The 1147298-nt window shown below is 41.5% G+C and overlaps 22 protein-coding genes, 8 long non-coding RNA genes and 1 pseudogene across 41 annotated transcripts; 13 read left to right on the top strand and 18 right to left on the bottom strand.

Moving 5' to 3' along the window:
• Positions 1–34895: 34895 nt before the first annotated feature.
• On the top strand, positions 34896–52761 carry LOC110528941 (RNA-binding protein Raly-like). Its single transcript, XM_090240578.1, has 6 exons — positions 34896–35157; positions 48660–48707; positions 48926–48998; positions 49723–49770; positions 51838–52006; positions 52359–52761. Exons 1-6 carry the CDS (start codon positions 34902–34904, stop codon positions 52470–52472), a joined length of 708 nt encoding a protein of 235 aa, XP_090096704.1. The 5' UTR covers positions 34896–34901; the 3' UTR covers positions 52473–52761.
• Positions 52762–66587: 13826 nt separating this feature from the next.
• Positions 66588–68529, bottom strand: LOC149982496 (uncharacterized). Its single transcript, XR_016497161.1, has 3 exons — positions 68322–68529; positions 67664–67780; positions 66588–66719 (listed from the first exon to the last, which is right to left on the bottom strand). It is a non-coding gene; the product is annotated as an uncharacterized LOC149982496 (long non-coding RNA).
• Positions 68530–85019: 16490 nt separating this feature from the next.
• if2b (Eukaryotic translation initiation factor 2 subunit 2) lies at positions 85020–97544 on the bottom strand. Its single transcript, NM_001160702.1, is given in 9 exon segments — positions 85020–85341; positions 85824–85909; positions 86109–86165; positions 86290–86438; positions 87082–87185; positions 87299–87431; positions 93937–94037; positions 94161–94341; positions 97417–97544. Coding segments are annotated over 9 exon segments (1005 nt in total). The 5' UTR covers positions 97435–97544; the 3' UTR covers positions 85020–85165.
• A 12310-nt stretch (positions 97545–109854) lies between these two features.
• LOC110527646 (agouti-signaling protein) lies at positions 109855–114608 on the top strand. Its single transcript, XM_021609055.3, has 4 exons — positions 109855–109959; positions 112346–112538; positions 112851–112897; positions 113450–114608. Exons 2-4 carry the CDS (start codon positions 112382–112384, stop codon positions 113615–113617), a joined length of 372 nt encoding a protein of 123 aa, XP_021464730.2. The 5' UTR covers positions 109855–109959; positions 112346–112381; the 3' UTR covers positions 113618–114608.
• Positions 114609–127317: 12709 nt separating this feature from the next.
• On the top strand, positions 127318–134700 carry LOC110527645 (uncharacterized). Its single transcript, XM_021609054.3, has 2 exons — positions 127318–127465; positions 133461–134700. Exons 1-2 carry the CDS (start codon positions 127442–127444, stop codon positions 134241–134243), a joined length of 807 nt encoding a protein of 268 aa, XP_021464729.2. The 5' UTR covers positions 127318–127441; the 3' UTR covers positions 134244–134700.
• Positions 134701–142157: 7457 nt separating this feature from the next.
• LOC110527644 (adenosylhomocysteinase B) lies at positions 142158–159211 on the bottom strand. The gene is made up of 10 exons (XM_021609053.3): positions 159132–159211; positions 155605–155795; positions 151218–151293; positions 150180–150332; positions 146375–146487; positions 145916–146123; positions 145088–145175; positions 144497–144614; positions 144195–144389; positions 142158–142942 (listed from the first exon to the last, which is right to left on the bottom strand). Exons 1-10 carry the CDS (start codon positions 159157–159159, stop codon positions 142811–142813), a joined length of 1302 nt encoding a protein of 433 aa, XP_021464728.1. The 5' UTR covers positions 159160–159211; the 3' UTR covers positions 142158–142810.
• Positions 159212–174719: 15508 nt separating this feature from the next.
• Positions 174720–668562, bottom strand: LOC149982494 (uncharacterized). The gene is made up of 3 exons (XR_016497150.1): positions 667711–668562; positions 667281–667342; positions 174720–175047 (listed from the first exon to the last, which is right to left on the bottom strand). It is a non-coding gene; the product is annotated as an uncharacterized LOC149982494 (long non-coding RNA).
• LOC110527643 (charged multivesicular body protein 4b) lies at positions 184900–211758 on the bottom strand. 2 transcript variants are annotated; one of them, XM_021609051.3, is made up of 5 exons: positions 211389–211758; positions 193299–193476; positions 187029–187143; positions 186607–186736; positions 184900–186305 (listed from the first exon to the last, which is right to left on the bottom strand). In XM_021609051.3, the coding sequence occupies exons 1-5, from the start codon at positions 211570–211572 to the stop codon at positions 186241–186243; spliced, it is 672 nt and encodes a 223-aa protein (XP_021464726.1). In that variant the 5' UTR covers positions 211573–211758; the 3' UTR covers positions 184900–186240. The 2 variants fall into 2 exon arrangements, with proteins under 2 accessions (XP_021464726.1, XP_021464727.1); XM_021609052.3 differs by having other exon boundaries at positions 210751–211739.
• On the bottom strand, positions 222213–259738 carry LOC110527642 (ciliary microtubule inner protein 1-like). Its single transcript, XM_021609050.3, has 4 exons — positions 259632–259738; positions 259096–259174; positions 255218–255316; positions 222213–223079 (listed from the first exon to the last, which is right to left on the bottom strand). Exons 1-4 carry the CDS (start codon positions 259694–259696, stop codon positions 222924–222926), a joined length of 399 nt encoding a protein of 132 aa, XP_021464725.1. The 5' UTR covers positions 259697–259738; the 3' UTR covers positions 222213–222923.
• Positions 326016–417779, top strand: LOC110527641 (protein TMEPAI). Of its 4 annotated transcripts, none has more exons than XM_021609047.3 (4): positions 326016–326685; positions 401831–401985; positions 403666–403719; positions 404476–417779. In XM_021609047.3, the coding sequence occupies exons 1-4, from the start codon at positions 326580–326582 to the stop codon at positions 405064–405066; spliced, it is 906 nt and encodes a 301-aa protein (XP_021464722.2). In that variant the 5' UTR covers positions 326016–326579; the 3' UTR covers positions 405067–417779. The 4 variants fall into 4 exon arrangements, with proteins under 4 accessions (XP_021464722.2, XP_021464721.2, XP_090096694.1 ...); XM_021609046.3 differs by having other exon boundaries at positions 326034–326685; positions 404473–417779; XM_021609049.3 differs by lacking the exon at positions 326016–326685 and adding an exon at positions 393554–393702 and having other exon boundaries at positions 404473–417779.
• LOC110527639 (uncharacterized) lies at positions 504515–536791 on the bottom strand. 3 transcript variants are annotated; one of them, XM_021609044.3, is made up of 3 exons: positions 536196–536791; positions 512093–513688; positions 504515–504779 (listed from the first exon to the last, which is right to left on the bottom strand). In XM_021609044.3, exons 1-3 carry the CDS (start codon positions 536530–536532, stop codon positions 504577–504579), a joined length of 2136 nt encoding a protein of 711 aa, XP_021464719.3. In that variant the 5' UTR covers positions 536533–536791; the 3' UTR covers positions 504515–504576. The 3 variants fall into 3 exon arrangements, with proteins under 3 accessions (XP_021464719.3, XP_090096701.1, XP_021464720.2); XM_090240575.1 differs by having other exon boundaries at positions 504519–504779; positions 536187–536791; XM_021609045.3 differs by lacking the exons at positions 504515–504779; positions 512093–513688 and adding an exon at positions 529641–531637.
• LOC149982495 (uncharacterized) lies at positions 582525–585021 on the top strand. 2 transcript variants are annotated; one of them, XM_090240569.1, is made up of 6 exons: positions 582525–583305; positions 583393–583569; positions 583660–583721; positions 583804–583890; positions 583978–584019; positions 584088–585021. In XM_090240569.1, exons 1-6 carry the CDS (start codon positions 583242–583244, stop codon positions 584313–584315), a joined length of 660 nt encoding a protein of 219 aa, XP_090096695.1. In that variant the 5' UTR covers positions 582525–583241; the 3' UTR covers positions 584316–585021. The 2 variants fall into 2 exon arrangements, with proteins under 2 accessions (XP_090096695.1, XP_090096696.1); XM_090240570.1 differs by having other exon boundaries at positions 582526–583305; positions 583978–585021.
• Positions 587974–594962, top strand: LOC110527624 (uncharacterized). Its single transcript, XM_021609026.3, has 2 exons — positions 587974–588868; positions 591741–594962. Exons 1-2 carry the CDS (start codon positions 588451–588453, stop codon positions 592736–592738), a joined length of 1416 nt encoding a protein of 471 aa, XP_021464701.2. The 5' UTR covers positions 587974–588450; the 3' UTR covers positions 592739–594962.
• LOC110527614 (uncharacterized) lies at positions 595154–600396 on the top strand. Its single transcript, XM_036983138.2, is given in 3 exon segments — positions 595154–595649; positions 599190–600115; positions 600118–600396. Coding segments are annotated over 3 exon segments (1221 nt in total). The 5' UTR covers positions 595154–595396; the 3' UTR covers positions 600160–600396.
• LOC118965350 (uncharacterized) lies at positions 652896–690989 on the top strand. 3 transcript variants are annotated; one of them, XR_016497146.1, is made up of 2 exons: positions 652896–653753; positions 689727–690989. XR_016497146.1 is itself a non-coding variant. In XM_090240572.1 (2 exons), the coding sequence occupies exons 1-2, from the start codon at positions 653462–653464 to the stop codon at positions 685846–685848; spliced, it is 372 nt and encodes a 123-aa protein (XP_090096698.1). In that variant the 5' UTR covers positions 652907–653461; the 3' UTR covers positions 685849–687468. The 3 variants fall into 3 exon arrangements, 2 of the variants coding, with proteins under 2 accessions (XP_090096698.1, XP_090096697.1); XM_090240572.1 differs by lacking the exon at positions 689727–690989 and adding an exon at positions 685769–687468 and having other exon boundaries at positions 652907–653753; XM_090240571.1 differs by having other exon boundaries at positions 652913–653753; positions 689762–690989.
• Positions 681194–682766, bottom strand: LOC149982493 (uncharacterized). Its single transcript, XR_016497149.1, has 2 exons — positions 681901–682766; positions 681194–681765 (listed from the first exon to the last, which is right to left on the bottom strand). It is a non-coding gene; the product is annotated as an uncharacterized LOC149982493 (long non-coding RNA).
• A 6378-nt stretch (positions 690990–697367) lies between the features above and the next one.
• On the bottom strand, positions 697368–704532 carry LOC110527626 (uncharacterized). 2 transcript variants are annotated; one of them, XM_021609028.3, is made up of 2 exons: positions 703929–704532; positions 697368–701940 (listed from the first exon to the last, which is right to left on the bottom strand). In XM_021609028.3, exons 1-2 carry the CDS (start codon positions 704269–704271, stop codon positions 701234–701236), a joined length of 1050 nt encoding a protein of 349 aa, XP_021464703.3. In that variant the 5' UTR covers positions 704272–704532; the 3' UTR covers positions 697368–701233. The 2 variants fall into 2 exon arrangements, with proteins under 2 accessions (XP_021464703.3, XP_090096692.1); XM_090240566.1 differs by having other exon boundaries at positions 702457–704511.
• A 21062-nt stretch (positions 704533–725594) lies between these two features.
• Positions 725595–729232, bottom strand: LOC149982492 (uncharacterized). Its single transcript, XR_016497151.1, has 2 exons — positions 728429–729232; positions 725595–726467 (listed from the first exon to the last, which is right to left on the bottom strand). It is a non-coding gene; the product is annotated as an uncharacterized LOC149982492 (long non-coding RNA).
• Positions 729233–730666: 1434 nt separating this feature from the next.
• LOC110527618 (uncharacterized) lies at positions 730667–739259 on the bottom strand. Its single transcript, XM_021609016.3, has 2 exons — positions 738619–739259; positions 730667–733603 (listed from the first exon to the last, which is right to left on the bottom strand). The coding sequence occupies exons 1-2, from the start codon at positions 738992–738994 to the stop codon at positions 732414–732416; spliced, it is 1566 nt and encodes a 521-aa protein (XP_021464691.2). The 5' UTR covers positions 738995–739259; the 3' UTR covers positions 730667–732413.
• A 403-nt stretch (positions 739260–739662) lies between these two features.
• On the bottom strand, positions 739663–746195 carry LOC149982491 (uncharacterized). Its single transcript, XR_016497159.1, has 2 exons — positions 746089–746195; positions 739663–741347 (listed from the first exon to the last, which is right to left on the bottom strand). It is a non-coding gene; the product is annotated as an uncharacterized LOC149982491 (long non-coding RNA).
• A 23244-nt stretch (positions 746196–769439) lies between these two features.
• On the bottom strand, positions 769440–784428 carry LOC110528937 (uncharacterized). The gene is made up of 2 exons (XM_090240563.1): positions 783695–784428; positions 769440–772137 (listed from the first exon to the last, which is right to left on the bottom strand). The coding sequence occupies exons 1-2, from the start codon at positions 784158–784160 to the stop codon at positions 771320–771322; spliced, it is 1284 nt and encodes a 427-aa protein (XP_090096689.1). The 5' UTR covers positions 784161–784428; the 3' UTR covers positions 769440–771319.
• Positions 784429–860285: 75857 nt separating this feature from the next.
• On the top strand, positions 860286–868308 carry LOC110527637 (uncharacterized). The gene is made up of 2 exons (XM_021609043.3): positions 860286–861041; positions 864310–868308. The coding sequence occupies exons 1-2, from the start codon at positions 860534–860536 to the stop codon at positions 865182–865184; spliced, it is 1383 nt and encodes a 460-aa protein (XP_021464718.3). The 5' UTR covers positions 860286–860533; the 3' UTR covers positions 865185–868308.
• A 23403-nt stretch (positions 868309–891711) lies between these two features.
• LOC118965277 (uncharacterized) lies at positions 891712–902318 on the bottom strand. The gene is made up of 2 exons (XM_036983132.2): positions 900781–902318; positions 891712–893707 (listed from the first exon to the last, which is right to left on the bottom strand). The coding sequence occupies exons 1-2, from the start codon at positions 901277–901279 to the stop codon at positions 892881–892883; spliced, it is 1326 nt and encodes a 441-aa protein (XP_036839027.2). The 5' UTR covers positions 901280–902318; the 3' UTR covers positions 891712–892880.
• An 803-nt stretch (positions 902319–903121) lies between these two features.
• LOC149982490 (uncharacterized) lies at positions 903122–905460 on the bottom strand. The gene is made up of 2 exons (XR_016497152.1): positions 904617–905460; positions 903122–904140 (listed from the first exon to the last, which is right to left on the bottom strand). It is a non-coding gene; the product is annotated as an uncharacterized LOC149982490 (long non-coding RNA).
• A 17846-nt stretch (positions 905461–923306) lies between these two features.
• On the top strand, positions 923307–940527 carry LOC149982489 (uncharacterized). The gene is made up of 2 exons (XR_016497156.1): positions 923307–923875; positions 929465–940527. It is a non-coding gene; the product is annotated as an uncharacterized LOC149982489 (long non-coding RNA).
• Positions 940528–958857: 18330 nt separating this feature from the next.
• On the top strand, positions 958858–963618 carry LOC118965276 (uncharacterized). The gene is made up of 2 exons (XM_036983131.2): positions 958858–959430; positions 962020–963618. Exons 1-2 carry the CDS (start codon positions 959091–959093, stop codon positions 963069–963071), a joined length of 1392 nt encoding a protein of 463 aa, XP_036839026.1. The 5' UTR covers positions 958858–959090; the 3' UTR covers positions 963072–963618.
• Positions 963619–982848: 19230 nt separating this feature from the next.
• LOC149982488 (uncharacterized) lies at positions 982849–986047 on the top strand. The gene is made up of 4 exons (XR_016497155.1): positions 982849–983040; positions 983127–983206; positions 983341–983475; positions 984376–986047. It is a non-coding gene; the product is annotated as an uncharacterized LOC149982488 (long non-coding RNA).
• A 3238-nt stretch (positions 986048–989285) lies between these two features.
• On the bottom strand, positions 989286–996486 carry LOC110527616 (uncharacterized). The gene is made up of 2 exons (XM_090240559.1): positions 995643–996486; positions 989286–992334 (listed from the first exon to the last, which is right to left on the bottom strand). Exons 1-2 carry the CDS (start codon positions 995998–996000, stop codon positions 990926–990928), a joined length of 1767 nt encoding a protein of 588 aa, XP_090096685.1. The 5' UTR covers positions 996001–996486; the 3' UTR covers positions 989286–990925.
• Positions 996487–1003891: 7405 nt separating this feature from the next.
• On the bottom strand, positions 1003892–1011846 carry LOC149982487 (uncharacterized). The gene is made up of 2 exons (XM_090240562.1): positions 1011258–1011846; positions 1003892–1006011 (listed from the first exon to the last, which is right to left on the bottom strand). The coding sequence occupies exons 1-2, from the start codon at positions 1011589–1011591 to the stop codon at positions 1004885–1004887; spliced, it is 1461 nt and encodes a 486-aa protein (XP_090096688.1). The 5' UTR covers positions 1011592–1011846; the 3' UTR covers positions 1003892–1004884.
• Positions 1011847–1026594: 14748 nt separating this feature from the next.
• LOC149982486 (uncharacterized) lies at positions 1026595–1032335 on the top strand (annotated as a pseudogene).
• A 24903-nt stretch (positions 1032336–1057238) lies between these two features.
• LOC110527623 (uncharacterized) lies at positions 1057239–1146414 on the bottom strand. 2 transcript variants are annotated; one of them, XR_016497144.1, is made up of 3 exons: positions 1146110–1146414; positions 1145831–1145874; positions 1059107–1059198 (listed from the first exon to the last, which is right to left on the bottom strand). XR_016497144.1 is itself a non-coding variant. In XM_021609025.3 (2 exons), the coding sequence occupies exons 1-2, from the start codon at positions 1145444–1145446 to the stop codon at positions 1058135–1058137; spliced, it is 1440 nt and encodes a 479-aa protein (XP_021464700.3). In that variant the 5' UTR covers positions 1145447–1145734; the 3' UTR covers positions 1057239–1058134. The 2 variants fall into 2 exon arrangements, 1 of the variants encoding a protein (XP_021464700.3); XM_021609025.3 differs by lacking the exons at positions 1145831–1145874; positions 1146110–1146414 and adding an exon at positions 1145071–1145734 and having other exon boundaries at positions 1057239–1059198.
• Between the last annotated feature and the right edge of the window lie 884 nt (positions 1146415–1147298).

Below are 1147298 nucleotides of genomic sequence, written 5' to 3'. Positions count from 1 at the left end.
GTTTTCTGTGTCTGTGTTTTCACCATACAGAACTGTTTCGATTTTCATTTCTTTCCCTTACTTTGTTATTTTGTATTTTTCGTGTTCTGATATAAAAAATTATCATGGACACTTACAACGCTACATTTTGGTCCGATCCCTCCTACTCCTCATCAGATGAAGAAGAAGTTCGTTACACTGGAGTGCCTTCAGGAATTGCAATATTTTGTTCCAACTAAGCCCTTGTCGTGACGTGACTATCATTAATCTGATGACTGTTATTTATCAAACTAATGTTTAATTGTTACTTGATTAAATTAATCATGTAACAATTAACTCATTAGGAATTTGGGGCACCACGGGAAAAGATGTTTAACGAGTTACTAGTTCCCGACTTAAACTCTAAAGATATACAGATATCTCTTACATCTGTCAATTATTACGTCATCGGTCTCATTCTGAACGGTGCATAATCCTTGGATCCCAAGAACCTTAGCCTTTTGAATATTCAGTACTACACATTGATTTGTTTATTTATTAACTAACTAAATAATAACACAGTATACCAATGCACACTTACATGAGATAAAAGTATTTGGTGGACTGACACGATATGACGGCTTGTTACACAATGGAAAGGGGGTGGGGAAAGATAAAGAGATGGAGAGAAATAGTCAACTTACTGTAGATACATTTGGAAACTACGCTCACAGTAACCAGAATACTTAGCACCCTAACTACCGCTCATTCATATTAGAAGTGCAATATACCGTGGGGCAAAAAAGTATTTAGTCAGCCAACAATTGTGCAAGTTCTTCCACTTAACAAGATGATAGAGGCCTTTTATCATAGGTACACTTCAACTATGACAGACAAAATGAGAAAACAAAATCCAGAAAATCACATTGTAGGATTAATTATTATTATAATTTTTTTTGTGAATTTTACCTCTTTTTCTCCCCAATTTCGTGGTATCCAACTATTTAGTAGCTACTATCCTGTCTCATCGCTACAACTCCCGTACGGGCTCGGGAGAGACGAAGGTTGAAAGTCATGCTTCCTCCGATACACAACCCAACCAAGCCGCACTGCTTCTTAACACAGCACGCAACCAACACGGAAGCCAGCCGCACCAATGTGTAAGCAGCTTGTTCGAAACTTTGGTTTGAAGAAATCAACTGTGGGAGCAATTTTTAGGAAATGGAAGACATACAAGACCACTGATAATCACCATCGATCTGGGGCTCCACGCAAGATCTCACCCTGTGGGGTCAAAATGATCACAAGAACGGCGAGCAAAAATCCCAGAACCACATGGGGGGACCTAGTGAATGACCTGCAGAGAGCTGGGACCAAAGTAACAAAGCCTACCATCAGTAACACACTACGCCGCCAGGGACTCAAATCCTGCAGTGCCAGACGTGTCCCCCTGCTTAAGCCAGTACATGTGGGGCCATGTATCGTGAGATTTTGAGTGAAAGCCTCCTTCCATCAGCAAGGGCATTGAAGATGAAACGTGGCTGGGTGTTTCAGCATGACAATGATCCCAAACACACCGCCCAGGCAACGAAGGAGTGGCTTCGTAAGAAGCATTTCAAGGTCCTGGAGTGGCCTAGCCAGTCTCCAGATCTCAACCCCATAGAAAATCTTTGGAGGGAGTTGAAAGTCCGTGTTGTCTGTGTTTTTCACCACACAGTACTGTTTTGGTTTTCGTTCGTTCCACGTTTATTGTTTTTGTATTCAGTTGTGTTCATGTTGAGTATTTCTTATTAAAAGTACCATGGACACTTACAATGCCGCATATTGGTCCTCCAATCCTTCTCACCTCTCCTCTTCAGAGGAAGAGGAGGAAAACCTTTACATATGCGTACTGTCCCTTCTTGCCTTCTGGCCAGGGTTAACCTCTTATGGGCAGGTGGGACGGAAGCATCCGGTGAAATTGCGAAATTCAAACTACAGTATTATAACTATTTAACTTTCATAAAATCACAAGTGTAATACATCAAAATAAAGCTTAACTTCTTGTTAATCCGGCCGCTGTGTCAGATTTATGTCCAAAAAGCTACTTTTGTTAGCACGTTTGGTAAACAAATCCAAAGTCATGAAGGGCGTTCCCTAGTTGCAGACGAAATGTCAAAAATTTTCGTTACTGTCCGTAGAAACATGTCAAACAATGTATGGAATGTATGGAACATCTTTAGGATGTTTTTAACTTAAAATGTCAATAATGTTTCAACCGGAGAATTCCTATGTCTGTAGAAAAGCAATGGAACGAGAGCTAACTCTCTCGTGACCCCACCTCAGAGCCTGTGGCAATCTGCCAGAAACCTGGCTCAAACAGCCCTTATGAGCTCCCACTTCACAGCAGAATCCTCAAACAATTTTCTAAAGATGGTTGACATCTAGTGGAAGCCTTAGGAAGTGCAACATAACCAATACCCCACTGTGCATTCCATAGGGGCTGGGTTGAAAATCGACCAACCTCAGATTTCCCACTTCCTGTTTAGATTTCTTCTCAGGTTTTTGCCTGCCATATGAGTTCAAACAGTTTTAGAAACGTCAGAGTGTTTTCTATCCAATGCTAATATGCATATATTAGGAACTGGGACTCCGGAGCAGGCTGTTTACTCTGGGCACTTTTCATCCAAGCTACTCAATACTGCCTCTGCAGCCATAAGAAGTTAAAACTATGTGACCAGTTTAGAAAATATCTGTATACCTAGGTGGCAGGTAGCCTAGTGGTTGAGAGTGTTGGACCAGTAACCGAAAGGTCAATGGTTTGAATCCCAGAGCCAACTAGGAGAACAATCTGTCAGTGTGCCCTTGAGCAAGGCACTTAACCCCAATTGCTCCTGTAAGTCACTCTGGATAAGAGCATCTGCTAAATGACTAAAATGTAAGTCTGGTCAATTACCCATATAAATAGCTTTTTAAAACAAATAATTAATCACCATCAGAGCCTGTAGGGTCTTGATTTATACCTGGTTAGCTGACCAGATTAGGAAAAGCTCCGGTCCCCAGGGAAAACAACTTGCCCCACCACTCTGGGACCTGTGGTGCCACCGCTGCATCAGGATCAGGGCATCATCTGTCACGGGCGTTGTAAGAAGTAGACCAAAGTGCGGCGTGGTGAGCGTACATTTCTGTTTATTTAAGTAAATGTCGCCAACAAAACAATAAACAATACAAAACGACCGTGAAGCTTAACATAGGCTATAATGCCTCTAACAAAGTCAACTACCCACAAATACAACAGGGAAAGAAGGCTGCCTAAGCATGATTCCCAATCAGAGACAATGATAGACAGCTGTCCCTGCTTGATAACCATACCCGGCCAAAACATAGAATGCCCACCCAAATCACACCCTGACCAAACCAAAATAGTTGACATAAGTTGTTGCATTCGGTTTCAAAGACTTTGTGGTACTGGGAGGATAAAAGGGATGCAGTTTCCCATGGAAACTCATTTCATGAAGCTCCCGACAAACAATTATTGTGCTGACGTTGCTTCCAGAGACAGTTTGGAACTCGGTAGTGAGTGTTGCAACTGAGGACAGACGATTATTACTCCTTACGGGCTTCAGCACTTGGCAGTCCAGTTCTGTGAGCTTGTGTGGCTTACCACTTCGTGGCTGAGCCATTGTTGCTCCTAGACTTTCCACTTCACAATATCAGCACTTACAGTTGACCAGGGCAGCTCTAGCGGGGCAGAAATTTGATGAACTGACTTGTTGGAAAGCTGGCATCCTATGATGGTGCAAGTTGAAAGTCACTGTGCTCTTCAGTAAGGCCATTCTACTGACAATGTTTGTCAATGGAGATTGCATGGTTGTGTGCTCGATTTTATACACCTGTCAGCAGCGGGTGTGGCAGAAATAGCCAAATTCACTCACTTTTTCCGCTGTTTATATTAGCTCTTTTACAGGTTTTACTATATAATTTCTTCCATCCTAGCCAAATTCCCTCATCTGCTTGCATAAGCCTCCCCTATATCAAGGCGTTTTGGTATTTACCTTTTCTGTACGCTAACTTTTACTATATGAAAGGTAAATATAGTCTTCCAGTCTGTCTATCCTGCCCTCTATCCATCATCCATAGTGACAATAGTGGTAGGTGGATCGTTTGTCCAGATCTGCAATAGGTTAACTAGCAATCGTACTACACATACAACTATTCAAAGCTGCATCAATTTTCAATATGAATCCACAAGAACAAATAGGAATAGCAGATAGGCAGCGGAGAAGCCAGGTGCATCATTGCACATGAAAGATATGTGAAGGCGTGGCTCAAAACGCTCCCCTATTGATCTGGTTTTGAGGTAAATACAATGATCCTTCCTAGACTATCCTACAACACCACAATGCAATGAATAATTGCATCATTGTTTTCAAGTGAGTACAAAATTCTACTCTAAGCTGTAGTGAAAATGTAATTTGAATAACGGCACAAAAGCCCTGTGATTTTGAATGTTTCATTCTATTTAGATCAGTTGTGGGTCAACTCTCGACAGTTTTAAAGGTCTAGAAAGGCACAGTACCAGGCCAGTCTCACTGCATTTTTACTTCTGACACTGAGATACCCTGTCTGTTGCAGATCATCTCTCTCCCAAGTCGTCCTATAATAATGTGGTAACATATGCTCATGGCAGGCTGTCACGCCCTGACCATAGTTTGCTTTGTATGTTTATATGTTTTGTTTGGTCAGGGTGTGATCTGAGTGGGCATTCTATGTTGGATGTCTAGTTTGTCTGTTTCTGTGTTTGGCCTGATATGGTTCTCAATCAGAGGCAGGTGTTAGTCGTTGTCTCTGATTGGGAACCATGTTTAGGTAGCCTGTTTTGTCATTGTGGGTTGTGGGTGATTGTCTATGGAAGTTGCTTGTGTCAGCACAGTTCTTATAGCTTCACGGTTGTTTTTTTGTTTCTTGTTTTGTATTCAGTGTTCAGTGCTTTCTTTAATTACAATATCATCATGAACACATACCACGCTGCATTTTGGTCCACTTCTTACGGCGATCGTGACAGAATCACCCACCGCAACCGGACCAAGCGGCGTGGTAACGGGCAGCAGCGGCCAGCATCACAAGACTCATGGACACGGGAGGACGAGTTGGACGGAAAAGGACCCTGGGCACAGCCAAGGGAATATCGCCGCCCCAAAGCAGAGCTGGAGGCAGCGAAGGCATAGAGGCGCTGGTATGAGGAGGCAGCACGGCGGCGCGGTTGGAAGACTGAGAGTCAGCACCCAAATTTTATTTGAGGGGGCACACGGGGAGTGTGGCGAAGCCAGGTAGGAGACCTGCGCCAACTCCCCGTGCTTACCAGAGAGCGAGAGGGACCGGGCAGGCACCGTGTTATGCTGTGGAGCTCACGGTGTCCCCGGTGCGGGTGCATAGCCCGGTGCGGTACATTCCAGCTCCTTGTATCGGCCGGGCTAGAGTGGGCATCGAGCCAGGTGCCATGAAGCCGGCTCTATGCATCTGGTCTCCAGTGCGTCTCCTTGGGCCGGCGTACATGGCACCAGCCTTACGCATGGTGTCCCCGGTTCGCCAGCACAGCCCAGTGCGGGCTATTCCACCTCGCCGCATTGGCCTGGCTACCGGGAGCATGCAACCAGGTAAGGTTGGGCAGGCTCGGTGCTCAAGAGCTCCAGTGTGCCTGCACGGTCCGGTCTATCAAGTGCCACCTCCACGCACCAGCCCTCCGGTGGCAGCCCCCCGTACCAGGCTGTATCTCTGTCTTCTGCCTACAGGTGTTCCCGCCTCTCCAGCGCCGCCAGAGTCTCCCGTCTGTCCAGCGCCGCCAGAGTCTCCCGTCTGTCCAGCGCCGCCAGAGTCTCCCGTCTGTCCAGCGCCGCCAGAGTCTCCCGTCTGTCCAGCGCCGCCAGAGTCTCCCGTCTGTCCAGCGCCGCCAGAGTCTCCCGTCTGTCCAGCGCCGCCAGAGTCTCCCGTCTGTCCAGCGCCGCCAGAGTCTCCCGTCTGTCCAGCGCCGCCAGAGTCTCCCGTCTGTCCAGCGCCGCCAGAGTCTCCCGTCTGTCCAGCGCCGCCAGTCTGTCCAGCGCCGCCAGTCTGTCCTGAGCCGCCAGTCTGTCCTGAGCCGCCAGTCTGTCCTGAGCCACCAGAGCCGCCAGTCTGTCCTGAGCCACCAGAGCCGCCAGGAGCTGCCAGAGCCGTCAGTCCGCCAGGATCTGCCAGAGCCGTCAGTCCGCCAGGAGCTGCCAGAGCCGCCAGCCAGCCAGGAGCTGCCAGAGCCGCCAGCCAGCCAGGAGCTGCCAGAGCCGCCAGCCAGCCAGGAGCTGCCAGAGCCGCCAGCCAGCCCCGAGCTACCCTTCAGTCCCGAGCTACCCTTCAGTCCCGAGCTGCCCCTCAGTCCCGTGGGGCCCTTTAGTCGGGTTGCCAGTCCAAGGTCGATGGCGAGGATCGGCGTTTCCAGGAGGCCACAGAAGCGGACTAAGACTATGGTGGAGTGGGGTCCACGTCCAGCGCCAGAGCCGCCAACGCGGACAGATGCCAACCCAGACCCTCCCCTATAGGTTCAGGTTTTGCGGGGGGGGAGTACTGTGACCATAGTTTGCTTTGTATGTTTATATGTTTTGTATGGTCAGGGTGTGATCTGAGTGGGCATTCTATGTTGGATGTCTAGTTTGTCTGTTTCTGTGTTTGGCCTGATATGGTTCTCAATCAGAGGTAGGTGTTAGTCGTTGTCTCTGATTGGGAACCATATTTAGGTAGCCTGTTTTGTCATTGTGGGTTGTGGGTGATTGTCTTTGTTAGTTGCTTGTCAGCACAGTTCTTATAGCTTCACTGTCGTTTTTTTGTTTATTGTTTTGTATTCAGTGTGCTTTCTTTAATTAAAATATCATCATGAACACATACCACTCTGCATTTTGGTCCGCTTCTTACGACGATCATGACACAGGCCCAGTTATTCAGGACAGCTTACCTTGCTCACTGCTTCTTCTCCAATCTGAGCGGCACCTAGAACCTAAAGCTTCAATATAGCCTAAATATTTATCATTTCACTTTTGAAATGTACTCAACCAGTCAGCATCTTTTAATTTGATTAGGCTAATTCAAAAGTCTGCTGTAGGTATGCCCATGTTTTCCCAAAATATAAAATGCAGCATCCTCAATGGCTTGACATTAACCAAGTTTCCATCCAACCTCTGTATTCTAGCAAATGTTGGATAAAAAAGCATGCAGCTTATTAGGCTACAGATGAAATAAATGATGATGAACTTCGCTTGGTGATGAAAGTGCAGTGAAAAGCTTGATGCTGCTTTTGATAAAAATAATCTTGCACTTTTGTCCATATGATCAAATTTTGTTGTCGTCAAATACCGGCACTGCATCTGCGAGCTGTTGGCTAGAGTGTACTATACCTACTCCACATTTGTTGTTACAAAACCATCAATAGGCCTAGAGTTGAAAATATGTTGAAAACCCATTTAACTTTCTTTTTTTTCGGTACATGGGAATTTAATCGCAAAAGTAATTTTTACCTGCATTATGTAGTATTTACGCACATAATCCACAGCAAGTCAATTTGATGGAAACACAACTCTGATTGGATAATGCAGCTATTATTTTTATGCAGATTTTTGAATATTCACATGAATATCTGTCACTGGATGGAAACCTAGCATTTGGATGGAAACCTAGCATTAGACACCCTAAAGACACTGACAAGAACGGTAGTCCAGTGTCACTTTGATTATGCCTGCACATCATTGTTCACCAGCAGCCACATCATTGTTCACCCCCATACTCATCTGGAGGTTGAGATCATTTTAATCTGTCTCTGTAATATATTTAAAAAAAAAATAGGGACCACAATGGAAATAAGTCCCCGACTTTATTGTGCAATCCCGGTCACAAAGAAAAATCTTTGTACTGTGTGTGTGTGTGTGTGCCTTTGGAAAGTATTCATACCCCTAGACTTATTCCACATTTTGTTGTGCTACAGCCTGAATTCAAAATGGATTAAATATATTTGTTTTCTCACCCATCTACACACAATACTCTTATAATGACAAATTAAAAACATGTTAATGACAATGATTTACACAAATTTATTGAAAATTATTTACAGAAATATATCATTTACATAAGTATTCATACCCCTGAGTCAATACTTAATAAGCACCTTTGGTGGTGATTATAGCTGAGAGTTTTTTGGGATTTGCACAACTGGATCGTGCAATATTTGCCTATTATTCTTATACAAATTCTTCAAGCTCTGTCAAGTTGATCATTGTTTTTAAGAGGCATTTTCAAGTCTTGTCATAGATTTTCTAGGCCACTCAGGAAAATTCAATGTCATCTTGGTAAGCAACTCCACTGTGGATTTGGCTTTGTGTTTTAGGTTATTGTCTTGCTGAAAGGTGAATTAGTCTCCAAGTGTCTGTTGGAAAGCAGACTGAACTAGGTTTTCCTCTAGGATTTTGTCAGTGCTGTATTCCATTTATTTGTATCATAAAATACTCCCTAGTCCTTGGCGATAACAAGCATACCCATTGCATAATGTAGCCACCACCATGCTTGAAAATATGAAGAGTGGTGTTCTGTTAGATTTTCCCCAAACATAACGCTTTGCATTCAGGACAAAAGTTAATTTCTTTGCCACATTACCTAAAACAATGCATTTAGGATGCATCTTTTCATTCTATTATTGTTACAGAATCCCCCTGCCGAGGGTCCTGCGGGACAAATTTCCATCGTGTGTGTTGTTGTTTATGTCTGTCTGGAGCCGCAATGTCTGACTCTCACCCTTTCTCCCCCTCAGGTGAGAGATCAATATCCTCTCCAGCTCATGACTTTCACCAATCGGACAGTAGCCGTGTGTTTCACCCCTATGCATTCGCTAGCCATGCAGTTTCTCCAGACCCTGATTGGCTGGCCAGCCTGACCCACACTCTCCAAGGGAGTAAATATTGCCGTACCAGTCTGTGAGTGTGAGTGGACATATATGCATGGGATGTGTGAACATGGAGTAAATTGTTGTTTAGCTTGGCTTTGCATATCACTACATAGCTATTACAATGTTATATGCTGAAGTTATTATTTGTATTGCCTATTATTACCTTTAGTGCCATTTCTATGTGTAATATTTGCTATTTATATTTCCCATTTGTATAGCCTCATTGTATGGTATTAGATAAGATGTAATATTATGTATTACCTGGTTATTAGATACAATCCTTACCTATTGTGCTATTGTAGTTCTGTTCCATTTTAATTCACCGTTGTAGTCCTTTTGATATTCATACATTCATCTTCTCTATTCATTGCATTCTATGTGTATATTCATTATCTCCCTGTTCCTCTAATTTTACAGAACCATACCCATCTACATCCCCAGGTTAATCTTCTCCTGTGTGTGATTCAAGTTCCTGTGTGTTAACTCTTGGGCTGCTTTATTGTCCTCTAACCGGGGGCGGTATCAGTGAGTCACAAACCAGTCAAATACGCAGAGCCGGGTCACTCTCTTTCAGTCATTTAGGTTAGTATTGTGGTGTAACTACAATGTTGTTGGTTCATCCTCAGTTTTCTAATTTCACAACCATTAAACTCTGCAACTGTTTGCAGAGTTGGTGAAATCCCTGAACAGTTTCCTTCCTCTCCAGCAACTGAGTTACAAGGACACCTTTATCTTTGTAGTGTCTGGGTGTATTGATACACCATCCAAAGCATAATTAATAACTTCACCATGCTCAAAGGGATATTCAGCGTCTCCTTTTTTTATTTTTACACATCACATCTAATCGGTGGCCTTCTTTGCGAGGAATTGAAATACTTCTCTGAGCTTTGTGGTTGAATCTGTGGTTGAAATTCACCGTTTGACTGTGGGATACAGAGATGGGGTAGTTATTCAAAATTCATGTAAACCACTATTATTGAAAACGGAATGATTAGTTAAGCAAATGTGTTATCCCTGAACTTATTTAGGCTTGCCATAACAAAGGGGTTGAATACTTATTATATAAGGGCACAAGGCGAGACCCAACTGCAGACACAGGGGGCAGATGGTTGAGCTCCGATATTTATTGCACCAAAAGGCAGGAAGGGACAGGCGAGAGTTCTTAAACCAGGTCAGTCCAAAGAGTACCTGGTGATAGGCAGGCTCGAGGTCAGAACAGGCCGCTGTCTATTGTTCTCTCTGATTGAGACCCATACTTAGGTAGCCTTTTCCCACCTGTGTTTTGTGGGTAGTTATTTTCTGTTTAGTGTTTTCTGCACCTTTTACAGGACTGTTTCGATTTCGTTTATTCATGTTGTTGTTTTGTGTTTTAGTGTTCAGTCAAATAAAAATCATGGACACGTACCACGCTGCGCTTTGGTCCACACCTTCTTCAAACAGCCATTACAGAACTACCCAACACCAAAGGACCAAGCAGCGTGGCCAGGAGGAGCAGGGATCCTAGGCCCTGGAGAAGAGAGAATGGAGGACATTGTGGACATGGGAGGAGGTGATGACAGGGGACAAGACCCTGCCATGGAAACAGGCTGAAGTAGCGAGGGAGGAACAACTTCGCTACCAGGAGTCACGGCAACGAAGCAGACACGAGAAGCAGCCCCAAAAAATGTTTTGGGAGGAGCACACGGGAGTGTGGCAGAGTCAGGATTAAGACCTGAGCCAACTCCCCGTGCTTACCGTAAGGAGCCGAGAATGGAACCAGAGCCAGTCGGGGTGAAATTGGAGGTGAGCGAAGGAGAGACAGTGAAGGAGTTGATGGGGAGATTGGAGGAGAGAGTAATGCGAGAGTTGCTGTGTTGGTGCATGAGGCACGACATCCGCCCGACGGAGCGTGTCCTCGATTTGATGTCACCTGAGTCAGCTCTCCATACTCGTTCTGAGGTGCGTGCTAGCCGTCTGGTGAAGACAGTGCCAGCCCCACGCACCAGGCCTCCTGTGCGCGTCCCCAGCCCTGCACGTCTTGTGCCAGCTTGGCGCTCCTGACCTCCAGTGCATCTCCACAGCCCGGTGAGTCCTGCGCCGGCTCTAGGCATGGTTTCCCCAGTTCGCCAGGAGGACCCAGTGCGGCCTGTTGCAGCTCCCTGCATGTGCCGGGCTAGAGTGGGCATTCAGCCTGGAAGAGTGGTGCCAAGGCTACGCACCATATCTCCAGTGCTCCCCCACAGCCCGGCCTATCCTGTGCCTCCTCCATGGACCAGGCCTCCAGTAGGTCTCCACAGCCTGGTGAGTCCTGTGCCTGCGCCCTGTCCGGAGCTGCCAGAGTCGCATGCGCCCTGTCCGGAGCTGACAGAGTCTCCTGCACCCTGTCCGGAGCTTCCAGAGTCGCCTGCGCCCTGTCCGGAGCTGCCAGAGTCACCTGCGCCCTGTCCGGAGCTACCAGAGTCGCCTGCGCCCTGTCCGGAGCTGCCAGAGTCGCCTGCGCCCTGTCCGGAGCTGCCAGAGTTGCCTGCGCCCTGTCCAGAGCTGCCAAAGTCGCCTGCACCCTGTCCGGAGCTTCCAGAGTCGCCTGCGCCCTTTGCAGCTGCCAGAGTCGCCTGCGCCCTGTCCGGAGCTGCCAGGGTCACCTACGCCCTGTCCGGAGCTGCCAGAGTCGCCCTCCTGTCCGGGGCACGCGACGAGGGTCCCCGCCCCAGAGGCGCCACCTAAGTGGGCCAAGTCTAAGGTGGAGCGGGGTCCACGTCCCGCACCAGAGCCGCCACCACGGATAGATGCCCACCCAGAGACTTGATTTTTATTTGACTGAACACCAAAACACAAACCTATAGGTTTTGCGGCCGAAGGTCACGCCCTGACCTTAGAGATCCTTTTTATGTCTGTATTTTGGTTTGGTCAGGGCGTGAGTTGGGGTGGGCATTCTATGTTTTCTATTTCTGTGTGTTTGGCCGGGTGTGGTTCTCAATCAGAGGCAGCTGTCTATCGTTGTCTCTGAGAACCATACTTAGGTAGCCTTTTCCCACCTGTGTTTTGTGGGTAGTTATTTTCTGTTTAGTGTTTTCTTCACCTTACAGGACTGTTTAATTTATTCACGTTGTTGTTTTGTGTTTGTGTTCAGTCAAATAAAAATCATGGACACGTACCACGCTGCGCTTTGTTCCACACCTTCTTCATGCAACGATGACCGTTACAACTACATGGAACAACAGATAGTCCCCCAAACAATCAAAAGAAAGTTTGTTCTGAAGTGTCTTTCCTATATCTGAGAGATATAAGATCAGGAAACATTGTTATTATATTATTGTTATGTATTGAACCCCTTATTTTTTGCACTAAACAGTCTCCATATACAGTACTTTTTCCACATTTTGTTATATTATAGCCTTATTCTAAAATGTATCAAATACAACGTTTTCCTCATCAATATGCACACAATAACCCATAATGACAAAGTGAAAACAGGTTTTTAGAAATGTTTGCAAATGTATAAAAAAACAGAAATACCTGATTTACAATAAGTTGAAGTCAGTTTACATACACTTAGGTTGGAGTCATTAAAACTTGTTTTTCAACCACTCCACAAATGTCTTGTTAAAACTTCTCTAGGATAGGGGGCAGCATTTGGAATTTAGGATGAAAAGCATGCCCAAATTCAACTACCTGCTACTCATATGATTTGCATATTATTAGTAGATTTGGATAGTAAACACTCTGAAGTTTCTAAAAACTGTTTGAATCATGTCTGTGAGTATAACAGAACTTATGTAGCAGGCGAAACCCAGAGGAAAAACCATTCCGATTTTTTGTTGTTTTTGAGGTCACCCTCTTTTCAATGTGTTTTCATTGGGATTCCAGCTTGCAGTTCCTACCGCTTCCACTGGCTGTCACCAGTCTTTGGAAATTGGTTGAGGTTATTCCTTTGTGTAATGAAGAAGTACGGCCATGTGTACTGTTTGATAGAGGCGCAAGACCAGAAAGCATGCTTGAGTTTGTTGTTTTCCTGTAGTGAACACAGATCATCCCGTCTTCAATTTTATCGATTATTTACTTTAGAAAATACCTAAAGTTGTATTACAAAAGTAGTTTAAAATGTTTTGGCAAAGTTTACAGGTAACTTTTGAGATATTTTGTCGTTACGTTGCGCAGGTTGGAACCGTTTCTTTCTGGATCAAACGCACCAAATAAATGGACATTTTGTATATACAGTGGGGAGAACAAGTATTTGATACACTGCTGATTTTGCAGGTTTTCCTACTTACAAAGCATGTAGAGGTCTGTCATTTTTTATCATAGGTACACTTCAACAGTGAGAGATGGAATCTAAAACAAAAATCCAGAAAATCACATTGTATGATTAAGTCATTAATTTGCATTTTATTGCATGACATAAGTATTTGATGCATCAGAAAAGCAGAACTTAATATTTGGTACAGAAACCTTTGTTTGCAATTACAGAGATCATACGTTTTCTGTAGTTCTTGACCAGGTTTGCACACACTGCAGCAGGGATATTCTCCAGATCCTTCAGGTTTCGGGGCTGTCGCTGGGCAATACAGACTTTCAGCTCCCTTCAAAGATTTTCTATTGGGTTCAGGTCTGGAGACTGGCTAGGCTACTCCAGGACCTTGAGATGCTTCTTACGGAGCCACTACGTAGTTGCCCTGGCTGTGGGTTTTGGGTTGTAGTCAGGCTGGAAGACCCAGCCACGACCCATCTTCAATGCTCTTACTGGCGGAAGGAGGTTGTTGGCCAAGATCTCGCTCGCGATACATGGCCTCATCCATCCTCCCCTCAATACTGTGCAGTCGTCCTGTCCCCTTTGCAGAAAAGCATCCCCAAAGAATGATGTTTCCACCTCCATGCTTTACTGTTGGGATGGTGTTCTTGGGTTGGTACTCATCCTTCTTCTTCCTCCAAACACAGCGAGTGGAGTTTAGACCAAAAAGCTCTATTTTTGTCTCATCAGACCACATGACCTTCTCCCATTCCTCCTCTGGATCATCCAGATGGTTATTGGCAAACTTCAGACGGTCCTGGACATGCGCTGGCTTGAGCAGGGGGACCTTGCATGCCCTGCAGGATTTTAATCCATCACGGCGTAGTGTGTTACTAATGGTTTTCTTTGAGACTGTGGTCCCAGCTCTCTTCAGGTCATTGACCAGATCCTTCCGTGTAGTTCTTGGCTGATCCCTCACCTTCCTCATGATCATTGATGCCCCACGAGGTGAGAACTTGCATGGAGCCCCAGACCGAGGGTGATTGACCGTCATCTTGAACTTCTTCCATTTTCGAATAATTGCGCCAACAGTTGTTGCCTTCTCACCAAGCTGCTTGCCTATTGTCCTGTAGCCCATCTCAGCCTTGTGCAGGTCTACACTTTTATCCCTGATGTCCTTACACAGCTCACTAGTCTTGGCCATTGTGGAGAGGTTGGAGTCTGTTTGATTGAGTGTGTGGACAGGTGTCTTTTATACAGGTAACGAGTTCAAACAGGTGCAGTTAATACAGGTAATGAGTGGAGAACAGGAGGGCTTCTTAAAGAAAAACTAACATGCAATAAAATGCTAACTAATTACTTAAAAGTCATACAATGTGATTTTCTGGATTTTTGTTTTAGATTCCTTCTCTCACAGTTGAAGTGTACCTATGATAAAAATTACAGACCTCTACATTCTTTGTAAGTAGGAAAACCTGCAAAATCGGCAGTGTATCAAATACTTGTTCTCCCCACTGTATATGGACGGAATGAATCGAACAAAAGGACCATTTGTGATGTTTATGGGACATATTGGAGTGCCAACAGAAGAAGCTTGTCAAAGGTAAGGCATGATTTATTTTCATTTCTGCATTTTGTGTAGTGCCTGCAGGGTTGAAATGTTCTCTCTATTTCAAACTACTTTTGTAATACAACTTTAGGTATTTTTAAACGTTAATAATAGATCAAATTGTCTATCTGTGTTCAATACAGGAAGACAACAAACCAACGCTACTTTTCACGTCTTGCGCACTCTCAACAGTGTTACCTAGATGGCCTACTTCTTCATTGCACAAATGCATAACCTCAACCAAATTCCAAAGACTGGTGACATCCAGTGGAAGTGGTAGGAACTGAAAACAGGTTCCTAAGAAATATAATTTGCCAATGAGAACTCAGTGAATAGACAGAGACCAAAAAAATAAAATAATCTGAACGGTTTGTCCTCTGGGTTTTGCCTGCAACATAAATTCTGTTATACTCACAGACATGATTCAAACAGTTTTAGAAACTTCAGTGTGTTTTCTATCCAAATCCACTAATAATATGCATATCTTATATCCCTGGCATGAGTAGCAGGAAGTTGAAATTGGGCACGCTATTCATCAAAAAGTGAAAATGCTGCCCCCTATACCTTAAGAAGTTAACAGATTATTTCCCTGTATCTCAATTCCAGTGTGTCAGAAGTTTACATACACTAAATAGACTGTGCCTTTAAACAACTTTGGAAAATTCCAGAAAATGATGACACGGCTTTAGAAGCTTCTGATAGGCTAATTGACATCATTTGAGTCAATTGGAGGTGTACCTGTGGATGTATTTCAAGACCAACCTTCAAAATCTGTGCCTCATTGCTTGACATCATGGGAAAAACAAAAGAAAGAAACGCCTGAAGGTACCATGTTCATCTGTACAAATAATAGTACTCAAGTGCAAATTATCCCAGATCAACAGCAAAGGACCTTCTGAAGATGCTGGAGGAAACAGGTACAAAATTATCTTTAACCACAGTAAAACAAGTCCTATATCAACATAACCTGAAAGGCCGCTCAGCAAGGAAGATGCCACTGCTCCAAAACCGCCATAAAAAAAAAACAGACTACGGTTTACAACTGCACATAGGGACAAAGGTCGTACTTTCTGGAGAAATGTCCTCTGGTCTGATGAAACAAAAATAGAACTGTTTGGCCATAATATCCATTGTTATGTTTGGAGGAAAAAGGGGAGGCTTGCAAGCCGAAGAATAACATCCCAAGCGTGAAGAATGGGGGTGGCAGCATCATGTTGTGGGGGTGCTTTGCTGCAGGAGGGACTGGTGCACTTCACAAAATAGATGGCACCATGAAGGAAGAAAATAATGTGGATATATTGAAGCAACATCTCAAGACATCAGTCAGGAAGTTAAAGCTTGGTCGCAAATGGGTCTTCCAAATGAACAATGACCCCAAGCATACTTCCAAAGTTGTGGCAAAAAAGGACAACAAAGTCAAGTTATTGGAGTGGCCATCACAAAGCCCTGACCTCAATCCTATAGAATTGTTTTTTTGCAGAACTGAAAAAGCATGTGCGAGCAAGGAGACCTACAAACCTGACTCAGTTACACCAGCTCTGTCAGGAGGAATGGGCCAAAATTCACCCAACTTATTGTGGGAAGCTTGTGGAAGGCCACCTGAAACGCTTGGCCCAGCTACCAAATACTAATTGAGTGTATGTAAACTTCTGACCCATTGGGTATGTGATGAAAGATATTAAAGCTGAAATAAATCATTCCCTCTTGTATTATTCTGACATTCCACATTCTCGAAATAGAGTGGTGATCCTAACTGGCCTAAGTCACTGAATTCTTACCAGGATTAAATGTCAGGAATTGTGAAAAACTGAGTTTACATGTATTTGGCTAAGGTATATGTAAACCTCCGACTTCAACTGTATTTAGAGACTGTTTAGTGACAAAAATAAGGGGTTAAATACATGTTAAAAATCTAATAAAAATAGAATCCTCATCTTTCTTCTTATCTCTCAGATATAGGACAGAGACTTAAGATTTTTTGAGGGGACTAGCTGTTGTTTCATGGAGTGAATGTGTTAGTATTGGCTAATAGCAGTAAAGCCCAAAATAGTTTTTCATCAACAAAAAATGTATATATTTTTCTTAAAATTCGAAATCAAGTAGAAAAATTATCCTTGTAAGGGAACACCCCCCTGAAATGTACAAAAAGGAATGGGAAGTCATTTGCACTGGACAAACCATATACACGGTGTCCAATACCACTACATTCGGCGCCGTTTCATTCAAAGTTGATTGCAAATGCCATATGGCAAATGCCATGTGTAACACCTTAAAAATCCAACAGGTGGCGAGTACGCTCCACCGTGGTTTTTCATATTGCAAATGTAACACAAGTCAACATCCAAAAGCAACATTTTGAAAAACGGAACGTTTTTTCAAAAACTTATCACCCCCTTAAAAAAGTGTTTTCTGGACCGTTTTTCGAAATTCTTTCGATTTTTTTTGTCAATTAATCATGTGTAAGAACTAGTATGAATATACTTTTGTCCAATTTTGTTATCATATTTTGTATTTTTTTAAATACTTGTGCATTAGGCATATGTTTTCTCCATTTGCAATATGATTTCATAGGAAGTCAAAAGTCAAAAATAGCAAAAATGTTGAAAACTTCACACACCCTTAAAAAAGTACTTTCTTGACTGTTTTTTGACATTCTTTCGAATTTTGTGTCAATTACACATGTATAAGAACTGTATCAACATACTTTAGTCATATTTTATTATCATCATTTTTTTTTTTACTTGTGCATAAGGCATATGTTTTGTCCATTTGCAATAAGATTTCATAGGAAGTCAAAGTGCCATAAGAAATGTCCAAATGCAATATGAAAGATTTGAAAATGCCAAATAAGGATGTTATGTCCATTTGCCATGTATCATCACGAATTTGACATGCTCAAAAATACTGAAGAAATGCAAAATTGACTGGCCTGATGAACACAGGATGGCCGGGCAGTGATAGTTGTTCCTTTCCATCGCTCGTGGTGTTGATTTAATAAATGTCCATTTGGTGATGTTTTTTTCACTGTTGAATCATATTGCAAATGCACGTGCATTTGCAATATGTTTCAATGGGCATTTACCATCACAAATTTGTCATGCTCAAAAATCCTGCAGGAATGCGAAATTGACTGGCCCGATGAACTCGGGATGGCCGGGCAGTAACTCTGGTTCCTCTCCATCGTTCGTTAGGGTTGATTTCAGAATGTCACTTTGGTGATGGTACCTCACTGTTTAAACATATTGCAAATGGACAAAAGTCACCAGCAAGTCAACGTCCATCAGTCAATTAGATATCATTCTGACACCAAACTGATACAAACTGACACCAAACCCACTTTTTCCAACTCGTTTAGAAGCCAACTATCACATACTTCAGAGCTGGCCCAAAATTCCCAACACCTTTTGTTCAAACCATAATAAAAACGTAAAACACGTAGTTAAGTTTTAGCTGCGGGTCCAGTTCTGACATTATGTAGGCCTATGTGAGGCGACCCTGAATCCCAAGTTTTGGCTCGATAGGTCATTCGATGCCCGAGCAAGACCCTAATTGGTGCAGAAAATCCACTTTTTTCCATGCCTTGCTACGGGATCCTTGAATGAGCTATTGGGCAGAAACGTTGGGTTCCGTCTATATTGGCGGAGGTGGTCGCAATGCACCTAGTCTTGCGACTCGGGGACATTTCTAAACGTTGGCATTTTTGTGATGCAAAAATGAATTGAAGTTATTGCAAATGTATGAGGCTGTTTCTCGGTCCGAGAACCTTCTAGAGCCACGTAACTCACCACGCACTATCGACCTCAGGTCTGGAACAGGTTTCTAAAGTTTCAGAACTCTAGGTATGACGGTTCTTTTTTAGCTTGAACAAAGGTAACTATTGCAGGTACTGTCTGTCTCTACGCACCCCAATGTGTCCTTCCTTCCAAGTTGTGTGTGTGTGTGATTTAGTTTTTCTTTGAAATTGTATGGGAGTCATGACTGATTTACAGTTCATGGGGGTTGCCTAATCACACATATGAAGTTTTGAAAATATCTGACCTTTTTAACCCTTTGAAACAGCCCCTATGACACCATTTAAGGCACTTCCGGTTGGCACAGGAAGATATACATAAACCCATATCCTGACTGGGGTATGGATTTACAGAATCCTGAGTTTTAAGTGTTTACGTTAAGAACTGACCGATTTACACAGGGTTGAATGCACTATTTATTACAAACTGCTGGTTGGGTATGGAAAAACACTTTTAGGGTAATTTTAACCACTTCCGGTTGCTCCAGGAAGCTTAGAATCAACACAGGTAGACCTCATAGTGGCTTGATGGATTATCATCGAAGACAAGTTCATAAGACATTCATAACCCACATAGGCGGTGGGGTTGCCTAATAACACATATGAAGTTTTGAAAAGATCAGACCTTTTTAACCCTTCGAAACAGCCCCTATGACACCATTTAAGGCACTTCCGGTTGGCACAGGAAGATATACATAAACCCATATCCTGACTGGGGTATGGATTTACAGAATCCTGAGTTTTAAGTGTTTACGTTAAGAACTGACCGATTTACACAGGGTTGAATGCACTATTTATTACAAACTGCTGGTTGGGTATGGAAAAACACTTTTAGGGTAATTTTAACCACTTCCGGTTGCTCCAGGAAGCTTAGAATCAACACAGGTAGACCTCATAGTGGCTTGATGGATTATCATCGAAGACAAGTTCATAAGACATTCATAACCCACATAGGCGGTGGGGTTGCCTAATAACACATATGAAGTTTTGAAAAGATCAGACCTTTTTAACCCTTCGAAACAGCCATTATGACACCATTTTAAGGAACTTACGGTTTTCAGAGGAAGCTGAAAGTGAACACATATCCTCCTTTGGGTAGGCACTTATAGAATATTGAGATTTAAGTCTTTATGTTAAGAACTAACTTATTTACAGAGGCTTGAATGAGTGTGTGTTATTTCAGAAAATCATAGGAAATCACAAATGTCGCATAGCTCGGAAACACAATTCAAAAAGATTTGTCTGAACATGCTGCAACTGGATCTGTAACTTAAAAAATAATATAAAAAACATTGTACGATTTATCTTAAATTACAATAGATAAATGGCTGGTTCTTTTTTTATTGACACCGTAGGTTCATTTACTTTGATATGAAGTGGAAAAATGATTCCTCTATTTTCATTTTTGACCTTTAATCCCAGAAAAATGGCCATAACTCAAAAACCGTTGAGGCCTAGACGCCATCTTGTTCGGGGCCAACTGCCCATTATGCCAAACCTATGCTCACCAAGTTTCGTCTTCAAAGCCTTTTCCGTTTAGGAGATAAGGCCACGTCGTGATTGGTGATGTTTTGTACATTTGCAATATGATTCCACCCGCCCTCGTGGCATTTACCGGGACAGCGGAAAATGTGGTGCCAGGACAACAACCTCTCCCTCTCCCAACCTCTCCCTCAATGTGAGCAAGACAAATGAGCTGATCATGGACTACAGGAAAAGGTGGGCCGAACAAGCCTCAATAACATCAACGGGGCTGTAGTGGGCGGGAACTATCATGGTCCAAACACACCAAGACAGTCGAAGAGGCATGACAACACCTTTTCCCCCTTGGGAGACTGAAAAGATTTGGCATGGGTCCCCAGATCCTCAAAAAGTTATACAGCTGCACCATCGGGAGCATCCTGACCGGTTGCATCACTGCCTGGTATGGCAACTGCTCAGCATCTGACCGTAAGGTGCGACAGAGGGTAGTGCGTACGGCCCAGTACATCACTCGGGTCAAGCTTCCTGCCATCCAGGACCTATATACTAGGCGGTGTCAGAGGAAAGCCCAAAAAATGGTCAATGACTCCAGTCACCCAAGTTATAGGCTGTTCTTTCTGCTATCGCATGGCAAGCGGTACCAAAGCGCCAAGTCTAGGACCAAAAGGCCCCTTAACAGCTTCTACCCCCAAACCAGAGACTGCTGAACAATTAATCAAATTGCTACCCGGACCCCTCCCCATTTGTTTTTACACTGCTGCTACTAACTGTTTATTGTCAGTGCATAGTCACTTTACCCCTACCTACATTCACAAATTATCTTGACTAACCTGTACCCCCACACATTGACTCGGTACCGGTACCCCCTGTATATACAGTGGATGCTCCTTTAAAAGTTGTCATACTGCAGCACACCTTGCGGGCTGCTGCAGCATTCTGTGGCACGTTATCTAATTGTCAGACATTTTTTCTGAGAATGCAAGTTAATGCTAGTTTGACCACCAAAGGGTATCTTTGAGACGCTTTTGATAGTCTTCCATATTGGCATTACCAGAGAATTTAAAACATTTTTTGTAATAACATAGTATATGGGATTGATTTGAAGAAATTTGGCTTAATTAATTTGATATTATGGTGTTTCTATTCCAAGAAAAATAAAAAGCCAAACCCTCAGGGTTTCCTCTGGGATGGAATGGAAAACATGATGCTGTACAACGTGAGGGTCGGGAGTAGGCTGCAGCATAAGAGGATTGGCGGATTCTAAATTGTTTGCCTTCATTAGACAACTTTTTTCCAATATTTCTGTAAATCAGTGATATTTATTCCCATAGTAGTTCATTATGGAGCCATAACTACAGTGGGGCAAAAAAGTATTTAGTCATTCACCAATTGTGCAAGTTCTCCCACTTAAAAATATGAGAGAGGCCTGTAATTTCCATCATAGGTACACTTCAACTATGACAGACAAAATGAGAAAGAAAATCCAGAAAATCACATTGTAGGATTTTTTAAATGAATTTATTTGCAAATTATGGTGGAAAATAAGTATTTGGTCGTTAACAAAAGTTTATATCAATACTTTGTTATATACCCTTTGTTGGCAATGACAGAGGTCAAACGTTTTCTGTAAGTCTTCACAAGGTTTTCACACACTGTTGCTGGTATTTTGGCCCATTCCTCCATGCAGATCTCCTCTAGAGCAGTGATGTTTTGGGGCTGTTGCTGGGAAACACGGACTTTCAACTCCCTCCAAATATTTTCTATGGGGTTGAGATCTGGAGACTGGCTAGGCCACTCCAGGACCTTGAAATGCTTCTTATGAAGCCACTCCATTGCCCGGGCGGTGTGTTTGGGATCATTGCCATGCTGAAAGACCCAGCCATGTTTCATCTTCAATGCCCTTGCTGATGGAAGGAGGTTTCACTCAAAATCTCACGATACATGGCCCCATTCATTCTTTCCTTTACACGGAGAAGTCGTCCTGGTCCCTTTGCAGAAAAACAGCCCCAAAGCATGATGTTTCCACCCCCATGCTTCACAGTAGGTATGGTGTTCTTTGGATGCTACTCAGCATTCTTTGTCCTCCAAACACGACGAGTTGAGTTTTTACCAAAAAGTTATATTTTGGTTTCATCTGAGAAAATTACATTCTCCCAATCTTCTTCTGGATCATCCAAATGCTCTCTAGCAAACTTCAGACGGGCCTGGACATGTACTGGCTTAAGCAGGGGGACACGTCTGGCACTGCAGGATTTGAGTCCCTGGCGGCGTAGTGTGTTACTGCTTTGTTACTTTAGTCCCAGCTCTCTGCAGGTCATTCACTAGGTCCCCCCCGTGTGGATCTGGGATTTTTGCTCACTGTTCTTGTGATCATTTTGACCCCACGGGGTGAGATCTTGCGTGGAGCCCCAGATCGAGGGAGATTACCAGTGGTCTTGTATGTCTTCCATTTCCTAATAATTGCTCCCACAGTTGATTTCTTCAAACCAAGCTGCTTACCTATTGCAGATTCAGTCTTCCCAGCCTGGTGCAGGTCTACAATTTTGTTTCTGGTGTCCTTTGACAGCTCTTTGGTCTTGGCCATAGTGGAGTTTGGAGTGTGACTGTTTGAGGTTGTGGATAGGTGTCTTTTAAACTGATAACAAGTTCAAACAGGTGCCATTAATACAGGTAACGTGTGGAGGACAGAGGAGCCTCTTAAAGAAGTTGTTACAGGTCTGTGAGAGCCAGAAATCTTGCTTGTGTGTAGGTGACCAAATACTTATTTTCCACCATAATTTGCAAATAAATTCATAAAAAATCCTACAATGTGATTTTCTGGATTTTTTGTTTTTTTTCTTCTCATTTTGTCTGTCATAGTTGAAGTGTACCTATGATGAAAATTACAGGCCTCTCTCATCTTTTTAAGTGGGAGAACTTGCACAATTGATGGCTGACTAAATACTTTTTTGCCCCACTGTATGTCACCTCCTTAGTTCCATTCCCCAGGCAGTATTGACTATGTGTTTCATGTCTATATGCTACTCGGGTTTTTTGTATTGTTCTATGTTCCGTTTATTATTAAATTCACCGCCTGCACTTGCTTTCCGACTCCCAGCGTATACGTTACAGTGACAAAACTGCACATTTTATTGGCCTTTTATTGTCCTCAGCACAAGGTGCTACTGTGTAATGATCTTGCTTTTTGATATGTCACACCTGTCAGGATAACTTCTCACAAACAGAGATGTAAACAAATGTGTGCACCAAATTTGAGAGGAATAAGCATTTTGTGCGTATGAAATATTTCTGGGATCATAGTACAGTCGTGGCCAAAAGTTGTGAGAATGACACAAATACTAATTTTCACAAAGTCTGCTGCCTCAGTTTGCATGATGGCAATTTGCATATACTCCAGAATGTTATGAAGAGTGATCAGATGAATTGCAATTAATTGCAAAGTCCCTCTTTGCCATGCAAATTAACTGAATCCCCCCAAAAACATTTCCACTGCATTTCAGCCCTGTCACAAAAGGACCAGCTGACATCATGTCAGTGATTCTCTTTAACACAGGTGTGAGTGTTGACGAGGACAAGGCTGGAGATCACTCTGTCATGCTGATTGAGTTTGAATAACAGACTGGAAGCTTCAAAAGGTGCTTGGAATCATCGTTCTTCCTCTGTCAATCATGGTTACCTAAAAGGAAACACATGCCGTCATCATTGCTTTGTACAAAAAGGGCTTCACAGGCAAGGATATTGCTGCCAGTAAGATTGCACCTAAATCAACCATTTATCGGATCATCAAGAACTTCAAGGAGAGCGGTTCAATTGTTGTGAAGAAGGCTTCAGGGCGCCCAAGAAAGTCCAGCAAGCGCCAGGACTGTCTTCTAAATTTGATTCAGCTGCGGGATCAGGGCACCAACAGTACAGAGCTTGCTTAGGAATGGCTGCAGGCAGGTGTGAGTGCATCTGCATGCACAGTGAGGCAAAGACTTTTGGAGGATGGTCTGGTGTCGAGAAGGGCTGCAAAAGGTACAGGGATTGGACTGCCGAGGACTGGGGTAAAGTCATTTTCTCTGATGAATCCCCTTTACGATTGTTTGGGACATCCGGAAAAAAGCTTGTCCGGAGAAGTCAAGGTGAGCGCTATCATAAGTCCTGTGTCGTGCCAACAGTAAAGCATCCTGAAATCATTCATGTGTGGGGTTGCTTCTCAGCCAAGGGAGTGGGCTCACTCACAATTTTGCCTAAGAACACAGCCATAACTAAAGAATGGTACCAACACATCCTCCGAGAGAAACTTCTCCCAACCATCCAGGAACAGTTTGGTGACGAACAATGCATTTTCCAGCATGATGGAGCACCTTGCTATAAGGCAAAAGTGATAACTAAGTGGCTCGGGGAACAAAACATCAATATTTTGGGTCCATGGCCAGGAAACTCCCCGGACCTTAATCCCATTGAGAACGTGTGGTCAATCCTCAAGAGGCGGGTGGACAAACAAAAACTCTGATAAACTCCAAGCATTGATGATGCAAGAATGGGCTGCCATCAGTCAGGATGTGGCCCAGAAGTTAATTGACAGCATGCCAGGGTGGATTGCAGAGGTCTTGAAAAAGAAGGGTCAACACTGCAAATATGGACTCTTTGCATCAACTTCATGTAATTGTCAATAAAAGCCTTTGACACTTATGAATTGTTTGTTATTATATATACTTCAGTATTCCATAGTAACATCTGACAAAAATATCTAAAGAAACTGAAGCAACAAACTTGTGAAAATTAATATTTGTGGCATTCTCAAACCTTTTGGTCACAACTGTTTTTCCACCATAATTTGCAAATAAATTCATTGAAAATCCTACAAATGTGATTTTCTGGAATTTTTTTTCTCATTCTGTCTGTTATAGTTCAAGTGTACCTATGATGAAAATTACAGGCCTCTCATCTTTTTAAGTGGGAGAACTTGCACAATTGGTGGCTGACTAAATACTTTTTTGCCCCACTGTATATTAAACTTGGTACATTTAGAGTGAGTAATTTTTTGATATTGAGTGCCTTTACACAATGGAATTCAAAATGAGTGTTATTCCTATTGACATGGATGTCTTGTCATATTAAAGAAGAGGTTGTGCTCTTTAAAACTAAGGGTTACTAACTTGTAATTGTCATTAGTTCTTTGTTTATGAGCTATGTCTGTTTGAAATGTGTGAAAAAATTACCTTTATCTTGAAAATGTTCAGTAATTTACAGCAGTATTCTATAATTATTAGCAGTGTAGAATTATTAGCAGTGTTACTCTCTAGAGTGGGTTGAGGGCCACTTTGGGTTGAGACAATCATTTAGAGGACCGCACAGATCTTTAATTTGTGGTTATTTTTCTTCCAAAATGATCAATTATCAATTGAGAGCCAATTCAGAGCAATAGAGCACATGCGTTTGATTCGATGTACAACACATCACACGTATATACATATACACATCAAATAGGCTACATCACATGTATAAGACCCATGGAAAGGGTTACCTCAGTGGTTGGATGAGCAAAAATGTATATTCTGCTCCTTGACTGAACTAATTCAAAATGTATAGTCTGTTGTTGCTATCATTGTGTGGCAATCCAGGTGTGCATTGGTCAGTCTGTTTCTCTGTTTTTGTTTCACAATGTTCATTGTTGAAAATGTTGCTTCACATGAATAAGTGCTGACAAAAAATGTCACCTTTTGCACACACTGCTTCAGAAGTGGATACTCTGTGTCTGACACAAGGCTCCAGAAGTGGGTAACACCTCATCTTAGTTCACCTTGCTGTGTGTCATTTGCCTGCTGCTACACTATCTCACTCTCTATTCCAGCACGGTCAGGACAGAGGGCTGTAATGACTGGGGTCAGAGATAACACTGGCACATGAAAGGTGTTCTCATTGAAGTTGAAAACCTCCTTGTACTCCATGATATCCTTGAATCTTGACTCAAACTCCAACTTCAACTCTTCCAACACACACACAAATGCATCATAGCTAAAATGTTGCAGTATGTCTGGGTTGGATGTGGTGACTGCTCTGAGTTTTGGGAAATAAACAAACTGTCTGTCAGGTATGAACAGTGTGGTGATTTTACCTGGAAATGCTGTGACCACACGCAGCATTTTTCTGGGAGTTTTAGCTTTCCCTTGGAGCTGAAGATTCACCGTGTTCAGGTGGCAGGTGATGTCAGTTAAAAAGCCAGCTTTAATATCCACTGTGGATCATTCAGCTCTGGCTCTTTCCAAAACTCTGCCATGAGACTTCCATCTCACCTCATTGTGAAATATGAAGTCGCTGTATTCTGTCTGGTATCCTCCAGCAACTTGCGGAATTGCCGGTGATTCAGTGCCCTCGCAATAATAATTTTCACCACGTGCACGACTTGCTGCATCACATTTTGTAAGACACAATCTTTGAGTTTAGCCACAAGTGCTTCCTGATGAATGATAAAATGAAACATAACAAATTTGGGAATATCCTCTCTCTTTTAAATCAAATCAAAGTTTATTTGTCATGTGCGCCGAATACAACAGGTGTAGACCTTACAGTGAAATGCTTACTTACAGGCTCTAACCAACAGTGCAAAAAAGGTATTAGGTGAACAATAGGTAAGTAACGTAATATAAACAACAGTAAAAAGACAGTGAAAAATAACAGGAGGGAGGCTATATACCGTAGCGCGGCTATAACAGTAGAGAGGCTACATACAGGCACCAGTTAATCAGGCTGATTGAGGTACACACAATGCAAATAGTCCGGGTAGCCATTTGATTACCTGTTCAGGAGTCTTATGGCTTGGGGATAAAAACTGTTGAGAAGCCTTTTTGTCCTAGACTTGGCACTCCGGTACCGCTTGCCATGCGGTAGTAGAGAGAACAGTCTAAGACTGGGGTGGCTGAGGTCTTTGACAATTTTAAGGGCCTTCCTCTGACACCACCTGGTGTAGAGGTCCTGGTTGGCAGGCAGCTTAGCCCCAGTGATGTACTGGGCCATACGCACTACCCTCTGTAGTGCCTTGCGGTCGGAGGCCGAGCAATTGCCGTACCAGGCAGTGATGCAACCAGTCAGGATGCTCTCGATGTTGCAACAGTAGAACCTTTTGAGGATGAGGACCCATGAAAAATGGTTTTAGTTTCTTGAGGGGGAATAGGCTTTTTCGTGTCTTCACAACTGTCTTGGCGTGTTTGGACCATTCTAGTTTGTTGGTGATGTGGACAACAAGGCCCCGTCGATGAGAATGGGGGCGTGCTCGGTTCTCCTTTTCCTGTAGTCCACAATCATCTCCTTAGTCTTGGTTACATTAAGGAATAGGTTGTTATTCTGGCACCACCCGGACAGGTCTCTGACCTTCTCACTATAGGCTGTCTCGTCGTTGTCGGTGATCAGGCCTACCACTGTGGTGTCGTCTGCAAACTTAATGATGGTGTTGGACTCGTGCCTGGCCATGCAGTCTTGGGTGAACAGGGAGTACAGGGGGGGACTGAGCACGCACCCCTGTGGAGCTCCAGCGTTAAGGATCAGCGTGGCAGATGTGTTGCTACCTACCCTCACCACCTGGGGGCGGCCCGTCTGGAAGTCCAGGATCCAGTTGCAGAGGGAGGTGTTTAGTTCCAGGGTCCTTAGCTTAGTGATGAGCTTTGAGGGTACTATGGTTTTGAACGCTGAGCTGTAGTCAAAGAATAGCATTCTCACATAGGTGTCCTTTTGTCCAGGTGGGAAAGGGCAGTGTGGAGTGCAATAAAGATTGCATCATCTGTGGATCTGTTTGGGCGGCATGCAAATTGGAGTGGGTCTAGGGTTTCTGGGATAATGGTGTTGATGAGAGCCATTACATAGCCTTTCAAAGCATTTCATGGCTATGGATGTGAGTGCCACGGGTCTGTAGTCATTTAGGCAGGTTGCCTTTGTTTTCTTGGGCACAGGGACTATGGTGGTCTGCTTGAAGCATGTTGGTATTACAGACTCAATCAGGGACATGTTGAAAATGTCAGTGAAAACACCTGCCAGTTGGTCAGCACATGCCCAGAGCACATGCTCTGGTAATCCATCTGGCCCCGCAGCCTTGTCAATGTTGACCTGTTTAAAGGTCTTACTCACGTTGGCTACTGAGAGCGTGATCACACAGTCGTCCTGAACAGCTGATGCTCTCATGCATGCCTCACTGTTGCTTGCCTCGAAGCGAGCATAGAAGTGATTTAGTTCGCCTGGTAGGCTCGTGTCACTGGGCAGCTCACAGCTGTGCTTCCCTTTGTAGTCTGTAATAGTATGCAAGCCCTGCCACATCCGACGAGCGTCGGAGCCGGTGTAGTATGATTCAATCTAAGCCCTGTATTGACGCTTTGCCTGTTTGATAGTTCGGCAGCTCTACCCTTTAGCTCAGTACGAATGTTGCCTGTAATCCATGACTTCTGGTTGGGGTATGTACAGTCACTGTGGGGACGACGTCCTCGATGCACTTATTGATAAAGCCAGTGACTGATGTGGTGTATTCCTCAATATCATCGGAAGAATTCCCGTAACATATTCCAGTCTGTGATAGCAAAACAGTCCTGTAGTTTAGCATCTGCTTCATCTGACCATTTTTTTTATAGATCGAGTCACTGGTGCTTCCTGCTTTAATTTTTGCTTGTAAGCAGGAATCAGGAGGATAGAGTTGTGGTCGGATTTTCCAAATGGAGGGCGAGGGAGAGCTCTGTATGCATTTCTGTGTGTGGAGAACAGGTGATCTAGAAAAGAAATTCCCTCTGGTTGCACATTTAACATGTTGATAGAGATTTGGTAGAACTGTTTTAAGTTTCCCTGCATTAAAGTCTCCAGCCACTAGGAGCGCCGTCTCTGGGTGAGTGGTTTCCTGCTTGCTTATTTCCTTATAATTTTATCCTCTTCAGTCTACCCCCTCCTTTTTCGAACATTCTGTTAAAAATCGCGCAACATTTCAGCGTCCTGCTACTCATGCCAGGAATATAGTATATGCATATGATTAGTATGTGTGGATAGAAAACACTCTGAAGTTTCTAAAACTGGTTAAATCACGGCTGTGACTGTAACAGAGCGTGTGTTTCATCGAGAAGCGCAAGAAAAACTGGTCACTGAAAGCTGAAAATAATATTCATGCGCCACTTGCATGTATTGTTTAAAGGACACCATCGCCATTGTCGTCATTTTCCTGAGAGTTATTTCTTGGTAATACAAAGGAAAGGGATTCCATTTCTTCCGGTCTCCGACAGGATGTTTTGGAGGAGAGATTTCCGACCATGATTTCAAGACGTGGAGCTATTGAATACACATCGCCCCGTGATCATTTTGATAGATTATAAACGTTTACTAATACCTAAAGTTGGATTACAAAAGTATTTCGAAGTGTTTTGTGAAAGTTTATCGTCGACTTTTTTAATTTTAAAAAATGACGCAGCGTTTTGAAACAATGTTTTTTTCTGAATTACACAGTTTCCATAGATGGCTATTTTGGGTATATATGGACCGATTTAATCGGAAAAAATACCCAATAGTGATGTTTATGGGGCATATAGGAGTGCCAAGAAAGAAGCTTGTCAAAGGTAATTAATGTTTTATATTTTATTTCTGCTATTTGTGTAGCGCCGGCTACGCTAATTATTTTGTTTACGTCGCCTTCAGGCATTTTGGGGTGTTGCATGCTATCAGATAATAGCTTCTCATGCTTTCGCCGAAAAGCATTTTAAAAATCTGACTTGTTGGCTAGATTCACAACGAGTGTAGCTTTAATTCAATACCCTGTATGTGTGTTTTAATGAACGTTTGAGTTTTAACGAGTACATTTAGCATTTAGCGTAACGCATTTGCATTACCAGGTGCCTAGTTGAGACATCTGCGTCTCAGATAGGAGCAACTGGATTTATACAGCTGGCTGAGTGCGGTCTTAGTGCCAGCATCTGTCTGTGGTTGTAAGTAAACAGCCACGGAAAGTATAGCTGAGAACTCTCTAGGCAAGTAGTGTGGCCTGCAATTTATCATAATATACTCGACTTCAGGCGAGCAAAATCTAGAGACTTCCTTAGATTTCGTGCACCAGCTGTTGTTTACAAATATGCACAGACCGCCCACCCTGGTCTTACTGGAGTGTGCTGGTCTATCCTGCCGGTGCAGCGTGTATCCCGCTAGCTGAATATCCATGTCGTCATTCAGGCACGATTCCGTGAAACATAGGATATTACAGTTTTTTATGTCCCGCTGGTAGGATATTCGTGAATGTACCTCGTATAGTTAATTGTCCAATGACTGCACGTTGGCGAGTAATATTGTTGCCTTCTGCAGGTCCGGACGAGGCATCCGGCTCTTCTTCCTCTGTGTCACTTCCTTTTGCGAATAATTAGGATGTCTGCCCTGTGTGGTGTTTGGAGAGTATCGTGTGAGTCCTGCTTGCTGCTGTTGTTGTTTTTGTTGTTGAAAAAATCTTGTCTTATCCGAGGTGAGTGATCACTGTCCTGATATCTAGAAGCTCTTTTCTGCCGTAAGATTGCAGGTTGCAGAAACATTATGTACAAAATAATTTACAAATATCGCGAAAAAAACACATAATAGCACAATTGGTTAGGAGACCGTAAAACGAGGGGTCTCAAAGGACCATAGGGGGTTTAATATATAGTGAGTTCTGAAAGTATTGGGTCAGTGACACGTGCATCTGTAACTTTCTCAGTCATCATTATTCACGATTCAATTAGGATTATCCGTAATCATGGTAGCATCCATATTAATGTAGAAGTGTTTAGAAACACATTCTATCCATATTTCCAATAAAAGTTACTCTAAAATAACATAATACATTATTTACCATAAACTTTTATTGAGCACAAAATAATCTGAAACACAACCAACAAATTTATAGAGTCAGAAGCTTGATGTAGTCATTGCGTGATATGAATATCAGACCAAGTACTTAACTTTTTACTACTTTCTCCTCCGGCGCAATTGTTCGATCGAGTTCAAGTCCGGACTCTGGCTGGGCCTTGGTGTTTGCTTGTGGTGGTATGTACACAGCTTTGATAATAACACACGTGAATACCCTCAGCATAGGGGCGGCAGGGTAGCCTAGTGGTTAGAGCATTGGACTAGTAACCGAAAGGTTGCAAGTTCAAATCCCCGAGCTGACAAGGTACAAAATCTGCCTAGGCCGTCATTGAAAATAAGAATTTGTTCTTAACTAGTAAAATAAACAGTGGGGTTGGCATTTTAGCATCAGAAACTCCAGGTCGGGTGAACAGGAGCTTGAACCGTTTTCAACTTCGGTACACCAGGAACTGTTGACAGGAAAAAATACCCCTCCCACATCTACTCTTACCAGACGCCGCTGTTCGATCCATGCAGTAAATGAAAAAGCCGTCTGGTTGTAGCAGAGTGTATTATTCGCAAGCCATGTTTCTGTAAAAACAAAGACACAGCATTCCCTGATGCCCCTCTGCGATTGAAGCCTTGCTCTGTGTTCAAGTTTTTTTTTCTCCAGCAATTGGACATAAGCCATCAGGATACTAGAAAGAGAAGGCCCATCTTTTCAGCCCAGCTTGGAGTCCCCCTTTCCTTCCTCTTATTCGTCACCTACGTTGCCTTCGGTCATCTCAGTCAGCTGCAACAGGTAAGCTTGCTGTGCGGGGAACATGTAGTATTCCTGATCTGGGAGGCTTGAAGATGTGTGTAGCTTCTGGTTCATGATCCAGAAGTGTTTGTTGGTCATATGAAATTATTGAATGAACATTCTGAGCAAACATAATAATTATTAAAATTTTACAAACATAGCCATAAAAAAGCGAAGTAGAGCAGGAATCGGCAAGACGAGAGCCCTCCTCAGTGCCATCATATTATCATCAGATGGAAAGGATAAGTACACAGTGAAATCCATGAACCCAGAGCAGAAAGACAAAACAAATGCTGCATTTGGAGGACACAAAACATCATTGAGTTTGTCCTTGTGTCATGTGTGTTGTGAGCTGTCAGAGATATTTTGGCCTCTTCAAACCTTATTGGCTCAAACTTAAACCTAGAGAAATGTATTCTACTGTAGACTCTAGTATTCACAAACAACTGCAATATGTCCCTTATAACTTAGATACACCATGTGTCTACCCCTTAATGGAGCATGTAAACACCTTGAGAAATGGCTTTCTGCAGTGGCATGTTAACATTTTGCCTGCACAATTGTTGAAGTCCACTATCTTTGGACCGTGGAAAAGCTGCCATTCAATGCTTAACCATGGAGGCTCAGCTCCAGTCGACTTGTGAAATTTCTCCCTCCAAAACTGCTGAACGGTATCTCTCGCATGTCTCACTGACTGCTCAGCTCCTGAAGTGGAACCACAAAGTGTTTTGGGCTCAGTGTAGGCTCAGCAGAGTGGCTGTCAGAGAGCGAGACGGCATGGGCCTACAGTCAGACACTGCTTCCCAATGATCTCCACACAGACACACAGGAGGCCGTACAGCAGCTTCACACTGTTCAGTACAACATAATCAACTTCAGTCCTATTGAAGTCAGTTTCCTGTTAACTCTCGTCTTTAAAAATGTTTTTGTACATTGCTTTTTTTACACTCCATTACCGTACTGTAGAATCCTTGAAAATGTCCTGAATCTCTCAAAAAAATATGTGTGGATTTTGGTGTGTGCTTGGGGTTATTGTCTTGCTGGAAGGTCCGCTTGCGGCAAGTTTCAGCCTCCTGGCAGAGGCAACCAGGTTTTGGGCTGAAAAGCCTGTTGTTGTGCTTTAATAGGGCTGAAAGTGCAGTGATAACACATTGGGATTTCAACAAATTATTGGCTGTCTTTTTGAGTGAATATACAGGTAACTGCTCAAATAAAGGAAACACCAACAGCGTGTCTTAAAAGGTCCAGTGCAGTCAAAAACATGATTTCCCTGTGTTTTATATATGTTATTTCCACACTATGAAGTTGGAATAATACCTTGAAATTGTGAAAACGTTTATAATTCCCTTTCGTGTAAGAGCTGGTTGAAAAGATCACCTGAAATTTCAGCCTGTTTTGGTGGGATGGAGTTTAGGCCTGCCTTGTGACGTCACCAGGTGGTAAATTAGTTAACCCCCTAGAGTCGAATGACCCACCGGTGTGTGAGTCTAAGTTAAAAAAAATCCCCATAAAAATCTGTCAGTTTAAAATAGAGATATCAGTTTTGCATTGGATGCGTCTCAGTCTACCACATCAGCCACCACATCCGCATCTGCGGTGAAAGGTGGCAAAGCTATAGCGGTGTTTGTCAGACCATGAGACATCCTGAAAATCTGTCTTCTCACAAAAACGAATATGGAAAAATGTGACTCTCATGAACACGGTGGTGGTCTCTGTTTAGGTCTACCACCACCACAAGTGTCAGGGGACTTGTCTGAAGTCCGTACCGTAGATGTACCAACTTCTGTTTGTAGCATCACAACCGTTTGGGCTACAAACTACAAACCCCATTGTGGAAAGGGGAGATTCTCCTGAACACGATGGTTTTGTTCGTTTCACAGGACTCTATGACACACCCCCCCCCATTGGCTTAGGCTTTGAAGTATTAATAGACCAATAAGAAAGAGTTCCAAACCTCTATGCCAATAAAAGCTAGTTTTCGGTTTTCCCTTCCCCACTCCCAGACAGTCCTAGCGATATTATTGTTTGAGAATGTTTTCAATTCAAATGGCAAAAAAATTAACAATCACAGTAAGGTACTTCATTGTTGATACTGAGATAAAAATGGCTACATTGGACCTTTAATAGGGCGTTGGGCCACCACCAACCGTCAGAATGCCTTAACATTGATTCTACAAGTGTCTGTGAGTTGGTGTTTTGTTTTAAGGTGGTCAAAAAGGCTGTCTCAGGCGCTGCTCAAGAATCTCCCATAAGTGTTCAATTTAGTTGAGATCTGGTGACTGTGACACACACACACACACACACACACACTTACACACTTACAGTGAGCTCCAAAAGTATTGGGACCGTGTAACATTTTGTTTTTTACTCTGTACTCCAGCACTTTGGATTTGAAATTATACAATGACAATGAGTTTAAAGTGCAGACTGTCAGCTTTAATTTGAGGGTATTTTCATCGATATCAGGAGAACCGTTTGGAAATTACAGCACTTTTTGTACATAGTCCCCAATTTTAGGGGACCAAAAGTGTTGGGACAAATTCACTTATGTGTATTAAAGTAGTAAAAAGTTAAGTACTTGGTCTGATATTCACATCACGCAATGACTACATCAAGCTTCTGACTCTATAAATTTGTTGGTTGTGTTTCAGATTATTTTGTGCTCAATAAAAGTTTATGGTAAATAATGTATTGTGTTATTTTAGAGTAACTTTTATTGGAAATATGGATAGAATATGTTTCTAAACACTTCTACATTAATATGGATGCTACCATGATTACGGATAATCCTAATTGAATCGTGAATAATGATGACTGAGAAAGTTACAGATGCACGTGTCACTGACCCAATACTTTCAGAACTCACTATATATTAAACCCCCTATGGTCCTTTGAGACCCCTCTTTCAAAGTAACTGGTATCTCTTCCCAAATTATGGAATAGCCATGGGAGCCAAAGTAATAGGCAGCTGGGCATTTTTCTACATGACCCTAAGCATGATGGGATGTTAATTGTTTAATTAACTAAGGAATCACACCTGTAATCTCACCTGTTTTCAATATACTTTGTGGCCCTCATTTACATTTAATAAAGTGTTTCCTTTATTTTGGCAGTTACCTGTAGGTTGTAATCTCATTGATCAACTGCTCACCCAAATATTACCCAATTGTCCACGTTGAAATTGCATGGTGTGCCTAGTGGGTAATCATCCCAAGAAAAGGAACTTACAAAATGTATGTTTATCATGCTTTTCCCCCCTCCTCGCAGATATTTTGAGGTTATATTTTGAGGTTCATAACCAAGATGTCTCTGAAGGTTCACACCAGCAATGACACCAACAAGAATGACCCCAAGTCCATCAACTCACACGTGTTCATCGGTAACCTCAACACAGCCGTGGTGAAGAAGTCGGATGTGGAGAGTATTTTCTTGAAATATGGCTGCGTGCTGGGCTGCTCTGTGCACAAGGGCTACGCCTTTGTCCAGTATGCCAGCGAGAGGCATGCCCGTGGGTCTGTTATAGGGGAGAATGGACGAGTGATGGCGGGACAGACTCTGGGTGAGTCCTATTTGGGTTCTTCTGTCGTTCATCTCAATAGTGAATACTAGGGCTATGTTTTTGTTTCAGCTGTAGCAAGTGTTACCATTACATTTCAGTGTAATGATGATGATAATGTCATGATAATAACCGATCAGCATATGTCAACAGACACTGTCGAGGGATAATTAATAAAATAGTTGACCCTAAAATCAAAGTTCGTCAGAAGTTTTCAGACCTTAAAAGGGATCTGAAGTCGATTAGAACATATTTCACGGCATCTGTTATTTAGAAATCTGCAGGTCTTAATTGCACATGAATGGGAAAGATTGGCACCATCTAACATACACAACAAATGCCGTGGAACTCAGCTTTTGACATACAGTACATACAGTACCAGTCAAACGTTTGGACACACCTAATCATTCAAGGGTTTTCCTTTATTTTTTTGTAGAATAATAGTGAAGACATCAAAACTATGAAATAACACATGGAATCATGTAACCAAAATATTTAGATTTGTCAAACAAATCTTCAAAGTATCCACTGCCTTTGACAGCTTTGCACACTCTTGGTATTCTCTCAACCAGCTTCATGAGGAATGCTTTTCCAACAGTCTTGAAAGAGTTCCCACACATCCCAAACCATCTCAATTGTGTTGGGGTCGGATGATTGTGGAAGGCAGGTCATCTGATGCAGCACTTAATCACTCTCCTTTGTCAAATAGCCCTTACACAGCATGGAGGTGTGTTTTGGGTCATTGTCCTATTGAAAAACAAATGATAGTCTCACTAAGCACAAACCAGATGGGATGGCGTATCGCTGCAGAATGCTGTGGTAGCCATGCTGGTTAAGTGAGCCGACAGTGTCACCTGCAAAGCACCATCACACCACCTCCTCCATGCTTCACGGTGGGAACCACACATGCGGAGATCAATCAAGTAACCACTCTTGACATTATGATACAGTATGTACCCCATGTAGAATGCAGCAGCCATGACTAAACGGGTTGGCCCTGTTTTATTTTGGTCTTGCATAATGTGCCTCCAGTGGTGTAAAAATAAGTTAAAGTACTACTTAAGTTGTTTTTTGGGGGGTATCTGTACTTTACTATTTATATTTTTGAAAACGTTTACTTCACTACATTCCTAAAAAAAATATATATACTTTTTACTCCATACATTTTCCATTACACACAAAAGTACTCATTACATTTTGACAGGACAAGGGAAATTATCTAATTCACACGCTTATCAAGAGAACATTCCTGGTCATACCTACTGCATCTGATCTGGTGAACTCCCTAAACACATGCTTTGTTTTTAATGATTTCTGAATGTTGGACAATGCCCCAGGCCATCCTTTTTTTTTTTAAATAATACCATTTGGTTTGCTTTATATTAGGAATTTTAAATGATTTACACTTTTACTTTTGATACATAAGTATATTTTAGAAATTACATTTACGTTTGATACTTAAGTATATTTAAAACCAAATACTTTTAGACTTTTACTGAAGTATTATTTTACTGGGTGACTTTCACTTTTAATTGAGTCATTTTCTATTAAGGTATCTTTTACTTTTACTCAAGTATGAAAATTGGGTACTTTTCCACCACTGTGTGCCTCTGGGAGAGAGCAGAGAGACCTGTTGGGCTTTTGGTATGAGCAGTGTGTATCTGAACCACTCTTACAGCACTCTCCGTATTCCTTATCAGCCCTTTGAAGAGTGGTGCTTGTTATCAAAGCATTAATCTCAATGAAACTCAGATGTTAACCTCCTTCCAACTCGTATTCATAACAACGCTGGCCGCACTGCACTGAGCATCATTCAACACTGGTCGTCTGGTACAGCTTCATCCCCCATTACACAGAGCCCCAACTGGACTCTGTCAGTGTCAGGGAACTAGAGCCCTAAAAGCATTTTCCTATATGGGTGATTCTACAGAAGTGTGCAAATTGCAGTCCCACTCTCAAAACACACTCCAAACATAGGACATTTATTTACATAATGATATGTTCTAATTCAATCCAAGGCAATAACAAACATATTGTTAAATTAATATAGTACACAGTCATTGTTTATACACCTATTTCTGTTGAGGTGGCTGTCCTAAACCCTGACTCCTAAACTTTGTTTGAAAATAAAGCAATTAATGATTTTTGTATTTTTTACCAATATTATTTCAAGAGAAAATATTTTTCTATTATTACATCGAAATATACTAATCTAATTAGTAGTTGTTTATTTTCAAACATCGTACTCAAAAGAATGCTGTACCATCTTTTGATGTACACCACGGAAACACACACTAAACGACTGTAGAATGGGCCTCCCGAGTGGCGCAGCGGTCTAAGTCAGCATCACTATAGACTAGGGTTCGATCCTGGCCAGGACAGGTAATCACAGCCAACCGGGAGTCCCATAGGGCGTCGCGCAAGGGGAGAGTTTGGGGGGTTTTACTTGGCTCATCGTGCTCTAGCGACTCCTTGTGGCAGGCCGGGTGCCTGCAGGCTGACTTCGGTCGTCAGTTAAATGGTGTTTCCTCTGACACATTTGACCGGCTGGCTCCGGGATAAGCGAGCAGGTGTTAAGAAGCGTGATTTGGCGGGTCATGTTTCAGAGGGCACATGACTTCACCTTCACTTCTCCCGAGCCCATTGGGGAGTTGCACTGATGAGACAAGATTGTAATATCATGTAAAAGGGTGAGAAAAAAAATTATTACAAACAATAGACTGTAGAATGAATGTGCCTTAAGACACACCCCTACAAATATCACCAGGTGATGGATTGCACCCCTCTCCAGCATTGCAGCATGGTGTGTAGAAAGTTGGTAAATCTTCATGTATTTTTAAGAAGTGTCACTACGAAACTCCTAATATGTAAAGTACGCTTTTGGGACTAAAATATGTTTTGCTGGGGTGTACATCTGGCCAAATGAAAAAGAGCCAGCCATATGTTAGTTCTGGGGATTCTTTAAAGTCCAAACAGAAACGATCACAACCAAAACAATTGACACAAATATATATGAGGTCTCATCTTTGTTTCTGGCTATCATGGCGTCTGTTACAGGACAGGCTGCGACATTTTAAAGTTGCAAGCTTTACCAACTGAGCTACAAAGGAGCACCATGTGGGTAGTAGACAAGTGCACACTTCAGGAAAAAGTGTAGTATTGAGATGCATAGCCAGCAGGGGGGCTCCAAGCCTCCAAGATTCCAAACATTTACATCCATTTGTCCACTACATAGAGATCTATAATGTGCTATACTGTAATGTACTTTTACTGTACTGTGCTCAAGTTTACTCTACTTGAGTTTTATACAATTGAAGAAACGGCCCATGGCCTCTTGATCAAGTGGTCTTAGTCTTGAGACCACTCAAGACCACAAATTCAGTCTTTAACTTGTCATGGTCTCAACCACAGAGTTAGAGAGATCATCATTATGGCGTCTGCCTCAACGGCGCTGCCCGTGGTCAGTTTTCTTATTTTGTTGTGTTTGATTAATGCATACATCTTATTTTGGTGATTTAATTCCACCTGCAGTACTGGAGTCATGAACCAATTCTTGTCATTAATTTATTGTGGCCACTAGATGGGGGGTGTTTTAGTAATTTACAAACCGTAGCATCCAATTTGAAGACAATGCTCTGATCATTGGCTGATTACTCCCAACCCATAGGAATCTTGACCCAGCTGACTACTTTAGAATGGTGGAAGCCTTCATTGGCAATGTCCAGGCTAAAATGGGTTACAAAGAGGTTGAGTCCTCTATCCATCTCTATGGTCTCATCTCACTGGGTCGGGATCTTGGGGCCAATGTCCTTGTATAAATATTGGTCTTGGCACCTGGATATTACCTTAGTATTTGGTTTACAAACCATAGGCAACCCAATTTTGAAGAAGACAATGACTGATCATTGGCTGATCACTCACAACCCATAGGAATCCCCACCCAGTAAAATACTTTTAAATCTGGAAATCCTCAATGGCAATGTGTATACTAGGAAAAAAAGAGTCCTCCATTTATTTCTGATTGACACTTGACAATGAAACACGTGTTATTTTGCCAAAATATAGGTAATGTCCCTTTCAGTCGTTGAATAATTCCTCTCGGCTGAATTAAGGGTGCGACTTGCATAGGCAAGAACTTCTTCTGTTCCAAGTCCTGTTTGTTGAGCCAAGACTGCTCCAAGTCCTGTTTGACTTGCATCCGTGTACACAATGAAATGAGCATTCAAGTTAGGATGTCCAAGCACTGGAGGAGTAATTAGACTGTTTTTGAGTGCTTCAAATGCACCTTGGCATGCAGGGGTCCATTGGAATTTCACACCTTTCTTCTTAAGGTGGTTGAGGGGTTCGGCTACCTTTGAAAAGTCAGGCACAAACCTGTGGTACCATCCAGCCATACCCAGAAACCGCTGAACAGCCTTGAGGGATGTGGGAATTGGGAATTCCTGCACGGCTGCAACTTTGGCTGGATCTGCATGGATACCTTCAGCATTAACCACATGACCAAGGAACTTGAGTTCTGGCAGACAGAAACGACACTTCTTCAAGTTCAAGGTCAAACCTGCAGCCTTTAGTCTGTCGAAGACGGACTGAATGTCTTGCAGATGATCCGCAACAGAGGAGGAGTAGATTATGATGTCATCCAGATAAACAAGACAATTTCTAACCCTCAGATCTCCCAGGACAGTCTCCATCAACCTTTGGAAGGTTGCTGGAGCATTCTTCAAACCAAAAGGCATGACTTTGAAGGAGTACAAACCAGCAGGGGTGACAAAGGCAGTCTTGTCCTGACTAGCGTGATCCATTGACACCTGCCAATAGCCACTGTTCAGATCCAGATTACTAAAGATGGATGCTCCTGCCAGAGATTCCAGTATGTCATTTATGTTTGGTAGAGGGTAGGCATCACTTTCTGTTATGGCATTCGGCTTCCTGTAGTCCACACAGAATCGATATCCACCATCTTTCTTAGGAATCAGGACAACCGGAGAAGCCCATCTGGAAAAAGAAGGTTCCACAATTCCATTCTCCAACATGCTTTTGAGCTGTTCATTGAGAATTGCCAGTTTGGCGGGGGACAGCCTGTAGGGACGCTGCTTAATGGGGACCTCATGCCGGGTATAGATTTTGTGTTTGAAGACGGTTGTACGGCCGAGTGTAAGAGTACAGACCTCACTGTTCACGTCCAACATCTGGGATAGCTGCCACCTTTCATCATCCGACAGACATGCCTGTTGCACCGCTTGTTTGATGTAGAAATCAGCATCAGGTTTGCTTTTGCTCTCGGATAGAAGGGGGGGGTACGGCGGTAATCAGGGTGATAGGTTCTCAGACTTCACTGGTGGAACATGTTTTTGTCATTGTCTCTTTATATTTTCTCTGTCTCTGACTTGACCTTGTTCGGACTCTGCATAATGTAGCAGGCTCCAACCTGAAATCAGTGCATTACCAGGTTGAAATGGATGAGGCTGAGAATAGTCAGAGTGCAGCCGATAGGAGGGTTCGGACATCGAGATGGTCAGTCCACTGAATAACAGGAAGTCTAGGCCAAGGACTACAGCAAATGCAAGGCTTGAATCTGCAAGACTTGCCACAGGAAGGTTAATAGTCTCACCATGCAGTTTTATTATTATACTAATCCAGCCCAAGGGAGTGGTAGGTTCTCCATTGGCCAAGTACAATGGTCCCTCCTCCCATGTTCGTAGCTCCTCATGAGGTAATGCCATGTTCTGCCACAGGGCCTCTTGCATCAGGGTGTAAGATTGTGTCGATTATGGCCTTCCCTCTCCAGTTCCTAACAGTCAGAGGAACCAATAGTTGTTGCGGAATAGGAATAAGACCGCTAGCTGTGCTGTCTAAAGGCTTCATGGTGGGCATTAAGGCTGACCCAATTGTATGCAAGCCACCACGCCTGTCTAGACTTTCAGTCTTCGGTCATTTCTGACCTTTTCCTGAATCCTGACGCTGGACATAGAGCGGGCAAGAATCTGGAGGATGTTGGACTTTACACCTCCAACACATAACTGGACTATTGTCCTGGATCTTGGGTACAAATATCTGAGACGGTTTAGCCTCAGGAGAGTTATGGGTGTACTGGGATGAGTGAACAGGGTTTTTAGTTTGGAGGTGGTGCTTCCAGTCCTTCTCCAACTGAGTCCCAAGACGCACCAGATCATCCACGTTCTGCACACGTTCTCGAAGTTGACTAGCAAGGCGGGGAACCATGTTCTTAAGAAGGAGTTTGACCATCTCCTGCTCAGTAATGTCAGCCTTCCATCTCCTACATAGAACTCAATAGGAGAAGGCAAAGTCCCGTATTGGCTCTGCTTCACCCTGGACTCTGTTACGAACACGTTCCGCCAGTTCATCCCCATAGTCCTCTGAGATGAAGGCTAAGAGGAATATTTTTTGAAACTCCTCCCAGGTTGACACATGTTCACGGGCTATCTCCCACCAGTCTCTTGCTGTACCATGGAGAACACTGCGGAGGGTGGCAAGAACCTCCAAGTCAGTAAGGGGCCGGATAGAAAGAAAATCATTACACTTAGATAAGAAAAACAGTGGATCAACATCATCTTCTGGACTGCCAAAAGTGGGGAAAAGTAGTTTAATAGGGAGGGAGCGCTCTAGAGGAGGCATGACAGTGGCAGCGGGAGTTCTGTTGTTTAACAGTATCTTCAGAGGGGTTTTTGTAGTGCTACCTGTTCCTATTCCATTACTGGCCAAGCCAGTGGCAGAGGTAAAACCTGAGGGAGGTGCAGAAGATTTGTCCAGAAGGGAAAAGCACTGCATTACCTCCTGGTGCAGCCCTTCCAGTTGAAGGTCTATGGCCTTCTGTGCTTTTTCCATCTCATTAACAGTGTCCTTTTGAGTCTGTTCAATCAAAAATCGTAGTTCCCCTGTGAGAGAGTTCTTCATGTCCTCCATAATTTCCTTCAGATAAGAACACACTCCCTTCACCACAGAGGCTGACTCCTCTGCTCTCTGTTTTTGTTCCTCCTCAAGAAAGATTATGACTTGATGATGGTTAGTTTCAATTTGTGTTTTGAACCGGTGCAGTTTGCCTTGAATATCCTGCTTCAGGGAATCTTGTAAATATTTCTGTCTCTGAACAATTTGTTGTTGGTTTTCCTCCATTTGACAGGGAAGGTAATCCAACCTCCGCTGCACATCTGTCTGATGAGCCTCCACACATTCACTGAGTTTGCGAATGGCATTCTCCTGCATTGTCAAACTATGATTGGTGTGTGTCCATTGATGTTCCAGTTGTCCAGTGATCACAGAGACACCTCTCCCAGTCTCTCTGGACAGGGTAACCGGAAGGGTTTGAGGGGAGGGTAATGGTGGAGATGTTATAGGTGAGCCAGAAACCTGGGGATTAGGTTCAGTGCTATCCAACTCCATTAGTTCATCGAGTCCTTCCACAATGAAAGAATCCCGAACATGATTACCATCAGGTGTGTCCACATTGACACAGTATGGGGTTCCAACAAAAGACATGATTCAACCTTGTGTGGATGGTGTCATGGGTGTTTCTCTTCAAGTCCCTGTTCGGGTGCCAATTCTGTAGCGGTATTTATTAGAGAGGGGTAAAGAAAGATTTTGTTCGGGCGCCAGGCAGGTATTAACCATGCCGAAAGGAAAAGAGTAGAATAGAGAGAGTACCACTACCAGACCCACACACATCAGCAGAAGAGACTGCCTAGAGGGTAGCCGGTTTACCAGATAGCCAGTGGAGAGAAAAAAGAATACACACCATATAAAACCCACATCACAGCACAGGGGTAACCCAAACAAGAATACCTCATACAATAATACTAATACTAATAATGGCAGAGCAATTCAACAGCAACTTCATACAAGAACGAACCCAGTCATCAACATAGGATTTGCAATAATCTGTATTATTTTCTAGTGGATGAGTGCAGAGGGTATGAATGTGGGGGGTGTTCATCGACACAACAAAGGCCTTAAAAATGTCCACAGTCTTCTCGGCCACATGTCATTAGTACACCTCAATACAGTTCACATAACAATACACAACTTGCAAGCAACCTCCCTTTTAACTAAAATGTCCAAATACTTCTGGCAGGGCAATAATAGTCCAGCTCTAATGAACTTCAATGGGAAGTGCATTGGAAAATAGAGAGTCTGTTGCAGGGTAAAGCACTGGAACGATAGAGGGAAGAGAAAAAGAGAAAGAGAACAAGAGAGATCTTAGCTGTGGTCTTCAGGTGTGCAGGTGTACTGTCTGACTGTCCGATGGTTTGTTGGTTTGTATGTTAAAGCTTCGCAACAATGTTGCTACTAATCCATGCGATCCATAACGGGCGTGGTCCCAAACGAAAACAACCACGACCTAGAGCGATTACACAGATGATTGAGTTAAATACTCTATAAACTACACACGCTGAAAACAAACAAAACTTCTGCAACACAGCACACACAAACTGTCGCGCCACCAAAGAGCTCCTCCCCAAAGAGCTGAATGAGCTCTCTTCATTTCCTCCTTCCTTACTGCTCATGCGCTCTTAAAGTGGCAGTGCACGGTGAAGGCTCCGTGCAGATTTCGCCACAATGTGATCATTTTAACATCTAACAACGTAATTCAATAAACAAGCTTCAGATTCATACAATCAACGTTGAACATTTTACAGAGAACAATAGAGATTATATTACTTCATTAATTTTAAAAGTTTTAAAACGCAGTTTAGAAATCTTCAGGGGTCCTGTGTGGCTCAGTTAGGAGAGCATGGTGTTTGCAATGCCAGGGTTGTGGGTTCAATTCCCATGAGGGACCACTGAGAGGAATGTATGCACACACAAGTTGCTCTGGATAAAAGCATCTGCTAAATGACTGAAAATGTAAAACATATACACTTACTGACGTGCTGTTTATGAGTAGGCACACACCTACTCATAAACACATGCTCATACATAAACACACACACCTTTATTTAAACAGGGGGAAAAAATACACACAGCTCTTTCACGTCAAGTTAATAGGCTTTCAGTGTGGAGCGATGCCCTAGCGTACTCCTCACTGCCTCAGCCCTAAGCCCCCACAGTGGGCGTGCCCAGAGAACACAAACAAGAGGCCTGGTGCTCAAACTGGAGGTGACAGTGTCCATAGGCTCCAGTGACAGCTAAGACTTAGAGCACTGATGCTAGCGTTAGCTACAGTGCCTTCAGAAAGTATTCATATCCTTGACTTATTCCACATTTTGTTGTTACAGCCTGAATTTAAAATGTATTAAGTATATTTTGTTTCTCACGCATGATCTACACACAATCCCCCAAAATGACAAAGTGAACACATTTAAAAAAATGTTTGCACATTTATTGAAAATGAAATTCAGAAATGGCTCATTTACATGAATAAGTATTAACATATGTATACATGTTAATGACCTTTAAACAACGATTACAGCTGTGAGTCTTTCTGGGTAAGTCTCTCTAAGAGCTTTGCATACCGGGATTGAACATTGTTTACACATTATTATGAAAAATATTATTCAAGCTCTGTCAAGTTGGTTGTTGATCATTGCTAGATAGCCAAATCTTGCCATAGATGTTTAAGACCATTTTAATTCAAATGTCATCTTGGTAAGCAACTCCAGTGTATTTTTGGCTTTGTGTTTTAGGTTATTGTCCTGCTGAATTTGTCTCCCAGTGGTGGAAAGCAGACTGAACCAGGTTTTCCCCTAGGATTTTGCCTGTGTTTAGCTCTATTCCATTTTTTAAAATCCAAATAACCTCTGTAGTCCTTGCCGATGACAAGCATATCCATAACATGATGCAGCCACAAACATGCTTCAAAATATGAACAGTGGTACTACAGTAGGTGATGTGTTGGATTTGAAATAGGAAGAGTGGTACTAGGTGATGTGTTGGCTTTGCCCCGAACATAACACTTTGTATTCAGGACGTAAAGTTACATTCTTTGCAACCTTTTTGGCAGTTTTACTTTAGTGTCTTATTGCAAACAGGATATATAATTTTTTCTATTTTGATTCTCTACAGGCTTCCTTTTTTCACTGTCATTTGGTTAGTATTGTGAGTACTACAATGTTGTTGATCCATCCCATTAAACTGTTTTAAAGTCACAATTGGTCTCATGGTGAAATCCCTGAGCAGTTTCCTTCCTCTCCGGCAACTGAGTTAGGAGAGATGCCTGTACAGTGCATTTGGAAAGTATTCAGACCCCTTGACTTTTTCCACATTTTGTTATGTTACAGCCTTATTCTAAAATTGATTCAATTATATTCTTTCCTCATCAATCTACACACAATACCCAATACTGCAAAAACAGGTTTTTAGAAATGTTTGCAAATGTATTTATATATAAAAACAGATACCTTATTTACATAAGTATTCAGATCCTTTGCTATGAGACTCAAAATTGAGCTCAGGTGCATCCTGTTTCCATTGATCATCCTTGAGATGTTTCTACAAGTTGATTGGAGTCCACCTGTTATAAATTCAATTGATTGGACATGATTTGGAAAGGCACATCTCTCTATATAAGGTCCCACAGTTGACAGCACATGTCAGAGCAAAAACCAAGCAATGAGGTTGAAGGAAATGTGGGAAAGGGCACCAAAACAGATCTGGGGAAGGGCACCAAAACATTTCTGCAGGATTGAAGGTCCCCAAGAACACAGTGGCCTCCATCATTCTTAAATGGAAGAAGGTTGGAACCACCAAGACTCTTCCTAGAGCTGACCGGTCGGCCAAACTGAGCAATCAGGGGAGAAGGGCCTTGGTTAGGGAGGTGACCAAGAACCCGACGGTCACTCTGACAGAGCTCCACTGTTCCTCTGTAGAGATGGGAGAACCTTCCAGAAGGACAACTATCTTTGCAGCACTCCACCAATCAGGCCTTTATGGTGGAGTGGCCAGACAAAAGCCGCTCCTCAGTAAAATACATAAGACAACCTGCTCGGAGTTTGCCAAAAGTGACCTAAAGACTCTCAGACCATGTGAATCAAGATTCTCTGGTCTGATGAAACCAAGATTGAACTCTTTGGCCTGAATGCCAAGCGACATGTCTTGAGGAAACCTGGCAGCATCCCAACGGTGAAACATGGTGGTGGCAGCATCATACTCTGGGGATGTTTTTCAGCAGCAGGGACTGGGAGACTAATCAGGATTGAGGAAAAGATGAACGGAGCGAAGTACACAGAGATCCTTGATGAAAACCTGTTCCAGAGCGCTCTGGACCTCAGATTGTGATAAAGGTTCACCTTCCGACAGGACAACGACCCTAAGCACACAGTCTAGACAAAGCAGGAGCGGCTTCGGGACAGGTCTCTGAATGTCCTTGAGTGGCCCAGCCAGAACCCAGACTAGAACCCGATCCAACATCTCTGCAGAGACCTAAAAATGGCTGTGCAGCAACGCTCCCCATCCAACTGTAACAGTGTAGCTTCCGTCCTTCTCCTCGCCACAACCTGGGCTCAAACCAGGGACCCTCTGCATACATCAACAACTACCTCCCACGAAGCATCGTTACCTATCGCTCCACCAAGGAACAACTACTTCAAGGTCTCCGAGCGAGTGACGTCACCGATTGAAACACTATTAGCGCGCACCCCGCTAACTAGCTAGCAATTTCACATCGGTTACACAACCTTATAGAGCTTGAGAGGATCTGCAGAGGATAATGGGAGAAATTCCCCAAATACAGGTGTGCCAAGCTTGTAGCGTCATATCAAAGAAGACTCGAGGCTGTAATCGCTGCCAAAGTGCTTCTTCAAAGTACTGAGTAAAGAGTCTGAATATTTATGTAAATGTAATATTTCAGTCTTTTTATAAATGCGCTAATATTTCTTAACCTGTTTTTGCTTTGTCATGATGGGGTATTTATTCCCTTTTTAGAATAAGGCTGTAACGTCACAAAATTCAAGAGGTCTGAATACTTTCCGAACACACTATATTTGAAGTGACTGGGGGTACGGATACACCATCCAAAGTGTAATTAATAACTTCACTGTGCTCAAAGGGATAGTTAATTTTTACCCATCTACCAGTAGGTGCCCTTTGTGAGGCATTGGAAAACCTCCCTTGTGGTTGAATCTGTGTGTGAACTTCATTGCTTGACTGACAGATAATTGTATATGTTGGGAACAGAGGTGAGGTAGTCATTAAAAAATCACGTTAAAACACTATTGCACACAGAGTCCATGCAACTCATGTGGCTTGTTAAGCATATGTTTACTCCTGAACTTATTTAGGCTTGCCATAACAAAGGGGTTGAATACTTTTTCACTTAAAGACATTTCAGCTTTTCATTTTTAATTAATTTGTAAAAATGTTTCTACATATGTCTACAAACATAATTCCACTTTGACATTATGGGGTATTATGTGTGAGCCAGTGACACATCTAAATGTAACGTATTTTAAATTCAGGCTGTAACATGACAAAATGTGGAAAAAGAGAATACTTTCAGAAGGCAGAGGGGCAGAGAAAGGCGTATCATGGTTTCACACCTCCCTCTGGTGGAGATGGTAGGTCTGCACAAACATTAGGGTTGTTGTCAGGCTTTCATTTTGCCCTGTTGTGGCTTGGTACTGGACAGATCTAGAATCAGCCTCCCCTCCCCCATGGGCTCCCTTTTGTGTTATGGCTAGGTTCAATGCAGCGATCAAAGGGTGTGGTCCAGATATTCTTGTTATGTGGTGTGTTTCCATTGGGCCCTTTATGTTGATTCACCTTTACCTGACCCCCGAATGTCAGACATAATACTGCAGCAGTAACACCTGTAACAGAAACCTCATATCCTTCTCATATTGTCTATGTTTGATGTAATATTAAAGTTCACCCAAATTACAAAATGACATATTGGTTTCTGTAAGCAGTCTATGGACAAGGTATGACAGCAATCAATGCTTTGAGTTTGTTTATCTGACAACTGTCTCCAAAAGCTAATATCAGGGCTTGTATTGGATTTGTTCCACAAATGCTAAAAAATAAGCATTTGGAGATCGTGTCCAGGTAAACAAAACCACTGCTTTGTCTTATGTTGTCCATAGACTGCATACAGTGTAAGGAAACCCATATTTACTAACTAAAAATGGGTTTCTAAATATGGGTTTCCTTGCCCTGTCTGAATATTTACGTAATTGTAATATTTCAGTCTTTTTTATAAATGTGCTAAAATTAGTTAACCTGTTTCTGCTTTGTCATGATGGGGTATTTAATAACGTTTTAGAATAGGGCTGTAACGTCACAAAATTCAAGAGGTCTGAATACTTTCCAAATGCACTGTATATTTTAAGTGAAGTAGGCGTTAGATTATTGAGAGATTGATTTTTAAAAAAGCATCTCTCTCTATTTCTCTGTAACACCCCCTTTCTCCACTCCTCCTCAGACATCAACAAGGCGGGGGAGCCCAAGCCCAACAGACCCAGAGGGCAAGGTTGATATAGATGAAACTTGTGACACTTTCCCCTTTTTAGTCAATTTCTCTCAATTTCTCTGTAACATTCTTTGTTCTTCCTCAGACATCAACATGGCAGGGGAGCCCAAGCCCAACAGACCCAGAGGGCAAGGTTGATATAGATGAAACTTGTGACACTTTCCCCTTTTTAGTCAATTTCTCTCAATTTCTCTGTAACATTCTTTGTTCTACCTCAGACATCAACATGGCGGGGGAGCCCAAGCCCAACAGACCCAGAGGGCAAGGTTGATATAGATGAAACTTGTGACACTTTCCCCTTTTTAGTCAATTTCTCTAAATTTCTCTGTAACATTCTTTGTTCAACCTCAGACATCAACATGGCGGAGGAGCCCAAGCCCAACAGACCCAGAGGACGGAAGAGGTTTGCCGCTGGTCTCTACAGGTACATAGGAGGACCCTTTTTGGTTCCAGGTAAAAACTCTTTTTGGTTCCATGTAGAACTATTTTGGGTTCCATGTAGAACCCTCTGTAGAAAGTGTTCTACACAAACCCAAAACGGAACCAACAAGTGTTCTTCAAAGGGATCTCAAATTTGGACAGTTGAAGAACCCTTTTGGGTTCTAGATTGCACCTTTTTTCTGAGTGTACTCTATAAGGTGTAAAGCGTAAATCATGTGCACAGACTCAGAGCCGCAATAGTCCGGCATTCTGTTGTGACATAGCTATGTGGCTCTGTATACCTCCCCACAATTCCCAACCAATGCAGCTCTATTCATTTGAATGTGTTGACAGTTGAAGAAATTGCTTGAGCTGCACTGAGAATTTGAAAAGTATGAAAGCCAACGGTTCAATATTCTAGAACACTGCTGTACGTATGAATACACATTTGGACTATTAAGGCTTCATGGAACGGAGGGGGCAGGAATAAGTGGTCAATCTCAAGTCTCAATAGTTGCTGATAATTCCTTTACTCATTTCCTATCCTTCTTCTACACCGATCAGATAGAACTTGATAGTGGGATTTTTGCTGTACTGCTTTGACCTGTCTTTTTTTCTGAGGTCAGTGCACATGAGGGAGAGGAATTTGGGAACTGAGGAGACTATTGATGCTCAATGTCATTCCAGAACATTATAATGTTGTGTAGATATTTTTTGGTTTCTTTCAGTGGCTGTGACTTTGATAATGACTACTACAGAGATGAATTCTATGACAGGTGAGTGGATTACGCCTGTAAATACACTTTCGGTGTAACTCTACATTGCACATCATCCAGCAATGAGAAAGAGAGAATGATTTTGCAATGGCAAACATTCACAGTAAAGTAAATAAAGAGATCATATTCTTTCATCAGTGACATTAATCGTTTTGCAATCTCCAAAAAAATCAGTCAGTGATGGCATTATAATGCAGTCATACAGACACAATTAATTTATTTTGTGAGGGTGCAAACCATTAATGTCATTGATCAAAGACTATAAACTATATATTTACTTTCATGGGACTTTTTTTCTGAGCAGTGGAAGATGTTGTTGCCTTTTATTCTCAACTCATCATTACTGAAAGATGTCAAAACTTGTTCCCATAAGTAACGCTCACCCAGCTGTTAAGTCAAGCTTTTGTTTCACAACATGGCCTGTGCCGAGCAAACTTTGGCAGTGTCCGCCTCCTCTCTTGGCCGTTCCCATTTCAGTGGCTATAGAAGCCCCGCTGGTGCTCTCCGCTGGATGCCTGTGTTTGCAGATGTCTGAACATAATATCCAGATGAGGAACACATTTCAGCCATCCAGAGGAGTTTATTTATACCCTCTCTGTGATGTCCAAATCTGAGTTACGGCTGTCAGAGGCTGCCTTTGACTGGGATCAATATATTACAGAGAGATACACCCAATAATTTAATCGCCCTTCTGCTTTCAAGTGATCTTCAAAACCCCTAGTCTTCATGGAGCCGCTGACGCAACCAACGAACTTGCTCTCTGTCTGGACGGCAGATATCGCTTTGAAGCCGAGGCAATAGCCTCAGCCTCTTACTTTATTTCATTCACAACACACCAGAGAAAGCAGAATAGTTTCCTCTAAATCCTTTTCAGAGGTAGGTTTATTTTTCTACTGAACAATGGACACACATACCCCTTAAAGGCAATATAATTATCTCAAACTCCATAAGATGTATTCAACACCCACAGTCCATGATACTGTAGATACAATATGGTGTACTGTAGATGGTGTACAACTTCTGTGTGTAAGAAGGTAGTGCTTTACCTCAGTTGGCCCTTTCAATGTTTCAGGCATGTCAATACCTTTTTAACACCCTCGAGTCGATTGGTGCACTGGTGCATCAATCTAGGTAACATAATAAAAAATCCCCATCCAAATCCGTCAGTTCAAGCTAGAGATATTTTTTTGCATTGAATGCGTCTCAATCCACCTTATCCGCCAATGTTGCACTTCCGCATCTATGGTGAAAGATGGCAGAGCTATAGCGGTGTTTGTCATACCATGTGACATCCCGAAAATCAGTCTTTCTCGTGAAAACGCCTGTAGCGTCCGAACAGTTTGACCTAAAAAACTATTATGGAAAGGGGAGACTCTCACGAACACCATGGTGGTCTCCGTTTTGCATTACGAACTTCACAAGTGTCAGGGGACTTGTCTGAAGTCAGTACCGTCAATGTGCCAACTTCTGTTTGTAGCATCCAAACCATTTGAGCTAAACTAATGTGATCCCAATGTGGAAAAGGAAGTTTCTCAAAACACAAAGGTGTTCTCTGTTTGGCTTTATGACCATCACAAGTGTCACGGAGCCCATCTGAAGGTAACCGGCACCAGTTTAAAAAATGAATGGAAGTATGAAGGTAGTTTTGTGCCTAGGGATTAAATACATGCAAGGGATTAAATACATGCAAAAAAATCTAGATTTATATTTCCCGAGCTTTCTTATATCTCGTAGATATAGGACAAACACTTCAAAACCTTGTTTTTCATTTCTTGACTGTCTTTTTTGCCATTTATGAATGTGTTATTCAATGTGTTTCTCTGGTCTGTAGTAAAGGCCAAATTCAATATTTGATCAAATATTTTTTGGATACCTAAAAGGAATTCTAAATCTATAGTATAACCATCTAAAAACAATTCAATGTCAATTTAGAACCCCCAAAAACGGCTTAATTAAAAAAATAAATAAAGGACTATTACCTCTGTACTGTCATAACTCAATACAGAAATGTACATTATCAATATCCATCCACCAAAGGCTGTGTACCCTCTCTCTTTCCCTCTGTAGGCTGTTTGAGTACAGGGGCAGAGTGTCGCCAGTGCCTCGCATAGTGCCAGTTAAGTGGCCTCACATGGCCATGCCCCTGGTGCGTCAGGTCAACTATTTGCCCGCCAAGCTGTTGGCACGCACATCACTCCTCCCTAGCAGCATCAAGCAGAAGTGTAAGTTCCTGCAGGCGCTTTATATCAACAATTTACCCAATAAGATGTCTTTAAGCAAAGTTCTGAACTAAAATGGCTCGGTTGAACTTGAACGAATCCATAGCAATCTCTTTTCATCTAAAATGTTATATTTGCTTTTAAACAGTAAATTCTAAGATGAATGAATATCATTTGTTGGGATGAGTACATGTTATTGTTTCGAGCAATCGCGCTTTGCAGTGTTGTTACCATACACAGCAGTCTTCTCTTGATTCGGTTCCATGCTGCAATAAATGTCTGGGTGGATCTCAAACTTAAATGACTCTTCTTTGCTGACCCCCTTCTCTCTCTTTATATCTCTATTCTGGTGTTGTCTGTTACGGTGAGCTCAACGAGCTACAGGCAATCCAATCAGAGCTGACTCAGTTCAAGTTCAACATTGATGCGCTGCTCGGCCGAGTGGAACAGATCACAGAAGACAAACACTTTGCCGCGGGGTGAGTTCCATCTCCATCAGGCCACAAGAAAAATACAACTCTACAGACTACAACTTTACAAAGAGCACTCTTTATCAGGGTGGAGTCAACAAAAGGTAAAACAATTATGTGAAAACACCTTTACAGGAAGATACAGAAAGTAGGGTAGAGAACTCAATTGAACCCCCAACACTGTGAAAAATGGCAGGTCCTTGCAGCCAAATAGAACTTGAAGTGTGAGTTGAGTTTAACAGTTTAATACAGCTTAATCAACCCCCAAAAACAAAAAGGGCCAAGATAGGCCCAATATAAACTCTTACAGAAGCAGCCAAGAAAATCAGACTGAGTCAATAACCTTAATTAGTGTAATATTAATTCATTTGAGTTATTATTACAAGGCTGCCTCTGGTATGCAGATTGTATAGTTTCCCACTCTCCCTTGATGGCCACTGTCCAGTAGGTGGCAGAATGACACAATCAGCCATTGATTATCTCCTTGCTGTGACCAAAGAAGAACATCTATTTTCTCTCTCCTGTCACAGACTACTTTATTGCACCAACAGCCCCCGCATTATTTTTCATATAATGTGAGACACCTTTATAAGCACCTTTTCTAAATAAATTGACCCTCCACAGATCATATTCTGTTAACAGTGAGTAAAGGTGCGAGTCAGCGAGGTCCTGGTCTGCATCCCAAATGGCACCATATAAGGCACTACCTTTGACCAGAGCCCATTGGAAATAGGGTGCCATTTGGGACGAAGATCTGTTTGTTATATGAACTGTCATTCGCACTGGGTTTATGGTCCTGTAGGCTGTGCCAGCTGTACTCCTCTCTTTCTCTCTCAAACACACACACACACACAGGTCATAAATTCAGTGCTCCTCTGTCTCTGACCAGGCGTGGCCTCTAACCAGAGATTTAGGATCAGTATTCCCTTCCTAAATTGTTAAGCCAAACCGTATCGATGTGAAACACAACTAACCTTGGATCAGTTGTTTCGGGGTTTACTTCAGAGCAGCTCTAAGTCCTAACTAATCATATGTATGTTTGTCAGTTATTAATCTGCTGTGTGTACCACACTTTTGGTTTTCAAGTAGACTTGTCAATGATGTCTGGACAAATAGTACCTAGTTAAAGTGTTCCATTGAGAGCAGATGCAATACCTCAAGCTTTTTTGGGACCCATTAAATCACATTGCGAAACAGTGGAGAAAATATACCAGAAACAGATTTTTGTTCACTTAACTCACTGGTTTCATGACTTTAGCACATGAAATGTTTAATGTACAACCTACAAAAGTAGCCCCAGAGGTTAAGGCGCATGTGTCAAGTGAGAAGGTTCTGGGTTTTCTAGAATGGCTTTACTTTCTCAGGGTACTAATTCAAATACACATATCATTGTCTCACTACGGGATTTGCTCAGCATATCACTGACGGCTCGAAGAACCAATCGCACATCATCTGTTGGAGGCAGACCAGTTGAGTGAGCGAATGAGGTGAGCCCCTCGCCTACTTATAAGGCACCACTACCCCCTCCTCTGGTCATTCTCACCTCTTCCTTGTGGAAGAGATCACTACTCTCCTGAAGGTCTCCTCAACAAAACTAAATGGCTGTCTTCCTACTGAACTGTTCTCAAGGGACCTGTGAGGTTAACATTGCCAAATGTAGGACCTCTGCTCCTGTCGATAGTGTTGCTAATCACACGAGCATTCCTACCTGCACATACAGTTGCATAAGAAAGGCTAGATAACTAAGAAACGAGTTGCCTACCTGCCCAGACAGTAGTATGGCAAGTTCCATTCTCTCGTTTAGTTCAACCTACGTTCATGCGTTTGATTTGACTGACCAGTTTAGCCTCACGGCATTACGGTCGTGGGAGACTTTAAACCGAAGTCGAACAACGCACCCTTCGCCTAGCACTGTGCTAGCTAAAACTTACCCTAGCCTAACGAGGTACTTGCTAACTAGCTAATGCCTACACTAGCCTCACAGCTATAGCATTCATACACTGTGCTCACTTCAGCTATCCAAACCGCTCGCGGTTGAGGCTGGTTGGACGTGCTGCTATGGTAGAGAAAATAACATTAAATTCTCTGGCAACAGCTCTAAAGGATATTCCTGCAGTCAGCATGCCAATTGCACGCTCCCTCGAAACTTGAGACATCTGTGGCATTGTATTGTGCGACAACTGCACATTTTAGTGGCCTTTTATTGTCCCTAGCACAAGGTGCCCCTGTGTAATGATTGTGCTGTTTAATCAGCTTCTTGATATGCCACACCTGGATTATGGATTATCTCGGCAAAGGAGAAATGCTCACTAACAGGGATGTAAACAAATTTGTGCACAAGATTTGAGAAGCTTTTTGTGCGTATAGAATTCTGGCATCTTTTATTTCAGCTCATGAAACCAACACTTTACATGTTACATTTATATTTCTGTTCAGTATATATCACTCTTTGTCCCCTTGAAACTAGGGGCACAGGGCCATGTTAATTCGATAAAAATGGCTCTCTGACGCCACCAGAGGGTGCCACCACACTACCTCAGGTGAGCGCAAATCACCAGTTCTTTCTCATAGCAGAGAATTAACACGCTTTCACAGTTACTGCCTAAGTGCTGTCTACTATTACAAGGGGATACAAACTTCAGTTTGCTATGAAATCCCCCATTTTCTACTGGGTTGTATTATCAATAGCCAACGACCACTCGCCAAAAGTCGCCGCCATGCGGCAGAAGTGTAACATGCGTAAAACAGAAGGCTAACACAGCATGCACACAGCTTTTAGTAAACTTTATGTGTTCTGGTGGAAGTCCATTCATTTCAATGGAATTCAATCTGCGACTCATCTGCTGTACTATTATTCAGACCCCTTGACTTTTTCCACATTTTACTACGTTACATTTACATTTTTGTAAATGTATTCAAAAAATAAACATACCATATTTACATAAGTACATTCAGATCCTTTGCTATGAGACTCGAAATTGAGCTAAGGTGCATCCTGTTTCCATTGATCGTCCCTGACGTTTCGACAACTGGATTTGAGTCCACTTGTGGTAAATTCAATTGATTGGACATGATTTGGAAAGGAACACACCTGTATATAAGGTCCCACAGTTGACAGTGCATGTCAGAGCAAAAACCAAGCCATGAGGTTGAAGGAATTGTCCGAGACAGGATTGTGTCGAGGGGGGAAGGGTACCAAAAAATGTCTGCTCCATTTTTTATATTATTATTATTATGATATATTATATATATTTTTTTACCTTTTATTTAACAAGGCAAGTCAGTTAAGAAAAAAAATATTATTTACGATGATGGCCTACCCTGGCCAAATCTGGACAACGCTGGGCCAATTGAGTGCCGCCCTGTGGGACTCCCAATCAAGGCCGGATGTGATACAGCCTGGATCTGAACCAGGGACTGTGGGGACCAGGGACCAGGGACTGCCTCTTGCACTGAGATGCAGTGCCTTAGACTGCTGCGCCACTCGGGACCCCATTCAAGTTCCCCAAGTTCCCCATTCTTAAATGGAAGTAGTGTGGAACCACCAAGACTCTTCCTAGAGCTGGCCACCCAGCCAAACTGAGTCACTCGGGGGAGAAGGGTCTTGGTCAGGGAGGTGACCAAGAACCCGATGGTCACTCTGACAGAGCTCCAGAGTTCCTCTGTGGAGATGGGAGAACCTTCCTGAAGGACAACTATCTCTGCAGCTCTCAACCAATCAGGCCTTTATGATAGAGTGGCCAGACGAAAGCCACTCCTCAGTAAAAAGGCACATGACAGCCAGCTAGGAGTTTACCAAAAGGCACCTAAAGACTCTCAGACCATGAGAAACAAGATTCTCTGGTCTGATGAAACCAAGATAAAACTCTTTGGCCTGAATGCCAAGCATCACGTCTGGAGGAAACCTGGCAGCATCCCTACGATTAAGTATTGTGGTGGCAGCATCATGCTGTGGGGATGTTTTTCAGCGGCAGGGACTGGGAGACTAGTTAGGTTTGAGGGAAAGATGAACGGAGCAAAGTACAGAGAGATCCTTGATGAAAACCTGCTCCAGAGCACTCAGGACCTCCAACTGGGGCAAAGGTTCACCTTCCAACAGGACAACGACCCTAAGCACACAGCCAAGACAACACAGGAGTGGCTTTGGGACAAGTTTCTGAATGTCCTTGAGTGGCCCAGCCAGAGTCCGGACTTGATCCCGATCTAACATCTCTGGAGAGACCTGAAAATAGCTGTGCAGCAACGCTCCCCATCCAACCTGACAGAGCTTGAGAGTATCTGTAGAGAAGAATGGGAGAAACTCCCCAACAACACGTGTGCCAAGCTTGTGTCATACCGAAGACGATTCAAGGCAGTAATTGCTGGCAAGGGTGCTTCAACAAAGTACTGAGTAAAGGGTATGAATACTTATGTAGGTGTGATATTTCAGTTTTGTTGGGGGGGGGGGGGGGGTTGCATAAAAAAAAAAGCAACCTACTCGGGTGAAAAAATAAGACATCAAAAAAATTACCACAACTGATTTTAAAGACTTACAATAACACTACTATGAAAGGACATTTAGATTACACTGTAGGGCATTGCTTTCCAACCCTCTCCTTGGGTACCACCAGACATTTAACATATTTGTTGAAGCACTGAACTGACAATTAGTCAAGGAAGGGCTTGGTGATAGTTGACTAATTGAATCAGGTGTGCCAGTTTACGGATGCAAAAAATGTGACATTCCTGGTGGTCCCTGAGAGGGTTTGGAAGCACTGCTGTAGGCTATATTACCTGTCATTGAAGTGTTATTACACTTCACGACTCAGGTGAAAGACAAATATGTATAAGAGAGACTGGGTATGAATTCCTACACCATTTCCAAAAAATCACACACAATTTATTCATCACCTGTTATGGCTGCATCCATTATGTTGTAGCCCCATGTATACAGTGTTTTAATTTGAGAATAAACAGAGTGACAGTTTCACTAGTATATTTTCCAGTTTTTGTACGTCCCTGGTTAGTAGGAAACAATGAAAAAATGCAGTGGAACTGGCTTCAAGGTCCAGAGATGAGTTTGATGGATCTAGATCATGGAAATTAAATCAGACAAAATCATCCATTTAAAAGTTTAATAGAGTAGAGAATCTAAATGCATAAATATACACAATAGCATTGGGAGTGTGTTGTTTCAGAGATGTAGAGCCAGGTAAACAAAGATCCTGTAAACAAAGATTCTCAGAGAAAAAGTAAGTGTGTGTGTTTCCTTCCAGGTTTCACCAGCTAAGGCCAAGTCTAACAACCTGTTAACTAGGACAGACAAAAAGAGAAACACAGAGGGAGGCAGAGAACACCCTGGCCCTGAAATAGTGACTTGGCAGTTTAAAGTGACTGAAAAAAAAAATAATTGCATATCCGATTGGAATCTGTTCTTTTCCTGCAGTCAGAACAGCCAAAAAGTACATGGAATCGGATATTACCACCTTTGTAGGTGGTTTTAAATAAGTTACAAACCTGATTCCTGGGAATGCGACTTGTCTCTGAACGGTCAAATCTGATTTATATGCACTCAAGTGTTTTTTTATACTTTTATTTGGCATGTGTTGTTGCTTGCTAGCTACTCTGTTGACAGTTTGACAAGAACATGACGTGGCAGCTAACTACCCCACATGACCAAAAGTATGTGGACAGCTGCTCATCAAACAACTAATTCCAAAATAATGGGCATTAATATGGAGTTGGTCCCCCTTTGCTGCTATAACAGTCTCCACTCTTCTGGGAAGGCTTTCCACTAGATGTTGGAACATTGCTGTGGGGACTTGCTTCCATTCAGCCACAAAATAATTAGTGAGGTCAGGCACTGATTTTGGCCGATTAGGCCTGGTTCGCTGTCGGCATTCCAATTCATTCCAAAGGTTTTCGATTGGGTTGAAATCAGGGCTCTTTGCACTGCAGTCAAGTTCTTCCACACCGATCTTGACAAACCATTTCTGTAAGGACCCCCCTTGGTGCACAGGGGCATTGTCATGCTGAAACAGGAAAGGGCCTTCCCCAAACTGTCGCCACTCCAGCCGACACATTGCGCATGGTGATCTTAGGCTTGTGTGCGGCTGCTCAACCATGGAAACCCATTTCATTAAGCTCCCAACGAACAGTTATTGTGCTGACGTTGCTTCCAGAGGCAGTTTGGAACTCTGTAGTGAGTGTTGCAACCAAGGACAGACGATTTGTACACGCTTACATGCTTCAGCAATCGGCGGTCCCGTTCTGTGAGCTTGTGTATCCTACCACTTCACGACTGAGCCATTGTTGCTCCTAGACGTTTCCACTTCACAATAACAGCAGTTACAGTTAACCGGGGCAGCTCTAGCAGGGCAGAAATTTGTCAAACTGACTTGTTGGAAAGGTGGCGCCCAATGACGGTGCCACGTTGAATGTCACTGAGCTCTTCAGTAAGGCCATTCTACTGCCAATGTTTGTCTATGAAGATTGCATGTCTATATACCCTATGAACTTGTGGACGATTTGACAGGTGTAAGCAATATGATAATAGGTTCACCTTGTCCCCCTAGATGGAAGTTCCACCATAATCCTTATACCAATTATATCATATCAGATCTCCACCCGTGTATAGTGTGTAGGGCAGGATTCTTAATGTTTTGAAAAACCTTTTTGCCCTCAGTACAGCCTCAATTTTGTCGGGCATGGACTCTACAAGGTTTTGAGTGTTCTACAGAGATGCTGGCCCATGTTGACTCCAATGCTTCCCGCAGTTGTGTCAAATTGGTTTGATGTCCTTTGGGTGGTGAACCATTCTTTATACACACAGAAACCCAGCAGCATTGAAGTTCTTGACAAAAAACAGTGCTCCTTGCACCTACTACTTAGTTAAATAAAATACTACCATATCCCATTCAAATGCACATAAATATTTTGTCTTGCCCATTCACCCTCTGAATGGCACAAATTCCGATTTGGCTCAAGACAAAAAAACATCCTTCTGTAACCTGTATCCTCCCCTTCATCTACACTGATTTAAAATGGATTCAATCAATAAGAGATTATAGCTTTAACCTGGATTCACCTGGTCAGTCTATGTCATGGAAAGAGCAGGTGTTCCTAATGTGTAAATACACAATTCCTTCACACATGTATTCACACGCCTTGACTTTTTCCACATTTTGTTTGTTGGACTCCCGATTGGTGCAGTGGTCTAAGGCACTGCATCGCAGCGCTAGAGGCGTCACTACAGATCTGGGTTCGACCCCAGGCTGTGTCGCAGCCAACTGGGAGAACCATGAGGGCGGAGCATAATTGGCACAGCGTCGTCCGGGTTACGTGAGGGTTTGGCCCGCCTGGATATCCTTGACCCATCGTGCTCTAGCGACTACTTGTGGTGGGTCGGGCGCATGCACGCAAGGAAAATGTGTGTATATATCTCAGCAAAAATAGAAACAGCCCTTTTTCAGGACCCTGTCTTTAAGAGATCATTTTAAAAAATCTAAATAACTTCACAGATCTTCATTGTAAAGGGTTTAAACACTGTTTCCCCATGCTTGTTCAATGAACCATAAACAATTAATGAACATGCACCTGTGGAACAATCGTTAAGACACTAACAGCTTACAGACGGTAGGCAATTAAGGTCACAGTTATGAAAACGTAAGACACAAAAAAGGCCTTTCTACTGACTCTGAAAACACCAAAAGAAAGATGAGCAGGGTCCCTGCTCTTCTGCATGAGCGTGCCTTAGACATGCTGCAAGGAGGCATGAGAACTGCAGATGTAGCCAAGGCAATAAATTGCAATATCCGTACTGTGAGACGCCTAAGACAGCGCTACAGGGAGACAGGAGGGATTGGTAGGTAAAATGGCGTTGGAAGAAATGGCAACACTTTTACAGGCGCCCAACCAATTTCACTATTATGTGGGGGGGTTTCCAGGTACAATAGTCATTTACAACATTAACAATGTCTGCACCGTATTTCTGATCAAATTGATGTTATGGTAATGGACAAAACAATTGATTTTTTTTCAAAACTTTTGAAAGGTAGTGTAAAATATATATACAGTGGGGAGAACAAGTATTTGATACACTGCCGATTTTGCAACAACACCACTTTACATTTGAGAATAATAATGATATTCGTGTGTGTCAATGTATAAAATGTACAATTAAATGCTGCATCATAGAGCATCTGGTGAGTTGGACAATGTTTTTTTTTTTTTGAGTGACAGTGCAGTAAGTGGAGCTGGTGGTTGAACGAACAAGTTATCTGCTTCGATTCAGTCAGGATGCGATGCTGGAAAGGAGTGACGTCAGAGGTGTCTGAAAGGTGTTTCCGGGTATGGGGTCTAGGGTGGTGGGTGACTTGAAAGGTGCTTTGCTTCAGATGTCTGGTAGCTTGAGTGGTGCTCAGGGTCGGCATCAGGATGTCCTCCTGTGGACTTAGGCTCTTCCCAGACAGCAACCTCAAGCGTTCCCCTGTCCTCTTCTAGCTGGTTGTTCTCATCAAATCAAACTGTATTGGTCACATACAAGTGTTTAGCAGATGTTATTGCGGTTGTCGCAAAATGCTTGTTTCTAGCTCCGCCAGTGCAGTAATATCTAACAAGTAATATCTAACAATTAAACAACATATACATCATACAACATATACCAACATCTTCCTCTCCCTCTTCCTGTCCTGTCTTGACCCTGCACCTGGCTATCATATTCCCACTTGTGGGATGTGATTTTACAAATGGGTCAATGAATGAATGATATGATTGGGAAGAAACGGCAAGAACAGTGGTTGCTAGCTGCAGCCCCAGTCCTCTTTCTTTGCTTCTCTGCCTTTTCTCCTTTAGGTATCTGTATTTGGTTACTAAATGTTTAATCTTCTACAAAGTGACCAAAAAAATGAATTACCTTAAGCACTTCTCTCTCCATTTTTCACATACACACACACACACACACACACACACACCATAACTTGTGGCTAGCTAGACTTGGCATCATGGCAAGCTAACGTTAGCTAGCTAGAAATGTGGCCTATCTTAATTCTTAATTTTATCGCCTATTAACCAATTTGGCATCTTAACGTGTGCTGCAGCAAATTACCAATGCTGCATTTGTGGAATTCTGTTCATGGTATACATCAGAAGTTGTATTGAATATCGCAGGGTACACGGACAAAATTATTCTTTATGTTTTTGTGTTATCTTGACTGTGAAGATGCGGAGCATGGATTGAGACAATTGCGTAAAATTTACCATACGACAACGTGTTGACGCAAGCTGTGTGCACACAGCGTAAGCCTTAAACTTCTGTCTGCCCCACAGACCCAGGCCCTGTAAAGGGTAGCCCGTTGGTTTCTGCAGATAATCATTCCAGCTTCACAGTGGTGAGGGGGCAACATGCTGGCTTTAGGGGACCTAAACCCCAGACAACGCAGCAAACTGCCGATACCCAGGTTAGGGCCCTGAACCAGGGCAGACCTGGAGGAAAAACATATTTTTCTGCAGCCGCAGCAATGTTCTGCCCTCCCGACCCCTCTTGGGGTAGAAGGCTCAGCCAACCTACAGCCTTGACCTAAGCGGTAGAGGAGGATAGGGTGCAAAGCCTACGGTTTCCTTGCCCAACATGCTCTCTCTGGTTTAAGGTGAGCCATTCTTCTCCGCCTCGCGGAGGCACGTCTGCACAAAAAACACACAAAAGTCAGCATGTCCGCTCTCCCTCTAGTCTCTTCTGACATGAGGAGCAGGATGACAAGTTTGCCATCCTTCATGGCCCTCTTCCTATGCCTTGGGGCATTTTGCCTCCAACTGGTTCCGTCAGCTGCTTTCTCGCGCAAAGCCCTGCTCGGTGACATGCTTGGTCCAAGAGGATCAAGCATGTTTTGCAAGAAAAACACTATGCTCACATTTCTCGGACACATTACGAGGTATCCCAATTAACTAGGAGACACGCTCTGCCCCCCTGCGCCGCGGGTACTCCCTGTCAACGGTGATGGCCTATGATTTTTTCCCCGTATGCCTAGCAACTAACAAGCTTATCCCTCATCTTCGAGCCCCTGGCTGACCAGGGAGGCTGGTTGGCAGAGATCACTTCCCTGCTTTCCTACCAGTTCCTGGCAGCTACCCTTACGCAGGGATCTTCTGACACAAGTGTACCTGGTGATTTGCCACCCTCTCCCAGTAGCCATGGCCATCTGGGCATGGCCTGTGAGAGGAGGAATGTGACAGACCTGACACTCAAGATCATTGACATGGACCCCTTTACATGCTCACTTTATGGAAACAAGTGGTGCGTTTTTGAGAAGTGGTATGAACTACACAGATCCTTCCTTAAATGGTCTGTATCTGAGATTTTTATGCATTGATGATATCTACCAGTAAATGCTAACTAAGGCAACAATGGGTATGCAAACCAGATTTTGAAAAATGATTTTTCACATAGAGTGCCTTTCCTTCACTGCACGGGCCATTTGGGAACTTATTTTGATATATTTTACTTTTTACCCCTTTTTCGTGATGTCCATTTGGTAGTTAGTCTTGTCCTATCACAGCAGCTCCCACACTGACTCGGGAGAGGCGAAGGTCGAGAGCCATGTGTCCTCCGAAAAAAGACCCTGCCAAGCCGCACTGCTTATTGACACACTGCTCGCTTAACCCCGAAGCCAGCCACACCAATGTGTCTGAGGAAACACTGTACAACTGGCCACCGAAGTCAGCGTGCATGCGCCTGGCCCGCCACAGGAGTCACTAGAGAGCGATTGGGACAAGGACATCCCGGCTAAACCCTCCCCTAACCTGGACGACGCTGGTCCAATTGTGCACCGCCTCGGGTAACCCGGTCGCAGCCGGCTGCAACACACCGTTTGGGAACTTATTGAGCAAAATTACAGTATACCCACTTCTCTAGACATCACTGCATAGAACCGATGGAAAGATAGCAGTCCCATACAGCATGATGTTAAAGGACAAGTAGTCCATAAACTTGAACATAATAAGCCAATAGGTCCCAATCATAGGAATACAAAAACATAACAACTAAGCATTTCCCAATCAATGTTCAACTATACTTCCCATTGCAAAAACATTTCACGTTTAGCACACAAAGTAACCGGTGACCTAAAGTTTAAAGTGGAACTGACAGCATTTTAACTACTTTTCAGATATCAAACAAACAGACTCATATCAATTTATTCTACAAAACCAACTTCAAATCAAATGTTATTGTTCACATACACATGGTTAGCAGATGTTATTGTGAGTGTCGTGAAATGCTTATGCTTCTAGATCCGACAGTGCAGCAGTATCTAACAGGTAACAATTCCACAACAAAACCTCATATCTAACAATTCCACAACAAAACCTAACACACACAATCTAGTAAAGGAATGGGAAAGGAATAAAAAAAGTATAAAATATATGGATGAGCCGTGACAGAGCGGCTAAGATGCAATAGAGGGTAAAGAATAGATAGTAAAGGATACGTTATATACATATGAGATGAGTAATGCGAGATGTGTAAACATTATTAAAGTGGCATTATTAAAGTGACTAGTGTTCCATTTATTAAAGTGACAAATGATATCAAGTCTGTAGGTAGGCAGCCACCTCTCTGTGCTAGTGGTGGCTATTTAAAAATCTCTTAAGGAACAGGCCCTAAAATGACATACCCAAATCTAACTGCCTGTAGCTCAGGACCTGAAGCAAGGATATGCATATTATTGATATAATTTGAACGGAAACACAAATTGAATGTAGGAGAACATAACATAGACGGTGTCAACCGTCTTTAGACATAGTTTCAGGCTTTTATTTTGAAAAATGAGCGTGAAAGATCACATTGCGTAAGTGGATAGGTGAGGGCTCTCAGAGTGAGTTTTTGCGCTACAGAGTAAAGCCGCCATTGTTCCTCCCGCTGTTATTGAAAAACCTACACACTCGGTTGATATATTATTGAATATATATTTTAAAAACTACCTGAAGAATGATTATAAAAAAAACGTTTGACATGTTTCTATGGACATTATGAAGACTATTTGGAATTTCCGTCTGCGTTGTTGTGACCGCTCTTTCCTGTGGATTTCTGAACATAACGAGACAAACAAATGGAGGTATTTTGGGTATAAAAATCATCTTTATGGAACAAAAGGAACATTTGTTGTGTAACTGGTAGTCTTGTGAGTGAAAACATCCGAAGATCATCAAAGGTAAACGGTTCATTTGATTGCTTTTCTGATTTTCGTGACCAAGCTTCCTGATGCTAAGTGTACATAATGCTATGCTAGGCTATCGATAAACTTACACAAATGCTTGGATTGCTTTCGCTGTAAAGCATCATTTCAAAATCTGAGACGACAGGTGGATTAACAAAAGGCTAAGCAGTGTTTTGCAATATTGCACTTGTGATTTCATGAATATGTATATTTTTTTGTAATATTATTTGACCGTTGCGCTATGCTATTCAGCGGTTGCTGACGAAAATGATCCCGCGACAGGGATGGGTAGCGTCAAGAAGTTAACTGACTTGCCTAGTTAAATAAAGTTAAAAAAATAAATACAAAAATTAACAATTTAAATCACCTGTGGACCTATTGGGGCTGTAAGCAAATTGAAGTGGGTCTAGGGTGACAGGTGATATGATCCTTGACTAGTCTCTCAAAGCACTTCATGATGACAGAAGTGAGTGCTACGGGGCGATAGTCATTTAGTTCAGTTACCTTACCTTTCTTGGGAACAGGAACAATGGTGGCCATCTTGAAGCATGTGGGGACAGCAGACTGGGATAGGGATTGATTGAATATGTCTGTAAACACACCAGCCAGCTGGTCTGCGCATGCTCTAAGGACGCGGCTAGGGAGGCCGTCTGGGCCGGCACCCCTGCGAGGGTTAACACTTTTAAATGTTTTACTCACCACGGCCACGGAGAAGGAGAGTCCACAAAGCGCGAAAATAAGTTGTTTCATTTCTCTGGAATCAAGATGTCGATGTCCGCGACGGGGACGGTTTTCTTTTTGTAATCCGTGATTGTCTGTAAAAGGTATTAAAAATAATATATATTTGACTCAATGTTCCATGAGTTGTGCTAAGGCATTGTTGGCAGAATAGATGGATGCAGTTCAATGCATGATTAATATAATTCACCAATACATTTCTTGGTAGTCCAAAAAATATTGCTATGAGGTTCTAAATCACAGCTAGCCAGGTACATTGCTTGCTGCCAACATTCGGGATGCACTGTTTTCGTTTCAATGACTCTGTTACGGCTCTCGTTGGTGGCAGGAAGAGTGCAGCGTGGAAAGTGTTCACGATTATTTTATTTAAAAAAACACTCAAACAAAATAACAAACGTAAAAACTCACAGTTCTGTCAGGCAGAGACACTAAACAGAAAACAAGATCCCACAAAACCCAAAAGGAAAATTACAACTTATATGTGATCCCCAATCAGAAACAACGATAAACAGCTGCCTCTGATTGGGAAACAACACACAGCCAAAAACAAAGAAATAGAAAACATAGATTTCCCACCCTAGTCACACCCTGACCTAACCACACATAGAAAATAATAAGGAACTCTAAGGTCCCCCCCAAAGGTGCAGACCTGAAGCCTCAAACCTGAACCTATAGGGGAGGGTCCGGGTGGGCATCTACTCTCGGTGAAGGCTCCAGTGCAGGACGCAGGCCCCACTCCGCGTTAGGCTCCTCCCACTTCGGTGGCGCCTCTGGTGCAGGGATTGTTGCCAGGGCCTCCGGAACGTAGAATCTACATCGTAGATCGTCGCTGGAGGCTCCGTGCCAGGGACCGTTACTGCAGGCTCCGTGCCATGGATCGTCACTACAGTCTCCAGGCCATGGATCGTTACTGGAGGCTTCGTGCCATGGATCATCACTACAGGCTCCGGGCCATGGATCATCACTGGAGGCTTCGTGCCATGGATCATCACTGGAGGCTCCGGGCCATGGATCATCACTGGAGGCTTCATGCCATGGATTATCACTGGAGGCTTCGTGCCATGGATCATCACTGGAGGCTTCGGATTATGGATCATCACTGGAGGCTTCGTACGTGGAGCCGGAACAGGTCTCAACGGACTGAGGAGACGTACTGGAAGCCTGGTACGTGGAGATGACACAACGCGTCCTGGCTGGATACCCACTTTAGCTCGGTGAGTGTGGAGAGCTGGCACAGGACGCACTGGGCTAAGAAGGCGCACTGGAGGCATAGTGTGTAGACTCGGTGCAGGATATACTGGGACATGGAGGCGTACTGGAAGTCTGGAGGTCTGGACAACAAAGAAATAGAAAACATAGACTTTCCCACCCGAGTCACACCCTGACCTAACCAAACATAGAAAATAATAAGGAACTCAAAGGTCAGGGCGTGACAGACTCAATATTCTGGATAAAAATGGATGAATACAACTAAGGCTGGGAATGTCAATACAATCAAACTAGCAAGGGCAATGATCACAAGTCAGTCATAGCATGGCTAATAGGCTAGCATATCTATTTATGTAGCAAGCTAAAAACACAGAGCCTAAAGTTAGCAAAATAGGTAGCTGCTAGGAGGATGTCATGCCATTAGAGTGGGTGAGTGACTGACTTTTTCCCTCATTGTTTTTCAGGGGTTATACACAGCTAGCGGTGCAGGTGTCATTTGGTTAGCAGGTAATAACTTCAACGACTGTTATACAGTTAGCAAATCTCTTGTGTTTGCAAATTCACTCTGCCTATCTACTCCGATATCAGAGCACTCTCGTCTGAGAGTGCCAGAGTGCAGAACTGATGAATTAATGAACGTGCAACACCTGCTGAATATGACTGGTGTCAGTAAATGTTAAAGTGATAGTTAGTCAAGAACGCCCTACATAACATGTACTGTAAACAGCCTAACCAGCTCTGCAACTTACGGTGAGTAAAATGGTCAGAGTGAGGTGTTCTGTCATTTGTGTCTGGAAGTAGCTAGCTATCAAGCTAGCCAATTTTAGCTAGTTAGCTGGAGTGCTTGGTTGGGACAAGCATGCATTGGCAGACGAGCTGCAGAAGGAAGAGGAGATTACAATTCCCCATCGTTTATCAGTGCAATTTTGACGGCCTACTAGCTGAAAAAGTTTGACAGGATTTATCTAATGTTCCTTCATTCGATTTTAGCTCATCTTGCTCTGGCTAGCATTAGTTGTTGATCTTGTTGTTGTTGATGTGCATAACTGAGGGAGAGAGAGCCTACCTTTTTCATGGTTGTTTGATCAATAGGATTGTAAAGTTCCCAAATGTAAGAGGACTGCTGTGGTGTTTTACATGGCTTTTGCATTCCAATGATCTGAAGTTGTGATGTTGCAACTGCCTGTAAACACACAGTCCAGTTCATAGTGAATGATGGCAGGTCCGTGTGGCAAATGGCTTATTTGTATAAAGGTGTACTTTAGCTCTGATTCACTATAGTGCACCAGTCTGTCCTGGACAAAACAGATGTTTTTATTCAGTTTTATTTACTGCAGTGTCTATTAATTGTCCAAATGCAAATACCTACGTAATTACCAAACATTCTAAGAATTTATGAAAATGTGAAAATGACCATATCTAAGTGGTCGCTTGTCAGAATTATTTTTTAAACATTTTTGCTTTGTCATTGTGGCAAATTGTCGATTTGGCGAGGAAAACATTTCATTTAATCCATTTAGAATAAGTCTGTAACGAAACAAATTGTGGAAAAAGGGAAGTGGTCTGAATACTTTCCGAATGCACTGTTTATGAACAGATTGTAATAAGATGTCATGTTGCATTTCAAGTGAAACTCACAGCAATGTTTCACACACAAGTTATTTTAAAAGAGATGGCTAAAAACAGCAAGCGCGCTACTGTAAAAAAAACACAGTTCCACTCACCAGATGATGATGAAAATTTGAAACGTAAATTCCTGTTGAAAGTTATTCTTGAAAAGGGAGAATTTAGCAAATTAGCAACAACATTATCTTTGACAAAACCTGCTGCAGCCACTGCAAACTACCCGACAACAAAAGCATGCTAGCTGGACAGTGGGAAAACTACTGCTCGCTATTGCGCATTGACCTGTTTGTCTTCAGGAAGGCAGACGTTTCCATACATTTTTGTAAAAACGTTCCCACTCAATAAGTCAATGTAATTGGTTGATTCAACTGTCACTCCAACATTTTGCCCTAATACAGTTGAATGGCAGATGCCTTTATCTAGCTTCTGATGGCCTAGCCAGTGGCTAGCTAGATTTATCTCCTAGCCAAATCCTGATTGGTTCTTTTTTCTCTTCAGTGTTAACCCTTTCCTTTCCAACAAAAACTGACGAGATTAAATCAGATCTTTGAAAATAATAATATAATTAGCATTATTACAATCATAATTGTATGACTACTTAGCCCTTCTTTGAAGGCGTTGTGTTTTGGGTTAGTAATAATTTGTTGAGTGCCTCTATTTTCCCTTAGCATGCATTTTTTCACTATTAGAGTGTCTGAAGAATCCATCTGTTCTGAAATATGAACACAGAAATACTGGACATTTTGAACTTTATTATGGTGGTGATTTGACCAAATTACACTCATGTTCTTGAATTGGACTTGCATTCTTCTGGTCTCGGTCTTGACTTTGTCTCAAACACAACACAATGCTGTACCGTCTGCCCTTATGCCTGCAAAGAGAGTAAGTGGACTGCGCGCCCTGTCATTCGTGCCTACAGTTTTCCCTGGGATTCTCCTAGGTAATGGCCATATACCCTAGTTAGACATTGAAACAAGTATTTGAAATAAAATGTAGGGTTACTTGCTTAACCCTGGTTTTATCAGAATATGAGTGAGATGTCTCACCGCAATTCCCTGCTCGCAAGAGCAAGGAAGAGGCACGCTTGAGTGACGCCTTATAAGGAGGAGAGGGGCTCAACTCATTCGCTCCTCAACCGGTCTGTCAACAACAGACGTTGTGTGATTGGTTCTTCGAGCTGTCAGTGATCTGCTAAACGAATCCCGTAGTGAGACATCTCAATCATATTCTCATAGAACCGGATTTATGCATGTAACCCTACGTTTCTTTAGCTGAGCTTCATAGCTACAGATTTAGTGTCTATAATGTAGATATTTTTTTTCAGCCTAGGTTTTATAAAAAAGTATAACAGTTAGGAAAGATACCGGTGACTACAGCTACATTTGTTTTCTTGTTGAGGGGAGGTATGGTAGAGGAGGAAACCAGAACCAGAGCCGGTGTTGGAGGTGAGCGAAGCAGAGACCGTGAAGGAGTTAATGGGGAAATTGGAGGAGAGAGTTATGAGGGAGTTGCTGTGTTGGTGCATGAGGCACGGCATTCGCCCGACGGAGCGTGTCGGGGATTTGATGGCACCTGGGTCAGCTCTCCATACTTGTCCTGAGGTGCGTGCTAGTCGTCTGGTGAAGATTGTGCCAGCCTCACGCACCAGGCCTCCTGTGCACCTCCCTAGCCTTGCACGTCCTGTGCCAGCTCAGCGCTACAGTGCTCCTAGCAGTGCTAACCGTGGCGGGCGTGGTACTGGTCAGGCACCGTGTTATGCGGTGGAACGCACTGTGTCCCAAGTACGCGTGCTTAGCCCGGTACGCTACATCTCAGCTCCCCACATCTGCCGGGCTAGGGTGAAGATCCAGCCAGGGCGGTTGGTGCCAGCCCTGCTCTCAAGATCTCCAGTACGCTTTCACAGTCCGGTCTATCCAGTGCCACCTCCACACCAGCCCTCCGGTGGCAGCTCCCCGCACCAGGCTTCCTGTGCGTGTCCTCGGCCCAGTACCACCAGTGCCAGCACCATGCACCAGGCCTACAGTACGCTTCACCTGTCCAGCGCTGCCAGAGCCTTTCTATTCTCCAGCGTCGCCTGAGCTGCTCATCTGCCCAGCGCCGCCTGAGCCTCCCGTCTGTCATGAGCCGCCAGAGTCTTCCGTCTGTCATGAGCCGCCAGAGTCTCCCGTCTGTCATGGGCCGCCAGAGTCTCCCGTCTGTCATGAGCCGCCAGAGTCTCCCGTCTGTCATGAGCCGCCAGAGTCTCCCGTCTGTCATGAGCCGCCAGTCTCCCGTCTGTCATGAGCCGCCAGAGTCTCCCGTCTGTCATGAGCCGCCAGAGTCGCCAGTCAGCATGGAGCAGCCAGAGTCGCCAGTCAGCATGGAGCAGCAGGAGTCGCCAGTCAGCATGGAGCAGCCAGAGTCGCCAGTCAGCATGGAGCAGCCAGAGTCGCCAGTCAGCATGGAGCAGCAGGAGTCGCCAGTCAGCATGGAGCAGCCAGAGTCGCCAGTCAGCATGGAGCAGCCAGAGTCGCCAGTCAGCATGGAGCAGCCAGAGTCGCCAGTCAGCATGGAGCAGCCAGAGTTGCCAGTCAGCATGGAGCAGCCAGAGTCGCCAGTCAGCATGGAGCAGCCAGAGTCGCCAGTCAGCATGGAGCAGCCAGAGCCGCCAGTCAGCCAGGATCCGCCATAGCCGCCAGTCAGCCAGGATCCGCCAGTCAGCCAGGATCCGCCAGAGCCGTCAACCTGCCTGAGCTACCTCTCAGTCCTGAGCTACCTCTCAGTCCTGAGCTACCTCTCAGGCCTGAGCTACCCCTCAGGCCTGAGCTTCCTCAGTAATGAGGCACCCCTCAGTCCAGGTGGGCCCTTTGTTAGGGTTACTAGGCCAAGGTCGGCGGTGAGGGTCGCCACTAAAAGGACGCTAAGTAAGCAGACTAAGACTATGTTGGAGTGGGGTCCACGTCCCGTGCCAGAGTCGCCACCGTGGACAGACGCCCACCCAGACCCTCCCTGTGGGTTTAGGTGTGCGGCCGGGAGTGTGTGTGTGGGGGGGGGGGGGGGGGTACTGTCACGCCCTGGCCTTAGTACTTTGTGTTTGTTGCACCAGATAGGGCTGTTTCGGTTTTGCCACATTTCTTGTTTTGTAGTTTATTCATGTATAGTTTCACTATTAAAGAACCATGAATTATAACCACGCTGCATTTTGGTCCGCCTCTCCTTCCCAGGAGGAATCCCGTTACAGATCTCTTCAAGCAAACAACAAAACAAGTTGGAAGATGGCAATTAGTGAAGCTTCTACAGTGGTGTATATAATTCCTGTTCTCTTTAAAATGATCATGATTATTTCATCCTAATGTGATTTCTTTTTTTTACTGATCAGTAGCTTGCTGCTTGCTGTGCCTTTACCTAGCTACGCACTTTAGGAGAAATTGAAGTTATAACTGTTCAAACAGTAATGTTAGCTACAGGGTTTCTTGCTTGCTGTTGAGCGACAACTTTTTTTAACATTAGCCTAGCTAGCTAGCTACTTGTTGTAAATACCAGGGCTTGTGTTCAAACTATTGAGGGGTCTGATGACAATACCAGGTATTTAATTCATTTAATTCAGTGGCGAAGACGACAGGATAAATGCTTCAAGTCATGTGGCCATAGTTAGCTTTCTTCGCACTCCAATTCGATAAAGTATGTGGCAGTCCTAGCTATCTACAGAAAGTTCACACAATTCTACTTTACTCATCGTTTTGGTTAATGTTGTGTTCATCTTATGTCTTTTCAGGATCTACCTGAACGAGTGTGAGCTGGAGGGGCAGCTAGCTGTCACCTCAACAAGCGTTTAATCTGCACAATTAGACGTTCATCCACGTTCTCCAAATGTCACATTTCTAAGTGTTTTTGTTGCTCCTACTACTCTGTATCGTTCTGTTACTCCAAACGTCAAAGTTAAGATTTAAGTTTAGGCACACATTCTGAATGGTTAAGGTAGGGTTAAAACATCCACCACAACACTCTAACAAAACCCAAGCCTACTTTTTTATATATTATTATTTTATTTTTTTTACCCCTTTTTCTCCCCAATTTCGTGGTATCCAATTGTTGTAGTAGCTACTATCTTGTCTCATCGCTACAACTCCCGTACGGGCTCGGGAGAGATCGGGAGAGAAGGTTGAAAGTCATGCGTCCTCCGATACACAACCAACCGCACTGCTTCTTAACACAGTGCGCATCCAACCCGGAAGCTAGCCGCACCAATGTGTCGGAGGAAACACCATGCACCTGGCACCCTTGGTTAGCGCGCACTGCACCCGGCCCGCCACAGGAGTCGCTGGTGCGCAATGAGACAAGGACATCCCTATCGACTAATCCCTCCCTAACAAGTAGTGCATCGCCCCACGGACCTCCCGGTCGCGGCCGGTTACGACAGAGCCTGGGCGCGAACCCAGAGTCTCTGATGGCACAGCTGGCGCTGCAGTACAGCGCCCTTAACCACTGCGCCACCCGGGAGGCCAGAACCCAAGCCTACTTGATGATAAAAGTGCTCTTGGTTGCCCCTAGTGGCTGGTTTTGAAGGCATTTCCTGATGTCTTTGGGACAATTTCGACGTCAATCTTGAATGATCTCCCTGGTGACCTGCATGGATGAATCAGAAGTGGGAGAACCAAAGATACACTGTATGCTACTGTATGTTATCTTGACATTTATTGCTGTGCTGTACTTGGCTAATAAATTTCCCCTTTTCTTTGAGAGCAACAACACTTTCCCATCTATTTCCTATGCTTCACCGGCACATTCATGTAAGTGTGAAGATATACATGTTAGAAAGGTGCACGTGTTCCAGACAAAATTTACTGCAATTGGCATACTACCTTTTACAGGTATTTACATGTAGTATGTTTGATGCTGAAAGCTATCCTTTTCCATATTTTTTAGGAGTTAAAAGCTCCCTCCACCGGAGTCAGCACCAAAGGAAAGGGAGGCCACAGCCACATCCTGGGAGTGGTATGCGGTGATTGATGAGGTGCTGGGGGGCTGCCACTCCATCAACACACCGGTTATCATCTCCTCATCCTCCCTAGGTGCAGCTGTGGGCTGCTCTCCCTTCCAGAAGGGTCCAGATGTGGAAGTTGGAGAAGGTGAATGCAAGGGAGGCATGCCTTATGGCCATTTTAGAGGCCACGATGAAATAGTTTTATGCATTTTGTATGTATTTTATTTATAGCTATTAGGTATGTATTTTGTACTGTTTTTGGTGAAGTCCTTTGTTTAAACCCAAAGTGGAATGCTGTTCTCATTGAAAAGTGTTTTTTGTATGTAAAATAGATTTTTATATTGGTAAATCTACTGTTGGTGTGTTTTACTTTCCCCATTTCAACATAAAAAAATGCACTTGCACATCTGACCTATCTTGTTGCAGGTGCATGGTAATAGCTAGATAAGTTGAAAGAAAAAAGAAACTTGCACACTGCTCACTATTATCACTTTTTTATTGAAGCTTAGGTGTTTGCCGCTTAGCCTTCTTCTGAGCTTTTTGCTCTACTAAACTAAATAAACCATCTTTGGTATAATACTAATAATAATAATACTATTACATTTCATTTCTATAGTGCTTTTCATAACATTCTCAAAGCACATCAAAAGCAAAAACAAGCAACACATCATCATGAGTAGCCTAGCTATCTCCCGTTCATTCCTCTCAGGTGACTCTTCAATTGATACATGCTTACGGTCAACTCAAGTTTACTCCAAATACATTGTTCCAAATGCTAGCTACTAGGCTAATGTTAACCTAAAACAACACTCCGCTGTAGTGAAAGTTCACTGGGTAGGGTTACAGACGATCAAGACAACCTGGAACTCGGGGGAAAAATAGTTTTGAATGGTCATCCAACTCGGAATTACAAGTCAGCAACTCTGCATTATCCTGAAGGGAGTATGGATGTGGACGGAGGTGTTGGAGTGTGTTTGGGTGTTTGGGTGTTTGAGGTCACAGATGACGTGTGTTTTGGCTGCAGCACAGTATTGTACTAACGCCACTCCTTGTCTGAATGAATGTTTGCTCCAACCATATGTTATATCGCATGATATTTCATAAAATTCTCTCAGTAGGCACTTACATTTCTCCTCACGTCTTTTCCCAGGAAAACAGGCACCTTTCAGAAATGGACTCCATCCTGCAATAAAAGGCAAGTTGTTCTGAATGTCGAAATACTCAAGTGAAGTAAAGAAACCTGTGTCCGTTTGGATTGTCAGGAAATGTGCATGGCCACCGGGCATTGGTAAATATGTCAGAACAGAACTACTCTGATGCACATTCACAGTGTACTACTTAGACAGCCTGATCCAAACATCATGGCGTTAGCTAGTCAATCATTATATAAATCCCAGCAAAAAAAGAGTATAGCTGGTAAAGTGCTTTATTCACTTGTTTGGAAACATGGATAAATGCTATAGCACTCACATGGATAACGTCTGGGTAGCTTGCAATGTTGGTATTTTTTAATTAGGTGGATGAGCAATAATACTTGAAAAAACATGGAGAACAAGCCACTTATTTATCAACACAAGAATATATCAAGTAGATACAGGGACTATTCTTGGAATAGTACTATTGTACCTATTGTAGCTATTGAATAAAATATACTATGCTTGCAGGCCTAATTTTGAATTGAAGATCAGCACAATATTCAATGAAATATACTATGCTTGCAGATTTAATTTGAATTGAAGATTAATCCATTTTCTTTGTCTGAGAGTTCTGTAGATAATGTATGAATACATACCTAGAAATCCACCAGAACTCAATAATACTTACTGGAAGACCTGCTATCTATCAGTACCAGCAAAGATTCAAGATAAAATGTATCAAATCCCCCATTTACTACAGTAAAGTTAAAAACAACTTCTGTCTTACTTGGCTCTAAGCCACAGTGTCAGTTACAGATATTTAGTGGGAAATTGTCCACATTAATCTTGACCCAGGTGGGAAAAGTTAACAAAATCAGGGAAATTATACTGATTGTTTTCTCTAATCTGGTATTCAAGGTGAAAAGGCTACATTTTTATTGCGTTTCAACCACATCAGCCACTGCAATATTGCAAGGCTTTCAGAAGACAAACACGCCACAGCGTCAGTAATCAGTTTTTGATTTCACTGTATGCTGTTTATGGAGCTCTGCAGTGTTTGTGTGGCTCCTTGGTGTGGCAGCGATCCCCAGCCAATCACATTTCCCCATTTCTCCTCTGAGCAAACACCCAGTGTGGCCCAGGAGACCCAAGCCAAATGAACACAGAGCAGGACACCAATTTCCCCAGTTCGTCAGGCTGCCTCCCCGACGGAGACTTGCGTTTATTTATCTACACGTTGACGCTCACAGAGAGTGTTTGTATTGGACCATACGGCTCCCACACTGAATCAGACCCTTGAGGAGGGGTTGTTTTCATACAGTAAAATGGGAAAATTCACATCTGAGCCTTTATAGAAATAAAATTTGAACATACAGGTAACTAAAATAAAGGAAACACTTGAGTAAATGAGGGATACAAAGTATATTGAATGCATGTGCTTCCACACAGTTGCGATTCCTGAATTCATTAAGCAGTTAACATCCCATCATGCTTAGGGTCATGTATAAAAATGCCCAGTTGCCCATTAGTTTGGCTACCAAGGCTAGAAGAAGATATCTCAGTGACAAGGAGCATAGGGGATTTAAATGGGATGGGTGTGTCTGTCGCCAGATCTCGACCCAATTGGTTCTGTAGCTGCGCCTGTCAGTGTTTTCCAACACCAACAAAACACCAAATTATGGAATTTCTTGTAGAAGACTGTTGTCGGATCCTTCCAATAGTTCCCAGACACTTAGAACACAGAATCTATGCCAAGCTGCATTGAAGCTGTTCTGGCGGCTCGTGGTGTCCCAATGCCACTTTACGTTTGAATTTCCATTATTTTGGCAGTTACCTGTACATCGCGATGTGAGCCACAGCACTGCTGGTTTTCATCCTTCCCCTTTAATCAGGGACTGAGTGAATGACCTGAAACAAATATACTGAACAAAAATATGAACGCAACATGTGTGAGCACAAATTTCTTTACATCCCTGTTAGTGTGCATTTCTAATTTGCCAAGATAATCCATACACTGATTAAACTGATGTCAGAAACAGTCTCAGGGAAGCTCATCGTCTTGACCACTGGCACGCTGGATGGCAGACAACGTGTATGGCGTTGTGGGTGAGTGGTTTGCTAATACACAGAGATACCTTGACGATCCTGAGGCCCATTGTCGTGCCATTCATCCTCCGCCATCACCAGGTTTCGTCATGATAATGCAAGGCCCACTGTCGCAAGGATCTGTTAACAATTCCTGGAATTGAAAATGTCCCAGTTCTTCAATGGCCTGCATACTCACCAGACATGTCACCCATTGAGCCTGTTTGGGATGCTCTGGATCGACGTGTACGACAGCGGATTCCAGTTCCCACCAATATCCAGCAACTTCAACTCTATGCAAATGAGGTGTCGCACTGTATGAGGCAAATGGTGGTCACACTAGATACTGACTGGTTTTCTGATCCACACCCCTACTTTTTTTTAAAGGTATCTGTGACCAACAGATGCATATCTGTATTCCCAGTCATGTGAAGTCCATAGATTAGGGCCTCATTTATTTATTTCAATTGACTGATTTTCCTTATATGAACTGTAACTCTGTAAAATCTTTGAAATTGTTATGTTTATATTTTTTGTCCAGTGTAGAAACCAAACTCTTTGAGGCGGGGGGGCAACCGAGCAGGGCTGGCCACTATATCTACATAATGGTAGGGGAAATACTGATACTGCGGACCAGTACCCCTGGAGGGCCCTGTTGGTAGTATTTCCCAAATTTCTGTCTATACCCTTACAGGAAAGGCTAATAATCTTGTTTTAAACCTGTGTATATTATTGCCTTATGTAATAGTCCTGTGTGTTTGTTGCACGGGTGAATGCTACAGTACACTATGGCGGTGGGTGAAGTGAGTTCCCCCCATGCAATGTAAAGCACTGTAGGCACCTCGGAAAGAGTTATATCAATTCAATCAATTACTTATTATTCAAAACTAAAACTAATGTATGAATGGAGCCTATCTGAAAATGTCCAACTGCATTGACGGCATTAACGAAAGTATAATGTTCATACTGTGTTGAACAACTTGTCTTTTCATGTGCGTTCTGCAGGAGCAGCCATTTTCCTTTTGCCTCAGTTGAGTATTAGACACATAAAGTATGACTTTATGTTACCAATTAACCCTAGAGGCCCCAGACTCAGCAGTGACTGGCCTGTAATGGGTATGCCCCCAAAGAGCCATAAATTCCAAGACCATACCTTAACGATTACAGCAGTCTGTCCCTCCATTCAGCTCTATAAGCAGGTGCTGTGTCTTAGTATGAAGATGCACTCTAAATGTATTTTCACCCGTAAAAATCTATTAATTTGTAACACTGTTTTTGGTACCAGAGCCAGGTTCTCTCTCTTTTTCTTGCTAGGCTGTGGCCTGGAATTTTCCCTCCTTTTGTTTGTCTCTGAAGTCAAGGGAAAAATATTTTATGTTAGCTATTCGGCTTTAAAAAGCAACTGAGGAAAAATAAAAACACATGTGAGGATTGACAGTAATCCAGCCAAGAGGTTTTTCTTTTCTTTTTTTGGTCAGTATGCTCTGGTGCTCTCCATGTTCAGACACATCTTAATACTGCTCTTCCTTTTCTTGTTCAGTCAGCGGGGAGCAGGAAAAGACTGTTGACTGGAAACTGTGTTAGTACCACAGACTCCACAGGAAGACACTCAAACCATAGGGTGCCGTCAAAACCCACAACACCGGCCACAGATGACTGACAGCACTGTCAAGCAGAGAGGGAGACGCTCCCTTCAAACTGAGATCTCAAAAAACCACTACACCTCTGGCTGACACCACCAGACAATTAATACAGGAATTAAAAGATCTAAAAAATGTCTAGAACCATGGGGTTCCCACTCGTCCAAAACAAGCAGAACATTTCAAACTGAGGAATGCTACTAGCGAAAGGACTGACATTGTTCTACTGTATGCTACAGATCCCTCCAATTGACCATCACTTCTTGTCCATCCTTCCCATTACCTCCTCTTCAGTCTTATTTTTATTTATATACTGATCAATTCAACTGTTATTTTTAATGACTGCCTATTCCTCTGAAAGAGATCTTTACACATGTAAATAAGCTGTTGACTTGGCCTTGTGCTTTCACTGCACATATCCTTTCAAATCTCTCTGCAGAACCTGGCAGGGTTTTCATGAAGCAGGGTGAAGGAGCAAGCTAACTTACATTAAAGAGAATTATTAACAACGTTCCTGGTCTGTTTACCACTGGGTTAGAGTTAACAGGTCAGTAATATTTCCCAGCAGGCAAAATGTGGAACCCATCTTGTCTTTTTCTGGTTAAGAAGACAAAATGCCTTATTCTTATCATGGAAGTTCAGCGTTACAGCGTGATTGACATTTAAAGGTAATGTTCCCACGTTAGCGGAGACTCCATTCACAGTAAACACTGCAAATGTCAGCTCAATCAGAAATGTCTATTAAATGTAAAGCTTCAGTGATACATATTTTATAGAGCCCATAATATAACCAGATTACAAACAACTGGTCTCTGTTACAATCAGGTAAATATTTTTCATGGCAAGAAGACATTTTGGACATATAACCAGATTGCAACTAAAAAAATAATTTTCTGGTTGCTACCAGTTTTGCCTGCTGGGATTGACCCAGTTTCAAGATGAACTTGCTTTAACTATTGGAGAATATGGGATTGATTCAAAATGTTTACTCAAGTCATTAATAATTATGCTTTGAGAAATATCCAGGTATCCTGGATCTGTTTAATATCAACGTGGAAGTTCTAGCTTTTTCACCTGATCAAGGCCATGTTCAACCTCACCTCACCTCGCCTGAACAGGATTGGCAGAACAAAAAGTATTTGGGAAGATGGGGAACAGGTTGGCCCACATAAAGAACAGATGGAATGCCAGTTTGACAGCAAGTTAGTAAGTAAACACTAGTCAGGGCTGCTAGTTTATTTCTAAAGCTCTATTTAGGCATGTTCAATAAGTAATGTTTTATTTTAGTTCTGTTTCCATTGATATTTGTTGGGTATTTCCCAGGTGATTAACTTCCTGGTTCCGGTTGCCACATAATGGTTATTTTAGTGAATGTTGAAGAAAATAACAATTAATTGGTAAGCATTGTGTTACCATTCTACCCTGTAATTTATCAATCCCAGGCAATTAGCATACTGTACACTTTAAGGAAAGCATAGTGTGACTTCCTACACAACCACTATCTTAATTATGTATGTACTACTTATGAAAAAATATCAACACGTGAACTGTACATATGCACCATACAGCTTAACCAATTCCCTCCTACCAACTCTCCTGGGCAAAGAAGTCACTTCTTCCAAATGTAGTCAGAAGAATAGCCCTATTGAGTAATGGCATACTTTATACTTGGTTAATAGCAGCGCAATTTCTCTGACATTATGCATTAAAACATTCATTTTTCATTTAAGGAGCCCAATTACCCATAGGCTTACGGTATGATGCCATCACAGGACCAGCCTGGGACATTTATGCAAGTTCATGCTGGCTACACGATCATGCCTGACTATTTCACTCTCTCTAGTTAAACACATCTAGGAATGCATGTGGAACTGCCCCCAGGAATGAACTCTTGTTCAGAGTAATCCATCACATCATGAACACGGCACACTGCAGTGCTCTGGGGCTATCGCTAACTACTTTTAGCTCTGTTACTTCTCGGCCAAGACATATTTTAATTGGGCATACATCAGAGGTAACGGTTGCCTAAATGTTTGGCGGAGACAAACTAAAGGGAGTATGTCTTGTGCAACTAGCTATATAATTTTATCATTATTGACTTGTAATAATACTTTATATGTTCTTTCAAGCTACAGATGACTTGGATGAGTGAACCTTCAACTCTCCAACATTTAAGTCTTTGGACCTCACCTTCCAAGAATTTCCGTCCCTTGACTATGTGGAAATATGTGGAAGTTTTAAAGAGCGTCCTGTTCTGCCTTGGCAGGGTCAGAAAACAACACTCATTATTCATGAATGTCTCACCTCGTTTCAGAGTGTGAGGTGATGTTAACCAGGTATTTGGTATTTTATTAGGATCCCCATTGGCTGTTGCAAAAGCAGCAGCTACTCTTCCTGGGGTTCACACAAAACAATACAGAATGACAATACAGAACATCAATAGACAAGAACAGCTCAGACAGAAATTCAAATATATATAATTAAAAGGCAAACGTAGCCTACATATCAATGTATACACAAACTATGTCAAATAAGGGAGAGGCATTGTGCCGCGAGGTGTTGCTTTCTGTTTTTTGTAACCAGGTTCGCTGTTTATTTGAGCAATATGAGATGGAAATTCCATGCAATTAGGGCTCAATATAATACTGTACGCTTTCTTGAATTTGTTCTGTATTTGGGGATGGTGAAAAGACCCCTGGTGGCATGTCTGGTGGGATAAGTGTGTCAAAGCTGTGTGTAAGTTAACTATGCAAACAATTTGGGATTTTTAACTAAGTATTTCTTATAAAATGCAATGATGCAGTCAGTCTCTCCTCAACTCTTAGCCAAGAGAGACTGGCATGCATAGTACTTATATCAGCCGTCCGATTACAATTAAGAGAAAACTTGCCGCTCTGTTCTGGGCCAGCTGCAGCTTAACTAGGTCTTTCCTTGCAGCACTGGACCACACGACTGGACAATAATCAAGACTAGGCAAAACTAGAACCTGCAGAACTTGCTTTTTGGAGTGTGGTGTCAAAAAAGCAGAGCATCTCTTTAATACAGCCAGACCTCTCCCCATCTTTACAACCATTGAATCTATATTTTGACCATGACAGTTTACAATCTAAAGTAACGGCAAGTAATTTAGTCTCCTCAACTTGTTCAACAGCCACACCATTCATTACCAGATTCAGCTGAGGTGTAGAACTTAAGGAATGATTTGTACCACATACAATGCTCGTAGTTTTATTTTATGTTCAGGACCAGTTTATTACTGGTCACCCATTCTAAAACAGACTGCAACTCTTTGTTAAGGGTTTCAGTGACTTCATTAGCTGTGGTTGCTTATGAGTATATGATTGAATCACCAGAATACATGGACACGCATGCTTTGTTTACTACCAGTGGCAGGTTATTGGTAAAAATAGAAAAGAGTAGAGGGCCTAGAGAGCTGCCCTGCGGTACACCACACTTTACATGTGACATTAGACAAGCTTCCATTAAAGTAAACCCTTTGAGTTCTATTAGATAGATAGCTCTGAATCCACAATATGGCAGAGGTTGAAAAGCCATAACAAGTATTTTCAACAAGTTATGATCAATAATATAAAAGGCTGCACTGAAGATTAACAGTACAGCTCCCACAATTTTCTGAGCTTTTTTTTCAACCAATCAGTCATTTGTGTCAGTGAAGTACATGTTGAGGGCCCTTCTCTATAAGCATCTGTTCATTTGTTCACAGAGAAATAGCATTGTATTTGGTCAAAAACAATTTGTTCCAATAGTTCGCTAAGAGCTGTCAGCAAGCTTATAGATCTGTTAGAACCAGTAAAGGCCGCTTTACCACTCTTGGGTAGCGGAATGACTTTGGCTTCCCTCCAGGCCTGAGGACAAAGGCTTTCCTCTAGGCTCAGATTAAAAATGACAGATAGGAGTGGCTAGAGTGTCAGCTACCATCCTCAGTAGCTTTCCATCTAAGTTGTCAATGACTTATTTTAATTATTATTTCATTGGCTTGTCATTATTAATCGATAACAATCACTTTACAACATTCAAATTTGCAATGCTTTTCTTTCCTTATTAGTTTTTTTTATACATTAACAATTGCTCACCGTTTGTTGTTGGCATTTCCTGCTTAAGTTTGCCAATGAAATAATCATTAAAATAATTGATAGCATCAAATGGTTTCGTGATGAATAAGCCATCTGATTTAGTCTTTCTACCCATAATTTAATGTACTGCAAAGTTTTTTTTACCATCATTCTTTATATCATTGGTCTTGGTTTCATAATACCAGGAGCGGCCACATTGGAGCACATACTGCTGCGGAGACTGTGTGAGAGCAGCACAGGGCCTTTAATCATTGGATTAAGCACATCCTTAGTGTGCATGAAACCATTTTAATGAGAAAAACAAAGCTATTCATGAATCCTGTCACAACAGCTGCCAGTGAACACACCCCCTTTTAGTGTGAGATGGAGTCGATTATAGGGACCGTAAGACAATAAATACCACACCTTGTTAGCGTTCCTTGCCTGCATATTTCCTCAATTATTAAAGAGGATGCTACTAGTTTATTACATTTATTTGTGAAAGTTAATGGGTTTTTTAAACCATAAAAGAGGACTCATCTTTGTATCTGTGCCAATATAGCCTCTATGATCCCTCCTGGTGATCCGTTTGGACATGACTCCAACAGGGTCTCCAAGAGGGATCAGCCAATGAAGTTGGAATTCCCACCCAGTTGACAACATTAAAAAAGGTGGAAACCCTCAATGACACTGCTCATGCTAATACGGCCTTTTGGTTGAAAATGGCAGTACTGAAAACGTAATAGAGACATCTTTAGAATGACATATGGAAGTTTTTTTCACTTTTAATATTTAACTGAAATCCGACTGCCACCTGACTTCACAAAAATACGTCAGACTGCGTGAATTATGTATGTTGTACAACATACACCGTCTCTCATCCACGCTTTTCCAACGTATCTAAAGTCAACATGAGAAAAATATTTAGTGTTGTCATATTTATAACAAATGCATCCCGCTGAGAAAACCATGCTGGGGCCAGAAATCACATCTTATCATCTTCAGCAAAAATACGTATTTTTTTCCTCTCCGACTTCAAGGCCTGCCCAGGATATGGATACCTCTGAAAAGGAGCCCTAAAAAAGGGTTGCTGCACAACGTTTAATGGTGCATTTAAACCATAAACATATGTCCTACACAGCTGTGTGGTGGTGAGATTTTTTTTTAAATCCCCAATTGTTTGATAGATACATACAGTTGAAAGTTTAACTACACTTAGGTTGGAGTCCTTAAAACTCATTTTTTTCAAACTATAGTCAGTTAGGATATCGACTTTGTGAATGACAAGTATTTTTTCCAACAATTGTTTACAGAAAGTTTATTTCACTGTATCAAAATTCCAGTGGGTCAGAAGTTTACATAAACTAAGCAGCTTGGAAAAGTCCAGAAAATTGTCATGGCTTTAGAAGCTTCTGATAGGCTAATTGACTTCAAACTCAATGTCTCTCCTTGACATCATGGGAAAATCAAAAGAATTCAGCCAAAAACAATTGTAGAGCTCCACAGGTCTGGTTCATCCTTGGGAGCAATTTCCAAACGCCTGAAGGTACCACGTTTATCTGTACAAACAATAGTATGCAAGTATAAACACCATGGGACCACGCAGCTGTCATAACGCTCAGGAAGGAGACACATTCTGTCTCCTAGAGATGGAACATACTTTAGTGAGGAAAGTGCAAATCAATCCCAGAACAGCAGCAGAGGGCCTTGTGAAGATGCTGGAGGAAACAGGTACAAAAGTATCTATATCCACAGTAAAAAGTCCGCTCAGCAAGGAAGAAGCCACTGCTCCAAAATCGCCATAAAAAAGCTAGACTACGGTTTGCAACTGCACATGCGGACAAAGATGGTACTTTTTGGAGAAATGTCCTCTGGTCTGATGAAACAAAAATAGAGCTGTTTGGCCATAATGACCATTGTTATGTTTGGAGGAAAAGGGGGAGGCTTGCATGCCGAAGAACACCATCCCAACCGTGAAGCACGGGGGGGGGGGGGGGAGCATCATGTTGTGGGGGTGCTCTGCGCAGGAGGGACTGGTGCATATCACAAAATAATGGCATCGTGAGGAAGGAAAATTATGTGGATATATTGAAGCAACATCAAGACATGCTTGGTCGCAAATGGGTCTTCCAAATGGACAATGACCCCAAGCATACTGCCAAAGTTGTGGCATTGTGGTATTGGAGTGGCCATCACAAAGCCTTGACCTCAATCCTATAGAAAACTTGCAGGCAGAACTGAAAAAGCGTGTGCGAGCAAGGAGGCCCACAAACCTGACTGTCAGGAGGAATGGGCCAAAATTCACCCAACTTATTGTGGGAAGCTTGTGGAAGGCTACCCGAAACGTTTGACCCAAGGCAATGCTACCAAATACAAATTGAGTGTATGTAAACTTCTGACCCATTGGGAATGTGAAATAGAAATAAATAAAAGCTGAAAGAAAATCTACTATTCTGACATTTCACATTCTTAAAATAAAGTTGATCCTAGCTCACCTAAGACAGGGAATTTTCACTAGGATTAAATGTCAGGAGATGTGAAAAACTGAGTTTAAATGTATTTGGCTAAGGTGTATGTAAACTTCCCACTTCAACTGTATTAGAAACTTTTCTGACAGTGCAACACAATTGTACCCCCCCCCCCCCCCCCCCAAAAGCAAATTATCCCACATAAGTTTGTCTGTTTGAACATACCCTAATATGGACTCTGAATTCATACTTTTGGAAGCTAAGAACCTGATGCACAAGAGAGATGGTCTGAACAAAATAATGGATTTATCTAGTAGATTCGAATAAACAATGCTCATATATTAAATTACATTATATTCAATTAAATTACCCTGGTCCACCATAGTGATGGATAGTGGAATTAGGAAATATAGACTGCGTCTGATCACCCAGATGGTATACGATTTATTCATTTCTTTACAATAGGTAACAAATCCACAGACAGTCCATAAAAGCGTCCAGCCTGCCCCATCCTGTCCACTCCGCTTCTGAGAGAGAAACAGAGCACAGATGGGGAGAGGGGGCAGCGGTGGTGGTTTTAATTGGCTTTGGCGCGGAGCTGAGCCCTCTTGCCTGTGACTGCCTGGAAACCTGCCTTGATGCTGGCGACGGAACAGCGGGAGTGGCAGGTCTCGCACTGTAGGAAGTAGAGTCGTGTGTCCTTCTGGAGGATAGTGTCGGGGGAGCGACATGTATGGCACGTCACATACTCCTCTAAAAAGGGGATAGAAAAACTTGGATGAGATTGGAAATTGTTGGCATCTGGTTTGATTTAACCATATTATGCTGTGAATGTCAGGTGATTGGTTGAAATTGCTAACTGGCTTTTTGTACTGCGGTGATAAATCAGTTTTATGCGATAATATTGCACTGATTTAACTGTTGTGGAAATAGCGCCGTAACTGGTAAAATTTGCAAACCCTCGAACAGTATGTACGGAATTGTATATTTTGCAAAAAATTACATATCACCCTCGCTAAATCCTAGAGGAACAGCTCACAACCAAGCAAGTCTTGTTGTGAACATGGCTAGCAAATTGCAAAGTCGGACCCCTATCATTTTAATTAAACAAAAAAATGTTAAGTACATTAGATTGTCGTCATCCTCTCATTTGCAGTGATTAACTGAAATCAGAATTAAATCACGAGTTCAGAGATGCATACAAAGGTAGGACAATTGTCAACACGAGCACTTACTAATATATCTTCGTAAGACATTCTCTATTTGTTTCTGCTGGAATCTTCCTTTGATGATGAGCTGATTAGTTCCGTCTATAGAGCCACTGTTGCAATAAAAATAGTTTCAGTCATAAATTCATATCCTCCATACACATTCATTTTCTAATATATTTTGGTCAGCAAGTGAAGGAAAGCATTTATCTGCTACGTTAAACATATATATATATTTTTTTATATAAAAAATATATATATGTTTAACGTAGCAGATAAATGCTTTCCTTCACTTGCTGACAAAAACCTTACCTTGTTCCAAGCTCAGCCAACAAGAAGGCCAGGAGATGTTTTGGCTGCCGATGCAACCTGTCAAGAAAAATTACAGTAAGGGCACTAATGACGCAAAATAATGTGATTCAACAAGGGAGACTAAGTCATTAAACCTCAACATCTCTAAAAACTTCAACAGCGCATCTCATGGTATTCTCACAGTTTGCAGATGTCGGTGAAGTTGACAAAGGATGACTTCTTGGTGCCTACTCGGACCACCTGGGGAGGCTTCATGACAAACTTCCTCTTCTCCCCAGCCACCATGTCAGGATTCTTCTCCCGCATGATTTGAAAGACACGGTTCAGCAGCTACAAGAGAGGGAGATGAATCAGCCTGGTATGTAGAATGAAATACTTGGGAAACACCACTGAAAGACATTGGCTTCAATAGGATTTGACCAATAATTTTCTAATGAAGATGTAACTAAACATTCCTTTATTTAAGGTCATGATGACCTGACATCTTGTCGTACAGCTTAGGTCTCTGTGATGAAAATGCCTAGTGTAATATACTTGTGTAATATTCCTCTAAAATCGTTTTTTATTTTTATTTTAAAATGTACAATATGCAGAAATCACACTGCCATTTCCTGGTTGCTAAAATTCTAATAATTTGCCAAATTTCAATTTATGTCACAAAACAAGCAATGTAGCAGTGTAGAGAATAATTGTACCATCTAAACCGCTGTGAAATATATTTTCAATAACCCAAAATATTGTATTTAACTGTTTGAAGCTGGTGTACAAAACCGAAAGATAGACCTGAAACTACACTTAAGAACGGTAAGCATAGAATTAGCACACACAGACCAGATCTACAGCTTCTTAGACTTGCTTTCAATTAGTGACAGATCTATAACTCACATTTCTATGTTAGTTTGGTCAGGTCGCCCAAAAAGTTACATATTGCAGCTTTAAGGGAAGTATCTTGACCTACTGACTCAGATTGTACCTCGTCATATGTGTAGTCTCTCTCTGAGCCCGCCCACGCAGGGCCCAACTGTGTGCTGCTGAACGTGATGTCGTCAATGTTCTTTCCATCGTCGTCTTCCTGGGCTTTAAACCACAAGGCATGAGAAAGGCCAAAAGTCAGTTTGAATGCTGGTTGCATTAATTTAACATTTTATGGCTTACAACATTTATCCAGCCTGTGAATTCAGTACACTCACCGTCATCTTTGATTTCCATGTCGTCATCCATGTCGAAATTCACAGCCTTGGACTTCCTTTTCTTTTTTCCTAGTTCTAACATCAAGTCGCCCTCTCCGTTGGTTTCAGAGGGCTCGGTCTCAATTTTCAGCTCCTGTGTATGGACAGTTATAGTATAAAGTCAACTGAATACATACTAAACGCAGGGGTTAATAAAAAAAAAATTTAATAATCCCATGATCGAAACTCAAGTCCATCTCAGATCGATTGTAAGGGGCCACGTTAACCCCCACATTCATGTAAAGAAAGTCATGCGCATCATACTTTCAGGGACAGAGGATCATTTTGTACATGTATTAAACAGAGTTTGACCAACTCCAATCTCCTTGCTTAGGGGGTCCTTCCAGGAACATTTTTATATAGCACTGAGCTCAGTTCCGGTGACTTTTTAAAAGGACATTTACTCTAAAATGAATGACAAAATTATGCTGACACACACTAAAATATAATTTCCACCTCCAGAAATGGGCCCAATAACATACTTTTAAAAATGTCAAACCCCATGACTTCGTCCACATTGTTACTTTACAGCCTTATTCTAAAATGGATAAAATACAACCATTTCCTCAATCTACAAAGAACGCCCCAAAATGACAAAGCGAAAGCAGGTTTTTAGAAATGTTGACAAATTATATCTTAAATTACATTCAGACCCTTTGCTATGAGACTCTAAATTGAGCTCAGGTGCATCCTGTTTTCATTGATCATTCTTGAGATGTTTCTACAACTTTATTAGAGTCCACTTGTGGTAAATTCAAATGATTGGGCATGATTTGGAAAGGCACACACCTGTCTATAAAAAGGTCCCACAGTTGACAGTGCATGTCAGAGAAAAACACCAAGCCATGAGGTCGAATAAATTGTCCATAGACCTCCGAGACAGGATTGTGTTGAGGCACAGATCTGGGGAAGGGTACTAAAAACAAAGTTTGGAGCATTGAAAGTCCCCAAGAACACAGTGGCCTCCATCATTCTTAAATGGAAGAAGTTTGGACTCTTCCTTGAGCTGGCCGCCCAGGCCAAACTGAGCAATTGGGGGAGAAGGGCCATGTCCAGGAAGGTGATCAAGAACCCAATGGTTACTGACAGATCTAAAGTTCCTCTGTGGAGATGGGAGAACCTTCCAGAAGGACAACCATCTCTGCAGCACTCCCACCAATATGGCATTCATGGTAGATGGCCAGACAGAAGCCACTCCTCAGTAAAAGGCACATGACATCCCGCTTGGAGTTACCCAAAAGGCACCTAAAGCCTCAGACATCTCTGGACAGACCTGAAAATAACTGTGCAGCGACACTCCCCATCCAACCTGACAGAGCTTGAGAGGATCTACAGAGAAGAATGGGAGAAACTCCCCAAATACAGGTGAGGCAAGCTTGTAGCGTCATACCCAAGACTCAAGGCTGTAATCACTGCCAAAAGTGCTTCAACAAAGTACTGAGTAAAAGGTCTGAATACTTACTGGAAAGAAATTATGTGAACCCTTTGGAATTACCTGGATTTCTGGATAAATTGGTCAACAAATTTGATATGATCTTCATCTAAGTCATAACAAGACTGTGCTTAAACTAATAACACAAATCATTGTATTTCTTGCCTATATTGAATACATAATTTAAATATTCAGTGTAGGTTGGAAAAAGTAAGTGAACTCCTAGGCTAATGACTTCTCCAAAAGCTAATTGGAGTCAGGAGTCAGCTAACCTGGAGTCCAATCAATGAGATTAGAGATGTTGGTTAGAGCTGCATTGCCCAATAAGAAACAATCACAAAATTTGAGCTTGCTATTCACAAGAAGCATTGCCTGATGTGAACCATGCCTTAAACAAAAGAGATCTCAGAAGACATAAGACCTTGATGTCAGCACTGTTGCTACTCTCCCTAGAAAGTGGCCGTCCTGCAAAGATGGCTGCAAGAGCACAGCACAGAATGCTCAATAAGGTTAAGAATCCTAGAGTGCCAGATAAAGACTTACAGAAATCTCTGGAACATGCTAACATCTCTGACGAGTCTACAATATGTAACACACTAAACAAGAATGGTGTTCATGGGAGTACACCACGGAAGAAGCCAATTCTGTCCAAAAAACATTGCTGCACGTCTGAAGTTAGCAAAAGTGCAACTGGATGTTCCCAAGCGCTACTGGCAAAATATTCTGTGGACAGATGAAACTACAGTTGAGTTGTTTGGAAGGAACACACACAACACTGTGAAAAAAAAACAGCACAAAATGAATTCCCAAGTTAACAAGACATTTTGCAGGAGAATGTTAGGCTGTCTGCCAATTGAAGCTCAACAGAAGTTGGGTGATACAAAAGGACAACGACCCAAAACACATTAGAAAATCATCAACAGAAGAACATATTCCTTCTGGAGTGGCCCAGTCAGAGTCCTGACCTCAACCTGATTGAGATGCTGTGGCATGACTGATCTGATACCACAGAAAACATTTGGTTGAGGTTATTGCTGCCAAAGGAGGGTCAACCAGTTATTAAATCAAAGGGTTCACATACTTTTCCCACCCTGCACTGTGAATGTTTACACAGTGTGTTCAATAAAGACATGAAAACATATCATTGTTTGTGTTATTAGTTTAAGCAGACCGTTTGTCTTGTGACCAAGATGAAGATCAGATCAAATTTCATGACCAATTTATGCAGAAATTCAAGTATTTCTAAAGGGTTCGCATACTTTCGCCACTGTACGTACATGTTTATTTTGAATACATTTGCAAAAAAACATGTTTTTGCTATGTCATTATGGGGTATTGTGTGTTGAGGGGATAAAAAAAACAATTTTAGAATACGGCTGTAACGTAGCAAAATGTGGAATGCACTGCATAGCCTATGCATGGTGCATATTATCAGATGTGCTATTAGCAATAAGCATTATCACCTGAAGCCCAACTGATGAAGCATAGTGGCTTGCCCCTTTGGACAACATCCTGATTGTTATTATGAATTATCATTATTGTCTAATAAAAAAATATATAATTTGGTTGAATAATTTATGTCTCTATTACAAAAATGTCATTGCACCTCAAGAGCTCTGTTGCTCAGCTGTGCCTAAACCATGCTTGAAACTCTGGTTCTAAAACTGCATTTGAAAAAAAGACTCCACGCACAATTGAATGAGTACAGAAATGAATGTGATAGCAATGTAAAACAGGGATCGTCCTTTTTTTTTTGTTGCAAAGGCCAAAACGGCTTTCAAACGTTTTTTTCCCACGATTGAATTAGAATTGTTATGTATTCTGACAAGCAGTCAATGCACGTTTCCCTCCTATTGATCTCGGCTCTTCAATGTGCATTGAGAGGAATATTATCTGGCATAGAACACAAGCCAACTATGTAAATAGGTCAACTATTCTACCACGGGGTTGTCTGATTTTGTTTTAACCTCTCGAGGGTAGGGGGCAGCATTCAGAATTTTGGATGAAAAGCATGCCCAAATTCAATGGCCTGCTACTCGAGCCCAGAAGATATGATATACATATAACTGTTAAAATAGTGTGTGAGTATAAAAGAACTGATTTAGCAGGCGAAAACCTGAGAAATCCATTCAGGAAGTTTTTTTTTTTTTTTTTTTTTTTAGTTTTCTTTTCAAAGCCATTACAGTATCCATTGACTTAGGGCTCCATTTGCAGTTCCTATGCCTTCCACTAGATCTCAACAGTCTTTAGAAATCGTTTCAGGCTTGTATTCTCATAAATGAGGGAGCAAGACCAGTCTGAACGAGTGGACCCTAACACTAACGTGTCGCAGAGCTTTTTCAGGCGCATGTGCATTTCTTGTTTACCTTTTATATTGACGACGTTATTGTCCGGTTGAAATATTATAGATAATTTAGGCTAAAAAACAACCTGAGGATTGAATATAAACATCGTTTGACATGTTTCTATGACCTTTACGGATACAATTTGGATTTGTCTGATTATTTTGACTGATTTTGAGCCTGTGGATTACTGAAGATGCGCTAACAAAACAGGTTTTTGGATATAAAGAGACTTCATCAAACAAAAGGAACATTTATTGAGTAAATGAATGTCTTCTGATTGCCACCATATGAAGATCATCAAAGGTAAGGGATTAGTTTTATCTCTTTCTGAGTTTTGTAACGCTTCTGCTTGGCTGGTTACTGTTTGTAATAATTTGTCAACGGGGCTGTGTTCTGGGCTAGGTATGCTTTCGCCGAAAAGCATTTTATAAATATGACACTGGTTGGTTTAACAAGAAGTTAATCTTTAAACCTATGTAAAATATGTTTTGATTTCTGAATTTTTATAATGAGCATTTCTGTAATTGAATTTGGCGCTCTGTAACCTCACTGGATGTTGGCCAGACGTCCCACGTACCCTAGAGAGGTTAATAACATTACATGACAAAAATAATAGCACTGGAAAGATGCATCCTGAGTGATAGAAGAACTGGCTTTGAATGACTTTGCCAGCAGCTACAGTAGGCTACACACCGCTGTGAGTTGAGCGCTGCTGAGGTGCGCATTATAAAAAATGTTTTATTCCCTTCACCTGAACACTGGTGTTTGATCAAAAATCAAGCATGTCTGTTCAGTGCACACAGCGTAACAAGAGAAAATAACATTTGAGAATATATTTTGTAGAACCGATTCTGTCTGTATTAGGCTGTCATGTCCAAACCCCCAGATATATTTTAGTACGGATCTACACTGATCTCAAAAACGACCTCTCCAGAAACCCTATGACTAAAATCAATCACAGGAGAAATTTAACACGTCAAGCCACAACACAGAAAGTCATACACCGTACACTGAGTGTACAAGAACTTTAGGAACACCTTCCTCATTTTGAGGTACTTTTTGTCCTCAGAACAGCCTCAATTGGACTCTACAAGGTGTCAGAAGTATTGAACAGGGATGTTGGCCCATGTTGACGCCAATGCTTCCCACAGTTGTGTCAAGTTGGATGGATGTCCGTTGGGTAATAGGGTTCGGCGGTATCCAGATTTTCATATCGTCATACTGTCCTCTCACCACGGAATACATGGTATTAAAATTGACGCATGCGGTACGGGCTCTCCAACAACATATATACATTAACCAAATATTTTTTAGAACTAACCCCATCTGTGTCTATGAGCTGTGTCTGTGTGGAGTCTGGAGTCGCTAGAGCAACAGGCCTGCCTGCTCTGCTCGGAGAAGAGGAGCAGAGGGGCCAGAACGAAGAGAGGGGGGGGCGACGCAAGGAAATGTAGATTTTATTTTATTTAACTAGGCGAGTTAGTTAAGAACAAATTGAACAAATGCCTAGGAACAATGGGTTAACTGCCTTGTTCAGGGGCAGAACGGCAGATTTTTACCTTGTCAGCTCCGGGACTCGATCTAGCAGCCTTTCGCTAACTGGCCCAACGCTCTAACCACTAGTCGACCTGCCGCCTCAAGATAGCAGCGGCAGCTGTACAGATAACTAATCGAAAGGTCTTTGACTTCTCAAATAGAGTAGAGTGCTAACACAATATGATACCCCGTCACCTTATTAATTCAGCCACTTAGATAGCAAGTTAGAATTACGCGTTAACACAACCCCTAGTTTATGTTTTTCACACAGGGAAAAAGTTCAAAAATCTTGCTGCGTTTTGTAAACATAGTCAAATAGCGTTGCACTTCTGTTGTCATCTGATGAAAATTAACCATTTTCAGCTGAATGTGTTGCAGTGATGTACGTTCTGTGAAGGAAAAGTATAGTTGCACCTTCCTGATCACTCTATTGAAGCAAAATAAGTCACTTTCAATATAAAACGTCACCCGTGTCAATACGCAGCTGGACTCACCTGCTCCCGCTTTGTCTCCTTGTCTTATTTACAAACATGTGACTGGCTCAACTGTTCTGGAGAACTAAGTAAGCTTCAAAATGCAAAATAAGGTGACCGGTGAAATAAGAACGCAATGTGCTTCATCCCCTAATGCATTACACAAGTTGAATGCAGGTATTTAGTTAAACCTCTGCAAATATTAATATGTATTGAAAAACTTGAAAGTTTAAACGGTATTGAAAAACCACCCCGTGGCTATTTACGCCCAAGCCTAGTGGTGGACCATTCTTGATACACATGGGAAACTGAGCATGAAAACCCCATCAGCGTTTCAGTTCCTGACACAAACCGGTTCTCCTTATATTTTGTCTGCCCATTCACCCCCAATGGCACACACATACATTCCATGTCTCAATTGTCTCAAGGCTTAAAATGTTTCTTAACCTGTCTTCCCCTTCTATTACCTGTCTCGCCCCCTTCATCAACACTGATTGAAGTGGATGGATTTAATAACAAGTGACATCAATAAAGGATCATAGCTTTTACCTGGATTTACCATGTCAGTCTATATCCTAATGGTTTTGCACACCCAGTGTATAATTAAAGCTACAAAAAGCAAGGATCCATCGTATCCCTATCTATGAGACATATCCACCGCCTACAAGGTTGACAGGAATCCATTTTGTAGATAAGTCAAACATTTCCATAATTTAATAGACACTTATGAAAACATGTTAAAAGAAAGTCAACATTCTACACGCTAAGTAAGGCCCACTGGCCAGCTATCTGGGCACTTAACCCAAAACGTACCTTTATTCCCTCCTCTACATCATTGTCAAATGTCTTTGGCTTTTTCTTTTTCTTCTTCTTCTGGTTGAAGAAGTTTAAGTCATCCAGGTCATCAGAGATTTCTGGCAAACATACCAAGATCAAAAAGTCTTACTTACAAAAGATCTTATAAGTCAGACACATTCAAAGCCACCTTTTTAGTTTATATTATGTTAAGGCACCTGAGGGCCCTGCTACTTCCTCACCTTTCCTCCTTCCGTCATCCTCGTCAAAGTCCACCTCTCTGTCCTCTCCTCCATCCACCTCCACCTCCTTTGCTTCTGGCTGTGGAGCATCCTCACTGGCACCGTCCCCTCCTTCTTCGTCTAGCATGAAAGGCTTCTTCTTCTTTTTCTTCTTCTTGGACATGTTGGGATCAAATATCATCTGCAAAGCACAAACGGAACGTGTTATGAACGGCTGACCCCTATGACGGTGTCAGCATTAATCTTGCAAATATAGCTAACTTGCTTCGTCCCGCAACGAGTGATTGTTTACTAACCTAATCTATTTGGTTACACCAAAATAATTTTTCCAGTCAACAGAGGCATACCCCAATATCTCTAGGAACAACACGTATGATTCGTTGGGTTGAATGTAGAGGTCGACCGATTGGGATTTTTCAACTGCGATAGCGATTATTGGAGGACCAAAAAAAAGCCGATACCGATTAAAATCGGCCAATATTGTTTATATATTTGTAATAATGACAATTAGAACAATACTGAATGAACAATGAACACTTATTTGAACTTAATATAATTCATGGAGACTAAATAGATTTTATGTAACATGTTAAATTTGGTTTAAATAATGCAAAAACAGTGTTGGAGAAGTAAAAGTGCAATATGTGCCATGTAAAAAAGCTAACGTTTAAGTTCCTTGCTCAGAACATGTGAAAGCTGGTGGTTCCTTTTAACTTCTCAATATTCCCAGATAAGTTTTAGGTTGTAGTTATAATAATTGATGCGTCGACAATCTCTAGACCATTTATATTTCATATACTTTTGACCATTGGATGTTCTTATAGGCACTAGTATTGCCAGCCTAATCTCGGGAGTTGATAGGCTTGAAGTCATAAACAGCGCTGTGCTTCAAGCATTGCTAAGAGCTTGCTGGCAAACACAGTAAAGTGCTGTTTGAATTAATGCCTGCTGCTGCCTACCATCGCTCAGTCAGACTGCTCTATCAAATTATAATAAACACACAGAAATACAAGCCTTTGGTCACTAATATGGTAAAATCCGGAAACTATCATTTTGAAAACAAAACGTTTATTCTTTCAGTGAAATTACAGAACCGTTCCGTATTTTATTGAACGGGCGTCAACTTTAAGTCTAGATATTGCTGTTACATTGCATAACCTTCAATGTTACTTAATAATTATGTAAAAATCTGGCAAATTAATTACGTTTTTTGTTAGGAAGAAATGGTCTCAACACAGTTCGCAACAAGCCAGGCGGCCCACACTGTTGCATATACCCTGACTCTGCTTGCACTGAATGCAAGACAAGTGACAACTTCCCTTGTTAATATTGCCTGCTAACATGAATTTTTTAACTAAATATGCAGGGTTAAAAAAATACTTGTGTGTTGATTTTAAGAAAGGCATTGGTGTTTATGGTTAGGTACACTTGTGCCACGATTGTGCTTTTTCGCCATTGCGTTTTTGTTTTGAAATAGGCTGTGATTCGATGATAAATTAACGGGCACCGCATTGATTATATGCAACGCAGGAAACGGCAGTTAACCTAGTAATATCATAAACTATGTGTAGTTAACTAGTGATTGAAGATTGATTGTTTTTTAGAAGATAAGTTTAATGCTAGCTAGCAACTTACCTTGGCTCCTTGCAGCCACAAGGTCCTTTTGATGCTGCACTCGCGTAACAGGTGATCAGCCTGCCACGCAGTCTCCCCGTGGATTGCAATGTAATTGGTGTCCAAAAAGGCTGATTACAGATTGTTATAAAAACTTGAAATCGTCCGACCTCTAGTTGAACGTGCCCTAGAGCTCTGCTGCCTGACGGAACCCGACAATATCTACGGGTTAGGGGAGGGCCTGTTTTTTTCACATCAATAACTAGGATACGGGCTGGGCTTCACTAACATTTTGAAGCTGAGCCATTTGCTCATGCTCTGTAGTAACATAACTGACTAAGATCATAACATGGTGTCAGAAATGCTTCAGCCTTTAAAAAAAATATATATATATATATTTTACTTAGGGAAGTTGATGAAGAATACATTCTTATTTACAATTATGGCAACACAATGACACTAGGCAAATTGTGCGCCGCCCTGTGGGACTCCCAATCATGGCCGGATGTGATACAGCCTGGATTCGAACCAGGGACTGTAGTGACACTTCTTGCACTGAGATGCAGTGCCATAGACCACCACTCGGGAGCCCAAATATAAGACAGGAGGAATTGTTTTACATATAAAATAATGTTCCTTTAGTTTAGAGTGATGAAAAGTAGCTAACAGCTCTCTCATGTCTACTCACTGCGCAGAGCAAACAAAGCTAAGCCGTTTTTTAAGACACTCATAGCTACCACGAGAGGGGTGGGCTGTGTGTAGGGAGCAATGACTGAAAGAAAATAACAGCTAATGGATTTACTAACGCAGGAAGTTATTTCTGATTTCGAGTAGGGCCGGACCTTACATTTGGCAGAAGCAAATCGGGCCTGATATAGGGCCTTAACGTCGGGGGCATGGGTAGGGCTCTAATTTGGCCTTCGCTTTCAAATAAGCGTTTAAAACATTTATCCAGGGTCTCCCATTTTCCGCCTGTAGAAGTTGAAGTTTACATGGTAGTTTACTCTCTTGGACCGTGTGGTCTAGAATGGACTACAATGGCAGCCCACAGGCGGAAAAAAAATGGGAGACCCTGGATAAAAACGTGTTTCAAACGCTTATCTGATATCAAAGGACACATTCATTCAACCCAACGAATCGTAACTATTGTTCCTAGAGATAATGGATATGCCTCTGGCTCTGTTGACGGGAAACGTTATTTTGACGAACCCGAATAACGTTAGTTTAGGTTTGGTCGATGAAGGACGCCAGGCTGCGAAGCTTCCGCATAAACATCTGTAAAATGGCTCGTTGCGGGAAGAAGCAAACTAGCTGGGTAACGTAGCTAGCAGGGACGAAGCACTAACCTAACACAACACACAATCAAAAACTACCGTTAGATAGGTATTGAATTGACATCCACCAACAGTCAGCAAAATATCTACATTCAATCGGACACGGTCGCACAATGACAAATAGTTAGCTACAGTACATGTCTAGGGTTTTACTGACAATTTTAAGGAGATGAAGCAGCTATCTAACCAGCAATAACATGGGGTGGCTAACGTTAGACCTTAGCTAGCTGCCTCATTGTCACACGTGTGTAGGCCATAATTATGTTTCTCATAAACACGAATTACAATGGTAAAATTGGATTAGTTACCTCGTCGTCTCCCGACATGTTTCCAGACTATGTTGTGTCAGATAACGATGAAAATCCGTTGCAGTATATGTTTTAATCACCCAAACCACTGGTCAGTTTCGGGTTTCTTGCATCAGCTACCGAGCAGTAGTGTTTGCGCATGCGCAAATGTTATTTATTTCATGCCCAGGTGTAGGGGAAAGGCCTAGTGGGATATGTAGTTTTTTGTGCTCCGGCACCCTACTTTAGTTCAGTGGACACAACCCTCAGGTCAACAACATCTGGGAAGGTGGAACATTGGTGTCCTTATTTTGGACATGTATTAAAGTCTCACATAGGATCAAAGCACATCATCATCTTGCTTGATTTTGGCCATCAGGAGACTGGAAGCGATCTGCCATTATGATATAAAGCCATTTTATTCTGTTGTCAACCATGAAAACAAATACATTTCATTTGAAACCTCCACACAATGACTATACAAGATCTTAAAATAACAATATTTTGCTCATTGTTGTCCATATTTTGGGCCTGTATTCACTTAATAGTCTGACAGAGCATCAAAGCATATCATCATGGCACTTGCTTGATTTTGGGCATCAGGAGTCTGAAAGCAATAATTATATCTGGAAACAAAATGTGCAAATCCGAGACTAAGGGGATTATAATTTTTAAAAATTACATTCCTGTAGGAATGGCACATATTGTCTTTCATGCCCATTTTTTAACATCAAATGATGTCCTTATAGAATATCTATAATCCCTTTGTCAAATTATCAAGTGTAAGGCTGAATCTAAAAGAAAACAGCTGTAATATATGTAATATATGCATGCTCATCAAGAAGATGTCTGTGTTTATCATTGCGCTGCTCAAGGGCCCTGTTCAGTCATTAATCTACTCAAAATAGCTGGGGGACTACACATTCTCAGACACATACTGTAGTTCTAAAGTAAGTCTGTGAAACTTCCTTTTCCACCCGTCCTCAGTTGTTTATAGACTTTGCAGTAGTCATTGCAGTTTCCTCAACATCTTTCACAAAAGCAGTGTCGCAATTCTTACGTATCTCCATTTCATTTGGTAAGCCTCTTTTTGGTAAGCCACTATCTTTATTGAATTGAGTTAAAAATGTTTGATGAATCTTTCAACATTCTTACCGAACATGTATGAAGTCATTGTCAAAATGTTTCAGATAACAATCTGCGTAGTGTATATATACTGTATGTATATGAATACATGTGAATATGAATGTATTCAAAACAAAACTGAGTGAGATTTTGAGATTTGTTTGTGTATATACACTACCGTTCAAAAGTTAGGTCACTTAGAAATGTCCTTGTTTTTGAAAGAAAAGCACATTTTTTTGTCCATTAAAATAACGTAAAATTGATCAGAAATACAGTGTCGACATTGTTCATGTTATAAATGACTATTGTAGCTGGAAACTGCAGATTTTTTATGGAATATCTACATAGGCGTACAGAGGCCCATTATCAGCAACCATTACTCCGTGTTCCAATGGCAGGTTGTGTTAGCTAATCCAAGTTTATAATTTTAAAAGGCTAATTGATCATTAGAAAACCATTTTCAATTATGTTAGCACAGATGAAAACTGTTGTCGTGATTAAAGAAGCAATAAAACTGGCCTTCTTTAGACTAGTTGAGTATCTGGAGGATCAGCATTTGTGGGTTTGATTACAGGCTCAAAATGGCCACAAACAAAGAACTTTCTTCTGAAACTCGTCGGTCTATTCTTGTTCTAAGAAAACAAGGCTATTGCATGCGAGAAATTGCCAAGAAACTGAAGATCTCGTATAATGCTGTGTACTACTCCCTTCACAGAAGAGCGCAAACTGGCTTTAACCAGAACAGAAGTGGAGTGGGGTGCCGGTGCACAACTGAGCATGAGGATGAGGACAAGTACATCAGAGTGTAGTTTGAGAAACAGACACCTCACAAGTCCTCAATTGGCAGCTTCATTAAATAGCACCCGCAAAACACTAGTCTCAACATCAACAGCGAAGAGGCGACTCCGGGATGCTGGCCTTCTAGGCAGAGTTACAAAGAAAAATACATCTCAGACTGGCCAATAAAAAGAAAAGATTAAGATGGTCAAAAGAACACAGACACTGGACAGAGAAACTCTGCATTGAAGGCCAGCATCCTTGAGTCAACTCTTCACTGTTGACATTGAGACGGGTGTTTCCCTTGGACCTCGACTCTCTCGTATCCTTGACCTTAAGGATCGATGGGCGACTACGGGAACGCAGTAGGGAGAGGAGGTCTGATCCCGGGCACACACGCCCATCCACGGTTTTCCTCTTGCCTCCGAAGTACCCCAGAAATCTGCGACGCCTGCATTCCCGAGAGAATCCAATGTCACCCAAGTTCCCTCAGAAATCATAGAGGACTGTCAACTCGCCTCCTCCGGCACTCATGCAACTGGGCAGGGCTAGATTATCCCCTGAGGACCGTTTACGCAGACTGAGCTCTAAAAGCTGTCTGTATTGTGGAACTTCAGGACATTACTTATTAATATCCCCTGCCCAATAAAAAGCCCAGGCTCATCAGTAGGTATGAGTACGCTGGTGGGTCATACAGGGAGTCTCCCAGTTCCCATTACTCGTGCTTCTCTCCATGCTATCCTGTTGTGGGGTGACCGGTCTAAATCTCTCTAGGTGCTCGTGGACTCTAATGTGCTCCATGACATGTTGAACCGGTTCATGTTTGTCTACCTCGACGACATCCTTGTCTTTTCCCATTCGGTTCAGGAGTATGTTCTCCACATCTGACAAGTCCTCCAGTGCCTCCTGGAGAACCAGTTGTTTGTCAAGGCGGAGAAGTGTGAATTTCATCGCTCCACTATGTCCTTTCTGGGATATATTATCACTGCCAGGAACATTCAGATGGATCCGGAGAAGGAAAGAGCAAAGGTTGAGTGGCCCCAACCCACATCCAGACTACAGCTGCAACGTTTCCTGGGATTTGCTCATTTCTACCGCCACTTAATTCGTGGCTACAGCACGCTGGCTTCCCCCCTCTCTGCACTTCTCTTCGTTCATGTGGTCCCAGCTACTGACCAGGCGTTTTCGGATCTCAAGCATCGGTTCACTACAGCGCCCATCTTAATCCATCCGGACCCGTCCCGTCAGTTTGTGGTGGAGGTCGATGCCTCGGACATTGGAGTGGGGGCAGTCCTGTCCCAGCGTTCTGCCCAGGACCAAAAGCTTAATCCCTGCACTTTCCTATCCCATCATCTTAGTCCCATGGAGAATAACTATTACGTTGGTATTCGGGAACGTCTTGCGGTCAAGATGGAGCTGGAGGAATGGAGACACTGGCTATAAGGGGCAGAACATCCATTCCTAGAGTGGACCGACCATAACATTCTGGAATATCTCTGCATCGCCAAGCGCCTCAACTCAAGGCAGGCTCGTTGGGCTCTGTTGTTCACTCGTTTCAATTTCACCATCTCCTACCGCTCTGGGTCTTAGAATGTGACGCCTGACGCCCTCTCTCGCTTGCCTAGCTCTGTTGCTTCCCTAACTCCTGTCTTGCAGAGACACTCATGTGGGGTATCAAGAGCCTGGTCCACAAGGCGCAGGGGGGGGCGGCTAACCAGTTGTTTGTCCATGGTCCACGGTCCTGGAATGAGCTCATTCCTCTAATCTAACCTGCCCTCCCGACAAAGGCCAGGCCTTCCTCCGACAATGTTTTGGTAGTCCACTATGGTTTCTGATGTCTCCACATTCGCCGCCGCATGCACGCAGTGTGCTCAGAAAAAGACTCCGAGGCAAGATCCGGCCGGCCTCTTACAACCATTCCCTGTTCCTCATCACCCCTGGTCCCATATATCCCTGGACTTTGTCACTGGTCTCCCACCGTCTGATGGCAACACCACCATCCTTACGGTGGTGGATCTGTTTTCCAAAGCCACCCATTTTACCCGCCTTCCCACATTATCCTAAGCCAAGGATACAGCCCAACTCATGGTACAGAACATCTTCTGAATGCATGGAAAACATAGAAAAAAGTACATAGAACTCTGGCAGCTCCGGGCTGGAGGGAGACTCTGGCAGCTCCGGGCTGGACGGAGAGTCTGGAGGAAGGAGACGGAGAGACAGCCTGGTCCTTGGAGGAGGCACAGGATAGACCGGGCCGTGGAGGTGCACTGGAGGTCTCGAACTAAGGGCCTGCACAACCCGTCCTGGCTGGATGGCGATTTTCACCTGGCACGTGCGGGGCGCAGGTACAGGACGCACTGGGCTGTGCAGACACATGGGAGACACAGTGTGCAGCGCCGACGCAGGATATCCTGGCCCGAGGAGACGCACTGGAGGTCTGGAGAGCAGGGCTGGCACCATCCGTCCTTGCTGGATCCTCACCCTAGCCCGGCAGTTGCCGGGAGCTGGGATGTAGGGCACCGGGCTAAGAACACGTACTGGAGACACCGTGCGCTCCACCGCATAACACGCATAACACAGTTCTCCAAGACGTGCTTACCATGGCGGGAATCGTACTGGTCAGGCACCGTGTTATGTGGTGGAGCGCACGGTGTCTGACCAGTACGATTCCCGCCATGGTAAGCACGTCTTGGAGAACTGTAGCGTCGAGCTGGCACAGGACGTGCAGGGCTAGGGAGGCGCACAGGAGGCCTGGTGAATGGGGCTGGCAGACGGTTAGCATGCACCTCAGGACGAGTATGGAGAGCTGACTCAGGTGACATCAAATCCCAGACACGCTCCGTCGGGCGGATGTCGTGCCTCATGCACCAACACAGAAACTCCCTCATTACTCTCTCCTCCAATCTCCCCATTAACTGTCTCTGCTTCCGTCACTCACCTCCAATTTCGCGGCTCTGGCTCCTTACGATAAGCACGGGGAGTTGGCTCAGGTCTGACTCCTGACTCTGCCACACTCCCCGTGTGCCTCCCCCCAAGAAATTTTGGGGGCTGCCTCTCGGGCTTCCTTGCCAGCCGTGCCAACTCCTCATAGTGTTTCCGCTCAGCCTTAGCTGCCTCCAGTTCCTCCTGTGGACTGAGATACTCCCCAGCCTGTGCCCAGGGTCCCTTGCCTTCCAGTATCTCCTCCCATGTCCATTTCTCCAGATAGCTCTGCTGCTCCTCACCACGCTGCTTGGTCCTTTGGTGGTGGGTGATTCTGTAACGAAATTTGTCTTGCTCTGACGAGGAGTATGACAGATCAGACCAATGTGCAGCGTGGTAAGTGTCCGTCATTTTTTATGAAAAGAACACGAAAATAACAATGTGAAATAACGAAACGAAAATGAAACAGTTCTGTATTGTGAAGACACAGAAAACAGAAAACAATCACCCACAACTCAAGTGGGAAAAACAGGCTGCCTTAGTATGGTTCTCAATCAGAGACAACGAACGACACCTGCCTCTGATTGAGAACCATACCAGGCCAAACACATAAACACAACATAGAAAAAAGAACATAGACTACCCACCCCAACTCACGCCCTGACCAAACTAACACAAAGACATAATAAAGGAACTAAGGTCAGAACATGACAGTATCAGACATGTTCTCTATGTTATAAAATTGGCTTGCACATCATAGAAACATAGTTTGATATTTTTCTTATTTATTTAACCTTTATTTAACTAGGCAAGTCAGTTAAAAACAAATTCTTATTTACAACGAAGGCCTACACCAGCCAAACCCTGACGACGCTGGGCCGATTGGGAGTCCCATAGGGCGGCGCACAATCACGGCCAGTTGTGATTCAGCCTGGATCTAGATACATCCATAAAAGCGCTCTATCATAAAAACAGATCACAATTGGGCTGCCTGTGTAGACACAGCCAAATGTAGCCATATCTACCGTTCCTACTATGTGGTGCTTCAAGTGACAATACTTCCGTCATTTTATCTGTAGACCACAGTGAGCTGTCAAGCTGCTCATCTGTTTCTACTTACGGTACACAAACATGCATCGGCATACAGACTTTGAATTGTTTGTGCCTTGTCTCAAAGTAGGACATGGATGTCTGTGGGAATGTCCTTGAACCAAGATAACCAACTCTGCTCCAATGATTGATGCATGCAAACCAGAAAACAAGCTTTATTCTTTTGTGTACTGTGTTCTATTTGTCAAGGACAAATACGCAAAAGAAACAAATAAGTAATAGAAGCACATAGGCGTAACATTGAAAGGAACAATCCATTGCGATGAATATAATCTTTCTTGCTTACAGTATCTCTAAAGTAGGTTTGAAATCAATATTTCCAAAACTTTGGACTACATTTTTCCTCCCTTTATCTACAAAACTACATAATGGCCATCACCTATTACCTTAAAATGGAAACATATGCAACATGTATGAAAGTTTTTTGTCAGTTAATTTAAGGCAGCAGATATTTGCAATCCCTTGAGAGAACACATGTATATTTCAACCTCAACTGCTAGTATGCGTTCGGACAAGTAAACTATCTGGCAAAATGTGGTGGTGTCTTTCAAAAACACATATATAAAGTTCCATGTGCTTTATAGAATTTCTTTAAGCTGTGGATCATTATAAAGAAAACTGGAACCAGCTTTGCTGTCACAGGGCAATATTTCTATCTTAGCTGAGGATCATCATCAAAGAACAGAGGTGGAAGTGTCATGAGGAAATAATTTGACTGTGAGACGACCTTTAGTTTGCTAGACGACTGATTGTCACTGCGGACTGCCATATAGTGAATTATAGTGTGTCAACACCACCATGTCATTAATGACACCAACAATGTTAAGATGTTAGCAGTACCATTAGACAACTGAATAAAATATGGAGCTTATATTTGATCAATTAAGAAAAGGCTCACTGAAATAATACACACTTTATGCAATATGTGTCTCTGTTTCAATGCAATTCTGTAAGTGCAAGACTTAAAGGGTAAGTTTGGTATTTTTCTTACCCTGAAAGTAATCTATGAGCCAAGATAAACTTTAAACCATGGTTTGTTAAACGGCCACTAAGATACAAAATTCAGTTTTAGCCAATGTTAACTACAAATCAATGGGACTGATGGTGCAACTTTGCAATGTTCAAACTGTTTGACCAAATCACGTTCCTATAGGTAATGTCAAAGCCAGTTGTTGAGTTGATTTCAGTTGATTTGACATGTTCAAACTGTTTGACCAAATCACGTTCCTATAGGTAATGTCAAAGCCAGTTGTTGAGTTGATTTCAGTTGATTTGACATGTTCAAACTGTTTGACCAAATCACGTTCCTATAGGTAATGTCAAAGCCAGTTGTTGAGTTGATTTCAGTTGATGTGACATGTTCAAATCTGCACAGTTACTCCCATTGCTTTTTAGCTCGCGGTAGCTAAACGTTAGGTGAAGTTTGTAGTATTTGTTTAAAGAAATCTAAACCATGGTTTACAGTTTCTCCTGGTGAATAGACTACATTCAGAGTAAGGAACCATCTCATATTTAAGTTATAAATTATGGAATTTATACTGCAAGAGTTGGGCAATAGTTGGGTTAACGGTAGATAAAGACAGTTCCATGCAGCTCTAACTTTCATTATATGTTTTTATTAACTGATTTGTTGATTGTTTGTTGTTGTTGTTACTTTTAACCTTTATTTTACCAGGTAAGTTGACTGAGAACACATTCTCATTTACAGCAACAACCTGGGGATTGATTGATTATGTTGATTGGTCCTTCAAGAGTAAATTCTTTCCATAGCTCACAAGTTATTTATTTTTTATTTGATTTATTTCACATTTATTTAACCAGGTAGGCAAGTTGAGAACAAGTTCTCATTTACAATTGCGACCTGGCCAAGATAAAGCAAAGCAGTTTGACACATACAACAACACAGAGTTACACATGGAGTAAAACAAACATACAGTCAATAATAGAGTAGAGAAATAAGACTATAGACAATGTGAGCAAATGAGGTGAGATAAGGGAGGTAAAGGCAAAAAAAAAAAAAAAAGGCCATGGTGGCGAAGTAAATACAATATAGCAAGTAAAACACTGGAATGGTAGATTTGCAGTGGAAGAATGTGTAAAGTAGAGACATAAATAATGGGGTGCAAAGGAGCAAAATAAATAAATAAAGTAGGGAAAGAGGTAGTTGTTTGGGCTAAATTATTGATTGGCTATCTACAGGTGCAGTAATCTGTAAACTGCTCTGACAGCTGGTGCTTAAAGCTAGTGAGGGATATAAGTGTTTCCAGTTTCAGAGATTTTTGTAGTTCGTTCGGCCTACAAGGCCTACATAAACACGGCAAGAAACAAACAACATGAAATCAACACTCCATCCTACATTGATTGTTCAAAAACAGAGAAACCAGCAGGGAATTGATGGAAATATTTCAAAACAATTTCTTAATTTGAGCCCCTCAATTAATCTGACAATTATCAAGAATTATGTTTTGCTATTGTCTATATTTCCAGGCTATAGTAGAGTCAATTGTCATTCTTCTAAATGGATCATTAGCTTTCCAAGAAGCACATTTTTTGTGGAAGAAAATAATCCAGCCCAGAGAGCAATGGTCTTCGAGCTCAAACAATTGCATATAAACTATCCTTAAAGATGCACTATGCAGAAATCTCTATGCAGAAAATGCTCCAGATTGCTAAAATTCTAATAGTTCGTAAATTCAGATGATGTGACAAAACAAGGAAGTATAGTGTAGAGAATCATTGTACCATCGAAACCTCTGTGAGATATATTTTCCATAACCAAACATATTGTATTTTCAGCTGTTTGAAGGTGGTGTACAAAACTGAAAGTAAAAAATGCAAAAACAAAATTTTAGAACAGGAAGCACATAGAACATATCTAATGCCTCCTTGAATAGTGTTCAATGAGAATGAAAGATTGATAAGTCACACTTCTTTGTGAATTTGGTCAGGTTGCACAAAAAGTTACATATTGCAGATTGATAGAAAAGGCAGTGCAGGGTGACTTTTGAGAGCTAAGAAAATATGCCCCTGGAGTAAGCCTATTAGTAAGGTCTTTATTAATGTTCTTTTCTTTTAACTACTGCATATATTATTTCCCTGAAACACACACACACACACACACACACACACACATACACACGAGAGCACACAGAAACAGGCACACATTCGCCAGGACAAAGGCATGCACAGATTACACTCACAGATTTATTTTGATTTTGAAAGCCTTGGAAAAAAACTCAAAGGCAACTTAATTGGGCTTTTAAATTTACTGCCGGTTCTGGAATGGATTTAGGTCAATTTCACATTAACCAAATTGCAGCTGCTGGCCATGATGCTCAGAGCAGAGTTTGTGATGGTCTGTGAATAACAGCATTTGGCATCTGTGCAAAAGAAACTTAAGAACACTTGTATGTTTACATAACAAGCCTTGGTGCCATTGTACATTGTCCTACTGCTGGCAACTCTGCTATTCATTCTTGTCCACTATGATGCCGATGCAGAGCACGTGGGTCTCCTTGATTGCTCGAGACAGCTCAAGTCAGTCATGTTCGACCATGGCAAGCCTTGACACAACTGCAACAGAAAAGTGTTGCTTATTTCCTTGGTTAAATTCAATACTTTCACATAAGTTGTTATTGACGAGGAGGCTAAACCGGTGGAAAAGAGATGGGAAAACCAGAGTCAATCAATGCCTCATTGGCATTTTCCCTCATGACTTTATATCAGCATAAAACCATTTATCATGGCTTGCTGCCCTTGGAGTGTGTGGGGTCCAACCTCAAAGTGATATCCTGTTGTTTACACCTCAGTGAGCATGTTTACAGAGTATTGGATTTTTACTTACAATCGTCTCTCGGAAAATGTTCAATACATGATCATTTATCACTATATGGCTTTTTTTATTTTATATATTGACATATTTTTATATAATGGAGAGTGTCACACCTCTACTTCTGATGCATCATTCAATTACTTAACATGATACCTCTACGCCAGTTGTTTGAGCATGAAACTCTCCTTTTTCCATCAGTGGAGAGAAGAGGCAGGGGGTCTCCATTGATTTACCTGTACCACTCAGCTGTGTTAGTTAGGACACTGGATGGCCATTCAATTGGCATTGTGTAAAGCTATAGCTAACTTAGCTTAGTTGTGGGCTTGGATCCGTGAAGTTATTAGGTTTCTCTGAGGTTAAAGCAGGGGTGAAACTCATTTTGCCCCTCATTGAGTATTTGGGGGCCGCATTCGGTATTCAATGAGGTCCGGAGGGCTGCACTGATATTTCATCGCAGTCAAAATTTGCAGAATGGATAGAGAAGTACTGTACATCGTTACTCCCTGACTGGGGCCGGACTACCACTGGGGCCCAGTAAGTTTTATATTTCTATTTACACTTTGTCATAAGGCTTAGATAAAATGTCGTAATTTTGAAGCTAATTTCCTGCAAGTGTACACTTTTTGCCATGAGGCTTTGCTGTTTTTTTGCTAATCTCAAGATTTTGTTCACATTTTGCCATGAGACTGAGGGGAAATGTTGCTGTTTTAAAGCTGTACTGAACAAAAATATAAAATAACATGTAAAGTGTTGGTCCCATGTTTCATGAGTTGAAATAAAATATCCCAGAAAGGTTCCATACGCACAAAAGCATATTTCTCTCAACTTTATTGCACAAATTTGTTTACATCCCTGTTGTGAATATTTATCCTAAATCAAGATCATCCATCCACCTTACAGGCATGGCATATCAAAAAGCTGATTAAACAGCATGATCATTACACGGTTGCACCTTGTCCTGGGGACAATAAAAAGCCACTCTAAAATGTGCAGTTTTGTCACACAACACAACGCCACACACAACGCCACACACTCAGGTTTTGAGGGAGTGTGCAATTGGCATGCTGATTGCAGGAATGTACACCAGAACTGTTGCCAGATCATTTGAATGTTAATTTCTCTACCATGAGCCACCTCCAAAATGTAGAGAATTTGGCAGTACGTCCAACCGGCCTCACAACCTCAGACCATGTGTAACGACACAAGCCCAGAACTTCTACATTCGGCTTCTTTACCTGTAGGATCGTCTGAGACCAGCCACCGAGACAGCTGATGAAACTGAGGAGTATTTCTGTCTGTAATTAAGCCCTGTTGTGGGGAAAAACTCATTCTGATTGGCTGGACCTGGCTCCCAAGTGGGTGTGCCTATGCTGCGATACTGCCAGGTCATGTGAAATCTATAGATTAGGGCCTAATTCATTTATTTAAATTGACTGATTTCCATATATAAACTGTAACTCAGTAAAATCATTGCAATTCTTGCATGTAGCGTTTATATTGTTGTTCAGTATAATTTCCTGTGATTCTACAGATATTGCTATCATATAATATTTTGGGGGTTTGGTGGCCTCATGGAGGTCGGGGACCTCGGGGCTTGTGCCCTGCGTACCCGTACCTGTGGTAAGCAGGCCTTGTCTCTGACTGTCTAGCTTAAATTTCGGTGATCATTAGCAAGTTGGACACAGTCAATAAACTGTATAAATGTACTAGATCCATTATAATTTCTACACAGTTTCGATTTGGTTTTAGTCATTTTAAAATAAATTGAGGTTTACTCAAACTACACGTGGGCTGGATTTTGTGGGCCGTATGTTTGACACCCTTGGGTTAAAGACTTCCTGATGCCAAAATACCCTCTGTAACTCTTTCAACCAGGATTTAGGGCCTATTAAATAGGCTGGTACAAATAATTGACTGGGATTGTGTGATACTCTGTTGCACACTTTACTTGGCTTAGCATTGTGAGGATGTCCAGAACTCATTTAACAGTTTTCTATGGTGCTTTTTGCCAATGTTGATTATTTTAGGTACAGTATAGCAAATGTCTTTCTTTAGCAAAGGCTCTTGGCACCACCTTTTTTGCATCATCTGCAGGGTACAAGCAACATAAAACAATTCAAATGTCTGTAAATGAAAACCAAATGCAAGGTTTTTTCCATGTACTGTAGAATAGGATGCAGAATATGATGCATGTTAAATGGAAATAGCATGATTTTGAGGCCTATCAGTAACTTTACCATTTGTACCTCTGGGGGTACATTTGGTGGGTAAATACAACTTTACCATTTGTACCTCTGGGGGTACGTTTAGTGGGTAAATACAGTTTGATCATATTATTATTTCACAGGAAAACATAGGATTAGCTTTGTGTGGCCACTCATTATGTTCATTATGTGACTCCTCACAAGGTTTTACATAATGAAGCCCAGGCGTCCCCATAAGGTCATAACCTGCAGTTGTAAACGTCAGATCCTGCAACTCCTCCGGCACATATGTAAAATCATGGCCCAGTATTCCCAAAGGTTCCTTCGAATGAGGACAATGGATTTTCACTGCTCTTCAGCGCGTAGCCATGCATCGTCCCAAAAGGGCTGGCCTGCTTGGTGGACTTCTTTTAGACTTTTTTCTAAAGATGTGGATCCGCCCCTGCCTGATTCCATATCTTAAACATTGCCCGACCACATGATCTGGTTGATATTTCTCTGTCGATTAGCAGGCAACAAGTGAGGAGCAGCTTTGAAGCTTGCAGGAAAAAGGGGGAGATAAACGTTGATCCTGACAATCAGAAACTACAGAGGGTAAGTAAGTCTGGAAGCTTTAATAGCTTTTCCATCTTTGAAGGCTGTGGAAGACAAATCAACCAGCAAAACATTTTGGTGAAAACTGAAACTGCACAGTGTCTCTACTTTTTTTAGAGGCTGAAGATCAGTCTCTGAAAGAGAATTGACTTTATTTAGGTGGACATACAAAAGCAAAAACGTTCATATTTAATGGGACGAATAAAACTAGAGTGGATACTGACTGCGAAATGAGTAGATGTTGCATTGACATGTGACACCGAACCAACTCAGCACTTTTGTCAAATTAATACTGCTCCATAAATAATGCTAATACATCTCTGAAATAAAGACATCTCTTCAAAAGTTTTCAACACATTATGAATGGATTAAAAAAAATAATAATTTGTAGGGTGGAAGCCATCTACGCATTGGATTATTACGCTTATACAAAGCAAAAGGCTTTGCATGTGTTACTTTCTTTTAAAAGTTACCCAAATCAATACATGCATTATAACAGTAGCAATAACATTACATTCAATTAAATCCTGATTAACATAGTTTTGTTTAGCATATTTTTAAAGATCTATCTCAGTAACCCAGCATATGCCTAGTTAAATAAAGGTTCAATTAAGAATTAAATAAAGAAAAAAATATGGGCAAACAATTAAAATTATTTGTGGAGTAAAGATAATATCAACCAACAAACATCTTAAACATCTTAAATTGAGCACATTACTTACACTTGGACATATAGTAAGTTAACATATTTTGTCCATGCTATATTTTCTTAAAGTTAATGGCAATACAATTCATAGAAGGTATTTAAAAAGTACCTCCCTTCTAGATTAATTTATGTTAGATAGTCAGCTTTGTTTTGATTTATGTATAAGTATTACATTTTGGAATATACTTTGAATATTCCCTCCATAATATTAGACTGAAAATCCTACCCACACAGGGTGAAAATCCACCATGTCATCCTAACAAAAATGTGGTTATAGTTATTGTATTTGCAAACAAGCTGCCAGTATTAAATGTATTTCCATAAATTTCCTGTAATGGTTCACCTCACATTCTTGTTGTAAATTTCATTATAACTAGGTATTACGATTTCATATATATATATATATATATATATATATATATATATATATATATATATATATATATATATATATATATATATATAAACTAAACTAGAGACATTTAGAGGAATTCATACAGATTTTCAATCATGAAACAATTTATTCTAGCTCTACACATTTTTAGAGACACTTTAAGGGGTGGTTTCCCGGACAGATTCTTCATTGAGTTGGATATTCAGTCCAGGACTAGGCTTAGTCTGTGTCCAGGAAACAGCCCCTAGTTGTCTATTTGAAGACTATTATGGAGACGACTTCCATGCATACAGTTTTCATCTAATTTTATAAATAAGAAGCAGCTCTGCTTGACTAGGCAGAGGCTCCCACAGAAAGCTTCATCCAAGCTGAAAGAAACCGTACAGTGAAGTTATGCTGAGGACATGCTGTACAGTCAAAACAATCAAAGACCTGAGATTGTTTTCAAAATGTTCCCGTTGTTGCACTGTTTTAGCAACTGCATGTTGGATACAATTACAGAGTAGGTCTAGATATCTATCTTTAAACATCAATGTAAAGCTTTATATAAGAAGTGGATATGTTCTGAGTGGAATAATAGCAAGAAAACTAAGTTGGTTTGACCATGACATTTGTTTGTAGGCTATATTCACACTTATTGACCGTTTTTGGCTGCTTTGTGTGATGTATTGTTGTTTCTACCTTCTTGCCCTTTGTGCTGTTGTCTGTGCCCAATAATGTTTGTACCATGTTTTGTGCTGCTACCATGTTGTGTTGCTACCATGTTGTTATGTTGTGTTGCTACCATGCTGTGTTGTCATGTGCTGCTGCCTTGCTATGTTGTTGTCTTAGGTCTCTCTTTATGTAGTGTTGTGTTACCTCTCTTGTCTTTGTCCTATATTTATATTTTATTTTTAATCCCAGCCCCCTTCCCTGCAGGCCTTTTTCCGTTTGGTAGGCCGTCATTGTAAATAATAATTTGTTCTTAACTGACTTGCCTAGTTAAATAAAGGTTAAATAAAAATAAATAAATAAAATCAAATATCCTTATAAATTATTTGATTATTTTTTATAAATGTTTGTACTGGATATTATTAGATGTGAATCTTATTGCATGGTTTTGCTGTGCATGTGCTAGAGTAGTCAGTTTTGTGCCAAGTATAGTTCAGTTTCTATACAATAACAATCTTGAACTGCTGTGTAAATTATGTGACATTCAAATTCCATATCTGTTATGACTATGTGTGCAACCACAATACAGTCACAATGGGCTCTTATAGTCTTCTAACACTCTGTCCTCACTACAGTCCTCAGGCCCACCTTGCTGACAGAAAAGCACTGTGATGAATTCCCTGTTTCTCCTGAGCTGTCTAAGCTCCACCTGGTTTCTTATAGTGTACTCACACATGATACTGGAGGAAAAGCTCTACACCAATAAGTCTTCTTCCTCGGTTCTACAGCATGGGAGCCTGTCAGATGCACCACCCATCGTCATTGTAGGTCAGTTAATCCTTAGGTTTGGCATATAATCAGTATTTGGAATAAAAAAAAAGGTTGCTAGATGTTTTCTAGAAAAACTATCTCTGCATTCCTTGATATGCGCTGCTATATTGTGTCATTTTGTTGTTGTTATTACAGGATACATTTTGCTCAGGCATATTTAAGTATTCCAAGGTTGACTTCAAAACCCAAACCGACAATATGACTGTAACACCAATCTTGATAAGCTGCTACATTATATACCAAATAAAAATAGATGTAATAGACATATTTATATACCTTAAACACATGTCAAATCTATTTATTTTTCAGAGTTACCCAAAACCGCAAAGAAGAAAAAAAACAAGAAACCAAGAAAGGTAAACTATGCTGTGAAAATAAGTGTCTAGCCTACATTATTCATGTTTGTATCATATTGTTAAGTTAGTGGACATATTTAAAGTTTAAAATACACATAGCCAATAGTGTAAAAAGGTTTATTGAGACATATTGAATGAAAAAACATTTCAGCGCATATGCAGGCACCATGATGATAAGTATGAGAGTGAAGTGGTAACACTTTTATTAACATGTGGGTACTAGGGTACATTAATTAACATGAGTAAATGCAGGAGTTAACATTAATTCATACATCATTAATTAATGCATTTACAAAGCAATTTATATTCTTATATTGACAAGACTATTACTAAAGACATGATGACACATGATGACACATATAAAGAGGTGAAAATGGCTTCAAATGGCTTGTTTTGTTGGCAACTTTTCTCCCTTTGCTAAGGAGTACCCTTAGTAAGGCTTTATAAAGTGCTGTATGTCATTCATAATTAGTTAACTATAGCATTTATTAATGTTAATTGGTGTACCCATAGTGTGCAGGCCGAGGCTAAATCGTCAACCTTCTTCCGCAGAACAAATTCAACGTCAAAAACAAGCGTCCACCTCCTCCCCCCAACTGCGTGCCATTGTGGGGAAGCTGCAAAACCCCCGATAATGTGTGTTGTGAGCACTGCGCTTTCTGCCACTGCCGCCTCTTCAAGACTGTGTGCTATTGTCGAATGGGTAACCCGCAGTGTTGAAGACATAACAGAGGATATTGGCATATTCACAAGGAGAGTAAATGTCACTTTTGTTATAAATAAGAATATAATATGTTTCTGAACACTTCTATGTTTCTGAACACTTCTATATTCATGTGGATGCTACCATGATTATGGATAATTATGATTATGGATAATCGTGAATGAATCATGAATAATGGGGTGTGTGAAAGTTTCAGAGGCATAAGTATCATACACGCCAAAAAAGGCTAACCTCTGTTATTGGTAATAGTGAGAGGTTAGCATGTTTTGGGGATATGATCTTTCTGCCTCTGTTACTTTCTCACTCATCATTGATCACGATTCATTCATGATTATCCGTAATCATGGTAGGATTCACAATAATGTTGAAGCAATGAGAAAAATATTATATTCTTATTTACAATAAAAGTGACTCCAAAATGGCACATTACATTATTTACCATTCATTTTTATTGGGCACAACATAATCCAAAACAAGTTTCTAGGGTCACAAGCATGATGTAGTCATTGTGTGTTGGAATTTGGGACTAAATACTAAACTTTTGACTACTTTAATACACTATAAGTGAATTTGTCCAAATACTTACACAATGACAACTTCAAATGGGGGGACTAGATGCATAAAGTGCTTTCATTTCTAAATGGTAAAACAGATATCTATGAAAATAACCACAAAAAAAGGTAATATTGTGTACTGTCGCCTCAAATGAAACATTTGAACTCAAATCCAAAATGCTGGAGTATAGACCCAAGTTAAAAGATTTCGCTTCACTGTCCAAATAAACACATAAGGGAGTGTGTGTACATGAAGCAGCACGCAAGTCTTTTCATGAAATGAGTGCTTTTTGCCTATTTTAAGTAGGAATTGTGCAAAAATATTGCATTTTAAAAGCCTGTTATATTAAATGATGTGCCATTTCATAGAGAACATGGAACATTTAATGAATCAACTTTTTTTATATAAATAAAGACTTGCTAAAGTGCCAAACTTCAGCATTTTGATATGTCCCTCTGTGCATCCTCTGTGAATTCTAGGAAGATTTTAATCCACTCAACGCCATTTTCTCCAAGTGTTCACCATCATGGTAAAGCCTTTGTCAAAGCAACAAAGGCTTTACAATTACAAAGTCATTTCTGAAGATTATTATTCATTTCATGTTATTAATTATTCATTTTAAGGAGAAAAAAAAAACCTGTCCCTCATTTTAAGGTCAACCCAGTTAGGTGAACTGAACTCTTGTTTTAATATGGTGAAACTATTCCTATTGAAAAAATATTTTATCTAAAGAGACATTAACCATCTAATATTCAAATCAAAGTGTAAAGGCAAAGGAGCTGGTCCGACTCTTTTTGGCCATTTTCTGGTGTTTTGTGGTGGAAAACCGAGCAGGTTGAGCATAACACGTCAACCCTGTTACCCATAGATCAAATCAGATTTTGCGCCGAATACAACAGGTAGACCTTACCGTGAAATGCTTACTTACAACCCCTTAACCAACAATGCAGTTAAGAAAATAGTGTTAAGAAAATAGTTACTAAATAAACTAGAGTAAAAAATAACACAATAAAATAACAATAATGAGGCTATATGCAGGGGGTACCGGTACCGTGTCAATGTGCCGGGGTACACGTTAGTCGAGGTAATTTATACATGTAGGTAGGGTTAAAGATAGACAGGCTAGAAATGTTTGAACTATTTCAATATTTTTGTGAAGCTTGCATTCAATTGCCCCTCGTAGCACACAATCCTGCCACAAGAGGATTTATGTTTGATTTAAGATTAAGTTGTCAACCCTGTTATGGTCAACCCTGTTACTTTATTTGGCACTTACTATGGCCATTTTTTTTTATTTAACCTCTTGAGATGGGAATTTATTTTCATTAAGTTGAGCATGTCCTCTTTATGGAAGAATGTTAAAATTAGGTTAAATAAAATGTTATTTCACCAAGTTACACTATTCAAAAGGCACCTAATTGGTGCAACGAACCACATCATGACAGTGCTGTACATGTGGCAGTGTGTAGGATTTCCAGTCTTGAATAGTTTTCAAGTCCAGGGGCCCAATTGTCTGGTTCTTTGATAAAATGTGGCAAGCACTTTAAAAGAGGTACAAATTGTGTTCCCCTACCTGGTTTTCATATATTGATGCTGCTAGTGTTCACAAGCTCAGAATGATCAGCAGTTTAGTATTGCATGCATCTGATGGTTTTACCTATAGCACAAACAATTAAACTACCACTGGAGAAATACAAATGTTTTATAGCTCTATATTAGTATGGCATGTGATTTACAGAAATACAAACTGCCAAAGGCACTCCAGGAGCCAAAATGTCTGTTTTTTTATATTTATTTTAACTGTACAATATTTACAGCGAGGTATTTTCTGTTGGCCAACAGTATTTTGTTTTCTCTGGCAAAATGGCTTGTATTAACACTATTATTTTAACGCTGTAATGAAAAATCGAAACACAGATTTTTAAATACATTTCTATCTGCATGTTTGGTAACTTGATGTATGTTAATTGTAGTTATCTTCACATTTAAACACATTTGAACTCTTGAGCTTGTTAAGATCATGGCTGTGAATCGTAACCCTCCAGCAGTACTGGACGCCTGGTTTCTATTGCACTTGTGTTGCGCCCACTAAGTCCACACGCTACAACAATTTTTCACTTCTCATCAGTTCATCATGTTTGTTTGATATTGTTCTGGATGTCACCTCGGATTAATTGTATAAGGACAATTGCAGAACACTTGCTAGCTTCTTTGACCCTGCAAAGTCTTGGTTACCAAAGGCACATTTATGTATAGCCTCTTTAAGGTATCGGTATGGGTCCTTGACTTTGGGGGGTGCAAAATCTTTGGGAGTGTGGGGGTTCTGGGTGAGCTCCCCCAGAAAATGTTTTGGATATTTGTAACAATTTTCATGCAATTCTACATTGTTTCTTAACAAGGGGGAATCCATATCTATTTTTGGGGGGCTTTGCCACAACAAATGATATTGAAAAGTGTTTTAATGACTAGATTACTAATCTACTTCCTTCCCTGAAAATACAACCCCAAATAATTTATTGACAGGTCTGAAACCCTATCAACTCTGTGACTCTCGCAAATATATTGCTCCTCTTCTGACAAGCCCACTCACAGTTATAGATTGATAGGACAAATTGTTAGGAATGTGTGCAGGATAACGCATAAAAATGAGAGGAATAATATGGTTTTACACAATAAGGATTTGAATGTTGTACTTGGTAGATTAAGAAAAAGCATTACATTTGTATTGTCTTTTTGTCACAAATAAAGTGATCACAACAATGTGGTACAATTGTGAACTTTGATTTATCTTTCTCAATAAAGCAGAGGCAGTGTAATATGTTAGGGCATTGAACAAGAACGGTTAACTTTCTCAATATGGTGGTGTTATCTGGTGGGGAATTGAACTCAAGAAGTGTCAACTTGAAAATGCTAACTGGAGTTATGCACTGAAGTTTGGGCATTGATTATGTTCACATAAAAACAAATATTTCAAACGTATTATGAATTTATCATTATCATTATCAAATTACATTTTTGGGGGAACTATACAGTGCCTTCGGAATGTATTCAGATCCCTTGACTTTTTCCACATTTTGTTACGTTACAGCCTTATTCTAAAACAGGTGTTTGCAAATGTATATATATATAAAAAAAAAAATACCTTACTTCCATAAGTTTTTAGACCCTTTGCTATGAGACTGGATTGTGTCGAGGCACGAATCTGGGGAAGGGTACCAAAATATTTCTGCAGCATTGAAGGTCCCCAAGAACACAGTGGCCTCCATCATTCTTAAATGGAAGAAGTTTGGAACCACCAAGACTCTTCCTAGAGCTGGCCACCCGGCCAAACTGAGCAATTGGGGGAGAAGGGCCTTGGTCAGGGAGGTGACCAAGAATCCGATGGTCAGTTTGACAGAGCTCTACAGTTCCTCTGTGGAGATGGGAGAACCTTCCAGAACAACCATCTCTACAGCGCTCCACCAATCAGGCCTTTATGGTAGAGTGGCAAGACAGAAGCTACTCCTCAGTAAAAGGCACATGACTGCCCACTTGGAGTTTGCCAAAAGGCACCTAAAGACCCTCAGACCATAAGAAACAAGATTCTATGGTCTGATGAAACCAAGGTTGAAATTCCTGGAGGAAACCTGGCACCATCGTGGTGGCAGCATCATGCTGTGGGGATGTTTTTCATCGGCAGGGACTGGGAGACTAGTCAGGATCGAGGGAAAGATGAATGGAGCAAAGTACACAGGGATCCTTGATGAAAAACTGCTCCAGAGCGCTCAGGACCTCAGACTGGGGCAAAGGTTCACTTTCCAACAGGACAATGACCCTAAGCACATAGCCAAAACAATGCAGGAGTGGCTTCGGGACAAGTCTCGGAATGTCTTTGAGTGGCCCAGCCAGAGCCCGGACTAGAACCCGATCGAACATCTGTGGAGAGACCTGAAAATAGCTGTTCCGCGACGCTCCCCATCCAACCTGACAGAGCTTGAGAGGATCTACAGAGAAGAATGGGAGAAACTCCCCAAATACAGGTGTGCCAAGCTTGTAGCGTCATACCCAAGAAGACTCAATGCTGAAATTGCTGCCAAAGGTGCATCAAAAAAGTACTGAGTAAAGGGTCTGAATACTTATGTAAATGTAATATTTCATTTTTTTTTATTATTATTTTTTTATAAATTAGCAAACATTTCTGAAAATCTGTTTTTTCTTTGTCATTATGGGGTTTTGTGTGTAGATATATTAGCGGGGGAAAAAACAATTGAATCAATGTTAGAATAAGGCTGTAACATATATATATATTTTTTAAAGTCAAGGGGTCTGAATACTTTCCAAAGGCACTGTATCCATAAATTGCAGCTATTTTTTAAGTAGCTCTGATAATATGGGTCATATTTGAACAGTTTGAGCTTGAGCAGCGGTCTCCAACCTTTTCTTTCATGAAGGCCCCTTCATACAAAAAAAATAAATAATTGTGAGCTACTTGTACGCAGCCTGCATATTTTGTTATTTTGTAGGCATAATTTGATGACTAGAAACGAAGAACAGCACTGCATACATAATTGAGTTAAAACCACACATTTTGAACAAAAATTATTCTACTGAAGGCCACTTTGAGAATCTTGTATTTTTAAGATGAGAGAAAATAGAAGGGTTTTACATTTGAACAAATCTGTAGCCTGCTGAACTAGGCTACTATAAATTATTTTCCAATAATTTTTTGTTAGTAACTCTGTTTATTAGTGGCCTTTTGAACAACAACGAAAGTGAGTTGGCTACCTATTTGACAGCAAATCATGAAGGAACAGAATAATCATGAAAAGTATGAGGAATAACAAAAGTGAAGTGTCAGCATGCACATTAAATGACCGTTCCGCTTTTTCTATTTTTGCCTCAGTAGTTTGAAGAGCTGTCACAATACATTTTGTTTTTAATGAATTTGTATCAGCAGCATACTGCCCTACACAGGCAAACGCAGTTACTACGCTAACAGTGAAACTGAGAAAAGTGTCTTTAAAGTATTTTTGCTAGCCAGCCAGATATGTTGTAGGTAGATAAGTGATAATGCACTGATGAATCAGCTTATTATCAAGTCATTTATATGCATATCAACCATGACCACTGATTTGACCTCTGACCACTTATATGCAAATACTGCACAGTGCCTTTGTATGAACTTAAACGATTACATGTGTAATGCAAAGGCAAAGTACAGTATTTACAATCTAAATGTGTTAATCCAACTTTCTTGCAATAAAATGCCAATTAATTAATTAAAAATCATACAATGTGATTTTCTGGATTTTTGTTTTATATTCCGTCTCTCACAGTTGAAGTGTACCTATGATAAAAATTACAGACCTCTACATGCTTTGTAAGTAGGGAAACCTGCAAAATCAGCAGTGTATCAAATACTTGTTCTCCCCACTGTAGTTATATTTTCATGTTTGGAATGTTGTATTTTAATAACCCTCAAGCATTTTTCACCATAAGGTAAGAAATATTTCATCACACAGAATGTTTATGCTTCAAAAAAATATTGGACTTTGTTGCAGTATTTACAATCTGATTGTGTTAATCCAACTTGTTATTCTCCTTGAACTTGTATGATAATTTATTATTCTTTTGGGTCATAGGTCAAATCAGTGGTCATGGTTTAAATGCAAAAAAATAACTTCATAGTAAGGAAATACATCAATGCATTATAATTTATCTACCTACAACACATTTTTCTCAGTTTCACTGTTTGTGTAGTTACTGCTCTTTGTATGGCAGAGCGGGAAACTGCAGTCAAAACAATGGTGGAACAACCCAAAGTGCAGTAACTTCACTTACTGCTGTTTGCCTTGGTTTTTACTTGGATTTTGTGGTTACTGCAAATTTCACATGCCATTATCTCTGAAACAGAACATCATTGTTGACCAAAAGTGTAGGTACTGTGTTTTGCCTTTGTAGGGCAGCATACATATTTGAAAGATGGTAGAAATAGTTTATTTTGTAGATATTACTTACCAATCCAAGCAGAGGTGTTTATAAATATATTGTGCTTTTTCATTTGGCACATAGGCGCATACAGACACAGCTTGGCTACATAGTAACTACAAAGCAGCCACGCTGAGCTCACATACAGAATGGGGCTCATCCAAGACGTGTTTTGACATAGTCATAATTATTTCATAATATGTCATGACAGCTGACATAACCTGTCATAACACTGTAATGACACATATATTTAGACGTGTTGTGACATATATTGCAATATTTTATGGCTGGTTATGAAATCTACATAAGACTGTCAAAGTATGTATGTTATATAACATTTCCTAAAATTGGCCATTTTATTACAATTGTAATTGAACACACATTGATGTTAAACGTGCCAAGCCCAATGCTTTGTTGCTGATGACTGGGTTGAATGCAGGAGCAGGACAAAATACCCTCCTTTATGACTGACATATGGCCATGTAACCTGTCATAACATTGTCATAACACATATACAGTATTTAGACGTGTTATGGCATAGAGTATATTGCAATATTTTATGGCTGGTTATGACACCTACGTAAATAAGACTGTCAAAGCCAACAATTCCTACCACACAAGGCAAATCATTCCATTCTAATTGTAAATAGTATGTTATATAACACTGTGATGAATGCAGGAGCAGGACAAAACACCCTCTTTTATGACTGACATGTGGTCATGTACGTGATAGGCCTATCTGGCTTAGATTATTACCCTTACAGTGGGGCAAAAAAGTATTTAGTCAGCAAACCAATTGTGCAAGTTCTCCCACTTAAAAAGATGAGGCCTGTAATTTTCATCATAGGTACACTTCAACTACGACAGACAAAATGAGGAAAAAAATCCAGAAAATCACATTGTAGGATTTTTAATGAATATATTTGCAAATTATGGTGGAAAATAAGTATTTGGTCACCTACAAACAAGCAAGAACTCTGGCTCTCACAGACCTGTAACTTTTTCTTTAAGAGGCTCCTCTGTCCTCCACTCGTTACCTGTATTAATGGCACCTGTTTAAACTTGTTATCAGTATAAAAGACACCTGCCCACAACCTCAAACAGTCACACTCCAAACTCCACTATGGCCAAGACCAAAGAGCTGTCAAAGGACACCAGAAACAAAATTGTAGACCTGCACCAGGCTGGGAAGACTGAATCTGCAATAGGTAAGCAGCTTGGTTTGAAGAAATCAACTGTGGGAGCAATTATTAGGAAATGGAAGACATACAAGACCACTGATAATCTCCCTCGATCTGGGTCTCCACGCAAGATCTCACCCCGGTGGGGTCAAAATGATCACAAGAACTGTGAGCAAAAATCCCAGAACCACACGGGGGGACCTAGTGAATGACCTGCCGAGAGCTGGGACTAAAGTAACAAAGCCTACCATCAGTAACACACTACGCCGCCAGGGACTCAAATCCTGCAGTGCCAGACGTGTCCCCCTGCATAAGCCAGTACATGTCCAGGCCCGTCTGAAGTTTGCTAGAGGCAATTTGGATGATCCAGAAGAAGAGTTGGGAGAATGTCATATGGTCAGATGAAACCAAAATATAACTTTTTGGTAAAAACTCAACTCATCGTGTTTGGAGGACAAAGAATTCTGATTTGCATCCAAAGAACACCATACCTACTGTGAAGCATGGGGGTGGAAACATCATGCTTTGGGGCTGTTTTTCTGCAAAGGGACCAGGACGACTGATCCGTGTAAAGGAAAGAATGAATGGGGCCATGTATCGTGAGATTTTGAGTGAAAACCTCCTTCCATCAGCAAGGGCATTGAAGATGAAACATGGCTGTGTCTTTCAGCATGACAATGATCCCAAACACACTGCCCGGGCAACGAAGGAGTGGCTTCGTAAGAAGCATTTCAAGGTCCTGGAGTGGCCTAGCCAGTCTCTAGATCTCAACCCCATAGAAAATCTTTGGAGAGAGTTGAAAGTCTGTGTTGCCCAGCAACAGCCCCAAAACATCACTGCTCTAGAGGAGATCTGCATGGAGGAATGTGCCAAAATACCAGCAACAGTGTGTGAAAACCTTGTGAAGACTTACAGAAAACGTTTGACCTCTGTCATTGCCAACAAAGGGTATATAACAAAGTGTTGAGATAAACTTTCGTTATTGACCAAATACTTATTTTCCACCATAATTTGCAAATAAATTCATTAAAAATCCTGCGATGTGATTTTCTGGTTTTTTTTTTCTCATTTTACAGGCCTCATTTTTACAGGCCTCTCTCATCTTTTTAAGTGGGAGAACTTGCACAATTGGTGGCTGACTAAATACTTTTTTGCCCCACTGTATGTCACAACAGGTCTAAATATATAGTATTCTATAACGACACAAGGCGAGACCTGGATGCAGACATAAGAGGGAGATGGTTTGAGTCTCTGATATATATTATAAAACAAGGGGCAGGCAAGAGGCAGGTCGAGGACAGGCAAAAGTTCATAACCAGGTCAGAATCCAAATGGTACAGGGCGTTAGGCAGGCTCTAGTTTAGGGCAGGCAGAATGGTCAGGCAGGCGGGCTCAGTGTCAGGGTAAGCAAAAGGTCAGAACTGGGAGGACTCGGGAAAACAGAGCTAGGGAAAAACATGCTGGTTGACTTGGAAAAACATGACGAACTGGCAACAGGCAAACTGAGAACACAGACCAAATACACAGGGGATAATGTGGAAGATGGGCAACACCTGGAGGTGGGTGGAGACAAGCACAAAGACAGGTGAAACAGATCAGGGTGTGCCAGTATTCCAAATGTTGTGTTACAGCCTGATTTCAAAATGGATTTTTTAAAATTGTCTCACCCATCTACACACAATACCCCATAAGGACAAAGTGAAAACATGTTATTTCTGTACATTTTTGGAAAATGAAATACTGAAATATTTCATTTACATACAATAAGTATTCACACCCCTTTGCTATGACACTCCAAATTGAGCTCAGGTGCATCCAATTTCCTTTGATCATACTTGAGCTGTAACTACAACTTGATTGGAGTCCACCTGTGGCTATGGTGTATTTGAAAGGTTTGCCTACTGTGGTAGGTTTTGTGGGTTTTGACACTTATGTAGGTGCCATAAAATAGTGTAATATATGTCACAACAGGTATAAATATATAGTGTTCATACTCCTTGACTTATTTCAAATGTTGTGTTACAGCCTGAATTCAAAATGGATTAAAAAAAATTCTCACCAATCTACACACAACACCCCATAAAAACAAAGTAAATACATGTTTTTAGACATGTGTACATTTTCTGAAAATGAAACACTGAAATATTTTGTTGACATAAGTATTCAAACCCCTTTGCGATCACACTCCAAATTGAGCTCAGGTGCATCAAATTTCCTTTGATCATCCCTAAGACTACAACTTGATTTAATTTAAATTTAAATGTATTAAATGTGGAATTATGGTAGATTTTTTAAAACAAATTTATAAAAAATGAAAAGCTGAAATGGCTTGAGTCAATAAGTATTCAACCCCTTTGTTATGGCAAGCTTAAATAAGTTTAGTAATAAACATTAGCTTACAAGTCACATAACAAGTTGCATGGAATCTGTGTGCAATAACATTTAACATGATTTTTAATGACTACCTCATCTCTGTACCCCAAACATACTTGACAATTATATGTGAAGTCCCTCAGCTGAGCAGTGAATTTCAACCACAGATTAAACCACAAAGACCAGGTAGGTTTTCCAATGCACCGCAAAGAAGGGCACCAATTGCTAGATGGGTGGGGAAAAAAAGAAGACATTGAATATCCCTTTTAGGCAAATCCAACAAAACCCATCACTGAGTACCACTCTCCATACTTTCAAGCATAGTGGTGGCTGTGTCATGTGATGGGTATGCTTGTAATCGTTATGGACTGGGGAGTTTTTCCGGATAAAAAATAAACTGAATGAGGGCCTCCCCGGTGGCGCAGTGGTCCGAGGCACTGCCTCGCAGTGCTAGCTGTTCCACCAGAGATTCTGGGTTCGGGCCCAGGGTCTGTCGCAGCTGGGCGTGACCTGGAGGCCCATGGGGTGGCGCACAATTGGCCCAGCGTCGTCCGGGTTAGGGAGGGTTTGGCCGGCAGGGATATCCTTGTCTCATCGGTAGCCAGGTGTACAGTGTTTCCTCTGACACATTGGTGCGGCTGGCTTCTGGGTTGGATGTGCATTGCGTCAAGAAGCAGTGTGGCTTGGTTGGGTTGTGTTTCAGAGGACGCATGGCTCTCGACCTTTGCCTCTCCCGAGTGAGACAGTAACTACTACCAATTGGATACCACGAAAAAGGGGGTAAAACATTTTTTTTTAAAATTCAAATAAATAAATAATGGAACTCAGCACAGGGAAAATCATAGATTAAATTCTGGTTCAGTCTGCTATCCCGCCAGACACTGGGAGACCTTTCAATAGGAAAACAACCTAAAACACAAGGCAAATCGACACTGGGGGTTGCTTCCCAAGAAGACTGTGAATGTTCCTGAGTGGCCGGGTTACAGTACAGTTTTGACTTAAATCTACTTGAAAAATCTATGGCAAGACCTGAAAATGGTTGTCTAGCATTGATCCACAACCAATTTTACTTCAAGAATTTTAAAAAGAATACTTTGTAGAATATGCTTCTACAAAGTATTGACATGGGTATGAATACTTATGTAAATTAGATATTTCTGCATTTAATTTTCAATAAATGCGCTAACATTTCTAAAAACCTGTTTTTACATTGTCATCATGGTGTATTGTGTGTAGATAGGTGAGAAAGAATCTTTCAATAAATGTTTTTCAGGGATTTTGGTGGGAATTCAATTATCGGTAACACATTACTTGACACCCAGTGTCATAACACGGCCATAACCATTTTATAATATGTCATAATAGCTTACATAACTTGTCAGAACCATTTATTGATAGACCAATACATTTACCCTGTTGTGACATACAGTGTATTGTGTTATTTTACAGCTGGCTATGACACCTACATAAGTGTGTCAAAACCCACATTTATTCAAATAATTGTTTTCCCTGCCAAGAAGTTCTCTTTCATTTTAAAGTTTGTTTCTTAAATCCTTTGTTGTCGTTGTAACGAATTCTTTACAGTCATGTTTTTTTTCATCATATTTTAAATAACAGTGCCATGAAGCATTATGGCCTTCCTGTGTCACTTTACTTGGACTGAGAAAATGCACTTTATGACAATGTCAAGAAGCATTATGACCATCATATTGATATAAGACAGACAGGCCTATCACATGCATTCCCTTATATCAGTCACAAAAGAGGGTGTCTTGTCCTGCTCCTGAAATCTGCTCCTGCATTCATCCCAGTCATCAGTCAAAAAGAAGGCGTCTTGTCCTACTCCTGAAATCTGCTCCTGCATTCATCCCAGTCATCAGTCAAAAAGAAGGTGTCTTGTCCTGCTCCTGAAATCTGCTCCGGCATTCCTCCCAGTCATCAGTCAAAAGAGGGTGTCTTGTCCTGCTCCTGAAATCTGCTCCTGCATTCATCACAGTCATCAGTCAGAAAGAGGGTGTCTTGTCCTGCTCCTGATATCTGCTCCTGCATTCATCACAGTCATCAGTCAGAAAGAGGGTGTCTTGTCCTGCTCCTGAAATCTGCTTCTGCATTCATCACAGTCATCAGTCAGAAAGACGGTGTCTTGTCCTGCTCCTGAAATCTGCTCTTGCATTCATCACAGTCATCAGTCAGAAAGAGGGTGTCTTGTCCTGCTCCTGATATCTGCTCCGGCATTCATCCATCATCAGCAACAGAGCATTGAGGTGGGTCCATGTCTGAAATCAATGTGTGCACAATTACAATGCTAATTTAATATTGTAAATGTAAAAAATATATCACATAAACATACTGTTGACATGTAGGCTATGGTGTAATGGAATGTTTTGCCTTGTGTGGTAGGTTTTGACACTTGTTTGACACTTGTTTGACACTTTGACACCAGCCATGAATAACACAATAGGTCACAACAGGTCTAAATATATGTTTCATGACACTTATGAACGTATTATAAAACGTTATGACAAGTTATGTCAGCTGTTATGACATATGAAATTGTTTTCTTAATGTGTTATGACGCTGGGTGTCAAGTTACCCAATTGTCAAATTTCACATTTCTTTTCTTAGAACTTTGTAATGGTATCAGGTATTTCTTTTTAAATACATTTAGTTTAAATAAATAAAAATATATATTCCTAATTTGCATAAATACAATTGGTATATTTGCATATATTCATAAATTAACATAACCGGGTGGGACAGGGCTGCAACCACAAAAACTTGCTCTGTGTAGGCCTACCTGCCCTCAACTACACCGTCTAGACTGCCTCATTAATTACTGTTGTCACGTTCTGTTACATTATTCAACAAGTGTCAGTAGCAAGATACCCTAGGACAGAAATCAACACGCTTGGCTCTACATTACACATAGCTAGCTATACATACTTTACATTGTTTGCGTGATCAGACATAATATCACTATAATCTGAGTGTTCATTTTCGGAAGTTGTTTTCATTTCAGCACATCTAATTTGTAAAATTTTTGACTGTATTAAATTATTACTTTTTAAAAATTCCACAAAAAATGTACACACATCAAAATAAAGTTAATACATCTTTATTTTTCTTGTGATGTAAGAGTCGAGACGATAGGTTAAATCCCTGACGAATCTTTAGCGTTCTTATAGATGCAACGGAAAGACATTGCATTCTATTGAACCCATTTCAGCCATTACCAGGGTCATAACATAACGGGGGGAAAAAGACAGGCACAAGTGTAACGTTCTGACCATAGTTCTGTTATTTTATTATTCGTTTTAGTATGGTCAGGGCGTGAGTTGGGGTGGGCAGTCTGTTTGCTTTTCTATGTTGGTTTTTGAGTTCGGCCTAGTATGGTTCTCAATCAGAGGCAGCTGTCAATTGTTGTCCCTGATTGAGAATCATACTTAGGTAGCCTGGGTTTCACTTTTGGTTTGTGGGTATGTTTCCGTGTGAGTGTTTGGGCCACACAGTACTGTTTCGGCTTTGTAAATTCACGTCATCGTTTTGATTCAGTGTTCAGTGCTTTCTTTAATTAAAATCATCATGAACACTTACCACTTACTTTGGTCCTCCTCTCTTTCTCCCGAAGACGATCGTTACAACAAGCAAGAGTATGAAAGAGTGGCAGGAGTAAAATGAAAGCAATAAATTCAGCAAGATTAAAGTGACAAGTGGATTTTGCACCCCTCAAAACACAGGAAATAGATGGCAAAAAAAGAAGATCCTCAGGTAGGTGGGACTAAGTTTATAGTAAGAGGATTCGCCTGACATTATGCCACCTTTTAGTTGGCTTGAGCTTTGAGATATTGTGGTAATTTCTAACCAAAAGGAGAGAGACTGTATTCTTTATTATAAGATTAGCACAAATTGAGAAGTTAACTGCGCAACTGTTGAAGTGAATAGTTAAGGCCCAACGAAAAGTGTCGGGTCTCAGCTTTTATAGAGAAGTACATCCTTTTTTGAATATGTGGCAGTCAGCAGATAACAAACAGTATATTCATTTCATATTCCCAGCATTAACTATTCTCAACACTTGTGGTAATGACAGATTGGTATCTCAATGCATTCTTAGTCTAAATTACTATACATTTTGCAGTGTCCAGACATCCACAATCAACCTGATATACCAAATAAACAATTTTGGATAAGCTTAAATTAATTATGGGCACTCATCCTTCTGGCGTGTCTTCATGTTCTTCTTCAGATAGCGTCAGTTTGTCCTCCAATGGCACATGCCCAAAGTGGATGGCCCTTGATAATGTCTCTCACCTGAGCCGCCACTGTCATTTACAGTGGTGCCGCTGTCATTTGTCTACCAGTACACCAGCGGCATGATAGGAGTTTGGACAGGAGCTCACTCCACGTGGACTCATGTCGCACTCCTGAGAGAAAATGGCATGAGAGAAGAAGGCAGTTGAAAACTTCGACTGGATGCTGTGTACAGGTTGCTAGCTCGGACTCAGGTCTCACGGTAGAAGTGGTGCAGGACAAGGTCATAGTGAACACGTGTCACCATTTCTTCAGCCAGTTGGGGGGGGTGTTCACACTGTGTTCGTCGATTTATTCCTTCCATGCATCAAAATACCATCTGTAGTCACTATCGCCTAACTTGAGAGAGGACAGACCAAAACAACAGTTTAAGACATTTCTGATTCTGGTAATCCAGACCAGCTATTCACTCCTTTAAATTATGACATTCCCAATTGTTTACTACCAAAATGTCTAAGACAAATGTCAAAGAGCATAACAACACACTTGTTGAAACCATTCTGCTTATACTCCCTCATCGTACTGGCAACCTCGCAGAGTTACCCCTTAAGGAGAAATCCCGACCGTGCAGCAGATCCAATCTGGTGAGATTTGTCAAACAAGACAAACAAAACAATACACTATAAATTAGGTGGGACAATCTTTTCTTCCTTTTATAGGCAGACATATGAAGAAACAAATTGGCATATTTACCAAAGGGCCCCGGTAATTAAAAACACTGCCTGCTAAATACATTTAAAAATCTAATTAGAACAACAATTTAAATTTAGAATTACAACTCTTGATAGTCCATAAGGAAATAATTGTATCCCATAAGGTAATGGTAAAAAAGACTAGAGACAGGTGTACCTCATTCTCTCTCTCCTTCTCATGTTCCAAATCACACATAGGACAATTGCTAAATTATAAGCTTCTTCATAATTATTAGTGTTTACATAGCCCATTTGAAATCTCACCCGATGTCTGCAGTCTTTTTAGTGAGGGTGATCAGGCTTCACCAGGAAGTCACAACAAAGGTCATTCAACCGCATTAAGTGTTTTTTCCCCCTTTTCTTTCCCTGTATCTCAGAAACCATTTCAAACATTTCCATCATTCTGCGTACCCAGTTTACAACTAAATAAATCAAACAGTATTAACACCACTTAACACATATTGATAACATTTGAGTTATGGTGCTGGTGTGTGTGGTAAAACGTAGGGCAAAAACAAAGAAATGGCCAGGACTTACTTATCTGGGAGCTCCCTATACGGCCAGGTCAGTACACCTTTATAAAACAACAATTTCATTAACTGCTCTCCCAGGCAACAACCTCAGGAAACATTTGAAAGGGAGAGAAAATAAACATTTAGTTTGTTTTCACTTCGCTAATCAGTCCAAACAATTAAAATACAAAATTCTTACTTTCCTATTAACTTACTTCACCAGGTGAATAAAGTTTCAAATTACAGTCAAAACAAACATAACTTCTGTTCACAGGGAGGCCTCTGTGCTCCCTTCAATAATGAACAGTTTTTGTCTTCTTGTGACCCCTCCTCCCTTTCGTAAATTCTATACATCTATTCAGGATAAACCAAAATAAAATGTCTCACGGGATTAAACCCCCTAGGGGTTTCCTGAGTCTGCGAGGAGTGTTTGGTCGTGCCAAAGAACGCATTGTTCCTACTCGATCATGTGTAATGTGCTTCGTGACTTCCGAAATCGAAATCCCCAAATATGTTCTCTTGCTTCGCTGATTGTACATTCCAATATGATGCTTTGTGACCCTGCTCTGCCAAATACTTTACTCATGTGGTGATGTCTGGCATATGAGTTTGTATTTTTACGCAAATAACACATTTCCTACATACTGTACCAACACTGAACCCTCAAATTTACATCCTTAGCGATTGTTTCAACGAAGCATGATACAAAGTTGGACTATTTGTAAACGTTGTTCATGCTCTCGTCAAAATCAGTTCCACACCAATCCCTATGTAAAATAACCGGGAATTGTTACTGGACCCATTTTCAAAGACATGGGTAGTAGTCATATCGCTTTTGATTCTGTCCCCACTAAATATAACACTTTTCCTTACGTACATTTTGCCAATTTCAAGCTCTATCGCCCCTACAATGACCAATGCCCCCCCACACACTACGCTTCGGTATAACAAGTTTCAAACCTGCCATCAAAGCAGACATCCACATTCTATCAATGTACTCGGGTAGCTGGTGTTTTTGCAGCTGTGTTGGTAAAGTCAGACCAATCAGAGCGCACACTGCCCACTCTGTCCAAGTAGCAGCGTGCGTCCCAAAGGTAGTCAAGCACCCAAGCTAACTGGCTAGCTGCTTCCAGACACAAATAGGAGAACAACTCCCTCTGACCACTTTACTCACCCAAGCAGAGCTGGTTAGGCAGTTTTCATGTTATCCAGAGCATTAGTGACTAACTGTGTTGCTGGCAACAATTTAATTACGCTCTTTTCCCCCCAACGTTCACTGACACCAGGGTGTTGAGCGTTCCGTAAATTCAACAGTTATTCTGTTAACCATGTCCATTGAGAACGCACAATGACTATACCCTTTAGATAAGAATGACTGAACAATCAAGTCAATAACCGTTGAGTAGTTAGATAGCATATAGTGTCAAGTTTGATGTATTAGTAGCCAACTAACATTAGGGTAGCTAACATACCAGTACATACTGCTGTAATGAGATTCTATGCGGTTCATAAGGACAGCGTAACTAACAAATTGTCAGCCAACATAATGTATTACGTAACTTATTTGAAAAGTCATTATTTTAATTTGTCATAATTAATTAAATCATTGAATTTGTATCTTAAGACCAATAAGCATACTACATACTCAATTTACTTCACAAATAGTATGGTTAGTGCTGAGTACATCTACTAATCTTGGTTTTATCGATTTTTATTTTGGTTGATAGAACGCTAACATCAAAACGCTGGTGTATTGAGCTTTTGATTTCTTTCATTTCATTGTGCCAACTCAACAGCATCTCTGAATTCTTTATTATATTCGAATTTTCCATCAGCAGGGAAAGGCTACCCAATAGCCCTTATGCACATTCCATGATCGAATGTTCTAAACACACTTCCTATCGGTCTGGCAAATTTCGGTCAGTCGAGTTGTTATCGACGATATAACGTTACTACCACTATGTCGCAGTTTTTTTTACTAGGTGTCTTCAGGACTTGCCTTAAATTAAAATTAATGATGTATCATTAGCTAGCTGATTTAACTATTAACTGTAGCTAGCTAGTTACTTTGTAAAAGTATGTAACGTTGACAGAATCTACCTGAGAATGTGTGTATTTTCATTAGCTTGGTTAAGTTATGCTTGCTAGCTAAAAATAATTGTTATTCATGTCTTCTACACAGTATCTCACAAAGACACATTGACAGGGGAGATCACCGTGAGGGCTGCCTGTCACAGGTCCATGAGGAAGAGTGAAAAGCTGCACAGCATGAGAGTAGGGAAAGGTTATAGATAGCTACTAGGGAGGGACCTTGTTAAAAACTTCTAATGAGGCCTCCCTAATGAGGCCTCCCGGGTGGTGCAGTGGTTAACCGGGTGGTTGCAGCGCCAGCTGTGTCATCAGAGTCCCTGGGTTCGCACCCAGGCTCTGTCGTAACCGGCCGTGACCGGGAGGTCCGTGGGGCGACGCACAATTGGCAAAGCGTCGTCAGGGTTATGGAGGGCTTGGTCGGTAGGGGTGTCCTTGTCTCATCGTGCACCAGCGACTCCTGTGGCGGGCCGGGCGCAGTGCGCGCTAACCAAGGTGGCGGTGTTTTTGGCTTCCGGGTTGGATGCGCGCTGTGTTAAGGCTTGGTTGGGTTGTGTATCGGAGGAGCGATAGCCACTACAACAATTGGATACCACGAAATTGGGGAGGAAAAAAATAAATACAAATCTAATGGCTGCAATCCCGTTAACGGGAGCAATATGATAACAGCCAGTCATAGTAGGGCGCCATTTTCAAAACATCAAATCTCATACCATTAAAGCTATTCTTGTTGTTAATCCCACAACAGTGTCCGATTTCAAATATGCTTTACAGCAAAAGCACCACAAACTGTTAGGTCACCACACAGAAAAACACAGCCAATTTTTTTTCCCAGCCAAAGAGAGGAGTTTCAAAAAGCAGAAATAGAGAATGAATCATCAGATGACACTAATAGGTCTTCATGTTACACAATACATGTATGTTTTGTTTGATAAGGTTTACATTGGCGCGTTACATTCACTAGTTCCAAAAACATCCAGTGATTTTGCATAGCTACATCATTCAACATAAATACTCATCATAAATGTAGATGATAATACAAGTTATACACATGAAATTATAGATATACCTCTCCTTAATGCAACCGCTGTGTCTGATTTCAATTTTTTTTTATGGAATAAGCCAGCCATGCAATAATCTGAGACGGCGCTCAGAAACATTTGTCACAATAGCCGCCATGTTGACGTCAACATAAACAAGAAATTACATGATAAATATTCCCTTACCTTTGATCTACATCAGAAAGCACTCCAGGAATCCCAGGTCAACAATAAATGTTTGTTTTGTTCGAAAATGTCCGTTATTTATGTCCAAATACCTTATTTTGTCAGTGCGTTTGGTATACATATCCAAACGCTCATTCTGGTCAGCGTTACATCGGACGAAAACTTCAAAAGGTTATAATACAGGTCGAAGAAACATTTCAAACTATGTACAGAATCAATCATTAGGATGTTTTTAACATATACCTTCAATAAAGTTCCAACCGGACTATTCCTTCTTGTCTTCATGAGCCATGGAACGCAAGTGACGACCATGAGGAATAAGCATGATCAGAAAATGGCTGACTGCCAGACACCTGACTGATTCTGCTATCATTCACTCCCACAACACCATAGAAGTCTCATTATAATTTCTATTGATGGTTGACATCTAGTGGAACCCCTAGGCAGTGCAACATCATTAATATCTCAAGGGGATTTCATTGGACTCTGGTGAATACATTCAAAACTCAGATTTCTCACTTCCTGTTATGATTTCTCCTCAGGACTTTGCTTGCCATATGAGTTCTGTTATACTCACAGACATCCTTCAAACAGTTTTAGAAACTTTAGAGTTTTCTATCCAAAAATTAATAATAATATACATATTAGCAACTGAGACTGAGGAGTAGGCAGTTTACTTTGGGCAATTTATTCATCCAAGCTACTCAATACTGCCCCTCAGCCATAAGAAGTTTAAACATCTCCTGTGGGACACTGTCATTATGGTGTGTTGGAGACAGTATCAACATTTAATCTTATCAGTGATAGATATTAATTATGGGTCCCAATCCCAATTTCAAATTGCCCACTTAACAGGTTATTTGGTAAAGATCTGTTGATGCAGAGTTTGTAAATTCTTGTTTCTCACTTCAGTCTTTCATCCCACTTATCTTCACAGATGGTGTTAATAAAGCACTCCGTACCAGTGATAGTGGTCCAAAGCCACTGCTCCTGTGTTGCAGGAAGTGCTCTGTGCAATCATCTGGTGGCCCTTCTTTACCAGACAGTGCACTACTCTCAACTAAACATTCCTGTTGCACCACCAGTGGATACATGCCTGATATGGACCTTCCCTGCATCTCAGAAACGTATGCCAACTTTTCTCCACTTTACTGCCCCTCTTCTGACATATCCATTGTCACCTGATGTGCCCCTGGTTGAGTCCACCTTTGGGCCAGTGCAATGCGGCAGTGTTCTGTCCTATCAACTTCCACAGCCAAAGACCTGTGAAATTGTAAAGATTGCCGATGCCCCTTTTCCACCAATACTTCCATTAGATGGCTACAGGCTTCAGGCTTCCCAGTGTGCTTACGTCCTTAGCCATCAGGAGCAGTTCCACCTCAATGCATTAGAGACAACCTACAAGATATCACACAAAGTCAAGGTTGAACATCAGCTCAGGAAAATGAGAATAACATCCTCTCTTTTCCGAAAGGTTTGCCATGTCCTGGGAGAGACCTCAGCTGACCACCTAGCTGAGCGGATGTTCAAGGGATCTGGTATACAGACCATGGAGATGAAGAGGAGGCTAGCCATGGAGCCAGTGGCTGTACAGGAGTACTGCACACTGAAGATTGTTAACTTCTTTCCGTGTGGCTTCGTAGTGCACCAAGATGCTCCATGGTTAGGATCCTCTCCAGATGGCATCATATTTGATTCCAGTGTTAGACCACACGTTTAGGCTCTTAGAGGTGAAGTGCCCAATTGTACCAAGTTATGTCGACTGCTCTTACCTGAAGATACAGAATGGAGAGCTGATGTCCTTACCTGAAGATACAGAATGGAGAGCTGAAGTTGAAGAGATCTCATGCTTACTACTGGCAGGTGCAAGGTGAAATCCTTCTCACAGGTTGTAGCTGATGTGACTTTGTCAGCTGTGCACAGGAGGACATCCTAGTCTACAGGTTTCAAAAACTATAAGAGAGAAGGTTGACCACTTTTATTTTTTACCAGTACTTGCAGAAGTGTCTCTCGCACCTGACTGGATCCCCTGCATGGGTGGCAAGTTTAGTGGTTTTATGAAAAATAAGTATTGATGTTCTTGTGAAGAAATCTACAGTAGAATAGATTTGTTTAAAAAAATGTATTTCAGCAAATGTTCAACAGTTCAGTTAATCAATTACACATCTAACATTGTATTCAATCTTGCATTCTGGTTATTCTGTGTTTCCCCCACCCCTGTCACTCATTGCCTAATTAAAGCCAATACAAGCTCCACACAAACTGATATTCACTACAACACAAATGATTGATACATGTTGTAGATAAACATATTATTTTGCTGCTAGCAAATAAACAGATGTACATTTACACTGGCTTGACCCATGCTCTGGACCGGATCAGAGACGACACAGTCCACAGGCAGTGCACCTTGTTCTTCATCCCCCTCAGTCGGAGCAGGAGGTTTCAGTCTTCTTTCCCGAACACCAGGTCTCTTTTGAATTTGCCAGTTCCACACGAATACAGTAGGAACAACATCTCTTTTTAGCTATTGTCTTACACCAGTCTCACAATTCAATAAAGTATAAAAGCCAACAGTTCAATATTCTAACACTGCTATGCGGACGTGGACACATTGGACCCTGAAAGCCACTTTAGAGTGACAAAACCATGTGGAAACTGGGTTGCAAAGATCAAAGTTAGGCCAGTGGCCCTCATGATAGAGGACTGAGCAGCTCAGAGTAGTGTAATGAGCTGGGCTGTAAACATTGACCAGACCCAGACAGTACAAGTCATAAAAATGAGGAGCCAAAACACATCAATGGGAGGGAGTGACACTTGGGTACCACAGGCAGCAGCTGTTTCCCATTCACAGGAAGAAGAAAACATTCTTAAATGCAATTCTACTAATTTTGCAATAGGGCACAGAGAAACTGTTGCAATTTTATAAAACAGAAGGCCATCCTCATTTTGCAATGGGGCAGATTGCAGTTTTAAAGCAAGTTTTTTGCAGTTCTACACATTTTGCTATAACTTGCCATGTTATGATAACTGGCTAGATTAACTACCAGTGACTGACAAAAACAATAGAAAAAATGCAGGTGCACAATTAAATTTAGAACTTGCACCTTGTGTATTTTACTATTCTAACTTTTAAACAGTAAGTTGACACCTCAATTGAGTTTCCCAAAAATATTGGGAATGTAGCCGGCCGAGTTACCCCATGCATTCCCATCAATACACCCCTGAAATGTGGCTGTCCATGGTTCTGATGTGTGTGTGCGTTCGTGCAAGTAGAAAAAACATGTTGACTCACCCTACTTGTAGAGAAACGCCAAAGCCACGCTCTAATGTTGACAAAATGGTCTATCACTCTATTATACAGTACACGCTATTGTTTTTTTTGTCCTAGGCTACCTGGCTAAAACACTTGCTTGCTAGACTAACTTCCATTCATGTGCAACATTAGCTAGTATAAATTAGCCTTCTACATCTAGCTACACATTGAACTTCCATCCTCTCAGGCCAGGGGCACAACAATGGATGAATTAATGGTTGGATCAGTCGCCATTATAATCATTTGCCAGCACAAAAAATTAAGTAAAACCACAATTTCAAACCTCTATCTCCATCCATGGTTAATTTAGGAAAGGGCCAATTTTAGCTAGCTTGCAACCAGAGGACAACACAACGAGGTGCAACAATTCAAGTTGTTTCTGTCAATGATTTATGCTCTCAATAAGATTTGATTGAAGTGACGCCAAATCCAAGCTGGCTTCCATTGACACTTTTTTATGGTGCGCTTGGACCATTCAGTTGAGTTCACTCAGTTTAGCTCAACACTGATCAAGGGAGGCCAAATAATCACTGGCTTCCTTTGCATTCAATGCTACGGGCAGAAACAATGTCATACTTGTTTAGACCAGACAGCATCAGAGGGGCGCTGTTTCACTCGTTCGGATACTTTCTCCAGTGAGATGCATTCAGTACTTACAAATCGTAGGAAAATTATGAAACGGAGAGACAAAATACATTTTACATGCATTTAAATTATTTTTCTCTGTAGTGTTTTGGGGAAGCCTGGCTTACCTTGGCATCCATGAATATATATGGACCAATATTATAAGTTTGCACATCATGTCCAAATCATCTACAATTGTTTGTGAAGCTCAACAAAGTCACTTAGAGATGTTTTGAACATAATGCCCCAAAAATGTTAAATCAGTCCCATGACTTAAATGGGTTTTGAGCCACAAATGCTCAAACGTTAGGATGTGGAAACATGTAATTTGTGAACTATCCCTTTAAAGTAGTCTTTATAAAAGGGTTTATAATAAGGTAATTAATGTTAATGAATTTATTAATAAAAAGTTAAAGCATTGGTGCGATACAGTGCATTCTGAGATTTTGCATACCCCTGGACTTAATTCACATTGTGTTAAAGCCTGAATACAACATTTATTTAATACATTTTACACACAATATTCCATAAGGACAAAGTGACAACATGTTTTTACATTTTTAGAAAATGAATATAAATTTACGCAAGTACTCACATCCCTGAGTGAATACATATTAGAATCACCTTTGGCAGCGATTACAGCTGTGAGTCTTTCTGGGTAAGTCTATAAGAGCTTTATACACCGAAAAAGTACAATATTTGCACATTCTTTTTTAAATTCGTCAAGCTCTTTCAAGTTGGTTGTTGATCATTGCTAGACAGACTTTTTCAAGTCTTGCCAGATTTAAGTCTAAACTAACTCGGCCACTCAGGAACATTCAATGTCGTCTTGGTAAGCAACTCAAGTGTTATTTGGCCTTGTGGTTAGAGTTATTGTCCTGGTTAAAGGTGCATTTTTCTCCCCTCCCATCTACCAATATGTGCCCTTCTTTGCGAGGCATTGGAAACCCTCCCTAGTCTTTGTGGTTGAATCTATGTTAGAAATCCACTGCTCGACTGAGGGACCTTACAGATAATGTGTTCCAAAGTCATATTAAAACACCATTATTGCACACGGTGAGTCCATGCAACTTGTGAGGTAAGAACATTTTTACTCCAGAACTTCAGGATTGCCATAACAAAGAGGGGTTTATTAATTGTTTCAGCTTTTCATTTATTATTTTGTTTAAAAAAAATCTAAATCTAAAAACAACTGACATTATGGGGCATTGTGTGTCTGCCAATGACAAAATCTCAATTTAATTCATTTTAAATTCAGGCTGTAACAAAATGTGGAAAAAGAGGTGAAAACTTTCTGTAGCTGTTCAGTGCCTGGCAAAGTGAACCAATATTAAATAAACGCAGTGACAAATGATTATAACATGAGCTGTGGTGATCACTTAATGTGTGCTACTGAACACAGCAAGAGAAAGCTAGGTCAACATTGAATGTGAAGACTTCAAGTGACTTCGGTCCACAAAACAGCCCTAGGAGTACGCAAAAAGGATACACAATGCTTGCAGCGTGATTTCTCTTCTCACTATGTCCATGAGCATGTAGTATTCCCCCCCACCCCACTCTAGTTCAGCAAATAGGCTTTTTGTGCAGGTTTTCCTTTAAAGTAAACATGGCAAGCAGCAGTTATCCAAACCATTTTAGATTATGGGGGTGCACATTGATTTGAAATGTTAGGGCCTGGAGAAAAATACAATGCATATTCATCCTATGTCCATAAAAAAATAAAGGTTTAACTCAACGTACAGACGACTGACAAAGCTGCATAATTCAGAAAAACTCAAGGCTCAATCAGTTTGACAGTAAGATTGTCGGTGCAAACCTAGTGTGCTTGCATCAAATGCATACTTTCCCCCCCACATCTAATGAATATATTTAAGACCTCAACTAGGGCTGGGCGATTTGGCCAAAACATCATATGATGGTATTTTTCAAATTTGACAGTATTTTATGTTCTTGATTAAAAAAAAGTTCTACATTTGCTTTATGAGTAGTGCGTGACCCTAGGGTGGCAACACATATATTCTAAATGATTTCAAAGGGTCTTCGTTCTCTGTTCAGATTGAACAGTTTAAACCAGTTCAACATCAACCTAAAATAATTTCCTGCTTTTCCATCAATTTCTGCACTCATGTGAGAACTTCCACAATATGGGCAAAAATACTAGGCCTGATTAACTAAATGTTGCAATTGCGAATTAGATCAAAACACTTGGGTGAACTTTTGGAATAATGGAAAAATAATATAAATCATAGTGGCCACTTTGAATATTGTTTGACATGACAACGAATGAAAATGCCATTGACGAGTTATTGTGACAGGGTAGGAACCACAGTGATGTTCCGTGTTTCCTAGGGGACCCTATAAACCTTTGGCTACATTAAAATCTTTATTCATATAATACAAATTCTCATGCTTTGCCTATTCCTCTTGGATTTAGAAGATACTGTTACAGAAACACCATGCTGATTTAGGCCTCCACTAGCGCTGGTATCAGGCTGTATTAGCTAGCTACGTTTGCTCTGACTCAGTACTTTTATTAGCTAGCCAGCGATTAGCATTAGTGGCTAAAAACGATTTAGCTTAACTCGCTAAGAAAATACAAAACTAGCTGTTTGCAAATGTAATAAACTAATATTATAATTATAGAACGCTTGTGGAGTAATATTAAGATCAAAGTGGAAACACTGTCGTCATCAACATTGTTGCGTATCGTGGTGGTGGGGGGGAAGCCATGGAGATCAAAGGAATTGTCTGTAGAGCCCAAAACAGGATTGTGTTGAGGCTCAGATCTGGGGAATGGTACAAAGACATTTCTGCAGAACTGAAGATCAGTGGCCTCCATCATTCTTAAATGGAATAAGTTTGGAACCACCAAGACTCTTCCTAGAGCTGGCCACCCAGCCAAACTGAGCAATCGGGGGAGAAGGGCCTTGGTCAGGGAGGTGACCAAGAACCCGATGGACTCAGACAGAGCTCTAGAGTTCCTTTGTGGAGATGGGAGAACCTTCCAGAAGGACAATTTCTGCAGCACTCCCACCAATCTGTCCTTCACGGTAGAGTGGCCAGACCGAAGCCACTCCTCAGTAAAGGCATTTTTTTTCCATCTACTTAACATTGCAAAAATCAGAAACTTTGTCCAAAAATGATGCTGAAAAATGAATTCATGCTTTTGTCACTTCTAGGTTAGACTACTGCAATGCTCTACTTTCCGGCTACCCGGATAAAGCACTAAATAAACTTCAGTTAGTGCTAAATACGGCTGCTAGAATCCTGACTAGAACCAAAAAATGTGATCATATTACTCCAGTGCTAGCCTCCCTACACTGGCTTCCTGTCAAGGCAAGGGCTGATTTCAAGGTTTTACTGCTAACCTACAAAGCATTACATGGGCTTGCTCCTACCTATCTCTCTGATTTGGTCCTGCCATACATACCTACACGTACGCTACGGTCACAAGACGCAAGCCTCCTAATTGTCCCTAGAATTTCAAAGCAAACAGCTGGAGGCAGGGCTTTCTCCTATACAGCTCAATTTTTATGGAATGGTCTGCCTACCCATGTTAGAGACGCAAACTCGGTCTCAACCTTTAAGTCTTTACTGAAGACACATCTCTTCAGTGGGTCATATGATTGAGTGTAGTCTGGCCCAGGAGTGGGAAGGTGAACGGAAAGGCTCTGGAGCAACGAACCGCCCTTGCTGTCTCTGCCTTGCCGGTTCCCCTCTTTCCACTGGGATTCTCTGCCTCTAACCCTATTACAGGGGCTGAGTCACTGGCTTACTGGGGCTCTTTCATACCGTCCCTGGGAGGGGTGCATCACTTGAGTGGGTTGAGTCACTGATGTGATCTTCCTGTCTGGGTTGGCGCCCCCCCTTGGGTTGTGCCGTGGCGGAGATCTTTGTGGGCTATACTCAGCCTTGTAAGTTGGTTGAAGATATCCCTCTAGTGGTGTGGGGGCTGTGCTTTGGCAAAGTGGGTGGAGTTATATTCTTCCTGTTTGGCCCTGTCCGGGAGTGTCCTCAGATGGGGCCACAGTGTCTCCTGACCCCTGTCTCAGCCTCCAGTATTTATGCTGCAGTTGCTGCAGCATGCTACATGCTGCAGTATTTATGCTGCATGTGTCGGGGGGCTAGGGTCAGTTTGTTATATCTGGAGTACTTCTCCTGTCCTATTCAGTGTCCTGTGTGAGTAAGTGTGCTCTCTCTAATTCTCTCGGAGGACCATGCCTCAGGACTACCTGACAGGATGACTCCTTGCTGTCCCCAGTCCACCTGGCCGTGCTGCTGCTCCAGTTTCAACTGTTCTGCCTTATTATTGGACCATGCTGGTCATTTATGAACATTTGAACATGTTCTGTTAAATCTCCACCCGGCACAGCCAGAAGAGGACTGGTCACCCCACATAGCCTGAGTCCTCCTCTAGGTTTTGGCCTTTCTAGGGAGTTTTTCCTAGCCACTGTGCTTCTACACATGCATTGCTTGCTGTTTGGGGTTTTAGGCTGGGTTTCTGTACAGCACTTTGAGATATCCGCTGATGTACAAAAGGCTATATAAATACATTTGATTTGAAAGCCTGCTTGGAGTTTGCAAAAGGCACCTAAAGACTCTCTGGTCTGATAAAACCAAGACTGAACTCTGCCTGAATGCCAAGCATCACATCTGGAAGAAACCTGGCACCATCCCTACGGTGAAACATGGTGGTGGCCTGTTTCAGCAGCAGGGACTGGGAGACCAGTCTGGATTGAGTCAAAGATTAAACAGAGAAAAGTAGAGAACCTTGAGGAAAACCTGCTCCAGTGCACTCAGGACCTCAGACTGGGGCGAACGGTCACTTTCCAACAAGACAACGACCAAAAGCACACAGCCAAGACAACGCAGGAATGGCTTCGGGACAAGTCTGAATGTCCTTGAGCATCTCTGGAGACCTGAAAATAGCTGTGCAGCAATGCTCCCCATCCAACCTGAGAGCTTGAGGATCTGCAGAAAATAAATGGGAGAAACCCCCAATTTAAAGATGTGCCAAATTTAACACGAGGCTGTTAATTGCTGCCAAAGGTTCTTCAATGTACTGAATAAAGTCTCACATTTACATAAGTATTCCTTTTTTATTAAATGTACAATGTCTAAAAACCTGTTTTTGCTTTGTCATTATGGGGCATTGTGTGTAGATTGAGGGGAGAAAACAATGAAAACTATAACCTAACAAGTGTTAAAAAAAAATACTGAATACTTTGAAGGTAGTGTGTTTACCTTGGATCAATGTAGTTCAAGAATTCCAGACCGTAAGCAGATTGTAGTGTAAGCCTTGAAATTGGCATTTACTTATTCACTTTTTCCTGACTGAGAACAGGTCAGTTTCAAACATATACTGTAGAATTGTTCAATGAGTGTTGGTGGGGACAGGGAATAACTGAAAGAAACTGGTATTCAATTAGTCAAGTTAAATCAAAATGTTGATATTGCCGAGCAAATTTAGCTTAATTGATACTATACACATGCTTAGCTTTGCACGGCTCCATTTTGCCACGTGCAGATTAACTGCGGCAATGGTGTGCTGGCAATTGTTTCCAATTGAGGAGTCCGACAGGTTGAGTTGCCCTCCTTTGTTCTCTGCATTGCAGCATTATTTCAACTCTTGCGTTTGCCATACATCAATGGAACAAGTTCATTCTTTTTGAAAATAAGAGACTTACAACCCAGTAAAATTGTATCTTTATTGCATCACATTTCACAACAGTGCAAGTACTGTAGGAAATGCAACACTTGGGATTAACAATGTAACCGTTAAACATGGCAGTATATGTTCGACCAGACCACAGCCCATTCCGTCACAGCTCAGCTAAGAAAACAGAACAGGAAAGCACTTGGATGTTTCCTGTCCCTTCAGACAGAATCCTAGACTTACAAAATAAGCAAATGGGGAAACTGAGTGTGTTCTTTAAGCCAGGCTTTGGTGGTACGTCAGAGTTTCTCCATAAGACAATGATATGAAACCAGCACTTATTGCCATATTAGCTATGGTGTATATGTAAACTTGAATAGTATGGGGATTTAACTAAAAGCATCACGTTTTTTCCATGATCAAAGAGGGAATGCAATTTATAACAAGAATAGTGCCTTTAGAAGCCACTTAGCACTTGTTGCTGTAAAGGCGAAGGAGCTCTGGTTGGAATCTAAAAGGTATGTAGAATGGGCAAGACAGTTTAAAGGGTAGTTGAAGCAAAATGTCCTAACCTCCAAAAGACTTGTGGGAATCTTGGCCTACCCAAACCCACGAGTCCATGCGCCACCATACCACCATCAGACCCCCACCATGAGTCTGGGCCGCTGCTTGGCCACCTTCCTGACATTTCTCAATAGCGGTAATGGTCAGGCTTGAAGGGTCCTTCGCGGGGCAGTCCCAGGTATTTGGCCTGCTTATCTGAAAGCTTGGTCAGCTTGACGCCGAGCTTGTCAAGATGGGCAGCAGCCACCTCCTCATCCAGCTGCAGACAAGAGAAAAAGATTTCACAAGTCAAATTCTGAATAAAAGTTTCCTTACACTGGGACAAAACACGTCGATTAGTTACGGGGTTCAATCACTCAAACCACATTTACCCCACCAAACAAAAAAACCCAAGCAGTTGGGTCAAAATCACAGGAAGAATGTCAAAACTGGCCGCAATGCCAAGCGCAGACAGAATCCAATGGAGCTGTCAAAACAAGGCCGTCAAGACAAGGCTGAACATGAGGTTTTTAGCAACAGAAGAATGATATATCACAGGGGTGGTTCTTCTATTTGACAGACCATGTACTCTTCAACAAAATAAATAAAAACATTATCTTATGGCAATAGGTTGACCTCTTGGGGATGGGTTAAGTTAGCAGCTGGAATGTTTTTTTTTAATCATCACATAGGGTACGGTTCGTGATGCTATGGACAGAATTCCTGCTAGTCGGCAGACACTCAAGAGAACCTTCCCTGGCTTAGTTCCCAACTTCTCATGAGGATATCTCTTGCGCTCAGCTCTGAGCATATGGCTTCAGTTAAAGGCCTTAAGATGTTCACCACAACCCATGTGTCACTCAGTGCAAAATGACAATGCAATGCAACATTTCTGCCCCAAGTACAGAGAGCCTCATTTGGCTACCCATTTCAGGGTTAATCATTAATCCATTATGCACATTTAGCCTAATTTCCATTTCTTTGAATAGTCACAAGACATAATATACACATTAAAAACTATGCCCAAAATTCTAAATGTACAGTGAAAGCAATAATGCCAAAATCCAATATTGTCAATAAAATATGCATTACACAGTTCTGCAAACTGAATACAGGCTACTCTAATGTTAATGGAGCATATTTGATTACATACTACTAACTGCGAAAATGCATGTCTAATGCTGACAACTGGAAAAATCTACGTGTCCACCTGGTATCTTTCCAGTCTGAAACCAGTTCATGTCAACCAAGGGTTACAGCAGGGTCAACTTAGGATACAATGCTTGCTTTTTAGAGAAAGATATCCACTCAATTTCTTCCAAATAAACTGTATACAGCTGCAGGCACTGAAAATATTGAACCCTTTCTAAAACCCTGCACCATATACAGGTTGTGACAAACTATCGCTATAAGTTGCAAGACTAGAGCGCCATATTGCTCACGCATTGCAGCATTTGTTCTGCAAAATTCACAGTGCAAGCCAACTTTAGTGCCCGCAACGGTATAATACACATCTTCGCTCAGTGGCTCACCTTCTTGGGCAGGAAGTAAACTCCCAGGGGGTACTTGCTGGTGTTCTTCCACAGCTCAATCTGGGCCAACACCTGGTTGGTGAAGGAGTTGCTCATGACAAAGCTGGGGTGACCCATGGCACAGCCCAGATTAACCAATCTGCCCTCAGCCAGCACAATGATGTGGCGGCCATTCTTCATGCGGTAACGGTCCACCTGGCGGGAGGAGAACGTTGGTATAGGACAATGGTGGAAACTCAAGAGCCAAATTACTGTAGACTAACCACACACACACTAAATGTGCTCTGTATGTTATGTCTTACCTGTGGCTTGATGTTTATCTTCTCGGCTGCGTTGGCATTGAGCCAGTTCATGTCTATCTCACAGTCGAAGTGGCCGATGTTGCAAACGATGGAGTCGTCTTTCATGTGCTCAAAGTGTCTGGGGAACACACCAGTGTACACATCAATGGCCTGTTGTAGACACCGCAGCAGTTGCATTTCAGAGAAGAATGCCGTTGCCCCTAAACTCAGAAATGTCTACAGGTTATAGAAAAATGATCCTGAGTTTCCCCACTTGAAAGAATCAAAATCAACCAATAGGAAACTACTTATAACGTCATGTTAAAACTCAGATTCCCAGTTTGACGGCACGTGAATGCAGCATCAGGTCAGCTTTAAGTTTCCTCCACTAATGGGAAGGGTTATAGGCTAGTGGCGAATCTTCAAGAAGGATTGGGCGAGAATAAGCCGATCCGAGATCTGTACCGAGGTAACTTCTACTCAATGCATGCGTGTTGAATAGTGTCGCTGAATTGAGGAATAATAACGAGATAGGATTTAACTGTTCTTCTGATCAGACAGTGCTGAACACAAGTTGCATGGTGCTCTACAGGTCTCCAAAATGATACCTACTTGCCCAAAAGAATGTCCTCACAGCCAGTGGTGGTCACAAAGATGTTTCCCTCCTTGCAAGCCTCCTCCATGGTGGTGACTTCGTATCCTACAACATTATCACAAAATACAATTAAATACTACACAATAAGGCCTCCCGAGTGGTGCAGTGGTCTAAGGCACTGCATCACTAGAGCCTGTCGCAGCCGGCCGCGACCAGGAGGCGGACAATTGACCCAGCGTCACCCGGGTTAGGGAGGGTTTGGCCGGCAGGGATATCCTCGTCTCATCGCGCACTAGCGGCTCCTGTGACGGGCCGCAGTGCACACTGACACGGTCGCCAGGTGTACCCTCCAACACATTGGTGCAGCTGGCTTCCGGGTTGGATGGGCATGGTGTGAAGAAGCAGTGAGGCTTGGTTGGGTTGTGTTGTGTTTCGGAGTACGCATGGCTCTCGACCTTCGCCTCTCCCGAGTCCGTACGGGAGTTGCAGCGATGAGAAACAACCACCACCAATTGGATACCACGAAATTGGGGAGAAAGGGGTGAAAAACCCACACAATAACTAGTATGTACTGTAGCAATACTACACAAAAATGTAGAATTAGTAATCAATAACTTAAGCTCAAATGTAAACGGTGAGCTCGCTGCTGCAGTGAACAAATGAGATAGGGTAAAGCAGAAATTGTTGGCACGTCAACAGTTCTCTCAATTATATTTGCTAGGCACCCGAGATAAAAGGAACACAAACCTATAACCTGTTGAATCTCCAAGAACATTCTGGGATAATGTAAATTAAATCAAAACAATAGCGTTGTCATATAACCAAACTTAAGAAAAGGTACAGACCTTCCATGGCAGCCTGCAGGGCATTGATGGGGTCAACCTCTGTGACGATGACACGGGCACCAAACCCACGGAGGGCCTGAACACACCCCTTGCCAACATCACCGTAACCGGCAACAACTGCCACCTTCCCGGCGATCATCACGTCTGTGGCCCGTTTGATCCCATCAATCAGAGACTCTCTGCAGCCGTACAGGTTGTCAAACTTGCTCTAGAGGGGGGGAGGGGAGGGGGAGAGGGGCGAGAGAGCGATGGTATTATGAGTGGGAGTTACTGTATTGGAACCGCAGCCTACTCAAGAGGATGCAACATTACATTTATACTTGCGCATTTTGTATTTTATACCTACCAACAATGGTTGTATCAGTTCTATTAATGACCGATTTAATACATCATTTAATGGCACCATTAAGAGCGGAGGATGTATGCATGGCTCTACTATGGGAGGACGAGAGGGTCTACCTTGGTGACTGAGTCGTTGACGTTGATGGCTGGGATCTTGAGGTCGCCACTCTTCAACATCTTGTACAGGTTGTGCACCCCGGTGGTGGTCTCCTCAGACACCCCCTTGATTCCTGAGGGGAGACAATCAACATTGTTTTGGCCATGTTTGACAATGTTAAATTAAGACCATTTTTCATGGCATCCACATCTGGTAGGTGGCACCAAAAATAATGGCGGAAAATTATCAGGACGATATCTCCAAGTTAACTATGAATGGCAAGTTAACATTCCAAACAGCAATACAGTCTTCAATCCAAAGTAACATTCCCCCAGGGACTGCATTTAAGTTAATGGTCACTGTTCGAGTGCCTGCTGAATGTTGCTTGCCAAATCCCTTTAGTTGTGAGGTTCTCAGTATTGGCTTTGTGGAGTAATGCTGCCACCTAGTGTACAAGACTCAAACCAACAGCCCTGGAGACAATTATAGCAGTACCACCGTTGCAAAACTTGACTCGAAATTGGGATCCCACTTGAAGATCAGGGATTTTACACCTTAATATGCTCGAGCCTGGGGGGGGGGGGGGGAAATCACAGACCAAGATTAAAATGAAGAGGGCCAACCGCAATTTGATTTACGCTTTTTCCCCAACCCCCCCCCCCGAAAGACAAAGTACAGTAGGAAAATATTTAGACCTCTTAGCTTTCCACATTTGGTTAAATTAGCCTTATTCTAAAATGTATTACATTATTTCTCAATCTACACAAAATACCCCATAATGACAAAGAAAAAAAACTGGTTTAGAAATGTTTGCAAATTAATTCAAACTAAAAAAAAGAAAATCAGAAATACCTTTAATACAAAAGTATCCAGACTCAAATTAAGCTCGGGTGCATTGATCATCCTAGAGATGTTTTTTCAACTTGGGGTCCACCTGTGGTAAATATAATTGCTTGGACATTATTTGGAAAGGCAGTTGGCAGTGCATTTCAGAGCAAAAAAAACATGCCCAAAAATCCAAAGGAATGGTCCGTAGAGCTCAGAAAAGGAATGTGTCGAGGCACCGATCTAGGGAAGGCTACCAAAAAATATTTGCAACATTGAAGGTCCAAGAACACAGTGGCCTCCATTCTTAAATGGAAGACGTTTGGAACCACCAAGACTCCCCCTAGAGCTGGCCATCCAGACAAACTGAGCAATCAGGGGAGAATGTTACCTCCCTGACCAAGTCCCAAGTACCCAAAGGTCACTGACAGCTCTAGAGTTCCTCTGTGGAAATGATCTTCCTTCTGGAAGGTTCTCCCATCTCTGCAGCACTCCACCAATCAGGCATTTATGGTAGAGTGGTCAGATGGAAGCCATTCCCGAGTAAAAAAGGCACATGACAGCCCACTTGGAGTTTGCCAAAACATACCTAAAGGACTCAGACCATGAGGAACAAGATTCTCTGGTCTGATGAAACCAAGGTTGATCTCTGAGCTGAATGCCAAGCAACACGTCTGAAGGAACCCTGGCACCATCCCTACGGTGAAGCATGTGGTGGCAGCATCATGCTGTGGGGATGTTTTTCAGTGACAGGGACTGAGAGACTAGTCAGGGTCGAGGGAAAGATGAAAGGAGCAAAGTACAGAGTGCTCCTTGATGAAAACCCGCTCCAGAGCAGGACCTCAGACTGGGGCGAAGGTTCACCTTCCAACAGGACAACAACCCTAAGCACACAGCCAAGACAGAGCAGGAGTGGTTTCGGGACAAGTCTTGAGGGGCCAAGCCAGAGCCCGGTCTTGAACCTGATCGAACATCCCTGGAGAGACCTGAAAATAGCTGTGCAGCGACATTCCCCATCCAACATGACAAAGCGTGAGAGGATCTGCAGAAAACAAATGGGAACACCCGCAAATACGGGTGTTCCAAGCTTGTAGCGTCATACCCAAGAAGACTCAAAGCTATAATCACAGCCAAAGGTGCTTCAACCAAATACTGAATAAAAGGTCTGAATATTTATGTAAATGTATTTTTTTTTTTATACAAACCTGCTTTTGCTTTGTCATTATGGGGTTTTGTGTGTAGATTGAGGGGGGGAAAAGAGATCAGAATCAAACTCAGACTGTTGCTTTGTGAGAATGTTTTAAAAAGATCAAAACTGGTGAGGGACAAAGGTGACTTTATTTTTGCACCGAAACATGCAAAAACATCCCTGCTAGGGGGAAATGCAGGTTTTAACTAATTAAACAAATACCATCTACATGATCAGTCTCTGTGTAAAATAAAGTGGTTTATGTGAACCTAACTCACAGCAAAAAAAAATGTAAAGACAGCAATGTTACTTGTTGCCTCGGACTTTACCGCAAACGACACTCAAGTCTTGAGAATAATACACTAATATCGCAGTTGGCCGTGATAGCCCTTATAATAGAACACTTGTGACCAAACACCTAAATATTGCACTTGTGAAAAAAACAGTCAAGTGAAACAGGCATTCTATTGTTGCTCTATTATATAGTGGCCACTATAGTTGACGTGCACAAGGCTACATGTGTGGAAAAATAAACCCTCACCGAGTGTATATATATATATATATATATATATATATATATATATATATATATATATATATATATATATATATATATATATATATATATATATATATATATATATATATATATATATATATATATATATATATATATATATTTATAATCCCCCTCACTCACATGTTACTGTCAAATTCAACACAACAAAAGCATTTACACTTTCTGCTTATGGACATCTATTCTAGTATGTGGCAGCTGAGCATGATACCCTTTGTTGGCATAATTGATCTCTTTCAGGCAGAGTAGACCTGGGATACCCCTTTTAATCCACTGTATTGAAAAAGTGAGAAGGGGGAAAGTGTGTGGTGTTCCATAGTGGCTTCCAGCTTAAGCCAGGCCCAGGAGAGACACAAATAAAACATGCTTTCTGCTACTAAGATCAGTGAAATGTAGGCTAAACTGACAACGGAGAGAAGAGCAGAAATCTCAACAAGCAAGCCGCAGCAATGAAGAATTGCACATCGCATTCCAGCAACTTCAGACAAAAAAACGACTTAGTTTGTACCTGTTCACTCGCTCGTATGTGACCTCTCATTGGCTAGAAGGGTCTCATCTGATCTCACCTTTCATCTTTGAGGACATGCATTTCCATTGTTAGAGCAGTCACTACTACCTTGTCAATATAATAGATCTTTGATATTTCCTACCTGCAGCAAAACTATTGGACAACGCAGGAAATACCAATGAAAGCACAGTGCCTCAACTCCTGGCCCCACCCATAAGCCAAGGCAAGTCCCAACTAACCCTCAGACACGTTACAGATCTGTAAACATCAAAGTCCAAAACATGTATGCACAGCAGTGTCCTAGAATATTGGACCAGTTGGTTGTCATACTTCTGGTATTCTCAGCACTGCTTGGGCCACTTCTCCAACCGTCACCACATTCAGATGAATAGACGTGTACGTGGAAGCCTGTTGGTTGGGGATTTTGGGATGTGCATCCCCATGGACGGTGGTCTCAGAGCAGCCTAGCTATGTCACAATGGGATGCCGGACTAGTGAGTCTGCGGAATCAATTACGCTGAAAGCAAAATAGGCGCTGAACCACTACACTACTTTATTAAACCTACCCTGATCTGGTGGAACAAATTGGGAGCAGAAAATCCTATGTTCCTCCCTATACCTTTAATGTTTACAGATCTGTAAGGAGTAACAATACAGTGCCTTGTTTAATTAAGCGGTCCCATCTGTGAGGCCCTGACGGTTGTTAGAGGTAGCTAGCTCCCGTACCTGACAGCAGCTTGGGGTACTTCTTGTGGACCATGTTGGTGAGGTCACCGCCATCGTCCAGGATCATGTTGAGGGGCTGGCCATCCTTCCAGTAGATGGTCTGCTCAATGCACCACACATACTCCTCATCGGTCATGCCCTTCCAGGCATACACTGCAATGAAAGAGGCTTGAGAATCAGGATTGAGGAGAGACTGCTTTGCAATGGCAGAGACAAGGGTTGTGGTCTATAAGCATGAAGCAGAAGAAAACGTTTTAAAAAGTCACTACCAATTGGATCATTCATTTTCATCTAACAGTTTTATCTATTAGGTGAAGTTATTTTTTGTGAAAAATGTAATACATTCTTGGCTTATGATCAAACTCCTTGACAAATCCAACTGTCATTAACTGAAGTGTGAAGAGCTTTCCAAAACTCATTTGACACAATGGCTGCATTCCAGGTCCCACCCCCCACAGTCTAACTGGGCTACAGATCACACCTGGAAAAGTGTTACTCAGGAATCACGTCAACCTATGCCATTCGAGGCTTTGAACAGCAAGTGGCTGAAACCTGCCTATAGCTCAAACCAATTAAGCACCCCACTGATGCAGACACTGATACTCCTCTGCCTCGTAACTTCTCACCCAGAACACCACTCAAGTGTTGCCATTACACGAGGAAAACCACACAGAAAATATCCTCATGAGCTTCAAATTGACATGACTGCAAGGGTAATGTTGCGCTAAGCAATGGTGACATCTGAGACATCCTAGGATGAATGTTAGGCAAGGAATATAGGAAAAATGTATGTTCTAGTTTGAGAATGACAGTTCTATATATATTGACATATCACATGATACCAGGCTATAGAAGGTGAACAGGCTTATTTAGCAGAACACTCTGCCCCTTAGGCCTTAAAAGATCAATTGAGGACCCTTGTGTACTTCTGGTCTGCCTTATCTCTTACTGTTGCACAAGGGCCAAGTGAGAGCTGGCAGGAACCAGTGCTAAACACAGAGCAGGTCTTGAGGCATATAAACAAACAGTTGTGTGTACCTGGAACCCCAGTTTTGGCAATGGCTGAAGCGGCGTGGTCCTGAGTGGAGAAGATATTGCAGCTGGACCATTGAACCTACAAACGAGAAAAACGGTCACAGGTTGACTAGGACACTCACTCAGTACGCACTCGCACACAAGTCCTTTTGTAATTCTCAGAACATTGCTTACGGACAGATAACAGGTCCATCTAAATTGTGCTCACTTGGTGCAGTGAGTGGGGGAGGAGGTTGCTACCGTTAACAGGCTAGACGTCTGTGTTAGATATACATGCACACACGGTCAAAAGTTTTAGAACATATACACATTCAAGGGTTTGTTCATTTAATTTGTACTATTTTCTACATTGTAGAATAGTGGACATCAACAATATGAAACACATGGAATCATGTAGTAACCAAAACAGTGTTAAACAAAATATATTTTATATTTGAGACACTTCAAATAGCCAACCATTGCCAAGATTGTGGAATGCTGTCAAGGCATTCTCTCAACCAGCTTCACCTGGAATGCTTTTCCAACAGTTCCCACATATGCTGAGCACTCATTGGCTGCTTTTCCTTCACTCTGCTGCCTAACTCATCCCAAACCATCTCAATTTGGTTGAGGTCAGGGGATTGTGGAGGCCAGGTAATCTAATGCAGCACTCCATCACTCTCCTTTTTGGTAAAATAGCCCTTACACAGCCTAGAGGGGTGTTGGGTCATTGTCCTGCTAAAAACAAATGAGTGGGACTAAGCCCAAACCAGATGTGATGGCGTGTCGCTGCGGTACCCATGCTGGTTAGAATCAAAGACTGTTTCACCAGCAAAGCACCCACACACCATAAAACCTCCATGCTTTATGGTGGGAAATACACATGCAGAGATCAGTTCACCCACGTCTCACAAAGACAACGGTTGGGACCGAAAAACTAGAATTTGGACTCCAGACCAAAGGACAAAATTCCAATGGTCTCATGTTCATTGCATGTGTTTCTTGGCCCAAGCAAGTCGCTTCTTATTGATGTCCTTTAGTAGTGGTTTCTTTGCAGAAATTCAACTACAGAGGCCTGTTCCATGCAGTCTCCTCTGAACAGTTGATGTTGAGAAGTCTTACTTGAACACTGAATTTATTTGGGCTGCAATTCTGAGGCTGGTAACTAATTAACTTTTCCTTTGCAGCAGAAGTAACTGAGTCTTCCATTCCTCATGAGTTTCATCATAGCGCCTGATGGTTTTTGCAACTGCACTTGAAGAAACTGTTAGTTCTTGAAACCTTCATGTCTTAAAGTATTTTAGCTGTTCTCACCCTATTAATGTGGACTTGGTCTTTTGGTCCAAATAGAAAGGGGGGGGGGGAATACAGAAGATTGACCATCTTGTCACAACACAACCGATTGGCTCAAATGAATTAAGGAAAGTTCCAAAAATGAACTTAACGCACACCAGTTAATTGAAATGCATTCCAAGTAACTACCTGATGAAACTGGTTGAGAGAATGCCAAAAGTGCGCAAAGCTGTCATCAAGGCAACGGTTGGCTACTTTGAAGAATCTAAAATATATTTTGATTTGTTTAACACTTTTGGTTACTACATGATTCCATGTGTTATTTCATAGTCTTCACTATTATTCTTCAATGTAGAAAATAGTACAAATAAATAACCCTCGAATGAGTATGTGTTCTAAAACATTTGACCGGTAGGGAGTGCATGCATGTATAGTGCATTTGGAAATTTAAAAAAATAATAAAATCAGACCCGGTCCCCCATTATAGCCTTATTATAAAATGAAGTACTTTGTCCTCAATCTACACACAATGACAAAGAATACAGGTTGACATTTTTGCAGATCTATAAAAATAAAAAAAAAAACACAAAACTCAGGTGAATCCTGTTTCCATTGACCATCCTTGAGATGTTTCCACAACTTGCAGTCCACTTGTGGTAAATGCAATTGACCGGACATGATTTGGAAAGGCACACCTGTCTATTTAAAGGTCCCACAGTTGACAGCGCATGTCAAAGCAGAAACGAAGACATGCGGTCAAAGGAATTGTCAGTAGACCTCCGAGAGGATTGTGTCGGGGCACAGATCTGGGGGAAGGGTACAAAAAAAAAAGTGTATGCAGCATTGAACGTCCCCAATAACAGTGGCCACTATCATTCTTAAATGGAAGAAGTTTGGAACTCTTCCCAGAGCTGGCCACCCAGAGAAACTGAGCAATCGGGAGAGAAGGGCCTTGGTCAGGGAGATGACCAAGAACACAAATGGTCACTGACAGAGCTCTAGAGATCCTCTGTGTTAAACTTATAAAATACAATCAATCTTAACATAATCACTAGTTAACGACACATGGTTGATGATATTTCTAGTTTATCTAGCGTGTCCTGCGTTGCATATAATCGATGCGGTACCTGTTAATTTCGCATTCGCGAAAAAAGCACTGTCGTTGCACCAATGTGTACCTAACCATAAACATCAATGCCTTTCTTTAAAATCAATACACAAGTCTATATTTTTAAACCTGCATGTTTAGTTAATATTGCCTGCTAACATTACTTTATTTTAACTAGGGAAATTGTGTCACTTCTTGCGTTCCGTGCAAGCAGTCAGGGTATATGCAGCAGTTTGGCTCGCCTGGCTCATTGCCAACTGTGTGAAGACCATTTCTTCCTAACAAAGATGGTAATTCATTTGCCAGAATTTTACATAATTATGACATAACATTGAAGGTTGTGTAATGTCACAGAATTATTTAGACTTAGGGATGCCACCCATTAGATAAAATACAGAACGGTTCTGTATTTCACTGAAATAATGATAGTTTCCTGATTTGACCATATTAATGACCTACGGCTCGTATTTATGTGTGTTATGTTATAATTAAGTCTATGATTTGATATTTTATAGAGCAGTCTGCGCAATGGTAGGCAGCAGCAGGCTCATAAGCATTCATTCAAACAGCACATTCGTGCGTTTGCCAGCAGCTCTTCGTTGTGCTTCAAGCATTGGGCTGTTTATGACTTCAAGCCTATCAACTCCCGAGATTAGGCTGGTGTAACTGATGTGGAATGGCAAGCTAGTTAGCAGGGGTCCGCACTAATAGCGTTTCAATCGGTGACGGCACTCGCTTTGAGACTTGGAGTGGTTGTTCCCCTTGCTCTGCAAGGGCCGTGGCATTTGTGGAGCAATGGATAACGATGCTTCAAGGGTGGCTGTTTTCGATGTGTTCCTGTTTCGAGCCCAGGTAGGGGCGAGGAGAGGGACGGAAGCTATACGGGTACACTGGCAATACTGAAGTGCCTATAAGAACATCCAATAGTCAAAAGGTATATGAAATACAAATGGTATAGAGAGAAATAGTCCTATAATAACTACAACCTAAAACTTCTTACCTGAGAATATCGAAGACTCGTGTTAAAAGGAACCGCCAGCTTTCATATGTTCTCATGTTCTGGGCAAGGAACTTAAACGTTAGCTTTTTTATATGGCACTTTTACTTTCTTCTCCAACACTTTGTTTTTGCATTATTTAAACCAAATTGAACACGTTTCATTATTTATTTGGGACTAAATTAAAAAATGTCTTACCCTGTAATGACAAAGCAAAAATGGGTTATTGTGTGCAGATTGAGGAAAACTATTTAATCCATTTTAGAATAAGGCTGTAACGTAACAAAATGTGGAATAGGGGTCTGAATACTTTCCGAATGCACTGTAAGCCTGGACATTTTCATACGCGACTCAATCGATGACACTTGACAGTTGCGGCAATAAAAAAAAAAATGGAAATGTAATGTACACCATCAAGGTTCAACTAACAATTCACATTTATTGAGATCAAATTAGCATCTGCTTAATACAAGTGAATGAGTTGGACTTTGGGCTGACCAATGTTGTGGTAGATGGCTACCACAGGCGCAAATCAACAGTGACTTACATTTAGAGTACACGGTCAACCCTTGTGGACTTCTCCATTCTCATGGTCATGATGCCATAGCTTGTTTTAAGTAAGGTTTAGCCTGGTCTTTGCCAAAAAAATGTCTTACTCAAATATGTTTTTCATTGCCCTTCTTGCAGTGGTTTCCAAACCTGCAAGATTGAGACCTGCTTTCCAATTCTAATATGACCAACGCAAATAATCTGTTTGAGACAACTCTCAGAACCCAGGATGAACTAGTTACACCTGACCAGAGTCCTGACCCAATACAAGACGTTCCAGCACAGTGCTCAATCACAAAGTTGAACTTTTATTTGAAATAGAACAGTCCTTTGTCAGATAATGTGATTAAGGTCAACAGACCAAGATGTTAGCATTTAAAGTACACAAGTGAAACTACATGCAGTGTGCAGGAAAGTATCTAGTCAAACCTTTGAGGAAGACTGCATGGAAGTGTGTGTCTCACCTCGGCTCCGAGGGCAGTGAGGGTCTCAATCAGCACGGCGGTCTGCAGGGTCATGTGGAGGCAGCCTGCAATGCGGGCGCCCTTCAGGGGCTTGGACTGGCCATACAGCTCCCTCATCTTCATCAGGCCGGGCATCTCATTCTCTGCAATATCAATAGCTTTGCGGCCCCACTCCGCCAGGCTGATGTCAGCTACGGAGAGGGGAAAAAAAGACAAAAACTGCTACTTAATAAACCGGTTCTACATGTTGAGTAAGTAATAGTTCAAAGTGTCAGAGGTTCCCAGATCTCAAAGTGTTAGTTCGAAAAGGGTATGGACCTTCTAAAGTGCTCAAATAAGCCAGAGTTTATCCTTCTCAATTATTTGGGGTTCTGAACTTTTATTTTTGAGTAAACTATCACTTTAAGTCCAAGTTACGCTACTTCTAAATAAACGAGGTTATGTATACTGAACAAAAATCTAAATGCAAAATGTAAAGTGCTGGTCCCATGTTTCATGAGCTGAAAGAAGATCACAGAAATGTTCCATACTCGCAAAAGGCTACTTTCTCTCAAATGTTATGCACAGATCTGTTTACATCCCTGTTAGTAAACATTTGACCCTTTGTCAAGATAATCTATTCACCTGACAGGTGTGACATATCAAGTAGATGATTAAACAGCATGCTCATTACATAGGTGCACCTTGTGCTAGGGACAAAAGGCCACTAAAATGTGCAGTTGTCACAACACAATGCCACATGTCAAGTTTGGGGAGCGTGCAATTGGCAAGTAAAGTCCACAAGAGCTGTTGCCAGAGAACTTAATGTTAATTTCTCTACCATAAGCCGCCTCCAACAGTTTTAGAGAATTTGGCAGTAGTCTAACCGGCCTCCCAACCGCAGAGCACATGTAACAACACCAGCCCAGGACTTCCACATCTGGATTCTTCACTTGTGGGACCGTAAGAGGATCGGGGATATGACTGCGCCCCTGCCCAGTCATGTGAAATCCATACATTAGGTTCTAATTTCTCTTTCTTTCTTTCTTTCTTTCTTTCTTTCTTTCTTTCTTTCTTTCTTTCTTTCTTTCTTTCTTTCTTTCTTTCTTTCTTTCTTTCTTTCATTGGACTGATTTCCTTATTTGAACTAACTAAGCCAAATCTTTGAAATTGTTGCAACTACTTTTTTTCAGGTGTAGGTTGATCAAGTCTAAACCGTCCATGATAATCTCCATCCCTTAGCATCTCCTTCACTTCGTGGCCATTGATTTGAAAGAATATGCAATTTGTCCAAAACTTTCATTGCGAGTGGTTATCTCATGATCTATTGAGATCAAGCTGTGGTTTAGGAGAGCAGGCTGGCAGTGAGAGTAGTTTGTCTTAAAGTTAGACATTGGCAGCTGCCTTGCACTGGCTGAACTTGCTTGGGAGTCAACATCAGTTGCAGCTTCCACCGACTACTGGGTCTTAACAGCTGCAATCCAACACTGCGCTCTTCAGAGGTCTCCTAACGGAACAAAGCCCATTCAAATGGACAGTAAATGTTACTAAACATTACTGTATATTCACAAAGCACTGAGCCGCCACAAGGGATTAATAGACTCTCAGTCTCTGCCTAAACGCTCTGTATAAAAACGCAAATATGCCTCGCACATGAGTTGGACACATTTGGAATTTAACTTTCATATAAGCAAGAAATAATTGTTAAAATACAAGACACTTACTGTACCCAGATTAGAAATGTTGCACCTGGCTGTATTTTGAGAAAGAGGAAATTAATGGTCCAATAGAAATTTTAGCGCTAGCTAATAAGATGTCACATAGTAAGTGTATCTAAACTGCACAGCGAATGTATATTTTGTATTTGAAAGATTCTCGCTTATGAAAGTTAAGTTCCAAAGGTTTCCAAAACCGTATCGCAAGACAAAGCGCTGGGATTAAACAAAGAATCTGGATTTATTGTTCACAGGGGAGCCAGCTGTGATCAGTACAATCAACTGAGAATCCATGGGGTGCCAGCTGTAAACTGGGTATACACCACTAGGTTCGAGAGTTAAACTGAACCTTAATCCTCCTGTACGCCAGTCAGATGCGGTGAGCCAGAATATGTGCCAACTGCAAACAACCACCCTGAACTGGAGCAGTCTAGCTTGCGTCAAGTGTCCAAAATATGTCCACAACCTGCAAAACTATCAAGACTGAGGCAAAACAGACTGCTCAAAAGTAGCCATGGATATTATTCCAGGATGTTTGAGATTTTTTTTTAAAAGTGGAATAAAAAAAAAAATAGGCCTAGTTCACCCCAACACATTGAGTGAATGATACAATGTTAAAAGTATCGTTTGGGCAACTGACCCAGAAGCTTGTGGAACAAAGTCTAAGGAAGGACTACCATCAAGCCATTTTCCTTGCTACCTTGGACCCCCCCCCCCCAATTGAATTTTACATTTAAAGTGTTCATGCAGGGGTTATGGTTAGAGCACTAACCATCAAGCCATTGATTACCTATCCCTCATCTATTCCTTAAAAGAAAAAAAAAAAGAAAAAAAAAGTTGTCAGGGTGACAAGTGAGGACTGAAAAATACTAGGTGAGGCATTTTAAAATGTTATGTAACCAAGTTAGACAGACTGGTAGAAAGGTGAAATACTAAACAGTTATCGAACCCTTCCAAGCAAGTGTGAAGATTTCTCTTCATACATGGGTACTTTCAAACAAATTTAGTCATTGTCACCAAAGTCAGAAGCTTATAATTGTTTTATTTTACCTTTAATTAGGAAAGTCAGTTAAGAACACATTCTTATTTACAATGACGGGCATTTTTTATCTCAACAAATCTTAACTTGTGCCCAACTCCCTCCAAAGTTGAACCATAAAAATAAAAAAAAACACCGTATGGATTTAGTGCAGAAACAATAGCACACTGTTATAGTGCCCTGCCTGCTGTGCCAGACTGCCTGTCAATCAATGAAAACTGGCGGCTCCACAGACTTTTAGGTAATGTAGTCTTACTACCAAGTTCCGAATACGAACGAAAGCACCAAGCTCGACTAAACGGACTACAACTACCAATAACTTATAAATAAGTATTCTGAATGAAACCATGCTTGCGGGCCAGTGTTATGTTCGTTATGCCGACTCTATTAGTTCTGTAACCAAATGTAACAAAACTTGCATTTTACCAAATTATGTGATTTACATGCTGCAATTTCTGTTAGTGGTTATGCATGGGTAAAGCGTTGTAAAAATAAAATTTAAGAATAACACAAGGCAGCAGGAAAATTGACCATGTGTCCCACCTCAACCTGATTATACACGTTTATAAATACCAGTGCAAATGTTTTGTTAACTAAATGTCCAAAGATAACATGTTTACTAACTAAGTTATTTTAGAGTCAGACAAATTACCCACTAGCTAGCCAACTGAAGGCTAAAATCAATGCTACGCGACAGCATTAGCCGGCTAGCCACCCGGTAATCCACAATCAATGAAGGACTTGAAGCTCGCGTGTATGATAAAGAATATAAATAAATGTAAATTCATACTGACCAACTTTGAAGGGCAGTTTCTCGGACATGATTGTCTTCTTTTGGATCGTTCAGTCGTGATCGCTGTATGGTTGTTACTGCCTGGCTTTGGACAGAAAAGAAGGGAACGATAGGTGTGAACTTGAATTTAAGTAGCCGTCATTTGCCCTCTTGTAATATTCATGAGGTCCCATGCCAATCTTCCACCTTGCGGTTCCAATTGGCTGAGAATGTTCCTGCCCCGTATGAGAGGAAACCCATAGGCTCTCACAGCCACCGGGAGTGGCAGCCAATAAGAACCCGAATCTCAAGATGGGTGTGTTGCTCAACAGAGCGAGGAAGAGCCAAAAGCTGCAGCCCAATATGGCAACCAAAGCGCTCTGCTATAGGAAGACGGTTTTTGATTGAGCTGGGTTTTTTTTCTTCTTCCGTTTTTAAACCATAGGACGAGTCGTATTTCACTTATACTTTTACACAAATAATTGTACATTTCAGCTATAAAACTGCTGATTGTTTATTTTTGATGAAAAGTATTGATGATAGGTGCAGGCTACTGTTGCGTCATAGGTTGTATGCGTGTGTTTACTGTCACCCTGATATTGGCTAGTTATCTACTTCCTATGTAGTTATAACGTGTTTGTCAAGCAGGAGTGAAGGGCACTGTGTCCCGTTTGTTGCAGTAGTTGGTTTAATTAAGCAATATGGCTTGAGGGGGTGTGCTATATGGCCAATATACCACGACTAAGGGCTGTTCGTGGTCATATACCACAAACCCATGAGGTGCTTTATTGCTATTATAAACTGGTTACTAAAGTAATTAGAGCTGTAAAAAAATACATTTTTGTCATACCCATAATATAGTCTCATTTACCACGGCTGTCAGCCAATCAGCATTCAGGGATGGAACCACCCAGTTTATAATATGAATTAGTGACATCTAGATGGTTAATAATATAAGTTAGTTATGTAGACTGTTATCATACTTTAAATAAAATAACGTGAGAAAATGGTCATAGATACCACCGGCGACATGACCATGATACCCAAGTTGGAAGCACTTCAAGTTGGTTGGCAGAACACCGGAGTAGTGAGCACTCATCACCGCTTTATCGACTCGTAGTGTAGCCCAATCTGCCACGCAAAATGGCCTTGGCTTGGGGGGCTAAAAATCGTCCCAATGAGCTGATTCGCTTTCCCATACACCCACTCGCCATATTGGATCGCAGATACCCCCTTCTCGAAGCGAGAGGGATAATCCTTAGTGGGGGCGAAGTTGATCTATTCCCGTCGATGGAGGAACATATTTGTTGTATGCGACAGTAAAACATCCTTATGATGACTATAACATTTCTTGACACCTTCAATTATTGCACATTTTCTCATAAAAAAGTATATTTGAACACTCTGCACAGGCAACTTGGAACCAATCAAAACTCCCGTACATACCCCTCGTGATGAAGGCAGCCAATGGACTGTTTCTATCTACAATGTAAAACAGCCTCTTGTGAAAACGTGACCTGCTGTTTGATGAAGGGGAATATATTTTGCTTATAATTTTTTTAAGACTGAAATAAGATACATATGGGTTCGAGTGCGCACTTGAAATATGCAGCATGCAATACGAATAGTCTTGATCGTATGAAGAGGTAATTCCGTTGACCATTTAGACAATTTATTGAAAACTAGCCAATGTTACAGCAGAGCTGGCAACTCACGCATTGGCAGTGAGTCACACGGATTTGATCCTCTGCTCTCACGGGACACCTTCCATTTCACGGATTGAAAATTACTGTTTTTATTTGTCTAATTAGTCCATTGTATAGTCAGCGCGTTAACTTTCAACTGTGCTTCAAATCGTTTAAAATCAGAGCGTCTGCGCCTGGAATTTAACATCACGAGTTGAACCCGTCATTGGCCTGCCTTGCCACCGCACTGTGAACAGCGGCACATTTGAAGTATTTGATTGGTCTAGTTATGTAAAGGATCAAGGGTATTGGAAGCATGTTTTAAACTCCTCAAGATTATATTGGCGCTGAATGGAGAGAGAGCACGTTTTCTGCTGAGTTTATAAAACTCAAAGAGCAGCACAGTAGCGTGTACAATGTTGTCAACAAAAGTAGGTTTCTGTTTTTATTTAACCTTTATAACTAGGCAAGTCAGTTAAGAACAAATCCTTATTTACAATGACGGCCAAACCTGGACGATTTGGAACAGTCTCCCCTTTTAAAATGGAATCCCCCCAAAATCGAAAAGTTACAAAGTCGTCGAATTTTGAGACTTAATTTAACCTGTGGTTTATTTTTTCAATTTTTACCCAGGTCATACGCCTAACTAAGCCATGTCAAAATACATATGGAATTGTAGGAAATTAGCTTTAAAACAATACAATTTGCTATCTAGGGGTTATGCCAGGGGACAATGAAATTCTCATGGCAAATCTCACTCCAAGCTTTTATCAAAAGTTGGCAGCCCTGTTACAGTTTGACTAACCTAGCCAGCTACTGGAAATGCCAGTGTTTCATTAGTTATCTGTCAGTGAAATCATGTTTTGGCATGATTATATCTAATTTAAAGTAACTAGCTGCAGGTTTAAAGAAACATTCAATCATATACTTACATGCTGACCAGACCGGTCACGTGCGCGAGCGTTACAAAATACATTTAGAAATGTTATTCAATTATTGCGCCAACGAGCGTCTGCGTTGCCAAGGGCTAAAATAGAAGCCATTCATATTTCTGACGCAGATCACACTGCAAGTCCTGCCTCTCCCATCTCATTGGTTTATAGAAGCAGCCTGCCATCTCCTCATTGGTTATACCCACGTGGGTGATTGAAAGACTAACTGTTTTGCCTGTTGTCGGGGTAATACTATGAAAGTGTAGATGCCAATCACCATATAAGTTCAAAGATGAAAAAGGCCTGGAGGAGAGATGACTAGAAACGATTTGGTTGACCGGTTTATGTGTGGATTAATTGTCGGAGTAGAGGACCTTGTGCATTTCAGGTAAAATAACAACTCATTGTTTATATCCCAGGACAAATTAGCTAGCAACAGCAAGCTAGCTAAATAGGACAAATTAGCTAGCAACAGCAAGCTAGCTAAATAGGACAAATTAGCTAGCAAGTGCAAGCAAACTAGCTAAATTGCCATACATGTTTAATGCTTTTTGACCTGTACCCAAATTAACGTCATTGGTTCAGAGTTTGATTTGTTATTTTAACCTGCGTGTCGTGATCGCGTTTGGTGTAGGGGGACAAAATAAATGTATGCACGATGGCGCACGCGCGCAGCCATTTTGGGTTCCGTGTTAGCATAGAAACCTAAAAAGCATGTACTGTAGATGGAAAGGTGTGTCATTTATGCTAGAAAAAACAGCTGCATATGCATATTAGCCAATACATATGGCATAGCCTACACATATAGCATACCTTGCAATGCCGTCTTCTCTAAAAACAGTTGTACAATGTGCTCTGCAATAAGATTTTGATTTCTAAAATCTGATGTTCAAATTGCAGCTTCCCAATTCTATGGTGGGCATGAATGCATTGGAGTACAAGGTATGGAAAATGATAGTCTTTAGGATTATGGAAAAAGCAGTTGGGAAATAAAGATTTGAAGTTCATATACTAAATGTTCAGTGAATGTGAGTATATTTAGGTGGTTTAAATGATTACCTTTCCTACTAACCTTCTAAAAGTTGACTGCCAAAATCTTGCCAATCCAGTCATTATTCCACTAACTATGACCGAGTGTGAGACATGTTTTCCATAATGTACATTTCATATACATTCGAACAAAGAACACCATCACAAATAGTGTTTCACTATTTAATGAGTAAGGAGACAAATTGCAAAGGTGTCAGCCAGTATTTGAAGTATCTAAATATAGCATAACCTACCAATCAATATATATCAAGTGCCGTGGAGGGCACAATCTTACAATGTTACTGTCCAGAAATGAGAGCTTTACCATCTATGCCAAAAGCCTGGGCCTCTGATGGCAACTGTAGAACTTTCATCAACGAATTCTTCAGTATTCCCCCTTCTCTCTAGGAGCATTTGTGTGCTCAGGCCCCATAGGTGTATCGAAAGGATCTCTCCCTGGTCACCAATGTAGCTGACAAGGACCTTAGCAGAATGAAATCTAAAGCTTGTGTGGTCCAGAGACATGAACCAGCATCTATGGCAAAAGCCTGGGCTCCCGGCAGGGACAATAGAATTGTCCCCACTGCATGTTACAATAGTAAAATAATCTGTCACCTGTTAAACGGATTCTACATTGAATTTAGTCTTTGAGATGTCCAAACAAGCACTTGTATCAAGAGGTGGGACCAAATCACTATTATTCGAGTCACAAGGTCTGAGTCTCAAGTCAAGTCCCAAGTAGAACAGGTCAAAACTGGAGTTAAATCCAAGTCGTGCATTCTATGGTCAAGTTGAGTCGAGTCACAAATTTAAATCAAGTCTCAAGTCAAGTTTAAAAAAAATCTACATGCAACGACTTGTTCAACTTCAAATCTTTGTCTATTGAGGCTACCAGACTAGGGCTGTTATGGTGACCGTATTACTGCCAAACCGGAGGTCACAAGTCATGAAGGCAGTCAAATTCCATGGGACTGTTTAGTCACGGTAATTAGGCTTCTCCAAACTCTGATGCTGCTGAAGGTCATTAGTAGCCTACCAAACTTGCTAACGGCCTCATATTCAGCACTCTAGTGTCTCTCTAATCACTCTGACATCAGTGCAAATGCAATCGAAAATCTAATCAAACTCTTCATGAGAACATATTCTGCAACATTTCTATAGGCTATGCAATTGTGTGAGAAAACAGAGTGATGGCATCTATAAAAAGAGGAGGATGCCATCAGCTTTCTATAGGCTAGGCCTACTATTATTATTTCTCAACTTTCCTAATATTAAGCACATTGCTTCTCTTTACAACAGGAGTATAGCTCACCTGGCTGGCATGAAAATGAACCACAGGAAAGTGTCCTCCATTCGCTATTTAAGTGCATAGATTACGTATTTTTTTACTCTGCCCCTGTTTGAAACAGGTGCATGATAATGGTCCATTCTAAATCAAAACAAATAGCTGTAAATCTCTTCAAGATTAGGAGCGTTTGTCACAAATTAAGTGGGAAACTGTCACCAAAATCACCCCAGAATGACAATTATTTCAAACAGTGTGTTTGTTTCACCATCCTGGTCCACCCAGGCCGCAGGCAAGGTCAAGGATAGCAGGGTTCAGTACACAAATTTGGTTCTCGGTAGGTCCAGGTCCAAACGCCAACAGGTAAGTCCAAACAGCCCAGCTCAGAAACGGTAAATCCAGCCGATATACAGTCTCTTTGTCTATGGTTCACAGATTCTTCCAGCCATTCCTCTCTCGCTTCCTGGTTTGTCTTGACCCTTTATCTGTGGGTCGGCCCCACCTTCTGAGGGTTCCCCTTGCTTCTGGGAATTGTAGATTTGTCAGTCGGCCATTTTGTGATCTGTAGTTCTGATAGGGGTGGCCATTTTGTGATCTGTAGTTCTGATCGGGTTGGCCATTTTAGTGATAGGGCAGAGCCCGTTTATTAGTTCTGCACTCACATATCTGCCATTTATCACCCGACACCCTCCTTTGCCACAAAATTTACAGTACCAGTCAAAAGTTTGGAGACACCTACCCATTCAAGGGTTTTTCTTTATTTTTACTATTTCCTACATTGTAGAATAATAGTGAAGACATCAAAACTATGAAATAACATGTGGAGTCATGTAATAACCACAAAAGTGTTAAACAAATCAAAATATAATTTCTATTTGAGATTCTTCAAAGTTGCCACCCTTTGCCTTAATAACAGCTTTGCACACTCTTGGCATTATCTCAACCAGCTTCAGTTACCTGGAGTGCATTTCAATTAACAGGTGTGCCTTGTTAATTTGTGGAATGTCTTTCTAATGCGTTTGAGCCAATCATTTGTGTTGTGACAAGGTAGGGGTGGTACACAGAAGATAGCCCTATTTGGTAAATTACCAAGTCCATATTATGGCAAGAACAGCTCAAATAAGCAAAGAGAAATGACAGACCATCATTACTTTAAGACATGAAGGTCAGTCAATACGGAACATTTCAAGTGATATTTCATAGTTTTGATATCTTCACTATTATACAATGTAGAAAATAGTAAAAATAAAGAAAACCCTTAAATGAGTAGGTGTGTCCAAACTTGACTGGTACTGTATATTATTTAGTATATGTAAAACAAGATTAAATCAAGAATATTGTGATGTGTGACAATATTAGCCTATCACTTGTGAATTAAATATTATTAGCGCAAGGCAAGAAACAATGCCTTTTTTTGGGACGTTTTCAAATCATAGTCGCACATCTCGCTTAGCCCATAGGCCTTTATGTTTCGATGAGGTTTGTGTCACAACTAAAGTGGCCAAATAATTTCTTAAAAATGAAGCATGTTAATTCACTTCACAAAGGGTGTAGAGCCTAACATGCACCTTTATAAGAAAAGCATTACATACATAATCGCATTTTGATAACGTGTTTTCCGCCTAATGGAACATTTGCGCTTATAGCCTACTGCCGTGTGCGCATTTATGCGCTTATTATGTGAAGAAATAGCCTAATAGTTTATCAACATTTTAGGCTAAACGTTCTGATCTGTTGCGTCAGCATCATTGCGCAAAAAGTATTTTTGATGCTAGTGGTTGTATTCATTTGGGATCTATCGCATCCAACAACTGTCCCAGACAATGTTTGGAATATTTATTTCTCGCACAGAATAGAATAGGTAATCTTTTCAAATATGTCAAAAGTAGATTGACATAGGCTAGTGCTTTTGCTGTTCGTTAGACCTATTCATCTAGTTGGCTGACGAAAAGTACATTTGGACAGTTCTTCCAATATCTTCAATATGCACCTCGGAATTGGATGAGGGCATGCAGTTGTGTCCCCGATGTGTCTGTCTTCACTTGTATTCTGTTAGAAATACCATATCAAGTGATGGAAGCTAAACTTCGGGCGCCGACAGAGATGGCCGCCTCGCTTCACGTTCTTGGGAAACTATGCAGTATTTTGTTTTTTTAATGTATTATTTCTTACGCTGTTACCCCAGGAAATCTTAAGTCTCATTACATACAGCCAGGAGGAACTATTGGATATAAGAGCAACGTCAACTTACCAACATTACGACCAGGAATACGACTTTCCCGAAGAGGATCCTCTGTCTGGTCTACCACCAAGGACAATGAATCAGATCCCAGCAGGCGACCTAAAACAATGGCGCCGTAGAAGGGTCAGATGGAGCGGTCTTCTGGTCAGGCTCCGAAGATGGGCACATTGCCTACCGCTCCCGAGTATACTGCTAGCCAACTTCCAGTCTCTTGACAACAAGGTAGACGAAATCCAAGCAAGGGTTGCCTTCCAGAGAGACATCAGAGATTGTAACATTCTCTGTTTCACGGAAACATGGCTCACTCGAGATACGTTATCAGAGTCGGTACAGCCACCTGGTTTCTTCACGTATCGTGCCGTCATAAATAAACATCTCTCTGGTAAGAAGAAGGGTGGGGGTGTATGCCTTATGATTAACGAATCGTGGTGTGATCATAACAACATACAGGAACTCAAGTCCTTTTGTTCACCTGACCTAGAATTCCTTACAATCAAATACCGACCGCATTATCTACCAAGAGAATTCTCTTCATTTATAATCACAGTCATGTACACCCCCGCTCCAAGCAGACACCTCGACGGCCCTGAAATAACATCATTGGACTCTATGTAAACTGGAAACCACATATCCTGAAGCTGCTGGGGATTTTAACAAGGCTAATCTGAAAACAAGGCTCCCTAAATTTTTATTTCCGCGACGCATACAAAGCCATCCCTCGCCCTCCTTTCGGCAAATCTGGCCACGACTCCATTTTGTTGCTCCTAGTCTATAGACAGAAACTAAAACAGGAAACGCCCATGCTCAAGTCTGTTCAACGCTGGTCCGACCAATCTGATTCCACGCTTCAAGATTGCTTCGATCACGTGGACTGGGATATGTTCCAGATAGCCTCAGACAACAACATTGATATATACGCTTATTCAGTGAGTGAGTTTATTAGCAAGTGCATCGGTGATGTTGTACCAACAGCAACTATCAAAACCGTCCCCAACCAGAAACCGTGGATTAATGGCAGCATTCACGCAAATCTGAATGCGTGAATACAGAATACAAACCGTGTAGTTATTCCCTCCGCAAGACAATCAAACAAGCTAAGCGTCAGAATAGAGACAAAGTAGAGTTGCAATTCAACGGCTCAGACAAACTAAACAACTTCTTCGCTCGCTTTGAGGACAATACAGTGCCACCGACACGGCCCACTACCAAAACCTGCAGACTCTCCTTCAGCGCAGCCAACGTGAATTAAACATTTAAATGTGTTAACCCTCCTAAGGCTGCCGGCCCAGGCGGCATCCCTAGCCGCGTCCTCAGAGTGTGCGCAGACCAGCTGGTTGGTGTGTTTACGGACATATTCAATCAATCCCTATCCCAGTCTCCTGTTCCCACATGCTTCAAGAGGGCCACCATTGTTCCTGTTCCCAAGAAAGCTAAAGTAACTGAGCTAAATGACTATCGCCCCATAGCACTCACTTCCGTCATCAAGAAGTGCGTTGAAAGACTAGTCAAGGATCATATCACCGCCACCCTACCTGACACCCAGACCCACTCCAATTTGCTTACTGCCCCAATAGGTCCACAGACGACGCAATAGCAATCACACTGCACACTGCCCTAACCCATCTGGACAAGAGGAATACCTATGTAAGAATGCTGTTCATTGACTACAGCTCAGCATTTGACACCATAATACCCTCCAAACTCGTCATTAAGCTCGAGACCCTGGGTCTTGACCACGCCCTGTGCAACTGGGTCCTGGACTTTGACGGGCCGCCCCCAGGCCGTGAGGGTAGGAAACAACATCTCCACCCCGCTGATCCTCAACACTGGGGCCACACAAGGGTGCGTTCTCAGCCCTCTCCTGTACTCCCTGTTCACCCATGACTGCGTGGCCATGCACGCCTCCAACTCAATCATCAAGTTTGCAGACGACACTACAGTGGTAGGCTTGATTACCAACAGCGACGAGATGGCCTACAGGGAGGAGGTGAGGGCCCTCGGAGTGTGGTGTCAGGAAAATAGCCTCACACTCAACGTCAACAAAACTAAGGAGATGACCTCAGGAGGCTGAAAAATGTGGCTTATCACCAAAAACACTCACAAACTTTTACAGATGCACAATCGAGAGCGTCCTGTCAGGCTGTATCACTGCCTGGTATGGAAACTGCTCCGCCCACAACTGCAAGGCTCTCCAGAGGGTAGTGAGGTCTGTACAACGCATCACCGGGGGCAAACTACCTGCCCTCCAAGACACCTACACCACCCGAAGTCACAGGAAGGCCAAAATTATCAAAGGACAACAACCACCCGAGCCACTGCCTGTTCACCCCGCTATCATCCAGAAGGCGAGGTCAGTACAGGTGCATCAAAGCTGGGACCGAGAGACTGAAAAACAGCTTCTATCTCAAGGCCATCAGACTGTTAAACAGCCGTCACTAACATTGATTGGCTGCTGCCAACATACTGACTCAAATCTCTAGTCACTTTAATAATTAAAAATTGGATGTAATAAATGTATCACTAGTCACTTTAAACAATGCCACTTTATATGATGTTTACATTACTCATTACAAGATTACTTGTTAGATATTACTGCATGGTCGGAACTAGAAGCACAAGCATTTCGCTACACTCGCATTAACATCTGCTAACCATGTGTATGTGACAATAAAATTTGATTTGATTTGGAGAGCCATGTGAGTGAGAGGTGCTTCGGAACACACAGCAGTCAGAGATAAGGGCACAATGTGCAAAAGGCATGGATTTTATTAGTGGACATTAGGGCCACACAAAGGAGAGGCCGCTCCGAGTATTCTTTTCTGTTCTTCTGAAATAGACTACATTTTCTTCATATCATGTTTCTTTGGACTTATCTAAAATAATGAATGGATTTATTGTGAAGGTGTAGGCTATATTACATAGATTTATTAGACTTGTTAAAATGGTCTGCATCAGTGGCTTATAAGCTGTGGAAGCCAGGAGATGCTAAATGTGTTTATGTTAATTAATGGTCAATTACCTTGAGACCAGCAGTTATTTGCTTGACAATCACCAGCTGACGAAATTTCGTGACCACCACAGCCCTATACCAGACCTTTATTATTTTGTTTACAACGTATTTTTATTAGCCTATGTAATTGTAAAATATGGAGTTTGTAGCAGTCCTAAGGGCATGAAATCCGCAGAAGGCAAGTTAGGTTGACTTGCTTAGAGTGTAGATTTATTTACAGGTCTTGGTGACGCAATGGTGAAAGCTCCATACCATACAAAATATACAAGTAGATTGACCAAATATACACGGGCAATAGCTCAAAATAAATAGCCTCCATTTCAGGCTTAATCTGACCTATTTGAACAGGCACAGGTAGAGGGAAAGACTGTGCAGCCTCCCATTGAGAAACCAAATCGAATCTGTCTCACAGGAGTTCAAGCAGGTAGGCCTAATTAATATAACCACTTGGCCCCAAGGACCATACAATTACCCAATTGGTAATTACAAACAATAAACTGGTTCTACAATGTAAAAGGCAATGTCCACATCCATTGTTACATTGGTCTTAATCAGACTTAATGATTATTAATTATATTTCAACACCATGCACACATGGAACAATCATTTTCTCTTAATCAACATTCTGACTCAAAATCGTTGAGCACAGGCCATGTAGCAAAGAGCTGTGTTCGAATACTCATACTAACCTCACTATTTGTGATATAAATTGAGTATATAGTATGCTTGTTTGGTCTTAGTATGGATATAGATAGTATGCCAAAAGTTCCCGGATGTCATACTACATTCACCAAAATACGAAGTATCCAAACAGTGGACACTATTTCTGTGCTTTTAGGGCTGATAATGCAATTCTTCAGGAAATGGGCGTGGCTTCACATCATTTACAGATTTGATGAAAATATGGAGCCGAAGTCCATATCCATATTCAGCGGATACAAATTCATTGATTTAACTAATTATGACAAATGTTATGAACATTTTGAGCAATGTAATAAATTAATGACTTTTCTAATAAGTTACCTCCCACGTTATGTTGGCTGACAATTTTTTAGCTAGCTGTCCTTACGAACCACATAGCATATCATTACAACAGTATGTACTGGTATGTTAGCTACCCTAACGTTAGTTGGCTACTAATACATCAAACTTGCCACTATATATATATATATATATATAACTATATGCTATCTAACTACCCAATGTTAATTGACTTGATTATCCTTAGCTAAGTGGTATGTATAGTCATTGTGCATTCTCAATGGACATTTGGGTGCTTTTGTAAATTCGCTCAGTCTTATCTACTCCGATTTCACAGCACTCTCTATCTGAGTGTACTAGAGCGCAGAATAACTGATGAAACAACAAACGCTCCACACTTGTTGAATATGGCCGGTGTCAGTAAACATCAGCAAAAAAAAGCGTAATTAAATTGTTGCCAGCAGCACAGTTACAGTCACCAACGCTCTGGATAACATAAACTGCCTAACCAGCTCTGCCAGGGTGAATAAAATGATCAGAGAGAGGGGTTCTCTCATTTGTGTCTGGAAGTAGCTTCAGTTAGCTTGGGTGCTTGACTGCCATTGTAAGGTCAGAACGCTCAAATTAACCCCACTCTTTGGTCAGAGCGAAACGTTCTGAATTTACTAACGCCCCACACTGTCACTCCAATTAAGAACACAACGGAATTCGTAAACTGTCTAGCAAGTCATTTGTTAAGCTAACAAGCTAGCAAGAGGTTGCATAGCATTCCAGCGTTTTAATTATTTTGTCCATTGTTGACTAATAGTGAAGACAAACTATGAAATAGCACATATGGAATCATGTAACAACCCAAAAAGTGTAAACTAAATCTGAATGCATCAACTTCCAGTAGACAGGCGAAGCGCTAGTACGCTCAACTGAAAGGATACCGTTCATTTGCAGTATACTAAAATGAACTAATAATATATAGTATATACTCATTAAGTTTACAGTATGTTAGTATGGGTATTCAAACACAGCGTAGTTCTATGCGCATTGATGTGCGTGTGCTCCTATTACGCACAACCAGGGTTGCCATGTTCACAGTTTTCTCATGAATTGGGCTACTTTGAAAAGATGTCGCGGGTAAAAATGTAATGGTCACGGGTTTCGTTTTTTTGGGCTATTTCTAGATTTCACAACGGCCGCCATGGCATTTCTCTTTTTTTATTATCTATTCATTTTACTGTGACATGTTGCTGCTAACTATCAGGCAGTGAGGCAGGCTGCTGTTGCTGAGTGGCTGCGGTCCAAACACTTAAAATACACACCCTTGTCCACTTACCCTCGCCTTATGCCCTTGGGGGAATCCCCGTCGCCATCTTGGAGGGTGGTCCAAATTATTAGCCAAGCAAGAGAAGTTTGCAACCTAAGCCCCTCAGCCCTCGTTTTTAGTTGGCTTTGCGAGTGTACAATTATGTTCACTCTGGGGCCTGAAACTCCCTATAATTCAATTCGCAACGATTGTACATCCGCTAAGAAAAGTCAGTGAAAACTTAAAAACAACATCAATGGAGAGAAGTCAACATACAAGTGTAAGTAAACACCAATGCAAATAAGTTAGAAATTGTGCTACTAATGCACATGCTGGCACAAGCACGTCTCGTAAAAAGTAAATATATTTTTGTTTGGTTATCTTTTGGAAATAGTAGAAATAAAATATTTTCCTTCTTCAGAAATTCCAGCTAGGCAGGCTAACGTTAGCTAGCAAATTAATTAGCTAACTATCATACAGTAGACGTATATTAATATTGATATATTTTATATACAGTGCCTTGCGAAAGTATTAGGCCCCCTTGAACTTTGCGACCTTTTGCCACATTTCAGGCTTCAAACATAAAGATATAAAACTGTATTTTTTTGTGAAGAATCAACAACAAGTGGGACACAATCATGAAGTGGAACGACATTTATTGGATATTTCAAACTTTTTTAACAAATCAAAAACTGAAAAATTGGGCGTGCAAAATTATTCAGCCCCCTTAAGTTAATACTTTGTAGCGCCACCTTTTGCTGCGATTACAGCTGTAAGTCGCTTGGGGTATGTCTCTATCAGTTTTGCGCATCAAGAGACTGACATTTTTTCCCATTCCTCCTTGCAAAACAGCTTGAGCTCAGTGAGGTTGGATGGAGAGCATTTGTGAACAGCAGTTTTCAGTTCTTTCCACAGATTCTCGATTGGATTCAGGTCTGGACTTTGACTTGGCCATTCTAACACCTGGATATGTTCATTTTTGAACCATTCCATTGTAGATTTTGCTTTATGTTTTGGATCATGGTCTTGTTGGAAGACAAATCTCTGTCCCAGTCTCAGGTCTTTTGCAGACTCCATCAGGTTTTCATCCAGAATGGTCCTGTATTTGGCTCCATCCATCTTCCCATCAATTTTAACCATCTTCCCTGTCCCTGCTGAAGAAAAGCAGGCCCAAACCATGATGCTGCCACCACCATGTTTGACAGTGTTCAGGGTGATGAGCTGTGCTGCTTTTACGCCAAACATAACATTTTGCATTGTTGCCAAAAAGTTCAATTTTGGTTTCATCTGACCAGAGCACCTTCTTCCACATGTTTGGTGTGTCTCCCAGGTGGCTTGTGGCAAACTTTAAACAACACTTTTTATGGATATCTTTAAGAAATGGCTTTCTTCTTGCCACTCTTCCATAAAGGCCAGATTTGTGCAATATACGACTGATTGTTGTCCTATGGACAGAGTCTCCCATCTCAGCTGTAGATCTCTGCAGTTCATCCAGAGTGATCATGGGCCTCTTGGCTGCATCTCTGATCAGTCTTCTCCTTGTATGAGCTGAAAGTTTAGAGGGACGGCCAGGTCTTGGTAGATTTGCAGTGGTCTGATACTCCTTCCATTTCAATATTATCGCTTGCACAGTGCTCCTTGGGATGTTTAAAGCTTGGGAAATCTTTTTGTATCCAAATCCGGCTTTAAACTTCTTCACAACAGTATCTCGGACCTGCCTGGTGTGTTCCTTGTTCTTCATGATGCTCTCTGCGCTTTTAACGGACCTCTGAGACTATCACAGTGCAGGTGCATTTATACGGAGACTTGATTACACACAGGTGGATTGTATTTATCATCATTAGTCATTTAGGTCAACATTGGATCATTCAGAGATCCTCACTGAACTTCTGGAGAGAGTTTGCTGCACTGAAAGTAATGGGGCTGAATAATTTTGCACGCCCAATTTTTCAGTTTTTGATTTGTTAAAAAAGTTTGAAATATCCAATAAATGTCGTTCCACTTCATGATTGTGTCCCACTTGTTGTTGATTCTTCACAAAAAAATACAGTTTTATATCTTTATGTTCGAAGCCTGAAATGTGGCAAAAGGTCGCAAAGTTCAAGGGGGCTGAATACTTTCGCAAGGCACTGTAAGTAGACATGCACTCATAATTGACTGTAGCGCATATAAAGCACCCACAAGCTACAGGTGGCTGAAAACACAATCATCGGCAGGATGAACGAGTGACGAATTTCCGGCCAAGGGCGGTCCATTTAAAAATCATTCCTTTCTCCCTCGCCCCTTGCCCTGCAAGTATATTTTCATCAGACGTCATGATGTCAGATGTCATCAGAAGTGTACCACTTCATTTGAGGGCTGAGGGGATAGGTTGTGTATTTTATGTGTTTGGACCTCAGCCAGAGAGTGAGTGAGTGGTGGTGGTGGCAGGGAAGGAGCTTCAAACAGTTATTGAAAGAGAGGGGCGGGCCAGAGGTGTCACGCCCTGATCTTACAGATCCTCATTATTCTCTATGTTTGGTTAGGTCAGGGTGGGAAAGTCTATGTTTTCTATTTCTTTGGTTTTGGCAGAGTGTGGTTCCCAATCAGAGGCAGTCTATCGTTGTCTCTGATTGGGGATCATATATAAGTTGTCATTTTCCTTTTGGGTTTTGTGGCATCTTGTTTTCTGTTTAGTGTCTATACCTGACAGAACTGTGCGCTTTCGTTTTCACTTTGGTTATTTTGTTTGAGTGTTTTTTGAAAATGAAAATCATTAACACTTACCACGCTGCGCTTTGGTCCACTCCTTTCGACGAGAGCCGTAACAGGAGGGGTGTGTGTGTAGTAATCAAATCAAATCACATTTATTTATATAGCCCTTTGTACATCAGCTGATATCTCAAAGTGCTGTACAGAAACCCAGCCTAAAACCCCAAACAGCAAGCAATGTAGGTGTAGAAGCACGGTGGCTAGGAAAAACTCCCTAGAAAGGCCAAAACCTAGGAAGAAATATAGAGAGGAACCAGGCTATGTGGGGTGGCCAGTCCTCTTCTGGCTGTGCCGGGTGGAGATTATAACAGAACATGGCCAAGATGTTCAAATGTTCATAAATGACCAGCATGGTCGAATAATAATAAGGCAGAACAGTTGAAATTGGAGCAGCAGCACAGTCAGGTGGACTGGGGACAGCAAGGAGTCATCATGTCAGGTATTCCTGGGGCATGGTCCTAGGGCTCAGGTCCTCCGAGAGAGAGAGAAAGAAAGAGAGAATTAGAGAGAGCATATGTGGGATGGCCAGTCCTCTTCTGGCTGTGCCGGGTGGAGATTATAACAGAACATGGCCAAGATGTTCAAATGTTCATAAATGACCAGCATGGTCGAATAATAATAAGACAGAACAGTTGAAACTGGAGCAGCAGCACGGCCAGGTGGACTGGGGACAGCAAGGAGTCATCATGTCAGGTAGTCCTGGGGCATGGTCCTAGGGCTCAAGTCCTCCGAGAGAGAGAAAGAAAGAGAGAAGGAGAGAATTAGAGAACGCACACTTAGATTCACACAGGACACCGAATAGGACAGGAGAAGTACTCCAGATATAACAAACTGACCCTAGCCCCCCGACACATAAACTACTGCGGAGTACTGTACTGTGGAGACAGAGCGCTTCTACTGCAGCAGGCAGCGAACACGGAACCCAAACCGGCTGTGCGCGTGCTCCATCGTGCATAAATGTATTTTGTCCCCCCACACCAAACGCGATCACGAGACGCAGGTTTGGGGACATGTCGAAAAGCTTTAAACATTTATGGCAATTTAGCTAGCGCACTTGCTAGCTAATTTGTCCTGGGATATAAACATTGAGTTATTATTTTACCTGAAATGCACAAGGTCCTCTACTCTGCCAATTAATCCACACAAAGTTGCTATTGGCAACTTTCATAAATTAGATGCATTACCGCCACTGACCTCGTTCGTCTTTTTTATTTATTTTACCTTTATTTAAGTAGGCAAGTCAGTTAAGAACAAATTCTTATTTTCAATGACGGCCTAGGAACAGTGGGTTAACTGCCTGTTCAGGGGAAGAACGAGAGATTTGTACCTTGTCAGCTCGGGGATTTTAACTTGCAACCTTCCGGCCCAACGCTCTAACCACTAGGCTACCCTGCCGCCCCAGTCACCCACGCGGGTATAACCAATGAGGAGATGGCACGTGGGTACCTGCTTCTATAAACCAATGAGAAGATGGGAGAGGCAGGACTTGCAGCGGGATCTGCGTCAGAAATAGAAATGACTTCTATTTTAGCCCTTGGCAACGCAGAAGCTCATTGGTGCATGGAGCAGTGTGGGTGCAATAATTGAATAATATAGATTTCTACATTTATTTTGCAATGCTCGTGCACGCGACGCGAGCGGTGTAGTCAGCCTGTTAGCTAGCTAGCTAACGTTACTGTACTGTAGCTCATACAACGCCAACAGTCAAACCGGGCTTTCTAATATTTACGTTAATTCTTCTGAAATATAGCTAACTAACGTGACAGCTACCATTATGGAAGCTATTCACAGAATACCATAATTGTCTTCGATATTCAGGAGTATTTTATTATATAAGTTATTTTTTCGATACATATTTGTTAGAAAATTGTTATTCTTCAATAACACAAACTCCAAAGCAAATCAGGGGGAGAAAACTAGGTTTATTCAGAGAGGACAAATCAAGATGTTATGCTGGGAGGTAGATGTTCAGTCTCCCCTGTCCTCAGCTTTTCCCCACTGAACAAAGGAACAGGATGCCATTTATAACCCCCCCCCCCCCCCCCCCCACCCCCACCCTAGCCTGGGGTTGACCAATCAGAAGTCCTTGCAGTACAACTTGGCCAATGGCCAAATAACAAGTATCCTGCCCCAGACTCAATGTACAGACTAATGAAAACGTGGCACACGAGTTCAGGAGTGACATTCCACAGATTCTGAACAGATGTTGAACTGAAACCCAACTCCTATTTACAATTCGCAATTGACCATTAGTACTGTAGTTTTTAGTCCTCTCATCCTCTGCGTTGTGTATTTATCTTCAAAATATTCTTATATATTCAGAGCCAGCCAATCTTCAACCCAACTTACCTTTTTAACTGTTGTCGTATTCAAACTTGGAATGAGCATTTTCAGTTGCAATTGTGAAGTTCCCCAAAGAACTCCAGCAACAATGGGGGTTCCCCGATGAACCCCACCTCCTAAGAAGTTATTTGAAGAACCTTTTGGGGCTGTTTTTCATTGCCAAGAACCCTAAGGTTCTTTGAGGATCTTAGAAGAACTCCAGTTGAACCCCTAATTTGTAGAGTGTAGATCTTTTTAGAACTGCATTCAATAACGACGTTATACCAGTAGATGGCATAGTATAGGCTTGGACCTTCAGCAAATTACTTTTGTGAGCATGATAAAGACACAGAAGAGCCCTGTTTAGAATAACCACCTGAGCTGCAAATTAGAAAGTAAATATGATTTAGGCTATGCCTATTCCTCTATCTAAATATGCCATGCTGTTGTGTGTAATTTAATTGCCATATAATTGCATAATTAATTTTTATTGCCACGTGGGGCTATTGTGGTGATCATGTACCCTTATGAATCACACTTTTCCAGTATTTGGGAGCACGGACTGTTGGCCTTATATTAGTCATTTTGACTGTTGTATTAGTGAATTCCACTCTGTATGGAGGCTTGTTATAGTCATTTGCATTGCACAACCCCATCACGCAGAGGCTATAACCATATCGATAAATGAGACAAAATATTGATTAAGTCTTGGCTGTAACCTATTCCGAGCGAAATAGCCAAGGGGTCCCAAATGGTCAAGACTATCAATGGCCTATTCTTAATGCCATATCTGCATTCCCTATCAGCCAGTGCACATGTGTCTTAGACTATTTTGTTTAACATTTATTTAGAGGCCAATGAGCTAGGGTCTCTTTTTAAGGGGAGCTCTATAATATAAAACACAAAGAGAGTTCTAGAATTATTCCGCAATACATCAGTACCCAAAATGATAGCATAAATTGGAAGTGATAGGCTAAAGAACTTTGAATACACATGCATATCAATAAACAAATGGACAAGATTGTTCTATCCTCTTTGATTTAGTTCCTATTGCAACTCAGACAAATGACTGAATGGATGACATACTGACTGACTAAACTGAATGAAGGATGAATTAAATGTTCAAATGTGTTGGAATGACGAGTTGCTCGTACTTTATTTGGCTAGTAGGCAAATAGGTCTACATTAGGGTATAATGACTCTATGACTGCATGCCTCCAGAAGGGCCTCTTCTGAGGCTGAGGGGTGCTTTTCCGAAGGCGCATTGTGCATTGTGCTGTGGCGCTGTGACGCTGCATTGAGATCACAAGCTCTTCAACTGGGCAGCAGTGTCGCGATGTAGGGAATAGCCTATACGGAGACTACCTAAAACCACTGCAACAGAATTATTGTAAAGTGTGGGAATAAGCTGTCGTGGAAATTATTTTACACAGTGACACTCGAAGCCAATCTTAAATTAATCATTGTTTATTTGTTAGCTCGCTGGAGAGGTTCCAACCAACTCACTTGCACCATAGTACACATGCCTGTCAGAAAATTCTCCCTGGGCAGACCCAGCAGTTGTCTTATATACAGCAATACACAGACAAGTTATATTTGCATGATTTAGCATAATTAATCAATCATTACTGTTTTTGTTTCATCCATGTGACCAACCAGTACCGTTTCATAACATGTGACAGACCAACACCTCACGAGGCTTCTTTCTGTCTAAACTGAGACCTTGAAACTGAGATATCTTTCGTTTGTTCTCAAAACAACATCTGGGCATACTGCCAAATTGAATCTACTGATAGTGTAGTCAGCCACTTGCATGAAAACAGAAATTGGTTATTAGAACCGCACATGAATAGAACACAGAAATTAGTTATAAGAATAGCACACACCTTCTAATTTCCCTTACAAAGCTTATGCCAGACCTTGTTAATTTCAAAGTTAATATGTTCATGACCCGATTCATGTCAAATTATTTTTTATTCATATTGACCCCTCCTACAGAATATACTTTGGCAAGATTTTGAGTGATGAATATAAATATTTTGAGTGGCAAAGACTCCAGTGTCCATACATAATTCATAGATTCACCAAACATGAATAATGAAACAGAATATTAATACATGGGATTTACTACTGGTTATGATTGCAGACAGAGCCCAGAGAATGGGATGGTGTAATATTGAATTAGTCATATTTTGATAAGATGCATGCATGGGGATGTCCACGTCACCCAAAGATATGCCCATGCTGTACAGATACACCTAGCAGTCTAAAATTCACTGCTATAGAAAGATGGTGCCGTAGAAGAAGGCTGATGCTTTACGTGTTCCTATCCAATTGTGTTTTTTTGTTTGTTTCAGTGCGTTGTTTGTAACTTATTTTTAAACTTATTTTGTACATAATGGTGCTGCTACCGTCTCTTATGACTGAAAATAACTTCTGGGCATCAGAACTGCAATTACTCACCACGAACTGTCAGAATCCTTTTTTTCCTTTAACGAGTCCGACGAGCCTGACGTGAATGACATAATGCTTTCCCGGGAACAGACCCAGATCCCAGTCATTTGCGTGAAGAGAAGGCAAAGAAAAAGGGGCCGGAGGGCGGGCTGCCTTCTGAGAATTCGTAGGGGATCGAATAAACCCCCACTGCCTTCCATTCTGCTAGCAAACGTGCAATAAAATGAATGACTTTACGCGGAAGATTAAACTACCAACGGGACATTCAAAACTGTAATATCTTGTGCTTCACGGAGTTGTGGCTTAACAACGACATTATCAACATACAGCTGGCTGGTTATACTCTGTATCGGCAGGAAAGAACAGCGGCGTCTGGTAAGACGGGGTGGCGGACCATGTATTTTTGTAAATAACAGCTGGTGCATGATATCTAAGGAAGTCTCTAGGTTTTTCTCGCCTGAGGTAGAGTATCTCATGATAAGCTGTAAACCACACTATCTAGCGAGAGAGTTCCATCTGTATTTTTCGTAGCTGTCTACATCCCACCACAGACTGAGGCTGGCACTAAGACTACACTCAATGAGCTGTATTCCGCCATAAGCAAACAGGAAAATGCTCACACAGAGGCGGCGCTCCTAGTGGCCGGGGAATTTAATGCAGGAAAACTTAAAACAAGCAAAAATTAAAGCAGGAAGCACCAGACTCGATCAATAAAAAAGTGGTCAGATGAAGCAGATTCTAAGCTACAGGTCTGTTTTGCTAGCGCAGACTGGAATATGTTCCGGAATTCCTCCGATGGCATTGAGGAGTACACCACATCAGTCATTGGCTTCATCAATAAGTGCATCGATGACATCATCCCCACAGTGACCGTAGGTACATACCCAACCAGAAGCCATGGATTACAGGCAACATCCACAACGAGCTAAAGGCTAGAGCTGCCGCTTTCAAGGAGTGGGACTCTAACCCGTAAGTTTATAAGTAATCCCGCTATGCGGAAAAGCATCAATACAGGACTAAGATTGAATCGTACTACACCGACTCCGACGTTCGTCGACTGTTGCAGGGCTTGCAAACCATTACAGACTACAAAAGGAAGCACAGCCGAGAGCTTCCCAGTGACACGAGCCTACCAGATGAGCAAAACTACTTATATGCTCGCTTCAAGGCAAACAACACTGAAACATGCATCCGAGTACCAGCTGTTCCGGAAGACTGTGTGATCACACTCCCCGAAGCTAATCTAAGACCTTTAAACAGGTCAACATTCACAAGGCCGCAAGGCCAGATGGATTACCAGGATGTGTACTGCGAGCATGCCCTGACCAACTGGCAAGTGTATTCACTGACATTTTCAACCTCTCCCTGTCAGAGTCTGTAATACCAACAGAATATATATTTATTTATATATATTTATATATATATATATATATACACACATATATACATATACAGTGCCTTGCGAAAGTATTCAGCCCCCTTGAACTTTGCGACCTTTTGCCACATTTCAGGCTTCAAACAAAAATATATAAAACTGTATTTTTTTGTGAAGAATCAACAAAAAGTGGGACACAATCATGAAGTGGAACGACATTTATTGGATATTTCAAACTTTTTTAACAAATCAAAAACTGACAAATTGGGCGTGCAAAATTATTCAGCCCCTTTACTTTCAGTGCAGCAAACTCTCTCCAGAAGTTCAGTGATGATCTCTGAATGATCCAATGTTGACCTAATTGACTAATGATGATAAATACAATCCACCTGTGTGTAATCAAGTCTCCGTATAAATGCACCTGCACTGTGATAGTCTCAGAGGTCCGTTAAAAGCGCAGAGAGCATCATGAAGAACAAGGAACACACCAGGCAGGTCCGAGATACTGTTGTGAAGAAGTTTAAAGCCGGATTTGGATACAAAAAGATTTCCCAAGCTTTAAACATCCCAAGGAGCACTGTGCAAGCGATAATATTGAAATGGAAGGAGTATCAAACCACTGCAAATCTACCAAGACCTGGTCGTCCCTCTAAACTTTCAGCTCATACAAGGAGAAGACTGATCAGAGATGCAGCCAAGAGGCCCATGATCACTCTGGATGAACTGCAGAGATCTACAGCTGAGGTGGGAGACTCTGTCCATAGGACAACAATCAGTTGTATATTGCACAAATCTGGCCTTTATGGAAGAGTGGCAAGAAGAAAGCCATTTCTTAAAGATATCCATAAAAAGTGTTATTTAAAGTTTGCCACAAGCCACCTGGGAGACACACCAAACATGTGGAAGAAGGTGCTCTGGTCAGATGAAACCAAAATTGAACTTTTTGGCAACAATGCCAAACGTCATGTTTGGCGTAAAAGCAACACAGCTGAACACACCATCCCCACTGTCAAACATGGTGGTGGCAGCATCATGGTTTGGGCCTGCTTTACTTCAGCAGGGACAGGGAAGATGGTTAAAATTGATGGGAAGATGGATGGAGCCAAATACAGGACCATTCTGGAAGAAAACCTGATGGAGTCTGCAAAAGACCTGAGACTGGGACGGAGATTTGTCTTCCAACAAGATAATGATCCAAAACATAAAGCAAAATCTACAATGGAATGGTTCAAAAATAAACATATCCAGGTGTTAGAATGGCCAAGTCAAAGTCCAGACCTGAATCCGTGAAAGAACTGAAAACTGCTGTTCACAAATGCTCTCCATCCAACCTCACTGAGCTCGAGCTGTTTTGCAAGGAGGAATGGGAAAAAATATCAGTCTCTCGATGTGCAAAACTGATAGAGACATACCCCAAGCGACTTACAGCTGTAATCGCAGCAAAAGGTGGCGCTACAAAGTATTAACTTAAGGGGGCTGAATAATTTTGCACGCCCAATTTGTCAGTTTTTGATTTGTTAAAAAAGTTTGAAATATCCAATAAATGTCGTTCCACTTCATGATTGTGTCCCACTTGTTGTTGATTCTTCACAAAAAAAATACAGTTTTATATCTTTGTGTTTGAAGCCTGAAATGTGGCAAAAGGTCGCAAAGTTCAAGGGGGCCGAATACTTTCGCAAGGCACTGTATATATCTCTATATTTAATCCCAGCCCCCGTCCCCGCAGGAGGCCTTTTGCCTTTTGGTAGGCCGTCATTGGAAAAAATAATTTGTTATTTTACTGATTTGCCTAGTTAAATAAAGGTTAAATAAATAAAAAATAGATTCCAACAGGACAATGACCCTAAGCACACAGCCAAGACAACACAGGAGTGGCTTGAGGACAAGTCTCTGAATGTCCTTGAGTGGCCCAGCCAGAGCCCGGACTTGAACCCAATCTAACATCTCTGAGAAACCTGAAAATAGCTGTGAAACGACACTCCCCATCCAACCTGACAAAACTTGACAGAATCTGCAGAGAAGAATAGGAGAAACTCCCCAAATACAGGTGTGCCAAGCTTTTAGCATCTTACCCAAGAAGACTCAAGGCTGTAATCGCTGCCAAAGGTGCTTCAACAAAGTACTGAGTAAAGGGTCTGAATATTGTAAACATGCCATTTCAGTTTTATATTTTTAACATATTTGAAAAAATGTATAAAAACCAGTTTTTGCTTTGTCATTATGGGGTATTGTGTGTAGGTAGATTGATTTAGAATAAAGTTGTAACAATGTGGAAAAAGTCCAGGTATCTGGATACTTTCCGAATCCACTGCATGTGGACACCACTTCAAATGAGTGGATTTGGCTATTTCAGCCACACCCGTTGCTGACAGGTATATAAAATCAAAGACAAACATTGGCAGTAGAATGGCCCGTACGGAAGAGCTCAACGTGGCACCGTCATAGGATGCCACTATTCCAACAAGTCAGTTCATCATATTTCTGGCCTGCTGTTATTGTGAAGTGGAAACGTCTAGTAGCAATACCACTCAGCTGCGAAGTGGTAGGCCACACAAGCTCACAGAACGGAACCGCCGAGAGATGAAGTGCATAAAAATTGTCTGTCCTCGGTTGCAACACTCAGTACCGAGTTCCAAACTGCCTTTGGAAAGCAACGTCAGCACAATAACTGTTTGTCTGGAGATTCATGAAATGGGTTTCCATGGCCGAACAGCCACACACAAACCTAAAGATCACCATGCACAATGCCAAGCGTTGGCTGGAGAGGTGTAAAGCTTGTCGCCATTGGACTCTGGAGCAGTGGAAATACGTTCTCTGGAGTGATGCATCTGGCAGTCCGACGGACGAATCTTGGTTTGGAGGATGCCAGAAGAATGCTACCTGCCCCAATGCATAGTGCCAACTGTAAAGTTTGGTGGAAGAGGAATAATGATCTGGGGCTGTTTTTCATGGTTCGGGCTAGGCCCCTTTGTTCCAGTGAAGGGAAATCTTAACGCTACAGCGTACAATGACATTTTAGATGATTCTGTGCTTCCAACTTTGTGGCAAGAGTTTGGGGAAGGCCCTTTCATGTTTCAGCATGTCAATGGCCCCGTGCACAAAGCAAGGTCCAAACAGAAATAGTTTGTTGAGATCGGTGTGGAAGAACTTCACTGGCCTGCACAGAGCCCTGACCTCAACCCCATTGAGCACCTGTGGGATGAATTGGAACGCCGACTGCAAACCAGGCCTAATTAGCCAACCTCACTAATGCTCCTGGCTGACTGGAAGCAAGTCCCCGCCGCAAAGTACCAACATCTCATAGAAAGCCTTCCTAGAAGAGTGGGGCTGTTATAGCAGTAAAGATGGGATGAACTCCATATTAATGCCCATGATTTTGGAATTAGATGTTTAACGAGCAAGTGTCCACTTGCTTTTGGTCATCTAGTGTATCATACTAATTTAATGGTCCCGTATTTACATTTACTATGTTACGTCTAGTCCATGAATTCAGGCTGGCTTTCTGCCTCAGAACTGCATTCCTTTATTGCATCTCCCATTCCTCTCAAGCTTCAGGTGACTCTTCAATTTATGTTTTCAAAAGATCAGGAACCAGCAGCCAGGTGGAACAAAAAAGCTGGTAGTGTCCAGAAGCATCCTTCAAACAAAAACAATTAGACAGCTAGCCAGCCAGCCAAGCCAAAAATAGTTATAGTCTATCAGCAAATCTGTGTCAAAACCACCAGAAATATCCAGCAAAACTTAATGTCATCAAAAACAAAACAGCTGAAACACAAAAATAATTGTATATGAACATATTTACAGGAGCGCTCTGCTTAGGCTGCTACTAGTGCACCATGGAAACTACAGAACTAATGACATGGATGTTTTATTGAAGTGCCTTATGTCACTTATCACAACATGACACTCATGAAGGTGTATGTATGCAACTTTCAAAGGAAGTGCGACGCAAAATGATACCTTGAGGTACATTACAATAATGGAGCTTATAAAGCTGACACCGCCTCAGAGCTTTTTTCACAAGCAACACAGTGGTATGCAAACAAAGATATTGACAGGGCTGTGCACAAGCTCATTAGAAGACTGAACTAATTCTTTATATTTGGGGAAAATAAGGTTAAGGTAATAAAACATCAGTACTACTGTAGTTCCATGCCATTCCAAAACAAATTGTATGAATCTTTTCCATTTTGTAATTTATTTTATTTTATACATGCTACATAATCTCAGACTTTGTCTGCAGATGACTGTGGCCTAAGAATAGCCCTTGCACAACCATAACCCTTGACCTAACACTTACTATTACATGAACCTTGGCCCTCTCAATAGTATAGATCTCATCACAAGCTCTTGCCATAACTCTGACCAACAGTACTTGATAAAGTAATGCACAGATATTCTTAGTAAAAAAATAACAAAAAAGCACATTTGTCAAAAGGTTTAATTTAGGCATACCATTAGAACAAGGGCAAGTTGTGATAGGCAGGGTAGGAAGACAGACCAAACAAAAATAGGAACCAGACTGCAAAAAACAGCCCCTTATACAAACGCACAGACCATGTCAGACATAACAAATGCGGTCATACCACATTAGTTAAATTTAGACAGAAAAAAAGAAAGAAGAAACATTTAAATTTGAAAACATCAAGCACCACGGTGAACTATAAAATAGTGGGGTAAGTTCACAAACTCAGAAAAGCCATGATGTTAATTAGACCTGACTGCCTAGAGTTTAAATACAATCAATTATCTCTTCCTACACACAACAGCATATCATTAAACAAAAAAAATACATAACTCTGAAAAGCCCAAACCCTAATAAACAACTTTTTAAAACCTCCTCTAGTGTTAATGTCTCTTAAAGATGAAAATGAACAAACAACCTCAGAGGTGCGCATGCTGTCACTCACACAGTCACTTCAGTTACACAAACCAGAACAGATATAGCACAAACATATTTCAAGAGAATTGTCACTGTGTTTGCAAAATGTAACTAGTTGTAGGTTCGGTTAGATTCATTCACTTCAAAGATACAGAAAGATACGTGTGAACCATCACGCAGAGAATAATTTCAAGGACACCATGTGGAGTTTTCCTCATAGTTATCTGCCTGCGTGAAAGTCAGAGTATCTGGAAGGATACTCATGATATAGTTCAATAAATCCAGCCAAAAGCTCATTTAAACCCAACAGCCCTGCAAATGGGAATCAAATTCTCCACGCTGGAAATTGATATTAATAAATATCATGTACAATCGGTGTATTTTAAGTGCATATTTTTACAAACAGATTCAAGAACAGCTGATTGCCATTTGAACACATGACTGATATTGTGCATAAACAACAAAATGGAATACAGGATATTGTAATATCTTGTTGCACTACACATTAACGGTATGAGGTATTAGAAATTCTACATGGAGGTTTTGAGGAGTCATTTTTATACTTTCTCCTCAAAATATATTTTGTGGGCTAAGAGAAGGAGGAAATGCAACAATGCGTTACAGATGAGAACAAGGTGAGGGACGCATAGAAAAACACATTTTTAAATGAGCCTTTTCTGTTTGGCTGCTCCAGAGATTTGGGGCTTTTGGTGGTGAAAGGTACAACATGCCATTGCCCCTCTATAGGAGATTGAGCTTGACAGGAAGCGAAAGGTTGTCAAGCTGTGTTTAGTCTTTTTTTTTTTTTTTTAAGTCTCTAAAACACATCACACTAAACCATAGTCTTTCTTTTCCACCTATAGCAGCTATGGAGTAACAGCAGTGGCTAGTTGGCGGCCCATGCCTCCAAATCCTTCATGTCATCCTCGTCTTCCTCTTGCTTCTTCTGTACTGTAAGAATAAACCACATTCATTTAATAGAGTAAGTAAGATTTTTCAATCTGCCTATAAATAAAGACTGAGGTAGCATATGCTACAATGTCTGACAATTACATTGACTTTTCAGTGTTTCATGTTGGGTATCGCACCAAATTATTAGTGTACATTTCTCTCTCCCTCCCCATCTCCACAGACAGTATTTTATAAACAAAGCATTGCAATGGTAAATTAAATTCCTGCCAGTGATCTTAAGAGATATTATCTAGCTTTAAAGGATGCTAAGCTTGAGTGGCTAAGCCAATATATCCATTACCTGCTGGTCTTGCAGGTAAGGATGTAGAGGGTACATTTGGCAGCGGTACATTCTCTGTGCTTGCGATTTCTAGCAGGTTTTTGTCTAGTTCCTCTTGTTCCAGTTCTTCCAATTCCGCCAAGAGATCATCCTAAACAAACAAATAAAACGTCATTAGGGGCTAGACATGTCTACATATCCAAAGAAGATAAGGATACATTTAATAACAACAACGATAGTAGATGACTGCAGTCTGATTCGATATGAGTCCTTGCTATCCGTGATCTTTGGGATGTCCCTACCCCATTGAAGTTGACATTTAAAATGGTTAAGGGTTGAAGTTAGGGTTCAGGGGAGGGACATACCAATGATACCGAATTACACTAACCCTTCGGTATGGAAAAATTGAGACATGCGCACTCAGCTTCTTAGCTTTATCTTACTTCATCAAATTCCTCTCCGAACCCTACGGGTTTAGAAATAGCGTCAGAGATTTCTTGTGCCAGCTCCTGCTGCTCTGTGATGTCCTGCATTAAGTCGTCCACTTTGTCTATGTCCCTGTGGAAAAAAAATTAATAAAACATTTAATTTGCAATGGACATCATTCATAGCAAATTCAGGAAAGAATAACAATGGCATTCTTAAAGATTTTCTAGCACAAGCCATTTCTGACATTACTACACCATGAGCTGCAATGATGAAATTCCCAAACATTTACATTGAAAAGAATTAGGAGATATGGAAAATGAAAATCAACCTTACAGCAGAAATTGGTGTTAGCATTTTATTACATTATTTAGAATGCAAAGTGCCTGTCACACGTGAAGTATTAAAAGAAAGTTGCATATTCTTCAGAAAGTATTCACACCGCTTTATTTTTACCACATTTTGTGTTACAGACGGAATTTGAGACGGATTAAATTGAGATTATTTGTCACAGATCTACACACAATACCCCATAATGTCAGTGGAATTTTGTTTGAACATTTTTCAGAATTAATATAAATGAAAAGCTGAAATGTCTAAATAAGTTCAGGAGTAAAAATGGGCTTAACAAATCACATAAGTTGCATGGACTCAGTAATAGTTTTTTTTTTGAATGACTACCCCACACATTCAATAATTGATTGAGGCTATACAGATAATTGTATTTCAAGCACAGATTCAACCAAAGACCAGAGGTTTTTCAATGCCTCGCAAAGGAGGACATTGATTGGTAAAAATAAAAAAAGCAGACATTGAATATCCCTTTGAGCATGGTGAAGTTACTAATTAGGCTTTGGATAGTGAGTGAGCATGTCTCACTACAAATATACAGGTGTCCTTCCTAACTCAGTTGCCGGAGAGGAAGGAACATGCTCAGGGATTTGACCATGAGATCAATGGTTATTTGAAAACAGTGAAAGTGTTGTGATATGAGAAAACAACATTGTAGTTACTCCACAATACTAACCTAAATAACAGAGTGAAAAGTGTTTGATTACCACGGGTTGAAAAACTCATACTGTCCAGCCTCAAGCAAAGTTAGCAACAGTCTGACGCAGGCGCAGCATGTAACTTGGGTTTTGTTTTGTGTGAAAACATGACGGAAGGCAGTGACAGCGCTCGTGAGATTTTTCAGCCTTCTAAGAACTAAATCTGAAGTGTGGTCATACTTTGGGTTTTACAAGAGTGCTGAGGGAAACTTAATCGAAGATGGTCACCCTGTCTGCAGGACATATTTAAAAAATAAAATAATAATATATATTATTTAAAAAAATAAATCACAGTGAAAGTGGGCAACAATTCAAATCTCTTGAGTCATCTTCGTGACCACCACCCACTACTTTATAGCGAATGCAAGGTAAGTTAACTTTTGGCTCAATGCATGATGTGGGGACTTCGGAATGGGGGAAAATGTCATGGTTTGTCTGTCTAACTTGTCAATAATGTAAACTGAAGCTTTCAGTGTTACCTAAAACACTACACGTTGTTCTGCTGCTGTATGCGTTGTGTGTCTGCAGACTCTATTCGCCCAATGCACACGATAACACGTTAGGTTTAGTCACCCAACCAACATATTTTGTTCATTTAAAATCCGGCAGACGTCGACTTGGTTGTTCCAACAGGAGAAACACTATACACTCCTATGCAAGACTCCTATGCAAGACTCCTATGCAAGACTCCTATGCAAGACTCCTATGCAAGACTCCTATGCAAGACTCCTATGCAAGACTCCTGTATTCATGTAAATTGTTGGGATCATTGCAATTACTATCACTGTCTACTTTGTATTTACAGTGCCTTGCGAAAGTATTCGGCCCCCTTGAACTTTGCGACCTTTTGCCATATTTCAGGCTTCAAACATAAAGATATAAAACTGTATTTTTTTGTGAAGAATGAACAACAAGTGGTGCACAATCATGAAGTGGAACGACATTTATTGGATATTTCAAACTTTTTTAACAAATCAAAAACTGAAAAATTGGGCGTGCAAAATTATTCAGCCCCTTTACTTTCAGTGCAGCAAACTCTCTCCAGAAGTTCAGTGAGGATCTCTGAATGATCCAATGTTGACCTAAATGACTAATGATGATAAATACAATCCACCTGTGTGTAATCAAGTCTCCATATAAATGCGCCTGCACTGTGATAGTCTCAGAGGTCCGTTAAAAGCGCAGAGAGCATCATGAAGAACAAGGAACACACCAGGCAGGTCTGAGATACTGTTGTGAAGAAGTTTAAAGCTGGATTTGGATACAAAAAGATTTCCCAAGCTTTAAACATCCCAAGGAGCACTGTGCAAGCGATAATATTGAAATGGAAGGAGTATCAGACCACTGCAAATCTACCAAGACCTGGCCGTCCCTCTAAACTTTCAGCTCATACAACGAGAAGACTGATCAGAGATGCAGCCAAGAGGCCCATGATCACTCTGGATGAACTGCAGAGATCTACAGCTGAGGTGGGAGACTCTGTCCATAGGACAACAATCAGTCGTATATTGCACAAATCTGGCCTTTATGGAAGAGTGGCAAGAAGAAAGCCATTTCTTAAAGATATCCATAAAAAGTGTCGTTTAAAATTTGCCACAAGCCAACTGGGAGACACACCAAACATGTGGAAGAAGGTGCTCTGGTCAGATGAAACCAAAATTGAACTTTTTGGCAACAATGCAAAACGTTATGTTTGGCGTAAAAGCAACACAGCTCATCACCCTGAACACACCATCCCCACTGTCAAACATGGTGGTGGCAGCATCATGGTTTGGGCCTGATTTTCTTCAGCAGGGACAGGGAAGATGGTTAAAATTGATGGGAAGATGGATGGAGCCAAATACAGGACCATTCTGGAAGAAAACCTGATGGAGTCTGCAAAAGACCTGAGACTGGGACGGAGATTTGTCTTCCCACAAGACAATGATCCAAAACATAAAGCAAAATCTACAATGGAATGGTTCAAAAATAAACATATCCAGGTGTTAGAATGGCCAAGTCAAAGTCCAGACCTGAATCCAATCGAGAATCTGTGGAAAGAACTGAAAACTGCTGTTCACAAATGCTCTCCATCCAACCTCACTGAGCTCGAGCTGTTTTGCAAGGAGGAATGGGAAAAAAGTTCAGTCTCTCGATGTGCAAAACTGATAGAGACCTACCTCAAGCGACTTACAGCTGTAATCGCAGCAAAAGGTGGCGCTACAAAGTATTAACTTAAGGGGGCTGAATAATTTTGCACGCCCAATTTTTCAGTTTTTGATTTGTTAAAAAAGTTTGAAATATCCAATAAATGTCATTCCACTTCATGATTGTGTCCCACTTGTTGTTGATTCTTCACAAAAAAATACAGTTTTATATCTTTATGTTTGAAGCCTGAAATGTGGCAAAAGGTCGCAAAGTTCAAGGGGGCCGAATACTTTCGCAAGGCACTGTATGTAAATTGTGCATGGGGACATTGCATATACTCAAATGCAACACAGAAGATAGACTGTGTGTGTGAACAATAATAATAATAATAATTATAAAATGTAACACCAATAATAATACATTTGCTATTCCCTTGTTTACAGAGTGGGCGTGCAGCAGACAAACTCAGTGAAAGGCAGGCTGCTTATGCACCCACATCAAAAAATGCTCAAGACCTCACTGCAGCCCTTTCATATTACATTGCAAATAATATGATGTCATTTCAAATTTTTGAGAGGCCAGGCTTTCTGAGGCTGATGAAGGTTGGCTGTGCCTCACTACAAAGTGAGTGCTGCTATGTTTATTTGTTGTTTGTTTACTTGATTTACTTGCGGTTGTGTTCTTTTAAACCGGCACTAGGGAAACTTTTACCTCTCATGGCCACATGGTGCCATCTTGAATGTTAATGTTATTATTTTAATGCTTATGCACACAGAAAGTGCATAGTGCTGCTAATTTTATTTGTTGTTTGAACATTCCAAGAACATTTTAACAATACAGCGATAATTCTGATAACCGTGATAATTTGTCACAATAATTGTGAGATTAAAATGTTCATACCGTTTCATCTCTACAGACTACAAAGGGAAACCCAGACACGAGCTGGCCAGTGACGCGAGCCTACCAGACGAGCTAAATACCTTTTATGCTCGCTTCGAGGCAAGCAACACTGAAGCACGCATGAGAGCACCAGCTGTTCTGGACGAGACTGTGTGATAACGCTCTCCGTAGCTGATGTGCGCAAGACCTTCTAACAGGCCAACATTCACAAAACCTCAGGGCCAGACGGATTACCAGGACGTGTACTCAAAGCATGCCCGGACCAACTGGCAAGTGAAATTTTCAACCTCTCCCTGACCGAGTCTGTAATACCTACATGTTTCAAGCAGACAACTATAGTCCCTGTGCCCAAGGAAGTGAAGGTAACCTGCCTAAATGATTACCGCCCCGTAGCACTCACGTTGGTAGCCATGAAGTGCTTTGAAAGGCTGGTCATGGATCACATCAACAGCATCCTCCTGGATATCCTAGACCAACTCCAACTTGCATACCACCCCAAAAGATCCACAGATGACCCAATCTCAATCGCACTCCACACTGCCCTTTCTCACCTGGACAAAAGGAACACCTATGCAAGAATGCTGTTCAGAGACCACAGCTCAGCGTTCAACACCATAGTGCCGACAAATCTCATCACTAAGCTAAGGACCCTGGGACTAAACACCTCCCCCTGCAACTGGATCCTGGACCTCCTGACAGGCCGCCCCCAGGTGGTGAGGTTAGGCAACAACACGCCTGCCACACTGATCCTCAACACTGGGGCCCTTCAGGGGTGTGTATTTAGTCCCCTCCTGTACTCCCTCTTCACCCACAACTGCGTGGCCAAACACGACTCCAACACCATCATTAAGTTTGCTGATGACACAACAGTGGTAGGCTTGATCACCGACAACGATGAGACAGCCTATAGGTCAGAGACCGGCCAGTGTGGTGCCAAGACAACAACCTCTCCCTCAATGTGATCAAGACAAAGGAGATGATCGTGGACTACAGGAAAAGGCGGGCCGAACAGGCCCCTATTAACATCGACGGGGCTGTAGTGGGTCGAGAGCTTCAAGTTCCTTGGTGTCCACATCACCAACAAACTATCATGGTCCAAAAACACCAAGACAGTTGTTAAGAGGGCACGACAACACCTTTGTCCCCTCAGGAGACTGAAAAGATTTGGCATGGGTCCCCAGATCCTCAAAGTTCTACAGCTGCACCATCGAGAGCATCCTGACCGGTTGCTTCACCGCCTAGTATGGCAACTGCTCGGCATCTAACTGTAAGGCACTACAGAGGGTAGTGCGTACGGCCCAGTACATCACTGGGGCCAAGCTTCCTGCCACCTAGGACCTATATAATAGGCAGTGTCAGAGGAAGGCCCAAAAAATTGTCAAAGACTCCAGTCACCCAAGTCATAGACTGTACTCTTTGCTACCGCACGGCCAGCGGTACCGAAGCGCCGAGTCTAGGACCAAAAGGCTCCTTAAAAACATTCTATCCCCAAGCCATAAGATGGCTGAACAATTAATCAAATGGCCACCAGACTATTTACATTGACTCCCCCCCATTTGTTTTGTACACTGTTGCTACTCGCTGTTACTTATCTATGCAGTCACTTCATCCCTACTTACATGTACAAATTACCTCGACTAAGCTGTACCCCCGCACATTGACTCGGTATCGGTACCCCCTGTATAGAGTCTCGCTATTGTTATTTGATTGTGTTACTTTTTATTTATTTTTTACTTTAGTTTATTTGGTAAATATTTTCTTAACTCTTTCTTGAACTGCACTGTTGATTAAGGGCTTGTAAGTATGCATTTCACGGTAAGGTCTACACTTCTATTAGGCGCATGTGACAAATAAAGTTTGATTTGATATTTCAGTTTTTTATTTTTTTATTCTAAAAACCTGTTATTGACTTGTCATTGAGGTATTGTGTGTAGATTGATGAGTGTGTAGATTTAATCAACGTAATAAAATGTGGAAAAGGTCAATGCACTGTATATAGTGTGTGACTTTATTTTCATATAGTTTACTCTCTGTTATTCAACACCTCTATAAACATTTGTGGGTGCATCACCTTGTGCTTTTTACTAGACAAATATGAAGTAGAACAATGTGGGCCTGGGTCAACAGAGGCACTCTGTTGCATTCTTGGAGGTGTGGGTGTGTGTGTCTTTCATGGAGCATTTGTGAAACAGAAGTGGAGGTGGCCCTTACATGTTTTCATGGGCTGCCTTCATGGCCTTGGCAGCAAAGCCCATGTTCTTCAGCACTTCGGTGTTGGTGTTGGCGTTCTCTAGCGCCTCCCTCTGGAACTCGATGGTGGACAGCGTGCCATCGATCTGGCCCAGCTGCTTCTCGTACCGCTTCTTTCGTTTTAATGCCTGCAGAGCAGCTGGATGCAAGAGGAGAGGAAGGAGAGACAACTGTGAGAGGATATGTGGGGTGGGAATACTAATGGAGCAGCATAAGCCTAAAGCACTGCAAGAGGAAATACAAAATATAACGCTGTTCATTTGAGTCGTTTAACTCTGTATTCACTGGGAGACCTTGTATAGGCTTACAATACGTATTTAATTGAGTCGAGACATTATCTGAAGTATCTTAGATGTGATAAGATGCTTTCACTGCATAGCTTGTAGATTTCTAGATCACATCTTACCTTGAACCTCCCTAGAACTAATTTCAGACATGGTTCAAATACCTGACTAAACTCAACAATATATACAGTTGATAGAATAATTTGTATGTTTAAGATGAAATGTGTTAGAGTCATAATCCAATAAGGTGTGTGACTAGGCCATTGTGTTACTATTTCGCAATATGAGCTGGGTATAGTTGAGACATTCAAGGACAACTGAACTGTCGACTTGTGATAACGGTAAAACTAATAACTGGAAAGAGGCCTCCCCACCCTAGGGAGGAGAAAAACAGTTAGAAATGTCTAGGCTTGCAGAAGATGATGAAACATGTTGCAGAAGGTTGATAAACGATGTATGTGAACTTTGGAAAAAAACAGCCCACCTAAAGAGAGGTGGAGTTTCAACTGATGCGAGTTCATTTCTGTGTTAATTTCTATTGCAGAATCTGAGACTTTGTCTAATTCTTTATTAACCGGAGATTTACGACCTCTGGGAAATAGACAAAGCTTGAGTGATAGTTGAGTTCAACCATTGAGATAGCAAAATTCTTGTGACAACAGTACTAGCCAAAAGTTTGGACATACCTACTCATTCAAGAGTTTCTTTATTTTTTAAATATTTTCTACATTGTACAATAATACTGAAGACATCAAAACTAGGAAATACCACATATGTAATCATGTAGTAAACAAAGTGTTATAAAATATCTAAATATATTTAATATTTGAGATTCTTCAAAGTGCCACCCTTTGCCGTGACAGCTTTGCACACTCTTGGCATTCTCTCAACCAGCTTCACGAGGTAGTCACCTGGAATGCTTTTCCAACCATCTTGAAGGAGTTCCCACATATGCTGAGCACTCGTTGGCTGCTTTTTCTTTACTCTGCGGTCTAATTCATCCAAAACCATCTCAAATGGGTTGAGGTCGGGTGATTGTGGAGGCCAGGTCATCTGATACAGCACTCAATCACTCTCCTTCTTGGTCAAATAGCCCTTACACAGCCTGTTTTGGGTCATTGTCCTGTTGAAAAACAAATGAGTCCCACTAAACCCAAACCAGATGGGATGGTGTATCACTGAAGAATGCTGTGGTAAACATGCTGGTTAAGTGTGCCTTGAATTCTAAATAAATCACATTGCCACCAGTAAAGCACCCCCACGCCTCCTCCATACACGGTGGGAACCACCAAAGGACAGATTTCCACCGGTCTAATGTCCATTGGTCGTGTTGCTTGGCCCAAGCATGTTTCTTCTTCTTATTGGTGTCCTTTAGTGGTTTCTTTGCAGCAATTCGACCATTCGCACAGTCTCGTCTAAACAGTTGATGTTGAGATGTGTCTGTTACTTGAACTCTGAAGCATTTATTTGGGCTGCAATCTGAGTCTGGTAACTAATGAAATTATCCTCTGAAACAGAGGTAACTCTGGGTCTTTCTTTCCTGTGGCGGTCCTCACGAGAGCCAGTTTCATCATAGTGCTTGATGGTTTTTGCAAATGCACTTGAAGAAGAAACTCTCAAAGTTCTTAAAATTCATTGACATTTCTTAAAGTAATGATGGACTGTTGTTTCCCTTTGCTTATTTGTTCTTGCCATAATATGGACTTGGTGTTTTACCAAATAGGGCTATCTTCTGTATACCACCCCTACCTTGTCACAACACAACTGATTGGCTCAAACGCATTAAGGAAAGAAATTCCACAAATGAACTTTAAACAAGGAACACTTGAAATGCATTCCAGGTGACTACTTCATGAAGCTGCTTGAGAAAATGCCAAGAGTGTGCAAAGCGGTTATCAAGGCAAAGGGTTGAAGAATCTAAAATATATTTTGATTTGTTTAACACTTTTTTGGTTACTACATGATTCCATGTGTTATTTCATAGTTTTGATGTCTTCGCTATTATTCAACAACGTAGAAAAAAGTACAACTAAAGAAAAAGCCTTGAATTAATAGGTTTGTCTAAACTTTTGACTGGTACTGTAGATTGTTTCTCTCTCTAATGTCGGAAGTCCGGTAGCCTTCACATGTAGATTGTTGTTTTTGCCAGCCAATCAGAGCGGCATTACTGTCAAAATTAGTTCCATGTGTAGAAAGTGAAGTGAGAACTCAATGCAAAATGGGATTAAAATTCAGGAACAAAAAATTTGCTCGCTAGCTACGTTAGCTCAGCTAGCTTCTCTAGGTTACTCGGATTTGATGTAGTCAGGCCAGGCATTGTCAAATGGGATGATAGATAGCCATGCCAATTTAATGTTATGTTGGCTACTGTGTCTCTCCCTCTCCTGTCCACTCTGCTCCACACACACACAAAACACTCCATCCCAGATATGTAAATTACTTAAGTAGAAATAATTGAAAGTACTAAAGTAGTTTTTTGGGGTAATCTGTACTTTACTATTTATATTTTGGACAACTTTTACATCACTACATTCCTAATGACAATTATATACATTTTTCCTGACACCCAGAAGTGGTCGTTTCATTTTTAAACGCTTAGCAGGACAGGAAAATGGTGCAATTCACACACATCAAGAGAACATCCCTGTTCATCTCTACTGCCTCTGATCTGGCACACTCACTAAACACAAATGCTTCGCTTGTAAATTATGTCTTAGCCAGGGCACGCTCCAAAACGATCCATCAATTTAAAAAACAAGAACATGGTGCAGTCTGATTTGCTTAATATAAGGAATTTTAAAATATTTATACACTTTTACTTTTGATACTTAAGTATATGCAAAACCAAATACTTTTAGACTTTTACTCAAGTAGTATTTTACTGGGTAACTTTCACTTGAGTCATTTTCTATTAAGGCATCGTTAGGCATAGCCTCTGCACGGGCTTTCAACAACATTATCTTTCGTCATGATTATGCATCCAATTGTAGCATAATCATGATAGGACAAAGGTTGACATCGCCCAACCCTAGTACATGATATCTTTAGGCAGAGGTAAGACCAAGTCACTATTATTCAAGTCACAAGCAAGTCTCAAGTCACAAGGTCCGAGTCTCAAGTCACAAGGTCCGAGTCTCAAGTCGAGTCCCAAGTAGGACAGGTCGAGCCTTGAGTCAAGTAAATCATACATTCTTAAGAGGAAGTCGAGTCACAAGTTCTAAGTCAAGTCAAGTCTGAAGTCAAGTAAAAAAAAAATTAAAAAATCTATATATGCAATGACTTGTTCAACAAAAAATATTTTTTGAGGCTATCAGACAGCCCTTTTCGTTATTTTGTCTTCAACACATTTTGATTCTGTGATTGTAAAATAGGGACCTGCATTCTGCATGAAATCAGCAGAAGGCAACGCAGGTTGACGTGCTCATTGTGTAGAGTCTTGGTAATCCAACGATGAAAGTTGATTTACCAAATATACACGTGCAATATCTCAAAATAAATAGCCTCTGTATTAGACTTAACATGTACTATTTGAACAGACACAGGTAGAGGGCAAGACTGCACAGTGTCCCCTTGAGAAACCAAATTGAATCTGTCAAACAGGTACATAAGCACTTAGCCCCTGCCAGGACCATACAATTACCCAATTACAACCAATACACTGATTCTACAATGTAAAAGGAAATTTCCACATACATTGGTACATTCGACTTAATCAGACTTAGTGATTATTAATTACATCAACATTAATACATTGAACAATCATTTTCTCTTATTCAAGGTACTGACTCCAAGGCTACAGCCTATTTCTATGCACACTGAGGCTTGCACTCCTATCACGCACAACCAGAATGACAGAGACATAGGACACAGCACTCCAATATAACCTGAGAAGTATGAACAAAGGAAACCATACATTAATTTAATTTAACAAAACTTATGCCTAATGAGTCTTGATCATTCATGTTCACAATAAACATTATGCCCACTCAGAGGGTAAGAAATGCTAGGCTAAATGAAAATGTATTGCATCAAACATGAAACAGAAATGTCTAACATGCTGGCCACAGCGTTTGCGTCGCGAGTAGAGGTCGACCGACTATGATTTTTCAACGCCGATACCGATTATTGGAGGACCAAAAAAAAGCCAATACCGATTAAATCGTTCGATTTAAAAATTTTTTTTACATTTGTAACAATGACAATTACAACAATACTGAATGAACACTTATTTTGACTTAATATAATACATTAATAAAATCAATTTAGCCTCAAATAAAATGTTCAATTTGGTTTAAATAATGCAAAAACAAAGTGTTGGAGAAGAAAGTAAAAGTGCAATTTGTGCCATGTAAAAAAGCTAACGTTTAAGTTCCTTGCTCAGAACACGAGAACATATGAAACCTGGTGGTTCCTTTAAACAGGAGTCTTCAATATTCCAAGGTAAGACGTTTTAGGTTGTAGTTATTATAGGACTATTTCTTTCTATACCATTTGCATTTCATATACCTTTTGACTATTGGATGTTCTTATAGGCACACTTTAGTATTGCCAGTGTAACAGTACAGCTTCCGTCCCTCTCCTCGCCCCTACCTGGGCTCGAACCAGGAACACATTGACAACAGCCACCCTCGAAGCAGCGTTACCCATCGCTCCACAAAAGCCCTCTGCAAGGGGAACAACCACTCCAAGTCTCAGAGCGAGTGACGTTTGAAACGCTATTAGCGCGCACCCCGCTAACTAGCAAGCCATTTCACATTGGTTACACCAGCCTAATCTCAGGAGTTGATAGGCTTGAAGTCATAAACAGCTCAATGCTTGAAGCACAGCGACGAGCTGCTGGCAAAACGCACGAAAGTGCTGTTTGAATGAATGCTTACGAGTCTGCTGGTGCCTACCACCGCTCAGTCAGACTGCTCTATCAAATCATAGACTTAATTATAACATACAGTAATACGAGCCTTAGGTCATTAATATGGTCGAATCCGGAAACTATCATCTCGAAAACAAGACGTTTATTCTTTCAGTGAAATCCGGAACCGTTCCGTATTTTATCCAATGGGTGGCATCCATAAGTCAAAATATTCCTGTTACGTTGCACAACCTTCAATGTTATATCATAATTACGTAAAATTATGGCAAATTAGGCAGCCCAAACTGCAAAAGCGCATTTGTTAAATCCTCCCCCGTTTGGCGAAGTTGGCTGTCTTTGGAAGATTTTAGATTTTAGATTTTTTCGCGAATACGCACCGCATCGATTATATGCAACGCAGGACACGCTAGATAAACTAGTAATATCATCAACCATGTGTAGTTAAATAGTGATTATGATTGATAGATTGTTTTTTATAAGATAAGTTTAATGCTAGCTAGCAACTTACCTTGGCTTCTAATGCATTCGCGTAACAGGCAGGCTCCTCGTGGAGTGCAATGAGAGGCAGGTGGTTAGAGCGTTGGACTAGTTAACTGCAAGGTTGCAAGATCGAATCCCCGAGCTGACAAAGGTAAAATTCTGTCATTCTGCCCCTGAAGAAGGCAGTTAACCCACCGATCCTAGGCAGTCATTGAAATTAAGAATGTGATATTAACTGACTTGTCTAGTTAAATAGATAAATAAAAGGTGTAATATATATATATATATATTTTTTTAAATCGGCCAAATCGGTGTCCAAAAATACAGATTTCCGATTGTTATGAAAACTTGAAATTGGCCCGATTAAAACCGATTAACCGGTAGACCTCTCGTCGCGAGCGTTACAAAATAAACTTAAACATACATGTTATTGTCAAAGACCCCAGCCACCCCAGTCATAGACTGTTCTCTCTACTACCGCATGGCAAGAGGTACCGGAGTGCCAAGTCTAGGTCAAAAAGGCTTCTCAACAGTTTTTACCCTCAAGCCATAAAACTCCTGAACAGGTAACCAAATGGTTACCCGGACTATTTGCATTGTGTGTGTCCCCCCCCCCCCAACCCCTCTTTTACGCTGCTGCTACTCTCTGTTTATCTTATATGCATAGTCACTTTAACTATACATTCATGTACATACTACCTAAATTGGCCCAACCAACCAGTGCTCCCGCACATTGGCTAACTGGGCTATCTGCATTGTGTCCCACCACCCGCCAACCCCTCTTTTACGTTTCTGCTACTCTCTGTTCATCATATATGCACAGTCACTTTAACGATACCTACATGTACATTCTACCTCTATAAGCCTTGCTACTCTTTTTTCAAATGTCTTTCTACTGCGGTTTTATTTATTTCTTTACTTACCCACACACACACACACAACTTTTTTTTGGCACCATTGGTTAGAGCCTGTAAGGTAAGCATTTCACTGTAAGCTTTACACCTGTTGTATTCAGTGCACGTGACAAATAAACTTCGATTTGATATTCAATTATTGCGCCAATGAGCGTCTGTGTTGCCAAGAGCTAAAATAGAAGTCAGTCGTTCATGTAACTATGAAAGTTAGATGTCAATCGCCATATAAAGTCCAAAGAAGAAAAAGCCTGGAAGGAGGAGATGACTAGAAACGATTCGGTTGACCGTGTTATGTGTGGATTAATTGTCGGAGCAGAGGACCTTGTGCATTTCAGGTAAAATAACAACTGCAAGCTAGCTAGCTAAATAGCCATAAATGTTTAATGCTTTTTGACCTGTCCCCAAATGAATATAATTGGTTCAGAGTTTGTTTTTGATATTTTAACCTGTGTGTCGTGATTGTGCTTGGTGTGGGGGGACAAAATCAATTTGCGCACGATGTCATGCGGCCGGTTGGGGTACTACAGTGTAAGTGTTGCAATAAATGTTAAATCAAATCAAATTTATTTGTCATGTGCTTCGTAAACAGGTGTAGACTAACAATAATGTACAGAGAAAAAAAAGAGAAATAGAAAAGTAATAAATATACAATGAGAAATTATAACTTGGCTATATACATGGGGTACCAGTACCGAGTAGATGTGCAGGGGTACGAGGTTACGGAGAGGGAATGATGAAACGCTAGCAATTATTGTAGGATTAGATGGAATATACACTGATACAATATACAATATACAATATATACAGTGTACAAAACATTAGGATCAGCGTACTAATATTGAGATGCACCCCCTTTTGCCCACAGAACAGCCTCAATTTGTCGTATTCCATAGGGATGCTGGCCCATGTTGACTCCAATGCTTTCCACAGTTGTGTCAAGTTGGCTGGATGTCCTTTGGGAGGTGGACCAGTCTTGATACAGTGCCTTGCGAAAGTATTCGGCCCCCTTGAACTTTGCGACCTTTTGCCACATTTCAGGCTTCAAACATAAAGATATAAAACTGTATTTTTTTGTGAAGAATCAACAACAAGTGGGACACAATCATGAAGTGGAACGACATTTATTGGATATTTCAAACTTTTTTAACAAATCAAAATCTGAAAAATTGGGTGTGCAAAATTATTCAGCCCCCTTAAGTTAATACTTTGTAGCGCCACCTTTTGCTGCGATTACAGCTGTAAGTCACTTGGGGTATGTCTATCAGTTTTGCACATCGAGAGACTGAAATGTTTTCCCATTCCTCCTTGCAAAACAGCTCGAGCTCAGTGAGGTTGGATGGAGAGCATTTGTGAACAGCAGTTTTCAGTTCTTTGCACAGATTCTTGATTGGATTCAGGTCTGGACTTTGACTTGGCCATTCTAACACCTGGATATGTTTATTTTTGAACCATTCCATTGTAGATTTTGCTTTATGTTTTGGATCATTGTCTTGTTGGAAGACAAATCTCCGTCCCAGTCTCAAGTCTTTTGCAGACTCCATCAGGTTCTTCCAGAATGGTCCTGTATTTGGCTCCATCCATCTTCCCATCAATTTTAACCATCTTTCCTGTCCCTGCTGAAGAAAAGCAGGCCCAAACCATGATGCTGCCACCACCATGTTTGACAGTGGGGATGGTGTGTTCAGCTGTGTTGCTTTTACGCCAAACATAACGTTTTGCATTGTTGCCAAAAAGTTCAATTTTGGTTTCAGCTGACCAGAGCACCTTCTTCCACATGTTTGGTGTGTCTCCCAGGTGGCTTGTGGCAAACTTTAAACGACCCTTTATTGATATCTTTAAGAAATGGCTTTCTTCTTGCCACTCTTCCATAAAGGCCAGATTTGTGCAATATACGACTGATTGTTGTCCTATGGACAGAGTCTCCCACCTCAGCTGCAGATCTCTGCAGTTCATCCAGAGTGATCATGGGCCTCTTGGCTGCATCTCTGATCAGTCTTCTCCTTGTATGAGCTGAAAAGTTTAGAGGGACGGCCAGGTCTTGGTAGATTTGCAGTGGTCTGATACTCCTTCCATTTCAATATTATCGCTTGCACAGTGCTCCTTGGGATGTTTAAAGCTTGGGAAATCTTTTTGTATCCAAATCCGGCTTTAAACTTCTTCACAACAGTATCTCGGCCCTGCCTGGTGTGTTCCTTGTTCTTCATGATGCTCTCTGCGCTTTTAACGGACCTCTGAGACGATCACAGTGCAGGTGCATTTATACGGAGACTTGATTACACACAGGTGGATTGTATTTATCATCATTAGTCATTTAGGTCAACATTGGATCATTCAGAGATCCTCACTGAACTTCTGGAGAGAGTTTGCTGCACTGAAAGTAAAGGGGCTGAATAATTTTGCACGCCCAATTTTTCAGTTTTTGATTTGTTAAAAAAGTTTGAAATATCCAATAAATGTCGTTCCACTTCATGATTGTGTCCCACTTGTTGTTGATTCTTCACAAAAATACAGTTTTATATATATTTATGTTTGAAGCCTGAAATGTGGCAAAAGGTCGCAAAGTTCAAGGGGGCCGAATACTTTCGCAAGGCACTGTACACATGGGAAACTGTTGAGTGTGAAAAACCCAGCAGCGTTGCAGTTCTTGACACTCAAACCGGTGCGCCTGGCACCGACTACCATACCCGGTTCAAAGGCACTTGTTGGATTCTAGCTTGAAATATATACTTATTCATGTTACTATACTTGAACTACTTTACATGTATAATGTTATTGTCAAATCTCATGGATCCTATGGAGAGGGCCAAAGGGTAACAGTCTGGTTTCAGTCACTGATAAGGTTTGATAGCCGTGGATTAGGGAGGAGTGAGGAATGTGGGCCGAGGTCATGTCAGATGAAGTGACAAGGAACAGTTCTATTACACACACCACCTAAGTTTCTGCCTAGCAATAGAGACGTATTGGCTTTATAGACGAGCAAGGAGGAGACTCAGCCTAATAGGAGGGTATAAATACTTGTACTGATGGAAACAGGTCTATGTATTTTCAGCTGTTTGACCCAGTGGGTAAATAAACTTGGTTTCAGCTTTGACTAGTTGTCCGTTAGTTTTTCCCTCTGTTTGTCAAAACCTAAAACACTTAAATATTTTGTCTTGCCCATTCACCCTGAGTGTCTCAATTGTCTCAAGGTTTAAAAATCCTTCTTTAACCTGTCTCCTCCTCTTCATCTACTCTGATTGAAGTGGATTTAACAAGTGACATCAATAAGGGATCATAGCTTTCACCTGGTCAGTTTATATCATGGGAAGAACATGTGTTGCCGCCTTGGGTTATCTCAAGTTCAAGTTCGATGACCAAATAACTGAACTAAATATTGTTCAGAAACAAGAATTGGCAACGTCACTAAAGTTCAAAACATTAAGAAAGCACAAAGGTTTTGGGCTAAAGGGTGAGTAGTCATTTCAAATAGAAATATATCATATTCTTTGACGTTCAACAGATGTACAGCCGTTGGCAGGAAGAAACTCTCCCAACTGAGTTTAAAAGTCTCCCATTCAATGGTGTTTTCTTTCAAGTTGTGGGCACAAAGACCTATTTTGCCACCATGGGAAAGACACTCGACAAACAAAAGCCAAAGATAAATATATGCCAAGGCGGCATAAGTTCAAAGACAGATCACTGTAATTTATAATATACACTTTTATAACATTCATTTCATTTTAATAATGTTGCAGTACTAACAATGGAAGTTTCCCCTTACACTGTTAAGAGTCCTGAGTGTCGAGAAAGGTGCCATGTACAGTGGGGAGAACAAGTATTTGATAACCTGCAAAATCGGCAGTGTTTCCTACTTACAAAGCATGTAGAGGTCTGTAATTTTTATCATAGGTACACTTCAACTGTGAGAGACGGAATATAAAACAAAAATCCAGAAAATCACATTGTATGATTTTTAATGAATTAATTTGCATTTTATTGCATGACATAAGGATTCGATACATCAGAAGAGCAGAACTTAATATTTGGTACAGAAACCTTTGTTTGCAATTACAGATATCATATGTTTCCTGTAGTTCTTGACCAGGTTTGCACACACTGCAGCAGGGATTTTGGCCCACTCCTCCATACAGATCTTCTCCAGATCCTTCAGGTTTCGGGGCTGTCGCTGGGCAATACGGACTTTCAGCTCCCTCCAAATATTTTCTATTGGGTTCAGCTCTGGAGACTGGCTAGGCCACTCCAGGACCTTGAGATGCTTCTTACGGAGCCACTCCTTAGTTGCCCCGGCTGTGTGTTTCGGGTCGTTGTCATGCTGGAAGACCCAGCCACGACCCATCTTCAATGCTCTTACTGAGGGAAGGAGGCTGTTGGCCAAGATCTCGCGATACATGGCCCCATCCATCCTCCCTCCCCTCAATACGGTGCAGTCGTCCTGTCCCCTTTGCAGAAAAGCATCCCCAAAGAATGATGCTTCCACCTCCATGCTTCACGGTTTGGATGGTGTTCTTGGGGTTGTACTCATCCTTCTTCTTCCTCCAAACACGGCGAGTGGAGTTTAGATCAAAAAGCTATATTTTTGACCACATGACTTTCTCCCATTCCTCCTCTGGATCATCCAGATGGTCATTGGCAAACTTCCGACGGGCCTGGACATGCACTGGATTGAGCAGGTGGACCTTGCGTGCACTGCAGGATTTTAATCCATGACGGCGTAGTGTGTTACTCATTTCTTTAAGACTGGGGTCCTTCCTTTTTTTTTACTAGGCAAGTCAGTTAAGAACAAATTCTTATTTTCAATGACGGCTGGGAACGACAGATGTGTACCTTGTCAGCTCGGGGATTTGAACTTGCAACCTTCCGGTTACTAGTCCAACGCTCTAACCACTAGGCTACCCTTCCTCATAATCAGTGATACCCCACGAGACCTTGCATGGAGCTCCAGACCGAGGGTGATTGACCGTCATCTTGAACTTCTTCCCTTTTCTAATAATTGTGCCAATAGTTGTTGCCTTCTCACCAAGCTGCTTGCCTATTGTCATGTAGCCCATCCCAGCCTTGTGCAAGTCTACAATTATATCCCTGATGTCCTTACGCAGCTCTCTGGTCTTGGCCATTGTGGAGAGGTTGGAGTCTGTTTGAGTGTGTGAACAGGTGTCTTTTATACAGGTAATGAGTTCAAACAGGTGCAGTTAATACAGGTAATGAGTGGAGAACAGGAGGGCTTCTTAAAGATAAACTAACAAGTCTGTGAGAGCCGGAAATCTTACTGGTTGGTAGGTGATCAAATACTTACAGTGGGGCAAAAAAGTATTTAGTCTGCCACCAAATGTGCAAGTTCTCCCACTTAAAAAGATGAGAGAGGCCTGTAATTTTCATCATAGGTACACTTCAACTATGATAGACAAAAAGAGAAAAAAAATCCAGAAAATCACATTGTAGGATTTTTTATGAATTTATTTGCAAATTATGGTGGAAAATAAGTATTTGGTCACCTACAAACAAGCAAGATTTCTGGCTCTCACAGACCTGTAACTTCTTCTTTAAGAGGCTCCTCTGTCCTCCACTCGTTACCTGTATTAATGGCACCTGTTTGAACTTGTTATCAGTATAAAAGACACCTGTCCACAACCTCAAACAGTCACACTCCAAAATGCACTATGGCCAAGACCAAAGAACTGTCAAAGGAAACCAGAAACAAAATTGTAGACCTGCACCAGGCTGGGAAGACTGAATCTGCAATAGGTAAGCAGCTTGGTTTGAAGAAATCAACTGTGGGAGCAATTATTAGGAAATGGAAGACATACAAGACCACTGATAATCTCCCTTGATCTGGGGCTCAACGCAAGATCTCACACCGTGGGGTCAAAATGATCACAAGAACGGTGAGCAAAAATCCCACAACCACACAGGGGGGCCTAGTGAATGAACTGCAGAGAGCTGGGACCAAAGTAACAAAGCCTACCATCAGTAACACACTACGCCGCCAGGGACTCAAATCCTGCACTGCCAGACGTGTCCCCCTGCTTAAGCCAGTACATGTCCAGGACCGTCTGAAGTTTACTAGAGAGCATTTGGATGATCCAGAAGAAGGGAGAATGTCATATGGTCAGATGAAACCAAAAAATAACTTTTTGGTAAAAACTCAACTCGTCATGTTTGGAGGACAAAGAATGCTGAGTTGCATCCAAAGAACACCATACCTACTGTGAAGCATGGGGGTGGAAACATCATGCTTTGGGGCTGTTTTTCTGCAAAGGGACCAGGACGACTGATCTGTGTAAAGGAAAGAATGAATGGGGCCATGTATCGTGAGATTTTGAGTGAAAACCTCCTTCCATCAGCAAGGGCATTGAAGATGAAACGTGGCTGGGTCTTTTAGCATGACAATGATCCCAAACACACCACCCGGGCAACGAAGGAGTGGCTTCGTAAGAAGCATTTCAAGGTCCTGGAGTGGCCTAGCCAGTCTCCAGATCTCAACCCCATAGAAGATCTTTGGAGGGAATTGATAGTCCGTGTTGCCCAGCAACAGCCCCAAAACATCACTGCTCTAGAGGAGATCTGCATGGAGGAATGGGCCAAAATACCAGCAACAGTGTGTGAAAACCTTGTGAAGACTTACAGAAAATGTTTGACCTGTCATTGCCAACACAGGGTATATAACAAAGTATTGATATAAACTTTTGTTATTGACCAAATACTTATTTTCCACCATAATTTGCAAATAAATTCATTAAAAATCCTACAATGTGATTTTCTGGATTTTTTCCTTCATTTTGTCTGTCATAGTTGAAGTGTACCTATGATGAAAATTACAGGCCTCTCATCTTTTTACGTGGGAGAACTTGCACAATTGGTGGCTGACTAAATACTTTTTTGCCCCACTGTATGTCATGCAATAAAATGCTAATTAATTACTTAAAAATCATACAATGTGATGTTCTGGATTTTTGTTTTAGATTCCGTCTCACAGTTGAAGTGTACCTATGATAAAAAATTACAGACCTCTACATGCTTTAAGTGGGAAACACTGCCGATTTTGCAGGTTATCAAATACTTCTTCTCCCCACTGTAAGTCCATTCAGTTATTATTTAATATTTTGCCATCTTCCATAGCTTGAAGAACATGCTTTTGTACAGAGACGGAAACTGGTTAAAAAATACCAAGGTGGACTGCAGGGCTATAATAAACGTCGCCCACATTATCTACTTTCCTGTTTTGAAGCAATACTTCGGGATTTTGGTAATGAGGCCCTTTTACTACTTCCCCAGAATCAGATTCATTTTTATGTCACTGCATGCGGTTTGAAGGAAGTTTCTAACTAGTGCAATTGCTAAATAGCGCCTATTGAGGATAGTATATTCTGGCTGGGGGAGTTTTGTTAAGAGCCCAAATCTCTCATTCTGAACGTTAAAACGCATCAGTTGCTATACAGTTTTGGAAACATAAGGAACATATTTCATATCAGAGAGAAACAATTTTCTAAAAACAAAAAAAGGTTAAAAATGCACTATGCAGAAATCACTCAACTATTTCCTGGTTGCTAAAATTCTAATAGATCGCCTAATTCCAGTTTATGTGACAAAACAATCAAGTTGAATGTAGAGAATGATTGTACCATCTAAACCACTGTGAAATATATTTTCAGCTGTTTGAAGCTGGTGTACAAAACCGAAAGTAAAAGATGCAAATACAAAACAGATATATAACTAAAATGTCTATTTGTATTCGGGCCAGGATGCAAACAAGTTACATATTGCAGCTTTAAATTACTACAAACCTTTATTTATTATTTATTTTACCTTTAATTTAAACCGGGAGTCACCATTGAGGGGTCACAAGGGAGCCCTGCATATACAATTCAAATTCATCTTATATCAGATACAATGTAAAACAAACTAAAATACAGCACATCACAAATTTTCAAGAAAAAAAACCCATACAATTCTCAGTACTAAAGTCCCAAATCAATACTTTAAATTCCCAAATGGCACCAGAAAATTGAATTGTAATGTATTTTCTAGTTGGTTCCAGCATAAGGTGCATTAAAATTAAAAGCAGATTTACCTAGTCCAGTGGAGACCTGAGGAACCTCAACCCTGTGAATGTGTTTAGCATCTCATGTTTTTATACTTTAACAACAAAGTTGGATAAGTTTGAATCTCGTGAAGTAGAGCCTTGTAAACAAAAAGGGAATAATTAAGTGATTTAAGGGACTTTAATGAAGACCAGCCAACCTTTAGGTACAGGATGCAGTGGTGAGTATTTCAAATGGCGCTATGGTAGAAGGCATCCAAAGGTTTAAGAGTAGTGACTGCTGCAATCTGGTAAAGGATGTCACCATAGTCAAGAACTGGCAGGAAAGTTGACTGTGCTCTCTAAATAGCGGGAAGCAGATTGAAGCAAGATAAAAAAAAAAAGATGAAAAAAGAAATGTTTTAAAGTCCACTTTAAATCTTAGCTTTTTAACTAGCTCATCCATATGTTTTTTAAATATTAGTCAATACAAATGCCCAGATATTTATAGCTGGGGACCCGATCGATGGGAGAACCATCCAATGAATAAATATGTAGTCCATCTGAAAAATGTTTGGGAGAATTAGAAAACAAAATGTATATAGTCTTTACCGCATTAAGTACAAGTTTTAAACAAACCAGTGTTTTCTGTTAGAGCTGCAATCTGAGCTTGTTGCCTAACATAGCTTGGTCAATAGTTGGGGCCATGGCATACATACAGTCAGGTCCATAAATATTTGGACATTGACCAAGTTATTATTTTAGCTGTCTACCACAAATAATGAATATGAGGGTATTTACATCCAAATCAGATGAACGGTGTAGGAATTACAGCACTTTGTACATGTGCCCCCCTTTAATTAAGGGACCAAAAGTAATTGGACAATTGGCTGCTCAGCTGTTCCATGGCCAGGTGTGTGTTATTCCCTCATTAGTTAATTTACAAGTAAGCAGATAAAAGGTCTAGAGTTAATTTCAAGTGTGGCATTTGCATTTGGAATCTGTTGCTGATAACCCTCAAGATGAAGTCCAAAGAGCTGTCACTGCCAGTGAAGCAAGCCATCATTAGGCTGAAAAATTAAAACAAACACATCAGAAAGATAATTGATTTGGCCACACATAATGTTTCTACTATTTGGTACATTCTTAAAAAGAAAGAACACACTGGTGAGCTCAGGAACACCAAAAGGCCCAGAAGACCATGGAAAACAACTGTGGTGGATGACAGACAAATTCTTTCCCTGGTGAAGAAAAGCCCCTTCACAACAGTTGGCCAGATCAAAAACACCCTCAAGGAGGTAGGCGCATCTGTGTCAAAGTCAACAATCAAGAGAAGACTTCACCAGAGAAAATACAGACGGTTTACCACAAGATGTAAACCATTGGTAAGCCTCAAAAACAGCAAGACCAGATTAGAGTTTGCCAAAAAACATCTTTAAAAGCCTATGGACAGATTTTTTTTTTTATTTTTTTTATTTTACCTTTATTTAACCAGGCAAGTCAGTTAAGAACAAATTCTTATTTGTGGGTTAACTGCCTGTTCAGGGGCAGAACGACAGATTTGTACCTTGTCAGCTCGGGGGTTTGAACTCGCAACCTTCCGGTTACTAGTCCAACGCTCTAACCACTAGGCTACCCTGCCGCCCCAGGTGAGGCAAAGATCAACTTGTACCAGAATGATGGGAAGAGAAGAGTATGGAAAAGGGAAGGAACTGCTCATGATCCGAAGCATACCACCTCATCTGTGAAGCATGGTGGAGGTAGTGTTATGACGTGAGCATGTATGGCTGCCAATGGAACTGGTTCCCTTGTATTTATTGATGATGTAACTGCTGGCAAAAGCAACAGGATGAATTCTGAAGTGCTTAGGGCCATATTATCTGCTCAGATTCAGCCAAATGCTTCAAAACTCATTGGACGGCGCTTCACATTGCAGATGGACAATGACCCGAAGCATACTCCGAAAGCAACCCAATACTTTAAGGCAAAGAAGTGAAACGAAGGCGAAACGCCCAACGAACAAGCAGGAACTGAAGACCGCTACAGTAAAGGCCTGGCACAGCATCAACAGGGAAGAAACCCAGCATCTGGTGATGTCTATGGGTTCCAGACTTCAGGCAGTCATCGACTGCAAAGAATTTGCAACCAAGTATCAAAAACAATTTAATTTATTATTGTTAGTTTGTCCAATTACTTTTGAGCCCCTAAAATTGGGGGGCTATGTATAAAAATGGTTGTAATTCTTACACGGTTCATACAGTAATTTTGACAAAACCCTTACATTAAAGATGAAAGTCGACACTTTAAGCACATCTTGATCGTTTCCTTTCAATTCCATTGTGGTGGTGTACAGAGGCAAAATGAGGCAAATTGTGTCACTATCCAAATACTAATGGATCTGACTGGGTGTCGTCTGCATACATTACCGATTACCACTTTGCATTTGGAACGGTTAGTTTAATTATACCTAATAACCAAATCCTTGATGATCACTAGATAAAATAAAATGTCTCTCCTCTTCCCCTGCACACACATCATCACACTGTCTCTCCTCTTCCCCTGCACACACACATCATCACACTGCCTCATCTGATTGGTCGTTTAACGTGAACCGCAAGCCGAAATAAACGTCATCATACTCCTTGAACAGATTGGTTGAGTAGGCAGGCCTTCTGACTTTGTGGCTGTGGTATCTAGTGACGACCATTTCTATTGGAGAAGCAGTTTCTGCATATCTTGATACTGTATTGCAGGGGTTGGCAACCCAGTTGCTGGAGTGTCGCAGGTACTGCAGGATTTGTCCCGACTAGAATTGATCAGTTCAGTGATCGATTAATAATCAACATACCTGGTCTCAAGTGGCGCAGCGGTCGGTCTAAGGCACTGCATCTCAGTGCTAGAGGCATCACTACAGACCCTGATTCGATCCGGGGCTGTATCACAACTTGCCGTGATCTGGAGTCCCGTAGGGCGGCGCACAATTGGCCCAGCGTCGTCCGGGGTAGGCCGTCATTGTAAAATAAGAATTTGTTCTTAACTGACTACCCTAGTTAAATAAAGGTTAAATAAAAACGTTCCACTCAAAACCATGAAGTGCCTGTGGAACTCTTGGACTAGGGTTCCCTACCCCCACTATACCGTCTTTGCTTGAAGTTAGCTAAATCCATTACATTTGTACGATACAGCCTATTGACTTTGTGGCTGTGGTACTTCGTTCTTCCTGTGAAGTTGTTGGATAAAAAACTAGCCAGTTAGCTAATCATACCGCGTTCACGTGCTAGTCGGAACTAGGACATTTCCGTCTTGGAAACTCGTTTTAGAAACACGAGCTCCGAGTTCCCCGGTTGAAGGTTCCAGAATCAACTATTGCTATAGTATAAGAAGCTCTGCGCAAATACAACGTTCATTTTAACTAGTCTGGAGGTTCCGAGTTTAAGATAGTAGTTGAACATGGCATGATAAAACCGTATTTCTCATAGATCTCACCTCTTTTATTTTTTGTGCCATTCTTCTTCGCAGTGATGAGTTCCTGGTCAATCTTTTTCTCTAAAAAGTCCTGTTTCTTCGTCAACATTTCCTCAGTGTCTCGAAGTCGCTGGATCGCCTCCTGAGGGCTAGCAGATTTCCCACCTTTACCTCCAGCGCCAAATAACTTCCCCAACAAAGACATATTTGCGCTGAATAATAACAGCAACTGATATTACAAATTCTATAGCAATTAACAGGATTCAACTAGTCTCGTATTTTCTCTCTCGCTGTCACTCGCCCAGCAGAGCTGCTGTTGTTGTTATTTCTTCTTCCTCTTTCCAACCAGGCCTCGTGATGTCAGCACGTCACCAGGGCGTGGGTCAATGACGTAGTGAGAGGGAAAAAGTTAAATGTTTCACATGTTCCTATGTTAATGATCCCTTCACAGTATTCCTCCAACAGAAAGAAGATCACTGATCTGCCAGTATGGGTACACATCTGCATTACACATGGATTACTAATTTGTTACTTTTATTTTAATTGTTTTACTTATCTATTTTTTTTTACTCAACACTTATTTTTTTTAAATGCATTGTTGGTTAAGGACTTGTATGTAAGCAATTTCACTGTAAGGTGTTGTATTTGGCGTATGTGACAAATACAATTTGATTTGATTTGATGCAAAAGCTTATAGACCTATAGACCCTGTTGCAATAGCGATTTTAGCATGCAAATCTTGATGTGGCAATAACAACAAATATTAAGTGGGATGCATGCCAGCAAAGCCACAACACTAAACAATACATGAATTGCACTATAACGACAAACGGTGCCCACAAACTGTTAGGGCCTACATAAAGCTGTCCCAACATCTTAGCACTGCTACACCTTGCTATCAGCAGAGTTTTGTCTGGCAGCGAAACAGTTCATCCAGCCTCATTTACTGCCTTTAAAAAAAGCATAGCTGAATGGTTAACTTGCTTAAACAAATGTGGTTTCTAATGACAATTGAGATGTACAAACTATGGCATAAGGGGGATGACAAGCGGATAAGAGGCTACCTGTAATTTCGATTAAGACATTAATGGGTGAGCTAGGATGGACGTTGTCAATATAACTATTTTTTTTAGCACTTTTGAAATGTACAGCGACAGAATTCAGAACATGGGTCGTTCTTACAGTGTTCTCCCTGTACACCAAGTCAGAACCATAGGATGAATAAAGAGGGCATATAAGCAGACAATGAGAGCTCTAACAATATGTGATGATTACACTTCTCTAAAATAGGTTATAGGCTACATGTGCACCATCAAGTCAGAACAGTAGACAAAATTAAGAGGGGTAAATAGACAAAATTATGTTAGGGTGAGGCACAGGCACCTTGTTGTGCTGTGCTCACTTTAACAGGAAGGTGGCTCGGCGGTCCTTCATGGGCAAATTCTGTCATCAAAGTCTGGCATTCTCTGGATTTATGGTGCTTTCAAAAAAACTGGGAACTCAGAAAAAAATCAAATCATGATGACGTCATTGATCTTCAGGTCATAGCTCTAGAAAGAGGCCGGATGACCGTTCAAAACGTATTTTCCCAGGAGCTCGTTTATTCCCGACTTCCCAGTTGTCTTGAACTCACTGAAGTCAAATTTTTGAAGTTCCGAGTTAAAAGTTGTTTTGAGCACAGCACAAATCATGCTTCATTGACAGCATGGCCAACGTTGAATGTTTATGATTTTAAACTTGGAAAAGAGCCCCTTAATCCCAGATTTGGGCCCACACAGCCACTGTCACTGATTTCTTCCAAACCACTCATTGTTGAATTTGCGAATTCCAACTTGTTGTGTTTATGTCCAATGGCCGATGAGCACCAGTACATTTTATCTATAATTTTTCTTATTTATCTTCACATGACAAGGATTAAAAAGGATTTGTCAGTAGATTGTTAACTTGATTCATGATGATGACTGCTAGCTAAGATTTTGAAAGTATGATGTTGACATGATCAATCCAATCAAAGCAACTGTACATATAACGTGATTTGACGTCATTTTATCTGTGGGCAATGACATTGAGCCTTCTTGGATGGGCACTTCTAATGTAACTCTATGGCATCGCCCAAGGGGCTAGAATTGTCTAAGTCTACCCTTAGACTTGGCGGTGACGCAGTGTCCCCATGAGTGACAGAACACTGAGCCAATCACTGCGAAACGCTACATATTTTCTTCTGGCTTGCCCCACTACCACAGAAAGCACTGAAACACCTGCATTGTGGACCTGCCTTACTCAAGAAACCAAAATAAAGAGACCATGTTTGTATGCGGCTTTAATAACAAAATTATATCTATTTTTTGCATTGTTTGTAAACTGACACTTATTAATGCCAAAAAAACATGCTAAAAATGTGGGCACAAAACAGGTTGTCACGCGGGACTAGGTGTGTGTGCAGGAATCAGACGCAGCGAGAGAGTAATGGAGTAAAGTGCTTTACTATTGCACACCAAACTGATAACCCCAATAAAATACAGGGCGCAGGGCACTATACCAGACAACCCAAAACCACAGGGTGTCCAGTATAGAAAACAAAATACACCACGACCTAATATGTACACACGTAACAAAAGACAATCCCGCACAAAACAAGGGCGGGTCAAACTACTACATATAGGGAAGCTAATTAAACCAAAATACACACAGGTGAAACTAATAAGACAAAACCAACAGACAAACGAAAAAGGGATCGGTAGCGGCTAGTAGGACGGTGACGACGACCGCCAAGCACCACCCGAACAGGCAGGGGAGCCAACTTCGGCGGAAGTCGTGACACTGGTTGCATAAAAATAATGCTTTTTTAACTTTAAGTCAGTTGCACAAAACATTTTAAGGTGAATCCCCCCTTTGAAATTAAGTGAAAAAGTTAACTGTTTCATTCAGCTACTTAGCTAAACAATGGAAGATGCACAATCAATGGCAACAAAGCTAGCTAAAACAAGTTTATTAACTTCTGAATCTATTTGGTTATGCTGTCTTGATTGTAGAAGTTTTATTTTGCTCTCACAAAATAAATGCAATCTCTTTTTATGAGAGGTTTAGTCAGTGAATCAGGCCATCTCCACGGTAACCAGATACTCATTCTGCAGTACATGCCTTCCCTTACCAAAATGTGCCATGGTAATACTATGGTACGTTCATTCATACCATGATACTACTATGATATTTTCATTTATACCATGGTATAGTCTGAATCATGGAAATGTACCATGGTTTTAGCCTTGAAGTATGATGGTACTCCCATGCACCTAAATATTGCCATGGTATTGCCTCCTTTATACCATGGTATAGTTGTGGATCATGGAAATACCATGGTTTTAACCTGCATTAGACATTCTACCATGGTAACGCACAATTATGATAAATGTTACCAAAAGTTATCATTATGGTACCATCTTTATTAATTGTGCGTTGCCATAGTACAATGCTAGTATAATGCATTAAATAAGGTCAAAAGACGTCAGTTGGTTTTATATTGATTAATTTATACAACAGTATGGACTTGCTTCTGATAAAGTCAGAGGCAGGCTACTATTGTTGGTCCTAGTTTGTCTGTAACATCAAAGAAAAGGGGAAATTGTTTATGTTTTAATACAGAAATAGTAATACTTTCTGTATTAATAGTACCGTTTTTTCTCATGTTCCGTGTTGCTTGTTTCCACCCACAGAGGGAGCTGCTCGCTCTAGTAGTTGCTACAGTTGCACCATCGAGAGCATCCTGACCGGTTGCATCAGCGCCTGGTATGGCAACTGCTCGTCATCTGACCGTAAGGCGCTACAGAGGGTAGTGCTTACGGCCCAGTACGTCACTGGGGCCAAGCTTCCTGCCATCCAGGAACTATATAATAGGCAGTGTCAGAGGAAAGCCCATAAAATTGTCAGAGAATCCAGTCATCCAAGTCAAAGACTGTTTTCTCTGCTACCGCACAGCAACCGGAGCGCCAAGTCTAGGACCAAAAGGCTCCTTAACAGTTTCTACCCCCAAGCCATAAGACTGCTGAACAATTAATCAAATGGCCACCAGACTATTTACATTGACCCCCCCCCCCCCCCCCATTTGTTTTGTACACTGCTGCTACTCGCTGTTACTTATCTATGCATAGTCACTTCACCCCTACCTACATGTACAAATTACCTCAACTAAAGGTACCCACGCACACTGACTCAGTACCAGTACCCCCTGTTTATAGCCTCGTTATTGTCATTTTATTGTGTTACTTTTTATTATTTTTTACTTTAGTTTATTTGGTAAATCTTTTTTTAATTCTTCTTGAACTGCACTTGTTGGTTAAGGGCTTGTAAAGTAAGCATTTCACAGTAAGGTCTACACTTGTTGTATTCGGCGCATGTGACAAATAAAGTTTGATTTGATTTGATTGTTCACACACACTCCCTCTACAGTGGCTCTCGCACTAGCCTGTGAGTCAGTTGCATGAGAGCCAACTGAAAACTGAAGAGAGAAGTTAAACAAATGATTTTAAACGTTATTATCATGGTAAGTGAGTTATAAAGCATAGGATATGAAACACCAAGTTAAGCAGAGTGTAATGATATAATTGTTATTTATGACGTTTTGATAGTTTCATTTATAAAAGCATAGAAGCAAACCTTGGCTAAAGTTAGCTCCAGTCAAGCTAGCCTGTCGTCATGGCGACAAGACCAACAAACATTCACACAGTGTAAACAAAGATAAACATTTTAACTTGCTGTTTTTAGGGATATGTTGAGAATTATGCGATAAGATGCTAATGAATACCTTTTTCCAAATAGTTTTTTATTGTATGTTGGTTATTTAAGCAATAAGGCTCAAGGGGGTCACAAACCCCCGAGGTGCCTTACTGCTATTATAAACTGGTTGCCAACATAATTAGAGCAGTAAAAATAAATGTTTTGTCATACGTGTGGTATACAGTTTGATATACCACGGCTGTCAGCCAATCAGCATTCAGGGATCGAACCACCCGGTTTATAATTAGAATTATACAATGGGTGGGTCTAATCCTGAATGCTGATTGGTTAAAAACACATTCCAGCCGTTGTCTATTCCACAAGTTGCCAACAGCTAAATCTATGATGTTAAAATGCCTATTTAATCTGTTCCATTTGACTGCGCAATCCACCTTCTCATCAGCCCAGCCAGGCAAATTATAAACTTCATGTCCACTATAAAAAGCATCTAGACATTATCTCACATTTCTTTTAGACTAATATTAAGTTTTCAAAAGCGGAGATTTGTATAAACCTTGCTGTCTATTCAAATTTGATCTCTTGCTGTCTGTCCCATAGTAATGAACATGTCAGGAAGAGAGAGAGGCAGGCAGTGTTTCTCAGCCAGTCAAAATCATCAAACAGCTGGCATAATTTTTATGGATATATCCCAAAAAATGTAAATTAAATAATGTCAGCTAATTTGCAGTCTTTCCAGATTCAGTTTTAAGTGATTGGGTTACTGTTGTTGTGTTGTTGGTTAGCTCCTTTGAACAACAGTGTCCTGACGAGTCAGCACATTTTCTATGCCAGGCGACGACATCAACTACAATATGACTTGGGTTACCATGGAGAAGCTGGTGGGGAAGGGCATGACCAAGGCTATCGGCCTGTCCAGCTTCAACAGCAGACTTGCTCTCCGTAGCCAACATCAAACCTACTATACTTCAGGTGGAAAGCCATCCGTACCTGGCTCAGGTGGAGTGGCTGCGACACTGCAGGGACAGGGACAGGGACCTGTGTGTAAAATCGGAGAGGGCCTGTTGTCTGGTCCTTTGGCAGTCTCTATGGTGGTGCCACAGGGTTCAATCCTTGGGCCGACTCTTTTCTCTATATACATCAATGATGTCGCTCTTGCTGCTGGTGATTCTCTGATTCACTTCTACGCATTCAACACCATTCTGTATACTTCAGGCCCTTCTTTGGACACTGTGTTAACTAACCTCCAAACCAGCTTCAATGCCATACAACTCTCATTCCGTGGCGCAGCATCACTACCCTGGACGGTTCTGACTTAAAATGTGTGGACAACTACAAATACCTAGGTGTCTGGTTAGACTGTAAACTCTCCTTCCAGACTCACATTAAGCATCTCGAATCCAAAATTAAATCTTGAGTCAGCTTCCTATTTCACAGCAAAGCATCCTTCACTCATGCTGCCAAACACCCTCTTAAAACTGACTATCCTGCCGATCCTTGACTTTGGCGATGTAATTTACAAAATAGCCTCCAACATTTTACTCAGCGAATTGGATGCAGTCTATCCCAGTGCCATCCATTTTGTCACCAAAGCCCCATATACTACCCACCACTGCGACTTGTATGCTCTTGTTGGCTGGCCCTCGCTTCATATTCTTCGCCAAACCCACTGGCTCCATGTCATCTATAAAAGTATTTGCAAGGTAAAGCTCCGCCTTATCTCAGCTCACTGGTCACCATTGCAGCACCCACCCATAGCACGTGCTCCAGCAGGTATATTTCACTGGTCACCCCGAAAGCCAATTCCTCCTTCGGCCGCCTTTCCTTCCAGTTCTCTGCTGCCAATGACTGGAACGAACTGCAAAAATCACTGATGCTGGAGACTCATATCTCCCTCACTAGCTTTAAGCACCAGCTGTCAGAGCAGCTCACAGATCACTGCACCTGTACATAGCCCATCCAACTATCTCAGGATGACCTCAGGATGAGGTAGGTAGATTGGGTGGGCTATTTAGAGATGGGCTATGTATAACGGCATTGAACAAAGGCTGGTGCTACATTGTACCAACCATCACAGTTGATGGGAAGCCCGTCCCCAGGGATGCAGGACATCCACACGACACCTTCAGTGACCCCTACTGAGTAATGCCCCACACTGCTGCCCACTTTTGTGCCTTGGGAACACCCTCCCCTTCCTCAACTCCCTCTAATGTTGTGTCCCGATTCGATTAAATGGCTTCCTTTAGTCATCATCCTCCTGAGTGACTGATTTGAAAGGACTTTCTGTAGGGGAATGAAGGTTGGTAACAGGGAAATACTGCTTTTTGAGAGCATTGGGACATAGTATCTGTGTTCTTCGTAAATAAAAATGTTTTGCTACTGGCCAAAAATATATATATATTTTATGCAACCGGGCCCAGGGCCTATCTACAACTCTCCCAATGTATCAATAGTGTAACTATGTCTATCAGTCAGTAACACTGTGAACTTCAAACCTGTCTCTATTGTTTTAACATGGACCCTCTTTATTTTTCTCCTCTATCCATGACCCACTCCCTACCTCTGTCATGCACACATACGTGCACACATACGTACAAAGACACACACACATGTACAAAGACACACACACAAACACCGGCTTTGATGCTAATTGATTTATGTTTTTTTTTATATAATGCAGAAAGGAATGAAGAAATTCTAATAAAATCAATCAATCAATTGTATTTTATAAAGCCATTTTTACATCAGCAATTGTCAAAGTGCAATTGGCCTACAGAGTTTGCAATGCAGATGTAGAAGCACAGTGGCTAGGAAAAACTCATAGAAAGACAGAAACCTAGGAAGAAACCAAGAGTCGTGGCCAGTCCTCATCTAGCTGCACCGGATTGAGATGATAAGAGTATATGGACATTAAGGCCAGATCATCAGACGTTCATAGATGACTAGCAGGGTCAAATAATAATCACAGTGGTTATAGAGGGTGCAACAGGTCAGCACCTCAGGGGTAAATGTCAGTTGGCTTTTCATAGCTGAGCATTCAGAGGTTGAGACAGCAGGGGTGGCGGAGAGAGAGAGAAAAATAATGAGAGAGAGAGATCTGGAGAAATGCAGGCCATTAATGCAGTGGTCACTTCCAGGGTCCAGATTTAAAAGAACCATCTGAAAACGACTTGTATTGCTGTTATTGTGATAAATTAAATTCTCTGTTTCAAAAAACAAAGTTTACATGTGGTATTATGTCTGAATGCATTCTCCAGACTCACTACCCATTTGGGATCTTTCAGAACCTGACTGTCTGTCTTCTCTGCTGAGGTTGCACTCTGTTGCACTACTTATCCTACTCGTAGGCAAAACTGGAAAGATGGGAAGAAAGATGGCAGCTATCAGTATAGTTTCTTTAAAAAAACTAAAGAATGCTCCTGTTCATATAATTTAGATTGATGATAGAGGTATCAAAGTGTTAGGTATACAATACCTTCATAAAGTTTTTTTTTCTTCTCACCCATCTACACACAATACCCCATAATGACAAAGTGAAAACATGTTTTAGGAAATGTTTGCAAATGTATTGATAATGAAATACAGAAATATCTCATTTACATACAGTACCAGTCAAAAGTTTGGACACACCTACTTATTCAAGGGTTTTTCTTTATTTTGACATTTTTTACATTGTAGAATAATATTGAAGACATAAAACTATGAAATAACACATATGGAATCATGTAGTGTGCAAAGCTGTCATCAAGGCAAAGGGTGGCTACTTTGTTTAACACTTTTTTGGTTACTACATGATTCCAGTTTTGATGTCTTCACTATTATTATACAATGTATAAAATAGTAAAAATAAAGAAAAAAAATGTTTTTAGTCTCTAAAAGCTTTGCACTGAACCAGGTTATCCTCTAAGATTTTGCCTGTGCTTAACTCTATTCCGTTTCTTTTTTATCCTGAAAAGCTCCCCAATCCTTAATGATTACAAGCATACCCATGACATGATGCAGCCACCAATATGCTTGAAAATATGTAGAGCGGTACTCAGTAATGTGTTCTATTGGATTTGCCCCAAACATAACACTTTGTATTCAGGAGAAAAAGTTAGATGCTTTGCCACATTTTTTTGCATTATTACTTTGGTGCCTTGTTGCAAGGATGCATGTTTTGGAATATTTGTACAGGCTACCTTCATTTTCACTCTGTCAATTAGGTTATTATTGTGTAGTAACTACAATATTGTTTATCCATCCTCAGTTTGCTAATATCACAGCCATTAAACTCTGTAACTGTTTTAAAGTCACCATTGGCCTCAAGGTGAAATCCCTGAGGGGTTTCCTTCTTCTCCAGCAACTGAGTTAGGAAGGATGCCTATATCTTTGTAGTGACTGGGTGGGTGCATTGATACACCATCTAAAGTGCAATTAATAATTATTATGTGTAGGCCAGTGACACAAAATCTTAATTTAAACCATTTTAAATTCAGGCTGTACCACAACAAAAGGTGGAAAAAGTCAAGGGGTGTGAATACTTTCTGAAGACACTATAAGTAACCACCTACTTATGTGTCAAGCGTCTAGAAGAGTTTAGAATATTAAAAACAAAGTGGAACAGAATAAACACATTGTAAACACATTTTATTTAAAGGGGGTGCCCCTGGTAGAATATACTGTACCATGATGACTTCTGCTTCTGTACATCCACTTGATGGAGACATGTGCCACATTTTTTGAGTCATTAACTATTGAGTCAATAAGTATTCAACCCTTTTGTTATGGCAAGCCTAGATAAGAAACAACAAATATAATACAAATAATCTGAATATGAGGTGACCTGCATTCAATTACTCTATATGGGGCATTAGTCTCAAGGTACAGGGCTGAGTAACAAACACATACATACAAAAAATAATATGACTGGAATTACAAAACCTTTTGACATTAAAAAAATAAATGTTGTCTTCCAAATTCAAGTTATTCCTTTGAAAATGTATGGACCTGTGGCTACCCCCTTAGTGCCTGTCTGTGTTGTTACGTGAGAGACTAGGGTCTGTGGCTTTTTAACTCAGGGTAAGGGTCGCAGGGAGAGATGGTGCATGGCATGCGTGTTGTATAGATAGGTCAGTGCAGGGACAGGCCCACTAGTGTGTCTGTCTGACACATCAGTTTAGCAGACTGGGGGGAACGTTTGAGAGGAAGAGTCACCGCGTGGTCATGCTAAGAGTAGAGCACTGTCTGTGTGCCAAATTGCCAATACATCATAGCACATGCACCAATAACCATTCTATCATACTACCTTGACCAATGTTTTTGGCATTGTATGCATATGTACCCAATGTTACTCAATGGTGAAATAATAGTCAGAATACAAACATGTTTTCAGTTGTCCTCAATTTATATAACATTCACAGTAAAGTCACACTTCTAATAGAATATCAGTAGTCTCCTTAGCTTTATCTAGATTCATTGAGTCAGACTAGCTATATTCAGTAATAATAGCAGACATTTATCCAACATAATTGTCATTATTACATCCCCCTCTACTGTTAGACAGCTGTGTGACTTGAATTCCAGACAGCTTCATAATAGTAGATGGCCACATGTGGAATGTGTGTAATGCGTTGTGCCCTTAGGTAGAATTAATAAATTGCATAAAGAGAAAAAGCATGTCTGTTTAAATGTCAGTGCAGCTGTAGCTTTGCATTAAAAGCTCAGTGTGACACCGCCATATGTGTTGCCCTGATGGGTAAGACATTTGCCAGAATGAATCTGCTCAACACATCTTTTGATTGCACTTTATTTTGCTCTGCTGTTTTCATTGGTATTTAGGCCTACCTGGTATTTTGTAGGACATTATGAGTACTTTCTGGTACTTGGTAATCATTTAACGCAGCTGATAAATGGTGTCAAGTGATGCTTGATTTAATGAATCCACCAAAAAAGTAAATCTTAGATTATTACTATGTAATAACACTTTTCTATGTCATGTAAAATATTGCTACCCAGGTTTTTAATTTAATTCTTTCAAATACACTGTGCAAATAAAGAAATAAATATATTATGAAAGTGACACAAACAATTGCAAGATAAGACATTGATATTACTTGGTCAACTACTGCCATTGAAAAATTATACCAAAGTTAGCAAATAGAACAAACATTGTTTAAAATTAAAAATGTTATACCCTCCTAAAAATGCATCTAAATAAATATGCACTAATTCATATACACTTTGTAGCAACATCTTTTCAATAAAAATGTTGGCCCTTAAATGGGCAATCTGCGATTGCTACATCCATTTTGGACTTCAAATTCATGATATATGGCCAATGATTCTTGACAAACATGACTTATTATGCATCACGAGCTTAGTTCGTCTGTCGTACCCCACCAGAACCCAAAATATAAGCTTGTTTGAACTGCAGATTGCCCTTTAACTAATACATGACACTTGTGGGAATACAGCACCATTGGATATAGAATGAAATAACATAATATCCTATTAATAATAAAGTGATTTTCATTGGAGCAGCAAAATCAAGTACCCATTGCGCTAATTTTGTTGGATATAGTTTGCAAATTTGTGTTAAAAAAGTGTGAGAGAGACAGAAGTAAATAAAATCAGATTAAGATTGTGTATTGATTGAGTATTAATTGATTGCGTTAAATCAAATCCCAATGTGTTTTAGCTGACTGTGCTAATATCAGAGGACTTTAGAGTATTTGAGACAAAAAAGGAGGGAGCAAGAACCTGGACAGAGGGACACAAAGACAAACAAGAGCAGAGTATAAGGGAAAGTCATATATTGAGCAGCGAGGGCGGTGGGGGAGTTCCTCATATGCAGGCGTCGAAAGCCCAGCCAAGCTCCTTCAAAAAGCTCTTCTTCCCACACTTGACCTTTCCGTAGCGTTCCAGCTGCAGCTCGGGCACTGCTGAGCGCCAGCCAATCAGAGCCTGGGTGGTCTGCGGAACAGGGGGAGAGGGTCCCACCTGCAACAAACCTCAGTGTCACGCATGGCCAAGCATTTCCGTCTGCATCCCAAATGGCACCATATTCTTTACGTTTTGCAATACTATGTACACTCGCATCCATATGTATTTGAACAGTGAGGATAAAATAAAAAATCCATCAGTTTTGATTTGAGATCAAATGTTTCATATGCAGGCGACAGTACAGAATGTCACCTTTATTTGATGATTGTATGAAACTAACAGTCAGGTAAAAAATAATTGGCACCGTTGATAATGGTGAGCAAAAACTATATTAAAAATACTGAGCTACTGTATATTGTATGCTCCAAAAAAATTGAAAATGATTTTATACTAACAATGCCTTAGAGAAAGAGATTTTGCTTAACAAGATATATTTTTTTCTCTGAAAAAGAGAGGTCAAAATTATTGGCACCCCCGTTTTCAATACCTTTCAATGCCTCACCTACAGAAGCAACCAGGTTTTTGGCTAAAATGTCCTGGTACTGGGTAAAGTTTATGATGCCGTTGAACTTAAAGCAGGAATGCGCAGGTTGTGGGCGCCCCTACAAAAAAATACAAAATATGCATGACATTGTCTAGTGGTAACCTAGTGGTTAGAGCGTTGTACTAGTAACCGAAAGGTTGCAAGTTCATATTCCCGAGCTGACAAGGTACAAATCTGTCGTTCTGCCCCTGAACAGGCAGTTAACCCACTGTTCCTATGCCGTCATTGAAAATAAGAATTTGTTCTTAACTGACTTGCCAAGTAAAATAAAATAAAAAAATTGGAGGACCCAAAAAAGTCGATAGCGATTAATCGGGCAATTTTTAAAATGTATTTGTAATAATGACAATTGCAACAATACTGAATGAAAACTTATTTTAACTTAATATAGTACATCAATAAAAATCAATTTAGGCTCATAAATAATGAAATATTTTCAATTTGGATTAAATAATGCAGAAACAAAGTGTTGGAGAAGAAAGTAAAATTGCAATATGTGCCATGTAAAAAAGATAATGTTTAAGTTCCTTGCTCAGAACATGAGAACATATGAAAGTTGGTGGTTCCTTTTAACATGAGACTTCAATATTCCAAGGTAAGAGGTTTTAGGTTGTAGTTAATATAGTATTTATAGGACTATTTCTCTCTATACCATTTGTATTTCATATACCTTTGACTATTGGATGTTCTTATAGGCACACTTTAGTATTGCCAGTGTAACAGTATAGCTTCCGTCCCTCTCCTCGCCCCTACCTGGGCTCGAACCAGGAACACATCGACAACAGCCACACTCGAAGCAGCATTACCCATCGCTCCACAAAAGCTGTGGCCCTTGCAGAGCAAGGGGAACAACCACTCCAAGTCTCAGAGCAAGTGACGTTTGAAACGCTGTTATCGCGCACCCGCTAACTAGCTATCCATTTCACATCGGTTACACCAGCCTAATCTCGGGAGTTGATAGGCTTGAAGTCATAAACAGCGCTGTGTTTGCGAAGAGCTGCTGGCAAAACGCACGAAAGTGCTGTTTAAATGAATGCTTGCGAGCCTGCTGCTGCCTACCATCGCTCAGTCAGACTGCTCTATCAAATATCAAATCATAGACTTTATAACATAATAACACACAGAAATACGAGCCTTTGGTCATTAATATGTTCAAATCCGGAAACTATCATTTCGAAAACAAAACGTTTATTATTTCAGTGAAATACGGAACCGTTCGGTATTTTATCTAACGGGTGGCATCCATAAGTCTAAATATAATTACGTAAAATTCTGGCAAATTAGTTCGCAATGAGCCAGGCTGCCCAAACTGTTGCATATACCCTGACTCTGCGTGCAATGAACACAAGAGAAGTGACACAATTTCACCTGGTTAATATTGCCTGCTAACCTGGATTTCTTTTAGCTAAATATGCAGGTTTAAAAATATATACTTCTGTGTATTGATTTTAAGAAAGGCATTGGTGTTTATGGTTAGGTACAGTCGTGCAACGATTGTGCTTTTTCGCAAATGCGCTTTTGTTAAATCATCCCCCTGCGTTGCATCGATTATATGCAACGCAGGACACGTTAGATAAACTAGTAATATCATCAACCATGTGTAGTTAACTAGTGATTATGATTGATAGATTGTTTTTTATAAGATACTAGTTATAATCACTAGTTTATAAATCACTAGTTTAATGCTAGCTAGCAACTTACCTTGGCTTCTACTGCATTTTCGTAACAGGCAGGCCCCTCGTGGAGTGCAATGAGAGGCAGGTGGTTAGAGTGTTGGACTAGTTAACTGTAAGGTTGCAGATTGAATCCCTGAGCTGACAAGGTAAAAATCTGTCGTTCTGCCCCTGAACAAAGCAGTCAACCCGCCGTCATTGTAACGATTCTCTTCTTGTGAAGTAGAGGCGGACCAAAGCGCAGCGTGGTGGTTGTTCATTGTATTTTATTCACGACACTATACATGAACAAACTAACGAAAAAACAAGAAACGTGAGAACTCAAAACCTAATACAGCCTATCTGGTGAATACTACACAAAGACAGGAACAATCACCCACAAACACACAGTGAAACCCAGGCTACCTAAGTATGATTCTCAATCAGAGACAACTAATGACACCTGCCTCTGATTGAGAACCATACTAGGCCGAAAACATAGAACTGCCCCAAAACATAGAAAAACAAACATAGACTGCCCACCCAACTCACGCCCTGACCATACTAAATAAATACAAAAACAAAGGAAATAGAGGTCAGAACGTGACAGTACCCCCCCCCCCCAAAGGTGCGGACTCCGGCCGCAAAACCTTGACCTATAGGGGAGGGTCTGGGTGGGCGTCTGTCCGCGGTGGCGGCTCTGGCGCGGGACGCGGACCCCACTTCGCCATTGTCTCAGTCCGCCTTATTGTCCGCCTCCGTGGCTTACTCACCATGCCCACCCCTCTCAATGACCCCACTGGACAGAGGGGCTGCTCGGGACAGAGGGGCAGCTCGGGACAGAGGTGAAGCAGCTGCTCGGGACAGAGGGACAACTGCTCGGGACAGAGGGGCGATAGCAGCTCGGGACAGAGGGACAGCTGCTCGGGACAGAGGGACAGCTGCTCCGGGCGGAGGGGCTCTAGCGGCCCCTGGCTGACTGGCGGCACTGGCGGCCCCTGGCTGACTGGCGGCCACTGGCTGACTGGCGGCGCTGGCGCTGGGCTGACGGGCGGCACTGGCGGCCCCTGGCTGACGGGCGGCGTTGGCGGCCCCTGGCTGACGGGCGGCGCTGGTGGCGCTGGGCAGACGGGCGGCGCTGGCGGCGCTGGGCGGCGCTGGCGGCGCTGGGCAGACGGGCGGCGCTGGGCAGACGGGCGGCGCTGGCGGCGCTGGGCAGACGGGCGGCGCTGGCGGCGCTGGGCAGACGGGCGGCGCCGGCGCTGGCGGCGCTGGGCAGACGGGCGGCGCTGGCGGCGCTGGGCAGACGGGCGGCGCCGGCGCTGGCGGCGCTGGGCAGACGGGCGGCGCTGGCGGCGCTGGGCAGACGGGCGGCGCTGGCGGCGCTGGGCAGACGGGCGGCGCTGGCGGCGCTGGGCAGACGGGCGGTGCTGGCAGCGCTGGGCAGACGGGCGGCGCTGGCGGCGCCGGGAAGCATCGATGGCGCCGGGCAGACGGGAAGCTCCGATGGCGCCGGGCAGACGGGAAGCTCCGATGGCGCCGGGCAGACGGGAAGCTCCGATGGCGCCGGGCAGACGGGAAGCTCCGGCAGAGGCGCCGGGCAGACGGGAAGCTCCGGCAGAGGCGCCGGGCAGACGGGAAGCTCCGGCAGAGGCGCCGGGCAGACGGGAAGCTCCGGCAGAGGCGCCGGGCAGACGGGAAGCTCCGGCAGAGGCGCCGGACAGGCGGGAGGCTCCGGCAGAGGCGCCGGACAGGCGGGAGGCTCCGGCAGAGGCGCCGGACAGGCGGGAGGCTCCGGCAGAGGCGCCGGACAGGCGGGAGGCTCCGGCAGAGGCGCCGGACAGGCGGGAGGCTCCGGCAGAGGCGCCGGACAGGCGGGAGGCTCCGGCAGAGGCGCCGGACAGGCGGGAGGCTCCGGCGCCGGACAGGCGGGAGGCTCCGGCAGAGGCGCCGGACAGGCGGGAGGCTCCGGCAGAGGCGCCGGACAGGCGGGAGGCTCCGGCAGAGGCGCCGGACAGACGGGAGACTCCGGCAGCGCTGGAGAGGAGGAAGGCTCTGGTAGCGCCGGAGAGGCGGGAGACTCCGGCAGCGCTGGAGAGGAGGAAGGCTCTGGACGGATGGGCCGGAGAGACAGCCTGGTACGGGGAGCTGCCACCGGAGGGCTGGGGTGTGGAGGTGGTGACGGATAGACCGGGCCGTGCAGGCGCACTGGAGCTCTTGAGCACCGAGCCTGCCCAACCTTACCCGGTTGAATGGTCCCGGTCGCCCTGCCAGTGCGGCGAGGTGGAATAGCCCGCACTGGGCTATGCAGGCGAACCGGGGACACCGTGCGCAAGGCTGGTGCCATGTAAGCCGGCCCAAGGAGACGCACTGGAGACCAGATGCGTAGAGCCGGCTTCATGGCACTTGGCTCGATGCCCACTCTAGCCCGGCCGATACGCGGAGCTGGAATGTACCGCACCGGGCTGTGCACCCGCACTGGGGACACCGTGCGCTCCACAGCATAACACGGTGCCTGCCCGGTCTCTCTAGCCCCCCGGTAACCACAGGAAGTTGGCTCAGGTCTCCTACCTGGCGTAGCCATACTCCCTGTTAGCCCCCCCCCCAATAAATTTTTGGGGCTGACTCCCGGGCTTCCATCCACGACGCCGCGCTGCCTCCTCATACCAGCGCCTCTCCGCTTTCGCCGCCTCCAGTTCTTCTTTGGGACGGCGATATTCTCCTGGCTGAGCCCAGGGTCCTCTTCCGTCTAATTCGTCCTCCCATGTCCATACCTCCTCGCGCTGCTCCTGCTGCTGCTTTTTCCTTTGCCCATTACCACACCGCTTGGTCCTGTTGTGGTGGGTGAATCTGTAACGATTCTCTTCTTGTGAAGTAGAGGCGGACCAAAGCGCAGCGTGGTGGTTGTTCATTGTATTTTATTCACGACACTATACATGAACAAACTAACGAAAAAACAAGAAACGTGAGAACTCAAAACCTAATACAGCCTATCTGGTGAATACTACACAAAGACAGGAACAATCACCCACAAACACACAGTGAAACCCAGGCTACCTAAGTATGATTCTCAATCAGAGACAACTAATGACACCTGCCTCTGATTGAGAACCATACTAGGCCGAAAACATAGAACTGCCCCAAAACATAGAAAAACAAACATAGACTGCCCACCCAACTCACGCCCTGACCATACTAAATAAATACAAAAACAAAGGAAATAGAGGTCAGAACGTGACAGTCATTGAAAATAAGAATGTGTTCTTAACTGACTTGCCTAGTTAAAAATAAAGGTGTAAAATAATAGTAATAATAATAAAACAGCAAAATCGGTGTCCAAAAATACCGATTTCCGATTGTTATGAAAACTTGAAATCGGCCCTAATTAAATCGGCCATTCCGATTAATCGGTCGACCTCTATTCTGAACGTCACATAATTCGTAAATCTGCACAAACCACACAAATGCAATTGATTATTTACGCATAAGCTAAATGATAACATAATATACACATACACAGACAGTCTAGGTTATTGGTTAGAACTTAATACAAATGGCAACAGGTCCCTAGTTGACCAACACAATATGACACAGATTTAAAGAGAGAGAGCATGAGAGAAAAGCATACTTGGATACATTTGTAAACTATGCCTAGTTTAGCCCTAATACCATGCCCCAAACTGTCACTCTTATGGGTTAGAATTATAATGCATGTATTTATGTGTTGGTCTCCGTTGGGTATCTCGTCATAGACCGAGTTCTGCTTAGTGGGATAGGTTTGGCTGACGCCCTGGCCGACACCCTGGTTTGGCCGACGCCCTGTTCTTCGTTACCGGGTGTAAAGTCTCTGATTGTACACACGATGTCACAATGTCCTTTCTCTTGGTTGTCTGTTCCCTTGCACTCGTTCTGTGAGAATGGTCTTCTTGGGAGGCTAATCAGCCATGTCGACGCTCCCAGCTTGGGCAAGAGGGCTGTGTAGACAACCGATGACTTGAAGAGAATAACAAGTTGGTCCTTCTTGAATTCACATTCTTAGATACAGTAGGATTCATTATTAAGAGGTTCCTTTGTCCTCTTCAACCTCGTGTTGCGTTTCGGGGTCGCGACTACTTGTAAACCTTGCCTGCACTGCGTGGTAAACTTAGTCTGGTATGTAAATTCTTAACTCACATGTTTTATACCCCAGGGTTGAAAGGCGTTCCCGTCTTTATGACACACTCTCTGGGTTACCTGGGGTGTAGCTAGTTTCGAGGTATTATAAATGGCTATGATCTTGTTTAGACAACTAAAATCACAGTCTTATTGTCATCAAAACATTCTCCTTCATCTGGATATTTTCTACACAACATAAAGTATGTATGTAAACATCACATACACATTATGAAAACGCTTTAAGTTAATGTTTTCGTTATAGCGTCTTCTAACTTTTAATTAAATAACAAAATCGACATTCCTTTTCATATTCCATCTATCATTGTTACCACCATTTTGGCTGATGAAATATAATGTCCCAAAGTCTATTTATTGCATGTTACAGTTCCGAGGTAGAGTCTCCATAAGGAAGGCCCACACAGACATTCCAGTCCCAAACACTAAAGGAAGAAGGATTTATAACGGGCGTGAGGTGTCATAATGGTCGGGGATCTGTTTGTTAACTTGGCTTTCAAGGGTAGGATAGATATACAGTATGTCTGTAGCAGTTTGGGTCTAGAGTGTCTCCCCCTTTGAATAGGGGGATGCCCGCAGCAGCTTTCCAATCTTTGCGGATCTCAGACGATAGGGGTTGAAAGAATTTTGGCAGATCATTTTATAAGGAGAATGTCCAGATTGTCTAGCCCGGCTGATTTGTAAGGGGTCCAGATTTTGCAGCTCTTTTAGAACATCAGCTATCTGAATTTGGGTGAAGGAGAAATCTGGGAGGCTTGGGCAAGTTGCTGTGGGGGGGGGGGGGGGGGGGGTGCAGGGCTGTTGACCGGGGTAGGGGTAGCCAGGTGGAAAGCATGACCAGCCGTAGAAAAATGCTTATTGAAATTCTCCATTAGCACGGATTTATCGGTGGTGACAGTGTTTCCTAGCCTCAGTGCAGTGGGCAGCTGGGAGGAGGTGATCTTATTCACTATGGACTTTACAGTGTCCCAGAACTTTTTGGAGTTTGTGCACAGGATGCAAATTTCTGTTTGAAAAAGCTAGCCTTTGCTTTCCTAACTGCCTGTGTATTTTGGTTCCTAACTTCCCTGAAAAGTTGCATATCGTGGGGGCTATTCTATGCTAATGTAGTACGCCACAGGATGTGAAGCTGGTTGAGAGAATGCCAAGAGCGTGCAAAGCTGTCAAGGCAAAGGGTGGCTACTTTGAAGAATCTAAAATATATTTTGATTTGTACATGATTCCATGTGTTATTTTATAGTTTTGATGTCTTCACTATTATTCTACAATGTAGAAAATAGTAAAAAATAAAGAAAAACCCTTGAATGAGTAGGTGTCCAAACCTTTGACTGGTATGGTACGTTGTAAACTTTCATTCATAGGCTAGGTTTTAGCAACCTCATGATGGGTGTAGAGAAAATGATAGTATCATGTAGTAACCTAAACCTATCACTGTTACTTTGAACTGGGTGAATGGAATATAAATGAGAGTCATCCAATATTCTGTAATTGAAATAAGGCCATGCTCATGGAATTTTTTTGTTGTCCTCTTCATCTTAAACGGCACTGACTGTCACTGGTGTGCACTACCTGGTACAGTAGCTCTTTGCCCTCGGACTCTTGTTGGCCCTTCTCAGCTCTGTGAACTACAGTGGCTATCAATTAATAAAAGGGTCAATTGTGCCTGGTACAGTCCCCCAGTATCTAAAGAACTACTGTATATCACTACTGTTAGGGACTGTCATTCCTACGCAACGAGAGGCAGTGCCAAAGATTTTGTGTCATGTCGATTCAAGATTGATACTGGCCAGAACAAGTTTTTGAAATACGACTGGTAGAGTGGAATAAACTCCTGGCTGAGATAAAAACTGTTTCTGCCAGTCTTAGGTTCAAATACCACTGCAAGGCTTGGTTAATGTTGAGATGTGTAACATGTAAAGCCAATCTGCGCTAGAGGAGGTATTTGTTAGATGTTTATATATGCTATTTTTTTTGTATAGATCTAAATGTGGACATTGTGCATGATTGAATCTATGGCACGTGTTTGGCCCTGCAGCCACTTGCCTACCAATAGAGGACCACAATGACTTTTTGTGTATATAATCCTCTGCAATTTGGTATTAATATTGGTTGCCTGGTGTGGCTTCTTAAAGTATTTTAAATGGTCAAATAAAATCGATGGCACACACGTGCGTTCATTCTATCTTGTGAATTGAAATAAGGAGAAATAAAGTTGATTTAGTAGGTTTCTGGTGTAGCAGGTTGAACATCACATTGACACAATGATAGCGATGCATGTAGCTGAAGGGTTAGGCTGTTCGTCATCATCTATGGCTGACTTTGTTTCCTCCATCCAACAGGTACAAACTATCCTGTGCATTATAGGTTGACGTAGGAAACCATGAAATAAATTGTTACTTCAATCGTACATGGTACATTGCAATGTAATATTCCCGTATACACCCCACTGTTTCCTGTGTGTATGCCAAATAAACTATTTTGATTTGATAATTATTCATGGAAAAAGCGTACATTACAGCGACGACGACGTACGCACCGTTTATGAATTCAACCACCTCATCTTCTTTAATGCTCTCCAGGGTTGTGAATCACCATCAATGTTCTGTTGATTACAGCCACATTTGGGGGGGAAAGACATTACTACCAAATAAGTACATGTCACAACAGCAACCTTTACATACATAGGATGTGGTGTTGTGCTGTAACCAGTGTAATGTGTCATGCTAATGTAATAATCCTATTACTTGATGGCCCAACGTCCACCAATATGTCATGCAGATGAGCTATTGTTTACTTTGCTGACCACGCTGGATATTCATTCAAGTGTTCTGGTGGGTAGTTCACACTAGGTAGGAATAGGCTAACTATTTTTGGTCGATTACCAACTAAATAATTATTGAATCACAAAGCATAACAAAAAAATGCATACAGAATTTCTTACTTTTCTTTCAGAGTTGGGGTTTGCACAACTACAACTTGTACTGCCTCAGGTTCCCTCGAAATCAGACTGTCTCCACCAATATCTCGATGAGAAATACGTGTGTGATGTTACTGTAACGTTACCAAATAGCTAGGTGGTCGAGAGCATTTTCATCCAAGGACCACCCCAGAAAATGCTCTCGACCACCTAGCATGATCCTCTACAAACCAAACACACTAACTTTATCATGTCAACAGTCTGTAGTTGTAGCATTAGCTAGCTAGTGTTAGCTAGTTGAAATAAAGGCACTCGAGGGCCTCCTGGGTGGTGCAGTGGTTAAGGGTGCTGTACTGCAGTACTCTGTGCCACCAGAGACCCTGGGTTCGTGTCCAGGCTCTGTCGTAACCGGCCGTGACTGGTAGGTCCGTGGGGCAACACACAATTGGCCTAGCGTCGTCCGGGTTAGGGAGGGCTTGGCCGGTAGGGATATCCTTGTCTCATCGCGCATCAGCGACTCCTGTGGCAGGTTATGTGCAGTGCACGCTAACCAAGGTTGCCAGGTGCACAGTGGTGCGGCTGGCCTCCGGGTTGGATGCGCTGTGTTAAGAAGCAGTGCGGCTCGGCTTGTGTATCGGAGGATGCATGACTTTCAACCTTCGTCTCTCCCGAGCCCGTACGGGAGTTGTAGCGATGAGACAAGATAGTAGCTACTAAACAATTGGATACCACGAAATTGGGGAGAAAAAGGGGTAATTTAAAAAATAAATAAATAAAGGCACTCGGCACCTTGTGGGGTTTACAATGATGCTATTCCTTTGAGTACAAACCAGCCAGAATACAGAAAATGTTAGCTACCTAGCTAGCTTGAACATTTTACCATTGAACACAATAAGGTTAGCAGCTAACATAGCTAGCAGGCTAAAACACTTACCTAATGAGAACGGTGGTCATTTCGGCAACACCTTTCAATGTTAATTACAATGTTTATCCAGTTTCTGGATTGGTCACGAGGAGTCTTTCTCTTCTGGGGTCGAGTTGGTTAGGATCCAAGAACCGACAATGATGCTTGTTTCTGTTGTCCCTGCGACAAGGAGCTTAAATGCAACATAGTATGTGAGCAGAGTTGAGCTGTTGGAAATGACTCATGAGCGGTGCTTCCACTCACTTAAAACCTGCTCTAAGCTCACAGGAGAAAAAAAACCCCGCTCCAAATTCGCTACATTCATTCAAATCACAATTTAACCAAACCCAATCTATTTTTGTGACGACCTGTAAGAAATTAACATAATTTCAAATTGGCTACATGTCATAATAAACAGCATATACAGTAAATAGGTCATGAGCCAGGAAATCAATAATTTAGGCTATATTAGTTCAAGGCTTTAGCCTACAACGAAATACATTGTGAAGCATTTCCGAGAGCGACATAATAGACTGGTAGGGACATAAAGCGCTCAGCATTTAAACACCATTTCATTGTATGAAATCATTATAGTCTATATATTGCGCATACAGTGGGGAGAACAATGCAAATGAATTACTTAAAAATCATACAATATGATTTTCTGGATTTTTGTTTTAGAGTCCGTCTCTCACAGTTGAAGTGTACCTATGATAAAAATTGCAGACCTCTACATGCTTTGTAAGTAGGAAAACCTGCAAAATCGTCAGTGTATCAAATACTTGTTCTCCCCACTGTATAGGTTGTGACTTACTTAAAATAAAATACAAATTAAACTTTAAATGATTTATTAGTGCCTTTGAATTCATTTTTAGAAACAGAAGTTTGGCCCAGTCTGTGGCTTCAGGCTCAAGCAATGGTACCTGGACAGCCAGCCAGCAGCGGAGAATATCCTCTCCACCCTTTTGGCCACTCTTGCCAGACTGGGCAGAGATGCAGAGTTGTTTTAAAAATGTTTTTCTATAGGTAGGCCTAAAGGTTTTTAGGCAAAATAACCCAACCAAAACAGAAAGCTCCTTGAACGTGGGAGTATGTCAGGCGTATTGGGCAAAAATAATTTAAGGCCTATTGTATTGTAACGACCCTGGGTTTATAACCACGGAAATCGACTCTGCCGCATGAGTACGCTTTTACGTCACTGTCGATAGCGCGCCAGACCTCGGGCTAGAAGGATGAGGATTCGAGACCTGCTCCCTGTTGTTTCATTACATTGGTGTCAGAAGTGGGATCGACCACAGTATATAGATAACAGAACGAAAATGAACGAAACGTTTAATATATCAGATTTTTTTGTTAATAAACACTTTGCTACGATGACACACTCAGTTATCTACCAACCTCGTTCCTTTCTTTTAGCATATGCACGTAGTAAGAAGACCATCATACTTTTGGGATAAATGTATTTTCAGATTCCACAATGATAGTTGTAGATGTTTCATGTAGCCAGCGTGTAACAACTGCCATACATCCCACGCGTAGAACTATGGCATCCGGTCTATAACCTAACAGTTTAGCACCATACCAGCAGGTGGCATCCAAGCCTTACACATAACAGTGGACACTACATCACAACACTCCCTCTCTTGCTCCTCATCTTTGTAAGTCACCTTCAATTAGAACTTGTGTGTTTTATTTATTTCTTTATGAAAATATTTAGCGACCTCCATGACAGTAGCTAAAGCAAGGGGCTATTAGCAGTACACAAGTAGACTACAAATGCATGCTGGAGCGGACATGCCAAGTGCCTGAATTGAACGCTACTGGAGCGAAATTCGAGTGGTTGAGGCCAACACTCCAGTCTTTGGGAATCTCGCTCCAGTCAAATTGGGCACGCTCGGCTACTCGCTCCACTCCAGCACCGCTCACATCTGCAAACAAGTTAGCTGGCTTGTTGGCTTTGTCTGCTCTGTGTTTGTTTCTGGTGGCTGTCATGTTAGCTTGCAAGTGACTTTAACTTCCTCTCCACCTCTGGGACAGCAGGGTCATTCGAGTAGGCGGGTTTACGCAAAGACACACCAGACTTGTTTACGTGTTGCTGTGTGTTCTGTTGCCAACCTTACTTTGCTACCTGACAACTTTACGGTTTTTACTTTTTAATTACGTTTATATTTTTAGTTTTTCCCTCACTCAACTTTTTCTCATTCAACTTGTTCACTCCGGATGCTTTATCTGGACATGGTTCGTCAGGACTTCCAACAGCCGAAGCTAAGTAGTAACATTAGCATGAATCCTTCTAATTGCAGTCACTGTACTCCTAATATACAGGAGAACGATTGCCTTACGGCGAGGATAGCTGTGCTGCAAGCCCAGCTATAGACACAATCGTAAGGCAAGGGTAATTTCAGCATAGGAAAGGATGAAACAGCATCTGCGCCAGCAGTAAGTACAGATAGTAACATTAGTACAAATCCACCGCACGGTCCCCGCAGCCGGACAACTTTCTCATGGCTTCTGGAGGGAAATGCTGTAGGAATGCTCAACCGGTGTCGCTCATTAAGCCGACAGAAACTTTCAACCGGTTTTCCCCATTAAGCAGCAAGTCGGAGTCTGAGGCCAAGCCTTCTCTGGTCTCTACTCCTCCCGTTACGGGGTCTGAGACGCCGAAGCTTCCCACCATTAGCTCTGACAAATTGAAAGCCCTAGTCATTGGCGACTCCATTACCCGCAGTATTAGACTTAAAACGAATCATCCAGCAATCATACACTGTTTACCAGAGGGCAGTCATAGCAGATAATATTCAAATTTTTTGTGAATTTAATAGTCACACGGAAAAGTCCACAGACCCACTCCAAAAGGCTTTCGGAGCCATCATCAACTCAGTGGGTTTTGTCCAACATGTCTCTGGACCTACTCACTGTCACAGTCATACTAGACCTAGTTTTGTCCCATGGAATAAATGTTATGGATCTTAATGTTTTTCCCCTCATAAACCTGGACTATCGGACCACCATTTTATTACGTTTGCAATCGCATCAAAAGTCGTGCTATAAATTCACAGACAACACAAAGATTCCTTGATGCCCTTCCAGACTCCCTCTGCCTACCCAAGGTCGTCAGAGGACAAAAATCAGTTAACCACCTAACTGAGGTACTCAATTTTACCTTGCGCAATACCCTAGATGCAGTTGCACCCCTAAAAACTAAAAACATTTGTCATAAGAAACTAGCTCCCCGGGAATACAGAAAATACCCGAGCTCTGAAGCAAGCTTCCAGAAATTGGAACGAAAATGGCGCCACACCAAACTGGAAGTCTTCTGACTAGCTTGGAAAGACAGTACCGTGCAGTATCGAAAAGCCCTCACTGCTGCTCGATCATCCTATTTTTCCAACTTAATTGAGGAAAATAAGAACAATCTGATATTTCTTTTGATACTGTCGCAAAGCTAACTAAAAAGCAGCATTCCCCAAGAGAGGATGACTTTCACTTCAGCAGTAATAAATTCATGAACTTCTTCGAGGAAAAGATCATGATCATTAGAAAGCAAATTACGGACTCCTCTTTAAATCTGCGTATTCCTCCAAAGCTCAGTTGTCCTGAGTCTGCACAACTCTGCCAGGACCTAGGTTAAAGAGAGACACTCAAGTGTTTTAGTTCAACATAGGAGGGCCAAACACAGGAAGCAGCTCTTTCAGTAGTTTAGTTGGAATATGGTACAGTATGCAGCCTGAAGGTTTATTTTCATCATTGTGTCAAGAGATAGAGTACATAATAAACGGCTCTCTATCCACCGGATGGGTACCAAACTCACTAAAAGTGGCAGTAATAAAGCCTATCTTGAAAAAAACAAACCTTGACCCAGAAAATATAAAAAACTCTCCGCCTATATCGAATCTTCCATTCCTCTCAAAAATTGTAGAAAAGGTTGCACTTGTAGCACTGAGACTGCACTTGTGAAGGTGGTAAATTACCTTTTAACGGTGTCAGACCGAGGCTCTGCATCTGTCCTCGTGCTCCTAGACCTTAGTGCTGCTTTTGATACTATCGATTGGCACATTCTTTTGGAAAGATTGGAAACCCAAATGGGTCTACACGGACAAGTTTTGGCATGGTTTAGATCTTATCTGTCGGAAAGATATCAGTTTGTCTCTGTGAATGGTTTGTCCTCTGACAAATCAACTGTAAATGTCGATGTTTCTCAAGGTTCCGTTTTAGGACCACTATTGTTTTCACTATTCATTTTACCTCTTGGGGATGTCATTCGAAAACATAATGTTAACTTTCGCTGCTATGCGGATGACACACAGCTGTACATTTCAATGAAACATGGTGAAGCCCCAAAATTGCCCTCGCTAGAAGCCTGTGTTTCAGACATAAGGAAGTGGATGGCTGTAAACTTTCTACTTTTAAACACGGACAAAACAGAGATGCTTCCCAAGAAACAAAGAGATCTTCTGTTGAATCTGACAATTAATATTGATGGTTGTACAGTCGTCTCAAATAAACTGTGAAGGACCTCAGCGTTACTCTGGACCCTGATCTCTCTTTTGACGAACATATCAAGACTCTTTCAATGATAGCTTTTTTCCACCTAAGTAACATTGCAAAAATTATGAAACTTTGTCCAAAAATGATGCAGAAAAATTAATCCATGCTTTTGTTACTTCTAGGTTAGACTACTGCAATGCTCTACTTTCCGGCTACCCGGATAAAGCACTAAATGCACTTCAGTTAGTGCTATATACAGCTGCTATACTCCTGACTAGAACGTGCATAAGGCTGGGCTGAGTGAGAGTGGCGAGGTTCATGCGCGTCAGGCCTCCCTTTGCCATGACTATGATGCCTGGTTTCTGGGCTGTGGGTTCCACAGTGGTGTAGCCTGACTCAGCTGTTTTCTACGTTCGATGGCCCGCTCAGCCGCGGGGCCGAAGAGCAGTCCGGGGACCACTGGGAGCTTTCTCAGTGTCCGTCTGGAGTCAGACATTGGGGCTTGGGCGAGCCAGACCTGGTGACGAATCTCAACAAGGGTGGACATTAGTCTGCCCAGCTCTCTGGTCATGAATGCAAACGCTTGAAGAGATGCATTGCAGAGGTCCAGGTCTGCGTGCTCCGGGTGAAGCATCCTGTTCTGTGCTAGCTTGAGCACTAAGAAGGAGTTCCCAATGCGAACCGCTGTGTCATAGGCCCATGACAGTAGCTCATCCTGGGCCCTGCACTGAGGTCTGGAGTCATCTTTCAGGGCTTCGTCTGGGGAGAGCATTAGCTTTGCTATGCATTCATCCACCTTAGGCATATGGTCCAGACCATGTTGTTTTGCGCCGCGCATGGCAGATAGTGCCTTACTGTCCTTGCCGTGGTGGGCAAGGGCCCACGGGTCGGCACAGCATCTCCGAAGCTCCGTGAAAAAAGCCTTTGAAGGTGGCACACTGAATGGTGTAGCTGCCGGGGCCTTCTTAAAGAATGGGTTAGCTGCAGGGGGGTTGGCTTTAGGGTAATCAAGCTCTACCCTAGCAAAGGCCACAAGCAGGACCAGGCGATGTGAGGCAGAGCTTCCTTCTGGCTATGTCTGACCCAGAGCCTCGGAATGACTCCTGACCCATCTTTAGTGTTGAGACTGAATGTGTCCACAACACTGGTTGGCACCTCCTTCACCATGTTGGGTGTGTCATCATCCTGGCCACTTGGGGCAGCAGGGTAGCCTAGTGGTTAGAGCGTTGGACTAGTAACCGGATGGCTGCAAGTTCAAATCCCAGAGCTGACAAGGTACCAATCTGTTGTTCTGCTCCTGAACAGGCAGTTAACCCACTAGGCCATCATTGAAAATAAGGATTTGTTCTTAACTGACTAGCCTAGTTAAATAAAGGTAAAATAAAAAAGTGCTGGTTGGATGCCTGAGTAGACAACCCCTGACTCAGGGGGCTTGAAGGAACACAAAATTGTTTTTTGCTGCTCTTTCAGTGGATATGGAATCGACCTTCTGAGTGAGGCTCTTATTTAAAAAAAACTTCATCGGGTTGGCGCCATCGGTTTTGTGCCTATCCCTCTTTTGGTTGCCCTGGGTGGGTTCTGGCAAACAATGCCGGATGCTGGTATGTTATCTGTGAAACCAGCCACGCTTCCCTTACCTTCACAGGCAAGATGGCGCAGTCAACACAGGGGTCACGCAGGTGGCCAAAGCCTAAGCTGGCTTGGCACAGGTCATGACCATCTTCTACTTGTAGTTCAGCTCCACAGGTGGAGCAGCCATGTATGCCCACTATAATGGTGATGCGGTGTTCTCTCAGTTCAGAATGTGCAGAAAATAAATGATAAAATATATCTTATGCAATACACGGATTCATCAAATGAACTAATATAATAGTAACCTAAGACTGTATACAACAGCTACCATAATACAAAGTAAGGGTAGAGAGCTACAATAACCTGGTGGGAGCTGTACTGCACCAAAAAAATGTTACCTCCTACTCTGGGCTGGAGTAGGAGATAACATATTTAAACGTAGGCTTATTTATGTGAAAACACGCAAAAATGGCTGCCGTTTGGTAAGCCAAGCTGACAACACACAGTGGCAGCTATATGGAGTTGGTAAACTAGCTGATGACACACAGTGGCAGCTAGGTTGAGTTAGTAAACTGGCTAGCTAGCTTGTAGCATGCTAGTAATACCAGAGGAGAGGGATGCCTAGGGGAGGCAATCCAAATCTCACGTCATATAACATTAGCTGGCTAGGCTAACAATTTTCCTAGATCTGATTCTAGGGAAGTGACTCGTTCGAGTTTTAAATAGTTGAAGGATGACTAGTGCCCTGCGGCCTCGATAACGAGCACAGCAGTGGAGAATATCTTGACAAGGTTAGCACCGGAGTATGGTGGCCAACACACACACTAGCTGGTGGGCTAAATCAGCATAAGACAATGAAGCCCCGATATCTTCCGATAAAAGGGAAAGGTAGGTAAGGGAGAGCCGTCACACAGCCTTGGATGGCGAATTTCACGCTCTGACTGTTGGTGACAGACTGACATTACACACTGTCAGTCTGACAGTACACACAACTACTGAGTTTAGCTTACCCTACCAGGACCTGGGAAGATGCAATCTGAAAAACGGGACTAGCGGAGCAGTCACCTTGTGCAATATGGCTAAGTTAACTTTGCGAGAACAAATAAGAGACCTACGCACTGTTTTATATGAACTGTGGGGCATGTCCTCCCACAATGTGACGTCACCGACATGACTTTGTTGTTATTATTACTCGACCTGAGCAGAGAGCGAGGGATATAATCCATACTTTCAACCATACTGAAAGTTATGAAGTAGAACTGGGCAACTTACATTGAACGACTGGAACAGGACTTCATTGCAAAAGTCATTTTATTTGACCTTTACTAGGCAAGTCAGTTAATTAAGAACAAATTCTTATTTTCAATGACAGCTTTGAAATGGTGGGTTAACTGCCTTGTTCAGGGGCAGAATGACAGATTTTGTACCTTGTCAGCTCAGGGATTCGATCTTGCAACATTTCAGTTACTACTCCAACACTCTAACCACTAGGCTACGCTACCGCCCATTGCTGATAACAAGAGAGTACCAGTGTTGTTGAGTTTTAAATGTTTGCTCACAGAATCAGATCTAACTTTTGCAAAGGCTGTTCAAATTGCTGTAGCTATGGAAATCACGACCAAAGATGCAATTGAGTTGCAAAGTAAAATAAATATACAGACCTATCACAAACTTCCCTGCATAAGTTACAGCGCGCACCTGTGTGGCTGAAAAATGCAACAGGTGTGACAGAGGAGAGGACTGCCATTTTGAAAATGAAATTTATCACGAAAGCAAAATACGGTCACAACAGGAAACTGAAAAAAATGAAAGGGTCTGTGAATGCATTAGCAGAGATTCAGATGAACAATTAATTGGTACAACGGAGTTAAACATAGTAGCTGTGTTTGAATACCCATACTAATCTACTGTATACTACATACTTAACGACTACAGTACCAGTCAAAAGTTTGGACACACCTACTCATGCCAGGGATTCTTTATTTTTACTATTTTCTACATTGTAGAATAATAGTGAAGACATCAAAACAATGAAATAACACATAAGGAATCATGTAGTAGCCCAAAAAAAAGTGTTAAAACAAATCAAAATATATTTGACATTTTTAGCCACCCTTTGCTTTGATGACAGCTTTGCACACTCTTGGCAATCTCTCAACCAGCGTCATGAGGTAGTCACCTGGAAGGCATTTCCAGGTGACTGGAGGCAGACCTTCATAAATGTAATTTGTGGAATTTCTTTCTTAACGCGTTTGAGCCAATCAGCTGTGTTGTGACAAGGTAGGGGTGGTATGCAGAGGATAGCCCTATTTGGTTTATTGAACAGCTCAAATAAGCAAAGAGAAACGACAGTCCATCATTACTTAGTCAATCCGAAAACATTTCAAGAACTTTGAAAGTTTCATCAAGTGCAGTCGCAAAAACCATCAAGAGCTATGATGAAACTGGCTCTCACGAGGACTGCCACAGGAAAGTAAGACCCAGAGTTACCTCTGCCGCAGAGCATAAGTTCATTAGTTAACTGCACCTCAGATTGCAGCCCAAATAAATGCTTCACAGAGTTCAAGTAACAGACACATCTCAACATCAACTGTTCAGAGGAGACTGCGTGAATCCGGCCTTCATAGTTGAATTGGTGCAAAGAAACCACTACTGAAGGACAAAAATAAGAAGAGACTTGCTTGGGCCAAGAAAAATTAGGAATGGACATTAGACCAGTGAAAATCTGGCCTTTGGTCTGATGAGTCAACTTTGAGATTTTTGGTTCCATCCGCTATGTCTTTGTGAGATGCAGAGTAGGTGAACGGATGATCTCTGCATGCGTGGTTCCCACCGTGAAGCATGGAGGAGGTGGTGTGATGGTGCTTTGCTGGTGACACTGTCTGATTTATTTAGAATTCAAGGCACACCTAACCAGCATGGCTACCACAACATTCTGCAGCGATACGCCATCCCATCTGTTTTGCGCTTAGTGGGACTATCATTTGTTTTACAACAGGACAATGACCCCAAAACACACTTCCAGGCTGTGTAAGGGCTAATTGACCAAGAAGGAGAGTGATGGAGTGCTGTTTCAGAAAACCTGGCCTCTACTATCACCCGACCCCAACCCAATTGAGATGGTTTGGGTTGAGTTGGACTGCAGAGTGAAGGAAAAGCAGGCAACAAGTGCTCAGCATATGTGGCAACTCTTTGAAGACTGTTAGAAAAGCATTCCAGGTGAAGATGGTTGAGAGAATGCCAAGAGTGTGCAAAGCTGTCATCAAGGCAAAGGGTGGCTACTTTGAAGAATCTAAAATATTAAATAAAGATTTGTCTAAAACGTCTTTGGTTACTACATGATTCCATGTGTTATTTCATCGTTTTGATGTCTTCACTATTATTGTACAGTGTAGAAAATAGTTTTTTTTTAAATAAAGAAAAACCCTTGAATGAGTAGGTGTGTCCAACATTTTTGACTGGTACTGTATATACAAAGATTTTTAAAAGTGATTAAATTAAACAATTAATACTAAAACGTACTTGCGTGTCCGATGTCATCAATCTAAGAAGCATCCTAAAATACTACATACAGTATTTGGCGACGAGGATGACAATGGATGACTGCGTTGGATTTGTTTGCCACAAATTCAACGGAGTGTTTGGCGTGAGTGTTTGGCGTGCAACGCTGGATGTGAGACTCAAGTGAGCTGTGGAAGGTTCTGAAGGATTGATTCCCTGGATACGGGTAGGGAAAATGATTGACTGTGTGAGGGGAGAGAGAATCAGAAAATGGCTTTGGCAACAATAGACCCGAGGAGCCGAAGGTAAAGAGAATGGCTAGCATCGGGAAAATAGGGATCTGACGGGGCCGAATTGAAACAAGTCATGGTCAGAAGAGGCTGAAAATTACCATTATATCAATCTAATGTGCCTTTCCCTGTGTTACAAACCAATAATGAACACCATCTCTGCATATGAGTGCACACATGACAATGCCTTTTGTAAATTATTTATAGACTCCGGTACCAGCCTGGAACTGCCCCCACATTATTTGGCAGGGAATGGCTTTCAAAAATAATGCTGAACTGGTGTGATTTGAAAATGCTCCACACGTTCCAGTCCAAAGGGAAAGGCACAGAACAAACACTGGAACACTTGCTGAAGAAATACAACACAGTTTTCAGTGATCAGATGGGAACAGTAAAAGGCTTCACAGCAAAACTTGTACTGAGAGTTGACGCAACCCCAAAATTTTGCAAAGCCAGATCTGTTCCATACTCCCTGAGACCAAAGGTGGAAGCGGAAATCAATCTCTTGCAGGATACAGGGATCCTGATGAAAGTGGACAGAAGCGAATGGGCCACACCCATAGTTACTATTGTAAAGAAAGATGGGTCTGTTAGAAGGTGTGGGGACTTCAAGGTAACTGTGAATTAAATGTTTCATGTGGACCAATACCCCCTACCACGTCTGGATGACATCTTTGCTGCACCAGCTGGTGGGAAACACTTCAGTAAAATCGATCTGAAACAGGCATACCTGCAGCTACCGGTTGAAGAGAGCTCCAAACAGTACCTGACAATAAACACACAAAGGTCTATACAGGTATAACCACCTGGTTTTTGGTATTGCATCAGCCCCAGCCATTTGGCAACAAACTATTGACCAGATTTTGCAAGGAATCCCAGGAACCCAGTGTATCCTGGAGGACATGATCATAACAGCATGCACCGACAAAGAACACCTGGCTTACCTGGAAGAGGTCCTGAAAAGACTGAAAGAGCATGGTCTACAGGCAAACTTACAGATTGTGTGAGTTCTTCAAAGACAAGACTGTCTTCTGTGGACATGAAATTGACCGAAATGGATTTCACAAAACACAGGACAAAATCGATGCAGTGGTGCAGCACCACAACCACAAAATATCACAGAAGTGAAATATTTTACGGGACTGATCAATTACTACAAATGATTCCTCCCAAACCTTTCAGCAGTAATCCAGACTCGAAATCAGCTCCTGGAAAAGAATAGGACATGGCGGGGGACAGAACGGTGTGAATATGTGTTTCTTGAGGTAAGATGGCTCATCACATCTGAACAGGTCCTGATGCACCACGACTCTAAACTGCCAGTGAAGTTGGCTTGTGATGCGTCCCCTTATGGCTTAGGGGCTGTCCTTTCACACACACTGAAAGATAGGTCAGAGAGGCCAGTTGCATTTGCGTCACGAACATTGAATAATCCAGAGAAAAACGACTCACAAATCGACAAAGAAGCACTGGCGCTAGTGTGGGGCATCAAGAAATTCCACGCATACCTATATGGCAAGCGTTTCACACTGGTTACGGATCACCAGCCGTTGCTTTCCATTTTCAGTCCAAAGAAAGGCATTCCGGCAATGACAGCGGCCAGGTTACAGCGATACGCCTTGTTCCTTGCCAGTCATATGTATGACATTGAGTTTAAGCCCTCGTCCCTCCACACATGCAGATGGATTATCCAGACTGCCGTGTACAAGAGAAAGACAAAGGAGTATGGATGCAGTGGACATTTTCCATGCCACTCAGCTCGAGGCACTACCGGTCACAAGCACAGTTATCAAACAGGAGACAAGTAAATGTGTAGATGTAGAAGTAGATGTTACCTTGTCAAAAGTATACACCTACACCATGTCAGGATGGACAGCTACTGGCAGAAAGGAGCTGACTCCGTATTTACAGCGGAGAAACGAAATTACAATGTACCAAGGATGTTTGATGTGGGGAATGAGATTCATGATACCCCAGAAATGCCAACTTCGGGTTTTGCAGCAACTACATGAAGGTCATGTTGGAATTGTCAAAATGAAGCTGCTCGCAAGGAGCCACTTCTGGTGGCCCGGTCTGGATCAACAGATAGAAAAAATGGTGAAGAACTGTAGGGGATGTTTGGAAACACTTCAAATGCCTGCTCCTGTCCCAGTCCACCCATGGGAATGGCCCACAGAGCCATGGCAGAGAATTCATGTGGACTACGCTGGTCCCTTTGAAAAGCATATGTTGCTGGTTATAGTTGATGCCCATTCCAAATGGCCAGAGGTGTTTTGCACTGAGTCCTCCACCTCAGCTCAGACGATAGAGTGTTTCAGAACAACGTTTGCACGCTTCGGATTGCCGCTGCAGCTGGTAAGTGACAATGCACAAGCTTTTGTAAGTGACGAGTTTACAAGATTCATGTCAGTAAATGGAATCAAACATTCAACCTCAGCTCCGCACCACCCTGCCACCAATGGGCTGGCAGAACACTTTGTGCAAACCTTAAAGCAAGGACTCCGTGAAGCATAACGAGACGAATGGACTTTGCAAACAAAACTGGCCAAGTTCATGGCCTCCTACCGAAACACCCCACATGCCACTACAAATGAAAGCCCAGCCGCACTCAGGTGGACATCATGAAGCCAAACAGGCGTAATGACGTGCTGAACAAACAAGCCAAGATGCTCTCCGGTGGCCAGGAGCGCCATCTCCAAACAGAACAGGAAGTGATGTTGCAAGACTACAGAAGGGGAGGGAAGTGGACAAGAGGGACCGTACATACACAAACGGGGCCCAGACATAATGTGGCAGCGTCATATTAACCAAATGCATTCCCTGGAAAACAGCACAACAATCGAGAGAGAACAGGCACAGAGAGCTCCTGAGAGTGACACACAGGGAACTGTAGAGGTCAGTGGGGCAGTAAAGAGACCCTAGGCTGAAAAAAAGGGAACGTGTTGCTGCTATAGCAGAAGCTATAATGGAGCAAGCACACACTGAGGATGTTCAGGAGCCTCCTGACAATCCAAGGCGCTACCCAGAACGAAGGCACCGTCCACCAGACAGACTGGACTTATAAACAAACAAACAAAAACAAACTGTTCAAGTTCAAATTAAAAGATGCAAAATAACTACAACAAGTTCTGGGAAATGTTTCAGTTGTGGTTTGGTAAAAGTAACTCTGAATGTATAAGAGAAGGAGTGTTATGTTCTGTTAATTACTGATGTCCCCTTTAAGAATGGAGCACCCTTGCTCATGCGCAGTGTTGTTCTATGTTATTCTGGTACTAACTCGTTTTAGTAAATGTGAAACTCCGGTTCAGTTTATTGTATTCAGTCTTTCTTATTATATAAACAAGTAATAAGAGCTAAGACGCTACATCCTGTGTGTAGTGTCACACTGAACAGTTCCCAATTCAATGAGAAATTGAAAAAGGTGAAGTGCCTAAACTGAGGGACACCCCCCATCAACTCAAAACGTACACAGGGATGAAAATCACTGATTGGAGTTGCTGACGTTCAAGTGGAATATCAAGGACAAAAGAAAAGTCTGCCTCGCTTATTAGTGGAAGGTACGGTTCCCAGCTTACTAGGGAGAGGGTGGTTGGAGGACATAAAATAATATTTTATTTGTTACATACACATGTTTAGCAGATGTTATTGCGGGTGTAGCGAAATGCTTGAATAACAAACAAAAAAACAAAATACTGCAAAGTTGCTTCGAAGCTAGACGCAGAGCTGCCCTATCTGTCGATACCATCTTGAACTGGGATGAAATCAAACATATCACTACAGAGACATTGACACTGCAGCAGGTGCTTTCAAAGCATGAGCATGTTTTCAAAGAAGAGATAGGGACATTAAATTGGGTCCACGCTACCATTCATGTTTCTGCAGATGCTACTCCCAGATTCTATAGGCCAAGATCAGTTGATATGCTATGATGCCTAAAGTGGATGTCGAAATTGACAGAGCATATCATTATTCCTGTCAAATTCTCTGAGTGGGCAGCACCAGTTGTTCCCATACTCAAACCAGATGGTTCCATCAGATTATGTGGTGACTACAAGCTGACTGTAAATGGAGTTTCATCACTGGTTTCATCAAGTGCAAATAGATGAAGCTTCACAGAAGTACATGACCATAAACACCCACATAGGGATGATTACCTATAAACGCTTACCTTTCAGGGTGTTTTACGCACCAGCTATCTTCCAAAGAAGCATGGATGGAGTTCTGCAGGCGATAGCCAAGGTAGCGGTTTACCTCAACTACATTCTGGTCACGGGAGTCACGAAGGAGGAGCATCTCAGAAACTTGGGTGAAGTTTTGAGGAGGATGGAAGAGGCCGGTCTCCGGCCGAAGAGGTGCAAGTGTACACTGTTAGCTGATGAAGTGCAGTACCTGGGTCACAAGGTGGATGGGGTTACACGCTGTCAAAGCTAAAGTGAGGGCTGTTGTGGAAGCTCCAGCTCTGACAAGCATTACAGAGCTGAAAGCCTATCTAGGCTTACTGAACTATTACAATTGCTTCCTCCCTAACCTCTATGCCCTCTTAGCTCCAATGCATCAACTGTTAATAAGGAAGGATGTGGCCTGGAGACCTCATCTTATTGTGTGACACCTCATCGTATGGTGTGGGGGCGGGTATCACATCGGAAGGAGAATGGTGCAGAGGAACCTATCGGGTTCATGTACAGAACATTGTCGTCAGTGGAGAAAAAGTACTCCCAGCTGGACAAGAAAGGACTGGCTGTCATATTCGGAAGACAAAGATTCCACAAGTACTTATACGGGAAAACATTCACTATTGTGACCGACGATAAGCCTCTGATCTATCTGTTCCATGAACAAAAGCCAGTACCAAAAGCCAGTACCACAAATGGTCTCTCCAAGAGTTCAACAGGCTGTGTGTCTCTGGCCTACAATTACAGAATAATCTACAAGCCAGGTTCAAGATGAGTGTGTTCTGTGGGGCTCAAGAGTAATTATCCCACCACAAAGGCAACTACTGCAGTTGTCGCATCCAGGTATGTCGAGAATGAAAGGCCTAGCGAGGTCATACGTCTGGTGGCCAAAGACGGACCAGGATGTGGAAAATGAGGTTAGCCGGTGTGCAGATTGTCAGAGTAACAGGAAGTCACCGCACCATTACATCCATGGGATGGCTGGAAAAAATATGGACACGACTACATGTGGACTACGCTGGACCCGTCCTAGGGCAAATGTTCCTCGTGCTGATTGATTCTGATTCAAAATGGATGGATGTTTACCCCATGAACACGACAACATAGAACGCTACGATTGAGAAGTTGAGACAAAGTTTCAGTGCCATGGGATTGCCTAAAATGTTGGTTGGCGGCAATGCTACTTGTTTTACAAGAACATAATTCACAAGTTTCATGAAACAAAATATAATTCAGCATGTAATGTTTGCCCCTTTTCACCCATCTTCAAATGGATTAGCAGAACGTGCAGTTCTGACCTTGGATGAGGAAGATGCAAAGGTGTCAAGATTCTTGTTTAGCTACAGGATCACTCGTCAAGCTACAATTTGATTGTCACCTGAAGAAATGCTGATGTCAAGGAGGTTAAGGTCAAACTTGGATCTCATCGGGCCAGACTTGAAAATGAAAATACAAAAAAAGCAATGGAATCAAAAACGTAATCATGACAACAGAGCCAAACTAAGAAGTTTCTCACCTGGAGACGATGTCTGCACAAGAAACTATGGGTTTGGTCACAAATGGATGCCAGCTACAATTGAGGATTGTTCAGGACCAGTATCAAATACTGTGATCATCGGAAGTGGACAAAGACTAAGAAGACATGGATCAGATCCGAAATCGAATTCCAGTTCCATCCGTGGACATGGATCAATGCTTAAACGAGCAGGACAGGACATTAGAACGTTCCCCAGAGTTGCAGTTGGACCAACAACCTGAGACCAACAAGGCTCAATTGACCACCAGTACGGGACGACCTCCTGTGAAGTTGCCACAAAATGACTTTGTTTCACCGTCATGGTGGCACCGCCTACTCCACCTCTGAGACGCTCTATTAGAGAGACACGTCCTTCAGACTATTTCAGATCCTAAGGGAGATCATGTTCCCAGAGGTCGTAAAAATAAATAAAAAGATGTGATTGTTATGAGAAAATCATAAATGTTTAGTTGGCAGCCTAGCTCAGAAAGGAATTAAGTTTGGTTATGAGCCTTAAAGGGGGGGATATAGTCATCTGGTATATTTATGCCGTAATAAAGAGATGCTCTGCTTTTTTGACACTACACTCCAAAAAGCAAGTTGCAGGTTCTAATTGAGTCTAATCTTGATTATTGTCCAGTCGTGTGGTCCAGTGCTGCAAGAAAGACCTAGTTAAGCTGCAGCTGGCCCAGAACAGAGCGGCACTTCCTTCCATCTCATATTGTTCAAATAAACAGCAAACCTGGTTTCAAAAAACAGATAAAGCAACACCTGCCCGGCACAACGCCTCTCCTTTATTTGACCTAGATAGTTTGTGTGTATGCTGTAGTATGTAGTTCTGTCCTTGAGCTCTCCTTGTCTAATGATGTTCTGTATTATGCCATTCTGTATTATTATTGTGTTTGGACCCCAGGAAGAGTAGCTGCTGCTTTTGCAACAGCCAATGTGGATCCTAATAAAATACTAAATTCCAACATATGGACAGCTACCAATACCTAGGTGTCTGGCTAGACTGTAAACTCTCCTTCCAGACTCATATTAAACATCTCCAATCCAAAATTAAATCTAGAATCGGCTTCCTATTTCGCAACAAAGCCTCCTTCACTCACGCCGCCAAACATACCCTCGTAAAACTGACTATCCTACCGATCCTCGACTTCGGCGATGCCATTTACAAAATATCTTCCAATACTCTACTCAGCAAACTGGATGCAGTCTATCACAGTGCCATCCGTTTTGTCACCAAAGCCCCTTATACCACCCACCACTGCGACCTGTATGCTCTAGTCGTCTGGCCCTCGCTACATATTCGTCGCCAGACCCACTGGCTCCAGGTCATCTATAAGTCACGATAACAACACTCACCCGTAGCACACGCTCCAGCAGGTAGATCTCACTGGTCATCCCCAAAGCCAACACCTCCTTTGGCCACCTTTCCTTCCAGTTCTCTGCTGCCAATGACTGGAACGTATTGCAAAAATCGCTGAAGCTGGAGACTTATATTTCCCTCACTAACTTTAAACATCAGCTATCTGAGCAGCTAACCAATCGCTGCAGCTGATCATAGCCCATCTGTAAATAGCCCACCCACCCAATCTACCTCATCCCCATAATGTTTTTATTCACTTTTCTGCTCTTTTACACACCAGTATCTCTACTTGCACATCCCCAACTGCTCATCTATCACTCCAGTGTTAATTTTCTAAATTGTAATTACTTCGCTACTCTGGCCTATTTATTGCCATACCTCCTCACGCCATTTGCACACACTGTATATAGATTTTCTTTTTTTTCTATTGTGTTGACTGTACGCTTGTTTATTCCATATGTAACTCTGTTGTTGTTTGTCACACTGCTTTGCTTTATCTTGGCCAGGTCACAGTTGTAAATGAGAACTTGTTCTCAACTAGCTTACCTGGTTAAATAAAGGTGAAATAAAAAAAAATAAAAACAATTAAATATGTTAAGTATAATGATTACCAATAGATGGAAGTATTGATTAATACGGGGTTTGCTTTCCCCAATCCGTAGCCGTTTAAATATCTACCATATATATCGTGCTCGAGAGCGTCCGGTAGTTTAACGCCAGGTACATTCCAGTAATGTTATTCAAAGTTAATAAGTGCTAAAACGTACTCGCGTGTCCGGTGTCATCAATCTAAGAAGCATTCTAAGATACTACAATGACAGACTGACCAGGTGAATCCAGGTGAAAACTATGTTCCCTTAATCTATGATCACTTATTAAATCCACTTTAATCCGTGTAGATGAAGGAGAGAAGACGGGTTAAAGAAGGATTTTTAAGCCTTGAGACAATTGAAACATGGATTTTACATGTGTGCCATTCAGAGGGTGAATTGACAAGACGAAATATGTAAGTGCCCTTGAAGAAGTTAGGTTTCAGGATTCCCAGGAGCACCAGTTTTTTATCAAGAACTGCAATGCTGCTGGGTTTTTCATGCTCAACCGTTTCCCGTGTGTATCAAGAATAGTCTACCACCCAAAGGACGTCAAGGCAGTGAGGCAGGCTGCTGTTGCTGAGTGAGTGAGTGGTGGCAGGGAAGGAGCTTCATACAGTGGGGCTCCCGAGTGGCGCAGCGGTCTAAGGCACTGCATCTCAGTGCTAGAGGCATCACTATAGACACCCTGGTTTGAATCCAGGCTGTACCACAACCAGCCGTGATTGGGAGTCCCAATGGGTGTCGCACAATTGGCCCAGCATTGTCCGGGTTTGGCCGGTGTAGGCCGTCATTGTAAATAAGAATTTGTTCTTAACTAACTTGCCTAGTTAAATAAAATAACTACAGTTGTTGGAAGGGAGTTGTGTGTGTGTAGTACTGCTGAGAAAGAGTGCTTCTGCTGCAGCAGGCAGTTCAAGTTCAGCTGACTCATGTCAGTGAGAGGAGAACAGCATGCACGCACATCATTCAACAACGAATAGCAGCGCTAGCTAACTACATACTTCTCCCTGAATATTATTCTTTGCGTCATTTTTTTTGTATCCTGACCTACCAATCATTACAGCCAATAGAACAAGGGAGAAAAACTGAGAAAAAAATCAGTTTCAGAAAGCAGGAGAAAGGGTTGAACAATGTCTGGGTATTTAGCTAGCTAGCTAACATTGGCCAGAAAGTTGAAGTCAGAGGAGAGAGGGAGTAACATGCAGAGATGAGAACATATGAATGAACCTCTTTGACACGCTAGTTTACTGGCTAGATACGATTCTACTGTCAGTATGCCAGGTAAATGGGGAAAAATATGGGCATCCCAGGAGAGGACAGAAAAGTATTCTGTAGGTACAGGGCCGGTCTTTGCTGTTCTGCCTCATAGGCCAGACCAAAAAACAAGAAAAAAGCAGGGTGAGTAACTTTCACAAGCATTATTTTTGAGTCTACATTCCCCCTGTGGTGATGGGGAATGGCAGCAGCGCCAACTTGTATGTGGATCACCAGCATGTATCTCCTTTGGCCCCTCACTGGCTGGAACCCTGTTGCTCAGTGTCCTCTAAAGTTCAATAATTGGCTTCAACCTGGTAGTGGGGCTCCTGGTTGGCCTAACCCAGCACTTTGGGGGTGAGCAGAACACACACACACACACACACTTCCTTCAGTCATGTCTGTAAAGTCTCATTCCCTCTGTTTATCTAATCCCTCATTATAGCGCTGCCTGTTCGTCTAGTCTCTGTAGAGCAACATATGGGGAATGGCAGCAGCAGCACCAACTTGTATGGGGATCACCTCATCCTCTAGATGGAGCTAATATCAAACCAGCACTACTGTTTTGGTGAGTACTTAACTCTACACATTAATTTACATTTATTATTCAATTCAATTATCCAAAAAGCAAACTGCTTTTAGATTTTTAGAATCCAGATTAAAGGAATACTATTATTTTAGAGCAATGTGACTTGTATTAACACTATTTCACAATAATGTTTTCTGAAGATACCTCTTAACCATTTACTATCAATCACTTCTATAGTTCAGATTAAATAAATTGGTGTGATGAACCAATAACAAAAGGGGGAAATGCAGTGAAACACAAGTATTTAGATTGTTATTATGGATACACCTATTGGATAAATGTGTAAACTCCTCTCTTGCTTCTGAAAAAAATGGGGCTAGTTTTCAGGCCTTGTGGGTTGGTTTTGAGTGGTCATATCTCTATAAATTTTAGCTTGACCTAGCAACACTGCCAATGAGAAGCAATCTGCCAGTCCGTCAAAGTAACAGATTACTGACCATTTCAAATCCCACCATACCTTCTCCGCTATGCAATCTGGTTTCAGAACTGGTCATGGGTGCACCTCAGCCACGCTCAAGGTTCTAAACGACATCATAACCGCCATCGATAAGAGACATTACTGTGCAGCCGTATTCATCGACCTGGCCAAGGCTTTCGACTCTGTCAATCACAACATTCTTATTGGCAGACTCGACAGCCTTGGTTTCTCAAATGATTGCCTCGCCTGGTTTACTAACTACTTCTCTGATAGAGTTCAGTGTGTCAAATCGGAAGGCCTGTTGTCTGGACCTCTGACAGTCTCTATGGGTGTGCCACAGGGTTAAATCCTCAGGCCGACTCTCTTTTCTGTACACATCAATGATGCTGCTTTTGCTGCTGGTGATTCTCTGATCCACCTCTACGCAGACGACACCATTCTGTATACTTCTGGCCCCTCCTTGGACACAACTAACCTCCAGACGAGCTTCAATTCCATACAACTCTCCTTCCGTGGCCTCCAACTGCTCTTAAACGCAAGTAAAACTAAATGCATGCTTTTCAATCGATCGCTGCCCGCACCTGCTCGCCCGTCCAGCATCACTACTCTGGACGGCTCTGACTTAGAATACGTGGACAACTACAAATACCTGGGTGTCTGGTTAGACTGTAAACTCTCCTTCCAGACTCACATTAAGCATCTCCAATACAAAATTAAATATAGAATCGGCTTCCTATATCGCAACAAAGCATCCTTCACTCATGCTGCCAAACATACCCTCGTAAAACTGACCATCCTACCGATCCTCGACTTCGGTGATGTCATCTATAAAATAGCCTCCAACACTCTACTCAACAAACTGGATGCAGTCTATCACAGTGCCATCTGTTTTGTCACCAAAGCCCCATACACTACCCACCATTGCGACCTGTATGCTCTCGTTGGTTGGCCCTCGCTTCATATTCGTCGCCAAACCCACTGGCTACAGGTTATCTACAAGTCTCTGCTAGGTAAAGCCCCGCCTTATCTCAGCTCACTGGTCACCATAGCAGCACCCACCCGTAGCATGTGCTCCAGCAGGTATATCTCACTGGTCACCCCCAAAGCCAATTCCTCCTTTGGTCGTCTTTCCTTCCAGTTCTCTGCTGCCCATGACTGGAACGAATTGCAAAAATCTCTGAAGCTGGAGACTCACATCTCCCTCACTAGCTTTAAGCACAAGGTGTCAGAGCAGTTCACAGATCACTGCACCTGTACTTAGCCTATCTGTAAACAGCCCATCTACCTACCTACCTCATCCCCATACTGGTATTTATTTATTTATTTATTTTGCTCCTTTGCACCCCAGTATCTCTACCTGCACATTCATCTTCTGCCGATCTACCATTCCAGTGTTTAATTGCTATATTGTAATTACTTTGCCACCATGGCCTATTTATTTCCTTAACTTACCTCATTTGCACTCACTGTATAAATACTTTTTGTTTTCTTTTGTTCTACTGTATTATTGACTGTATGTTTTGTTTATTCCATGTGTAACTCTGTTGTTGTATGTGTCGAATTGCTTTGCTTTATCTTGGCGAGGTCGCAGTTGTAAATGAGAACTTGTTCTCAACGAGCCTACCTGGTTAAATAAAGGGGGAATAAATAAATATCTCAGACAAGGACATGAGGGGAAACAGAGGGTTAAATACACAACATGTAATTGATGGGAACAGGGGGGGGAAGGAAGACAAGACAAAACCAATGAAAAATGGATCAGTGATGGCTAGAAGGTTGGTGACATCGACCGCCGAACACCGCCCGAACAAGGAGAGGGACCGACTTCGGTGGAAGTCGTGACACCACCTTCTTTTAGCCACCTTCCTCAGACGAGTTTTTAGTCACAAGCTTGACGTAAGGAATATTGGAACAAATACTAATATTTTGATTACTTTGATACACTAAGTGAATTTGTCCAAATACTTATGACTTTTTCGAAAGCGGGGACTAGATACATGAAGTACTTTCATTTCTAAACAGTGAAACATATATGAAAATAACTTCATATATAAGGATGACATTATGTTCTGTCGCCTCATATGAAACATTTGATCTCAAATCCAAAATACTGGCGTATAGAGCACATTTTAAATGTTAGCTTTACTGTCCACGTTTGTTATACAACTGGTGCAATACTACATAGTGCAATACTTTTGACCAGGGACAAACTTGACCAGGGCCAAAAAGAGTTTGTATGGACTCACCTGGATGTATTTCTCAGGTGGGGATGGAGGACGTGTTTTAAGATGCTGGGGCAGCTCTAATCTTACAACTTCCTTCAGCTTGTGGCTCTGCTCCTGCGTCTGTAAACATTACATGGAATATCTGAACATCTGAAGAAACTCAGATACAGTGCATTCAGAAAGTATTCAGACCCCTTTACTTTCCACTTTTTGTTACATTACAGCCTTATCCTAAATGTATTACATCGTTTTTTCCCCTCAATCTACACACAATACTCCATAATGACGAAGCAAACAGATTTTTAGACCTTTTTGCAAATATATTAATAAAAAAACAAATAATACATTAACATAAGTATTCAAACCTTTTACTCAGTACTTTGTTGAAGCACCTTTGGCAGCGATTACAGCTTCGAGTCAGCTTGGGTATGACGCTACAAACGTGGCACACCTGTATTCGGGGAGTTTCTTCCATTCTTCTCTGCAGATCCTCTCAAGCTGTCAGGTTGGATGAGGAGCGTCGCTCCGCAGCTATTTTCAGGTCTCCTGAGATGTTCGATCGAATTCAAGTCCAGGCTCTGCATGGGCCACTCAAGGACATTCAGAGACTTGTCCTGTTGTAAGGTGAACCTTCGCCCTATTCTGAGGTAACAAGCACTCTTGAGCAGGTTTGTATCAAGGATCTCTCTGTACTTTGCTCTGTTCATCTTTCGATCCTGACTAGTCTACCAGTCCTGACTGCTGAAAAACATCCCCACAACATGATGCTGCCACCATCATGCTTCACCGTAGGGATGGTGCCAGGTTTCCTCCTGACTTGGCATTCAGGCCAAAGAGTTCAATTTTGGTTTCATCAGACCAGAGAATCTTGCTTCTCGTGGTCTGAGAGTCCTTTAGGTACCTTTTGGCAAACTCCAAGCGGGCTGTCATGTTCGTTTTACCGAGGAGTGGATTCTGTCAGGCCACTACCATAAAGGTCTGATTTGGTGGAGTGCTGCAGAAATGGTTGTCCTTCTGGAAGGTTTTCCCATCTCCACAGAGGAACTTTGGAGCTCTGTCAGAGTGAGAATTGGCTTCTTGGTCACCTCTCTGACCAAGGCCCTTCTCCCTCGATTGCTCAGTTTGGCTGGGCGGCCAGCACTAAGAAAAGTCTTGGTCATTCCAAACTTCTTCCATTTAAAAATTGTGGCCACTGTCTTCTTGGAGACCTTCAGTGCTGCAGACATTTTTGATAAACTTCCCCAGATCTGTGCCTCGACACTCCTGTCTCGGAGCTCTACGGACAATTATTTCGACCTCATGGCTTGGTTTTTGCTCTGACATGCACTGTCAACTGAGGGACCTTATATAGACATGTGTGTGCCTTTCCAAATCATGTCCAATCAATTGAATTTACCACAGGTGGACTAAAATCAAGTTGTAGAAACATCTCAAGGATGATCAAGGGGAAAAGGATGCACCTGAGCTCAATTTCGAGTCTCATAGCAAAGGGTCTGAATACTTACAGTGGGGCAAAAAAGTATTTAGTCAGCCACATATTGTGCAAGTTCTCCCACTTAAAAAGATGAGAGAGGCCTGTAATTTTCATCATAGGTACACTTAAACTATGACAGACAAAAGGAGAAAAAAAATCCAGAAAATCACATTGTAGGATTTTTAATGAATTTATTTGCATATTATGGTGGAAAAGTATTTGTTCACTTACAAACAAGCAAGATTTCTGGCTCTCACAGACCTGTAACTTCTTCTTTAAGAGGCTTCTCTGTCCTCCACTCGTTGCCTGTATTAATGGCACTTGTTTGAACTTGTTATCAGTATAAAAGACACCTGTCTACAACCTCAAATAGACACACTCCAAACTCCACTATGGCCAAGACCAAAGAGCTGTCAAAGGACACCAGAAACAAAATTGTAGACCTGCACCAGGCTGTGAAGACTGAATCTGCAATAGGTAAGCAGCTTGGTTTGAAGAAATCAACTGTGGGAGCAATTATTAGGAAATGGAAGACATACAATACCACTGATAATCTCCCTTGATCTGGGGCTCCACGCAAGATCTCACCCCGTGGGGTCAAAATGATCACAAGAACGGTGAGCAAAAATCCCAGAACCACACCGGGGGGACCTAGTGAATGACCTGCAGAGAGCTGGGACCAAAGTAACAAAGCCTACCATCAGTAACACACTACGCCGCCAGGGACTCAAATCCGGCAGTGCCAGACGTGTCCCCCTGCTTAAGCCAGTACATGTCCAGGCCCGTCTGAAGTTTGCTAGAGAGCATTTAGATGATCCAGAAGAAGATTGGGAGAATGTCATATGGTCAGATGAAACCAAAATATAACTTTTTGGTAAAAACTCAACTCGTCGTGTTTGGAGGACAAAGAATGCTGAGTTGCATCCAAAGAACACCATACCTACTGTGAAGCATGGGGGTGGAAACATGATTGTTTGGGGCTGTTTTTCTGCAAAGGGACCAGGACGACTGATCCGTGTAAAGGAAAGAATGAATGGGGCCATGTATCGTGAGATTTTGAGTGAAAACCTCCTTCCATCAGCAAGGGCATTGAAGATGAAACATGTCTGGGTCTTTCAGCATGACAATGATCCCAAACACACCGCCCGGGCAACGAAGGAGTGGCTTCGTAAGAAGCATTTCAAGGTCCTGGAGTGGCCTAGCCAGTCTCCATATCTCAACCCCATAGAAAATATTTGGAGGGAGTTGAAAGTCTGTGTTGCCCAGCAACAGCCCCAAAACATCACTGCTCTAGAGGAGATCTGCATGGAGGAATGGGCCAAAATACCAGCAATAGTGTGTGAAAACCTTGTGAAGACTTACAGAAAATGTTTGACCTCTGTCATTGCCAAAGGGTATATAACAAAGTATTGAGATAAACTTTTGTTATTGACCAAATACTTATTTTCTACCAAAATGTGCAAATAAATTCATTAAGAATCCTACAATGTGATTTTCTGGATTATTTTTTCTAATTTTGTCTGTCATAGTTGAAGTGTACCTATAATGAAAATTACAGGCCTCTCTCATCTTTTTAAGTGGGAGAACTTGCACAATTGGTGGCTGACTAAATACTTTTTTGCCCCACTGTATGTAAATAATGTATTTCTGTTTTATTTGTAATAAATTTGCAAACATTTCTAAAATCTGTTTTTGCCTTCTCATTATGGGGGATTGTGTGTAGATAGATGAGGAACATGTTTTATTTAATACATTTTAGAATAAAGCTGTAACGTAACAAAATGTGTAAAAAGTGAAGGCATCTGAATAGTTTCCGAATGCATTGTATGCGATTGAGTGACCTTATAACTATAATTGAATTGTTTTGATTCAAATGGAGACCAGTTCAGTATGTCCCTGACTGGCTAATCAAAGGAAGCTGATAAGGTTGTGTAGTTGTATTCACAGGAAATATATATTTTTTATTTTTTTACCCCCTTTTTTTCCTACCCAATTTCGTGGTATCCAATTGGTAGTAGTTACAGTCTTGTCTCATCTCTGCAACTCCCGTACAGACTCGGGAGAGGCGAAGGTCGAGAGCCACGCGTCCTCCGAAACACAACCCAACCTAGCCGCCCTGCTTCTTTACACAATGCACATCCAATCAGGAAGCAGTCTCACCAATGTGTCGGAGGAAACACCATACACCTGGCGACCTGGTCAGCGTGCACTGCGTCCGGCCCGACACAGGAGTCGCAAGTGCGCGATGAGACAAGGATATCCTTGCCGGCCAAACCCTTCCTAACCAGGAAGACACTGGGCCAATTGTGCGCTGCCCCATGGCACTGCTAGCACTGTGATGCCTTAGACCACACCGCCACCTGGGAGTTATTGGAAGTAGAACTCTTGTTCTGTGTTTATACCGCATCATGTTTCACTGGCTCACCTTGTAGGACGTGGTCAAGAATCCCCATTTATTGGGCCAGGCTTTGGCTGACTCAAGCTCTATTTTGACGTGAACTTTCCTGAAAATTAAGACACAGAGAAAGCTTTTTGAAAGAACATTGGGCCTGCATAAAAACGCCAAACGCCAAACATAGCTCAGAGAACCCTACTGACCTCAATCTATATTAAAAGTATAGGTTTTTTTAGGGGTAATCTACCTAGCTATATCTCTTCAGACACGGTTACTACTCCTGTTATCCCAATACTAGGCTACTAATACTGCTGGCTTACTTCTTATTCTACAACTACTATTACTACTAGCCTTCTACTACCACCACCATGAACGACTGTTACCAATCCACCATTACCACAACAAACAAAAACTCGTGGCTAATCCTCTTTAACAAAAGTGACAAACCTTGTGCTATATCAAAAAAGAAAGGCTAATTTGTTAGCAAAATACAAGGAATACAATTCAAAATTTCATTGCACTTGTTTTGTTGTGAACCCATAGACTTTTTAAAGAGAAGAGTTTACCAGATTTTATCCTGATCCACAAAGTTGAATTCTTTACCAGATCCAGGTTGTTTTGGGGCTGCCATCTATGCCGGCAAGCTTGTCTGTCTCTGTGACTTCTTACCTTATGGTCTCTGTAAGTTATACTGACAGATATGTTTACCGTCACCATAGCAACATATTGTAGTGACACTATCCTTTTGTGTATCCTGGGATACAATGACAAATAATTTTAGTGTCACACAGAGATCACACCATACACTGTGTGTGTGTAAAACAAGAAACATGAGTACATAATAAGGTGTTTACAGTGATGGACTATACAGTACCTATGTAAAGGTCTACACATCCTTTGCACAGTGTTCACGTTGTTGCCTTAAATTTCAATCTAAAAAACGATTAAGTAGGATTTTGTTTACTACTGATCTATAGAACTTTCTCCACATTTTCAGTGTAAAAAAAATTATATAACATTTTCTAAATAAATAACAATTGAAAAGCAAAGATGTCTTGATTTCATGCAGGTCGAAGCTCCTTTAGCAGGAATTACAGCTGTGAATTATTTTGAATAAGATTCCAATAACTTTTAGCATACAGTACATCCATTGTTTTTGTCAAAATTGCTCAAGCACAGTCAATTTGGTTGGGAATTATTGATGGACTACAATATTCAGATTTAAGTCAGCACTGAGAATGGAGCACTCAGGAACACTCAACAGCTCTTGGAAAGCCATGTGTCAGTGACTAACATGTACGCTTGGAGTCAGGAAGCAGGTGCAGAAGGGGAGTTGAATGATAAGAAAGGCAGATAAACAAAAGCAGGAGAAGCGTACTGAACTCGACCAAAAGCAGTACTGTCTGATGACTGAGGCTACTGAGGGCTAAATAAAGGGAGAGTAATCAAGGTGATGATGAGGTCCAGGTGTGCGTAACGATGGGGAGCAAGTGAGTGTAATGATGATGCCAGGACCGGTGGTTAGTAGACCGGCGACATTGAGCCCCGGAGCAAGAGAAGGTGACAGTGACAAGAATACCCATAACAAGATGCTGCCACAACAATACATATAGTTTCACTCTGATGTGTTGTTAGATTTGACCCATAACTAAATTTTTTTCATTTAGGCCAAAAAAGTTAATTTATTTGTGTTATTACTTAAGGGACTGTAATTTTAAGAAATTGAAATGTCAGACTAATAGAATAGAGAATGATTTACTTCAGATTTTATTTCTTTCATAAAATTCCCAGTGGGTCATAAGTTTACATACACTCAATTAGTATTTGGTAGCATTGCCTTTACATTGTTTTTCTTGGGTCAAACGATTCGGGTAGCCTTCCACAAGCTTCCCACAATAAGTTGGGTGAATTTTGGTCCATTCCTCCTGACAGAGCTGGTGTAACTGAGTCAGGTTTGTGGGCCTCCTTGCTCGCACACATTTTTAAGTTCTGCCCACACATTTTCCATTGGATTGAGGTCAGGGCTTTGTGATGGCCACTCCAGTAGCTTGACTTTGTTGTCCTTAAGCCATTTTGCCACAACTTTGGAGGTATGATTGGCGTCATTGTCCATTTGAGAGACCCATTTACGACCAAGTTTTAATTTCCTGACTGGTGTCTTGAGATGTTGCTTCAATATATCCACATATTTTTCCTGCCTCATGATGCCATCTATTTTGGAAAGTGCACCAGTCCCTCCTGCAGCAAAGCACCCCCACAAGATGATGCTGCCATCCCCGTGCTTCATGGTTGGGTTGGTGTTCTTCGGCTTGCAAGCCTCCCCCTTTCTCCTCCAAACATAATGATGGTCATTATGGACAAACAGTTTCATTAGACCAGAGGAAATTTCTCCAAAAAGTACGATCTTTGTCCCCATGTGCGGTTGCAAGCCGTAGTCTGGCTTTTTTATGCCGGTTTGGAGCAGTGGTGAGCGGCCTTTCAGGTTATATCAATATATAGGACTCATTTTACTGTGGATATTGATACTTTTGTACCTGTTTCTTCTAGCATCTTCACAAGGTCCTTTGTTGTTGATCTGGAATTGATTTGCACTTTTTGCACCAAAGTACGTTCATCTCTAGGAGACAGAACGTGTCTTCTTCCTAAGCGGTATGACGGCTACATGGTCCAATGGTGTTTATACTTGCATACTATTGTTTGTACAGATGAACGTGGTACCTTCGGCCGTTTGGAAATTTCTCCCAAGGATGAACCAGACTTGTGGAGGTCTACAATTTTTTTTCTGAGGTCTTGGCTGATTTCTTTTGATTTTCCCATGATGTCAAGCAAAGAGGCACTGAGTTTGAAGCTGGGCCTTGAAATATATCCACAGGTGAACTTCCAATTGACTCAAATTATGTCAATTAGCCTATCAGAAGCTTCTAAAGCCATGTCATTATTTTCTAGAATTTTCCAGGCTGTTTAAAGTCACAGTCAACTAGTATGTAAACTCTGACCCACTGGAATTGTGATACAGTGAATTATAAGTGAAATAATCTGTCTGTAAATAATTGTTGGAAAAATTACACTTGCGTCATGCACAAAGTAGATGTCCTAACCGACTTGCCAAAACTATAGTTTGTTAACAATAAATTTGTGGTGGTTGAAAAACGAGTTTTAATGACTCCAACCTAAGTATATGTAAACTTCCGACTTCAACTGTAATTATATTATTATTATTATTATAGAATTGAGAGAATCCAAAATGGCTTTTCCTCCCAAACTTGTTAAACAGTGCCCTCTGTAACTATTGAGACGGTGAAGCATTTTTTCTTCTTTTAGCACTATACTCCAAAAGTTTGGATTTGAAGACCAACAATGACTATGCGGTTAAAGTGCAGACTGTCAGCTTTAATTTGAGGGTATTTTTCATCCATTTTGGGTGAACAGTTTAGAATTTACAGCACTTTTTGTACATAGTCCACCTAGAGTCTATTGACGCATCTAAGTAAGATTTAAAAGATCCCCATCAAATTCCGTCAGTTTAAGCTACAGTATCTGTTTTTTGTATGGGTTGCATCTCAATCCACCACATCCGCTTATTTGTTGACTTTCTTTTCTGCTATTTATGAATGTGTTTGTTATTCAATGCATTTCTATGGGCTATAGTAGAGTAATTCCATAGTAAGGTCAACCTGAGCATGAAAAAACTAAATAGCTTATTTCCTAATTAAACTACTTTCATATTTACCTTGAATGTGTGTATTTTGAAGTAAAGACTACATTTGGCCTTTATATTTGCCAAATGTTACGTTATAGTTACTACAAAGTAGGATACAAAGTCTCAAAATAAGTTGTTTCAGTCAACCAGATTTCATAGCTTTTGGCAATGCCTCACAGAACTTGTTTTGGTACTCACAACTGTCCACCTGTGTTTCTGACCAAGTCGGAAGGTTAATGAAACAATATCAAACAAATGTTTGTCCATTGAGTGCCAGTGTAGAATTCTACAGCCTAATGAAGATTAGACTGCTGATTTGGACAGGCAGTGTCACATCCGTAACGTTTTTGAGAAAAGGTTGTTATTGTGGATGCGTTTCGAGTATGATTGTATGCAAACTTCCTGTGCAAAGCAAACTTTCATCAAGGGCTTAGGTGATGTATTATTGGTTTCCTTTTTCTTTTTGTCAGTACTCGTTTTAAGCATAACAGATTTGACCGTTACAGACGCTTCATAACATGATCAATGACTCACTAGTCAGCATCAGTGCATAACGCTCTCATGATAAAATATTCATGCACTTCCTACCGCCTCCGAAGTGTGTTTATGTTAACAAACAAGCTAGCAGGCAATTTTTATCTTGGTGATCTATTTCGGGTATACTCATGTTCTCATATGTACTGCAAACATGTGTTGTTCTGTTAACTGGAGCATTGCATGTGATCATGTGGCATAATAAAGGTCTTAAATATCCATAAACCTTCACCAGTTATGCTGAGTTTGTTTACTTCCTTGAGCAAGTACGGGTACCCACCAGCGACAATATTGGTTTGTATCTGTGTAGTCTGCCCTGCACGTGCTTGTGAACTGCAGCAGTCAAGCCTGAGTTGATTTACGGTCTGACAAGAAACGTCTACGTGCAAACCCAGTGCCAGTGGTAGGTTGTAATTCAATTAAAACATTTTTTTCCTATTTCGCCTAACAAAAATTAAGTTTAACCCGTCATAGGAAATACATCAACGTAATGGCATACAGTATGTCAAGGTATAGTAGAGATGATAAGGTATGAGTCCAGCAAGCTCAAATAAACACTGTAATGAAATGGGTGTATCAATCCCTGAATCTACAAAACATGAAGAACTTTCCATGACATACACTGACCAGGTGACAGCCATGATCCCCTATTTATGTCATTTGTTAATTAAATCCACTTCAAATCAGTGTGGATGAAGGGGAGGAGACAGGTTAAAGAAGGATTGTTAAACTTGAGACAACTTGAGACAAACATGGATTGTGTATGTGTGCCAATGGGCAAGACAAAAAAATGGAGGCTGTTCTGAGGGTAAAGCCTTGGGTGGCTGCAGGTCAAGTTGTCCCTGTGTCCTTTTGTGGTACCATTTCATAGAGCCTGTGCTGGCAGATTAAAGGGTGTGAGATTAATACAAAGCATGAGTTTATAAGAAAATGTTGAATTGACTTGAGTTTTTGTACGTGTATTACTGTTACTTAGGTGATTGATAACATTTGATATTTTAAACAAAACATGTCATTAATGATTTAGAATGAAATTACTAAAGCGTTATGAATTTGAAATGGAGTGCATCATTTCTGTCTGTGTTTTGGGACCCTGTCACAGCTATAAACGCAAAATATCACATCCATAACATTTTTCTCAAATGTTATTTTGAAGGTGAAAATATTTATATAATTGTTGGGGTGTGCAGGACTCTAATTCGCAAAATAAAATAGATTTTCAAATAAATTGTAAATGCATTTAGCGCATTTGTGCATTTCTGGTTGGTTAGGACGGGACCACGTGTGCACTTTGATAGCCTATGCAATACCTATTCAAGATACTGGTGATTTCTTGGTTCTTTGTGGTACACTGCATTTTCAGATGAAAACAAAAGTATTATTAAGGTGATTTTTTAAAATGATATATAAACACTTGTTTTGCACAGCATCACATCCATAACAGAGAATGTCACATCCATGACGATACATTTTCATCTGTAAAGTATGACAATTTGAATATTTTCATCATTGTTGTCTGTGTGTAGCCAAGCCTTACTTTCAAAATGTCTATTAACATTTTAACCTAAGACTTTGAGATTCACATAGTTTTGCTGATATGTCCATTCTCTCAAAAATGCCTGTTCATTTCCATCACATCCGTAACACAAGTTTTGGTGTTCCGTTACTTCAAAGTGGTATTACTTCGAATTTTGTGTCTAGACTTCTCCTACAGGGTTCTACAAAAATACACATTATATTATATTTTGATTTATGCTTGATGATTAAATGATCTGAGGCATTGTAACTGAAAAGCTGGGTGTTGAGAAGTTTAATAATACAAGAAACATGGAGCGCTACAAAACAAGAGTAGCGTCTGGACATGAAACATAACCAGTACTGCCTGGGGAGTGACAGATATAAGGGAGGTAATCAGCGTAATGATGGTTGCCAGAGCCAGTGATTAGTAAACCGGTGACGTCGAACGCCAGAGAGGGGTAGCGGGAGTAGATGTGACAGGCATTTTGTGTGCGAATTTCACATCTAAAATAATGGAATTGTGCAGTAGTAAAAGCTCAATTCAATATTTTATCACAGGCCCCTAAACAAAGAACTTCACCAATGTCAACTAGATTGACTAATTAATTCTATAGATTTATGACGTTAATCTCGAGCAAGGGTTTATTTAGTCTTCTAGGGCTACATATAATGACAGAAAATAAGCAGTATGTATCTAATTATACACAAGTTGACTAACAAATAGCCTAGCAAAATGTCAGAAATTGTAAGCAGAAGCATATCTAAATCGGGCAAAAAAATATCCTGCACCCCCTGTCAAAAAACCTTTCTGAGTCTTGGACTGTAGCCTACAGCACATTTTATAAATTAGTGGGAAAGGTTAGGGTCTCAGATTTTCACTTCATCACATTCAGTCAGGGTTAGCTAATGGGCTATTAGCAATTGCAGGTGAGTGAAAAAACAACTGACCCGCACACCGCTAGTCAGTTTAATGAAATGTGCAATAAAAAATATAGTGCCTAGGCCTATTTAATGAAACCCTGGCTATTGATGTAAGCAATTGATCGAAAAGCAGGGGATCCCAGATTCCCCACTGAGCTAAAATGTTTGGAAATGGCAAGTTCACTTTCTGATTCTTTCTCACTCATAAAAGCATATCAAGTTCAATTGTGCTGTCCAGCAGTTTACATGAACAGGATGGGTGGAAATTCATTCGGAGGGATTTCTACCATGAATCACAAAAATAGCCAAATAATCATGTAAATTACATTAAATTAAGCTCCTCTACTGTCCAGTTTCACGACCTCCCTTGAGCATGGAACCACATTCTTTGGTTTTTGACAGTTCTTGGAAGAGTGGCCAACTTCATCACAGTTATAGTAGATATGTTTTCATTCGTCTTCGTCCCTGGACAGAAAGCTGGTCTCTCTGGACGTGGAGCTGGTCTCTTTGGGTGTGGAGCTTTTCTATCTGAAAAACCCAGGGTCAACTTCATTGCAGTTATGGCAGACTTCAGATCTTCCACATGTTTAAGGAGAGCTTAGATTTTTTTATTTTTATGTTAGCTCTTTTTGAGGGTGGACTTGGGATACTAGGATTCTGTGAGTCTGATTCTCTCTCTCCTCTTCATGCCTCAGCTCTTGCAGTAGAACTGGAAATGTGGGCAGCCTCTCTTCTTTTGAAGATGTACCACTATTTCAGTGTTGTACAACTCGTGCAATGTTGACCCTGGACTCATTCATACCTCTCTTCACTTTGACCTTCTGTAAATACTTCTCTAGTCGAAGGAGGAAATCAGAGATCTTCTCTCCTGGTTTCTGTCGCAGGCCCTTGAACTTGTAGTAGTCCTCTCCTGAGTCTGCTGTGCTGTATGTGTGCTCAGTATGATCAAGTAGTCTACTACCAATGCATCTTTGTGGTTAGCTCTTAGCACTGTAGCCACACTCAGGGCAGGGGCCTTCAAACTCTCGATCAGTCCCTTTCTCTGCTACTGGTCAGAGCAGTGCCACCCTGGCAACAACTTGTTCCATCCAGGAGTCAAAGTCCTCTTCCCCAAGGGGCATTGGAACCGTCCCACTGAAAGTCTGTAGTCTTCTGAACGGACTGGTCTCATAGTGAGACGTCATAGCTTCCTTCAGAACCTTCCCAATGGATTCAATGATGTCTTGAGGCTATGGCTTGGAGTGTGACAAGGTTCTTCAGCTCGCTCTCTGAGATCCCTTCTCTCATCATGAAGGCCTGTAGTTTGTCTGTTACATCTCTACGGGGCGCTGACATAGGAGAGAAAATGGTGGGTATTTTCTCAGGAGGGGGAGCTATATTTCTTCTTAACTTTTTTCTTAGGAACAAACATAGGAAAAATTGAAGAACATATCCAATAACTTTATTGAGGAATAGCAACTTTGCTTAACTTTCTTCATAAGTCTTTAGTTAAGTTGAGGAAAAAATGTCAGTTAAGGGATACATTTCTTCTTAATTAAGAAGGTTTTGTGAATCCAGCCCCAGGTACCAGTGTTTAACACCACAGAGTGCTCATAGATACGTAAAAATGGGGATCCTCCCCTCCTCATAATAAAATAAACAATAAAAATGCTCCGTACCAAATAAACTCACCGTCCTGTTTCCAATAATCCATTCCAAGCTTTACTGACGCGTGACTGAGGCGCAGCGCATGAATGGAAACCCCTAGTCATCAGACCTGTGTCTGTCCCAATAAAACACCCTGGACTGGATCGACACAGTTCATTTTGTGAAAACACAAAAACAAAATAATCCTCTTCAATTAAAACTGACCACTAACTATTTACTGGCAACGCTGTCTCTCAGTATAGCGGCTGAGACAGAAAGAGTGCGTTAGCCTGTTGTCTTGTCTAGGCTGGACAATAGAAAGAGTCAAAATTCACCAAAGACTGAAAAACGGCAAAATAACGTTGGCTAAACTGGAACACTAGCGCGAGCCCATAGAAAAATAATGGAATCAAACGTTCGCAGAGCCTGTTTTGACTGGAGTGATGCTTAGAATTTCTGTTCGCCTAAATGGCACAAAAATGTATCCATTTTTATTTTACTACTACAACCTGTTCGTCGGCCGAAACTGGAAATAACAACGTGTAGAAAGTTAACATCCGCAACTCAATGTTGTCAACTGTGTGCTTGTGTCTGCGTAATGAGAAAGTAGGGGAAAAATGAAAACCTCTGACAATTTCTGGTCTAGTGATCGGTGACAACTGAGCTCGCTGCCCAGTCTTACAATATAATTATAAATATTATTATAATATAATTATAATTACAAAGAGGAGATTCAACTGATTAAAATGGTGCCCGACTTGAAAAAATCGAAATATACACATTGTGAGATATTTGGCAAAATAGACTGGCATGCATCTCCATAGGAAAACAATGGGGGGAGCTCAGCATTTCAAGGGCAAAAATGATTTTAGGGCTAGCATTAGATGACAACCGAGCTCGCTGCCCAGACAGAAGATGAGATTCTCATGATAATGGCGTCTGACTTGAAATAAATCTAAATGTATACATTGCGAAATAGACAGGAAACAATGGGACAACCTCAGAGTTCCATTAGTAATTGTTTTATGTTGTTTACATTTGAACTACCAGCAACGTAGGCAGGTCTCATTGCCAACAATAGCCAAGCAGGCATTGTGACGTAAAACAATGGGCTAGGAATAGAACGTTCGGAAGGCGAGTTGGTGCCACGGTGCTCAATAGAACTTATAGGAGCTGGCAGGGTGAAAAATGCTCTAAAATAAGGCCTGTTTTTTGTGATTACTTCAAAACTACGGGAAGCAGCTGGGAAATATGGTCATATTATGAAACTGGGATCCATGGCAGATGCAATGAAATAGTTTTATTCAGAAAAAAGCGTTGTTAAAAATGTCATGTGTCCAGCCTATTGATGCTCTCAGTCCTCGAAAGTACAAGCTGTCCTCACAGTGATTGGGGATCCTCAGTTAAATGTTCATCATATTTACTACTTTTTTTTCACTGTTGAGCGAGTTACACAACTTTAAACTGCTTGAAGCAAGTAGTAATTAGCAAACATTGATAGCTTGTAGTTTTTGTGAGTCCGTCGTACTGTTGCCTAGCAACCGGTCTGCCTCCCAAATATGTCCCACATGCAACACTGTCAGTACACGGTAAGTAATAAAGTCTGTGCTAAAAAACAAAAGTAACCAGGAGGTTACAATTAAGATCACACTTCCTCTATATAAATATTATAGGGACACCTATACATTTGGCTGCTAAGCACAAGTAATCAGTGTTGAAATATCTAAGTGCCTAGAATAAACCCTCCAGGGTAACGTCAATTGAATGCAAAAAATATTACAGGGGGCAGTTTGGAAAAACTAATCCTGTGCAAATCATCCTCTGGAATAAAGCACATGCTGGGGTAATAATAACATAACTAAACTCTCTAGTAATAGTAGTATTGTCTGAATATGTCTATATGTGTCCTTTAAGATAAACTGAGAAGCAAATTGGGAAAGACAAATAAATAAAAGCAAAAAACTATTTTGGAACAGGAATGGTGTGAACAATGGAAGGAAGAAATTATATAAGAAGTACCCAAATCAAGATGTTTTTATTTTTTTCCGGTCAAAATATAAAAAGAAAGTCGGTACATCTGGCTCGAAGGACCAATCCACTTTCTTCCTGTTTGTATTCATCCATAAAACTTGCTCCAACACCATCTTCACACCTTAGACCACAAATCCTCATCATCACTATAGCATCAGCTAAGAAATATCAGCAGAACCAAAATCTCACGTAAACACTGGCCTACTCGATTAGGTTCTGGAGGAAGAGGTATGACATATCAAACTAGAGAGAGAGACACAGCTGCATGTAAGCTATCACATTTTTCAACTTATTTTTTTAAACAAAAAGATAGATTTGGAGTAAAATAAACTATTCATGATGCTACCCTCTATAGCATAACCTTCACTCCAGATCAAAACTCCAAATCTACAACCTAATTTTGTACAAAATTATCGGGAAGGATTAATACTACCAAGGATTCCTTTTGTCCAAGCTATACAGAGGGTGCTCTGGGAAACAAACAGCAGAGACCTGGAGACACCATCCAACCCAGAACTGAGACAGACCCGATACAACTTCAATTAGCACTGACGTGTGAAGTGAGAGGTGTCGAAGCCTTTGAGCTCAACAAATGGCAGGCTATCCACCCAAGTCCAGAAGCCTTGAAGTCCCCTCCTACTGTTCAGAGACCATCTACTGGCATTTTCTACAATAAATCTGCCTCCAGAAAAAAGCTTCTCCCATGTGGGTGTGACACCTACTCCCGTTGCCTGCTGCACTGCTGCTTGGATTCCACCTTCTGCCCTAGTTGTCTCCCCTTGTCGGGTACAGGTACCCCCACCACACTCCCCCCTCTCTCCCAAGCTTTCGCTCGCAACTATGGGACATACTATGTTTGTTTCCACACTCGGGACTCTGACTCTCTATTGGTTACACGGACTCTTGTCCTCCCATCCTATTCTAACCATGTCTCGCTGGCTTTGTATTCATGTTACCTGATGAAATTGGTGTATAATATTATCTTGTTGCCAGCTAATGCACATTCAAATGTCATAAATCAACACTGCAGAGCTCTCCCTGTCCTCTGCTGTGCATTGATTGTATTACTGTTGATGATATCTGGAAATGTGCATGTACACCCTGGCCCATTTACTGTTGCTAGCCCCAATTCCGATTTGTGCTCTGATATCTGTTTTACTGATTTCTGCTCTCGTAAAAGCCTGAGTTTTCTGCAAGTTAACACAACAGAAGTTTATTACCTAAATGGATCAATTGAAAGTGTGGGTTCACAGCTCCAATCCAGATGTGTTGGTCATTACTGAGACGTGGTTGTGTTGGTCATTACTGAGACGTGGTTAAGAAAGAGTTGTTCTGGTTATAACCTTTTTCGGCAAGACAGATCCTCCAAATGTGGGGGAGTAGCAATCTTTACAAGGATCACCTTCAGTGCCCAGTTGTCTCCACCAAGTCTGTCCCCAAACAAGTTGATTTGCTGGTTTTAAGCATTAAACTTTCAACTAGCTCTTCGTTGACTGTTGCTAGGTGTTATCGTCCTCCATCAGCACCGGCCTGTACCCTACCTGCTCTAAGTTCTATCCTGGCCCCTTACACTAAGTCTGAATTCGTCCTTCTAGGTGACCTAAACTGTGACATGCTTAAAACCTCTTGAAGCTAGGGGGCACTATTTTTATGTTTGAAAAAATTACGTTCCCAAAGTAAACTGACTATTTCTCAGGACCAGATGCTAGAATATGCATATAATGGACAGGTTAGGATAGGAAACACTAAAGTTTCCAAAACTGTCAAAATATTGTCTGTGAGTATAACAGAACTGATGTTGCAGATGAAACACTGAGGAAAATCAAACCAGGAAGTGGCTTCTATTTTGAAAACTCCATGTTCCATAGCCTACCTTCTCTCCATTTAAAGCGATATCAACCAGATTACTTATCCTATCGCTTTCTCAAAGGTGTCAAAAGTCTTGACATAGTTTCAGGCTTTTATTTTGAAAAATGAGCGAGAAAGATAACATCGCGTCATTGTATGGCCGGGTGCCAGCAGCATTTTGCTTGGCGCAACAGAGTTTGGGCAGCCATTGCCTTTCCCTCTCCCACTGAAAAAGACAGTTGCGGTTGATATATTATCGATTATATATTTTAAAAACAACCTGAGGATTGATTATAAAAAACATTTCACACATTTCTGTGGACATTATGGATACTATTTGGAATTTGTCTGCATTGTCGCGACCGCTCTTTCCTGTGGATTTCTGAACATAACGCGCCAAACAAACGGAGGTATTTTGGATAAAAAAAATAATCTTTATGGAACAAAAGGAACATTTATTGTGTAACTGGGAGTCTCGTGAGTGAAAACAACCGAAGATCAAAGGTGAATGATTAATTTGATTGCTTTTCTGATTTTCATGACCAAGCTACTTGATGCTAGGTGTTCATAATGTTTTGTCAAGCGATCGATAAACTTACACAAACGCTTGGATTGCTTTCGCTGTAAAGCATATTTTCAAAATCTGACACGACAGGTGGATTAACAAAAAGTTAAGCTGTATTTCGCTATATTGCACTTGTGATTTCATGAATATAAATATTTTTGGTAATATTATTTTAATGTGGCGCTATGCAATTCAGCGGTTGTTGATGACAATTATCCCGCTAAAGGGATGGGTAGCGTCAAGAAGTTAAACCACCTGACCAAGTCCTAAAGCAATGGGACTCCCTACATCTTTCTCAGATAATTTCCAATCCCACAAGATATAACTCCAAACACACAGAAAAGGATACTCTCCTCAATGTTATCCTCACAAATAATCCTGGTAAGTATCAGTCTGGTGTTTTCTGTAATGACCTTAGTGAACACTGTTTCATAGCCTGTGTTCGTAAGGGCTGCTCAGTAAAATTACCTGTCCTGGTTTGTCTAATAAACTTGCTAAAAAACTTGAACCTTCCTTCATGACCTGGCTTCTGTAAATTGGTATAGAATCAGCTTGATCCCCTCTGTCAAAGAAAATGAGAATTAAAAACCGGTTCAGCCCCTGGATCGACTGCAGAGTTACTCCACCTCAAGAAATTGCATTTGGCGAAAGGCTCGGCACACTCATACTCAGGCTGACTGGCTCTCGTTCAGGAAAATGAAAAATAAGTGTACTCAGGCTATCCGGAAGGCCAAAGTTACTTACTTTAATGAAGTGGTGATTAGCCATGTGATCAGCCATGTGCTTCCTGTCAGTAACAACTACATCATCAACATTAAGGGACACGGGCAGCTGTGAGGAGGAGGGTTTATTCTTCAGGTCTTTAAGTCAGGATTTCGATTTGACTCAGCCATACCTCCTTGCCCGTCCAACATTTCCTCATCTCCCACCCCTTCTAATGCGACCAGCACCGATCCTCCTCCTTCTTTTTCCACTGCCCCGCTAAAAAGTTTCTCCCTGCAGGCAGTCACTGAGTCCGAGGTGCTAAAAGAGCTCATTAAACTTAACCCCCAAAAAACCATCTGGGTCAAATAGTTTAGACCCTTCTTTAAGTTTGCAGCCCCTATAATCGCCAAGCCTGTCTCTGACATTTTTAACCTGTCTCTTCTCTTTGGGTTTTTTTATTTATTTATTTTATTTCACCTTTATTTAACCAGGTAGGCTAGTTGAGAACAAGTTCTCATTTGCAACTGCGACCTGCCCAAGATAAAGCATAGCAGTGTGAACAGACAACACAAAGTTACACATGGAGTAAGTAAACAATTAACAAGTCAATAACACAGTAGAAAAAAAGGGGAGTCTATATACATTGTGTGCAAAAGGCATGAGGAGGTAGGCGAATAATTACAATTTTGCAGATTAATAACACTGGAGTGATAAATGATCAGATGGTCATGTACAGGTATTGGTGTGCAAAAGAGCAGAAAAGTAAATAAATAGAAACAGTATGGGGATGAGGTAGGTAAAAATGAGTGGGCTATTTACCGATAGACTATGTACAGCTGCAGCGATCGGTTAACTGCTCAGATAGCAGATGTTTGAAGTTGGTGAGGGAGATAAAAGTCTCCAACTTCAGCGATTTTTGCAATTCGTTCCAGTCACAGGCAGCAGAGAACTGGAACGAAAGGCGGCCAAATTAGGTGTTGGCTTTAGGGATGATCAGTGAGATACACCTGCTGGAGCGCGTGCTACGGATGGGTGTTGCCATCATGACCAGTGAACTGAGATAAGGCGGAGCTTTACCTAGCATGGACTTGTAGATAACCTGGAGCCAGTGGGTCTGGCGACGAATATGTAGCGAGGGCCAGCCGACTAGAGCATACAAGTCGCAGTGGTGGGTGGTATAAGGTGCTTTAGTGACGAAACGGATGGCACTGTGATAAACTGCATCCAGTTTGCTGAGTAGAGTGTTGGAAGCAATTTTGTAGATGACATCGCCGAAGTCGAGGATCGGTAGGATAGTCAGTTTTACTAGGGTAAGTTTGGCGGCGTGAGTGAAGGAGGCTTTGTTGCGGAATAGAAAGCCGATTCTTGATTTGATTTTCGATTGGAGATGTTTAATATGAGTCTGGAAGGAGAGTTTACAGTCTAGCCAGACACCTAGGTACTTATAGATGTCCACATATTCAAGGTCGGAACCATCCAGGGTGGTGATGCTGGTCAGGCGTGCGGGTGCAGGCAGCGAACGGTTGAAAAGCATGCATTTGGTTTTACTAGCGTTTAAGAGCAGTTGGAGGCCACGGAAGGAGTGTTGTATGGCATTGAAGCTCGTTTGGAGGTTAGATAGCACAGTGTCCAAGGACGGGCTGGAAGTATATAGAATGGTGTCGTCTGCGTAGAGGGTTCCCATTGCTTGGAAGGCAGCCACAGGTTGTCCTTTATTTATAGGCCTATATCTATTTTGACCTGTTTATCAAAAGTGTTGGAAAAACTTGTCAATAATCATCTGACTGGCTTTCTTGATTTCTATAGTATTCTCTCTGGTATGCAATCTGGTTTTCGTTCAGATTATGGATGTGTCACTGCAACCTTAAAGGTCCTCAATGATGTTCCCATTGCCCTTGATTCTAAGCAATGTTGTGCTGCTATTTTTATTGACTTGTCCAAAGCCTTTGATACAGTAGACCATTCCATTCTAAGGAGTATTGGTGTCTCTGATGGGTCTTTGGTTTGGTTTGCTAACTACCTCTCTCAAAGAGTGCATTGTATAAAGTTAGAACATCTGCTGTCTCAGCCACTATCTGTCACCAAGGGTGTGCCCCAAGGCTTGATCCTAGCTCCACACTCTTCTCAATTTACATCAACAACATAGCTCAGGCAGTAGGAAGCTCTCTCATCCATTTATGTGCAGATTATAGCCTTATACTCAGCTGGCCCCTCCCCGGATTTTGTGTTTATTGCTCTAAAACAAAGCTTTCTTAGTATCCAACAAGCTTTCTCTGCCCTTAACCTTGTTCTGAACACCTTCAAAACAAAGTTCAGGTGGTTTGGTAAGAAGAATGCCCCTCTCCCCACAGGTGTGATTACTACCTGAGGGTTTAGAGCTTGATGTAGTGACCTCATACAAGCCCTTGGGAGTATGGCTAATCGGTACACTGTCCTTCTCTCAGCACATATCAAAGCTGCAGGCTAAAGTTGAATCTAGATTTGGTTTCCACTATCGTGATCACTCCTCTTTCACCCCAGCTGCCAAACTAACCCTGATTCAGATGACCATCCTACCCATGCTAGATTACAGAGGTGTAATTTATAGATTGGCAGGGAAGGGTGCTCTCGAGCGGCTAGATGTTCTTTACCAAGCGGCCATCAGATTTGCCACCAATGCACTCTATAGTCTTCTGTAAACTGGTCATCACTGTATACCCGTCGTAATACCCACTGGTTGATGCTTATTTATAAAACCCTCTTAGGCCTTACTCCCCCCTATCTGAGATATCTACTGCAGCTCTCACCCTCCACATACAACACCTGTTCTGACAGTCACATTCTGTAAAAGGTCCCCAAAGCACACACATCCCTGGGTTACTCATCTTTTCAGTTCGCTGCAGCTAGCACCTGGAACAAGCTGCAACAAACACTCAAACTAGACCGTTTTATCTCAATTTCTTCATTCAAAGACTCAATCATGGATACTCTTACTGACAGTTGTCTGCTTTGCGTGATGTATTGTTGTCTCTACCTTCAAGCCCCTTGTGCTGTTGTCTGTGTCCAATAATGTTTGTACCATGTTTTGTGTTGCTGCCATGTTGTTGTTATGTTGTGTTGCTGCCATGCTATGTTGTTGTCTTAGGTCTCTCTTTATGTAGTGTTGTGTTTTCTCTCTTGTCGTGATATGTGTCTTGTCCTATATTTTAATCCCAGCCCCCGTCCCCGCAGAAGGCCATTTGCCTTTTGGTAGACCGTCATTATAAATAAGAATTTGTTCTTAACTGACTTGCCTAGTTAAATAAATGTTAAATCAAAAAATTATGAGAGTGGTGGAACCAGGGCAGATCCTCTTTGACAGTTCCAACCCCTTCTCTCCACAATTCTTGGGCAAGTTTATGGGCTATGTGTCCCCTCCACCTCCAAAAGTCTAAAGATGCTGGTGGCCAACTATTTAACTGAACACTTTCTTCTGTCAGTTTTATCTCAGGCATACTGTAACAAACAACAAGTGGAATGTCCAGACATACCTTCCAAATTGTGTGTCAAAATGCAGACAGAAACAAGCTTATGAAGATCTTAGCGGGATAAATTAAGTTTATTTTGCAAATAAAAGTGCATAATAATGCATTCAGAGTCCCATCTGTCTGATAACACAAACAAACCAGTTCTCTCAGGTATGCTTGTTGATCTGTCTGCAGAGGTTACTGTCTAGACAGATGGTTATGCTAAATGAAAGGGAGAGGGGAGCAGTGATTGCGGGAGAGCAACACATACAGAGGTAGACTGACAGAGAATGAAAGAGAGCGAAATAGAGAGAAGAAATAGGGCAAGCGAGACATAGAATGAATGAAAAATGTCATTAGTAAACAGAGGAGAGAATGAGAGGGAGCGGGATCCACTCTTATCAGAATTGGAATAGTATAAGTACGGTCTTGTGCAACACTGGAATCAGTCATGGAGATTTTGGTGAACATGACATACCTAACATTTCATTAAGTAAGAATGATTATCTGTCTAAAAGGATAAGGGAGAGAAGCAGTTTAAGTCAATAAATGTGACATTTTCTGTGCACAGTAAAAGGTGGGTGAAAGGGTGAAACCAAGACCATGGTACTTGCCTACGGAGCAGCAAAAATAACTACCTTCAGGCTCTGCTCAAACACTACACCCCAATCTGAGTACTCCGTTCTGCCACCTTTGGCCTCTTTGCCATCCCACCCCTACCAGAGGGAAGTTCCCTCTCAGCCCATCTTCAAAATGGAAAAAAACAAAAAGATCCCAAGTAAAAAAGTTTGGGAACTACTGGTCTAGGGGTTGGTTTGCCTTATAAACTGCCCTAAAAAAACGATGATCTAAACTGACTTGATAGTTGCATAAACATGTTTTTTGTATTAAATATATGATGAAAGGAAGCCAATTGAAGAGTTTCGGGACTCGATCCTCATGGATATGGAGTTCTGTAGGAAAATAAGATTGACTTGCCCTACGATGGGGGCTTTTACCCTCTTGTGAATCTGATGTCCGAGGGGGAAAAACATGTTTGTGGTATCATGACGTGGCCCTCTTTGGGTATAGTGAGTGCCTTCCCCCGCTTTCCCCCTTACACCCATGTTCTGTTATCTCAGGTCATAAATTCCTGCAGTATTTTTATATATATTTTCTTACCTTTATTTAACTAGGCAAATCAGTTAAGAACAAATTCCTATTTTCAATGACTGCCTAGAAACAATGGGTTGACTGTCTGTTCAGGGGCAGAACCACAGATTTGTACCTTGTCCAGCTCAGGGGTTTGAACTTGCAACCTTCCGGTTACTAGTTCAACGCTCTAACCACTAGGCTACCCTGCCTAGAGAGAGAAAGGTTCACAGTAGAACAAAGGAACTTCTTCTACCACACAGAACTTGAGAACTGAACAATATCCATGTTTTGTGTAACCAATAGCCATTTAGTTTAAAGTTTGTGACCTCATTGAGAGACAATACAGCACATTACCATAACTCTGTTTATACAAGAGTCTTCGTTATGAGATTTGCATCTAATTATTGTATAAAATGAATGAGTAAAGATGAAACTATTTGTCACATTATGTCATGTGATTTTAAACTGTTTAACCTCTAGTGACACCCCATCCCGTGAACGGGACCGTTGTCATCATCTGACACTAATTAGCATAACGCAACAGACATAAATATTCCTAGAAAATATGAAAATCACAAATGAAATATATTGAGACACAGCTTAGCCTTTTGTTAATCACCCTGTCATCTCAGATTTTCAAAATATGCTTTACAGCCAAAGCTAGACAAGCATTTGTGTAAGTTTATCGATAGCCTAGTATAGCATTTTGTCCAGCTAGCAGCAGGTAACTTGGTCACGGAAATCAGAAAAGCAATCAAATTAAATTGTTTACCTTTGATGAGCTTCGGATGTTTTCACTCACGAGGCTCCCAGTTAGATAGCAAATGTTCCTTTTTTCCCCAAATATTATTTTTGTAGGCGAAATAGCTCCGTTTGTTCTTCACGTTTGGCTGAGAAATCGCCCGGAAGTTGCAGTCACGAAAACGGCGAAAAATATTCCAAATTAGCTCCATAATATCGACAGAAACATGACAAACGTTGTTTTATAATCAATCCTCAAGGTGTTTTTCAAATATCTATTCGATAATATATCAACCGGGACTGGTGGCTTCTTAGTAGGAGAGAGAGAAACAATGGCCGCATTTGTCCTTTACGCACCAAACACTATGAGAGACTTCAGCTGACCATTGACGCAATGTTGACGTTCAGGCTCATTTTTCCAAATTAAAGCCTGAAACTATGTATTGTGACACTAGACGCATTAGGGAAGCCATAGAAAAAGTAATCTGGTCGATAGCCCATTCACTGCTCAATAGGGACGCATAGGAATGCAGAGCCTTCTAAATAAGAGTCCCTTCCTGTTTGGATTATTCCCAGGCTTTCGACCTGCAACATCAGTTCTGTTATACTCACAGACAATATTTTTACAGTTTTGGAAACTTTAGAGTGTTTTCTATCCTAAGCTGTCAATTATATGCATATTCTAGCATCGTGTCCTGACAAAATATCCCATTTACTACGGGAACGTTATTTTTCCAAAAATGAAAATACTGCCCCCTAGTCACAAAAGGTTAATGAAAGAGAATCTAATTACCTTTAAAGTTAACTAAGTCATTGGCCCGCCCCATGAGCACAGCCATTGATTTGGCGCCTTCTCTGCTGTTCCGAATAAAAAAAACACCTAGAGAAGTACACTTTAGACCAAGCGTACCTTGATTACCGAGAGGGTTATGGTTTGAGTAGAGACCATGCATTCCTCAGTTGCTGAATTCCTAACCATACCACGTGGTTAAACTATTGATACCGACAGAATAAGAGCAAATCTTTGATACTAATTACTAGTCTACAGCTAGGAATTACATACCATTGAATGTGAAGACCGACAACCGCCGAAACATCTATTCTATAAGAACATTTCTGAATGTAACCATTCTAACCAAAGACTCCAGGGACGCAGAGAGAATCTCGGATGAACTTTCCAACAGAAAAGGACGATTCCAACAGAGATCACGATGACACACTGAGTGGAAATATATATATTGATTGCAATTATTCCCGAATGAGTGAGCGTTCATGTGCAAAGGATTAGCATTTCAATTATTATAATTATCAACTGTGTGAGCATTTCTCATTTGCCAAGATAATCCATCCATCTGACAGGTGTGACATATCAAGAATCTGGGGACAATAAAAGGCCACTCTAAAATGTGCAGTTTTGTCATAAAACACAATACTACAGATGTCTCAAGTTTTGAGGGAGCGTGCAATTGGCATGCTGACTACAGGAATGTCCCCCAGAGCTGTTGCCAGAGAATGTAATGTTAATTTCTCTACCATAGGCCGGCTCCAATGTTGTTTTAGAGATTTTGGCAGTACATCCAACCGGCCTCACAACCGCAGACCACATGTATGGGCGAGCGGTTTAATGATGTCAATGTTGTAAACAGGGTGCCCCATGGTGGTGGTGGGGTTATGGGCAGGCATAAGCTACAGACAACGAACGCAATTGCATTTTATTGATGGCCATTTGAATGCACAGAGATACCGTGATGAGATCCTGAGGCCCGTTGTAGTGCCATTCCTCCTCCGCCATCACCTCATGTTTCAGCATGATCATGCACGGCCCCATGTCGCAAGGATCTGTACACCATTCCTGAAAGCTCAAAATGTCCCAGTTCTTCCATGGCCTGCATACTCACCAGACATGTCACCCATTGAGCATGTTTGGGATGCTCTGGATCAACATGTATGACAGCGTGTTCCAGTTCACGTCAATATCCAGCAACTTTGAACAGTCATTGAAGAGGAGTGGGACAACATTCCACAGGCCACAATCAACATACTGATCAACTCTATGCGAATGAGATGTGTCACGCCGCATGTGGCAAATGGTGGTCTGTGACCAACAGATGCATATCTGTATTACTGGTCATTTGAAATCCATAGATTAGGGCCTAATGCATTTATTTCAATTGACTGATTTCCTTATATGAACTGTAACGGAAAATATTTTAAATTTTGCATTTATATTTTTGTTCAGTATAAAATGTAATATATGTAATCTCAAAATGTATTATTTAAAATGAGAGGGCCATAAACAATAACTACTAATTGTCACGATCGTCGTATGGAGTAGACCAAAGCGCAGCGTGGTTAGAATACATTCTTCTTTATTTAATGAAGAATACGAAGAACACTTAAACAAAAACAACCGTGACGCTATGATAACGAGTGCAGACACAGTCAACTACACATAGACAATAACACACAAAATACCCCCCAAAAAGATGCCTGCCTAAATATGGTTCCCAATCAGAGACAACGATAAACACCTGCCTCTAATTGAGAACCAATCTAGGCAACCATAGACCAACATAAACACCTAGATGAAAACAACCCCAGAAATCTACAAAAACCCCTAGACAGTACAAACACCCTAGAATTTGACAAAAACACACATTTCACCCATGTCACACGCTGATCTAACCAAAATAATAAAGAAAACAAAGAATACTAAGTTCAGGGCGTGACACTAATACTGCATATTCACCTTTCTGGTAAAAATATTTAGAGCTATCGTCACTTTTGAGGACACAAGCTCAAGTACACAGTACAATGATAAAAATATGAAAATACTTCATGATGTAATACCTATTCAACAAAACTGTATGAATAAAACTTGAAATGGCTTATATGCTTTCTAAATATAGCACAATTAAAATGACAAACTATAAGATTTCCCCTTCCTTAAAGTACATATTTGTATGTTACATATTTTCTGAAGGTCTCTCTTGATCAAAACTTATACTCTTACCCTTCTGAACAACTTTTTAAGAGTGTTTCCCAAGCACGTAGAGGGAATGTTTGCTAAGTGTGTCGATACTGAAAGAAATGCAGAGCTGCTCTCAGATCAGCTTTCTCCATTCAAAACTTACCTTCAATAATTCCACAATACTGATCAGCTCCTAGAGCGATATTATAACCTATGGCTGCAAATAGGCTATTGAAGCCTCTTATTATGCTTACCCAATAATAATACACAAATTCACAGATTGGGCACAAATTGCGCACATGTTGTCACACCACAAAACACTTACACCTGAAGACCCTCACAGCCACCCGAGCCACGGCCTGTTCAACCTGCTACCATCTAAAAGGCTGAGACAGTAAAGGTGCATCAAAGCTGGGACTGAGAGACTGAAAAACAGCTTCTATCTCCAGGCTATCCGCTTTTTAAATAGTCACCAATAGCTAGACACCGGCCAGTACCCTGCTCTGACTTAGCCACTGTTACTAGCCGGCTACCAGTCGGTGCTCTACCATAAACCTTAGAGACGGCTGCCTTATGTACATAGTCATTGAACACGGGTCAATTTAATAATGTTTACATACAGTTTTACCCACTTCATATGTACAGTGCATTCGTAAAGTATTCAGACACCTTGACTTTTTCCACATTTTGTTACGTTACAGCCTTCTAAAATGGATGAAATAAAACATTTTCCTCATCAATCTATACACAATACCCCATAATGACAAAGTGAAAACAGGTACATTTTTGTGTGTGCAAATGTATTAAAAATAAAAAACCGAAATACCTTATTTACATAAGTATTCAGACCCTTTACTATGAGACTCGCAATTGAGCTCAGGTGCATCCTGTTTCCATTGATCATCCTTGAGAAGTTTCTAAAACTTGATTGGAGTCCACCTGTGGTAAATTCAATTGATTGGATGTGATTTGGAAAGGCATACACCTGTATATATAAGGTCCCACAGTTGACAGTGCATGTCAGAGCAAAAACCAAGCCATGAGGTTGAAGGATTGTGTTGAGGCACAGATCTGGGGAAGGGTACCAAAACATTTCTGCAGCATTGAAGGTCCCCAAGAACACAGTGGCCTCCATCATTCTTAAATGGAAGAAGTTTGGAACCACCAAGACTCTTCCTAGAGCTGGCCGCCCGGCCAAATTGAGTCACTCGGGGGAGAAGGGCCTTGCTCAGGGAGGTGACCAAGAACCCGATTGTCACTCTGAAAGAGCACCAGAATTCCTCTGTGGCGATGGTAGAACCTTCCAGAAGTACAACCATCTCTGCAGCACTCCACCAATCAGGCCTTTATGGTAGAGTGGCCAGACGGAAGCCACGCCTCAGTAAAAGGCATATGACAGCCCACTTGGTGTTTGCCAAAAGGCACCTAAAGGACTCAGACCATGAGAAACAAGATTTTCTGGTCTGATGAAACAAAGATTTAACTATTTGGCCTGAATGCCAAGCGTCACGTCTGGCGGAAACCTGGCACCATCCCTACTAGGAAGCATGTTGGTGGCAGCATCATGCTCTGCGGATGTTTTTCAGCGGCACGGTCTGGGAGACGAGTCAGGATCGAGAGAAAGATGAACAGAGCAACGTACAGATACATCCTTGATGAAAACCTGCTCCAGAGCGCTCAGGTCCTCAGACTGGGTGGAAGATTAACCTTCCAACAGGAAAACGACCCTAAGCACACAGCCAAGACAAAGCAGGAGTGGCTGCAGAGAAGAATGAGAGAAACTTCCCAAATACAGGTGTGCCAAGCTTGTAGCGTCATACCCAAATATACTTTGTCATCGCTGCCATAGGTGCTTCCACAAAGTACTGAGTAAAGGGTCTGAATACTTATGTAAATGTGATATTTCCATTTTTTATTTGAAATAAATGTGCTAAAATTGATAACATGTTTTTGCTTTGTTATTATGGGGTATTGTGTGTAGATTGAGGAAAAACGATTGAATCCTTTTAGAATAAGGCTGTAACAAAATGTGTAAAAAGTCAAGGGGTCTGAATACTTTCCGAATATACTCTATTCTAGTAAAGGCTCATCCTATATAACTATTGCTGCACACACCCTTTATATTCATATATTGTCCATACACAATATCATATACATTTTATCACACCCTGATCTGTTTCACCTGTCTTTGTGCTTGTCTCCACCCCCCTCCAGGTGTCGACCATCTTCCCCATTATCCCGTGTTTATTTATACCTATTTTCTCTGTTTGTCTGTTGCCAGTTTGTATTGTCTTGTCAAACCTACCATCATGTTTTTCATACTCCTGTTTTTCTTGAGCCCGTTTCTAGTTGTCCCAGTTTTGATCACTGAACCTGAGCCAGCCTTTTACACTGTCCTGGATTACTGACCATTGCCTGCCCTTGACCTGTTGTTTGCCTGCCCCTTGTTTAATTAATAATATCTATTATTCGAACTGTCTGCATCTGGGTCCTGTCCTGAGTAGTGATGATTATATTCCGAACTCTGACATTCCTCATTCTGAAATTTCTTACATCCTTTATTTGTATTTTTTTGCATTACTCCACCGTTGGTGCTAGAAACATAAGGATTTCTCTGCACCTGCAATAACATCTGCAAAATGTGTATGCGACCAATAAAACTGAATTTGATTTCACATTGAGGCAAAAAAATTAGACAGTAGCCTCATCACAAAATAGATATTAATTGATTAAACATGAAATTGATTTCAATATGATTTAAATAGCCTAAATACAGGAGGCCCATGTAGCCAGTCTATATTTTAATGCAGTCATCTCGGTTTTCATTTGAAGCATAATTTTATCCTTCACTTCTTTGTGGGTCAGTTACGGATAAGGGTTTAAAAAAAAGAATGTTAATTAAAGCTCTTTCTATCATGTGATTATTGTGTATATTTCAAGAGGTTTTATTCACCAATATGATTTCTCCAATGAAAAATGTAAATTATTTGATTATTCAAATTATTTGATTATCTACCATTATTAGCAACCAGTTGTTTATAGATATTCATAGTTTGCTCTCAACAAACATGTACTGCAAAACAAAAAAACAAAACAACAAAAAAAAAAAGTACAATTAATGTCACAGATTTGGGCTCTTCTACTGACGTGGACTCATTTGTTGATGTTCATCACCCAAAACTTCACACTGAAAAGTGACAGAAGCTGGAAAATGTCTACAAAAAGGAGTTAAGATTATTATTGTCAACTCCACAAAACTGAATGATGTAATACAACCCTGCATACCACCCCTGGCTTGCTTCTGAAGCTAAGCAGGGTTGGTCCTGGTCAGTGCCTGGATGGGAGACCAGATGCTGCTGGAATTGGTTGGAGGGCCAGTAGGAGGCACTCTTTCACTTGCTCTAAAAAAAATATCCCAGGGCAGTGCCCTGTGTAGGGGGCCATCATTTGGATGGGATGTTAAATGGGTGTCCTGACTCTCTGAGGTCATTAAAGATTTTATCTTATTGTAAGGTGGTGTCCTGGCTATATTCCCAATCTGGCTCTCAAACCATCACGGTCACCTAATAATACCCAGTTTACAATTGGCTCTTTCAACCCCCTCCTCTCTCCTGAAACTATTCCCCAGGTCATGGCTGTAAATGAGAAAGTGTTCTCAGTCAACTTCCCTGGTAAAATAACGGATAAAAAAAAATACATCAGAAATCTATCTTACACCTGCCTGACCGTGACACCGAATGATGTACTGTGAGATTCCACATTGGATGATCATACAAGTTTGCCTCAGCAACAAAGATGTGCTTAACACTCATTCTGCATTCAATATAAAGTTAGAAGCACTGGCATTTTTACCATGTCATCAGCAAGATGTTTAACTGTTCCATCAGGAGCATCTTTACCATGTATCTTCTCTGAGAAATCCCATCCATTACTTCTTTGAATCCCCAAATAAATGGGAGTGTGCTGAGCAGGTAGAAGTTTATTTTGTTCCTGTACTGGGTGACAGGAAGGACCGTACCTATGGGCGGGCCCTAGAGGGCCTGGTCCGCCCTACCGTACCTCCTTGCCCGTCCAAATAAAATATGATGAGTGCCGACTGAAAGATGGATAAATTTCAGATAAAGCATCCAATCTGTACTGAATAAGCCCTATGCGTTTTTATCGGCATAATATGCAGACCTAAGCTTGTCGCCTACATTCCCGCCTTCGGGACATGACTCACATTCTTAGGGCAGAGACATGAGCATCTAGTCATTATATACAGATCTCTGGTTTCGGCTAATTAAAAAGGAAAGTTGGCAGGTGCACAGCGCACTGTTTGGATGCTGGCTTCCCCTAAGGTAAATGTATGTCTCTTTTTGTGGGGTAAGATTTAATATTGCAGTTAGATTGTGGTTATATCAATGTAGTTGTCTCCATAATTTTTTATCCCCCATATACATATACACTACCTTTCAAAAGTTTGGGATCACTTAGAAATGTCCTTGTTTTTGAAGGAAAAGCAAATTGTTTGTAAATTAAAATGACATAAAACTTATCTGAAATACATTGTAGACGACTATTGTTGCTGGAAACAGCTGATTTTTTAATGGAATATTTACATAGGCATACAGAGGCCCATTATCAGCAACCATCACTCCTGTGTTCTAATGGAACGCCTTGTTAGCTAATCCAAGTTTATCATTTTGATAGGCTAATTGATCATTAGAAAGCCCTTTTGCAATTATGTTAGCACAGCTGAAAACTGTTGTCCTGATTAAAGAAGCAATAAAACTGGCCTTCTTTAGACAAGCTGAGTATCTGGAGCATCAGCATTTGTGGGTTTGATGACAGGCTCAAAATGGCCAGAAACAAAGACTCTTTCTTCTGAAAGAGAAATTGCCAAGAAACTGAAGATCTCGTACAACGCTGTGTACTACTCCTTTCACAGAACAGCACAAACTGGCTCTAACCAGAATAGAAAGAGGAGGGGGGGGGCCCAGTGCACAACTGAGCAAGAGGGCAAGTACATTAGAGTGTCTAGTTTGAGAAACAGATGCCTCACAAGTCCTCAACTGGCAACTTCATTAAATAGTACCCGCAAAATACAGTCTTAACGTCAACAGTAAAGAGGTGACTCCGGGATGCTTGCCCCAATATCCTACTGTCACTCACCAATTACATTGTCGGAGCTGAAACCTATTCATGTCATTCATAACCGTTTAGAGAGTCTTGCAATGTGACATGAAATCACACACCAGCAGACTAACACTCTTATCCTCCTTCCCCCCATGACATTTGAGAACATAGAAAAGCAAAGGATTATTTTAGATATTACATAGGCTTGTGGCACAACAGAGTTTATATAAATGATTAAAGTCATTTTTTTGCCTTGATTTACCAACGTGTAATAAGTATCAGTACGGCCACTGAAAAGGAGACAGAGATACTTTATGTTCAGTCGTTCCTTGTATAATACATGGGATAAATAAATGGGGCACTTGAATAATCAAAGTTTTCATTTAGGCTTTATGATTCATAGCTGTTGGATGAATACATTTCTCTATCTAATGAATGAAGGATTGTTCTTGGATTTGCATTCAGTAAATTACAAGTCTCATGACATGAGATGTTTGTTTTTTCGGGAATCCAGACAGTCCTAAATATCCTAGAGCTTCTAAGGTCAGCAAAGTACATTACTAATCACATCATAATCATATCACCACACAATCATACTACATCATTATCATGTGATCATAGAACACCTATGTGAGAATGCTGTTCATTGACTACAGCTCAGCGTTCAACACCATAGTGACCTCAAAGCTCATCAATAAGCTAAGGACCCTGGGACTAAACACCTTCCTCTGCAACTGGATCCTGGACTTCCTGACGGGCCACCCCCAGGTGGTAAGGGTAGATATCAACACATCCGCCACGCTGATCCTCAACACAGGGGCACCTAAGAGGTGAGTGCTCAGTCCCCTCCTGTACTCCCTGTTCACTCATGACTGCACGGCCAGGCACGACTCCAACACCATCATTAAGTTTTCCGATGACACAACAGTGTCTGTTTGCCTGATCACCGACTACGACGAGAAAGGCTATAGGGAGGAGGTCAGAGACCAGGCCATGTGGTGCCAGATAACAACCTTTCCCTCAACGTGATCAAGACAAAGGAGATGATTGTTGACTACAGGAAAAGGAGCACCGAGCACGTCCCCATTCTCATCGACGGGGCTGTAGTGGAGCAGGTTGAGAGCTTCAAGTTCCTTGGTGTCCACATCACCAACAAACTAACATGGTCCAAGCACACCATGACAGTCATGAAGAGGGCACGACAAAACCTATTCCCCCTCAGTAGAATTAAAAGTTTTGGCATGGGTCATCAGATGCACCATTGAGAGCATGACTGGTACGGCAACTGCTTTCTGCCATCCAGGACCTCTTCAGAGGAAGGCCCTTAAAATTGTCAAAGACTCCAGCCACCCTAGTCATAGACTGTTCTCTCTGCTTCCGCACGGCAAGCGCTAACAGAGCACCAAGTCTAGGTCCAAGAGAATTCTAAACAACTTCTACCACAAGCCATAAGACTCCTGAGCAGCTAATCAAATGGCTACCCAGACTATTTGCATTGCCCCCCCTCCCATTTTACACTGCTGCTACTCTCTGTTGTTATCATCTATGCATAGTCACTTTAATAACTCTACCTACATGTACATACCTCAACTAACCGGTGCCCCCGCACATTGACTCTGTACCGGTATCCCCCTGTATATAGTCTCGCTGTTGTTTATTTTGCTGCTGCTCTTTAATTACTTGTTACTTTTATTTCTTATTCTTACTCATATTTTTTTTTAAACTGCATTTTTGGTTAGGGGCTCATAAGTAAGCATTTCACTGTAAGGTCTGTCTATACCTGTTGTATTCGGTGCATGTGACTAATATAATTTTATTTTATGTTATTTGATACCAGTAGTTGTTTCTAACTTTCCCCAATCTTTGGCTGTTTTCTACAATGTCACATTTCAAAATGTCCCTTTTTATTTGCATGTTTCTCTTGTATGTCCTTTTGCAATTGGCAACACAAATTCATCAAAGGCATCCTGCTCTTCACCAGAAAACAACAACTTTTGTTTGTTTGTGTTGTTGTGACCTAACTGAATACAGGAAATAGTCCAAATGACATCACCAATCAGGCATCTCTCACAGTCTACGAAGCAACATTTTGTCTGGAGCCGAGGCAAGGTCAGACTCAGGTCATACTGTCGGTGACTGTCGGTTACAGAAGCTGTCACACACTGGGGCTACCATAACAACAGGGGGGGGGGGGGGATAAATGGGAAAACAGCTCGATACCAAGCAAAGCATTCAACGGGTCAACTTCTGGGAACTAGACTGAATTGAATATCTTTGAGGCCTTCCAAATAGGTTTCTCTCGTTATGAATGGCTGTCAGGCTCCAACAAAAACAACAACAGAGTCTAATGGATATCATGAACACCCTCAAATTGAATTCAGAATATAATTTCGGTTCAGCTCGAGTGTCGTCTTTTCAAACCCCCACTTATTATGGATGCTTTCGGAAGAATAACTGTCCTATTTTATGCGGGCAATTTTATTAAGCACTAAAAGATTAAGACGAGCTCCGGTTTGGGGGGCTTTTCACTGCACTTATCTCCATTTTGTTTAGCCCCGCATGTGTTCCTTGGAGGCCAGTGAGAAATATACGGAGGCAGAGAGATCTTCGCACTTACTGAGGAAAGTTCCAGGTTTAGCAGGAAATTGGAGCTAGTTTCTTTTTGGTTGCCAGCATTCTCATTATGCAAAGTGTGTGTGAGGATGGTGGGCGGTGGGTGTGGGATTTGTGTTGGAGGGGATTGGACTGTGACCACCCAAAAGCGGGTAGACTGCGCAGGAAATTCTGAGGAACTAAGCTGTCACGGCCAAATCAGATTATGATGATTACCCTCTACCATTAAATAATCAAAATGTGCAGGAGATAGTGCTGGCAGTCTGGAATTATGAGTCTCTGTTGTTGGGTTGCCAGGGGATTTTAGGAAAGATTTGAGTGTCTGCTGGGAGTGTTTCAGTGTGTGTGTGTGTGTGTGTGTGTGTGTGAGGGAGAGAGGGAGAGAGGGAGCGATGGCATGCGTGTTATAAGCATATCACAAAACTGCATTTTGAGACTGTAAATGTTTCTAGCAATTGAGTTTATGTTAGGGTCTTATGGGGATTTGAATAGACTAGTTTTATAGAGTGCACTTTTAGTGTGGAAGGTGATGACATACTCAGTCTGGCCTGACTATTTTATTCTCTGCTTTTCCTCTTTCCGTCTTTTCAAGAGGCAGTTCACAGACCATTTACAATCATACCTCTGAAACAGGTGCCAATCTATTGTCTTCAAATAATCAGTTCTTGCAACTATGACAAAAAAAATATAACAGCATTATGGACCAGCTCAGCAAATCAGCGAGCTCGCGGACCCAAAATGAATCAAGTATTTATTTGATAAGAGAGTGTCTGTCTCCAAAATATTCACCTGCACGTAGCAACACAGAAAGTGATGAATAAGAGGAGAGGAAAGAGGAAAGAGGAGATGGGGGAGAGGGCTGAGAGTGAAAATCAAGAAGAAGATGAGGGTAGACTGGTACTCTGTGTATTTTTTTATTTTTGAAAGTCAGAGCGGAGGAAGAGTGGAGGAGTCAGGGATGGAGAGGTGTGAAAGGAGAGGGATGTGTTATTATTCTTTTAGGGTGTGCTAGACTGGCTCCACAGTTTGACGTCAAAGGCTGACGTTACCTCATGCCTGCAGTGGAAGGCAGTGGCAAACAGGCACACCCACACTTTCTAGACCTCTGGTCTCTGTCTATCTCTCTCAGTCATTCCTTCAACTCTGCACAAAGCCATAACCATCTTTATCATGTGAACTCATATGGTTTAATGTGTAGTCGCAGTTATAGCTTTTGTGAGTATGATGTGTGTGTGTGTATTTTATATTTTATTTGGATTCCCAATTAGCTGATGCCAAGGCAGTGGCGACTCTTCCTGGGGTTCAAACAGGAAACAAAACACAACAAACAGATGACCTAAAATAGCACACTACATAATACACTACATAATACACTACATAATACAATGCAAAACATATAACAAAACAAAGTACAGTTGAAGTCGGAAGTTTACATACACCTTAGCCAAGTAGATTTAAACTCAGTTTTTCACAATTCCTGACATTTAATCCTAGTAAAAATTCCCTGTTTCAGGTCAGTTAGGATCACCACTTTATTTGAAGAATGTGACATCTCAGAATAATATTAGAGAGAATTATTTATTTCAACTTTTATTTCTTTCATCACATTCCCAGTAGGTCAGAAGTATACATACACTCAATTAGTATTGCCTTTAAATGGTTTAACTTGGGTCAAATGTTTCAGGTAGCCTTCCACAAGCTTCCCACAATAAGTTGGCTGAATTTTGTCCCATTCCTCCTGACAGAGCTGGTGTAACTGGGTCAGGTTTGTAGGCCTCCTTGCTCGCACATGCTTTTCAGTTCTGCCCACAAATTTTCTGTGGGATTGAGGTCAGGGCTTTGTGATGGCCACTCCAATACCTTGACTTTGTTGTCCTTAAGCCATTTTGCCACATCTTTGGAAGTATGCTTGGGGTCATTGTCCATTTGGAAGACCCATTTGCGACCAAGCTTAACTGATGTCTTGAGATGTTGCTTCAATATACCCACATCATCATCTTTCCTCATGATGCCATGTATTTTGTGAAGTGCACCAGTCCCTCCTGCAGCAAAGCACCCCCACAACATGATGCTGCCACCCCCGTGCTTCACGGTTGGATGGTGTTCTTCGGCTTGCAAGCCTCTCCCTTTTTACATAACGATGGTCATTATGGCCAAACAGTTCTATTTTTGTTTCATCTGACCAGAGGACATTTCTCCAAAAAGTATGAATGTTTTACTGTGGATATAGATACTTTTGTACCTGTTTCCTCCAGCATTTTCACAAGGTCCTTTGCTGTTGTTCTGGGATTGATTTGCACTTTTCGCACCAAAGAATGTTTATCTCTACGAGACAGAACGCATCTCCTTCCTGAGCAGTATGACGGCTGTGTGGTCCCATTGTGTTTATACGGCCATGAGGAAGCCGGTTGTGGAGATCCTGGGCTGGTGTGGTTACACGCGGTCTTCAGTTGTGAGGCTGGTTGAACTGCTAAATTCTCTAAAATTATGTTGGAGGTGACTTATGATAGAGAAATTAACATTGAAATTATCTGGCAACAGCTCTGGTGGACATTCCTGTAGTCAGCATGGCAATTGCACCCTCCCTAAAAACTTGAGACATCTGTGGAATGACAAAACTGCACATTTTAGAGTGGCCTTTTATTGTTCCCAGCACAAGCTGCACCTGTGTAATGATCATGCTGTTTAATCAGCTTCTTGATATGCCACGCCTGTGTAAGTGGATGGACTTGAAGACCCATGTTCCACTTGACGGCCCATGTTCTGAATTCTGTCGCTGTACATTCCAAAGGTGCTGAACAAATAGTTATATTGACTACGTCCATCTTAGCTCGCTCATTAATGTCTTAATGGAAATTACGGATTGCCTCTTATCTGCTCATCGTTCCCTTATGCCATAGTTTTTACATCTCATTTGTCAGTAGAAACCACATCTGTTAAAATATATATATATATAATGTTGAGTGTGCCCCACCAAGATTTGCATGCTAAAATCGCTGCAGTTTATTAGACATACAGTGATTATTAAAAAATACAATTAAAAAGGCTGCATGGGGGCAAAAAGCAATAGCAATCAAATCACATCAAATTTTATTTGTCACATACACATGGTTAGCAGACGTTAATGTGAGTGTAGCGAAATGCTTGCGCTTCTAGTTCCGACAATGCAGTAATAACTAACGAGTAATCTAACTTTACAATTCCACAACTACTACCTTATATACACAAGGGATAAAGAATATGTACATAAAGATATATGAATGAGTGATGGTACAGAACGACATAGGCAAGATGCAGTAGATGGTATCGAGTACAGCATATACATACGAGGTGAGTAATGTAGGGTGTGACATTATATTAAGTGGCATTGTTTAAAGTGGCTAGTGATACATTTTTTTTCATCCATTTCCATCCATTTCCATTATTAAAGTGGCTGGAGTTGAATCAGTATATTGGCAGCAGCCACTCAAAGTTAGTGGTGGCTGTTTAACAGTTTGATCGCCTTGAGATAGAAGCTGTTTTTCAGTCTCTCGGTCCCTGCTTTGATGCACCTGTATTGACCTCGCCTTCTGGATGATAGCGGGGTGAACAGGCAGTGGCTCGGGTGGTTGTTGTCCTTGATGATCTTTATGGCCTTCCTGCGACATCGGGTGGTGTAGGTGTCCTGGAGGTCAGGTAGTTGTCCCCCAGTGATGCGTTGTGCAGACCTCATTACCCTCTGGAGAGCCTTACGGTTGTGGGCGGAGCAGTTGCCGTACCAGGCAGTGATACAGCCCGACAGGATGCTCTCGATTCTGCATCTGTAGAAGTTTGTGAGTGCTTTTGGTGACAAGCTGAATTTCTTCAGCCCCCTGAGGTTGAAGAGGCGCTGCTGTGGATTCTTCACAATGCTGTCTGTTTGGGTGGACCAATTCAGTTTGTCCGTGATGTCTACGCCGAGGAACTTACTACCCTCTCCACTACTGTCCCGTCGATGTGGATAATGGGGTGCTCCCTCTGCTGTTTCCTGAAGTCCACAATCATCTCCTTAGTTTTGTTGACGTTGATTGTGAGCCTATTTTCCTGACACCACACTCAGAGGGCCCTCACCTCCTCCCTGTAGGCTGTCTCATCGTTGTTGGTAATCAAGCCTACCACTGTAGTGTCGTCCGCAAACTGATGATTGAGTTGGAGGCGTGCGTGGCCACGCAGTCGTGGGTGAACAGGGAGTACAGGAGAGGGCTCAGAACGCACCCTTGTGGGGCCCCAGTGTTGAGGATCAGCGGGGTGGAGATGTTGTTACCTACCCTCACCACCTGGGGGCGGCCCGTCAGGAAGTCCAGTACCCAGTTGCACAGGGCAGGGTCGAGGCCCAGGGTCTCGAGCTTGATGACGAGTTTGGAGGGTACTATGGTGTTAAATGCTGAGCTGTAGTCGATGAACAGCATTCTCACATAGGTATTCCTCTTGTCCAGATGGGTTAGGGCAATGTGCAGTGTGGCTGCGATTGCGTCGTCTGTGGACCTATTAGGGCGTTAAGCAAATTGGAGTGGGTCTAGGGTGTCAGGTAAGGTGGAGGTGATATGTTCCTTGACTAGTTTCTCAAAGCACTTCAGGATGACGGAAGTGAGTGCTACGGGGCGGTAGTCGTGTAGTTCAGTTATCTTAGCTTTCTTGGGAACAGGAACAATGGTGGCCCTCTTGAAGCATGTGGGAACAGCAGACTGGGATAGGGGTTGATTGAATATGTCCGTAAACACACCAGCCAGCTGGTCTGCGCATGCTCTGAGGACGAGGCTGGGGATGCCGTCTGGGGCTGCAACCTTGCGAGGGTTAACACGTTTAAATGTTTTACTCACGTTGGCTGCCGTGAAGGAGAGTCCGCAGGTTTTGGTAGAGGGTCCTCAAAGCGGGCAAAACAGTTATTTAGTCTGTCTGGGAGCAAGACATCCTGGTCCGCAACAGGGCTAGTTTTATTTTTGTAATCCGTGATTGACTGTAGACCCTGCCACATACCTCTTGTGTTTGAGCCGTTGAATTGTGACTCTACTTTGTCTCTATACTGACGCTTAGCTTATTTGATTGCCTTGCGGAGGAATATCTACACTGTTTTTATTCGGTCATGTTTCCGGTCACCTTGCCCTGGTTAAAAGCAATTGTTCGCACTTTCAGTTTCGTGCGAATGCTGCCATCAATCCACGTTTTCTGGTTTGGGAATGCTTTAATCGTTGCTGTGGGTATAACATTGTCAATGCACTCTCTAATGAACTCGCTCACCGAATCAGCGTATTCGTCGATGTTATTGTTGGACGCAATGCGGAACATATCCCAATACACGTGATCAAAGCAGTCTTGAAGCGTGGAATCAGATTGGTCGGACCAGCGTTGAACAGACCTGAGCGCGGGAGCTTCTTGTTTTAGTCTCTGTCGTGGTCAGCTTTTCCGAAAGGAGGGCGGGGGAGGGCCTTATATGCGTTGCGGGAGTTAGAATAACAATGATTCAGGGTTTTACCAGCCCTGGTAAAATTTAGGGAGTTGTTTTCAGATTAGCCTTGTTAAAATCCCCAGCTACAATGAATGCAGCCTCAGGATATGTGGTTTCCAGTATACATAGAGTCAAATAAAGTTCGTTCAGGGCCATCGATGTGTCTGCTTGGGGGGGGAATATATATGGCTGAGATTATAATCGAAGAGAATTCCCTTGGTAGATAATGTGGTCGACATTTGATTGTGAGGAATTCTAAGTCAGGTGAACAGAAGGACTTGAGTTCCTGTATGTTGTTATGATCACACCAAGTCTCATTAATCATAAGGCATACCATTCTGCCTGTCACTCTGTACCTCCTGGACTCTGATCTGGTTTTGACCTTTTTGCCTGTCCATGACCATTCTCTTGCCTACCCCTTTGCATTTATAAACATTGTAAGACACCAACCATCTGCCTCCTGTGTCTGCATCTGGGTCTTTGTGGAGAAGTAGGACAAGACCCTGCGTCCGTGCATTGACTACAGGGGACTTAATGACATTACTGTCAAGAATCGTTACCCCCTATCTCTCCTCTCCTCTGCGTTTGAACCTCTCCAGGGGGCCACCATATTTTCCGAGTTGGACCTTCGAAATGCCTACCACCTGGTTTGGATACGCGAGGGGGATGAGTGGAAGACAGCCTTCAACACAGCCAGTGGACATTATGAGTACCAGGTCATGCCATCTGGACTCACCAATGCCCCCGCGGTTTTCCAGGCTTTGGTCAATGATGTGCTTCGGAACATGCTAAACCAGTTTGTGTTCATGTACCTTGACGACATCCTGTTTTTTTCCTGATCTGCACAAGAACATGTTCTTCATGCCAGATAGGTCCTTCAGCGCCTCCTGGAGAACCAACTGTTCGTGAAAGCAGAGAAGTGTGAGTTCCACCGCTCTACCCTCACCTTTCTGGGATATGTCATTAATGAGGGCAATGTTCAGCTGGATCCTGGAAAGGTGAAAGTAGTGGTGGATTGGCCTCAACCAACTTCCAGGGTGCAGTTGCAATGGTTTCGTGGTTTTGCAAACTTTGACTGCCTTTTCATTCGGAATACAGCACCCTGGCAGCCCCCCTCTCGGCACTCACCTCTCCCAAAGTACTGTTCAAATGGTCTCCAGCTGTCGACCAAAGCCTTTGTGGACCTGAAGCATTGGTTCCCAACAACACCCATCCTTGTACATCCGGACCTCTCGCGAAAATTTTGTAGTGGAAGTGGATGCTTCGGATGTTGGAGTGGGGGCCATCCTGTCCCAGCGATATGCCCAGGACAAGAAGATTCATCGCTGTGCCTTCCTGTCCCATCGATGTCGGCAACCGAGAACTCCTGGCGGTGAAGATGGTGTTAGAAGAGTGGAGGCACTGGCTGGAAGGAGCAGAACAGCCATTCCTGGTCTGGACTGACCATAAAAACCTGGAATATCTCCGTACAGCCAAGCTCCTCAATTCCAGGCAGGCCCGCTGGGCCCTCCTGTTCACCGGATTTTACTTCACCATCTCCTGCCGCCCAGGGACAAAGAATGTGAAAATTGACGCCCTCTCCCGCCAATACAGTTCCTCTGCCACACCCTCAACCTCTGAAACCATTCTCCCTACTTCATGCCTTGCTGCCACTGTGGATTGGGGTATAGAGAACCTGGTCCGCAAGGCACAATGCTCCCAGCCTGGACCTGAAGGAGGCCCGGCTAACCGGCCGTTTGTCCCTAATCCAGTCCGATCCCGGGTCCTCCAGGCTGACCTGTCATCCAGGGTCCCGTCGTACACTAGCCTTCCTTCGACAACGTTTCTGGTGGCCCACAATGGTCCCTGACATCTCTGCCTTCGTCACCACATGCACTGTGTGTGCTCAAAAGAAGACTTCATGGCAAGCACCTTCTGGCCTCCTGCAGCCTTCTGGCCCACTGTCACAGCCTGATCAGGTTCACCTGTCCTTGTTATTGTCTCCACCCCCTCCAGGTGTCGCTTGTTTTCCCAGTGTATTTATCCCTGTGTTTCCTGTCTCTCTGTGCCAGTTCGTCTTGTATGTTTCCCAGGCAACCAGCATTTTTCCCGTTCTCCTGCTTTTTGAATTCTCCTTTATTTAGTCCTCCCGGTTTTGAACCATGCCTGTTTCTGGACCTTGTACCCGCCTGCCTGACCATTCTGCCTGCCTTGACCACGAGCCTGTCTGCCATTCCTCCTGGACTCTGATCTGGTTTTGACCTTTTTGCCTGTCCACAACCATTCTCTTGCTACCCCTTTGGATTAGTAAACATTGTAAGACTCCAACCATCTGCCTCCTGTGTCTGCATCTGGGTTTCACCTTGTGGCATGATAGCTTTCAGAGCGCACAGTGGACGCTCTGGCCGATGAGTAGGGTTGATGCGAATGTTCTGACCTCACAACAGCAGTCAAGCCCCCAAGCTAACGGTGACCCATTTCTGGAAACTAGGCATATGTCACAAGTCACGACAGGAGAGACACTTTCATTATTTATTTTTTTGGCAGAAATGCCTTCTGGAACATGTGAACTTTAATGTGCCTTAATAAAAAATGTGTATGCCATCTATAAATACAAATAAAATTGTACTGAGTGGACTGGACATGCCGAGAGATGAGTTCGGATTGGTCTGCCATATAGAAGTCTATTTGAGCTGGTCAGTCTGTGTTGGTAATCCTGTCAAATGCACCTTTTTTTTTTATGATTGTGTAGTGGAGCTGCATAACGTTACGTGTATAATGTTATGATTCATATCCCAGAACTGTTTGCTATGCTAGTTAGAGCCTAATGTTAGCTAGCTAACACTGAACCTGGTTGGTGAGCTCCCAGCAAATTCATGCAGGGTAGTAACGACATGATTTTGCACTATGTTCATTGTTGTTTAACTAGCTAATGTTAGCTGTTTACCTAAAGTTACATGACATGTATGATCTTACACATTGTTTACCTAGCTAGGTTCATTGTTTACCTAGCTAGCTAGCTAGCTACATGTCTTAACTTCTTGGTGACAGGGGGGCAGTATTGAGTAGCTTGGATGAATAAGGTGCCCAGAGTGCCCAAATAAGGTGCCAAAACTGCCTGCTACTCTGTCCCAGATGCTAATATATGCATATTATTAGTTGTATTGGGTAGAAAACACTCTGACGTTTCTAAAACTGTTTGAATGATGTCTGTGAGTATAACACAACTCATATGGTAGGCGAAAACCTGAGGAAATCCAACCAGGAAGTGGGAAATCTGAGGTTTGTAGTTTTTCAACCCTTTGCCATTCCAATATACAGTGTAAATGGGGTCATTTGCACTTCCTAAGGCTTCTACTAGATGCCAAGAGGCTTTAGAACGTACTGTCAGGCTTCTACTGTGAAGGAGGGGGGAATGAGTGCTGATTGAGCCAGGTGTCTGGCAGAGTGCCACAGGCTCTGAGGCACGGTCACGAGAGAGTTAGCTCTCGTTCCATTGCTTTTCTACAGACATAGGAATTATCCGGTTGGAACGTTATTGAACATTTATGATAAAAACATCCTAAATATTGATTCTATACTTAGTTTGACAAGTTTCTACGGGCTATAATATAACTTTCCGTCCGATGTTCGGCTGGACCTGAACACGCGTTTGGATTTGTTTACCAAATGCGCTAACAAAATAAGCTATTTGGACATAAATTATTTACTTTATCGAACAAATCAAACATTTATTGTGGAACTGGGATTTCTGGGAGTGCATTCTGATGAAGATCATCAAAGGTAAGTTAATATTTATAATGCTATTTCTGACTAATGTTGACTACACTATATGGCGGATATCTTTTTCACTGCTTTGTTGTCTGAACGCTGTACTCAGATTATGGTTAGCTTTTTCCGTAAATTATTTTTGAAATCTGACACAGCGGTTGCTTTAAGGATATAATTCCATGTATAACACTTGTATATTCATCAACATTTATGATGAGTATTTCTGTGAATTGATGTGGATCTTTGCACAATCACCACATGTTTTAGAACTACTGAACATAACGCGCCAATGTAAAATTTGATTTTTTTATATAAAAATGCACTTTATCGAACAAAACATACATGTATTGTGCAATATTAAGTCCTATGAGTTTCATCTGATGAAGATCATCAAAGGTTAGTGATTAATTTGATCTCTATTTGTGCTTTTTGTGACTTTTCTTTGGCTGGAAAAATGGCTGTGTTTTTCTGTGAGTTGGCGGTGACCTAACATAATCGTTTGTGGTTCTTTCACTGTAAAGCATTTTTTAAATCAGACACTGTGGCTGGATTAACGATAATTTTATCTTTAAAATGGTGTAAAATACTTGTATGCTTGAGAAATTTTAATTATGAGTTTTTTGTTGTTTTGAATTTGGCGCCCTGCAATTTCACTGGCTGTTGGCGATATGGGACGCTACCGTCCCACATATACCAGAGAGGTTAAGTGTTTGATTTATTTCGATAATGTCCATCATCTATGTCCAAAGAGCTACTTTTGTTAGCACATTTGGTAAACAAATCCAAAGTCATGAAGCGCGTTCCCTAGTTGCAGAAGAAATGTCAAAAAGTTCCGTTACTGTCTTTAGAAACATGTCAAACAATGTATCGAATCAATCTTTAGGATGTTTTTAAAATAAAATGTCAATAATGTTCCATCTGGAGAATTCCTATGTCTGTAGAAAAGCAATGAAACGAGAGCTAACTCTCTCGTGACAGCGCCTCAGAGCCTGTGGCAATCTGCCAGACACCTGGCTCAAACAGCCCTTATGAGCCCCCACTTCACAGTAGAATCCTCAAACAAGTTTCTAAAGACAGTTGACATCTAGTGGAAGCCTTAGGAAGTGCAACATAACCAATATCCCACTGTGTATTCAATAGGGGCTGGGTTGAAAACCGACCAACCTCAGATTTCCCACTTCCTGTTTGGATTTCTCCTCAGGTTTTTGCCTGCCATATGAGTTCTGTTATGCTCACAGACATCATTCAAACAGTTTTAGAAACTTCAGAGTGTTTTCTATCCAATACTAATAATAATATGCGTATATTAGCAACTGGGACTGAGGAGCAGGCCGTTTACTCTGGGCACCTCTGGGCACCTTTCATCCAAGCTACTCAATACTGCCCCTGCAGCCACAATAAGTTTTTAACAAGGCACACCTGTTAATTGAAATGCATTCCAGGTGACAACCTCATGAAGATGGTTGAGAGAATGCCAACAGTGTGCAAAGCTGTAATCAAGGCAAAGGGTGGCTACTTTGAAGGATCTCAAATATAAAATATATTTTGATTGTTTAACACTTTTTTGGTTACTACATATGTGTTATTTCATTGTTTTGATGTCTTCACTATTATTCTACAATGTAGAAAATAGTAAAAAAAAATAAAACTTGAATGAGTAGGTGTGTCCAATCTTTTGACTGGTCCTGTATATCTGATGTTTACTTATTTCACTCACCTTGACAACATTGCTTTGAAAGTGCAATAAGGACGTGTCCGAATCCGTATCATCAACTAAAATTCCACAGTGAAAAGTCGAGGCCGCTTTGGCTCCATCATTTTGATTTATTGAGTGATTTTTTTAAATGTAAAAGTCAAATAACAGCATACCCTGTTTCTGGTTGATGGCAACCGCCAAGTGAATTCGACAACATGTTCATTCAGAATTCGACAACATGTTCATTTGCGATATTGACAGATATTATTGTCAGAAAAATAAGGCTGTTCATGGCCGCTATAGTTATTTAAAGAAAGGCTGTTGACGGCCTTTGTGTGTTCTAAAGGAGTAATTTCAACAACAAACAAAATTGCACTTTGACATTATAGGGTATTGTATCAGTGACACAAAAATCTCAATTTAATATATTTTATATTCAGGCTGTAACAAATCAAAATGTGGAACAAGTAAAGGGGTGTGAATCCTTTCTGAAGGCAGTGTAAATGTTTAAGAATTTGAAGTTAGGATAACCTGAACATGTGAAAGTTAGTTTGGTGTCTGTCTCTAGCTTGAACGGTTCAAGAGTTACTGTTGGTGGGTTATTTTATGCAACTTTATGTAAAGTTCATGCAAATGTATATAGTTATAATTTATGAAAGTTTTAAAGAATCTGAAGCTAGGTTAGCCTGAACATGTATAAGCTGGGTTAGTGTCTATAGCTTAAAACAGTTCAAGAGTTATTGTTGGTGTCATGTAGCATAAGGATGGGAGACAGGCGCAGGAATATGTAATATTTTTTTTTAAGTCTCGACCCCAAACCACAGAGCGAGGTGTAAACCTCTAACATAATTCACGGGACGAGACCCATAATAACAAGTGCACAAAAATACACAAAACACCACACAGGTACTCACAAGACCAACGGACATACAGTGGTTCCTCCTTTAAAAGTTACGAGCTTACAACGCGTGACTTAGAGGTACCCAGCGTCACGGCTTCATTGCTCCAGACCACCACAAGAAGGAGTTAGAGCACTCATAATGCATTTGGGTCCCAAGGTTTTTATATGACCAATCATATCGAGTGGTTCCAATGACGAATTTGACGCGAGCCACCTGTCCCTGGTGACTTTCTTCAGCAAAGCTGTCTGACAAAACATTACGAAGGAAGCAAATGTAAGTAGTTATAACGTCATAACGAGTAAAGCAAAACAATAACAATTGAGAGGAATATGTTAGTTAATGAAGAGACAAATGTTTGTGCATATTTCTTTGTGATAAAGTAAATTTACGAAAAATCGCGATTTAGCAAGTTAGCTGACTAGCTAACATTAGCCAGCTAACGTACGCTAACCCCATTCCATACAATGTGCGCAACCGCGACATTCAAACGAGGCTGCAAAGAAAACTAATGGGACTGTAGCGACTGTGTTGACATCAAAATCTGGGGTGTGAACTACATTTATATTCAAGTGTTGATTGACATGGTAATGGCTCTATAGTATTGGAGAAAAGTTTTAAAAAACGGACCCCTCCGACGCTGTACGTTAATGTCATGTATTGTCATGTTGTGTCTTGTTTCTGTCCTTTCCCTTCACCCTGTCTCCCTCTGCTGGTCGTTATTAGGTTACCTTTTCTCCCCCTCTTTCCCCCAGCTGTTCCTTGTCTCCTCCTAACTACCTCGTCACCCCTTTTCCCACCTGTTCCCTTTTTCCCTCTGATTAGTCCTCTATATCTCTCTCTGTTTTTGTTTCTGTCTTTGTCGGATTCTTGTTTGTGTTATTCATGCCTGAACCAGACTATCGTCATGTTTGCTGCAACCTTGTCCTGTCCTGTCGGAATCTGCCGGTCCATCTGAGCCTACGTTTGTTTTGTTATTAAAGAAGCTCTGTTTACGTTAATTCGCTTTTGGGTCCTCATTCACGCACCGTAACAGAAGAATCCGACCGAGAATGGACCCAGCGACTTCCGATCCTCTCCACTCAGCCGTCGAGATCCAGGGAGCGATGCTAGGCAGACACGAGCAGGAATTGTCTGCTGCTCGACATGCCGTTGAGACCCTGGCCACCCAAGTCTCCAACCTCACAGAACAGGTTCACCATCTCCGCCTCGATCCACCGGCCACTTCCAGGGCTTTCGAATCTCCGGAGCCCAGAATCAATAACCCGCCGTGTTACTCTGGGGAGCCCACTGAATGCCGCTCGTTCCTCACCCAGTGTGATATTGTGTTTTCTCTCCAGCCCAACACTTACTCCAGGAGCACTGCTCGTGTCGCCTACGTCATATCTCTCCTTACTGGACGGGCTCGTGAGTGGGGCACGGCAATCTGGGAGGCAAGGGCTGAGTGTACTAACCAGTATCAGGACTTTAAGGAGGAGATGATACGGGTTTTTGATCGATCTGTTTTTGGGGAGGAGGCTTCCAGGGTCCTGTCTTCCCTATGTCAAGGTAATCGATCCATAACAGACTACTCTATTGAGTTTCGCACTCTTGCTGCCTCCAGTGGCTGGAACGAGCCGGCTTTGCTCGCTCGTTTTCTGGAGGGTCTCCGCGCAGAGGTAAAGGATGAGATTCTCTCCCGGGAGGTTCCTTCCAGCGTGGATTCCTTGATTGAACTCGCTATTCGCATTGAGCGACGGGTTGATCTTCGTCACCGAGCTCGTGGAAAGGAGCTCGCGTTCTCCGTTGCCCCCCTCTCCGCATCACTACCATCTTCCTCTGCTGGCTCGGGTGCTGAGCCTATGCAGCTGGGAGGTATCCGCATCTCGACTAAGGAGAGGGAACGGAGAATCACCAACCGCCTCTGTCTCTATTGCGGTTCTGCTGGTCATTTTGTCACTTCATGTCCAGTAAAAGCCAGAGCTCATCAGTAAGCGGAGGGCTACTGGTGAGCGCTACTACTCCTGTCTCTCCTTCAAGATCCTGCACTACCTTGTCGGTCCATCTACGCTGGACCGGTTCGTCAGCTTCCTGCAGTGCCTTAATAGACTCTGGGGCGGAGGGCTGTTTTATGGACGAGACCTGGGCTCGGGAACATGACATTCCTCTCAGACAGTTAAGGGAGTCCACGGCCTTGTTCGCCCTGGATGGTAGTCCTCTCCCCAGGATTCAGCGTGAGACGCTACCTTTAACCCTCACTGTTTCTGGTAATCATAGCGAAACCATTTCTTTTTAAATTTTTCGTTCACCTTTTACACCTGTTGTTTTGGGCCATCCCTGGCTAGTTTGTCATAATCCTTCCATTAATTGGTCTAGTAATTCTATCCTCTCCTGGAACGTCTCTTGTCATGTGAAATGTTTAATGTCTGCTATCCCTCCTGTTTCCTCTGTCTCTTCTTCACAGGAGGAGCCTGGTGATTTGACAGGGGTGCCGGAGGAATATCACGATCTGCGCACGGTGTTCAGTCGGTCCAGGGCCACCTCTCTTCCTCCACACCGGTCGTATGATTGTAGTATTGATCTCCTTCCGGGAACCACTCCTCCCCGGGGTAGACTATACTCTCTGTCGGCTCCCGAACGTAAGGCTCTCGAAGATTATTTGTCTGTAGCTCTTGCCGCCGGTACCATAGTCCCCTCCTCCTCTCCCGCCGGAGCGGGGTTTTTTTTTGTTAAGAAGAAGGACGGGTCCCTGCGCCCCTGCATAGATTATCGAGGGCTGAATGACATAACAGTGAAGAATCGTTATCCGCTTCCTCTTATGTCTTCAGCCTTCGAGATCCTGCAGGGAGCCAGGTTTTTCACTAAGTTGGACCTTCGTAACGCTTACCATCTCGTGCGCATCAGGGAGGGGGACGAGTGGAAGACGGCGTTTAACACTCCGTTAGTGCACTTTGAATACCGGGTTCTTCCTTTCGGCCTCGCTAACGCTCCAGCTGTCTTTCAGGCATTAGTCAATGATGTCCTGAGAGACATGCTGAACATCTTTGTTTTCGTTTACCTTGACGATATCCTGATTTTTTCACCGTCACTCCAGATTCATGTTCAGCACGTTCGACGTGTCCTCCAGCGCCTTTTAGAGAATTGTCTTTTTGTGAAGGCTGAGAAGTGCTCTTTTCATGCCTCCTCCGTCACATTTCTCGGTTCTGTTATTTCCGCTGAAGGCATTAAGATGGATCCCGCTAAGGTCCAAGCTGTCATTGATTGGCCCGTCCCTAGGTCACGCGTCGAGCTGCAGCGCTTTCTCGGCTTCGCGAACTTCTATCGTCGTTTCATCCGTAATTTCGGTCAGGTGGCAGCCCCTCTCACAGCCCTTACTTCTGTCAAGACGTGCTTTAAGTGGTCCGTTTCCGCCCAGGGAGCTTTTGATCTCCTCAAGAATCGTTGTACATCCGCACCTATCCTTGTTACACCTGACGTCACTAGACAGTTCGTTGTCGAGGTTGACGCGTCAGAGGTGGGCGTGGGAGCCATTCTTTCTCAGCGCTCCCTCTCTGACGACAAGGTCCACCCTTGCGCGTATTTTTCTCATCGCCTGTCGCCGTCGGAACGTAACTATGATGTGGGAAACCGCGAACTGCTCGCCATCCGCTTAGCCCTAGGCGAATGGCGACAGTGGTTGGAGGGGGCGACCGTTCCTTTTGTCGTTTGGACTGACCATAGGAACCTTGAGTACATCCGTTCTGCCAAACGACTTAATGCGCGTCAGGCGCGCTGGGTGCTGTTTTTCGCTCGTTTCGAGTTTGTGATTTCTTATCGTCCGGGCTCTAAGAACACCAAGCCTGATGCTTTATCTCGTCTCTTCAGTTCTTCAGTAGCCTCCACTGACCCCGAGGGGATTCTCCCTGAGGGGTGTGTTGTCGGGTTGACTGTCTGGGGAATTGAGAGGCAGGTAAAGCAAGCACTCACTCAAACTCCGTCGCCGCGCGCTTGTCCCAGGAACCTTCTTTTCGTTCCCGTTCCTACTCGTCTGGCCGTTCTTCAGTGGGCTCACTCTGCCAAGTTAGCCGGCCACCCTGGCGTTCGGGGTACGCTTGCTTCCATTCGCCAGCGTTTTTGGTGGCCCACCCGGGAGCATGACACTTCGTGGCTGCTTGTTCGGTCTGCGCGCAGACTAAGTCCGGTAACTCCCCTCCTGCCGGCCGTCTCAGGCCGCTTCCCATTCCCTCTCGACCGTGGTCTCACATCGCCTTAGATTTTGTCACCGGACTGCCTTCGTCAGCGGGGAAGACTGTTATTCTTACGGTTGTCGACAGGTTCTCTAAGGCGGCTCATTTTATTCCCCTTGCTAAGCTTCCTTCTGCTAAAGAGATGGCACAAATCATCATCGAGAATGTTTTCAGAATTCATGGCCTTCCGTCAGACGTCGTTTCGGACAGAGGTCCGCAATTCACGTCTCAATTTTGGAGGGAGTTTTGCCGTTTGATTGGGGCTTCCGTCAGTCTCTCTTCCGGCTTTCACCCCCAGTCTAACGGTCAAGCAGAACGGGCCAATCAGACTATTGGTCGCATCTTACGCAGTCTTTCTTTTCGCAACCCTGTGTCTTGGTCAGAACAGCTCCCCTGGGCAGAATACGCCCACAACTCGCTTCCTTCGTCTGCGACCGGGCAGACGAAGACGATCTCCTTTTCAGAGTAGCCTCGGGTACCAGCCTCCGCTGTTCTCATCTCAGTTCGCCGAGTCCAGCGTCCCCTCCGCTCAGGCTTTTGTCCAACGTTGCGAGCGCACCTGGAAGAGGGTCAGGTCTGCACTTTGCCGTTATAGGGCGCAGACTGTGAGGGCTGCTAATAAGCGTAGAACTAAGAGTCCTAGATATTGTCGCGGTCAGAGAGTTTGGCTCTCCACTCAGAACCTTCCCCTTAAGACCGCTTCTCGCAAGTTGACCCCGCGGTTCATTGGTCCGTTCCGTATTTCTCAGATCATTAATCCTGTCGCAGTTCGACTTCTTCTTCCGCAATATCTTCGTCGCGTCCACCCGGTCTTCCATGTCTCCTGTGTCAAGCCCGTTCTTCGCGCCCCCGCTCGTCTCCCCCCCCCCCCCCATCCTTGTCGAGGGCGCACCCATCTACAGGGTCCGTAGGATTTTGGACATGCGTCCTCGGGGCCGTGGTCATCAGTACCTAGTAGATTGGGAGGGGTACGGTCCTGAGGAGAGGAGTTGGGTTCCCTCTCGGGACGTGCTGGACCGTGCGCTGATCGATGATTTCCTCCGTTGCCGCCAGGTTTCCTCCTCGAGTGCGCCAGGAGGCGCTCGGTGAGTGGGGGGGTACTGTCATGTATTGTCATGTTGTGTCTTGTTTCTGTCCTTTCCCTTCACCCTGTCTCCCTCTGCTGGTCGTTATTAGGTTACCTTTTCTCCCCCTCTTTCCCCCAGCTGTTCCTTGTCTCCTCCTAACTACCTCGTCACCCCTTTTCCCACCTGTTCCCTTTTTCCCTCTGATTAGTCCTCTATATCTCTCTCTGTTTTTGTTTCTGTCTTTGTCGGATTCTTGTTTGTGTTATTCATGCCTGAACCAGACTATCGTCATGTTTGCTGCAACCTTGTCCTGTCCTGTCGGAATCTGCCGGTCCATCTGAGCCTACGTTTGTTTTGTTATTAAAGAAGCTCTGTTTACGTTAATTCGCTTTTGGGTCCTCATTCACGCACCGTAACAGTTAAATTGTGACATGTCATGGCGTAACATACAGCACGCATAAAGCAACTAATTCTGTCTTACAGCCGCTCTCCACAATCTCTCACCACCAGGTGTAGCACTTCTCTCACCATTTAAAAACAAGAAAGGGACAGGAACAGAGCAAGTCATTTTTTTGCGTCCTCACTGCAAGCTATCATGACTCTTAAAAGCCGCTGATTACTTCTGAAGATCACTTTAGCACCGCCCTAAAATCCCGATTCAAATTCGACACAAACCTTCAAATAGGTATGTAATGACACATTAAATAAATTCTTTATAGTGTTTTATTTACCTTTTAGAGGCGATAAGGTGATAAGTTGGACAGATCGAGTGAAAAAAGCTGTTTCCCCACACGACATCTCTCCTTCTCGCTATCACGCAATAGGTTTCGCTTCCCCACCCGCCATTTTTAAAAAGACCCGACGGAGCTCATTGCCTTCTTGAATTATGCAGAGATGGGCATCATGAAGGTCTCGTCATTGATTTTGTTGGAAAGGGGAGAAATTGTGCTTTACATTGGTATTGATATTACAGATGATCTGGAAGTATTACGTTTTTTGGGCACTAAAATTAGGTCAATTGTACGGACCAGCGCGATGTACAAAAGAGAGTTAGTTCACGTTAGCTAGCTAGTGTTATGATATGAGTATGAATTTGTAATTTTTAATTTGTAATGTTTTAGGGACTCCTGAGAAAAGCAGCAAACCATGCTGCCGTCTTCTGAAACAGTGAATGAAAATAATCTAGCTAGTTAAAGCATTTACTGCAAATTGAATGTACAATTGTGTAAGCGTGCCTTGCAATACAGCTCAAGTAATATAGCTAGCTAACTATTTATTTATTTGATTATTGTGTAGTGGAGGATAAAAATTACTGTATGCCTATGGATGTGGAGCTGTGTAGCCAATCTGTGTATGGACCCTAAAACGTTTGTTATGAATATTAGTTCAGAATCTATGAACCTCAGCTATCATAGTTGTTGTATCGACTTCAAGTCTGAATGGGATTAATGAAGCCTATAGATTGAGTAGAATATAGTAACTTTATTGTGCCAAGGATGCAAGTCCTATATACAGTGCCTTGCGAAAGTATTCGGCCCCCTTGAACTTTGCGACCTTTTGCCACATTTCAGGCTTCAAACATAAAGATATAAAACTGTATTTTTTTGTGAAGAATCAACAACAAGTGGGACACAATCATGAAGTGGAACGACATTTATTGGATATTTCAAACTTTTTTAACAAATCAAAATCTGAAAAATTGGGTGTGCAAAATGATTCAGCCCCCTTAAGTTAATACTTTGTAGCGCCACCTTTTGCTGCGATTACAGCTGTAAGTCACTTGGGGTATGTCTATCAGTTTTGCACATCGAGAGACTGAAATTTTTTCCCATTCCTCCTTGCAAAACAGCTCGAGCTCAGTGAGGTTGGATGGAGAGCATTTGTGAACAGCAGTTTTCAGTTCTTTGCACAGATTCTTGATTGGATTCAGGTCTGGACTTTGACTTGGCCATTCTAACACCTGGATATGTTTATTTTTGAACCATTCCATTGTAGATTTGGCTTTATATTTTGGATCATTGTCTTGTTGGAAGACAAATCTCCGTCCCAGTCTCAGGTCTTTTGCAGACTACATCAGGTTTTCTTCCAGAATGGTCCTGTATTTGGCTCCATCCATCTTCCCATCAATTTTAACCATCTTCCCTGTCCCTGCTGAAGAAAAGCAGGCCCAAACCATGATGCTGCCACCACCACCATGTTTGACAGTGGGGATGGTGTGTTCAGCTGTGTTGCTTTTACGCCAAACATAACGTTTTGCATTGTTGCCAAAAAGTTCAATTTTGGTTTCATCTGACCAGAGCACCTTCTTCCACATGTTTGGTGTGTCTCCCAGGTGGCTTGTGGCAAACTTTAAACAACATTTTTTATGGATATCTTTAAGAAATGGCTTTCTTCTTGCCACTCTTCCATAAAGGCCAGATTTGTGCAATATACGACTGATTGTTGTCCTATGGACAGAGTCTCCCACCTCAGCTGTAGATCTCTGCAATTCATCCAGAGTGATCATGGGCCTCTTGGCTGCATCTCTGATCAGTCTTCTCCTTGTATGAGCTGAAAGTTTAGAGGGACGGCCAGGTCTTGGTAGATTTGCAGTGGTCTGATACTCCTTCCATTTCAATATTATCGCTTGCACAGTGCTCCTTGGGATGTTTAAAGCTTGGGAAATATTTTTGTATCCAAATCCGGCTTTAAACTTCTTCACAACAGTATCTCGGACCTGCCTGGTGTGTTCCTTGTTCTTCATGATGCTCTCTGCGCTTTTAACGGACCTCTGAGACTATCACAGTGCAGGTGCATTTATACAGAGACTTGATTACACACAGGTGGATTGTATTTATCATCATTAGTCATTTAGGTCAACAGAGATCCTCACTGAACTTCTGGAGAGAGTTTGCTGCACTGAAAGTAAAGGGGCTGAATAATTTTGCACGCCCAATTTTTCAGTCTTTGATTTGTTAAAAAAGTTTGAAATATCCAATAAATGTCATTCCACTTCATGATTGTGTCCCACTTGTTGTTGATTCTACACTAAAAAATACAGTTGTATATCTTTATGTTTGAAGCCTGAAATGTGGCAAAAGGTCGCAAAGTTCAAGGGGGCCGAATACTTTCGCAAGGCACTGTAGGTTATGGAGTGGGCCGACCAGGTAAGTAACTGACCTTGAAACAGGTCTCGGCAGTGGTGGTCAGCTAGTGAAGAGGTCCCTAAGTGATCATGTCACGTAGCCTAGGAAAGTCGTCTCCTTACTGAATTTGAAACTGAGGGAAAGCCAAATAAAAAATTAATAAGAAAAGTGCATCCACCGACGAAGTGCTTTGAAGCAGGTGCAATTTAGATGGGGCTGAGTTCAAGACTAAGCGAAATTATAACCCCTGGCTTTTCAAGCAAGATTCAACATGCAAAAAGATCGTGAATTTGGGCCCGGAAAAGACTGGAGAGCTTAAACTAGCAATGGAGTGGGTGGAATGTACAGTAACATCCTCTGCCTCCGATGTAAAAAAGCAACAAAGAGCAGTTAGAAAAAAGGTTTTGTAACATGCCTAAATTAAGGCCCATTTAGCGCCAAAATGCATTGTAGACAAGGCTAAAGGGGACACCTTAACACAGGTTGTAGTTAACACTCAAAATAAAAACAGACACTACAGTCAGAGTCTTCCTAACAGCTTACAAAGAAGTTAAAAGTCACTGCTCACGATTTTGAGCAATAAATTGACTCAGGAGTTAAATGGACTTGACATGGGGAGAATTCTCCATTTCAATGTTGCTTGCTCCAACATACAGCAACATACAAAAACTATTTGAAAGAATAGTACAGAGCTCTCCCAAAATCAGCCTAATGCTCGATGAGTCTACTAGTTTGAGTAAAAAGTACCTTGCTCATATACATCAGCTCGCAGATATAGACGTACCAGCAAACATTTTTGCTGATCTTGTGGAACTAGAGGATTTCTCTGCTGGCGGAATTGTCTGTAATCTGTTATCTGCATTAGAGGGTGTAAAGTTTACTGAGGACATGTGATGGTGCGTCTGTCATGCTGGGACGCAAGAGCGGAGTAGCAACAAGGCTCCAGGCCCTCTTCCCTAATAACTGCTCTGCACACAGGCTTGAGCTCGCACTAGGTGATGTGGTAAAAGAGATGGGAGCTATCAATCATTTTAAAATACTTATGGACAAGCTATATGCGCTTTATAGCGTATCCAACAAAAATGTTTAGACATTCAGATGTGCAAAATTGGCAGCATCTATATATAGTTAAATGTACATATCGAAGATACACATGCTGATCCACAGAATCTTTTCTGGTGTCTAATTTCAAAGGATAAAGCTAAGAACATTAACTTCATAGCTAACACTATATTTATACCAATTTTACTGTAACGTGTACTCTAAGAATCGGGAATTCAGAATTCATAACATTTGTCCACATGGAAAACTAAAGGCATAGAAACCATAAATTACTTGGCAATAGGAAATACATTTATTTCCTTGACAGAATTAAAAAGCAATTTTGGGCAGACCAATGTAGATATTTTCAAATACATGTAACTTTAATATCAAGACATTTTGATTTGAAATATTTTGGAAGGATATTCATATGATGGTAAGATACACTACTGGTCAAAAGTTTTAGACCACCTACTCATTCAAGGGTTTTTCTTTATTCGAACTATTTTCTACACCGTAGAATAATAGTAAAGATATCAAACCTATGAAATAACACATATGGGATCATTTAGTAACCCAAAAAGTGACATCTTTGCATACTCTTGGCATTCTCTCAATCAGCTTCAGGAGGTCACCTGGAATACATTTCAATTAACAGGTGTGCCTTGTTAAAAGTTAATTTGTGGAATGCATTTCAGCCAATCAGGTGTGTTGTAACAAGGTAGGGGGATATACAGAAAATCTCAAAAACTATCAAGCGCTATGATGACCACCACAGGAATGGAAGACCCAGAGTTACCTCTGCTGCATAGGATAAGTTCATTCGAGTTACCAGCCTCAGAAATTGCATTGCAAATGAATGCTTCACGGAGTTCAAGTAACAGACACATCTCAACATCAACTGTTCAGAGGAGACTGTGTGAATCAGACCTTCATGGTCGAATTGCTGTTAAGAAACAACTACTAAAGGACACCAATAATAAGAAGAGACTTGCTTGGTCCAAGAAACACGAGCAAGAGACAGACCGGTGGAAATTTGTCCTTTGGTCTGGAGTCCAAATTTGAGATTTTTGGGTCCAACCGCCGTGTCTTTGTGAGACGCGGTGTGAGTAAACGGATGATCTCTGCATGTGTATTTTCCACCGTAAAGCATGGAGAAGGAGGTGTTATGTTGTGGGGGTGCTTTGTTGGTGACCCTGTCTGTGATTTATTTATAATTCAAGTCACACTTAACCAGCATGGCTACCACAGCATTCTGCAGCGATACGACATCCCATCTGGGTTGGGCTTAGTGGGACTATCATTTGTTTTTCAACAGGACAATGACCCAACACACCTACAGGCTGTGTAAGGGCTACTTGACCAAGAAGGAGAGTGATGGAGAGCTGCATCAGATGAACTGGCCGTGTGGCGTCCAGTCCCGATCCATTGCCAGAGCCTTCCTCTGCACCGGTGCTCATGCCAGGCACGGCGTCCAGTCCCGCTCCATGGCCGGAGTCTTCATCTGCGCCGATGCCCAGTCCAGGCACGGCGTCCAGTCCCGCTCCATGGCCAGAGCCATCCTCTGCCAAGTCCGGGCATGGCATTCAGCTCGGCTTCAGGGTCAGATCCTCGGTCTGATCACCGGAGCCGCCACTGACGCTAGTTGCCCACCCTAACCCTCCCCATCTAGGTTGAGGTTTTGCGGTCAGAGTCCACACCTTTTGGGTGGTACTGTCACACCCTGCCCATAGAGAGCTCTTGGGGTTCTCTATGCTGCAATAGGTCAGAGCGTGACTAGGGGGTGTTCTAGTCTTGAATTTCTATGTTGGTGTGAGTATGGTTCCCAATTGGAGGCAGCTGATGATCGTTGCCTCTAATTGGGGATCATACTTAATGTGGTCCTTTTCCCACCTGCGTTTGTGGGATATTGTTTCATTTTGGTTTAGGTCTATGTGCGGTACGAACTTCGCGTTCGTTTATTCTTTGTTGTTTTTTTGACGGTTCACTTTAATAAATATTTGGAACTCTACTCACGCTGCGCCTTGGTCCGCTCATTATGTATACGACGAATGTGACAGCTAGACAACCATTTTTAAGTCTTGTCATAGATTTTCAAGGAAATTTAAGTTAAAACTCAGGAACATTCACTGTCTTCTTGGTAAGCAACTCCAGTGTAGATTTGGCCTTGTGTTTTATGTCATTGTCCTGCTGAAAGGTGAATTAATCTCCCAGTGTCTGGTGGACAGCAGACTGAACCAGGTTTTCCTCCAGGATTTTTCCTATGTTTAGCTACATTCCGGAAATTATTTTTACTCAGAAACATTTGCCAGTCCTTACATGATACAGCCACCACTATGCTGGAATATATGAAGAGTGGTATTCAGTGATGTCTTGTATTGGATTCATTTTCACTCTGTTGGTATTGTTGAGTAGCTACAATATTGTTGATCCATCCTCAGTTTTCTCTTATCACAGCCATTAAACTCGAACTGTTTTAAAGTCACCATTGGCATCATAGTGAAATCCCTGAGCGGTGTCATTCCAGAATTTATTTAGGCTTGCCATAACAGAGGGGTTGAGTACTTATTGACTCAAGACATTTTAGCTTTCATGTATTTGTTAAAATATTGAAAAACATAGTTCTACTTTGTCATTATGGGGTATTGTGTGTATCCCAGTGTCATTATGGGGTATTGTGTGTAGGCCAGTGTCATTATGGGGTATTGTGTGAAGGACAGTGTCATTATGGGGTATTGTGTGTATCCCAGTGTCATTATGGGGTATTGTGTGTAGGCCAGTGTCATTATGGGGTATTGTGTGAAGGACAGTGTCAATATGGGGTATTGTGTGTAGGCCAGTGACCAAAAAAATCTCAATTTAATCCAAGGCGTGTGAATACTCTCTGAAGACACTGTAAAATCACTGGCCACTAGGAGTGTCGCCTCTTGATGTGCATTTTCCTGTTTGCTGATGGCCTTATACAGCTCATTGAGTGGGACCTTACATGCTGACCAGACTGCTCGCGTACGTGAGTCCGCCATTAAGCGCATGTTGATTTTGTCTACCCATACCAGGACACGCAGGTTGAAATATCAAAACTAACTCTGAACCAACTATATTCATTTGGGGACAGGTCGAAAAGCATTAAACATTAATGGCAATTTAGCTAGCTAGTTAGCTGTTGCTAGCTAATTTGGGATATAAACATAGGGTTGTTATTTTACCTGAAATTCACAACATCCTCTACTCCGACAATTAATCCACAGATAAAAGGGTAAACCGAGTTTGTATCGTTTCCAATCTCTCCTCCTTCAGGCTTCTTCTTCTTCTTCTTCTTCTTTTGACTATATGGTGGTTGACAACCAACTTTAAGGTGCATTACCACTACCAACTGGACTGGAGTGTGGACCTCAGTTCATCTTTCAATCACCCATGTGGGTATATGCTCCTAAAAACAAATGAGGATACTTGCAGCGAGTCAAGCGTCACAAATAGAACCAAGTTATATTTTAGCGCCTGGCTATAATGACACGAGCGGTGAGGCCAGCATGTTAGCGCCATCATCGGTTTGTGGTGGTAAATAGACAGCTACGAAAAATATAGATAAACTCCCTTGGTAAATAGTATGGTCTGCAGGTTATCATGATGTATTCTAACTCAGGCGAACAAAACCTTGAGACTTCCTTAACATTAGAGATAGCATACCAGCTGTTGTTAACAAAGAGACACACACCTCACACAAAGCTGCCGTCCGGTCTTGACGATTTTTATTTAATTTATATTAAACTAGGCAAGTCAGGTAAAAACAAATTCTTATTTACAATGACGGTCTACCCCGGACAATGCTGGGCCAATTGTCAGCAGCCCTATGGGACTACCAATCACAGCCAGATGTGATACAGCCTGGATTTGAACAAGGGACTGTAGTGACGCCTCTTGTGCTGAGATGCAGTGCCTTAGACCGCTGCGCCACTCAGGAGCCCGATGCCTAGATAAAACAGCTAGAACATTATCCATATCCTTGTTCAGCCACGACTCCAAGAAACATAGGATATTACAGTTCTTCAGGTCCCATTGATATGATAGTTTCGAACAGAGATCGTCCAGTTTGTTCTCTAGTGATTTTACATTTGCCAATAGAACAGATGGTAGATGCTGGTTTATTTACTAACTGACGTAGTCTCATCAGGGAGACCGCTCTTTTTCCTCTCTTGCGCCGTCTCTTCCTCTATTGAATCCTGGGGACTAGGGCCTGGTCTGGAATTAGCAGTACATCCACAGCTGCTGACTAGATGAAGTAGAAATCTTCATCCCAATCAACGTTAGTGTTCGCTGTTCTGATGTCCAGAAGCTGTTTTTGGTTATAGGAAATGATGGCGGAAATAAGATAAAATACACACCAAAAAACTCCTTGATTTACTGTGTACAAAGGCAAGAAAACGATCAGACATTCTGAAATGTATTTAAGCATTTTACCATTGTTGTTCTGCTATAGGTACATTTAACCACAGTTCCCAAAAATGCTTGTACTTACTTGATTGAGAACTGTAACAATTATATACTGTATGTACGAATAGTTTGAATCTCTGGCATGCATAGTGGATTTTTAATGAAGAAGACAACAGTTTGCCTTTAGGGGAACACGGGGGTGTGTTTGACCATTTCAGCCAAACCTACAAATTAAACACTGTACTTAATACCAGGGTTTGGAGGAAGCATTTAAATTGTCTAGACATGGTGTGTCATATGCCATATTTAAACAAAGGTTACATCCCAAATGGCACCCTAAATAGCTATTTTAATGCGTTATGCAATGCTTTGTTTGATGTTGGTTGAAGCAAGCTCTCCTTGCTCCAAAATATGAAGCAATGTTGACATGACTTGTGGCATTACTGGCCTAATATAAGAGATAATGGTTGTTTATACTGCATGTGTCACGGTGAGTGAATGAGGACCCAAAAGCGAATTAACTTAACAGAGCTTCTTTAATAACCAAACATCGGTAGGTTTAGACAGACCGGCAGATTCCGACAGGACAGGACAAGGTTACAGCAAACATGACGATAGTCTGGTTCAGGCATGAAACACAACAAACAAGAATCCGACAAAGACAGGAGCAGAAACAGAGAGAGATATAGGGACCTAATCAGAGGGAAAAAGGGAACAGGTGGGAAACGGGGTGAATGGGTAGTTAGGAGGAGACAAGGAACAGCTGGGGGAAAGCGGGGGAGAAAAGGTAACCTAATACGACCAGCAGAGGGAGACAGGGTGAAAGGAAAGGACAGAAAGACACAACATGACAATACATGACAGTACCCCCCCACTCACCGAGCGCCTCCTGGCGCACTCGAGGAGGAAACCTGGCGGCAACGGAGGAAATCCTCGATCAGCGCACGGTCCAGCACGTCCCGAGAGGGAACCCAACTCCTCTCCTCAGGACCGTACCCCTCCCAATCAACGAGGTACTGGTGACCACGGCCCCGAGGACGCATGTCCAAAATCCTGCGGACCCTGTAGATGGGTGCGCCCTCGACAAGGATGGGGGGGGGGGGGGAAGACGAGCGGGGGCGCGAAGAACGGGCTTGATACAGGAGACATGGAAGACCGGGTGGACGCGACGAAGGTATCGCGGAAGAAGAAGTCGAACTGCGACAGGATTAATGACCCGAGAAATACGGAACGGACCAATGAACCGCGGGGTCAACTTGCGAGAAGCCGTCTTAAGGGGAAGGTTCTGAGTGGAGAGCCAAACTCTCTGACCGCGACAATATCTAGGACTCTTAGTTCTACGCTTATTAGCAGCCCTCACAGTCTGCGTCCTATAACGGCAAAGTGCAGACCTGACCCTCTTCCAGGTGCGCTCGCAACGTTGGACAAAAGCCTGAGCGGAGGGGACGCTGGACTCGGCGAACTGAGATGAGAACAGCGGAGGCTGGTACCCGAGGCTACTCTGAAAAGGAGATAGCCCGGTCGCAGACGAAGGAAGCGAGTTGTGGGCGTATTCTGCCCAGGGGAGCTGTTCTGACCAAGACGCAGGGTTACGAAAAGAAAGACTGCGTAAGATGCGACCAATAGTCTGATTGGCCCGTTCTGCTTGACCGTTAGACTGGGGGTGAAAGCCGGAAGAGAGACTGACGGAAGCCCCAATCAAACGGCAAAACTCCCTCCAAAATTGAGACGTGAATTGCGGACCTCTGTCCGAAACGACGTCTGACGGAAGGCCATGAATTCTGAAAACATTCTCGATGATGATTTGTGCCGTCTCTTTAGCAGAAGGAAGCTTAGCAAGGGGAATGAAATTAGCCGCCTTAGAGAACCTATCGACAACCGTAAGAATAACAGTCTTCCCCGCTGACGAAGGCAGTCCGGTGACAAAATCTAAGGCGATGTGAGACCACGGTCGAGAGGGAATGGGAAGCGGCCTGAGACGGCCGGCAGGAGGAGAGTTACCGGACTTAGTCTGCGCGCAGACCGAACAAGCAGCCACGAAACGACGCGTGTCATGCTCCCGGGTGGGCCACCAAAAACGCTGGCGAATGGAAGCAAGCGTACCCCGAACGCCAGGGTGGCCGGCTAACTTGGCAGAGTGAGCCCACTGAAGGACGGCCAGACGAGTAGGAACGGGAACGAAAAGAAGGTTCCTAGGACAAGCGCGCGGCGACGGAGTGTGAGTGAGCGCTTGCTTTACCTGCCTCTCAATTCCCCAGACAGTCAACCCGACAACACGCCCCTCAGGGAGAATCCCCTCGGGGTCAGTGGAGGCTACTGAAGAACTGAAGAGACGAGATAAAGCATCAGGCTTGGTGTTCTTAGAGCCCGGACGATAAGAAATCACGAACTCGAAACGAGCGAAAAACAGCGCCCAACGCGCCTGACGCGCATTAAGTCGTTTGGCAGAACGGATGTACTCAAGGTTCCTATGGTCAGTCCAAACGACAAAAGGAACGGTCGCGCCCTCCAACCACTGTCGCCATTCGCCTAGGGCTAACCGGATGGCGAGCAGTTCGCGGTTTCCCACATCATAGTTACGTTCCGACGGCGACAGGCGATGAGAAAAATACGCGCATGGGTGGACCTTGTCGTCAGAGAGGGAGCGCTGAGAAAGAATGGCTCCCACGCCCACCTCTGACGCGTCAACCTCGACAACGAACTGTCTAGAGACGTCAGGTGTAACAAGGATAGGAGCGGATGTAAAACGATTCTTGAGGAGATCAAAAGCTCCCTGGGCGGAAACGGACCACTTAAAGCACGTTTTGACAGAAGTAAGGGCTGTGAGAGGAGCTGCCACCTGACCGAAATTACGGATGAAACGACGATAGAAGTTCGCGAAGCCGAGAAAGCGCTGCAGCTCGATGCGTGACTTAGGGGCGGGCCAATCAATGACAGCTTGGACCTTAGCGGGATCCATCTTAATGCCTTCAGCGGAAATAACAGAACCGAGAAATGTGACGGAGGAGGCATGAAAAGTGCACTTCTCAGCCTTCACAAAAAGACAATTCTCTAAAAGGCGCTGGAGGACACGTCGAACGTGCTGAACATGAATCTGGAGTGACGGTGAAAAAAATCAGGATATCGTCAAGGTAAACGAAAACAAAGATGTTCAGCATGTCTCTCAGGACATCATTGACTAATGCCTGAAAGACAGCTGGAGCGTTAGCGAGGCCGAAAGGAAGAACCCGGTATTCAAAGTGCCCTAACGGAGTGTTAAACGCCGTCTTCCACTCGTCCCCCTCCCTGATGCGCACGAGATGGTAAGCGTTACGAAGGTCCAACTTAGTGAAAAACCTGGCTCCCTGCAGGATCTCGAAGGCTGAAGACATAAGAGGAAGCGGATAACGATTCTTCACTGTTATGTCATTCAGCCCTCGATAATCTATGCAGGGGCGCAGAGACCCGTCCTTCTTCTTGACAAAAAAAAACCCTGCTCCGGCGGGAGAGGAGGAGGGGACTATGGTACCGGCGTCAAGAGCTACAGACAAATAATCCTCGAGAGCCTTACGTTCGGGAGCCGACAGAGAGTATAGTCTACCCCGGGGGGGAGTGGTTCCCGGAAGGAGATCAATACTACAATCATACGACCGGTGTGGAGGAAGAGAGGTGGCCCTGGACCGACTGAACACCGTGCGCAGATCGTGATATTCCTCCGGCACCCCTGTCAAATCACCAGGCTCCTCCTGTGAAGAAGAGACAGAGGAAACAGGAGGGATAGCAGACATTAAACATTTCACATGACAAGAGACGTTCCAGGAGAGGATAGAATTACTAGACCAATTAATGGAAGGATTATGACAAACTAGCCAGGGATGGCCCAAAACAACAGGTGTAAAAGGTGAACGAAAAATTAAAAAATAAATGGTTTCGCTATGATTACCAGAAACAGTGAGGGTTAAAGGTAGCGTCTCACGCTGAATCCTGGGGAGAGGACTACCATCCAGGGCGAACAAGGCCGTGGACTCCCTTAACTGTCTGAGAGGAATGTCATGTTCCCGAGCCCAGGTCTCGTCCATAAAACAGCCCTCCGCCCCAGAGTCTATTAAGGCACTGCAGGAAGCTGACGAACCGGTCCAGCGTAGATGGACCGACAAGGTAGTGCAGGATCTTGAAGGAGAGACAGGAGTAGTAGCGCTCACCAGTAGCCCTCCGCTTACTGATGAGCTCTGGCTTTTACTGGACATGAAGTGACAAAATGACCAGCAGAACCGCAATAGAGACAGAGGCGGTTGGTGATTCTCCGTTCCCTCTCCTTAGTCGAGATGCGGATACCTCCCAGCTGCATAGGCTCAGCTCCCGAGCCGGCAGAGGAAGATGGTAGTGATGCGGAGAGGGGGGCAACGGAGAGCGCGAGCTCCTTTCCACGAGCTCGGTGACGAAGATCAACCCGTCGCTCAATGCGAATAGCGAGTTCAATCAAGGAATCCACGCTGGAAGGAACCTCCCGGGAGAGAATCTCATCCTTTACCTCTGCGCGGAGACCCTCCAGAAGACGAGCGAGCAAGGCCGGCTCGTTCCAGCCACTGGAGGCAGCAAGAGTGCGAAACTCAATAGAGTAGTCAGTTATGGATCGATTGCCTTGACATAGGGAAGACAGGGCCCTGGAAGCCTCCTCCCCAAAAACAGATCGATCAAAAACCCGTATCATCTCCTCCTTAAAGTCCTGATACTGGTTAGTACACTCAGCCCTTGCCTCCCAGATTGCCGTGCCCCACTCACGAGCCCGTCCAGTAAGGAGAGATATGACGTAGGCGACACGAGCAGTGCTCCTGGCGTAAGTGTTGGGCTGGAGAGAAAACACAATATCACACTGGGTGAGGAACGAGCGGCATTCAGTGGGCTCCCCAGAGTAACACGGCGGGTTATTGATTCTGGGCTCCGGAGATTCGAAAGCCCTGGAAGTGGCCGGTGGATCGAGGCGGAGATGGTGAACCTGTTCTGTGAGGTTGGAGACTTGGGTGGCCAGGGTCTCAACGGCATGTCGAGCAGCAGACAATTCCTGCTCGTGTCTGCCTAGCATCGCTCCCTGGATCTCGACGGCTGAGTGGAGAGGATCCGAAGTCACTGGGTCCATTCTTGGTCGGATTCTTCTGTCACGGTGAGTGAATGAGGACCCAAAAGCGAATTAACTTAACAGAGCTTCTTTAATAACCAAACATCGGTAGGTTTAGACAGACCGGCAGATTCCGACAGGACAGGACAAGGTTACAGCAAACATGACGATAGTCTGGTTCAGGCATGAAACACAACAAACAAGAATCCGACAAAGACAGGAGCAGAAACAGAGAGAGATATAGGGACCTAATCAGAGGGAAAAAGGGAACAGGTGGGAAACGGGGTGAATGGGTAGTTAGGAGGAGACAAGGAACAGCTGGGGGAAAGCGGGGGAGAAAAGGTAACCTAATACGACCAGCAGAGGGAGACAGGGTGAAAGGAAAGGACAGAAAGACACAACATGACAATACATGACAGCATGTGCAAATACTGTGTGTAAATAGGGCATGACAGAGATGGTTTGACATCCATTGCATTGCAATACAGATACAGTACATCAATTAGAAAATACTATACAACCAAAGGGATGGCCATGCTACGTTCTGGATGAGTTTCATTGTGTCAGACCCTGTGGTGTATTCATTAGTGCACACCATTGCAAACCGTAGCAAGACATTTTGAAACTGAAAACATTTTGAATCAAAAAGTTCAGATTAGTCCCTCCCTATTTCGGTCTATTTGCTTCCAGTCGGTTCCTACTGAATACACCCCAGGAGATACTCTGAGCCTAAAGGTAAGAAACATTCATACTTTTTGTCAGCAGTCAAAATGTTACACATTTCATTTAAATCCACATTAAGGATCAAAATACATCATATTACATTTTCCCCTTAGGAAATGGTGTATGTAAATACCTTGTATTTCCATATTCTCCATTGAAGGGCAGTTGTTCCTCTAGTCTGAAGTAACTCATGAGATTTAAGTTGAGCAAGTTTAAGGCCTACAACCTAACATGATCTGCAATGATAGTCTTACATGCAGTGTCTTCAGAAAGACCCCTTGACTTTTTCCACATTTTGTAAGGTTACAGCCTTATTCTAAAACTGACTAAATTAATTTTTTCCCTCATCAACCTACAGACAATACCCCTTAATGACAAAGAAAACACGTTTTTTAGAAATGTTTGCTAATTTATAAAAAAAAATCAAAAACGGAGAACCTCCCCTAGTACACTGGAGGTCGAGGCTAGGTCCCCCTGTCCATATCCAGTGGCAAGAAAATGTATTTGAACCCTTTGGAATTACCTGGATCTTTGCATAAATTGGTTATCAAATTTCATCTGATCTTCATCTAAAGTCACAACAATATACAAACATAGTGTACTTAAACTAATAACACAACATTTTTGTATTTTTATTGTCTATATTGAATACATAATTTAAACATTCACAGTGTAGGTTGGAAAAAGTATGTGAACCCATTGACTAATGACTTCTCCAGAAGCTAATTGGAGTCAGGAGTCAGCTAACCTGGAGTCCAATCAATGAGATTAGAGATGTTGGTTAGAGCTGCCTTTTCCTATAAAAAACACTCACAAAATGTGAGTCTGCTAGTCACAAGAAGCATTGCCTGATGTGAACCATGCCTCAAACAAAAGAGATCTCAGAAGACATAAGACCTTGATGTTCATCAGTCTATGGTAAGACAAATTGTCTATAAATGGAGAAAGTTCAGCACTGTAGCTACTCTCCCTAGGAGTGGCCGCTCTGCAAAGATGACTGCAAGAGCGCAGCACAGAATGCTCAATGAAGTTAAGAAGAATCCTAGAGTGTCAGCTAAAGACGTACAGAAATCTCTGGAACATGCAAACATCTTTGTTGATGAGTCTAGAATACATAAAACACTAAACCAGAATGGTGTTCATGGGAGGACACCACGGAAGACTGCTGTCCAAAAAAAACATTGCTGCAAGTCTGAAGTTTGCAAAAGTGCACCTGGATGTCCCCAGCGCTACTGGCAAAATATTCTGTGGACAGATGAAACTACAGTTGAGTTGTTTGGAAGGAACACATATAGACTGTTGTGTCCCTTTCCATATCATGTCCAATCAATTGAATTTACCACAGGTGGACTCCAATCAAGTTGTTGAAACATCTCAAGGATGATCACTGGAAAACAGGATGCACCTGAGCTCAATCAGTCTCATTTCAAAGGGTCTGAATACTTGTAAATAAGGTATTTCTGTTTTTGTTTTTTATAAATTAGCAAAATATTAAAAAAAAACTGTTTTTTGTCATTATTGGGTATTGTGTGTAGATTGCTGAGGATTGTTTTTCTTTCATCCATTTTAGAATAAGGCCAACTTAACCGAATTTGGGAAAATTCAAGGGGTCTGAATACTTTCCGAAGGCACTGTATAGCAATTAAAATAAGCTAATATTTCTCTGGGTTACTGAACTGTTATGCAGCTTTTGATATGTTGTCCAGTCATTGTTAAAACCACAGAAAGGTGACAATCTATTGGCTTTAGAGTAGACAAGAAGCAAATGAGGCTGTGGGAAAGTTAGATAAAACAAAAGTTACTCATAGCCTACCCATATGCGGTATACACTGAGTGTAAAAAACATTAGAAACACCTACTCTTTCCATGACATAGACAGACCAGGGGAATTCAGGGGAAATGTATATCTTATGTAGATGAAGGGGAGGAGACAGGTTAAAGAAGGATTTTTAAGCCTTGAGACATTTGAGACATAGATTATGTATGTGTGCCATTCAGAGGGCGAATTGGCAAGACAAAATATTTAAGTTCCTTTGAACAGGGTATGGTAGTAGGTGCCAGGCGCACCAGTTTGAGTGTATCAAGAACTGCAACGCTGCTGGGTTTTTCATATTTCACAGTTTCCCGTGTGTATCAAGAATGGTTCACCACACAAATGACATCCAGCCAACTTGACACAACTGTGGGAAGCATTGGAGTCAACATGGTCCAGCATCCCTGTGGAACGCTTTCGACACCTTGTAGAGTCCATGCTCCGACAAATTGAGGCTGTTCTGAGCGCAAAAGAGGGTCGCGACTCAATATTAGGAAGATGTTCCTAATATTTTGTACACTCAGTGTATATTCTTGATTAAATAGCAGTGACGTGCAGACAGGGTAGGCCGTTCCTGAGTCCAGTCACTATTAATGGACAGGGTCAGCATAGACATCGCTGCTTTGTCTAGCCTTCTTTAGTTGCATTGAGACAATTTAATATTTTGCACATGTATTGGGAAAGGGGATACCTAGTCAGTTGCACAACTGAATGTATTCAACCTAAATGTAATACCAAATACCTGAATGACTATGCTTGACCTCGTGATAATCAAATGCTTGGACACCTTCTCTGAACATAATTGTCCTTGGACACCTTCTCTGACACACGGAGAGCCTACTGGACCCTTTTCTGTTTGCATATAAACCAAGCCGTGGAGTTTAAGATCCACTGCTCTTCCTTCTTCATTAAATCTACATGGGTCTGGATAAACCACATTCATATGCCAGAAAACGTTTTGATGATTTTTCATCTGCCTTCAACAAATTAGATCCTGATATTCTGGTGAACAAACTTGCAACCACGGGCGTCAATGACCATCTCATCAATTGGATCCGGTGTTTTCTCACCAGTCGGGTTAGAAGAGTGGTTCAATGTGAATACATCGGACCCCCTAACCAACAATATAGGGGTACCCCAGGTCAGTGTTTTTTCGACAGTTCTGTTCACCCTTTACACTAACGGTTGCACCCAAATAACATCAGAATGTGCAACAGTAAAGTATGCAGATGATACAGCAATTGTTGGTCTAATAGAGGGGTCAGAGGATGACGACAGGACAGAAATAACACACTTCACTGAATGGTACAAGGAAAACAGACTCATTCTTAATGTAAAAACAAAACAAGGAAATTACAATAAACTTCAGAACTATAAAAGACGACACCAGGCCATTCCACATTGACTCAGAGCAAATAGAATCAGTTGAGCAATACAAATATCTTGGAACTATAATTGACTCAAAACTCTCCTAGACTGCAAACACAACAGATATACAAAAAGGGACAACAACGACTGTGTTTCATGAGATTAAATAAATATCAGGTCAATAAAAGAACAACCATAGTCTACACGTCCTTTTTTCAGTGTTCTCACTTTCTGTTTCCAAGCCTGGTACAATCAGCTATCCATCACAAATAAAAATCAACTACACAAATAGTAAAGCTGTCAAGCAAAATCAGTGGCATTAATCTCAAGAACATGGAAGCGCTGTTCTTGGAAAGCGTGGTGAGGGCAGAAGCGAGAATTGCCACCGGCCTGACAGTGCCAACTCCTACCATCAGGCCGTCAAAATAGAGTCCATCTTTACAAAACCGCCAGAGACCCATAAATCATTCATGCTCACCCCCCCCCCCCCCCCCCCCAGAAGTTACGAACTGAATTACAAACTGTATCCACATGTGTATTTTTTCTGTAGTTATTGCTTGTGATTGATGTATTTATGCACCTGTTGGTGATGCTGTACAGTTGTTTGTTGAGATGCAAGACAAATTTCCCAAAAGGAACACACAATAAAGAAATGATATCCACATCACCGGCACCCAGGGAGCAGTTGTTGTTGGGGGTTAACTGCCTTGCTCAAGGACAGAACGGCAGATTTTTCCAACTTGCAACATTTCATTTACTGGCCCAACACTTTTAACAGCTAGGCTATCTGCCACACTTATTGCCTAAAAATGTTGTGTGGGTGGAGTAAGCTTCTGCACATTTGGGTGTCTCCACATAACTTGTCGCTCGCATCCTTTTAACTGAACAAATCTAGCTAACTGCAAAAAGACCAGCCTGACAAATGGACACTATTGGACCCCAAAAAATATCCAATAATAATTTAGTGCTCCGTTTTGAGGGTTTGAAGAGTGAAATGTCAACTATAATGAAAGTTTAGACACGACAGGAGCAGAGGTAGCAAAAAATATGTTTTATTGTCACATAGACCGGATAGGTGCAGTGAAATGTGTTGTTTTACCAGCTGTAGTAATATTAGGGTTAAGTACCTTGCCCAAGGGCATATCAACAGATTTTTCACCTTGTCAGCTCGGGCAATGGCTTTAAACTCTAGGTTACATGCCACCCAAACAGAGGCTCTACGTACAACACGTCACATGACAGGAAACCACCATCTCCCTAGCTGTCAGGCAGGCAAACAGTGAGTACTGGACATTTGTCTGAAACGTCATTACCAATTCATACTTTTTAACTGGACTTTTACACATCTTGGACATTTATTTTTGCTTTGTGGATGGAATGACTTTTTGTGTCAGTGTGAAAATGGAACCAAAAGTGGCCTTGTGAATGTGTCTCCCTGCTGTGTGCATGCACAATAAATAATGGACATGGGGTTCTGCTGTGACTTCTACAACGTTCTCACCGAGAGATTCACCAGAGAGAATGGACTTAAGTAAAGGCCTAAATGCATTTTCCTTAGCAATTTGAGGGTCATTCTACGGTTAAATAATGAGACTAGACAGCATCCCTTCGAATGCATTTGATTCATCAAGCTAGGATTTAGTTTTAATGAGACACTTTAATGTTTTGAACTGTGTTTTTCAATTATTTAGATTGTTGATATGGACATTTCATTAGAACCTTAGTTATTACATATGTGTCTTTAATAATATTTCACATAACAATATTATGTGCGTGTTTGTGTATTTGCAGGTGCTGCACGTTGAAAGAATTGTAAATCCATTGTGAAAGGGTATGGAGTCTGCAATGCGAATTATTCAGGTTAAATGTGTCCATAAATTGGTATTTTTACTGCCACCTTGTAACTCTGGATGCTACATCGGTCTATGGCTGACCTGAGCTCAGTTGAGCAGTGTCATTTTTTCAGATTATGTGAAATATGCCACAATAGAAAACTTGTGTATCTTGGCTACATTGATATTGACATTTTTTTGTTGTCCATTTCGTATAATAGCCCATGTCATTTGTTGTTGGAGCTATCAGTTGTATGGTGAATTTGGGCTTCATCAAGGTTTATTTGTGAGTAAATATGGCTTTGATAATAGCCAGTGCTTACCCAGCCGCAGACCTCACCGCACGTCATTGTTAAATAGAGCAAGTCACTACTGTATTTTAACACTGCAAATATATTAAATATATCAGTGGATGACTGACTGGTGCAGTTTCCCGATCAGATTGAGGGGATTCGATTAATGCCCCGGGCGGACCGGGCTAGCGTTGATCGCATTCGCTTTGGAACAGAGCTGCCTCCTGGGCGTGAGCGAGGTGCCCCGTTTTGGCTGACAGCGAACTCAGCTCAAAGGAAAAGTGACGTGGAGTAATGAGTAATATTCTGTGTTTTCACATTCAAAGGTAATTGATTAAAAAAAAAAAAAAAAAAAAAAGCTTTACGTGCTGTCCCAATGAAAACTAGTTTGAAAATTCAAAAAAATATTTTATGGAAAACGATACAACGTGCTGCTTTGTTGACGCCATGGCTGAGCGGGTAGATTACCGTTCGATTTGAGGAGATAACTCCTTTTATACTACCACTTTTGCGAGTATGTCACAGGCCATAGCCCGGTGCACTTAATCGAAATCCCTCAATTGCTACGGTAATAAACTGCGTCGACTTCAGATTTTGCTATCCGATTGGCCAGACATCCTGTCACTGTTGCCTGTTCAAGTCTGGTGTTGACGTAATCCTGTCTGCATCCAAGCCCCGCCCCAATAAAACGCTATTCTGGATCCTCGGGACGTCCATGTCCTAAATCCTAACCCTAACTCCCACCCTTACCTGACCCCAACCCTAACCATATCAATATCGATAACCCTTACCTAACCCTAACCTTAACCCTTACATGAACCTTTTTAAATGTAAACTTCAATGGGAAAGGGACGTCCCAAGGATCCCAGATTGCATGGACCCCCCAATAGGAGCTCAGCCGACTTGGACTTGAAAGAGGTGGTGAGCTCAGAAGCCCAGCAGACAGACTGATACAAAGTAGCACAAGCTGTCTGTTCACAAACATCAGGGATACTGGAGTACCTACGGCAGGCTGCGGTCCGGGTAGGGGGAGGGGGAGGACGAAGGCAACTGAGACCCTAGACCACTGACTTCCACCCGCAGAAGACTTTACCGAGAAATAAAATATCGTATGTTTTTTTGTGATTCCTGCCCCGCGGCGCGCATGAAAAGTGAACTGGAGAGATATCCGAGCCGTTTTTCGTTTAGATTTCCAGATGTAAATGTTCAACTTCATGGGTCTAATAAACGGTACAGCGGCCATACAGACCAATGTATCCTGTACATGTAACTGCAAACGCTCGACTTCATTCCAAAGCATGGAGATCAGTAAGTACTTTTTGTAATGTTCAAGCGAACTATTGCTACTTTTCTGCACGTTTCTTTTCCACTTGGACTGACCACGCTTGATTGGGTCTATTAGCTCGCGTAGGCTTCCATTGCGTGGCAGGTAGGCAAACTATTAGATATCCCACCTCTTTATACTTTAAATTCAGCACAATTTCTGGCTGACTGCCCTGTTTTTTTGTGTGCAACGTTTGTCAGCCATATCATGAGTTAACTCCCAGCAAGCAACTTTTTGTCCTTAACATTGGGATTTTCGTCAACTGAACGTTTAACTGTCTGCCATTGTTTGACATGATGAAACGGAAGCTTATCTGATCGTCACAACAAAGTTTATTATTGTGCAGGTCAGACGTCTGGCTATCTCTGATATACACTAATTGATCCTAAATAAGTTCAATTAAACTTCCATAAAAGGTGTCTCAGTGAATATGTTTTATACTACAAACCTTGTAAATTAATTGTGTATGTCTATAGGCAATAAAAGCAAATTCAGGTTATTGAAGTGAGCTCTATTCACAAGTAAAATCTTGTACATACCATGCAGACAGTGATCCAAAATCTTCAATGGTGGAGTGACAGCAAACAGTGGTATTTTGGATATTTAAATCAATAGATTGATTTTTCAGACGGATGAATAATTGAATTAATAAACCCAATAAAATAGGGTAACAAATATAAATATGTTTTTATTAAATAGTGTAATTAGAGTCGAGGGGACATTTATTAAACATTAACAACAATAACAATACAATTATTTTCCCATCTAAATCAACTTGGACATGTTGACGTATGATGTGTGGTCTATTGATTGACTCATATTTTGGCAGGGGCAAGTGGAATTAATGTATCATCTTTGATGAATATTACTCTGACAGACCCTCTAGTCCCAAAAAGTAATTTAGGAGAAAAGAGGAATTTCCTCTAAAGACAGTTAAGCTAAGCTCTGCCTGCAAGAGCTGTGTGATGTTTTGTCTAGAGATGGAGGGGATAAAAATGAGAGATTGAGATGCTCCCTCATTTGATAAGTTTCCCAAAGGAGACAACCGGTCTATATATCTTAGAGAAAGATCTGGACATTTTGAATACCGCTATGTAATGGACTGTGAGCTCCTGTCTCCTTCTGCGTACAGTCTCCTCTTTTCCAGATAAATATTTTCCGCAAGGAACGAGCCAAAATGTCAGTATTTTTAGTGCTTGTGCAGAGTTGATGGAATTTTGAATGTGTCCTGCTCTTGGCTTCCCCATAATTAAGGTGCCCTCTTATATTCTGTCTGAAGTGCTTTGTTTTTCTGTGGTAGGGCAATTCTCAATTGAGATTAACTGTAAAGTGCATGTCTAAATACACTGTGAAGTCACTTCGTTTCGTCTAGACAGCCTGCCTAAACAACGAGATGTGGTGGATGCCCAAGCAAGCTTCAAAATCAGATGAACAGAAAATCTAAATACCACTGCCAGAATGAGGATATTATCTCTGTTTGCCTCTGTTAACCAAAAACCCAGTCTATTTGGGAATGCTCTCTGTCTTTCTCTCTCTCTGCGCATTTAAAATAATATGTTAAAATCTATTTCAATGCTTATTATCTGACTATGTGGGTGGGGTTGGCGGGGAGCTAATCTCAAGCTTCGATTTGGTGCTGTCTGGCGTTCTAAAGAGCACACATTTGGAAAACCAGTCGAATTTACAGTTCTATTTGGGATTACAGAAGTGAAAGCTACTGCACAACCCACAGTTTTCTCAGGATGGTATTTGTCACATTAGGCCTATACAATGCACTTATTCAGTACACAAGCTTCTCTTTCCCCCCTAATTTATTCAGTAACGCTTTAGCCTATACACTGAGAATAGCCCCCCACCCCTTTGCCCTCAGAACAGCCTCAATTTGTTGGAGTATGGACACTACAAGGTGTTTTTAGTGTTCCACAGAGATGCTGGCCCATGTTGACGTCAATGCTTCCCAGAGTTGTGTCAAATTGCCTGGATGTACTTTGGTTGGTGGACCATTCTTGATACACACGGGAAACTGTGGAGCATGAAAAACCCAGCAGCGTTGCAGTTCTTGACACAGACCGTTGCGCTTGGCAGCTACTATCATTCCCTGATCAAAGGCACGTAAATATTTTGTCTTGCCCATTCACCCTCTGAATGGCCCACATACGTAATCCATGTCTCAACTGTCTCAAGGCTTAAAAATCATTTTTTAAACCTGTCTCCTTCCCTTCATCTACACTGATTGAAGTGGATTTAACAATGACATCAATAAGGGATCATAGCTTTCAGAGCTGGGGTTCTTAATGTTTTGTACACTCAGTGTATGTCTATGCTTCCAATACTTCTCAACACTTAGCCTATTCATTTGATGCAATGATGATAAACACTGGTGGAAAATAGCTTTTGATGCACAATACCAAATTGTCTATGTCTATCATAAATACAAAGCTATTACCTTTTATGGCTATTTTGCTGTGCCCAGACTAGAAACCAAAAAACTATTTTAGGTTTCTTGATGTGACAAATCTCTGTTGATGATAATTTGATTCTGTCGAGGCTCTGATTTCTTCCCAGCAAGACAGACTCAGAGAGGAATCAAAAAGGACTTCCCCCAGTTCGAGATATCGACATCGTGATACTGTAATTAATCGTAATATGATACTCTCCCATTATACAAACATGAAGGGCAGAGGTTCAGCTTTTCTTTTAATCTGTTTCTCTCTCTCTCTCCCCAAAAATATAAATATGAGTTTGCCTTTAATAGGCATGTCAATGCTATCAGGGGTATAAGCTAGAGGTCGACCGATTATGATTTTTTAAATATATATATATATATATATATATATATATATATATATATATATATATATATGTATATACAGTGCCTTGCGAAAGTATTCGGCCCCCTTGAACTTTGCGACCTTTTGCCACATTTCAGGCTTCAAACATAAAGATAAACTGTATTTTTTTTGTGAAGAATCAACAACAAGTGGGACACAATCATGAAGTGGAACGACATTTATTGGATAAAATTATTCAGCCCCCTTAAGTTAATACTTTGTAGCGCCACCTTTTTCTGCGATTACAGCTGTAAGTCACTTGGGGTATGTCTCTATCAGTTTTGCACATCGAGAGACTGAATTTTTTTCCCATTCCTCCTTGCAAAACAGCTCGAGCTCAGTGAGGTTGGATGGAGAGCATTTGTGAACAGCAGTTTTCAGTTCTCTCCACAGATTCTCGAATGGATTCAAGTCTGGACTTTGACTTGGCCATTCTAACACCTGGATATGTTTATTTTTGAACCATTCCATTGTAGATTTTGCTTTATGTTTTGGATCATTGTCTTGTTGGAAGACAAATCTCCGTCCCGGTCTCAGGTCTTTTGCAGAGTCCATCAGGTTTTCTTCCAGAATGGTCCGGTATTTGGCTCCATCCATCTTCCCATCAATTTTAACCATCTTCCCTGTCCCTGCTGAAGAAAAGCAGGCCCAAACCATGATGCTGCCACCACCATGTTTGACAGTGGGGATGGTGTGTTCAGCTGTGTTGCTTTTACGTCAAACATAACGTTTTGCATTGTTGCCAAAAAGTTCAATTTTGGTTTCATCTGACCAGAGCACCTTCTTCCACATGTTTGGTGTGTCTCCCAGGTGGCTTGTGGCAAACTTTAAACAACACTTTTTTATGGATATCTTTAAGAAATGGCTTTCTTCTTGCCACTCTTCCATAAAGGCCAGATTTGTGCAATATACGACTGATTGTTGTCCTATGGACAGAGTCTCCCACCTCAGCTGTAGATCTCTGCAGTTCATCCAGAGTGATCATGGGCCTCTTGGCTGCATCTCTGATCAGTCTTCTCCTTGTATGAGCTGAAAGTTTAGAGGGACGGCCAGGTCTTGGTAGATTTGCAGTGGTCTGATACTCTTTCCATTTCAATATTATCGCTTGCACAGTGCTCCTTGGGATGTTTAAAGCTTGGGAAATCTTTTTGTATCCAAATCCGGCTTTAAACTTCTTCACAACAGTATCTCGGACCTGCCTGGTGTGTTCCTTGTTCTTCATGAGGCTCTCTGCGCTTTTAACGGACCTCTGAGACTATCACAGTGCAGGTGCATTTATACGGAGACTTGATTACACACAGGTGGATTGTATTTATCATCATTAGTCATTTAGGTCAACATTGGATCATTCAGAGATCCTCACTGAACTTCTGGAGAGAGTTTGCTGCACTGAAAGTAAAGGGGCTGAATAATTTTGCACGCCCAATTTTTCTGTCTTTGATTTGTTAAAAAAGTTTGAAATATCCAATAAATGTCGTTCCACTTCGTGATTGTGTCCCACTTGTTGTTGATTCTTCACAAAAAAATACAGTTTTATATCTTTATGTTTGAAGCCTGAAATGTGGCAAAAGGTCGCAAAGTTCAAGGGGGCCGAATACTTTCGCAAGGCACTGTGTATATATATATATATATATATATATATATATATATATATATATGTGTAATAATGACAATTACAACAATACTGAATGAACACTTATTTTAACTTAATATAATACATCAATTTAGTCTCAAATAAATAATGAAACATGTTCAATTTGGTTTAAATAATGCAAAAACAAAGTGTTGGAGAAGAAAGTAAAAGTGCAATATGTGCCATGTAAAAAAGCTAACGTTTAAGTTCCTTGCTCAGAACAAATGAAAGCTGGTGGTTCCTTTTAACATGAGTCTTCAATATTAAGAAGTTTTAGGTTGTAGTTATTATAGGACTGGTTCTCTCTATACCATTTGTATTTCATATACCTTTGACTATTGGATGTTCTAATAGGTACTTTTAGTATTGCCAGCCTAATCCCGGGAGTTGATAGGCTTGAAGTCATAAACAGCGCAATGCTTGAAGCACAGCGAAGAGCTGCTGGCAAACACAGGGAAGTGCTGTTTGAATGAATGCTTACGAGCCTGCTGCTGCCTACCATCACTCAGTCAGACTGCCCTATCAAATCATAGACTTAATTATAATATAATAACACACAGAAATACAAGCCTTAGTCATTAATATGGTCAAATCTGGAAACTATAATTTCGAAAACAAAACGTTTATTCTTTCAGTGAAATACGGAACCGTTCCGTATTTTATCTAATGGGCGGCATCCCTAAGTCTAAATATTGCTGTTACATTGCACAACCTTCAATGTTATGTCATAATTATGTACAATTCTGGCAAATTAATTACTGTCTTTGTTAGGAAATGGTCTTCACACAGTTTGCAACGAGCCAGGCGGCCCAAACTGCTGCATATACCCTGACCCTGCTTGCACAGAACGCAAGAGAAGTGAACAATTTTCCTAGTTAAAATAAATTCATGTTAGCAGGCAATATTAACTAAATATGCAGGTTTAAAAATATATAAAAAAATAGATTTTAAGAAAGGCGTTGATGTTTATGGTTAGGTACACATTGGTGCAACGACAGTGCTTTTTTCGCGAATGCGCTTGTTAAATCACCCGTTTGGCAAAGTAGGCTGTGATTCAATGATAAATTAACAGGCACCGCATCGATTATATGCAATGCAGGACAAGCTAGATAAACTAGTAATATCATTGACCATGTGTAGTTAACTAGTGATTGTTAAGATTGATTGTTTTTTTAAAAGATAAGTTTAATGCTAGCTAGCGTATTACCTTGGCTCCTTGATACACTCGCATAACAGGTAGTCAGCCTGCCACCGCAGTCTCCTCGTGGAGTGCAATTAATCGGCCATTCCGATGAATCGGTCGACCTCTAGTACAAGCCACAGTAAATGCTGCTCTACAACCAACTAACTAACAGCAGTTTGGTGTATACCTTGGAGGTGCAAAACCAACAGAGCAGTCTCGCCAACGCTAATGAGGCTTACAGACGTTAAATTCACCTTAAATGCACCCAAGGTTTAGAAACAAGGAAGGGTATTTGGCAAGGGTTGGTTGTCTCACTATTTTCAAAGGGAAATTAATTTCTCAATCAAGTGTAAACTTTAGATACCGAATATGATATGCTGTGGGTTCTGTCCATATTCTCGGCCAAAAGTTTGAAGAAATGATGGCTCCAGTGCAGTGAAGATAGGCATAATCATTTGTAGCTAAATAATAAAAAAATTAAATAGACTTAGTACCGTACCCTCTGTAATTCCATCTGCAGTTTGGATTTTTTTTTAAAGGCAAGGGCTTTTATTGTGGAAGGAGAATACACACACACACACACACACACACACACACACACACCTGTGAGCCAGGCTGGGAATCAGGCAGGCAAATCATTATTCTGCAGCCTCACTTTGGCGATGGGCAGGAAAACAGAAAGTGGGAACGTACCCAGCCACGGATCTGGTATTTGGCCGGATCCGGAACATCTCGTGGCATGAAAAATATATATTTTTAGTTTTTTCAATGTAAACATTATAAATAAAGCGGTCAAAGTTCATTCGTTAATTATCCTGCCCCTAAAAAAACAATGTAAAAAAGTAGATTTTCAGGCCTGGTCTGATATTCTAAGAGTTGATTTGGGTTGGGTCGGCATTGTAACTAGGGATGCACTGATATTACATTTTTGGCCGATACCGATAACTGATATTTTCCTTGCCAAAAACCCCCAGATATTTAATGTTTTAGCAGCCTTTTAAGCATTCTATTACAGTTAAATAGTTGAAACAGAGTGTCATATGTTCAGTTAGGAACAAATTGTTTAATAACTTGTAAATTAGAACAATTACACATCCATGAATGTATTTTATCGCACAACAGACACACATTTTAGCTGCCCGGGCCTTACAAAGATTCTTAAGTTGTTGGTGGCTCTTCTTACTATCCAATCTTGACAATATAGAGAAACTTAAATGCTTTGAAATGAATATTGGTTTAAACTAAAATGCAGTTAATCATTTTAGCTTTAACTGCTTCAAAAAAATGACTGTCTCGGCTGTCATAAACTGCTATAAATGGCACAACAAACTTTTCAAATGTGCTCAACTGATTTAACTAGTAAAATGAGAGAAAATGTACAACACATTTCATCTTTCATTATGGAAAAAAACAAACAACTGCTTTGTTTTAAACTAAATGAAAATTTTGACCTATACCAGCCATGAATGAACAACAGAAAAGCCATTGTGCTTAGTAAACATTCTTCCAGTGGCTCTAGATGGCTGGGTTACAATATGACTTTCCATTTACAACTTTAACATTTGGGGGAGGTTTTCCTTCACAAAGAGGACCTGCTCGGCTTTGTCACAAGAGAGTCTGTTTCTTTTTTCGTCTACAATGTGTGAAGCTGCACTGAAAAGGCACTTACTGTCCACACTAGTACAGGGAGCACCAAGATACTTGCGCGCAGCTTTAGCTAGGATGGGGAAACGGTGCTTGTTACTTCTTCATTTTCCTAATGCATCTTCATTACTAGGAATAGTAGGTTCTGTCAGGTATTCTAGTATCTGCAAATAATGGGAAAGGGGGGGTTAGTACATTTAATACAACATATTGCATTATTCTTGCATTCCAAAGGATCATTAGGCATATATCAACATTGGAAATGTTGGCCGATGTAGTAACAGAAAATGAAAATACAATGCGTCTTTCTCTCACAGAGACACACACACACACTGACTAAAAAGTTATTTTGTTGGCATTTACGTATGTCTCCATTACCAGTAAAACATAATCAAAATCAATTTCTTTCACTTTCTCCCCTCCTTGGGAAATAATAGCGTCACAAACATTGCATATGGCCTTTCTGTTATCTGCCTTTGAAACTTCAAAGTAGATCCACACAGCAGACATTGTGGGCAAGGTTAGGAATGCTGTTGTTGCACGTGTAGCGCTGTATTTTTTGTGACGTCATTACGTCACCTATCTACGTTATATAGGTATGCACTTCAGCTTTGACATCGTTTTTTCACATCGGCATTGAACTAGACATCGGCATATTTGGCTAATATTGGCCTATTCCGATATTGTCACCGATATATCCCGATACATCTCTAATTTTAACCTATGTTTGAGACCAACGCATGGCCGTGGTTATGGGAGAAGGAAAAAATGTCAAATATTTCAGAATAGCCTATTACACCATGATAAGGCCCATAATGTAGCCACAGAGGATCAATAGTTTCTTGAAAAAAATAGCCTAGCTGTGGACTGTCCAATAACAAGGCATAGCCTGCTGTCGGGAATGTGTGGCAAGTCTGTCAGTGAACAAACAACATGCAGTCAAAACAGGCCTTTCGCAATATTTCAATACAATTGCGGGAAAACACAAACTCCCGCAGAAAAGAGAAGACTAATCTTTCTGCTGTAGACTACGAAAATATTTGATCAACTTCCAAATATTGTTTTACAAAGTAAAACGCGTCAGCGAGTGGGCCAGTGAAACTGGAAAGTATTTTTAGGACTATAATTTCCTCCTCATATTGTAGCCTACAACATGTCTCCACACACCTAGGCCTAGGCTATTGATGGATTCGAGACAAGGTAGTTTTTATTGATCTCAGATTCTCAGTTTGTCACTGTCAAAGTAGCCTGTCATTTCGATCATTTCTGCTGTATTAAAAAATATTCTGCCAAAGTAGCCAGTCATGGAAAATGACATAGTATTGCATGAAATGCATTTATAAAAGGCCACATTCTTCCCGGACCCTAGGCTACTAAAAATGTTCCCCATGTGTGCAACTTCTGTAAGTGCCTCAACTCTACTGCTCTATGCCACTACGCAAATGCAATGCTTTATAATAAAGGGGATTTTTTTGTACCTCAGAGCTCCCCAGGTCACCTCACGCTCACTTTTTGTTCCGGCATCTCCCGATTTACAAATTTAAGCACTGGGCAAGAAGCGGGTCTGTCTGACTAGCTCTCATAGGTCTGAACTTCCGGTGACTGTCTGCGCAGAACTGAGAACAGCAAAGTACAGAGAACAGCTGCAGGTTGGCCGGAAAAATAATAACCCATTACAAAAACGCTCTGAAACGGAGAGTCGAAATGAGGAGGTACTATCTGAACATGCAGGACAGAGAGAAAGTAAGGGTGTTGCACCATCTCATTTTAGAGCGTTTGTGACTGCTTATTGGAAACCATTTTTAATCAAACCCTAATTTCCATATCACATTCTAGGAGGCTAGATTGTTGACTCAAGTTGAAGGACTGTAACTTTGTGGAGGTTACTATTTGCTTATACCTTCAAATGTACTCCCTCCCTGATCTTGTATGTACAGTAATTGCAGGGTAATATTATTTTAGTCACTCTCCTTAACCCTGAGTGCACACCCTTCACAGACACCTCCCCACATATCCGTGGGTTAGCAAGCTAGTATTATTATTATTTAAAAAAAAAAATTGTACCCCCTTTTTCTCCCCAATTTCGTGGTATCCAATTGTTGTAGTAGCTACGATCTTGTCTCATCGCTACAACTCCCGTACAGGCTCGGGAGAGACTGGTAGTTGGTAGTCATGTGTTCTCCGATACACAAACCAACTGCTTCTTAACACAGCGCGCATCCAACCCGGAAGCCAGCCGCACCAATGTGTCGGCAACCGTGCACCTGGCAACCTTGGTTAGCGCGCACTGCGCCCGGAACGCCACAGGAGTCGCTGGTGCACGATGAGACAAGGACATCCCTACCGACCAAGCCCTCCCTAACCCGGACGACGCTAGGCCAATTGTGCGTCGCCCCACGGACCTCCCGGTCGCGGCCGGTTACGACAGAGCCTGGGCACGAACCCAGGGACTCTGATGGCACAGCTGGCGCTGCAGTACAGCACCCTTAACCACTGCGCCACCCGGGAGGCTAAGCTAGTATTATTGATGATCTCATCAATACCATTCACTTCCCAGTCATAGAGAAAACACAGGCCTCTGCCCTTTGAAGTCTTCACTCATCTGCTCTGACACACTAGCTAGCCAAGCAGCTTTCATTTGCATTGGAAATGAGGTGAAGTCACAAGACCTGGCAAAACCTCGCAGCAAAACTTCACAAAGGGAGTCCTGACCGCATACCTTACTCACTCACTTACTCCCTCGCCCTGCTTCTTCTTCAACTCCCTACGGCTCTCTCTTTGGGTCCCATCGGGCACATGTGGGGACTTGCCTGTGAGGGATAAGGGTGCATTTTAAGGCTTTGCGAGCAAGCAGTTTGAGCTCCGAGATGTATGATGCTTTATATACCCTGCCCCCCCATCCCGTCTGTTGTTATCAGTCTAGTCCCGGTAGGGCTCCATAATGTGACCATTTAGTCGCATTTTGTGACCCTTTAACTTGTCTGTGCGAGTATCACATGGTGGGAGCTGCACATTCTACCTGGTCACCTTGATCAAAACGTCTATTTATTAAACAGTAAAGTGCATTATCCTCATGATTCCTGTAATAAAAGTGTCTGGCCTGCCGCTGCGCCTGCCTCTTTCGCTGGGGCCAGCGGCTGTAATGAGCGAGCCTCTCACATGCTCTTTCCACTCTCATGTGCCCCTCGTGATTTTATAACATTTCAAAATGCAATTGCGGGAACAAACACAACTTTGGAACCAACTAGTTGTCCATATTAAAGGGTCTCAGCTCTCTGTATGGATAATAGTTGTTTCCCTAGGGGATAGGCACTAACATGCATGGCCTTTGTTGTCTGATGCTGGCCAGAGTGCCAGACTGAATACTTTTTTGGGGGAGTTAGCATTTATTTGGGTTATTCAGTTCTGGGAAAAGAGGGACAGATAGAAGAGAGAGAGGGTATCAGTGTGTGTATAATGTTTGTGTGTTCATGTCATTTTACGTGTTTGTTTGCACACACGTCATGTATACAGTATACATGCTAGTAAGTGAGTGTGAGAGTGTGAACAAGTGTGTGTGTGCGCACATGTTCAACAGTAAGTGCACATCTAACAGTCAAACCCTTCTAGCTCACACACATCACCTCTCTCCCGATGATGTACTGTGGAATACCTTCTGTATTTTGAGAATCATGCCACTGTGTTCCCCTTTATCAACTCTCCTAAAATTCAATATCCACAGTGTGAAACTTTGTGCTGAAGCTCTTCACTCGAGATCTGCCTGGCAGCTTTTCATGGGTGTCTGAGGTGTGTGCTCGTAGTTTAAACTGACAACTCGGTGCATTCCGCATGTCAACCCATCTTACAAAAACAAGTAGTGATGAAGTCAATCTCTCCTCCATTTTGAACCAGGAGAGATTGACATGCATATCATTAATTGAAGCTCTGTGTACATTTAAGGGCCAGATGTGCTGCCCTGTTCTGAGACATTTGTAATTCTCCGAGGTCCCTCTTTGTGGCATCTGACCACACGACTGAACAGTATTCCTGGTGCGACAAAACTAGAGCCTATAGGACCTGCCTTGTTGATAGTGTTGTTAAAAAGGCAGAGCAGAGCATTATTATGGACAGCCTTGGCTGGAATTGGGTCAGAGACCTTGTTTAATTGTGTGTGCATGTGGGTGCGTGTGCGAGGATTGAGCTCAGCTGAGGGCAGCTGCAGCAAGCCTAGACGCTTGTCAGAGGTTGTCTGTCTGTCGAGCCCTCAGGATTTGTGTGTGCCTGTGCGTGCGTTTGTGCACGCTGGAACCGGTTGTGTTGGAACAGGGGGGGGGCTGTTTGACCACATCATTTAAGGTTATTGTGTCTGGTTCTAAAAACACACTTTTGCACACACACACCTTTCAAGCTCATCCTACTCCCATCTGGGAATTTTTATGACAAAGCATTTTGGTACAGCACTGTATCAACCACGAAACACAGGTACTTCTCCGTTCTGCAAAAGATCCCAAACAAAAACACAATTTCTTCTTTCACTCACCATCCTCCGTTTTGTCTCTCTTTCCTTGCCACTCTGAACATTTTGTGCCTTTTTTGTGACTGCGGGATCCAGAACTGTTCCATCAAAACTGTAACCACAACACTGAGAAGCACTGATTTGTGTGCTTCACCAGTTGCCTTTCTCTCTCCATTTAACACAGCCCACTCCACACCATAACAGCCCTACTTTCTCAATGAAATAGTTCTCTCTCTTCAAAACAACCAAACGGAAGAAGACTGAGAAAGAGAAAGAAAGATCTCAACCTGCCCAGAGCAGAGACGGCACATTATTGTTCTGCTAGGGCCTCCATTTTACCATCTTCTTCTTTTGGATTACTATATTTATATAGCAATACGCAAACCACATCACAGACTTTTGCAATCTCACCCCAGCCAAGGAATCTAGGCTCTCTGCTTGCTGCACACAGCTGTTTTACAGGCCACTCTGCTCTGTAATTCTGGCTTTATTTAGCCTGCCTGCACACACACAAACACTACGGAGAAGCTCGCCAACCTATTTGGAAGAGATCCATAATATTAACAGAATGTTGCTCCTCTCTCTATATCCCCTGACCCCAGTGAGAGATAATGTAGCAGGTGTAAAATAAGTAGAGAAGGGGCAAGTAGAGATGCCGCTGACAGTGGGCTTGTGAGATGCCGGACCTAAGGCACTTTTCTTGAACGTCCCTTGACTCTTGCCCTGTCAACAGACATCCCCCAAACAATAAAACCTGACTCTCGGAGAATGAGTGTATAACTGGTAAATAGTCGCTGATATTCAGTCAGGTGGCTAGCTAACGTTCCCTAGCTGGCTAGAAGGATGAAGTTTATAGATAACGTTAAACGGAGCCTGACCTCAACAGGAGCGTTGTCTGAAATTAACTTCTTATGTCTGGGGGGCAGTATTGAGTAGCTTGGATGAATAAGGTGCCCAGAGTAAACTGCCAGCTACTCAGGCCCATAGCTAAGATATGCATAGAAAACACTCTGAAGTTTCTAAAACTGTTTGAATGATGTCTGTGAGTATAAGAGATATCATATGTCAGGCAAAAACCTGAGAAAAAATCCAACCAGGAAATGGGAAACTGAGGTTTGTAGGTTTTCAAGTCTTTGTCTATCCAAGATACAGTGTAAATGGGGTCCAATTGCACTTCCTAAGGCTTCCACTAGATGTCAACAGTCTTTAGAACCTTGTTTCAGGCTTCTACTGTGAAGGAGGAGCGAATAAGACACCTGTTTGAACCAGGTGTCTGGTAGAATGCCATGAGCTAAGTCTTGCGCGGCCGTGAGAGCGAGCTGCGTTCCCTTTCATTTCTAAAGACAGGAATTGTCCGGTTGGAACATTATTGAAGATTTATGATAAAAACATCCTAAAGATTGATTCTATACATCGTTTGACATGTTTCTACAAATTGTAATGTAACTTTTTTGACTTTTCGTCTGGACCTAGTGCTTGTGAATTTGGATTTGTGAACTAAACACGCAAACAAAAAGGAGGTATTTGGACATAAATGATGGACTTTATCGAACAAAACAAACATTTATTGTAGAACTGTGATTCCTGGGAGTGCATTCCGATGAAGATCATCAAAGGTAAGTGAATATTTATAATGCTATTTCTGATTCCTGTTGACTCCACAACATGGCGGGTATCTGTATGGCTTGTTTTGGTCTCTGAGTGCTGTATTCAGATTATTCCATGGTGTGCTTTAGCTGTAAAGATTTTTTTAAATCTGACACAACGGTTGCATTACGGAGAAGTACATCTTTAATACCATGCATAACACTTGTATTGTCCTCAACATTTATGATGAGTATTTCTGTAAATTGATGTGGCTCTCGGCAAAATCCCCGGATGTTTTGGAAGCAAAACATTACTGAAAATAACGCGCCAATGTAAACTGAGATTTTTGGATATAAATATGAACTTTATCGAACAAAACATACATGTATTGTGTAACATAAAGCCCTATGAGGGCCATCTGATGAAGATCATCAAAGGTTAGTGATTAATATTATCTATATTTCTGCTTTTTGTGACTCCTCTCTTTGGCTGGAAAATTGGCTGTGTTTTTCTGTGACTAGGCGCTGACCTAACAATCGCATGGTATGCTTTTGTCGTAAAGCCGTTTTGAAATCGGACACTGTGGTGGGATTAACAACAAGTTTATCTTTAAAATGGTGTAAAATACTTGTATGTTTGAGGAATTTTAATTATGAGATTTCTGTTGTTTGAACTTGGCACCCTGCACTTTCACTGGCTGTTGTCAAATCGATCCCGTTAACGGGATTTCAGCCGTAAGAAGTTAAGCTAGCTGTAGTCTTTACAAAAGAGGGTCATTTACACTAACGTTCAAATGTTTGGGGTCACTTAGAAATTCCCTTGTTTTTTCCCCCTCTTGTCCATTAAAACAACATCAAATTAATTAATTCATTCATTCATTAAAAATTGATCAGAAATACAATGTAGACATTGTTAATGTTGTAAATGACTATTGTAGCTGGAAACAGCTGATTTGTTTATGGAATATCTACATAGGCATACAGAGGCCCATTATCAGCAACCATCACTCCTGTGTTCCAATGGCACATTGTGTTAGCTAATCCAAGTTTATAATTTTAAAAGGCTAATTGATCATTAGAAAACCCTTTTTCCAATTATGTTAGAACTGGCCTTCTTTAGAACCAGAATAGAACTCACAAAACACCAGGCTCAACGTCAACAGTGAAGAGCTGACTCCGGGATGCTGGCCTTCTAGGCAGAGTTACAAAGAAAAAGTCATATCTCAGACTGGCCAATAAAAAGAAAAGATTAAGATCTGCAAAAGAACACAGACTCTGGACAGAGCAACTCTGCCTAGAAGGCCAGCATCCCGGAGTCGCCTCTTCACTGTTGATGTTGAGACAGGTACTATTTTTAATGAAGCTGCTAGTTGAGGCCTTGTGAGGCGTCTGTTTCTCAGTCTAGACACTCTAATGTACTTGTCTTCTTGCTCAGTTGTGCGCCGGGGCCTCCCACTCCTCTTTCTATTCTGGTTAGAGCCAGTTTGGGCTGTTCTGTGAATCGAGTAGTACACAGTGTTGTACCAGATCTTCAGTTTCTTGGCAATTTCTCGCATGGAATAGCCTTCATTACTCAGAACAAGAATAGACTGACGAGTTTCAGAAGAAAGTGATGTGTTTCTGGCCCTTTTGAGCCTGTCATCGAACCCACAAATGCTGATGCTCCAGATAGTCAACTAGTCTAAAGAAGGCCAGTTTTATTGCTTCTTTAATCAGGACAACAGTTTTCAGCTGTGCTAACATAATTGCCAAAGGGTTTTCTAATGATCAATTAACCTTTTTAAATTATAAACCTGGATTAGCTAACACAACGTGCCATTGGAACACAGGAGTGATGTAGATATTCCAACTACAATAGTCATTTACAACATTAACGATGTCTACACTGTAGTTCTGACCAATTTGATGTTATTTTAATGTACAACTAAAATTGCTTTTCTTTCAAGGACATTTCTAAGTCACCCCAAACTTTTGAACGGTAGTGTAAATTCTCAACTAAATAACTTTGCTTTACAGAAAGTATTGAGACAGACACTGGTGTGGCAGACTGCAATGCAGGAGGCAAATGATACACATAGAGAGGAAGCAAGCAGAGAGAGAGGTTAGTAATACAGTGGTTCCCAAACTTGGGATCGGAGACCCTTGTGGGATCCCCTGCAATTGAATGGGGTCCCCTGAGAGAATCTGTTATCTTAGCAAAAATATGAATAAGTAGTTTCTCTTTTAAATTGGTATGGAATATGACATTTTCGAGTCAACTAAGGGCCTTTTGCACTGTAAGAATTAATGTCATTGTGTTGGAACAGCCTGCTGGACCTAATCTCATGTATATACAGCTCTCATGTATTAAACTGCTTAAAAGAGAGTAGTGACACAGTGGTGAGGCAAGCTGCAATACAGGAGGAGGCAGAGAGAGGACGCAGGGCAATATTGAAAGTTCGGCAGTGCTAGACCACCCAGGGGGCGAGATCTCTAGTTGTACTTACATTTCTATGTACTCACTCTGAAGGGCACATGACAAAAATTTGTTTGCACGGCTGAAGGATTAATAGGCATCAATTAACTTTTTTGTATATTCCCTTTATACCCGGATATTTTACCACATTTCTTCAGTAGATCCTGGTCAAGTAGCATGTCATCCGCATAAAGTGACACAATGCTCTAAGACCCTTCTTATTGCTATAGATAACAGCTCAATGGGGAAAAAGCAGAGTATTGTGCTAGAGATAATGAATATGAGATTGAAAAGTGGCGGAATTGCCCTTTAAACTTTTGCAGGTTATGTGCCATTTTACACATCAAAACACAAATGGCTATAGTGGCTAACGCCCCTGCCCCGAAGCTAGCACCAGTTAGCCGCGAGCCAGGCGCATCTCCCAGCTAGAAAACGAAATTACTACAACTACAATTACCTCTTTCGCCTTATGGACCCTTTGTCAACACGGTACCCCCTCAACCGGCCTTCGCCGGACGTCGGAGCAGATGCTTCTACATACCCTGGCCTGCTAACTTTAAACGCTGTGTCTTCTGCATGCTAGCGTAGTAACGACTACCCCGCGGCTTCCCTGTTCCATCTATTGCTGTTCACTGGACCATATGATCACTTGGCTACATAGCTGATGCCTGCTGGACTGTTCATTAATCACGGTACTCCATTTTGTTTATCTGTCGGCCCCAACTCAGGCCTTGTGTGTCGTTAACCGAACCGCTCTGCCCGTTCATCGCCATTTTACCTGTTGTTGTTGTCTTAGCTGATTAGCTGTTGTTGTCTTACCCTTTGTTGCCTTAGCAAACTCTCCCAATAAACACCTGTGATAACTTTATGCCTCGCTTTGTCTCTCTCAAATGTCAGTATGCCTTGCACACTGTTGTTTAGGATAGTTATCATTGTCTTAGTTTACTGCGGAGCCCCTAGTCTCACTCAACATGCCTCAGATACCTCCTTTGTCCCACCTCCCACACATGTGATGACCTCACACAGCATAACTAGCCCGTCCAGATGCAGCCGCTTCTCATCACTCGGTGCCTGAGTTTACCTCCACTGTACCCGCACCCCATCATACCTCTGTCTGTACATTATGCCCTGAATCTATTCTACCACGGCCAGAAATCTGCTCCTTTTATTCTCTGTCCCCAACGCACTAGACGACCAGTTTTGATAGCCTTTAGCCATACCCTCATCCTACTTACTCCTCTGTTCCTCGGGTGATGTGGAGGTTAACCCAGGTCCTGCATGTCCCCAGGCGCTCTCATTTGTTGACTTCTGTAACGTAAAAGCCTTGGTTTCATGCATGTTAACATCAGAAGCCTCCTCCCTAAGTTTGTTTTACTCACTGCTTTAGCACACTCCGCCAACCCTGATGTCCTTGCCGTGTCTGAATCCTGGCTAAGGAAGGCCACCAAAAATTCAGAAATTTCCATCCCCAACTACAACATTTTCCATCAAGATAGAACTGCCAAAGGGGAAGGAGTTGCAATCTACTGCAGAGATAGCCTTCATAGTTCTGTCATACTTTCCAGGTCTATGCCCAAACAGTTTGAGCTTATACTTTTAAAAATGAATCTCTCCAGAAATAAGTCTCTCACTGTTGCCGTCTGTTATAGACCCCCTCAGCTCCCAGCTGTGCCATGGACACCATATGTGAAATGATTGCACCCCATCTATCTTCAGAGTTCGTTCTGCTAGGTGACCTAAACTGGGATATGCTTAACAACCCGGCAGTCCTACAATCTAAACTAGATGCCCTCAATTTCACACAAATGATCAAGGAACCCAGCAGGTACAACCCTAAATCAGTAAACATGGGAACCCTCCTAGATATTATCCTGACAAACTTGCCCTCCAAATTCACCTCTGCTGTTTTCAGTCAGGATCTTAGTGATCACTGCCTCATTGCCTGCATCCGCTATGGGTCCGCAGTCAAACGACCACCCCTCATCACTGTCAAATGTTCCCTAAAACACATCTGCGAGCAGGCCTTTCCTTCCAGGCCTTTCTAATCGACCTGGAAGGATGTCGACCTCATCCCGTCAGTCGAGGATGCCTGGTTCTTTAAAACTACTGCACTAGCATCGAATATTCCCCGCATAATGCAACTTTCAGGGAAATCAGGAACCAATAGACAGTCAGTCAGGAGAGCAAAGGCTAGCTTTTTCAAACAGAAATTTGCATTCTGTAGCTCTAACTCCAAAAAGTTTTGGGACACTGTAAAGTCCATGGGGAATAAGAGCACCTCCTCCCAGCTGCCCACTGCACTGAGGCTAGGTAACACTGTCACCACGATAATCGAGAATTTCAATAAGCATTTCTCTACAGCTGGCCATGCTTAACTGACCTCTGGCAGTCTCTATGGTGGTGCCACAGGGATCAATTCTCGGGCCGACTCTTTTCTCTGTATATATCAATGATGTCGCTCTTGCTGCGGGTGATTCCCTGATCCACCTCTACGCAGATGACACCATTCTGTATGCAATGCATGCTTTTCAACCGTTCGCTGCCTGCATCCGCCCGCCCGACTAGCATCACTACTCTGGACGGTTCTGACTTAGAATATGTGGTCAAATACATAGGTGTCTGGCTAGACTGGTAACTCATTTTAACCATCTCCAATCCAAAAATAAATCTAGAATTGGCTTCCTATTTCGCAACAAAGCCTCCTTCACTCACGCCGCCAAACATACCCTCGTAAAACTGACTATCCTACCGATCCTCGACTTCGGCGATGTAATTTACAAAATAGCTTCCAATACTCTACTCAGCAGACTGGATGCAGTATATCACAGTGCCATCCGTTTTGTCACCAAAGCCCCTTATACCACCCACCACTGCAACCTGTATGCTCTAGTCAGGTGGCCCTCGCTACAAATTCATCGCCAGACCCACTGGCTCCAGGTCATCTATAGGTCTATGCTAGGTAAAGCTCCGCCTTGTCTCAGCTCACTGGTCACGATAACAACACCCACCCGTAGCATGCGCTCCAGCAGGTATATCTCACTGGTTGTCCCCAAAGCCAACGCCTACTTTGGCCGCCTTTCCTTCAAGTTCTCTGCTGCCAATGACTGGAACGAATTGCAAAAATCGCTGAAGCTGGAGACTTATATTTTCCTCACTAACTTTAAACATCAGCTATCTGAGCAGCTAACCGATCTCTGCAGCTGTATATAGCCCATCTGTAAATAACCCACCCAATCTACCTACCTCATCCCCATCTTGTTTTTATTTACTTTTCTGCAAATTTGCACACCAGTATTTCTACTTGCACATCATCATCTGCTCATCTATCACTCCAGTGTTCATTTGCTAAACTGTAATTACTTCGCTACTAAGGCCTATTTATTGCCTTACCTCCTCATGCCGTTTGCGCACACTATATTGACTTTCTTTTTTTCCTATTTTGTTATTGACTGTACGCTTGTTTATTCCATGTGTAACTCTGTTGTTGTTGTTTGTGTCGCTTTATCTTGGTCAGGTCGCAGTTGTAAATGAGAACTTGTTTTCAACTAGCTAACCTGGTTAAATAAAGGTGAAATAAAAATAAATAATAATAAATGTTGTGCAAAGTAAAGCACGCCATTCTTTTGGGGTAAAAGTGCAAAGAAATGATTAAATAAATGCAATTTCAGCAGCACCCCCAAAATGTCATATTTTGGTTCATATCGATGGTTTTTCATCTGGAGTTTATAGTTTACCCCCTTTTTGCCACTACATCACTGCTGGCACTAATAACAGTGGTCAGTGCTTTTGTGAGTGTGTGCGAGCAATCTGGGTGAGTAGAGTCAAAATTTCTGCTCGCATTAGCGAATGCCACCAGCACATCTTGCCAACTTGGGAAAGATCAACGTTAACGGAAGGGCTTTTCTTTCCTTTAACGAACAAACTTTCACAGAGATACGTCTTTCTTTTATCTCCCATCACTCGGTTGCAATTATTCCCAAACAATACCTTCAAAGATGCCAGATGGACACAGACACTGTTGTTGCAACACATTTTGTAATGAAAACGTAATCACCTGAGGCTTCATTTTTAACCGATGTGTACATTTCAAACTAAATATCTGCTCATGCCATACATACACATTTACCATTATAAACCAGACCTGTCATAAAAATGTACGCCTATGAACAAGCATAAAACAAATGCCCTCCCGTTCACCTTTCATGGTGACAATAATGCCCTTTATAATTTGCCGCTATTGGATTTAGGCCATGCCAGTTAGTAAAGTAAAGAGCAATGACGTATTGGATCAAATTTCTGTAGAGGTGTGAGCACAATGTTTTTATATTTTGCTGTAACTTTTTCAAACTAAACATTTATGCTGCCTACAGTAAGTGCCTGTCCGGACATTTTGCAAGATTCTTCTATATTGGAAACTATTTAAAAGTAGGCTACCGCCCGCCCCCCTATGCAAATGACATACTTTATTGTTGTTCAATATTTTGTTCATCAATCAATTATTTTATTTCTGTCTTCCCTTGGTATAGACTGTGAGATTAAATAGGTTTATGGTGTTGTGCACCTATCGCACAGCAATACTTTAAGCTACCGGTCTATTTACTGTGTTGGTGTCACGACCTGGCCATAGAGAGGCTTTTTATTCTCTATTTTGGTTAGGCCAGGGTGTGACTAGGGTGGGCATTCTAGTTTCTATGCTTTCGGTTTCTATGTTTTGGCGGGGTATGGTTCTCAATCAGGGACAGCTGTCTATCGTTGTCTCTGATTGTGAATCATACTTAGGCAGCCTGTTTTGCCACCTTAGTTGTGGGTAGTTGACTTTGTTCGTGGCCTGTATAGCCCTAGTAAGCTTCACGTTCATTTTGTTGTTTCTTGTTTTTGTTGGCGACATTTATCAATAAAAAATAAATGTACGCTCACCGCGCTGCACCTTGGTCCGATCATTTCCCTGATGACGTTCGTGACAGAACTACCCACCACAAACGGACCAAGCTGCGTGGCCGGGAGGAGCAGCGTTTTCTGGAGGAATGGGAGGAGATCTTGGAAGGCAAGGGACCCTGGGGAAAAGGCTGGAGAGTATCGGATGTCCAAGGGAGGAGATAGAGGCGGCGAAGGCAGAACGGCGACAGTACGAGGAGTTGGCACAGTGGAGCAGGCACGAGAGGCAGCCCCAAAAAAATGTTTGGGGGTACACGAGGAGATTGGCTGGAGACCTGAGACAATCAGGTTGGAGACCTGAGCCAACTCCCCGTGCTTACCGTGAGGAGCGTGTGACTGGTCAGGCACCGTGTTATGCAGTGATCTGCACGGTGTCTCCAGTACGCACTCATAGCCCGGTGCACTATATTCCAGCTCCCCGCATCGACCGGGCTAGAGTGGGCATCCAGCCAGGACGGATCGTGCCGGCTCAGCGCATCTGGCCTCCAGTGCGTCTCTACGGCCCAGGATATCCTGCACCGGCTCTGCGCACTGTGTCTCCGGTGCGCCTGCACAGCCCAGTGCGTCCTGGACTGGCGCCCCGCATTTGCCGGGCGAAAGGAACCATCTAGCCAGGACGTGTTGTTCCGGCTCTACGCTTGAGACCTCCTGTGCGCCTCCACGGCCCAGGGTATCCTGTGCCTGCTCCAAGAACCAAGCCTCCCCAGCCTGGTGAGTCCTGTGCCTGCTCCATGGCCCGAAGCCTCCGGTGATGATCCATGGCACAAAGCCTCCGGTGATGATCCATGGCACGAAGCCTCCGGTGATGATCCATGGCCGAAGCCTCCGGTAATGATCCATGGCCCGGAGCCTGCAGTTAGGATCCAAGGCACGAAGCCTCCAGTATTGATCCGCAGTCCGGAGCCTCCAGCGACGGTCCCCAGTCCTGGGCCTGCTGAAATAGTTAACCACACGCAGGTAGGCTATTGCTTCAAATCCTATTATAACAATTGGATGATTTGGGTGTTCCAGTAAGCAACAATTTGTTGCCTTCATTATTCTAATTTATTCCAATATTTCTGTCATTCAGTGATATTTATTCCCATATGAATTTGTTATGGATCCATCCAGATGTGGTTAGAAAACAATGCATATTTGGGCTGTGCAAAGCGATGGATGAAGTAACATGCCTCGCAAACATCCATTAATACATTTAAAGTCCCTAAAATCAGCAAGTCTATGGTCCTGCTGACTGCGCATCAAGGGTGGATGGCTTATTTTGTATTCCAATTTATTGGGAAGGCTGCTAAACCATTTACACCTGTCCCAAAGCTTTGTTGCGTACTTACAGTGCAGTGCACTTTCAGTCCATTCTCCAGCCGACTCTACCAATGCCATCAGATTATTATTTTTGTTGTTATCTATTCGGGAACATTCCACAAGTAAATGTAATAAATAAAACACCTACAATAAATAGCTCAGGTCTTGAAAATATGGGAAACCTTTTAGATTTTTTTGTATCTGTGTTTAGTTGCGGAGGCTTTATGGCTTCGCCATCAACTTGTTAATTTAGCAGATATCACTTGCCTTTATTCAGTCAACACATATATTTGAAGAATATAATGGACTTTAACAGACACTTTTCGTTTCTCTTAGATAAAAACCTTACAGTGTAACAACAGTTTTATTAAGTAATAAGTGTAACAGTATAACTTTAGACCGTCCCCTCGCCCATACCCGGGCGCGAACCAGGGACCCTCTGCACACATCAACAACAGTCACCCACGAAGCATCGTTACCCATCGTTCCACAAAAGCCGCGGCCCTTGCAGAGCAAGGGGAACTACTACTTCAAGGTCTCAGAGCAAGTGACGTCACCGATTGAAACGCTATTTAGCGCGCACCACCGCTAACTAGCTAGCCGTTTCACATCCGTTACATAAGCAATGGTCCAGTTACAGCTTCTTCTGACAAAGTACAAACATGTTTTTTTGAGTGGACAGAGGAAGAGGAATTCTTACACTATTGTTCTAAATACAATCACTCTCTTCTTCTTCATCCTCGTCATTTAGTTCATTCAAATTAAATTCTAATACATTTTTTCACTCCCGTTCAACAACTCCAAATCCAAGGCCTCATGTAAAAACATTTTCAGAAGTGCAAGAGATATTGTTGCATGACAAACTGGTGCTGTTAGATTACAATATAATGTATCTGCCAGTTTGGAACAGTGTAAACAATACTAAATAAAGTATAAGTAATACCACATAGTCTGTTCTAATGAAACAAAATTGTAAAGGCTTGCACAGTAGTTTGAAAATAGACGGATTTTTGAAACTGCTTTATCCAACATTTTGTGGTTGCATGAGACTTGGGGATCACAGAATCAGTAGGATATTAAACAAACACTCAAATAGTCAACAGAAGCAGGAACAGCATAGGGTTGAGTGAGCCACTCATTCCTGTCTTTCATTCAAAATAAGTTATATTATAATGCAGGGTTAAAGACACATTCTTTCTGATTGTCTGTAGCATGCAGTGTCTCATCTCGCTACAGCTAATTTTGTTTGAATTATTATGTGGATTATAATAAATGTATATATTTGAAGGGGTTGATGCATTTTTTGTTAGGGTAAATCTTGTCTGTTATACTGAATTAGAAATGTAAAACTTTAGAGTACTTAAGCATCGCATACATTGCAAGTTTGCCCTTTTTTGGCCAATAGGCTACAATACAAATACAATAGGACTCAACTCTGAGCACATCATCTGTTGGTAGTCTAAACTGTGGCACAAATTGGGGGATTTTTCACACCTAGACAAGCTATTAGACTACCTTTTGTAAATTAATGGAGGTGTGAATGTTTCAGTCACTCTCTCCTATCGCACTAGAGTCCTGCATCAAGCAAAAAAATAAACAATTAGCTGCTGAGTCGTCCCGGAGTTGAGAGAGAACTTGGGTAAATACAACGGCGCAATTACACTTGACATATGGACAGACAATTTTTGAAAAATAGGATACTTGTGCCTTTACAGCCCATTACATAAACGAAGAGTGGACTTTATCCACCACAAAGTGGGACAGTGCAGCTCCAAACTATAGATAACATAAGGCCAGCTATTGTGAAATAATACTTGTGGATCTTGTTGTTTTCCTCTATCGTTTCAAGAGGCCTACTGTCCACCTGGTAATTGTGTGGTCCCAAAGGATAAAGCATCACCTTCAGATGGATGTGTGGTTTCCGAAGAGAAACCAGCTGCGAGCCTATGACCAGGCACAGTGGAGAACATCCTTTTCCTGCACAGCAATTTGAAGAAATCCAGACTATTTTTGAAGTTCTAGTTTTGTCTAATATTAGAAGGCTCTTTAAAGCGATTTGAGTTGTCGATGTGCCGCATTGCATTGTGAAAAACAAATATTTATCTGTTCTTAATTCATGGTATGGTTTCTTTTTATCCAAATGTTGAATAGACATGCAGGAAAATATGAATAATAGCCTACTGTCTGTAGTCATAAAAACAATTAGGCTAAATAAATTGATATTATTTTGTTGGGTAACGAATCGGCTCTCTGAACTTTTATCTTCAATAAAATCATTAATTCAGAAGGTTAAGCCAATAGGTCTTAGCCCTGCAGTAAATTTAAATTAGATTACCAGGTTCATTTTCCATTGGGTTATAATAATCCATACCTTCTGGGAATGCTATAAACATTATGGGTGGAGTTAGAAATGTTGCTGTCAGAAGTATTACAATGGAAATGAACTTTTAATCCACCTGTCTGCATATTTCAAGAAATTACATAATAGTGTACAGTGAGATGGGTTGGTCGATACCTTCCTCGTCAATCATCTTTAAAAAATGTATAATTTAAAAAAACTGAAAATCAACCAATGTCAGCCTTTAAATGCTTTATTATCCAAATAAAAAGTGCGTGTGGGCGACAGAAAGCAACAAAATGGTGCAGTTTGAGACCATGTGGTGGAGAGTGATGCGGGCGCTGGAGATGGGGGGGTGAGCAGGTGGGTCTGGGCAGGTGTGATATAGTTGTTATTTGTATGTTTTGAATTGTCTATAAAGATAAAATAAAATCTTACAACACGCATCTGATTATTCTTTTTGAATATAATTTATTTTATTTATTAAGTTGACATTTTTCATTGTAACCACAATGTCACAAATAATTGAACACACAACTTGTGCAGATTAACTTGGTCAAAACATCTATTTTTTAAAGACCATCAGAAAAAATGTTGGTTCTTATTTATTTTTGATACAAAGCCACGAATTAGTGAGTCACTCAGCTTTTATGCTGACAAATATATCTTTATGCTGTGAAATAGCATACTAAATTGGCCAAGCCTAAGCAAATACACTGCTCCAAAAAATAAAAGGAACACTAAAATGACACATCCTAGATCTGAATGAATGAAATTTTTTCTTTACATATTTGAATGTGCTGACAACAAAATCACACAAAAATGATCAATGGAAATCAAATTTATCAACCCATTGAGGTCTGGATTTGGAGTCACACTCAAAATTAAAGTGGAAAACCACACTACAGGCTGATCCAACTTTGATGTAATGTCCTTAAAACAAGTCAAAATGAGGCTCAGTAGTGTGTGTGTCCTCCACGTGCCTGTATGACCTCCCTACAACGCCTGGGCATGCTCCTGATGAGGTGGCGTATGGTCTCCTGAGGGATCTCCTCCCAGACCTGGACTAAAGCATCCGCCAACTCCTGGACAGTCTGTGGTGCAACGTGGCGTTGGTGGATGGAGCGAGACATGATATCCCAGGTGTGCTCAATTGGATTCAGGTATGGGGAACGGGCGGGCCAGTCCATAGCATCAATGCCTTCCTCTTGCAGGAACTGCTGACACACTCCAGCCACATGAGGTCTAGCATTGTCTTGCGTTAGGAGGAACCCAGGGCCAACCGCACCAGCATATGGTCTCACAAGGGGTCTGAGGATCTCATCTCGGTACCTAATGGCAGTCAGGCTACCTCTGGCGAGCACATGGAGGGCTGTGCGGCCCCCCCATAGAAATGCCACCCCACACCATGACTGACCCACCGCCAAACCCGGTCATGCTGGAGGATGTTGCAGGCAGCAGAATGTTCTCCACTGCGTCTCCAGACTCTGTCACGTCTGTCACGTGCTCAGTGTGAACCTGCTTTCATCTGTGAAGAGCACAGGGCGCCAGTGGCGAATTTGCCAATCTTGGTGTTCTCTTGCAAATGCCAAACGTCCTGCACGGTGTTGGGGCTGTAAGCACAACCCCCACCTGTGGACGTTGGGCCCTCATACCACCCTCATGGAGTCTTTTTCTGACCGTTTAAGCAGACACATACACATTTGTGGCCTGCTGGAGGTCATTTTGCAGGGCTCTGGCAGTGCTCCTCCTGCTCCTCCTTGCACAAAGGCGGAGGTAGTGGTCCTGTTCCTGGGTTGTTGCCCTCCTACGGCCTCCTCCACGTCTCCTGATGTACTGGCCTGTCTCCTGGTAGCGCCTCCATGCTCTGGACACTACGCTGACAGACACAGCAAACCTTCTTGCCACAGCTTGCATTGATGTCCCATCCTGGATGAGCTGCACTACCTGAGCCACTTGTGTGGGTTGTAGACTCCGTCTCATGCTACCACTAGAGTGAAAGCACCGCCAGCATTCAAAAGTGACCAAAACATCAGCCAGGAAGCATAGGAACTGAGAAGTGGTCTGTGGTCACCCCCTGCAGAACCACTCCTTTATTGGGGGTGTCTTTGCTAATTGCGTATAATTTCCATCTGATGTCTATTCCATTTGCACAACAGCATGTGACATTTATTGTCAACCAGTGTTGCTTCCTAAGTGGACAGTTTGATTTCACAGAAGTGTGATTGACTTGGAGTTACATTGTGTTGTTTAAGTGTTCCCTTTTTTTTTGAGCAGTGTATATTACATTGCCTAAATAAACTAGTACATTTCATAAATAAATGAAGTAGCTCAGGTCTTGAATATATGGGCAACCCTTTTCTCCTCCCTATCCTCTCTGGACTCTCTTTCATTCTGTTTCAGAAACTCACTTTATATAGAGGGTCTGTCACTCTTTCACACTGTGGTGAATAAAGCCAGTTTGTTATTTAGAATTTATTTTCGGTCTGGTTTTAGAGGGACACAAACCGAAAGTCCACCGTGCCTATGTTTTTGTAAATCGTCAGTCCACATTTGTAATTGCGCCAATGCATTTACCCAAGTTCTCTCTCAACTCTGGGACCACCCGGCAGCTGATTTTTTTTGTTACTGCTTGATGCAGCACTGCCAGAGAAGAGAGACTCTTGGACTGAAACATTCACTCACATTTACGAAAATATATTTCAGACTACCCATTCCAAAAATCATCTAATGGCAAATGCCTGAATCTTGTTATTATGTTTCAATGAATAAGCATGTCATCATATCCCCCATTTGCACAAAATACTTAGGCCTACTTGCCTGCTTTCAAGACAGTTCTTCAACCACTAGATGTGTGTATGCATGGCTTGCTTGGAGGAAATTATATTATTACGTCAAGCTCAGTTTTTATATTTTTTTTTTTACAAATGAGGCCCCTGAAGATTTTAACTATCGACAGGATCATTTTTTTGTGTCTGTCTGTTGGCAGTGCTTCGGCTCTGTCGAGTCATTTCAGTACACTATCTGCAGGATTAGCTTAGAAGCTAGTCTGCAAACCCAGATGAGCTCCGAGTCCTTTTGGCCCTGTTATACTCTGTGTAGCTAGGGCTCTTGGTTTAAAGGATTCTAGGTCTGTAGGACACACAAAAAGCACCCCCATGAGGAAAGAGTGGCAGCTGAACCAATGAGGACACAGGGGCACCTATATTCAATACAGTGCCCCTTTTTAAAATGACAAGGCCACCCTCTCTCTGTACATGTAAAGCCAAAGGATCCTTCACTGCCCATCTGGCACGAGTTCTCACACTCGTTAAGCAGAGGTTCCCCCTTTCTATAAATACAACCCCCCCTGTCACTCCAACGCCCCTCCCTGCCACCCCTCCCTCTACGGCGTACACTCATAGTCACACTAACCTTCTCTTGCCGCCCAGTGTAAAAGTCACGGAGATCACATGGGGGCCCTCACTATTTTTATACCCATTTACAGGTGGTGTCTCTTTTTGTCATTTAGTTATTATCCACAGTGGCTGGCAGGCGGGCAGCCCCGGGGTCCTGTCTGAAACTGGCCGGAATGAATCAGACAAATGTCTACTAGTTTAGGGGTGAATATAGGTAAAGTGAGTGTAGGATATTGCAGATCTCTGTTTAGGGATCCTTTCTGCTTTATGTGCACAAAGTAGGACCTTGTAGTATAGTAGATTAGGGGCTAATTGGGAGAAGATGGCTGCCGTTTTATAGGCTCCAAACCAATTGTACTATGTTGTGTTTTTTTGCCTTGCTTTGTACATAATGTTTCTGCTACTGTCTCTTATGACCGAAAAGAGCTTCTGGGTTTCAGAACAGCAATTACTGACCTTGAACTGGACAAATATTTTTTCTTTAACGAGTCGGGTGCGAATGATTTACTCCAGATACCCGACAAGGCCCATATCCCTGTCATTGCGTGAAGAGAATACACAGATACAGGGGACACAAGTCCGGGTGCCTTGTGAGAATTTATCAGTGAGTGGGTAACCCGCCTCTACCATCCGTCCTATTGGCCAACGTGCAATTATTGGATAATAAACTGGATGATCTCCGTTCAAGACTATCCTACCAACGAGACATTAAAAACTGTAATATCTTATGTTTAACCGAGTCGGGGCTGAACGACGACATGGATAATAAACAGTTGGCTGGGTTTTTCATGCATCGGCAAGATGAAACAGCTGCCTCCGGTAAGACGAGGGGTGGAGGTCTGTGTCTATTTGTAAATAACAGCTGGTGCGCAAAATCAAATATTAAGGAATTCTCCAGGTTTTGCTCGCCTGAGGTAGAGTATCATGATAAGCTAAAGACCACACTATTTACCAAGAGCGTTTTCATCTAGATTTTTCGTACCTGTCTGTTTACCACCACAAACCGATGCTGGCACTAAGACCACACCCAACGAGCTGTATAAAGCCATAAGCAAACAAGAAAATGCTAACCTAGAAGCGGCGCTCCTAGTGGCCGGGGACTTTATTGCAGGGAAACTTATATCCGTTTACCTCATTTCTCCATGCATTGTACATGTGCAACAAGAGGGGAAGAAAAATTTAGACCAGCATTTTCTATCCTCCTGATTCCAAGCAAAAACTAAAGCAAGAAGTACCAGTGACTTGCTCAATATGGAAGTGGTCAGATGACGCAGATACTAAGCTACAGGACTGTTTTGCTAACACAGGCTGGAATATGTTCAGGACTCATCCGATGGCATTGAGGAGTATACCACATCAGTCACCGGCTTCATCAATAAGTGCACCGATGACATTGTCCCCACAGTGACCGTACGTGCATACCCAACCCAGAAGCCATGGATTACAGACAACATCTGCACTAAGCTAAAGGGTGGAGCTGCCACTTTCAAGGAGCGGGTCTCTAACCCGGACGCTTATAAGAAATCCCGCTATGCCCTCAGACGAACCATCATACAAGCAAAGCATAAATACAGGACTAAGAGGACTCTGTAATACCTACATATTTCAAGCAGACCACCATAGTTCCTGTGTAACCTGCCTAAATGACTTCCGATCCATAGCACTCACGTCTGTAGCCGTGAAGTGCTTTGACAGGCTGGTCATGGCTCACATCAACACCATCATCCCAGAAACCCTAGACCCACTCCAATTTGCATACTGCCCCAACAGATCCACAGATGACGCAATCTATATTGCACTCAACACTGCCCTTTCCCACCTGGACAAAAGGAGCACCTATGTGAGCTAAGCATTCAACACCATGGTGCCCTCAAAGCTCATCACTAAGCTAAGGACCCTGGGACTAAACACCTCCCTCTGAAACTGGATCCTGGACTTCCTGACAGGCTGCCCCCAGGTGGTAAGGGTAGGCAACAACCCATCTCCTGGTTTCCCCATGACTGTGTGGCAAAGCACGACTCCAACACCATCATTCAGTTTGCCGACGACACAACGGTGGTAAGCCTGATCACCGACAACGATGAGACAGCCTATAGTGAGGAGGTCAGACACCTGGAAGTGTGGTGTCAGGACAACAAACTCTTCCTCAACGTGATCAAGACAAAAGGAGATGACCGTGGACTACAGGAAAAGGAGGGCCGAGCATGCCCCCATTCTCATCAATGGGGCTTTAGTGGAGCAGGTTCAGCGCTGTCCAACACCAACATCACCAACAAACTATCATGGTCCAAACACACCAAGACATTTGTGAAGAGGGCACGAAAACACAGAGACTGAAAAGATTTGGCATGGGTCTTCAGATCCTCTAAAAGTTATACAGCCCCACCATTGAGAGCATTTGGTATGGCAACTGCTCGGCTGCCGACCGCAAGGCGCTACAGAGTGTAGTGCATACAGCCCAGTACATCACTGGGGCAAAGCTTCCTGTTATCCAGGACCTCTATAACAGGCGGTGTCAGAGGAAGGCCTAAAAATTGCCAAAGACTCTCTTCTACCGCACGGCAAGCGGTACCGGAGTGCCAAGTCTAGGTCCAAAAGGCTTTTGAACAGCTTTTACTCCCAAGCCATAAGACTGCTCAACAGCTAATCAATGGCTACCCGGACTATTTGCATTGATCCCCCCCTTTTTTTTACGTTGCTGCTACTCGCTGTTTATTATCTATTGTCTATGCATAGTCGCTTTACCCCTACCTACATGTACAGTGCCTTGCGAAAGTATTCGGCCCCCTTGAACTTTGCGACCTTTTGCCACATTTCAGGCTTCAAACATAAAGATATAAAACTGTATTTTTTTGTGAAGAATCAACAACAAGTGGGACACAATCATGAAGTGGAACGACATTTATTGGATATTTCAAACTTTTTTTTAACAAATCAAAAACTGAAAAATTGGGCGTGCAAAATTATTCAGCCCCCTTAAGTTAATACTTTGTAGCGCCACCTTTTGCCGCGATTACAGCTGTAAGTCGCTTGGGGTATGTCTCTATCAGTTTTGCACATTGAGAGACTGACATTTTTTCCCATTCCTCCTTGCAAAACAGTTCGAGCTCAGTGAGGTTGGATGGAGAGCATTTGTGAACCGCAGTTTTCAGTTCTTTCCACAGATTCTCGATTGGATTCATGTCTGGACTTTGACTTGGCCATTCTAACACCTGGATATGTTTATTTTTGAACCATTCCATTGTAGATTTTGCTTTATGTTTTGGATCATTGTCTTGTTGGAAGACAAATCTCCGTCCCAGTCTCAGGTCTTTTGCAGACTCCATCAGGTTTTCTTCCAGAATGGTCCTGTATTTGGCTCCATCCATCTTCCCATCAATTTTAACCATCTTCCCTGTCCCTGCTGAAGAAAAGCAGGCCCAAACCATGATGCTGCCACCACCATGTTTGACAGTGGGGATGGTGTGTTCAGCTGTGTTGCTTTTACGCCAAACATAACGTTTTGCATTGTTGCCAAGTTCAATTTTGGTTTCATCTGACCAGAGCACCTTCTTCCATGTTTGGTGTGTCTCCCAGGTGGCTTGTGGCAAACTTTAAACAACACTTTTTATGGATATCTTTAAGAAATGGCTTTCTTCTTGCCACTCTTCCATAAAGGCCAGATTTGTGCAATATACGACTGATTGTTGTCCTATGGACAGAGTCTCCCACCTCAGCTGTAGATCTCTGCAGTTCATCCAGAGTGATCATGGGCCTCTTGGCTGCATCTCTGATCAGTCTTCTCCTTGTATGAGCTGAAAGTTTAGAGGGACGGCCAGGTCTTGGTAGATTTGCAGTGGTCTGATACTCCTTCCATTTCAATATTATCACTTGCACAGTGCTCCTTGGGATGTTTAAAGCTTGGGAAATCTTTTTGTATCCAAATCCGGCTTTAAACTTCTTCACAACAGTATCTCGGACCTGCCTGGTGTGTTCCTTGTTCTTCATGATGCTCTCTGCGCTTTTAACGGACCTCTGAGACTATCACAGTGCAGGTGCATTTATACGGAGACTTGATTACACACAGGTGGATTGTATTTATCATCATTAGTCATTTAGGTCAACATTGGATCATTCAGAGATCCTCACTGAACTTCTGGAGAGAGTTTGCTGCACTGAAAGTAAAGGGGCTGAATAATTTTGCATGCCCAATTTTTCAGTTTTTGATTTGTTAAAAAAGTTTGAAATATCCAATAAATGTCATTCCACTTCATGATTGTGTCCCACTTGTTGTTGATTCTTCACAAAAAAATACAGTTTTATATCTTTATGTTTGAAGCCTGAAATGTGGCAAAAGGTCGCAAAGTTCAAGGGGGCCGAATACTTTCGCAAGGCACTGTATATATGACCTCAATTACCTCGACTAACCCTAATTCCCGCACATTGACTTGGTGCCGGTACTCCATTGTATATAGCCTCCTTATTGTTATTTTATTGTTGCTATTTTTTATTTTTACTTAAATGTATTTATTTATTTTACTTATTTTTCTTAAAAGTGCATTGTTGGTTTTAAGGGCTTGTAAGTAAGCATATCACGGTAAGGCCTACACATGTTGTTTTCGGCCCATGTGGCAAGTAACATATAGTTAGAATGGCTAGGCTAAGTGTCGCTACACTCTCCAGCTCCCCTCTGAGTGTTAGCCGGCCACAAAGGCTTTGGCCTCTTAATCAGTGGTTTGCAGGTCCCCTGAGTCAAGCTAGCCCCACTATAAACAGAACACCATGTGTTACAAATAGAGCCCAGTGGTGCCGTCATTGTGAGCACTTATTCATTACACCACCTCCCTTATTCTTTCTCTCTCGTTTTCTCCCTCTCTCTGTTAGTGTTTGTCCCGTCCTCTCCCTTCCCTGTTGTAGTAGATCCTCCTTGAGCCATATGTTGTTCTCCCAGTGACTTTGGTTTTTGGCAGCCCGTGTTAAAAATCCACAGAGATCAGCCTTGTTTCTGTGCTATTCAGCACTTTGAGCTGGATGATGGCATTTGCCTATGGATTTACAGTCCATAAGTCAACTTGAAGGCAAACCTAGTAGGTTTTTACAGGCTGGAGTTGGGGGTATGTTTTGGCACAGGCTTTTGAAAAAGAAGACATAACATATTATTTGATATTCTCATCATCTTTGATAAGGCACGAATAACTTAAGTTGTAGTTTTGGTATGGTGTCTTTGTAAGTTGTACCCTTAAGCTAATCAAAGTTGTGTTAGCGTTAGCAAGGATTTTGGCAAAGGTGTACTGCATATTTTTCCTAACGGGTCATAAATTATCTTGGTCAGTCACGCCATTCATTGAAAACATGATTTTAAAAGGTCTCATATCTCACCTGTATAAATATTATCCTAAACCTTAGTTGTTTCTCCTCACAAAGGGGTTATTCACTGTGGTGCCTGGACAGTGGAGTGGGTCATGGGAATAAGTGGAGATGGGAGGGACATATGTTGGCACAGAAGAGGGCACCTTCCCATCAGAACAAACCAACTCAACCCCCCTACCAGGCCATCATTAGACCATTCTGCTAGTCACTCCCCATGACTGGTTGCCACCACTGTGGCAGGAGGGTCGGGGGTTGGGCTGTGGGGTTTGGGGAGGGGTAGCTGTCTGTCCCTCTGCCTCCCCCTCTCTCGCTCTCTGTGTTGTATTGAGCCATAAAGGCCCTGGATAGTGCATATGTTCACTTCTGGGAAAGCCCAGAGAACAATGTCTAGGACTCCGGCATAATGAGTCATGGAATTGAAAGTATGATGTATCTTAACAAAGTGCAGGCAATCCTCCTCGACTGTGTGTTATGTAAACTTTTGTCATCTGCATTGGGTTGTGTGTGTCATATTGCCCTGGTTTGCATTTGAACTAGTCCTGAGAAAGGATGGGGGGACATTTTTCTCCTAATGAAAATATGTTGCGCAACTTGCACTTGAGCTTGATGTATCTGAGCTTTGTAGCAAAAAAAAGCCCACTTGTTATTTTTTTTGGACTGCATTGCATCTCTTGTGGTGGAAAAAATTGGACCACCCAATTAATTTGAACAACATATATGTGCATGTATTTATGTACACTTAAATCACAGATACAGTGCATTCAGTTAGTATTCAGACCCCTTGACTTTTTCCATATTTTGTTAATTAAGTTATAGCCTTATTCAAAAAAGGATGTCTTATATTAAATCAATATACACACAATACCCCATAATTAAAAAGCACAAACCGGTTAAGAATGTTTTTCAAATGTATTAAAAAAACAACTTCAATATCACATTTACATAAGTATTCAGACCCTTTACTCAGTACTTTGTTGAAGCAACTAGGGCAGCGATTACAGCCTTGAGTCTTCTTGGCTATGACGCTACAAGCTTGGCAAACCTGTATTTGGGGAGTTTCTCACATTATTTTCTGCAGATCCTCTCAAGCTCTGTCAGGTTGGATGGGGAGTGTCGCTGCACAGCTATTTTCAGATCTCTCCAGAGATGTTCGATCAGGTTCAAGTCCAGGTTCTGGCTGGGCCACTCAAGGACATTCAGAGACCTGTTCCGAAGCTACTCCTGTGTTGTCTTCGTACTTGGTATCGTTGTCCTGATGGAAGGTGAACCTTCGCCTTAGTTTGAGGTCCTGAGCGCTCTGGAGCAGGTTTTCATCAAGGATCTTTCTGTACTTTGCTCCGTTCATCTTTCCCTTGATCCCCACAGCATGATTCTGCCACCACCATGCTTTACATTAGGGATGGTGGCAGGTTTCTTTCAGACATGGCGCTAGGCATTCAGGCCAAAGAGTTAAATCTTAGTTTCATCAGACCAGAGAATCTTGTTTCTCATGGTCTGAGTGTCCTTTAGGTGCCTTTTGGCAAACTCCAAGCGGGCTTGTCACGTGACTTTTACTGAGGAGTGGCTTCCATCTGTGTCACGACTTCCGCCGAAGTCGGTCCCTCTCCTTGTTCAGGCGGCGTTCGGCGGTCGACGTCACCGATCCACTTTTCGTTTTCCATTTGTTTTGTCTTCGTCTTACACACCTGGTTTCAGTTCCCCTATGTCTGTTTGTGAGTAATTGTTTGTATTGTAGTACAGTCCATTTATGTGGGCTCTCTTTATTTTATTGCATTTGTAAATTTTGAGTAAAGTACGTTTATTTACTCATATCTGCTGTCCTGCGCCTGACTCCTCTACACCAGCTACACACAGAAGCCATCACAGTCTGGCCACTCTACCATAAAGGCCTGATTTGTGGAGTGCTCCAGAGATGCTTTTCCTTCTGGGAGGTTCTCCCATCTCCACAGAGGAACTCTGGAGCTCTGTCAGAGTGACCATCGGGTTCTTGGTCACCTCCCTGACCAAGGCCCTTCTCGGCTGGGTGGCCAGCTCTAGGAAGAGCCTTGGTGGTTCCAAACTTCTTCCATTTAAGAGTGACGGAGGCCACTGTGTTCTTGGGGACCTTCAATGCTACCCTTCCCCAGATCTCGACACAATTCTGTCTCGAAGCTCTACGGACAATTCCTTCCACCTCATGGCTTGTTTTTTGCTCTGATGTGCACTGTCAACTGTGGGACTTATATAGACAGGTGTGTACCTTTCGAAATCATGTCCAATTGAATTTACCACAGGTGGACTCCAATCAAGTTGTAGAACCATCTCAAGGATGATCAATGAAAACAGGACAAACCTGAGCAAAATTTTTTGTGTCATAGCAAAGACTCTGAATAAGGTATTTCAGTTTTAATACATTTACAAACATTTCTAAATAACTGTTTTTGCTTTGCTTATTTTACCTTTATTTAACTAGGCAAGTCAATTAAGAACAAATTCTTATTTTCAATGACGGCCTAGGAACTGTGGGTTAACTGCCTGTTCAGGGGCAGAATGACAGATTTGTACCTTGTCAGCTCAGGGATTTGAACTTGCAACCTTCCGGTTACTAGTCCAACGCTCTAACCACTAGGCTACCCTACCACCCCAATTGGCTATTGTGTGTAGATTGAGGACATTTAAAAAAAAATCTGTTTTAGAATAAGGCTATAATGTAACAAAATGTGGAAAAAGGCAAGGGGTTGTGAATACTTTCCTAATGCAATGTACAAAACATTAGGACAGACTGACCAGGAAAGTGCAAGTGAAAGCTATGATCCCTTATTGATGTCATCTGTTAAATCCACTTCAATCAGTGTAGCTCTGTAATTAACACGATGGGAGACAGAGAGCTGGTTTCAAGTGCAGGGCGCAGCAGGTGTGTATTTGTGAAGGACCACAGGAGGAGGCAGGTAGCTGGGTCCAGGGGCAGGCAGAAGGTCATACACAGGGGGTCCAAAAAGGCAACAGTACAGGCAGGGAAAAGCCTAGTAACGTCGTCCGGGAGATCAGGCAATAGGTTGATAACAGGAAATCTAATAGGCTAAAGTACAGATAGGGAATAGGCAAAAGGCATCGTTAGTGAGGCAGGCCAAAACTATCAAACACAGGAGGATTAAATTACGGGAAAAACAGAGCTCCAAGTAGAAGTGTGTCACAAAACAAACAATACCTCACAATGATGGGGTGCAAAGAACTAAATCGTGTGTGATGATGACATACAGGTGTGTGAACAGGTGATCAGAATTCAGGTCATCTGGATCTGGAGAGTGAGTTGCATTCAGGGATCTGTGTGTTTGAGAGTGTGAGCTGGAAAGTGAGCTGCGTTCATGGGAACTACGTGTTTGAGAGTGTGAGTTGGAAGCAGACGAGGAAACAGGTTTAAAAAACTATTGTAAGCCTTGAGACAATTGAGACATGGATTGAGTATGTGTGTCATTCATACGGTTAATGGGCAAGACAAAATATTTAACTGACTTTGAACAGGGTATGATAGTAGGTACCCAACGCTGCTGGGTTTTTCACGCTCAACCGTTTGCTTTGTGTCCACCATCCAAATTACATCCGGCCAACTTGACACAACATGGGCCAGCACATCTTGTAGAGATCATGCCCACACAAATTGAGGCTGTTCTGAGGGCAAAAAGGGGTGCCACTCAATAAAGCCTTATGTACATATATTTAAATATATGTACAAACATACATCAGCATAGTTGAAATTGGCCTTTTCATGTATCTCTAGAAATATTTTAAATATTTAAATACAGTGAGGTCGAACAGTATTTAGACAGTGAACATTTTTGTTCTTATTTTGGCACTGTACTCTAGCACTTTGGATTTGAAATTATACATAACCTGAAAACGACTTATTGTTGGCAGAGAGGTTTGAAACCCTCTTTATTGTTCTATTAATTTCAGCGCCTGGTGATGTCGCTTGGCAGGCCAAAATTCCACCCACGCAAAACAAGCAGATATTTCAGTAGTAGCAGTGCGTGGGTAAAATCACTGGGGAAGCCAAGTCAGAAAAAAAACATATTACAACCCATGTGTGGTGATAATTGCATTGTTTGCTCTAAAACCGGTTAGTTCATATGCCTTGCTACCGTGATACAGTATATAGGCCTAAGGCAGAGACAATAAGAAGACATGAGAATAAATTCAACCACACCTTTGTTTCATCACAAAACCGGAGAACAACCTCTGTCTACAAAATTTATATTGCATGTAACAAACAGTTTCATGACCAACAGAAAGTTAATGTTTCTGACATTTTCAAGACTACTAAACAACTATTGATTTAGAACTTCAGCGAGTTACCGCAAGTCTCAATTCCAGATCATCAAATCTCCTCGGCTTAGTCTAATACAGTGACAACTAAAAGATACCAAAAACTATTTAGTCAATGTAAGCTAAATATGATGTGACTGTCCATGGTTCTGAAGTGTGTGCGTGTAAGTAGAAAAAACATGTTGACTCACCCTACTTGTCGATAAACGCCAATGCCATCCCTCTCTCTTTCATGTTGACCACACTTTTATTTTTTGTTGTCCTAGGTTAACTGGCTAAAATGCTTGCTCGTTAGCCTAACTTCCTTTCATGGGCAACAATGAGCCAGCTAGTTAACATTATCCTACTACATCGAGATACATATTGAACTTCCATCCTGTCAGGCCAGGGGTACAATTTATGCATTTATGGTTGGATCAGAATCACCATTATAATCATAAGAAAGGGACAATTTTAGCTATCTAGCCACCGGAGGACAACGACACAATGAGATGCAACAATTCAGGTTGTTTCTGTCAATTATGTTTGCTTTTGATGTGATTGGTGTGAAGCCAAATCCAAACTGTCATACTCTTTTTGACCAGACAGCATCAGATAGGGCTGGGCAGTATACCATGTTTGACTTTATACTGGTATTGATGCACAGACTGGTTTGGGTTTTTACTTTAGAGTGTGCAAAGCTGTCATCAAGGCAAAGGGTGGCTACTTAGAATAATCTCAAGTATAAAATATATTTAGATTTGTTTGACACTTTTTTGGTTACCACATGATTCCATATGTGTTATGTCATAGTTTCGATGTCTTCGCTACAATTCTACAATGTAGAAAATAGTACAAATAAAGAAAAACCCTTGAGTAGGTGTGTCCAAACTGGACTGGTACTGTATGCTAGTTTTTGACCCTTTAAAGTATTCAAAAGTGTAGTATTTGGTCTCATTCCTAGCTCGCAAAGACTACATCAAGCTTGTGACTCTACAAACTTGCTGGATGCATTTGCAGAAACATATTATATTCTATCCATGTAATTCTATTGGGCACAAAATAATCTGAAACGCAACAAAAACTAAATGCAAATGCATCCAACAAGTTTGCAGAGCCACACGCTTGATGTAGTCATTACGCGCTAGGAATATGGGACCAATACTAAGCTTTTGAGTACTTTAATACACATAAGTGAATTTGTGCTTATACTTTTGGGTTCACTAAAATGGGGGGTCAATGTACAAAACATCCAGCAATTCAATGAAAATACCCTCAAATTAAGGCTGCACTTTAACCTCATAGTCATTGTATCATTTCAAATCTAAAGTGGTGGAGTACAAAAATTGTTATTGTCCAAATAGTTTTATTTGGACCTCATATATATTTAAATGTATGGTCTGGACATACATTTTGTCAGCATGCTGTGTTAGAGAGTGAAATATATATCATAAATATTGTATACAGTATGTTTAGAAATTATTCAGTCCTTACAGCCTTATTATAAAACTGATTAATATAAAACAATATATTATCAATCTACACACAATTCCCCATAATGACAATGGAAAAACAGTTTTTTAGACATTTTTGCAAATGTATAAAAAGATTTAAAACACACCTTACACAACTATTCAGGATCTTTGCAATGAGACTCGAAATTGAGCTCAGGTGCATCCTGTTTCTTTTGGTCATTTTCTAGATGTTTCTACAACTTGGAGTCCACCTATGGTAAATTCAATTGATTGGCACACAACTGTCTATTTAAGGTCCCACAGATGTCAGAGCAAAAACCAAGCCATGAGGTCGAAGGAATTGTCCGAAAGAGTGCCGAGACAGGATTGTGTTGAAGCACAGATCTGGGGAAGGGTACCAAAACATTTCTGCAGCATCGAAGGTCCCCAAGAACACAGTGGCCTCCATCATTCTTAAATGGAAGAAGTTTGGAACCACCAAGACTCTTCCTAGAGCTGGCCACCCGGCCAAACTGAGCAATTAAGGGTGAAGTGCCATGGTCAGGGAGGTGACCAAGAACCCGATAGTCACTCTGACTGAGCTCTAGAGTTCCTCTGTAGGGATGGAAGAACCTTTCAGAAGGACAACCATCTCTGCAGCACTGCACCAATCAGGCCTTTATGGTAGAGTGGCCAGATGGAAGCCACTCCTCAGAAAAAGGCACATGACAGCCCACTTAGAGTTTGCCAAAAGGCACCTAAAGACTCCCAGACCATGAGAAACAATATTCTATGCACCGGGGCCTCCCATTCCTCTTTCTATTCTGGTTAGAGCCAGTTTGCTCTGTTCTGTGAAGGGAGTAGTACACAGCGTTGAACGAGATCTTCAGTTTCTAGCCAATTTCTCACATGGAATAGCCTTCATTTCTCAGAACAAGAATAGACAGATGAGTTTCATAAGAAAGCGCTTTGTTTTTGAACCTGTAATCAAGCCCACAAATGCTGATGCTCCAGATACTCTGCTTCTTTAATTAGAACAACCTTTTTCAGCTGTGCTAAGATAATTGCAAAATGGTTTTGTATTGATCAATTAGCCTTTTAAAATGATAAACTTGGATTAGTTAACACAACTTGCCATTGGAACACAGGAGTGATGGTTGCTGATCATGGGCCTTTGTACGCATATATATATATATATATATATATATACATATACATTACATTAATATTAACAATGTCTACTCTGTATTTCTGATACATTTGAATATATTTTAATAGACAAAAAAACGTACGCTTCTAAGTGACCCCAAACTTTTGAACGGTAGTGTATGTAAGTATGTTTGGCTTCGGTACGGGGCACCAATTGGTAGAACATTCTCCCTTTTAGCAGGTAAAGTTATTAATTTCACTTTGAATGGTGTATCAATACACCCAGTCAGTACAAAGATACAGGCGTCCTTCCTGACTAATTTGCCGTAGAGGTGCAGGAAATTGCTCAGGGATTTCACCATGAGGCCCAATGGTGACTTTAAAACGGTTAGAGTTTAATGGCTGTGATAGGAGACAACTAAGGATGGATCAACAACATTGTAGTTACTCCACAATACTAACATAACTGACAGAGTAAAAAGAAGGAAGCCTGTAAAGAATACAAATATTTCAAAACATGTTTGCAATAAGGCATTAAAGTAAAACTGCAAAGAATGTGGCAAAGAAATGTACTTTATGTCCAGGGCAAACCAACACAACACATCACTGAGTCACTCTTCATAATTTCAAGCATGGTGGTGGCTGTATCATGTTATGGGTATATTTGTTATTGGCATAGACTAGGGAGTGCTTTGGGATTCAAATAAATTGAATAGAGCTAAGCACAGGCAAAATCCTAGAGGAAAACCTTGCTCAGTCTGTTTTCCAACAGACACAAATTGGGATACAAATTGTCACGACTTCCTCCGAATTCGGCTCCTCTCCTTGTTCGGGTGGCGTTCGGCGGTCGACGTCACCGTCTTTCTGGCCATCGCCTCTCCATTATTCATTTATCCATTTGTTTTGTCTTGTTCCCTGCACACCTGCTTTTCATTCCCCAATCACACTACATGTATTTATTCCTCTGTTCCCCCTCATGTCTTTGTGTGAGATTGTTTTGTGTTACGTGTCTATTGTGACGCGCTATACTGGTATGCGTTTATTCCGTGTTTTATTCACAAGGTATGTTTATTTGTTTGGTGCATAATTATTGTGACTGTTTGCGCGTTTTGCACTTTTGCCAATTGGCTGGAGGTTTCGACGCAGTGGCAGTCTGTTGGTTTCTCCTGTCTAAATAAAGTGTGCGCCTGTTCACAACTCTCTGCTCTCCTGCACCTGACTCCGCTCCCAGTACGCACATCATTGACACAAATGGACCTTTCAGCAGGACAATAACCTAAAACACAAGGCCAAATACACACTGGAGTTGCTTAACAAGACGAAATGGAATGTTCCTGAGTGGCCTAGTGACAGTTTTGACTTAAATCGGCTTGAATATCTATGGCAAGATTGGAAAATTGCTGTCTAGCAATGATCAACCACCAACTTGACCGATCTTAAAGAATTTTAAAAAGAATGTGCAAGTATTTTACAATCCAGGTGAGCAAAGCTCTTAGAGACTTTCCCAGAAAGACTCACAGCTGGTATCTCTGCCAAAGGTGATTTCTAAAATGTGTGAATACTTGTGTAAATTAGATATTTCTGTATTTAATTTTCATTACATTTGCGAACATAAAAAGAGTGCAACACAACAAAATGTGGAATAAGCAGTGGCGTGTAGTCATGGATGTGAAGGGAAACCAGGCTTTCCCAAATAATTAAGTAAAACAACATACAAAATAATGTATTTTTCGTCTCTCTGTTTCAAACATTCAGCCTCTTGCAAATTGAAGGAAATGTATCTCTCCGGGGAAAGCATCCAAATGACACTGCGTTCCTCTGTCTCAGTATGTGTAGCCCATCTTTCTGATGCTGTCTGGTCAAAAAGAGCATGATATTGTTGCCCCCTGTAGCATTGAATGCAAAGGAAGCGAGCAAGCATTTGGCCTCCCTTGATCATTTTTTCAATAAAATAATAGCCACTCAGTGTTGAGCTAAACTGAGTGAGCTCAGCTGTGATTGGTCCTGGCTCACCCCAAAAGAGTGTCAAGGGAAGCCAGTTTGGCTTTAGCTTTCACATCTATCATATCACCAGAATCCAAACATTATTGACAACAAAAAAACATTTTTTATTTGCATCCGGTGGTAAAATCGTCACATGCCTAAATTAGCCATGGATGGAGATAGGTATTTGGGTTTGTGGTTTTACTTAAATTGGCCAATGATTTTAACGCCGATTCTGATCCAACCATAAATGTACACATTGTGCCCCTGGCCTGAGAGGATGGTTAAACATAGTAGGCCTGGTAGTAGGCCTGGCGCGTCGTTGCCCATGAAAGGAAGTTAGGCTAGCATTTTAGCTAGGTAACCCAGGACAGCAAAAACTTATAGCGTGTACTGTATGACAGAGTCATAGACGGTTGAGGTAACAGGATAGAGGAGAAAGGCATTGCTGGCATTTCTCTACAAATAGGGTGAGTCAACATGTTTCTTTCTACTTGCAAGCATGCACGCACAGACATAAACACACACACAGACAGAAATCCATAGCATGGACAACCACGTCATATTTAGCTTACGTTGATGGGACAACATTTTTTTTGTATCTTTTGTTGTAACTGTATTAGCTGAATTGGTGGAGGTAGCAGCTGTTTTCTTTGCGACTTGCGGTAACTCTCCATGGTTCTAATTCAATAGTTTAGTAGTCTGAAAATGTCGGAAACATTACTTTGCTTGACCATGCTGTAGGTCATGTTTGTTACATGAGGACATCACTGGACAGATGCTGCTCTCCAGTTTTGTGATGAAACAATAGTTTGGTTTAATTTATTCTGACACTGTGTCTTCTTATTGTCTCGGCCTTAGGCCTATATATCACTGTGTCGAGGCATATGAACAGGTTATAGGTGATTTTACCCATGCACTGCTACTGGGAATAATTCAAGGGGTACAAATACTTTCTGAAGGCACTGTGTGCCACCACCCAAAAGGGCACTTGGTGAATGGGAGGGCAAAGCGGCAGCTGCTCGGGCACAGGTGGACTCCTATCTGTGCACGTGCCTGCTAAAGTGCAACCATTTTGCTGCATATGCTCCTAAATATTTTTGTATTTAAAAAAATGAAAAGTCCCCCGGATAAGTTGTTGTAATGATAGGCTTCACTGTGCTGTTGTTTCAGAGTGCCCTAAAGAAAAAAATGAGTGCAGATCTGTTTAATCCAAAGCCTACATGTAAAGAATATTAAAGAATGCATCAGTGATTTGCATTTCTTTCTGAAGACGTAACGGCATGGGAATGCCTGTGTCTACCACTTTTGCGTAGCCAGTTAGCTATGCCGAAACAGTCACTTTCCAAATTAAATATTAACTCCAAAGTAGGTTTACCTGGCGGAATGATATGATCTTATGAAGATTTGTATCAATCAGGTGGTCTTTTGTTTTGCAAACTACTGTTGAGCATGCAGTACAGAAATACCACCAGCCAAACACCAGTCTCTTGAGGTGCACAATTTTTTTTTCTTCCCCTGACCTCAAAAGGTGTCTCCTGACCTGGTTTAAGAATTGTTGTGGACTTACATCATCCGATTTAGTTGTTTTTCAATTTAAGAAAATTTGATTTTGAGAGTGAAAAGCTATAAAAAAGACTCCGAAACATGGGAAAAAAAATAAAAAATCCTGTGTTTTTTGGTGTTATTATGGTGAATAAAATGATTGTTTGGTAGATTTTATCTGGCTAGTGGACCAAAACATTTGTTTCTAGGCCCTGTTCAGCCATGGTCGCAGGAAGCCTAATATTCCACAAATTACTTTGTATTTTCAGTTACAGGTTTTTGTATCAACATTTTAGCTTTTTATAATAAGCGAATGTCTTTACAGGGTTAAATATTTGTTTCTAGAGCACAGCATGTCCTTCAAAAGTAACTGCAGTTCATATAGGCCCAATATGCTCTATCTCAATCAATACTATTTGTGTATATCTCCTGGTGCTCCTAAACATGTTCATTTAGATCCCTGATTAGAACAACTAATGAGGTCCAAAACATGTCACGACTCTCATTTTAACTGGCTCCACACACAGAACTACTACAATTCTGTTTTTCTTTTGTATTAAAACTTTGTATGAATGTATATAAGATGTACAGAGTCCACAGGACATATCCATTTTACAGTGGTGTGCCCGTACATGCCACGTTCTTCTGTACTTGTGACTCAAAATGGTAGTAATAACACATATAACACATATAGATGAGAGTTATAAGGCCTATCCAGTTTTACAGCACTCTGATATGGTGTAGTAGGCTGTGAACATTCTTCTCCTATGTGTGGCTGTGGGCTGTCACCTAATAAAACCCAGCTGGTCACAAAGACCAGCGTGGAGGCCCCCAGGTTACACCTCCCAGTCCCATCCACCATCCCCACTCTAATGATTGGAATTCAGATTTATGTAAATCCGGTTTTGCATATGAAACCAGGCTTGGCGTGCATCTGCAGGGAGATGGAACGGGCCGGTTGGAGTCTCCCGGCAACCTGGCGGTGTCTGAGTGGTGAAGGTCAGAGGGGAAAGGTCATTGGTTATTAAGGGGTGGCACCCCTGCACACAAAGCAAAGGGTTCATTGTCACAAAGACTGGGGGTGGGGGCAAGCAGTGCTGGTGTGGTGGGGGTAGTTACAGTTGCCCCAAGACAACAGAACTTCCCCCCATCAAAACTAAAGTAATCTGAACCTGAGTCTCAGGCGCTGACAGAGTTGAAAGTAAAGCCCCTTTTTCTCCTCCGCTCAAATGACGCTATAAAAGTAGAAACCCAGGAAGCAGTCCTCTGGGTCTGATGTGCTCTTCCTGAAAACTGCTTGATGTGCCTCCAGAGCGGGGCTGAGGTGTGTGTGTGTGTGTGTGTGTGTGTGTGTGTGTGTGTGTGTGTGTGTGTGTGTGTGTGTGTGTGTGTGTGTGTGTGTGTGTGTGTGTGTGTGTGTGTGTGTGTGTGTGTGTGTGTGTGTGTGTGTGTGTGTGTGTGTGTGTGTGTGTGTGTGTGTGTGTGTGTGTGTGTGTGTGTGTGTGTGTGTGTGTGCGTGTGTGTGTGTGTGTGTGTGTGTGTGTGTCTGTGTGTGGGAGTGTCTATGTCCCAGCTCCTAACCTCCCAACTGGGACATTGTGCCGAGTGCAACTGAACAGCATGCTTAGCTGGCTGTGTCCAGTGTGACAGATCAATCTCATTAGCAATAGTCATACACATGTACATGGGATTCACTTGGGTAGTGTACTTTGACCATTTGTGAAGGTTTGCTCTCTTTCCAGTGATGCAACAAAACTTTGACCCTTTATATTTTGACCAAATTGCCTTTTTAAAAAAAATCTTTGCTCGAAACTATTGGAGGAAGTGACTTGTGTGAACCTTTAACCCTGCATTATTTATTAAGTGCAACACGGTTGTTCAAACCGCCCAAGGATAATGTCCTCTGAAATGGCAAATATAATCATTTTTGCACGGCACCGGCTCTCCGATGTCCTAGCTTGACAACTGTACATTTATTATCTATGTTTCTTTTAGCACAGCCGGCTTTGTCTAAATGAATTTCCTTTTTAATTACCATTAGGCTGTCTGCAGTTAGCATCAGCAGCTAATGTGCGACCTAAAGAGGTTGGCGTAAGTAAGGTAAAGTTCCCCATCCTGTTTTTTCCTCTCAAACTTATTAAAAAGCTGACAACATTATACAGCATGTTTATTTAGGAAGCAATCTCTCTAAATGTATTTTTCCTGGTTTTATTATGTCTTTTGACTTTCATGTCTAAATAACTGTGCAGACAGAGGCCTGAAGCTTGTTGTATCGAGTACTTATTTCCCCTCACTTTTAAGCCGCTTAGTCTGTGTTGTGGCCAACTATAATAGACTTTCCAGACAGTCACAAAGGGAGAGAAGTTTAGATCTGGTTGTTGTTGCTTTCTGGTTGATTGATTTTGAATTTGAAGTCAATTGAATCAAGTCAATGCATGTATCACTCCTGTTCCCTCTGTGAAGTAAAACATTTAACTTCATACTTTAATCAAACGTTGTTGATTTTACATAGTTTTTTAAGAGTTTGGCTGCTGTCATCTAGCTGACAATTTGCCTGGTAAGCATAGTAGCACATACACACATCTTAAAGCCTGTTAATAGTTGGCTGTGAGGGGGAGGGAAGAGGTGGTGAAAATGTTGAATGTTTATGTTGGTGATGGTGTGTGCTGGGGCTACCCTCTGGTCTGAAGTGGTCATTGTTAGCTGCCTTGTCTAGACTGGCTGCCGACTGGGTGTTCTTGCTGATGCATGCAGTAAACAATGCAGCAAACTGGTGCTGAATGTTAATGTGTGTGTGTGTGTTTGTGTGTGTGGCCCCATAAAAAGGGGTGTGTCTCCTTTACCTAACCTCTAAATAGGAAACAGCTGGGTCTGTCCGATTTAACAGTGCATTCGGAAAGTATTCAGACCCCTACCCTTTATACACACTTTATTATGTTACAGCCTTATTCTAAAAGGGATTGAATACACATTTTTCCTCATCAATCTACACACAATACAATTTTTAAAATGTATAAAAACAAAAAAACTGAAATACTTTATTTACATTAGTATTCAGACCCTTTGCTATGAGACTCTAAATTGAGCTCAGGTGCATCCTGTTTTCATTGATAATCCTTCAGATGTTTCTACAACTTGATTGGAGTCCACTTGTTGTAAATTCAATTGATTGGACATGATTTCGAAAGGCACACACCTGTCTATATAAGTTGACAGTGCATGTCAGAGCAAAAACCAAGCCATGAGGTGGAAGGAATTGTCCGTAGAGCTCCGAGGCAGAATTGTGTCGAAGTACAGATCTGGGGAAGGGTACTAAAAGATTTCTACAGCGTTGAAGGTCCCCAAGAACACAGTGGCCTCAATCATTCTTAAATGGAAAAAGTTTGGAACCAACAAGACTCATCCTAGAGCTGGCCGCAAGGCCAAACTGAGCGATCGAGGGAGAAGGGCCTTGGTCAGGGAGGTGACCAAGAACCCAATGGTCACTCTAACAGAGATCCATAGTTCCTCTGTGGAGATGGGAGAACCTTCCAGAAGGACAACTATCTCTGCATCACTCCATCAATCAGGCCTTTATGATAGACTGCCAGACGGAAGCCACTCCTCAGTAAAAGGCACATGACATTTAATGACTTGACTTGTAATTAAAGACAAATTAAATTAAAATATGATTTCAGGAAATTAGTCGCATTTAAGATATTATACTGAACCAAAATATAAACGCAACATGTAAAGTGTTGGGCCCATATTTCAAGAGCTGAAATAAAAGATCCCAGAAATGTTCCATACACTCAAATGTTGTGCAAAAATTTGTTTACTTCCCAGTTAGTGGGAATTTCTTCTTTGCCAAGATAATCCATCCACCTGACAGGCGTGGCATATCAATATGCTGATTAAACAGTATGATCATTACACAGGTGCGCCTTGTGCGGGTACAATAAAAGGCCACTCTAAAATCTGCATTTGTGTCACATAATACAACATCACAGATATCTCGAGTTTTTAGGGACCATGCATGGATTAATCCCAGTTTCAACTGTACCAGGCAGATGGCAGACAGTGTGTATGGCGTTGTGATTGCGAGCAGTTTGCTGATGTCAACGTTGTGAACAAAGTGCCCCATGGTGTCGGTGGGGTTATGGTATGGGCAGGCATAAGCTACGGATAATGAACACAATTGCATTTTATCAATGGCAATTTGAATGCACAAAGATACCGTGACGAGATCCTGAGGACCATTCTCATGCCATTCATCCTCCGCCATCACATCATGTTTCAGCATGTCAAAAGGATCTGTACACAATTTCTGGAAGCTGACTATGTCCCAGTTCTTCCTTGACCTGCATACTCACAAGACATGTCATCCATTGAGCATGTGTGGGATGCTCTGGATCGATGTGTATGACAGCGTGTTCCAGTTCCGGACAATATCCAGCAACTTAGCACAACCATTGAGGGGAGTGGAACAACATTCCACAGGCTACAGTCAACAGCCTGATCAACTCTAAGCAAAGGAGATGTGTTGTGCTGCATGAGGCAAATGGTGGTCACACCAGATATTGACTGGTTTTCTGATCCACGCCCCTACCATTTCTTTAAGGTAACTGTGACCAACAGTCATGTGAAGTCAATAGATTAGCGCTTAATGAATTTATCCCCAACAGTCAACCATGGAGTATATATAATTATATTCATGAGCATATTTGGTTTAAAAGGAGACCTGCAAAAATCTGGCTCAAAATGTTGGAAACTAAAAAGGTAACTGGGATTCAGAGTTAAATGTTTATGTTCAAAGTTTGTTGTTTTTCATTTTTATTCTACAATTGTTGCAATGAGACGTATGACAAGGAGCCCCTATGTTAATAAGTGTAAGTGAAAAATGGAGATGGTAGTTGTAACCACCAAGGTAGAATTATTGGTCTGAATGTCATTTCCTACAATGTGAAAGGTATCCATTGACCAATTTAAAAGAAACAAATTATCCTACATCTGAAGAATTTACAATGTGTCAGTTTTCAGGTGGCCTGACAAGGATATAAAATACCTAGTTGTTGCTATCACTACCTCTCGAGGACCAGTCTAAAACAAACTATACCTAATTCATGTATGTGATAACCATATATCTTAGATGATGGAAGATTTTACCTCTTTATTTACAGGAAAGGTGGAAACAATTAAGATTAATATTCTCCCTAGGCTGCTATTCCCATTTCAGACTATCTGTTCTGGTCCCAGAATCCATATTTCAACAATTACACTGTCTAATTTCAAGGTTCCTATGGCAAGGTAAAAAACCAAGGGTGGGGTACAAAACACTCCAACTGCCAAAGGAATCAGGTGTCCTGGGACTACCGGGACACCCAATTGCAACCAATGATCACTTAATCCAGATGCCATAGTTGGCTAAATCGAACAACTCACTCAGAAAAACGGAGCATGACTCTCGAGTTAGTATAAGTATAAGTTGTTAAAAAAAATGGAATTGTTTGTGAACCGCACATCACTAGTTTAAATGCCAAATTATTGAATACAATAAACAATGTTAAACATTGTGTTTTTACTAAATATTTATGTTACATCAACATATTTAATCATATTATCAGTAAATCCAACATGGCTATTATTATTTCTCTGGACTTTTATGTTTTTAAATAATAAAAAAAAACAGGAAATTAAATATACTCAGTAATATTACTGTGTTACCCATATTTTTGTAGATTCATTTTTATAGTGTACATTAATTTAGTGGAGTTTGGGTTTGTTTGGTTTAGGTTTGTTTTGTCTAGTTCCCGCCCCAGACGAAAACTAACCGGATTCCTGCCAGGGCTCTTGTAGTTAGACGAGTTTGACTGTAGTGGTGGTGTTCTCGCTCTAGACACAGTGTTATGTCTGGACAAATGTTGAGTCTGTCTGCAGCTGTGGCTGACAGGCATGGCACGTTTTTCAGCGCTGGAGAAACTTGGCAGCCAACTGTTTATAGATGAGGCTGCCATGCTAGCAAACGTCTGTGTTCCCTCCAAGAGACAGTTTACACAGCGCAGACCTGGAACATAAAACCTAGCACCTGTAGCAGCACCTGGAAATGGCCTCTCTTAATCAGCATTTTAGGCCCATGCAGTCATTAGTTGTTCTGTTCCAACAAGCTTTTAAAGTCAACAGTAGAGCAGACTGTTGGGTTTTATAATCAGAGGGAAAGTGAAACATTTTCGCTTGAAGTCTTGAACTTTCTATTCTCATAAGAATCCCTTCCTTTATATGGCCAGGTGTAACAGTTTTCTTGAGTCGAAGGAGAGGCGGACCAAAACGCAGCTTTAATAAAGAAACTACACATGAATAGACTAACAAAACCAGGAAATGTGAAAACCAAAACAGCCCTATCTGGTGCAAACACAGCGACAGGAACAATCACCCACAAAACCCAACACCAAACAGGCTACCTAAATATGGTTCCCAATCGGAGACAATGACTAACACCTGCCTCTGATTGAGAACCATATCAGGCCAAACATAGAAATAGACAAACTAGACATGTAACATAGAATGCCCACTCAGATCACACCCTGACCAAACAAAACATAGAAACATACAAAGCAAACTATGGTCAGGGTGTGACACCAGGTTATATAAGTAGTAGTAGTATGTTTTCCCTGCAATAGGCCTGTCATGTCTTATGTCTGGACACCCGTTGGAAAGATTTATTGTAGGGAGGCACTCACAGTGGACAGGTTTTGGGTTTGGATGTCTATGTGTATGGATGTTGTTAGGGGAGACAAAGCAGATCCACCCTATTCAGACTGTAGCCAATATAATAATTATGTCTAGCACCACCCCAAACGGGAGTGACTGTCAGACAGAGCGAGGGGTGCTGGAGCTAGCCAAGCGCTGGATGACTTGCTCTTTGCTCCCCAGTCTGGCTCTTCTTTTATCTTATTCAAATGAAGGGGGGTGCGGATGTGTGCCCTTGGTGACAACAGATAAATTAGGTGGTGAGCCTGGGACCGGGGAAGGCGAACCGAGGGCTAGCTCCCTTTGGCTAGAATGACAATGAGCGACAGGCCAGCTGATAACAAGGTTAGATTTTCATACGCTTCAGACATCTAGGTCTGTGCGTACCTGCCGGCAGGTGAGGCAGACTCGTGCCTGCGGTGGGCAGAGGTGGTTGTGCACTAATCGTCCGTTGAGCTGTGAAGGATGGCACAGAGGAGGAAACTCCATTTGAGATTCCGCCATGATGCTTTTAAAACATAGGGAGCAGACGTGGCAGACAGCTCTTAAGCTTCCCTTTTCAATCTTTAGGAATATATGGTTATTTGTGTCTGTTTAATACCACTATTGTCAGCTCCATATTGCGATGTTGATATCTATTCATCCATGTTTCAAGGGTGGTGAATCACAGGGAGGGTATGTACTGTATGACTATACCTTACAGTACACACACACAACCCCAGACTATAAAGGCGCTAACCGGCAACCTTCCCTCCAACCCATGGTCTTTCTGTACTGTAGCCAGAGAATCAAGCAGCCTTATTCTTCCCATTTCCAGGGCTCTTTCACCCATCCAACTCCTATTTGCTTTAGGACACTCTTGTAGAAGTAGTCAAGTTAATCCACTAGCCCGGCTCATCCTTTTTCCTTACCCTCACTTGTTTGTTTCAGTAATTTGCCAGCCAGGCCTCAGCGTGTCTTCTAATAGATGGGGTGGGGAGTTAGGGGCGAAATTAGGTGGGGCGGAAGATGGGGGATGTAGTCTAGGATTCCCTGAAGCTGCCAGGTCTGTCTAGTCTGGGAGAGGATGGGGAGGGGGCGACATCTCCCTTGGGACGAATCCGAGATGAGAGAGAAAATATGTGTTTATTTTGTTTATCCTCTGACGCAAACTGTCAGCGAGTGGTGAGTCCCAGACATATTTCTCGAGTTTGAAGGGGCACAGACATGCTGAATATGGTAAAGATGGCATGGGTGTCTTGTTTTGCCCCTGGCACCTTGACCTGGTTATGACGAGACTCGAGTCCGCCCCCCCAAAGAAAATTCACTCTTCAAAGCCTGACCGATTCAGACAAGCGTCGGCCACAGTCACAGATCGAAAGTGGGTTAGCACAAGCTGTGCACTGGAACAAACATTGGCTGTGCTTCCTCGGGTTTGCTTTTCTTCCTTATGGGTCATTCCACCTCAAAAAGCAGAAGAGGATCTCAGATTGTGCTTTTACCATTGAAGCGGCCAACATTGAAACTATTAGAACTGCTGTAGCCTAATGGTTTAACTAATCCAAACCTTTTTTAAAGGACATTAACAACACTTAGAGGAGCTGTTTCCTGGACATGGGTTAAGCCTAAGAGAAGGACAAACTGAATTGCTTTCATGGAGGAATGCCTTGATTTGTGAGGGTGCCCATATAATTGAATTTCATTATACTACCCAAAGTTGCAAAGAAAATGTTGTGATCCATTTAATAAACACAAGAGACTAACAATATTGATAATAAGGTGTGGCAGACATCTACAGTCGTGGCCAAAAGTTTTGAGAATGACACAAATATTAATTTTCACAAAGTCTGCTGCCTCAGTTTGATGACAATCTGCACATACTCCAGAATGTTATGAAGAGTGATCAGATGAATTGCAATTAGTCCCTCTTTGCCATGCAAATGAACGGAATCACAAAAAAAACATTTCCACTGCATTTCAGCCCTGCCACAAAAGGAACAGCTGACATCATGTCAGTGATTCTCTCATTAACACAGGTGTGAGTGTTGACGAGGACAAGGCTGGAGATCACTCTGTCATGCTGATTGAGTTCGAATAACAGACTGGAAGCTTCAAAAGGAGGGTGGTGCTTGGACTCATTGTTCATCCTCTGTCAGCCATGGTTACCTAAAAGGAAACACGTGCCGTCATCATTGCTTTGTACAAAAAGGGCTTCACAGGCAAGGATATTGCTGCCAGTAAGATTGCACCTAAATGAACAATTTATCGGATCATCAAGAACTTCAAGGAGAGCGGTTAAATTGTTGTGAAGAAGACTTCAGGGCGCGCAAGAAAGTCCAGCAAGCACCAGGACCATCTCCTAAAGTTGATTCAGCTGCTGGATCAGGGCACCACTAGCACAGAGCTTTCTCAGGAATGGCAGCAGGCAGGTGTGAGTGCATCTGCATGCACAGTGAGGCGAAGACTTTTGGAGGATGGCCTGGTGTCAAGAAGGGCAGCAAAGAAGCCACTTCTCTCCAGGAAAAACATCAGGGACAGACTGATATTCTGCAATAGGTACAGGGATTGGACTGCTGAGGACTGGGGTAAAGTCATTTTCTCTGATGAATCCCCTTTCCGATTGTTTGGGGCATCTGGAAAAAAGCTTGTCCGGAGAAGACAAGGTGAGCGCTACCATCAGTCCTGTGTCATGCCAACAGTAAAGCATCCTGAGACCATTCATGTGTGGGGTTGCATCTCAGCCAAGGGAGTGGGCTCACTCACAATTTTGCCTAAGAACACAGTCATGAATAAAGAATGGTACCAACACGTCCTCCGAGAGCAACTTCTCCCAACCATCCAGGAACAGTTTGGTGACAAACAATGCCTTTTCCAGCATGATGGAGCACCTTGCCATAAGGCAAAAGTGATAACTAAGTGGCTCGGGGAACAAAACATCAATATTTTGGGTCCATGGCCAGGAATCTCCCCAGACCTTAATCCCATTGAGAACGTGTGATCAATCCTCAAGAGGCAGGTGGACAAACAAATACCCACAAATTCTGACAAACTCCAAGCATTGATTATGCAAGAATAGGCTGCCATCAGTCAGGATGTGGCCCAGAAGTTAATTGACAGCAATGCCAGGGCGGATAGCAGAGGTCTTGAAAAAGAAGGGTCAACACTGCAAATATTGACTCTTTGCATCAACTTCATATAATTGTCAATGAAATGCTTGTAATTATACTTCAGTGTTCCATAGTAACATCTGAAAAAAAAATCTAAAGACACTGAAGCAGCAAACTTTGTGAAAATTAATACTTGTTTCATTCTCAAAACGTTTGGCCACGACTGTAGTGGGCAAAACCTACTTTCACAATAATTTATAGTAAATAATGCAAGCGACTACAATGGTTAATTTCTCTAAACAGGGTGGAAAACCCACCAGATTCACAGGGAATACATTACATAGGATGAAGACGCAATACTCCAAGCGGCAGCTCGATACTACTTGTCAGACATGTAGAACTAATACTGTATACTGGTTGTTGGGGTGCGATTGGCGTGGGGGGTCCATGGGGATTTTGACAATTTAATGTCTTACCCAATGGTAAGAAGAAGTTTGGTCCAAATCGCATGTTCAGTACTATATCCAATTCGGATATTCAGGACTATATTTAGTGAATAGTAAATGGATCCTATAAATCACGAGAGCCAATTTGAGTGCAAACAATTAGCTTAATTTCTCAAGAGATCAAATAAAATGTAAAGAAAATAATGTTGCAGGAATGCTAGTCTTATCTGTTTCTAACTACAGAAATGATTTCAGAACAATCTGTGATGGTGGGTGTCATGGCACGACTCTAATACCAGTCTGTGTGGGTTTTTTCTAAGCTGTACCTTGAAATCAAGAAATCTCTATTTATCTAGTTGCAAAGTCTGTAGGCCTTTACCTGTCCCGTTATTGCATTCAGATTATACATTTCCTTCATTCCTGGTTTAGGATCAGTTCTTAGTTAAGCCACAGCGTTGTGTTCCTACTGTGGACAGACTATGTTGCACTTTGGAGAACAGTTGCTTTTTGCAATTCATTTGGTTCTTGAGGTAGTTTTGTTGCCCTTCATTGGACTGGGAGAGTGTGCTCCCTGGTGTAACTTGGCATAGTGCATGAGGGTTAGTGTAGCCTAATGGATGGGCCCACAACCCCTGTATCTTGATGGCTAAGTGTCTTCCACACACATGACTGGAATGATGGTTCGAGTCCCTTCCTGGTGCTTCATTGCAGTGGCTTTAGTTTTTCTCTCTGTTTTGCAATTCCGTTCTTGTAAAAATATATTGGCCCGAAATACATTTTAAATCCATTCATGGGACAAATGTGGTGAAATAAAGGTCAACTGAAAAAGCACTGCACTGTGTGCACTCCATATCATTATGTCAAGTCTGCCTGCTTATCTCCCTTATAGTGTTTGTGTGTGTTATGTCCACTTAGTGTGTGTGTATTCCCATACTGTGCGTCCTGTTCGCCTCAGTTGGTAGAGTGTGAGACTTTCAATGCCAGGGTTGTGTGTTTGATTCCCATGGGGGACCAGTATGAAAAATGTATACACTCACTACTACTGTACGTGGCTCTGAATAGAACGTCTGCTAAATGACAAAATAATTTATGTAAACATGTGTTTGTGAATGCCTCTTAACTAGGCCTATGAGTCTCATATACAGCAGCTCAGTAAAACTGTGTTTGAATGGGTGTGGGTTGCTTCTGTGTCTGGAAATGCGTAACAGACACGGGCAGCAATTGAAACTCGCTCTGAGCTGTTAAGCTATTTCTGAAAACATAAAATACAGAGGCAGAGATTTTAAAGAGCAACAATTCTGGTTTTGTTTGTCTTAATGGTCCCCTTTCCTCCTGACTAGATGACAACCATAGTTCCACTAGACCTGTTTTCCGACAGCTGTTGTCTGGACTCACCGCTCATTCTATCAAATCCATTTAGACTCCTTCATGCGTGCCCCTGTTGTTTGGGTTGAAATAATTACTATAACTTGAGTTTGATTAAAGCACAGTCAGCTTTGTTTATTGAACATTTTCTCCCCCGAGACTTGTCCAAACAAAGACTACAGGAAGGTTTCCCATTACGTTGGGCCTTTTCACCCTCTCTCTCTCTCCCTAACCCACCACCTAACCCACTAGACATGTGTGAACATACACTCACAAACACCTATGAAGTTCACCAAAGCTCCAGCCATAAGCTGGGTGTTGGGTGGTGCATGCTTTGCTTGCAGTTCAATTGGCTCTTCTGAGAAAGCGTAGTCTCAGAATTTCACTGAAAGCTCCACATACTGGTATTGATTTTTACAATATAGTCTTTAACAATGTTTAGATACAATGCCAACAAAAATGTAAAGTTATAGAAGTCAGACTACTTCACTGTATGTTTTCTCCTAGTTTGGTTGAGTATAAATTGACAAAAATATTGTTATATTATATTTGGGACATATCGCCCAGCCCTACTGACTAACATCTAAGTTCCCAAATTTTTGACTGAGCAGATCAGTGTTAGCATCTACGCTATAATTTCCCTATATAAGGCAAAAGGTGATTCCTCACAAACAAAAAATACCATGCTTTTATTGATTTTCACAAAATGTAACCCATAGAAGGGTCCCTTTGGAGGAAAGATTGTTGACTTATTTGACATTTGTAACTTAAAACATAATTGAGAAATAATTAATTGAAGTTGCAATATTTGTGACATTTTGGCCTTACCCAGGCCTCCATTAAAACTCCATAATGTTTGTAGGTTCTAGAAAGATTGGTGTTTACCGCTTTCTCTGTAATATGAGTATTTTTATTTCAATAACAATTTTCCTACATTAATATTTCAATATTGAAAAATATATTTTCAATATGCATGTTTTTATTTTCCGTTATTCATAAATGAATGTAATTAAACAAAATTGTTATTGAAATCAAAATATTACTCATATTACAGTGCATGCGGTAAAGGTGACATAAATGTTTGCTTTGTAGCACCTACAGATGAAGTCTTAAAGGAGGCCTGGGTAAGGCCAAAATGTCACAAATATGTCAACAATCCTTCCTCCAAAGGACTGTTCCATGGATAACATTTTGTTACATCATGGCTTTTTTTCCTTTTAGTTTTGTGAGAAATCACCCGAAAGCTAAATAATTCACTTAGCCCAACTTCCCACTTGCCACTCCTTTTTTTCCTCACCCGTATCAATAGTGTGAGTATACCCAGTCTAAAGTTCCCACACTTGTTGGTTGTGTGACTGTGGCTCCAAAGTCAATGAAAAGTGATGTGCTTTGTCACCCCCCCCCCCCTCCCCCCCTTGTGTCTCTCTATCACTCTTCTCTGTCTAGGTCTCTCGCTGCTCTGCCCTTCTCAGTGACTCTGCACAGTGCAAACGTGCCCTGTCTGCTCTGAGCATTGCAACCCCTTTCAACACAGTCTTTTCTCATCTACAACCCCCTCTGTCACAGACACACACAGACATGCACACACACACCCCTCCTTCCTGCCCATGTGAACAGACAGTTTTACAGACTGATAACCCCCACCCTTCCTTGTGTACACACACACACACAATCTGCTATCTGGCCACTCCCAACTTCCCACGACTAAAGGCCTCTTAGTCTCTGCATGCTTCGGTTTGGCAGGCACCTAACACCGAACGAGTGCGCTCGCTTACTCCCTTAAAATACTTTTGTTTGAAAGATTAGAAAAGGTACTGTTTGTCCATCTGTTTTTTACTGAGGAGATCTTAGTCATACAATTTTTCATCAAACTAAAATGTAAAACGAGTCATCTATTGTTGAATGACAACAAACACTTAAAGACTGTTGACCAATGACAAAGGAAGAGGTGTAGATTTTCTGCACGAACAGCTGAAAAAAAACCTTGCCAAAGACCAAAATGAACATAACTTCACAAAATGTCTTCATAATATATGTACTTTCTGTTCCAAACTGTTTTGGATGAGAAGTGCATAGACCTTTTGGTGGCCGTGTGATTCAAAACAACAACAAAAAAATCATGCAACTGTGGTCATAGACTCGTTGAGCAATTGTTACAAGAGGGGAAAGCAGCACAATCTGATGGAAGTGTTTTGGCAAACTATTTTGAACTGGAATAAATGCTGCCCTTAACAATCAAATCAGATTGATTCATATAACCCTTCTTACATCAGCTGATATCTCAAAGTGCTGTACAGAAACCCAGCCAAAAACCCCAAACAGCAAGCAATGCAGGTGTATGTCACGTTCTGACATTAGTTCCTTTTTTATGTCTTTATTTTAGTAGGTCAGGGCGTGAGTTGGGGTGGGCATTCTATGTTGTTTTTCTATGTTTTGTTCTGTTGTTATATTTCTATGTGTTTGGCCTAGTATGGTTCTCAATCAGAGGCAGGTGTCAGTCTCTGATTGGGAGCCATATTTAGGTAGCCTGTTTTCTATTATGTTTTGTGGGTGGTTGTATCCTGTGTTAGTGTTTTCACCATACAGGACTGTTTCGGTTGTTTGTTTGTACTTTTGTTATTTTTGTTGATTGTTCTGTTGATTTATTAAATATATTGTAAAGAACACTTACCACCCTGCACATTGGTCTGATCCTTGCTACTCCTCCTCTGAAGAAGAGGAATTCCGTTACAGTGTAGAAGCACGGTGGCTAGGAAAAACTCCCTGGAAAGGACAAAACCTAGGAAGAAACCTAGAGAGGAACCAGGCTATGAGGGGTGGCCAGTCCTCTTCTGGCTGTGCCGGGTGGAGATTTATAACAAAATATGGACAAGATGTTCAAATGTTCATAAAGGACCAGCTTGGTCAAATAATAACAATAACAGTAGTTGTCGAGGGTGCAACAAGTCAGCACCTCAGGAGTAAATGTCAGTTGGCTTTTCATAGCTGATCATTGAGAGTATCTCTACCGCTCCTGCTGTTGCTAGAGAGTTGAAAACAGCAGGTCTGGGACAGGTAGCACATCCAGCGAACAGGTCAGGGTTCCATAGCCGCAGGCAGAACAGTTAAAACGGGAGCAGCAGCACGGCCAGGTGGACTGGGGACAGCAAGGAGTCATCATGCCAGGTAGTCCTGAGGCATGGTCCTAGGGCTCATGTCCTCTGAGAGAGAGAGAGAAAGAAAGAAAGAAAGAAAGAAAGAAAGAGAGTTAGAGAGAGCATACTTAAATTCACACAGGACACCAGATAAGACAGGATAAGTACTCCAGATATAACAGACTGACCCTAGCCCCCCGACATCTAAACTACTGCAGCATAAACACTGGAGGCTGAGACAGGAGGGGTCAGGAGACACTGTGGCCCCATCCGATGATACCCCCGGACAGGGCCAAACAGGCAGGATATAACCCCACCCACTTTGCGGGTAGAGGGATATCTTCAACCACCAACTTACCATCCTGAGGCAAGGCCGAGTATAGCCCAAAAAGATCTCTGCCACGGCACAACCCAAGGGGGGCGCCAACCCAGATAGAAAGATCACGTCAGTGACTCAACCCACTCAAGTGATGTACCCCTCTTAGGGACGGAATGGAAGAGCACCAGTAAGCCAGTGACTCAGCCCCTGTAATAGGGTTAGAGGCAGAGAATCCCAGTGGAGAGAGGGGAACCGGCCAGGCAGAGACAGCAAGGGCAGTTCGTTGCTCCAGAGCCTTTCCGTTCACCTTCACACTCCTGGGCCAGACTACACTCAATCATATGACCCACTGAAAAGAGATGAGTCTTCAGTAAAGACTTAAAGGTTGAGACCGAGTTTGTGTCTCTCACATGGATAGGCAGACCATTCCATAAAAATTGAGCTCTATAGGAGAAAGCCCTGCCTCTTGCTTAGAAATTCTAGGGACAATTAGGAGGCCTGCGTCTTGTGACCGTAGCGTACGTGTAGATATGTACGGCAGGACCAAATCGGAAAGATAATTAGGAGCAAGCCCATGTAATGCTTTGTAGGTTAGCAGTAAAACCTTGAAATCAGCCCTTGCCTTAACAGGAAGCCAGTGTAGGGAGGCTAGCACTGGAGTAATATGATCACATTTTTTGGTTCTAGTCAGGATTATAGCAGCCGTATTTAGCACTAACTGAAGTTTATTTAGCACTTTATCTGGGTAGCCGGAAAGGAGGGCATTGCAGTAGTCTAACCTAGAAGTAACAAAATCATGGATTCATTTTTGGACAGAAAGTTTCTGATTTTTGCAATGTTACGGAGATGGAAAAGAGCTTTCATTGATATGTTCGTCAAAAGAGAGATCGGCGTCCAGAGTAACGCCGAGGTCCTTCACAGTTTTATTTGAGACTACTGTACAAGCATCAAGATTAATTGTCAGATTCATCAGAAGATCTCTTTGTTTCTTGGGACCTAGAACAAGTATCTCTGTTTTGTCCGAGTTTAAAAGTAGAAAGTTTGCAGCCATCCACTTCCTTATGTCTGAAACACAGGCTTCTAGCGAGGGCAATTTTGGGGCTTCACATTGTTTCATTGAAATGTACAGCTGTGTGTCATCCGCATAGTAGTGAAAGTTAACATTATATTTTCGAATGACATCTCCAAGAGGTAAAATATATAGTGAAAACAAAATGGTCCTACAACGGAACCTTGAGGAACACCGAAATTTACAGTTGATTTGTCAGAGGACAAACCGATATCTTTCCGACAGATAAGATCTAACGCAGGCCAGAACTTGTCCCTGTAGACCAATTTGGGTTTCCAATCTCTCCAAGAGAATGTGGTATCAATATGGTATCAAAAGCAGCACTAAGGTCTAGGAGCACGATGACAGATGCAGAGCCTCGGTCTGATGCCATTAAAAGGTAATTTACCACCTTCAAAAGTGCAGTCTCAGTGCTATGATGGGGTCTAAAACCAGACTGAAGCCTTTCGTATACATTGTTTGTCTTCAGGAAGGCAGTGAGTTGCTGCACAACAGCTTTTCTAAAAATGTTGAGAGGAATTCAAGATTTGATATAGGCCGATAGCTTTTTAAATATTTTCTGGGTCAAGGTTTGGCTTTTTCAAGAGAGGCTTTATTACTGCCACTTTCAGTGAGTTTGGTACACATCCATTGGATAGAGAGCCGTTTATTATGTACAAAATAGGAGGGCCAAGCACAGGAAGCAGCTCTTTCAGTAGTTTAGTTGGAATAGGGTCCTGTATGCAGCTTGAGGGTTTAGAGACCATTATTTTTTTCATCATTGCGTCAAGAGATATAGTACTAAACCACTTGAGTGTCTCTTGATCCTAGGTCCTGGCAGAGTTGTGCAGACTCAGGACAACTGATCTTTGGAGAAATACACAGATTTAAAGAGGAGTCCATAATTTGCTTTCTAATGATTTTATTACTGCTGTGAAAAGTGAAAGCGATCCTCTCTTGGGGAATGCTGCTTTTTAGTTAGCTTTGCGACAGTATCAAAAACACATTTCGGATTGTTCTTATTTTCCTCAATTAAGTTGGAAAAATAGGATGATCGAGCAGCAGTGAGGGCTCTTTGATATTGCACGGTACTGTCTTTCCAAGCTAGTCGGAAGACTTACAGTTTGGTGTGGCGACATTTCCGTTCCAATTTTCTGGAAGCTTGCTTCAGAGCTCGGGTATTTTCTGTATACCAGGGAGCTAATTCCTTATGAGAAATGTTTTTAGTTTTTAGGGGTGCAACTGCATCTAGGGTATTTCTCAAGGTTAAATTGAGTTCCTCAGTTAGGTGGTTAACTGATTTTTGTCCTCTGACGTCCTTGGGTAGGCAGAGAGAGTCTGGACGGGCATCAAAAATTTATAGCATGACTTTTGATGCTCCTTGGTTGGGGTCTGAGCAGATTATATGTTGCGATTGCAAACGTAATAAATGGTTGTCCGATAGTCCAGGAACATGAGGAAAAACATTAAGATCCATAACATTTATTCCATGGGACAAATCTAGGTCCAGAGACATGTTGGACAAAACCCACTGAGTCGATGATGGCCTGTGGACTTTTCCATGTGAATATTAAAATCACCAAAAATGTGCATATTATCTGCTATGACTACAAGGTCTGATAGGAATTCAGGGAACTCATTGAGGAATGCTGTATATGGCCCAGGAGGCCTGTAAACAGTAGCTATAAAAAGTGATTGAGTAGGCTGCATAGATTTCATGACTAGAAGCTCAAAAGACGAAAACGTCGGGGGGGTTTTGTAAATAGAAATTTGCTATCGTAAATGTTAGCAACACCTCCGCCTTTGCGGGATACACGGGGGATATGGTCACGAGTGTAACCAGGAGGTGAGAACTCATTTTAACACAGTAAATTCATCAGGCTTAAGCCATGTTTCAGTCAGGCCAATCACATCAAGATTATGATCAGTGATTAGTTCATTGACTATAACTGCCTTTGAAATGAGGGATCTAACATTAAGTAGCCCTATTTTGAAATGTGAGGTATCACGATCTCTTTCAATAATGGCAGGAATGGAGGAGGTCTTTATTCTAGTGAGATTGCTAAGGCGAACACCGCCATGTTTAGTTTTGCCCAACCTAGGTTGAGCACAGACACGGTCTCAATGGGGATAGCTGAGCTGACTACACTGACTGTGCTAGTGGCAGACTCCACTGCCTGGCCTGCACCCTATTTCATTGTGGAGCTAGAGGAGTTATGAGAGCACCCCTCCAGCTAGGATGGAGTATGTCACTCCTCAACAGGCCAGGCTTGGTCCTGTTTGTGGGTGAGTCCCAGAAAGAGGGCCAATTATCTACAAATTCTATCTTTTGGGAGGGGCAGAAAACAGTTTTCAACCAGCGATTGAGTTGTGAGACTCTGTTGTAGAGCTCATCACTCCCCCTAACTGGGAGGGGGCCCAGAGACAATTACTCGATGCCGACACATCTTTCTAGCTGATTTACAGGCTGAAGCTATGTTGCGCTTGGTGCCGACGTTGATAACAATATCTCTATACTCTCTACACTCGCCAGTTTTAGCTTTAGCCAGCACCATCTTCAGATTAGCCTTAACGTCAGTAGCCCTGCCCCCTGGATGATTCGTTTTAAGTCTAATACTGCGGGTAAATGGAGTCCCCAATGACTAGGGTTTTCAATTTGTCAGAGCTAATGGTGGGAAGCTTTGGCGTCTCAGACCCGTAACAGGAGGAGTAGAGACAAGAGAAGGCTCGGCCTCTGACTTACTTTCCACCATAATTTGCAAATAAATTCATTACAAATCCTACAATGTGATTTTCTGGAATTATTTTTCTAATTTTGTCTGTCATAGTTGAAGTGTACCTATGATGACAATTACAGGCCTCTCTCATCTTTTTAAGTGGGAGAACTTAAACAATTGGTGGCTGACTAAATACTTTTTTGCCCCACTGTACATTGTGTGCAAAATGCATGAGGAGGTAGGCGAATAATTACAATTTTGCAGATTAACACTGGAGTGATAAATGATCAGATGGTCATGTACAGGTAGAGGTACTGGTGTGCAAAAGAGCAGAAAAGTAAATAAACATAAACAGTATGGGGATGAGGTAGGTAAATTGGGTGGGTTATTTACCGATAGACTATGTACAGCTGCAGCGATCGGTTAGCTGCTCAGATAGCAGATGTTTGAAGTTGGTGAGGGAGATAAAAGTCTCCAACTTCAGCGATTTTTGCAATTCGTTCCAGTCACAGGAAACAGAGAACTGGAACGAAAGGCGGCCAAATGAGGTGTTGGCTTTAGGGATGATCAGTGAGATACACCTGCTGGAGCGCGTGCTACGGGTGGGTGTTGCCATCGTGACCAGTGAACTGAGATAAGGCGGAGCTTTACCTAGCATGGACTTGTAGATGACCTGGAGCCAGTGGGTCTGGCGACGAATATGTAGCGAGGGCCAGCCGACTAGAGCATACAGGTCGCAGTGGTGGGTGGTATAAGGTGCTTTAGTAACAAAACGGATGGCACTGTGATAAACTGCATCTAGTTTGCTGGGTAGAGTATTGGAAGCTATTTTGTAGATGACATCGCCGAAGTCGAGGATCGGTAGGATAGTCAGTTTTACTAGGGTAAGTAGTGGTTTCTTTGCAGCAATTCGACCACAAAGGCCTGATTCATGCAGTCTCCTCTGAAAAGTTGATGTTGAGATGTGTCTGTTACTTGAACTCTGAAGCATTTATTTGGGCTTCAATTTCTGAGGCTAGTAATGAGCTTATCCTGTGCAGCAGAGGTAACTCTGGGTCTTCCTTTCGGCGATCCTCATGAGAGGCAGATTCATCATGATGGTTTTTGCGACTGCACTTTCAGAAGTTCTTGAAATTTTCAGGATTGACTGACCTACATGTCTTAAAGTAATATTGGACTGTCGTTTCTCTTTTCATATTTGAGCTCTTCTTGCCATTGTTCAACACTTTTGTGGTTACTACATTATTCCATGTGTGTTATTTCATAGTTTTGATGTCTTCACTGTTTTTCTACAATGTAGAAAATAGTAAAAACAAAGAAAAACCCTTGAATGAGAAGGTGTGTCCAAACTTTTGACTGGTACTGTATGTAAATAACGTTTATGTTTTTTATTTTTAATACATTTTCTAACATTTCTAAAAGCCTGTTTTTGCTTTGTCATTTATTTTAAAATGAAGCTGTAACGAATCAAAATGCGTAAATAGTCAAGGTGTTTGAATACTTTCAGAAGGCACTGTATATGTAATATTATTTATTTCATATTCTTAAAACAACAATAAAATACTATACAATACACATACAATAAAAATATCCGCTCCCATCCGTAGGTGCTCTGGTCAGGGTGAGCGCTCGCTCCCACCTTCCCAGAGATGCCGGCAAAGCAAGGCCCTGCTCCCAGCCCAAAGGGATTTTCTAAGGTAGGGGAAAACCAAGCTCCACCCGTCGTCCGGGCCGGCATGGAAGCGAGCGCACCCTTAACTACCATGACCAGAAGACAGACCGCTCACAGCATGAAACCAAACCATAAAACATAAATAGCGAAAGCAAAACATACAATATTCCCATCCCCACCCTCACTCCTGATTTAGAGGAACTCAAACATTTATATTGTACATTCATTTATATAATTATTCCAACACTCTTCAATTCCACCCTTCAGACAGCCACAGATCAACCCATGTTTCCCAATAAATCGTCATTCTACCATTTCCTCTCGGAATACATCCCTCCATTCTCCCATGGTGTCTTACTAGAGACTCACACCTTCCCATCTGCAACATTTATTCAGAAAAAATAAACCCTAAAAATATCATTTTTACCCAAGAGCACAATGATATTTCCCATTGACTGACTGTGGTCCTTCAAATCCCCAGCAATACAGTTTGCAGGTCCAACTGCACCCGAATATTATGGGATAACAACCATTCCTGGACCAGACTCCAAAAACATTTGCATTTGCATTCCTCAAGATAAGCCATTCAGGAGCATGAAGGGGAGCGCGGCTGAATCAACAATAAGATGAATAACTTCCATTTCGCTTGCCTTTCTCATAACAATATTACTTCTCTCATGCAATGGTTCGTCTGTTCAAATGATCCAGAAACGATAGATAGAAAATGGACTACTGGAAGTGCATTATTGTATGTCGGTTGTCAAGTATTTTGTCTGTAATGTCTTTTTCGTTATGTGTTGGACCCCAGTGAGACAGACTAGCTGTCTCCATTGGTATCGACTAATGGGGTTCGTAATAAATCAAATCAAAATATCATTTAATACCAACACAAAAAGACTTCTCACAAGACACAATGTTGGTTGTAGACAATGTAGCTGGCTTCATTGTTGCTTTGATATATAGCCTCTGATATGATGTAAGCCTAGCCGATGATATAGGGTACCCAATAACACCATGTCCCTGGATTCTACATAATATAATATCCCAAATAGACATGTCAGTGGAACCAGACATTTGGCTCTGTCTATGGAACCCCCAAGGGGGGGAGAGTGAGTGTTTGGGCTGGAGAGCTGAAGCCCAGCTGGATAGGGAAAGAGGGGGCCTAGGGAGGGGGGTGAAGAAAGGGAGAAAGCAAGCCAGTGGGCACTGCGATGTGGTCCTATAACTAGGCCACTCTGGAACATTCAATATCATCTTGGTAAGCATCTCCAGTATATATTTGGCCTTGTGTTTTATGTTATTGTCCTGCTGAAAGGTGAATTTCTCTCGCAGTGTCTGGTGGAAAGCAGACCGAGCCATTATCTTTGTTTTTATCCTAAAAAACTCCATAGTCCTTACCAATGACAAGCATACCCATAACATGATGCAGCCACCACCATGCTTGAAAATATGAAGAGTGGTACTCAGTGTTGTGTTGGATTTGCCCCAAACATAACGCTTTGTACTGAGGACATAAAGTTAAATAAATAAAGTAATAAAGACAAAGTTAAGTTCTTCGCCAATTTTTTTCTGCAGTTTTACTGTAGTGTCTTATTGCAAACATGATGCATGTTTTGCAATATTTGTATTCTGTACAGGCTTCCTTCTTTTCACTCTGTCATTTAGGTTAGTATTGTGGAGTAACTACAATCTTGTTGATCCAGCCTCAGTGTTTCTCCTATCCCTGTTTCAAAGTCATCGTTGGCCTCATGGTTTCCTTCCTCTCCAGCAACTGAGTTAGGAATGAAGCCTGTTTCTTTGTAGTGACTGGGTGTATTGATATCTTCACCATGCTAAAAGGGATATTCAATGTCTGTTTTTGTCTTCTTTTTTCATCTACCAATTGGTGCCTTTTATTGGAAAACCTCCCTGGTCTTTGTGGTTGAATCTGTGTTTGCAATTTTTGCAAATCGACTGAGGGACCTTTACAATTATTGTATGTGTGGGATACAGAGATGAGGTAGTCATTCAAAAACACTATTATTGCACACAGAGTGAGTCCATGCAACTTATTATGTGACTTGTCAGGCTTGCCAGAAAGGTGTTGAATACTTATTGACTCAAGACATTTCAGCGTTTCGTCTTTTATTTAATTGTAAAAACATAATTCCACTTTGACCTTATGGGGTAATGTGTGTAGGTCAGGGACACAACATTTCAATTGAATCCATTTTAAATTCAGGCTGTAACACAACAAAATGTGGACAAACTTTATGAATGAACTGTATTTGTGTTTCTTTTCCATAACTGTTGACTTTAATAACTTGAGGAATTCTAGTAACATATTTTTGTATTATCCGCAGGTTTGTGTATTTAAGGTTGTAAATAAATGTGTTATGAAGAAGTGTAATTTACAGTAAATTATTAAATATATAGGAATGTGCTTTGCAGTGGTAATTCTGGTAATTTCCTTTCTCTCATATTTCAGGTAAAATTAACTCAATCAAAAAAAAGAGGCTAGACTCAATGGCTTGGGCCACATTGGAGCTCTCCTTTTTTCACCCTCCTCATCCCTCTCTCTTTCAGTCTTTCTCATATCATTATCCCCTCCATCTTTGACCCATCTGTCTTTCTGTGGTCTGTCCTACCACTCCCCCTAACCCGCTCTCTCCCTCTGGAAAACTAGGTCTGTTTGTTCTCTTTCCTTGCCTCCTCCCTCTACTTGCCCCCCATATTTGTGAGCGAGAGGGAGGGGGGTTGCAGGAAGTCAGCTGTTGTGTCTGTCGAGGAATGTGTGTGAGAAAAAGTGGGGACAAGGCTGCAGACCTTTGTGAGTCGCAGTGTGTGTGTCGTCTCGCTCACCAAAGTTCAGGTATTAGTAGGTAACACGATGCAGCCGGTTTCAGGAGGTCCCCCCCACCACTATAACTGTGTTCAAACTCCATGTAGCGGTGAGTTGTGCATTCTTGGATTTGGGATTTTAATATTTGTGTATCTTGTATTTTAATGATTGTGTAAAGTTCATAATGCATTTGTAGTTTTTATTCCCAAGTCAAAAGTGTAACGCGATGAGTCTTTGTGCTCATTTTCTAGACTTTCTCGAATTTCAGTTTATTCTCCAATTGTGTGGTTGTCTGTGTTTAGCTACTGCGATAAAAGCCTTTGTTGTTGTCTGAGGATGGCAAACTCTCCTTGAATACAGCTGAAAGTCAGACAACGTTGTGTACTAGTTGCTGGTAAGAGTTATGGAATTTTGCAACAAACTATTATCAAGTCTGTCTAGCCTGCGAGAGCATTTCAGTATCTGGGTTATGTGCACACTCTTTGCATAGCTTGGTCTCTTTGTCATCTTGAATAGAATAAGTTAGACTGTTTCACAGCGGAAGCTACTGTGTTATCTTATGCTTTGCTTATCTGTTTAGTTAGGCTGTCTGTGTTTGATGGAAGTAGTTGCTTGGGGCAAATGTCCCTGCTGGGTTTTTTATGTAGGGCTGTCCGTGAACTTTCTCTCACTCTTTCTCTCTGACTGCTGAAGTGTCACAAAGTGTGTCTGAGTTAGAAAGAGTGTGTGTGTGTGTGTGTGTGTGTGTGTGTGTGTGTGTGTGTGCATGCTCCGTCTGTCTGGGGTCACATGGGGGAGGGGAAGGTCAGGCTGTCCTGCCCTGTCTCCAAACAAAGATTGCTCTGTCTGTCTGCATCGACACTGTTGTGAACTCTGCTGGGGAAAAGAGCTCCCATTGCCCATTGCCTCAGGATCAATAGAGCCTCTAAGCGGACCACTAACTTCACTCTTTTCACTTCACATGCACAGACAGAAAGACAAACAGAGACGCACAGGCACAAACATACTGTACACAAACACCTTTTGGAGTGTATCACTATGGTGATGATCACTGGTGATATTCAAACATAAGACATTAAACATTTCACAGTGAGGTCTACACCTGTTGTATTCGGCGCATGTGACAAATACATTTGCTTTGATTTTAATGGATTCTGTTGGTATTTTCCAGGAAGTAAATAACAAACTTTTCACTGGAAGCAGCCAATCAAATTACAACCTTACCGTGAAATGCTTACGTTTGAATATCACCTTACCGTGTAATGCTTACTTACAAGCCCTTAACCAACAATGCAGTTGAAGAAATAGAGTTAAGAAAATATTTACAAAATAAATGAAATAAATAAAAATGTAATAAAATCAAAAAGTAACACAAGATTTACATAACAGTAACGAGGCTATATACAGGGGGTAGTCCGAGTGGCCATTTGATTGTTCAGCAGTCTTACGGCTATGCGGTAGAAGCTGTTAAGGAGCCTTTTGGTCCTAGACTTGGCCATACGGTAGCAAAGAGAAAAGTCTATGACTTGGGTGACTGGAATCTTTGACAATTCTTTGGGCCTTCCTCTGACACCGCCAAGTATATAGGTCCTGGATGTCAGGAAGCTTGGCCCCAGTGATGTACTGGCCCATACGCACTACCCTCTGTAGCGCCTTATGGTCAGATGCCCTCTTCACAACTGTCTTGGTGTGTTTGGACCATGATAGTTTGTTGGTGATGTGAACACCAAGGAACATGAAACTCTCGACCCGCACCACTTCAGCCCAGTCGATGTTAATGGGGGCCTGTTCGGCCCTCCTTTTCATATAGTCCACGATCAGCTCCTCTGTCTTGCTCACATTGAGGGAGAGGTTGTTGTCCTGGCACCACACTGCCAGTTCTCTGACCTCCTCCCTATAGGCCGTCTCATTGTTGTCGGTGATCAGGCCTACAACTGTTGTCGTCAGCAAACATAATGATTGCGTTGGAGTCGTGCTTGGCCACACAGTCGTGGGTGAACAGGGAGTACAGGAGGGGACTAATGTTATATATTTTTTTATTTAACCGGGTAGGCCATTTGAGAACAAGTTCTCATTTACAACTGCAACCTGGCCAAGATAAAGCAAAGCAGTGCGACAGAAACAACACAGAGAATAAACAAACATACAGTCAATAATACAATATAAAAAGTATATATACAGTGTGTGCAAAGGAGGTAGGATAAGGGAGGTAAGGCAATACATAGGCTATAGTGGCAAAATAATTACAATTTAGAAGTTAAACACAGGAGTGATAGATGTGATAACAATATGGGGATGAGGGAGTTGGGTGGGCTATTTACAGATGGGCTATGTGCAACGATCTGTAAGCTGCTCTGACAGCTGATGCTTAAAGTTAGTGAGGGAAATATGAGTCTTCAGCTTCAGTGATTTTTGAAATTCGTTTCAGTCATTGGCAGCAGAGAACTGTAAGGAAAGGCGGCCAAAGGATGAATTGGCTTTGGGGGTGACCAGTGAAATATACCTGCTGGAGCGCGTGCTGTGGGTGGGTGCTGCTGTGGTGACTAGTGAGCTGAGATAAGGCTGGGCTTTACCTAGCAAAGTCTTATAGATGACCTGGAGCCAGTGGGTTTGGCGACTAATATATTTTAAAATATATATATATATATATATTTCACCTTTATTTAACCAGGTAGGCTACTTGAGAACAAGTTCTCATATGCAACTGCGACCTGGCCAAGATAAAGTATAGCAATTTGACACATACAAGAACACAGAGTTACACATGGAATAAACAAAACATACAGTCAATAATACAGTAGAAAAAAAGAAAACAAAAAGTCTATATACAGTGAGTGCAAATGAGGTAAGATAAGGGAGTTAAGGCAATAAATAGGCCATGGTGGCGAAGTAATTACAATATAGCAATTAAACATAAGGAATTGTAGATGTGCAGAAGATGAATGTGCAAGTAGAGATACTGGGGTGCAAAAGAGCAAGATATATAAATAAATACAGAATGGGGATGAGGTAGATAGATGGGCTGTTTACAGATGGGCTATGTACAGGTGCAGTGATCTGTGAGCTGCTCTGACAGCTGTTGCTTAAAGCTAGTGAGGGAGATATGAGTCTCCAGCTTTAGTGATTTTTGCAGTTTGTTCCAGTCATTGGCAGCAGAGAACTGGAAGGAAAGGCGACCAAAGGAGGAATTGGCTTTGGGGGTGACCAGTGAGATATACCTGCTGGAGCGCGTGCTACGAGTGGGTGCTGCTATGGTGACCAGAGAGTTGAATGACATTGAAGCTTGTCTGGAGGTTAGTTAACACAGTGTCCAAAGAGGGGCCAGAATTATACAGAATGGTGTCGTTTGCGTAGAGTTGGGTCAGAGAATCACCAGTTGGAGGCCACGGAAGGAGAGTTGTATGGCATTGAAGCTCGTCTGGAGGTTTGTTAACACAGTGTCCAAAGAAGGGCCAGAAGTATACAGACTAAGCACAGGAGGGGCCCAGGATGAGGATCAGCGTGGCACATGTGTTGTTGCCTACCCTTACCACCAGTGGGGACGGCCCGTCAGGAAGTCCAGGATCCAGTTGCAAAGGGAGGTGATTAGTCCCAGGTCCTTAGCTTAGTGATGAGCTTTGTGAGTACTATGGTGTTGATCGTTGAGCTGTAGTCAATGAACAGCATTCTCAAATAGGTGTTCCTTTTGTCCAGGTGGGAAAGGGCAATTGAGATTGTGTCATCCGTGGATCTGTTGGGGCGGTATGCGAATTGGAGTGGGTCCAGGGTTTCTGGGATGATGGGTGTTGATGTGAGCCATGACCAGCCTTTTCAAGCACTTCATGGCTACCGACGTGAGTACTATGGGGCGGAAATCATTTAGGCAGGTTACCTTCGCTTTCTTGGGCACAAGAACTATGTCAACATTCACAAAGCTGCGTGAAACATGTAGGTATTACAGACTCTGTTTGAAACATGTAGGTATTACAGACTTGGTCAGGGAGAGGATGAACATTTCGGTGAAGATACTTACCAGTTGTTCTGCGCATGCTTTGAGTCCATGTCCTGGTAATTCGTCTGGCCACGCAGCTTTGTGAATGTTGACCTGTTTAAAGGTCTAGCTCACACAGTCGTCCAGAACAACTGGTGCTCTTATGCAGTGTTGCTTGCCTTGAAGCAAGTTTAAAAGGCATTTAGCTCATCTGGTAGGCTTGCGTCACTGGGCAGCTCACGGCTTTCCCTTTGCAGTCCGAAATAGTTTTCAAGCCCTGCCACATCCGGTGTAGTAGGATTCAATCTTAGCCCTGTATTGACGCTTTGCCTGTTTGTTGTTTCGCCTGAGGGCGTAGCAGGATTTCTTATCAGCGTCCGGATTAGTGTCCCGCTCCTTGAACGCAGCAGCTCTAGCCTTTAGCTCGGTGCGGATGTTGTATGTAATCCATGGCTTCTGGTTGGGAAATGTACGTGCGGTCACTGTGGGGATGACGCCGTCAATGCACTTATTGATGAAGCCGGTTACTGAGGTGGTATACTCCTCAATGCCATTGGATGAACCCCGGAAAATATTCTAGTCTGTGCTAGCAAAACAGTCCTGTAGCGTAGCATCCGTGTCATCTGACCAATTTCGTATTGCGCAAGTCACTGGTACTTCCTGCTTTAATTTGAGCTTTTAAGCAGAATCAGGATGATAGAATTATGGTCAGATTTGCCAAATGGAGGGCGAGGGAGAGCTTTGTATGCGTCTCTGTGTGTGGAGTAAAGGTGGTCTAGAGTTTTTTTTTCCTTTGGTTGCACATGACATGCTGGTAGTAATTAGGTAAAGTGGTTTTAAGTTTGCCTGCATTAATGTCCCCGGCCACTAGGAGCGCCGCTTCTGGATGAGCAATTTCTTGTTTGCTTATGGCCGTATACACCTCGTTGAGTGCAGTCTTAGTGCCGGCATCAGTTTGTGGTGGTTAATAGAGGGCTACAAATAATATAGATGAGAACTCTTTGTAGATAGTGTGGTCTTTAAAAAAATAAATATACATATGTATTTTACCTTTATTTAACTAGGCAAGTCAGTTAAGAACAAATTCTTAAATTTCAATGACAGCCTAGGAACAGTGGGTTAACTGCCTTGTTCAGGGGCAGAACGACAGATTTTGTACCTTGTCAGCTCAGGGATTTCTCACAGGCCGGCTCATAGCCTGTGGCAAAAATGAGGGGACACGAACAACAGGTATAGGCCAATCAAAAAGGTTCTTTATTGTAAACCAAAACTATTAACTTTCAACAAAGAAAATGGAATGAGGTGTGAAAGTATCACAATGTAAAGTGCAGAGATGCATGAATCTGTGTGTGTGAATATGACTGAGTGAAAACTAAGTAAAACTACAAAGGAACAAACAAACAGGATCATACCTGGAGGAGCAGAGAGAGACAAGAGTGATTAGTGAAGCTGTTTAAATACCCTGAGCCCAGGTGACTCCAATCACTAACGACCCTCCTCTGCCTGCAGGATGAACCGCCCCTGCACTGCAGAGGAGGGGTCGTGACAGCCTAGGAACAGTGGGTTAACTGCCTTTTTCAAGGGCAGAACGACAGATTTTATACCTTGTCAGGTCAGGGATTAGATCTTGCAACTTTTTCGGTTCCTAGTCCAACACTCTAACCACTAGGCTATGCTGCTGCCCCGGCAGTGTGGTCTACAGCTTATCATGAGGTATTCTACCTCAGGCAAGTAATACTGCAAGACTTCTTTAATATTAAACATTGCACACCAGCAGTTATTGACAAATAGACACATAGACGCCCCTCGTCTTAACAGACGTAACTGCTCTGCCCTGCCGATGCACGGAGAAGCCAGCCAGCTCTATTTTATCCATGTCGTCTTTCAGCCACGTCTCGGTGAAACATAAGAAATTACCGTTTTTAATGTCCTGTTGGTAGGATAGTCTTAATCATAGATTCTTCAGTTTGTTTTCCAATGATTGCACGTTGGCCAATAATACAGAGGGTGGTGGTTTACCTACTGGTCTGTGAATTCTTACAATGCACCCCGCCATTCTCCCCTTTTTTCTCCATCTTTTCTTGACGCTGATGACTGGGATTTGGGCCTTGTCTTGACAAAGCAGTATATCCTTCGCGTCGGACTCATTAAAGAAAAAATCTTTGTCCAGTTTAAGGTGAGTAATTGCTGTTCTAAAGTCCAGAAGCTATTTTCGGTCATAAGAGACGGTAGCAGCAACATTATGTACAAATTGAGTTACAAACAAAGAGAAATAAACAAACAAAATAGTACAGTTGGTTAGGAGCCCGTAAAACGGCAGCCATTTTGCCAGTAGGTGTGGATAAATGTTAGCAGTTCTTAACATGATATCAGTGTGAGAGTGACTAACAAAATCAATGGGGGCCCCCGGTCGGTAATTCAACCATGATTACTACAAGTTTAGATATCTGGCCGCTAGACTAACTTATCAATCTTTTGTTGTTGTTGCTGACATAGGCTCATTGAGTGACTGTCAGTGACTGACGTAAGAAAACAACTGCTGATGCACTACTATTCAAATTTTTAACATTAAGTTGAGACCCCGACTGAGTCCCCCTCCGCCCCTTTGGAAATTGATCTGCGGACCAGTTGCCCATCCCTGCCCTAGAGTCTGCAAAGATAACATAAGGAATTGTTTTAAGATGGTCATACCAAGTGTACAAAACATTAAGGACACCTGCTCTTTCCATGACATAGACTTACCAGGTAAATGCAGGTGAAAGCTATGATCCCTTATTGATGTCACCTGTTAAATCCACGTCAATCAGTGTAGATGGAGGGAAGGAAACAGAAGGATTTTTAAGATTTGAGACAATTGAGACGTAGATTGTGTATATGTGCCATTCAGAGGGTGAACGGGGTATGGTTTGTGTCAAGAACTGAATCTCTGCTGGGTTATTCACTTTCAACAGTTTCCCATGTGTGTCAAGAATGGTCCATCATCCAAAGGACATCCAGCCAACCTGACAAACTGTGGGAAGCATTGAAATCAACATGAGCCAGCATCACTGTGAAACGTTTGCGAAACCTTGTAGAGTCCATGCCCCCGATGAATTGAAGATGTTCTGAGGGCAAAGGGGGGAGGGTGCAACTCAATATTAGGAAGGTGTTCTTAATGTTTTGTACACTCAGTGTATTAACAGTATATATATTTAATGAAACATTGAATTTGGCCTTACTGCTGTTATTAGCCCATAGAAATGCATTGAATAACATATTCATATATGGCATAACAGATAGTCAGTCAAATAAAATTTCAAAAGAAAGTATATTTTGAAGTGAAATATAAGAAAGCTCAGGAAATAGTTTTTATAAATGATTTACCCATATTTAAAAAACTATTGCCTTACTTCCATACATTTTTGAAACCGATACTGGGTTATCTTCAGACTAGTCTTCTGAAGCTTTTGGGTGTCATAGAGCAAAACAACCGACATGTACGTGCTTGTGAGTCTCAGCTTTCCATGGTGGGGCCATTCTAGTCTGTAGCCCAAACCGTGCGGATTCTACAGACAGAAGTTGGCACGTCGGCTGTACCAACTTCTGACGAGTCCCGTGACGCTTGTAGGGGTCGTAGAGCACGGAAAAGACCATCGTGTTCGTGAGAGTCTCAGCTTTCCATAGTGGGGTATTAGTTTGTAGCCTAAACCGTTCGACTGATTTTCGGGATGTCTCATGGTCTGAAAAACACCACTGTAGCCCTGCCACATTCCACCACAGAAGGCTGACGAATGTGGTGGATTGAGAAGCAGCCCATGCAAAAAAACAGCTTAAACAGACATGTTTACTTTTGCTTATTTGTTTTCCACCTGGTTGCGGACATTGACTCTAGTTCATGCTTTATTACGTAGTTGTAATTGATGTAGCTAAACCTACAACAAGTTATAGCATACAATGAACTGAGACAGATTATGAATGAGTTGGCCATACGTGCCTACATTTCAGTTGTGAAAACTCATGGCCTGCTACAAAATCATTTCTACAATATCGGTTTCTATGCAATCAGTAAGAACGAGTTAGTTGCTATGCTAGTTGCGTTCCGTAACATCGGATTAAGTCGTCATGACCCAAACACCCTTTCACAATAAACTGTGCAATGTGCACATCCTTGTATCTGTCCTCTTGGGTTCTCTGCTCCAAAATTTGATATTTTGATGAAGCTTAGGTGATACAATCAGAACGTCTTCCACTAGTTCTAACCTGTCCCCTCTCTCTCTTCTCTCTCCAGCCCAGTTGGAGTTTGTGCAGATCCTGGTGATCGTTGTGGTGATGATGGTGATGGTGGTAGTGATCACCTGCCTGCTCAACCACTACCGCCTGTCAGAACGCTCCTTCATCTCCAGGAACAGCCAGGCCCGCAGACGCCACCTACCACTGGCCTCTGTAAGTACTCTACCCTGACCAGGGCTGTAAACTAACGTTATAGTCTTCATGCAGACTTACAGCCTCCACACAGACCAGGACATAGATGTTACAGTCTTTAGAAGCACTCCACACATCTCTACAGGCAATATACTTTATTTGATAGCCTCCACACAAACCAGGAAGTAAACTTTCCTTTACAGCATTTACTCCACACAGACCAGGGTGTAGACTACTTTACAGCCTCCACACAGACCAAGACATATACTTTACTTTACAGCCTCCACACAAACCAGGACATAGACTTTACTTTACAGCCTTCACACAAACCAGGGCATAGACTTAATATGAAATGAAAACCACCCTTGTTTCTACTTGGAAATAGGCAAGCCATAGTACAGGGTCCTATTTGGACATCATGGCAGGCCCAAACTAGCCATGTCAGAAAAGCAGATCATTTTTTACTAATGCAAACACATATGATAAGCAGACAATGGTATTCAGTTGGACCTGTATACTATGTACAGTAGAGACAGAGGCTCACTGGAGACGGGTTGTCTGCCACATGTCTGCCACATCGCTCAGTGCAGTGATCTGGAGATTCCAGAACCATATGACTGCACTGCTGCTTTCTGAATCACACACAAACACATACTGCTGCTGAATCACCTAGCCCGGTATTCATCTGAAATATGGGGCAGGATGCTGTGCGTGTGTTATCAGGTTTGTGTTTAATTCAGAATTGTGGAATTGACTCCCATTCAACTCATGAATTGCATTGGCCACACCCCACAGGATGTAGAATTTGAGTTTAAGCGACAGGACATAGAATTGAATTCAGTGCAATTCAATGAAATTCCACTCAGTTATACAACATGAGAGTTTCATTGAATCTGACAGGTTACACTTCAAGAAACCAAATAATATATCACTTTACTCCAAAAACAATGTTCAAATATTATTTAAACCTCAGTGCTTAGAAAAGTACATTTAATTTTCCACCATTAATTTAATTGGTTTGGCTTCTTTTTGAAGGCTTTAGAGTCAACTTGAGGGCTGAAGTAATGCATTCCGGGAAATGTAGTCTTTCCCCCATATTGAACAAAAGTTAAGTGATTTGTGAAATATAATAACTTAGAATATTCAAATTTTTCAATACAATAGGCTTACACGTAATGTGGAATAGACTAGGCATTTGAATTTCACTGAATTCAATTATATTTCCTTTAATTCAAATTACAATTTTGTATCCTGTTTCCTGCTTCGATTCAAATTCAAGAATGTAATTGGAATTTATGAGGCATTCAATTCTGAATTGAGCACAACCCTTTGAGCTATGCAGAAGTCTGTGTACTCTGCAGGAGGGGGTATGAGTCATAGATGACAGCGCTCCTCTCTCTCTCTCTCTCTCTCTCTCGGTCAGTGTCAGTCTGTGTGTTTGTCTGGGATTGCTTCTGTGAAGAGCACTTTAATACTACATGTAGCCCATCTATGTGGAAAGAACATGGCTAGGAATGAAAGGACAGGAAGTCCTCCAGTATTAGCCATTGGGTTCAGACAAATTGGCTCAGGGATTAATCTCATCTCCCCCACCCTATGCTCTGTGGTTGGCTCTTTGGCTGGAAAGGGAAGAACTCCACCTAGTGGCACAACATGGTATCCATAGACGTGATACATGCTCTCTGTCTCTCTTCCTCACAGGATGGGAGTCTGTGGTCCTCAGATGGCCCAGGGCCCGCCAGTGGAATGAGCGAGGTAAAGTGGATTATGGGTGGGAGTGGGCAAACTACTGCCCATTCAATTCGTCCCACAGGAGTTTTTGTTTTGGGGGGGAATGATTATAATGGGCAAAAAAACATACCAAGCCACTCTTGAACGTTTAAAACTAGATAGTAAGTATGTAGGAATGATAATGGACCTATATATTTTTAAATAACTGCACATTTTCTGACAGCAAATTGATTTTGACTAACATATCGTTACCAAAACAATCTTTGCCACCCTCCGTCCAACTTCAAAATCCCAATGTGGCCCTCGAGCCAAAATATTTGCCCACCCCTGCTTTAGGTCTATAGGGGTCATCCCTAAACACAGGGACCTGCACAGGGACCTAGTCTGGGTCTTATTCCCTTTAAAGTGCACTACTTTTGACCGGTGCCCCAAAAGCAGTGCACTGTATAGGCAATAGGGTGCCATTTGGGCCGTAACCCTAGACTTGAAGAACCTACCCAGGATCCCGGGAACACTACTTGTGTTTGTCCGGAAATTAATTATGGATTCGTCCTTGGATATTAGAGCAGATGGGCTATGAGTGTTTATTGACGTTCATAGCATAGCGATGACAACAATGGTGCTGTATCAATATACCTTCACACTAAGTCACTGTGGATAAAAGAGGGTTCTGACAATGGGAATACATTGTTAAACTTTTTTCGTGTGTTGTCCTCACAAAGATAAATGACCAAATATAAATGTGTGCGCTAACTCTTCCTGTCCTCCTCCCTTTAGCAGCAGGTGTACACCACGCGTCCTCCGGACCGCGTCCCCTCCTATCTGCAGAGGGAGCGTCTGGCCCGCTTCCAGCCCACGTACCCCTACCTGCCCCACCCCATCATTGACCTGCCGCCCACCATCTCACTGTCGGACGGCGAAGAGCCTCCGCCCTACCAGGGCCCCTGCACTCTGCAGCTCCGCGACCCCGAGCAGCAGATGGAGCTTAACAGGGAGTCGGTGCGTGCGCCCCCCAACCGCACAGTCTATGACAGCCACCTCCTCGACACCTCCCTGTGCCCACCGCCCAGCCTCAACTCCGGGGTCAGCACTACCACGGTAGCCACGGCTGCCCAGGCCTACTCCAGCCGAGTGGAAGGGGCACCACCAACTTATAGCGAGGTGATAGGGCACTACTACCACCCCTCTTCACTACCCAGGCACCACCACCAGACTTCCAGGGGCGCAGGGCGTGAAGTCAGGTTAGGAGCCCCGGGTCCCTCGTCGCCGTCCTTGCTACTCCACGGGATTCTCAAGCAGGCCCACCTGAGCAGCCTGGAGAGCAGGAATGTGCGCAACAAAAAGGAGAAGCAGACTCCTGAAGAGGTGTGACGACAGTGTTGGTCTCGGGCATTGTTTTCCGAGGCTGCTTTCTCCTTCTCCGCGCACTTTAGCTGAACTGTTGGTGGCAAGCAGGGTTGGAGAGGGTGACATGCAGTGGTGGGGGGGGGGGGGGGGGGGGGACAGGCGCACAAAGAAAAAGGACTGCACTCCCCTCTTAACTTTACCCCCGGTCACCGTCTTACTGAAACCCGCCACCCCTAAACTTACGTTGTATAAATATTTACTTGTTGTTTTTCCTTGCTTACAGCTTTTTTTCTGTACAGGCAAATGCAAAAACAACAAAACAAAATTCTCTCCAAGTATTTAGGTTGATTTTGTTTTGTCTGCATAATTTCTAGTTACTTATCTCCTCGTAGTTTATCCTTAGTTCCTCCGGAAGTCTTTCAGAATGACCAGGTCTTCCTTTTTTTGAGATGCAGATGGTTATTTTAGTGAGTCTCCCCTGAACCCCTTTCTGGCTTTGAATACTGTCCGTGTACCTGGCTTGTACAGGGAGGGCATTGATAGCACTCTTGTAACAGGTTGACAGTTTCAGGCTCTCACGGGATCCAAGATTGAGATTCATACGTTAGCCCGAGTTAGCCTCTCAGCTCATGACCCAGTTAGCCTCACTGCCAGACAGATCCCCATCACTCCCCGTCAATCCGCATCAGAGGGTGCGGTGGTCAACGTTGGCATCTATGGAAACACATGATTGACAGCTGACTGGGTTTGTGATGTCAGGCCATGTGTGTCAACATGAGTACTGGAGTAGAGTCCTGAGTCTGGGTCAATTGAGTTCAGCACTGTGCCCACTGAAGTCATATATATCCACCGTGCTGTACTATCTAGACCCATCTGAGGTTAGTACTGTACTTTAGTTCTTTGTCTATTCGTGTTTAGTAATGTCTGTGGGTCTTTGGCCAGACAAGTTCAGGAGTTCCTGTGTGCGAATACTCTTCTTGTTTTTTTTATTATGATCTTTTTTAAAGAGATGTTTGCACAAGATTCAAGACTGTTTATCTGGAGAAAAAGAAAATCAATCTGCAATATGTATCATAAGAGAGGAGAGCAGCGGTATTTTTGTAAACAAATGGATTCTAAAGATATTTTTTTTTTATTTTAATGTTTTGCCTGCTCTAGAAGAAAAGGTAGAAACGGTAATCTGTTGGTGTGCCAACTCAAACGTGTTTAACTTTGTGCTATCTATACATATACAAATTATTGGCACCCTGATAAAGATAAGCAAATAAGTAAAAACAAACAACATTTTATCTGTTATATCATTCTACTTTTTTAAAATTAATCTCAGTTTATGGAACTTTATTATGGCCTTCCATGAATTCCTGTTTCACTGGGGTATAAAAATGAGGTAACACGCATGTAAAATTCTTTTGTCATCCATCACCATGGGGAAAGGCAAAGAACTCACAAATGAAAAGAGACCTGCATAAATCAGGCAATGGGTACAAAAAACAAATATACCACTTACCACTATTAGGGAAACAATTAAGGAGTTTAAAACCACTGGAGCAATGGTAAACTTGCCTGGTATTGGATGCATGTGTATCTTGTCCCCATGCACAGTGAGGAAGATGGTTTAGGAGGCAATGAACAATCTAAATGCCAAAATTGGAGAATTACAAAACTTAGTCGTATCTACAATTAAATGCCACTTCCATGCCAAAATGTCTTTGGAAGGGTTGCTAGAAAAAAGCCTTTATTGCAAGCAACCCACAAATGTAAACGCCTGGAATTTTCTAAATGGCATTGTCACAGAATCGTACCTGTGCTATGGTCAGATGACATGAAAATAGAACTCTTTGGCCAAGCACACCAGTGGTGGTTTGGCATTGAGAGAAGGATGCATATACAGAAAATAACCTCATTCCTACTGTAATATATGGTGGTGGGCCTTTGACGTTAACTTGGCCGCAAGTGGACATTCAAGCAAGACAATAACCCCAAGCACACATCAAAATCCACAGAGAAGTAGTTAATTGACCAGAAAATCAAAATTTTACAATGGAAATAAAAGTCTCCGGACTTGAACCCCATTGAAAACCTATGGTTTGAATTAGAGGGCAGTCCATAAGCACAGACAAGATATATCAAGGATCTGGAAAGATTCTGTATGGAGGAATGGTCTAAGATCCCTCCCAATGTGTTCTCCAGCCTCATAAAACAGGGTGCCGGAGTATTGAAAACAGGGGTGACAATAATTTTGACACCTATCTTGCATCTCTGAGCAATTGTATTAGTATAAAATAATGTCATTTCCCAATTTTTTTTGTATTTTTGTATTATTTGTATTATTTATTTTACTAAGGTTTTTGCTCATCTTTATCAAATGTGCCAATCATTTTAGACATGACTATATATGTATCAATGTATGTGTGTGTGTGTTCTATAAACAGTACCAGTCAAAGGTTTGGACACACCTACTCATTCAAAGGTTTTTCTTTATTTTTACTATTTCCTACATCGTAGAATAATAGTGAAGACATCAAAACAACATAGTTGTAGTAACCCAAAAAGTGTTTAAAAACACTACATATATTTTATATTTGAGATTCTTCAAAGTAGCCAACCTTTGCCTTGATGACAGCTTTGCACACTCTTGGCATTCTCTCAAACAGCTTCATGAGGTAGTCTCCTGGAATGCATTTTAATTAACAGGTGTGCCTTGTTAAAAGTTCATTTGTGTAATTTCTTACCTTAATGCGTTTGAGCCAATCAGTTGTGTTGTGCCAAGGTAGGGGTGGTGTGCAGCCGCAAAAACCATCAAGCGCTATGATGAAACTGCCTCTCATGAGGACCGCCACAGGAAAAGAAGACCCAGAGTTACCTCTGCTGAAGAGGATACGTTCATTAGAGTTACCAGCCTCAGAAATTGCAACATCAACTGTTCAGAGGAGACTGTGTGAATCAGGCCTTCATGGTTGATTGCTGCAATTAAACCACTACTAAAAGACACCAATAATAAGAAGAGACATGCTTGGACCAAAAAACACAAGCAATGGACATTAGGTGGAAATCTGCCCTTTGGTCTGATGAGTCCAAATTTGAGATTTTTGGTTCCAAAAGCCGTGTCTTTGTGAGACGCAGAGTAGGTGAACAGATGATCTCCGTGTGTGTGTGGTTCCCACCGTGAAGCATGGAGGAGGAGGTGTGATGGTGTAGGGGTTCTTTGCTGGTGACACTGTCAGTAATGTATTTAGAATTCAAGGCACACTTAACCAGCATGGCTACCACAGCATTCTGCAGTGATACGCCACCCCATCTGGTTTGCACTTAGTGGGACGATCATTTGTTTTTCAACAGGACAATGACGCACCACACCTCCAGGCTGTGTAAGGGCTATTTGACCAAGAAGGAGAGTGATGGAGTGCTGCATCAGATGACCTGGCCGCCACAATCACCTGACCTCAACCCAATTGAGATTGTTTGGGATGAGTTGGACACTCTTGGCATTATGAAGATGCCACAATGACTGTTGGAAAAGCATTCCAGGTGAAGCTGATTGAGAGAGTGCAAAGCGTGTGCAAAGCTGTCATCAAGGTGTAACTACTTTGAAGAATCTAAAATATATTTCGATTTTTTTGTAACACTTTTTTGCTTTCTAAATGATTCCATATGTGTCATTTCATTGTTTTGAAATCTTCACTAGTATTCCACAATGTAGAAAATATAAAAAATAAAGAAAAACCCTTGAATGAGTAGATGTGTCCAAACTTTTGACTGGTACTGTGTGTATACAGTTGAAGTCGGAAGTTTACATACACTTAGGTTGGAGTCATTAAAACTCGTTTTTCAACCATTCCACAAGTTTCTTGTTAACAAACTATAGTTTTGGCAAGTCGGTTAGGACATCTTCTTTGTGCATGACAAGTAATTTGACCGTTATTCAAGTCTGGTTCATCCTTGGGAGCAATTTATAAATGCCTGAAGATACCACGTTCATCTGTACAAACAATAGTACGCAAGTATAAACACCATGGGAACACGCAGCCAGGAAGGAGACGTGTTCTGTCTCCTAGAGATGAACGTACTTTGGTGTGAAAAATGCAAATCAATCCCAGAACAACATCAAAGGACCTTGTGAAGATGCTGGAGGAAACAGGTACAAAAGTATCTATATCCACAGTAAAACGAGCACTATATCGACATAACCTGAAAGGCCGCTCAGCAAGGAAGAAGCCACTGCTCCAAAACCACCATAAACAAGCCAGACTACGGTTTGCAACTGCACATGGGGACAAAGATCGTACTTTTTGGAGAAATGTCCTCAGGTCTGATGAAACAAAAAATAGAACTGTTTTGCCATAATGACCACCGTTATGTTTGGAGGAAAAAGGGGGAGACTTGCAAGCTGAAGAACACCAAGCTGTTTAAAGGCACAGTCATCTTAGTGTATGTAAGCTTCTCACCCACTGGAATTGTGATACAGTGAATTATAAGTGAAATAAACTGTCTGTAAACAATTGTTGGAAAAATGACCTGTGTCACGCACAAAGTAGATGTCCTAACCGACGTGCCAGAACTATAGTTTGTTTAATTTTAACAAGACATTTGTGGTGGTTGAAAAATTAGTTTTAATGGCTCCAACCTAAGTTTTTGTAAACTTCTGACTTCAACTATGTATATATATGTGTATATACACATATATATATATATATATATATATATATATATATATATATATATATATATATATATATATATATAAACACATATATACATATATGTGTGTGTATATATATATATATATATATATATATATATATATATATACATACACAGTGGGGCAAAAAAGTATTTAGTCTGCCACCAGTTGTGCAAGTTCTCCCACTTAAAAATATGAGAGAGGCCTGTAATTTTCATCATAGGTACACTTCAACTATGAAAGACAAAATGAGAAGAAAAAAAATCCAGAAAATTACATTGTAGGACTTTTTATGAATTTAGTTACAAATTATGGTGGAAAATAAGTATTTGGTCAATAACAAAAGTTTATCTCAATACTTTGTTATGTACCCTTTGTTGGCAATGACAGAGGTCAAATGTTTTCTGTAAGTCTTCACAAGGTTTTCACACACTGTTGCTGGTATTTTGGCCCATTCCTCCATGCAGATCTCCTCTAGAGCAGTGATGTTTTGGGGCTGTTGCTGGGCAACACGGACTTTCAACTCCCTCCAAAGATTTTCTATGGGGTTGAGATCTGGAGACTGGCTAGGCCACTCCAGGACCTTGAAATGCTTCTTACGAAGCCACTCCTTCGTTGCCCGGGCGGTGTGTTTGGGATCATTGTCATGCTGAAAGACCCAGCCACGTTTCCTCTTCAATGCCCTTGCTGATGGAAGGAGGTTTTCACTCAAAATCTCACGATACATGGCCCCATTCATTCTTTCCTTTACACGGATCAGTCGTCCTAGTCCCTTTGCAGAAAAACAGCCCCAAAGCATGATGTTTCCACCCCCATGCTTCACAGTAGGTATGGTGTTCTTTGGATGCAACTCAGCATTCTTTGTCCTCCAAACACGACAAGTTGAGTTTTTACCAAAAAGTTATATTTTGGTTTCATCTGACCATATGACATTCTCCCAATCTTCTTCTGGATCATCCAAATGCTCTTTACGAAACTTCAGACGGGCCTGGACATGTACTGGCTTAAGCAGGGGGACACGTCTGGCAGTGCAGGATTTGAGTCCCTGGCGGCGTAGTGTGTTACTGATGGTAGGCTTTGTTACTTTGGTCCCAGCTCTCTGCAGGTCATTCACTAGGTCCCGTGTGGTTCTGGGATTTTTGCTCACCGTTCTTGTGATCATTTTGACCCCACGGGGTGAGATCTTGCGTGGAGCCCCAGATCGAGGGAGAATATCAGTGGTCTTGTATGTCTTCCATTTCCTAATAATTGCTCGCACAGTTTATTTCTTCAAGCTGCTTACCTATTGCAGATTCAGTCTTCCCAGCCTGGTGCAGGTCTACAATTTTGTTTCTGGTGTCCTTTGACAGCTCTTTGGTCTTGGCCATAGTGGAGTTTGGAGTGTGACTGCTTGAGGTTGTGGACAGGTGTCTTTTATACTGATAACAAGTTCAAACAGGTGCCATTAATACAGGTAACGAGTGGAGGACAGAGGAGCCTCTTAAAGAAGAAGTTACAGGTCTGTGAGAGACAGAAATCTTGCTTGTTTGTAGGTGACCAAATACTTATTTTCCACCATAATTTGCAAATAAATTCATAAAAAATCCTACAATGTGATTTTCTGGAATTCTTTTTCTCATTTTGTCTGTCATAGTTGAAGTGTACATATGATGAAAATAGCAGACCTCTCTCATCTTTTTAAGTGGGAGTACTTGCACAATTGGTGGCTGACTAAATACTTTTTTGCCCCACTGTATATACGTATATGGAAACAAATAAACTAACTTAGAAATGGCAATTTTAGAGTTATTTATATAGTCTAATTGTTAAAAAGAATTGCACTATTTGTTATTACAATGAAATGGAACGAGAAATAAAATTTCACCTCTATTGTCAAGGAAACGTGGGGCCCTCATTTATAACCGTTGCGTACATTTTACTCTCAATAGCTGGGTGCTCTATTTCTGAAAAAAATATTGAGATTTATACACTTGGAGGACACCATACATGCGCATGTTTCCCATTAAAAATCAGACCTGTCGTAAAACTGTGCACATGTGAACGAGCATTATAACTGCGCCTGAATAACACCCATCATTCACCTTTTATCGTGACATTAATAGCCTTATTTGCTGTATAATTAGATAGTATTGAAATTAGGCCAATACATTATATCTAAAGGAAATCTACATTTGTGAACTTGATCAAATGTCTTTGGAGGTGTTGCCAAAAATTTATTTTTTTCCAGTGACATTTGATGTTTGACCATTTCTGAAACACAAAAACAATTCCAAATTGTTGTGGACTTGTAAACAGATCGTTTTTATTCAATAATGTTTTGCATTTACTTTCGCCCGAACCTAAATGTGATGCACTGTCCACAAATTCTGAAAAACATTTAAATTACAGTACAGGCCTACTTACAGTGGTAGCCTACACACTTCAATGCAAAAGATTAACTGTCTGTTCACCTGTTAAATTCTACTGTATGTTATAAACTGCGCTCCATTTCAGCTGCATTGAGCAAAAACGTATTAAAAAAAATGAAATTATAATAGCCTTTCTAATAGGCCCAATTAAATGAGAGATGTGCATGGTCATTTGTTGTATTGCTACAAATATGAACTATCATGGCCAGAAAAGGTGCAGTCGTTATGATATTATGCATCATTTTTACGAATAAAATATTGTTTAAGCTGCTCGAGAAATTTGACATTACAGTATTCAGACATAGCCTTCAAACATCAATGAAAAAGGTGAGCCTTCTTCTACTGTTAAACTGCACATCAGATCGAATAGAGCAAAATACTTTAAGTACCGGTAGCTTATCTTTTTACTATTATGAAGTGGTCCAATTAAATGAGAGATGGGACGAATGGTAGCCCATCCTATCTTGTTGTAGACCTATAGGCTATTTCGCTAGTATGAAACCATCAGTCAGAAAAGGTGAGGAATTTATTCTGCAATTATCATGGGAACTAAATAAATAATCGGAAATAGATTTCAGATTATTTTAGAAGGCAAAGATTAAATAAATTGAATTTTGCTCTTCTCACTAACAGCAAATGATTGCATCTTATTATTATATTTAGCTACCGGTTTTTTGTTATGAATAAGTCATTATGTGTTCCCAATTTGCACAAGACTACTAGGGTACATTTGCCTTCTTGCAATGCAATACTTCAACCACTAAAAACTGTGCTTACCCACGGTCTACAGTTTGTGGGAGGATAAGCACATTCAATTGTCAAGTTCAGTTTTTATGAATGCCAACTTTTGCTTGAAAACTGGCGCATGCGTATTTTGTACACGCACAATGTTTATAAATGAGGTTCCTGGAGTTTTGTGTACATGTGTGATCATGAATGACAGAGCCATCAACCTTTAAACTCGAGTTCAAGTCCTTTATCTGCAGAGAGCCCAGATGGTCTGACCAGAAGTAGGGTGAAATTGCCCCAAGATGCTGATGAGGGAGAGAAGTAGTGAGGAAAGGAAAATAAAGGGAGAGGGAGAGAGATTAGGAGGCAACTGTACGCTGGACACATCCGCCTACTGTCTGGGCTTCTCTCCAACAGGCATCTCTTAGCACTTTAATTAAGAATGAGAGAGCCACAATCTCCCTCTGTCAGCATTGGTCACACTTCTCTATTGACATGATTCAACTTCTTCCTCTGAGGCTAGACTCAAGCTGCAAGGGGTCCCAACTTAAGCTTATATCACAGCAAAGAAGAGAGAGGGAGGGAAGAGAGGACAGAGGTTGACGAAAAAAAAACACCAGACAAGGTGGTCCACTTGCCCCTCTCGCTTTCTTCCCATTGGCCCTGCTTAATTTATTTTGCACTGTATCTTTACATTCAATTTGAGGACAAATACCTAAATCAAAAAAAAATATGTCTGACCCCTCATACGCAAGCAGCTAAAGGATTGATCTAAGGGGTGTGGCTCTTTGACTTCTGACCCCTGGTGACATCTCATGATGCAGTTTAATGACCTCAGAGGGGAGCTTGTGTAGGTTTCCTGGTTGGATTCCAGTCTTTTCTTCAGGGAAACCAGTGCTGACTGATAACTATGCAGGCAGGGTGGGAATTTACCCATTAGAAATGAAGAAGGAGGAGCCACTATTGGCATACCAAACCATACTGCTTTGTAATCTTGACATAACACTTGGCATTATGCCCGTCGTAACATTGTATGACTGTTCATTACAACAACCTTTTTTTCGGTACTTGAAATGAAATGTCATGGATAATGACAACAGACGTTAAGGAATGTTAATGAAAACAACATAATGTGCGTATCATGTCAAGTTGCATCAAGTAAAGAGCAACTTTTTCCTCAGAACTTAACTTTTCAACATATCTGCTAATACAATGTACTTCATTGAGAAATTTAAGTCATTGCAAGATCCAATGTTTTTCATTCTCCCATAACATGTTTGTTTGCATTGGTCATGTACGCTGTCTTGCCCCGCTAATGAACTGTACCGTCTAGACCGGGTGCTCAGATGAAAGCAAAACAGAACCACTCAGACAAAACAGATAATCCCAAAGATTTCAAATGGTGTGCCTTTAGGGTTGACTCGATCACCCTGTCTGGGTTGACTCGATTCCCTGTCTGTAATGAGCTCTTCCTGTTCCATAGAGATGCCTGTGTTTAATGAGGGAGTCCCACACAGACAAGCTTGTGCTGCCATAGGCTGGCTGTCGGTCCCATTGAAAATGTTCAGTGTTTGTGTGCCTGCCTGTGCTGACAGATTGGGCTCTGTCTGAACTATCAATCTGACTAAACTGGCTCTAGACTGATTCACATATTGACAGAGACTTATAGTTGATGATAACAATGATGATAATGTTGATAGAGGTGTCATGGAGAGCGTTGCAATATACCTAATCTTTGCCTTTTGATAATGTAGTCAGTAATGATTGTTTTCAAAAAAAAACATATACATTTTGCTCCAATTCATTGTACATGCATATGAGGGTTTTGCTGTATAACTCGCAAATTAATAACAGAACATGTATTCCATGATTTGACCACTAGGTGTCTTCACAAGCAATACTGTCTACCATAGTGAGTCAGGCTTTGGAGACAATGGCCCAAACCAGGTTGGGCATCACTTTGTTTCAATGTATCCAGGACCACAGGTTTCTGCACTTAAGTCAAACTGGTAGAGTTGATGGGAAGTACCATTAGGTGATCGATCAGGTGCCAGAAGGATGCCTTTGCTTCTATTCACCCTTAAGTTGTCGTCAACATGCCCTGTACTTTTTAATGTGGAATGTGTTTCTCTAGCTTTTGGGGGCACCATTTTGAAAATGAGTACGAAGAGAAACCAGGCATCACCCTGGGTAAGAACTTTATTTTACCTTCCAACTACATTCTTCTTGACCAGTGTGAGCGGTACGGTGTCCATATTAGGACAGCAGCGATTGAGGCTGTCCTAATATTGACACTGTAGAGTGGACCTGACTGGGTTCAAATCTGCCATATTACCCATTGGTCTACATACCCAAATCGCTATAGATTCCCTTCTCCACCACATGCTCAGTTCTAGATGTGTGCCTTCTGTGGTTGAGACTATTTTTGTAATGCGTTATAGTGCAATTTTTTGGGCTCTGGATTCATTTGCTTTTTCACATGTAACAAATCACCCTTCTTATTTGCAATACCAAAAAAAATACAATAAAGAATTGACTCCATGTTCTATCATAAGATGATAATTTCCAACTCTACTGCATACATACCGATAAAAGTAAATGTCAAATTTGAAGCACTAAAGTAAACCAAAAGGGAGAAACATGGGATGGACAGGTTCCTAAGGGCCCAGCTCTCTGAATATACAGTAGAACATAGCAAACAGAACTTGTCCTAGTATACAATACATGTCCCTCTACTGCATTATAACATGTTTTACTTAATCATCTGTTTTAGATTTGTTATTTGCATTATTTCTTTCAATAAGTTACTGTTGAGGGTTTGAGTGAAAAAAAAGGCATTTTCAAAGAAGGAATAAAAACCTAACCAGAACCTTTTGGGCTGTCCTCTTTTCCTTTGTTTTGACCTTTTTTAACTGTTCTGTTGCTTTGTTTGTATAAACCTAACCAGAACCTTTTGGGCTGTCCTCTTTTCCTTTGTTTTGACCTTTTTAACTGTTATGTTGCTTTGTTTGTATAAACCTAACCAGAACCTTTTGGGCTGTCCTCTTTTCCTTTGTTTTGACCTTTTTTAACTGTTATGTTGCTTTGTTTGTATAAACCTAACCAGAACCTTTTGGGCTGTCCTCTTTTCCTTTGTTTTGACCCTTTTAACTGTTTTGTTGCTTTGTTTGTTTTGCTCTTCAAATCAGTGTTGCTTTGTTTGTTTTGCCCTTCAAATCAGTGTTGCTTTGTTTGTTTTGCCCTTCAAATCAGTGTTGCTTTGCGACTTTTAAATATACATTTAAAAAAACGAGTGATGATTGATTTTTTTAATAACATATGGTTACAGTATAAGCATATTTATAAAACTCTTAAGCAATGTATTAACTGTACAGAAAAATGTACGATCCTGGTGCTTATTTTGTTATGACGCTTTCTGTACTGATGAAGAGGTAATGCTATACTGTCAATATAAAATCAGTTCTATTCTATAACAAGCTCCATGCCGAGATGTATTGCAATAAATAAGTAGGTCCTACAATTGTCGACATAATTGCTTACGTGTATCAACATTGTTTAATTTAATATACAGTACCAGTCTCAAGTTTGGACACACCTACTTATTCCAGGGTTTTTCTTTATTTCCTACATTGTAGAATAATAGTGAAGACATCAAAGTAAATATCATTAGTAAACAAAAAAGTGTTAAACAAATCTAAATATATTTTATATTTGAATTCTTCAAAGTTGCCACCCTTTGCCTTGATAACAGCTTTGAACATTCTTAGTTAGCATTCTCTCAACCAGCTTCATAAGGAAGTCATTTCAATTAACAGGTGTGCCTTGTTAAAAGTGAATTTGTGGAATGTATTTCCTTCTTTGAGCCAATCAATTGCGTTGTGACAAGGAAGGGGTGGTATCCAGAAGATAGGCCTATTTGGTAAAAGACTAAGTCCATCATTACTTTAAGACGTGAAGGTCAGTCAATCCGGAAAATGTCAAGAACTTTTTGCTGCTAAGAAACCACTACTAAAGGACACCAATAAGAGGAAGAGACTTGCTTGCGCAAAGAAACATGAGCAATGGACATTAAACCGGTCTTTGGTCTGATGAGTCCAAATTTGAGATTTTTGGTTCTAACCGCTGTGTCTTTGTGAGATGCACAGTAGGTGAACGGATGATCTCCGCATGTGTGGTTCCCACGTGAAGCATGGAGGAGGAGGTGTGATGGTGTGAGATTGCTTTACTGGTGACACTTTAAATGATTTATTTAGAATTCAAGGCACACTTAACCAGCATGGCTACCACAGCATTCTGCTGCGATATACCATCCCATCTGATTTGTGCTTAGTGGAACTATCATTTGTTTTTCAACAGGACAATGACCCAACACACCACCAGGCTGTGTAAGGGCTATTTGACCAAGAAGAAGAGTAATGGAGTGCTGCACAAGATAACCTGGCCTTCACAATCACCCAACCTCAACCCAATTGAGATGGTTTGGGATGAGTTGGAATGCAGAGTGAAGGAAAAGCAGCCAGCTAGTGCTCAGTATATGTGGGAACTCCTTGAAGACTGTTGGAAAAGCATTCCAGGTGAAGCTGGTTAAGAGAATGCCAAGAGTGTGCAAAGCTGTCATCAAGGCAAAGGCTGGCTACTTTGAAGACGCTAAAATATATTGGTTACTACATAGTTCTGATGTCTTCACTATTATTCTACAATGTAGAAAATAGTTTTAAAAAATAAATAAAAACCCTTGAATGAGTATGTCCAAACTGTTCAAACTTTTGACTGGTACTGCATATTGGATCCTTAAAGTGTTGCTGGGTTTGTATCTATATTTGATAAGAACAAGACACAATGTCTATTACAGAACATGCTATGAATCTGATACATTTCAATTATACCACAATTAAACAAATAAAAACATTTTATAAAAACTGTCTGCTTGTCTTTTTACTCTCTCACTGACCATGAAGAGTAAAATACAGACATTAGTCCACAACTACACAATTTCTTATGACGCATACAACCTCCCTTATGGAAAGAATTCACATATATTTGTATAAAGTAAATGTTATGATTATGTCTTTCTATAAGAAAACACAACATATGATTATTATGCAATTCCTATGTTTGTCATAACACTGAGCTCAAAAAGTAATAGGAGAGTGACACATTTAACCTCATAGTCATTGTATCCTTTCAAATCCAAAGTGCTGGAGTACAGAGCCAAAACAACAACAAAGTTGTCACTCTCCCAATACTTTTGGAGCTCACTGTATATGTGATGACATTATAAGGAAAACATATGGTTCTTATATTATGGCTGTGTATGAATGTGGCCTACTTAATTTAAGACATATACCAGTTATGGTTCTTACTACATGTTGCAGGAGTACCCATATAAGAATTCTTAAATTATTCTAATGGGCTGACAATTTCACAGGTTGCATTTCACTGTTCAGACCCTATAGAATATAAGTAAAGTCCTTTACTCAACCTGTTTAATAAAAGTCTTGCTCATTTAATAGTGATAGTAAATACTACAAAAAAATACTTGCACACTTGTCTTTTCTGTGGTATGTGGTTGTCTCACCTACTGTAGCTATCTTCAAAGATGTCTGCTAAATGACTAAAATGTGAAAATGTACTACCACAAGATGGCAGTCATACACATTTGTTGGAGTATTACTCCACTGCAGCTTTCCCACCATGCTTGTGTAGATACAGATTATCAATTTTGTTGACCAGATACACCATTGGCCGTTCTAACAATGAAAAGCCAGTCGGGAGGAAGCAAGATCAGGTGGGACCCTCAATGAGAGGGTAGATACAAGTGTGATAAGTTTCCGGGATGTCACGTGTCCTACTTATATCAGTATACTCGTAACAATTTAAGCATAACGAAGCGTATATTTGATTAAATAAGCCACACTTGGCAAATAAGCGATTACATTTTTTGTTTACAAAATTTGACTCTCATTGACCATACAAAAACTGCTTGATTGGTAAGCGAAACGTTTGTTTTAAACGCCACCTGCAGGAGAAGACAGATTTTGGGCACAGTTATCCCTCTCGTTTTGCCTCTTTTTCTCTGGTGTAGGCATTGATGCTCAGTATCCAACAGAAGGTAGGTAGGCTTTTATAATGTATTATTATAAATAGACCACACACAGTAGCCTACACAGAGACTAAGGATTATATTCAAAATTGACCTGTAGCCCCTACTCCCCAGCCAACCAAACTAAATGACTATTGTCCCATAGCGCTCTCGTCTGTCATGAAGTGCTTTGAGAGACTAGTGTCGTGTCTTTGGCTATGCCGGATTAAGTGATATGACATGCTATTCTATAAAATAATTAATTAATATCACCTGATTGAGCTGATCATGTAAATATAATTAACTAGAGAGTCGGGCACCACAAAATAATATTTATAGAGCTGTTATCTTCCGAATAAACTCTTAAAGACCTAGTAATATTTTACATTAATAGCAGTCAACATTAATCTTACTTCAGTCTCATCTGAAAGTTGAAAATTATTGGTTATCTGCAAGAACCCTGGCTAACAAGTTGAATCAGCAAAACAAAATTGGGTTTAATTATTTATTTACTAAATACCTAACTAATCGCACAGAATTCACATACACAATTAATCATAACTTGATTACAAATTACGTCATAAAGGAAAACGTCCCTAGCGGGCGGAACAGATAAGACAGCTAGTTACAAAAAGGAAAAGGGGCTGGGTTGAGTGAAAGAGCGGGAATACAGGAACAAAGGCGAAGCTGTGCTATCGTAAATACAGTATCTTATGCATTCTAAGTTACCGCCCATTTGGAAAAGGAATTGCAATAAATATTTACTCTGAGCTGCGCTTCAGTAGGTGGGTGGTAGATGGAAGGCCGTGTTGTCAAACCGAGGTCTCTGAAGAATGTCTCTGGTTGTCAATTGAATACGTTGTAGTAACGTCGTTGTGTGATAGACGGGATACTCTGTCTGTTCCTTCCTAAACTGCGTTAGCAGCTGCGGTCGCTAACTCAACAGCTAGGAGGTATCACTTCTATAGTGAGTAAGAGTTCAAAGTTCGCAACCAAAGCTCATGCTGATGTTGGCTTCGTTCTGTAGTTATTATCTGAACCATTCTGACATAGGACCGTCATCCTACCTCATCGGAACAGGAAGTTATGTTGTCGTCAAGCCTTTATATAGGGAGGGAGAAAAGGGGTGTGTGTCATAGTTTACAACCTCTGTCTCTTCACATGTGCGGGGCACTGAGTGAGCAGCAAAATCGTATGAAAACCCACATCTCACATTTTAGAAGCTAAAATCACATTTCATCCCATCACAAATACTTTCATATTCAAACATTTAAATTGAACAACAATTCCATGTGAATCTGATAACTCTGATGTGTAGACTTTCCACTGTAGAGTTTATGTCATCTTATCATTGATGAGATGACAACAGAATATTGACAACCGATGACAACCGAATATTCATTAACTTCTTGCGACTAGGTGGCGCTATTAAAAATCTTGGATGAAAAACGTTCCCGTTTTAAACAAGATATTTTGTCACGAAAAGATGCTCGACTATGCATATAATTGACAGCTTTGGAAAGAAAACACTCTGACGTTTCCAAAACTGCAAATATATTGTCTGTGAGTGCCACAGAACTGATGTTACAGGCGAAACCCAGATAAAAATCCAACCAGGAAGTGCCGTATCTTTTGAAACCGCCTCATGCCAATGACTCCTTATATGGCTGTGAATGAGCTACGAATAAGCGTACGTTTTCCACGTATTCCCCAAGGTGTCTACAGCACTGTGACATCTTTTTAGGCATTTCAATTGAAGAATGGCTGTAAGGGACCATATATAGCATGTGGTCACATGGTGTCTCCCGCAGAAAATCTTGCGTAAAATACTGAGGTAGCCATTTTTCCAATCGCTTCTTATGAGAAACCAATTGCCTCAACGGATATATTATCGAATATATATGTTAAAAACACCTTGAGGATGGATCTTAAACAACGTTTGCCGTGTTTCTGTCGATATTATGGAGCAAATTTTGAAAAAAGTTTGGCGTTATAGTTGTAGCATTTTCCGGTCGATTTCTCAGCCATGCATGATGAAGAAACGGGAGCTATTTCGCCTACAAAAATAATATTTTGGGAAAAAAGGAACATTTGCTATCTAACTGGGAGTCTCCTGATTGAAAGCATCTGAAGTTCTTCAAAGGTAAATGATTTAATTTGGTTGCTTTTCTTATTTCCGTGAAAATGTTGCCTGCTGCCAGCAGAGCCTAGCATAGCATTATGCCATGATAAACTTACACAAATACTTGTCTAGCGTTGGCTGTAACGCATATTTTGAAAATCTGAGATGACAGTGTTGTTAACAAAAGGCTAAGCTTGTGTTTGAATATATTTATTTAATTTCATTTGTGATTTTCATGAATAGGAAAAGTTTCTAGGGGTATTTATGTCCGCTGCGTTATGCTAATGCATTTGAGGCTATGATTACGCTCCCGGATACGGGATTGCTCGTCGCAAGAGGGTTTAAGTACCACCGCATATGTTCAATTGTTCGGATTACCAGAATATAGTTCATTTCCCCCCACATTCTGACGTTCCCAGAATCTCTATGTTAACCAAGGGTTTTGCAAATGTAACCTCAGTAGGGTGGAGAGGAAAAAGGGGGGAAGAGGTATTTATGACTGTCATAAACCTACCCCCCAGGCCAAAGTCATGACAGTAGATCCTTGACAGGATCATTTCACCTCTACCTTACCTGACACCCTAGACCCACTTCAATTTGCTTACCGCCCCAACAGATCCACAGACGATGCAATCACCATCGCACTACAAACTGCCCTATTCCATCTAGACACCTATGTAAGACTGCAGTTCATTGACTACAGCTTAGCATTCAACACCATAGTACCCTCCAAACTCATTATTAAGCTTGAGGCCCTGGGTCTGAACGTTTCTGACGGGGCGTCCCACGTGGTGAAGGTAGGAAACAACACCTCCACTTCGCTGATCCTCAATACTGCAGCCCCACAAGGATGTGTGCTCAGCCCCCGCCTGTACTCCCTGTTCACCCATGACTCCGTTGCCACGCACACCTCCAATTCAATCTTCAAGTTTGCTGACTACACAACAGTAGTAGGCCTGATTTAACAACAATGACGAGACAGCCTACAGGGAGGAAGTGAGGGCCCTGGGAGTGTAGTGCCAGGAAAATAACCTATCACCCAAGTCAACAAAGCAAAGGAGCTGATGGTGGACTTCAGGAACCACCAGAGGGAGCACCCCCCTATGCACATCGACAGGACCGCAGTGGAGGAAAGCTTCAATTTCCTCGCCGTACACATCACTGACAAAGTGAAATGGTCCACCATCACAGTGTGGTGAAGAAGGCGCAACAGCGCCTCTTCAACCTCAGGAGGCTGAAGAATTTTGGCTTGGCACCTAAAACCCTCACAGATGCACAATTGAGACCTTCCTGTCGGGCTGTATCACCGCATGGTATGGCAACTGCAACTCCCACAACCATAGGCTCTCCAGAAGGTGGTGCAGTCTGCTCAACGGATCATCTGGGTCAAACTACCTGCCCTCCAGGACATCTACAGCACCCAATGTCACAGGAAGGCAAAAAATATAATCAAGGACAACAACCACCCGAGCCACTGCCTGTTCACCCCGTTATCATCCAGAAGGTGAGATAGTACAGGTGCATCAAAGCTGGGACCGAGAGACTGGAAAGGCCATCAGACTGTTAAATAGCCATCACTAGCACATTAGAGGCTTCACCCCTATATACATAGACATGAAATCACTGCCCACTTTAACAATTGGAACACTAGTCACTTAAATGATGTTTACATATTTTGCATTACTCATTTCATATACTGTATCCTGTCCTATTCTACTGTACCTTAGTCTATGCCATATTGACAATATACCGGTGATTCTTAAAGGCTATCGTAATCCTAAACCAAAAGTTGTATACTTCCATTAATATTTTTGTTGTCATTTGAGTCTTTGTAAATAAAATATATTGCTTCAAAATCTGTTTAAAACTATAATTTTGATCTCATGGACTGTCAGTCTGTCACGTTCTGACCTCTATTTCCTTTGTTTTGTATGTAGTTAGTATGGTCAGGGCGTGAGTTGGGTGGGCAGTCTATGTTTGTTTTTCTATGATTTGGGTATTTCTATGTTTCGGCCTAGTATGGTTCTCAATCAGAGGCAGGTGTCATTAGTTGTCTCTGATTGAGAATCATACTTAGGTAGCCTGGGTGTCACTGTGTGTTTGTGGGTGATTGTTCCTGTCACTGTGTTTGTTGTCACAGGATAGGACTGTTTTTCGGTTTCACATTTCTTGTTTTTGTTAGTTTGTTCATGTGTAGTGATTTATTAAAACATGAATAACCACCACGCTGCGTTTTGGTCCGCCTCTCCGTCAATGGAAGAAAACCCTTACACAGTCATTGCATTCACAGCTCTGTGGATATTAGTTTCCCGGTGGTACTGTTAAGATCGATAAGAGACCGTACAGTGCAGCTGTATTCAAAGACCTGGCTAAGGCTTTCGACTCTGTCAATCACAACATTCTTATTGGCAGACTCAACAGCCTTGGTTTCTCAAATGACTGCCTCGTCTGGTACACCAACACCTTCTCAGACAGAATTCAGTGTGTCAAATCAGAGGGCCTGTTGTCCTCTGGCAGTCTCTATGGGGGTGCCACAGGGTTCAATTCTCGGGCAGACTCTTTTCTCTGTAAACATCAATGATGTCGCTCTTGCTGCTAGTGATTCTCTGACCCATCTCTACGCAGACATCAGTCTGTATACTTGTGGGCCTTCTTTAGACACTGTGTTAACTAACCTCCAGACAAGCTTCAATGCCATTCAACTCTCCTTCCGTGGCCTCCAACTGCTCTTAAATGCAAGTAAAACTAAATGCATGCTCTTCAACCGATCACTGCCTGCACCTGCCCGCCCGTACAGCATAACTACTGTGGACGGTTCTGACTTAGAATATGTGGACAGCTACACATACCTAGGATTCTGGCTAGACTCTAAACTCTCCTTCCAGACTCATTAAGCATCTCCAATCCAAAATTAAATCTAGAATCGTCTTCCTATTTCGCAACAAAGCATCCTTCACTCTTGCTGCCAAATTTACCCTCGTAAAACTGACCATCCTCGACTTCGGCGATGTCATTTACAAAATAGCCTCCAACACTCTACTCAGCAAATTGAATGCAGTCTATCACAGTGCCATCCGTTTTGTCACCAAAGTCCCATATAGTACCCACCACTGCGACCTGTACGCTCTCGTTGGCTGGCCCTCGCTTCATACTTGTCGCCAGACCCGCTGGCTCCAGGTCATTTACAAGTCTTTGCTAGGTAAAGCCCCGCCTTATCTCAGCTCACTGATCACCATAGCAGCACCCACCCATAGCACGCACCCATAGCATAGCACTGATATACCATCAGGTATATCTCACTGGTCACCCCCAAAAACATTTCATCCTTTGGCCGCCTCTCCTTCCAGTTCTCTTCTGCCAATGACTGGAACGAGCTGTATGAGCAGCTCACAGATCACTGCACCTGTACATAGCTCATCTGTAAATAGCCCATCCAATCTACCTCATCCCCATACCTTATTTATTTATCTTGCTCCTTTGCACCCCAGTATCTCTACTTGCACATTCTACTATTCCAGTGTTTAATTGCCATATTGTAATTACTTACCTATTTATTGCCTGTATATAGATTTTTCTACTGTATTATTGACTGTATGTTTGTTTATTCCATGTGTAACTCTGTGTTGTTGTATGTGTCGAACTGCTTTGCTTTATCTTGGCCAGGTTGCAAATGAGAACTTTTTCTCAACTAGCCTACCTGTTTAAATAAAGGTGAGAAAAAAACACCCCTCTGACTTTAGAGCTATTGTTTGCTGGTGGGACTAAGCCTCGTGCACAATTGGCCCAGCGTCATCTGGGTTAGGGCTTGGCCAAGGGTAGGCCAATTGTAAATAACATTTTGTTCTTAACTGATTTTCCTAGTTAAATAAATGTTAAATTAAATGAATAAAATATAAAAAATATACTAGTTTTGAAAGAAAAAAGAGACTCTAAACTGACAATTAGTATTTTGTATTTAGACAATACTTACGCTACCTCACCATCCCCGAATGTGTACAGGGATCGTCTCTCTTTACAAGCTGAATTCGATACCTTGTCAACAGGTCAAATTGAGGAGCAGCTGCATAAGTCGCAACATACTCCCTATGAGTATGGTGGCAAGGCAAGTGAATTGCTTTATGATCCACTTCACCAGTCTTCCTCTGCTCAACACATCATTCAAATGCCTACAGGTGCAACAATAGATCCCCACCTAATAAATAACAAGTTTAAGGACTCTTTTACACTTCGGAAACAGTCTGCTGACCCCTCGGCTTTTGATAAAACGTTTTAAATATTCTGTCGTGACTTGACCTTAACATTAATCTGAAGACTATTATTTATCTAATTAAATATGTTTAATTGTTATCCGATTAAATTAATCATGTAACTAACTCATTAGGATCTGGGGCACCACGAGAGTGGTTCTTTAAAGAGTTACCATCTCCTGAATTAAACTCTAAAAGGTCTTTACCTATCACATCTATAAACAGTCAACTTATTAATCATAACCTCGTATCATACCATCATTCTGAACAGTCGTAACCTCTTTCCATCTGCAAAAACCCGAGCCTTACTTATGATTCAGTACTACCCAAATTGGTTTAATTATTTATTTACTAGCTAATTAAATGCGAACACGGGATAAACATACATACTTTGCATCGGTTATTGACTGGAGACAATACGCTGGAAACAGGTCCCTAGCGGAAAGACAACAACATGGCTGCTTGTTAAAGAAGAGATGGAGAGGGAGAGAGAGGGACATAGACACTTAACATTGGTACATTCAGAAAATACTCACCTACAGTAACCATATACTTTGCACATGAACCACCTCCTGCTTTGAGAAAGAAATCATGATTGTATTTACGTGAAATGCCTGGGTTTGCCGGGGATCTCTTTCGGTGAACAGCACAGCCTTGGAAAGGGAGTTGGCATTTTCACGGCACGCTTGTAAGGCTTTAATTGTCCAAAATGGTTCCAACCTTCTCCGTAGTTCTCCAGTATCCGGTGACTTGTCATGTAGTCCTGAACAGAACTACAGAGTTGACTTTCCTTTCATTCACTCTTGAAGAGGTTTATTTGAAGATAGACTAGACTAGCCAGCCACATCGATGGTTTGAGCAGAGTAACAGGATGGTCCTATTTAAATTCTCTTTCAAATATAATTTACTTAGGACAGCTAATCAGCCATAATTGTCCGGGAGGGGAGTTTATCGCCTCCACCTCGTGTTGAGATTCAAAGTTCAAACCAATTTAAACGTGCAGCTTCACGTCTTTCTGGTATGGTATGTTAATTTCTTAAGCCATCATTTATATAGTTTGCAGGAAAGGGGCGGTTTTGACCTCACTCAGGGATGGTGACTACTTACTGTGCAAAGTTATAAAAACAATTATCTCTTATAGCTTCTCAAATCACATCACTCTCTTAACAAAAACACGTTCATCATTTTCCTATTACATGCACAACACATAGTATGGAAACGTCATACATGCAGTGGGTATACTTTCCAAGTTACAGTATTTCCTTTATAACAAAATCACAAAATAACAAACAAAATTACATTAGTGTTCTATAGATCGCCTCTGACCATTCCCAATGTTCTATGTTAGAACTATTGTTCCGGTATTCGCTTTTGAACGTGTTAGAGTTTCAGCTGGAAAAAGTCTGTTGAAACAAAGCTCATTCCTTTGGTGAATCTTGAGTGCAGACCTGAATCTTCTCCCTTGATTTACAACAGGGGGTGAGTTGTTAATCCCTACTAGTTATTTACTTCCCCCCTCTAGGGTAAAAGGATTGAAGTTTTTCATTGCAAATCTGATCTGACCTATTTGGATTCTTGCGGACAGTCATGACAACTCTAACTGTCCCAACAATTGATTCAGTCTCCAAACTTCAATTGGAGGAACCTATCCCCATGGAAGAGATTTGAGGTGGCACATGCAATGTAAGGTGGTAAATGTCCTGGACCAGATGGATACCCAATATCATTTTATAAGAAGTTTCTGTATAAATTAGACCCGCTCTTGAATAATATGTTTATTGAATCCTCTGAATCAGTATCTCTCCTTCAAACCTTAACACAAGCCTCCAGTTCATTTATATTGAAAAATAATAAAGACCCTCTCTCCTGCAGGTCCAATCGCCCAATCTCAATGTTCAATGTGGATGTTAAGCTCTGAGCTAAACTACTAGCTGTGCATTTGCAGTCGGTTTTACCATCTGTTATTTTCTCTAACCAAACAGGATATATAAAAAACAGACATTCTTTCTCAAATATCAGACAATCTCAAAGTAGCCAAAGATTCTAATATCTCTAGATGCTGAGAAGGCTTTTGAGAGGGTGGAGTGGGGCTACCTTTTTCATACTTTAGAAAAATGTGGCTTCGGTAAAAATGGATTGCTTGGATCAAGTTACTATACACTTCTCCACTTGCATCTGTCAGAATGAATAACACCAACTCAGACTATTTCCCTCTCTTCATACGCACTAGGTGTCTATGGTCTCCCTGGCTTTTTTCCATCGCCATTGAGCCCCACGCTATTGCATTTAGATCCAACCCACATATAACAGGAGTATTCAGTTGTGGCATCGAACAAAGGGGCCAATGTTATGCTGATGACTTGCTTCTCTATATCTCAAACCCCTATTTATCCTTACCCATTGTGCTATCTGTTCTTAATGCATTTGGCCTGGTCTCTGATTACAAGGTGAAGATAGAATCTTCCTCATGTATGCTGGCTGCTTTGGCACATTCCCCTATTCAGTTTGCTACTTCAGGTTAACATTTAGGTAAAAACCACTCAAGATCTGTAACCAGTTTAGACGTCACTTTGGTTTGCAAACCTATTTTTTAATTCAACTAGGCAGGTCAGTTAATAAGAACAAATTCTTATTTTACAATGACGGCCTACCCCGGCCTTACCCTCCCCTAACCCGGACGACACTGGGCCAATTGTCCACCGCCCTATGGGACTCCCGATCACGGCTGGTTGTGATAGACCCCAAGATTAAACCAGGGTCTGTAGTGGCGCTTCTAGCACTGAGATTCCGTGCCTTAGACCGCTGTGCCACTCGGGTGCCCCCTATTAAGGGCCCTTCTACTCAGAAATCAAGTTTTCCATCACTTCCCTAGTAGATGGAGCCGTCTCCATGTGGTTCAGCCTTGGCATCAAATCATTTACAGTTTTTTCAATGGCATTGGTCAAAACTGAAGTCACATTGTCAAAACTCTTCACACAGTCAGCGAAACAGAAGTGTATTTGGACCAAATCTTCACACAAAATGCATTCAATGACCACATTCTCCGAAATCCATGAACTCTTCTCTCATTCATACTCCACCCCCTGCAAAACTATATATTTGCAGCACGTTTTCAAATGCTAACACACTGTTTCCAAAACTGTTAAAAATGCATTGAAAACAGAATGATGGCAAAATGTTGTGCATTTCTGCAGTAACCAGATTGAAACATCTCTGCAGAATATTTCATCATTCCAAACACAGCTGATTGTAATGTCAGCTGAAAGCCTACCCAAGTGTCCTGTTTTTAGTTTCGTTACCAAACAGACAAAAGAGGACGGCTTCAGAATTATTTTGTTTGGAAAAATGGATCAAGGAAGACAGGTTGGTGGTGAAAGAAGTGGCAGGGAGAGGTAGACTGCCTGGAGGACAAAGGAGAGGAAGACCAAGAGTGGTGGTCTCTGATGAGATATGGGCCACAATTATTGACCTTGTAAACCATGGTCTCTCTTTGAGAGAGGCTGGTTTACAGTTTCTCAGTCGCTTTGGTGCATTTCTTAGATCAAAAGTGCAATTCTTGATACTACTTGTACAAATTCCAAATCATCTAGTCACTTGTGCACATCATTAAAGCAATTTCTTTATTCATTTGAACAAATTGCAACTGATAATGTACAAGTGTCAGCTTTTACCACATTATCAATTGCTCATGTCATGTTGATCAAAATATAGTAGATGGTTCTCTGTTGAATAGTCTTACCCCTCAAAACATCTATGCATTAGTTCCTTGCATAAGTCATTACATGCAAAATTGTTTAACTATTTGTCATAAACTGTCAAGCATAGTTTTACACATTTCTATTAGACCTTTTGTACAAAAACGTGAATTGATGAATCGTGCAGGTGAAATTGACCCTCACTCATGAAGGAATGTAAAGTGTTAGTTCAACCAACAATCAACCAGTTGTCTAAATTGCTCAAAGGTGCATCTCATGAAGAATCAATTGGCAAGCATATATAGACAGACCGCAACACAGAGTTGCAATTTTCCAATAATGGATGGACCAGGAAACGAACAGGGTCAACAGCCAAGAGGAGGAAGAAGAGGAGCAAGGATGCGTGGTGGAAGGCAAAACAGAGGAAGAGGCAGAAGAGGACATAGGCGCATATCTGATGACATAAGGGCCACTATTGTAGACCATGTTGTCAATCATGGCCTTACAATGGCTGAGGCGGGTCGAAGGGTGCTGCCGAATATTGGGAGATCAACCGTGTCCTCAATAGTTCAAACGTTTCAAAGGAACAGGTATGTCCACCAATGTACAGTGCACAGTTACTGTATATAAGCAGTATACTGTATACTTCCTACAATGCTTCATATTACAGTAGTCCACTTGTATTTCACAGCATACATAAATATACTCTATACAGATACATGCTCCACCTTACATCCACCTGTATGTTTTACAGTAAAATGTGTGTTCGCATAGTTTTTGTCTATGTGAAAGTGTGCGATGCATCCCTGCATTTTTCCCCACATAGGACTGCAAGATTACTCAAACCGGTGGCAGAGGACGCCTTTTCACACCTCAACAGGAGGAGGCTATTTGCACCATGGTCCTAGCAAACAATGCCATGAGACTCATGGAAATACAAAGGACCACTATAGAAGACAACGATGTCTTTGAAAACATCCATATGGTTAGCATCTCAACCATCGACAGGGTGCTGCATAGAAACCAGATGAGTATGAAACAGCTGTACTGTGTACCATTCCAAAGGAATGAGGACAGAGTTAAGGAGCTACGGTACCAGTATGTACAGGTAAAACATATATCTGTGTAACTATTTTACAGCAACATTTTATAGTGATACATAGTACAGTAAGCATAAACTGCACACATTTCCATTGCTGTGGAAGGAACATGCAATATATGTACATTTTATGTCACTCTTCCTTACCAAATCAAATTCAACTGTGTGTTCTGGGATATAGCGTATAATGGAGTTGGAATCAAGTGAACCCTCTCACAACTTTGTATACGTGGATGAGGCTGGCTTCAACCTGACCAAATGCAAAAGGCGGGGTCGGAATGTCATCGGTCACAGAGCTACTGTGGATTTGCCAGACGAACAGGGAGGAAATATCACCATGTGTGCTGCTATTTCGGAGCATGGTGTCCTAACCCATATCCCCCTTATAGGGCCATACAACACCCAGCATCTACTCAACTTTTTAGAGACTCTACAGGGCTCTCATCCCTGATGATGAGAGGGGTCTGTTTAGAGAGGATTTGCCAAAGTATGTGGTCATTTGTGATAATGTGAGTTTCCATCGATCAAACATCATAAGGCAATGGTTTGTGACCCACCCGAGGATGCTCATAGAATTCCTCCCACCTTATTCACCATTCCTTAACCCAATTGAGGAGTTATTTTCAGCATGGAGGTGGAAGGTGTACGATCGTCAGCCACACACACAGATGACCCTGCTGGCTGCAATGGATGCAGCATGTGAGGACATCACAGTAGACGCCTGCAGAGGATGGAGAAGGCATTCCAAAAGATTCTTTCCACGTTGCATTGGAAGGGAAAATATCCGGTGTGATGTGGATGAGAATACGTGAGCCAACAGACAGGAACGTCTGGATGTGTAGAGACAGCACAACAGTGCTGCGGGAAAAGTTGTGCCTTAGGGGTGGTTTCCTGTGTTTCTTTCTAATTTAGTTTTTTTTCCTTTGTGCCCCTTGGGTTGTCCAGTCTCTTTCAATCAATAACCCACATACAATAATATGTAAATAGTACTGTTGAAATTGATATATGCCATAGAAGTACAGCCTTGTGCATTTTCAATACAGTAACTGTCATCCAAACTGTAGCCTAAGTTTACATCAGGTAATACTGTCAAAGTACACAGTTACATTGACAACATGCCTAAATATTTTGACGACCTTGTTCGTGAACAATGACTCAATGACTTATCATTCTGATTACACTGACATGATCATTGGCATGAATATTTACTTTTGAGAGACTACTAAGGATTTTTAGTGACTGACTAGCTTTAGAAACATATCTATTGTATATTGCAGTTTGTACAAATTGTTCTGAGAAATGCACTTATTATTTGCACATGTTAGGGATGATGTGAAAAATGCACCAAAGCGACTGAGCAAAACTGTAAGAGTGCTACCAAATCTGCAGCGTTCAACAGTTGCATCAATAGTACGAATTTTTCGGTAAAACAACAGGTGAGATGTGCATCCTTCAGTGATAATTGAACTACATATTACAGTACAACACAGTATGTTCACATTTTTACATGTACTGACATTTTGAAATATATTGATTGTTTTGTGTTTTCAGTAGGATCCAAAGGTTGTCTCCCACAGTAGGGAGAGGCAGAATTATTATTATCCGATTTGCAGGAAATTGCCATTGCTGACATGGTAATTGGCCACAATGCAATAAAACTGTGGGAAATTCGGGACAGAGTTCTGGCAGACAATAACACTTTTGTGAATGTGAATACTGTCAGAATAACGACAATTGCCAGAGTCCTAGAGAAACATAAAACAAGGACGAAGCAGTTGTACACTGTACCCTTCGAGAGAAATGGTGAACGTGTGAAAGAACTCCGGTATCAATATGTCCAGGTAAGATGTCTGTTCAAAAACCAAACAGGGTACATACACAGCTATGCATAATGTAAAGTGCTGTAAAACTTTGGATTTACTGTATTTTAGAGAGTAGTGGAGATGGAAGCCAGGCAAACTGCACATACATTAATCTTTGTGGATGAAGCTGGATTCAACCTGGCAAAAACACACCACTGGAGAAGAAATGTGATTGTCCAGAGAGTAACCGTGGATGTCCCAGGCCAGAGAGGAGCTAAAATCACAATGTGTTATGGTGGAAAAATTGGCAGATTATGTTATAATACTTTTATTGCATCAAATGGTTGTTTTATTCAACAGGATAGAGTATTCTTAACTATTGTGTATGTGTTCTACTGAGGTTGGGCCTCTGGGAGATAACACTAACAGGAGAGATTTACGTTGTATTTTGGGTGATAAAACCTAAAAAGCATTCCAGAGCATGAGTTAATGTGTTACCTTTATTTAACCAGGCAAGTCAGTTAAGAACAAATTCTTATTTTCAGTGACGGCCTAGGAACAGTGGGTTAACTGCCTGTTCAGGGGCAGAATGACAGATTTGTACCTTGTCAGCTGGGGGGTTTGAACTTGCAACCTTCCGGTTGTTAATGTTTCTGTTCTATACCGTACCAGGGAAAGATGCCTCCAGTTTGGAGTCGGAGGGCCAAACACTGGTCTCTACACAATGAAAACTGTTGACGCAGATACTATCTGCTGTGTATTATAGGTATCTTTCATACAAATCTTGACTTTGTGACCCATTATATATATCTGTTGTTTGTCATGTAGGTTGAAAGGGGTGTATCTTGGCTCTAAAATACCTTTTGTATTTTTGTCTCTAGGCTCTCAACAAATCATCTGAGCGTGAATCGTCGACCAGCCTTGACCAGCCATCATTATCGTAGAGCACTCAATTGATTCACTTTATATGTGTGTGTTGTATTGACCTGCTCCCTTATTAATAAGTGATTAAAGATTTTGTTTAAGTATAACTCTGACTTGTGTGATAAGTTTGTCTCTTCATTTGATAGTAAAGAAATTAACCACCACAGTGTGTAGCACTGTCCAATGATGGTTTGCAGTTACACAAACCACTCATTAGCCCCTACAATACAGAGAGGCTCATTTATTTTCTGGATGACCTGCATAATGGACTTGTGCCAGCAGAGGAGAGAGGGGCCACAAACTCCCCTACCTTCGTTGTTGTGTGGGATAATGTGGCATTCCACCACTCTGCTGCAGTCACAGACTGGTTTGCTGCACATTCCAGGATGTCAGTACTATTCCTGCCTCCATACTCCCCCTTCCTAAACCCCATAGAGGAGTTTTCTCTGCGTGGAGGTGGAAGGTTTATGACCACCATCCACATGACCAGATGTCCTTAGTGGATGCCATGAATATGGGGTGTGGAGACACTTCTCCTGAAGACCGGCAAGGTGTGGAGACACTTCTCCTGAAGACTGCCAGGGTGTGGAGACACTTCTCCTGAAGACTGCCAGGGTGTGGAGACACTTCTCCTGAAGACTGGCAGGGTGTGGAGACACTTCTCCTAAAGACTGGCAGGGTGTGGAGACACTTCTCCTGAAGACTGGCAGGGTGTGGAGACACTTCTCCTGAAGACTGCCAGGGTGTGGAGACACTTCTCCTGAAGACTGCCAGGGTGTGGATACACTTCTCCTGAAGACTGGCAGGGTGTGGAGACACTTCTCCTAAAGACTGGCAGGGTGTAGAGACACTTCTCCTGAAGACTGCCAGGGTGTGGAGACACTTCTCCTGAAGACTGGCAGGGTGTGGAGACACTTCTCCTAAAGACTGGCAGGGTGTAGAGACACTTCTCCTGAAGACTGGCAGGGTGTAGAGACACTTCTCCTGAAGACTGCCAGGGTGTGGAGACACTTCTCCTAAAGACTGGCAGGGTGTGGAGACACTTCTCCTAAAGACTGGCAGGGTGTGGAGACACTTCTCCTGAAGACTGCCAGGGTGTGGAGACACTTCTCCTGAAGACTGCCAGGGTGTGGAGACACTTCTCCTAAAGACTGGCAGGGTGTAGAGACACTTCTCCTGAAGACTGCCAAGGTTGGATTAGACATTCCAGAAGATACTTTCCAAGATGCATCGCCCGGAAGACATAAGATGTGATGAGAACTGCGGGAGAGAGGGACAACTAGAACCCTCACAGTACTGTACGAGTGTTATATTACATGTGTTTTTTGTTGTTGTAATTATTAGTGCAGCCCTGGAATTTCAGGAATTTGTTTCAACTTTTTATTTTTCACAAGTAAATTACTATATGCAAAGATATAAAAAAAAGGCTATTGAAGCAAATTGCTGCATTTCTGATTAATTCTTGTGACATGTACTTTAGTACAGTCAATAAAGTGAAAAGGTGTCACTTATTCTATAATGAAACACTGATTTATGTGAAAATTCATTCAAACTTCTAAGAGAAAAGTTAAATGATGTAATGCTCCCTGTTAGTGTTTTTTTTTAGGTCAGTGTGTTATGAGTGACAATCTATGCTTTCTGAGTGAGAATTGTTGCCGGTGTTATGGCCGAATGAGCTTATTTTGAGACATGTATGAAGTGTTTTGGTGGTTTGAGTGAGTTTTGGAGGTGAGATGAACTGTTTGGCCAAGATGCTTGTTGGTAATGCAGACTGAAGAGTTATGAAAAAGGGGCTTCAGTATTGAATGTTTGTTAGCAATAGAAAACAACTGTAATGATTTGTATATTGACGGCACGTTTACTTCGTTCCAACAAGTAAACAATGTTTACTTCTTTCCACCTTCTGAATAGTAATTTCTTTAGATATTTACCACTGACCTGCATAATGGGCTTGTGCCAGCAGAGGAGAGAGGGGCAACAAACTCCCCTACCTTCGTTGTTGTGGAGGATAATGTTGCATTCCACCACTCTGTCCGTGAAATGACCTCTCAATTCCCCACTCTTCCTGTGAGTGGGGAATTGTTGACGCTGTTTGCGATAGGTTTCGGCAAGCTCCTGTTTCATTAATACATATGTTTTGGTCTTGCTCTTCTCTACATAACTATTGGTCTGACATCTTTGATACAATATCTACAGTATTAAAACTGCCATTTACTCCAACTGCCATAACATCCTTATTTGGGGTAATGCCTGATATTATAACACTACCAAAATACACATCTGACTTTGTAGCCTTTTTAGGTTTGTTTGCAAGAAGGTAGATTTAACTTCTGTGGAAATCACCTTCTCCTCCATTTCATTTTGTGCAGATTAAAGATGTCTTACACTAGTTCATTGGAGAAGAAGAAAAAAAACTACAAAATCTGGTAGCCTTTCTTTACCTATGTAGAGACAATGCAATTTCCCTCTACAGTAAACTGCCTAGCTACGCCTTGTATTAGTTTTTTTTATACCTTTATTTAACTAGGCAAGTCAGTTAAGAACAAATTCTTATTTTCAATGACAGCCTAGGAACAGTGGGTCAACTGCCTTCAGGGGCAGAACAACATTTTTACCTTGTCAGTTCGGGGACTCAATCTTGCAACCTTTTGGTTGCAAGACCACTAGGCTACCTGCCGCCCCATTTATCTACCTTTGTGAGTGTTTAATATGAACCTGTCTTATCAGAATTTTTCTATTCATTTTTTTTGTGCACTTTTTCGTTTGTAATGTATGTTTTGTTATGAAAGTTGTCACGTTCTGACATTGATTTCCGTTGTTTTGTATTTATTTAGTATGGTCAGGGCGTGAGTTGGGTGGGCAGTCTGTTTGTTTTTCTATGTTTTGGGGCATTTCTATGTTTTCGGCCTAGTATGGTTCTCAATCAGAGGCAGGTGTCATTAGTTGTCTCTGATTGAGAATCATACTTAGGTAGCCTGGGTTTCACTGTGTGTTTGTGGGTGATTGTTCCTGTCACTGTGTTTGTTGTCACAGGATAGGCTGTATAGGTTTTTTCACGTTCCGTTTGTTGTTTTGTAGATTTAAGTTATTTCATGTATCGTTCATTTTCCATTAAAGAACATGAGTAACCACCACGCTGCTTTTTGGTCCGCTTCTCCTTCTACAGACGAACGTCGTTACAAAAGTATTGCATTTGGAATGTATTATGACCCCATGACTTTCTCCACATTTTGTTAAGTTACAGCCTTATTGTAAAATGGATGAAATAAAACATTTTCCTCGTCAATCTGCACACAATACCCCATAGCGACAAAACAAAAACAGGTTTTTATACATTTTTGCACACCACAGAAACACCTTATTTACATAAGTATCCCGACCCGTTGCTGAGACTCTAAATTGAGCTCAGGTGCATCCTGTCTTCGTTGATCATTCTTGAGATGTTTCTACAACTTGGAGTCCACCTGTGTAAATTCAATTGATTGGACACGATTTGGAAAGGCACACACTTGTCGATATAAGGTCACACAGTTGACAGTGCATGTCAGAGCAAAAACTAAGCCATGAGGTCATGGGAACTGTCAGTAGAGATCCGAGACAGGATTGTGTCAAGGCACAGATCTGGGGAAGGGTACCTAAACATTTCTGCAGCATCGAAGGTCACCAACAACACTGTGGCCTTGATCATTCTTAAATGGAAGAAGTTTGGCACCACCAAGACTCTTCCTAGAGCTGGCCGCCCGGCCAAACTGAGCAATCGGGGGAGAAGGGCCTTGGTCAGGGAGGTGACCAAGAACCCGATGGTCACTCTGTCAGAGCGCTAGAGTTCCTCTGTGGAAATGGTTGTCCTTCTGGAAGGTGCTCCCATCTCTGCAGCACTCCACCAATCAGGCATCTCTGGAGAGACCTGAAAACAGCTGTACAGAAACGCTCCCCATCCAACCGGACAGAGCTTGAGAGGATCTGCAGAGAAGATTGGGAGAAACTCCCCAAATACAGGTGTGCCTAGCTTGTTTTTATTTATTTTTTATAAATTAGTAAACATTTCTAAAAACCTGTTTTTGCTTTGTCATTATGGGGTATTGTGTGTAGATTGTGCCTTTGTCATTATGGGGTATTGTGTGTAGATTGTGCGGGGGAAATAATTTAATCGACTTTAGAATAAGGCTGTAACCTAACAAAATGTGGAAAAAGTCAAGGGGTCTGAATACTTTCTAAAGGCACTGTATATGTAGCCTGTTAATATTTGTCATGGTTTCACAGTACAACCATTGTTATGCTACTTTGCAGATAAATCAACACACAGCATTTAAATACTTTGATGGCTCATAACTTCCTACAGCTAAATTAAGACAAGACCGAGGTTCTTATTATTGGAACCAAAGCACATAGAGAATCTGGCTGCACATTTTCATCCACGGTCAATAAAGATAAAACACCACCATCCGTTTCTATCTCAGGCTGATACAGAGAGACCCATCCATGCTTTTATCACAAGCAGGCATGACTACAGTAATGCTCTCCTATCTGGTCTACCCAAGAAAGCCATTGGTCAACTGCAAAATATACAGAATGCTGCAGCATGGGTACTGGGTATATGGGTATATATTTTACCTCTTGGGGATGTCATTCGAAAACATAATGTTAACTTTCACTGCTATGCGGATGACACACAGCTGTACATTTCAATGAAACATGGTGAAGCCCCAAAATTGCCCTCGCTAGAAGCATGTGTTTCAGACATAAGGAAGTGGATGGCTGCAAACTTTCTACTTTTAAACACGGACAAAACAGAGATGCTTGTTCTAGGTCCCAAGAAACAAAGAGCTCTTCTGATGAATCTGACAATTAATCTTAATAGTTGTACAGTCGTCTCAAATAAAACTGTGAAGGACCTCGACGTTACTCTGGACCCTGATCTCTCTTTTGAAGAACATATCAAGACTGTTTCAAGGACAGCTTTTTCCATCTACGTAACATTGCAAAAATCAGAAACTTTCTGTCCAAAAATGATGCAGAAATGTTTTTCCATGCTTTTGTCACTTCTAGGTTAGACTACAGCAATGCTCTACTTTCCGGCTACCTGGATAAAGCATTAAATAAACTTCAGTTAGTGCTAAATACGGCTGCTAGAATCCTGACTAGAACCAAAAAAATGGATCATTTTACTCCAGTGCTAGCCTCCCTACACTGGCTTCCTGTCAAGACAAGGGCTGATTTCAAGGTTTTACTGCTAAACTACAAAGCATTACATGGGCTTACTCCTACCTATCTCTCTGATTTGGTCCTGCCGTACATACCTACACGTACGCTACTCACGCAAAACTGCAGACACATTTAAGAGATCTTAAAACACACCTTTTTAGCTTTTCCTTAGGGTTATTTTTTAGTCTTAGTTTTACATTTTTATTATTTATTTTTTTTCCTCTTGTGTTGTAAATTTATACGTTTTATTTCGGCATTTTTTCCTGTGGACTGAATTGTGTTGCATTAATGTCTGAAATGTGCTATATACAGTGCCTTGCGAAAGTATTCGGCCCCCTTGAACTTTGCGACCTTTTGCCACATTTCAGGCTTCAAACATAAAGATATAAAACTGTATTTTTTTGTGAAGAATCAACAACAAGTGGTGCACAATCATGAAGTGGAACGACATTTATTGGATATTTCAAACTTTTTTAACAAATCCAAAACTGAAAAATTGGGCGTGCAAAATTATTCAGCCCCTTTACTTTCAGTGCAGCAAACTCTCTCCAGAAGTTCAGTGAGGATCTCTGAATGATCCAATGTTGACCTAAATGACTAATGATGATAAATATAATCCACCTGTGTAATCAAGTCTCCGTATAAATGCACCTGCACTGTGATAGTCTCAGAGGTCCGTTAAAAGCGCAGAGAGCATCATGAAGAACAAGGAACGCACCAGGCAGGTCCGAGATACTGTTGTGAAGAAGTTTAAAGCCGGATTTGGATACAAAACGATTTCCCAAGCTTTAAACATCCCAAGGAGCACTGTGCAAGCGATAATATTAAAATGGAAGGAGTATCAGACCACTGCAAATTTACCAAGACCTGGCCGTCCCTCTAAACTTTCAGCTCATACAAGGAGAAGACTGATCAGAGATGCAGCCAAGAGGCCCATGATCACTCTGGATGAACTGCAGAGATCTACAGCTGAGGTGGGAGACTCTGTCCATAGGACAACAATCAGTCGTATATTGCACAAATCTGGCCTTTATGGAAGAGTGGCAAGAAGAAAGCCATTTCTTAAAGATATCCATAAAAAGTGTCGTTTAAAGTTTGCCACAAGCCACCTGGGAGACACACCAAACATGTGGAAGAAGGTGCTCTGGTCAGATGAAACCAAAATTGAACTTTTTGGCAACAATGCAAAACGTTATGTTTGGCGTAAAAGCAACACAGCTCATCACCATGAACACACCATCCCCACTGTCAAACATGGTGGTGGCAGCATCATGGTTTGGGCCTTCTTTTCTTCAGCAGGGACAGGGAAGATGGTTATTAAAATTGATGAGAAGATGGATGGAGCCAAATACAGGACCATTCTGGAAGAAAACCTGATGGAGTCTGCAAAAGACCTGAGACTGGGACGGAGATTTGTCTTCCAACAAGACAATGATCCAAAACATAAAGCAAAATCTACAATGGAATGGTTCAAAAATAAACATATCCAGGTGTTAAAATGGCCAAGTCAAAGTCCAGACCTGAATCCAATCGAGAATCTGTGGAAAGAACTGAAAACTGCTGTTCACAAATGCTCTCCATCCAACCTCACTGAGCTCGAGCTGTTTTGCAAGGAGGAATGGGAAAAAATGTCAGTCTCTCGATGTGCAAAACTGATAGAGACATACCCCAAGCGACTTACAGCTGTAATCGCAGCAAAAGGTGGCGCTACAAAGTATTAACTTAAGGGGGCTGAATAATTTTGCACGCCCAATTTTCCAGTTTTTGATTTGTTAAAAAAGTTTGAAATATCCAATAAATGTTGTTCCACTTCATGATTGTGTCCCACTTGTTGTTGATTCTTCACAAAAAAATACAGTTTTATATCTTTATGTTTGAAGCCTGAAATGTGGCAAAAGGTCGCAAAGTTCAAGGGGGCCGAATACTTTCGCAAGGCACTGTAAATAAAACTTGATTTTATGTATTACTCTGTTCCAGAATGAATGGTCTTTGGAATAACTCTGGTCCTTCCTCCACTGCAGCCTCCTGAACAGTTTGTTAATTCCTTTGTAGAAACAGGCTTTGTGGCTTGGAAAGGGTAGTGACTATTAATACATTCCTCTAATAATCAAACAGATGGGGTTTTGGAAAAGTATGAATTTAGTTAACTCAACCCCATCTAGTGGATGTATAGTGTCACTAGAATGAGGAGGAAATCACTATTCAAGACACAGGCTGGAGGAACTTTTCTATAAAAGAATGAATAAACGATGGAGGGGGTTTGTTTTCACGTGGATTTATAGCTTGTTACTTCAGAGGTGAGTTGGTGATATCCAGACAATAGAAATGAAAAAGGTAAACTGTAATCATCTCATTGAGCTCTAGAATTGCATTTGTTTGTCATCACAGGGAGTCTGTGTAGTGCAGTCAGTTTGATCCTCAGCTACAATCTGTAGGACACCTTTCTGATGTCAATGACAACAGAATTTGGTTTTATTGCTCACAGTTAAAAAACAATGGAAATGGCATATAAAATCACACTAAGAGCAAAATATGGATTACACAATGATTGACACAGTATGCATCCCAAATTAGTCCATGGGCCAGAGGGCCAAATTTCACAAATTTCCCCGCTTTGCTGTGGCAAAGTCTAATGATGATTTTCATTAAGGTCCATGTCTGTGGGTTATACACTGCTCAAAAAAAATAAAGGGAACACTTAAACAACACAATGTAACTCCAAATCAATCACACTTCTGTGAAATCAAACTGTCCACTTAGGAAGCAACACTGATTGACAATAAATTTCACATGTTGTTGTGCAAATGTAATAGACAACAGGTGGAAATTATAGGCAATTAGCAAGACAACCCCAATAAAAGAGTGGTTCTGCAGGTGGTGACCACAGACCACTTCTCAGTTCCTATGCTTGCTTCCTGGCTGATGTTTTGGTCACTTTTGAATGCTGGCGGCGCTTTCACTCTAGTCGTTGCATGAGACGGAGTCTACAACCCACACAAGTGGCTCAGGTAGTGCAGCTCATCCAGGATTGCACATCAATGCGAGCTGTGGCAAGAAAGTTTGCTGTGTCTGTCAGCGTAGTGTCCAGTGCATGGAGGCGCTACCAGGAGACAGGCCAGTACATCAGGAGATGTGGAGGAGGCCGTAGCAGGGCAACAACCCAGCAGCAGGACCCTCCGCCTTTGTGCAAGTAGGAGCAGGAGGAGCACTGCCAGAGCCCTGCAAAATGACCTCCAGCAGACCACAAATGTGTATGTGTCTGCTCAGAAACAGACTCCATGAGGGTGGTATGAGGGCCTTAGGTCCACAGGTGAGGGTTGTGCTTACAGCCCAACACCGTGCAAGTATTTTGGCATTTGCCAGAGAACACCAAGATTGGCAAATTCGCCACTGGCGCCCTGTGCTCTTCACAGATGAAAGCAGGTTCACACTGAGCACATGTGACAGACGTGACAGTCTGGAGATGCCGTGGAGAACATTCTGCTGCCTGCAACATTCTCCAGCATGACCGGTTTGGCGGTGGGTCAGTCATGGTGTGGGGTGGCATTTCTTTGGGGGGCCGCACAGCCCCCCATGTGCTCGCCAGAGGTAGCCTGACTGCCATTAGGTACCGAGATGAGATCCTCAGACCCCTTGTGAGACCATATGCTGGTGCGGTTGGCCCTGGGTTCCTCCTAATGCAAGACAATGCTAGACCTTATGTGGCTGGAGTGTGTCAGCAGTTCCTGCAAGAGAAAGGCATTGATGCTATGGACTGGCCCGCCCGTTCCCCAGACCTGAATCCAATTGAGCACATCTGGGACATCATGTCTCGCTCCATCCACCAACGCCACGTTGCACCACAGACTGTCCAGGAGTTGGCGGATGCTTTAGTCCAGGTCTGGGAGGAAATCCCTCAGGAGACCATCCGCCACCTCATCAGGAGCCTGCCCAGGCGTTATACGGAGGTCATACAGGCACGTGGAGGACACACACACTACTGAGCCTCATTTTGACTTGTTTTAAGGACATTAAAGTTGGATCAGCCTGTAGTGTGGTTTTCCACTTTAATTTTGAGTGTGACTCCAAATCCAGACCTCCATGGGTTGATAAATTTCATTTCCATTGATAATTTTTGTGTGATTTTGTTGTCAGCACATTCAACTATGTAAAGAAAAAAGTATTTAATAAGAATATTTCATTCATTCAGATCTTGGATGTGTTATTTTAGTGTTCCCTTTATTTTTTTGAGCAGTGTACAAATGTTTTTGAGAAGGATAAAAAACTTAGAGAAAATGTATTAATTAGTTTTTCAATTTGATAAGATATGGAAATGCAATGAATTGAAGGTTATTTGTTGATGTAAATATCTAAATGTTAATATTATTGTTGGATGTAATTTTAACAGCTAACATTTCAATGGCAATAATACATAGATATACTGATTTTGTACAACCTTGTTTTACTCCTCTTGACAGTTTAAAACGTTCGTAGATGTAGCCATTATTTACTATTTTACACCTAGGGTTACTATACATCACACTAACCCATTTTATAATAAATTCTCCAAAATTTAAATATTCCGGGCATTTATATATAAACACCAGTCGTACTTTATCAAAAGCATTTTCAAAGTCAGCTATGAAAACCAGGCCTGGTTTCCCATATTTTTCATAGTGTTCTATTGTTTCCAGCCTTATATTGTCTCCAATATATCGTCCATGTAAATGATTAGGATGAATAATATCTGACAAAATCTTTTCAATTCAATGCGTTAAGCATTTAGCTCAATTTTTGCATCACAACACTGAAGTGTAAGAGGCCTCCAATTGTTTAAATGGACTTCATCTTTAAATATACCACTTGGATCTTCTTTCAGTAATAATGAAATCAGAACTTCTTCTTGAGTGTCCGATAATCTACCATTTATATAGGAGTGGTAAAAATGTGCTAATAATGGTATTTTGAGTGTATCCAAAAAAAGTTTGGTATACCTCCACTGGTTTGCCATCCAGCACTGGAGTTTTCCTGGACTTAAAGACTTTAATTGCATTAAAGTTTATCCTTGTCACGTCCTGACCATAGCCTGTATGTTCTATGGTAGAGTAGGTTAGGGTGTGACTAGGGGTTTTAGTCTAGTTTATTATTTCTATGTGGGGTTCTAGGTTTAATTTTCTATGTTGGGGTTTGTGTATGATTAGAGGCAGCTGGTAATTGTTGTCTCTAATTGGGGATCATACTTAAATTGCATTTTTCCCACCTGTGGGTTATGGGATATTGTCTATGTCTAGTTGTCTGATTGTACTGCATTGTCGTCACGGTTCGTTTAGTCTTTATTTGGTTTGTATTTTCTTTAGTTTCACTTTATTCATCAAAAGTATGTGGAACTTAAAGTACGCTGCGCCTTGGTCCATTTCTAACAATGATCGTGACAGAACATCCCATCACAACGGGACCAAGCAGCGTGCTCGGGAGGAGATGGCATTATGGTCTTTGGAGGAGATCAGGGAGAGAATATCCTGGACTTGGGAGGAAATAATGACGAGCCTGCCATGGAAGCAGGCGGAAGCAGCAAAGGAGGGACAGCGATGAAGTCGGGGAGGAAGGCCATAGAAACTTAAAGTACGCTGTGCCTTTGTCCATTTCTAACAACGATCATGAAACTCTAATTTGGCCTACACATGAGTCTTTCAGTGCAGATGTTAATTTTACATTATTCATTGGAAGAAAATCCATACAATTAGCTTCGGTTAGTGGAGATGGAGGAGACAAACTAAAACATATGTTTAAAGTACTTTACTTTGTCTTTTTAAAATATTGTTCGGTGAATCATGAGTGACTCCATTTGTAACAAGTTTCAGTAAAAAAAAATTGGTAGCATTTCTGAAGATTAAAAAAGAATTGTGCATTTTTCCCATATTACATCCAGTTCGCTTAATTTTTTTATAGTATAACGTCTTTTCTCATGATCTGCTAAGCCATTACAATTATATCTGGCTATACTTATTTCACCAATTACCATAATGAGACAAGTTTAAATTCTAATCATCATAATATATATTTGTAAACATAACTATGATTGAGTGTCTATATAGCTGTACCATGATATTTGCATTGCTACCAAGTAAACCTCTAATTGGACCACTATTCCACCTGCTAAAACCCCCCCATCCCGAGTTGGGTTGTCATCCCAATGACAGGGAGACCACCCCCCACCCCCCGGATCCCATGGCCCCGGGGAGATGCGTGCCCCCATTGTGACCATATTCGAAAAGAGCACACAGTGGCACCCACAGAACAGAAGCAGATCAGTCGCCAAAGCATTTCCATCGCCCTCACCTCGATTAGTATTATATATAGCTATTAAAATATATATATTTTAAATCCTGCTTATCTTAATTTCCATTATTAATATTTGTAATAATGTAGGTCGTTTATGCAAAGGATTGTTACTACTTACCAGTATTGCCATTACATAAATTACATTTTGGCAAGCAATTATTATTTTAGCAAACATTTGTGATTCATCCTATTTGTCCCGAACATATTTACTCCCTAGCAACAGTTGTGGGATACACACACACACACTCAACCCCTTCCCCCACAAACAACCATACACTCAGATGCTCAACAGTTGTTCCATCCCAGAGCCCAACTGAGGAAAGGCCTTGATTTACGAATGCAAAACAGTTGAAGCTGTATGAAAAGACTGAGCAAAAATGGGCAGAAATGGGGAGATTTGATTAGCTATTGTCACGTCCTCGGTGATAGAGATCAGATATACCCCCTTCCCCTGAAACACCCACACGAGGTCCCCCGTTGTGACCATATCCCCAAGCATCACCGTGCAGTCAGACCATTGATTTTTGTGCCACCAGGGCCACAATAATATGCCCCCTCTCTGAATGTTGGAGGTTGACCCCCCCCCCCCCCCATGGGTTACTGCAGCTAGTGTTGCCAGGACTGCCAATACCTGGGTTGGGGCACCCCACCGGGATCCCCGTCGTCCAGGTTCTCATTAGCAGTTTGAGAATTTCCTTGTATATTATGCTCTCCCATCAGGGGGCTCTGGCTTTATAGGACCAACCCTGCCAGGCAGGCTCAGAATCTGTAGGGGGCAGTGCTGCTCTAGTAGGTCTCTGACCTAATTTTGGCTGCATACAGACAGCTTACAACAGGCCCATAACAGGTAGGGCCTTATCATTGGGTTGTTCAGGTGTGTGTATAGGGTTGTGGACCGTTCCATCAAGATAGGACCACAAATAAATAAATTAGATGTATAATGTATTTTAAAAATGTAGTTCCACCATGATAAATAAATACATAAATATCCTTCATTTGCACAAAATTGAAAACTATCTCAAAACCCCTGCTCACAGACATGCAACCATTTCCTTTTTAACATCACACTTTCCCAAACACCAAAAACACACACCATGCCCTCTGTCTGTGTTTTTATCGCCACCATGTTGAATTAGTACTTATGTGTTCCAATTAATTATATTTGAAGATTTATTTTCTATGTTTTTGTATTGTTACGAGCCCTACCATGGCTAGTTTTGTGTTCCATTATTCATCTCCTCTGAGAACTTTGTCATTTTTAGAATAGCCCTGGAGTGGTCTTTGTCTCTGAACATTTGGTTATCAATATACAGAGAGCTACGCGTTTCCCTTTCAATCTATTTTCCTTGAAGAATGGATACAGAACTTCTCTCCGTTCTGCAATTTCCATCGAACTGACCCAGGCTTTCAACCGTTATTTTATCTTTAAAAAAAGCAAAATTGGCAACGATTGGGCGCTCATACCTCTGCACAAGTTGGATTTTGTCGACAGCTTCACGTGGGATCTGAAGCGCTGTAATGAGGAACTCTAACTACACATTCAGGAACTTCTTCTTTCTCTTGGATACCAGTGAGTACCAGATTTTCTCTCATTGATCTATTCTCTATGTCAAGTAAAGGCTTCTCTCAGAAAGATGTTCTCCTTTAAGTTCATTAACATCAGTTTCAATCTTGTTGACTGCCCCCTTTGTTTGTATCTTCCTCCAATGTTTTGCCTCATCCCGAGGCTTGCCTTTAACTCATGTCAATTATTGATTTTAACAGGTCGGTTTCAACCTTTACCATTCCCGGTGGTGAAGCGATTAAATTATAGAAGTCACATTTTCGTTTTGAGATTAGTTCCCCTGTTTTACTCTTCGTCATGTTTGGTTATTGCTTTTTTTCGTAATTTGTCAATTTCTCTAGTCTTTGTGTTATCAGCTTGAAGGTTATTACCCACCAGTTTGAAGTGCTAATATTAAGTCTAACGTAGCAATATTACGTTTTTATCTTGATCTACACTGCTGTGCTCAGTCTGCCATCTTGACTGTCTTCATTTGGAGGTGTTTCCACTGGTTGGACCAATCAAAATCAATTGGATACCTTTGTCATTATTACCTTAATTTCTAGTGGGCACAAAATAATCCGAAACACAATCAAAACAGCATTTTTCACAAGAAAAAAATGATTGCCACGTCTCCTCCCCTCCGGCCTTCGACATCACCGGTTTACTAACCACTGGTCCTGGCATTAATCATTACGCGCACCTGGTATTCATCTGTCACCTCCTTAGTTCCATTCCCCAGACAGTATTGACAGTGTTATGTCTATACGCTACTTGTGTTTCTTGTATTGTTCTATGTTCCGTTTATTATTAAACTCCCCACCTGCGCTTGCTTTCCGACTCCCAGCATATACGTTGCAGAATACTGTCTCAACAATTGGAAGCAGCAGGTAATCAGGACATCTCCCAGACGGTTGACGAACAGGGATACCTACTTTGTCAACACCACCACCAGCTGGAACATGCCCGAGAGGCGTTGCCTTCATCTAGCGCCACCAGTCGACAAAGTGAGCCAGTACACCAGTCCACTCAGCAGTCCACCCAGATCAGCGATGCCCGTCTCTCCCTCACGGATAAATATGATGGAACCTCCATCTAAATGCCTTAGCTTCCTACTCCAGTGCTCCCTCTATTTTGCACACCAGATGGGATCTTCTACCACTGAGAGGTCCAAGGTTGCCACGGTTATTTCTCTGCTTAATGGGCGGGCGTCGGAGTGGGCTACGGTCATCTGGAAGAGAGGGATTCATATGCGGGGTTCATGGCTGTTTTCAGAGTATCTTCAATCATCCACCGGGCGGGAAGGCCACTTTGAAAGTGCCATCTAAGATTACATGTTTTGCAAACAACAACATTTTCATTAGCAAATAAGACACACTGGCTTGGCAAGAGGAACGCATATCTCTGTCTATTCTTCATCCACCATTATTTTGCTATCAAGCTTGTTCTGAACGAATGTTGAAAATAAGTAGTGTAGCCTGTTTCTCCACATCAATGCAGAGAAATAGACAAAAACATTGGTGATTTTATGAGCTTAATCAGAATGAAATTATTATGTACTAATCAGATTTGTTAAATCTTGTTCAATTTCTAGTGTAGGCCTATAAAAAACAGACTGCTGCTACCTGATTGGCTGAACGCAATACGCAACATCCGGGACTAGCATTTAGCCAATCTAGCATGGTGGCGAAAAATGGTGTATCATAAAATAAACATTTTCTCCTTTTTAGGAGGAAATTGAAGCCTGAATGGAGAATGTTTTTTTTGTACGAACCGGTCATACAAGTGTACTATTGGCTCGGCACATTAATGAAGGGCTAGACTGAACTTGCACCCTCACTACTAGCAGACTGACCCCAAAAAACACCAATTTCTCTAAGACCCTGCTTTAATCTAGTTTTAAAAGTCTCTATTTTTTTTATCAACAATCTGATAATGTTCAGCAATTTCAATTAACTGCCCCTTAGTACACAACTCTAAGGCTACCTCTGAAGGAGCTTGAACAAAACTACTCAGAATGGAAGACATTTTCCTCAACCAATACAACTATTACAAATGCTAAAAAAAACAACTCACCTGCTGTCAGTCTGGGTTCAATGACAGGAGCCACACCCCACTATCCGCCAAAAACAACTAACTGGCCCTGGTCTTCGTGCAGTCACATGTGGTGGGGTTTTATGCACACAAAACCAGTGGAGTGGAAAAGACAACCAGTAACTGGCCCCCCCCCCCCCCATAACCACGGAGGTGCTCCCGAGCCGATGAAGGGATGCTCTACCCACATTCACTTCCACCTAAAACAAACACCACGAGCCTCCTATTGAAACTTGCTCATAAGCCTGAACATGAGAGGACTCCCACCTGAACAAAACCCAGAAAAACCCAGAGTGAATTGCTAACCAAATTTAGCTACCAATCTAACTAAACCAAAAGAACACATGGCTCTCAACGCTCTCTTCAACAATATTGGCCCAACCAAACATCCCCTCAAACAAAATTTGGCAATCTGAACTAAACTAACCCAAGTTAACTACAAAACAATAATCAAATAAGACAAATTTCAAATAAAACAAACATATCAATAATAAGACAGACAATCTAGACAACCTTGACCAACTATGACAAAATGTTAAAGTACACTTAAAATACTAAAGTAAGACTAAAGTACAATTAACTTTAACTTACGGATGAGCCCCCACTTGTCACAGGCCGGCTCATAGCCTGTGGCAAAAATGAGGGGACATGAAAAACAGGTATAGGCCAATCAAAAAGGTTATTTATTGTAAACAGACAAAGGAATGAGGTGTGAAAGTATCATGTAAGGTGTATATGTAAAGTGCATGGATGCGTGAATCTGTGTGTGTGAATGACTGAGCGAAAACTATGCAAAACTACAAAAGAACAAACAAAACAGGTTCATACCTGACGGAGCAGAGAGGTGATTAGTGACAGTTTAAATACTCTGATCCCAGGTGACTCCAATCACTAACGACCCTCTGCCTGCAGGAGGAACCGCCCGTGCAATGCAGAGGAGCAGTGCCAAAAGCACCCCCACATCATCGCACCACCTCCTCCATGCTTCATGGTGGGAACCACACATGCAGAGATCATCCATTCACCTACTCTGCATCTCAAAAAGACATGGCGGTTGGAACCAAAAACATCAAATTTGGACTCTCCAGACCAAAGGACAGATTTCCACCGGTCTAATGCCCATTGCTCGTGTTTCTTGGCCCAGCAAGTCTCTTCTTATTATTGGTGTCCTTTAGTTGTGGTTTCTTTGCAGCAATTCCATCTTGAATGCCTGATTCACGCAGTCTCCTCTGAAGAGTTGATGTTGAGATGCGTCTGTTACTTGACCTCTGAAGCATTTACAGTGCCTTGCGAAAGTATTCGGCCCCCTTGAACTTTGCGACCTTTTGCCACATTTCAGGCTTCAAACATAAAGATATAAAACTATTTTTTTGTGAAGAATCAACAACAAGTGGGACACAATCATGAAGTGGAACGACATTTATTGGATATTTCAAACTTTTTTAACAAATCAAAAACTGAAAAATTGGGCGTGCAAAATTATTCAGCCCCTTTACTTTCAGTGCAGCAAACTCTCTCCAGAAGTTCAGTGAGGATCTCTGAATGATCCAATGTTGACCTAAATGACTAATGATGATAAATACAATCCACCTGTGTGTAATCAAGTCTCCGTATAAATGCACCTGCACTGTGATAGTCTCAGAAGTCCGTTAAAAGCGCAGAGAGCATCATGAAGAACAAGGAACGCACCAGGCAGGTCCGAGATACTGTTGTGAAGAAGTTTAAAGCCGGATTTGGATACAAAAAGATTTCCCAAGCTTTAAACATCCCAAGGAGCACTGTGCAAGCGATAATATTGAAATGGAAGGAGTATCAGACCACTGCAAATCTACCAAGACCTGGCCGTCCCTCTAAACTTTCAGCTCATACAAGGAGAAGACTGATCAGAGATGCAGCCAAGAGTGTCATGTACTGTCATGTTGTGTCTTGTCTCTGTCCTTTCCCTTCACCCTGTCTCCCTCTGCTGGTCGTTGTTAGGTTACCTTTTCTCCCCCTCTTTCCCCCAGCTGTGCCTTGTCTCCTCCTAACCACCTCGTCACCCCTTTTCCCACCTGTTCCCTTTTTCCCTCTGATTAGGTCCCTATATCTCTCTCTGTTTCTGCTCCTGTCTTTGTCGGATTCTTGTTTGTTGTGTTTCATGCCTGAACCAGACTGTCGTCATGTTTGCTGTAACCTTGTCTTGTCCTGTCGGAATCTGCCGGTCCGTCTGAGCCTACCTATGTTTGGTAATTAAAGAAGCTCTGTTTAAGTTAATTCGCTTTTGGGTCCTCATTCACGCACCGTAACAGAAGAATCCGACCAAGAATGGACCCAGCGACTTCGGATCCTCTCCACTCAGCCGTCGGGATCCAGGGAGCGATGCTAGGCAGACACGAGCAGGAATTGTCTGCTGCTCGACATGCCGTTGAGACCCTGGCCACCCAAGTCTCCAACCTCACAGAACAGGTTCACCATCTCCGCCTCGATCCACCGGCCACTTCCAGGGCTTTCGAATCTCCGGAGCCCAGAATCAATAACCCGCCGTGTTACTCTGGGGAGCCCACTGAATGCCGCTCGTTCCTCACCCAGTGTGATATTGTGTTTTCTCTCCAGCCCAACACTTACTCCAGGAGCACTGCTCGTGTCGCCTACGTCATATCTCTCCTTATTGGACGGGCTCGTGAGTGGGGCACGGCAATCTGGGAGGCAAGGGCTGAGTGTACTAACCAGTATCAGGACTTTAAGGAGGAGATGATACGGGTTTTTGATCGATCTGTTTTTGGGGAGGAGGCTTCCAGGGCCCTGTCTTCCCTATGTCAAGGTAATTGATCCATAACAGACTACTCTATTGAGTTTCGCACTCTTGCTGCCTCCAGTGGCTGGAACGAGCCGGCTTTGCTCGCTCGTTTTCTGGAGGGTCTCCGCGCAGAGGTAAAGGATGAGATTCTCTCCCGGGAGGTTCCTTCCAGCGTGGATTCCTTGATTGAACTCGCTATTCGCATTGAGCGACGGGTTGATCTCCGTCACCGAGCTCGTGGAAAGGAGCTCGCGTTCTCCGTTGCCCCCCTCTCCGCATCACTACCATCTTCCTCTGCCGGCTCGGGTGCTGAGCCCATGCAGCTGGGAGGTATCCGCATCTCGACTAAGGAGAGGGAACGGAGAATCACCAACCGCCTCTGTCTCTATTGCGGTTCCGCTGGTCATTTTGTCACTTCATGTCCAGTAAAAGGCCAGAGCTCGTCAGTAAGCGGAGGGCTACTGGTGAGCGCTACTACTCCTGTCTCTCCTTCAAGATCCTGCACTACCTTGTCGGTCCATCTACGCTGGACCGGTTCGTCAGCTTCCTGCAGTGCCTTAATAGACTCTGGGGCGGAGGGCTGTTTTATGGACGAGACCTGGGCTCGGGAACATGACATTCCTCTCAGACAGTTAAAGGAGCCCACGGCCTTGTTCGCCCTGGATGGTAGTCCTCTCCCCAGGATTCAGCGTGAGACGCTACCTTTAACCCTCACTGTTTCTGGTAATCATAGTGAAACCATTTCTTTTTTAATTTTTCGTTCACCTTTTACACCTGTTGTTTTGGGCCATCCCTGGCTAGTTTGTCATAATCCTTCCATTAATTGGTCTAGTAATTCTATCCTCTCCCGAACGTAAGGCTCTCGAAGATTATTTGTCTGTAGCTCTTGCCGCCGGTACCATAGTCCCCTCCTCCTCTCCCGCCGGAGCGGGGTTTTTTTTTGTCAAGAAGAAGGACGGGTCTCTGCGCCCCTGCATAGATTATCGAGGGCTGAATGACATAACAGTGAAGAATCGTTATCCGCTTCCTCTTATGTCTTCAGCCTTCGAGATCCTGCAGGGAGCCAGGTTTTTCACTAAGTTGGACCTTCGTAACGCTTACCATCTCGTGCGCATCAGGGAGGGGGGCGAGTGGAAGACGGCGTTTAACACTCCGTTAGGGCACTTTGAATACCGGGTTCTTCCTTTCGGCCTCGCTAACGCTCCAGCTGTCTTTCAGGCATTAGTCAATGATGTCCTGAGAGACATGCTGAACATCTTTGTTTTCGTTTACCTTGACGATATCCTGATTTTTTTCACCGTCACTCCAGATTCATGTTCAGCACGTTCGACGTGTCCTCCAGCGCCTTTTAGAGAATTGTCTTTTTGTGAAGGCTGAGAAGTGCACTTTTCATGCCTCCTCCGTCACATTTCTCGGTTCTGTTATTTCCGCTGAAGGCATTAAGATGGATCCCGCTAAGGTCCAAGTTGTCATTGATTGGCCCGTCCCTAAGTCACGCGTCGAGCTGCAGCGCTTTCTCGGCTTCGCGAACTTCTATCGTCGTTTCATCCGTAATTTCGGTCAGGTGGCAGCTCCTCTCACAGCCCTTACTTCTGTCAAGACGTGCTTTAAGTGGTCCGTTTCCGCCCAGGGAGCTTTTGATCTCCTCAAGAATCGTTTTACATCCGCTCCTATCCTTGTTACACCTGACGTCTCTAGACAGTTCGTTGTCGAGGTTGACGCGTCAGAGGTGGGCGTGGGAGCCATTCTTTCTCAGCGCTCCCTCTCTGACGACAAGGTCCACCCATGCGCGTATTTTTCTCATCGCCTGTCGCCGTCGGAACGTAACTATGATGTGGGTAACCGCGAACTGCTCGCCATCCGGTTAGCCCTAGGCGAATGGCGACAGTGGTTGGAGGGGGCGACCGTTCCTTTTGTCGTTTGGACTGACCATAGGAACCTTGAGTACATCCGTTCTGCCAAACGACTTAATGCGCGTCAGGCGCGTTGGGCGCTGTTTTTCGCTCGTTTCGAGTTCGTGATTTCTTATCGTCCGGGCTCTAAGAACACCAAGCCTGATGCCTTGTCTCGTCTCTTCAGTTCTTCAGTAGCCTCCACTGACCCCGAGGGGATTCTCCCTGAGGGGCGTGTTGTCGGGTTGACTGTCTGGGGAATTGAGAGGCAGGTAAAGCAAGCGCTCACTCACACTCCGTCGCCGCGCGCTTGTCCTAGGAACCTTCTTTTCGTTCCCGTTCCTACTCGTCTGGCCGTTCTTCAGTGGGCTCACTCTGCCAAGTTAGCCGGCCACCCTGGCGTTCGGGGTACGCTTGCTTCCATTCGCCAGCGTTTTTGGTGGCCCACCCGGGAGCATGACACGCGTCGTTTCGTGGCTGCTTGTTCGGTCTGCGCGCAGACTAAGTCCGGTAACTCTCCTCCTGCCGGCCGTCTCAGGCCGCTTCCTATTCCCTCTCGACCGTGGTCTCACATCGCCTTAGATTTTGTCACCGGACTGCCTTCGTCAGCGGGGAAGACTGTTATTCTTACGGTTGTCGATAGGTTCTCTAAGGCGGCTCATTTCATTCCCCTTGCTAAGCTTCCTTCTGCTAAAGAGACGGCACAAATCATCATCGAGAATGTTTTCAGAATTCATGGCCTTCCGTCAGACGTCGTTTCGGACAGAGGTCCGCAATTCACGTCTCAATTTTGGAGGGAGTTTTGCCGTTTGATTGGGGCTTCCGTCAGTCTCTCTTCCGGCTTTCACCCCCAGTCTAACAGTCAAGCAGAACGGGCCAATCAGACTATTGGTCGCATCTTACGCAGTCTTTCTTTTCGCAACCCTGCGTCTTGGTCAGAACAGCTCCCCTGGGCAGAATACGCCCACAACTCGCTTCCTTCGTCTGCGACCGGGCTATCTCCTTTTCAGAGTAGCCTCGGGTACCAGCCTCCGCTGTTCTCATCTCAGTTCGCCGAGTCCAGCGTCCCCTCCGCTCAGGCTTTTGTCCAACGTTGCGAGCGCACCTGGAAGAGGGTCAGGTCTGCACTTTGCCGTTATAGGACGCAGACTGTGAGGGCTGCTAATAAGCGTAGAACTAAGAGTCCTAGATATTGTCGCGGTCAGAGAGTTTGGCTCTCCACTCAGAACCTTCCCCTTAAGACGGCTTCTCGCAAGTTGACCCCGCGGTTCATTGGTCCGTTCCGTATTTCTCGGGTCATTAATCCTGTCGCAGTTCGACTTCTTCTTCCGCGATACCTTCGTCGCGTCCACCCGGTCTTCCATGTCTCCTGCATCAAGCCCGTCCTTCGCGCCCCCGCTCGTCTTCCCCCCCCCCCCCCCATCCTTGTCGAGGGCGCACCCATCTACAGGGTCCGTAGAATCTTGGACATGCGTCCTCGGGGCCGTGGTCACCAGTACCTCGTAGATTGGGAGGGGTACGGTCCTGAGGAGAGGAGTTGGGTTCCCTCTCGGGACGTGCTGGACCGTGCGCTGATCGAGGATTTCCTCCGTTGCCGCCAGGTTTCCTCCTCGAGTGCGCCAGGAGGCGCTCGGTGAGTGGGGGGGTACTGTCATGTACTGTCATGTTGTGTCTTGTCTCTGTCCTTTCCCTTCACCCTGTCTCCCTCTGCTGGTCGTTGTTAGGTTACCTTTTCTCCCCCTCTTTCCCCCAGCTGTGCCTTGTCTCCTCCTAACCACCTCGTCACCCCTTTTCCCACCTGTTCCCTTTTTCCCTCTGATTAGGTCCCTATATCTCTCTCTGTTTCTGCTCCTGTCTTTGTCGGATTCTTGTTTGTTGTGTTTCATGCCTGAACCAGACTGTCGTCATGTTTGCTGTAACCTTGTCTTGTCCTGTCGGAATCTGCCGGTCCGTCTGAGCCTACCTATGTTTGGTAATTAAAGAAGCTCTGTTTAAGTTAATTCGCTTTTGGGTCCTCATTCACGCACCGTAACAAAGAGGCCCATGATCACTCTGGATGAACTGCAGAGATCTACAGCTGAGGTGGGAGACTCTGTCCATAGGACAACAATCAGTCGTATATTGCACAAATCTGGCCTTTATGGAAGAGTGGCAAGAAGAAAGCCATTTCTTAAAGATATCCATAAAGTGTTGTTTAAAGTTTGCCACAAGCCGCCTGGGAGACACACCAAACATGTGGAAGAAGGTGCTCTGGTCAGATGAAACCAAAATTGAACTTTTTGGCAACAATGCAAAACGTTATGTTTGGCGTAAAAGCAACACAGCTGAACACACCATCCCCACTGTCAAACATGGTGGTGGCAGCATCATGGTTTAGGCCTGCTTTTCTTCAGCAGGGACAGGGAAGATGGTTAAAATTGATGGGAAGATGGATGGAGCCAAATACAGGACCATTCTGGAAGAAAACCTGATGGAGTCTGCAAAAGACCTGAGACTGGGACGGAGATTTGTCTTCCAACAAGACAATGACCCAAAACATAAAGCAAAATCTACAATGGAATGGTTCAAAAATAAACATATCCAGGTGTTAGAATGGCCAAGTCAAAGTCCAGACCTGAATCCAATCGAGAATCTGTGGAAAGAACTGAAAACTGCTGTTCACAAATGCTCTCCATCCAACCTCACTGAGCTCGAGCTGTTTTGCAAGGAGGAATGGGAAAAAATGTCAGTCTCTCGATGTGCAAAACTGATAGAGACATACCCCAAGCGACTTACAGCTGTAATCGCAGCAAAAGGTGGCGCTACAAAGTATTAACTTAAGGGGGCTGAATAATTTTTCAGTTTTTGATTTGTTAAAAAAGTTCAAGGGGGCCGAACATACACACGTACATACATATACATACATACACTCATGCATATACACACATATACGCGTAAGCACCCACACACATACACACCCATACATACGTACACCATTTTCCTCTTCCCGCTCGGTGCTTCTCTCACCCCATCACCATCATTGCGTCTCTCAATACATACATTTTAAACAAACTTACAAACAGAAATTAAACAAAGCTCAGTTTAAACTAAGAGGTTAGGTTCCACACATGGAACGTACAGTGTAGTTCTGAAATACATAGATCCCCGCCATTCTACGAGAATCCTTGCAGCATAATAGCTGATACCTCAGGTTCTAGGTAATTTAGATAAGGTTCCCATACTTTGTAGAACTGATCTGTTTTAGAATGCGATGTACATGTCAGATATTCCAGAGGCACCAATTTAAATAGTATTTTATGCCATTCTTTAATAGAAGGAACCTTATCACTAATCCACTGTAAAAGGATGTTTTTCCTCGCTGCGAAGGTAAGGATGTTGTAAAGCCTCCTTTTACCCACAGAAGTAACATGCCTACTAGGGAGACCTAACAGTAAAGAAACTGGGTCCAATTCTAGATCAGCCCCTAGGATCTTTTCAATTTCTTGCAGAACACCAGACCAGTATCTTTGTATTTTGGTACATGACCATAAACAATGTGTTAGGGTGCCTGTATCAGTTTTGCATTTAAGACACTGAGGGGAAGAGGAAGTGGGGCTAAAAGCATGTCTGCGATTTGGGGATATATGCAATCTGTGTATTATTCTTAATTGGATTGCTCTAGTACGATTACATATAGATATTGTTTTTGCATATCTCCAAATGTCCTCCCACATCTCTTTGTCAATAGTAACAGACAATTATTTCTCCCACACTTGTTTCACCCTCTGTGTGTTGACAGCAGAAAATGACCTTAAAGTATCATAAAACAGACTTACAGACATTTTCCTTTGTGGAAAAAAGCATTATTTCAATGACAGACACATCAGGGTTACCAATTAAGGTGGTGCTCTTCAGAATATAATGTCTTACTTGTAGGAAGCGGAAAAAGTCCTGCTTTGGGAGTCGATATTTCTCGACCATCTGCTCAAATGACAATAAAATCTTATCAGCAAATAAGTCATTTAGCCTGCGTATGCCCTTATTAAGCCAAAAGTTAAAGCCAGCATCCAGCAATCCTGGACTGAAATCTGGGTTGTTAAGAATTGGGGTAAGAGCAGAGGTTAGTTTGGACCTTCCCAGGAAGTGTTGAACTGACCTCCATACTTTGAGTGTGTAAAGTGTAATGGGATTATTGCAGTCATCTTCTACAGACTTGAAACTTCTGAAAAATAAAAGTAAGGGGTATTTTGAAAGAGAAGTCTCAATGTCTAACCAAATAGAGGAGTCATCATTTGTGATCCAGTCAGAAATATAACAAAGGTGGGCACACCATTGATAGAACCTGATATTGGGCAGGTCCAAGCCGCCCATAGAACTTGGCAGCTGCAATATTGCCATCTTAAGTCTTGGCTTGCGTTTACTCCATATAAAGGAACTTAGCCATCCATTTACATCCTTTATTACCTTATTGGAGAGTAATACTGGGATCATTTGGATTGGGTAAAGTAGTCTAGGTAAAATTTTCATTTTCAAGAGGGATATTCTAACCAACCAAGAAATCGGGAGAGAGTTCCAGCGCTCCAGATCCTGTCTTATTGTATCAAACAAGGGAACAAAATTGGCTTTGTACATTTTCTGGAATTTAGGAGTTACAAATATACCCAGATACATGAAACCTGAGGGAGACCATTTAAAAGGGAAGGGGGGAGAAGTATTAGGTACAGAGTGCAGGCTACCAAGTGGCATAGCCTCTGACTTAGTTAGGTTAATCTTGTAGCCTGAGAATTCGCTGAATAATTCAATAATATTAATAAGAGATGTAATTGAAGTCTCGGGACTAGAGATGAATATCAGGACATCATCAGCATACAAGCTTATTTTATGGTGAACATCACCAATGAGCAGCCCCTGTATAGCAGGCGTTACCCTGATGGCCTCGGCCAGTGGTTCCATAACGAGTGCAAAGAGGAGGGCGGATAAAGGACAGCCCTGTCTGGTATCTCTGTGTATAGAGAAGCTATTTGACCTTAGCCCATTAGTAAGGACAGCAGCCTGAGGATCATCAAATAAAACTTTCACCCATTTTATAAAGTTGCTACCCAGACCAAATTTATTTAGAGCAAATAATAGGTAAGACCACTCTACACGATCAAATGCTTTCTCAGCATCTAGGGAGAGCACAAGACCATCCACAGCACTTTGTTAGTAGGCTTGAATTACATTAAGAAGCCGCCTGACATTGCTGCATGACTTACGGCCCTTAATGAAGCCAGTTTGGTCTCCTTTCACAATTAGTGGCAGTGAGTCCTCTAATCTTGTGGCTATAATTTTAGAAAGCAATTTTCTATCCACATTCAGAAGGGAAATTGGTCTGTACGAGGAACAAGACTCTGGACATTTTCCCTTTTTGAGAATAAGTGAAATGTTGGCTTCTCTCAGTGTTTGAGGGAGTTGGTCATTTGAAAATAAGTGATTAAACATATCACGCAATGGCTCAAGGATCAGGCCATGGAACTCTTTATAGAACTCACTATAAAACCCGTCTGGTCCTGGGGCCTTACCATTTTGCAGATTCTTAATTGCGAACATTATCTCTTCCTTGGTAATAGGGGCATTAAGGAGGGACCTCTGCTCTTCGGAGATAGTAGGGAGCTCAATCTTACAAAATAAGTTCTCCATTAATTTGGGTGCATCATTTGGCAGTTCTGAGGCATAAAGGTTTGTATAAAATTTCTTAAATGAGTCACTTATCAATTTATTTTCATATAAATGATTACCATCAGAATCAGTAATAGTAGCAATTGACTGAGAGTTAGATCTCTTTTTAGCTAAGTATGCCAAGTACTCTCCTGGCTTATCGCCATGTTCATAGCTTTTGCCTGACAAATCTTATTTTCTTTTCAGCGTCCTGTGTTAGGAGAGAGTCTAACGTTGATCTAATGACTGATATTTCCTTTAATGGGGCAGGAGTGGGCGTTTTAATGTAGTCCTTCTCTTTAGTTCCTAATTCACTCTCTAACATTTTTTGCTTTTCACGCTTTTTCCGTCTCTTAGTAGCTGTGTATGACATAATCAGACCTCTGGCATACGCTTTACAGGTCTCCCAAAGGAGCGAGGGGTTATCTGTTGATTGAGAGTTAATAGGGAAAAATGCTTTAAACTCTGTAATAAAATATGATGTGAATGTATGGTCTTTAAGAATGGTTGTGTTCAACCTCCAATGTCTTGACCAATTGAATGCCCCGTTGAGTTTTATGTCCAGGATCACCTCAGCATGATCAGATATGACTATGCTTCCTATCCTAGCGGATAAAACAGACTGCAGAGACGTCCTGGGCATACAAAAATAATCTATTCTAGTCTGACATCCATGAGGTGCAGAGAAAAAAGTGAACTCTCTGTTGGAGGGATGAAAAGCTCTCCAGACATCCGCATACCCCAGATCATCACAAATAGCTTTAAGTGACTTAGCTTGAGGAGAGAGTGAAGCTATACCGCTGGGAAACCTATCAATAAGGGGGTTCAACAAGCAGTTAAAATCTCCTCCAACCACTGCAGTGTCCGAGTTTAATTCTGAAAAATCTAGAAATACCTTAGTGAGGAAATCAGGGGGGTGAGCAGGGGGGAAGTAAATATTAATTATAGAAATGTTCTGCCCTTGTAAAGTACCATTAATTATAACAAAGCGACCAAATGTATCTTTCACACAATTCAAGACCTTAAGTAGTAAGTTATTTTTCACCAGAATTGCTACCCCTCTACTTCTGGATGTAAATGATGAGAAAAACACTTGACCAAACCCCCCTTGTTGTAATTTCAGGTGCTCCTTATCATCCAAATGAGTTTCTTGCAACAGGGCAATATCAATATTTTCTTTTTTCAAATAAGACAGTACCTTCTTCCTCTTAATGGGGTTATGGCTCCCTCTGATGCTCCATGTACATACACGCAGTCCGTTACCTGCCATTGTATCTTGACCATTCAATATCCAGGCTGGATCCCACTGTAAAAGTGGGGTGGTACCTTTTTCCATGTGTTGAACTCTCCTCTATCTCACCGAGCATAAACAAATGATATGAACCCTGAACTCGAACTATACTAAACCCAAAAATTAAACATGTAAAGATCCAAAAGGGGGTTTTCCCACTAGCTAACATGCAGGGGATTTCAACTCTCCAATGTAGACTCTTAAGTCCGCATTGCCGCTCAATAGCCTCATCCTTTATATGTATGGAAAAGAAAATCAATAGGAGAAGATTGAGGCTCTTCCACCTAAAACCAAGCCTGGGCACCAATATGGATTCACACATATCTCAGCCTGAGCTATAGTGGCTATTACTTTAGCAAGAAAAATAATAAAGATACGAATATTACTGAGCCGGAGTACGTGAGGACTCACATCACTGTTTCATGATCAGATTCAACCAAAAATAAACAAAGTTATCCAATGCTGCTGAGGTGCAGCTTAAAAGTTATTTACCCGAGAGAGTCAATAAACGCAGCAGCCTCTTCAGGTGTGTAGAGCTTTTTAGGTGATCCGTTGACCATAATCTTCAATGTGGCCGGGTATAACAGTGCGTAGTCCATCTTCATTCTCCTGAGTCGAGCCTTCGCCTCATCAAACGCTTTGTGTCTTCGTACAACCGCAGTGGAATAATCATTGAAGAATGAGACCTTAGGACTTTTACGTTGACTACCATCAGAGCCGATGTTTCTAGCCGCGTCCATGACGCGCTGCTTGTCGGTGAAGTTGTGGAACTTTATTACCACTGGCCGTGGGCGCTGATTGGGACCGGGTATCGGTGCTTGAGAGCGATCCATTCCTCAAAGAATTTTACTGAACGTGTCCCTTCAGAATTTTCCGGGAGTCCCACAACACGAATATTTCATCTGTGTCCTCGATTTTCCAAGTCGTCAATGTGCTCCGCCATTTCGCGCACCTGTTTCGCGCACCTCAAGTGCTTTTATCTTAGCGTCCATAGATGTAGTTGAAATTTCCACTGCATCAATTCTTCCTTCCGCCTCAACAACACGTTTCACAACCCTCTGTATTTCAGCTGAATGGCCTGCTGTTGCTTCCAAGACCGTTCTTATCTTAGCATTGATCACTTTAGTAATGTTATCAGTCATCTTTTGAATCACAAGGTCCGTTGTGCCTGGATCCGCAATGGTGTTAGCCTCGCTAACGTTAGCCATTTTGTCATTTCTAAAATGATCTGCCGAAATTGTTGCACCCCCTATTACTAGCCTGTTCAACCTCTCTTTCGTATCGTCTGAGATTCCCAAAGATTGGAAAGCTGCTACAGACTTATATCTATCCTACCCTGTCTTTCTAAGGTCTTCGAAAGCCAAGTTAACAAACAGATTACCGACCGTACCTTCTCCGCTATGCAATCTGGTTTCAGAGCTGGTCATGGGTGCACAGCCACGCTCAAGGTCCTAAATGACACCACAGCGCTCATCCAACCCGGAAGCCAGCCGCACCAATGTGTCAGAGGTGTGGCAACCTTAGCGCGCACTGCGCCCAGCCCACCACAGGAGTCGCTGGTGCGCGATGAGACAAGAATATCCCTACCGGCCAAGCCCTCCCTAACGACGCTAGGCCAATTGTGCGTCGCCCCACGGACCTCCCAGTCGCTGCCGGTTACAACAGAGACTGGGCGCGAACCCAGGGTCTCTGGTTGCACAGCTGGCGCTGTACAGCGCCCTTAACCACTGCGCCACCCGGGAGGCTGACAACTGCAAACTTGAAGGAGTGAGTGATGTCATAGTATGGCATTCAAGGAGTTGGCTTGATGGGAAGTCGTGATGTCATCCAATAGGTGACTGATCTTCATGTGAATATTCATAATTCTTTTTAAATCCTTCCTGTTCTGTCAAGTTGGTTGTTGATCATTGCTAGAAAACCATTTTCAAGTCTTCCCATAGACTTTCAAGACATTTTAAGTCCAAACTGTAACTAGGCCACTCAGGAACATTCAATGTCATCTTGGTAAGCTCCTCCAGTATAGAGTTGGCCTTGTGGTTTAGGTTATTGTCCTGTTAGGACAGTTTTTTTGTATTCAGGTCTCTGAAATGCACTCTACCTATGTAACATTTAGTTTCCTTATATTACGCTGGGAAAACAGTTTTCATAGGCACAGAAATTCTAAATCATTTCAGAGTATGCAAAATCCAATGGTTCTAATCGAGAGTCACCTTAACTTTATTGAGAACACCCAAATGGATACTGTCATTAACATGGTTCTTCAATAATTACACATAATTCTTAATACTGTAGCTGTTTTGTTAGTCACATGTTCAACTATCATCAGCTGATCCAGGAAATCATTTTCTGAATGACAATCACATGACAAACATCACGACATGCAACAACAACCAAAGTGCTTCTTCATTCATTACTCTGGTAAAGACAATTATGCCTTGCACCACATTGGATCCAACATCCCTATCAAATTTATGTTTATAGTGTGTTATTGTCTGCTTGATTTACAGTAGCGTCTCGTTATTCTGTTTGCAGGCAGAGATACTTACTCAATGTGTAGAGAACTGTTCCTTGATGGATAGGCTATTGTACAACACACAGAGCTATTTTCATATATTTGTCGTTAGGTGAAGTTATGGGTCCTACAGTAGGTCTATGTTATTGTTATGGGTCCTAGAGTACACTGTGTGTCATGCAACAACAACCAAAGTGCTTATTCATTCATTACATAGGTTTATTTGTTGTTAGGTGAAGTTATGGGCCAATTGTGTAAACAGTGTACAAACCCTCATTGTCAGGCTGATGGAACAGCTTGCAAAAGAGCATTTTACTGGTTGAAGTGTTTTTAAGTACAAGCGGCTAATTTGAGATGATGACATAAACATTATATTAAACAGGACATTCAAACGGGCCTTACAATTATAATCCAAAGTAGTGTGAAATGCACTCATGAGCAACCTGGAAATGGAGGTTACTCCCCTGAGTTTTCCCCCATTCACATTCAGAATATATTGTAAAAAACTAAAATCTTTGCTCACCATTTTTGCTCCAGGCAGATATAGTACATCCATAACTATCATTTTCCTCATTAGCAGGGAGGAGTTTCTCCAATCAAATTGCATGTGCATCGCCATCGTGCCTCGATTTTAGCAAACACAGAAAGGGGCCTATAATATGGACCAAAAGTCGTCTGGTACACTGTTTAGAGTTTCAACAACATGAATATCTTATTTCTAGCCTACAATCATCAATGTTACGACTAATGTGAAAACAAGACAAAATATGACTGTTCTTACTCATTTTAAGACAATTGTAAAATAATTTTAACGTTCATTACAGACGTCAATTGTTTTACAACATCATGGCTACACTGTTGGCATCACCTTCTACAGTGGATTTCCGCTGTTGTGGGCCTTTAATCATCTGTCTGACTTTGTTGTTCACACAGGAGAGATACTTAACTATTGTGGATCCTCTGGGGAGCTTCAACAACCTTGTGATGCTGAAGAGGCAGACAAGAGTCTCTCCAGATCAGAACACCTCAATAAACCCCTGCAGAGATCCACAGGGAAGAGAACTCACTGCTGCTCTGACTGTGGGAAGAGATTAACCTCCTCATCAGGCATTAACATTCATCAGTGAACCCACACAAGAGAGAATGTGGGAAGAGTTTTGGTCAATCTGGAGAGCTGACAGTGCACCATAGAACACAGACAGGAGAGACACCGTATAACTGTGATCAGTGTGACAAGAGATACTTTGATAGAAAATCTCTGATCAAACATCTGAAAATACATACATGAAGGAGTTATTTCGTGAAATCAATGTAAAAATGTCACAATGTAGAATGTTTTTACATTGTAGTAGGAGTATTTTAAGGAATTTCAGAATGTAGAACCCTAAACGTTTGCCCCATTGAATTGATTTCAGCATGATATGGATATTAGCCTTGGGAAAAATCCAGGCTCTGAATTGAAAGAGTACTATTTATGTGATTTAACAAAACCTGACTAACACAAAAAGAGCTGTGTTACACTTACCATGTTGGTGACCCTCTTGAATCAAAATGCAACACTTCAAAATGTAGCTAGCTGTTTTCTACAAATTGTCCTCTAACCAGGGATGTACACATTATTCCCAGATTCCGTGTGGCTTTTGAGCTGTTAGTTTTAACAGGACGTGCAACCTCATCTCCCTCCTCTCGGCACAATTGATTTCAACATGATATCGATGAATGACGACAAATAAGTGTTGTGTTCCTTTGTTTAGCGACCCCTAAATTTAAATGCATCACTCCAAAATGTAGCTGACTGTCTTCTGCAGGTTTTCCTCTAACCAGTGAGGTAAAAGATATCTCCGATGTCCATGTGTTTTTTTAGTTGTGTTTAGGTTTTCAATTGGTTATGTATTTGGAAATGTTAAATCTGTGTTTTGACATTGGGCTATCCCACCTAGCAAAATGTAATTGAAAAGACATTGAAAATAAGACTATGCAATCAAATATTTCATATTTACATTTCATTAAACATTTAGTAATGATAATTATTTATGCAACCAACTGACCATTTTTTGGTACAATTATATTGACATTGTTGCCCTGCTTTTAGAATATCAGGGTTAATTCTCACATGTGCCAAACCAAATGTACTAGAGCATGACATTGGGGACTGGGCCCCAATCCAACAACATACCTATCTAGTGAACCCTGAAAAGAGAGAGAAGCTCCGCGATGAGGTTGAAAGTTACTACGGATATTGCAGGAGTTTCCTCTTGAAATCAGACATGTCTGTGACAAGGACAACTTGGTTGCTGTTTGTCTCAAGGGTGCGCAGTCAAAACGTTTTGTGTTGTGCATTTAGCCAGTGCGTTGACATTTATTTTGAATGCACGTTTTTCCGTATTGGAGATGAGTTTTGTTTGGGCTCGTTCCAAGGGGACGAGAGTTCTAGTTGTTGTTACTAGTCAACTTTCAGTGGACGCTGAAACTTTTATTGCATCAAATGGTTGTTTTATGCAGCAGAATAGAGGGTTCTTATAACTATTGTGTCTGTGTATTCTACTGAGGATGGGCGTCTGGGGGATATCACTGACAGGAGATTTACAATGTCTTTTGGGTGATAAAACCTAAAGAGACCGCATTCCAGAGCATGAGTTCATGTTTCTGTTCTATATGGTACCAGGGAGAGATGACCCCAGGGCCAGACCCTAGTCTCTACACAAAGACTACTGTTTTTACAGCAGATACTGTCTCCAGTGAATTCCAAGTGTCTTTCATACAAATCTTAACCTTGTGACCCGTTCTATACATCGGTTGTTCGTAATGTAGGTTGAAAGGGGTGTATCTTGGCTATAAAAGGCCTTTGTACTTTTGTCTCAGGGCTCTCAACGAATCATCTGGGGGTGATTTGTCGACCAGCCATCATTATCGTAGAGCACTCAATTGATTCACTTTATATTTGTGCGTTGTATTGACCTGCTCCCTTACTAATAAGTGGATAAAGATTTAGTTTAAGATTAATTCTGACTTGTGTGATAAGTTTGTCTCTCATTTGATATTTAAGAAATGAACCACCACATTTGGTGATGGGGATGTGAATCTTGACTTGGTGACCACTCCTGACAACCTGGGTAAATGGTGCATGAGGGATCCCTCAAACTTGGCATCTCAGGGAAACTGCACTTCGGGAACGGAGCAGATGGACCCACCTTTGATCTGAGAGGCAGCGAGCTGAGTGGATACCACATCTTGAACGTAGTTTTAAAAAAGGAATGAGGTGAGCGAAACAAGTGGAGTTTTTATAAAAGCCTCGTAGGCTCAGAGTGTTTTTTCCTGAGTGAGGGGGCACCGAGGACCGAGTTAGCTATCTGTGTGAGCTGGATGAAAACTAGAATCTGTGTTAACTATTTAAGACTATTTATTATATAGTATAAGCTAGTAAGGTGCACCTGTAATTGTTTTAAACCTGTACCCCATTTTAGAAGTATTGAAAGATGTAAATGTATGAGTTACATTATCCTAGGAACTAACCATGAAAATATTCCTGCAGGTTAAAATATTGAAAAACAACTAATTGATTAGGTATGTTTGGGAATAGTATTGTGTGACTGTGATATGAGAGTTGTGTGAATGTGGAAAAGAGTCTTAATCTGACGTTTGCATAGTAACATATAGAAATATGCTTAATCAGATGATTGATATTTGGATAATAAGCGGGATGATATTTTAGAAGGCAGCGGAAGGTCTATAGTTCCTGGGAGACTTGATTTTTGCCATGGTCTCTGGGAGGTTAGAGAACCGTTGAGGATCTCATGGTCATTGTCCGGGAAACAAAAGTTAATTTTTTGTTCTGCTGGGAGTATGTTTGGAGAGCTGCTTTGTAGCTATGGAGAGTCCTTGAAAAAGCAAATTGAATGGTTGTTGTGAGTAGCTGAGAATTTCTTACGTTTTATATGGAATATATATGATGAATTGTATGTGTATAATCGATTACTAGAGATTTGATGAAATAATACTGGGAATATAAATAGATACAATTTAAACAACTCATATGTAGACGAACGTAGGTTTTGAATTGGTTTTATAATGGATAATTTGATAAAGATCAAGTTTTAGCACTATTAAACAGTCTACGAAGTCTGGGCAATTGTGCTCTAGAAACTGATTGGAGTGTGTCCACTTTAGGTTAACTTACCCTAAAGATGTAACTATAAAATGCTTACTGGATTTTCTTCGTCTGGGTACTACATTTGAAATAAAACTGCCCTTAAGGCCTAAAAATTCGGGGGGGGGGGGGGGGGTCTTCCCAGTATGAGAGAGTTGCTAGTGTAACACTACAGCTTCCCCTACCTGGGCTCGAACCAGGGAATCTCTGCACACATTGACAACAGCCACCCTCGAAACATCGTTACCCATCGCTCCACAAAAGCCGCGACCCTTGCAGAGCAACTACTTCAAAGTCTCAGAGCAAGTGACGTCACCGATTGAAACGCTATTAGCGCGCACCCAGCTAACTAGCTAGCCATTTCACATTGGTGACACTATATTTATTCAATAAAGCTTTTTCCATAAAGTTAGAGTGAACCAAGGTGGCTGACTAACTGTTGATGAAGAAGCTTCCCATCCACTAGATTATACGTCACAGTGGCAGAATCACCTGAAAGACGCACATCGCCATCTGCTGACTGGAGTTGGTATCGCAGTTGAGAAAATACTTTCAGACAAAAAGATAAAAAGCAATTGCCCCTAAAAACCGACTCCCTTTGAAAACAGGCGATGAGGCATCAGAAACATTTATTATAGTGTAAAAATTTACTACAAAGTGTAGCTAGAATAACTTTGGTCATACCCACTCAGCACGTAACGTCCAAAGACGTAGAATTATGGGCGATATTAGGTCTGTCTGTTGTAGCCGCTATTTCGCCCCAAAATAATCATCCCAAATTGGGCTGTGTATAACTATGTACATTTCTCTAGGACAGGGTGACATTTATCAATATATATTCTATAAAGTAAAGGTTCCTGGAGTATCCTTTAGGGGTTCTTGAAACTGTGGGGGAACCCCTATAAGTTCTTTGAATAACCCCTTATGGTTCCTCTAAGAACCTTTTGGGGTTCATTTTTTTACCACCCTCCCTCATTATAAAATAATATTGTAATAATAACAATATTGACAATATTAATTTAAATGATTAATTGTTTATTTAGTGGCACCACAAATTTGAATTAATATTTACAAAACAATTTACCAAACAAAACACATTACAAAATTGCAACATTTCTGCAGACATGCAGAAATACATTTACTTTGTATAGTGCTTTTCATGACATTTAAAAATATATAAATAATGATGTACAATAAAAACATAGGTTAACCAACAACATTGTAGACTTGATGCTAAATACAGATTTTTCAGCTTTAGTGTGTATATTGTATCCACTTAGTTATGTTAGGAAGTTTGCCATCTTTATGACCGGCCCTGGTAACTTCACCCCAACTTCTCCTATCCCCAGAACACAGTAACTTGCGTGTTTCTCTGACATTTTTGGGAAATTTCTAGAAAATAAAAATCCCACGGGGATGTCCTCTAGGGCGTGGATGTTCTCCCCATCAATGACCAGCGGGATTTCACTCTCATGGTGAAATGGATTTCCGCCGATGTGCAGTAAAGGAGTGAAGAGTGGTGAAATCTGCGTCAACAAAAGTAAGAAAAGATTAATACACATACAATTAACAAAGAACATAACAAATGTTCAGCTGTAGTTTTATATAAGCATGCACACCTATATTTATGAAGAAACAGATGATTGGTGCATAGGCATACCTTGTCACGTACATAAAGGCCACACAGGTCCTCATTGAAGAGGTTGGGCAAGAGCAGAATCACTGCTGTGGTCTCCAGTCCTAGTAAAGTAAATCAATGATCTTACTACACATGCTAATTTTATTACAAAATACATTAGAGAAAGGGAAGGAATAAGAGCAAATACCTCTTCTATATTGTCCTTCAGGGACTGTCAAAATAGCAGGATGATGTCCTCACCCCTGCCTCGCCTCTCTACCTCTGCTAGTTCTTGAATTATATTTTTGTCTTTATCCATTCCATAGACTTTATTCATTTCTGAGAAGATCTGAAAATATAATTTGCACACATTTGTATGCTAATAGATTTCAGTTTGTATTTACTGCTATGTGGGTTAAATGTACACTTCAAATGCAGCTGTCCTACAACATATCTGTACCTTCTTCTTGATCCCAATTGCATTGTCCATGTTCTGTCCTATAAGAATTTCAAAGGAAGAGAAAATGTTGACAAAGAATAGTCTTAAAAGCACATGTAACGTTTCCAAAATGGGATAGTATTGTACATGTAACGTTATGCCCCCTTGTGAGTTAATAGCATTGCATGCTGTAGCAGGCTATATAAAGAGGAAGACCTCCAATGACGATTCAGTTCGTTGTAACATCTCGTCTGGACAGGTCACCATCCTTAGTTGGTTAACGAAGCTAATGTTAGCTAGTTTATTATCACAAAAGTGAGAACTGCTCTAGATTGGAAATTTACGTTAATGAGAGTGTAAAGCAATGTTGGCTTTATGGAAACGATATACAATATATGGGAAAGAATATAGTTCAGGAAATGATCCAAACTTAGTTCTGCCTAATTAGGACATAATGTTATATAGCTGGATAACGGTACTGTACTGTAGCTCACAACGCCGACGGTCAAACCCGGCTTTCTAATATTTACGTTAATTAACTATAGTAACGTTATGGAAGCTATTCACAGAAAACCATCATTGTCTTCGTTATTCATTATTTGTATGTTATATTATAATAATAAATTATTTAGAGACATATTCAGAGCCAAACATCAACCCAATTTAACTGGGCAGTCAGCTGCTGCTGCTCCAATACAGTATGAGGTGAGACGGTGAACTGATGTCTAACTGGGCAGTCAGTCATTCATTCTGTACTATGAGTCTGGTCCATCATTGTTACTGCACATTCTGGTGGAAATTCTAACCAATCAGGAGAGGCTTTGTAATTTCTTCAAACAATCAACCTTTATTTGACAAGAATTGCAATACTGTAGCTGGTCAGCCTTACACACTGAGGTGGAAGGCCGAGAGATCGATGACCCAAGGAGTTCAGAAGCCTTATATAGTCAAACTCTCTTGTGCATATATTAAACACGTGATCTTGTATGTGTCTGTGTGTCCGTCTGTAGCAACAGCTAGTTATTCTAGTCTTCTAGTGAGGTGTCAAAACAACAGGAAATCACTTGACACAGTTCCTCTGAAGTAGATCAACGGTTCCCTGAATTGGGCCAAGCGCCTTTGGCCTGTCTGTCCAGAGGATGTGTGGTTGCAGACCCACACAAACATACAATTCTCAACCTTAGAGATCCTTCAACACATTAGAAGTAATTTCAACTTAAAGAGGTTAACACAGATTTTCCCTCACAACATTGCACAGAGATAAATCAGATCCAACCTGAACTGTGTGATGTAGTAGAGAGTTGTTGTTTCTCTAGAGATAAATCAGATCCAGCCTGAACTGTGTGATGTCGTAGAGAGTTGTAGTTTCTCTAGAGAGAAATCGGACCCAGACTGAACTGTGAGATGTAGTAGAGAGTTGTAGTTTCCAACAAGCCAATATTCTACATAGTTTAGTGCATAAAACATTGTAATAAATGTGGAAGGACCACCAGAGGGCAGGCTGGGCTCATGGATAGTAGCCCAACAAGGCATGGGAGACAAGGTAACCAGAGGCAATTAAGCACAGCTGACGGTACTAATGACATACTCTCCTTCCCCTATAAGAGAGAGATTGGAACCAGCAGAGAGGGGGAAAACTATCTCTGGAAGATGGCCACCGAGAGAGAGGAGCTATCCAGGAAGAACCACTAAGACGGTGACAATCCCGTGACTTTTTGTTGTAGTTTAAAGATAATCCTATTATGTTCTTGTTTCATCTGGAGAAGAAGATGTATGTTTTTCCTTGGAAGATTTTCATTGATTATGTTGGAGTGTTTGTGTTGACCCAATGCCCTCAATAGAGAACTGTGTTCAATCAAGAAAACTTACTCCTGACTCGTTTATTCCACCTTCCCGCTTTAGAGTGACGCCCAATTACTTGGTCCGCTCACATTAACTACAATGACCATAATCCACTGCGCGCCTACTTTAAAAATATATATATATTTCACCTTTATTTAACCAGGTAAGCTAGTTGAGATCAAGTTCTCATTTGCAACTGCGACCTGGCCAAGATAAAGCATAGCAATTCGAAACATACAACAACACAGAGTTACACATGGAATGAACAAAATGTACAGTCAATAATACAGTAGAAAACAAAGTCTATATACAGTGAGTGCAAATAAGGGAGTTAAGGCAATAAATAGGCCATGGTGGCGAAGTAATTACAATATGGCAATTAAACACGAATGGTAGATGTGCAAAAGATGGATGTGCAAGTAGAGATACTGTGGTGCAAAAGGAGCAAAATAAATAAATACAGTATGGGAATGAGGTAGGTAGATGGGCTGTATACAGATGGGCTATGAACAGGTGCAGGGATATGTGAGCTGCTCTGACAGCTGGTTCTTAAAGCTAGTGAGGGAGATGGGAATCTCCAACTTCAGTGTTTTTTGCAGTTAGTTTCAGTCAGTGACAGCAGAGAACTGGGAGGAAAGGCGACCAAAGGAGGAATTGGCTTTGGGGGTGACCAGTGAGATATACCTGCTGGAGCGTGTGCTACGAGTGGGTGCTGCTATGGTGACCAGCGAGCTGAGATAGGGTGGGGCTTTACCTAGCAGAGACTTGTAGATAATCTGTAGCCAGTGGGCTTGGCGATGAGTATGAAGCGAGGGCCAGCCAACAAGAGCGTACAGGTCGCAGTGTTTGGTAGTATATGGGGCTTTGGTGACAAAACGGATGGCACTGTGATAGACTACGTCCAGTTTGCTGAGTAGAGTGTTGGAGGCTATTTTGTAGATGACATCGCCGAAGTCAAGGATCGGTAGGATGGTCAGTTTTACGAGGGTATGTTTGGCAGCATGAGTGAAGGAAGCTTTGTTGCGAAATAGGAAGCCGATTCTAGATTACATTTTTGATTGGAGATGCTTAATTTGAGTCTGGAAGGAGAGTTTACAGTCTATCCAGACACCTAAGTATTTGTAGTTAACCACATATTCTAAGTCAGAGCCGTCCAGAGTAGTGATGCTGGATGGGCGGGCAGGTGCGGGCAATAATCTGTTGAATAGCATGCATTTAGTTTTATTTGTGTTTAAGAGCAGTTGGAGGCCACGGAAGGAGAGTTGTATGGCATTGAAGCTCGTCTGGAGGTTAGTATACAGAATGGTGTCGTCTGCGTAGAGGTGGATTAGAGAATCACCAGCAGCAAGAGCGACATCATTGCTGTATACAGAGAAGAGAGTCGGCCCGAGAATTGGACCTTGTGGCACCCCCATAGAGACTGCCAGAGGTCCAGACAACATGCCCTCCGATTTGACACACTGAGCTCTATCAGAGAAGTAGTTGGTGAACCAGGCAATCGTTTGAGAAACCAAGGCTGTTGAGTCTGCCAATAAGAATGTGTTGATTGACAGAGTCGAAAGCCTTGGCCAGGTCGATGAATACAGCTGCACAGTAATGTCTCTTATCGATGGCGGTTATGATATCGTTAAGGACCTTGAGCGTGGCTGAGGTGCACCCATTACCAGCTCTGAAACCAGATTGCATAGAGATGTGATTCAAAATGGTCAGTAATCTGTTTGTTAACTTGGCTTTCAAAAACCTTAGAGATGCATGGTAGGATAGATATAGGTCTGTAGTAGTTTGGGTCTAGAGTGTCTCCCCCTTTGAAGAGGGGGATGACCGTGGCAGTTTTCCAATCTTTGGGAATCTCAGACGATACGAAAGAGGTTGAACAGGCTAGTAATAGGGTTTGCAACAATTTCGGCAGATCATTTTAGAAAGAGAGGGTCCAGATTGTCTAGCCAGGCTGATTTGTAGGGGTCCAGATTTTGCAGCTCTTTCATAACGTCAGCTATCTGGATATGGGTGAAGGAGAAATGGCGGGTTGCTGTGGAGGGTGCCGGGCAGCTGACCGGGGTAGGGGTAGCCAGGTGGAAAGCATGGCCAGCCGTAGAGAGATGCTTTTTGAAATTCTCAATTATAGTGGATTTGTCGGTTGTAACAGTGTTTCCTAGCCTCAGAGCAGTGGGTAGTTGGGATGAGGTGCTCTTATTCTCCATGGACTTTACAGTGTCCCAGAACTTTTTTGAGTTTGTATTACAGGATGCAAATTTCTGTTTAAAAAAGCTAGCCTTAACTTTCCTAACTGCCTGTGTATATTGGTTCCTAACTTCCCTGAAATGTTGCATATCACGGGGGCTATTCGATGCTAATGCAGAACACCACAGGATGTTTTTGTGCTGGTCAAGGGCAGACAGGTCTGGAGTGAACCAAGGGCTATATCTATTCCTGGTTCTAAATTTTTTGAATGGGGCAAGCCTTTTTAAGATGGTGAGGAAGGCACTTTTAAAGAATAACCAGGCATCCTCGACTGTCGGGAAGGGGTCAATGTCGTTCCAGGATACCCCGGCCAGGTTGATTAGAAAGGCCTGCTCGCAGAAGTGTTTCAGGGAGTGTTTGACAGTGATGAGGGGTGGTCGTTTGCTCGCAGACCCATTACGGATGCAGGCAACTACAACGCCAAACGTTTTCCAAATTAGCTCCATAATATCGACAGAAACATGGCAAACGTTGTTTAGAATCAATCCTCAAGGTGTTTTTCACATATCTATTTGATAATATATCCACCGGGACAATTGGTTTCTCATTAGAAGCGATTGGAATAATGGCTACCTATGTACTTTACGCAAGACTTTCTGCGGGAGCCATCATGTGACCACTTGCTCAATGTGGTCCCTTACAGCTGTTCTTCAACATAAATGCGTAAAAATACGTCACAATGCTGTAGACACCTTGGGGAATACGTAGAAAGCGTAAGCTCATTCGTAGCCCATTCACAGCCATATAAGGAGTCATTGGCATGCAGCGCTTTCAAAATATGGGGCACTTCCTGATTGGATTTTTATCTGGGTTTCGCCTGTAACATTAGTTCTGTTGCACTCACAGACAATATCTTTGCAGTTTTGGAAACGTTAGTGTTTTCTATCCAAAGCTGTCAATTATATGCATAGTCGAGCATCCTGTCGTGACAAAATATCCCGTTTAAAACGGGAATGTTTTTTATCCAAAAATGAAATACCGCCCCCAGAGTTTCAATAAGTTTTAAATGTCAACTGATTTTAAATGTCAAGATGACTCTGTTAAAAACCATTGGATTTAACAAACTCTGAAATTATTTAGTTTTTCTGTGCCCATGAAAACTGTTTTCCCAGCGTAACATAAGGAGCAACTAAATGATACATAGTTCGAGTGCATTTCAGAATACAAAAAAACTGTCCGACAGCAAGATCCCGCATTTAAGTTGAAGTTCGTCATATGACAAGCGTAACGTTATGACTATAACTACTGTTCCCTTAAGGAGGGAAACTAGGTACAACATAGTATAAAATCCACGCCTCGCTGGAAGCCCCGCCTTCCACAGGTGATGAGAGTGAGTCTTGGATTTATTTCTTAAATGTAATACCGCTCTTCATCGACCCAGGAAAAGGCGGGGACAAACAGGTGATGTACCTCGTTTCCCTCCTTCCGGGAAGTGTAATAATAATCAAAGTTACACTCCCTTTCAGCCAGTCAACTTCGGTACAACATACTATGGGGAAATAAAATCATTCCCCAACCGATCCAAACGGATACTAAATGAAACATCCCCTGGCAGACCACCCAGACCTGACCCTACAAGATGCGTCAGTTTTGTAAATTTATTAATTGTCTTTGTTTGAAACACTCCTGTCAATGTTGATTACTCATATAGAAGTAGGACTAGTCTACCTGGCCTGCACACAATTTAGGCCTATAAATGTGCCCATTTGGGAATGTCTGATAGTATTTCTGATTGTCTTAACACTGCACCACTAATGAGTGGTGGAGCTAATCAAAGTAATTTTTCTTCACCTCCAAAAAGCAAGTAAACAAAGTCTAATCAAAATCAATTGCGAATGACAATAGTTCCACAAAGTATTTTCATAAAATATTTCCATCTTTCACCCTTTTGATAACCACTCAGCATAAAAGGGAAAAATGTAATGCCCTGATCCAGTGGAAATGTCATAAAATACCTGATTACTTATCGTTTGCAAGAATAGCCGACAGCTGTGTCTGTCCAGAACTCACTGGAGCAGGAAACTGAGGGCCCAGAATATTTTATACAATGTTGCTAGCTTGCTATCCAAGTTTCTCTGACACAGTTGATAGTTGATACAATGTTTCAAGCTTGTTGTAGACAGGCCATCTGCAGCCAATGTGATTTCTAGGATATTTATTTTTATAAGGATATTTTCTACCTGCAGAATGCAATGTTTTTATTTGTTGGCTTTATGTAAGGCTATTTTTTTTACATGGTTGGCAATGATTTGTTTAATTTTCATTTAGATAGAATGTAGTTTAATCACAGACAATTTTGAGATACTATTATAAATTAAATTAAACTCTTCCACGAAAATGTGCATATGAAAAACATAACTGGCACACAGATTGGTAGAAATGGTCAGATAAATTGGCAATCCCAATGGAAAAAGATGCCGACTGCTGGTGTAGTCTATTGCTAGTCTATTAGTCGATCTATCTGTAGTCTATTAATTTATTACTGAAAACTTCAGGAGCAGAAGGGCAGAATTTACAAAGTCCAGCAGCGGGGGGGGGGGGGTTGGGGGTTGGGGCTCCCTCTAGCAAGGTCGTACTCACGACCGGCTCCCTCTAGCCAGGTCGTATTCACGAACGACTCCCTCTAGCCAGGTTATGTTGATCACTGGCTCCCTCCAGTCAGGTTATATTGATGCTCCCTCTGGTCAGGTTATATTGATATATATATATATAGTGATGACTGGCTCCCTCTGGTCAGGTCATAGTCATGACTGGCTCCCTCTGGTCATGTTATAGTGATGACTGGCTCCCTCTAGTCAGGTCATGTTGACGACCGGCTCCCTCAGTCCAGTTATATTGACAACCGGCTCCCTCTAGTCAGGTTATAGTGTTGACCTGCTCCCTCTGGACGGGTTTTTGTGATGACTGGCTCCCTCTGGTCAGGTTATATTGATGCTCCCTCTAGTCAGTTTATAGTGATGACTGGCTCCCTCTGGTCAGGTTGTGGTGTTGACTCGCTCCCTCTGGTCAGGTTATAGTGATGACTGGCTCACTCTGGTCATGTTATAGTGATGACTGGCTCCCTCTGGTCAGGTTATAGTGATGACTGGCTACCTCTGGTCAGGTTATGTTGATGACCGGCTCCCTCAGTTTAGGTGAAAGTGATGACTGGCTCCCTCTGGTCAGGTTATAGTGATGACTGGCTCCCTCTGGTCATGTTATAGTGATGACTGGCTCCCTCTGGACAGGTTATAGTGATGACCGGCTCCCTCTGGTCAGGTTGTGGTGTTGACTCGCTCCCTCTGGTCAGGTTATAGTGATGACTGGCTCACTCTGGTCATGTTATAGTGATGACTGGCTCCCTCTGGACAGGTTATAGTGATGACTGGCTCCCTCTGGTCAGGTCATGTTGACGACCGGCTCCCTCAGTCCGGTTATATTGACAACCGGCTCCCTCTAGTCAGGTTATAGTGTTGACCTGCTCCCTCTGGACGGGTTTCTGTGATGACTGGCTCCCTCTGGTCAAGTTATATTGATGCTCCCTCTAGTCAGTTTATAGTGATGACTGGCTCCCTCTGGTCAGGTTATAGTGATGACTGGCTACCTCTGGTCAGGTTATGTTGATGACCGGCTCCCTCAGTTTAGGTGAAAGTGATGACTGGCTCCCTCTGGTCAGGTTATAGTGATGACTGGCTCCCTCTGGTCATGTTATAGTGATGACTGGCTCCCTCTGGACAGGTTATAGTGATGACTGGCTCCCTCTGGTCATGTTATAGTGATGACTGGCTCCCTCTAGTCAGGTCATGTTGACGACCGGCTCCCTCAGTCCGGTTATATTGACGACCGGCTCCCTCTAGTCAGGTTATAGTGATGACTGGATCCCTCTGGTCGGGTTTTTGTGATGACTGGCTCCCTCTGGTCAGGTTATGTTGATTACTGGCTCCCTCTGTTCATCTTATAGTGATGATTGGCTCCCTCTGGTCAGGTTATAGTGATGACTGGCTCCCTCTGGTTGGTTTATAGTGATGACTGGCTCCCTCTGGTCGTTTTATAGTGATGACTGGCTCCCTCTGGTCATGTATAGTGATGACTGGCTCCCTCTGGTCAGGTTATAGTGATGCCTTGCTCCCTCTAGTCAGGTTATAGTGATTACTAACTCTCTCTGGTCAGGTTATATTGATGCTCCCAATAGTGAGGTTATGTTGATGCTCCCTCTAGTCAGGTTATATTGACAACTGGCTCCCTCTGGTCAGGTTATAGTGACGACCGTCTCCCTCTGATCAGGTTATTATTGATGCTCCATCTAGTCAGTTTATTGTGATGACTGGTAACCTCTGGTCAGGTTATAGTGACGACAGGCTCCCTCTGGTCAGGTTATGTTGAAGACCGGCTCCCTCAGGTCAGGTTATAGTCATGACTGGCTCCATCTGGTCAGGTTATGTTGACGACCGGCTCCCTCAGTCCGGTTATAGTGTTGACCGGCTCCCTCTGGTCGGGTTATAGTGATGACTGGCTCCCTCTGGTCAGGTTTAGTGATGACTGGCTCCCCCTGGTCATGTTATAGTGATGACTGGATCCCTCTGGGCAGGTTATAGTCACGACCGGCTCCCTCTGGTCAGATTATGTTGAAGACCAGCTCCCTCAGTTTAGGTGAAAGTGATGACTGGCTCCCTCTGGTCATGTTATAGTTATGACTGGCTCCCTCTGGTCATGTTATAGTGATGACTGGCTCCCTCTGGACAGGTTATAGTGATGACTGGCTCCCTCTGGTCAGGTTATAGTGATGAGAGGCTCCCTCTAGTCAGGTTATAGTGTTGACCTGCTCCCTCTGGACGGGTTTTTGTGATGACTGTCTCCCTCTGGTCAGGTTATATTGATGCTCCCTCTAGTCAGTTTATAGTGATGACTGGCTCCCTCTGGTCAGGTTGTGGTGTTGACTCGCTCCCTCTGGTTAGGTTATAGTGATGACTGGCTCCCTCTGGTCAGGTTATAGTGATGACTGGCTCCCCCTGGTCATGTTATAGTGATGACTGGCTCCCTCTAGTCAGGTCATGTTGACGACCGGCTCCCTCAGTCCGGTTATATTGACGACCGGCTCCCTCTAGTCAGGTTATAGTGATGACTGGCTCCCTCTGGTCGGGTTTTTGTGATGACTGGGTCCCTCTGGTCATGTTATAGTGATGACTGGCTCCCTCTGGTCAGGTTATAGTGATGACTGGCTCCCTCTGGTCATGTTATAGTGATGACTGGCTCCCTCAGTCCGGTTATATTGACAACCGGCTCCCTCTAGTCAGGTTATAGTGTTGACCTGCTCCCTCTGGACGGGTTTTTGTGATGACTGGCTCCCTCTGGTCAGGTTATATTGATGCTCCATCTAGTCAGTTTATAGTGATGACTGGTTCCCTCTGGTCTGGTTTTTGTGATGACTGGCTCCCTCTGGTCAGGTTATGCTGATTACTGGCTCCCTCTGTTCATCTTATAGTGATGATTGGCTCCCTCTGGTCAGGTTATAGTAATGACTGGCTCCCTCTGGTCGGTTTATAGTGATGACTGGCTCCCTCTGGTCAGGTTATAGTGATGCCTTGCTCCCTCTAGTCAGGTTATAGTGATGACTGGCTCTCTCTGGTCAGGTTATATTTATGCTCCCAATAGTGAGGTTATGTTGATGCTCCCTCCTAGTCAGGTTATATTGACAACTGGCTCCCTCTGGTCAGGTTATAGTGACGACCGTCTCCCTCTGATCAGGTTATTATTGATGCTCCATCTAGTCAGTTTATTGTGATGACTGGTGCCCTCTGGTCAGGTTATAGTGATGACAGGCTCCCTCTGGTCAGGTTATGTTGAAGACCGGCTCCCTCAGGTCAGGTTATAGTCATGACTGGCTCCATCTGGTCAGGTTATGTTGACGACCGGCTCCCTCAGTCCGGTTATAGTGTTGACCGGCTCCCTCTGGTCGGGTTATAGTGATGACTGGCTCCCTCTGGTCAGGTTGTAGTGATGACTGGCTCCCTCTGGTCATGTTATAGTGATGACTGGATCCCTCTGGGCAGGTTATAGTCACGACCGGCTCCCTCTGGTCAGATTATGTTGAAGACCGGCTCCCTCAGTTTAGGTGAAAGTGATGACTGGCTCACTCTGGTCAGGTTATAGTGATGACTGGCTCCCTCTGGTCATGTTATAGTTATGACTGGCTCCCTCTGGTCATGTTATAGTGATGACTGGCTCCCTCTGGTCAGGTCATGTTGACGACCGGCTCCCTCAGTCCGGTTATATTGACAACCGGCTCCCTCTAGTCAGGTTATAGTGTTGACCTGCTCCATCTGGACGGGTTTTTGTGATGACTGGCTCCCTCTGGTCAGGTTATATTGATGCTCCCTCTAGTCAGTTTATAGTGATGACTGGCTCCCTCTGGTCAGGTTGTGGTGTTGACTCGCTCCCTCTGGTTAGGTTATTGTGATGACTGGCTCCCTCTGGTCATGTTATAGTGATGACTGGCTCCCTCTAGTCAGGTCATGTTGACGACCGGCTCCCTCAGTCCGGTTATATTGACGACCGGCTCCCTCTAGTCAGGTTATAGTGATGACTGGCTCCCTCTGGTCAGGTCATGTTGACGACCGGCTCCCTCAGTCCGGTTATATTGACAACCGGCTCCCTCTAGTCAGGTTATAGTGTTGACCTGCTCCCTCTGGACGGGTTTTTGTGATGGCTGTCTCCCTCTGGTCAGGTTATATTGATGCTCCCATTAGTCAGTTTATTGTGATGACTGGCACCCTCTGGTCAGGTTATTGTGATGACTGGCTCCCTCTGGTCATGTTATAGTGATGACTGGCTCCCTCTAGTCAGGTCATGTTGACGACCGGCTCCCTCAGTCCGGTTATATTGACGACCAGCTCCCTCTAGTCAGGTTATGGTGATGACTGGCTCCCTCTGGTCGGGTTTTTGTGATGACTGGCTCCCTCTGGTCAGGTTATGTTGATTACTGGCTCCCTCTGTTCATCTTATAGTGATGATTGGCTCCCTCTGGTCAGGTTATAGTGATGACTGGCTCCCTCTGGTCGGTTTATAGTGATGACTGGCTCCCTCTGGTCAGGTTATAGTGATGCCTTGCTCCCTCTAGTCAGGTTATAGTGATGACTGGCTCTCTCTGGTCAGGTTATATTTATGCTCCCAATAGTGAGGTTATGTTGATGCTCCCTCCTAGTCAGGTTATATTGACAACTGGCTCCCTCTGGTCAGGTTATAGTGACGACCGTCTCCCTCTGATCAGGTTATTATTGATGCTCCATCTAGTCAGTTTATTGTGATGACTGGTGCCCTCTGGTCAGGTTATAGTGATGACAGGCTCCCTCTGGTCAGGTTATGTTGAAGACCGGCTCCCTCAGGTCAGGTTATAGTCATGACTGGCTCCATCTGGTCAGGTTATGTTGACGACCGGCTCCCTCAGTCCGGTTATAGTGTTGACCGGCTCCCTCTGGTCGGGTTATAGTGATGACTGGCTCCCTCTGGTCAGGTTGTAGTGATGACTGGCTCCCTCTGGTCATGTTATAGTGATGACTGGATCCCTCTGGGCAGGTTATAGTCACGACCGGCTCCCTCTGGTCAGATTATGTTGAAGACCGGCTCCCTCAGTTTAGGTGAAAGTGATGACTGGCTCACTCTGGTCAGGTTATAGTGATGACTGGCTCCCTCTGGTCATGTTATAGTTATGACTGGCTCCCTCTGGTCATGTTATAGTGATGACTGGCTCCCTCTGGTCAGGTCATGTTGACGACCGGCTCCCTCAGTCCGGTTATATTGACAACCGGCTCCCTCTAGTCAGGTTATAGTGTTGACCTGCTCCATCTGGACGGGTTTTTGTGATGACTGGCTCCCTCTGGTCAGGTTATATTGATGCTCCCTCTAGTCAGTTTATAGTGATGACTGGCTCCCTCTGGTCAGGTTGTGGTGTTGACTCGCTCCCTCTGGTTAGGTTATTGTGATGACTGGCTCCCTCTGGTCATGTTATAGTGATGACTGGCTCCCTCTAGTCAGGTCATGTTGACGACCGGCTCCCTCAGTCCGGTTATATTGACGACCGGCTCCCTCTAGTCAGGTTATAGTGATGACTGGCTCCCTCTGGTCAGGTCATGTTGACGACCGGCTCCCTCAGTCCGGTTATATTGACAACCGGCTCCCTCTAGTCAGGTTATAGTGTTGACCTGCTCCCTCTGGACGGGTTTTTGTGATGGCTGTCTCCCTCTGGTCAGGTTATATTGATGCTCCCATTAGTCAGTTTATTGTGATGACTGGCACCCTCTGGTCAGGTTATTGTGATGACTGGCTCCCTCTGGTCATGTTATAGTGATGACTGGCTCCCTCTAGTCAGGTCATGTTGACGACCGGCTCCCTCAGTCCGGTTATATTGACGACCAGCTCCCTCTAGTCAGGTTATGGTGATGACTGGCTCCCTCTGGTCGGGTTTTTGTGATGACTGGCTCCCTCTGGTCAGGTTATGTTGATTACTGGCTCCCTCTGTTCATCTTATAGTGATGATTGGCTCCCTCTGGTCAGGTTATAGTGATGACTGGCTCCCTCTGGTCGGTTTATAGTGATGACTGGCTCCCTCTGGTCGTTTTATAGCGATGACTCGCTCCCTCTGGTCATGTTATAGTGATGACTGGCTCCCTCTGGTCAGGTTATAGTGATGACTGGCTCCCTCTGGTCATGTTATAGTGATGACTGGCTCCCTCTAGTCAGGTCATGTTGACGACCGGCTCCCTCAGTCCGGTTATATTGACGACTGGCTCCCTCTAGTCAGGTTATAGTGATGACTGGCTCCCTCTGGTCGGGTTTTTGTGATGACTGGGTCCCTCTGGTCAGGTTATGTTGATTACTGGCTCACTCTGTTCATCTTATAGTGATGATTGGCTCCCTCTGGTCAGGTTATAGTGATGACTGGCTCCCTCTGGTCGGTTTATAGTGATGACTGGCTCCCTCTGGTCGTTTTATAGTGATGACTGGCTACCTCTGGTCATGTTATAGTGATGACTGGCTCCCTCTGGTCATGTATAGTGATGACTGGCTCCCTCTGGTCAGGTTATAGTGATGCCTTGCTCCCTCTGGTCAGGTTATAGTGATGACTAACTCTCTCTGGTCAGGTTATATTGAAGCACCCAATAGTGAGGTTATGTTGATGCTCCCTCCTAGTCAGGTTATATTGACAATTGGCTCCCTCTGGTCAGGTTATAGTGACGACCGTCTCCCTCTGATCAGGTTATTATTGATGCTCCATCTAGTCAGTTTATTGTGATGACTGGTGCCCTCTGGTCAGGTTATAGTGATGACAGGCTCCCTCTGGTCAGGTTATGTTGAAGACCGGCTCCCTCAGGTCAGGTTATAGTCATGACTGGCTCCATCTGGTCAGGTTATGTTGACGACCGGCTCCCTCTGGTCGGGTTATAGTGATGACTGGCTCCCTCTGGTCAGGTTGTAGTGATGACCGGCTCCCTCTGGTCATGTTATAGTGATGACTGGATCCCTCTGGGCAGGTTATAGTCACGACCGGCTCCCTCTGGTCAGATTATGTTGAAGACCGGCTCCCTCTGGTCATGTTATAGTGATGACTGGATCCCTCTGGTCAGGTTATAGTTATGACTGGCTCCCTCTGGTCATGTTATAGTGATGACTGGCTCCCTCTGGACAGGTTATAGTGATGACTGGCTCCCTCTGGTCAGGTTATAGTGATGAGAGGCTCCCTCTGGTCAGGTTATAGTGATGAGAGGCTCCCTCTGGTCAGGTCATGTTGACGACCGGCTCCCTCAGTCCGGTTATATTGACAACCGGCTCCCTCTAGTCAGGTTATAGTGTTGACCTGCTCCCTCTGGACGGGTTTTTGTGATGACTGGCTCCCTCTGGTCAGGTTATATTGATGCTCCCTCTAGTCAGTTTATAGTGATGACTGGCTCCCTCTGTTCAGGTTGTGGTGTTGACTCGCTCCCTCTGGTTAGGTTATAGTGATGACTGGCTCCCTCTGGTCAGGTTATTGTGATGACTGGCTCCCTCTGGTCATGTTATAGTGATGACTGGCTCCCTCTAGTCAGGTCATGTTGACGACCGGCTCCCTCAGTCCGGTTATATTGACGACCGGCTCCCTCTAGTCAGGTTATAGTGATGACTGGCTCCCTCTGGTCGGGTTTTTGTGATGACTGGCTCCCTCTGGTCAGGTTATGTTGATTACTGGCTCCCTCTGTTCATCTTATAGTGATGATTGGCTCCCTCTGGTCAGGTTATAGTGATGACTGGCTCCCTCTGGTCGGTTTATGGTGATGACTGGCTCCCTCTGGTCGGTTTATAATGATGACTGGCTCCCTCTGGTCAGGTTATAGTGATGACTAACTCTCTCTGGTCAGGTTATATTGATGCTCCCAATAGTGAGGTTATGTTGATGCTCCCTCTAGTCAGGTTATGTTGACGACCGGCTCTCTCAGTCCGGTTATAGTGTTGACCGGCTCCCTCTGGTCGGGTTATAGTGATGACTGGCTCCCTCTGGTCAGGTTGTAGTGATGACTGGCTCCCTCTGGTCATGTTATAGTGATGACTGGATCCCTCTGGGCAGGTTATAGTCACGTCCGGCTCCCTCTGGTCAGATTATGTTCACGACCGGCTCCCGCTGGTCAGATTATGTTCACGACCGGCTCCCTCTGGTCAGGTTATATTGACGACTGGCTCCCTCTAGTCAGGTTATGTTGATTCTCCCTATAATGAGGTTAGGTTGATGCTCCCTCTATTCAGGATATAGTGATGACTGGCTCCCTCTGGTCAGGTCATGTTGACGACCGGCTCCCTCTGGTCAGGTTATAGTTATGCTCCCTCTAGTCAGGTTATAGTCAGGTTATAGTTTAACCTACCCTCTAGGCAGGTTAAATTGACGACCAGCTCCTTCTAGTCAGGTTATAGTGACGACCGGCTCACTCTAGTCAGGTTATGTTGACGACCGGTTCCCTCTATTCGGTTTATGTTGACGACCGGCTCCCTCTAGTCAGGTTATATTGATGCTCCCTCTCGTCAGGTTATAGTGATGACTGGCTCCCTCTAGTCAGGTTATAGTGATGACTGGCTCCCTCTAGTCATTTGTGTGTCTTATTTATTTAATCAAACAGCGTGCTTAAAGCATCAGACAAGTTCAGTATATAGAGATTTTATAAAAACACTTGGTGCGATTGGTAGAAAGAACATTGGGGGTGTCCAATGAAAGTTGACTCGTAACAACAACTGGGACATAAAAGACACCCACCATGAGACCCACTAAATCTGTTCTCTCGGCATGTCTCTGCTGGGGCGTTGGACCGTAGCAGATGATCCACATGAACGTTGACCTGGCGATGACCAATTTGGACTTGGTAAGTCAAAGGTCCTCTGCGTTGCAAGATCACACCTGAGTTCCACAGGCGCTTGGGGTGTCTGAAATCACGTACCATCACCCTCTCTTCCTCTTTGAATTCTCTGACAGTCTTTGAGTGTCTGTCATGAGCTTTCTTCTGCTGTAGCTGGTACTTTTCCACAGTGCTTGACAAGTCTGGTTTCAACAATGTCAAATCAAATCAAATCAAATTAAATGTATTTGTCACATACACATGGTTAGCAGATGTTAATGCGAGTGTAGCGAAATGCTTGTGCTTCTAGTTCCGACAATGCAGTAATAACCAACAAGTTATCTAACTAACAATTCCAAAACTACTCTCTTATACACAGTGTAAGGGGATAAAGAATATGTACATAAGGATATATGAATGAGTGATGGTACAGAGCAGCATAGGCAGGATACAGTAGATGGTATCGAGTACAGTATATACATGAGGTGAGTATGTAAACAAAGTGGCATAGTTAAAGTGGCTAGTGATACATGTATTACATAAGGATGCAGTCGATGATATAGAGTACAGTATATACGTATGCATATGAGATGAATAATGTAGGGTAAGTAACATTATATAAGGTAGCATTGTTTAAAGTGGCTAGTGATATATTTACATCATTTCCCATCAATTCCCATTATTAAAGTGGCTGGAGTTGAGTCAGTGTCAGTGTCAGTGTGTTGGCAGCAGCCACTCAATGTTAGTGGTGGCTGTTTAACAGTCTGATGGCCTTGAGATAGAAGCTGTTTTTCAGTCTCTCGGTCCCAGCTTTGATGCACCTGTACTGACCTCGCCTTCTGGATGATAGCGGGGTGAACAGGCAGTGGCTCGGGTGGTTGATATCCTTGATGATCTTTATGGCCTTCCTGTGACATCGGGTGGTGTAGGTGTCCTGGAGGGCAGGTAGTTTGCCCCCGGTGATGCGTTGTGCAGAACTCACTACCCTCTGGAGAGCCTTGCAGTTGTGGGTGGAGCAGTTGCCGTACCAGGCGGTGATACAGCCCGCCAGGATGCTCTCGATTGTGCATCTGTAGAAGTTTGTGAGTGCTTTTGGTGACAAATGTCAGGCGGGTACGTGGTTGGCGTTTCAGAAACAGTTCAGCTGGTGTACATTCCGTTAATGTGTGTGGGGTGTTACGGTAAGTAAACAGGAACCGGGGAAGCCTTTGGTGGATGGGCACAGACTGAACCTCAAGTCTAGTCCAGGCCTTCTTAAAGGTTTGCACGGCTCTCTCCGCTGCTCCGTTTGATGCCGGATGGTAAGGTGGTGACAGGATGTGCCTTACTCCGTTGTTCTTGAGAAACATTTAAAAATCGTTTGACGTGAACGGGGGGCAATTGTCCGATACGAGCTCCTTGACTAGTCCAAAGGATGCAAACAGGTGTCTGAGAAGATTAATGGTCTTCTCAGCTGTGGTCAGTTGAATAGGGAACACTTCCATCCACTTGGAATGGACATCGACGACAACAAGGAAATGTTGCTTGTCAATTTCGAAGGTTGGCCAACCGCCTAATGTTAAGTCCAAGACTTTGGAAAGCACTGGGTCTTTCCTTGTTTCCTCTGCTATGTCAGAAGCAGATATGGGCAGTTCATCAATGAGAGAGATCTGGAAGACTGCTCTATCATCTTCACTGTCAGAGTCACTATTGCATGGTAGTCTTGATAGTGCATCAGCATTTGCGTGATCACTGGATCGTCTGTACTCAATCTCGTAGTCGTAGGCTAACAATATCAGAGCCCAACGTTGCATTCGAAGTGCAACAAGGGTTGGTATAGCTTATTTTGGTCCAAGGATGGCCAACAGAGGCTTGTGATCTGTCAGCAGTTGGAACTTCCTTCCGTAGAGGTATTTGTGAAACTTCTTCACTCCGAATATTATGCTCAGGGCTTCCTTCTCAATTTGAGCATAATTTTCCTCACTTGGTGACAGAGTCCGTGATGCAAATGCAATAGGGTGTTCTTCACCTGACAGTAGAACATGTGAGATGACGGCTCCTACTCCGTATGGAGATGCATCACACGCGAGTCTCAGCTTCATCTCTGTGTTATAGTGGGCAAGCCACTTGCTCTTTAGCAGATGCTGTTTGCAAGTCTTTAATGCTTCTTCGCATTGTGGGGACCAATTCCACTTTGTATCGGCCTGCAGCAGTTGGTGAAGCTGATGCAACAATGTGGACAAGTTTGCCACAAACTTTCCATAATAGTTCAGGAGCCCCAAAAAGGACCTCAGCTCTGAGATATTTGTGGGTGCTGGTGCGTTAACGATTGCTTCCACCTTGCTGTTGGTTGGGTGCAGGCCTTGTGCATCAATCTTGTATCCGAGATACTCCACTGAGTCCTGGAGGAACTCACACTTGCTGCGTTTCATTCTCACTTTGTCCAGCACTACAAGGTGCTCTGCAATGTTTGGTGCTGACACGAGGATGTCGTCCATGAAGCACACAACATTGTCTATACCGTCCAAGATCTGATTCATTGTGTGTTGGAATATCGCTGGAGCTGTCGAGATTCCATAGGCCAAGCGATTGAATCTGAATAGCCCCTTGTGTGTATTGATGGTGAGATACTGTTCTGACTCTGGATCCAGCTTCAGTTGCTAATAAGCGAATGCCAGGTCCAGCTTACTGAAAACCTTCCCACCAGCTAGAGTGGCAAACAGATCTTCAGTGTTTGGTAGTGGATATTCCTCTGGTAGTATGCAGCGATTTACTGTGACCTTGTAGTCACCGCACATTCTGACGGTCTTGTCTTTCTTTGGGACTACAACAATCGGAGCGGCCCAGTCGCTCCTCGCTACTTTCGTGATTATGTTATTCTTCTGTAGGCGGTCCAGTTCCTTCTCTACTGCTTCCTTAAGAGCATAGGGAACTGGACGTGGTTTGTGAAAGATAGGCTTGGTTCCTTCTTGCACACTGACTTTTGCTGTGAAGTCTTGTATTTCACCGTAGCCATCTTTGAAAAGTTATTTGTGCTTCTCCAGCATGTTAGTGAGTGTAGCCTGACTCACTGGTTTGTCATTTGTCAGACTGAAGATTTCTCCCCAGTTCAACTTGATCTTTTGTAGACAGTTTCTGCCTAGCAAGGCTGATTTTTCTCCTTTAACAATGACAAGCGGTAGCGTCCACTCCTTCCCCTCATACCGGACTGGTACCTGGATCTGCCCTAACACAGGAATAGTGTCACCAGTGTATGAAGAAAGGCGGATGGACGCGGGCTGAAGAGGGCACTCTTTCAGTTTTTCTTTGTAGAGTCTCTCTGGAACCAGGGATACAGACGCTCCGGTGTCCAGCTGCATTTTTACTGGTTTTCCCGCTAACTCCATGTTGAGATAGATTCCATCTTTTAGTTGTTGAGCTGTGTACACTGTGAACAGTTCCAATACTGTTTCAGTTGTACCTTCCTCGTCTTGTGCTGCATCTGACACTTTGTGCGCTCTTGCTGTGCGTTTCGAGGCTTTACACTCTGTAAATGCCCAACCTTTCCACATTTGTGGCACTTTTCACTTTGGCAACTTGGCTTAAACCTTTGAGATGTGGGCTGCTTTGTTCTTGTGTAACCTTGAGGACGGGACTGAAAAAAGTGTGACTTTTGTGAGCTTTTTTCACCACGTGCATCACTGACCTTGTGAACACCTTTCTGACGTTCTGCATGTCCCGATAGCTCAATAGTATCCCTGTGGGCAAGCTCAAGTCCAAGTGCTATATCACAGGCTTTCTTAAAGGTCAGGTCCTTCTCTGACAGGAGCCTTCTGTGATATGCTTCACCTGTGAGACCACATACAAACTTGTCTCGGAGAGCATCATCAAGAAATCGTGCAAACTCACATGTACTTGCCATCCTTTTCAAAGCAAGGATGTAGTCAGCCACGGTTTCCCCTTGACTCTGGTGACGTTGGTAAAATCTGAAACGTTCTGCAATGAGAATTGGCTTAGTCTTGAAATACCTTGAAAGAGTTTCAGTCAGTTCTGCATAGTTCAACTCCACTGCTTTCATTGGTTCAATAAGACCTTTCAGCAATCCATACTCAGTTGGACCCAAAACACTGAGAAATACGTCTGCTTTCTTTCCATCTTTGATTTCATTTGCAGCCAGCCAACGCTCAAAACGCTCCAAATAGGAATCAAAATCCTCTTTTGTAGCCTCAAACTCTGGAACTCGACCAATGGTTGCCATTTTCACAGTTAATTGTTCAGTTTCCTTATATTCTTTAATTTTCTGAATATTCATCTACATCTTCACTTCAGAAGTTTCTGCAATTACTTCATTCACTGCACTCATTTGTATTAATGTACACCCCGTGTTACGTTCCTTCATCCTTTTTTTTTGACAATATTTCTCCACTGAGATCGACTAATTCCAATGGGTTCAATGACAGTTTATTTTATTTAACCACCAGAGGGCAGTGTCACTATTCTGGACTCCAATAGTCTTGCTACTTGGCAGCTCCTGAATACTGTACCTAGCAGTGCTAGCAGTGCTTAGCCTTCTCTACTGGCGAAAGAAAATAAAAAATAACTGACGAATTACATCATTATTTTATTATAGTTTCATTACTCACGCAACATTCTTCCCTTCAAGCAATGTCCGTTTATGTAGTTTAATCACCTCGTCGCCACTGTAATATTTGTGTTGTGGAGAAATGACCAGGCAGGAGACGGGAGTACAGTTAGTTTTCGTTTAGTCAAAACCCCTCATGCTCTACAGTTCCCGGCATTCCAGTGCGCATGTGCATTTCCTATTAGGTGTAGTAACGTAACACTGCCGTAATGCATTACTGCTTAGTAACAGCACAGTAACTAATATAAACAGATGTAGATCCCAGATACTACATAACTCATACTGACTAACGAGGTGACACCAATCAGTGCATCCTACGTGCTAACGAGCTATAAGCGCTAAAGTCCAACCTCAAAACATAAATTGAAATCCAAAGTAAACACCTTAAAACCTCTTTGGGCTAAGGGGCAGTGTTTTCACGACCGGATGAAAAGCGTTCCCAAAGTAAACGGCCTGCTACTCAGGCACAGAAGCTAGGATATGCATATTATTAGTAGATTTGGTTAAAAACCACTCTGAAACTTCTAAAACTGTTTGAATAATGTCTGTGAGTATAACGTATTTGGCAAGCAAAACCCAGAGGACAAACCATGCAGAAAAAAAAGGTCACTGTGTTTTCAAATAAAATTCTATGTGAAACTATATTTATGAGGCTGCAGTTCCTATGGCTTCCAATAGATGTCAACAGTCTTTAGAAATTGGTTGATGTTTTTCTTTAGAGAAATGAAGAAGTACAGTTGTTCTCTGTGAGTGTCAAGCCAAGTGGACTCTGTTGTGTTTTGTGTGCGACCTGGAGCTCGCTCCACATTGATTTTATCCCCTATTGAACACAGTATATTCCGTCTTAAATTGAATCGATTATTTACGTTTTATGATACCTGAGGAAGGATTAGGAAAGTTGTTTGAAATGTTTGGACCAAGTTTACAGGTAACTTATGAGATAATTCATAGTCATGTTGGGCGAGTTGGAACCGGTGTATTTCTGAATCAAACGCTCCAAATAAATTGACATTTTGTGGATATAACAAAGGAATGTATCGAACAAAATTACCATTTGTGATGTTTCTGGGATATTTTGGAGTGACAACAGAAGATCTTCAAAGGTAAGGCATGAATTATATCGTTATTTCTGACGCACCTCCCTGGTTGAAAAATGTTTGTCATGCATTTGTATGATGGGGCGCTGTCCTCAGATAATCTCTTAGTTTGCTTTCGCCGTAAAGCCTTTTTAAAAATCTGACACGGTGACTGGATTAACAAGAAGTTTGATTTTGATGTATTGCACTTGTGATTTTATGAAAGTTAAATATTTCTAATAATTTAGTTTGAATATCGCAGTCTGCAATTTCACCAGATGTACAGGAATGTCTAGCTGTAACAGGTTATTAAGAGAATGCTCACCGCCAACAGAAAACAACTTCTATTTCACATTCTAATCAACTACAATGCTTCACCTTCACTACATGCTTCACCTCATCAATATAAATATGGTGTCTTCTGCCTATCAACAATTAAAAACAAGAAAAAGTGTATTTTTCCCTTCCTAAAGCTCACTCGCTTCTAGAACTCTCGTCTTCCTAAAACTCACTAGCTTCTAGAACTCTCGTCTTCCTAAAACTCACTTGCTTCTAGAACTCTTGTCTTCCTAAAACTCACTTGCTTCTAGAACTCTCGTCCACTTGGAACGAGCCCAAACAAAACTCATCTCCAATACGGAAAAACGTGCAGTCAAAATAAGATCCATGGCAACTCACTGGCAAAAGACAAACCAATCTTTTGACTGCCCAACCTTGAGACAATCAGAAACCAAGTTGTCCTCACCATGGACACAAGCACCAAAAACGCTGTTGTTTTGACAAGTAGCAATAAATCACTGATATCGTTTAGGGGGGAAATCAGGTTGTACTTTCTCTTGAAACTAACAACTAAAAAAACACATGGAACTGGGCGATATATTTTAGCTCACTGGTTAGAGGACAACCTGCAGAAGACAGTCAGCTACAATTTGGAGTAATGCATTTAAATGTAGGGGTCGCTAAACAAAGGAACGCAACACTTATTTGTCATAACTCATCGATATCATGCTAAAATCAATTGTGCGAGAGGAGGGAGATGAGGTTGCACGTCCTGTTAAAACTAACAGCTCAAAAATCTGGGAGTAGTGTGTACATCCCTGGTTAGAGGACAGTTTGTTGAAAACAGCTTGCAACATTTTGTAGTGTTGCATTTTGATTCAAGTGGGTCACCAGCGTGACAAGTGCAACACAACTCTTTTTTTGTTAGTACATTTTTGTTTAATCACATAAATACTACTTTCAATTTAGAGGCCTGGATTTGTCCCCTGAGGCTTCTATCCATATCATGTTGAAATCAAATAAGGGGGCAAACGTTCAGGCTTCTACATTGTGACATTATTAAAATACTCCTACTGCAATGTGTTAACATTCTAAATTGTGACATTAATTAATTGATATCATGAAAAAACTCCTTCATGTATGTATTTTCTATTATTTGATCAGAAATCTTCTATCTTATGTCATGCAATAAAATGCTAATTAATTACAATCATACAATGTGATTTTCTGGATTTTTGTTTTAGATTCCGTCTCTCACAGTTGAAGTTTACCTATGATAAACATTACAGACCTCTACATGCTTTGTAAGTAGGAAAACCTGCATAATCGGCAGTGTATCAAATGCTTGTTTTCCCCACTGTATATGGTTTATCTCCTGTGTGTGTTCTCTTGGGTGATATCAGGCTGCTTAGCTGAGTAAAACTTTTCCCACATTGAGTACAGCTATAAGGTTTCTCTCCTGTGTGTGTTCTCTGGTGTCGAGTCAGAATGCTAGATGTATTAAAACTCTTCCCACATTGATCACAGCTATAAGATTTCTCTCCTGTGTTGATTCTCTGATTAATTTTAATGCCTGATGAGGTGAATCTCTTCCCACACTCTAAGCAGTGTGCCAGGCGACTTTTGGTCTCCAATATAGGCCCCTTTCCGTGTTTAATAAAATTACTGCACGAGGGCGATGCACATGCAATTTGATTGCAGAAACTCCTCCCTGCTAATGACGAAACCGATATTTATGGATGTATTATATCTGCCTGGAGCAAAAATGGTGAGCAAAGATTTTAGTTTTTCACAATGTATTCTGAATGTGAATGGGGGAAAACACAGGGGAGTAATCTACATTTCCAGGTTGCTTATTAGTGCATTTCACACTACTTTGGATTATAATTGTAAGGCTCGTTTGAATGTCCTGCTTAATATAATGTTTGCTACAGTATTAAGAATTTTGTGTAATTATTGAAGAACCGTGTTAATGACAGAATCCATTTGGGTGTCAAAGTTAAGATCTTATTTTTTTATTTCATTTTTTTATTTAACCAGCTAGGCCAGTCGAGAACAAGTTCTCATTTACAACTGCGACCTGGCCAAGATAAAGCAAAGCAGTGTGACAAAAAAACAACAGAGATACACATGGGATAAACAAATGTACAGGCAATAACAGAATAGAAAAATCTATATACAGTGTGTGCAAATGGAGTAAGGAGGTCAGGCAATAAATAGGCCACAGTAGTGAAGTAATTAAAATTAGTAAATTAACCTCTAGTGACGAGCAATCCCGTATCCGGGAGCGTAATCATAGCCTCAAGCTCATTACCATAACGCAATGTTTCCTATTCATGAAAATCGCAAATGAAATGAAATAAATATATTGAAACACAAGCTTAGCCTTTGGTTAACAACACTGTCATCTCAGATTTTCAAAATATGCTTTTCAACAAAAGCTACACAAGCATTTGTGTAAGAGTGTTGATAGCCTAGCATAGCATTAAGCCTAGCATTCAGCAGGCAACATTTTCACAAAAACAAGAAAAGCATTTAAATAAAATAATTTACCTTTGAAGAACTTCGGATGTTTTCAATGACGAGACTCTTAGTTAGATAGCAAATTTTCACTTTTTCCAAAAAGATTATTTGTGTAGACGAAATGGCTCCGTTTTGTTAATCACGTTTGGCTAAGAAAAAGACCGGAAAATGCAGTTACTTACAACGCCAAACTTTTTTCCAAATTAGCTCCATAATATCGACAGAAACATGGCAAACGTTGTTTAGAATCAATCCTCAAGGTGTTTTTCACATATCTATTCGATAATCTATCAGTGGTGGCAGTTGGCTTCTCATCAGAAGCAAATGGAAAAATACTGCAGCTGGAGATAACGCAATAATTGCAACGGAGGACACCAAGCGACCACCTGGTAGATGTAGTCTCTTATGGTCAATCTTCCAATGATATGCCTACAAATACGTCACAATGCTGTAGACACCTTGGGGAAAATGTGGAAAACGTAAGCTAGCTCCTTCACAGCCATATAAGGAGTCATTGGAATGAGGCGGTTTCAAAAAATGTGGCACTTCCTGATTGGATTTTTATCTGGGTTTCGCCTGTAACATCAGTTCTGTTGCACTCACAGACAATATATTTGCAGTTTTGGAAACGTCAGTGTTTACTTTCCAAAGCTGTCAATTATATGCATAGTCGAGCATCTTTTCGTGACAAAATATCTTGTTAAAAACGGGAACGTTTTTCATCCAAAAATTAAAAGAGCGCCCCCTATATCGTAGAAGTTAACACTGGAGTGAAAGATGTGCAGATGGTGATGGGCAAGTAGAAATACTGGTTTGCAAAAGAGCAAAAACATACAATAAAAACATGGGGATGAGGTAAGTAGTTGGATGGGCTATTTACAGATGGGCTGTGTACAGCTGCAGCGATCGGTAAGCTGCTCAGATAGCTGATGCTTAAAGTTAGTGAGGGAGATATAAGTCTCCAACTTCACCAATTTTTTCGTTCCAGTTATTGGCAGCAGAGATTTGGAAGGAAAGGCGGCCAAAGAAGTTGTTGGCTTTGGGAATGACCAGTGAGATATACCTCCTGAAGCGCGTGCTATGGGTGGGTGTTGCTATGGTGACCAGTGAGCTGAGTTAAGGGGGCCTAACAAAGACTTTTATACAAGACCTGGAGCCAGTGAGTTTGGCGACGAATATGTAGCGAGGGCCAGCCGACGAGAGCATACAGGTCGCAGTGGAAGGTGGTATATGGGGCTTTGGTGACAAAACGGATTGCACTGGGATAGACTACATCCAGTTTGCTGAGTAGAGTATTGGAGGCTATTTTGTAAATGACATCGCCGAAGTCGAGGATCGGTAGGATAGTCCGTTTTACGAGGGTATGTTTGGCAGCGTGAGTGAAGGAGGCTTTGTTGCGAAAGAGGAAGCCGATTCTAGATTTAATTTTGGATTGGAAATGCTTAATATTAGTCTGGAAGTAGAGTTTACAGTCTAGCCAGACACCTAGGTATTTATAGTTGTCCACATATTCTAAGTCAGAACCGTCCAGAGTAGTGATGCTGAACGGGTGGGTTGCGGGCAGCGATCGGTTTGGAGATCATACATTTAGTTTTACTTGCGTTTAAGAGCAGTTGGAGGCCACGGAAGGAGTGTTGTATGGCATTGTGTCTCGTTTGGAGGTTTGTTAACACACCACCACTTGTGGAGCTTCTCAAATACATTTTTCATCACCTCAAACAGCTAGTAAACAAAGTCTGATCAAAATCAATTGCGTATGACAATAGTTCCTCAAAGTATTTTCGTAAAACATTTCCAGCTCTCACCCTTTCGATAAGCACTCAGCATGAAAGTGAAAAATGTAATGCTCTGATCCAGTGGAAATGTCATAAAATACCTGATTACTTCTTATCCTTTGCACAAATAGCCTACAGCGGTGTCTGTACCGAACTCACTGGCTCAGGAAACTCTGAAGGCCCAGAATATTTTATACAATGTTGCAAGTTTCAGAGGACCCAGTTGATAGTTGATACAATGTTTCAAATTCGTTGTAGACAGGCCATGTGCAGCAAATGTGATTTATAGGATATTTTCTACCTGCAGACTGCAATGTTTTTATTTGTTGGGTTGAAATAGGCTATTTTTACATAGTTAGCAATGGCAATAAAAGTTACTTGTAGATTTGTATAATTTTCATTTTGATTTAGATAGAATGTAGATTAATCACAGACAATAATTTTGAGATACTATTATAAATTAAATGAAACTGTTCAATGAAAATGTGGATATGAAAATCATAACTGGCACACAGGTTGGTAGAAATGGAAAAGGATGCCGACCGCTGGTGTAGTCTATTACTAGTTTATCTGTAGTCTATTAGTCTATCTATCTGTAGTCTATTAGTCTATTACTGAAGAAGCAGAACGGCAGAATTTACAAAGTCCAGCAGCGGACGACCGGCTCCCTCTGGTCAGGTTATGTTGGTGACCGGCTCCCTCTAGTCAGGCTATGTTGATGATAGGCTCCCTGTAGTCAGGTTATGTTGGTGACCGGCTCCCTCTAGTCAGGTTAGGTTGACGACCGGCTCCCTCTAGTCAGGTTAGGTTGATGACTGGCTCCCTCTAGTAATTTTTGTGTCTTATTTATTTAATCAAACCGCGTGCTTAAAGCATCAGACAAGTTCAGTACATATAGATTTGATAAAAACACATGGGGCGATTGGTAGAAAGAACAGATTACTCTTGGTTGACCAAGACTTATTTTAGTTGGGGACAGCACTGGAACATAATTCTGGGGCTCCCGAGTGGCGCAGCAGACACCACATCTCAGTGCTTGAGGTGTCACTACAGACACCCTGATTCAAATCCAGGCTGTATCATTGTAAATAAGAATTTGTTCTTAACTGACTTGCCTAGCTAAATAAAAGTTACATTTAAATAATTTGAAAAATAGTGCTTCATGACAAACCATTTTTTACAAATCCATCAAGGCACCAACTTTGAGAAGGGTTTAAAACAAAGGTTTCAAACCAATTCATGAATGTAATTAAATCTAGGTATGTCTTGCCTTTTAATGTAAGGGCGTGAACAAAAATGTGGCTGAATATTATACAATGACTTAACAACAGCTCTAATAATTTGCCCACACAGGAAATCTTCACTGGCAATTATAGAATATACTATATAGCCTCAAAATCTGTTTAAAACAATAATTTTGACCTCATGGATGGCCAGTCTTTGTATTCATAGTGTAGTGAATTCAGGGGGAAGCCCTGAGCTGAACTCAAACCTGGGTCCAGCAACTGTCAAGCCAACACCATATAACTGTTATGCCAAAATGTCTGAACTTCTTGACGAGGTCGCAAGGTGTTGGGTTACGGTTTCTACAATAGCTTTCTCTATGAATTTGAGAGTGGTTACACTTCTCCTTCCCCATCCCTCAACTGTTTACCAAAACAAGCCTCTGGGCAGCCATTTTGTTGCAGTTTTTTAAAAAAAACACACAAACCAGCAATCTGCAGTTCAAACAATAACAAATCTGTCATTCCACCACTGTTTTGGTAATAAGATGATGATGGGGTTGGAGAAATGTAACTACAGACAGACAGACCTATGGATGCAGGGACTGACCATCCATTATATCAATATTATTATTATTATATTATTATTATTATTATATTATATAGTTTTAACCATGTTGAGGCTAAACAGTGTTGATTTACATTGTTTCTAAGCAGAGTAAAAATGCTTATTTGGGGTTCTGATGGTGTACAACAGTTGAACTAAGCTCATGAAGCATGTGTTATATTCTTCAAGAATCAATGGCTATATACAAATAATTTAAAAGTCACAATATGGATGTAGCAATTGCAGATTTCCGCTTTAACACCAAGCATCAGTTCAACAACTGCAGAGTTTGTGCTTTTGTTTTTAAGACAGTACTTCCGAGTGTTAATCAGGGAACGGTTTCTCAAAACCATCTTACGGCTAAATTCATTGTTATAACCATTGGAGGCCTTAAGATGTGTTTGGGAAACCGGGCCCAGATATCCAGTTTCCTCCTCTTCTTCCTCCTCCTCTTTTTTGGATGACAGTCACCTCTCCCTCCTCCTCTTTCACTCCATAAACTGCATCCTACTCTTTCTCTTCCTCCTCTCCTTTTACTGTAACATACTCCTCCTCTTTCACTCTGAACGTGTCTTCCTCTTCTTTCATAGTAACGGCCTCACCCTCTACTTCTGGTTTTACTGTGATATCCTCCTGTTCTTTAGCAGGAGGAGAGTAGCTTAGTGACCGCATGGTTGGGGATGTTAGCTAGGCTAATGCTAACTTAACCAGCCCACTAGCTGACTAATAACAACAACACCGTAAAAAATAAATTAAATCGGATAACTAACTAGACGACAGAAGTGGGTTTAAAACACAATGGCTAATATACACTAAAGCGTCTAAAGAGCTTTATTGGTTCATCCATGTTGTCTAGCAAGCTACCAAGGTGTCTGACTAACTGTTGCTGCTGTTGAAAAAGTGTTCCGTCCACTAGATTAGACGTCACAGTGGCAGCATAACCTTAAATTCCCACACTGCCATCTGCTGACTGGAGTGGGTAACGCAGTTGAGTAAAAATATATTTATATCTAATTTTCAGACAAAAAGTTAGTGTTGGAAGCATGAGTTTTTATTCACCAGTGTAACAACAGTGTGGTTAAAGACTTTAACTTAGTTGTAGTCACGATCTGGTTACCTATGAGGACAAACAGTTATGTTTTTGCGTTGTTACATATTTCTTAACTTATTTCTGGATATCTTCTAAACTACCCACAATGCACTATTTCTCAACGTCATATGGATGATCACCTCTGTGCTACAGAGTTTGTATGCTAGCTCGGTAGCTAGCTCAAGCTTGCAAACGTCAGCTACACCTCATGCTCTCCATATACTGTCTCATTGTGTTATCTAGTGGGAACCTATTAGCACGGTAGGCTCTGGTGCCTTCTTGCTGTGGTAACTTGGTATTGGGCTTGTTCGACAATGCAGGCGACTGCCGACTGACTGATCTACAAATCACCTTGCATCATAAATAACTACTCATTATTATTTATAAATCAGTCAGCCAGTCACCATTTACCCACAATGCAGCATGGATTTGATGTCATACATTTGAAGTTATTTCTGTTGTAGTTTACATCATAGGGAATAGGCTGGTCCTCCATATTACACCACACCTGACTTTGGCATTCTTTGGAATTCTGATTGGTTTTATGTAATAAGGTGTGACTTTGCATTGGGACTTAAAACATACAGTGCCTTGCGAAAGTATTCGGCCCCCTTGAACTTTGCGACCTTTTGCCACATTTCAGGCTTCAAACATAAAGATATAAAACTGTATTTTTTTGTGAAGAATCAACAACAAGTGGGACACAATCATGAAGTGGAATGACATTTATTGGATATTTCAAACTTTTTTAACAAATCAAAAACTGAAAAATTGGGCGTGCAAAATTATTCAGCCCCCTTAAGTTAATACTTTGTAGCACCACCTTTTGCTGCGATTACAGCTGTAAGTCACTTGGGGTATGTCTATCAGTTTTGCACATTGAGAGACTGAAATTCTTTCCCATTCCTCCTTGCAAAACAGCTCGAGCTCAGTGAGGTTGGATGGAGAGCATTTGTGAACAGCAGTTTTCAGTTCTTTCCACAGATTCTCGATTGGATTCAGGTCTGGACTTTGACTTGGCCATTCTAACACCTGGATATGTTTATTTTTGAGCCATTCCGTTTTAGATTTAGCTTTATGTTTTGGGTCATTGTCTTGTTGGAAGACAAATCTCCGTCCCAGTCTCAGGTCTTTTGCAGACTCCATCAGGTTTTCTTCCAGAATGGTCCTGTATTTGGCTCCATCCATCTTCCCATCAATTTTAACCATCTTCCCTGTCCCTGCTGATGAAAAGCAGGCCCAAACTATGATGCTGCCACCACCATGTTTGACAGTGGGGATGGTGTGTTCAGCTGTGTTGCTTTTACGCCAAACATAACGTTTTGCATTGTTGACAAAAAGTTCAATTTTGGTTTCATCTGACCAGAGCACCTTCTTCCACATGTTTGGTGTGTCTCCCAGGTGGCTTGTGGCAAACTTTAAAATACACTTTTTATGGATATCTTTAAGAAATGGCTTTCTTCTTGCCACTCTTCCATAAAGGCCAGATTTGTGCAATATACGACTGATTGTTGTCCTATGGACAGAGTCTCCCACCTCAGCTGTAGATCTCTGCAGTTCATCCAGAGTGATCATGGGCCTCTTGGCTGCATCTCTGATCAGTCTTCTCCTTGTATGAGCTGAAAGTTTAGAGGGACGGCCAGGTCTTGGTAGATTTGCAGTGGTCTGCAAATCACAGTGCAGGTGCATTTATACGGAGACTTGATTACACACAGGTGGATTGTATTTATCATCATTAGTCATTTAGGTCAACATTGGATCATTCAGAGATCCTCACTGAACTTCTGGAGAGAGTTTGCTGCACTGAAAGTAAAGGGGCTGAATAATTTTGCACGCCCATTTTTTTCAGTTTTTGATTTGTTAAAAAAGTTTGAAATATGCAATAAATGTCGTTCCACTTCATGATTGTGTCCCACTTGTTGTTGATTCTTCACAAAAAAATACAGTTTTATATCTTTATGTTTGAAGCCTGAAATGTGGCGAAAGTTCGCAAAGTTCAAGGGGGCTGAATACTTTCGCAAGGCACTGTATATATATATATATATATATATATATATATATATATATATATATATATATATATATAAATGGAAAGATAATTGGCATCGATCAAAATAGAGGAACATATTGGAGAAAGCACTAGCCAATACAGTACTGCCATAAAGTAACAGTACTGCCAAACAGGCCTAATATCACATTACAAGATATTTTTGTACACAAATTGTTCAATATTTTATCAGGCTGACTTGAAAGATTATACGCAACATTTTGCTGCGTGGCAATACTGTGTTTGGATTCTGAAGGGCATTTATACAAGAGGTAGTCTAGACACTGTATTACAGTTTTTTTCGATTGCTAAACGACAGTGGGCACAACTGGAGTCACATGTGCAAAACTCTAACTACAGTCTGCACTACCAACAGTCACCTGAGCTAAACAGTTCACATCACCTGCAAAACTCATTCCAAGCAACACAACTCTTAACACATGGCTCAAAACACGCTCAGTGCAGCCAAACACTATGCACAACCCTCACTGAGATAACACACACTGTCACTCAGAACACACTGAGAGTAAAAACACTAGCATCAAACGCCAATACAGAAAATACAAACCTTTCATCTTTACAGTTTGAACAATTTCAGTGACTTCATACAAAGTAATATTTTCTTCAAAGAAAAGTGACATTCTTTCACATGATTTATTAAATTTTTTAGAACATAACAATTCTTTAAGGTAAATGAAAATTAGCAGTTTGCTTCAATAGTCTGTAGAAATTTACGGAATTACAGTAATGAGAAAAAAAGGTAGAAACTAAAAGTACATACTGTAATTCGAACAAATAATTGAGGGGCTAATCCTGCCTCTCTCTAGCATCAGGCCACAGGTTTTCTTCAAAATCACATCTAATGTTTTCTCTTGCCACGCACCTGGGGAAGAACCTTCTGGAATGCCTTATCCATCCCTGGCAGTCCTTAGGACTCGTGTCCTCACATCCGGCACGCATGCCTTCCAAAAGAGACATTTGGTCATGTGGGTGGTGACCAAACACTTTCCACCTCCAGGCAGAGAAAAACTCCTCTATTCGGTTGAGGAAGGGTGAATATGCAGGCAGGTACAAAACCATAAATCTGTGATGTGCTGCAAACCAATCTGTGACAGCTGCAGAGTAGTGAAAAGCAACATTATCGCAAACTATGACAAAAACTTGGGGGTTTCTTACTGGCTCCCCCTGTTCTGCTGGCACTAGCTGAGCATAGAGCTGTTCTAGGAAAGCTATAAGCCTTTCTGTGTTGTATGGGCCAATGAGTGGTGTGTTGAGAAGCAAACCATCATTGGCCATTGCAGCACACATGGTGATATTTCCCCCCCTTTGGCCTGGAACCTCCACAGTGGCCCTTTGACCTATAACATTCCTTCCTCTGCGCCGTGTTTTGGCAAGGTTAAATCCAGCTTCATCGATAAATACAAATGAATGTGGTCTTTCCAGTGCTTCCACCTCCATTACTCTCTGAAAAACAGTAAGTGCACAGTTTTACTGTAGAAATGCTAGTGTTTTTCTTTACTGTAAATATTTTGTATAGCTGTGTACGTAACCTCAGACGTCTTACCTGGACATATTGGTATCTTTGCTCTTTTACCCGTTCACTGTTTCTCTCGAACGGTACAGTGTATAACTGTTTCATTGTAACTTGGTGTTTCTTTAGGACTCGAACAATAGTTGTTGTGCTGACAGAATTAACATTTTCAAATATATCATTATCAGCCAGCACTCTATCTTGAATCTCCCGCAGTTTTTTTGCATTGTTTACAACAACCATGTCAACAATAGCATTTTCCTGCGCATCTGAAAATATTTTTCCTCTTCCCCCTGTTGGGGGCAGCCTTTGGGTCCTGTTGTAAAAATATATTTTACAGTCAAACTTACTGTAATATATATCTGTGTAAATATTCTATAATTGCAATACAAAATAGATTCCTGTAATGTTTTCATTTACTGGAAAGATGTAACTCTGTTTGCAAGATGGAAAATTCGCATTACAGATGCCACTGTGGATCTTTGCAGATTGGGTTGCACCCTCAACCCTGCCTCTCTCAATGAGAGACCATGGTTCACGACATGGTCTATAAGTGTAGCCCTTATTTCATCTGAAATAACAGCTCTTTGTCTTCTTTGTCTTCCTCCACGCATCCGCCCTCTCCCTGCCACCCTTCTCCCTCCACGAACCCATCTTCCTTGTTCCATTTCCAAAATGAGTCTTTCTGAGCTCTACCTATATATACTGTAATATGTGTGTGTGTTCACTAACAAGTCTAAAACAAGACACCTGCTTAGCCTTTCAGCTGAAATTGCAATTAGCAGTGTTTGAAAGGCACAAGGCTGAAATCTATTTCGTTTTGAATGTGTGGTTCACAGTTTTGACAGCAGTGTGTTAGCATTTGAACAAAGTGCTGTAAATCCACAGTGTTGTGCAGGTTGTGGTTAAAGTCATGGGATAAGTGTGTAGAGTTTTGAAAACTGTGTTCAAGCAATGAAAAACAAACTAGAGTTTGGTCCACATGAACTGCTGCTGTGCAGACTGTAGTTAGAGTTTTGCACATGTGACTCCAGTTGTGTCCACTGTCGTTTAGCAATCGAAAAAAACTGTAATACCATTATGCATTTGAATCCCATCTAAAATGTTAATTTCCCTCCACAAGGGGGCGGACATGTAACGTTTCCAAAATGGGGTAGTATTGTTCATGTAACGTTTCCAAAATGGGATAGTATTGTATATGTAACGTTTCCAAAATGGGATAGTATTGTACATGTAATGTTTCCAAAATGGGATAGTATTGTATATGTAACGTTTCCAAAATGGGATAGTTTTGTACATGTAACGTTATGCCCCCTTGTGAGTTAATAGTATTGCATACTGTAGCAGGCTATACAAAAGAGGAAAACCTCCATTGACGATTCAGTTCGTTGTAACATCTCGTCTGGACAGGTCACCGTCCTTAGTTAGTTAGTTAACGAAGCTAAGGTTAGCTAGTTCATTATCACAAAAGTGAGAACTGCTCTCGATTGGAAACTTACGTTAATGATTGTAAAGCCATGTTGCTTTTATGGAAACGATATAGAATATATGGGAAAGAATATAGTTCAGGAAATAATCCAAACCTAGTTGTGCCTAGTTGGGACATAACGTTATCTAGCTAGATAACGGTACTGTACTGTAGCTCATCGGTCAAACCCGGCTTTCTAATATTTACGGTAATTAACTAAAGTAACGTTATGGAAGCTATTCACAGAAAACCATCATTGTCTTCGTTATTCATTATTATTATGTTATATTATCATTATACATTTTTTCGAGACATAGTCAGAGCCTAACATCAACCCAGCTTAACCTTTTTAACTGTTGTCGCATACAAGCTTGTCACCATCGTTTTTAGTTGTCATTGCGAAGTTCCCAGAAGAAGTCCAGCAACAACGGAGGTTCCTCGATGAACCCACCTTCTAACAAGTTATTTGAAGAACCTTTTGGGGCTGTTTTTCATTGACTAAAAACCCTACGGTTCTTAGGGGATCTGAGAACAACTCCAGTTGAACCCTTCATTTTTAGAGTGGTCGGCTCTTTTTTTTTTTTACCTTTATTTATTTACTCTCAGATTCTCAGACAAACATCAGACAAACAAACATCAGACAAACAAACAAACATTCTCAGACAAACATGCTGATTAGAATCAATGATCAACTCAGCTGCTGCTCCTCCAATACAGTGGGAGGTGAGACGGTGAACTGACGTTGAATCATAATGATTAAGTTAATTAAAATTAATTAGTGAAACTGTTCATTCCAATTTTTTAAAAACGTATTTTTCCCCACTAGCTTTTAGAACTCTCGTCTTCCTAAAACTCACGAGCTTCTAGAACTCTCGTCCCCTTGGAAAGAGCCCAAACAAAACTCATCTCCAATAAGGAAAAACGTCCAGTCAAAATAAATTGTGATCCATGGCAACACACTGGCTAAACAAAAAACTTTTTGACTGCCCACCCTTGAGAAAATCAGCAACCAAGTTGTCCTTACCACGGACATGTATGATTTCAAGAGGAGACTCCTGAAATATCCATAGTAACTTCCCACCTCACTGCGGAGCTTCTCCCTCTTTTCAGGGTTCACTAGATAGGCATGTTGTTGGATCGGGGCCCAGTCCCCAATGTCATGCTCTAGTACATTTGGGTTGGCACATGTGAGAATTAACCCTGATATTCTAAAAGCAGGGCAACAATGTCAATATAATTGTACAATTGGTTGCATAAATAATTATCATTATCAAATGTGAAATTAACTGTAAATATCAAAACGGAATATACACAATTGTAAATATAAAATATCAAAAGCAAATGTACACCCCTTTGTTAATATGTATTGGCAATACTTTACTTAGTGGTGAGGCATGGAATAATAACAAATGTATATTTTGTCAGGCTGGATGTTTGAAATATGAGTAGGTGATTTGAGTCATGCTTCTTCAGTAGTGGAATAAAAACAATTAGCACTTGAATGTTGTAAAGAAATGCTGGTGTGATGTAGGATTGTTAATAAAATTGATGTTAGTTGAGAATTATCTGTTAACTGATATGATTAGAATATTCCGCCCTGAAACATATAATTGTATGGAATGTATAAAATCATAATCAATAAATGTGTAGTCCTAGTCAGAATTAGGGTAAAACAATATGTCTTTATGGTATTTTAAACACAGATCTCTGTCGGCTGGGTAGTGAGACAGACAGTGTGTTTGTGTGTATGTGTGGTCGTGAGAAGTCAGTGTAAAATGAATTGTTTTGTATTCTTGACTTTAGCTGGGCCTCCGTCTGTTTCATTCGACCAGGATCTTACAAATTCTGGTTTGCAGACAGAGTAATATAATTAAATTGGGTTATGGACCTGGAGAATATCATTCTCTTATCAATTGACTATAGACCAATTTATTATACTGCGTCCATGTGTATAGGCTGCAAGTACATTGAAATTAAATCACTGATATCGATTAGGGGGGAAATCAGATTGTACATGCTGTTGAAACTAACACAACAACAACAAAACATAGAAATGGGAGATATCTTCTAGCTCACTGGTTAGAGGACAACCTGCAGAAGACAGTCAGCTACATTTTGAGTTTATGGGTCCCCGACACTAAGAGAAACGCAACACTTATTTGTCATTACTCATATCGCGCGAGAGAGGGGGAAAATCCTGTTAAAACTACTAGCTCAAAAACCACAGAATCTGTGAATAATGTGTTCATCACTGGTTCGAGGACAATTTCTAGAAAACAGCTCGCTACATTTAAATGCAGCATTTTGATTCAAGTGGGTCACCAACGTGGTAAGTGTAACACAACTCTTTTTGTTACATCATATAAATAGTACTCATTCAATTCAGAGCCTGGATTTTTCCAGAGGCTAATATCCATATCATGCTGAAATCAATAGAACAGCAGACAAACGTTTAGGGTTCGACATTGTGACATCATTAAAATACTGCTTCTACAATGTTAAATCATTCTACATTGTGACATCATTAAAACACTCCTTCTACAATGTCAAAACATTCTACATTGTGACATTATTTCATTGATATCATGAAACAACTCCTTCATGTATGTATTTTCTGACGTTTGATCAGATATCTTTTATCAGAGTATCTCTTGTCACATTGATCACAGCCATAAGGTTTCTCTCCAGTGTGTGCTCTCTGGTGCACTATCAGGCTGCCTGACTGGGTAAAACACTTCCCACATTTATCACAGCTATAAGATTTCTCTCCTGTGTGTGTTCTCTGGTGCACTAGCAGGTTGCCTGACTGAGGTTGCCTCTCCCGTGTGAATTCTCAGGTGTCCTTGTAGCGAATTTAATCTTGAGTAATGTTTCCCACAGTAAGAGCAGCAGAAAGGTTTCTCTCCTGTGTGAATTCTTTGGTGTACTTTTAGTGAATCTGAACATGAGTAACTCTTCCCACAGTCAAAACAGCGGTTAGATTTCTCTCCTGTGTGTGTGTTCTCTGGTGCTCTATCAGACAGCCTGACTGAGTAAAACTCTTCCCACATTGATCACAGCTATAAGGTTTCTATCCTGTGTGAATTCTCTGGTGTACTTTTAGTGAATCTGAACATGTGTAACTCTTCCCACAGTAAAAATAGTGGTTAGATTTCTCTCCTGTGTGTACTCGCTGGTGTATTTTAAGTTCTGATGAAGATTTGCAACATTTCCCACAGTCAGAGCAGCAGTGAGATTTCTTTCCTGTGGGTTTCCGCATGTGTTTCTTGAGGTGTTCTGATGTGGGGAGAATCTTTTCTGCCTCGTCAGCATCATGATGTTGTCGAGGCTCCCCAGAGGATCCATGATAGTCCCGTCTCTCTCCTGTGTGAATCACAAAGTCAGACAGATGATTAAAGGCCCACAACAACAAAAATCCACTGTTCAAAATTATGCCAACAGCGTAGCCATGATGCACAACAATTGACGTCTGTAATGAATGTTAAAATTCTTTAACAATTATCTTAAAATGAGAAAGAATAGTTATATTTCATCTTAAGAGAGTCAAGTGAGAAAGTCCTATTTTGTCTTGTTTTCACATTAGTAGTAACATCGATGATTGTAGGCTAGAATAAAGTTATTACAGTTGCAGAAACACTAAGCAGTGTGCCAGATGACTTTTGGTCTCCAATATAGGCCCCTTTCTGTGTTTAATAAAATTGCGGTATGAGGGCGATGCACACACAATCTGGTTGCAGAAACTCCTCCATGCTAATGAGGAAACCAACTAGTTATGGATGTAGTATATCTGCATGGAGCAAAAATGGTAAGTGAAGATTTTAGTTTTTCCACAATGTATTCTGAATATTACAGCTCACTATCAGCGCAAGATAAGGATGCTACTCAGGGAAACTCACATTAAGCTCTGTGTCTATTCACTAATTCACCACCGTGGGGGAAAACTCAGGGGAGTTCTCATAGGCTGACAACAAAAATAGCCTCCATTTCCAGGTTGCTTACATTACTTTGGATTATAATTGTGAGGCTCGTTTGAATGTCCTGTGTGTTATTGTTGCAAATCAACTACTTTATACTTAATATAAGTGATGAACAAATTGGCCCATAACTTCACCTAACAACAACATAAAAGACAGTATCGATTTGGGTGTTGCCTATAAAGTTAAGGTGACTATCGGTTAGAACCATTGGATTTAGCAAACTCAAATGATTTTGGATCTGTGCCCATGAAAACTGTTTTCCCAGCGTAACATAAGGAGACACTAAACTGTATGTAGTTAGAGTGCATTTCAGAATACAAAACTGTACAAAAGCAAGAGACAGTATTTAAGTTGAAGTTCATCATCTGACAAGCTTAACTTTATGACTATACCTACTGTTGCCTGAAGGAGGGAAACTAGGTACAACATTCTATTAAATCCACACATTATGACTATAACTACTGTTCCCTGAAGGAGGGAAACTAGGTACAACATACCATTAAATCCGCGCCTCGCTGGAAGCCCCTCCTTCCACAGGTGATGAGCGTGAGGCTCAGATTTATTCCTTCAATTTAATACCACTCTTCACCGACCCAAGAAGGGGTGGGGCAAAATAGGTGCTGTACCTCGTTTGCCTCCTTCAGGGAACAGTAGTTATAGTCATAAAGTTTACACTCCCTTTCAGTCGGTCAACTTCGTTACAACGTACTATGGGGAAATAGAATCATTCCCTATGCCGACCCAAAAAGGATACTAAATGAAACAGCCCATGGCAGACAACCCAGACCTGACCTCACAAGATGCGTCAGTTTTGTCAATTTATCATTGTCTTGTTTGAAACACTCCTGTCAATGAGTAAGGACGCACACCTGATTACCCATATAGAAGTAGGACTAGTCTACCTGTCCTGCACACAAATGTAGGCCTATAAATGTGCCCATTTGGGGATGTCTGATAGAATTTCGGATTGTCTTAATGCACCACCACTAATGAGTTGTGGAGCTTCTCAAAGAAATATTTCCTTCACCTCAAACAGCAAGTAAACAAAGTCTAATCAAAATCAATTGCGAATGACAATCGTTCCTCAAAGTATTTTCGTAAAAGATTTCCAGCTCTCAGCCTTTCGATAACCACTCGGCATAAGAGAGAGAAATGTAATGCTCTGATCCAGTGGAAATGTCATAAAATACCTGATTACTTCTTATCCTTTGTACAAATTGCCAACAGCTGTGTCTGTCACAAACTCCCTGGCGCGGAAAACTCTGAGGGCCGAGAATATGTTTTACAATGTCGCAAGCTTGCTATCAAGAGTTTCAGCTGACCCAGTTGATAGTTGAAAACAATGTTTCAAGTAAGTTGTGGACAGGCCATGTGCAGCCAATGTGATTTCTAGGATATACATTTTTATCAGGACATTTTCTAACTGCCGGCTGCAATGTTTTTATTTGTTGGCTTTATGAGGCTATTTTTACAGAGTTGGCAATGGCAATAAAAGTTTATTTTCGGTTTGTATAATTTTTCATTTAGATTTAGATAGAATGTTGATTCATCACAACCAATGATTTTGAGATACTGTTATAAATTAAATGAAACTGGTCCACGAAAATGTGCAAATGAAAATCATAACTGGCAAGCAGATCTGTAGAAATTGTAAGATAAATTGGCACTCTAAATGGAAAAAGGTTGCCGACCGCTGGCGTAGTCGATTACTGAAAACGACAGGAGCATAACAGCAGTCGGGAAGAGTTTTTCTTCTTCTGGTTAGGTTATATTGATGACTGGCTCCCTCTAGTCATTTGTGCATATGTAATTATTTAATAAAACAGAGTGCTTAAAGCGCCAGACAAGTACATATAGTTGATTTTATTAACATACATGGGGCGATTGGTAGAAAGACCTAGATATATTTTAGTTGGGGACAGCACTAGAACATGATTTGGGGCTCCCGAGTGGCGCAGCGGTCTAAGACACTGCATCTCAGTGCTTGAGGCATCACTACAGACACCCTGGTTCGAATCCAGGCTGTATCACAACCGTCCGTGAGTGGGAGTACCATAGGGCAGCACACAATTGGCCCAGCGTCATCCGGGGTAGGCAGTCATTGTAAATAAGAATTTGTTCTTAACTGACTTGCCTAGTTAAATAAAGGTAAAATAAATAAAATGTCATATGGTCAGATGAAACCAAAATATAACTTTTTGGTAAAAACTCAACTCGTGTTTGGAGGACAAAGAATGCTGAGTTGCATCCAAAGAACCCCATACCTACTGTGAAACATGGGGGTGGAAACATCATGCTTTGGGGGTGTTTTTCTGCAAAGGGACCAGGATGACTGATCCGTTTAAAGGAAAGAATGAATGGGGCCATGTATCGTGAGATTTTGAGTGAAAACCTCCTTCCATCAGCAAGGGCATTGAAGTTGAAACGTGGCTGGGTCTTTCAGCATGACAATGATCCCAAACACACCGCCCGGGCAACGAAGGAGTGGCTTCGTAAGAAACATTTCAAGGTCCTGGAGTGGCCTAGCCAGTCTCCAGATCTCAACCCCATAGAAAATCTTTGGAGGGAGTTGAAAGTCCGTGTTGCCCAGCAACAGCCCCAAAACATCACTGCTCTAGAGGAGATCTGCATGGAGGAATGGGCCAAAATACCAGCAACAGTGTGTGAAAACCTTGTGAAGACTTACAGAAAACGTTTGACCTCTGTCATTGCCAACAAAGGGAATATAACAAAGTATTGAGATAAACTTTTGTTATTGACCAAATACTTATTTACCACCATAATTTGCAAATCATTTTTTTTTGTCTGTCATAGTTGAAGTGTACCTATGATGAAAATTACAGGCCTCTCTCATCTTTTTAAGTGGGAGAACGTGCACAATTGGTGGCTGACTAAATACTTTTTTTGCCCCACTGTATGTTTCGCCTTTAATGTAATGGCATGGGGGAAAAAATGGCTGAATATTATACATGACTTATCAACAGCTCTAATAATTTGAACCCCACAGAAAATATTCACTGACAACTATAGAATATACTATATAGCCCCCAAATCAGTTTAAAACAATAATTTTGACCAGTCTTTTTATTCATAGTGTAGTGAATTCAGGGGGTAGCCCTAAGCTGAACTCAAACCTGGATCCAGTGACTGTCAAGCCAACACCTTATAACGGGTACGCCAAGATGTCTGAACTTCCTGACGAGGTCGCTGGGTTTTGGGTTACGGTTGCTACAATAGCGTAGCTATTATAGGCCTTAAGGGCAGTTTATTTCAAATGTAGTACCCGGACAGAGAAAATCCAACAAGTGTTTTATAGTTTCATCCTTAGTGTAACTTGCCCTAAAGTGGACACACTCCCATCAGTTTCTGAGACAATTGCCCAGACTTTGTAGACTGTTTAATAATGCTTAAACCTAACCTTTATCAAATTATCCATTAAAGATACCACCTCAAAACCTACGTTCGTCTACATGTGTTGTTTAAATTGCATCTAATTATATTCCCAGTATTACTTTATCAAATATCTAGAAATCGATTATACACACATTCAAGTTATCATATTTTCATATATTCACAGAACGCATATAAAACATAAGAAATTCTCAGGTACTCACAACAACCATTCCATTTGCTTTTTCAAGGACTCTTCATAGCTACGAAGCAGCTTTCCAAACATACTCCCAGCAGAACAAAAAATAAACTATAGATCTGTGTGGAACTATAGATCTCTCAATCACGCACATATTGCAGTCCCACAATGCTATTCCCAAACATACCTAATCAATTGTTTTTCAACAATATTTTAACTTACATATTTTCACATTTCTATGTCATGGTTAGTTCCTAGGATAATGTAAGTCATAGATTTACATCTTTCAATACTTCTAAAATGGAATTCAGGTTTAAAACAGGTACAGGTTTTCAACAATTACAGGTTTAAAATAATTACAGGTGCACCTTACTCTATATCAAACATGGTCTTAACTAGTAAACACAGATTCTAGTTTTCATCCAGTTCACACAGATAGCTGGCTCGGCCCTCTTCACACAGGAATACACTCGGAGCCTATGAGGTGGGTCCATCTGCTCCGTTCCCGAAGTGTGGTCTCCTGAGATTCCAAGTTTGAAGGATCTCCCGTGTACCATTTACCCAGGTCGTCAGGAGCGTCACCAAGTGAAGATTCACATCCCCAAATGTGGTTCATTTATTTAATATCAAATGAGGCAAACTTATCACACAAGTCATTGTTATTCTTAAACTAAAACTTTATTCACTTATTAATAAGGGTCTCCTGGTCAATACAACGCACACATATAAAGTGAATCAATTGAGTGCTCTATGATAATGATGGCTGGTCGACAAATCACCCCCAGATTATTTGTCGAGAGCCACGAGACAAAAGTACAAAGGTCTTTTATAGCCAAGATACACCCCTTTCAACCTACATGACCAACAATAGACGTATAGAACGGGTCACAAGGTTAAGATTTGTATGAAAGATACTTATAATTCACAGGAGACAGTATCTGCTGTAAAAACAGTACTCTTCGTGTAGAGACCAGGGTCTGGCCCTGTGGTCATCTCGCCCTGGTACCATATAGAACAGAAACATTAACTCATGCTCTGGAATGCGGTCACTTTAGGTTTTATCACCCATTACATTGTAAAGCCCCTGTCAGTGTTATCCCCCAGAGGACCATCCTCAGTAGAATACACAGACGCAATAGTTATAAGAACACTATTATGTTGCATAAAACTACTATTTGATCCAATAAAAGCATTATAACATAATGTTGCAGTTTTGCTCTCAGTGTTCACTGAAAGTTGACTAGTAACAACAACTGGGACATAAAATACACACCATGAGACCCACTAAATCTGCCCAAGAAGAGGGAAACAATAACTCACACCAAACTTACAGACAGGAATGTGTTGACATTCAACATCTATCAAGATAACTGGAGCACTGGGCCAGACACTCTTAAATAGAACCTGGACCAGCTCAGGTGAAACACCTTCCCACTAACGAGATGGACAAGCCAGCACAGGTGTAACACATACTGACTATGTGCTAACGAGCTATACCCGCTAAAGTCCAACATCAAAACATAAATGGAAAAACCAAAGACTGTAACACATTAAGTAAGAGAATGCGCACCACCAACAGAAAACAACTTCCATTTCACATTATAATCAACTACAATGCTTCACCTTCACCAATATAAACATGGTGTCTACTGGCAGTCAACAATTACAAACAACAAAAAGTGTATTTTTCCCTTCCTAAAACTCACTTGCTTCTTGAACTCTCGTCCCCTTGGAACGAGCCCAAACAAAACTCATCTCTAATATGGAAATTCAAAATAATTTGTCATCCATGGAACGCACTGGCTAAACACAAATATTTTTGACTGCCCAACCTTGAGACAATCAGAAACCAAGTTGTCCTCACCATGGACACAAGCAGCAATAAATCACTGATATCGATTAGGGGGGAAATTAGGTTGTACTTGCTGTTGAAACTAAAAAAACACATGGAAATGGGAGATATCTTTTAGCTCACTGGTTAGAAGACAACCTGCAGAAGACAGTCAGCTACATTTTGAGTTTATGGGTCCCCAACACTAAGAGAAACGCAACACTTACTTGTCATCACTCATATCGTGCGAGAGAGGGAGGGACATCCTGTTAAAACTAACAGCTCAAAAAACACACGGAATCTGGGAGTAATCTGTACATCACTGGTTAGAGGACAATTTGTAGAAAACAGCTCGCTACATTTTGAAGTGTTGCATTTTTATTCAAGTGTAACAACTATTTTTTTGTTAGTACATTTTTTGTTAAATCATAATAGTACTCTTCCAATTCAGAGCCTGGATTTTCTCCCTGAGGCTAATATCCATATCATGTTGAAATCAAATGATAAGGGGGCATATGATTAGGCTTCTACATTAGGCTTTGACAATATCAAAATACTCATACTACAAAGTGAAGTGTGACATTAATTACTTGATATCATGAAACCACTCCATGTATGTATTTTCTATTACTTGATCAGATAAAACTTGACCAGAGTTTTATCAGATTATCTCAAGATTTCTTTCCTGTGTGTGTTATCTGGTGTACTGTCAGATTGCCAGATTGAACAAAACTCTTCCCACATTGATTACAGCTGTACAATTTCTCTCCTGTGTGTGTTCTCTGGTGTACTGTCAGATTGCCAGATTGAACAAAACTCTTCCCACATTCATTACAGCTATATGGTTTATCTCCTGTGTGTGTTCTCTGGTGTGATATCAGGGTGCTTATGTGAGTAAAACTCTTCCCACATTGAGTACAGCTATAAGGTTTCTCTCCTGTGTGTATTCTCTGGTGTGATATCAGGCTGCTTAGCTGAGTAAAACTCTTCCCACATCGATCACAACTATACGGTTTCTCTCCTGTGTGTGTTCTCTGGTGTGATATCAGGCTGCTTAGGTGAGTAAAACTCTTCACACATTGAGTGCAGCTATAAGGTTTCTCTCCTGTGTGTATTCTCTGGTGTGAAATCAGGCTGCTTAGCTGCGTAAAACTCTTCCCACATGGATCACAGCTATAAGGTCTCTCTCCTGTGTGTGTTCTCTGGTGTATATTCAGATGGCTAGATGTAAAAAAACTCTTCCCACATTGAGAACAGCTATAAGGTTTCTCTCCTGTGTGTGTTCTCTGGTGAAGAGTCAGATTACACAACTTTGTAAAACTATTCCCACATTCATCACAGCTATACGGTTTCTCTCCTGTGTGTGTTCTCTGGTGTGATATCAGGTTGCTTAGCTGAGTAAAACTCTTGCCACATTGACCACAGCTATACGGTTTCTCTCCTGTGTGTGTTCTCTGGTGTATCTTCAGCTGGCTAGATGTTAAAAAACTCTTCCCACATTGAGTACAGCTATAAGGTTTCTCTCCTGTGTGTATTCTCTGGTGTATCTTCAGATGGCTAGATGTAAAAAAACTCTTCCCACATTGAGTACAGCTATACGGTTTCTCTCCTGTGTGTGATCTTTGGTGTACAGTAAGATGGCTAGATGTATCAAAACTCTTCCCACATTCATCACAGCTATATGGTTTCTCTCCTGTGTGTGTTCTCTGGTGTGATATCAGGCTGCTTTGCTGAGTAAAACTCATCCCACATTGACCACAGCTATAAGGTTTCTCTCCTGTGTGTGTTCTCTGGTGTGATATCAGGCTGGTTGAATGAGTAAAACTCTTCCCACATTGAGTACAGCTATATGGTTTCTCTCCTGTGTGTGTTCTCTGGTGTGATATCAGGCTGGATGAATGAGTAAAACTCTTCCCACATTGAATACAGCTATAAGGTTTCTCTCCTGTGTGTGTTCTCTGGTGTGATATCAGGCTGGATGAATGAGTAAAACTCTTCCCACATTGAGTACAGCTATAAGGTTTCTCTCCTGTGTGTGTTCTCTGGTGTGATATCAGGCTGGATGAATGAGTAAAACTCTTCCCACATTGAGTACAGTTATACGATTTCTCTACTGTGTGGATTCTCTGATGAATTTTAATGCCTGCTGAGGTGAATCTCTTCCCACAGTCAGAAAGGCAGTGAGGTATCTTCCCTGTGGATATCTGCTGGTGTTTCTTGAGGTGTTCAAATGTGGAGAGACTCTTCTCTGCCTTGTCAGCATCATGAGGTTGTTGAGGCTCCCCAGAGGACCCACGGTAGTCATGTCTCTCTCCTGTGTGAACAACAAAGTCAGACAGATGGTTAAAGGCCCACAACAGTGGAAATCCATTGTAAAAAGTGATGCCAACAGCGGAGTCATGATGTTGTACAACAATTGACGTCTGTAATGAATGTAATGATTATTTGACATTTGTCTTAAAATGAGCAAGAACAGTCATATTTTGTCTTTTCACATTAGTAGTAACATTAAGATTGTAGACTAGAAAGAAGTTACTCATGTTGTTGAAACTCTAAGCAGTGTGCCAGACGACTTTTGGTCTCCAATATAGGCCCCTTCCGAGGGCAATGCACATTCAATTTGGTTGTAGAAACTCCTCCCTGCTAATGAGGAAACCGATAGTTATGGATGTAGTATATCTGCCAGGAGCAAAAATGGTGAGCAAAGATTTTAGTTTTTCACAATGTATTCTGAATGTGAATATGGGAAAACTCAGGGGAGGAACCTCCATTTCCAGGTTGCTTATGAGTGCATTTCACAGTACTTTTTATTATAATTGTAAGGCTCGTTTGAATGTCCTGCTTAATATAATGTTTGTGTCATCATCTCAAATTAGCCGCTTGTACTTAAACCAGAGTTTTGAATGAAGAAGCAGCTTGGTTGCATGTCATGATGTTTGTCATGTGATTGTCATTCAGAAAATGATTTCCTGGATAAGTTGATGATACTTGAACATGTGACTAACAAAACAGCTACAGTATTAAGAATTATGTGTAATTATTGAAGAACCGCATTAATGACCGTATCCATTTGGGTGTTGTCAATAAAGTTAAGGTGACTCGGTTAGAACCATTGGATTTTGCAAACTCAAATGATTTAGTATTTCTGTGCCTATGAAAACTGTTTTCCCAGCGTAATATAAGGAAACTAAATGTTACGTAGGTAGAGTGCATTTCAGAGATCTGAATACAAAAAACTGTACTAACAGGACAATAACCTAAACCACAAGGCCAAATCTACACTGGAGGAGCTTCCCAAGATGACATTGAATGTTCCAGAGTGGCCTGGTTACAGTTTTGACTTAAATTGTCTTTAAAATCTATGGAAAGACTTGAAAATTGCTTCCTAGCAATGATCAACAACCAACTTGACAGAACAGGAAGGATTTAAAAAAAGAATAATGAATATTCACATGAAGATCAGTCGCCTATTGGATGACATCACGACTTCCCATCAAGCCAACTCCTTGAATGCCTTACTATGGGCATCACTCATACGTTGTAGTTTGCAGTTCTCTCTAAAAAAAAAAAAATAACTATTTTGCTCAAAACATTTATTTGTTTCCCTTTAGTGTGTTTATACTTTACTGTATTTATATATTACTTTTCAACAGGAAAAGTACCCCAAAAAACTCACTGGAGGACGTCATGAACAATTCATACATTTTTTTATTTAACCTTTATTTAACCAGGTAGGCCAGTTGAGAACAAGTTCTCATTTACATCTGCGACCTGGCCAAGATAAAGCAAAGCAGTGCGAAAAAAACAACAGAGTTACACGTGGGATAAACAAAAGTACAGTCAATAACACAATAGAAAAATCTATATACAGTGTTTGCAAATGGAGTACAGACGTAAGGCAATAAATCAGCCATAGTAGCAAAGTAATTACAATTTAGCATTAACACTGGAGTGATAGATTTGCAGATTATGTTGTGCAAGTAGAAATACTGGTGTGCAAAAGAGCAAAAATAAGTCAATAAAAACATGGGAATGAGGTAGGCAGTTGGATGGGCTATTTACAGATGGGCTGTGTACAGCTGCAGCGATCAGTAAGCTGCTCAGATAGTTGATTCTTAAAGTTAGTGAGGGAGATATAAGTCTCCAACTTCATCGATTTTTGAACTTCGTTCCAGTCATTGGCAGCAGAGAACTGGAAGGAAAGGTGGCCAAAGCAGGTGTTGGCTTTGGGGATGACCAGTGAGATATACTTCCTGGAGCACGTGCTATGGGTGGGTGTTGCTATGGTGACCAGTGAGCTGAGTTAAGGCAGCCTAGCAAAGACTTACAGATGACCTGGAGCCAGTTGGTTTGGCGACGAATATGTAGTGAGTGCCAGCCGACGAGAGCAGCGATATATGGGGCTTTGGTGAAAAAACGGATGGCACTGTGATAGACTGCATCCAGTTTACTGAGTAGAGTGTTGGAGGCTATTTTGAAAATGAAATCGCCGAAGTCAAGGATCGGTAGGATAGTCAGTTTTACGAGGGTATGTTTGGCAGCGTGAGTGAAGGAGGCTTTGCTGCGAAATAAGAAGCCGATTCTAGATTACATTTTGGTTTGGAAATGCTTAATATTAGTCTGGAAGGAGAGTTTACAGTCTAGCCAGACACCTAGGTATTTATAGTTGTCCACATATTCTAAGTCAGAACCGTCCAGATTAGTGATGCTGACGGGCGGGTACGGACAGCGATCGGTTGAAGAGCATACATTTAGTTTTACTCGCATTTAAGAGCAGTTGGAGGCCACGGAAGGAGTGTTGTATGGCATTGAAGCTCGTTTGGAGGTTTGTTAAAGCAAAATCTACAACGGAATGGTTCAAAAATAAACATATCCAGGTGTTAGAATGGCCAAGTCAAAGTCCAGACCTGAATCCAATCGAGAATCTGTGGAAAGAACTGAAAACTGCAGTTCACAAATGCTCTCCATCCAACCTCACTGAGCTCGAGCTGTTTTGCAAGGAGGAATGGGAAAAAATGTCAGTCTCTCGATGTGCAAAACTGATAGAGACATACCCCAAGCGACTTACAGCTGTAATCGCAGCAAAAGGTGGCGCTACAAAGTATTAACTTAAGGGGGCTGAATAATTTTGCACGCCCAATTTTTCAGTTTTGATTTGTTAAAAAAGTTTGAAATATCCAATAAATGTCGTTCCACTTCATGATTGTGTCCTACTTGTTGTTGATTCTTCACAAAAAAATACAGTTTTATATCTTTATGTTTGAAGCCTGAAATGTGGCAAAAGTTCACAAAGTTCAAGGGGGCTGAATACTTTCGCAAGGCACTGTATATACAGAATGGGGTCGTCTGCATAAAGGTGGCTCAAGGAATCACCCACAGCAAGAGCAACATCGTTGGCATATACAGAGAAAAGAGTCGGCCCGAGAATCGAACCCTGTGCTACCACCATAGAGACTGCCAGAGGTCCGGACAACAGGCTTGACAGACTTGACAGACTGAACTCAATCTGAGAAGTTGTGAACCAGGCGAGTCAGTCATTTGAGAAACCAAGCCTGTTGAGTCTGCCGATAAGAATCCAGGTTTTGCAACTCTTTCAGAACATCAGCTATCTGGATTTGGGTGAAGGAGAAGCTGGGGAGGTTTGGCCAAGTAGCTGCGGGGGGTGGGGAGCTGTTGGCCGGGGTTGGGGTAGCCAGGAGGAAAGCATGGCCAGCCGTAGAGAAATGCTTACTGAAATTCTCGATTATCGTGGATTTATCGGTGGTGACAGTGTTTCCTAGCCTCAGTGCAGTGGGCAGCTGGGATGAAGTGCTCTTATTCTCCATGGGCTTTACAGTGTCCCAAAACTTTTTGGAGTTCGAGCTACAGGATGCATTTTTCTGTTTAAAAAAGCTAGCTTTTGCTTTCCTAACTGACTGTGTGTATTAGTTCCTGACTTCTCTGAAAAGTTGCATATTGCAGTACGCAACAGGATGTTTTTGTGCTGGTCGAGGGCAGTCAGGTCTGGAGTGAACCAAGGGCTGTATCTGTTCTAAGTTTTAAATTTTTTTGAAAGGGACATGCTTATTTAAGGTGGTGAGGAAATTACTTTTAAAGAACAACCAGGCATCCCATTTTAGGTCACCTAACAGAACGAACTCTGAAGATCTATGGGGGGCAATCAATTCACATATGGTGTCCAGGGCACAGCTGGGAACTGAGGGGGGTCTGTAACAGGTGGCAACAGTGAGAGACTTATTTCTGGAGAGATTCATTTATAAAATTAGAAGCTCGAACTGTTTGGGCTTAGACCTAGAAAGTAGGATAGAACTTTGCAGGCCATCTCTGCAGTAGATTGCAACTCCTCCCCCTTTGGCAGTTCTATCTTGTTGGAAAATGTTGTAGATGGGGATGGGAATTTTTTTGTGGCCTTCCAAAGCCAGGATTCAGACGCGGCAAGGACATCAAGGTTGGCGGAGTGTGCTAAAGCAGTGAGTAAAACAAACTTAGGGAGGAGGCTTCTGATGTTAACATGCATGAAACCAAGGCTTTTACGGTTACAGAAGTCAACAAATGAGAGCGCCTGGGGACACACAGGGCCTGGGTAAACCTCTACATCACCCGAGGAACAGAGGAGTAGGATGAGGGTACGGCTAAAGGCTATCAGAACTGGTCATCTAGTGGGTTGTGAACAGAGAATAAAAGGAGCAGATTTCTGGGCGTGGTAGGATAGATTCAACGCATAACGTACAGACAGGGGTATGGTAGTGTACAGATACAGTGGAGGTAAACCTAGGTATTGAGTGACGATAAGAGAGGTTGCATCTCTGGAGGCACCGGTTATGGTAGGTGAGGTGTCAGGGAAATTGCAATTTATGTTATAATACTTGTATTGCATTATAATGGTGGTTTTATTTGACAGAATAGAGTATTATATGGTGTGTGTGTTCTACTGAGGAAGGGCTTCTATGAGATAACACTGACAGAGGAGATTTACAATGTCTTTGGGTGATAAAACCTAAAGAGCATTCCAGAGAACATGAGTTAATGGTTCTGTTCTATACCGTACCAGGAAGAGACGGTTCCAGTTTGGAGTAGGAGGGCCAGACACTGGTCTATACAATGAAAACTGTTCACACAGCAGATGCTGTCTGCTATGTATTATAGATATCTTTTACACAAATCTTAACCTTGTGACCATTCTATGTATCTGTTCGTCATGTAGGTTGAAAGCGGTGTATCTGGGCTATAAAAGATCTTTGTACTTTTGTTAATAAATAGTGAATTGTTGATAAGTATTTGCTATTGCAAAGCTCTTATTATTAAAGATTTAGTTTAAGTATAACTCAGACTTGTGTGAAGTTTGTCTCTCCTCATTTGATAGTAAAGAAATTAACCACCAGAGGTCACCGCATATGTGGGAGGTGGGACAAAAGAGTTCTCTGAGGCATGTTGAGTGGGACTAGGGGCTCTGCAGTAAAATAAAACAATGATAACTACCCTAAACAACAGTATACAAGGCATATTGAAATTAGAGAGACATAAAGGAAGGCATAAAGCAATCACAGGTGTTGATTGGGAGAGCTAGCTTAGACAACAACGGGTAAGACAACAACAACAGGTAAAATGGCGATGAATGGGCAGAGAGGGTCAGTTAACTACACACAGGGCCTGAAATCAAGGCTGAGGCCGACAGTTAAACAAAATAAACAAAATGGAGTACTGTGATTAATAACAGTCCAGCAAGCATCAGCTATGTAGCCAAGTGATCATAGGGTCCAGTGAACAGCAATATGTGAACCAGGGAAGCCGATATGGTAGTCTTTACTACGCTGGCTGGGAGATGCACCTGGTGCTAGCTTCGGGACAAGGGCGTAACCGACATCTGGCAAAGGCCGGTTGAGGGCACATCGGACGGAAATGTGTAGGTAGACCAGTCGTGATGGATAGGCGGGGCTCCGTGTCGACAAAGGGTCCAGGCCAATTGGCAAAAGAGGTATTGTAGCTGGAGTGAATTTGTTTGCTAGCCGGGAGACGCACCTGGCTCGAGGCTAATTGGTGTTAGCTTCGGGACAAGGGCGTTAGCCACTATAGCCAATCCGGTGCAAAGGTCCAGAGCTTACGGCAGGAATCCGGTGATGTAGTGGCTTCTAGTCGTCTTAGTGAAGAGTCTGGGAGGCATCAGCTGTGTAGCCGAGTGATCATAGGGTCCACTGAGCAGGCCGGGAGATGGGCCTGGCTCAAGGCTAGCTTCGGGGCTGGGCCACTCGGTAGCAGCTAGCTAGCTGCGATTATCCGGTGTAATGGTCCAGCGCTTACGGCAGGAATACGGTGATGTAGTGGAGAAAAACAGTCCGATATGCTCAGGGTTGATATCGCGCTGTGCAGACTGGCAGGTATTATAAAGGCTAAAAACAGCTGGTCTCTTAGCTAAAAATTTAAAGGCTGCTAGCAGTGGCTAACAATGACTAAATAGCAAGTAGCTAATCAGCTGGTTAGCTTCTGATGGCTAACTTCCGATGGAGGTTCTAGCTATAAGGTCTAAAAAATAGCAGATCCGTATCATATTGGGTGAGGCGGGTTGCCGGAAGGTATATTTAATTTAAAGATGGAAAAAGAGATTGAAATATTGCAATATATACAAAAAAAGACGAAAAAACATAACATTTACAACAAACACGTCTTACTGCTTCGCCATCTTGGATTACAAACTCTGAAATTATTTTGTATTTCTGTGCCCACGAAAACTGTTTCCCCAGCGTAACATAAGGAGCCACTAAATGATACATATTTCGAGTGCATTTCAGAATACAAAAAAACTGTCCGACAGCAAGATCTCCTATTTAAGTTGAAGTTCATCATATGACAAGAGTAACGTTAGGACTATAACTACTGTTCCCTGAAGGAGGGAAACTAGGTACAACATACTATTAAATTCAAGCCTCGCTGGAATCCCTGCCTTCTACAGGTGATGAACGATGAGGCTCGGATTTATTACTTAAATATAATACCACTCTTCACCGACCCAGGAAGGGGTGGGGCCAAACAGGTGTTGTACCTCGTTTCCCTCCTTCAAGGAACACTAATTATAGTGTTAGGTTCTAATTTTTCAGAGAAAATAACTCACGGACACTAGAGAAGCTTAATCAAGTTTAATTATTCCCAAAGGGTCGTTACAGCTGTAAGTCAGACAAAAACATGTTCTCACCATCACAAGTATACGGTGCCTTGCGAAAGTATTCGGCCCCCTTGAACTTTGCAACCTTTTGCCACATTTCAGGCTTCAAACATAAAGATATAAAACTGTATTTTTTTGTGAAGAATCAACAACAAGTGGGACACAATCATGAAGTGGAACGACATTTATTGGATATTTCAAACTTTTTTAACAAATCAAAAACTGAAAAATTGGGCGTGCAAAATTATTCAGCCCCTTTACTTTCAGTGCAGCAAACTCTCTCCAGAAGTTCAGTGAGGATCTCTGAATGATCCAATGTTGACCTAAATGACTAATGATGATAAATACAATCCACCTGTGTGTAATCAAGTCTCCGTATAAATGCACCTGCACTGTGATAGTCTCAGAGGTCCGTTAAAAGCGCAGAGAGCATCATGAAGAACAAGGAACACACCAGGCAGGTCCGAGATACTGTTGTGAAGAAGTTTAAAGCCGGATTTGGATACAAAAATATTTCCCAAGCTTTAAACATCCCAAGGAGCACTGTGCAAGCGATAATATTGAAATGGAAGGAGTATCAGACCACTGCAAATCTACCAAGACCTGGCCGTCCCTCTAAACTTTCAGCTCATACAAGGAGAAGACTGATCAGAGATGCAGCCAAGAGGCCCATAATCACTCTGGATGAACTGCAGAGATCTACAGCTGAGGTGGGAGACTCTGTCCATAGGACAACAATCAGTCGTATATTGCACAAATCTGGCCTTTATGGAAGAGTGGCAAGAAGAAAGCCATTTCTTAAAGATATCCATAAAAAGTGTCGTTTAAAGTTTGCCACAAGCCACCTGGGAGACACACCAAACATGGAAGAAGGTGCTCTGGTCAGATGAAACCAAAATTGAACTTTTTGGCAACAATGCAAAACGTTATGTTTGGCGTAAAAGCAACACAGCTGAACACACCATCCCCACTGTCAAACATGGTGGTGGCAGCATCATAGTTTGGGCCTGCTTTTCTTCAGCAGGGACAGGGAAGATGGTTAAAATTGATGGGAAGATGGATGGAGCCAAATACAGGACCATTCTGGAAGAAAACCTGATGGAGTCTGCAAAAGACCTGAGACTGGGACGGAGATTTGTCTTCCAACAAGACAATGACCCAAAACATAAAGCAAAATCTACAACGGAATGGCTCAAAAATAAACATATCCAGGTGTTAGAATGGCCAAGTCAAAGTCCAGACCTGAATCCAATCGAGAATCTGTGGCAAGAACTGAAAACTGCTGTTCACAAATGCTCTCCATCCAACCTCACTGAGCTCGAGCTGTTTTGCAAGGAGGAATGGGAAAAAATGTCAGTCTCTCGATGTGCAAAACTTATAGAGACATACCCCAAGCGACTTACAGCTGTAATCGCAGCAAAAGGTGGCGCTACAAAGTATTAACTTAAGGGGGCTGAATAATTTTGCACGCCCAATTTTTCAGTTTTTGATTTGTTAAAAAAGTTTGAAATATCCAATAAATGTCGTTCCACGTCCCACTTGTTGTTGATTCTTCACAAAAAAATACAGTTTTATATCTTTATGTTTGAAGCCTGAAATGTGGCAAAAGGTCGCAAAGTTCAAGGGGGCCGAATACTTTCGCAAGGCACTGTATATACCCCACTTTGGACACTCCTCCTTCTCTCCAATCCTTACATTTTCTGGTTAGACAGGAAGAGGGTAACAGGATACTAAACCCTTATTACGTCCTTCAAGGGATCTGACCTGACCTCCTAAACTCAACCCCTCCTTCGCCTAATCCACAGATGTCCATCCGCTTTCCCTATAGCAATCCTGTGATCTCCTCCAGTCCACCCAGCACATTCCACAGCCACTCTGTCTTTCTACAGATCTCACTCCTTTATATACTCTGCATCTGATATATCATGTCTTTAATATCTCAATGTTCAAAGTTTAGCCCGAATCCAACAGTCATAAAGTCATCCCCATGCCGACCCAAACGGATACTAAATGAAACGGCCCCTGGCAGACCACCAAGACCTGACCCAGCAAGATGCGTCAGTTTTGTCAATTTATTCATTGACTTTCGTTTGAAACACTCCTGCCAATGTTGAGAAAGGACGCACACCTGATTACGCATATAGAAGTAGGATTAGTCTACCTGGCCTGCATGCAAATTTAGGCTTATAAATGTGCCCATTTGGGGATGTCTGATAGTATTTCTGATTGTCTTAACGCACCACCACTGAGTTGTGGAGCTTCTCAAAAAAAAAAAAATATTCACCTCAAACAGCAAGTAAACAAAGTCTCATCAAAATCAATTGCAAATGACAATAGTTCCTCAAAGTATTTTTGTAAAATAATTCCAGCTCTTGCCCTTTCGATAAGCACTCAGCATAAAAGGGAAAAATTTAACGCTCTGATCCAGTGGAAATGTCATAAAATACCTGATTGCTTCTTATTCTTTGCACAAATAGCCGACAGCTGTGTCTGTCCCAAACACACTGGTGCGGGATACTCTGAGGGCCCAGAATATTTTATACAAGCTTGCTATCTCCAGTTTTGGGCCGACCCAGTTGATAGTTGATAAAATGTTTCCAGTTCGTTGTAGACAGGCCATGTGCAGCAAATGTGATTTATATGATATTTTCTACCTGCAGGCTGCAATATTTTTATTTGTTGGCTTTATGTAGGCTATTTTTTACATAGTTGGCAATGGCAATAAAAGTTACTTTTACATTTGTATAATTTTCATTTAATCTACATTCTATGATTGAGATACTATTATGAATTAAGAAAATCCTAACTGGCACGCAGATAGTTAGAAATGGTCAGATAACTTCACACTCAAAATGGAGTTGCTGGGGCTGTTGGGGCTGTTGCTGGGCAACACAGACTTTCAACTCCCTCCAAAGATGTTCTATGGGGTTGAGATCTGGAGACAGGCTAGGCCACTCCAGGACCTTGAAATGCTTCTTACGAAGCCCGGGCGGTGTGTTTGGGATCATTGTCATGCTGAAAGACCCAGCCACGTTTCATCTTCAATGCCCTTGCTGATGGAAGGAGGTTTTCACTCAAAATCTCACGATACATGGCCCCATTCAGTCTTTCCTTAACACGGATCAGTCGTCCTGGTCCCTTTGCAGAAAAACAGCCCCATGATTTTGGGGCTCCTGAGTGGTGCAGCGGTCTAAGACACTGCCTCTCAGTGCTTGAGGCGTCAATACAGACACCCCGGTTCGAGTCCAGGCTGTGTTTACAACCGGCCGTGATTGTGAATTAAATAAAGGTTACATTTTAAGATTTTTAAATAGTTCATTCAGAAAGTTCAGACCCCTTCCCCTTTTCCACATTTTGTTACATTACAGCTTTATTTTAAAATAGATTTAAACAAATAGAATCCTCATTAATCTACACACAATAATGAAAAAGTGAAAACAGGTAAAAAACAGAAATACCTTATTTACATACGTATTCAGACCCTTTGCTATGAGACTCAATTTCTTAGAGGTGCACCCTGTTTCCATTAATCATCCTTGAGATGTATCTACAACTTCTTCGGAGTTCACGTGTGGTAAATTCAATTGATTGGATATGATTTGGAAGGCACACACCGGTCTATATATGGTCCCACAGTTGCCAGTGCATGACAGAGCAAAAACAAAGCAATGAGGTCAAAGGAACTGTCCCTAGAGCTCCGAGACAGGATTGTGTCGAGGCACAGATCTGGGGAAGGGTACCAAAAAAGATTCTGCAGCATTGAAGGTCCCTAAGAACACTGTGGCCTCCATCATTCTTAAAGGGAATACTCTTCCTGGAGCTGGTCACCCAGCAAAACTGAGCGATTGGGGGAGAAGGGCCTTGGTCAGGGAGGTGACCAGAAACCTGATGGTCACTCTGACAGAGCTCCAAAGTTCCTCTGTGGAGATGGGAGAACCTTCCAGAAGGACAATCATCTCTGCAGCACTCCACCAATCAGACCTTTATGGTAGAGTGGCCAGATGGAAACCACTCCTTAATAAAAAGGCACATGACAGCATGCTTGGAGTTTGACAAAAGGCACCTTAAGGACTCTAAAAGCATGAGAAACAAGATTCTCTGGCTTGATGAAACCAAGATTGAACTCATTGGCCTGAATGCCAAGAGTCACGTCTGAAGGAAACCTGGCACCAGGTTTTTCAGAAGCAGGGACTGGGAGACCAGTCAGGATCGAGGAAAATATTAACGCCGCAAAGTGCAGAGACATCCTTGATGAAAGACCTGCTCCAGAGCACTCAGGACCTCAGACTGGGGCGAATGTTCACCGTCCAACAGGACAACATCCTTAAGCACACAACCAAGACAACAGGAGTGGCTTCGGGGGAAGTCTCTGAAGGTCCTTGAGTGGTCCAGCCAGAGCCCGGACTTGAGCTTGATCTAACGTCTCTGGAGAGACGTGAAAATAGCTGTGCAGTGATGTTCTCCATCCAACCTGACAGAGCTAGAAAGGATCTGCAAAGAAGGATGGGAGAAACTCCCCAAATGCAGGTGTGCCAAATAAATTAGCTAAATTAAAGGGGGGGAATCATTTAATCAATTTTAGAATACGGCTTTAACGTAACAAAATGTGGAAAAAGTCAAGGGGTTTGACTACTTTCCAAATGCACTGTATACAGCACCACCTTCCCCATAAGCATTCCTGTCTTTTCTGTAGATGTTATATCCCTGTATTGCTACTGCTGTATCAAAGGAATTATCTCAGTGGGTTTCAGAGATGAACAGTACAGTGCATTCCAAATTCAATAGTCAGGCAAGTAAACAAAAACGTTTTCAAATAAAACTATTCCAGAAAATGTCAGAGTATATAACGCCCATCCGTACAAGAGACAGTCGGACCAATCACGTTCATATTGTCATGCTGTGACATGCAGTTCCTAATCATAATCTCACAAAATCCCTTTTTAAAGTCAGGTTATGAGTCGAGAAACATGCCTATTTTCCTTGAAAGTACATAATGTTACAATTGCAAAGCTATACGATATTACAGAGAACAAGTCAATTATCGCACATCTCTGAAAATATTTGTAATGTTGTGCTTCTTGTTCACAGAGGGTAATTCATGCCAATGTTCTTTTCTTTTAGCTGTTAATACAAATCGAAAGGAGTTTCCAATATCCTAATTTCCGAAAGTATTTATGGTGGTAGCTAGTAATACACAAGCTAGGTCTATTTGAAACATTGCCCTCCCATGGCAGAATTTACCAGCCCCAGGTTCAGAAGCTTTAAAACCACAAAAAACATATTTAAAACCCGATTCTATTTTTGCCCAAAGTCGAGATATAATTTATTCAAACGGAACATAATATTATTTTAGGGTATTTTATTTTTGGAGTCAAAGTTAGCTTTGGAATATATTTCATTTTTCAAACAGGTTTGTTATTTTATTTCAGTTTACTAAAAAGTTTTCCCCTAATTATTTTTTCTATAATAAGCATGGAGGTTTCCCCTATCAACCAGTCATAAGTACTGGCGATAAAGCGCCTTGTAACCTAGCTGGGAATGGGACAGTTGGAACCCTTCTGGAAATTTGTAATCATATCTAATTCCCAGGAATGGGGTTCATTTGAACCACAGAGACTGTGTGAGGGATAATAACATGGCCGTGTCCAACCCTGCTTTTTCCCCCGACTCCGCTACCAACCTCCAACAGGGCCCTTAACCTGTATCACTAGACACCTCATAGTCAGCTACAGGTAGGAATCAGCAATGAATCCCAATAATGAGACACCTCTGGGGAGGGGTGTCAGCAACATTTAAAAATATATAAATATTTAGTGTTTTATGACAAACCATTTTTTACAAATCCGTCAAGACACCAACTTAGACTTTACTGTGAAATGCTTTTACTTACAAGCCCTTAACCAGCAGTGCAGTTCAAGAAGAAGAAAACGTTTACCAAGTAGACTCAAATAAAAAGTAATAATAAAAAGTAACAATGAGAACAACAATAACAAGGAAATATACAGGGGGCACCGGTACCGAGTCAATGTGCGGGGGTACAGGCTAGTTGAGGTAATCTGTACATGAAGGTGGGGGCGTAGTGAAGATGCATAGGTAACAAACAACCAGCGAGTAGCAGCAGTGCACAAAAGGAAGGGGGGGGGGGGGGGATTTTATGAATTGTTCAGCAGTCTTATGGCTTGGGGGTAGAAGCTGTTGAGGAGGCTTTTGGTCCTAGACTTGGTGCTGCGGTACCACTTGCCGTGCGGTAGCAGAGAAAACCGTCTATAACTTGTGTGACTGGAGTCTCTGACAATTTTGTGGGCTTTCCTCTGACACCACCCACTATATAGGTCCTGGATGGCAGGAAGCTTGGCCCCAGTGATGTACTGGGCAGTTTGCACTCCCCTCTGTAGCGCCTTAGGGTCAGATGCCGAGCAGACAAATATTTTCAGTCTCCTGAGGGGGAAAAGGTTTTGTTGTGCCCTCTTCACGACCGTCTTGGTATATACCCACGTGGGTGATTAAAAGATGAACTGAGGTCCACACTCCAGTTCAGTTGATGCTGGTAATGCACCTTAAAGTTTGTTGCCCACCACCATATAAAGTTCAAAGAAGAAAAAGAAGCCTGAAGGAAGGAGAAATGACAAAAAAATAATTTATTTTACCTTCTGGGGCATCGCGACTGGTTACCTATTTTGATGTGATATGAAAGTATTGTGTTAACTTATGTTGATGTGATATGAAAGTTTAGGGATTTATGTTTCTAGAAACGTATCGCAATTGAGAATCAATTCACATTTAGGTGGATTTTTTGACTATTTTACCTCTGAAAAACATACAGTCCTTGGACCTTGAGGAGTAACGGGAGCAGCAATCAGCAGTAGAAACAATAACAATAACATACCAAAGCGTACTCCCGGCCCGTTTTGGTAAAAAGCTGAGGGATGGGGCTGGAGAAATGCAACCCTCCATGATATCAACATTCTAGTTTTAACCATGATTTGAGGATATAGTGTTTGTTTATATTTACTGACAAATATTAGAATAAAAAAAAGCTTATATTTGGGGTTCTGATGGGGTATGACAGTTAATCTAAGCTCCTGAGGCATTTATAAGTTAATTCTTCAAGAAACAGATGGGTACATATCATTAATGTATAAGTCCCAAAATGGATGTAACAACTGCTCCTTTAAGAGTTCATCTTGGGCTAAGCTAATAGGAGATATTGAGGATTACAGTATTTCAGGCATTTTTATTGGAAGCATGTGATCAATTGTTAACATTTTGTTGATGGTCCACTCTTGATGTTCTACACGTTATAGTGTAGCTTCAGCCATTCCTACAGAACAACATTAAAGTGTAGAACCCCTTTACTCCATATTGGTTAAACGACTGTTAAAACAGATCTCCAACATCCTCATCATCTCCCCCTCCTCGTCTTTCACTCCAAAAATTGCATCCGCCTCTTCTTTTACTGTAACATCCTCCTCTTTCACTTTAACAGACTCTACTTGTTTGTTTTTTTTAAATTTTAGCCCCTTTTTCCTCCCCAATTTCGTGGTATCCAATTGTTGTAGTAGCTACTATCTTGTCTCATTGCTACAACTCCCGTACGGGCTCGGGAGAGACGAAGGCTCCGATACACAACCCAACCAGCCGTACTGCTTCTTAACACAGCGCGCATCCAACCCGGAAGCCAGCCGCACCAATGTGTCGGAGGCTACACCGTGCACCTGGCAACCTTGTCTAGCGCGCACTGCGCCCGGCCCGCCACAGGAGTCGCTGGTGCGCGATGAGACAAGGAGATCCCTGCCGACCAATCCCTCCCTAACCCGGACGACGCTAGGCCAATTGTGCGTCGCCCCACGGACCTCCCGGTCGCGGCCGGTTACGACAGAGCCTGGGCGCGAACCCAGGGACTCTGATGGCACAGCTGGCGCTGCAGTACAGCGCCCTTAACCCACCTGCGCCACCCGGGAGGCCACCCTCACCTTGTTATTGTATTGTAACAGCCTTATCTTCCTCCTCCTCTTTCAGAAGAGCTTCTTTCTCCATCCAGTAGACCTCTTCTTCTTCAACAGGAGGAGAGTAACTTAGTGAACTCATGGTCTGGTATGTTTGCTAGCTAGCATTAGCGACTAGCCTAGTCCTAAGCTAACTTAGCAAACCAACTAGCTGACAAACAACGTAAATATATAATTAAATGGGCCAACAAGTACATTCGACAGAAGTGTGTTTAAAACACAGCGACTAATATACCCCAAAACAGTGTAAAGAGCATGAATGTTTTAGCTATGTTTGTTAGAAAGCTACCAAGGAGTCTGACTAGCTGTTGTTGTTGGAGCGTCCCGTCCACTAGATTATATGTCACACTGGCAGCATCGCCTGAACCTAAAAATCACCATCTGCTGACTGGAGTGGGCAACGCAGTTGAGGAACCAAAAGTTTACTTTTCATTTATCAAGTTTAATAGTCTTTCAAAGAGAAGCATGTGTTGATTAGTTTTTAATGAGTGAGAAAATAAAACAAACTTTACACCCACTACATATTTGCATTGAACCATACTTCTGACATGATTTTGACCCGAGGCATATCTTTTATCATAGCCAAAATGTGGTTTTTCATGACTTTGTCAATCAACTTGTTCTTAATAAATCTAAATCATGGTTTAGTGTTTCTGGATCAAAATGGACTTTTAACAAATTCAAATCCTTTGGAGTCAGTTTGACCCCAGCCAAAAGCACCTTTGATAAATAGGACGTTTATTTCAAATCAAAATTAAATCACATTTTATTGGTCACATACACGTTTAGCAGATGTTATTGCGGGTGTAGTGAAATGCTTGTGGTTCTAGCTGCGACAGTGCAGTAATATCTAACAATTTCACAACATATACCCAATACACACACATCTAAGTATTTGAATCTAGGTTTCTCTGTATACATGATCCATCCCAGAGGGTGATGGGGCACCTGTATCAGTGGTTTTGACCAGATAGACACAGTGCATAATGTATCCAGACCCCTTCACTTTTTCCACATTTTGTTACGTTACAGCCTTATTCTAAACTTATTCAGCCTTATTCAAATCTACACACAAAAGCACATAATGACAAACCAAAAACAAGTTTAGACATTTTTGCACATTTATTTACTTAAGTATTCAAACCCTTCACAATGAGACTCGAAATGGAGCGCAGATGCATCTTGATTTCACGAATCATCCTTGAGATGTTTCTACAACTTGATTGGAGTCCACCTGTGGTAAATTCAATTGATTGGACATGACTTGGAAAGGCACACACCTGTCTATATAAGGTCACACAGGTAGCAGTGGATGTCAGAGAAAAAACCAATGATGAGGTAAATTAAATTATCTGTTGAGCTCTGAGACAGTATTACGTCGAGGCACAGATGTGGGGAAGGGTACCAAAACATTTCTGTGGCATTGAAGGTCCCCAAGAACACAGTGGCCTCCATCATTCTTAAATGGAAGAAGTTTGGAACCACCAAGACTCTTCCAAGAGCTGGCCGCCCAGCAGAACTGAGCAATCGGTGGAGAAGGGCCTTCATCAGGGAAGGGAGCAAGAACCCGATGGTCACTCTGACAGAGCTACAGATTTCCTCTGTGGAGATGGGAGAACCTTCCGGAAGGACAACCATCCCTGCAGCACTCCACCGATCAGGTCTTTATGGAAGAGCGGGCAGACGGAATCCACTCCACAGTAAAAGGCACATGACAGCCTGCTTGAAGGTTGCCAAAAGGCATTCAGGCCAAAGAGTTCAATCTTGGTTTCATCAGACCAGAGAATCTTGTTTCTCATGGTCTGAGAGTCTTTAGGTGCCTTTTGGCAAACTCTAAGCGGGCTGTAATGTGCCTTTTACTGAGGAGTGGCTTCCATCTGGCCACTCTACCACAAAGGCCTGATTGGTGGAGTGCTGCAGAGATGGTTGTCCTTCTGGAAGGTTCTCTCATTCCCACAGAGGAACTTTAGAGTTCTGTCAGAGTGACCATTCTCCCCCGATTGTGCAGTTTGGCTGGGTAGCCAGCTCCAGGAAGAGTCTACCAAACTTCTTCCATTAAAAAATGATGGTGGCCACTGTATTCTTGGGGACCAATGCTGCAGACATTTTTTGGTACCATTCCCCAGATCTGTGCCTCGACACAATCCTGTCTCGGAGCTCTAAGGACAATTTATTCGACCTCATTGCTTGGTGTTTGCCCTGACATGCATTGTCAACTGTGGGACCTTATATAGACAGGTGTAATCATACACAATATGATTTCATGCGGCACAAACAAAAACACAAATTCTCAGTCAAAAATATAAGTCAGAATACAGCCTTTCTATTCTCTCATTTGATTTCAGGTTCTCTGAATGTTCTTCCACACAGAGAGCAGTGGTAGGACTTTTACCGTGTTTATCCTCTTATGCTCCTTCAGGCTACTTGACCAGGTAAAACCCTTTCCAGACTGGGAGCAGTGGAAAGGCTTTTCTCCTTTGTATCCTCTCATGAGCTTTAAGGTACGCCATTCGTGAAAATCTATTTTTACACTGGGAGCAGAAAATGCTTTTCTCCTGTGTGTATTCTCTCATGCCTTTTCAGGTTAGCTAACACGGCAAAACTCTTTCCACACTGGGAACATTGGTAAGGCTTTTCTCCTGTGTGTAGTCTCGCATGCTTTTTTAGGTTTCCTATCCGAGGAAAACTCTTTCCACACTGGGAACATTGGAATGGCTTTTCTCCTTTGTGTATTCTCTCGTTCTTTTAATTGCCCTATCTTAGTAAAACTCTTTCCACACTGGGAACATTGGAAAGGCTTTTCTCCTGTGTGTTTCCTCTTATGAGCTTTTAGGTTCCCATCCTGATTAAATCACTGTTCCCAATGTGGCATGAGTTAAGGCTTTTCTCCTGTGTGTATTCTCTCATGCATTTTCACACTGGGAACATTGGAAAGGCTTTTCTCCAGTGTGTGTCCTCTCATGCAGTTTTAGGTTCCCTAAACAGCAAAAACTATTTTCACAGTGGGAGCAGTGGTGTTCTCTCGCTGGTTTGGGCGTCTCTGGGTCTGGTTCCCCTGAAGGACTCTTCCCGCTGTCAGAGTGAGAGTCTGGTTTCTCTCCTTGCAAAGACACACAGAGTATTTTGTTAAACAGAGACCTAAATGAAACCTCCACATGATAAAACTGTCTTCCCATGAGGTTTAATCTAGACTAAATCCCTCAATAAAAGAGGAGAACTGGTCATCACAGAGTGGCTGTAGTGCTTTGTAGGCTGGGTAAATCCATTTGAATTCAATGCATTTTTGACAGCATCCCTTTTGATTAAAAAAAAATATTTCCTTACATGTTTGACTATGGAAGAAGTGGTAAGAAATTGACTTCATGTAACTGAATCTAAAAACATTCATGAAATATACAGTACCAGTTTGGACACACCTAGTCATTCAAGGGTTCCTCTTTATTTTTTACTATATTCTACATTGTAGAATAATAGTGAAGACATGAAAACTATGAAATAACATATGGAATCATGTAGTAACCAAAAAAGTGGTAAACAATTCAAAATATATTTTAGATTTTTCAAAGCAGCCACCCTTTGCCTTGATGACAGCTTTGCACATTCTTGGCAATCTCTCAACCAGCTTCACCTGGAATGCTTTTCCAACAGTCTTGAAGGAGTTCCCACATATGCTGAGCACTTGTTGGCTGCTTTTCCTTCACTCTGCGGTCCAATTCATCCCAAACCATCTCAATTGGGTTGAGGTCGGGTGATTGTGAAGGCCAGGTCATCTGATACAGTACTCCATCACTATCCTTTTTGGTTAAATAGCCCTTACACAGCCTGGAGGTGTGTGGGGTCATTGTACTGCTGAGAAACAAATGATAGTCCCACTAAGCGCAAACCAGATGGGATGGCGCATCGCTTCAGAATGCTGTGGTAGCCAGACAGGTTTTTGCCTTTCCAAATCAAATCCTATCAATTGAATTTACCACAGGTGGACTCCTATCAAGTTGCAGAAACATCTCAATGATGATCAATGGAAACAGTATGCACCTGAGGTCAATTTCGAGTCTCTTAGCAAACAGTTTGAATACTTCATATTTATATTTATATATATACACACTGCTCAAAAAAATGAAGGGAACACTTAAACAACACAATGTAACTCCAAGTCAATCACACTTCTGTGAAATCAAACTGTCCACTTAGGAAGCAACACTGATGACAATAAATTTCACATGCTGTTGTGCAAATGGAATAGACAACAGGTGGAAATTATAGGCAATTAGCAAGACACCCCCAATAAAGGAGTGGTTCTGCAGGTGGTGACCACAGACCACTTCTCAGTTCCTATGCTTCCTGGCTGATGTTTTGGTCACTTTTGAATGCTGGCGGTGCTTTCACTCAAGTGGTAGCATGAGACGGAGTCTACAACCCACACAAGTGGCTCAGGTAGTGCAGCTCATCCAGGATGGCACATCAATGAGAGTTGTGGCAAGAAGGTTTGCTGTGTCTGTCAGCGTAGTGTCCAGAGCATGGTGGCGCTACCAGGAGACAGGCCAGTACATCAGGAGACGTGGAGGAGGCCCTAGGAGGGCAACAACCCAGCAGCAGGACCACTACCTCCGCCTTTGTGCAAGGAGGAGCAGGAGGAGCACTGCCAGAGCCCTGCAAAATGACCTCCAGCAGGCCACAAATTTGCATGTGTCTGCTCAAACGGTCAGAAACAGACTCCATGAGGGTGGTATGAGGGCCCGACGTCCACAGGTGGGGGTTGTGCTTACAGCCCAACACCGAGCAGGACGTTTGACATTTGCCAGAGAACACCAAGGTTGGCAAATTTGCCACTGGCGCCCTGTGCTCTTAACCTTAAAACATTAATTCAGTTGTCGTTGGAGTGAGGCCTAGCCTACTGGTGATTCATATTGGGAAATTATTTGGCTGGAGGGAAGGTTGTGCCAAATCCAGTCGTTTGTAAGGAACCCAGAATTGAGGAACCAGGTGGGTTATCAGAAAAGAACCCTAAAGTGATCCCAGCATGTGCCGTTACACGTGCTCTGTCTAAGAAATTCGCCGGGAGCAAGTCTAGTGTTGAGGATGTCAGCGATCCCACCATGGTTGATCTGTCGGAGACATTTGTGAGTGATCCCGATTTCGGTAAACCTCCTGAGTTGACCTCTCCTTTGAAAACCCCAAAGGTGAGAGTTTGTAGAACCTCTGAATGAAGGATCCCTACAGTTGACACTTGGATGTCTAGGAAGCAGCACATTGCTGAACAGAGTAAAAATGTTTCTAGGAAGCTGTTGATTGATGAACAGAGTAAAAATGTTTCTAGGAAGCAGCTGACAGCTGAACAGAGTTGAGATGTTTCTAGGAAGCAGCTGATAGCTGAACAGAGTTGAGATGTTTCTAGGAAGCAGCTGACAGCTGAACAGAGTTGAGATGTTTCTAGGAAGCAGCTGACTGCTGAACAGAGTAAAGATGTTTCTAGGAAGCAGCTGATTGCTGAACAGAGTAAAGATGTTTCCCTCTCCCCTCTTTTTGCTGAGGTGCATCCAGAGGAGTTTAATGAAGTTTTTGTTGGTAATTTTGACAGGAGATGGATTCTAACGAGGACAAAGCATTCTAACGAGGACATGGCGTTCTAACGAGGATATGGCGTTCTAACGAGGACAGGGCGTTCTAACGAGGACATGGCGTTCTCGCTCAACTTCTGGAACAAATTGTTGTTCTAGATGCGCTTCGACAAGAGATACTGAGGTTGTCTCACGATGGCAGTATGGCAGGTCATCAAGACGTCTGAAACAGGATGTTGTGGCTCATTGTAAATCCTGTGGCGTTTGCCAGTGGACAGGTAAACCAAACCAAGCTGTACCGGTTGCACCTTTGCAGCCCATTCCTGCTTTTGACAAACATTCCAGCAGGGTTCTGGTGGACTGTGTTGGTCCTTTGCCCAAAGCCAAGAGTGGTAAGTATTTCAGTTATCTAGTGATAGACTATAATGCAGACATGATATGTAATGTGTATGTATTACTGGTTGAGTGTACTCTTCTGGTTGAGAGACATTTTGGCTTTTTTGCCGGGGAACGTCACAATGGATGTTTAAAAAAAACATAATTAAAAAAAAAAAACCATTATTTTCTATTGTGTTATTGACTGTACGTTTGTTTGTGTGTAACTCTGTTGTTGTTTTGTCGCACTACTTTGCTTTATCTTGGCCAGGTCGCAGTTGTAAATGACAACTTGTTCTTAACTGGTCTACCTGGTTAAATAAAGGTGAAATAAAAAAAGAAATTAAAAAATGACTCATTAATACATGCATTAACAGAAATTAATGTAACCAAATAACAGGAAGTAACGGTGCATTTACTCCTGGTGACATTTGTAATGGGTAATTTATATGATAAACTCAATCTAAAAGGCAATCAATTCACACAATGAAACAACGAAGGAGCAAGAATTGGTGGAAGCCAGGAGGACATACTGAAGAGAGACTCACATATATCTTCACCACACAACCCTCCCCTTCTCCTTGTCTCAACATTTTAAATTATACTCAAGAGACATTATCTTCACACCTATTTGAGATGCTTTTCACTGACAGCCTCAACTCAATAATCAGTGAGGCCTATTGCCACACGCACTGCCCAAATAGGCATAAGCCTACAAGCTTGTGATTTGAAACCAAACACAGGTATTATTGTAAGGAAGCCAATGATCGCCGATTCCTCTGTGGCAACGTCATGCTTTCTGGTATCTTACATATTTCTGTATAGACAGGAGGAATCATATCATTGGGGACAAATTATTTACCTGTTGGACCCACCACTATGTAATTTCTCTCGTGTTCTATTAGACCCACCGCTATGTCATTTCTCTCCTGTTCTATTGGATCCACCGCTATGCCATTTCTCTCCTGTTCTATTGGTTTTCATATCAACTTTATTGCGTTGTCCAGAAGCCAAAAGGCACAATCCTAGTTGTTGCAGCTTTAGACTCCCCCTTTTTAAGTTTCTAACAGAGATTTTCATCTCTGTCAGATATGAACCTCTACCAGGTGGACTGTATAGAACGGTGTGTTCTAATAAAAACAATATAAGAGTTGTCTCGAGATGGTTATGCATATTCATGCCATGAGTAGTAGCTTAGCATCTCTCTCCATTGAATACAGGCTGTTGACGTCAACAACCCTCAGAGAATATGTAAAAAATAGATTACAATAATAATAAGTGTCCACCAATCCAAAGAAAGGGTAGGCGAGAGCTAAAGAACCAGCAGTGCCGCTTGTGGACAACGACTCCCCTTATCAGGGCAGAGAGACATCTTGTCAGTATATCCATAATCTTTGGTGTAGCCAACCCAACTCTCATATGACACTATCGGGGGCGCTGTGTGTAGTAAATCATCACTACACGAAAATCACTACATGCCGTGCCCCCCAGTCTGCGGTCAGCAGATAGACCCTTCTCAAATATATATGTTAAGTAACTTTTTGGAAACGGAAAGGGGTAGCTTGCTCTCTACGTTGTCTGATTCTAGACATATCAGTCATCATCCCAGGGCCGTCGTCTGATTCTAGACATATCAGTCATCATCCCAGGACCCTCCGTTGAAGATGTATTGACGAGCCAACCCCGAACATCCAAAGTTAAAAACAAATTTAAGGCGGTACTTACTGGTGTTACTCAGATCTCCTATCTCCCCTTCATCTTTCAATGTGACAGTAATCTCTCCTTCCTTCTTCACTCCAAAAACTGCATCCTCCTCTTCCTCTTCTTTCACAGTAACATCCTCCTCCTCTTCTTTCACTCTGAACGCGTCTTCCTCTTCTTTCACTGAAACGTCTTTCTCTTCTTCTTTCACTGTAACAGCCTCACCCTCTACTTGTTTTTTAACTGTGACATCCTCTTCTTCCTTCTCCTCTTTCACGACAATGTTCAGCCCCAGAGCTTCTTTCTCCGTCCAGCAGACCGCCTCTTCTTTAGCAGGAGGAGAGAAGTTTAGGAAGCTCATGTTCGGGGATGTTAGCTAGCTAGCTAGCTATCATTAGCGACTAGGCTAGTGCTTACTTAACCAGCCAGCTACTATAGCTGACTAATACAAAATAACGTAATATTAAATGAAATAGGTTAACATGTAGATACGACAGAGTTGTGTCTAAAACACGGTAGCTAATATAGACCGAAAGCTTCTAAATAGCTTGAATCTTTCGGCTATGTTGGCTAGCAAGCTGCCGAGGTGGTTGACGAGCTGTTTATGAAGAATCGTCCACTAGATTATACGTCACGCTGGCAGCATCGCCTGAAAGACTCACATTGCCGTCAGCTGACTGGAGGGGAAACGCAGTTGAGAGAAATATTTTATTATCAGACAAAGATTATTTTAAATGGATATAATTAAATAATACTATTATATTGAGACATACAAAGACAGGAATGTGTTGATTGATTAGTGCGATTTTTTTTTTTTTTTTACAACAGCACATTTAAGGCAGTTTCATTCAGTCAAACTAAATCTAAATATGTAGCCAGCTACTGTCGGTCTATACTGCTCCTACATGGTGTAACAATACATCATGTAGATGTATAAAATGAACAGACTAGGTCTATACTGCTCCTACATGGTGTAACAATACATCATGTAGATGCATATAATGAACAGACTAGGTCTATACTGCTCCTACATGGTGTAACAAAAGTTTGGGGTCACTTAGAAATGTCCTTGTTTTTGAAAGAAAATACCCAGAAATTGTCCATTAAAATAACATCAAATTGATCAGAAATACAGTGTAGACATTGTTAATGTTGTAAATGACTATTGTAGCTGGAAAAGGCTGCATTTTTATGGAATATCTACATAGGTGTAGAGAGGCCCATAATCAGCAACCACTACTCCTGTGTTCCAATGGCACATTGTGTTAGCTATTTCAAGTTGATCATTTTAAAAGGCTGATTGATCAATAGAAAACCCTTTTGTGATTATGTTAGCACAGCTGAAAACTGTTGTGCTGATTTAACAAAAGCGCTTGTAAACAGTGGTGTTGCATAACAATCAGGCAGTAGAACAACAATAATCATCACCCTCTTGACCAATCTTCCCTCCCCCTAACATTGAGTTTGATTCAGATCCTGCCAGTGTGCCAGGTGGTCATTGGGTTTGATTCAGACCCTGTCAGTGTGGCAGATGGTCATTGGGTTTGATTCAGACCCTGTCCGTGTGCCAGGTGGACATTTGATTTGATTCAGACCCTGCCAGTGTGCCAGGTGGACATTGGGTTTGATTCGGATCCTGCCAGTGTACCAGGTGTACATTGGGTTTGATCCATACCCTGCCAGCATGGCCAGAGATGTATTCCAAGGTCAGTAACTTATAACCACAGAACCACCCCAGAACCACCCCTTTCAAGCGCGACTAAAAACACCTAAGTATTAGATTTACTGCCATGGTCTAGTATGTCACCGCCTCAGACACCATTCACAATGCTGGCTGATGTACGAGTAAAACATGACATATTATTTCCTAACCATTCACAATGCTGGCTGAGGTATGAGTAAAACATGAATATTATTTCCTAACCATTCACAACGCTGGCTTAGGAACGAGTAAAACATTACATATTATTTCTTAACCATTCACAATGCTGGCTGAGGTACGAGTAAAACATGAAATATTATATCCTAATTGTAAAAAAATCCCCCCTCCTTTATCAACTAGTCTCTCACTGTTTAACCAGAATAACATGTTGTGTCCTTCAAACTGTTAGACTGTCCATAATCTTATTCAGCTACTTAGATGTCATGTATTGTCATGTTATGTTTTCTATAATGAAACATCACAAAGTGAAATAAAGTTGATAAGATATTCTTAATAGACATTAAATAATACATGGTTGTTCAGAAAATATTACTTATCATGTTGCTCTCATAAAATTATCAAAATATTTCACAATCATTACCACTGCTGAAATTCCCAGAGAGTAATTACAAGGATCATATTTCTCAGCATTGTCTAGTTCGATGCTGTTACTATAGTCTAGTTCCGTGATGTTGCTATAGTCTAGTTCCCTATTGTTACTATAGTCTAGTTCCATGCTGTTACTATAGTCTAGTTCCATACGTTTACTATAGTCTAGTTCCATGCTGTTACTATAGTCTAGTTCCATGTTGCTATAGTCTAGTTCCCTGTTGTTGCTATAGTCTAGTTCCATGCTGTTACTATAGTCTAGTTCCATACGTTTACTATGGTCTAGTTCCATGCTGTTACTATAGTCTAGTTCCATGGTGTTACTATAGTTACTATAGTCTAGTTCCATGTTGTTACTATAGGCTAGTTCTATGTTGTTACTATAGTCTAGTACCATGTTGTTACTTTAGTCTAGTTCTATGGTACTATAGTCTAGTTCCATGTTACTATAGTCTAGTTCCATGTTACTATAGTCTAGTTCCATGCTGTTACTATAGTCTAGTTCCATGTTGTTAATTTAGTCTAGTTCCATGCTGTTACTGTAGTCCAGTTACATACTGTTGCTATAGTCTAGTTCCATGCTGTTACAATAGTCTAGTTCCATGCTGTTGCTATAGTCTAGTTCCATGTTTCTTGCGTCAAGATCTATGTTACTATAGTCTAGGTCCATGCTGTTACAATAGTCTAGATCCATGCTGTTACTATAGTCTAGTTCCATGCTGTTACTCTAGTCCAGTTCCATGCTGTTACTATCGTATAGTTCCATGCTGTTACTGTAGTCTAGTTCCATGCTGTTACTGTAGTCTAGTTCCATGCTGTTACTATAGTTACTATAGTCTAGTTCCATGCTGTTACTATAGTCTAGTTCCATGCTGTTACTGTAGTCTAGTTCCATGCTGTTACTGTAGTCCAGTTACATACTGTTACTATAGTCTAGTTCCATGCTGTTACAATAGTCTAGTTCCATGCTGTTGCTATAGTCTAGTTCCATGTTTCTTGCGTCAAGATCTATGTTACTATAGTCTAGGTCCATGCTGTTACAATAGTCTAGATCCATGCTGTTACTATAGTCTAGTTCGATGCTGTTACTATAGTCCAGTTCCATGCTGTTACTATCGTATAGTTCCATGCTGTTACTGTAGTCTAGTTCCATGCTGTTACTGTAGTCTAGTTCCATGCTGTTACTATAGTTACTATAGTCTAGTTCCATGCTGTTACTATAGTCTAGTTCCATGCTGTTACTGTAGTCTAGTTCCATGCTGTTAATATAGTGACTATGGTCTAGTTCCATGTTGTTACTATAGTTTAGTTCCATGCTGTTACTATAGTCTAGTTCTATGTTACTATAGCCTAGATCCATGTTACTATAGTCTAGTTCCATGCTGTTACTATAGTCTAGTTCCATGTTACTATCGTCTAGTTCCATGTTACTATAGTTACTATAGTCTTGTTCCATGCTGTATGCTGTTACTATAGTCTAGTTCCATGCATTTGCTATAGTCTAGTTCCATGCTGTTACCATAGTCTAGTTCCATGCTGTTATTATAGTCTATTTCCATGCTGTTACTGTAGTCCAGTTCCATGCTGTTACTATCGTATAGTTCCATGCTGTTACTGTAGTCTAGTTCCATGCTGTTACTGTAGTCTAGTTCCATGCTGTTACTATAGTTACTATAGTCTAGTTCCATGCTGTTACTATAGTCTAGTTCCATGCTGTTACTGTAGTCTAGTTCCATGCTGTCACTGTAGTCCAGTTACATACTGTTGCTAAAGTCTAGTTCCATGCTGTTACAATAGTCTAGTTCCATGCTGTTGCTATAGTCTAGTTCCATGTTTCTTGCGTCAAGATCTATGTTACTATAGTCTAGGTCCATGCTGTTACTATAGTCTAGTTCCATGCTGTTACTATAGTCCAGTTCCATGCTGTTACTATCGTATAGTTCCATGCTGTTACTGTAGTCTAGTTCCATGCTGTTACTGTAGTCTAGTTCCATGCTGTTACTATAGTTACTATAGTCTAGTTCCATGCTGTTACTATAGTCGAGTTCCATGCTGTTACTGTAGTCTAGTTCCATGCTGTTAATATAGTGACTATAGTCTAGTTCCATGTTGTTACTATAGTTTAGTTCCATGCTGTTACTATAGTCTAGTTCTATGTTACTATAGCCTAGATCCATGTTACTATAGTCTAGTTCCATGCTGTTACTATAGTCTAGTTCCATGTTACTATCGTCTAGTTCCATGTTACTATAGTTACTATAGTCTTGTTCCATGCTGTATGCTGTTACTATAGTCTAGTTCCATGCATTTGCTATAGTCTAGTTCCATGCTGTTACCATAGTCTAGTTCCATGCTGTTACAATAGTCTAGTTCCATGCTGTTACTATAGTCTAGTTCTATGTTACTCTAGTCGAGTTCCATGTTACTATAGTCTAGTTCCATGCTGTTACAATAGTCTAGTTCCATGCTGTTACTATAGTCTAGTTCCATGTTTCTTTCGTCAAGATCCATGTTACTATAGTCTAGGTCCATGCTGTTACAATAGTCTAGATCCATGCTGTTACTATAGACTAGTTCCATGCTGTTACTATAGTCCAGTTCCATGCTGTTACTATCGTATAGTTCCATGCTATTTCTATAGTCTAGTTCCATGCTGTTACTGTAGTCTAGTTCCATGCTGTTACTATAGTTACTATAGTCTAGTTCCATGCTGTTACTATAGTCTAGTTCTATGTTACTCTAGTCGAGTTCCATGTTACTATAGTCTAGTTCCATGCTGTTACTATAGTCTAGTTCCATGCTGTTACTATAGTCTAGTTCCATGCTGTTACTATAGTCTAGTTCCATGCTGTTACTGTAGTCTAGTTCCATGCTGTTAATATAGTTACTATAGTCTAGTTCCATGTTGTTACTATAGCATAGTTCCATGCTGTTACTATAGTCTAGTTCTATGTTACTATAGCCTAGTTCCATGTTACTATAGTCTAGTTCCATGCTGTTACTATTGTCTAGTTCCATGTTACTATAGTTACTATAGTCTTGTTCAATGCTAAAATGCTGTTACTATAGTCTAGTTCCATGCATTTGCTATAGTCTAGTTCCATGCTGTTACGATAGTCTAGTTCCATGCTGTTACTATAGTCTAGTTCCATGCTGTTACTGTAGTCTAGTTCCATGCTGTTACTATAGTTACTATAGTCTAGTTCCATGCTGTTACTATAGTCTAGTTCTATGTTACTCTAGTCGAGTTCCATGTTACTATAGTCTAGTTCCATGCTGTTACTATAGTCTAGTTCCATGCTGTTACTATAGTCTAGTTCCATGCTGTTACTATAGTCTAGTTCCATGCTGTTACTATAGTCTAGTTCCATGCTGTTACTATAGTCTAGTTCCATGCTGTTACTGTAGTCTAGTTCCATGCTGTTAATATAGTTACTATAGTCTAGTTCCATGTTGTTACTATAGCATAGTTCCATGCTGTTACTATAGTCTAGTTCTATGTTACTATAGCCTAGTTCCATGTTACTATAGTCTAGTTCCATGCTGTTACTATTGTCTAGTTCCATGTTACTATAGTTTCTATAGTCTTGTTCAATGCTAAAATGCTGTTACTATAGTCTAGTTCCATGCATTTGCTATAGTCTAGTTCCATGCTGTTACGATAGTCTAGTTCCATGCTGTTACTATAATCTAGTTCCATGCTGTTACTGTAGTCTAGTTCCATGCTGTTACTATAGTTACTATAGTTTAGTTCTATGTTGTTACTATAGTCTAGTTCCATGCTGTTACTATAGTCTAGTTCTATGTTACTCTAGTCGAGTTCCATGTTACTATAGTCTAGTTCCATGCTGTTACTATAGTGTAGTTCCATGCTGTTACTATAGTCTAGTTCCATGCTGTTACAATAGTCTAGTTCCATGCTGTTACTGTAGTCTAGTTCCATGCTGTTAATATAGTTACTATAGTTTAGTTCTATGTTGTTACTATAGTCTAGTTCCATGCTGTTACTATAGTCTAGTTCCATGTTGTTACTATAGTCTAGTTCCATGCTGTTACTATAGTCTAGATCTATGTTACTATAGCCTAGTTCCATGTTACTATAGTCTAGTTCCATGCTGTTACTATAGTCTAGTTCCATGTTACTATCGTCTAGTTCCATGTTACTATAGTTACTATAGTCTTGTTCCATGCTAAAATGCTGTTACTATAGTCTAGTTCCATGCATTTGCTATAGTCTAGTTCCATGCTGTTACTATAGTCTAGTTCCATGCTGTTACTACAGTCTAGTTCCATGCTGTTACTGTAGTCTAGTTCCATGCTGTTACTATAGTTACTATAGTCTAGTTCTATGTTGTTACTATAGTCTAGTTCCATGCTGTTACTATAGTCTAGTTCTATGTTACTCTAGTCGAGTTCCATGTTACTATAGTCTAGTTCCATGCTGTTACTATAGTCTAGTTCCATGCTGTTACTGTAGTCTAGTTCCATGCTGTTAATATAGTTACTATAGTCTAGTTCCATGCTGTTACTGTAGTCTAGTTCCATGCTGTTACTATAGTTACTATAGTTTAGTTCTATGTTGTTACTATAGTCTAGTTCCATGCTGTTACTATAGTCTAGTTCTATGTTACTCTAGTCGAGTTCCATGTTACTATAGTCTAGTTCCATGCTGTTACTATAGTGTAGTTCCATGCTGTTACTATAGTCTAGTTCCATGCTGTTACAATAGTCTAGTTCCATGCTGTTACTGTAGTCTAGTTCCATGCTGTTAATATAGTTACTATAGTCTAGTTCCATGTTGTTACTATAGTCTAGTTCCATGCTGTTACTATAGTCTAGATCTATGTTACTATAGCCTGGTTCCATGTTACTATAGTCTAGTTCCATGCTGTTACTATAGTCTAGTTCCATGTTACTATCGACTAGTTCCATGTTACTATAGTTACTATAGTCTTGTTCCATGCTAAAATGCTGTTACTATAGTCTAGTTCCATGCATTTGCTATAGTCTAGTTCCATGCTGTTACTATAGTCTAGTTCCATGCTGTTACTACAGTCTAGTTCCATGCTGTTACTGTAGTCTAGTTCCATGCTGTTACTATAGTTACTATAGTCTAGTTCTATGTTGTTACTATAGTCTAGTTCCATGCTGTTACTATAGTCTAGTTCTATGTTACTCTAGTCGAGTTCCATGTTACTATAGTCTAGTTCCATGCTGTTACTATAGTCTAGTTCCATGCTGTTACTGTAGTCTAGTTCCATGCTGTTAATATAGTTACTATAGTCTAGTTCCATGTTGTTACTATAGTCTAGTTCCATGCTGTTACTATAGTCTAGTTCTATGTTACTATAGCCTATTTCCATGTTACTATAGTCTAGTTCCATGCTGTTACTATAGTCTAGTTCCATGTTACTATCGTCTAGTTCCATGTTACTATAGTTACTATAGTCTTGTTCCATGCTAAAATGCTGTTACTATAGTCTAGTTCCATGCATTTGCTATAGTCTAGTTCCATGCTGTTACTATAGTCTAGTTCCATGCTGTTACTGTAGTCTAGTTCCATGCTGTTACTGTAGTCTAGTTCCATGCTGTTACTATAGTTACTATAGTCTAGTTCCATGCTGTTACTATAGTCGAGTTCCATGCTGTTACTGTAGTCTAGTTCCATGCTGTTAATATAGTGACTATAGTCTAGTTCCATGTTGTTACTATAGTTTAGTTCCATGCTGTTACTATAGTCTAGTTCTATGTTACTATAGCCTAGATCCATGTTACTATAGTCTAGTTCCATGCTGTTACTATAGTCTAGTTCCATGTTACTATCGTCTAGTTCCATGTTACTATAGTTACTATAGTCTTGTTCCATGCTGTATGCTGTTACTATAGTCTAGTTCCATGCATTTGCTATAGTCTAGTTCCATGCTGTTACCATAGTCTAGTTCCATGCTGTTACAATAGTCTAGTTCCATGCTGTTACTATAGTCTAGTTCTATGTTACTCTAGTCGAGTTCCATGTTACTATAGTCTAGTTCCATGCTGTTACAATAGTCTAGTTCCATGCTGTTACTATAGTCTAGTTCCATGTTTCTTTCGTCAAGATCCATGTTACTATAGTCTAGGTCCATGCTGTTACAATAGTCTAGATCCATGCTGTTACTATAGACTAGTTCCATGCTGTTACTATAGTCCAGTTCCATGCTGTTACTATCGTATAGTTCCATGCTATTTCTATAGTCTAGTTCCATGCTGTTACTGTAGTCTAGTTCCATGCTGTTACTATAGTTACTATAGTCTAGTTCCATGCTGTTACTATAGTCTAGTTCTATGTTACTCTAGTCGAGTTCCATGTTACTATAGTCTAGTTCCATGCTGTTACTATAGTCTAGTTCCATGCTGTTACTATAGTCTAGTTCCATGCTGTTACTATAGTCTAGTTCCATGCTGTTACTGTAGTCTAGTTCCATGCTGTTAATATAGTTACTATAGTCTAGTTCCATGTTGTTACTATAGCATAGTTCCATGCTGTTACTATAGTCTAGTTCTATGTTACTATAGCCTAGTTCCATGTTACTATAGTCTAGTTCCATGCTGTTACTATTGTCTAGTTCCATGTTACTATAGTTACTATAGTCTTGTTCAATGCTAAAATGCTGTTACTATAGTCTAGTTCCATGCATTTGCTATAGTCTAGTTCCATGCTGTTACGATAGTCTAGTTCCATGCTGTTACTATAGTCTAGTTCCATGCTGTTACTGTAGTCTAGTTCCATGCTGTTACTATAGTTACTATAGTCTAGTTCCATGCTGTTACTATAGTCTAGTTCTATGTTACTCTAGTCGAGTTCCATGTTACTATAGTCTAGTTCCATGCTGTTACTATAGTCTAGTTCCATGCTGTTACTATAGTCTAGTTCCATGCTGTTACTATAGTCTAGTTCCATGCTGTTACTATAGTCTAGTTCCATGCTGTTACTATAGTCTAGTTCCATGCTGTTACTGTAGTCTAGTTCCATGCTGTTAATATAGTTACTATAGTCTAGTTCCATGTTGTTACTATAGCATAGTTCCATGCTGTTACTATAGTCTAGTTCTATGTTACTATAGCCTAGTTCCATGTTACTATAGTCTAGTTCCATGCTGTTACTATTGTCTAGTTCCATGTTACTATAGTTTCTATAGTCTTGTTCAATGCTAAAATGCTGTTACTATAGTCTAGTTCCATGCATTTGCTATAGTCTAGTTCCATGCTGTTACGATAGTCTAGTTCCATGCTGTTACTATAGTCTAGTTCCATGCTGTTACTGTAGTCTAGTTCCATGCTGTTACTATAGTTACTATAGTTTAGTTCTATGTTGTTACTATAGTCTAGTTCCATGCTGTTACTATAGTCTAGTTCTATGTTACTCTAGTCGAGTTCCATGTTACTATAGTCTAGTTCCATGCTGTTACTATAGTGTAGTTCCATGCTGTTACTATAGTCTAGTTCCATGCTGTTACAATAGTCTAGTTCCATGCTGTTACTGTAGTCTAGTTCCATGCTGTTAATATAGTTACTATAGTTTAGTTCTATGTTGTTACTATAGTCTAGTTCCATGCTGTTACTATAGTCTAGTTCCATGTTGTTACTATAGTCTAGTTCCATGCTGTTACTATAGTCTAGATCTATGTTACTATAGCCTAGTTCCATGTTACTATAGTCTAGTTCCATGCTGTTACTATAGTCTAGTTCCATGTTACTATCGTCTAGTTCCATGTTACTATAGTTACTATAGTCTTGTTCCATGCTAAAATGCTGTTACTATAGTCTAGTTCCATGCATTTGCTATAGTCTAGTTCCATGCTGTTACTATAGTCTAGTTCCATGCTGTTACTACAGTCTAGTTCCATGCTGTTACTGTAGTCTAGTTCCATGCTGTTACTATAGTTACTATAGTCTAGTTCTATGTTGTTACTATAGTCTAGTTCCATGCTGTTACTATAGTCTAGTTCTATGTTACTCTAGTCGAGTTCCATGTTACTATAGTCTAGTTCCATGCTGTTACTATAGTCTAGTTCCATGCTGTTACTGTAGTCTAGTTCCATGCTGTTAATATAGTTACTATAGTCTAGTTCCATGCTGTTACTGTAGTCTAGTTCCATGCTGTTACTATAGTTACTATAGTTTAGTTCTATGTTGTTACTATAGTCTAGTTCCATGCTGTTACTATAGTCTAGTTCTATGTTACTCTAGTCGAGTTCCATGTTACTATAGTCTAGTTCCATGCTGTTACTATAGTGTAGTTCCATGCTGTTACTATAGTCTAGTTCCATGCTGTTACAATAGTCTAGTTCCATGCTGTTACTGTTGTCTAGTTCCATGCTGTTAATATAGTTACTATAGTCTAGTTCCATGTTGTTACTATAGTCTAGTTCCATGCTGTTACTATAGTCTAGATCTATGTTACTATAGCCTAGTTCCATGTTACTATAGTCTAGTTCCATGCTGTTACTATAGTCTAGTTCCATGTTACTATCGTCTAGTTCCATGTTACTATAGTTACTATAGTCTTGTTCCATGCTAAAATGCTGTTACTATAGTCTAGTTCCATGCATTTGCTATAGTCTAGTTCCATGCTGTTACTATAGTCTAGTTCCATGCTGTTACTACAGTCTAGTTCCATGCTGTTACTGTAGTCTAGTTCCATGCTGTTACTATAGTTACTATAGTCTAGTTCTATGTTGTTACTATAGTCTAGTTCCATGCTGTTACTATAGTCTAGTTCTATGTTACTCTAGTCGAGTTCCATGTTACTATAGTCTAGTTCCATGCTGTTACTATAGTCTAGTTCCATGCTGTTACTGTAGTCTAGTTCCATGCTGTTAATATAGTTACTATAGTCTAGTTCCATGTTGTTACTATAGTCTAGTTCCATGCTGTTACTATAGTCTAGTTCTATGTTACTATAGCCTATTTCCATGTTACTATAGTCTAGTTCCATGCTGTTACTATAGTCTAGTTCCATGTTACTATCGTCTAGTTCCATGTTACTATAGTTACTATAGTCTTGTGCCATGCTATATGCTGTTACTATAGTCTAGTTTCATGCATTTGCTATTGTCTAGTTCCATGCTGATACGTTAGTCTAGTTCTATGTTACTATAATCTAGTTCCATGTTACTATAGTTTAGTTCCGTGCAGTTACTATAGTTTAGTTCCATACTGTCACTATAGTCTACTTCTATGCTGTTACTATAGTTTAGTTCAATGATGTTACTTTTGTCTAGTTCTGTGCTGTTACTATAGTCTTGTTCCATGTTAATACTATAGTCTAGTTCTATGCTGTTACTATAGTCTAGTTCTATGTTACTATAGTTTAGTTCCATGTTGTTACTTTAGTCTAGTTCCATGCTGTTACTATGGTCTAGTTCTATGTTACTATAGTTTAGTTCCATGTTGTTACTATAGTCTAGTTCCATGCTGTTACTATAGTCTAGTTCCATGCTGTTACTATAGTTACTTTAGTTTAGTTCCAAGTTGTTACTATAGTCTAGTACCATGATGTTACTATAGTCTAGTTATATGGTACTATAGTCTAGTTCCATGTTACTATAGTCTAGTTCCATGTTGTTACTATAGTCTAGTTCCATGCTGTTACTATAGTCTAGTTCCAGACTGTAACTATAGTTTATGTCCATGCTGTTACAATAGTCTAGTTCCATGCTTTTACTATAGTCTAGTTCCATGCAGTTACTATAGTCTAGTTCCATACTGTTACTATAGTCTAGTTCCATGCTGTTACTGTAGTCTAGTTCCATGCTGTTAATATAGTTACTATAGTCTAGTTCCATGTTGTTACTATAGTCTTGTTCCATGCTGTTACTATAGTCTAGTTCTATGTTACTATAGCCTAGTTCCATGTTACTATAGTCTAGTTCCATGTTACTATAGTCTAGTTCCATGCTGTTACTATAGTCTAGTTCCATGCTGTTGTTAGGTGAAGTTATGGGTCCTACAGTAGGTCTATGTTGTTGTTAGGTGAATTTATGGGTCCAACAGTAGATTTATGGTGTTGTTTGGTGAAGTTATGGGTCCTACAGTAGGTGTGTGTTATTGTTAGGTGAAGTTATGGGTCCAATAGTAGGTCTATGTTTTTTGTGATATTATGTGCCATACAGTAGTTCTATTTTAGGCGAAGTTATTGGTCATATGTTGTTAGGTGAAGTTATGGGTCCTACAGTAGGTCTATGTTGTTGTTAGGTGAATTTATGGGTCCTACAGTAGGTTGATGGTGTTGTTTGGTGAAGTAATGGGTCCTCCACTAGGTCTATGTTCTTGTTAGGTGAATTTCTGGGTCCCTTACTAGGTCTTCTATATTGTTTGGTGAAGTTATGGGTCCTACAGTAGGTCTATGTTGTTGTTAGGTGAAGTTTTGGGTCCGACAGTAGGTCTATGTTGTTGTTAGGTGAAGTTATGGGTCCTACAGTAGGTATATGTTGTTGTTAGGTGAAGTTATGGCTCCTACAGTAGGTCTATGTTGTTGTTAGGTGAAGTTATGGGCCCTACAGTAGGTCTATGTTGTTGTTAGGTGAATTTATGGGTCCAACAGTAGATTTATGGTGTTGTTTGGTGAAGTTATGGGTCCTACAGTAGGTCTATGTTGTTAGGTGAAGTTATGGGTCCTACAGTAGGTCTATTTTGTTGTTAGGTGAAGTTATGGGTCCTACAGTAGGTCTATGTTGTTGTTAAATTAATTTATGTGTCCTACAGTAGGTGTGTGTTGTTGTTAGGTGGAGTTATGAGTCCTACAGTAGGTTTATGTTGTTTGTTGAAGTAATGGGTCCTACAGTAGGTCTATGTTCTTGATAGGTGAAGTTCTGGGTCCCTTACTAGGTCTTCGTTCTTGTTTTGTGATATTATGGGTCCTACAGTAGGTCTATGTTATTGTTAGGTGAAGTTATGGGTCCTAGAGGAGGTCTATGTTATTGTAAGGTGAAGTTGTGAGTCCCAAACTAGGTACGTCTATGTTGTTGTTTAGAGATAATATAGGTCCTAGAGTAGGTCTATGTTGTTGTTAGGTGAAGTTATGGGTCCAACAGTAGATTTATGGTGTTTGGTGAAGTTATGGGTCCTACAGTAGGTCAATGTTGTTGTTAGGTGAATTTATGGATCCAACAGTAGATTTATGGTGTTGTTTGGTGAAGTTATGGGTCCTACAGTAGGTCTATGTTCTTGTTAGGTAAAGTTCTGGGTCCATTACTAGGTCTTCTTTATTTTTTGGTGAAGTTATGGGTCCTACAGTAGGTGTATATAGTTGTTAGGTGAAGTTATGGGTCCTACAGTAGGTCGATGTTGTTTTTAGTTGAAGTTATGGGTCCTACACTAGGTCTATGTTGTTGTTTAGAGATATTATGGGTCCAACAGTAGGTGTATGTTATTGTTAGGTGAAGTTATGCGTCCTACAGTAGGTCTATTTTCCTTTTAGGTGAAGTTATGGGTCCTACAGGAGGTCTATGTCATTGTTAGGTGAAGTTTTGGGTCCTACAGTAGGTCTATGTTCTTGTTAGGTGAATTTATGGGTCCCTTTCTAGGTCTTCTATATTGTTTGGTGAAGTTATGGGTCCTACAGTAGGTTTATGTTGTTAGGTGAAGTTATGGGTCCTACAGTAGGTCTATGTTATTGTAAGGTGAAGTTGTGAGTCCCAAAATAGGTAGGTCTATGTTGTTGTTTCGTGATATCATGTGTCCTACAGTAGTTCTGTGTTAGGTGAAGTTATTGGTCCTATGTTGTTGTTAGGTGAAGTTATGACTCCTACAGTAGGTCTATGTCATTGTAAGGTGAAGTTGTGAGTCCAACAGTAGGTGTATGTTGTTGTTAGGGGAAGTTATGGGTCTTACAGTAGGTCTATGTTAGGTGAAGTTATTGGTCCTATGTTTTTAGGTGAATTGTGAGTCCCAAACTAGGTCTATGTTGTTGTTTGGTGATATTATGGGTCCTACAATAGTTCTATGTTAGGTGAAGTTATTGGTCCTAGAGTAGGTCTAAGTTGTTTTTAGGTGAATTTATGGGTCCAACAGTAGATTTATGGTGTTTGGTGAAGTTATGGGTCCTACAGTAGGTCTATGTTGTTGTTAAGAGAAGTTATGGGTACTACAGTAGGTTTATGGTGTTGTTTGGTGAAGTAATGAGTCCTACGGTAGGTCTATGTTCTTGTTAGGTGAAGTTCTGAGTCCCTTACTAGGTCTTCGTTCTTGTTTTGTGATATTATGGGTCCTACGGTAGGTGTATGTTGTTGTTTGGTGAAGTTATGGGTCCTACAGTAGGTCTATGTTGTTTTCAGGTGAAGTTATGGGTCCTACAGGAGGTCTATGTTATTGTTAGGTGAAGTTTTGGGTCCTACTGTCACGGTTTTCTAGGTGAGAATGAGAGTCGGACCAAAATGCGGCGTGTAGATTGCGAAACACGAATCGATACAAACACTACAAAACAAAGAACGTAACGAAAACCGAAACAGCCCTATCTGGTGAACAACACAGAGACAGGAACAATCACCCACAAACATACAGTGAAACCCAGGCTACCTAAATATGGTTCCCAATCAGAGACAATGACTAACACCTGCCTCTGATTGAGAACCATATCAGGCCAGACATAGAAATAGACAAACTAGACAATGAAACATAGAATGCCCACTCAGCTCACACCCTGACCAACCAAAACATAGAAATATACAAAGTAAACTATGGTCAGGGTGTGACACCTACAGTAGGTCTATGTTGTTGTTAGGTGAATTTATGGGTCCAACAGTAGATTTATGGTGTTGTTTGGTGAAGTTATGTGTCCTACAGTAGGTGTGTGTTGTTGTTAGGTGAAGTTATGGGTCCTACAGTAGGTCTATGTTGTTGTTAGGTGATTTTATGGGTCCAACAGTAGCTTTATGGTGTTGTTTGGTGAAGTTATGGGTCCTACAGTACGTGTGTGTTATTGTTAGGTGAAGCTATGGGTCCAACAGTAGGTGTATGTTGTTGTTAGTCCCAAACTAGGTAGGTCTATGTTGTTTGGTGATATTATGGGTCCTACAGTAGATTAATGGTGTTTGGTGAAGTTATGGGTCCTACAGTAGGTCAATGTTGTTGTTAGGTGAATGTATGGGTCCAACAGTAGATTTATGGTGTTTGGTGAAGTTATGGGTCCTACAGTAGGTTAATGGTGTTGTCTGGTGAAGTAATGAGTCCTACGGTAGGTCTATGTTCTTGTTAGGTGAAGTTCTGAGTCCCTTACTAGGTCTTCGTTCTTGTTTTGTGATATTATGGGTCCTACAGTAGGTGTATGTTATTGTTAGGTGAAGTTATGGGTCCTACAGTAGGTCTATGTTGTTTTTAGGTGAAGTTATGGGGCCTACAGGAGGTCTATGTTATTGTTAGGTGAATTTATGGGTCCAACAGTAGATTTATGGTGTTTGGTGAAGTTATGGGTCCTACAGTACGTCTATGTTATTACTAGGTGAAGTAATGGGTCCTACAGTAGGTCTATGTTGTTGTTAGGTGAAGTTATGGGTCCTACAGTAGGTCTATGTTCCTGTTAGGTGAAGTTCTGGGTCCCTTACTAGGTCTTCTTTATTTTTTGGTGAAGTTATGGGTCCTACAGTAGGTGTATATTGTTGTTGGTGAGGTTCTGAGTTCCTTACTAAGTCTTTGTTCTTGTTTTGTGATATTATGGGTCCTACAGTAGGTGTATGTTATTGTTAGGTGAAGTTATGGGTCCTACATTAGATCTATGTTGTTTTTAGGTGAAGTTATGGGGCCTACAGGAGGTCTATGTTGTTGTTAGGTGAATTTATGGGTCCAACAGTAGATATATGGTGTTTGGTGAAGTTATGCGTCCTACAGTAGGTGTGTGTTATTGTTAGGTGAAGTTATGGGTCCCACAGTAGGTGTATGTTATTGTTAGGTGAAGTTATGGGTCCTACAGTAGGTCTATGTTGTTTTTAGGTGAAGTTATGGGTCCTACAGGAGGTCTATGTTATTTTTAGGTGAAGTTTTGGCTCCTACAGTAGGTCTATGTTGTTGTTAGGTGAATTTATGGGTCCAACAGTAGATATATGGTGTTTGGTGAAGTTATGCGTCCTACAGTAGATGTATGGTGTTTGGTGAAGTTATGGGTCCTACAGTAGGTGTGTGTTATTGTTAGGTGAAGTTATGGGTCCAACAGTAGGTCTATGTTATTGTAAGGTGAAGTTGTGAGTCCCAAACTAGGTTGTTCTATGTTCTTGTTTGGTGATATTATGTGTCCTACAGTAGTTCTCTGTTAGGTGAAGTTATTGGTCATATGTTGTTAGGTGAAGTTATGGGTCCTACAGTAGGTCTATGTTGTTTTTAGGTGAAGTTATGGGGCCTACAGGAGGTCTATGTTATTGTTAGGTGAATTTATGGGTCCAGCAGTAGATTTATGGTGTTTGGTGAAGTTATGGGTCCTACAGTAGGTGTGTGTTATTGTTAGGTGAAGTTATGGGTCCAACAGTAGGTGCATGTTGTTGTTAGGTGAAGTTATGGGTCCTACAGTAGGTCTATGTTATTGTAAGGTGAAGTTATGGGTCCTACAGTAGGTCTATGTTGTTGTTAGGTGAAGTTATGGGTCCTACAGTAGGTGTGTGTTGTTGTTAGGTGAAGTTATGGGTCCTACAGTAGGTCTATGTTGTTGTTAGGTGAAGTTATGGGTCCTACAATTGGTTTATGGTGTTGTTTGGTGAAGTAATGAGTCCTACAATAGGTCTATGTTCTTGTTAGCTGAAGTTCTGGGTCCCTTACTAGGTCTTTGTTCTTGTTTTGTGATATTATGGGTCCTACAGTAGGTCTATGTTGTTAGGTGAATTTATGGGGCCAACAGTAGATTGATGGTGTTGTTTGGTGAAGTTATGGGTCCTACAGTAGGTGTGTGTTTCTGTTAGGTGAAGTTATGGGTCCAACAATAGGTCTATGTTGTTGTTAGGGGAAGTTATGGGTCTTAAAATAGGTCTATTTTAGGTGAAGTTATTGGTCATATGTTGTTAGGTGAAGTTATGGGTCCTACAGTAGGTCTATGTTGTTGTTAGGTGAATTTATGGGTCCAACAGTAGATTTATGGTGTTGTTTGGTGAAGTTATGGGTCCTACAGTATGTGTGTGTTATTGTAAGGTGAAGTTCTGAGTCCCTTACTAGGTCTTCGTTCTTGTTTTGTGATATTATGGGTCCTACAGTAGGTCTATGTTGTTAGGTTGTCACGCCCTGGTCGAAGTATTTTGTGTTTATCTTTATTTATTTGGTCAGGCCAGGGTGTGGCATGGGTTTTTGTATGTGGTGTGTATGTATGGGGATTGTAGCTAGTGGGGTGTTCTAGCTAAGTCTATGGCTGTCTGAAGTGGTTCTCAATCAGAGGCAGGTGTTTATTGTTGTCTCTGATTGGGAACCATATTTAGGCAGCCATATTCTTTGAGTTTGTCGTGGGTGATTGTCCTGAGTGTCTTGATGTCCTTGTTTGATGTTAGTTGACACAAGTATAGTCTGTTTTCGTTTATTGTTTTGTAGTGTTCATGTTTATTCGTGTTTACGTTTGTTTAAATAAACATGGATCGCAATCGACACGCTGCAGTTTGGTCCGACTCTCCTTCTCACCAAGAAAACCGTTACAGAATCACCCACCACAAACGGACCAAGCAGCGTGTCAACAGGCAGGAGCCACAGGAGAAGCAACAAAGGCAGCAACAGCAGCGTAAAGAGGAATGGACATGGGAGGACGCTTTGGATGGCAAGGGCTGTTACACTTGGGAGGAGATACTGGCTGGAAGAGATCGCCTCCCATGGGAACAGGTGGAGGCACTTAGGAGAGCAGAGGCAGCCGGAGAGAGGAGTCGGCGATACGAGGGAACACGGTTGGCAAGGAAGCCTGAGAGGCAGCCCCAAACATTTCTTGGGGGGGGGGCTAACAGGGAGTATGGCTACGCCAGGTAGGAGACCTGTGCAAACTCCCTGTGCTTACCGGGGGGCTAGAGAGACCGGACAGGCACCGTGTTATGCAGTGGTGCGCATGGTGTCTCCAGTGCGGGTGCATAGCCCGGTACGGTATATTCCAGCTCCGCGTGTCGGCCGGGCTAGATTGAGCGTCGAGCCTAATGCCATGAAGCCGGCTCTACGCATCTGGTCCCCAGTGCGTCTCCTTGGGCCGGCTTACATGGCACCAGCCTTGCGCTCGGTGTCTCCGGTTCGCCTGCATAGCCCAGTGCGGGCTATTCCACCTCGCCGCACTGGCAGGGCGACCGTGAGCATTCAACCAGGTAAGGTTGGGCAGGCTCGGTGCTCAAGAGCTCCAGTGCGCTTGCACGGTCCGGTCTTTCCAGTACCACCTCCACACCCCAGCCCTCCGGTAGCAGCTCCCCGCACCAGGCTTCCTGTGCGTGTCCTCGGCCCAGTACCACCAGTGCCAGCACCACGCATCAGGCCTACAGTGCGCCTCGCCTGTCCAGCGCTGCCGGAGCCTTCCTCCTCTCCAGCGCTGTCGGAGTCTCCCGCCTGTTTAGCGCTGTCAGAGCTTTCCGCCTCTACAGCGCTGCCGGAGTCTCCCGCCTGTTCAGAACTGCCAGTCTGCAAGGAGCTGCCAGTCTGCAAGGAGCTGCCAGTCTGCAAGGAGCTGCCAGTCTGCAAGGAGCTGCCAGTCTGCAAGGAGCTGCCAGTCTGCATAGAGCTGCCAGTCTGCATAGAGCTGCCAGTCTGCATGGAGCTGCCAGTCTGCAAGAAGCTGCCAGTCTGCAAGGAGCTGCCAGTCTGCAAGGAGCTGCCAGTCTGCAAGGAGCCGCCAGAGCTGCCAGTCTGCAGGATGCCGCCAGAGCTGCCAGTCTGCAAGGAGCCGCCAGAGCTGCCAGTCTGCATGGAGCCGCCAGAGCCGCCAGTCTGCATGGAGCAGCCAGAGCCGCCAGTCTGCATGGAGCAGCCAGAGCCGCCAGTCTGCATGGAGCAGCCAGAGCCGCCAGTCTGCATGGAGCAGCCAGAGCCGCCAGTCTGCATGGAGCAGCCAGGGCCGCCAGTCTGCATGGAGCAGCCAGGGCCGCCAGTCTGCATGGAGCAGCCAGGGCCGCCAGTCTGCATGGAGCAGCCAGGGCCGCCAGTCTGCATGGAGCAGCCAGGGCCGCCAGTCTGCATGGAGCAGCCAGGGCCGCCAGTCTGCATGGAGCAGCCAGAGCCGCCAGTCTGCATGGAGCAGCCAGAGCCGCCAGTCTGCATGGAGCAGCCAGAGCCGCCAGTCTGCATGGAGCAGCCAGAGCCGCCAGTCTGCATGGAGCAGCCAGAGCCGCCAGTCTGCATGGAGCAGCCAGAGCCGCCAGTCTGCATGGAGCAGCCAGAGCCGCCAGTCTGCATGGAGCAGCCAGAGCCGCCAGTCTGCATGGAGCAGCCAGAGCTGCCAGTCAGCATGGAGCAGCCAGTCAGCATGGAGCAGCCAGTCAGCATGGAGCAGCCAGAGCTGCCAGTAAGCCAGACTCTTCCAGATCTGCCAGACTCTTCCAGATCTGCCAGTCTACCAGACTCTTCCAGATCTGCCAGTCTACCAGACTCTTCCAGATCTGCCAGTCTACCAGACTCTTCCAGATCTGCCAGTCTACCAGACTCTTCCAGATCCGCCAGTCAGCCGGGATCTGCCAGAACTGCCAGTCGGCCAGGATCCGCCAGTCGGCCAGGATCTGCCAGATCTGCCAGTCAGCCAGGATCTGCCAGTCAGCCAGGATCTGCCAGTCAGCCAGGATCTGCCGAAACCACCAGCCAGCCAGGATCTGGTAGATTCATCAACCTGCCTTAGCTTCCTCTCACTCATGAGCTTCCTCTCACTCCTGAGCTTCCTCTCAGTCCCGAGCTGCCTCAGTCCCGAGCTGCCCCTCAGTCCCGATCTGCTCCTCAGTCCAGTGGGGTTCTGGGTGAGGACTACTAGGCCATGGTCGGCGGCGAGGGTGGACTATCCAAGGACGCGAGGAGAAGGAACTAAGACATTGATTGAGTGGGGTCCACGTCCCGCGCCGAAGCCGCCACCATGGACAAACGCCCACCCGGACCCTCCCTATTGTTTTGAGGTGCGTTCGGGAGTCCGACCATATTTAGGCAGCCATATTCTTTGAGTTTGTCGTTGGTGATTGTCCTGAGTGTCTTGATGTCCTTGTTTGATGTTAGTTGACACAAGTATAGGTAGTTTTCGGTTTTCGTTTCGTTTATTGTTTTGTAGTGTTCATGTTTAGTCGTTTACGTTTGTTTAAATAAACATGGATCGCAATCGACACGCTGCAGTTTGGTCCGACTCTCCCTTTCACCAAGAAAACCGTTACATAGGTGAAGTTAAGGGTCCTACAGTAGGTCTATGTTGTTTGGTGATATTATGTGTCCTACAGTAGTTCTCTGTTAGGTGAAGTTATTGGTCATATGTTGTTAGGTGAAGTTATGGGTCCTACAGTACGTCTATGTTGTTAGGTGAATTTATGGGTCCAACAGTAGATTTATGGTGTTGTTTGGTGAAGTAATGAGTCCTACAGTAGGTCTATGTTCTTGTTAGGTGAAGTTCTGGGTCCCTTACTAGGTCTTCGTTCTTGTTTTGTGATATTATGGGTCCTACAGTAGGTCTAAGTTGTTAGGTGAAGTTATGGGTCTTACAGTAGGTCTATGTTAGGTTAAGTTATTGGTCCTATGTTTTTAGGTGAAGGTGTGAGTCCCAAACTAGGTAGGTCTATGTTGTTGTTTGGTGATATTATGGGTCCTACAGTAGTTAGGTGAAGTTATTGGTAATATGTTGTTAGGTGAATTTATGGGTCCTACAGTCGGTCTATGTTGTTGTTAGGTGAAGTTATGGGTCCAACAGTAGATTTATGGTGTTTGGTGAATTTATGGGTCCTACAGTAGGTGTATGTTGTTGTTAGGTGAATTTATGGGTCCTACAGTAGGTGTATGTTGTTGTTAGGTGAAGTTATGGGTCCTACAGTAGGTGTATGTTTGGTGATATTATGTGTCCTACAGTAGTTCTCTGTTAGGTGAAGTTATTGGTCATATGTTGTTAGGTGAATTTATGGGTCCTACAGTACGTCTATGTTGTTGTTATGTGAAGTTATGGGTCCTACAGTAGGTCTATGTTGTTGTTAGGTGAAGTTATGGGTCCTACAGTAGGTTTATGGTGTTTGGTGAAGTTATGGGTCCATTACTAGGTCTTATTTTTTGGGGGGTGAATTTATGGGTCCTACAGTACGTCTATGTTGTTGTTATTTGAAGTTATGGGTCCTACAGTAGGTGTATGTTGTTGTTTGGTGATATTATGTGTCCTACAGTAGTTCTCTGTTAAGTGAAGTTATTGGTCATATGTTGTTAGGTGAATTTCTGGGTCCTACAGTACGTCTATGTTGTTTTTATCTGAAGTTTTGGGTCCTACAGTAGGTCTATGTTATTATTAGGTGAAGGTGTGAGTCTCTTACTAAGTAGTTCTATATTGTTGATTGGTGATATTATGGGACCTACAGTAGGTGTGTGTTATTGTGAGGTGAAGTTATGGGTCCAACAGTAGGTCTATGTTGTTGTTAGGAGAAGTTATGGGTCCTACAGTAGGTGTGTGTTATTGTTAGGTGAAGTTATGGGTCCAACAGTAGGTCTATGTTGTTGTTAGGAGAAGTTATGGGTCTTACAGTAGGTCTGTGTTAGGTGAAGTTATTGGTCCTATGTTTTTAGTTGAAGTTATGGGTCCTTCAGTAGGTCTATGTTGTTGTTTAGAGATATGTAGGATGTTTTCGTTAGGTGAAGTTATTTGTCCTACAGTAGGTCTACGTTTTTAGGTGAAGTTATGGGACAGTAGGTCTTTGTTGTTAGGTGAAGTTATGGGTCCTACAGTAGGTCTATGTTGTTGTAAGGTGAAGTTGTGAGTCCCAAACTAGGTAGGTCTATCTTGTTGTTTGGTGATATTATGGGTCCTACAGTAGTTCTATGTTAGGTGAAGTTAATGGTCCTATGTTGTTAGGTGAAGTTATGGGTCCTACAGTTGGTCTATGTTGTTCTTAGGTGTAGGTTTGGGTTCTACAGTAGGTTTGTGGTGTTTGGTGAAGTATTGGGTCCTACAGTAGTTCTATCTTCTTGTTAGGTGAATTTCTGGGTCCCTTACTAGTTCTTCTTGATTGTTTGGTGAAGTTATGGGTCCTACAGTAGGTCTATGTTATTGTTAGCTGAAGTTGTGAGTCTCTTACTAGGTAGGTTTATGTTGTTGTTAGGTGAAGTTATGCGTCCTACAGGAGGTCTATGTTCTTGTTAGGTGAATTTCTGGGTCCCTTACTTGGTCTTCTTTATTGTTTTGTGATATTATGGGTCCTACAGTAGTTCTATGTTAGGTGAAGTTATTGGTCCTATGTTGTTAGGCGAAGTTATGGGTCCTACAGTAGGTCTATGTTGTTGTTAGGTGAAGTTATGGGTCCTACAGTAGGTCTGTGTTGTTGTTAGGTGAATTTATGTGTCCAACAGTAGGTTTATGGTGTTGTTTGGTGAAGTTATGGGACAGTAGGTCTTTGTTGTTGTTAGATGAAGTTATGGGTCCTACAGTAGATGTATGTTATTGTTAGGTAAGGTTATGGGTCCTAAAGTAGGTCTATGTAGGTGTTAGGTGAAGTTTTGGGTCCTACAGTTGTAGTTCAATTAAGTTATGGGTCCTTCAGTAGGTATATGTTTGGGGAAGTTATGTGTCCAACAGTAGGTTTATGGTGTTTGGTGAAGTTATGGGACAGTAGGTCTTTGTTGTTGTTAGATGAAGTTATGGGTCCTACAGTAGATGTATGTTATTGTTAGGTGAAGTTATGGGGCCTACAGTAGTTGTATGTTGTTAGGTGATGTTATGGGTCCTACAGTAGGTCTATTTTATTGTTAAGTGAAGTTATGGGTCCTACAGTATTTCTATGTTGTTGTTTGGTGAAGTTATTGGTCCGACAGTAGGTCTATGTTATTGTTAGGTGAAGATATTGGTCCTACAGCAGGTCTGTTTTTGTTAGGTGAAGTTATGAGTCCTACAGTAGGTATATGTTGTTTGGGGGAGTTATGGGTCCTACAGTCAGTCTATGTTATGGGTCCTACAGTAGGTATTTGTTGTTTGGTGAAGTTATGGGTCCTACAGTAGGTATTTGTTGTTTGGTGATGTTCTGGGTCCTACAGTAGGTCTATGTTAGGTGAAGTTATGTCATGGAAATGTCCTGTATTACCAAATCATGAGTCCATCTTTAATTATATGAGCTTTACCATAGCCCTGTGACTCTCAGATCAATTCGGTGTCTATAAATGAATTCTCTGAGAGTGCTTACATATTGGCAACTGAGATCCTTTATAGCAAAGACACACATAGCCAGACAGCATTGGCTATACATGATCATTCAGTTTGGTCTCCTAAACTAAGTTCCTATCTCGTTCATGGTACCACTTAGGACCAAAAACATTACCTCATCCAATGGCATATATCAAATACAACCCCACCTGGACAAGATCACAGAGAGACCTGACTGGCACACAGACATTGTGGAGCCACCTAACTGGTTCCCCATTAATCACCTCATCCCTTCACATGGTTTAGGAATAGTTTACAGACACATTCACAGATAAGACTAACCTGACCTCTCCCCTCTCTGGGCCCAAGTAACATTTTTCCCACACAAGCATGCTTATGAAAATGAATAAAACATCTTATTTATAAATGTTACCTAAAGAATTCTGATTCTGACACGACATTCCCCTCTCAGGGACATTGTCCCTGCTAAAGAATCAGAACATTAATTACATACTCAATATTTAAAAGAAAAAATCTAATCCATTCAATGTCAAATACCTTAGCTTTTTGTAAGCTTTCTCCCTTCTGAAACTAAGTTTTACAACCTTTATTCTACAAGACAAACTTGCACATGTTTAATAACACAGAATAATGCATTTGAGGAAAATAAAAACATAACATAGAAATGCTCCCTAAATTACATGAGAACCAGTATCTAAACACAGACCTCATCAAAACATATAGGACAGGCATCCCTCTAAGTCCTCATGCTCAGAGATGTCAGAAATAGAGAATGGGTCAGGGAAATCATTCATATTCCAAATCATAATTAACAACCCAACTGTTTATCCAACCAAAATGTAGAATGACATTCCTCAGTGATTCAAATTGGTCTTATCACTCAAAGTAAAAACCTCACTTTAACACACATCAATATTAGCTGAATTTACATTCAGTATAATTACCCTTTAATCCTACTATTAACTTTTTTTTTATCATGATTATAATACAGATCAGTATCTCAATGCATTCTTAATCTAAATGACTAAAATGTACATGGTGTAGACCTCTACAATCAACCTGATACCACAAAAGTATGAACCTATTGTATTGGCACAGTTGACCAACCCCCCCCCCCCCCCCCCCATTGAATCTTCTGGCGTTCTTTTTGTTCTTTGTTCTTCTTCAGATAGCTTTACAGTTCAAAGTGGACGGCCCATGATAATGTCCCAATTTCAATGTCTCATCTTTACCACTCATGTCTTGTCCATTCGTCAACCAATATACCATCATCATGAGAAAAGGTTGGAACAGATCTCCCTCCATGATCCGTCCATGTGGACTGTTCTCTCACACTCCTGAGAAAAGCATGAAAGAAAAGCAGTTGATAGCTTAGATCGGATACTACACTGATTTCTGGCTTGGTTCCTTTCTCTCGGTAGAAGTGGTTCAGAAGGCCTTCTTCAACGCCTTTGTCACTCTTCTTCAGCCAGTTAGAGGGGGTTTTGAGGTACACACACTATTTGGTCCAAAATATCTCTTCCATGCATTAAGATACCGTCTGATGTCACTTTTCATGATAACCTCGAAAGAACAGATCAGAACAACAGTTTAGTTCAGTTCATTAACTAAATGATAAATTATTACTTTTACCAATTATTCTTAATACACATATCTAAACATATTTCAAAGAAAATAACACATTCTATTGAAACTATTCTTTCAAATTGGCTTATACTTCCCATCTCATTGTCAACTCCACCGTAGAGCCAAGGATCAAGAAGTTAGACCTATATCCCCTCCGGAATAGAACAAAACAAACACAACAATACAATACACTCAACAATACAATACACTCCTTCACATATCATTCAAGGTGTATAACTTCAATTCAAATCCTCAAACTGAATCCTCCCACATTTTTTAAACATATCTCTCTGTATGAGAGTAATATAAAAAATAAAAAAAACTACTACTGGAAAAAAAAAATCTAATAACCTAATGAAATTAAAATCACTAAACTGAAAAAACCCCACAAAGAAAAATGATTTAACCCATGTGGTCATAGGAAAATAGACTTAAAGCAGCATACCCTTAGTTAAAAGCAATGCCCTCTCCTTCTTCGCAGTGGTCCAAATTACAAATATGGCTAAGAACTATAAAATCAAACATATTTACCAATTACACAAATTATCTTGAAAGCAGTATTATAAATGACCATAAATTCATTATCCAAATGGCTTTCCAATGCGGGTGATCAAGCCACAACAGAAGGTCATCAGAGGTCATAGGTCATACAAAAGCCTTCAAAGAAGTGTTTTTTTTTTTTACCATATTAGACAAATTATAAACAATAGTCAAATAGTTCCTACATGTTGAATCCCAGGTTCCCAGAACATTCCTTTATCAAAATAATTAACGTGTGTAATTAAAACTCAAAAAATAAAAACTCGTTAAAATCCCATGTGCGTGCGTGCCCCTTTAAGATACCTTTGCACTAAAACAAATGGAAAACTCAAATCAAACATGGTATTTTAAAAACAGCAACAAATAGTCATAACAAATGTTTTATGTGTGTGTATTTGCAAAACTTAAGGTAAAAACAAAAACTACCAAGCCCTTTTCAATTTGGTCGTTTATGGCCTCAATCTCACTCACTCTCCCCAAGATTATAGTCCCAGGAAACATTCCAAAGAGAGACAATGAAACACCCATTTTCGCAGAAAAAAACACAAAACACTTTGTTAGTATTCATTACACTACATCGATTCAGAAACTCAAAAGTGAACTATAAACCAAACCTAATGATAATTCCACTGTACCTCAAATCATTAGTCATACGTTTTAATCAACATCAATGTATATGCATGCTTAATTGAACATGTTACCCTTAGATACAATTATCCTTACTATCTAAATGTAATACTTTTTCCTCTGTCATAAATGTAGTACATTTCTCAGCGTAAGAAATCAGTATTTAATCCCAGGCATTTAATGAAAATGTAGACGTGTTCTCCCATGGCTCCTTCAACTTACATATTTAGATAACTTCCATCCATCCCGGAAGAAAGAATCCTACTCAAACGCATCAAATAATACAATGTATCAATGTAAAATCAACACCTAAAATCAACAATAAACAGCATACAAATAAACAAACCACTTTAATCAGCAATCTAGTCATTTCAAAATGTTGATATAAATTTAGTAAAAACTATCCTGATTTTTAACAAATCTAAAATCTTTCAAAAGTTGGCGCTGTCTCATCAGCGTAAAAATCGAAACAAACTTTTTTCCACTCATATCGACAAAGTTTTCATTCCCCAAATGTCAATACTGTTTAAGCACGTACATTAATGATCCTCATTCTGTCTGTACAGGGTCTGAAGTTCCAATGTATGCAGACGATACAGTGATAAATTCATGCAAATAACAAACAAACTACACAAGAACTCACTATTATAATGGTTCAGATGACAAAATTGCTCAGAGACTCATGTTTACATCTCAATAAAATAAAACAGTCTGCATGTTAAAAAAAACTGATGCCCCTGAGACAGATGTCTATGTATCAGGGGAAAAGCTCTCGGTGGTATCTGATTTTAAGTACCAAGGCATCATACTTGATTCCAACCTCTCTTTTAAAAAGCAAATAAAAAAGGCACTCAAATAACCAAATTCAACCTAGATAATTTCCCAAAACATATGAAATTGTTTTCAACTATAGAGGTAATAAAACTATAATTAAAATCTATGATACTCCCCCACTTAACATACTAGTTTGGCCCAAGCTTGCTTTTCAACATTAATACCCTGACCTTGTTCCACATAATGGAAACAGATTATAATGTTAGACTACATGAACTTTCCTGCTCAAATTCACTGGTGTTACCTAAACAATCAAACCAAGAATCAATAACCATCAGAATACATGATCACAATGTTTCCTTACACCTAAATCACTTTCAACTTAACATATGCTATTCCTTTTTTTCCCAGTGGGCAAAAATATACACTGCTCAAAAAAATAAAGGGAACACTAAAATAACACATCCTAGATCTGAATGAATGAAATATTCTTATTAAATACTTTTTTCTTTACATAGCTGAATGTGCTGACAACAAAATCACACAAAAATGTTTAATGGAAATTAAATTTATCAACCCATGGAGGTCTGGATTTGGAGTCACACTCGAAATTAAAGTGGAAAATCACACTACAGGCTGATCCAACTTTGATGTAATGTCCTTAAAACAAGTCAAAATGAGGCTCAGTAGTGTGTGTGGCCTCTACGTGCCTGTAGGACCTCCCTACAACGCCTGGGCATGCTCCTGATGACCTGGACTAAAGCATCCGCCAACTCCTGGACAGTCTGTGGTGCAACGTGGCATTTTTATTTAACCTTTATTTAACCAGGTAGGCTAGTTGAGAACAAGTTCTCATTTGCAACTGCGACCTGGCCAAGATAAAGCATAGCAGTGTGAACAGACAACACAGGGTTACACATGGATTAAACAATTAACAAGTCAATAACACAGTAGAAAAAAAGAGAGTCTATATATACATTGTGTGCAAAAGGCATGAGGAGGTAAGTGAATAATTACAATTTTGCAGATTAACACTGGAGTGATAAATGATCAGATGGTCATGTAGAGGTAGAGATATTGGTGTGCAAAAGAGCAGAAAAGTAAAAAAATATAAACAGTATGGGGATGAAGTAGGTAAAATTGGGTGGGCTATTTACCGGTAGACTATGTACAGCTGCAGCGATCGGTTAGCTGCTCAGATAGCAGATGTTTGAAATTGGTGAGGGAGATAAAAGTCTCCAACTTCAGCGATTTTTGCAATTGCAAGTTCCAGTCACAGGCAGCAGGGAACTGGAACGAAAGGCGGCCAAATGAGGTGTTGGCTTTAGGGATGATCAGTGAGATACACCTGCTGGAGCGCGTGCTACGGGTGGGTGTTGCCATCGTGACCAGTGAACTGAGATAAGGCGGAGCTTTACCTAGCATGGACTTGTAGATGACCTGGAGCCAGTGGGTCTGGCGACGAATATATAGCGAGGGCCAGCCGACTACAGCATACAGGTCGCAGTGGTGGGTGGTATAAGGTGCTTTAGTAACAAAACGGATGGCACTGTGATAAACTGCATCCAGTTTGCCGAAGTCGAGGATCGGTAGGATAGTCAGTTTTACTAGGGTAAGTTTGGCGGCGTGAGTGAAGGAGGCTTTGTTGCGGAATAGAAAGCCGACTCTAGATTTGATTTTAGATTGGAGATGTTTGAAATGAGTCTGGAAGGAGAGTTTACAGTCTAGCCAGACACCTAGGTACTTATAGGTGTCCACATATTCTAGGTCGGAACCATCCAGGGTGGTGATGCTAGTCGGGCGTGCGGGTGCAGGCAGCGAACGGTTGAAAAGCATGCATTTGGTTTTACTAGTGTTTAAGAGCAGTTGGAGGCCACGGAAGGAGTGTTGTATGGTATTGAAGCTTGTTTGGAGGTTAGATAGCACAGTGTCCAAGGACGGGCCGGAAGTATACAGAATGGTGTCGTCTGCGTAGAGGTGGATCAGGGAATCGCCCGCAGCAAGAGCAACATCATTGATATATGCAGAGAAAAGAGTCGGCCTGAGAATTGAACCCTGTGGCACCCCCATAGAGACTGCCAGAGGACCGGACAGCATGCCCTCCGATTTGACACACTGAACTCTGTCTGCAAAGTAGTTGGTGAACCAGGCAAGGTAGTCATCAGAAAAACCGAGGCTACTGAGTCTGCCGATAAGAATATGGTGATTGACAGAGTCGAAAGCCTTGGCAAGGTCGATGAAGACGGCTGCACAGTACTGTCTTTTTTCGATGGCGGTTATGATATCATTTAGTACCTTGAGCTTGGCTGAGGTGCACCCGTGACCGGCTCGGAAACCAGATTGCACAGCGGAGAAGGTACGGTGGGATTCGAGATGGTCAGTGACCTGTTTGTTGACTTGGCTTTCGCAGAACTTAGATAGGCAGGGCAGGATGGAAATAGGTCTGTAACAGTTTGGGTCCAGGGTGTCTCCCCCTTTGAAGAGGGGGATGACTGCGGCAGACGATATGAAAGAGAGGTTGAACAGGCTGGTAATAGGGGTTGCAACAATGGCGGCGGATAGTTTCAGAAATAGAGGGTCCAGATTGTCAAGCCCAGCCGATTTGTACGGGTCCAGGTTTTGCAGCTCTTTCAGAACATCTGCTATCTGGATTTGGGTAAAGGAGAACCTTGAGAGGCTTGGGCGAGTAGCTGCGGGGGGGGGGCGGAGTTGTTGGCCGAGGTTGGGGTAGCCAGGAGGAAGGTATGGCCAGCCGTTGAGAAATGCTTGTTGAAGTTTTCGATAATCATGGATTTATCGGTGGTGACCGTGTTACCTAGCCTCAGTGCAGTGGGCAGTTGGGAGGAGGTGCTCTTGTTCTCCATGGACTTCACAGTGTCCCAGAACTTTTTGGAGTTAGAGCTACAGGATGCAAATTTCTGCCTGAAGAAGCTGGCCTTTGTTTTCCTGACTGACTGCGTGTATTGGTTCCTGACTTCCCTGAACAGTTGCATATCGCGGGGACTATTCGATGCTATTGCAGTCCGCTACAGGATGTTTTTGTGCTGGTCGAGGGCAGTCGGGTCTGGAGTGAACCAAGGGCTATATCTGTTCTTAGTTCGGCATTTTTTGAACGGAGCATGCTTATCTAAAATGGTGAGGAAGTTACTTTTGAAGAATGACCAGGCATCCTCAACTGACAGGATGAGGTCAATATCCTTCCAGGATACCCGGGCCAGGTTGATTAGAAAGGCCGATTCACAGAAGTGTTTTAGGGAGCTTTTTACAGTGATGAGGGGTGGTCGTTTGACTGCGGATCCGTAGCGGATACAGGCAATGAGGCAGTGATCGCTGAGATCCTGGTTGAAGACAGCGGTGGTGTATTTGGAGGGCCAGTTGGTCAGGATGACGTCTATGAGGGTGCCCTTGTTTACAGATTTAGGGTTGTACCTGCTGGGTTCCTTGATGATTTGTGTGAGATTGAGGGCATCTAGCTTAGATTGTAGGAATGCCGGGGTGTTAAGCATATCCCAGTTTAGGTCACCTAACAGAACCAACTCTGAAGCTAGATGGGGGGCGATCAATTCACAAATGGTGTCCAGGGCACAGCTGGGAGCTGAGGGGTGTCGGTAGCAGGCAGCAACAGTGAGAGACTTATTTTTAAAATTAGAAGTTCGAACTGTTTGGGTATGGACCTGGAAAGTAGGACATTACTTTGCAGGCATTACATTACTCTGCAACTCCTCCCCCTTTGGCAGTTCTATCTTGACGGAAAATGTTATAGTTGGGTATGGAAATCTCAGAATTTTTGGTGGCCTTCCTGAGCCAGGATTCAGACACGGCAAGGACAAAAGGGTTAGCAGAGTGTGCTAAAGCAGTGAGTAAAACAAACTTAGGGAGGAGGCTTCTGATTTTGACATGCATGAAACCAAGGCTTTTTCGATCACAGAAGTCAACAAATGAGGGTGCCTGGGGACATGCAGGGCCTGGGTTTGCCTCCACATCACCCGTGGAACAGAGGAGGAGTAGTATGAGGGTGCGGCTAAAGGCTAGATAAAACATAAGCAAACAGAATGGAGTACCGTGATTAATGGACAGTCCAGCAGGCATCAGCCAAGTGATCAGTGTCCAGGGGGCAGCAGTGAATGGGACAGCGAAGCTAGACTGGCGAGTGTTATCCAGGCTAAAAAACAACTGGCTGGCTGTGCAGAAGGTAAAAGCCGCTAGCAGTGGCTAACAATGACTAAATAGCTTGTAGCTAGTTAGCTGGTTAGCTTCTGGAGGTTCTTGAATGTGTTCTAAAATTTAAAAATAATAGCGATTCCGTATCACATTGGGTGAGGCAGGTTACCGGAAGGTATAATCGAATTAAAAATTGAAAAGTGATTGAAAGTAAATATGGGTCCAGTGAGTGGTTGGGCTGGCTGGGGACGCGGCGATTCAGACAGTTAGCAGGCCTGTGCTAACAAGCTAACAGTAAGTAGGCCGGGGCTAAACAAGCTAGCAGTTAGCAGGCCGAATTAGCAAGCAAGCAGATAGCAAGAGATAGAAAGTTAGCCTTTGGGGGACGTCACGATGGGGTTAAGTCTGTTTATGCCTCTTCATGCGGTGACATCGATAGACCGGTCGTGGGTCCGGATATTGTAGCCCAGGAGTAAGCTTCGGTGGTAGCACAGGAGCTCTGGCCGGGCTAGCTTCAAGCTAAGTGGATGGAAACGCTAGCCAGGATAGTCATCCGGGGTTGCGGTTAGCTAGTTAGCTAGTTGTGAAGATCCAGATGAAAATGTTCCGTTTGCAGTGGGAATCCGGGGATAAAAATAATAGGTCCATTATGCATTGGTGGATGGAGCGAGACATGATGTCCCAGATGTGCTCAATTGGATTCAGGTCTGGGGAACGGGCGGGCCAGTCCATAGCATCAATGCCTTCCTCTTGCAGGAACTGCTGACACACTCCAGCCACATGAGGTCTGGCATTGTCTTGCATTAGGAGGAACCCAGGGGCCAACCGCACCAGCATATGATCTCACAAGAGGTCTGAGGATCTCATCTCGGTACCTAATGACAGTCAGGCTACCTCTTTCGAGCACATGGAGGGCTGTGCAGCCCCCCCAAAGAAAAGCCACCCCACACCATGACTGACCCACCGCCAAACCGGTCATGCTGAAGGATGTTGCAGTCAGCAGAACGTTCTCCACTGCGTCTCCAGACTCTGTCACGTGTGCTCAGTGTGAACCTGCTTTCATCTGTGAAGAGCACAGGGCGCCAGTGGCGAATTTGCCAATCTTGGGGTTCTCTGGCAAATGCCAAACGTCCTGCACGGTATTGGGCTGTAAGCCCAACCCCCACCTGTGGACGTCGGGCCCTCATACCACCCTCATGGAGTCTGTTTCTGACCGTTTGAGCAGACACATGCACATTTGTGGCCTGCTGGAGGTCATTTTGCAGGGCTCTGGCAGTGCTCCTCCTGCTCCTCCTTGCACAAAGGCGGAGGTAGCGGTCCTGCTGCTGGGTTGTTGCCTTCCTACGGCCTCCTCCACGTCTCCTGATGTACTGGCCTGTCTCCTGGTAGCGCCTCCATGCTCTGGACACTACGCTGACAGACACAGCAAACCTTCTTGCCACAGCTCGCATTGATGTGCCATCCTGGATGAGCTGCACTACCTGAGCCACTTGTGTGGGTTGTAGACTCCATCTCATGCTACCACTAGAGTGAAAGCACCGCCAGCATTCAATAGTGACCAAAACATCAGCCAGGAAGCATAGGAACTGAGAAGTGGTCTGTGTTTACCCCTGCAGAACCACTCCTTTATTGGGGGTGTCTTGCTAATTGTCTATCCCATTTGCACAACAGCATGTATTGTCAACCAGTGTTGTTTCCTAAGTGGACAGTTTGATTTCACAGAAGTGTGATTGACTTGGAGTTACATTGTGTTGTTTAAGTGTTCCCTTTATTTTTTTGAGCAGTGTATCACCCCTCTCATTTCAACGTTTTTCCTTACCTCTATGTAAGATTTAAAACCAAACTTTATAACTTCCTCTTCTCTTTGCACTTCACACTTATGAAATGTATCCTTTTTCTTTAAAAATAACACACGTAGCGCCAAAATTATAACATGTCAGTCAATCTATAAGAATGAAAAACATTTCAGTAATCACTTTCTATCGCCATTATGTCTCCACTATTATTCAGAATTTCTTTAACTTAGGTAACTGTCTTCTCTATTGATACAGTAATTTAAATATGACTCAATTCTCAATACATTATTCCAGCAGATAATTTAGTGAACAGACATCGTCTTGCATCAAAATTTGCTTTATTATTTTAAGTTGAATTAGTCTATCAATTTAACCTAAACAATCTATTAAAAGTTAAATGTATATCTTATACAAACTAGCGAACATAACTTTCCAGGCAAAACATACAAATAGCTTAAATACAATCAAAAAAGATTTCAGTTTGCGCATTGGCTGGGAACGGAACCTGGGACTCCAGCTTGGAAGGCAGCTATGCTTACCACTATATCACTAAAGCTATGTAAATGACTAATATTCTCCGCAAATAAACCCCCTTTACAAATAAAGTCAAGACGCGTTACTATCGGCAATTCCCAGAAAAATAATAGCCCTGGTTTAAAAGTACAAGCGTTACTCCAGCTATGATTCTCATAGGCCAAATGAATAGATTAGCAATCAAAGAATAAAATCGACATTTATTACACAAGGAAACAGATCTTGCGCCTTTTAATAAAAGTAGATTATGTTTACTTATGCAACGTATTTCAATTAATTTACTGCATCACATTAATCACGCAATGATAATTAGTTTGATGGAAAACCTTAGGCTTTGTACGACATTATAAATGACGTCGAAATTCCTCTTAATTCTCTCTAACGTTATGGAAAACAGTTTATTCAATAAATCCCGCAACTTCCCTCATACTGGGAAGAAAAAATATAACATTTTTTATAACATTTTAATATATATAACATGATAGCAGACCTAATAAATGATATACAGCCTCGATCTCCTTTAATATATAAATATGTATATACAGTGCCTTGCGAAAGTATTCGGCCCCCTTGAACTTTGCGACCTTTTGCCACATTTCAGGCTTCAAACATAAAGATATAAAACTGTATTTTTTTGTGAAGAATCAACAACAAGTGGGACACAATCATGAAGTGGAACGACATTTATTGGATATTTAAAACTTTTTTAACAAATCAAAAACTGAAAAATTGGGCGTGCAAAATTATTCAGTTAAAGTTAATACTTTGTAGCGCCACCTTTTTCTGCGATTACAGCTGTAAGTCGCTTGGGGTATGTCTCTATCAGTTTTGCACATCGAGAGACTGAAATTTTTTACCATTCCTCCTTGCAAAACAGCTCGAGCTCAGTGAGGTTGGATGGAGAGCATTTGTGAACAGCAGTTTTCAGTTCTTTCCACAGATTCTCGATTGGATTCAGGTCTGGACTTTGACTTGGCCATTCTAACATCTGGATATGTTTATTTTTCAACCATTCCATTGTAGATTTTGCTTTATGTTTTGCATCATTGTCTTGTTGGAAGACAAATCTCCGTCCCAGTCTCAGGTCTTTTGCAGACTCCATCAGGTTTTCTTCCAGAATGGTCCTGTATTTGGCTCCATCCATCTTCCCATCAATTTTAACCATCTTCCCTGTCCCTGCTGAAGAAAAGCAGGCCCAAACCATGATGCTGCCACCACCATGTTTGACAGTGGGGATGGTGTGTTCAGCTGTGTTGCTTTTACACCAAACATAACGTTTTGCATTGTTGCCAAAAAGTTCAATTTTGGTTTCATCTGACCAGAGCACCTTCTTCCACATGTTTGGTGTGTCTCCCAGGTGGCTTGTGGCAAACTTTAAACAACACTTTTTATGGATATCTTTAAGAAATGTCTTTCTTCTTGCCACTCTTCCATAAAGGCCAGATTTGTGCAATATACGACTGATTGTTGTCCTATGGACAGTCTCCCACCTCAGCTGTAGATCTCTGCAGTTCATCCAGAGTGATCATGGGCCTCTTGGCTGCATCTCTGATCAGTCTTCTCCTTGTATGAGCTGAAAGTTTAGAGGGACGGCCAGGTCTTGGTAGATTTGCAGTGGTCTGATACTCCTTCCATTTCAATATTATCGCTTGCACAGTGCTCCTTGGGATGTTTAAAGCTTGGGAAATATTTTTGTATCCAAATCCGGCTTTAAACTTCTTCACAACAGTATCTCGGACCTGCCTGGTGTGTTCCTTGTTCTTCATGATGCTCTCTGCGCTTTTAACGGACCTCTGAGACTATCACAGTGCAGGTGCATTTATACGGAGACTTGATTACACACAGGTGGATTGTATTTATCATCATTAGTCATTTAGGTCAACATTGGATCATTCAGAGATCCTCACTGAACTTCTGGAGAGAGTTTGCTGCACTGAAAGTAAAGGGGCTGAATAATTTTGCACGCCCAATTTTTCAGTTTTTGATTTGTTAAAAAAGTTTGAAATATCCAATAAATGTCGTTCCACTTCATGATTGTGTCCCACTTGTTGTTGATTCGTCACAAAAAAATACAGTTTTATATCGTTATGTTTGAAGCCTGAAATGTAGCAAAAGGTCGCAAAGTTCAAGGGGGCCGAATACTTTCGCAAGGCACTGTATATAACATGATTACAGACCTAATAAATGACATACAGCCTAGATCTCCTTTAATACACACTAAAAGTTTTAGAACACCTACTCATTCAAGGATTTTTCTTTATTTTACTATTTTCTACATAGTAGAATAATAGTGAAGACATCAAAACTATGAAACAAAACATGGAATCACATAGTGACCAAAAAAAGTGTTAAACAAATAAAAATATATTTGAGATTTTTCAAAATAGCCACCCTTTGCCTTGACAGCTTTGCACACTCTTGGCATTCTCTCAACCAGCATCATGAGGTAGTCACCTGGAATACATTTCAATTAACATGTGGGCCTTGTTAAAAAGTCATTTGTGGAATTCATTTTTCTTAATGCGTTTGAGCCAATCAGTTTTTTTTTGACAAGGTAGGGTTGGTATACAGAAGATAGACCTAAATGTTAAAAGACCAAGTCCATATTATGGCCCAAACAGCTCAAATAAGCCAAGAGAAACGACAGTCAATCATTACTTTAAGACATGAAGGTCAGTCAATCCGGAAAATGTCAAGAACTTTGAAAGTGTCTTCAAGTGCAGTTGCAAAAACCATCAAGCGCTATGATGAAAATGGCCCTCATGAGGACTACCACAGGAAAGGAAGACCCAGAGTTACCTCTGCTGCAGAAGATAAGTTCATTAGAGTTAACTGCACCTCAGATTGCATCCCAAATATATGCTTCAGAGTTCAAGTATCAGACACATCTCAACATCAACTGTTCAGAGGAGACTGCATGAATCAGGCTTTCGTGGTCGAATTGCTGCATAGAAACCACTACCAAAGGACATCAATAAGAAGAGACTTTCTTGGGCAAACACACAAGAAACCCAAGAAATGGACATGGTGGACATTTTTTTAGACCTGTGGAAATTTGTCATTTAGCCTGATGAGGCCAAATTTGAGATTTTTGGATCTAACCGCTGTGTCATTGTGAGACGCAGAGTAGGTGAACAGATGATCTCCGTATGTGCGGTTCCCACCGTGAAGCATGGAGGTGGTATGATGGTACTTTGCTGATGACACTGTCCGTGATTTATTTAGAGTTCGAGGCACACTTAACTAGCATGGCTACCACAGCATTCTGCAGCGATACGCCATCCCATTTGGTTTAGCAGTTAGTGGGACTATCAACAGGACAATGACCCAACACACCTCCAGGCTGTGTAAGGGCTTTTTAACCAAGAAGGAGAGTGCTGGAGTGCTGCATCAGATGACCTGGACTCCACAACCACCTGACCTCAACCCAATTGAGATGGTTTGGGATTAGTTGGACCGCAGAGTGAAGGAAAAGCAGCTAACACACGCTAAGCATATGTGGGAAAGTCCTTCAAGACTGTTGGAAAAGCATTCCAGGTGAAGCTGGTTGAGAGAATGCCAAGAGTGTGCAAAGCTGTCATCAAGGCAAAGGGTTTGAAGAACCTAAAATATATTTTGATTTGTTCAACACTTTTTTGATTACTACATGATTCCATATGTGTTCATAGTTTTGATGTCTTCACTATTATTCTACAATTTAGAAAATAGTAAAAATAAAGAAAAACCCTTGAATGAGTAGTTGTGTCCAAACTGTTGACTGGTACTGTATAGTTAAATGCACTAAAGGGGAACAATGGGTACATATTGAAGATGGGCTTGCTCATCCACAGAATAATTGTACGTTTCTACTTTCAAAGGATAAAAAATAGAGAACATTAACAACTTCATACAATATGGAAGAACACTAGAACAATGTGGAAGAAAATTGAACGTATTCTACAAGAATCAATATGAATCTCTAAAAACACAACCTTCTGGAACAATCCATGGAGAGCTTTTCACAATTCAACCATAAATTGGTCCACAAGGAAAACTAAAAGGCATAGAAACTAAATTACTTGGTAACAGGAAATACATTTATTTCGGTGACAGAATTCTAAAGTAACTTTGGACTACAGTAGATACACTACATTACCAAAAATGTGTGGACACCTGCTCGTCGAAAATCATATTCCAAAATCATGGGCATTAAAAGGGAGTTGGTCCCCCCTTCGCTGCTATAATAGCCTTCACTCTTCTGGGAAGGGTTTCCACTAGATGTTGGAACATTACTGTGCTTCCATTCAACCACGAGAGCATTAGTGAGGCTCTGATGTTGGGCAATTAGGCCTGGCTCGCAGTTGGCGTACCAATCCATCCCAAAGGTGTTCGATGGGGTGGATGTCAGGGCTCTGTGCAGGCCAGTCAAGTTCTTCAACACGAATCTCAACAAACCACTTCTGTATGGACCTAGGTCCGGGGGCATTGTCATGCTGAAACAGGAAAGGGTCTTCCCCAAATTGTTGCCACAAAGTTGGAAGCACAGAATCATCTAGAATGTCATTGTATGCTGTAGCGTTTACACCACTCCAGCCGACGGTTGGCATTGCACATGGTGATCTTAGGCTTGTATATGGCTGCCATGGTAACCCATTTCATTTAGATCCTGACAAACAGTTATTGTGATGGCGTTGCTTCCAGAGGCAGTTTTGAACTTGGAAGTGAGAACAAGCTCAGAACAAGCTCAAAACATGGTTTTAAAACCACGCATAAGTTCAACAACTCCTCTTTTCAAGACAGTACTCACTGGTGATCAGATCTTCTGTCTCCTCCTCCTCTTCTTCACCCTCCTTCAATATGACAGTGATCTCTCCTTTCTTCACTCCAAAAAAACATCATCTTTCTCTTCTTCTTTCTCTGTAACAGCCTCACCCTCAACTTCTTGTTTTACTGTGACATCCTCCTCTTCCTTATCCTCTTTCACGACAATGTTCAGCCCCAGAACTTCTTTCTCTGTCCAGCAGACCTCCTCTTCTTTAACAGGAGGAGAGTAGCTTAGTGAACTCATGTTCGGGGATGTTAGCCAGCTAACCTAGCTAGTTAGCGACTAGCCAAGTGATAGGCTAACTTATCAAGCCAGCTACCGTTACCTGACTAAACGGAAATATGACATTAAATGGGGAAACTAGTTATATGATAGAATTATGCTTAAAATACAGAGGCAATTATACACCGATGCAGTCTGAACAGCTTGAATATTTCGGCTAGGATGCTAAAGAGGTGGCTGACTAGATGTTGTTGAAGAAGCGTCCACTAGATTATACGTCTGAAAGACGCACATCGCCATCTGCTGACTGGAGAGGGAAACGCAGATAAATGTTCATTTAACAAAAAGTCAATTTTGACATTTATTTCATTAAGTTATAATATAATATTCAGACAACTGCAGATTTGTAATAAGTATGAATTTAAAACCTACTTCTACATTCTACCAACCCAACAGATGCTTCTACTACAGGGAATATTAACCAATGAGATGGGTCTTTCCACATGATACCAACCCAACAGATGTTTCTACTACAGGGAATATTAACCAATGAGGTGGATCTTTCCACATGCTACCAACCCAACAGATATTTCTACTATGAAGCAACCCTTTCAGGTTGATTAAAGCTTAATTCCCAAATAGACAATACAGGTTTGGTCATTATCAGGTATTGGAGCGTTGAAAGATGATGCACAACAACGGTTTCTTCCAGGAAACCACGACTCCAATAACCACCACGGTCAAAATAATTGTAAAGTACGTCACCATCGAAACGACTACAGCTACAATCGACCGGTTCGCAATACATGGGTATTGGGATCTGACCTCATTGATCTGTCAGTAAGCTATGTTTACATGGGATCTGACCTCATTGATCTGTCAGTAAGTTATGTTTACATGGGTATTGGGATCTGACCTTATTGATCTGTCAGTAAGCTATGTTTACATGGGTACTGGGATCTGACCTCATTGATCTGTCAGTAAGCTATGTTTACATGGGATCTAACCTCATTGATCTGTCAATAAGCTATGTTTACATGGGTATTGGGATCTGACCTCATTGATCTGTCAGTAAGCTATGTTTACATGGGTACTGGGATCTGACCTCCTTGATCTGTCAGTAAGCTATGTTTACATGGGTATTGGGATCTGACCTTATTGATCTGTCAGTAATCTATGTTTACATGGGTACTGGGATCTGACCTCATTGATCTGTCAGTAAGCTATGTTTACATGGGATCTAACCTCATTGATCTGTCAGTAAGCTATGTTTACATGAGTATTGGGATCTGACCTCATTGATCTGTCAGTAAGTTATGTCTACATGGGTATTGGTATCTTACCTCACTTCCGGCGCCGACAGAGATGGCCGCCTCGCTTCGCGTTCCTAGGAAACTATGCAGTTTTTTGTTTTTTTCCACAGACGATGCAATCTCAACCACACTGCACACTGCCCTAACCCATCTGGACAAGAGGAATACCTATGTGAGAATGCTGTTTATCGACTACAGCTCAGCATTTAACACCATAGTACCCTCCAAACTCGTCATCAAGCTCGAGACCCTGGGTCCCGCCCTGTGCAACTGGGTACTGGACTTCATGACGGGCCACCCCCAGGTGGTGAGGGTAGGTAACAACATCTCCATCCCGCTGATCCTCAACACTGGGGCCCCACAAGGGTGCGTTCTGAGCCCTCTCCTGTACTCCCTGTTCACCCACGACTGCGTGGCCACGCACGCCTCCAACTCAATCATCAAGTTTGCGGACGACACAACAGTGGTAGGCTTGATTACCAACAACGACAAGATGGCCTACAGGGAGGAGGTGAGGGCCCTCGGAGTGTGGTGTCAGGAGAATAACCTCACACTCAACGTCAACAAAACTAAGGAGATGATTGTGGACTTCAGGAAACAGCAGAGAGAACACCCCCCTATCCACATCGATGGAACAGTAGTGGAGAGGGTAGTAAGTTTTAAGTTCCTCGGCGTACACATCACAGACAAACTGAATTGGTCCACCCACACAGACAGCATCGTGAAGAAGGCGCAGCAGCGCCTCTTCAACCTCAGGAGGCTGAAGAAATTCGGCTTGTCACTAAAAGCACTCACAAACTTCTACAGATGCACAATCGAGAGCATCCTGTCGGGCTGTATCACCGCCTGGTACGGCAACTGCTCCGCCCACAACCGTAAGGCTCTCCAGAGGGTAGTGAGGTCTGCACAACGCATCACCGGGGGCAAACTACCTGCCCTCCAGGACACCTACACCACCCGATGTCACAGGAAGGCCATAAAGATCATCAAGGACAACAACCACCCAAGCCACTGCCTGTTCACCCCGCTATCATCCAGAAGGCGAGGTCAGTACAGGTGCATCAAAGCTGGGGCCGAGAGACTAAAAACAGCTTCTATCTCAAGGCCATCAGACTGTTAAACAGCCACCACTAACATTGAGTGGCTGCTGCCAACACACTGACTCAACTCCAGCCACTTTAATAATGGGAATTGATGTAAAATATATCACTAGCCACTTTAAACAATGCCACTTAATATAATGTTTACATACCCTACATTATTCATCTCATATGTCTACGTATATACTGTACTCTATATCATCTAGTGCATCTTTATGTAATACATGTATCACTAGCCACTTTAAACTATGCCACTTTGTTCACATACTCATCTCATATGTATATACTGTACTCGATACCATCTACTGCATCTTGCCTATGCCGTTCTGTACCATCACTCATTCATATATCTTTATGTACATATTCTTTATCCCTTTACACTTGTGTGTATAAGGTAGTAGTTTTGGAATTGTTAGTTAGATTACTCGTTGGTTATTACTGCATTGTCGGAACTAGAAGCACAAGCATTTCGCTACACTCGCATTAACATCTGCTAACCATGTGTATGTGACAAATGAAATTTGATTTGATTTTGACTGGTCTGTCAGTAAGCTATGTTTAAATGGGTATTGGGATCTCAGCTATAGTAAAATCCAGCAAAGCAGTCCTACCAGCTAGAAGTGTAATGAACCCTGAGCCTGTCGCGTGCAGTCCGTGGAGAAAAGTTGGGTCTTTTTTATCTCGTAAAGTTACACTGGGAACACGGGCCACATAAATAATTATCATCCAGCACATTGTCTCGGAAGCTACTGTTCCTAGTGGTGCTAGAATGGATTATACGGGCTGACAATCACATTCATGTTCTTAACTGACAATTTAACTGACTTGTCAATTTAAATAAAGGAAGAAAATAAGGGAATATGTTCCATCATCCACTGCGTGTCTACTTGTCTTGTCTGTTTTCTTTACACCTGCTATGTAAAAGAGACAGAAGAATGCACAATGGTCAATGCTATCTGGGATCCTTGAGACATTCCTACCCTAGACCATAACCTTAACCACTTTAAATGTCAACTTCAATGGGCTTGGGACGTCCCAAGGATGTATCTCTACCTAAAAATACATTATCTAAGTGATTGATAGTTGGTATTCAGCAGTCATAAAGCCTGATTTACTTTAATGAACTACTAAAATAGTGATTTTGTCAGACAGCATAGACAGCAGCTCCACACTTTATTGACTGACTGATCCATTCATCCTTCCATCCCTCCTCAGCCTTCCTCTCCTCTGAAGACCCAGTGAGGGTGGAGCTCAGTCAGAGAGCTGTTGAGGGACTGGTTAGGAAGAACACTTCTACAGCCAGAGAGCTCACATGGTTAAGATGGTAAATATTTATGTCCCCTTAGCGGTTCATCACATAAGCAAAAGGGAATATGTTCCATCATCTGTTTATTTACATTAGTGCAAATTGTCCACTGATATTGGTGCAATTTCTCACCCTTTTTGGCTGTATGAAAGTTAATTTCCCCTCAAGAACATTTGTTCTTTGATATTATGAAGGTCATTTGTGTCAAATTTTCTTTTCCCCACTCATTCACTCCATCTCTTTACATTGCTTATTTATATTCAGTGGCCTGGCTACATCCAGACTGTCAAAGGCCCGTCCCGGTATATCTGAACTTAATGCAGCTTGGAGTGATCAGATGACAGAAGTCACATTTAGGTGTAACTGAGGCTGTAGATGCGCCATATCCATTACTTTGAGTGTTTTATATAATTTGACTAAATGTGTTTCTGTGTTGCAGAAACAAATGGAACAGCAAGGCCAGAAAACATGACATAAGCAGAGTTGTGGGAGACCACCTCAAGCCCCTGGTAGAGCCGGGGGTGGTGTTTACCACTCCTTCAGCAGGCTTGAACAATTGATCTGTTTGATCCATTTGTTTGTTTGAGTAGTTGAATCCTTTGATGTATTGTTGATTTCAACATTTTTCATTTTCAACAAATGCACTGGGTTGGTTGAAAAGTGATACTAAACATACATACCATGCACTATATTGACATAGTGGAAGAATTTATACTATTTTTCATACTAAGATGGACCAAGATATGTGTTGCTTTTGCACATATTTGTTCATTTTTCAAGAGTCTGTTAATTGGTCAGTCATTGGGTTAATTTTTTCACAATATGTTCAAAACAAGCTTTATTTATACAGCACATTTCAGACATGGATGCAATGCAATGGCTTCACAGGAAAACATTGTTTTTTAAATAACCAAATGTTTTACACACAAATGCCATTGATTAAAATAGTAAGAATTGGATGCAACATCCAACCCAAAATAGCAGCTTGTTTTACCACATTGTTTGTTGTTACATTCCCCAGCAGGAAAATCAGAAATGTCCCTTAAAAGGGAACTAACAAAGTCACTGACAACAACCACAACTAAACAGGTGGGGTTTTAGGTGGGGTTCTGATACACTATGGGAGTGTCCACTGAATATTGACTAGTAACAACAACTGGGACCTTAAAGACACCCACCATGAGACCCACTAAATCTGCCCAAGAAGAGGAAAACAAAAGAATAACCAACATCAAACTTAAAGACAGGAAGCAAACCAAAAAGGTGGAGCAACTAAAGATGTTGACTCTCCACATTTATCAAGACAACTGGAGCACTAGGCCAGACACTCTTAAATAGAACCTGGACCAGCTCAAATGGACAAGCCAGCACAGGTGTAACACATACTGACTACCGAGGTGACACCAATCAGTGCGTCCTACGTGCTAACGAGCTATACGTGCTAACGAGCTATACGTGCTAACGAGCTATACGTGCTAACGAGCTATACGTGCTAACGAGCTATACGTGCTAACGAGCTATACGTGCTAACGAGCTATACGTGCTAACGAGCTATACGTGCTTAAGTCCAACCTCAAAACATAAATGGAAAAACCAAAGCCTTTAACGTGTCCAAATCAATAACCAATATGCAGAAACAGTTTGTGATATATTGAAAACCTAAACATAAAATGTACTGTTTTCACATATTTGCCACAATAGTCATATTATTTGTATTTTTTAAACAAGCAGTTTTTTTAAAGTTTTTTTATTTGACCTTTATTTAACTAGGCAAGTCAGTTAAGAACAAATTCTTATTTTCAATGACAGCCTAGGAACAGTGGGTTAACTGCCATTGACTGACATTGATTAGGGGGAAATCAGTTCTACATGCTGTTGAAATTAACACAAAAAAAAAAACACCTCACTGGTTAGAAGACAACCTGCAGAGGACAGTTAGCTACATTTTGGAGTGATGCATTTAAATGTAGGTGTCGCTAAACAAAGGAACGCAACACACATTTGTCATCACTCTTCGATATCATTTCCCCTGAGGCCAATATCCATATGTTGAAATCAATAGAACAGGGGACAAACGTTTAGGGTTCTACATTGTGACATTCTGACTGACTCTGACTGCAGCTTAAACAACAGTGGCAAGGCTAGTTAGCTAGCTACCATTATCTGAGAAGACACTATAGTGGCCTGGAAATACGATGACATGGTAATTAGACAACATTGCCATCATTATCTTGCCATTGTGACGTCATTAAAATACTCTGACTACAATGTTAAAACATGCTACATTGTGACATTATTTCATTGATATCATGAAAACAACTGCATGTATGTATTTTCTGATGTTGGATCAGAGATCTTTTACGAGAATATCTCTTCCCACATTGATCACAGCTATAAGATTTCTCTCCTGTGTGTGTTCTCTGGTGTGATATCAGGCAGCTTGACTGAGCAAAACTCTTCCCACATTGATCACAGCTATAAGATTTCTCTCCTGTGTGTGTTCTCTGGTGTGATATCAGGCAGCTTGACTGAGCAAAACTCTTCCCACATTGAGTACAGCCATGATGTTTCTCTCCTGTGTATATTCTCTGGTGTATAGTCAAATAGCAAGATATAACAAAACTCTTCCCAAATTGAGTACAGCTATAAGGTTTTTCTCCTGTGTGTGTTCTATGGTGCACTTTCAGGCCGCTTGACGGAGTAAAACTCTTCCCACATTGATCAAAGCTATGAGATTTCTCCCCAGTGTGAATTATCTGGTGTGCTTGTAATGTACATGATTTTGAAAAGATCTTCCCACAATCAGAGCAGCAGTGAGTTCTCTTCCCTGTGGGTCTCTGCTGGTGTTTCTTGAGGTGTTCTAATCTGGAGAGACTGTTCTGCCTCGTCAGCATCATGAGGTTGAGGCTCCCCAGGATGCATGAAAGTCCCGTCTCTCCTGTGTGAATGGAAAAAGTCAGACAGACGGTTAAAGGCCCACAACAGTGGAAATCCACTGAAAAAGGTGATGCCAACAGTGTAGCCATGGTGTTGTACAACAATTGAAGTCTTTAATGAATGTTAATATTATTTGACAATTGTCTTAAGACAGTCAAGTGAGCAACAATAGTCATAATTGTCTTGTTTTCACATTAGTAGTAACATTGATGATTGTCGGCTAGAAATAAATTATTAAAGTTGTTGAAATCCTAAGCAGTGTGCATGACAACTTATGGTCTCCAATATAGGCCCATTTCTATGTTTAATAAAATTGACACATCGAGGGCAATGCGCACGCAATTTGGTTGCACAAACTCCTCCCTGCTAATGCAGAAACCGCTAGTTATGGATGTAGTGTAACTGCCTGGAGCAAAAATGTTGAAGGAAGATTTGTTTTTCACAAGGTATTTCGAATATTACCATATTATTGCATTATCAGATTATAACTGTTGTCGCAAATCAACTGCTTCATACTTAAAAAAAACACTTCAACCAGTAAAGTTTTATTTGGCTAGTTTTTCCATCAGCCTTGGTCCATAACTTCACCTATCAATAGCAAAGACCTACTGAAGGACCCATAACTTCACTTAACAACAACATAGAGGATATTCTGAAGTAGAAATTGTCAATAACAATATAGACCTACTGTAGGACCCATAACTTCACCTAACAACATAGACCTACTGTAGGACCCAAAACATCACCTAACAACAACATAGACCTACTGTAGGACCCATAACTTCCCCTAACAACAACATAGAGGATATTCTGAAGTAGAAATTGTCAATAGGAAAGTAAAGCACAGATTTCCTTTATTTGAAGATGCAGTTTTTTTCTTTTGGAAGATGTTCTGAATATCCATATTTGCTGCAGACTGACTGAGTGGAGGGGGATCTCTTGTGAAGTCTCAACCAACCACATCAGGCACCGCGTCAGTCCGGTGGCTTCTTGCCTACTGTGAAACCACGCCCAATTCCAGCCATTTTGTTGCTGTTTAAAACCTGGGGCCTGTTGCACAAAAGTAGAATTAAGACATCCGGGATAAATGACTCAGCTGAGCTCAATGAAGCCAAAACATGTGCGTCCAGGCTTAATTGGTTGCACAAAGACCAAGCCAGGATGAGCAGACACGGATTCATTAAGCCAGGTGAAACCAATCCTGGATAGGTGCGCGCTCACGGCTCACTCAAATAGACCCCGCCACAGATCACAGATTAACTGATTTACCATGGCAACTAGAGCCGCGTACTTTTCCCCGTCGGAAGCACAAATCCTCATGGAGGCATACGAGGAGGTAAAAGATATAATTAAGAAGAAAGGCAACACCGCCACAGTGATAAAGCAAAGAGAAAAAGCGTGGCAAAGTATTGCAGACCGCCTGAATGCGTAAGTAGTGCACAATTACACACTCACCGCTCCGCTGAAACATCACAATTACAATTCAAATATTTAATTCACATCTCCAAAAATGCAGTTGTACTGTAATTATGAAACGGTTAATTTTTTTTATTGAAATGCACTGCAGATATGAGTGAAATTGTGTAAAGTAACTCCATCACACTGTATAAAGCTATGATAAAATTTTTGCTATTTTTACTGAAAACAAGACAAAAATACCAAGTAATTTTTTGCAGTGTGACTCCATTAAGTGTGTGTGTGTGTGTGTGTGTGTGTGTGTGTGTAGATTAAACATGAACGGGCCAAAACGGACATGGCAGCAGGTCAAAATCAAATACAAGAACATTCTGCAGAATGGTATGGTCCCTGACTAATATTTAACAAAGCACAAGCATATATTGTACCCAGAAGGTGCCTGCTCACACATTGTCTGTACTGTTTTAGCAGTGAAAAAGAATACCCACAGACAAGGCACGGGTGGTGGGTCACCAAAGGCTGACCTTACCCCAGCAGAGGACATGGCCTTGGAGCTAAATAAAGGCAGGCCCGTCTTAGAAGGGATCCCTGGGGGGAAAGAGACGAGCATAGGTTCCTCCCAAGATGCCACCCGCTTCATTCAAGGTATGTCCTTCCATCTCTACATGGGATACAACCACATTCATATTGAATCAATTTGGACTGTCTGACTTTGGTTTACCTATTGCCTTGCAGTGTCTGGCAGCACTGTGTTCCTGTTAGAGCCACCAGCACAAGCACCAGACGATGCTGATCCAGTGAGTACTCCATCAAAGGCATACTGTAGGCCTGGCATGTCTTGTCTACTAGCTTCAATATGAATCCGATTAAATGTGATAGGGTGAAGGCCCCAGTGCAGCAGCAACAGCACATGATGGAGACGATGATGAGGAGGAGACCATCTCTCTGGATTCCAGAAGGCATGAGGTATCATGTTAAGACTGTGAAAGTACTATTTACTCTACAATGGTGAGGAGTCCTCATCAAAATCAAAAAATCTAATTTCTTTTACAGGACCCAGATGCTATACAGTGGGAAAACCAGCCTGGCAACATAGTGCGTATTAATAAAAGGACACCACATCCTGCCAAATTCCAGCTGCGCTAATTGTATTGCGTTCACAGAGCTCACAAGCTATCAGAAAGTTGTATGGCAACCACCTCCGGTGCCAAATAGAACTGGCAGACATAGACATTCAGTACAAGAAGAAAAAGATGGAAAATCTTGCACTGGAGTTCGAAATAAAAAAGAGGACAATTAGGAAACTGGACCTTGAAATAAAAAAACTTGAGAGGGAGGTGAGATATGCCTTCAATGTACACTGTATGCTAACTGTAACACAAATGTATTAATCATTATTTTTCTTTCCTCCCCAGCTCCAAGAAGATGACACAGCTCAAAATAAAAATTAGGTATATTCTCGTAAAGTCAAGTGAGCCATGACATATGAGCTCTTATTGTGAGCACACAGGACGGTGGCATCTTTCTAAGGTTTTTTTTATTTTCCCAGCAATCAGTACAACCAAGTCATCGTTATAAGGCATCGCCCTCTTTTGCCCACCCCCCCCAGCACCAGGTGTGGCCACTAGCCTATATGAAGGCCCAAAATTGTGTGTTCCTTTCTGCTCTGACAATGGCATGCCCATTCGTGCGAGATGTGGTGGATGAAGAAGCACTTGTGCTGAGGAGAGCCTTCAGGTGAGAAAGGGTCTTCAGGGACCGGTTGGACCCACTGGCCTTCCCTGATGACCATCTATATGAAAGATACAGGTTTTCTGCAGATGGCATCAGGTATCTATGCAGACTACTGGGTCCCAGGATTAAGCACCGCACTGCACGGAGCCATGCACTGAGTGTGGAGCAAATGGTTTGTGTGGCCTTGCGCTTTTTTGCTAGTGGAGCCTTCCTGTACTCAGTGGGGGATGCAGAACAGCTGAACAAGGCCACAATTTGCCGCACAATAAGGAGTGTGTGTCTGGCTATCAAAGCATTAGCAGATGTCTTCATCTCCTTCCCTGGCCACAGAAGACTCTGTGACATCAAAGAGGAGTTCTATAGGATTGCAGGTAAGAGGATCTACAAATTACAGGACAACTGTTAACACATAGTAGGATACTCATTACTTTGTGTGACAGGTTTCCCCAATGTCATTGGTGCAGTGGACTGCACACACATAAGGATAAAAGCCCCCTCAGGTGCCCATGAGGCCGATTTTGTGAATAGGAAATCCTTTCACAGCATTAATGTTCAGGTGAACATAACTTTTTGATATTGTCCATTGACGAACACTCTGCATTGCCAGTGATGTGCATTGATTGGTGTAATATTCCTCATCTTATGATTTCAGATGGTCTGCAATGCTGACTGTGTGATCAGCAATGTTGTGGCAAAATGGCCTGGCTCAGTCCATGACTCCAGAATCTTTCGGGCCTCTGACATCTATCAGTGCCTATCACAAGGTAAGCCACACAACCCCTATTTATAACCATCATGGCTGTGTCAAGAATATCACTGTGTTTATGAGGTAGTAATGATGAGATTTTGTGTTGACAGGTGAATTCTCTGGTGTGTTGCTGGGAGACAGGGGGTATGGCTGCCAGCCTTTTCTCCTGACACCTTTCACAGACCCCCAGGAAGCACAGCAGGCCTACAACCATGCCCATGCCAGGACCAGGGCCAGAGTTGAAATGACCTTTGGCCTCCTGAAGGCACGCTTTCACTGCCTTCACAAATTAAGGGTCAGCCCTGTTAGGGCATGTGATATTACTGTGGCTTGTGCTGTCCTCCACAATGTGGCCTGCCTGAGGAAGGAGAGGGCCCCCAGAGTGCCACCAGCCATGGACTGGGACAATCCGGCAATCTTCCCTGATGACGACAGTGGTCGGCTGCTGAGGGACCAATATGTGTTGAATTATTTTAGTTAGTATGTGTGCTTTCAATTTTGGTTAAATATGTCCTGCGGTGGCAGAGGAATTTGGGTTTTTTTGGGATCGTTTTTTGACGAATTTGGCCTCTTATGATGTTTGTGCGGTATACTGTGTGTAATACAAGGCTGCAGGGAGGCTACTGCATCCATTCATTTGTCTGTTCAGTTGATGTGTATGGATTTGTCCTGCATTTATTTTAGTGTGCAGACATGCAGGGTGTGTTATACACATTCAAAGGTCTGTATATGTATCATTTTGTATAATATGCTTAGATTCTGTGCTTTCCATCTTGTAGAGTCACTGTGACTTCAGTTTTAAAAGGAGCTGATGGTTTACCTGCTTTGTTTTGTCCTTATTCAATAAAGGAACATAATGTTACACATTGTGTTTTTATATTCATATGGAATGTGTATTTGTTTATATGACAGAGTACTAGGGCCACACTGAAGAAAAAGGATAAAGTCATAAATTTATGAGGCTGGTTCTTTCTGCAGAAAAGCTACATATTGTTTTTACAGTTTTGATACTTATGACAATGTGATACTTAATATTCTGGCACATCAGCATGTCTTTGTTTATGAAACCATACTGAAGTACAATTTCACGAAATGCCCCACATCTGTCATTTTAACAACTGTCCTCCTTTAAAACAACTGGTTACAATATTATGACTTGTGTTTTTTTCCCCTCTGTGGCCCTAATATTCTAGCATTTTATATATAGCCTTATAGTCTATGGGAAACTGTAAATTATCTAATGATAGCAACATCATCTAAAAATCATTTTTTATCCAAAATCATTGAAATTAATGATCACAAACGTTTAAATAACAGTGGGTCTAGTTATATGTGATAACAATGTATAGTGAGCAGTGAAATAACTATTGGTTTCCATTTGTGGTGACTGCTGACTGACATTAGGGATGAGATTAAATAGATCCTGGAATTTAGCCTGGTCTGGAGCAGGCTAGCTCCACAGAATAAATCTCCATGGTAATTTATACCATAACATATCCTCCTGCCCCCTATCCATCTTTAGTGCAACCGGATTACGGATCAATTGAGCCAGGATCACCAAGATATCCTGGCTTAATCCCTTATCCTAGTTTTGTGCAACAGGCCCCTGGTTTAAAAAAAGCCACACAACAATCAACCAATCTGGAGTTCAAACAATAACAAAGCTGTAATTACATCACTGTTGAGATAATATGATGATGGATGGGGCTGGAGAAATGTAACTGGTCTCAAATTCATAGACAGACCTATGGATACAAGGTATCAACATGATAGTTTTAACCATGTTGAGGCTATACAGTGTTGGTTTACATTGTTTCTAAACATTGGAGTAAAAAAAAGCTTATTTGGGGTTCTGATGGGGTACAACAGTTTAACTAAGCTCATGAGGCATGTGTTATATTCTTCAAGAATCAATGTCTATAAATAAATAATTTAAAAGTCTAAATATGGATGTAGCTATTGCATATTTCGCCTTTAACACCACACATCAGTTCAGCAACTGCAGAGTTTGTGAATCTGTATTTAAGACATTACTTACTAGTTAATCAGGGCCCAGTCACCCTCTACTTGTTTTTGTATTGTGACATCCTCCTCTTTCACGACAACGTTCAGCCACAGACCCTCTTTCTCCATCCAGCAGACCTCCTCTTCTTTAGCAGGAGGTGAGTAGCTTAGTGACCTCATGGTCGGAGATGTTAGCTAGGCTATTGCTAATTTATCCAGCCCGCTAGATGACTAATAACAACACCGTAAATATGAAATTAAATCGGTTAACTAACTAGATGACAGAAGTGGGCTTAAAACAAAGTGGCTAATATACACAAAAGAGCTATATTGGTTTGGCTATTTTGTCTAGCAAGCTACCGAGGTAGCTGACTAACTGTTGCTGCTGTTGAAAGAAGCGTTCCGTCCACTAGATTATAAATCACACTAGCAGCATAACCTTAATTTCCCACACCAGACCTAGTCTGTTCATTATATACATCTACATGATGCATTCTTACACCATGTTGGAGCAGTATAGACCTACAGTAGCTGGCTACTTATTAAGATTTAGTATGACTTAATGAAACTGCCTTAAATGTGCTGTAGTAAACATGTTTTATTCGCACTAATCAATCAACACTTTCTTCTCTTTGTATGTCTCAATATAATGGTATTATTTAATTAAATCCATTTAAAATAATCTTTGTCTGAAAATAAAATATGATCCTCAACTGCGTTTCCCCTCCAGTCAGCAGACGGCGATGTACGTCTTTCAGGCGATGCTGCCAGCGTGACGTATAATCTAGTGGACGGTTCTTCAGATACAGCTCGTCAACCACCTCGGTAGCTTGCTAGCCAACAGCCGATAGATTCAAGCTATTTAGACGCTTTCGGTCTATATTTGCTGCTGTGTTTTAGACACACTTCTGTCGTATCTACTTGTTTACCTATTTAATTTAATATTACGTTATTTTGTATTAGTCAGATATAGCAGCTGGCTGGTTAAATTAGCACTAGCCTAGTCGCTAACGATAGCTAGCTAGCTAACATTTTCGAACATGAGCTCCCTAAACTACTCCCCTCCTGTTAAAGAAGAGGTCTGCTGGACGGAGAAAGAAGCTCTGGGGCTGAACATTGTCGTGAAAGAGGAGACGGAAGAGGAGGATGTCACAGTAAAACAAGAAGTTGGGGGTGAGGCTGTTACAGTGAAAGAAGAGAAAGACGTTTCAGTGAAAGAAAAGAAAGACTCGTTCAGAGTGAACGAGGAGGAGGAGGATGTCACAGTAAAAGAAGAGGAAGGGAAAGAGGATGTAGTTTTTGTAGTGAAGATGGAAGGGGAGATTACTGTCACATTGGAAGATGGAGATGAGGAGGATGTTACAGTAAAAGAAGAGGATGTCGTTTTTGGAGTGAAGAAGGAAGGGGAGATTACTGTCACATTGAAAGATGAGATGGAGATAGATCTGATTAACACCAGTAAGTACCGTCTTCAATGTGTTTTTAACTTTGGATATTCGGAGTTGGCTCGTCAATACCTCTTCAACGGAGGGCCCTAGGATGACTGATATGTATAGAATCAGACGACGTAGAGAGAAAGCTACCCCTTGTTTTCTCCGTTCCGTTTCCAAAAAGTGAATTAACATATATATTTGAGAAGGGTCTATCTGCTGAGCGCAGACTGGGGGGCACGGCATGTAGTGATTTTCATGTAGTGATGTTTTACTACACACCGTGCCCCCCAATAGTGCCATGTGAGAGTTGGGTTGGCCACACCAAAGATTATGGATACACTGACAAGATGACTCTCCGCCCTAACAAGGGGAGTCGTTGTCCACAAAGTGGCACTGCGGGTTGTCTAGATCCCGCCTATCCTTTCTTTGGATTGGTGGATACATCTTATTATTGTAATCTATTGTTTATATTCTATGAGGGTTGTTGACATCAACCGCCTGTATTCAATGGAGAGCGATGCTAAGCTTGAATATGCATAGCGATCTGGAGACAACTCCTATAGTGTTTTTTTATCAAAGTTGTCGGTATGTCACGTGTCCACATAACTTCATCATTACTTCTGTTAGATCAAGTAAACCTCACGTAGCAAATAAGCCATTCATTTTGTTGTTGACCAAATTCAACACTTTCCACATTGGGTTGATAATCGTTTCCATTTGGATACAACCTAATGTAGCCTACTGGCATGACCTAGAGAGATACAACCTACTGTAACCTACTGGCATGACCTAGAGAGATACAACCTACTGTAACCTACTGGCATGACCTAGAGAGATACAACCTACTGGCTTGACCTAGAGAGATAAAACCACTTGGATACAATCTACTGTAGCCTACTGGCTTGACCTAGAGAGTTACAACCTACTGTAACCCACTGGCCTGACATAGAGAGTTACAACCTACTGTAGCCTACTGGCATGACCTAGAGAGATAAAACCACTTGGATACAACCTACTGTAACCTTATGGCATGACCTAGAGAGTTACAACCTTCTGTAGCCTACTGGCATGACCTAGAGAGTTACAACCTACTGTAACCTACTGGCATGACCTAGAGAGATACAACCTACTGTAGCCTACTGGCATGACTTAGAGAAATACAACCTACTGTAGCCTACTGGCATGACCTAGAGAGAGAACACTACTTGGATACAACCTACTGTAGCCTACTGGCATGACCTAGAGAGATAAAACCACTTTGATACAACCTACTGTAAACTAGTGGCATGACCTAGAGAGAGAGAACCACATGGATACAACCTACTGGCTTGACCTAGAGAGATAAAGTTGTACAATTCCTGGATTTTAAATGAATATTTTCCAGTAATAATGATTATTTGTATCTTCCAATCCACATTTGGGATCCCTCTCGACCCCAATAACAGACATCTACTTTGGGACTCCCAATCACAGCTGGATGTGATACTGCCTGTAGTGACGCCTCTTACACTGAGATGCAGTGGCTTCGACCGCTGCGTCCATGTGTGTGTTAACTATGTGACTGTACTAGAATGCTTAAAAGGGGGGGTTCTTCTAAGCTATTTGGAATTGTTTTAAGAAGGTTTAAACAACATGAAGGGCTTCCCCAGTACAGTACTGTTTTAAGAATGCTATACCAAGGATAATTTTGCTATTTGATTTTGAACTGTAAGACCCATGGAAGTATCAACAAAAAATATTTGGCCATACTGCTATAACCCATACTAATGCATTGCATAACATTCACAACATGGAACAACAGTTCCCCAAAACATCTAAAGGGAGTTTGTTCTTAAGTGTTTGTCCTGTATCTGAGAGATGTAAAAAATATAGATATAATTTTTTATGTCTTTAACCCCCTTTTTTGTCACTTAAGTTTTTCCACATTTTGTTACATTACATCCTTTTTCTACAATGGATTAAATAAATAAGAATCCTCATCAATCTACACACAATACCCCGTAATGACAGAGAAAATAGGTTTGGAGAAAAAAAAATTACATTTATTAAAAATAAAAAACAGAAATACCATATTTACATAAGTATTCAGACCCTTTGCTATGAGACTTGAAATTGACCTCAGGTGCATACTGTTTCCATTGGTCATTGTTGAGATGTTTCTACAACTTGATTGGAGTGCACCTGTGGTAAATTCAATTGATTGGACATGATTTGGAAAGGCTCACACCTGTCTGACTACCACAGCACTTTGAAGCAGTACACCATCCCATCTGGTTTGCGCTTAGTGGGACTATCATTTGTTTTTCAACAGGACAATGACCCAACACACCTCTAGGCTGTGTAAGAGCTATTTGACCAAAAAAGAGAGTGATGGAGTGCTGCATCAGATGACCTGGCCTTCACAATCACCCGACCTCAACCCAATTGAGATGGTTTGGGATAAGTTGGACCACAGAGTGAAGGAAAAGGAGCCCAAAAGTGCTCAGCATATGTGGGAACTCCTTCAAAACTGTTGGAAAAGCATTCCAGGTGAAGCTGGTTGAGAGAATGCCAAGAGTGTGCAAAGCTGTCATCAAGTTGTGTCAACCTGTAACTGGTACTGTATATCTCACAAATGTTTTTGCATTCAGTTCCAAAAGGTCACTTTCTTACCACTTCTTCCATAGTTAAACATGTAAGGAAAGCTTTTTTTTAATCGAAAGGGATGCTGTCAAAAATGTATTGAATTCAAATGGATTTACCCAGCCTACAAAGCACTACAGCCACTCTGTGATGACCAGTTCTGCTCTTTTATTGAGGGATCAAGTCTAGATTAAACCTCATAGGAAGACACTTTTATCATGTGCAGGTTTCATTCAGGTCTCTGTTTAATGAGATACTCTGTTTGTCTTTGGCAGGAGAGAAACCAGACTCTGACAGCGGGGAGAGTCCTTCAGGGGAACCAGACCCAGAGACGCCCAAACCAGCGAGACAACACCACTGCTCCCACTGTGTTAAGAGTTTTTGCTGGTCAGGGAACCTAAAACTGCACGAAAGAACACACACAGGAGAAAAGCCTTTCCAATGTTCCCAGTGTGGAAAAAGTTTTACCATGTTAGCTAACCTGAAAAGGCATGAGAGAATACACACAGGAGAAAAGCCTTATCACTGTTCCCACTGTGGAATGAGTTTTACTCAGACAGGGCACCTAAAAGCTCATGAGAGGATACACACAGGAGAAAAGCCTTTCCAATGTTCCCAGTGTGGAAAAAGTTTTACTAAGAAAGGGCAATTAAAAGAGCATGAGAGAATACACAAAGGAGAAAAGCCATTCCAATGTTCCCATTGTGGAAAGAGTTTTACTCTAATAGGAAACCTAAAAAAGCATGCGAGACTACACACCGGAGAAATGCCTTTCCAATGTTCCCAGTGTGAAAAGAGTTTTGCCGTGTTAGCTAACCTGAAAAGGCATGAGAGAATACACACAGGAGAAAAGCCTTACCACTGTTCCCACTGTGAAAAGAGGTTTATTCAGTTAGGGGACCTAAAAGCTCATGAGAGGATACACACAGGAGAAAAGCCTTATCACTGTTCCCACTGTGAAAAGAGTTTTATTCATTTAGGGTACCTAAAAGCTCATGAGAGGACACACACAGGAGAAAAGCCTTTCCAATGTTCCCATTGTGAAAAGACTTTTACCATTTTAGCTAACCTGAAAAGGCATGAGAGAATACACACTGGAGAAAAGCCTTATCACTGTTCCCACTGTGGAATGAGTTTTACTCAGACAGGGCACCTAAAAGCTCATGAGAGGATACACACAGGAGAAAAGCCATTCCATTGTTCCCAGTGTAGAAAGAGTTTTACTAAGAAAGGGCTGTTAAAAGAGCACGAGAGAATACACAAAGGAGAATAGCCTTTCCAATGCCCCCAGTGTGGAAAGAGTTTTCCCTGGTTAAGGAGCCGGAAGGAGCATAAGAAGACACACACCAAAAAAGCCCTACCACTGCTCTCTCTCTGTGTGGAAGGACATTTTCCCAGTCACAGAACCTGAAATCACATGAGACAATAAAGGTGCTGTGTTCTGACTTTTTTTTTTTTGACTGAGAATTTGTGTTTTTGTTTATGCCACATGAAATCATATTTACGATTATACCTGTCTATATAAGGTCCTACAGTTGACAATGCACGTCAGAGCAAACGCCAAGCAATGAGGTCAAATAAATTGTCCGTAGAGCTCCAAGACAGGATTGTGTTGAGGCACAGATATGGGGAAGGGTACCAAAAAATATCTGTAGCATTGGATGTCCCCAAGAACACAGTGGTCACCATCATTCTTTGATTGAAGTAGTTTGGTACCACCAAGACTCGCACGGCCAAACTGAGCAATTGGGCGAGAAGGGCCTTAGTCAGGGAGGTGACCAAGAACCCGATGGTCACTCTGATAGAGCTACAGAGTTCCTCTGTGGGGATGGGAGAACCTTCCAGAAGGACAACCATCTCTGTAGCAGTCCACCAATCAAGCCTTTATGGTAGGGTGGCCAGACGGAAGCCACTCCTCAGTAAAATGTACATTACAGCCCGCTTGGAGTTTGCCAAAAAGACACCTAAAGACTCTCAGACCATGAGAAACAAGATTCCCTCGTCTGATGAAACCAATATTGAACTCTTTGGCCTGAATGCCAAGCATCATATCTGATATAAACCTGGCACAGCATCAGGCTGTGAGGATGTTTTTCAACGGCAGGAACTGGGATGCTAGTCAGGATCGAGGGAAAGATGGACGGAGCAAAGTGCAACCTGGTGAAAACCTGCTCCAGAGCACTCAGGACCTCAGACTGGGGCGAAGGTTCACCTTCCAGCAGGACAACGACCCTAACCACACATCCAAGACAGCGTAGGAGTGGCTTTGGGACAAGTCTCTGAATGACCTTGAGTGGCCCAGCCAGAGCCCGGACTTGAACCCAGTCTAACATCTCTGGTGAGACCTGAAAATAGCTCCCCCATCCAATCTGACAGTTTGAGAGAAGAATGGTAGAAACTCCCCAAATATAGGATGCCAAGTTTGTAGCGTCATACCCATGAAGACTGGAGGCTGTAATCGCTGTCTAAGGTGTTTCAACAAAATACGTAGTAAAAGGTCTGAATACTTATGTAGATTTTTCAGTTTATTATTTTAATAAATTAGAAGGAAAAAAGTGTTTTTGCTTTGTCATTATGGGGTCATGTGTGTCGATTGAGTATCTAAAAATATATATTTTTAGAATAAGGCTGTAACGTAACAAAATGTGGAAAAAGTGAAGGGGTCTAAATACTTTCCGAATGCACTGTATTGTTACACCACGTAGGCACAGTATAGACCTAGTCTGTTCATTATATACATCTAAATTATGTATTGTTACACCATGTAACAGCAGTAAAATTGGTGGACAAATTGTTGACACCCTTGATAAAGATGAGCAACAATGACTCTATAAAATAAATAATTAAAATACTGAGCTATAGTGTATGTAAAAAATAAAGGAAATTATATTATTTTATAGCAATACAATTGCTCAGAGAAAGAGATTTAGTTTAACATGTAATTCTCAAAGGTAGGGGTCTGAATTATTGCCACCCATGTTTTCAATACTCCAGCACCTTCCCCTTGGGAGGATAACGACACTCAAATGTTTTATGAGATTAGAGAACACATTGGGTGGGATCTTAGACCATTCTTCCAAACAGAATCTCTCCAGGTCCTTGATTTATTTTGTCTGCGCTTATGGACTGCCCTGTTCAATTCAAACCACAGGTTTTCAATGGAGTTCAAGTCCGAAGACTGAGATGGCCATAGAAAGTGTTGATTTTGTACCCGATTAACCATTTCTTCGTGGATGTTGATGTGTCTTGCTAGAATATCAACTTATGGCCAAGTATCAGCCTCCTTAGCAGAGTGGTAACCAGGGTTTGGGCTAAAATATCCTGGTAGTGGATAAAGTTGATTTATTTTATACATACATTTTTGCTCATCTTTATCAAGGGTATCAATAAGTAGGTGCTTATTTTGATATCTAGTTATTTTACTGAATCAGAAATACAGATGTGGAGTAGATGTAGAGTTTGTTTTGAATTCTCATAAAAAATCTGAACTAATCAAACACTTGTTGCTCTTTGTACGTGTTGAAATAATATTATTATTTAATGGAGAGGGAAAAAAACGTTTCCCTAAACTGCTTTATAATATTATAATTTAATGAAGAAGACAAAAAGTTTTCCCTCCTCAACTGCGTTTACTCCCCCCACACAGCAGATGGCGATATGTGTATTTCAGGCGATGTTTCTAGTGTGACGTATAATCTAGTGGACGGAACGCTTCTTCAACAACTGCAGCCACCTCGGTGGCCAACAAAGTCGGAACATTCAAGTTCTTTAGACAATTTCGTGGTTTATTTGCCACTGTGATTTAAACATACTTATGTGTAAGCAACTAGCTACCCCATTTAGTTTAATATTTACGTTGTAAGTCAGCTAGCTGGCTGGTTAAATTAGCACTAGTCTAGTCTCTAATGCTAACAAGCGGTTATTCCCGACCATGAGTTCACTAAACTACTCTCCTCCTGATAAAGAAGAGGTCTGCTGGACGGAGAAAGAAGTTCTTGTGAAAGAGGAGAAGGAAGAGAAGGATGTTACAATACAAAAACAAGTAGAGGGTGAGGCTGTTACCGTGAAAGAAGAAGAGGAAGACGCGTTTTTTGGAATGAAGGATGAAGAGGGGGAGATTACTGTCACACTAGAGGAGGACGAAGAAGAGAAGACTGGAGAACTGATTAACACCAGAAAATACAGTGAGTATTATCTTATAAAACAGGGACATTGATCTACATACAGTGAGTACTGTCTTATAAATCAAGGACACAAACTCTAGGACTCAAACTTGTTGAACTAATGTGTGATTTTTAAAAGGGCATTCTACACCTGAATATGTTTTGGTACTGTCGAAATTGTTCATGATGTCCTCCAGTGATTTTTTAAAAACTTTTCCTGTTGAAAAGAGATATATAAATACATTAAAGATATATAAATAGTTTTGTTTTTTAGACCACTGCAAACTTGAAGGAGTGAGTGATGTCATAGTAAGGCATTCAAGGAGTTGGCTTGATGGGAAGTCGTGATGTCATCCAATAGGCGACTGATCTTCATGTGAATATTCATTATTCTTTTAAAAATTCTTCCTGTTCTGTCAAGTTGGTTGTTGATCATAGCTAGAAAGCCATTTTTGAGTCTTGCCATAGACTTTCAAGAGGATTTAAGTCCAAACTAACTAGGCCACTCAGGAACATTCAATGTCATCTTGGTAAGCTCCTCCAGTGTAGATTTGGCCTTGTGGTTTACGTTATTGTCCTGTTAGAACAGTTTTTTTGTATTCAGATATTGGAAATGCACTCTACCTACGTAACATTTAGTGTTTCCTTATATTACGCTGGGAAACAGTTTTCATGGGCACAGAAATCCTAAATCATTTCAGAGTATGCAAAATCCAATGGTTTTAACTGAGAGTCACCTTAACGTAGACTGTGTCTGTAGAATGTGTATAAGATGTATGGATTGAAGGTAGAAGCGGACGTGTTTATTAGTTTACTTCAATTGGGGGATCGGCAGTAGGGTTTGCGGGGAATAATAATAAAGGTATATTCTTTAAAAAAGTATGTATGTCTATATAGGTATGTGTATGTATGTATATAGGTGTATATATATGCATGCGAGTATGTATTTTTCATTTATTTATTTTATTTTGCCTTTATGTAACCAGGTAGGCAAGTTGAGAACAAGTTCTCATTTACATTTACAATTGCGACCTTACCAAAAAAATGGGGGATTGGAAATGATGCAGACAATTACATTGGAAGCAACATTCTTTCCGCAATATTAAGCTGATCCACCCTCTAAAAAAAATAGTCCCCATAACTTTATTGACAACACCCAAATGGATACTGTCATTAGCGCGGTTCTTCAATAATTACACATAATTCTTAATACTGTAGCTGTTTAGTTACAGTCACATGTTCAACTATCATCGACTGATCCAGGAAATCATTTTCAAATGACAGTCACATGACAAACATCATCACGACATGCAACAACAATCAAAGTGCTTCTTCATTCATTACTCTGGTAAAGACAGTTATGCTGTGCTCCATGTTGGATCCAACATCCCTAACAAATTGATGTTTATAATGTTATTGTCTGCTTGATTTACAGTAGGGTCTCATTAGTCTGTTTGCACACATAGATACTTAGCTCATAATGTGTAGAGAACTGTTCCTTGATGTATATGCTATTGTACAACACAGAGCTATTTTCTTATTCAGGACATTTAGAATGACAACACATTACAGAGTAGCCTAGTGGGATTATTCACCAAATTATCTGGTGATCAGGTTATGAAATGTCATGAAAAATACATTTTAGTTTCCATGTTTGTAAATGATTTATGGTCCTAGGTCTATGTTATTTTTAAGGTGAAGTTATGGGTCGTACAGTAGGTCTATGGCAAGTATTACCAAACTGGGGTATACGTGATGCCGTCGGGGATACGCCAAATAAAAATGTGATACACATTTAAAAAAAATAATACATTTTCTTCACATTTTCAAACAGTCCATTTTTATTTTCCAACGGGGCTATACATTTGGTGAGGTTTTTTCCTCACCTGAGTGACCTCATTTCACTGCCACAAATAAAATTAAACCATCTAGTGTTCAGCGCTATAACAACACAATGTCAAATACAGGTAGCCTAGTCAAATAATTAACAGCCAATCACATTAACCATTACTCTCTCGCGGGAATTCCACTAATGGTCCATATGTAGCCAAACGTAGCTGCTGCTCGTGTTGGTATCTGTACTGATGGCGCAAAAGCCATGACAGGGGAACATAGTGGAGTGGTAACGCGCGTACAAGCTGTTTCTCCCGACGCCACTTGGGTACACTGCAGCATCCACCGAGATGCTCTTGCTGCCAAGGGAATGTCTGACAGACATTTTGGACACAACAGTGAAAAGCAAGGCCCCTGAACTCGCATGTTTTTTATGCACTATGCAATGATATGGGCAGTGACCATGTAACGCTTTTACAACATACAGAAGTGCGCTGGTTATCAAGGGGCAAAGTATTGACACGTTTTTTTTGAATTGAGAGACGAGCTTAAAGTTTTCTTTACTGAGCATCATTTTCACTTGTCTGACCGCTTGCATGATGACGAGTTTCTCACACGACTGGCCTATCTGGGTGATGTTTTTTCTCACCTGAATGATCTGAACCTAGGATTACAGGGACTCTCCGCAGCAATATTCAATGTGCAGGACAAAATTGAGGCTATGATTAAAGAAGTAGGAGCTCTTCTGTCTCCGTTAACAAGGACAACACACAGGTCTTTCCATTATTGTATGATTTTTTGTGTGCAAATTAACTCAAGCTTACGGACAATGTCAAATGTGATGTAGCGAAACACCTGAGTGAGTTGGCTGCTCAATTTTGCAGGTACTTTCCCGAAACGGATGACACAAACAACTGGATTCATTATCCCTTTCATGCACTGCCTCCAGTCCACTTACCGCAATCTGAACAAGAACCTAATCGAAATTGCAACAAGCAGTTCTGTGAACATTTTATTTAATCAGAAGCCATTGCCAGATTTCTGGATAGGTCTGCGTTCAGAGTATCCTGCCTTGGCAAATTGCGCTGTTAAGACACTGATACCCTTTGCTACCACATACCTATGTGAGAGTGGATTTCCTCACTAGCATGACAACTAAATACAGGCACAGATCACAGTTGTGACAAACTTATGTTTAATAAATGTATTGTATAGTGTGTGTGGCAGGCTTACAATGATGGCAAAAAAACAACATTTGAGATTGCGCTGACCCTGGTGCAAGAGGGGGTACGAAGCTGCAGGTTGAATGTTTGAAGGGGTACGGGACTATAAAAAGTTTGGGAACCACTGTTCTATAGTATTGGTATAACTAGTGGTTTCCTCATTAGCATGGCGGAGTTTCTGCAACCAAGTTGTGTGTGCATTGCCCTCATGCTGCAATTTTAGCAAACACAGAAAAAGGCCTATATTGGAGACCAATAGTTGTCAGGCACACTGCTTAGGATTGCAACAACTTTAATAACTTATTTCTAGTTACTACTAATGTGAAAACAAGACAAAATATGGCTTGTTCCTAACTTGACTGTCTTAATTGTCAAATCATTTGACAGACATCAATTGTTGTACAACTTCATGGGTATGCTCTGGGCATCACTTTTTACCTCATAAACAGTGGATTTCTGCTGTTGTGGGCCTTTAACCGTTTGTCTGACTTTGTCATTAACACAGGAGAGAGACGGGACAATCGTGGATCCTCTGGGGAGCCTCAACAACATCATGATGCTGACGAGGCAGAGAAAAGTCTCTCCAGATCAGAACTCCTCAAGAAACACACAGGAGAGAAATCTTTCTGCTGCTCTGACTGTGGGAAAATATTCAACTCTTCAGTAGACCTTAAGATACATCAAATAATTCACACTGGAGAGAAACTCTCTAGGTGTGATCAATGTGGGAAGAGTTTCGGTACATCTGGCTGTCTGACAAAACACCAGAGAAAACACACAGGAGAGAAGTCTTATAGCTGTGATCAATGTGGGAAGAGTTTTACGACATCTAGCTATCTAACTATACACCAGAGAACACACACAGGAGAGAAATTGTATAGCTGTAGTCAGTGTGGGAAGAGTTTTACTCATTCAACCAGCCTGATATCACACCAGAGAACACACACAGGAGAGAAATCGTATAGCTGTGATCAATGTGGAAAGAGTTTCGGTACATCTGGCTGTCTGACAAAACACCAGAGAACACACACAGGAGAGAAACCTTATAGCTGTGGTCAATGTGGGAAGAGTTTTGGTACATCTGGCTCTCTGGCAACACATCAGAGAACACACACAGGAGAGAAACCTTATAGCTGTACTCAATGTGGGAAGAGTTTTACTCATTCAACCAGCCTGATATCACACCTGAGAACACACACAGGAGAGAAACCTTATTGCTGTGGTCAATGTGGGAAGAGTTTCACTCAGTCAACCAGTCTGACATCACACCAGAGGACACACACAGGAGAGAAACCTTGTAGCTGTGATGAATGTGGGAAGAGTTTTACTCAGCTAAGCAGCCTGATATCACACCAGAGAACACACACAGGAGAGAAACCTTATAGCTGTAATCAATGTGGGAAGAGTTTTGCTTCATCTGGCATTTTGACTGTACACCAGAGAATACACACAGGCGAGAAACCTTATTGCTGTGATCAATGTGGGAGGAGTTTTACTCAGCTAAGCAGCCTGGTATCTCACCAGAGAACACACACAGGAGAGAAACCTCACAGCTGTAATCAATGTGGGAAGAGATACTCTGATAAAAGATCTCTGACTAAACATCAGAAAATACATGTAGTTGTTTCATGATATCAATGAAATAATGTAGAATGTTTTTAATGTTGTGGAAGTATTTTAGTCACGTCACAATAAAGAATGTTTTAACATTGTAGGAGCAGTATTTTAAGGAATGTCAGAATGTAGAACCCTAAACGTTTGCTCTGAATTGAAAGAGTACTATTTATGAGATTTAACAAGAATAGAGTTGTGTTACACTTACAACTTTGGTGACCCACTTGAATCAAAATGCAACACTTAAATGTTTAGGTTTACATTATATCCCAAGCTGTTTCTACATATTCGTTATTGTGTTTTGACATTGCACTATTCCCATGAACGAAATGTAATTGAAAAGACGTTGAAAATAACACTATGCCCGATGTCCAATATATGTTCGGTTGAAAGTGAAAGTTGAGAAGATGTATTTTCTGGTCGTTTTTTCAATGACTTGAAAACAACTTAATTTCAAGGTACTTGCAGCCTATACACATACGCAGTATAATAAATTGGTCTATAATCAATTTTATTAACAATCTCACATCACTCCAGCATTTCTTTACAACATCCAAGTGCTAATTGTCTTTATTCCACTACTGAAGTGGCATGAATCAAATCACCTACTCATATTTCAAACATTCAGCCTGACAAAAGATACATTTTTTATCATTCCATGCCTCACCCTTAAGTTAATTATTGCCAATACATATTAACAAAGGGGTGTACATTTGCTTTTGATATTTCATATTTACAATTCATGTAACATTTAGTCATTATTTATGCAACCAACTGGCAATTTCTGGGTACAATTATATTGAAATTGTGATCCTGCTTTTAGATTAATCACGGTTAATTCTCAGATGTGCCAACCCAAATGTTCTGTAGCATGACATTGGGGACTGGGCCCCGATCCAACAACATGCCTGTCGAGATATTGCAGGAGTTTGCTCTTGAAATCAGACATGACTAATACAATTTGATTTGTGTTTTGTTTGTGCTCCTTCCAAGGGGACGAGAGTGAGTTTCAGGAAGACGAGAGTTCTAGAAGCTAGTGAGTTTTAGGATTCTATAGAAAGAAAAAGAAAGACCATTATATGGTTGTATATTATCATTTAGAAGTATGTGTTCTTTCTTGTTTTTAATTGTTGACAGCAAGTTGTTTTCTGTTGGTGGTGAGCAAACTTGGCCAACAAAAATATAGGCTATATTTGTTGTCTTAAGGGGGATGGTGTTACAGGCTTTGGTTTTTCCATGTATCTTTGGAGGTTGGACTTTAGCACGTATAGCTCATTAGCACGTAGGATGCACTGATTGGTGTCACCTCGTTAGTCAGTATGTGTTACACCTGTGCTGGCTTGTCCATCTCGTTAGTGGGAAGGTGTTTCACCTGAGCTGGTCCAGGTTCTATTTAAGAGTGTCTGGCCCAGTGCTCCAGTTGTCTTGATAGATGTGGAGAGTCAACACCTTTAGTTGCTCCACCTTTTTGGTTAAAGATGTTTTCATTTCAGGTTGAAGCTTCTTTCTGAAGAGAGCTTATTTTTTTAAATGAATCAATACAAGCAAACAAGATCGGTTCCGGGGATTGGTATGGCAAATACCTTACGATTTGCCTGGACTGAAAGGGAGATGGAGCCGTGGAGTAGAGAGACATTTGGAAGGACCATTTTGATGGGATGCCTCAGGATAGAGGTGAAGGAAGTGCTCTGCCTTCAAGGGAACCCGAATGAGAAGGCTTTCGATGTGACGTTTCACAAAGAAGAAAAACATGACGAAGTAATGAAGATGGCAAAGGAAGCGGAGAAAACGGGACCCCTGTGCCATTATGCGGTGACAAGCCTGGCGAAGAACAACTTCAGGGTGGTCACCGTAACCATGTACAATCCGCATGTGAAAGATGAAGACGTGAGGGCCTTTCTGGGGAGGTACATGGACAATGTCTCCTCAGCGAGGTACCTCAGGGACTCCCTGGGTTTCTGGAACGGGAGGAGAGGGTTCCAGGCGTTACTCAGGGAGTCCCCGAAGAGTGTGGATGGCTACCTCCATCCTCCGGCGATGTTCTCCCTGGGGGCTGACAGGGGAACACTCTACTATGCCCGTCAGCCCCCATTCTGCAGGCGTTGTATGGCCTACGGCCATATCCTGGCCTCGTGCAGTGCCAAGAGGTGTCGATTTTGTGGGTCGGAAGAGCACGAGGCCAAGGAATGTGACGAGCCCAAGGCTTGCCACGGGTGTGGCTCAAGAGCACACCTGTGGCGTGATTGCCCGGCTCGTCACAGGTCATACGCGTCTGCAGCTGGGGGGGGAGCGGGGGATGGGGGGAGGAAAGAGAGGACGCATGCGGATTGTACGGATGGCACAGGGGCAAGGACGGAGAAGGACGAAGAAGGGAAGAAGGAAGAGGCGAAAAGAAAGAGGAGAGAAGATGGAAAGAAGGAAAAAGAAGGAGAGATTAAAAAGAAGGTGGAAGAACGTGGAGGAGCAGAGAAGAGGGAGAAGGGGACAGTGGTATGAGAAGGAGTGGAAGAGGGAAGGGGGACAGTGACGGAGAAGGAGGGAGGAGTGGATGTGGGGTGGGAGGGGGGGGGGGGGGGGAAGGAGTGGGGGGACAGCCTGCCAGGCTTCCTCGAGGTCGAAATGAGGGATTTGGTGGAGGGGTTAGCGGGGATGGGACGTTGTGTCTCCCCGCTACCTCCTTCACCAAAGAAGAAAGGGATAAAGAGGGGGAGCTTGGCAGGAAGTGAGAGGGAGGGAGATGTGGAGGGAGAGGGGGGTTAAGAGAGTGGCGGGGGGGGAGGGGAGGGTAATTTGTCCTCCCGGTTTGCCTCAGCCCCTTGCATTTTAGTGGATGACTCCAGTGAGGAGTCGGTGGGTTGTTTGCTAGAGGGATCCCAACTCCTGTTTGGGGAGATGGGGTCCCCTATATGCAGCCCCGAGGCAAACAGGGAGGGGGGGGTGGTGGGTGGGGAGGGAGGGAGGACCTAACACACTGCCTGGATCATGGGTTGGGATGGAGGACGGGGGGGGGGGCGTCAGGAGAGGAGAGGACGTCCCCGCCGGTGGAGATGAACCAGGGGAGCATCGGGTGAGTCTCCTGGTTTTTCTTTGGGTTTTGGGGTTGTTATTTGTTGTAAATAATTAAATGAATAGTTCTGTTTCTTTTTTTAGTCTAAATGTTAGGGGGTTAAGGGATAATGTTAAAAGGAGGGCGGTTTTTTGTTATTTAGAGGGTGTGGGGTTTGATTTCTGTTTTTTACAGGAGGTTCACCTGAGGGATGGTGGGGATGTGTGTAGATTTAAGAGGGAGTGGGATAAGGGGGAATCTTTTTGGGGCATAGGAGGGGTGCACTCAACAGGAGTAGGGATTTTGTGTGGGCATAGAGAGGTTAAAATAGAGAACACTTTTGTAATAATGCAGGGTAGAGTTTTGGGGATAGATGTTAAGTTTAGAGAAGCTAGATATAGGTTAATTGGGGTGTATGGGCCACAGGTGGCGGCAGACAGGAGGGAGATGGTGGACTGTCTGGCGCCCCTGTGTGTTACAAACAGGCACTTGGTGATAGGAGGAGACTTTAATAAAGATTTAGGGGTAGGCGGTGATAGCAGTGCAGGTGCCATCTCTGGGCTAATGGCTTGCCATGGTCTGGTTGATGGTGGCCTGCACACTACTCCGGCAATGGTCGGTCCTACATGGCGCAACTCCAGGGGGGTTGCGCGGAGGCTCGACTACATTTTTGTATCCAGGTCTTTGGGTCAGTTGTCTGGGCGGCTGTTGCCTGTTTTCTTCACGGATCACGACGGGGTGTTCCTGCAGGTGGGGTCGCCAGTCTGCCTCTTCGGTAGGGGGTACTGGAAGTTAGATCGGGATATACTGGAGGAGCAGGCTTTCGTTGATGCATTTTTTTGTTTCTTTCGGAGGCTTGACGGCCTCCGGTCCATGTGCGAGGGGGTGTTAGAGTGGTGGGATTTAGTCAAGGGGAGGATAAGGGCTTTTATAATAGGATATTGTAGAAGGAAAAAAAGGGAGGAAAGGAGGGAGGTGGATCGTATCCAAAGGTTAATTGAACTCGAGTACGAGGCAGGCAACCTCGGCGGGTCGATTGACTGGGAGAGATTCGCAGCCCTAAAGGCGCAGCTCAGGGAGCTGCAGGAGCAGAAGGCTCGAGCTTTCCTGGAGCGTGCGCATAGTGGCTTTCTAGAACATAATGAGACTTGTTCCGCTATGTTCTTTAAGTCGGTTAGGGCCAGACAGAGTAGGAAGGTAATGAAGGGAGTTAGGGAAGAAAATGGTAGTATAGTAAGTAAACCAGAGGAAATGGTCAGGGTGACAACTGATCATTTCCAAGGTTTATTTAAGGAAAGGGAAATAGATGTAGAGCAGGGAAACGTGTTTTTAGAACACTTGTCCTGGCGGTTGCCAGAGGACATTAGAGACGTGATGGAGGCCCAGATCTCACTAGAAGAGGTTGAGAGCGCTCTTAGGAGGATGGGAAAAAGGAAGGTGCCTGGGATGGATAGGCTGCCGGCTGAGTTTTACCTCAAGTTTTGGGGTATACTTGGACCAGTGGTTCTCGAAGTCTTGAAGGCCATCCTTGAGACGGGGGTCCCGGGGGGATCAATGGCTGTTGGTGTGCTGTCACTTCTTTATAAGAAGGGGGAAGCAACTGACCTTGGCAACTGGCGGCCATTGACCATGCTGTGCGTAGATTACAAGATTCTTGCAAAGGTTTTAGCAGACCGGTTGCGCACAGCCCTTCCCTACGTCGTCCACGAGGATCAGACGTGCGGGGTAGAGGGCCGCTCTATAAGATGGAACCTACAGTTGATCAGGGATTCCATCGCTTGGGTTGAAGATAGAGGGCTGCCTTTAATGGTAGCAGCGCTAGATCAGGCGAAAGCTTTTGATCGCGTGAATAGATCTTTTCTATTCAGGGTGTTAGGTAGATTAGGATTTGGGGAGAAGTTTATAGGATGGATCCGTACTTTATATGTTGGAGCGGGGTGTCGAGTTAGTGTAAATAGTCACTTAGGTGACGTTTTTGACCTCTCGTCTGGGGTCAGGCAGGGATGCCCACTCTCGGCTCTCCTCTTCGTTCTGTACATGGAGCCTCTGGGGGCTGCCATTAGGGCAGACACAGGGGTGGAAGGCTTGTTGATCCCTGGAAGCGGTGGGCTGTGTGTTAAGATGACGCAGTACGCCGACGACACTTCCTTGCTGTTGTGCAAGGACTCGTGCCTGACAAGGTCCCTTGCCATCTTTGGGGATTTCACCCGAGCGTCGGGAGCGGTTCTGAACCATGCAAAGTCTTCCGTCAAGTTTTTCGGAAGATTGCGCGGTAGAACGGATGTGCCTGGGGGGTTATCTCTCTGTGAAGGGGCCCTGAGGATTCTCGGGGTTCATTTTGAGACCTCCGGCTCAGCGACGCTAAACTGGAACATGCGTATTGCAGTGGTACAGAGGAAGCTAGCAATGTGGAAGGCTAGGTATTTGTCTTTTATGGGCAAAGTCCTGGTCCTAAAGGTGGATGTGTTGCCGTCTCTTTTGTATGTGGCATACATCTACCCATTGCCGGCTTGTCTGAGGAGGCCTCTAGTGAGGCTTGTGTTTCAGTTTATGTGGAGTGGCAGGTGCGAGTGGGTCGCCAGGGCACGCATGATCTGTCCCATCGGGGAGGGAGGTAGGGGGGTACCACATTTCCCCCTCAAGCTGGACGCCATTTTTGTTTCTTTCTTGTTGACGGAGCTTGCTCCTCCAGTTATACACCCGTCCGGTTACCTCCTGCGGGTGTTTTTCTCGTATAAGGCGAGAAGCGTAATGGTGTGGTCTAACGCGGGTCCTCGGGCGGAACAGCTGCAGTGGCATTTTGGCCATGCGGCCAAGTGGCTGCGTGCGCACCCCGAGGTTGAAGTTGCCCGAGTAGGTTTAGACCACAGGCACCTGTACGAGGAGGTCAGGCAGGCAGGGAGTCCTGCGCCTGTAGCGGGCATCTCGTCAGTGGTCTGGGAGGGAGTGCAGGCGCGGGGCCTGGACAATAGGCTCAAGGACCTGAATTGGTTGGGCCTCCATAAGTGCTTGCCGGTACGTGCCATCTTGTACCGGTATAGTTCGGTGCAATCCCCCACCTGTCCAAGATCCTCTTGTGGCAGGGAGGAGAATGTGCGCCATGCCTTTTGGGACTGTGCCTTTGCCGGACTAGTCTGAGCTAGGGCACGGGTAATGCTAGGTGTGGTTAGGAGTGATTTTGTTTTGACATGGGCTAGGCTAGAGAGAGGCGTAGGGAGAGCAAAGGGAACGGATAGGGACAGGTTTCTGCTGTGGCTTCTCATGAGTCTCTTTAAAAAGGGACTGTGGGAAGCCAGGCAGAATTTAGTCAAGACAGGGAGAGATTGGGGGGTGGAAGGGATAGTGAGAAGGGTGGAAGGTGATTTGAGGGGGAAGATGAAGAGGGAGGAGAGGAAGTGGGGGAAGCATGCGGCACGGGAGAGGTGGAAAGGGGGTTTAGGGCTGGGAGTGTTGGAGTGAGTTTGGTAAGGGGATAGATTAGGGAAGGGGAGATAGGGAAAGGGTTAGGTATTGGTTAGGTATGACGGGGAGGGACGATGCTCCCCTGAGGTTTGTTTTTGTTTGATGTTTTTGTAAATATAATTAATTAAGAATGAATGAGAATTATGATTTTGTAATAGTATGAATGGTATTGATTGTAATAAATTATTTTAACCACCTTTCTGGTTGGCTTCCTGTTTTTAAGTTTGTTGTGGGTTTTTCTTTTATTTTCCTTTTCTTGGGCAGATTTAGTGGGTGTCATGGTGGATATCTTTTATGTCCCAGTTGTTACTAGTCAACTTTCAATGGACACCCCCAGAGTGTCTTTCAGAAACCCTCCTAAAACACCACCTGTTTAGTTGTGGTTGTTGTCAGTTACTCTTTGTTAGTTCCCTCTTCTGTTTAAGGGACTTTTCTGGTTTTCCTGCTGGGGAACGTAACAACAATGTGGTAAAACAAGCTTCTATTTTGGGTTGGATGTTGTGTCATATTGTTCGTTTTAATCAATGGCATTTCCTTAGAATGTTAGTCTTTCAGTTGTTAATCTTCTGTTTTTTATCCTCTGTTTGTTGTGGTAAATATTTGTTTGTCATTGTTTTTTCCTGTGAAGCCATTGTTGCATCCATGTCTGAAATGTGCTGTATAAAGCTTGATTTGTTTAGAACATATTGCAAAGCAAATCAATCCAATGACTGACCAATCAACACTCTTGCTAAACCAATGAACAAATGTGTAAAAGCAACCCATATCTTGGTCTATCTTAGTATAAATTCAGTCTACTGTTTATAATACTACAGTGCCTTGCGAAAGTATTCGGCCCCCTAGAACTTTCCGACCTTTTGCCACATTTCAGGCTTCAAACATAAAGATATAAAACTGTATTTTTTTTGTGAAGAATCAACAAGTGGGACACAATCATGAAGTGGAACGACATTTATTGGATATTTCAAACTTTTTTAACAAATCAAAAACTGAAAAATTGGGCGTGCAAAATTATTCAGCCCCTTTACTTTCAGTGCAGCAAACTATCTCCAGAAGTTCAGTGAGGATCTCTGAATGATCCAATGTTGACCTAAATGACTAATGATGATAAATACAATCCACCTGTGTGTAATCAAGTCTCCGTATAAATGCACCTGCACTGTGATAGTCTCAGAGGTCCGTTAAAAGCGCAGAGAGCATCATGAAGAACAAGGAACACACCAGGCAGGTCCGAGATACTGTTGTGAAGAAGTTTAAAGCCGGATTTGGATACAAAAAGATTTACCAAGCTTTAAACATCACAAGGAGCACTGTGCAAGCGATAATATTGAAATGGAAGGAGTATCAGACCACTGCAAATCTACCAAGACCTGGCCGTCCCTCTAAACGTTCAGCTCATAGAAGGAGAAGACTGATCAGAGATGCAGCCAAGAGGCCCATGATTACTCTGGATGAACTGCAGAGATCTACAACTGAGGTGGGAGACTCTGTCCATAGGACAATAATCAGTCGTATATTGCACAAATCTGGCCTTTATGGAAGAGTGGCAAGAAGAAAGCCATTTCTTAAAGATATCCATAAAATGTGTCGTTTAAAGTTTGCCACAAGCCACCTGGGAGACACACCAAACATGTGGAAGAAGGTGCTCTGGTCAGATGAAACCAAAATTGAACTTTTTGGCAACAATGCAAAACGTTATGTTTGGCGTAAAAGCAACACAGCTGAACACACCATCCCCACTGTCAAACATGGTGGTGGCAGCATCATGGTTTGGGCCTGCTTTTCTTCAGCAGGGACAGGGAAGATGGTTAAAATTGATGGGAAGATGGATGGAGCCAAATACAGGACCATTCTGGAAGAAAACCTGATGGAGTCTGCAAAAGACCTGAGACTGGGACGGAGATTTGTCTTCCAACAAGACAATGATCCAAAACATAAAGCAAAATCTACAATGGAATGGTTCAAAAATAAACATATCCAGGTGTTAGAATGGCCAAGTCAAAGTCCAGACCTGAATCCAATCGAGAATCTGTGGAAAGAACTGAAAACTGCTGTTCACAAATGCTCTCCATCCAACCTCACTGAGCTCGAGCTGTTTTGCAAGGAGGAATGGGAAAAAAATTCAGTCTCTCGATGTGCAAAACTGATAGAGACATACCCCAAGCGACTTACAGCTGTAATCACAGCAAAAGGTGACGCTACAAAGTATTAACTTAAGGGGGCTGAATAATTTTGCACGCCCAATTTTTCAGTTTTTGATTTGTTAAAAAAGTTTGAAATATCCAATAAATGTCGTTCCACTTCATGATTGTGTCCCACTTGTTGTTGATTCTTCACAAAAAAATACAGTTTTATATCTTTATGTTTGAAGCCTGAAATGTGGCAAAAGGTCGCAAAGTTCAAGGGGGCCGAATACTTTCGCAAGGCACTGTATGTCAAAATAGTGCATGGTATGTAAGTTTAGTATCACTTTTCAACGATCTGTTGAAAGCAACAATACGTCAAAGGATTCAACTACTGAAACAAACAAATGGATCAATCCCACTTTTCAAGCCTGGTGGAGTGGTAAACACCACCCCTGGCTCTACCAGGGGCTTGAGGTGGTCTCCCACAGATCTGCTTATGTCATGTTCTGTGGCCTTGCTGTTCCATTTCTTGAATGCCCCTGCAACACAGAAATAAATACATTTAGTCATATATAAAACACTCAAAGTAATGGATATGGCGCATCTATAGCCTCAGTTACACCTGGCACTTAAATGTGACTTCTGATCACTCCAAGCTGCATTAGGTCTGGGTGCACAAAAGTCACAATGTGCTGCATTAGGTTTAGATCTGCCAGATCTGCCTGGCCACCGAATATTCATAAGCAATGTAAAGACATGTGGGGGAAAGTAAATTTGACAACTTACCTTCATAATATCAAAGAACAAATGTGTGTGCCTGAGAGGAAATTAACTTTCATACAGCAAAAAGGGGTGAGAAATTACACCAATATCAGTGGATAATTTTCACTAATGTAAATAAACATGGATGATGGAACATAGTCCCTTTTGCTGACGTGATGAACCACTAAGGGGACATAAATATTTACCATCTAAACCATGTGTGACCTCTCACCTCTCTGGCTGTAGAAGTGTTCTTCCTAACCAGTCCCTCAACAGCTCTCTGACTGAGCTCCACCCTCACTGGGTCTTCAGAGGAGAGGAAGGCTGAGGAGGGATGGAAGGATGAATGGATCAGTCAGTCAATAAAGTGTAGAGCTGCTGTCTGACAAAATCACTATTTTAGTAGTTCATTAAAGTAAATAAGGCTTTATGACAGCTGAATACCAACTATCAATCACTTAGATCATGTATTTTCAGGTAGAAATACATCCTTGGGACATCCCTAACCCATTGAGTTTACATTTAAAATGGCTGAAGTAGGGGTAAAGGTTAGGGTTAGGGTAGGGATGTCCCAATGATCCCAGATAGCATTGACCATTGTGCATTCTTCGTCTCTTTTACATAGCAGGTGTAAAAGAAACACACACAAGGTGCTCAGGTCATTATGGTCATTGTAGTTTAAAAAATAGCATCTAATTTGCCAATCTGTATGTGGGGTTGTTTGAGAAGAATGTGATTGTCATCCCTAACAATCCAAGCTAGCAGCTCATCAGGCTCTGAAAAAGTCTTCATTGATGACGTGTTCCTTCTATTCCAGGGGACAGCAGAGGAACTTCATCGATTCCACTCCTTCATCAATACAAGCAGTGAACATCTGAAATTCACCCTCGCCTTTGATGTGTATGAAACAAGTTATCTGGGCATTTTGATTAAGAGGGGCTTTAGCACAGACCTATACAGGAAGCAGACGGACAGGAATTCCCTGTTTCGCGGAGACAGCTTCCACCCTACACCCCTAAAAAAGCTCCTCCCCATCAGCCAATAAAGTCGCATACACAAGATTTGTAGTACACAGAGTGACTATGACAAACAAGCCGGCTGTCTGGATGAGTGTTTCAGACAGCAGGGTTACCCAGAGGAACGGCTGGATGAGCGTTTCAGACATCGGGGTTACCCAAAGGAATGGCTGGATGAGTGTTTCAGACAGCGGGATTACCCAGAGGAACGGCTGCATGACGCAAAGAATTGTTAAAATACAGTGGTGGAAAAATTACCCAATTCTTATACTTGAGTAGAGAAAATATGTAAAATTTCATTTTAATTTAGTAAATTTAAAACAAAAACAACTGTTTGTACTCATAGTTAACCAGATATTCAATACAACTAAGTTACTTAACCACATTGTGTTGTTCCACTGGTGAGTAAAAACTTTCTACACTTAATCTTGTTGTCTGAAGAATGCCGCTTAGGCCGCCCGTTGTGACTCCATCAAGAATTCAGCAGAGCAAGTTTGTATGAAGGTCTGGTTACTAAATGGGTACATAGTTCAATAGTAAAATCCTCTAAAACGCTCTGGTGACAAACTTTGCTGCTCTGTTTCCAATTGTCCACATGGCCGGGAGAACCTATTCAAGTAAGTAAGTAAATCGATTTTGAAAATGTAAAAAAAAAAAAAATGTATTATTAGCTAACTAGCTACAATGCAGGCTAACTCAAATGAGCTACTAAATGAGCTAGCTAGTTGGCTAGCTATCTAAGCAACTTCACATTCTGAATAGATAGCTAGCTAAGTGAATGAAACATCACCATCTACCTAACTTCATATTAGCTATCTTGATGTATTTATCACTTTAAAAAACAAACTCCAAATGTAGGTAGCTAACAGCCATGGAGGGTGAAAGGATAGCAGCCACAACAGTTCAGTTGTGTGTAGGGGTACCCCTCTCTCCTAGTATTTCTGTCCCCCATCTTTGATCCAGTTCATGTCGTACCCACAGCAACTATTAAAACATTCCCAAACCAGAAACCGTGGATTGATGGCAGCATTCGCACAAAACTGAAAGTGCGAACCACTGCTTTTAACCAGGGCAAGGTGACCGGAAACATGACCGAATACAAACAGTGTAGCTATTCCCTCCGCAAGGCAATCAAACAAGTTAAGCTTCAGTATAGAGACCAAGTAGAGTCGCAATTCAATGGCTCAGACACAAGAGGTATGTGGCAGGGTCTACAGTCAATCACGGATTACAAAATGAAAACCAGCCCCATCGCGGGACCAGGATGTCTTGCTCCCATACAGACTAAATAACTTCTTTGCTCGCTTTGAGGACAATACAGTGCCACTGACACTGCCCATTAACAAAACCTGCGGACTCTCCTTTACTGCAGCCGATGTGAGTAAAACATTTAAACGTGTTAACCCTCGCAGGGCTGCAGGCCCAGACGGCATCCCCAGTCGCGTCCTCAGAGCATGCGCAGACCAGCTGGCTGGTGTGTTTACGGACATATGTCTGCTGTCCCCACATGCTTCAAGAGGGCCACCATTGTTCCTGGTAACTGAGCTAAACGACTACCACCCCGTAGCACTCACTTCCGTCGTCATGAAGTGATTTGAGAGACTAGTCAGGGACCATATCACCTCCAGCCTACCTGACACCCTAGACCCACTCCAATTTGCTTACCGCCCCAATAGGTCCACAGACGACGCAATCACAACCACACTGCACACTGCCCTAACCCATCTGGACAAGAGGAATACCTATGTGAGAATGCTGTTAATCGACTACAGCTCAGCATTTAACACCATAGTACCCTCCAAACTCGTCAATCAAGCTAAGGCTTGTTCTTTCTAACTGTGCCAACCATGGTGATCTTCCTCTTCAGGAGCTGCTGGCTAAGTTCATAAGAGGTGAAGAAATTGTCACACATTGTGCCCCCTCAGTCCATCTGTCACATCAAGCACAACCCGCATCCCCTGGTTCTTCTCCGGGCCTCCACTGGTCGGCTTCCCTGTGTAGACTCGACCCCGCCCTGTGCAACTATGTACTGGACTTCCTGACGGGCCACCCCCAGGTGGTGAGGGTAGGTAATAACATCTCCACCCCGCTGATCCTCAACACTGGGGCCCCACAAGGGTGCGTTCTGAGCCCTCTCCTGTACTCCCTGTTCACCCACGACTGCGTGGCCATGCACGCCTCCAACTCAATCATCAAGTTTGCGGACGACACTACAGTGGTAGGCTTGATTACCAACAACGACGAGACGGCCTACAGGGAGGAGGTGAGGGCCCTCGGAGTGTGGTGTCAGGAAAATAACCTCACACTCAACGTCAACAAAACAAAGGAGATGATCGTGGACTTCAGGAAACAGCAGAGGGAGCACCCCCTTATCCACATCGATGGGACAGTAGTGGAGAGGGTAGTAAGTTTCAAGTTCCTCGGCGTACACATTACGGACAAACTGAATTGGTCCACCCACACAGACAGCGTGGTGAAGCAGGCGCTTCTTCAGGAGGCTGAAGAAATTTGGCTTGTCACCAAAAGCACTCACAAACCTTTACAGATGCACAATCGAGAGCATCCTGTCGGGCTGTATCACCGCCTGGTACGGCAACTGCTCCGCCCACAACCGTAAGGCTCTCCAGAGGGTAGTGAGGTTTGCACAACGCATCACCGGGGGCAAACTACCTGCCCTCCAGGGCACCTACACCACCCGATGTCACAGGAATGCCATAAAGATCATCAAGGACAACAACTACCCGAGCCACTGCATGTTCGCCCCACTATCATCCAGAAGGCGAGGTCAGTACAGGTGCACCAAAGCAGGGACCGAGAGACTGAAAAACAGCTTCTATCTCAAAGCCATCACTGTTAAACAGCCACCACTAACATTGAGTGGCTGCTGCAAACATACTGACTCAACTCCAGCCACTTTAATAATGGAAAATGTATGTAATAAATGTATCACTAGCCACTTTAAACAATGCCACTTAATATAATGTTTACATACCCTACATTACTCATCTCATATGTATATCCTGTTCTCGATGCCATCTACTGCATCTTGCCTATGCCGTTCTGTACCATCACTCATTCATATATCTTTATGTACATATTCTTTATCCCTTTACACTTGTAAGGTAGTTGTTGTGGAATTGTTATGTTAGATTACTTGGTTATTACTGCATTGCTGGTTGGTTATTACTGCATTGTCGGAACTAGAAGCACAAGCATTTCGCTACACTCGCATTAACATCTTCTAACCATGTGTATGCGACAAATACAATTTGATTTGATTTTTTCTGTGCAGGGGTACTGCTGAAGAAAGTCACTAGTGCAGCAGCAGCCTCCCCCGGTCCTAGTGCCGGCATGATAGGAAGTTTAAAGTGCTATGGAACGGTTGACAAAAAAAATAAATCACAGAAAAAAAATATATTGACTGATATTGATTTATTTAGGGGGGGGCTAATGAATATTTTAGGCCTAGCGACGTCACTGATTCCTACCCTTTTACTTTTTGTCTGAAAATTAAATATGCATTTTACTCAAATGCGTTACCCACTCCAGTCAGCAGTATGTGACTTTAAGGCAATGCTGTTGGTGTGACGTATAATCTAGTGGACGGAACGCTTCTTTCAACAGCATCAACAGTTAGTCAGCCACCTCGGTAGCTTGCTAGACAACATAGCCGAACCAATAAAGCTCTTTAGACGCTTTTGTGTATATTAAAACAAGAAATAGAGGGTTAGGCCGTTACTGTGAAAGAAGAGGAAGACACTTTTCAGAATGAAAGAGGAGGAGGATGTTACAGTAAAAGGAGAGGAGGAAGCAGTTATGGAGTGAAAGAGGAGGAGGGGGAGATGACTGTTACATCAAAAAGGAGGATGAAGAAGAGGAGGAAACTGGATGTCTGGGTCCGGTTTCCTAAACGCATCTTAAGGCATCCAATGGTTCTAACGGTGAACTTAGCTATAAGGTGGTTTTGAGAAACCGTTCCCTGATTAACACTAGTAAGTACTGTCTAAAATACAGAGGCACAAACAGTTGTTGAACTGATGTGTGGTGTTAAAGGGGATATCTGCAATTGCTACATCCATATTTGGACTTTTAAATTATTTATTTATAGCTATTTATTCTTGAAGAATATAACAAATGCCTCATGAGCTTAGTTCAACTGTTGTACCCCATCAGAACCTCAAATAAAAACAAATTGCTACAATGTTTAGAAAATGTAAATCAACACTGTATTGCCTCAACATGGTTAAAACTATCATGTTGATATCATGGATGGTCAGTCCTTGCATCCATAGGTCTGTCTGTCTGTAGTTACATTTCTCCAACCCCATAATCATCTTATAACCAAAACAGTGGTGGAATGACAGATGTGTTATTGTTTGAACTGCAGATTGCTGGGTTGTGTGGTTTTTTTAAACAGCAACAAAATGGCTGCCCAGAGACTTGGCTTGGTAAACAGCTGAGGGATGGGGGAAGGAGAAGTGTAACCACTCTCAAATTCATAGAGAACGCTATTGTAGAAACCGTAACCCATCACCTAGCGACATCATCAAGAAGTTCCGAAATCTTGGCATAACAGTTATAAGGTGTTTCTAGGCTATATAGTATATTCTAGAATTGCCAGTGTAGATTTCCTGTGGAGGCAAATTATTAGAGCTGGTGATAAGTCATTGTATAATATTCAGCAAATTTGTTTTCAAACCCTTACATTAAAGGCAAGACATACCTAGATTCAATTACATTCATGAACTGGTTTGACACTTTTGTTATAAACCCTTCTCAAAGTTGGTGTCTTGACGAATTTGTAAAAAATGGTTTGTCATGAAACACTTATTTATTTAAATGTAACCTTTATTTAACTAGGCAAGTCAGTTAAGAACAACATTTTATTTACAATGACTGCCTACCCAGGACGACGCTGGGCTAATTGTGCGCCTCCCTATCGGACTCCCAATCACGGCCGGTTGTGATACAGCCTGGATTTGAACCAGGGTGTCTGTAGTGACGCCTCAAGCACTGAGATGCCGTGTCCGCTGCGCCACCTGAGAGCCCCAAAATCATGTTCTAGTGCTGTCCCCAACTAAAATACTAAAATACAACCAAGAGTCATCTGTTTTTTCTACCAATCGCCCCAAGTGTTTTTATAAAATCTATATGTACTGAACTTGTATGATGCTTTAAGCACTCTGTTTGATTAAATAAATGAGACACAAATGACTAGAGGGCGCCAGTCGTCAACATAACCTGACTAGAGGGAGCCAGTCGTCAACATAACCTGACTAGAGGGAGCCAGTCGTCAACATAACCTGACTAGAGGGAGCCAGTCGTCAACATAACCTGACTAGAGGGCGCCCCCCTCTGCTGCTGGACTTCGTAAATTCTGCCGTTCTGCTCCTGAAGTTTTCAGTAATAGACTACACCAGCAGTCGGCAACCTTTTCCAGTAGGAGTGCCAATTCTTCTGACCATTTCGACCAATTTGTGTGCCAGATATGATTTTCATATGCACATTTTTGTGGAACAGTTTCATTTAATTTGTAATAGTATCTCAAAATCATTGTCTGTGATTAATTTACATTCTATCTAAATGAAAATTATACAAATCTAAAAGTAACTTTTATTGCCATTGCCAACTATTTTTAAAAAAATGCCTACATAAAGCCAACAAATAAAAACATTGCATTCTGCAGATAGAAAATATCCTGATTAAAAATAAATATCCTAGAAATTACATTGTCTGCAGATGTTCTGTCTACAACAAACCTGAAACATTGTATCAACTATCAACTGGGTCAGCGAAACACGGATAGCAAGCTTGCAACATTGTATAAAATATTCTAGGCCCTCAGTTTCCTGCTCCAGTGAGTTCTGGACAGACACAGCTGTAGGCTATTTGTGCAAAGGATAAGAAGTAATTAGGTATTTTGTGACATTTCCACTGGATCAGAGCATTACATTTTTCCCTTTTATGCTGAGTGGTTATCGAAAGGGTGAGAGCTGGAAATATTTTTACAAAAATACTTTGAGGAACTATTGTCATTCGCAATTGATTTTTTGATTAGTCTTTGTTTACTTGCTGTTTGGAGGTGAAGAAAAAATACTTTGAGATGCTCCACAACTCATTAGTGGTTAAGACAATCAGAAATATTATCAGACATTCCCAAATGGGCACATTTATAGACCTACATTTGTGTGCAGGCCAGGTAGACCAGTCCTGCTTCTATATGTGTAATCAGGTGTGCGTCCTTACTCAACTTTTACAGGAGTGTTTCAAACAAAAGACAGCGATTAAATTGACAAAACTGACTAATTTTGTAGGGTCAGGTCTGGGTGGTCTGCCAGGGGCCATTTCATTTAGTGTCCGTTTGGGTCGGTTGGGGAATGATTTTATTTTCCCGTAGTATGTTGTACCGAAGTTGACTGACTGAAAGGGAGTGTAACTTTGATTATAATTACACTTCCGTGAAGGAGGGAAATGAGGTACAACACCTGTTTGTCCCCACCCTTTCCTGGGTCGGTGAAGAGCGTTAATAAATTTAAGGAAGAAATCCAAGCCTCATTCTCATCACCTGTGGAAGGCTGGGCTTCCAGCGAGGCATGGATTTGTGATAGTATGTTGTACTCCTTCAGGGAACAGTAGTTATAGTCATAACATGTGGATTTAGTAGTATGTTGTACCTAGTTTCCCTCCTTCAGGGATCAGTAGTTATAGTCATAACGTTGCGCGTGTCATATAACTTCAACTTAAATATGGGATCTTGCTATCAGACAGTTTTTTTGTATTCTGAAATGCACTCGAACTATGTATCATTTAGTGGCTCCTTATGTTACTTTGGGAAGACAGTTTTCATAGGTACAGAAATACTAAATAATTTCAGAGTTTGCTGTCCAATGGTTTTTAACTGAGTCATCTTGTAATCTAAGATAGCGTAGCATTAAGAGGTGTTTGTTGTAAATGGTATGTATTTTTTGTATTTTTTTGTATATATTGCAAACTAATTCAATCTTTTTCCATTTTAAAATTAAATATAGCTTCCGGCAACCCGCCTCACCCATTATGATATGTATCTGCCATTTTCTTTTAGACCTTATAGCTAGAACCTCCACCAGAAGCTAGCCAGCTAATTACCGACTAGCTATTTAGTCATTGTTAGCCACTGCTAGCGGCCTTTACCTTTTTAGCTCAGACACCAGGCGCTTTTAACCTGGATAATACCTGCCAGTCTGAACAACGCGATATCAACTCTGAGCATATCGGACTGTTTTTCTCCACTACATCACCATATTCCTGCCGTAAGCTCTGGACCATTAGACCAGATAATCGCAGGTAGATAGCTGCTACTGAGTGTCCCAGCCCCGAAGCTAGCCTTGAGCCAGGCCCATCTCCCGGCCTGCTCAGTGGACCCTATGATCACTCGGCTACACAGCTGATGCCTCCCAGACTCTTCACTAAGACGACTAGAAGCCACTACATCACCGGATTCCTGCCGTAAGTTCTGGACCTTTGCACCGGATTGGCTATAGTGGCTAGCACCCTTGTCCCGAAGCTAGCACCAGTTAGCCTCGAGCCAGGTGCATCTCCCAGCTAGCAAACAAAATTAATCCAGCTACAATACCTCTTTTGCCAATTGGCCTGGACCCTTTGTCAACACGGAGCCCCGCCGATCCGTCACGACTGGTCTGCCAATTGTAATTCCTTCTTTGCCGGGCGTCGGTGACTCCCTTGTCCCAAAGCTAACACCAGTTAGCCTCGAGCCAGGCCAATCTCCCGGTTAGAGTACTAATGACAACCTAACGGCTTCCCTGGTTCATATATTGCTGTTCACTGGACCCTATGATCACTTGGCTACATAGCTGATGCCTGCTGGACTTTTCATTAATCACGGTACTCAGTTCTGTTAATTTTGTTTCTATTGTCTCCAGCCTCGAACTCAGGCCCTGTGTGTAGTTAACTGACCCTCTCTGCCCATTCAATTTTACCTGTTGTTGTTGTCTTAGCTGATTCACTGTTGTCTTACCCGTTGTCTTAGGTAGCTCTCCCAATCAACACCTGTGATTGTTTTATGCCTCACCTTGCCTCTCTCTAATGTCAATATGCCTTGTATACTGTTGTTTATGGTAGTTATCATTGTTTTATTTTACTGCGGAGCCCCTTGTCCCACTCAACATGCCTCAGAAAACTATTTTGTCCCACCTCCCACACATGCGGTGACCTCACCTAGCATAACTGGTGCCTCCAGAGATGCACCTTTCTTATCGTCACTCAATGCCTAGGTTTACCTCCACTGTACTCGCACCCTACCATACTACATCTGTACATTATGCCTTGAATCTATCCTACCACGCCCAGAAATCTGCTCCTTTTATTCTCTGTTCCCAACGAACTAGACGACCAGTTCTGATAGCCTTTAGCCGTACCCTCATCCTACTCCTCTGTTCCTCGGGTGATGTAGAGGTTAACCCAGGCCCTGTGTGTCCCCAGGCGCTCTCATTTGTTGACTTCTGTAACCATAAAAGCCTTCGTTTCATGCATGTTAACATCAGAAGCCTCCTCCCTAAGTTTGTTTTACTCACTGCTAGCACACTCCGCCAACCTTGATGTCCTTGCCATGTCTGAATCCTGGCTTTGGAAGGCCACCAAAAACTCTGAAATTTCCATCCCATCTACAACATTTTCCGTCAAGATAGAACTGCCAAAGGGGGAGGAGTAGCAATCTACTGCAGAGATGGCCTGCAAAGTTCTATTATACTTTCCAGGTCTAAGTCCAAACAGTTCGAGCTTCTAATTTTAAAAATTAATCTCTCCAGAAATAAGTCTCTCACGTTTGCCGCCTGTTACAGACCCCTCTCAGCTCACAGCTGTGCCCTGGACACCATATGTGAATTGATTGCCCGCCATCTATCTTCAGAGTTTATTCTGTTAGGTAACCTAAACTGGGATATGCTTAACCACTCTAGGGGGTGGGGGACGCTACCGTCCCACATGGCCAAAATCCAGTGATATTGCAGAGTGCCAAATTCAAAAACAGAAATACTCATTACAAAAATTCATAAAACATACAAGTGTTATTCGTCGTTTTAAAGATGAACTTCTTGTTAATCCAACCACGGTGTCAGATTTCAAAAAGGCTTTACGGCGAAAGCATACCATGAGATTATCTGAGAACAGCACCCAGCAGACAAATCATTACAAACAGTTACCAGCCAAGTAGAGGAGTTACACAAGTCAGAAATAGCAATAAAATGTATTACTTACCTTTGATGATCTTCATATCGTTGCACTCACAAGACTTCCATTTACTCAATAAATGTTTGTTTTGTTCGATAAAGTCTCTCTTTATATCCAAAAACCTTCCGTTTTGTTCACGTGTTTTGTTCAGTAATCCAAAGGCAATCAAACCAGCCAAACGGAAAATACAAAAAGTATCAGTAAAATTCATAGAAACATATCAAACGATGTTTATAATCAATCCCCAGGTTGTTTTTAGCCTAAATAATAGATAACATTTCAACCAGACAATAACGTTGTCATTATATATAAGGTAAACAAGTAAGTCCACTCATTCAGTGGTCTTACAGTCTCATTTTTCAGAATACAAGCCTGAAACTATTTCTAAAGACTGTTGACATCTACGGAAGCCAATACAAGTGCAATTTGAGTGCTAAGTCAATGGAATCCGTGTAGGCAGTCAATGGAAAACTCCAAGCCTCTGGCAGAGAGCCTCTGTCTCATGACGCGCGGTCACGAGAGAGTTAGCTCTCGTTCCATTGCATTTCAACAGACAAAGGAATTCTCCGGTTGGAACATTATTGATGTTTTATGTTAAATGCATCCTAAAGATTGATTCCATACTTAGTTTGGCATGTTTCTACGGGCTGTAACGGAACTTTTGGAACTTTTCGTCCGACATTCGGCGCAACCTGAACTTGCTTTTGGATTTGTTTACCAAACACCCTAACAAAAGAAGATATTTGGACATAACTGATGGACATTATCGAACAAATCAAACATTTATGGTGGAACTGGGATTCCTGGGAGTGCATTCTGATGAAGATCATCAAAGGTAAGTGAATATTTAAAATGCTATTTCTGAGTAATGTTGACTACCCAATATGGCAGATATCTTTTTGGCTGCTTTGTTGTCTAAAGGCTGTACTCAGATTATTGCATGGTTTGCTTTCTCCGTAAAGTTTCTTTAAAATCTGATACAGCGGTTGCATTATGGAGAAGTTCCATGTATAATAGTCGTATCTTTATCAATGTTTATTATGAGTATTTCTGTAATTTGATGTGGCTCTCTGCACAATCACCACATGTTTTAGAACTACTGAACGTAACGCACCAATGTAAACTCAGATCTTTTTATATAAATATGAACTTTATCAAACAAAACATACATGTATTGTGTAACATGAAGTCCTATGAGTGTCATCTGATGAAGATCATCAAAGGTTAGTGATTAATTTTATCTCTTTTGCTGCTTTTTGTGACTCCTCTCTTTGGCTGGAAAAATGGCTGTGTTTTTCTGTGGCTTGGTGGTGACCTAACATAATCGTTTGTGGTGCTTTCGCTGTAAAGCCTTTTTGAAATCAAACACTGTGGGTGGATTAACTAGTGGAACCCCAGTCCTAGTCAGGTTAAGCAGGACATTCAAACGAGCCTTACAATTATGATCCAATGTAGTGTGAAATGCAATTATCAGCAACCTGGAAATGGAGGTTACTCCCCCGAGTTTCCCCCATTCAGAATACATTGTGAAAAACAAAAATCTTTGCTCACCATTTTTGCTCCAGGCAGAAATACTACATAACATTTTATTAAACACAGAAAGGGGCCTGCTAATGTGAAAACAAGACAAAATATGACTATTGTTGCTCATTTTAAGACAAATGTCAAATAATAATTACATTCATTACAGATGTCAATTGTTGTACAACATCAACATCATGGCAACGCTGTTGGCATCACCTTTTACAATGGATTTATGCTGTTGTGGGCCTTTAACCATCTGTATGACTTTGTTATTCACACAGGAGAGAGACGTGACTATCGTGGATCCTCTGGAGAGCCTTAACAACCTCATGATGCTGACAAGGCAGAGAAGAGTTTCTCCAGATCAGAACTCCTCAAGAAACACCAGCAGAAACCCACAGGGAAGATAGTTCACCGCTCTGACTGTGGGAAGAGATTCACCTCATCAGCAGGCACTAAAATTCATCAGAGAATCCACCCAGTAGAGAAACCTTATTGCTCTACTCAATGTGGGAAGAGTTTTGATACATCTAGCCATCTTATTGCACACCAAAGAACACACACAGGAGAGAAACTATTTAGCTGTGATGAATGTGGGAAGAGTTTTACTCAGTCGAACAATCTGACTCTTCACCAGAGAACACACACAGGAGAGAAATCCAATAGCTGTACTCAATGTGGGAAGAGTTTCACTCACCTAAGCAGCCTGATATCACACCAGAGAACACACACAGGACAGAAATGTTATAGCTGTGATCAATGTGGGAAGAGTTTTACTCGCTTAAACATCCTTATACCACACCAGAGAACACACACAGGAGAGAAATTGTATAGCTGTGATGAATGTGGGATGAGTTTTACTACGTGGAGCAATCTGACTCTTCACCAGAGAACACACACAGGAGAGAAATCCAATAGCTGTACTCAATGTGGTAAGTTTCTTTTTTACATCTAGCAATCTGAAGATACACCAGAGAACACAACACAGGAGAGAAATCTCATGGCTGTGACCAGAGATAATCTGATATAAGATCTCTGATCAAATATCAGAAAATTCATGCATGCAGGAGTTGTTTCATGATATCAATGAATTAATGTCACAATGTACAATGTTTTAACATTGTAGTAGGAGTATTTTAATGATGTCACAATGTAGAAGCCTAAGCGTTTGTCCCCTGTTCTATTGATTTCAGCGTGATATGGATATTAGCCTCAGGGGGGAAAATCCAGGCTCTGAATTTAAAGATTACTATTTTTGTGATTTAACAAAAAGTGACTAACAAAAAAAGTGTTGCGTTACACTTATCACATTCCCCACCCACTTTAATCAACATGTAGCTAGCTGTTTTCTACAAATTGTCCTCTAACCAGTGATGTACACATTATTCCCAGATTCCGTGTGGTTTTTGGTTGGTTAGTTTTAACAGGACGTGCAACCTCATCTCCCTCCTCTCGCACAATTGATTTCAATGTGATATGGATGAGATGATGGCAAATAAGTGTTGCGTACCTTTGTTTAGCGACCCCTAAATGTAAATGCATCCCTCCAAAATGTAGCTGACTGTCTTCTGCAGGTTGTCCTCTAACAAGTGAGGTAAAATATATCCCCCATTTCCATGTGTTTTTTTAGTTGTGTTAGTTTCAAGAGCAGGTACAACATGATTTCCCCCCTAATCGAAATCAGTGATTTATTGCTACTTGTCAAAACAACAGCATTTCTGGTGCTTGTGCAGTTTATAAGGAGCTTGTTTAAAAAAATACAAGTAATATGATTATTGTGGCAGATGTTTGTGTACATAGCACATTTTATGTTTAGGTTTTCAATATATCACAAATTGTTTCTGCATATTGGTTATTGATTTAGACACGTAAAAACTGTGTTTTGACATTGGGCTATCCCACCTATCAAAATGTAATTGAAGAGCCGTTGAAAATAAGACTATGCAACCAAATATTTCATTTTTACAGTTTGTAACATTTAGTAATAATTATTTATGCAACCAACTGACAATTGTTTTGTACAATTATATTGACATTCTTGCACTGCATTTAGAAGATCAGGATTAATTCTCACATGTGCCAATTCAAATGTACTAGAGCATGACATTGGGGACTGGGCCCCGATCCAACAACATGCCTATCTAGTGAACCCTGAAAGAGCGAGAAGCTCCACAGTGAGGTGGAAAGTTACTACGGATATTGCAGGATTTTCCTCTTGAAATCAGACATGTCCGTGGTGAGGACAACTTGGTTTCTGATTGTCTCAAGTGTGGGCTGTCAAAACGTTTTGCATTTAACCAGTGAGCTGCCATGGATCACAATTTATTTTGACTGCACGTTTTTCCGTTTTGGATTTGAGTTTTCTTTGGGCTCGTTCCAAGGGGACGAGATTTCTCGAAGCTAATGAGTAAAAAATAAAAAATAATTGTGTGGGGAATTTTTCTTCTTCTTGTTTTTAATTGTTGGCAGGCAGTTGACACCATGTTTATATTAGTGAAGGTGAAGCATTGTAGTTGATTATAATGTGAAATGTAAGTTGTTTTCTGTTCATGGTAAGCATTCTCTTAAGGTTTTTCCATTTTATATATTGACGTTTGACTCTAGCACGTATAGCTCCTTAGCACGTAGGGCGCACCGATTGGTGTCTCCTCAGTCCGTATGTGTTACACCTGTGCTGGCTTGTCCATCTCGTTAGTGGGAAGGTGTTTCACCTGAGCTTGTCCAGGTTCTATTTTTAGTGTCTGGCCCAGTGCTCCAGTTGTCTTGATCGATGTGGAGAGTTAACACCTTTAGTTGTACCACTTTTTTGGTGGATGAAACAGCGTCTGTGCCATCATTAAGTACAGATAGCAACGATAGTATAAATCCCCTCGCACGGTCCCCGCAGCCGAACAACTTTCTCATAGTTTCTGGAGGTAAATGCTGTAGGAATGCTCAACCGGTGTCGCTCATTCAGCCGACAGAAACTTTCAACTGGTTTTCCCCATTAAGCAGCGAGTCGGAGTCTGAGGCCGAGTCTTCTCTGGTCTCCTCCTCCCGTTACGGGGTCTGAGACGCCGAAGCTTCCCACCATTAGCTCTGACAAATTGAAAACCCTAGTCATTGGCGACTCCATTACCCGCAGTATTAGACTTAAAAATAATCATCCAGCGATGATACACTGTTTACCAGGGGGCAGGGCTACCAACGACCTCTTCATCCTACCCCCTCCTTTTTCGAACATTCTGTTAAAAATCACGCAACTTTTCAGCGTCCTGCTACTCATGCCAGGAATATAGTATATGCATATGATTAGTATGTGTGGATAGAAAACACTCTGAAGTTTCTAAAACTGGTTAAATCCCGGCTGTGACTATAACAGATTGTGTGTTTCATCGAAAAGCGCAAGAAAAACTGGTCACTGAAAGCTAAAAATAATATCCATGCGTCACTTTCATGGATTGTTAAAAAGGCACAAAATTAATTATGGACCTGCATGCAATTCCTACAGATTCCACACGATGTCGCCATTGTCGTCATTATCCGGGGAGTTTTTTGTTGGTAAATCCAACTAACTGGATTCCATTTCTTCCGGTCTCCGCCAGGATGTTTTGAAGTGCACATTGTCAGCCATTGATTTGAAGACGAGGAGCTATTGAATACACATCGCCCTGTAATCATTTTGATAGATTATAAACGTTTACTAATACCTAAAGTTGGATTACAAAAGTACTTCGAAGTGTTTTGTGAAAGTTTATCGTCAACTTTTTTAATTTTAAAAAATGACGCTGCGTTTTAAAACAATGTTTTTTTCTGATTTACACAGCTTCCATAGATGGCTATTTTGGGTAATAATGGACCGATTTAATCGAAAAAAAGACCCAATAGTGATGTTTATGGGGCATATAGGAGTGCCAACAAAGAATATCATCAAAGGTAATGAATGTTTTATATTTTATTTCTGCGTTTTGGGAAGCGCCGGCTACCGCAAAATCTGTTGTTTACGTGTCGTGCTGGTATTTTGGGGGGTGCATGCTATCAGATAATAGCTTCTCATGCTTTCGCCGAAAAGCATTTTAAAAATCTGACTTGTTGGCTAGATTCACAACGAGTGTAGCTTTAATTCAATACCCTGCATGTGTGTTTTGATGAACGTTTGAGTTTTAACGAGTACATTTAGCATTTAGCGTAGCGCATTTGCATTTCCAGGTGCCTAGTTGAGACATCTGCGTCTCAAGTAGGAGCAAGAAGTTAAGGCTAATCTGAAGATGGTGTTGCTAAAGCTAAAACTGGCGAGTGTAGAGAGTATAGAGATATTGATATCCACGTCGGCACCAACGATGTTAGGATGAAACAGTCAGAGATCACCAAGCGCAACATAGCTAAAGCGTGTAAATCAGCTAGAAAGATGTGTCGGCATCGGGTAATTGTCTCTGGCCCCCTCCCAGTTAGGGGGAGTGATGAGCTCTACAGCAGAGTCTCACAACTTAATCGCTGGTTGAAAACCGTTTTCTGCCCCTCCCAAAAGATAGAATTTGTAGATAATTGGCCCTCTTTCTGGGACTCACCCACAAACAGGACATGGCCTGCTGAGGAGTGACGGACTCCATCCTAGCTGGAAGGGTGCTCTCATCTTATCTACCAACATAGACAGGGCTCCTCTAGCTCCACAATGAAATAGGGTGCAGGCCAGGCAGCAGGCTGTTAGCCAGCCTGCCAGCTTAGTGGTGTCTGCCACTAGCACAGTCAGTGTAGTCAGCTCAGCTATCCCCATTGAGACCGTGTCTGTGCCTCGACATGGGTTGGACAAAACTAAACATGGGGGTGTTCGCCTTAGCAATCTCACTAGGATAAAGACCTCCTCCATTCCTGCCATTATTGAAAGAGATCGTGATACCTCACATCTCAAAATAGGGCTACTTAATGTTAGATCCCTTACTTCAAAGGCAGTTATAGTCAATGAGCTAATCACTGATCATAATCTCGATGTGATTGGCCTGACTGAAACATGGCTTAAGCCTGCATCCCGCAAAGGCGGAGGTGTTGCGAACATTTACGATAGCAAATTTAAATTTACAACAACAACAAAAAAACGACGTTTTCGTCTTTTGAGCTTCTAACCATGAAATCTCTGCAGCCTACTCAATCACTTTTTATGGCTCCTTTTTACAGGCCTCCTGGGCCATAAACAGCGTTCCTCATTGAGTTCTCTGAAATCCTATCGGACCTTGTAGTCATAGCAGATAATATTCTAATTTTTGGTGACTTCAATATTCACATGGAAAAGTCAACAGACCCACTCCAAAAGGCTTTCGGAGCCATCATCGACTCAGTGGGTTTTGTCCAACATGTCTCTGGACTTACTCACTGTCACAGTCATACTCTGGACCTAGTTTTGTCCCATGGAATAAATGTTGTGGATCTTAATGTTTTTCCTCATAATCCTGGACTATCGACCATCATTTTATTACATTTGCAATTGCAGCAAATAATCTGCTCAAACTCCAACCAAGGAGCATCAAAAGTCGTGCTATAAATTCACAGACAACACAAAGATTCCTTGATGCCCTTCCAGACTCCCTCTGCCTACCCAAGGACGTCAGAGGACAAAAATCAGTTAACCACCTGACTGAGGAACTCAATTTAACCTTGCGCAAAATCCTAGATGCAGTTGCACCCCTAAAAGCTAAAAACATTTCTCATAAGAAACTAGCTCCCTGGTATACAGAAAATACCCGAGCTCTGAAGCAAGCTTCCAGAAAATTGGAACGGAAATGGCGCCACACCAAACTGGAAGTCTTCCGACTAGCTTGGAAAGACAGTACCGTGCGGTATCGAAGAGCCCTTACTGCTGCTCGATCATCCTATTTTTCCAACTTAATTGAGGAAAATAAGAACAATCCAAAATGTATTTTTGATACTGTCGCAAAGCTAACTAAAAAGCAGCATTCCCCAAGTAAGGATGGCTTTCACTTCAGCAGTAATAAATTCATGAACTTCTTTGAGGAAAAGATCATGTTTATTAGAAAGCAAATTACGGACTCTTCTTTAAATCTGCGTATTCCTTCAAAGCTCAGTTGTCCTGAGTCTGCACAACTCTGTCAGGACCTAGGTTCAAGAGAGACACAAGTGTTTTAGTACTATATCTCTTGACACAATGATGAAAATAATCATGGACTCTAAATCTTCAAGCTGCATACTGGACCCTATTCCAACTAAACTACTGAAAGAGCTGCTTCCTGTGCTTGGCCCTCCTATGTTGAACATAATAAACATCTCTCTATCCACCGGATGTGTACCAAACTCACTGAAAGTGGCAGTAATAAAAAATATCTTGAAAAGCCAAACCTTGACCCAGAAAATCTAAAAAACTATCGACCTATATTGAATCTTCCATTCCTTTCAAAAATGTGAGAGAAATCTGTTGCACAGCAACTCACTGCCTTCCTGAAGACAAACAATGTATATGAAATGCTTCAGTCTGGTTTTAGACCCCATCATAGCACTGAGACTGCACTTGTGAAGGTGGCAAATTATATTTTAATGGAATCAGACCGAGGTTCTGAATCTGTCCTCGTGCTCCTAGACCTTAGTGCTGCTTTTGATACCATCGATCACCACATTCTTTTGGAGAGATTGGAAACCCAAATTGGTCTACACGGACAAGTTCTGGCCTGGTTTAGATCTTATCTGTCGGAAAGATATGTGTTTCTCTGTGAATGGTTTGTCCTGTGACAAATCAACTGTAATTTTTGGTGTTCCTCAAGGTTCCGTTTTAGGACCACTATTGTTTTCATTATATATTTTACCTCTTGGGGATGTCATTTGAAAACATAATGTTAATGTTCACTGCTATGCGGATGACACACAGCTGTACATTTCAATGAAACATGGTTAAGCCCCAAAATTTCCTGCGCTAGATGCCTGTGTTTCAGACATAAGGAAGTGGATGGCTGCAAACGTACTACTTTTAAACTCAGACAAAACAGAGATGCTTGTTCTAGGTCCCAAGAAACAAAGAGATTCTGTTGAATCTGACAATTAATCTTGATTGTTGTACAGTCGTCTCAAATAAAACTGTGAAGGACCTCGGCATTACTCTGGACCCTGATCTCTCTTTTGACGAACACATCAAGACTGTTTCAAGGACCGCTTTTCTTCCATCTACGTAACATTGCAAAAATCAGAAACTTTATGTCCAAAAATGATGCAGAAAAAATGTATCCATGCTTTTGTTACTTCTAGGTCAGACTACAGTAATGCTCTACTTTCTGGCTACCCGGATAAAGCACTAAATAAACTTCAGTTAGTGCTAAATACGGATGCTAGAATCCTGACTAGAACCAAAACATTTGATCATATTACTCCAGTGCTAGCCTCCCTACACTGGCTTCCCTGCAAAGGCAAGGGCTGATTTCAAGGTTTTACTGCTAACCTACAAAGCATTACATGGGCTTGCTCCTACCTATCTATCTAATTTTGTCCTGCCGTACATACCTACACATACGCTACGGTCACAAGACGCAGGCCTCCTAATTCTCCCTAGAATTTCTAAGCAAACAGCTGGAGGCAGGGCTTTCACCTATAGAGCTCAATTTTTTTGGAATGGTCTGCCTACCCATGTGAGAGATGCAGACTCGGTCTCAACCTTTAAGTCTTTACTGAAGACTCATCTCTTCAGTGGGTCATATGATTGAATGTAGTCTGGCCCAGGAGTGTGAAGTTGAACGAAAAGGCTCTGGTGCAACGAACCACCCTTGCTGTCTCTGCCTGGCCGGTTCCCCGCTTTCCACTGGGATTCTCTACCTCTAACCCTATTACAGGGGCTGAGTCACTGGCTTACTGGTGCTCTTTCATGCCGTGCCTAGGAGTGGTGCATCACTTGAGTGGGTTGAGTCACTGATGTGATCTTCCTGTCTGGGTTGGCGCCCCCCCCTTAGGTTGTGCCATGGTGGAGATCTTTGTGGGCTTTACTCGGCCTTGTTGGTGGATGAAGATATCCCTCTAGTGGTGTGGGGGCTGTGCTTTGGCAAAGTGGGTGGGGTTATATCTTTCTTGTTTGTCCATATCATCGGATGGGGCCACAGTGTCTCCTGACCCCTCCTGTCTCAGCCTCCAGTATTCATGCTGCAGTAGTTAATGTGTCGGGGGGCTAGGTTCAGTTTGTTATATCTGGAGTACTTCTCCTGGAGTACTTCTCCTCGGCTTTGAAAAGCCAACTTACATTTGCTCCTGAGGTGCTTACTTGCTGCACCCTCGACAACTACTGTGATTATTATTATTTGACCATGCTGGTCATTTATGAACATTTGAACATCTTGGCCATATTCTTTTATAATCTCCACCCGGCACAGCCAGAAGAAGACTGGCCACCCCTCATAGCCTGGTTCCTCTCTAGGTTTCTTCCTAGGTTTTGGTCTTTCTCTGAAGTTTTTCCTTGCCACCGTGCTTCTACACCTGCATTGCTTTCTGTTTGGGGTTTTAGGCTGGGTTTCTGTACAGCACTTTGACATATCAGCTGATGTACGTAGGGCTATATAAATACATTTGATTTGATTTACTTCCTGTCTAAGTTTGGTGTGAGTTTTTCTTTTGTTTTCCTCTTCTTGGGCAGATTTAGTGGGTCTCATGGTGGGTGTCTTTTTGGTCCCAGTTGTTGTTACTAGTCAGCTTTCAGTGGACACTGTGAGAGCAAGATTATGTTATAATACTTTTATTGCATCAAATGGTTGTTTCATGCAACATAATAGAGGGTTCTGATAACTATTGTGTCTGTGTGTTCTACTGAGGATGGGCCTCTGGGAGATAACACTGACAGGAGATTTACAATGTCTTTTGGGTGATAAAACCTAAAGAGACCGCATTCCAGAGCATGAGTTCATGTTTCTGTTTTATATGGTACCAGGGAGAGATGACCCCAAGGCCTTACAGCAGATACTTATAATTCTCAGCAGACAGTATCTTTCATACAAATCTAAACCTTGTGACCCGTTCTAAACAACTGTTGTTCGTCATGTAGGTTGAAAGGGGTGTTTCTTGGCTGTAAAATACCTTTGTATCATGGCTCTCAACGAATCATCTGGGGGTGATTTGTCGACCAGCCATCATTATCGTAGAGCACTCAATTGAGTCACTTTATATTTGTGCGTTGTATTGACCTGCTCCCTTATTAATAAGTGAATAAAGATTTAGTTTAAGAATAACTCTGACTTGTGTGATAAATTTGTCTCCTCAAATGATATTAAAGAAATTAACCACATTTGGCAATGGGGACGTAAATCTTGATTTGGTGAACACTCCTGACGACCTGGGTAAATCGTGCACGAGGGATCCCTCAAACTTGGGATCTCAGGGAAACCACACTTCGGGAACGGAGGAGATGGACCCACCTTTGATCTGAGAGGCAGTGAGCTGAGTGGATACCACATCTCGAATGTAGTTTAAAAAAAAGAATGATGTGACCAAAACAAGTGGAGTTTTTAGAAAATCCTCGTAGGCTCTAAATGTGTATTCCTGTGTGTGTGTGTGTGGGGGGGGGGGGGGGGGGGGGACCTTGGAAGTGTAAACAGGGCCGAGGCAGTAGTCTGAGTGTTTTCCTGAGTGAGGGGGGCACCTTGGATTCGTTAAGAGGGTCGAGCCAGCTATCTGTGTGAGCTGGATGAATCTGTGTTTACTAGTTAAGACTATTTATGATATAGTATAAGCTAGTAAGGTGCACCTGTAACTATTTTAAACCTGTACCCCATTTTAGAAGTATTGATTGATGTAAATGTACGAGTTACATTATCCTAGGACCTAACCATGAGATAGAAATGTGAAAATATTCCTGCAGGTTAAAATATTGATTAGGTATGTTTGGGATTAGCATTGTGTGACTGTGATATGAGAGTTGTGTGAATGTGGAAATAATACTTAATCTGACGTTTGGATAGTGACATATAGAAAAATGCTTTATCAGATTATTGATATTTGGATTATAAGCGGGATGATATTTTAGAAAGCAGCGGAAGGTCTATAGTTCCTGGGAGGCTTGATTTTGCCGTGGTCTCTGGGAGGTTAGAGAACTGTTGATGATCCGGCATTGTCTGGGAAACAAAAGTTTTTTTTTTGTTCTGCTGGGAGTATGTTTGGAGAGCTGCTTCATAGCTATGGAGAGTCCTTGAAAAAGCAAATGGAATGGTTGTCGTGAGTAGCTGAGAATTTCTTACGCTTTTTATGGATTCTGTGAATATATGAAAGTATGATAAATTGTATGTGTGTATAATCGATTACTAGAGATTTGATGAAGTAATACTGGGAATATAATTAGATACAATTTAAACAACCCATATGTAGATGAACGTAGGTTTTGAGTTGGTATCTTTAATGGATCATTTGATAAAGATGAGGTTTAAGCATTATTAAACAGTCTACAAAGTCTGGGCAATTGACTTAGAAACTGATGGGAGTGTGTCCACTTTAGGGTAAGTTACCTTAACGATGTAACTATAAAACGCTTACTGGATTTTCTCCGTCTGGGTACTACATTTTAAATAAAACTGCCGTTAAGGGGGGGTGGGGGGGGGGGTCTTTCCAGTATGAGAAGAGTTGCTATTGTAACAGTATAGCTTCTGTCCCTCTCCTCGCCCCGAACCAGGGACCCTCTGCACACATCGACAACAGCCACCCTCAAAGCATCGTTACCCATCGCAGAGCAACTACTTCAAGGTCTCAGAGCGAGTGACATCACCAATTGAAACGCTATTAGCGTGCACCCCGCTAACTAGCTAGCCATTTCATATCGGTTACACTATATTTCTTGTATAAACCTTTTACCATTAAGTTAGAGTGAACCAAGGTGGCTGACTAGCTGTTGATGTTGAAGAAGCGTCCCGTCCACTAGATTCTATGTCACAGTGGCAGAATCACCTGAAAGACGCACATCGCCATCTGCTGCCATCTGCTGACCGCAGTTGAGAGAAAACTTTCAGACAAAAGCTAAAAAGCGACTGCCCCTAAAAACCAACGACTCCCTTTGAAAACAGGCGATGTGGCATCAGAAACATTTATTATAGTTATGTTTATAGTTATAGTTAAAACATTTAAAAGTTATTTGAAGAACCTTTTGTGGGAACCCCTATAAGTTCTTTGAAGAACCCCTTATCATGGTTCCTCAAAGAACCTTTTGAGGTTCATTTTTTAAACCCTGTCCACCCTCCCTCCATTATAAAAACATATTTATTAACAATATTGACTTAAATGTTTAATTGTTTATTTAGTGGCACCACAAATGTGAATTAATATTTACAAAACAATTTACCAATCAAAACACATTACATTTCTGCAGACATGTCAGACCATAATAAATAATACATTTACTTTGTATAGTGCTTTTCATGACATTTTAAAAATAAATAAATAATGATGTACAATTAAAACAACATACATTAAAAATGTATCATAGGTCAACTAACAATATTGTAGACTGATGCTAAATACAGCTTTTTCAGCTTTTGTGTGTATATCGTATCCACTTAGTTATGTTAGGAAGTTTGCCATCTTTATGACCGGCCCTGGTAACTTCACCCCAACTTCTCTTATCCCCACTTAACTTAACATAACTGTTTTTCTGACATTTTGGGGGGAAACTGAAGGGAAAATAAAAAATACAGCCCTAGCAGAGGGATGTCCTTGAGGGCATGGATGTTCTCCCCATCAAAGGCCAGCGGGATTTCACTCTCATGGTGAAATGGATTTCCGCCGATGTGCAGTGAAGAGCGGTGAAATCTGTGTCAACAAAAGTAATAAGATTAATTAATACACATACAATTAACAAAGAACATAACAACTGTTCAGCTGTAGTTTTGTATAAGCATGCACAACTATGTTTATGAAGAAACAGATGATTTGTGCAAAGGCATACCTTGTTACGGACATAAAGGCCACTCGGGTCCTCATTGAAGTGGTAGGGCAAGAGCAGAATCGCTGCTGTGGTCTCCAGTCCTAGTAAAGTAAAGCAATGATCTTACTACACTTGCTGATTTTATTACAAAATACATTAGAGAAAGTGAAGGAATAAGAGCAAATACCTCTTCTGTATTGTCCTTCAGGGACTGCCTCGCCTCTCTACCTCTGATAGTCCTTCAATTCTCTTTTTGTCTATTTCCATTCCATGGACTTGATTCATTTCTGAGAACATCTGAATAGATAATTTGCACACATTTGCATGCTACTAGATTTCAGTTTGTATTGACTGCTATGTAGGTTAAATGTACACTTCAAATGCAGCTGTCCTACAACATATTCTTCTTCTTGATCCCAATTGCATTGTGTCCTTGTTCTGTCCTATAAGAGTGTCAAAGAATAGTCTTTAAAAAAACATACATTTATATATTAAATAAATATTGAAAGATAAATGGCATCGACATACAATGTAATGCAAAATAGAAGAACATATTGGAGAAAGCACTAGCCAATACAGTACTGCCATACATTAATTAACAGTACTGCCACACAGGCCTAATATCACATTTCAAGATATCTTTGTACACAAATGGTTTAATATTTTCTCAGGCTGACTTGAAAGATTATATGCAACATTTTGCGGCGTGGCAATACTGTGTTTGGTTTCTGAAGGGCATTTATACAAAATATGTAGTCTAGACACTGTATTAATACCATTATGCATATGAATCCCATCTACAGCTTTCATCTAAGATATTAATTTACCTCCACAAGGGGACGGACATGTAACGTTTCCAAAATGGGATAGTATTGCACATGTAATGTTTCCAAAATGGGATAGTATTGTCTCTCCTGTGTGTGTTCTCTGGTGGAGAGTTAGATAGCTATATGTAGAAAAACTCTTCCCACATTGATCACAGCTATAAGATTTCTCTCCTGTGTGTGTTCTCCAATGTGTTTTCCAGACATCCAGCTGAACCAAAACTCTTCCCACATTGATCACAGCTGTGAGGTTTCTCTCCTGTGTGTGTTCGTAGGTGTACTATCAGGTTGATTAGCTGAGTAAAACTCTGCCCACATTGATTACAGCCATAAGATTTCTCTCCTGTGTGTGTTCTCTGATGGATAGTTAGATAGCTAGATGTAGTAAATCTCTTCCCACAATGATCACAGCCAAAATATTTCTCTCCAGTGTGACTCTTTTATGTATTTTAAGGTCTGATGAAGAGTTTAATATTTTCCCACAGTCAGAGTAGCAGTAAGATTTCTCTCCTGTGTGTACTCGCTGGTGTTTCTTGAGGAGTTCTGATCTGAAGAGACTCTTCTCTGCCTAGTCAGCATCATGATGTTGTTGAGGATCCCCAGAGGATCCACGATAGTCCTGTCTCTCTCCTGTGTGAATGACAAAGTCAGGCAGAGGGTTAAAGGCCCACAACAGTAGATATCCACTGTTTATATGAGGTAAAAGGTGATGCTCAGAGTGTACCCATGAAGTTGTACAACAACTGACATCTGTTAAATTATTTGACAATTAAGACAGTCAAGTTAGAAACAATCATATTTTATCTTGTTTTCACATTAGTGGTAACTGGAACAAAGTTATTAAAGTTGTTGAAATCCTAAGCAGTGTTGCAGATGACTTTTGGTCTCCAATATAGGCCCCTAACATAGACCTACAGTAGGACAGATAACTTCACCTAACAATAACATAGACCTACTGTTGGACCCATAATATCACAAAACAAGAACGAAGACCTAGTAAGGGACCCCGAAATTCACCCAATAAGAACATAGATCTACTGTAGGACCCATAACTTCACCTAACAACAACATAGACCTACTGTAGGACCCATAACTTCACATAACAACAACATACACCTACTGTAGGCACCAAAACTTCACCTAACAACAACATACACCTACTGTTGGACCCATAATATATTTAAACAATAACACACACCTACTGTAGGACCCATAATATCACCAAACAACAACATAGACCTACCTAGTAAGAGACTCACAACTTCAACTAACAATAAAATAGACCTACTGTGAGACCCAAAACTTCACCTAACAACAACACACACCTACTGTAGGACCCATAACTTCACCAAACAACACCATAAATCTACTGTTGGACCCATAACTTCACCTAACAATAACATAGACCTACTGTAGGACCCATAACTTCACCTAACAACATAGGACCAATAACTTTACCTAACATAGAACTACTATATGACCCATTACTTCAACAAACACCACCATAAACCTACTGTAGGACCCATAACTTCACCTAAAAACAACATAGACCTAATGTAGGACCCATAACTTCACCTAACAACATATGACCAATAACTTCACCTAACATAGAACTACTGTAGGACCCATAATATCACCAAATAACAACATAGACCTCCTGTACGACCCATAACTTCACCTAACAATAACATAGACCTACTGTTGGACCCATAACTTCACCTAACAATAACACACACCTACTGTAGGACCCATAATATCACCAAACAACAACATAGACCTAACTAGTTTGGGACTCACAACTTCACCTAACAAGAACATAGACCTACTGTAGGACCCATTACTTCACCAAACAACAACATAGACCTCCTGTACGACCCATAACTTCACCTAACAATAACATAGACCTACTGTTGGACCCATAACTTCACCTAACAATAACACACACCTACTGTAGGACCCATAATATCACCAAACAACAACCTACTGTAGACCTACCTAGTTTGGGACTCACAACTTCACCTAACAATAACATAGAACTACTGAAGGACCCATAACTTCACCTAACAACACCATAAATATCCGGTTGGATCCATAAATTCACCTAACAACAATATAGACCTACTGTAGGACCCATAACTTCACCAAAAAATGAAGAAGACCTAGTAAGGGACCCAGAACTTCACCTAACAAGAACATAGACCTACTGTAGGACAAATTACTTCACCAAACAACACCATAAACCTACTGTAGGACCCATAACTTCACCTAACAACAACATAGACCTACTGTAGGCACCAAAAGTTTACCTAACAATAACATAGACCTCCTGTAGGATCCATAACTTCACCTAACAATAACGTACACCTACTGTTGGACCCATAATATATTTAAACAACAACATAGACCTACTGTAGGACCCACAACTTCAACTAAAAACATAGGACCAATAACTTCTCCTAACATAGACCTACTGTAAGACCCAAAACTTCCCCTAACAACAACATACACCTACTGTTGGACCCATAACTTCACCTAACAATAACACACACCTACTGTAGGACCCATAATATCACCAAACAACAACATAGACCTACCTACCTAGTAAGAGACTCACAACTTCAACTAACAATAACATAGACCTACTGTGAGACCCAAAACTTCACCTAACAACAACACACACCTACTGTAGGACCCATAACTTCACCAAACAACACCATAAATCTACTGTTGGACCCATAACTTCACCTAAAAACAACATAGACCTACTGTAGGACCCATAACTTCACCTAACAACATAGGACCAATAACTTCATCTAACATAGAACTACTGTAGGACACATAATATCACCAATCAACATCATAGACCTACCTAGTTTGGGACTCACAACTTCACCTTACAATAACATAGACCTCCTGTTGGACCCATAACTTCACCAAAAAATAAAGAAGACCTCGTAAGGGATCCAGAACTTCACCTAACAAGAACATAGACCTTCTGTAGGACCCATTACTTCACCAAACAACACCATAAACCTACTGTAGGACCCATAACTTCACCTAACAACATATTACCAATAACTTCACCTAACATAGAACTAGTGTAGGACCCATAATATCGCCAAACAATAACATATACCTACCTAGTTTGGGCCTCACAACTTCACCTTACAATAACATAGACCTACTGTAAGACCAATAACTTCACCTAACAACAACATAAACCTACTGTAGGACCCATAACTTCACCTAACAACAACATAGACCTACTGTAGGACCCATAACTTCACCCAAAAAATAAAGAAGACCTAGTAAGGGACCCAGAACTTCACCCTAACAAGAACATAGACCTACTGTAGGACCCATTACTTCAACAAACACCACCATAAACCTACTGTAGGACCCATAACTTCACCTAAAAACAACATAGACCTAATGTAGGACCCATAACTTCAACTAACAACATATGACCAATAACTTCACCTAACATAGAACTACTGTAGGAACCATAATATCACCAAAAAATAAAGAAGACCTAGTTTGGGACTCACAACTTCACCTAACAAGAACATAGACCTTCTGTAGGACCCATTACTTTACCAAACAACACCATAAACCTACTGTAGGACCCATAACTTCATCTAACAACATATGACCAATAACTTCACCTAACATAGAACTACTGTAGGACCCATAACTTCACCAAAAAATAAAGAAGACCTAGTTTGGGACTCACAACTTCACCTAACAAGAACATAGACCTACTGTAGGACCCATTACTTCACCTAACAACAACATAGACCTACTGTAGGACCATTAACTTCACCTAACAACATAGGACCAATAACTTTACCTAACATAGAACTACTGTAGGACCCATAATATCACCAAACAACAACATAGACCTACTGTAGGACCCATAACTTCACCTAACAACATAGGACCAATAATTTTTACTAACATAGAACTACTGTAGGACCCATAATATCACAAAACAAGAACGAAGACCTAGTAAGGGACCCAGAACTTCACCTAACAAGAACATAGACCTACTGTAGGACCCATGACTTCACCAAAAAACAACCTAAACCTACTGTAGGACCCATAACTTCACCTAACAACAACATAGACCTCCTGTACGACCCATAACTTCACCTAACAATAAAGAAGACCTCGTAAGGGATCCAGAACTTCACCTAACAAGAACATAGACCTTCTGTAGGACCCATTACTTCACCAAACAACACCATAAACCTACTGTAGGACCCATAACTTCACCTAACAACAACATAGACCTACTGTAGGACATTTAACTTCACCTAACAACAACATAGACCTACTGTAGGACCCATAACTTCACATAAATACAACATAGACCTACTGTAGGACCCATAACTTCACCTAACAACATAGGACCAATAACTTTACCTAACATAGAACTACTGTAGGACCCATAATATCACAAAACAAGAACGAAGACCTAGTAAGGGACCCAGAACTTCACCTAACAAGAACATAGACCTACTGTAGGACCCATTGCTTCACCAAACAACAACCTAAACCTACTGTAGGACCCATAACTTCACCTAACAACAACATAGACCTCCTGTACGACCCATAACTTCACCTAACAATAACATAGACCTACTGTAGGACCCATAACTTCACCTTACAATAACATTGACCTCCTGTAGGACCCATAACTTCACCAAAAAATAAAGAAGACCTCGTAAGGGATCCAGAACTTCACCTAACAAGAACATAGACCTTCTGTAGGACCCATTACTTCACCAAACAACACCATAAACCTACTGTAGGACCCATAACTTCACCTAACAACATATGACAAATAACTTCACCTAACATAGAACTAGTGTAGGACCCATAATATCGCCAAACAATAACATAGACCTACCTAGTTTGGGCCTCACAACTTCACCTTACAATAACATAGACCTACTGTAAGACCCATAACTTCACCTAACAACAACATAAACCTACTGTAGGACCCATAACTTCACCTAACAAAAACATAGACCTACTGTAGGACCCATAACTTCACCCAAAAAATAAAGAAGACCTAGTAAGGGACCCATAACTTCACCCTAACAAGAACATAGACCTACTGTAGGACCCATTACTTCAACAAACACCACCATAAACCTACTGTAGGACCCATAACTTCACCTGACAATAACATAGACCTCCTGTAGGACCCATAACTTCAACTAACAATAACATAGACCTACTGTAGGACCCATAACTTCACCTAACAACATAGGACCAATAACTTTAACTAACATAGAACTACTGTAGGAACCATAATATCACCAAACAACACCATAGACCTACCTAGTTTTGGTCTCACAACTTCACCTTACAATAACATAGACCTACTGTAGGACCCATAACTTCAACTAACAACAACATACACCTACTGTAGTACCCATAACTTCACCAAAAAATAAAGAAGACCTAGTAAGGGACCCAGAAATTCACCTAACAAGAACTTAGACCTACTGTAGGACCCATTACTTCACCAAACAACAACATAAACCTACTTTAGGACCCAGAACTTCACCTAACAACAACATAGACCTACTGTAGGACCCATTACTTCACCTAACAACAACATACACCTACTGTAGGACACATAACTTCACCAAAAAATAAAGAAGACCTAGTAAGAGACCCAGAACTTCACCTAACAAGAACATAGACCTACTGTAGGACCCATTACTTCACCAAACAACAACCTAAACCTACTGTAGGACCCATAACTTCACCAAATAACAACATAGACCTACCTAGTTTGGGACTCACAACTTCACCTAACAATAACATAGAACTTCTGAAGGACCCATAACTTCACCTAACAACACCATAAATATCCGGTTGGATCCATAAATTCACCTAACAACAATATAGACCTACTGTAGTACCAATAACTTCACCTAACAACACCATAAACGTACTGTAGGAGCCATAACTTCACCAAAAAATGAAGAAGACCTAGTAAGGGACCCAGAACTTCACCTAACAAGAACATAGACCTACTGTAGGACAAATTACTTCACCAAACAACACCAAAAACGTACTGTAGGAGCCATAACTTCACGAAAAAATAAAGAAGACCTCGTAAGGGATCCAGAACTTCACCTAACAAGAACATAGACCTACTGTAGGACCCATTACTTCACCAAACAACACCATAAACCTACAATAGGACCCATAACTTCACCTAACAACATATGACCATAACTTCACCTAACATAGAACTACTTTAGGACCCATAATATCGCCAAACAACAACATTGACCTACCTAGTTTGGGCCTCACAACTTCACCTTACAATAACATAGACCTCCTGTAAGACCCATAACTTCACCTAACAACAACATAAACCTACTGTAGGACCCATAACTTCACCTAACAAGAACGAAGACCTAGTAAGGGACCCAGAACTTCACCTAAGAACAAGGTAGACCTGCTGTATGACCCATAACTTCACCTAACAACATAGCACCAATAACTTCACCTAACTTAGAATTCTGTAGGACCCATAACTTCACCAAACAACACCATATACCTACTGTAGGACCCATAACTTTACCTAACAACAACATAGACCTACTGTAGGACCCATAACTTCACCAAACAATAACATATACCTATTGTAGGACCCATAACTTAACCTAACAATGACATAGACCTTCTGTAGGAACCATAACTTCACCTAACAACAACTTAAAACTACTGTAGGACCCATAACTTTACCTAACAACACAGGACCAATAACTATCCCTAACATAGTCTACTGTAGGACCCATAACTTCATCTAACAACAACATAAAACTACTGTAGGAACCATAACTTCACCTAACAACATAGGACCAATAACTTCACCTAACATAGACCTACTGTAGGACCATAACTTCACCTACCAACAACATAGACATACTGTAGGACCCATACCTTCACCAAACAACAAGATAAACCTACTGTAGGACCCATACCTTTACCTAACAACAACATAGACCTACTGTAGGACCCATAACTTCACCTAACAACAACATAAAACTATTGTAGGACCCATAACTTTACCTAACAACATAGGACCAATAACTATCCCTAACATAGTCTACTGTAGGACCCATAACTTCACCTAACAACAAGATAAACCTACTGTAGAACCCATAACTTCACCTAACAACAACATAAACCTACTGTAGGACCCATAACTTCACCAAACAACAACGAAGACCTAGTAAGGGACCAGGAACTTCACCTAACAACAACATAGACCTACTGTAGGACCCATAACCTAACCTAACAATAACATAGATATACTGTAGGACCCATAACTTCACATAACAAAAACAGACCTGCTGTAAGGACCCAAAACTTCACATAACAAAAACAGACCTACTGTAGGACCCATAACTTCACCTAACAACAACATACACCTACTGTAGGACCCATAACTTCACCAAACAAGAACGAAGACCTAGTAAGGGACCAAGAACTTCACCTAACAACAACATAGACATACTGTAGGTCCCATAACCTAACCTAACAATAACATAGATATACTGTAGGACCCATAACTTCACATAACAAAAACAGACCTGCTGTAAGGACCCAAAACTTCACATAACAAAAACAGACCTACTGTAGGACCCATAACTTCACCTAACAACAACATACACCTACTGTAGGACCCATAACTTCACCAAACAAGAACGAAGACCTAGTAAGGGACCAAGAACTTCACCTAACAACAACATAGACCTACTGTAGGACCCATAACCTAACCTAACAATAACATAGATATACTGTAGGACCCATAACTTCACATAACAAAAACAGACCTGCTGTAAGGACCCAAAACTTCACATAACAAAAACAGACCTACTAAAGGGCCCACAACTTTACCTAACAACAACATAGACCTAACGTAGGACCCATAACCTAACCTAACAATGACATATACCTACTGTAGGACCCATAACTTCATCTAACAACATACAACCAATAACTCTCCCTAACATAGTCTACTGTAGTACCCATAATATCACCAAACAACATCATATACCTTCTGTAGGACCCATAACTTCACCTAACAACAACATAGACCCACTGCAGGATCCATAACGTCACCTAACAATAACATAGACCTACTGTAGGACCCATAACAACACCAAACAACAACATATAAATACTGTAGGACCCATAACTTCACCTAACAATAACATAGACCGACTGTAGAACCCATAACTCCACCTAACACCTTGCGTAGTAATTACTACCTAACGGCTTCCCTGGTTCATATATTGCTGTTCACTGGACCCTATGATCACTTGGTTACATAGCTGATGCCTGCTGGCCTGTTCATTAACTTGTTGGGGATAGGGGGCAGTATTTTTACTTCCTACGCCTTCCACTAGATGTCCTCTTTCAGTAGAACATGGAATGGAGCTTCTGGTGTGAACTTTGACCGAATGGGAGGGGAAATAGTCACTGTCCCAACAGAATGCCATTTCGCTGTGGTGCATTTGTCTGTGGGTGTCACCATCGTTCCATTTGGCTGCAGATGAAAACGTATGCTCCGGTTGGAACGTTGTTGGATATATATGAAAATAAAATCCAGAAGATTGATTCTCTACTTAGTTTGACCAGTTTATTCGACCTGGAATATATATTTTTGAAGTTTTCGTCCGAGTTCTCCTGGAGCAGCGTCAGCTTTTGGGCACGTGAGCTGAAAGTGCTAGCAAATGCAACTAATTGGACACTAGTATTGGACATTATGGAACAAAACAACAATTTATTGTGGAACTAGGACTCCTTGCACTGCATTCTGATGAAAGATCATCAAAGGTAAGGGAATATTTATGATGTAATTTCGTATTTCTGTTGACTCCAACATGGCGGAGAAATATATATACGTCTGAGCGCTGGCTTTTTTCATAACGTTTTTAAAAAATCTGACACAGCAGTTGCATTAAGAACCAGTGTATCTTTAATTATATGTAGAACATGTATCTTTAGTCAAAGTTTATGATGAGTAATTCTGTTATCTGGCGTAGCTTTCTATAATTCCTCCGGATATTTTGGAGGCATTTCTGAACATGGCGTCAATGTAAACCGAGATTTGTGGATATAAATATGCATATTATCGAACAAAACATAAATGTATTGTGTAACATGTCATATGAGTGTCATCTGATGAAGATTTTCAAAAGGTTATTGATTCATTTTATCTATAATCCTGCTTTTGTGACTCTATCTTTGGCACCCTACCATACCCCTGTCTGTACATTACGCCTTGAATTTATCCTACCATGCCCAGAAATCTGCTCTTTTTATTCTCTGTTCACAACGCACTAGACGACCAGTTCTGATAGCCTTTAGCTGTACCCTCACCTTTTATTCAGACAATGAAATTCTCTGGTTGCAACCTTATTGATGGAACGTTATTGATGATTTATGTTAAAAACATCCTAAAGATTGATTGCATACATCATTTGACTTGTTCCTACGGACTGTAACGGAACTTTCCGAGTTTTTGTCTGGAGGAAGTGCTCGCGCCTCATTAAGATGGATTACTGAGCTGAACACGCTAACAACAAGTGGCTAAATTATGAACTTTATGGAACAAATCGGTCATTTATTGTCAAACCCGGATTCCTAGGAGTGCCTTCTGTTGAAGATCATCAAAGGTAAGTGAATATTTATAGTGTTTTTTCTAACTTCTGTTCACTCCAAAATGGTGGGTTTTTCTTTGGCTGGATTGGGCTCTGAGAGCCGTTCTCAGATTATGCTTTTTCCGTAAAGTTTTTTAAAAATATGACACAGCGGTTGCATAGAGGATAAGTCTATCTTTAATTCTGTGAATAACACTTGCATCTTTTATCAATGTTTATTATGAGTATTTCTGCAAAATCACCGGATGTTTTGGAATCAAAACATTACTGCACGTACCACGCCAATGTAAACTGAGATTTTTGGATATAAATATGCACATTATCGAACAAAACATGTATTGTGTAGCATGATGTCCTATGAGTGTCATCTGATGAAGATCATCAAAGGTTAGTGATTCATTTTATCTATATTTCTGCTTTTTGTAACTCTTTGGCTGGAAAAAATGGCTGTTTGTTTTTTTTGACTTGGCTATGACCTACCATAATCTTTTGTTGTGCTTTCGCTGTAAAGCATTTTGAAATCGGACACGTTAATGTGGACTTGTTAATGTGTGAAAATTACATATTTCAAAAAAATATTTGTAAATTTTGCGTGTTGCCTTTTCAGAGGAATGTTGTCGAGGGGTTCCGCTAGCGGAACGCCTGCCCTAGAAAGGTTGAAGTGATGGACTGTGCCATCCCCACGGCCTCCGCAATGGATCAGTCCATTTAGACAGGAGCCTCCCAATGGATCAGTCCATTTAAACAGGTGCCAATCAGACAGGTGCCAATCAGATAGGAGCCAATCAGACAGGAGCCAGTGTCTTGCGCACCTTTATTAAATGTTTTGATACATTTGAGAATCTCAGTCGACCAACAGCTAATCAACCAAACACACAACCAGTCTACTATATGGGGTCAGTCCCAGTACAGTGTAGTCCACTAAATGGGGTCAGTCCTAGTACAGTGTAGTCTACTAAATGGGGTCAGTCCTAGTACAGTCTACTAAATGGGGTCAGTCGACCAACAGCCAATCAACCAAACACACAACCAGTCCACAAAATGGGGTCAGTCCCAGTACAGTCGACCAACAGCCAATCAACCAAACAAATAACCAGTCTACTAAATGGGGCCAGTCCCAGTACAGTCTACTAAATGGGGTCAGTCCTAATACAGTCTACTAAATGGGGTCAGTCCCAGAACAGTCCACTATATGGGGTCAGTCCCAGTACAGTCGACGAACAGCCAATCAACCAAACAAACAACCAGTCCACTAAATGGGGTCAGTCCCAGTACAGTCGACCAACAGCCAATCAATCAAACAAATAACCAGTCTACTGAATGGGGTCAGTCCCAGAACAGTCTACTAAATGGTGTCAGTCCTGGTACAGTTTATTCTACTAAATGGGGTTAGTCCTAGTACAGTGTAGTCCACTAAATGGGGCCAGTCCTAGTACAGTGTAGTCTACTAAATGGGATCAGTCCTAGTACAGTGTAGTCTACTAAATGGGGTCAGTCCTAGTACAGTGTAGTCTACTAAATGGGGTAAGTCCTAGTACAGTGTAGTCTACTAAATGGGGTCAGTCCTAGTACAGTCTACTAAATGGGGTCAGTCTTAGAACAGTGTGGGAGGTTCCATTAGGCCTTATGACTTCCCAGGGGATTTACTGGCTGTATTCGCTAGTTCCATCAGGCCCTAGGACTTCCCAGGGGATATACTGGCTGTATTCGCTAGTTCCATCGAGCCCTAGGACTTCCCAGGGGATCTACTGGCTGTATTCATTAGTTCCATCGGGCCCTAGGACTTCCCAGGGGATTTACTGGCTGCATTCGCTAGTTCCATCGGGCCCTAGGGGTCTGAATACTTTCTGAAGGCTCTGTAGATAAATGTGGATTAAGTCAAGGGGTTTGAATATTTAACATGTCAAATGGCCATCCCCAAGCCAAGCTGGGTAACGTGTCAAATGACCATCCCCAAGCCAAGCTGGGTAATGTGTCAAATGGCCATCCCCAAGCCAAGCTGGGTAATGTGTCAAATGGCCATCCCCAAGCCAAGCTGGGTAATGTGTCAAATGGCCATCCCCAAGCCAAGCTGGGTAAAGTGTCAAATGGCCATCCCCAAGCCAAGCTGGGTGACGTGTCAAATGGCCATCCCCAAGCCAAGCTGGGTAACGTGTCAAATGGCCATCCCCAAGCCAAATCAAATCAAAATCAAATGTACTGAATGCAGCCCAGTGGATGCTGCCAGTGTGACGTATAATCTAGTGGACGGGACGCTCCTTCAACTAGACAACATTGTTTGAATGTTAAATGACTAAGGTCACGTTCTGACCTTAGTTCCTTTGTTTTGTCTTTTGTTTTAGTATGGTCAGGGCGTGAGTTGGGTGCGTTGTCTATGTTAGTTTTTCTATGATTTTCTATTTCTCTGTTTGGCCTGATATGGTTCTCAATCAGAGGCAGCTGTCAATCATTGTCCCTGATTGAGAACCATATTTAGGTAGCCTGTTTTCCTTTGTGTTTTGTGAGTGGTTATTTTCAGTCTTTGTGTGTCTGCACCAGATAGAACTGTTTCGGTTGTCACTTTGTGGTTTTCTATTTTTGAAGTGTTCAGTTTCTTATTAAAAAGATGAACACTAACCACGCTGCGCTTTGGTCCTCTCTTTCTCCCGACGACAGCCGTTACAGAGACAGAGACATTGATGCGAGTAACCAGTCTTGTTCAGTACATTACAATCTCAAGCACACCGGTAAAACACTGGAGTTGCAGTAATTAACATTTACCACCTGATAGCATCACTTACACCCATAACAAACATCGTAGAAACATTGCATTGCTTGCTGTTTAGGGTTTTAGGCTGGGTTTCTGTAAAGCACTTTGAGATATCAGCTGATGTAAGAAGGGCTACATAAATACATTTGATTTGAAGCCCTTCAGACTATTTCAGTGTCTATTTGCCACTGTGTTTTGAACACACTTCTGTCGTAGCTACTAGTTACCCCATTTAATGTAATATTTACATTGTTAGTCAGATAAATTAGCCTAGCCCTGAGCTAATGCTAACTAGCTAGCTAACATCCATGAGTTCACTAAGCTACTCCCCTCCTGCTGAATAAAAGAAGGTCTGCTGGACGGAAGAAGAAGCTCTTTGGCTGAACGTTGTTGTGAAAGAGGAGGAGGAAGAGGATGATGTCTCAGTAAAAAAAACAAGTAGAGAGTGAGGCTGTTACAGTGAAAGAAGAAGAGAAAGACGTTTCAGTGAAAGAAGAGGAAGATGCGTTCAGAGTGAAAGAGGAGGAGGATGTTACAGTAAAAGAAGAGGAGGAAGTAAAAGAGGAGGATGCCGTTTTTGGATTGAAAGAGGAGGAAGAAGAGGAGACCGAAGATCGGATCAACACCAGTAAGTACAGTCATAAACAGAACGTTAACAATGGATCAATGCATCCAATCTAGAGGCAAAAGAAATGCACACCTGTTTAGGAGAGGTGCTGGCTAGCGGAGTAGAACACCTGTTATCATGGCCCAGGTGTGGCCTGGTATCATTGGTTAATTCTCAGATATAAGAACATATAAAAACATGAATGGATAGCATCCCATAATAGATACAATTTATATATATATACATAGTCCTACAAACATTTACAATGAATAGCAAAATCACAATAATCACAAGAATGGCTTCAGATCAAAGTCTACATTGAGACCAAAACATGACATTATCTATTATTATAGAGCTCTGCTCAGCCTATAAACATGACATGATATATTATTATAGAGCTCTGCTCAGCCTATACATATGACATTATGTATTATTATAGAGCTCTGCTCAGCCTTTAAACATTACATCTATTATTTTAGAGCTCTGCTCAGCCTATAAACATGACATTATCTATTATTATAGAGCTCTGTTCAGCCTATAAATATGACATTATCTATTATTATAGAGCTCTGCTCACCCTATAAACATGACATTATCAATTATTATGGAGATTTGCTCAGCCTATAAACATGACATTATCTATTATTATAGAGCTCTGTTCAGCCCATAAACATGACATTATCTAGTATTATAGAGCTCTTATTATGACATCAATACATTCCCTGAGAAATTAGATTTGAAGCTCTACATCATTTGTTTTTAATCTCACCATCACCAAGTTTATTTTTAATGATGTAATGTCGTGAAAACTGACCTCAGGTTATTGAGGGATCTAGTCTAGATTAAACCTCATAGGAAGACACTTTTATTTAATGCAGGTGTCATTCAGGTCTCTCTGTTTAACTAAATAATCTGTTTGTCGTTGGCAGGAGAGAGACCAGACTCTGACAGCGGGAAGAGTTCCTCAGAGGAAACAGACCCAGAGATGCCTAACCAACACCACTGCTCCCACTGTGGAAAGAGTTTTAGGTGGTTATGGGTCCTGAAAAAGCACGAGAATACACACTGGAGAGAAGCCTTATCACTGTTCTCACAGTAGAAACAGTTTTAAGTGGTTAAGGATCCTGAAAACGCATGAGAGAAAACACACAGGAGTAAAGCCTTTCCAACACACTAATACACAGGATGAGAAGACAGACCACTGCTCTCATTGTGAAAATACATTTTCCCAGTCAGAGGACCTGAAATCACATGAGAGAATAGAGAAGCTGTGTTCTGACTCATGTTTTTGACTGAGAATTTGTCCACGGCCAGGATTCACAGGGCCAGGGTGTCCGCTATGAACACCTAGAAAAAATCAGCAGCTGACATTTCTGAACAGACCTGTACATCCATGAATGGATCTCTATCATGTGTAACTATTTCTGGTTTCACACCCCTTGACTTGTCCCACATTTTGTTGTGTTACAGCCTGAATTTAAAATGGATTCAATTCCCCATAATGTCAAAGTGGAATTACATTTTTGGAAATGTTTACAAATGTAATTAAAAGCCTAATTAAGTTCAGGAGTAAAGATTTTTCTTAAAAAGTCATATAATAAGTTGCATGGACTCACTCTGTGTGCAATAATAGTGTTTAACATGATTACTGAATGAACACCTCATCTCTGTACCCCACACCTACATTTTTCTGCAAGGTCCCTCAGTCGAGCAATGAATTTCAAACACAGATTCAACCACAAAGACCAGGGAGGTTTTCCAATGCCTCACAAAGAAGGGCACCTATTGGTAGATGGGTAAAAAAGCAGACATTGAATATCCCTTTGAGCATGGTGAAGTTATTAATGACACTTTAGATGATGTATCAATACACCCAGTCACTACAAAGATACAGGCGTCCTTCCTAATTCAGTTGCTGGAGAGAAAGGAAACCGCTCAGGGATTTCACCATGAAGCCAATGGTGACTTTAAAATAGTTACAACGTTTAATGGTTGTGATATGAGAGAACTGAGGATGGATCAAGAACATTGTAGTTACTCCACAATACTAACCTAAATGACAGAGAAAAGAAAGAAGCCTGTACAGAAAACAAATATTCCAAAACATGCATCCTGTTTGCAATGAGGCACTAAAGTAAAACTGCAACACACATTCCCAGTCAGAGGACCTGAAATCACATGAGAGAATAGAGAGGCTGTTGGCACTAAAGTAAAACTGCAAAAAGAATTGGCAAAGAAATTAACTTTATATCCTGAATTCAAAGCGTTATGTTTGGAGCAAATCCAATACATCACTGACTACCACTCTTCATATTTGCAAGCATGGTGGTGGCTGCATCATTTTATGGGTATGCTTGTCATTGGCGTCACTAGAGGCGTAACTACAGTCCCTGGTTCTAATCCAGGCTGTATCACAACCGGCTGTGATCGGGAGTCTCATAGGGGCGGCGCACAATTGGCCAGGTTAGGGGAGGGTTTGGCCGGCCGGGATGTCCTTGTCCCATCGCGCTCTAGCAACTCCTTGTGGCGGCCGGGCGCATGCAAGCTGACTTCAGTCGCCAGCTGGACAGTGTTTCCTCCAACACATTGGTGTGGCTGGCTTCCAGGTTAAGCGAGCAGTGTGTCAAGGAGGATGCATGGAGGATGCATGGCTCTCGACCTTCGCCTCTCCCCCGAGTCCGTAGGGGAGTTGCAATTGGATTTCACGAAAAAGGGGTAAAATAATAATAATACGCTGGTACTGATTTTTCGATGACCTGGCAGATGTGTCAAACCATGTAAACACCTGCAAGACTTAAGTTGAAGTGAAACACGTGCCTGGACATCCTAAGAAGCACACAGAGACCTGAATTTTGAAGTCGGTTTTATAATACTTGTGAAAAATGACTTAAGGTGATTGAGGGATCTAGTCTAGATTAAACGTCACAGGAAGAGTCCTTCAGGGGAACCAGTCCCAGAGACGTCCAAACCAGCAGGACGACATCACTGCTCCCAGTGTGGAAATAGTTCTACTCAGTTAGGGAGCCTGAAAACACATAAGAGAAGACACACTGGAGAGAAGCCGTACCACTGCTCCTTGCGCGGAAAGCAGTTTAGATGGTTAGGGCGCGAGGAAAGGCATGAGAGGACACACACAGGAGAAAAGCCTTTCCAATGTTCCCATTGTGGAAGGAGATGTACCCAGTTAGGGAGCCTAAAGGAGCATGAGAGAATACACACAGGAGAAAAGCCTTACCAATGTTCACATTGTGGAATGCATTTTGCCCAGTTAGGAAACCTGAACCAGCATGAGAGGACACACAGGAAAAAATATGCACCACTGCTCCCACTGTGGAAAGAGATTTACCCGGTTAAGGTTCCTGAAAGAGCATGAAAGAATACATACAAATACACAGGAGGAGAAGACATACCACTGCTCTCATTGTGGAAAGACATTTTCCCAGTCAGAGGACCTGAGATACATGAGAGAATAGAGAGGCTTTGTTCTGACTTGTGTTTTTGACTGAGAATGTGTGTTTTTGTTTGGGCTGTCAGACTTGAGTTCTAACAGGTAAATGGTTCCAATTGTTTTTCCACCATTCATTTTCCCCAAAGGGCTGTGTTTTATTTTAGTCTCACCCTGGTGTGACGTTTTGATAACCATGTAAATCTCTCGAGGACAAGGTGACTGAGGACACACAGTGTGTTGTGAATTTATTGTAATGTTTTTAAAATTGTAGAACTGCCTTTATTTTGCTGGACCCCAGGAAGAGTAGCTGCTGCCTTGGCAGGAACTAATGGGGACCAATAATAAACCCCAGAAAGAGTAGCAGCTGCCTTGGCAGGAACTAATAGGGATCCATAATAAATCCCAGTAAGAGTAGCTGCTGCCTTGGCAGAAACTAATGGGGACCAATAATAAACCCCAGGAAGAGTAGCTGCTGCCTTGGCAGGAACTAATGGGGATCCATAATAAACCCCAGGAAGAGTAGCTGCTGCCTTGGCAGGAACTAATGGGGATCCATAATAAATCCCAGGAAGAGTAGCTGCTGCCTTGGCAGGAACTAATGGGGATCCATAATAAACCCCAGGAAGAGTAGCTGCTGACTTGGCAGGAACTAATGGGGATCCATAATAAACCCCAGGAAGAGTAGCTGCTGCCTTGGCAGGAACTAATGGGGATCCATAATAAACCTCAGGAAGAGTAGCTGCTGCCTTGGCAGGAACTAATGGGGATCCATAATAAAGTACAAAAACTTGTATCAATATATTTGTGTCTCTTTACTCTCGGATTCTAAAATGCTAATTAGCATCAAAATAGACAACATGCAAGACTACAAATCCCTACAAGCTCCTGCATGTCATCTCTAGCTGACACCTTTCACAGAACAGTTCACAGAATTGTCAATTGAAATACATTTTGACAATTTAATCATTGCTACATAAAGGCCTGATTGGTGGAGTGCTGCAAAGATGGTTGTCGTTCTGGAAGGTTCTCCCATCTCCACAGAGGAACTCTGGAGCTCTGTCAGAGTGAACAACAGGTTCTTGTTCACCTCCCTGACCAAAGCCCTTCTCCCACGATTTCTCAGTTTGGCCAGGCGGCCAGCTCCAGGAAGAGTCTTGGTGGTTCCAAACGTCTTCCATTTAAGAAAGATGGAGGCCACTGTGTTCTCGGGGACCATCCAATGCTGAAGACATTTTTTGGTACCTTTCCCCAGATCTGTGCCTCGACACTATCCTGTCTCAGAGCTCTATGGACAATTCCGTTGACCTCATGGCTTAGTTTTTGCTCTGACATGCATTGTAAACCTTATATAGACAGGTGTGCGCCTTTCCAAATAATGTCTAATCAATTGAATTTACCACAAGTGGACTCCAATCAAGTTATAGAAACATCTCAAGGATGATCAATGGACTCAGGATGGATCTGAGCTCAATTTCGAGTCTCACAGCAAAGGGTTTGAATACTTAAGTAAATACATTTGCAAAAATGTTTTTTTTTAAAGTTTTGGTTTTGTCATTATGGGGTATTGTGATGTCATTGTGGGGTATTGTATATAGATTGATGAGGGGGGAAATTATTCAATTTTAGAATAAGGCTGTAACGTAACAAAATGTGGAAAAAGTGAAGGGGTCTGAATACTTAACGAATGCACTGTATACCACTGGCTGAGTTTTCTACCTCTGGCAGAATTCTCAACCGCTGGCAGAGTTTTCTACCATTGGCAGTTTTGTACACAGTCACATGATACGTGGTATAGAAAAGTCCAATCTTAGTAGAGTACATGGGAGGCACTATACTGTGTGTCTGCAGGTGTCTATCTGGTCAAAACCCCTGATACAGGTGCCCTTCCACCCTCTGGTGGGAGGGATCATGTCTACAGAGAAACCTAGATTCAAATACTTAGATTTGTGTGTATTTGGTATATGTTGTGAAATTGTTAGATATCACTTGTTAGATATTACTGCACTGTCAGAGCTAGAACCACAAGCATTTCGCTACACACACAATAACATCTGCTACACACGTGTATGTGACCAATAAAATGTGATTTGATTTTGATTTTAAATAAACATCCTATTTATCAAAGGTGCTTTTGGCTGGGGTCAAAATGACTCCAAGGGATTTGAATTTGTTAAATGTCCATATTGATACAGAAACACTAACCCGTGATTTAGATTTATTAAGAACAAGTTGATTGACAAAGTCATGAAAAATTGGAAGAATTGAATAAACCACATTTTTGGCTATGATAAAAGATATGCCTCTGGGGTCAAAATAATCCATGGCAGAAGTATGGTTCAATACAAATATGTAGTGGGGTATAAAGTTTGTTTTAAATTCTCCCTCATTAAACACGAATCAATCAACACATGCTTCTCTTTGAACGACTTAATATAATATTAAACTTAATAAATTAAAAATACACTTTTGGTTCCTCAACTGCGTTGCCCACTCCAGTCAACAGACGGCGATGTGCGTCTTTTAGGTTCAGGCGACGCTGCCAGTGTGACGTATAATCTAGTGGACGGGACGCTCCTTCAACAACAACAGCTTGTCATACACCTTTGTAGCTTTCTTGCAAACATAGCTACAACATTCACGCTCTTTACACTGTTTTCGCTGTATATTAGTCGCTGTGTATTAAACACACTTCTGTCGTATGTATTTGTTGGTCCATTTAATTATATATTTACGTTGTTTGTCAGCTAGCTGGTTTGCTAAGTTAGCTTAGAACTAGGCTAGTCGCTAATGCTAGCTAGCTAACATCTCCGACCATGAGTTCACAAAGTTACTCTCCTCCTGTTAAAGAAGAGGTGGTCTGCTGGACGGAGAAAGAAGCTCTCGTCAAAGAAGAGGAGGATGTTACAATACAAAAACAAGTAGAGGGTGAGGCTGTTACCGTGAAAGAAGAAGAGAAAGACGCGTTCAGAGTGAAAGAGGAGGAGGATGTTACAGTAAATGGAGAGGAGGCAGTGAAACAGGAGGATGCAGTGTTTGGAGTGAAAGAGGGGGAGATTACTGTCACATTGGAGGAAGAAGAGGAGGTTGGAGATCTGTTTAACACCAGTAAGTACCGTCTCTGCAGTCGTTGAACCAATATGCAGTGAAGGGGTTCTACACTTTAATGTTATTCTGTAGGAATGGCTGAAGCTACACTGTAACGTGTAGAACATCAAGAGTGGACCATCAACAAAACGTTAACAATTGATCAAATGCATCCAATGACAATTCCTGAAATACTGTAGTCCTCAATATCTCCTATTAGATTAGCCCAATATGTAGTCTTAAAGGGGCAATCAGCAGTTGTTACATCCATTTTGAGACGTATACATTAATGATATGTACCAATCTGTTTCTTGAAGAATTCACTTTTAAATGCCTCATGAGCTCAGTTCAACTGTTGTACCCCATCAGAACCCAAAATATAAGCTTTTTTTTACTCCAATGTTTGTCAGTAAATATAAACAAACACTGTATATCCTCAAAACATGGTTAAAACTATCATGTTGATATCATGGATGGTTGCATTTCTCCAGCACCATCCCTCAGCTTTTTACCGAAATGGGCAGGGAGTACGCTTTGTTATTGTTTCTACTGCTGATTGCTGCTCCTGTTACTCCTCAAGGTCCAAGGACTGTATGTTTTTCAGAGGTAGACTGGCTCTGGCAGGTAAAAGAGTCAAATAATCCACCTAAATGTGAATTGATTCTCAATTGCGATACATTTCTAGGAACATACATCGCTGTACTTTCATATCACATCAACATAAGTTCACACAATACTTTCATATCACATCAAAATAGATAACCAGTCACAAAAGGTAAAACGTAAACCAAATTAGTTTCTCGTCATCTCATTCCTTCAGGCTTCTTTTTCTTATTTGGACTTTATATGGCGGTTGGCAACCAACTTTAAGGTGCATTACCACCATCAACTGGACTGGAGTGTGGAACTCAGTTCATCTTTTAATCACCCACGTGAGTATATACCAAGAGAGTCGTGAAGAGGGCACAACAAAACATTTTCCCCCTCAGGAGTCTGAAAACATTTGGCATGGGTCCCCAGCTCCTCAAAAGGTAATACAGTCATCATGTCAGGTAGTCCTGAGGCATGGTCCTAGGGCTCAGGTCCTCTGAGAGAGAGAAAGAAAGAGGGAAAGAGAGAATTAGAGAGAGCATACTTAAATTCACACAGGATACCGGATAGGACAGGAGAAGTACTCCAGATATAACAAACTGACCCTAGCCCCCCGACACATAAACTACTGCAGCATAAATACTGGAGGCTGAGACAGGAGGGGTCAGGAGACACTGTGCCCCCATCCGATGACACCCCCGGACAGGGCCAAACAGGAAGGATATAACCCCACCCACTTTGCCAAAGCACAGCCCCCACACCACTAGAGGGATTTCTTCAACCACCAACTTACCATCCTGTGACAAGTCCGAGTATAGCCCACAAAGATCTCCGCCACGGCACAACCCAAGAGGGGGCGCCAACCCAGACAGGAAGATTACATCAGTGACTCAACCCACTCAAGTGACGCACCCCTCCTAGGGATGGTATGAAAGAGCCCTAGTAAGCCAGTGACTCAGCCCCTGTAATAGGGTTAGAGGCAGAGAATCCCAGTGGAAAGAGGGGGACCGGCCAGGCAGAGACAGCAAGGGCAGTTCGTTGCTCCAGAGCCTTTCCATTCACCTTCACACTCCTGGGCCAGACTACACTCAATCATATGACCGACCGACTGAAGAGATGAGTCTTCAGTAAAGACTTAAAGGTTGAGACCGAGTTTGCATCTCTCACATGGGTAGGCAGACCATTCCATAAAAATTGAGCTGTATAGGAGAAAGCCCTGCCTCCAGCTGTTTGCTTTGAAATTCTAGGGACAATTAGGAGGCTTGCGTCTTGTGACCATAGCGTACGTGTAGGTATGTACGGAGGACCAAATCAGAGAGATAGGTAGGAGCAAGCCCATGTAATGCTTTGTAGGTTAGCAGTAAAACCTTGAAATCAGCCCTTGCCTTGACAGGAAGCCAGTGTAGGGAGGCTAGCACTGGAGTAATATGATCAAATTTTTTGGTTTTAGTCAGGATTCTAGCAGCCGTATTTAGCACTAACTGAAGTTTATTTAGTGCTTTATCCGGGTAGCCGGAAAGTAGAGCATTGCAGTAGTCTAACCTAGAAGTGACAAAAGCATGGATTAATTTTCTGCATCATTTTAGGGCAGAAAGTTTCTGATTTTTGCAATGTTACGTAGATGAGAAACAGGCTGTCCTTGAAACAGTCTTGATATGTTCTTCAAAAGAGAGATCAGGTTCCAGAGTAACGCCGAGGTCCTTCACAGTTTTATTTGAGAGTACTGTAGAACCATTAAGATGAATTGTCAGATTCAACAGAAGATCTCTTTGTTTCTTGGGACCTAGAACAAGCATCTCTGTTTTGTCCGAGTTTAAAAGTAGAACGTTTGCAGCCATCCACTTCCTTATGTCTGAAACACATGCTTCTAGCGCGGGCAATTTTGGGGCTTCACCATGTTTCATTGAAATGTACAGCTGTGTGTCATCCGCATAGCAGTGAAAGTTAACATTATGTTTTCGAATGACATCCCCAAGAGGTAAAACATATAGTGAAAACAATAGTGGTCCTAAAACGGAACCTTGAGGAACACCAAAATTTACAGTTGATTTGTCAGAGGACAAACCATTAACAGAGACAAACTGATATCTTTTCGACAGATAAGATCTAAACCAGGCCAGAACTTGTCCGTGTAGACCAATTTGGGTTTCCAATCTCTCCAAAAGAATGTGGTGATCGATGGTATCAAAAGCAGCACTAAGGTCTAGGAGCACGAGAACAGATGCAGAGCCTCGGTCTGATGCCATTAAAAGGTAATTTACCACCTTCACAAGTGCAGTCTCAGTGCTATGATGGGGTCTAAAACCAGACTGAAGCATTTCGTATACATTGTTTGTCTTCAGGAAGGCAGTGAGTTGCTGCGCAACAGCCTTTTCTACGAATTTTGAGAAGGATGGAAGATTCGATATAGGCCAATAGTTTTTTATATTTTCTGGGTCAAGGTTAGGGTTTTTCAAGAGAGGCTTTATTACTGCCACTTTTAGTGAGTTTGGTACACTTCCGGTGGATAGAGAGACGTTTATTATGTTCAACATAGGAGGGCCAAGCACAGGAAGCAGCTCTTTCAGTAGTTTAGTTGGAATAGGGTCCAGTATGCAGGTTGAAGGTTTAGAGGCCATGATTATTGTCATCATTGTGTCAAGAGATATAGTTCTAAAACACTTGCGTCTCTCTTGATCCTAGGTCCTGGCAGAGTTGTGCAGACTCAGGACAACTGAGCTCTGAAGGAATACGCAGATTTAAAGAGGAGTCCGTAATTTGCTTTCTGATAATCATGAACTTTTCCTCAAAGAAGTTCATGAATTTATTACTGCTGAAGTGAAAGCCATCCTCTCTTGGGGAATGCTGCTTTTTAGTTAGCTTTGCGACAGTATCAAAAAGGAATTTCGGGTTGTTCTTATTTTCCTCAATAAAGTTGGAAAAATAGGATGATCGAGCAGCAGTAAGGGCTATTCGATACTGCACGGTACTGTCTTTCCAAGCTAGTCGGAAGACTTCCAGTTTGGTGTGGCGCCATTTCCATTCCAATTTTCTGGAAGCTTGCTTCAGAGCTCGGGTATTTTCTGTATACCAGGGGGCTAGTTTCTTATGAGAAATGTTTTTAGTTTTTAGGGGTGGAACTGCATCTAGGGTATTGCGCAAGAAGGACATCAAGGAATCTTTGTGTTGTCTGTGAATTTATAGCACGACTTTTGATGTTCCTTGGTTGGGGTCTGAGCAGATTATTTGTTGCAATTGCAAATGTAATAAAATGGTGGTCCGATAGTCCAGGATTATGAGGAAAAACATTAAGATCCACAACATTTATTGCATGGGACAAAACTAGGTCCAGAGTATGACTGTGACAGTGAGTAGGTCCAGAGACATGTTGGACAAAACCCACTGAGTCGATGATGGCTCCGGAGTGGGTCTGTGGACTTTTCCATGTGAATATTAAAGTCACCAAAGATTAGAATATTATCTGCTATGACTACAAGGTCCGATAGGAATTCAGGGAACTCAATGAGGAACGCTGTATATGGCCCAGGAGGCCTGTAAACAGTAGCTATAAAAAGTGATTGAGTAGGCTGCAGAGATTTCATGACTAGAAGCTCAAAAGACGAAAACTTCATTTTTTTTTTGTAAATTGAAATTTGCTATCGTAAATGTTAGCAACACCTCCGCCTTTGCGGATGGTCACTAGTGTAGCCAGGAGGTGAGGTCTCATTTAACACAGTAAATTCATCAGGCTAGTTTCAGTCAGGCCAACCACATCAAGATTATGATCAGTGATTAGTTCATTGACTATAATTGCCTTTGAAGTAAGGGATCTAACATTAAGTAGCCCTATTTTGAGATGTGAGGTATCATGATCTCTTTCAATAATGACAGGAATGGAGGAGGTCTTTATCCTAGTGAGATTGCTAAGGCGAACACCACCATGTTTAGATTTGCCCAACCTAGGTCGAGGCACAGACACGGTCTCAATGGGGATAGCTGAGCTGACTACACTGACTGTGCTAGTGGCAGACTCCACTATGCTGGCAGGCTGGCTAACAGCCTGCTGCCTGGCCTGCACCCTATTTCATTGTGGCTAGAGGAGTTAGAGCCCTGTCTATGTTGGTAGATAAAATGAGAGCACCCCTCCAGCTAGGATGGAGTCCGTCATTCCTCAGCAGGTCAGGCTTGGTCCTGTTTGTGGGTGAGTCCCAGAAAGAGGACCAATTATCTACAAATTCTATCTTTTGGGAGGGGCAGAAAACGGTTTTCAACCAGCGATTGAGTTGTGAGACTCTGCAGTAGAGCTCATCACTCCCCCTAACTGGGAGGGAGCCAGAGACAATTACTCGATGCCGACACATCTTTATAGCTGATTTACACACTGAAGCTATGTTGCGCTCGGCAATCTCTGACTGTTTCATCCTAACATCGTTGGCGCCGACGTGGATAACAATATCTCTATACTCTCTACACTCGCCAGTTTTAGCTTTAGCCAGCACCATCTTCAGATTAGCCTTAACGTCGGTAGCCCTGCCCCCTGGTAAACAGTGTATGATCGCTGGATGATTCGTTTTAAGTCTAATACTGCGGGTAATGGAGTCGCCAATGACTAGAGTTTTCAATTTTCCAGAGCTAATGGTGGGAAGCTTCGGCGTCTCAGACCCTGTAACGGTAGGAGTAGAGACAAGAGAAGGCAGCAGTGAGTTCTCTTCCCTGTGGATCTCTGCAGGTGTTTCTTGAGGTGTTCTGATCTGGAGAGACTCTTCTCTGACTCGTCAGCATCATGAGGTTGTTGAGGCTCCCCAGAGGATGTACGATAGTCCTGTATCTCTCCTGTGTGAACAACAAAGTCAGACACATGGTTGTGATGCCAACAGCGTAGCCATGACGTTGTACAACAATTGACGTCTGTAATGAATGTTAAAATTATTTGACAATTGTCTTAAAATGAGCAAGAATATTCATATTTTAGTAGTAACATTGACTTTTTGTAGGCTAGAAATAAGTTATTCATGTTGTTGAAATTCTAAGCAGTGTGCCAGACGACTTTTGGTCTCCAATATCTGCCTCCAATATCTGCCTGGAGCAAGAATGATGAGCAAAGATTTTAGTTTTTCACAAAGTATTCTGAATGTGAATGGGGGAAAACTCAGGGGGGGTAACCTCCATTTCCAGGTTGCTTATGAGTGCATTCACACTACTTTGGATTATAATTGTAAGGCTCGTTTGAATGTCCTGCTTAATATAATGTTTGCTACAGTATTAAGAATTATGTGTAATCATTAAAGAACCACATTAATGACAGTATCCATTTGGAAATCAATAAAGTTAAGATTTTTTTTTCACCTTTATTTAACCAGGTGGCCAGTTGAGAACAAGTTCTTATTTACAACTGCGATCTGGCCAAGATAAAGCAAAGCAGAGCGACAAAAAAACAACCGAGTTACACGTGGAATAAACAAACATACAGTCAATAACACAATAGAAAAATCTATATACAGAGTGTGCAAATGGAGTAAGGAGGTAAGGCAATAAATAGGCCATAGTAGCGAAGTAATTACAAATTGGAAATTAACACTGGAGTGATAGATGTGCAGATGATGATGTGCAAGTAGAAATACTGGATGGCAAAAGAGACAAAGTCAATTAAAATATGGGGATGAGGTAGGCAGTTGGATGGGCTATTTACAGCAACGAGCGGTAAGCTGCTCAGATAGCTGATGCTATCTTAGTGAGGGAGATATAAGTCTCCAACTTCAGCGATTTTTGCAATTCGTTCCAGTCCTTGGCAGCAGAGAACTGGAAGGAAAGGCGGCCAAAGAGGTGTTGGCTTTGGGGATGACCAGTGAGACATACCTGCTGGAGCGTTTGCGAAAGGTGGGTGTTGCTATGTTGACCAGTGAGCTGAGCGAAGGCGGAGCTTGATGGCACTGTGATAGACTGCATCCACTTTGCTGAGTAGAGAGTTGGAGGCTATTTTGTAAATGATATCGCCAAAGTCAAGAATCGGAAGGATAGTCAGTTTTATGAGGGTATATTTGGCAGCGTGAGTGAAGGAGGCTTTATTGCGAAATAGGAAGCCGATTCTAGATTTAATTCCAATCTTTAGGAATCTCGGACGATACGAAAGAGAGGTTGAACAGACTAGGAATAGGGGTTGCAACAATGGCGGCGGATATTTTAGAAAGAGAGGGTCCAGATTGTCTAGCCCAGCTTATTTGTACGGGTCCAGGTTTTGCAGCTCTTTCAGAACATCAGCTATCTGGATTTGGGTGAAGGAGAATCTGGGGAGGCTTGGGCAAGTAGCTGCGGGGGGGTGTGGAGCTGTTGGCCGGGGTTGGGGTAGCCAGGAGGAAAGCATGGCCAGCCGTAGAGAAATGCTTATTGAAATTCTCGATTATCGTGGATTTATCGGTGGTGACAGTGTTCCCTAGCCTCAGTGCAGTGGGAAGCTGGGAGGAGGTGCTCTTATTCTCCATGGACTTTACAGTGTCCCAAAACATTTTGGAGTTAGAGCTACAGGATGCAAATTTCTGTTTGAAAAAGCTAGCATTTGCTGTCCTAACTGTGTGTATTGGTTCCTGACTTCTCTGAAATGTTGCATATCGTGGGGAATATTTGACGCTTGTGCAGTACGCCACAGGATGTTTTTGTGCTGGTAGAGGGCAGTCAGGTCTGTAGTGAACCAAGGGCTATATCTGTTCTTAGTTCTACATTTTTTGAAAGGGGCCTTCTTATTTAAGGTGGTGAGGAAATTACAATTAATGAACAACCAGGCATCCCCTACTGAAGGGATGAGGTCAATATCCTTCCAGGATACCCGGGCCAGGTCGATTAGAAAAGCCTGCTCGTAGAAGTGTTTTAGGGAGCGTTTGACAGTGATGAGGGTTGGTCGTTTGACCGCGAACCCATAACAGATGCAGACAATGAGGCAGTGATCGCGGAGATCCTGATTGAAAACAGCAGAGGTGTATATGGAGGGCAAGTTGGTCAGGATATTATGAGGGTGCCTATAATATGAGGGTGCCCATGTTTACAGATTTAGGGTTGTACCTAGTGGGTTCCTTGATAATTTGTGTGAGATTGAGGGCATCTAGCTTGGATTGTAGAATGGCCGGGGTGTTAAGAATATCCCAGTTTAGGTAACCTAACAGAACGAACTTTGAAGATAGATGAGGGCCATCGAGTCACATATGGTATCATGGGCACAGATGGGAGCTGAGGGGAGAGAGGGGTCGGTAACAAGCAGCAACAGTGAGAGACATTTCTGGAGAGATACATTTTTAAAATTAGAACCTCGAACTGTTTGGGCATAGACCTGGAAAGTATGACAGAACTATGCAGGCCATCTCTGCAGTAGATTACAACTCCTCCCCCTTTGGCAGTTCCAAGTTGACGGAAAATGTTGAAGTTGGGGATGGAAATTTCTGAATTTTTGGTGGCCTTCCAAATCCAGGATTCAGACATGGCAAGGACATCAAGGTTGCTAAAGCAGTGAGTAAATCAAATTTAGGGAGGAGGCTTCTGATGTTAACATACATGAAACCAAGGCTTTTACAGTTACAGAAGTCAACAAATGAGAACGCCTGGGAAAACACAGCTGCACCATCGAGAGCATCCTGACCGGTTGCATCATCGCCTGGAATGGCAAGTGCTCGGCATCTGACCCTAAAGCGCTACAGAGGGTAGTGCGAACGGCCCAGTACATCACTGTGGCTAAGCTTCCTGCCATCCAGGAAAGAAGGTGGTGTCAGAGGAAAGCCCACAAAATTGTCAGAGACCCCAGTCACCCAAGTCGTAGACTTGGACCAAAAGCCTCCTCAACAGCTTCTACCCCCAAGCCATAAGTCTGCTGAACAATTCATAAAATCATGTCACGAACCGGCTCAAAGCCCGTAACAAAAGGGAGACAACGTGGAGATAAGGAGTAACAAAATATATATTTATTAACTAAAGCAACTAAGGAAAATATACAATGGTGTGTGTAATCAGTAATCAGTAGTGTAAGTGAGTGTTTTGCATGCATGAATGTGATAATGCAGGGTTTTGAAAGGTGCTAAGGCAAACAACCAAAAACCACCAAGAAACATAACAAAAACTATCAAAGTATCTGCATGGAGAGAGTCTCCTCCATGAATGGGGAAGTGGTGTATTTATCCTGGTAGACACCGGGCCCAGGTGTTTCCCATGTAGATGACGACCCTCCCAACTCCGCCCACCAGCATGCTAATAAGGAAACAACAAAGAGAGTATACGGCAGACAGAGTGGGAGGGTCGTTACATTCTCCCCCCCCCCCCCCCAATAAAACCGGGTTCCAACAAGGACCCCCGAACAAAATACCACCCTCTGAGTTCCAAATTGACACAGCTTCTGCGCCACAAATTGATGAGGGGTTACGTGTTCACACTTCTAATTTGCCTATCCAACCTCCTCCACAGACCTCAGCAACCTTCGCACAGGTAGCAACATTTAAGAGGAAAGAAGAAAACAAGACCAGGAGGGAGCAGACAGGACAGAGAGAACATGACCATACAAAACAATGGTCAGTCACGTAAACATTTAGGAACAGGGCGCACGAGAGAGCGCATCAGCAATCACGTTTTCAGTCCCCCGGATGTGTCGAGATGGAATGATTGTAAAAATAAACACCATCGCATTATCCTCTGGTTTGGACACATCATGGACCTCAAAAAAGTGAGGGGGTTATGGTCGGTGTAGACCACAATAGGTACTACCCCCGACCCGACATACACTTCGAAGTGTTGTAACGCCCAAATGAGTGCTAGCGCTTCCTTTTCAATAACCGAATAGTTCAACTGATAATCGTTCAACTTTTTGGAAAAGAAACTAACAGGCCTCTCAACCCCAGACACATCTGCTTACAGCAAAACTGCACCTGCCCCCACATGACTAGCATCCACCTGCAAGGTAAATGACAAATCCATGCGAGGAGCAGCCAGCACCGGAGTTGAGGTAAGCAACCTCTTTGCATCTTCAAAAGCATGTTGACAACGAGTAGACCAAATGTAAACAGCCTTAGCTTTCAGCATATCTGTCAAGGGAGCAACCACAGTAGAGAAGTTATTACAAAAACTACAGTAATAACCAATCATGCCCAAGAAACGCATCAGTTCCTTTTTAGTAGTTGGTGGTGGAAAAGCATCAATAGCCACCACTTTAGCCCGAACAGGACACACTTCACCCTGCCCAACCACTTTTCCAAGTTATGTAACGGTCGCCTGAGCAAACTCACATTTAGCCAGATTGATTGTGAGGCGACCCGCAGCCAGACGTTCGAACAAGGCTTGAATACGGGACAGATGTTCTTCGCAAGTGTCTGCATATATCACTACATCGTCCAGATAAACAACGCACCCGGTCAGACCGGCGACAACCCTGTTCATAAGTCGCTGAAAAGTGGCAGGTGCATTACGCAGACCGAAACTCATAACCGAATACGAGTAGAGACCAAAGGGTGTAATAAAGGCAGAGATTTCACGTGCCCTAGTCGTCAGTGGCACCTGCCAATGTTACGCCCCTGAAAACTGGGGAGAAATAATCACGAGAGTGATACGGTATTGTTTTCTCAATGCAACTTTTAGTTCAATGAGAAAAGACTGCGATTTCCCCAGGAATATGGGTGGAGACCACAGCAATCAATCTCCGGCTCATAGATTAAGAGCATTTCGTAGATCACAGATTAACACTTTTAGGCACCACAAAATAAAGTAATCAATATAACGTTTACACATTACTCACAATTCGTACCCTTTGACAGATTTTAACGTTAACACAATTATATGAATGTTATCAATCTCTATCAACTAATACTGAATGCATCTTTTTAACCTTAGATGTTTTACGATCCTCACATACTATAAACTTACTAATACTTTTTCATGTATAACAGGCAATGAATATTTCCTTTAACCTGTCACACCAATAGCCTTTTAACAGGTCAAATTTGCTCACAAACTTAGCTGCACCGACTTGATCAACACAGTCCTCCAGCCGAGGAAGAGGAAATGAATCTGGCTTTGTGACACTGTTTACCTTAGGGTAGTCCGTACAAAATCGGTTTGTTCCATCCGGTTTACTGACCAAGATACAGGGAGAAGCCCAACTGGAGAAAGAAGGCTCTGCTATCTTCCTCTCCAGCATGTACTTGACCTCAGCATCCAGACAACGTAGTTTCTCTGAAGAAACTCTATAGAACCGCTGACGAATGGGGTCAGCATCTCCAATGTCAATATCATGTTCTATTAAGTTTGTACGTGTATCAGAAAACAAACCTGGAAATCTCTGAATCAGACCATCTCTTTCCGCCCATCAACAGGTAGGTGAGTGAGAAGACTGTCTAAAATATCCAGTGTTTCTGAATTTTTCAATCTACCCTGGAATATACAATCGTCAGGACCAGGAACATCTTCCTCCTCATGCACAGATCTAGCACGACAAGAACCCAAGGAAACAACGGTATCAGCCAAAAGAACAGGTTTTACCGTCCTCTGTAGAATACCGTCCTTCAGTCTCAGAAGAACGTGCATAACAGGGTTTTTAACAGATTTACATGGCACAGCTGGTGTGCTTTCCTCCGTTCTGGAGTGGCAACTAGATAATTTTGCTCAGTGTACTGGCGCACCACTGTATATGGACCTTGAAACTTGGCTTGAAACGGAGAACCAACAATTGGCAGCAGAGCAAGAACCTGGTCACCCGGACTAACGTGACGAGGCTCAGTTCGGCGATCAAATATGCCCTTCATCCTCTCCTGTGAAGATAACTTCTCTTTCGCCATTTCACCAGCGGCATACAGCCGTCGCCAGAAATCACACACACACAATGACTCCCAATCATCCTGGAGAACAGATAAAAGTCCACACACCCTATATCCAAACACAAGGTCATTTGGACTGAAACACGTGCTCTCCTGTGAAACCTCCCTAGCGGCTAACAGTAACCAAGGCAACCCCTGCTCCCAATCCTTATCCATCTCAGTACAATAAGCTCTCAACAAAGACTTAAGTGTTTGATGGAAACGTTCCAGTGCTCCTTGACTTTGCGCGTGATAGGCGCTAGACAAATTGTGTTTAATATGGAGCTGTTGAAGAACCTGACTAAACAGATTAGAGGTTAAATTAGATCCTTGATCACTCTGAATGACCTTAGGGATTCCAAACAATGAGAGAAACTGAGTCAAAGCTTTTAACACAGATTTAGTCGTGATAGATCGGAGAGGATAGGCAGCTGGAAACCTAGTCGTCTGACACATCACAGTGAACAGGTAACTGCTACCATTTTTAGAACGAGGCAGAGGACCCACACAGTCAATAATCAGATACTCAAAAGGTTGGCTGAGTACAGGTATAGGAAACAATGGTACCGGTTTAATAGCTTGATTAGGCTTACCAGTTAATTGACAGGTGTGACAAGTTTTGATAAAATCAGAAACATCCCTCTTTAATCTAGGCCAAAAGAAATGTCTTAATATGCGATTGTAGGTTTTCCTCACCCCCATATGTCCAGCAACGTCGCTGTGAGAAGTTTCCAACACCAACTCACGAAGCTTAACTGGTACAACAACCTGACTAATTGCCTCCCCCAGAAAACAACTATCATGAGACACCCACTTTCTCATCAGGACATCCTCTTGGAGAAAATAGCCATGGGCGACATCTCCCAACTGTTCTACAGGCACAATTTGGTCACGCAACTCTTCCAACGTGGGGTCATCCCGTTGCGCATTGACTAGATCTGAGCGGGTTACAGATAACGGGATAACAGGGAAAACATTGACATACTTCTTTGTATTATTATCATTAGTCGGCGCAGTGACCAGTTCGCCACGGCTCATAGAACGTGTCAGTGCACACGCAGAGAACACCTCTGGGAAACTCTGTACACTCATCAAGAATCCCAACAAATGACGGCTTAGTGGAAACCACCAGAGATGGAAACACGACAGGCCATACACGCTCACCAGCCAAGTTATTCCCAAGGATAACGTCGATACCCTCAATAGGCAACGAAGGACGCACCCCCACAACAAATTCACCCTTCACCAGCCCACAATCCAACATCAGTTTATGCAATGGAACTGACAGAGTGTTTCAGACTGACAAACCTATTCCCCTAATTAGAACACTATTCCCCGAATCAGTCTCAGCAGAAAAGGGTAACACAGACTCCCAACACAAATGATTCAGAGGCACCTGTGTCTCTCAGGATCTTCACTGGCACAAGGTCTTTACTTCTGAACATAGACACAAAACCTTCCGTAATGAAAGGTAAATAGCCTGCATCAATATGGATTTTCCTATTCTCCTGGGCTTGAGGAATTGAGTCATGAGTGAACTGATGTGGAACAGGTGCAGCTAACGCGGTAGGCTTAGATTTAGCATAAGCACCCTTTGACCTGAGAAGTGGACATTAGTTTTTTCCAATGACCTGAACCTTGACAGTAGTGACACTCCTGCCCAAAGTCAGCTTTACCATGGGAGTCAGGTTCAACCCTAGTTGAATAGAACTCTGCCCGTGAACCAAAGTATCTCGGTGAGCGAAGCCCAAATCTGCCCCCACTCTTTCCGAATACGGGGCTCTGCAAAGACACTTTTGAGTCAACACATACTCGTCCGCCAAAACCGCAGCCTCAACGGCATTCTTTACTTTCTGTTTGTTAACCTTTCTGATCTCCCCATCCCGGATCCGGGTTCGTGAATACAGACTCAAGCTCATTACCATAACGCAACGTTAACTATTCATGAAAATCGCAAATGAAATGAAATAAATATGCTAGCTCTCAAGCTTAGCCTTTTGTTAACAACACTGTCATCTCAGATTTTCAAAATATGCTTCTCAACCATTGCAAAACAAGCATTTGTGTAACAGTATTGATGGCTAACGTAGCATTTAGCATTAGCATTCAGCTGGCAACATTTACACAAAAAAACAGAAAAGCATTCAGAAAAATCATTTACCTTTGAAGAACTTCAGATGTTTTCAATGAGGAGACTCTCAGATAGCAAATGTTCAGTTTTTCCTGAAAGATTATTTGTTTAGGACAAATCGCTCCGTTTTCTGCGTCACGTTTAGCTATGAAAAAACCCCTGTATCCAGGATTGTGTAAATCTATCAGCAAGCTCATTAGCATAACACAACGTTAACTATTTATGAAAATCGCAAATGAAATGAAATAAATATGCTAGCTCTCAAGCTTAGCCTTTTGTAAACAACACTGTCATCTCAGATTTTCAAAATATGCTTCTCAACCATAGGAAAACAATAATTTGTGTAAAAGTAGCTAGCTAGAGTTAGCATTTCGCGTTAGCATTTAGCGTTAGCATTAGCGTTAGCATCCAGCACGCAACATTAACAAAAACATAAAAGCCTTCAAATAAAATCATTTACCTTTGAAGAACTTCTGATGTTTTCAATGAGGATACTCTCAGTTAGATAGCAGATGCTCAGTTTTTCCAAAAAGATTCCTTGTGTATTAGAAATAGCTCCGTTTTATACATCACATTTGGCTACCAAAAAAAATCCATAAATTCAGTCCTCAAAACGCAAACTTTTTTCCAAATTAACTCCATAATATCGACTGAAAACATGGCAAACGTTGTTTAGAATCAATCATCAAGGTGTTTTTCACATATCTCTTTATTGATACATCGTTCTTGGACACATGCTTTCTCCCCTGAATCAAATGGTAAAGTAGAAGCAGCTGGCAATTGCGCACCGAATTCGACGCAGGACACCAGGCGGACACTTGGAAAATGTAGTCTCTTATGGTCAATCTTCCAATGATATGCCTACAAATACGTCACAATGCTGCTAAGACCTTGGGCGAACGACAGAAAGTGTAGGCTCATTCGTTGCGCAATCACAGCCATATAAGGAGAGAATGGAAAACAGAGCTTCAGAAATTCTGCTAATTCCTGGGTGATGCATCATCTTGGTTTCGCCTGTAGAATGAGTTCTGGGGCACTTACAGACAAAATCTTTGCAGATTCTGAAACTTCAGAGTGTTTTCTTTCCAAAACTGTCAAGAATATGCATAGTCGAGCATCTTTTCGTGACAAAATATCGCGCTTAAAACGGGAACGTTTTTTATCCAAAAATGAAATAGCGCCCCTAGAGCTCTAACTGGTTAATGTACGTGGCAATACGATCAGGAATTGTATCCTTAAATTGCTCTAACATAATCAGATCACACAGCCCTTGGAAAGTCACAACTGCAGAGGCGGAACACCAGCGATTAAACTGTAAAGATAATTGTCGCGCAAACTCAACATGAATCTGCTTATCATCCCTTTTTAATGTTCTAAATCGTTGGCGGTAAGCCTCAGGGACCAATTCATAAATCTGTAACACAGCTGTTTTAACTTTATCATAACTGGCACTGTCGTGTACACTAACAGCTGAATATGCTTCCTGCGCTTTACCAGTCAGCACACACTGCAACATTAAAGTGCGGTCAGAATCAGGCCAACTCCTAGCGTCAGCAACCCGCTCAAACAACGAAAATAATGTCTCGGGGTCCCTTTCATTAAACTGAGGCAATAACCGTAAGTTCCCAACAATATCAAATGTCTCTGGGGCACGACCAAAAGAGGAAATACCCCTAGGTAAATCTGGGTCACCTTCCCAAAACAAACTCTCCCCTGAGATCTTTCCTTCCCTAACCAACTCTATACGTTCTTGTTGCAACTTGATTTTAGCACGCTTCATATCTTGTTTAAATGCCAATTCCTTTACATACTTTACACGATCATGCTCTAGCTTCTCACGATCATGCTCTAGCTTCTCACGATAATGCTGCCGATCATGCTCTCTCTTCTCACGATCATGCTCCAGCTGTAACAGAAGCAGTTCTTTCTGCTGTTCAAAAAGAAGACTACTAGGACTAACCAATGGAATGGCCATTGTAACGTTATGGGGAGACGACAGATCCTCAGCAGAGGCTGGCCCAGTGGTAACTTCAAAAATACCACTCTCCATCAGATTGGCCTTCAATATCACCCTAATAGAATTCTTTAAACGTTTATCACTAATCTCAACCTTGTAGTGTTCAGCGACCTTCAACAGCTGTTCTTTAGTACCTAAATCTAACAATTCCTCCGATGGAAAGCGAATGAACTCATCTACATAAGACACCATAGTCACACAAAAAAATTCTCGCTCTTCCCCTCTGCTGAGCACACCAGACTACAACCCGAGAATTGACAATCACCCTGAGCACCACAGAAGAGAGATGAGATACGGAGCTTCCCCAAAACCTACAATAACTCAACCCTAGTCTTCGTGCGGATTTGCGGTGGGAATTTACGCACTGTAGCCCGCTGGCAAGGAAAAACTCCCCAGCATGCTGGCAAATTCCACCAAGCCATGGATGTGCCCCCGAGACAACTGCTCAGTCCACAGACACCACACAAAAATAACAAACATTAACCATGCCCAACATATTCCAAAAAATGAAACATGTCGCTAAGCCTATCAGGGGAAAAAGGCTATAACTCCGGGTAGCAAGTTCCACAACCCTACCCAAATCTCCCGAGGTACACAGCCGATTACGCACCTCAGACTGACATCCCAACAGAAAGTAGAACAAGAGTTTCCAGGCTAGGCAGGGCCTGGAAACTAACCATTATACTCTCTCCAACGCAGCACACAAACCAAACAAAGGCAACCAATACTGGGCCTATCAAACTCAAACACAATATGCAAACCAAACACGTACCTCCACGGTCTCCCAAACCAATAGTTCAAATATCCCGAATGAGCCCCCACTTGTCACGAACCGGCTCAATGCCCGTAACAAAAGGGAGACAACGTGGAGATAAGGAGTAACAAAATATATATTTATTAACTAAAGCAACTAAGGAAAATATACAATGGTGTGTGTAATCAGTAATCAGTAGTGTAAGTGAGTGTTTTGCATGCGTGAATGTGATAATGCAGGGTTTTGAAAGGTGCTAAGGCAAACAACCAAAAACCACCAAGAAACACAACAAAAACTATCAAAGTGTCTGCATGGAGAGAGTCTCCTCCATGAATGGGGAAGTGGTGTATTTATCCTGGTAGACACCGGGCCCAGGTGTTTCCCATGTAGCTGACGACCCACAATTACCACCGGACAATTTACATTGACCTCCCCACCCCCCTCCCTTTTGTGCACTGCTACTACTCACTGGTTGTTTGTTACCTATGCATAGTCACTACGCCCCCACCTTCATGTACAGATTACCTCAACTAGCCTGTGCCCCCGCACACTGACTCGATACCGGTGCCCCCTGTATATAGCCTCCACACTGACTCGGTACCGGTGCCCCCTGTATATAGCCTCGATATTGTTATTCTCATTGTGTTACTTTATATTTTAGTCTACTTGGTAAATGTTCTTGAACTGCGCTGTTGGTTAAGAGCTTGTAATTAAAGCATTTCTCGGTAAAGTCTAAGTTGGTGTCTTGACGGATTTGTAAAAAACGTTTTGTCATAAAACACTATATATATATACAGTGGGGCAAAAAAGTATTTAGTCAGCCACAACAAATTATGGTGGAAAATAAGTATTTGGTCAATAACAAAAGTTTATCTCAATACTTTGTTATATACCCTTTGTTGGCAATGACAGAGGTCAAATTGTTTTATGTAAGTCTTCACAAGGTTTTCACACACTGTTGCTGGTATTTTGGCCCATTCCTCCATGCAGATCTCCTTTAGAGCACTCCATCGTTGCCCGGGCGGTGTGTTTGGGATCATTGTCATGCTGAAAGACCCAGCCACGTTTCATCTTCAATGCCCTTGCTGATGGAAGGAGGTTTTCACTCAAAATCTCACGATACATGGCCCCATTCATTCTTTTCTTTACACGTATCAGTCGTCCTGGTCCCTTTGCAGAAAAACAGCCCCAAAGCATGATGTTTCCACCCCCATGCTTCACAGTAGGTATGGTCTTCTTTGGATGCAACTCAGCATTCTTTGTCCTCCAAACACGACGAGTTTGAGTTTTTGCCAAAAAGTTGTATTTTCGTTTCATCTGGCCATATGACATTCTCCCAATCTTCTGGATCATCCAAATGCTCTCTAGCAAACTTCAGACGGGCCTGGACATGTACTGGCTTAAGCAGGGGGACATGTCTGGCACTGCAGGATTTGAGTCCCTGGCGGCGTAGTGTGTTACTGATGGTAGGCTTTGTTACTTTGGTCCCAGCTCTCTGCAGGTCATTCACTAGGTCCCCCCGTGTGGTTCTGGGATTTTTGCTCACCGTTCTTGGGATCATTTTGACCCCACGGGGTGAGATCTTGCGTGGAGCCCCAGATTGAGGGAGATTATCAGTGGTCTTGTATGTCTTCCATTTCCTAATAATTGCTCCCACAGTTGATTTCTTCAAACCAAGCTGCTTACCTATTGCAGATTCAGTCTTCCCAGCCTGGTGCAGGTCTACAATTTTGTTTCTGGTGTCCTTTGACAGCTCTTTGGTCTTGGCCATAGTGGCGTTTGGAGTGTGACTGTTTAAGGTTGTGGACAGGTGTCTTTTATACTGATAACAAGTTCAAACAGGTGCCATTAATACAGGTAACGAGTGGAGGACAGAGGAGCCTCTTACAGAAGAAGTTACAGGTCTGTGAGAGCCAGAAAACTTGCTTGTTTGTAGGTAACCAAATACTTATTTTCCACCATAATTTGCAAATAAATTCATAAAAAATCCTACAATGTGATTTTCTGGATTTTTTTTCTCATTTTGTCTGTCATAGTTGAAGTGTACCTATGATGATAATTACAGGCCTCTCTCATCTTTTTAAGTGGGAGAACTTGCACAATTGGTGGCTGACTAAATACTTTTTTGCCCCACTGTATGTGTAATGTTCAATTTACTTTAGAATTGTCCCTATATTTTATATCTACATTTTACACAGCCTGCTGTCCTTCCTTTTCTGTGGGGTATCTTCTCTAATAATATACATAGTTTCTAGAAATAACACCCCTCCGCTACCATAACCTTCATGTATGAGCCCCCTCAGATCCCCAATGCAGTTCCCATAACACATGTCACTCCTCCTATTTTCCTTCCATAGTTTGATACATACTAAAACATTCTCAACTCAATTTTAGTCAATTTATAACAGTCCCTCCTCAGGAACAATATACACACTTATGTTCCTCAAAACAAAAATAAATTGACCAACCAAGAAAAAAGAGAAAATAAATTATAATAACTGCATTTTTCAATAAATTACCACTGCTCGTAATGTAACTAAACCCAGGAAAAACGTCCATCCATTTAGTTCTATGCCCATGTTATGTTGGTCCCTTTCTTCTCCATCCTTGGGTGTTATCGCAAAACAGACTATAAACCTTTTATTCAATTAATTATATCAATACAATTTAACATTCAAATTCTAATGACATAATAAAACAAAAGAAACAAAACCTTTAATCTAATATTCTGTCAATTCTGTCAATCTCCCTGCCTCAGGATTAGTTTCCAGAGCTTCCCTAGGCCTAGTAAATTTAAAGTTTTATATCCAAATCATAACTAAAAAGTTGTATAAATTGTCCAATCCAAATTCAGAATAACAGTCCTTAGTGCTTACTTTTAACTCAAATTCAACCTTCTTAATTCAACACACATCATTCCAGCATGTTTATTTCAGGTATAGTTCACAGGTCATCAGACACAGTTAACCCTCACTCTTCAGCCAGTACGGTGCATTCTGACGTCACCTTCCATGATACCTCCCTTATTCTACTGGCGATCTCTCAGACGAGTTTACAAATGATGTGGTTATCAACATAACCCTTGCAGAAACCCACACTCCAATATTCCAATGTTGCAAATTTTGTTGAAACACAAAATGAAATTATCCCAGTACTTATATCATAAACCATTTGGAGTAACTGTCATCCCTTGTTTACACATTTCCCTTCTATATGCAGAATGAACAAAGCACATTTGTGTATTTACCCAAAGACCACAACCCCAGGGAACTGATAAGTTTTCCTATGAACACATGTTAAATAAAAAATAAACATATTTGAGTAACTAGTCAATTTAAGATTACATCCCTTCAACATTTTCCTAAGGAAATAATATAATTTCAAAGTAATTGTACACTTTGAGTAGAGACTGGTGTTTCTTAGTCATTTTATAATTAAATCCCACCTGTTCCAACAATTTCTAGTGAAGTTGATCAGTCCTCACAGGAAATTCTTAGGATTCAGGGCATTTGACACCATTAAAATGTTTCCACTCCCTTTTCTTAAGAAACATTTTAAAACATTTTCAAAAACATTTCCATCTTTCTGTATACCCAGTTTAAAACTGAATTGAAAAGGACCCCTTTCAAAATAAGTCCACTAACGCATATTCATTCCCGGTATATGGTGTGCACCTACTAGTGAACCATAGGTTAAGAACACACAGGAACTAGCCTCACTTAACCGGAACTCCATTTATAGCCTTATCCAGATAGGTTTACTTTTAAAGCGGCAGACTATCACTAACTTCTTTTCCCAATATCACAGTCTCCAAGGACATTTTGACCAGAGAAAATGAAACCCCTTCTTCTGGAAAAGACAGTGTACATTTCGTTAACATTCACAATGTTACCTTTTAATCAGCAAGCCAATAGTATTACTGATATATTGATTTAATTCTATACGCGTCTTAGCAGTTTCAGAGAATGACGGTATAGAATGTCTAACACAATTAAAATCCCCTTTTATTTTTTTTTATTTGATCATGCGATAAAAGTTTTAGCCATGCCACAGAACGCATAGTTTCTTCCTGATCCCAGGTTATCTGTATCTTGCCCTTAGAAATGGAAAACACCAAATATGTTACATGTTTCTTTTCCTCCAACTAATTTTACCAAGGTGGTGATTTTTCATATACGTTTATTTTCACGTCTTTTGACGCTAATAAGAAATCATCCACGTATTTTATCATCACTGAAACTATTGTTTCAATGCAAAATGATACCACGTGGGACTATTAGTAAATCCCATCGGTACTTTACTAGAAGTTAGGTAAAACGTGATCTAGTACCTATTTCATCACATATAAACTGTAATCTCTATGAACCACTTATTGATCGATCAGAGACTATACACTGCTTGGTGAAAATTCCATTCTTACTAACCTCAAAAACGATTAGTTGTTGCTCTTTTGAAAAAGATGCAAACTCCTGTATAGCGGCATTCTCTGCTACCGCACTAAGTTCCAGTGCTACCTTACACTCATTCTTCCCATACCCATTAGCTCCACATCTAAAACAGGGAGCTATTTTCTTATGCTGATATATTCTCTATAGCTCTGCTAACCACTCACACGTCTGCGAGGGCAAGCAGAATCATATCTGTCCCCCATCGTAATGTATTTTCTGATGATAGAATGTTAATTAACATCAAACCGATTGTTCCAATTCATTATTGCCTCCCTTAATCGTTTATTTTATTTATCCTGTTTACCGGGTAATGTTGCCCTACATTATCCAGTTTGCTCTTTCATATTCAAGCCGAATTGGTAGAATTAACGTGCGCTTCTTTCAGCGACTCCATGGATTTATTAAATTTCGCTATCTCTAAATTCCAGGGAGAAACAGTCCGTATGTTTCCATGCTCCTATTTATTTATTTTTCCTAAACACTCCCTTTTAATAACTATTTCCCAAGGTAGGGCTACCCACTTTCCCAGATAATAATTAATTAGTTACAGCACTTAATACCTCCTATTAAAGCCTACTCTATAATGTCTGCAACTGTATTACTGAATACTACAGAAGACTTAATGTCTTATTCTAGTACAGTACCACAAATATCACTGTGCCTTTATCCCATTCACAGATATCATTATTATTTATACTCTGCATAGGGGTTATATTATGTTCTATTCATTTTAACAGTACTTATTACATTAACTTTATTCAGTGTATTAAATCCTATTTAATACATTTTCCCCTTCTAATTCAGCTATTTATAATATCTACACTTTCTTATCTCTTTATTTACTTACTGTATCCTATTTTATTGTTACTTATTGTTTTTATTTCTAATTTATCATTTCTCTACTTTTTCAGACTCACTCTCTATCCTAGTTTCGGAAATCTTACATCTCTGCCTTTGCTTCAAGGTATAATTATCCTACAGGTTTCTGCTGCTACAGAGTGCTGTTTCCTCTATATACTCTAGACTATACCACGTTGCTATTTTTATGTATTTGTTTTCACTATTTATTCTAGACAGCCTAGGTTTATTTTAACCACATAGTATTGTGCTTATCTGTATATTTTATCTCTCACACACTGTTATATACTATGTGCCTTGTTTATTACTTTGTAACAAGTTCTATGCATTCCAGAATAGTTATTAACACATTTATTATGTCGATGTTCTATCTTTTCATAGCTTTTTTCTGTCCAACATCGATCTCCTCCTCTCAGTGAGAGTTAAATGCACTCTCATTCTCAAATTACACTCAGTCAACTGTCACAGAGGGGCTTGCGCATTCCTTTCCCTGACCAGCACACACACACACACACACACACACACACACACACAATTTTTCACAATTCGTTTACTCACACTTGTTCATTCACACACTACGTTTTACCTAAAATGACCTATGATTTCTTAAGCTGGTCTTTATCCTATAGGTTTCTTCACGGCATACAACACTACTGCCTAATCGGGTCAGCCTGTCTTCATACCCTATTCACCCATCCAATGCAGACCTCTGTTGCTGTTATTTATTCATTTTATTCTCAGAGCTGTATTATGGCGTGACCTGCTCATTTAGAGACCCCCGTTCAGACAGATGGAGCGTTGAATCCGCAGGATTTGTTTTGCAGTTTAACTTCGCCAAATCGGGCTGACGTTTTTCTGCACTCTAGCTATTCATCCGAGCAGACCCCCTCTTTATTGGGGCGGTAACCATGAATGCCACCCAAGCAGACCCCTTTCTAATCTTCTTTTTTAAAGGGCGGTATTCGTGGACTTTTCTACCTACTTATTGATTTGTTTCTGACCATATGGGCAGGCAGCAGCAGCCCCACACCAGGCCAGGCAGTTCAGTCAGAGAGAGCAAACAAACACACCAGTCTGGCCCCACACGTGGGTCCGTTCAAATGGTCCGACCAGAGTAAATGCAAGCCCCCTCAGCTAAATACCCGACACCAGCAAGGTCTCCCTGCCTCCATACTTAGTCCTTACAAATGCACCTATACATTTACATTTAACAACCCCCAAAACACAAGCATGCATGCAATTTACTGAATTCAAAAGTTCTTAGCATTACTGGATTTTTAGGAATTTAAAAGAGAGACCTACGTGACGCCTTTTCCTCTGAGACAGAATCTCCTTAACCTCTTACAGCTCCCCCCCCCCCCCCTACTTTGTGCAATATCCGCCTGAAGACACCCAAATATAAAAGCCTGTAGCTCAGGCACAGAACCAAGGATATGCATATTCTTGGTACCATATGAAAGAAAACACTATGAAGTTTGTGTAGAATATAACAAATATAACACAATAGATCTGGTTTAGATAAAACAATGAAAAAAAACATACATTTTTTATTTTTATATCATCATCTTTAAAATGAACAAGAAATAACAAACATTCAGATAGGATGATGGGGACAATTTCAGTGAAAAATATAAGAGGGCAACAGTACTTGTGCAAAGTTTCAGAATGATAACTTCCAAAATGAGTGTGCTACATGCAATTTATCATGAAGTCACCCAGGTGTCCCACACAAGTAGCCCAAATGTACCCAAGTGGCCAAATTGGTGAAGGTATACATTTTGAAACAAATAACTATATACAAAATACCAAACAGTTGAAATTGGAACAGCGGCAAGGCCAGATGGACTGGGGACAGCAAAGAGTCATCATGCCAGGTAGTCCTGACGCATGGTCCTAAGGTTCAGGTCCTCCGAGAGAGAGAAAGAGAGAATTAGAGAGAGCATACTTAAATTCACACAGGACACCGGATAAGACTCCCATTCGGCATCAGTGTCACTGTGAAAGAAAATGTTCAGTTAGAATAGTTTCACATATGAGCCATGTATCAACAGGTATAATAAACAGATATATATAGAGAGTTGAAGGTTGAATATATTATGATATTATTATTACCTGCTAGATCTCCTGTCTCTTTTATATTATGACATTTCAGCTAGATCTACTGTCTCTATTATATTATGACAGACCAGCTAGATCTACTGTCTTTATTATATTACAACAGACCAGCTGTATCTACTGTCTCCATTTCACTTTGGCCATTGATGTGATCCTGCCCTCTCAACAGCCTCAAATAGGCTATTTCATGTGGGTTGGGGTGGGGTGGCAGACACACGCATCTCACATTTCATGACATTACATGTTGTTAGCCAGCCTGCCAGCTTAGTGGAGTCTGCCACTAGGATAGTCAGTGTAGTCAGCTCAGCTATCCCCATTGAGACCGTGTCTGTGCCTCGACCTAGGTTGGTCAAAACTAAACATGGCGGTGTTCGCCTTAGCAATCTCACTAGGATAAAGACCTCCCCCATTCCTGCCATTATTGAAAGAGATCGTGATACCTCACATCTCAAAATAGGGCTACTTAATGTTAGATCCCTCACTTCAAAGGCAGTTATGGTCAATGAACTAATCACTGATCATAATCTTGATGTGATTGGCCTGACTGAAACATGGCTTAAGCCTGATGAATTTATTGTGTTAAATGAGGCCTCACCTCCTGGTTACACTAGTGACCATATCCCCCATGCATCCCGCAAAGGCAGAGGTGTTGCTAACATTTACGATAGCAAATTTCAATTTAAAAACAAAAAATGAAGTTTTCGTCTTTTGAGCTTCTAGTCATGAAATCTATGCAGCCTACTCAATCAATTTTTATAGCTACTGTTTACAGGCCTCCTGGGCCATATACAGCACTCCTCACTGAGTTCCCTGAATTCCTATCAAACCTTGTAGTCATAGCAGATAATATTTTAATTTTGGTGATTTTAATATTCACATGGAAAAGTCCACAGACCCACTCTAAAAGGCTTTCGGAGCCATCATTGACTCAGTGGGTTTTGTCCAACATGTCTCTGGACCAACTCACTGACACAGTCATACTCTGGACCTAGTTTTGTCCCATGGAATAAATGTTGTGGATCTTAATGTTTTTCCTCATAATCCTGGACTATCGGACCACCATTTTATTACGTTTGCAATCGCAACAAATAATCTGCTCAGACCCCAACCAAGGAGCATCAAAAGTTGTGCGATAAATTCTCAGACAAAACAAAGATTCCTTGATGCCCTTACAGACTCCCTCTGCCTACCCAAGGACATCAGAGGACAAAAATCAGTTAACCACCTAACTGAGGAACTCAATTTAACCTTGCGCAATAGCCTAGATGCAGTTGCACCCCTAAAAACTAAAAACATTTGTCATAAGAAACTAGCTCCCTGGTATACAGAAAGTACCAGAGCTCTGAAGCAAGCTTCCAGAAAATTGGAACAGAAATGGCGCCACACCAAACTGGAAGTCTTCTGACTAGCTAGATCATCCTATTTTTCCAACTTAATTGAGGAAAATAAGAACATTCCAAAATGTCATTTTGATACTGTCGCAAAGCTAACTAAGAAGCAGCATTCCCCAAGTGAGGATGGCTTTCACTTCAGCAGTAATAAATTCATGAACTTCTTTGAGGAAAAGATCATGATCATTAGAAAGCAAATTACGGACCCCTCTTTAAATCTGCGTATTCCTCCAAAGCTCAGTTGTACTGAGTCTGCACAACTCTGCTAGGACCTAGGATCAAGAGAGACGCTCAAGTGTTTTAGTACTATATCTCTTGACACAATGATGAAAATAATCTTGGCCTCTAAACTTTCAAGCTGCATACTGGACCCTATTCCAACTAAACTACTGAAGGAGCTGCTTCCTGTGCTTGGCCCTCCTATGTTGAACATAATAAACGTCTCTCTATCCACCGGAAGTGTACCAAACTCACTAAAAGTGGCAGTAATAAAGCCTCTCTTGAAAAAGCCAAGTCTTGACCCCAAAAATATAAAAAACTATCGGCCTATATCGAATCTTCCATTCCTCTCAAAACATTTTGAAAAAGCTGTTGCGCAGCTTGCCTGAAGACAAACAATGTATACGAAATGCTTCAGTCTGGTTTTAGACCCCATCATAGCACTGAGACTGCACTTGTGAAGGTGGTAAATTACCTTTTAATGGCATCAGACCGAGGCTCTGCTTCTGTCCTCGTGCTCCTAGACCTTAGTGCTACTTTTGATACCATCGATCACCACATTCTTTTGGAGAGATTGGAAACCCAAATTGGTCTACATGGACAAGTTCTGGCCTGGTTTATATCTTATCTGTCAGAAAGATATCAGTTTGTGTCTGTGAATGGTTTGTCCTCTGACAAATCAACTGTAAATGTCGGTGTTCCTCAAGGTTCCGTTTTAGGACCACTATTGTTTTCACTATATGTTTTACCTCTTGGGGATGTCATTCGAAAACATAATGTTAACTTTCACTGCTATGCGGATGACACACAGCTGTACATTTCAATGAAACATGGTGAAGCCCCAAAATAGCCCTTGCTAGAAGCCTGTGTTTCAGACATAAGGAAGTGGATTTCTGCAAACGTTCTACATTTAAACTCGGACAAAAAATTGATACTTGTTCTAGGTCCCAAGAAACAAAGAGATCTTCTGTTGAATCTGACAATTAATCTCGATGGTTGTTCAGTACTCTCAAATAAAACTGTGAAGGACCTCGGCGTTACTCTGGACCCTGATCTCTCTTTTGACGAACATATCAAGACTGTTTCAAGGACAGCTTTTTTCCATCTACGTAACTTTGAAAAATCAGAAACTTTCTGTCCAAAAATTATGCAGAAAAATGAATCCATGCTTTTGTTACTTCTAGGTTAGACTACTGCAATGCTCTACTTTCCGGCCACCCGGATAAAGCACTAAATAAACTTCAGTTAGTGCTAAATACGGCTGCTAGAATCCTGACTAGAACCAAAAAAATTGATCATATGAACCCTACAGACGAAGAACCATATATGTGACAATTTTTCCATTTTAAGATAATCAGTTATTTTTATATTATTAATTGTGTGTACCACATTAGGTGTTTTGTGGTTGAGAAATAATTCACCATACCCATATCTTCCAACAACAAATTATATTTTTTTTATTGCCGTTTTAATTTTTAGAATGTGGAAGAACAGTATATCTCCAGTGATGATCTCAGTTTGTGGAAGAACAGTATATGTGACATTTTGCATGACTCTTGTAAGATGTCCTTTTTTAACACCTGATATGATGTTTTAAGTACTTTCAAGTACAGATGCCCTTCATGTAAATAACTTAAATGCAATATGCAGTTAATTCATTTGTATGGAGGTTCATTTAAAGGTGGTCTATCAACTTTAGCAATGATGACTTTTCTTAAAAGTTGAGTCATGAAATCTTAGTCTCATTTAAAATGAAGCCCTCAATGTGAACATACCATAGAACTACCAAAATAGAATACAATTAAATTAATTCAATCAAAACAAGCACAACTTGTAAATATCAAATAGGGATAAATGTGATGTGCCAATATGCATGTCCATTATGCAGGTCCCGAAGGTCAATATTACAAAACGTTCAGAAAACCATTCTCTTTGTGTTTAACACCATGATCAGTAATTAAGTTGTGAATTGCGTTAAACCCATGCTAAAGGCAAGAAATGTCCTTCTGCACTGAGGTGACAGCAGTAAATAAGTATTAACTGCTTAGAGTTAATGCTAAATGTGGTGACAGAGAGACAGTGTATATTGTAATGAATAATAAAAGGGAATCAAGATCAAATGAATACTCACATACTGTATGTGATGACTTATTTGTTTTTAATTCATTCAGATTAAAAAAGGTTCAAATGATCACACAAAATAATTATCAACAGAACACATTGTACATAACATTTTCTACACTAGGAACAACATCTTAAAATTAAATTAATTCAATATATTGTGCTGGTTCAAATCATACACAAATTGATTCACATAGAAAACACCTACGATACATTTAATTTCCTACAATAGGGGTGACATGTCTTCTGAAATGTATACAGATTCAACATACTACAGTATACAGGTTCAGGGGATCATAAACTCACAGAAAAAAACGTTTAATTATGTAGCTTGGTTTAACAACAAATGATTCACTCTGCAGTGATTCATAAAAAGAGTGTGCAGCAGCTGGCAAGTAGTTGAGCATGGTCATCAGATCTTGGTACTTGTTTTTTTTGATGGGCAGAGGACTCTCATATGCTCTAGGGTAGTGGCTTGCAAAATAGGGAGGCTGAGGTGTAGCTCCTTGTTTTGGTTTGGAGATCAGCCACGACTTCCATCCCTCAAATAGACTGTGGCTCTGTTTGGCGTACAGATTCCAAGGATCCTCAACTGAAATTAGAACAGAAACATTTTAAGTTCCTGACATCAATAACAACTTTCACAGTCAAGCATTAGGATATTTTATTGTTAGAACAACATGTTGCGTGTTGATGGGATGTTAGTAAACTATTCTCTGTGCAATACCTGTGACTTTTAACCACCTCACTGAGGTGATCTGTAGTCCAGCTGGTCGCTTGAGGACAGAATCTGGGAGGTGCCTGAAGTCTTCACATTGCATCCTCATCACCTTGAATGGTTTTGCTGGTTGTGCTTCAAGTATCATCTTTGAAACATCATCAGGTGTATGAAGGACTGACACCTTGCGCCTCTTCTCGATGGTGGCAAAAGATCGATCACAAGGAAGAAAAGAATGACCAGAGACCATGAACTTCTGCTCAACTTGGGTAAAGTAACCCATAGAGACGAGCATCGACATCAGATTGAGCATCCACCAGTTGTTATTCTGCCCACAGCATCTGTCAGCATCTGTACAGAGAATACAATATGTTTGTAATTGATATTCATATAGACATTAATTCATATTTTCACTTGCCTGAAGACGGCTGTTGGTTAGCTGGAACACAGACATGAAAGTAACCTTGCACACATTCAATCTCTGGCCTGCTTGCTGTACATGGTATTTGAAGGTTTGTTTCCATCGTTTGTTCTCCTTTGAATCCTCAGGTTTACGTCTCCGTTTCACCTCATGCTGCAATAAAAATTGACAATGATGAATTCAGAATTTAATATACTGTAGCACATTCAGGATATTGCTTGATCAGGACCTCCATCTTTCACACACTCCCAATCTATACACAGAATGAGTTTGTATTGCACCATTGTGTAACACAGCACTTTTAGAGTTAACGTTAATGTACGTATCATTACTGTCAAAGTTAAACTATGCAAGTGTTCAATATAGCTATTATAATAATAGGCGTTTTGTCTTATTTCTAACCTGTTCTAAGCCGGAGAGAATCAACGCTTGTTGTTTCTCGTATGGGACAGTATAGAACCTATTGAACAGATGCAGCTTGCGTTCATCAGTCAACTTTCCACAATCCTTTCTGCACGTCGTGGAACACGCTCTTCCCTGCAGGATACAGTGTAACTAGCTAGCTACTGTAGCCATGTCGAATCATCCGGTGGACGGAGAAAAAGTAGCTAGCTATGTTTCTTCTATAATCTAGCAATAACATTTGTAACGATAATGTATGAGTTAGTAGCCAACGAACTTTAGCTAATATGTAATCGGCCACAATCTGTGTCCAAAAATGCCTATCACCGATTGTAATGAAAACTTGAAATCAGCCCTAATTAATCGGCCATTCCGATTTAATCGGTCGACCTCTAGTCTGCACAGCGCGATATCAACCCTGAGCATATCGGATTGTTTTTCTCCACTACATCACTGTATTCCTGCCGTAAACTCTGGACCATTACACCGGATAATCGCAGCTAGCTAGCTGCTATCGAGTGGCCCAGCCCCGAAGCTAGCCTTGAGCCAGGCCCATCTCCCGGCCTGCTCCTCGAGGCTAACTGGTGCTAGCTTCGGGACAATGGCGTAAGCCACTATAGCCAATCCGGTGCGTCCGGTGCAAAGGTCCAGAGCTTACAGCAGGAATCCGGTGATGTAGTGGCTTCTAGTCATCTTAGTGAAGAGTCTGGGAGGCATCAGCTGTATAGCCGAGTGATCATAGGTATGAAGTCAGAAGTTTACATACACTTAGGTTGGAGTCATTAACTTGTTTTTCAACCACTCCACAAATTTCTTGTTAACAAACTATAGTTTTGGCAAGTCGGTTAGAACATTTACTTTGTGCATGACACAAGTATTTTTCCAACTATTGTTTACAGACATTTTTTCCCTTATTCACTGTTTCACAATTCCAATGGGTCAGAAGTTTTACATACCCTAGAGAAGTTAAAGGCAGTCAACTTAGTGTATGTGGGACGCTACCGTCCCACCTGGCCAACATCCCGTGAAATTGCAGAGCACGAAATTCAAAAATACTAAATTCAAATATTGAACATTCTTGAAAATATGTTATACATCAAAATAAAGCTTAACTTCTTGTTAATCCAGCCAAAGTGTCAGATATCAAAAAGGCTTTACAGCGAAAGCACACAATGCGATTATCTGAGGACAGCGCCCGCATACAAACACATGAAAATCATTTTTCAACCAGGCAGGGGCAACACAAAAGTCAGAAATAGCGATATAATTAATGCCTTACCTTTGAAGATCTTCTTCTGTTGGCGCTCCAAAATGTCCCAGAAGCATCACAAATGGTCCTTTTGTTCGATAATGTCCTTCTTTATGTCACAAAAATGTCAATTTATCTGGCGCGTTTGATTCAGAAATACACCGGTTTCAACTCGCCCAACATGCCTACAAAGTATCTAATAAGTTGCCTGTAAAACTTGGTTCAAACATTTCAAACCACGTTCCTATACCAACCTCAGTTACCCTAAAACGTAAATAATCTATAAAATTTAAGAAGGAATAAACTGTTTCTAATACTGGATAAAAACAACGTGTAGCGCGCTCCTGTTCACGCGCACCAAAACAGTAGAGTCCACCTTGAGTGACACGTACAATGAATAGGACTACTTCTTCATTTCTCTAAAGAAAAACATAGAACAATTTCTAAAGACTGTTGACATCTAGTGGAAGCCATAGGAACTGCAACCAGGTTCCTAATAATAAGGGTGTCCCATAGAAACCCATTGGAAATCCTATGACCTCAATCCCTGGATGAATTTTCTCAGGTTTTCTGGATGTCAAAATCCTGCCCCCTACCCTAGTGAAGTTAAACAGCTTGGAAAATTCCAGAAAATGATGTCATGGCTTTAGAATCTTATGATTGGCTAATTGACATCATTTGAGTCAATTGGAGGTGTACCTGTGGATGTATTTCAAGGCCTACATTCAAACTCAGTGCCTCTTTGCTTGACATCTTGGGAAAATCAAAAGAAATCAGCCAAGACCTCCGAAAAAAAATTGTAGACCTCCACAAGTCTGGTTCATCCTTGGGAGCAAATGTCAAATGCCTGGAGGTACCACATTCTGTACAAACAATTGTACGCAAGTATAAACACCATGGGACCATGCAGCCATCACATGCACATGGGGACAAAGATCTTACTTTTTGGAGAAATGTCCTCTGGTCTGATGAAACTAAAATAGAACTGTTTGGCCATGATGATCGTTATGTTTGGAGGAAAAAGGGGGAGGCTTGCAAGCCGAAGAACACCATCCCAACCGTGAAGCACGGTGGTGGCAGCATCATGTTGTGGGGGTGCTTTTCTGCAGGAGGGACTGGTACACTTCACAAATAGATGGCATCATGAGGTATGGAAATTATGTTGATGTATTGAAGTAACATCTCAAGACATCAGTCAGGAAGTTAAGAATGTGAAATGTCAGAATAATAGTAGAGATAATTATTTATTTCAGCTTTTAATTCTTTCATAACATTCCCAGTGGGTCAGAAGTTTACATACACTCGAATAGTATTTGGTAGCATTGCCTTTACATTTTTTTACTTGGGTCAAACGATTTGGGTAGCCTTCCACAAGCTTCCCACAATAAGTTGAGTGAATTTTTGCCCATTCCTCTTGACAGAGCTGGTGTAACTGAGTCAGGTTTGTAGGCCTCCATGCTCGCACACACTTTTTCAGTTCTGCCCACAAATTCTCTATGGGATTGAGGTAAGGGCTTTGTGATGGCCACTTCAATACCTTAACTCTGTTGTCCTTAAGCCATTTTGCCACAACTTTGGAAGTAGGCTTGGGGTCATTGTCCATTTGGAAGACCCATTTGTGACCAAGCTTTAACTAGGCAAGTCAGTTAAGAACAAATTCTTATTTTCAATGACGACCTAGGAACAGTGGGTTAACTGCCTGTTCAGGTGCAGAACTACAGATTTGTACCTTGTCAGCTCGGGGATATGAACTTGCAACCTTTCGGTTACTAGTCCAACGCTCTGTGTGTGTTTGTGTTTTACAGATGGCAGAGAAAAGCAGAGCACCAGTGTGGGACTATTAAATGGAATTGGCACCAGGGAAAACAAGGTGTCTTATTTGTAAAAAAAAAGATGTAAGCATGTGGTCAGCAACGGCTAAATCTAAAAATACCACTAGCCTGAAGGAATAACCTTAAGAACACCGACCCAAAAGCCCATAAGGAAGCAATGATGAAAAAAGCAAACGCAAATTCTTCACAAGGAAAAAGTGATACAGACACGTCACAGACATCGCAGGCTATATACAATCTTACAACTTTTTAATAAACAAGCAAAATGGCAGGACGAAGACCCAAGGGCCAAGAAGATGGATGTAGCAATTATTGAGATTATTGCCACTGACAACCAGCCATTCGCAATGGTGTCTGACGTTGATTTTCAGTGGCTGATTACTCTTGCTGAACCCCGGTACAGGATCAAAGATAAAAATATTTTCGCATCGAGATACTAGATAAAACACATGAAAGAGTTGTGATGAAAATGAAGAATCTGGTGGCACCAGTCAATGCTCCACACATGGCATTCACAACTGACTGCTGGTCAGGCACTACAGAGTCCCTGATGAGCCTTACTGGACATTTCATTGACAATGTCTGGACAAGAAAGCAGGTTGTGCTGAATGTCAAGACTATGACTGGATCACACACAGGAAACTACATCAGAGAGATGTTTTTGACTATGTTGGAATACTGGGAAATCCACACAGCATGTGTAGTGCTGGTCCTCAGGGACAGTGGGGCAAACATGGTGAAAGGTATGAGACTGGCAGAGCATCTAGACTTCAGCTGCAGTGCGCTCACCCTATAGCTTGTAATCAATGATGGCCTATCCAGTCAGAGCTGTGCTAGACATTATTGCCATGTTGAAGAGCTGTGCAACTCACTTTGACCACTCTGTACTGGCCAAACAGAGGCTGAGGGCCATTCAGGAAGAGCTTGGCCTCCCCAAACACAGCATCATCCAAGCAGTTCAAACTCGCTGGAACTCAACACTACACATGTTGCAGAGGATGTTTGAACAGAGGCATGCACTGAATGTGTATGCAGGTGAATACGGACACATCAGCAGTTTGTCTGCTGCACAGTTGGACATTGTCTCTAACCTAATTGAGACTCTGGCACCTATGGAGGAGGTGACACTGGAGATGAGCCACTACAACTCTACAGCAGCATGCACAATCTCCAGTGTGTCGGTGCTGAAGCTGATGCTACAGCAGGAGGGTTCTTCTACTCAAGGCATCAAAACTTTATGGAAGACTGTTAAGGGATTTTTTATCAATAATTACTAATTATGTATACATTTCAATCAGGACTGACTAATCAGAATAGTATTATGTTACTGTATAGATGTATGAATTTTCTTTTAATCCTAGTACTGAATATAATGTGTGTAATTATAATCAAGAATTAGAACATTGACTGTCTGTTCCTTGGTAGAAATGAATGAAGTTATCGTCAGACTGGCTAGAATGCTTATCTACACAGGAAGACCTTTGCTCGGTCATAAATTATCTAAATTGGTGGGAGACTATGTGGGAAGGCTTGAGAACTATACTGCCATTGTACTGGAGTGGAGAAGAGACGGGACAGTTCGAAAACTAATGATGTCATTTTCAGTTTATAACCTGTGGTAAATTGTATCGTGTTCAGTACTCTCGAGAATAAACACTACTGATTGATTTTGAGACTGGTCTCTGTCCATTTTATGCAAATAAGGGTCTTACAAATTCTTATGAGTGGGCAGAGTGTTTGATTTGATTTTATTAGGATCTCTTTTAGTCCCCATTTGGACTAATCTTCCAAGAGTCATTAACATTAAAATACAATTTATAATACAAACACACTTTCACAAACATACATACATACATAATACACTAGCATAATGACCCAATAAATACTCAATCTAATAATATTTTTTTGTAAAAAAAAAATATATATTCTTCATCTACTATAGTCCCACAACATTTCTATATACTATATTTAAATTGTTTTTAAATAATATGTAAACTTATATATTGAAAGGTTTCTAGTTTGCTCAGTTAATTTATTCAATTTCTTTATTGCTCTAAATCGAAATGTTATTTTGCCCATTTCTTTTTTCTGTCTGGATAACGCATAGATGGTGGACAATCTATTCCTAGTATTTCCAGAATGTCTGTCTCTTACCAACTGAATACCATTGTGAATAGAACTTGGCCATTTTAAATGATGTATATTATAAAATAAGATAAGCATGTTTTTTTCAATTATCTTGTCGATTGATGACCAACCAAGAACACTGCGCATGACTGCAACAGAAGAACCATATCTCCGCCTTAAAACAATCCTTGCTGCTTTATTCTGTGCATTCTGCAGCCTCCTAACTTCACTAGATGATGCATTTCCCCAGACCACCAAACAATAGTTTAATTGAATTGGTTAAATGAAACAAATTAATTTAATTCCTGTAACAAAGACCATGTTGGACAGTCTGACAAGCAGGTTCTCCAAGGCCGAGGAGACAAAGTGCCTGGTGCTGGAACTGTCCTGGATCCACTTTACAAGAGCTATGCCTTCAGCTCAGGGACAGCACTAGAGAAAGCAAAAGAGTGGCTGAAGGAGGAGTCTGTCCTACTAAGGAAACCAAATCCCAGAGCCACAGCAGATGGGACGAGTGAAGAGGAGGACCCAGATCCTGGTTCAAAAAGGCAAAGAGTCCAGGTAGATCAGCCACTCAGTCTGGTGGACAGCCTCTACGCTAGAATCCTTGGAAGCCAAGAGGGGAGGGCTGAAGTCCAGGGAATTTTTTAAATTGAGTTTGAGCGTTACCTCACAGAAACTGTCATTGACAGAAAGAGCGGCTTGCCTTTTGGAGTGGTGGAAGCAGAATGAGGACAGACTTCAATCATTCGCTCCACTGGCAAAGACGTTTCTCTGTCCCCCACCTTCTTCGGTCCCAAGCGAGAGAGTGTTCAGTGAGGGGTGGTCATTTATGATAAGCGGAGGAGCTGACTGACAGGGGAGCATGCAGACAAGCTCTGCTTTCTGCACTACAACCTAAAACTTCTGAACTGGGAATATTGAATACCCATGAAAGCTGGTGGTTCCTTTTAACATATGTTCCCATGTTATTTGAGACTAAATTGATTTTATTTATGGATTATATTAAGTTAAAATAAAAGTGTTCATTGTTCATTCAGTATTGTTGCAATTGTCATTATTACAAAAATGTCTGTGTATATATATAAAAACAATTTAAAAAATCGTCCGATTAACCGGTATCGGCTTTTTTTGGTCCTCCAATAATCGGTATTGGCGTTGAAAAATCATAATCGGTCGACCTCTAGTAGAAACAATAACAAAGCGTACTCCCCGCTCGTTTCGGTAAAAAGCTGAGTGTTGGGGCTGGAGAAATGCAACCATCCATGACATCAACATTAACCATGTTTTGAGGATATACAGTGTTTGTTTATATTTACTGACAAACATTGGAGTAAAACAAAACGCTGATTGCTCCTTAAAGATAACATGTTGGGACAATCTAATAGGAGATATTGAGGACTACAGTATTTCAGGCATTGTCAATGGATGCGTTTGATCAATCGTTAACGTTTTGTTGATGGTCCACTCTTGATGTTCTACATGTTACAGTGTAGCTTCAGCCATTCTGTCACGCCCTGGCCATAGAGGCTTTTTATTCTCTATTTTGGTTAGGCCAGGGTGTGACTAGGGTGGGCATATTATTTCATTTTTTCTATGTTTTGTATTTCTATGTCTTGGCCTAGTATGGTTCTCAATCAGGGACAGCTGTCTATCGTTGTCTCTGATTGAGAACCATACATAGGTACCCTTTTCCCCCACCTGTTTTGTGGGAAGTTAATTTTGACTTTGATCAGGGCACATAGCCCAAAGCTTCACGGTTTGGTTTTGTTCTTTGTTTTGTCGGTGTCATTTTTAAATAAAGAAAATGTACGCTTACCATGCTGCACCTTGGTCCAGTCCTTCAGCCAGCCGTGACAGAACTTCCCACCACCAACGGACCAAGCAGCATGGTAAGGTGGACACCTGGACATGGGAGGACGTTCTGGATGACAAGGGAGTCTACTCATGGGAGGAGATCCTGGCGGGAAGGGATCGCCTTCCATGGGAACAGGTGGAGGCAGCTAGGAGAGCAGAGGCAGCCGGAGAGAGGAACCAGCGAACACGGCTGGCAAGGAAGCCCGAGAGGCAGCCCCCCCAATTTTTTTAGGGAGAGGCCACGGGGAGTGTGGCAGAGTAAGGAAGCAGACTTGAGCCAACTCCCCATACTTACCGTGGCGAGCATGGGACTGGTCAGGCCCCGTGCTATGGGGTGATGGGCACGGTACCGAGGCGGAGTATTCACAGGCCGGTATGCTCGGTGCCAGCGTCCCGCATTTGCCGGAGGGAAGCTTGCATCCAGCCAGAATGGCTTCTTTTACTGTAACATCCTCTCACTGAAACGTCTTTCTCTTCTTCTTTCACGGTAACAGCCTCACCCTCTACTTGTTTTTGTATTGTAACATCCTTCTCTTCCTCCTCCTCTTCTTTTACTGTAACATCCTCCTCCTCTTTCACTTTGAACGTATCTTCCTCTTCTTTCAATGAAACGTCTTTCTCTTCATCTTTCACAGGAACAGCCCCACCCTCTGCTTGTTTTTCTATTGTAACATCCTTTTCTTCCTTCTCCTCTTTGACGAGAGCTTCTTTCTCCGTCCAGCAGACCTCCTCTTCTTTATCAGGAGGAGAGTAGCTTAGTGAACTCATGGTCGGGGATGTTAGCTAGCTAGCATTAGCGACTAGCTTAGTCCTAAACTAGCTGACAAACAACGTAAATCTATATTTAAATGGACCAACAATTACATACGACAGAAGTGTGTTTAATACACAGCGACTAAAAGACGCACATCGCCATCTGCTGACTGGAGTGGGCAACGCAGTTGAGGAACCAAAATGTTAATTTTTCATTTATTTCATAAAAGTTTAATATTATATTAAGTCGTTCAAAGAGAAGCATGTGTTGATTGTTTTAAATTCTCACTCATTAAAAAACGAATCAAACTTTACACATATTTGCATTGAACCATACTTCTGACATGGATCATTTTGACCCCAGAGGCATATCTTTGATCATAGCCAAAATGTGGTTTATTCAGTTCTTCCAATTTTTCACGACTTTGTCAATAAACTTGTTCTTAATAAATATAAATCATGGTTTAGTGTTTCTGTATCAATATGGACTTTTAACAAATTCAACTCCTTTGGAGTCATATTGACTGTTTATTTCATATCAAAATCACATTTTATTGGTCACTTACACGTGTTTAGCAGATGTTATTGCGGGTGTAGTGAAATGCTTGTGTTTCTAGCTCCGACAGTGCAGTAATATCTAACAAGTTATATCTAACTATTTCACAACATATAACCAATACACACATATCTAAGTATTTGAATCTAAGTTTCTCTGTAGACATGGTCCATCCCACCAGAGTGTGGAGGGGCTCCTGTATCAGTGGTTTTGACGAGATAGACACCTGCAGACACACAGTATAGTGCCTCTCATGTACTCTCCTAAGATTGGACTTTTCTACACCACGTATCATGTGACTGTACAAAACTGCCAATTGTAGAAAACTCTGCCAGCAGTAGAACATTCTGCCAGAGGTATACAGTGCATTTGTTAAGTATTCAGACACCTTCACTTTTTCCACATTTTGTTACGTTACAGCCTTATTCTAAAATTTAATCATTTTCCCCCCTCATCAATCTACACACAATACCCCATAATGACAAACCAAATACATTTTTTTTTACATTTTTGCAAATGTATTTACTTAAGTATTCAGACCCTTTACTATGAGACTCAACTGAACTCAGATGCATCCTGAATTACATTGATCATCCTTGAGATGTTTCTACAACTTGATTGGAGTCCACTTGTGGTAAATTTAATTGATTAGACATGATTTAGAAAGGCACACACCTGTCTTTATAAGGTCCCACAGATTACAGTGCATGTCAGAGCAAAATCCAAGCCATGAGGTCAAAGGAATTGTCCATAGAGCTCTGAGACAGGACTGTGTCGAGGCACAGATCTGGGGAAAGATACCAAAAAATGTCTTCAGCATTGAAGGTCGGCAAGAACACAGTGGCCTCTATCATTCTTAAATGGAAGAAGTTTGGAACCACCAAGACTCTTCCTAAAGCTGGCCGCCCGGCCAAACTGAAATCGGGGGAGAAGGGCCTTGGTCAGGGAGGTGAACAAGAACCCGATGTTCACTCTGACAGAGCTCCAGAGATCCTCTGTGGAGATGGGAGAACCTTCCAGAAGGACGACCATCTCTGCAGCACTCCACCAATCAAGACCTAAATGTAGCAATGATTAAATTGTCAACATTTATTTCAATGGACAATTCTGTGAACTGTTCTGTGAAAGGTGTCGAGATGTGAGAGAGATGACATGCAGGAGCTTTCAGGGATTTGTAGTCTTGCATGTCATCTACTTTGATGCTAATTAGCCTTTTCTAATCCAAGAGTAAAGAGAGACAAATATATTGATACAAGTATTTGTATTTATTATGGATCCCCATTAGTTCCTGCCAAGGCAGCAGCTACTCTTTCTGGAGTCTATTATGGATCTGTTACAGGAATTAAATTCCTCTGTTTAAATACCCAATTAAAATCAAACACTCTGTCAATTCATAAGAGGTTGTAAGACCCTTATTGGTGTAAAATGGACAGAGACAAGCCTTTGAAATCAACCAGCTGCGTTTATTCTCATGAGTACTGCTCCTTACACATTTTACCACAGGTTCTAAACTTAAAATGACGTCATTAGTTTCAGTCCCAGCCCGTGTCATCTCCGCTCTAGTACAAAGGCTGTATGGTTCTCACATCGTCTCTCCCTATTAAGATGATATATGACTGAGCTTAGGACAGCTGGTGTAGATAAGCCTTCTAGCCAGTCTGGCGATATAGTTCAGTCATTTCTACCAAGGTACAGACAGTCATTGTTCTAATTCTTGATTATATTTACACACATTCAGTACTAGGATTAAAAATAAAATTCATACATATACAGTAACATAATAGTATTCTGATTAGTACATATACAGTAACATAATAGTATTCTGATTAGTCAGTCCTGATTGAAATGTATACATAATTAGTCATTATTGATTAAAAAAAATCCCCTTAACAGGATCCCCATTAGTCCCTCCCAAGACAGCAGCTACTCTTCCTGGGGTTTATTATGGATACCAATTAGTTCCTGCCAAGTAAGGTCAAGGAGCGTGCCAGCCTGCCTGAACCGCCCCTTTAAAGCAAAAGGTATAAATGATGGGTTATGAACTAACAGGTATAAATGATGGGTTATGAACGAACAGGTATAAATGATGTGTTATGAACTAACAGGTATAAATGATGGGTTATGAATTAACAGGTATAAATGATCAGTAATGAACTAACAGGTATAATTGATGGGTTATAAACTAACAAGTATAAATGATGGGTTATGAATAAACAGGTATAAATGATGGGTTATTAATTAACCGTTATTAATAATGGGTTATGACCTAACAGGTATAAATGATGGGATATGAACTAACAGATATAAATGATGGGTTATGAACTAACAGGTATAAATGATGGGTTATGAACTAACAGGTATAAATGATGGGTTATGAATGAATAACTTTTTTGGAATAGGGGGCAGCATTTTCACTTTTGGATGAATAGCGTGCCCAAACTGAACGGCCTCCTACTCTGTCCCAGATGCAATTATATGCATATGCAGATATATGTATATGCATTACATATATGCATTATTAGTAGTAATGGATAGATAACACTCTTAATTTTCTAAAACTGTTTGAATTATGTCTGTGAGTATAACAGAACTCATATGGCAGACAAAAACCTGAGAAGAAATCCAAACAGGAAGTGAGAAATCGATTTTCAAAACAGTGCCTGTTGAAATCCCTGTAAGATTTGGAAGTGCTTGCACTTCCTAGGGCTTCCACTAGATGTCACCGTCTTTAGACACTGGTTTTAGTACTCTACTGTAAAGGAGGGGCTCATAATTGCTTTTTGAGTGAGTGGTCTGGCAGAGAGCCTGGGTCTCATGACGCGCACTCCCGACAGAGTATGCTCTCGTTCCAATGCTTTTCTTCAAGTCAATGAAATTCTTCGGTTGGAACCTTATTGGTGATTTAAGTTAAAAATCCTAAAGATTGATTGCATACATCATTTGACTTGTTTCTACAACCTGTAACGGAACTTTTCAAGTTTTTGTCTGGAGGAAGTGCTCGCGCCTCATGAAGATGGATTACTGGGCTGAACACGCTAACAACAGGGATTCCTAGAAGTGCTTTCTGATGAAAATCATCAAAGGTAAGTGAATATTTATATTTACTAATCTTGACTCCAAAATAGCAGAGTTTTCTTTGGCTGAATTGGGTACTGAGCGCCGTTCTCAGATTATGCTTTTTCCGCAAAGTTTTAAAAAAATCTGACACAGCGGTTGCATAGAAGATAAGTCTATCTTTAATTCTGTGAATAACACTTGCATCTTTAATCAATGTTTATTATGAGTATTTCTGCAAAATCACCGGATGTTTTGGGATCAAAACATTACCGCACGTAATGCGCCAATGTAAACTGATATTTTTGGATATAAATATGCACATTATCGAACAAAACATACATATATTGTGTAACATGATGTCCTATGAGTGTCATCTGATGAAATTCATCAAAGGTTAGTGATTAATGTTGATTTTTGGCGGCACTGGCACTGGACGTGGCCCCCACTCCACCATAGTCTTAGTCCACCTTAGTAGCGTCCTTTGAGCGGCGACCCTCGCCGCCAACCTAGGACTTGCAACCCTGCTAAAGGGCCCCACTGGACGGAGGGACGGCTCCGGACTGAGGGACGGCTCCGGACTGAGGGGCGGCTCCGGACTGAGGGGCGGCTCCGGACTGAGGGGCGGCTCCGGACTGAGGGGCGGCTCCGGACTGAGGGGCGGCTCCGGACTGAGGGGCGGCTCCGGACTGAGGGGCGGCTCCGGACTGAGGGGCGGCTCCTGGCTGGCTGGTGGCTCCTGGCTGGCTGGCGGCTCCTGGCTGGCTGGCGGCTCTGGCGGCTGCTGGCTGGCGGGTCTGGCGGCTCCTGGCTGGCTGGCGGCCCAGGACAGACGGGAGACTCTGGCGGCCCAGGACAGACGGGAGACTCTGGCGGCCCAGGACAGACGGGAGACTCTGGCGGCCCAGGACAGACGGGAGACTCTGGCGGCCCAGGACAGACGGGAGACTCTGGCGGCCCAGGACAGACGGGAGACTCTGGCGGCCCAGGACAGACGGGAGACTCTGGCGGCCCAGGACAGACGGGAGACTCTGGCGGCCCAGGACAGACGGGAGACTCTGGCGGCCCAGGACAGACGGGAGACTCTGGCGGCCCAGGACAGACGGGAGACTCTGGCGGCCCAGGACAGACGGGAGACTCTGGCGGCCCAGGACAGACGGGAGACTCTGGCGGCCCAGGACAGACGGGAGACTCTGGCGGCCCAGGACAGACGGGAGACTCTGGCGGCCCAGGACAGACGGGAGACTCTGGCGGCCCAGGACAGACGGGAGACTCTGGCGGCCCAGGACAGACGGGAGACTCTGGCCGCTCAGGACAGACGGGAGACTCTGGCCGCTCAGGACAGACGGGAGACTCTGGCCGCTCAGGACAGACGGGAGACTCTGGCCGCTCAGGACAGACGGGAGACTCTGGCCGCTCAGGACAGACGGGAGACTCTGGCCGCTCAGGACAGACGGGAGACTCTGGCCGCTCAGGACAGACGGGAGACTCTGGCCGCTCAGGACAGACGGGAGACTCTGGCGGCCCAGGACAGACGGGAGACTCTGGCGGCTCAGGACAGACGGGAGACCCTGGCCGCTCTGGACAGACGGGAGACCCTGGCCGCTCTGGAGAGACGGGAGACCCTGGCCGCTCTGGAGAGACGGGAGACCCTGGCCGCTCTGGAGAGACGGGAGACTCTGGCAGCGCTGGACAGGCACCTGTAGGCAAAAGACGGAGGGACAGCCTGGTGCGGGGGGCTGCCACCGGAGGGCTGGTGCGTGGAGGTAGCACTGGATAGACCGGACCGTGAAGGCGCACTGGAGATCTCGAGAGCAGGGCTGGCACCATCCACCCTGGCTGGATTTTCACCCTACCCCGGCAGATGTGGGGAGCTGGGATGTAGCGCACCGGGCTAAGCACGCGTACTGAGGACACCGTGCGTTCCACCGCATAACACGGTGCCTGACCAGTACAACGCCCGCCACGGTTAGCACGGCTAGGAGCGCTGTAGCGCTGAGCTGGCACAGGACGTGCAGGGCTAGGGAGGTGCACAGGAGGCCTGGTGCGTGAGGCTGGCACAGTCTTCACCAGACGACTACCTCAGGACGAGTATGGAAAGCTGACCCAGGTGACATCAATTTCCAATTTTTGAACACTGCAACACTATACAAAAACAATAAACCAATAATGACCGTGAAGCTATAATAAGAACTGTGCTGACACAAGCAACTAACATAGACAATCACCCACAACCCACAATGACAAAACAGGCTACCTAAATATGGTTCCCAATCAGAGACAATGACTAACACCTGCCTCTGATTGAGAACCCTATCAGGCCAAACACAGAAACAGACAAACTAGACATCCAACATAGAACACACCCTGACCAAACAAAACATAGAAACATACAAAGCAAATTATGGTCAGGGTGTGACAGTTATGAACTAACAGGTATAAATTAACATGTATAAATGATGGGTTATGAATGAACACATCCCCTCCAGGCATTTCAATACATTCAGGATTTCTTTCTTAGGATTTCTGCAATATGCAAATATGTTCCTTGCAATTATTCAAATATTTAGTTTATTTCATGAGAGCAACAAGATAATTAATGATTTCTGAACAACCATTTTTTTATTTAATGTCTATTAATAGTATCTTATCAACTTTATTTCACTTGGTGATGTTTCATTATAGAGAACATAACATGACAATACATGACATCTAAGTAGCTGAATATGCTTATGGACTAACAGTTTAACAGTCTGAAAGACACAACTCATGTTATTCTGGTTAAACAGTGAGAGACTAGTTGATTACGGACTAACAGTCTAACAGTTTGATTGGCACAACTCATGTTATTCTGGTTAATTAAACAGTGAGAGACTAGTTGATTATGGACTAACAGTCTGAATGACACTACTTATGTTATTCTGGTTGAACAGTGAGAGACTAGTTGATTATGGACTAACAGTCTGAATGACACTACTTATGTTATTCTGGTTGAACAGTGAGAGACTAGTTGATTATGGACTAACAGTCTAACAGTATGAAGGACACAACTCATGTTATTCTGGTTAAACAGTGAAAGACTAGTTGATAAAGGAGTGGGGATTTTTTTACAATTAGGAAATAATATGTCATGTTTTTCTCGTACCTCAGCCAGCATTGTGAATGGTGTTGTGGAAATTTCCTGTATTTACCAAATCATGAGAGCAAACCACACACAAGTCAGAGTTATCTTAAAGTCCATCTTTAATTATATGAGCTCCATCACAACCCTGTGACTCTCAGATCAATTCAGTGTCTATCAATGAATTCTCTGAGAGTCCTTACACATTGCAACTGAGATCCTTTATAGCAAAGACATACATAGCCAGACAGCATTGGCCATAAATTATTGTTCAGCTTTGTCTCCTAAACTATGTTCTTTCCTCGCTCTCAGGACCATAAAACAAAACCTATCAACAGGCATATATCAAATACCCCCTCCTTGACAAAATCACAGAGACACAGTGACTGGCACACAGACATTGTGGAGCCAAGAGATAATTGATTTAAAAGATATGTTTACATATGAAGACAAGCTTGACCCCTCCCCTCTATGCAGCCCAAGTAACTGACCCCATGTCAGAGAACAGATAACTGCAACCGGCCAACAGTATTATCCAAAAATAGACATTCTGATGAGAAGTAACTCACAAGCATATAATGAATATAAAACATCTTATCTAGGTTACCCAACTAATTCTGATTATTCCCCAACAATGGTTTGGAAATAATGTCATGTTTTACTCGTACCTTTTTTTTCATTTTCAACAAATGCACTGGGTTGGTTAAAAAGTGATACTAAACTTACATGCCATGCACTATATTGACATAGTGGAAGATTTAGTGAATTTATACTGTTTTTCATACTAAGATGGACAAAGATATGTGTTGCTTTTGCACATATTTGTTAATTGGTTTAGCAAGAGGCTGTTGATTGGTCAGTCATCGGGTTAATTTCTTTTGCAATATGTTCAAATCAAGCTTTATTTATACAGCACATTTCAGACATGGATGCAACACAATGACTTCACAGGAAAATATGTTTAGAAAACATTGAAAATAAAAAGAAATATTTACTACACAACAATAATAGGATAAAAAACAGAAGAATAACAACTGAAAGACTAATGAGCACCCTAAGGAAATGTCATTGATTACAATATTAACAATTGGATGCAACATCCAACCCTAACAAGATGGACAAGCCAACACATTCTAACTAACGAGGTGATACCAATCGGTTCGCCATACGTGCTGGGGTGGAAATTCTACCCATAATCAATAATGAGGAGGCGCAAAATTAATAATCAATCAAGGTTTTTACTTTTATTAAAATACTTGTTTTTACAAGGAGGCTTGCTTCTGGGTTATAAACTATCTCAGGATAGGTGCAACCTCAGAGATGACGTACAATGGTTCCAAACACCAACCCCACACATCCTGTGTCAGACCTTGGGCCCCAAATACAATCTGCCCCTAGGAGTAGGTGACTGACGCACAGACACTGTGGAGACAAGTGATTGGTTCCCCATTACTCACACCATCCCTTCACATGTTTCGCAATAAACACACAGTTCACATATGGAAACAATGTTTCCTTCTGATCTCCTTTGCCTTCCTCCCTGTTGATATTCTGCCTAGCAACAGGGACATGTGATAGATGCTAATATTCTGCATAGCAACCGGGAAATGTGATAGATGCTGATATTCTGCATAGCAACAGGGACATGTGATCGATAAGCCTGACATCTCGCTTCTTTGGACCCAAGGTGACTGAGGCCCATTTGAGGGGGGAAGTGCAGCTGCCAACACCAGATCCAGAAAGGAGACATTCTAATAGCAAGAGGTCAATAGTTCATAACAGCATATTCTACAGATAAGACATCTTAATTATCCATGTTACTTAGCTAATCATGATTTCTCCACCACAATCTTTCCTCAGAAACAGGCTCCAACACAATAGCTCTGTTACTGGTGTGCAGGAAAAAACCTTTACTCTGTGGAGGATCAAGAGGAACCAGTCAGTTTCTGTCATATTCTTGGCTGAGTGTCTGAACATCATGGGTTCATTCTACACACCCAGAACAGGCCTCTATCAACACACTTTTCTATGTTATAGGAGTTAGGTTCTTTACCAATCTCAAGCCCAATGCCTCGGCTTAAAGAATAATATTTTAATACACATGCATTAGTAAGGTTTAAAAGAAAATTCCCTCACAGTGCTAACGAGCTATATGTGCTAAAGTCCAACCTCAAAACATAAATGGAAAAACCAAAGCCTGTAACACCTTCCCCCTTAAGATTACAAATATATCCTATACTTTTGTTGGACAAGTTTACTCACCACCAACAGAAAACAACTTCCAATTCATATTAAAATCAACTACAATGCTTCACCTTCTACAATATAAACATGGTGTCTACTGGCTGTCACCAATTAAAAACAAGAAAAAACACATTTCTAAATATATATATTTTTCTACAATCTATTTTTGAAAAACTCACTAGCTTCTAGAACTCTCGTCCCCTTGGAACGAGCACAAACAAAACTCATCTCCAATACGTAAAAACATGCAGTCAAAATAAATTGTCATCCATGGTAACGCACTGGCTAAACACAAAACTTTTTGACTACACCCCGCTGGAGACAATCAACAACCAAGTTGTCCTTACCACGGACATGTCTGATTTCAAGAGGAAACTCCTGCAATATCCGTAGTAACTTTCCACCTCACTGCAGAGCTTCTCTCTCTTTTCAGGGTTCACTAGATAGGCATGTTGTTGGATCGGGGCCCAATCCCCAATGTCATGCTCTAGTACATTTGGTTTGGCACATCTGAGAATGAACCCTGATTGGTTGCATAAATAATTATTATTACTAAATGTAAATATGAAAACCAAATGTACACCCCTTTGTTAATATGTATTGGCAATAATTAACTTCATGGTGAGGCATGGATGTGTTTGAAATATGAAGTGATTTGAGACATGCTTCTTTGACAGTGGGAATAAAGACAATTACCATTTGAATGTTGCAAAGAAATACTGGAGTGATGTAAGAATGCGAATAAAATTGTTACAGACCAAGTTATTATACTGCGTCCATGTGTATAGGCTGCAAGTGAATTGAAAAAACAACATCTCAACTTTCACTTCAACTAAAACTGAACGTATATTGTACACCGGGCATAGTCTCCTTCTCAACCTCTTTTCAATGACATTTTGCTAGGTGGGATAGCCCAATGTCAAAACAAAGTTTTAATGTGTCCAAATCAATAACCAATATGCAGAAACAGTTTGTGATAAATTGAGCTATATAAACACAAACATCTGCCACAATAATACATATTACTTGTATTTTTTAAACAAGCATCTTACGTACTGCACAAGAACCAGAAACGCTGTTGTTTTGGCATGAAGCAATAAATCAGTGAAATCAATTAGGGGGGAAATCAGGTTGTACCTAACACAACTAAAAAAACACATAGAAATAGGAGATATCTTTCACCTCACTGGTTAGAGGACAATCTGCAGAAGACAGTCAGCTACATTTTGGAGAGATGCATTTAAATGTAGGGGTCGCTAAACAAATAAGGGCAACACTTAATTTGTCATCACTCATTAATATCATGTTGAAATCAATTCTGCCGAGAGGAGGGAGATGAGGTTGCACGTCCTGTTAAAACTAACAGCTCAAAAACCATATGGAATCTGAGAGTAATGTGTACATCACTGGTTGAGGACAATTTGTAGAAAACCTCTAGCTACATTTTTATTCAAGTGTAACTTGTGATTAAAGTGGGCCACCAACATAGTAAGTGTAAGACAGAACTTTTTTGTTACTCACTTTTTGTTAAATCATATAAATAGTACTCTTTCAATTCAGAGCCTGGATTTCCCCCCTGAGGCTAAAATCCATATCATGTTGAAATCAATAGAACAGGGGGCAAACATTTAGGGTTCTATATTGTGACATCATTAAAATACTCCTTGTACATTGTTAAACATTCTACATTCTGACATAATTTCATTGATATCATGAAACAACGCCTTCATGCATGTATTTTCTGATGTGTAATCAGAGAACATTTATCATAGTATCTCTTGTCACATTGAGAACAGCTAAAAGGTTTTTCTCCTGTGTGTGTTCTGTAGTGTAGAGTCAGTTTGCTAGATGTAGTAAAACTCTTCCCACATTCATCACAGCTATAAGGTTTCTCTCCTGTGTGTGTTCTCTGGTGTGATATCAGGCTGGTTGACTGAGTAAAACTCTTCCCACATTGAGTACAGCTATAAGGTTTCTCACCTGTGTGTATTCTTTGGTGTGATATCAGGTTGCTTAGCTGAGTAAAACTCTTCCCACATTGAGTACAGCTATATGGTTTCTCTCCTGTATGTATTCTCTGATGTACAGTCAGAAGGCCAGATGAAACAAAACTATTACCACATTGATCACAGCTATAAGGTTTCTCTCCTGTGTGTGTTCTCTGGTGTATCATCAGATTGCTAAATGTAGTAAAACTCTTCCCACATTGATCACAGCTATATGATTTCTCTCCTGTATGCGTTCTCTGGTGTGATTTTAATTGTCCTGAGAAAACAAAACTCTTCCCACAGTCAGAGCAGCGGTGAGTTCTCTTTCCTTTGGGTTTCTGCTGGTGTTTCTTGAGGTATCCTGGTCTGTAGAGACTCTTCTCTGCCTCGGCATCATGCGGTTGTTGAGGCTCCCCAGAGGATCCACGATAGTCACCTCTCTCTCCTGTGTGAACAACAAAGTCAGACAGATGTTTAAAGGCCCACAACAGAGGAAATCTCCTGTAAAAGGTTATGCCAACAGCGTAGCCATGAAGTGCAAGATCGGGAGTGCTACTCAAGGAAACTCACTTTAAGTTCTGTGTCTATTCACTTATTCACCACCGTGGGGGAAAACTCAGGGGAGTTCTCATAGGCTGACAGCAAAAATAGCCTCCATTTCCAGGTTGCTTATGAGTGCATTTCACACTACTTTTGGATTATAATTGTAAGGCTTTTTTGAATCTTAATATATTTGTGTTACTGGTCGCAAATCAACTGCCTTATTCTTCAACACTTCAACCAGTAAAATGCTCTTTGGCAAGCTTTAAAATCAGCCTGACAATGAGGGTTTGTACACTAAGTGTATGCCAATTGACCCATAACTTCACCTAAAAATAACATAGACCTAGTGTACACGTCCTGGTAATCTGTCTGGCCCTGCGAAGTTGTGAATGTTGACCTGTTTAAAGGTCTTACTCACATCGGCTGCGGAGAGCGTGATCACACAGTCGTCTGGAACAGCTGGTGCTCACATGCATGTTTCAGTGTTATTTGCCTCAAAGTACTTTTGCTCGTCTGGTAGACCGCCGGAGCCGGTGTAGTACGGTTCAATCTTAGTCCCTTATTGATGCTTTGCCTGTTTGATGGTTCGTCGGAGGGCATAGAGGGATTTCTTATAAGCTTCCAGGTTAGAGTCCCGCTCATTGAAAGCAGCAGCTCTAGCCTTTTAGCTCAGTGCGGATGTTGCCTGTAATCCATGGCTTCTGGTTGGGGTATATAAGTACAGTCACTGTGGGGACGTCATCGATGCACTTATTGATTAAGCCAATGACTGATGTGGTATACTCCTCAATGCCATCGGAAGAATCCCGGAACATATTCCAGTCTGTGCTAGCAAAACAGTCCAGTAGCTTAGCATCAGCTTTTTATTGACCGAGTCACTGGTGCTTCCTGCTTTCATTTTTGCTTTTAACATGCTGATAGAAGTGAGATAAAACAGATTTAAGTTTCCCTGCATTACAGTCCTCGGCCACAAGGCGCGCCGCCTCTGGATGAGCGTTTTCCTGTTTGTTTATGGCGGAATACAGCTCATTCAGTGCGGTCTTCGTGCATCGGTCTGTGGCGGTATGTAAACAGCTACGAAAAATACAGACAAACTTTCTAGGTAGATAGTGTGGTCTACCAGTAGGCTGTATCTCTCTAGGTCATGCCAGTGGGCTACAGTAGGTTGTATTTCTCTAGGTCATGCCAGTAGGCTACAGTAGGTTGTATCCAAGTGGAAACAATTATCAACCCAATGTGGAAAGTGTCGAATTTGGTCAACAACTAAATTAATGGCTAATTTGCTACGTGAGGTTTACTTGATCTAACAGAAGTTTTGTAATGATTAAGTTATTATGTGGACACATGACATACCGACAACTTTGATAAAAACACTATAGGAGTTGTCATCAGATCGCTATGCATATTCATGCTAGTAGCTTAGCATCATAGAACCCTCATAGAATGTAAACAATAGATTACAATAATAAGATCTATCCACCAATCCAAAGAAAGAATAGGTGGGAGCTAGACAACCCGCAGTGCCGCTTTGTGGACAACGACTCCCTTTGTTAGAACAGAGACATCTTGTCAGTACATCCATAATCTTTGGTGTAGCAAACCCAACTCTCGCATGGCACTATTGAGGTGCAAGGTGTGTCGTAAATCATCACTACACGAAAATCACAACATGCCGTGCCCCCCAGTCTGCGGTCAGCAGATAGACCCTTCTCAAATATATATGTTAAGTCACTTTTTGGAAACGGAACGGAGAAAACAAGGGGTAGCTTGTTCTCTACGTCGTCTGATTCTAGACATATCAGTCATCATCCTATGGGCCTCCATTGAAAAGGTATTGACGAACCAACTCCGAATATCCAAAGTGAAAAACCAATTTAAGGCGTTACTTACTGGTGTTAATCAGATCTCCTATCTCCTCCTCTTCATCTTTCAATGTGACAGTAATCTCCCCTTCCTTCTGCACTCCAAAAACGACATCCTCATCTTTATCTTCCTCCTCTTCTTTTACTGTAACATCCTCCTCCTCTTTCACTCTGAACGCGTCTTCCTCTTCTTTCACTGAAACGTCTTTCTCTTCTTCTTTCACTGTAACAGCATCACCCTCTACTTGTTTTACTGTGACATCCTCCTCTTCCTTCTCCTCTTTCGCGACAATGTTCAGCCCCAGAGCTTCTTCCTCCGTCCAGCAGCCCTCCTCTTCTTTAACAGGAGGAGAGTAGTTTAGGGAGCTCATGTTCGGGGATGTTAGCTAGCTAGCTATCATTAGCGAGTAGGCTAGTGCTAACTTAACCAGCCAGCTACTATAGCTGACTAATACAAAATAACATCAAATTAAATGAAATAGGTTAACAAGTAGATACGACAGAAGTGTGTCTAAAACACAGTAGCTAATATACATCGATAGCCGAAAGATTCAAGCTATACGCTATGTTGGCTAGCAAGCTACCTTGGTGATTAACGAGCTGTTTCTGAAGAACCGTCCACTAGATTATACGTCACGCTGGCAGCATCGCCTGAAAGACGCACATCGCCGTCTGCTGACCGGAGGGGAAACGCAGTTGAGGATCATATTTTATTTTTAGACAAAGATTATTTTAAATAGATTTAATTAAATAGTACTATTATATTGAGACATACAAAGACAGGAATGTGTTGATTGATTAGTGCGATTAAAAATGTTTCCTACGGCACATAAGTAGCTAGCTACTGTCGGTCTATACTGCTCCTACATGGTGTAACAATACATCATGTAGATGTATATAATGAACAGACTAGGTCTATACTGCTCCGACATTTTTGTATTTCTATTTATCACCTTTATTTAACCAGGTAGGCCAGTTGAGAACAAGTTCTCATTTACAACTGTGACCTGGCCAAGATAAAGCAAAGCAGTGCGACAAAAACAACAACACAGAGTTACACATGGAATAAACAAACATTCAGTTAATAACACAATTAGAAGATCGATATATATATTTTTTTTTAGGAATATTGTGAAACACGATCATTCCACTATTAATGCAGATATTATGGACATTTAAAACATGTAATTAAATTATAATTGTAGCTCCTTTAATTTAGACCCCAAATGTATTTGCTATAATGTGTGCCATTGCCCGGCTATTAAAAGGGACAGGCGACTATTTGAGACTCAGGAATGTTTGGTCACATGGAATCAAGTGGTCACTAGATGTCTACGGTGCCAAATATATTGTTAGTTGGGGGTGCTGGGAGTGCTGAGTGTGTTGATATAATGGTAATAATGTCAAAATCCCACTTTTAACAACCAAAAAGGTTATGCCCGGGTGGCACAGCGATCTAAGGTACTGCATCGCAGTGCTAGAGGCGTCACTACAGACCCAAGTTCGATCCCAGACTGTACCACAACCTGCTGTGATCGGGAGTCCCATAGGGCGGCACACAATTGGCCAAGCGTCGTCCGGGTTAGGGGAGGGTTTTGGCCAGGGGGGGCTTTACTTGGCTCATCGCATTCTAGCGACTCAAATCAAATCAGATTTTATTTGTCACATACACATGGTTAGCAGATGTTAATGCAAGTGTAGCGAAATGCTTGTGCTTCTAGTTCCGACAATGCAGTAATAACCAACGAGTAATCTAACCTAACAATTTCACGACAGCTACCTTATACACACAAGTGTAAAGGGATAAAGAATATGTACATAAAGATATATGAATGAGTGATAGTACAGAACGGCATAGGCAGGATGTAGTAGATGGTATCGAGTACAGTATATACATATGAGATGAATAATGTAGGGTATGTAAACATTATATTAAGTGGCATTGTTTAAAGTGGCTAGTAATATATTTTTTACATCAATTTTCCATTATTAAAGTGGCTGGAGTTGAGTCAGTATGTTGGCAGCAGCCACTCAATGTTAGTCTGATGGCCTTGAGATAGAAGCTGTTTTACAGCCTCTTGGTCCCAGCTTTGATGCACCTGTACTGACCTCGCCTTCTGTATGATAGCAGGGTGAACAGGCAGTGGCTCGGGTGGTTGTTGTCCTTGATGATCTTTTTGGCCTTCCTGTGACATCGGGTGGTGTAGGTGTCCTGGAGGGCAGGTAGTTTGCCACCGGTGATGCGTTGTGCAGACCTCACTACCCTCTGGAGAGACTCCTTTTTGCGGGCCGGGTGCCTGCAGGCTGACCTCGGTCGTCAGGTGAATGGTGTTTCCTCCGACATATTGGTGCGGCTTGCTTCCGGGTTAACTGGGCTGTTGTTAAGAAGCTCGGTTATGCGAGTCATGTTTCAGAGGAAGTATGACTTGACCTTCGCCTCCCCAGCCTGTTTTGGAGTTGCAAAGATGAGACAAGATTGAAATTGAGGAGAAAAGACGTGGGTAAAAGGATATTTATATTTTAAAAAAGGATATTAAAAAAAGGTTTCATCCAAACGTGGCAATAAACAACAGGCAACGTGACCGTGTCACAATGAACTCGAAAGTTTTACGTTTGGAACATAATTAAATCAAACGTTTTGCCATTGGGACGCTTGATGTAATTAAGTAATTATTATTTTCAGATATAAAGACTACGCTGTATCACCAAAAAACGGATTGCACCTTGCAAAACATCTGGGAAGAACATTACAGACATGGGGCGCAACAACTTCCAACTGTTCGACATTTGAAGCTGCACAAAGAACGGTAAGTCGTGGCTAATATAGCCGACAGCTATACAATATTTATGTTGCTAGTATAGCATGTAGGCCATCGTAACATTAAATCAATGTTCCTCCACACAGTCAGTCAGTGCGGGAACGTGAACATTGCACCCAAGATTGAGCTTCAACTGTCTAGGCAGTTGGTAGCCTAAATCCTGCCTGATTGTCGAACACAGAGTGCTGTTCGTAAAACCATTGACATATATATGCCTACTGTAACCACACACAGAGAGGGTGTATGTGTGTGTTAAGGTTGGGCGGTTGTGTACAAGCCTACATCGCCTGATTGCGCCCCATAGCTTGTCTTGACTTGTGACTTGAGTGCTAAGACTCTTGTAAAACAATGACTTGGTCCCACCTCTGGTATATACTGTATTCTATCCTATTCTACTGTATCTTAGTCTATGCCCCTCTGACATCACTCGTCCAAATATTTATATATTCTTAATTCCATTCATTTAGATTGTGTGTATTGTTAGATAATACTGGTTAGATATTACTGGACTGTTGGAGCTAGAAACACAAGCATTTTTCTACACCCGCAATAACATCTGCTAAACAAGTGTATGTGACAAATAAAATGTGATTTTATGTATTTTGGTCTACACTCTGTTTGACTACCCAGATCTGGTTTTGGAGGTCATTCTACACTCTGTGGATCTCCTGCATGTATTTTCTGATGTTTAATCAGACCACTTGAATGAGAGTATCTCTTGTCACATTGATCACAGCTATAAGGCTTCCCTCCTGTGTGGCTAAGTTCAAGTTGGGTACTGAGGGTACCGTAACCTATGAGCTGAAAGTCGTAGGCCGGAAAAAAAGTTTTTTGGGGGTAAATATTCTCAGCTGTTTTTGCTTTTCTTTTCAGTTTTACCTTTTTTGGAAGAGAGCGGGAGTGGAGATGGCGCAAAATTCTTCAAATAGGTCGGTCCCTGGGATCGGGCTGGCGAATACGGTCCGCTTTGTGTGGAAGGACAAGGAGATGGAGCCATTCGGACGTGAAACTTTTGGAAGGACTATCTTGATGTGGATCCTTAAACTGACAGGGAAGGATGTGTTTTGCCTCCTAGGTTACTCGTTGGAAGGAACTTATGATGTGGCTTTACACACAGAAGAAAAACACGACGAGATCCTGAAAAAGGTGAGAGAAGTGGAAGGTGCGAGGCTGATTTGCCACGACGAGGTAACCAGCTTGGCAAAACACAACAAAAACAATTTCAGGATTGTAACTGAACATTTATGATGAGGAGGTGAGGGCCTTTCTGGGGAGATACATGGATGACATCTCCTCAGCAAGGCACCTCAAGGACTCCCTGGGTTTTTGGAACAGGAGGAGAGACTCCCAGGCCCTCCTCAGGGAGGACCCAAAGGGACTGGGCGGCTACCTTCATCCTCCAGCTATGTTCTCCCTGGGGGCTGACAGGGGGACATTGTTTTATGCACGTCAGCCCCCGTTTTGTAGGCGTTGTATGGCCTACGGGCACATCCTAGCCTCGTGCAGCACAAGAAAGTACAGATTTTGTGGATCTAGGGAGCACGAGGCGAAGGACTGTGACGAGCTCACGGCATGCCACTGGTGTGGCTCGTCAGCACACCTGTGGCAGTAATGCCCGGCTCCCGGCTCGTCAGAGGTCATATGTGTCTGCGGCTGGGGGGAGGAGGGGGGAAGTAGGAGCGGGGGATGGGGGAAGTTGAGGAGGCCCAGTCCCAGAGGGGATGGCCTCACGGAAGGAGGAGGAGCAAAGAGCGGTAACTTAAGGGGGCTGAATAATTTTGCACGCCCAATATTTCAGTTTTTGATTTGTTAAAAAAGTTTGAAATATCCAATAAATGTCGTTCCACTTCATGATTGTGTCCCACTTGTTGTTGATTCTTCACAAAAAAATACAGTTTTATATCTTTATGTTTGAAGCCTGAAATGTGGCAAAAGGTCACAAAGTTCAAGGGGGCCGAATACTTTCGCAAGGCACTGTAGGCCCCTTTCTGTGTTTGCTAAAATTGCAGCACGAGGGCGATGCACACGCAATTATGTTGCAGAAACTCCTCCATGCTAATGAGGAAACCACTAGTTATGGATGTAGTATATCTGCCTGGAGTAAAAATGCTGAGCGAAGATTTAAGATTTCCACGTTTTCTGAATATTACAGCTCACTATCAGCGCAAGATCAGGAGTGCTACTCAAGGAAACTCATTAAGCTCTGTCTATTCACTAATTCACCACTGTGGGGGAAATCTCAGGGGAGTTCTCATAAGCTGACAGCAAATATAGCCTCCATTTGCAGGTTGCTAATGAGTGAATTTCACACTACTTTTGGATTATAATTGTAAACCTTGTTTGAATGTCCTGCTTAATATAATCTTTGTGTTATTGTTGCAAATCAACTGCTTTATACTTTTTTTTTAAACACTTAAAACGCTATTTGGCTAGCTTTGCCATCAGCCTGACAATGAGCGTTTTTCCACTGAGTGTTTATCATAACTTCTCCTAACAATAACAGACCTACTGTAGGACCCATAACTTCACCTAACAATATAGACCTAGGACTATATATCATTTAATATTTCAGGTGAAACATGGAAACTAAAATGACTTTGTCATGACATTTCATATCCTGATCAATAGATACTTTTGTGAATATTCCCACTAGGCTACTCAGTAATGTGTTGTCATTCTAAATGTCCTGAATAAAGGAAAATAGCTCTGTGTGTTGTACAATAGCCTATCCATCAAGGAACAGTTCTCTACACATTATGAGCTAAGTATATCTGTGTCCAAACAGACTAAAGAGACCCTACTGTAAATCAACCAGACAATAACATTATAAATATCAATTTGTTAGTGATGTTGGATCTAACGTGGAGCACAGCAACTGTCTTTACCAGAGTAATGAATGAAGAAGCACTTTGCTTGTTGTTGCATGTCGTGATGTTTGTCATGTGACTGTCTTTCAGAAAATGATTTCCTGGATCAGCTGATGATAGTTGAACATGTGACTGTAACTAAATAGCTACAGTATTAAGAATGATGTGTAATTATTGAAGAACCGCGTTAACGCACCACCACTAATGAGTTGCGGAGCTTCTCAAATAAAAATGTTCTTCACCTCAAACAGCAAGTAACTAATCAAAATCAATTGCGTATGACAATAGTTCCTCAAAGTATTTTCATGAAATATTTCCAGTTCTCACACTTTCGATAACCACTCGGCATGAAAGGGAAAAATGTAATGCTCTGATCCAGTGGAAATGTCATAACATACCTGATTACTTATTTTCCTTTGCACAAATAGCCGACAGCTGTGTCTGTCCCGAACTCACTGGTGCCGGGAAACTGAGGGCCCAGAATGTTTTATACAATGTTGCAAGTCCGAGTTGATAGTTGATACAAAGTTTAAAGTTTGTTGTAGACAGGCCATGTGCAGCCAAAGTGAGTTCTAGGATATTTAATATTAATACGGATATTTTCTACCTGCAGAATGCAATGTTTTTATTTGTTGGCTTTATGTAGGTAATTTTTTTACATAGTTAGCAATGGCAATAAACGTTAATTTTAGATTTGCATAATTTTAATTTAGATTTACTGTTTCACAAAAATGTGCATATGAAAATCATAACTGGCACGCAAATTGGTAGAAATGGTCAGATAAATTGGAAAAAACTGGAAAAGGTTGCCGACTGTAGTCTATTACTAGTCTATTAGTCTATCTATCAGTAGTCTGTTAGTCTATTACTGAACTGCAGAATTTACTAATTTCAGCAACGGGGGGGGGGGGGTTCTTCTGGTTAGGTTGGGGCAGCAGCGTAGCCTAGTGGTTAGAGCGTTGGACTGGTAACCGAACAAGGCAGTTAATCCACTATTCCTAGGTCGTCATTGAAAATAAGAATTCGTTCTAAACTGACTTGCCTAGTAAAATAAAGGTAGAATAAAACATTTTAAAAAGGTTGTTTATGACTGGCTCCCTCTAGTCATGTGTGTGTCTTATTTATTTAACCAAACAGCATGCTTAAAGCATCAGACAAGTTCAGTACATATAGATTTTATAAAAACACATGGGGCGATTGGTAGAAAGAACAGATGACTCTTGGTTGACCAAGATGTATTTTAGTTGGGGACAGCACTAGAACATGATTTTGGGGCCCCCGCTTGAGGCGTCACTACAGACACCCGGGTTCAAAACCAGGCTGTATCCCAACCGGCCGTGATTGGGCCGTAGGGCTGCGCACAATTGGCCCAGCGTCGTCCGGGGTAGGCAAGAATTTGTTCTTAACTGACTTGCATAGTTAAATAAAGGTTACATTTAAATACAATTTTAAAAGTGTTTAATGACAAACCATTTTTTACAAATCCGCCAAGGCATCAACTTTGAAAAGGATTAAAAACAAAGGTTTCAAACCAATTCATGAATGTACTTTAATCTAGGTATGTCTTACCATTAATGTAATGGCATGAAAAGAAATTGGCTGAATATTATACAATGACTTATCAACAGCTCTAACAATTTGACCCCCACAGGAAATCTACACTGGCAGTTATAGAATATACTATATAGCCTAGAATCCTGGTTAAACTATCACTATGACATCATGGATGAATTATAGATTATACTATATATCCTAGAAACCTGGTTAAACTATCATTATTTGTTAGGAATTTTATGAATAAAGACTAAACAATATCTAAATTTTAAATATAACTATAACTAATGAAACGTATACTCTGTTTTATTATATCTGATTAATAATATTAATTAATAAGGAAGGGATTGTGGAGCAAGAGACAGGGGGTAATTAAATGAAATAAATACCATTCCAGCCAGGTTGGAGAAGACTGGAATTGTGGGTTTTTAAGTAAGCAAAAAGGGTCGTTAACCTATGGTTGAACCGACTCAACTTAGCTCTGGGATGTTTAGATAGGCAGAGAGTGTTTTCCTGGGTTTTCCATTATCTGAAACTGTCTTCTAAATAGTGATGGATGAAGGTGAAGATTCCAGAAGTTAATAGATAAGTGTGTATCTGGAGTGAGCGAGCTAGTGGGTTGGAATGAACTTTTCAACTTGTTGGAATCCTTGTTGATAGGAGAAAGGACATTTTATAACCTATGACGTCATATTTTGTATATAAACTGTTGTTCGTGGTTACATGGCAGCGCGCTCCGAGAATAAATACTATTATCTAATTTTGATAAGACCGGTGCATGCAAATAGGAATCTTACAAATTCTTATAAAATAGACGGAGTGATTTAATTAATGTACAATCAATAGGAATTATGAAATTCCAGTGACAATATGACATCATGGATGGATTATAGAATATACTATATAGCCTAGAAACCTGGTTAAACTATCGTTATGACATTATGGATGAATTCTAGAATATACTATATATCCTAGAAACCTGGTTAAACTATCATTATGACATCATGGATGAATTCTAGAATATACCATATAGCCTTAGAACCCTGGTTAAACTATCATTATGACATCATGGATGGCCAGTCTTTGTATTAATAGTGTAGTGTTGGCGACTGTCAAGCCAACACCTTATAACTGTTACACCAAGATGTCTGAACTTCTTGACGAGGTCGCTAGGTGTTGGGTTACAGTTCCTACAATATCGTTCTCTATGAATTTGAGAGTGGTTACACTTCTCCTTCCCACATCCCTCAGCTGTTAACCAAACCATGTCTCTGGGCAGCCATTTTGTTGCTGTTAAAAAACCCACACAACCCAGCAATCTGCAGTTCAAACAATACAAATCTGTCATTCCACCACTGTTTTGGTAATTACCTACAGACAGACAGACCTATAGATGCAAGGACTGACCATCCATGATATCAACATTATAGTTTAACCATGTTGAGGCGATACAGTGTTGATTTACAGTGTTTCTAAACATTATAGTAAAAAAAAACAGAGGCACAAATTCTGCAGTTGATGAACTGATGTTTGGTGTTAAAGCGGAAATCTGCAATTGCTACATCCATATTGTGACTTTATTTCTAGCCATTGATTCTTCTGACAGTACTTACTATTGTTAATCAGGGAACGGTTTCTCAAAACCATCTTATGGCTAAATTCATCGTTAGAACCATTGGATGCCTTAAGATGCGTTTGGGAAACCGAGCCCAGATATCCAGTTTCCTCCTCCTTTTTCGATGTAACAGTCATCTCTCCCTCCTCCTCTTTCACTCCATAAACTGCATCCTCATCTTTCTCTTCCTCCTCCTTTTACTGTAACATCCTCCTCTTCCTTCACAGTAACGGCCTCACCCTCTACTTGTTTTACTGTGATATCATCCTCCTCTTCTTCTTCAGAAGGAGGAGAGTAGCTTAGTGACAGCATGGTCGGCTAATGCTAACATAACCAGCTAGCTGAATAATAACAACAATACCATAAATATGAAATTAAATCGGATAACTAACTAGACGACAGAAGAGGGTTTAAAACACAGTGGCTACTAAACACGAAAGCGTCTAAAGAGCTTTATTGGTTCGGCTATTTTGTCTAGCAAGCTACCGAGGTGGCTGACTAACTGTTGCTGCTGTTGAAAGAAGCGTTCCGTCCACTAGATTATACGTCACACTAGCAGCACTTCCTTAAAGCCCCAGACCGCCATCTGCTAACTGGAGTGGGTAACGCAGTTGAGTAAAATATTTAATTTTCAGACAAAAAGTTAAAGGGTAGGAATCAGAGACGTCTCTAGGCCTAAAATATTAATTAGCCCACCCCTAAATAAAACAATATCCGTCAATATATTTTTTCTGGTTTTTATTTTTTCGTCAACCGTTCCATCGCATCTTAAACTTCTTTCCTGGCCGGCACTAGGACCAGGGGAGGCTGCTGCTGCACTAGTGACTGTTAGACTTTCTTCAGCAAAGATGGTGGACAGAAATACTAGGAGAGACGGGTACCCCTTCACAGAACTGAACTGGATGAAAGATGGCGGACATAAATAGTAGGAGAGAGGGGTACCCCTACACAGAACTGAACTGGATCAAAGATGGTGGACATAAATACTAGGAGAGAGGGGTACGCCTACACAGAACTGAACTGGATCAAAGATAGCGGACAGAAATACTAGGAGAGAGGGGTACCCCTACACAGAACTCAGCCTCCAGTATTTATGCTCCAGTAGTTTATGTGTCGGGGGGCTAGGGTCAGTTTGTTATATCTGGAGTACTTCTCCTGTCCTATTTGGTGTCCTGTGTGAATCTAAGTGTGCGTTCTCTAATTCTCTCCTCTCTTTCTCTCTCTCGGAGGACCTGAGCCCTAGGACCATGCCCCAGGACTACCTGACATGATGACTCCTTGCTGTCCCCAGTCCACCTGGCTGTGCTGCTGCTCCAGTTTCAACTGTTCTGCCTTATTATTATTCGACCATGCTGGTCATTTATGAACATTTGAACATCTTGGCCATGTTCTGTTATAATCTCCACCCGGCACAGCCAGAAGAGGACTGGCCATCCCACATATGCTCTCTCTAATTCTCTCTTTCTTTCTCTCTCTCGGAGGACCTGAGCCCTAGGACCATGCCCCAGGAATACCTGACATGATGACTCCTTGCTGTCCCCAGTCCACCTGGCTGTGCTGCTGCTCCAGTTTCAACTGTTCTGCCTTATTATTATTCGACCATGCTGGTCATTTATGAACATTTGAACATCTTGACCATGTTTTGTTATAATCTCCATCCGGCACAGCCAGAAGAGGACTGGCCACCCCACATAGCCTGGTTCCTCTCTAGGTTTCTTCCTAGGTTTTGGCCTTTCTAGGGAGTTTTTCCTAGCCACCGTGCTTCTACACCTGCATTGCTTGCTGTTTGGGGTTTTAGGCTGGGTTTCTGTACAGCACTTTGAGATATCAGCTGATGTACGAAGGGCTATATAAATACATTTGATTTGATTTGATTTGGATCAAAGATGGCGGACATAAATACTAGGAGAGAGGGGTACCCCTACACAGAACTGAACTGGATCAAAGATGGCGGACAGAAATACTAGGAGAGAGGGGTACCCCTACACAGATCTGAACTGGAACAAAGATGGCAGACAACAATACTAGAAGAGAGGGGTACCCCTACACAGAACTGAACTGGATCAAAGATGGCGGACAGAAATACTAGGATGGAAGCAAATGTAAGGGATTATAACTTAATAACGAATCATGCAGAAACATGTACCGTTGACAGGAATGTTAGTTAATATAGAGACAAACGATTTTGCTTTTTTTTTATCATCAAGCTCATAAAGTTACGAAAATCGCGATTTAGCCAGATAGCCAGATAGCATTATGGGTGTTGTGACATAAGTATGAAATTGTAATTCTGGTTGTTTTAGGGACTCCTGAAACAACCAGAAAACCAGGCTGGTGTTTTATGAAACAGTGGATGTATAGAATCTAGCTAGCTAAAGAATTTAATGCAAATTTAATGTACAATTGTGTAAGCTTGCCTTGCTGATATTTGCCATGCAGATAGATTAAATAACGTAGCTAGCTATGTTCTTGTTAATCTTCTTATGGCTGGGGGCAGTATTGAGTAGCTTGGATGAATAAGGTGCCCAGAGGTGCCCAAAGTAAATTGCCTGCTCCTCAGTCCCAGTTGCTAATATATGCATATTATTAGTACATTTGGATAGAAAACACTCTGAAGTTTCTAAAACTGTTTGAATGATGTCTGTGAGTATAACAGAACTCATATGGCAGGCAAAAACCTGAGAAAAAATCCAACCAGGAAGTGGGAAATCTGAGGTTGGTCAAATCAAATCAAATGTATTTATATAGCCCTTCGTACATCAGCTGATATCTCAAAGTGCTGTACATAAACCCAGCCTAAAACCCCAAACAGCAAGCAATGCAGGTGTAGAAGCAAAAAAAAAAGAAAAACTCCCTAGAAAGGCCAAAACCTAGGAAGAAACCTAGAGAGGAACCAGGCTATGTGGGGTGGCCAGTCCTCTTCTGGCTGTGCCGGGTGGAGATTATAACAGAACATGGCCAAGATGTTCAAATGTTCATAAATGACCAGCATGGTCAAATAATAATAAGGCAGAACAGTTGAAACTGGAGCAGCAGCACGGCCAGGTGGACTGGGGACAGCAAGGAGTCATCATGTCAGGTTGTCCTGAGGCAAGGTCCTCCGAGAGAGAGAAAGAAAGAGAGAAAGGGAGAATTAGAGAGAGCACACTTGAATTCACACAATACACCCAATAGGACAGGAGAAGTACTCCAGATATAACAAACTGACCCTAGCCCCCCGACACATAAACTACTGCAGCATAAATACTGGAGGCTGAGACAGGAGGGGTCAGGAGACACTGTGGCCCCATCCGAGGACACCCCCGGACAGGGCCAAACAGGAAGGATATAACCCCACCCACTTTGCCAAAGCACAGCCCCCACACCACTAGAGGGATATCTTCAACCACCAACTTACCATCCTGAGACAAGGCCGAGTATAGCCCACAAAGATCTCTGCCACGGCACAACCCAAGGGGGGGCGCCAACCCAGACAGGAAGATCACATCAGTGACTCAACCCACTCAAGTGACGCACCCCTCCTAGGGACGGTATGAAAGAGCCCCAGTAAGCCAGTGACTCAGCCCCTGTAATAGGGTTAGAGGCAGAGAATCCCAGTGGAAAGAGGGGAACCGGCCAGGCAGAGACAGCAAGGGCGGTTCGTTGCTCCAGAGCCTTTCCGTTCACCTTCCCACTCCTGGGCCAGACTACACTCAATCATATGACCCACTGAAGAGATGAGTCTTCAGTAAAGACTTAAAGGTAGAGACCGAGTTTGCGTCTCTTACATGTGTAGGCAGACCATTCCATAAAAATGGAGCTCTATAGGAGAAAGCCCTGCCTCCAGCTGTTTGCTTAGAAATTCTAGGGACAATTAGGAGGCCTGCGTCTTGTGACCGTAGCGTACGTGTAGGTATGTACGGCAGGACCAAATCAGAGAGATTGGTAGGAGCAAGCCCATGTAATGCTTTGTAGGTAAAACCTTGAAATCAGCCCTTGCCTTGACAGGAAGCCAGTGTAGGGAAGCTAGCACTGGAGTAATATTATCAAATTTTTGGGTTCTAGTCACGATTCTAGCAGCCGAATTTACCACTAACTGAAGTTTATTTAGTGCTTTATCCGGGTAGCCGGAAAGTAGAGCATTGCAGTAGTCTAACCTAGAAGTGACAAAAGCATGGATTAATTTTATGCATCATTTTTGGACAGAAAGTTTCAGATTTTTGCAATGTTACGTAGATGGAAAAAAGCTGTCCTTGAAATGGTCTTGATATGTTCTTCAAAAGAGAAGTCAGGGTCCAGAGTAACGCCGAGGTCCTTCACAGTTTTATTGGAGACGACTGTACAACCATTAAGATTAATTGTCAGATTCAACAGAAGATCTCTTTGTTTCTTGGGACCTAGAACAAGCATCTCTGTTTTGTCCGAGTTTAAAAGTATAAAGTTTGCAGCCATCCACTTCCTTATGTCTGAACCACATGCTTCTAGCGAGGGCAATTTTGGGGCTTCACCATGTTTCATTGAAATGTACAGCTGTGTGTCATCCGCATAGCAGTGAAAATTAACATTATGTTTTTGAATGACATCCCCAAGAGGTAAAATATATAGTGAAAACAATAGTGGTCCTAAAACGGAACCTTGAGGAACACCGAAATGTACAGTTGATTTGTCAGAGGACAAACCATTCACAGAGACAAACTGATATCTTTCCGACAGATAAGATCTAAACCAGGCCAGAACTTGTCCGTGTAGACCAATTTGGGTTTCCAATCTCTCCAAAAGAATGTGGTGATCGATGGTATCAAAAGCAGCATTAAGGTCTAGGAGCACGAGGACAGATGCAGAACCTCGGTCTGATGCCATTAAAAGGTAATTTACCACCTTCACAAGTGCAGTCTCAGTGCTATGATGGGGTCTAAAACCAGACTGAAGCATTTCGTATACATTGTTTGTCTTCAGGAAGGCAGTGAGTTGCTGCGCAACAGCCTTTTCTAAAATTTTTGAGAGGAATGGAAGATTCGATATAGGCCGATAGTTTTTTATATTTTCTGGGTCAAGGTTTGGCTTTTTCAAGAGAGGCTTTATTACTGCCACTTTTAGTGAGTTTGGTACACATCCGGTGGATAGAGAGCTGTTTATTATGTTCAACATAGGAGGGCCAAGCACAGGAAGTAGCTCTTTCAGTAGTTTAGTTGGAATGGGGTCCAGTATGCAGCTTGGAGGTTTAGAGGCCATGATTATTTTCATCATTGTGTCAAGAGATATAGTACTAAACACTTGAGCGTCTCTCTTGATCTTAGGTCCTGGCAGAGTTTGGACAACTGGGCTTTGAAGGAATACGCAGATTTAAAGGGGAGGCCGTAATTTGCTTTCTAATAATCATGATCTTTTCCTCAAAGAAGTTCATGAATTTATCTCTGCTGAAGTGAAAGCCATCCTCTCTTGGGGAATGATGCTTTTTAGTTAGCTTTGCGACAGTATCAAAAAGGAATTTCGGATTGTTCTTATTTTCCTCAATTAAGTTAGAAAAATAGGATGATCGAGCAGCAGTAAGGGCTCTTCGGTACTGCACGGTACTGTCTTTCCAAGCTAGTCGGAAGACTTCCAGTTTGGTGTGGCGCCATTTCCGTTCCAATTTTCTGGAAGTTTGCTTCAAAGCTCGGGTATTTTCTGTGTACCAGAAAATACCTGAAAATACAACTCAGCCCCTATTGAAGATACAGTGGGATATTGGTTATGTTGCACTTCCTACGGCTTCCAATAGATGTCAGCTGTCTTTCAAAACTTGTTTGAGGCTTCTACTGTGAAGGGGGGCTGAATGAGAGGGGAATGAGTCAGAGGTCTGTCAGCAGCCATGGGCTGGTCATGCGCATTTCACATTAGCGGTAGCTCGCTCTCCTTTGCTTTTCTGCAGACAACGGAATTCTATGGTTGGAACCTTATTGAATTTTATGTTAAAAACATCCTAAAGATTGATTCCATACATCGTTTGACATGTTTCTATGGACTAAAACGGAACTCTTTGACATTTAGTCTGCAACTTGTGAACGCGCTTCGTGAATTTTCATTTGGTTACCAAACGCGCCAACAAAAGTAGCAATTTGGACATAAATTATGGACAGTATCGAACAAATCAAACATTTATTGTGGAACTGGGATTCCTGGGAGTGCATTCTGATGAAGATCATCAAAGGTCAGTGAATATTTATGATGTTATTTCTGACTTCTGTTGACTCCAACATGGCGGATATATGTAGTTGTTTGTCTGAGTGCTGTACTCAGATTATTGCATGGTTTGCTTTTTCCATAAAGCTTTTTTGAAATCTGACACAGCGGTTGCATTAAGGAGAAGTGGATCTAAAATTCCATGCATAACACTTGTATTTTCATCAACATTTATAATGAGTATTTCTGTAAATTGATGTGGCTCTCTGCAAAATAACCGGACGTTTTTTGGAACGTGATGAATTGTGATTAATTTTATCTCTATTTGTGCTTTTTGTGACTCCTCTCTTTGGCTGGAAAAATGGCTGTGTTTTTCTGTGGCTTGGCTCTGACCTAACATAATCATTTGTGGTGCTTTCGCTGTAAAGCCTATTTGAAATCGGACACTGTGTTGGGATTAACAACAAGATTACCTTTAAAATGGTATAAGATACTTGATTGTTTGAGGAATTTTAATTATGAGATTTCTGTTGTTTTGAATTTGGCGCACTGCACTTTTACTGGGATTTCAGCCCTAAGAAGATATTGTGCAGTGGATGATTTAAAATACCTGTATGCCTATGGATGTGTAGCTAGCTATCTAGCCGATCTGTGTATGGACCCAAACGTTTGGTATACATATTAGTTCAGAACCTAGCTATGAACCTCAGCTATCATAGCCAGTCGTATCAATTTCAAAACAGCCTGAATGACATTAATGAAGCCTATGGATTGAGTAGAATATAATATCATGTAGTGCCAAGGATGCAAGTCATATATAGATGTAGTTATTACCATGCATGAGATCCCCACATTGTAGCCTGTACATTTAATATATTCACTGATCATGTACTCTACTTTGGCAAATAAAGGTGCAGTTTAGGTATGAATGTCTTAGAGATAATTTTTCAGTCATATCCAAAACCAGGAGTGTGAGAGAGGTGTAAAAGACAGAAAGGGAAAGAGGTAAGCACATAGGAGCAGAAAAGGCACCACATGATTAATGAATCACATTGCTAACTAAATATTCTCTCAGTTCAACTTATATAATGAGGTGGCGATGATGAGACTGGGTGTTTGTTGGCATCCTCTAACATCAAAACATATCTGCAGACGAGAGACAGATGGAGAGGGATAGCATGTTTAAGCCTTGTGTTTTTTTTTTTTTTCATCAATCAGGAGGTGAAATGCAAAACTGACATTGGATCATTAACTCTGGGACTACTGCATCTATCTGTATTTCAATGTAAAGCATCTCTTTAATAACACTTCCTGTCTAATATAAATTGACCTTGGATCATTAACTCTGGGACTACTGCATCTCCCTATGCAGCGACCCAAAAAAACGACTCCGAAAGAGAGGGAAACGAGGCGGTCTTCTGGTCAGACTCCGGAGACGGGCACACCGTGCACCACTCCCTAGCATTCTTCTTGCCAATGTCCAGTCTCTTGACAACAAGGTTGATGAAATCCGAGCAAGGGTAGCATTCCAGAGGGACATCAGAGACTGTAACGTCCTTTGCTTCACTGAAACATGGCTCACTGGAGAGACTCTATCCGAAGCGGTGCAGCCAATGGGTTTCTCCACGCATCGCGCTGACAGAAACAAACATCTTTCTGGTAAGAAGAGGGGCGGAGGCGTATGCCTCATGGCCAACGTGACATGGTGTGATGAAAGAAACATACAGGAACTCAAATCCTTCTGTTCACCTGATTTAGAATTCCTCACAATCAAATGTAGACCGCATTATCTACCAAGAGAATTATCTTCGATTATAATCACAGCCGTATATATCCCCCCCCCAAGCAGACACATCGATGGCTCTGAACAAACTTTATTTAACTCTCTGCAAACTGGAAACGATTAATCCGGAGGCTGCATTCATTGTAGCTGGGGATTTTAACAAGGCTAATCTGAAAACAAGACTCCCTAAATTTTATCAGCATATCGATTGCGCAACCAGGGGTGGAAAGACCTTGGATCATTGTTACTCTAACTTCCGCGACGCATATAAGGCCCTGCCCCGCCCCCCTTTCGGAAAAGCTGACCATGACTCAATTTTGTTGATCCCTGCCTACAGACAGAAACTAAAACAAGAGGCTCCCACGCAGGTCTGTCCAACGCTGGTCCGACCAAGCTGACTCCACACTCCAAGACTGCTTCCATCACGTGGACTGGGAGATGTTTCGTATTGCGTCAGATAACAACATTGACGAATACGCTGATTCGGTGTGCGAGTTCATTAGAACGTGCGTTGAAGATGTCATTCCCATAGCAACGATTAAAACATTCCCTAACCAGAAACCGTGGATTGATGGCAGCATTCGTGTGAAACTGAAAGCGCGAAACACTGCTTTTAATCAGGGCAAGGTGTCTGGTAACATGACCGAATACAAACAGTGCAGCTATTCCCTCCGCAAGGCTAATCAAACAAGCTAAGCGCCAGTACAGAGACAAAGTAGAATCTCAATTCAACGGCTCAGACACAAGAGGCATGTGGCAGGGTCTACAGTCAATCACGGACTACAGGAAGAAATCCAGCCCAGTCACGGACCAGGATGTCTTGCTCCCAGGCAGACTAAATAACTTTTTTGCCCACTTTGAGGTGCGGTGCCACTGACACGGCCTGCAACGAAAACATGCGGTCTCTCCTTCACTGCAGCCGAGGTGAGTAAGACATTTAAACGTGTTAACCCTCGCAAGGCTGCAGGCCCAGACGGCATCCCCAGCTGCGCCCTTAGAGCATGCGCAGACCAGCTGGCCGGTGTGTTTACGGACATATTCAATCAATCCCTATACCAGTCTGCTGTTCCCACATGCTTCAAGAGGGCCACCATTGTTCCTGTTCCCAAGAAAGCTAAGGTAACTGAGCTAAACGACTACCGCCCCGTAGCACTCACATCCGTCATCATGAAGTGCTTTGAGAGACTAGTCAAGGACCATATCACCTCCACCCTACCTGACACCCTAGACCCACTCCAATTTGCTTACCGCCCAAATAGGTCCACAGACGATGCAATCTCAACCACACTGCACACTGCCCTAACCCATATGGATAAGAGGAATACCTATGTGAGAATGCTGTTCATCGACTACAGCTCGGCATTCAACACCATAGTACCCTCCAAGCTCGTCATCAAGCTCGAGACCCTGGGTCTCGACCCCGCCCTGTGCAACTGGGTACTGGACTTCCTGACGGGCCGCCCCCAGGTGGTGAGGGTAGGCAACAACATCTCCTCCCCGCTGATCCTCAACACTGGGGCCCCACAAGGGTGCGTTCTGAGCCCTCTCCTGTACTCCCTGTTCACCCACGACTGCGTGGCCACGCACGCCTCCAACTCAATCATCAAGTTTGCGGACGACACAACAGTGGTAGGCTTGATTACCAACAACGACGAGACGGCGTACAGGGAGGAGGTGAGGGCCCTCGGAGTGTGGTGTCAGGAAAATAACCTCACACTCAACGTCAACAAAACTAAGGAGATGATTGTGGACTTCAGGAAACAGCAGAGGGAACACCCTCCTATCCACATCGATGGAACAGTAGTGGAGAGGGTAGCAAGTTTTAAGTTCCTCGGCATACACATCACAGACAAACTGAATTGGTCCACTCACACAGACAGCATCGTGAAGAAGGCGCAGCAGCGCCTCTTCAACCTCAGGAGGCTGAAGAAATTTGGCTTGTCACCAAAAGCACTCACAAACTTCTACAGATGCACAATCGAGAGCATCCTGGCGGGCTGTATCACCGCCTGGTATGGCAACTGCACCGCCCTCAACCGTAAGGCTCTCCAGAGGGTAGTGAGGTCTGCACAACGCATCACCGGGGGCAAACTACCTGCCCTCCAGGACACCTACACCACCCGATGTCACAGGAAGGCCATAAAGATCATCAAGGACATCAACCACCCGAGCCACTGCCTGTTCACCCCGCTATCATCCAGAAGGCGAGGTCAGTACAGGTGCATCAAAGCTGGGACCGAGAGACTGAAAAACAGCTTCTATCTCAAGGCCATCAGACTGTTAAACAGCCACCACTAACACTGAGTGGCTGCTGCCAACACCCTGACACTGACTCAACTCCAGCCACTTTAATAATGGGAATTGATGGGAAATGATGTAAATATATCACTAGCCACTTTAAACAATGCTACCTTATATAATGTTACTTACCCTACATTATTCATCTCATATGCATGCGTATATACTGTACTCTATATCATCGACTGTATCCTTATGTAATACATGTATCACTAGCCACTTTAAACTATGCCACTTTGTTTACATACTCATCTCATTTGTACATACTGTACTCGATACCATCTACTGTATCTTGCCTATGCTGCTCTGTACCATCACTCATTCATATATCCTTATGTACATATTCTTTATCCCCTTACACTGTGTACAAGACAGTAGTTTTGGAATTGTTAGTTAGATTACGTGTTATTACTGCATTGTCGGAACTAGAAGCACAAGCATTTCGCTACACTCGCATTAACATCTGCTAACCATGTGTATGTGACAAATAAAATTTGATTTGATTTGATCTCTATCTGCATTTCAATGTAAAGCATCTCTTTAATATTACTTCCTTTTGACTTGACCAAGTCACTTCTCACCTCTGATCATGCTGTGCCCTCTATGTAGCCAGTTCAGATGCAGGAGGGGTTCACCGACACAGCTGATATAACCTAGAGGATTTAGGGAGAAGGGGAGAGAGGGATGAATTGAAGGAGAGAGACTGTTATAGAGAAAATAAGGTAGTTAAAGCGACAGTGTTCAACAGGAATCTGTGTGTGGCCTCACCTGGTGTCCACACCACACTAAGTGGCTGCAGAGTACTTTATGCTGAAAAACATGAACGGACACACAAAGACAAACAATATAGCGTAGTTATAGAAATAATGAAGTGTCTTACTTTTCTCCACGGTTGGCCCTCTTGCCAATTCTTTGAAGGTGGAAGGAGCCACAGTTAAACACCTGAACCTGCTTACTGCACAACACAATCCATCAATCAGATTGATACATGAGTGTGTGGGTTATAGGGTGTCTAATTGTTTTTGCACAGACATCACACCCTTACTTAAACAGCACCTTCACATGAGAATTAGAAATCAAAGGGAGAGAAACTTTGAATTGAACAACTGCAGTTGACATAACTATGCAAATGGAGGAATACTCTTATTGCGATGTGAATGGCTCTTAAACGAGCCTTTGGTTGTGCATAGTGTAGTCTATGGTGTTGCCAGGGAACAGCACCCTCTTTGAAGAAGTAGGAGGTGAAGATCTCCTGCACACGGATTGCCTCTCTTGCTGCATTGTTGGACCCCATCCTTCAAACATCCTGCAGAGCAGCAGACTTCTCCTCTGGCACACGGTGGCGAGCTGCAGATCCCCTCCTGGTCCTCGAGTCCATCCTCATGAAGTTACGCAGGACACAGATAACCTTCACACACCTGAACAAAAATGTGCCTCTTTGAGTCCCCAGGACTGAGAACCACGGCTCTTCATTGGGACCTCTTCATATGTAGACTGGCTTTCATAGCGCTCTTTATCTGAGGACAGAAAACCTCACAAGAAACACACTTCATCATTGTCAAATTACACCACACTGAATATTATGTTACTATTATCTCCGTCCTCACTTCTAGGAACAGGAACAACACAAAAGTACCTGCCCTATCCAGAATAGCCTCCTCTCTCACTGACAGTTGGGGCTGCTATCCCTCCATGACTGTTAGCTAGCTACCTACAAATGCATTTGGAGTTTGTTTGTAACAGTGCTAAATAGATAGCTAGCTAATATGAAGTTAGGTAGCTGGTGATATTTAATTCACTGAGCTATCTATCTATACAGAATGTGAAGTTGTCTAGATAGCTCATTTAGCAGCTCATTTGTGTTAGCCTGCACTGTAGATAGTTTGCTAATACTTTTTATTTTTTTTACATTTTCAAAATCTATTTACTTACTTACTTGAATAGGTTCTCCCAGCCATGTGGACAATTGGACACAGTGCAGCAAAGTTTGTCACCAGATAGTTTTAGAGGATATTACTATTGCACTATGAACCCATTTAATAACCAGACCTTCATACAAACTTGCTCTGCATAATTCTTGACGGAGTCACAACGGGCGGCCTAAGCGGCATCTAGTCCATCTGCTGACTGGACGCAGTTGAGGAAAATTTACATTTTATTTTCAGATAGGGTATGAGGCATGAGTTTTTACTCACCAGTGTAACAACACTGTGTGGTTAAAGACTTAGTAACTGAGCTGTAGTCACGATCTGGTTACCCACAAGTACAAACACATTTTTTTGTTAAAATTTACCAAATTAAAATTACACATTTATATTTTAAATGTTTTCTTTACTCAAGTATGACAATTGGGTACTTTTTCCGATCCCTTGCGTCATCCAGCCATTCCTCTGGGTAACCCCGCTGTCTGAAACACTCATCCAGACATTCCTCTGGGTAACCACACTGTCTGAAACACTCATCCAGACATTCCTCTGGGTAACCACGCTGTCTGAAACACTCATCCATGTTAGTGTAATTTAATTATGCCAATGTGCTTTCATCATTTGAAAACCCTTAATCTATTTTATGAGAATTTCTAAGATTCTTGTTTGCATAAAATAGACGCAGACCAGTCTTTCATTAATAGGTAACAGAATTTATTATCTGAGCACGCTGACACTTAACCACGAACAACAGTTTATATACAGATCATGACGTCATTTCATTGCTTTAACAGAATCCCCTCCTCTCGACCGGGACAAAGTGAGGTGAAAAGTTCATTCTAACTTACTAACACACTCCCAGATAACTTTTGACCCCTCAACATTATCAGTCACCACTGAGCTGACAGTTCTAAGTAATAGAAAACTTAGGAATGCACTCACTGTCTCATCTAAAAACCCCAGAGCTAAGTTTCTGTAGGTTCAACGTTAGGTTAACGACCTTATTTGTTTACACAGTCCCCAACCCATTCGTTTCTTCCTAGTTGGAATGGTGTTCATTAACTTTAATTACTCCTTGTCCGTATCACACAAACCCTTTTTATGAACTCATATTGTTAATCAGATACAATAAAACAGAGAATAAGTTTAGTTAGTTACAATTCTATTTAAAATGGGGATATTGTTTATTCATAATAATCCCAACAGGTAACCCCGCTGTCTGAAACACTCATCCAACCGTTCCTCTGGGTAACCCCTCTGTCTGAAACACTCATCCAGACAGTAGGCTTGTTTGTCATAGTCACTCTGTGAACTACAAATCCTGTGTATGCGACTTTATTGGCTGATGGGGAGGATCTTTTTTAGGGGTGGAAGCTGTCTCCGCGTAACAGGGAATTCCTGTCCGTCTGCTTCCTGTATAGATCTGTGCTAAAGCCACACCCCTCCGTCTTAATCAAAATGTCCAGATAACTTGTTTCATGCGCATCAAAGGTGAGGGTGAATTTCAGATGTTCACTGCTTGCATTGATGAAGGAGTGGAATCGATGAAGTTCCTCTGCTGTCCACTGGAATAGAAGGAACACGTCATCAATGAAGCCTTTTTCAGAGCCTGATGAGGTGCTAGAATGGATTGTTAGTGCAGTCAATCACATTCTTCTCTAACAACCCCACATACAGATTGACATAATTAGATGCTATATTTTAAACTACAATGACCATAATGCACTGCCTGTCTACTTGTCTTGTCTGTTTATTCTGTTTATTTTACACCTGCTATGTAAAAGAGACAGAAGAATGCATGATGGTCAATGCAATCTGGAGTCCTTGGGACATCCCTACCCTAAATCCTAACCTTATCCCCTACCTTAAACATTTTAAATGTTAACTTCAATGGGCTAGGGACGTCACAAAAATGTTTCTCTACCTGAAAATACATTAATGAACAACTACTAAAATAGTGAATTTGTCTGACAGCAGCTCTACACTTTATTGACTGACTGATCCATTCATCCTTCCATCCCTTCTCAGCCTTCCTCTCCTCTGAAGACCCAGTGATGGTGGAGCTCAGTCAGAGAACTGTTGAGGGACTGGTTATGAAGAACACTTCTACAGCCAGAGAGGTGAGAGGTCACACATGGTTTAGATGGTAAATATTTATGTCCCCTTTCTTCTTATTATTTTTATTTATTTAACCAGGTAGGCCATTTGATAACAAGTTCTCATTTAGTTCTCAGTGCGACACAAACAACAACACAGAGTTACACATAAACAAACGTACAGTCAGTAACACAAAATAAAAATTAAAAAATCTATGTAGTGTGTGCAAATGTAGAAGAGTAGGGAGGTATGGCAATAAATAGGCCCTAGAGGCGAAAATAATTACAATTTAGCATTAATACTAGAGTGATAGATGTGCAGATGATGACGTGCAAGTAGAGATACTGGGGTGCATAAGAGCAAGAAGGTAAGCAATAATATGAGCAAGAAGAGCAAGAAGGTAAGCAATAATATGAGGTAGTCGGGTGTGCTATTTACAGATTGGCAGTGTACAGGTACAGGGGTTCATCACGTAAGCAAAAGGGAATATGTTCCATCATCTATTTTAATTTACATTAGTGCAAATTGTCCACTGATATGGGTGTAATTTCTCACCCCTTTTGGCTGTATGAAATTGGATTTCCCCTCAGGCACACACATTTGTTCTTTGATAAAATGAAGGTAATTTGTGTCAAATGTACTTTTCCCCACTCCCCCCCCCCCCCCATCTCTTTTCATTGCCTATGGAACTAGTGAATGTAACTCGCCAATGTAAACTCAGATTTTTTTTACATAAATATGAACTTTATCGAACAAAACATACATGTATTGTGTAACATGAAGTCCTTTGAGTGTCATTTGGTGAAGATCATCAAAGGTTAGTGATTAATTTTATCTGTATTTGTGATTTTTGTGACTTCTCTCTTTGGCTGGAAAAAATGCTGTTTTTATTGTGGTTTGGTGGTGACCTAACATAATCGTGTATGGTGCTTTAGCTGAAAAGTATATTTGAAATCGGACACTGTGGTGAGATTAACAACAAGACTACCTTTGAAATGGTATAAGATACATGTATGTTTGAGGAATTTTAATTTGGACATTTCTGTTGTTTTGAATTTGGCGCCCTGATGTTGTCATATCATTCCGTTAACTGGATTGCAGCCCAAACAGGTTTTAATTAACTTCTTACCGACGTGGTTCCTGCACAGGAACACCTCAGCGGAAATTTCAGAGCGCCACCTATAGTATAGTACTCAATAAATCTCAAACTTTCATTAAAACACACATGCAAGGTACTGAATTAAAGCTTCACTCGTTGTGAATCTAGCCACCAAGTCAGATTTGTAAAATGCTTTTCGGCGAAAGCATGAGAAGCTATTATCTGATAGCATGCACCCCCCCCAAAATACCAAAACGTCACCTAAACAACAGATTTTGCGGTAGCCGGCGCTACACAAAACGCAGAAATAAAATATAAAACATTCATTACCTTTGACGAGCTTCTCTGTTTGCACTACTATATGTCCCATAAACATCACAATTGGGTATTTTTCCCGATTTAAATCCGTCAAAGTATGTCCAAAATGTCCATTTATGAAGGCCGTCTGATCCAAGGAAAAGTCACCTTTACGAGATGCAAGGTCACTTTTTAAAATTAAAAAAGTTGCCTATAAACTTTTACAAATCACTTCAAACGACTTTTGTAAACCAACTTTAGGTATTAATAAACGTTAATAATCGATCAAATTGATCACGGGGCGATCTGTATTCGATAGCAGCAAGTCTTGAAATCATCGTCCATTTTTTTTACTTTCATAATTTCCTGGGTGCACCCCAAGACAGGAAGTGCCTATACGTCATCCCACTCCTCCTCCTCTTTCACTCTGAACCCGTCTTTCTCTTCTTTCACTGAAACGTCTTTCTCTTCTTCTTTCACTGTAACAGCGTCACCCTCTACTTGTTTTTGTATTGAAACAGCCTCCTCTTCCTCCTCGTCTTTGACGAGACCCTCTTTCTCCGTCCAGCAGACCTCTTCTTCTTTAGCAGGAGAGGAGCTTAGTGAACTCATGGTCGGGGATTTTAGCTAGGCTAATGCTAACTTAACCAGCCCGCTAGTTGACGAATAACAACAACACCGTAAATATGAAATTAAAACGGATAACTAACTAGACGACAGAAGTGGTTTTAAAACACAGTGGCTAATATACACTAAAGCATCTAAAGAGCTTTATCGGTTCGTCTATTTTGTCAAGCAAGTTTCCGAGGTGGCTGACTAACTGTTGCTGCTGTTGAAGGAAGCTTTCCGTCCACTAGATTATACTTCACGACTAGCAGCATTGCCTTAAAGTCACACACCGCCATCTGCTGACTGGAGTGGGTAACGCAGTTGAGTAAACGTATATTTTATTTTCAGACAAGTTCAATTGTAGGATGCATGAGTGTTTACAGTATTGCCTTAAAGTCCCACATGATGTATTGTTACACCATGTAGGAGCAGTATAGACCTAGTCTGTTCATTATATGCATCTACATGATGTATTGTTACACCATGTTGGAGCAGTGTAGACCTACAGTAGCTAGCTACTTATTTATATTTAGTATGACTTAATAAAACTGCCTTAAATGTGCCGTAGTAAACATTTTTTATTTGCACTAATCAATCAACACATTCAGGTCTTTATATGTGTCAATATAATCGTCCTTTGTCTGAAAATAAAATATGATCCTCAATTGCGCTACTCTTTTTTCAAATGTCTTTTTACTGTTGTTTTATTTCTTTACTTACCTACACATACCTTTTTTCCCCCACCATTGGTTAGAGACTGTAAGTAAACATTTCACTGTCAGGTCTACACCTGTTGTATTTGGCGCACGTGACATATAAACTTTGATTTGATTTAAAATAGTGATTTTGTCAGACAGCAGCTCTGCACTTTATTGACTGACTGATCCATTCATCCTTCATCTCCTCTGAAGACCCAGTGGGGGTGGAGCTCAGTCAGAGAGCTGTTGAGGGACTGGTTAGAAAGAACACTTCTATAGCCAGAGAGGTGAGAGGTCACACATGGTTTAGATGGTAAATATTTATGTCCCCTTAGTGGTTCATCACATCAGCTAAAGGGAATATGTTCCATCATCCATGTTCATTTACATTAGTGCAAATTGTCCACTGATATTGATGTAATTTCTCACCCCTTTTGGCTGTATGAAAGTTAATTTCCCCTCAGGCACATGCATTTGTTCTTTGATGTTATGAAGGTAATTTGAGTCAAAAGTACTTTTCCCCCCTCATTCGCCCCATCTCTTTACATTGCTGATGCATATTCGGTGGCCATACTCAAATTCCGAACACAATGCCCATCCTTGCAGATCTAAACCTAATGCAGCACATTGTGACTTTTGTGCATCCAGACCTAATGCAGCTTGGAGTGATCAGATGACAGAAGTCACATTTAGGTGCCAGGTGTAACTGAGGCTGTAGATGCTCCATATCCATTACTTTGAGTGTTTTATATAATATGACTAAATGTGCTTGTGTTGCAGGGGCAGTCAAGAAACAGAACATCAAGGCCACAGAACATGACATAAGCAGAACTGTGGGAGACCACCTCAAGCCCCTGGTACAGCCGGGGGTGGTGTTTACCACTCCACCATGCCTTCAGCAGGCTGGAAAAGTGATACTGTTTTTCATACTAAGATGGACCAAGAGTCTTGATTGTTCATTGGGTTAATTTGTTCAAATCAAGCTTTATTTATACAGCACATTTCAGACAGGATACAACACAATGGAGAAAATAAATATTTAGTACACAAACATGAGGATAAAAAATAGATGACTGACTAATGAGGAAATGCAATTGATTAAAATATTAATTGGATGCAATATCCAACCCCCAAATATAAGGGGTTCTGAAAGACACTCACAGTGTCCACTGAAAGTTGACTAGTAACAACAACTGGGACCTAAAAGACACCCACAACGAGACTCACTAAATCTGCCCAAGAAGAGGCAAACAAAGAAAAACACACACCAAATTTAAAGACAGGACGCAAACCAAAAAGGTGGCACAACTAAAGGTGTTGACTCTCCACATCTATCAAGACAAGCCAGGACAGGTGTAACACATACTGACTAACGAGGTGACACCAATCAGTGCACCGAAGACACATTTCATTTGATTGCATTCAAATGAATGACTCGGTATCCCCCTTTCCTATGCTCTAATGTCCAACATCAAAATATAAACGGAAAAACCAAAGCCTGTAACACCTTCCCCTTTAAGACAACAAATATATTTTTGTTGGACAAGTTTGCTCACCACCAACAAAAAACAACTTCCATTTCTCATTATAATCAACAAAGCTTCACCTTCTACAATATAAACAGTGTCAACTGGCTGTCAACAATTAAAAACAAGAAAAAACACATTTCTAAATAATAATATACAATCATATAATTTTTATCCTTTTTCTTTCCATAGAATCCTAAAACTCACTAGCTTCTAGAACTCTCGTCTTCCTAAAACTCACTAGCTTCTAGCCTAAACTCAAATCAAATTGTATTAGTCACATGCGCCGGATACAACACTGGAACTATTACTTACGAGCCCCTAACCAACAATGCAGTTTCCAAAAAATACAGAAAATAATAAGAAATAAAACTCATCTCCAACACGGAAAAGCGTGTCAAAATAAATTGTGATCCATGGTAACACACTGGTTAAATGCACAACACAAATATTTTTGACTGCCAACCCTTGAGACAATCAGCAACCAAGTTGTCCTTACCACAGACATGTCTGATTTCAAGAGGAAACTCCTGCGATATCCGTAGTAACTTTCCACCTCACTGTGTAGCTTATCTCTCTTTTCAGGGTTCACTCAATAGGCATGTTGTTGGATCGGGGTCCAGTCCCCAATGTTCATCTAGTAGATTTGGGTTGGCACATCTGAGAATTAACCCTGACATTACGAAAGCAGGATAACAATGTCAATATAATTGTACCCAAAAATTGTCAGTTGGTTGCATAAATAATTATTACTAAATGTTACATGAATTGTAAATATGAAATATCAAAACCAAATGTACACCCCTTTGTTAATATGTAGGGGCAATAATTCACTTAATGGTGAGGCATGGAATAATAAAACATGTATCTTTTGTCAGGCTGGATGTTTGAAATATGAGGTGATTTGAGTCATGCTTCTTCAGTAGTGGAATAAAGACAATTAGCACTTGAATGTTGTCAATAAATACTGGAGTGATGTAAGATTGTTAATCAAATTGATTATAAACCAATTTATTATACTGCAAGTACTTTGAAATTAAGTTGTTTTCAAGTCATTGAAAAAAATCAACCCGAAAATACATATTTCCAACTACCATCGAACGAATATTGGACTTCGAGCATAGTCTTCTTTTCAATTACATTTTGCTAGGTGGGATATTTAATTGATATCATGAAACAATTCCTTCATGTATGTATTTTCTGATGTTTGATCAGATGTCTTTTATCAGAGAATTTCTTGTCACATTGAGCACAGCTATAAAGTTTCTCCCCTGTATGTGTTCTCTGGTGTATAGTCAGATAGCTAGATGTACCAAAACTCTTCCCACATTGACTACAGCTATAAGGTTTCTCTCCTGTGTGTCTTCTCTGGTGCACTGTCAGATGGCCAGATTGACCAAAACTCTTCCCACATTGACTACAGCTATAAGGTTTCTCTCCTGTGTGTCTTCTCTGGTGCACTGTCAGATGGCCAGATTGACCAAAACTCTTCCCACATTGACCACAGCTATAAGGTTTCTCTCCTGTGTGGGTTCTATGGTGTACAATTAGATGGCTAGATGTACCAAAACTCTTCCCACATTGATCACAGCTAAAAGCTTTCTCTCCTGTGTGTGTTCTCTGGTGTACAATTAGATGGCTAGATGTAGTACAACTCTTCCCACATTGATAACAGATATAAGGTTTCTCTCCTGTGTGTATTCTCTGGTGCACTATCAGGCTGTCTGGTTGTGTAAAACTCTTCCCACATTGACTACAGCTATAAGGTTTCTCTCCTGTGTGTACTCTCTGGTGCACTGTCAAGGCGTTTGACGCAGTAAATTTCTTCCCACATTCATCACAGCCATAAGGTTTCTCTCCTGTGTGTGTTCTCTGGTGTACAATTAGATGGCTAGATGTCGTAAAACTCTTCCCACATTGATAACAGCTGTAAGGTTTCTCTCCTGTGTGTATTCTCTGGTGCACTATCAGGCTGTCTGGTTGAGTAAATCTCTTCCCACATTGATCACAGCCATAGGATTTCTCTCCTGTGTGTGTTCTCTGGTGTGATTTCAGGATGCGTGACTCAGTAAAACTCTTCCCACATTGATCACAGCCATAGGATTTCTCTACTGTGTGTGTTCTCTGGTGTATTTTAAGGTCTACTGAAGAGGTGACTCTTTTCCCACAGTCAGAGCTGCAGTGAGATGTCTCTCCAGTGTGTACACGCTGGTGTATTTTAAGTTCTGATGTCGATTTGCAGTAAGATTTCTTCCCTGTGGGTCTCTGCTGGTGTTTCTTGAGGAGTCCTGATCTGGATAGACTTTTCTCTGCCTCGTCAGCATCATGTTGCTGTTGAGGATCCCCAGAAGATCCACGATAGTCACCTCTCTCTCCTGTGTGAATGACAAAGTGAGATGGTTAAAGGCCCACAACAGCAGAAATCCACTGTTTATTTGAGGTACAAGCTGATGCCCAGAGCATACCCATGAAGTTGTACAACAATTGACATCTGTTAAATTTGACAATTAAGACAGGCAAGTTAGCAGTCATATTTCGTCTTGTTTTCACATTCGTGGTAACTAGAAATAAATGATTAAAGTTGTTGAAATCCTAAGCAATTTGCCAGACAACTTTTGGTCCCAATAAAGGCCCATTTCTGTGTTTGCTAAAATTGCGCCACGAGGTCAATGCGCACACAATTTGATTGCAGAAAGTCCTCACTGCTAATGAGGATGTAGTATATCTGCCTGGGGAAAAAAATGGTAAGCGAAGATTTGAATTTTTCACTGTATTCTGAATATTACAGCACACCATTAGTGCAAGATCAGGAGTGCTAGTGAAGGACACTCACATTAAGCTCTGTGTCTATTCACTAATTCACCACCGTGGGGGAAAAGTCAGGGGTGTTTTCATAGGCTGACAGCAACAATAGCCTCCATTTACAGGTTGCTTATGAGGGCACTTCACATTACTTTTGGATTATAATTGTAAGGCTCGCTTGAATCTACTGCTTAATATGTTTGTGTTATTGTCGCAAATCAACTGCTTTAAACTTTTTTTAAAACACTTCAACCAGTAAAATGCTCTTTGGCTAGCTTTTCTATCAGCCTGACAATTAGGGTCTGTACACTAGGTGTTGAACAAACAGTAACATAGTAGAGGTCGACCGATTATGATTTTTCAACGCCAATACCGATTATTGGAGGACCAAAAAAAGCCGATACCAATTAAATCAGACGATTTTATATATATATTTGTAATAATGACAATTACAACAATACTGAATGAACACTTTTATTTTAACTTAATAGAATACATCAATAAAATACATTTAGTCTCAAATAAATAATGAAACATGTTCCATTTGTTTGAAATCATGCAAAAACAGTGTTGGGGAAGAAAGTAAAAGTGCAATATGAGCCATGTAAAAATGCTAACGTTTAAGTTCCTTGCTCAGAACATGAGAACATATGAAAGCTGGTGGTTCTTTGTAACATGAGTCTTCAATATTCCCAGGTAAGAAGTTTTAGGTTGGAGTTATTATAGGACTATTTCTCTCTATACTATTTGTATTTCATATACCTTTGACTATTGGATGTTCTTATAGGCACTATAGTATTGCCAGCCTAATCTTGGGAGTTGATAGTCTTGAAGTCATAAACAGAGCTGTGCATCAAGCATTGCGAAGAGCTGCTGACAAATGCAGGAAAGTGCTGTTTGAATGAATGCTTACGAGCCTGCTGCTGCCTACCACCACTCAGTCAGACTGCTCTATCAAATATCAAATCATAGACTTAATTATAATAAACACAGAAATACGAGCCTTAGGTCATATTCAATTTAAAATCGCTCTTCACCGACCCAGGAAGGGGCGGGCCAAACAGGTGTTGTACCTCGTATCCCTCCTTCAGGGAACAGTAATTATAGTCAAAGTTACGCTCCCTTTCAGTCGGTCAACTTGAGGTAACATACTATGGGGAAATAAAATCATTCCCCAGCCGACCCAAACGGATACTAAATGAAACGGCCCATGGCAGACCACCCAGACCTGACCCCGCAAGATGAGTCAGTTTTGTAAATGTATTCATTATCTTTTGTTTGAAACACTCCTGTCAATGGGTTGAGTAAGGACACATGACTGAAGTAGGACTAATCTACCTGGCATGCACACAAATGTAGGCCTATAAAATGTGCCCATTTGGGGATGTCTGATAGTATTTCTGATTGTCTTAACGCACCACCACTAATGAGTTGTGGAGCTTCTCAAAGCACATTTTTTTCACCTCAAACAGCAAGTAAACAAAGTCTAATCAAAATCAATTGCAAATGAGAATAACTCCTCAAAGTATTTGAAAAATATTTCCAGCTCTCGCCCTTTCGATAACCACTCAAGGGAAAAACATAATGCGCTGATCCAGTGGAAATGTCATAAAATACCTGATTACTTCTTATTCCTTTCACAAATAGCCTACAGCTGTGTCGGTCGGTAACTCACAGGCAGGGTAAACTGAGGGCCCAGAATATTTTACACAATGTTTCAAGTTCGTTATTGACAGGCCATGTGATTTATAGGAAATGTATTTGCAATGTTTTTATCTGTTGGCTTTATGTAGGCTATTTTTTACATAGTTGGCAATGGCAATAAAAGTGACTTTTAGATTTGTACAATTTTCATTTAGATTGATTAAACTACATTCTCAGACAATGATTTTGAGATACTATTCTAAATTAAATTAAACTGTTCCAGTGAAATGAACATATGAAAATCATATCTGGCACCAGATCAGTAGAAATGGTAAGATAAATTTGCACTCCGAATGCAGGTTGCCGGCTGCTTGTGTAGCCTATTACCAGCAACATCAGAATTTATGAAGGACAGCAGGAGGTGGTGGATCGGGAAGAGTTTGTTTCTTCTTCTGGTTAGGCTATATTGATGTAATGGCATGAAAAATGAATATTATACAATGACTTATCAACAGCTCTAACAATTTGACCCCCACAGGAAATCTACACTGGCAAATATAGAATATACTATATAGCCTAGAAACCTGGTTAAACTATCATTATGACATCATGGATGAATTCTAGAATATACTATATAGCCTCAATCTGGTTAAACTACACTGCTCAAAAAAATAAAGGGAACACTTAAACAACACAATGTAACTCCAAGTCAATCACACTTCTGTGAAATCAAACTGTCCACTTAGGAAGCAACACTGATTGACAATACATTTCACATGCTGTTGTGCAAATGGAATAGACAACAGGTGGAAATTATAGGCAATTAGCAAGACACCCCCAATAAAGGAGTGGTTCTGCAGGTGGTCACCACAGACCACTTCTCAGTTCCTATGCTTCCTGGCTGATGTTTTGGTCACTTTTGAATGCTGGCGGTGCTTTTACTCTAGCGGTAGCATGAGACGGAGTCTACAACCCACACAAGTGGCTCAGGTGGTGCAGCTCATCCAGGATGGCACATCAATGCGAGCTGTGGCAAGAAGGTTTGCTGTGTCTGTCAGCGTAGTGTCCAGAGCATGGAGGCGCTACCAGAGCGGCAAGGTAGCCTAGTGGTTAGAGCATTGGACTAGTAACCGAAAGGTTGCAAGTTCAAATCCCCGAGCTGACAAGGTACAAATCTGTCGTTCTGCCCCTGAACAGGCAGTTAACCCACTATTCCTAGGCCGTCATTGAAAATAAGAATTTGTTCTTAACGGACTTGCCTGGTTAAAAAAGGTATCATTTTTGTAAAAAATTTTTTAAAGGAGACAAGCCAGTACATCAGGAGACGTGGAGGAGGCCGTAGGAGGGCAACAACCCAGTAGCAGGACTGCTACCTCCGCCTTTGTGCAAGGAGGAGAAGGAGGAGCACTGCCAGAGCCCTGCAAAATGACCTCCAGCAGGCCACAAATGTGCATGTGTCTGCTCAAACGGTCAGAAACAGACTCCATGAGGGTGGTATGAGGGCCCGACGTCCACAGGTGGGGGTTGTGAGAACACCAAGATTGGCAAATTCGCCACTGGCGCCCTGTGCTCTTCACAGATGAAAGCAGGTTCACACTGAGCACGTTACAGACGTGGGTTAGTCATGGTGTGGGGTGGCATTTCTTTGGGGGGCCGCACAGCCCTCCATGTGCTCACCAGAGGTAGCCTGACTGCCATTAGGTACCGAGATGAGATCCTCAGACCCCTTGTGAGACCATATGCTGGTGCGGCTGGCCCTGGGTTCCTCCTAATGCAAGACAATGTGGCTGGAGTGTGTCAGCAGTTCCTGCTATGGACTGGCCCGCTCGTTCCCCAGACCTGAATCCAATTGAGCACATCTGGGACATCATGTCTCGCTCCTTCCACCAACGCCACGTTTCAACACAGACTGTCCAGGAGTTGGCGGATGCTTTAGTCCAGGTCTGGGAGGAGATCCCTCAGGAGACCATCCGCAACCTCATCAGGAGCATGCCCAGGCGTTGTAGGGAGGTCATACAGGCACGTGGAGGCCACACACACTACTGAGCCTCATTTTGACTTGTTTTAAGGACATTACATCAAAGTTGTATCAGCCTGTAGTGTGGTTTCCACTTTCATTTGGAGTGTAACTCCAAATCCAGACCTCCATCGGTTGATAAATTTGATTTCCATTGATAATTTGTGTGTGATTTTGTTGTCAGCACATTCAACTATGTAAAGAAAAAAGTATTTAATATGAATATTTCATTCATTCAGATCTAGGATGTGTTATTTTAGTGTTCCCTTTATTTTTTTGAGCAGTGTATAATTTTGACCTCATGGATGGCCAGTCCTTGTATTCACTGTGTAGTGAATTCAGGGGGTAGCCCTGAGCGTTCAGCTCAAACCTGGGTCCAGCGACTGTCAAGCCAACACCTTTTAACTGTTATGCCAAGATGTTTAAACTTCTGGACGAGGTCGCTAGGTTTTGGGTTACGGTTGATATAATAGCTTTCTCTATGAATTTGAGAGTGGTTACATTTCTCCAGCCCCATCCCTCAGCTGTTTACCAAACCAAGTCCCAAGGCAGTCATTTTGTTGCGGTTTAAAAAAAACACATCAATCAACCAACCAATCTGCAGTTCAAACACTGTTTTGGTAATAAGATGATGGTGTTGGAGAAATGTAACTATTTTCAAATTCATAGACTATGGATGCAAGGACTGAACATCCATGATATCAACATTATAGTTTTAACCATGTTGAGGCTACATAGTGTTGGTGTACATTGGTTCTAAACATTGGAGTAAAAAAAAGCTTATTCTGGGCCATGTGTTATATTCTTCAAGAATCAATGTCTAAAAATAAATAATAAAACATTTAAATATTGCTGTAGCAATTTTAACACCACAAATCAGTTCAACAACTGCAGAGTTTGTGCTTCTGTTTTTAAGACAGTACTTACTAGTGTTAATCAGGGCCCGTTCATCGTAAGAACCATTGAATGTCTTAATATGCGTTTGGGAAACCGGGCTCAGATATCCAGTTTCCTCCTCCTCCTCCTTTTTCGATGTGACAGTCATCTCCCCTTCCTTCTTCACTCCAAAAACTGAATCCTCCTCTTCTTTTACTGTAACAACCTCCTCTTTCACTCTGAACGCGTCTTCCTCTTCTTTCACTGAAACGTCTTTCTCTTCTTCTTTTACAGTAACAGCCTCACCCTCTACTTGTTTTTGTTTTGTAACATCCTCCTCTTCCTCCTCCTCTTTGACAAGAGCTTCTTTCTCCGTCCAGGAGACCGCCTCTTCTTTATCAGGAGGAGAGTAGCTTAGTGAACTCATGGTCGGGGATGTTAGCTAGCTAGCATTAGCGACTAGCTTAGTTCTAAGCTAACTTAGCAAACCAGCTAGCTGACAAAACAACGTAAATATATAATTAAATGGGCCAACAAGTACATACAACAGAAGTGTTTAATACACAGCGACTAATATTCACCAAAACAGTGTAAAGAACGTGAATGTTGTAGCTATGTTTGCTAGAACCCTACCGAGGTGTCTGACTAGCTGTTGTTGTTGAAGGAGCGTCCAGTCTACTAGATTATACGTCACACTGGCAGCGTCGCATGAACCTAAAAGACGCACATCGCCTTCTGCTGACTGGAGTGGGCAACGCAGTTGAGGAACCAAACGTTTTATTTTTCATTTATTTCATAAAAGTTTAATATTATGTTAAGTCGTTCAAAGAGAAGCATGTGTTGATTGATTCGTTTTTAATGAGTGAGAAAATAAAAAACAAACTTTACACCCACTATACATTTGCATTGAACCATACTTCTGACATGGATCATTTTGACCCCAGAGGCATATCTTTCATCATAGCCAAAATGTGGTTTATTCAATTCTTCAATTTTTTCATGACATTCTCAATCAACTTATTCTTAATAAATCTAAATAATGGTTTAGTGTTTCTGGATCAAAATGAACTTTTAACAAATTCAAATCCTTTGGAGTCATTTTGACCCCAGCTAAAAGCACCTTTGGGAGGAATTTTATTTCAAATCAAAATCAAATGACATTTTATTGGTCACATACACGTGCTTAGAAGATATAATTGCGGGTGTAGCAAGATGCCTGTGTTTCTCCCTCCGACAGGGCAGGACAGGACAATTTCACAACATATACCCAATACACACAAATCTAAGTATTTTAATCTAGGTTTCTCTGTAGACATGATCCATCCCACCAGAGGGTGGAGGGGCACCTGTAGCAGTGGTTTTGACCAGATAGACACCTGCAGACACACAGTATAGTGCCTCCCATGTACTCTCCTAAGATTGGACTTTTCTATACAACGTATCACATGATTGTGTACAAAACTGCCAGCGGTAGAAAACTCTGCCAACACCCTGCCAGCGGTATAGAGTGCATTCATAATGTATTCAGACCCCTACACTTTTAACACTTTTTTTTTATGTTACAGCCTCATTCTAAAATTGAAGATTTTTCCCCCTCATCAAAATCTACACACAATATCCCATAATGGCAAACCAAAATCAAGTTTTTAGACATTTTTGCACATTTATTTACTTAAGTATTCAGACCCTTTACAATGAGACTCGAAATGGAGCGCAGATGCATCCTGATTTCACAAATCATCCTTGAGATGTTTCTACAACTTGATTGGAGTCCACCTGTGGTAAATTCAATTGATTGGACATGATTTGGAAAGGCACACACCTTTCTATATAAGGTCCCACAGGTAACAGTGGATGTCAGAGCAAAAACCAAGCCACGAGGTCAAAGAAATTATCCTTTGAGCTCTGAGACAGGATTGCGTCGAGGCACAAATCTGGGGAAGGGTACCAAAACATTCTCTGCAGCATTGAAGGTCCCCAAGAACACAGTGGCCTCCATCATTCTTAAATGGAATAAGTTTGGAAGCACCAAGACTCTTCCAAGAGCTGGCCACCGAGCCAAACTGAGAAATCGGGGGAGAAGGGCCTTCACCAGGGAAGGGAACAAGAACCCGATGGTCACTGACAGAGCTACAGATTTCCCCTGTGGAGATGGGAGAACCTTCCGGAAGGACAACCATCTCTGCAGCACCCCACCGATCAGGTCTTTATGGAAGAGTGGGCAGACAGAATCTACTCCACAGTAAAAGGCACATGACAGCCAGCTTGGAGGTTGCCAAAAGGCATTCAGGCCAAAGAGTTCAATCTTGTTTTCATCAGACCAGAGAATTTTGTTTCTCATGGTCTGAGAGTCTTTAGGTGCCTTTTGGCAAACTCTACGCGGGCTGTAATGTGCCTTTTACTGAGGATTGGCTTCCGTCTGGCCACTCTACCACAAAGGCCTGATTGGTGGAGTGCTGCAGAGATGGTTGTCCTTCTGGAAAGTTCTCCCATCCATTCGTGAAAATCTATTTTTACACTGGGAGCAGAAAATGCTTTTCTCCTCTGTGTATTCTCTCATGCATTTTCAGGTTAGTTAACATGGTAGAATTCTTATCACACTGGGAACATTGGATAGGCTTTTCTCCTGTGTGTGTCCTCTCATGCAGTTTTAGGTTCTTTAACCAGCAAAAACTCTTCACAGTGGGGGCAGTGGTGTTGTCTCGCTGGTTTGGTCATCTCTGGGTCTGGTTCCCCTGAAGGACTCTTCCTGCTGTCAGAGTGAGAGTCTGGTCTCCCTCCTGCCAAAGACAAACAGAGTATCTCGTTAAACAGAGACCTGAATGAAACCTCCACATGATAAAACTGTCTTCCTATGAGGTTTAATCTAGACTAGATCCCTCAATAAAAGAGCAGAACTGGTCATCACAGAGTGGCTGTAGTGCTTTGTAGACTGGGTAAATCCATTTGAATTCAATACATTTTTGACAGCATCTCTTTTGATTTAAAAAAAGCTTTGCTTACATGTTTGACTATGGAAGAAGTGGTAAGAAAGTGACTTTTTGTAACAATGTAAAAACATTCATGAGATTTACAGTACCAGTCAAAGGTTGACACACCTACTCATTCCAGGGGTTCTCTTTATATTTACTATTTTTTACATTGTAGAATAATAGTGAAGACATGAATACCATGAAACCACACATATGGAATCATGTCACCAAAAAAATGGTAAACAAATCTAAATATATTTTAGATTCGTCAAAGTAGCCACCCTTTGCCTTGATGACAGCTTTGCACACTCTTGGCATTCTCTCAACCAACTTCACCTGGAATGCTTTTCCAACAGTCTTGAAAGAGTTCCTACATATGCTGAGCACTTGTTGGCTGCTTTTTCATCACTCTGGGGTCCAACTCATCCCAAACCATCTCAATTGGGTTGAGTTTGGGTGATTATGGTAGACCAGGTCTTCTGATGCAGCACTCCATCGCTCTCCTTTTTGGTCAAATAGCCCTTACACAGCCTGAAGGTGTGTTGGGACATTGTCCTGCTGAGAAACAAATGATAGTCCGACTAAACGCAAACCAGATGGGATGGTGTATCGCTTCAGAATGCTGTGGTAGCCAGACAGGTGTGTGCCTTTCCAAATCATGTCCAATCAATTGAATTTACCACAGGTGGACTCCAATCAAGTTGTAGAAACATCTCAACGATGACCAATGGAAACAGTATGCACCTGAGGTCAATTTCAAGTCTCATAGCAAAGGGTCTGAATACTTATGTAAATATGGTATTTCTGTTTGTTTTTTTTTTTTATAAATGTGATTTTTTTTTCTCCAAACCTATTTTCTCTGTCATTACGGGGTATTGTGTGTAGATTGATGAGGATTTTTATTTATTTAATCCATTGTAGAAAAAGGATGTAATGTATCTGAGGCATTTTAAAATTCATGTCAAAATGGCCATTTTTTATTTTATTTTACCTTTATTTAACTAGGCAAGTCAGTTAAGAACAAATTCTTATTTTCAATGACGGCCTAGGAACAGCGGGTTAACTGCTTGTTCAGGGGCAGAACGACAGATTTGTACCTTGTCAGCTCGGGGATTTGAACCTTCCGGTGACTAGTCCAACGCTCTAACCACGGGCTACCCTGCCGCCCCAGGGCAGCCTAGTGGATTGATGTGTAGATTGATGAGGATTTTTATTTATTGTAGAATAAGGCTGTAACGTAACAAAATGTGGAAAGACTTTACTGACATAAATACGGGATTAAAGACATATATATATACATGTATATATATATATATATATATATATATACAGTGCCTTGTGAAAGTATTCGGCCCCCTTGAACTTTGAGACCTTTTGCCACATTTCAGGCTTCAAACATAAAGATATAAAACTGTATTTTTTTGTGAAGAATCAACAACAAGTGGGACACAATCATGAAGTGGAACGACATTTATTGGATATTTCAAACTTTTTTAACAAATCAAAAACAGAAAAATTGGGCGTGCAAAATTATTCAGCCCCTTTACTTTCAGTGCAGCAAACTCTCTCCAGAAGTTCAGTGAGGATCTCTGAATGATCCAATGTTGACCTAAATGACTAATGATGATAAATACAATCCACCTGTGTGTAATCAAGTCTCCGTATAAATGCACCTGCACTGTGATAGTCTCAGAGGTCCGTTAAAAGCGCAGAGAGCATCATGAAGAACAAGGAACACACCAGGCAGGTCCGAGATACTGTTGTGAAGAAGTTTAAAGCCGGATTTGGATACAAAAAGATTTCCCAAGCTTTAAACATCCCAAGGAGCACTGTGCAAGCGATAATTTTGAAATGGAAGGAGTATCAGACCACTGCAAATCTACCAAGACCTGGCCGTCCCTCTAAACTTTCAGCTCATACAAGGAGAAGACTGATCAGAGATGCAGCCAAGAGGCCCATGATCACTCTGGATGAACTGCAGAGATCTACAGCTGAGGTGGGAAATCTGGCCTTTATGGAAGAGTGGCAAGAAGAAAGCCAGTTCTTAAAGATATCCATAAAAAGTGTTGTTTAAAGTTTGCCACAAGCCACCTGGGAGACACACCAAACATGTGGAAGAAGGTGCTCTGGTCAGATGAAACCAAAATTGAACTTTTTGGCAACAATGCAAAACGTTATGTTTGGCGTAAAAGCAACACAGCTGAACACACCATCCCCACTGTCAAACATGGTGGTGGCAGCATCATGGTTTGGGCCTGCTTTTCTTCAGCAGGGACAGGGAAGATGGTTAAAATTGATGGGAAGATGGATGGAGCCAAATACAGGACCATTCTGGAAGAAAACCTGATGGAGTCTGCAAAAGACCTGAGACTGGGATGGAGATTTGTCTTCCAACAAGACAATGTTTCAAAACATAAAGCAAAATCTACAATGGAATGGTTCAAAAATAAACATATCCAGGTGTTAGAATGGCCAAGTCAAAGTCCAGACCTGAATCCAATTCGAGAATCTGTGGAAAGAACTGAAAACTGCTGTTCACAAATGCTCTCCATCCAACCTCACTGAGCTCGAGCTGTTTTGCAAGGAGGAATGGGAAGAAATGTCAGTCTCTCGATGTGCAAAACTGATAGAGACATACTCCAAGCGACTTACAGCTGTAATCGCAGCAAAAGGTGGCGCTACAAAGTATTAACTTAAGGGGGCTGAATAATTTTGCACGCCCAATTTTTCAGTTTTTGATTTGTTAAAAAAGTTTGAAATATCCAATAAATGTCGTTCCACTTCATGATTGTGTCCCACTTGTTGTTGATTCTTCACAAAAAAATACAGTTTTATATCTTTATGTTTGAAGCCTGAAATGTGGCAAAAGGTCGCAAAGTTCAAGGGGTCCGAATACTTTCGCAAGGCACTGTATGTTGTGAAATTGTTAAATATTACTTGTTAGCTATTACTGCACTGTCGGGGCTAGAAACACAAGCATTTTGCTACACCCGCAATAACATCTGCTAAACATGTGTATGTGACCAATAAAATGTGATTTGATTTATGAAAGGTGCTTTTGGCTGGGGTCAAAATGACTCCAAATGATTTGAATTTGTTAAAAGTCAATTTTGATACAGAAACACTAAACCATGATTTAGATTTATTAAGAACAAGTTGATTGACAAAGTCATGAAAAATTTAATAAACCACATTTTGGCTATGATAAAAAATATGCCTCTGGGGTCAAAATGATCCATGTCAGATTTATGGTTCAAAGTTTGTTTTAAATTCTCCCTCGTTAAACACGAATCAATCAACACATGCTTCTCTTTGAACGACTTAATATAATATTAAACTTTTATGAAATAAACATGTAAATCAACACTGTATTTAGCCTCAACATGGTTAAATATATAATGTTGATGTCATGGATAGTCAGTCATTGCATCCATAGGTCTGTTTATGAATTTGAGAGTAGTTACATTTCTCCAGCCCCATCCATCATCTTATTACCAAAACAGTGGTGGAATGACATTTTTGTTTTTGTTTAAACTGCAGATTAGTTGATTGATGTGGCTTTTTTAAAGGGACAACCTAGGATTTAAACAGAAACAAAATTTCTGCCCTGAGACTTGGTTTGGTAAACAGCTGAGGGATGGGGGCTGGAAAAATGTAACCACTCTCAAATTCATAGAGAAAGCTATTGTAGCCACTGTAACCCAAAACCTAGCGACCTCGTCAAGAAGTTCAGACATCATGGCGTAACAGTTATAAGGTGTTGGCTTGACAGTCACTGGACCCAGGTTTGAGTTCAGCTCAGGTTTATCCCCTAAATTCACTACACTATGAATACAAGGACTGGCCATCCATGATGTCATAATGATAGTTTAACCAGATTTCTAGGATATCTAATATATTCTAGAATTCATCCTTGATGTCATAATGATAGTTTAACCAGGTTTCTAGGCTATATAGTATATTCTAGAATTCATCCTTGATGTCATAATGATAGTTTAACCAGGTTTCTAGGCTATATAATATATTCTAGAATTCATCCTTGATGTCATAATGATAGTTTAACCAGGTTTCTAGGCTATATAGTATATTCTAGAATTAATCCATGATGTCATAATGATAGTTTAACCAGGTTTCTAGGCTATATAGTACAGTATATTCTAGAATTGCCCGTGTAGATTTCCTGTTGGGGTCAAATTGTTAGAGCTGTTTATAAGTAATTGTATAATATTCAGCCAATTTTATTCATACCATTACAATTTAACCAGGGTCTGTAGTGACACCTCAAGCACTATATCCTATCCAAGCCACATGGGAGGCCAACTTTGACTACCGTTGGCTGGCATGCATAACTTCCAGTGAATTAAGCTTACTGGTGTTCCCCCAGCATTAGGGCAACCCCATTCCTATTTTAAATTCCTGGAGTTTATTGGACATTTTCCAGTACCTTTAGAATTGTCCAGTATCTGTACTGTTTTCTTAGAAGTAGGTAGCAGAATCAATATAGTTAACCATTAGACATATGTGATTGTGCAAAGCTGGATCAACACACCTGGTTTTTCTGGGTCTTGTGAAGGCCTTTCGACAGGAACATTGGTTAATCATTTGTAAGCACCATTGGCTTGGACTTGTGAAGGCCTTAGGTTATAGGCACCTGCAATAGGAGTGTGCATGTCTGTTTATTTCTTGTGTCATTGCAATGGTCACGCCACCAATAGAATCTATGCCCTAATGTCTGAGCCAATCAGAGAATGGAAACTAAGCAGAAAGATAAGGGTGGCCAAGGCTAAAGGATATTAGTCATTTACATGAAGGGGAGTGACTATGTTATGTAAGTGGGACAGTTTTTTGTATTCTGAAATGCACTCTAACTACGTCACATTTAATGTCTCCTTATGTTGCGCTAGAAAAACAGTTTTCATGGGCACAGAAATCCTAAATCATTTCAGAGTTTGCTAAATCCAATGCTTCTAACCGAGTCACCTTAACTTTAACACCCAAATCGATACTGTCATTATCGCGGTTCTTCAATAATTACAGACAATACTTAATACTGTAGCTGTTTAGCTACAGTCACATGTTCAACTATCATCAGCTGATCCAGGAAATAATTTTCTGAATGACGAACATCACGACATGCAACAACAATCAAAGTGCTTCTTCATTCATTACACCGGTAAAGACAGTTATGCCGTGCTGCACGTTGGATCCAACATCCCTAAAAAAAATATTGTCTATAATGTGTTATTGTCTGCTTGATTTACAGTAGGATCTCGTTAGTCTGTTTGCACACAGAGATACTTAGCTCATAATGTGTAGAGAGAGAACTGTTCCTTGATGGATAGGCTATTGTACAATACACAGAGCTATTTTCCTTTATTCAGGACATTTAGAATGACTACACATTACAGAGTAGCCTGGTGGGATTATTCACAAAATTATCTAGTGATCAGGTTATGAAATGTCATGACAAAGTCATTTTAGTTTCCATGTTTCACCTGAAATATTAAATGATAGGTTTATGTTGTTGTAAGGGAAAATTATGGCTCCTACAGTTGGTCTATGTTATTGTTAGGTGAAGTGGGGCGGCAAGTGGGGCGGCAGGTAGCCTAATGGTTAGAGTGTTGGGCCAGTAACCGAAAGGTTATAAGATTGAAAAGCTATGGGTCCTACTCTAGGTCTATGTTGTTGTTAGGTGAAGTTATGGGTCCTACAGTAGGTCTATGTTGTAGTAGGTCTATGTTGTTATCAGGTGAAGTTATGGGTCCTACAATTGGTCTATGTTGTTGTTAGGTGAAGTTATGGGTCCTACAGTAGGTCTATGTTGTTGTTAGGTAAAGTTATGGGCCAATTTGTTAAACACTTAGTGTACAAACCTTCATTGTCAGTCTGATGGCAAAGCTAGCCACTTGTTGAAGTGTTTTTTAAAAGTATAAAGCAGTCGATTTGCGAAAATAACAGAAACATATTAAGCAGGAGATTCAAACAAACCTTACAATTATAATCCAAAACTAATGTGAAATGCACTCATAAGCAACCTGGAAATTGAGGTTATTTTTGCTGTCAGCCTATGAGAACTCCTCTGAGTTTTCCCCCATGGTGGTGAATTAGTGAATAGACACAGAGCTTAATGTGAGTTTCCTTGAGTAGCACTCCTGATATGGCGCTGTAATATTCAGAATACATTGTGAAAAACTAAAATCTTCGTTCAACATTTTTGCTCCAGGCAGATATACTACATCCATAACTAGTGGTTTCCTAATTACCAGATATACTACATCCATAACTAGTGGTTCCCTCGTTACCAGATATACTACATCCATAACTAGTGGTTTCCTCATTACCAGATATACTACATCCATAACTAGCGGTTTCCTCTTTAGCAGGGAGGAGTTTCTGCAACCAGATACACTTCATCCGTAATATCGTGACGCTGTATCGGTTAATGTGACGACTGCTGCTCATCGAATGATTAGCGATTTATAATTGCGTGATTAAATGAATCAGGCAATTATTAACTCATTAACCTGGGGCACCATGGGAAAATTAGTTTTATTGAGTTTCTATTTCCCAAATTAACTCAAAGAATTTCAGAATATCGATTTTACAACAGTCGCTAATTAATCAATTTCTTCTACAGTCTCATTCTGAACGTCGCATAATCCGTCAATCTGCACAAACCCGAATCCCACCAATGAGTCCGTACCACACCAATTTTAGTTGATTATTTATTTACTAGCAAGCTAAAATGATAATATAAGATACACAAAACACAGTCTAGGCTATTGATTAGAACTTAGTACAACGGGCCAACACACTATGACTCGTGTTACCCAAAATTGGGTTTTAAAAGAGGGAGAAAAAGTACACAAGAGAAATATACATTTGGGTGCATTTGTCAGCTATGCTTATTTTAACCCTAACCTTGCCCCGAACTGCCGCTCTTATGGGTCGGAATATAATGATGTAATTACGTGTTTAAGGTCTCCGATGGGGGGTCTCCGCGTGGACCTGGTTCCTCGGATGTTTCACTTCTCTGGTGTAACTCTCTGGTTGTCCTCACGATGTCAGTGTCCTTGTCTTCGTGGTCTGTTTCTTCACCCTTGTTCTGAAAGGGGCCTTCTGAGGACAGCCAGCCCTGTTGTCCTTCTGGAAGGTTCTCCCATCTCCACAGAGGAACTCTTGAGCTCTGTCATAGTGACCACCGGGTTCTTGGTCACATCCTTGAACAAGGCCCTTCTCCCATGATTGCTGTTTGAACGGGCGGCCAGCTCTAGAAATAGTCTTGGTGGTTCCAAACCTCTTCCATTTCAGAATGATGGAGGCCACTGTGTTCTTGGAGACCATCAATACTGCAGACATGTTTTGGCACCTTTTTGGTACCTGTGCCTCGACACAATCCTGTCTCTGAGATCTAAGGACAATTCCTTCGACCTCATGGCTTGGTTTTTGCTCTGACATACACTGTCAACTGTAGGACCTTATATAGACAGGTGTGTGCCTTTCCAAATCATGTCCAATCAATTGAATTTACCGCAGGTGGACTCCAATCAAATTGTAGAAACATCTCAAGGATGATCAATGGAAACAGGATGCACCTGAGCTCAATCTTGAGTGTCATAGCAAAGGGTCTGAATACTTATGTAAATAAGGTATTTCTGTTTTTCGCTTCGTCATTATGGGGTATTGTGTGTAGATTAATGAGGAGAATATTGATTTAATCCATTTTAGAATAAGGCTGTACTGTAACAAAATGTGGAAAAATTCAGTCATGTCTTGTTTTGGAGTCAGATGGATGTCTAAATCTACGGCCCATTTCCACAGGTGTTCTTTATGATATGAAATAAAGTGTTGATTCTTTGAATTAAGTATTGTGTCTTTTTGGGTCATTGAACATTCCCTGTTTGTCTGTTTTATTTGGTTGTTACTCTAATTTAGTCTGATGATATTGATGTCTGGCTGACAGTCTGTGAACTGAGTCAATCTAGTACCCACAGAATGAATGTTGCGGGTATTTAATTCTGCTACATTTAAAAATTATTTAAAGCTTTATTTAACTAGGCAAGACAGTTAAGAACCAATTCTTATTTATAATGACGGCCTACTGGGGAACAGTGGGTTAACTGCCTTGTTCAGGGGCAGAACGACATATTTTTACCTTGTCAGCTCGGGATTCGATCACACCAATCTTTTGGTTTCTGGCCCAATGTCCTAACCACTAGGCTACCTGCCAGCCCATAGGCGTGTCCTATGCAGACATGATGGGATTAGTATTGGCTTCATAGGCGTGTGCAATGCAGACATGATGGGATTAGTATTGGCTTCATAGGCGTGTCCAATGCACTTGTACACATGATTTGTCATTTCGATACTGAACCAGGATTTGCTAATCCTCCCACATTGTTTCCATTTTGCTGAGATGTTTTCTCCATTTGAAATGATACTGTTAGAAATAGGTAAAACACTCACACATCTGAGAATTTGTGTGTGCTAATCATTAGTTAATAACTTGAAAGAAAACAAAAGGCTGATTGATACTGATCAGTATGTTTCTTTTTCATCAGACAATTAATGAGGCTCACCATGTAGAAGGAGACCAGATTAGACTCATAATGGGGCTCACCATGTTGAAGGAGACCAGATTAGACTCATGAGGCTGACCATGTAGAAGGAGACCAGATTAGACTCATAATGGGGCTCACCATGTTGAAGGAGACCAGATTAGACTCATGAGGCTGACCATGTTGAAGGAGACCAGATTAGACTCATAATGAGGCTGACCATGTTGAAGGAGACCAGATTAGACTCATGAGGCTGACCATGTTGAAGGAGACCAGATTAGACTCATAATGAGGCTGACCATGTTGAAGGAGACCAGATTAGACTTATAATGAGGCTGACCATGTTGAAGGAGACCAGATTAGACTCATAATGAGGCTGACCATGTTGAAGGAGACCAGATTAGACTCATGATTAGTGGTGGGAAAAGTACTCAATTGTCATACTCTTGTAAAAGTATTGATACCTTAATAGAAAGTTACCCTGTAAAATACTACTTCAGTAAAAGTCTAAAAGTATTTGGTTTTAAATATTCTTAAGTATCAAAAGTAAAAGTATGAATAATTTCAAATTCCTTATATTAGCAAACCAGACGGAACCATTTTCTTGTTGTTTTATTTATGGATAGGCAGACTCCAACACTCACACATAATTTACAAACAAAGAATTTGTGTTTAGTGAGTCCGCCAGACCAGAGGCAGTAGGGACGACCAGGGATGTTCTCTGTTTAGTGAGTCCGCCAGACCAGAGGCAGTAGGGACGACCAGGGATGTTCTCTGTTTAGTGAGTCCGCCAGACCAGAGGCAGTAGGGACGACCAGGGATGTTCTCTGTTTAGTGAGTCCGCCAGACCAGAGGCAGTAGGGACGACCAGGGATGTTCTCTGTTTAGTGAGTCCGCCAGACCAGAGGCAGTAGGGACGACTAGGGATGTTCTCTGTTTAGTGAGTCCGCCAGACCAGAGGCAGTAGGGACGACCAGGGATGTTCTCTGTTTAGTGAGTCCGCCAGACCAGAGGCAGTAGGGATGACTAGGGATGTTCTCTGTTTAGTGAGTCCATCAGGTCAGAGGCAGTAGGGACGACCAGCTATATTCTCTTGATAAGTGCTGAATTGGACCATTTTCCTGTACTTTTGGGTGTCAGGGAAAATGTATGGAGTAAAAAGTACATTCTTTTCTTTTAGGAATGTAGTGAAGTAAAAGTTAAAAAAATAAAAATAGTAAAATAAAGTACAGATTCTAAATGACACATATAGCTCTTTGACATAATTGTCATTTGAACCACAGAGGAGAATGAAATGGCATAGCCTTGGACTAAGGGCAGACTTTCTTGAGTCTCTCTTCCGATGGCCATAAGGGTACAATAATTTCTCTTTGTGGAGAAATTGCTTATTACTCCTTCCGTTTAGACGAGGTAGCCCAAACCATGCCACTATGTTTGCAGACTGTGCCGCACGGGCTGTGGAGGATTCAGCCTCTGTAGTACTGTACCATGATTTGACTTTGAGGGTACCGCATGCCGTATCGATTTTATTATTGGAACATAAGACGGCTTACATGTCACCAGCAAGACATTTGTCTTGCATGATAATTCTGTTGAGCATGCTGAATCTAACAATTGAACGGTGTACTACCTTAAACCCCCCCACTTTGATCCTCATAGCCACCATAACCACTTTGATCCCCATAGCCACTGATGGATGCCCCCAGGACTGTGTAGCAGATAAGGAGAAAGTTGTTCTCCCCAGACCAGAGCTAACTAATTTGCCTTTGTCTGATGTGGAAATTACTATGTTTGTGGATGGGTCATCTAGGAAGAACCCAGATGGCTCGAATGCCACTGGTTATGCAACAGTGACTCATACTGAGGTGTTGGAAGCTGAAGCATTACCAAAAAATTAACATACATACATAGTGCTTATGCTTTTAACACCGTCCATGTATTTGCAACTCAGTGGAGAAACAGGGGTATGATCATTACGGCAGGTAAACCCATTACACATGCGCAGCTAATTTAAATTTGCTAGAAGTAGTCTTATTACCAGAGAAGACAACGATTTGTAAATGCGAAGCACATACAAAAGGCACTGACTATGTCTGTATTAGAGGTCGACCGATTAATCGGAATGGCCGATTAATTAGGGCTGATTTCAAGTTTTCATTTTTTTTTATTCACCATCGGAAGAGAGACTCAAGAAAGTCTGCCCTTAGTCCAAGCCTCTCGCTGCACTCCACAAGGAAATTTGCCTGTTACGCGAATGCAGTAAGCCAAGGTAAGTTGCTAGCTAGCATTAAACTGATCTTATAAAAAACAATCAATCAATCATAATCACTAGTTAACTACACATGGTTGATGATATTACAAGTTTATCTCACGTGTCCTGCGTTGCATATAATCTGACTGAGCATACAAGTATCTGACTGAGCGGTGGTAGGCAGCAGCAGGCTCGTAAGCATTCATTCAAACAGCACTTTCATGCATTTTGCCAGCAGCTCTTCGTTGTGCATCAAGCATTGGGCAGTTTATGACTTCAAGCCTATCAACTCCCGAGATTAGGCTTGTGTAACCGAGGTGAAATGGCTAGCTAGTTAGCGTGTTGTGCACTAATAGCGTTTCAAATGTCACTCGCTCTGAGACTTGGAGTGGTTGTTCCCTTTGCTCTGCATGGGTAACGCTGCTTCGAGGGTGGCTGTTGTGTTCCTGGTTCGAGCCAAGGGAGCGAGGAGAGGGACGGAAGCTATACTGTTACACTGGCAATACTAAAGTGCCTATAAGAACATCCAATAGTCAAAGGTTAATGAAATACAAATGGTATAGAGGGAAATAGTCCTATAATTCCTATAATAACTACAACCTAAAATTTCATACCTTGGAATATTGAAGACTCATGTTAAAAGGAACCACCAGCTTTCATATGTTCTCGTGTTCTGAGCAAGGAACAGAAACGTTAGCTTTATTACATGGCACATATTGCACTTTTACTTTCTTCTCCAACACTTTGTTTTTGCATTATTTAAACCAAATTGAACATGTTTCATTATTTATGTCAGGCTAAATTGATTTTATTGATGTATTATATTAAGTTTATTCAGTATTGTTGTAATTGTCATTATTACAAATCAATTTAAAAAATTGACCGATTAATCGGTATTGGTATCGGCGTTGAAAAATCATAATCGTACGACCTCTAGTCTGTATTGGCAACCGAAAGGCAGATACGGAAGCTAAGAGAGCTGGCGAAAAGCCAAACTCTCCCACAGATTCTCACTTGAAGGAGGAAGTTAGTATTGACACAGAATTACTGAAGGAAAGTCAGCTTCGAGCCCCAGGTAAGAAAGTTACAAGACGGGGGGCCGTTGACAAAAGAGGATTTTGGCACAAAGGGAACCTCCCTATTTGAGGGAGACAATAAGTCATTGTTTAGCTAGGTAGCAATATTGATACGTGGGCGGAGCCACGTATCAACCGGACGGATGGCAGAGATAATTAGACAACACTTTGTAGCACACGGAATAACTAAATATTTTTTTTAAGAAAAAGAAAATGTATTCACATTGTGTTGTATGTGCACAGAATAAGCACCAGGGTAGACAGAAAGCAGGTTAGAGGAAGGAAACACTGCAGGTTAGGAAAGACGTTGAAGCCTTGGTGATAACGAACAACTTAAAGTTTTATTATAATAGATAAATATAGCAAATGGGTAGAAGCGTTCCCAACTTACTTGGCGGACACGATTAGGGTAGTTAAAATATTAGGTCGAGATATTATCCCTAGAGCTGGTTTACTAGGATCTCTGTCTTTAAATAATGGATGACATTTTAGCTAATCAGGTATAACAAATAAAATGCCAGAGTTAGGGACCAGAACAGGTAGACATAGACGTTGAAGATATAATAGCAGAAGTCATGAAAAGACTGTCCGTTAACCAAACTTCTATTTCCAAGATTTTGTGTCCAACAGGTGAATTACAGGAGAAGGTAATTCACACAATCCAACCAGGAGACTGGGTGTGGATCCAGTCCCTGAGGAGAATAGACGGGAAGCAGCCCCGTTGGGAAGGCCCATACCAGGTTCTGTTAAACCACTGTTAAACCACTGCCTTTGCCATTAGAATAGCTGAGAGAGTCACTTGGGTCCACGTTAACCACTGCAAGAAGGTAGGTAGGTACCCACACTGCTGATCACACACAGAGTTAGGAGAAGAACCGAGTATCAACAGGGTCTGGGGGTTACCTCCTTAAATGAAGATTTCCTATCCCGACCGTTCATCACTGTGGATGATCCTAGAAGTGTGGGTATGGGGTGGTACCTAGCAGACCGACTAAGGGCAGGAGAAGGTTGGCGGTTTTTGGGAAGAGTAAGGACTCTGAGGTGCATCATAGTCTTTGAAACCTTTCTGATACATCCAAATCCACCACCTGCCGGTACTAATTATATGACGCCATTGTCATTGATAAGAAGTAAAAGATAAACTATATAATTCACTGATGAATGACTTACAGAATAAGGAGTCAAAGAAGGTAAACATGAAACAATTCCCTAGGAAAGCAAATAACTTTACAGGGATGGGGTTGGCCAGATTGAAGTACTCGGCCAACCCACCTCGGTTCACTTTAACTTCTGATGAGTACCAGTGTTATAGATACAATAATGGCACCGAGAATTTAGATGATTTGAATGGCTGAAAGGTAATCGTTAATGTGACTGACTTACGTTTGGAAGTACAGGAGACAATTCTTAACCTCATAGCACCTATAACTGATGTAGGGTGGGCTCGTACCAATAATGGACGCGTACGACAGAAACTACCAAAAAGGGTGGTCAGAAAATTGCGCCCCGGGGTTATTGGTCGAACCAGTTCGAGTTAGTCATCAGAGGCCAGTTATATGATGCTAAAGTAGGCACAGGAAGAGTTTTGACCAGGATGGGAGTTTAGATGGATGCTATTGGCATCCTCAGGGAAGTTACAGATTAATACAAAGCTATTAATCAAATAGGTGAAGACTTAACCACTGCATTATTTTGGTGGTTGATAATAAATACAAATGTGGATTGGATTAATGACATCTATTATAAGCAACAGAGATGCGTGAATGAGACTGGGGATGCAGCAAAGGGGATCTCTGAACAATTATCCGCCACCTCCCTCATGACCTGGTAAAATAGACTGACTCTCGATATGTAAATTGGCAGAAACGATACCAAGCTCCGACCAGTGGGATGAAGAATACAGACTTCCAGGCCTAGGAAAAGGCTCAGTGTCTTTTAATTACGAGGAGCCAGTGTTAGATGAGACTGTTTTCAATGTTTAGTTAAAGGCTGTTCCTTTCATGAAGATTATGATGAAAATCCTGAAAATGGAAGAATGATAATTGGATATAGGCGCAGAACAGTCATTGATGAGGAATCTAAATTAAATGCATGTATTGGTTTGGTTTATTCTTGTATAACATTACTGTTTCCATATAGTGTGTGATATGTCAGTATGAATTACTTAGTCATTCAGGGTGGATTGTTAAAAGATTTTATAAAGGTTTTAGATAAATGATTAAATAATTCTACCCAGAAACTTAACCATTAGGGATTAGAGGTTATGTAGCATGGACAAGGAGTAATTAAAAATAATAAACACAGGTCCAACTAGGTTGACCTATGTTTGAACCGACCCGGCTGTAACTCTGGGGAGATAAGATAGGACAGGGAGAGCCCCTCCAGGGTTCCCTCATCTGGGGGGGACTGGAACTGTCAGCTGGGTAGTGATCAACTGTGGTGAGAATTGTAGAGAAGTCGAAAGCTCTCCTAATGTTAGTGTGTATGTATGTGCGTATGTGAAGAGAATGTTCTAAAGGGAACATCAATGTATATGCACAGGAGCGCTCTCGTAAATACGTTTTTTGGCTATCGTAGCTGGGCCTCCGGCTGATTCATTTCAGCCAGTTTCCTACAAATTCTGGGTTTCAGGCTGAGTAGTTAATTGAATTGGGTTTGTGAACATCGAGAACAAAATTCTTGCGGCAGGAAACCACTAGTTATGGATGTAATGTATCTGGTAATGAGGAAACTGCTAGTTATGGATGTAGTGTATCTGGTAATGAGGAAACCACTAGTTATGGATGTAGTATATCTGGTAACAGCTGTAATCGCAGCAAAAGGTGGCGCTACAAAGTATTAACTTAAGGGGGCTGAATAATTTTGCACGCCCAATTTTTCAGTTTTTGATTTGTTAAAAAAGTTTTAAATATCCAATAAATGTCGTTCCACTTCATGATTGTGTCCCACTTGTTGTTGATTCTTCACAAAAAAATACAGTTTTATATCTTTATGTTTGAAGCCTGAAATGTGGCAAAAGGTCGCAAAGTTCAAGGGGGCCGAATACTTTCGCAAGGCACTGTACTCTAGGACCCATAACAACAACATAGACCTACTGTTGGACCCATAACTTCACCTAACAACAACATAGACCTACTGTAGAACCCATAACTTCACCTAACATAGACCTACTGTAGGACTCATAACTTCACCTAAGAACAACATTGACTTACTGTAGGACCCATAACTTCACCTAACAACAACATAGACCTACTGTAGGACCCATAACTTCACCTAACAACAACATAGACCTATTGCAGGACCCATAACTTCACCTAACAACATAGACCTACTGTAGGACCCATAACTTCACCTAACAACAACATAGACCTACTGTAGGACCCATAACTTCACACTAACAACAACATAGACCTACTGTAGGACCACCAACTTCACCTAACAACAACATTGACTTACTGTAGGACCCCTAACTTCACCTAACAAGAATATAGACCTACTGTAGGACCCATAACTTCACCTAACAACAACATAGACCTACTGCAGGACCCATAACTTCACCTAACAACATAGACCTACTGTAGGACCCATAACTTCACCTAACAATAACATAGACCTACTGTAGGACCCATAACTTCACCTATCCACAACATAGACCTACTGTAGGACCCAGAACAATAACATAGACCTACTGTAGGACTCATAACTTCACCAAACAACAACACAGACCTACTGTAGGACCCATAACTTCACCTAAGAACAAATATAGGAAAATAGCTGTGTGTGTTGTTCAATAGTCAAGGAACAGTTCTCTACACATTATGTAAGTAATGTAAGTAAGTAAGTAAGTATCTCCATTTCCAAACAGACTAACGAGACCCGACTGTAAATCAAGCAGACAATAACATTATAAACATCAATTTGTTAGGGATGTTGGATCCAACATGGAGCACGGCATAACTGTATTTACCAGAGAAAAGAATGAAGAAGCACTTTGGTTGTTGTTGCATGTCGTGATGTTTGTCATTTGACTGGCATTCAGAAAATTATTTCCTGGATCAGCTGATGATAGTTGAACATGTGACTAACAAAACAGCTACAGTATTAAGAATGAGGTGTAATTTTTGAAGAACTGCATTAATGACAGTATCCATTTGGGTGTTGTCAATAAGGTTGCAATATTTATTATTATTTTTATTTTTTTCACCTTTATTTAACCATGTAGGCCAGTTGAGAACATGTTCTCATTTACAACTGCGACCTGGCCAAGATAAAGCAAAGCAGTGCGACAAAAACAACACGTGGGATAAACAAACTTACAATCAATAAAAAAATAGAAGAATCTATATACAGTGTGTGCAAATGGAGTAAGGAGGTAAAGGCAATAAATAGGCCATAGTAGCGAAGTAATTACAATTTAGAAAATTAACACTGGAGTGATAGATGTGCAGATGATGATGTGCAAGTAGAAATACTGGTTTGCAAAAGAGCAAAAAAAGTTAATAAAAACATGGGGATGAGGTAGGCCGTTGGATTGGCTATTTACAGATGGGCTGTGTACAGCTGCAGTGATTTGTAAGCTGCTCAGATAGCTGATGCTTAGTTAGTGAGGGAGATATCAGTCTCCAACTTCAGCGATTTTTGCAATTCGTTCCAGTCATTGGCAGCAGAGAACTGGAAGGAAAGGCGGCCAAATTAGGTGTTGGCTTTAGGGATGACCTGTGAGATATACCTGCTGGAGCGCATGCTACTGGTGGGTGTTGCTATGGTGACCAGTGAGCTGAGTTAAGACAGAGTTGCTCTTATTCTCCATGGACTTTACAGTGTCCCAAAACTTTTTGGAGTTAGAGCAACAGGATGCAAATTTCTGTTTGAAAAAGCGAGCCTTTGTTTTCCTAACTGACTGTATGTATTGGTTCCTGACTTATCTGAAAAGTTGCATATCGCGGGGACTATTCAATGCTAGCGCAGTACGCCACAGAATGGTTTTGTGCTGGTCGAGGGCAGTCAGGCTGGAGTGAACCAAGGTCGATATCTGTTCTTAGTTACACATTTTTTTGAAAGGGGCATGCTTATTTAAGGTGGTGAGGAAATTACTTTTAAAGAACAACCAGGCATGAGGTCAAAATCCTTCCAAGATACCCGAGCCAGGTTGAATAGAAAGGCCTGCTTGCAGAAGTGTTTTAGGGAGCGTTTGACAGTGATGAGGGGTGGTCGCATAACGGATGCAGGCTGTGATCCAGTGGAAATGTCATAAAATACCTGATTACTTCTTATCCTTTGCACAAATAGCCTACAGCTATGTCTGTCCAGAACTCACTGGAGCAGGACACTGAGGGCCTAGAACATTTTATGTAATGTAATTTCTAGGATATTTATTTTTATCAGGATATTTTCTACCTGCAGAATGCAATGTTTTTATTTATTGGCTTTATGTAGGCAATTTTTTTTTTACATAGTTTAGCAATGGCAATAAAAGTTACTTTTAGATTTGTATAATTTTAATTTAGATAGAATCACAGACAATGATTTTGAGATACTATTATAAATTAAATGAAACTGTTGCACGAAAATGTGCATATGAAAATCATAACTGGCACACAGATTGGTAGAAATGGTCAGATAAATTGACACTCCAAAGAACGGCAGAATTTACAAAGTCCAGCAGCAGAGGGGGAGGGGGGCGCCCTCTGGTCAGGTTATGTTGACGACCGGAGCCCTCTGGTCAGGTTATGTTGACGACCGGCGCCCTCTGGTCAGGTTATGTTGACAACCGGCGTCCTCTGGTCAGGTTATGTTGACTACCGGCGTCCTCTGGTCAGGTTATGTTGACTACCGGCGTCCTCTGGTCAGGTTATGTTGACGACCGGCTCCTTCTAGTCATTTGTGTGTCTCATTTATTTAATCAAACAGGGTGCTTAAAGCATCATTCCAGTTCAGTACATATAGATTTTATAAAAACACTTGGGGCGATTGTTAGACAGAACAGATGACTCTTGGTTGACCAAGATGTATTTTAGTTGGGGACAGCACTAGAACATGATTTTGGGGCTCCCGAGTGGCACAGCGGACACTGAATCTCAGTGCTTGAGGCGTCACTACAGACACCCTGGTTCAAATCCAGGCTGTCTCACAACCGGCTGTGATTGGGAGTCCCATAGGGCAGCGCACAATTGGCCCAGTGTCTTCCGGGGTAGGCAGTCATTGTAAATAAAAATGTGTTCTTAACTGACTTGCCTCGTTAAATAAAGGTTACATTTAAATAAATCATTGTATCATGACAAACCATTTTTTACAAATCTGTCAAGGCACCAACTTTGAGAAGGGTTTAAAACAAAAGTTTCAAACCAATTCATGAATGTAATTGAATCTAGGTATGTCTTGCCTTAAATGTAATGGCATGAAAAACAAATTGACCTAATATTATACAATGACTTATCAACAGCTCTAATAATTTGCCCACACATGAAATCTTCACTGGCAATTATAGAATATACTATATAGCCTTAAAATCTGTTTAAAACAATAATTTTGATATCATGGTTGGCCAGTCTGTATTCATAGTGTAGTGAATTCAGGGGGAAGCCCTGAGCTGAACTCAAACCTGGGTCCAGCGACTGTCAAGCCAACCCCATATAACTGTTATGCCAAGATGTCTGAACTTATTGATGAGGTCGCTAGGTGTTGGGTTAAGGTTGCTACAATAGCTTTCTCTATGAATTTGAGAGTGGTTACACTGCTCCTTCCCCCATCCCTCAGCTGTTTACCAAACCAAGTCTCTGGGCAGCCATTTTGTGCTGTTTAAAAAACCCACACAACCCAGCAATCTGCAGTTCAAACAATAACAAATCTGTCATTCCACCACTGTTTTTGTAATAAGATGATCATGGGGTTGGAGAAATGTAACTACAGACAGACAGACCTATGGATGCAAGGACTGACCATCCATGATATCAACATTATAGTTTTAACCATGTTGAGGCTATACAGTGTTGATTTACATTGTTTACATTGGAGCAAAAAAAGCTTATTAGGGGTTCTGATGGGGTACAACAGTTGAACTAAGCTCATGAAGAATGTGTTATATTCTTCAAGAATCAAGGGCTATAAATAAATTATTTAGAAGTCAAAATATTGATGTAGCAATTGCAGATTTCCGCTTTAACACCAAACATCAGTTCAACAACTGCTGAGTTTGTGCCTCTGTTTGTAAGACAGTACTTGCTAGTGTTAATCAGGGAACGGTTTCTCAAAACCATCTTATGGCTAAATTCATCGTTAGAACCATTGGATGCCTTAAGATGCGTTCGGGAAACCAGGCCCAGATATCCAGGTTCCTCCTCTTCTTCCTTCTTTTTCGATGTAACAGTCATCTCCACCTCCTCCTCTTTCACTTCATACACTGTACCTTCCTCTTTCTCTTCCTCCTCTCCTTTTACTGTAACATCCTCCTCCTCTTTCCCAGTAACGGCCTCACCCTCTACTTCTTGTTTTACTGTGGTATCCTCATCTTCTTTAACAGGAGGAGAGTAGCTGAGTGACCGCATGGTCGGGGATGTTAGCTTGGCTAATGCTAACTTAACCAGCCCGCTAAGTTAGCTGAACAATAACAACAACACTGTAAATAGTAAATTAAATTGGATGACTAACTAGATGACAGAAATGGGTTTAAAACACAATGGTTAATATACACTAAAGCGTCTAAAGAGCTTTATTGGTTCGGCTATTTTGTCTAGCAAGCTACCGAGGTGGCTGACTAACTGTTGCTGCTGTTTAAAGAAGTGTTCCGTTAGATTAGAAGTGTCCATTAGATTATACGTCACACTACCATCATTATCTTAAAGTCGCACACCGCCATCTGCTGACTGGAGTGGGTAACACAGTTGAGTAAAACATTTATTTTATTTTTAACCAAAAAATTAAAGGGTTCGAATAAGAGACGTCGCTAGGCCTAAAATATTCATTAGCCCCCACTAAATAAATCAATATCAGTCAATATATTTTTTCTGTTTTTTATTTTTAAACTTCTTACCGAGTCGGCACTAGGACCGGGGAAGGCTGCTGCTGCACTAGTGACTGTTAGGCTTTCTTCAGCAGAAATACTGAGAGCGGTACCCCTACACAGAACTGAACTGGATCAAAGATGGTGGACATAAATAGTAGGAGAGAGGGGTACCCCTACACAGAACTGAACTGGATCAAAGATGGTGGACAGAAATACTAGTAGAGAGGGGTACCCCTACACAGAACTGAACTGGATCAAAGATGGTGGACAGAAATACTAGGAGAGAGGGGTACCCCTACACAGAACTGAACTGGATCAAAGATGGCAGACAGAAATACTAGTAGAGAGGGGTACCCCTACACAGAACTGAACTGGATCAAAGATGGCAGACAGAAATACTAGTAGAGAGGGGTACCCCTACACAGAACTGAACTGGATCAAAGATGGCAGACAGAAATACTAGTAGAGAGGGGTACCCCTACACAGAACTGAACTGGATCAAAGATGGCAGACAGAAATACTAGTAGAGAGGGGTACCCCTACACAGAACTGAACTGGATCAAAGATGGCAGACAGAAATACTAGTAGAGAGGGGTACCCCTACACAGAACTGAACTGGATCAAAGATGGCAGACAGAAATACTAGGAGAGAGGGGTACCCCTACACAGAACTGAACTGGATCAAAGATGGCGGACAGAAATACTAGGAGAGAGGGGTACCCCTACACAGAACTGAACTGGATCAAAGATGGCAGACAGAAATACAAGTAGAGAGGGGTACCCCTACACAGAACTGAACTGGATCAAAGATGGCGGACAGAAATACTAGGAGAGAGGGGTACCCCTACACAGAACTGAACTGGATCAAAGATGGCGGACAGAAATACTAGGAGAGAGGGGTACCCCTACACAGAACTGAACTGGATCAAAGATGGCGGACAGAAATACAAGTAGAGAGGGGTACCCCTACACAGAACTGAACTGGATCAAAGATGGCGGACAGAAATACTAGGAGAGAGGGGTACCCCTACACAGAACTGAACTGGATCAAAGATGGCGGACAGAAATACTAGGAGAGAGGGGTACCCCTACACAGAACTGAATTGGATCAAAGATGGCGGACAGAAATACAAGTAGAGAGGGGTACCCCTACACAGAACTGAACTGGATCAAAGATGGCGGACAGAAATACAAGTAGAGAGGGGTACCCCTACACAGAACTGAACTGGATCAAAGATGGCGGACAGAAATACTAGGAGAGAGGGGTACACCTACACTTATCTGAACAAGATCAAAAATAGTGGACAGAAATACTAGGATGGAAGCAAATGTAAGGGATTTTAACGTCATAAGGAATCATGCAAAAAACATGTACAGTTGAAAGGAATGTTAGTTAATGTAGAGACAAACGAGTATGCATTTTTTAAATCATAAAGTTAATTTACGAAAATCGCGATTTAGCAAGCTAGTGTTAGTGTTTAAATACTGGAGAGTTGAGACCAAATCACGGACGCTGGACAGAGTGGATTTCAGTTGTAACAAAAGACAGTTTTAATGAGTCAAAGATATCTTGTCCCGCAGTTTTACGTGCACGGATCTAGTTCATATAACTCGGCAAGGAGTCAGGTGAAAAAGAGGCCTTATACAACGGTTACATTCAATTTTATACATAGAATAAAGTAGGTGGAGTTTTGTCGTTTCGGTCTTCTTGACTGGTCGGAGGGTTGGAGGCGGGCCTTGCTCTAGCCAGAGCGGGCCCCATTGGTGCACAGCAAAAGTCCTTTGCTCTTGGGACCGGCCAGTAGAGGGGGATGAGATGTGTGTTTATACAAGGAGATATTTGTGTGTCTGGAAATCTGATACAGGAGAGCAGAGGGGGTCGTGAAAGAAGAGAACAGAGGGGGTCAGTCTTATGGCTGGGTGTATGTGTTCTTACGATGGAATGTCTTTGTTTATATGAGCTATGTGTATGAATATTTATATAACACTAGCTGACTAACTAACATTAGCCAGCTAGCAGACCCAGCTAACATTAGCCAGCTAGGTGACTAGCTTTATGGGTGTTATGACATGAGTATGAAATTGTAATTCTGGTTGTTTTAGGGACTCCTGAAACAACCAGCAAACCGGGCTGTCGTTTTGTGAATGTGTAGAATCTAGCTAGCTGAAGAATTTACTGGACATTGAATGTACAATTTTGTAAGCTTACCTTGCTGATATTTTCCATGCAGATAGATGAGATAACGTAGCAATCTATGTTCTTGCTTATTGTGCAGTGGATGATTTAAAATACCTGTATACCTATGGATGTGTAGCTAGCTATCTAGACGATCTGTTTAGTATAAATATTAGTTCAGAACCTAGCTATGAACCTCAGCTATCATAGCCAGTTGTATCAACTTCAAAACAGCCTGATTTACAATAATGAAGCCTCTGGATTGAGTAGAATATAATATCATGTTTTACCAATGATGCAAGTCGTACATACATGTAGTTATTACCATGCATGAGATCCCCACATTGTAGCCTGTACATTTAATATATTCACTGATCATGTACTCTACCTTGGTAAATAAAGGTGCAGTTCAGGTATGAATGTCTTTGAGATTATTTTTCAGTCATATCCAATACCAGGAGTATCAAATTCCAGTCTTTGAATGACTCTGTGTCTGCATGTATGTATTACAATTATACACTTCAACAGTGTTTACCAATCTTGGTCCTGGGACATCAATGGTTACACATTGTAACTAATAGACTAGAAACAGGATTTAACTAGTTAATTCATATATCCAGAAATATAATGTTAAAAAACAGAACACTACACTTCCTATGCATCATGTAAATACTCTAACACCAGTTCATCTCTATCTAATGACCTTCATCTGCATTGATCTGATAAACACAGGATAGGTGGAGTATTTCATCACATTACACTTCATTTCAACCAGTAGAGAATGTGAAACGCTTTATTAAAAAGCTCATATTCCAAGTGTTATAAATACAAGTTTCAATCTGTACTTCAATGCAGATCTGTTGTGCATTATAAAAACAGGAAGAAAGAGGAGGCGGCGAGAGAGGTGTAAAAGACAGAAAGGGAAAGAGGTAAGCACATAGGAGCAGGGAAGGCACTACATGATTCATGAACCACAGTGCTACATAAATGTTCTCTCAGTTCATCTCAATTACATAATAGTGTCTCTAGTCGGACCAAAGGTTATCTTAAAAGCAGGTGAGGTGGCGACGATGGGACTGGGGGTTGGCATCCTCTCACATCAAAACATTCCTGCAGATGAGAGACAGATGGAGAGAGAGAGAATGTTTAAGCCTTGTCTTTTTAGTTTTTATTCTAACATTGTTAGTCATCAATCAGGAGGTGAAATGCAAAACTGACCTTGGATCATTAACTCTGGGACTACTGCATCTCTATCTGTATTTCAATGTAAAGCATCTCTTTAATAATACTTCCTGTATATTATAAACTGACCGTGGATCATTAACTCTGGAACTACTGCATCTCTATCTGTATTCCAATGTAAAGCATCTCTTTAATAATACTTCCTGTATAATATAAACTGTCCTTGGATCATTAACTCTGGTACTACTGCATCTCTATCTGTATTTCAATGTAAAGCATCTCTTTAATAATACTTGCTGTTGACCTGACCAAGTGACCTCTCACCTCTGAACATGCTGCGCCCTCTATGTAACCAGTTCAGATGCAGGAGGGTTTCACCGACACAGCTGATATAACCTAGAGGATTTAGGGAGAAGGGGAGAGAGGGATGAAGTGATGGAGAGAGACTGTTATTGAGAAAATAAGGTAGTTAAAACTGACCCTGTGTTCAACAGGAATCTGTGTGTGGCCTCACCTGGTGTCCACACCACACTAACTGGCTGCAGAGTACTTTATGCTGAAAAACATGAACGGACCCACGAGAACAAACAATATAGCGTAGTTATAGAAACAATGAAGTGTCTTACTATTCTCCACGGTTGGCCTTCTTGCCTATTTGTTGAAGGTGGAAAGAGCCACAGTTATACACCTGAGCCTGCTTACTGCACAACACAATCCATCAATCAGATTGATACATGAGTGTGTAGGTGTGGGTTATAGGGTGTCTAATTGTTCTACATTTTTTCAATATGGGTGATTTAAAAAAGCATGTTTTGTTGTTGCACAGACAGACTTACCTAAACAGCACCCTCACCTGAGAAGTAGAAATCAAAGGGAGAGAATCTGGGAATTTAATAACTGCAGTTGACATAGCTAAGTAAATGGAAGAATACTCTTATTGCAATGTGAATGGATCTTAAAAGAGCCTTTGGTTGTGCATAGTGTAGTATATGGTGTTGCCAGGGAACAGCACCCTCTTTGAAGAAGTAGGAGGTGAAGATCTCCTGCACATGGATTGCCTCTCTTGCTGCGTTGTTGGACCCCATCCTTAAAACATCCTGCAGAGCAGCAGACTCCTCCTCTGGCACACGGCGGTAGCTGCAGATCCCCTCCTGGTCCTCGTGTCCATCCTCATGAAGTTACGCAGGACACAGGTAGCCTTCACACACCTGAATTCCTCCAGAAGGCAGTCCCAGATTACCCTGGTCACCCAACCTTGCAGTGCCCTACACGTTAATTGTAGGCAATCGTTTTGAAGGAATCTCCAGTTACAAGGTATCTAGGAATTTGGAAGACAATGTAATTATTAGACTGTTACATCACCAGGTCATTGTGGATTACTAAAGTATAATATCCCTGATAACAAATCATGATAACATTGGATTGATAAATGCATGGGCACACATATGTGCATGTGACAATAACAGGATCATATCAAGGATGGCATCACAAATTAATACATTAATACCACTTGAAGCTTGATAATGAGTTGATCATTTGAATCAGCTGTGCAGTGTGAAGGCAAAAACAAAAATGTGCCCCTCTTTGAGTCCCCAGGACTGAGAACCACTGCTCTTCATTGGGACCTCTTCATATGTAGATTTGCTTTCATAGCGCTTTTTATCTGAGGACAGAAAACCTCACAAGAAACACACTTCATTATAGTCAAATTACACCACACTGAATATTATGTTACTATTATCTCCGTCCTCACTTCTAGGGACAGGAACTACACAAAAGTACCTGCCCTATCCAGAATAGCTTCCTCTCTCACTGACAGTTGGGGCTGCTATCCTTTCACCCTCCTCCATGGCTGTTAGCTACCTACATTTGGAGTTTGTTTTTTACAGTGATAAATACATCAAGATAGCTAATATGAAGTTAGGTAGCTGGTGATATTTAATTTGCTTAGCTATCTATCTATACAGTATTTCAAGTTGTTTAGATAGCCAACTAACTAGCTCATTTAGCAGCTCATTTGAGTTAGCCTGCACTGTAGCTAGTAAGCTAATAATACTTTTTTTTTTTTTTTTCATTTTCCAAATCTATTTACTTACTTGAATAGGTTCTCCCAGCCATGTGGACAACTGGAAACAGGGCAGCAAAGTTTGCACCAAAGCGTTTTAGAGGATATTACTATTGCACTATGAACCCATTTAATAACTAGACCTTCATACAAACTTGCTCTTGAAGGAGCCCCACATACAGCCCCACATACAGTGCCTTGCGAAAGTATTCGGCCCCCTTGAACTTTGCGACCTTTTGCCACATTTCAGGCTTCAAACATAAAGATATAAAACTGTATTTTTTTGTGAAGAATCAACAACAAGTGGGACACAATCATGAAGTGGAACGACATTTATTGGATATTTCAAACTTTTTTAACAAATCAAAAACTGAAAAATTGGGCGTGCAAAATTATTCAGCCCCTTTACTTTCAGTGCAGCAAACTCTCTCCAGAAGTTCAGTGAGGATCTCTGAATGATCCAATGTTGACCTAAATGACTAATGATTATAAATACAATCAACCTGTGTGTAATCAAGTCTCCGTATAAATGCACCTGCACTGTGATAGTCTCAGAGGTCCGTCAAAAGCGCAGAGAGCATCATGAAGAACAAGGAACACACCAGGCAGGTCCGAGATACTGTTGTGAAGAAGTTTAAAGCCGGATTTGGATACAAAAAGATTTCCCAAGCTTTAAACATCCCAAGGAGCACTGTGCAAGCGATAATATTGAAATGGAAGGAGTATCAGACCACTGCAAATCTACCAAGACCTGGCCGTCCCTCTAAACTTTCAGCTCATACAAGGAGAAGACTGATCAGAGATGCAGCCAAGAGGCCCATGATCACTCTGGATGAACTGCAGAGATCTACAGCTGAGGTGGGAGACACTGTCCATAGGACAACAATCAGTCGTATATTGCACAAATCTGGCCTTTATGGAAGAGTGGCAAGAAGAAAGCCATTTCTTAAAGATATCCATAAAAAGTGTTGTTTAAAGTTTGCCACAAGCCACCTGGGAGACACACCAAACATGTGGAAGAAGGTGCTCTGGTCAGATGAAACCAAAATTGAACTTTTGGGCAACAATGCAAAACGTTATGTTTGGCGTAAAAGCAACACAGCTCATCACCCTGAACACACCATCCCCACTGTCAAACATGGTGGTGGCAGCATCATGGTTTGGGCCTGCTTTTCTTCAGCAGGGACAGGGAAGATGGTTAAAATTGATGGGAAGATGGATGGAGCCAAATACAGGACCATTCTGGAAGAAAACCTGATGGAGTCTGCAAAAGACCTGAGACTGGGACGGAGATTTGTCTTCCAACAAGACAATGATCCAAAACATAAAGCAAAATCTACAATGGAATGGTTCAAAAATAAACATATCCAGGTGTTAGAATGGCCAAGTCAAAGTCCAAACTGAAAACTGCTGTTCACAAATGCTCTCCATCCAACCTCACTGAGCTCGAGCTGTTTTGCAAGGAGGAATGGGAAAAAATGTCAGTCTCTCGATGTGCAAATCTGATAGAGACATACCCCAAGCGACTTACAGCTGTATTCGCAGCAAACTTAACTTAAGGGGGCTGAATAATTTTGCACACCCAATTTTTCAGTTTTTGATTTGTTAAAAAAGTTTGAAATATTCAATAAATGTCGTTCCACTTCATGATTGTGTCCCACTTGTTGTTGATTCTTCACAAAAGAATCACTTGTCCATGTATTATTATATTCTTATTCCTTTACTTAGATTTGTGTGTATTAGGTATTTGTTGTGAAATTGTTAGATATTACTGTACTGTTGGAGCTAGAAACACAAGCATTTAGTTAGATATTACTGCACTGTTGGAGTTAGGAACACAAGCATTTAGTTAAATATTACTGTACTGTTGGAGCTAGGAACACACGCATTTAGTTAGATATTACTGCACTGTTGGAGCTAGGAACACAAGCATTTAGTTAGATATTACTGTATTGTTGGAGCTAGGAACACACACATTTAGTTAGATATTACTGTACTGTTGGAGTTAGGAACACAAGCATTTAGTTAGATATTACTGTATTGTTGGAGCTAGGAACACAAGCATTTAGTTAGATATTACTGCACTGTGGGAACTAGAAAGCATTTAGCTACACCTGCAACATTTGATGTCTGAATGTCATTTGTGTAGAATGTATTTTTCCCCACTCATTCACCCATCTCTTTACATTGCTGATGCATATTTGGTGGCATGACTGCATCCAGACTATGTCAAAGGCTCATCCTGGTAGATCTGAACCTAATGCAGCTTGGAGTGATCGGATGACAGAAGTCACATTTAGGTGGCAGGTGTAACTGAGGCCATAGATGCGCCATATCCATTACTTTGAGTGTTTAATATAACATGACTAAATGTTTCTTTCTGTGTTACAGGGGCAGTCAAGAAATGGAACGACAAGGCCACAGAGCTGTGGGAGACCACCTCAAGCCCCTGGTAGTGCCGGGGGGGGGGGGGGGGGGGGGGGGGGTTACAACTCCACCACGCCTTCAGCAGGCTGGAAAAGTGGGATTGATACTGATTTACATACTAAGAGGGACCAAGAATCTGTTGATTGGTCAGTCATTGGGTTCATTTGTTGAAATCAAATCAAGCTTTATTTATACAGCACATTTCAGACATGGATGCAACACAATGGCTTCACAGGAAAATAAAATGAAAATAAACAGAAATATTTATAACACAACGAACAGAATAACAACAACTGAAAGACTAATGAGCACCCTAAGGAAATGCCATTGATTAAAATATTAATTGAATGCAATATCCAACCCAAAATATAAGCTTGTTTTTTTAGGAGGTCCCTCAAACAGAAGAGGGAACTAACAACAACAAACAAAACACGTGGGGTTTTAGGAGGGGCTCTGAAAGACACTATGGGGGTGTCCATTGAAAGTTGACTAGTGACAACAACTGGGACCTAAAAGACACCCACCATGAGAGCCACTAAATGTGCCCAAGAAGAGGTAAACAAAAGTACATTTGGCTTCTCTCTCTTTTCAGGGTTCACTCGACAGGCATGTTGTTGGATCTCGGCCCAGTCCCCAATGTCACCCCTTTGTTAATATGTATTGGCAATAATTAACTTAATGGTGAGGCATGGAATAATAAAACATGTATATTTTGTCAGGCTGGATGTTTGAAATGTGAGTAGGTGATTTGAGTTATGCTTCTTCAGTAGTGGAATAAAGACAATTAGCACTTGAATGTTGTAAAGAAATACTGTAGTGATGTAAGATTGTTAATACAATTGATTATATACAAATTGATTATACTGCGTCCATGTGTATATATATATAATTTGTTTACCTATGCATGTCAGTTAAGAACAAATTATTATTTACAATGACGGCCTACCGGGGAACAGTGGGTTAACTGACTTGTTCAGGGCCAGAACGACATATTTGTACCTTGTCAGCTCAGCTTTCGGTTACTGGCCCAACGCTCTAACCACCAGGCTACCTGAAAGTACGTTGAAATTAAGTCGTTTTCAAGTCATTTAAAAAACGACCCGAAAAATACAGATTTTAAACTTTCACTTTCAACTACAACCAAACTAATATTGGACGCTGGACATAGTCTTCTTTTCAATTGCCAGGTGTCCCAATGTCAAAACACAGTCTAACGTGTCCAAATCAATAACCAACATGCAGAAACAGTTTGTAATAAATTGAAAACCTAAACATAAAATGTACTATATACACAAACATCTGCCACAATAATCATATTCCTTGTATTATTTTTTTAAACAAGCACCTTATAAACTGCACAAGCACCAAAAACGCTGTTGTTTTGACAAGTAGCAATAAATCACTGATATCGATTGGGGGGTAAATCAGGTTGTACGTGCTGTTGAAAGTAACACAACTAAAAAAACACATGGAAATGGGAGATATCTTTTACCTCACTGGTTAGAGGACAACCTGCAGAAGACAGTCAGCTACATTTTGGAGTGATGCATTTAAATGTAGGGGTCGCTAAACAAAGGAACGCAACACTTATTTGTCATAACTCATCAATATCATGTAGAAATCAATTGTGCTGAGAGGAGAGAGAGGAGGTTGCACGTCCTGTTAAAACTAACAGCTCAAAAACCACACGGAATCTCGAAATAATGTGTACATCACTGGTTAGAGGATCATTTGTAGAAAACAGCTAGACATTTTGAAGTGTTGGATTTCTAATTCCAGTGGGTCACCAACGTGGTAAGTGTAACACAACTCTTTTTTTTTGTTAGTCACTTTTTGTTAAAGATTTTCCCCCTGGGGCTAATATCCATATCATGCTGAAATCAATTGATAAGGGGGCAAACGCTTAGGCTTCTACATTGTGACATTATTAAAATACTCATACTACAATGTTAAAACATTCTACATTGAGACATTAATTAATTGATATCATGAAACAACTCCTTCATGTATTTTCTGATATTTGATCAGAGATCTTTTATCAGATTATCTCTGGTCACAGCTATGAAGTTTCTCTCCTGTGTGTGTTCTCTGGTGTCGAGTCAGAATGTTAGATGTAATAAAACTCTTCCCACATTGATCACAGCTATAGGGTTTCTCTTCTGTGTGTCTTCTTTGGTGCACTGTCAGATGGCCAGATTGACCAAAACTCTTCCCACATTGACCACAGCTATAAGGTTTCTCTCCTGTGTGTGTTCTCTGGTGTACAGTCAGATGACTAGATGTAGTAAAACTCTTCCCACATTGACCACAGTTATAAGGTTTCTCTCCTGTGTGTGTTCTCTGGTGTAGAGTCAGATTGCTAGATTCAGTAAAACTCTTCCCACATTGACCACAGCTATAAGGTTTCTCTCCTGTGTGTCTTCTCTGGTGTCGAGTCAGAATGTTAGATGTAATAAAACTCTTCCCACATTGATCACAGCTATAGGGTTTCTCTCCTGTGTGTATTCTCTGGTGCACTGTCAGATCACTAGATTGAACAAAACGCTTCCCACATTGATCACAGATGTAAGGTTTTTCTCCTGTGTGTGTTCTCTGGTGTACAATAAGATGGCTAGATGTAGTAAAACTCATCCCACATTGAGTACAGCTAAAATATTTCTCTCCCGTGTGGATTCTCTGACGAATGCCTGATGAGGAGGTGAATCTCTTCCCATGGTCGGAGCAGCAGTGAGTTCTCTTTCCTGTGGCTCCCTGCAGGTGTTTCTTGAGGTGTTCTGATCTGGAGAGACTCTTCTCTGCCTCGTCAGCATCATGAGGTTGTTGAGGCTCCGCAGAGGATCCACAATAGTCACCTCTCTCTCCTGTGTGAATGACAAAGTCAGACCGATGGTTCAAGGCCTACAACAGCAGAAATTCACTGTAAAAGGTGATGCCAACAGAGTAGCCATGATGTTGTACAACAATTGACGTCTGTAATCAATGTTCAAATTATTTGACATTTGTCTTAAAATGAGCAAGAATAGTCATATTTTGTCTTGTTTTCACATTAGTAGTAAAATTGATGATTGTGGGTTAGAAATAAGTTAAAGTTGCTGAAACTCTAAGCAGTGTGCCAGACGACGTTTGGTCTCCAATATAGGCCCCTTTCTGTGTTTAATAAAATTGAGGCACGAGGGCGATGCACACATAATTTGAATGCAGAAACTCCTCCCTGCTAATGAGGAAACCGATAGCCACAAGCACAGTCAGTGTAGTCAGCTCAGCTATCCCCATTGAGACCGTGTCTGTGCCTCGACCTAGGGTGGGCAAAACTAAACATGGCGGTGTTCCCTATAGCAATCTCACTGGAATAAAGACCTCCATTCCTGTCATTATTGAAAGAGATTGTGATATCGCTCATCTCAAAATAGGGCTACTTAATGTTAGATCCCTCACTTCCAAGGCAGTTATAGTCAATGAACTAATCACTGATCATAATCTTGATGTGATTGGCCTGACTGAAATATGGCTTAATCCTGATGAATTTACTGTGTTAAATGAGGCCTCACCTCCTGGTTACATTAGAGACCATATCCCCCGCGCATCCCGCAAAGGCGGAGGTGTTGCTAACATTTACGACAGCAAATTTCATTTTACAAAAAAACAAAAAAGTTTTTTTTGTGTTATGATCATCTAGTCATTAAATCTATGCAGCCTACTCAATCACTTTTTATAGCTACTGTTTACAGGCCTCCTGGGCCATATACAGCGTTCGTCACTGAGTTTCCTGAATTCCTATCGGACCTTGTAGTCATGGCAGATAATATTCACATTTTTGGTGACTTTAATATTCACATGGAAAAGTCCACAGACGCACTCCAAAAGGCTTTCGGCGCCATCATCGACTCAGTGGGTTTTGTCCAACATGTCTCCAGACCTACTCACTGCCCCAGTCATACTCTGGACCTAGTTTTGTCCCATGGAATAAATGTTGTGGATCTAAATGTTTTTTCCTCATAATCCTGGACTATCGGACCACCATTTTATTACGTTTGCAATCGCAACAAATAATCTGCTCAGACCCCAACCAAGGATCATCAAAAGTCATGCTATAAATTCTCAGACAACCCAAAGATTCCTGGATGCCCTTCCAGACTCCCTCCACGTACCAAAGGATGTCAGAGGACAAAAATCAGTTAACCACCTAACTGAGGAACTCAATTTAACTTTGCACAATACCCTAGATGCACTTGCACCCTTAAAAACTAAAAGAAATTGTCATAAGAAACTAGTTCCCTGGTATACAGAAAATACCCGAGCTCTGAAGCAAGCTTCCAGACAATTGGAACGGAAATAGTGCCACACCAAACTGGAAGTCTTCCGACTAGCTTGGAAAGACAGTACCGTGTAGTATCGAAGAGCCCTCACTGCTGCTCGATCATCATATTTTTCCAACTTAATTGAGGAAAATAAGAACAATCCGAAATTTCTTTTTTGATACTGTCGCAAAGCTAACTAAAAAGCAGCATTCCCCAAGAGAGGATGGCTTTCACTTCAGCAGTAATAAATTCATGAACTTCTTTGAGGAAAAGATCATGATCATTAGAAAGCAAATTACGGACCCCTCTTTAAATCTGCATATTCCTCCAAAGCTCAGTTTTCCTAAGTCTGCACAACTCTTCCAGGACCTAGGATCAAGGGAGACACTCAAGTCTTGACACAATGATGAAAATAATCATGGCCTCTAAACCTTCAAGCTGCATACAGGACCCTATTCCAACTAAACTACTGAAAGAGCTGCTTCCTGTGCTTGGCCCTCCAATGTTGAACATAATAAATGGTTCTCTATCCAACGGATGTGTACCAAACACTACAAGTGGCAGTAATAAAGCCTCTCTTGAAAAAGCCAAACCTTGACCCAGAAAATATTTTAAAAACTATCGGTCGAATCTCCCATTCCTCTCAAAATGTTTAGAAAAAGCTGTTGCGCAGCAACTCACTGCCTTCCTGGAGACAAACAATGTATTCGAAATGCTTCAGTCTGGCTTTAGACCCTATCATAGCACTGAGACTGCACTTGTGAAGGTGGTAAATGACCTTTTAATGGCATCAGACTGAGGCTCTGCATCTGTCCTCGTGCTCCTAGACCTTAGTGTTGCTTTTGATACCATCGAACACCACATTCTTTTGGAGAGATTGGAAACCCAAATTGGTCTACACGGACAAGTTCTGGCCTGGTTTAGATCTTATCTGTCGGAAAGATATCAGTTTGTCTCTGTGGATGGTTTGTCCTCTGACAAATCAACTGTACATTTCGGTGTTCCTCAAGGTTCCGTTTTAGGACCACTATTGTTTTCACTATATAATCTACCTCTTAGTGATGTCATTCGGAATCATAATGTTAACGTTCACTGCTATGCGGATGACACACAGCTGTACATTTCGATGAAACATGGTTTCAAGCCCCAAAATGTCCCTCGCTGGAAGCCTGTGTTTCAGACATAAGGAAGTAGATGGCTGCAAATGTTCACCTTTTAAACTCGGACAAAACAGAGATGCTTGTTCTAGGTCCCAAGAAACAAAGAGATCTTCTGTTGAATCTGACAATTAATCTTGATGGTTGAACAGTAGTCTCAAATAAAACTGTGAAGGACCTTGGCGTTACTCTGAACTAGAGGTCGACTAATTAGGATTTTCCAACGCCGATACCGATTATTGGAGGACCAAAAAAGCAGATTAAAATCGGCTGATTTTTATTTATTTATTTATTTGTAATAATGACAACAATACTGAATTAACACTTATTTTAACTTAATATAAAACATCAATAAAATCAATTTAGCCTTAAATAAATAATGAAACATGTTCAATTTGGTTAAAAATAATGCAAAAACAAAGTGTTGGAGAAGAAAGTAATATGTGCCATGTAAAATATGTGCCATGTAAAAAAGGTAACGTTTAAGTTCCTTGCTCAAAACATGAGAACATATGAAAGTTGGTGGTTCCTTTTAACATGAGACTTCAATATTCCAAGGTAAGAGGTTTTAGGTTGTAGTTAATATAGTATTTATAGGACTATTTCTCTATACCATTTGTATTTCATATACCTTTGACTATTGGATGTTCTTATAGGCACTATAGCATTGCCAGTGTAACAGTATAGCTTCCGTCCCTCTCCTCGCCCCTGGGCTCGAACCAGGAACACATCGACAACAGCCACACTCGAAGCATCGTTACCTATCGCTCCACAAAAGCCGCGGCCCTTGCAGCGCAAGGGGAATAACTACTCTAAATCAGACTGCTCTATCAAATCAGACTTAATTATAACATAATAACACACAGAAATACGAGCCTTTGGTCATTAATATGATTGAATCCGGAAACTATCATTTCGAAAACAAAACGTTTATTATTTCAGTGAAATACGGAACCGTTCGGTATTTTATCTAACGGGTGGCATCCCTAAGTCTAAATATTATTTTTACATTGCACAACCTTCAATGTACGTCATAATTACGTAGAATTCTGGCAAATTAGTTCACAATGAGCCAGGCAGCCCAAACTGTTGCATATACTCTGAGTGCAATGAACGCAAGAGAAATGACAATTTCACCTGGTTAATATTGCCTGCTAAACCTGATTAGGAGTTATAACTAGTGATTATGATTGATTGATTGTTTTTTTATAAGATAAGTTTAATGCTATTGAGCAATTTACCTTGGCTTCTACTGCATTCACGTAACAGGCAGGCTACTGGTGGAGTGCAATGGTTAGAGCTTTAGACTAATTAACTGTATGGTTGCAAGATTGGAACCCCTGAGCTGACAAGGGGAAAATCTGTCGTTCTGACCCTGAACAAGGCAGTTAACCCACAGTTCCTAGGCTGTCATTGTAAATAAGAATGTGTTCTTAACTGACTTGCCTAGTTAAATAAAGGTAAAAAAATAAAAATTATATACAGTGCCTTGCGAAAGTATTCGGCCCCCTTGAACTTTGCGACCTTTTGCCACATTTCAGGCTTCAAACATAAAGATATAAAACTGTATTTTTTTTGTGAAGAATCAACAACAAGTGGGACACAATCATGAAGTGGAACGACATTTATTGGATATTTCAAACTTTTTTAACAAATCAAAAACTAAAAAAATGGGCGTGCAAAATTATTCAGCCCCTTTACTTTCAGTGCAGCAAACTCTCTCCAGAAGTTCAGTGAGGATCTCTGAATGATCCAATGTTGACCTAAATGACTAATGATGATAAATACTTGTGTAATCAAGTCTCCGTATAAATGCACCTGCACTGTGATAGTCTCAGAGGTCCGTTAAAAGCGCAGAGAGCATCATGAAGAACAAGGAACACACCAGGCAGGTCCGAGATACTGTGAAGAAGTTTAAAGCCGGATTTGGATACAAAAAGATTTCCCAAGCTTTAAACATCCCAAGGAGCACTGTGCAAGCGATAATATTGAAATGGAAGGAGTATCAGACCACTGCAAATCTACCAAGACCTGGCCGTCCCTCTAAACTTTCAGCTCATACAAGGAGAAGACTGATCAGAGATGCAGCCAAGAGGCCCATGATCACTCTGGATGAACTGCAGAGATCTACAGCTGAAGTGGGAGACTCTGTCCATAGGACAACAATCAGTCGTATATTGCACAAATCTGGCCTTTATGGAAGAGTGGCAAGAAGAAAGCCATTTCTTAAAGATATCCATAAAAAGTGTTGTTTAAAGTTTGCCACAAGCCACCTGGGAGACACACCAAACATGTGGAAGAAGGTGCTCTGGTCAGATGAAACCAAAATTGAACTTTTTGGCAACAATGCAAAACGTTATGTTGGCGTAAAAGCAACACAGCTCATCACGCTGAACACACCATCCCCACTGTCAAACATGGTGGTGGCAGCATCATGGTTTGGGCCTGCTTTTCTTCAGCAGGGACAGGGAAAATGGTTAAAATTGATGGGAAGATGGATGGAGCCAAATACAGGACCATTCTGGAAGAAAACCTGATGGAGTCTGCAAAAGACCTGAGACTGGGACGGAGATTTGTCTTCCAACAAGACAATGATCCAAACATAAAGCAAAATCTACAATGGAATGGTTCAAAAATAAACATATCCAGGTGTTAGAATGGCCAAGTCAAAGTCCAGACCTGAATCCAATCGAGAATCTGTGGAAAGAACTGAAAACTGCTGTTCACAAATGCTCTCCATCCAACCTCACTGAGCTCGAGCTGTTTTGCAAAGAGGAATGGGAAAAAAATTCAGTCTCTCGATGTGCAAAACTGATAGAGACATACCCCAAGCGACTTACAGCTGTAATCGCAGCAAAAGGTGGCGCTACAAAGTATTAACTTAAGGGGGCTGAATAATTTTGCACGCCCAATTTTTCAGTTTTTGATTTGTTAAAAAAGTTTTAAATATCCAATAAATGTCGTTCCACTTCATGATTGTGTCCCACTTGTTGTTGATTCTTCACAAAAAAATACAGTTTTATATCTTTATGTTTGAAGCCTGAAATGTGGCAAAAGGTCGCAAAGTTCAAGGGGGCCGAATACTTTCGCAAGGCACTGTATATATATATTTTTTCAATAATTGGAAATCTGCGCCCAAACCCTGACCTGATCTGATCTTTTGACGAACATATCAAGACTGTTTCAAGGACAGCTTTTTTCCACCTACATAACATTGCAAAGATCTGGCATTTTCTGTACAAAAATGTTCTCTCTCTCTCTCTCTAGGCTGAGTTTCTGTATAAGCACTTTGAGATATCAGCTGATGTAAGAAGGGCTATATAAATACAAAAATGGTGAGCAAAGATTTTAGTTTTTCACAATGTATTCTGAATGTGAACGGGGGAAAACTCAGGGGAGTAACCTCCATGTCCAGGTTGCTGATGAGTGCATTTCACACTAGGCTGTTGAGTCTGCTGATAAGAATATGGTGATTGACAGAGTCGAAAGCCTTGGCCAGGTCGATGAAGACGGCTGCACAGAACTGTCTTTTATAGATGGCGGTTATAATATTATTTAGTACCTTGAGCGTGGCTGATGTGCACCCGTGACCAGCTTGGAAACCGGAATGCACAGTGGAGACAGTAGGGTGGGATTCGAAATGGTCAGTGATCTGTTTGTTAACTTGGCTTTCGAAGACTTTAGAAAGGCAGGGCAGGATGGATATAGGTCTGTAACAGTTTGTGTCTAGAGTGTCACCCCCTTTGAAGAGGGGGATGACCGCGGAAGCTTTCCAATCTTTAGGAATCTCGGATGATACGAAAGAGAAGTTGAACAGACTAGTAATAGGGGTTGCAACAACGGTGGCGAATAATTTTAGAAAGCGAGGTTCCAGATTGTCTAGCCCAGCTGATTTGTATGGGTCCAGGTTTTGCAGCTCTTTCAGAAAATCAGCTATATGGATATAGGTGAAGTAGAAGCTGGGGAGGCTTGGGGAAGTTGCTGCGGGGGAGGGGAGCTGTTGGCCGGGGCAGCCAGGAGGAAAGCATGGCCAGCCGTAGAGAAATGCTTATTGAAATTCTCAATTATCGTGGATTTATCAGTGGTGACAGTGTTTCCTAGCCTCAGTGCAGTGGGCAGCTGGGAGGAAGTGCTCTTATTCTCCATGGACTTTACAGTGCCCCAGAACCTTTTTGAGTTTGTGCTACAGGATGCAAATGTCTGCTTGAAAAAGCTAGCCTAAGCTTTCCTAACTACCTGTGTATATTGGCTATTTGATGCTAATGCAGAACACCACAGGATGTTTTTGTGCTGGTCAAGGGCAGTCAGGTCTCGAGAGAACCAAGGGCTATATCTGTTCCTGGTTCTAAATTTGAGTTGTGGAGTTTCTCAAATACATTTTTCTTCACCTCAAACAGCAAGTAAAAGTCTAATCAAAATCAATTGATTATGACGACAGTTCCTCAAAGCATTTTTGTTTTGACAACCACTCGGCATGAAAGGGAAATATGTAATGCTCTGATCCAGTGGAAATGTCATAAAATACCTGAATACGTCTTATCCTTTGCACAAATAGCCGACAGCTGTATCTGTCCCGAACTCACTGGCGCGTGAAACTCTGACGGTCCAGAATATTTTATACAATGTTACAAGCTTGATATGAGGATTTTCGGCTAGACCAAGTTGATAGTTGATACAATGTTTAAAGTTCGTCAGGATATTTCTACCTGCAGGCCACAATGATAACATCTTCTGGCTTTATGTAGGTTATTTAAACTTAGCAAGGGAAATAAAAAATTGTATTCATCATTTTCATTTAAATAGAATGTAGATTAACCACAGATAATTATGTTGAGATACAAAAACTATTATAATTATTATTACTATTATAAATTCAATTAAACTGTTCCAGTAAAATGTGTATATGAAAATCATAACTGGCACCAGATCAGTAGAAATGGTCAGATAAATTGGCACCAAATGGAAAAGGTTGCTGACTGCTGGTGTAACCTATTACTAGAAACTATAGGAGCATAACGACTGCTGGTGTAGCCTATTACCAGAAACTATAGGAGCATAATGACTGCTGGTGTAGCCTATTACCAGGAACTATAGGAGCATAACGACTGCTGGTGTAGTCTATTAACAGAAACTATAGGAGCATAATGACTGCTGGTGTAGTCTATTAACAGAAACTACAGGAGCATAACGACTGCTGGTGTAGTCTATTACCAGAAACTACAGGAGCATAACGACTGCTGGTGTAGCCTATTACCAGAAAGTTTAGGAGCATAACATCAGAATTTACAAAGGAATTTAAGAAGGCAAGCAGCAGTGAGAGGAGTAGGCTAAGGAATAAATATTTTTCTGATGGTTAGGCTATCTTGTTTCAGAGGGGTGTCATCAATAGCACATAATGACTAAATGAAAAGAGGTAATACATTATTTACTCATACCATTTGCTATGAGAATCGAAATTGCTTTCAGGTGCATCTTGTTTCCATTAATCTTCCTTGAGATGTATTGACAACTTGTTCAGAGTCCACCTGTGGTAAATTCAATTGATTGGATATGATTTGGAAGGCACACACCTGTCTATATATGGTCCCACAAATGACAGTGCATGTCAGAGCGAAAACCAAGCCATGAGGTCGAAGGAACTGTCCCTAGAGGTCCTAGACAGGATTGTGTCGAGGCACAGATCTGGAGAAGAATACAAAAAAAAATTCTGCAGCATTGAAGGTCCCCAAGAACACAGTGGCCTCCATCATTCTTAAATGGAATACTCTGCCTAGAGCTGGTCACCTCCCCCAATCGCTCAGTTTGGACAGAAGGGCCTTGGTCAGGGAGGTGACCAAAAACCTGATGGCCACTTAGACAGAGCTCCAGAGTTCCTCTGTGGAGATGGGATAACCTTCCAGAAGGACAACCATCTCTTCAGCACTCCACCAATCAGACCTTTATGGTAGAGTGGCCAGATGGAAACCACTCCTCAGTAAAAGGCACATGACAGCCTGCTCGGAGTTTGCCAAAAGGCACCTCAAGGACTCTTAGACCCTGAGAAACAAGATTCGCTGGCTTGATGAAACCAAGATTGAACTCTTTGGCCTGAATGCCAAGAGTTATGTCTGGAGGAAACCTGAAAGACCTGCTCCAGAGTGCTCAGGACCTCAGACTGGAGCAAAGGTTCACCGTCCAACAGGACAACGACCTTAAGCACACAACCAAGACAACACAGGAGTGGCTTCGGGACAAGTCTCCGAATGTCCTTGAGTGACCCAGCCAGAGCCCGGACTTGAGCCCGATCTAACATCTCTGGAGAGAACAGAAAATAGCTGTGCAGTGATGTTCCCCATCCAACTTGACAGAGCTAGAGAGGATCTGCAAAGAAGGATGGGAGAAACTCCAAATGCGGGTGTGCCAAATAAATGAGCTAAATGAAAGGGGGGAAAAATAATTTTAATCAATTTTAGAAAAAGGCTTTAACATAACAAAATGTGGAAAAAGTCAAGGGGTCTGAATACTTTCTGAATGCACTGTATACAGCAACACCTCCCCATAAGCATTCCTGTTTATTCTGTAGAATTTATATTCCTGTATTGCTACTGCTGTATCAAAGGAATTATCTCAGTGAGTTTCAGAGATGAACAGTACAGTGCATTCCATATTCAATAGGCAGGCAAGTAAACAAAAACGTTTTCAGATAAAACCTATTCCAGAAAATGTCAAAGTGTATAAAACGCCCGTCTAAGAGACTGTGGACCAATGACATTGTCATGCTGTGACACGCAGATCCTAAGCTAATTTTCACTAAATCTCTTTTTAAAGTCAGGGTATGAGTCGAGAAACATGCCTATTTTCCTTGAAAGCACAATGTTATGATTGCAAAGCTACACGATATTACAGAGAACAAGATAATTATCTCACATCTTTGAAAATATTTGTAATGTTGTGCTTCTTGTTCACGGAGGGTAATTCATGCCAATGTTATTTTCTTTAAGCTACTAATACGAATCGAAAGGAGTTTCCAATATCCTAATTTCTTAAAGTATTTCTGGTGATAGCAAGTGATAGTGATACACAAGCTAGGTCTATTTGAAACATTGCCATTCAATGGCAGCATTTAGCAGCCACCAGATTCAGAAGCTTTAAAACCACATAAAAAATATTATATTTTTGCCCAAAGTTAAGATATAAATTATTCAAACTTACATAATACAGGCTGGTTATTATTTTAGGCTATTTTAGTTTTGGAGTCAAAGATAGAGTCAAAGATAGTTTTGGAATAGTTTTCATTTTTCAAACATGTTTTATTTCAGTTTACAAAATAGTTTTCCCCTAATTACTTTTTCTATAATAAGCATGGAGGTTTCCCCTATCAATCTGTCATAGGTACTGGAGACAAAGTGCCTCGTAACCTAGCTGGGAATGGGACAGACATAAGCCTTCTGTGGTAACAGACAGGGGCGATTTGTAATCAAATCTAATTCCCAGGAATGGGGTTCATAGGAACCACAGAGGCTGTGTGTGGGATAATAACATGGCCGCGTCCAGAGAGGTGTCAGCAACATTTAAAAAAAAATATATATAGTGTTTAATGACAAACCATTTTTACAAATCTGTCAAAACACCAACTTAGACTTTACCATGAAATGCTTTACTTACAAGCCCTTAACCAGCAGTGCAGTTCAGGAAGAAGAAAATGTTTACCAAGTAGACGAAAATGAAAAGTAATAATAAAAAGTAACACAATGAGAATAACAATAACGAGGCTATGTACAGGGGGCACCGGTAACGAGTCAGTGTGCATGAAGGTGGGGACGTAGTGACTATGCATAGGTAACAAACAACCAGCGAGTAGCAGCAGTGCACATAAGGGTAGTCGTGGGGGGGCTTTGGTCCTTTTGAGGATCTGGGTACCCATGCCAAATCTGTTCAGTCTCCTGAGGGGGAAAAGGTTATGGTGTGCCCTCTTCATGACTGTCTTGGTATATACCCACGTAGGTGATTGAAAAATGAACTGGGGTCCACACTCCAGTCCAGTTGATGTTGGTAATGCACCTTAAAGTTGGTTGCCAACCGCCATATAAAGTCCAAAGAAGAAAAAGAAGCCTGAAGGAAGGAGAATTTACGAGAAACGAATTTGGTTTAGCGTTTGGGGCGTCGCGACTGGTTACCTATTTTGATGTGATATGAAAGTATTGTGTGAAATGATTTTGATGTGATATGAAACTATTGTGTAAAATTATTTTCATGTGATATGTAAGTATTGTGTGAAATTATTTTGATATGATAAGAAAGTACAGTGATTTATGTTTTTAGAAACGTATCGGAATTGAGAATCGATTCACATTTTGATGGAATATTTGACTATTTTAGCTGCCAGAGCCAGTCTCCCTCTGAAAATAACATACAGTCCTTGGACCTTGAGGAGTAACGGGGGCAGCAATCAGCAGTAGAAACAATAACAAAGCATACTCCCTGCCCGTTTCGGTAAAAAGCTGAGGGATGGTGCTGGAGAAATGCAACGATCCATGATATCAACATTATTGTTTTAACCATGTTTTGAGGATATACAGTGTTTGTTTATATTTACTGACAAACATTGGAGTAAAAAAAAGCTTATATTTTGGGGTTTTGATGGGGTACGACAGTTGAACTATGCTCATGAGGCATTTATAAGTGAATTCTTCAAGAAACAATGAGTACATATCATTAATGTATAAGTCCCAAAATGGATGTAACAACTGCTGATTGCCCCTTTAAGAGTACATATTGGGCTAAGCTAACATGAGATATTGAGGACTACAGTCTTTCAGGCATTGTCATTGGATGCATTTGATCAATTGCTAACGTTTTGTTGATGGTCCACTCTTGATGTTCTACACGTTACAGTGTAGCTTCAGCAATTCCTACAGAACAACATTAAAGTGTAGAACCCCATTACTGCATATTGGTTCAACGACTGCAGAGACGGTACTTACTGGTGTTAAACAGATCTCCAACCTCCTCTTCTTCCTCCAATGTGACAGTAATCTCCCCCTCCTCCTCTTTCACTCCATAAACTACATCCTCTTTCTCTTCCTTCACTGTAACATCCTCCTCCTCTTTCACTCTGAAAGCATCTTCCTCTTCTTTCACTGAAACGTCTTTCTCTTCTTCTTTCACGGTAACAGCCTCACCCTCTACTTGTTTTTGTATTGTAACATCCTTCTCTTCCTCCTCCTCTTCTTTTACTGTAACATCCTCCTCCTCTTTCACTCTGAACGTATCTTCCTCTTCTTTCAATGAAACGTCTTTCTCTTCTTCTTTCAAGGTAACAGCCTCACCCTCTTCTTGTTTTTGTACTGTAACAGCCTCCTCTTCCTCCTCCTCTTTCACACGAGTTTCTTCCTCCGTCCAGCAGACCGCCTCTTCTTTATCAGGAGGAGAGTAGCTTAGTGAACTCATGGTCGGGGATGTTAGCTAGCTAGCATTAGCGACTAGCCTAGTTCTAAGCTAACTTAGCAAACCAGCTAGCTGACAAACAACGTAAATATATAATTAAATGGGCCAACAAGTATATACGACAGAAGTGTGTTTAATACACAGCGACTAATATACACCAAAACAGTGTAAAGAGAGTGAATGTTGAAGCTGTGTATGCTAGAAAGCTATCGAGATGTCTGACTAGCTGTTGTTGCTGTAGGAGCGTCCCGTCCACTAGATTATACGTCACACTGGCAGCATCGCCTGATCCTAAAATACGCACATCGCCATCTGTTGACTGGAGTGGGCAACGCAGTCGAGGAACCAAAAGTTTATTTTTCATTTAGTTCATAAAAGTTTAATATTATATTAAGTCGTTCAAAGAGAAGCATGTGTGTATTTATTCGTGTTTAATGAGTGAGAATTTAAAACAAACTTTACACCCACTACACATTTGCATTGAACCATACTTCTGACATGGATCTGATTTTGACCCCAGAGGCATATCTTTTATCATAGCCAAAATGTGGTTTATTCAAATCTTCAATTTTTTCATGACTTTGTCAATCAACTTGTTCTTAATAAATCTAAATCATGGTGTAGTGTTTCTGTATCAATATGGACTTTTAACATATTCAAATCCTTTACATCTTTGATAAATAGGACATTTATTTCAAATCAAAGTCTAATTTTATTGGTCACATGGACGTGTTTAGCAGATATTATTGCGGGAGTAGTGAAATGCTTGTGTTTCTAGCTCCGACGGTGCAGTAAAATCTAACAAGTAATATCTAACAATTTCACAACATTTACCCAATACACACAAATCTAAGTATTTGAATCTAGGTTTCTCTGTAGACATGGTCCATCCCACCAGAGGGTGGAGGGGCACCTGTATCAGTGGTTTTGACCAGATAGACACCTGCAGATACACAGTACAGTGCCTCTCATGTACTCTCCTAAGTTTGGACTTTTCTATACCACGTATCACATGAATGTGTTCCTGCCAAGGCAGCAGCTACTCTTCCTGGTGTTTATTTTGGATCCCCATTAGTTCCTGCCAAGTAAGAAGTAAGGTCAGGGAGCGTGCCTGCCTGCCTGAACCGGCCCTTTCGAGCAAAAGGTATAAATGATGGGTTATGAATTAACAGGTATTAATGATGGGTTATGAATTAACAGGTATAAATAATGGGTTATGAATTAACAGGTATAAAAGATGGGTTATGAATTAACAGGTATAAATTATGGTTTATGAACTAACAGGTATAAATGATGGGTTATGAACTAACAGGTATAAATGATGGGTTATGAATTAAGAGGTATAAATAATGGGTTATGAATTAACAGGTATAAATAATGGGTTATGAATTAGCAGGTATAAATGATGGGTTCAGAATTAAAAGGTATTAATGATGGGTTATGAACAGGTCTAAATGATGGGTTATGAATTAACAGCTATAAATTATGGGTTATGAACTAACAGGTATAAATATGGGTTATGAACTAACAGGTATAAATTATGGGTTATGAACTAACAGGTATAAATTATGGGTTATGAATTAACAGGTATAAAAGATGGGTTATGAACTAACAGGTATAAACGATGGGTTATGAATTAACAGGTATAAAAGATGGGTTATGAACTAACAGGTATAAACGATGGGTTATGAATTAACAGGTATAAAAGATGGGTTATGAACTAACAGGTATAACTGATGGTTTATGAATTAGCAGGTATAAAAGATGGGTTATGAACTAACAGGTATTAATGATGGGTTATGAACTAACAGGTATAAACGATGGGTTATGAATTAACAGGTATAAAATATGGGTTATGAACTAACAGGTATAAAAGATGGGTTATGAACTAACAGGTATAACTGATGGTTTATGAACTAACAGGTATTAATGATGGGTTATGAATTAACAGGTATAAATGATGGGTTATGAATTAACAGGTATAAAAGATGGGTTATGAACTAACAGGTATAAATGATGGGTTATAAATGAACAGGTATAAATGATGGGTTATGAACTAACACATCCCCTCCAGGTATTTCAGTAGATTCAGGATTTCTTATAGTGAACATAACATGACAATACATGACATCTAAGTAGCTGAATATGATTATGGACTAACAGTCTAACAGTCTGAAGGACACAACTCATGTTATTCTGGTTAAACAGTGGGAGACTCGTTGATTAAAACCTCTTGGATATAGGGGGCGCTCTTTTAATTTTTCGATAAAAAACGTTCACGTTTTAAACAAGATATTTTGTCACGAAAAGATGCTCGACTATGCATATAATTGACAGCTTTCGAAAGAAAACACTCTGACATTTCCAAAACTGCAAAGATATTGTCTGTGAGTGCCACAGAACTGATGTTACAGGCGAAACCCAGATAAAAATCCAATCAGGAAGTGCCGCATTTTTTGAAACCGCCTCATGCCAATGACTCCTTATATGGCTGTGAAGGAGCTAGGAGTCAGCTTACGTTTTCAATGTTTTCCCCAAGGTGTCTACAGTATTGTGACGTCTTTTTAGGCATTTCTATTGGAGAATGGCTGTAAGAGACCATATAGGGCGAGTGGTCGCATGGTGTCTCCCGGAGAAAACCTTGCGTAAAATACTGAATACTTTCCAATCGTTTCTTATGAGAAACCAACTGCCTCGACGGATATATTATCGAATACATATGTTAAAAACACCTTGAGGATGGATCCTAAACAACGTTTGCCGTGTTTCTGTCGATATTATTGAGCAAATTTTGAAAAAAGTTTGGCGTTATAGTTGAAGAATTTTTCAGTCGATTTCTCAGCCAAGCAGGATGAACAAACGGGACGTTTTTCGCCTACAAAAATATTATTTTTGGAAAAAAGGAACATTTGCTATCTAACTGGGAGTCTCCTGAGTGAAAGCATCTGAAGTTAGTCACTCATGAAAGGTCTGTGGGGGTTCTGTGGTTATAAGTTACTGACCTTGGAATACTTTTCTGGCCATGCTGGCAGGGTCTGAATCAAACCTAATGTTCACCTGACACACTGACAGGATCTGAAACAAACCCAATGACCACCTGGCACACTGACAGGGTCTGAATCAAATGTCCACCTGGCACACTGGCAGGGTCTGAATCAAACCTAATGTTCACCTGACACACTGACAGGGTCTGAAACAAACCCAAAGACCACCTGGCACACTGACAGGGTCTGAATCAAACCCAATGTCCACCTGACACACTGACAGGATCTGAATCAAATCCAATGTCCACCTGGCACACTGACAGGGTCTGAATCAAAGCCAATGTCCACCTGGCACACTGACAGGGTCTGAATCAAAGCCAATGTCCATCTGGCACACTGACAGGGTCTGAATCAAAGCCAATGCCCACCTGGCACACTGACAGGGTCTGAATCAAAGCCAATGTCCACCTGGCACACTGATAGGGTCTGAATCAAAGCCAATGTCCATCTGGCACACTGGCAGGGTCTGAATCAAACACAATGTTAAGGGGAGGGAAGATTGGTCAAGAGGGTGATGATTATTGTTGTTCTACTGCCTGATTGTTATGCAACAATACTGTTTACAAAAGCTTTGATAAAGAACAAGAAGGCCTGCACACGGTTTACAAAAACGTTGATGAAGAACAAGAAGACCTGCACACGGTTTACAAAAACTTTGATGAAGAACAAGAAGGCCTGCACACGGTTTACAAAAACGTTGATGAAGAACAAGAAGGCCTGCACACGGTTTACAAAAGCTTTGATAAAGAACAAGAAGGCCTGCACACGGTTTACAAAAACGTTGATGAAGAACAAGAAGGCCTGCACACGGTTTACAAAAACGTTGATGAAGAACAAGAAGACCTGCACACGGTTTACAAAAACTTTGATGAAGAACAAGAAGGCCTGCACACAGTTTACAAAACATTTGATGAAGAACAAGAAGGCGTGCACACGGTTTACAAAAACTTTGATGAAGAACAAGAAGCCCTGCACACGGTTTACAAAAACTTTGATGAAGAACAAGAAGGCCTGCACACTGTTTACAAAAGCTTTGATGAAGAACAAGGCCTGCACACGGTTTACAAAAGCTTTGTTAAATAAGCACAACAGTTTTCAGATGTGCTAACATAATTGCAGAAGTGTTTTATACTGATCAATGAACCTTTTAAAATGCCATTGAAACACAGGAGTGATGGTTGCTGATAATGGGCCTCTGTACGCCTATGTAGATATTCCATTTTCAGCCTTTTCCAGCTACAATAGTCATTTACAACATTAACCATGTCTACACTGTATATCTGATCAATTTGATGTTATTTTAATGGACTTGTTTTTTTCTTCCAAAAACAAGGACATTTCTAAGTGGCCCCAAACTTTGGTTACACCATGTAGGAGCAGTCTAGACCTAGTCTGTTAATTAAATACATCTACATGATGTATTGTTACACCATGTAGGAGCAGTCTAGACCTAGTCTGTTAATTAAATACATCTACATGATGTATTGTTACACCATGTAGGAGCAGTATAGACCTACAGTAGCTAGCTACTGTAATGGCTGTTGGAAGGAGTGGAGGACCAAGGTGCAGCGTGGTACATGTTCATCTTTATTATTTGAACTGAACACTGATTAACAAAAATAACAAAGAGAATGAACAAAAACCTAAACATTTCTGTCTGGTGCAGAAAGACACAAAACAGAAAACAACTACCCACAAAACCCATGTGGGGAAAAAGCTATCTAAGAATGGTTCTCAATCAGATACAACGATGGACAGCTGCCTCTAATTGAGAACCACAGGCCAAACAACAAAGAAATACAAAACATAGAAAATTAACATAGAATGCCCACCCTAGTCACACCCTGGCCTAACCAAAATAGAGAATAAAAGCCTCTCTATGGCCAGGGCATGACAGCTACTTATTTAGATTTAGTTTGACTTAAATGAAACTGCCTTAAATGTGCTGTAGTAAAAAAAAAAAATATTCGCACTAATCAATCAACACATTCCTGTCTTTGTATGTCTCAATATAATAGTATTATTTAAGTAAATCAATTTAAAATAATCTTTGTCTGAAAATAGGGTCTCTGGTGGCACAGCTGGCGCTGCAGTACAGCGCCCTTAACCACTGCGCCACCTGGGAGGCCCGTTTTAGACACACTTCTGTCGTATCTACACGTTAACCTATTTAATTTAATATTACGTTATTTTGTATTAGTCAGCTATAGTAGCCTAGTTGCTAATGTAGCTAGCTACATGAGCTCCCTAAACTACTCCCCTCCTGTTAAAGAAGAGGAGGTCTGCTGGACGGATGAAGCTCTGGGGCTGAACATTGTCATGAAAGAAGAGGAAGAAGAGGAGGATGTCACAGTAAAACAAGAAGTAGAGGGTGAGGCTGTTACAGTGAAAGTAGAAGAGAAAGACGTGTTCAGATTGAAAGAAGAGGAAGACGCTTTCAGAGTGAAAGAGGAGGATGTTACTGTGAAAGAAGATGAGGAAGGCAAAGAGGATGCAGTTTTTGGAGTGAAGAAGGAAGGGGAGACTACTGTCACATTGAAAGATGAGGAGGTGGAGATCGGAGATCTGATTAACACCAGTAAGTACCACCTTCAATTTGTTCAATTTGGATATTTGGAGTTGGCTCGTCAATACCTCTTCAACGGAGGGCCCTAGGATGATGACTGATATGTCTAGAATCAGACGACGTAGAGAGCAAGCTACCCGTTGTTTTCTCCGTTCCGTTTCCAAAAAGTGACTTAACATATATATTTGAAAAGGGTCTATCTGCTGACCGCAGACTGGGGGGCAGGGCATGTAGTGATTTTCATGTAGTGATGATTTACGACACACCGTGCCCCCCAAGTTGGGTTGGCTACACCAAAGATTATGTATATACTGAAAAGATGACTCTCTGCCCTAACAAGGGGAGTCGTTGTCCACAAAGCTGCACTGCGGGTTGTCTTTCTCCCACCTATCCTGTCTTTGGATTGGTGGATCCATCTTATTATTGTAATCTATTGTTTATATTCTATGAGGGTTGTTCATTGTACAACCGCCTGTATTCAATGGAGAGAGATGCTAAGCTACTAGCATGAATATGCATAGCGATCTGATGACAACTCCTATAGTGTTTTTATCAAAGTTGTCGGTATGTCACGTGTCCACATAACAACTTAATTATTACGAAACGTCTGTTGGATCAAGTAAACCTCACGTAGCAAATAAGCCATTCATTTTGTTGTTGACCAATTTCGACACTTTACACATTGGGTTGATAATTGTTTCCACTTGTATACAACCTAATGTAGCCTACTGGCATGACCTAGAGAGATACAACCTACTGTAGCCTACTGGCATGTCCTAGAGAGTTACAACCTATTGTAGCCTACTGGCATGTCCTAGAGAGTTATAACCTACTGTAGCCTACTGGCATGACCTACAGAGATACAACCTACTGTAGCCTACTGGCATGACCTAGAGAGTTACAACCTACTGTAGCCTACTGGCATGTCCTACAGAGATACAACCTACTGTAGCCTACTGGCATGTCCTACAGAGATACAACCACTGGTATGCAAGCATTTCTAAACTTTTTTTCTCACTTTTATGGGGTATTGTGATGTCATTGAGGTATTGTCTGAACATTGATAATAAAAAAAAAATGTAATCCGTTTTAGAATTTGAACGTAACGTAACAAAATGTGTAAAAAGGGAAGGGGTCTGAATGCATGTATGTTGTATGTTCTAGGTATTTTCTTTCTACCAATTGATTGGTTGCAACCAAATTGTGTGTGCATCGCCCTCATGCGGCATATTTAGCAAACACAGAAAGGGGCCTATATTGGAGACCAAAAGTCATCTGGCTTTCAACAACAACTTTAATAAATTACGTCTAGCCTACAATCATCGATGTTACTACTAATATGTGAACAAGACTAAATTACTATTGTTGCTCACTTGACTGTCTTAAGTCAATTGTCAAATAATTTTAACATTCATTACAGACGTCAATTGTTGCACAACATCAGGGCTACGCTGTTGGCATCTTTTACGATGGATTTCTGCTGTTGTGGTCCTTAACTTGTTCACGCAGGAGAGAGACGTGACTATCCTGGGTTCTCTGGGTTCTCTGGGGAGCCTCAACAACGTCATGATGCTGACGAGGCAGAGAAGAGTCTCTCCACATCAGAACTCCTCAAGAAACAACATAGGAGACCCATAGGGAAGAAATCTCATTGCTGCTCTGACTGTGGGAAACGTTGCAAATCTTCATCAGAACTTAAAATACACCAGCGAGTACACACAGGAGAGAAATCTCACCACTGTTTTGATTGTCGGAAGAGTTACTTAAGATTAAAAGTGCACATGAGAATTCACACTGGAGAGAAACCTTATAGCTGTGATCAATGTGGGAAGAGTTTTACTGTATCTAGCTATCTGATTATACATATAACTGTGATCAATGTGACAAGAGATACTGTGATAAAAGATCTTTGATCAAACATCAGAAAATACATACATGAAGGAGTTGTTTCATGATATCAATGAAATGATGTCACAATGTAGAAGGTTTTAACATTGTAGTAGGAGTATTTTAATGATGTCACAATGTAGAAGCCTAAATGTTTGTCCCCTGTTCTATTAATATGGATATTAGCCTCAGGGGGAAAATCCAGGCTCTGAATTGAAAGAGTACTCTTTATGTGATTTAACAAAAAGAGACTAACAAAAAAAAGAGTTGTGTTGCACTTACAGTGCCTTGCGAAAGTATTTGGCCCCCTTGAACTTTGCGACCTTTTGCCACATTTCAGGCTTCAAACATAAAGATATAAAACTGTATTTTTTTGTGAAGAATCAACAACAAGTGGGACACAATCATGAAGTGGAACGACATTTATTGGATATTTCAAACTTTTTTAACAAATCAAAAACTGAAAAATTGGGCGTGCAAAATTATTCAGCCCCTTTACTTTCAGTGCAGCAAACTCTCTCCAGAAGTTCAGTGAGGATCTCTGAATGATCCAATGTTGACCTAAATGACTAATGATGATAAATACAATCCACCTGTGTGTAATCAAGTCTCCGTATAAATGCACCTGCACTGTGATAGTCTCAGAGGTCCGTTAAAAGTGCAGAGAGCATCATGAAGAACAAGGAACACACCAGGCAGGTCCGAGATACTGTTGTGAAGAAGTTTAAAGCCGGATTTGGATACAAAAACATTTCCCAAGCTTTAAACATCCCAAGGAGCACTGTGCAAGCGATAATATTGAAATGGAAGGAGTATCAGACCACTGCAAATCTACCAAGACCTGGCGGTCCCTCTAAACTTTCAGCTCATACAAGGAGAAGACTGATCAGAGATGCAGCCAAGAGGCCCATGATCACTCTGGATGAACTGCAGAGATCTACAGCTGAGGTGGGAGACTCTGTCCATAGGACAACAATCAGTCGTATATTGCACAAATCTGGCCTTTATGATATCCATAAAATGTGTTGTTTAAAGTTTGCCACAAGCCACCTGGGAGACACACCAAACATGTGGAAGAAGGTGCTCTGGTCAGATGAAACCAAAATTGAACTTTTTGGCAACAATGCAAAACGTTATGTTTGGCGTAAAAGCAACACAGCTCATCACCCTGAACACACCATCCCCACTGTCAAACATGGTGGTGGCAGCATCATGGTTTGGGCCTGCTTTTCTTCAGCAGGGACAGGGAAGATGGTTAAAATTGATGGGAAGATGGATGGAGCCAAATACAGGACCATTCTGGAAGAAAACCTGATGGAGTCTGCAAAAGAATGGCCAAGTCAAAGTCCAGACCTGAATCCAATCGAGAATCTGTGGAAAGAACTGAAAACTGCTGTTCACAAATGCTCTCCATCCAACCTCACTGAGCTCGAGCTGTTTTGCAAGGAGGAATGGGAAAAAATGTCAGTCTCTCGATGTGCAAAACTGATAGAGACATACCCCAAGCGACTTACAGCTGTAATCACAGCAAAAGGTGGCGCTACAAAGTATTAACTTAAGGGGCATGAATAATTGTGCACGCCCAATTTTTCAGTTTTTGATTTGTTAAAAAAGTTTTAAATATCCAATAAATGTCGTTCCACTTCATGATTGTGTCCCACTTGTTGTTGATTCTTCACAAAAAAATACAGTTTTATATCTTTATGTTTGAAGCCTGAAATGTGGCAAAAGGTAGCAAAGTTCAAGGGGGCCGAATACTTTCGCAAGGCACTGTATAGCATGGGTGACCCACTTTAATCAAAATGTAGCTAGATGTTTTCTACAAATGGTCCTCTAACCAGGAATGTACACATTTCTCCCAGATTCCATGTGGTTTTTGAGATGTTAGTTTTAACAGGACGTTCAACCTCATCTCCCTCCTCTCATGCAATTGATTTCTACATGATATTGATGAGTGATGACAAATAAGTGTTGCGTTCCTTTGTTTAGCGACCCCTAAATTTAAGTGCATCACTCCAAAATTTAGCTGACTGTCTTCTGCAGGTCATCCTCTAACCAAGGATATAAAAGATATCTCCCATTTCCATGTGTTTTTTGTTGTTGTGTTAGTTTCAACATCACCTACAACCTGATTTCCCCCCTAATCGATATCAGTGATTTATTGCTCCTTGTCAAAACAACAGTGTTTCTGGTGTTTGTGCAGTTTATAAGGTGCTTGTTTAAAAAAATACAAGTAATATGATTATTACAGATGTTTGTATTAAGTGAATTATTGCCAAAACATATTAATGTACATTTGGTTTTGATATTTCATATTTTCAATTCATGTAACATTTATTAATCATAATTATTTATGCAGCCAGCTGACCATTTTTGCGTACAATTATATTGACATTGTTGCCCTGCTTTTAGAATATCAGGATTTCATTCTCAGATGTGCCCACCCAAATGTACTAGAGCATGACTTTGGGGACTGGGCCCCGATCCAACAACATGCCTATGGAGTGAACCCTGAAAAGAGAGAGAAGCTCCGCACTGGGGTGGAAAGTTACTATGGATATTGCAGGAGTTTCCTCTTCAAATCAGATATGTTTGTTTGAAGGAAAACTTGCTGATTGTCTCAAGGGTGGGCACTCAAAATGTTTGTGTTTTGCGTTTAGCCAGTGCGTTGCCATGGATCACAATTTATTATGACTGCACGTTTTCCATATTGAGATGAGTTTTGTTTGGGCTCGTTCCAAGGGGACGAGAGTTCTAGAAGCTAGTGAGTTTTAGGAAGACGTGAATTCTAGAAGCTAGTGGGGGAAAACATTTTTTTTATTTGTTTTTAATTGTTGACAGCCAGTAGACACAATGTTTATATTAGTGAAGGTGAAGCATTGTAGTTGATTATAATTTCAAAATTAGTTTTAGGATTCTAGAAAGAAAACGAGAGAACTAATACGAATGTATATTATTATTTAGAAATCCGTGTTTTTTCTTGTTTTTAATTGTTACCAGGAGGTGAAGCATTGTAGTAGATTATAATGTGAAATGGAAGTTATTTTCTGTTGGTGGTGAGCAAACTTGTCCAACAAAAATATAGGATATATTTGTTGTCTTAAGGGGGAGGTGTTACAGGCTTTGGTTTTTCAATTTATGTTTTGAGGTTTGACTTTTTCACGTATAGCTCATTAGCACTGTGAGGGAATTTTCTGTTAAACCTTACTAATGCTTGTGTAGTAAAATATAATTATTTAAGCCAAGGCATTGGGCTTGAGATTGGTAAAGAACCTAACTCCTATAACATAGAAAAGTGTGTTGATATAGGCCTGTTCTAACTGTTCTGGGTGTGTAGAATGATCCCATGATGTTCAGACACTCAGCCAAGAATATGACAGAAACTGACTGGTTCCTCTTGATCCTCCACAGAGTAAAGGTTATATCCTGCACACCCGTAACAGAGCTATTGTTTTGGAGCCTGTTTCTGCTGGGGAAAGAGTGTGGTGGAGAAATCAGAATTAGCTAAGTAACATAGATAATACATATTAATTATCTGCAGAATATGCTGATATGAACTATTGACCTCTTGCTATTAGAATGTATCCTTTCTGACTCTGGTGTTGACAGCTGCACTTCCTCCCTCAAATGGGCCTCAGTCACCTTGGGTCCAGAGAGGGAGGGAGAAGTCAGGCTTATCCATCACATGTCCCTGTTGCTAAGGAGAATATCAGCATCTATCACATGTCCCTGTTGCTAGGCAGATTATCAGCATCTATCACATGTCCCTGTTGCTAGGCAGATTATCAGCATCTATCACATGTCCCTGTTGCTATGCAGAATGTCAGCATCTATCACATGTCCCTGTTGCTAGGCAGAATATCAGCAGGGAGTAAGGCAAAGGAGATCTGAAGGAAACATTGTTTCCATATGTCAACTGCGTGTTTATTGCAAACCATGTGAAGGGAAGGCGTGAGTAATGGGGAACCAATCACTTGTCTCCACAGTGTCTGTGCATCAGTCACCTCCTCCTAGGGGCAGATTGTATTTGGGGCCCAAGGTCTGACACGGGATGTGTGGGGTTGGTGTTTGGAACCATTGTATGTCGTCTCTGAGGTTGCACCTATCCTGAGATAGTATATAACCCAGAAGCAAGCCTCCTTGTTATAACAAGTATTTTAATAAAAGTAAAACCTTGATTGATTATTAATTTTGACTCTCCTTATTATTGATTAAGGGTAGAATTTCCACCACAACACATAGGGCGAACCACTTGGTATCACCTCGTTAGTCAGAATGTGTTACACCTGTGCTGGCTTGTCCATCTTGTTAGGGTTGGATGTTGCATCCAATTGTTAATATTGTAATCAATGACATTTCCTTAGGGTGCTCATTAGTCTGTCAGTTGTTATTCTTCTGTTTCTTATCCTCTTATGTTTGTTGTGTCTTTTTTTCATTGCTTCACAGGATTTTTTTATATAAAAAACATTGTGTTGCATCCATGTCTGAAAGGTGCTGTATAAATAAAGCTTGATTTGAATAAATTAACCCAATGACTGACCAATCAACAGACTCTTGCAAAAACAATGAACAGATATGTGCAAAAGCAACATGTGTTTGGTCAATCTTAGCATGAAAAACAGTATCAATTCAGTATATCTTCCACTATGTCAATATAGTGCATGGTATGTGCGTTTATTATCACTTTTCAACCAACCCAGTGCATTTGTTGAAAATGAAAAATTTTGAAATCAACTATACGTCACAGGATTCAACAACTGAAAACTGAAACAAACAATTGGATCAAACAGATCAATCCCACTGGACATTGGGTTTGATTCAGTCCCTGCCAGCATGGCCAGAGATGAATTCCAAGGTCATTAACTTATAACCGCAGAACCACCACAAACCTTTCATGCCTAACTAAAAACACCTAAGTATTACAATTACTGCCTTGGTCTAGTATGTCACCGCCTCAGACACCATTCACAATGCTGGCTGAGGTACGAGTAAAACATAAAATATTATTATGTAATTGTAAAAAATTCCCCAATCCTTTAAAAAAGATCTGAAATGGCAAGGCTTTAGTTTAATGGGCTCTTCCATGAAAGCAGGGGAAGATACTCCATTGTTGATGAAAGCGGGGGAAGCTACTCCATTGTTGAGGAAAGCAGGGGAAGCTACTCCATTGTTGAGGTAAGCAGGGGAAGCTACTCCATTGTTGATGAAAGCAGGGGAAGCTACTCCATTGTTGATGAAAGCAGGGGAAGTGTTGTGAGTAACAGAATTGCCTGAGATGTGGGGGAAGGGAAGCTGCTCACTGATAAGCTGTCGTGACAAGGGTCCCACCAAAAATCTATCACTTTTCCAACTGACATGTCAAATTCTCCCCCAAATCTACCACTAATATGCCAAGCCTCCACAGACCCTGTCTTGTATTGACAAACAGAACAAATCATTTGACATTCAAATATGTCATTTTAAATAGCTCAATTCGATCCAGCTGGGCCTTTTTAACACAGACAGTTGTTCCTGCTGTAGATGTTATGCCTTTGTACAGATCTAGGATCAGTTCTCCTTCACAATGCATACACAGTACCTGTCAATTGTTTGGACACACCTACAAATTCAATGTTTTTTCATTATTTTAACTATTGTCTACATTGTAGAATAATAGTGAAGACATCAAAACTATAAAAGAACTCATATGGAATCATGTAGTAACCAAAAAAAGTGTTAAACAATGGAGTGGTCAGCACAGTCACTGGATCTTAACCCTATTGAGCTGTTGTGGGGGCAGCTTAACCGTATGATATGTAAGAAGTGCCCATCAAGCCAATCTAACTTGCTGGAGGTGCTTCAGGAAGCATGGGGTGAAATCTCTGCAGATTACCTCAACAAAATTACAACTAGAATGCCAAAGGTCTGCAAGGCTGTAATTGCTGCAAATGGAGGATTCTTTGACGAAAGCAAAGTTTGAAGGACACAATTATTATTCCAATTATAAATCATTATTTTTAACCTTGTCAACGTCTTGACTATATTTCCTATTCATTATGCAACTCATTTCATGTGTGTTTTCATAGAAAATAATTTCTAATTTCTAATTGACCCCAAACCTTTGAACGGTAATGTAGGTTCAACAGGTTTGAGCAACACAGAATTTAGAACAGTCACATTATTATAGTAGACGTCCCACATGCCCTAGAGCGTGCGCAGCGTAGCCTTTATGTAATCTACTAAACCACTGGCCATGTTCGAGAGCATCAAATCCATGCTGCATTGTGGGTAAATGGTGACTGGCTGACTGATTTATAAATAATAATGAGTAGTTATTTATGATGTAAGGTGATTTGTAGATCAGTCAGTTGGCAGTTGCCTGCAGTGTCAAACAAGCCCAACACCAAACCAATCAGGTGGTTGTTCGACGAAATGAAGCTTCAGACGTCATTAATCACGTGCTGCTGATAAAGTGATACCGGTATCAGCACACTGTTGAAGTTTACTGTTTTACGATTTGGACGCATGCCTTGTTGCTCCGGTATCAAACGTAACTTCCCTACCGAAAAATTGACAAAACAGAAATGAGCAAGCACGTATGATTTTCTCTTTCGTTTTGTGCCCACGGCAAGAAGTCACCAGAGCCTACCGTGCTAACGGGTTCCCACTAGATAACACAACCACACAGTACATGGAAAGCATGAGGTGTGGCTAACGTTTGAAAGCTTGAGCTAGATACCGAGCACGCATACAAACTCTGAAGCACAGAGTAGATCCTCCATATGACGTTGAGAAATAGTGCATTGTGAGAAGTTTCGAAGATATCTGGAAATAAGTAAATAAATATGTAAGGACGCAAAAACATGTTTGTACTTATAGGTAACCAGATCTTCAATACCACTAAGTTACTAAGTCTTTAACCACACTGTATTGTTACACTGGTGAATAAAAACTCATGCTTCCTACATTTTAACTTGTTGTCTGAAGATAAAATATACATTTTACTCAACTGCGTCACCCACTGGTGGTGTGGGACTTTAAGGCAATGCTGCTAGTGTGACGTATAATCTAGTGGACGGAAAGCTTCTTTCAACAGCAGCAACAGTTAGTCAGACACCTCGGTAGCTTGCTAGACAAAATAGCCGAACCAATAAAGCTCTTTAGACGCTTTAGTGTTTATTAGCCACTGTGTTTTAAACCCACTTCTGTCGTCTAGTTAGTTATCCGATTGAATTTCATATTTACGGTGTTGTTATTAGTTGCGACTCTAGGGGCAGTATTTTCATTTTTGGAAAGAAACGTTCCCGTTTTAAACGGGATATTTTGTCAGGACAAGATGCTAGAATATGCATATAATTGACAGCTTTGGAAAGAAAACACTCTAAGGTTTCCAAACTGTAAAGATATTGTCTATGAGTATAACAGAACTGATGTTGCAGGCGAAAGCCTGAGAAAAATCCAATCCGGAAGTGCCCCAGGTTTTGAAAGCGCTGCGTTCCAATGAGTCCCTATTGAGCTGTGAATGTGCCATCAACGAGCTTACGCTTTCTACGTATTCCCCAAGGTGTCTACAGCATGGTGACATAGTTTTACTCATTTATGTTGAAGAATAGCCGTAGGCGGCCACATTGCGTAAGTGGTCACATGGTGGCTCCGAGAGAGATTCTCGTGTAAAATACAGAGGTAGCCATTACTCCAATCGGTCCTACTGAAAAACTAATTGTCCCGACGGATATATTATTGAATAGATATTAGAAAAACACCTTGAGGATGGATTATAAACAATGTTTTCCATGTTTCTGTCGATATTATGGAGCTAATTTGGAATATTTTTCGCAGTTTTCGCGACCGCAATTTCCGGGCAATTTCTTAGCCAAACATGAACAAACGGAGCTATTTTGCCTACAAAAATAATATTTGTGGTAAAAATGAACTTTGGCTATCTACCTGGGAGTCTCGTGAGTGAAAACAGCTGAAGTTCATCAAAGGTAAACAATTTCATTTGATTGCTTTTCTGATTTGTGACAAGGTTGCCTGCTGCTAGCAAGGCATAATGCTATGCTAGGCTAAACTTACACAAATGCTTGTCTAGCTTTGGCTGTAAAGCATATTTTGAAAATCTGAGATGACAGGGTGATTAACAAAAGGCTAAGCTGTGTCTCAATATATTTCATTTGTGATTTTCATGAATAGGAATATTTTCTAGGGATATTTATGTCCGTTGCGTTATGCTAAATAGTGTCAGGCGATGATTACGCTCCCGGTTCCGGGATGGGGAGTCACAAGAATTAATCAGCTAGCGGGCTGGTTAAGTTAGCCTAACATCTCCGATCATGCGGTCACTAAGCTACTCTCTTAAAGAAGATAAGGTCTGCTGGACGGAGGAAGAGGAGGATATCACAGTAAAAAACAAGAAGTAGAGGGTGAGGCCATTACTGTGAAAGAAGAAAAAGACGCGTTCAGAGTGAAAGAGGAAGAGGATGTTACAGTAAAAGGAGAGGAGGATGCAGTTTATGAATTGAAAGAGGAGGGGGAGATGACTGTTATATCGAAAAAGGAGGAGGAAACTGGATATCTGGTCCCGGTTTCCCAAACCTATCTTAAGGCATCCAATGATTCTAACGGTGAATTTAGCCATAAGATGGTTTTGAGAAACCAGGCCCTGATTAACACTGGTAAGTACTGTCTTAAACAGAGGGACAAACTCTGCAGTTGTTGAACTGATGTATGGTGTTAAAGGGGAAATCTGCAATTGCTACATCCGATATTTGGACTTTTAAATAATTTATTTATAGCCATTGATTCTTGAAGAATATAACACATGGCTCATGAGCTTAGTTCAACTGTTGTACCCCATCAGAACCCCAAATAATATTTGTTTTGCTCCAATGTTTAGAAAATGTAAATCAACACTGTATAGCCTCAACATGGTTAAAATTATAATGTTGATATCATGGATGGTCAGTCTTTCCATCCATAGGTCTGTCTATGAATTTGAAACTAGTTACATTTCTCCAGCCCCATAATCATCGTATTACAAAAACAGTGGTGGAATTACAGCTTTGTTATTGTTTCAACTGCAGATTGATTGATTGTTCTGTGGCTTTTTTAAAGGGACAACCTGGGTTTTAAAAAGCAATAAAATGGCTGCCCAAAGACTTGGTTTGGGGCTGGAGAAATGTAACCACTCAAGTGCCAAGTGGTTATCGAAAGGGCAAGAGCTGGACATTGTCATTCTCAATTGATTTCATTAACACTTTGTTTAGAACAGTGAAGAAAAAAATACTTTGAGAAACTCCAGAACTCATTAGTGGTGGTGCGTTAAGACAGTCAGAAATACTATCAGACATCCCCAAATGGGCACATTTATAGGCCTATATTTGCACACAGGCCAGGTAGACTAGTCCTACTTCTATATGAGTAATCATGTGTGCATCCTTACTCAACATTGACAGGAGTGTTTCAAACAAAAGACAATTAATAAATTGACAAAACTGACGCATCTTGCGGGGTCAGGTCTGGGTGGTCTGCCATGGGCCGTTTCATTTAGTATCCGTTTGGGTTGGAATTATGAAAACCTAGTTTCCCTCCTTCTGGGAGCAGTAGTTATAGTCAGAACGTTATATGATGAACTTCAACTTACATACTGGATCTTGCTGTCGGACAATTGTTTTGACAGTCAAATGACAAACATCACAACGTGCAACAACAAGCAAAGTGGTTCTTCTTTCATTACTCTGGTAAAGACAGTTATGCTGTTCTCCATGTTGGATCCAACATCCCTAACAAATTGATGTTTATAATGTGTTATTGTCTGCTTGATTTACAGGTAGGGTCTCTTTAGTCTGTTTGCAAACAGAGATACTTAGCTCATAATGTGTAGAGAACTGTTCCTTGATGGATAGGCTATTGTACAACACACATTTTCCTTTATTCAGGACATTTAGAATGACAACACATTACAGAGTAGCATTGTGGGATTATTCACAAAATTATCTTGTGATCAGGTTATGAAATGGCATGACAAAGACATTTTAGTTTCCATGTTTCACCTGAAATATTGATGACATATAATCCTAGGTCTGTGTTATTGTTAGTTGAAGTTATGGATACTACAGAAGGTATATGTTATTGTTAGGTGAAGTTATTGGCCAATTTGATAAACACGTAATGTACAAACCCTCATTGTCAGGCTGATGGCAAAGCTAGCCAAAGAGAATTTTACTGGTTGAAGTGTTTTTTTAAAAGTATAAGGCAGTTGATTTGCGACAATAACACAAACATATTAAGGAGGAGATTCAAGCGAGCCTTACAATTATAATCCAAAAGTAGTGTGTTAATCTAAATGCATTGTCTGATTTACAATAGGCTTTACAGCGAAAGTATACCATGCTATTGTTTGAGGACGGCGCACCACATCAACATATTTTTCAACCAGAACAAGCTTCATAAAATCACAAATAGCGATTAATAATTCACTTACTTTTGTAAATCTTCCTCTGTTTGCAATCCCAAGGGTCCCAGCTACAACATGAATGGTAATTGTGTTAGATAAAATCCTTCTTTATATCCCAAAAAGTCTGTTTAGTTGGTGCCATCGATTTTAGTAAAACCACTCGTTCAACATACAGACAAAGCAATCCAAAAAGCTACCGCTTGACTTTGTTCAAACAAGTCAAACTATATTTCTATTCAATCCTCAGGTACCCTACAATGTAAATAAACATATCATATCATATTTCATACGGAAATAAGTATGTTCAATAGAAAAGGAAAATTAGCGGATGTGCGTCCTCTTCATCGCGAGCCGACAGACTGATTTTCCACTGGGACTCTTTGTGCCAAAGTGGGAAGAAACAAGTCTGAAACAATGATCAAAGACTGTTGACATCTATTAGAAGCCATAGGAATTGCAATCTGGGAGCTAGAATGGCATAGAATTGCATAGGACCCATAGCTTTCCATTATAAGAGCCTGGGACCTCAACAAAAAAAAAATATATATATTCCGGTTGGTTTTTCTTTGGATTTTCGCCTACCATATCATTTGTTTTACAGTCTCATACATTATTTTAACATTTCCACAAATTCAAAGTGTTTTCTATCCAATGGTACCAATTACAGTGGGGCAACAAAGTATTTAGCCAGCCACCAATTGTGCAAGTTCTCCCACTTAAAAAGATGAGAGAGTAATTTTCATCATAGGTACACTTCAACTATGACAGACAAAATGAGGGGAAAAAATCCAGAAAATCACATTGTAGGATTTTTAATGAATTTATTTGCAAATTATGGTGGAAAATAAGTATTTGGTCACCTACAAACAAGCAAGATTTCTGGCTCTCACAGACCTGTAACTTCTTCTTTAAGAGGCTCCTCTGTCCTCCACTCGTTACCTGTATTAATGGCACCTGTTTGAACTTGTTATCAGTATAAAAGACACCTGTCCACAACCTCAAGCAGTCACACTCCAAACTCCACTATGGCCAAGACCAAAGAGCTGTCAAAGGACACCAGAAACAAAATTGTAGACCTGCACCAGGCTGGGAAGACTGAATCGGCAATAGGTAAGCAGCTTGAAGAAATCAACTGTGCGAGCAATTATTAGGAAATGGAAGACATACAAGACCACTGATATTCTCCCTCGATCTGGGGCTCCACGCAAGATCTCACCCCGTGGGGTCAAAATGATCACAAGAACGGTGAGCAAAAATCCCAGAACCACACGGGACCTAGTGAATGACCTGCAGAGAGCTGGGACCAAAGTAACAAAGCCTACCATCAGTAACACATTACGCGCCAGGGACTCAAATCCTGCAGTGTCAGACGTGTCCCCCTGCTTAAGCCAGAACATGTCCAGGCACGTCCGAAGTTTGCTAGAGAGCATTTGGATGATCCAGAAGAAGATTGGGAGAATGTCATATGGTCAGATGAAACCAAAATATAATTTTTTGGTAAAAACTAAACTCATCGTGTTTGGAGGACAAAGAATGCAGAGTTGCATCCAAAGAACACCATACCTACTGTGAAGCATGGGGGTGGAAACATCATGCTTTGGGGCTGTTTTTCTGCAAAGGGACCAGGATGACTGATCCGTGTAAAGGAAAGAATGAATGGGGCCATGTATCGTGAGATTTTGAGTGAAACCTCCTTCCATCAGCAAGGGCATTGAAGATGAAACGTGGCTGGGTCTTTCAGCATGACAATGATCCCAAACACACCGCCCGTGCAATGAAGGAGTGGCTTCGTAAGAAGCATTTCAAGGTCCTGGAGTGGCCTAGCCAGTCTCCAGATCTCAACCCCATAGAAAATATTTGGAGGGAGTTGAAAGTCCCTGCTGCCCAGCAACAGCCCCAAAACATCATTGCTCTAGAGGAGATCTGCATGGCGGAATGGGCCCAAAATACCAGCAACAGTGTGTAAAAACAAAGGGTATATAACAAAGTATTGAGATCAACTTTTGTTATTGACCAAATACGTATTTTCCACCATAATTTGCAAATAAATTCATTAAAAATCCTACAATGTGATTTTCTGGATTTTTTTTCTCATTTTGTCTGTCATAGTTGAAGTGTACCTATGATGAAAATTACAGGCCTCTCTCATCTTTTTAAGTGGGAGAACTTGCATAACAGGTGGCTGACTAAATACTTTTTTGCCCCACTGTATATGCATATCCTGGTTTCTGGGCCTGAGTAACAGGCAGTTTACTTTGGGCACGTCAGTTAGGCGGTAAGATATATATACCCTGAAGACGTTTTTAATGTGAGTTTCCTTGAGGAGCACTCCTGATCTTGCGCTGATAGTGTGCTGTAATGTTCAGAATACATTGTGGAAAACTAAAATCTTCGCTCACCATTTTTGTTCCATGCAGATATACTACATCCATAACTAGTGGTTTCATCATTAGCAGGGAGGCGTATCTGCAATCAAATTGTGTGTGCTTTGCCCTCGTGCTGCAATTCTATATTGGAGACCAAAAGTTGTCTGGCACACTGCTTAGGATTTCAAAAACTTGAATAACTTATTTGTAGCCTACAATCATCGATGTTACTACTAATATGAAAACAAGACTAAATATCAATATTGTTGCTATTTGGACTGTCTTAATTGTCAAATTTAACAAACGTCAATTGTTGTACAACTTCATGGGTACGCTCTGGGCATTACCTTTTACCTCAAATAAACAGTGGATTTCTGCTGTTTTTGGCCTTTAACCATCTTTCTGACTTTGTCATTCACACAGCAGAGAGACGGGACTATCGTGGATCCTCTGGGGAGCCTCAACAACATCACGATGCTGACGAGGCAGAGAAGAGTCTCTCCACATCAGAACACCTCAAGAAACACCAGCAGAGACCAACAGCGAAGAAATCTAACTGCTGCTCTGACTGTGGGAAAAGATTCATCTCTTTATCAGACCTTAAAATACCTCAAAGAATTCACACTGGAGAGAAACCTTACATCTGTGATCATTGTGGGAAGAGTTTTATTCTGCTACAAACCCTGAAAACACACCAGAGAATACACACTGGAGAGTAATCTTTTTTTCTGTTATCAATGTGGGAGGAGTTTTACTCAGCTAAGCAGCCTGATAGTACACCAGTGGGGACACACAGGAGTGAAACCTTATAGCTGTAGTCAATGTGGAAAGAGTTTTACCTCATCTAGCTATCTAACTATACACCAGAGAACACACACAGGAGAGAAATCTTTTGGCTGTGATCACTGTGGGAAGAGTTTTATTCTGCAAAAAAAACTGAAATCACACCAGAGAATACACACTGGAGAGAAACCTTATAGTTGTAATCAATGTGGGAAGAGTTTTTCTACATCTCGCTATGTAACTATTCACCAGAGAACACACACAGGAGAGAAATCTTGTAGCTGTAATCAATGTGGGAAGAGTTTTACTACATCTAGCCAGCTGACTTTGCACCAGAGATCATACACAGGAGAAAAACATTTTAGCTGTGATAAATGTGGGAAGCGATACACTGATAAAAGATCTCTGATTAAACATCAGAAAATACATAGAGTTGTTTCATTATATCAATGAAATAATGTCACAATGTAGAATGTTTTAACATTGTAGTAGGAGTATTTTAATGATGTCATAATGTAGAAGCCTGAATGTTTGTCCCCTGTTCTATTGATTTTAACCTCGGGAAAAATCCAGGCTCTGAATTGAAAGAGTACTATTTATGTGATTTAACAAAAAGTGAGTAACAAAAAGAAGAATTATGTTACACTTACCACGTTGGTGACCCACTAGAATCAAAATGTAAATGTAGTTAGCTGTTTTCTAAAAAAGGTCCTATAACCAGTGATGTACACATTATTGCCAGATTCCGTGTGGTTTACTACAGACATTGCAGGAGTTTCCTCTTGAAATCAGACATGTCTGTGGTAAGGACAACTTGGTTGCTGATTGTCTCAAGTGGGTGGGCAGTCAAAAAGATTTGTGTTTTGCGTTTAGCCAGTGCATTACCGTGGATCACAGTTTAATATGACACATTGTTTTTACGTTTTGGAAATTAGTTTTGTTTGGGCTCGTTCCATGGGGACGAGAGTTCTAGAAGCTAGTGAGTATTAGGATTCTAGGGTAAGAAAAAGGATTTAAAAAATAATACTATTGTATATTATTATTTAGAAATATGTTTTTTCTTAGTTTTTAATCGTTGACAGCCAGGAGACACCATGTTTATGTTGTAGAAGGTGAAGTATTGTAGTAGATTATAATGTGAAATCGAAGTTGTTTTCTGTTGGTGGTGAGCAAACTTGTCCAACAAAAATATAGGATATATTTGTTGTCTTAAGGGGGAAGGTGTTACATGCTTTGATTTTTCCATTTATGTTTTGAGGTTGGACTTTAGCACTATTGCTCGTTAGCATGTGTAGCTCGTTTGCACGTAGGACACACTGATTGGTGTCACCTCGTTAGTCAGTATATGTTACACCTGTGCTGGCTTGTCCATCTCATTAGTGGGAAGGTGTTTCACCTGAGCTGGTACAGGTTCTATTTAAGAGTGTCTGGCCTAGTGCTCCAGTTGTCTTGATAGATGTAGAGAGTCAAAACCTTTAGTTGTTCCACCTTTTTGTTTTGCGTCCTGTCTTTAAGGTTGTTGTGGGTTTTTCTTTTGTTTGCCTTTTCTTGGGCAGATGTAATGTGTCTCGTGGTGGATGTCTTTTATGTCCCAGTTGTTGGTACTAGTCAGCTTCCAGTGGACATCCCTATAGTGTCTTTCAGAGCCACTCCTAAAAAAAAAGCTTATATTTGGGGTTGGGTATTGCATCCAATTAATATTTTAATGGCATTTCCTTATGGTGCCCATTGGTCTTTCAGTTGTTAGTCTTCTGTTTGTTGTGTATTTCAACAAATGAACCCAATGACTGACCAATCAACAGACTCTTGGTCCCTCTTAGTATGAAAAACAGTATCACTTTTCAAGCCTGCTGAAGGTGTGGTGGAGTGGTAAACACCACCCCTGGCTCTACCAAGAGCTTGAGGTGTCTCCCACAGCTCTGCTTATGTCACGTTCTGTGGCCTTGCTGTTCCATTTCTTGACTTCCCCTGCAACACAGAAATAAACACATTTAGTTACATTATATAAAACATTACAAGTAATGGATATGGAGCTTTTACGGCCTCGGTTACGCCTGGCACCTAAATGTGACTAATGTCGTCCGAACACTCCAAGCTGCATTAGGTTCAGATCTACCAGGATGGGGCTTTGGCATAGACTGGACGCAGTCAGGCCACTAAATATAAATAAGCAATGTAAAGAGGTGAGGTGAATGAGTGGGGAAAAGTACATTCTACACAAATTACCTTCATAATAGCAAAGAACAAATGTGTCTGAGGGGAAATGAACTTTCATACAGCCAAAAGGTGTGATAAATTACACCCATATCAGTGGACAATTTGCACTAATGTAAATAAACATAGATCATGGAACATATTCCCTTTGCTTACGTGATGAACCACTAAGGGGACATAAATATTTACCATCGAAACCATCTGTGACCTCTCACGTCTCTGGCTGTAGAAGTGTTCTTCCTAACCAGCCCCTCAACAGCTCTCTGACTGAGCTCCACCCTCACTGGGTCTTCAGAGGAGAGGAAGGCTGAGGAGGGATGGAAGGATGAATGGATCAGTCAGTCAAAAAAGTGTTGAGCTGCTGTCTATGCTGTTTGACAAAATCACTATTTTAGTAGTTCATTCAAGTAAATTAGGATTTAGGACTGCTGAATACCAACGATCAATCACTTAGATCATGTATTTTCAGGTAGAGATACATCTTCGGGACTTCTCTAGCCCATTGAAGTTGACATTTAAAATGGTTAGGGTTTAGGGTAGGGATGTCCCAAGGATCCCAGATAGAAGAATGCACGATTGTCAATGCTGTCTCTTTTTCATAGCAGGTGTAAAAAAATAAACAGACAAGACAAGTAGGCACGCAATGCATTATGGTCATTGTAGTTCAATTATACCAATGGATGATGGAACATATTCCTTTTTTTCCCCCTTTATTTAAATTGACAAATCAGTTAAGAACAAATTCTTATTTACAATGACGGCCTAGGAACAATAGCTTCCTAGACAATGTGCTGGACTGTAATTATTTATGTGGCCCATGGACCCTGTGTAACTTTACGAGAAAAAAATAAACTTTTCTCTACGGACTGCAGGCGACAGGCTCAGGACACGATTGATTGGCTATCAGACAAGGTTCATTACACTGCTAGCTGGTAGGACTGGATTATACTATAGCTGAGATCCCAATACCCATGTAAACATAGCTTACTAACAGATCAATGAGGTAAGATCCCAATACCCATGTAAACGTAGATTACTAAATCAAATCAAATTTATTTGTCACATACACATGGTTAGCAAATGTTAATGCGAGTGTAGCGAAATGCTTGTGCTTCTAGTTCCGACAATGCAGTAATAACCAACGAGTAATCTAACCTAACAATTCCAAAACTACTACCTTATACACACAAGTGTAAAGGGATAAAGAATATGTACAAAAATATATATGAATGAGTGATGGTACAGAACGGCATAGGCAAGATGCAGTGGATGGTATCGAGTGCAGTATATGAGATGAGATGAGATGAGTAATGTAGGGTATGTAAACAAAGTGGCATAGTTTAAAGTAGCTAGTGATACATGTATTACATAAAGATGCAGTAGATTATATAGAGTACAGTATATACATATACATATGAGATGAGTAATGTAGTGTATGTAAACATTATATTAAGTAGCATTGTACTTGAAACTAGGGGGCACTATTTTCATTTTTGGAAAAATAACATTCCCAAAGTAAACAGGCTATTTCTCAGGACCAGATAATAGAATATGCATTTAATTGACAGCTTAGGATAGAAAACAATCTAAAGTTTCCAAAACTGTAAAAATATTGTCTGTGAGTATAACAGAACTGATATTGCAGGCGAAAGCCTGAGAAAAATCTAATCAGGAAGTGACTCTTACTTAGAAACCTCTGCGTTCCTATGCGTCCCTATTGAGCAGTGAAAGAGATATCAACCAGATTCCGTTTTCTGTGGCTTCCCTAAATGTGTCTAGTGTCACAAGACATAGTTTCAGGCTTTTATTTTGAAAAATCAGCGTGAACGACAACATTGCGTCAGTGGTCAGCTGGTGGCTCTCAGAGTGATATGTGCGTAATAGACAAATACGGCCATTGTTTCTCTTGCTCCTACTAAGAAGCCAACCGACCCGGTTGATATATTATCGAATAGATATTTGAAAAACACCCTGAGGAATGATTATAAAAAAATGTTTGCCATGTTTCTGTCGATATTATGGATCTAATTTGGAATATTTTTCAGCGTTGTCGTGACCGCAATTTCCGGTCGATTTCTCAGCCAAACGTGAACAACAAACAGAGTTATTTCGGCTACAAAAATAATCTTTATGGAAAAAAGGAACATTTGCTATCTAACTGGGAGTCTCATGAGTGAAAACATCCGAAGCTCATCAAAGGTAAACGATTTAATTTGATTGCTTTTCTGATTTTCGTGACCAAGCTACCTGCTGCTAGCTAGGCATAATGCTATGCTAGGCTATCGATACATTTACACAAATGCTTGTCTTGCTAGGCTGTAAAGCATAATTTCAAAATCTGAGATGACAGGGTGATTAACAAAAGCCTAAGCTGTGTTTCAATATATTTCACTTGTGATTTCATGAAAATGAATATTTTCTAGTCATATTTTTTGTCCGTTGCATTATGCTAATTAGTGTCAGTTGATGACAATTCTCCCGGATCCGGGAGCGGTAGTTCCAAGAGTTAAAGTGGCTAGTGATACATTTTACATCCATTTCCATCAATTCCCATGATTAAAGTGGCTGGAGTTGAGTCAGTGTGTTGGCAGCAGCCACTCAATGTTAGTGGTGGCTGTTTAACAGTCTGATGGCCTTGAGATAGAAGCTGTTTTTCAGTCTCTCGGTCCCTGCTTTGATGCACCTGTACTGACCTCACCTTCTGGATGATAGCGGGGTGAACAGCAGTGGCTCCAGTGGTTGTTGTCCTTGATAATCTTTATGGCCTTCCTGTGACATCGGGTGGTGTCGGTGTCCTGGAGGGCAGGTAGTTTGCCCCCGGTGATGCGTTGTGCAGACCTCACTACCCTCTGGAGAGCCTTACGGTTGTGGGCGGAGCAGTTGCCGTACCAGGCGGTGATACAGCCCGACAGGATGCTCTCGATTGTGCATCTGTAGAAGTTTGTGAGTGCTTTTGGTGACAATCCAAATTTATTCAGCCTCCTGAGGTTGAAGAGGCGCTTAACTTACCTCTCCACTACTGTCCCATCGATGTGGATAGGGGGGTGCTCCTTCTGCTGTTTCCTGAAGTCCACAATCATCTCCTTAGTTTTGTTGACAGATCTGTACTGACAGATCAATGAGGTTAGATCCCAATACCCATGAAAACATAGCTTACTGACAGATCAATGAGGTCAGATCCTATGTAAACATAGCTTACTGACAGATCAATGAGGTCAGATCCCAATACCCATGTAAACATAGCTTACTGACAGATCAATGAGGTTAGATCCCAATACCCATGTAAACATAGCTTACTGGCAGATCAATGAGGTCAGATCCCAATACCCATGTATTGTGAACAGATCGATTGTAGTGGTAGTCGTTTCGATGGTGACGTACTTTACAGTTATTTAGACCGCGGTAGTTATTGGAGACGTGGTTTCCTGGAAGAAACCGTTGTTGTGCATCATCTTTCAACGCTCCAATACCTGATAATGACCAAACCTGTATCGGCTATTTGGGAATTAAACTCAAATTAACCTGAAAGCGTTGCTTCATAGTAGAAACATCTGTTGGGTTGGTAGAATGTGGAAAGACCCAACTCATTGGTTAATATTCCCTGTAGTAGAAACGTCTGTTGGGTTGGTAGAATGCAGAAGTAGGTTTTAAATTCATACTTATTACAAATCTGCAGTTGTGTGACTATTATATTATTATTTAATGAAAGAAATGTAAAAATGCACTTTTTGCCTGGAAATAAAATGAAAATGTATCTGCATTGACCACACTTGTCTTCAGTCACCTCGGTAGCTTCCTAGCGGAAACATTCAAGCTGTTCAGGCTGCTCGGTGTATATTTGCTTCTGTATTTGAAACATAATTATGTCTTTTAGCTAGTTTCCCCATTTAGTGTCATATTTCCGTTTAGTCAGGTAGTTAGGCTAGTCGCTAACTAGCTAACATCTCCGACCATGAGTTCACTAAGCTACTCTCCTCCTGATAAAGAAGAGGTCTAATGGACGGAGAAAGAAGTTCTGCGGTTGAACGTTGTCGTGAAAGAGGAGAAGGAAGAAGAGGAAGATGCGTTCAGAGTGAAAGAGGGGGAGGATGTTACAGTAAAAGGAGAGGAGAAAGAGAAAGAGGAGGATGCAGTTTTTGGAGTGAAGGAGGGAGAGATAACTGTCACATTGAAGGAGAAGGAAGAACAGGAGGAGGAGACAAGTGATCTGATTAAAACCAGTAAGTACGGTCTTAAAAACAGGAGCACAAACTATTGTTGAACTGATGCGTGGTTTTTAAAGCAGCGTTCCACTGGATGTTTATGCTTGAATATATTATTATTCAATGTAGGAATTGATAAAACTGCACTAACATGTGAATACCACCAAAGAGCGGGTCACCAACAAAAACTTATCATTGGATTAGCAAATTCACAACTTTAATGTCACTCAGAATTGACAAATAAGATATACATGACACGGATGTGTGTTGCTGTAGTAACCCGTGGGGGTGATGTGTGTTGCTATAGTAACCCGTGGGGATGATGTGTGTTGCTATAGTAACCTGTGGGGGGAGTGAACACCTAGACAGTGGACATTTTTTTAAACAAAACCAGGAATCTACTTCATCGTTACCCAGAAAGGATTTGATGTTGAGATTAAAAATGGCTGCATTGGCCCTTTAATGAAAGATACATGCGGCTTCTCATGTGTTTTATTTATCCAACATAACTACCTTATCGTGATAGATTTAAATTAAAATGGTCAACAAGAAACAAAAATAATATTAACTACGACTACATACCCCCTTCTAGCTAGCTGACCACTGATTTTTATTGCAAAGTTAAGTTAGGTTTTAGTTAAGTTGGTTATGAGAGATTTCAAAAAAGTAATATGTACACATTTTGTGTGACATTCTGTATATTGTAAAATTCGACTGCGTGACACATTTAATTTAATGTACAACTTTTAACCTCTGAAACATAGTTAACAGTTTGCTAATATTGCTAGTTTAACGTAGTTGCTAAATGTTGATATAACTGCTTAGTAACCAAAAAGGAAAGAAATTGTAAGTGTTAGATAATACATTTCAAGAAAACAGCTGAATGTTGTCAAGCTATATGTAGATAATAGAGCTCAGCCTAAAACATTACATTATCTATTATTATAAACATTACATCTATTATTATAGAGCTCTGCTCAGCCTATAAACATGACATTATCTATTATTATAGAGCTCTGCTCAGCCTATAAACATGACAATATCTATTATTATAGAGCTCTGCTCAGCCTAAAACATGACATTATCTATTATTATAGAGCTCTGTTCAGGCTATAAACATGACATTATCTATTATTATAGAACTCTGATCAGCCCATAAACATGACATGATCTAGTATTATAGAGCTCTTATTATGACATCAAGACATTCCCTGAGAAATTAGATTTGGAGCTCTACATCATTTGTTTTTAAATCTCACTGTCACAACGTTTATTTGGAATGATGTAATGTTGTCAAAACTGACCTCAGGTTATTGAGGGATCTAGTCTAGATTAAACCTCATAGGAAGACACTTTTATTTAATGCAGGTGTCATTCAGGTCTCTCTGTTTAACTAAATAATCTGTGTCTTTGGCAGGAGAGAGACCAGACTCTGACAGCGGGAAGAGTTCCTCAGAGGAAACAGACCCGGAGACACCTAACCAACACCACTGCTCCCACTGTGGAAAGAGTTTTAGGTGGTTAGGGAGCCTGGAAATGCATGAGACAATACATACAGGAGAAAAGCCCTCCCACTGTTCCCACTGTGGAAATAATTTTACTCAGTTAGGGGCCCTGGTTGGGCATGGGAGAACATACACAGGAGAGAAACCTTATCACTGCTCCCACTGTGGAAGGAGTTTTAGGTGGTTATGTGTCCTGAAAAAGCATGAGAGAATACACACAAGAGAAAAGCCTTTCCAATGTTCCCAGTGTGAAAAGAGTTATAGGTGGTCAGGGAGTCCGAAAAAGCATGAGAGAAAACACACAGGCCGAAAACACTTTCAAACATACTAATACACAGGAGGAGACAACATACCACTGCTCTCATAGTGAAAATACATTTTCCCAGTCAGAGGACCTGAAATCACATGAGAGAATAGAGAGGCTGTGTTCTGACTTATGTTTTTGACTGAGAATTTGTCCACGGCCAGGATTCATAGGGCCAGGGTGTCCGCTATGGACACCTGGAAAAAATCAGCATCCATGAATGGATCTCTATAATGTGTAACTATTTCTGATGTATGTATTGTGATGTATTGTTTAATTGTACTATGTTAGGTATATTTATCTGTGGTTTTATTTCAACAGATTTTACTGATGCTCTTTGATTGCTGGGTGGGGGGAGTTTTATATATACAGTGCCTTCAGAAAGTATTGACACCCCTTGACTTGTCCCACATTTTGTTGTGTTACAGCCTGAATTTAAAATGGATTCAATACCCCATAATGTCAAAGTGGCATTACGTTTTTGGAAATATTTACAATTTTAATTAAAAGCCTAATTAAGTTCAGGAGTAAAGATTTTGCTTAAAAAATCACATAATAAGTTGCATGGACTCTCTAAAGTAATACTGCAAATAGGAATTGGCAAAGAAATTAACTTTTTATCCTGAATACAAAGCGTTATGTTTGGGGCAAATCCAATACATCACTGACTACCACTCTTCATATTTTCAAGCATGGTGGTGGCTGCATCATTTTATGGGTATTCTTGTCATTGGCGTCACTAGAGGCGTAACTACAGTCCCTGGTTCTAATCCAGGCTGTATCACAACCAGCTGTGATCGGGAGTCTCGTAGGGCGGCGCACAATTGGCCCAGCGTCGTCCAGGTTAGGGGAGGATTTGGCCGAACGGGACGTCCTTGTCCCATCGCACTCTAATGCACTGAAACTCACTGAGATAATTCCTTTGATACAGCAGTCACAATACAGGGATATAACATCGTCAGAAAAGACAGGAATGCTTATGGGGGAGGTGTTACTGTATACAGTGTATTCGGAAAGTATTCTGACCCTTTCCCTTTCTCCACATTTTGTTACTTTAAAGCCTTACTCTAAATTTGTTTAACAATTTATGACTTTAGGGCAGTATTTTGACATCTTTTGCGCGCCCTTTGTTGTTTTTCCTTATTATTGAATACACTATTGTCCGGTTTAAATATTATCGATTATTTAGACAACTGACAACCTGAGGATTAATTATAAACATCGTTTGACATGTTTTAACGAACTTTACCGGTACAATTAGGATGTATTCGTCTGCCTGTTTTGACCGCCTTTGAGCTTGTGGATTACTGAACACAACGCGCCAACAAAATTATGTTGTATGCTTTCGCCGTAAAGCCTCTTTTGAAATCTCACAAAGACGCTGGATTAACAAGAAGTTAATCTTTAAGATGATGTATAACACTTGTATTTTTGTGAATGTTTATTATGACTATTTCTGTATTTTGAATTTGGCGCTCTGCAATTTCACCGGATGTTGTCGAGGTGGGTTGATAGCAGGACGCCTGCGCCAGAAAGGTTAAACCTGGAGGTTCAGATTAAAAATCCGAAAGTCTTCAGACTAAGCTGTTTTGGCTCTGGGAGTGTATTGTCCACACGTGAACATGTCATGGAAGGTCATAGAAAATGAAAGTATAGGAAGACTGCCTACTGAAGGAAGTTGAACATTAAAGCAATGCCCGATCAGGGACTTGAACCCTGGACCCCCAGATTAAAAGTCTGATGATCTACCGACTGAGCTATCCGGGCTCCATATTTGCTTATTTTCATACACCTAACCTGCCGTGCAGAGGCACGTACTGATGAGGGGGCATTGTCAGATGGTACATTTCCCCAGAGAACCAGGCCTCCATTCCAAATGATACAATCAACGAAATCTGAACTAGGCATCCCTTCCAAAGATCCAAGGCCTCGTGGAGCAAAGGTAGCGCATCTGACTCCATATCAGAAGGTTCTGTGTTCAAATCACATCGTGGTCAGTGTTTTTAATGTGTGCAATCTCTGCCTTCTTTACACAGTGTAGTCAATGAATGACAAGTACCAATGAGGCTTTACAGTACAAATCTCGCATGAAAATGACCAAACCAATGCTGCATTTGATCACAATTGTCTCTGACAAAAGCCTGGCACACTGCAAATTCCTAAATCAGATGATGTTGTGTGATTATCGGACTTCGAACAGGGAGTTTAAACCTGAAGGTTCAGATTAACATTTCTAAAAACCTGTTTTCATTTTTGGCTATTTTGTGTACATTAATGAAGATTTATTTTAATTGTAATTATTATAATAAGACTACCGAAACAAAATGTGGAGAAGGGAAGGGGTCTGAACTGTGTGATACTCCCTGGATTCAAACCAGGGTGTCTGTAGTGATGCCGCAAGCTCTGAGTTGCAGTGCCTTAGACCGCTGCACCACTCGGCAGACCCAAAATCAGGTTCTAGTGCTGTTGCCAACTAAAATATATCTTGGTCAACCAAGAGTCGTCTGTTCATTCCACCAAACGATTGGTTGAAATTTTATAAAGTGTATTTTTCCATATATCGACACACCCCATGTGTTTAATAAAATCAACTATCTAAATGAAAATTGTACAAATCTTAAGGTCATTTTTTATTGTCATCATAATTAAAGCAAATAAAAACATTGCAGCCTGCAGTGAAATATCCTGTTAAAAATAAACATCCTTTATAAATCACATTATTGGCTGCACTTGGCCTGTCTACAACCAACTTGAAACATTGTATCAACTATCAACTGGGTCTCCAAAACTAGCAATAGGAAGCTTGCAACATTGTATAAAATATTCTGGGCCCTCAAGTTTCCCGCTCTAGTGAGTTTTGTATCGACACAGCTCCAGGCTATTTATGCAAAGAATAAAAGGTCATCAGGGATTTTATGTGGGAAGAGTTTTACTACATCTAGCCATCTTAATGTACACCAAAGAATACACACAGGAGAGAAATCTTATAGCTGTCAGTGTGGGAAGAGTTTTGCTAGTTCGAGCAATATGACTACACCAGAAAACACACACAGAAGAGAAACCATATAGCTGTGATGAATGTGGGAAGAGTTTTGCTGGGTCACGCAATCTGACTGTACACCAAAGAACACACACAGGAGAGAAATTATATAGCTATGATGACTGTGGGAAGAGTTTTGCTGAATTGAGCATTCTGACTGTACACCAGAGAATACACACCGTAGAGAAATCCTGTAGCTGTACTCAATGTTCAAAGTTTTTTTTAACATCTAGTCATCTGAAGATACACCAGAGAAGACACACAGGAGAGAAATCTTATAGCTGTACGCAATGTGGGAAGAGTTTTTTTTTCGATTTGGGGAACTGAAGATACACCAGAGAACACACATTGGAGAGAAACCTTATAGATGTACTCAATGTGACCAGAGATACTCTGATAAAAGATCTCTGATTAATCATCAGAAAATACATGGATGAAGGAGTTTTTTCATGATATCAAACATTGTAGAAAGAGTATTTTAATGATGTCACAATGTAGAATGTTTTAACATTGTAGAAGGAGTATTTGGTTGCTGATTGTCTCAAGGGTGGGCAGTCAAAACGTTTTGTTTTTTAGCCAGTGCATCACAATTTATTTTGACTGAAGTTTTTCTGTATTGGAGATGAGTTTTGTTTGGGCTCGTTCCAAGAGGACGAGAGTTCTAGAAGCAAGTGGAGTTTTAGGAAGACGAGAGTTCTAGAAGCTAGTGAGTTTTAGGATTCTATAGAAAGAAAAAGGAGAAAAGATACGATTGTATATTATTATTTAGAAATAAATGTTTAGTTTTTTGTTTTTAATTGACAACCAGTAGAAACCATGTTTATATTGGTGAAGGTGAAGCATTGTAGTTGATTATAATGTGAAATGGAAGTTGTTTTATGTTGGTGGTGCAAACCTTTCAAACACAAATATAGGATATATTTGTTGTCTTAAGGGGGAAAGTGTTACTGGCTTTGGTTTTTCCATTTATGTTTTGAGGTTGGATTTTAGCACGTATAGCTCGTTAGCACGTAGGGCACACTGATTGGTGTCACCTCGTTAGTCAGTATGTGTTACACCAGTTCTTTTGTTTGCCTCTTCTTGAGCAGATTTAGTGGGTCTCATGGTGGGTGACTTATAGGTCCCAGTTGTTGTTACTAGTCAAGTTTCAGTGGACACTGTGAGAGCAAAATTGCAAGTTGCAAGATTATGTTATAATACTTTTATTGCATCAAATGGTTGTTTAAGGCAACAGAATAGAGGGTTCTTAGAACTTTTGTGTATGTGTTCTACTGAGGATGGGCCTCTGGGAGATAACACTGACATGAGATTTACAATGTCTTTTGGGTGCTAAAACCTAAAGACACCACATTCCAGAGCATGAGTTTCTGTTTCTGTTCTATATGGTACCAGGGAGAGATGACCCCAGGGCCAGACCCTGGTCTCTACTCAAAGAGTACTGTTTTTACAGCAGATACTTATAATTCTCAGCAGACAGTATCTTTCATACAAATCTAAACATTGTGACCCGTTCTATACATCTGTTGTTCGTCATTTAGGTTGAAAGGGGTGTATCTTGGCCGTAAAATACCTTTGTACTTTTGTCTCTGGGCTCTCAACGAGTCATCTGGGGGTGATTCATCGACCAGCCATCATCATTGTAGAGCATTCAATTGATTCACTTTATATGTGTGCATTGTATTGACCTGCTCCCTTATTAATAAGTGAATAAAGATTTAGTTTAAGAATAACTCTGACTTGTGTGATAAGTTTGTTTCCTCATTTGATAAGAAAGTTAATAACCACATTTGGCAATGGGGATGTGAATCTTCACTTGGTGACCGCTCCTGACGACCTGGGTAAATCGTGCACGAGGGATCCCTCAAACTTGGGATCTCAGAGAGACCACACTTTGGGAACGGAGCAGATGGACCCACCTTTGATCTGAGAGGCAGCGAGCCGAGTGGATACCACATCTCAAAAGTAGTTTTTTATTTTTATTAAGAGGTGAGCGAAACTCGCAAAGTGGAGTTAAGCCTCGAAGGCGCTGAGTGTGTATTCCTGTGTGGAGGTGTGAACAGGGCCCAGTCAGGAGGCTCTGAGTGTGTACTCCTGTGTGGAGGTGTAAACAGGGCCCAGTCCAGGCTCTGAGGCTGAGTCAGCTATCTGTGTGAACTGAATGAAAACTAGAATCTGTGTTTTCTAGTTAAGACCATTTATGATTTAGTATAAGATAGTAAGGTGCACCTGTAATTGTTTTGAACCTGGACCCCATTTTAGAAGTATTTTAGAAAGATGTAAATGTATGAGTTGCATTATCCTAGGATCGAACCATGACATAGAAATGTGAAAATATTCCTGCAAGTTAAAATATGGTTGAAAACAACTAATTGATTAGATATGTTTGAGAATAGCATTGTGTGACTGTGGTATGAGAGTTGTGTGAACATGGAAATGAGTCTTAATCTGACGTTTGGATAGTAATATATAGAAATATGCTTAATCAGACGATTGAAATTTGGAAAATAAGCAGAATGATATTTTAGAAAGCAGCGGAAAATCTATGGTTCCTGGGAGGCTTGATTTTGCCGTGGTCTCTGGGAGGTTAGAGAACTGTTGACGATCCCATGGTCATTGTCCGGGAAACAAAAGTTAATTTTTGGTTCGCTGGGAGTTTGGAGAGCTGCTTTGTAGCTATGGAGAGTCCTTGAAAAAGCAAATGGAATGGTTGTTGTGAGTAGCTAAGAATTTCTTACGTTTTATATGGATTCTGTGAATATATGAAAATATGATGAATTTTATGTGTGTATAATGATTACTAGAGATTTGATAAGGTAATACTGTGATTATAATTAGATACAATTTAAAAAACCCATATGTTGACAAACGTAGGTTTTGAGTTGGTATCTTTAATGGATAATTTGATAAAGAGGAGTTTTAAGCATTATTAAACAGTCTACAAAGTCTGTGCAGTTGTCTCAAAAACTGATGGGAGTGTGTCCACTTTAGAGTAAGTTACCCTAACGATGTAACTATAAAACGCTTACTGGATTTTCTCTGTCCGGGTACTAGCCAGATGTAGAATAACTCTTCCCACATTGATCACAGCTGTAAGGTTTCTCTCCTGTGTAGATTCTCTGATGAATGTGTCTGATGAGGTGAATCTCTTCCCAATGTCAGAGCAGCAGTGAGTTCTCTTCCCTGTGGGTCTCTGTAGGTGTTTCTTGAGGTGTTCTGATCTGGAGAGACTCTTCTCTGCCTCTTCAGCATCATGACGTTGTTGAGGCTCCCCAGAGGATCCACGATAGTCCCGTCTCTCTCCTGTGTGAACAACAAAGTCAGATGATTAAAGACCCACAACAGCAGAAAACCACTGTAAAAGAAAGGTGAGGCCAACAGAGTAGCCATGATGTTGTACAACAATTGACGTCTGTAATTGTCACGAACTGGCTCAAAACCCGTAACAAAAGGGAGACAACGTGGAGATAAGGAGTAACAAAACATATTTATTCAATAAAGTAACTAAGTATAATATACAATGGTGTGTGTAATCAGTAGTGTAAGTGAGTGTTTTGCACGCATGAATGTGATAATGCAGGGTGTTGAAAGATGCCAAAGCAACCAATCAAAAAAACACCAAGAAACACAACAAAATCTATAAAGGTGTCTACATGGAGAGAGTCTCCTCCATGAATGGGTAAGTGGTGTATTTATCCTGGGAGACACCAGGACCAGGTGTTTCCCATGTAGCTGACGACCCTCCCAACTCCGCCCACCGGCATCCTAATAAGGAAACAAGAACAAAGAGAGAATACGGAAGACAGAGTTGGAGGGTCGTCACAGTAATGAATGTTTAAATTATTTGATAAATGTCTTAAAATGAGCAAGAATAGTCATATTTTGCCTTGTTTTTACATTAGTAGTAACATTGATGATTGTAGACTGTAAATAAGTTATTAATGTTGTTGAAACTCTAAGCAGTGTGCCAGTCGACTTTTGGTCTCCAATATAGGCCCCTTTCTGTGTTTAATAAAATTGCGGCACAAGGGCGATGCGCACACAATTTGATTGCAGAAACACCTCCCTGTTAATGAGGAAACCGATAGTTATGGATGTAGTTTATCCGCCTGGAGCAAAAATGGTGAGCAAAGATTTTAGTTTTTCTCAATGTATTCTGAATGTGAATGCAGGAAAACTCAGAGGAGTTACCTATATTTCCAGGTTGCTTATGAGTACATTTCACACTACTTTGGATTATAATTGTAAGGCATTGGCAGCAGAGAACTGGAAGGAAATGCGGCCAAAGTAGGTGTTGGCTTCGAGATATGCATCCTGGAGCGCTGCTATGGGTGAGTGTTGCTATGGTGACCAGTGAGCTGAGTTAAGGCGGACGAGCAAAGACTTTTTGATGACCTGGAGCCATTGGGTTTTCAGACAAATATGTAGCGAGGGCCAGCCGACGAGTGCAGTGGTATATGGGGATACGGTGACAAAACGGATGGCACTGTGATAGACTGCATCCAGTTTGCTGTGTAGAGTGTTGGAGGCTATTTTGAAAATGACATCACTGAAGTCAAGGATCGGTAGGATAGTCAGTTTGACGAGGGTATGTTCGGCAGCGTGAGTGAAGGAGGCTTTGTTGCAAAATAGGAAGCTGATTCTAGATTTAATTTTGGATTGGAAATGCTTAGTATTAGTCTGAAAGGAGAGTTTACAGTCTAGCAAGACACCTAGGTTTTTATAGTTGTCCACATATTCTAAGTCAGAACCGTCCAGAGTAGTGATGCTGGACGGGCGGGTACGGGCAGCGAAAAGCATACATTTAGTTTTACTAGCGTTTAAGAGCAGTTGGAGGCCACGGAAGGAGTGTTGTATGGCATTGAAGCTCATTTGGAGGTTTGTTAACCTTTTTGGGATAGAGGGCAGCATTTTCACTTTTGGATGAATAGCGTGCCCAGAGTGAACTGCCTCCTACTCTGTCCCAGATGCTAATATATGCATATTATTATTAGTATTGGATAGAAAACACTCTGAAGTTTCTAAAACTGTCTGAATGATGTCTGTGAGTATAACAGAACTCAAATGGCAGGCAAAAACCTGAGAAAAATCCAACCAGGAAGAGGGGCATCTGGGGTTTGAAGTTTTTTAAAGCTTGGCTTACCGAATACACATTGAGATATGGATAATGTTGCACTTCTTACGGCTTCCACTAGATGTCAACCATCTTTAGAAACTTGAATGAGGCTTCTACTATAAAGGAAGGGCTCATGAGACCTCTGAGTCAGTGGTCTGGCAGATGCCTTGGTCTCATGACTCACGCTCCCGACAGAGTTACCTCTCGTTCCAGTGCTTTTCTTCAGACAAAGCAATTCTCCGGTTGGAACATTATTGATGTTTTATGTTAAAAACATCTTAAAGATTGATTCCATACATCGTTTGACATGTTTCTAAAGGACTGTAACGGAAGTTCTCAAGTTTTTGTCTGGACGAAGTGCCTGCGTCTCATGAAGATGGATTACTGGGCTGAACACGCTAACAAGAAGTGGCTATTTGGACATAAATTATGGACTTTATGGAAATTTATGGAAAAATGACTGTTTTTTTGACTTGGCTATAACCTAACATAATCATTTGTTGTGCTTTCGCTTTTTAATTTTTTTTTAATCGGACACGACGGGTAGATTAACAAGATGTTTATCTTTCATTTGCTGTATTGGACTTGTTAATGTGCAAAAGTTACATATTTCTGAAAAATATTTTTGAATTTTGCGAGCTGCCTTTTCAGTAGAATGTTGTCAAGGGGTTCCTTGCCCTAGAAAGGTTAACCTCTCTGGGATCGTTCGGGACGCTAGCGTCCCACCTCGCCAACAGCCAGTGAAAGTGAAGGGCGCCAAATTCAAAACAACAGAAATCTCAAAATTAAAATTCCTCAACCATACAAGTATTTTACACCATTTTAAAGATACACTTCTTGTTAATCCAACCACAGTGTCTGATTTAAAAAAAGGCTTTTCGGCGAAAGCAGAACATATCATTATGTTAGGCCAGCAACTAGTCACAGAATGCATTCAGCCATTTTCCAACCAAAGAGAGGTGTCACAAAGTTCAAGTTCATATTTATATCCAAAAACTTCAGTTTACATTGGCGCCATGTTCAGAAATGCCTCAAAAAACATCCGGAGAAATTGCACAGAGCCACATAAAATAACAGAAATACTCAAACGTTGATGAAAGATACATGTTTTACATAGAATTAAAGATAAACTTGTTCTTAATGCAACCGGTGTGTTGGATTTCAAAAAACCTTTACGGCAAAAGCACAATATTCAATCATCTGAGAACAGCGTTCAGCCACAAAAGCAAGCCATACAGTTACCCGCCAAATTGTGGAGTCAACAAAAGTCATAAATAACATTATAAGTCTTCACTTACCTTTGCTGATCTTCGTCGGAATGCACTCCCAGGACTCCCACAAGAAATGTTAGTTTTGTTCGATTACGTCCATATTTATGTCCAAAATACCTCCGTATTTTAGTTTGCGTGTTTAGTTCACTATTCCAAAGGCGAGCGCAAAATCCAGACGAAGAGTCAAAAGATTTCCATTACAATTTGTAGAAACATGTCAAACGATGTTTACAATCAACCCTTAGGGTCTTTTTATAATAAATCTTCAATAATATTCCAACCGGACAATAGTGTATTCATTACAGAAGAAAAAGAAGGAACGGCGTGACCGTGCAGTAAACAACTGATTGGCCACAGCCTAGTCCACTTGTTGAAACAGCTCTTATTCGACCCCCTTCCACAATAGAAGCCTCAAACAACTTTCTAAAGACTGTTGACATCTGCTGTATGCTTTGGGAAGTGCAATCTGGCCCCATAGACAGCATATTGGATAGGCAATCACTTAAATGAAACTACAAACCTCAGAATGTCCACTTACTGGTTGATTTGTCTCAGGTTTTCACCTGCCATATGAGTTCTGTTATACTCACAGACATCATTCAAACAGTTTTAGAAACTTCAGAGTGTTTTCTATAATATGTGTGTATTAGCATCTGGGACAGAGTAGCAGGCAATTTACTCTGAGCACCTTATTCATCCAAGCTACTCAATACTGCCCCCCTGTCACCAAGAAGTTAACAGTGTCCAAAGAAGGGCCAGATGTATACCGAATGGTGTCGTCTGCGTTAAGGTGGATCAAGGAATAACCTGCAGCAAGAGCAACATTTTTGGTATATACAGAGAAAAGAGTCGGCCCCAGAATTGAACCCTGTGGTAACCCCATAGACACTGCCAGAGGTCCGTACAACAGGCCCTCCGATTTGACACACTGAACATTGTCTGAGAAGTAGTTGCTGAACCAGGCAAGTCAGTCAACCAAGGCTGTTGAGTCTGCCGATAAGAATACAGTGATTGACTGAGTCGAAATCCTTGGCCAGGTCGATGTAGACAGCGACACAGTAGTGTCTCTTATCGACGGCGGTTATGATATCGTTTAGGACTTTGAGCGTGGCTGAGGTGCACCCGTGATCAGCTCGGAAACCGGATTGCACAGCGGAGAAGGTACGGTGGGATTCAAAATGGTCAGTGATTTGTTTGTTAACTTGGCTTTTGAATACTTTAGAAAGGCAGGGCAGGATGGATATAGGTCTGTAACAGTTTGGGTCTAGAGGGGGATGACCACGGAAGTGTTCCAATTTTTAGGAATCTCGGACGATAAGAAAGAGAGGCTGAACAGACGAGCAATAGTGGTTGTGTCATTGGAAGCGAATATTTTGAGAAAGAGCGGGTCCAGATTGTCTAGCCCAGCTGATTTGTACGGGCCCAGGTTTTGAAACTCTTTCAGAACATCAGCTATCTGGATTTGGGTGAAGGAGAAGCTGGGGAGGCTTGGGCAAGTAGCTGCGGGGGGTGGGGTAGCCAGGAATAAAGCATGGCAAGCTGTAGAGAAATGCTTATTGAAATGATCGATTATTATGGAGTTATCGGTGGTGACAGTGTTTCCTAGCATCAGTGCAGTGGGCAGCTGGGATGAGGTGCTCCCAAAACTTTTTGGAGTTAGAGCTACAGAATGCAAATTTCTGTTTGAAAAAGCTTGCCTTTGCTTTCCAAACTGACTGTGTGTATTGCATATCGCGGAGACTATTCGATGCTAGTGCAGTACGCCACAGGATGTTTTTGTACTGGTCGAAAGCAGTAAGGTCTAGAGTGAAACAAGGGCTATATCTGTTCTTAGTCCTACATTTTTTGAAATGGGCATGCTTATTTAAGGTGGTGAGCAAATTACTTTTAAAGAACAACCAGGCATCCTCTACTGACGGGATGAGATCAATATCCTTCCAGGATACCTGGACCAGGTCGATTAGAAAGGCCTGCTTGCAGAAGTGTTTTAGGGAGCGTTTGACAGGACCCATAATGGATGCAGGTAATGAGGGAGTGATCGCTGAGATCCTGTAGAGGTCTATTTAGAGGGCAGGTTGGTCAGGATAATATCTATGAGGGTGCCCATGTTTACGGATTTAGGGTTGTACCTGGTGGGTTCCTTGATAATTTCTGTGAGATTGAGGATATCTAGCTTGGATTGTAAGACGGCCGGGGTGTTCAGCATATCCCAGTTTAGGTCACCCAACAGAAAGAACTCTGAAGATAGATGGGGGGAAATCAATTCACGTATGGTGTCCAGAGCACAGCTGGGAGCTGAGGGGTCTATAACAGGCAGCAACAGTGAGACATTTCTGGAGATATTCATTTTTAAAATTAGAAGCTCAAACGATTTGGGTTTAGACCTGGAAAGTATGACAGAACTTTGCAGGCCATTTCTGCAGTAGATTGCATCTCCTTCCCCTTTGGCAGTTATATCTTGACGGAAAATGTTGTCGATGGTGGTGGAAATTTCAGAATTTTTGGTGGCCTTCCAAAGCCAGGATTCAGAAACGGCAAAGACATCAAGGTTGGTGGAGTGTGCTAAAGCAGTGAGTAAAACAAACTTAGGGAGGAGGCTTCTGATGTTAACATGCATGAAACCAAGGCTTTTATGGTTAAAGAAGTCAACCAATGAGAATGCCTGGGGAGACACAGTCCTGGGTTAACCTCTACATCACCCGAGGAACAGAGGAGTAGGATGAGGGTACGGCTAAAGGCGATCAGAACTTGTTGTCTAGTGCGTTCGGAACAGAGAATAAAAGGATCAGATTTCTGGGCGTGGCAGGATAGATTCAAGGCATGATGTACAGACAGGTGTATGGTAGGGTGCGAGTACAGTGGAGGTAAACCTAGGCATTGAGTGACGATAAGAGAGGTTGCATCTCTGGAGGCACCAGTAATGCTAGGTGAGGTCACTGCAAGTGTGGGAGGTGGGACAAAAGAGTTCTTTGAGGCATGTTGAGTGGGACTAGGGGCTCCACAGTAAAATAAAACAATGATAACTACCCCAAACAACAGTATACACGGCATATAGACATTAGAGAGAAATAAAGCAATGCATAAAGCAATCACAGGTGTTGATTGGGAGAACTAGCTAAGACAACAACGGGTAAGACAACAGTTAATTAGTTAAGACGACAACAACAGGTAAAATGGCGATGAGGGGCAGAGGGGGTCAGTTAACAACACACAGGTGTTGATTGGGAGAGCTAGCCATGGCGGATGAGATAGCAAAAGCTCAGGTTGATACAATCTTCGGCAAAATCATTCGCAAGGAGATTCCTGCAAAAATATTATTTGAAGATGAAGGTTGAGTTTGAGGTTGACGCCGAAAGATAAACAAAATGGAGTACCGTGATTAATGAGCAGTCCAGCAGGCATCAGCTATGTAGCCAAGTGATCATAGAGTCCAGTGAACAGGAATATATGAACCAGGGAAGCCGTTAGGTAGTCATTACTACGCTAGCACCAGTTAGCCTCGAGCCAGGTGCATCTCCCGGCTAGCAAACAAAATTAATCCAGCTACGATACATATTTTACCAATTGGCCTGGACCCTTTGTCAACACGGAGCCCCGCCGATCCATCACGACTGGTCTGCCGACGCAATTCCGTCCGATGTTCCCTCAACCATCTTTTGCCAGACGTCGGTGGCACCCTTGTCCTGAAGCTAGCATATGATGAACTTCAACTTAAATACGGGATCTTGCTGTCGGACAGTTTTTTGTATTCTGAAATGCACTCGAACTATGTATCATTGAGTGGCTCCTCATGCTACGCTGTGCAAACAGTTTTCGTGGGAACAGAAATACTAAATAATTTCAGAGTTTGCTAAATCCAATGGTTTTTAACTGAGTGTCAGGGCATTTGCCACCCTGGTGCGTCCGGTGCATAGGTCCAGCGCTTACGAAATTATTTAGTATTTATTTTCCCACGAAAACTGTTTTTCCAGCATAACATAAGGAGCCACTAGAGATTGGAAGGTATATTTAATTTAAAAATGGAAAAAGAGATTGATATATATTGCAATTTATACATAAAGGTGGAAAAAAAATAACATTTACAACAAACACGTCTTACTGCTACACCATCTTGGATTACAAGACGACACTCAGTTAAAAACCATTGGATTTAGCAAACTGAAATTATTTAGTCAGGTTATGTCGATGACCGGCTCATCCGAGACAGGTTATGTTGATGACTGGTTCCCTCCTAATCAGGTTGTGTCGATGACCGGCTCCCTCCTAGTCAGGTTATATTGATGACTGGCTCCCTCCTAGCCATGTGTGTGTCTTATTTATTTAATCAAACAGCGTGCTTAAAGCATCATACAAGTTCAGTACATATAGATTTTATAAAAATACGATTGGTAGAAATTACAGATGACTCTTGGTTGACCAAGATGTATTTTAGTTGGGGACAGCACTAGAACATGATTTTGGGACTCCCGAGTGGCGCAGCAGACACTGCATCTCAGTGCTTGAGGCGTCACTACAGACTACAGATCAAATCCAGGCTGTATCACAACCGGCCGTGATTGGGAGTCCCAAAGGGTGGCGCAAAACTGGCCCAGCGTCGTCCGGGGTACGCAGTCATTGTAAATAAGATGTTATTCTTAACTGACTTGCTTAGTTAAATAAAGGTTACATTTAAATAAATAAGTAAAAAATAGTGTTTCATGACAAACCATTTTTTACTAATCCGTCAAGGCAACAACTTTGAGGAGGGTTTAAAACAAAGGTTTCAAACCAAAAAAATGAATGTAATTGAATCTAGGTATGTCTTGCCTTTAATGTAATGGCATGAAAAGAATTGGCTGAATATTATACAATGACTTATCAGCTCTAATAATTTATCCCCACAGGAAATCTACACTGGCAATTATAGAATATACTATATAGCCTGTTTAAAACAATACAATACAATACTTTTGACCTCATGTGCGGCCAGTCTTTGTATTCATAGTGTAGTGAATTCAAGGGGTAGCCCTGAGCTGAACTCAAACCTGGGTCCAGTGACTGTCAAGCCAACACCTTATAACTGTTACACCAAGATTTCTGAACTTCTTGACGAGGTCGCTAGGTGTTAGAGAAAGCTATTGTAGCAACCGTAACCTATGAATGTGAGAGTGGTTACACTTCTCCTTCTCCCAACCCTCAGCTGCTTACCAAACCAATCCTCTAGGCAGCCATTTTGTTGCTGTTTAAAAAAAACACACAACCCAGCAATCTGCTGTTCAAACAATAACAAATCTGTCATTCCACCACTGTTTTGGTAATAAGATGATTATGGGGTTGGAGAAATGTAACTACTTTCAAAATTCATAGACAGACCTATGGATGCAAGGACTGATCATCCATGATATCAACATTCTAGTTTTAACCATGTTGAGGCTATACAGTGTTGATTTACATTGTTTCTAAACATTAGAGTAAAAAAAAAACTTATTTGGGGATCTGATGGGGTAAAACAGCTGAACTAAGCTCATGAGGCATGTGTTATATTCTTCAAGAATCAATGGCTATAAATAAATAATTAAAAAGTCACAATATTGATGTAGCAATTGCAGATTTCCGCTTTAACACCAAACATAATTAGTCATTTACTGTTGTCAATCTCGGAGTGGAAACGTTGTCTGTTCAAAACCTGCTACACTTTTGAGAAACCAGTTTTGGTTTATTTCAGAACCGAATGAGAAATGTTTTAAGGTTATACCAAGAATAATTTTTCTATTTAATTTTGAACTGTAAGACCAATGGAAGTATGAACAAAAAATCTTTAATTATTTTATGTCAAAAAATTATTTGTCCATACTGCTATAACCCATAGTAACACATTGGATAACATTCACAACATGGAACAAGAGTAACCATAGTAACACATTGGATAACATTCACAACATGGAACAAGAGTAACCATAGTAACACATTGGATAACATTCACAACATAGAACAACAGTAACCATAGTAACATTGTTTCCCCCCAAAACATCTAAAGGAAGTTTGTTCCGAGGTGTCTGTCCTATATCTGAGTAATATTTTTGGATGTCTTCAATCCCTTACTTATGTCACTAAAGTCTTTCCACATTTTGTTACTTTACGGCCTCATTCTGCAATAAATAAAAATCCTCATCAATCTACACACAATACCCCGTAATGAAAAAGCGAAAATAGGTTTTTAGAAAAAATGTCACATTTATTAAAAGAAAAAACATCATTTTGATTATTATTTACATTAGTATTCAAACCGTTTACTATGAGACTCAAAATTGAGCTCAGGTGCATACTGTTTCCATCATCATCATTGAGATGTTTCTACAACTTGATTGGAGTCCACCTGTGGTAAATTATTGATAAGACATTTGGAAAGGCACACACCTGTCTGGCTACCATAGCATTCTGAAGCATTCGTGCTTCTACACCTGCATTGCTTGCTGTTTGGGGTTTTAGGCTGGGTTTCAGCACTTGAGATATCAGCTGATCTAAGAAGGGCTATATAAATACATTTGATTTGAAGTGATACGCCATCCCATCTGGTTTGCGCTTAGTGGGACTATCATTTGTTTTTCAACAGGACAATGACCCTACACACCTTCAGACTGTGTAAGGGCTATTTTACCAAGAAGGAGAGAGATGAAGTGCTGCATCAGATGACCTGGCCTCTGCAATCACCCAACCTCAACCCAATTAAGATGGTTTGGGATGAATTGGACCGCAGAGTGAAGGAAAAGCAGCCAATAAGTGCTCAGCATATATATGTGGGAACTCCTTCAAGATTGTTGGAAAAGCACTCCAGGCGAAGCTGGTTGAGAGAATGCCAAGCGTGTGCGAAGCTATCAAAGGCAAAGGGTGGCTACTTTGAAGAATCCAAAATACATTTTTTTACCACTTTTTTGGGGTTACTACATGATTCCATATGTGTTTTCAAGATTATTCTACAATGTAGAAAATAGTAAAAATAAAGACAAACCCTGGAATGAGTAGGTGTGTCCAAACTTTTAACTGGTACTGTATATCTCATTCATGTTTTTACATTCAGTTACAAAAAGTATCTTTCTTACCACTTCTTCCATAGTCAAACATGTAAGGAAAGATTGTTTTTAAATCAAAAGGGATGCTGTCAAAAATATATTGAATTCAAATGGATTTACCCAGCCTACATAGCAGTACAGCCACTCTGTGATGACCAGTTCTGCTCTTTTATTGAGGGATCTAGTATAGATTAAACCTCATAGGAAGACAGTTTTACTATGTGGAGGTTTCATTCATGTCTTTGTTTAAAACCTGTTAAGGATATGGCAGACATACGCCCCCTTTGGAGAGATTGGGTACCCCTAGTAAACTGGAAAAAAAATCTGTCAAAAATTGCTAATATATGCAAATAAAAATTATTATTGGATAGAAAACACTCTAAAGATTCTAAAACCGTTGGAATTATGTCTGTAAGTATAGCAGAACTCACAGGGCAGGCATTCTTCCAAACTAGTTTTTGTGGCCATGAAAGTTGGAGCAACTTTGACGTCATGGCCCCCACCCTTCCCAACCAGCTATGATTCTGGGGACACTTTCTATCTCTTCCGCTAGATGTCCTCTTTCATTAGAGCTTCAAATCGTTCAAATCCCGCGAGAATTGACCCTATGGGAGTGAAATTAGTGCGTGCCACGAGAGAATAGGCTGTGCGTATGGGCGCGAATTGGTCCCAGCCATTCCTTTGTTTCCAGCACTCAAGAGAAGGGCAGACGATGGCCGATTGAATTGAAGTTTGTTTTGCATGTCTAAAACATCATAAAGCTTGCTTCTGCACTTAGTTTGACCTGTTTAGTCGACATATAATGTGTAATTTTGAAGTTTTGATGCGCAACTTATCCGGACCAGAGGACGTTTTGGGTGCATTTCAGCTGATGTTATTAGCAGTAGCTAATACAAAGACGCAAGACTTGAAACCAAACGATGTATTGGGTAAGTATGAAGCCTTCCAGAACATTCTGAACGAAGACCATCGAAGGTAAGGGAATATTTATGCTTAAATCTGTGTTTCTGTTGACTCCAACATTACGTGGAAATGTAGCTTGGAACTGAGCGCTGTCTCAGCATATGGAATAGTGTGCGATTTCTGTTAAAAATAAATCTAACACAGCGGTTGCATAAAGAAGCAGTGTATCTTTCTAACTATATGTAGAACATGTATATTTAGTCAAAGTTTATGATGTCTATTTACGTTATCTTGCCGCGCTACATAGATTTCCTGCGGGCATTTTTGAGTAATTTCTGAAGGTGAACTCACTGTAAATGGACATTTATGGATATAAATGGCATATTATTGAGAAAAAAAAAATATGTACTGTGTAATATGTCATATTACTGTCATCTGATGAAGATTTTCAAAAGGTTAGTGAGCGATTTATTTTTTAATCCTGCGTTTGTTGATTGCATGTTTTGGCTATTGAAATGAGCTGTGTCTGGTGGTGGTTTTACATATATATGTGCTATGTTTTCGCCGTAAAACATTTTAGAAATCTGACTTGCTGGCTAGATGAACAAGATGTTTATCTTTCATTTGAGCTATTGGACTTGTTAATGTGTGGAGGTTAAATATTTTTAAGAATATTTTTGCGTTCCATGCGCCACCGTTTCAGCTGAACGTGGGAGGGTTGATTCCCAATTGGGAACCAGTATCGTAGACAGGTTAACTAGATACTCTGTTTGTCTTTGGCAGGAGAGAGACCAGACTCTCGCTATGACAGCAGGAAGAGTCCTTTGGGGGAATCAGACCCAGAGACGCCCAAACCAGCGAGACAACACCACTGCTCCCACTGTGAAAAGAGTTTTCGCTGGTTAGGGAACCTAAAACGCCATGAGAGGACACACACAGAGTTTTGTTCAGTTAGGAAGCCTGAAGGAGCATGAGTGGATGCACACAGGAGAAAAGCCATATCACTGTTCCCAGTGTGGATAGGATTTTACTGTGTTAAATAACGTGAAAAGGCACGAGAGAATACACACAGGAGAAAAGCCTTAGCACTGTTTCCAATGTGAAAAGAGATTATTCCGATCAAGGGACCTAAAAGCTCATGAGAGGACACACACAGGAGAAAAGCCTTTTCAATGCTCCCAGTGTAAAACTAGTTTTACTGTGTTAGCTAATCTGAAAAGGCATGAGAGAATACACACAGGAGAAAATCCTTATCACTGTTCCCACTGTGGAATGAGTTTTATTCAGTTAGCGAGCATGAGTGGACACACACAGGAGAAAAGCCTTGCCAATGTTCCCAGTATGGAAAGCGTTTTATCGTGTTAAGTAACCTAAAAAGGCATGAGAGAATACACACAGGAGAAAAGCCATTCCAATGTTCCCATTGTGGAAACAGTTTTACTCAGAGAGGGCACCTACAAGAGCATGAGAGAATACAGACAGGAGAAAAGCCTTAACACTGCTCCCAGTGTAAAAATAGATTTTCCCGAGTAGGGGACCTAAAAGCTCATGAGAGGAAACACACAGGAGAAAAACCTTTCCAATGTTCCCAGTGTAGAGTTTTACCGTGTTAGCTACCCTGAAAAGGCATGAGAGAAAACAAACAGAAGAAAATCCGGGCACCGAAGACGTGGATGTCGATTTAAGTCAGCACCCCGCACCTCTCTGATTCAGAGGGGTTTGGGTTAAATGCAGAAGACACATTTCAGTTGAATGCATTCAGTTGTACAACTGACTAGGTATCCCCCTTTCCCTTTGCTTATAGAACTCTGCTATAAACATGAGAGCAAGATTAGATTTTATGTTCTGCATTATTATTATTATTATTATGGAGGCCACCAAGTTAAGAAATTATGGAATGTTCTGAAAACTGACTTCAGGTTTTTGAGGAATCTAGTCTCGCAGGAAGACAGTTTTATTTTATGGAGGTTTAATTCAATTCTCTTCTTAGTATTTAGCTAAATACTATGTCTTTGGTATGAGAGGGACTAGACTTATCACTGTTCCCACTGTGGAATGAGTTTTATTCAGTTAGGGAGCCTGAAGGAGCATGAGTGTTCAAACACAGGAGAGAAGCCTTACCACTGCTCCCAGCGTCAAATTTATTTTCACGAGTAGGGGACCTAAAAGCTCATGAGAGGACACACACAGGAGAAAAGCCTTTCCAATACTCCCAGTGTGGAAAGAGTTTTGTCTGGTTAAGGAGCCTGAAGGAGCATAAGAAGACACACACCAAAAAAGCCCTACCACTGCTCTATCTCTGTGTGGAAGGACATTTTCCCAGTCACAGAACCTGAAATCACATGAGAGAATAAAGGCGCTTTGTTCTGACTTTAATTTTTGACTGAGAATTTGTGTTTTTGTTTATGCCACATGAAATCATATTGTTTATGATTATACCTGTCTATATAAGGTTCCACAGTTGACAATGCTTGTCAGAGCAAACGCCAAGCAATGAGTTCGAAGAAATTGGTTATAGTGCTCTGAGACAGGATTGTGTCGAGGCACAGATCTGGGGAAGGCTACCAAAAAATGTCTGTAGCATTGAAGGTCCCCAAGAACACAGTGGTCACCATCATTTTCGAATGGAAGAAGTTTGGAATGACCAAGACTCTTCCTAGAGCTGGCTGGCCACCTGCCAAACTGAGAAATGGGGGTAGAAGGGCCTTGGTCAGTGAGGTGACCAAGAACCCGATGGTCACTCTGACAGAGCTCCAGAGCTCCTCTGTGGAGATGGGAGAACCTTCCAGAAAGACAACCATCTCTGCAGCACTCCACCAACCAGGCCTTTATAGTAGAGTGGCCAGACATAAACCACTCTTCAGTAATAACAACAGGACAGCCCGCTTGGAGCCAAAAGGCACCTAAAGACTGAACTCTTTGGCCTGAATGCCAAGCGTCTCGCCTGGCGTAAAGCAGCGACAGGGACTGGGAGACTAATCAGCGGCAGGGACTGGGAAACTAATCAGAAAGAGAAAGATGAACGTAGCAAAGTACAGAGAGAACCTTGATGAAAACCTTCTACAAAGAACGTAGGACCTCAGACTGGGGCAACAGTTCACCTACCAACAGTACAACAGCCTTAAGCCCAAAGCCAAGATAACGGCGGAGTTGCTTCGGGACAAGTCTCTGAATAACCTTGAGTGGCCCGGACTTGAACCCGATCTAACATCTCTATAGAGACCTGAAATTAGCTGTGCAGTGACGCTCCCAATCCAACCTGACAGAGCTCGAGAGGATCTGCAGAGAAGAATGGGAGAAACTCCCCAAATACAGGTGTGCCAAGCTTGTAGCTTCATACACAAGAAGACTCAAGGCTGTAATCGCTGCCAAAGGTGTTTCAACAAAGTACATAGTAAAGAGTCTGAATACTTATGTAAATATGATTTTTCAGTTTATTTGAATAAATTAGCAAAAAAAAATCTAAAAACGTGTTAAGGGGTAGATGGTATTGTGTGTAGATTGATGAGTATTTTTTAAATCCATTTAGAATAAGGCTGCCATGGTAACGTAACAAAATGTAGAAAAACTGAAGTGGTTTGAATACTTTCTTAGTGAACTCATGGTCGGGAATAATAGCTGAAGTTATGGGTCCTACAGTAGGTGAATGTTATTGTTAGGTGAAGTTATGGATCCTACAGTAGGTCTATATTATTGGTATGTGAAGTTAGGGGTCCTTCAGTAGGTCTATGTTGTTGTTAGGTGAAGTTATGGGTCCATTTTGGCAAACACTTAGTTTACAAACCCTCATTGTCAGGCTGGTGGAAAAGCTAGCTAAAGAGCATTTTACTAGTTGAAGTGTTTTTTAAGTATGAAGCAGATGATTTGAGACAAACACAAACATTACACTAAGCAGGAGACTCAAGCGAGCCTTACAATTATAATCCAAAAGTAGTGTGAAATGCACTCATATTCAACCTGTAAATGGAGGCTATTTTTGCTGTCAGCCTATGAGAACTCCCCTGAGTTTTCCCCCACGGTGGTGAATTAGTGAATAGACACAGAGCTTAATGTGAGTTTCCTTCAGTAGCACTCCTGATCTTGCGTTGTAATATTCAGAATACATTGTGAAAAACTAAAATCTTGGCTCCCCATTTTTTGCTCCAACCAGATATACTACATCCATAACTAGTGGTTTCCTCATTACCAGATATACTACATCCATAACTAGTTGTTTCCTCATTACCAGATATACTACATCCATAACTATCGGTTTCCTCATTAGCAGGGAGGAGTTTCTGCAACCAAATTGTGTGTGCTTCACCCTTGTGCGTCCATTTTAGCAAACAGAGAAAGGGGGCAAAATTGGAGACCAAAAGTTGTCTGGCACATTGCTTAGAGTTTCAGCATCTTTAATAACTTGTTTCTAGCCTCCAATCATCGATTTTACTACTAATGTGAAAACAATACAAAATTGTTGCTCACTTGACTGTTTTAAGACATTTGTCAAATAATTTAACAGACGTCAATTGTTGTACAACTTCATGGGTACGATCTGGGCATCACCTTTTAACTCAAGTAAACAGAGGATTCCTGCTGTTTTGAGCCTTCAACCATCTGTCTGACTTTGTTGTTCACACAGGAGAGAGACGGGACTATCGTGGATCCTCTGGGGATCCTCAACAACATCATGATGCAGAGAAGAGTCTCTCCAGATCAGAACACCTCAAGAAACACCTGCAGAGACCCACAGAGAATAAATCTCACCACTGCTCTGACTGTGAGAAGGGTTACTCAAGATCAGATTCACTTAAACTACATAAGAGAATACACCAGCGAGTACACACAGGAGAGAAACCTCACCACTGTTTTGACTGTGGGAAGAGTTACTTAAAATCAGATTCACTTAAACTACACCTGATAATACACACTGGAGAGAATCTTCACTGCTGCTCTGTGGGAAGAGATTCACCTCTTCAGTAGACCTTAAAATACATCAGAGAATTCACACTGGAGATAAACCGTTTGGCTGTGATCAATGTGGGAAGAGTTTTACTCAGTCAAACAGCCTGATATCACACCAGCGGACACACACAGGAGAGAAATCTCATAGCTGTAATCAGTGTGGGAAGAGATACTCTGATAAAATATATTTAATCAAACATCAGAAAATACATGGAGTTGTTTCATGATATCAATGAAATATTTTCACAATGTAGAATGTTTTAACTTTGTAGTAGGAGTATTTGAATGAATTTCACAATGTAGAACCCTAAACGTTTGCCCCCTGTTCAATTTGATTAATTGATTTCAGCATGATATGGATATTAGCCTCTGGGGAAAAATCCAGGCTCTGAATTGAATGAGTTTTATTTATGTGATTTAACAAAAAGTGACTAACAAAAAGATCAGGTGTGATGTTAATGTTTGTATGTTTTGTATTGTTTATAAAATATATATTTTCAGGTCTTTTTTCATAACAAATTAATTTCAACGTACTTGCAGCCTATACACATGGACGCAGTATAATAAATTGGTATATAATCAATTTTATTAACAATCCTACATCACTCCAGCATTTATTGACAACATTCAAGTGCTAGTTGTCTTTATTCCACTACTGAAGAAGCATGACTCAAATCACCTCATATTTCAAACATTCAGCCTGACAAAGATACGTTTTATTATTCCATGTCTCACCAATCACATTTGCTTTTGATATTTTTACAATTCATGTAACATTTAGTTTGACTTCAGTTTTTTTGGTTTCTTGATGGAGAACATAACAAACAATGGAGTAAAACAAGTTTATAATTTGTGTTGGGATGTTGCATCCAATTGTTAATATTTTAATCAATGACATTTCCTTTAAAATGCTCAGTCTTTCAGTTAAGTTTCTGTTTGTTGTGTACTAAATATTTCAGTTTGTTTTTTTCCTGTGAAGCCATTGTGTTGCATCCATGTCTGAAAGGTACTATATAAATAAAGCCTGATATGATAATATTGCAAAACTAATGAACCCAGTGACCAACCAATCAACAGACTCTTGCTAAACCAATGAACAAATATGTGCAAAGGCATATCTTGGTCCATCTTAGAGGTGGTCTCCCACAGCTCTGCATATGTCATGTTCTGTGGCCTTGCCGTTCCATTTCTTGACTGCCCCTGCAACACAGAAATAAACACATTTAGTCATATTATATACAACTCTCAAAGTAATGGATATGGAGCATCTATGGCCTCAGTTACACCTGGTACCTAAATGTGACTTCTGTCATCTGATCACTCCAAGCTGCATTAGGTTCAGATCTACCAGGATGGGCCTTTGACATAATCTGGACACAGTCAGGCCACCAAATATGCATAAGCAATGTAAAGAGATGGGGTGAATGATTGGGGAAAAGTACATTTGACACAAATTACCTTCATAATATCAAAGAACAAATGTGTGTCTGAGGGGAAATTAACTTTCATACAGCCAAAAGGGGTGAGAAATTACACCAATGTCAGTGGATAATTTGTACTAATGTAAACAAACATAGATGATGGAACATATTACCTTTTGCTCACGTGATGAACCGCTAAGGGGACATAAATATTTGCCATCTAAACCACGTGTTACGGATACAAGTATCCTGTGTGTGTATCCTGTGTGTGTTTTTCTTTTCGGTCCTTCTCCCCTCACAGGTGAAAATCATCAGTCCCCAATCAATCATCAATCAGAAGACACCCCCTCCTGTTTCCTGCCCAATCACAATTCCTTTCCCTTGGTTTAAAAACCCTGTCAATTGTTTGCTCTGGAGCTCAATCTCTCTGTAAATGTCATATGTCGCTGCATCTCTCTGGTTCACGCTCGCCTATGTTGCTCTAGCGTTTTTTTTGTATATTGAGCTATCTTTTGTTTGAGTACCTCTATATCACTTTGTCCTCACCTGTGAGTATTGTTTTTGGTTATGGTGTTTGAGTATTTGTTTGATGGGAAAAGGGGGAACCAAGACAAGTTGCCCATGGGAATACACTACCTGTAGGTAAACTTTGTTAACACTAGTTAGAACTGGGCGGACCACCCACTGTATTTTTGGCTAGTTAGCTGTTGAAATAGTCTAGCTTAAGGGTGTTTATGGGATACTTATTATTTCTTTCCTTGGGTCCAGCTCAGCCCCTTTTTGATTGACAAATTTCACATGCTGTTGTGCAAATGGAATAGACAACAGGTGGAAATTATAGGCAATTAGCAAGACACCCCGAATAAAGGAGTGGTTCTGCAAGTGGTGACTACAGACCACTTCTCAATTCCTATGCTTCCTGGCTGATGTTTTGGTCACTTTTGAATGCTGGCGGTGCTTTCACTCTAGTGGTAGCATGAGACGGAGTCTACAACCCACACAAGTGGCTCAGGTAGTGCAGCTCATCCAGGATGGAACATCAATGCGAGCTGTGGCAAGAAGGTTTGTTGTGTCTGTCAGCGTAGTGTTCAGAGCATGGAGGCGCTACCAGGAGACAGACCAGTACATCAGGAGCCGTGGAGGAGGCCGTAGGAGGGCAACAACCCAGCAGCAGGACCGCTACCTCCGCCTTTGTGCAAGGAGGAGCAGGAGGAGCACTGCCAGAGCCCTGCAAAATGACCTCCAGCAGACCACAAAAGTGCATGTGTCTGCTCAATTGGTCAGAAACAGACTCCATGAGGGTGGTAATGAGGGCCCGACGTCCACAGGTGGGGGTTGTGCTTACAGCCCAACACCGTGCAGGACGTTTGGCATTTGCCAGAGAACACCAAGATTGGCAAATTCGCCACTGGCGCCCTGTGCTCTTCACAGATTAAAGCAGGTTCCCACTGAGCACGTGACAGACGTGACAGTCTGGAGACGCCGTGGAGAACGTTCTGCTGCTTGCAACATCCTCCAGCATGACCAGTTTGGCGGTGGGTCAGTCATGGTGTGGGGTGGCATTTCTTTGGGGGCCGCACAGCCCTCAATGTGCTCGCCAGAGGTAGCCTGACTGCCATTAGGTACCGAGATGAGATCCTCAGACCCCTTGTGAGACCATATGCTGGTGCGGTTGGCCCTGGGTTCCTCCTAATGCAAGACAATGCTAGACCTCGTGTGTCAGCAGTTCCTGCAAGAGGAAGGCATTGATGCTATGGACTGGCCCGCCCGTTCCCCAGACCTGAATCCAATTGAGCACATCTGGGACATCATGTCTCGCTCCATCCACCAAGCCACGTTGCACCACAGACTGTCCAGGAGTTTATGGATGCTTTAGTCCAGGTCTGGGAGGAGATTCCTCAGGAGACCATCCGCCACCTCATCAGGAGCATGCCCAGGCGTTGTAGGGAGGTCATACAGGCACATGGAGGCCACACACACCACTGAGCCTCATTTTGACTTGATTTAAGGACATTACATCAAAGTTGGATCAGCCTGTAGTGTGGTTTTCCACTTTAATTTTGAGTGTGACTCCAAATCCAGACCTCCATGGGTTGATAAATTTGATTTCCATTGATCATTTTTGTGTGATTTTGTTGTCAGCACATTCAACTATGTAAAGAAAAAAGTATTTAATAAATATATTTCATTCATTCAAATCTAGGATGGGTAGCCTAGTGGTTAAAGCGTTGGACTAGTACAAGGTACAAATCTGTCGTTCTGCCCCTGCACAGGCAGTTAACCCACTGTTCCTAGGCAGTCATTGAAAATAAGAATTGGTTCTTAACTGACTTGCCTAGTTAAATAAAGGTAACATTTTTAGTGTTCCCTTTATTTTTTGAGCAGTGTAGTGTCATCCTTAGGGTAATTTACCATACGTGGACACACTCCCATCAGTTTCTGAGACAACTCCCCAGACTTTGTAGACAGTTTAATAATGCTTAAACCTCATCTTTATCAAATTATCCATTAAAGATGGATTATCCATTAAACTCAACCTACGATTGTCTTCACATGAGTTGTTTAAATTGTATCTAATTATATTCCCAGTATTACTTCATCAAATCTCTAGTAATCATTATACACACATACAATTCATCATATTTTCATATATTCACAGAATCCATATAAAATGTAAGAAATTCTAGGAGCTCACGACAACCATTCCATTTGCTTTTTCAAGGACTCTCCACAGCTTCGAAGCAGCTCTCCAAACATACTCCCAGCGGAACCAAAAAAATTGCTTTTGTTTCCCGGACAATGACCGGATCGTCAACGGTTCTCTAACTTCCCGGAGACCACGGCAAAATCAAGCCTCTCAGGAACTATAGACCTTCCGCTGCTTTCTAAAATATCATCCCGCTCTCAACATCACCCTGCTATATTCTATGATGGGCAGTGAATGAACGGAACCCCAAGATAACGTTATATCAAAGCTTATTATCCAAATGTCAATCAACTGATTAAGCATAGATCTCTGTGAGGAACTATAGAGCTCTGTGAGGAACTATAGAGCTCTGTGAGGAACTATAGAGCTCTGTGAGGGACTATAGAGCTCTGTGAGGAACTATAGAGCTCTGTGAGGAACTATAGAGCTCTGTGAGGAACTATAGATCTCCGTGAGGAACTATAGATCTCCAGATTCTTGCTTTTTCAAGGACTCCAGCTACAAAGCAGCTCTCCAAACATACTCCCAGCAGAACAAAAAAAGAAACTAAACTACAGATATCTGTTTACAATCCAAACTTCAGATTAAGACTCAATCACACAATGCTATTTCCAAACATACCTAATCAATTAGTTGTTTTTCAACAATATCTTCACCTACAGGAATATTTTCACATTTCTATGTCATGGTTAGTTCCTAGGATAATGTAACTCATACATTTACATCTTTCAATACTTCTAAAATGGGATCCAGGTTTAAAATAATTACAGGTTTAAAACAATTACAGGTGCATCTTACTAGCTTATACTATATCACACACGTCTTAACTAGTAAACACAGATTCTAGTTTTCATCCAGTTCACACAGATAGCTGACTCGGCCCTCTTTACACCTCCAAGGTGCCCCCCCCCCCCCCCCCCCCTCACTCAGGAATACACACTCAGACCCTATTGCCTCGGCCCTGTTTACGCCTCCAAGGTGCCCCCCTCACACAGGAATACACACTCAGAGCCTACGAGCCTTTTCTAGAAACTCCACTTGTTTCGCTCACCTTTTTCTTTTCTAACTACGTTTGCGATGTGGTATCCACTCGGCTCGCTGCCTCTCAGATCAAAGGTGTGTCCATCTGCTCCGTTCCCGGAGTGTGGTCTCCTGAGATTCCAAGTTTGAGGGATCCCTCATGTACCATTTACCCAGGTCCACAAAGTGAAGATTCACATCCCCAAATGTGGTTAATTTCTTTAATATCAAATGAGGAGACAAACTTATAACACAAGTCAGAGTTATTCTTAAACTAAATCTTTATTCACTTATTAATAAGGGAGCAGGTCAATACAACGCACACATATAAAGTGCATCAATTGAGTGTTCTACGATAACGATGGCTGGTCGACAAATCACCCCCAGATGATTTGTTGAGAGCCACGAGACAAAAGTACAAAGGTCTTTTATAGCCAAGATACACCCCTTTCAACCTACATGACCAACAATAGACATAGAACGGGTCACAAGGTTAAGATTTGTATGAAAGATACTTGTAATTCTCAGCAGACAGTATTTGCTGTAAAAACAATACTCTTTGTGTAGAGACCAGGATCTGGCCCTGGGGTCATCTCTCCCTGGTACCATATAGAACAGAAACATTAACTCATGCTCTGGAATGCGGTCTCTTTAGGTTTTATCACCCAAAAGACATTGTAAATCTCCTGTCAGTGTTTTCTCCCAGAGGCCCATCTTCAGTAGAACAAACAGACACAGTAGTTCTAAGAACCCTCTATTCTGTAGCATTAAACAACCATTTGATCCAATAAAAGTATTATAACATAATGTTGCAGCTTTGCTCTCAGTGTCCACTGAAAGTTGACTAGTAACAACAACTGGGACATAAAAGTTACCTTGAAAATAAAAGAGAGCCGCACACTCTAGGAGCTCAGATGCAAAAATGTAATTACCAACGTTTCGACAGCCAGGCTGTCTTCATCTGTGTATAATCACAAACACGGCAGGATGACTCGTTTATATAGTGTCAAAAGATACAGGTGTCTGTAATCATGGCCAAGAGTGGCCTAATATCATTGGTTAATAATCAAATATTAAAATGTCATACAAAGAACAGCATACAAACAACAAATGGATAGCATACGATCATAGATTAATTTGACTACACAAGCTTACAAACAATTACAATGGCAAAGTCACAATAATCACAAGAATGGCTTCAGATCAAAGTCTACGTTGAGACCGAAGGGCTCAAGGGTCTTTAAATTAAATATCCAGGCAGCCTCTCGTTTTAACAATAAATTATCAAGGTCACCCCCTCTCCTAGGGAGGGTGACATGTTCGATGCCAATATAATGCAGAGAGGAAATCGAGTGGCCTGCCTCCAAGAAGTGGGCCGCAACTGGATAAGTAAAGTTTTTACACCTAATGGTGCTATGATGCTCTGAGATACTTACTTTTAATTTGCGCTTTGTTTTACCTACATAATTTTTACCACAAGGACAAGTTATAAGATAAATAACTGCCTTAGTGGAGCACGTAATAACACCTTTGATTGGGATCGATTTCCCTGTTGGTGGGTTTGAAGGATCTACATTTATAAGTGCCATTGCATTGAGCACAGCCATTACATTTGTAGTTTCCATCCAGTAGGGGCGCAAATAGACGTTATTCAGGAATATCTTGGGGTGGTAAATCAGTGTACCAATTGGTCTCTGAGATTTCTGCCCCGCAAGAATACGACCAAGGGAAGGTCCGAAAACACATTACCGAGACTATAATCTGATTTTAGGATGTGCCAATGTTTGTGAACAATTCCCTTAATTTGTTCAGAGCACTTTGAATAGCGGGTAGTTAGAACGCAATAATTATTTTGATTCGACAGAATTGGCTGTAGGGCAAACTATTTTTCAAGGGAAGTGGGTGACAACTATCAGCCCTCAACAAAATGTTACGATCAGTAGGCTTCCTGTAAAGATCAGTGTATAGAACATTATCTTCACACAAGATCAGAAGATCAAGAAAACTGATTTGACGTGTGTCAGATTGTATAGTAATTCTCAGATGCTCAGAACAGGAGTTAAGAAAAGCATAGAATGCCTGGAGCTGTTTTGCAACACCCCTCCATAGAACAAAAATATCACCAATATACCGTTTCCAGATAATGATGTGAGGCAAGAAAACATTTTTGAGAGGATTGAAAATAGACTGTTTCTCCATGTAACCCACATACAAATTAGCATAGTTAGGAGCCATGGGGGATCCCATAGCAGTACCATTCGTCTGAATAAAGAAATCATTTAAAAACATGAAATAGTTATGCGTGAGTACTATTTCAGCCAATGTTACGATGCATGCAATGGAAGGTAGTTCCTTAGGGTCACGTTGCAGAAGAAAATGTTCCATAGCTTCAATACCGCCCTCGTGTGGAATATTAGTGTATAATGACTCAACATCAAAAGTAACTAACAAGGTATTCTCAGGGAGAGGATCAAGAGATTCAATGATAGAGATCATACTGCTGGTGTCCTTTACAAAGGAGGGGAGCTGTTCTGCGAGTGGTCTAATAAAAAAGTCAACAAAAGTAGATAGAGGGGCCGTTACTGCATCAATGCCCGCTACAATAGGGCGCCCTGGAGGTTGTGTAACATTCTTGTGTAATTTCGGCAAAGTATAGAAAGTGGCAATTTTAGGGTGTTGAATAACCAAAAAAGCATGTTCTTTTTTGGTTATCTGACCAGAACATAAATACCCATCTAGGACAGTAAAGATAGTATTCTGAAATTGGGGTCACTTTTGAGTTTCTTATAAAAGGTGTTGTCAAGCAGCTGTCTATGACACTCATGTACATAAACTGTCCTATCCATGAGTACAACCGACCCACCCTTATCAGCAGGACGAATAAGGACTGACGTATCGGATTGTAATTCAAGCAAAGCTTGTTTTTCCATCCTTAGGTAAATTATGGAAAGATTTGGACCCCTGTTTATTCTTACGGAGATGTCTAACATAATTTTCCATAAGTCTGCAATATGTCTCGATAGAGTGATTGCGATTGGCTGGAGGTATAAAATAACTCTTGCTTTTAAAGGATTTGGAGTATGTGCAGGAGAGCAACCTACTGGTTCAAGAGCTAAAGTATTCCCTTAAACGGATATTTCTAAAACACTTAAACATCAAAATCGTTGCACTGGGTTGTAGGCACAAAAGATAACCATTTATTAAGCAAACATGGGACATGGGCAGGGCTCAATATCTTGCTTGATAAATTAAAGACACCCACCATGAGACCCACCAAATCTGCCCAAGAAGAGGAAAACAGAAGAAAAACCCAAACCAAAACAAAAGTGAAGAAACTAAAGGTGTTGACTCTAGACATCTATCAAGACAACTGGAGCACTGGGCCAGACACTCTTAAATAGAACCTGGACCAGCTCAGGGTAAACACCTTCCCACTAACGAGATGGACAAGCCAGCACAGGTGTAACACATACTGACTAACGAGGTGACACCAATCAATGCGTCCTACGTGCTAACGAGCTACACGGGCTAAATTCCAACCTCAAAACATAAATGCAAAAACCAAAGACCTTAACACCTTAAAAGAATGCGCACCACCAACAGAAAACAACTTCCATTTCACATTATAATCAACTACAATGCTTCACCTTCACCAATATAAACATGGTGTCTACTCGCTGGCAACAATTAAAAACAAGAACAAAAACGTGTATTTTTTCCCTTCCTAAAATTCACTTGCTTCTAGAACTCTCGTCCCCTTGGAACATGACTCATCTCTAATACGGAAAGTCAAAATAATTTGTGATCCATGGACCGCACTGGCTAAACACAAAACACAAATCTTTTTGACTGCCCAACCTTGAGACAATCAGAAACTAAGTTGTCCTCACCATGGACACAAGCACCAAAAATGCTGTTGTTTTGACAAGTAGCAATAAATCACTGATATCGATTAGGGGGGAGATCAGATTGTACTTGCTGTTGAAACTAACATCTAAAAAAACACGTGGAAATGGGAGATATCTTTTACATCGACTGATTAGAGGACAACCTGCAGAAGACAGTCAGCTACATTTTGGAGTGATGCATTTAAATGTAGGGGTCGCTAAACAAAGGAACGCAACACTTATTTGTCATCACTCATCGATATCACGTTGAAATCAATTGTGCCGAGAGGAGGGAGATGAGGTTGCACGTCCTGTTAAAACTAACAGCTCAAAAACCACACGGAATCTGGGAATAATGTGTACATCACTGGTTAGAGGACAATTTGTAGAAAACAGCTAGCCGCATTTTGACTCAAGTGGGTCACCAATGTGGTAAGTGTAACGACTCTTTTTGTTCGTCACTTTTTCTTAAATCTCATAAATAGTAATCTTCCATTTCAGAGCCTGGATTTTTCCCCTGGGGCTAATATCCATATCATGCTGAAATCAATAAAACAGGGGGAAAACGTTTAGGATTCTACATTGTGACATCATTAAAATACTCCTACTACAATGTTAAAACATTCTACATTGTGAAATCATTTCATTGATATCATGAAACAAATCTTTCATGTATGTATTTTCTGATGTTTGATCAGAGATCTTTTTTCAGAGTTTCTCTGGTCACACTGATTACAGCTATGAGATTTCTCTCCTGTGTGTGTTCTCTGGTGTATCTTCAGAGAGCTAGATTGAACAAAACTCTTCCCACATTGATCACAGCTATAAGGTTTCTCTCCTGTGTGTGTTCTCCGGTGACTCTTCAGTTCCCCAGATTGAACAAAACTCTTCCCACATACAGTACAGCTATAAGATTTCTCTCCTGTGTGTCTTCTCTGGTGTGTCTTCAGAAAGCTAGATGTAAAACAAAAAAAAATCCCACATTGAGTAGAGCTATAGGACTTCTCTCCTGTGTGTGTTCTCTGGTGAAGAGTCAGATTGCACGAACTAGTAAAACTCTTCCCACATTCATCACAGCTATACGATTTCTCTCCTGTGTGTTCTCTGGTGTGATATCAGGCTTCTTAGCTGAGTAAAACTCTTCCCACATTAATCACAGATATACGATTTCTCTCATGTGTGTGTTCTCTGGTGTGATATCAGGCTGGTTGAATGAGTATAACTCTTCCCACATTGAGTACAGCTATAAGATTTCTCTCCTGTGTGTTCTCTGGTGAAGAGTCAGATTGCTCGAAAAAGCAAAACTATTACCACATTCATCACAGCTAAACACTTTATCTCCTGTGTGTATTCTCCGGTGTGATATCAGGGTGCCGATGTGAGTAAAACTCTTCCCACATTGATTACAGCTATAAGATTTCTCTCCAGTGTGTATTCTCTGGTGTGATATCAGGGTGCCGATGTGAGTAAAACTCTTCCCACATTGATTACAGCTATAAGGTTTCTCTCCAGTGTGGATTCTCTGATACATTTTAATGCCTGCTGATGAGGTGAATCTCTTCCCACAGTCAGAGCGGTGATTTATCTTCCCTGTGGGTCTCTGCTGGTGTTTCTTGAGGAGTTCTGATCTGGAGAGAATCTTCTCTGCCTCATCAGCATCATGAGGTTGTTGAGGCTCCACAGAGGGTCCACGATAGTCACATCTCTCTCCTGTGTGAATGACAAAGTCATACAGATGGTTAAAGGCCCACAACAGCAGAAATCCACTGTAAAAGATGATGCCAACAGCGTAGCCATGATGTTGTACAACAATTGACGTACAGTGCCTTGCGAAAGTATTCGGCCCCCTTGTACTCTGCGACCTTTTGCCACATTTCAGGCTTCAAACAGAAAGATATAAAACTGTATTTTTTGTGAAGAATCAACAACAAGTGGGACACAATCATGAAGTGGAACGACATTTATTGGATATTTCAAACTTTTTTAACAAATCAAAAACTGAAAAATTGGGCGTGCAAAATTATTCAGCCCCTTTACTTTCAGTGCAGCAAACTCTCTCTAGAAGTTCAGTGAGGATCTCTGAATGATCCAATGTTGACCTAAATGACTAATGATGATAAATACAATCCACCTGTGTGTAATCAAGTCTCCGTATAAATGCACCTGCACTGTGATAGTCTCAGAGGTCCGTTAAAAGCGCAGAGAGCATCATGAAGAACAAGGAACACACCAGGCAGGTCCGAGATACTGTTGTGAAGAAGTTTAAAGCCGGATTTGGATACAAAAAGATTTCCCAAGCTTTAAACATCCCAAGGAGCACTGTGCAAGCGATATAATATTGAAATGGAAGGAGTATCAGACCACTGGAAATCTACCAAGACCTGGCCGTCCCTCTAAACTTTCAGCTCATACAAGGAGAAGACTGATCAGAGATGCAGCCAAGAGGCCCATGATCACTCTGGATGAACTGCAGAGATCTACAGCTGAGGTGGGAGACTCTGTCCATAGGACAACAATCTGCACAAATCTGGCCTTTATGGAAGAGTGCAAGAAGAAAGACATTTCTTAAAGATATCCATAAAAAGTGTCGTTTAAAGTTTGCCACAAGCCACCTGGGAGACACACCAAACATGTGGAAGAAGGTGCTCTGGTCAGATGAAACCAAAATTGAACTTTTTGGCAACAATGCAAAACGTTATGTTTGGCGTAAAAGCAACACAGCTGAACACACCATCCCCACTGTCAAACATGGTGGTGGCAGCATCATGGTTTGGGCCTGCTTTTCTTCAGCAGGGACAGGGAAGATGGTTAAAATTGATGGGAAGATGGATGGAGCCAAATACAGGACCATTCTGGAAGAAAACCTGATGGAGTCTGCAAAAGACCTGAGACTGGGACGGAGATTTGTCTTCCAACAAGACAATGATCCAAAACATGAAGCAAAATCTACAATGGAATGGTTCAAAAATAAACATATCCAGGTGTTAGAATGGCCAAGTCAAAGTCCAGACCTGAATCCAATTGAGAATCTGTGGAAAGAACTGAAAACTGCTGTTCACAAATGCTCTCCATCCAACCTCACTGAGCTCGAGCTGTTTTGCAAGGAGGAATGGGAAAAAATGTCAGTCTCTCGATGTGCAAAACTGATAGAAACATACCCCAAGCAACTTACAGCTGTAATCGCAGCAAAAGGTGGCGCTACAAAGTATTAACTTAAGGGGGCTGAATAATTTTGCACGCCCAATTTTTCAGTTTTTGATTTGTTAAAAAAGTTTGAAATATCCAATAAATGTCGTTCCACTTCATGATTGTGTCCCACTTGTTGATTCTTCACAAAAAAATACAGTTGTATATCTTTATGTTTGAAGCCTGAAATGTGGCAAAAGGTCGGAAAGTTCAAGGGGGCCGAATACTTTCGCAAGGCACTGTATGTAATGAATGTAATGATTATTTGACATTTGTCTTAAAATGAGCAAGAATAGTCATATTTTGTCTTGTTTTCACATTGGTATTAACATCTAAAATTGTAGACTAGAAATAAGTTATTCATGTTGTTGAAACTCTAAGCAGTGTGCCAGAGACGACTATTGGTCTCCAATATAGGCCCCTTTCTTTGTTTGCTAAAATTGTATGTAGTATATCTGCTTGGAGCAAAAATGTTGAGCAAAGATTTTAGTTTTTCATAATGTATTCTGAATGTGAATGGGGGAAATCTCAGGGTAGTAACCTCAATTTCCAGGCTGCTAATGAGTGCATTTCACACTACTTTGTGTTATAACTGTAAGGCTCGTTTGAATGTCCTGCTTAATATAATGTTTGTGTCATCATCGCAAATCAACCACTTTGTACTTAAAAAACACCAACCAGTAAAATGCTCCTTGGCTTTTTCATCAGCCTGACAATGAGGGTTTGTACACTGTTTGCCAAGTTAGTCCACTTAACAATAACATAGACCTACTGTAGGACCCATAACTTCACCTAACAACAAATATAGGAAAACAGCTCTGTATGTTGTACAACAACCTATCCATAAAGGAACAGTTCTCTACACATTATGAGCTAAGTATCTCTGTTAGTCTGTTTGGACATGAGACCCTACTATAAATCAAGCAGACAATAATATTATAAACATCAATTTGTTAGGGATGTTGGATCCAACGTGGAGCACGGCATAACTGTCTTGACCAGAGTGAAGAAGCACTTTGGTTGTTGTTGCATGTCTCAATGTTTGTCATTTGACTGGCATTCAGAAAATGATTTCCTGGATCAGCGGAAGACAGTTGAACATGTGACTGTAACTAAACAGCTACAGTATTAAGAATTATGTGTAATTATTGAAGAACCGCGTTAATGACAGTATCCATTTGAGAGTTGTCAATAAAGCGAAGATTTAATATATATATATATATTTCACCTTTCTTTAACCAGGTAGGATAGATGAGAACAAGTTCTCAACTGCAACCTGGCCAAGATAAAGCAAAGCAGTGTGACAAAAACTACAACACAGAGTTACACGTGGGATAAACACAAGTACAGTCAATAACACAATAGAAATATCTATATACAGTGTGTGCAAATGGAGTACGGACGTAAGGCAATAAATAGGCCATAGTAGCGAAGTAATAACAACTTAACAAATTAACACTGGAGCGATAGATGTGCAAGTAGAAATACTGGTGTGCAAAAGAGCAAAAAAAAGTAAATTAAAACATGGGGATGAGATAGGCAGTTGGATGGGCTATTTTCAGATGGGCTGTGTACAGCTGCAGCGATTGGTAAGCTGCTCAGATACCTGATGCTTAAAGTTAGTGAGGGAGATACAGTGGGGAGAACAAATATTTGATACACTGCCGATTTGGCAGGTTTTCCTACTTATAAAGCATGTAAAGGTCTGTAATTTTTTATCATAGGTACACTTCAACTGTGAGAGACAGAATCTAAAACAAAAATCCAGAACATCACATTGTATGATTTTTAAGTAATTATTTGGCATTTTATTGCATGACATAAGTATTTGATCACCTACCAACCAGTAAGAATTCTGGCTCTCACAGACCTGTTAGTTTTTCTTTAAGAAGCCCTCCTGTTCTCCACTCATTACCTGTATTAACTGCACCTGTTTGAACTCGTTACCTGTATAAAAGACACCTGTCCACACACTCAATCAAACAGACTCCAACCTCTCCACAATGGCCAAGACCAGAAGGCTGTGTAAGGACATCGGGGTTAAATTGTAGACCTGCACAAGGCTGGGATGGGCTACAGGACAATAGGCAAGCAGCTTGGTGAGAAGGCAACAATGGGGTTGGTGCAATTATTAGAAAATGGAAGACGTTCAAGATGACGGTCAATCACCCTCAGTCTGGGGCTCCATGCAAGATCTCATCTCGTGGGGCATCAATGATCATGAGGAAGGTGAGGGATCAGCCCAGAACTACACGGCAGGACCTGGTCAATGACCTGAAGAGAGCTGGGACCACAGTCTCAAAGAAAACCATTAGTAACACACTACGCCGTCATGGATTAAAATCCTGCAGCACACGCAAGGTCCCCCTGCTCAAGCCAGCGCATGTCCAGGCCCGTCTGAAGTTTGCCAATGACCATCTGGATGATCCAGAGGAGGAATGGGAGAAGGTCATGTGGTCTGATGAGACAAAAATAGAGCTTTTGGTCTAAACTCTACTCGCTGTGTTTGGAGGAAGAAGAAGAATGAGTACAACCCCAAGAACACCATCCCAACCGTGAAGCATGGAGGTGGCATCGGAAAACTTAATGATGGTGTTGGAGTCATGCCTGGCCGTGCAGTCATGAGTGAACAGGGAGTACAGGAGGGGGCTGAGCACGAACCCCTGAGGGGCCCCTGTATTGAGGATCAGCATGGCAGATGTGTTGTTACCTACCCTTAAAAAACGTGAGCTTGCTCACACCCAGAAAAATTGTTTGTATGGAGGTGCTGACTAACAGCAAATAAACTATCAAAAGAAAGAAAGTCGCATACTCCATGTATAAACTCCAAGCAATTTAATGGGTTTTTACCAACGTTTCAGCATCACTGTGCCTTCCTCAGGGTGATGTCATAAATACTTAAACCAGGTTATGTAGACAAACAGTGCAATTAGTGTAACCAATGACAACAGTGAGGGCTGTGTCATAATGATTAAGTTAATTAAAATGAATTAGTGAAACTGTTAAAAAATACTACATGGCATATTAAATATATTACTCTATTGTTATCATATAGAAATATCATGGAATATTGTACATCATATTAGCATCAACATACATTATTGTTTCTAATTTCACATAACGATATTTCATATTTAAAAGTACAGAAGTCAGAACCCATCACCTGCTATGTAAAAGGGACAGAATAATGCACAATGGTCAATGCTATCCGGGATCCTTGGGACATCCCTACCCTAAACCCTAACCATTTTAAAGGTCAACTTCAACAGGCTAGCGACGTCCCAAGGATGTATCTCAACCTGAAAATACATGATCTAAGTGATTGATAGTTGGTATTCATCAGTCATTATTTACTTTCATGAACTACTAAAATAGTGATTTTTGTCAGACAGCATAGACAGCAGCTCTTCACTTTATTGACTGACTGATCCATTCATCCTTCCATCCCTCCTCAGAGAGCTGTTGAGGGACTGGTTAGGAAGAACACTTCTACAGCCAGAGAGGTGAGAGGTCACACATTAGTTTAGATGGTAAATATTTATGTCCCCTTAGCGGTTCATCACGTAAGCAAAAGGGAATATGTTCCATCATCTATGTTTATTTACATTAGTGCAAATTGTCCACTGATTTGGGTGTAGTTTGTCACCCCTTTTGGCTGTATGAAAGTGAATTTCCCCTCAGGCACACACATTTGTTCTTTGTTATTACCTGAGCCACTGCCTGTTCAGCCCGCTATTATCCAGAACGCGAAGTCAGTACAAGTGCATCAAAGCTGGGACCGAAAGTCAGAAGCTGTTTTTCCATCACTAACGCAGAGAGGATGCTGCCTACATACAGCGGGGCAAAAAAGTATTTTGTCAGCCACCAATTGTGAAAGTTCTCCCACTTAAAAAGATGAGAGAGGCCTGTCATTTTCATCACTTCAACTATGACAGACAACTATGACAGACAAAATGAGAAAAAAAATCCAGAAAATCACATTGTAGGATTTTTTATGAATTTATTTGCAAATTATGGTGGAAAATTAGATATTACTGCACTGTTGGAGCTAGGAATGCAATAACATTTGATTTGATTTATGATTTATTATGAAGGTCACTTGTGTAAAAATTTACTTTTCCCCACTCATCTTTTGACATTGCTGATGCATATTCAGTGGCCTGACTGCTTCCAGACAATGTCAAAGGCCCATACTGGTTGTTCTGAACCTAATGCAGCTTGGAGTGATCAGAAGTCACATTTAGGTGCCAGGTGTAACTGAGGCCATAGATGCTCCATATCCATTACTTTGAGTGTTTTATATAATATGGCTAAATGTGTTTCTTTCTGTATTACAGGGGCAGTCAATAAATGGAACGGCAAGGCCACAGAACATGACATAAGCAGAGCAAAGCTGTGGGAGACCACCTCAAGTCCCTGGTAGAGCCAGGGGTGGTGTTTACCACTCCACCTCGCCTTCAGCAGGCTGGGAAAGTAGGACCAAGAGTCTGTTGATTGGTCAGGCATTGGGTTAATTTGTTTTGCAATATGTTCAAATCAAGCTTTATTTATACAGCACATTTCAGAAATGGATGCAACACAATGACTTCACAGGAAAAAACTGAAAATAAACAAACATATTTAGTACACAAACATAAAATTAAAAAAAAAATAACTTAAAGACTAATGAGCATCCTAAGGAAATGTCATTTATTAAAATGTTAATATATCCAACCCAAAATATTAGCTTGTGTTTTAGGAGGGGCTCTGAAAGACACTATACACTATTGGGGTGTCCAATGAAAGTTGACAAGTAACAACAACTGGGACAAAAAAGACTCCCACCATGAGACCCACTAAATCTGCCCAAGAAGAGGAAAACAAAAGAAAAACCCACACCAAACTTAAAGACAGGAAGCAAACCAAAAAGGTGTTGACTCTCCACATCCATCAAGAGAACTGGAGCACTGGGCCAGACACTCTTAAATAGAACCTGGACCAGCTCAGGTGGAACAAGTTGTCCTCACCATGGACACAAGCACCAAAAACCCTGTTGTTTTGACAAGTAGCAATAAATCACTGATATCGATTAGGGGGGAGATCAGGTTGTACTTGCTGTTGAAACTAACATCTAAAAAAAACAAATGGAAATGGGAGATATCTTTAAGCTCACTGGTTCGAGGACAACCTGTAGAAGACAGTCAGCTTCATTTGGGAGTGATGCATTTAAATGTAGGGGTCGCTAAACAAAGGAACGCAACACTTATTTGTCATCACTCATCGATATCATGTTAAAATCAATTGTGCCGAGAGGTGGGAGATGAGGTTGCACGTCCTGTTAAAACTAACAGCTCAAAAACTACACAGAATCAGGGAATAATGTGTACATCCCTGGTTAGAGGACAATTTGTAGAAAACAGCTCGCTACATTTTGAAGTGTTGCATTTTGATTCAAGAGGGTCACCAACATGGTAAGTGTAACACAGCTCTTTTTGTGTTAGTCAGGTTTTGTTAAATCACATAAATAGTAATCTTCCATTTCAGAGCCTGGATTTTCCCCCTGAGGCCAATATCCATATCATGTTGAAATCAAGCAATGTTCTACATTGTGACATTATTAAAATACTCCTACTACAATGTGTTTACATTGTGACATTAATTCATTGATATCATGAAACAACTCCTTCATGTATGTATTTTTTACTATATGAACAGAGACCTTTTATCAGATTATCTAGAGATTTCTTTCCTGTGTGTGTTCTCTGGTGTACTGTCAGATTGCCAGATTGAACAAAACTCTTCCCACATTGAGTACAGCTATAAGGTTTCTCTCTTGTGTGTGTTCTCTGGTGAAGAGTCAGATTGCTCGAAGTAGTAAAACTCTTCCCACATTCATTACAGCTATATGGTTTATCTCCTGTGTGTGTTCTCTGGTGTGATATCAGGCTGCTGAGCTAAGTAAAACTCTTCCCACATTGACCACAGCTATACGGTTTCTCTCCTGTGTGTGTTCTCTGGTGTGATATCAGGCTGGTTGAATGAGTAAAAATTCCCACATTGAGTACAGCTATAAAGTTTCTCTACTGTGTGGAGTCTCTGATGAATTTTAATGCCTGCTGAGGAGGTGAATCTCTTCCCACAGTCAGAGCAGCAGTGAGTTCTCTTCCCTGTGGAACTCTGCAGGTGTTTCTTGAGGTGTTCTGATCTGGAGAGACTCTTCTCTGCCTCGTCAGCATCATGAGGTTGTTGAGTTCTCCCAGAGGATCCACGATAGTGCCGTCTCTCTCCTGTGTGAACAACAAAGTCAGACAGATGGTTAAAAGCCAACAACAGCGGAAATCCACTGTTAAAAGTGATGCCGGGCCTCCCGGGTGGCCAAGGGCGCTGTACTGCAGCGCCAGCTGTGCCATTAGAGACTCTGGGTTCGCGCCCAAACTCTGTCGTAACTGGCCGCGAAGGATCGGTAGAATGGTCAGTTTTACTAGGGTATGTTTGGCATCACAAGTGAAGGATGCTTTGTTGCGAAATAGGAAGCCGATTCTAGATTTAATTTTGGATTGGAGATGCTTAATGTGAGTCTGGAAGGAGAGTTTACAGTCTAACCAGACACCTTGGTATTTGTAGTTGTCCACGTACTCTAACTCAGAGCCGTCCAGAGTAGTGATGCTGGACGGGCGAGCAGGTGCGGGCAGTGATCAGTTGAAGAGCATGCATTTAGTTTTACTTGTATTTAAGAGCAATTGGAGGCCACGGAAGGAGAGTTGTATGGCATTGAAGCCCGTCTGGAGGTTAATTAACACAGTGCCAAAGAGGGGCCAGAAGTATACAGAATGGTGTCGTCTGCATTGAGGTGTATCAGAGAATCACCGGAAGCAAGAGCAACATCATGGATGTATACAGAGAAGAGAGTCAGCCCGAGGGTTGAACCCTATGGCACCCCCATAGAGACTACCTGAGGTCCGGACAACAGGCCATTCGATTTGAGACACCCACCCGTAGCACGCGCTCCAGAAGGTATATCTCTCTGGTCACCCCCAAAACCAATTCCCCCTTTGGCCGCCTCTCCTTCCAGTTCTCTGCTGCCAATGACTGGAACGAACTACAAAAATCTCTGAAACTGGAAATACTTATCTCCCTCACTAGCTTTAAGCACCAACTGTCAGAGCAGCTCACAGATTACTGCACCTGTACATAGCCCATCTATAATTTAGCCCAAACAACTACCTGTATTTATTTATGTATTTTGCTCCTTTGCACCCCATTATTTCTATTTCTACTTTGCACATTCTTCCACTGCAAATCTACCATTCCAGTGTTTTACTTGCTATATTGTATTTACTTTGCCACCATGGCCTTTTTTTGCCTTCACCTCCCTTATCTCACCTCACTTGCTCACATTGTATATAGACTTATTTTTCTACTGTATTATTGACTGTTTGTTACACTCCATGTGTAACTCTGTGTCGTTGTATGTGTCGAACTGCTTTGCTTTATCTAGGCCAGGTCGCAATTGTAAATGAGAACCTGTTCTCGACTTGCCTACCTGGTTAAATAAAGGTGAAATTAAAAAAATTTAAAAAATAACTGTAGTATCCTGTATAACTGTAGTATCCTGTATAGCTGTAGTATCCAGTATAACTGTAGTATCGTGTATAACTGTAGTTTCCTGTATAACTGTAGTATCCTGTATAACTGTAGTATCCTGTATAACTAGTATCCTGAATAACTGTAGTATCCAGTATAACTGTAGTATCCTGTATAACGCACATCGCCGTCTGCTGACTGGAGTGGAAACGCAGTTGAGGATCATATTTTATTTTCAGACAGAGATTATTTTAAAATGGATTTAATTCAATAATAGTATTATATTGAGACATACAAAGACAGGAATGTGTTGACTGATTAGTGTGAATTTTTCTTTTTTTACTACAGCACATTTAAGGCAGTTTCATTAAGTCAAACTAAATCTAAATAAGTAGCCAGCTACTGTCGGTCTATACTGCTCCTACATGGTGTAACAATACATAATGTAGATGTATATAATGAACAGACTAGGTCTATACTGCTCCTACATGGTGTAACAATACATCATGTAGATGTATATAATGAACAGACTAGGTCTATACTGCTCCTACATGGTGTAACAATACATCATGTAGATGTATACTACCGTTCAAAAGTTTGGGGTCACTTAGAAATGTCCTTGTTTTTGAAAGAAAAGCACATTTTTTGTAAACAGTGTGGGCCTTCTTGTTCTTTAATAAAGGTTTTGAAAACAGTGTTTTTGCATGCAGCAATTCAACCATGAAGGCCTGATTCACGTAGTCTCTGAACAGTTGATGTTGAGATGTGTCTGTTACTTGAACTCTGTGAAGCCTTTATTTGGGCTGCAATCTGAGGTGCAGTTAACTCTAATGAATGTATATTCTGCAGCAGAGGTAACTCTGGGTCTTCCTTTCCTATGGCAATCCTCATGAGAGCCACACATACCTTTGTCACAACACAACTGATTGGCTCAAACACATTAAGAAAGAAAGAAATTCCACAAATGAACATTTCACTAGGCATACCTGTTAATTGAAAATAATTCCAGGTGACTACCTCATGAAGCAGGTTGAGAAAATGCCAAGAGTGTGCAAAGCTGTCATCAAGGCAAATGGTTACTGCTTTGAAATATCTCAAACATTAGATATATTTTGATTTGTTTAACCCTTTTTTGGTTACTACATTATTCCATATGTGTTATTTCATAGTTTTGATGTCTTCACTATTATTTTACAATTAAGAAAATAGTCAAAATAAAACCCTTGAATGTGTGTCCAAACTTTTGACTGATACTGTATGTAAATTTGATATTTCAGTTGTTGTTTTTGTTACATTTGCAAACATTTCTAAAAACCTGTTTTTGCTTTGTCATTATGGGGTATTGTGTGTAGATTGATGAGGAAAAACATATATTTAATCAATTTTAGAATAACGTAACAAAATGTGTAAAAAGTGAAGGGGTCTGAATACTTTGCAAATGCACTGTATATATAGGGGCAGTACTTAGTGACATCACTTCCTGAAACAGGAGGTACAAATGTATAACACAGGTTCACAATATCAACATTCAATGTATCAAAATATATGACCAAGCTGGAAGTGTAAACGCCAGCCCAGCCACAATCCTAGAGTTTCACTGATGATTAACCTCCTCCTTCACATCTGACTCCTGATGATCAACCTCCTCCTTCACATCTGACTACAGTGATCAATCCAGAGTGTCTTCTTTTTTGGGGAATCCCGATGGACGACGTCATCCAATAGGCCGTCATCACCACCACCGCCCACAAGTTAATTGTCATTCAGGTTATCAATATGAAGAACATTAGCAATATGTCCTGTCCGGTAACTTGTCTCATTTAATGGATTTAAATTGGCAGGTGTAAAAAAAAAAAACTCTGTTGATTTCAAACAGAGGAAAAACTTTTGGAAGTCTTGAACTGTATCAAAGTCTATGGCCTGTGATGTTGGGACAAATGATAGTCCCTTATTATACAAGAGACATAATTCACTAATTCTACAGCACAACGACAGAGTCATGTCTTAAGTTTAAAACTAACAATGACTCAATAATCCTTCTGGGAATGTTATGACGTCATAAAGTTATGGGAGGAGTTAGAAAGTTGGCTGTCAGAAGTACAGTTATACAATGTAAAATTACTTTTAATCCGTCTGTCTGTATATTTCAAAACATGGCAAATGAGGATGCAGTGAGATACCCGATGGTTGGATGATACTTTTCTAATCAGTCATCTTAAATATTATACTTAATTAAAACCTGGAAATCAAATCGTAATTCAGAAGAATGCCAAAGTCAGGTGTAAAGTAATATGGAGGACCAGCCTATTCCCTATGATGTAAACAACAACAGAAATAACTTCAAATTAAACCAATCGTTTCCACTCATGACTTGAGTGATTGAAATAAACCAACGTTTTGGAAATACATAACGCCACCTGACCAAATATCAAAGAATGTTAGCTATATGCAGTTATCTTAGCCAGAGACATACAGAATGATGGCAGGAAAAATCCAAAATATAAAGATTACAGGTGTGTCAGCTAGCGCGCTAGCAGTAAGCCAAGGTTGTAAAAGTTACAAAACTCCCACAGTCTTCTTCACAGAGAACATGCTGAAAAGTAGTGATGGGGAAACAAAGCTTCCTGAAGCATTGATGCTTTCCAGCCAATTGTGTCAAAAATAGGTTCATTACTCAACGCTTTGAGCGAAACAGAATTTTGAACAGCCACATTATTATAGATGGCGTCCCACACCGTAGCAGCGTAGACTTTATGTCTTCCTACTAAATCACTGGCCTTGATCAAGAACATCAAATCCATGCTGCATTGTGGGTAAATTGACTGACTGACTGATTTATAAATAATAATGAGTAGTTATTTATGATGTATAGTGATTTGTAGATCAGTCAGTTGGCAGTCGCCTGCAGCGTTGAACAAGCCCAATACCAAACCAATCAGGCTGTTGTTCGATGAAATGATGCTTCAGACGCCATTGATCACGTGCTGCTAATAAAGTCATACAGGCGTCAGCACACTGCTTTGAATGATTGTTTAGTGATTTGGACACATGGCTCGTAGCTCCGGTATCAAACGTAACATCCATATCAAAAAGTTGACCGAACATAAAGGAGCAAGCAGGTTGATTTTCTCTTTTGATTTGAGCCCACGGCAAGAAGGCACCAGAGCCTACCGTGCTAACGGGTTCCCACTAGATAACACAATCACACAGTTCATGAAATGCATGAGGTGAAGCTTGAGCTAGATATCAACCTAGCATGACCTTCCTAGATATCGAGCTAGTTCCTAGTCCCTTCCCTCAAGTCAGTGAGTCAACACAGGAAGGAGCAATGGATGGATAGTTCATTTATTTCCAAAGCTCCAATGATGGGACACACACAGTATGGATGAATGATCAGTAGTGACGGGATATAAATAGCACTCCCACAGCAATTCTACATAAATCTGACCTATAAATATACTAACAAAAAAACAGTTGAAATGTCTATCAAAGTTATCAAAGTTATTGTGATCGTATGGTGGATTTAACAATTCCTACTAATTCCTAATTTACTACAATAAAAATAAATACATTATTTCCATGTGTCTCATATTCACTACATCAGAATAAACTGTCATCCATTTTAGTATCAAAAATTATCAAATAAATTTGAAAGATTACTCAATGTCTCCCTCTGGTGGCGAAAATGTATAAGTATAAGGAGTATAATTCACCAAAACTAACGATACCGGGCTAATAAACTCGCTGGTGGAGTTTATAAAACATATACTTTATACATTTGTCATAAATTGCCTGCATTGATGAGACACACAGTGTGGATGAATGATCAGTAGATGACAGAATAAAAATAGCAAACCTAAAGAAGATGCAATAAAACCCACATGGAAAACTGAGATTCGGCAAATAACATACAAAGAGAGGCTTATTTGACGCCAAACCAACAACAGTAGTTTCTAAAACATAAATTGCTAATGTATGATTTAAAACGTGGATTTTATTATGTAATGTCAACTTTATACATTTCTATCCCATGACCACTCAATTGTCAAATTCTCAAAAAATCTGCTGTGGATTTTCAGATTCCCATACCTTCATCACTGAGTGTGTTACACCGAGTGTAATGTAAACACACGAGCAGCGCAGCAGTCTAAGGTACGGCGTCACTCTCAGTGCTACAGGCGTCACTACAGACCCTGGTTCAAATCCAGGCTGTATCATAACAAGCCGTGATTTGGAGTCGCAAAGGGCAGCTCACAATTGGCCCAGCATCGTATGGGTTAGGGTTTGGCAGGGGCAGGCCGTCAATGTAAATAATAATTTGTTCTTAACTGACTTGCCTAGTTAAATATATTTTAAAAATGTAACTTTATTACACCGTTACACTGGCATACAAACTCAGTAGCACAGAGTTGATCATCCATATGACGTAAAGAAATACTGCATTGTGGGTAGTCTGGAAGAGTTCACAAAATAAGTGAAATATGTAATAACGAAAAAGCATAACTGTTTGTACTTATAGGTAACCGTATCGTGTCTACAACTAGCTTACTAAGTCTTTAACCACAATGTATTGTTACACTGGTAAGTAAAAACTCATGCTCCCTACACTTTAACTTGTTGTCTGAAGATAAAATGTACATTTTACTCAGCTGCGTTACCCACTCCAGTCAACAGATGGCGGTCTGGGAATTTAAGGTTATGCTGTTGGCGTGACGTATAATCTAGTGGACGGAACGCTCCTTTCAACAGCAGCAACAACAGTTAGTCAGACACCTGGGTAGCTTGCTAGACAAAATAGCCCAACCAATATTACTCTTTAGACGCTTTAGTGTATTTTAGCCACGGTGTTTTAAACCCACTCCTGTCGTCTTGTTAGTTATCCGATTTCATTTCATATTTACAGTGTTGTTATTAGTCAGCTAGCGGTCTGGTTAAGTTAGCATTAGCCTAGCTAACATCCTCGACCATGCGGTCACTAAGCTACTCTCCTGATGAAGAGGAGGAAGATATCACAGTAAAACAAGAAGTAGAGGGCGAGGCCGTTACTGTGAAAGAAGAGGAAGAGGCGTTCAGAGTGAAAGAGGAGGAGGATGTTACAGTAAAAGGAGAGGAGGAAGAGAAAGAGGGTCTGTGGCTGAACATTGTCGTGAAAGAGGAGGGAGAGAAGTATGTTACAATACAAAAACAAGTAGAGGGTGAGGCTGTTACAGTGAAAGAAGAAGAGAAATACGTTTCAGTGAAAGAAGAGGGAGAGGCGTTCAGAGTGAAAGAGGAGGAGGATGTTACAGTAAAAGGGGAGGATGAAGCAGTTTATGGAGTGAAAGAGGAGGGGGAGATGACTGTTACATCGGAAGAGGAGGAGGAAACTGGATATCTCGGCCTAGTTTCCCAAACGCGTCTTAAGGCATCCAATGGTTCTAACAATGAATTTAGCAATAAAATGGTTTTGAGAAACCGTTCCCGGATTAACACTAGTAAGTACTGTCTTAAAAACAGAGGCACAAACTCTGCAGTTGTTGAATTGATGTTTGGTGTTAAGGTGGAAATCTGCAATTGCTACATCCATATTTTGACTTTTAAATTATTTATTTTTAGCCATTGATTCTTGAAGAATATAACACATGCCTCATGAGCTTAGTTCAACTGTTGTACCCCATCAGAACCCCAAATAAGCTTTTTTTTACTATAATGTTTAGAAACAATGTAAATCAACACTGTATAGCCTCAACATGGTTAAAACTATAATTTTGATATCATGGAGGGTCAGTCCTTGCATCCATAGGTCTGTCTATGAATTTGAGAGTAGTTACATTTCTCCAACCCCATAATCATTGTATTACCAAAACAGTGGTGGAATGACAGATTTGTTATTGTTTGATCTGCAGATTGCTGGGTTGTGTGGGTTTTTTAAACAAACAAAATGGCTGCCCAGAGACTTGGTTTGGTAAACAACTGAGGGATGGGGGAAGGAGAAGTGTAACCACTCTCAAATTCATAGAGAACTATATTGTAGCCACCGTAATCCAACACCTAGCGACCTCATCAAGAAGTAAAGACATCTTGGCGTAGCAGTTATAAGGTGTTGGCTTGACGGTCGCTGGACCCAGGTTTGAGTTCAGCTCAGGGCTACCCCCAGAATTCAATACACTATGAATACAAGGACTGGCCATAGGTAACTTTTTAAAGGTAACTTTTATTGCCATTGCCAACTATGTAAAAATAAATTTGCCTACATAAAGCCAACACATGCAAACATGACATTCTGCAGGTAGAAAATATCCTGATAAAAATATCAACAACAAACTTGAAACATTGTATCAACTATCAACTGGGTCAGGAAACTCGGGTAGCAAGCTTGCAACATTGTATACAATATGCTCAGTTTCCTGCCCTCAGACTTTGTTTACTTGCTGTTTGGAGGTAAAGAAAAATTACTTTGAGAAGCTCCACAACTCATTTTTGGTGGTGCATTAGGACAATCAGAAATAATATCAGACATCCCCAAATGGGCACATTTATAGGTCTACATTTGTGTGCATGCCAGGTAGACTAGTCCTACTACAAAATGCGTAATCAGGTGTGCGTCCTTACTCAACATTGACAGGAGTGTTTCAAACAAAAGACAATGAATAAATTGACAAAACTGACGCATCTTGCGAGGTAAGGTCTGGGTGGTCTGTCAGGGGCCGTTTCATTTAGTATCCGTTTGGGTCGGTTGGGGGATGATTGTATTTCCCCATAGTATGTTGTACGAAAGTTGACCAACTGAAAGGGAGTGTAACTTTGATTATAATTACTCTTCCCTTAAGGAGGGAATCGAGGTTCAACACCTGTTTGTCCCCTCCCTTTCCTGGGTTGGTGAAGAGCGGTATTACATTTTAAGGAATAAATCCGAGCCTCACTCTCATCACCTGTGGACGGTGGTGCTTCTAGCGAGCCGTGGATTTAATAGTATGTTGTACCTAGTTTCCCTCCTTCAGGGAACAGTAGTTATAGTCATAACATGTCGATTTGATAGTATGTTGTACCTAGTTTCCCTCTATCAGGGAACAGTAGTTATAGTCATAACGTTATGCTTGTCATATGATGAACTTCAACTTAAATACTGGATCTTGCTGTCGGACAGTTTTTTTGTATTCTGAAATGCACACAAACTATGTATCTTTTAGTGGCTCCTTATGTTATGCTGGGAAAACAGTTTTCATGGGCACAGAAATACTAAATCATTTCAGAGTTTGCTAAATCCCAATGGTTTTTAACAGAGTCATCTTGTAATCCAAGATGGTGTAGCATTAAGACGCGTTTGTTATAAATGGAATGTATTTTTATTCTATTTTTGTATATATTGCAATATATTTCAATCTTTTAACATTTTTAAATTAATTATACCTTCCGGCAACACGCCTCACCCATTATGAAACGGATCTGCTATTTATTTATTTAGACCTTATAGCTAGAACCTCCATCAGCAGCTAGCCATCAGAAGCTAACCAGCTAATTAGCTACTAGCTATTTAGTCATTGTTATCCACTGCTAGTGGCCTTTACCTTTTTAGCTCAGACACCAGCCACTTTTAGCCTGGATAATACCTGCCGTCTGCACAGCGCGATATCAACCCTGAGCATATCGGACTGTTTTTCTCCACTAAATCACCGTGTTCCTGCCGTAAGCTCTGGACCATTACACCGGATAATGGCAGCTAGCTAGCTGCCACCGAGTGGCCCAGCCCCGAAGCTAGCCTTGAGCCAGGCCCATCTCCCGGCCTGCTCAGTGGACCCTAAAATCACTCGGCTACACAGCTGATGCCTCCCAGACTCTTCACTAAGACGACTAGAAGCCACTACATCACCGGATTCCTGCCGTAAGCTCTGGATATTTGCACCGGATTGGCTATAGGGGCTAACACCCTTGTCCCGTAGCTAGCACCAGTTAGCCTCAAGCCAGGTGCATGTCCCGGCTAGCAAACAAAATGACTCCAGCTACAATACCTCTTTTGCCAATTGGCCTGGACCCTTTGTCGACACGGAGCACCGCAGATCCATCACAACTGTTGTAAATGAGAACTTGTTCTCAACTGGTCTACCTGGTTAAATAATGGTGAAATAAAAAAAGTCTTTACTTTATTGACAACACCCAAATGGATACTGTCATTAACGTGGTTCTTCAATAATTACACATAATTCTTAATACTGTAGCAAACATATTAAATAGGACATTCAAATGAGCCTTACAATTATAATCCAAAGTAGTGTGAAATGTACTCATAAGCAACCTGGAAATGGAGGTTACTCCCCTGAGGTTTCCCCCATTCACATTCAGAATACTTTGTGAAGAACTAAAATCTTTGCTCACCATATTTGCTCCAGGCAGATATACTACATCCATAACTATTGGTTTCCTCATTAGCAAGGAGGAGTTTATGCAATCAAATTGCCTTCATGCCGCAATTCTAGCAAACACAGAACGGGGCCGATATTGGAGACCAAAAGTCGTCTGGCACACTGCTTAGTTTCAACAACATGAATAACTTATTTATAGTTCCTAATCTTAGATGTTACTACTAATGTGAAAACAAGATAATGACTATTCTTGCTCATTTTAAGACAATATTCAAATCATTTTAACATCAATTACAGTCAATTGTTGTACAACATCATGGCTACGCTATTAGCATCACCTTTTACAATGGATTTCCACTGTTGTGGGTCTTTAATCATCTGTCTGACTTTGTTGTTCACACAGGAGAGAGACGGGACTATTGTGGATCCTCTGGGGATCCTCAACAACCTCATGATGCTGACGGAGCAGAGAAGAGTCTCTCCAGATCAGAACACCTCAGGAAACGCCTGCAGAGACCAACAGAGAAGAGAACTCACTGCTGCTCTGACTGTGGGAAGAGATTCACCTCATCAGGCATTAAACTTCATCGGAGAACACACACAGGAGAGAAACCTTACAGCTGTGTTCAATGTGGCAAGAGTTTTGGTCAATCTGGCCATCTGACTCAACATAGGAGAATACACACAGGGGAGAAACCTTATAGCTGTGATCAATGTGGGAAGAGTTTTGGTCAATCTGCAGAGCGGACAGTGCACCAGAGAACACACACAGGAGAGAAACCTTACAGCTGTGTTCAATGTGGGAAGAGTTTTGTTCGATCTTGCCATCTGACTCAACACAAGAGAATACACACAGGAGAGAAACCGTTTAGCTGTGATCAATGTGGGAAGAGTTTTGGTCACTCTGGAGAGCTGACAGTGCACCAGAGAGCACACACAGGAGAGAAACCTTACAGCTGTGTTCAATGTGGGAAGAGTTTTGGTCGATCTGGCCATCTGACTAGACACCAGAGAATACACACAGGTGAGAAATCTTACAGCTGTGTTCAGTGTGGGAAGAGTTTTGGTCAATCTGGCCACTTGACTCAACACCAGAGAATACACACAGGAGAGAAACCTTATAGCTGTGGTCAATGTGGGAAAAGATGTACAACATCTGGCTCTTTGACTCTACACCAGAGAACACACACAGGAGAGAAATCTCATAGCTGTGATCAGTGTGACAAGAGATACTCTGATAAAAGATCTCTGATCAAACATCAGAAAATACATACATGAAGGTGTTGTTTCGTGATATCAATGAAATTATGTCACAATATAGAATATTTAAACATTGTAGTAGGAGTATTTTTAAGGAATTTCACAATGTAGAACACTAAACGTTTGCCTCATTGAATTGATTTCAGCGTAATATGGATATTAGCCTCGGGGGAAATCCAGGCTCTGAATTGAAAGAGTACTATTTATGTGACTTAACAAAAATTGATTCACAAAAAAAGAGCTGTGTTACACTTATCATGTTGGTGACCCGCTTGAATCAAAATTCAACACTTCAAAATGCAGCTAGCTGTTTTCTACAAATTGTCCTCTAACCAGTGATGTACACATTATTCCCAGATTCCGTGTGGTTTTTGAGCTGTTAGTTTTAACAGGACATGCAATCTCCTCCCTCCTCTCGGCACAATTGATTTCAACGTGATATCGATGAGTGATGACAAATAAGTGTTGCGTTCCTTTGTTTAGCGACCCCTAAATTGAAATGCATCACTCCAAAATGTAGCTGACTGTCTTCGGCAGGTTGTCCTCTAACCAATGAGCTAGCTTTCAACAGCAAGTACAACCTGATTTCCCCTCTAATCGATATCAGTGATTTATTGCTACTTTTGCTACTTTTATTTATTGCTACCACAGCGTTTTTTGTGCTTGTGTCCATGGTGAGGACAACTTGGTTTCTGATTGTCTCAAGGTGTGGCAGTCAAAAGTTTTGTTTTGTTTTGCGTTTAGCCAATGAGTTGCCATGGATCTTTTTTTGACTGCACGTTTTTCCGTTTTGGAGATGAGTTTTGTTTGGGCTCGTTCCAAGTGGACGAGAGTTCTAGAAGCAAGTGAGTTTTAGGAAGACGAGAGTTCTAGAAGTGAGTGAGTTTTAGGAAGGGAAAAAATACACTTTTTCTTGTTTTTAATTGTTGATAGGCAGAAGTCACCATATTTAAATTGATGAAGGTGAAGCATTGTAGTTGATTTGAATGTGAAATGGAAGTTGTTTTCTGTTGGTGGTGAGCATTCTCTTAAACCTGTTACGACTAGATGTTCCGCTACATCCCGATGAAATTGCAGAGTGCGAAATTCAAAGAAATTATTTGAAATATTTAACTTTCAAAAAACCACAAGTGTAATACATCAAAATCAAGCTTAACTTCTTGTTAATTCAGCCACCGTGTGTCAGCTTTCAAAAAGGCTTTACGGCGAAAGCAAACTAAGCTATTATCTGAGGACAGCGCCCCATCATACAAATGCATGACCAACATTTTTCAACCAGGGAGGTGCGACACGAAAGTCAGAAATAACAATATAATTCATGCCTTACCTTTGAAAATCTTCTTCTGTTGTCACTCCAAAATGTCCCAGAAACATCACAAATGGTCCTTTTGTTCGATAAATTACTTTGTTATATCCCCAAAATGTCCATTTATTTGGCGCGTTTGATTCAGAAATACATTCGTTCCAACTCGCCCAACATGACTCCAAACAAATTTACCTGTAAAGTTGGTCCAAACATTTCAACCAACTTTCCTAATCCTTCCTCAGGTATCCTAAAACATAAATAATCGATCAAATTTAAGACGGAATATACTGTGTTCAATAGCGGATAAAATTAACGTGGAGTGGGCTCCAGGTCGGGCGCAAAACACAATAGAGTCCACTTGGCTTAATTTCTCTATAGAAAAACATCAACCAATTTCTAAAGACTGTTGACATCTAGTGGAAGCCATAGGAACTGCAACCAGGTGCCTCATAAATATAGTTTCCCGTAGAATGTATTTTGAAAACACAGTGACCTGGAAAAAAATGTCCTGCATGGTTTGCCCTCGGGGTTTCGCCTGCCAAATAAGTTATGTTATACTCACAGACATTATTCAAATAGTTTTTGAAAATTCTGAGTGTTTTCTATCCAAATCTACAAATAGAGTAGAGTAGCAGGCAGTTTGGGCACGCTTTTCATCCGGACGTGAAACTACTGCCCCCTAGCCCAAAGAGGTTTAAGGTGTTTACAGTCTTTGGTTTTTCCATTTATGTTTTGAGGTTGGACTTTATAGCTCGTTAGCACGTAGGGCACACTGATTGGTGTCACCTCATTCGTCAGTATGTGTTACAACCCTTTTGGGTTGCTTCCTGTCTTGAAGTTTGTTGTGGGTTTTTCTTTTGTTTGCCTCTTCTTGGGCAGATTTAGTGGGTATCATTTATGTCCCAGTTGTTGTTAACAGTCAACTTTCAGTGGACACCGTGAGAGCAAGATTGTTATAATACTTTTATTGCATCAAATGGTTGTTTTATGCAACAGAATAGAGGGTTCTTAGAACTATTGTGTCTGTGTGTTCTACTGAGGATAGGCCTCTGGGAGATAACTGACAGGAGATTGTTAAGGGAAATTTTATCAATAATGACTAATTATGTATACATTTCAATCAGGACTGACTAATCAGAATACTATTATGTTACTGTATATGTACTAATCAGAATACAATTATGTTACTGTATATGTATGAATTTTCTTTTTAATCTTAGTACTGAATATAATGTATGCAAATATAATCAAGAATTAGAACAATGACTGTCTGTACCATGGTAGAAATGAATGAACTCATAGCCAGACTGGATAGAATGCTTATCTACACCAGCTGTCCTGAGCTCAAGTCATATATCATCTTAATAGGGAAAGATGATGTGTTTAATTTTAATTGGGTGTTAAAACATAGAGCAATTTAATTCCTGCAACAGAGATTTACAATGTCTTTTGGGTGATTAAAACCTAAAGAGAGCACATTCCAGAGCATGAGTTAATGTTTCTGTTCTGTATGGTACCAGGGAGAGATGACCCCAGGTTCTCTACACAAAGAGTACTGTTTTTACAGCAGATACCTATAATTCTCAGCAGACAGTATCTTTCATACAAATCTTAATCTTGTGACCCATTCTATACATCTGTTGTTCGTCATATATGGTTGAAAGGGGTGTATCTTGGCTGTAAAATACCTTTGTACTTTTGTCTCGGGGCTCTCAACAAATCATCTGGGGGTGATTCGTCGACCAGCCATCATTTATCATAGATCACTCAATTTATCCACTTTGTTGTATTGCCCTGCTCCCTTATTAAGTGAATAAAGATTTAGTTTAAGAATAACTCTGACTTGTGCGATAAGTTTGTCTCATTTGATATTAAAGAAATTAACAAACCACATTTGGCGATGGGGACGTGAATCTTGACTTGGTGACTGACGACCTGGGTAAATGACCTGGCTCCAGACAACCTGGCTAAATGGAGCACGAGAGATCCCTCTAACTTGGGATCTCAGGGAGACCACACTTCGGGAACTGAGCAGATGAACCCACCTTTGATCTGAGTGGATACCACAACTCAAACCTAGTTTAAAAAAATAATGAGGTGATCGAAACTACAAGTGTAGTTTTTAGAAAAGCCTCCTAGGCTCTGAGTGTGTATTCCTGTGTGAGGGGGGCACCTTGGAGGTGTAAACAGGGCCGAGCCAGCTATCTGTGTTTACTAGTGGAGACCATTTATGATATAGTATAAGCTAGTAAAGTGCACCTGTAATTGTTTTAAACCTGTCATTATTTTAAACCTGTAATTGTTTTAAACCTGTACCCCATTTTAGAAGTATTGAAAGATGTACATGTATGAGTTGCATTATCCTAGGAATTAACCATGACATAGAAATGTGAAAATATTCCTGCAGGTTAAAATATTGTTGAAAAACAACTAATTGATTAGGTACGTTTGGAAATAGCATTGTATGACTGTGAAATGAGAGTTGTGTGACTGTGATATGAGAGTTGTGTGACTGCGATATGAGAGTTGTGTGACTTGTGTGACTCTTTATCTGAAGTTTGGATAGTAACATAGATCTATAGTTCCTCACAGAGATCTATAGTTCCTCACAGAGATCTATAGTTCCTCGCAGAGATCTATAGTTCCTCGCAGAGATCTATAGTTCCTCGCAGAGATCTGGACTGTCAAAATAGCAGGATGATGTCCTCACCCCTGCCTCGCCTCTGCCTCGGCTAGGCCTTATTCTCTTTTTGTCTATATCCATTCCATGGACTTGATTCATTTCTGAGAAGATCATTTGCACACATTTGTATGCTAATGGATTTCAGTTTGTATTGACTGCTATGTAGGTTTGAGTTTGAGTTTATTTTATTTTTACAGGGACAGTGCACATTAATCAACGTTTCAGTAAAAGTGCCGGTTTAACCAGCCGGCTAATTTTCAACCGCAGTCCCTGGGCAGGTTATTAAAAACTATTACAATATAGACGATCATTGAGCAGGGAGCACACGCAGAGCAACATAGGACAAGCAATACATAGCATACAAACAGAGCAACATAGAACAAAAATCAGCAAGACAAAATTCTTAAAAGCAACAAAGTGTTTCCACACCTCACAAGCTACAGACAACATGGAAAGCGTCAATACACAGCTAGGGATTATGATCACAAATCTGATTGACCTTTAGCCATGTCTTCATGTTTTTTGTGAAGGTGTGATATGTGGTGCAGTTACAGTGGGGAGAACAAGTATTTGATACACTGCCGCCGATTTTGCAGGTTTTCATACTTACAAAGCATGTAGAGGTCTGTCATTTTTATCATAGGAACACTTCAACTGTGAGAGACGGAATCTAAAACAAAAATCCAGAAAATCACATTGTATGATTTTTAAATAATTCATTTGCATTTTATTGCATGACATAAGTATTTGATACATCAGAAAAGCAGAACTTAATATTTGGTACAGAAACCTTTGTTTGCAATTACAGAGATCATACGTGGTAGAAAATGCAATTGATTAAAATACAAAATACTGGAATTATCCCTTTACACATGTACTGCACTGGAATTATCCCTCTACACATGTACTGTACTGGAATTATCCCTCTACACATGTACTGTACTGGGATTATCATTCTGCACTCTTTATACATGTACTGCACTATAATTATCATTCTGAAGCTTTACACATGTACTGCACTGGAAATATCCCTCTACAATGTACTGGGATTATCCCTCTACACATGTACTCTACTGGGATTATCTCTCTACACTCTTTACACGTGTAATGTACTGGAATTATCCCTCTACACCCTTAACGCATGTACTGTACTGGAATTATCCCTCTACACCCTTTACACATGTACTGTACTGGAATTATCCCTCCACACATGTACTGTACTGGGATTATCCCTCTACACATGTACTGTACTGGGATTATCTCTCTACACATGTACTGCACTGGAATTATCCCTCAACACCCTTTACACATGTAATGTACTGTAATTATCCATCTACGCATGTACTGTACTGGAATTATCCCTCTACACCCTTTGCACATGTAATGTACTGGAATTATCCCTCTACACATGTACTGTACTGGAATTATCCCTCTACACACTTTACACGTGTACTGTACTGGAATTATCTCTCTACACATGTACTGTACTGGAATTATCCCTCTACACCCTTTACACATGTAATGTACTGGAATTATCCCTCTACACCCTTTACACATGTACTGTACTGGAATTATCCCTCTACACCCTTTACACATGTACTGTACTGGAATTATCCCTCTACACCCTTTACACATGTACTGTACTGGAATTATCCCTCTACACCCTTTACATATGTACTGTACTGGCATTATCCCTCTACACATGTACTGTACTGGGATTATCCCTCTACACATGTACTGTACTGGGATTATCTCTCTACACATGTACTGCACTGAAATTATCCCTCAACACCCTTTACACATGCAATGTACTGTAATTATCCTTCTACACATGTACTGTACTGGAATTATCCCTCTACAGCCTTTACACATGTACTGTACTGGAATTATCCCTCTACACCCTTTACACATGTACTGTACTGGAATTATCCCTCTACACATGTACTGTACTGAAATTATCCCTCTACACATGTACTGTACTGGAATTATCCCTCTACACGTGTACTGTACTGGAATTATCCCTCTACACATGTACTGTACTGGAATTATCCCTCTACACATGTACTGTACTGGAATTATCCCTCTACACATGTACTGCACTGGAATTATCCCTCTACACATGTACTGCACTGGAATTATCCCTCTACACATTTATCCCTCTACACCCTTTACACATGTACTGTACTGGAATTGTCCCTCTACCCCCTTTACATATGTACTGTACTGGCATTATCCCTCTACACATGTACTGTACTGGGATTATCCCTCTACACATGTACTGTACTGGGATTATCTCTCTACACATGTACTGCACTGAAATTATCCCTCAACACCCTTTACACATGTAATGTACTGTAATTATCCATCTACACATGTACTGTACTGGAATTATCCCTCTACAGCCTTTACACATGTACTGTACTGGAATTATCCCTCTACACCCTTTACACATGTACTGTACTGGAATTATCCCTCTACACATGTACTGTACTGGAATTATCCCTCTACACATGTACTGTACTGGAATTATCCCTCTACACGTGTACTGTACTGGAATTATCCCTCTACACATGTACTGTACTGGAATTATCCCTCTACACATGTACTGTACTGGAATTATCCCTCTACACATGTACTGCACTGGAATTATCCCTCTACACATGTACTGCACTGGAATTATCCCTCTACACATTTATCCCTCTACACCCTTTACACATGTACTGTACTGGAATTATCCATCTACACATGAACTGTACTGGAATTATCCCTCCACACATGTACTGTACTGGAATTATCCCTCTACATATGTACTGCACTGGAATTATCTCATTGACTGGCAGAAACTTGCTGTTTTTTTATTGGGCCATCAAAGCTGGCTCAGTGATTTTTGTGATTGGTTACATTTCAGTCATATGTGCATCAGTGGCAAGAAAAAGTATGTGAACCCTTTGGAATGACCTGGATTTCTGCATAAATTGGTCATCACATTTGATCTGATCTTCATCTAAGTCACAACAATAGACAAACATAGTGTGCTTAAACTAATAACACACAAATTATTGTGTTTTTCTTGTCTATATTGAATACATCATTTAAACATTGACATTGTAGGTTGGAAAAAGTATGTGAACCCATAGGTTAATGACTTCTTCAAAAGCTATTTGGAGTCAGGAGTGAGCTAACCTGGAGTCCAATCAAGACGAGATTGGAGATGTTGGTTAGAGCTGCTTTGCCCTATTAAAAATGCTCACAAAATGTGAGTTTGCTATTCACATGAAGCATTGTCTGATGTGAACCATGCCTTGAACAAAAGAGATCTCAGAAGACCTAAGATTAAGAATTGTTTACTAGCATGAAGCTGGAAAGGGTTACAAAAGTGTCTCTAAAAGCCTTGATGTTCATCAGTCCACGGTAACACAAATTGTCGATAAATGGAGAAAGTTCAGCACTGGGAGTGGCCGTCCTGCATGACAGCAAGAGCTCAGTGAGGTTAAGAAGAATCCTAGAGTGTCAGCTAAAGACTTACAGAAATCTCTGGAACATGCTAACATCTCTGTTGAAGAGTCTGCGATACATAAAACACTAAACATGAATGGTGTTCATTGGAGGACATCACGGAAAAAAACACTGCTGTCCAAAAAAAACATTGCTGCACGTCTGAAGTTTGCAAAAGTGCACCTGGATGTTCCACAACGCTACTGGCAAAATATTCTGTGGATACATTAAACTAAAGTTGAGTTGTTTAAGAAGGTAAACACAACACTATGTGTGGAGAACAAAAGACACAGCACACCAACATCAAAACCTCATCCAAACTGTAAAGTATGGTGGCGGGAGCGTCATGGTTCGGGACTGCTTTGCTGCCTCAGGACCTGGACAGCTTGTTATCATTGATGGAAAAATGAATTCCCAAGTTTATCAAGACATTTTGCAGGAGAATGTTAGGCTATCTGTCCGCCAATTGAAGCTCAAGTTGGGTGATGTAACCAGGAAACAACCAAAAACACAGAATAAATTAACAACAGGATAGCTTAAACAGAAGAAAATATGACTTCTGGAGTGGCCCAGTCAGAGTCGTGACCTCAACCCAATTGAGATGCAGTGGCATGACCTCCAGAGAGCAGTTCACACACCAGACATCCCAAGAATATTGCTGAACGGAAACAGTTTGTAAAGAGGAATTGTCCAAAATTACTCCTGACCGTTGTGCAGGTCTGATCCGCAACTACAGAAAACGTTTGGTTGAGGTTATTGCTGCCAAAGGGGGTCAACCAGTTATTAAATCCAAGGGTTCACATACTTTTTCTTGCCACTTTCAGTAGCTGAATATGCTTATGGACTAACAGTTTGACAGTTTGAATGCAAATTAATTACTTAAAAATCATACAATGTGATTTTCTGGATTTTTTTTTTCTCTCACAGTTGAAGTGTACCTATGATAAAAAAATTACAGACATGCTTTGTAAGTAGGAAAACCTGCAAAATCGGCAGTGTATCAAATACTTGTTCTCCACACTGTATATATACAGTACCAGACTAGATGAGTTTCATATTGGGTCTAAATGGCTAATGTAATGATGCATTAAGCCATGTATTTTATACACTGCTGAAAAAATAAAGGGAACACTAAAATAACACATCCTAGATCTGAATGAATGAAATATTCTTATTAAATACTTTTTTCTTTACATAGTTGAATGTGCTGACAACAAAATCACACAAAAATTATCAATGGAAATCAAATTTATCAATGCATGGAGGTCTGGATTTGGAGTCACACTCAAAATTGGAAAACCACACTACAGGCTGATCCAACGTTGATGTAATGTCCTTAAAACAAGTCAAAAGGAGGCTCAGTAGTGTGTGTGGCCTCCACGTGCCTGTATGACCTCCCTACAACGCCTGGGCATGCTCCTGATGAGGTGGCGGAAGGTCTCCTGAGGGATCTCCTCCCAGACCTGGACTAAAGCATCCGCCAACTCCTGGACAGTCTGTGGTACAACGTGGTGTTGGTGGATGGAGCGAGACATGATGTCCCAGATGTGCTCAATTGGATTCAGGTCTGGGGAACGTGCGGGCCAGTCCATAGCATCAATGCCTTCCTCTTGCAGGAACTGCTGACACACTCCAGCCACCTGAGGTCTAGCATTGTCTTGCATTAGGGAGGAACCCAGGGCCAACTGCACCAGCATATGGTCTCACAAGGGGTCTGAGGATTTCATCTCGGTACCTAATGACAGTCAGGCTACCTCTGGCGAGCGGCCCCCCAAAGAAATGCCACCACACACCATGACTGACCCACCGCCAAACCGGTCATGCTGGAGGATGTTGCAGGCAGCAGAACGTTCTCCACGGCGTCTCCAGACTGTCACATGTGCTCAGTGTGAACCTGCTTTCATCTGTGAAGAGCACAGGGCGCCAGTGGCGAATTCTCTGGCAAATGCCAAACGTCCTGCACGGTGTTGGGCTGTAAGCACAACCCCCACCTGTGGACGTCGGGCCCTCATGCCACCCTCATGGAGTCTGTTTCTGACCGTTTGAGCAGACACATGCACATTTGTGGCCTGCTGGAGGTCATTTTGCAGGGCTCTGGCAGTGCTCCTCCTGTTCCTCCTTGCACAAAGGTGGAGGTAACGGTCCTGCTGCTGGGTTGTTGCCCTCCTACAGCCTCCTCCACATCTCCTGATGTACTGGCCTGTCTCCTGGTAGTGCCTCCATGCTCTGGACACTACGCTGACAGACACAGCAAACCTTCTTGCCACAGCTCGCATTGATGAGCCATCCTGGATGAGCTGCACTACCTGAGCCATTTGTGTGGGTTGTAGACTCCGTCTCATGCTACCACTAGAGTGAAAGCACCGCCAGCATTCAAAAGTGACCAAAACATCAGCCAGGAAGCATAGGAACTGAGAAGTGGTCTGTGGTCACCACCTGCAGAACCACTCCTTTATTGGGGGTGTCTTGCTAATTGCCTATAATTTCCACCTGTTGTCTATTCCATTTGCACAACAGCATGTGAAATGAATTGTCAATCAGTGTTGCTTCCTAAGTGGACAGTTTGATTTCACAGAAGTGTGATTGACTTGGAGTTACATTGTGTTGTTTAAGTGTTCCCTTTATTTTTTTTAGCAGTGTATATATATATATAGTAAAACGTTTGGACACACCTACTCATTTAAGGGCTTTTCTTTATTTTTACTATTTTCTACATTGTAGAATAAGAGTGAAGACATCAAAACTATGAAATAACACAATAATGGAATCCTGAAGTAACCAAAAAAGTGTTAAACAAATCAAAATATATTGTAGATTCTTCAAAGTAGCCACCCTTTGCCTTGATCACAACTTTTCACACTATTGGAATTCTGTCAAATAAATCAAGAGATAAAAACAAATTAGTCAGAGCAGTGGTACGGTTTGTCTCCTGTGTGTGTTCTCTGGTGTCTATTCAGGCTGCTTGACTGAGTAAAACTCTTCCCACACTGGTCACAGCTATAAGGCTTCTCTCCTGTGTGTGTTCTCTGGTGCTCTTCAAGGTGTTCTCTCCGAGAAAAGTTTTTCCCACATTGCTCACAGCTACATGGCTGCTCTCCTGTATGTGTTCGCTGGTGTGATACCAGGTTGCATGACTAAAACTCTTACCACATTTATCACAGCTATAAAGGCTTCCCTCTCGTGTGTGTTCTCTGGTGTGTTTTCAGATTACTTGAATTAGTAAAACTCTTCCCACATTGAACACAGCTATGGAAAAGAAAGAACCTTTTGGGGTTCCTTTTTTAAACTCCCTGTCCACCCTCCCTCCATTATAAAAACATATTTTAATAATAATAACAATATTGACAATATTGATTTAAATAATTATTTGTTTATTTACTGGCACCACAAATGTGAATTAATATTTACAAAACAATTCACCCAACAAAACTCATTACAAAATTGCAACATTTCTGCAGACATGTCAGACCATAATAAATAAATACATTTACTTTGTATAATGATTTTCATGGCATTTAAAATATATAAAATAATAATGTACAATAAAAACAACATACATTAAAAATTAATCATAGATAAACTAACAACATTGTAGACTTGATGCTAAAAATAGATTTTTCAGCTTTAGTGTGTATTTCGTATCCACTTAGTTATGACCGGCCCTGGTAACTTCACGCCAACTTCTCTTATCCCCAGAACACAGTAACTTAAGAACATAAGTGTTTTTCTGACATTTTTGGGAAATTTAAGGGAAAATAAAAAATACAGCCCTAGCAGAGCCCCAAGTCCCATGGGGACGTCCTCGAGGGCGTGGATGTTCTCCCCATCAAAGGCCAGCAGGATTTCACACTCATACCCATTCCCTTGACTTGATTCATTTCTGAGAAGAACTGAAAAGATCATTTACACACATTTGTATGCTAATAGATGTCAGTTTGTATTGACTGCTATGTAGGTGAAATGTACACTTCAAATGCAGCTGTCCTACAACATATCTGAACCTTCTTCTTCATCCCAATTGCATTGTGTCCATGTTCTGTCCTACAAGAATCTAGCAAAGGAAGATACAGTGCCTTGCGAAAGTATTCGGCCCCCTTGAACTTTGCGACCTTTTGCCACATTTCAGGCTTCAAACATAAAGATATAAAACTGTATTTTTTTGTGAAGAATCAACAACAAGTGGGACACAATCATGAAGTGGAACGACATTTATTGGATATTTCAAACTTTTTTAACAAATCAAAAACGGAAAAATTGGGCGTGCAAAATTATTCAGCCCCCTTAAGTTAATACTTTGTAGCGCCACCTTTTGCTGCGATTACAGCTGTAAGTCGCTTGGGGTATGTCTATCAGTTTTGCACATCGAGAGACTGAATTTTTTTCCCATTCCTCCTTGCAAAACAGCTCGAGCTCAGTGAGGTTGGATGGAGAGCATTTGTGAACAGCTGTTTTCAGTTCTTTCCACAGATTCTCGATTGGATTCAGGTCTGGACTTTGACTTGGCCATTCTAACACCTGAATATGTTTATTTTTGAACCATTCCATTGTAGATTTTGCTTTATGTTTTGGATCATTGTCTTGTTGGAAGACAAATCTCCGTCCCAGTCTCAGGTCTTTTGCAGACACCATCACTTCCAGAATGGTCCTGTATTTGGCTCCATCCATCTTCCCATCAATTTTAACCATCTTCCCTGTCCCTGCTGAAGAAAAGCAGGCCCAAACCATGATGCTGCCACCACCATGTTTGACAGTGGGGATGGTGTGTTCAGCTGTGTTGCTTTTACGCCAAACATAACGTTTTGCATTGTTGCCAAAAAGTTCAATTTTGGTTTCATCTGACCAGAGCACCTTCTTCCACATGTTTGGTGTGTCTCCCAGGTGGCTTGTGGCAAACTTTAAACAACACTTTTTATTGATATCTTTACGAAATGGCTTTCTTCTTGCCACTCTTCCATAAAGGCCAGATTTGTGCAATATACGACTGATTGTTGTCCTATGGACAGAGTCTCCCACCTCAGCTGTAGATCTCTGCAGTTCATCCAGAGTGATCATGGGCCTCTTGGCTGCATCTCTGATCAGTCTTCTCCTTGTATGAGCTGAAAGTTTAGAGGGACTGCCAAGTCTTGGTAGATTTGCAGTGGTCTGATACTCCTTCCATTTCAATATTATCGCTTGCACAGTGCTCCTTGGGATGTTTAAAGCTTGGGAAATCTTTTTGTATCCAAATCCGGCTTTAAACTTCTTCACAACAGTATCTCGGACCTGCCTGGTGTGTTCCTTGTTCTTCATGATGCTCTCTGCGCTTTTAACGGACCTCTGAGACTATCACAGTGCAGGTGCATTTATACGGAGACTTGATTACACACAGGTGGATTGTATTTATCCTCATTAGTCATTTAGGTCAACATTGGATCATTCAGAGATCCTCACTGAACTTCTGGAGAGAGTTTGCTGCACTGAAAGTAAAGGGGCTGAATCATTTTGCACGCCCAATTTTTCAGTTTTTGATTTGTTAAAAAAGTTTGAAATATCCAATAAATGTCGTTCCACTTCATGATTGTGTCCCACTTGTTGTTGATTCTTCACAAAAAAAATACAGTTTTATATCTTTATGTTTGAAGCCTGAAATGTGGCAAAAGGTCGCAAAGTTCAAGGGGGCCGAATACTTTCGCAAGGCACTGTATATATATATATATATATATATATATATATATATATATATATATATATATATAAAATCGGCCGATTTAATCGGTATCGCCTTTTTTTGGTCCTCCAATAATCGGTATCGGCGTTGAAAAATCATAATCGGTCGACCTCTACTATGTTATTGTTTGGTGAAGTTATGGGCCAATTTGTTACACTTAGTGTACAAACACTCATTGTCAGGCTGATGGCAAAGCTAGCCGAAGAGCATTTTACTGGTTTGTGTTTTTTTAAAGTATAAAGCAGTTGATTTGTGACAAAAACACCAACATATTAAGCAGGTGATTCAAAATGAGTCTTACAATTATAATCCAAAAGTAGTGTGAAATGCACTCTTAAGCAACCTATAAATGGCTATTTTTGCTGTCAGCCTATGAGAACTTGCTTTTTCCCCCACGGTGGTGAATTCGTGAATAGACACAGAGCTTAATGTGAGTTTCCTTGAGTAGCACTCCTGATCTTGCGCTGTAATATTCAGAAAACATTGTGAAAAACTAAAATCTTTGCTCACCATTTTTGCTCCAGGCAGATATACTACATCCTCATTAGCAGGGAGGAGTTTGTGCAATAAAATTGTGTGCATTGACCTTGTGACGCAATTTTATCAAACACCGAAAGGGGCCTATATTGGAAACCAAAAGTCATCTGGCACAGTGCTTAGGATTTCAACAACTTGAATAATTTATTTCTAGTCACTACTAATGTGAAAACAAGACAAAAATATGGCTATTGTTGCTAACTTGACTATGGTCAAATTTAACAGACGTCAATTGTTGTACAACGTCATGGGTATGGGTATGCTCTGGGCATCACCTTTTACCTCAAATAAACAGTGGATTTCTGCTGTTGTGGACCTTTAACCATCTGTCTGACTTTGTCGTTCACACAGGTGAGAGACAGGACAATCGATGATCCTCTGTGGAGCCTCAACAACCTCACGATGCTGACGAGGCAGAGAAGAGTCTCTCCAGATCAAAACCCCTCACGGAACACCTGCAGAGACCCACAGGGAAGAAATCTCACTGATGCTCTGACTGTGGGAAAATATTCAACTCTTCAGTAAAACTTAAAATACACCAGAGAACACACAAAGGAAAGAAATCTTATAGCTGTAATCAATGTGGGAAGAGTTTTACTTCATCTGGCTCTCTGACTTTACACCAGAGAAGACACACAGGAGAGAATCCTTATAGTTGTGATCAATGTGGGAAGAGTTTTGTTACATCTGACCAGCTGACTTCACACCAGAGAATACACACAGGAGAGAAACCCTATAGCTGTGATGATGTGGGAAGAGTTTTACTACATCTGGCTCTCTGACTGTACACCAGAGAACACACACAGGAGAGAAACCTTTTAGCTTTGATCAATGTGGGAAGAGATACTCTAGTAAAATATCTCTGATCAAACATCAGAAAATACATACATGAAGGAGTTGTTTCATGATATCAATGAAATAATGTCACAATGTAGAATGTTTTAACATTGTAGAAGGGGTATTTTAATGAATGTCAATGTAGAACCCTAAATGTTTGCCCCATGTTCATTTGATATTATCCTCAGGGGAAAAAAATCCTGGCTCTGAATTGAAAGAGTTACTATTTATGTTATGTGACTGAACAAAAAATGACTAACAAAAAAGAGTTACATGTTACATTTCAAAATGTAGCTAGCTGTTTACCACATTGGTGACCCACTGGAATCACAATGAAACACAACCAAATGTTTAGGTTTTCAATATATCCCAAGCTGTTTCTGCATATTGGTTATTGATTTGGACAAGTTACAACGGTGTTTTGACATTTCACTATTCCCATACAGCAAAATGAAATTTAAAAGACGTTGAAAATAAGACTATAATCAACGTCCAATATATGTTTGGTTGTAGTTGAAAGTGAAAGTTGAAAAGATGTATTTTCGGGTCGTTTTTTCAATGACTTGAAAATGAAGTTGAAAATAAAGTTTAATTTCAACGTACTTGCAGCCTATACACCTATAATCAATTGTATTAACAATCCTACATCACCCCAGAATTTCTTGACAACATTCAAGTGCTAATTGTCTTTATTCCACTACTGAAGAAGCATGACTCAAATAACCTCATATTTCAAACATCCAGCCTGACAAAAGATACATGTTTAATTATTCCATTCCTCACCATTAAGTTAATTATTGCCAATATATATTAACAAAGGGGTGTGTACATTTAGTTTTGATATTTCATATTTACAATTATGTAACATTTAGTAATCATAGTTATTCATGCAACCAACTTAACATTTTTTGGTACAATTGTATTGACATTGTTACCCTGCTTTTATATCCAACAACATGCCTATCTAGTGAACCCTGAAAAGAGAGAGAAGCTCCGCAGTGAGGTGGAAAGTTACTACAGATATCGCAGGTGTTTCCTCTTGAAATCAGACGTGTGTGGTAAGGACAACTTGGTTGCTGATTATCTCAAGGATTGGCAGTCAAAACGATTTGTTTTGCATTTAGCCAGTGTTACCATGGATCACAATTTATTTTGACACGTTTTTCCGTGTTGGAGATGAGTTTTATCTCTTATTCTTTTCTGTATTTAAAAAAAACTGCACTGTTGGTTAGGGGCTCGTAAGTAAGCAGTCCAGTGTTGTATCCGGCGCATGTGACTAATACAATTTGATTTGAGATTTGTTTGGGCTAGAAGCTAGTGAGTTTTAGGAAGACACGAGTTCTAGAAGCTAGTCAGTTTTAGGATTCTATGGAAAGAAAAAGCATTAAAAAATTATAGATTGTATATTATTATTCAGAAATACGTGTTTTTAATTGTTGACATGTATTGTAAAAATGTAACCAATTACAGAATTAAATGTATGTGAAGTGTCATTGGAATTTCATAATTCCTACAATTAAATTCACTCAGTCTATTTTATAGGAATTTGTAAGATTCCTATTTGCATAAAGTAGACAGAGATAATATTATTTATTCTCGGAGCTCGCTATCATGGAACCACAAACAACAGTTTATATACAAAATATGACGTCATAGGTTATAAAATATCCTTCCTCCTATCGACCAAGACAAAACAGGTTCAAAAGTTTATTCCAACCCCCTTGCGCACACATTATTATCAAGATTAACTTCTGAAGTCTCACCTTCATCCAATCACTATTTAGAAGACAGTTCCAGATAATGGAAAACCCAGGAAAACACTCGCTGCCTTATCTAAACATTCCAGAGCTAAGTTGAGTCGGTTCAACCATAGGTTAATGATCCTTTCTTTCTACTTAAAACCCACAATCCATTCCTCCCCAACCTAGCTGAAATTGTATTTATTATGTTTAATTACCCCCTGTTTCATGCTACACAATCCCTTCCTTATGAATTAACATTATTAATCAGATATAATAAAACAGAGTAGAAGTTTTAATTAGTTATAGTTCTATTTAAAATGTAGATATTGTTTAGTCATTATTTATAAAATTCCTAACAGAAGACACCATGTTTATATTGTAGATGATTATGTGAAATGGAAGTTGTAGAGATACTCTGAATGATTGGCTATGAAAAGCCAACTGACATTTACTCCTGAGGTGCTGACCTGTCACACCCTTGACAACCACTGTGATTATTATTATTTGACCCTGCTGGTCATCTATGAACATCTTGGCCATGTTCTGTTATAATCTCCACCCAGCACAGCCAGAAGAGGACTGGCCACCCCTCATAGCCTGGTTCCTCTCTAGGTTTCTTCCTAGGTTTTGGCCTTTCTAGGGAGTTTTTCCCAGCCACCGTGCTTCTACACCTGCATTGCTTGCTGTTTGGGGTTTTAGGCTGGGTTTCTGTACAGCACTCTGTGGCATCAGCGGATGTAAGAAGGGCTTTATAAATACATTTGATTGATTGATTGATTGTACAACTGAAATGTGTCTTGGGTGCACATATTGGTGTCAGTATGTGTTACACCTGTGCTGGCTTGTCCATCTCGTTAGTGGGAAGGTGTTTCATCTGAGCTGGTCCAGGGACTATTTAAGAGTGTCTGGCCCAGTGCTCCAGTTGTCTTGATAGATGTGGAGAGTCAACACCTTTAGTCGATCCACCTTTTTGATTTAAGATGTTTTCATTTCAGGTTGAAGCTTCTTTCTGAAGAGAGCTTTTTTTGAAGAAGAAGAAAAATGAATACAAACAAGCAAACCTGGTCGGTTCCGGGGATTGGTATAGCAAATACCGTAAGATTTTCATGGACTGAAAAGGAGATGGAACCTTGGGGCAGGGAAACTTTTGGAAGGACCATATTGATGGGATGCCTCAGGATAGAGGTGAAGGAAGTACCCTGCCTTCAAGGCAACCCAAATGAAAAGGGTTTTGATGTGACGTTTCACAAACAAGAGAAACATGATGATGTATTGAAGATGGCAAAGGAAGCGGAAAGAAAAGGACCCCTGTGCCATTATGCGGTGACCAGCCTGGCAAAGAACAACTTCAGGGTGGTCACCGTAAACATGTACAATCCGCACGTGAAGGATGAAGAAGTGAGGGCCTTTCTGGGGAGATACATGGACAATGTCTCCTCAGCGAGGTACCTCAGGGACTCCCTGGGTTTCTGGAACGGGAGGAGAGGGTTCCAGGCGTTACTCAGGGAGTCCCCGAAGAGTGTGGATGGCTACCTCCATCCTCCGGCGATGTTCTCCCTGGGGGCTGACAGGGGAACACTCTACTATGCACGTCAGCCCCCGTTCTGCAGGCGTTGTATGGCCTACGGCCATATCCTGGCCTCGTGCAGCGCCAAGAAATGTCGTTTTTGTGGGTCGGAAGAGCACGAGGCCAAGGAGTGTGACGAGCCCAAGGCTTGCCACGGGTGTGGCTCAAGAGCACACCTGTGGCGTGTTTGCCCGGCTCGTCACAGGTCATACGCGTCTGCAGCTTGGGGGGGGGGGGGGGGCGGGGGATGGGGGGAGGAAAGAAAGGACGCGTGCGGATTGCATGGATGGCACAGGGGAAAAGACGGCGCAGGAAGAAGATGGGAAGAAGGATGAGGTGGGAAGAAAGAGGCGAGGAGAAGAAAAGAATGGAACAGAAGGAGAGAAGAAAAAGGGGACGGAAGAAGGTGGAGGAGTTGAGAAGAGGGAGAAGGGGACAGTGGTACGAGAAGGAGTGGAAGAGGGAACGGGGACAGTGACGGAGAAGGAGGGAGGAGTGGAGGTGGGAGGGGAGGGGGTGGGAGGGGGGGGGAGATGGGGGGAAGGAGTGGGGGGACAGCCTGCCAGGCTTCCTCGAGGTCGAAATGAGGGATTTGGTGGAGGGGTTAGTGGGGATGGGACGTTGTGTCTCCCCGCTACCTCCTTCACCAAAGAAGAAAGGAATAAAGAGGGGGAGCTTGGCAGGAAGTGAGAGGGAGGGGGGTGTGGAGGGGGAGGGGGGGGGGGTTAAGAGGGTGGCGGGGGGGGGGGGGGGGGGGGTAATTTGTCCTCCCGGTTTGCCTCAGCCCCTTGCATTTTAGTGGATGACTCCAGTGAGGGGTCGGTGGGTTGTTTGCTAGAGGGATCCCAACTCCTGTTTGGGGAGATGGGGTCCCCTATATGCAGCCCCGAGGCAAACAGGGAGGGGGGGGATGGTGGGTGGGGAGGGAGGGAGGACCCAACACACTGCCTGGATCATGGGTTGGGATGGAGGACGGGGGGGCGTCAGGAGAGGAGAGGATGTCCCCGCCGGTGGAGATGGACCAGGGGAGCATCGGGTGAGTCTCCTGGTTTTTCTTTGGGTTTTGGGGTTTTTATTTGTTGTAAATAATTAAATGAATAGTTCTGTTTCTTTTTTTAGTCTAAATGTTAGGGGGTTAAGGGATAATGTTAAAAGGAGGGCGGTTTTTTGTTATTTAGAGGGTGTGGGGTTTGATTTCTGTTTTTTACAGGAGGCTCACCTGAGGGATGGTGGGGATGTGTGTAGATTTAAGAGGGAGTGGGATAAGGGGGAATCTTTTTGGGGCATAGGAGGGGTGCACTCAACAGGAGTAGGGATTTTGTGTGGGCATAGAGAGGTTAAAATAGAGAACACTTTTGTAATAATGCAGGGTAGAGTTTTGGGGATAGATGTTAAGTTTAGAGAAGCTAGATATAGGTTAATTGGGGTGTATGGGCCACAGGTGGCGGCAGACAGGAGGGAGATGGTGGACTGTCTGGCGCCCCTGTGTGTTACAAACAGGCACTTGGTGATAGGAGGAGACTTTAATATAGATTTAGGGTTAGGCGGTGATAGTAGTGCAGGTGCCATCTCTGGGCTAATGGCTTGCCATGGTCTGGTTGATGGTGGCCTGCACACTACTCCGGCAATGGTCGGTCCTACATGGCGCAACTCCAGGGGGGTTGCGCGGAGGCTCGACTACATTTTTGTATCCAGGTCTTTGGGTCAGTTGTCTGGGCGGCTGTTGCCTGTTTTCTTCACGGATCACGACGGGGTGTTCCTGCAGGTGGGGTCGCCAGTCTGCCTCTTCGGTAGGGGGTACTGGAAGTTAGATCAGGATATACTGGAGGAGCAGGCTTTCGTTGATGCATTTTTTTGTTTCTTTCGGAGGCTTGACGGCCTCCGGTCCATGTGCGAGGGGGTGTTAGAGTGGTGGGATTTAGTCAAGGGGAGGATAAGGGCTTTTATAATAGGATATTGTAGAAGGAAAAAAAGGGAGGAAAGGAGGGAGGTGGATCGTATCCAAAGGTTAATTGAACTCGAGTACGAGGCAGGCAACCTCGGCGGGTCGATTGACTGGGAGAGATTCGCAGCCCTAAAGGCGCAGCTCAGGGAGCTGCAGGAGCAGAAGGCTCGAGCTTTCCTGGAGCGTGCGCATAGTGGCTTTCTAGAACATAATGAGACTTGTTCTGCTATGTTCTTTAAGTCGGTTAGGGCCAGACAGAGTAGGAAGGTAATGAAGGGAGTTAGGGAAGAAAATGGTAGTATAGTAAGTAAACCAGAGGAAATGGTCAGGGTGACAACTGATCATTTCCAAGGTTTATTTAAGGAAAGGGAAATAGATGTAGAGCAGGGAAACGTGTTTTTAGAACACTTGTCCCGGCGGTTGCCAGAGGACATTAGAGACGTGATGGAGGCCCAGATCTCACTAGAAGAGGTTGAGAGCGCTCTTAGGAGGATGGGAAAAGGGAAGGTGCCTGGGATGGATGGGCTGCCGGCTGAGATTTACCTCAAGTTTTGGGGTATACTTGGACCAGTGGTTCTCGAAGTCTTGAAGGCCATCCTTGAGACGGGGGTCCCGGGGGGATCAATGGCTGTTGGTGTGCTGTCACTTCTTTATAAGAAGGGGGAAGCAACTGACCTTGGCAACTGGCGGCCATTGACCATGCTGTGCGTAGATTACAAGATTCTTGCAAAGGTTTTAGCAGACCGGTTGCGCACAGCCCTTCCCTACGTCGTCCACGAGGATCAGACGTGCGGGGTAGAGGGCCGCTCTATAAGATGGAACCTACAGTTGATCAGGGATTCTATCGCTTGGGTTGAAGATAGAGGGCTGCCTTTAATGGTAGCAGCGCTAGATCAGGCGAAAGCTTTTGATCGCGTGAATAGATCTTTTCTATTCAGGGTGTTAGGTAGATTAGGATTTGGGGAGAAGTTTATAGGATGGATCCGTACTTTATATGTCGGAGCGGGGTGTCGAGTCAGTGTAAATAGTCACTTAGGTGACGTTTTTGACCTCTCGTCTGGGGTCAGGCAGGGATGCCCACTCTCGGCTCTCCTCTTCGTTCTGTACATGGAGCCTCTGGGGCTGCCATTAGGGCAGACACAGGGGTGGAAGGCTTGTTGATCCCTGGAAGCGGTGGGCTGCGTGTTAAGATGACGCAGTACGCCGACGACACTTCCTTGCTGTTGTGCAAGGACTCGTGCCTGACAAGGTCCCTTGCCATCTTTGGGGATTTCACCCGAGCGTCGGGAGCGGTTCTGAACCATGCAAAGTCTTCCGTCAAGTTTTTCGGAAGATGGCGCGGTAGAACGGATGTGCCTGGGGGGTTATCTCTCTGTGAAGGGGCCCTGAGGATTCTCGGGGTTCATTTTGAGACCTCCGGCTCAGCGACGCTAAACTGGAACATGCGTATCGCAGTGGTACAGAGGAAGCTAGCAATGTGGAAGGCTAGGTATTTGTCTTTTATGGGCAAAGTCCTGGTCCTAAAGGTGGATGTGTTGCCGTCTCTTTTGTATGTGGCATACATCTACCCATTGCCGGTTTGTCTGAGGAGGCCTCTAGTGAGGCTTGTGTTTCAGTTTATGTGGAGTGGCAGGTGCGAGTGGGTCGCCAGGGCACGCATGATCTGTCCCATCGGGGAGGGAGGTAGGGGGGTACCACATTTCCCCCTCAAGCTGGACGCCATTTTTGTTTCTTTCTTGTTGACGGAGCTTGCTCGTCCGGTTATACACCCGTCCGGTTACCTCCTGCGGTGTTCTTCTCGTATAAGGCGAGAAGCGTAATGGTGTGGTCTAACGCGGGTCCTCGGGCGGAACAGCTGCCGTGGCATTTTGGCCATGCGGCCAAGTGGCTGCGTGCGCACCCCGAGGTTGAAGTTGCCCGAGTAGGTTTAGACCACAGGCACCTGTACGAGGAGGTCAGGCAGGCAGGGAGTCCTGCGCCTGTAGCGGGCATCTCGTCAGTGGTCTGGGAGGGAGTGCAGGCGCGGGGCCTGGACAATAGGCTCAAGGACCTGAATTGGTTGGGCCTCCATAAGTGCTTGCCGGTACGTGCCATCTTGTACCGGTATAGTTTGGTGCAATCCCCCACCTGTCCAAGATCCTCTTGTGGCAGGGAGGAGACTGTGCGCCATGCCTTCTGGGACTGTGCCTTTGCCGGACTAGTCTGGGCTAGGGCACGGGTAATGCTAGGTGTGGTTAGGAGTGATTTTGTTTTGACATGGGCTAGGCTAGAGAGAGGCGTAGGGAGAGCAAAGGGAACGGATAGGGACAGGTTTCTGCTGTGGCTTCTCATGAGTCTCTTTAAAAAGGGACTGTGGGAAGCCAGGCAGAAGTCAAGACAGGGAGAGATTGGGGGGTGGAAGGGATAGTGAGAAGGGTGGAAGGTGATTTGAGGGGGAAGATGAAAAGGGAGGAGAGGAAGTGGGGGAAGCATGCGGCACGGGAGAGGTGGAAAGGGGGTTTAGGGCTGGGAGTGTTAGAGTGAGTTTGGTAAGGGGATAGATTAGGGAAGGGGAGATAGGGAAAGGGTTAGGTATTGGTTAGGTATGACGGGGAGGGACGATGCTCCCCTGAGGTTTGTTTTTTGTTTGATGTTTTTGTAAATATAATTAATTAAGAATGAATGAGAATTATGATTTTGTAATAGTATAAATGGTATTGATTGTAATAAATTATTTTAACCACCTTTTTGGTTTACTTCCTGTCTTTAAGTTTGTTGTGAGTTTTTCTTTTGTTTGCCTCTTCTTGGGCAGATTTAGTCGGTCTCATGGTGGGTGTCTTTTAGGTCCCAGTTGTTGTTACTAGTCAACTTCCAGTGGACACCCCCATAGTGTCTTTCAGAACCCCTCCTAAAACCCCACATGTTTAGTTTTGGTTGTTGTCAGTGATTCTTTTTTTAGTTCCCTCTTCTGTTTAAGGGACATTTTTGGTTTTCTTTCTGGGGAATGTAACAACAAACAATGTAGTAAAACAAGCTTATATTTTGGGTTGTAGCATCCAGCTCTTGTTAATCAAAGGCATTTCCTTGAAATGTTCATTAGTCTTTCAGTTGTTATTCTTATTCTTATGTCCTGTGGCCTTGATGTTCCATTTCTTGACTGCCCCTGCAACACAGAAAGAAACACATTTAGTCATATTATAAACAACACTCATGGCCGGTTTCCCAGCAAATCTTAAACCTACTCCCAGATTAAAATGCTTGTTTGAGCTGTCTTATCTCAAAGCGACTTGCACAGAATTATCTTAAAATTGTGGTAGATTTAGCCTGTTCTGGACTAAACAAAGCCGATTGCAAGAGGGCAGATAAGAGCTACTCCAGGACTAAATGGAAGCTTAAATGAATCTTTCAAAGAGGCAGGTTTAACTTCTGCTTCGTGCTGTTTGTGAGGGAGCCTGGACTATGTGGAATGTCTACATGAAGACCAACATGCACTACAGAGGCCAGAACAGTACTTGTCGATAGGAGTCATCCATTATATTACTTTGAGACCGCTTTCGTATGTACAAAGAAAATTGTTGCAGGAATTAAATAACTCTGTTTTAACACCCAATTAAAATTAAACACTCTGTCAATTCATAAGGATTTGTAAGACCCTTATTTTATAGTAATGGACAGAGCCCAGTCTTAAAGTCAAACAGCAGATTTTATTATCGAGAGTACTGAACACGATACAGTTTACCACAGGTTATAAACTGAAAGTGACGTCATTAGTTTTCGAACTGTCCCATCTCTTCTCCCACCCTGGTACAAATTCAGTATCTCAAGCCTTCCCACATCGTCTCCCTACCAATTTAATATAATTTATGACTGAGCCAAGGTCTTCCTGTGTAGATAAGCATTCTAGCCAGTCTGACGATAAGTTCATTCATTTCTACCAAGGAACAGACAGTCATTGTTCTAATTCTTGATTATATTTACACACATTATATTCAGTACTAGGATTAAAAAGAAAATTCATACATATACAGTAACATAATAGTAGTCTGATTAGTACATCCTGATTGAAATGTATACATAATTAGTCATTATTGATAAAAAAAAATCCCTTAACAAAAATGCATTGGAGATAATATCTCTGCTTGAGACTCGAGGATGGCCTTCACCCAATTCTCTCCAAGTTCTGATCACTTTGAGGTTTTTGGCATCTGGAATCTTTAATTATGAAACTGGTGATTTGTGTGGTGCCAATGAAGCAACTGTGTGTTTAATTGTTCAAAGTCTGCAAGGCCATTTGTGAACTGGGGAGTCTTTACATCAAGTTTCCTGATGTTGCTGGTCAAGCCAACTTTAAAGTGCAATTCTATGAATATGGGCACTTCCCAGAGTATATTAGGGTGAGAAACATGGTCTACTAATAGTTACTACATAGTAACATGGTCTACTAATAGTTACTACATAGTAACATGATCTACTAATAGTTTCTACATACTAACATGGTCTACTAATAGTTACAACATAGTAACACAGTCTACTAATAGTTACTACATAGTTACTACATAGTAACATGGTCTACTAATAGTTACTGCATAGTAACACAGTCTACTAATAGTTACTACATAGTTACTACATAGTAACATGGTCTACTAATAGTTACTACATAGTAACATGATCTACTAATAGTTTCTACATACTAACACGGTCTACTAATAGTTACTGCATAGTAACATGGTCTACTAATAGTTACTACATAGTTACTACATAGTAACATGGTCTACTAATAGTTACTGCATAGTAACATGGTCTACTAATAGTTACTACATAGTTACTACACAGTAACATGGTCTACTAATAGTTACTACATAGTAACATGGTCTACTAATAGTTAATACATAGTAACATGGTCTACTAATAGTTACTACATAGTAACATGGTCTACTAATAGTTACTACATAGTAACATGGTCTACTAATAGTTACTACATAGTAACATTCCTTTCCTCTGGAAAAAGAACAAGCACAAATAAACTAATACGGTTCTTAGAATGAAGAAGAATAAAGATTTACACAGACAGAGGAATATATTTACCAAAGGAAGTAACCAATTTACTGTCTTTGGTTATAAGAGCCAGTACACAGTGAGTTGGTATATGTACCATTTGTGATCAGTTCTTCATCTGAACTGTCCAAATGGTCATCGTCCGGTATACCATCCAGAGGTTGGTCATCATCTGGTATACCATCCAGAGGTTGGTCATCGTCCGGTATACCATCCAGAGGTTGGTCATCATCCGGTATACCATCCAGAGGTTGCTGCTGCTCTATTATTCCAGACAGGAAGTAACTCAGTTCATCAGTGTTGTGTTGTTTTGGTGGTCCGCCACTAGTAGTACATCTCTCTCTTCTGATCTCTGCTTTCTCTCTTTTTTTAAAGACAGTTTAAGGTTTTTCCACAGAGTCTATAAAAAGGCAGAGATAATTTAATAATAGAAGTGATGTCACAAAATTTGAATATGAGAAATGTGAAATACTGATAATGCAGATATCTCACCTCTAGTTGTTGTTTCTTCTTGTAATCCTGATAATAATGCAGATATCTCACCTCTAGTTGTTGTTTCTTCTTGTAATCCTGATAATAATGCAGATATCTCACCTCTAGTTGTTGTTTCTTCTTGTAATCCTGATAATAATGCAGATATCTCACCTCTAGTTGTTGTTTCTTCTTGTAATCCTGATAATAATGCAGATATCTCACCTCTAGTTGTTGTTTCTTCTTGTGGTCACATTTCCATTGAATTCAAATTGCAGCCCAACCCGCTTGTTCTACTGCTCAGTAGCAGCAGTGTGGTTTTACATTGAATAACTGGATGGTTTGACAACTTTTGTTTTGGAGCGTTTTTGCATTCACACTATTGTTGTTTTTTTTTAAACAAATTATTTTTGCCTCTGCCTTTGTTTCGTCTCAAGATTCACACCATTATTGGTGTTTTCTATTCCGGGTTTTAATGAGCACCATTAGACCAACAGCATGTGTTCATACTGAACCTAATCAGGATTAACCCAGGTGTTCATACTGAACCTAATCAGGATTAACCCAGGTGTTCATACTGACCCTAATTAGTAGTAACCCAGGTGTTCATACTGAACATAATCAGGATTAACCAAGGTGTTCATACTGAACCTAATCAGGATTAACCCAGGTGTTCTCATTTAGGCTTATTTACCTGACTCCAGTCTATGACTAACTTTGCCTAATTTAAACCACGTTCAGGAAAGCTTATTAAATGTCATAGTTTAACTAGTCCTGGCTTAATCTAAGCCCTGCAGGGTCTGAATGAAACCTAATGTCAAGTGGGATTGATCTGTTTGATCCAATTGTTTGTTACAGTTTACAGTTGTTGAATCCTTTGACGTATTGTTGATTTCAAAACATTTCAGTTTCAACAAATGCACTGGATTGGTTGAAAAGTGATACTGTTTTGACATAGTGGAAGATATACTGAATTGATACTGTTTTTCATACTAAGATGGACTAAAATAGGTGCTCATTGGTTATTCAAGAGGGCGGCAGGTAGCCTTGTGGTTAGAGCTGACAAGGTAAAATATATGTTGTTCTGCCCCTGAACAAGGCAGTTAACCCACTGTTCCCTGGTAGGCAATCATGTTAAATAAAAATGTGTTCTTAACTGACTTGCCTAGTTAAAGGTTAAATCAATTATTAAGTCTGTTGATTGTCAATCATTTGGGTTAATTTGTTTTGCAATATGTTCAAATTATATCAAGCTTTATTTATACAGCACATTTCAGACATGGATGCAACACAATGGCTTCACATGAATTTACAAAAATAAACAGACATATTTAATACACAACACATATAAGAGGATAAAAAACAGAAGATTAACAACTGAAAGACTAAGGAAAATCCTCTGATTAAAATATTAACAACATGAGGCAATATTCAACCATAACGAGATGGACAAGCCAGCACAGGTGTAACACAGTGACTAACGAGGTGACACCAATCAGTGCGTCCTACATGCTAAACGTAAACGGGAGCTATACGTGCTGACGAGCTATACGTGCTAAAATCCAACCTAAAAACCAAAGCGTGTAAAACCTTCCCCTTTAAGACAACACATATATTCAATATTTTTGATAGACAGGTTTGCTTACCACCAACAGAAAACAACTTCAATTTCACATTATATTCAACTACAACGCTTCACCTTCACCAATATAAACATGGTGTCTACTGGCTGGCAACAATTAAAAACAAGAAAAAACACGTATCTCTAAATAATAATATACAATCATATTATTTTTCTAAATGTTCTTTCTATAGAATCCTAAAACTCACTAGCTTCTAGAACTCTCGTCTTCCTAAAACTCACTAACTTCTAGAACTCTCGTCTTCCTAAAACTCACTAGCTTCTAGAACTCTCGTCTTCCTAAAACTCACTAGCTTCTAGAACTAGCTCCTTAATATCCGTAGTAACTTTCCACCTCACTGCAGAGCTTCTCTCTCTTTTCAGGGTTCACTCAATAGGCATGATGTTGGATCAGGTCCAAGTCCCCAATGTCATGCTCTAGTACATTTGGGTACATAACTCTGATATTTTAAAAGCAGAGCAACAATGTCAATATAATTGTAGCCAAAAAATGTCAGTTGATTGCATAAATAATTATGATTCATAAATGTTACATGAATTGTAAATATAAATAATCAAAACCAAACACACTCCTTTGTTAATATATATTGGCAATAATTAACTTTGTGGTGAGGCATGGAATAATTAAACATGTATATTTTGTCAGGCTGGATGTTTGAAATATGAGAAGGTGATTTGAATCATGCTTCTTCGGTAGTGGAATAAAGACAATTAGCCTTATTTACAACATATTTTCAATTACATTTTGCTAAGTGGGATAGTTCAATGATACATGAAGGAGTTGTTTCATATGTATTTTCTGATGTTTGATCAGATGTCTTTTATCAGAGTATCTCTTGTCACATTGATCACAGCTATGAGATTTCTCTCCTGTGTGTGTTCTCTGGTGTACAATAAGATGGTTAGATGTAGTAAAACTCTTTCCACATTCATCACAGCTATAAGTTTTCTCTCCTGTGTGTGTTCTCTGGTGTAGAGTCAGATTGCTAGATGTAATAAAACTCTTCCCACATTGATCACAGTTATAGGAGTTATCTCCTGTGTGTATTCTCTGGTGCACTGTCAGATGGCCAGATTGACCAAAACTCTTCCCACATTGATCACACCTATAAGGTTTCTCTCCTGTGTGTGTTCTCTGGTGTATAGTCAGACCACCAGACTCAGTAAAACTCTTCCCACATTGTACACATCGATAAGGTTTATCTCCTGTGTGTATTCTCTGGTGTTGAGTCAAACTGCTAGATGAGGTAAAACTCTTCCCACATTGACCACAGATATAAGGTTTCTCTCCTGTGTGTATTCTCTGGTGTAGAGTCAGAGAACCAGATGTAGTAAATCTCTTCCCACATTGACCACAGCTATAAGGTTTCTCTCCAGTGTGGATCCTCTGATGAATTTTAATGCCTGATGAAGTGAATCTCTTCCCACAGTCAGAGCAGCAGTGAGTTCTCTTCCCTGTGGATCTCTGCAGGTGTTTCTTGAGGTGTTCTGATCTGGAGAGACTCTTCTCTGCCTCATCAGCATCATTAAGTTGTTGAGGCTCCCCAGAGGATCCACAATAGTCCCGTCTCTCCCCTGTGTGAACAACAAAGTCAGACAGATGACTAAAGGCCCACAACAGCGGTAATCCACTGTAAAAGTTGATGCCAACAGCGTAGCCATGATGTTGTACAACAATTGACGTCTGTAATGAATGTTAACATTATTTTACAATTGTCTTAAAATGAGCAAGAATAGTCATATTTTGTCTTGTTTTCACATTAGTAGTAACATCAATGATTGTAGGCTAGAAATAAGTTATTCATGTTGTTGAAACCCTAAACAGTGTGCCAGATGACTTTTGGTCTCCAATATACAGTGGGGGAAAAAAGTATTTAGTCAGCCACCAATTGTGCAAGTTCTCCCACTTAAAAAGATGAGAGAAACCGGATTGCACAGCAGAGAAGGTACGGTGGGATTCAAAATAGTCAGTGATCTGTTTGTTAACTTGGCTTTCGAAGACTTTAGAAAGGCAGGGCAGGATGGAAATAAGTCTGTAATAGTTTGGGTCTAGAGTGTCACCCCCTTTGAAGAGGGGGATGACCGCGGAAGCGTTACAATCTTTATAAATCTTGGACAGTACGGAAGAGAGGCTGAACAGACCAATAATAGGGGTTGCCACAATGGCGGCGGATAATTTTATAAAGAGAGGGTCCAGATTGTCTAGCCCAGCTGATTTGTACAGATCCAGGTTTTCAACTCTTTCAAAACATCAGCTAACTGGATTTGGGTGAAGGAGAAGCTGGGAAGCTTGGGGAAGTAGCTGCGGGGGGTGGGGAGCTGTGGCCGGGGTTTGGGTAGCTAGGAGTAAAGCATGGCCAGCCGTAGAGAAATGCTTATTGAAGTTCGCGATTATCGTGGAGTGACAGTGTTTCCTAGCCTCAGTGCAGTGGGCAGCTGGGAGGAGGTGCTCTTATTCTCCATGGACTTTAGTGTCCCAAAACGTTTTGGAGATAGAGCTACAGGATGCACATTTCTGTTTGAAAAAGCTTGCCTTTGCTTTCCTAACTGACTGTGTGTATTAGTTCCTGACTTCTCTGAAAAGTTGCATATCGCGGAGACTATTTGATCCTAGTGCAGTACGCCACAGGATGTGCTGGTCGAGAGCAGTCTAGAGTGAAACAAGGGCTATATCTGTTCTTAGTTGTACATTTTTTGAAAGGGGCATGCTTATTTAAGGTGGTGAGGAAATTACTTTTAAGAGAACAACCAGGCATCCTCTACTGACGGGATGAGGTCAGTATCCTTCCAGGATACCCGGGCCAGGTCGATTAGAAAGGCATGCTTGCAGAAGTGTTTTAGGGAGCGTTTGACAGTGATGAGGAGTGGTCATTTAACCGCGGACCCATAACGAATGCAGGCAATGAGGCAGTGATCGCTGAGATCCTGATTGAAAACAGCAGAGGTGTATTTGGAGGGAAAGTTGGTCAGGATAATATCTATGAGGGTGCCCATGTGTACGGATTTAGGGTTCTACCTGGTAGATTCCTTGCTAATTTGTGTGAGATTGAGGGCATCTTTGGCAGTTATATCTTGACGGAAATTGTTGTCGATGGGGATGGAAATGTCCATTTTTGGTGGCCTTCCAAAGCCAGGATTCAGAGACGGAAAAGACATCAAGGTTGGTGTAGTGAGCTAAAGCAGTGAGTAAAACAAACTTAAGGAGGCTTCTGATGTTAACATGCATGAAACCAAGGCTTTTATGGTTACAGAAGTCAACAAATGAGAGCGCCTGGGGACACACAGGGCCTGGGTTAACCTCTACATCACCTGAGGAACAGAGGAGTAGGATGAGGGTACTGCTAAAGGCTATCAGAACTGGTTGTCTAGTGCGTTGGGAACAGAGAATAAAAGGAGCAGATTTCTGGGCGTGGCGGGATAGATTCAAGGCATAATGGACCGACAGGGGTATGGTAGGGTGCGAGTACAGTGGAGGTAAACCTTGGCATTGAGTGACAATAAGAGAGGTTGCATCTCTAGAGGCACCAGTTATGTTAGATGAGGTCACTGCAAGTGTGGGAGGTGGGACAAAATAGTTATTTGAGGCATGTTGAGTATGACTAGGGGCTCCGCAGTAAAATAAAACAATGATAACTACCCTAAACAACAGTATACAAGGCATATTGACATTAGAGAGACATAAAGCGTGGCATAAAGCAATCACAGGTGTTGATTGGGAGAGCTAGCTAAGAAAACAGCGGGTAAGACAACAGCAACAGGTAAAATGGCGATGAATGGGCAGAGAGGGTCAGTTAACTACACACAGGGCCTGAGTTCGAGGCTGGGGCCGACAGAAACAAAATGGAGTACCGCGATTAATGAACAGTCCAGCAGGCATCAGCTATGTAGCCAAGTGATTATGGGGTCCAGTGAACAGCAATATATGAACCAGGGAAGCCGCTAGGTATTCATTACTAAGCTAGCCGGGAGATGCGCCTGGCTCGAGGCTAACTGGTGCTAGCTTCGGGACAAGGGCGTCACAGACGTCTGGCAAAGGCCGGTTGAGGGCACATCAGACGAAATTGCGTCGGCAGACCAGTCGTGATGGATCGGCGGTGCTCCGTGTCGACAAAGGGTCCAGGCCAATTGGAAAAAGAGGTATTGTAGCTGGAATAATTTTGTTTGCTAACCGGGAGATGCACCTGGCTCGAGGCTAACTGGTGCTAGCTTCGGGACAAGGGTGTTAGCCACTATAGCCAATCCGGTGCAAAGGTCCAGAACTTACGGCAGGAATCCGGTGATGTGGTGGCTTCTAGTCGTCTTAGTGAAGAGTCTGGGAGGCATCAGCTGTGTAGCCGAGTGATCATAGGGTCCACTGAGCAGGCCGGGAGATGGGCCTGGCTCAAGGCTAGCTTCGGGGCTGGGCCACTCGGTGGCAGCTAGCTAGCTGCCATTATCCAGTGTAATGGTCCAGAGCTGACGGCAGGAATATGGTGATGTAGTGGGGAAAAACAGTCTGATATGCTCAGGATTGATATCGCGCTGTGCAGACTGGCAGGTATTATCCAGGCTAAAAGCGGCTTGTGTCTGAGCTAAAAAGGTAAAGGCCGCTGCTAGCAGTGGGTAACAATGACTAAATAGCTAGTAGCTAATTAGCTGGTTAGCTTCTGATGGCTAGCTGCTGATGGAGGTTCTAGCTATTAGGTCAATAAAAAAAAAAATAGCAGATCCGTATCATAATGGGTGAGGCATGTTGCCGGAAGGTATATTTAATGGAAAAATGGAAAAAGATTGAAATATATTGCAATATATACAAAAAAAATACAAAAAAGACATACCATTTACAACAAACACATCTTAATGCTACACCATCTTGGATTACAAGACGACTCTGATAAAAACCATTGGGATTTAGCAAACTCTGAAATTATTTAGCATTTCTGTGCCCACGAAAACTGTTTTCCCAGCATAACATAAGGAGCCACTAAATGATACATAGTTTGAGTGCATTTCAGAATACAAAAAAACTGTCCGATAGTAAGATCCCGTATTTAAGTTGAAGTTCATCATATGACAAGCATAACGTTATGACTATAACTACTGTTCCCTGAAGGAGGGAAACTAGGTACAACATACTATAAAATCCAAGCCTCGCTGGAAGCACCACCGTCCACAGGTGATGAGAGTGAGGCTTGGATTTATTCCTTAAAATGTAATGCCGCTCTTCACCAACCCAGGAAAGGGCGGGGACAAAAAGGTGTTGAACCTCGATTCCCTCCTTAAGGGAAGAGTAATTATAATCAAAGTTACACTCCCTTTCAGTCGGTCAACTTCAATCAATACAATCATCCCCCAACCGACCCAAACGGATACTAAATGAAACGGCCCCTGGCAGACCACCCAGACTTACCCCGCAAGATGCGTCAGTTTTGTCAATTTATTAATTGTCTTTTGTTTGAAAAACTCCTGTCAATGTTGAGTAAGGACGCACACCTGATTACGCATTTTGTAGTAGGACTAGTCTACCTGGCATGCACACAAATGTAGGCCTATAAATGTGCCCATTTGGGGATGTCTGATATTATTTCTGATTGTCTTAATGCACCACCACTAATGAGTTGTGGACCTTCTCAAAGTATTTTTTTCACCTCCAAAAAGCAAGTAAACAAAGTCTAATCAAAATCAATTGCGAATGACAATAGATCCTCTAAGTATTTTTATAAAATATTTCCAACTCGCCCTTTCGATAACCACTCGGCAGAAAAGGGAAAAATGTAATGCTCTGATCCAGTGGAAATGTCATAAAATACCTGATAACTGTCCAGAACTCAATGGAGCAGGAAACTGAGGGCCTAGAATATTTTATACAATGTTGCAAGCTTGCTACCAGAATTTCCTGACCCAGTTGATAGTTGATTCAATGTTTCAAGTTTGTTTCAAGTTTGTTGTAGACAGGCCATGTGATTTCTAGGATATTTTTTTTTATCAGGATATTTTCTACCTGCAGAATGCCATGTTTTCATTTGTTGGCTTTATGTAGGCAATTTTTTTTTTTACATAGTTGGCATTGGCAATAAAAGTTACTTTTAGATGTGTATAATTTTCATTTAGATTTAGATAGAATGTAGATTAATCACAGACAATGATTTTGAGATACTATTATAATTTAAATTAAACTGTTCCACGAAAATGTGCATATGAAAATCATAACTGGCACACAGATTGGTAGAAATGGTCAGATAAATTGGCACTCCAACTGGAAAAGGTTGCCGACTGCTGGTGTCGTCTATTACTGAAAATTTCAGGAGCAGAACGGCAGAATTTACGAAGTCCAGGAGCAGAGGGAGGCTACCCCTGGTCGGGTTATGTCGACGACCGGCTACCCCTGGTCGGGTTGTGTCGACGACCGGCTACCCCTGGTCGGGTTGTGTCGACGACCGGCTACCCCTGGTCGGGTTATGTCGACGACCGGCTCCCTCTGGTCGGGTTATGTCGACGACCGGCTCCCTCTGGTCGGGTTATGTCGACGACCGGCTCCCTCTCGTCAGGTTATAGTGACGACCGGCTTTCTCTAGTCATTTGTGTGCACAACGCATCACCGGGGGCAAACTACCTGCCCTCCAGGACACCTACACCACCCGATGTCACAGGAAGGCCATAAAGATCATCAAGGACATCAACCACCCGAGCCACTGCCTGTTCACCCCGCTATCATCCAGAAGGCGAGGTCAGTACAGGTGCATCAAAGCTGGGACCGAGAGACTGAAAAACAGCTTCTATCTCAAGGCCATCAGACTGTTAAACAGCCACCACTAACATTGAGTGGCTGCTGCCAACACACTGACACTGACTCAACTCCAGCCACTTTAATAATGGGAATTGATGGGAAATGATGTAAATAGATCACTAGCCACTTTAAACAATGCTACCTTATATAATGTTACTTACCCTACATTATTCATCTCATATGCATACGTATATACTGTACTCTATATCATCGACTGTATCCTTATGTAATACATGTATCACTAGCCACTTTAACTATGCCACTTTGTTTACATACTCATCTCATATGTATATACTGTACTCGATACCATCTACTGTATCTTGCCTATGCTGCTCTGTACCATCACTCATTCATATATCCTTATGTACATATTCTTTATCCCCTTACACTGTGTACAAGACAGTAGTTTTGGAATTGTTAGTTAGATTACTTGTTGGTTATTACTGCATTGTCGGAACTAGAAGCACAAGCATTTCGCTACACTCGCATTAACATCTGCTAACCATGTGTATGTGACAAATAAAATTTGATTTAAGCAGCGTGCTTAAAGCATCAGACAAGTTCAGTACATATAGATTTCATTAAAAAACACATGGGGCGATTGGTAGAAAGAACAGATGACTCTTGGTTGACCAAGATGTATTTTAGTTGGGGACAGCACTGGAACATGATTCTGGTGCTCCCGAGTGGCACAGCAAACACTGCATCTCAGTGCTTGAGGTGTTACTACAGACACACTGGTTCAAATCCAGGCTGTATCACAACCGGCTGTGATTGGGAGTCCCATAGGGAGGCGCACAATTGGCTCAGCGTTGTCCAGGGTAGGCAGTCATTGTAAACAAGAATTTGTTCTTAACTGACTTGCCTAGTTAAATACAGGTTACATTTAAATTAAATAAAAATAGTGTTTCATGACAAACCATTTTTTATAATCCGTCAAGGCACCAACTTTGAGAAGTGTTTAAAACAAAGGTTTCAAACCAATTCATGAATGTAATTGAATCTAGGTATGTCTTGCCTTTATGCATGAAAAAAATGTGGCTGAATATTATAAAATGACTTATCAACAGCTCTAAAAATTTGACCCGCACAGGAAATCTACACAGGCAATTCTAGAATATAATATATAGCCTAGAAACCTGGTTAAACTATCATTATGACATCATGGATGAATTCTAGAATATACTATATAGCCTAATAACCTGGTTATACTATCATTATGACATCATGGATGGGTAGCCCTGAGCTGAACTCAAACCTGGGTCCAGCAACTGTCAAGTCAACACCTTATAACTGTTACGCCAAGATGTCTGAACTTCTTGACGAGGTCGATAGGTGTTGGGTTACAGTGACTACAATATCTTTCTCTATTAATTTGAGAGTGGTTACACTTCTCCTTCCCCCACCCCTCAGCTGTTTAGCAAACCATGTCTATGGGCAGCCATTTTGTTGTTGTTTAAAAATCCCACACAACCCAGCAATCTGCAGTTCAAACAATAACAAATCTGTCATTCCACCACTGTTTTGGTAATAAAATGATTATGGGGTTGGAGAAATGTAATTACAGACAGACAGACCTATGAATGCAAGGACTGACCATCCATGATATCAACATTATAGTTTTAACCATGTTGAGGCTATACAGTGTTGATTTACATTGTTTCTAAACATTTTAGTAAAAGAAAGCTTATTTGGGGTTCTGATGGGGTACAACAGTTGAACTAAACTCATGAGGCATGTGTTATATTCTTCAAGAATCAATAGCTTAAAAAATAATAATTTAAAAGTCACAATATGGATGTAGCAATTACAGTTTTCCACCTTAAACCCAAACATCAGTTCAACTGCAGAGTTTGTGCCTCTTTTTTAAGACAGTACTTACTAGTGTTGATCAGGGAACGGTTTCTCAAAACCATCTTATGGGTAAATTCGTTGTTGGATGCCTTAAGATGTGTTTGGAAAACTGGGCCCAGATATCCAGTTTCCTCCTCCTCTTCCGATGTAACAGTCATCTCCCCCTCCTCCTTCACTCCATAAACTGCTTCATCCTCTCCTTTTACTGTAACATACTCCTCTTTCACTCTGAACGCGTCTCCCTCTTCTTTCACTGAAACGTCTTTCTCTTCTTCTTTCACTGTAACAGCCTCACCCTCTACTTGTTTTTGTATTGTAACATCCTTCTCTCCCTCCTCCTCTTTCACGACAATGTTCAGCCACAGACCCTCTTTCTCTTCCTCCTCTCCTTTTACTGTAACATCCTCCTCCTCTTTCACTCTGAACGCCTCTTCCTCTTCTTTCACAGTAACAGCCTCAACCTCTACTTCTTGTTTTACTGTGATATCTTCCTCCTCTTTAGAAGGAGGGTAGCTTAGTAACCTCATGGTTGGAGATGTTAGCCAGCTAGGCTAATGCTAACTTAACCAGCCCGCTAGCTGACTAATAACAACACAGTGCAATTAAATCGGATAACTAACTAGACGACAGAAGTGGGTTTAAAACACAGTGGCTAATATACACTAAAGCGTCTAAAGAGCTTCATTGGTTCGTCTATTTTGTCTAGCAAGCTACCGAGCTGGCTGACGAACTGTTGCTGCTGTTGAAAGAAGCGTTCCGTCCACTAGATTATACGTCACACCAGCAGCATTGCCTTAAATTCCAAGACCGCCATCTGCTGACTGGAGTGGGTAACGCAGTTGATTAAAAAGTATATTTTATCTTCAGACAACAAGTTAAAGTGTAGGAAGCATGAGTTTTTACTCACCAGTGTAACAATACAGTGTGGTTAAATACTTAGTAAGCCAGTTGTAGACACGTTATGGTTACCTATAGGTACAAACGGTTATGTTTTTTGCGTTATTACATATTTATTAACAAATTTTGTGAACTCTTCCAGACTACCCATAATGCAGTATTTCTTCACGTCATATGGATGATCAACTCTGTGCTACTGAGTTTGTATGCCAGTGTAACGGTGTAATGAAGTTACATTTTTTAAATATATGTAACCTTTATTTAAGGAGGCAAGTCAGTTAAGAACAAATTATTATTTACATTTACGGCCTACCCCGGCCAACCCCTAACCAAGATGATGCTGGGCCAATTGTGCACTGCCCTATGCGACTCCAAATCACATCTTGTTAAGATAGCAGCCTGGTTTTGAACAAGGTGCTGTAGTGACGCTCCTAGCACTGAGATGCCGTACCTTAGACTGCTGAGCTGCTCGTGTGTTTACATTGCACTCCGTGTAATACACTCAGTGATAAAGGTATGGGATTCACGGTAATCCACAACAGATTTTTGGAGAATTTGAAAATTTAGTGGTCCTGGGATAGAAAAAGAGAGAGACGAAGGTTGAAAGTCATGCGTCCTCCGATACACAACCCAACCTAGCCACACTGCTTCTTAACACAGCGCGCCTCCAACCCGGAAGCCAGCCGCACCAATGTGCGGGAGGAAACACCCTGCACCTGGCAACCTTGGTTAGCGCGCACTGCGCCCGGCCCGCCACAGGAGTCGCTGGTGCACGATGAGACAAGGATTTCCCTACCGGCCAAACCCTCCCTAACCCGGACGACGCTAGGCCAATTGTGCGTCGCCACACGGACCTCCCGGTCCCGGCCGGTTACAACAGAGTTTGGGCGCGAACCCAGAGGTGTGATCAATGTGGGAAGAGTTTTACTTAGCCAAGCAACTTGAAATCACACCAGCGAATACACACTGGAGAGAAACCTTATGGCTGGGATCAATGTGGGAAGAGTTTTGCTACATCTGGCTATCTGAAGATACACCAGAGAATACACTCAGGAGAGAAACCTTATAACTGTAATCAATGTGGGAAGAGTTTTACTCAGTCAAACAGCCTGATATCACACCAGCGGACACACACATGAGAGAAACCTTATGGCTGTGATCAATGTGACAAGAGATACTCTGATAAAATATATCTAATCAAACATCAGAAAATACATACATGAAGGAGTTGTTTCACGATATCAATGAAATATTGTCACAATGTAGAATGTTTTAACATTGTTGAAGGAGTATTTTAATGATGTCCCGATGTAGAACCCTAAATGTTTTCCCCCTGTTTAATTTGATAAATTGATTTCAGCATGATATGGATTTTAGCCTCAGGGGAAAAATCCAGGCTCTGAAACGAAAGAGTTTTATTTATGTGATTTAACAAAACTGTACTAACAAAAAAAGAGTTGTGTTACACTTACCACATTGGTGACCCTCTTGAATTAAAATGCAACACTTCAAAATGTAGCGAGCTGTTTACATCTATTACTATTTATGTAAATTAACAAAAAGTGATGAACAAAAAAAGAGCAGATGTGATGTTGTTTGTATGATGTTGTCGTGTTTTGTTTATAAAATTAAATGTAAATATTTTCAGGTATTTTTTCAATTAATTTCAACGTACTTGTAGCCGATTCACATGGACGCAGTATAATACATTTTATTAACAATCCTACATCACTCCAGTATTTCTTTACAACATTCAAATGCTAATTGTCTTTATTCCACTACTGAAGAAGCATAACTCAAATCACCTCATATTTCACATTTTCAGCCTGACAAAGATACGTTTTATTATTCCATGCCTCACCAATCACATTTGCTTTTGATATTTCATATTTACAATTCATGTAACATTTAGTTTGACTTTAGTTTTTTGGTTTTCTCGATGGAGAACGTAACAACAAACAATATAATTAAACAAACTTATATTTTGTGTTGGATGTTGCATCGAATATTTCAATCAATGACATTTCCTTAAAATGCTCAGTCTTTCAGTTAAGTTTCTGTTTGTTGTGTACTAAATATTTCAGTTTATTTTTGTTTTTTTCCTGTGAAGCCATTGTGTTGCATCCATGTCTGAAATGTACTATATAAATAAAGCTTGATTTGATCATATTGCAAAACTAATGAACCCAGTGACCAACCAATCAACAGACTTGCTAAACCAATGAACAAATATGTGCAAAGGCATATCTTGGTCCATCTTAGACTGAATTTATACTGTTTTTCGTGCTATCTTCAACCTTGTCAATAAAGTGCATGGTCCATCTTAGTATGAAAAGCAGTAAATTCAGTATATCTTCCACTTTTCCAGCCTGCTGAAGGCGTGGGGGAGTGGTAAACACCACCCCCGGCTCTACCAGGGGCTTGAGGTGGTCTCCCACAGCTCTGCATATGTCATGTTCTGTGGCCTTGCTGTTCCATTTCTTGACTTCCCCTGCAACAAAGAAAGAAACACATTAAGTCATAGTATTTCAAACACGCAAAGTAATGGATATGAAGCATCTATGGCCTCAGTTACACCTGGTACCAAAATGTGACTTCTGTCATCCGATCACTCCAAGCTGCATTAGGTTCAGATCTACCAGGATGGGCCTATGACAGTCTGGATGCAGTCAGGCCACTGAATAGAAATATTCAATATAAAAGAGATTCAATTTAAAGAGAATAAATAAGCAACGTAAAGAGGTGGGGTGAATGAGTGGGGAAAAGTACATTTGACAAAAATTACCTTCATAATAGCAAAGAACAAATATGTGTGTCTGAGGGGAAATTAACTTTCATACAGCCAAAAGGGGTGAGAAATTACACCAATATCAGTGGGCAATTTGCACTAATGTAAATAAACATAGATGATGGAACATATTCCCTTTTGTTTACGTGATGAACCGCTAAGGGGACATAAATATTTACCATCTAAACCATGTGTGACCTCTCTGGCTGTAGAAGTGTTCTTCCTAACCAGTCCCTCAACAGCTCTCTGACTGAGCTCCACCCTCACTGGGTCCTCAGAGGAGAGGAAGGCTGAGGAGGGATGGAAGGATGAATGGATCAGTCAGTCAATAAAGTGTAGAGCTGCTGTCTGACAAAATCACTATTTTAGTAATTCATTAAAGTAAATGAGGCTTTATGACTGCTGAATACCAACTATTAATCACTTAGATCATATATTTTTAGGTAGAGATACATCCTTGGGACGCCCCTAGCCCGTTGAAGTTGACATTTCAAATGGTTAAGTTAGGGGTTAAGGTTAGGGTTTAAGGTAGGGATGTCCCAAGGATACCAGATAGCATTGACCATCATGCATTCTTCTGTTTATTTTACATTGCAGGTGTAAAAGAAACAGTGGTGTAAAAAGTACCCAATTGTCATACTTGAGTAAAGAAAACATTTAAAATGCGCAATGGATTATGGTCTTTGCAGTTTAAAAAATAGCATCTAATTATGCCAATCTGTATGTGGGGTTGTTTGAGAAGAACGTGATTGTCAACCCTAACAACCCATTCTAGCAACTCATCAGGTTCTGAAAAAGTCTTTATTGATGACGTGTTCCATCTATTCCAGGGGACAGCAGAGGAACTTCATCAATTCCACTCCTTCTTCAGTACAAGCAGTGAATATCTGAAATTCACCCTCGCCTTTGATGAGCATGAAACAAGTTACCCGATGGTTGGACTATACTTTTCTCGTCAATCATCTTAAATACTATGCTTAAAAACTGGAAATCAACCAATCCTCCATTGTTAACGCAGTGGAAAGGTCAAATGCTTTTTGATCTAAAAATGTAAAGTGACCGAGAGAAATAAAATGGTTTAGTTCACGGTAAAGTTTAAAAGATCAAATAAAATATTTTTCCCCAAAAATGTTTGAAGTCCCATTGCAAAGTTACATCTCACTGTTCTATTTTTGGAGTTATTACATAAAACCAATTAGAACTCAGAAGAATGATAAAGTCAGGTGTGAAGTAATATGGAGGACCAGCCTATTCCCTATGATGTAAACTACAACAGAAATTACTTCAAATGTAGAACTTCATATTAAACCAATCGTTTACGCTCATGACTTGAGTGATTAAAGTAAACCAACGTTTTGGAAATACATAACGCCATCTAACCAAAAATCAAATAATATTAGCTATATGCATTTATCTTAGCCAGCCAGCTAACATTAGCTATTTAGCCAACTAGCTATTAGCCTAACCAGCATAGCCAACCAGCACGGTTATGGTCAGCGAGACTAACTACCGGAGACCAGTTAGAAGCCAACTAACAGTAAGCCAAGGTGGAAAAAGTTACAAAACTCCCGTAGTCTAATTCACAGACAACATGCTGAAAATTAATGATGGGGAAACAAAGCATCCTGATGCATTGGCTCTTACCAGCCAATTGTGTTAAAAAAAGGTTCATTACTCAAGGCTTTGAGCAACACAGAATTTAGAACAGCTACATTTTTATAAATTAAGTCTTTTTGACATCTATTAAACCACTGGCCGTGTTCGAGAGCATCAAATCCATGCTGCGTTGTGGGTAAACGGTGACCGGCTGACTGATTTATAAATAATAATAATGAGTAGTTACTTATGATGCAAGTTGATTTGTAAATTAGTCAGTCAGCAGTCACCTGCACTGTCGGCTGCAATGTCGAACGAGCCCAATACCAAACCAATCAGGTGTTCGACGAAATGATTCTTCAGACTTCATTGATCACGTGCTGCTGATAAAGTGACACTGCTTTGAATTATACTTAGCGACTTCAGTACATGCATCATAGCTCCAGTCTCAAACTTAACCCCGTTCCTGTTGAAGAAGAGGAGATCTGCTAGATGGAGAAAGAAGCTCTCGTGAAAGAGGAGGAGGAAGAGGAGGCTGTTACAATACAAAAACAAGTAGAGGTTGAGGTTGTTACCGTGAAAGAAGAAGAGAAAGACATCTCAGTTAAAGAAGAGGAAGATGTTTGAATGTTAAATGACGAGGCATTGATGCGAGTAACCAGTCTTGTTCCATATATCACAACACATCCGGGTATCTCAAGCACCCCGGTAAAACACAAGAGTTGCAGTAATGAACATTTACCAACAGATGGAATCATCTTACACCCATAACATCTTCCATTTAATAAAATAGGACAGGAGGTGTCAATTCACTAACAAAACAAACCTAGTAACAATTTCCAACATGAACAGTTTAGAATTTTATTATTATTTTATTTTTTCTCATTTTGATATTCTCTTAACTTGTATCTCGGTCTGTCAACAATCCCTGATGGGAAACCTACAGATTAAGTATTTTTGGTGGCTGGGACAGACGCCCGCAGCGTGAAAAGACAGGGGGCGTGTCTGCGAGGACTGCGGGTTCCCGCACAGGCGTGTCACCTGAATGTCTAAGGGGAGAATTGATGGGCGAAGGAGCGGCCGACCTGTGATCCCCTGGCTCTTCGCCCAGTGCCTCAGGCCCCATGTGACTTGCTGGGGTTCTGTCTTTTGTCATGCGACCCCTTTGGTCATCAGGGTTCTGAGTAGGTGCTGGCTCAGCAATCCGAAGGTCAACCCTTTTACGACGGTACAGTGATCCATTCACTTCGACCAAGTAGGAGCGTGGTGCCACTTTCTGTACACAGGATCCGAGTCTCCAGAGGCCTGTTCAGTCCCCTGGTAGTGGCTTCATTCGCACCGTTTCACCCACCCTGAGCTCAGGTAAGTCTTTTGCTGATTTGTCGTAGATGAACTTGAAGACCTGTCTTCTGTGACGTAGCTTCACCAGCACGTCTGTCACCACACATGGCTCCAGGAGAGTGCTGGCTACTGGTAGAGCTGCTTTTAAGTGCCGTGCCATGAGGCGCTGGGCCGGGCTGCTATCCATGCCTTGTGTCGGGGTATTGCGCCACTGCAGGATTGCTTTCCAGGCATCTTTGCCCTCTCGCAGAGCCTTTTTGCAGAGGTTCTTTGCGATTTTTACTGCGGACTCCGCCTTCCCATTAGCTTTTGGGTGTCGTGGTGATGAAGTGAAGTGCTCGAACTCTCATCCTGCAGCAGATTTTCGGAACTCAACTCCGGAGAATTGGGGTCCATTGTCTGAAATTACCCTATCTGGCTGGCCATAGCGGGCAAACTGAGCCTTGCAGTGTTTGATCGTTGTCTCTGCTGAGAGGTCGGGGAGGAGGTCAATCTCCCAGAAGTCTGAGTAATGATCGACTACCAGCAGAAAGTCTTTGCCACTGTGCTGGAAGAGATCTAGACTTACTCTCTGCCAGGGGCGCATCTGTAGCTCGTGGGACATCATCGTCTCTCTCTGTTGCTCAATGGCATATTCATTGCAGACTGTGCATTTACTGACATAGTCTTTGATTTCACTCTTCATTCCTGGCCAATATAGTGTGTCACGTGCTTGTCTGTAACAGGCCTCACCTCCTATGTGACTTGAGTGCACACGCGCCAACATCTCAGGGCGCAGAGACCGGGGAATAACGACTCTCTGACACTTGAATATTACTCCATTTTGAACACTGAGCTCCTCTTTGACTGGCCAATATTCTCTGACGGCTAAAGCAGTTTCTTCTTGCAGTCGGGCCAGCCCATCAGAATCACAGACCTCAATGCCTGGAGTTGCTCGTCCCTGTCTGTGTGCTGTCTGATTTGTATAAATGTTACGGCGCTGGTCCGTAACATTGAGGTAGTCAGCCTGGTTGATGTGTTCTGTTTGTTCTGTTGTGTTGTTCATGCATGGAGCGTGTGTGAGTGCCTGATGCAGTAGCCCTGCTGAGCGTGTCACTCACATACATCTCTGGCCCTGGCTTATACACCACCTTGAGTTTGTAGTTTTGTAGGGCCAGTAGCATGCTCTGCAGTCGTTTTGGGGCATTCAGAAGAGGCTTGCTGAAAATAGCAATAAGGGGCTTGTGATCTGTCTCTGCGGTAATATTGTCGCGCCCGTACAGGTAGTGGTGGAAGCGTTGGCATGCAAACACAATGCTGAGGCACTCCTTCTCTATCTGGGTATAGTTCTGCTCTGTTGGGGTGAGTGCCCTAGAGGCGAATGCCACAGGCTGGCCCTCCTGCATGAGGTAACAGCCAAGTCCATACTGGCTTGAGTCACTCTGAATCGTGACAGGTTTTGACACATTGTAGTATTGCAGTACAGGTGTCTGGGTGACCAGTTGTTTTATTTCCCTCACCGCTGCGTCATGTTTTGGGAGCCAATGCCAGATGGTGTCCTTGTCCATGAGCCTCCTTAGTGGCTCACACACTTCAGAGAGCCGCGGTAGGAATTTGGCCAGGTAGGTGACGAATCCGACGAAGCGCTGCACTCCCTTCACGTCAGATGGGTGGGGCATTTCCAAGACAGCCTTCACTTTTTCAGGATCTGCCTTCAATCCGGTGGAGGACAAGATGTGCCCATGAAAGCTTGACCTGTCTGCATCTGACCATCAGGGCCAGAACTTGGCGTCATGGTCACATTCTGCCTCCTCATCACTGTCCCCACAGCCCACTACGAGGATGTCATCTGCTATGGGTTCCACGCCACTGAGTCCCATCAACAACTGTTGCCGCTGATACACCTCTGGAGCCACAGAGACAAAACAGAAGCTTCAACCACCTCTTCCTGCCCCAGGGTGTCCAAAAGGTGGTCATGTAGCTGCTGGGCTCATCGAGCTTGCACTGCAGGAAGGCATCTCTGGCATCCACGAGCGTGAAGACTCTGGCCTTTGGGAGCTTGTAAAGAACATCCTCCAACGTGGGAATAATGTAATGTGAACATCGCAGAGCCTGGTTGAGGTGTTTAGGATCAATGCATATCCGTAGCTTGTCTGGTTTCTTGAGGATAACCATATTACTTATCCAGTCTGTAGGCTTGGTGACGGATATGATGTGGCCATCTGCTTCGTATTTGCCAAGCTGAGCCTTCGTAGCTGCTTTCGTGGCCACTGGTACATTGTGTGGTGCACACTGGACAGGCTGGATTGCTGCGTCCAACACAAAGTGGACTTCCCCGGGAACTGACTCGACCGGTGCGTTGAAGACATCATGGTACTTGCTTAGTAGTGTCTCCTTGCTCGGGGGCCCAGCCTGAACTTTGTCTATAATGTTAAGATCAGCTGGGATGGTGAAGTTAATAAACCCGAGGCGCTCGCATGTAGAACCTGACAGTAATGGCTGTTGACTAGGCTCAACTATTTCAAACCCAAGGGTGTATTTCTGGCCACGTAAAACACACTCTGTCACAAACAGGTCTAAAGAGGTCATGAACTGGCCTGAATACAGTTTCAGCTTGGTGCTACTCTGTGTGAGTTTGTCTCTGGGCGCGAGCCTCCTTTTGTCTTTAAGGCTCATAACGTTGCATGTGGCCCCTGAATCTGGCTGGCATTGCTGTGGTTTATTATTGAGTAGCAGAGTGGCAAACCACTTTTGTCCTTTTGCCCTCACTGCCCCTATGCACTCGTTATCATATACATCCTCTGTGCTGTCGTTCCCTTCATCTGTGTTTGTTTCCATGGAGTGCACTTTACCCTCCTTTCTCTTGCTTTTCATGCAGACCCTTGCGAAGTGATTAGCTGTATCACAGGATTTGCATATTTTTCCATAGGCTGGGCAGTGTTCTTTTCCTCGTCCATGAGAAATGCCACAATATCGGCATGTATTGGGGTTGTCTACTGCAGAGTTGGCTGTAGTATTAGCATTAGCTGTGGCAAAGGGGAATTTCTTTAGTGGCTGCCTGAATGTAGCATTGACATTGTCCATATGTTGCCTTTCTAGCTCAATGGACCTTATCCGTATATCAGTAAGCTCTGCTGCACGGCATGTCTCCACTGCCAAGGCCAGCGTCAGGTCACGTTCTCTCAGCAAACGTCTGCGGGTGCCCTCATCAGTTATGCCAAGCACAATCTGATCTCTGATCAGTTCATCTCTTAAAGCACCATAGTCACATGTAGCTGCCTTTTCCCTTAAACTAGTGACAAAGCTGTCAATGGACTCCCCGTCCTCCTGTTTGCAACGACCGAAAACATAACGCTCATAGATTACGTTCTTTGCTGGCGTAAAGTAATGTTCAAGAGCATCAAGAATAGCTATAGCGTTGCCTTGCTGAGCTGCTGTTAGGTTCAGGTTGTGTTTGTATACGTGTCGGCATTCAGTTCCCATTATAGTCCTCAAAGTGGCAGCCACTACCTCATCTTCCTTTTCCAGAAGTCCCGTTGCTAGCGCATAGTCCTCCCATTCACCTCTAAACGTATCCCAGTTCGTGCTCCAATCCCCGCTGAGCTTCATAACGGCGGGAGGGGGAATGTTCGCTGCCATGTCTAACCAGTGCTAACAACACTGAAGCTAACTAGCAAACTCACTCTAGCTAAGGCCAATTCCGGGCGAAATTTTACACAAATAAGCATTTGTTTGGTAAACCAGAACAGGTGACTCTAATTTGCGGAAAGCATGGTTAGTTATCCGACTCTGACATCATGTTTGAATCTTAAATGACGAGACAGAGGCATTGATGCGAGTAACCAGTCTTGTTCCGTACATCACAACACATCCGGGTATCTCAAGCACCCAGGTAAAACACAAGAGTTGCAGTAATGAACATTTACCAACAGATGGCATCACTGTGCCATCTTACACCCATAACAGAAGACTCGTTCAGAGTTAAAGAGGAGGACAATGACGTTTCAGTGAAAGAAGAAGAGGAGGGGGAGGTGACTGTCACATCGAACAATGAAGAGGAGGAGGAAACTTTATATCTGGGCCCGGTTTCCCAAACGCATCTTAAGGCTCCGATGGTTCTAACGATGAACGGGCCCTGATTAACACTAGTAAGTACTGTCATAAAAACAGAAGCACAAACTCTGCGGTTGTTAAACTGATGTGTGGTGTTAAAGGGGAAATTTGCAATTGCTACATCCATATGTTGACTTTTAAATGATTTATTTATAGGCATTGATTCTTGAAGAATATAACACATGCCTCATGAGCTTAGTTCAACTGTTGTAACCCATCAGAACCCCAAATAAGCTTTTTTTTACTCCAATGTTTAGAAACAATGTAAACCAACACTGTATAGCCTCAAAACATGGTTTAAACTATAACGTTGATATCATGGATGGTCAGTCCTTGCATGAATTTGAGAGTAGTTACATTTCTCCAGCCCCATCCATCATCTTATTACCAAGATAGTGTTGTAATTAGTGGTGTAATTACAGCTCTTGTTTACAGGTACAGTTATTGGTTGAACTGCAGATTGGTTGATTGTTGTGAGGCTTTTTTAAAAGGGCAACCTAGTTTTTAAACAAACAAAATGGCTGCCCAGCGTCCTGAGCTGTGTTAGAAAACTCATACTAACCGCACTGTTTGTGATGTTAATTGAGTATATAGTATGCTTAATGGTCATAGTATGATGTAGTTGGTATGCCAAAAGCTCCCGGATGTCGTACTAAATTCGCCAAAATATAACATATACACGCAGTACTTTAGGGCCCATAATGTAATTCTTCAGGAAATGGGCGTGGCTTCACATCGATTTCAGATTTGAAGAAAATTGAGGAAAATATTCAGCCGAAGTCCAACGAGAGCGGATACAACTTCATTGCTTTAACTGATTATGACAAATGTTAAGAAAATGTTGAGCAATGTAATAAAGTAATGACTTTTCAAACAAGTTACGTTACACGTTATGTTAGCTACACTATCCTTACAAAACGCATAGCATATCTTTACAGCACTATGTATCGGTATGTTAACTAGCTACCTAACGGTAGTTGGCTACTTATACATCATACTTGCCAGTTTAGTAACTATATTCTAACTAATTACCCAACGTTTAGTGACTTGATGAGAGAGCAGAATAACTGATGCATTTAATAACGCTCAACACCCGTTGAATATGGCCGGTGTCAGTAAACATCTGCAAAAAAGCTCAAATTAAATTGTTGCCAGCAGCACAGTTAGTCACCAACGCTCTGGATAACATGAAAACAGCCTAACCAGCTCTGCTAGTGCAAGTAAAATGGTAAGAGTGAGGTTTTCTCTGATTTGTGTCTAACAAGCTATCCAAGTTAGCCAGTTAGCTTGGGTGCTTTGCTGTCATTGTGAGGTCAGAACGCTTGGATCGACCCTACTCCTCAGCCATATAGTATTAGTTTACAAACAGTGGCATTATACAAGCTTATGTTTTGATTTCTAGTGGGGTAATACGATTGAAACATTGAGGCATTTATAAGTTATATTCTTCAAGAATCAATGGTTATATAGTAAATGGGTATTTCTATAACTGTCCGTGTAGATTTCCTGTTGGGGTCAAATTGTTAGAGCTGTTGATAAGTCATTGTATAATATTCAGCCAATTTATTTTCATGCCATTACATCAATACAGCCCAACCAGAAGAGAGGAAACTCTTCCTGAACCACCTCCTCCTGCTGGCCTTCATAAATTCTAATGATAATTTAACCATGTTTCTAGGCTATATAGTATATTCTAGAATGACCAGTGTAGACTTCCTGTGGGGGTCAAATTGTTAGAGCTAGTGATAAGTCATTGTATAATATTCTGGCAATTCTTTTCATGCCATTACATTAAAGGCAAAAGATTGTATTGTCTTAGCAAGGTGTTGCTCAAATAATGTTGGCTGCTAATCGCTGGTCAGCGGGCTAGCTAGCTTGCTAAATGTATCAATAGTCAGAACAAACATAGCTAGCTAATACTGCCTGGTACCACTGCTGTTGTAGACCTAGATACGGCTGCACAAACATGCTTATCAGAGAGGAGTAAGCGAAGTATGAATATGTTGGCTAGCTAGCAGGCTACATGAAGTAAGAAAACAACATGTAATGTAACATCTAATTAGGGTCAACTGGAAACATTGACCAACACTTTGGTTCCTACCATGTCTTCTTATCTGAGGTTTGTAGTCAGACTACACTCATCAGGTGTATTGCTACCACCTACTGTACAGGGTTATAAAAAATAACCAAAACACAAAAAAATTGGGATTAACAAATCATACAAATTACGTAAAATAAAAAATAAACACAAACCAAATTCACTCCACTACCCTGAATTTCAAACAAAAATGGTACTATTCAGATCCCTACACAGGTTCAGGAACCTGGGAGGGGTGGAACGTCTTCATTCAGTACTCCCTGTAACATTTAGTCTGTGAAGTCCTGAAGATCCAGAAATCTATTTGCCGCCTTCACAATGATGTCTAGCTTCTTAGATGTTTTATTAGTTTATTATTAATGCAATTTATCACTGCGGCAATGCAAATGCAATTTTGTTGTCGAAACTCCTCCATGCTATTTCGGAAACTGTTAGTTTTGGATGAAGGCTACTAATAATTTATTAATGCATTTATCACTTGCTCTATAAACACAACAATGTCCACCTCTTTCACTATTTGTCTGTTGGGATCCTTCTCCTGCATGGCTTCACTGCAGACTGTGGGACATGAACTACCTTCTCCTCTCTACACCTTTGGCTACTTTCACTGCCTCCACATAGGACACCTGCTGGATTGGCCTGATCATCCTAGCTACTATGACCTCCTTCATCCGTACCGGGCACTCCGGGAACGCGATTCCCATCACAAATACAACGTGCTTCATCTGACTATGACATATTTATTCCTTCGATGAACACTTGCCACATGTTCAAACCTTTTTACAATTGTAACCCTGCAGCGGCTTCTGTATATCTCACTTACCCAGGTTTTACATAAGATGGGAGAACCACTTCACCAAACCACAGTAAGACCTTCCGTCTATCATTCATTTTAATCAACGTGCGTCTACCTGAAATGTTTAACCTAAACCACACAAAGCTTTCTCCTTTTGCGCTGTTGACACACAATCGGCATTATACCACTACTGGTCACTCAAACCTATTCCACTTTACCCAATTCATCCTTCACCATCTTTGAGACCATTAACTTTTCACTCCACTGTTCTTCACCATCGTCCACTCAGTCTCACCAACTGTACTCACGCCAAGATAATCCCTCAATGCTTCCTCCATTGCTCCTCCAGTCATACCCTGGACACCCTCGCTCTTTGCTGTGAAAGATGTGAGAGTTTGTGTTCTCAAAGTAGCACCTATATTGTTCTCATTCCAGCACATCTGTTGTTTCACCAACTTGTTATCCCTTTCGTCTGCACTACTTGCTGTCATTTCCCTTCCTAATTTTAACCTCTTGGATGTCTCCACCACGCTCCTACTCTGTCAGTAATTCCTCCCTGGTTTATGAACATGGTAGTCATGTCAAACAACAACATATTAAAGGTGTTGCACTTTCTATTCCAAATCTAGAATTAGAATTGTCATTATGTTTCCATGATTTCAACTGTTCACCAGTTAACTAAGCCTATAATGTGGATACCAAGGATGTGGATACCAAGGAACTTGACGCTCTCAACATGCTCCAATACAACCCCTTCGATGAGAAAGGGGGCATGCTCAGTGTTTAGTCCCAGGGTCCTTCGCTTAGTGATGAGCTTTGAGGGACTATGGTGTTGATCGCTGAGCTGTAGTCGATGAAAAGCATTCCCACATGGGTGTTCCTTTTGTCCAAGTGGGAAAGGGCAGTGTGGAGTGCAATACAGATTGCATCATCTGTGGATCTGTTGGGGCGGTATGCAAATCAAATCAAATTCAAATTCAAATCAAATGTATTTGTCACATACACATGGTTAGCAGATGTTAATGCGAGTGTAGCGAAATGCTTGTGCTTCTAGTTCTGACAATGCAGTAATAACCAACGAGTAATCTAACTAACAATTCCAAAACTACTACCTTATACACACAAGTGTAAAGGGATAAAGAATATGTACATAAAGATATATGAATGAGTGATGGTACAGAGCGGCATAGGCAAGATGCAGTAGATGGTATCGAGAACAGTATATACATATGAGATGAGTATGTAAACAAAGTGGCATAGTTTAAAGTGGCTAGTGATACATGTATTACATAAAGATGCAGTAGATGATATAGAGTACAGTATATACATATACATATGAGATGAGTAATGTAGGGTATGTAAACATTATATTAAGTAGCATTGTTTAAAGTGGCTAGTGATATATTTTACATCAATTCCCATCAATTCCCATTATTAAAGTGGCTGGAGTTGAGTCAGTGTGTTGGCAGCAGCCACTCAATGTTAGTGGTGGCTGTTTAACAGTCTGATGGCCTTGAGATGGAAGCTGTTTTTCAGTCTCTCGGTCCCAGCTTTGATGCACCTGTACTGACCTCGCCTTCTGGATGATAGCGGGGTGAACAGGCAGTGGCTCGGGTGGTTGTTGTCCTTGATGATCTTTATGGCCTTCCTGTGACATCGGGTGGTGTAGGTGTCCTGGAGGGCAGGTAGTTTGCCCCCGGTGATGCGTTGTGCAGACCTCACTACCCTCTGGAGAGCCTTACGGTTGTGGGCGGAGCAGTTGCCGTACCAGGCGGTGATACAGCCCGACAGGATGCTCTCGATTGTGCATCTGTAGAAGTTTGTGAGTGCTTTTGGTGACAAGCCGAATTTCTTCAGCCTCCTGAGGTTGAAGAGGCGCTGCTGCGCCTTCTTCACGATGCTGTCTGTGTGGGTGGACCAATTCAGTTTGTCTGTGATATGTACGCCAAGGAACTTAAAACTTACTACCCTCTCCACTACTGTCCCATCGATGTGGATAGGGGGGTGTTCCCTCTGCTGTTTCCTGAAGTCCACAATCATCTCCTTTGTTTTGTTGACGTTGAGTTAGAGGTTATTTTCCTGACACCACACTCCGAGGGCCCTCACTTCCTCCCTGTAGGCCGTCTCGTCGTTGTTGGTAATCAAGCCTACCACTGTTGTGTCGTCCGCAAACTTGATGATTGAGTTGGAGGCGTGCGTGGCCACGCAGTCGTGGGTGAACAGGGAGTACAGGAGAGGGCTCAGAACGCACCCTTGTGGGGCCCCAGTGTTGAGGATCAGCAGGTGGAGATGTTATTACCTACCCTCACCACCTGGGGGCGGCCCGTCAGGAAGTCCAGTACCCAGTTGCACAGGGCGGGGTCGAGACCCAGGGTCTCGAGCTTGATGACGAGTTTGGAGGGTACTATGGTGTTAAATGCTGAGCTGTAGTCGGTGAACAGCATTATCACATAGGTATTCCTCTTGTCCAGATGGGTTAGGGCAGTGTGGTTGAGATTGCATCGTCTGTGGACCTATTTGGGCGGTAAGCAAATTGGAGTGGGTCTAGGGTGTCAGGTAGGGTGGAGGTGATATGGTCCTTGACTAGTCTCTCAAAGCACTTCATGATGACGGAAGTGAGTGCTACGGGGCAGTAGTTGTTTAGCTCAGTTACCTTAACTTTCTTGGAAACAGGAACAATGGTGGCCCTCTTGAAGCATGTGGGAACAGCAGATATGTCCGTAAACACACCAGCCAGCTGGTCTGCGCATGCTCTGAGGACGCGGCTGGGGATGCCGTCTGGGCCTGCAGCCTTGCGAGGGTTAACACGTTTAAATGTTTTACTCACCTCAGCTGCAGTGAAGGAGAGTCCGCATGTTTTGGTTGCGGGCTGTGTCAGTGGCACTGTATTGTCCTCAAAGCGGGCAAAAAAGTTATTTAGTCTGCCTGGGAGCAAGACATCCTGGTCCGTGACTGGGCCGGTTTTCTTTTTGTAATCCGTGATTGACTGTTGACCCTGCCACATACCTCTTGTGTCTGAGCCGTTGAATTGCGATTCTACTTTGTCTCTATACTGACGCTTAGCTTGTTTGATTGCCTTGCGGAGGGAATAGCTACATTGTTTGTATTCGGTCATGTTTCCGGTCACCTTGCCCTGATTAAAAGCAGTGGTTCGGGCTTTCAGTTTCACACGAATGCTGCCATCAATCCACGGTTTCTGGTTTGGGAATGTTTTAATCATAGCTATGGTAACAACATAGCAACGATTAAAACATGGAGTGGGTCTAGGGATTCTGGGATAATGGTGTTGATGTGAGCAACGACCAGGCTTTCAAAGCACTTCATGGCTACAGACATGAGTGCTACCGGTCGTTAGTCATTTAGGCAGGTTACCTTAGTGTTCTTGGGCACATGGACTATGGTGGTCTGCTTGAAACATGTTGGTATTACAGACTCAGACAGGGAATAAAAATGTCAGTGAAGACCCTTGCCAGTTGGTCAGCGCATGCTTGGTGTACACGTCCTGGTAATCCATTGGACCCTGTGGCCTTGTGAATGTTAACCTGTTTAAAGGTCTTACTCACATCGGTTGCGGACAGCTGATGCTGTCATGCATGTTTCAGTGTTACTTTCCTTGAAGAGAGCATAGAAGTAATTTAGCTAGTCTGGTAGGCTCGTGTCACTAGGTAGCAATCGGCTGTGCTTCCCTTTGTAGTCGGTGGCAAGCCCTGCCACACCCGGCGAGGGTTGGAGCCACTGTTCAAGGGGTATATCAATCTCCCCAGGGTAGCAGTATACGTTGAGTGATTTGCCCTCAAAGTGTTACCCCTCCCATAGGTGGCTCATTATTGGGATTCATTGCTGATTCCTACCTGTAGCTCACTATGAAGTGTCTAGTGATACAGGTTAAGGGCCCTGTTTGAGATTGGTGGTTGGTAGCGGAGTCGAGGGAACAAGCAGGGTTGGACACGGCCATGTTATTATCCCACACAGCCTCTGTGGTTCATTTGAACCCCATTCCTGGGAATTAGATTTAATTACAAATCGTCCCAGTCTGTTACCACAGAAGGGGTCCGATTGTCCCATTTCCAGCAAGGTTACGAGGCGCTTTGTCATTTCCAGAGTCAGTTTATTATGGTACTGTCCATATGTAGCTTGTTTTTGGTCACAGAATGGCTGAATAAGTGCAACATTTTACCTGGAGCTAACTATGCAGAGCATAGCGCATGTGGAATGACTTTAGCCTCCCTCCAGGCCTGAGGACACACGCTCTCTAGTAGGCTTAAATTAAAGATACGGAAAATAGGAGTGGCAATCTAGTCCGCTATTATCCTCAGTAACTTTCCATCTAGATTGTCAGACCCCGGTGGCTTGTCATTGTTGATAGACAACAATCATTTTTTCACATCTTCCACACTGAATTTACGGAATTCTAAATTACAAAGGCTTTTTACTATAATTCTTTGTCATTTATCTTTTTCATTGTGTCGTTTGTTTCTTTTTATTCAGTTTGTCACATGATTTCTCAATTTGCAGGATGTTTGCCAATCGGTTGTACAGCCAGACTTATTTGCCATTCCTTTTGCCTCATCCTTCTCAACCATACCATTTTTCAATTCCTCATCAATCCACTGGGATTTAACAGCTTTTACTGTCATTTTCTTAATGGGTGCATGCTTATTAGTAACCGGAATAAGCAATTTCATAAATGCGTCTAGCGTCTGGTTGCTCCTCATTACACACCACAGAGCAGCAAATATTCTTTACCTCATCAACATAGGAATCACCCGTTTTTATTAAATAATTGACACACAAATGACTCAAGGGAAACAGAGATCAAGATAGCCTAACCATAAGAAAAATAACTCGTCCTCCTCCCGCTGCTGCCGGCCTTCGTAAATTCTGACTTATGCTCCTGAAGTTTCCAGTAATGGGCTACAACAGCAGTCTGCAAACTTTTCCATTTGTAGTGCCAATTTATCTGACCATTTCTACTGATCTGGTGCCAGTTATGATTTTCATATTCACATTTTACTGTAACAGTTTCATTTAATTTATAATAGTAATAATTATAATACTCTTTCTCAAAATCATTATCTGTGATTAATCTATATTCTATATAAATCAAAGTGAAATTTATACAAATCTAAACTTTTATTGCCATTGCCAACTATGTAAAAATAGCCTACATGAAGCCAACAAATAAAAACAGCTAGAAAATATCCAGATTAAAATAAATCACATTGGCTGCGCATGGCCTGTCTACATAGTTGATACACTGTTTCAAGTTCTATCACCTGGGTGGTCTGAAAGTTGAAATAAAATATTCTGGTCCCTCAGTTTCCCGCACCAGTGAGTTTGGGACAGACACAGATGTAGGCTATTTGTGTAAGGGATAAGAAGTATTCAGGTATTTTATGACATTTCCACTGGATCAGAGCATTACATTTTTCCCTTTCATGTCAAGTGGTTTGTTTTCTGTGTTATTGACTTGTTAATTGTTTACTCCATGTGTAACTGTGTTGTCTGCTCATACTGCTATGCTTTATCTTGGCCAGGTCGCAGTTGCAAATGAGAACTTGTTCTCAACTAGCCTACCTGGTTAAATAAAGGTGAAATAAAAAATAAAATAAAAATAAAAAAAGTGGTTATCAAGAGTGAGAGCTGGAAATATTTTTACAAATACTTTGAGGAACTATTGTCATTTGCCAATTGATTTTAGTAAGACTTTGTTTACTTGCTGTTTGAGGTAAAGAAAAAAATGACTTTGAGAAGCTCCACAACTCATTAGTGGTGGTGCGTAAATACTATCAGACATCCCCAAATAGGTGCATCGCTCTCTGCACGTCATTGTTTGTACAACATAATGGCTACGCTGTTGGCATCACCTTTTTACAGTGAATTTTTGCTGTTGTGATCCTTAAACCACCTGTCCAACTTTTTGTTCACGCAGGAGAGAGACGTGACTATCGTGGATCCTCTGGGGGCCCTCAACAACCTCATAATGCTGATGAGGCAGAAAATAGTTTCTCCACGTCAAAACACCAGCAGAGAGAACAGGGAAGAAATCTTATTGCTGCTCTGACTGTGGGAAAGGTTGCAAATATTCATCAGAACTTAGAATACATCAGAGAAAACACTCAGGAGAGAAGCCTTATAGCTGTGATCAATGTGGGAAGAGTTATTACATCTAGCCGGCTGATTCGACACCAGAGAACACACAGGAGAGAAACCTCATAGCTGTGATCAATGTGACAAGAGATACTCTGATAAAAGATCTCTGATCAAACATCAGAAAATACATACATGAAAGAGTTGTTTCATGATATCTGTCACGGTTTTCTGTATGGGAAAGAGAGTCAGACCAAAATGCGGCGTGGCTATTGCAATCCATGTTTAATGAAACTGAAGCAACACGAATCCAATACAAAAACTACAAAACAATAAAAATAAATAAACCGAAACAGCCTAATCGTGGTGCACATACACACGACAGAAAAAGGACACTAAGGACAATCACCCACAAAACCCAACACCAAACAGGCTACCTAAATATGGTTCCCAATCAGAGACAATGACGAACACCTGCCTCTGATTGAGAACCATATCAGGCCAAACATAGAACTAGACAAACTAGACATGTAACATAGAATGCCCACCCAGCTCACACCCTGACCAACCAAAACATAGAAACATACAAAGCAAACTATGGTCAGGGTGTGACAATATCAATGAAATAATGTCACAATGTAGAATGTTTTAAAGTTGTAGGAGTATTTTAATGATGTCACGATGTAGAATGTTTTAACATTGTAGTAGGAGTATTTTAATGATGTCACAATGTAGAATGTTTTAACATTGTGGCAGGAGTATTTTAATGATGTCTCAATGTAGAATGTTTTAACATTTTAGTAGGAGTATTTTAATTATGTTCTACCTTATTGTTTGCCCTGTTCAATTGATTGCAGCATGATATGGATATTAGCCTCAGGGGAAAATTCAGGCTATTATTAACAAAAAGTGACTAACAAAAAAAAGAGTTGTGTTACACTTACTGTGTTGGTGACCCACTTGAATCAAAATGCAGCACTTCAAAATGTAGCTAGCTGTTTTTGACAAGTTGAAAAAAAAAATATGGAATATGATAATTGTTGCAGATGTTTGTGTATATACACATGAAAGTAGTACAATAAATTGGTCTATAATCAATTGTATTAACAATCTGACATCACTCCAGTATTTCTTGACAACATTCAAATACTAATTGTCTTTATTCCACTACTGAAGAAGCATGACTCAAATCACCTCATATTTCAAACATTCAGCCTGACAAAGATACATGTTTTATTATTCCATGCCTCACCATTAAGTGAAATATTGCCAATACATATTAACAAAGGGGTGTACATTTGGTTTTGATTTTCATATTTACAATTGTAACATTTAGTAATCATTATTTATGCAACCAGCTGACCATTTTTGGGTACAATTATATTGACATTGTTGCCCTGCTTTTAGAATGTCAGGGTTCATTCTCAGATGTGCCAACCCAAATTTACTAGAGCATGACATTGGGGACTTGGCCTAACAAAATGCCTATTGAGTGAACCCTGAAAAGAGAGAGAAGCTCCGCAGTGAGGTGGAAAGTTACTACGGATATTGCAGGAGTTGGTTGCTGATTGTCTCAAGGGTGGGCAGTCAGCAAGTTTTGCGTTTAGCCAGTGCTTTGCCATGGATTACAATGTATTTTGTTCCAAAGAGTCGAGAGTTCTAGAACTAAGTGAGTTTTAGAAAGACGAGAGGTCTAGAAGGTTGTGGGGGAGAAATATAGGATCTATATGTTGTCATAAGGGGGAAAGTGTTACATTCTTTGGTTTTTCCATTTATGTTTTGAGCTCGTTAGCACGTATAGCTCGTTAGCACGTATAGCTCATTAGCACGTATAGCTCGTTAGCACGTATAGCTCGTTAGCACCTATAGCTCGTTAGCACGTATAGCTCGTTAGCACTGATTGGTGTCACCTCGTTAGTCAGTATGTGTTACACCTGTGCTGGCTTGTTCATCTCGTTAGTGGGAAGGTGTTTCACCTGAGCTGGTCCAGGTTCTATTTAAGAGTGTCTGGCCCAGTGCTCCAGTTGTCTTGATAGATGTGGAGAGTCAACACCTTTTAGTTGCTCCACTTTTTTGGTTGACTTTCTGTCTTTAAGTTTGGTGTGGCTTTTTCTTTTGTTTGCCTCTTCTTGGGCAGATTTAGTGGGTCTCATGGTGGGTGTCTTTTAAGTCCCAGTTGTTGTTACTAGTCAACTTTCCGTGGACACCCCCATAGTGTCTTTCATAACCCCTCCTACAACTCCACCTGTTTAGTTGTCGTTGTTGTCACTGACTCTTTGTTAGTTTCCTTTTCTCTTTAAGTGACATTTCTGGTTTTCTTGTTAGATACTACTGCACTGTCCGAGATAGAAACACAAGCATTTCACTACACCCACAATAACATCTGCTAAACAAGTGTATGTGACCAATAAAATGTGATTTTGATTTTAAATTAACGTCCTATTTATCGAAGATGCTGGTGGCTGGGGTCAAAATTACTCCAAAGGATTTGAATTTGTTACAAGTCCATTTTGATACAGAAACACTAAACCATTATTTAGATTTATTAAGAATTGATTTACAAAGTCATGAAAATTTTGAATAATTGATTAAACCACATTTTGGCTATGATAAAAGATATGCCTAGAAGTATGGTTCAATGCAAATGTGTAGTGGGTGTAAAGTTTGTTTTAAACTCTCACTCATTAAACACGAATCAATCAACACATGCTTCTTTTTGATCGACTTAATATAATAAACTTATGAAATAAATGAAAATAAACTTTTGGTTCCTCAACTGCGTTGCCCACTCCCGTCAGCAGATGGCGATGTGCGTCTTTTAGGTTCAGGCGATGCTGCCAGTGTGACGTATAATCTAGTGGATGGGACACTCCTTCAAGAACAACAGCTTGTCAGACACCTCAGTAGCTTTCTAGCAAACACAACTACAACATTCACTCTCTTTACACGGTTTTGGTGTATATTAGTCGCTGTGTATTAAACACATTTTTGTCGTATGTACTTGTTGGCCCACTCAATTATATATTTACGTTGTTTGTCAGCTAGCTGGTTTGCTAAATTAGCTTAGAACTAGGCTTGTCGCTAATGCTAGCTAGCTAACATCTCCAACCATGAGTTCACTAAGCTACTCTCCTCCTGATAAAGAAGAGGAGGTCTGCTGGACGGAGTAAGAAGCTCTCGTCAAAGAGGAGGAGGAGGAAGATAAATATGTTACAATACAAAAACAAGTAGAGGGTGAGGCTGTGACTGTGAAAGAAGAAGAGAAGAGGAAGATGCGTTCAGAGTGAAAGAGGAGGACGATGTTACAGTAAAAGAAGAGGAGGAAGAGAAAGAGGAGGATGCAGTTTGTGGAGTGAAAGAGGAGGAGGGGGAGATTACTGTCACATTGGAGGAAGAAGAGGAGGTTGGAGATCTGTTTAACACCAGTAAGTACCATCTCTGCAGTCGTTGATCCAATATGCAGAAAAGGGGTTCTACACTTTAATGTTGTTCTGTAGGAATGGCTGAAGCTACACTGTAACGTGTAGAACATCAAGAGTGGACCATCAACAAAATGTTAACAATTGATCAAATGCATCCATTGACAATGCCTGAAATATTCTATTCCTCAATATCTCATATTAGCTTAGCCCAAGATGTACTCTTAGAGGGGCAATCAGCAGTTGTTACATCCATTTTGGGACTTATACATGAATGATATGTACCCATTGTTTCTTTAAGAATTCACTTATAAATACCTCATGAGCTTAGTTCAGCTGTTGTACCCCATTAGAACCCAGAATATAAGCTTTTATTTTCCCCAATGTTTGTCAGTAAATATAAACAAACACAGTATATCCTCAAAACATGGTTAAAACTATCATGTTGATATCATGGATGGTTGCATTTCTCCAGCCCCATCCCTCAGCTTTTACTGAAACGGGCAGGGAGTACGCTTTGTTATTGTGTCTACTGCTGATTGCTGCCCCCGTTACTCCTCAAGGTCCAAGGACTGTATGTTATTTTTAGAGGTAGACTGGCTCTTAGCTGCCAGAGCCAGTCTACCTCTGAAAATAACATACAGTCCTTGGACCTTTCTCAATTGCAATACTGTTAAGGGATTTTTTTTTATCAAAAATGACTAATTATGTATATATTTCAATCAGGACTGACTAATCTGAATACTATTATGTTACTCTATAGATGTATGAATTGTCTTTTTATCCTAGTACTGAATATAATGTGTGTAATTATAATCAAGAATTAGAACAAAGACTGTCTGTTCCTTGGTAGAAACGAATGAACTTATCGTCAGACTGGCTAGAATGCTTATCTACACAGGGAGACCTTGGCCTGGTCGTAAATTATCTAAACCTGTGGTGGACGATGTAGGAAGGCTTGTGAACTATACTGCCATTGTATCGGAGTGGAGGAGGGACGGGACAGTTTAAAACCTATGACGTCATTTTCAGTTTATAACCTGTTGTAAATTGTATCATGTTCAGTACTCTCGAGAATAAACGCTATTGCTTGATTTTGAGACTGGTCTCCGCCCATTTTATGCAAATAAGTATCTTCCAAATCCTTAGAAATGGGCTGAGTGTATTAATTGAATTGGGTAATAAACATATAGGAATTTAATTCCTCTAACAATTTGTCCTTCGAAGGCCGGGTCTAAATATCTGTCTCTGTTACCTGAAGGTCGTACGCCGTAAACCGTGCACGGGCGGGTCTAGTCCCGTTATTTTAAGACCTGGCCCCTGACTTGAGGTTAAAGAACAGGCCGGGTATACACCACAGACCGACAGGGATGGTGACTAGATCCAACGAACATTGCTTTTCCCAGTCGGTGACAAGGTCAGTAGCCTATATTCTCGATTCTGGGGGAAATGATTTAACTTCTTCGATATAGGGGGCGCTCTTTGAATTTTCGGATAAAAAAACGTTCCCGTTTTAAACAAGATATTTTGTCACGAAAAGATGCTCGACTATGCATATCATTGACAGCTTTGGAAAGAAAACACTCTGACGTTTCCAAAACTGCAAAGATATTATCTGTGAGTGCCACAGAACTGATGCTACAGGCGAAACCAAGATGAAATTTCAAACAGGAAATGCCACAGATTTTAAAGGCGCTGTGTTCCAATGTCTCCTTATATGGCTGTGAATGCGCAAGGAATGAGCCTACACTTTCTGTCGTTTCCCCAAGGTGTCTGCAGCATTGTGACAGATTTGTAGGCATATCATTGGAAGATTGACCATAAGAGACTACATTTACCAGGTGCTCGCTTGGTGTCCTCCGTTGCAATTATTGCGTAATCTCCAGCTGCGTGCATAGTTCCATTTGCTTCAGAGGAGAAACCCAACTGCCACGAATGACTTATCATCGAATAGATATGTGAAAAACACCTTGAGGATTGATTCTAAACAACGTTTGCCATGTTTATGTCGATATTATGGAGTTAATTTGGAAAAAAGTTTGGCGTTGTAATGACTGAATTTTCAGGTTTTTTTCTTAGCCAAACGTTATGAACAAAACGGAGCGATTTCTCCTACACAAATAATATTTTGGGAAAAACTGAACATTTGCTATCTGAGAGTCTCCTCATTGAAAACATCCGAAGTTCTTCAAAGGTAACTGATTTTATTTGAATGCTTTTCTTGTTTATTTGAAAATGTTGCCTACTGAATGCTAGGCAAAATTCTATTCTAGCTATCAATACTCTTACACAAATGCTTGTGTAGCTATGGTTGAAAAGCATATTTTGAAAATCTGAGATGACAGTGTTGTTAACAAAAGGCTAAGCTTGTGAGCCAATATATTTATTTCATTTCATTTGCGATTTTCATGAATAGTTAACGTTGCGTTATGCTAATGAGCTTGAGGCTATGATTACGCTCCCGGATACGGGATTGCTCGACGCTAGAGGTTAAGTTATCCTTGATTTGATGTTCACAAATGTTTAGATTTATCAAGGATAGGAGCTTTGCTATTCCAAACGGATCCAATGGGTTGTGTATGACCGATATACACTGGGTTTTGTATATACACTGGCAGGTTCGCAACAACCTGGGGTAAGGTTCACTACCATAAATAAACTAGCTTAACTTGTAACTCCCATCCCGTGAACGGGATCATTGTCATCATCTGACACTAATTAGCATAACGCAACGGACATAAATATTACTAGAAAATATTCCTATTCATGAAAATCACAAGTGAAATATATTGAAACACAACTTAGCCTTTTGTTAATCACCCTGTCATCTCAGATTGTCAAAATATGCTTTACAGCCAAAGCATCGATAGCCTAGCATAGCATTATGTTCAGCTAGCAGCAGGTAACATTGTCACAAATCAGAAAAGCAACAAATTAAATATTTTACCTTTGATGAGCTTTGCATGTTTTCACTCACGAGACTCCCAGTTAGATAGCAAATGTTCCTTTTTTCCAAAAATATTATTTTTGTAGGCAAAATAGCTCCGTTTGTTCTTCACGTTTGGCTGAGAAATCGACCGGAAATTGCGGTCACGACAACGCCAAAAAATATTCCAAATTAGCTCCATAATATCGACAGAAACATAGCAAACGTTGTTTATAATCAATCCTCAAGGTGTTTTTCAAATATCTATTCGATAATATATCCACCGGGACAATTGGTTTTTCAGTAGGAGCGAGAGGAAAAATGGCTACCTCTGTATTTTACGCAATAATCACTCTGAGAGCCATCAGTTGACCACTTGCGCAATGTAGCCGCTTACGGCTATTCTTCAACATAAAGGCGTGAAACTACGTCACAATGCTGTAGACACCTTGGGGAATACGTAGAAAAAGAAATCTGGTTGATAGCCCATTCACTGCTCAATAGGGACGCATCGTAACGCAGGGCATTCAAAACATGAGTCAATTCCAGATTGGATTTTTCTCAGGCTTTTGCCTGCAATATCAGTTCTGTTATACTCACAGACAATATTTTTACAGTTTTGGAAACTTTAGAGTTTTATATCCTAAGCTGTCAATTATATGCATATTCTAGCATCTTGTCCTGACAAAATATCCCATTTACTTTGGGAATGTTATTTTTCCAAAAATGAAAATACTGCCCCCTAGTCACAACAGGTTAATAGATCCGGGTGCCTTGGAGGCCAGAGGGGTTATTAAGACGGGACAGGCAGTCCAAATGAGGAGGAGAGGGAAGCCAAAATCTAGAGGAATGGGATAAAAGCCAAATCTATAGACAAGAGGTTCGAGGAGAGAGGGAAGCCTAATATAGCGAAGTGAGATACAAGATATTGGTATACTTTAAAATGACGCAGCATGAAATAGGAGGTTAACTCTCCCTGGGTAATAGCTTATAGTTGTAAGGGTGAGATCCATCGTGAGTCAACGCTATAGACAACGTTTCCACAAAGGAGAAAACGAAGGAGAGAACTACATAAGGGTAAACAACACATACACAGAACATAGAAATACACACATAGATAGTAAGTACGAACATTGCTACTAGGAGCGGCAATGAAGAAGGAGTGTCTTCATTTGGAATCGAATTTAGGCCGCTCAAATCAGCTCTTTTTTCAGTCAGTGTTCTGGAAGGAGTTGGGGCTAGGGTGCAATGTGTAAGGTGGTGCCAAGGTGCGCCTGATGTACCTTTGACCTGGACTGAGTGTGAAGTAACCTCCTTCACTTCGTACGGTCCAGTCCACCTGGATTCCAGCCACTTTCTCTTGTGGACTTTAATCCTCACCCAGTCACCAACCTTTACCTTCAGTGGTGGCGTGTCCCCCGGCAGCTCCCCCTCCTGGACCTTGTGAACCTGGGTAGAGAGTGCTGCAGAGAGAACCGTCAGTTTTTTCACATAATTAGACATGACAATTTGTTGTACATCAAGAGCGGGCATGTGGCCTCCCTCCCTTGGTGGACCAGGCATGACTCTTCCAGTCATTATCTCATGAGGAGAGAGATGGGTGCCTGCTCCTGGTGAGGCTCTCATGGCCATCAACGCCAGGGGCAGGGCTTCAACCCATGTCAACTTCGAACCTGCACATACTTTAGCTATCTTAGCTTTCAACTTTTGGTTTGACGTTCCCCAGACCTTGAGATTGGGGCCTGTACACAGATCCAAATCTGTGGGTTATGCCAAATCTTTCTTCCACCTGTCTTAGGTGTTAGTTACTGAAATATGAGCCATTGTCAATATACCTGGGTATTAGTTTGGTTTGTAGCCACTTGATGACTGACTTAGCATCCTCCCCTGCTGTTGGCATTGCCTCTACCCATTTGGAGAACCTATCTACCATGACTAAGAGATAGCGTTTCCCTTTAGATACATTGTCGGGGCCCATGTCGGTGTAGTCTATACTAATGTCCTGAAAACATGCATTGGGTACTGGGTATGAGCCCATTGGTGTTTGATATGGTTTCTTTGGGTTGTGGCTGCCACAAATGTTGCATTCGTCATAAAATAAGTCAGTCATATTTTTCATGTGAGGGTGCCACCAGACGTGCGAGACCTTTTGAAGGGTCATTAGTTTGCCTTCGTGTGTGTGGCCATGTGCTTCTCGTAAAAGTTCTGGGTCCATCAGTGTGGACTGCTCCATGGGCATAGGCTGAGTCTGTATAGATATTCACAGTCTTTCCTTTTCCTCTGATGAGGGCGTGTGTCAATCCGATGATTTCAGCTAATTGGGCCGATGCTGGTTGAGGGATGATGGCTGATTCAAGGGTGACATGTGAGCCGTCTGGGAGTTGCTGTACCACCGCATAGGCTGCTATGTTTCCTTCTTCTCCTTTGTAGCAGCAGCCATCAGTGTACAGCCATTGGTCGGGATTAGTCAGTGGTTCATTCTTCAGGTCTGGTCTCAGTTTTAATTATTGTGCCGCTCTCTCAGCACAAGAGTGGGGCAGTCCTTCTTCTGCGTTGAGTGCATCTGCCATATTTTTCTCTGTGTTCACAAACGTGTTATGTGACTGAGTGCATTTGTTCTGGATCTTGGTTTTTCTTTCAGCACTAAACGTGAATTCTTTACTCATCAGATACGCAGTGACGCCATGATGGGTGTGGATCTCCAATGGATGACACATCACGAGGTGAGCTGTTTTTTTTTTCAATAGCTTTTGCTACTGCAGCAACGTATCTGGAGCATGTTGTCTGTCCTACCTCAATGTGGTCAAGTTTTGAGGAGTGGTATATCAATACCTTTCTCTCCCCCTCTTGTTTCTGGAATAGGACGGACGAGGTGAATCCTTCCTTTTCAGAAACATCCAAATGGAACTTAATGTTGTAGTCAGGTGCAATCAGCGCTGCTGCCGCTGATAGATCTGTTTTCAGGAGTGCAAAGGCTGTTGAGGCTTCAGCCGTCCAGGCCAGGGGTGCATGGAGGTTCCTTGGTCGTAGGATGATCGGTGCTGCCACCCCCTCTGGGCCACACACAATGGTACAACACCTGATAGGTGTGGTCAGGTGCATCATGTCTTCGTCTCAGTCTTCAGTGTAGGGGCAGTCATCAGTGTCTCAGCTTGGGGAGTCTTATACGGGTGCAGAGTGTAGATTTGAGCTTTCAGTTGGTTGAACTTAAACTGGATGTGAGGGGTGGCAGGGCCTGTGGGTAGGCACTTTAGCCAGTACACTTCTTGGGTTTCAGACAGCGTGGGCGTCGGCAGGAGTGGCATCATCATAATTCTTACTGGGCGATCAGGTGTTGAAGAGGGAGGGTTGGTGGATACTGCCACTCCACTTTCAGTAAGATATATGGTGCACCCCATCTTGCATAAGAGGTCTCGTCCTAGTAGGTTGATCGGGCATTTTGGACAGTACAGGAACTGGTGCTTCAACTGAGAGTTTTCCCAGGAGAATGTTAAAGGGATAGTGCGGCTTTGAGCCTCAGGTGATCCCGTAACCCCTACCACCGATATGGAATCAGATGACAGCATTTGAGGGGACCTGATAGCAGAATAGGTGCATCCTGTATCTACCAGGAACTGATGGGGGACACCCTCAACTTCGCACATCATTGTTGGTTCAGTGTGCAGCTGAAAGTGTTGCCTTCCTTCTCCTGCCGTGGTGGTGGGCATCTTCATGGCCAGGGCATGGCGTTCCCTGCCATACCTTGGAACTGTGGTTGGTTGTAATCTTGCTGTTCCTGCTGAATGTGGCTAGATCCTGGGTGGTTGTATGCTGGCTGTTGCTGAGGTCCTGGTTGGTTGTAGTGAAAAGGGGGTGGTCCTCCTCTTCCTCTCCCTCTTCTTGGTGGTCCTCCACGTCCTCTTCCTCTCCATTGCAGTTGGTGCGGGGAGAGTGGTTTCATGTAATCTCTGGCAAAGTGACCGGGAATTCCGCAGTTAAAACACAGGTAGTTTCCCTCTCTGGGTGGTCCAGTGTAGGGACCCCGTTGAGCCCAATTTGGCTGTTGCTGTTGCAGGATATACTGCTATGGGGGAGGGTATTGGGGTGGTGGCTGCAGATATTTTATCTAATTCGTCTGATAATGTGTATAATGCGTTATCTTGGTTTTTTCAGTCCTTACTATGTGGTGTTTATTTCTATCGTTGTATGCTTAGCCCGTCCCTGGTCGAGACCAGGGATGTACTGTGGAGCTGACTCAGACTTCTCCCATGCGCCCCCACCCTCGCACAAAAAGATCTTATCAGTAACCTGGTGGCATTCACGTGTGTGCTTCTCCGGCATGTAATTTGAATTTGTTCAGCGATTTGTTTAGGTATTTTATAGAAATGATTCGGCGATTTCCTTTTGGAACAATATATCAGTGAATATATGCGGTTCTATAACAATTGTCAGAGTAATTCTAGCTCTGTAGGAAATATAGATAGAAATTTAGACAACTAAAAGTTGTTCAGTGAATTGTTTAAATACTTTCTGCAAATAATTCAGTAACTTCCATTTGGAACTTATATCAGTAAATTCAAGCGATTCTATAACAATTGTCAGAACAATTTTAACACTTTAGGCAATACCAGCAGAATTGAGAAACTGAAAATCAGTGTTAGCCCGGCCGCTTGTCAATCAAAGCGTCACGTTGATTCGACTATTGGGTGGCTAGGCTATCAGCACGAGTGCATAATAGCCCAGTTACGTAACTTATCCTGGCGGTTACTCCACAACAAACATTTCTCTCAATTTAATTTCCCCGGTCTCAAAATCGTGGAACGTCAACTCTAGTTCATACGTTTTCTCAATACTACATTCATTCGTACGAAATTCACATAGAATTTCTAACATTCATAATTGTGTCCATTACATGTTAAAACACAGCCTCTATTTAACGTCACCTCTATGCACAACCTAATATAATTAGAATTAGGACAGTTTTCTATGCAGATTTCAGAACAAATAGGGTCCCGAAGGAATTTAACACATTGGTCAATCACAATTCACACATTCCTATTAAAATAACTCAGTATAAGCCAATTAGAAAAAATAAAACAAGCAAAACAAGATCTCTTTGATCAATGCCTTAGGTTCTTATGTAAAAATAATTTGGCAACGATTCATACTCACGCTCAGTACTTTCTGATCAAAATTTGGTTTAGACTATAATACAATATGCAGATTTCGATTTAACAGGCTCTGCTTACCTTTTAAGTAGAGCGCTCTGATCAGGTTTCCTGAGGCAAGACGAATGGTTGTGGTAGCTGTACTACCGGTCACTCTTCCGTCAGATTTTGAGCCGCTGATTTGTCTCGCCTCTCACACCAACTTATCATAGATCGAATTCAGGAATAACCATCCTCATACTACCAAGTTCTGTTGATGTTCAATTACTGGAGAGTCGAGACCAAATCACGGACGCTGGACAGAGTGGATTTCAGTTGTAACAAAAGGCAGTTTTAATGAGTCAAAAGGTATCTTGTTTTACGTGCACGGACCTAGTTCATATAACTCATTAAGTGAGTCAGGTGAAAAAAGGGACTTAGACAAAGGTTACAACAGTTTTTATACATAGAATGATGTAGGTGGAGTCTTGTCGTGGTGGTCTTCTGACTGGTCCTGAAGAGATGGAGGCGGGCCTGCTCTACCCAGAGCAGGAGCCTCATTGGTGCACAGCAGAGTCTTGTTCTGAGCACCCGACCAGTAGAGGGTGTTGAGATGTGTGTTTATACAAGGAGATATTTGTGTATCTGGAAATCTGATACAGGAGAGCAGAGGGGGTCGTGAAAGAAGAGAACAGAGGGGGTCAGTTTTATGGCTGGGTGTATGTGTTCTTGCGATGGAATGTCTTTGTTTCCTGGGGTGGTAAGACAACAGAGCTGAGGGGGGGGGGGTAGTTTTATTGCTGGGTGAGTGAGCTGGTTCCTGTTTTAGCAGGGGTAAGTAAGATGACTTGAGTCAGGCGGTTTGGCTTGGCTCTGTATAATATATGAGCTATGTGTATGAATGTTTACATATATATGTATATGACAGAGTCGTGTTTAAATGAATGTATCATAGAAGAGAAAGTTACCAAAACCTGATGAATTCTAAGGAATAACGGACAATTACGATAGATTTGTGCCCATCAAAATGTTCTTATGAATTTAACGAAGTACATGGTACGTTTACATTTTTGGGTATAGAAAGTTGGAAGATCGGTTGGTTTTACTTTTTCGATGGAATTTAAAGCATAACTCAATCTGAATAGGGGATATATCTTTGACTAGAGGCAGGTTGACTTGCTGCGTCATTACGTTGAATACACAATAACGTTCCTCAAATTATGACAGAGAAAATTGGTTGTGTCATTTAGAGGGAAAATGTGTGCATTATAGCTTTGAGTCGCTTTTCAAAAGTGGCTAAAAGTTCCAAATACATTTTTAAAAAGTAGCTGAATATCGTCAGGATAGTCTGAGAAGATACGAAAAAACTAGCAACAAAATTGCTAGGCGTTCATTGGGGCTATATTTGGCTATAAGATAGGGAGGTAAGAATAGTTGAATCATAAAAAGTTATGATTGTTTCCCAGGTATTGATTTCTGGTTAGGTAACACCAGTGAATTCGAACAAGAGGTTAACGTATTCTAAACATTATCTGTTTTCATTACGGGGAACAATGAAAGGTCTACAAGTGGTATTGCTGGCTAGGAGTGTTTTATTTTAAAGGGACAGTGCACGTTTATCACAGTTGTGTGAGTGTAATGGCAAGGTATAAAGTATTTTGGGGAGACAATTTGGAGAAAGACTGAATGAGTTACATGAAACATCGAGGAAATTTAAAACAAATGATTTGAGGGTATTATCATAATTATTAGGTTTTGTTTTTGTAGTAAACGTTTGGGTTAATGGGATTTCCATGTTCCCAGAGAGAATATATCTTAAAGGAGTACACTCACATATGGAATATTAGGAGTTTTATTTTCTGAGTTTTAATTAAACAAATGAATTTTTTAACGTGTTCAGGATAGGGCGGTATTTCCCCTTTGGATGAATTGCGTGCCCATAGTAAAACTGCATAAAAATCTATCCTAAATTGCTAATATATGCATATTATTATTATTATTATTAGATAGAAAACACTCTGAAGCTTATAAAACCGTTTGAATTATGTCTGTGAGTATAACAGAACTCACAGGGCAGGCAATCTTCCAAACTAGTTTTGGAATCCTGAAAGTTGGGGCAACTTTGACGTCATCGCCCCCTCCCTTCCCAACCAGTTATGGATCTGGAAACACTTCCCATGTCTTCCACTAGATGTCCTCATTCAGTAGAGCGTTTAATGGTGCATATGCTGTGAACTTTGACCCAATGGGGTCAAAAACTGTAGGTGTCGCGAGGATTTTTGTGTGCGTGAAGGCGCGCTTTGGACAGAGAGCTTCCTTTGTTCCAGTCAGCCCCAGATGAACTAGGATTGTCCGGTTGGAATGCCATTAGTTTTGTACATCGATAACATCCTGAAGCTTGATCCTGCACTTAGTTTGACCAGTTTCGTCGACCTGTAATATGTAATTTGGAAGTTTGGATGCGCAATTATTCTGGACCAGAAGTCATTTTTTGGGCATTTGAGCTGAAAGTGGTAGCATATGCTACTACATGGACACTAGAATTGAACATTATGAAACAAAACAATGTATTGGGTAAGTATGACTCCTTCCACTACATTCTGATCGAAGACCATCAAAGGTAAGGGAATATTTATGTTGTAATTTTGTATTTCTGTTCCAACATAGTGGAGAAATATTGTTACGTCTGAGCGCCGTCTCAGATTATTGCATAGTAAACTAATTCCGTAACGTTAAAAAAAAGTGACACAGCGGTTGCATTAAGAACAAGTGTATCTTTCTAACTATATGTAGAACATGTATCTTTAGTCAAAGTTTATGATGAGTATTTCTGTTATCTGGCGTAGCTTTCTATTATTTCTCCGGACATTTTGGAGGATTTTCTGAACATGGCGTCAATGTAAACCGAGATTTATGGATATAAAATGCATACTATCGAACAAAACATAAATGTACTGTGTAACATGTCATATTACGGTCATCTGATGAAGATTTTCAAAAGGTTAGTGAATTATTTTAATTTTAATTCTGCTTTTGTCATTTTATCTTTTGTTGGACAAAACGGCTACGTTTTTTCTTTGTTTTGGTGGTGGTCTAACATAAATATATGCTGTGTTTTCGCCGTAAAACATTTTAAAAATCTGACACGCTGGGTAGATGAACAAGGTGTTTATCTTTCATTTGAGGTATTGGACTTGTTAATGTGTGGAGGTTAAATATTTGTAAGAATATTTTTGCATTCCCTGCGCCACCGTTTGAGTTGAACGGGGGGGGGGGGGGGGGGGGTGTAACCCTTGACCTGTTGTCATGGCTTTCCAGGTGGTCTGATCAGCCAATTTGTGGTCATGGGTAATAATGGTTTTTAAGGTAAATTAATTATAATGGAGTTTATAGCTCTTGGACACAATTATAGTTTGAATCAATGAGGAGAAAGTAGAATTGAGGCAGGACAAATTATGGGGAACGGGGAAACAAACTCTAGTGAGGAAGAAGTCCAGGTTCAGGGTTCTGTTTTAAACATTGGCTGTGAAGGTTTCAAATTGGCTACTATTGATTTAGTACTACAACAGGAACAGAAATCATATTAATCATTGATAATAAATGGGGGAGGATGGGGGAGGATGGTCCTTTGAGGTTTGGACAGGACACAGTTTAAGCCAATAGGGCAGGAAAATACATGATAGAAAAGGTGATTTTATAAGCATTAAAATTATTTATGAAAATAAATAAGTTGCAGTTCTCAGGGGTGGTAAATTACGGTAGATAAGGTATCTCAAACTATACAACATATATTAAATTATTGATGTGACTGATTTTTAAGGTTAACCCATGTTATTTTTTATAAAATACAGTGGATTCCCGAAGGAGAGATTTCATTAACACAGAAAAAAAGATTAGCATTAGTTTTGGCTTTATTTAACCATTAGAATATTTTTATTTAAATAGTATTAAAGTTTGACAGGGATATATGACATCTGTGGTGATTCAGGATTAGGGACAGGATCGAGAACCTTAAAACCTGTTAGGGATAGGGACAGCATTTTCACTTTGGATGAATTGCGTGCCCATAGTGAACTGCATCCTACTCTGTCCTAGACTGCTAATATATGCATATTATTATTACTATTGGATAGAAAACACTGAAGTTTCTAAAACTGATTGAATTATGTCTGTGAGTATAACAGAACTCATAGGGCAGGCAATCTTCCAAACAGGAAGTGGAAATTCTGAAGGTGGGTCGAATTTGAAGTCATCGCCTATTCACTTCCTAACAAGATATGGATCTGTTCGCACTTCCTACGCCTTCCACTAGATGTCAGCATTCAGTAGAACGTGGAATGAAGCCTCTAGTGTGATGTTTGACCAAATGGGAGGGGAATGAGTCACTGGCCTGGCAGAATGCCCTTTCCTGGTTGCGCAATTGTCTGTTGATATCGCCTGCGTTCCATGACTCTGCAGACAAAAACGAATGCTCCGGTTGGAACGTTATTGGATATATATGAAAATAACATCCTGAAAATGTATTCTCTACTTAGTTTGACCAGTTTATTCGACCTGGAATATCTTTTTGAAGTTTTCGTCCGAGTTCGCCTGGACCAGCGCCAGCTTTTGGGCACGTGAGCTAAAAGTGGTAGCAAATGCAGCTAATTGGACACTAGTAATGGCATTATGGAACAAAACAACGATTTATTGTGGAACTAGGATTCTTTGCACTGCATTCTGATGAAAGATCACCAAAGGTAAGGGAATATTTATGATGTTGCATTAAGAACCAGTGTATCTTTAATTATATGTAAAACATATATCTTTCATCAAAGTTTATGATGAGTATTTCTGTTATCTGATGTAGCTCTCTGTAATTACTCCTGATATTTTGGAGGCATTTCTGAACATGTCGTCAATGTAAACCGATATTTGTGGATATAAATATGCATATTATCGAACAAAACATAAATGTATTGTGTAACATGATGTCATATGAGTGTCATCTGATGGAGATTATCAAAGGTTAGTGAATCATTTTATCTCTAATTCTGTGTTTGTGACTATCTTTGGCTGGGAAAAATGGCTGTGTTTTTTTGGATTTGGTGGTGATCTAACGTAAATATATGTTGTGTTTTTGCTTTAAAACATTTTAAAATCGGACATGATGGGTAGATTAACAAGATGTTTATCTTTCATTTGCTGTATTGGACTTGTTAATGTGTGAAAGTTAAATATTTCTAAAAAATATTTTAGAATTTCCCGCGCCACCTTTTCAGCAGAATGTTGGGTGGGGTTCCGTTAGCGGAACGTGTGTCCTAGACAGGTTTTAATTAACCTATATGAGGACTTTAGAAATTGACTCCATAGACATGGTTTTCAAAAAAAAATCCATGAGTTTAGATAAAGCCAAACAGTGAGACATTTAGTTAAAATTTGGAAACAACACATAGTTTTAACAGACAGATAGGGGAAAGGGCAGAAAGAGGAGTCCTCCCCGCACTGCTGTGACCTTGAAGGTTTGAGAGCAGAGAGGGAAAGGTTTAGAAGGGGCGCCAGGAAATGAACACAGATACCTCTTAAAGTAGATAGGACACTTGACAGAGAATTGGTACAGGATAGATATGAATGGATGCCCAAGGGATAATTGAACATGTGGAGAATGAAAGGGGCGTTCCTACATGATAATGTCAGAACATAAGGATAATTGACTAATCTTACCTAAGTCATTGTTTGGAGTAGGCAAGGTTGTTACCTAGGCGTAGCCAGTTATCAAAGGGGGGATGGGTAAATTGTGGTCTAGGATAGGACACTTCGTGGCCTATTGGATAATAAACTAATAATAAACAAAAAAAATAGCTAACAAGTAGGCATAGAAGTTAAAGATGTAATCAGATAGAACATATGAGAAACTGTTTGTTAACCAAACCTGTATGTCCAAGATTTTATGCACTACAGGTGAACTGCAGGATAAGGTGATTCACTTAATCCAGTCCCTGAGGAGAATAGACGGGAAGCAGCACGTTGGGAGGGGCCATACCAAGGACTCCTGGTGACAGCCTTCGCTGTGAGAATAGCTAAAATAGCTACCTGGATTCATATCACACTGCGGGGGGGTAAGACACACTGAATCTGTCGAAACAAACGGTGTTCGAGAGGAGAACTGGAATTAACAGAATTCCAGGGGCCATCTCTCTAACGAAGACTTCCTTTTCCCGTCATTTCATCCCTGTGTTTTTTCTTAAAAGTGGAGGTGAGTCTGGCTACTGATGTGTTTTCTGGGAAAGGGTGGGGCTTTACAGGTGTGCTGGCCATCATGAGCTGTCTGATCGTGGGAGTCATATTCCGGATACACCATGAACCCGAGAAGGCCAAAGAGGGTAACTTGACTCATTTGCTAGACGAGGAGAATGTGATATTACCATAGCATCTTAGCAGGTCACTGGAACTGAATAGTAAGGAAGGGAGAGTGAGATTGGGAAGGATGTCTCAGTGGAGTTTTATGTAGACCAACTGGGGTCATTCACTCCTTGGCAGTCTAGAACCATGGGCCTCTATGGAAGGTATTTGCATAAATCACTGTGTAATTCATGGAATCAGGTCATAGCTCACACTGAAAGGGATGGCTATGTAAACCCATACACCCAATTTGGGACCAGATGGAGTATAGTAAGGGTTGGAGTTTCTGACTGTGTTCCCGAGCAGAGGAAGTATGGTATAAAGGTACGAATTAACATTAAAACGGTAAAGACCCAGGATCTCGGGTTATGGTATGTTGGCTTTGACCAGTTTTCAACTGATACTATGGTACCGTTCCAGGTGGCAGAGATTAGAGTTGGTAAGGAGACTATGGTCGGCCGGAGTTCAATCAATCTCCCTAACACAACGGACATTCCTAGTGTAATCATCCAGGGTAAAGGACCACTACGAATAATTCAGGTTAAAGATATATAAAGAGTATTACCAAGGCCTTGAGAGAACAAAATCAAATCAAATCATGACACGTATTAAAGTGAATACTGTATGGTAAAGTTGTTCACGAAAGCAGGAATGCCAGATAATGACAGTTGCATTGATTTGCACTATTTATATCCACAGGTTCCCTTTAAATCGAGACTACCTCCTTTTACAGTGACAGGAGGAGACTATTACTGTTTGGCCCGGTAAAGTACTTATGGGAAATATGTAGGGGAAGTTGTTACCTGCAATAGGACAGAGAATGTTATCACTGACGAGATTATGTCTGACATGACAGGCTGATTGAACTCTGGGGATTTCAATAAGGTAAAGTGGGCCAGGGCTGACATCTGGTGGTTGTGTGGAGGAATAATGTTAAGTTAAAAAAAATGCCTTTCACACTCATTCAACACCATGACATGAAGTTGGCCAAACGGGAGAAAAGAAGTACTCCATCTGGGTCTTTTGACAAGAGAGTATATATTGATAACATTGGGGTTCCACGGGGGATACCAGACGAGTTCAAAGCAAGAAATCAGATTAGAGTTAAGTATTTTCTAGTGGTCCACTCCCAAATAAGAATGTGAATTGGATCAATTATATTTATGATAATCCACAGCGCTTCATCAATTATACCAGAGATGTAATGAATTGCTTGGCAGAATAGAATAGTCTTGGATTTGTTTGTTGGCTGAAAATGGTGAGAGTGTATGGAGGTGGTTTATTCTCCGATGACACAGCTCCTGACGGATCAGTGACCAAGGCCTGGCTGGTTTAACCACCCTGGCTCACGAGTTGGCAAAAAACTCTGGGGTGAATACGTTTCTGACTAATTGGTTTGATAGTATGTTTGGAAAATGGAAAAATGTCATGATCACTGTGTTGTGGGCTACCTTCACCTGTTTGACGGTTTTAGTTTTTGTGTGGCTGTTGTCTAACTCCCTGTGTATCAGGATTTCCAGGACTGGAGAAATCGATGACATAACAGGTGTTGAGATACGGACTGGTCTGATCCGTGGAATGATGAATGCATGCCCCCAGAACAAGTAGACGAATCCGGATCCTTCATATGCGAGGAACTTGTGTTTTGATTAGACCATTTTGATATTTAGAGATGTTAGGTTGTATCTTGTTTCAATGTTAGACGGTTTCTTTGATGAAGATTGTAACGAAAATCCTGATAAGAAGAGTTATGATTCTGATATAGGCCTAAAAACAGTCAGAGTGAATGCAAGTATTGGTTTATGTTAGGTGGTATTTTGATAATGACTAATTATGTATACATTTCAATCAGGACTGACTAATCAGAATACTATTATGTTACTGTATAGATGTATGAACTTTCTTTTAATCCTAGTACTGAATATAATGTGTGTATTTATAATCAAGAATTAGAACAAAGACTGTCTGTTCCTTGGTAGAAACGAATGAACTTATCGTCAGACTGGCTAGAATGCTTATCTACACAGGGAGACCTTGGCCTGGTCGTAAATGATCTAAACCTGTGGTGGACGATGTAGGAAGGCTTGTGAACTATACTGCCATTGTATCGGAGTGGAGGAGGGACGGGACAGTTTAAAACCTGATGACATCATTTTCAGTTTATAACCTGTTCTAAATTGTATCATGTTCAGTACTCTCGAGAATAAACACTATTGCTCGATTTTGAGACTGGTCTCTGCCCATTTTATGCAAATAAGTATCTTACAAATCCTTAGAAATGGGCTGAGCGTATTATTTGAATTGGGTAATAAACATATAGGAATTTAATTCCTCTAACAAATAAGTTTCTAGAAACATAAATCGCTGTACTTTCATATCACATCAACATAATTTCACACAATACTTTCATATCACATCAGAATAATTTCAAATAATACTTTCATACCACATCAAAATTATTTCAAATAATAGTTTCATATCACATCAAAATTATTTTAAATACTTTCACATCAAAATAGGAAACCAGTTGCGATGCCCCAAAAGGTAAACCAAATTAGTTTCTTGTCATTTCTCCTTCCTTGGGGCTTCTTTTCTTATTTGGACTTTATATGGAGGTTGGCAACCAACTTTAAGGTGCATTACCACCATCAACTGGACTGCAGTGTGGACCTCAGTTCATCTTTCAATCACCCACGTGGGTATATACCAAGACAGTCGTGAAGAGGGCACAACAAAACCTTTTTCCCCCTCAGGAGACTGAAAAGATTTGGCATGGGTCCCCAGATCCTCAAAAGGTAATACAGCTGCACCATTGAGAGCATTCTGACCGGTTGCATCACCGCCTGGTATGGCAACTGCTCGGCATCTGACCATAAGGCTCTACAGAGGGTAGTGCGAACGGCCCATTACATCACTGTGGCCAAGCTTCCTGCCATCCGGGACCTATATAGTAGGCTGTGTCAGAGGAAAGCCTTCAATGCAGCATAATTGTTTTTGGTACCCTTCCCCAGATCTGTGCCTTGACACAATCCTGTCTCGGAGCTCTATGGACAATTATTTTGACCTCATTGCTTGGTTTTTGCACTGACATGCACATGCACTGTCAACTGTGGGACCATATATAGACAGGTGTGTGCCTTCCAAATCATGTCCAATCAATTGAATTTACCACAGGCGGACTCCGAACAAGTTGTAGATACATCAAATCAAATCAAATCAAATTTATTTATATAGCCCTTCGTACATCAGCTGATATCTCAAAGTGCTGTACAGAAACCCAGCCTAAAACCCCAAACAGCAAGCAATGCAGGTGTAGAAGCACGTCTCAAGGATGATTAATGGAAACAGGATGCACCTGAAAGCAATTTTGAGTCTCATAGTAAAGGGTCTGAATGTAAATAAGGTATTTCTGTTTTTGACCTGTTTTCACTTTGTCATTATTGTGTGTAGATTAATGAGGATTCTGTTTTTTTAAATACATTTTAAAATAAAGCTGTGACGTAACAAAATGTGGAAAAAGGGAAGGGGTCTGAACTTTCTGAATGAACTATGTTTTATTTAATTTTTAAAAAATTAACATTTATTTAATTCACAATCACGGCCGGTTGTAAACACAGCTTGGACTTGAACCCGGGTGTCTGTAGTGACGCCTCAAGCACTGAGATGCAGTGTCTTAGACCGCTGCGTCACTCAGGAGCCCCAAAATCATGTTCTAGTGTTATCCCCAACTAAAATAAATCACCTAGAGTCATCTGTTCATTCTACCAATCGATTGGTTGAAATTTTGTTTGTATTTTTCCATATATATATACACACCTTTATGTGTTTTAATAAAATCAACTATATGTACCGAACTGGTCTGATGCTTTAAAACTTCTTAGGGCTGCAATCCCGGATCGATATGACAACAGCCAGTGAAAGTGCAGGGCGCCAAATTCAAAACAACAGAAATCTCATAATTAAAATTCCTCAAACATACAAGTATCTTATACCGTTTTAAAGGTAATCTTGTTCTTAATCCCACCACAGTGTCCGATTTCAAATATGCTTTACAGCCAAAGCACCACAAACGAATATGTTAGGTCACCACCAAGCCACAGAAAAACTCAGCCATTTTTCCAGCCAAAGAGAGGAGTCACAAAAAGCACAAATAGAGATAAAATGAATCACTAACCTGCTGATTTGTACGTTTGCCAACTGACAAAGAAATGATCAGTCTATAATTTTAATGGTAGGTTTATTTGAAAGTGAGAGACAGAATAACAAATGGAAGAAACACAAAAGAACTGTCAATCTTCTCGGCCTGGGGCTCCATGCAAGATCTCACCTCGTGGAGTTGCAATGATCATGAGAACGGTGAGGAATCAGCCCAGAACTACACAGGAGGATCTTGTCAATGATCTCAAGGCAGCCAGGACCATAGTCACCAAGAAAACTATTGGTAACACATTACACCGTGAAGGACTGAAATCCTGCAGCACCCGCAAGGTCCCCCTGCTCAAGAAAGCACATATACATGCCCATCTGAAGTTTGCCAATGAACATCTGAATGATTCAGAGGACAACTGGGTGAAAGTGTTGTGGTCAGACGAGACCAAAATCGAGTTCTTTGGCATCAACTCAACTTGCCGTGTTTGGAGGAGGAGGAACGCTGCCTATGACCCCAAGAAACCATCCCCACCGTCAAACATGGAGGTGGAAACATTATGCTTTGGGGGTGTTTTTCTGCTAAGGGGACAGGACAACTTCACCGCATCAAAGGGATGATGGACGGGGCCATTTACCGTCAAATATTGGGTGAATATCTCCTTCCCTCAGCCAGGGTATTGAAAATTGGTCGTGGATGGGTATTCCGGCATGACAATGACCCAAAACACACAGCCAACGGAACAAAGGAGTGGCTCAAGAAGAAGCATATTAAGGTCCTGGAGTGGCCTAGCCAGTCTCCAGACCTTAATTCCATAGAAAATCTGTGGAGGGGGCTGAAGGTTCGAGTTGCCAGACGTCAGCCTCGAAACCTTAATGACTTGGAGAAGATCTGCAAAGAGGAGTGGGGCAGAATCCCTCCTGAGATGTGTGCAAACCTGGTGACCAACTACAAGAAACATCTGACCTCTGTGATTGCCACCAAGTACTAAGTCATGTTTTGCAGAGGGGTCAAATACTTATTTCCCTCATTAAAATGCAAATCAATTTCTAACATTTGTGACATGCATTTTTCTGGATTTTTTGTCTCTCACTGTTCAAATAAACTTACAATTACAGACTGATCATTTCTTCGTCAGTGGGCGAACGTACAAACTCAGCAGGGGATCAAATACTTTTTTCCCTCACTGTATGTTTTGTTTGATAAAGTTCATATTTATATAAAGAAATCTGAGTTTACATTGGTGCAAAGACATCCAGTGATTTTGCATTGCCACATCAATTCAACAGAAATACTCATCATAAATGTAGATGAAAATACAAGTTACACACGTGGAATTATAGATATACCTCTCCTTAATGCAACCGCTGTGTCAGATTTCAAAAAAGCTTTACGGAAAAAGCAAACCATGCAATAATCTGAGACGGCGCTCAGAAAGAAAAAAAATGTATCCGGAGTCAACAGAAATCAGAAATAACATTATAAATATTCCCTTACCTTTGATCTTCATCATAATGCCCTCCCAGGAATCCTAGTTCCACAATAAATGCTTGATTTGTTCGATAATGTCCATTATTTATTTATGTCCAAGTAGCTACTTTTGTTAGGGCATTAGGTACACATATCCAAACGCTCGTGCAGGTCAAAAACTTCAAAACTCTAAATTACAAAAACATTTCAAACTAAGTATAGAATCATGTTTTTATCATAAATCTTCAATAACTTTCCAACCTTTGTGTGTAGAGAAGCAATGGAATGCAGGTCGCTATCATGTGAAATGCACGTGACCAGGAAATGGCTCTCTGCCAGTAACCTGACTCATTCAGCTCTTATTCAGCCCCACATCACAGTAGAAGCCTCATTCAAGTTTCTAAAGACGTTTGACATCTAGTGGAAACCCTAGGAAGTGCAACTTCATTCATATCCCACTGTGAATTAATTAGGGGTTGGGTTGAAAATCGACCAACCTCAGATTTCTCACTTCCTGTTTGGATTTCTTCTCAGATTTTTGCCTGCCATATGAGTTATGATATACTCATGGACATCATTCAAACAGTTTTAGAAACTTCAGAGTGCATATATTAGCAACTGGGACTGAGGAGCAGGCCGTTTACTCTGGGCACCTCTGGACACCTTTCATCCAAACTACTCAATACTGCCCCTGCAGCCACAAGACGTTTTAAGCATGCTGTTTGATCAAATAATGAAGACACACAAATTACTTGAGGGAGCCAGAGATCAAGATAACCTAACCAGAAGGAAAAAAATTCAGCCGTTATGCTTTTTTCCCTTTCATGACGAGTGGTTATCGAAAGGGTGAGAGCTGGAAATGTTTTACGAAAATACTTTGAAGAACTATTGCCATACACAATTGATTTTGAATATACATTGTTTGCTTGCTGTTTGAGGTGAAGAAAAATGTATTTGAGAAGCTCCACAACTCATTAGTGGTGGTGCACTAAGACAATCAGAAATACTATGAGACATCCCCAAATGGGCACATTTATAGGCTTATATTTGTGTGCAGGCCAGGTAGACTAGTCCTACTTCTATATGCATAATTAGGTGTGCGTCCTTACTCTGGACCATTACACCGCATAATCACAGCTAGCTAGCTGCCACCGAGTGGCCCAGCCTCGAAACTAGCCTTGAGCCAGGCCCATCTCCTTGCCTGCTCAGTGGACCCTATGAGCACTCAGCTACACAGCTGATGCCTCACAGACTCTTCACTAAGATGACTAGAAGCTACTACATCACCGGATTCCTGCCGTAAGCTCTGGACCTTTGCACCAGATTGGCTACAGTGGCTAACGCCATTGTCCCAGTTAGTCTCGAGCCAGGCGCATCTCCCAGCCAGCGTAGTAAAGACTACCATATCGGCTTCCCTGGTTCATATTTTGCTGTTCACTGGACCCTATGATCACTTGGCTACGTAGCTGATGTCTGCTGGACTGTTCATTAATCACGGTACTCCATTTTGTTTATTTTGTTTACCTGTCGGTCCCAGCCTCGAACTCAGGCCCTGTGTGTAGTTAACTGACCCTCTCTGCCCATTCATCTCCATTTTACCTGTTGTTGTTGTCTTAGCTGATAAACTGTTGTTGTCTTACCTGTTGTTGTCTTAGCTAGCTCTCCCAATCAACACCTGTGATTAGCTCTCCCAATCAACACCTGTGATTGCCTCGCTTTATGTCTGTCTAATGTCAATATGCCTTGTATACTGTTGTTTAGGGTTGTTATAATTTTTGTATTTTACTGCGGAGCCCCTAGTTCCACTCAACATGCCTCAGAGAACTCTTTTGTCCCACCTCCCACACATGCGGTGACCTCACCTAGCATAACTGGTGCCTCCAGAGATGCAACCTCTCTTATCGTCACTCAATGCCTAGGTTTACCTCCACTGTACCCGCACCCTACCATACCCGTCTGTACATTATGCCTGGAATCTATCCTACCACGCCCAGAAATCTGCTCCTTTTACTCTCTGTTCCCAATGCACTAGACGACCAGTTCTGATAGCCGTTAGCCGTACCCTCATCCTACTCCTCTGTTCCTCTGGTGATGTATAGGTTAACCCAGGGCCTGTGTGTCCCCAGGCGCCTTCGTTTCATGCATGTTAACATCAGAACCCTACTCCCTAAGTTTGTTTTACTCACTGCTTTAGCACACTCCGCCAACCTTGGTGTCCTTGCCGTGTCTGAATCCTGGCTTTGGAAGGCCACCAAAAATTCTGAAGATTCCATCCCCAACTACAACATTTTCCGTCAAAATGAGAGGAGTTGCAATCTACTGCAGAGATGACCTACACAGTTCTATCATACTTTCCAGGTCTAAACCCAAACAGTTAGAGCTTCTAATTTTAAATATTAATCTCTCCAGAAATAAGTCTCTCTCATTTGCCGCCTGTTACAGACCCCCCTCAGCTCCCAGCTCTGCCCTGGACACCATATGTGAATTGATTGCCCCCCTTCTATCTTCAGAGTTCGTTCTGTTAGGTGACCTAAACTGGGATATGATTAACACCCCGGCCGTCCTACAATCCAAGCTAGATGCCCTCAATCTCACACAAATTATCAAGGAACCCACCAGGTACAACCCTAGATCCGTACACATGGGAACTCTCATAGATTTGATCCTGACCAACTTGCCCTCCAAATACACCTCTGCTGTTTTCAATCAGGATCTCTGCGATCACTGCCCCATTGCCTGCATCCGTTATGGGTCCGCGGTCAAACGACAACCCCTCATCACTGTCAAACGCTCCCTAAAACACTTCTGCAAGCAGGACTTTCTAATCGACCTGGCCTGGGTATCCTGGAAGGATATTGACCTCATCCCGTCAGTAGAGGATGCCTGGTTGTTCTATAAAAGTAATTTCCTCACCACCTTAAATAAGCATGCCCCTTTCAAGAAATGTGTAACTAAGAAAAGATATAGCCCTTGGTTCACTCCAAACCTGACTGCCCTCGACCAGCACAAAAACATCCTTTGGCGTACTGCACTAGCATTGAATAATCCCCGCGATATGCAACTTTTCAGAGAAGTCAGAAACCAATACACACAGTCAGTTAGGAAAGCAAAGGCTAGCTTTTTCAAACAGAAATTTGCATCCTGTAGCTCTAACTCCAAAAAGCTTCTCCTTCACCCAAATCCAGATAGCTGATGTTCTGGAAGAGTTACAAAACCTGGACCCATACAAATCAGCTGGGCTAGACCCTCTGGACCCTCTCTTTGTAAAATTATCCGTCGCCATTGTGGCAACCCCTATTACTAGTCTGTTCAACCTCTCTTTTGTCTCGTCTGAGATTCCTAAATATTGGAATGCTTCCGCGGTCATCCCCCTCTTAAAAGGGGGTGACACTCTAGACCCAAACTGTTACAGACCTATATCCATCCTGCCCTGCCTTTCTAAAGTCTATGAAAGCCAAGTTAACAAACAGATCACTGACTATTTTGAATCTCACCGTACCTTCTCTGCTGTGCAATCCGGTTTCCGAGCTGGTCACAGGTGCACCTCAGCCACACTTAAGGTACTAAACGATATCATAACCGCCATTGATAAAAGACAGTACTGTGCAGCAGTCTTCATCGATCTGGCCAAGGCTTTCGACTCTGTCAATCACCGTATTCTTATCGGCAGACTCAACATTCTTGGTTTCTCAAATGTCTGACTCGCCTGGTTCACCAACTACTTTTCAGATGGAGTTCAGTGTGTCAAATCGGAGGGCCTGTTGTCCGGACCTCTGGCAGTCTCCCTGGGGGTACCTCAGGGTTCAATTCTCAGACCGACTCTTTTCTCTGTATATACCAACGATGTTGCTCTTGCTGCGGGTGATTCCTTGATCCACCTCTACGCAGACGACACCATTCTGTATACATCTGGCCCTTCTTTGGACACTGTGTTAACAAACCTCCAAACGAGCTTCAATGCCATTCAATGCAATACCAAACTCCTTCTGTTGCCACCAACTGCTCTTAAACGCTAGTAAAATTAAATGCAGGCTCTTCAACCGATCTTGCCTGCACCCGCCGCCTTACTAGCATCACTACTCTGGACGATTCTGACTTAGGTATTTGTTGTTGTCCACATATTCTAAGTGTCTGGTTAGACTGTAAACTCTCCTTTCAGACTCATATTAAGCATATCCAACCCAAAATTAAATCTAGAATCAGCTTCCTATATCGCAACAAAGCCTCCTTCACTCACGCTGCCAAACATACCCTCGTAAAACTGACTATCCTACCGATCCTTGACTTCGGCGATGTCATTTTCAAAAGAGCCTCCAACACTCTACTCAATAAACTGGATGCAGTCTATCACAGTGCCATCCGTTTTGTCACTCAAGCCCTTTATACCACCCATCACTGCGACCTGTATGCTCTTGTCGGCTGGCCCTCGCTACATATTCGTTGCCAAACCCACTGGCTCCAGGTCATCTCTAAGTCTTTGCTAGGCCGCCTTAACTCGGCTCACTGGTCACCATAGCAACACCCACCCATAGCACGCGCTTCAGGAGGTATATCTCACTGGTCATCCCCAAAGCCAACACCTACTTTGGCCGCCTTTCCTTCCAGCTCTCTGCTGCCTATGACTGGAACGAATTGCAAAAATCGCTGAAGTTGGAGACATATCTCCCTCACTAACTTTAAGCATCAGCTATCTGAGCAGTTTACGGATCGCAGCCCATCTGTAAATAGCCCATCCAACTGCCTACCTCATCCCCATGTTTTTATTTTTATTTTTTCTCTTTTGCACCCCAGTATTTCTACTTGCACATCGATCACTCCAGTGTTAATTGGCTAAATTGTAATTACTTCACTACTATGGCCTATTTATTGCGTTTTCCTCCTTACTCTATTTGCACCCACTGTATATAGATTTTTCTATTGTGTAATTGACTGTACGTTTGTTTATCCCATGTGTAACTCTGTTGTTTTCTGTCGCACTGCTTTGCTTTATCTTGGCCAGGTCGCAGTTGTAAATGAGAACTTGTTCTCGACTGGCCTACCTGGTTAAATAAAGGTTAAAAACAAAATAAAATCTTAACTTTATTGACAACGCCCAAATGGATACTGTCATTAACGCGGTTCTTTAATAATTACACATAATTCATAATACTGTAGCAAACATATTAAACAGGACATTCAAACGAGCCTTACAATTATAATCCAAAGTAGTGTGAAATGCACTCATAAGCAACCTGGAAATGGATGTTACTCCCCTGAGTTTTCCCCCATTCACATTCAGAATACATTGTGAAAAACTAAAATCTAAAACACTTTGATCATATTACTCCAGTGCTAGCCTCCCTACACTGGCTTACTGTCAAGGCAAGGACTGATTTCAAGGTTTTACTGCTAACCTACAAAGCATTACATGGGCTTGCTCCTACCTATCTCTCTGATTTGGTCCTGCCGTACATACCTACACGTACGCTACGGTCACAAGACGCAGGCCTCCTAATTGTCCCTAGAATTTCTAAGCAAACAGCTGGAGGCAGGGCTTTCTCCTATAGAGCTCCATTTTTATGGAATGGTCTGCCTACCCATGTGAGAGACGCAAACTCGGTCTCAACCTTTAAGTCTTTACTGAAGACTCATCTCTTCAGTTGGTCATGTGATTGAGTGTAGTCTGGCCCAGGAGTGTGAAGGTGAACAGAAAGGCTCTGGAGCAACGAACCGCCCTTGCTGTCTCTGTCTGGCCGGTTCCCCTCTCTCCACTGGTATTCTCTGCCTCTAACCCGATTACATGGGCTGAGTCACTGGCTTACTGGTGCTCTTTCATGCCGTCCCTAGGAGGGGTGCATCACTTGAGTGGGTTGAGTCACTGACGTGATCTTTGAACATCTTGGCCATGTTCTGTTATGATCTCCACCCGGCACAGCCAGAAGAGGACTGGCCACCCCACATAGCCTGGTTCCTCTCTAAGTTTCTTCCTAGGTTTTGGCATTTCTAGGGAGTTTTACCTAGCCACCGTGCTTCTACACCTGCATTGCTTGCTGTTTGGGGTTTTAGGCTGGGTTTCTGTACAGCACTTGGAGATATCAGCTGACGGAAGAAGGGCTATATAAATACATTTGATTTTATCTCTTATTTTGTTTGTCAATTTTTGTTAAATCACATAAATAGTACTCTTCCATTTCCGAGCCTATATTTTTTTGCCTGGATTTCCCCCCTGAGGCTAATATCCATATCATGTTGAAATCAATTCATAAGGGGGAAACGTTGAGGCTTCTACATTGTGACATCCTTAAAATACACCTACTACAATGTTAAAACATTCTACATTGTGACATTAATTCATTGAAATCATGAAACAACTCCTTCATGTACAGTGCCTTGCGAAAGTATTCGGCCCCCTTGAACTTTCAACTTTCAAAGTTCAAGGGGGCCGAAAACTTTCGCAAGGCACTGTACATGTTATTGATACCTTTTGAAAGAAACACTTTGAAGTTTGTGGAAATGTGAAATTAATGTAGGAGAATATAACACATTCGATCTGGTAAATGATAATACAAAGAAAAAAACATTTAAAACATTTTTTTATATTTTTATAGCATCATCTTTGAAATGCAGAAGAAAGGCCATAATGTATTCTTTACAAGTTCCTCAAACAATAGCGTGGTATTCTTTCACTGTAATAGCTACTGTAAATTAGACAGTGCAGTTAGATGAACAATAATGTAAGCTTTCTGCCAATATCATATATGTCTATGTCCTGGGAAATGTTCTTGTTAATCCTAATTGCACATTAGCTCACCCGTCCCGTGGATGGGACACCGATCCGTGGAGATCCTTAAGAGGTTTTAATTAATGGGATGGCCATTTGACACGTTACCCAGTTTGGTTTAGGGATGGCCATTTGACACGTTACCAAGCTTGAATTAGGGATGGCCATTTGACACGTTACCAGCTTGGCTTAGGGATGGCCATTTGACACGTTACCCAGCTTGGTTTAGGGATGGTCATTTGACATGTTAACCAGCTTGGTTTAGGGATGGCCATTTGACACGTTACCCATTTTGGTTTAGGGATGGCCATTTGACATGTTAAGTATTCAGACCCCTTGACTTACTACCCAATGGAACTAGTTACTGCAGCCAGTAAATCCCCTGGGAAGTCCTGGAGCCTGATGGAACTAGAGAATGCAGCCAGTAAATCCCCTGGGAAGTCCTAGAGCCCGATGGAACTAGTTACTGCCGCCAGTAAATCCCCTGGGACGTCCTATGGCCCGATGGAACCTCCCACACTGTACTGGGACTGACCCCATTTAGTGGACTACACAGTACTAGGACTGACCCCATTTAGTGGACTACACTGTACTAGGACTGACCCCATTTAGTGGACTACACTATACTAGGACTGACCCCATTTAGTAGACTGTACTGGGACTGACCCCATTTAGTGGACTACACTATACTAGAACTGACCCCATTTAGTGGACTGTACTAGGACTGACCCCATTTAGTAGACTGTACTAGGACTGACCCCATATAGTGGACTACAATATACTAGGACTGACCCCATTTAGTAGACTGTACTAGGACTGACCCCATTTAGTGGACTACACTGTACTAGGACTGACACCATTTAGTAGACTGTACTAGGACTGACCACATTTAGTGGACTACACTGTACTAGGACTGACCACATTTAGTGGACTACACTGTACTAGGACCGACCCCATTTAGCTGACTACACTGTACTAGGACTGACCCCATTTAGTGGACTACACTGTACTAGGACTGACCCCATTTAGTGGACTGTACTAGGACTGACCCCATTTAGTGGACCACACTGTACTAGGACTGACCCCATTTAGTGGACTGTACTAGGACTGACCCCATTTAGTGGACCACACTGTACTAGGACTGACCCCATTTAGTGGACTGTACTATGACTGACCCAATTTAGTGGACTGTACTAGGACTGACCCCATTTAGTAGACTACATTGTACTAGGACTGACCCCATTTAGTGGACTGTACTAGGACTGACCCCATTTAGTGGACTACACTGTACTAGGACTGACCCCATTTAGTGGACTACACTGTACTAGGACTGACCCCATTTAGTGGACTACACTGTACTAGGACCGACCCCATTTAGTGGACTGTACTAGAACTGACCCCATTTAGTGGACTACACTGTACTAGGACTGACCCCATGATGAAGGAATTTGTTTCCTATATGTTCATTAACCAATTTAATTATACAAAGCAAACACTCTGTCCGTTTCTAAGAATTTGTAAGATCCTTATTTGCATAAAATAGACATCGACCCGACATCAATAGCGTTTATTCTCTGAGATCTCTGACGTGCATATACAAAACCGTTATTTTTACCCCGTCTATTACTAACGCACATACATACACACTAATCTGGATTATCTCCTGAAGCCTTTTACCACAGTTTATTACCATTTAGCTGACAGTTCCAGCCCCCCCCCCCCCCCCATAACTAGGAAACCACTAGTTATGGATGTAGTGTATCTGGTAATGAGGAAACCACTAGTTATGGATGTAGTATATCTGATTATGAGGAAACCACTAGTTATGGATGTGGTATATCTGGTAATGAGGAAACCACCTAGTTATGAGGGTGTAGTATATCTGGTAATGAGGAAACCACTAGTTATGGATGTAGTATATCTGGTAATGAGGAAACCACTAGTTATGGATGTAGTATATCTTTTTGTAGAAACTCCTCCCTGCTAATGAGGAAACCGCTAGTTATGGATGTAGTATATCTGGTAATGAGGAAACCGCTAGTTATGGATGTAGTATATCTGGTAATGAGGAAACCACTAGTTATGGATGTAGTATATCTGGTAATGAGGAAACCACTAGTTATGGATGTAGTATATCTTGTTGTAGAAACTCCTCCCTGCTAATTAGGAAACCAGACACTTCAGAACAAACTTCCTTTAGATGTTTTGGGGGAAACAATGTTACTATGGTTACCGTTGTTCCATGTTGTGAATGTTATCCAATGTGTTACTATGGGTTATAGCAGTATGGCCTTATAATTTGACATAAATTAACTTATTCATTTTTTTGGTTGATAATTCAAGGAGTCTTACAATTTAAAATCAGAAAGCCAAATGATCATTGGTATAAAACAGTACTATACTGGGGAGGCCCTTCATAACCCCTGTGACCGTGACCCCAACCAACCTCACTACTCACTGGACCCTTTTGATCACTCGACTAAGCATGCCTCTCCTTAATGTCAATATGCCTTGTCCATTGCTGTTCTGGTTAATGTTTATTGGCTTATTTCATTGTAGATCCTCTAGTCCTGCTCACTATACCTTATCCAACCTATTAGTTCCACCACCCACACATGCGATGACATCTCCTGGTTTCAATTATGTTTCTAGAGACAATATCTCTCTCATCATCACTCAATACATAGGTTTACTTCCAATGTATTTACATCCTACCATACCTTTGTCTGTAAATTATACCTTGAATCTATTTTATCGCCCCCAGAAACCTAATTTTACTCTCTGTTCCAGACGTTCGAGACAACCAATTCTCATTGCTTTTAGCCGTACCCTTATCCTACTCCTCCTCTTTTCCTCTGGTGATGTAGAGGTGAATCCAGGCACTGCAGTGCCTAGCCCCACTCCTATTCCCCAGGCACTCTCTTTTGATGACTTCTGTAACCGTAATAGCCTTGGTTTCATGCATGTTAACATTAGAAGCCTCCTCCCCAAGTTTGTTTTAATCACTGCTTTAGCACACTCTGCCAACCCGGATGTTCTAGTTGTATCTGAATCCAAAAATTCTGACATTTTCATCCCTAACTACAACATTTTCAGACAAGATAGAACTGCCAAAGGGGGTGCTGTTGCAATCTACTGCAAAGATAGCCTGCAGAGTTTTGTCCTGCTATCCAGGTCTGTACCCAAACAATTTGAACTTCTACTTTTAAGAATCCACCTCTCTAAAAACAAGTCTCTCACCGTTGCCGCCTGCTGTAGACCACCCTCTGCCCCCAGCTGTGCTCTGGATACCATATGTGAACTGATTGCCCCCCATATATCTTCAGAGCTCGTGCTGCTAGGCGACCTAAACTGGAACATGCTTAACACCCCAGCCATCCTACAATCTAAGCTTGATGCCCTCAATCTCACACGATCACTGCCTCATTGCCTGCATCTGTAATGGGTCAGTGGTCAAACGACCTCCACTCATCACTGTCAAACTCTCCCTGAAACACTTCAGCGAGCAGGCCTTTCTAATCGACCTGGCCGGGGTATCCTGGAAGGATATTGATCTCATCCCGTCAGTAGAGGATGCCTGGTTATTAAAAAAAAGCCTTCCTAACCATCTTAAATAAGCATGCCCCATTCATGAAATTTAGAACCAGGAACAGATATAGCCCTTGGTTCTCCCCAGACCTGACTGCCCTTAACCAACACAAAAACATCCTATGGCATTCTGCATTAGCATCGAACAGCCCCTGTGATATGCAGCTTTTCAGGGAAGCTAGAAACCATTATACACAGGCTGTTAGAAAAGCCAAGGCTAGCTTTTTCAAGCAGAAATTTGCTTCCTGCAACACTAACTCAAAAAAGTTCTGGGACACTGTAAAGTCCATGGAAAATAAGAACACCTCCTCCCAGCTGCCCACTGCACTGAAGATAGGAAACACTGTCACCACTGATAAATCCACTATAATTGAGCATTTCAATAAGCATTTTTCTATGGCTGGCCATGCTTTCCACCTGGCTACCCCTACCCCGGTCAACAGCACTGCACCCCCCACAGCAACTCGCCCAAGCCTTCCCCATTTCTCCTTCTCCCAAATCCAGTCAGCTGATGTTCTAAAAGAGCTGCAAAATCTGGACCCCTACAAATCAGCCGGGCTAGACAATCTGGACCCTTTCTTTCTAAAATTATCTGCTGAAATTGTTGCCACCCCTATTACTAGCGTGTTCAACCTCTCTTTCGTGTCATCTGAGATTCCCAAAGATTGGAAAGCAGCTGCGGTCATCCCCCTCTTCAAAGGGGGGGACACTCTTGACCCAAACTGCTACAGACCTATATCTATCCTACCCTGCCTTTCTAAGGTCTTCAAAAGCCAAGTCAACAAACAGATTACCGACCATTTTGAATCTCACCATACCCTCTCTTCTATGCAATCTGGTTTCAGAGCTGGTCATGGGTGCACCTCAGCCACACTCAAGGTCCTAAACGATATCTTAACCGCCATCGATAAGAAACATTACTGTCCAGCAGTATTTATTGATCTGGCCAAGGCTTTCGACTCTGTCAATCACTACATCCTCATCGGCAGACTCGACAGCCTTGGTTTCTCAAATGATTGCCTCGCCTGGTTCACCAACTACTTCTCTGATAGAATTCAGTGTGTCAAATCGGAGGGTCTGTTGTCCGGAGTTCTGTCAGTCTCTATGGGGGTGCCACAGGGTTCAATTCTTGGACCGACCCTCTTCTCTGTATACATCAATTATGTCGCTCTTGCTGCTGGTGAGTCTCTGATCCACCTCTACGCAGACGACAGCATTCTGTAAACTTGTTAGAGGAATTAAATTCCTATATGTTTATTACCCAATTCAATTAATACACTCAGCCCATTTCTAAGGATTTGTAAGAAACTTATTTGCATAAAATGGTCTGAGAATCAAGCACTGGCGTTTATTCTCGAGAGTACTGAACATGATACAATTTACAACAGGTTATAAACTGAAAATGACATCATCAGGTTTCAAACTGTCCCGTCCCTCCTCCACTCAGGTACAATGGCAGTATAGTTCTCAAGCCTTCGTACATCCTCCTCCACCAGTTTAGATAATTTATGACTAGGCCAAGGTCCCCCTGTGTAGATAAGCATTCTAGCCAGTCTGACGATAAGTTCATTCGTTTCTACCAAGGAACAGAAGGTCTTTGTTCTAATTCTTGATTATAATTACACACATTATATTCAGTACTAGGATTAAAAGAAAATTCATACATCTATACAGTAACATAATAGTATTCTGATTAGTCCGTCCTGATTTCTACAGTACTATACTGGGGAAGCCCTTCATGATGGAGGGTGTTTCTACAGTACTATACTGGGGAAGCCCTTCATGTTGGAGGGTGTTTCTACAGTACTGTACTGGGGAAGCCATCTTATTTAAACCTTCTTAAAACAATTCCATATAGCTTAGAAGAACCTCCCCCTCAGACAGGGCTTAGACTGTAATGGGTTAAACTATCTGAAACTTACATTACTCTGAGACTAGTTATCCTAGGATCTAACATTACTCTGAGACTAGTTATCCTGGGATCTTACATCTTACATTACTCAGACTAGTTATCCTGGGGAAAATGTTCAATACCATTGCAAAAAATCTAAACCTGTTTTTGCATTGGCATCATGGGATATTGGATTGGCATTATGGGGTATTGTGATGGCATTATGGGGTATTGTGTGTAGATTGATGAGGATTTAAAAAAAATAATAATCAATTTTAGAATAAAGGGATGCACCGATATTACATTTTTGGCCAATATTTTCCTTGCTCCAAAAAACAATACCGATAACCAATATTTTAAATTTTAGCGGCCTCTTAAGCGTTCTAGTACAGTTAAATAGTTAAACACACACGGACGCAGCGGTCTAAGTAACTGCATCTCAGTGCAAGAAGTCCCTGGTTCGAATACAGGCTGTATCACATCCGGGAGTCCCACAGTAGCTGTCTGTTATTGGTGTAGAGAGGACGACAAAGGAGAGGGATCCCACAGTAGTTGTCTGTTATTGGTGTAGAGAGGACGACAAAGGAGAGGGATCCCACAGTAGCTGTCTGTTATTGGTGTAGAGAGGAAGACAAAGGAGAGGGATCCCACAGTAGCTGTCTGTTATTGGTGTAGAGAGGAAGACAAAGGAGGGGGATCCCATAGTAGTTGTCTGTTATTGGTATAGAAGGGACGACAAAGGAGAGGGATCCCACAGTAGTTGTCTGTTATTGGTGTAGAGAGGACGACAAAGGAGAGGGATCCCACATGTGGATAGGAAGATACAAATTATCATTATTACTAGAAAATATTCATTTGAAATCCAGGAAATGTACAACTTTAGCTCTCTAGGTCAAGCCAGTAGACTACAGTATGGTGTATCCAAGTGGTTTTATCTCTCTAGGTCATGCCAGTAGGTTACAGTAGGTTGTATCTCTCTAGCTCATGCCAGTAGGTTACAGTAGGTTGTATCTCTCTAGGTCATGCCAGTAGGTTACAGTAGGTTGTATCTCTCTCGGTCATGCCAGTAGGTTACAGTAGGTTGTATCCAAGTGGAAACAAGTATCAACCCAATGTGGAAAGTGTTGAATATGGTCAACAACAAAATGAATGGCTTATTTGCTATGTGAGGTTTACTTGATCCAACAGAAGTTTCGTAATGCTTAAGTTGTTATGTGGACACGTGATATACCGACAACTTTGATAAAAACACTACAGGTGTTGTCTCCAGATCGCTATGCATATTCATGCTAGTAGCTTAGCATCTCTCTCCATTGAATACAGGCGGTTGACGTCAACAACCCTCATAGAATATAAACGTATATAAACGTAAATATAGATTACAATAATAAGATGTATCCACCAATCCAAAGAAAGGATAGGCGGGAGCTAGACAACCCACTGTGCCACTTTGTGGACAACGACTCCCCTTGTTAGGGCGGAGAGACATCTTGTCAGTATATCCATAATTTTTGGTGTAGCCAACCCAACTCTCACATGGCACTGTTAGGGGGCACGGTGTGTAGTAAAACATCACTACATGAAAATCACTACATGTAGTGCTCCCCAGTCTGCGGTCAGCAGATAGACCCTTCTCAAATATATATGTTTAGTCACTTTTTGGAAACAAGGGGTAGCTTTTTCTCTACGTCGTCTGATTCTAGACATATCAATCATCATCCTAGGGCCCTCCGTTGAAGAGGTATTGACGAGCCAACTCTGAATATCCAAAGTTAAAAACAAATTGAAGGGGGTACTTACTGGTGTTAATCAGATCTCCTATCTCCACCACTTCATCTTTCAATGTGACAGTCATCTCCCCCTCCATCTTCACTCCAAAAACTGCATCCTCCTCTTTATCTTCCCTCTTCCTCTTTCTCTCTGAACGCGTCTTCCTCTTCTTTCACTGAAACGTCTTTCTCTTCTTCTTTCACGGTAACAGCCTCACCCTCTACTTCTTGTTTTACTGTGACATCCTCCTCCTCCTTCTCGTCTTTCACGACAATGTTCAGCCCCTGAGCTTCCTCATATTGTAAATGGATTTAATTAAATAGTATTATATTGAGACATACAAAGACAGGAATGTGTTGATTGATTAGTGCGAATAAAAATGTTTACTACAGCACATTTAAGGCAGTTTCATTAAGTCATACTACATCTAAATAAGTAGCTAGCTACTGTAGGTCTATACTGCTCCTACATGGTGCAACAATAGATCATGTAGATGTATATAATGAACAGACTAGGTCTATACTGCTCCTACATGTTGTAACAATACATCATGTAGATGTATATAATGAACAGACTAGGTCTATACTGCTCCTACATGGTGTAACAATACATCATGTAGATGTATATAATGAGCAGACTAGGTCTATACTGCTCCTACATAGTGTAACAATACATCATGTAGATGTATATAATGAACAGACTAGGTCTATACTGTTCCTACATGGTGTAACAATACATTATGTAGATGTATATAATGAACAGACTTCGTCCATACTGCTACTGCTAATAATATTTGCGTCATTCTCAAAACTTTTGGCCAGGACTGTACATTTTACTCAACTGCGTTACCCACTCCAGTCAGCAGATGGCGATGTGTGAATTTAAGGCAATGCTGTTAGTGTGACGTATAATCTAGTGGACGGAACGCTTCTTTCAACAGCAACAACAGTTCGTCAGCCACCTCGGTAGCTTGCTAGACAAAATAGACGAACCAATGAAGCTCTTTAGACGCTTTAGTGTATATTAGCCACTGTGTTTTAAAACCTACTTCTGTGGTCTAGTTAGTTATCGGATTGAATTCTATATTAATGGTGTTGTTGTTATTATTCAGCTAGCGGGCTGGTTAAGTTAGCATTAGCCTAGCTAGGTAACATCTCCAACCATGAGGTTACTAAGCTACTCTCCTTCTGCTAAAGAAGAGGTCTGCTGGACGGAGGAAGACGTTATCGTGAAAAAGGAGGAGGAAGAGGAGACTGTTTCAATACAAAAACAAGTAGAGGGTGAGGCTGTAACCGTGAAGGAAGAAGTGAACGACGTTACAGTGAAGGAAGAGAAAGAGGATGATGCTGTTTTTGGAGTGAAAGAGGGGGAGGGGGAGATGACTGTCACATCGAAAAAGGAGAAGGAAGAAGAGGAGGGAACTGGATATCTGCGCCTGGTTTCCCAAATGCATCTTAAGGCATCCAATGGTTCTAACGATGAACGGGCCCTGATTAACACTAGTAAGTACAACTCTGCAGTTGTTGAACTGATGTTTGGTGTTAAAGCGGAAATATGCATTTACTACGTCACTATTTTGGCTTTTAAATTATTTATTTATAGCCATTGATTCTTGAAGAATATAACGCATGCCTCATGAGCTTAGTTCAACTGTTGTACCCCATCAGAACCCCAAGTAAGCTTTTTTTACTCCGATGTTTAGAAACAATGTAAACCAACACTGTATCACCTCAACATGGTTAAAACTATAATGTTGATATCATGGATGGTCAGTCCTTGCATCCATAGGTCTGTCTATGAATTTGAGAGGAGTTACATTTCCCATCATCTTATTACCAAAACAGTGGTGGAATTACAGCTTTGTTATTGTTTGAACGGCAGATTGGTTGATTGATTGTGGCCTTTTTTAAATGGACAACCTAGGTTTTAAAAAGCAACTAAATGGCTGCCCAGAGACTTTGTTTGGTAAACAGCTGAGGGATGAGGGCTGGAGAAAACTCAAATGCGGAATGGTGAAAGGGCGAGAGCTGTAAATATTTTACGAAAATACTTTGAGGAACTATTGTCTTTCGCAATTGATTTTGATCAGACTTTGTTTACTTGCTGTTTGAGGTGAAGAAAACATTATTTTGAGAAGCAGCTCCACAACTCATTAGTTGGGCACATTTATAGACCTACATTTGCATGCAGGCCAGGTAGACTAATCCTACTTCCTAGTTCTATATGCGCAATCAGTTGTGTGTCCTTACTCAACATTGACAGGAGTGTTTCAAATGAAAGACAATTTAATAAATTGACAAAACTGACGTATCTTGCGGGGTAAGGTCTGGGTGGTCTGCCAGTTTAATTTAGTATCCGTTTGGGTCAGCTAGGTATAAAAACTCCGAGAGCAGTAGTTATAGTCAGAACGTTAAGCACAAGTCATATGATGAACTTCAACGTAAATACTGGATCTTGCTGTCTGACAATTTTGACAGTCAAATTACAAACATCACGACATGCAACAACAAGCAAAGTGCTTCTTCATTCATTACACCGGTAAAGACAGTTATGCCGTGCTCCACGTTGGTTCCAACATCCCTAACATATTGATGTTTATAATGTGTTATTGTCTGCTTGATTTACAGTAGGGTCTGCTTGATTTACAGTAGGGTCCCGTTAGTCTGTTTGGACACGGAGATACTTTGCTCATAATGTGTAGAGAACTGTTCCTTGATGGATAGACAACACACAGAGCTATTTTCCTTCATTCAGGACATTTAGAATGACAGCACATTATAGAGTAGCCTGGTGGGATTATTCACAAAAGTATCTATTATGTTATTATCTGTTATGAAATGTCATGACAAAGACATTTTATTTTCCATGTTTCACCTGAAATATTAAATGGTTTATAGTTCTAGGTCTATGTTGTTGTTAGGTGAAGTTATGGGTCTTACGGTAGGTCTATGTTGTTGTTAGGTGAAGTTATGGGTCCTACAGTAGGTCTATGTTGTTGTTAGGTGAAGTTATGGGTCCTACGGTAGGTCTATGTTGTTGTTAGGTGAAGTTATGGGTCCTACAGTAGGTCTAAGTTGTTGTTAGGTGAAGTTATGGGTACTACAGTATGTCTATGTTGTTAGTTAGGGGTCCTACAGTAAGTCTGTGTTGTTGTTAGGTGAAGTTATGGGTCCTACAGCAGGGCTATGTTGTTGTTAGGTGAAGTTATGGGCCAATTTGTTAATGTACAAACCCTCATTGTCAGGCTGATGGCAAACTAGCCAAAGAGCATTTTACTGGTTGAAGTGGTTCTTAAATAGTAGTACATTTTTGACAATAACACAAACAATAACACAAACATTATATTAATCAGGACATTCAAAAGAGCCTTACAGTAGTGTGAAATGCACTCTAACCTGAAATGGAGGCTATTTTTTGCTGACAGACTATGAGAACTCCCCTGAGTTTTCCCCCACGGTGGTGAATTAGTGAATAGACACAGAGCTTAATGTGAGTTTCCTTGAGTAGCACTCCTGATCTTGCGCTGTAATATTCAGAATACATTATGAAAAACTAAAATCTTCGCCCACCATTTTTGCTCCATGCAGTTATACTACATCCATAACTAGTGGTTTCCTCATTACCAGATATACTACATCCATAACTAGTGGTTTCCTGATTACCAGATATACTACATCCATAACTAGTGGTTTCCTGATTACCAGATATACTACATCCATAACTAGTGGTTTCCTCATTACCAGATATACTACATCCATAACTATCGGTTTCCTCATTAGCAAGGAGGTGTTTCTGCAATCAAATTGTGTGCGCATCGCCCTTGCGCCGCGATTTTATTAAACACAGAAAGGGGCCTATATTGGAGACAAAAGGTTGTCTGGCACACTGCTTAGGATTTCAACGACTTTAATAACTTATTTCTAGCCTACAATCATCTATGTTACTACTGTGAAAACAAGACAATTGTCATATAATTTAACAGGCGTCAATTGCTGTTCAACTTCATGGGTATCACCTTTTACCTCAAATAAACAGTGGATTTCTGCTGTTGTGGGCCTTTAACCATCTGTCTGACCTTGTCATTCACACAGGAGAGAGATGTGACTATCGTGGATCCTCTGGGGATCCTCAACAACATCATGATGCTGATGAGGCAGAGAAGAGTCTCTCCACATCAGAACTCCTCACGAAACATCAGCAGAGACCCACAGGAAAGAAATCTCATTGCTGCTCTGACTGTGGGAAACGTTGCAAATCTTCATCAGAACTTAAAATACACCAGCGAGTACATACAGGAGAGAAACCTTATAGCTGTGATCAATGTGGGAAGAGTTTTACTCAGTCAAGCTCCCTGAAATCACACCATAGAACACACACTGGAGAGAAACCTTTTGTCTGTTATCAATGTGGGAGGAGTTTTACTCAGCTAGGCAACCTGATAGGACACCAGCGGGGACATACAGGAGAGAAACCTTATAGCTGTGATCAATGTGGGAAGAGTTTTACTACATCTAGCTATCTAACTATACACCGGAGAACACACACCGGAGAGAAACCTTATGGCTGTGATCAATGTGGGAAGAGTTTTACTCAGCTGAGCAGCCTGATAGTACACCGGCGGGGACACACAGGAGAGAAACCTTATAGCTGTGATCAATGTGTGAACAGTTTTACCTCATCTAGCTATCTAACTATACACCAGAGAACACACACTGGAGAAAAACCTTATTGCTGTGATAAATGTGGGAAGAGTTTTACTCAGCAAAATGGCTTGATATCACACCAGAGAACACACACAGGAGAGAAATATAGCTGTGATCACTGTGGGAAGAGTTTTACCTCATCTAGCTATCTAACTATACACCAGAGAATACACACAGGAGATAAATCTTATGGCTGTGATCACTGTGGGAAGAGTTTTATTCGGCTACAATCCCTGAAATCGCACGAGAGAATACACACTGGAGAGAAACCTTATAGCTGTAATCAATGTGGGAAGAGTTTTACTCAGCAAAACGGCTTGATATCACACCAGAGAACACACACAGGAGAGAAACCTTATAGCTGTGATCAATGTGGGAAGAGATACTCTGATAAAAGATCTCTGATTAAACATCAGAAAATACATGAAATTGTTTCATGATGTCAATGAAATGATGTCACATTGTAGAATGTTTTAACATTGTAGGAGTATTTTAATGATGTCACAATTTAAAACCCTAAACGTTTGTCCCCCTGTTCAGTTAAATTGATTTTAGCCTCAGGGGGAAAAAATCCAGGCTATGAATTGAAATAGTATTATTTATGAGATTTATCAGAAAGCGACTAACAAAAATTGAGTTGTGTTACACTTACCACGTTGATGACCCACTTGAATCAAAATGCAACACTTCAAAATGTTTAGGTTTTCAATATATCCCAAACTGTTTCTGCATATTGATTATTGATTTGGACAATTTAAACCTGTGTTTTGACATTGCACTATTCCCATTTAGCAAAATGTCATTGAAAATAAGATTATGCCCAATGTTCAATATATGTTTGGTTGTAGTTGAAAATGAAAGTTGAAAAGATGTTGTTTTTTCAATGACTTGAAAACAGTTTAATTTCAATGTACTTGCAGCTTATACACCTATAATCAATTTTATTAAAAATCTTACATCACCCCAGAATTTCTTGACAACATTCAAGTGCTAATTGTCTTTATTCCACTACTGAAGAAGCATGACTCAAATCACCTCATATTTCAAACATCCAGCCTGACAAAAGATACGTTTTATTATTCCATGCCTCACCATTAAGTTCATTAATGCCAATACATATTAACAAATGGGTGTACATTTGGTTTTGATATTTCATATTTACAATTATGTAACATTTAGTCATATTTATGCAACCAACTGACAATTTTGGGTACAATTGTATTGACATTGTTGCCCTGCTTTTATAATATCAGGGTTCATTCTCAGATGTGCCAACCCAAATGTACTAGAGCATGACATTGGGGACTGGGCCCCGATCCAACAACATGCCTATCGAGTGAACCCTGAAAAGAGAGAGAAGCTCCGCAGTGAGGTGGAAAGTTACTATGGATATCGCAGGAGTTTCCTTTTGAAATCGGACATGTCCGTGTCAAGGACAACTTGGTTGCTGATTGTCTCAAGAGTTGGCAGTCAAAAAGATTTGTGTTTTGCATTTAACCAGTGTGTTATCATGGATCACAATTTATTTTGACATGTTTTCCGTGTCTCTTATTCTTTTCTGTATTTTTAAAAAACTGCACTGTTGGTTAGGGGCTCCTAAGTCAGCATTTCACTGTTCGGTCTACCTGTTGTATTCGGAGCATGTGACTAATACAATACAATTTGATTTGAGTTTTGTTCATTCCAAGGGGACGAGAGTTCTAGAAGCTAGTGAGTTTTAGGATTCTATAGAAAGAAAAAGGAGAAAATAATCATATGATTGTATATTATTATTTAGAAATATATGTTTTTTCTTGTGTTTAATTGTTGACAGCAAGTTGTTTTCTGTTGGTGGTATGAAAACTTGTCCAACTAAATTATAGGATATATTTGTTGTCTTAAGGGGGAAGGTGTTGCAGGCTTCTATTTATGTTTTGAGGTTGGACTTTAGCACGTATAGCTCGTTAGCACTGATTGGTGTTACCTCATTAGTCAGTATGTGTTACACCTGTGCTGGCTTGTCCATCTCGTTAGTGGGAAGGTGTTTCACCTGAGCTGGTCCAGGTTCTATTTAAAAGTGTCTGGCCCAGTGCTCCAGTTGTCTTGATAGATGTGGAGAGTCAACACCTTTAGTTGCTCCACCTTTTTGATTTAAAGATGTTTTCACTTCAGGTTGAAGCTTCTTTCTGAAGAGAGCTTTAAAAAAAAAAAAAAATGAATACAAACAAGCAAACCTGGTCGGTTCCGGGGATTGGTATAGCAAATACCGTAAGATTTTCATGGACTGAAAAGGAGATGGAACCTTGGGCAGGGAAACTTTTGGAAGGACCATATTGATGGGATGCCTCAGGATAGAGGTGAAGGAAGTACTCTGCCTTCAAGGGAACCCGAATGAGAAGGCTTTCGATGTGACGTTTCACAAAGAAGAAAAACATGACGAAGTAATGAAGATGGCAAAGGAAGCGGAGAAAACGGGACCCCTGTGCCATTATGCGGTGACCAGCCTGGCGAAGAACAACTTCAGGGTGGTCACCGTAACCATGTACAATCCGCACGTGAAAGATGAAGAGGTGAGGGCTTTTCTGGGGAGGTACATGGACAATGTCTCCTCAGCGAGGTACCTCAGGGACTCCCTGGGTTTCTGGAACGGGAGAAGAGGGTTCCAGGCGTTACTCAGGGAGTCCCCGAAGAGTGTGGATGGCTACCTCCATCCTCCGGCGATGTTCTCCCTGGGGGCTGACAGGGGAACACTCTACTATGCACGTCAGCCCCCGTTCTGCAGGCGTTGTATGGCCTACGGCCATATCCTGGCCTCGTGCAGCGCCAAGAAATGTCGTTTTTGTGGGTCGGAAGAGCACGAGGCCAAGGAGTGTGACGAGCCCAAGGCTTGCCACGGGTGTGGCTCAAGAGCACACCTGTGGCGTGATTGCCCGGCTCGTCACAGGTCATACGCGTCTGCAGCTGGGGGGGGAGCGGGGGATGGGGGGAGGAAAGAAAGGACGCGTGCGGATTGCATGGATGGCACAGGGGAAAAGACGTCGCAGGAAGAAGATGGGAAGAAGGATGAGGTGGGAAGAAAGAGGCGAGGAGAAGAAAAGAATGGAACAGAAGGAGAGAAGAAAAAGGGGACGGAAGAAGGTGGAGGAGCTGAGAAGAGGGAGAAGGGGACAGTGGTACGAGAAGGAGTGGAAGAGGGAATGGGGACAGTGGTACGAGAAGGAGTGGAAGAGGGAACGGGGACAGTGACGGAGAAGGAGGGAGGAGTGGAGGTGGGAGGGGAGGGGGTGGTGGGGGGGGGAGATGGGGGGAAGGAGTGGGGGGACAGCCTGCCAGGCTTCCTCGAGGTCGAAATGAGGGATTTGGTGGAGGGGTTAGTGGGGATGGGACGTTGTGTCTCCCCGCTACCTCCTTCACCAAAGAAGAAAGGGATAAAGAGGGGGAGCTTGGCAGGAAGTGAGAGGGAGGGGGGTTAAGAGAGTGGCGGGGGGGGGGGGGGGGGAGTGTAATTTGTCCTCCCGGTTTGCCTCAGCCCCTTGCATTTTAGTGGATGACTCCAGTGAGGGGTCGGTGGGTTGTTTGCTAGAGGGATCCCAACTCCTGTTTGGGGAGATGGGGTCCCCTATATGCAGCCCCGAGGCAAACAGGGAGGGGGGGATGGTGGGTGGGGAGGGAGGACCCAACACACTGCCTGGATCATGGGTTGGGATGGAGGACGGGGGGGCGTCAGGAGAGGAGAGGACGTCCCCGCCGGTGGAGATGGACCAGGGGAGCATCGGGTGAGTCTCCTGGTTTTTCTTTGGGTTTTGGGGTTTTTATTTGTTGTAAATATTTAAATGAATAGTTCTGTTTCTTTTTTTAGTCTAAATGTTAGGGGCTTAAGGGATAATGTTAAAAGGAGGGCGGTTTTTTGTTATTTAGAGGGTGTGGGGTTTGATTTCTGTTTTTTACAGGAGGCTCACCTGAGGGATGGTGGGGATGTGTGTAGATTTAAGAGGGAGTGGGATAAGGGGGAATCTTTTTGGGGCATAGGAGGGGTGCACTCAACAGGAGTAGGGATTTTGTGTGGGCATAGAGAGGTTAAAATAGAGAACACTTTTGTAATAATGCAGGGTAGAGTTTTGGGGATAGATGTTAAGTTTAGAGAAGCTAGATATAGGTTAATTGGGGTGTATGGGCCACAGGTGGCGGCAGACAGGAGGGAGATGGTGGACTGTCTGGCGCCCCTGTGTGTTACAAACAGGCACTTGGTGATAGGAGGAGACTTTAATATAGATTTAGGGTTAGGCGGTGATAGCAGTGCAGGTGCCATCTCTGGGCTAATGGCTTGCCATGGTCTGGTTGATGGTGGCCTGCACACTACTCCGGCAATGGTCGGTCCTACATGGCGCAACTCCAGGGGGGTTGCGCGGAGGCTCGTCTACATTTTTGTATCCAGGTCTTTGGGTCAGTTGTCTGGGCGGCTGTTGCCTGTTTTCTTCACGGATCACGACGGGGTGTTCCTGCAGGTGGGGTCGCCAGTCTGCCTCTTCGGTAGGGGGTACTGGAAGTTAGATCGGGATATACTGGAGGAGCAGGCTTTCGTTGATGCATTTTTTTGTTTCTTTCGGAGGCTTGACGGCCTCCGGTCCATGTGCGAGGGGGTGTTAGAGTGGTGGGATTTAGTCAAGGGGAGGATAAGGGCTTTTATAATAGGATATTGTAGAAGGAAAAAAAGGGAGGAAAGGAGGGAGGTGGATCGTATCCAAAGGTTAATTGAACTCGAGTACGAGGCAGGCAACCTCTGCGGGTCGATTGACTGGGAGAGATTCGCAGCCCTAAAGGCGCAGCTCAGGGAGCTGCAGGAGCAGAAGGCTCGAGCTTTCCTGGAGCGTGCGCATAGTGGCTTTCTAGAACATAATGAGACTTGTTCCGCTATGTTCTTTAAGTCGGTTAGGGCCAGACAGAGTAGGAAGGTAATGAAGGGAGTTATGGAAGAAAATGGTAGTATAGTAAGTAAACCAGAGGAAATGGTCAGGGTGACAACTGATCATTTCCAAGGTTTATTTAAGGAAAGGGAAATAGATGTAGAGCAGGGAAACGTGTTTTTAGAACACTTGTCCCGGCGGTTGCCAGAGGACATTAGAGACGTGATGGAGGCCCAGATCTCACTAGAAGAGGTTGAGAGCGCTCTTAGGAGGATGGGAAAAGGGAAGGTGCCTGGGATGGATGGGCTGCCGGCTGAGTTTTACCTCAAGTTTTGGGGTATACTTGGACCAGTGGTTCTCGAAGTCTTGAAGGCCATCCTTGAGACGGGGGTCCCGGGGGGATCAATGGCTGTTGGTGTGCTGTCACTTCTTTATAAGAAGGGGGAAGCAACTGACCTTGGCAACTGGCGGCCATTGACCATGCTGTGCGTAGATTACAAGATTCTTGCAAAGGTTTTAGCAGACCGGTTGCGCACAGCCCTTCCCTACGTCGTCCACGAGGATCAGACGTGCGGGGTAGAGGGCTGCTCTATAAGATGGAACCTACAGTTGATCAGGGATTCCATCGCTTGGGTTGAAGATAGAGGGCTGCCTTTAATGGTAGCAGCGCTAGATCAGGCGAAAGCTTTTGATCGCGTGAATAGATCTTTTCTATTCAGGGTGTTAGGTAGATTAGGATTTGGGGAGAAGTTTATAGGATGGATCCGTACTTTATATGTCGGAGCGGGGTGTCGAGTTAGTGTAAATAGTCACTTAGGTGACATTTTTGACCTCTCGTCTGGGGTCAGGCAGGGATGCCCACTCTCGGCTCTCCTCTTCGTTCTGTACATGGAGCCTCTGGGGGCTGCCATTAGGGCAGACACAGGGGTGGAAGGCTTGTTGATCCCTGGAAGCGGTGGGCTGCGTGTTAAGATGACGCAGTACGCCGACGACACTTCCTTGCTGTTGTGCAAGGACTCGTGCCTGACAAGGTCCCTTGCCATCTTTGGGGATTTCACCCGAGCGTCGGGAGCAGTTCTGAACCATGCAAAGTCTTCCGTCAAGTTTTTCGGAAGATGGCGCGGTAGAACGGATGTGCCTGGGGGGTTATCTCTCTGTGAAGGGGCTCTGAGGATTCTCGGGGTTCATTTTGAGACCTCCGGCTCAGCGACGCTAAACTGGAACATGCGCATCACAGTGGTACAGAGGAAGCTAGCAATGTGGAAGGCTAGGTATTTGTCTTTTATGTGCAAAGTCCTGGTCCTAAAGGTGGATGTGTTGCCGTCTCTTTTGTATGTGGCATACATCTATCCATTGCCGGCTTGTCTGAGGAGACCTCTAGTGAGGCTTGTGTTTCAGTTTATGTGGAGTGGCAGGTGCGAGTGGGTCGTCAGGGCACGCATGATCTGTCCCATCGGGGAGGGAGGTAGGGGGGTACCACATTTCCCCCTCAAGCTGGACGCCATTTTTGTTTCTTTCTTGTTGACGGAGCTTGCTCGTCCGGTTATACACCCGTCCGGTTACCTCCTGCGGGTGTTCTTCTCGTATAAGGCGAGAAGCGTAATGGTGTGGTCTAACGCGGGTCCTCGGGCGGAACAGCTGCCGTGGCATTTTGGCCATGCGGCCAAGTGGCTGCGTGCGCACCCTGAGGTTGAAGTTGCCCGAGTAGGTTTAGACCACAGGCACCTGTACGAGGAGGTCAGGCAGGCAGGGAGTCCTGTGCCTGTAGCGGGCATCTCGTCAGTGGTCTGGGAGGGAGTGCAGGCGCGGGGCCTGGACAACAGGCTCAAGGACCTGAATTGGTTGGGCCTCCATAAGTGTTTGCCGGTACGTGCCATCTTGTACCGGTATAGTTTGGTGCAATCCCCCACCTGTCCAAGATCCTCTTGCGGCAGGGAGGAGACTGTGCGCCATGCCTTTTGGGACTGTGCCTTTGCCGGACTAGTCTGGGCTAGGGCACGGGTAATGCTAGGTGTGGTTAGGAGTGATTTTGTTGTGACATGGGCTAGGCTAGAGAGAGGCGTAGGGAGAGCAAAGGGAACGGATAGGGACAGGTTTCTGCTCTGGCTTCTCATGAGTCTCTTTAAAAAGGGACTGTGGGAAGCCAGGCAGAATTTAGTCAAGACAGGGAGAGATTGGGGGGTGGAAGGGATAGTGAGAAGGGTGGAAGGTGATTTGAGGGGGAAGATGAAGAGGGAGGAGAGGAAGTGGGGGAAGCATGCGGCACGGGAGAGGTGGAAAGGGGGTTTAGGGCTGGGAGTGTTAGAGTGAGTTTGGTAAGGGGATAGATTAGGGAAGGGGAGATAGGGAAAGGGTTAGGTATTGGTTAGGTATGACGGGGAGGGACGATGCTCCCCTGAGGTTTGTTTTTGTTTGATGTTTTTGTAAATACAATTAATTAAGAATGAAGGAGAATTATGATTTTGTAATAGTATGAATGGTATTGATTGTAATAAATTATTTTAACCACCTTTTTGATTTAAAGATGTTTTCACTTCAGGTTGAAGCTTCTTTCTGAAGAGAGCTTTAAAAAAAAAAAAAAATGAATACAAACAAGCAAACCTGGTCGGTTCCGGGGATTGGTATAGCAAATACCGTAAGATTTTCATGGACTGAAAAGGAGATGGAACCTTGGGCAGGGAAACTTTTGGAAGGACCATATTGATGGGATGCCTCAGGATAGAGGTGAAGGAAGTACTCTGCCTTCAAGGGAACCCGAATGAGAAGGCTTTCGATGTGACGTTTCACAAAGAAGAAAAACATGACGAAGTAATGAAGATGGCAAAGGAAGCGGAGAAAACGGGACCCCTGTGCCATTATGCGGTGACCAGCCTGGCGAAGAACAACTTCAGGGTGGTCACCGTAACCATGTACAATCCGCATGTGAAAGATGAAGAGGTGAGGGCCTTTCTGGGGAGGTACATGGACAATGTCTCCTCAGCGAGGTACCTCAGGGACTCCCTGGGTTTCTGGAACGGGAGGAGAGGTTTCCAGGCGTTACTCAGGGAGTCCCCGAAGAGTGTGGATGGCTACCTCCATCCTCCGGCGATGTTCTCCCTGGGGGCTGACAGGGGAACACTCTACTATGCACGTCAGCCCCCGTTCTGCAGGCGTTGTATGGCCTACGGCCATATCCTGGCCTCGTGCAGCGCCAAGAAATGTTGTTTTTGTGGGTCGGAAGAGCACGAGGCAAAGGAGTGTGACGAGCCCAAGGCTTGCCACGGGTGTGGCTCAAGAGCACACCTGTGGCGTGATTGCCCGGCTCGTCACAGGTCATACGCGTCTGCAGCTGGGGGGGGAGCGGGGGATGGGGGGAGGAAAGAGAGGACGCATGCGGATTGTACGGATGGCACAGGGGAGAGGACGGAGAAGGACGAAGAAGGGAAGAAGGAAGAGGCGAAAAGAAAGAGGAGAGAAGATGGAAAGAAGGAAAAAGAAGGAGAGATTAAAAAGAAGGTGGAAGAACGTGGAGGAGCAGAGAAGAGGGAGAAGGGGACAGTGGGACGAGAAGGAGTGGAAGGAGTGGAAGAGGGAAGGGGGACAGTGACGGAGAAGGAGGGAGGAGTGGATGTGGGAGGGGAGGGGGTGGGAGGGGGGGGAGTGGGGGGACAGCCTGCCAGGCTTCCTCGAGGTTGAAATGAGGGATTTGGTGGAGGGGTTAGTGGGGATGGGACGTTGTGTCTCCCCGCTACCTCCTTCACCAAAGAAGAAAGGGATAAAGAGGGGGAGCTTGGCAGGAAGTGAGAGGGAGGGGGGTGTGGAGGGGGAGGGGGGGGGTTAAGAGAGTGGCGGGGGGGGGAGGGGAGGGTAATTTGTCCTCCCGGTTTGCCTCAGCCCCTTGCATTTTAGTGGATGACTCCAGTGAGGGGTCGGTGGGTTGTTTGCTAGAGGGATCCCAACTCCTGTTTGGGGAGATGGGGTCCCCTATATGCAGCCCCGAGGCAAACAGGGAGGGGGGGATGGTGGGTGGGGAGGGAGGACCCAACACACTGCCTGGATCATGGGTTGGGATGGAGGACGGGGGGGCGTCAGGAGAGGAGAGGACGTCCCCGCCGGTGGAGATGGACCAGGGGAGCATCGGGTGAGTCTCCTGGTTTTTCTTTGGGTTTTGGGTTTTTTATTTGTTGTAAATAATTAAATGAATAGTTCTGTTTCTTTTTTTAGTCTAAATGTTAGGGGGTTAAGGGATAATGTTAAAAGGAGGGCGGTTTTTTGTTATTTAGAGGGTGTGGGGTTTGATTTCTGTTTTTTACAGGAGGCTCACCTGAGGGATGGTGGGGATGTGTGTAGATTTAAGAGGGAGTGGGATAAGGGGGAATCTTTTTGGGGCATAGGAGGGGTGCACTCAACAGGAGTAGGGATTTTGTGTGGGCATAGAGAGGTTAAAATAGAGAACACTTTTGTAATAATGCAGGGTAGAGTTTTGGGGATAGATGTTAAGTTTAGAGAAGCTAGATATAGGTTAATTGGGGTGTATGGGCCACAGGTGGCGGCAGACAGGAGGGAGATGGTGGACTGTCTGGCGCCCCTGTGTGTTACAAACAGGCACTTGGTGATAGGAGGAGACTTTAATATAGATTTAGGGTTAGGCGGTGATAGCAGTGCAGGTGCCATCTCTGGGCTAATGGCTTGCCATGGTCTGGTTGATGGTGGCCTGCACACTACTCCGGCAATGGTCGGTCCTACATGGCGCAACTCCAGGGGGGTTGCGCGGAGGCTCGACTACATTTTTGTATCCAGGTCTTTGGGTCAGTTGTCTGGGCGGCTGTTGCCTGTTTTCTTCACGGATCACGACGGGGTGTTCCTGCAGGTGGGGTCGCCAGTCTGCCTCTTCGGTAGGGGGTACTGGAAGTTAGATCGGGATATACTGGAGGAGCAGGCTTTCGTTGACGCATTTTTTTGTTTCTTTCGGAGGCTTGACGGCCTCCGGTCCATGTGCGAGGGGGTGTTAGAGTGGTGGGATTTAGTCAAGGGGAGGATAAGGGCTTTTATAATAGGATATTGTAGAAGGAAAAAAAGGGAGGAAAGGAGGGAGGTGGATCGTATCCAAAGGTTAATTGAACTCGAGTACGAGGCAGGCAACCTCGGCGGGTCGATTGACTGGGAGAGATTCGCAGCCCTAAAGGCGCAGCTCAGGGAGCTGCAGGAGCAGAAGGCTCGAGCTTTCCTGGAGCGTGCGCATAGTGGCTTTCTAGAACATAATGAGACTTGTTCCGCTATGTTCTTTAAGTCGGTTAGGGCCAGACAGAGTAGGAAGGTAATGAAGGGAGTTAGGGAAGAAAATGGTAGTATAGTAAGTAAACCAGAGGAAATGGTCAGGGTGACAACTGATCATTTCCAAGGTTTATTTAAGGAAAGGGAAATAGATGTAGAGCAGGGAAACGTGTTTTTAGAACACTTGTCCCGGCGGTTGCCAGAGGACATTAGAGACGTGATGGAGGCCCAGATCTCACTAGAAGAGGTTGAGAGCGCTCTTAGGAGGATGGGAAAAGGGAAGGTGCCTGGGATGGATGGGCTGCCGGCTGAGTTTTACCTCAAGTTTTGGGGTATACTTGGACCAGTGGTTCTCGAAGTCTTGAAGGCCATCCTTGAGACGGGGGTCCCGGGGGGATCAATGGCTGTTGGTGTGCTGTCACTTCTTTATAAGAAGGGGGAAGCAACTGACCTTGGCAACTGGCGGCCATTGACCATGCTGTGCGTAGATTACAAGATTCTTGCAAAGGTTTTAGCAGACCGGTTGCGCACAGCCCTTCCCTACGTCGTCCACGAGGATCAGACGTGCGGGGTAGAGGGCCGCTCTATAAGATGGAACCTACAGTTGATCAGGGATTCCATCGCTTGGGTTGAAGATAGAGGGCTGCCTTTAATGGTAGCAGCGCTAGATCAGGCGAAAGCTTTTGATCGCGTGAATAGATATTTTCTATTCAGGGTGTTAGGTAGATTAGGATTTGGGGAGAAGTTTATAGGATGGATCCGTACTTTATATGTCGGAGCGGGGTGTCGAGTTAGTGTAAATAGTCACTTAGGTGACGTTTTTGACCTCTCGTCTGGGGTCAGGCAGGGATGCCCACTCTCGGCTCTCCTCTTCGTTCTGTACATGGAGCCTCTGGGGCCTGCCATTAGGGCAGACACAGGGGTGGAAGGCTTGTTGATCCCTGGAAGCGGTGGGCTGCGTGTTAAGATGACGCAGTACGCCGACGACACTTCCTTGCTGTTGTGCAAGGACTCGTGCCTGACAAGGTCCCTTGCCATCTTTGGGGATTTCACCCGAGCGTCGGGAGCGGTTCTGAACCATGCAAAGTCTTCCGTCAAGTTTTTCGGAAGATGTCGCGGTAGAACGGATGTGCCTGGGGGGTTATCTCTCTGTGAAGGGGCCCTGAGGATTCTCGGGGTTCATTTTGAGACCTCCGGCTCAGCGACGCTAAACTGGAACATGCGTATCGCAGTGGTACAGAGGAAGCTAGCAATGTGGAAGGCTAGGTATTTGTCCTTTATGGGCAAAGTCCTGGTCCTAAAGGTGGATGTGTTGCCGTCTCTTTTGTATGTGGCATACATCTATCCATTGCCGGCTTGTCTGAGGAGGCCTCTAGTGAGGCTTGTGTTTCAGTTTATGTGGAGTGGCAGGTGCGAGTGGGTCGCCAGGGCACGCATGATCTGTCCCATCGGGGAGGGAGGTAGGGGGGTACCACATTTCCCCCTCAAGCTGGACGCCATTTTTGTTTCTTTCTTGTTGACGGAGCTTGCTCGTCCGGTTATACACCCGTCCGGTTACCTCCTGCGGGTGTTCTTCTCGTATAAGGCGAGAAGCGTAATGGTGTGGTCTAACGCGGGTCCTCGGGCGGAACAGCTGCCGTGGCATTTTGGCCATGCGGCCAAGTGGCTGCGTGCGCACCCCGAGGTTGAAGTTGCCGGAGTAGGTTTAGACCACAGGCACCTGTACGAGGAGGTCAGGCAGGCAGGGAGTCCTGCGCCTGTAGCGGGCATCTCGTCAGTGGTCTGGGAGGGAGTGCAGGCGCGGGGCCTGGACAACAGGCTCAAGGACCTGAATTGGTTGGGCCTCCATAAGTGCTTGCCGGTACGTGCCATCTTGTACCGGTATAGTTTGGTGCAATCCCCCACCTGTCCAAGATCCTCTTGTGGCAGGGAGGAGACTGTGCGCCATGCCTTCTGGGACTGTGCCTTTGCCGGACTAGTCTGGGCTAGGGCACGGGTAATGCTAGGTGTGGTTAGGAGTGATTTTGTTTTGACATGGGCTAGGCTAGAGAGAGGCGTAGGGAGAGCAAAGGGAACGGATAGGGACAGGTTTCTGCTGTGGCTTCTCATGAGTCTCTTTAAAAAGGGACTGTGGGAAGCCAGGCAGAATTTAGTCAAGACAGGGAGAGATTGGGGGGTGGAAGGGATAGTGAGAAGGGTGGAAGGTGATTTGAGGGGGAAGATGAAGAGGGAGGAGAGGAAGTGGGGGAAGCATGTGGCACGGGAGAGGTGGAAAGGGGGTTTAGGGCTGGGAGTGTTAGAGTGAGTTTGGTAAGGGGATAGATTAGGGAAGGGGAGATAGGGAAAGGGTTAGGTATTGGTTAGGTATGACGGGGAGGGACGATGCTCCCCTGAGGTTTGTTTTTGTTTGATGTTTTTGTAAATACAATTAATTAAGAATGAATGAGAATTATGATTTTGTAATAGTATGAATGGTATTGATTGTAATAAATTATTTTAACCACCTTTTTGTTTTGCTTCCTGTTTAAGTTTGGTGAGGGTTTTTCTTTTGTTTGCCTCTTCTTGGGCAGATTTAGTGGGTCTCATGGTGGGTGTCTTTTAGGTCCCTGTTGTTGTTACTAGTCAACTTTCAGTGGACACCCCCATAGTGTCTTTCAGAACCCCTCCTAAAAACAAGCTAATATTTTGGGTCGTATGTTGCATCCAATTAATGTTGTAATCAATGGCATTTCCTTACAATGTTCATTAGTCTTTTGTTTTTTTATCCTCTTATGTTGTGTACTAAATATTTCTGTTTATTTTCATTGTTTTTTGTCCTGTGAAGGAAATTGTGTTGCATTCATGTCTGAAATGTGCTGTATAAATAAAGTTTGCTTTGATTTCAACAAATGAACCCAATGACTGACCAATCATCAGACTCCTGGTCCCTCTTAGTATGACAATCAGCATCAATCCCATGTCAAAGAATTCAATTTCTGACAATTGAACCAAACAACTGGATCAAACAGCTCAATCCCACTTTTCCAGCCTGCTGAAGGCGTGGTGGAGTGGTAAAAACACCCCCGGCTAGACCAGGGGCTTGAGGTGGTCTCCCACAGCTCTGCTTATGTCATGTTCTGTGGCCTTGCTGTTCCATTTCTTGACTGCCCCTGAACCACAGAAATTAACACATTTAGTAATATTATATATATAACACTCAAATTAATGATATGGAGCATCTATGGCCTCAGTTACACCTGGCACCTAAATGTGACTTCTGTCATCTGATCACTCCAAGCTGTATTCGGTTCAGATATACCAGGATGGACCTTTGACATAGTCTGGATGCAGTCAGGCCACTGAATATAAATAAGCAATGTAAAGAGATGGGGTGAATGAGTAGGGAAAAGGACATTCAACACAAATTACCTTCATAATAACAAAGTACAAATGTGTGTACCTGAGGGGAAATTAACTTTCATACAGCCAAAAGGGGTGAGAAATTACACCAATATCAGTGGACAATTTGCAATAATGTAAATAAACATAGATGGAATATATTCCCTTTTGCTTACATAATGAACCGCTAAGGGAACATAAATATTTACCATCTGAGGGTAGCCTAGTGGTTAGAAAGGTTGCAAGTTCAAATCCCCGAGCTGACAAGGTACAAATCTGTCGTTCTGCCCCTGAACAGGCAGTTAACCCACTGTTCCTTGGCTGTCATTGAAAATAAGAATGTCTTCTTAACTGACTTGCCCCATTAAATAAAGGTAAAAAATAAATAACGTGTGACATCTCACTTCTCTGGCTGTAGAAGTGTTCTTCCTAACCAGTCCCTCAACAGCTCTCTGACTGAGCTCCACCCCCACTGGGGCTTCAGAGGAGATGAAGGCTGAGGAGGGATGGAAGGATGAATGGATCAGTCAGTCAATAAAGTGTAGAGCTGCTGTCTGACAAAATCACTATTTTAGTAGTTAAAGGCTTTATGACTGCTGAATACCAACTATCAATCACTTAGATCATGTATTTTCAGGTAGAGATACATCCCTGGGACATCCCTTACCCATTGAAGTTGACTTTAAAAGGGGTTAAGGTAGGGGTTAAGGTTAGGGTTTAGGGTAGGGATGTCCCAAGGATCCCGGATAGCACTGACCATTGTGCATTCTTCTGTCTCTTTTACATAGCAGGTGATGGGATCTGACTTCTGACCTTGAAAATATTACATATCTTTATTATGTGAAATCTAATGAAACAAGAATGTATGTTGATGCTAATACAATATGTACAATATTCCATGATGTTTCTATATGATAACAATAGCGTAATATATTTAATATGCCATATACTATTTTTTAACAGTTTCACGAATTAACTTAATCATTATGATTCAACGTCAGTTCACGTCTCACCTCATACTGTATTGGAACAGCAGCAGCTGACTGCCCGGTTCAACGTCAGTTCACGTCTCACCTCATACTGTATTGGAACAGCAGCAGCTGACTGCCCGGTTCAACGTCGGTTCACCGTCTCACCTCATACTTTATTGGAGCAGCTGACTGCCCGGTTCAACATCAGTTCACCGTCTCACCTCATACTGTATTGGAGCAGCAGCAGCTGACTGCCCAGTTCAACATCAGTTCACCGTCTCACCTCATACTGTATTGGAGCAGCAGCAGCTGACTGCCCAGTTCAACATCAGTTCACTGTCTCACCTCATACTGTATTGAAGCAGCAGCAGCTGAATTGATCGTTGATGCTAATCAGCATGTTTTGAATCTGAGAGTAAATAGAGCCGACTACAACTCTAAAAATTAAGGGTTCAACTGGAGTTGTTCTCAGATCCCATAAGAACCGTAGAGTTCTTGGTCAATGAAAAACAGCCCCAAAAGGTTATTCAAAGAACTTGTTAGAAGGTGGGTTCGTCGGATAACTAACCATGCTTTCCGCAAATTGGAGTCACCTGCTCTGGTTTACAAACAAATGCTTATTTGTGTAAAATTTCGCCCGGAATTGGCCTTAAGCTAGAGTGAGTTTGCTAGTTAGCTTCAGTGTTGTTAGCACCGGTTAGACATGGCAGCGAACATTCCCCCTCCCGCCGTTATGAAGCTCAGCGGGGATTGGAGCACGAACTGGGATACGTTTAGAGGTGAATGGGAGGACTATGCGCTAGCAACGGGACTTCTGGAAAAGGAAGATGAGGTAGTGGCTGCCACTTTGAGGACTATAATGGGAACTGAATGCCGACACGTATACAAACACAACCTGAACCTAACAGCAGCTCAGCAAGGTAACGCTATAGCTATTCTTGATGCTCTTGAACATTACTTTACGCCAGCAAAGAACGTCATCTACGAGCGTTATGTTTTCGGTCGTTGCAAACAGGAGGACGGGGAGTCCATTGACAGCTTTGTCACTAGGTTAAGGGAAAAGGCAGCTACATGTGACTATGGTGCTTTAAGAGATGAACTGATCAGAGATACGATTGTGCTTGGCATAACGGATGAGGGCACCCGCAGACGTTTGCTGAGAGAACGTGACCTGACGCTGGCCTTGGCAGTGGAGACATGCCGTGCAGCAGAGCTTACTGATATACGGATGAGGTCCATGGAGCTAGAAAGGCAACATACGGACAATGTAAATGCTACATTCAGGCAGCCAGTAAAGAAATTCCCCTTTGCCACAGCTAATGCTAATACTACAGCCAACTCTGCAGTAGACAACCCCAATACATGCCGATATTGTGGCATTTCTCATGGACGAGGAAAAGAACACTGCCCAGCCTATGGAAAAATATGTAAATCCTGTGGTACAGCTAATCACTTCGCAGGGGTCTGCATGAAAAGCAAGAGAAAGGAGGGTAAAGTGCACTCCATGGAAACAAACACAGATGAAGGGAACGACAGCACAGAGGATGTATATGCTAGCGAGTGCATAGGGGCAGTGAGGGCAAAAGGACAAAAGTGGTTTGTCACTCTGCTACTTAATAATAAACCACAGCAATGCCAGCTAGATTCAGGGGCCACATGCAACGTTATGAGCCTTAGAGACAAAAGGAGGCTCGCGCCCAGAGACAAACTCACACAGAGTAGCACCAAGCTGAAACTGTATTCAGGCCAGTTCATGACCTCTTTAGGCCTGTTTGTGACAGAGTGTGTTTTACGTGGCCAGAAATACACCCTTGAGTTTGAAATCGTTGAGGCTAGTCAACAGCCATTACTGTCAGGTTCTACATGCGAGCGCCTTGGACTTATTAACTTCACCATCCCAGCTGATCTTAACATTATAGACAAAGTCCAGGCTGGGCCCCTGAGCAAGGAGACACTCCTAAGCAAGTACCATGATGTCTTCAACGCACCGGTCGAGTCAGTTCCTGGGGAAGTCCACTTTGAGTTGGACGCAGCAATCCAGCCTGTCCAGTGTGCACCCCGCAATGTACCGGTGGCCATGAAAGCAGCTACGAAGGCTCAGCTTGACAAATACGAAGCAGATCATCATCATATCCGTCACCGAGCCTACGGACTGGATAAGTAATATGGTTATCGTCAAGAAACCAGACAAGCTACGGATATGCATTGATCCTAAACACCTCAACCGGGCTCTGCGACGTTCACATTACATTATGCCCACGTTGGAGGATGTTCTTTACAAGCTCCCAAAGGCCAGAGTCTTCACGCTCGTGGATGCCAGAGATGCCTTTCTGCAGTGCAAGCTCGACGAGCCCAGCAGCTACATGACCACCTTTTGGACACCCTGGGGCAGGAAGAGGTGGTTGAAGCTTCCGTTTGGTGTCTCCGTGGCTCCAGAGGTGTATCAGCGGAAACAGCATGAGCTGTTGATGGGACTCAGTGGCGTGGAACCCATAGCAGATGACATTCTCGTAGTGGGCTGTGGGGACAGTGATGAGGAGGCAGAATGTGACCATGACGCCAAGCTGCTGGCCCTGATGGTCAGAAGGCTAAGCATAAAAAAGCTTCAGTTTAAAGTGCCAGAGGTCCGCTTTCATGGGCACATCTTGTCCTCCACCGGATTGAAGGCGGATCCTGAAAAAGCGAAGGCTGTCTTGGAAATGCCCCACCCATCTGACGTGAAGGGAGTGCAGCGCTTCGTCGGATTCGTCACCTACCTGGCCAAATTCCTACCGCGGCTCTCTGAAGTGTGTGAGCCACTGAGGAGGCTCATGGACAAGGACACCATCTGGCATTGGCTCCCAAAACATGACGCAGCGGTGAGGGAAATAAAACAACTGGTCACCCAGACACCTGTACTGCGATACTACAATGTGTCAAAACCTGTCACGATTCAGAGTGACTCAAGCCAGTATGGACTTGGCTGTTGCCTCATGCAGGAGGGCCAGCCTGTGGCATTCGCCTCTAGGGCACTCACCCCAACAGAGCAGAACTATGCCCAGATAGAGAAGGAGTGCCTCAGCATTGTGTTTGCATGTCAACGCTTCCACCACTACCTGTACGGGCGCGACAATATTACCGCAGAGACCGATCACAAGCCCCTTATTGCTATATTCAGCAAGCCTCTTCTGAATGCCCCAAAACGACTGCAGAGCATGCTACTGGCCCTACAAAACTACAACCTCAAGGTGGTGTATAGGCCAGGGCCAGAGATGTATGTGAGTGACATGCTCAGCAGGGCTACTGCATCAGGCACTCACACACGCTCCATGCATGAACAACACGCAGTGTGCAGCTTACAAACAGAGCAAGTGGATGTTGAACACATCAACCAGGCTGACTACCTTAATGTTACGGACCAGCGCCTTATACAAATCAGACAGCACACAGACAGGGACGGGCAACTCCAGGCATTGAGGTCTGTGATTCTGATGGGCTGGCCCGACTGCAGGGTAGAAACTGCTTTAGCCGTCAGAGAATATTGGCCAATCAAAGAGGAGCTCAGTGTTCAAAACTGAGTAATATTCAAGAGTCAGAGAGTCGTTATTCCCCGGTCTCTGCGCCCTGAGATGTTGGCACGCGTGCACTCAAGTCACATAGGAGGTGAGGCCTGTTACAGACAAGCACGTGACACACTGTATTGGCCAGGAATGCAGAGTGAAATTAAAGACTATGTCAGTAAATGTACAATCTGCAATGAATATGCCATTGAGCAACAGAGAGAGACGATGATGTCCCACGAGCTACCGATGCGCCCCTGGCAGATAGTAAGTCTAGATCTCTTCCAGCACAGTGGCAAAGACTTTCTGCTGGTAGTCGATCATTACTCAGACTTTTGGGAGATCGACCTCCTCCCCGACCTCTCAGCAGAGACAACGATCAAACGCTGCAAGGCTCAGTTTGCCCCCTATGGCCAGCCAGATAGGGTAATTTCAGACAATGGACCCCAATTCTCCGGAGTTGAGTTCCGAAAATTTGCTGCAGGATGGGAATTCGAACACGTCACTTCATCACCACGACACCCAAAAGCTAATGGGAAGGCAGAGTCTGCAGTAAAAATCGCAAAGAACCTCTGCAAAAAGGCTCTGCGAGAGGGCAAAGATGCCTGGAAAGCAATCCTGCAGTGGCGCAATACCCCGAAGGCATGGACAGCAGCCCGGCACAGCGCCTCATGGCACGGCGCTTAAAAGCAGCTCTGCCAGTAGCCAGCACTCTCCTGGAGCCATGTGTGGTGACAGACGTGCTGGTGAAGCTACGTCACAGAAGACAGGTCTCCAAGTTCATCTACGACAAATCAGCAAAAGACTTACCTGAGCTCAGGGTGGGTGAAACGGTGCGAATGAAGCCACTACCAGGGGACCGGACAGGCCTCTGGAGACTCGGATCCTGTGTACAGAAAGTGGCACCACGCTCCTACTTGGTCGAAGTGAATGGATCACTGTACCGTCGTAACAGGGTTGACCTTCGGATTGCTGAGCCAGCACCTACTCAGAACCCTGATGGTCAAAGGGGTCGCATGACAAAAGACAGAACCCCAGCAAGTCACATGGGGCCTGAGGCACTGGGCGAAGAGCCAGGGGATCACAGGTCGGCCGCTCCCTCGCCCATCAATTCTCCCCTTAGACATTCAGGTGACACGCCTGTGCGGGAACCCGCAGTCCTCGCAGACAAGCCCCCTGTCATTTCACGATGCGGGCGTCTGTCCCAGCCACCAAAAATACTTAATCTGTAGGTTTCCCATCAGGGATTGTTGACAGAGATAAAAGTGAAGAGAATATCAAAATGTGTTGTTGTTCTGGAAAAAAAAAAAAAAAAAATACTAAACTGTTCATGTTGGAAATTGTTACTAGGTTTGTTTTGTTAGTGAATTGACACCTCCTGTCCTATTTTATTAAAGGGAAGATGTTATGTGTGTAAGATGGCACAGTGATGCCATCTGTTGGTAAATGTTCATTACTGCAACTCTTGTGTTTTACCGGGGTGCTTGAGATACCCGGATGTGTTGTGATGTACTGAACAAGACTGGTTACTCGCATCAATGCCTCTGTCTCGTCATTTAGCATTCAAACAGGAACCTCCGTTGTTGCTGGACTTCTTCCGGGAACTTCGCAATTACAATTGAAAATGATGGTGACAAGTTTGGATGCGACAACATCAGTTAAAAATGTTAATTTGTGTTGATGTATGGCTCTGAATATGTCTAGAAATGAATTATATAATAATATAACATACTAATAATGAATAACGAAGACAATGAGGGTTTTATGTGAATATCTTCCATAACGTTACTATAGTTAATTACCGTAAATATTAGAAAGCCGGGTTTGACCGTCGGCTTTGTATGAGCTACAGTACAGTACCGTTATCTAGCTAGATAACGTTATGTCCTAACTAGGCTCAACTAGGTTTGGATTATTTCCCTCAGCTATATTCGTTCCCATATATTGTATATCGTTTCCATAAAGCCAACATTACTCATTAACGTAAGTTTCCAATCTAGAGCAGTTCTCAGTTTTGTGATAATGAACTAGCAAACGTTAACTAACTAACTAAGTCAGGACGGTGACCTGTCCTGACGAGATGTTACAACGAACTGAATCGTCAATGGAGGTCTTATTCTTTATATAGCCTGCTACAGCATGCAATACTATTAACTCACAAGGGGGCATAACGTTACATGTACAATACTATCCCATTTTGGAAACGTTACATGTCCGCGTGAATTATCTTAATTATCTTTTCAGATCTTCTCAGAAATTAATCAAGTCCATTGAATGGATATTGACAAAACGAGATTTCAAGGACTAGCAGAGGTAGAGAGGCGAGGCAGGGGTGAGGACATCATCCTGCTATTTTGACAGTCCCTGGAGGACAATACAGAAGAGGTATTTGCTCTTATTCCTTCCCTTTCTTTAATGTGTTTTGTAATAAAATTGGCAAGTGTAGTAAGATCATTGCTTTACTTTACTAGGACTGGAGACCACAGCAGCGATTCTGCTCTTGACCTACCTCTTCAATGAGAACCCGAGTGGCCTTTATGTCCGTGACAAGGTATGCCTATGCATCAATCATCTGTTTCTTCATAAACATAAGTGTGCATGCTTATATAAAACTACATCTGAACATTTGTTATGTTCTTTGTTAATTGTATGTGTATTAATCTTTTCTTACTTTTGTTGACACAGATTTCACTGCTCTTCACTCCTTTATTGCAAATCGGCGGAAAACCATTTCATCATGAGAGTGAAATCCCGCTAGCCTTTGGTGGGGAGAACATCCACGCCCTCGAGGACGTCTCAATTTTTTATTTTCCCTTAAATGTCAGAAAAACATTTATGTTGTTTAAGAACAAATTCTTATTTTCAATGACGGTCGAGGAACAGTGTTGTTCAGGGGAAGAACGTAAGCTTCGTCAGCTCGGGGATTTGAACATGTAACCTTTCGATTACTTTCGATTACAACGCTCAAACCACTAGTCTACCCTGCCGCCCCAGGTTGGAACAACATGATAGTTCTGACCCGATAGGAAGTTTATGATGAGATGGAACGGTTGACGAAAAAAATGAATCACAGAAAAAATATATTGATTGATATTGATTTATTTAGGAGGGGTTAATTAATATTTTAGGACTAGCGGCGTTTGAAAATAAAATAAACATTTTACTCAACTGCGTTACCCACTCCAGTCAGCAGATGGCGGTCTGGGAATTTAAGGCGATTCTGTTGGTGTGACGTGTAATCTAGTGGACGGAACTCTTCTTTCAACTGCAGCAACAGCAACAGGTAGTCAGACACCTCGGTAGCTTGAAGTAGTGTGAAATGTTCTCATAAGCAACCTGGAAATGGAGGTCACTTCCCTGAGTTTTCCCCCATTCACATTCAGAATACATTGTGAAAAACTCAAATCGTTGCTCACAATTTTTGCTCCAGGCAGATATACTACATCAATAACTATCGGTTTCCTCATTAGCAGGGAGGAGTTTCTACAACCAAATTGCGTGTGCATCGACGTCATACTGCAATTTTAGCAAACACAGAAAGCGTCTTATTTTGGAGACCAAAAGTCGTCTGGCACACTGCTTAGGATTTCAACAACTTTAATAACCGATGTCTAGCCTACAATCATCAGTTACTACTAATGTGAAAACAATACAAAATATGACTATTCTTGCTCATTTTGTGGGCCTTTAACCATCTGTCTGACTTTGTTGTTCACGCAGGAGAGAGACGGGACTATCGTGGATCCTCTGGGGAGCCTCAACAACCTCATGATGCTGACGAGGCAGAGAAAAGTGTCTCCAGATCAGAACTCCTCAAGAAACACCCGCATAGACCCTCAGGGAAGAGAACTCACTGCTGCTCTGACTGTGGGAAACATTTAAAATGTTCATTTTTTCTCCTTTTGTCTGTCATAGTTGAAGTGTACCTATGATGAAAACTACAGGCCTCGCTCATCTTTTTAAGTGGGAGAACTTGCACAATTGGTGGCTGACTAAATACTTTTTTGCCACACTGTGTGTGTGTGTGTATATATAACATAAATATTGAAAGATAAATGGCATCGACATACAATTGAATGTAAAATAGAAGAACATACACAAATGGTTTAATATTTTGCTGTGTGGCAATAGTGTGTTTGGATTCTGAAGGGCATTTATACAAAAGAAGTAGTCTAAACTCTGTATTAATACCATAATGCATTTGAATCCCATCTCCAGCTTCCATCGAAGATATTAATTTCCCTCCACAAGGGGGAGTACATGTAACGTTTCCAAAATGGGATAGTATTGCCCATGTAACGTTTCCAAAATGGGATAGTATTGTACATGTAACGTTTCCAAAATGGGGATAGTATTGTACATGTAACGTTATGCCCCCTTGTGAGTTAATAGTATTGCATGCTGTAGCAAACTGCGGCCAGGTAGCCTAGTGGTACCTGGCCGCATCTCTTTACATTGCTTAGATAACGTTATCTAGCTAGATAACGGTACTGTACTGTAGCTCTACAACGCCGACGGTCAAACCCGGCTTTCTAATATTTACGGTAATTAACTATAGTAACGATTATGGAAGATATTCACATAAAACCATCATTGTCTTCGTTATTCATTATTAGTATGTTATATTATTATATAAAGTATTTCGAGACATTCAGAGCCAAACATCAACCCAACTTAACCTTTTTAACTGTTGTCGCATTCAAACTGGTCACCATCGTTTTCAATTGTAATTGTGAAGTTCCCGGAAGAAGTCCAGCAACAACGGAGGTTCCTCGATGAACCCACCTTCTAACAAATTCTTTGAAGAACCTTTTGGGGCTGTTTTTCATTGACCAAGAACCCTACGGTTCTTAGGGGATCTGAGAACAACTCCAGTTGAGCCCTTCATTTTTAGAGTGTAGTCGGCTCTATTTACTCTCAGATTCAAACATGCTGATTAGCATCAACGATCAAGCCAGCTGCTGCTGCTCCAATACAGTATGAGGGGAGACGGTGAACTGACATTGAACTGGGCAGTCAGCTGCTGCTGCTCCAACACAGTATGAGGTGAGACGGTGAATTGATGTTGATCTGGGCAGTCAGCTGCTGCTGCTCCAATACAGTATGAGGTGAGACGGTGAACTGACGTTGACGTGGGCAGTCAGCTGCTGCTGCTGCTCCAATACAGTATGAGGTGAGACGGTGAACTGATGTTGAACTGGGCAGTCAGTCATTCATTCTGAGCACGCACCCCTGAGGGGCCCCTGTGTTGAGGATCAGCATGGCGGATGTGTTGTTACCTACCCTTAAAAATTATGAGCTGGCGCACACCCAGAAAAATAGTTTGTGTGGAGGTGCTGACTAACGGCGAATAAACTATAAACTATCAAAATAAAGTCTCTCCATGTATAACCTCCAAGCAATTTAATGGTTTTTTTACCAACGTTTCTGCATCACTGTGCCTTCTTCAGGGTGATGTCATGAATGCTTGAACCAGGTTATGTGTACAGACAGTGCAATTAGTGTAACCAATGACAATAGTGAGGGGTGTGTCATAATGATTAAGTTAATGAAAATTAATTTGGGAAACTGTTAAAAAATAGTATATGGCATATTAAATATATTACGCTATTATCATATAGAAACATCATGGAATATTGTACATCATATTAGCATCAACATACATTATTGTTACATTCAATTTCACATAATAAGGATATTTCATATATTTAAGTTCAGAAGTCAGAACCCATCACCTGCTATGTAAAAGAGACAGAAGAATGCACAATGGTCAATGCTATCTGGGATCCTTGGGACATCTCTACCCTAAACCCTACATTAACCCCTACCTTAACCGTTTTAAATATCAACTTCAATGGGCTAGGGACGTACCAAGGATGTATCTCTACCTGAAAGTACATGATCCAAGTGATTGATAGTTGATATTCAGCAGTCATAAAGCCTTATTTACTTTCATGAACTACTAAAATTGTGATTTTGTCAGACAGCAGCTCTACACTTTATCGACTGATTGATCCATTCATCCTTCCATCCCTCCTCAGCCTTCCTCTCCTCTGAAGACCTAGTGAGGGTGGAGCTCAGGCAGAGAGCTGTTGAGGGACTGGTTATGAAGAACACTTCTACAGACAGAGAGGTGAGAGGTCACAGATGGTTTAGATGGTAAATATTTATGTCCCCTTAGCAGTTCATCACGTAAGCAAAAGGGAATATGTTCCATTATCTATGTTCATTTACATTAGTGTCACCGCCTGTTCAGTCCGCTATCATCCAGAAGGCGAGGTCAGTACAGGTGCATCAAAGTTGGGACCAAGAGACAAAGCTGTTTTTCCATCACTAACACAGAGAGGCTGCTGCCTACATACACAGACTTGAAATCATTGTTACATATCTGGCATTACTCATCTCATATGTATATACTGTATTCTATCCTATACTATTGTATCAGTCTATGCAGCTCTGACATCGCTCATCCATATATTTATACAGTGCCGTGCGAAAGTATTCGGCCCCCTTGAACTTTGCGACCTTTTGCCACATTTCAGGCTTCAAACATAAAGATATAAAACTGTATTTTTTTGTGAAGAATCAACAACAAGTGGGACACAATCATTAAGTGAACGACATTTATTGGATATTTCAAACTTTTTTAACAAATCAAAAACTGAAAAATTGGGCGTGCAAAATTATTCAGCCCCCTTAAGTTAATACTTTGTAGTGCCACCTTTTGCTGCGATTACAGCTGTAAGTCGCTTGGGGTATGTCTCTATCAGTTTTGCACATCGAGAGACTGACATTTTTTCCCATTCCTCCTTGCAAAACAACTAGAGCTCAGTGAGGTTGGATGGAGAGCATTTGTGAACAGCAGTTTTCAGTTCTTTCCACAGATTCTCGATTGGATTCAGGTCTGGACTTTGACTTGGCCATTCTAACACCTGGATATGTTTAATTTTGAACCATTCCATTGTAGATTTTGCTTTATGTTTTGGATCATTGTCTTGTTGGAAGACAAATCTCCGTCCCAGTCTCAGGTCTTTTGCAGACTCCATCAGGTTTTCTTCCAGAATGGTCCTGTATTTGGCTCCATCCATCTTCCCATCAATTTTAACCATCTTCCCTGTCTCTGCTGAAGAAAAGCAGGCCCAAACCATGATGCTGCCACCACCATGTTTGACAGTGGGGATGGTGTGTTCAGCTGTGTTGCTTTTACGCCAAACATAACGTTTTGCATTGTTGCCAAAAAGTTCAATTTTGGTTTCATCTGACCAGAGCACCTTCTTCCACATGTTTGGTGTGTCTCCCAGGTGGCTTGTGGCAAACTTTAAACAACACTTTTTATGGATATCTTTAAGAAATGGCTTTCTTCTTGCCACTCTTCCATAAAGGCCAGATTTGTGCAATATACGACTGATTGTTGTCCTATGGACAGAGTCTCCCACCTCAGCTGTAGATCTCTGCAGTTCATCCAGAGTGATCATGGGCCTCTTGGCTGCATCTCTGATCAGTCTTCTCCTTGTATGAGCTGAAAGTTTAGAGGGACGGCCAGGTCTTGGTAGATTTGCAGTGGTCTGATACTCCTTCCATTTCAATATTATCGCTTGCACAGTGCTCCTTGGGATGTTTAAAACTTGGGAAATATTTTTGTATCCAAATCCGGCTTTAAACTTCTTCACAACAGTATCTCAGACCTGCCTGGTGTGTTCCTTGTTCTTCATGATGCTCTCTGCGCTTTTAACGGACCTCTGAGACTATCACAGTGCAGGTGCATTTATACGGAGACTTGATTACACACAGGTTGATTGTATTTATCATCATTAGTCATTTAGGTCAACATTGGATCATTTCAGAGATCCTCACTGAACTTCTGGAGAGAGTTTGCTGCACTGAAAGTAAAGGGGCTGAATAATTTTGCACGCCCAAATTTTCAGTTTTTGATTTGTTAAAAAAGTTTGAAATATCCAATAAATGTCGTTCCACTTCATGATTGTGTCCCACTTGTTGTTGATTCTTCACAACAAAAAAAAAGTTTTATATCTTTATGTTTGAAGCCTGAAATGTGGCAAAAGGTCGCAAAGTTCAAGGGGGCCGAATACTTTCGCAAGGCACTGTATATTCTTTTCCATTACTTAGATTTGTGTGTATTAGGTATTTGTTGTGAAATTGTTAGATATTACTGCACTGTTGGAGCTAGGAACACAAGCATTTCTCTACACCCGCAATAACATATGATTTGATTTATTATGAAGGTCACTTGTGTAAAATGTACTTTTCCCCACTCACATTTTGACATTGCGTATGCATATTCAGTGGTCTGGGTACTTCCAGACAATGTCAAAGGCCCGTTCTGGTAGATCTGAACCTAATGCAGCTTGGAGTGATCAGATGACGGAAGTCACCTTTAGGTGCCAGGTGTAACTGAGGCTATAGATGCTCCATATCCATTACTTTGAGTGTTTGATAATATGACTAAATGTGTTTCTGTGTTGCAGGGGCAGTCAAATGGAACAGCAAGACCACAGAACATGACATAAGCAGAGCTGTGGGAGACCACCTCAAGCCACCACACCTTCAGCAGGCTGGAAAAGTGGGATTGATACTGTTTTTCATACTAAGATGGACCAAGAGTCTGTTGATTGGTCAGTCATTGGGTTAATTTGTTTCGCAATATGTTCAAAACAAATCAAGCTTTATTTATACAGCACATTTCAGACATGGATGCAACACAATGGCTTCACAGGAAAAACTGAAAAACAGAAATATTTAGTACACAAACATATGAGGATTAAATTAAACAACTTAAAGACAAACTGAGCATCCTAAGGAAATGTAATTGATTAAAATGTTAAAATATCCAACCCAAAATATTAGCTTGTTTTTTAGGAGGGGTTCTGAAAGACACTATGGGGGTGTCCACTGGAAGTTGACTAGTAACAACAACAGGGACCCAAAAGACACCCACCATGAGACCCACTAAATCTGCCCAAGAAGAGAAAAACTAAAGAAAAACCCACACCAAACTTAGACAGGAAGCCAACCAAAAAGGTCGATGGACGAAAGGTGTTGACTCTCCATATCTATCAAGACAACTAGAGCACTGGGCCAGACACTCTTAAATAGAACCTGGACCAGCTCAGGTGAAACACCTTCCCACTAACGAGATGGACAAGCCAGCACAGGTGTAACATATACTGACTAACGAGGTGACACCAATCGGTGCGTCCTACGCGCTAACGAGCTATACGCGCTAACGCGCTAAAGTCCAACCTCAAAACATAAATGGAAAAACCAAAGACTAACACCTTAAAATAATGCGCACCACCAACAGAAAACAACATCCATTTCACAATATAATCAACTACAATGCTTCACCTTCACCAATATAAACATGGTATCTACTGGCTATCAACAATTAAAAACAAGGGGAAAAAATGATTTTTTTCCCTTCCTAAAACCCACTAGCTTCTAGAACTCTCGTCCCCTTGGAACGAGCCCAAACAAAACTCATCTCCAATACGGAAATTCAAAATAATTTGTGATCCATGGAACACACTGGCTAAACACAAAACACAAATCTTTTTGACTGCCCAACCTTGAGACAATCAGAAACCAAGTTGTCCTCACCATGGACACAAGCACCAAAACCCCTGTTGTTTTGACAAGTAGCAATAAATCACTGATCGATTAGTGGGGAAATCAGGTTGTACTTGCTGTTGAAACTAACATCTAAAAAAACACATGGAAATGGGATATATCTTTTAGCTCACTGGTTCTAGGACAACCTGCCGAAGACAGTCAGCTACATTTGGGAGTGATGCATTTAAATGTAGGGATCGCTAAACAAAGGAACGCAACACTTATTTGTCATAACTCAACGATATCATGTTAAAATCAATTGTGCGAGAGGAGGGAGATGAGTTTGCACGTCCTGTTAAAACTAACAGCTCAAAAACCACACGGAATCAGGGAGTAATGTGTACATCCCTGGTTAAAGGACAATTTGTAGAAAACAGCTAGATACATTTTGAAGTGTTGTATTTTGATTCAAGTGGGTCACCAACATGGTAAGTGTAACACAACTATTTTTGTGTTAGTCACTTTTTGTTAAATCACATAAATAGTACTCTTCCATTTCAGAGCCTGGATTTTCCCCCTGAGGCTAATATCCATATGTTGAAATCAAATGATAAGGGGCAAACGTTTAGGTTTCTACATTGTGACATTATTAAAATACTCCTACTACAAAGTGTTAACATTCAACATTAATTCATTGATATCATGAAACAACTCCTTCATGTATTTTCTGATGTTTGATCAGACACCTTTTATCAGAGTATCTCTTGTCACATTGATTACAGCTATAGGGTTTCTCTCCTGTGTGTGTTCTCTGGTGTAAAGTAAGCTGGCCAGATGTAGCAAAACTCTTCCCACATTGATCACAGCTATATGGTTTCTCTCCCGTGTGTGTTCTCCGGTGTGATATCATGCCGCTTAGCTGAGTAAAACTCTTCCCACATTGATCACAGGTATAAGGCTTCTCTCCTGTGTGTGTTCTCTGGTGTCGAGTCAGAATGCTGGATGTATTAAAACTCTTTCCACATTTATTACAGCTATAAGATTTCTCTCTTGTGTGTGTTCTCTGGTGTTGAGTCAGACTGCTAGATGAGGTAAAACTCTTCCCACAATGACCACAGATATAAGATTTATCACCTGTGTGTGTTCTCTGGTGTTGAGTCAGGCTGCTAGATGAGGAAAAACTCTTCCCACATTGACCACAGATATAAGATTTCTCTCCTGTGTGTGTTCTCTGGTGTACTTTTAGATTGCCAGATTGAACAAAACTCTTCCCACATTGAGTACAGCTATAAGGTTTCTCTCCTGTGTGTGTTCTCTGGTGTGACATCAGGCTGCTTAGGCTAATAAAACTCTTCCCACATTCATTACAGCTATAAGGTTTCTCTCTTGTCTGTGTTCTCTGGTGTGATATCAGGCTGCTTAGGTGAGTAAAACTCTTCCCACATTCATTACAGCTATACGGTTTCTCTCCTGAGTGTGTTCTCTGGTGTGATATCAGGCTGCTTAGCTGAGTAAAACTCTTCCCACATTGAGTACAGCTAAAAGGTTTCTCTCCTGTGTGTGTTCTATGGTGTATCTTCAGATGGTTAGATGTAAAAAAACTCTTCCCACACTGAGTGCAGCTATACGATTTCTCTCCTGTGTGTGTTCTTTGGTGTACAATAAGATGGCTAGATGTATCAAAACTCTTCCCACATTCATCACAGCTATACGGTTTCTCTCGTTTCTCTCCAGTGTGTGTTCTCTGGTGTGATATCAGGGTGCTCAGCCGAGTAAAACTCTTCCCACATATACCACAGCTACAGATATAAGATTTCTTTCCTGTGTGTGTTCTCTGGTGTGATATCAGGCTGGTTGAATGAGTAAAACTCTTCCCACATTGAGTACAGCTATAAGGATTCTCCACTGTGTGGATTCTCTGATGGATTTTAATGCCTGCTGAGGAGGTGAGTCTCTTCCGACCGTCAGAGCAGCAATGAGATTTCTTCCCTGTGGATCTCTGCAGGTGTTTCTTGAGGTGTTCTGATGTGGAGATACTCTTCTCTGCCTTGTCAGCATCATGAGGTTGTTGAGGCTCCCCAGAGGACCCACGGTAGTCATGTCTCTCTCCTGTGTGAACAACAAAGTCAGACAGATGGTTAAAGGCCCACAACAGTGGAAATCCATTGTAAAAAGTGATGCCAACAGCGGAGTCATGATATTGTACAACAATTGACGTCTGTAATGAATGTAATGATTATTTGACATTTGTCTTAAAATGAGCAAGAACAGACATATTTTGTCTTGTTTTCACATTAGTAGTAATATCAAGGATTGTAGGCTAGAAATAAGTTATTAATGTTGTTGAAACTGTAAGCGGTGTGCCAGATGACTTTTGGTCTCCAATATAGGCCCCTTTCTGCGTTTAATAAAATTGCGGCACGAGGGGAATGCAAATGCAATTTGGTTGTAGAAACTCCTCCCTGCTAATGAGGAAACCGCTAGTTATGGATGTAGTATATCAACTAATGAGGAAACCACTAGTTATGGATGTAGTATATCAACTAATGAGGAAACCACTAGTTATGGGTGTAGTATATCTGGTAATGAGGAAACCACTAGTTATGGATGTAGTATATCTGGTAATGAGGAAACCACCTAGTTATGAGGGTGTAGTATATCTGGTAATGAGGAAACCACCTAGTTATGAGGGTGTAGTATATCTGGTAATGAGGAAACCACTAGTTATGGATGTAGTATATCTGGTAATGAGGAAACCACCTAGTTATGAGGGTGTAGTATATCTGGTAATGAGGAAACCACTAGTTATGGATGTAGTATATCTGGTTATGAGGAAACCACTAGTTATGGTTGTAGTATATTTGGTAATGATGAAACCATTAGTTATGGATGTAGTATATCTGGTTATGAGGAAACCACTAGTTATGGATGTAGTATATCTGGTTATGAGGAAACCGCTAGTTATGGATGTAGTATATCTGGTTATGAGGAAACCACTAGTTATGGATGTAGTATATCTGGTAATGAGGAAACCACTAGTTATGGATGTGGTATATCTGGTTGTAGAAACTCCTCCCTGCTAATTAGGAAACCAGACACTTCAGAACAAACTTCCTTTAGATGTTTTGGGGGAAACAATGTTACCATGGTTACTGTTGTTCCATGTTGTGAATGTTATCCAATGTGTTACTATGGTTACTGTTGTTCCATGTTGTGAATGTTATCCAATGTGTTACTATGGGTTATAGCAGTATGGCCTAATAATTTGACATAAATTAACTTGTGAATATTTTTTGGTTGATACTTCAAGGAGTCTTACTATTCAAAATCAGAAAGCCTAATTATCCTTGGTATAACCTTAAAACAGTACTATACCGGGGAAGCCCTTCATGTTGGAGGGTGTTTCTACAGTACTATACTGGGGAAGCCCTTCATGATGGAGGGTGTTTCTACAGTACTATACCGGGGAAGCCCTTCATGTTGGAGGGTGTTTCTACAGTACTATACTGGGGAAGCCCTTCATGTTGGAGGGTGTTTCTACAGTACTATACTGGGGAAGCCCTTCATGTTCTAGGGTGTTTCTACAGTACTATACTGGGGAAGCCCTTCATGTTCTAGGGTGTTTCTACAGTACTATACTGGGGAAGCCCTTCGTGTTATTTAAACCTTCTTAAAACAATTCCACATAGCTTTGAAGGACCTCCCCCTCAGACAAGGCTTAGGCTATAATGGGTTAAACTATCTGAAACTTACATTACTCTGAGACTAGTTATCTAGGGATCTTACATTACTGTGAGACTAGTTATCCTGGGATCTTACATTACTCTGAGACTAGTTATCCTGGGATCTTACATTACTCAGACTAGTTATCCTGGGGAATAGTTTTAATAAATTTGCAAAAAATCTAAACCTGTTTTTGCTTTGGCATTAAGGGGTATTGTGATGGCATTATGGGGTATTGTGATGGCATTATGGTGTATTGTGTGAAGATTGATGGGGATTTAAAAATAATCAATTTTAGAATAAAGGGCTGCACCGATATTACATTTTTTTGCCAATATTTTCCTTGCCCCAAAAAACAATATTGATAACCGATATTTAAAATTTTAGTGGCCTTTTAAGCATTCTAGTACAGTTAAAAAGTGAACACACACAGACGCAGTGGTCTAAGTCACTGCATCTCAGTGCAAGAGGCATCACTACAGTCCCTGGTTCCAATCCAGGCTGTATCACATCCGGCTGTGATTGAGAGACCCACAGTAGTTGTCTGTTATTGGTGTAGAGCGGACGACAAAGGAGAGGGATCCCACAGTAGTTTTCTGTTATTGGTGGAGAGGGGACGACAAAGGAGAGGGATCCCACAGTAGTTGTCTGTTATTGGTGGAGAGAGGACGACAAAGGAGAGGGATCCCACAGTAGTTGTCTGTTATTGGTGTAGAGAGGACGACAAAGGAGAGATTCCACATGTGGATAGGAAGATACAGTGGGGTAAAAAAGTATTTAGTCAGCCACCAGGCTGGGAATACTGAATCTGCAATAGGTAAGCAGCTTGGTTTGAAGAAATCAACTGTGGGAGCAATTATTAGGAAATGGAAGACATACAAGACCACTGATAATCTCCCTCAATCTGGGGCTCCACGCAAGATCTCACCCCGTGGGGTCAAAATGATCACAAGAACGGTGAGCAAAAATCCCAGAACCACACGGGGGGACCTAGTGAATGACCTGCAGAGAGCTGGGACCAATGTAACAAAGCCTACTATCAATCAGTAACACACTACACCGCTAGGGACTCAAATCCTGCAGTGCCAGACGTGTCCCCCTGCTTAAGCCAGTACATGTCCAGGCCCGTCTGAAGTTTGCTAGAGAGCATGTGGATGATCCAGAAGAAGATTGGGAGAATGTCATATGGATATATTCATGCTAGTAGCTTAGCATCTCTCTCCATTGAATACAGGCGGTTGACGACAACAACCCTCATAGAATATAAACAATAGATTACAATAAAAAGATGAATTCACCAATCCAAAGACAGGATAGGCGGAGCTAGACAACCCGCAGTGCCGCTTTGTGGACATCAACTCCCCTTGTTATGGCTGAGAGACATTTGTCAGTATATCCATAATCTTTGGTGTAGCCAATCAAACTCACATGGCACGGTGTGTAGTAAAACATCACTACATCAAAAATCACTACATGCCCTGCCCCCCAGTCTGCGGTCAGCAGATTGACCCTTCTCAAATAGATATGTTAAGTCACTTTTTGGAAACGGAACGGAGAAAACAAGGGGTAGCTTGCTCTCTACCTCGTCTGATTCTAGACATAATTGTCATCATCCTAGGGCCCTCCGTTGAAGAGGTATTGACGAGCCAACTCCGAATATCCAAAGTTAAAAACAAATTTAAGGCGGTACTTACTGGTGTTAATCAGATCTCCTATCTCCACCTCTTCATCATTCAATGTGACAGTAATTTCCCCTTCCATCTTCACTCCAAAAACTGCATCCTCCCCTTTCTCTTCCTTCACAGTAACATCCTCCTCTTCTTTCACAGTAACTTCCTCCTCTTCTTTCACAGTAACATCCTCCTCTTCTTTCACTAAAACGTCTTTCTCTTCTTCTTTCAGTGTCACAGCCTCACACTCTACTTCTTGTTTTACTGTGACATCCTCTTCTTCCTTTTCCTCTTTCACGATAATGTTCAGCCCCAGAGCTTCTTTCTCCGTCCAGCAGACCTCCTCTTCTTTAACAGGAGGGGAGACGTTTAGGGAGCTCATGGTCGGCGGTGTTAGCTAGCTATCATTAGCGACTAGGCTAGTGCTAACTTAACCAGCCAGATACTATAGCTGACTAATACAAAATAACGTAATATTAAATTAAATAGGTTAACAAGTAGATACGACAGAAGTGTGTCTAAAACACAGTAGCTAATATAGACAGAAAACGTATAAATAGCTTGAATCGTTCGGCTATGTTGTCTAGCAGGCTACCGAGGTGGTTGACGAGCTGTTTCTGAAGAACCGTCCACTAGAATATACGTCACGCTGACAGCGTCGCCTGAAAGACGCACATCGCCGTCTGCAGACTGGAGGGGAAACGCAGTTTTATTTTCAGACAAAGATTATTTTAAATGGATTTAATTAAATAATACTATTATATTGAGACACACAAAGACCTGAATGTGTTGATTGATTAGTGTGAATAAAACATGTTTACTACAGCACATTTAAGGCAGTTTCATTAAGTCTTAACTAAATCTAAATAATTAGCTAGCTACTGTCAGTCTTTTCTGCTCCAACATGGTATAACAATACATCATGTAGATGTATATAATGCACAGACTAGGCATATACTGCTCCTACATGGTGTAACAATACATCATGTAGATGTACAGTACCGTTCAAAAGTTTGGGGTCACTTAGAAATGTCCTTGTCTTTGAAAGAAAAAAATAATAATTAAAATCATTTATAAAAACCTGTTTTTGCTTTGTCATTATGGGGTATTGTGATGTCATTACGGGGTATTGTGTGTAGATTGATGAGGGGAAAAAATAATTTCATCCATTTTAGAATAAGGCTGTAATGTAACAAAATGTGGAAACAGTGAAGGGGTCTGAATACTTTCCAAATGTGCTGTAAATATAGGGGCAGTACTTAGTGACATCACTTCCTGAAACAGGAGGTACAAATATATAACATAGGTTCACAATATCAACATTCAATGTATCAAAATATATGACCAAGCTGGAAGTGTAAACACCAGCCCAGCCACAATCCTAGAGGTTCACTGATGATTAACCTCCTCCTTCACATCTGACTCCTGATGATCAACCTCCTCCTTCACATCTGACTCCTGATGATCAACATCCTCCTTCACATCTGAATCCTGATGATCAACCTCCTCCTTCACATCTGACTACAGTGATCAATCCAGAGTGTCTTCTTTTTTGGGGAATCCCGATGGATGACGTCATCCAATAGGCACAAGTTAATAGTTATCAATAGGAAGAACATTAGCAATATGTCCTGTCTGGTGACTTGTTTCGTTTAATGGATTTAAATTGGCAGGTGTAAAAAAAAACAGCTGATTTCAAACAGAGGAAAAACCTTTGGAATTCTTCAACTGTATCAAAGTCTGTGGCCTGTGATGTTGGGACAAATGATAGTCCCTTATTATACAAGAGACATAATTCACAAATTCTCCAGCACAACGGCAGAGTCATGTCTTAAGTGTAAAACGAACAATGACTCAATAATCCTTCTGGGAATGTTATGACGTCATAAAGTTATGGGAGGGGTTAGAAAGTTGGCTGTCAGAAGTACAGTTATACAATGTAAAATTACTTTTAATCTGTCTGTGTAGTGAGATACCCCAGAGTTGGACGATACTTTTCTCGTCAATCATCTTAAAAATTATACTTTATTAATACCTGGAAATCAACCAATCCTCTGTTGTTAATTCAATAGAAAGGTCAAATGCTTTATTATTTAAAAGTTTAAAGTGACAGAGAGAAATAAAATGGTGCTGATGCTGGTCTGGGCAGGTGTGATGTAGTTAATGAAGATGGAGGTGTGTTCTAGTGGGTCTGGTCAGGTGTGATGTAGTTAATGGAGATGGAGGTGTGTTCTAGTGGGTCTGGGCAGGTGTGATGTAGTTAATGGAGATGGAGGTGTGTTATAGTGGGTCTGGGCAGGTGTGATGTAGTTCATGGAGATGGAGGTATGTTCTAGTGGGTCTGGGCAGGTGTGATGTAGTTAATGGAGAAGGGTGTGTGTTCTAGTGGGTCTGGGCAGGTGTGATGTAGTTAATGGAGATGGAGGTGTGTTCTAGTGTGTCTGGGCAGGTGTGATGTAGTTAATGGAGATGGGGGTGGGTTCTAGTTGGTCTGGGCAGGTGTGATGTAGTTAATGAAGATGGAGGTGTATTCTAGTGGTTCTGGTCAGGTGTGATGTAGTTAATGGAGATGGAGGTGTGTTCTAGTGGGTTTGGGCAGGTGTGATGTAGTTAATGGAGATGGGCGAGGTGTATTCTAGTGGGTCTGTGTAGGTGTGATGTAGTTCATGGAGATGGAGGTGTATTTTAGTGGGTCTGGGTAGGTGTGATGTAGTTCATGGAGATGGAGGTGTGTTCTAGTGGGTCTGGGCAGGTGTGATGTAGTTAATGGAGATGGAGGTGTGTTCTAGTGGGTCTGGGCAGGTGTGATGTAGTTAATGGAGATGGAGGTGTGTTCTAGTGGTTCTGGGCAGGTGTGATGCAATTAATGTTTGTATGTGTATGTTTTGTATTGTTTATAACATTTAAAAGTTGCAGTTATGTTTTATTACATAAAACCGATCAGAATGGCGAAGTCAGGTTTGAAGTAATATGGAGGCTCTATTCCCTGTCGTGTAAAATACAACAGAAATCATTTCAAGTGTATATCTTCAAATTAAACCAATCGTTTGCACTCATGATTTGTGCGATTAAAGTAAACCAATGTTTTGGAAACATTACATAACGCCATCGAACCAAATATCAAAGAATATTTTCTATACACGGTTATCTTAGCCAGGCAGCCAACATTAGCTATTTAGCCAACGAGCCGGTTCGTGGTCAGCGAGCTGGAGCCCAACTACCGGAGACCAGTTAGAAACCAACTAACAAAACCCAACTGCAGATCAAGAGAGCAGAGACATACAGAAGAATGGCAGGGAAAATCCACAAACATTCAAAATAGATAGATTTCTGATGTCAGTCAGCTAGCGCGCAGTAATCCAAAGTGGAAAACCGTACAAAACTCCTGTAGTCCACTTCACAAAGAACATGCTGAAAAGTACTGATGGGAAACAAAGCTTCCTGAAGCATTGATGCTTTCGAGTCCATTGTGTCAAAAATCGATTCATTACTCAAGGCTTTGAGCGACACAGAATTTAGAGCAGCCACATTTTTAAAGATGACGTCCCACACACCGTAGTGCATAGCAGCGTAGCCTTTATGTTCTACTAAACCACTGGCGTTGTTCGAGAACATCAAATCCATGCTGCATTGTAGGTTAATGGTCACTGGCTGACTGATTTATAAATAATAATGAGTAGTTATTTATGATGCAAAGTGATTTGTAGATCAGTCAGTCAGCAGTCGCCTGCACTGTCGGCTGCAATGTCGAACAGGCCCAGTACCAAACCAAACAGGTGGTTGGGTGTTCGACAAAATTAAGCTTCAGACGTCATTGATCACATGCTGCTGATAAAGGGATACAGGCATCGGCACACTGCTTTTAAGTATACTGCTTTGAAGTATACTGCTTAGCGATTTCAAACCATCCCTCGTAGCTCCAGTATCAAACGTAACATCCCCATGAAAAAGTTGACAAAACAAAAAGGAGCAGGCAGGTTGATTTCCTCTGTCGTTTTGAGCCCACTGCAAGAAGGCACCAGAGCCTACAGTGCTATCGGGTTCCCACTAGATAACACAACCACACAGTTCACGAAAAGCATGAGGTGAAGCTTGAGCTAGATATCAACCTAGCATGACCTCATGAGGTTGGCAAACTAGAGCTTTAATAATATTTACATATCTTACATTACTCATATCACATGTATATACTGTATTTTATACCATCTACTGCACCTTGCCTATGCCGCTTGGCAGGGGCGGACTGAACCAATAATTTAGGCAAGGAGTTTGACTCCATCCCAGGCCACCCTGTTTACGTAAACCACCACTCATATTGTAGGCTAACCCTTTTTTGATGTAACATGTACCAAACTAGTTATACATTTGGCTACTATGTTTATCTGGGAAGAAAGTTATCCACATTACAAAATACAAACATTTTGGGACTGACCAACAAGTAGCCTGTCTGAACACTGACTTTTCAGATTTGCTATGGCTATGGGTGCACCCTCAAAAACTCACTAGGAATACACCAATCATAGCACATACAAATGTACAAGGCTAGACACACAAAACAATTAGCCTACACTTTTTTTTTAAAGAGAATGAGATATTCAGAGTTAGCTGAAATGTTCAAATGATTATCTTTATATTCCAGCATCAAGCATATCAAAAGTGTCAAAAAACTTCACACACATCCACTGAACTTGAACATAAGCTACAACAATGTAAGTATAATATAAAAGTCGAAAAGCTCCTCTACAAAAAAATGTAGATTACAATGTTCACACACTGGTGTCCATAAAGCAAACAGAACAAAAATAAACACTGAGTCAATGAAATTGAACATTGGCTACATAACTGCAAGTATAATACGAAAGTCCCAAAACCATGCCTCTGTACAAAAGCTTTAACTCACAGCAAATGTTATTTCCCCCTTGTCAGCCTGTTAAAGGAGAGTCAAAGCAAAGCTACTTCAGTGTAACCAGGAAGTAATTACCACTAGTAAACCAGTAGGCGGCGCAGTAACTCACTGCTCTCTGACATCTTGTCAATGATATCATCTTTGTCAAATCCGTGAGCAGATTGTACTGAGCCAGGAGAAGATAGCAGCATAATCGGGCAGTTTTTACATGTGGAACAACTTCTGGTCACCAACTCCACACTTTCATCAGGATCCTCAAAGCCTTCCCCTGATTCATCACTGGCGGCGGCGGCCCTGGTGTTGTACTCCTCCAATGCTGACTGTTTCAGTCTTTCCCACTGTTGTGCTGATCAGTTCAGCCTGCAATGCCTCAACAGAGGCGTGTTCATCAAATTCCAGTCTGCAGTTTTGCTGAGCTCCTTCATGGCTGTCTTTGGAAGGCCTTTTCTCTGATCTCAGAAAAAAATACTCTATTATCATACTATCATTAGTGTATCAGTAGGCCACATTAATACAGCTCTGTATATTATTGTAACTTGTAATGCTGGTAATAATGGCACTAATGATCTTTGTCATTTCCTGTGCTGTGTCACACAGGCTACTGTTCATGGATGTATTATGGTTACGTTACTGTAGCCTGTTTCGCTGTACAGTGTATGTGTCATGACCGAATGCTAGCAAGTCCATAGTCTAGGTTTACTATTTGTTGAAACATATTGCCTTCAAGGTCATATTATGATCGCTATGTTGCACTCATTGCTATGATATAATTCCCTCATGAAGACGTAAGACGTGCAAACTGTTTAGCCTACCGGCCGTTGTGTCACTATTATTAGCTAGGCTACTTAGCTAGCCGTGCTGGGTGTCGTGTGTGTGTATCAGTGTGTGTGTTTTTGACTGACCTGGTCCCTTACTGGTGAATATGTTGCTTATTTAGCTGCGTCTGTGGCAAGGGCCTTTCTCTTTTTATATTCTCTCCCTCTCTGCTCCATCTTTCCTTTTCTGACCGTCCATTTCGCAGTGTGATTTGTCTAAAATGTTATCGGTAGAGAAGCATGTTGATGGTTGCTATGTGCGTCGCGGAGAGACCTGAGTGATGTAATGTCTGCGCAGGGACACTGCAGCGAGAGAGTGAGAGTCGCGCCTGATGCATGGATTCTCCATCAACTCATTCTTGCTTGCTATATTATCGCTGGTCAAGTTGACTATTCACAGCAGGCCAAAACGACCCTCAGGCCAAAATGACCCTCAGGCCAAAACGCGCCTCAGGCCAAAACTACCCTCAGGCCACCGGGAAATGTACTGGTTCTCCCTATGGCCAGTCCGCCACTGCCGCTCAGCCATCGCTCATCCATATACTTCTATGTACATATTCTCATTCACCCCTTTAGAGTTGTGTGTATTAGGTAGTTGTTGGGGAATTTTTAGATTACTTGTTAGATATTACTGCACTGTCAGAACTAGAAGCACAAGCATTTCGCTACACTCGCATTAACATCTGCTAACCACGTATACGTGACCAATAACATTTGATTTGATTTTCCAGTTAGCTACCAACTTGAAAGAGGGAACTTTAGCTAGTGTAAAACCCACATGGAAAACTGAGATTCGGCAAATAACATATAAAGAGAGGCTTATTTGACACCAAACCAACAACAGTAGATACTAAAACATAAATTGCTAATGTATGATTTAATAAAATTAGATTTTTGATTTGATTAGATTTTCCAGTTAGCTACCAACTTGAAAGAGGGAACTTTAGCATAAAACCCACATGGAAAACTGAGATTTGGACAAATAACATATTGTAACGTCCCTGGGTTTATACGCGGAAATCGACTCAAGCATGCATGCTTTTGCGGCACAGTCGATAGCGCGCCTGACCTCGGGCTAGAAGGTCGAGGTCCCTGCCTGTTTCATTACATTGGTGTCGGAAGTGATCGGACCTTCCATCCACGACAGTGTGTGTGCTTGACCGGTGAGCGCGTTCCTTTAAGATGTAGAGCCGCAAGCTAGCTCGAGGACGCGCTCTTTGAAAGCAGGGTTTATAAGCGCGGAAATCGATTTTGCCGCACGAGCAAGCTTTTGCGGCACAGTCGATAGCGCGCCGGACCTCCGGCTCGAAGGTCGAGGTTTCGAGACCTGTTCCCTGCCTGTTTCATTAAAATATAAAGTGAGGCTTACTTGACACCAAACCAACAACAGTAGTTACTAAAACATAAATGTACGATGTAAAAGGTGGATTTTATGATGTAATGTCAACTTTATACATTTCTATCCCCGGGACCAAAAACTCATGCTTCCTACATTGAACTTGTCTGAACATTTTAAATATACGTTTTATTCAACTGCGTTACCCACTCCAGTCAGCAGATTGCGGTCTGCGTCTTTCAGGTGATTCTGCCACTGTGACGTATAATCTAGTGGACGGGACGCTTCTTCAACATCAACAGCTAGTCAGCCACCTTGGTTCATTCTAACTTTATGGAGAAAGGTTTATTCAATAAATCTAGCAACTCCTCCCATACTGGGAAAATACAGGAATACACACTCAGAGCCCTGTTTACACCTCCAAGGTGCCCCCCTCACACAGGAATACACACTGAGCCTACGAGTCTTTTCTAAAAATTACACTTTGTGTGTTTCGCTCACCTCTTTTTTTAAAACTAGGTTTGAGATGTGGTATCCACTCAGCTCGCTGCCTCTCAGATCAAAGCTGGGTCCATCTGCTCCATTCTCAAAGTGTGGTCTCCCTGAGATCCCAAGTTTGAGGGATCCCTGGTGCACCATTTACCCAGGTCGCCAGGAGCGGTCACCAAGTGAAGATTGACATCCCCAAATGTGGTTAATTTCTTTCATATCAAATGAGGAGACTAACTCTGACTTGTGTGATAAATGTTTCTTAATCTAAATCTTTATTCACTTAATAAGGGAACAGGTCAATACAACATACAGTAAAGTGAATCAATTGAGTGCTCTACAATAATGATGGCTGGTCGACAAATCACCCCCAGATGATTCGTTGAGAGCCCCGATACAAAAGTACAAAGATCTTTTACAGCCAAGATACACCCCTTTCAACCTACATGACCAACAATAGACGTATAGAACGGGTCACAACGTTAAGATTTGTATGAAAGGTACTTATAATTCACAGCAGACAGTATCTGCTGTAGAAACAGTACTCCTTGTGTAGAGACAAGGGTCTGGCCCTGAGGTCATCTCTCCCTGGTACCATATAGAACAGAAACATTAACTCATGCTCTGGAATGCCGTCTAAGTTTTATCACCCAAAAGACATTGTAAATCTCCTGTCAAGTGTTATCTCCCAGAGGCCCATCCTCAGTAGAACACACAGACACAATAGTTATTAAGAACCCTTTATTCTGTTGCATAAAACAACCACTTGATGCAATAAAAGTATTATAACATAATCTTTCAATTTTTGCTCTCTCAGAGTCCACTGAAAGTTGACTAGTAACAACAACTGGGACATAAAAGTCACTTATTAAATATCGGTGATACTATCAACAATAGCAGTGTGCGGTTTCCTTTTTTCCTTCATCTTGTTTAATTGTTGCCATGCACCTGCAAATAAGATTGCTCAGATGTGTGAGTGCCTTTTGAATATTACATTTTACATTTTAACCCACCAATTTTACAATTTCACCCACCATGAGATCCACTAAATCTGCCCAAGAAGAGGCAAACAAAAGAAAAACCCACAACAAACTTAAAGACAGGAAGCAAACCAAAACAGTAACGAGTAAACAGTAACAGCTAACAAAATAACTGGTGTAACACATACTGACTAACGAGGCGACACCAATCAGTGTGCCCTACGTGCTAACGACCTCAAAGTCCAACCTCAAAACATAAATGGAAAAACCAAAGCCAGTAACACCTTCCCCCTTTAAGACAACAACAAATATATCCTATATTTTTGTTGGAAAAGTTTGCGCACCACCAACAGAAAACAACTTCCATTTCACATTATAATCAACTACAATGCTTCACCTTCTACAATATTAACATGGTATTATTTCTCACCTTTTTCTTTCTATAGAATCCTAAAACAAATTTAGTAAAAAAACTTCACTAGCTTCTAGAACTCTCATCTTCCTAAAACTCACTTGCTTCTAGAACTCTCGTCTTACTAAAACTCACTAGCTTCTTGAACTCTCGTCCCCTTCGAACGAGCCCAAACAAAACTAATCTCCAATACGGAAAAACTTGCAGTCAAAATAAATTGTGATGCACTGGCTAAAATCAAAACACAAAACTTTTTGACTGCCCACCCTTGAGACAATCAGCAACCAAATACTCCTTCTACAATGTTTGATATAATGAAAAAACTCCTTCATGCATGTATTTTCTGATGTTTAATCAGATATCTTTTATCAGAGTATCTCTTGTCACATTGATCACAGCTATAAGGTTTCTCTCCTGTATGTGTTCTCTGGTGTGATATCAGGTGGCTTGACTGAGTAAAACTTTTCCCACATTGAGTACAGCTATAAGGATTATTTCCTGTGTGTGTTCTCTGGTGAGTAGTTAGCTGGCTAGATGTAGTAAAATTCTTCCCACATTGAGCACAGCTATGAGGTTTCTCTCCGGTGTGTGTTCTCTGGTGTGCTATCAAGTGGCTTGACTGAGTAAAATGCTTCCCACATTGATCACAGCTATAAGGTTTCTGTCCTGTGTGTGTTCTCTGGTGTGATTTCAGGGTGTGTGGCCAAGAAAAACTCTTCCCACATTGACTACAGCTATAAGATTTCTCTCCTGTGTGTGTTCTCTGGTGTGATTTCAGGTTATGTGGCTGAGTAAAACTCTTCCCACATTGACCACAGCAATAAGGTTTATCTCCTGTGTGTGTTCTCTGGTGTACCAACAGATTGTTATATGTCGTGTAACTCTTCCCACATTCATCACAGCTACAGGATTTCTCTCCTGTGTGTGTTTTCTGGTGTGATTTTAATTGTCCTGAGAGAAGAAAACTCTTTCCACAGTCAGAGCAGCTAAAAGGTTTCTCTCCTGTATGGATTTTCTGATGCACTTTAACGACTTTTGAGGAGGTGAATCTCTTCCCACAATGAGCACAGCTATAGGGTTTAACTCCTGTGTGTGTTCTCTCGTGGGATTTCAGGATGGTTGACTGAGTAAAACTCTTCCCACATTGAGTACAGCTATAAGGTTTCTCTCCTGTGTGTGTTCTCTGGTGTGATATCAGGCTGGTTGACTGAGTAAAACTCTTCCCACACTGAGTACAACCAAAAGGTTTCTCTCCTGTGTGGATTCTCTGATGCATTGTAATGCCTGATGAGGTGAATCTCTTCCCACAATCAGAGCAGCAGTGAGTTCTCTTCCCTTTGGATCTCTGCTGGTGTTTCTTGAGGTGTTCTGATGTGGAGAGACTCTTCTTTGCCTTTTCAGCATCATGAGGTTGTTGAGGCTCCCCAGAGGATCCACAATAGTCACGTCTCTCTCCTGTGTGAACAACAAAGTCAGACAGGCGGTTAAAGGCCCACAACAGCAGAAATCCACTGTAAAAGGTGATGCCGACAGCATAGCCATTACGTTGTACAACAATTGACCGTCTGTAATGAATGTTACAATAATTTAACAAAATGTCTTAAAATGAGAAAGAACAGTCATATTTTCTTCTTGTTTTCACATTAGCAGTAACATTGATTATTGTAGGCTAGGAAAACGTTATTAAAGTTGTTGAAATCCTAAGCAGTGTGCCAAATTACTTTTGGTTTCCAATATAGGACTCTTTCTGTGTTTGCTGAAATTGCGCCACGAGGGCGATGCACACGCAATTTGTTTGCAGAAACTCCTCCATACTAACGAGGAAACCGCTAGTTTGGATGTAGCATATCTGCCTGGAGCAAAAATGGTGAGCAAAGATTTGTTTTTCACAATGTATTCTGAATATTACAGCGCACGATCAGGATGCTACTCGAGGAAACTCACATGAACTTCTTCAGTCTATTTGAACTCACATTCTTAAGCCTAGGGGTCCCGTTAGCGTGACAACTTCCAGTGAAACTGGAGGGCGCACAATTCAAATTTATAATCATAAAAATATAAAACAATTAGGTACATATACAGTTGAAGTCGGAAGTTTACATACACCTTAGCCCAAAACATTTTAACTCAGTTTTTTGACAATTCCTGACATTTAATCCTAGTAAAAATTATCTGTTTAAGATCAGTTAGGGTCACCACTTTATTTTAAGAATATGAAATGTCAGAATAATAGCAGAAAGAATGATTTATTTCAGCTTTTATTTCTTTCATCACATTCCCAGTGGGTCAGAAGTTTACATACACTCAATTAGTATTTGGTAGCATGGCCTTTAAACTGTTTAACTTCGGTCAAACATTTCATGTAGCATTCCACAAGCTTCCCACAATAAGTTGGGTGTATTTTGGCCCATTCCTCCTGACCGAGCTGGTGTAACTGAGTCAGGTTTGTAGGCCTCCTTGCTCGCACACGCCTTTTCAGTTCTGCCCACACATTTTCTATAAGATTGAGGTCAGGGCTTTGTGATGGCCACTCCAATACCTTGACTTTGTTGTCCTTAAGCCATTTTGCCTCATCTTATGGAAGTATGGTTGCGGTCATTGTCCATTTGGAAAACCCATTTGCGAACAAGCTTTAACTTCCTGACTGATGTCTTGAGGTGTTGCTTCAATATATCCATATACTTTTCCTTCCTTCCCCCTTTTCCCTCCAAACATAACGATGGTCATTATGGCCAAGCAGTTCTGTTTTTGTTTCATCAGACCAGAGGACATTTCTCCACAAAGAACGATCTTTGTCCCCATGTGCAGTTGCAAACCGTAGTCTGGCTTTTTATGGCGCTTTTGGAGCAGTGGCTTCTTCCTTGCTGAGCGGCCTTTCAGGTTACGTTGAAATAGGACTCGTTTGACTGTGGATATAGATACTTTTGTACTTGTTTCCTCCAGCATCTTCACAAGGTCCTTTGCTGTTGTTCTGGGATTAATTTGCACTTTTCGAAACCAAAGTACGTTAATCTCTAGGAGACAAAACGCGTCTCCATCCTGAGCGGTATGACGGCTGCGTGGTCCCATGGTGTTTATATTTGCGAACTATAGTTTGTACAGATGAACGTGGTACCCTCAGGCACTTGGACATTGCTCCCAAGGATGAACCAGACTTGTGGAGGTCTACAATTGTTTTCTGAGGTCTTGGCTGATTTCTTTAGATTTACCCATGATGTCAAGCAGAGAGTCACTGAGTTTGAAGGTAGGCCATGAAATACATCCCCAGGTACACCTCCAATTGACTCAAATTATGTTAATTAGCATATCAGAAGATTCTAAAGCCATGACACCATTTTCTGGAATTCTCCAAGCTGTTTAAAGGCACAATCAACTTAGTGTATGTAAACTTCTGACCCACTGGAATTGTGATACAGTGAATTATAAGTGAAATAATCTGTCTGTAAAAAATTGTTGAGTAATCCACTTGTTCAACATGCAGACAAAGGAATCCAAAAAGATACCACTAAACTTTGTTTCAACAAGTCAAAATATATGTTTCTATTTACTCCTCAGATACTCTAAATGTAATCAAACTTTAATATTTCTTACGGAAAGAAGTATGTTCAATAGGAAACCGATTTTAGCAGGTGCGTCCTGTCTTCATGTCGCGCGTGCAAACACGAATTTCCATGACTGTGTCCCTGAACTAAAACTGATATTTCTTATTCGTTTTGGAAGTTACAAGCCTGAAACCTTGAACAAAGACTGCTGACACCCTGTGATGCCATAGGAACTGCATCCTGGGAGCTAATATTCAGTATGCCCTTTCTCTTGCAATTCTAAGTCTCTCTCAAAAATAAATCTGTTTGGTTTTTCTTTAGATTTTATCCTACCATATCTATTGGGTTATTCTCCTACATTATTTTTTACATTTCTACAAACTTCAAAGTGTTTTCTTTCCAATGGTACCAATTAAATACATATCCTGGCTTCAGGGCCTGAGCAACAGGCAGTTTACTTTGGGCACGTCATTCAGACAGGAAGTGGAGAAAAAAGGGGCCTAGCCCTAAGAATTAAGCTCTGTCTATTCACTAGTTCACCAACGTGGGGGAAAACTCAGGGGAGTAACCTCCATTTCCAGGTTGCTTATGAGTGCATTTCACATTACTTTGGATTATAATTGTAAAGCTCGCTTGAATCTCCTGCTTAATATGTTTGTGTTATTGTCGCAAATCATCTGCTTTAAACTTTAAAAAACACTTCAACAAGTAAAATGTACTTTGGCTAGCTTTGCCATCACCCTGACAATGAGGGTTTGTAAGTGTTTGCCAAATTGGCACATAACTTCACCTACCAATAATATAGACCTACTGTAAGACCCATAACGTCACCTAACAATAACACAGATCTACTGTGGGACCCATAACATCACCTAACAATAACACAGATCTACTGTAGGACCCATAAAATCACCTAACAATAACATAGATCTACTATAGGACCCATAACGTCACCTAATAATAACATAGACCTACCGTAGGACACATAAGGTCACCAAACAACAAATATACCTATGTCGTGATGTTTGTCATTTGACACCGATTCAGAAAGTGATTTCTTGAATCAGCTGATGATAGTTGAACATGTGAATGTAACTAAACAGCTACAGTATTAAGAATGATGTGAAATTTCTGAAGAACCACGTTAATGACAGTATCCATTTGGCTGTTGTCAATCAACTTCAGATGACTCTCAGTTAAAACCATTGGATTTAGCAAACTCTGAAATTATGTAGGATTTCTATGCCCATGAAAACTGTTTTCCCAGCGTAACATAAGGAGACACTAAATGATAGGTAGTTCAAGTGCATTTCAGAGATCTGAATACAAAAATCTTATCCTCTGCAAAAATAGCCTAAAGCTGCGTCTGTCCCGACATCACTGGAAAGGGAAACTGAGGGCCCAGAATATTTTATACAACGTCGCAAGCTTGCTATCGCGAGTTTCGGCCGACCCAGTTGATAGAATGTTTCAAGTTCGTGCAGCCAATGTGATTTATAGGATATTTATTTTTTATCCTGATATTTTCTACCTGTAATGTTTTTATTTTTTGGCTTCATGTAGGCTATTTTTACATAGTTGGCAATAAAAGTTACTTTTAGATTTGTATAATTTTCTTCTTCTGGTTAGGTTATATTGATGACTGGCTCCCTCTAGTAATTTGTGTCTCTGTAATTATTTAATCAAACAGCGTGCTTAAAGCATCAGACAAGTTATGTACATATAGTTGATTTTATAAAAACACATGGGGCGATTGGTAGAAAAAACAGATGACTCTTGGTTGACCAATATTTATTTTAGTTGGGGACAGCACTAGAACATGAATTTGGGGTTCCCGAGTGGCGCAGCGGTCTAAAACAATGCATCTCAGTGCTCGAGGTGTCACTACAGACACAGCCTGGATTTGAACCAGGCTATAACAACCGGGCTGTGATTGGGAGTCCCATAGGGCGGTGCACAATTGGCAAAGTGTCGTCCGGGTTAGGCAGTCCGTCTATAAGAATTTGTTTTTAACTGACTTGCCTAGTTAAATAAAGGTTATATTTAAATAAATATTTAAAAAATGTGTTTTATGACAAACCGTTTTTTTTTTACAAAGATGTCAAGGAACCAACTTTGAGAAGGGTTTAAAGCAAAGGTTCCAAACCAATTCATGAATGTAATTGAATATAGGTATGTTTTGTAATTGAATATAGGTATGTTTCACCTTTAATGTAATTTAATCTAGGTATGTTTTATTGTAATGGAATCTAGGTATGTTTTGCCTTTAATGTAATGGAATCTAGGTATGTTTCGCCATTAATGTAATGGAATCTAGGTATGTTTTGCCTTTAATGTAATGGAATCTAGGTATGTTTTGCCTTTAATGTAATGGAATCTAGGTATGTTTTGCCTTTAATGTAATGGAATCTAGGTATGTTTCGCCATTAATGTAATGGAATCTAGGTATGTTTTGCCTTTAATGTAATGGAATCTAGGTACTTTTTGCCTTTAATGTAATGGAATCTATGTATGTTTTGCCTTTAATGTAATGGAATCTAGGTATGTTTAATGTAATGGAATCTATGTATGTTTAATGGCATGGAATCTAGGTATGTTTAATGGCATGGATTCGAGGTATGTTTAATGTAATGGAGTAAAAATAATTGTCTGAATATAGAAATCTCGGTACTCAAAGCTTCACATGGAACCACAGTAACCATAGTAACACGTTGGATAACATTCACAACATGGAACAACAGTAACCATAGTAACACATTGGCTAACATTCAAGGCTACAGACTTACAAGCCTTTAACCAAAAAGAAGTCAAGAAAAATAAGTGTTTAGTAAAAAAAAAAAAAAAAAAAAAAAAAAAGTAACATAATTAAACAGCAGCAGTAAAATAACAATAGCGAGGCTATATACAGGGAGAACCAGTACAGAGTCTATGTACGGGGACACCGGTTAGTTGAGGTAATTGAGGTAATATGTACATGTAGGTAGAGTTATAAATGCCTATAAATGCCTATAAATGTTAAACTGTTGTTAACGTTTTGTTGAAGGTCCACTCGTTGTTCTACAAGTTACAGTGAAGCTTCAGCCATTCCTACAGAACAACATTAAAGTGTACAACCCCTTTACTGCATATTGGTTCAAAGACTGTAGAGACGGTACTTACTGGTGTTAAACAGATCTCCAACCTCCTCTTCTTCCTTCTCCTCTTTCAATGTGACAGTCATCTCCCCCTCCTCCTCTTTCACTCCAAAAACTGCATCCTCCTCTGTCTCTTCCTCCTCTTCTTTTACTGTAACATCCTCCTCTTTCACTCTGAACGCATCTTCCTCTTCTTTCACTGTAACGTCTTTCTCTTCTTCTTTCACAGTAACAGCCTCACCCTCTACTTGTTTTTGTATTGTAACAGCCTCCTCTTCCTCCTCCTCTTTCACAAGAGCTTCTTTCTCCGTCCAGCAGACCTCTTCTTTATCAGAAGGAGAGTAGCTTAGTGAAATCATGGTCGGGGATGTTAGCTAGCTAGCATTAGCGACTAGCCTAGTTCTAAGTTAACTTAGCAAACCAGCTAGCTGACAAACAACGTAAATATATAATCAAATGGGCCAACAAGTACATATGACAGAAGTGTGTTTAATACACAGCGACTAATATACACCAAAACAGTGTAAAGATCGTGAATGTTGTAGCTATGTTTGCTAGAAAGCTACCGAGGTGTCTGACTAGCTGTTTGTGTGAAGGAGTCCACTAGAGTATACGTCATACTGGCAGCATCGCCTGAACCTAAAAGACACACATCGCCATCTGCTGACTGGAGTGGGCAATGCAGTTAAGGAATCAAAGGTTAATTTCTCATTTATTCCAGAAAATTGTAATATTATATTAAATCGTTCAAAGAGAATCATGTGTTGATTGATTCGTGTTTAATGAGTGAGCATTTAAAACCAACTTTACACCCCACTACATATTTGCATTGAACCATACTTCTGACATAATTTTGACCCCAGAGGCATATCTTTTATCATAGCCAAAAATGTGGTTTATTCAATTCTTTGGAGTCATTTTGACCCCAGCCAAAAGCACCGTTGATAAATAGATTTCTATCAAAGAAAAATCTAATCACATTTTATTGGTCAAATACACGTGTTTAGCAGATGTTATTGTGGGTGTTATGAAATGCTTGTGGTTTTAGCTCCGACAGTGCAGTAATATCTAACAAGTAATATCTAACAATTTCACAAAATATACCCAATACACACACATCTAAGTATTTGAATCTAGGTTTCTCTGTAGACATGATCCATCCCATCAGAGGGTGGGGGACCACCTGTATCAGTGGTTTTGACCAGATAGACACCTGCAGACACACAGTATAGTGCTTCTCATGTACTCTAATAAGATTGGACTTTTCTATACCACATATCACATGACTGTGTTCCTGTTATTAAGGATCTCCATTAGTCCCTGCCAAGGCAGCGGCTACTCTTCCTGGGGTTTATTATGGATCCCCATTAGTTCCTGCCAAGGCAGCAGCTACTCTTCCTGTGGTTTATTTTGGATCCCCATTAGTTCCTGCCAAGACAGCAGCTACTCTTCCTGGGGTTTATTATGGATCTCCATTAGTTCCTGCCAAGTAAGGTCAGGGAGCATACCAGCCTGCCTGAACTGCCCTGAATTAACAGGTATAAATGAAGGGTTATGAATTAACAGGTATAAATGATGGGTTATGAACTAACGGGTATAAATGATGGGTTATGAATTAACAGGTATAAATGATGGGTTATGAATTAACAGGTATAAATGATGGGTTATGAATTAACAGGTATAAATGATGGGTTATGAATTAACAGGTATAAATGATGGGTTATGAATTAACAGGTATAAATGATGGGTTATGAATTAACAGGTATAAATGATGGGTTATGAATTAACAGGTATAAATGATGGGTTATGAATTAACAGGTATAAATGATGGGTTATGAATTAACAGGTATAAATGATGGGTTATGAATTAACAGGTATAAATGATGGGTTATGAATTAACAGGTATAAATTATGGGTTATGAATTAACAGGTATTAATGATGGGTTATGAATTAACAGGTATTTTACATTTGCAATTATTCAAATATTTTCAAGTACATTTCATCAGAGCAACAAGATAATTAATGATTTCTGAACAACCATTTTTTATTTCATGACTATTAAGTGTATCTTATCAACTTTATTTCAACTGGTGATATTTCATTATAGAGAATATAACATGACAATTCATGACATCTAAGTAGCTGAATATGATTATGGACTAACAGTTTGAAGGACACAACTCATGTTATTCTGGGTAAACAGTGAGACTAGTTCAAATCAAATCAAATGTATTTGTCACATGCAGATGTTAATGTGAGTGTAGCGAAATGCTTGTGCTTCTAGTTGCAGTAATAACAGTAATAATGCAGTAATAACCAATAAGTAATCTAACCTAACAATTCCACAACTACTACCTTATATACATACACAAGTGTGAAGGGATAAAGAATATGTACATAAAGATATATGACTGAATGATGGTACGGAACAGCATAGGCAAGATGCAGTAGATGGTATCGAGTACAGTATATACATATGAGATGAGTAATGTAGGGTGTGTAAACAAAGTGGCATAGTTTAAAGTGGCTAGTGATATATTTTACATCAATTTCCATCAATTCCCATTATTAAAGTGGCTGGAGTTGAGTCAGTGTGTTGGCAGTAGCCAATCAATGTTAGTGGTGGCTGTTTAACAGTCTGATGGCCTTGAGATAGAAGCTGTTTTTCAGTCTCTCGGTCCCTGCTTTGATGCACCTGTACTGACCAGTGTCGTCCGCAAACTGTCACTGCATCAGTTGATTTGTTGACAATTAGGAAACAATATATCATGTTTTACTCATACCTCAGCCAGCATTGTGAATGGTGAGGAAATAATATGTCATGTTTTACTCGTACCTCAGCCAGCATTGTGAATGGTGTCTGATGCAGTGACATACTAGACCATGTCAGAAAATCTAATACTTAGGTGTTTTTAGTCATGCATGAAAGTCTGTGGTGGTTCTATGGTTATAAGTTAATGACCTTGGAATACATTTCTGGCCATGCTGGCAGGGTCTGAATCAAATGTCCATCTGGTACACTGGCAGGGTCTGAATCAAACCCAATCTCCACCTGGCACACTAGCAGGGTCTGAATAAAATGTCCACCTGGTACACTGACAGGGTCTGAATCAAAGCCAATGTCCACCTGGTACACTGGCAGGGTCTGAATCAAACCCAATCTCCACCTGGCACACTAGCAGGGTCTGAATAAAATGTCCACCTGGTACACTGACAGGGTCTGAATCAAACCCAATGTCCACCTGGCACACTGACAGGGTCTGAATCAAACCCAATCACCACCTGGCACACAGGGTCTGAATCAAACCCAATGTCCACCTGGCACACTGACAGGGTCTGAATCAAACCCAATGTCCACCTGGCACACTGACAGGGTCTGAATCAAAACCAATGTTAAGGGGAGGGAAGATTGGTCAAGAGGGTGATGGTTATTGTTGTTTTACTGCCTGATTGTTATGCAACAACGCTGTTTACAAAAGCTTTGTTAAAGAACAAGTTGTTGTTTGTGTCACACTGCTTTGCTTTATCTTGGCCAGGTCGCAGTTGTAAATGAGAACTTGTTCTCAACTGGCCTACCTGGTTAAATAAAGGTTCTTTTTTTTTTGTATTTTAAAATGTTTTTTACAACATTAACAATGTCTACACTGTATTTCTGATTATGTTATTTTAATGGACAATTTTTTAAAATGTTCTTTCAAAAACAAGGACACTTCTTACTGACCCAAAACCTTTGTTACACCATGTAGGAGCAGTATATACATAGTCTGTTCATTATATACATCTTCATGATGTATTGTTACACCATGTAGGAGCAGTATAGACCTACAGTAGCTGGCCACTTGTTTAGATTTAGTTTGACTTAATGAAACTGCCTTAAATGTGCTGTAGTAAACATTGTTTTATTGCACTAATCAATCAACACATTCCTGTCTTTGTATGTCTCAATATAATAGTATTATTTAATTAAATCCATGTAAAATAATCTTTGTCTGAAAATAAAATATGATCCTCAACTGCGTTTCCCCTCCAGTCAGCAGACGGCGATGTATAATCTAGTGGACGGTTCTTCAGAAACAGCTCGTCAACCACCTCGGTAGGTCTGCTGGACGGAGAAAGAGGGTCTGGGGTTGAACATTGTTGTGAAAGAGGAGAAGGAAGAGGAGAATGTTACAGTAAAACAAGTAGAGGGTGAGGCTGTTACAGAGAAAGAAGAAGAGAAAGACATTTCAGTGAAAGAGAAGGAGACGCGTTCATAGTGAAAGAGGAGGATGTTAGAGTAAAAGAAGAGGAAGAGAAAGAGGAGGATGCCGTTTTTGGAGTGAAAGAGGAGGAGGGGGAGATGACTGTCACATTGGAGGAAGAAGAGGAGGTTGGAGATCTGTTTAACACCAGTAAGTACAGTCTCTGCAGTCGTTGAACCAATATGCAGTAAAGGGGTTCTACACTTTAATGTTGTTCTATAGGAATGGCTGAAGCTACACTGTAACGTGTAGAACATCAAGAGGGGACCATCAACAAAACAGTAACAATTGATTAAATGCATCTGAAATACTGTAATCCTCAATATCTCGTATTAGATTAGCCCAAGATGTACTCTTAGAGGGGCAATCAGCAGTTGTTACATCCATTTCGGGACTTATACATTAATCATATCTACCCACCTGTTTCTTGAAGAATTTACTGTCGTACCCCATCAGAACCCAAAATATAAGCTTTTTTAATCCAATGTTTGTCAGTAAATACAAACAAGCACTGTAAATCCTCAAAACATGATTAATTGATTTAATTGAGTCTCAAGCATTTCTAAAACTTTTAACAATTTAATTTAAATGTTTAAAAAAAATCTAATTTAGACTAAGTAACGTAACAAAATGTGGAAAAAGGGAAGCGATCTGAACTTAATGAATGCACTAGTGTCCCGGCTAAAATAAATCTTGGGTCAACCAAGAGTCGTCTTTCCTTTCTACCAACTGATGGGTAGAAATTTTATAATGTGTATTTCTCCATATGTTGACACACCCCATGTGTTTTAATTAAATCAACTAAATGTACTGAACTGGTCTGATGCTTCTTAGAACCACCCCTCCCGGATCCTGGAGAATTGTCACCAACAACGCTGAATAGCATAGCGCAACAGTCAAATCATTTTACTAGAAAATATTCATATTCATGAAATCACAAGTGAAATATAGCGAAACACAGTTTAGCCTTTTGTTAATCACCCTGTCGTCTCAGCGAAAGCAATACAAGCGTTTGTGTAAGTTTATCGATAGCATAACAAAACAATAAGTACACCTAGCATCAGGTAACTTGGTCACGAAAATCAGAAAAGCAATCAAATTAATAGTTTACCTTTGATGATCTTCGGATGTTTTCACTCACGAGACTCCCAGTTAGACAGCAAATGTTCCTTTTGTTCCATAAAGATATTTTTTATATCCAAACACCTCCGTTAGTTTGGTGCGTCATGCCCAGGAATCCACCGGAAAGAGCGGTCATGACAATACAGACAAAAATTCAAAATTAAATCCATAATGTCGACAGAAACAGGTCAAACGTTTTTTATAATCAATCCTCAAGGTGTTTTTCAAATATCTATTCGATAATATATCAACCGGGACAGTTGGCTTTTCACTAGGACCGGGAGTAACAATGGCCGCCTCTCTCTTTTGCGCACAAATCACTCTGAGAGCCCTCATCTGTCCACTTACATAACGTGGTCGTTCACACTCCTTCTTCAAAATAAAAGCCTGAAACTATGTCTAAAGGCTGTTGACACCTTAGGGAAGCCATAGAAAAATGAATCTGGTTGATATCCCTTTCAATGGGCAATAAGGATGCATAGGAACACAGGGCTTTCAAAATAAGAGTCCCTTCCTGCAGACTCCAAGCAACGTGACAGTGGCAGTTTCGAGGCTGAAACTTTTCACTGCTAGGTGTACCATCACGGCCAGAGATGCATTGGCAGTAGAGACTGGCCCCAGTGATGTTGATGCAGAGCCACTCTTCGAGTACATGAAGAGGACCCACAGTGCCTCTATGAGTGTACCATGGGTGATGAGACGTGCTCACGTCCACGCTGCCCTTCGTCTTCATGTACACAGTGGAGGCGATGTTTCCCATGCAAGGTCTTTTCATTACAGTAGCTGAAACAGGTTGCTTGGTGTCCAATTTGGGGCTCAATCGTGTTACAGTTAGGAATCTGTGGCCTTTGTGAAACCCAAGCGTATCTACATTCTCCACCAGTAGCCCTTTGCATAACCGAAGATAGTTGATGTCATCTTCTCGTTCGGGTACACCAGGTGCCTCATCTTCACTAGACTGCGAGTGAAGTTCAGGTGAAAGCGAGCCATAGGGCTCAGAGGTCCCAGCTGAGGTATTGTGTTCTTCAAGGTCATCTGAATTGTAATAGGTCTCCTCGCTGGCGACTTTGATTGCCATGCGTAAACTATCATTGAGTCCTAACAGATCCTGGTCCTCGTTACAACCCCAGAGCGTGTTGCACCACGGGTCAAACTCACTGTCTGGGCCATGAAGGGATGTGGTGATGGGTCTAGCACAATACCTAGTTACGCTACCCTTGATGCTACTGTGAAGGCTGTGCGCCAGAGTGCCAAGGTACGCGAAGGGAGGTTCATTCTGTTCGAGGTACGACCCGTCCCCGTGCTCCTTGACGAACCACCTGTCTTGGCTCTCTATTGCGCTCTTGACACTGTTCGGAATCAAGTTAAGATTACTGGCGTAGGGCAGCTGCACCAGCAGTTCAGGAACGTATAGCTCTGTGACGCTTAGTACGGTGTCCGTGTCGAGCAGGTCACGGAACACTATCCGTAGAGCCTGCATGATCTCTCTATTGTCAAGGACTGTGCAATGGTACGAGCCCTCAGTCAGGCGCTCAAGGTTCAGAGATAGACATAGGTGTTTGTCAGCATCTGAGCCGGATTCGGGACAATCACTTCTTCAACGTGGTTTGCATATGCAACGTCCCAATGTACACCAGCACGTACCAGGTTGCGAAGTACAACAAACCGGCGGAGGTAACTGTGATGTGGGAGCCTGTGGTGTCATCATCCTCGGCTAACTCAAACACGCATGTCCCGCAAGCTGCGAACGTTAAATCTATGGTAGAGCTCACGAGTCGGTCAGGCGCACTGTCACCCTCTGCAGCAAAGCAAGGTAGCAAACCTTTGTGCAACAGCTTGATGATTAGGTTCTTTTCTGATTCGCTTATCTGCCTGAGACTGACTAGAGTGTTGACGGGACCCAAAGGGTGCTTTGTGTAATGATCGGAGCTGACCTTGACACGGCCTCCTGTGCTCATGGGTACAACTTCCGGCGCCGACAGAGATGGCCGCCTCGCTTCGCGTTCCTAGGAAACTATGCAGTTTTTTGTTTTTTTTACGTGTTATTTCTTACATTAGTACCCCAGGTCATCTTAGGTTTCATTACATACAGTCGAGAAGAACTACTGAATATAAGATCAGCGTCAACTCACCATCAGTACGACCAAGAATATGTTTTTCGCAACGCAAATCCTGTGTTCTGCCTTACAAACAGGACAACGGAGTGGATTCCATGCAGCGACCCAAAAAAACGACTCCGAAAAAGGAGGGAAACGAGGCGGTCTTCTGGTCAGACTCCGGAGACGGGCACATCGTGCACCACTCCCTAGTATACTTCTTGCCAATGTCCAGTCTCTTGACAACAAGGTTGATGAAATCCGAGCAAGGGTAGCATTCCAGAGGGACATCAGAGACTGCAACGTTCTTTGCTTCACGGAAACATGGCTCACTGGAGAGACGCTATCCAAGGCGGTGCAGCCAATGGGTTTCTCCACGCATTGCGCAGACAGAAACAAACATCTTTCTGGTAAGAAGAGGGGCGGGGGCGTATGCCTTATGGCTAACGTGACATGGTGTGATGAAAGAAACATTCAGGAACTCAAATCCTTCTGTTCACCTGATTTAGAATTCCTCACAATCAAATGTAGACCGCATTATCTACCAAGAGAATTCTCTTCGATTATAATCACAGCCGTATATATCCCCCCCAAGCAGACACATCGATGGCTCTGAACGAACTTTAACTCTCTGCAAACTGGAAACGATTCATCCGGAGGCTGCATTCATTGTAGCTGGGGATTTTAACAAGGCTAATCTGAAAACAAGACACCCTAAATTTTATCAGCATATCGATTGCGCAACCAGGGGTGGAAAGACCTTGGATCATTGTTACTCTAACTTCCGCGACGCATATAAGGCCCTGCCCCGCCCCCCTTTCGGAAAAGCTGACCCCGACTCCATTTTGTTGATCCCTGCCTACAGACAGAAACTAAAACAAGAGGCTCCCACACTGAGGTCTGTCCAACGCTGGTCCGACCAAGCTGACTCCACACTCCAAGACTGCTTCCATCACGTGGACTGGGACATGTTTCGTATTGCGTCAGATAACAATATTGACGAATACGCTGATTCGGTGTGCGAGTTCATTAGAACGTGCGTTGAAGATGTCGTTCCCATAGCAACGATTAAAACATTCCCTAACAGGAAACCGTGGATTGATGGCAGCATTCGTGTGGAACTGAAAGCGCAAACCACTGCTTTTAAATCAGGGCAAGGTGTCTGGTAACTTGACCGAATACAAACAGTGCAGCTATTCCCTCCGCAAGGCTATCAAACAAGCTAAGCGTCAGTACAGAGACAAAGTAGAATCTCAATTCAACGGCTCAGACACAAGAGGCATGTGGCAGGGTCTACAGTCAATCACGGACTACAGGAAGAAATCCAGCCCAGTCACGGACCAGGATGTCTTGCTCCCAGGCAGACTAAATAACTTTTTTGCCCGCTTTGAGGACAATACAGTGCCACTGACACGGCCTGCAACGAAAACATGCGGTCTCTCCTTCACTGCAGCCGAGGTGAGTAAAACATTTAAACGTGTTAACCCTCGCAAGGCTGCAGGCCCAGACGGCATCCCCAGCCGCGCCCTCAGAGCATGCGCAGACCAGCTGGCCGGTGTGTTTACGGACATATTCAATCAATCCCTATACAAGTCTGCTGTTCCCACATGCTTCAAGAGGGCCACCATTGTTCCTGTTCCCAAAAAAGCTAAGGTAACTGAGCTAAACGACTACCGCCCCGTAGCACTCACATCCGTCATCATGAAGTGCTTTGAGAGACGAGTCAAGGACCATATCACCTCCACCCTACCTGACACCCTAGACCCACTCCAATTTGCTTACCGCCCAAATAGGTCCACAGACAATGCAATCTCAACCACACTGCACACTGCCCTAACCCATCTGGACAAGAGGAATACCTATGTGAGAATGCTGTTCATCGACTACAGCTCGACATTCAACACCATAGTACCCTCCAAGCTCGTCATCAAGCTCGAGACCCTGGGTCTCGACCCCGCCCTGTGCAACTGGGTACTGGACTTCCTGACGGGCCGCCCCCAGGTGGTGAGGGTAGGCAACAACATCTCCTCCCCGCTGATCCTCAACACTGGGGCCCCACAAGGGTGCGTTCTGAGCCCTCTCCTGTACTCCCTGTTCACCCACGACTGCGTGGCCACGCACGCCTCCAACTCAATCATCAAGTTTGCGGACGACACAACAGTGGTAGGCTTGATTACCAACAACGACGAGACGGCCTACAGGGAGGAGGTGAGGGCCCTCGGAGTGTGGTGTCAGGAAAATAACCTCACACTCAACGTCAACAAAACTAAGGAGATGATTGTGGACTTCAGGAAACAGCAGAGGGAACACCCCCCGATCCACATCGATGGAACAGTAGTGGAGAGGGTAGCAAGTTAAGTTCCTCGGCATACACATCACAGACAAACTGAATTGGTCCACTCACACAGACAGCATTGTGAAGAAGGCGCAGCAGCGCCTCTTCAACCTCAGGAGGCTGAAGAAATTTGGCTTGTCACCAAAAGCACTCACAAACTTCTACAGATGCACAATCGAGAGCATCCTGTCAGGCTGTATCACCGCCTGGTACGGCAACTGCTCCGCCCTCAACCGTAAGGCTCTCCAGAGGGTAGTGAGGTCTGCACAACGCATCACCGGGGGCAAACTACCTGCCCTCCAGGACACCTACACCACCCGATGTTACAGGAAGGCCATAAAGATCATCAAGGACATCAACCACCCGAGCCACTGCCTGTTCACCCCGCTATCATCCAGAAGGCGAGGTCAGTACAGGTGCATCAAAGCTGGGACCGAGAGACTGAAAAACAGCTTCTATCTCAAGGCCATCAGACTGTTAAACAGCCACCACTAACATTGAGTGGCTGCTGCCAACACACTGACAATGACACTGACTCACTCCAGCCACTTTAATAATGGGAATTGATAGGAAATGATGTAAATATATCACTAGCCACTTTAAACAACGCTACCTTATATAATGTTACTTACCCTACATTATTCATCTCATATGCATACGTACAGTGCCTTGCGAAAGTATTCGGCCCTCTTGAACATTGCGACCTTTTGCCACATTTCAGGCTTCAAACATAAAGATATAAAACTGTATTTTTTTGTGAAGAATCAACAACAAGTGGGACACAATCATGAAGTGGAACGACATTTATTGGATATTTCAAACTTTTTTAACAAATCAAAAACTGAAAAATTGGGCGTGCAAAATTATATTAATTAATTAATAACAATTAGCTGACACCTGCTAGCAGCAGATTGTTCTGGCAGATTTCTACCGCTCTCGCTGCCCCTGTCTCCACCATCTGGCCTGGTAAAGGTGTTGCACAGGTCACCCACCACGTGCTGGCAAGCTCAGGAGGAAAAACTTCAGAGGGACGAGAGGGAGGCCTGCTCTGTTAACTTGTTCTCTTTCTCTTTCACTCTCTGCCTTTCGCTCTCTCTCTCTCTTACTCTCTCTTTCTTTCACTCTCTCTCTCTTTCACTCTCTTTCTTTAACTTGCTCATTTTCACTTTCTCTCTCTCTCTTTCTCGCTCTCTCTTTAACTTGCTTGTTATCTCTATCTCTCACCCTCGATCATTTGCTTGCTCCCTCTCTTTGCCTCATTCTATCTGCTCTTTCTCTCTCCTCTCTCCCTGTCTTCCTTCATTTTTTTCTCTCTATCTACCTTTTACCATTTGCTGGCCATTTCCCTGTTCATTTTTGGAGAGAAATGATCAGCTTTGGAAGGAGAGGAGTTCTTGCATGCTAATGAGCGTGACTGTGTACACACGCCAACACACGGTCCTCGTGTCTTGGCCTCACCTTTCCCTCTCTCTCTGTGCTTCACACCTACCACACTGACCCATCTGTGCAATCAAATCACACACGCTCCCTCTCTCTCTTTCGTTTTTCCTGTCTCTCTCCCTCTCACACATTCTCACTCTTGCTCGCTCTCTCTCTCTTTCTCTCTCTCTCTCGCTCTCTCTCACACATTCTCTCTCTCTCTCTTTCTCTCTCACACGCATTCTCTATCTCTTTCTCTCTCGACCGGCCCCCCACCTCCCTCCCTCCCCCCATCTCTCTCTGAACACAAATATGCCCAGACCACCATATCATTGTGGATTACCGCTACTACATTTATATATATTTGCTTCACTGGCTGATCCTAATGTGCATAATATTTATGTGTCAGGCAGAGACAAATTCTTGCAGAACACAGTTAATTTACTTGATTATCTCACATGCATGCACCCCAGTTCCTTTCTAAAGCGATTCAGGTTGCTTGGGTAGACAGGGAGGGAAAGGCTGCAGGCACAAAAATGTCCTCCCCTTTCAACACACGCATATAAAGACACACACACACACACACACACACACACACACACACGAAAAGGCACACATAAAGTATGCGGGCACACACATACACAAACACACATACTGTACCCCCCCCCCCACACACAAACACACACACACTGTACACAAACACATATAGCTTAACACACACGCTGCATGAGAAGCACACAGCGCTAGGCCTCCTGATAATCCATCTTTCATCCACAGCACTGCACAGCTGCTCACCTTATTGCCAACAGTGTTCACTTCAACGGGTAAGGCCTCCAAGGCTCGGGCCGGGCCTCAGCGCGAAGCTTGTTGGCTGCTTTTCTGAGTGCGCTGGTTACGTTTTTCATGTGAGCTTCGGCGAGCTTCAGCGAGCTCGCATCTCCCTGTTCCCACGTGTACACATCTACACAGGTACCAACCGGGGTTTCTAATGTGTTATGCATGGGGTCACAAGACACACAAGTCCTATTGAGTTATACAACTCAGTTTGGATGTGGTGTGGGCTGTGTGTGTGTGTGTGTGTGTGTGTGTGTGTGTGTGTGGTCCATGTCGACTCTCATTTTCCTTCCTGTGTGTGTGAGGGATACAGATCTCAGGGATAGGGAGGTCATTTAGGTGGCTGTAATTATTCCAGTCATACAATTAAGAATGCAAAATGTTCAAATGTAACACTTGAATATTTGGCGTGCTTTCCTCAAAACCATTGGGCTGCGAAAGAGAGAAAAGCCAACCGAAAACATCTAGTCCGCAGCAGCACGTATCATTCAACAGGTGCAACACGGTCGGTGCAAATGAATCCCACCGAGCTACACCCCAGTGTATGTATATGCACATCTTTTCCTCCACCACACCACTTTGCCATGTGCATCCTAGGCAGGCACCTTATATCCAGGTGACCTACAGCGCTGACAGCTATAACGCTCATATGCAATGCAGACAGGCATGTTACAGAGGACAGCTAGCGCCTAGCTAACACACACGGGTGAAGCTGTAATGGCCTAAAGGCCCTGGGGCCGGAAGCCCTAGCTGGCAGAGTAGTCCACTATATAGGGTATAGGGTGCCATTTGGGATGTCAAAAGACACGCCCTGCAGGCAGAAGCAGCATTTGTTTATCTGGTGGCCTGAGGTGATCGGAGACAGAGAAGTTAACTAGGGTCTTTTTAACCTTACACTATCCACTGGTTGCCTTTGAGCTGCTGAAGTTTGTGTTTGTGTGTGTGTGTGTGTGTGTGTGTGTGTGTGTGTGTGTGTGTGTGTGTGTGTGTGTGTGTGTGTGTGTGTGTGTGTGTGTGTGTGTGTGTGTGTGTGTGGGTGCGTGAGCCTCGGCGGGCAGAGATGCAATGTGAGGTGTGAAGAGGAGACAGCAGACAGCACAGGAACAGACCTGCATAATGGTATACAGAGCCCCTCATGATTCCCTTTAACACCTTCACTCTACTCAGGGAAGACAAGATGGAGAGAAGGAAAAAAGTGAGGTATAATTGAACAGACAGGATGTTTGGTGGAACTCGTTATAAAAACCCACGTTTACTGTAGAGACATCTGCTTGTTCTTTGACTTTGATGTTTCGGATGTTGAATTTTGACAAGACCAGCTCCAGGAAAGTTTGTCCATTTTGTAACCGTTTTAGGGCTTTATTTGACTTGTCTGAGAAGGGTATTCTGTTTCTTTCGATACCTCGAATGGGTTGATAAAGGGGGACTGGAATTCCTTGGCTTATCCAGCTTAAGGGGATATTATTGATTTCAAGTCGCACAAGCCATGAAGACTTCATGTACAGTACCTGCAAGTTTTATTTTTCTACCTTTGGTAAAGTAGATACCTTAAGATGTGAGCTTTGTCTTGCCTTCACCCATAGAGATTGCTGCACTGTAACTATAAAGACAGTAAAAAAAAAAAAACAACAACGTCGAAATCCAGGGGTTTCAGGCTTGCTTTGGGCTACTGAAGACTTTGAAGAATTCACTTTCCTGTTAGAGGAGGAGAGAAAAATCAATGTTGACACAAAAAAAAGGCATGTTTTCTACCGTTGTACTACCACACCGATGGAGGCAAACTTTAGTGGACCGCGAGACAACTGTGTGGATGTTATGGTGTGAGAAGAGTGAGAGATATAACAACAAGGACGGATCTAGCTTTAATGTTGTGTATAAATGCCCAGACTTTCACAGAGAAATATCTATTGCATTCCTGAAGCTTTGCCTGTGAAGTTGTATATAAAACATGACTGTGTTCTTGAATATTTTGGGATAATGTATTTTATGCACATTTTAATCTAATTAGCGAACTTGCAGTCATTAAACCTTCTTGTCCTATGCCAAGCCCCATGTCACAGGGTCCTATCTGATGATACATGGATGAGGGTTTGTGACTTGAGCCTCCTAACATCAAAGAGGGACTCTTCTTCTCCCACGGCCCTTGGGGTGATAGAGCCCACCTTGTGTAGCATGTGAGCCAAGTAGGCCTGTCCTGAGTCAGGTTGATAAACTCCATCACCGTGATGTCCCTTGAACCTTGGAACACATCTCTCTCCACACCTCTATGTATCTAACGTACAGATTGGTGTAGCGCTGGAGGATCATCCTGAGCGTCTCACTGTCGGTATAGCACTTGTTGAGGGCTTCGTGTACGGCAAGAATGTCACTGTTGCACTTACCATCTTCACGCTCAGGCTCAGTTTTGACAGCATCTAGAGCCTGTCTCTTTGCAGCCAGCCAAACCATCTCCTGCACGAGGTTGTTGCGTCCCAGTGCAGCCTGCACCATGTAGTGGAGATGCTCGTCGCTCAAGTCGACTCTAAGCTCGGGGTACCACTCTAGGACCTTCTTGAAACCTATCATAAGCTCAGAAACGGTCTTGGTATAGCTGGCGAGGGTCCATCTGTAGTTCTCAGCTGCGGCCTTATAGTGGGCGTCATAGGCTTCGTTTCGGATGCATCTACATTTGGAACCGGTCGATCGGTCCCCGTGCCCTCCTCCGGGCGTCTTTTCTCTATCTAGGTCTCCAGAGGTCCACTTTGTAACTCTCCATGACGGAACGTGTATCTGTTCGGTTCCGGGAGCGTCGTCGTCATTGTGGTGGTAATAATGGTAATCGTGGTCGTCCTTGCCCTGCTCAGAGCAGGGTATTGAAATGCTCTCTTCACTGTCGCTATTTCCAAAACGTATAACTCTAAGCGGGTTCCTAGGTACGATGTCGAAGGAATATTCCGAACTCATACTGATGTCATGGAAATAATCATGATTCTTCTCGCTCTCATATTCATATTTCACAGATCTTTCTTCCATTGATTTCACGTGTCTCCCTTTACAGGGTCCAGCGCGCTGGTCGACTGAGCCGAGCCTGGCCTCAGAGAGGACATCGCCTCAGCCCTGAAGATATTGTCATACTTTGAGAATATATCTTTGACCACCCTGGCCAAGGTGGCTCTCAAGGGGAGAGAATGATCAAAAGTGTCAGCCCTCTTCCAGAGCGAAAGGGTTCACTTCCCGCTGGCCATTTCATTGATACAAGCCTACCCGGTCGTGCTGGATACAACTGTATCTCTGCTATGAGCCCCAAAAAGTGTATTGCGAGATCTCTCCTTCGTATGTGTGATAAGTACATCTTCTATATCTACACCTGTCCCAGATGGCTCAGGGACGATGAACTATCGAGCCTATTCGGCGCCCACAGTGATGTGTTTGCCCAGTTAGATCCTAAATGGCTATCTAGGTTCATGGTGAGGTGCAGGGTCTTGTACCTAAGAGAACTCAAGAGGTCTCTTGGTTTGTCACCCCTCAGTATATCCAATAACGTGTACAGGGTGCGGACTGGCCAGGGTACGTTCACAACGTTTGACAGCAGAGGTCATGTCGTCCAAATAGAGAATTACACAGACCTCCGTCTCCCCAGGAAACTGTCCGTTGGCGAGACTGCATTTGCAGTTTTTGAGGAGACCCTATCCGTGTTCTCAGACGTGGCGTTTAGGCTACAAGGTGGCGGAGCGCCATCTCCTCCTTCCCTGGTGATCTGTCGACGCTCAGACTCACATGGTACCATGGCAGGCTTGTGTTCAAACTGGCGGACATGTTACACTGTGAAGGAACGCGACATTCGAGGTCTGAAGGTGGGATCTTCAATCAAACGGTATGCCTGTTGCCTGGAACAATGGACATCGTCGCACCACTGGTGTTACGTTTCGCGGGCTGTGTCGCCATCATGTACACGTTCAATGTCTTCAGGCAACTAAGTGTCTCCAAAATCAGAGCTCGCTAGCAGCCCCGTTCAGCTTTCGTTCAGGTCCACCCTGAGCCCGAGAGAGGCTCAGACTCTGCTGTTGTTGTACCTGTGTCTGAAGGAATCATTTGTCGCCTCGGAGAAGAGCTGTTTCAGGTTGACGGTGAAATCGCTTTCCATTTTATCAGAACTCAGAAAGATCGTTTCGGCCAACCCAAAAGTTCACTCCGGACTTGTGGACTTGGAACTTTCGGGTGGAGAGGTGGTAATGTGCGAAGAGCTGGAATACGAGATATTGCAAATCCGAAATGGGTTAGCTGGCGACGATAGCAAGGATGACAGCGACTGGGATAGTAACGGGGAGGAAAGTGAGCAAAGAGAGGACAGTGAGGACTCTAGCCAGGGAGAGAGTGAAGATGACGATTGGGAGGACATTCAGGGAGATGACAAAGAGGAAAGCAAAGACACAGGTGAGGAGAAAAGTAACTACGCCTGTAAGGAAGAGAGTGAGTGCCGTAGCTCTGATCGTGAATCTGAGGATGACACGGACAACGAAGATCGAGTCATAGCAAACATATCCACAGTCATCGGCATCGGTCCGAGGACCAGACAGAGAACGGGACATTTGGTCCCGTTTGGCCGCGGGCGAGGTTGCAATTCGAGTTTCAAGTGGATCACCATCGGGATACGGACTCTGGGGCTGGTTAACCTGAGAATATTGAGGGCTTGCGGAGTCTTCAACTCAAAGCACGGATATAGCAGAGCTGTGTTGAAGATGCCGAACACGACCGGAGTTGTACCCCAACCCAGCTGGGCAGGGGAACCTACATTGCTTACCGATGACTTCTGTGTCATTGTACCGGAGAAGACATGCGGTGCCTTGCAAACTCAGTTGCTCGATGACAATGACTGCTTCTTTCAACTCAATTACTCTCCCAAAAGCGTCAGGACCAAAGTCGATTCGGGTTCCTTTGTCGATGGGGGTATAGTCGTAGGGAGAGGTCGAAGATTGAGCAGGCCATAAGTAGCGAGAATGCAAGAGGCTACGAGGAACATAAACTCTTTAGTCTCTTCAAGACCTGTCGCAGGAAGGTACAACAGTGCCTGTTTGATGTGGCTGTCGACAACCCCAATATTGGAGACCCTGGATGTAAGCAGCCTCTCTACAAGAGATCTTGGCTTAGGTTTCAAAGGCAGAAGCTGGGCTCCTCGGTGGCCCTGTCCACCATAGGAGATGGAGAGTTCTTCCCTTCTATCGAGATAGCGAAAGAAACAGATTTGGAGGAAAGTGTCGACACAATCTCAACCTCATAATCAAGTGTTACCCCAATCACTACTCCATGGTTAGGGCAGACAGGGCTCCAGGTGAATGCGGCTCCATTTACGAGGCGTGCTTAGACGAGGCAGTGCTTCTGGGACACTGCGCCAGGGTCTCTGTCACACGCGGTGCCAAGAGGAACTTTGACATGAGCGCCTGTCTGTCCTGGTTCTACAGATCCGTTCACCCGTGCGTGCCGGACATGACCGTAGGAGACGTGATGCTCGACTACGAGTTCACCGTGCACGGCAGGGGCGAACTGTCGCCGGTCTATGCTCTCCTGAGCCATTTGGCGGAAAGCTGCAGGGTAAACTGCTTCCATGTGTGCAAGTTCATCACCCTCACTAGAAACAGAGGATCATCGGTGTGGACGGGGGGCACGGATGAGCCGTTCCACTCGCAGAGGCTGAGGACAAACACCATCGGGTCCTTCTTGTGCGCTCAGGATCATAGAACAGCGCCTCTGCTGTCGAGGTGTTGCAACCCCTCGCCCATACAGGCCTCCGACCTGTGGGAACGGTGCGAGCTATTGCCTCGCGGAGACGAAGAATAGCTTCTCTTGCGAGCCTACTCCAGTACGCTGGGCCCCGTGTTTGAGTTTGAGAAGGTAGAGCGTTTCCCGAGTTAGGTCAGGACCAGTCTGGGTGATTGGAAGTTCATGCGTCTAGCGAGCAGGTCCTACGGTGTCATCCGATACCCTGGCACCATGGTGGTAGACGGCTACACTATAGCGTTCACATCCAAGTCCCCGTTGTTTTACCTGAGGGACGAGGGGCCATTGATGCAGAAGCTGGAGTCTGTGGCACGTAGCTAATGTAAAGTGGATGTGTGACGCTCCTCCTGCCAGTGTTCCTTTGGGGCTTAATAGTTCTCGAGGCATACGGGTGATAGCAAGGCTGCCAGTGCTCGGGCGTGTGGAGATTGACTCGAGGACCGCTCGAATCAGAGACCCGGCTGCGTGGAAAGGCTTCGACGACTTGTGCTCCCGGGTGCTGACGTGCCCTACCAAAAAGGTGAGAACCAGAGGTATTTGTAAGGTGGTGAACAAAGGACTCAATATGTTCAGAGGTGACGCTCTGGTGCCCATCTCGAACCTAATCATGATAGTTGAGCCCGGAGAGTGGTATGCGTCCCCCTGTCACGATTGCAATGGACACAGTGATGACACCAAGCGGGACAGTCCGGTTGACTTGAGTCTGATTTACCACAACGAGGTATGCACAGCTTCAGAGTTTGTGGCTTCCCTAGTGTGTAGAATGCTCTCGCAAGAGGTACATGAAGAGCTCGAGATAAAATGCCTAAGACGTTGGGTCTACAATTACCTGCAGCGGGCACTGGCCTGGTTCGCAGGTGCAACAGGGCCGTTCAGATCCCGAACTGTGACTGTCTTCACACCCGAGGCTGACTCCAGTACACAATGGTGGACTCACACGTTACCCCCAGGTTTAGACGTTCTGAAAACAAGTAGCACAGGGTATCTCATCTCCTGCAAAGAGCCTTGCTGCAATAAGGAGGACATGAACGTTCTGCTCGCAAAGTCTAAAGGGGTTATTCGTGTCAACTCCTCTGGCAACCTGGTGTTACATTCAAAACCAGGGACATTGAAAGTCTTTGCGATGCAAGGGGAAGCAGGCGTGCACGCTGTCATCAACACCCCTGGACAGCGCGAAAGGAGGGGAGAGTGACTGTTCGGAGGTACACATTCGTTGCAACCGTTCACTTAGAGAGTTCTGTAAGCTGCGCTGTCTACCAAAGGGAATTCGAGGCCTGGAAACCTGGAAGAGACCCTTGCCGTGGTCAAAGAGGGACCCGGGTTCATTTTGCACCAAAGTGTCCGAGTTAAAGTACAGATGGGAGTCTGGGAGATCGGACTTCACTGAGGCACTCGCTCGAGACTCTGCTGGTTGCTTTTGGTACGGCAAGCAGCTGCAAGAATGGAAGAGGTGCTCTGATGGGAAACTAATACCTAGGAGCGAGAGGTTTTGGTACCTGATCGACTAGGAGTCCTTTGCTAGACATAAGGACGGTGAAGTTGTGAGCTGTGATGTGAGCTATGATGAAAGCGAACCAGAGTTCTCTGACAGCAACGGAGAGTTCTCGGATGGGGACTCTCAGGAGGAAAACGAACCCGAGTTCGCCGACTGCAACCGAGAGTCCTCGGACGGGGACTCTGACGAGGAAAGCAGATCCAAGGGGGTTGATGATCAGGTCGACAGCGGATCAGAGGGGAGTGTAGACGATGAAGACGACAAAGTAGATGATCAAGAAGACAAAGAAGACCAAGACCACAAAGAAGACCAAGGCAAAGAAACAGACAACGGGACCCCAGGGCCCATTATGGTGAACTGTGAGTGGCGTGAGAGGGGAGTTTCATGTTTCATGTTACTCAATTCATGTCTCGAAATTGAGTTCATCCCCAGGCTCCCTTGTGACGGAGGACATGTGTTCTTCGAGCCCGTCCACAACGAGGACTACAGGGGCAGGGCTCAATTGGACAACAATGGCAGGCTAGTAAAGTATTACAAACCTCACAATTTATTCTCCTTGATGTACGATGTATACATTGTGCTTGTTTATGGGTGTGGACTGAGACCCGTGTTTGTACATGGGGAGTCGGACACTGGGTCTAAGGTTCTTAACCTCTCTGCGCACCGAACCCGTTAGCGGGATTAAATTCGACAACATACGGTGATCGCTACATAAATAGTCAAATTAAACATTCATGAAAATACAAGTGTCTCACGTGGTTCAAAAGCCTAGAATCTTGCTAATCCAACTGCGTTGTCAGATTTAAAAAAATATTTATTGCGAAAGAATACGCTGCGATTATCTGAGCACAGACCCCCATATCAAACTACTTATTCAACCAGCACTTGCGTAATAGATTTGATTTGATAGAGGACTGAGGGTCTTCAAATTTTGAAAGTGTGTAAATAGTTACCCATGTTATTTTGTAAATGTATATATTTTTTCATTTATTTTTTTATCAATAATTTTTTTCCCCAAATTTGTTTTTTTCATTTATTTTTCTCAATTTTTTGGGTGGGGGTGTGTTAGAATACCATTTTGGTATTTTGTATGTAGTTATTTGTTTCAAAATGTATGATAAATGTCATGTAGCACAATCATTTTGGAAGTTGTCATTCTGAAACTTTGCACAAGTACTGTTGCCCTCTTATATTTTTCACTGAAATTGTCCGCATCATCCTATCTGAATGTTTGTTTTATCTTGTTCATTTTAAAGATGACAAAAATAAAAATTAAAAAAACATATGTTTTTTTTCATTGTTTTATCTAAACCAGATCTATTGTGTTATATTCTCCTACATTCAATTCACATTTACACAAACTTCAGAGTGTTTTCTTTCAAATGGTACCAAGAAAATGCATATCCTTGGTTCTGTGCCTGAGCTATAGGCTGTTAGATGTGGGTATGTCTTCAGGCGGAAATTGCACAAAGTAGGGGGGAGCTCTAAGAGGTTTTGACATGGTAATGGCAACGCTTGCCCCTAGCCGACAGCGTCTCCCCTGATGTGTATCCTATAAACCCAATGATTGCAATTGTGGTGCACGAGGGGAGAGAGGAAATGCTTAAACTAGCTCGGAAGATCACCCGCTGCATTGTCGTTACCACGGGCTGTAGGAGGAGAGCGGGTGCCCTAGCTTACATGTTCATGGAGTTACCACACAACCTAGAAAGAGAGGCCCGTTTGCCTTGTTCGGGGAATGACAGGCTCGCCGCTCACTACGCTTTGCCAGAGAAGTTTATCGGCGACGCTGGAATATCTACATAGCCGTGGTTCAACTCCTCTTGAAGCCTCATCTCCATGATGTATGCTGCGAGCACCGTCCCACTAGCACCTTCTCGGTCCAAGCGGCAGTTGTATGGGTCGGGTCTGAGTGGACTGTGATGTCTAGTGTCCCCTACTCCAGGCATGACATTTATGATATTGACTGAGTCAGCATACTTAATGTGTGAAAGCTACATATTTCAAAAAAATATTTTTGAATTTCCTATGCTGCCTTTTCAGCGGAATGTTGTAGGGGGGTTACGCTAGCAGAACGTGTCTCCTAGACAGGTTAAAGAGCATGGGGAAAAACTGGAAATAGGCACAGCCTCTTAAAATCACCACAGAGACCTGTAATGCACGATACTGACTTGCACTTTCAATTGTCATTTGTTTGTATCAATTAAAAACTCCAGTAATTGATTTATCCTCAATATGGCCTTCAATGGGAAAAGAGTAGTAAATTGTCATTGATTGAGTGCTAACGTGGCCTCAGAATATGGCCATTCTGATATAAATTATAAAATTCCTCAGATAATACAAAAAAGTGTCTGGAAGTATAAGCAACCATCAGGGTAAGAGTGACAACAGGTCCACATGGGGGAAATGTTGCAAATGGCTATTTGGGTATTTTCAACGCAATCGTGTTTTTATTTATTTTTAGGGTTTAACAAGGCAGCTCACTTGTGACCTGTGGCTTGACATTAGTTGCGGCGACTTCGATTACCCTGCAGACTATATTTTTGTTCTTCCTGCCAATACAATCCACTGACAAAGACCGACGAGTTGTGCGTTCTGAGATGCCTTTTGTTATTTGCCTGTTTGTGGCCCACCTGTGAAATTGCGCGATTCTTGCAATTCTCATTCAGCCTCTTATCAACTAGCTGTTTTTGCAGAATGTTGAAAATCCGATAGTTATTCACTACTCATATTAACTAGGTGTTATTTACATTACTTTAAGTCATTTAAATTTTGACCAGGGCGCAGAGTGTCAGGATCAGCCAAAGGAACTCCATCCTACAGAAACGCATAATCAGATAGTTGGATTATTTAAGTTATTCGTTTTTCTAAACAAAAATAGTTTTGACAACAATTTTTCTGTTTTTCTTATTTTGAAACAGTACAGCGCAGGGCTATGTCAATAGTGTCAACAGATGTATATCTGGTAGCTGGGAAGGAAATAAGAGATGTTAGGTGCAACGTGCTCATCTCCTGGAAGGGATCAGCTGAGGGTAGTTAAGAATTTTCTTAGTACCTCTGACTTTGCTAGGTTTTTTATCTATTCGGTGCTGGCTAGCACCCCTTCTATTCCCATGGGGGCAGTGTACAACTTGATTTGGTTCCGGTGGACCCACTTTAATGTGGCGTTTTGTTGACCTTTGCTGATTCTGATCTGGTAAGCTACAGGTGATAGCTTCACCACAATGTTGTGTGGCCCCGTCCAGTGGGGCAGGAACTTTGTTGCGACGCCCGCGGGTTTGGTGTATATGTAGTACCACACCTTATCCCCGACCTCGAACACCTGGTGTGAGGCCTTTTTGTCGTAATAGCTCTTGTCTCCTTCTGCACTTCTTTCCAACTGTCCTTGAGCATACGCAAGGGTAGTCTGAAGATGGTTCCGCAGGTCGGTCACGTATTGATGAGCCGTGTAGGCGGTGGCTGCAGCGACATCTCCCGGTTGGTACAGGAGATGCAGTGTAAGCGTCATTTGCCGGCCCGTCATCATCTCGAAGGGTGATATACTTCCTCAAGATTCTGGTTGCTCATTTCTACCCTGCCCAGCTCCTAAGGTGGTATGCGATGTGGAGTTTAGCTTTGACTCCCAGAAGCCTCCACAGTTTGGTCATTACAGCTGCAGAAAAGTGGATTCCTCTGTCGCTGTCCAAGGTTTCTCCTGGCAGGCCGAAACGACTGAAAACGTGGTTTAACAAATGAACGGCTGAGGTTTCCTCTGTGTCATTGGTCGCCGGCAGGCACTCCACCCACTTTGTGAATGCGCAAGTCACTGTGAGGAGATACTTGTTGCCTCTGGCTGACCTGGCAACTGGGCCGACCCAGTCGATCTGGATCGAGCTCCAGGGGTAAGACACACCTTTGCGTTGCAGGGGTGCTCTGTGAAGTGGCTTGGAGGGTTGAAATTGGCAGCAAACTAGACACCCCCTCACGTATTTTGCCACGTCTTGTTCCATGTGAGGCCAGTAGGCCACCTGTCGCAATGTTTCACATGTAGCCTTGACCCCCCTATGGCCTCCACATGGCTCGTCATGGGCATGGGCTATCATTATCCCCCTCTGTGTTTTAGGAACCCCCCACCTTCGAGCAGTGTCGGTTTCTGAAATATACACCAGTAGGTCATCTACAAGTGTGAGTGCCAAAGCCAGTTCGGACACTGGGTGGTTGACAGGATGCGCAGGAACGCCATCAAAGTGGCGAGGGACTCATCTTGGTGTTGCATTGCTATGAGATCGCTATTCAGGAATGAATCGGTTAGCAACACATTATGTTTGTGTGAAGACGTTTTCTGTGGTGCTACATGGCTACGCATTACTGCAGACACCATAGCTTCCTCAGTGTTTTTTTTGTCTCGAGCATCAAACACCCAAGGGGTGCCGTGAATTGCACCGGATTTCGCCATGCTGTCGGCATGATCGTTGCCAAGTTTCTCACGACCAGCTGCTTTGGAGTGTCCCTTAACTTTCTTCCAATACACCTGTATGTCATGTTTGGTGATGAGGTCATCACAAGCTGTGATGAGATCTTTGTTTTTCACCTCTTTACCACTAGAAGTCGTCATGTGCTTTTGTTTCCAAAACGGCAAGTGGCATAAGAAGGTGAGTCTCACGTAGTTTGAGGCGGTGCAGATCGCCAGTTCTGACAATTCGTGTTTCACCTCTATTTGCAGGGTGATCAGCACGCCAGCCACTTCTGCAAACTGTCTGGTCTTGTTGCCAAGCCGAAATTGAAGTGGTTTGCATGGAATGTCTTTGTGCCATACCAATCCCACCCCAGCTTGCAAGTGGTCTAGATGGCGGGAAGAACATCCATCTACAAATGCCATCGGCATTTCAAGACACACGTTCTATTCGAAGTAGTGATGGTTCAAAGGCAATGGCGGAGCAATGTCACGCGGGGGTGGTGCGGAGTCTGTTTCATTGTCACCACAGCATTGAAACACTGCCAAAGCAATGCCCAAAGGCAGGTTTTTCGCTTTTGCGTAGTTGATAACTACATCATGGCTCTTTAGCATCATAAGCCAAGCTGCTATCCTGCTGTTGTGTACAGCATCCTCACGGATTTGTTGGCTTTTCAGAAAAGTCACAGGCTGGTGACATGTTTCTATGATCACCTTTTGTCCACCGACATAACTGGTGAAATGTTTGATTGCCCAGACTGTCGACAGCAGTGCTTTTCACAGTCTGAGTATTTGTGTTCAGCAGGGTAGAGTGTTTTGCTCGCGTAAGCTACCACTAGTTTGTCTTGGTTGTATTTTTGGGACAACCCAGCGCTAAGGCAGTGCTCTGAGAAACTGACTTCCAAAAATAATGTATTGTCTTTGTTGGGGTATACCAGGCAGGGTGCCTTGCAAAGCTGGTTTTTCAAGGAAGCCACAGCTTCGTTGTGAGTGACATCCCAAATGAATGGGGTGTCTTTCTGAAGAAGACGAGTCAAAGGTTTTGACAAGTCGGCATAGTTTTCGATGAATTGACGGGAGTAATTACATACTCCCAAGAAGGTGCACACCTCGTGAAGGTTCGTAGGTGTTTTGATGTTGCGGACTGCTTGGATTCGGTTAGACTGTGGCAGGATGCCCTCGGCATCCACCAGAAGCCCAACGTAGTTTACCTTGGTCATGCACCATTGTCCTTTCATGATGACCCACTTAGCCCCTGCAGTCCCGAGTTGGTTGAGAACGTGGTCCATTTCATTGAGGTGATGTGACCAAGTCTCACTTCTCATGAGAATGTTGTCCATGTAGATTATCGTCCCCCTAGAGGCTGCGTCTGGCATTGCATTGTGCAGGAAGATGTTTAACTCTGAGGGGGAGTTCGCATACCCGAACGGGCAACGATTGAACGTGAAGAGCTTGTTCGAGAAAGAGAAAGCCAACTTTCATGAGGGTCGACTGTCATGGTCCAGAAACCATTAGCCACGTAGACGATGGAGAAGTACTTGGCGTTTGCCACCTTTGGCAACTCTTGGTCTAGCTGTGTCATTGGCCAACGAGACAACGGAACCAGTTTATTGAGTTCTCTATAGTCAACGGTAAGACGCCATTTACCAGTTGGTTTTAGAACGGGCCACACAGGAGCGCTGTACATACTGTTACATTCCCTGATTATCCGTTTAGTTAATAAGGAATTGATAATCTCTTGTACCGCTGCTTATGCTGCGAGCGGGATTTTGTATTGTCTAACAAACGTAGGAGTTGCTCTGGGTCGCGTAGGAATACGCACCATATGGATACCCGTAACCCCACAATCCAGTGAGTCTGTTGACTAGATCTCACTGTGTTTGTTTAACAATTCTCTCAACTGATGGCGTTCATGTCATGTATTGTCATGTTGTGTCTTGTTTCTGTCCTTTCTCTTCACCCTGTCTCCCTCTGCTGGTCGTACTAGGTTTCCGTTTCTTCCCCTCTTTCCCCCAGCTGTTCCTTGTCTTCTCTGACTACCTCATTCACCCCTTTTCCCACCTGTTCCCTTTTTCCCTCTGATTAGGTCTCTATATCTCTCTCTGTTTCTGCTCCTGTCTTTGTCGGATTCTTGTTTGTTGTGTTTCATGCCTGAACCAGACTGTCGTCATGTTTGCTGTAACCTTGTCTTGTCTTGTCGGAATCTGCCGGTCCGTCTGAGCCTACCTATGTTTGGTAATTAAAGAAGCTCTGTTTAAGTTAATTCGCTTTTGGGTCCTCATTCACGCACCGTAACAGAAGAATCCGACCAAGAATGGACCCAGCGACTTCGGATCCTCTCCACTCAGCCGTCGGGATCCAGGGAGCGATGCTAGGCAGACACGAGCAGGAAGTGTCTGCTGCTCAACATGCCGTTGAGACCCTGGCCACCCAAGTCTCCAACCTCACAGAACAGGTTCACCATCTCCGCCTCGATCCACCGGCCACTTCCAGGGCTTTCGAATCTCCGGAGCCCAGAATCAATAACCCGCCGTGTTACTCTGGGGAGCCCACTGAATGCCGCTCGTTCCTCACCCAGTGTGATATTGTGTTTTCTCTCCAGCCCAACACTTACTCCAGGAGCACTGCTCGTGTCGCCTACGTCATATCTCTCCTTATTGGACGGGCTCGTGAGTGGGGCACGGCAATCTGGGAGGCAAGGGCTGAGTGTACTAACCAGTATCAGGACTTTAAGGAGGAGATGATACGGGTTTTTGATCGATCTGTTTTTGGGGAGGAGGCTTCCAGGGCCCTGTCTTCCCTATGTCAAGGTAATCGATCCATAACAGACTACTCTATTGAGTTTCGCACTCTTGCTGCCTCCAGTGGCTGGAACGAGCCGGCTTTGCTCGCTCGTTTTCTGGAGGGTCTCCGCGCAGAGGTAAAGGATGAGATTCTCTCCCGGGAGGTTCCTTCCAGCGTGGATTCCTTGATTGAACTCGCTATTCGCATTGAGCGACGGGTTGATCTTCGTCACCGAGCTCGTGGAAAGGAGCTCGCGTTCTCCGTTGCCCCCCTCTCCACATCACTACCATCTTCCTCTGCCGGCTCGGGTGCTGAGCCCATGCAGCTGGGAGGTATCCGCATCTCGACTAAGGAGAGGGAACGGAGAATCACCAACCGCCTCTGTCTCTATTGCGGTTCCGCTGGTCATTTTGTCACTTCATGTCCAGTAAAAGGCCAGAGCTCGTCAGTAAGCGGAGGGCTACTGGTGAGCGCTACTACTCCTGTCTCTCCTTCAAGATCCTGCACTACCTTGTCGGTCCATCTACGCTGGACCGGTTCGTCAGCTTCCTGCAGTGCCTTAATAGACTCTGGGGCGGAGGGCTGTTTTATGGACGAGACCTGGGCTCGGGAACATGACATTCCTCTCAGACAGTTAAAGGAGCCCACGGCCTTGTTCGCCCTGGATGGTAGTCCTCTCCCCAGGATTCAGCGTGAGACGCTACCTTTAACCCTCACTGTTTCTGGTAATCATAGTGAAACCATTTCTTTTTTAATTTTTCGTTCACCTTTTACACCTGTTGTTTTGGGCCATCCCTGGCTAGTTTGTCATAATCCTTCCATTAATTGGTCTAGTAATTCTATCCTCTCCTGGAACGTCTCTTGTCATGTGAAATGTTTAATGTCTGCTATCCCTCCTGTTTCCTCTGTCTCTTCTTCACAGGAGGAGCCTGGTGATTTGACAGGGGTGCCGGAGGAATATCACGATCTGCGCACGGTGTTCAGTCGGTCCAGGGCCACCTCTCTTCCTCCACACCGGTCGTATGATTGTAGTATTGATCTCCTTCCGGGAACCACCCCCCCCGGGGTAGACTATACTCTCTGTCGGCTCCCGAACGTAAGGCTCTCGAAGATTATTTGTCTGTAGCTCTTGACGCCGGTACCATAGTCCCCTCCTCCTCTCCCGCCGGAGCGGGGTTTTTTTTTGTCAAGAAGAAGGACGGGTCTCTGCGCCCCTGCATAGATTATCGAGGGCTGAATGACATAACAGTGAAGAATCGTTATCCGCTTCCTCTTATGTCTTCAGCCTTCGAGATCCTGCAGGGAGCCAGGTTTTTCACTAAGTTGGACCTTCGTAACGCTTACCATCTCGTGCGCATCAGGGAGGGGGACGAGTGGAAGACGGCGTTTAACACTCCGTTAGGGCACTTTGAATACCGGGTTCTTCCTTTCGGCCTCGCTAACGCTCCAGCTGTCTTTCAGGCATTAGTCAATGATGTCCTGAGAGACATGCTGAACATCTTTGTTTTCGTTTACCTTGACGATATCCTGATTTTTTCACCGTCACTCCAGATTCATGTTCAGCACGTTCGACGTGTCCTCCAGCGCCTTTTAGAGAATTGTCTTTTTGTGAAGGCTGAGAAGTGCACTTTTCATGCCTCCTCCGTCACATTTCTCGATTCTGTTATTTCCGCTGAAGGCATTAAGATGGATCCCGCTAAGGTCCAAGCTGTCATTGATTGGCCCGTCCCTAAGTCACGCGTCGAGCTGCAGCGCTTTCTCGGCTTCGCGAACTTCTATCGTCGTTTCATCCGTAATTTCGGTCAGGTGGCAGCTCCTCTCACAGCCCTTACTTCTGTCAAGACGTGCTTTAAGTGGTCCGTTTCCGCCCAGGGAGCTTTTGATCTCCTCAAGAATCGTTTTACATCCGCTCCTATCCTTGTTACACCTGACGTCTCTAGACAGTTCGTTGTCGAGGTTGACGCGTCAGAGGTGGGCGTGGGAGCCATTCTTTCTCAGCGCTCCCTCTCTGACGACAAGGTCCACCCATGCGCGTATTTTTCTCATCGCCTGTCGCCGTCGGAACGTAACTATGATATGGGTAACCGCGAACTGCTCGCCATCCGGTTAGCCCTAGGCGAATGGCGACAGTGGTTGGAGGGGGCGACCGTTCCTTTTGTCGTTTGGACTGACCATAGGAACCTTGAGTACATCCGTTCTGCCAAACGACTTAATGCGCGTCAGGCGCGTTGGGCGCTGTTTTTCGCTCGTTTCGAGTTCGTGATTTCTTATCGTCCGGGCTCTAAGAACACCAAGCCTGATGCTTTGTCTCGTCTCTTTAGTTCTTCAGTAGCCTCCACTGACCCCGAGGGGATTCTCCCTCAGGGGCGTGTTGTCGGGTTGACTGTCTGGGGAATTGAGAGGCAGGTAAAGCAAGCGCTCACTCACACTCCGTCGCCGCGCGCTTGTCCTAGGAACCTTCTTTTCGTTCCCGTTCCTACTCGTCTGGCCGTTCTTCAGTGGGCTCACTCTGCCAAGTTAGCCGGCCACCCTGGCGTTCGGGGTACGCTTGCTTCCATTCGCCAGCGTTTTTGGTGGCCCACCCGGGAGCATGACACGCGTCGTTTCGTGGCTGCTTGTTCGGTCTGCGCGCAGACTAAGTCCGGTAACTCTCCTCCTGCCGGCTGTCTCAGGCCGCTTCCTATTCCCTCTCGACCGTGGTCTCACATCGCCTTAGATTTTGTCACCGGACTGCCTTCGTCAGCGGGGAAGACTGTTATTCTTACGGTTGTCGATAGGTTCTCTAAGGCGGCTCATTTCATTCCCCTTGCTAAGCTTCCTTCTGCTAAAGAGACGGCACAAATCATCATCGAGAATGTTTTCAGAATTCATGGCCTTCCGTCAGACGTCGTTTCGGACAGAGGTCCGCAATTCACGTCTCAATTTTGGAGGGAGTTTTGCCGTTTGATTGGGGCTTCCGTCAGTCTCTCTTCCGGCTTTCACCCCCAGTCTAACGGTCAAGCAGAACGGGCCAATCAGACTATTGGTCGCATCTTACGCAGTCTTTCTTTTCGCAACCCTGCGTCTTGGTCAGAACAGCTCCCCTGGGCAGAATACGCCCACAACTCGCTTCCTTCGTCTGCGACCGGGCTATCTCCCTTTCAGAGTAGCCTCGGGTACCAGCCTCCGCTGTTCTCATCTCAGTTCGCCGAGTCCAGCGTCCCCTCCGCTCAGGCTTTTGTCCAACGTTGCGAGCGCACCTGGAAGAGGGTCAGGTCTGCACTTTGCCGTTATAGGACGCAGACTGTGAGGGCTGCTAATAAGCGTAGAACTAAGAGTCCTAGATATTGTCGCGGTCAGAGAGTTTGGCTCTCCACTCAGAACCTTCCCCTTAAGACGGCTTCTCGCAAGTTGACCCCGCGGTTCATTGGTCCGTTCCGTATTTCTCGGGTCATTAATCCTGTCGCAGTTCGACTTCTTCTTCCGCGATACCTTCGTCGCGTCCACCCGGTCTTCCATGTCTCCTGCATCAAGCCCGTCCTTCGCGCCCCCGCTCGTCTTCCCCCCCCCCCCCCCCATCCTTGTCGAGGGCGCACCCATCTACAGGGTCCGTAGAATTTTGGACATGCGTCCTCGGGGCCGTGGTCACCAGTACCTCGTAGATTGGGAGGGGTACGGTCCTGAGGAGAGGAGTTGGGTTCCCTCTCGGGACGTGCTGGACCGTGCGCTGATCGAGGATTTCCTCCGTTGCCGCCAGGTTTCCTCCTCGAGTGCGCCAGGAGGCGCTCGGTGAGTGGGGGGGTACTGTCATGTATTGTCATGTTGTGTCTTGTTTCTGTCCTTTCTCTTCACCCTGTCTCCCTCTGCTGGTCGTACTAGGTTTCCGTTTCTTCCCCTCTTTCCCCCAGCTGTTCCTTGTCTTCTCTGACTACCTCATTCACCCCTTTTCCCACCTGTTCCCTTTTTCCCTCTGATTAGGTCTCTATATCTCTCTCTGTTTCTGCTCCTGTCTTTGTCGGATTCTTGTTTGTTGTGTTTCATGCCTGAACCAGACTGTCGTCATGTTTGCTGTAACCTTGTCTTGTCCTGTCGGAATCTGCCGGTCCGTCTGAGCCTACCTATGTTTGGTAATTAAAGAAGCTCTGTTTAAGTTAATTCGCTTTTGGGTCCTCATTCACGCACCGTAACAGTTCAGTGTCATTGACAAGAGCATCAGCTGAAGATAGAAGTTGTATTACCTGTGCATGGAAACCAGGATATGGTTCGGTGACATTGCACAGGTCTTCACCGGGTGGTGATGACATGCCACTTTTGGGAGAGTCATCGGTTGTTACCTCACAAGAGTGTACTTCGCATGCAGGAGGAGACGCGATATCATCCTCCGTGACGATGGAGTATATTAAACCCTAAAAATAAATAAAAACACGATTGCGTTGACAATACCCATTAAAACCTCTTATGGCTGCATCTCTTGTTCTCAATTTCCGAATGAAGACATACCCTAATCTAACTGCCTGTAGCTCAGCCCCAGAGGCAAGGATATGCATATTCTTGGTATCATTTGAATGGAAACATTCTGAAGTTTGTGGAAATGTTAATTGCATGTAGGAGAATATAACACAGTAGATCTGGTGGAAGAAAAGAGAAAGAAAGAGCATACGTTTTCTGTTTTTTATTGTTGTAGCATCATCTTTCACATATACTAGAATAGCCACACAGTCAGATAGGATGCTGGAGATAATTTTGATGGATAACACAAGATGGCAACTGTAGGTGTGCAAAGTTTCAGACCGATAACTTCAGGAATGGGTGAGCTACATGACATTTAGCATGAAGTCACCCAGGTGTCCCATACAAGTTACCCAAATGTACCCAAGTAGGCGAATTGGTGAAATTACCTATAACTACATACAACAGTGCAAACAACCATATGCAACATATCAAAAAGCAATTCTAACGCACACAAAATAATAAAATAATGTTTTAAAAAATATTAGAAAATCAATATTTAAAAAACCCAGTACACCCTTTGGAAGTCCTCTACACAATATTTTGCTACCTGTGCCATGTCCCATAGCAGTCTCTTTCTGATGTAAAGCAGAGGCAAACTGAACAAGTGGTGCAGGTCATGCGACACAGAACACACACACACACACACACACACACACACACACACACACACACACACACACACACACACACACACACACACACACACACACACACATTTCATTGCAAAATATATATATATTTTTTGGGGGGGCAAAAATATATATATATATATTTCATAAAACGGCATTAGCACTTACCCGTCCAGAAGTACGTCGTGTCCTTGCAGAAACAGCTCCTCAGCTCCTGTTTGTATCATAACACTCAAAGATTCCTCAAACAAAAAATCTGACTCAGTTTCAGTTTTTCACTTACACTTTAGACTTTGACTTCGCTTTTCCTGATTTATTCACCATGATGTCTTCAATGAAATCGTTGAAAATACAACTTTCCAAAATACTGCTGCGCGTAACAAGCGTCACAGCAACTCCTCTGATAGTCAAGGTGAGAATGGAGTTCGTTACGCGTGCATTTACAAACAAGGAATGGTGGTCCAACCCAAAACCATTACATACTGGCGTTTACCTCAGCTCATTGGCTATCTACCCAGCTAGATTTCAAGAAGATCCGTGGTCATTGGGCAGAAAAACAGTCAATCAACGAAGCTTCGCTAAAATTATTGGTTCGCACGGTAGTCATTGCTCGTTGTCTTCAAATCAGTTCACTTCGGTCAATACTCCCTGCAAAAAAAACAATGACGTTTGGCTGTGTTGCAAACATCCAGAGGAAAGCACTGAAATGAGTAGATAAACGATTGTTTACCATGTGTAATTACGTCGAATGCTCCGTAAAAAATTGATAGAGATGGAATTCACGGCACAAACGGGTTACAAAATGTTTCGATTTAGGTTATAAAAATAGATTTTATCAAAGAAAACGGCACTTCATTTGATCAATGGGACCCTCAGGAAGAGAAATAAGAGCAAGATATCAGAATGTAAGTCATAATTTTACCTTCAGATGTGAATGTGTAAAAACTGTCATGGCGGAAAATGTTTTTGTTGTTGATTGCTCTTCTCAAACAAAAGCATTGTATTTGTTCTCTGTAATAGCTATTTTAAATCGGAAAACGTAGTTTGATTACCAAAATCCTAATCTTTTGAAGGATGTAAGACACTTGCATTTTCAAGAATGTTTAATGTTACGACGTTGTATTTTTAGTTGTCACTCTGAAATTTCCCCTGATGTTGATCCCTGTACGGGGTCGCAGCCATAAGAGGTCAAGCCATTTGACCTCTTATGATTTCCCCCATGTGGACCTGTTGTCACTCTTACCCTGATGGTTGCTGATACTTCCAGACACTTTTTCGGTCTTATCTGAGGAATTTGATCATTTATATCAGAATGGCCATATTCTGAGGCCAGTTTAGCGCTCATTCAAAGACAATTTACTACTCTTTTCTAATTGAAGGCCATATTGAGGTTAAATCAATGACTGGAGTTTTTAATTGATAAAAACAAATGACTATTGAAAGTGCAAGTCAGTAAGTCAGTATTGTGCATACATTTACTGGTCTCTGTGGTGATATTGAGCACGGAACCCGGTAGCGGGCTGAAATTCCACAACATATGGTGATCGCTACATAAATAGTCATATTAAACATTCATGAAAATACAAGTGTCTCACATGTATCGAAAGCCTAGAATCTTGCTAATCCAACTGCTTTGTCAGATTTAAAAAAGGATTTACTGCGAAATAATACGATGCGATTATCTGCATATAGAGCCCCATAAAAAACAACAATTTAAACCAGCACAGGCGTAACAAAATCACATACTGCATTAAAATAAATTGTTTACCTTTGACGATCTTCGTCTGTTTGCAATCCCAATGCTCATTGTTACACAATGAATGATCTTTTGTTTGATAAAATCCGTTTTTATAGCCTAACACAAACCCTTTTGTGAACCGCTTGTGTCGTGAATTCCGTCTCATTCCATTTTCGAAGATACATTCCAGGTAAATAACCCACACAGAACTTTTCCAGTCATGTTTGGTTTCTTTGCAATCAACTGGTTTGTTTGTAACACAACCACACTTGATCGGCCATTTCGTGGGACGTATTGACTGAAAGAAACCGATTTGAAGACAACAAGTAATGACATCCCTGTGCACCAATGATATGACCACTGTTTCGTTGATTGACTGTATTTTAATGGTCATGTGTAAGTGGAATTAAATTTTGTTTTACCTCTTCCACCAGCTTATTTTTAGCATTGAAGTGCGAACAAAATTGTAAAAAAATGCCTAGTTTATTGCATGTGTAAGTGGCATTATACATTTTTTGTAACCTCTTCCATCAGTTCGTATTGGCCATCCTGATTCCACAGATCCCCAGTGGCCTAAGACACTGGCCTCCTAAGCCACGGACTGTGAGGTCTAGTCTTTTCTGAAGTGGCTGAAAGAAGAGTGGCGCAGCGGAGGAGTGCTGGGCCCATAACCCAGAAGTTGATGGATCGAAACTATACTCTGCAAACAATATTTTTTTTTAGCATTGAAGTGCGAACAAAAATGTGAAATAATATGTAGTTTAATGGGCATGTGTAAGTTCCATTAAAAAAAAAAGTTTATTTTAGGTCATACTGATTACACAGAACCCCAGTGGCCTAAGACACTGGCCTCCAAAGCCATGGATTGTGAGGTCTAGTCTTTTCTGAAGTGGCTGAAAGCAGAGTGTTGCAGGGGAAAGTGCTTTTCCCAGAACCTAGAGGTCAATGGATAGAAACCATTCTCTAGTAACCAGCATATTTTTAGCATTGAAGTGCGAACAAAATTTTTTAAATTGCGTAGTTTCATTGAATGTGTAAGTGCCATTATAATTTTTATTTATACCTCTTCCATCAGTTCGTATAGGTAATCTGATTACAATGAACAAAAGTGGTCTAAGACACTGGCCTCCTGAGACATGGATTGTGAGTTCTAGTCTTTTTGATCTGACTGAAAGCAGAGTGGCTCAGCGGAAGCGTGCTGGGCCCATAACCCAGTGCGAACAAAAATGTAAAGAAATGTGTAGTTTCATTGCATGTGTAAGTGCCATTATAATTTTTTTTATACTTGTTCCATCAGTTCGTATTGGTCATACTGATTACAAAGAACAAAAGTGGCCTAAGACACTGGCCTCCTCAGCCATGGATTGTGAGGTTTAGTCTTTTCTGAAGTGGCTGAAAGCAGAGTTGTGCAGTGGATGCGTGCTGGGCCCATAACCCAGAGGTCAATGGATCGAAACCATCCTCTGCTCACCAGTCTGTTTATAAAAATGAAACGCGAACAGAAATAAGAAAGCGGAATTTCATGGGCATGTGTCAGTGCCATCCATTACACATTGTTTTTACTGCTTCTATCAGTTTGTACTGGTTGTGAAATGTAGACATTCCCCCAGTGGCCTACTGGATAAGGCACTGCCATCCTATGCTCGAAATTGTGTGTTCAAGTCCCATCTGGGGTGGTTGGAAACATTGTGGCTCAGCGGAAGCGTGCTGGGCCCATAAACCAGAGTTTGATGGATCTAAAACATTTTCTGCTAACCAGCTTTTTTTACCATTGAAGTGCGCACAAATATTTAAAAAATTAGTAGTTTCATTCCATGTGTAAGTGCCATTAACTATATATTTTTTACCTCTTCCATCAGTTCGTATTGGTCATATTGATGACAAAGAACGCCAGTGGCCTAAGACACTGGCCTCCTAAGCCATGGATTGTGAGGTCAAGTCTTTTCTGAAGTACCTGACTGCAGAGTGGTGTAGCGGAAGTGTGCTGGGCCCATAACCCAGAGGTCAATGGATCGAAACCATCCTCTGCTAACCAGTCTGTTTTTAAAAATGAAACGCGAACAGAAACAAGAAAGCGGAATTTCATGGGCATGTGTCAGTGCCATCCATTACACATTGTTTTTACTGCTTCTATCAGTTTGTACTGGTTGTGAAAGGTGGACAGTGCCCCAGTGGCCTAATGGATAAGGCAATGGCCTCTAAAATCAGGAATTGTGGGTTCAAGTCCCATCTGGGGTGGTTGGAAACATTGTTCGGTAGTGGAAGCGTGCTGGGCCCATAAACCAGTGTTTGATGGATCTAAAATATTTTCTGCTAACCAGCTTTTTGTAGCATTGAAGTGCGAACAAATATTTTTAAAAATGCATAGTTTCATTCCATGTGTAAGTGCCATTATATATATTTTTTGTACCTCTTCCATCAGTTCGTATTGGTCATATTGATTACAAAGAACCCCAGTGGCCTAAGACACTGGCCTCCTAAGCCATGGATTGTGAGGTCAAGTCTATTCTGAAGTGCCTGACTGCAGAGTGGTGCAGCGGAAGTGTGCTGAGCCCGTAACCCAAAGGTCGAAGGCTTGAAACCATTTTCTGCTAACCAGCTTTTTTTAGCATTGAAGTGCAAACATAAATTTAAAATAATGCGTAGTTTAATGGGCATGTGTATCTGCCATTAAAAAAATGTGTTATACCTCTTCCATCAGTTCGTTTAGGTCATACTGATTACAAAGAACCCCAGTGCCCTAAGACACTGGCCTCCTAAGCCATGGATTGTGAGTTCAAGTCTTTTCTGAGCTGGCTGAAAGCTGAGTGGCTTAGCTTGCTGTGCCCAGAGGTCGATGGGTCGAAACTATTCTGTGCTAACTAGCTCAGTTTTAGCATTGAATTGCAAAATTTTTTTTTTAAATGCGTAGTTTCATTGCATGTGTCATTGCCATTCTACATTTTTTTATACCTCTTCCATCAGTTCGTATAGGTCATACTGATTACAAAGAACCCCAGTGTTCTAAGAGATTGACCTCCTAAGCCATGGATTGTGAGGTTTAGTCTTTTCTGAAGTGGCTGAAAGCAGAGTTGTGCAGCGGATGCGTGCTGGGCCCATAACCCAGAGGTCAATGGCTCGAAACCATCCTCTGCTAACCAGTCTGTTTTTAAAAATGAAACGTGAACAGAAATAAGAAAGCGGAATTTCTTGGGCATGTGTCAGTGCCATCCATTACACATTGCTTTTACTGCTTCTATCAGTTTGTACTGGTAGTGAAAGGAATACAGTGCCCCAGTGGCCTAATGGATAAGGCACTGCTCTCCTAAGCCAGGAATTGTGGGATCAAGTCCAATCTGGGGTGTTTGGACGCAGTGGGGCAGCGGAAGCGTGCTGTGCCAATAATTCAGCGGTTGATGGATCGAAAACATTTTCTGCAAACTAGCTTAGTTTTAGCATTGAATTGCAAACATTTTTTTAGTTTCATTGCATGTGTGCGTGCCATTACACATTTTTTTATACCTCTTCCATCAGTTCGTATAGTTCATACTGATTCCAAAGAACAAAAGTGGCCTAAGACACTGGCCTCCTAAGCCATGGATTGTGAGTTCTAGTCTTCTTTGAAATGTCTGAAAGCAGAGTGGTGCAGTGTAAGCGTGCTGGGCCCATAACCCAGAGGTCGATGGATCGAAACCATTCTCTGCTTACCAGTTTTTTTTAGCATTGAAGTGCGAACAAAAATATATAAAATGCGTAGTTTCATTGCATGTGTCATTGCTATTATACATTTTTTATACCTCTTCCATCAGTTCGTATTGGTCATATTGATTACAAAGATCCCCAGTGGCCTAAGACACTGGCCTCCTAAGCCATGGATTGTGAGTTCTAGTCTTTTCTGAAGTGACTGAAAGCAGATTGGCGCAGCAGAAGCGTGCTGAGTCCATAACCCAGAGGTCGGTGGATCGAAACCAATCTCTGCGAACCAGCTAATTTTTAGCATTCAAGTGCGAACAAAAATTTTAATTTAATGCATAGTTTCACTGCATGTGTCATTGCCATTATACATTTTTATATACGTCTTCCATCAGTTTGTATAGGTCATACTGATTACAAAAAACAAAAGTGGCCTAAGACACTGGCCTCCTAAGCCATGGATTGTGAGTTCTAGTCTTTTCTGAAGTGGCTGAAAGCAGAGTGGCTCAGCGTGTGATCCCATGTGGGGTGGTTGGAAACATTGTGGTGCATGGGAAGCGTGCTGGGCCCATAATCCAGAAAAAAAAATCTGCTAACCACCTCATTTTAGCATTGATGTGCAAACATACATTTAAAATAATGCGTAGTTTAATGGGCATGTGTATGTGCCATTAAAAAAAATTGTTATACCTCTTCCATCAGTTCGTTTAGGTCATACTGATTACAAAGAACCCCAGTGGCCTAAGACAATGGCCTCCTAAGCCATGGATTGTGAGGTCAAGTCTATTCTGATGTGCCTGACTGCAGAGTGGTGCAGCGGAAGTGTGCTGGGCCCGTAACCCAAAGGTCGAAGGATCGAAACCATTTTCTGCTAACCAGCTTTTTTTAGCATTGAAGTGCAAACATAAATTTAAAATAATGCGTAGTTTAATGGGCATGTGTATCTGCCATTAAAAAAATGTGTTATACCTCTTCCATCAGTTCGTTTAGGTCATACTGATTACAAAGAACCCCAGTGCCCTAAGACACTGGCCTCCTAAGCCATGGATTGTGAGTTCTAGTCTTTTCTGAGCTGGCTGAAAGCTGAGTGGCTTTCTGAAGTGACTGAAAGCAGATTGGCGCAGCAGAAGCGTGCTGAGTCCATTACCCAGAGGTCGATGGATCGAAACCATTCTCTGCTAACCAGGTTATTTTTAGCATTGAAGTGCGATTTTTTTTTTTTATGCATATTTTCATTGCATGTGTCATTGCCATTATACATTTTTGTATACCTCTTCCATCAGTTCGTATAGGTCATACTGATTACAAAGAACAAAAATGGCATAAGACACTGGCCAACTAAGCCATGGATTGTGAGTTCTAGTCTTTCCTGAAGTGCCTGAAAGCAGAGTGGCTCAGCGCAAGTGTGCTGGGCCCATAACCCAGAGGTCGATGGATCGATACCAATCTCTGCTAACCAGCTTATTTTTAGCATTGAAGTGCGAACAAAAATATAAATAAATCCGTAGTTTCATTGAATGTGTCATTGCCATTATACATTTTTGTATACCTCTTCCATCAGTTCGTATAGTTCATACTGATTCCAAAGAACAAAAGTGGCCTAAGACACTGGCCTCCTTAGCCATGGATTGTGAGTTCTAGTCTTCTTTGAAATGTCTGAAAGCAGAGTGGTGCAGTGTAAGCGTGCTGGGCCCATAACCCAGAGGTTGATGGATCGATACCATTCTCTGCTAACCAGTTTTTTTTAGCATTGAAGTGCGTACAACATTTAAAAAAATGCATAGTTTCACTGCATGTGTCATTGCCATTATACATTTTTGTATACCTCTTCCATCAGTTCTATAGGTCATACTGATTCCAAAGAACAAAAGTGGCCTAAGACACTGGCCTCCTAAGCCATGGATTGTGAGTTCTAGTCTTTTCTGAAGTGGCTGAAAGCAGAGTGGCTCAGCGCAAGTGTGCTGGGCCAATAACCCAGAGGTTGGTGAATGGAAACCGTTCTCTGCCAACCAGCTTTTTTTTAGCATTGAAGTGCGAACGATAATTTTAAAAAATGCATATTTTCATTGCATGTGTCATTGCCATTCTAATTTCTTTTATACCTCTTCCATCAGTTCATATAGGTCATACTGATTACTAAGAAAAAAAGTGGCCTAAGACACTGGCCTCCTAAGCCATGGATTGTTAGTTCTAGTCTTTTCTGAAGTGGCTGAAAGCAGAGTGGTGCAGCGTAAGCGTGCTGGGCCCATAACCCAGAGGTCGATGGAACGAAATCATTCTCTGCTAACCAGCTTATTTTTAGCACTGAAGTGTGAACAACATTTTTTAAAAATGCATATTTTCATTGCATGTGTCATTGCCATTATACATTTTTGTATACCTCTTCCATCAGTTCGTATAGGTCATACTGGTTACAAAAAACAAAAGTGACCTAAGACACAGGCCTCCGAAGCCATGGATTGTGAGTTCTAGTCTTTTCTGAAGTAAGTGTCTGAAAGCAGAGTGGTGCAGCGTAAGCGTGCTGTGCCTGTAACCCAGAGGTAGATGGCTCGAAACCATTCTCAACTAACCAGTTTTTTTTTAGCATTGAAGTGCGTACAATTTTTTTTTAAATGCATAGTTTCACTGCATGTGTCATTGCCATTATACAATTTTGTATACCTCTTCCATCAGTTCGTATAGGTCATACTGATTACAAAGAACAAAAGTGGCCTAAGACACTGGCCTCCTAAGCCATGGATTGTGAGTTCTAGTCTTCTTTGAAATGTCTGAAAGCAGAGTGGTGCAGTGTAAGCGTGCTGGGCCCATACCCCAGAGGTCGATGGATCAAAACCCTTCTCTGCTTACCAGTTTTTTTTTAGCATTGAAGTGCGTACAACATTTTAAAAAATGCATAGTTTCACTGCATGTGTCATTGCCATTATACATTTTTGTATACCTCTTCCATCAGTTCGTACAGGTCATACTGATTCCAAACAACAAAAGTGGCCTAAGACACTGGCCTCCTAAGCCATGGATTGTGAGTTCTAGTCTTTGCTGAAGTGGCTGAAAGCAGAGTGGCGCAGCGGAACCGTGCTGGGTCCATAACCCAGCGGTTGACGGATCGAAACCATTCTCTGCTAACCAGCTTTTTTTTAGCATTGAAGTGCGAACAAAAATATACAAAATGCTTAGTTTCATTCCATGTGTAATTGCCATTATACATTTTTTTATACCTCTTCCATCAGTTCGTATAGGTCATACTGATTCCAAAGAACAAAAGTGACCTAAGACACTGGCCAACTAAGCCATGGATTGTGAGTTCTAGTCTTTTCTGAAGTGACTGAAAGCAGAGTGGCATAGCGGAAGCGTGCTGGGCCTATAACCCAGAGGTAGATGGATCGAAACCATTCTCTGCTAACCAGCTGATTTTTAGCATTGAAGTGCGAACGAAAATATAAATATATGCGTAGTTTCATTGCCGTTATACATTTTTGTATACCTCTTCCATCAGTTCGTACAGGTCATACTGATTCCAAACAACAAAAGTGGCCTAAGACACTGGCCTCCTAAGCCATGGATTGTGAGTTCTAGTCTTTGCTGAAGTGGCTGAAAGCAGAGTGGCGCAGCGGAACCGTGCTGGGTCCATAACCCAGCGGTTGACGGATCGAAACCATTCTCTGCTAACCAGCTTTTTTTTAGCATTGAAGTGCGAACAAAAATATACAAAATGCTTAGTTTCATTCCATGTGTAATTGCCATTATACATTTTTTTATACCTCTTCCATCAGTTCGTATAGGTCATACTGATTCCAAAGAACAAAAGTGACCTAAGACACTGGCCAACTAAGCCATGGATTGTGAGTTCTAGTCTTTTCTGAAGTGACTGAAAGCAGAGTGGCATAGCGGAAGCGTGCTGGGCCTATAACCCAGAGGTAGATGGATCGAAACCATTCTCTGCTAACCAGCTGATTTTTAGCATTGAAGTGCGAACGAAAATATAAATATATGCGTAGTTTCATTGCCGTTATACATTTTTGTATACCTCTTCCATCAGTTCGTATAGGTCATACTGATTACAAAGAACAAAAGTGGCCTAAGACACTGGCCAACTAAGCCATGGATTGTGAGTTCTAGTCTTTTCTGAAGCAGCTGAAAGCAGAGTGGTGCAGCGTAAGCGTGCTGGGCCTATAACCCAGAGGTAGATGGATCGAAACCATTCTCTGCTAACCAGCTGATTTTTAGCATTGAAGTGCGAACGAAAATAAAAAAAATGCTTAGTTTCATTCCATGTGTAATTGCCATTATACATTTTTTTTACACCTCTTCCTTCAGTTCTTATAAGTCATACTGATTACAAAGAACAAAAGTGGCATAAGACACTGGCCAACTAAGCCATGGATTGTGAGTTCTAGTCTTTTCTGAAGTAGCTGAAAGCAAAGTGGCGCAGCGGAAGCGTAATGAGCACATAACCCAGATGTCTATGGATCGAAATCATTCTCTGCTAACCAGCTGTGGTTTTCTGAACTGGCTGAAGGCAGAGTGGCGCAGCGGAGGCTTGCTGGGCCCATAACCCAGAGGTTGGTGGATCGAAACCAATCTCATGTGTAAGTGCCATTAAACATTTTTTTATACCTCTTCCATCTGTTCGTTTTGGTCATACTGATTACAAAGAACAAAAGTGGCCTATGACACTGTCCTCCTGAGTCTTTTCTTAAGTGGCCTATTAGTCTTCTAAATTCAGATGATTAAATACTGACTAAAGTTTTAATTAATAGGATGAAAAAGGTGATTGGAAGTATTATTACATCAACACAAGCCTACGGAATACCTGGAAGAGATGTTGCAGATGTAATTTGTACAATTAGAGATGTTGTTAATCAAATGGAAAATGAAGGTGGTATAGTTTTAAGTTTAGATTTTAAGAAAGCTTTTGATAAAGTGGAACATAGTTTTCTGCTACAGACTTTAGAGAGGTTTGGTTTTGGGCCAAAATTTGTATCTTGGATTAACTTGTTGCATAGTGGAGCAAAAAGTTGTGTTAAATGTAACGGAGTGTTAACTGATACATTCCATATAGAGAGGTCAGCAAGGCAGGGTTGTCCTTTGTCAGCTCTATTGTACAGTGTTTCTACGGAACCTTTAGCTGTTTTAATACTTAGAGACAAAGAGGTGAGGGGTGTTGGAATCCCAGGTGGTGGTGTCAGTGTTATACATCAGTACGCTGATGACACTACTTTTACTGTGAAGGATGTAGGTAGCATTGAAAGCATTATGAAAATCATAGATATCTACTGTAAGGCATCGGGGACTGAAGTTAATATAGAGAAGACGGAAATTATGTTTTTTGGGGATATCAATGCAAATAAGTGTGAGATTCCATTCAAGGTAGCTAAGGATTTTATGAAGGTGCTGGGAGTAAATATTGGTGTAGAGGAGAAAGAGGCAAGGGATTTAACTTGGACGGGGATCCTCAATAAAATCAAGCTAACTTTGAATTTCTGGAAAAATAGAAAATTAAAGTTAAAAGGTAAAGTAATTGTTGTAAATGCTTTGGTATCATCTAAACTTGTGTATATTTTGGGAGTTCTAGACATGCCAGAGTGGGTTATAAATGAATTGAATAATGTGGTGTCAAATGTATATGGGATGGTAAAGGTGTTAGAATTGCGCAGAAAACATTGATAGCAGACTATGATGATGGAGGTTTAAAACTTGTAGATTTTGACGTTAAAAGAAAAGCTATTAGGATAAAAAACAGTAAAGAAATATGTGTATGACAGCTTAGATTATGGCTGGAAACATTTTTTCAAAGTCTATTTGGATGAGAGTGGTGGATGTGAAGATAATGGTTTGTTGATGGGTCTTAAAAGTAAAATGTGTGAAAAGGTACCAGATTTTTATAAAGAAGTGCTAAATGCATGTTGCCTAATGTGTATTATGAGTGTGGGCATATTGACCTAATTATGAATCATCCTGTTTTTCTGAATGAGAAATTAAGTACGAAGAAAAGGTGTTATATAGTGAAGTATTCATGAGTGCAGGTCTTAGACAGATAAAAGATTACACATATGAGGTAATTCCATGTTTTTTTTCCTGAAGAAGCTATTTTTGACATCATCCATGAATGGGATGTAGAGGTGGGTGGGGGAACAGTGAAGAATATGTACGAGAAGATCAAAGAAAGTATACCAAGCACATGGGTGGATTTAATAAATAGTGAAGTTGTTAGAGAAGATTTATTTGTCTTTCCTAATTTGTTTATTGGTAACAGTAAGGAGAAGGCTCATTTATCTAGTATCCCAGTGAAAAGATTCTATAAAATAATGGTAGAGAAAAATGTGAAAAGGCCAGCTGCGGAGAAAGTTTGGAAATACATTTTTCCAACTTTGGACGTAAAAAAGATATGGAAAACTTTAAATGGAAAACATAAGTCTGGAATGTGAAAGTAACGATTTTAAAATAAGGCATAATCGTACATATACAAAGGTGGTTTTATATCAAATCAATAGGGAAATAAAAAGAGAATGTGATTTATGTGGTGAGTCACCGGAAAATTTACTGCATTTGTTTGTGGAATGTGAGGAGTTAAAATATTTAAAATATTTGTAAGGTAAAGGGAATGATACATAGAAACTGGGAGGGTGATATTTTGAAAAATTATGTGTGGAATGAATTGGTGTTATTTGGCGTGGCTGGTAAGTGCGAGGGTGTTAATGTTGTTTTGTTGAATGTCGCTTTGAGCTTTGTGAGGTATGCTATTTTTTGTAGGAGGAATTATGCTTTTTTTGAGGGGAAGAGGGTAAGAGGGTAAGGGTGTGGGATATTTTTGTAGTATTGTTTAAGAAGCATATAGATACGTTTCATTGTTATGGAAGGGAATGTTTTGATGAAGCTTTTGTGGAGGGGAGTGGGTTGATTTCAAGGGTGGATGGTGGAAGAATGACTTATAATCTTTGAAAGTATTGGTATGTTAATTTCCTTTTGGTTTTTATAGTTGTTTGGTGAGTTGATTTCAACATGCCTGTTTTGTGAGATTAGAATTTATGTTATGTTTATATTAGTTTTTGTTGTATTTTATTTATTTGAGTTCTTTGATTTGATAGGGGGTGAATTGTTCACCTGCCTATGTTAGTCTGGGTTTTTTGTGTATTGTACATTTTATAAAATATTGTAATTGAAACTTTTTTATAATAAAATAAAGTGCGAACATTTTTTTTTTTAAATGCATAGTTTCATTGCATGTGTAAGTGCCATAAAACATTTTTTTATACCTCTTCCATCAGTTCGTTCTGGTCATACTGATTACAAAGAACAAAAGTGGCCTTAGACACTGGCCTCCTGAGCCATGGATTGTGAGTTCTAGTCTTTTCTGAAGTGTCTGAGAGCAGAGTGGCGCAGCGGAAGTGTGCTGGGTCCATAACCCAGAGGTCGATGGATTGAAACCAGAACTCACAATCCATGGCTCAGGAGGCCAGTGTCTTAGGCCACTTTTGTTCTTTGCAATCAGTATGACCTACACGAACTGATGGAAGAGGTATAAAAAAAATGTAAAATGGCACTTACACATGCAATGAAACTACGCATTTTATTAAAAAAAAATTGTTCGCACTTCAATGCTAAAACTACGCTGGTTATCAGAGAATGGTTTCGATCCATCGACCTATGGGTTACGGTACCACCACACTTCCGCTGCTCCACTCTGCTTTCAGCTACTTCAGAAAAGACTAGAACTCACAATCCATGGCTTAGGAGGCCAGTGTCTTAGGCCACTTTGTTCTTTGTAATCAGTATGACCTATACGAACTGATGGAAGAGGTATAAAAAAAATGTATAACGGCAATAAAACTACGCATTTTTTTAACATTTTGTTCGCACTTCAATGCTAAAAACAAGCTGGTTCGCAAAGAATGGTTTCGATCCAACGACCTTGGGTTATGGGCACAGCACACTTCTGCTGCGCCACTCTGCTTTCAGCCACTTCAGAAAAGACTAGAACTCACAATCCATGGCTTAGGAGGCCAGTGTCTTAGGCCACTTTTGTTCTTTATAATCAGTATGACCAATACGAACTGATGGAAGAGGTATAAAAAAATGTATAATGGCACTTACACATGCAATGAAACTACGCATTTTTTAAAAATTTTGTTCGCACTTCAATGCTAAAAATAAGCTGGTTAGCAGAGAATGGTTTCGATCCATTGACCTTTAGGTTATGGAACCAGCACGCTTCCGCTGCACCACTCTGCTTTGAGACATTTCAGAAAAGACTAGAACTCACAATCCATGGCTTAGGAGGACAGTGTCTTAGGCCACTTTTGTTCTTTGTAATCAGTATGACCTATACTAACTGATGGAAGAGGTATAAAAAAATGTATAATGGCAATTACACATGCAATTAACCTACGCATTTTTTTTTTCGCACTTCAATGCAAAAAACAAGCTGGTTAGCAGAGAATGGTTTCGATCCATCGACCTTCAGGTTTTGGGCCCAGCACGCTTCCGCTGCGCCACTCTGCTTTCAGCTACTTCAGAAAACACTAGAACTCACAATCCATGGCTTAGTTGGCCTGTGTCTTAGGCCACTTTTGTTCTTTGTAATCAGCATGACCTATACGAACTGATGGAAGAGGATTTTTTTTTTTATATTGGCACTTACATGGAAAAAAGACAGAGCCGGCAGGCTGTGTGTCCTAGGCAGCAATGTAAGAGTAATGCTACAATGAAGTGGAAAAGACCTGCCTGCATGCAAAACAAGAAGAAGAAGACGAAAGGGTCTGGTAAATCACCGAGTGAAGGACAACTCCAAGGATCAACTGTACCACTTTGACTCCATAGACACCAGACTCACTTGAACCTGTGTTGTTTATATCTATGCAGCATATCTGAATAAAGCACAATTACTGTACATGAACCAATCTCTTCCATTCATTTCCTTTACCAAGTACCCTCATATGAATAAAAACAACCAAGGGGACACAGTGTAATGGGTGTGATATAGTTTATTGTACAGTGACATAGAATAACACAAGCCTTGCGCACCAATGTGAACATCACAGCATTGACAACATATACACAGAGCAACCTGGCCTCCCCGCTGCTATTGCTGCTGTAAGCGCATCACCTTCCCATCTACACTCGTAGCTAGCGGATCCATTATTACCATGACTACCGGGACTACTGTCCCTAAAACTGATTATAGACTCAATTCATTATACTGGGTCCATGTGTATAACTAGCGGGACTCCTGTCCCTAAAACTGATTATAGACTCAATTCAAAATACTGTGTCCATGTGTATAGGATGCAAGTACGTTGAAATTAAATAGATTTCTTGTCAACTTTCACTTTCAACTGCAACTTATATTGTACATTGGGTATAGTCTTATTTTCACCAACATTTTGCTAGGTGGGATATCCCCAATGTCACAGTTTAAAGTTGTCCAAATCAATAGTCCAAATCCAGAAAAAGTGTGTGATAAATTGAAAACCTAAACATAAAATGTGCTAAATACACAAACATCTGCCACAATAATCATATTAAGTATTTATTTAAACAAGCACCTTACAAACTGCACAAGCACCAAAAACGCTAAAACAAACAGCTCAAAAACCATGCGGAATTATGTGTACATCACTGGTTATGGGACAACTTGTAGAAAACAGTTATCTACATTTTGAAGTGTTGCATTAAATCACATAAATAGTACTCTTTCAATTCAGAGCCTGGATCTTTCCCCTGATGCTAATATCCATATCATGTTAAAATCAATAAAACAGGGGTAGACATTTAGGGTTTGACATTGTGACATCATTAAAATACTCCTACTACTATGTTACAACATTCTACATTATTTCACTGATGTCATGAAACAACTACTTCATGTATGTATTTTCTGATGTTTGATCAGAGATCTTTTACGAGGGTATCTCATTTCACACTGATCACAGCTGAAAGATTTCTCTCCTGTGTGTGTTCTCTGGTGCATAATCAGATTGCTAGATGTTGTAAAACTCTTCACACATTGATCACAGCTATAAGGTTTCTCTCCTGTGTGTGTTCTCTGGTGTACCTTCAGCTGGCTAGATATATTAAAACTCTTTCCACATTGATTACAGCTAAAAGGATTCTCTCCCGTGTGTGTTCTATGGTGTACCTTCAGCTGGCTAGATATAATAAAACTCTCTCCACATTGATTACAGCTAAAAGGTTTCTCTCCTGTGTGTGTTCTATGGTGTACCTTCAGCTTGCTAGAACAAACAAAACTCTTCCCACATTGAGTACAGCTATATGGTTTCTCTCGTTTCTCTCCTGTGTGTGTTCTCTGATGTGATATCAGGTTTCTTGACTGGGTAAACCTCTTTCCACACTGAGTACAGCTAAAAGGTTTCTCTCCTGTGTGTGTTCTCTGGTGTCTCTTCAGACACCAAGAATCAACAAAACTTTTCCCACATTGAGTACAGCTAAAATATTTCTCTCCTGTGTGTGTTCTCTGGTGTCTCTTCAGACAGCTAGAAAGAACAAAACTCTTCCCACATTGAGTACAGCTATATGGTTTCTCTCGTTTCTCTCCTGAGTGTGTTCTCTGATGTGATATCAGGCTTCTTGACTGGGTAAAGCTCTTTCCACATTGATTACAGCTAAAAGGTTTCTCTCCTGTGTGTGTTCTCTGGTGTCGCTTCAGACAGCTAGAACGAACAAAACTCTTCCCACATTTGGTACAGCCAAAAGGTTTATCTTCAGTGTGAATTCTTTGATGTATTTTAAGTTTTACTGAGGAGTTTAATATTTTCCCACAGTCAGAGCAGCAATGAGATTTCTTCCCTGTGGGTCTCTGCAGGTGTTTCTTGAAGAGTTCTGATGTGGAGAGACTCTTCTCTGCCTCATCAGCATCATTATGTTGTTGAGGCTCCCCAGAGGATCCACGATAGTCCCGTATCTGTCCTGTGTGAACAAATAAGTCAGACAGATGGTTAAATGCCACAACAGCAGAAATCCACTGTTTATTTGAGGTAAAAAGGGATAACCAGAGAGTACCCATGAAGTTGTACAACAATTGACATCTGTTAAATGATTTGACAATCTATCTTAAGACAGTCAAGACGTAAGCAGTGTGCCAGATGACTTTTGGCCTCCAATATAGGCCCATTTCCATTTCTGCAGCGATGCACATGCAATTTGGTTGCAGAAACTCCTCCATGCTAATGAGGAAACCAGTACAGCAACTAGAGGAGTGAAGTGGTCAGGGAGAGTTTTATTCACCAGTAATGTCCTTTAGTACAGCAACTAGTGTGGTGAAGTTGTCTGGGAGAGTTATTTTCACCTGTAATGTATTTTAGTACAGTAAGTAGAGGAGTGGCCAGGGAGAGTTTTATTCACCAGTACACCACGAGCCTGGGGAGAGAGAGCTTGTTCGGGTAATTATAATCTGGACCACATCCTAAAGGGGGAATATGGGAACCAAACTATTGTTAGAGTTAAGCATCAGGGGGAAGAAGATGCATATGAGCAGATTAAGACAGACTTACAGACTCATTTAGGGGCTGAACTAGTGACTGACAGAGATACAACAGTGTAGACAGTATGATGGGGGGGGGGGGGGGGGGTTCAAGGGTCAGTCTTATGGAATGTTAGTTGCAGATTCTGGCAGGACCGATATCAGTCATTCTATGGAGTCCCAAAAACCAAGGTATTAATGTTACAGGGAATTGGGAGAGCAGAATGTAATATGACTGGAGACCAAGGCATTAGCTGGTAGTAGAGGAAGGACAGCTAATAGAGTCTCTGGGGAACGACACCACTCCGCTGTGTATATTGTTACAGGGGATAGCTGATAGGAGAAGAAGGACAGCTAATAGAGTCTCTGGTGAACGACACCACTCCTCTGTGTATATTGTTACAGGGGATAGCTGGTAGTAGAAGGACAGCTAACTGTGTACAATACACAGACTATGACGTTAAATTGAACGTTACACATGACCAGATCACAGTGAGAATAGCAGAGATAGTGTTGTCATTTCAGACACTGTTGTCAACTTTCAGTAATGGGTTTGTCAGAGAAGGCACCACGCTTGAAAGACTAGCTAGAGATCCCTGTATACAGGAGGCCACCTCACCAGAAAGACTAGCTACAGATCCCTGTATACAGGAGGCCACCTCACCAGAAAGACTAGTTACAGATCCCTGTATACAAGAGGCCACATCCCCAAAAGTGAGGTTCTCAGTAATAATACTGTCACATCTCCTGCATACAGGAGGCCCCCTCACCAGACGTGAAGAAACAACAGAGATAACAGGACAGAAGGAGACAGATTTCATGCAATAGCTATTCTCACTGCAGTCGCTGTGGGGACAGAACTGATGAAGCAGTCATAGTATCGAAAGAAGCTACAGTAACAGCATTGAACTAGATTATAGTAACAGCATGGAAATAGTCTAAAGTAACAGCATGGAACTACACTACCGTAACAGCATGGAACTAGACTATAGTAACAGGATGGAACTAGACTATAATAACAGCATGGAACTAGACTATAATAACAGCATGGAACTAGACTATAATAACAGTATGGAACTAGACTATAGTAACAACATGGAACTAGACTATAATAACAGCATGGAACTAGGCTATAGTAACAGCATGGAACTAGACTATAATAACAGTATGGAAATAGACTATAGTAACAACATGGAACTAGACTATAGTAACAACATGGAACTAGGCTATAGTAACAGCATGGAACTAGGCTATAGTAACAGCATGGAACTAGGCTATAGTAACAGCATGGAATTAGGCTATAGTAACATGGAACTAGATTATAGTAACAGCATGGAACTAGACTATAAAAACAGCATGGAACTAGACTATAATAACAGCATGGAACTAGACTATAATAACAGTATGGAACTAGACTATAGTAACAACATGGAACTAGACTATAGTAACAACATGGAACTAGGCTATAGTAACAGCATGGAACTAGGCTATAGTAACAGCATGGAACTAGGCTATAGTAACAGCATGGAACTAGGCTATAGTAACAGCACGGAACTAGGCTATAGTAACAGCATGGAACTAGGCTATAGTAACAGCATGGAACTAGGCTATAGTAACAGCAAGGAACTAGGATATAGTAACAGCATGGAACTAGACTATAGTAACAGCATGGAACTAGACTATAGTAACAGCATGGAACTAGACTATAGTAACTATAGTAACATGGAACTAGATTATAGTAACAGCATGGAATTAGACTATAGTAACAGCATTGAACTAGATTATAGTAACAGCATGGAACTAGTCTAAAGTAATAGCATGGAACTAGACTACAGTAACAGGATGGAACTAGACTACAGTAACAGTATGGAACTAGACTATAGTAACAGTATGGAACTAGACTATAGTAACAGCATGGAACTAGACTATAGTAACTATTGTAACATGGAACTGGACTATAGTAACAGCATGGAACTAGACTATAGTAACAATTATGGAACTAGACTATAGTAACAACATGGAACTAGACTATAGTAACAACATGGAACTAGACTATAGTAACAACATGGAACTAGAATATAGTAACAACATGGAACTAGACTATAGTAACAGCGTGGAACTAGACTATAGAAACTATAGTAACATGGAACTAGACTATAGTAACAACATGGAACTAGACTATAGTAACAACATGGAATTAGACTATAGTAACAGCGTGGAACTAGACTATCGTAACAGCATGGAACAAGACTATAGTAACAGCGTGGAACTAGACTATAGTAACTATAGTAACATGGAACTAGACTATAGTAACTATAGTAACATGGAACTAGACTATAGTAACAACATGGAACAAGACTATAGTAACAACATGGAACTAGACTATAGTAACAACATGGAACTAGACTATAGTAACAACATGGAACTAGACTATAGTAACAACATGGAACTAGACTATAGTAACAACATGAAACTAGACTAGTAACTAGACTATAGAAACAGCGTGGAACAGACTATAGAAACAGCATGGAACTAGACTATAGTAACAGCGTGGAAGTAGACTATAGTAACAGCGTGGAACTAGACTATAGTAAAAGCGTGGAACTAGACTATAGTAACTATAGTAACTATAGTAACATGGAACTAGACTACAGTAAATATAGTAACAGCATGAAAACTAGACTATAGTAACAGCAAGGAACTAGACTACAGTAAATATAGTAACAGCATGAAAACTAGACTATAGTAACAGCATGGAACTAGACTATAGTAACAACATGGAACTAGACTACAGTAACAGCATGGAACTAGACCATATTAACAGCATGGAACTAGGCCATAGCAACAGCATGGAACTAGGCTATAGTAACAGCATGGAACTAGGCTACAGTAACAGCATGGAACTAGGCTATAGTAACAGCAAGGAACTAGACTATAGTAACAGGATGGAATTAGACTATAGTAACTATAGTAACATGGAACTAGACTATAGTAACAACATGGAACTAAGCTATAGTAACAGCATGGAACTAGGCTATAGTAACAGCATGGAACTAGACTATAGTAACAGCGTGGTACTAGACTATAGTAACAGCGTGGAACTAGACTATAGTAAAAGCGTGGAACTAGTCTATAGTAACAGCATGGAACTAGACCATAGTAACAACATGGAACTAGACTATAGTAACTATAGTAACATGGAACTAGACTATAGTAACAACATGGAACTAGACTATAGTAACAGCATGGAACTAGACTACAGTAACTATAGTACCAGCATGGAACTAGACTATAGTAACAACATGGAACTAGACTATAGTAACAACATGGAACTAGACTATAGTAACTATAGTAACATGGAACTAGACTATAGTAACAGCGTGGAACTAGACTATAGTAACAGCATGGAACTAGATTTTAGTAACAGTATGGAACTAGACTTTTGTAATTGCATGGAACTAGACTATAGTAACATCTAGGAACTAGACTATAGTAACAACGTGGAACTATAGTAACAACATGGAACTAGACTATAGTAACAGCATGGAACTAGACTTTAGTAACAGCATGGAACTAGACCATAGTAACTACATGGACCTAGACTATAGTAACTACATGGACCTAGACTATAGTAAGAACATGGAACTAGTCTATAGTAATTGGATGGAACTAGACTATAGTAATTGGATGGAACTAGACTATAGAAACAGCATGGAACTAGACTACAGTAACTATAGTACCAGCATGGAAATAGACTATAGTAACAACATGGAACTAGACTATAGTAAACAACATGGAACAAGACTAAAGTAACAACATGGAACTAGACTATAGTAACAGCATGGAACTAGACTACAGTAACAGCATGGAACTAGACTACAGTAACTATAGTACCAGCATGGAACTAGACTATAGTAACAGCATGGAACTAGACTATAGTAACAGCATGGAACTAGAATATAGTAACAGCATGGAACTAGACTATAGTACCAGCATGGAACTAGACTATATAAACAGCATGGAACTAGACTATAGTAACAGCATGGAACTAGACTATAGTAACTATAGTAACATGGAACTAGATTATAGTAACAGCATTGAACTAGATTATAGTAACAGCATGGAACTAGTCTAAAGTAATAGCATGGAACTAGACTACAGTAACAGGATGGAACTAGACTACAGTAACAGCATGGAACTAGACTATAGTAACAGCATGGAACTAGACAATAGTAACAGCATGGAACTAGACTATAGTAACAGCATGGAACTAGACTATAGTAACAGTATGGAACTAGCCTATAGTAACAGTATGGAACTAGACTATAGTAACAGCATGGAACTAGACTATAGTAACAGCATGGAACTAGACTATAGTAACTATTGTAACATGGAACTGGACTATAGTAACAGCATGGAACTAGACAATAGTAACAGCATGGAAATAGACTATAGTAACAATTATGGAACTAGACTATAGTAACAATTATGGAACTATACTATAGTAACAACATGGAACTAGACTATAGTAACTATAGTAACATGGAACTAGACTATAGTAACAACATGGAACTATACTATAGTAACAGCATGGAACTAAGCTATAGTAACATCATGGAACTAGACTATAGTAACAACGTGGAACTATAGTAACAACATGGAACTAGACTATAGTAACAGCATGGAACTAGACTTTAGTAACAGCATGGAACTAGACAATAGTAACTACATGGACCTAGACTATAGTAACTAGATGGACCTAGACTATAGTAAGAACATGGAACTAGTCTATAGTAATTGGATGGAACTAGACTATAGTAATTGGATGGAACTAGGCTATAGAAACAGCATGGAACTAGACTACAGTAACTATAGTACCAGCATGGAAATAGACTATAGTAACAACATGGAACTAGACTATAGTAACAGCATGGAACTAGACTATAGTAACAGCATGGAACTAGACTATAGTAACAGCATGGAACTAGAATATAGTAACAGCATGGAACTAGACTATAGTACCAGCATGGAACTAGACTATAGAAACAGCATGGAACTAGACTATAGTAACAGCATGGAACTAGACTATAGTAACAGCATGGAACTAGAATATAGTAACAGCATGGAACTAGACTATAGTACCAGCATGGAACTAGACTATAGAAACAGCATGGAACTAGACTATAGTAACAGCATGGAACTAGACTATAGTAACTATAGTAACATGGAACTAGATTATAGTAACAGCATGGAAATTAGACTATAGTAACAGCATTGAACTAGATTATAGTAACAGCATGGAACTAGTCTAAAGTAATAGCATGGAACTAGACTACAGTAACAGGATGGAACTAGACTACAGTAACAGCATGGAACTAGACTATAGTAACAGCATGGAACTAGACAATAGTAACAGCATGGAACTAGACTATAGTAACAGCATGGAACTAGACTATAGTAACAGTATGGAACTAGCCTATAGTAACAGTATGGAACTAGACTATAGTAACAGTATGGAACTAGACTATAGTAACAGCATGGAACTAGACTATAGTAACTATTGTAACATGGAACTGGACTATAGTAACAGCATGGAACTAGACAATAGTAACAGCATGGAAATAGACTATAGTAACAATTATGGAACTAGACTATAGTAACAATTATGGAACTATACTATAGTAACAACATGGAACTAGACTATAGTAACAACATGGAACTAAGCTATAGTAACAGCATGGAACTAAGCTATAGTAACAGCATGGAACTAGGCTATAGTAACAGCATGGAACTAGACTATAGTAACAGCGTGGAACTAGACTATAGTAACAGCGTGGAACTAGACTATAGTAACAGCGTGGAACTAGTCTATAGTAACAGCATGGAACTAGACCATAGTAACAACATGGAACTAGACTATAGTAACTATAGTAACATGGAACTAGACTATGGTAACATGGAACTAGACTATAGTAACTATAGTAACATGGAACTAGACTATAGTAACAACATGGAACTAGACTATAGTAACAGCATGGAACTAGACTACAGTAACTATAGTACCAGCATGGAACTAGACTATAGTAACAACATGGAACTAGACTATAGTAACAACATGGAACTAGAACATAGTAACAGCATGGAACTAGACTACAGTAACTATAGTACCAGCATGGAACTAGACTATAGTAACAACATGGAACTAGACTATAGTAACAGCATGGAACTAGACTATAGTAACAGCATGGAACTAGACTATAGTAACAGCATGGAACTAGACTATAGTAACAGCATAGAACTAGACTATAGTAACAGCATAGAACTAGACTATAGAAACAGCATGGAACTAGGCTATAGTAACAGCATGGAACTAGACTATAGTAACAGCGTGGAACTAGACTATAGTAACAGCATGGAACTAGGCTATAGTAACAGCATGGAACTAGACTATAGTAACAGCCTGGAACTAGACTATAGTAACAGCGTGGTACTAGACTATAGTAACTATAGTAACATGGAACTAGACTATGGTAACATGGAACTAGACTATAGTAACTATAGTAACATGGAACTAGACTATAGTAACAACATGGAACTAGACTATAGTAACAGCATGGAACTAGACTACAGTAACTATAGTACCAGCATGGAACTAGACTATAGTAACAACATGGAACTAGACTATAGTAACAACATGGAACTAGAACATAGTAACAGCATGGAACTAGACTACGGTAACTATAGTACCAGCATGGAACTAGACTATAGTAACAACATGGAACTAGACTATAGTAACAGCATGGAACTAGACTATAGTAACAGCATGGAACTAGACTATAGTAACAGCATGGAACTAGACTATAGTAACACCATGGAACTAGACTATAGTAACAGCATAGAACTAGACTATAGTAACAGCATAGAACTAGACTATAGAAACAGTAAGGAACTAGACAATAGTAATTGCATGGAACTAGACTATAGAAACAGCATGGAACTAGACTATAGTAACAGCATGGAACTAGACTACAGTAACAGCATGGAACTAGACTATAGTAACAGCATGGAACTAGACTATAGTAACAGCATGGAACTAGACTGTAGTAACAGCATGGAACTAGACTATAGTAACTATAGTAACATGGAACTGGACTATAGTAACAGCATGGAACTAGACAAAAGTAACAGCATGGAACTAGACTATAGTAACAGCATGGAACTAGACCATAGTAACAGCATGGAACTAGACTATAGTAACAGCATGAAACTAGACTATAGTAACAGCATGAAACTAGACTATAGTAACAGCATGAAATTAGACTATAGTAACAGCATGGAACTAGACTATAGTAACAGCATGGAACTAGACTATAGTAACAGCATGGAACTAGACTATAGTAACTATAGTAACATGGAACTGGACTATAGTAACAGCATGGAACTAGACAATAGTAACAGCATGGAACTAGACTACAGTAACTATAGTACCAGCATGGAACTAGACTATAGTAAAAACATGGAACTAGACTATAGTAACAGCATGGAACTAGACTATAGTAACAGCACGGAACTAGACTATAGTAACAGCACGGAACTAGACTATAGTAACAACATGGAACTAGGCTATAGTAACAGCATGGAACTAGGCTATAGTAACAGCATGGAACTAGGCTATAGTAACAGCATGGAACTAGACTATAGTAACAGCATGGAACTAGACTATAGTAACAGCATAGAACTAGACTATAGTAACTATAGTAACATGGAACTAGATTATAGTAAAAGCATGGAACTAGACTATAGTAACAGCATTGAACTAGACTATAGTAACAGCATGGAACTAGACTATAGTAACAACATGGAACTAGACTATAGTAACAGCATGGAACTAGACTATAGTAACAGCATGGAACTAGACTATAGTAACACCATGGAACTAGACTATAGTAACAGCATAGAACTAGACTATAGTAACAGCATAGAACTAGACTATAGAAACAGTAAGGAACTAGACAATAGTAATTGCATGGAACTAGACTATAGAAACAGCATGGAACTAGACTATAGTAACAGCATGGAACTAGACTACAGTAACAGCATGGAACTAGACTATAGTAACAGCATGGAACTAGACTATAGTAACAGCATGGAACTAGACTATAGTAACTATAGTAACATGGAACTGGACTATAGTAACAGCATGGAACTAGACAATAGTAACAGCATGGAACTAGACTACAGTAACTATAGTACCAGCATGGAACTAGACTATAGTAACAACATGGAACTAGACTATAGTAACTATAGTAACATGGAACTAGATTATAGTAAAAACATGGAACTAGACTATAGTAACAGCATTGAACTAGATTATAGTAACAGCATGGAACTAGTCTAAAGTAACAGCATGGAACTAGACTATAGTAACAGCATGGAACTAGACCATAGTAACAGCATGGAACTAGACTATAGTAACAGCATGAAACTAGGCTATAGTAACAGCATGGAACTAGGCTATAGTAACAGCATGGAACTAGACTATAGTAAAAGCATGGAACTAGGCTATAGTAACAGCATGGAACTAGGCTATAGTAACAGCATGGAACTAGGCTATAGTAACAGCATGGAACTAGGCTATAGTAACAGCATGGAACTAGGCTATAGTAACAGCATGGAACTAGACTATAGTAACTATAGTAACATGGAACTAGATTATAGTAACAGCATGAAACTAGGCTATAGTAACAGCATGGAACTAGGCTATAGTAACAGCATGGAACTAGACTATAGTAAAACCATGAAACTAGGCTATAGTAACAGCATGGAACTAGGCTATAGTAACAGCATGGAACTAGGCTATAGTAACTATAGTACCATGGAACTAGATTATAGTAAAACCATGGAACTAGACTATAGTAACAGCATGGAACTAGACCATAGTAACAGCATGGAACTAGATCATAGTAACAGCATGGAACTAGATCATAGTAACAGCATGAAACTAGACTATAGTAACAGCATGAAACTAGACTATAGTAACAGCATGAAACTAGACTATAGTAACAGCATGAAATTAGACTATAGTAACAGCATGGAACTAGACTATAGTAACAGCATGGAACTAGACTATAGTAACAGCATGGAACTAGACTATAGTAACTATAGTAACATGGAACTGGACTATAGTAACAGCATGGAACTAGACAATAGTAACAGCATGGAAATAGACTATAGTAACAATTATGGAACTAGACTATAGTAACAATTATGGAACTATACTATAGTAACAACATGGAACTAGACTATAGTAACTATAGTAACATGGAAGTAGACTATAGTAACAACATGGAACTATACTATAGTAACAGCATGGAACTAAGCTATAGTAACATCATGGAACTAGACTATAGTAACAACGTGGAACTATAGTAACAACATGGAACTAGACTATAGTAACAGCATGGAACTAGACTTTAGTAACAGCATGGAACTAGACAATAGTAACTACATGGACCTAGACTATAGTAACTAGATGGACCTAGACTATAGTAAGAACATGGAACTAGTCTATAGTAATTGGATGGAACTAGACTATAGTAATTGGATGGAACTAGGCTATAGAAACAGCATGGAACTAGACTACAGTAACTATAGTACCAGCATGGAAATAGACTATAGTAACAACATGGAACTAGACTATAGTAACAGCATGGAACTAGACTATAGTACCAGCATGGAACTAGACTATAGAAACAGCATGGAACTAGACTATAGTAACAGCATGGAACTAGACTATAGTAACAGCATGGAACTAGAATATAGTAACAGCATGGAACTAGACTATAGTACCAGCATGGAACTAGACTATAGAAACAGCATGGAACTAGACTATAGTAACAGCATGGAACTAGACTATAGTAACTATAGTAACATGGAACTAGATTATAGTAACAGCATGGAAATTAGACTATAGTAACAGCATTGAACTAGATTATAGTAACAGCATGGAACTAGACTATAGTAACAGCATGGAACTAGACTATAGTAACAGTATGGAACTAGACAATAGTAACAGCATGGAACTAGACTATAGTAACAGCATGGAACTAGACTATAGTAACAGCATGGAACTAGACTATAGTAACAGTATGGAACTAGCCTATAGTAACAGTATGGAACTAGACTATAGTAACAGTATGGAACTAGACTATAGTAACAGCATGGAACTAGACTATAGTAACTATTGTAACATGGAACTGGACTATAGTAACAGCATGGAACTAGACAATAGTAACAGCATGGAAATAGACTATAGTAACAATTATGGAACTAGACTATAGTAACAATTATGGAACTATACTATAGTAACAACATGGAACTAGACTATAGTAACTATAGTAACATGGAACTAGACTATAGTAACAACATGGAACTAAGCTATAGTAACAGCATGGAACTAAGCTATAGTAACAGCATGGAACTAGGCTATAGTAACAGCATGGAACTAGACTATAGTAACAGCGTGGAACTAGACTATAGTAACAGCGTGGAACTAGACTATAGTAACAGCGTGGAACTAGTCTATAGTAACAGCATGGAACTAGACCATAGTAACAACATGGAACTAGACTATAGTAACTATAGTAACATGGAACTAGACTATGGTAACATGGAACTAGACTATAGTAACTATAGTAACATGGAACTAGACTATAGTAACAACATGGAACTAGACTATAGTAACAGCATGGAACTAGACTACAGTAACTATAGTACCAGCATGGAACTAGACTACAGTAACAACATGGAACTAGACTATAGTAACAACATGGAACTAGAACATAGTAACAGCATGGAACTAGACTACGGTAACTATAGTACCAGTATGGAACTAGACTATAGTAACAACATGGAACTAGACTATAGTAACAGCATGGAACTAGACTATAGTAACAGCATGGAACTAGACTATAGTAACAGCATGGAACTAGACTATAGTAACACCATGGAACTAGACTATAGTAACAGCATAGAACTAGACTATAGTAACAGCATAGAACTAGACTATAGAAACAGCATGGAACTAGGCTATAGTAACAGCATGGAACTAGACTATAGTAACAGCGTGGAACTAGACTATAGTAACAGCATGGAACTAGACTATAGTAACAGCCTGGAACTAGACTATAGTAACAGCGTGGTACTAGACTATAGTAACTATAGTAACATGGAACTAGACTATGGTAACATGGAACTAGACTATAGTAACTATAGTAACATGGAACTAGACTATAGTAACAACATGGAACTAGACTATAGTAACAGCATGGAACTAGACTACAGTAACTATAGTACCAGCATGGAACTAGACTATAGTAACAACATGGAACTAGACTATAGTAACAACATGGAACTAGAACATAGTAACAGCATGGAACTAGACTACGGTAACTATAGTACCAGCATGGAACTAGACTATAGTAACAACATGGAACTAGACTATAGTAACAGCATGGAACTAGACTATAGTAACAGCATGGAACTAGACTATAGTAACAGCATGGAACTAGACTATAGTAACACCATGGAACTAGACTATAGTAACAGCATAGAACTAGACTATAGTAACAGCATAGAACTAGACTATAGAAACAGTAAGGAACTAGACAATAGTAATTGCATGGAACTAGACTATAGAAACAGCATGGAACTAGACTACAGTAACAGCATGGAACTAGACTATAGTAACAGCATGGAACTAGACTATAGTAACAGCATGGAACTAGACTATAGTAACAGCATGGAACTAGACTATAGTAACTATAGTAACATGGAACTGGACTATAGTAACAGCATGGAACTAGACAATAGTAACAGCATGGATCTAGACTATAGTAACAGCATGGAACTAGACCATAGTAACAGCATGGAACTAGACTATAGTAACAGCATGAAACTAGACTATAGTAACAGCATGAAACTAGACTATAGTAACAGCATGAAATTAGACTATAGTAACAGCATGGAACTAGACTATAGTAACAGCATGGAACTAGACTACAGTAACTATAGTACCAGCATGGAACTAGACTATAGTAAAAACATGGAACTAGACTATAGTAACAGCATGGAACTAGACTATAGTAACAGCACGGAACTAGACTATAGTAACAGCACGGAACTAGACTATAGTAACAGCACGGAACTAGACTATAGTAACAACATGGAACTAGGCTATAGTAACAGCATGGAACTAGGCTATAGTAACAGCATGGAACTAGGCTATAGTAACAGCATGGAACTAGACTATAGTAACAGCATAGAACTAGACTATAGTAACAGCATAGAACTAGACTATAGTAACTATAGTAACATGGAACTAGATTATAGTAAAAGCATGGAACTAGACTATAGTAACAGCATTGAACTAGACTATAGTAACAGCATGGAACTAGACTATAGTAACAACATGGAACTAGACTATAGTAACAGCATGGAACTAGACTATAGTAACAGCATGGAACTAGACTATAGTAACAGCATGGAACTAGACTATAGTAACTATAGTAACATGGAACTGGACTATAGTAACAGCATGGAACTAGACAATAGTAACAGCATGGAACTAGACTACAGTAACTATAGTACCAGCATGGAACTAGACTATAGTAACAACATGGAACTAGACTATAGTAACAACATGGCACTAGGCTATAGTAACAACATGGAACTAGACTATAGTAACAGCATGGAACTAGGCTATAGTAACAGCATGGAACTAGGCTATAGTAACAGCAAGGAACTAGGCTATAGTAACAGCATGGAACTAGGCTATAGTAACACCATGGAACTAGACTATAGTAACTATAGTAACATGGAACTAGATTATAGTAAAAACATGGAACTAGACTATAGTAACAGCATTGAACTAGATTATAGTAACAGCATGGAACTAGTCTAAAGTAACAGCATGGAACTAGACTATAGTAACAGCATGGAACTAGACCATAGTAACAGCATGGAACTAGACTATAGTAACAGCATGAAACTAGGCTATAGTAACAGCATGGAACTAGGCTATAGTAACAGCATGGAACTAGACTATAGTAAAAGCATGGAACTAGGCTATAGTAACAGCATGGAACTAGGCTATAGTAACAGCATGGAACTAGGCTATAGTAACAGCATGGAACTAGGCTATAGTAACAGCATGGAACTAGACTATAGTAACTATAGTAACATGGAACTAGATTATAGTAACAGCATGAAACTAGGCTATAGTAACAGCATGGAACTAGGCTATAGTAACAGCATGGAACTAGACTATAGTAAAACCATGAAACTAGGCTATAGTAACAGCATGGAACTAGGCTATAGTAACAGCATGGAACTAGGCTATAGTAACAGCATGGAACTAGGCTATAGTGACTATAGTACCATGGAACTAGATTATAGTAAAACCATGGAACTAGACTATAGTAACAGCATGGAACTAGACCATAGTAACAGCATGGAACTAGATCATAGTAACAGCATGGAACTAGACTATAGTAACAGCATGAAACTAGACTATAGTAACAGCATGAAACTAGACTATAGTAACAGCATGAAATTAGACTATAGTAACAGCATGGAACTAGACTATAGTAACAGCATGGAACTAGACTATAGTAACAGCATGGAACTAGACTATAGTAACTATAGTAACATGGAACTGGACTATAGTAACAGCATGGAACTAGACAATAGTAACAGCATGGAACTAGACTACAGTAACTATAGTACCAGCATGGAACTAGACTATAGTAACAACATGGAACTAGACTATAGTAACAACATGGAACTAGGCTATAGTAACAACATGGAACTAGACTATAGTAACAGCATGGAACTAGGCTATAGTAACAGCATGGAACTAGGCTATAGTAACAGCATGGAACTAGGCTATAGTAACAGCATGGAAGTAGGCTATAGTAACTATAGTAACATGGAACTAGATTATAGTAAAAGCATGGAACTAGACTATAGTAACAGCATGGAACTAGACTATAGTAACAGCATGGAACTAGACCATAGTAACAGCATGAAACTAGGCTATAGTAACAGCATGAAACTAGGCTATAGTAACAGCATGGAACTAGGCTATAGTAACAGCATGGAACTAGACTATAGTAAAAGCATGGAACTAGGCTATAGTAACAGCATGGAACTAGGCTATAGTAACAGCATGGAACTAGGTTATAGTAACAGCATGGAACTAGGCTATAGTAATAGCATGGAACTAGACTATAGTAACTATAGTAACATGGAACTAGATTATAGTAACAGCATGAAACTAGGCTATAGTAACAGCATGGAACTAGGCTATAGTAACAGCATGGAACTAGACTATAGTAACAGCATGAAACTAGGCTATAGTAACAGCATGGAACTAGGCTATAGTAACAGCATGGAACTAGGCTATAGTAACATCATGGAACTAGGCTATAGTAACAGCATGGAACTAGGCCATAGTAACTATAGTACCATGGAACTAGATTATAGTAAAACCATGGAACTAGACTATAGTAACAGCATTGAACTAGATTATAGTAACAGCATGGAACTAAGCTATAGTAACATCATGGAACTAGACTATAGTAACAACGTGGAACTATAGTAACAACATGGAACTAGACTATAGTAACAGCATGGAACTAGACTTTAGTAACAGCATGGAACTAGACAATAGTAACTACATGGACCTAGACTATAGTAACTAGATGGACCTAGACTATAGTAAGAACATGGAACTAGTCTATAGTAATTGGATGGAACTAGACTATAGTAATTGGATGGAACTAGGCTATAGAAACAGCATGGAACTAGACTACAGTAACTATAGTACCAGCATGGAAATAGACTATAGTAACAACATGGAACTAGACTATAGTAACAGCATGGAACTAGACTATAGTAACAGCATGGAACTAGACTATAGTAACAGCATGGAACTAGAATATAGTACCAGCATGGAACTAGACTATAGAAACAGCATGGAACTAGACTATAGAAACAGCATGGAACTAGACTATAGTAACAGCATGGAACTAGACTAGAGTAACAGCATGGAACTAGAATATAGTAACAGCATGGAACTAGACTATAGTACCAGCATGGAACTAGACTATAGAAACAGCATGGAACTAGACAATAGTAACAGCATGGAACTAGACTACAGTAACTATAGTACCAGCATGGAACTAGACTATAGTAACAACATGGAACTAGACTATAGTAACAACATGGAACTAGGCTATAGTAACAACATGGAACTAGACTATAGTAACAGCATGGAACTAGGCTATAGTAACAGCATGGAACTAGGCTATAGTAACAGCATGGAACTAGGCTATAGTAACAGCATGGAACTAGGCTATAGTAACAACATGGAACTAGACTATAGTAACATGGAACTAGATTATAGTAAAAACATGGAACTAGACTATAGTAACAGCATTGAACTAGATTATAGTAACAGCATGGAACTAGTCTAAAGTAACAGCATGGAACTAGACTATAGTAACAGCATGGAACTAGACCATAGTAACAGCATGGAACTAGACTATAGTAACAGCATGAAACTAGGCTATAGTAACAGCATGGAACTAGGCTATAGTAACAGCATGGAACTAGGCTATAGTAACAGCATGGAACTAGACCATAGTAACAGCATGGAACTAGACTATAGTAACAGCATGAAACTAGGCTATAGTAACAGCATGGAACTAGGCTATAGTAATAGCATGGAACTAGACTATAGTAAAAGCATGGAACTAGGCTATAGTAACAGCATGGAACTAGGCTATAGTAACAGCATGGAACTAGGCTATAGTAACAGCATGGAACTAGGCTATAGTAACAGCATGGAACTAGACTATAGTAAAACCATGAAACTAGGCTATAGTAACAGCATGGAACTAGGCTATAGTAACAGCATGGAACTAGGCTATAGTAACAGCATGGAACTAGGCTATAGTGACTATAGTACCATGGAACTAGATTATAGTAAAACCATGGAACTAGACTATAGTAACAGCATGGAACTAGACCATAGTAACAGCATGGAACTAGATCATAGTAACAGCATGGAACTAGACTATAGTAACAGCATGAAACTAGACTATAGTAACAGCATGAAACTAGACTATAGTAACAGCATGAAATTAGACTATAGTAACAGCATGGAACTAGACTATAGTAACAGCATGGAACTAGACTATAGTAACAGCATGGAACTAGACTATAGTAACTATAGTAACATGGAACTGGACTATAGTAACAGCATGGAACTAGACAATAGTAACAGCATGGAACTAGACTACAGTAACTATAGTACCAGCATGGAACTAGACTATAGTAACAACATGGAACTAGACTATAGTAACAACATGGAACTAGGCTATAGTAACAACATGGAACTAGACTATAGTAACAGCATGGAACTAGGCTATAGTAACAGCATGGAACTAGGCTATAGTAACAGCATGGAACTAGGCTATAGTAACAGCATGGAAGTAGGCTATAGTAACTATAGTAACATGGAACTAGATTATAGTAAAAGCATGGAACTAGACTATAGTAACAGCATGGAACTAGACTATAGTAACAGCATGGAACTAGACCATAGTAACAGCATGAAACTAGGCTATAGTAACAGCATGAAACTAGGCTATAGTAACAGCATGGAACTAGGCTATAGTAACAGCATGGAACTAGACTATAGTAAAAGCATGGAACTAGGCTATAGTAACAGCATGGAACTAGGCTATAGTAACAGCATGGAACTAGGCTATAGTAACAGCATGGAACTAGGCTATAGTAACAGCATGGAACTAGACTATAGTAACTATAGTAACATGGAACTAGATTATAGTAACAGCATGAAACTAGGCTATAGTAACAGCATGGAACTAGGCTATAGTAACAGCATGGAACTAGACTATAGTAACAGCATGAAACTAGGCTATAGTAACAGCATGGAACTAGGCTATAGTAACAGCATGGAACTAGGCTATAGTAACAGCATGGAACTAGGCTATAGTAACAGCATGGAACTAGGCCATAGTAACTATAGTACCATGGAACTAGATTATAGTAAAACCATGGAACTAGACTATAGTAACAGCATTGAACTAGATTATAGTAACAGCATGGAACTAAGCTATAGTAACATCATGGAACTAGACTATAGTAACAACGTGGAACTATAGTAACAACATGGAACTAGACTATAGTAACAGCATGGAACTAGACTTTAGTAACAGCATGGAACTAGACAATAGTAACTACATGGACCTAGACTATAGTAACTAGATGGACCTAGACTATAGTAAGAACATGGAACTAGTCTATAGTAATTGGATGGAACTAGACTATAGTAATTGGATGGAACTAGGCTATAGAAACAGCATGGAACTAGACTACAGTAACTATAGTACCAGCATGGAAATAGACTATAGTAACAACATGGAACTAGACTATAGTAACAGCATGGAACTAGACTATAGTAACAGCATGGAACTAGACTATAGTAACAGCATGGAACTAGAATATAGTACCAGCATGGAACTAGACTATAGAAACAGCATGGAACTAGACTATAGAAACAGCATGGAACTAGACTATAGTAACAGCATGGAACTAGACTATAGTAACAGCATGGAACTAGACTATAGTAACAGCATGGAACTAGACTATAGTACCAGCATGGAACTAGACTATAGAAACAGCATGGAACTAGACAATAGTAACAGCATGGAACTAGACTACAGTAACTATAGTACCAGCATGGAACTAGACTATAGTAACAACATGGAACTAGACTATAGTAACAACATGGAACTAGGCTATAGTAACAACATGGAACTAGACTATAGTAACAGCATGGAACTAGGCTATAGTAACAGCATGGAACTAGGCTATAGTAACAGCATGGAACTAGGCTATAGTAACAGCATGGAACTAGGCTATAGTAACAACATGGAACTAGACTATAGTAACATGGAACTAGATTATAGTAAAAACATGGAACTAGACTATAGTAACAGCATTGAACTAGATTATAGTAACAGCATGGAACTAGTCTAAAGTAACAGCATGGAACTAGACTATAGTAACAGCATGGAACTAGACCATAGTAACAGCATGGAACTAGACTATAGTAACAGCATGAAACTAGGCTATAGTAACAGCATGGAACTAGGCTATAGTAACAGCATGGAACTAGACTATAGTAAAAGCATGGAACTAGGCTATAGTAACAGCATGGAACTAGGCTATAGCAACAGCATGGAACTAGGCTATAGTAACAGCATGGAACTAGGCTATAGTAACAGCATGGAACTAGACTATAGTAACTATAGTAACATGGAACTAGATTATAGTAACAGCATGAAACTAGGCTATAGTAACAGCATGGAACTAGGCTATAGTAACAGCATGGAACTAGACTATAGTAAAACCATGAAACTAGGCTATAGTAACAGCATGGAACTAGGCTATAGTAACAGCATGGAACTAGGCTATAGTAACAGCATGGAACTAGGCTATAGTAACTATAGTACCATGGAACTAGATTATAGTAAAACCATGGAACTAGACTATAGTAACAGCATGGAACTAGACCATAGTAACAGCATGGAACTAGATCATAGTAACAGCATGGAACTAGACTATAGTAACAGCATGAAACTAGACTATAGTAACAGCATGAAACTAGACTATAGTAACAGCATGAAATTAGACTATAGTAACAGCATGGAACTAGACTATAGTAACAGCATGGAACTAGACTATAGTAACAGCATGGAACTAGACTATAGTAACTATAGTAACATGGAACTGGACTATAGTAACAGAATGGAACTAGACAATAGTAACAGCATGGAACTAGACTACAGTAACTATAGTACCAGCATGGAACTAGACTATAGTAACAACATGGAACTAGACTATAGTAACAACATGGAACTAGGCTATAGTAACAGCATGGAACTAGGTTATAGTAACAGCATGGAACTAGGCTATAGTAACAGCATGGAACTAGGCTATAGTAACAGCATGGAACTAGGCTATAGTAACAGCATGGAAGTAGGCTATAGTAACTATAGTAACATGGAACTAGATTATAGTAAAAGCATGGAACTAGACTATAGTAACAGCATGGAACTAGACTATAGTAACAGCATGGAACTAGACCATAGTAACAGCATGAAACTAGGCTATAGTAACAGCATGAAACTAGGCTATAGTAACAGCATGGAACTAGGCTATAGTAACAGCATGGAACTAGACTATAGTAAAAGCATGGAACTAGGCTATAGTAACAGCATGGAACTAGGCTATAGTAACAGCATGGAACTAGGCTATAGTAACAGCATGGAACTAGGCTATAGTAACAGCATGGAACTAGACTATAGTAACTATAGTAACATGGAACTAGATTATAGTAACAGCATGAAACTAGGCTATAGTAACAGCATGGAACTAGGCTATAGTAACAGCATGGAACTAGACTATAGTAACAGCATGAAACTAGGCTATAGTAACAGCATGGAACTAGGCTATAGTAACAGCATGGAACTAGGCTATAGTAACAGCATGGAACTAGGCTATAGTAACAGCATGGAACTAGGCCATAGTAACTATAGTACCATGGAACTAGATTATAGTAAAACCATGGAACTAGACTATAGTAACAGCATTGAACTAGATTATAGTAACAGCATGGAACTAAGCTATAGTAACATCATGGAACTAGACTATAGTAACAACGTGGAACTATAGTAACAACATGGAACTAGACTATAGTAACAGCATGGAACTAGACTTTAGTAACAGCATGGAACTAGACAATAGTAACTACATGGACCTAGACTATAGTAACTAGATGGACCTAGACTATAGTAAGAACATGGAACTAGTCTATAGTAATTGGATGGAACTAGACTATAGTAATTGGATGGAACTAGGCTATAGAAACAGCATGGAACTAGACTACAGTAACTATAGTACCAGCATGGAAATAGACTATAGTAACAACATGGAACTAGACTATAGTAACAGCATGGAACTAGACTATAGTAACAGCATGGAACTAGACTATAGTAACAGCATGGAACTAGAATATAGTACCAGCATGGAACTAGACTATAGAAACAGCATGGAACTAGACTATAGAAACAGCATGGAACTAGACTATAGTAACAGCATGGAACTAGACTATAGTAACAGCATGGAACTAGAATATAGTAACAGCATGGAACTAGACTATAGTACCAGCATGGAACTAGACTATAGAAACAGCATGGAACTAGACAATAGTAACAGCATGGAACTAGACTACAGTAACTATAGTACCAGCATGGAACTAGACTATAGTAACAACATGGAACTAGACTATAGTAACAACATGGAACTAGGCTATAGTAACAACATGGAACTAGACTATAGTAACAGCATGGAACTAGGCTATAGTAACAGCATGGAACTAGGCTATAGTAACAGCATGGAACTAGGCTATAGTAACAGCATGGAACTAGGCTATAGTAACAACATGGAACTAGACTATAGTAACATGGAACTAGATTATAGTAAAAACATGGAACTAGACTATAGTAACAGCATTGAACTAGATTATAGTAACAGCATGGAACTAGTCTAAAGTAACAGCATGGAACTAGACTATAGTAACAGCATGGAACTAGACCATAGTAACAGCATGGAACTAGACTATAGTAACAGCATGAAACTAGGCTATAGTAACAGCATGGAACTAGGCTATAGTAACAGCATGGAACTAGACTATAGTAAAAGCATGGAACTAGGCTATAGTAATAGCATGGAACTAGGCTATAGCAACAGCATGGAACTAGGCTATAGTAACAGCATGGAACTAGGCTATAGTAACAGCATGGAACTAGACTATAGTAACTATAGTAACATGGAACTAGATTATAGTAACAGCATGAAACTAGGCTATAGTAACAGCATGGAACTAGGCTATAGTAACAGCATGGAACTAGACTATAGTAAAACCATGAAACTAGGCTATAGTAACAGCATGGAACTAGGCTATAGTAACAGCATGGAACTAGGCTATAGTAACAGCATGGAACTAGGCTATAGTAACTATAGTACCATGGAACTAGATTATAGTAAAACCATGGAACTAGACTATAGTAACAGCATGGAACTAGACCATAGTAACAGCATGGAACTAGATCATAGTAACAGCATGGAACTAGACTATAGTAACAGCATGAAACTAGACTATAGTAACAGCATGAAACTAGACTATAGTAACAGCATGAAATTAGACTATAGTAACAGCATGGAACTAGACTATAGTAACAGCATGGAACTAGACTATAGTAACAGCATGGAACTAGACTATAGTAACTATAGTAACATGGAACTGGACTATAGTAACAGAATGGAACTAGACAATAGTAACAGCATGGAACTAGACTACAGTAACTATAGTACCAGCATGGAACTAGACTATAGTAACAACATGGAACTAGACTATAGTAACAACATGGAACTAGGCTATAGTAACAGCATGGAACTAGGCTATAGTAACAGCATGGAACTAGGCTATAGTAACAGCATGGAACTAGGCTATAGTAACAGCATGGAACTAGGCTATAGTAACAGCATGGAAGTAGGCTATAGTAACTATAGTAACATGGAACTAGATTATAGTAAAAGCATGGAACTAGACTATAGTAACAGCATGGAACTAGACTATAGTAACAGCATGGAACTAGACCATAGTAACAGCATGAAACTAGGCTATAGTAACAGCATGAAACTAGGCTATAGTAACAGCATGGAACTAGGCTATAGTAACAGCATGGAACTAGACTATAGTAAAAGCATGGAACTAGGCTATAGTAACAGCATGGAACTAGGCTATAGTAACAGCATGGAACTAGGCTATAGTAACAGCATGGAACTAGGCTATAGTAACAGCATGGAACTAGACTATAGTAACTATAGTAACATGGAACTAGATTATAGTAACAGCATGAAACTAGGCTATAGTAACAGCATGGAACTAGGCTATAGTAACAGCATGGAACTAGACTATAGTAACAGCATGAAACTAGGCTATAGTAACAGCATGGAACTAGGCTATAGTAACAGCATGGAACTAGGCTATAGTAACAGCATGGAACTAGGCTATAGTAACAGCATGGAACTAGGCCATAGTAACTATAGTACCATGGAACTAGATTATAGTAAAACCATGGAACTAGACTATAGTAACAGCATTGAACTAGATTATAGTAACAGCATGGAACTAAGCTATAGTAACATCATGGAACTAGACTATAGTAACAACGTGGAACTATAGTAACAACATGGAACTAGACTATAGTAACAGCATGGAACTAGACTTTAGTAACAGCATGGAACTAGACAATAGTAACTACATGGACCTAGACTATAGTAACTAGATGGACCTAGACTATAGTAAGAACATGGAACTAGTCTATAGTAATTGGATGGAACTAGACTATAGTAATTGGATGGAACTAGGCTATAGAAACAGCATGGAACTAGACTACAGTAACTATAGTACCAGCATGGAAATAGACTATAGTAACAACATGGAACTAGACTATAGTAACAGCATGGAACTAGACTATAGTAACAGCATGGAACTAGACTATAGTAACAGCATGGAACTAGAATATAGTACCAGCATGGAACTAGACTATAGAAACAGCATGGAACTAGACTATAGAAACAGCATGGAACTAGACTATAGTAACAGCATGGAACTAGACTATAGTAACAGCATGGAACTAGAATATAGTAACAGCATGGAACTAGACTATAGTACCAGCATGGAACTAGACTATAGAAACAGCATGGAACTAGACAATAGTAACAGCATGGAACTAGACTACAGTAACTATAGTACCAGCATGGAACTAGACTATAGTAACAACATGGAACTAGACTATAGTAACAACATGGAACTAGGCTATAGTAACAACATGGAACTAGACTATAGTAACAGCATGGAACTAGGCTATAGTAACAGCATGGAACTAGGCTATAGTAACAGCATGGAACTAGGCTATAGTAACAGCATGGAACTAGGCTATAGTAACAACATGGAACTAGACTATAGTAACATGGAACTAGATTATAGTAAAAACATGGAACTAGACTATAGTAACAGCATTGAACTAGATTATAGTAACAGCATGGAACTAGTCTAAAGTAACAGCATGGAACTAGACTATAGTAACAGCATGGAACTAGACCATAGTAACAGCATGGAACTAGACTATAGTAACAGCATGAAACTAGGCTATAGTAACAGCATGGAACTAGGCTATAGTAACAGCATGGAACTAGACTATAGTAAAAGCATGGAACTAGGCTATAGTAACAGCATGGAACTAGGCTATAGCAACAGCATGGAACTAGGCTATAGTAACAGCATGGAACTAGGCTATAGTAACAGCATGGAACTAGACTATAGTAACTATAGTAACATGGAACTAGATTATAGTAACAGCATGAAACTAGGCTATAGTAACAGCATGGAACTAGGCTATAGTAACAGCATGGAACTAGACTATAGTAAAACCATGAAACTAGGCTATAGTAACAGCATGGAACTAGGCTATAGTAACAGCATGGAACTAGGCTATAGTAACAGCATGGAACTAGGCTATAGTAACTATAGTACCATGGAACTAGATTATAGTAAAACCATGGAACTAGACTATAGTAACAGCATGGAACTAGACCATAGTAACAGCATGGAACTAGATCATAGTAACAGCATGGAACTAGACTATAGTAACAGCATGAAACTAGACTATAGTAACAGCATGAAACTAGACTATAGTAACAGCATGAAATTAGACTATAGTAACAGCATGGAACTAGACTATAGTAACAGCATGGAACTAGACTATAGTAACAGCATGGAACTAGACTATAGTAACTATAGTAACATGGAACTGGACTATAGTAACAGAATGGAACTAGACAATAGTAACAGCATGGAACTAGACTACAGTAACTATAGTACCAGCATGGAACTAGACTATAGTAACAACATGGAACTAGACTATAGTAACAACATGGAACTAGGCTATAGTAACAGCATGGAACTAGGCTATAGTAACAGCATGGAACTAGGCTATAGTAACAGCATGGAACTAGGCTTTAGTAACAGCATGGAACTAGGCTATAGTAACAGCATGGAAGTAGGCTATAGTAACTATAGTAACATGGAACTAGATTATAGTAAAAGCATGGAACTAGACTATAGTAACAGCATGGAACTAGACTATAGTAACAGCATGGAACTAGACCATAGTAACAGCATGAAACTAGGCTATAGTAACAGCATGAAACTAGGCTATAGTAACAGCATGGAACTAGGCTATAGTAACAGCATGGAACTAGGCTATAGTAAAAGCATGGAACTAGGCTATAGTAACAGCATGGAACTAGGCTATAGTAACAGCATGGAACTAGGCTATAGTAACAGCATGGAACTAGGCTATAGTAACAGCATGGAACTAGACTATAGTAACTATAGTAACATGGAACTAGATTATAGTAACAGCATGAAACTAGGCTATAGTAACAGCATGGAACTAGGCTATAGTAACAGCATGGAACTAGACTATAGTAACAGCATGAAACTAGGCTATAGTAACAGCATGGAACTAGGCTATAGTAACAGCATGGAACTAGGCTATAGTAACAGCATGGAACTAGGCTATAGTAACAGCATGGAACTAGGCTATAGTAACTATAGTACCATGGAACTAGATTATAGTAAAACCATGGAACTAGACTATAGTAACAGCATTGAACTAGATTATAGTAACAGCATGGAACTAAGCTATAGTAACATCATGGAACTAGACTATAGTAACAACGTGGAACTATAGTAACAACATGGAACTAGACTATAGTAACAGCATGGAACTAGACTTTAGTAACTAGATGGACCTAGACTATAGTAAGAACATGGAACTAGTCTATAGTAATTGGATGGAACTAGACTATAGTAATTGGATGGAACTAGGCTATAGAAACAGCATGGAACTAGACTACAGTAACTATAGTACCAAGATGGAAATAGACTATAGTAACAACATGGAACTAGACTATAGTAACAGCATGGAACTAGACTATAGTAACAGCATGGAACTAGACTATAGTACCAGCATGGAACTAGACTATAGTACCAGCATGGAACTAGACTATAGTAACAGCATGGAACTAGACTATAGTAACAGCATGGAACTAGAATATAGTAACAGCATGGAACTAGACTATAGTACCAGCATGGAACTAGACTATAGAAACAGCATGGAACTAGACTATAGTAACAGCATGGAACTAGACTATAGTAACTATAGTAACATGGAACTAGATTATAGTAACAGCATGGAAATTAGACTATAGTAACAGCATTGAACTAGATTATAGTAACAGCATGGAACTAGTCTAAAGTAATAGCATGGAACTAGACTACAGTAACAGGATGGAACTAGACTACAGTAACAGCATGGAACTAGACTATAGTAACAGCATGGAACTAGACAATAGTAACAGCATGGAACTAGACTATAGTAACAGCATGGAACTAGACTATAGTAACAGCATGGAACTAGACTATAGTAACAGTATGGAACTAGCCTATAGTAACAGTATGGAACTAGACTATAGTAACAGTATGGAACTAGACTATAGTAACAGCATGGAACTAGACTATAGTAACTATTGTAACATGGAACTGGACTATAGTAACAGCATGGAACTAGACAATAGTAACAGCATGGAAATAGACTATAGTAACAATTATGGAACTAGACTATAGTAACAATTATGGAACTATACTATAGTAACAACATGGAACTAGACTATAGTAACTATAGTAACATGGAACTAGACTATAGTAACAACATGGAACTAAGCTATAGTAACAGCATGGAACTAAGCTAAAGTAACAGCATGGAACTAGGCTATAGTAACAGCATGGAACTAGACTATAGTAACAGCGTGGAACTAGACTATAGTAACAGCGTGGAACTAGTCTATAGTAACAGCATGGAACTAGACCATAGTAACAACATGGAACTAGACTATAGTAACTATAGTAACATGGAACTAGACTATGGTAACATGGAACTAGACTATAGTAACTATAGTAACATGGAACTAGACTATAGTAACAACATGGAACTAGACTATAGTAACAGCATGGAACTAGACTATAGTAACAGCGTGGAACTAGACTATAGTAACAGCGTGGAACTAGTCTATAGTAACAGCATGGAACTAGACCATAGTAACAACATGGAACTAGACTATAGTAACTATAGTAACATGGAACTAGACTATGGTAACATGGAACTAGACTATAGTAACTATAGTAACATGGAACTAGACTATAGTAACAACATGGAACTAGACTATAGTACCAGCATGGAACTAGACTATAGTAACAACATGGAACTAGACTATAGTAACAACATGGAACTAGAACATAGTAACAGCATGGAACTAGACTACGGTAACTATAGTACCAGCATGGAACTAGACTATAGTAACAACATGGAACTAGACTATAGTAACAGCATGGAACTAGACTATAGTAACAGCATGGAACTAGACTATAGTAACAGCATGGAACTAGACTATAGTAACACCATGGAACTAGACTATAGTAACAGCATAGAACTAGACTATAGTAACAGCATAGAACTAGACTATAGAAACAGCATGGAACTAGGCTATAGTAACAGCATGGAACTAGACTATAGTAACAGCGTGGAACTAGGCTATAGTAACAGCATGGAACTAGGCTATAGTAACAGCATGGAACTAGACTATAGTAACAGCATGGAACTAGACTATAGTAACAGCCTGGAACTAGACTATAGTAACAGCGTGGTACTAGACTATAGTAACTATAGTAACATGGAACTAGACTATAGTAACTATAGTAACATGGAACTAGACTATAGTAACAACATGGAACTAGACTATAGTAACAGCATGGAACTAGACTACAGTAACTATAGTACCAGCATGGAACTAGACTATAGTAACAACATGGAACTAGACTATAGTAACTATAGTAACATGGAACTAGACTATAGTAACAACATGGAACTAAGCTATAGTAACAGCATGGAACTAGACTATAGTAACAGCGTGGAACTAGGCTATAGTAACAGCATGGAACTAGGCTATAGTAACAGCATGGAACTAGACTATAGTAACAGCATGGAACTAGACTATAGTAACAGCCTGGAACTAGACTATAGTAACAGCGTGGTACTAGACTATAGTAACTATAGTAACATGGAACTAGACTATAGTAACTATAGTAACATGGAACTAGACTATAGTAACAACATGGAACTAGACTATAGTAACAGCATGGAACTAGACTACAGTAACTATAGTACCAGCATGGAACTAGACTATAGTAACAACATGGAACTAGACTATAGTAACAACATGGAACTAGAACATAGTAACAGCATGGAACTAGACTACGGTAACTATAGTACCAGCATGGAACTAGACTATAGTAACAACATGGAACTAGACTATAGTAACAGCATGGAACTAGACTATAGTAACAGCATGGAACTAGACTATAGTAACAGCATGGAACTAGACTATAGTAACACCATGGAACTAGACTATAGTAACAGCATAGAACTAGACTATAGTAACAGCATAGAACTAGACTATAGAAACAGTAAGGAACTAGACAATAGTAATTGCATGGAACTAGACTATAGAAACAGCATGGAACTAGACTATAGTAACAGCATGGAACTAGACTAAAGTAACAGCATGGAACTAGACTATAGTAACAGCATGGAACTAGACTATAGTAACAGCATGGAACTAGACTATAGTAACAGCATGGAACTAGACTATAGTAACTATAGTAACATGGAACTGGACTATAGTAACAGCATGGAACTAGACAATAGTAACAGCATGGAACTAGACTATAGTAACAGCATGGAACTAGACCATAGTAACAGCATGGAACTAGACTATAGTAACAGCATGAAACTAGACTATAGTAACAGCATGAAACTAGACTATAGTAACAGCATGAAATTAGACTATAGTAACAGCATGGAACTAGACTATAGTAACAGCATGGAACTAGACTATAGTAACTATAGTAACATGGAACTGGACTATAGTAACAGCATGGAACTAGACAATAGTAACAGCATGGAACTAGACTACAGTAACTATAGTACCAGCATGGAACTAGACTATAGTAACAACATGGAACTAGGCTATAGTAACAGCATGGAACTAGGCTATAGTAACAGCATGGAACTAGGCTATAGTAACAGCATGGAACTAGACTATAGTAACAGCATAGAACTAGACTATAGTAACAGCATAGAACTAGACTATAGTAACTATAGTAACATGGAACTAGATTATAGTAAAAGCATGGAACTAGACTATAGTAACAGCATTGAACTAGACTATAGTAACAGCATGGAACCAGACTATAGTAACAACATGGAACTAGACTATAGTAACAGCATGGAACTAGACTATAGTAACAGCATGGAACTAGACTATAGTAACACCATGGAACTAGACTATAGTAACAGCATAGAACTAGACTATAGTAACAGCATAGAACTAGACTATAGAAACAGTAAGGAACTAGACAATAGTAATTGCATGGAACTAGACTATAGAAACAGCATGGAACTAGACTATAGTAACAGCATGGAACTAGACTACAGTAACAGCATGGAACTAGACTATAGTAACAGCATGGAACTAGACTATAGTAACAGCATGGAACTAGACTATAGTAACAGCATGGAACTAGACTATAGTAACTATAGTAACATGGAACTGGACTATAGTAACAGCATGGAACTAGACAATAGTAACAGCATGGAACTAGACTACAGTAACTATAGTACCAGCATGGAACTAGACTATAGTAACAACATGGAACTAGACTATAGTAACAACATGGAACTAGGCTATAGTAACAACATGGAACTAGACTATAGTAACAGCATGGAACTAGGCTATAGTAACAGCATGGAACTAGGCTATAGTAACAGCATGGAACTAGGCTATAGTAACAGCATGGAACTAGGCTATAGTAACAACATGGAACTAGACTATAGTAACTATAGTAACATGGAACTAGATTATAGTAAAAACATGGAACTAGACTATAGTAACAGCATTGAACTAGACTATAGAAACAGCATGGAACTAGTCTAAAGTAACAGCATGGAACTAGACTATAGTAACAGCATGGAACTAGACCATAGTAACAGCATGGAACTAGACTATAGTAACAGCATGAAACTAGGCTATAGTAACAGCATGGAACTAGGCTATAGTAACAGCATGGAACTAGACTATAGTAAAAGCATGGAACTAGGCTATAGTAACAGCATGGAACTAGGCTATAGTAACAGCATGGAACTAGGCTATAGTAACAGCATGGAACTAGACTATAGTAACTATAGTAACATGGAACTAGATTATAGTAACAGCATGAAACTAGGCTATAGTAACAGCATGGAACTAGGCTATAGTAACAGCATGGAACTAGACTATAGTAAAACCATGAAACTAGGCTATAGTAACAGCATGGAACTAGGCTATAGTAACAGCATGGAACTAGGCTATAGTAACAGCATGGAACTAGGCTATAGTAACTATAGTACCATGGAACTAGATTATAGTAAAACCAAGGAACTAGACTATAGTAACAGCATGGAACTAGACCATAGTAACAGCATGGAACTAGATCATAGTAACAGCATGGAACTAGACTATAGTAACAGCATGAAACTAGACTATAGTAACAGCATGAAACTAGACTATAGTAACAGCATGAAATTAGACTATAGTAACAGCATGGAACTAGACTATAGTAACAGCATGGAACTAGACTATAGTAACTATAGTAACATGGAACTGGACTATAGTAACAGCATGGAACTAGACAATAGTAACAGCATGGAACTAGACTACAGTAACTATAGTACCAGCATGGAACTAGACTATAGTAACAACATGGAACTAGACTATAGTAACAACATGGAACTAGGCTATAGTAACAACATGGAACTAGACTATAGTAACAGCATGGAACTAGGCTATAGTAACAGCATGGAACTAGGCTATAGTAACAGCATGGAACTAGGCTATAGTAACAGCATGGAAGTAGGCTATAGTAACTATAGTAACATGGAACTAGATTATAGTAAAAGCATGGAACTAGACTATAGTAACAGCATGGAACTAGACTATAGTAACAGCATGGAACTAGACCATAGTAACAGCATGAAACTAGGCTATAGTAACAGCATGAAACTAGGCTATAGTAACAGCATGGAACTAGGCTATAGTAACAGCATGGAACTAGGCTATAGTAAAAGCATGGAACTAGGCTATAGTAACAGCATGGAACTAGGCTATAGTAACAGCATGGAACTAGGCTATAGTAACAGCATGGAACTAGGCTATAGTAACAGCATGGAACTAGACTATAGTAACAGCATGGAACTAGGCTATAGTAACAGCATGGAACTAGGCTATAGTAAAAGCATGGAACTAGGCTATAGTAACAGCATGGAACTAGGCTATAGTAACAGCATGGAACTAGGCTATAGTAACAGCATGGAACTAGGCTATAGTAACAGCATGGAACTAGACTATAGTAACAGCATGGAACTAGACTATAGTAACTATAGTAACATGGAACTGGACTATAGTAACAGCATGGAACTAGACAATAGTAACAGCATGGAACTAGACTATAGTAACAGCATGGAACTAGACCATAGTAACAGCATGGAACTAGACTATAGTAACAGCATGAAACTAGACTATAGTAACAGCATGAAACTAGACTATAGTAACAGCATGAAATTAGACTATAGTAACAGCATGGAACTAGACTATAGTAACAGCATGGAACTAGACTATAGTAACTATAGTAACATGGAACTGGACTATAGTAACAGCATGGAACTAGACAATAGTAACAGCATGGAACTAGACTACAGTAACTATAGTACCAGCATGGAACTAGACTATAGTAAAAACATGGAACTAGACTATAGTAACAGCATGGAACTAGACTATAGTAACAGCACGGAACTAGACTATAGTAACAGCACGGAACTAGACTATAGTAACAACATGGAACTAGGCTATAGTAACAGCATGGAACTAGGCTATAGTAACAGCATGGAACTAGGCTATAGTAACAGCATGGAACTAGACTATAGTAACAGCATAGAACTAGACTATAGTAACAGCATAGAACTAGACTATAGTAACTATAGTAACATGGAACTAGATTATAGTAAAAGCATGGAACTAGACTATAGTAACAGCATTGAACTAGACTATAGTAACAGCATGGAACTAGACTATAGTAACAACATGGAACTAGACTATAGTAACAGCATGGAACTAGACTATAGTAACAGCATGGAACTAGACTATAGTAACACCATGGAACTAGACTATAGTAACAGCATAGAACTAGACTATAGTAACAGCATAGAACTAGACTATAGAAACAGTAAGGAACTAGACAATAGTAATTGCATGGAACTAGACTATAGAAACAGCATGGAACTAGACTATAGTAACAGCATGGAACTAGACTACAGTAACAGCATGGAACTAGACTATAGTAACAGCATGGAACTAGACTATAGTAACAGCATGGAACTAGACTATAGTAACAGCATGGAACTAGACTATAGTAACTATAGTAACATGGAACTGGACTATAGTAACAGCATGGAACTAGACAATAGTAACAGCATGGAACTAGACTACAGTAACTATAGTACCAGCATGGAACTAGACTATAGTAACAACATGGAACTAGACTATAGTAACAACATGGAACTAGGCTATAGTAACAACATGGAACTAGACTATAGTAACAGCATGGAACTAGGCTATAGTAACAGCATGGAACTAGGCTATAGTAACAGCATGGAACTAGGCTATAGTAACAGCATGGAACTAGGCTATAGTAACAACATGGAACTAGACTATAGTAACTATAGTAACATGGAACTAGATTATAGTAAAAACATGGAACTAGACTATAGTAACAGCATTGAACTAGACTATAGTAACAGCATGGAACTAGTCTAAAGTAACAGCATGGAACTAGACTATAGTAACAGCATGGAACTAGACCATAGTAACAGCATGGAACTAGACTATAGTAACAGCATGAAACTAGGCTATAGTAACAGCATGGAACTAGGCTATAGTAACAGCATGGAACTAGGCTATAGTAACAGCATGGAACTAGACTATAGTAAAAGCATGGAACTAGGCTATAGTAACAGCATGGAACTAGGCTATAGTAACAGCATGGAACTAGGCTATAGTAACAGCATGGAACTAGACTATAGTAACTATAGTAACATGGAACTAGATTATAGTAACAGCATGAAACTAGGCTATAGTAACAGCATGGAACTAGGCTATAGTAACAGCATGGAACTAGACTATAGTAAAACCATGAAACTAGGCTATAGTAACAGCATGGAACTAGGCTATAGTAACAGCATGGAACTAGACTATAGTAAAACCATGAAACTAGGCTATAGTAACAGCATGGAACTAGGCTATAGTAACAGCATGGAACTAGGCTATAGTAACAGCATGGAACTAGGCTATAGTAACTATAGTACCATGGAACTAGATTATAGTAAAACCAAGGAACTAGACTATAGTAACAGCATGGAACTAGACCATAGTAACAGCATGGAACTAGATCATAGTAACAGCATGGAACTAGACTATAGTAACAGCATGAAACTAGACTATAGTAACAGCATGAAACTAGACTATAGTAACAGCATGAAATTAGACTATAGTAACAGCATGGAACTAGACTATAGTAACAGCATGGAACTAGACTATAGTAACTATAGTAACATGGAACTGGACTATAGTAACAGCATGGAACTAGACAATAGTAACAGCATGGAACTAGACTACAGTAACTATAGTACCAGCATGGAACTAGACTATAGTAACAACATGGAACTAGACTATAGTAACAACATGGAACTAGGCTATAGTAACAACATGGAACTAGACTATAGTAACAGCATGGAACTAGGCTATAGTAACAGCATGGAACTAGGCTATAGTAACAGCATGGAACTAGGCTATAGTAACAGCATGGAAGTAGGCTATAGTAACTATAGTAACATGGAACTAGATTATAGTAAAAGCATGGAACTAGACTATAGTAACAGCATGGAACTAGACTATAGTAACAGCATGGAACTAGACCATAGTAACAGCATGAAACTAGGCTATAGTAACAGCATGAAACTAGGCTATAGTAACAGCATGGAACTAGGCTATAGTAACAGCATGGAACTAGGCTATAGTAAAAGCATGGAACTAGGCTATAGTAACAGCATGGAACTAGGCTATAGTAACAGCATGGAACTAGGCTATAGTAACAGCATGGAACTAGGCTATAGTAACAGCATGGAACTAGACTATAGTAACAGCATGGAACTAGGCTATAGTAACAGCATGGAACTAGGCTATAGTAAAAGCATGGAACTAGGCTATAGTAACAGCATGGAACTAGGCTATAGTAACAGCATGGAACTAGGCTATAGTAACAGCATGGAACTAGGCTATAGTAACAGCATGGAACTAGACTATAGTAACAGCATGGAACTAGACTATAGTAACTATAGTAACATGGAACTGGACTATAGTAACAGCATGGAACTAGACAATAGTAACAGCATGGAACTAGACTATAGTAACAGCATGGAACTAGACCATAGTAACAGCATGGAACTAGACTATAGTAACAGCATGAAACTAGACTATAGTAACAGCATGAAACTAGACTATAGTAACAGCATGAAATTAGACTATAGTAACAGCATGGAACTAGACTATAGTAACAGCATGGAACTAGACTATAGTAACTATAGTAACATGGAACTGGACTATAGTAACAGCATGGAACTAGACAATAGTAACAGCATGGAACTAGACTACAGTAACTATAGTACCAGCATGGAACTAGACTATAGTAAAAACATGGAACTAGACTATAGTAACAGCATGGAACTAGACTATAGTAACAGCACGGAACTAGACTATAGTAACAGCACGGAACTAGACTATAGTAACAACATGGAACTAGGCTATAGTAACAGCATGGAACTAGGCTATAGTAACAGCATGGAACTAGGCTATAGTAACAGCATGGAACTAGACTATAGTAACAGCATAGAACTAGACTATAGTAACAGCATAGAACTAGACTATAGTAACTATAGTAACATGGAACTAGATTATAGTAAAAGCATGGAACTAGACTATAGTAACAGCATTGAACTAGACTATAGTAACAGCATGGAACTAGACTATAGTAACAACATGGAACTAGACTATAGTAACAGCATGGAACTAGACTATAGTAACAGCATGGAACTAGACTATAGTAACACCATGGAACTAGACTATAGTAACAGCATAGAACTAGACTATAGTAACAGCATAGAACTAGACTATAGAAACAGTAAGGAACTAGACAATAGTAATTGCATGGAACTAGACTATAGAAACAGCATGGAACTAGACTATAGTAACAGCATGGAACTAGACTACAGTAACAGCATGGAACTAGACTATAGTAACAGCATGGAACTAGACTATAGTAACAGCATGGAACTAGACTATAGTAACAGCATGGAACTAGACTATAGTAACTATAGTAACATGGAACTGGACTATAGTAACAGCATGGAACTAGACAATAGTAACAGCATGGAACTAGACTACAGTAACTATAGTACCAGCATGGAACTAGACTATAGTAACAACATGGAACTAGACTATAGTAACAACATGGAACTAGGCTATAGTAACAACATGGAACTAGACTATAGTAACAGCATGGAACTAGGCTATAGTAACAGCATGGAACTAGGCTATAGTAACAGCATGGAACTAGGCTATAGTAACAGCATGGAACTAGGCTATAGTAACAACATGGAACTAGACTATAGTAACTATAGTAACATGGAACTAGATTATAGTAAAAACATGGAACTAGACTATAGTAACAGCATTGAACTAGACTATAGTAACAGCATGGAACTAGTCTAAAGTAACAGCATGGAACTAGACTATAGTAACAGCATGGAACTAGACCATAGTAACAGCATGGAACTAGACTATAGTAACAGCATGAAACTAGGCTATAGTAACAGCATGGAACTAGGCTATAGTAACAGCATGGAACTAGGCTATAGTAACAGCATGGAACTAGACTATAGTAAAAGCATGGAACTAGGCTATAGTAACAGCATGGAACTAGGCTATAGTAACAGCATGGAACTAGGCTATAGTAACAGCATGGAACTAGACTATAGTAACTATAGTAACATGGAACTAGATTATAGTAACAGCATGAAACTAGGCTATAGTAACAGCATGGAACTAGGCTATAGTAACAGCATGGAACTAGACTATAGTAAAACCATGAAACTAGGCTATAGTAACAGCATGGAACTAGGCTATAGTAACAGCATGGAACTAGGCTATAGTAACAGCATGGAACTAGGCTATAGTAACTATAGTACCATGGAACTAGATTATAGTAAAACCAAGGAACTAGACTATAGTAACAGCATGGAACTAGACCATAGTAACAGCATGGAACTAGATCATAGTAACAGCATGGAACTAGACTATAGTAACAGCATGAAACTAGACTATAGTAACAGCATGAAACTAGACTATAGTAACAGCATGAAATTAGACTATAGTAACAGCATGGAACTAGACTATAGTAACAGCATGGAACTAGACTATAGTAACAGCATGGAACTAGACTATAGTAACTATAGTAACATGGAACTGGACTATAGTAACAGCATGGAACTAGACAATAGTAACAGCATGGAACTAGACTACAGTAACTATAGTACCAGCATGGAACTAGACTATAGTAACAACATGGAACTAGACTATAGTAACAACATGGAACTAGGCTATAGTAACAACATGGAACTAGACTATAGTAACAGCATGGAACTAGGCTATAGTAACAGCATGGAACTAGGCTATAGTAACAGCATGGAACTAGGCTATAGTAACAGCATGGAAGTAGGCTATAGTAACTATAGTAACATGGAACTAGATTATAGTAAAAGCATGGAACTAGACTATAGTAACAGCATGGAACTAGACTATAGTAACAGCATGGAACTAGACCATAGTAACAGCATGAAACTAGGCTATAGTAACAGCATGAAACTAGGCTATAGTAACAGCATGGAACTAGGCTATAGTAACAGCATGGAACTAGGCTATAGTAAAAGCATGGAACTAGGCTATAGTAACAGCATGGAACTAGGCTATAGTAACAGCATGGAACTAGGCTATAGTAACAGCATGGAACTAGGCTATAGTAACAGCATGGAACTAGACTATAGTAACTATAGTAACATGGAACTAGATTATAGTAACAGCATGAAACTAGGCTATAGTAACAGCATGGAACTAGGCTATAGTAACAGCATGGAACTAGACTATAGTAACAGCATGAAACTAGGCTATAGTAACAGCATGGAACTAGGCTATAGTAACAGCATGGAACTAGGCTATAGTAACAGCATGGAACTAGGCTATAGTAACAGCATGGAACTAGGCTATAGTAACTATAGTACCATGGAACTAGATTATAGTAAAACCATGGAACTAGACTATAGTAACAGCATGAAACTAGACTATAGTAACAGCATGAAACTAGACTACAGTAACAGCATGGAACTAGACTATAGTAACAGCACGGAACTAGACCATAGTAACAGCATGGAACTAGACTATAGTAACAGCATGAAACTAGACTATAGTAACAGCATGAAACTAGACTATAGTAACAGCATGAAATTAGACTATAGTAACAGCATGGAACTAGACTATAGTAACAGCATGGAACTAGACTATAGTAACTATAGTAACATGGAACTGGACTATAGTAACAGCATGGAACTAGACAATAGTAACAGCATGGAACTAGACTACAGTAACTATAGTACCAGCATGGAACTAGACTATAGTAACAACATGGAACTAGACTATAGTAACAGCATGGAACTAGACTATAGTAACAGCACGGAACTAGACTATAGTAACAACATGGAACTAGGCTATAGTAACAGCATGGAACTAGGCTATAGTAACAGCATGGAACTAGGCTATAGTAACAACATGGAACTAGGCTATAGTAACAGCATGGAACTAGACTATAGTAACAGCATGAAACTAGACTATAGTAACTATAGTAACATGGAACTAGATTATAGTAAAAGCATGGAACTAGACTACAGTAACAGCATTGAACTAGACTATAGTAACAACATGGAACTAGACTATAGTAACAGCATGGAACTAGACTATAGTAACAGCATGGAACTAGACTATAGTAACAGCACGGAACTAGACTATAGTAACAGCATGGAACTAGACTATAGTAACACCATGGAACTAGACTATAGTAACAGCATAGAACTAGACTATAGTAACAGCATAGAACTAGACTATAGAAACAGTAAGGAACTAGACAATAGTAATTGCATGGAACTAGACTATAGAAACAGCATGGAACTAGACTATAGTAACGGCATGGAACTAGACTACAGTAACGGCATGGAACTAGACTATAGTAACAGCATGGAACTAGACTATAGTAACAGCATGGAACTAGACTATAGTAACAGCATGGAACTAGACTATAGTAACAGCATGGAACTAGACTATAGTAACTATAGTAACATGGAACTGGACTATAGTAACAGCATGGAACTAGACTACAGTAACTATAGTACCAGCATGGAACTAGACTATAGTAACAACATGGAACTAGACTATAGTAACAACATGGAACTAGACTATAGTAACAGCATGGAACTAGACTATAGTAACAGCATGGAACTAGACTATAGTAACAGCACGGAACTAGACTATAGTAACAGCACGGAACTAGAATATAGTAACAGCATGGAACTAGACTATAGTAACAGCATGGAACTAGACTATAGTAACACCATGGAACTAGACATATAGTAACAGCATAGAACTAGACTATAGTAACAGCATAGAACTAGACTATAGAAACAGTAAGGAACTAGACAATAGTAATTGCATGGAACTAGAATATAGAAACAGCATGGAACTAGACTATAGTAACAGCATGGAACTAGACCATAGTAACAGCATGGAACTAGACTATAGTAACAGCATGAAACTAGACTATAGTAACAGCATGAAACTAGACTATAGTAACAGCATGAAATTAGACTATAGTAACAGCATGAAATTAGACTATAGTAACAGCATGGAACTAGACTATAGTAACAGCATGGAACTAGACTATAGTAACTATAGTAACATGGAACTGGACTATAGTAACAGCATGGAACTAGACAATAGTAACAGCATGGAACCAGACTACAGTAACTATAGTACCAGCATGGAACTAGACTATAGTAACAACATGGAACTAGACTATAGTAACAGCATGGAACTAGACTATAGTAACAGCACGGAACTAGACTATAGTAACAACATGGAACTAGGCTATAGTAACAACATGGAACTAGGCTATAGTAACAGCATGGAACTAGACTATAGTAACAGCATGGAACTAGACTATAGTAACTATAGTAACATGGAACTAGATTATAGTAAAAGCATGGAACTAGACTATAGTAACAGCATTGAACTAGACTATAGTAACAGCATGGAACTAGACTATAGTAACAACATGGAACTAGACTATAGTAACAGCATGGAACTAGACTATAGTAACAGCATGGAACTAGACTATAGTAACAGCACGGAACTAGACTATAGTAACAGCATAGAACTAGACTATAGAAACAGTAAGGAACTAGACAATAGTAATTGCATGGAACTAGACTATAGAAACAGCATGGAACTAGACTATAGAAACAGCATGGAACTAGACTATAGTAACAGCATGGAACTAGAATATAGTAACAGCATGGAACTAGACTATAGTAACAGCATGGAACTAGACTATAGTAACAGCATGGAACTAGACTACAGTAACTATAGTACCAGCATGGAACTAGACTATAGTAACAACATGGAACTAGACTATAGTAACAGCACGGAACTAGACTATAGTAACAGCATGGAACTAGAATATAGTAACAGCATGGAACTAGACTATAGTAACAGCATGGAACTAGACTAAAGTAACAGCATAGAACTAGTCTATAGTAACAGCATAGAACTAGACTATAGAAACAGTAAGGAACTAGACAATAGTAATTGCATGGAACTAGACTATAGAAACAGCATGGAACTAGACTATAGAAACAGCATGGAACTAGACTATAGTAACAGCATGGAACTAGAATATAGTAACAGCATGGAACTAGACTACAATAACTATAGTACCAGCATGGAACTAGACTATAGTAACAACATGGAACTAGACTATAGTAACAGCATGGAACTAGACTATAGTAACAGCATGGAACTAGACTATAGTAACAGCATGGAACTAGACTATAGTAACAGCATAGAACTAGACTATAGAAACAGTAAGGAACAAGACAATAGTAATTGCATGGAACTAGACTATAGAAACAGCATGGAACTAGACTATAGAAACAGCATGGAACTAGACTATAGTAACAGCATGGAACTAGACTATAGTACCAGCATGGAACTAGACTATAGTAACAGCATGGAACTAGACCATAGTAACAGCATGGAACTAGACTATAGTAACAGCATGGAACTAGGCTATAGTAACAGCATGGAACTAGACTATAGTAAAAGCATGGAACTAGGCTATAGTAACAGCATGGAACTAGGCTATAGTAACAGCATGGAACTAGGCTATAGTAACAGCATGGAACTAGGCTATAGTAACAGCATGGAACTAGGCTATAGTAACAGCATGGAACTAGGCTATAGTAACAGCATGGAACTAGACTATAGTAACTATAGTAACATGGAACTAGATTATAGAAACAATGAAACTAGGCTATAGTAACAGCATGGAACTAGGCTATAGTAACAGCATGGAACTAGACTATAGTAAAACCATGAAACTAGGCTATAGTAACAGCATGGAACTAGGCTATAGTAACAGCATGGAACTAGGCTATAGTAACAGCATGGAACTAGGCTATAGTAACTATAGTACCATGGAACTAGATTATAGTAAAACCATGGAACTAGACTATAGTAACAGCATGGAACTAGATCATAGTAACAGCATGGAACTAGACTATAGTAACAGCATGAAACTAGACTATAGTAACAGCATGAAACTAGACTATAGTAACAGCATGAAATTAGACTATAGTAACAGCATGGAACTAGACTATAGTAACAGCATGGAACTAGACTATAGTAACAATATGGAACTAGACTATAGTAACTATAGTAACATGGAATTGGACTATAGTAACAGCATGGAACTAGACAATAGTAACAGCATGGAACTAGACTACAGTAACTATAGTACCAGCATGGAACTAGACTATAGTAACAACATGGAACTAGACTATAGTAACAACATGGAACTAGGCTATAGTAACAGCATGGAACTAGGCTATAGTAACAACATGGAACTAGGCTATAGTAACAGCATGGAACTAGACTATAGTAACAGCATGAAACTAGACTATAGTAACTATAGTAACATGGAACTAGATTATAGTAAAAGCATGGAACTAGACTACAGTAACAGCATTGAACTAGACTATAGTAACAACATGGAACTAGACTATAGTAACAGCATGGAACTAGACTATAGTAACAGCATGGAACTAGACTATAGTAACAGCACGGAACTAGACTATAGTAACAGCATGGAACTAGACTATAGTAACACCATGGAACTAGACTATAGTAACAGCATAGAACTAGACTATAGTAACAGCATAGAACTAGACTATAGAAACAGTAAGGAACTAGACAATAGTAATTGCATGGAACTAGACTATAGAAACAGCATGGAACTAGACTATAGTAACGGCATGGAACTAGACTACAGTAACGGCATGGAACTAGACTATAGTAACAGCATGGAACTAGACTATAGTAACAGCATGGAACTAGACTATAGTAACAGCATGGAACTAGACTATAGTAACAGCATGGAACTAGACTATAGTAACTATAGTAACATGGAACTGGACTATAGTAACAGCATGGAACTAGACAATAGTAACAGCATGGAACTAGACTACAGTAACTATAGTACCAGCATGGAACTAGACTATAGTAACAACATGGAACTAGACTATAGTAACAGCATGGAACTAGACTATAGTAACAGCACGGAACTAGACTATAGTAACAGCACGGAACTAGAATATAGTAACAGCATGGAACTAGACTATAGTAACAGCATGGAACTAGACTATAGTAACACCATGGAACTAGACATATAGTAACAGCATAGAACTAGACTATAGTAACAGCATAGAACTAGACTATAGAAACAGTAAGGAACTAGACAATAGTAATTGCATGGAACTAGAATATAGAAACAGCATGGAACTAGACTATAGTAACAGCATGGAACTAGACCATAGTAACAGCATGGAACTAGACTATAGTAACAGCATGAAACTAGACTATAGTAACAGCATGAAACTAGACTATAGTAACAGCATGAAATTAGACTATAGTAACAGCATGAAATTAGACTATAGTAACAGCATGGAACTAGACTATAGTAACAGCATGGAACTAGACTATAGTAACTATAGTAACATGGAACTGGACTATAGTAACAGCATGGAACTAGACAATAGTAACAGCATGGAACCAGACTACAGTAACTATAGTACCAGCATGGAACTAGACTATAGTAACAACATGGAACTAGACTATAGTAACAGCATGGAACTAGACTATAGTAACAGCATGGAACTAGACTATAGTAACTATAGTAACATGGAACTAGATTATAGTAAAAGCATGGAACTAGACTATAGTAACAGCATTGAACTAGACTATAGTAACAGCATGGAACTAGACTATAGTAACAACATGGAACTAGACTATAGTAACAGCATGGAACTAGACTATAGTAACAGCATGGAACTAGACTATAGTAACAGCACGGAACTAGACTATAGTAACAGCATAGAACTAGACTATAGAAACAGTAAGGAACTAGACAATAGTAATTGCATGGAACTAGACTATAGAAACAGCATGGAACTAGACTATAGAAACAGCATGGAACTAGACTATAGTAACAGCATGGAACTAGACTATAGTAACAGCATGGAACTAGAATATAGTAACAGCATGGAACTAGACTATAGTAACAGCATGGAACTAGACTATAGTAACAGCATGGAACTAGACTACAGTAACTATAGTACCAGCATGGAACTAGACTATAGTAACAACATGGAACTAGACTATAGTAACAGCACGGAACTAGACTATAGTAACAGCACGGAACTAGACTATAGTAACAGCATGGAACTAGAATATAGTAACAGCATGGAACTAGACTATAGTAACAGCATGGAACTAGACTAAAGTAACAGCATAGAACTAGTCTATAGTAACAGCATAGAACTAGACAATAGTAATTGCATGGAACTAGACTATAGAAACAGCATGGAACTAGACTATAGAAACAGCATGGAACTAGACTATAGAAACAGCATGGAACTAGACTATAGTAACAGCATGGAACTAGAATATAGTAACAGCATGGAACTAGACTATAGTAACAGCATGGAACTAGAATATAGTAACAGCATGGAACTAGACTACAATAACTATAGTACCAGCATGGAACTAGACTATAGTAACAACATGGAACTAGACTATAGTAACAGCATGGAACTAGACTATAGTAACAGCATGGAACTAGACTATAGTAACAGCATAGAACTAGACTATAGAAACAGTAAGGAACAAGACAATAGTAATTGCATGGAACTAGACTATAGAAACAGCATGGAACTAGACTATAGAAACAGCATGGAACTAGACTATAGTAACAGCATGGAACTAGACTATAGTACCAGCATGGAACTAGACTATAGTAACAGCATGGAACTAGACCATAGTAACAGCATGGAACTAGACTATAGTAACAGCATGGAACTAGGCTATAGTAACAGCATGGAACTAGACTATAGTAAAAGCATGGAACTAGGCTATAGTAACAGCATGGAACTAGGCTATAGTAACAGCATGGAACTAGGCTATAGTAACAGCATGGAACTAGGCTATAGTAACAGCATGGAACTAGGCTATAGTAACAGCATGGAACTAGACTATAGTAACTATAGTAACATGGAACTAGATTATAGTAACAGCATGAAACTAGGCTATAGTAACAGCATGGAACTAGGCTATAGTAACAGCATGGAACTAGACTATAGTAAAACCATGAAACTAGGCTATAGTAACAGCATGGAACTAGGCTATAGTAACAGCATGGAACTAGGCTATAGTAACAGCATGGAACTAGGCTATAGTAACTATAGTACCATGGAACTAGATTATAGTAAAACCATGGAACTAGACTATAGTAACAGCATGGAACTGGACCATAGTAACAGCATGGAACTAGATCATAGTAACAGCATGGAACTAGACTATAGTAACAGCATGAAACTAGACTATAGTAACAGCATGAAACTAGACTATAGTAACAGCATGAAATTAGACTATAGTAACAGCATGGAACTAGACTATAGTAACAGCATGGAACTAGACTATAGTAACAATATGGAACTAGACTATAGTAACTATAGTAACATGGAATTGGACTATAGTAACAGCATGGAACTAGACAATAGTAACAGCATGGAACTAGACTACAGTAACTATAGTACCAGCATGGAACTAGACTATAGTAACAACATGGAACTAGACTATAGTAACAACATGGAACTAGGCTATAGTAACAACATGGAACTAGACTATAGTAACAGCATGGAACTAGGCTATAGTAACAGCATGGAACTAGGCTATAGTAACAGCATGGAACTAGGCTATAGTAACAGCATGGAAGTAGGCTATAGTAACTATAGTAACATGGAACTAGATTATAGTAAAAGCATGGAACTAGACTATAGAAACAGCATGGAACTAGACTATAGTAACAGCATGGAACTAGAATATAGTAACAGCATGGAACTAGACTATAGTAACAGCATGGAACTAGAATATAGTAACAGCATGGAACTAGACTACAATAACTATAGTACCAGCATGGAACTAGACTATAGTAACAACATGGAACTAGACTATAGTAACAGCATGGAACTAGACTATAGTAACAGCATGGAACTAGACTATAGTAACAGCATAGAACTAGACTATAGAAACAGTAAGGAACAAGACAATAGTAATTGCATGGAACTAGACTATAGAAACAGCATGGAACTAGACTATAGAAACAGCATGGAACTAGACTATAGTAACAGCATGGAACTAGACTATAGTACCAGCATGGAACTAGACTATAGTAACAGCATGGAACTAGACCATAGTAACAGCATGGAACTAGACTATAGTAACAGCATGAAACTAGGCTATAGTAACAGCATGGAACTAGGCTATAGTAACAGCATGGAACTAGACTATAGTAAAAGCATGGAACTAGGCTATAGTAACAGCATGGAACTAGGCTATAGTAACAGCATGGAACTAGGCTATAGTAACAGCATGGAACTAGGCTATAGTAACAGCATGGAACTAGGCTATAGTAACAGCATGGAACTAGGCTATAGTAACAGCATGGAACTAGGCTATAGTAACAGCATGGAACTAGGCTATAGTAACAGCATGGAACTAGGCTATAGTAACTATAGTACCATGGAACTAGATTATAGTAAAACCATGGAACTAGACTATAGTAACAGCATGGAACTGGACCATAGTAACAGCATGGAACTAGATCATAGTAACAGCATGGAACTAGACTATAGTAACAGCATGAAACTAGACTATAGTAACAGCATGAAACTAGACTATAGTAACAGCATGAAATTAGACTATAGTAACAGCATGGAACTAGACTATAGTAACAGCATGGAACTAGACTATAGTAACAATATGGAACTAGACTATAGTAACTATAGTAACATGGAATTGGACTATAGTAACAGCATGGAACTAGACAATAGTAACAGCATGGAACTAGACTACAGTAACTATAGTACCAGCATGGAACTAGACTATAGTAACAACATGGAACTAGACTATAGTAACAACATGGAACTAGGCTATAGTAACAACATGGAACTAGACTATAGTAACAGCATGGAACTAGGCTATAGTAACAGCATGGAACTAGGCTATAGTAACAGCATGGAACTAGGCTATAGTAACAGCATGGAAGTAGGCTATAGTAACTATAGTAACATGGAACTAGATTATAGTAAAAGCATGGAACTAGACTACAGTAACAGCATTGAACTAGACTATAGTAACAACATGGAACTAGACTATAGTAACAGCATGGAACTAGACTATAGTAACAGCATGGAACTAGACTATAGTAACAGCACGGAACTAGACTATAGTAACAGCATAGAACTAGACTATAGTAACAGCATAGAACTAGACTATAGAAACAGTAAGGAACTAGACAATAGTAATTGCATGGAACTAGACTATAGAAACAGCATGGAACTAGACTATAGTAACGGCATGGAACTAGACTATAGTAACAGCATGGAACTAGACTATAGTAACAGCATGGAACTAGACCATAGTAACAGCATGGAACTAGGCTATAGTAACAGCATGAAACTAGGCTATAGTAACAGCATGGAACTAGACTATAGTAACAGCATGAAACTAGACTATAGTAACTATAGTAACATGGAACTAGATTATAGTAAAAGCATGGAACTAGACTACAGTAACAGCATTGAACTAGACTATAGTAACAACATGGAACTAGACTATAGTAACAGCATGGAACTAGACTATAGTAACAGCATGGAACTAGACTATAGTAACAGCACGGAACTAGACTATAGTAACAGCATAGAACTAGACTATAGTAACAGCATAGAACTAGACTATAGAAACAGTAAGGAACTAGACAATAGTAATTGCATGGAACTAGACTATAGAAACAGCATGGAACTAGACTATAGTAACGGCATGGAACTAGACTACAGTAACGGCATGGAACTAGACTATAGTAACAGCATGGAACTAGACTATAGTAACAGCATGGAACTAGACTATAGTAACAGCATGGAACTAGACTATAGTAACAGCATGGAACTAGACTATAGTAACTATAGTAACATGGAACTGGACTATAGTAACAGCATGGAACTAGACAATAGTAACAGCATGGAACTAGACTACAGTAACTATAGTACCAGCATGGAACTAGACTATAGTAACAACATGGAACTAGACTATAGTAACAACATGGAACTAGACTATAGTAACAGCATGGAACTAGACTATAGTAACAGCATGGAACTAGACTATAGTAACAGCACGGAACTAGACTATAGTAACAGCACGGAACTAGAATATAGTAACAGCATGGAACTAGACTATAGTAACAGCATGGAACTAGACTATAGTAACACCATGGAACTAGACATATAGTAACAGCATAGAACTAGACTATAGTAACAGCATAGAACTAGACTATAGAAACAGTAAGGAACTAGACAATAGTAATTGCATGGAACTAGAATATAGAAACAGCATGGAACTAGACTATAGTAACAGCATGGAATTAGACTACAGTAACAGCATGGAACTAGACTATAGTAACAGCATGGAACTAGACCATAGTAACAGCATGGAACTAGACTATAGTAACAGCATGAAACTAGACTATAGTAACAGCATGAAACTAGACTATAGTAACAGCATGAAATTAGACTATAGTAACAGCATGAAACTAGACTATAGTAACTATAGTAACATGGAACTAGATTATAGTAAAAGCATGGAACTAGACTACAGTAACAGCATTGAACTAGACTATAGTAACAACATGGAACTAGACTATAGTAACAGCATGGAACTAGACTATAGTAACAGCATGGAACTAGACTATAGTAACAGCACGGAACTAGACTATAGTAACAGCATAGAACTAGACTATAGTAACAGCATAGAACTAGACTATAGAAACAGTAAGGAACTAGACAATAGTAATTGCATGGAACTAGACTATAGAAACAGCATGGAACTAGACTATAGTAACGGCATGGAACTAGACTACAGTAACGGCATGGAACTAGACTATAGTAACAGCATGGAACTAGACTATAGTAACAGCATGGAACTAGACTATAGTAACTATAGTACCAGCATGGAACTAGACTATAGTAACAACATGGAACTAGACTATAGTAACAACATGGAACTAGACTATAGTAACAGCATGGAACTAGACTATAGTAACAGCATGGAACTAGACTATAGTAACAGCACGGAACTAGACTATAGTAACAGCACGGAACTAGAATATAGTAACAGCATGGAACTAGACTATAGTAACAGCATGGAACTAGACTATAGTAACACCATGGAACTAGACATATAGTAACAGCATAGAACTAGACTATAGTAACAGCATAGAACTAGACTATAGAAACAGTAAGGAACTAGACAATAGTAATTGCATGGAACTAGAATATAGAAACAGCATGGAACTAGACTATAGTAACAGCATGGAATTAGACTACAGTAACAGCATGGAACTAGACTATAGTAACAGCATGAAATTAGACTATAGTAACAGCATGGAACTAGACTATAGTAACAGCATGGAACTAGACTATAGTAACTATAGTAAAATGGAACTGGACTATAGTAACAACATGGAACTAGACTATAGTAACAGCATGGAACTAGACTATAGTAACAGCACGGAACTAGACTATAGTAACAACATGGAACTAGGCTATAGTAACAACATGGAACTAGGCTATAGTAACAGCATGGAACTAGACTATAGTAACAGCATGGAACTAGACTATAGTAACTATAGTAACATGGAACTAGATTATAGTAAAAGCATGGAACTAGACTATAGTAACAGCATTGAACTAGACTATAGTAACAGCATGGAACTAGACTATAGTAACAACATGGAACTAGACTATAGTAACAGCATGGAACTAGACTAAAGTAACAGCATGGAACTAGACTATAGTAACAGCACGGAACTAGACTATAGTAACAGCATAGAACTAGACTATAGAAACAGTAAGGAACTAGACAATAGTAATTGCATGGAACTAGACTATAGAAACAGCATGGAACTAGACTATAGAAACAGCATGGAACTAGACTATAGTAACAGCATGGAACTAGACTATAGTAACAGCATGGAACTAGACTACAGTAACTATAGTACCAGCATGGAACTAGACTATAGTAACAACATGGAACTAGACTATAGTAACAGCACGGAACTAGACTATAGTAACAGCATGGAACTAGACTATAGTAACAGCATGGAACTAGAATATAGTAACAGCATGGAACTAGACTATAGTAACAGCATGGAACTAGACTAAAGTAACAGCATAGAACTAGTCTATAGTAACAGCATAGAACTAGACTATAGAAACAGTAAGGAACTAGACAATAGTAATTGCATGGAACTAGACTATAGAAACAGCATGGAACTAGACTATAGAAACAGCATGGAACTAGACTATAGTAACAGCATGGAACTAGAATATAGTAACAGCATGGAACTAGACTATAGTAACAGCATGGAACTAGAATATAGTAACAGCATGGAACTAGACTACAATAACTATAGTACCAGCATGGAACTAGACTATAGTAACAACATGGAACTAGACTATAGTAACAGCATGGAACTAGACTATAGTAACAGCATGGAACTAGACTATAGTAACAGCATAGAACTAGACTATAGAAACAGTAAGGAACAAGACAATAGTAATTGCATGGAACTAGACTATAGAAACAGCATGGAACTAGACTATAGAAACAGCATGGAACTAGACTATAGTAACAGCATGGAACTAGACTATAGTACCAGCATGGAACTAGACTATAGTAACAGCATGGAACTAGACCATAGTAACAGCATGGAACTAGACTATAGTAACAGCATGAAACTAGGCTATAGTAACAGCATGGAACTAGACTATAGTAAAAGCATGGAACTAGGCTATAGTAACAGCATGGAACTAGGCTATAGTAACAGCATGGAACTAGGCTATAGTAACAGCATGGAACTAGGCTATAGTAACAGCATGGAACTAGGCTATAGTAACATCATGGAACTAGACTATAGTAACTATAGTAACATGGAACTAGATTATAGTAACAGCATGAAACTAGGCTATAGTAACAGCATGGAACTAGGCTATAGTAAAAGCATGGAACTAGGCTATAGTAACAGCATGGAACTAGGCTATAGTAACTATAGTACCATGGAACTAGATTATAGTAAAACCATGGAACTAGACTATAGTAACAGCATGGAACTAGACCATAGTAACAGCATGGAACTAGATCATAGTAACAGCATGGAACTAGACTATAGTAACAGCATGAAACTAGACTATAGTAACAGCATGAAACTAGACTATAGTAACAGCATGAAATTAGACTATAGTAACAGCATGGAACTAGACTATAGTAACAGCATGGAACTAGACTATAGTAACAATATGGAACTAGACTATAGTAACTATAGTAACATGGAATTGGACTATAGTAACAGCATGGAACTAGACAATAGTAACAGCATGGAACTAGACTACAGTAACTATAGTACCAGCATGGAACTAGACTATAGTAACAACATGGAACTAGACTATAGTAACAGCATGGAACAAGGCTATAGTAACAGCATGGAACTAGGCTATAGTAACAGCATGGAACTAGGCTATAGTAACAGCATGGAAGTAGGCTATAGTAACTATAGTAACATGGAATTGGACTATAGTAACAGCATGGAACTAGACAATAGTAACAGCATGGAACTAGACTACAGTAACTATAGTACCAGCATGGAACTAGACTATAGTAACAACATGGAACTAGACTATAGTAACAGCATGGAACAAGGCTATAGTAACAGCATGGAACTAGGCTATAGTAACATCATGGAACTAGACTATAGTAACTATAGTAACATGGAACTAGATTATAGTAACAGCATGAAACTAGGCTATAGTAACAGCATGGAACTAGGCTATAGTAACAGCATGGAACTAGGCTATAGTAACAGCATGGAACTAGGCTATAGTAACTATAGTACCATGGAACTAGATTATAGTAAAACCATGGAACTAGACTATAGTAACAGCATGGAACTAGACCATAGTAACAGCATGGAACTAGATCATAGTAACAGCATGGAACTAGACTATAGTAACAGCATGAAACTAGACTATAGTAACAGCATGAAACTAGACTATAGTAACAGCATGAAATTAGACTATAGTAACAGCATGGAACTAGACTATAGTAACAGCATGGAACTAGACTATAGTAACAATATGGAACTAGACTATAGTAACTATAGTAACATGGAATTGGACTATAGTAACAGCATGGAACTAGACAATAGTAACAGCATGGAACTAGACTACAGTAACTATAGTACCAGCATGGAACTAGACTATAGTAACAACATGGAACTAGACTATAGTAACAGCATGGAACAAGGCTATAGTAACAGCATGGAACTAGACTATAGTAACAGCATGGAACTAGACCATAGTAACAGCATGGAACTAGGCTATAGTAACAGCATGAAACTAGGCTATAGTAACAGCATGGAACTAGGCTATAGTAACAGCATGGAACTAGACTACAGTAACTATAGTACCAGCATGGAACTAGACTATAGTAACAACATGGAACTAGACTATAGTAACAGCACGGAACTAGACTATAGTAACAGCATGGAACTAGACTATAGTAACAGCATGGAACTAGAATATAGTAACAGCATGGAACTAGACTATAGTAACAGCATGGAACTAGACTAAAGTAACAGCATAGAACTAGTCTATAGTAACAGCATAGAACTAGACTATAGAAACAGTAAGTAACTAGACAATAGTAATTGCATGGAACTAGACTATAGAAACAGCATGGAACTAGACTATAGAAACAGCATGGAACTAGACTATAGTAACAGCATGGAACTAGAATATAGTAACAGCATGGAACTAGACTATAGTAACAGCATGGAACTAGAATATAGTAACAGCATGGAACTAGACTACAATAACTATAGTACCAGCATGGAACTAGACTATAGTAACAACATGGAACTAGACTATAGTAACAGCATGGAACTAGACTATAGTAACAGCATGGAACTAGACTATAGTAACAGCATAGAACTAGACTATAGAAACAGTAAGGAACAAGACAATAGTAATTGCATGGAACTAGACTATAGAAACAGCATGGAACTAGACTATAGAAACAGCATGGAACTAGACTATAGTAACAGCATGGAACTAGACTATAGTACCAGCATGGAACTAGACTATAGTAACAGCATGGAACTAGACCATAGTAACAGCATGGAACTAGACTATAGTAACAGCATGAAACTAGGCTATAGTAACAGCATGGAACTAGACTATAGTAAAAGCATGGAACTAGGCTATAGTAACAGCATGGAACTAGGCTATAGTAACAGCATGGAACTAGGCTATAGTAACAGCATGGAACTAGGCTATAGTAACAGCATGGAACTAGGCTATAGTAACATCATGGAACTAGACTATAGTAACTATAGTAACATGGAACTAGATTATAGTAACAGCATGAAACTAGGCTATAGTAACAGCATGGAACTAGGCTATAGTAACAGCATGGAACTAGGCTATAGTAACAGCATGGAACTAGGCTATAGTAACTATAGTACCATGGAACTAGATTATAGTAAAACCATGGAACTAGACTATAGTAACAGCATGGAACTAGACCATAGTAACAGCATGGAACTAGATCATAGTAACAGCATGGAACTAGACTATAGTAACAGCATGAAACTAGACTATAGTAACAGCATGAAACTAGACTATAGTAACAGCATGAAATTAGACTATAGTAACAGCATGGAACTAGACTATAGTAACAGCATGGAACTAGACTATAGTAACAATATGGAACTAGACTATAGTAACTATAGTAACATGGAATTGGACTATAGTAACAGCATGGAACTAGACAATAGTAACAGCATGGAACTAGACTACAGTAACTATAGTACCAGCATGGAACTAGACTATAGTAACAACATGGAACTAGACTATAGTAACAGCATGGAACAAGGCTATAGTAACAGCATGGAACTAGGCTATAGTAACAGCATGGAACTAGGCTATAGTAACAGCATGGAAGTAGGCTATAGTAACTATAGTAACATGGAATTGGACTATAGTAACAGCATGGAACTAGACAATAGTAACAGCATGGAACTAGACTACAGTAACTATAGTACCAGCATGGAACTAGACTATAGTAACAACATGGAACTAGACTATAGTAACAGCATGGAACAAGGCTATAGTAACAGCATGGAACTAGGCTATAGTAACATCATGGAACTAGACTATAGTAACTATAGTAACATGGAACTAGATTATAGTAACAGCATGAAACTAGGCTATAGTAACAGCATGGAACTAGGCTATAGTAACAGCATGGAACTAGGCTATAGTAACAGCATGGAACTAGGCTATAGTAACTATAGTACCATGGAACTAGATTATAGTAAAACCATGGAACTAGACTATAGTAACAGCATGGAACTAGACCATAGTAACAGCATGGAACTAGATCATAGTAACAGCATGGAACTAGACTATAGTAACAGCATGAAACTAGACTATAGTAACAGCATGAAACTAGACTATAGTAACAGCATGAAATTAGACTATAGTAACAGCATGGAACTAGACTATAGTAACAGCATGGAACTAGACTATAGTAACAATATGGAACTAGACTATAGTAACTATAGTAACATGGAATTGGACTATAGTAACAGCATGGAACTAGACAATAGTAACAGCATGGAACTAGACTACAGTAACTATAGTACCAGCATGGAACTAGACTATAGTAACAACATGGAACTAGACTATAGTAACAGCATGGAACAAGGCTATAGTAACAGCATGGAACTAGACTATAGTAACAGCATGGAACTAGACCATAGTAACAGCATGGAACTAGGCTATAGTAACAGCATGAAACTAGGCTATAGTAACAGCATGGAACTAGGCTATAGTAACAGCATGGAATTAGACTATAGTAAAAGCATGGAACTAGGCTATAGTAACAGCATGGAACTAGGCTATAGTAACAGCATGGAACTAGGCTATAGTAACAGCATGGAACTAGGCTATAGTAACAGCATGGAACTAGACTATAGTAACTATAGTAACATGGAACTAGATTATAGTAACAGCATGAAACTAGGCTATAGTAACAGCATGGAACTAGGCTATAGTAACAGCATGGAACTAGACTATAGTAACAGCATGAAACTAGGCTATAGTAACAGCATGGAACTAGGCTATAGTAACAGCATGGAACTAGGCTATAGTAACAGCATGGAACTAGGCTATAGTAACAGCATGGAACTAGACTATAGTAACAGCATAGAACTAGACTATAGTAACAGCATAGAACTAGACTATAGTAACAGCATGGAACTAGACTATAGTAACTATAGTAACATGGAACTGGACTATAGTAACAGCATGGAACTAGACAATAGTAACAGCATGGAACTAGACTATAGTAACAGCATGGAACTAGACCATAGTAACAGCATGGAACTAGACTATAGTAACAGCATGAAACTAGACTATAGTAACAGCATGAAACTAGACTATAGTAACAGCATGAAATTAGACTATATTAACAGCATGGAACTAGACTATAGTAACAGCATGGAACTAGACTATAGTAACTATAGTAACATGGAACTGGACTATAGTAACAGCATGGAACTAGACAATAGTAACAGCATGGAACTAGACTACAGTAACTATAGTACCAGCATGGAACTAGACTATAGTAAAAACATGGAACTAGACTATAGTAAAAACATGGAACTAGACTATAGTAACAGCATGGAACTAGACTATAGTAACAGCACGGAACTAGACTATAGTAACAGCACGGAACTAGACTATAGTAACAACATGGAACTGGACTATAGTAACAGCATGGAACTAGACAATAGTAACAGCATGGAACTAGACTACAGTAACTATAGTACCAGCATGGAACTAGACTATAGTAAAAACATGGAACTAGACTATAGTAACAGCACGGAACTAGACTATAGTAACAGCACGGAACTAGACTATAGTAACAACATGGAACTAGGCTATAGTAACAGCATGGAACTAGGCTATAGTAACAGCATGGAACTAGGCAATAGTAACAGCATGGAACTAGACTATAGTAAAAGCATGGAACTAGGCTATAGTAACAGCATGGAACTAGGCTATAGTAACAGCATGGAACTAGGCTATAGTAACAGCATGGAACTAGGCTATAGTAACAGCATGGAACTAGGCTATAGTAACATCATGGAACTAGACTATAGTAACTATAGTAACATGGAACTAGATTATAGTAACAGCATGAAACTAGGCTATAGTAACAGCATGGAACTAGGCTATAGTAACAGCATGGAACTAGGCTATAGTAACAGCATGGAACTAGGCTATAGTAACTATAGTACCATGGAACTAGATTATAGTAAAACCATGGAACTAGACTATAGTAACAGCATGGAACTAGACCATAGTAACAGCATGGAACTAGATCATAGTAACAGCATGGAACTAGACTATAGTAACAGCATGAAACTAGACTATAGTAACAGCATGAAACTAGACTATAGTAACAGCATGAAATTAGACTATAGTAACAGCATGGAACTAGACTATAGTAACAGCATGGAACTAGACTATAGTAACAATATGGAACTAGACTATAGTAACTATAGTAACATGGAATTGGACTATAGTAACAGCATGGAACTAGACAATAGTAACAGCATGGAACTAGACTACAGTAACTATAGTACCAGCATGGAACTAGACTATAGTAACAACATGGAACTAGACTATAGTAACAACATGGAACTAGGCTATAGTAACAACATGGAACTAGACTATAGTAACAGCATGGAACAAGGCTATAGTAACAGCATGGAACTAGGCTATAGTAACAGCATGGAACTAGGCTATAGTAACAGCATGGAAGTAGGCTATAGTAACTATAGTAACATGGAACTAGATTATAGTAAAAGCATGGAACTAGACTATAGTAACAGCATGGAACTAGACCATAGTAACAGCATGGAACTAGGCTATAGTAACAGCATGAAACTAGGCTATAGTAACAGCATGGAACTAGGCTATAGTAACAGCATGGAACTAGACTATAGTAAAAGCATGGAACTAGGCTATAGTAACAGCATGGAACTAGGCTATAGTAACAGCATGGAACTAGGCTATAGTAACAGCATGGAACTAGGCTATAGTAACAGCATGGAACTAGACTATAGTAACTATAGTAACATGGAACTAGATTATAGTAACAGCATGAAACTAGGCTATAGTAACAGCATGGAACTAGGCTATAGTAACAGCATGGAACTAGACTATAGTAACAGCATGAAACTAGGCTATAGTAACAGCATGGAACTAGGCTATAGTAACAGCATGGAACTAGGCTATAGTAACAGCATGGAACTAGGCTATAGTAACAGCATGGAACTAGACTATAGTAACAGCATAGAACTAGACTATAGTAACAGCATAGAACTAGACTATAGTAACAGCATGGAACTAGACTATAGTAACATGGAACTGGACTATAGTAACAGCATGGAACTAGACAATAGTAACAGCATGGAACTAGACTATAGTAACAGCATGGAACTAGACCATAGTAACAGCATGGAACTAGACTATAGTAACAGCATGAAACTAGACTATAGTAACAGCATGAAACTAGACTATAGTAACAGCATGAAATTAGACTATAGTAACAGCATGGAACTAGACTATAGTAACAGCATGGAACTAGACTATAGTAACTATAGTAACATGGAACTGGACTATAGTAACAGCATGGAACTAGACAATAGTAACAGCATGGAACTAGACTACAGTAACTATAGTACCAGCATGGAACTAGACTATAGTAAAAACATGGAACTAGACTATAGTAACAGCATGGAACTAGACTATAGTAACAGCACGGAACTAGACTATAGTAACAGCACGGAACTAGACTATAGTAACAACATGGAACTGGACTATAGTAACAGCATGGAACTAGACAATAGTAACAGCATGGAACTAGACTACAGTAACTATAGTACCAGCATGGAACTAGACTATAGTAAAAACATGGAACTAGACTATAGTAACAGCACGGAACTAGACTATAGTAACAGCACGGAACTAGACTATAGTAACAACATGGAACTAGGCTATAGTAACAGCATGGAACTAGGCTATAGTAACAGCATGGAACTAGGCTATAGTAACAGCATGGAACTAGACTATAGTAACAGCATAGAACTAGACTATAGTAACAGCATAGAACTAGACTATAGTAACTATAGTAACATGGAACTAGATTATAGTAAAAGCATGGAACTAGACTATAGTAACAGCATTGAACTAGACTATAGTAACAGCATGGAACTAGACTATAGTAACAACATGGAACTAGACTATAGTAACAGCATGGAACCAGACTATAGTAACAGCATGGAACTAGACTATAGTAACAGCATGGAACTAGACTACAGTAACAGCATGGAACTAGGCTATAGTAACAGCATTGAACTAGACTATAGTAACAGCATAGAACTAGACTATAGAAACAGTAAGGAACTAGACAATAGTAATTGCATGGAACTAGACTATAGAAACAGCATGGAACTAGACTATAGTAACAGCATGGAACTAGACTACAGTAACAGCATGGAACTAGACTATAGTAACAGCATGGAACTAGACTATAGTAACAGCATGGAACTAGACTATAGTAACAGCATGGAACTAGACTATAGTAACTATAGTAACATGGAACTGGACTATAGTAACAGCATGGAACTAGACAATAGTAACAGCATGGAACTAGACTACAGTAACTATAGTACCAGCATGGAACTAGACTATAGTAACAACATGGAACTAGACTATAGTAACAACATGGAACTAGGCTATAGTAACAACATGGAACTAGACTATAGTAACAGCATGGAACTAGGCTATAGTAACAGCATGGAACTAGGCTATAGTAACAGCATGGAACTAGGCTATAGTAACAGCATGGAACTAGGCTATAGTAACAACATGGAACTAGACTATAGTAACTATAGTAACATGGAACTAGATTATAGTAAAAACATGGAACTAGACTATAGTAACAGCATTGAACTAGACTATAGTAACAGCATGGAACTAGTCTAAAGTAACAGCATGGAACTAGACTATAGTAACAGCATGGAACTAGACCATAGTAACAGCATGGAACTAGACTATAGTAACAGCATGAAACTAGGCTATAGTAACAGCATGGAACTAGGCTATAGTAACAGCATGGAACTAGACTATAGTAAAAGCATGGAACTAGGCTATAGTAACAGCATGGAACTAGGCTATAGTAACAGCATGGAACTAGGCTATAGTAACAGCATGGAACTAGGCTATAGTAACAGCATGGAACTAGACTATAGTAACTATAGTAACATGGAACTAGATTATAGTAACAGCATGAAACTAGGCTATAGTAACAGCATGGAACTAGGCTATAGTAACAGCATGGAACTAGACTATAGTAAAACCATGAAACTAGGCTATAGTAACAGCATGGAACTAGGCTATAGTAACAGCATGGAACTAGGCTATAGTAACAGCATGGAACTAGGCTATAGTAACTATAGTACCATGGAACTAGATTATAGTAAAACCATGGAACTAGACTATAGTAACAGCATGGAACTAGACCATAGTAACAGCATGGAACTAGATCATAGTAACAGCATGGAACTAGACTATAGTAACAGCATGAAACTAGACTATAGTAACAGCATGAAACTAGACTATAGTAACAGCATGAAATTAGACTATAGTAACAGCATGGAACTAGACTATAGTAACAGCATGGAACTAGACTATAGTAACAGCATGGAACTAGACTATAGTAACAGCATGGAACTAGACCATAGTAACAGCATGGAACTAGACTATAGTAACAGCATGAAACTAGACTATAGTAACAGCATGAAACTAGACTATAGTAACAGCATGAAATTAGACTATAGTAACAGCATGGAACTAGACTATAGTAACAGCATGGAACTAGACTATAGTAACTATAGTAACATGGAACTGGACTATAGTAACAGCATGGAACTAGACAATAGTAACAGCATGGAACTAGACTACAGTAACTATAGTACCAGCATGGAACTAGACTATAGTAAAAACATGGAACTAGACTATAGTAACAGCATGGAACTAGACTATAGTAACAGCACGGAACTAGACTATAGTAACAGCACGGAACTAGACTATAGTAACAACATGGAACTGGACTATAGTAACAGCATGGAACTAGACAATAGTAACAGCATGGAACTAGACTACAGTAACTATAGTACCAGCATGGAACTAGACTATAGTAAAAACATGGAACTAGACTATAGTAACAGCACGGAACTAGACTATAGTAACAGCACGGAACTAGACTATAGTAACAACATGGAACTAGGCTATAGTAACAGCATGGAACTAGGCTATAGTAACAGCATGGAACTAGGCTATAGTAACAGCATGGAACTAGACTATAGTAACAGCATAGAACTAGACTATAGTAACAGCATAGAACTAGACTATAGTAACTATAGTAACATGGAACTAGATTATAGTAAAAGCATGGAACTAGACTATAGTAACAGCATTGAACTAGACTATAGTAACAGCATGGAACTAGACTATAGTAACAACATGGAACTAGACTATAGTAACAGCATGGAACCAGACTATAGTAACAGCATGGAACTAGACTATAGTAACAGCATGGAACTAAACTATAGTAACAGCATGGAACTAGGCTATAGTAACAGCATTGAACTAGACTATAGTAACAGCATAGAACTAGACTATAGAAACAGTAAGGAACTAGACAATAGTAATTGCATGGAACTAGACTATAGAAACAGCATGGAACTAGACTATAGTAACAGCATGGAACTAGACTACAGTAACAGCATGGAACTAGACTATAGTAACAGCATGGAACTAGACTATAGTAACAGCATGGAACTAGACTATAGTAACAGCATGGAACTAGACTATAGTAACTATAGTAACATGGAACTGGACTATAGTAACAGCATGGAACTAGACAATAGTAACAGCATGGAACTAGACTACAGTAACTATAGTACCAGCATGGAACTAGACTATAGTAACAACATGGAACTAGACTATAGTAACAACATGGAACTAGGCTATAGTAACAACATGGAACTAGACTATAGTAACAGCATGGAACTAGGCTATAGTAACAGCATGGAACTAGGCTATAGTAACAGCATGGAACTAGGCTATAGTAACAGCATGGAACTAGGCTATAGTAACAACATGGAACTAGACTATAGTAACTATAGTAACATGGAACTAGATTATAGTAAAAACATGGAACTAGACTATAGTAACAGCATTGAACTAGACTATAGTAACAGCATGGAACTAGTCTAAAGTAACAGCATGGAACTAGACTATAGTAACAGCATGGAACTAGACCATAGTAACAGCATGGAACTAGACTATAGTAACAGCATGAAACTAGGCTATAGTAACAGCATGGAACTAGGCTATAGTAACAGCATGGAACTAGACTATAGTAAAAGCATGGAACTAGGCTATAGTAACAGCATGGAACTAGGCTATAGTAACAGCATGGAACTAGGCTATAGTAACAGCATGGAACTAGGCTATAGTAACAGCATGGAACTAGACTATAGTAACTATAGTAACATGGAACTAGATTATAGTAACAGCATGAAACTAGGCTATAGTAACAGCATGGAACTAGGCTATAGTAACAGCATGGAACTAGACTATAGTAAAACCATGAAACTAGGCTATAGTAACAGCATGGAACTAGGCTATAGTAACAGCATGGAACTAGGCTATAGTAACAGCATGGAACTAGGCTATAGTAACTATAGTACCATGGAACTAGATTATAGTAAAACCATGGAACTAGACTATAGTAACAGCATGGAACTAGACCATAGTAACAGCATGGAACTAGATCATAGTAACAGCATGGAACTAGACTATAGTAACAGCATGAAACTAGACTATAGTAACAGCATGAAATTAGACTATAGTAACAGCATGGAACTAGACTATAGTAACAGCATGGAACTAGACTATAGTAACAGCATGGAACTAGACTATAGTAACTATAGTAACATGGAACTGGACTATAGTAACAGCATGGAACTAGACAATAGTAACAGCATGGAACTAGACTACAGTAACTATAGTACCAGCATGGAACTAGACTATAGTAACAACATGGAACTAGACTATAGTAACAACATGGAACTAGGCTATAGTAACAACATGGAACTAGGCTATAGTAACAGCATGGAACTAGGCTATAGTAACAGCATGGAACTAGGCTATAGTAACAGCATGGAACTAGGCTATAGTAACAGCATGGAAGTAGGCTATAGTAACTATAGTAACATGGAACTAGATTATAGTAAAAGCATGGAACTAGACTATAGTAACAGCATGGAACTAGACTATAGTAACAGCATGGAACTAGACTATAGTAACAGCATGGAACTAGACCATAGTAACAGCATGAAACTAGGCTATAGTAACAGCATGAAACTAGGCTATAGTAACAGCATGGAACTAGGCTATAGTAACAGCATGGAACTAGACTATAGTAAAAGCATGGAACTAGGCTATAGTAACAGCATGGAACTAGGCTATAGTAACAGCATGGAACTAGGCTATAGTAACAGCATGGAACTAGGCTATAGTAACAGCATGGAACTAGACTATAGTAACTATAGTAACATGGAACTAGATTATAGTAACAGCATGAAACTAGGCTATAGTAACAGCATGGAACTAGGCTATAGTATCAGCATGGAACTAGACTATAGTAACAGCATGAAACTAGGCTATAGTAACAGCATGGAACTAGGCTATAGTAACAGCATGGAACTAGGCTATAGTAACAGCATGGAACTAGGCTATAGTAACAGCATGGAACTAGGCTATAGTAACTATAGTACCATGGAACTAGATTATAGTAAAACCATGGAACTAGACTATAGTAACAGCATTGAACTAGATTATAGTAACAGCATGGAACTAGACTATAGTAACAGCATGAAACTAGACTATAGTAACAGCATGAAACTAGACTACAGTAACAGCATGGAACTAGACTACAGTAACAGCATGGAACTAGACTATAGTAACAGCACGGAACTAGACCATAGTAACAGCATGGAACTAGACTATAGTAACAGCATGAAACTAGACTATAGTAACAGCATGAAACTAGACTATAGTAACAGCATGAAATTAGACTATAGTAACAGCATGGAACTAGACTATAGTAACAGCATGGAACTAGACTATAGTAACTATAGTAACATGGAACTGGACTATAGTAACAGCATGGAACTAGACAATAGTAACAGCATGGAACTAGACTACAGTAACTATAGTACCAGCATGGAACTAGACTATAGTAACAACATGGAACTAGACTATAGTAACAGCATGGAACTAGACTATAGTAACAGCACGGAACTAGACTATAGTAACAGCACGGAACTAGACTATAGTAACAACATGGAACTAGGCTATAGTAACAGCATGGAACTAGGCTATAGTAACAGCATGGAACTAGGCTATAGTAACAACATGGAATTAGGCTATAGTAACTGCATGGAACTAGACTATAGTAACAGCATGAAACTAGACTATAGTAACTATAGTAACATGGAACTAGATTATAGTAAAAGCATGGAACTAGACTACAGTAACAGCATTGAACTAGACTATAGTAACAACATGGAACTAGACTATAGTAACAGCATGGAACTAGACTATAGTAACAGCATGGAACTAGACTATAGTAACAGCACGGAACTAGACTATAGTAACAGCATGGAACTAGACTATAGTAACACCATGGAACTAGACTATAGTAACAGCATAGAACTAGACTATAGTAACAGCATAGAACTAGACTATAGAAACAGTAAGGAACTAGACAATAGTAATTGCATGGAACTAGACTATAGAAACAGCATGGAACTAGACTATAGTAACGGCATGGAACTAGACTACAGTAACGGCATAGAACTAGACTATAGTAACAGCATGGAACTAGACTATAGTAACAGCATGGAACTAGACTATAGTAACAGCATGGAACTAGACTATAGTAACAGCATGGAACTAGACTATAGTAACTATAGTAACATGGAACTGGACTATAGTAACAGCATGGAACTAGACAATAGTAACAGCATGGAACTAGACTACAGTAACTATAGTACCAGCATGGAACTAGACTATAGTAACAACATGGAACTAGACTATAGTAACAACATGGAACTAGACTATAGTAACAGCATGGAACTAGACTATAGTAACAGCATGGAACTAGACTATAGTAACAGCATGGAACTAGACTATAGTAACAGCACGGAACTAGACTATAGTAACAGCACGGAACTAGAATATAGTAACAGCATGGAACTAGACTATAGTAACAGCATGGAACTAGACTATAGTAACACCATGGAACTAGACATATAGTAACAGCATAGAACTAGACTATAGTAACAGCATAGAACTAGACTATAGAAACAGTAAGGAACTAGACAATAGTAATTGCATGGAACTAGAATATAGAAACAGCATGGAACTAGACTATAGTAACAGCATGGAATTAGACTACAGTAACATCATGGAACTAGACTATAGTAACAACATGGAACTAGACTATAGTAACTATAGTAACATGGAACTAGATTATAGTAAAAACATGGAACTAGACTATAGTAACAGCATTGAACTAGACTATAGTAACAGCATGGAACTAGTCTAAAGTAACAGCATGGAACTAGACTATAGTAACAGCATGGAACTAGACCATAGTAACAGCATGGAACTAGACTATAGTAACAGCATGAAACTAGGCTATAGTAACAGCATGGAACTAGGCTATAGTAACAGCATGGAACTAGACTATAGTAAAAGCATGGAACTAGGCTATAGTAACAGCATGGAACTAGGCTATAGTAACAGCATGGAACTAGGCTATAGTAACAGCATGGAACTAGGCTATAGTAACAGCATGGAACTAGACTATAGTCACTATAGTAACATGGAACTAGATTATAGTAACAGCATGAAACTAGGCTATAGTAACAGCATGGAACTAGGCTATAGTAACAGCATGGAACTAGACTATAGTAAAACCATGAAACTAGGCTATAGTAACAGCATGGAACTAGGCTATAGTAACAGCATGGAACTAGGCTATAGTAACAGCATGGAACTAGGCTATAGTAACTATAGTACCATGGAACTAGATTATAGTAAAACCATGGAACTAGACTATAGTAACAGCATGGAACTAGACCATAGTAACAGCATGGAACTAGATCATAGTAACAGCATGGAACTAGACTATAGTAACAGCATGAAACTAGACTATAGTAACAGCATGAAATTAGACTATAGTAACAGCATGGAACTAGACTATAGTAACAGCATGGAACTAGACTATAGTAACAGCATGGAACTAGACTATAGTAACTATAGTAACATGGAACTGGACTATAGTAACAGCATGGAACTAGACAATAGTAACAGCATGGAACTAGACTACAGTAACTATAGTACCAGCATGGAACTAGACTATAGTAACAACATGGAACTAGACTATAGTAACAACATGGAACTAGGCTATAGTAACAACATGGAACTAGGCTATAGTAACAGCATGGAACTAGGCTATAGTAACAGCATGGAACTAGGCTATAGTAACAGCATGGAACTAGGCTATAGTAACAGCATGGAAGTAGGCTATAGTAACTATAGTAACATGGAACTAGATTATAGTAAAAGCATGGAACTAGACTATAGTAACAGCATGGAACTAGACTATAGTAACAGCATGGAACTAGACTATAGTAACAGCATGGAACTAGACCATAGTAACAGCATGAAACTAGGCTATAGTAACAGCATGAAACTAGGCTATAGTAACAGCATGGAACTAGGCTATAGTAACAGCATGGAACTAGACTATAGTAAAAGCATGGAACTAGGCTATAGTAACAGCATGGAACTAGGCTATAGTAACAGCATGGAACTAGGCTATAGTAACAGCATGGAACTAGGCTATAGTAACAGCATGGAACTAGACTATAGTAACTATAGTAACATGGAACTAGATTATAGTAACAGCATGAAACTAGGCTATAGTAACAGCATGGAACTAGGCTATAGTATCAGCATGGAACTAGACTATAGTAACAGCATGAAACTAGGCTATAGTAACAGCATGGAACTAGGCTATAGTAACAGCATGGAACTAGGCTATAGTAACAGCATGGAACTAGGCTATAGTAACAGCATGGAACTAGGCTATAGTAACTATAGTACCATGGAACTAGATTATAGTAAAACCATGGAACTAGACTATAGTAACAGCATTGAACTAGATTATAGTAACAGCATGGAACTAGACTATAGTAACAGCATGAAACTAGACTATAGTAACAGCATGAAACTAGACTACAGTAACAGCATGGAACTAGACTACAGTAACAGCATGGAACTAGACTATAGTAACAGCACGGAACTAGACCATAGTAACAGCATGGAACTAGACTATAGTAACAGCATGAAACTAGACTATAGTAACAGCATGAAACTAGACTATAGTAACAGCATGAAATTAGACTATAGTAACAGCATGGAACTAGACTATAGTAACAGCATGGAACTAGACTATAGTAACTATAGTAACATGGAACTGGACTATAGTAACAGCATGGAACTAGACAATAGTAACAGCATGGAACTAGACTACAGTAACTATAGTACCAGCATGGAACTAGACTATAGTAACAACATGGAACTAGACTATAGTAACAGCATGGAACTAGACTATAGTAACAGCACGGAACTAGACTATAGTAACAGCACGGAACTAGACTATAGTAACAACATGGAACTAGGCTATAGTAACAGCATGGAACTAGGCTATAGTAACAGCATGGAACTAGGCTATAGTAACAACATGGAATTAGGCTATAGTAACTGCATGGAACTAGACTATAGTAACAGCATGAAACTAGACTATAGTAACTATAGTAACATGGAACTAGATTATAGTAAAAGCATGGAACTAGACTACAGTAACAGCATTGAACTAGACTATAGTAACAACATGGAACTAGACTATAGTAACAGCATGGAACTAGACTATAGTAACAGCATGGAACTAGACTATAGTAACAGCACGGAACTAGACTATAGTAACAGCATGGAACTAGACTATAGTAACACCATGGAACTAGACTATAGTAACAGCATAGAACTAGACTATAGTAACAGCATAGAACTAGACTATAGAAACAGTAAGGAACTAGACAATAGTAATTGCATGGAACTAGACTATAGAAACAGCATGGAACTAGACTATAGTAACAGCATGGAACTAGACTACAGTAACGGCATAGAACTAGACTATAGTAACAGCATGGAACTAGACTATAGTAACAGCATGGAACTAGACTATAGTAACAGCATGGAACTAGACTATAGTAACAGCATGGAACTAGACTATAGTAACTATAGTAACATGGAACTGGACTATAGTAACAGCATGGAACTAGACAATAGTAACAGCATGGAACTAGACTACAGTAACTATAGTACCAGCATGGAACTAGACTATAGTAACAACATGGAACTAGACTATAGTAACAACATGGAACTAGACTATAGTAACAGCATGGAACTAGACTATAGTAACAGCATGGAACTAGACTATAGTAACAGCATGGAACTAGACTATAGTAACAGCACGGAACTAGACTATAGTAACAGCACGGAACTAGAATATAGTAACAGCATGGAACTAGACTATAGTAACAGCATGGAACTAGACTATAGTAACACCATGGAACTAGACATATAGTAACAGCATAGAACTAGACTATAGTAACAGCATAGAACTAGACTATAGAAACAGTAAGGAACTAGACAATAGTAATTGCATGGAACTAGAATATAGAAACAGCATGGAACTAGACTATAGTAACAGCATGGAATTAGACTACAGTAACATCATGGAACTAGACTATAGTAACAGCATGGAACTAGACCATAGTAACAGCATGGAACTAGACTATAGTAACAGCATGAAACTAGACTATAGTAACAGCATGAAACTAGACTATAGTAACAGCATGAAATTAGACTATAGTAACAGCATGAAATTAGACTATAGTAACAGCATGGAACTAGACTATAGTAACAGCATGGAACTAGACTATAGTAACTATAGTAACATGGAACTGGACTATAGTAACAGCATGGAACTAGACAATAGTAACAGCATGGAACCAGACTACAGTAACTATAGTACCAGCATGGAACTAGACTATAGTAACAACATGGAACTAGACTATAGTAACAGCATGGAACTAGACTATAGTAACAGCACGGAACTAGACTATAGTAACAACATGGAACTAGGCTATAGTAACAACATGGAACTAGGCTATAGTAACAGCATGGAACTAGACTATACTAACAGCATGGAACTAGACTATAGTAACTATAGTAACATGGAACTGGACTATAGTAACAGCATGGAACTAGACAATAGTAACAGCATGGAACTAGACTACAGTAACTATAGTACCAGCATGGAACTAGACTATAGTAACAACATGGAACTAGACTATAGTAACAGCATGGAACTAGACTATAGTAACAGCACGGAACTAGACTATAGTAACAGCACGGAACTAGACTATAGTAACAACATGGAACTAGGCTATAGTAACAGCATGGAACTAGGCTATAGTAACAGCATGGAACTAGGCTATAGTAACAACATGGAACTAGGCTATAGTAACAGCATGGAACTAGACTATAGTAACAGCATGAAACTAGACTATAGTAACTATAGTAACATGGAACTAGATTATAGTAAAAGCATGGAACTAGACTACAGTAACAGCATTGAACTAGACTATAGTAACAACATGGAACTAGACTATAGTAACAGCATGGAACTAGACTATAGTAACAGCATGGAACTAGACTATAGTAACAGCACGGAACTAGACTATAGTAACAGCATGGAACTAGACTATAGTAACACCATGGAACTAGACTATAGTAACAGCATAGAACTAGACTATAGTAACAGCATAGAACTAGACTATAGAAACAGTAAGGAACTAGACAATAGTAATTGCATGGAACTAGACTATAGAAACAGCATGGAACTAGACTATAGTAACGGCATGGAACTAGACTACAGTAACGGCATGGAACTAGACTATAGTAACAGCATGGAACTAGACTATAGTAACAGCATGGAACTAGACTATAGTAACAGCATGGAACTAGACTATAGTAACAGCATGGAACTAGACTATAGTAACTATAGTAACATGGAACTGGACTATAGTAACAGCATGGAACTAGACAATAGTAACAGCATGGAACTAGACTACAGTAACTATAGTACCAGCATGGAACTAGACTATAGTAACAACATGGAACTAGACTATAGTAACAACATGGAACTAGACTATAGTAACAGCATGGAACTAGACTATAGTAACAGCATGGAACTAGACTATAGTAACAGCACGGAACTAGACTATAGTAACAGCACGGAACTAGAATATAGTAACAGCATGGAACTAGACTATAGTAACAGCATGGAACTAGACTATAGTAACACCATGGAACTAGACATATAGTAACAGCATAGAACTAGACTATAGTAACAGCATAGAACTAGACTATAGAAACAGTAAGGAACTAGACAATAGTAATTGCATGGAACTAGAATATAGAAACAGCATGGAACTAGACTATAGTAACAGCATGGAATTAGACTACAGTAACAGCATGGAACTAGACTATAGTAACAGCATGGAACTAGACCATAGTAACAGCATGGAACTAGACTATAGTAACAGCATGAAACTAGACTATAGTAACAGCATGAAACTAGACTATAGTAACAGCATGAAATTAGACTATAGTAACAGCATGAAATTAGACTATAGTAACAGCATGGAACTAGACTATAGTAACAGCATGGAACTAGACTATAGTAACTATAGTAACATGGAACTGGACTATAGTAACAGCATGGAACTAGACAATAGTAACAGCATGGAACCAGACTACAGTAACTATAGTACCAGCATGGAACTAGACTATAGTAACAACATGGAACTAGACTATAGTAACAGCATGGAACTAGACTATAGTAACAGCACGGAACTAGACTATAGTAACAACATGGAACTAGGCTATAGTAACAACATGGAACTAGGCTATAGTAACAGCATGGAACTAGACTATACTAACAGCATGGAACTAGACTATAGTAACTATAGTAACATGGAACTAGATTATAGTAAAAGCATGGAACTAGACTATAGTAACAGCATTGAACTAGACTATAGTAACAGCATGGAACTAGACTATAGTAACAACATGGAACTAGACTATAGTAACAGCATGGAACTAGACTATAGTAACAGCATGGAACTAGACTATAGTAACAGCACGGAACTAGACTATAGTAACAGCATAGAACTAGACTATAGAAACAGTAAGGAACTAGACAATAGTAATTGCATGGAACTAGACTATAGAAACAGCATGGAACTAGACTATAGAAACAGCATGGAACTAGACTATAGTAACAGCATGGAACTAGACTATAGTAACAGCATGGAACTAGAATATAGTAACAGCATGGAACTAGACTATAGTAACAGCATGGAACTAGACTATAGTAACAGCATGGAACTAGACTATAGTAACTATAGTACCAGCATGGAACTAGACTATAGTAACAACATGGAACTAGACTATAGTAACAGCACGGAACTAGACTATAGTAACAGCATGGAACTAGAATATAGTAACAGCATGGAACTAGACTATAGTAACAGCATGGAACTAGACTAAAGTAACAGCATAGAACTAGTCTATAGTAACAGCATAGAACTAGACTATAGAAACAGTAAGGAACTAGACAATAGTAATTGCATGGAACTAGACTATAGAAACAGCATGGAACTAGACTATAGAAACAGCATGGAACTAAACTATAGTAACAGCATGGAACTAGAATATAGTAACAGCATGGAACTAGACTATAGTAACAGCATGGAACTAGAATATAGTAACAGCATGGAACTAGACTACAATAACTATAGTACCAGCATGGAACTAGACTATAGTAACAACATGGAACTAGACTATAGTAACAGCATGGAACTAGACTATAGTAACAGCATGGAACTAGACTATAGTAACAGCATAGAACTAGACTATAGAAACAGTAAGGAACAAGACAATAGTAATTGCATGGAACTAGACTATAGAAACAGCATGGAACTAGACTATAGAAACAGCATGGAACTAGACTATAGTAACAGCATGGAACTAGACTATAGTAACAGCATGGAACTAGACTATAGTACCAGCATGGAACTAGACTATAGTAACAGCATGGAACTAGACCATAGTAACAGCATGGAACTAGACTATAGTAACAGCATGAAACTAGGCTATAGTAACAGCATGGAACTAGGCTATAGTAACAGCATGGAACTAGACTATAGTAAAAGCATGGAACTAGGCTATAGTAACAGCATGGAACTAGGCTATAGTAACAGCATGGAACTAGGCTATAGTAACAGCATGGAACTAGGCTATAGTAACAGCATGGAACTAGGCTATAGTAACAGCATGGAACTAGACTATAGTAACTATAGTAACATGGAACTAGATTATAGTAACAGCATGAAACTAGGCTATAGTAACAGCATGGAACTAGGCTATAGTAACAGCATGGAACTAGACTATAGTAAAACCATGAAACTAGGCTATAGTAACAGCATGGAACTAGGCTATAGTAACAGCATGGAACTAGGCTATAGTAACAGCATGGAACTAGGCTATAGTAACTATAGTACCATGGAACTAGATTATAGTAAAACCATGGAACTAGACTATAGTAACAGCATGGAACTAGACCATAGTAACAGCATGGAACTAGATCATAGTAACAGCATGGAACTAGACTATAGTAACAGCATGAAACTAGACTATAGTAACAGCATGAAACTAGACTATAGTAACAGCATGAAATTAGACTATAGTAACAGCATGGAACTAGACTATAGTAACAGCATGGAACTAGACTATAGTAACAATATGGAACTAGACTATAGTAACTATAGTAACATGGAATTGGACTATAGTAACAGCATGGAACTAGACAATAGTAACAGCATGGAACTAGACTACAGTAACTATAGTACCAGCATGGAACTAGACTATAGTAACAACATGGAACTAGACTATAGTAACAACATGGAACTAGGCTATAGTAACAACATGGAACTAGACTATAGTAACAGCATGGAACTAGGCTATAGTAACAGCATGGAACTAGGCTATAGTAACAGCATGGAACTAGGCTATAGTAACAGCATGGAAGTAGGCTATAGTAACTATAGTAACATGGAACTAGATTATAGTAAAAGCATGGAACTAGACTATAGTAACAGCATGGAACTAGACTATAGTAACAGCATGGAACTAGACCATAGTAACAGCATGGAACTAGGCTATAGTAACAGCATGAAACTAGGCTATAGTAACAGCATGAAACTAGGCTATAGTAACAGCATGGAACTAGACTATAGTAAAAGCATGGAACTAGGCTATAGTAACAGCATGGAACTAGGCTATAGTAACAGCATGGAACTAGGCTATAGTAACAGCATGGAACTAGGCTATAGTAACAGCATGGAACTAGACTATAGTAACTATAGTAACATGGAACTAGATTATAGTAACAGCATGGAACTAGGCTATAGTAACAGCATGGAACTAGACTATAGTAACAGCATGAAACTAGGCTATAGTAACAGCATGAAACTAGGCTATAGTAACAGCATGGAACTAGGCTATAGTAACAGCATGGAACTAGGCTATAGTAACAGCATGGAACTAGGCTATAGTAACAGCATGGAACTAGGCTATAGTAACTATAGTACCATGGAACTAGATTATAGTAAAACCATGGAACTAGACTATAGTAACAGCATTGAACTAGATTATAGTAACAGCATGGAACTAGACTATAGTAACAGCATGAAACTAGACTATAGTAACTATAGTACCATGGAACTAGATTATAGTAAAACCATGGAACTAGACTATAGTAACAGCATTGAACTAGATTATAGTAACAGCATGGAACTAGACTATAGTAACAGCATGAAATTAGACTATAGTAACAGCATGAAACTAGACTACAGTAACAGCATGGAACTAGACTATAGTAACAGCATGGAACTAGACCATAGTAACAGCATGAAACTAGACTATAGTAACAGCATGAAACTAGACTATAGTAACAGCATGGAACTAGACTATAGTAACAGCATGAAACTAGACTATAGTAACAGCATGAAACTAGACTATAGTAACAGCATGAAATTAGACTATAGTAACAGCATGGAACTAGACTATAGTAACTATAGTAACATGGAACTGGACTATAGTACCAGCATGGAACTAGACTATAGTAACAACATGGAACTAGACTATAGTAACAGCATGGAACTAGACTATAGTAACAGCACGGAACTAGACTATAGTAACAGCACGGAACTAGACTATAGTAACAACATGGAACTAGGCTATAGTAACAGCATGGAACTAGGCTATAGTAACAGCATGGAACTAGGCTATAGTAACAACATGGAACTAGGCTATAGTAACAGCATGGAACTAGACTATAGTAACAGCATGAAACTAGACTATAGTAACTATAGTAACATGGAACTGGACTATAGTAACAGCATGGAACTAGGCTATAGTAACAGCATGGAACTAGGCTATAGTAACAGCATGGAACTAGACTATAGTAACACCATGGAACTAGACTATAGTAACACCATGGAACTAGACTATAGTAACAGCATAGAACTAGACTATAGTAACAGCATAGAACTAGACTATAGAAACAGTAAGGAACTAGACAATAGTAATTGCATGGAACTAGACTATAGAAACAGCATGGAACTAGACTATAGTAACGGCATGGAACTAGACTACAGTAACAGCATGAAACTAGACTATAGTAACAGCATGGAACTAGACTATAGTAACAGCATGGAACTAGACTATAGTAACTATAGTAACATGGAACTGGACTATAGTAACAGCATGGAACTAGACAATAGTAACAGCATGGAACTAGACTACAGTAACTATAGTACCAGCATGGAACTAGACTATAGTAACAACATGGAACTAGACTATAGTAACAACATGGAACTAGACTATAGTAACAGCATGGAACTAGACTATAGTAACAGCATGGAACTAGACTATAGTAACAGCACGGAACTAGACTATAGTAACAGCATGGAACTAGAATATAGTAACAGCATGGAACTAGACTATAGTAACAGCATGGAACTAGACTATAGTAACACCATGGAACTAGACATATAGTAACAGCATAGAACTAGACTATAGTAACAGCATAGAATTAGACTATAGAAACAGTAAGGAACTAGACAATAGTAATTGCATGGAACTAGAATATAGAAACAGCATGGAACTAGACTATAGTAACAGCATGGAATTAGACTACAGTAACAGCATGGAACTAGACTATAGTAACAGCATGGAACTAGACCATAGTAACAGCATGGAACTAGACTATAGTAACAGCATGAAACTAGACTATAGTAACAGCATGAAACTAGACTATAGTAACAGCATGAAATTAGACTATAGTAACAGCATGGAACTAGACTATAGTAACAGCATGGAACTAGACTATAGTAACTATAGTAACATGGAACTGGACTATAGTAACAGCATGGAACTAGACAATAGTAACAGCATGGAACTAGACTATACTAACAGCATGGAACTAGACTATAGTAACAGCACGGAACTAGACTATAGTAACAACATGGAACTAGGCTATAGTAACAACATGGAACTAGGCTATAGTAACAGCATGGAACTAGACTATAGTAACAGCACGGAACTAGACTATAGTAACAGCACGGAACTAGACTATAGTAACAACATGGAACTAGGCTATAGTAACAGCATGGAACTAGACTATAGTAACAGCACGGAACTAGACTATAGTAACAACATGGAACTAGGCTATAGTAACAACATGGAACTAGGCTATAGTAACAGCATGGAACTAGACTATACTAACAGCATGGAACTAGACTATAGTAACTATAGTAACATGGAACTAGATTATAGTAAAAGCATGGAACTAGACTATAGTAACAGCATTGAACTAGACTATAGTAACAGCATGGAACTAGACTATAGTAACAACATGGAACTAGACTATAGTAACAGCATGGAACTAGACTATAGTAACAGCATGGAACTAGACTATAGTAACAGCACGGAACTAGACTATAGTAACAGCATAGAACTAGACTATAGAAACAGTAAGGAACTAGACAATAGTAATTGCATGGAACTAGACTATAGAAACAGCATGGAACTAGACTATAGAAACAGCATGGAACTAGACTATAGTAACAGCATGGAACTAGACTATAGTAACAGCATGGAACTAGAATATAGTAACAGCATGGAACTAGACTATAGTAACAGCATGGAACTAGACTATAGTAACAGCATGGAACTAGACTACAGTAACTATAGTACCAGCATGGAACTAGACTATAGTAACAACATGGAACTAGACTATAGTAACAGCACGGAACTAGACTATAGTAACAGCATGGAACTAGAATATAGTAACAGCATGGAACTAGACTATAGTAACAGCATGGAACTAGACTAAAGTAACAGCATAGAACTAGTCTATAGTAACAGCATAGAACTAGACTATAGAAACAGTAAGGAACTAGACAATAGTAATTGCATGGAACTAGACTATAGAAACAGCATGGAACTAGACTATAGAAACAGCATGGAACTAGACTATATTAACAGCATGGAACTAGAATATAGTAACAGCATGGAACTAGACTATAGTAACAGCATGGAACTAGAATATAGTAACAGCATGGAACTAGACTACAATAACTATAGTACCAGCATGGAACTAGACTATAGTAACAACATGGAACTAGACTATAGTAACAGCATGGAACTAGACTATAGTAACAGCATGGAACTAGACTATAGTAACAGCATAGAACTAGACTATAGAAACAGTAAGGAACAAGACAATAGTAATTGCATGGAACTAGACTATAGAAACAGCATGGAACTAGACTATAGAAACAGCATGGAACTAGACTATAGTAACAGCATGGAACTAGACTATAGTAACAGCATGGAACTAGACTATAGTACCAGCATGGAACTAGACTATAGTAACAGCATGGAACTAGACCATAGTAACAGCATGGAACTAGACTATAGTAACAGCATGAAACTAGGCTATAGTAACAGCATGGAACTAGGCTATAGTAACAGCATGGAACTAGACTATAGTAAAAGCATGGAACTAGGCTATAGTAACAGCATGGAACTAGGCTATAGTAACAGCATGGAACTAGGCTATAGTAACAGCATGGAACTAGGCTATAGTAACAGCATGGAACTAGGCTATAGTAACAGCATGGAACTAGGCTATAGTAACAGCATGGAACTAGACTATAGTAACTATAGTAACATGGAACTAGATTATAGTAACAGCATGAAACTAGGCTATAGTAACAGCATGGAACTAGGCTATAGTAACAGCATGGAACTAGACTATAGTAAAACCATGAAAGTAGGCTATAGTAACAGCATGGAACTAGGCTATAGTAACAGCATGGAACTAGGCTATAGTAACAGCATGGAACTAGGCTATAGTAACTATAGTACCATGGAACTAGATTATAGTAAAACCATGGAACTAGACTATAGTAACAGCATGGAACTAGACCATAGTAACAGCATGGAACTAGATCATAGTAACAGCATGGAACTAGACTATAGTAACAGCATGAAACTAGACTATAGTAACAGCATGAAACTAGACTATAGTAACAGCATGAAATTAGACTATAGTAACAGCATGGAACTAGACTATAGTAACAGCATGGAACTAGACTATAGTAACAATATGGAACTAGACTATAGTAACTATAGTAACATGGAATTGGACTATAGTAACAGCATGGAACTAGACAATAGTAACAGCATGGAACTAGACTACAGTAACTATAGTACCAGCATGGAACTAGACTATAGTAACAACATGGAACTAGACTATAGTAACAACATGGAACTAGGCTATAGTAACAACATGGAACTAGACTATAGTAACAGCATGGAACTAGGCTATAGTAACAGCATGGAACTAGGCTATAGTAACAGCATGGAACTAGGCTATAGTAACAGCATGGAAGTAGGCTATAGTAACTATAGTAACATGGAACTAGATTATAGTAAAAGCATGGAACTAGACTATAGTAACAGCATGGAACTAGACTATAGTAACAGCATGGAACTAGACCATAGTAACAGCATGGAACTAGGCTATAGTAACAGCATGAAACTAGGCTATAGTAACAGCATGGAACTAGGCTATAGTAACAGCATGGAACTAGACTATAGTAAAAGCATGGAACTAGGCTATAGTAACAGCATGGAACTAGGCTATAGTAACAGCATGGAACTAGGCTATAGTAACAGCATGGAACTAGGCTATAGTAACAGCATGGAACTAGACTATAGTAACTATAGTAACATGGAACTAGATTATAGTAACAGCATGGAACTAGGCTATAGTAACAGCATGGAACTAGGCTATAGTAACAGCATGGAACTAGGCTATAGTAACAGCATGGAACTAGGCTATAGTAACAGCATGGAACTAGGCTATAGTAACAGCATGGAACTAGGCTATAGTAACTATAGTACCATGGAACTAGATTATAGTAAAACCATGGAACTAGACTATAGTAACAGCATTGAACTAGATTATAGTAACAGCATGGAACTAGACTATAGTAACAGCATGAAACTAGACTATAGTAACTATAGTACCATGGAACTAGATTATAGTAAAACCATGGAACTAGACTATAGTAACAGCATTGAACTAGATTATAGTAACAGCATGGAACTAGACTATAGTAACAGCATGAAATTAGACTATAGTAACAGCATGAAACTAGACTACAGTAACAGCATGGAACTAGACTATAGTAACAGCATGGAACTAGACCATAGTAACAGCATGAAACTAGACTATAGTAACAGCATGAAACTAGACTATAGTAACAGCATGAAACTAGACTATAGTAACAGCATGAAATTAGACTATAGTAACAGCATGGAACTAGACTATAGTAACTATAGTAACATGGAACTGGACTATAGTAACAGCATGGAACTAGACAATAGTAACAGCATGGAACTAGACCATAGTAACAGCATGGAACTAGACTATAGTAACAGCATGGAACTAGACTATAGTAACAGCATGAAACTAGACTATAGTAACAGCATGAAACTAGACTATAGTAACAGCATGAAATTAGACTATAGTAACAGCATGGAACTAGACTATAGTAACTATAGTAACATGGAACTGGACTATAGTACCAGCATGGAACTAGACTATAGTAACAACATGGAACTAGACTATAGTAACAGCATGGAACTAGACTATAGTAACAGCACGGAACTAGACTATAGTAACAACATGGAACTAGGCTATAGTAACAGCATGGAACTAGGCTATAGTAACAGCATGGAACTAGGCTATAGTAACAACATGGAACTAGGCTATAGTAACAGCATGGAACTAGACTATAGTAACAGCATGAAACTAGACTATAGTAACTATAGTAACATGGAACTGGACTATAGTAACAGCATGGAACTAGGCTATAGTAACAGCATGGAACTAGGCTATAGTAACAGCATGGAACTAGACTATAGTAACACCATGGAACTAGACTATAGTAACAGCATAGAACTAGACTATAGTAACAGCATAGAACTAGACTATAGAAACAGTAAGGAACTAGACAATAGTAATTGCATGGAACTAGACTATAGAAACAGCATGGAACTAGACTATAGTAACGGCATGGAACTAGACTACAGTAACAGCATGAAACTAGACTATAGTAACAGCATGGAACTAGACTATAGTAACAGCATGGAACTAGACTATAGTAACTATAGTAACATGGAACTGGACTATAGTAACAGCATGGAACTAGACAATAGTAACAGCATGGAACTAGACTACAGTAACTATAGTACCAGCATGGAACTAGACTATAGTAACAACATGGAACTAGACTATAGTAACAACATGGAACTAGACTATAGTAACAGCATGGAACTAGACTATAGTAACAGCATGGAACTAGACTATAGTAACAGCACGGAACTAGACTATAGTAACAGCATGGAACTAGAATATAGTAACAGCATGGAACTAGACTATAGTAACAGCATGGAACTAGACTATAGTAACACCATGGAACTAGACATATAGTAACAGCATAGAACTAGACTATAGTAACAGCATAGAACTAGACTATAGAAACAGTAAGGAACTAGACAATAGTAATTGCATGGAACTAGAATATAGAAACAGCATGGAACTAGACTATAGTAACAGCATGGAATTAGACTACAGTAACAGCATGGAACTAGACTATAGTAACAGCATGGAACTAGACCATAGTAACAGCATGGAACTAGACTATAGTAACAGCATGAAACTAGACTATAGTAACAGCATGAAACTAGACTATAGTAACAGCATGAAATTAGACTATAGTAACAGCATGGAACTAGACTATAGTAACAGCATGGAACTAGACTATAGTAACATGGAACTGGACTATAGTAACAGCATGGAACTAGACAATAGTAACAGCATGGAACCAGACTACAGTAACTATAGTACCAGCATGGAACTAGACTATAGTAACAACATGGAACTAGACTATAGTAACAGCACGGAACTAGACTATAGTAACAGCACGGAACTAGACTATAGTAACAACATGGAACTAGGCTATAGTAACAACATGGAACTAGGCTATAGTAACAGCATGGAACTAGACTATAGTAACAGCATGGAACTAGACTATAGTAACTATAGTAACATGGAACTAGATTATAGTAAAAGCATGGAACTAGACTATAGTAACAGCATTGAACTAGACTATAGTAACAGCATGAAACTAGACTATAGTAACAACATGGAACTAGACTATAGTAACAGCATGGAACTAGACTATAGTAACAGCATGGAACTAGACTATAGTAACAGCACGGAACTAGACTATAGTAACAGCACGGAACTAGACTATAGAAACAGTAAGGAACTAGACAATAGTAATTGCATGGAACTAGACTATAGAAACAGCATGGAACTAGACTATAGAAACAGCATGGAACTAGACTATAGTAACAGCATGGAACTAGACTATAGTAACAGCATGGAACTAGAATATAGTAACAGCATGGAACTAGACTATAGTAACAGCATGGAACTAGACTATAGTAACAGCATGGAACTAGACTACAGTAACTATAGTACCAGCATGGAACTAGACTATAGTAACAACATGGAACTAGACTATAGTAACAGCACGGAACTAGACTATAGTAACAGCATGGAACTAGAATATAGTAACAGCATGGAACTAGACTATAGTAACAGCATGGAACTAGACTATAGTAACAGCATAGAACTAGACTATAGTAACAGCATAGAACTAGACTTTAGAAACAGTAAGGAACTAGACAATAGTAATTGCATGGAACTAGACTATAGAAACAGCATGGAACTAGACTATAGAAACAGCATGGAACTAGACTATAGTAACAGCATGGAACTAGAATATAGTAACAGCATGGAACTAGACTATAGTAACAGCATGGAACTAGAATATAGTAACAGCATGGAACTAGACTACAATAACTATAGTACCAGCATGGAACTAGACTATAGTAACAACATGGAACTAGACTATAGTAACAGCATGGAACTAGACTATAGTAACAGCATGGAACTAGACTATAGTAACAGCATGGAACTAGACTATAGAAACAGTAAGGAACAAGACAATAGTAATTGCATGGAACTAGACTATAGAAACAGCATGGAACTAGACTATAGAAACAGCATGGAACTAGACTATAGTAACAGCATGGAACTAGACTATAGTACCAGCATGGAACTAGACTATAGTAACAGCATGGAACTAGACTAGAGTAACAGCATGGAACTAGACTAGAGTAACAGCATGGAACTAGACTAGAGTAACAGCATGGAACTAGACTATAGTAACAGCATGGAACTAGACTATAGTAACAGCATGGAACTAGACTATAGTAACAGCATGGAACTAGACTATAGTAACAGCATGGAGCTAGAATATAGTAACAGCATGGAACTAGACTATAGTAACAGCATGGAACTACACTATAGTAACAGCATGGAACTAGACTATAGTAACAGCATAGAACTAGACAAAAGTAATTGCATGGAACTAGACTATAGAAACAGCATGGAACTAGACTATAGAAACAGCATGGAACTAGACTATAGAAACAGCATGGAACTAGACTATAGAAACAGCATGGAACTAGACTATAGTAACAGCATGGAACAAGACTATAGAAACAGCATGGAACTAGACTATAGAAAATATAGTAACAGCATGGAACTAGGCTATAGTAACAGCATGGAACTAGGCTATAGTAACAGCATGGAACTAGACTATAGAAACAGCATGGAACTAGGCTATAGTAACAGCATGGAACTAGACTATAGTAACTATAGTAACATGGAACTAGATTATAGTAAAAGCATGGAACTAGACTATAGTAACAGCATTGAACTAGATTATAGTAACAGCATGGAACTAGACTACAGTAACAGAATGGAACTAGACTATAGTAACAGCATGGAACTAGACCATAGTAACAGCATGGAACTAGACTATAGTAATAGCATGGTACTAGACTACAGTAACTATAGTACCAGCATGGAACTAGACTATAGTAACAACATGGAACTAGACTATAGTAACAGCATGGAACTAGACAATAGTAATTGCATGGAACTAGACTATAGTAACAGCATGGAACTAGACTATAGAAACAGCATGGAACTAGACCATAGTAACAGCATGGAACTAGACCATAGTAACAGCATGGAACTAGGATATAGTAACAGCATGGAACTAGGCTATAGTAACAGCATGGAACAAGGCTATAGTAACAGCATGGAACTAGACCATAGTAACAGCATGGAACTAGACCATAGTAACAGCATGGAACTAGGATATAGTAACAGCATGGAACTAGGCTATAGTAACAGCATGGAAGTACACTATAGTAACAGCATGGAACTACACTATAGTAACAGGATGGAACTAGACTATAGTAACTATAGTAACATGGAACTTGATTATAGGAACAGCATGGAACTAGGCTATAGTAACAGCATGGAACTAGGCTATAGTAACAGCATGGAACTAGACTATAGTAACAGCATGGAACTAGACTATAGTAACAGCATGGAACTAGACTATAGTAACATGGAACTAGATTATAGTAAAAGCATGGAACTAGACTATAGTAACAGAATTGAACTAGACTATAGTAACAGCATTGAACTAGTCTAAAGTAACAGCATGGAACTAGACTACAGTAACAGCATGGAACTAGACTATAGTAACAGCATGGAACTAGACCATAGTAACAGAATGGAACTAGACTATAGTAACAGCATGGAACTAGGCTATAGTAACAGCATGGAACTAGACAATAGGAATTGCATGGAACTAGACTATAGTAACAGCATGGAACTAGACTATAGAAACAGCATGGAACTAGACCATAGTAACAGCATGGAACTAGACCATAGTAACAGCATGGAACTAGGATATAGTAACAGCATGGAACTAGGCTATAGTAAAAGCATGGAACTAGGCTATAGTAACAGCATGGAACTAGGCTATAGTAACAGCATGGAACTAGACTATAGTAACAGCATGGAACTAGACTATAGTAACAGCATGGAACTAGACTATAGTAACATGGAACTAGATTATAGTAAAAGCATGGAACTAGACTATAGTAACAGAATTGAACTAGACTATAGTAACAGCATTGAACTAGTCTAAAGTAACAGCATGGAACTAGACTACAGTAACAGCATGGAACTAGACTATAGTAACAGCATGGAACTAGACCATAGTAACAGAATGGAACTAGACTATAGTAACAGCATGGAACTAGGCTATAGTAACAGCATGGAACTAGACAATAGGAATTGCATGGAACTAGACTATAGTAACAGCATGGAACTAGACTATAGAAACAGCATGGAACTAGACCATAGTAACAGCATGGAACTAGACCATAGTAACAGCATGGAACTAGGATATAGTAACAGCATGGAACTAGGCTATAGTAAAAGCATGGAACTAGACTATAGTAACAGCATGGAACTAGGATATAGTAACAGCATGGAACTAGGCTATAGTAACAGCATGGAACTAGGCTATAGTAACAGCATGGAACTAGGCTATAGTAACAGCATGGAACTAGACCATAGTAACAGCATGGAACTAGACCATAGTAACAGCATGGAACTAGACAATAGTAACTGCATGGAACTAGACAATAGTAACTGCATGGAACTAGACTATAGTAACAGCATGGAACTAGACTATAGAAACAGCATGGAACTAGACTATAGTAACAGCATGGAACTAGACTATAGTAACAGCATGGAACTAGACTATAGTAACAGCATGGAAGTACACTATAGTAACAGCATGGAACTAGACCATAGTAACAGCATGGAACTAGGATATAGTAACAGCATGGAACTAGGCTATAGTAACAGCATGGAACTAGACTATAGTAACAGCATGGAACTAGACTATAGTAACAGCATGGAACTAGACTATAGTAACAGCATGGAAGTACACTATAGTAACAGCATGGAACTAGACTATAGTAACAGCATGGAACTAGACTATAGTAACTATAGTAACATGGAACTTGATTATAGGAACAGCATGGAACTAGGCTATAGTAACAGCATGGAACTAGACTATAGTAACAGCATGGAACTAGACTATAGTAACAGCATGGAACTAGACTATAGTAACAGCATGGAACTAGACTATAGTAACTATAGTAACATGGAACTAGATTATAGTAAAAGCATTGAACTAGACTATAGTAACAGCATTGAACTAGTCTAAAGTAACAGCATGGAACTAGACTACAGTAACAGCATGGGAACTAGACTATAGTAACAGCATGGAACTAGACCATAGTAACAGAATGGAACTAGACTATAGTAACAGCATGGAACTAGACTATAGTAACAGCATGGAACTAGGCTATAGTAACAGCATGGAACTAGGCTATAGTAACAGCATGGAACTAGACTATAGTAACAGCATGGAACTAGACTATAGTAACATCATGGAAGTACACTATAGTAACAGCATGGAACTACACTATAGTAACAGGATGGAACTAGACTATAGTAACTATTGTAACATGGAACTTGATTATAGGAACAGCATGGAACTAGGCTATAGTAACAGCATGGAACTAGGCTATAGTAACAGCATGGAACTAGACTATAGTAACAGCATGGAACTAGACTATAGTAACTATAGTAACATGGAACTAGATTATAGTAACAGCATGGAACTTGACTATAAAAACAGCATGGAACTAGGCTATAGTAACAACATGGAACTAGACTATAGTAACAGCATGGAACTAGGCTATAGTAACAGCATGGAACTAGGCTATAATAACAGCATGGAACTAGACTATAGTAACAGCATGGAACTAGACTATAGTAACTATAGTAACATGGAACTAGATGATAGTAAAAGCATGGAACTAGACTATAGTAACAGCATTGAACTAGATTATAGTAACAGCATGGAACTAGTCTAAAGTAACAGCATGGAACTAGACCATAGTAACAGCATGGAACTAGACCATAGTAACAGCATGGAACTAGACTATAGTAACAGCATGAAACTAGACTATAGTAACAGCATGGAACTAGACTATAGTAACAGCATGGAACTAGGCTATAGTAACAGCATGGAACTAGGCTATAGTAACAGCATGGAACTAGGCAATAGTAACAGCATGGAACTAGGCTATAGTAACAGCATGGAACTAGGCTATAGTAACAGCATGGAACTAGACTATAGTAACAGCATGGAACTAGACTATAGTAACTATAGTAACATGGAACTGGACTATAGTAACAGCATGGAACTAGACTATAGTAACAGCATGGAACTAGACTAGTAACAGCATGGAACTAGACTATAGTAACAGCATGGAACTAGACTATAGTAACAGCATAGAACTAGACTATAGAAACAGTATGGAACTAGACAATAGTAATTGCATGGAACTAGACTATAGAAACAGCATGGAACTAGACTATAGAAACAGCATGGAACTAGACTATAGTAACAGCATGGAACTAGACTATAGAAACAGCATGGAACTAGACTACAGTAACTATAGTACCAGCATGGAACTAGACTATAGTAACAGCATGGAACTAGACTATAGTAACAGCATTGAACTAGTCTAAAGTAACAGCATTGAACTAGTCTAAAGTAACAGCATGGAACTAGACTACAGTAACAGCATGGAACTAGACTATAGTAACAGCATGGAACTAGACCATAGTGACAGAATGGAACTAGACTATAGTAACAGCATGGAACTAGGCTATAGTAACAGCACGGAACTAGGCTATAGTAACAGCATGGAACTAGGCTATAGTAACAGCATGGAACTAGGCTATAGTAACAGCATGGAACTAGACTATAGTAACAGCATGGAACTAGACTATAGTAACTATAGTAACATGGAACTAGATTATAGTAAAAGCATGGAACTAGACTATAGTAACAGCATTGAACTAGATTATAGTAACAGCATGGAACTAGTCTAAAGTAACAGCATGGAACTAGACTATAGTAACAGCATGGAACTAGACCATAGTAACAGCATGGAACTAGACTATAGTAACAGCATGAAACTAGACTATAGTAACAGCATGGAACTAGGCTATAGTAACAGCATGGAACTAGGCTATAGTAACAGCATGGAACTAGGCTATAGTAACAGCATGGAACTAGGCTATAGTAACAGCATGGAACTAGGCTATAGTAACAGCATGGAACTAGACTATAGTAACAGCATGGAACTAGACTATAGTAACAGCATGAAACTAGACTATAGTAACAGCATGGAACTAGGCTATAGTAACAGCATGGAACTAGACTATAGTAACAGCATGGAACTAGACTATAGTAACAGCATAGAACTAGACTATAGAAACAGTATGGAACTAGACAATAGTAATTGCATGGAACTAGACTATAGAAACAGCATGGAACTAGACTATAGTAACAGCATTGAACTAGACTATAGTAACAGCATTGAACTAGTCTAAAGTAACAGCATGGAACTAGACTACAGTAACAGCATGGGAACTAGACAATAGTAATTGCATGGAACTAGACTATAGAAACAGCATGGAACTAGACTATAGAAACAGCATGGAACTAGACTATAGTAACAGCATGGAACTAGACTATAGAAACAGCATGGAACTAGACAATAGTAACAGCATGGAACTAGACAATAGTAACAGCATGGAACTAGACTACAGTAACTATAGTACCAGCATGGAACTAGATGTGTGCCAGTACTTACTAGTGTTCATCAGGGCCCGGTTTCTCAAAACCATCTTATGGCCCAGATATCCAGTTTCCTCCTCTTCTTCCTCCTCATTTCTCGATGTGACAGTCATCTCCCCCTTCACCTCTTTAACTTCAAAAACGGCATCTTCCTCATCCTCTTCTACTTTTACTGTAACATCTTTCTCCTCTTTCACTCTGAACGCGTCTTCCTCTTCTTTCACTGAAACGTCTTTCTCTTCTTCTTTCACTATAACAGCCTCACTCTCTACTTGTTTTTGTATTTTGACATCCTCTTCCTCCTCTTTCACGACAACGTTCAGCCACAGACCCTCTTTCTCCGTCCAGCAGACCTCCTCTTCTTTCTTAGGAGAGTACCTTCGTAAACTCATGGTCGGGGATGTTAGCTAGCTAGGCTAATGCGAACTTAACCAGCCCGCTAGCTGACTAATAACAACACCGTAAATATTAAATTAAATCGGATAACTAACTAGACGACGGAAGAGGGTTTAGAACACAGTGGTTAATATATACGAAAGCGTCTAAAGAGCTTTATTGGTTCGGCTATTTTGTCTAGCAAGCTACAGAGGTGTCTGGCTAACTTTTGCTGCTGTTGAAAGAAGCGTTCCGTCCACTAGAATATTCGTCACACCAACAGCATAACCTTAAATTCCCACACCGCCATCTGCTGACTGGAGTGGGTAACGAAGTTGAGTAATGTACATTTTATCTTCAGACAACAGGTTAAAGTGTAGAAAGCATGCGTTTTTACTCACCAGTGTAACAAAACAGTGTGGTTGAAGCATTAGTAACTGGTTACCTATAAGCACAAACAGTTATGTTTTTGCGTCATTACATATTTATTCACTTATTTCCAGATATCTTCTAAACTTCCCACAATGCACTATTTCTCAATGCCATATGGAGGATGTACTCTGTGCTTGGTAGCTAGCTTTCCATGTGCCGCGTGGTTGTGTTATCTAGTGGGAACGCATTAGCATGGTAGGCTCTGGTGCCTTCTTGCCGTGGGCTCAAAACCAATGAGAAAATCATACCTGCTTGCTCCTTTTGGTTTTGTCAACTTTTCGGTAGGGAAGTTATGTTTATTCCGGAGCTACGAGGCATGCGTCGAAATCGCTAAACTGTATACTTCAAAACGCCCTAGAGTGTGCCGATATCACTTTATCAACAGCACGTCATCAATGACGTCTGAAGCTTCATTTCATCGAACAACAACCTGATTTGTTTGGTATTGGGCTTGTTCGACACTGCAGGCGACTGCCAACTGACTGATTTTCAAATCACCTTACATCATAAATAACTACTCATTATTATTTAGAAATCAGTCAGCCAGTCACCATTTACCCACAATTCAGCATGGATTTCAATGCTCTCGAAAATGGCCAGTGGGTTTAGTAGATGACATAAAGGCTACGCTGGCCACGCTCGAGGGCGTGTTGGACGTCATCTATGATAATGTGACTTTTCTAAATTCTGTGTTGCTCAAACCTGTTGAACCTACATTACCGTTCAAAAGTTTGGGTTCAATTAGAAATGTCCTTGTTTTCCATGAACACATACATGAAATTAGTTGCATAATGAATAGGAAATATAGTCAAGACTTTGACAAGGTTATAAATAATGATTTATATTTGGAATAATAATTGTGTCCTTCAAACTTTGCTTTCATCAAAGAATCCTCCATTTGCAGCAATTACAGCCTTGCAGACATTTGGCATTCTAGTTGTCAATTTGTTGAGGTAATCTGAAGAGATCTCACCCCATGCTTCCTGAAGCACCTCCCACAAATTGGATTGGCACTTCTTACGTGTCATACCGTCAAGCTGCTCCCACAACAGCTCAATAGGGTTAAGGTCCAGTGACTGTGCTGACCACTCCATTATTGACAGAATACAAGCTGCTTTTGCACTCTCTTGGCACCCTGTCATTTCCGGTCACAACTTGCAGACTTGTTTTCGAGTTGCTGTGCGTTTTGTTGCCAACCTGTTTTGCTACCTGACAAATGTATGGTTTTTACTTTTTAATTACCGTTTATATATATATTTTTCTCAACTTTTTCACTCCGGACGCTTTATCTGGACACGATTCGTCAGGACCTCCAACAGCCGAAGCTAAGTAGTAACATTAACATGATGCATTCTAATTGCAGTCGCTGTACTCGCCTTACGACGAGGATAGCTGTGCTACAAGCCCAGCTTCAGACGCAATCGTTAGGCAAGGGTA

This window comes from Oncorhynchus mykiss, chromosome 7, assembly GCF_057628025.1.
Source record: "Oncorhynchus mykiss isolate SJ-2025 chromosome 7, ASM5762802v1, whole genome shotgun sequence".
Classification (NCBI taxonomy): domain Eukaryota; kingdom Metazoa; phylum Chordata; class Actinopteri; order Salmoniformes; family Salmonidae; genus Oncorhynchus; species Oncorhynchus mykiss.
Note: the sequence above shows the minus strand (reverse complement) of the source record. Positions and strands in the feature narration are given on the sequence as shown.

What these genes read in the sequence shown, in the direction of transcription:
- LOC118965276 (XM_036983131.2), top strand. Translation starts at nt 959,091, where the DNA reads ATGAGGTTACTAAGCTACTCTCCTTCTGCTAAAGAAGAGGTCTGCTGG. An exon ending in ACGGGCCCTGATTAACACTA is followed by an intron (nt 959,431 to 962,019) that starts GTAAGTACAACT and finishes TCATTCACACAG; the next exon opens with GAGAGAGATGTGACTATCGT.
- LOC110527644 (XM_021609053.3), bottom strand. Translation starts at nt 159,159, where the DNA reads ATGTCCGAGAAACTGCCCTTCAAAGTTG. An exon ending in TGCCAAAACTGGGGTTCCAG is followed by an intron (nt 150,333 to 151,217) that starts GTACACACAACT and finishes CTTTCATTGCAG; the next exon opens with TGTATGCCTGGAAGGGCATG. An exon ending in GTACCCCAAGCTGCTGTCAG is followed by an intron (nt 146,488 to 150,179) that starts GTACGGGAGCTA and finishes GTCTCCCCTCAG; the next exon opens with GAATCAAGGGGGTGTCTGAG.
- LOC118965350 (XM_090240571.1), top strand. Translation starts at nt 653,462, where the DNA reads ATGAGTTCACAAAGTTACTCTCCTCCTGTTAAAGAAGAGGTGGTCTGC. An exon ending in TGGAGATCTGTTTAACACCA is followed by an intron (nt 653,754 to 689,761) that starts GTAAGTACCGTC and finishes ACCTTGGTCCAG; the next exon opens with TCCTTCAGCCAGCCGTGACA.
- LOC110527616 (XM_090240559.1), bottom strand. Translation starts at nt 996,000, where the DNA reads ATGAGCTCCCTAAACGTCTCCCCTCCTGTTAAAGAAGAGGAGGTCTGC. An exon ending in AGGAGATCTGATTAACACCA is followed by an intron (nt 992,335 to 995,642) that starts GTAAGTACCGCC and finishes TTGTTCACACAG; the next exon opens with GAGAGAGACATGACTACCGT.
- LOC110527643 (XM_021609051.3), bottom strand. Translation starts at nt 211,572, where the DNA reads ATGTCTTTGTTGGGGAAGTTATTTGGCGCTGGAGGTAAAGGTGGGAAA. An exon ending in AAGGCAGCCCATGAAAACAT is followed by an intron (nt 187,144 to 193,298) that starts GTAAGGGCCACC and finishes TTTTTTCCACAG; the next exon opens with GGACATAGACAAAGTGGACG. An exon ending in CTTACCTGCAAGACCAGCAG is followed by an intron (nt 186,306 to 186,606) that starts GTAATGGATATA and finishes TTATTCTTACAG; the next exon opens with TACAGAAGAAGCAAGAGGAA.
- LOC110528937 (XM_090240563.1), bottom strand. Translation starts at nt 784,160, where the DNA reads ATGAGTTCACTAAGCTACTCTCCTCCTGATAAAGAAGAGGCGGTCTGC. An exon ending in TGGAGATCTGTTTAACACCA is followed by an intron (nt 772,138 to 783,694) that starts GTAAGTACCGTC and finishes TCATTCACACAG; the next exon opens with GAGAGAGAGGTGACTATTGT.
- LOC110528941 (XM_090240578.1), top strand. Translation starts at nt 34,902, where the DNA reads ATGTCTCTGAAGGTTCACACCAGCAATGACACCAACAAGAATGACCCC. An exon ending in GATGGCGGGACAGACTCTGG is followed by an intron (nt 35,158 to 48,659) that starts GTGAGTCCTATT and finishes GTTCTTCCTCAG; the next exon opens with ACATCAACATGGCAGGGGAG. An exon ending in AGAGATGAATTCTATGACAG is followed by an intron (nt 49,771 to 51,837) that starts GTGAGTGGATTA and finishes TTCCCTCTGTAG; the next exon opens with GCTGTTTGAGTACAGGGGCA.
- LOC118965277 (XM_036983132.2), bottom strand. Translation starts at nt 901,279, where the DNA reads ATGAGGTTACTAAGCTACCCTCCTTCTAAAGAGGAGGAAGATATCACA. An exon ending in CCGTTCCCTGATCAACACTA is followed by an intron (nt 893,708 to 900,780) that starts GTAAGTACTGTC and finishes TTGTTCACACAG; the next exon opens with GGGAGAGACGGGACTATTGT.
- LOC110527639 (XM_090240575.1), bottom strand. Translation starts at nt 536,532, where the DNA reads ATGAGCTTCCTAAACTTCTCTCCTCCTGCTAAAGAAGAGGCGGTCTGC. An exon ending in GAGTAACACCAGTAAGTACC is followed by an intron (nt 513,689 to 536,186) that starts GCCTTAAATTTG and finishes TTGTTCACACAG; the next exon opens with GAGAGAGACATGACTACCGT. An exon ending in GAAGAGTTTTGTTCAATCTG is followed by an intron (nt 504,780 to 512,092) that starts GCAATCTGACAG and finishes AACCTCAGTCAG; the next exon opens with GCAACCTGCTAGTGCACCAG.
- LOC110527641 (XM_021609046.3), top strand. Translation starts at nt 326,580, where the DNA reads ATGTTCAACTTCATGGGTCTAATAAACGGTACAGCGGCCATACAGACC. An exon ending in ATTCCAAAGCATGGAGATCA is followed by an intron (nt 326,686 to 401,830) that starts GTAAGTACTTTT and finishes TTCTCTCTCCAG; the next exon opens with CCCAGTTGGAGTTTGTGCAG. An exon ending in GCCACCTACCACTGGCCTCT is followed by an intron (nt 401,986 to 403,665) that starts GTAAGTACTCTA and finishes TCTTCCTCACAG; the next exon opens with GATGGGAGTCTGTGGTCCTC.
- LOC110527642 (XM_021609050.3), bottom strand. Translation starts at nt 259,696, where the DNA reads ATGGCAGCCCCAAAACAACCTGGATCTGGTAAAGAATTCAACTTTGTG. An exon ending in TCTTGACCACGTCCTACAAG is followed by an intron (nt 255,317 to 259,095) that starts GTGAGCCAGTGA and finishes TAATGTTTACAG; the next exon opens with ACGCAGGAGCAGAGCCACAA. An exon ending in CACCTGAGAAATACATCCAG is followed by an intron (nt 223,080 to 255,217) that starts GTGAGTCCATAC and finishes GGTTTGTTGCAG; the next exon opens with GTGGGACCCTCTCCCCCTGT.
- LOC110527645 (XM_021609054.3), top strand. Translation starts at nt 127,442, where the DNA reads ATGGCAAAAAAAGAAGATCCTCAG. An exon ending in CAAAAAAAGAAGATCCTCAG is followed by an intron (nt 127,466 to 133,460) that starts GTAGGTGGGACT and finishes TTATCTTCACAG; the next exon opens with ATGGTGTTAATAAAGCACTC.
- LOC110527624 (XM_021609026.3), top strand. Translation starts at nt 588,451, where the DNA reads ATGAGCTCCCTAAACTACTCCCCTCCTGTTAAAGAAGAGGTCTGCTGG. An exon ending in GATAGATCTGATTAACACCA is followed by an intron (nt 588,869 to 591,740) that starts GTAAGTACCGTC and finishes TGTCTTTGGCAG; the next exon opens with GAGAGAAACCAGACTCTGAC.
- LOC149982495 (XM_090240569.1), top strand. Translation starts at nt 583,242, where the DNA reads ATGAACGGGCCAAAACGGACATGGCAGCAGGTCAAAATCAAATACAAG. An exon ending in TGCCACCCGCTTCATTCAAG is followed by an intron (nt 583,570 to 583,659) that starts GTATGTCCTTCC and finishes ATTGCCTTGCAG; the next exon opens with TGTCTGGCAGCACTGTGTTC. An exon ending in CACCAGACGATGCTGATCCA is followed by an intron (nt 583,722 to 583,803) that starts GTGAGTACTCCA and finishes TAAATGTGATAG; the next exon opens with GGTGAAGGCCCCAGTGCAGC.
- LOC110527646 (XM_021609055.3), top strand. Translation starts at nt 112,382, where the DNA reads ATGAATTCCCTGTTTCTCCTGAGCTGTCTAAGCTCCACCTGGTTTCTT. An exon ending in ACCACCCATCGTCATTGTAG is followed by an intron (nt 112,539 to 112,850) that starts GTCAGTTAATCC and finishes TTTATTTTTCAG; the next exon opens with AGTTACCCAAAACCGCAAAG. An exon ending in AAAACAAGAAACCAAGAAAG is followed by an intron (nt 112,898 to 113,449) that starts GTAAACTATGCT and finishes CTTCTTCCGCAG; the next exon opens with AACAAATTCAACGTCAAAAA.
- LOC110527626 (XM_021609028.3), bottom strand. Translation starts at nt 704,271, where the DNA reads ATGAGCTCCCTAAACTACTCTCCTCCTGTTAAAGAAGAGGAGGGCTGC. An exon ending in AGGAGATCTGATTAACACCA is followed by an intron (nt 701,941 to 703,928) that starts GTAAGTAACGCC and finishes TTGTTCACACAG; the next exon opens with GAGAGAGAGGTGACTATCGT.
- LOC149982487 (XM_090240562.1), bottom strand. Translation starts at nt 1,011,591, where the DNA reads ATGATTTCACTAAGCTACTCTCCTTCTGATAAAGAAGAGGTCTGCTGG. An exon ending in TGGAGATCTGTTTAACACCA is followed by an intron (nt 1,006,012 to 1,011,257) that starts GTAAGTACCGTC and finishes TTGTTCACACAG; the next exon opens with GAGAGAGACGTGACTATTGT.
- LOC110527618 (XM_021609016.3), bottom strand. Translation starts at nt 738,994, where the DNA reads ATGAGTTCACTAAGCTACTCTCCTCCTGATAAAGAAGAGGCGGTCTCC. An exon ending in ACGGGCCCTGATTAACACTA is followed by an intron (nt 733,604 to 738,618) that starts GTAAGTACTGTC and finishes TCATTCACACAG; the next exon opens with GAGAGAGAGGTGACTATCGT.
- LOC110527623 (XM_021609025.3), bottom strand. Translation starts at nt 1,145,446, where the DNA reads ATGAGTTTACGAAGGTACTCTCCTAAGAAAGAAGAGGAGGTCTGCTGG. An exon ending in CCGGGCCCTGATGAACACTA is followed by an intron (nt 1,059,199 to 1,145,070) that starts GTAAGTACTGGC and finishes TTGTTCACACAG; the next exon opens with GACAGATACGGGACTATCGT.
- LOC110527637 (XM_021609043.3), top strand. Translation starts at nt 860,534, where the DNA reads ATGCGGTCACTAAGCTACTCTCCTGATGAAGAGGAGGAAGATATCACA. An exon ending in CCGTTCCCGGATTAACACTA is followed by an intron (nt 861,042 to 864,309) that starts GTAAGTACTGTC and finishes TTGTTCACACAG; the next exon opens with GAGAGAGACGGGACTATTGT.